This window comes from Rhinatrema bivittatum, chromosome 3, assembly GCF_901001135.1.
Source record: "Rhinatrema bivittatum chromosome 3, aRhiBiv1.1, whole genome shotgun sequence".
NCBI classification, from domain to species: domain Eukaryota; kingdom Metazoa; phylum Chordata; class Amphibia; order Gymnophiona; family Rhinatrematidae; genus Rhinatrema; species Rhinatrema bivittatum.
The window spans coordinates 541,399,951-542,488,154 of record NC_042617.1 but is presented as its reverse complement, the minus strand read 5'-3'; the positions used below and the strand labels follow the sequence as shown (position 1 = coordinate 542,488,154).

Below are 1,088,204 nucleotides of genomic sequence, written 5' to 3'. Positions count from 1 at the left end.
GGGGTGGTGTATTATAATTAATTTAAATTTGGGGTGGTTTTTAATTAAAAAAAAATATTTTGCCCCTCTCCCCAGGCAAACCCGAAAACGAATTTTCCCCCGAATTGCGGGGAAAATTTCGTTTCCGGTTTCGGGGGCTCCGAAATAACGGCGTTTATGTCGTGTTTCGGATACTCCGAAACAGAAACGAATTAGGAAATTTCGTTAAATTTCCTAAATAGGGCGAAAAACGAACCACATCTTCCACACAGAATCTCAAGGTAACCACCACTAAGAAGTTCCCAGGTATGCTCAAAGACAGCACCCCCATGCCATGCCATGTCATGCATGGAATAGCCATCCTGTTCTGCCAGTTTGTGGTCTTCCAGGCTTGGCTGTGGCTGTTGCTCTGGCTCTGACTGTGGTTCCCCCTTTGCGTCTCTTAGGTTCTGGCTCCAACTGGGGCTCCAGCAGTGACTCAGGTTCCTCTGATACTACTGCTAGGACAGGGATGGCTGTGCCAGGTGTGTTTAGGAGCTGGATTGGGCTAGGGGGAGATGGCACTGACCACTCAAGTTCCTATGGCAGCAGACTCTCCAGAAATAGTAACTTCTCTGCTGCTAGCATCATCATAGAAGTGACTGTGGAGATCAACGTCCTCAACTGCCAATCCTTTGAATAGCTCCTGGTGGAATCTTTGTCCTGGGGGATGTCCTAGGCCTTGGCTTTAAAGGCAGCGGGGTCGGAAGCCAAGAGCTGTGTTCTAGGACTTGTGGAATGAAGCAGAAGTGCATCTAAGTAACAGAGCACTTTTATTTTCTTTGATTATTTGGCAGTTCCTCAAAAAAGACATCCTCAAGGAATGCCATCCTCCGCTATCACTCTTTCCCCCCTCAGGGGATAACATCTTCAAGGCCATCAGAAGGGGTGGGTGAGATGGAAGACTGCCCAGGGATCTCAACACGCCTTCTCAGGGAACAGTACACCAGCGCTCCATATTGCCTCTATAGGGGCAATAGAAGTTCTTCTGAAGAAGGGGGGATCTCAATGGCTACATCATCAGAGGGGTCCCTGTCCTGCAGCTGGCCAACTGGCCAGAACGTTGAAGGGGATTCCTGCATCCTAGCGACCGGCTTTATCATCCACATCATCTGTCCTCCAACCTTTCATTCCTTCACCCTGCATGGGATACCATACTTCATTCTCCAGCTTTTCCCTTCTCCCACCCTCTAGGACACCATCCTTCCACCTTTCCTCGACCCTCAGGGGACAACAACTTACCTCAATTCCCCTCCCCAGTCCTCAGGGGGCATCATGTTCCACCCTTGCTCCATATAAAATGATAGGCAGACTATGCAAATCCCCACCAGAGGATAGGCAAAAGTAGCTAACTAGAATGAGTATTACAAAAATTATATTAGAAAATACAGAAAAAGAGACATCTTCTTTAAGGAGTAAGTTGAGCCTGTCATTTTTATTTCAAAAATTCCCCTTTTCAAAATCCATATGCCAATTTTAAAATGTTTTCATTTTTATTATGGAAAATGATGAATACCTTAGATTTGTAGATCTCTGTTAGAAATGTTAAACCAGTGTTAAAGGAGGAGTGTGTAACAAAAGTATTTATATATTATTACACTCTTTTAAAAATTATAATTCATTTATTTAAAATAGTCCTTTTCCATCTATTTTTAAAATTCTGTTTATTGAGGTATATGGCATTGGTCAACAATTAGCATACACCAAAAACATAAAACAAATACATTTTAACACTAAAAATATAGAATTCTACAGAATTCTCACTGCAGAGAAGGATCTGTTCATAGTCCAAGCCATTGTGATTAATTAATAGGGATATACTTTCAATTGAAACTACATAGACAATATCAACAACATGGTGTGTATCATTTCATGTTGTTTTTAATGAGATATAAGAATAAAACATTTTCTTTCTTTTTTCATTTTTAGTGCACACTAATTTGAAATAGCACACACTAAATCAAGGAGTATGCATTTAAGTCAAATAGTGCACACTATTTTGAGATTTGTATGCACTATTTTAAGTTAAGGCAACTAAAAACAAAACATTTTAAAGCAAAAAAAACAAAAACAACCTCAGAAAGAAATAAAAAATTAAACAAAACAAAAAATGTTGGCATACACCCCCCCATTAACTGTTTGCGCCCCGCCCGCGGCCGTCCCGCACACGGGTCTGCTCACCTTCATGGTTCCACAGCAGGTCTCGGGACGACTTCCCTCGTGGTAGTTGCCAGCCCTGCCAGGCCCCAGCGCCCCGCAGCGGCGGTTGCCGGGCCTTCCACTGCGCGCCAGGCCTCACGCCGAGGCTCAGCGTCCTCTGCCATGTTAGCCACGCCCCTACGCGCACGGACCGCCCAGACTCATGTAGGGCCAAGGGCGGGTCTTAGCTTCGCGACGCACCCTGATTGATCCCTCGATATAAGGAAGTTCCTGTCTATGCTTCCTTGCCTTGGCAATCGGGTCAGTTTGTTCTAAGATTGCCTCTGCATTTGTTCCTGCTCTTGCCTGTTCCTAGTCTCGTTCCAGGATCCTTCTGTTCCAGTTCTGTTCCTGACTTGTTCCTGCATCCTAGTTCCTGCTTCCTGCTTGCTCCTGTGTTCATCTGTCTGTCTACCCAGGTAGTACCCTCGGACTGTCTTACTGGTACTGACCTCAGCTTGCTCCTGACCGGCCTGCCTGCCACCTGCCTCAAAGACATCAGCTTGCTCCTGACCTGCCTGCCTCTTGCCTCAAGACCTCAGCCTGCCTTTGACCTCGTCTGACCTCCGGTACCTGTCCCCTGCTTTACTGACCACTCCTCGAACTGACCTCTGGATCTTGAGCTTTGCCTGCCTGACCTTGTCTCCAGATTCTGGCTCTGTTCCTCGCCTTGTCATCACCAACTCTGTTCTGGTTCTCCTTGTTCCAACCAGTCTCCAACTTCGAACCCGATCGCTCTCCCCCTGTGTCCGTGGGAACGCCGGACTTCCATTCTCTCAGGAGACCCTGAGAGGCCCACCTAAGTCAAAGCGGCCCGGGTCCCTATGGGCTCCTCCTGGGGGGACCTCGGGCTTCCAGTGGTGACGCTCTTTACAGCCTCTGTCTCCTCCAGTGTTCCGCCCCCTGGGGGCAGTTACCTCCTGTTCCCTTTCAGGAGGCATTCCACCTCTGCCCCAGGACAAGGGTCCACCCACGAGCGCAACATTAACTCATCATAATCATTCACAATCCAGAATATAACTTATAATACTAACATTTCAGAAGTTTTATACACAGTCAGCCACCTCTAAAAGGAAGGAACAGCAGATTTTCAGTGCACGATTGCTTTCTAAAATCAAGAAAAAAGATTAACAAAAACAAAATCCCAAAGAGATAATTTTCAAAGGAGTTATGCACATAAATGTAATATACTATCAAAGCAATTTTCAAAAGCCCACTTATTCCAGTAAATGTTTTTAAAATCAGACCCAAAAAGAGTATATAAGATAATAGCTATTTATTTATTTTATTTATTTATTTTAATTATTTTAATATACCGATGCTCAAGACCAGGTCTTATCGTGCCGGTTTACAATAAACTAGGGGGGAGAACCAATTAACAAAGAAACCATAAAGTTACATTATAACAGGGAATGTGGAACTGGGCTGTTGGAAAAAAGGATAGGTTAACAATTTCTAACTAGAGAGCAGGGCGACAAAACAGGATTAGCAGCCAGATGTCCAAATGATTTCCTTTATTGGGTAGTAACACGGCTTTGTTAGACAGCCTTCCTTGCTGTTTCTTCAGTCCTAACTAGAGAGCAGGGCATATAAGCAGAAAGTAGGTGCTTACATGGTAAGAGTTATATACAAATTTACACAGTGTATACGATTAGGCAAGTTATATGAAAGTGCAGTTAGCCGAAGAACAGTTCCTTTGACTTATAGATGGAGGACGCAACCGTGGGGTATGAGACTGTGTGGGTGACCGTGAGGCTACTAGATATAGTATACTTGGATTTTCAGAAGGCGTTTGACAAAGTTCCTCATGAGAGGCTTCTAGGAAAATACATCTGGAGAGATGTATCTTTAAAGGATACTAATGATGCATTAGAATTAGGGCATCCCGACAGTGAGGTTCCAATAATTAGAAAAGTAGTCCAAGTGCCTGTAACTAAAAACTCACCTGAGCTAAAAAATTCTAACTTATCCCTATCAATTAAAAAGCAGAATAAAAATACAAACAAAAAACAAACTTTGAAATGTTTGTATGCTAATGCCAGAAGTCTAAGAAGTAAGATGGGAGAATTAGAATGTATAGCAGTAAATGATGACAGACTTAATTGGCATCTCAGAGACATGGTGGAAAGAGGATAACCAATGGGACAGTGCTATACCGGGGTACAAATTATATTGCAATGACAGAGAGGAGCAGTCGGGAGGAGGTGTGGCGCTTTATGTCTGGGATGGCATAGAGTCCAACAGGATAAACATCCTGCATGAGACTAAATACAAAATTGAATCTTTATGGGTAGAAATCCCTTGTGTATCAGGGAAGACTACAGTGATAGCGATATACTACCGTCCACCTGGTCAAGATGGTGAGATGGACAGTGAAATGCTAAGAGAAATTAGGGAAGCTAACCAAATTGGTAGTGCAGTAATAATGGGAGACTTCAATTACCCCAATATAGACTGGGTAAATGTATCATCAGGTCACGCTAGAGAGATAACGTTCCTGGATGGAATAAATGATAGCTTTATGGAGCAATTGGTTCAGGAACCGACGAGAGAGGGAGCAATTTTAGATCTAATTCTCAGTGGAGCACAGGACTTGGTGAGAGAGGTAATGGTGGGGCCGCTTGGCAATAGTGATCATAATATGATCAAATTTGATTTAATGACTGGAAAAGGAACAGTGTGCAAATCCAAGGCTCTCGTGCTAAACTTTCAAAAGGGAAACTTTGATAAAATGAGAAAAATTGTTAGAAAAAAACTGAAAGGAGCAGCTACAAAAGTAAAAAATGTCCAAGAGGCGTAGTCATTGTTAAAAAATACCATTCTAGAAGCACAGTCCAGATGTATTCCACACATTAAGAAAGGTGGAAAGAAGGCAAAACGATTACCGGCATGGTTAAAAGGGGAGGTGAAAGAAGCTATTTTAGCCAAAAGATCTTCATTCAAAAATTGGAAGAAGGATCCAACAGAAGAAAATAGGATAAAGCATAAACATTGGCAAGTTAAATGTAAGACATTGATAAGACAGGCTAAGAGAGAATTTGAAAAGAAGTTGGCTGTAGAGGCAAAAACTCACAGTAAAAACTTTTTTAAATATATCCAAAGCAGAAAGCCTGTGAGGGAGTCAGTTGGACCGTTAGATGATCGAGGGGTTAAAGGGGCACTTAGAGAAGATAAGGCCATCGCAGAAAGATTAAATGATTTCTTTGCTTCGGTGTTTACTGAAGAGGATGTTGGGGAGGTACCCGTAATGGAGAAGGTTTTCATGGGTAATGATTCAGATGGACTGAATCAAATCACGGTGAACCTAGAAGATGTGGTAGGCCTGATTGACAAACTGAAGAGTAGTAAATCACCTGGACCGGATGGTACACACCCCAGAGTTCTGAAGGAACTAAAAAATGAAATTTCAGACCTATTAGTAAAAATTTGTAACTTATCATTAAAATCATCCATTGTACCTGAAGACTGGAGGATAGCAAATGTAACCCCAATATTTAAAAAGGGCTCCAGGGGCGATCCGGGAAACTACAGACCGGTTAGCCTGACTTCAGTGCCAGGAAAAATAGTGGAAAGTGTTCTAAACATCAAAATCACAGAACATATAGAAAGACATGGTTTAATGGAACAAAGTCAGCATGGCTTTACCCAGGGCAAGTCTTGCCTCACAAATCTGCTTCACTTTTTTGAAGGAGTTAATAAACATGTGGATAAAGGTGAACCGGTAGATATAGTATACTTGGATTTTCAGAAGGCGTTTGACAAAGTTCCTCATGAGAGGCTTCTAGGAAAAGTAAAAAGTCATGGGATAGGTGGCGATGTCCTCTCGTGGATTGCAAACTGGCTAAAAGACAGGAAACAGAGAGTAGGATTAAATGGGCAATTTTCTCAGTGGAAGGGAGTGGACAGTGGAGTGCCTCAGGGATCTGTATTGGGACCCTTACTGTTCAATATATTTATAAATGATCTGGAAAGAAATACGACGAGTGAGATAATCAAATTTGCAGATGACACAAAATTGTTCAGAGTAGTTAAATCACAAGCAGATTGTGATAAATTGCAGGAAGACCTTGTGAGACTGGAAAATTGGGCATCCAAATGGCAGATGAAATTTAATGTGGATAAGTGCAAGGTGATGCATATAGGGAAAAATAACCCATGCTATAATTACACGATGTTGGGTTCCATATTAGGTGCTACAACCCAAGAAAGAGATCTAGGTGTCATAGTGGATAACACATTGAAATTGTCGGTTCAGTGTGCTGCGGCAGTCAAAAAAGCAAACAGAATGTTGGGAATTATTAGAAAAGGAATGATGAATAAAACGGAAAATGTCATAATGCCTCTGTATCGCTCCATGGTTAGACCGCACCTTGAATACTGTGTACAATTCTGGTCGCCGCATCTCAAAAAAGATATAATTGCGATGGAGAAGGTACAGAGAAGGGTTACCAAAATGATAAGGGGAATGGAACAACTCCCCTATGAGGAAAGACTAAAGAGGTTAGGACTTTTCAGCTTGGAGAAGAGACGACTGAGGGGGGATATGATAGAGGTGTTTAAAATCATGAGAGGTCTAGAACGGGTAGATGTGAATCGGTTATTTACTCTTTCGGATAGTAGAAAGACTAGGGGACACTTCATGAAGTTAGCATGGGGCACATTTAAAACTAACCGGAGAAAGTTCTTTTTTACTCAACGCACAATTAAACTCTGGAATTTGTTGCCAGAGAATGTGGTTCGTGCAGTTAGTATAGCTGTGTTTAAAAAAGGATTGGATAAGTTCTTGGAGGAGAAGTCCATTACCTGCTATTAAGTTCACTTAGAGAATAGCCACTGCCATTAGCAATGGTTACATGGAATAGACTTAGTTTTTGGGTACTTGCCAGGTTCTTATGGCCTGGATTGGCCACTGTTGGAAACAGGATGCTGGGCTTGATGGACCCTTGGTCTGACCCAGTATGGCATTTTCTTATGTTCTTATGTTCTTGGGCAAACAGCCAAGTTTTTAATTTTTTTCTGAAAGTGATGTGGCAATGTTCCTGGCGGAGGTCTGGCGGGAGAGAGTTCCAGTGATGCGGACCTGCAATTGATAGCGCTCGTTTTTCAATGGTGTTGTGATGAACAGATTTTTTTGGTGGAACCTGGAGGGAATCTCTGTATGCAGATCTGGTGGGTCTTGCAGAGGCTTGTGGTTTGAGGGGTATGGTGAGTTGGAGAGAGGATTGCTGAAATATGGTTTTGTGAATGATGGTCAGTGTCTTGAAGAGAATTCTGTAGCGGATGGGTAGCCAGTGAAGTATTTTTAGAATCAGGGTGATGTGGTCCATGCGGCGAGAGTTTGTGAGGATCCTGGCTGCGGCATTTTGCAGCATTTGAAGAGGTTTGGTAGAAGAGGCCGGGAGACCAAGCAACAGAGCATTACAATAATCAATCTTTCAGAATAGTATGGCTTGAAGGACCGAACGGTAGTCGTGGAAGTGTAGGAGAGGTCTTAACTGTTTTAGTACCTGTAGTTTGTAAAAACCTTCTTTGGTGGTGTTGTTGATGAATTTTTTGAAGTTCATTCTGGAATCTAGGAAGGCCCCGAGGTCTCTCACTTGATTTACTAGAGGTGTGTTGTGATGGCTGGCCGCCTGGCTCCGCAGCCAGCCACACTCACACCCCAAAGCCTGTCCTGGTCTCTTTGTGGCCTCGCAGAGCCGCCATCACAGCTTCCTTCCAGCATGGCGGGGAGCTGCTGCTGCTAGCGGGTTATTATTTATTGAACTAAGTACACGTTTTGACTAGCTTTTCAGAGCTAATACTCCCTTGTTCAGGTCAAATAAAATGAGAAAAAGATGACATTACCAGAAAATATAAGAAAAGATGACATTACCAGAAAATAAAAGAAAAGAAAAGGTAAAATTAATGCTTCCTACATTATAAAAAGCAATGTGAACAAATTCACTGTAGAAATGTTTCAATATTGGCATCCCATGGAAAGCCTCCTCATGTTTTTCTGGCTAGATTCAGGCAAATCTTCAGTTGAAAATCTAAATTAGTTAGGTTTGGCTGAAAATAAGGCTTGAGATAACCACATAACATTACCTTGCAAGCCTGAAAGCCTGAAAATGAATTCTAGTTTTATTAGAGACACTGAATGTTGTGATGGCTGGCCGCCTGGCTCCGCGGCCAGCCACACACACCCCCCAAAGCCTGTCCTGGTCTCTTCGCGGCCTCGCAGAGCCGCCATCACAGCTTCCTTTCAGCATGGCGGGGAGCTGCTGCTGCTGCTGTGCTGCCTGTCTCAGCCCCTGCTGGGCACGCACACATGGCTCTCTTCAGAACTTAAAGGGGCTGCGGCAGGAAAACGTCCGCGGGCCCCGGATGATGACGTCAGCCCCACAGCACTACTTAAGGCAGCACCTGCTGCCAAACCCTTGCTTCAGCAACAGGTCAAATTCATCTGAGTAGCGAGTTGCTCTGCATTCCTGTTCCAGCTCCGTGCTCCTGCTTCCGTTCCTGGCTCCGTGTTCCTGTTCCTGGCCCTTTTCCTGATCCTGTCTCCATGCCCCTGTTCCTTGAACTGATTCTTTGGGTAAGTTCCTCTGACTTTGGATTGTCTGCTGCCTGCCCTGCCCTTCTGCCTGTTCCCTGGACTCTGCCCTCTTCATCGCCTGCCCTGACCTTTGGCCTCCACCTGGACTCGTCTGCTTGCTGCCTGCCCCGATCTTCAGCCTGTCGTCTGGATTCTGCTAGTCTGCTGTCATTCTTGGATTCATAGCCCGGAGATCTGTGCCTAAGTCCAGCCAACCTCGGTACCCAAAGGCTCATCCTGTGGGGAAAAAGGGTATTTGGGTATGTGTATATGTGTATTCATGAGAGGGCCGTGCCATTTTTCTTCAGTTACTTCATTTTAGTTTCTTGAGAGAGAGAGAGAGCTAGAGATATTTATTTATTTAATATTTATAAGGCTTAAAACTGTGTATAACCCAATATATTTTTACAAGCACATATAAGATAAATACATAGCAATTTACAATAAAATTACAGTGCACATTTTGAATAACATTAGGCAATTAACATAGTAATTTATATTAGTAATTATTCTAATATAATAAAAAATCAACAATCCTATAATAATTCAGTAAAATAGTAAGGGAACATTTCCAACATCTAGTCCCTATTCTAGGTTATAAGTAATAGTCTTATGATATGAATTATCAGCTAAAGGCAGTCATAAATAACCATATTTTGCATAGTTTATGGAAGGTACAAACATCTTTTATAAGCTTAATTTCCTGCAGAAGAGAGTTCCATAATTTTGGATACATACAAGGAAAGGACTTCTTATCTATATCCACTAATTTGGTGTTCAATGGCAATAAAGAAGATAAAGTGACGAATATAAAACTCAAGTAGAAGTATATTACATTAAATGCGGCGCAAGATACTTGGGGCCAACACTATTTAAAGCTTTAAAGACTAAAATGATTATCTTAAATGTGTCCCTAAAAATAACTGGAAGCCAGTGTAAAGACTTCAGCGTAGGCATAATATGATCCTGAGACAAAGAACCTGATACAGGATGGACAGCAGTGCTTCCTCTTTTGTATCAGATGAATGCTTTTCAGATGAGTTTTTTGATAAACCTATGTTGAGGGGTTATGGCCGTAGTAGAGGGCTGATGATTGCCCAAGGGACTGTTATAGCTCTCTAAATCCCACCACCACCACCACCACCATGGAGATGGTGCCTGAAGGGCTGTTAAAGCCTGGAACACTATGGGAATCCCAACTGGGCTACAAGGCGGTGATAAACTGGTTGAAATGGAAGAACTGTAGGGCAACAATTTTTTCACAAGTATAGAAGCAGTAAAAGTTTTGCTAACTAAACACTTATCTTTTTATCATTTAGGAAGCAGGTGAAAGCCTACTTATTTAAGCAGGCATATGGCCTTAACTAAAAATGGTATAAATAAACACTCATAATGGTTGGAGAAGGCAGTTAGCAATAGCCATATAATAGGCTGGTATAAGTGTCACAGGTTAACATAGAATGTTTTTTAACAGCATTATTAAAGATGGCTATTTTAAACTAAATGTTTTAAAAAGATTAAAGACTCTTTTATACAAGCAAGATTTTAGGACAGTATTGCAAGCCCTCATTTTTTCAAAAATGGACTATTGTAACATTTTACTATTGAGATTGCCTGCTTCCACAACAAGACCACTTCAACTCCTACAAAACACAGCAGCTAGAATACTAACCAACACCAAGAGAATGGAGCATATTACACCGATACTTAAAGATCTTCATTGGTTACCCATTACTCACCGTATACAGACACATCATGGCGGAACATCAGGACATGGTCAGGGACCTCAAGCAAAACATCAAGACACGAAGGCATGGTATAAAAGCAGACAAGACGAGGCACTCCACAAAGACCGGAAGACCTTACAAAGCTCTGGCAGGCAGGAGCCTCCAGAGGGAACTCACGCTGATGCACAGCAAAGACAGACTGAAGTTGAAGTCCTTTTATAGGGCTGCAGACCGGCGCCTCCCTGGGAGGAGTTTGGCAGGCTCACACCTAGCTGGCCCTATAATTATGGAGAAGTGCTGCGGGCCGGCCCCTAGGGAAGGGCGTGGCTCAAACCAGGAAGTCCATGCAAACACAAGCAGCCTCAGGCAGGCCCCACGGACATCGAGGCCTCCCAGGCCCTGGAACAAATCCTGGACAGTTCGCAGGCGAGGCCCTGGCTTGGAGTGGCCTCCAGGAAGAGGTAAGGAGCCTCCCGTAGCCCAGCTACAGGAGGGTTCATAACATCTTTGTATTTCCATATCAGTGCTCCAATCTCCAATCAGGTTATGGCCCTCTGTTGGCATAAAACAACCCCTGTTGGAGCCATTGGAATTGGTACCACATTGTCTAGCCCAGTGGTTCTCAACCTTTTCCGGCTGGGACACACCTAAACATGTGACCTTCATGGGGAAAAATGTAAATATACATTCTGCATCCTCAGAACCCCCTTGTCTCCCAACAGGGCATTACCTGTACAACTTACCACACAAAAAAAGATATTCTGGTTCTGATGACATCTCAGTAAAAGCAAAACAAACTCTTTACTGGCAGGCACAATACCCCTCATTATGAAAAGACAGTAATTTCCACTAATGCATGTCCTATTGAGAAAACACAACAAATAAGATTGATACAAATGACTACATGCTCCTGTATTATGCAACACACTCAAAACAGTAACAACCCTTTATATGAAAAGGCATCACTACAAATATTTAATCAGGCCCTAAACACTAATACACCTCCTATTAGGAAAACAGAACAAGTCAAGCTGCTATAGATCCCCACTCAGAAATAATTGTAAAACTAAATTAATAAATGTTACAAAACAGCTGATGAACAGAATAACATTCAACAATTAAAAGCTCATAAAAATTATTAAAAATTGTCCAAATATCAATAAAATATTTCAAAACAGCAGACACATCACATAATACCCAATAATTAAAATGTCAGTCAATCAAGAAAAATAAATGTAAAAATCCACCTTTACTTACTCTCTCCATCAACTCTCCTACTCCTTTCCCTTGCAGGCCAATAGCACTGACCAGAAGCAGAAGTGGCTGCTGAAGCTCTGTCCTCACAGTCCTCTTCCTTAGGGCTCACAACCAGTCACTCACATACAGTCTCTATCTTATACAGACCAGTAACCTCCCTAACTAGTATCTCCTCTCACATACACACCAGTCACCTCCCTGACCAGTCTCTGTCTCTCTCAATCACACACACACATACACACACACACACACACACACACACCAGTCACCTCCCTGACCAGTCTCTGTCTCTCTCAATCACACACACACATACACACACACACACACACACACACACCAGTCACCTTGCTGACCAGTCTCTGTCTTTCACACACAGACACCAGTCACCTCCCTGACCAGTCTCTGTCTCACACACACATACACACACACACACACACACATCACTCATCTTCCTGACCAGTCTGTTTTTCACAGAAACACATGACCTCCGACCAGTCTCACTCTCAAACACACTCTTTCACTTACATACAAGCTCTCAATCACACACAAATGCTCTTGCTCCCATTCTACCACAACCCACAAAGCTGCCACGCACGTACCCAGGCACCCATTCTGCCACACACACACACACACACACACTCAAAGCTGCCACTCACGCACCCAGGCACCCATTCTGCCACACACACACACACATACACACACACAGAGACACAAAGCTGCCACTCATGTACCCAGGCACCCATTTTACCACACACACACAAAGCTGCCACTCATGCACCCAGGCACCCATTCTGCCACACACACACACACTCAAAGCTGCCACTCACGCACCCAGGCACCCATTCTACCACACACACACACACACACATACACAGAGACACAAAGCTGCCACTCATGCACCCAGGCACCCATTCTACCACCCACACACAAAGCTGCCACTCACGCACCCAGGCACCCATTCTACCACACACACGCAAAGCTGCCACTCATGCACCCAGGCACCCATTCTACCACAGGCACACACACACACACATATACACAGAGACACAAAGCTGCCACTCATGCACCCAGGCATCCCATTCTACCACAGGCACACAAAACTGCCACTCATGCACCCAGGCACCCATTCTACCACACACACACAAAGCTGCCACTCACGCACCCAGGCACCCATTCTACCACAGGCACACAAATTTGCCACTCATTCACACACAAGCTCACATGGAGCCTCTTCTCATTGTTTGGCCCAATAAGCCTGGCCTCCGCTTATCAGCCGCTCCTGACTTGGCCTCCGGCGATGCGCAACATCTCTCCAGCCGCCGCTGGCCTGGCCTCCGGTGGTGCACAGGTTTCTCTGCTCTTTAGCTGCCACCGGCCTGGCCTCTGGCGGCGGTGCACAGGGTTTCTCCACTCTTCGGCCCCGTCGGCCTGGCCTCCGGCGGCGGTGCACAGGTCTCTCCGCTCTTCGACCCCATTGGCCTGGCCTCCGGCGGCGACGCACAGGGTCTCTTCGCTCTTTGGCCCCATCGGCCTGGCCTCCGGCGGCGGCGCACAGGGTCTCTCCGCTCTTCGACCCCATTGGCCTGGCCTCCGTTGGTGGCATGCAGCATCTTTCCGTTCTTCGGCCTCGCCGGCCTGGCCTCCGGAGGCAGCACACAGGGTCTCTCCACTCTTCGGCATCACCAGCCTGGCCTCTGGAGCCGGTGCGCAGCATCTCTCCGCTCTTCGGCCCTGCCCCTGGGAAGAAGGGAAGCACAAGCGGGGCAGTGGGACACCGGGAGCCACGACACACCTGGCAACCCACTGGTGTGTTGCGACACATCGGTTGAGAATCACTGGTCTAGCCTATCTCAAGACATGCAGCAAGGACCCATACAGAGATTATGTCATAGCAACATCAGCTGTTGAGCTTGGTCTTCCTTTTCTTCCAATAGTAGAATGAAAGCAAATTGCGATAAATACTATATTAGCATAAAACACGCCCCTTTTGCTATCGCATGCGGTACTTACTGCATTTTGATAAATCCAGGCCTTATGTTCTTTGCCCCCCATTTTTCTTATATTTAGGTATAATATACTCTATATAAAATATATGGGTAGAATCAAATATGTGAATGTAAACATATTTTGGATATTTATACCGTGTTCTTTGGAAAACATTACATGTAATTATGTAAAAATGTGAAAATAAAAAATTAATGTAAAGTCTTCAGGTAAGAAGTATACATGAACTTTGCAGATATGCAGAATGTATGAGAATTTCCCCCTAAATAAATTGCATTGTTATTGTGTGTAAGCTTCAAATATATGTTTGCTAGTATGATACATTTGCACAAGCAATTGTTTCAAATTAACTGGGTCATTTATTGTTTCGCATTAGGACTTTATAATGCCGTAACATGCGCGATAATGCCGTAACGTGTGCGATAAATAATGCAGCGCAAAATGCGTATGCAAATTAAGCACATTGAGTAAATGGAAATGAGGGTCTGCTAGTGCAGAGTGCGATAGAGCAATGCACACTATCGCGGGATTTAATGTCAGAAATAACTACATCTTTTTTTTTTTTTTGTGGTATGGTGAAAAACTATTTATCACACTCCCGTGGCCATATTGCGGATCATGGGTATTATTGCTGCGATTATCGCACGCGATAAAAAAAGGAATTATAATGGACACACTTACCAAGTCTTCCTGCCCTAATAAAAACACCTGTTCTTACCTGATCTAGCTTCCTAAAGCCATAATGTTTGTGGCAAATTTAATATTTGGGGGATACTTGATGCTTGGGGAGGCTTGCTTCAGACAACAAGTGGATCAACAACAAATTCAAGAATAGGCAAGGCCAGTTCCCAGCCCTCCTAGGGAAGCCCCTGCACCAGAGGCAGAGCCATGGGCCCCACAGGGTTGAGGCCCAAGGCAGTACCTGGCACGCAGGAGGCCACGGCAGAGGAGATACAGGGAGCACATTTTCCTCCACAAAAATCCTTCCTGGGCATGCCAGAGGACTGTGTGGTTTATACGTATCGCCTCAGCTCTCGGGCTATCCTGAAATTATATGAAGAAATCCGAGGGGATTTGGATTCGATCACCGCAGGATCCCACGCTGTGCCTGGCCTCACCAAACTATTGTCCACCCCGCATTTCATGGCAAACGGCTGCTTTCAAATGACAGTAGGGGTCGTGGGGGGAATGTACCAAACCACTTTTTCAAGCTGTCTGGACCAGGTCATCACAGTCTGACTGCATTAATTGCTACATAGAATTTGCTTGGGACAGGCAGGACTTGATGGACTTGAAGAGTTTTTATGCCTTCTCAAACTTTTCCAGTGTTCTGGGAGCTATAGACTGCACTCACGTGGCCATCATTCCACCCGCAACAGAAAGCTCTTCCACTTCATCAACGTGCAAGTGGTCTGTGACACTTGAATGTGCATCCTTGACGTGGTGGCCAGGTACCCAGGAGCTGCACATGATTCCTTTATACTTGGACAATTGGGCCTGTATGAAAATGTTGAGGATGACCTGTATGGTGACAGTTGGCTCATAGGTAAGAGAGTCACTTCTTTCTTTATTCCACCTCTAGCTATGTGTTTGTGACAAACGACTCGGACATAGGAGATGGCTGGGGTGCAGAGGGAGAGGAAAAGTATTGCTGCCATAAGTGGCTTCTACAGTTTACATCTGCAGGCCATTGGGCCAGGGCCTGGCTTTTTCTCCCCATGCTGCAGAGGCCTGCTAATCATGTGATGACAAACAATGCACCGGCCCTAAAGCCTGGTGTATGAGCAGGCACTATACACTATCAATGTGTTTATTTTCAAAATGGTCCAGTTCCTATCCTCCCATTGGAAGCTATTTAAATCTCACTGGTTAATGACAAGCTTGAAGTGTCCACACTGCTAGTACTGCTTGATGACGTGTGGCCGGTTGGTGAGGCGTCATCCAGATTGTCGGCCACAGTTTATCTTGAGCCTCACACAGCTCAACCAGAAGCAGTGTCCTGTGCATGTTGGTGGCCTGGCACCCTGTGTCGGGCCTCACAAATTGGTTTCTATGCAGAGGCAGCAGGGACATTTGCAATCACACCATGAGGTACCGTTTTTTAGCTAACACAGGTGTGGCAGCTCTTATGTATTGCTTCAATGTTAGAAGCCTGCTACACATCAGTAGGCTTAGCTCAGTTGTGAGGGCCTGCCACGCAATTATTGGAATACCCAGATGTAATTTAGTAATCCAGAAGAGCAGAGCTACTTTTGGCTACTGCTATCCTGCATGTATACTGGCCCAGAACAAGGTGATATGCACTTAGGCTAGGCAAATCGGCCTTTAAGACTCAGGGAAAGGTACAGGCTACCTTATACAGTCTTATAGGATAATGTGGTTTGCAAGTCAGATCTGCAAGTGGCAGTGCTATGATTGATGGCTTAAATCTGCATTTGCCCCAGGAGATTCTGGGTACAGTTACAGGACCTGGCTTCTCACCCCCATTACCATTCCCAATAAGCCAGCAGAGACGAGGTACAGCAAGGCCTTATGTGCTACCCACTGTGTCATCGAATGCACCTTTGGAATTCTCAAAAGTTGATTTTGCTGTTTGGACAAGACGGGTGGAGCTTTAATATATGCCCCACCCAAAGTTGGAGATATAGTGCTGCTCTGCTGTGTCTTCCATAATCTCCCTCTACGCAATGGACTAAGAAAGGATATAGTTTCTGATCTCCCCCCGAATCCCCCATGTGTCCCTGCACGAGCTGAGGACAACACGCTGAGTAGCAGCCAACTTTGCTAGAACCTTACACAATGCTACTTTGCCTGATAGGCCTCACCTACCACATCCCCTTCCAGGGAAGGGAGGCCAGTAGACTGTTAGCTGCTGCTTTCCTCGCTATTATCTTTCTTTCTCTCACTGCTTCTCTGTCTGGGTCACTGTGTAACAGAAAACATGTATGCCTATGCTGGATTCATCTCGACAATGGAATAGTAGTACAGTGTACTGGAAAAACAGTTGTTAAAGTAAAGATGACATGAAATACATGTGGCTGCCATAATGTGTGTTGCCTCATAGTGACAATAAAAGAGGCATCTATGGCACGCGAGTTTGTGAACGAGTGCCAACACAGAGTTCATAGTTTGGCATAGCTAGCACTGTGTGGCTTGCTGGCCCTCCCCTGCGGACCCCACTGTAGTGCTCACATGTGAATGAGATAGTGCCACAAGCATGGAGATCTACAACTCTAGAAATGCTGTAAATAGCAAATAGCAAAGAAACTTAAAGTCATAACTTAAAGGAACAGGTAGACAGTTAAAGGTTTCAATGACAGAGTTCCCATTTTACTTCCTCATTCTATAGCTGACAAATGTGTGTATATGAAGTTATTCATTCATACTGGGTTGGCTTACTGTCACATGAACATGCCAAGCAACAGCTGACACCACTGCATCACCAGTTTTAGAGCCATTGTTGACTTGGTTATCTAACTGCATCCAGATTTCCTGGATATGTTGATCCAGTCTTGTTCTTACTTCCATGTTTGCAGGTTTTGATAGTCTTGGTTTTAATCTGATGAAATCCCTGCATGTAATGTGCTCCAAACCAGGACATGATTTACCTGTCCTGAAAATTGAAGCCAATTGGCAACCATTTTGCTGACATCAGAGTGCTCTAGTAACACACCTTCCCTTAAAGCCTTGGGTAAAGGACCAGTGCTACCTGGTGCCATTCCCACAATGCACACAGATCCTTCCAAGGTAGCATACGTCTTAGAGGTTGCACCCCTACACAAATACACCCTACTAAACCTAGCAATGCAATTTGTAAATGATGATGTGCAGAAGGTGAGGGCATTGGCCATTGTGATGTCATGTAGGTTCGGTTAGCTTCTCGGTGAGCCTACACCAGGATGTACATCCAGTTCTTTGAAGGTAGGATTGGGAATCAGATGGTGTCCTGCCTTAACTTGTATTTTCCTCTGAGCTCAGATATGTCACCATCACCATATAGTTTCTAATAACTCTAAGAGCACACACATCTCTCCTGAGCAAAGGTTGATGTCATAGAAGCCAACAGTTAGGTATGTTTGAACCTCCTGCCTCCGAATCACCTGTCACAGCTAGCCTTACAGAGATATTGAGATGTCAGGGTGCTGCAAGGCCTTTGACCGTTAAGGATCACTGATAGTCATGTGCTGCAGCTGTATGTATGTATGTATGTACCTAGAAAATATGCAGAGTATTTTGCTTTGAGCAATAGCTAGTATCTCTTACGGTCCTGGTATGATATGTTACCACCCTTAAAGCACATAGGCTGAGCACTCCTGCGCCAAACAGCTTGCAGATAATCACTCCACACATTTCCGTGGTTTAATGATTGCAGGCCCTTGCTGATCTATAAGCCTGTCATGACTTGTAGGGAATCAGGATGAGCTGCTGTCCTCTACGCTGTGCCTCATGTGGTGAAAGTCATTTTACAGTTAGTGGTTAGTAGAGATGTGAATCGGAACCGGAATCGGTTCGGATTCTGGTTCCGATTCACATCGTGGTTTTTTTTTTCGTCCGGCCCGATCACGGTTTTGTTTATTGGCTGTGCCCGAGCCGATAAACAAAAAACCCACCACGACCCTTTAAAACTAATCCCTTAGCTTCCCCCACCCTCCCGACCCCCCGAAAAACATTTTACAGGTACCTGGTGGTCCAGTGGGGGTCCTGGGAGCGATCTCCCGCTCTCGGGCCGTCGGCTGCCACTAATAAAAATGGCGCCGATGGCCTTTGCCCTTACCATGTGACAGGGTATCCGTGCCATTGGCTGGCCCCTGTCACATGGAGGGAGCACTGCATGGCCGGCACCATCTTTAAAAATGACGCGGGCCATCCAGTGCTCCTACCATGTGACAGGGTACGGCCAATGGCACGGATACCCTGTCACATGGTAAGGGCAAAGGGCCATCGGTGCCATTTTGATTAGTGGCAGCCGACGGCCCGGGAGCGGGAGATCGCTCCCGGGACTCCCACTGGACCACCAGGTACCTGTAAAAAGTTTTTCGGGGGGTCGGGAGGGGGGGGGAAGCTAAGGGATTAGTTTTAAAGGGTCGGGGGTGGGTTTAGGGGTTATTTTTGTGTGCCATTTTTCCCACCCTCCCCCAAAACGATAAGAGAATCCCCATGAACAATATCGTGGGGTTTTCCTATCGTTTTGGGGGAGCCCCCGATTTCTGACGATTTTGAAAATATTGTACGATATTTTCAATCGTCCGAAGCCCGATTCACATCCCTAGTGGTTAGCAGGGCAGGTGTGCGCCTATCCTCTCAATAATCTGCTCTGTTTAAAGGATTAAGGCTAGAGAAATTGTAGTCAGCTGATGACTTCATGAGCCTACAAGCTTCTTCCATAGTGCACTGCACACAGTGCTGATTGTATAGGCCTACTGTTCCCAGAGGTCTCATGTGGTTGGCCTGATGGCTGATAGCCTTTCTGTGTTGTTCTCTTGCCAGCCACCTAAGGCCTTGAGGGGCCCTTGTCAGTACCTCAGACAAAGTAGGTGCCTTATATGCCTCTGACATGTGTTTTATGGGGCCTAAAGGGCTGCTGCTGCCGTTTGGGTCCAGGCAGATTTCCACTGACTGCCAACCCTGTAATGGGCTCCCTTCAGGATCTGAATACGACCTGTAAGGTCATCCTTAGCTTACACATATTATACAGATCCCCAAGCCATGCCAGTACAGGGGTGGCAGCCAGTCTGTGGAAGTCGGCCTGGTCCCAAGCAGCAGTAGCCCTCTAGGCCTATGCTGTTGGCCTGTGGACATTCTCGACACGACAATACTCTCTCACTTCTCCTCCCTAGTTGTCACAAGCAGCTGAAACTCTGGTCCAACTATCAGCATGTAGATGTCATATTTGGTTTACTATGAAAGGTACACATGGTTGGGTACAGATAGCCTTTGAATCATGACACAAGTGAGGGGGCTGAAGTCAAGTCTTATGTAATGATGACTCTAACTTCCCTTTAACACCACACGAGCTCTATATGTACACAATACACTGTGTTGGACAGCTAGCTTCTGTCCATCTTACACACAAATCCATGTAAGCAGGAGTTAGCTAAGAGTATGTAGTTGAAGAAGGTAACAAGAGGCAATACTGAATGTCCCCAGTTATAAACTTCTTCTTTACCTCTTGCTGTCTTCCTTAGGAGCATACACTGACTGTTCAGTTGTATGGCCTAGCCCATATGATATTGCCTGCTAGATAAGTGGCTACTCGGAATGTGCAAGGGCATTCTAGCATGCAAGGTCATGCAGAGGGCAAACCATATATCTAGTGAACCTTTTACTCAAAAACAACACAATGAAAGGAGCCAACCAGGAAGTGTTTGTTTTTTTCAAACAAGTGACCATTTTATTAGAGAAGACATGTAGCCCACTGTTTGAAATCAAGTCAAAGTCTTAAGTAATCACAATCTGCAAAGACAAGATATCAAATAGCATGAAACATTGTAAATTATATGCGCAACACATTCTGTGTAGACCTGTACATACATTGTTTGAAATGGCATCATTACATATACAGTCTTATCATCTTATCCTTTTGGCACAATCATGATTACACAAACAACAACATGGGGAATCAATAATTTTTTGCCAAACTCTGATGTCCAGTACCTCTTCTGCGGGTGATAACCACTTTTGGGTTATGACTCAAATTGTGAACAAGTACTGATTTTGATTTATATACAGCTAGTAAAATCTTATTGAGTAATAATTCAAATTACTTATTGAGTAATCATTCAAATTATACAATTCTCCCAATGTGAATCTGCTCAGCTTATAAGAATACTGACATAGTGAGGGCAAAGGTAGCGCCGGCGCCATTTTGAAGATTGGCAATACGGCCCGCGTACAGGAGGTCGCTCCCGGACCCCTGCTGGACTTTTGGCAAGTCTTGTGGAGGTCAGGAGGCCCCCCCAAGCTGGCCAAAAGTCCCTGGGGGTCCAGCAGGGTTCCAGGAGCGATCTCCTGCACGCGTGACGTCGGGAGCCAGGAACCAAAATGGTGCCGGCGCTACCTTTGCCCTGTCACATGATAAGGGCAAAGGGCCACCGGTGCCATTTCTCAATGCAGCTGTGGCCAGAGAGCTGGATATCGCGTCGGGACCCCCCCACTGGACCCCAGGTAATTTAAAACATTTTGGGGGGGTTCGGGAGGGTGGGGGATTCGTTTTAAAGGTTCGGGGTGGGTTTTAGGGTTTTTTTGGTGTGCCGGTTTTCCCGTGCCCTATTTAACGATACAATACAAATGCCCCTGACGATAAATCGGGGGCATTTGTATTGTATCGTGCACTCTAACGATTTTTGACGATTTTAAAATTATCTGACGATAATTTTAATCGTTCAAAAACGATTCACATCCCTAATATATAGGCTGAGCAGACCTTGGTGTCCCCTTTTAATTTGAGATATGTACTACAAGCAAGCAAGGATAAGCTGGTAATACCGGATGGGTTGTGGATGTTGATTGCCCCCATTGTGACCGCATGGCGCGCCTTTACTAAGCAGCTCCATCTCCCACAACTCAGCGCATATTTACTGCCCCTGCAAGGTAATCCTGAGTTTCTCCCTGGGATGCAATCAGCGGGGGTAAGAGGCTTGTATTGCAAACAAAGCGTGTACAATGTGGCTCCCATGTGCACATTGGTTCTTATGTGCCCACATGGGTCAAACAGCGTAGGTTACAACAGTGTATTATTTTCCCCCAGTGCTGTATCTCCTTCCCGTCCCGCCCCTACCCACTCCGCCTTTCTTAATGCGTGGAATACATCCGGACTGCGCTTCTAAGATTGTATTTTTAAACAATGTCCAAGCCTTTTGTACACTTTAAATTTTTGCAGCAGCATCTTTCAGTTTTTTTTTCTATTTTCCTCATTTTATGAAAGTTTACCTTTTGAAAATTAAGTGTTAGAGGTGTAGATTTCCATATTGTCTCCCATCCAGTCATTAGTTCAAATTTGATCATATTATGATCACTATTGCCAGGTGGCCCCACCACCATTACCTCTCTCACCAAATCCTGCATTCCACTAAGAATTAAATCTAAAATAGCTCCCTCTCTTGTTGGTTCCTGAACCAATTGCTCCATGAAGCAGTCATCTATTTTAGGGATGTGAATCGTGTCCTCGATCGTCTTAACGATCGATTTCGGCTGGGAGGGGGAGGGAATCGTATTGTTGCCGTTTGGGGGGGTAAAATATCGTGAAAAATCGTGAAAAATCGTGAAAAATCTAAAAATCTAAAAATCGCAAAACCGGCACATTAAAACCCCCTAAAACCCACCCCCGACCCTTTAAATTAAATCCCCCACCCTCCCGAACCCCCCCAAATGACTTAAATAACCTGCGGGTCCAGCGGCGGTCTGGAACGGCAGCGGTCCGGAACGGGCTCCTGCTCCTGAATCTTGTTGTCTTCAGCCGGCGCCATTTTCCAAAATGGCACCGAAAAATGGCGGCGGCCATAGACGAACACGATTGGACGGCAGGAGGTCCTTCCGGACCCCCGCTGGACTTTTGGCAAGTCTCGTGGGGGTCAGGAGGCCCCCCACAAGCTGGCCAAAAGTTCCTGGAGGTCCAGCGGGGGTCAGGGAGCGATTTCCCGCCACAAATCGTTTTCGTACGGAAAATGGCGCCGGCAGGAGATCGACTGCAGGAGGTTGTTCAGCGAGGCGCCGGAACCCTCGCTGAACGACCTCCTGCAGTCGATCTCCTGCCGGCGCCATTTTCCGTACGAAAACGATTTGCGGCGGGAAATCGCTCCCTGACCCCCGCTGGACCTCCAGGAACTTTTGGCCAGCTTGTGGGGGGCCTCCTGACCCCCACGAGACTTGCCAAAAGTCCAGCGGGGGTCCGGAAGGACCTCCTGCCGTCCAATCGTGTTCGTCTATGGCCGCCGCCATTTTTTGGCGCCATTTTGGAAAATGGCGCCGGCTGAAGACAACAAGATTCAGGAGCAGGAGCCCGTTCCGGACCGCTGCCGTTCCGGACCGCCGCTGGACCCGCAGGTTATTTAAGTCATTTGGGGGGGGTTCGGAAGGGTGGGGGATTTAATTTAAAGGGTCGGGGGTGGGTTTTAGGGGGTTTTAGTGTGCCGGCTCACGATTCTAACGATTTATAACGATAAATCGTTAGAATCTCTATTGTATTGTGTTCCATAACGGTTTTAAGACGATATTAAAATTATCGGACGATAATTTTAATCGTCCTAAAACGATTCACATCCCTAATCTATTTCATCCAGAAATTTTTTGTCTCTACCATGTCCTCATGTTACATTTACCCTGTTAATATTGGGGTAATTGAAATCTCCCATTATTGCGCTGCCAAATTGGTTAACTTCCCCGATTTCTCTTAGCATTTCATCATCTGTCTGATCATTTTGGCCATATGGATGGTAGTAAACTCCTTTCACTATAATTTTACCTAACACACATGGGATTTCTATCCATATAGATTCTACTGAGCATTTAGTTTCTTGTATGATCTTTATCCTGTTGGAGGTTATACCCTCCCGGACATAAAGTGCCACTCCCACACCAAGTTAATCCTCCCTATCATTGTGTTATAATCTGTACTCTGATATAGCACTGTCCCATTGGTTATCCTCCTTCCACCAGGTCTCTGAGATGACAATTATGTCAATCTCATCATTCACTGCTGTACATTCTAACTCTCCCATCTTACTTCTTAGACTTCTGGTATTGGCATACAGACATTTTAAAGTGTGTTTTTTGTTTATATTAACAACCTGCTTTTCAGTTGATAGGGATTATTTGGAATTCTTTAGCTCAAGTGACTCTTTTTATAGGCATATGGTGTTGCGGGCGTGGACCCTTGGCCTGAGGTGGAGTTGCCACAACCTGTGGGGGAAAGCAGAGGCCAGTAGAGATGTGCATTCGTTTATCACGAATTAGGCAATTTCAACGAAATTCGTCCCATTCGGTATTCGTGCTCCTACCATGTGACAGGGGTCGACCAATGGCACCGGTAGCCCCTGTGACATAGTAAGGGCAAAGGCTATCGGCGCCATTTTGAATACCGGCAGCTGACGGCCCGAGTGCAGGAGATCGCACCAGGACCCCCGCTGGACCACCAGGGACTTTTGGCAATTTTTGAGGGGGTCAGGAGGGTGGGGGTTTATTCGTTAGTGATACGTTGTATTTGTAGGGGTTTGCCATATGTTTCGAGACCCCCACGAATACAACGAATATGGCAAATACATTGCGGATTGCCAATACATTGCAAATGAATGCACACCCCTAATATGGCCAAGCTACCTGGTCGAATGCCTTTTCGGAGTCAAACCCTATTGCCAAAGCTGGAATTTTCTGCAATTGGCAAATGGTCATGGCTGTTATTAATTTGATTATATTGGCATTTGGCTTTCTCCCTTTAAAAAATCCCACCTGATGCGACGATATTAGTGACAGTAAAATGGTATTGAGTCGTTCTGCTAATATTTTTGCTAAAAGTTTTAAATCACAATTGAGTAGGGAGATCGGGCGGTAAGAAGATGCTAATAGTGGATCTTTGCCTGGCTTGGGGAGTACTGTGATATGCGCTAGATTAAAGTGTCTGGGAAAATTGTGTTTGAGTCCATCCCTATAAAAATCCATTAATGGGCTGATTAATTGGGCTTGTAGAATTTTATAGACGTCATATGAAAAGCCGTCAGGGCCCAGTGATTTCTTCGCTTGTGTTGTGGCTATTGCATGGGTGACTTCTAATGGTTGAATGGGATGATTGAGGAAATTCGCCTGTGAAATTGTCATTTTGGGGAGAGTGATATCTTGAAAAAAAGATTCCTCTTTCCTTTCTCTACTTCAGGGCCCACTATTATTATTATTTATTATTTAAGTTCTTTTAATATACCGATGCTCAAGACCAAGTCTTATCGTACCGGTTTACAATGGAACAGGGGGAAACCATTAAACAACTGTATAGAAGATAAAGTTACATTAAACAGGGAACAAAAACATGGGCTTTGGAAGACAGGAAAGATATCAAAATATAATAACTGGAGAGTACTGAAAGTAGTCATCAACAAAAACAATTAAGTAGCGAGATAAATAAAGGTTAACAAAAGGTTAAAGAATTCGGCTGGTGATTTATCATAGGAAATTATTAGGAGTAAATTTCCTGTGAAAGGGAGGAACAGGTGAGGTACGCGGTGGGGGGGGGGGGGGGGTGGAGGCAGGGAAGGGAACGGGTCGGGGGAGGAGAAAGGGAATGAGTAGGAAGGTGAAAAGAGACAATATTGGTTGATAGAGGCTCTATCAACCGTAAGCTTGGACGAACAGCCAGGTTTTCAGTATCTTTCTGAAAGATAGATGGCATTGTTCCTAACGTATATCTGGGGGAAGAGAATTCCAATGGAGCGGACCCACTGTCGAAAGTGCTCGTTTATGGATGGAGTTGTGGACCAAGAGTTTGCTTGGGGGAGCCTGGAGAGAGCCTTTGTATGCGGATCTGATTGGCCTTGTGGAAGCATGAGGTTCGAGTGGGATGGAGAGTTGGAGTGAGGATTGCTGGTAGACAGATTTGTGAATGATAGTAAGAGTCTTGAAGAGTATTCTATAGTGGATTGGTAGCCAGTGTAGGATTTTTAGAATTGGTGTGATGTGGTCTTTACGACACAAGTTAGTAAGAATCCTGGCTGCTGCGTTTTGCAGCATCTGTAGAGGTTTAGTAGAAGAGGCGGGTAGACCGAGTAGTAATGCATTGCAGTAGTCAATCTTTGAAAACAGTATGGCTTGAAGAACTGAACGGAAATCATGGAAGTGTAGGACTGGTCATAGCTGTTTTAGGACCTGTAGCTTAAAGAAACATTCTTTTGTTGTGGTATTGATGAACTTTTTGAAGTTCAATCTGGAGTCTAGGGTGGCCACAAGGTTTCTCACCTGGCTAACTAGTGGTATAGTTGCGTTGTTGGCTACAGAATTATTGTTGCTGGGGGAGATGACAAGGAGTTCTGTTTTGGACGTATTGAGAACCAGGTTGAGACTCGATAGAAGGAGATTGATGGAATGCAGACAATTGTTCCAAACGTTTAGTGCAGTGGAGATGGGGTCCGAGATTGGGATTAGTATCTGCACATCATCAGCATATATGTAGTGGGTGAGGTTAAGGGTATTGAGTAATTGGCATAGCGTAAGTAGATAAATATTAAACAGGGTAGGAGAGAATGATGAGCCTTGTGGTACTCCTTGATTAGACGGGACTAGGTGGGATTCTTTGTCATTAATTTTAACTTTGTAGTGCCTGTTGGAAAGAAAGGATTTGAACCAGCAAAGTGCAGAGCCGGAAATGCCTATTTCCTTTAGACGGTTGATGAGAATTGAATGATTTACAGTGTCAAACGCAGCTGAGATGTCGAGGAGAGCTAGAAGGTAAGATTGGCCTTTGTCGAGGCCTATCAGGATGTTGTCTGTTAATGAAAGAAGGAGAGATTCTGTGTTTAGGCATTTCCTGAATCCGAATTGAGAAGGGTAGAGAATATTGTGAGAGTCAAGGTAGTCTGTGAGTCTGATGTTAATTAGCTTTTCCATTAGCTTGGCTATGAAAGGTAAGTTTGCAATGGGGCAGAAATTTCCGGGGTTGGCTGGGTTCAGGTTGGGTTTCTTCAATAGAGGCTTCAGGGAAGCAATTTTTAATGAGTCAGGGACAGTATCTTGAATGAGGGAGCAATTAATGATGTCGGCCAGAGGTTTAGCAATGGTATTGGGAACAGTGAGAAGGAGTTTGGTAGGTATTTGGTCCAATGGATGTGATGAAGGCTTCATATTCTTGATTATCGATTCAATTTCCAAGGATGATGTGGGTTCGAAGGATTCAAGTTTCTGTATGTGGATAGTAGGGGAGTAATTAAGGCTAGGTGGTGGTAGGGTATTTGAAGAAGGGTTGGAAGTTGCCAGTGGAGCCAGTAAATTTTTAATTTTGTTATCAAAGAAGATTGCCAGTTCTGTTGATTTGTTTTGGGCTTCCTCTTCCGGGATGGAGGGGGGAGCAGGGGTGGTAAGAGCTGCAATGTATGAGAAAAGAGTTTTTGGGTCGTAAAGGAAGCCGTGTATTTTTTTGGCGCAGAAGTCCCGTTTAGTGCGAAGAATGGCGGTCCTATAATAGTTCATAGTGGTTTTGTAGGAAGCAAGTGAGGTGGGGGAGGGATCCTTCCGCCATTGTTGTTCTTTGTGTTGCAAGTCTAGTTTGAGTTTTCTTAATTCTGTTGAATACCATGGTTTTTTGTTAGAGCGGGCTGGATTGATGACTTTGGAGGACGTGGGGCAGATTTTGTTTGCTATTGATTGTGTGATATTTTGCCAGGATTTAATGGCAGAGTCGGCCTCAGAGAGGCCGACTCTTTTATGAAACACTATGTATAGTGTTTCATAAAATTGTCTAAGAATTTCATTGATCTCTTTTTTGTTGGAAGTTATGTCTCTGGAATTTGTTTTCATTCTTGTTATAAAGGATTTTTTCTTGGCTGATCGAATTAAATTTGCCATAAGTTTTCCAGCTTTGTTTATAAAGTGAAACAAATGCTGTTCCCCTTTTTGCAGAAAATATTGTGCTCTTGTCTGCAGAAGGATGTTTAATTGCCCCAATATGCTATAATATTCATTATGGGCCAGATTTTATAACATGCGCGCAACCTGGCGCACACAAATCTACGCCGATTTTATAACATGCACATGCAGCCGCGCGCATGTTATAAAATCCGGGGTCGGCGTGCACAAGGGGATGCACACTTGTGCACCTTGCATGCGCCGAGCCCTAGGGGAGCCCCGATGGCTTTCCCCGTTCCCTCCGAGGCCGCTCTGAAATCGGAGCGGCCTCGGAGGGAACTTTCCTTCCACTTCCCCTAACCTTCCCCTCCCTTCCCCTAACTAACCTGCCCCCCAGACCTAACTAAATCCCCCCCCCCACCTTTGTTGCCTCTGGCAGGCATAACTTGCGCGCGCCAGCCGGATGCCGGAGCGCAATCCTGACGGAGGCCTCGGTCCCACCCCGGACCGCCCCCGGATCGGCACCCTGCCTACACCCACTCCCCTTCCCGCCCCTTTTTCAAAGCCATGGGACATGTGCGCAACCCGGGGCTTGAGCGCATCACCGAGCCTATGCAAAATAGGCTCGGCGCGTGCAGGGGCACTTTCTCGGGGTTATGCGCGTAAGTTACGTGCGTAACCCTGTGAAAATCTGCCCCTATGTGTTATATCTGGGGGATTTTGAATCAGGCCTTTTTTAGATTGTTTCAGGAGTTGTTCCAGATGTACTATATCTTTGTTAAGCTGTTTATTATGGGCGTGAACATAGGTGATGATATCTGCTCGGATAACAACTTTCCCCGTTTCCCAAAACAATTGGGGTGTGGTAATATGCTGTTGGTTATTCTTTCCACTTATCTTGTAAAAACTCCCTAAATTTAACATCATCTTTAAGAAGGCCTGGAAATCTCCAGATACGTGCTGTATCGTTAGTGTGTCTGTGTTGCAGTGTGATGGATATTGGTAAATGGTCTGATATAGCTTGTTGTTCTATAGTAGCATCTTTAATCCCAAAGAAAAAGTTTTCTGAAACAAGAATGTAGTCTATACGGGAGAGTGACGCATGGGATTTAGAAATATGTGTGTAATCTTTTTCTCCTGGGTGTAAGGTGTGCCATACATCCAATACGCTTAGGTGGTGACATAGGTAAGATATTCCTTTACAAGTTTTCTGGCTAACCGCTTTATGTGGAGGGCTTTTATCAATAGTTGGGGTCATGTGTATAATTAAAATCCCCCATCCCCTTGCGTATGTATGTGTAGGAGATTACATATGTTCTCAAAAAAAGAATGTGAGTAATTGTTAGGGGCATATACGTTACATATTCTAACCCATTTATTGTTCCATTCTCCTATGACTATTATATAGTGACCCTTTGGATCGACTATGTTTTTGGATATCTGAAAATTAATATTTTTGTTTATAAGGACAGCAACCCCTGCTTTCCTGTTTACAGCTGCTGCATAGATGCAAGACCCAGTCTCTTTGTAATTTCTGGCTTTCTGTAGTTGCTAAGTGTGTTTCCTGTATGCATGCAATATCTGCGTGAAGGTATTTCATGTGTGTGGGTACTTTTTTCCTCTTAATAGGGGATCCCAGTCCATTTACATTCCATGATATTATTTTATCCATCTATTGGTATATAACAATGGTCCTGCTTTTAACAGGATAGGCCCCCAGCCAAGCCTTTCCCATCTGATCTTTTAATCCCTGGCTGTTTTGATCCTGTGGTGTGTGTAAGTCACAATGTTGGTGTGTGGTGCTCTGTCGGTAGTTATTAAGTATACTGATAGATAAATACTGCTTAATCATACAAGTAACAAATAAGTTGGAACAGAAGAGATTACCCTTCCCTCCCCAATACCCTCCCCAATACCCTCCCCATTCTGCAATCCTTCCCTTCCCTCCTTACCCACCCCATTTGTTATGTCCCTAACATCTCCCACACCCCCAGTCCAATATCTAGACCTCATTAAAGAGGTAGTGAAATCACGATTGATGTGCTCAGGTATCCTCTCCTCGCATTGCTTAATACATAGTGCTCCTTGGAGTAAGTATCTTATCTGAGGTTTGAATGGTAGAGTGGTTATATCATGGATAGAGTCTATTGTGCACTCATAAATCTAATGTCCCATTTCCATGTCTGTGCTGGGTTTTCTGATCAGGAGTCCAACCCGATTCAATGCCCTGCTGTCCGGTTTGAGTGATGAAGCGAATACTCGCATAAATCTGAGCGTGTAGTAGCTGCTAATCTAGTGTTTCGCAGAAGGTTATGTTGCAGTACTCACGTGTTCAGACCGGTAGCTCAAGCTCAGCATGTACCATAAGCCTATGAGAATATCCTTTTAGCTGATGGGAAGGTCCTCTGCCCATTATACAGGACTCCATATGCGGCCTTCATAGCATGGGAATTATAGCTGCTCGTGGACTGATCGCCAAACTAGGTGATTATCACTATTAGGATCCATAGCCAGTATAGTAGATGAGTGCTGCTATGGCGGGAAAATAAACCTCATCCTCCCATGCTGATAATAGATCATAACGCTAGGGTAAGCAGGAGCTTCATAGTTTATTTCAGACCCCTTTGTGCTGTGCAGTCTGTCTTACATTACATAACCCAGGCCATGTGGCTGTTGTCGTCCCCACATACTGTAGCTCTGATTATTAATGTCACTCCCCATGTTTAAAAGCGCAACATCGATCGGACAGTGGAGGAGCCATTCAAGTATCCCATAACTATTAACAGTCCCCCTTCACTGATGAAGACCTCTCCGAACGAAGCGAAAACAAGCAAAAAACTCTCACCCTGAGCGTAGCGCGTACATGAAAGTCCCTGCTGACTGCATGGCCAGAATCTCATTTTGGCAGAGTGTCCAAAAACGCCTGAGCTTTAGCCAGTGTCTCAAAGGTAAGTGTCTAATCAGCATTCCATACCCGTAATTTCGCCGGATACATCAAAGCAAATTTTATTTGCCAGTTGTGTAGGTCAGTACATATGAGCGCAAACTGCTTGCGGCGCTCCGAGACTTCGGAGGAAAAATCTTGAAAGACGCGAATGCGATGTGTATTATATGTTATTTCTTGGTGCTTACGAGAGGCACGCCATATTTCGCTTTTATGGGTGAAATTTAATATTTTGGCTATTACAAGCTATGGTCGGCTCACCCTGTCTTTCTTTAAGCCTAAGCGATGTGCACGTTCTATTATGAGTTTACCTTGCAGATCAGGCAAGTTAAGGGCGGTGGGCAGCCAGGTCTCTAAGACTGTGCAGAGACTTCGATCTTCCACAGATTCAGGGAAGCTGAGAAATCTGAGATTTGAGCATCTGGCTCTATTCTCTAAGTCTTCTATTTTAGGCCCTGGATTGTTTTAGCCTGTTCCGATATCTTCCCTTCACACGCGGTCGTGTCATCTTCCAGTAAACTGATTCGCCCTTCCACTCTCTCAATTCTAGGGTGAAGTTCCTCTATCGCCGTTCAAACTTCTCCTAGCTGTGACATTATACCTGTGAGTTTTTCATCCAAAGCCTCTCGGATCACTTCTTTGATGTTAGCAATTGTGATCGGTGCGCTCGGAGTTGATCCTGCATTATCACTTTCGGCCGCCAATTTAGTCTTGGCCCCGCGCGGTTTATCTTTATCTTTTTTATTCTCCTTGGTTGTCAATACAGGCTCATGTAGTTGACAATAGACATATGCCCCTGTTGCTGCCGTCTCAGAAAGAGATTTTGAATAAGATTCTGCGAAGATTGTGCGAGATGGTAGGATCAGGCCTTTGGAGCTGAGAAGAAAGCTGCCTTCCCAGGTCACCGCATCATGTGATCTCCTCGCACACATTTTTACTGTCCAAAATTAGCGCCTGCCCCGGAGAAGGTGTTGGAGGAGCCCAAAAAGTGCTTTTCTGTACTTCCTTCAACTTAATATCATGGCAATATCAAGTCAGAGGAACAAAAGGGAGGACATCCTGAAAAAAATAAAAACAAAAGTGCCAGCAGTCAGGTTAGGAAAAAGGACGTTCAATTAACAAGCACCCATTTGCCTAACCTGTGGCTGTGCAGCAGGCTAGGAAAAGGGATGCTCATAAAATTGAGCGTCTGTTTCCCTAACCAGCTGACAGCCAATCTCTCCTGAGCGCCCATGGCCAAGGAAGCGCTAGGGGCACACAATTTCCCAGAGAGGTCGATTGGCGCGCATTGGGAGAGCCGGTGCTCAGTCATGAGCGCCCATTTTTCCCCACGCCATATTGCATCAGCCTATAAGTGTGTGCTAAATATTTTAAATAAGTAAATAATTGTATGCAATCAATTCTCATTTTTACTTAGTAACATGAGCTCATGATCTTATGAACCCTTCACTTCCATTTGTCTACTGGAATTCACTCAACTATCTCATTTACATTAAAAAAAAAAAGACTGTAATTATGATTTTAGCAATACATTTTTTTAATTTGCAAGAGCCAAATGCCTGAAATGTAAGGTAAGCAATCCAATTACTATTTAGACACAGAAGATGTAAAATGATTCTTTTTAATAACATTCCAAGTCTCCTAAAAATTGAAAGGGTTCCACTTCTATCTTTTTATTATTTTACATCCTATTTTGACTGGCAGGTTAAGGCTTCGCCTGCTTTTCTAGTCCCAAATCTCTCAAACTTTTAAGAATTCAAGTGAACCTATATGATGGGGAAAAAAAAAAAAAAGCTTCTCCTCAATCCTAATTAAGGACAAAGACAAGTTGTAAGTTTCTATGGCTGTTTCTAAATAATGAATAGAAATTGCTTTTGAAGATGTGCTAGCAAGGTAAAAAGCAGTGCAGTTTTATATTTGTTTGTCAGCGATAATAAAATTGTTCATCTTCTTGGGGTTTACAGTTCATGTAGTTCCCTCCCACTTTTCTTCTTGCCTCAGCCCAGGCACAGTTATACACCTTTTCGCCTGACCTATTGACTTGAGCCAATCACCGAGCTGATTAAAGAAAGCAGCCCCTCCCACCAGTGATCGGATTGGGGGAGGGAGTAGGGCGGGCCATGGTGCCCCCTCCTGTCTCACGTTCTCTCCTTGTCTGGGCTCTAATAAGAAGGACATAGGAGGCATTGCTAGTGCATGGGATTCTTCAGGTCGGAAGCAGCTTAGCCAGGCAGCAGTTTCACTGTCTAATAATCTATTCCCCTGCTCTCGGGACACCTCTCACGCAGCTACACCGGTGCTTTTCCTGCCCTTTGCTGCACAAAAATGGTTGATGCCTTCTGTGCTACCTGGAAACTGATTGACAGCCAGAACTTTGATGAGTACATGAAAGCCTTGGGTAAGTGAAGACGACATCTGTAAGACTTGAATTACTCAGTAATTTTATATTGAGTTCTTGCAGTAGTCGCACATATTGGAGTTGCAACAAAATAGCCAATGAGAGAAATAATCATGTATTGCTTTGTGTGTGTATCAGATTTTTAGTGGCATTTTTCATTTTCCTTAGCAAACCTTATATTTTATGAGATGGTTTAAAGTTAACATATAAAAAATAATGTTGGATTTGTATTAGAAAACCCTATTGAAATATACTCAGTTTCACAGTTTTCAAAAACTATCCTCAAGAGGGAGGGTTGAAAATGGATTTAGTAATCAAAGTTCTTGCTAGAAAAAAAAAGGAGATTGTATGAATTTAAAACATTTACAGAATATGAATGCTATCATTTAAAAAAAAAAAATGTTCATGTATTTCATCAATAATTTATCATCAGTGCTACATCATGCTATTTTAAACCAGGAGTAGTGTCATAAGCCGGTCGGTTTTCAGAATATCCATAAAGAATATGCATGAGATATACTTGCATGCACTGCCTCCTCATTCATTATGGATATCCTGAAAACTAGACCTGTCTGCAGCACTCAAGGACTGGATTTGTCTACCCCTGTTATAAACATTTGCTTTTGGAGTTTATTCTTAATTCTTCCTTAAATAAAGTATTTTATGGGAAGCAGTGTACAGTTGGCACAAATTCTATGTAATCTTATTTCAGCAGCAATTTATTTTCACTGGAAAATTTACAAAAAAAAAAAGAAAAAAAGTAGGATGTTCTTTGAAAGGTTTCTTAAGCACTTGATCTCAAAACGGGTGTCTTTACAAAATAACTGGTGAAGGCTGGTCTGATGAGCTGCTCTGTGTAGTTATTATTCCTTGTACTGGTGTTCTGCAGGCGTGGGTTTTGCCACCAGACAGGTTGGTAATGTTACAAAACCGACTGTGATCATCAGCAAGGAGGCAGAGAAAGTGGTGATCAAGACACAGAGCACCTTCAAAAATACAGAGATCAGTTTCTTACTGGGAGAGGAGTTTGAGGAGACTACTGCAGATGACCGGAGCTGCAAAGTAAGTGGAAAAAAAAAAAGTTGGATGGAAAGCTACATGAAAAGAAGGCAGAACATAAAAGGGGTTTTCGGCATCCCATTCTTTTCTTTATGATACTGTGGCTCCTCCTTTTATTATCTTTGGGGACTTGATCCTAGCTCTAATTCTCTAGCTAGGATTACTTGCATTATCTTGCTTTCATTTTCAATCTGCCTTCAGTCTTACAAAAGGAAAGACACCCTGGGTCCCATTGTGAATGGAGGTCTTTCATCCCATGGCGGCAGTAAAACTCTTTCAAAAGATGCAGACAGAATTTGCTAAAGAGAAAAGATGTTGAGAGGGCTGTCAACTTACTCCAAGTCAAAGGAGACCTAGTGAATCAATCCTGCTTCTATCAATCTCTCTCTTTTTTTTTTAAAATTAATTTGTATTTGACAAAAATAGGGATAATCAAAACTTGAGCTATCCAGCTCTGTGTAATATTCTGTAGAAGCAGTGTATTCATGGTGTTGCTGGTTGCTGCATTATCTGAGAGTGCCAACCTAGGAAAGTGTGCTTTATCCCAGTTAAATAATCTATGCACTTGTTTCATTATCTTTTGGAAGCAATACTGTGCACTCAGGCTAGCATACAGGTTAACATGTGGTTTGACACGTATTTTGGAAGCACGTCCATAGCCCCTTATGCAATAAGGGGATTAGTGCATGCAAACCAGCGCATAGCCTATAGCGCTCATTAAAGTCTAAATGCAATGTTGACGAGGCTATTAGCTACTACCCCCTTATGTAAAAAATAAATGTGCAGCCAGTGCATACATTTTATCCCGCAAAAATTAATGCCAGCCCTGCAGCTGGTATTTTCTTGAGGAACCCCAAAGGTTTAACAGAAAAGCTGAAAATAAATACTGCTTTTATGGGGTTCCTCTGACTTAATATCGTGGCAAAATTAATTAGAGAAATCACAGAAAGCAGCAACATGAAAAAAAAAAAGTCTTACCGGCAGTAAGAAAAAAAAAAGTCTTACCGGCTTGCAGTGTGGGACATTTGGACTGTGGGTGGATGGGAAAATCCAGGGACCTCTGAATTTATGAGCATCCTTTTTCCCAACCCACGCGTAGCTCCTGATGCTGAGGAGGCGCTAGGGACACACAATTTTCCCTAACTCCTCCCTTATAACGCAGCAGCGGCTCATTGGCCTACTGCATCGCGTGCCTAGGAGAGGTGGGTGGGCTCGCATTAGGAAAGCGGGCGCTCAACCAAGGGCACCATTTTCCCCGCGCGGATATTGCATCGGCCTGCATGTGTTTAAATTCATAGAGTTCAAATCCTAGTTCATCTATAACCATTCAGAATGTTTCCATTGATGCTTTGCTAGTAAAATGGCCCTTAGACACTGCAAATATATAATATAGGTTTGGAAAAAGCTTTTATTTGGTGTCATTTTTATTGTACAGGCTTGGTTGTTTAAAGTGTGGGTATCAATGGAACTGACTGCAGGATGTCAGGGTAACCCATGACTGACTATGAAAGGCTGTCACTTCTCATTCATGTAAACTGTGAGCACTGTATAGGTTCAGTGTCTCCTTTTATACAAGTGCAACATTATCCAGATCAAATAGGGTTTTGTAGTAAAAAATACAATTTAACAGAATTGTACTTGGATGAATAATTAATTGATATATATCATTCATTCATTCAACCATGAGACAATAGGGACAAATAACTTATTGATAACCGCTGTGGACTTTATTGAATGCTTATACATGGATTTATATACTTGTGTTTTGTTTTGTTTTTCAGTCTTTGGTGAGCCTGGATGGAGAGAAGTTAGTTCATGTGCAGAAATGGGATGGCAAAGAGACAACATTTGTCAGAGAAATTAAGGATGGCAAAATGGTCATGGTGAGTATGAGATACGTTCAATCCTAGGACTACTCATTGCATTCAATCATTTTCAAAGATTTAGGTTTTTCATCATTTAATAGTGAAATGTCAGATGTACCTTTTATTTTTGATACTGGAAAAATACTCTTAAAAGGAAATTGTTTTCAAAGTAATTGAAGTCTGACAAGATGTACTTACAACCATGACCTCCTCATCACCATTCCATTCTCTCCCATTGAGCAGTCTAAGAAGGAACACAAACTGTATAGTATGGCATTTAACAAATTTTCGGGCCGATACAGTAAAATCGCGGGAGAGCTCTCCCAGCGCGCGCACAGGCCACTCTCCTGTACGCGCGATACAGTATTTTAATTTATTAAAATTAGGGCCGGCGGTAAAAAGAGGCGCTAGGGACACTAGTGCGTCCCTAGCGCCTCTTTTTTGACAGGAGTGGTGGCTGTCAGCGGGTTTGACAGCCGATGCTCAATTTTGCCAGCGTCGGTTCTCGAGCCCGCTGACAGCCACGGGTTCAGAAACCGGACGCCGGCAAAATTGAGCATCTGGCCAATGGCACCGATAGCCCCTGTCCCATGGTAAGGGGAAAGGGCCACCGGTGCCATTTTGTTTACTGGCAGCCAATGGCCCGAGGGCGGGAGATCGCTCCCGGGACACCCGCTGGCCCACCAGGGACTTTAGGCAAGTTTTGGGGGGGTCAGGAGGGTGGGGGATTGTAAATAATTAAATGTGAAGGATCGGGGTGCGCGCTAATGGGTTTGTGTTAGTGCACGCTAAACTGAAAACTGCCAATCCATGGGAATACAAACTTTTCCCGTGGCTACACGAAACCAAAAGCAGAAACGATCGGGCACCTGATGCACATCTCTAGTAAAAACCTGTGCCAACATCAGCACACCATATTACACTGGCCCTCAACAGAGCAGGCGTAACTTTGTGCAGGGGAGTCTGTGCATGTGACAACCCACTTACATGGAAATATTGAAAGCAAACTTATGAATATAAATTTGATTTGAAAATTCAGGGCAAAGTCTGGGCAAAAAAGGTACACCCAGATTTTACACCTGCCCTCATAGTTATAAAATTACTCTCCCTGTGGGCCTTGTCTTGGGCATGAGAACTACCTTTTGAATTCTGTACAACCGAAAAAGGGATCAATATGGGCTTGACAATTTATGTCCAACATCATCTTTGAATAATGTTTCTGATGGACTAAAAATTGTATTGTAACCTCCAAAGAATCCAGAGATCATAGAGAACTCTCTAGTAACTCATATATTAGAGTCTATATAGTAACACAGTCGGTGACATAGTGAGGGCAAAGGCTAGCGGGCTGCCAGTACTCAAAATCGGCCCCTGTGACATTGAGAGGGCAAAGGCTAGCGCGGCACCATTTTGAATACTGGCAATACGACCCGAGTGCAGGAGGTCACTCCCGGACCCCCGCTGGACTTTTGGCAAGTCTTGTGGGAGTCAGGAGGCCCCCCCAAGCTGGCCAAAAGTCCCTGGGGGTCCAGCGGGGGTCCGGGAGCAATCTCCTGCACCCATGCCGTCGGGTGCCAGGAACCAAAATGGCACCGATAGCCTTGCCCTTACTATGTCACAGGGGCTACCGGTGCCATTGGTCAGCCCCTGTCACATGGTAGGAGCACAAGATGGCGCCGATGGCCATGTGACAGGGGCTGACCAATGGCATTGGTAGCCCCTGTGACATAGCAGGTCAAAGGCTATCGGCGCCATTTTGAACTGGTACCGAGGGTGTAGAGTGCATGGGATGGGCTCCCGGACCCCCCGCTGGACCACCAGGGAGTTTTGGTAAGTCTTGGGGGGGATCAGGAGGGTGGGGGTTGTTTAAATTGGCGGCCGAATAATTCGGTGAAAATTCGCTGTATCCATGGGGAATCGTGATACGTTTCGCTTCCCCATGAATACAACGAATATTGGCACATCCGTTGCGGATTGCCAATACGTAGGAACCGAATGCACACCCCTACCCTGTACTAACCATGCAGATTATTACCTTGACCATTACTGATTTTATATTCCCTTTTCCAATCTGCAGACTTTAACCTTTGGAGATATAGTCGCTGTCCGTCAGTACGAGAAAGCATAACATCGGCGGCCTCTCTTTGACTCTGCCTCAAGCCTGTCCAAGTGTTACTTCTCATAAACTAAAGAAAGTCTATGACTGACAGTATTTGAAGCATTACTGCCTTTACTTGAATGGAAGAACTGAAAATCTCTTCTTATTTTATACTATTAAAATGACAACCCCCTCCTATACATTTCAGCGCTACCGCGTAACAAATATTTTTTTGTTAAATTGATAAAACATTTGTATTTGTATGAAACATGTGGTAAATTTTTTATATAATGTGTTTTTATGGAATGCCAGTCAGGTCCAAATAAAGAAATTTCATGCACACACACATTGTTAGTTTTCTGTGGTGGTGGTGTATGCGAAAACAGGGTATAATATTTCATAAAAGAGATTAGTAAATGCATTGAGAGATGTCATTTATAGAGGTAGATTAGTGTAAAACATCAGAAAAGAAATGATAAAACTTCATAAAAATGCAATAAAAAATGTGTAGGAATAGAATTTAGAAAATGCCTATGATTATAAATGTGCTGGGATGTTACACAAACTTCTTGGGGTTTTTTTGTTTTCATTTTTATCCACCATTTGTTGTTTTGGAAAACAGGAGAGCAATTTTATATTATGTTAATTTTGCATTAAGTCCTTCATTGCATGTGAATGGGAAAAAAATATTGTTTTTGACAAAAAAAACAAGGTGAGCTAAGAACAAGAATAACTGAGGGAAAGAGGAAAGGTCCAACAAATAAGCAAGGTGTCACTGTGCTTTAACACATAAAATATGATTTAAAACAACATAGCACTTTCTTGTTGATTTCACTTTCTGCTCTCAATTCAATTTTAAGGAGCCCTTTTCCATGAACATAATACTGTTTTGTGAAAATTTAAATTTGAAATGGAATTCTATTTTTAAAGCATTGAAGGCTATATATATATATGTATTCAAAGCTGCCTGCCATGCACTTTATCAATAATATTGAGTGCCTACAACAAAAATTTTGTAATTCATGTCATTATGGCACCAGGAAGTTGAAAAAAGAGCAACTTTACCTGGAGGGAAAGATGGCAGGAGCCATTAGACTTCTGGGACTTGAGTAATTTTCCTTGCTAGCATGAGGTAGTGGAGGTTTGTGCGTTAATGATTGTTTACAGTTGGTATCTCATTTGCAGTTAATAGGATATGTAGATTAAGTAACATAGTAAATGACAGCAGATTAAAAAAACAAAAAAGGCACATCTAGTCTACCCAGCAGTGATTTTATGCACATTTTCCAAAGTAGGTCAAATTACCACATGGAACCCATCGCCAGGTATTAGGTGCCCTAGGCAAACCTTCTGCCTTGCACCCATCTCCCCCCACCCCCCAGGTCCAGTGTGCAGATGGACCTCCTCTCATAAACACACTTAAGCTCCTTGTCTCATTCACACACGCATCCGCACACAGGCTCCTTCCCTCTCTCTCACTAGCACCATTGCTCTTTCATACACACAAAATCTCTCTCACTCATACACACACACACAGAGGCGCCACTCAGGGCCTGCCAAGTCTCTACTTTAAACCCAGCTACACTAACTCCCTTAACCTCATCTTCTGGCAATGAATTCCAGAGCTTAATTGTGAGTAGAGTGAAAAATAATTTTCTCTGATTTGTTTTAAATATGCTACTTCTAACTTCATGGTGTGCCCCCTAGTTCTTGTATAATCTGAAAGAATAACTGATTCACATTTACTCATTCAAGACCTTTCAGGATTTTGTAGACTTCTATCATATCCCCCCTCTGCTGTCTCTTCTCCAAGCTGAACAGCCCTAATCTTTTTAGCCTTTCTTCAAAGGGGAGGGGTTCCATGTCTTTTTCATTTTGGTCACCCTTCTCTGTACTTTCTCCAATGCAAGTATATATTTTTTAGATGCAGTGACCAGAATTGCACACAGCATTCAATGTGTGCTCTCACCAGGGAGTGATGCAGAGGCATTATGACATCCTCCATTTTATTTGTCATTCCCTTCCTAATAATTCCTAATAGTCTGTTTGCTTTTTTGACGCTACAGCACACTGAACCAATGATTTCAATGTAATATCAACTATGACTGCCAGATCTTTTTCTGGGTGTTAATACCTAATATGGAACCTAACATTGTGTAACTAAAGCATGGGTTATTTTTCCTTATATGCGTCATATTGCACGTGTCCACATTATATTTTATCTGCCTTATGGAGCCCAATCTTCCATTCTCGCTTGTGATTTAACTACTCTGCAAATTTGATAACCTCACTCATTGTATTCCTTTCCAGATCATTTATAAATATATTGAAAAGCACCGGTCCAAGTATAGATCCCTGAGGCACTCCACTGTTTACCTTTTCCACTGTGAAACTAGACCATTTAATCCTACTCTCAGTTTCCTGTCTTCTAACCAGTTTGCAATCCAGAAAAGGACATCACCTCCTATCCCATAACCTTTTACTTTTCTTAGAATTCTCTCATGAGGGACTTTGTCAAACGTCTTCTGAAAATCCAAAAACAACCAAATCTACCAGTTCACCTTTACCACATGTTTATTCACCCCTTCAAAACAATGAAGCAGATTTGTAAGGCAAGACTTTCCTCGGATAAATCCATGCTGGCTGTGTTCCATTAAAACATGTCTATCTATATGTTCTGTGATTTTATTCTTTATAATAGTTTCCATGATTTTTCCAGGTACTGAAGTCAGGGTCACTGGTCTATAGTTTCCCGAATCATCTATGGAGCTCTTTTTAAATATTGGGGCTACATGGGCCACCTTCCAGTCTTCAGAAACAATGAATGATTTTAATGATAGGTTACAAATTATTTGTAATATGTCTGAAATTTCATTTTTTAGTTCTTTCAGAACCCTGAGGTGTATATAATCTGGTTCAGGTGATTTGCTACTCTTCAATTTGTCAATCTGACCTACTACATCTTCCAGGTTCACAATGATTTGGTTCAGTTCATCTGAATTGTCACCCTTGAAAACTGTCTTCTGAATGAGTATCTCCCTAACATCCTTATCAGTAATCACTGAAGCAAAGAATTAATTTGGTCTTTCCATGATGGCCTTATCTTCCCTAAGTGCCCCTTTAATCCCTAGATCATCTAATGGTCCAACCGATTCACTTGCAGGCTTCCTGCTTCGGATAGGCCGGTAGGCCTATGTAAAATAGGCTCACCGGCGCGCAGGGCCCTGCTCGCCTAAATCCGCCCGGATTTGGGCGGATTTAGGCGAGCAGGGCTCTTAAAATCCGCCCCTATGAGTTTTTGCCTCTATGGCCAACTTCTTTTCAAATTCTCTCTTAGCCTGTCTTATCAATGTTTTACCTTTAACTTGCCAATGTTTATGCTTTATTCTATTTTCATCAGATGGATCCTTCTTCCAATTTTTGAAGGAAGATCTTTCGGCTAAAATTGCCTTTTTCACCTCACCTTTTAACTATGCTGGCAATTATTTGGCCTTCCTTCTACCTTTTTTAATGTGCAGAATTCATCTGGACCACACTTCTAACATGGTATTTTTAAAAAAATGTCCACCCGGTTATATACTCTTATCTTTTGTAGTTTCAACTTTCAGTTTTTACCAAATATTTTTCTAATTTTATCAAAGTTTCCCTTTTATAAGTGTAATGCTAGAGTCATGGATTTATATATTACCTCTCTTCCAGTCATTAATTTGAATTTGATCATGTTATGATAACTATTGCCAAGTGGCACCACCATTGTTACCTCTCTCACCAAATCCTGTGCTCCATTAAGAATTAGATCTAAAATAGCTCCCTGTCTTGTCAGTTGTCATTTATTCCATCCAGTAACTTTCTGTCTCTAGCATGTACTGATGTTACATTTACCAATTTGGTTAATTAGCATTTCATCACCCATCTTATCATTTTGCCCAGGTGGACGGAAGAATACTCCCATCACTATACTCTTACCCATCACACATGGGATTTCTACACATAAAGATTCTATTGTGCATTTAGTCTCTTGGAGAATCTTTATCCTGTTGGACTCTATGTCATCCCAGACATAAATCACCACTCCCCCACCAAGTTGTTCCTTCCTTTCATTGAAATATAATTTGTACCCTGTATAAAAGTATCCCATTGATTATCCTCCTTCCACCATGTTAGGAGATGCCAATTAAGTTTTTCTCAACATTCACTGCTATATATTCTATCTCTCCCATCTTACTTCTTAGAATCCTGGCATTGGCATACAGACATTTCAAAGTGTGTTTTTTGTTTGTATTAACAGCCTGCTTTTCAGTTGACAAGGATAATTTGGAATCTTTTAGCTCAGGTAATTCTTTACTTATAGGCACATGAACTACTTTTGCTTTTATTGGAACCTCTTTGTTGGGATGCACTAACTCTCCTGTTTCATTAGTATCCTTTGAAGTTACCTCCCACTGAACTATGTGCTGCTGAGCAACAGTTGGCTTTCCTTTTTGTTCTAGTTTAAAAGCTGCTCTATCTGATTCTTAAAGGTTAGCGCCAGCAACCTAGTTTCACCCTATTTAAGGTGCAGACCGTAGCTTCGGAAAAGACTCCCTCTTCAACAAAAGGGTCACCTAGTTCCTTACAAAACTGAATCCCTCTTCCTTGCACCACTGTCTCATCCATGCATTGAGACTCTGGAGCTCGGCCTGCCTCTGGGAACCTGCACATGAAACAGGGAGCTAAGAGAATGCTATCCTGGAAGTTCTGGATTTCAGCTTTCTACCTAAAATCCTAAATTTGGCTTGCATAACCTCTCTCACACATTTTCCTATGTATCACGACAGCTGGTGATGCATGAGGTCCACCACATTTGCACTAGGGAGACATGTTATCAGGTGATCATCACATCCATCAGCCACCCACCTATCTATATCCCTAATAATCGAATCACCATCTATGATGGCTGACCTAACTCTTCTCTCTTGAGCAGTAGGCCTGGGAGACACAGCCTCAGTGTGAGAGGACAATGCATCACCTGGAGATCAGGTCCTTGCTACAGGATCACTTCCTGCTGCACCATGATGATTCTCTCTGACCAGAAGATCTTCCTTTTCCAAGGCAATGCCAGGGCTGTCAGACTGGAGTTGGGATTTGACTACTATGTTCATAGAGGTCTCATCTATAAACCTCTCTGTCTCTCTTTGCTCCTCCAGGTCTGCCACTCTAGCCTCCAGAGATCAGATTCATTCTCTGAGAGCCAGGAGCTCTTTGCACCTGGTGTACACTTAGGGGCAGATTTAAAAAGCCCTATGCACATAAATCCAGCTGGATTATGCACGCTGAGCCTATTTTGCATAGGCCCAGCGACGTGCCTATGTCCCGGGGCTTGAAAAAAGGGGTGGGGTGTGGGCAATCTGAGGTGGGGCAGGGGCGTGGGCAGAGGCCTCCGTAGGGCCTCTAGTCTGGGGGATCGCACGGCGGCACTCAGCCTGCACACACAACCTACGCCTGCCCAGTGGCAGGTGCAACTTGCCAAACAAAGGTTGGGGGGGGGGGGGGGTTTAGGTAGGGCTGGGGGGCGGGCTAGGTAGGGGAAGGGAGGGAAAGGTGGGGGGGGTGGTGGAAGGAAAGTTCCCTCTGAGGCCTCTCTGATTTTGGAGCAGCCTTGGAGGGAACAGGGAAAGCCATCGGGGCAACCCTAGGGCTCGGTGCGCACAAGGTGCATAAGTGTGCACCCCATTGCGTGCGCCGACACCGGATTTTATAACATGCGTGTGGTTTTTATTTTATTTATTTATTTAAAATTTTTATATATCGACATTCATCAATGATATCACATCGGTTCACAGTGTAACGCAAACAGACGCCTGGGGAGCGTTTTACATCGAACAATTATAACATAACACGAGAGTAGTTGAGGGTGGGGAGATATAAGGGGGAGAATAGCACTAAATATTATAAACAAGGTTTGCAAATATATACATTATGTACATTATGGTTGCGCGCGCATGTTATAAAATTGGGCGTAGATTTGTGCACACCGGGTTGCGTGCACAAATCTTCGCCCGCACGTAGGTACTAAAATCTGGCCCATGGATCCTTTCACCGGTGGGTAAAAAATCATACATGTGACATTTGATGCAGAAAACTGGAAGGCCCCCCTCTTGCTGCTGGATTGCTACCATCATCTTAATTTTGTTGAGTACTTATTTAAGTTTAGGTTGCTAAGGGAGTAAGAATGTATAAATAAAAGTTCTTTAAATTTATTGTTATATTCACTATTAATCTGGTAGTGACCTGCAATGGAATAAATAAACTCTTGATAATGGCTGGGGGATTCTTGTTGTTTAGATAAAAGGATGATTGCAGGCCCAGCGCCATCAGGTGTGCAAACCGTGCAATTGCCGGCACACCTGGTGAGGTGGCGTGGGGGAGCAGGGAGAGGCCTGTGTTGCCATCAGTGGACCCTATCCCATTAGCGGTGGGTCCACCAGTGGAAGAAAAAGCAGCAGGCAGTTTTGTACTGAGGAGGGGGGAGGGGGCAGGAGGGCCGTGTTACTTTTATGCTGTGTGCTGGCCATGCACAGCAGGAACATTGGTGAAGTTAGCATGGGGCACATTTAAAACTAATCGGAGAAAGTTCTTTTTTACTCAACGCACAATTAAACTCTGGAATTTGTTGCCGGAGGATGTGGTTAGTGCAGTTAGTATAGCTGTGTTTAAAAAAGGATTAGATAAGTTCTTGGAGGAGAAGTCCATTACCTGCTATTAAGTTCACTTAGAGAATAGCCACTGCCATTAGCAATGGTTATATGGAATAGACTTAGTTTTTGGGTACTTGCCAGGTTCTTATGGCCTGGATTGGCCACTGTTGGAAACAGGATGCTGGGCTTGATGGACCCTTGGTCTGACCCAGTATGGCATTTTCTTATGTTCTTATGTTCTTATGAGCCATGGTGGAGTTTATCCCACCATCGCCCAAGGAAAAAGGTCACATCCAGGTTCCCCTCCTTCCTACCTGCATGGCCCCAGAAGAAAAACGTTGCCAGAGTCGCACGGGTAGGAAGGAAGAGGAGCATTGGCAGTGTTCAGAAAAGGAGAAGAGTTTGTAGCAGGGCTGCTGCAGATCCCACCTTTCAGCAACCTAAGAAGATTAGGGCTGCTGTGGAGCCCAACCTGCAGCGACTCACAAAGAGGAGGTCCAGAGGTGAGAGAGAGACTGAGGCCCTGTTGAGTGTGTGTGAGAGAGAGTGAGTTGAGAGACTGTGTGTGGGAGTGAGGGCCTGTATCATTGGATAGCCAGCATGTGTGTGTGTGTGTGTGTGTGTGTGTGAGAGTAAGAGCCTGTGTATTTATTTGAGACAGTATGTGAGTCTGTGTGTTTGTTTGAGACAGCATGTGAGAGTGAGAGACAGTGTGTATTTATGCTCTTTTCTGTTTCTTACTTTCAAACTTATATTTTAGGCATGTTTTTATTTTAATCTCTATTTTTTAACTTTCACTTTGTTTTTTTATCATTTTTATATTTGTCTGTTTGATGTCAGTGCTTTATTATATATGTTAACTTGTGTAAACTGCCTAGACCTAAATAATATATAGGTGGTATAGAAAAGCTGTTAAACACATAAATAATTAAATAAATATTCTCCTCTCAGTGATACCTCTGGATTGAGGGTAACTGCGCTCTTCCCCTGCAATATGTCTTGTGCTTCTAAGCACAATCCGTTTTGTGAATTATACTTCAGTTAGTTAGTCTGAGTGCTTTTGGTACCTCTGACTGTGCATGTAAAACTGCCCTCTAAACTCTAGACCACCATCAAAACCTCTCCTTGAGTTACTAGTTGACCCTCCTCAGTGGTATAAATTGTTGCTTAATATGTGTGCTGCCTCAGAGTCAGTCAGACAGTCTCTCTCCTTCTCTCTCTCTCTCTTTCTCCTTCTGTCTCTTGCCAGGAACAGCCCCAAAACATGGAAATGTCTGTCTGTGCACTTCCCAGCTTGCAATGTGGAAATATTACAGGTGCAATAATTTTAATGCACGTTGTGGTATCTCAAAAATTTCCCTAACCATGCCCCTTTTTATAATCGCAGGTGCTATTCATGCGAAATATATAGCAATATGATGAATCTAGGTCTTATTTCTACTATGGTGATTTTTCCAATGGTTACTAATTTGCATATGATTAAAACATTTATTTAGCATATATAATGGTTTTAATATTGCTTTTGTATTTAAAATAAATGAAAAGAACTAAAATGCTACAATAAAGACTGAAACTTGCTGTTCCAGATCTTTTCATCTCAAATATCATCAAAATAATACTGTATGGATACCAAAACACTTAGCATCTGTATTTTAATTTATTGTTAGCTTCCTTACAACATATTTTTGAGTGTTGGTTCTGACTGCACTATGGGGTAAGGTAATAAAAGCTGTGCTAAGAAAATGCAGTGAAAATTAACCCACATTTTTTAATTACTATGCTAAAAGTAGCTTTACTGAGGATATATATGTATATATAGCACAGGGAAATTAAAAATGTACATTAAAGAGAAATAGTATGCTAAAAAAATAGATTCTCCCAGAAAACCTTTCATATCAACCACAAAGCCAGCATTTGCACATTTCAGACTTGGCATTTCTTTTGTTTTTACCAGCAGAATTTCTTTAATATCAGCTTGCTGTTAGGATTTTTCACAAAATTAAATCATACAGCTAGGTTTGCATTTTATTTTAATACACCAACTGCAGAACTTGTTTTAGCACAATAATTTCTCTGTTTTGCATTTTCCTGGCCATTCCATGGTCCTGGTGAAATTATTTTTTTTTGTTTAAAAATACAAAATATATACTATGATTTATTTACCACACGGCACAGCTTTGAAAAGGTTCTAGATGAATATAAATATCCCACCGAATATCCCTGAATTAAGTTATCTGGTTACCTTTAGCTGTATAACTTTTAAACCCAACCAGCTATATTTTAATATTGCTGGTTAGGTTAAATCATTCCTGGTAAGTGTAGCTTGATAAGTTGAGGTTTAACTGGTTATATTCAAAGGAATATAGCCAATTAAGTGGGTTTAGTACTTTAAAAAAAAAAAAAGTGGAGTGTGGGCTATGCAGCCAAAATCCCTCACCCAATGTTTGAAAAGGGGTCCTTACAGGCCAAGCCCCCTCCTCTCCACCCTCCCCAAGTAAAGTTTAACACTTGAAAGTCTCTTCTTCTGGTGATCGGTGGCCTCCCTCCTTCCTCCTATCCCAATGAACAAATAGTGAAGGGAACCCATCCGGTACAATTGGACATGATGCATGTGGGACATGTTCTCACAGTGTTTTGCCTTGCTCTCAAGCATTCGCTTTGAAAACCCACGTTCAACAAGGCGTGTTGTGTTCGTGATATGGTGTCCCTGACAGTTACTTTATATCAGGAAGACGACTAAGTGTTCTTTATGTGTAAGGATGATAGAACATCACAGTTCAGTCGTGCATGAATGAACTGAAGCTCCATTTATACAACATTTTTGACGATGGCTCATTCCTTTGAAAACCTTAAATTCACGGTGATTGAACATGTGATTTCGCGGATACGGGGAGGTGACTTTGACTTATATTTATTGAGGCAAGAACAGGAGTGGATTTAATTTTCTGATACTGCAGAATCCTGTCACGTGGTCCTGGGTCAAAATTTCCATTGGTGTGTATGTCCTTTGCAGGAAGTGCTGTTTTTTTCAGTGTCTTATTAGACAGTCTACCACACTTTCAGTGTGATCAAGTTGTGCCTGAATGGGTAGGCTTAGTGATATGTTTTCATGGCTTGTGTTCTGTGTTTAGTAATTCACTACTTTGGCTTTTATTTTTATATTTCTTTTGTAGAATAATGTAGAGCAAACTTCTGAAGAAAACACGGACCATGTTGGGTCGTTCTTGCTCACTAAGATATGAGAGCACATTTTGATCTAATTTTGTGGATTGATTATAGTTATAATGCAGATAGTTTATGCATTAGTTTGTGGGAAATATTTATATCAACATATAAAATAAGAAGGGATATCAATACATGATAAGACCTATTGTGCTTTTTTGATGTTACTGTTTGTAGCCTATAGCAGGCAAGAGACAGTGTATTATAACAATAAGCACTATATTATTTTGATACCAACTTTCCTATTTTTATTATTATTTTTAATAAAAGTTTTAGTTTATATTATTTTTTGTTTAATTTCAGTGCTGCACCTTTTTTACTGTTTTCTTGATTTGCTTGGAGGTGTTTTGCTCCTTTTGTTGGATAAGATATACTATTACATCCATAGCCATTTCTGGGTGGGAGAGAAAGAGGACTGCACTAGGCTTGAGATGGTGAGTGGAAGAAGAGAAAGGTAGAGTTACATGGGGTTGAGAAGGGGGTGCATACTTGCCAAAAAGAAATTCACTCATTGTATATTCCTGCCACCCATTGTTAGGGGAGATTGGTGGAAGTGGGTGTCCAGGGTGAGTGCATTTCATCTTTAGTCAGCAAATATTGGAGGTGATTTATTGATTTATATGAACACTTATGACAATTTTGTGTACTACACGGAACACATCTTTCCAATTATTTTTATGTTTCCCCTTGAGATGGGAAGAGATTCCAGCACCCCACTAACCATTCCAAAATCATGGTTCTCATAATTCCTGAGTGAGGGGTCCTGATTTAGAAAGCATCATTAGCATAGATGATGACAGTGGTTTGAAAGTATAAAGAGGACATTTTCAATGCAGAGAATATCATTAATAATGGATGCAGGATCAAGATTGGATGGCTATGTTGTAATCTGATTCATCTCTCATTCCAGGTTGTGAGGGTGGAAGATGTAGACCTTGTAGGTTAGATAAATGAATTGTTAAAGTACTGGAACTAAGCCATATAGAACAGTTCCCTTATCCATTAACAGAGTTTACATCGCCGTCTCAAGAAGAGTTTTGCCATAATCAGTTTATCTACTTTCTCTTCATGTGAGTAGAAACCCTTTATGCTTCTGGCATGCTGAACTAATCCCCGAACTGGAATTTATAGACTTCACTCTTAACTTTTTTATTGCCTTCCTACTTATTTTGATCAATATATGTGATGTAAAATGTCAGGAACTGACTGGTTGACTTCAAGGGTTCATTGTTTCATGTTTCTGGTCTCATTATTTCTCCTTTCCACTCGATTTCCTGCTGTTTCAAGTTAATTGAAGTAGAAAAGAATATGAACAAGCCTGTGTGGTGCACCTCATAGATCAGGTTGCTGTAGTCCTGGAGAGTATCCAGTCTGGGAACTGAGTTCAACAATTGAATTTCGAAGAGGCAGTTGCCGCATCCTAATTACTTTTGCAAAAAAAATGTCTAAAAATCCCTGATGACTTCAGTTGTTTCATGAGTATAGTAACCCAAGTTGTATGAAAGGTACACAGGCATTTTTAGCCTACCAGAATTTTCAAAGCTGTATTGTTTCCCTTTCAAAATAAGCGGGTGCTAAGTCCATGCATTAGAGCCATCTACATGCTTTGGCCCTTCTATTTGTACAGGTGGCTGAGCAGGGGCAAAATAGAGTGGGCACTTTTTGAAAATCGGTGCACCTGCTCTATTTTCTTTCCCCACCCTAAACATATCTCCTTTCAGGGGGGTAATTTTCAAAGACTTACTCAGGGGTTGTAAATGTAAAATCGGCATATATACATGTAAACAGCCTCTGTGCACGGTGAGCAAATTTGTAAACATGGAAATCCATGTGTGTACAAAAAAGGTCTTTTGCGGGTAATCTGGGGTGGCGTTTCCAAGTACAAGCACATTTATGTATTTTAGAAACAGAGTATGTGTATACGTCATCAAACATGCATGCATATTTGTACTCCTGCTAATTAAGTTGTGGAAATTAAATCTGACCACTCCTTTATCTGTTGTTTTTTGGTGGAGGATCTAGAGTAAGTGGTGAAAGGTATGTGTGAAGGTTTTGGCCAACTGATTAAGGTCTCAGCAAACTGGTGCTGGGAAGTATGTGAACAAGTAAGTATTTTCATAAGCGAGATATGTGCATACATCCCCCAATTTTACAACATACTTACCTCCACGCATAAACTGAGGATTATTACACACACACTTCTTTAAATTAATTAACATGTAAAATACATGTGCACGGTTTTATAAAATAAATATATAAACGATGCAGATAGTTGAATTTAAAAAATGTGCATACTTTTGGGGTGGTGATACTCGGTATTTTATGGGGCTCCTGCTGCACAGTTTTATGTGTGTATGCACTAAATTATGTACACTTTTGAAATGTACCCTCCTTATGTGGCTAACAATATGTGAGCTATGGCAGCCATGTGTATTTTTATCCTTATTTTTAGTCAGGCTATTTAAAATAACTATTGACCCAGGTAAATTCCTTTGAAAATTGCCCTCATAAGGCAGTGGCTTTCAAATTAGGTCCTCATAAGCTACCTACATGTCTGTGTTTTATAGTATTTACAGTGAACATTCATGATTTATATGAGCATATTCGGATAGCTTTCAAACCTAACCAGCAACATTCACACTTAGCTGGTTAGGTTTCAAAGTTATCTGGCTATGTATACCCAGATACATTTATTTGAAGATATTCAGGGGGGGCCTTTATCCCCCCTGAATATTCTTGATAATCCTGCTAAGTTTAGATGGACAACTTATCCATTTTCTGATTTTCTCAATATTGGCCTATCAGAGATTAAATAAGACAAATCAAAATGCAATGACACATCTTCCCTCTCTTTGTATCTAACCAGGCAACAGGACTTAAAGGTACTCTGATAAAAAATGCAACACTTGCAAACATGTATGCAAATTCCAGTACCACCCAGCACCATACACAAACCCTTTGAAGTGCATGGATTATTTGCCTAAAAGTCTGGCAATATGGAGTACCTCACCTTAGGCAAAAATTCCTCAAGCATAGGAATGACTATAGAAAGGCATAGGAGAGGGGGAAGTGCTCTCCTAAAAAATCTGTTGCCTTCCCTTTCCCTTAGGGGCGGATTTTAAAAGGCCCACGCGCATAAATCCTTCTGGATTTATGCGCGCAGGGCCCTCGCGTGCCGGCGAGCCTATTTTGCATAAGCCGCCGGCGCGCGTAAAGCCCCGGGACGCGCGTAAGTCCTGGGGCTTTCGAAAAGGGGAGGGAGGGGGCGTGTCCGGGGGCGTTCCCGAAACGACGCGGCATTTCGTGGGCGTGCCGCGGCGTTTTGGGGGCGGGCCCGGGGGCATGGCGCCGGCCCAGGGGCATGGTCGAGGCCTCCGGACCAGTCCCCGGGACCGGAGGACGGAGCAGGGCTGCCGGCCGATGGGCGCAAAGTTACGCCTGCTTTCAGCAGGCGTAACTTTGCCGACAAAGGTGGGGGGGGGGGGTTTTTAGATAGGGCCGGGGGGGTGGGTTAGGTAGGGGAAGGGAGGGGAAGGTGGGGGGAGGGTGAAGAAAAGTTCCCTCTGAGGCCGCTCCGAAATCGGAGCAGCCTCGGAGGGAACAGGCAGGCCGCGCTGGGCTTGGCGCGCGCAGGTTGCACAAATGTGCACCCCCTTGCGCGCGCCGACCCCGGATTTTATAAGATACGCGCGGCTAAGCGCGTATCTTATAAAATCCAGCGTAATTTTGTTCACGCCTGCTGCGCGAACAAAAGTACGCGCTCGCGCAAGTATTTAAAATCTGCCCCTATGTGCCTTCACCTCTCTCCCTACTAGTCCTGCCTCTACTCTCTCACCTTCTCCTGAAGGTCTGGATCTGGCTGACAGAAGAGTGGTGACAGTGGCCTACCACTTCAAACTCATTCTTCCTGCTGCTGGTGCCTCTCCTACATAGTTCAAATCTCAGATGACTGGTTTCAACTGTGTAGTGCTCTGTGGAGATCTATGATGCACTTGATGATGGTTTACCTGGCAAGTGAACTGCACAGGAGAGGTGCTGGTGATAGGAAGAGCAGGTCTGAAGCGACAAGCTTCTGACACCTCTCTCCAGCTGGCCAGGGAAGGGCTGTGTTACTGGGAGGGGAAGGGAGCTGAGTGAGTAGTTAGTGCAGGCAAAGATAGGGTTTTGCAATTTTAGGAGGAGCTGCTTTGATGTTCCAGGTCACTACTGGACCAAGGGGGAAAGGGGGTGAAAGGGGATGAAACTTGGAGTTGGTAATAGGTGGGAGGGAAGGGAAAGGGAAAAGAAGGCTATTAATCAAGTTTACTTAGGGAATAGCCACTGCTATTAATTGCATCAGTAGCATGGGATCTTCTTAGTGTTTGGGTAATTGCCAGGTTCTTGTGGCCTGGTTTGGCTCTGTTAGAAACAGAAGGCTGGGCTTGATGGACCCCTTGGTCTGACCCAGCATGACAATTTCTTATGTTCTTAAGGGACTTGGGGGATGTGAAAGACACACAATCCATTTACTGGATCTTCTGGAAGACTCACAAATTCTTCCACCTACAGCATCACATCTAGATCTCCCCTCATCAGCACTATAACCTCTAATCATATACAGCCCACAGCCCCACCATTGCTTCTCTAATTCCCATCTCTGAAAGGCAGTCATGATACCGCAGGGACTAGAGTAGAGTATGCATGGACTTGCTGTCGCCATACATGGGTATCTCCCTCCCCATTACACTTCTTTTCAAGACTCTCAAGGGCTGTTTTGTAGCAGTCTCATTGTTGGTTTCTGCTTTCAGGACTCCTCTGTTGTCTCTGCCCCCAGTGACATCAGTCAGATTGGGAGGGGTAAAGAGCTAGCACAGATATCACAGGCTTAGCACCGACAGTACTGTGCCAAAGGACCACACTAAAGGAGCTTGCCCTTTTGAGCAGCCCTTCATGCCCCATTTCCAATTCAAAACTAAAAGTGACATTTCACCATTAAAAAGACAAAACATTAAAATAAGGGTTATCTAATATTCTTTAGGAAAAATTAATCAAAACATTACAGTAAAGATTTGGACTATGAAATCAAAGTGAAAATTATAGTGAAAAACAACCAGTTCATCCAATCACTCCTGCTTTAAGTTAATTCCAACGAATAGTGGTTCAAAAAGTAATCGTGACTGGACAGTTGAAAACACTCCAAAATTCATTTGCAAAATATTTGGCAAATCTGTTATTCAAATTAATGCTTTGAAAATGAAGAGATTTAGTTAGATTTTGCTGGCTGCTCATTGTTTATGGGAGAATGGTAGCTGAATTGTTATGAGTTAGTTTGACTTAAATAAAGTTTTTGCAATTAGGTGTATCACTGAAACTTGGGCAGAAGAGGGATGTGTCATTAGTCTTTCTCAGGTTTGCCTGGATGTTTTTTCTTTTCATCAAAAACATAGGAGTGGGAGTCAGGAAGAGGACGTAGTCATAGCTTTTTGTTCTTTTTTAATTTGGAGATAGAAGTAGTTGTTATGCTCAGGCTTGTGAACCCTTGGGTCGACGGGAGGATGGTATACCTTACGAGGAAGATCCATAGGTTCTCCCGTTGGGTGGCGAGGCAGAACAGAAGATGCGACCAGCTGACCCTCGGCACTGGAGACTGAGGTGACTGTGGAAGCAGACAAAGAGTCGTGACGTCAAGGAGAAGAACGGAGTCTTCGCCACTGGAAGCCTGCGGGCCCCCCGGGAAGAGCCCATAGGGACCCGGGCCGCTGGGACTTAGGTGGGTCCTTGGAGACGATGGTCCAGAAGAAGTCCGAGGTCAAGTGCCAGAGGGTTGTCGCTTACCAGTCCGAGGTCTTATACCAAGGGATCGCCGCTTGCCAGTCCAAAGTCACACACCAGGAATCACCGCTTGCCAGTCCGAAGTCACACACCAGGAATCACCGCTAGCCAATCTGAAGTCAGGAACCAGGAACACCAAGAATAGACAGGAACAAGGATCCAAAGTACAAGAACTCACCAAAGGAAGCAGACCTGACTACGTGGGACGTTGCCAAGTCGAGGAATGAGCAGAGGAAGTCTCCTTATATACTTCCTCTGCTCTGGCTCATTGGAATCAGTTGCAGGTAATTAAAGGGACGAGGTCCCTTTAAATCTCAGAAGGAGGCGCGGCCTCGCGCCTAAGATGGTGGTGGCCATCTTGGATCGGGCCGTGGAAGATAGCTGCCTGATCCCGTGCAAGAGGAGCAGGGATGGATCCTGACCCGGCAGCCAACTTGGAGGCCCGCGCCAGTGCGCTGGGACAACGGGGACCGACATCAGGCATCTCCCCTGATGCTGCCAATGCGGGTCGCCATCACGGTGAGGTAGGGGGATGTGGCCACAGGTACCTGCAGCCGCAGAACAATATTGATCCTATACCTTATTTAAGACTCCTTGTTTCTTTTGGTTATTTCTATTATTTTGGGCTAGGTTTGCCTATTACATTCTTTTGTTCTTGAATTGTAAAATTTAGTAAAAATTAATTTTAAAAAATGCCCAAATATGAGAGAATTCTTACAAAAGAAAACAGCGGTGTTAGGGAAATGTTACTGTTTTCAGAATCAATGGAACACAGCATTTAAAAGCCATTTTAATCAACTCAGACATTTTAATCCTTTGAAACAGATTAGCAGCAGATTTAATTCCAATGTAGGTCAGTCAAAATTAAAAATGGGCTGCCTCGTGGAAACTTTCTCCCTGAGTTATTATGCAGTAGTAGCTGTAGTGATTTTGCTTTTTTATGCTAGAAAATGAAGTATGAATATATGATGTATTCCTATTTATTTTATTTTTATTTAAGGATTTTTTATATATCGCGGCACGTTAAAAAAAATCACCTTTTTTTACAATGAACAATAATTCAGCAACAAGCTTTACAATCAAATGAATTTAGAATGGAACATAACAGATATAAATTAAATTAATAAATTAAATAAATTAATAAATTAATAAATTAAAACCAGTAAACAAATTAAAATCAAATAATACAATGGAGACGTACGTTCCTGCATGCTCTTTGTATTTGTAGGTAGAAAAGGCATGAATACATTTTCTTTATTATAAAGTTTACTGCTACTGGTATTTGGAAATACATATGGGGCAATTTTCAAAGTTTTAGCTTGCATGTTCATAAAATGTGGTTTATTTATTTATTTATTTATTTATTTATTTAAAGTCTTTTCTATACCGTCGTTTGGTGGGGACCGTCACAATGGTGTACATTAAGGCACATAAAAGTAATGATACTATTTGTCCGTTTACATAGGTGCCATAAGGTTCGGTAACATAGGCCTGGATTTATCAAAATGTGGTAAGTACTGCATGCGATAGCAAAAGGGGTGTGTTTTATGCTAATATAGGACCATTGTTAATGGTCCTAGACACACACAGGAGAGAGAGAGAGAGAGAGAGAGAGAGAGAGAGAGAGAGAGAGAGAGCACCAAGCCATAATAGTATGGCCCATAGGCAGGTATTTGTATCCCTAGGGTAGGCCCACCTAGTAACTCGAGGTGGAGATTAGGTAAGTGTGTAGGGGGTTAGGGGCCACTTTGACATGCTACGTGACACCTACGAACAGAACAGTGGTCTCTTGTGAAGATTTGATGGCCTTCGGAGTGAGGAAACTCACTCCAAGATGAGATTTGGGCAAGGCTCTCTCAACCTAGCTTGACGGACTCTCTACCTGGGTAACATCAAGCTAGGTTGAGAGAACCTTGCTCAAATCTCATCTTGGAGTAAGTTTCCTCACTCCGAAGGCCAGCAAATCTTCACAAGAGACCACTGTTCTGTTCGTAGGTGTCACGTAGCATGTCAAAGTGGCCCCTAACCCCCTACACACTTACCTAATCCCCACCTCGAGTTACTAGGTGGGCCTACCCTAGGGATACAAATACCTGCCTATGGGCCATGATATTATGGCCAGTCTCTCTCTCCCTCCCTCCCCCTCCCCCTCTCTCTCTCTCTCTCTCTCCTTCTCCTTCAAATTGTCTGAAATAAGCCTTACAGGACATGTCACAGCCACTAACACATCTGAAAGAGGTGTTGTGAAAATCAGCATTATGGCTGTGCAATAGCTCTTCACAGGCTAACTCCTCCTATTTTTTGGAATTTGCATCGCACCATACGATATGGTGCGATCGCATGCAGTAAACATGTTTTCGCATGCGTTAAGGGCTTATCGCATGCGAAAACGCCTTACCGCATTTTGATAAATGACCCCCATAGTTTGTTATCAATGTTCGTTGTTAAATGTGATTAATCATGTCCATGTCTTTCCTTCTCAGTTTTAATTATAGAGCTTATTTTACAAATGTAACTTATCCATTAGTAATGGTGTGCTATATCTTAAAAACTACACACTTAATGAATTTCTGCAGTGTGTATGGTTGTTTAATTGTTCGTGCTTTGCCCATCCCTGGCTTCTATTCTCCCTTCTCTTTCTGGAAAGCTTGTTTAAATAGCCAGGTTTTCAAACTTTTTCTAAAGGTTTTGCTGTCTCTTTGTAGCCTTAAATCCAAGGGCATGGAGTTCCATAGTATGGGTCCTGACAATGATAGTTCCCTCTCTCTTACTTGTGTTAGTCTTGCTGTTTTGACTGATGGTATAGTCAGGAGGGCTTTGTTTGCTGACCTAAGGTTTCTGTTAGGGACGTGTAAGAACATAAGAACATAAGAAAATGCCATACTGGGTCAGACCAAGGGTCCATCAAGCCCAGCATCCCGTTTCCAACAGTGGCCAATCCAGGCCATAAGAACCTGGCAAGTACCCAAAAACTAAGTCTATTCCATGTAACCATTGCTAATGGCAGTGGCTATTCTCTAAGTGAACTTAATAGCAGGTAATGGACTTCTTCTCCAAGAACTTATCCAATCCTTTTTTAAACACAGCTATACTAACTGCACGAACCACATTCTCTGGCAACAAATTCCAGAGTTTAATTGTGTGTTGAGTAAAAAAGAACTTTCTCTGATTAGTTTTAAATGTGCCCCATGCTAACTTCATGGAGTGTCCCCTAGTCTTTCTACTATCCGAAAGAGTAAATAACCGATTCACATCTACCCGTTCTAGACCTCTCATGATTTTAAACATTTCTATCATATCCCCCCTCAGTCATCTCTTCTCCAAGCTGAAAAGTCCTAACCTCTTTAGTCTTTCCTCATAGGGGAGTTGTTCCATTCCCCTTATCATTTTGGTAGCCCTTCTCTGTACCTTCTCCATCGCAATTATATCTTTTTTGAGATGCGGCGACCAGAATTGTACACAGTATTCAAGGTGCGGTCTCACCATGGAGCGATACAGAGGCATTATGACATTTTCCGTTTTATTCATCATTCCTTTTCTAATAATTCCCAACATTCTGTTTGCTTTTTTGACTGCCGCAGCAAACTGAACCGACGATTTCAATGTGTTATCCACTATGACACCTAGATCACTTTCTTGGGTTGTAGCACCTAATATGGAACCCAACATCGTGTAATTATAGCATGGGTTATTTTTCCCTATATGCATCACCTTGCACTTATCCACATTAAATTTCATCTGCCATTTGGATGCCCAATTTTCCAGTCTCACAAGGTCTTCCTGCAATTTATCACAATCTGCTTGTGATTTAACTACTCTGAACAATTTTGTGTCATCTGCAAATTTGATTATCTCACTCGTCGTATTTCTTTCCAGATCATTTATAAATATGTTGAAAAGTAAGGGTCCCAATACAGATCCCTGAGGCACTCCACTGTCCACTCCCTTTCACTGAGAAAATTGCCCATTTAATCCTACTCTCTGTTTCCTGTCTTTTAGCCAGTTTGCAATCCACGAAAGGACATCGCCACCTATCCCATGACTTTTTACTTTTCCTAGAAGCCTCTCATGAGGAACTTTGTCAAACGCCTTCTGAAAATCCAAGTATACTATATCTACCGGTTCACCTTTATCCACATGTTTATTAACTCCTTCAAAAAAGTGAAGCAGATTTGTGAGGCAAGACTTGCCCTGGGTAAAGCCATGCTGACTTTGTTCCATTAAACCATGTCTTTCTATATGTTCTGTGATTTTGATGTTTAGAACACTTTCCACTATTTTTCCTGGCACTGAAGTCAGGCTAACCGGTCTGTAGTTTCCCGGATCGCCCCTGGAGCCCTTTTTAAATATTGGGGTTACATTTGCTATCCTCCAGTCTTCAGGTACAATGGATGATTTTAATGATAAGTTACAAATTTTTACTAATAGGTCTGAAATTTCATTTTTTAGTTCCTTCAGAACTCTGGGGTGTATACCATCTGGTCCAGGTGATTTACTACTCTTCAGTTTGTCAATCAGGCCTACCACATCTTCTAGGTTCACCGTGATTTGATTCAGTCCATCTGAATCATTACCCATGAAAACCTTCTCCATTACGGGTACCTCCCCAACATCCTCTTCAGTAAACACCAAAGCAAAGAAATAATTTAATCTTTCCGCGATGGTCTTATCTTCTCTAAGTGCCCCTTTAACCCCTCGATCATCTAACGGTCCAACTGACTCCCTCACAGGCTTTCTGCTTCGGATATATTTAAAAAAGTTTTTACTGTGAGTTTTTGCCTCTACAGCCAACTTCTTTTCAAATTCTCTCTTAGCCTGTCTTATCAATGTCTTATATTTAACTTGCCAATGTTTATGCGTTATCCTATTTTCTTCTGTTGGATCCTTCTTCCAATTTTTGAATGAAGATCTTTTGGCTAAAATAGCTTCTTTCACCTCCCCTTTTAACCATGCCGGTAATCGTTTTGCCTTCTTTCCACCTTTCTTAGTGTGTGGAATACATCTGGACTGTGCTTCTAGAATGGTATTTTTTAACAATGACCACGCCTCTTGGACATTTTTTACTTTTGTAGCTGCTCCTTTCAGTTTTTTTGTAACAATTTTTCTCATTTTATCAAAGTTTCCCTTTTGAAAGTTTAGCACGAGAGCCTTGGATTTCCACACTGTTCCTTTTCCAGTCATTAAATCAAATTTGATCATATTATGATCACTATTGCCAAGCGGCCCCACCACCGTTACCTCTCTCACCAAGTCCTGTGCTCCACTGAGAATTAGATCTAAAATTGCTCCCTCTCTCGTCGGTTCCTGAACCCATTGCTCCATAAAGCTATCATTTATTCCATCCAGGAACGTTATCTCTCTAGCGTGACCCGATGATACATTTACCCAGTCTATATTGGGGTAATTGAAGTCTCCCATTATTACTGCACTACCAATTTGGTTAGCTACCCTAATTTCTCTTAGCATTTCACTGTCCATCTCACCATCTTGACCAGGTGGACGGTAGTATACCCCTATCACTGTAGTCTTCCCTGATACACAAGGGATTTCTACCCATAAAGATTCAATTTTGTATTTAGTCTCATGCAGGATGTTTATCCTGTTGGACTCTATGCCATCCCGGACATAAAGCGCCACACCTCCTCCCGACTGCTCCTCTCTGTCATTGCGATATAATTTGTACCCCGGTATAGCACTGTCCCATTGGTTATCCTCTTTCCACCATGTCTCTGAGATGCCAATTAAGTCTTTGTCATCATTTACTGCTATACATTCTAATTCTCCCATCTTACTTCTTAGACTTCTGGCATTAGCATACAAACATTTCAAAGTTTGTTTTTTGTTTGTATTTTTATTCTGCTTTTTAATTGATAGGGATAAGTTAGAATTTTTTAGCTCAGGTGAGTTTTTAGTTACAGGCACTTGGACTACTTTTCTAATTATTGGAACCTCACTGTCGGGATGCCCTAATTCTAATGCATCATTAGTATCCTTTAAAGATACATCTCTCCGAACCATGCGCTGCTGAGCGACTGTCGGCTTTTCCCTTTGTTCTAGTTTAAAAGCTGCTCTATCTCCTTTTTAAAGGTTAGCGCCAGCAGTCTGGTTCCACCCTGGTTAAGGTGGAGCCCATCCCTTCGGAAGAGACTCCCCCTTCCCCAAAAGGTTCCCCAGTTCCTAACAAAACTGAATCCCTCTTCCTTGCACCATCGTCTCATCCACGCATTGAGACTCCGGAGCTCTGCCTGCCTCTGGTGACCTGCACGTGGAACAGGGAGCATTTCAGAGAATGCTAACCTGGAGGTTCTTGATTTAATCTTTCTACCTAAGAGCCTAAATTTGGCTTCCAGAACCTCCCTCCCACATTTTCCTATGTCGTTGGTGCCCACGTGTACCACGACAGCCGGCTCCTCCCCAGCACTGTCTAAAATCCTATCTAGGTGACGCGTGAGGTCCGCCACCTTCGCACCAGGTAGGCATGTTACCAGGCGATCCTCATGCCCACCCACCACCCAGCTATCTACATTCCTAATAATCGAATCACCAACTATGACGGCCGACCTATCCCTTCCCTCCTGGGCAGTAGGCCTTGGGGAGATATCCTCAGTGCGAAAGGACAATGCATCACCTAGAGAGCAGGTCCTTGCTACAGGATCCTTTCCTGCTACACCTGGTTGGTGCTCTCCCATTAAGAGACCTTCTTCCTCCAAGGCAGCACCAGGGCTGCCAGTCTGAAGTTGGGACTGGACTACTATGTCCCTGAAGGTCTCATCTATATACCTCTCTGTCTCCCTCAGCTCCTCCAGGTCTGCCACTCTAGCCTCCAGAGATCGGACTCATTCTCTGAGAGCCAGGAGCTCTTTGCATCGCATGCCCATGTACAACTTCTCACCGGTGGGCAAAAAATCATACATGTGACACTCGATGCAAAAGACTGGGAAGCCCCCCTCTTGCTGCTGGACTGCTGCCTTCATCTCAATTCTGATCAGTTCCTAGTTAAGTTCTCGGAGGGCTGTATTTAACCAGTTACGTTCTCGGAGGGCTGTATTTAACCAGTCTGCGTTTTCGTTATGTATTAACTTATGTATGGTGCACAATGTTTTGTATTGGATTCTTTGTTCGATCGGAAGCCAGTGTAGTTCAGCCAGTGTTTCCATAATATGTTCTCTTTTGTTTTTGCCGGTTAAAACTCTTGCTGCTGTGTTTTGCAAAACTTGCAGTGGTCTTAGTGAGGTGTATGGTAGGCCTAGTAGAAGTGCATTACAATAATCAGTGGTTAACCAATGCGCTTACATACAATCTATAAAAACAGATTTTCCAGCTGTAGAAAGACTCCTCATATAGTGTTGTCTTTTTTTTTTTTTTTACTGTGTTCTTTTGTACTTTCTGTTCAGTTAGAACAAGGCTGGGTTCTGGCACCATAAGCCTACATTCACAACCACCCAGGCATTTTTCCCTGTTTCAAACCCCCTATCGTATCTACTCTGGCCACTGCAGTGATAGTCCTGGGCCAGGGGCCATGCACCCAGGGCTCTTTGCAGCACCCTGCAATCATAGGCCTTGAATACTGTCACCCTTAAGTAACAATCAAGCCTCCCTACCCAACCCCCAGGGGCTGTGAATGCTCCTTCCATAATATCCCTAGCCCCAGCTGACCTAGGGAACAGACTAGACTCAGGGATTGAGCCAGGGACCTTCCACATGGCAGTGCATAGCAATTGCCAGCTGAGCCACTGGGCCAGCTACGGAACCATTTTAACCTGTGTTGGGGCACTAGGGCCAGAAGACTTTGAGGGGCTCCTCCTATGCTGAAAAGATAGAGGAGTGGGAGAGAGACAGGGTTTGCACCTTGTATGGACTTGAAGGGTAGAGGAGAGGTAGTCCCCATTAGATGCAAGGAGGCGTGGGAAATAAGTTAAACAAAATAGGGGCCTGGGAGCTGGCTGGCATTTGCAGGCCTTTCTTTGACCCCCATCTCCTCCTTCCACAGAGGCTCACTGTTACCAAGAAAACCCATGCGAGGGCTTACCTGAGCCCTTTTGTGACGATTATTACAGCTCAAGAAAGAGGTGTTACATATTGGTGCTGATTCTGAAATGCAATATCTTGCAGACGCAATATCTGTTTTAACCAGAAAACAAATACCTTTTATGAACCTGACCATTTGATCTTCTTTATCATAATATTCAGAAGTAAAACTCGAGGAGGAGCTCAACTCCATGGCTTCTATCTTAGACATTTCAGATGCTGGAAATGTATCCTTGCATTTATTATTGTTGTAATGGATTTTTCTTTTGACCTGCTTGACTAATTCTAGCATTTTCTTTCTTATGAGGCATCACTGAATGGTTCTCTTAAGCTTGCCTGATTGTGAGGTTGTCTGGATCATGCCTAAATGAAGAATTGTATTTCCCCGGTGGAGATTGAGTGTACTGCTTTCCTATTATATTTCATCATTTGGTCCTTATTTTCCCATGTCTCTCTTTTTTGGGGGAGAATTACTTGAAATATGGGGAAGATATAGTGGAGTAAAATTAATGATGTGGTATTTGGTACATTTGTCATATTGGCCTGTATAATAGATTTCCTTGCTTGAATATTAATATATGCATGGCAGAAACTAAATAAAACAAAATCTATATGTATCAACACTGGGAGAAGAACAAGAGCACCAAAATAAGAGAGAAACTCCACAGTAAGGATCAACTTTATTGTGCGCACTTACAGTATGAGACAATAGAGATCCTCCTTCCCACACGTGAAAAGGTTGCATTGCTCTTATTTTCATCATTATGGTAGCCTAACTGAGAGCCCTAGAGAGTAAATCACATATTGACAAAATGAATCCTTGTATTGGAGAAGCTTACATAGTTTAAGAGGGTAGTGGAAGCAGTACTAGATGGAGTGACACACACAGAGTCACAGCAAACAGCTGGGGCAGAAGCAGCAGGACTTGAACGCAGATTTCCTTGTTGCCAGGCCCTTAATATTAGCACCTAACCCACTCCCTCTCCTAGCGCTGATCAAGTTCAGACAATGAAAAATAAGTGCGTGCAGGGTTGTGGTTCTCTTTTCCTATAGAGTCACACAGAAGGGCTGATTCCAAGTAAATAATTCCTTTCCTGTCCATGTGATAGTCTTTATATCAAGTGTCGCCTTTTAACTAATTTTAAAATCTATAAATAGTCCCTGAGAAGACATTAGAATAGCTTCTTTCTCTTTCTTTGCAACCTGGTCCCCTCCCCCATCTCTCTCATTCCTTCTCTGCCACTTGTGTCCAGTTTCACACATCTCTCTGCCTTTCTCTGCTGCCTGAATCTAGATTTTGCAGCTCCTTCCCTTCTTTGTCTTTTTTTTCCCCCCCTATCCCCTAATGCTCTCATTTTATTTTTCTTCTTCACCCGCCATGACTCAGCCCTTTCACATTCTCCCCGGGACACTCAAGGGAACCTTTGTAACTGACATAAAAAAATAAGTTCTCTATTGTTCCTAGCATCCTTTATGGACTTTATAAATGTTTATTAGTAGAAAATGGTAAGGCTGTGCGTCTTTTAAAGCACCATGGAAACATCATCCATGATATTTGTTATTTCGGATGGGAAATGACACAAAATGGTATGACACACACTAAACTAATGAAGAATTGTTTATGTCCTTTCAGAGGATGCTTTTTCCGCATGCCCTTAAGCAGTTTTAGCCCACGCAATAGGTAAAAACATGAGGCATCATACCACAAAAGAAATGACATAAATGTAAAAACAGAACAACATAATGTCACAAAATTACATTTTTTTCCCCAAGCGCACTCCTAGAAAACAGAAGTTGCTGCTTTTCTGGGGTAGATTTTTCATATTCACAGGATTAATCATTCCGCTTCAGCACCTTTATGTGGTAAAAACAGGGATGGACAGAATGTAAAATTTGTATTTTATGACTATATTCATACATATCCTGCAGCATTTACATTTAGACTTTAATTTAAGAACTTATGGGGCAATGGAGGGAAATGGCAAGTTTCACAAGTTCCACATCTTTTTAGGGGTCGAAAAACAGACAGCTAGGCTTTACAAATGAAATGAATTTTGCTAATTCTTTACCTATGTCATGAAAAAAAAAAACTTCTACTGAATATTAAGGTAAAAGGTATTTGTGAAAATAGGCGTTATTTTCTCCAGATTTTCCACAAAGAAAAAAAAAACATCCTGGGCTCGATCTTCAGAGCCGTAGTTAGCTGGATAAATCTGACTTATCCGGCTTGCTGTTTGGGAAACTTTTATCCTGGTGACATTTATTGCAATATTCTTACAAACAGTTCTAAAAAAAAAAAAAATTAGCCCATGGAATGAGCTCATAGAGGCATGCAAACTGCATGGACATTGTTTGAATTTGTCCTGTTCAAACTCAAGTTTTACTTCTTCATTTCCAAGGGGAAATATCTGAACACATTTGTCTAACATGTAACAAAATCCTGAGTTTTCATTTAGAAACTGAATAGAAAATGACTCTGGGCAGGCTGTTTTAGAAAGTGACAGGTCCGTTCCCAGAATTACTAGTGCTCCACGGAGCACTCTTCTGTAGCATTTCTTTGTCTTTCTTTCTGCCCCACAGGCAAATTACTGCCAGGGAGCACCAAATAACCATAGCAACTATCTACTGACAAGCCTGCAAGGTTTTTGTCTTGCAGTGGATCCATGAATCAATGGGTTTCTCACCAGAAGTCCTGGGAATTGATGTCTTTCAGCTGTGAACCCCCTTGTTGGATGTTTGTTTTCCTGTCAGATTTAAACGTGAACAGCTCCAGTGTAATAAAGTCAGTTCAGTCCTGTTACTCAGAGGATAATATCTCTGTCTTCTTAGTTCTCCCAAAGTCCGTGTGCCCCATGGGCTGGTGTTTCTGAAAGAGTGAGTTTATATGTGCTTTCTAATTAGTTTGTGTGGCAGAGCTGTACAAGGTCCTCATGTCATCATTCTCAGCTCCTTACAAAGGAATTCCATGGGAGAAGGAGAAAAAAAAAGAAAAGTTATTTTTCCACCAACTGCTTATTTATCTTGTCAATGTGCCCTTTCAAACATGCAATCTGTACAAGGTGAAAATGCAGTCAGCTCTCCCTGTTAGCAGCCCTCTGCTTTTAGAAAATTGAGCCGTTGCACTTCGGTTAGATATCTGAAAATTGTGAAAAAAATATTGGCATTTGGCAATCTGAATTATAGTTCATTATAGATTAATTTCCGATTTTATTATTTTTTTTCTGTTGCGTTATTGCAAGATTGTTAGATCTCCAGGCAGGCACCTACAAACTGCACCTGAATTTGTAACTCGCCTTGAGCTTGGATTTAGAAAGACAAGTAATTACATCTAAATTCTAAATCTAAAATCTAGATGCCAGGAAACCTGCACTCCTTAGTGATTTTGAAAAGACATTTTCAGAGAAGAGACAAGGCCCTTTGAGGAGGCAGCAAAAAAGACAAAAGCAAAAGGATTTGCATTAAAAAAAATACAAAAAGGCACAGGCAGAAGAGGGAGGGAGAGGAATTCTGGAAGCCAATTTAAGGCTTTTAGGTAGGAAGTTGAAAGCCAAAGCCGCCAGGGTAGCATTCTCAGAAATGTTCCTCGTTCAACATGCAGGAGCCCAGAGGCAGGCAGAGCTCTGGATGAGATGATGGTGCAGGGGAGAGGGTTTTAGATTTGTTAGGAACTGGGCAACATTTTGGGGAAGGGGGAGTCTATTCTGAAAGGATGGGCTTCACCTTAAACAGAGTGGGACCCAGGGGCTGGGGCTAATGTTTAAAACGGAGATAGAGCAGCTTGCAAGCTAGAACATGAGGGAAAGCCCCAGTCACTGAGAAGCACATGGCCCCACCAGTTTTAACTTTCACTCGACTCCTCTTCACCCCCAGGCCCACCAGTCTCCCTTTGCTCTCAATCCCCTTGTCCTCGCCAGTCCCATCTCCTCTCTTTCTCCATGCACATATCCTCTTCCCCACCAGTCTCCCATGTTTTCTCACCCCTTCAACCCTAATCCACCCCAAACCATAATCCCCACCCTTTCAGCCAGCCATACTTCCTCGGCTGCCGGTATTCAAAATGGCGCCGATAGCCTTTGCTCTTACTATGTCAAAGTGGCTATCGGCGCCATTTTGAATACCGGCAGCCGACAGCTCGAGTGCAGGAGTTCACTCCAGGAACCCCGCTGGACCACCAGGTACTTTTGACAAGTCTTGGGGGGGGGGGGGGAGGTCAGGGGGGGTTGTAGATAAATAACTTTTATGGGATGGGGTTTTTTTGGGGGGGAACAAATGTATTTTTGACATATGAATGGATCGGGGGCCCCCGAGAAAGGATGCAACGGATTTGGGTCCCTACAAATCTGAGTCCCGAATGGGATGAATCCGTCCCTGCAGCACATCCCTAATGTTTACCTGCACTGGACACATGGTAGCACATACCCAGGAGATCTGAATTAGTATAAGCTTGAAATCTGTGGACATTTGCTCCAATTGTCAGGGCTTTAATCCTGGCTACTGTCAATTTACACATTGATCATAAGCATTTATGCTTCAATAGAATTATATTCTATTAATTCAATTCCATTATCAATACTTCAGAAAGAAATGCAAGTGAGTAATAGCTAGGGTTGAAGCCTTGACAATTGGCATTGCTACACACAAGTTTAAAACTTGTGCTAATTCAACCCATAATATGAACATATAGGAGACGACCCTCCCATCCCAAGTAAGGGGGGGGGGGGGGGAGTCACAACCGTGGAGGTGCTTCACCTCTGGATTGGGGAGTGGTGCAGAGGCTGGTGAGAGGGCCAATGAGCTAAATTTAAGCCAGGGCCAGTCCAACCTCTAGCCTCTTCTTTCTGGCATTTTTTTCCATCCAGTGCACCCATCAGGGCAGATTGCGAGGTCCTGTTATGGAGCGGTACTGAACAGATGTAGCTTAGAGGGTGGGCTTGACCATACCCTATTGGTGCATGGCAAGTGCTATTTTTGAAAGTTGATCAGGTGGAGGATACCAGTGAGTAGGGTTGGTAGCCTAAAAACAATTTGTTCCTGTTTCATTTTCATTCCGGGGAAGGGCCATTTCGACTCCGCCCCCCATCAGGTTTTTTGTATTTTTGTTTCCCTGTTTCGTTGTAAAAAAACAAACAGACCCCAGAACCCACCCCAAATTTCCTATTTATTAAAATATTGAGGGCCCTCCACCAACATGTGATGGAGCTGCCCAATGGCACTGTCACAAGATAGGGGTAAAGGGTGGCGACCTCCATTTTGACTAATGGCAGCTGCCGTCTAGGAGCCGAAGGTTACGTCTGGGCCCCCTGCTAGACTGCCAGGCATTTTTTATGAGTCCTGGATGGGGTCAGGAGGGGGGCTAAGGTGGGCAGGGGGCTTCAATGGTGAAAGGCCTCAATATTTTGATAAATAGGAAAGGTTGGGGCAGGTTCTGTTTTTTTTTTTTATTTTATTTATTTTGGAACTCCTCTAAAAAACTGATAGGAAAAACATCATGAAATTTCATTTTTTTCCAATTTCGAAATGCAACAAAATAGGAAATATCATCAGTATTTCCTTTTTTGGTGTAAATGAATGTCCACCCCTACCAGCAGGTACTCCGGCTGCTATGTTGCACATGGCAAGTGTGATGTGAAAGCTGGTCAGGCAGGGAATACCAAGTGAGTATTCCAGCCATTGTGTTGCATGGGTGGCTGAGAGTGTAGATGAGTTGGATGTCAAGCCTTCCATGTTTCTTGGCCGCGATTGGCCTACTTATGCCCCAATACTTGTTCTGCATCCTGAATAAGTGAGTTCTGCTCTTATTACAGACCAGGGCATCATCAGAGGGGCAAGGCTTTGAAGGCCCTGCATCTCCAACATCAGAATATTGAATTAGCATGATTTCTAATGATTCTTTATAAACTGCAACTCAGGTGAAGGCATGGTCACCTTATAGGGACTGCATAATATGTTTAATGGCTTGAATAATGGTTGAATTTAGTTATGCAATTTGACCTATGCTGCAGCCATACCCATTCAATAAAGATTTTAATTTGTGAATAATGTTGTCCCAGAGTGCTTCATTCATGACTTACTTAACAGAAATTAGAGGGGGAGGTAGGTGGGTGGGGATGGAGGGTGGAAGTGAGGGAGGAGGTGAGTATGCACCTGACATAGTTGTGCTAAAGCTGAACAAGTTGGGGTAATGCATACTCTAGGCATAGCACACATTAGGCATGTTTCGCCCTCCCTTTCACTCCACCTTGGGTCCCTGCTTTCCTCAATAGATACCTACCTCTCAGGGTCATTTATCAAAATGCATTAGAGCCCTAAAACCCAAGATACCACCATAGTTATTTATTGCATTGTGTGCTGACCATGTAAATTTCCAAAATGTATTCAAGTGGGCAGATTTTGGAAGGAGTAAATAAGAAGTGCTAATGCTGTGTGCAGTAGCATAACATGCATGCTTCTGTGGGACATAACACTGGAAATAACTGCACCTTTTCCCCTAGTGTTAAGCCTGGGATAGCTATACTTTCCTGTTTTTTTTTTTTTTTTTTGGGGGGTGGAGAGAGAAAGAGGCTCTGGGGTGGTAGGCATATTAGTCATCTATTTATACCACTATAGGAGGGTCATCTAGTAACTCGAGGTGAGGTTTTGCTGGTGTGTAGGGTTTGGGGGCCAGTTTTACATGCACAGTCAGAGGTACGAACAGCACAGTACACATCAGTGAAGATTTCATGTGATGTGGAATGAGGAAAGGTACACAAAGATGAGATTTCTACAATGTACTCTCACCCAAGCTTGATAGCACCCAGGTAGAGAGTACATCTGACTGAATATGTAAAACTGGCCCTCAAACCCTAGACCACCAACAAAATCTCATCTCAAGTTACTGGATGACCCTCCTATAGTGGTATAAATAGATGATGAAACCTATTGGCTTTTGTGAGTGTGTCGCACTTTGTGAGGGTTTCTGGAATACATTAGTTAGTTACTGGGCGGTTGTTGTGATAAGTAGATGATTAACATGCAAGCCTTATAAAGAGTTTCTCTTACTCTCTCTCTCCAGATAGACATCGCAATAGGTGCATTACTCTTGTTCTGAAACACTACTAAAGAGTAGCGATGAACAGAGGAATAAGAAATCATTTTCAGTTTGTCCATTTGTTTTTATGGTTTTAAAGTTTTGAGATTTTGTTTTTATTTGTTTAGGGAAAGAGCATGCACTATTTGTTGGAAATGACTAAGACAAAACTTTTTTGTTTTTCCTGACTCAAAAATGGGCTCCTTTTCTCCTTTTCAAACAAATGCACATTGCACATCTCTGCTAAAGAATAGAAAAGTACAGTGCCTTTAGCAGATCTCTCAGTCCAGTATCACTCAAGGGTAATTTGAAATTTTGAGCATTCAGTGTTACTTATACATATGCTACATATGCTATTAATAAGCTAGTATTATTTTATTATTTCATTGCTTTGCTCGTGCGTTCTGCACATTTCATATGCCATACTTTATGCTTTAAGATATGTTTGAAAATCGCATCAGCAATATATTTAAAATACTGTTCTTTGCATAAAACATAAAAATAACTGATCAGTGCTTTTTAGCTATCCATAGTAATTTTAATTAATCACTATACATGCCATACATGCATAGCAGGCTTCTAGTGAGACTAATAATTCTAAGCCACTTTGCAGGCATGGCAATTCGATGGCCCAGGCACTCTGTTAGCATGTTATGAGTAATTGGCATTCACAACTGGATTTGCATTATAGGTGGCAGAACTGAATGAGAAGATGCTGAAAGCATAGGGATTGCTTATCTTCTCCCAAGGACTAGTTCAAGGTCTGTATGGGACAGATTGAATGTTAACTATTTTCCCACAAGCTGGGTTGCAGGATGTTAAAAGTCTCAAAGTTGAATCTTTTGTAAGCATGACTTGCCCCATCCATCTTAACAATGGGATGATTGTTCTGCACACAATGCTAAAGAGAGAACCATTTCTCTCCCTGAATCTAGTGACACAGATACGTAGTCCAGCACTGGCAAACGGAGGGCTGAAACAAAACATTTTGTGGGCAGACCCATGATTCTGTGCAGCATAAAGGCTACCCGTTCTTAAGTGCACTTCTGCAAGCATAGCAATTTCCTGCCTTATGAGAGAGCTTTTCATTCCTAAGGGATTTCAAATTCTTGGCCATCTAAAAACAAATCAAAACAAAAATCCCCAAATCCTTTATGGGCCATGTATGTTTATGAGATTAAATTATGTTTGTGTTCTGTTTTATTTTTAGATGATAATCATATCAGTACAGACCCATGATTTTTATTACCTCCCTCTGTTATTTAGCTGCTACATTTCATTCAGGAAGTCTCATTTTTAGAAACTTTGCTGCATTATTTCAGTGCTTGTCCAGGATGCTAGTAACATTTATTCTGTATGCTTTTTCTAAACTCCATAAAATTAGCCTAACACTTGAAGAAAAAATGTTGAAGGAATAATTGACTTCTAAATGCTTTTAATGTCATCTTATGAATTGAAAGATCTTAAAAGAAGTGTTTTATTTTTACTTTCAGGTGAAGATTTTTTTAAATCTAATTTATGAAATATACAAACAAGAAAAAAATATTGTACAGTACACCATGCATTGGTGTAACTAATCTGAATACTTATAAACATAAACATTCATACATACAAAATTAACAAATGTTCCAGTCCACAAAAACAATGAGGTAGAAAATTAAGGGATGCAAATGTCCAAGACTATATCTTCAAGAGAAATTTGTAGGGATTAATGGATAATATTGGAATCAGACAAGAAGCTGCCGCAGGTATCACGTCCACCTTGGCACTGAGAAAGGCAGTCAATTGGAAGGGATCATAAAATATATACTTAGCAGATTTGTACTCCACTACACATTTGCAAAGAAAATCAAGCCCAAAGAGAACTCCAATTTGCAAAACTCTAGGTTTTAATAACAAACATTTTTGGCATCTTTCCTTTGTAGTTTTAGCTACATCTGGAAAAGCTTGTATACTACAAGTAAGAAACTTGAGTCTCCCCCCCCCCCCCCTGCATGATTAAAAAACAATCGGAGGACCCAGTCTGTATTTGAGTTCAATACAAAATTAGCAATCAGGGTTATTAATGAAGGTTTCTCCTCTTACCTCTCCAAAACCTGAATTAAATTTTAAAAAATCAAAAGAAAGCTGTAAGCTTTTACCTTGAGTTATTCCCCTTTTTTCTTTTAAAATGGGGGGAGAGAATTCTCAAGCATTCTTAATACCTCCTACATATATCTCATAAACAATTCTATTAATGTAGAAGAGGGGATCCATGTAAAATACACCTCAAAATATGTCTCACTATATTTTCCAGTCTCTCTTTTTTATCAATATGTATCAAATTATCCTTTATTAAACAAACTTCTTTATCTTCAATTTAACTTTCTTCTCAACCAAGTGAATTGGATTGGCAACTGTTGGAAACAGGATGCTGGGCTTGGTGGATGCTTGGTCTGACCCAGTATGGCATATCTTATGTTCTTATGTTCCAAACGTTTTATATTACCCTCCACTTAATCTTCCAGTGAGACCAACCTTTGATTATAATTTTGAATTTAAGAGTCATTTGAAGAGCAACAAAATTTTGAAGACCAACAATAGCATCCCAAATATTATCAAGGCTAACTACTTTAGGTTTCACCAATTCCACTGCTGACATAAAGTTGAAAAGTATCTTCCAAAACCTGCCCCTGCAACAGTACCTTGGTGTACAATTCAACTATTGCAACTCCAAAAGCTTGTAATCCTTGTCAGAATAACATCTCCCCATTTTCAGTAGTGACCCAAAACATAGACTGAATTGAAGATGGCTCTGACACTGTTCCTGTAGCTGGCATATTGCTCAGAGTGGAAGGGAACTGTTCTCCCCTCGATAAAGCCACACAATCAGAAGATGCCTGGCTACCTGTTCCATTCATTTCTGGGCTGGATCATCAGGAGGAATTCTCTGATCAAGGTTGAAAGAGGTTACAAGTACCAGGAGATTTAGCCCCCTCTGATACCTCCAATGGCCATCCATCGGGCATTGCTGCATCCTGATGTCAGACGACAAAGCGGCCTATAGTACCTCCTGCCGGCATTGGAGAATCTACTGAAGGGGAAGCATGAACTGTCTCTTTCTGTTTCACTATTGCAACATGCTCTGTGAGCTAGGAACACAACAGGTGATCGGCACTCATTTTGCTCTACCCCCTCCAAAGTTAGTGAAGATATAAAGGTCAAGAAAGAAGTTGGTGATACCTTTCACAAAACCTAAACAACTTTAAAATCTAGACATATAGCACATGATTTCTGAAAGATTTTCACACATTATATGCCAATGGGAAGAACTTTTGTCTTTGGCCTAACAGTTTCCTCCTGCTCCTTTGAGCTTCTGGCTCAGTCACAATTATTGGGGGATCTTCACATTTTATATCCTCCCAACTTACTTAAACCAATCATTGCAGTTATAATCCTCAGCTAGAGGCCATGTACCAGGGCTCCGTCCAGAGCCCTGACATTGTGGGTCTTAAGCTCCTAAGTAAGCAGTGATGACATAGAAGTCCCTTTTCAGGTCCTGTCCTTTGTTTCCACTGATTAAGAAAAATGATTGCTATACTTAAGGTATGTTTTGTGAACACTATCTGGTCTGCATTGACACCAAAGGAGTATATTTATTAGACCATAATAATTGTGGTCATTTGGAGCCTACTCACTAAACCTTAATGAATCTAGAGGGTAGGCATCATCAGAAAGATGAAGGCATGCCAACGCATTAAGACTATGTCAACATGGCATAAAAAAATGACATAAAGAGCCTAAGGACATTCAAAATGGCAAAATGATACCAGCAGTGCCAGGCGTTCTCCAAGGCACCATCAAAGGAGGAAAGCATCAACAAGCGTGAACTGAATAACCTAAGTCTCTGGTTGGAGCAAAGGGAACCATAAACAGTGACATGAAGAAGGAACATGAGAGGGGTAAAGTGGCACCAAGTGTGGCATGAAGAGCTCAAGGCACCATGAAGAGGGAGCAGAGCACCAAAAATGACAGGAACACCTCCAAGACAATAAAAGAGATTCAAAGCAACACAATGAGTGGCAAAAAGACCCCAAAGCATCATGAGAGATGCAAAGCAGCCACCCACAATGGCAAGAACACCCCAGGGCTCCAAATAAGGGGCAAAGGGTAATAACCAAATGTGTACAAGGCCCTAGGTAGGGAAAAGCCAGAGGAAAACCCTGTAGGAGACCTGATGTCATTTCTATATGGCATCATTAGGTGAAGGAGCTGGCTGTTCAGGCTTGAGGTTGGTCTTCCATTTTCCTGTGTATAATCTGATTCTCAGCCTTGTCAATGTCATCTTCCTCCTCTGCCTTGTCACTGAAGGCTACTACTGAATAAAGGCATTAAATGATCCTTAACCATTAGTTATTTAATATATTGTGATTCAGGGAATCCAGGACATTATTATTTTCTGAATCAGTTTTTGAAAATACTGTCACCAATACCTGAGAAACAGTAGTAATGGAGGAATGCAGTCCTGGTTTTGGGCGCTGCACTTCTGCTGCTTCTTCCTTTTTCTGTGGTATAATCCATTGAAGACTAAATACCAGATGAAACAAATAGTCTTAAAGGCTGATATTCAAAATATTGCCACTGAATATCCAGATATGGTTAGCAGGGGCCACTTTTCCAGATAAGTGACGTATCCAGTTAAGTTTTTAGCTGGATAACTCAGGGGTGGGGAATGGGTGGATCCGGGAAGAGTCAAGTTGGTCAGATAAGTTAACCGGCTAACTCAACATTCAGAGTTAGTCATCTGAATTATCCGGACAAATTTGGTCAGGCCATAGAACTTATCCAGATATGTTTATTTTGCTAACTAGCTCTGCTGCACAGCGGCTGAATATGGACATTGTAATAACTGTGAGATAAGGGAGTTTGAAGACATTCTCTAAAAGGGCATGAAAACATTAACGATAACTGGGTAAGACCTGTGAAAAGCATCAGAATGATAGGGCAAGACCAAGACTTGGCAAGTACAATACGGGAAGGGGATTTGGAAAGAACCTTGAAGACAGCCTCAGCAGAGGATAACATACCTTAAGGTACCAAAAGTAGCTTGGATTGGCAGCAGCAGAAGTGGTGCTTGTGATTGAAATCAGAAATAGTAGGGGCAGCGCAACCCAGCAAGAAGAGTGGCAACAAGGCACCGAAATCTGCCACGAGAGCTGAGGCAGAAGGAAGAATGGCAACCTCCTCCCCCCCCCCACCCCCAAGGTATATAGTGCAGATAATCTGAAAAGCACAAAGGCACCAAAATCCCTAAGGCATAGAATGCAGGGAATCATAAACAACACAAAAGAATCAAACCCCCCATGCCATAGAGTGTGGGGAAGTGCAAACAGCATAAAGGCATCAAATTCTGCAAGGAAACATGAAAGAGAAAAAGGACACCAAAACGTTCTATGAATAGGCAAAAGCAGTGAAAGCAGCACCAACACTGGCATGAATATCCCAAAGGAACCACAAACTGGCAAAATGGTACACAACGTGGCAGGTTTTCTTGAAGGCATCATAAAAAAGCCAGGAGAAGGCAGGGCAGTAATAATGGCAGGTTTAGACAGCAAGGCAAAAAGCAGAAAAAAAGTAGGGTGAGGGTAGAAACTTGTATATTTTTCTCACATTTGTATTTTGGGGACAAAAAACTGCAATATAACCAATAAAGAAGCAGGGTGGGAGTAATTGGCTGGGATTGCAAACAGGCACAACAATACAGTAGGCTGGAGAACAAAACAAATGGTGGGATGGGAGGAGAAACTTGTATTATTTACTTTTTTAACCTTTTTATTTTTGTGGACAAAACACCTCAGTATAACAAAGAAAGGAGCAGGTTGGGAGATCCAGGCTATGATCCAAGCAGCAACAGCATGGAGGCATCAAAAACCCCAAAGTGATACATCTGGGGCTTGGCAGCTGGGCAAATTGGCTGAAAGACTTCCAAGATGATGCATTTGGAGATTGGCAGCTAGGCAGAGTGGCAGCAAAACCTCCAAGGTGCTTTTAATCATCTTGCCACTTGCATGGAAATTATGGAAAGCCATCAAAAGCAGATTGATTTTCAAAAACACTAACTTTTCTGTCAACTCTGGAATCAGCCTTGAATACTGAGGGTTCATGATGTATCCTGCCATTCAGAAGACATATTCACTGGGCAAGCCTTCTGAGCCACTTTGGCCAGATCAGTTCCTTGCACAACTGCCACAGTGACACCTACTGATCATCAAGTTCCTCTGTGAATGACTTCAGCTCCTTATGAGAGCCTGTAGCAATTCATGGATTGCCCAAGGTGCAACTCTCTCTTCACCAAGCTATAAAGACTTCTCTCATCTAGCCTTGCAAGCCTGGAAGCAGCAATCCTGAGCTTCTTCCTACTTGCCTTCTTCAGCCTTGAATCAACCATTTTCTTAAGGTAAAAATTGCCTCCAGGATCAACTCTCCATCGATTGAGCAATGTTCATTGGACTTCCTAATTTCATGTGAGCCCTCCTGATACCACTGCTCATCCAAAAGCGAGTGGTGCTTGTAAAGTCTGTCTACTTACTCTCCTGGAGTTCCATCGTTACATCTATAGAATCCAGCTTAAAGTCTGATCCGTCTTTTCCATGATACCACTGTGAAGATGATGCTTGTCTACTTGCCACTCTTATTCTGACCACTGCGAGCCAAGAACTGGTTCTACTCTAAGATGCTACTACTCATCTGTGTCTCCTGGTCATCCTGGACTTCTTGTTATTAATTCCTGCCATCTTGACCACTAGAATGAGAGATGCAAGCCTTGCTGTCCTGCAAATCCTGTGCCTTGCTTATTTCATGTCTTCGGTGTTTTGTCTATGTCTTGCCTGGATCTTCAACCTGCTACCATGTCTCAGCCATAAGTATCTCCATCGCTACAGTTCCTTGCCAAGAACTTCCAACTTCTGTCCTTGGACCCTTGATCATCCCCTGATGATATGGAGTGATCTTCCATTCTTCCAAGCTGTTGATAGGAGGCTTGGGGAGGGTGTCTTGAGAGGGGTCACTATTGTGGGCCTACCCAAGACAGGCGCGGGCAGTCCCCCTACCTTACTTCCAGCTGTACACAGCCAGGCCGCCGACGCCACTTCCAAGCACAGCCCGGAGGCTGTCGCGTTATCGGGGCCTTCGTAGTCCTAGCACCACCGACCAGCCTGATGCCTTCCTCCTTTCATCTTCAGGGCTGAAGCCACTACCACTGTTGCCTGTTCTTTCTTCGCGGCAGGGCTGCCACCACCACTGCTCTCAGTCAGGTCTCCCACGCGGCAGGATTGCCGCCGACGTACATTCTTCTCTCCTGCCTCTGCAGAGGCGTGGGTGCGTGCCTCTCCCCGGTATTTAAAGGGCCAGCGGCAGGAAAAGCCCCGCGGGCCTCGCTCATGATGTCATCCACCTGTTCCTGCTTCAGCCCTATAAAAGGGCCCTGCTGCCATTCTTCAGTGCCTTCGGATTGGGTTTGCACAGTGTCTGTGTTCTTCCTTTCGATCCAGGTCTTCCATGGTCTCCTGTGCCTTGATGGATCTTCATTCCATGTTCTTCATGTTCCTGAACTTCATCTCCTTGATGTTCCTGGTCTCGTCCCTCGTCAGAGCTCCCTCGTTGCCTCTCTTCTGTTCCTCATATTTTCAAATGTTCCGTGTCCAGATGTCATGATGTCCCAAGTCCTGAGGTGCCATGTTCCATGTTCCGGATGTCCGATGTTCCTGTCTTGACTCCGTCCGTCTCATCTTCAGCTTTTCGTCCAGTTCCCAGGTCCCTCGTCTGTCCAGCTCTCTTGGGGTGCCATGTTGTGGTCCGTGACCAGCCCATGGGATGGCTTTGTAGGGTGCCTTATAATACAAGGCCTTTTTCTCATCTGTAGCACAAGCCTCCGGGAGACTTCTGTTTTTAAAGCCTTGCTCCTGAGTATCTTGTTCCTGGTCTGCGGAATTCCCTTGTGCCTGCTTCCATCCATGCCTAGATTCTGCCAGAACCTGCTCCGCTTCAGCGTGATCCATGACCAGCCACAGGCAGCTATGTAGGGCGTGCCCCTGTGCAGTCCTTTATTGAATCTTTGCCATGTTGCAGTCTCAAGTTCCACGTCTTTGCCTGGAGTCTCCTTCACGTTCAGCATGCAGTTCTCACCCAGTATTTTTGCCTGACTCTTGAATCTTTGCCTGAAACTTCTGAGCAACCTGAATCCTTGTCCGAGTCTTCTGAATATCTTGAATCCTTGTCTGAGTCTCCTGAGTTTCCTGAACCCTTGTCTGAGTCCTCTGAGTCTTCTGAGTATCCTGAGTCCTTGTCTTTGTCCGAGTCTCCTGAGTATCCAAGTCTTCGTCTGAGTCTCCTGAGTATCCAAGTCTTTGTCTGAATCCTCTGAGTATCCTGAGTCTTTGTCTAAGTCTACATGTTCCTGCCCTCAGCCTCCGCCTGGCCTCACGCACTCGTCATTCTCCAGCAACGGGTCTGGATGGGTTATTGAGTGGCCGGAGGTCTACTCTCAAGATCAGCATTGCGTTGCTGGATCTCATTGGTGCGTGTAGGTCCAGTGGAGGTCTGAACCTGCCTAGTTCCTGTTCCAGACAATCCTTGCCTTGTCTTCGCTCCAGCCTTGCTCCTGTTCCACCTGTGCGCGTATCAGCTCACCTCCCGTGGTGTGTCTTGGGGCTCCTCCCTAAGCCGTGCCATGGCCCAAGGGCTCACATCCTACCTTAGATGGGACCGTACCTCCGAGCTCCTAACCGGGCCTGAGGGTACGCTCTGCAACACTGCCTTTGGGTCAAACAATCTAAGTGGATTTAACATCCACCCAGGTAGTTTGGGCTTTGGTATTTCCCAATCATTCTGGTCTGGTGTTGAAGAAAGAAAAGGAAGGAGAAATTTAGACTTAGCTGATAATATCCTTTTCTTTATTTCTGCTACATCAGTCAAGAAACCCAGAAAGGAAACTAATTAGGAAAAAAATTAGGTCATACTACTGGTTTTAAAAGGTTGAAATTGTCAATGAGGATGTTTTTTCTCCTTGTTCTCTTTAAAAAAATATTCAGATTGTTACAATTAAGACTTTACTGACTTTTTTTTTCTGTAGTTTTTTAATAAGCTTTGTCAGAGGATTCTGGTCTACTCTGTTATGTGCACCACATATCCTTTGGGATCCTGTCAGATACTTGTGATCTGGATTGGCCACTGTTGGAAACAGGATACTGGGCTTGATGGACCCTTGGTCTGACCCAGTATGGCAAATCCTATGTTCTTATGTCCCATCTTTCCTGATGCCTGTCAACAACCAAAATGATGTTATCTGACCTCATGACCCTCCATCTTGGAATAGTGGGGAAAGCCAATATTACACTGTCTGTAATAGGGATGTGTAAACACATTTTTTGTTTCATTTTATCATTTTGTTTTTTTCATTTTTTCCTATTTCATTTTTTTGTTTGTTTATTTTATTTATTTATTTTTTGGAACAAAAAAACAAGCAAACATGAAATAAAGAGGCAAGAAGAAAAGAAAAAAATACTTGGTCACTTCTGCGGAACCTCCACCCCCAAAACAAAATGCAAATCCCTCCCCTCCTCTCCCAGCCTCCCTGAATCTTCTTACCCTATAGACCTGCACGCGTAAAACCTGGGGTTTACGCGCATGGCAAGGCCTTGTGCGTGCCGCGCAAATTTTCAAAGGGGCCCAGCCACACAACTCTGACATTGAAGTCACTGAAAAGAATAAAATTGTTTACCTCTAGATTTCCAGAATTGACTTGTTTTTTACATTTATTTTATTTATTTTCAACATTGTTTATTCCACAGTTTCTACTGTTCACTGTGGAATACAAAATTCACAATCATAAAAATGACAAAGTTTGGATAAGTTCCTAGAGGAAAAGTCCATAAACTGCTATAACAGTAATCAATAAGCAATAGTAGCTTGTAATTTATCTAATGTTTAGGTTCCTTCGACTTGGATTGGCCACTCTTGGAAACAGGATACTGAGCTTGATAGACTCTTGGTCTGACCCAGTATAGCAGATCTTATATTTTTATGTTCTTATGTAGTATGCCCTGTATTTCCTGCTATAGTCAGAGAGTCTACAGACACTGGAACTCAGGATAAACACAGAAGATTGTTGAATGCTAATCCTGTAATTGTCTGAACACTCAGTCAAGATAAGACAAAAGTGCCCAGGAAATGCAAAAGCTATGCTGGTTTGCTGTGACAGCAAAGCTGAACGCACAATCTACCACCATTGCTGTGGGAGGAATTCAGGGAGAATTAATGGTAATGAGCAGCTCCTAAAATGTAATGCAATAGAGTAACAATAAAAGAGAGAGAGAGAAAGAGAGAAAGAGACTCTATAGAAATTAGTCTAGCACCATCTATTTATACCACTGTAAGAGGTGGCACTTTTAACTCAGTGTGGGGTTTGGAGGTGGGGGGGGGGGGGGGTTACATACACAATCAGAGATACAAACAGCAATGTTGACATCACTGAAGATTTTGTACCTTTCATCGCTTCAAACAACAGAAAATCTTCAGTGATGTCAATATTGCTGTTCGTACACCTGACTGTGTATGTAAACTCAGCCCTCAAACCCCACACTGAGTTAAAACTGCCCCCCTTACAATGGTATAAATAGAGCGTGACATAATGATTGCTACACATAGCTTCTTTCTCTCTCTCACTCATATGAAGCAAGGTGGTAGATAACAAAAGGCAGTGTGCATTGTGGTAATAGTACTGCATATAATGCCGATGCACTAGCTTGGAAATTTCCTAAGCACACCCATTTTTTTTTTTATCACAGGCACTCTTTCTGCTATATTTATAGTATTTTGATAAATCTAGGGGTTAGCCAGATAAAGCTGGATAGTATAGCTCCAGCTTGGAACATCCCTGTAATGCTCCTAGATTTTCTGACTAAATTTTAGCCAGATAATGACTTATCTGGCTAAAATTTAGCTGGATTACTGCTCCAAATTATCAAAAGTTATCCACAAGCTATCTAGCTAAATACCTTTGAATATGGACTCCTAGATTCTAAATTTAGACACTCAACCTTAGTAAACATTCAAAAGGGCCAATTAGGGGCTTATCGCCAAAAATAAACATTGTGAACCCTTTGAAATTTGGCCGCTTTGGGAGAGAATGTTGGAGGACCTCCCTGCATCTTACCATCTATGTGCGTCCTCTGCACTGCTGATTAAAATTGTGGATAGCTGCTCTGAGAGATTCCTCCTTGACATCAACAACCAAAGCCTATTAAACATTGCGTGTAATGACGCGCTGCATGTGGAGCACTGAAGCCTTGAGTCTAAGGGGTATGCCCATTAGCACAGTTTTGTAGTTTGACCTCCAGCATTAGGGAGACTGAGAGAGCCATATGTCGCCGCCACCTCAGTCTATGCAAGGCCAATGCTTCAGCCTGGGCCTAGACTGTAGCCCAGAACCAGGCCGGGACCTGATGCTGGGGCCTTGGCCTGGACCCGGATCCAATGCTGTGACCTGGCCTGGAGGCCATGTCTTAATGCCGGGGCCTCATCCAGACCCAGAACGGGTCCTGATACCTGTGCCTCAGCCTAGGCCAGAAGCTGGGGCTTGGCCTGGAGGCTGGGTCCTGCAGCCTGGGCCAGGGCCTTGGCCCAGACCTGGAGCTGCTCCCACGTCATCCTCTTCTTTTCTTCTGACTCTGTCCGCTGGGGTCCCACCAGAGTTAATTAAATCCAGCCCACTCACCCCAGCGGACCGTGCCATTTTGATGTACGGCAATATATATGGCATGTACAATGTACAATGTACATCAAAATGGCGCTGTCTGCTGGGGTGAATGCGCCTGAGTTAATTAACTCCTGTGCAAACCCAGCGGACAGTGTCAGAAGAAAAGAAGAAGATGACATAGTAGCAGCTGGAAGGCCCAGGAGGCAGGAACCAGCCTCTAGACCAGGCCCCAGCATCAGGCCTGGGTCCAGTCTGAGGCGCTGGCGTCAGGACCCGGCCTCTAGGATGGATTGCAACATCAGACCTGGGTCTGGGCTGAGGCTCTGGCATTGGGACCTGGTCTCCAGGATGAGTGGTGACATTGGGTCTGGATCCGGGCTCTGACCTAGGCCCAGGATCAGGAGTCAGGACCCAGCCTCCAGGTCAGGTCACGGCATCGGGTCTGGGTCCAGGCTGAGGCCCTGGCATCAGTACCCAGCTTCCAGGCCTGGTGGTGGCATTGAGCCTGGGTCCTGGCTCTGGCCTAGGATGAAGCTCAGTGTCAGGACCCTGCCCCTTGGTTGGATTGTGGTCTCAGGCCTTGCCATCAGGTATCTGACAGATCAGGTGAGACATTTTCGGGTCTTGAATGAGGCCTTGGTGTCGGGCTAGCCTAAGCCGAGACCCTGGTATTGCGCTCGGGCATAGGCTGTGGCCTCTATTTTGGGACTCAGTCTATGTGCTAGGTGAAGCCCTGCCTTCAGACAGAGATTTAGGTCAAGGCACCGGGGTTGTGCAGGGTGTACGCCATGACCCCTGCTTTGGGCATTGGCCTATGCCTTAGGTGAGGCCCTGTCTTAGGGCCTAGACTTAGGCTTGATGCATTCTTTTCAAACAAATGCAATGAAAAAGGTTCATTTCATTCATGTAACCCCAATTTGTTTTGGGGCCCCTGAATGAAACAAATTGCCCTTATTTGTCACTTTTTTAAATTTTTTTGAAACATTTGCACATCTCTACTAGGAACATGTTGCAAAGGTGAACCCTTGGACTGAGATGAGATTGACGTTACCTGCAGGGAGGAGTCCTTCAGGTTTTCATCCTCAGCTGGCAGAGTGGCCAGTGTGGAGACCCAACAGGACCTTCACCAATACCAGCCCTTGTACCCCGCAGGTTGAGCCCTTGGGTACTGGGGCCAGCTAGACTTAGGCGCAGGTCTACGAAGATGAACAACTCCATGAAGGGCAAATGCACTAGTGGAGTTAACGTTCCTTGGGTTGTGACAGACAGTGATCCAACAAGTCCAAAGGTGTACCAGGAGTTGGAGCAGACGGCAATCCAACAAAGTCCAGAAGCATACCAGAAGTCAGGGCAGGCAGCAATCCAATGAAGTCCAGAAGCATACCAGAAGTCAGGGCAGGCAGCAATCCAATGAAGTCCAGAAGCATACCAGAAGTTGGGGCAGGCAGCAATCCAATGAAGTCCAGAAGTGTACCAGGAGTCGAGGCAGGCGGCAATCCAATGAAGTCCAGAACGATCCAATGTCAGGGCCAGAGAAGCAATCCAGTAAAGGACAAGGACTGGGACACTGAGTCAGGAACACGGAGTGAGTTAGGAACACAGCTTCAGGCAACTAGCTACTTACAAGGAGCTCAACCTGTTGCTGAGGCAAAGCACTACAGGCAAGGATGGGCTTAAATAGTCAGAAGGGCTAATGTCATCAGAGTGAGCTGCAGGAACTTTCCCGCCACGTCCTCTATATGTTCCGTGGAGAGGCGCACGTGCGACCTATGGAGTTGCTGGTGGGGCTAGATGTCAGCAGCATGAGTCGTGACTCCAGGCCACAAGGAACCTCGATGTTGGCAGCAGCTCCCTGCTGCTGCAAGGGAAGTCAGAACTGAACCAGGGTAGCACCGGGTAAGTGTGGCCGGACGCAGAGCTCCGTGGCTGGCGCATGCAACAGCACCTAACCCAGGTGGTTTTGCAGGATGGAGAAAATGAATATATTGGTCTTTCTCCCTTGGTCTTGAGTGGGGCATCCCAGTCTGGTGGGTTGAGTTCTTTCACGCCCCTGAGTCATCTGGATAAACCTGCCTTCTAGAATCTCCAAAGAAACTATCATTTCAATAGTTAGAGTTTACTATTTATGTTCCATAAATCTTGGTATGGGAGATAGTGATATTACAGAAGACCCTTTTGACTTTACTGGTTTCTTAGAGCATTCAGGGCTACTATTTTGGTCAAATTTCTTAAAGAATCTGATAATCATCTGATAAGTATTGAAACTCTTCTTTCACCATAAAGAAGAGTTTCATAACTATGCTAATGTGTAAGGCATTCTGTAAACTTCTGCGCCGTAATGATGAGTAGTGGTATATAAGAGATTTAAAAAAAATAAATAAATAAATAAATAAATAAATACATAAAATCTTTTATGTTCAAAAAATTTCTATTTTTCCCAATTTATGAGGGATACTCAATGTCACTGTAAGTTATTTTTGGAAAGAAAGCAAAAGGTTTTGGATATGGGTGGAGTTTTTCATCTGAAAATTCCATGTAAGTGCATGTTTAAATTTGAAAGTAATAGATATGTTTTCTATGATGTAGCTCAGTTGGATAACTTTCTGGTTAATAGGTCAGCTTCTCCTGATATTAGTACTATTCCATAATTGATTTAATGGTTCCATTTAGATGTAATGCCTTAATTTCTAATTGAATTATATAATTTAATCTCTCTTCAATTGTGGATTATATTTGCAGTCTTCTGAACTACTTTCCTTTAAAATGTTTTTTTTTTCTTTTTATATTGTAATATAATTTCAAATGTTGTCTGCTATTATTTGGAACCAAGATTACCTGGATGTTTAATTGAAAATTCAATAAAGAAAAATAAGAAGGAATTTTGCCTCTTTGTTTCAAAGAGTATGAACTGACCTTTTAACAGTCATAGAGCCTTGAAAAAATATTATTTTTATTTTTTTTAAATTTATTATGTTGAAAAATGATGATGGGGGTTTTGCCTTTAGTAATTAAAAACTGCACAGTGAACGGAATAACAGGTTCTATTCTCTGCAAAGGCTTTCATATTTTCTTTTTGTCTTTGTGTCAAAAAAATGTTGTGACCCAATTCCTGAGTCGCTGCTGGCTTTGAATTAATTTATTTTCATTACCCACAATTCTGCAAGTCATGTGACGAACTCAAGTAACCCTGTCTGGTGTCACCACTTGGTCTCGCAGCACATCCCAGCAGTCCCCGAGTTTCAGACAGAAAATCAATCTCTTCATGGAGGGAGAGTTCCTTTAAATTTCATTCTCTATTGAGGCTTTGTGAGCTTGTGAATGCTCCCCCAGCACCCTCCCAGCAGCCTTTGTGAGGGCAGCTTGGTCTCAGATGTGATTTAGTTGTAAGCTGATTGAGGCTCCATGCATGTGCAGAATATGACCAGTTTGGCGGCAGCCAGTCACCATGGGACTTGGCGATGACATCATCATCAGACGATGGTTTCAGTCAGACAGCACCAAACAAATCTCCTTGTTACTTGCTTTCAGCTGCGAGACGAAAGCCTGGGAAAAGAGCAGAGATCTGCAGAAATTCCTTGAAGCTGTTGAATGCTGTCTGTGTGGCAATGAAGAGGACAACAAAAGGTGTCTTATTCAGGGCTCACAATAGTAAAGACTAGAAACCGGAGGGAGAATAAGAGTGGGGAAAAGAGGAAATAACCTAAGACACCACTATTGCTTGATGTGATTTTTCATGTCAGACTGCCTTGACTAAATCTGAACATTAAATGCTAAAGCTTTTTTTTCTATTATTGCTATTATCCTTGTGATTAATCAGTAGCTAAAATATTAGAAAAGCTATGGTAAGGTTCTGGTGCATATTGGCTTATGATGGTATAAATTGCAGCATGAAAATAAAACTGTCACTCAGACCTTCACATTAATTTATAGTTTGCCCTTTGGGTACTGCAGTTGTACTGTTGGCGCTGTTGTCACTACTGATCAACAGCCTATAATCTTAGCTCTAACATTCTCTTCACCTGAAACAATGCATCAGTTCCTTTCTTTACTGTGTTTATCAAGTCGGGATGTGAATTTGTTTTAAAACGAATGGCAATATTGAACTGAAGCAGGCATTTTCATTTTGGATCATTTTACCATGAAATTAATGCACATTTCCCCTGAAAATCCTGAAAATTTTTGAATACCTTCATTTTGGAAAAAAGTGTGCACTATCTGCAAATAGTGTGTGCTGTTTACAAATAATGCATGCTTTTTTTTTTTTCCCAAAATGAACAAAAACAAAACAATGGAAAAAGTCAATAACATGAAAAAATGAATAAAAAAATCATCTGAAAATGAAAAGAATAAACCAAAATGAAAACAATTTCCCTGTGCATTCCTAAGTCACATAAGTGTCGAGGGGTACACTATGCACACCAAGATGCTCAAATGTAATTCAAAAACCAAGGATAAATTCTTTATGTACTTTTCTCATATACAGTATCTCTTATGAGATCTTGTGTTCAAAAGATTTTCCATGTAAATGCATAGTGAAAGTATTGAGAAATGCATATAATAAAAAATATGAGAACATAATAGATCCTTTTGAAAATAAGACTTGCATTTTCTAGCATGTTTGATGCTCATTAATTGCTGCAAAGGAGAACTTTCAGTGATTTATTGAAAAACATTTTGTTTTGAGATATGTTAATAAATATAAAATGCCGCATCATCACAGAAGGGGCATCCAAGTGTTTTTGTTTACTGGAAGGCCAAGGCTTATGTTTTGTAATTCATAAAATAAAATAAAGGAAATATATCTGATCAAGAGAATGGGACAAGTATCCAGATTGCCAAATACAGAGATTCAGCAATCTATGATTTTCTCTACAGCATACACTCAAATCTCATTTCCTTTCATGATTGCAGTGTGGCATCTTGTCATTCACCCACTGTTCTGTGTCTCCCCCTTCCCACCCCTCCGGTTATATCTAGGGAGTAATGCAGCAGTGACGCCTCTCCACCGCTGCCCACAGTGTCTTTGTGTCTCCAAAAAGGGTGTTATTCAGCCAGCACAATGGACATTCTTCAGGTCTCCCTTCCCCCAGTGATATTACTGTGCATGCTCCACTGCACATGAGTTGGAGAGGTTCCTCTGATAATTAGCAGGAAAACCCTGCTGCAGAAATCAGTGAGAAGCACAGGGCAGTGACAATAAAAATGAAAGAGAAGAAAAAAAACTGGAAATGGAAAGCAATGCTATTCATAAACTTATTATTGGACTGCCATTTGCCAGATTCTTTTAGAAATGAGAAGACAATTTGCAGAATGACAACCAGAGTGGTTAACTCACCCTCATTAGGAGGGAACCTTTTTTCTACTTTCTTCCTATGGTTAATTCCTATTCCTTCATTTGAGACCTTTGGACATCTCCTTTGTTTTGTTTTTTATCATATGCACTTCACTGACTTATCTATGACCTGTAGGGGTTGAATGTGGATATAATGTGTGATGGATCATTTATTGTTTATGTTGATTTTTATTGTAATACTGTTATAAACTTGCCTTGACCGTTTACTGTAATGAAATGTCAGTCTTAAATAACAGCTGCTGCTGCTGCTGCAGAACCTGTTTTCAATTCTTGTTTTTTTTTTATCCAGCAAGTTCCTGCTGCTCGTTTGTACTTCCAGGTCAATTGGAGCCAGGGATAGGATCTAGCACCACGAGTCTTCATTCACAATGTCAGGGATTTCTCCCCTATTTTATATCCTCTCCCAATTTGTGTTTAATCCAGACATTACAGTGATAGACCTGGACTGGGACTGGGAATCATACACCAGGGCTCCTTCTAAAACCGTGCAATCATATGCACTGAATCTGGTGACAAGGTCACAGCTTTTAGTTTTGCTTCCGTCTCCAAGAAACTTGGAGGTGAGTCTTTTCCACTGGAGGTCCTGCCCTCTGGAACTCACTTCCTCTAGAAATCTGAGAGATACTGGATTATAAAATATTTTGAAAGAAGTTTATGCCAGGCTTCAATATTGTTTGTTTACTGCCTGTACCTCTTTTTGTAATGCTATTTTCTTACATGTTTGTTTAAGTATAATGTAATTCTTGCTAAACCATGTAATATATGCCTTTATTGTCTCATCTCATGTATGAATTGAAAAATCTATAAATAAAGAGTTTTAAAAGAAAAAGGAAAAAAGAAAGGGAATTTTACTTCACACTCAAAGTCCCCCAGAATACAATAACAGAGCCTTAAAGCTTTTCTTTAGTGTTTTTTATTTTTCATTTTAATGGAAAGGGGAAACGGATTCCCCCAAGAAGCTCTTTACTTCTCTCATGTCTTTGATGCAGTTCCACAGAAACAGGAAGGCAGAAAAAGACCACACGGCTTATCTAGTCTGTCCATCCACACAACTACTCAGCTCCACAGCTCCTACCAGTTCCTGAGACCCCTGACACTTATCCCATGCTTTTTTAAATTCAGACACTGTCCTTGTCTTCACCACTTCCACTGGGAGGCTGTTTCACACATCCACCACCCTTTCTTTAAAGAAATACTTTCTTATATTAATTCTGAGTCGACCCTCTTTCACCCTCATCTCATGATCCCTTGCTCCAGAGTCTCCTTTCTGTTGAAAGAAACCCACCTCCTGTGCATTGATATCGCTGAGGTATTTAAATGTTTCTGTCATTTCTCCCCTATTTCACCTTTCCTCAAGGGTTACATGTTTGTAGAGATCCATAGGTCTCCACTAGATGGCCCTAGGTCCTTGCCTTTGAATTTAGCCAGCTATAAGGACGATACCATTCCCTAAAGCAACCTTCCCCTGAGGATGGATGTGGTGGTATAATCCCATTCCAGAAAGGAGGGTTGGGCTAGGGTATAGTGGGAAGTGTAGAGCTGATTTTGGAGGGGATAGATGTGTGTTGGTGTGCTCTGCCAGGTCTTTGTGATAAAGACTGGAGGGAAGAAAAACAATGCGAGCTTTTTTAACTTTTTGAATGTGTTAAGATTTTTGTGAAACCAGATCTGTACCTTCTGGGAGACAGACATTTCCTCTCTAGGAGTGCAGGAGGAATCTGCACATCTCTTTGTCCCATTAAGAGGAGGCTGCAGAGACCACCATGAGGTTGCAGTATTTTTTTTTTGCTAATATTGAGTTTTACCATTTTATTGTTCCTTCCTTGCCCAGAACAGGAATTTTAGATCTGCCTCCAGTAGGACCCTTGATATTTGAGTGGAGAAGTGAGAGAGAGAGAGGAAAAGGAAGAAGACATTTGGAAACCCCCGCTCCCCCCATGGAGTTTCCACTTTCCATCTCTAGATGCAGGACAGCAGCCAGCCTGGAGATTGGGATTTGCAGCATGGACTTCAGGTACCATGGGAGCAAGAGACCCTACCCATTGCTAGGATACTCCAGCCTCTTTCACTTAGCCCACTCTTCCCCCCTATCACAGCTGACTAATCACAGCTTAGACCTTTGATCCCTTAGCATACTTTCTCCTCCTCCCCCCAGTTACCCTGCCTCTATTCCCTCCTCTCCTCCTCCCCCTTCTACCCTGCCTTCCATCCTTCTACCCTGCCTTTCATTCCTCTTCCTCCACCCAACCTGTCCCCAATTATTTTGTATATTTTAGTGTTTCCAGTTTTAATATATATGCCTTATAGTTCCTATCAGTTTCCTCTCTTTCCCTATCCTTCCTTCTGCTGTCCTCTCTACTCTCATTCTCTACTGCTCCCCTTCCCCCTTCCTGTTTAATGAGGGAAGGTTGCTTTAGGGAATGGTATCGTCCTTATAGCTGGCTAAATTCAAAGGCAGGGACCTAGGGCCATCTAGTGGAGACCTATGGATCTCTACAAACATGTAACCCTTGAGGAAAGGTGAAATAGGGGAGAAATGACAGAAACATTTAAATACCTCAGCGATATCAATGCACAGGAGGTGGGTTTCTTTCAACAGAAAGGAGACTCTGGAGCAAGGGATCATGAGATGAGGGGGAAAGAAACTGAATATAAGAAAGTATTTCTTTAAAGAAAGGGTGGTGGATGTGTGAAACAGCCTCCCAGTGGAAGTGGTGAAGACAAGGACAGTGTCTGAATTTAAGAAAGCAGGGCTCAAGTGTCAGGGGTCTCTGAGGAAGTGGTAAGGGCTGTAGAACTGAGTAGTTGTGTGGATGGGCAGACTAGATAAGCTGTGTGGCCTTTTTCAGCCTTCCTGTTTCTGTGGAACTGCGTCAAAGGCATGAGAGAAGCAATGAGTTTCTTGGGGGAATCCCTTTCTACTTTCTCCTTTCCATTAAAATGAAAAATAAAAAACACTAAAGAAAAGCTTTAAGGCTCTGTTATTGTATTCTGGGGGACCTTGCGTGTGAAGTAAAAATCCCTCTCTTTTCCCTTTTTCTTTTAAAACTCTTTATTTATAGATTTTTCAACTCATACATGAGACGAGACAATAAAGGCATATATTACATGGTTTAGCAAGAATTACATTATACTTAAACAAACATGTAAGAAAATAGCATTACAAAAAGAGGTACAGGCAGTAAACAAACAATGTTGAAGCCTGGCATAAAGACACAGGCAATGGTCTCAAGCACTCCCCTGAGACCGAAAATAATCAAGATACACTTCCCAAATCTGAGTATATGGGAACTGTTCATGCTTTAAAGCATATCGCAATTGCTCCATGATAGACAGCTCCCATACCTGGGCTTTCCATTTATCTAAACAGGGATGCCTTTTCCAAAGGTGTCTATCGCGCTCTTTTTTCTTTTTAAAGTCTGACAAGGTTATGCTCCTGGATGATTATTGAAAACCTGAAAGAAGTAGCATAATACCAAAGACATCATACTATTGGTGGCGTATTGTTTGCATATACTAGCAATACTAGCATCATTGTTCTCTGTCTTACTGTTGAAAGTACAGTGATAGTTGGCCTGTAGACCATACAGATGTGCAGGCAGAATACTTTTTGTTTGTTTTATTTCATTTGTTTTCGGGCCATCTTTTGGATGAATTTCATTTCAGGGGTTAATTTTATTTATTTATTTTCTTGCTATCTTATGAAGCTTTCACCATCTTGCAGAATCAATGGTGAAAGCTTGCAAACTAAAAATAATTTAAAAAAGCAGAATCAATGGATCTCTTCTATAGTGGTTCTCTCAATGCCGTTTTTGGGGCACCCCCAGCCAGATAGATTTTCAGGACATCCACAATGAATTTGGATGAGATAGATTTACATACAATGAAGGCAGTGGATTCATATCTATCTCATGAATATTCATTGTGCATATTCTGAGAACCAGATTTGCTGGGTGTATCACAAGGACTGAGTTGAGAACCCCTGTTCTACTGAAAGACATTGTGCGTTCATTTAAAATGAATGGTACATTTCAAATTGAATGAGGCCATTTTTATTTGTTTGCAAAGCATCTGAAACAAATTGAAAATGTCTCCGAAAAACCTGAACATTTTCAGATATTTTTTTTCAGCAAATAGTGCAATCCATTATTGCACCCTGAACCTTTCCATCTCTGGAATGGTCCTGCTGTTTAACTATAGCAGAGTCCAAAGTACCCATCATTAATAAAAATATTGTATGGTGCTCAAACCTCTGCAGACCACGCAATGCATGGAGTGGATTTATATGGTGGAAAAAAAGAGCTATGGAAGCACTAAATACCCCACCAGCCTCCCTTCCAAATTTTATATCAAAGGGAGAAAGAGATGGAGAACCACATGGACTTGTCACAATGGAGCAGTGCTCCAGTGACCTTTGAAATTAACTGAAGCACCTGTGTAGGGTAGAATGCTCCAACAGCTTCTGAACACTACAATCAAGAGAGGCAGGTAAAGTGGGTGACTTCCCAGGGTGCAAGCATGCCCTGCTGCCAGGATGGAACTGAATGCTTACTTGTCTGCTCCCTTGCAAGGTTATATTTGGAGGCAGGTGATAACATCATTAATGGATACTTCAGGGCAGCTGCATCATCACTGAAGCCCGCATGTGTCATTGAAGGGGGAATCTCTGGTTGGTGGCCTGCAATTTCAGAGAGAGACTCCCCCATCCACCCAGGGCACCATTTAGCCTGGCAATGGCCCTTTAAATACAAACATACTTTAAGAAAGATAGACATCCATACGCACACTATGTAGATAACTTACTGGTTTTGTTCCTTTGGTCATCACGGTTGTCTCCATAGCTCCTCTGGCACTGGAGGATGAAATCAAAGTTCAATCTGTTGGTTATTCACAGCTTCAGCACATTTTTCAGTACCATTTCTTGGGCTGCCATATTTTGACCCCACTGTCATACAAACAGAAGTCTCACCTTATCACCATCTCCTCTCTCTTTCTGCTGCTCTCTACTTCACTCTTTCTGCTTTCAGATGTCTTTTAACCTGGGCCCTTTAACCATGTGTCTCAGCTCCTCACCCTGAAAATAATCCTACTCCCTCATCTTCTCACTGCCTGTGAACTTAATAACTCCTGCTCCTTTCCTACCCTCATCTTCTCATCATACATAGGGTTCTCCCTTTATCCTGTCCCCTCCATTCTTTGCTGTGAGTAGAGGTCAGGTCCCCACTCCAGCTCCCTAAATATATAAGTTCAGGAGAAGGCAGAAGTACATGTAGTATAGGCAGCCAACTTTATTAGTTACCTTGGTTGCCCCAGAGGACATACATGTGGCTGCCAGAGCTGCTGCTACTCCCAGCATTCAGAATGAATCACATCTGTTGCTGAATGCAGGCTCGCCCCAACTCACACACCTTGTGGATAAGAGAGTGGAAGGAAGAACATCAAGGAAATAACTCATGAGGAAGAAAAGGAGGTGCTGTGTGCTAGCATTTTGCCCATTAATTCTCACACTCCAAGGCTCTTACTGTATCTAGAAAAAAAAGAGCATGCATGACTGTACATGTACTCAGAAAGAGACTCTCTCATATATTTGAAAGTTGCCACTAGCGTCGTTTGTTGTTGTGAGCTGCTGAGAGCAGATCCTGGGTCCTAGTCTGGATTTGAGCATCAGTTAGTGGTGATCTTTTTATGGCACACTTGACAAGGTCTTATGAGACACCAGTGTGCCATGGTACACTGGTTGAGAAACACTGACCTACAGTGAACTCTAGCCAGGTCTCCACTTGTTTGGTGGACAATAGTACTAGGGATGTGTGTGCAAAATGTTTTTATGGTTTATGGTTTATTGTTTTTATATACCGTCACATCGGGCTGACCTTCACAACGGATTACATTAAATAACACAAAAGAAATACAAACATTTATCAAAATACAGTAGCATCTAAAATCTGTTAAAAAGAACATAAAATATATTTAAGATGCTAAGACCCATAAAAAACTTTATAAATATGAATATTCTTGGAAACCAGAAAATCATAACAGGTATACTTCTTTGTATAAAACCTAAAATATCTTGAGACATAAAATAAAATAAACAAAATTAATAAACAAAACCATAATAAGAAACATTTTAGACAGATTTGATCAACGACAACAATTACTAAAAGCATTAACAAAATCATGTTGTGCTGAGAAGCTATGCTATTCGTTTTCTGTGAATGAGATTTTTTTGGTTCAGTTATTTTGGTTCTTTGGCTTCAACATTCATTTTGCTTGAAGTGGGCTCCCAAATTGTTTTTGTTTATTCATTCATTCATTCATTCATTCATTCATTCATTCTCCATTAAAGTCAGTCGAGGAGACAATGCATTTATTTTGGGATCTAACTTTATTAGGGTTTTCTACCTAATTTTAATAAAACCTATTTGTAGGCATCAGCAACAAAGAAGCAGCATTCCAAGACACATGGAGTGGGACAAAGTGGCACCAAATATAGCATGAATGGCCCAAGGCACTGTGATGGAGCAAAGCAGCCCATATAGAGGCAGAAACAGCCAAAGGTACCATGTGAGGGTAAAGCATCACAAACAGTGGGGAGAAGATTCCAAAGCACCATGAAAGGTGCAAAGTGGTACTAACAGTAGCATGAATACCCCTAGGCACTGGGAAAGGAGAAAGGGAATTAACAGTGGCATGAAGACCAAAAGGTGCCACAAGAGGAGCAAACAGAGGCAGAAACAATCCAGGATACTATGAGAGAGACAAAGGGTACCATTATTAGAGGCAGCATGGATTCACCAGGGGAAGGTCCTATCAGATGAATCTAATTGATTTTTTTGATTGGGTGACTAGAGAACTGGATCAGGGAAGAGAGCTTGATGTAATATACTTGGATTTTAGTAAAGCTTTTCATACTGTCCCACGTAGAAGAATCATCAACAAAATGAGAAGGTTGGGAGTGAGCTCTAAGGTGATGGCATGGATTAAAAACTGGTTGATGAATAGAAGACAACGGGTGATGGTAAATGGCACCTACTCTGAAGAGAGAATGGTGTTAATTGGAGTGCTTCAGGGATCGGTGTTGGGACCGGTTCTGTTCAACATCTTTGTGAACAACATTGCGGAAGGGATCGAAGGTAAAGTTTGTCTATTTGTGGATGATACTAAGATCTGCAACAGAGTGGACATGCCAGAAGGAGTAAAGAGAATGGGATGGGATTTAAAGAAGCTGTAAGAGTGGTCGAAGATATGGCAGCTGGGATTCAATGCCAAGAAGTGTGGAGTCATGCATCTGGGGTGTGATAATCTGAAAGAACTGTATGTGTTGGGGGGGGTGAAGGGCTGATGTGCATAGAGCAGAAGAGAGACCTTGGGGTGATAGTGTCTAATGACCTGAAGTCGAGGAATCAATGTGGCATGGCAATAGCTAAAGTCAGAAGAATGCTAGGCTGCATAGAGAGAGGAATATCTAATAAGAAAAGGGAAGTGATAATCCCCTTGTACAGGTTCTTTGTGAGGCCTCACCTGGAGTACTGTGTTCAGTTCTGGAGGCCATATCTCAAAGGGGACAGAGACAAGATGGGGGTGGTCCAGAGAAGGGTGACCAAAATGTTGGGTGGTCTCCATCAAATGACTTCTGAGGAGAGGTTGAAGAACCTGAATATGTATATCCTCAAGGAGAGGAGGAGCAGGGGTGATATGATACAGACCTTCAGATACTTGAAAAGTTTTAATGATCCATGGTCAACAAAAATCCTTTTCTATTGGAAACAATTTAGTAGAACTAAGGGTCATGATTTGAAATTCCAGGGAAGAAGATTTAGAACCAATGTCAGGAAATATTTCTTCATGGAGAGGGTGGTGGATCCCTGGAATGCCCTTCCAGAGGAAGTGGTGAAGACTAAAACTGTGAAGAATTTCAAAGGGGCATGGAATAAACACTATGGATCCCTAAAGGCTAGAGGATGGGAATGAATGAAAAAGCTTGGGGTAACCTGCATGGAGCGGCAGTTACTAACCTTATCAGAAATGTGAGGGTAACCTGCATGGTGCGGCTGTTACTGCCTTGGGAATCTTGCTGGGCAGAGTGGATGGACCATTTTGGTCTTTTTCTGCTGTTATTACTATGTTTCAAACAGCCTAAAGCACCAAAAGAAGAGTAAATCAGCACTAATTGTGGCAAGAATACTCCAAGGCTCTAAAAGAGGGACAAATAGCACAAACATTGGCATGAAGATTCCAAAGCACCATGAGAAGGGAAGATCATCACAAATGGTGACCTGAAAACAGAGAAAAGTTTGGAGAAGATCCATATCAGTTTTGTGATGAAATTAGGTCATCAGACCTGAGTAGAGGGCAAAAACCTAATTGAACCATCTACAAGCCAGAAGATGGTAAACTTGTTGTCTCTGAGCAGGGCAAAGTAAAAGGAAATCTCTGGAAGAAGTCCATAGTGGTGCTGATATTCAAATGGATCCTCAGGTCTGAGTATAGGGCAAAAGACTAATCATATGATCAAGAAGTCAAAAGATAATGAACTTGCTATTCATATTCCTTGGGCAAGACAAAGTCAGAGGAAATCTCTGGAGGAGGTCTGTATTGGACCTGAATACAAATCGGTTCTCAGACCTGGATATAAAGCAAAAGACTAATCTAACCATTTAGAAGTCAAAAGATAGTGAACTTACTATCTCTGTATAGGGAGAAGCAAGAGGAAATTTTTGGAGGAGGTCTGTAGCAGTCCTGTTGTGCAAATCAATCTTCAAACCTAGATATAAGGCAAAAGACTAATCAAGCCATCTAGAAGCCAGAAGATGGTGAACATATTATCCCTATTCTCTGGGCAGGGCAAAGTCAGATGAGATCACTGGAGGAGGTCTGTAGCAGTCCTGATGTAGTTTCTCCATGGCATTATTGGGGGAAGAGGCTGGGGTGTGTATGTGTGTGTGTCAGGTTTTGAGAATGATTTATCCTTTGTTGCACCTATGCTGAGGTGAAAACATCCCAATGCAACACGACAGTCCAATGGCAAATTCCTTCCCATTTGATGGATGGAGGAGATATAGCATACAGAAGACTACCTTCTCAATGCCAATTAGGTGCTCAGTCTTCAGACTGAGGCTCAGATCTTGGAGTGGTCCATGGCTTACAAACATGTGACCTCCTATTAGTTGATTTCCTTGGGCATGCTGCAAAAAAAGGAGGGGTATAATCTATAAAAGACTAAATACTGGACAAGACCAAAAATTCAGTAAGTAGCATTAGAGAATTTGAAAAGAACTTTGAAGAGAGTCCAAGGGAGAATGAAACCATTAGAGATAAATGTGTAAGGTTAGTGTAATATAACTGCAGATTCAAATTAATAGTATGATTGATTGGAGAAGAATGGCCAGTTGCTAGTTACAATTTTGACACCCATTGAGTAAAAGGCAAAGCTGTAGAAGTAGAGGCAAAACATTGCAAGAAACCAAAAGTGGGGCAAATCAGAAGGAGCACTGGTGTTAAGACCATAAACCATGAGTGAAGAGCAACACAGTGAAAGAGTGGCCTGAAAATCTCAAGGCACCAAAAGAGGGACAAAGTGGTACCGACAATGGCATAAACACCCGAAAGGACCATGAGTGGTGCAGCAAGGTCATAATACATCAGATTAACATGGCAAGAGCAATAGTCAATCAAAACAAAAGCGACAGACTTTAGAGAGGGAAATAGTATTTCAACTATTACCACAAGAAATTTGGATTAGACTAGAGACAATATCATCAGCGTATGCTCAAAGAAGGGTTTAATCTGCTGTCTCTCGCCCTCAATGGGCCTCAGGCAGTAATCAGCCTTGTGAGCAAAGATTATTTAATCATTTATTGTTTCATGTCTTTCTAAATTGTATTTATCAAATAACTATTGTAATTTTAGATTTATTAAATTCCAACCGATTTTAATATAAAGCATCTGTTAGAAAATTCTGAACCGGCATATTACCAAAATTTAAATAATAGAGAATACTTAGCCAAATGGAGGTCATTCAATACCCAACCCGACATGGGCCATGTTTTGACTATAAAAAGTCTTATTCAAGGGGAACAGATGTATAGATTCTCTTTACTACCGGCAAAATATTCAAAAGTCGGGGATGAAAACTCATGTCTCTCACGCCTGCTTCCACCGTCCTATGGGTTTCCGGGGCGGTCCGCACTTGAATTACCCTTCGCCCCGGGCAATGGAATCACCACGTGACATCGGCCGGAGTTGGGCACCTAGCGTTTATGTCACTGGCCCGATTTAAGCAGCCGGCCCTCAAACGCTTGCCCTTCCTCCCCTTCTTGGCTGGCGTGTTTCCCTCTCCCCCATCATCATAGTCGTAGATTAAACGTTAGTTACTTCATTGACTACCCACCCACCCAACAACATAGTCGTAGGCTGAATGTTAGTTACTTACGATTGGGCAATTGTAATGTCATTTACCTTTGTTCTAGTAGATAGTTAGATGAGTCATGTTAGTTAGGCTCACTGTTAATCTTGTACTGTATTTTGAAACTGTTGCAGTTCTAGGCGGGTGCAAGAGCCTGTGGGCCAACTTTGCCGTTCCAGGTGGCCCCTTTGCTTGGAGCTCAAGGCGGGGGGCCGGGCATTAAGGGCTACTTTGCTAGGTAATATGGCAGGCAGCTGTGTGACATGGATGGTGTCAGGAGTTTATAGAGGCTTGTGCTGGGAGTATGTTTTATGATATAATGACAACAATAAAGCTGCGGCCTCTTCAGCCACTTTGGTCTCTGTTTTCTTTTGTTGCGGGAGTGGCCCGAGGGGCGGGGCAGGCGTGTGTACAGATGAATTGTAGCAGATGGGGGAATAGGAGACAGAGGGGGGGAGGTGTGCTGTTCAGAGTATGCTTGTTTGAAGAGGCATGTTTTCAGGTCTCTTCAAACAAGTATGCTTGTTTGAAGAGGCATGTTTTCAGGTCTCTTCAAACAAGCATACTCTGAACAGCACACCTCCCCCCTCTGACCGCCATGACATTCTTGTAAATAGTTATATTTTTATGCTACATATTTTATGCCATATAATTTGTAAATCATTCAATTTTATTCTATCAGTTATTTCACATGTCCCTATTTTTCTGTTGTACTTCATGATCTTTAAGCCCTTTTTACTTAATTTTATTCGCATTGTTCTTTGTTTCCCTGTAAAGCTCTTGTAGCTGATTTTTCGTTTAATGTGAACCGATGAGATGTTCCCAACGTTCATCGATATATAAAAACTTCTAAATAAATAAAATAAATACACACACACATATATATATATATATATATATATATATATTAGACAAACTAAAGGCATGAATTGCTAAGGCTTTTTTTTCCCATTCTCTGTCTATGTAAATCAGGCCCTAAGTAAGGAAGCTGCAATGATGATTGCATGGTCATTGAGTCTGATGGTGAGCATCTTTGAAAGAGATTTGCACATTTTTAACTGCGATCCTGAACTCATATAATATATACCATACATTTATGTAAACATAGCACCCCGTCCCTTCACAGGGGTCAACTTCGGATGCTCCAGGGTTAGGAAGAACTAGCTAGACCTGGACTAGAATTCATCCAGTGGGAATAACTCCTACTATAAGGCCCAAGGGGAATTCACATAGCTCAAAGTAATTGTGCACATACAGATTTTTTGTTCCAAAACAAGAAAAGAGAATTTATTTAGTCTTCCAAACCAAAGTCCAGTAAAAGGCAGGAAAATCAGCACAGAAGTCCAAAAATACGGGAAAAATAAAGCATGGCTTTTCGAACAGTCCCAGAATTTAAAAAATAATGATTCTCTTTCTCATGCTTCTTAAATACAGTCCCAATGAAGATTTTTCCCTCTCATCTTCCCAATATGGCTTTTGCCCTTGTTTTAGGCCCCACTGAATAATGTGAAATTTATTCTTGTCTCACACTGACTGGCAAAAGCCTTCCCCAGATGAGAACTGGTACCCCATGGACTAGGATTACTGTTCCTTGAAGCAGCCCTGTGCCCTCACCAGTTTACAGATATCTCCAGTGGATCCAAACAAATGGAAACCAGAGCCCTTACTGTATGTCTTCAGGCCCTAGCTCCTTACTGCTCCTCAGACATGTGTTGAAAATTCCAGAGCTCCGCTTACAACTCCTCCTTATGACTCAAAGAAGCCATCATACATACCACGTCCAAAACACATTCCATTTTGGGGAAGGACCCTTCTTTCACTATCTCCTTCACACCCTCTTGGAATCTCCAATTGCTGGAAAATTTAACATTTTATTGAATAGTACACTACTAGTGAACTCAGCAGCGGGTAACAATTGCTGCCACCCACTCAAAAAAATGTTCTTTTGAGAAATCAGAAAAGACAGGCTATTTTTTTCATACTATGCATTCACTTATGCAACATAAGACAAATACATTGCACATTAATAATGATAGGAAACCCAAAAATGTAATGCAAGAAAAAGAGACATTTCCAAGAGGCCCTTCAGAAACTTCTATGTCCAGCATTGATGTCTATATTGAAAAGAATCTCAGAATCAAAATATTTCAGAATACTCGCAATACACACCAGAAAAGATCAACAAAATCACCTATTGGCACATGCATGGGAATCATCAGAGAACTATTATACTTTCAAAAGCCTTCACCAACTACACAAGGAGCTTGCAGGGAATAGAGATGTGCATTCATTGTAAGCAAATTAGCAAAATGCAAATAATGAGGCCACTTTCAGTTTGTATGAATGAAATGAAGCATAAAAAGCCTTAGATGAAAATACCAGCACATTTTTTGGTAATTTTGTATTTGTGAATTAAAAAAAAAAAAAAAGAAGACCTCCAGCGGGACCAGGCCTAGGTCCAGGTCCAACACTGGGGCCCATCCAAAACCAGGTTCTGTTGCTGATGCTCAGGCCTGGGCCTAGGCTTAGACTCAATGCTGGGTCCTATCACCAAGGCTCAGGTCCTGTCACCAAGGTCTATACCCGAGCCCAGCCCTGGAGCTTGGCCAGGGCCAGGTCCCATTGACAAGGCCTAGGTTTAGGCATAGGCCTAGGCTTTAGGCCTTGATGTTGCCCTCAGCGATGGGTCCTGGCCTCAGCTGGGACCCAGCCTCAGATCCAGGCTTAAGCCTGGGCCCAGGTGAAAGGAGCCAGCCATGGCCAGGCCCTAGCTTCTGGCCCAGACCTAGGCCTGGACCTCAGTGATGGGACCCAGCATTGGATACAGGTCTAGGCGCAGGTTTTGGGCTTGGAGATAGGACCTGATGGTAGACCCAGGCATCAGCCTGGGCCTCTGCAATGGGACTTGGCCTCAGCTGGACCTCAGTGTTGGACCCAGTCCTAGGTCTCCCAATTAGGCCTGGGCTTCAAAGAGAGTACCTGTCCTTTGGCCAGGTCCTACCCTGGGCCTGGGTCTTGGTGATGGATCTACCTGGCCTTGCGCTGGTTTCTAGCACTGGGCCTGTGCCCCATCCCATTTTTTGTTTTAAGGTGAAGTCAATGGTGTCTGCCCCCTTTGACATCAATAGAAAACAAAAAAAAAAATGAATGAACCAAAGGAACACTTTGCTTTCCATTTCAATCAATCCTGACGAATGACTGTGACCTCTGAAATGAATGAATGGACCAAAATAAATTTTTTGACCCAGCACAACCCTAATAGAGAACTAATTTTAATTAGAGCTACGCACTAATCTCCAGTGTGGAGAAGATGCATTCTAAACTACATGTAAAAACTATGGGTTAGAACAATTACCAACTCTTTTGTATATTTTCTGTGGGCAGAAATATCCTTTCACCTATACTACCTGGGTGTCTGAGTCAGAGGCCCACACCCTTAAATTACTTAAGATCACCCTTCTAGACCAACACCTATATAAGGTGACTGCTTTTCACCAATAAAAACCAAAACATAAAAGTGAACTCCATATGCAACACAAAGGGCCGTATTTTAAGAGGTACGCACGGGCGTACATTTGCGCACACAACCTGGCACGCACAAATGTTCGCCAGATCTATTAGTTAAAATTTGTAACCTATCATTAAAATCATCCATTGTACCTGAAGACTGGAGGGTGGCCAATGTAACCCCAATATTTAAAAAGCACTACAAGGGGGGATCCAGCAAACTATAGACCAGTGAGCCTGACTTCAGTGCCGGGAAAAATAGTGGAAACTATTCTAAAGATTAAAATCACAGAGCATATAGAAAGACATGGTTTAATGGAACACAGTCAGCATGGATTTACCTAAGGGAAGTCTTGCTCACAAATCTGCTTCATTTTTTTGAAGGGGTTAATAAATATGTGGATAAAGGTGAGCCAGTAGATGTAGTGTATTTGGATTTTCAGAAGGCATTTGACAAAGTCCCTCTTGAGAGGCTTCTAAGGAAACTAAAAAGTCATGGAATAGGAGGCGATGTCTTTTTGTGGGTTACAAACTGGTAAAAAGACAGGAAACAGAGAGTAGGATTAATTGATCAATTTTCTCAGTGGAAAAGGGTAAACAGTGGAGTGCCTCAGGGATCTGTACTTGGACTGGTGCTTTTCAATATATTTATAAATGATCTGGAAAGGAATACAATGAGTGAGGTAATCAGAATTGCAGATGATACAAAATTTGATAGTTAAATCACAAATGGATTGTGATAAATTGCAGGAGGACCTTGTGAGACTGGAAGATTGGGCATCCAAATGACAGATGAAATGTAATGTGGACAAGTGCAAGGTGATGCATATAGGGAAAAATAATCCATGCTGTAATTAACATGATGTTACAGTTTTGGGCTGTAGCCTGGTATGGTGAACACCCCCTGCAGGAGTGACACAGGACAGGAGGATGGGAGCAATAGCAGGTGATCTGGTGAGGCTGGGAAGAGTCTCTGGAGCGAGTGCAGGATGATAAGGATTTCTGGAGCTTGGTCTCGGCTGAGAAGGCCCTCTGGAACTGGGTGCTGGCTGAGAAAGGTCTCTGGTGCTAGGTGCTGGCTGAGAAGGCCTTCTGGAGCTGGGTGCTGGCTAAGAAGAGTCTCTGATGCTGGGTGCTGGCTGAGAAGGCCCTCTGGAACTGGATGCTGGCTGAGAAGGATCTCTGGTGCTGGGTGCTGGCTGAGAAGGCCTTCTGGAGATGGGTGCTGGCTGAGAAGGGTCTCTGGAACTGGGTGCTGGCTGAGAAGAGTCTCTGGTGCTGGGTGCTGGCTGAGAAGGCCTTCTGGAGCTGGGTGCTGGCTGAGAAGGGTCTCGGATGCTGGGTATTGGCTGAGAAGGGTCTCTGGAGCTGAGAGCGAGGAGGTAAGGGTGAACTTCACAAAACACTGGAACAGCATGTGGGTACGCGTGGATATGAATGTAGGTAAGCATGGTCTGTTATACTGGAACTGAGTGCATGTAATAATCCGCTATGCTGATGGGAGGAGCAATCAGATAGGGGAGTTATTTCTGTAATAGTTCTGGTGTTAGTTGTGGGTGGATCCTTGAGCCGGTGGCAGATGACTACGCCCCCGGGGGAAGATCCCGAGAGGGACCACCGCTAGGCTTAGAGTATGGAGACAGACACACACTAGTTCTTTTATTAAACAGGTTTTTGAAATCACCAGAGGTGGCAGTAGTGAGCTGAAGTGCCCGGCAGGGCTGAAGTCCCTCAGATACTGGAACAGTGATCCCAGGATGGCTGAGCTGTTGAGAAACTGTAGACAGTGAGTAGGCAGGGTATGCAGAGTTCATGAACAGAACTAGATGACAACACTCACAATAATGGTCTTGGAGAAGCTCAGCAGCTGGAAAGGGTAGGTCCTCGAGGAGCGAGTACCTGGTTCCAGGGAAAGCTCTGAGAGAGCAATGGCAACTCACAATGATGTAGGCAGCGATAACTTCCAGGCAGAAGAGAATCAGCAGAGAGTCAGGAACGAGGGCCCTCGAGGAGCGAGTACCAGTTCCTGTCTGTAAACCTGAAAGGCAAAAGAGAGCGAGGCCCCTGAGGAGTGGGTACCTCAGTTAAGTCCTAGGAGGCAGAGTAGCTTGGACAAATCCTTGCTAAATCAGTTTGTTAGTGATACCAGAGACCTTTAAATATCGGAAGCGGATGACGTCATCTCAGGGGGACGCCCCTGAGGTTCGCGCCCTTGCTGGTTCTTCAATCGGAGCGCGCGCCCTAGGCTTCAGGCAACATGACGGATCTGCAGCGTCGAGCCAGTCCGGGGACGCCAGAGGAATTCAGCAGGGAGACGCTGCAGCAGCCAGCCGTTCTTCAACCCCAGAGGGAGTCGCCACAGAGGTAAAGAGGGCGGAGTGAAGACGTCGGGCATCGATGGTCGCAACAGTGCAGGTATGGGTGAAATCAGAATAGCGTGCAGGTAAGTATACGACTGGATGCAGGTAAGCGTGAGCTGGAGGAGGGGATCAAGGGTAAGTAAGACAGACAATGGCAGGATCAGACAAACCAGGACAAGGACTACACTGATCATGAAACCACAAAATGCCCGAAGGCAGCAAGGCAAGGAAGCAGGGGGAAGCAGAAATGTAATAGTGCAACTACAGAAAGGGATTCAGGGACAGAGGGGACAAGAAGGCAGGCAAGACTAGAATGCCTGCAGAGCAAGATCAGCAAAGACCCACAGGCCACAGATCAAGGCAGGGAAGCGGGATGCCTGAAGGCATGCAAGACAAGGAACAGAAGGCTAAAGCAGGGAGCACAAAGGAACTCGATGACGAAGCACCAAGGCATGGGCTAGGCGGAGTTAAATAAGTTCTGGACATAGAGCAGGTAGGCAAGGAAGACCGGACCAGCCAGGGGAGTGTGCTCATGGAGGGCCTCTGGTGGTGAGGAGGCTGCACAGCAGCCATAGTTGTAACACATGATGTTAGGTTCCATATTAGGAGTTACCACCCAGGAAAAAAATCTAGGCAATATAGTGGATAATACATTGAAATAGTCAGCTCAGTGTGCTGCGGCAGTCAAAAAAGCAAACAGAATGTTATGAATTTGTGATGCCTGTAGGTCGCAGATGGCTGCAGCTATGAGTACTCACTTTCTGCACTGCTCTCCTGCCCTCCCCGGGCCTGCTCACTGCACGGGCCTGCCTATATCGCCGCGTTCTGCGGGACTCCTCTCGGCGGCATGGAAGCCGCTACTTCCTACCTTGACACCGGGCCTTCCTAGGTGTATGCGCATGTCACACGCCCCGCCTTGGAAGTCTCTTCGGCGGGAACCTCGGGGGTGTCCCTGTTTGATGATGGCATCATTAGCATGGGATCTACTTAGTGTTTGGGTACTTGTGAGGTGCTTGTAGCCTGGTTTGGCCTCTGTTGGAAACAGGATGCTTGGGATTCTGGACCCTTGTCTGACCCAGTATGGCAATTTCTTATGTTCTTATGTTCTAATGATGGTATCATCATTTTACCCCCTTCACAGGGAGTCACCTTCAAGCACTTGAAGGTGTCTCCCTGCAACCCCTAACCAGGATTCACATAGTGGGGAATAGCAAAAGCTATAATGCCCAAGGAGAATCACACACCAAAAATAGCTGTCCATACCAAGGAGATTTGTTCCACAATAGAAAAGAAATGTATTAAAGTCCAGAAAAATGTTAGAAAAAGTCAACAGACAGTCCATGATACACAAAAAGCACAGAAAAGCAGCTTATTTGCCAGTTTCACAAATTTCTAGATAGTTACCACTTCTCATGTCACTTGAGTGCAATCCCATAGAAGACTCTTCCCTCTCAGGTCCCCATTAAGGCTTTTTCTTCCCTTTATGCCCCAGTGAAGAGCAGGAATCTTCTCCTTTATCAACCCTCAGGCTGTGGGCTTCCCCAGAAAAGGATGGTGCCCCTTTGGTCTGAAGGTGCTTATCCTCAGATAGCGCTCCAGTCGGTACTGAAGGGAATTCCCTTTATTCCTCCATGAAATCCCAAAGTCTTCCATACTCCAGCCCTTGGCTCTTACCAGGCTGACTCCAAAACTCCTTAAGAAAACTCCTGCAGGAAATTCCTCAGACACACAATTCCTAAAGACTCTTCTCTAGTTCTCATGGAAACACCATATATACCACCTCTAAAACCCATCCCCTTTGGGAGAAGAACTCTCCTTTCACGCACCATCTAAGCTCATACATCCTTGTACCTCCCATTGCTGGAAAGTTCTCAATATTATTTATTTTATTTCTTTCCTTTTTATTTGTTCTTCCGCTATTCTCCACTCCTATTTCTATTTATCTTCTTTCCTTCTCCTTAACTAAGCTTAGTACAAGGACAACAATTGTGGATTATTCATTTGTTAGACTTTTATTACTTATGACCTTCATTACTAAGTTACCCAATTCTTATTTACCTTGATTACTATGTAATTTAAATTGTATACTTGGTTCTTTGACTATGTTACTTAAAGTTGCCTAAATGTTCTTTGTTCCATGTAATGCAGTCAGGCAAGTTTCTTTTTGTTCTCTGTAAACCGGTTTGATTTATATCTAATGTTGGAAGATCGGTATAGAAAAACAAAAAATAAATAAATAAATAAATATTAAACATACAGCAGCTAGCAATTCAACCTCACAGTAAGGCCTAGTGCTTTACACATGGGCAGAAAACTTGTATACAAAAAAGGCCACTAACCCATAGGTTAGTACATCAGTTTCTTTGGTATTATCAGACTTATAGGGATGCCGCTGAGTAATTGCTCATCAATCGCCAGACCATAGTTTAAAAATAGAAAAAAAAGAAATCAATGGTGTAATAATGTCCTGACGCACTCCAACAAGTAGAGTGAGGACACATGGCTACAACTGTGGCATGGTGTGGGCCAACTTCCAAAGTAACCTTCCTGCCAAAACAATCAGACACAGAATCCATGTGATGCTGGATCTAATTCCTCACTGAAAATAAACAAAAAAAAAAAAAAAAAAAGAAAGTCAGGGAGCCTGAAACAATGCCAAGCAATGTTAAAGCAAATCATCAGAAGGAGCCAGTAGCTTCAATATCGATCAGCATGGAAACAGAAAAGTAGATAATTTAATATGTATTTATATTTGATTAATGCCTATAAAAGGAAGGTGGGAAGCAAATTCACCATAACAATAAAGCAAAAAATAAGACTTAATAATTATTGATGTCCACATAAATTTCAGATAGTTTGTGTGTTAATTATTTAACAGCTTATATAGCAATGGCAGGGAACCATGAATCATTATACCATTACCATTGCTATACAAGCTATTAATTAAATAATTAACACATGATCTCTCTGAAATTTGTGTGGACATCAGTATTTAATGCCAAGCCTATCTTTTTGCTTTATATTTGATTAAACCAGATTTATTTCATAGCATTCTTTGGAGAGCTTTTTCTTCTCTTAGTTATTGACTGTAGACCTGTAAACCGATGTGATATGCCTATGAACGTTGGTATATAAAAGTTTTAAATAAATAAACAAATAAATAAAATAAATAAATAGAGAACTCTCACCCTACACTTTGTAATCTACTTTCACACTGCAATTATTGAGCATGTATACAGTAAAAAAGAATTTAAATGGAAGATGGAACAGATATGGGGTGGAACTCATATAGGTAATCTCTAAATGCAGTGACTTGTCACCAGAGCAAAACTTACAAATATTTTCAACACTTTAAATTGCATAAATGCTAACTAATTCTACCCCTTCTTGCATCTGTTACCATGTCATGCCCAATATATGCGCTCATACTATTCTCTATAAATGAAATGAGATGATACTTTTCTTATTTGAAAAATGCAAAGTTAGGTAAAAGCTGATTCTGTTGATTCCTGAAGGTTATACGATAGACACTGATGCTTGCTGTCTCTGTGTCTGCTCCTTTCTTCCCCTTTGGTAGGCTTTATACGCTATAGTCATGGGTTACCCTTTGAAATAAAATAAAGGATGAAATCTAAAAGCACAGTTAGGCTAGTCACAAAGCATTCAGTCAGCAAACACTGCAATTTCAGAAGTATTTTTTCTCTTTAATAATTCAGTGAAAATAGTACTTATATCAAAGCACAGGTGATTAATATAGGGACATTTCTGTTGTTAAAACTGCCTGCTCGTCTGTCACTTTACTGTAAACCAACAGCAAAAAGCACCCAGGAGCCTCAAGTAACTGAGCAACATGTAACCATTTAGCTCCCTCAGCTGGTCTGTTTCAGAAATTCTCATTCTCTTCTCACTGCATCTGTTCACCCAGGTTTACAATACCCCCATCATCTCTGAGACATGAGTCAACAAATTCATGCAGTTCTTTTGAAAATCTGACAAGTCAGCAGGTTGGACTGTCTATGACCTGGATTGAGACTAATCCAGCTCAGTCACCCACCTCAGAAAAAATGATCTTCTTACATTCTAATAGATTAACCCCCACCAGATAGGGTTTTTCCAGGCAGTATAAGGTAGCTTGAACTACCACAACCAGTGTTTTACGTACTAGAGTCACTCAAAATTAGGATTTAGAAAAAAGTAGTCTTTGCACCTTCTTTCACATACTCAGTTGAAACGCAACTTGGATGTGAGATACAGTCACATTAGATAAGTAGTATAGTAGTAGTAGGGGTTGGTGGAGGATTACTCTGGTTATAAAATGAGCTAAGAAGTAGAGATGTGCAAAGCCCAAACTGATAGCGTGCACTAACACCCGTTAGTGCACGCTAACATTTTAACGTTAGCGTGCACTAACTCCTGTTAGTGTGCACTTACCCGAAAACCAAATTTTTGGGAAAAGTTGGTTCGGTTTTCGGGTTCCCTGAACCAGAACGAATTAGGCAATTTTGATGAAATTGCCTAATTCATCCTAAATGATTGCACATCCCTACTAAGAAGCATGATATTTTGTCACTGGCAATTATTTCATTCTTCAGTGATAGCTGTAGAATATTTATATTTGCAAAAATTTGGAATTTCGTATTTGAATGCATTTCCATTTGTCAGGACTCAGCCTGCTACGCAACCCCCCTCCAGCAGAGGTCATTATCAAGCCTCACTCACAATAGCGCTAGCTGCCCTACTGCTGATCCATGGAGCGGCGACTCCAGGCTCACTTAATCCACCATTCATTCGGTGCCTCTTCATTGAGTCACCTCAGCTCCTTGATCTGGCCATCCTTGTCTTGCTATTCTGCCTTGCTTTGTGGCCTGTCTCGGCCTCCTGCCTTGCCTTGTGGCCTATCGTGACCTCCTGCCTTGCCTTGTGGCCTATCATGTCTTCCTGCCTTGCTTTGCAGCCTACCTAAGCGTTCTGCCTTACCTTTTGGCCTACCTTGGCATCCTGACTTGCTCTGTGGCATTCCAGGTCTACCTTCCCTAATCTGGGCCCTTCCAGGCCTTCTTGCCTTATTCTGCAGCTTTTCAGGTATACCTGCCTTGCTTTGGGCTCTTCCAGGCATTCTGGCTTTGCTCTGCAGCCTTTCAGGCCCATCAGCCATGCTTGGTGACCTCTTTGACTTTTCTGTCCTATCTTACATCCTTCAGGCCTTCTAGGTTCACCTGGCAAGTCTTGTGCCTTGCTTGGGTTTTCTTGTTTATTGTTGCCTGTTCTAGTCCTGTTCTTGTCCAGTCCCCACCCAGTTCTGTCCTTGTGCATTTATTGTCTAATCTTGTCCTTGTCTAGTCCTGTGCTTGTCTTGCCCTGCCTAGTCCAGTCCCTTGTATGCTATCCCAGGCCTTGCCCTTGCATCTGGTCCAAGCCTGCCCTTGATTTCAGCCTTGTTCCAGTCCTGTCTGTATCCAGATCACAGCCTGTGCTTTGTTCCAGCTCCCAGCCTGTAATATGCTCTAGCACCAATCATGCTTCCAGATAAGTTCTGCTGGCCGCCAAAACCCAAGGGCTTAATCTGTGAGGGAAGTGGCTGGTATAGGCAAAAGACCCAGTCCAGCCCTGCCCTTGAGTCTGGCTGTATTCCTGCTGGGGGAAATCCCAGCCCAGTCTGCCTGCCCCATGAGAGAATGAAGAGGCCACAACCCCTCTATAGTCGGACCAGGACTTGCTCTCTTCTTGGTAAGCCTGGTATACAAGAAAAAAACTTTTCCAATCTTGTGGTAACTCCTACTCCCAAGCTACAAGCTCTTCAGTCCACTGAGGAAGTTCCCCACCTGCCTGATAAGCAAAGAAAAAAATGTTTTCATTCTGTCATAGCCCCTGCTCTCTGTGATACATGACAATGCTGGAACCCTCTGCACTTTCTAGGATGCATCAGTTATATCTTCCCTAATTTTAACTTGTGGGAGTGTTCAGAATGTTGGTCTGTAAGCCCAGACTGTGTAAAAGACTGCTGTACTTGTGCTGCACCCCGGCTAGATCCTAAGTCACGAATCCCACTTTCTGAGGAGTCATTTGCACTGGGAGCTTCAGCTCCAGATATACTTCCACCCTGCCCCACTTAGTCAAAATGCAGCAAATGCCCTTGTAGGAACCCACTGACATTTTCAGAATGTATTGGCTATGGTTCCCTAAACCCTACCTGGAAATGCTCAAAGTGCAGGTCAGGGTACAAGAACAAACCTGGTCATTTTATTTTGCTATCAAACCAACTTTCAAGTCCCAAGATTTAACCATAGTACACTCATTTATAATTAAAACCAGCCAAAAGAATTAAACTTAGAACCTGTAAGGGCACATTCCTCTTCAGTATCCAGCTCTCCCTCGATTCTTCTGCCCATGTGTCAGACTGCATGGGATTTGAAGTACATAGAGATAGTTAATTCAGTCCCTGAAATTCAGCTTCAATCAGCTGCCTGCAGCAAACCTTTAAGGAGGTCAGCTCTGACTGCAAGGCCTATTTATGGCTTTCTTGGTTGATCTTCAGCCTTTCTCTGAAATGCTTCAGTTCCCCCTCCTGGGGGAGCCAAGGCACACTTGTGCCTTCTGGCACATTAATACTGGCTGCAACTGATGGGTGGGCATGCTAAGACCCACCCTCAGAATGAAAAACAAAGAACATAAAACCTATAAAACAGACTACAACCTCTGCTTGCCTCTGTGTCCTCTCACTTTGCTCAGAAGAAAAAGGAGTGGGGGGTTCTCAGGGTACCCTTGACAATAGGGGTCTCAGATTACCCTAGAATGTCTTGGAGTCTCCTATACAATGGGATTCTCTACAAGGGGAAAGGTTGGGGGAGGGGAGAGGAGGGAAAGTAGATGCTGTACCCCTGGCAAGGGAGGATCTGGGTTACCAGCATTTGCCGAAGGTGCCAACTGAGATTCACGGTTTAAGGAGTGGGGTGCCTCCCTGTCCCCATGCAGTGTCAATGACGGAGTCCAAGGTATCAGGGAGCTCACAGGCGGCTAGTTCGTCCTTAATGCAGTAATTAAAACCTTCTAGAAAAATAGTCTGTAGGCAACCCAGGTCCCAAAGCAACTCGGATGATAAAGTTTTAAACTCAATAACATAATCAGTCAAAGGTTTGGTACCTTGTTGAAGGTGTAGGAGTGCAGATCCAGTGATGGTCTGACGGGCAGGGTCATCAAACATTGAACGAAATAGGGTGAGAAACCCTGTCAAATCACTGAGGATAGCATCATTATGCTCCCAGAGAGGTGAAGCCCAGGCCAGGGCTTTCCCATCTAAAAGAGACAGGATATACGTAGTTTTGTACACTACGTCTGGGAAGTAGGTAGGCTGTAAGGAGAAATGCATACAGCTCTGGTTCAGGAAACCTCTGCATAATAAGGGATCCCTTGTAAAACGAGTGGATGCAGGCAAAGGCACTGAAAGTCTTACGGATCCAGTAGGTGGAGAGATGATAGCCTTGTCAGGCGAAGATGTAGTGTTCAGTCGTGGTTGAAGGCATTAGCCAGTGTATCCAAAGTTCTTTGCTGTTCATTCAGTCACTGGGCAAGGCCAGGAATGGCCTGAAGGGCTGAGAGCTGAGCTGGGTCCATGGAGTTAGCAATCTGTTATGTTTAGGGAAGGATGTGAACCCCTGGGCTGAGATGAGCGATGTCTCCGCCCACAGGGAGGAGTCCTGTGAGCCTCACTATCAGTAGGTGCAGTCTCAGCGGCGTGGCACACAGCTAGAAACAGAACCTTTATTAAAATAGGAAGGAAAGTAATGTGCACAGTATTAGCATCCGGTAGTGGCCCATGGAGCAGGGTACACTGGAGATCCCCTCTGGCGAGAGTAGGCACCTCAGAATACAGATCTGTAGTGGCCCGCGGAGCGGAGTATGCCGAGGATGTCTGTACAGTAGATGTTGGTAGCGATGCCAAACTCGAACGCAGTCCTGTGCAGATGATAAGCAGGAATATTGTAGAGTAGAAATGAAGATAGACTTTCACTGAAGAAGGGCGGTAGTGGCCCAAGGATCGGGGTACGCTGCATAGGCTCCTCAGTGTTGTCTAGAAATGATGATGTCTGTAGAAGTACTCACAGTAGGTGGTTCCTGGAGCAAGTAGATCAGAGAAGCAGATCAGTAGCAGATAGGCAGGAAGTCCCTCCGAGGAGCGGATAGCCGTGAATGCAGGGGAGCCCACGAGGAACGGGTACTCAGAATGTCCAATTGCCAAAGCTGTAACAGGAACAGGAAGTCCTTGAATGAGCAGAGTACAGCAAGACGGAACTCCTTGCTAACTCGAGGAAGGCAAGGGCTGGTTCCATTAAATATGCTAGTAGATTGACGTCATTGGGTGGGGACGCCCCCGAGGTTCCCGCTATGATATGTTCAAATAAGGCCCTTGCTCACGCGTGCATGTGCCTAGGTAACTCCAAGATGGCGGCCGGCAGTGCCCGCGCTGTCCCGGGAACGTCAGAGAGGTTGACGTGAACTGGCAGACACAGCCATTCTTCCTAGACTAGATGAAGCGGTGAAAAAAGAGGTGAGCATGAGAGATCGCAGCCTTCTGCGACTGACAGGCATAACATTAACAACCACTTTTACATCAAAAAACATTTTTACATCTCTCCTAAATGTGTTCTCCAATTTTGATGTAAATTCCCATTCTTCTTAAATATGCTTTAATGCAAACAATGTATAATAAAATATTAGGGATGCAGAAATCTAGGTCTAAATACCTCAGATGACCTCAAGGTAGCCAGGCAGTACAAAAGTAGTTGAATAAACTAATAGTGTATTTGGGGTAATAAAGAGAGGTATCTCTAGTAGAAGGAAGGAAATACAATTACATCTAGAACATTGATAAGGTAGATTTAATTGAAAGTAGGGCATCAAAATTGTTAGGTTTCGTGGACCCTTGGCCCGAAGTGGAGGTTGATGCTACCTAAGGGGCAGGACCCCACAGGTCCCCACCGTCGGGAAGCGAGGCCAGCTAGAACTGAGGCAGCAGGGATACAACTGTAGTAGAGATGAGAGGGAGATGTCCTGCGTCATCACCACTGTGAGGGACCCCGAGGAGCGGGGGTGGGGTGACACAGTTCAGAGGAATCACAGTACTTAGCAGGTCTGGAGACAGAACGTACCAGAGCGAGGATCTCCAATGCAGAGGAGCGCTGGGCAGGTCCCGAGGAACGGGGAGCGTGGAGACAGAATCTCTGGTGCAGTGATGCAGAGACTGCCCCAAGGAGTGGGGAAGGCATAGCCAATGAGTCTCTGGTGTGATGACATAGTTACTGCCTCAAGGAACGGGGAAGCATAGGAACAAAGTCTCTGGTATGGTAGCGTAGAGGCTACCCCGAGGAGCGGGGGAGCATAGAGTCAGAGTCACTGGTGTAATGACGTAGGGACTTCCCCGAGGAACGGGGGAGAGCAGAGTCAGTGTCTCAAGTGCAGTGACGTAGAGACTAACCCAAGGAGCGGGGAAGCATAGGAATAGAGTCTCTGGTGAAGTAACGTTGAGACTGCCTCGAGGAGTGGGGAAGTGAGCAGGTGGGATCTCTGGTGAAGAGCGCAGAAGCTACCCCAAGGAGCGGGGAAGCGTGGAGATAGAATCTTAGAGAGTGCAAGAAGGCCCCCGAGGAGTGGGTACCCAAGTCAGAGTCCAGTGCAGCGAGAAGAGATCCAAGGCAGGAACCGCGGGTCTGGAGAACCTGGCAATTACCCAAACACTAAGAAGATCCCATGCTACTGATGCAATTAATAGCAGTGGCTATTCACTAAGTAAACTTGATTAATAGCCGTTAATAGACTTCTTCTCCAAGAACTTATCCAAACCTTTTCTGAACCCAGCTACACTAACTGCACTAACCACATCCTCTGGCAACAAATTCAAGAGCTTTATTGTGCGTTGAGTGAAAAAGAATTTTCTCCGATTAGTCTTAATCCATTTTTTCTGTTCCTGTCTCTTTTACAGCTAGGTAATTAGTGCTTAAATGGACTATGAATATTTCCTCTTTGAATTTTATGGAGCAAGGGAAAATACATGATTTGGAGAGTATACAAATAAGGTGATGTGAAGACTGAAGTGTGGACAAATGTTTTTAGTGCCTTGATCTTAGTTTGTGTTGGTGTTATGGCCTTTACATGCTAGTGTATTTTCCCTGCCTTTTTCTGTAGGGGAGGGTACTGATGTTACTGAGCAATTTTTCATGTCTGAAAAGGGATAATCAGACTCATGGGAATGAGACAGCTAATGCACTCCATGGCTTGCAGCAAAGCAGACTGGAAATGTTTCATTAAACAGTCATTATGACCCCATTCAGCTTCCCACACAAACTCTGATCCAGATTTGTACATCAATTATGTTCATTTGCCATGTCCTCCTTTCCCATGTTAGAATGGATCAAAGAGCACTTGGCAAGTAAGAACATAATTTTAATATGCAATGACTGGCCATATCACTGTTAGAACCAGCAGGTCTTGAATTTCCAGCTGTGGAAACTGCAGGCTAGAGCCCTCCAGCCAGAGCCCCACTGGCTGTGTGGAGAGCTGGGGAAGCAGTATTATTTTAGCTTCCAGGTATTAAGGGGTGGGACACATCTAGTGAAATCTAACTGGCCCACAAGAAGACCCACCCTTGATAGCACACCTCTTTAAATTCCTGGGCAGCAGACAGCTTCTGCTGGCTCTACAAATCCCTAATTCACTGGGCTGGGTTTGTAAGGGCTGCTCTGAATCTGCTTGAACTGTGTTGGATCTCACTCCTTGGAAGCACTCTAGAATACTTTTGTTTCTCCTACATATTGTAAGACAGGAACCCATGCTATGGTTGATACATGTTTCTTTAATGAAAGTTGTTTGTGAATTGTGCCTGCTCTGTCTATGCCCTGATCAGACCTGATAAATTGTGCCTGCCCACAACCCAAAGATCCAAGAGCATTAAGGATTTACCCCCAGCTTTGCTTGACTCTGGCTGCAAAAGCTGCTAAAAAGTATTACTGCAGTTGTGTTTTAATATACAGGCTGAAGGACTTATTCCTGCCTGAACAGAGAGGGAAAACTAAAGTTAGTAAGTACTTGGCTGAACTAAGTGTTCATTTCTTTGATTTCATTTTGTTAACTGCAAGTCTTGTCACAGCTACAATTCTCAGCTTAAATGTGGACCACATCCTGCAATTTGTTTGCCTTTTGATCTAATTATTCCAGCTCCAGATTTTGCTGCAAAAGAAATGCTTTAATACTGATTGCTGATTGAATTTAAAAGGAAGTTTTTGCCTTTTTACATAGTTTTGGCAAAAGAGAATTAGCAACCACAGATTCAATTCCTGCTGCAGCAGTTCAGGCACTACAAACTCAATATGATGAGATAACCCAATTATAGAAACTAGAGGCTATTGTAAGAAGGAAGGAGTTATTTAGTTCCTAGTCCCTTGCCCCCAGAGAGGTTTGATGGAATCAGGGAGTGCTCCTGAGGGTTTTGCACCTATCAGCTACACTTCAATCTATGTCCAGAATACTTTAATGAAGAAGTCATAGGAAATGCCTTGAAATAAGCCACTATCTTGATGGAATGAGAACCAAAAAGAACCTGGGATACGTTTCTTGAAGAATTTAAAAAATGTTCTCTGACTTGCATCAAAAACACACTGAAGAAAGAGGTATTAGGGTACTTTGAAAAGATTTTCCTATGAAGCTATAATTACTTCACTGTGAAATTGCTGTTGTGTCTTTGGACTCTTGGGCCGAAGAGAGATTGGCTCTACCTGCAGGTTCTCACTGTCAGCAGGTGGACCCAAGCAAAGCAGAGACCAGTCAGGACCTTCACCTAACCCAGCCGATATTCCCTTGGGTTGAACCTTTGGATGCCAGGGCTGGCAGGATTTAGGTGCAGGTCTCTACTGATAACAGGGGAGGTGATCCAAGGCCAGCCTAAGGTCATAGGCAAGTGGCGGTCAGGCATATCCAGCATCCAGGTGAAGGTCAGAGGCAGGCAGCAGTCAGGTGTATCTAGAGTTCAAGCAAAAGTCAGGGCAGGCATCCATCAGGCATATCCAGAGACTAGGCAAAGGTCATACTGGGTAACTGTCTGAGGAAGAAAAAGAGGGACAGATAGGGCTGAAGCAGGCAAGGATTGGAAAAAGCGGGGCAGCAACAACTGGAAGAGGCTGAGACAAAGACTGGAAGAGGCTGGGTTGAAGACTGGAATGGCTAGGTAGCATCATGCACTACTCTCAGTAGCTGGACCTAATGCTGAGGCAAGTCGGCATCTGGGAAGTTGCCCTTATATAGGACAGGGGTGCTGATGCCATCAGTAGGGGCCATGGGGACTTTCCTGCTGTGTTCCCTTTAAAGGTGGAGAGTCATGCATGTGCATCCCTAGGGAGAGGCATGGCACATTGTGTTGGCAGCATCCCATGCATGGCATTGGGCAATGTCTTTGGCAGTGTTTCACTGTGCCAAGGAGTCACATGGTTGACCAGGTGCCTGAGGTAAGGGTGGCAGTTCTCAGGGATAGCCTGAAGACCACCAAATGCAACAATTGCATTCACCAAACTTAAAACTATTCAATGTTGCTGACATGCCAAAATATGCTGAAAAGACAGAATATATGCAAGAAGTTAAAAAGTATGTCAAAGTTCAGCCTTAAGTTTCATTCCTACCTTCTGGGCTCAGTTTACAAGAAATCATATGACTTACAAGAATTTCAGCCTAAAAACTTATATGAAATAAAATTATAATGCCAACCAATTAGGAAAATCTTATGCAACCAAACTAGCTCATTGGTATGTAAATTGGAGGTGGTAATCTATTTAATATATTGTGTCAGCAATGCTATGATAAAGATCTTTCTTAAGCTGCCAGCATAACACAACTTAGGGAAGGGACATTTTCTGTCCTCTCTTACATAGCTTGCTTCTTCCAATTACAAGCAGATGTAGGATGGAGTAAGGAACCCTTGTGGAATCAATTCTGCCTTGACTAAAAGAGGAAATTAAAAGAGAACTGTTTTGAATAGAGCTACCCACATCTCAGGAAGATATAATAAACACCAGTATTCTTATAGACTTGTGACTAGGCGAACCCAAAGAGAGCAAAGAGTGGCTATGGGATGGTCATGCTCCATTCTGCCAAATTCTTTGCCTGTTGTTGATGAAGAAAACACTCATGAGCCTATGTAAAAATATATTTCTTCCTCCTGGGAGCCAGGCTGAGGGGGAAAGACTCAACAATCCGAACTCAGGCCCTGATCTTGATGTCTATGGTGCGAGGTTCTTGGACACTTCATAGCCAGTTGCCCTCACCATGAAGTTGTCTCTTGAAACATCAAGCCAACTGCATAGAGGGGTCGTGAGTTGTTGGTGACATGTGAACCTGAGCACTTCAAAAGAATAATGGATTGGGAGAAAGAGTAGTGAGGATAGCCTGTGGAGTGCAATCCTAAAGGACCAAGGCAGAATAATTAGACCATGCCAGGTCAGAACTTATGGACCAGACCCGTTGAGCCTACATCTCTGAGACAGAAACATAGAAACATTACGACAAAAAAATACTGTATGGCCCATCCAGTCTGCCCATCCATCCAATTAATTTAGCATTATAATTCTCATCACTTCCTTAGATATCCCCTGTATTTATCCCATGTTTTCTTGAATTCAGATACTGTTTTGTCTCCACCACTTCCACTGTGAGGCTGTTATATATATCCACTCTCTCTCTGTAAAGAAATATTTCCTAAGATTACTTCTGAGTCTACCTGCTTTCACCCTCATCTCATGACCCCTTCGTTCTATAGCCTCCTTTCCATTGAAAAATGCTCACCTCCTGTGCATGGAAATATTTAAGATATTTGAATGTCTTTATTATATTTCCCCTATTTCCCCTTTCCTCTAGGGTACACATGTTTAGATCTTTAACTCTATCCCCATATGCTTTAGAATAAAGACCACTGACCATTTTAGTAGCCACCCACTGGACTGATTTTATCCTGTTTATATACTTTTGAAGGTGCGGTCTCCAGAATTGTATACAGTTTTCCAAGTGAAGTTTCCCCAGGGACCTATGCAAGGGCAATATTGCCTCCCTTTTTCTGCTGACCTTTCCTCTCCCTATGCAAGCAAACATCTTTCTGGCTTTTACCGTCATTTTATTCACCTGTTTGGCCACCTTAAGATCATCAGATACATTCACACCCAGATCCCGCTCTTTCCTTGTGCTTAGAAGAATTTCATCTTCAGTACTCTACCTTTCTCTTGGGTTTTTTCATCCTAAATGCATTGCTCTAATTTTTCAGGATTAAATCTTAGATGCCAGACTTAGACCATTCTTAGAGCTTCACTAGATCCCTCCTCATGTTTTTCACTTTTTTCTGGATGTCCTCCCTGTTACATATTTTTGGTATCATTTGCAAAAAGACAAACCTTTCCTGACAACCTTTCTGTAATGTCATTCACAAAAATGTTGAAAGAACTGGTCCAAGGACCAATCCCTGAGGCACATTACTAGTAACAACTAGAGGTGTGAATAGGAACTGGAATCGGTTCAGATTCCGGTTCCGATTCACATGTGGGTTTTTTTTCATCGGGCCCGACCGCGGTTTTGTTTATCAGCTGTGCCCAAGCCGATAAACAAAAAACCCACCCTGACCCTTTAAAACTAATCCTTTGCTTCCCCCTCCCTCCTGACCCCCCCCAAAAACATTTTACAGGTACCTGGTAGTCCAGTGGGGGTCCCGGGAGCGATCTCCCGCTTTCGGGCCATCGGCTGCCACTAATAAAAATGGCACCGATGGCCTTTGCCCTTACCATGTGACAGGGTATCCGTGCCATTGGCTGGCCCCTGTCACATGGTAGGAACACTGGATGGCCCACGCCACGCCATCGCTCCCGGGACCCCCACTGGACCACCAGGTACCTGTAAAATGTTTTTTGGGGGGTCGGGAGGGTGGGGGAAGCAAAGGGATTAGTTTTAAAGGGTCGGGGTGGGTTTAGGGGTTATTTTTGTGTGCCATTTTTCCCGCCCTCCCCCAAAATGATAAGAGAACCCCCCCAATCAATATCGTGGGGTTTTCCTATCATTTCAGGGGAGTCCCCGATTTCTGCTGATTTTGAAAAATGTCGCCGATTTTGAAAAATGTCAACGATTTTGAAAATTGTCACCGATGGCCTTTGCTCTTACCATGTGACAGATGGCACGGATACCCTGTCACATGGTAAGGACAAAGGCCATCGGCGCCATTTTGATTAGTGGCAGCCAACGGACCGGGAGCGGGAGATCGCTCCCGGGACCCCCACTGGACCACCAGGTACCTGTAAAATGTTTTTTGGGGGGTTGGGAGGGTGGGGGAAGCAAAGGGATTAGATTTAAAGGGTCGGGGTGGGTTTTTTGTTTATCGGCTCGGGCGCAGCCGATAAACAAAACCACGATTGGGCCCGATTGAAAAAAACCCACATGTGAATCGGAACCGGAATCCGAACTGACTCCGGTTCCGATTCACATCTCTAATTGGCATGTCTTCACCCTTCTGATGATGTCTATTTATTTCATTAGAAATTATTAGTAAATTCCAGTTTGGAAGCCCAAAGCAGTCTGTATTGCTTCCCCCACTAAATATAATGGTAAACAAATGAAAATTAAAGCAAATATATTTTTTTCATTTGAAATAATGGAGATACCCTACAAAATGAATGAACATTTTTCTTCTATAGATCCCTTCAAATTTATTATGTATTATTTTACTGTTGATTTTAATTTGTTGAAATAACATATCTATGCCAAGCTTAAAGCATATTTGTTGCCGCATAACACTTGTAAATGATACATAGCCATGCATTCCCTTGTCATTATTGTGCACTGTGTTATCATCCATTGTACCTGAAGACTGGAGGGTGGCCAATGTAACACCAATATTTAAAAAGGGCTCTAGGGGTGATCTGGGAAACTAGAGACCAGTGAGCCTGACTTCAGTGCCAGGAAAAATAGTGGAAACTATTCTAAAGATCAAAATCACAGAGCATAAAGAAAGACATGGTTTAATGGAACAGAGTCAGCATGGCTTTACCCAAGGCAAGTCTTGCCTCACAAATCTGCTTCACTTTTTTGAAGGGGATAATAAACATGTGGATAAAGGTGAACTGGTAGATGTAGTGTATTTGGATTTTCAGAAGGCGTTTGACAAAGTCCCTCATGAGAAGCTTCTAAGAAAACTAAAAAGTCATGGGATAGGAGGTGATGTCCTTTTGTGGATTACAAATTGGTTAAAAGACAGAAAACAGAGAGAAGGATTAAATGGTCAATTTTCTCAGTGGAAAAGGGTAAACAGTGGAGTGCCTAAGGGATCTGTACTTGGACCAGTGCTTTTCAATATATTTATAAATGATCTGGAAAGGAATACGATAAGTGAGATTATCAAATCTGTAGATGATACAAAATTTTTCAGAGTAGTTAAATCACAAACGGATTGTGATACATTGCAGGAGGACCTTGCAAGACTGGAAGATTGGGCATCCAAATGGCAGATGAAATTTAATGAGGACAAGTGCAAGGTGTTGCATATAGGGAAAAATAACCCTTGCTGTAGTTACACGATGTTAAGTTCCGTATTAGGCGCTACCACCCAGGAAAAAGATCTAGGCATCATAGTGGATAATACTTTGAAATCATCAGCTCAGTGTGCTGCAGCAGTTGAAAAATGAAACAGAATGTTAGGAATTATTAAGAAGAGAATGGTTAACAAAACGGAAAATGTGATAATGACACTGTATCGCTCCATGGTGAAACTGCACTTTGAATATTGTGTACAATTCTGGTTGCCGCATCTCAAAAAAATATTTATTTTTTATTTGCAGTTTTTATATACCGACATTCGTTTAGTAGCATCACATCGGTTTACAATTAATAATAACTAGCAATTGTGCTATACAATTGTAGGCATTAGTAACATCATTTACAGTTAAAATAACGATTAGCAGCAGTGCTTTACATCTGAAAAATTTAACTTAATAGAGTAATAATAATGAATAAACAGGGCAAATTACTTCTAAGGAACAGTTGAAGGGGTTAGATAGTACACGCTAGTTAAGTCCGAGTTTAAGCAGCAGAGCAAAATGAATAGTAAAGTGCATAATAATAAATGTTACAAATATGAGCACAAGATTGCAGCTATAGCAGCTAGGATGAAGGTTATTAAGAAACAAGCATAGGTATTATATAGTACACGCCAGTTAGGTCGGTGGCAGTGCATAATAACATATATGTAACAAATCTGAGTGAATGATTGCAGTTATAAAAGCTAGGAGGAAGGTGAGAAGAAGGATGGGGGAAAGATTTATTGCTGAAATGAGATTGCGAAGACATTAGGTAAAAGCTTGTATGAAGAGCCTTGTTTTGAGTTTTTGTTTGAATTTTTTCGGGCATGATTCCTGATGGAGATCAGGGGGCATACTGTTCCAGTTTGATATCCTGGCTATATACATGGCATGTTTTCTAGTTGTGTGGAGTAGTGTGGCTTTGTGAGAGAGCGTGTGGAGTGTGGCAGCATGTTGCGTTCTGGGTGGTCTGGGGTGTTTACGGAAGAGTAAGGCATTATTGAGCCAGATCATGTTTTTGGTGTGTAGGGTTTTATGTATTAAAGATAATGTTTTGTATTTTATCCGTTGCGCAATGGGGAGCCAATGTAAGTCTTTGAGGATGGGTGTAATGTGTTCTGATCTACAAGTGTTGGTGAGTATGCGTGCTGCTGCATTCTGCAGCATTTGTAATGGGAGGATGGTGGCTTTGGGGAGGCCAAGAAAGAGGGAGTTACAATAATCTACTTTTGAAAGTGTTAGCAATCTGTTACCAATCTCTCCTCGAGATGGGAGGAGTTAGTAATCTGTTATGGAAACTGCTAAGGGGTTAGCAAAATGTTATTGATCTCCCTGCCCGAAGGGCAGTGCTAGCAATCTGATGTCACTCACCCCATCAGGAGGGAGGAGTTAGCGAGCTGTTATAAATCTACTCCCCAAAGGAGAGGAGTTAACAATCTTGCATCTATCTGGCTGCTGAATACTCTTGTAGAGAGAAGAGCTATCATCTGTTATAGATAACCCCGCCAGGAGGAATAGTAATCTATTGTAAATCACTCCTTGAGAATAGAAGGATAACAATCTGTTAGTGATGTGACCGCCAGGGAGGTGGAGTTAGTCTTCTGAAGAATGATGTTTCCCCAAGGAGAGGAGCTAGCGATTTGTAATACTCTGTAGGCATAGTTAGTGATCTGATGTGGAGTTGGCTCCCACAGAGTGACATTGTTTACGATACCTGCTCTAGTAGTGTAAGAATAAACACGCCACACACATTAGTGCACAGCCACACACATTAGTGCACAGCCAGGCACCGTGACAGTGGACAGTGTTACTACTCAGTCACATTAAATCCATAATGTCAGGGAAAGAGAGACATAATCGAGTGATTGGGACTGGCAGAGGAGGCACCTCAAAAGACACTAGTGCAACACCACCAGTACAGCTAAAAAGGCAACTGTCACAATCTAAACTCTTTGTAGGGGATGGCAGTTCCATGCCAAAAAAAATGAAATCTGACCATGATACATCGCCATCGCCACCACTTGTTTCTGGCCCTGTAGTTTTGGAGGTGAGGGAAGGGGAGGTGGAGTCATGCCAGACAAAATGTAGACACCCAAAAGCAGCAGGGAGACAAAAGTCTCAACTAACACTTAGCGTTGATAAGGTAGCACAGTCACTGTTTGCTTCTGATTCAGATGAAGAATCTTCTTGGGTGGGATTCTCATCAGAAACGGAAGTAGTAATAGCTGACGAATCTTCGGTAGAATCAGTTAGTCCTGTCTTAGCCTCCAGAAATGTGCAGCAGGTGAGAGATGACAGTGATAACGAGGAGGAGGAAGAGCAGTCAGTACGGGCACAGAGGGTGACTGATGCCCCCTCTGGCATTGCTTCTCAGGGTGCACCCACTACCTCAAATCCAGTGCCAGCATCCACCCCCAAGGTGTTAGAGAGGGGAGGATCACGAAAGACATCTCCGATCTGGAAACACTTTAAAGTGACAGAAGACCCTCGTTATGCTCGGTGTAATTACTGTGTAAGGGATATTAGCAGAGGCAAGCAAATGGGACATCTATCTAACTTTGGCATGAGCCATCATATGAAGAGGCAACACCCAACAAGATTACTGCCATCTGGGGATGGTGGCAGTTCCAGTCGGGGGACCCCTTCCAACCAGTGTGCAGTGGTAGGAAAGCAGCAGAGTCAGCCCACACCCTCATCCCCTTCTAGCAGTCAGGTGGCAGGCCAGCAACCCCCTGACATGTGGCAGAAGCGACAATCCACCATGAAGGAAATGGGGTGGAGTGCGGTAATGCTATCCCAGGGTAGGAGGCAGGCAGCCTCAAACGTTGTAACTAGGACCACTGGGGAAATTATTGCCCTTGATGACCAGCCCTTGCAGTTAGTGGAGAATGTGGGTTTCAAGAGTTTTTTGAAGGTCGTACTTCCAAATTACAAAATCCCCTCCAGAATCACATTTAGTAGAAAGGTCATCCCCAGCCTGTACAAGCAGTGTCACAGTCGCATGCAAGCACTGCTAGCTAAGGCAGATGGAACAGTGCATTTCACCTGCGATAACTGGACTGCAATGAATGCTGCACACTCTTACCTCTCTCTGACAGCACACTGGTGGGACATGGCTGAGGCAGGGACAGCCAGCAACTCTATTACTGAAGAAGTATCAGGGTGGAGGTGGGCTTTACTTCACACCCACCTGACGGACCAGGCTCATACCACAGCCAATATTCTAGCATGCATCAGACAGATGCTGGAGGCCTGGCAACTACACCAGTGAGACAGGAAAATGCAGGCAGGGTTCTTTGTCACAGACAATGGTGCAAACATGGTTAAGGCAATAACCGATGGCGCTTTAAGAACATCCGATGTTTTGCACACACTCTGCACCTGGCAGTGAAGTCAGCTCTGGGCTTGGAGTCCAATGACAAAGAGAATGAATACCTGATTAGGTTAATACAGAAGTGCAGGAACATAGCAGCACACTTCCACAGAAGTGTCAAGGCGGGGCAGACTGATTTGGATATGCCTCACAAGCGTCTCATTCAAGACATTGCCACCCGGTGGAATTCCACCTTTATGATGCTGGAGAGGTTACTGGAGATCCAGACACCCCTTCATGAACTTTCTGGTACAATGGACATAGGTGTGCAGAATCCCCTAGGGCATCATGATTGGTTAGTCATGAGTCAGCTGGTAAAAATCCTGCAGCCCTTCAAGGATGTCACGGAGGAGCTGAGTTCCAGAAGTGCCACCTTGGCTGACATCATCCCTATAGTTAATTTCATGGATGAACATTTGGAGGCCTTTAAACAGGAAGAGGGAATGACTGCTGAGGTGCTGCAGTGTCTGGTCGTTTTGCAGCAACAGCTGAAAGACAGATTAAGGCCTTTAACAGACAACCGCACATACATGCTCGCCTCTGTCTGTGATCCCCGTGTGAAAGGTAAACTCGCCCTACAGTCCAATTGTCTGTCATTTGTGAAGGAGCTGCTGTTAGCAAAGGTCCGTGAACAGGAGCGCCATAGGCGGAGACAGATTAGGCTTGAAGCAGAGGTGGAAACAGCAGGCACGTCAGAGAGTTGTGCTGCTAGCCCAAGCAAGAGCAGCACTGTGTCAGCGACAGATAGTACCTCCTCCTCCATGTCAGAATGCCCAAGACATGTTGCCCATAAAGATTCATCAGTTGTGCAACGGGCGAGAGAGAAAGCAGCTGGATTGAGGGACTCTGAGCCCACCCAAGCACAGGAGACAGCAGCACAGCTGTCAGTGACACGGTATCTCTCAGAGCTGATAGTGAAAATGCAGACAGATCCGCTGGCATATTGGGCACACAAGTTCACTGTCTGGCCACACCTAGCCAAAGTGGCTCAGCGATATCTGTCATGTCCACCAACCAGTGTGCCCAGTGAACGTGTCTTTTCAATGACAGGGGATATCATGAGCCCTCAACGCTCAAGGCTGGCACCAGAGTTGATGGAAATGCTAGTGTTTTTTAAAGTAAACCTGCCTTTGCTTGGGTTTCCAAATTTTCCCTGTGAATGGCAAGATGAATAAAAGCAATTCAAAGCCTTGCAGCAGCTCCAATTGCCTCCTATGCTCCAGATAATATAAGCACTGCAGCACATGTACCTGACATGAAACGCTGTGCCTGACTGTCAACTGTCCAGGCCTTGTGTTCCTACAAGTGTTTGACCTCGACTGCTTTGCCTGTCAGTCCGGGCCTTGTGTTCCTACAAGTGTTTGACCTCGATTGCTGTGCCTGTTCATCCAGGCCTTGTGTTCCTAGGTGGGATTGACCTCTGTCCTCGACTGCTGTGCCTGTCCATCCAGGCCTTGTGTCCTACAAGGGTTTCACTTAGATTGTATGCCCTCTGGGGATAGGGAAATACCTACAGTACCTGAGTGTAATCAACTATGAAGTGCTGGAAACGTTTGAAAATAAGAATAAATTAAGAAAAAAAAAATTACTATCCCTGTCCATCCAGGCCTTATGTCCCTAGGTGGGATTGACCTCTGTCCTTGACTGCTGTACCTGTTCATCCAGGCCTTGTGTCCCTAGGTGGGATTGACCTATGTCCTCGACTGCTGTGCCTGTCAGTCCGGGCCTTGTGTTCCTTCAAGTGTTTGACCTCGATTGCTGTGCCTGTTCATCTAGGCCTTGTGTCCCTAGGTGGGATTGACCTCTGTCCTCGACTGCTTTGCCTGTCAGTCCGGGCCTTGTGTTCCTTCAAGTGTTTGACCTCGATTGCTGTGCCTGTTCATCCAGGCATTGTGTCCCTAGGTGGGATTGACCTCTGTCCTCGACTGCTTTGCCTGTTCATCCAGGCCTTGTGTCCCTAGGTAGGATTGACCTCTGTCCTCGACTGCTTTGCCTGTCAGTCCGGGCCTTGTGTTCCTTCAAGTGTTTGACCTCGATTGCTGTGCCTGTTCATCCAGGCCTTATGTCCCTACCAGGGCTCGACCTCTAACACTGAGCCTGTCTGTCCAGCTTGGAGCTAGGATATAGTTTTCATGGCCTTCATAATACGGGCCATTTTCCCAAGCTGTTTCTTTGTTGCTACATTAATGTTTCTAGTGCTATAGAAAACTGGTGGTAGTTGTACTCTAGTTCATCCTCTGAGTTCCCATTGTTTACAGAGGCACTGTAAGGTACAAAGTCAACATAGGTTGATATTGCAGATTTGGACTTGAGTAGCAGTACTCTTATTTCTGAGAGCTCTTCAAGTTCCTTTGTCATCAGCTGAAGTGCGTAAGTACAGTCGATATTCACTAGATGCCAATGGAATTCACTAGACGCCAACGGTATTCACTAGACGCCAACGGTATACACTAGACGCCAACGGTATTCACTAGACGCCAACGGAAACACCCCACTCTAGGGGTGAACCTGTTCTAGGGAATCCTTTCCTGCACAAAGGAAAGGGAACTGTCTCCTGGGCCAGCCTGTCTTTCCCCTATTAAAACCACAGGGACCAGACAACCTCCACTCTGCCAGCCTGTCTTGCCCCTATCAGCTTTCTGCCACTCTGCTTTGCTGCTACACACCAGATGACTCACTTAACTCCTTGTGGTGTTCTTGCCACTCTCATGGTTCCTCAGTGTGTTGGTGCTAGTCTATCTGTTTGCTATGTTCCCCCTTCATTGTGCTGTTGGATGTCAATGCCACTTGTCTTGCCGCTTTGCCTGTCGTGCTGTCTTCGATGGTTCATGCATCTGCTATCGGTGCTCTCTTTTGAAGCTGTGGTGTGTTTTTGACATTCTCACTGCTGCTTTGTGCCTCTGGTAAAGCACTCTTGCCACTTCTGGTACCCCTTTGCACCTTTCCAGTGCCTTAGGCTATTCATGCCACTTTGGTGCCACTTTGCCACAGAGTAACTACCTTTGAGCTCTTTTGTTGTTGTGATGATTGCTCCCCAGAAGTTTCATGAAAATTGATAATAAAACCCCAATTTTGCAGCCAAAAATAGGCTGGAAATCCTTCCCCCATTGACTTTAATGGGAACCGAAAACGTATTGACATATCGACGTATCGGATTCTCCATACGTCCGAATGCAACGGAAATGACCCCCAACGAATACGTATCACGAATGCAACAAAATGTTTTTGGCTGCACATCCCTATTTCAGGCAGTGAGGAGTCTTCTGAGTATTCAGGGACGTAGGCCCTCGAGGAGCGAGTACCAGATCCCGTCTTAGCAATCTGAAATCAAGAAGAGAGAGCGGGGCCCCCGAGGTGCGGTTACCCCTAGGTAAGTTTGTTGAGGTCGAGCAGCAGAGAAATGTTTCCCCTTGCTCGCTCAGATCGTAGTTGCAAGTAACGTGGACAGCCGAAGCAAGTCCCATAGGAGTTCCTTGCTAACTCAGTTTGTAGTAGCAAAATTGGAAACGGATGACGTCACTATGGGGGGACGCCCCCGAGGTTCACCCCCTTGCTGGTACAAAGTCTGGAGCTTATGTGCAGGCCCTTACGTCATCAGGAACATGGCGGATCCATAGTGTCAAGCCAGCCTTGACACTATGAAGAGGTGAAGAGGCAGGGAGAAGCCGTGGCAGCATCTGTCCATCAGAGCTGAAGGGAGTCGCCACAGAGGTAGAGAAGGTGGAGCGAGGGTGAGAATAGGCACGAATGCAACAGTGCCCCCCTTCAAAGGGGGGTACTGTGCGAGGTGGAACTGAAGAAGCATCTCTCTCCAATAGGTCTGAGGCTCCCAAAGATTATTTCGGGACCGAAGCCCTTTCAGGCAAACAAAACTCAGTCTCTGTTCAAGCATCCAGGATCTCTAATTTCTTGAGTTCAAGTTCGTAATCATGATGACAGATAGATGTTGAGATTTGAAGAATCTAGAAGAGTGTATAATGAAGTCAGCAGCAATGAGAAGGCTGCCGTGGACATCACTGAGGTTTCAGTGGAAGTGGTGATGAAGAAACTGGTCCAATATCCACTTCTGAGTAGCTCTTCCGCAGGATGCTGGAAGAGAGATAATGGCAATACCAGCAAAATGAACAGGCTGATGGATGGAGATATCTTCATCTTCGGAATCAACAGTGCTGTAAAACCCCAGCACGACCTCCGTATAATCCAAACGTAAAGTTGATAGTGAAATGTATCTTCTTTTTCTTCGGAATCAACAGTGCCAAAGGCTTTTGGGCACGACTTCCAAGTAGGCAAAACGTATGATTGATAGATAGAGACATCTTCTTCTTCGGAATCAACAGTGCCAAAGATTTTTGAACACGACTTCCAATTAAACCAATTGCGAATGCTGGTTGCTAGAGATGTCCTCTTCTTTGGAACTGATGGTAGCACCAGCAGATAACCAGGCTGGTAGAGATATTTTCTTCTTCGGAATCAACAGTGCTGTAGTCCTTCAGCACCACTTCCGAGTGAGCAGATCGTAGTAAATATCTCAAATTTGTAATCCAGGAAGACATTGTAGATGTAGAGCGCCACCTAGCTATGGCGTGCATAGCAACCACTATGACTAACAGCAGATAATAGAAAAACTGCTGGTGATGTTGATAAGATCCTTAAAAGAAGTGGTGGTGAAAAGATTCGTCCAAGGCCCACTTCAAGTTGTGATACAATAGTGGATCTTCAAATTTACCACATGGACTCCTCAGGTATTCTGCAAAACATCTGAGATTGGAGTTGTCTCTTGCCCCTGAGTCCTTCAGGGCAGAGGTTTGAACCATCACTGGTTCAGGGATCACAGAGACAGGACAAGAGAGTGGAGGAGATATTGCTGTATAGTCCAAGAACAGTCCTCCCGCGGGACTCAGGCTTGTCCTTTTCCCGGATGAATAGGGCAAACAGAAACATCATGGCCTGGCTGACCACAGTACATGCACAGGCCTTTCTTCCTCCTATATCTTCTCTCTTTAGAAGTCAAGTGACCGCGAACAGATTCCTTCGGTTCTTTCTTCTCCACAGCAGGAGGTGCTGTACCCCTTTGTAGTGCAGGAGCACTGGTTGGTTTCAACCCAGGTAACACCTTAAGCCGGCATTCCTTCACCTTGTCTCGGAGCCACCAGTCAATCCGAGTGGCTAAGGATATTAATTCTTCCAGCAAGTCAGGTGTCTGACGAGCATCCAGCTCGTAGGTTATGCGGGTGTCCAGGCCTCTGCAAAAGAGTGTCTTCAGACATCTGGGGTCCCAGCAAAGTTCCGCTGCTAGAGTTTTAAATTCAATGGCAAATTCTGCCAGGGATCTGTTGCCTTGCTTCAAGTCTACCAAAGCAAATCCAGCAACAGACATACGAGCAGGGTCATCAAAAACGGATTTAAACAAAGTCATAAATCCTTCTATGTCCTGCAAGATAGGGTCCTTGCATTCCCACAAGGTAGAAGCCCACGACAAGGCTCTCCCATCTAAATAAGACAGAATGTAGCTGGTCTTAGAGAGGCCTGTGGGAAACAGTGAAGGTTGTAGAGTGAAATATAAGATGCACTGGTTCAAGAAGCCTCGAGTCTTCTGGAGTTCTCCGGAGAATCGAACAGGCTCTGCCAGTGGAACAGCTGACTTTAAATTTTATGTCTGGTAACTGGTCTTCTTGTATAGAAGCTGTGCTTTGAGCCTTCTGCATATGAAGCTGGTGAAAAGCTGCAGTAGGTCTCTCCAAGGTTTCTTGCTGTTCTGAAAGGTGTTGAGCTAAACCCGGAATAGCCTGCAAGGCAGAAAGGTGAACTGGATCCATGGCCTACAAACATCAAATACCTTGAGCTGAATCCCCAGGAGTACTGCTTCTCCAAATGCTTTTCTTGAAAGCTGAATTCAATGAAGTTGTTCCTCCAATTCTTCTCCAATACTTTATAGCCGAATTCACTGGAGTTAAATGTGTCCCATACTTTTAAGCCGGATTAAATGGAGTTAGCAATCTGCTAAGGAGTTAGAAATCTGGTACCACTCTGCTAGGGAGTAGCAATCTGTTACCAATCTCTCCTTGAGATGGGAGGAATTAGTAATCTGTTACGGAAACTGCTAAGGGGTTAGCAAACTGTTATTGATCTCCCTGCCCGAAGGGCAGTGCTAGCAATCTGATGTCACTCACCCCATCAGGAGGGAGGAGTTAGCTAGCTGTTACAGATCTACTCATTAGGCTAAGAGAGAATTTGAAAAGAAGTTGGCTGTAGAGGCAAAAACTCACAGTAAAAACTTTTTTTAAATATATCCGAAGCAGAAAGCCTGTGAGGGAGTCAGTTGGACCGTTAGATGATCGAGGAGTTAAAGGGGCACTTAGAGAAGATAAGGCCATCGTGGAAAGATTAAATGATATCTTTGCTTCGGTGTTTACTGAAGAGGATGTTGGGGAGGTACCTGTAATGGAGAAGATTTTCATGGGTAATGATTCAGATGGACTGAATGAAATCACGGTGAACCTAGAAGATGTGGTAGGTCTGATTGACAAACTGAAGAGTAGTAAATCACCTGGACCGGATGGTATATACCCCAGAGTTCTGAAGGAACTAAAAAATGAAATTTCAGAACTATTAGTAAAAATTTGTAACATATCATTAAAATCATCCATTGTACCTGAAGACTGTAGGATAGCAAATGTAACCCCAATATTTAAAAAGGGCTCCAGGGCGATCCGGGAAACTACAGACCGGTTAGCCTGACTTCAGTGCCAGGAAAAATAGTGGAAACTGTTCTAAACATCAAAATCACAGAACATACAGAAAAACATGGTTTAATGGAACAAAGTCAGCATGGCTTTACCCAGGGCAAGTCTTGCCTCACAAATCTGCTTCACTTTTTTGAAGGAGTTAATAAACATGTGGATAAAGGTGAACCGGTAGATATAGTATACTTGGATTTTCAGAAGGCGTTTGACAAAGTTTCTCATGAGAGGCTTCTAGGAAAAGTAAAAAGTCATGGGATAGGTGGCGATGTCCTTTCGTGGATTGCAAACTGGCTAAAAGACAGGAAACAGAGAATTGGATTAAATGGACAATTTTCTCAGTGGAAGGGAGTGGACAGTGGAGTGCCTCAGGGATCTGTATTGGGACCCTTACTTTTCAATATATTTATAAATGATCTGGAAAGAAATACAACGAGTGAGATAATCAAATTTGCAGATGACACAAAATTGTTCAGAGTAGTTAAATCACAAGCAGATTGTGATAAACTGCAGGAAGACCTTGTGAGACTGGAAAATTGGGCATCAAAATGGCAGATGAAATTTAATGTGGATAAGTGCAAGGTGATGCATATAGGGAAAAATAACCCATGCTACAATTACACAATGTTGGGTTCCATATTAGGTATTACAACCCAAGAAAGAGATCTAGGTGTCATAGTGGATAACACATTGAAATCGTCGGTTCAGTGTGCTGCGGCAGTCAAAAAAGCAAACAGAATGTTGGTAATTATTAGAAAGGGAATGGTGAATAAAACTGAAAATGTTATAATGCCTCTGTATCGCTCCATGGTGAGACCGCACCTTGAATACTGTGTACAATTCTGCTCGCCGTATCTCAAGAAAGATATAGTTGCGATGGAGAAGGTACAGAGAAGGGCTACCAAAATGATAAGGGAAATGGAACAACTCCCCTATGAGGAAAGACTAAAGAGGTTGGGCCTTTTCAGCTTGGAGAAGAAACAACTGAGGGGGGATATGATAGAGGTGTTTAAAATCATGAGAGGTCTAGAACGGGTAGATGTGAATCGGTTATTTACTCTTTCGGATAGTAGAAAGACTAGGGGGCACTCCATGAAGTTAGCATGGGGCACATTTAAAACTAATCGGAGAAAGTTCTTTTTTACTCAACGCACAATTAAACTCTGGAATTTGTTGCCAGAGGATGTGGTTAGTGCAGTTAGTATAGCTGTGTTTAAAAAAGGATTGGATAAGTTCTTGGAGGAGAAGTCCATTACCTGCTATTAAGTTCACTTAGAGAATAGACACTGCCATTAGCAGTGGTTACATGGAATAGACTTAGTTTTTGGGTACTGCCAGGTTCTTATGGCCTGGATTGGCCACTGTTGGAAACAGGATGCTGGGCTTGATGGACCCTTGGTCTGACCCAGTATGGCATTTTCTTATGTTCTTATGTTCCCCAAAGGGGAGTTAACAATCTTGTATTGATCTGGCTGCTGAATACTCTTGTAGAGAGAAGAACTATCATCTGTTATAGATAACCCCACCAGGAGGAATAGTAATCTATTGTAAATCACTCCTTGAGAATAGAAGGATAACAATCTGTTAGTGATGTGACCGCCAGGGAGGCGGAGTTAGTCTTTTGTAGAATGATGTTTCCCCAAGGAGAGGAGCTAGCGATATGTAATACTCTGTAGGCATAGTTAGTGATCTGATGTGGAGTTGGATCCCACAGAGTGACATTGTTTACGATACCTGCTCTAGTAGTGTAAGAATAAACACTTAGTAGAAATGGTGAATCCCTGGGCCGGTGAATCCTGCGCCCCCAGGAGGAGATCCTGAGAGGAACCAATGGCTAGGCTGGAGTATAAGACAAACACAGATAGTTCTTTATTAGACTGGAAGTTGAACCACCAGAGGTGGCAGTAGTGAGTTGATGTGCCCAGCAGGGCTGAGGTCCCTCAGATACTGGACTTACGATCTCTGGGTTGCTGAGCTCTAGAGAGAGACTATAGGTAGTGAGTAGACAGGGTATGCTGGATACATAACCAGTAGAAGATGGTACACTCACAATTATAGATATCTGTAATGACCTCTTTTGCAACAGAGAGTCTTCAGTACATTCAGGAACAGGAGCCGTAGGGGAGCACTGGTTCCTATAGGCAGTTTGTAATAAGAACTCACAATAGCTGTGTATGGAATGGCTTCTGGAATAAAAGAGAGTCTGTAAAGGGTTTTAGGAACATGGGCCCTCGTGGATCGAGTACCGGTTCCTATTTGTAATCTGCAACAATAACTCACGATCTCTGTACCTGCGATAACATCTTAGACAGAAGGAAGCCTTAGCGATTAGGAACATAGGCCCTCGTGGAGCGAGTACCCGTTCCTATCTGCAATAGAATTCACAGTGTTCACATCTGCGATCGCTTCCAGGCAGTGAGGAGTCTTCTGAGTATTCAGGGACGTAGGCCCTCGAGGAGCGAGTACCGGATCCCGTCTTAGCTGTCTGAAATCAAGAAGAGAGAGTGCAGGGCCCCCGAGGAGCGGTTACCCCTAGGTAAGTTTGTAGAGGTCGAGCAGAGAGAAAGGTTTCCCCTTGCTCGCTCGGCTCGTAGTTGCAAGTAACGTGGATCACTGAAGCAAGTCCCATGGGAGTTCCTTGCTAACTCACAGGCCGATACAGTACAGTGCGCTCCGACAGAGTGCACAGTTAATCTGCCCTTGGACGCATGTTTTCCCTTACCCCTAATTCAGTAAGGGGAGGAAAAAGCAAGTCCAATCTGCGGCACCTAATAGCGCCCTCAACACGTAAATGCATGTTGATGGCCCTATTAGGTATGCCTGCGCGATACAGAGAGTAAAATGTGCAGCCAAGCCGCACATTTTACTTTCAGAAATTAGCACCTACCCAAAGGTAGGTGCTAGTTTCTGCCAGCACCGGGAAAGTGCACAGAAAAGCAGTAAAAACTGCTTTTTTGTGCACCTTCCAACTTAATATCATGGCGATATTAAGTCGGAGGTCCAGAAGAGTAAAAAAAGTAAAAAAAAAAAAAGAAAAAAAAATGTAAAATGGGCCGGCGGCTGTCGGGCTGAAAACCGGATGCTCAATTTTGCCGGCGTCCAGTTTCCGAGCCCATGGCTGTCAGCGGGCTTGAGAACCGACGCTGGCAAAATTGAGCGTCGGCTGTCAAACCAGCTGACAGCCGCCGCTCTGGGTCAAAAGGAGCTGCTAGGGAAGCACTAATGTCCCTAGCACCTCCTTTTGCCTGTTTCTACCATACCACCTAATTTAAATACAGAATCGCGTGCACAGTCGAGTGGCCTGTGCGCGTGCCGGGAGAGCGGGCGTTCATCCGCTCTCCCGCAGACTTTACTGAATCGGCCCGTCAGTTTGTAGTAGCAAAACAAAGACCTTTTAAATTGGAAACGGATGACGTCACTAAGGGGTGACGCCCCCGAGGTTCGCACCCTTGCTGGTACAAAGTCTGGAGCGCGCGTGCCCTTACGTCATCAGGAATATGGCTGTTCCGTAGCGTCGAGCCAGCCCGGGGATTCTGGGGTGAAGAGGCAGGGAGAAACCACGGCAGCATCTGTCCGTCAGAGCCGAAGGGAGTCGCCACAAAGGTAGAGAGGGTGGAGCGAGGGTGAGAATAGGCACTAACGCAACAGAAAGTATGAGAGATTGCAGAACGGTACGGAAATCACATTGATAGAGTGGTGGTTTTAGTTTTTTCAGCATATGTAATTTAAAGTAACCGTCTTTTATTGTATTATTAATATGTACTTTGAGGTTAAGATGGTTCATAATGGTGACGCCAAGGTTTTTTACATTTTGTGCAAGGGCAATTGCGGGGAATTGTGTATGGAACGATGTATCCATACTATTGCCTTTCTGAGGGGAGATGAGTAGGGATGTGAATCGTTTTTTGACGATTTAAAAAAATCGTCAGATATTTTTTAAATCGTCAAAAATCCTTAGAGTCGCGATACAATAGAAATTTCCTCGATTTATCGTGAAAAATCGTAAATCGGGGGAGGGGGGAGGGTGGGAAAACCGGCACACCAAAACAACCCCTAAACCCACCCCAACCCTTTAAAACAAATCCCCCACCCTCCCGAACCCCTCCAACATGTTTTAAATTACCTGGTGGTCCAGTGGGGGGGGGGGGGGGGGGGGAGTGTCCCGGCATGATCTCCCACTCTCGGGCCATCGGCGCCATTTTGGCTGCCACTAATATAAATGGCGCCGATGGCCCGATAAAAAAAACCCCACCCAACCCTTTAAAATGACCCCCTTAGCCTCCCCCACCCTCCCGACCCCCCCCCCATAAAAAAAAACCTTTTAAAATTACCTGGTGGTCCAGCGGGGGCACGGGGAGTGATCTCCTGCTCTCGGGCCATCAGCTGCCACTAATAAAAATGGCACCGATGGCCCTTTGCCCTTACCGTGTGACAGGGTATCCGTGCCATTGGCCGGCCCCTGTCACATGGTAGGAGCACTGGATGGCCGGTGCTGGACCCCCAGGGACTTTTGGCCAGCTTGGGGGGGCCTCCTGACCCCCACAAGACTTGCCAAAAGTCCAGTGGGGGTCCGGGAGCGACCTCCTGCACTCGGGCTGTATTGCCAGTATTCAAAATGGCGCCCACGCTACCTTTGCCCTCACTATGTCACAGGGCCGACAGCCGGCCCCTGTGACATAGTGAGGGCAAAGGCTAGCGGCTGCCAGTACTGAAAATGGCACCGGCGCTAGCCTTTGCCCTTACTATGTCACAGGGGCCGACCGTCAGTCACTATGACATAGTGAGGGCAAAGGTAGCGCCGGTGCCATTTTGAATACTGGCAATACGGCCTGAGTGCAGGAGGTCACTCCCAGACCCCCGCTGGACTTTTGACAAGTCTTGTGGGGGTCAGGAGGCTCCCCCCAAGCTGGCCAAAACTCCCTGGGGGTCCAGCGGGGGTCCGGGAGTGATCTCCTGCACTCAGGCCATATTGCCAGTATTCAAAATGGCGCCGGCGCTACCTTTGCCCTGTCACATGGTAAGGGCAAAGGGCCATCGGCACCATTTTTATCAACGCAGCCGATGGCCCTTTTAAGATTTGGATCGGAACCGGAACTGATCAGATTCCGGTTCCGATTCACATCTCTAGAGATGAGCATGATTTCTGTTTTGTCGGGGTTGATGGCAAGGTTAATGCTTGTGAGGAATGTGCTAATAGTTGCAAGGGCTGTGTCCCAGGTTTTGAGGGCAGTGTTTAGGGAGTCAGTGATGGGGATGACGATTTGCACATCATCAGCATATATGAAGTACATGAGGCCGAGCTCAGAGAGGAGGCGGCAGAGGGGGAGGATGTATATATTAAAGAGGGTAGATGAGAGGGTGGACCCTTGCAGGACTCCGTGGTTTAGATTATATAATTGGGATTCCTTGTTTCCAAAATTGACTTTATATTGTCTACTTTGAAGATAAGACTCAAACCAATGGAGTGGGGTATCTGTGGAGAAGGTGCAGAGAAGGGCTGAAGAAGTTAGGGTTGTTCAGCTTGGAGAAGAGACGGCTGAGGGGGGATATGAGAGAGGTCTTTAAAATAATGAGAGGTCTTGAACGAGTAGATGTGAACCGGTTATTTACACTTTTGGATAATAGGGAGTAGGGGGCATGCCATGAAGTTAGAAAGTAGCACATTTAAGACTAATCGGAGAAAATTCTTTTTCACTCAACGCACAATTAAGCTCTGGAATTTGTTGCCAGAGGATGTGGTTAGTGCAGTTAGTGTAGTTGGTTTAAAAAAGGTTTGGATAAGTTCTTGGACAGGTCCATTAACTACTATTAATCAAGTTGATTTAGGGAATGGCCTCTGCTATTACTGGCCTCTATAGCATGGGATCTTCTTAGTATTTGGGTACTTGCCAGGTTCTTGTGTTCTGGTTTGGCCTGTGTTGGAAACTGGATGCTGGGCTTGATGGACCCTTGGTCTGACCTAGCATGGCAATTTCTTATATTCTTATGTTCTCTTCATGTTTCCCAGCCAAAATCATAGGACTAACACAATTTTCATCTGAGAATATCTTCTGAGTCAAAAAGTGGTAGAAGAGATGTTTAAATATAGAATTATACAAAAAGCTGAGACTACTGACCTTCAGGACAGCTGAGGGTGAAGATTCTATAATGGTAGCATCCACAATATTTATTTATTTATACATTTCTATACCACTTATCAAAATTCCTAAGTGGTTCACAGTGACACATTCACAGTAAATAACATAGAACACAAAATAAGGATTGACAGATGCTAAAATAAAAATAAAAGTAAAACATTAAAGTCAAGAATAAAAACATAACATAATTAAAACTCTGCAATATCCAGGAAGGAAGGGTGCCAGGCTGTTTCTCTACAGTGACACCTAGCACATAATACCTGATACCAGAGCAATTCTTGTACTGAGTTGTGAAGTAGTGTACATGGTCTAAGGACTGTTCCTGTCAGACTAGAAGAGGGATAGGAGATTAAATTAGGGGATAAACACTTATGGCCTATGAATAAATAAATGTTTATGATGCGAAACAGGGCTGTCAGAGCTAAATGCCAATATTGAAAGTAGTAAATAAAATGGGAACAAAATTATAAACTTTAGAGTCATCCTTTCTTTCTTTAGCTCTTCCTCGGAAATGGTTCTATTATCTTGTTAAACTCATCTATGTGTGCTTGATAAAGGCAACAATCGCCCCAGGAGTAATTTGTACACATCAGCCATCCTTTATTGGGCCTGGTAGGCTCTAGGCTTAATGACTGAAGTCTTAACATCATGAACCCATGCCAGTTCTTTGATATCACACTCCCCCTCTGTCTCTTTGAATATTAATGATGAAAGTCTCAGCTGAATGAGTAAAACATACACAGATTCCTCATGGATCTGTGCGGTTGCTTTCAGACGACAGCAGAACTTGGCTATTATAGGATGTGCAGCAATAGACTGATCTGGATTTATATATTGAGTTTAATTTGTCAAACCTGACAATGAAGGCTATAAAATATAATTTAATTGTATTCCAAAAGGTCTAAACATATATATATGGTAAACGCTTCAGTTCCAGTCATGAATCATTGGGGATTGTGCCTGCTGTGTTTATCATTTTTTCTAAGCTTCAGAGGATCTTTTACTCATGAATGTGGGAGCTATTACCACAGCTCGCAATACTACAGCTCAGTCATGGTGCCTGCCTTCATGGGTAGTCCCATTACAAAGTAACAGTTCATTTATGTAAACCGCATCATAAACTTTGCAAACCTCTGATAAAAAAATATTTATACAGTACTAGGTGTAGCCTTTTATGAATTATATATTTTTTTATTTCTTCTTATTTTCTTCAGAGAACAAATTAAATTTGGAAAGACAGAACACACATAATTAAGAGACTTGGCAAAAATGATTGATCTAGTGTTCATTCTTTTGAAAAACAGTCACAAAAGAAAATATGTAAGCCAGTTATATATTCTGTAATGCTAGATGATGAGAGCTTGCACAGAAGAGCTAGAATCCATGCAGAAATGCTGTAAAAAAATGACAATTCTATTGTTCTCATGGGATTTTTGTATGTTCTTGACTGAGTGCATTTTGAATAGAATTTCACCAGTACAACATGCATATTCAGGGTAAAAACAGAACCAGTCCAGTTATCCTAAAGACAGTGGTCTATTTAATAAGATAACTGTGATATACTGTACATGCATTTAGGGCCTAATTCATCCAGATTTGGAAATATTTCCAGCAGAAAATTATTCTCTTAATTTGCCAAATCAAAATGATGACAACTGTGGTGTAGGAGGGTCTACGACACCCAGAGGAAAATGCATTTGTGCGCTTCTCCAGCACCTCCCCCTGCTATCATTATTGTACTAATAGTAAATGTCACAGAAAATCTGTGATGTATTTGTACAGAAGAATTTGGAGGGGCAGGAGGGGAGGGGCAAGCCAAGGTGACATTTCTACATATCACACCTACCTCCATAGCCTAGCCCCCTGCCTTAAAATTGGCTATAAAAAAAAGTCCCAAAGATCTGCGTAATCTTTAAAAAGCTGGCCAGTTTCACACCTCTAGTAAAACTACTATTAAAATTATTTTATAGCCTCATTAAACTAATTCTATATGACTATGAGAGTGAAGTCTGGAATCTATACAGGAAGGAACAATGTCAATATAAATCCTACACCTCCATTTCTGTAACATACTGTGCATCCCAAACAATGGTGCTTGGATGTTTCCCTTACAATTCATTATACAAAAATAATAATTTCAAATTCTGGTGTCACCCTACAGTAATAGCAGCATAAACACCTTCCACTGCCAAACACATTGTGAATTAACACAAAACCGTGCAAAACAAACCTCTAAATCTATACAGCAAATCTATCATAATGTTAACAGTAGTAACACCAAGGATTCAAACAACAAGAATCCTACCTGTGAAAAAAGCAGCACTGTAAATATTACACTGGGTCCCAGAATGCTAATACATAAGCTCCTGGGGAAATGAAACAAACCCGATTCCTGTAGATCCCTACACAGATATTACACGCTAGCAGAATCTCTCACCTTGGTCACATCCACAGAACAGAGGCAGATCCTCATCAGATACAAAATTAAGGATCATAAATTAGAACCTGCAATATGCTGACAAAAACTGAAATGGAAACCCTAAGAAGACAGACTCTGTCTACTGTGTAATAATGGAAAAACAGAATCATCATTCCTCATAAAACAAACAATAAAATCAAGAAACAAACCATTAATTTAGTAGTAAAACCATTCTAATAAAAAATAAATATTTCAAAACTACTGACGAATAGAATAACATCCGTTAATTAAAAACAAATATATATTTTTTAAATGTCCCAAGCACCAATAAAATATTTCAAAACAGCAGAAATATCAAATAACACCCAATAATTAAAACTAATACGGATTTAAAAAGCCTCTGCTGTCCATACCTGGGAACTCTTGATTTCCAGTCACCATGAGATTGTCAAGGATTAAGGGGCTAGGGGCACACAAACTATGGGCCTCATTTTCCAAAGCTATCGCAGGCTTGCGCTGTTAGTGCAAGCCTGCAATAGCTAGCGAAAGTAGCACAGGCTTGCGCTACTGAAATCGGGGCGGAGTCGGCCCCGGAAGAGGAGGAGTCGGGGGCGTCACTGGGGCCGGGGCCGACTCCGCGAGGACGGCGCGCAGAGCGGAAAGGTAAGGCCCTTTTCGCTCGCTATTTCGCGCCCAGTAGCTACACCTTCTATGGTGTAGTTATTGGGTGCGATGCCGGCAGCGATCGCACCGCGGCGGTCCGATCGCTGCCGGCTAGCACAGGACCGCCCGCCCCAGAGTAGCGCAATTTTCTAAAGTATCGCAGGCCTGCGATACTTTAGAAAATGAGGCGCTATATCCTCTCTTTCTCGCTTTCTCACACACACAATGTCACATATACACATATATGCTCACATATACACACACACACTCTCATACACAGACTCTCAGATCCTCTCCTCCCACCAAGCACACTCAAACTCTTACTCCCCCAGATTCCCTTGTACACACACAGGCTTTCACTGGCTTACTCACACACACTCACACACACATGTACTCACTCTCACTGGTTGCCACCCGCCACACACACACAGGCATGCTCCCGTTCATTCTCTCTCACACACACAGACCCCCAGGCAGGCTCCCATTCATTCACATACACACAGAACTCCAGGCAGGCTCCCATTCATTCTCACACCGCTCCCCCAGGCAGTTTCCATTCATTCTCACTTATACATACACACACACACACACACACACACATACACACACACCACACACATGCAGGCAGGCACCCATTGTCATTCACACACACACACACACACACATACACACACATACATACATACACACACATTTACTCACACACACACACTCACACCCCAGGAAGGCACTTATTCATTCATACACATGCATGCACACACACACACACACTCTCCTATTCATAGACATATGCATACTGAAGGTAGGTCCCCTCTCTTTTGTTCATTGGCAACCTTGGAGCCTTTCTCACTCCTTTGTTGCTGCTGCCTGCTTGTGTCTCTTGGTGAAGAACCAATCATTGCTACTGAAGCCTGTTCTGTTGTCTTCTCTGTGCAGGCCCTATGGTATTACAAATTCATGATGCTAGCTCTTCCATCATGCTGATCTAATGCATCCTGAGATCAGCATAGAGAAGATGTTACCCTCACGAGTTTTAGATTCAACAATTTTTTATTGGCAAAGAAACTTAACTCGCCCTGCAGGGCTTGGTTTCTGAGGCCCCACAGGTATTAACAATACAATATGGTATTTTTAACAGCATAAGAAATCTTTACACATCTTTCCCCACTACTCAACCTCTTTCTCACTCCTTTCTCACTCTTTCCCCACTACTCAACCTTCTTCCCTCCCTCTGCTCACCCATTCTGAAAACAAACAAACAAAAAAAAAACTGTGTCATTTAAATATGTTAGGAAGTCGGCTCAGGTAATATCACATGGTCAGTCATTCAAAATCAAGCTCCTGGAACGATGAGGCAGCGATTGTAGGTAACAGTTCCACACCAACAAAAATTTCTGTCTATGTAGAGGGGAGGTCTTAGATGCCATCTGTATCGTGTGGTGTAGATAGCTCCTCCACATCCAAAAGGAGGGTGAATCAGATCCTTTCCAGAAAAGAAGCATAAGTCGTTTCCCTACCATACTAGCCTTCCTTATGAATAGCCAGGGTCCCTGTCCCCTAACGTGCAAAGGGGGAGTGCACTGCAGTCAAATAAAAGTACCTTCAGAGAAAGGGGGATTGACATGTCCAAAATATCCGCAAGGAATTGAGTATGTGACCCCAAAAACATTTAATGGGGGTGCATGTCCAGAAAAAAATGAGACAAAGACCCAATATCCATATGATATTTAACATATGTTGCCGAGGCAGAAAATTTGGTGAGAAACATAGTTTGAGGGGAAACATATGCTCTTCGAAAGAATTTGTACTATATTTCCCAATAGTACAACTTGGTGGATGTTGCAGAAATATGTTTGAAGCAAGCTTGGAGGGTAGATGGAGTAAGTGTAAATTGTCCATCCTTATTTCATCGCTCCGCCAGAATAGAACAGTATTAATTTTTACCATTTTTCTGAGCCCTTTATAGTAGGTAGACATAGATAGCGGTTTCTGCTTGTCAAAAAGAAATAGGGTATCCAATGCATGAAAAACATTTGGCCAACGAGATTCTTGTGGTAAGGATTTAACATGATGTTGTACCTGTAAATACAAAAATAAGTGAGAGGTATGCAAGACATAGAGATCTTTCAGGCTCTGGAATGTAAGGGTACCTCCTTCCCTATCCAGCATATGTCCCAATTGGGTGATGCCCTTATCAGCCCAGAGACGAAAGGCCTTGGAGTGTAAGACAGGTGTGAACGCATAGTTGCCCCTAATGGGCAGGAGGTAAGAACATAAACGTGATATGCCCAGCTTTTTAGATAAGTGGATCCATACCAGTCTGAGTGGTTCTAGTAAAACATTGTGTTGTAGGGAAGCTGGGAGACTATTGGTGGGTGCCTGTAAGACATATCACAGGTCTAGAGGGGCCACCAAAGCTTGTTCAACTGAAAGGTTCACATAAAATGAGTGACCCACAATCCACTCCCTCATAATGTGCAAAGTATTGGCCAGATTGTAAGTGGCTAAATTGGTAATACCCGGGCCTCCCCAACCCCATTGAGGGAAATGATCTGGAAAAAAATATGACAAGTGAGGTAATCAAATTTGCAGATGATACAAAATTGTTCAGAATAGTTAAATCACAAGCAGATTGTGATAAATTGCAGGAAGACCTTCTGAGACTGGAAAATTGGGCATCCAAATGGCAGATGAAATTTAATGTGGATAAGTGCAACGTGATGCATATAGGGAAAAATAATCCATGCTATAGTTACACAATGTTAGGTTCCATATTAGGAGATACCACTCAAGAAAGAGATCTAAGCATCATAGTGGATAACACATTGAAATCATCAGTTCAATGTGCTGTGGCAGTCAAAAAAGCAAACATAATGTTGGGAATTATTAGAAAGGGAAGGGTGAATAAAACGGAAAATGTCATAATGCCTCTGTAAAGGGAAGGAATCTCCCCACCCCTCTTTGAGGGCCTCAGGGAAGGCTAGGGCCTCGGATTTATCCTAATTTAAATGGAGCCCAAAAAAGGCCCTAAAATCATGGAATATTCTTAGTAAAGATTGCATTGAGCATGTAGGGTCTGTCAGGAAGACCAAGATGTCATCGGCAAATACAGCATACTTAAATATCTTCTCTGGGAGTTTGACCCCCTTTATCGCTTTAATTGATTGAATGGAAAGGAGAAGCTGTTCAAGAGTTAAGAGGAAAAGCAAAGGAGAAAAAGGACAGCCCTGCCTAGCCCCTCTGTTGATTGGGAAGGGGCTCAGACTGTGATCTATTGGCCACAATAGATGCTGTCGGGCCCTTGTAGAGCAAGTGAACCACCTTATTGAAGAGCCCCTCAACCCCATGTCGCATAATCATTGGAAGAGGTAGCTCCATTCCACTCTATGAAATGTTTTTTCAGCATTGAAACTAACTACCAAATAGGGTTCCTCCACCCTCCACCCTCGTAGCTGTCGGGGTCACACGAGTGACCCCGACAGCTACGAATAAGAGAAGTTAATACCTTTTTAATATATAGTGAAAAAAATAACACAAAAAAACAAAAACTTGAACTTTGACGTTTTGGATGCTAGCTACTCGGACCAATGATTAAAAGTGACCCCAATGAAGTGCATGAAATACAAGTTTAACTTGTGAGCACTGTGGGTGGTATTACGGTCCTTAAACTCACATTTTGAATATATGAAAACATTGTTATACACAGCGTTGTAATTTGTCTGTTTCTAAATACCACGTGTTTCAACATAGATTACTTTAATCGTGGGATTATATATTAAGAGAATTTTGTATTTAGACTTCAATTACCCCAATATTGACTGGGTAAAAGTATCATCGGGACACGCTAGAGATATAACGTTCCTGGACGGAATAAATGATAGCTTTATGGAGCAATTGGTTTAGGAACCGACGAGAGAGGGAGCAATTTTAGATCTAATTCTCAGTGGAGCACAGGACTTGGTGAGAGAGGTAACGGTGGTGGGGTCGCTTCACAAAAGTGATCATAATATGATCAAATTTGATTTAATGACTGGAAGAGGAACAGTGTGCAAATCCAAGGCTCTCGTGCTAAACTTTCAAAAGGGAAACTTTGATAAAATGAGAAAAATTGTTAGAAAAAACCTGAAAGGAGCAGCTACAAAAGTAAAAAATGTCCAAGAGGCGTGGTCATTGTAAAAAAATACCATTCTAGAAGCACAGTCTAGATGTATTCCACACATTAAGAAAGGTGGAAAGAAGGCAAAACGATTACCGGCATGGTTAAAAGGGGAGGTGAAAGAAGCTATTTTAGCCAAAAGATCTTCATTAAAAAATTGGAAGAAGGAACCAACAGAAGAAAATAGGATAAAGCATAAACGTTTGCAAGTTAAATGTAAGACATTGATAAGACAGGCTAAGAGAGAATTTAAAAAGAAGTTGGCTGTAGAGGCAAAATCTCACAGTAAAAACTTTTTAAAATATATCCGAAGCAGAAAGCCTGTGAGGGAGTCAGTTGGACCGTTAGATGATCGAGGGGTTACAGGGGCACTTAGAGAAGATAAGGCCATCACGGAAAGATTAAATGATTTCTTTCCTTCGGTGTTTACTGAAGAGGATGTTGGGGAGGTACCCGTAATGGAGAAGGTTTTCATGGGTAATGATTCAGATGGACTGAATCAAATCACGGTGAACCTAGAAGATGTGGTAGGCCTGATTGACAAACTGAAGGGTAGTAAATCACCTGGACTGGATTGTATATACCCCAGAGTTCTGAAGGAACTAAAAAAATGAAATTTCAGACCTATTAGTAAAAATTTGTAACCTATCATTAAAATCATCCATTGTACCTGAAGACTGGAGGATAGCAAATGTAACCCCAATATTTAAAAAGGGCTCCAGGGGAGATCCGGGAAACTACAGACTGGTTAGCCTGACTTCAGTGCCAGGAAAAATAGTGGAAAGTGTTCTAAACATCAAAATCACAGAACATATAGAAAGACATGGTTTAATGGAACAAAGTCAGCATGGCTTTACCCAAGGCAAGTCTTGCCTCACAAATCTGCTTCACTTTTTTGAAGGAGTTAATAAACATGTGGATAAAGGTGAACCGGTAGATGTAGTATACTTGGATTTTCAGAAGGCGTTTGACAAAGTTCCTCATGAGAGGCTTCTAGGAAAAGTAAAAAGTCATGGGATAGGTGGTGATGTCCTTTCGTGGATTACAAACTGGCTAAAAGACAGGAAACAGAGAGTAGGATTAAATGGACAATTTTGTCAGTGGAAGGGAGTGGACAGTGGAGTGACTCCAGGATCTGTATTGGGACCCTTACTTTTCAATATATTTATAAATGATTTGGAAAGAAATACGACGAGTGAGATAATCAAATTTGCAGATGACACAAAATTGTTCAGAGTAGTTAAATCACAAGCAGATTGTTATAAATTGCATGAAGACCTTGTGAGACTGGAAAATTGGGCATCCAAATGGAAGATGAAATTTAATGTGGATAAGTGCAAGGTGATGCATATAGGGAAAAATAACCCATGCTATAATTACACAATGTTGGGTTCCATATTAGGTGCTACAACCCAAGAAAGAGATCTAGGCGTCATAGTGGATAACACATTGGAATCGTCGGTTCAGTGTGCTGCAGCAGTCAAAAAAGCAGACAGAATGTTGGGAATTATTAGAAAGGGAATGGTTAATAAAACGGAAAATGTCATAATGCCTCTGTATCGCTCCGTGGTGAGACCGCACCTTGAATACTGTGTACAATTCTGTTTGCCGCATCTCAAAAAAGATATAATTGCGATGGAGAAGGTACAGAGAAGGGCTACCAAAATGATAAAGGGAATGGAACAGCTCCCCTATGAGGAAAGACTAAAGAGGTTAGGACTTTTCAGCTTGGAGAAGAGACGGCTGAGGGGGGATATGATAGAGATGTTTAAAATTATGAGAGGTCTAGAACGGGTAGATGTGAATCGGTTATTTACTCTTTCGGATAATAGAAAGACTAGGGGGCACTCCATGAAGTTAGCATGGGGCACATTTAAAACTAATCGGAGAAAGTTCTTTTTTACTCAACGCACAATTAAGCTCTGGAATTTGTTGCCAGTGGATGTGGTTAGTGCAGTTAGTATAGCTGTGTTTAAAAAAGGATTGGATAAGTTCTTGGAGGAGAAGTCCATTACCTGCTATTAAGTTCACTTAGAGAATAGCCACTGCCATTAGCAATGGTAACATGGAATAGACTTAGTTTTTGGGTACTTGCCAGGTTCTTATGGCTTGGATTGGCCACTGTTGGAAACAGAATGCTGGGCTTGATGGACCCTTGGTCTGACCCAGAATGGCATTTTCTTATGTTCCTGTAAGAATAATAGGTCTGTGGATTTTCTCTTTAATGTTGTGAGAATTTTTGTCCGCTTTATTGATGAATGAATGCCACAAACATTCCAGAAGAAAATACGAGTTCCATTCTGGATCATCTATATATTCGGAAGATAACAGACCATGAGACAGACCAACTGAGATATGAGGGGGGGTACTCTCCCAGCAGGAGTCCCCTCCTCCACAAAGCGAACATACATGAGACTGAGTGGACGACCATAAGTAAAAGTCAAAATGGCGGCACAACATAACAATAAACAGTGAGCATTCCCCCCCCCCCCCTCTTCCACCTCCTCCTTTCCCCGTTTAATCATATCTCAAGGGATATCCGAGATCACCACCATGCATACTGGTCTCTAGCCCAAGACTCAGCCCCATCCACAAAAAAAAGAAAACACCATTATTTTGAACTGTAATTGCAAAGAAAGTTCCCAGTACTAGGTAAAAAAAGAAATGCAGGCATCAAACTTGACCACTTATTTGAAGAAAAATAGACTATAAAGTCACTGACGCAGCTGAGAATTGCATCAGGGAGCTAGTGAACTGACCATGTCTGCAAAGTTAAAAAAAAAATAAACAAAAACAAAAAAGAACATATTGGTGTGTCCATTCCAACAGTTATAATGTGAAGAAAACAAAAGGAGAGGATCCAACTTTGGAACAACATGTGTATCCTGGCCAGGATGGTCCATGACTTATGCGCAGTCGCATAAAATAGGCCTCCCCGCACTGCCACGAGTCTTGGAAAGTCAAACTGTTATCAGACTCATGCAGGCACAGAGTGAACTAAGATGAGGAAATAAAGAAAAAAAACCCTGCACTTCACAGAGTTCTGCTGCCCGACTCACCGTAGGTACCCGACCCCAGTGCCTCCTGCTCACTCAGAAAATGTTGAAGATCACTAGCCTCTGTGAACCACCGCACCCCCTCGGGGGCTTGCACCCATACCCTGGAGGGGTATATCATGGCAGCGCGAATGCCCATAGCAAAAAGATTACTACAAAATGGAACTAGGACTCGATGCTGTGCCGCCAGAGTCGCAAAGTAATCTTGAAACACCAATATCTTTTTATTGTTGTAGGCTAAGGATTTCCCAGATCACAGAATTCTCAAGATTTCGGTTTTATGTGTGAAATTAAATATTTTCAAGATGACCATGCGAGGCTTTCCAGAGGCTGGTCTATTAGGCCCCAACCAGAGGGCCCGCTGCACCCGGAGTGGGCCATGCACTTGCGAAATTCAGAGTTCGCAGGAGAGCCATGTTTCCAGAAAGAGAGGAATATCATTCTCCTCTAAGGATTCTGGCAGGCCGACAAAGCGCAGGTTTGAAAGGTGCGAACGGTTTTCCAGGCCTTCGAGTCGCTCTTCGTGTTTCACTAGAGAAGCTTTCATCTGGGCTATTTCTGTTTGGGCAGCTGGGAGGCCATCTTGCGTGTCAGATACCCATTATTCTACCTCACCAAACTGGGTCTTGTATTTTTTTCAGTTCGGGGTCTAGAGCTTCCACTACGGCTGTTTTATAGCGGCTATTGCCACCGCGTGTGCTGTGTCAGAGGGTCCAGCGTCATCTTCCAGCTACGGGGTCTGCGAGGCGCGCCTTGTCTTTCTCCCTCTCTTTTTTTGCCATCTGTGATGCCACTCGAGCAGGTAGATAGTTGCTGAGGGTTCACACAAAGTTAGAAATGGCAGGTATAGCAAAAAATGTTAATGGGCAGCCGTGGATGGGGCTGGATTCATGGACTGGGATCCGAGAGGGGAACTCACATCCTCTCCCCTCAGTGCATCACGTGATCTCCTCGTGAGTTTTAATACTGCTGGGTCGGTATATATAATGAGAAGGGGGCACTTTTCTGTTCAGCCACCGGGGATGGGGTCCATAGGCAGCCTCATGGCATAAGCCTCTCTCTATATTTTTCATCCACAAGGGAGACGGGGTCCATCGGTGGCTGCACAGGGCTCCCAGCACAGGGCTCCCAGCCCTGCACAGGGCTCCCAGCCGTTAGTGCCCCCTGTACAGCCCTGTGCCTGGGGACATTGGCCCCCCCCCCCCCCCTTAGTATGCCACTAGATCACAACTTATATTAAATTATACTAGTGCAATTCCACCCCAATTATTTGGAGGTCCATATTCAGTAGCATTTAATTTGATAACTCAGAAGTTATCAAGCTAAATGAATATTTGAGCACTTATCCGGTTAATTCTAACCAGATACATTTTTATCCAGCTAAACTTTGGCCAGATAAGTCAGGGGTGTTCCAGGGACATAATTTGGAGGAGATGAGTTAGCCAGATAAGTTATCTGACCTCATCAGGGAGGAGGAGTAGCCTAGTGGTTAGAGCATTGGGCTATGACCTAGGAGACCAGTGTTTCAGTCCTGCTGTTGCTCCTTGGACAAGTTACTTTACTCTCCATTGATTCAGGTACAAAACTTAGATTATAAGTCCTCTGGAAATAGAGAAATACCAACAGTACTTGAATGTAAACTGATGTGATAGCTCAGATCAAATGTCAGTAAATAAAATATCCCATGCTTTCTTGAATTCAGATACTGTTTTTGTCTCTACCACCTCCACTGGGAGGTTGTTCCATGCATCCACCACCTTCTTTGTAAAGAAATATTTCCTGAGATTACTCCTAAGTCTACCCCTTTCTACCCTTATCCCATAACTTCTTGTTTTAGAGCCTCCTTACCGTCCAAAGATGCTCACCTCCTGTGCATAGAAACCTTCGAGATATTTAAATGTCTTTGTCATATCTCCATTATCTCACCTTTCCTCTAGAGTGTGCATGTTTAGATCTTTAAGTTTATCCCTATAAGCTTTAGAACAACGGCCATTGACCAATTTAGTAGCCACTCTCTGAACTGACTCCATTCTATTTATATCCTTTTGAAGGTGTGGTCTCCAGAATTGTACACAGTATTCCGGGGACCTATGCAAAGGAAATATCTTCTCCCTTTATTCTCCTGACTATTCTGACCATCAACATTAGCTTCAGTTATATCATGGACTCACTCATGGACTACAGGGTAGCCTTTATTTGTAGACCAAGCATCCTTGACTCCATAATCCTCTGAATCCTCTGCATCCTTGACTCCATAATTCTCATTAAAGCAGCATCCAAGGACTTCCCTGGCTTCCCTGGCACATTCCTCTTCCAGCTTCCTCTTCAACCTCCATTGGCTCTAGGGTGAAATATTTCTCCTGCTATTCTTCTGAGACCCTTTGATAGGAATCACCATTTCAGCCTAGGCCTTTTGTTCTTGAGAGGGAAATATCCTGCAGGTCCCTCTCATAGAAGGAGGATTCAAGAGGCTCACCAGCCTTGCTGGAAGCTCCCTCCAAAACCTCCTCCCACCAAAACTTGAATCAGGATTATATACCACCATGAACACTCCTCTCAAAGGTTCCTAACCCTCTTAAAGGAACCACATCATATTTCCATGGGTTGCTTCCCCTAGAAACTTCCCCACTGTATATTATACAACAGATTCTATATCTATTTACTATGCTATCTAGTGATGGTTTACTGATACTACTCACACATTAAATTTCTCCAAATTACATAAAAATGCATTAAAAAGCCTTAAGGATCCCCCACCCAAAATCTCTTCCAGGGTCGTGCTTCAATGATAAAGAGCCCATTTCGGGGGGAGAGGAGCTAGTCACCCATAGCTGATATCATCAATTGTATGTTAAGTAAATCCATGTAGTATACAACGTCCAAATAAATAGCAAAAACAATGTGAATCATTGTTGGAATCATTTCAGCAGCACACATATTGCTGACGTTTCCCTTGATGAAGTCCAAACCAATATATGCAATTTCTTTTTTTTGGCAGTGAGAGACCCCAGCAGCGCCAGTGGTGAAAGGGACAACTCATACCACCCAACCCAGGGAACAATGAGATTTTTTTTCTCTCCCTGCTCCAAAAGAAGAAATACCAGGGCACCCACACAAAACCAGCTTCTATCATCATCTTTATCCCTATCCTCTGACAGCTCTACTCCCCACTCCTGCTCCATTCACCGCGGCAGTCTGATGCTTATAAGCCCTGACCCTTGACCTATCCCTCTCTGTTACTGGGACCCCACCTCAGCATGTCTTTCCCACTTGTTGTTTCTTTGTTATTTATTTTAGATTAGTGATTTTTTTTGTTGCCTCTCATTTTTTTAAATTGTTTTCAACCCATTTGATTCTCCTTCCTTCCACCCATTGTTGCAGCTTGCCTTGTGTTTTACCACAAAATGGTTCTAGCAACTAGAACAGAAGTAAATAATGAGACTCTCCAATGTAGTAATATGTGCGTGTGTGTGGTGTGTGTGTATGTAGCTACCAGAGCTATGTGCAGGCATACGCATACACTCTCTTCTCCACCACACTACCCAACCCTCCAGTCCAGGTCTCACCACTTTCTTGTCATAAGAAACATAAGAAACATAAGAAAATGCCATACTGGGTCAGACCAAGGGTCCATCAAGCCCAGCATCCTGTTTCCAACAGTGGCCAATCCAGGCCAAAAGAACCTGGCAAGTACCCAAAAACTAAGTCTATTCCATGTTACCACTGCTAATGGCAGTGGCTATTCTCTAAGCGAACTTAATAGCAGGTAATGGACTTCTCCTCCAAGAACTTATCCAATCCTTTTTAAAACACAGCTATACTAACTGCACTAACCATGTGGCCAGTTCTAGAGAGTGTGTTGACAAGTCCCTATTTCTGGAATCCCCTTGGTTAAAAATTATTGTACATTTTTGCATTTTTCAATCATTGTATGATGTACAATGAATCACTGCAATTATTGTAGAATACAATAATTCTCTGATATCTTGCAACATTGTCTCCACTGCATATGCTTCCTGTTTAGAAAGGACGTATGCCACAGAGGCAGCAGCAGCAAAAGCAGGAGGAGGGAAGCTAGAGAGCGTGAGATAGAATGCTGAGAGAAGGAGAAGGGAGAAGACATAGCCGATGAGCCCAGCATTCCCAGATCTCTTGGGAGACTTCCAAGCTGGCTGCAGTTCCTTTTCCTTCCTGGATCCCAGCAGGCATGGAATAACAGGGCCACAATGGAGGACTGGGAGCAGTCCCTAGAGCTGCTATTTAACTGATGAGCAGGACCAGGAATTGCGGCACAGGGACAATACAAGTTCTGCCTCTGTATCTCTACAGCTGTCTCTCCTCTAGTGAAGCACATGCTTTCAGTTTGGAACGGAAGTGCAAGCACCGTGAGGGAAGGAGGAAGGACAGGTATTAGGGTTGTCATAAAGAGCAGGATGAGTCAGTTCTAGATTATTCCCAATTCATGTATGAATATGTAGTTCTGATTTCCTTAAGACCAGGGCTTCCTAAAATCCTGCAGCTAGCAATGTTTTCAGTTTTTCTACAGTGATACATAAAATAAATTTGCTTAAATCGAATACCTGGCATATGCAGATCTGTCTCATGAATAATCATTGTGGATCTTCTGAAAACCTGACTAGCAGTGCAGCCAAGAGGACTGATGTTTGAGCCAGTGAGTTAGCCGCACCCTTTTATTGTCTCTGCTCCAAGACTCCTCTAAAGAGAGATAATCATAAAGATGGAGGTCTGAGAGAAGAACCAAAAAGGAGGAGATTGAGGAAGAGAGAAAGATAGATGAAGATTGAGAAATAAAGCATGAGAAGAGGATGGAGAGAGCCAGGGCCAGCCTTTGGTTTCACCTCATTAAAGGAGGAGGTTCTGTGCAGAAATAATTGAGAGAGGTCTGGGCTTTGCTCCTCCATGTAGGAACATGCAGATGGTGTATCCTAGCTGTTTATCATCCCTATGCGCCTGCTATCCTCGTGGATTTTCAGTTTGGGACTTGCGTTAACAGGTTGTAGATTTTTAGTTACCTTTTAAAAGAAGCAGGTTGCTCTCTGTCTCCTGCTTTAATTTTTCTTAATTTACAGGAGAGGAGTAAGGAAGTTTTCCCCATTTAGGAGCCAGCTCCACTGACTCGTCTATCCAGCTTTTAAGTTTGTTTCTGGACTCTTTTAAGACAGTTTTTGAGCATTTCCTGTGAGATCCCTGGTACCCTTTTGCAAGTGGATTGGGGCATGTGCTGTGTAAGGTTAGATCATGTGTAAGAGAAGATTTTGGCAGCCTCTTGTCTCTCCTCAAGAAGATTTAAGCTGTCTGATGACCTATGCAGAAGAACTGTATTTTTGCATTAACTGTCTCCTCTGCTGGAGGCACAGAATTTTTATTCCACACTTCCTTGATTTTTCCCTCTTTTGCTTCAACTAACATTTTTTCTACTTGGAGCTGATAATCCATCCTACCTGGAAGTCAGTCTACCCCACCTTAACATAAAGGTAACAAGAGCTTTGTTGCTATTAAGTGAAGTTGTACATGAAGGGAGGAGAATTTCCCACCGGGCACTGCCTAAGGAAACAGAATGAAGAAAGAAAGTGAAGAACCCTTCTGGTGCTGTCTGAGGAGTTTAAAGGATTTCTAAAGGATTTCTTAGAAGATATTAAATCTGAGACTGATTAAATACTGGGGCTGTACATAAGAACATGCCATACTGGGTCAGACCAAGGGTCCATCAAGCCCAGCATCCTGTTTCCAACAGAGGCCAAAACCAGGTCATAAGAACCTGGCAAGTACCCAAAAACTAAGTCTATTCCATGTTACCGTTGCTAGTAATAGTGGTGGTTATTATCTAAGTCAACTTAATTAATAGCAGGTAATGGACTTCTCCTCCAAGAACTTATCCAATCCTTTTTTTTTTAACACGTCCCCTTTGTGCACCTCTTAGTGCAACCTTTAGTGCAAATGCCAGTTAATATTGCAACTGAATTTCTCTCCTTTGTTTAATATACGTCCTGTTATCTCTTTTTGCTCAATTGTTAAAAATCTTGTATTTTGAGCTTTTGTAAACCATTGTGATGGCTTTTCTGAATGATCGTATATAAAACTCAATCAATCAATCAATCAATAAATAAATAAATAAACTGCACTAACCACATCCCCTGGCAACAAATTCCAGAGTTTAATTGTGCGTTGAGTGAAAAAGAACTTTCTCCGATTAGTTTTAAGTGTACCACATGCTAACTTCATGGAGTGCCCCCTAGTCTTTCTATTATCTGAAAGAGTAAATAACTGATTCACAACTTCCTGTATACTTCCTAACTATTTTTAGTAGGAAGGTTTAAGAATTACATTAGGAGATAAAGGAGGATTGAACTAACTTCAGTCTACTTGATGTGAGGAATTTGAGTAAGTGGGAGAAGAAGAAATTTCATTGTAAATAAGGGGGTGCTTCCAAATGGGCCGATATAGTAAAAGTCACGGGAGAGCGGGAGAGCGCCCGCTCTCCCAGTGCACGCACAGGCCATTCTCCTGTACACGCGATTTAGTATCCGCCCGCCTGCAAATGAGGGACTTCGGTAAAAAGAGGCGCTAGGGACACAAGCGTATCCCTAGCGCCTCTTTTTTGACAGGAGTGGCGGCTGTCAGCGAGTTTACCAGCTGACGCTCAATTTTGCCAGCGTCGTTCTCAAACCCGCTGACAGCCATGGGTTCGGAAACCGGACACCGGCAAAATTGAGCGTCCGGTTTTCAACCCGCGAGCTGCAGGCTGCATTTAAATTTTAAAATTTTTAATTATTTTTAATTTTTGGGACCTCTGACAATATCACCATGATATTAAGTCAGAGGGTGTACAGAAAAGAAGTTTTTACTGCTTTTCTGTGCACTTTCCCGGTGCCGGCAGAAATTAACTCCTACCTTTGGGTAGGTGCTAATTTCTGAAAGTAAAATGTGCAGCTTGGCTGCACATTTTACTTACTGAATCGCGCGGGAATAACTAATAGGGCCATCAGCATGCATTTGCATGTTGCAGGCACTATTAGTTTCAGGGAGGGGGGGGGGGTTGGTGCGCATTTTTGACACGCTATTACCCCTTACTGAATAAGGGGTAAAGCTAGCACGTCGAAAACGCGCGCCCAAACGCGGGTTAACAGTGCGTGGCGGTGGAAAGTGTATCGACCTGAAAGTGATTAAGAGACTTTGCTAGAAGACATGAAGTGTCAAGTTTATTCCATCTATCTGCTGTCTTACTATTTATTGCTGCTAATCAATCGAATATGAGAAGCAAAAAAATTATTCGATCAAACTATCAGTAAAGAAATTGGAGCCCCCAGCACCATTCTTTTCTGTGTTCTGTTTATTGGATACAAAGACAGGTTAAATTGATAGTACTGTGAAGGAAAGAATGGAGATAGGGCTTGATTGCAAAGAAGCAGGGTATAAGAGCTATTGTTCATCCCCACAAATAGGAGCCTGACCTCAGAGACTAAAGCTATCTGTGGAACAAGGAAGAGGTATATAGAGACTTAGGAGGTGTTTTAAGCAGAAAAGTTCCATATCTAATTCTTTCTACATGCTCCTGGGTGCCAACTAAAAGATCCATCCTGGCCAGGGGTTACACTTGCTTTTCTCAGATAGACACTTTTTACTAAACATTTTTTCCCATAAACACAGAATGGGAGAAAAACCTTAGGGGTAGATCTTAAAAAAATACGCGATCGCGTACTTTTGTTCTCGCACCAGGCGCGAACAAAAGTAAGCTGGATTTTATAAGATACGCGCGTAGCCACGCGTATCTTATAAAATCCGGGGTCGGCGCGCACAAGGGGGTGCACATTTGTGCAACCTGCGCGCGCCGAGCCCAGCGCGCGCTGCCTGTTCCCTCCGAGGCCGCTCTGATTTCGGAGCGGCCTCAGAGGGAACTTTCCTTCGCCCTTCCCCCACCTTCCCCTCCCTTCCCCTACCTAACGCACCCCCCGGCCCTATCAACCCCCCCCCCTACCTTTGTCGGCCGGCAGCCCCGCTCCGTGTTCCGATCCCGGGGGCTGGTCCGGAGGCCTCGACCACGCCCCGGGCCAGCCCCCGAAATGCCTTGTCGTTTCGGGAACGCCCCGAAAATCCTGCCTGCGCGCGTAAATCCTGCCTGCGCGGATTTTAAAAGGCCTGCGCGCGTAAATCCTTCCGGATTTACGCACGCACGCCTTTTAAAATCCGCCCCTTAGTGAATTAGGCCCATAGATTGTTAATGAGGCAGAGGACTGATTTATGGTGGTTTAACCCAAATAGATAAAGCAGTCCCTGTCCTCAAACCCCACCTATAAATCAATATTTAAGACTGCTTTAAACCCTGGTTCTTCCCAAACACATTTATCTGTCTTGTCTTTTGCTTTTGAGTAGATTTTAAGCTCACAGAGTCAGGACTGTCTTTCATACATGTCTATACAGTACTTCATACATCTAAGGTAGTAGTGCCATAGAAATGATTAATAGTAGTAGGAGAGTGTAGGGGTGAAGGATGAAATGGAGAGATTTAGGAGGTCAGAGCCAGAAAGGAAGATTGGAGGGTCAATAGTGGAGAGTTAAAAGATAGAGATGAAAGGAGAGAACAAAAGGAAGAGATGTTAATGGAGATGGAGAGAAGTATACCTGCAATGTTCATGGAACAATTTCCCTTTTTCCATTACTACTTATCACTTCAATAGAATAAACCCTATGAACTATTCAGCAGCTTGCTAGGCATGACATTATTTTAGATTCTTTGAAATAATTGCTTATTCAAGGTATTTGATAATTAAGGGTAAATTTCAATAAATTATTCATGACTTACATGCATAAAATACAGCATTGCAAGTAGGTTGACTGAAAGTACATAAGTGGATTTTCAACCACTTAAAACTATGCACTTCAGATCAAAATGGGCATACATTTTACTACATGAAATGGAAGAGTTTTAGGGTGGCATTTTAGGGGCATATTTTACCTTCTTGTTTAGGAAGCAGTTGAAAGGTTTTTAATTTTTCTCAAACATGTGATATTTAGTTAAGTTTTATCCAATTGTACCAGGAGTTTTTATTCCTTGTGTGTGTGCTTTGTATATCTAACTGTTATTTTATGTTGATAAATTGTAATTCATCATAAACTACGATTATGAATCATTGTGGATAGCTAATTTTCAATAGAGATATGTTTTTATTTCTTTCATTTAGTGCACGATAAAAGTATTTAGCAGACAGTAAATAAAACAAACCAAAAAAATGCAAAGAAAACTAAGTTAATTTTTTTCCTCTCCCATCCCGAAATTTCAATTGGTAAGCATCATTGTTTAAAAATCGGTAAAGTTATATACTTATTTAGCTATTTGACAAAGAGATTGGTATGTTTTTGAAAATCCCGTGGTTTTAGGCATGATTAAACGTTAACTTGTAACTTTGAGCAGTTTCATGTTTGTTTGTTTTCCATGCTTAAATTAAATTATGCCCAAGCACATTATGCCAATACAAAACAGTTTTGCTTAGCATCCTCAAACAATTTACAATCACACAGAGCACGTATACAAGCAAGAAAAAAATGACTCAAGCCAGGACTTGAAGAAAGCAGAAGAAAAAGCAATGCATTATTTCAGATGAGGTATGCAACTTTAGACCAAGATCTATTACAAGTCATGGCTGAGATATTTGTTGGAACAGAGAAAGGAAAGGAATTAAGACTTCAGATGAAATGAGGAGCGTGATGAATAGAAATAAAGTCAAAGAAAATAGGTTAGTGCAACCATTTCGAGAAATTAAAAAAAAAAAAAAAGATCAATTTTGCCTTATATTCTGAAAGAAATATGAATCTATTGGAGTTCCATGATTTATTTACTCAAATTTAGTCAATGCTACTAACAAATATTTCAAAGCAATTTACAAATTATTGATTGAGGTATCCTTCTTTTAGAATGTATATCAAGGTGAGTTGCTTCATTTTGTCACTCATTCCATGCCATCCCTCTCACATCCGCTGCCCCATCATTGCCTTCCTCTCCATCATTATTCCCATCTCATTCTTCTCTGTTGCATGCTCTCTTTTTTTTTCCTTCTCTGATACTTAATTTCTTTGTCTCTCCCCTTTGAATTGTGCTGTAGGGATGTGCATTTGTTTTAAAATGGTAATCTGAGCAGAAGACATTGTTTGTTATGGTTCATTTTACCCCCAAGACGAATGTAGAATTCCCCCAAAAGTCCCCAAAATTTGGGGGGTTATTCATTTTGAAAAATAGTGTGCACTATTTCCCAAAGTAAATTAAAAAAAAAAAAAGCACCTGGATAACTTTAAAATCTAAAGAGTTAGTTATATCTATCTATCAGTTTGCATTATTGTCATCGGCTCTCTGTAAAGCTCCTTTGCTGCATATCCAGTTCTCTGCAAACCCATGTGATGTTCCCAACGAATGACGGTCTAGAAAATCTTTAAAATAAAATAAATCGAAAAGTTAGGTTTGTAAGTTAAACCGGTTGCATATGGCAAGATATCTTGCAACTTAACAGGATTTATTGAAAGGATATCTGGTTAAATGGCAGCAAAGAAGAACCCAAAATACCCAACTCCTAGACCTTTGCACTCGATCCTTCCAGCTCTTCCACTCCAGAAAAAAATAAAAGATGGGTGCAGAATTAGCACCTGATTCTCCCTCCCCCTCTGAAAACCAACAAAAAGAATAGCAGCAGCTGCCTTCTTTCCCTGTTTTGTTTTTTAATCCTGTCCCTTTCCCACCTTCCACCCACTCGCAACCTCTCCTCTTGATCTTCCAAACCCCAGCTGGGAGGGAAGTCTTTTCTTGCTTGCTCCTGCCACTTCCAGCGCTGCTGTCAGAGATGCCAGGAGAGTGTAAGGTGATACCTTGCTCCTGGTGGGATTTTGGAGATAGATGTTTGCTCATTTTCTGTTTTTCAGCACTTTAAAAGCAGATTGTATTCAGGCACTGTTGTTATTTCTTTGTCCCCAGAGGGCTCATAATTGAGGTCACAAGGAGCAGCAGTGGGATTTGAATACTGGTGCTCCCTGGTTTAAAGCCTGCTGCTCTAACCTCTAGGCTACTTCTCTGAGAAGAGAGACCAGGGGAGGGTGAAAAAGAGGTCACAGGTGGGCGGAGGGTCGGGAGGGGTGCAGGAAGGAGCCAGGTTAAGATAAAAAAAATGGGAGAAGGGAGCTGCCCCAAGGGCTCTAGCTGCTGCTCTACAGTATTTTTTTTTTATTTGTTGGGTTTTGGTGAAGGGGAGAGGAGAGGAGAATTGGGCAGAAGGCTCTCCCTGAATGTTTTCTGCTTCTGGGATGGGAGTCTGGAGGATTGGGCCTGAAAGCCCTGGAGGTTTTTTTTTTTTTTAATTCTTTGCTGCCATGTAATTGCATATCTTTTGAATATATCCAGTTTAGTGGCAAGTCATCTGGCCACACAGCGGATAACTTTAGGCCTGCTCTCAGCAACAGCCATTATAATATTGCAATATTATCGCTGCATTATTTCCTTCTTTCAGAAATAAAGATTCCTCTTCTGGCATTTGAAAGAAATGGAACCTGCCTCCAACAGAAACACGGAGGCGCACAGGATACAACATGGCATAGTGCAGGCCCTTCTGATGCAGTTCTTGCTTCACCACTGAAAAGCTCATGCACCGCTTCTGAATACCCACCAAAAAGTCTTGAAAAATGAAGATTTTTATGAGATTGATACAGCAGGTCCTTTTTCTTTGTCAGTGAAATAATGCAGCTGCATGATGATAGCTAGTAGGCAGCAATTAGGCCCAGGTTGCGGTGCCAGCATTCTGTGCACTCAATCAATGTTCAGACTCCCACCTGCCATGTCTAAGGCCAAAGGTTCTGGAACCCATGTTGATAAAAAAAATGGACTGAAATGTAGACCCAATATCTCATAACATGATAGTATATACACAAAGAAAAAACATGTCATGTATAGATGTGGGTAGAGTTTACCTTCATACGATAGGACCTCGAGGTGGTTCCACTATCGTGTCTGTGAGCCAACAGTGGCTTCTAATCATTAGGTAACTCTACCAGAATGGTTAAATATTGTTATAATCCACAAACGCTGCACTTATCTCATATTAACTCAGTCTGTCTCGAGCTGCCCGACACCACGGTGTTTCGGAGCTGCGGCTCCTTCTTCAAGGGCGGGACGTTTGAACGAGAAGCTGCTAAATTGTTGCAGAATGCTGTATAACATAAAAGACATACCATTACTTACATCCTGAATATTCGTGACTTATAAATGCCACTGAATGTGGTCACTATGCATCCGAGCTGATACATACATGCTGTTGCGGCGTTGTCGAAGACGTGGACTAGGCGTTAGTGTGGCGGTCAAGAATGCTCCGGGAGTTTGAAGCGGCTGGTTCTTGAGCGGCTGCTTTCACTAAGGCGAGAGCGGGCTTGCTGAACGCCATTTTTAAAGGATGCTGTCATGATGACGTGGGAGGGTGGTGCTGATGACGTGCAGCTGTGCTGACGCAATGTGTGGACAGTTGATGTCGGTAGTATGAGTTACGTCGCTGACAGATTTCAGATCATCGTCATCCACTCTATTTTATCATTTAATCCTTCCGGTTCCAGGGAACTGAGGCGGTAAATCCATTCATTTTCTTTGCGATTGAGAGTGTTATCTCTATCTCCCCCTCTCCATGCGGATCGAATATGTTCCAAAATTATCCATGTAAGATCTCCAAATGTGTGTCCTGAGTCGATGCAATGCTGCACCGTAGGAGCTTTCGCATCCTTGTTATTAATACGGCATTTGTGCTCGGTAAGCCTGATCCTGATTTTCCGTGTTGTTCTTCCTACGTAGATCTTGGGACAGGGGCACTGCAGTGCATAGATGACGTAGTCGGTATTGCAATCTACATCATCATTTAATTTTACTGCCTGTCCTGTGCGAGGATGATGCCATACGATGCCAAGATGTGCTTGTGGACAAAAAATACATTTGCCACAGGCGGTTTGTCCTGTGATGACTGGTTTCACTAGTTCTGGTAGTGCTGCCTTGGTCACATGCTGCCGTATGTTACGGCCTCTTGAATACGAGAACATGGGCTGATTGGTAAATTCTGGATAAGGACTGAGGACATGCCAATATTTTATAAGTACATTCCTTATTTGCGCGGTGAGTTGTGTGTGTGGTAATACACAAATTAAATCTGGAGCATCTGGTTTGGTCTTATATTGGAGGAGACTGGTCCTATCTGAAAATGTTGCTCGTTTATATGCATGTCTAATAACCTGTTTCGGATAGCCTCTGACCCTGAACCGTGTGGTCAAAGCCTGTGCCTGTGTGTGAAAGTCTTCTGGTTCTGAACAAAGTCTACGTATCCTGAAAAACTGCCCCACCGGTAGACCCTCCTTGAATCTTCTGGGGTGATGACTATCAAAACGTAATAAATTGTTGCGGTCTGTCGGTTTTCTGTATAGAGTGGTCTGCAGAGTCGATCCAGTGTTGATGATATTGATATCCAAATATGATATCGAACTTTTGTGATATGTGATTGTGAATTTCAAATTGGGATGAGCCTGATTCAACCACTGGTGGAATTGTAATAGAAGGGCTTCTGTTTCTGTCCAGACGAAAAATATGTCGTCTATATACCTTGTCCATTGTTTGACATGGCTGAAATATCTTGAGGGATAAACCGTGGCCTCTTCGAATTGTGCAACAAAGAGATTAGCCAAGTCAGGAGCAACCGGGGACCCCATAGCAACCCCATGAATCTGCAAAAAATACTGTTTTTCAAATGCAAAATAGTTATGACAAAGTATGATCTCTGATAAGTCGTACAGAAATCGAGATGGTATTCTATGCGGTTGCGTCCTTCTGGATAAAATCTCTTTAATGAGGATTAAGGCTTCTTTCTGGGGTATGTTGGTGTAAAGAGCCTCGATGTCCAGGGTGACCAGGTAACTGTCTGCCGGGACTGTTTGTAATAATGCCAATTTGCGCAGCATATCCGAGGTATCTTGTATATATGATTTTGCTGTTGGAACTTCTGATCTCAAAAAATGATCTATAAATTTAGCCAATGGTTCTAAAATGGAACCATTGGCTGAGATGATGGGACGATGCGGTGGATTGATGAGGGTCTTGTGTATCTTAGGGACCCCATATATTACTGGAGTTCTCGGATGTTGCACCCTGAGGAAGTTGTATTCTCTGGTGGTTATATAACCTTTGTGTAGGGCTTCCTCTAGAAGGTGTTGTATCCTGTCCTGTATCATGGAAGTGGGATCTCCATCCAGCGGTTGGTAAAATTTATGGTCCTGTAATTGTCGCAATATTTCCGCCTTGTAGTCTGGTGAATCTAATATGACTACTGCTCCTCCTTTATCAGCAGGTTTAATGATGATGGACGGGTTTGTAGCGAGAGTGAACATGGCCTGGCGTTCTTCTCTGGATATATTGTAAAAAGTATGTGTGCTATTTTTTTCTAGCTGTGCAATATCTCTCAAGTGGATTCCACCGGGCCCCATCAACGAACAAATTAAGGCGTATCAAACCCTAGTCTTGAGAGATATTGCACAGCTAGAAAAAAATAGCACACATACTTTTTACAATATATCCAGAGAAGAACGCCAGGCCATGTTCACTCTCGCTACAAACCCGTCCATCATCATTAAACCTGCTGATAAAGGAGGAGCAGTAGTCATATTAGATTCACCAGACTACAAGGCGGAAATATTGCGACAATTACAGGACCATAAATTTTACCAACCGCTGGATGGAGATCCCACTTCCATGATACAGGACAGGATACAACACCTTCTAGAGGAAGCCCTACACAAAGGTTATATAACCACCAGAGAATACAACTTCCTCAGGGTGCAACATCCGAGAACTCCAGTAATATATGGGGTCCCTAAGATACACAAGACCCTCATCAATCCACCGCATCGTCCCATCATCTCAGCCAATGGTTCCATTTTAGAACCATTGGCTAAATTTATAGATCATTTTTGAGATCAGAAGTTCCAACAGCAAAATCATATATACAAGATACCTCGGATATGCTGCGCAAATTGGCATTATTACAAACAGTCCCGGCAGACAGTTACCTGGTCACCCTGGACATCGAGGCTCTTACACCAACATACCCCAGAAAGAAGCCTTAATCCTCATTAAAGAGATTTTATCCAGAAGGACGCAACCGCATAGAATACCATCTCGATTTCTGTACGACTTATCAGAGATCATACTTTGTCATAACTATTTTGCATTTGAAAAACAGTATTTTTTGCAGATTCATGGGGTTGCTATGGGGTCCCCGGTTGCCCCTGACTTGGCTAATCTCTTTGTTGCACAATTCGAAGAGGCCACGGTTTATCCCTCAAGATATTTCAGCCATGTCAAACAATGGACAAGGTATATAGACGACATATTTTTCGTCTGGACAGAAACAGAAGCCCTTCTATTACAATTCCACCAGTGGTTGAATCAGGCTCATCCCAATTTGAAATTCACAATCACATATCACAAAAGTTCGATATCATATTTGGATATCAATATCATCAACACTGGATCGACTCTGCAGACCACTCTATACAGAAAACCGACAGACCGCAACAATTTATTACGTTTTGATAGTCATCACCCCAGAAGATTCAAGGAGGGTCTACCGGTGGGGCAGTTTTTCAGGATACGTAGACTTTGTTCAGAACCAGAAGACTTTCACACACAGGCACAGGCTTTGACCACACGGTTCAGGGTCAGAGGCTATCCGAAACAGGTTATTAGACATGCATATAAACGAGCAACATTTCAGATAGGACCAGTCTCCTCCAATATAAGACCAAACCAGATGCTCCAGATTAATTTGTGTATTACCACACACACAACTCACCGCGCAAATAAGGAATGTACTTATAAAATATTGGCATGTCCTCAGTCCTTATCCAGAATTTACCAATCAGCCCATGTTCTCGTATTCAAGAGGCCGTAACATACGGCAGCATGTGACCAAGGCAGCACTACCAGAACTAGTGAAACCAGTCATCACAGGACAAACCGCCTGTGGCAAATGTATTTTTTGTCCACAAGCACATCTTGGCATCGTATGGCATCATCCTCGCACAGGACAGGCAGTAAAATTAAATGATGATGTAGATTGCAATACCGACTACGTCATCTATGCACTGCAGTGCCCCTGTCCCAAGATCTACGTAGGAAGAACAACACGGAAAATCAGGATCAGGCTTACCGAGCACAAATGCCGTATTAATAACAAGGATGCGAAAGCTCCTACGGTGCAGCATTGCATCGACTCAGGACACACATTTGGAGATCTTACATGGATAATTTTGGAACATATTCGATCCGCATGGAGAGGGGGAGATAGAGATAACACTCTCAATCGCAAAGAAAATGAATGGATTTACCGCCTCAGTTCCCTGGAACCGGAAGGATTAAATGATAAAATAGAGTGGATGACGATGATCTGAAATCTGTCAGCGACGTAACTCATACTACCGACATCAACTGTCCACACATTGCGTCAGCACAGCTGCACGTCATCAGCACCACCCTCCCACGTCATCATGACAGCATCCTTTAAAAATGGCGTTCAGCAAGCCCGCTCTCGCCTTAGTGAAAGCAGCCGCTCAAGAACCAGCCGCTTCAAACTCCCGGAGCATTCTTGACCGCCACACTAACGCCTAGTCCACGTCTTCGACAACGCCGCAACAGCATGTATGTATCAGCTCGGATGCATAGTGACCACATTCAGTGGCATTTATAAGTCACGAATATTCAGGATGTAAGTAATGGTATGTCTTTTATGTTATACAGCATTCTGCAACAATTTAGCAGCTTCTCGTTCAAACGTCCCGCCCTTGAAGAAGGAGCCGCAGCTCCGAAACACCGTGGTGTCGGGCAGCTCGAGACAGACTGAGTTAATATGAGATAAGTGCAGCGTTTGTGGATTATAACAATATTTAACCATTCTGGTAGAGTTACCTAATGATTAGAAGCCACTGTTGGCTCACAGACACGATAGTGGAACCACCTCGAGGTCCTATCGTATGAAGGTAAACTCTACCCACATCTATACATGACATGTTTTTTCTTTGTGATAAAAAAAATGGAACATGTCTTGCCCTTAGGTAGATTCCGGCAATCCCAATATTTTCAAGTTACTTTGCTCTAATTCTCCAAATCCTCTGGTTTTTCTTCCAGCTGATTATATTGTCATTCCAAAGCATCTATTTTAGCACTATAAGAGGTAAGACCCATTTCCACATCATGTACTCTCTGATCTATATGTGATCCATTTTTTCTGCTCTGAAAAAGTGGCTCCTAGGTTTTCAACTTTCATAACTACTCAGTCCAGCTTTTCATCAATACTCTTTTTAATTTGTCCGAAAAAGCATCAAAATACTTTTTAAGAATCTCCTCCAACGTTGTTAAGAATTGGGCCCCAAGGCACTCACCATCCTCTGATGAGGAATCTGCCATTGTATGAGATCCTTTCTCTTGCACAGTTTTTTCAGTTAATTTCTTCTTTTTGTCTTCCTTTTCCGCCCACATATTGGTAATAGACCTCTTAGGCACACTTTAGACAGCATATCTAACAGTTAATGGCTGCAATATTATTCAAAAAAGGTATAATAAAAGAGGCCAAATAGGTGCCCTATCAGGGAGCTGCTAATGCTCTTAGTACATCATGTGATCCCACCCAAGGCAATATTTTCAATAACTGATTCTGAGAAAGAATCTTGCCTGGGAGTTCCTGAATCAGAAATTGAAGGGCTAGTAGCTGAAGAGAATTTGGGAGAATTAGCCAGTAGCATTTTATCCTCTAGTGCAGTGATGGGGGATATAGATAATAATACTGACGATGATGACATAACTTACAGCAAGAGCAGGCAGCACAGGTAGAGAATATGAGTGATGCTCCTGTCATTTTCCCTCAGGTCCACCATCAAACTGAACTCCAGTGCTAGTATCAGTCTAGACATCCCTTATCTGTAAGACATCCCTTATCTGTAAGACATCCCTTATCAGTAAGACATCCCTTATCTGGAGGCACTTTAAAGTGAGTGAGGAGCTATTCATTTTAATAAGGATATCAGCTGAGGGAAGCAAGTAGGGATTCTAAAAAACACTAGTATTTAGCATCACCTGCAGAAGAAGCACCAGCTAGCACTGGCATCAGGGAAGAGTGACAGTACTAGTTTAAGGACTCCTTCTGCCTGTCAAAGTACATGCCAGGGGAAAAGGGTTGAGAAGGGGACATAAGAACTTAAGAAATGGGTCAGACTAAGGGTCCATCAAGCCCAGTATCCTGTTTCCAACAGTGGCCAATCCAAGTCACATGTACCTGGCAAGTACTCAAACTTTAGATAGATCACAAGCTTCTATTGCTTATTAATTACCACAATAGCAGTTTATGGATTTAACCGCTAGGACTTATCCAAACCTTTTTTAGACCTAATAACACTAACTGCTGAAACCACATCCCCTGGCAATGAATTCCAGAGTTTAACTATGCGCTGAATGAAAAGAATTTCTTCAATTTGTTTAAATGTGCTGCTTGCTAACTTCATGGAGTGCCCCTGGTCCTTCTATTATCTGAGAGAGTACATAACCAATTTACATTAACTTGTTTAAGTCCTTTATGATTTTATAGACTTCTATCATTTCACCCCCAATCGTCTCTTCTCCAAACTGAACAACCTTTACTGAAAGTCCTGGTGGTCCAGTGGGGTCCCGGGAGCGATCTCCCCTTCTCGGGTCGTTGGCTGCCACTAATCAAAATGGCGCCAATGGTTCTTTGCCCTTATCATGTAACAGGGGCTATCGGTGCCATTGGTCGGCCCCTGTCACATGGTTGGAGCAATGGATGGCCCGTGACATTTTTTAAGGTGGCGCCGGCGTTTCCTTTTGGTTCGGCCGATCACATCTCTAATAAATATAGCAGAATGATGAATCTAGGGGTTAGCTAATGACATTTCTTTTGCAAGGGTGCTAGTTTCATTATTTTCTTCTGTTTTGTTTTTTACATTCATATGGGAACTTCTCCTCTATTATGTGTTAATATATGAGGGGTTCTTTCTTTCTGTAATTGAACTATCTCATCTTCTTCGGCCCAAACTATGGCTTTCTGAATTAATTCAGGATAAGATATAAAGGCACAGTCTGTTAATCTCTTCTTCATTTATTGACGAAGGCCAGCATCTCTAATCCCAATCACAAATCTCTCCTTTAGCATAGCCTGTGCATTGCCCATACATTCCAGATCTCTAGATATTGCTCTATTCATTTTTTCCAAAAGACAATATGCATAAGTTCTCAAGTCTTCTTCATATAATTGCTTGCAGTAATAGAATTCTTGAACCCATACACTAATGAGTACTTTATCTCCATAGACTATTTTTAATTGCTCGAAAAAATCTTCAATATCCCTTAACTGATCTGCTGTCATAAATTTTATGGTATCTCGAGCTTGACTTATTAAATGATCTTTTACAACTTCCAGTTGGTCCATTTGAGGAATACAAAGTACTTTGAGTGTTACGAGTGCCGTCTGCGGCAGACCCACGGCATGGCCCTCTTACGTTTCTACAGTAATTCCAGCTCCCGGTTCCTCCTCGTTGGTGGTGGTGGGCAGTCAGCTTTGTCCTCGGGCTTCCCTTGGTGCCTCTGGCCTTGCTGCAGACCCTGGCGTTCCTGGTCCTGCTACTAATTCTTGTCTGGCCCCTTCGCGTGGCCCACGGAGAGATGACACTACTCACACCGCGCCCCTCCCTAGGCGTGCATGCACCATTGATGCTTAAGTAGGGACCATGGCAGGAACCTAGCAGCGGCCCAGGATGATGACGTCAACGCTGCTACAGTATTGGGGAACAGAGAAAAAGCAATGGGTTAGTCAGGAAATGATGTGGAGAGAGTGTTAATAGCATTTTAGTACAGCCTATTGACTACTGAGGTAATTGTGAAAAGACAGCTGGAGCTGCTAAAGGTTAAGTTCACAGATAGCTGTGATGAGTCATGAGGCCATTGTGTATGTCAGACCCAGGGTGATGCTGTTAGTTTTGTTAATGAGCTCCAGTTCAGCAGCTACAACCATGACCCTGTCAGACAATCTTTATACCGTGTTTCCCCGATAGTAAGACACCCCTGATAGTAAGACGTAGTGGGAATTTTAGGGGGGTCGGCTAATGTAACACATCCCCGAAAGTAAAGACGTACCTGTCATTTAAAAAAAAAAAAAATTTTAAATACCTGCGGAGGGCCGCGTGGGTCCAGGCGGCTGGCGGCGGGAGCCGGGTGGTCGCGTGTTAAATCTAGGCCGGGTCGCACAGGCGCGCATTCATTCACTGCCGGTGGGGGGCTGCCTCGGCAGCCCCCACCGGCAGTGAATGAATGCGCGCACAGGCCCACAGCGCCTGTGCGACCCCTGCGATTCGCCGCTGGGGGCTGCCGCTGGGGGCTGCCGGTGGGGGCTGCCGGTGGGGACTGCGGCAGTGAATGAATTCATTCATCCAGGCGGAGGAGCCGGCTGCTTTCGCCGCTGCCGGCTGCTTTCGGCGCTCAAGGCAGTCACATGCTGTGACGTCAGCCCCCACCGGCAGTGAATGAATGCGCGCCTGTGCGACCCGGCCTAGATTTAAACACGCGACCGCCCGCCGGCCGTCTCGAACTAACGCGCGTCCACCCGCCCCCCCGCTGCCGCCGCCGCCGCCTGGAACAAGCGCCCACCCGCCCGCGGCCTAGATTTAACATGCGACCACCCGGCTCCCGCCGCCAGCCGCCTGGACCCACGCGGCCCTCCAACAGGTATTTAAAAATAATTTTTTTTTGAACACTCAGGTTTTTTTTTCCAATATAAGACATACCCTGAAAGTAAGACATAGTGGGACTTTGGGGGTAAAAAGAAAGTAAGACGCTGTCTTATATTCGGGGAAACACGGTATTAGAAAGAAACAAGCAGAGATGGCTTCTTTAGTGTAGTGGTTATCATGTTCACCTAACACAAAAAAGTCCCTGGTTCAAAACCTTGCAGAATCAATTGCTAGTTTTAATGTTCTGCCTCCTCCCAGTCTTCACCTGTCTCGGGACAGACATGCCCAGTAACATTCTAGAGCATATGCAGCCCTCCCTAATCCAAAGTGGTGAAGTGCCTACCATCACAGGCATTTTGCATTAATTCTTGCAACCCATCTCAATCCCTTAATATACAACTGTGGAAGTTAAAGTGCTTTTTAAGATTTCAAGAAAGATTTCAAATATTACACATGAAATAAAACATCGAAGCCTAGTAACCAAATATGATGTAATAATGTGCGAAAGCTTATTAAGAAAGACAAGTAGAGACACAACATACGTATCAGAGATAAGAGCAGAAAGAACCATGTCCTGCATCTCTGGCTTTCTCTGTCAGCATCAGAGCCAGTGTGATGCTGTTAGTTTGTTAATGAGCTCCAGTTCAGCAGTTACATCCTGGAGTAATCCTTTGAAGTTTCTCTGTAGGAGAATAGCTACCTTAAGGTCAGATAGAGAATGTCCTGGACGGTTGAAATGTCCTGATACTGGTTTCTGAACATTGCCATTTCTCATGACAGATTTATGTCCATTTATTCTTTTCCTTATAGATTGACTTGCTTGTCCAATGTAGACATCAGAGAGACAAGGCATGTATTGTATCACATTGGAGGAAGAGCAGTGAAAGGGGCCGGATGTTGTAGTTGATGTTATCGGGTCATGTGATGGTGTTGTCTGGCTTAATCTGTGGACAGAATTGGCATCTGGGTTTCCGGCTGGGTCTGGTACCTACGTTGGTGTCATTGTTGTAAAATTCACGGTTGCTGGTGAATATCTGTCTGAGATTGGGATCAGGATACTGCCCTTAATTGACCATCCGTGCGATCCAGCTTGTCATGTCTGCTTTTTCAATTAGAACCCAAAATGTATTGAAAAATAAGCCTGAGGTTCTAAAGTATAGGATGAGCATGTCAGAAATGTGATTTGAACCCAAGCCTCCATCAGGAGACCAGAACACCCAGTGCAGGGAAGCAGGAAGACTTGAGTGTGGTGCCTTGGGCCACTCGGCCATTCTAACAAGGGAAAACCAAGTTGGGAAGATCTCCAACTGTGCAGTACAGGTGGTGTTGGGAGGGGGTGGGGGGCATAACCTTTAACCGTCCTCTACTGACAGACCTAGCTGGAGGGCAAGAAGGCGGCAATCCAGCACGACCTCTGCATTTCAGCTGCAAATATAAAATATTAAGCAGGTAAATGATTTTTACCCTAGGACAATGATTCCTGAATGCCATTCACCCATGACCCTGTCAGACAATTTTTATATTAGAAAGAAGCCAGCAAAGACACAAGGGACTGAGTTTCTGTAGTGTAGTGGTTATCACATTCGCCTAACACGCGAAAGGTCCCTGGTTCAAAACCAGGCAGAAACAATTCCTAGTTTTAATGTTCCGCCTCCTCCCAGTCTTCACCTGTTTCGGGACAGACATGCCCAGTATCATTCTAGAGCATGTGCAGCCCTCCCTAATCCAAAGTGGTGAAGTGCCTACCATCACAGGCATTTGGCATTAATTCTTGCAACTCATCTCAGTCCCTTAATATACAACTGTGGAAGTTAAAGTGCTTTTTAAGATTTCAAGAAATATTTCAAATATTACACATGAAATAAAACATCGAAGCCTAGTAACCAAATATGACCTAATAATGTGCGAAAGCTTATTAAGAAAGACAAGTAGAGACACAACATATGTATCAGAGATAAGAGCTGAAAGAAACATGTCCTGCATCTCTGGCTCTCTTGGGGGGGTCAGGAGGGGGCCCCTGACCCCCCCCCCAAGGCTTGCCAAAAATCCCTGGGGGTCCAGCAGGGGTCCGGGAGCGATTTCGTTGTCGGCTGCCAGAAATCAAAATGGCGCCGATAGCCAGGGCAAAGGTAGCGCCGGCGCCATTTTGAATATTGGCAATACGGTGCGAGTGCAGGAGGTCGCTCCCAGGCCCCCTCTGGACATTTGGCAAGTCTTGTGTGGGTCAGGAGGCCCCCCCAAGCTGGCCAAAAGTCCCTGGGGGTCCAGCGGGGGTTCGGGAGTTTCGGGAGCGATCTCCTGCGATCTCCTGCATTCGTGACGTCGGGTGACAGGAACCAAAATGGCTCCGGCGCTACCTTTGCCCTGTCATATGGTAAGGGCAAAGGGCCACCGGCGCCATTTCTATTAACTCAGCCGTGGCCCGAGAGCGGGAGATCGCGCCGGGACCCCCCCCCCACTGGACCCCAGGTAATTTCAAACATTTTGTGGGGGTTCTGGAGGGTGGGGGATTTGTTTTAAAGGGTCGGGGTGGGTTTTAGGGTTTATTTGGTGTGCCGGTTTTCCCGCCGATTTACGATTTTACGATTTTTTAACAAAAAAAAAAACATGACGATCAGATTTCCCTCCCCCCCAGCCAAAATCGATCATTAAGACGATCGATCACATGATTCACATCCCTAGTTCTCTCTCCTCGAGGGCCCTCGTTCCTGACTATTTGCTGATTCTCTTCTGCCTGGAAGCCACCACTGTCTACATCATTGTGAGTTACCACCGCTCTCTCAGAGCTTTTCCTGGAACCATGTACTTGCTCCTCGAGGGCCTATCCTTTTCAGCTCCTGAGCTCCCTGAGACCAATATGTGAGTGTTGTCATCTAAGTTCTGTTCATGAACTCTACATACACTGCCTACTCACTGTCTACAGTTTCTCAACAGCTCAGCCATCCAGGTATTGCTGTTCCAGTATCTGAGGGACTGCAGCCCTGCCATGCACTTCAGTTCACTACTGCTACCTCTGGTGGTTTCAAGACCTGTTTAATAAAAGAACTAGTGTGTGTCTGTCTCCATACTCTAAGCCTAGCTGGTGGTCCCTCTCGGGATCTCCCCCGGGGGCGTGGTCATCTGGCACCGGCCCAAGGATCCACCCACTACTAACTCCAGCAGTCTATAACTACAGATTGCTACTCTGCCTACAGAATACATCAGATTGCTACTCCTATCTGATTGCTCCTCCCATCAATATAGCGAAGTATGACACTTTTATTATTTTTTTTTATAATTTATATTTTTATTAAATTATAACATTTATACACAAATGCAATAATCAAGAAAATAAAGTAACAATAAATTTCTCACATTAAATTTTACATAATTTATAACATTTCCTAGTGCACATTTAGGTGTGGAAGGTAAGGATCCTGACTGCTGCATATGTCATTAATTCTTTATACAACCCTAACTTCTTAAACATAACAACATTCATTTTTGAGACTTGTCCTTTAAGAATCATTCCAAGTGAGTGGAGTCGGTAAAAATAAACGTATTACTCTGGAACGTTATATGGCATTTGCAAGGAAATTTTAGAAAATAACTGGATCCTATATCAAGAGCCTGTTTTTTCAAATTAAGAAATTGTTTCCTACGTACTTGTGTAGCTCACAAAACATCTGGAAAGATTTGGACTTTTTGCCCACAAAATATAAAATCATTGAATTGAAAATATTTAGAAAAGAATCTATCTTTATCCTTCCTTAAAGAAAAAGAGACCAGCAAAGTGGATCTAGTATGAATATTGTGCAGGGAATCCTCCAAAAAAGTGGAGATTCCAGGACTATTCAAAGTATCTAAACCGCCCTCTTGAACTTGGATAATCCTTCTAGTAGGCAAATAATATAATCTAGATAATACTTGTATTTTATCAATCTCAAAGGACAGTATCTCTACTACATATTTATTAAATAATTTGACAGCTGACAATAATCTGGTCTTTGGAAAATTCAATATTCTTATATTGAACGACCTCAATTCGTTCTCAAGTAATTCAGTCTGATTATGCAACATCAAATTATCTTTAATAAGTGTGGTATTGGTGGCATATATAGCATTAACCTGTGGATTTAATACTGCAACCGCTTGTTCTACCTTTGTTAATCTACTTTCTAGATCTTCAAATTTTGATCTTACTTGAAGAGAAAAAACATGTGCTTGTATTATAGACTTAGTTAATTTCTTATCAATTTTTGCAGACAACTTCCAAACATCAGAAAGAGTAACATTTTCTGGTTCCACATTATATTTATCTTCCTCATCGGTCACATCTAGTAATATCATTAGACATCAAACTAAGTTATAATTAACAATTTCTCTTTCCCATCCTATGTCATTACTCAACAGCCTATCTCCTTCTGTAGTATTCCCAATACCTAAAGAGCCTTGGGTCTCCAACCGAAGGTTTTCAGCTGTTTGTATCTCACCAATACCTTCCCTTAAAGGTTGTAAGGGGGGTTGACCGGACCTGGGACTTAAGGAAACCCCCAATTGGGAGTGACCTTCTATATCGGCTCTAATACTGGACTCACCCATATGTATTATATGGTTGTCCATGGATCCTTTCCTTGACGTGGAAGTTGTTGCGAGGAGGTCCAGGTCTTAGATTTTTGTTTTCTTCCCATTATAAACTATTACGAATACCAATCAAAGAGATAAAAAAGAAGAAGAAGAAAAATTTACCAGGGGCGCGCCCCTTTGGCGCACAGCTTCGGCTGCATGCCGGCAGCTGCGCGCCACAGGTCCCTTCTTTTAAGGTGTTCCGGGGCTCCTGTGAGTGATGTCACCAGGGGGCGTGCCCTTTGACTCTGAGCATGCTCATGGAGATATGTATCTAGTAGAAGCCTCCCACAAAAAGATGGGGATAATGCAAGAGGAGGGTCCAAAAATGTAAACATCACTCCCACTGCTGGAAAAACTGGTATTGATTGAAATAGTGACAGGCATATCCCCCAACACACTTGATTAAAGGAAAAACATCTCCAAAAACAATTCTTTCTTTTTGGCAACTACAGTCTCCACTTTAACTGGATGCAGGGTAAATTAGCACCCTATCTCAATCTTCTCAGATAGGGGTGTTTGCCCTTCTGAGCTAGGAGCAGGTCAAAGGAAAAAAAAAAACCAACTCTCTCAAAAGACAAAACTCTTTCTTCTCTTCCCTTCTCATCCAAGGCAGTACCCATCAGGTTCATGAGTGCTCTAGCAAGGTTACTGTCCTTGTTTGTTTCTAATTCTGCAGACTGTAGGGCTTGTTGGGATCAAGCAGAAAAACACTCCTTCTGCTCCCCAAACAACAAACACAACCAACCACACACTGCATAAGCTCAATCCAAGTTATATAGGGGGAGCATGACCAATCCCAGCACCAAAAGTGTGGAAAAATCTTAAGGATGATTCAAAAAGTTCTAAATCCTCTCTCTAAGAAAGGAAAAAGGGAAAAATTAGTGGTTAGAGAATGAAGTATCACTTACATAATTTTCTGATAATAATGCAGTAGACGTTCTTGGGTTCTGACTTAAGGCATTAGAAAGCTTTTGGACATCGAAAATGCCATTGAGAGGTTGACACTGGAGCTTTTCCAGTTAGTTGTTTTTATGCAGCCTTATCAGCATATCTGGGAGCCCTCTGAATTTGATCTGGGGACTCCAGAATTCTTTTTTTTTTTTTTAATTATACATTAATTATAATAACAAAGATATTATTTATACTGAATTATGATCATACAGTAATAACTTTATTTTTACATATTAATTGCAAAATTCCCTTATAATAATTATATCAGTATGTTCCTTAAGGAAAACCGTAAGACATTGAACAATCAATTAGAATGAGCCGAATAAAAAACCATGTCTTTTCTAAGGCATATCAGAGATACAACAAATTTAAATCTTGCTCTCAACCATTCGCTGCACTTGGAGGGTGTGAATCAAGAAATGCCTGTAATGCCAAAGCTTCATAAAATACATATTTATGATCCTTGTACCATAATTCACACTTACAGGGATACCGTAAGAAAAACTTTGCACCCCTAAGCAGGGTATCATTTTTCAATCTAAGAAACTCTTGTCTCCTTAATTGAGTTGCCCTTGACAGATCTGGATATATCCAAATCTGTTGTCCATGATATTTCTGTGATCTATTACATAAAAATAACCGTAAGACTGTATCTCTTTCTGATGGAAACATAAATGAGACAAATAAAGTTTCTCTTACCGATATCTCTGTTTCAGTAGTTGTTTCTAGGGCCTCTGATATATTCATGGACTGCTCTTGCTGCAAATCGCCTGTATTTGTTTTTTTAGGAATATAATAAATTTTTGCCAGAGCTGGAATAGCCTGTTCTGGGATTTTCAAGATATGTAACAAATACTCCTTAAACATTTCTCTAGCAGGAATAATCTTCTGAAATGGAAAATTTAATAACCTTAAATTGGAGTATTTTAAATTATTCTCCATATATTCTAATTTTTTCTCACTCAACATTCCTATCTTAATCAAATTGTTTTGAATTTTTTCCACTTTTACCAAGCATTTTTCTTGATCTTCCAATTTATCATTATGGGTAACAATAACTTTTTCAATATCTAGTACTTTTTGTTGAGATTCTGTATTAATATTAGTTAGCTTTATTATTGCCATCTCAAGAGATTTAATTGCAGCCCAGATTGTGTCCATGGTTACTTCAGAGGTCCTAGCAGGCAAAATTATTCTCATTTCAGGCTTATCTTCCTCACCACCCCCTACAGCTAGGCTCCCCATTCCCTTTTCTATAACAGGAACTAAATTTAAATCAGGGGATTTCTCCCTAAACATAGAATCCCCTTTATTATCCCTTAAAACTATTGGCGGGGAAGGGGTATTGGGAGCACTGGGGCTCAAAGAGATGGCTTCGGCCTGAGAAACGGATTCTCGCTCATAATCCGTAACTTCAGCGGCCCTATGGACTCCAGAATTCTAATAGAATTGCTAAGTCTCCAGGTCAACACCTAAAATCTCTGGGTACCTGCTGCTGCTGCTGCTGCTACTACTGTGGCTGAAGAGACTAGAAAACATCTGATTGGCCTGTACAGGCCAATTGGAGGCCTCCTCACTTTCTGCTGCCCCCGCAGGCCAATGGAAGGGCTCCTCTCTTTCTTCTGCCCGCATGAGCTAATGGGAGGCCTCCTCCCTTTCTCCTGCCTTCATAGGACAATGCCAGGACTCCCCCCTGCATCCTGCCCATAGGCAACAAAAAGAGAGGAAACTTCTAATTGACCTCTGCTGACAGGAAGAAGGAGAAGGCCTCTGATTGGCCCATGGGGGCAGAAAGAAGTTGAGAGTCCCTTTGGCCCTGAGCAGAAGCAGAAGATGGCATGGCTGGAAAAAGGAGCCCCATCAGCTGCAGGGGCCCTAAGGAGGAGGTTGCTGTCACAGTTGGGTTCGAGATGGGGAGAGATAGTAAGTGAGTGAGTGAGGGGGGAGAGAGTGTGAGAGAGTGTGAGAGTGAACATGCAAGTGTGTTAGTGTGCATGTGTATTAAAGAGGAAAAAGCTTGTGTCCTTACTGCCCAACCTGCTTCCTCCAGGCATCCCTCTCCCTGCTGCTAATCTATGAACATCTCAGGGTGACTGTAAATTGACAGTTCCCAGGTATGATTATCAGAGGAATGACTTCAGTAAGTCTGTCACTGTCACAGTGACATGTTAGTCTGTTAAAAGGGTTTCAGGAAGTTGCATTAGTAGGTTGTTTGTTTCCTCTGGGCAAGACTGAAAAAATTGCCTTTTTCCTTAAAATTTCATCAGCTAAGTTGTAACTGGTCACTGGTATTTGTTGCTCAGGAAGCCTCAAATATATAGGGAAGTTCTAATTTTACCTGGTCGTAGCTTTCTGCTTCAGTGGAGGGTGCAGCAGATTATTCTGTTTCTTGTCCTATATTAGTTTTCTGCATTCTCCTGGGTACAGGAGTTAGGGGGAAAGGGCCATTATAAGAGTTTTATAACTCTATAGTTGTAATCCTTGCATTTTCCTATTTGCAAAGCACTTATTTTTAACCATACCAATAAGAAAAACTGCAATCATAGCAAGCACCTTTAAAAAGAAATTCAAAACCAATGCTGCACATTACTAATACAATTCAATTATAAATGCTAAATTTGCCATTCTGAAATGATTTCTATTTCCTATTAGTATTGGAAAAATCAGCATGATTACATCGTGTGAGTACAGAAATGAGAAAGATTAAGATGGTAAGTTGTTTCTCTCTCTTGGTCCAACATTCATCATTCACAGACACTAAAGTATTCATAATACATTGTCTTCTTCTGCAATTGCAATAAAATTGAGCACAATTAAGCCAACAGCTCCATAAAATACACCTTTACACATTCTAACAGTTTCATGTCAAATGGATATGCTTATTTAAATTGCAAAAAAAGGATTAAGTTATTTAAAGATATATATTACTTGTATGCTACAGAATCCATTGATGTAATTGTCCTATAAACAACTCCCAGTGAATATTGTTATGCAGTGTTTAAGATCTTAGGTCAGAATGCTATTCCTGTCTGTATATGGAAGCACCCTGCTAGAAAGCCACATGTAGGCACCCTTCAGACCGCATGGACACCAATCTGTTTAGGATTTCTGGATATCTCTAATGAACATGCATGAGATTGATTAGCATGCACAGCTCTTCAACTGTATGCAAATCTGTCCTTGCATATTCTTGTTGTCCCTGGCCCACCCTCAGATCTGATGTAGGGGCTCACTTGGGATTTCAGGAGCCAATCTGCAACACATGTTCCCAGCGTCCTTAAATGCCAGTGGGGAAAACAGAGTCTTTCAAGGTCCTTGGTCTTCTGGCAAAGTCTCAATGCAAAAAAAAAATATCAAAAGATACCAGTTTGGGGTTGTTAAAAAAAAAAAAAATCCTTTACTGGGTGACTTGATATACCTAAATTATATGACATATGGTACATCTATACTTCATGCAGTCCATATAGAAAATAGAAAAGGTACTACAGGGTCCAAAAATCACAGACAATGTCAATCTGCTCACAATAGGAATTCTTCACCAGCCACTCCCTATGGAAGGTACTCTTTTTGAAGAGGGAACATCCCTGGGCTTTTCCCTTATTGCTACCTATGCATATAGTACAGAACATCTCTCCTATAAAAAAAGAAATCCTACTGACGCAAGCTGAATGAGCTCCTGCTTTCACCTCGATTAAGCAACAGCTCTGGATAAGCTTCACCATCCAGAAGTCCCTCTGACTGACTCCAGATATGAAATCCATCTTTTTAGGCTTCAGTCACTTGAGGTAACTTTATATGAGACTAAGGAGTACGGAACTAACTCCTCATCCATTTTTTGTTTTCCTCTGATGCTTCTTATTTTCAAGATCCACTTGGAGCGTAAAGTACTCCTACTCCCAGGGCCATTCTTAGACATTTTGGGGCCCTTGGTTAAAATATTTTGAGGACCATCTTATTTATAACTACTGTCATTACATAATTTTGCATTTATTTTCTGTGGCATAGATTAATATAGAACAACACAGCTCACGGTGCTCACGTAGAAATAATCACCATGTTTCCTTCTGTTAGACCTATCCCTCTATAGATGCTTCTTCTTTTCACATTTCAAAATAGAGTAAAAACTATAGACTAAGTAAATATAAAGTCACCATTGCAAGGCTAATTGTTCTACACAATCCAGGAAAATTACATCTTAGAAAATGACAATGGCAGCAACAATATAATAATATTGTCAAGGTAAAGGCCACTAGTCAGCCTACAATTAGGTAAAACATCATTCTAGACTACTTAAACCATATTCAACGAACTCAGTTTGACACATTTTCATTCTATCACTTTGTTGAAGTCAATTTTCTGACCTGCTTCCTATTCAATTGCTGTAATAAACAAATCTTTTAAACAGTCTTGGCTCATGCTAGATCTTAATTAGTTTTTTACAATCAAGTTTAGAAAAGTTGAATTCTTCTAGAACAACCAATATGGGCATTGTCAGCAAAATTTGAAGTCCAGTTGCAACACTGAGGTAGATTTCATTTAAACTGTGTTAAAACACAATAAATTGCAAGATTTCAGCAACATTTTTAACAACATCTGGTAGAAGGAAGCAAATGCTGCAAAGTTCTTCTGCTAATTCAGTTCTACCCAAATCAAATTCTCCAGATTTTCAATCAGTGAAGGCAATCTGTATGTCACTTGTTCATTTATTGAGCTCATGAAAGGACATTCACTTCAGTGCATGGAAGGTGTACAAGAAGTCAATTATCTTATTATATTCTCCAAGCACAGAATACCTGTCTTCAGTTTTTGTAATGCCACATCAACTAGGTGATAAAAAAAATTCAATTTTGAACCTTTCTTTTTCATTAGTTATTGGTTCATCATAGCCTTCATAATCAAACTGGCGCTTTTGTCATTGATTGCTTCTGGCTGGAAGCAATGCAGGAATTTTTAACTTTGCTAATACTTTGTTTGCCTCACATGAAAATGCAGTAACAGTTCATGCACCACTGCTACAAGTCTAGTTGCCTTCTAAATATGAAGAGCAGAATTTTGAAATATTTGGTTACATTGATAATTTTGACAAGGATTTGATGCCAAATGATAAGTGAAACAATAAATGGATAGGAATATAGCTGGTCTGCCAAGCTGCTTTCTTCAGATACTGTTACACTGTCAGTTCTAATATCACATGTTTCAACTAACACTTCAGCTGGTACCATAAAGTCTTGGTGCTATCAACTCTATACTCCCAGCAAGTTTCTGAAAGTGGTTAACTGACAATTTTCAGTGTCCTTTTAAGATAAACAGGAGAAAACAATTTTAACTCAACACACAATTAGACCCTGGAATTCATTACTGCAAGTTGTGGTGAAAGCTGTTAGTCTAAGTGGGTTTAAAAAAGGTTTGGACAAGTTCCTAGTGTTACAGTTGTGGACCCTTGGGCCGGCTGAGACAGTAGATGGAATACTGTGGGAGTCCACAGGAAGCGTCACAGCCGGGAGGTGATGCTGAAGAGACTCTGGAGAAGACTTCACCACTGGAAGCCCGAGATCCCCCCAGGAGGAGCCTGTAGGAACCCGGGCCTCTTGGACTTAGGTGGGACCCTATGCGACTAAGGATCCAGGCAGCATCCGGAGAGGTGGATGGAGAGTACGGCTGGACCCAGGAGACTGGAAGAGTCTTCACCCTCGGAAGCCCGCGGCTCCCCTGGGAGGAGCCTGTGAGAGCCCGAGCCGCTGGGACTTAGGAGAATCCTCTGGGCCAGTGGGTACCGGATACCTGAGGTGGTGGAAGAAGCCAAAGTCAGAGTCCAGGAACAAAACTGGGTCAGAAGCCAGAAGTCAAAGATCCAAACCAGAGCCAGAGGCAGAAGATGAAGATGAAGTCGTGGACGGAGCCGGGCCGGAAGCCAAAAATCCGAAGTCAATACCAAAACCAGGAGCAGAGGCTGAAGATGTAGTCAGGAACCGAAGCCGGGTCGGAAGCCAGTAGTCAGAAGATGAACCAAAGCCAGGGGCAGAAGCTGAAGAGGAGTCAGGAGACAAAGCCGGGTCAGAAGCTAGAAGACACAAGGGACGATCCAGGATCTACAGCAGCAACTAGACGCTCAGCGAACTGAGAGAACCTCGTTGCAAGGCGAGGTACTGCTGACATCAGCAAAGAGCTGTCCAAGGTTTCCTGCGCTGGCCCCTTTAAATTGGCAGCCCCGGTGCACGTGCACACCTAGGGGGTGGGGCCAGCCGCGGATCAGCGTCTCCCTCTCAGGGAGGACGCCACGGAAGGCTGCATCTCGGGCCTGGGAGGCCAAAGTGAAGGCGTTCCTGCGGCCAGACCGTGCCGCCTGGTGAGTGAAGGTCCCAGGGCATGGCCCGGGACCGTAATAGTATCCCCCACGTCAAGTACCTCTTTAACCTGATAGACGGTGTCTTCCTGTGTCTCGGGAGTGGCTGGTGCAGGCGACTTCTTGTGGTATGAAAAGAGAACCAAAGACTTCAACAGGGAAACGTGGAAGACCTTAAGGACCCTGAGCATGTGCGGGAGACAGAGGCGATAGGAGACTGCCCCTATCCTATCTTTGACAGCGAAGGGGCCAATGTACCTTGGGGCCAAACGCATCGAAGGAAGCCATAAGCGAAGGTGTTTGGTGTTTAACCACACCTTCTCCCCGGGAAGAAACACTGGAGCCGGCCATCGCAAGCGGTCCGCAACCTTTTTCATAATAACTGCCGTGCGCTGGAGTCTCTCCCGAGTGGATTTCCAGATCTGGTGCAACTGTTGGGCGGTGATCTGTATGGCTGGAGATGGCACTTCTAACGGTAGTGGCAAAGGAGGCCGTAGATGTCTGCCATAGACCGTGTAAAAGGGAGACTTACCGGTGGCGGAATGCTTGTGGTGATTGTAAGAGAATTCTGCCCATGGGAGCAGAGCCACCCAGTCATTTTGCAGGTCTCTTACAAAGGAATGGAGGAACGTCTTCAAGGTCCATTTCATGCGTTCTACTTGGCCATTGGCTTGGGGATGGAAGGCGGTTATGAAGTCTAGCTGGACCCCAAACTTTTCACAGAGTGCCCTCCAATACTTTGCCATAAACTGGGAGCCCCTGTCCGAGGCGATGTGGAGGGGGAGCCCATGAAGGCGAAAGATATTCTGCGTAAACAAGTTCGCCAGTTCAGGTGCTGAGGGCAGTTTAGCGAGGGGCACAAAGTGAGACATCTTAGAGAACCTGTCCATAGTAACCCAGATCACTGTTTTCCCTTCTGAAGCAGGCAGATCTACAATGAAGTCCATGGATAAGTGGGTCCACAGTTCTGTGGGAACAGGCAGAGTCTGGAGAAGACCCCAGGGATGGCCAGTGGGAGTCTTCTGTCAGGCGCAGGACGGGCAGGAGTTAACGTAGAGACGGACATCCTTCTTAAACTGAGGCCACCAGTAATACTCAGAGAGTAACTCCTGGGTCCTGGCTACTCCCGGATGGCCAGCGGTTAGGGAGTCATGGGCCCAGCAGAGGACCTTCTTCCGCAGTCGGAGGGGCACCAAAGTCTTCCCCATCAGGACCATGTCGGAGGCCGCGAGGAGCACTTTGGCTGGGTCAAGGATGTACTGTGGTGGATTAGGGGTGTCCTCCATCTCCGCTGTATGGGAGAGGGTGTCTGCCTGGATGTTCCTGCCTGCTGGTCGGTAGCAGAGGAGGAAGTCGAAGCGGCTAAAGAAGAGAGACCACTGTGCCTGCCAGGGATTAAGGCGCTGGGCGCGGCATAGGTATTCTAGGTTCTTATGGTCTGTGTACACAACCACCGGGTACTGGGCCCCTTCCAATCACTGGCGCAACTCTTCGAACACCAGTTTGATGGCCAGCAATTCTTTAGCCTCTATGCCATAGTTCTTTTCTGCAGGCGAGAATCTGCGTGAAAAGTAGGAGCAGGCAGCAGTTTACCTCCAGGGGATAGTTGGCTTAGGACGGCCCCGACAGCTGTGTCGGAGGCATTGACCTCCACGACGAACTGTCATTGAGGATCTGGGTGCCAGAGGCATGTGTCCTGAAAGGCTCATATGGCCGTCGTCGGCCAGTTCTTGGCATCTGCCCCCTTTCTGGTGAGGGCCTTCAGCATGCCACCACCTGGGAATAGTGTGGGATAAACTACCGGTAGAAGTTGGCAAACCCGAGAAACCGCTGAAGCGCCTTGACCCCCACAGGCTGAGGCCAATTCTTGATGGCGGCGACCTTCTCTGGGTCCATATGGAACCCCATGGAGGATACGATGTACCCAAGGAAGGGTAACGATACCTGTTCTAATAAGCATAAAGCCAATTATCTCGTAGCTTCTGTAATACTCGACGGACATCGTGGCGGTGTGTCTGCAGGTCCTGGGAGTATATAATTACGTCGTCTAGGTAAACTATTACCAAGGTATGTAACATCTCTCGTAGAACCTCGTTCATGAGGTTCTGAAACACAGCTGGGGCATTGCAGAGGCCAAAGGGCATGACCAGGTATTCGTAGTAGCCATCCCTTGTGTTGAAAGCGGTCTTCCATTCGACTCCCAGCCGAATTCTCACTAGATTATACGCCCCAAGAAGATCTAACTTAGTGAACACCTTGGCCCCCTGTAGTCTGTTCAGAAGTTGCGGGATCAAGGGCAGAGGATACCGGTCCCGCCGGGTAATGCAATTCAAGCCACGGTAATCTATGCAAGGTCAGAGGGACCCATCCTTCTTTGCTACAAAGAAGAACCCCGCTCCAGCCGGGGACTTGGATGGTCGAATGAACCCTCGGTCCAGGTTCTCCCGAATGTACGCAGACATGGCCTGCGCCTCGGGAAGGGACAATGGGTATACCCACCCTCGTGGCGGTGTGGTATCGGGGAGCAAGTTGATCGCACAGTCGAAGGGGCGATGCTCCGGGAGGATCTCAGCTTTTTCCTTAGAAAAGACATCACGGTAGTCCTGGTAGTGGGGAGGCAGTGCCAAGGAAGTCATCAGCAGAGGCACTGGTGGCCATGGGACAGCGGCCAAACAGGAGTTGAAGTACAAAGGATCCCCAGGATGCCACCTGGAGGGTATCCCATGCGATTACAGGTGAGTGCTTCTGCAGCCAAGGTAGCCCCAGAATGACCGGATGCATGGACCTCTCCAGGATGAGGAACGAAATCTCCTCCTGATGCAGGATTCCAGTGCATAGCATGAGAGGCCTGGTACACGTAGTGATGGTCCCTGGAAGAAGTTTCCCCTGAATAGAAGACACACGGAAAGGGGGTTGTTGGGGTTGAACCCCAATCTGGAGTTGCTGGACCAAGTCTTTGAGGATGAAGTTCCCCCTGGCTCCGGAGTCGATCAGGGCTAGCATATCGAACTCTCCTTCGGGGAGGAGTAAGGTCACCGGAATGGTGCACGGGGAGGCAGAAGTGGTGTGTCCTAGGGTTAGCTCCCCAACTGTCCCTAGGTCCGAGCGTTTCCTGGGCGCTCACTAAAGCGGGCAAGGAAATGGCCCTTGCCCCCGCAATACAGGCACAGGCACAGGCATAGAGGCTAAAGAATTGCTGGCCATCAAACTGGTGTTCGAAGAGTGGCGCCAGTGATTGGAAGGGGCCCAGTACCCGGTGGTTGTGTACACAGACCATAAGAACCTAGAATACCTATGCCGCGCCCAGCACCTTAATCCCTGGCAGGCCTGGTGGTCTCTCTTCTTTAGCCGCTTTGACTTCCTCCTCCGCTACCGACCAGCAGGCAAGAACATCCAGGCAGACACCCTCTCCCATACAGCGGAGATGGAGGACACCCCTAATCCAATACAGGCACAGGCCCAGGTTCAAGTCGTCTGGGAGATCTCTGGCCACCAACTCATCCTGAAGTTTTGGGGAGACACTTTCCAAAAAGATACCAAACAGGCTATCACTCCCCCAGTTCAATTCAGCGGCAAGAGACTGGAAGTCCACGGCATGTTCAGCCAAAGGCCGGTTACCCTGATGCAGCTGGAGCATTTTTGATGCGGCCGTAGATCTGCAGGAGGATTCATCAAAGACCCACCAAAAGGCGGTGACAAACTGTACCAGATTGTCCAGGCGAGAGTCCTGACATTCCCAGAGGTTGGAGGCCCACACCAATGGTCTCCCGTCCAGGAGGGAGATAATATAGCTCGTCTTGACCCGATCCATTGGAAACTGAACTGGAAGGAGATTGAATTGAATATAACACTGGTTCAGGAACCCTTGGCAAAGCTTCGTGTCCCCTGAAAACCGTGAGGGTGCTGGCATCTGTATGGGTGCTGCTGGTCCAGTATTGGTCCTAGCTCTAAGTACCGGGTGACTGGAAGCAGTGGCTCTGCAAACGCGGTCAGCTAGTCCCTACACTGTTGCCATCAGGGAGTCGAGGCAAGTTTGCTGCTGTTGCAGCCTCTGGGCAATACCTGGAATGGCTTTCAAGCCTGCAAGATTTGCTGGGTCCATGGCCTTGCAAACTGTTACGGTTGTGGACCCTTGGGCCGGCTGAAACGGTAGATGGAATACTGTGGGAGCCCACAGGAAGCGTCACAGCCGGGAGGTGGTGCTGAAGAGACTCTAGAGAATACTTCACCACTGGAAGCCCGAGGTCCCCCCAGGAGGAGTCCATAGGAACCCAGGCCTCTTGGACTTAGGCAGGACCCTATGCGACCAAGGATCCGGGCAGCGTCCGGAGAGGTGGACGGAGAGGACGCTGGACCCAGGAGGCTGGAAGAGTCTTCACCCTCGGAAGCCCGCGACTCCCCTGGGAGGAGCCCGTGAGAGCCCGAGCAGCTGGGACTTAGGCGAATCCTCTGGGCAGCGGGTACCGGATACCTGAGGTGGTGGAAGAAGCTGAAGTCGGAGTCCAGGAGCGAAGCCGTGTCAGAAGCCAGACTTCAGAGATCCAAACCAGAGCCAGAGGCGGAAGCTGAAGACGGAGTCGTGGATGGAGCCGGGCCGGAAGCCAGAAATCCGAAGTCAATACCAAAACCAGGAGCAGAGGCTGAGGACATAGTCAGGAACCAAAGCCGGGTCGGAAGCCAGTAGTCAGAAGACGAACCAAAGCCAGGGGCGGAAGCTGAAGAGGAGTCAGGAGATGAAGCCAGGTCGGAAGCCAAAAGACACAAGAGACGACCCAGGATCTAAAGCAGCAACTAGACGCTCAGTGAACTGAGAGAACCTCATTGCAAGGCGAGGTACTGCTGCAGCTTCCGGGTTTAAATAACCCGGCAGCCTCTGATGTCAGCAGAGAGCTGTCCGAGGTTTCCCGCACTGGCCCCTTTAAATCGGCAGCCCCGGCGCGCGCGCCTAGGGGGCAGGGAAAGCCGCAGATCGACGTCGGCATCTCCCTCGCAGGAAGGACGCTGTGGAGGGCCGCATCTCGAGCCTGGGAGGCTGAAGTGAAGGCGTTCCTTCTACCGGACCGGGCCGCCTGGTGAGTGTAGGTCCCGGGGCACGGCCCGGGACCGTAACACCTAGCAGAAATTTCATATACCATTATTAAGGTGGACTTGGGGAAATCCACTGCTTATCCCTGGAATAAGCTGCATGGAATCTATCAACCTTTTTGGATCCTGCTAAGTACTTGTGAGCTGGATTGGCCACTGTTGGAAACAGGATGGACCTTTGGTCTGACCCAGTATGGTAAATCTTAAGTTCTTATGTTTTACCAATACTGAGATGATACAAGAAAAAAATAAAAAATTTGCTGCAACAATTTAAAAAACTTAATTGCAGTGTTTGATGAGAAGGAGGCATCACACCTCACTGAAATTAGCATTACTGGCACCAACCTTCGCTGGCTTGAATCCTACCTCCATAATAGACACTACATAGTCAAAATTGGTAACAGCGAATCTGAACCTATCAACTTAACTCGAAGTGTTCCCCAAGGCTCCTCCCTATCCTCCACTCTTTTAAATATATACATACTGCCTCTATGCCATCTTCTATCTAGTCTAGGACTCATTCATTTCATCTACGCGGGCGACATCCAAATCCTTATCCCCATTACCAAATCCATTTCTAAATCCCTCAAGATCTGGGAAACTTGCCTCGCATCAGTCACCCACCTCCTCTCTAATCTTACCCTCACCCTCAACTCCTCCAAAACTGAATTCCTTATTATATCCCACAATCCCAACACCTTGACCACCACTGACATCAACACCGTTCCCCCTTCAACTCCTATCAACAAACACGTACGAGACCTTGGCCTTATACTAGATAACCAACTGAACCTCAAAAAGTTCATAAGCTCTACCATGAAAGAATGCTACCACAAACATCATGTCCTCAAAAAACTTAAACCTCTCCTCCACTTTAATGACTTCCGCACTGTCTTTCAGGCCATAATATTCTTCAAATTAGATTATTGCAATTCCCTCCTGCTAGGTCTCCCCTCATCCATCATCAAACCCCTCCAAATGCTACAAAATGCTCCTGCTAGAGTACTCACTAACACTCGCAGAAAGGACCATATCACCCCCATCCTTAGAGACCTCCACTGGCTCCCAATCTCCTTCAGAAGTTGCTACAAGAGTCTCACTATCATACACAAGACACTACATAACTCTGACGTACACTGGCTCAACGACTCTCTACACTTCCACACCTCCATTAGACCCACCAGATCTGCATAGAATGGTACTTTACACATTCCGCCTACTAAACCCACCCACCTTATTGCCACAAAAGAAAGAGAACTATCCATAGCAGAACCCACTATGCCACCTGACCTATGGCTGGAACCCTGCTCCCACAAATTAAAAACAAAACTAAAAACCTGGCTCTTCAAACAAGCCTTTGTATAATCCACCCCACCCTACATGTTTGTCCTTGCCATCTCCCCTGCATATACCAAGTTGTATTTATTAATACTGTTTATTCTCTTTGCCCCCCCCCCCCCCCCATTATACCTGAGACTTCCCCCTTTCTCGTAAAATCCCTGTTCATGTATCCATCCTATTCAAATCCAGGCTTATATTGTTATAATGTTTTATGCATTTTTTGCTCCTTATCCAGTTCTACCAAGTTATTTTGCTTTATGTTTTCGCCTTATGTATTGCACAGTTACTATTTTACGTATTGTTTCTCCACCTGTTACATGTAAAACTATGTGATGTCGTCGATATAAAAAAGCTTCAAATAAATAAATCACATATGATTAGATTTAAAGTGTAATTACCATAAGGTGAGTAAAATGCTCTGTAGTTTATATTCAAAATTCTTGCTTGCATACCACATTTTTTGCTTTCATATTACTACCATTATCATAGCATTGATTTTGGGCATCCTGTTTATCTAAAGAATTTTGCTTAGAATCTCCAAAATTCTTTCGATTAACTACTTTCTCATTGTGTCACTCACATTCAAGAAACCTAAAACACTTTCCTTGATTTGGACTTCTTTGTGCAGTCAAATTAACGTATCTGACAATAACTGACATCCTTTCTGTTTGACTTACAAGAGCTGTGCAATCCAGTGTTAGGGAGAAAGATTTAGATTGATTGACTGAGCTAATAATTCATTGTAAAATGTTCTTGGCCAACAAGGAAATGATTTCACTTTGAACGTGGTTCCCCAAGTAATGGTCGAACGTCTCTCTATTTTGAATACATCGAGTATGTTCCTCCAAAACAGGGTCACATTTTGCAAGTACTTCAGCATTGTTTGAGTCATCCAATTTTTCAACATTTCCACAAAACGGTAAGCTTCTTTAAGCTAAATGTTGAACGAATGCTGTAATACGGCACAGAAAGTTTTGTCCAATTAATTCTTTGATTTTCAATCAATCTCTGAGTTGCGGAAAAGCTTTCATGTCTGCATTGATTCCAAATGGTTTTGCATGTATCTGTGGACTCACAGATAAGGAGAAACATACTTCCAGCTATTATAACCACTCACTAACAGGCCAATATAGTGAAGTGCACTCCAACGGAGCACACTGTTAGCCGGCACTTGGCCGCACATTTTCGACATGCTATTTTTACCCCTTATACAGTAAGGGATAATAGCATGTTGAAAATGAGCGGCCAACCCCCCCAAAACTAATAGCGCCCGCAACATGCAAATGCATGTTGATGGCCCTATTAGTTATTCCCGTGTGATTCAGAAAATAAAATGTGCAGCCAAGCCGCACATTTTGCTCTCAGAAATTAACGCCTGCCAAAGGCAGGCGTTAATTTCAGCCAGCACCGGGGAAGTGTACAGAAAAGCAGAAAAAACTGCTTTTCTGTACACACTCTGACTTAATATCATAGTGATATTAAGTTGGAGGACTTAAAATTAAAAAAAATAAATAAATAAATAAAAAAAAATTAAAAATCTGCCCTCGGACCGCGGGTTGGAAGATAGATGCTCAATTTAGCCATTTTCCGAACCCGTGGCTGTCAGCGGGTTCGAGAACCGACGCCAGTAAAATTCAGTGTCGGCTGTCAAACCCACTGTCAGCCACCGCTTCTGTCAAAAAGGAGGCGCTAGGGACATACTTTTACCGCAAGCCCTAATTTACATACCTGGGCTTTCTGTATCGCGTGCCCAGAAGAGTGGCCTGTGCGTGCGTCAGGAGAGCGGGCGCTTGCCGGCTCTCCTGCGCGCTTTTCTGTATTGGCCTATAAGGTAGGATTTTAAATTTTCAAAAAGCTTACTAGAAAAGCAGAAAACAGCATTCTGTCTCTTTGAGTAACAGGTCAGCTGTGTTCAATAATTTCACCATTCTGCAATTTATGATTATAATTTTCCTCAGTGAATCGATGCCTTTTATCATTAAAAGTAAGCTAAAAGTCAGTAATTTTATATGGTTCTCATTTAACCAACTAGATTTGCAATAAATCAGAAATATTTAAAAGCCAATTTTCTAGGTCACTGAGTGGCATCAGTCTGCACCTCGTTATCATTGCCAGTTTTGTCGTCTGTATATTCATCATTGTCACTGCCTAATATGTTTACTTATTTGCTATAATGTATTGCTACATCGACATTAACTGGCATTATAGCATTGCCCTAATTATCGACATTTGCACCTAATTTCTCAGCATCATTGTGTACGTTAATCCCTTTTTCATTCATTGGCATGATCATTGCAGATTGCTCATGACTGTTCCTGCCCTGCAGTGGGTTGGATTTGGGCAAAAAAACGAGTCAATTTCATAACCTTTACTTGACTGTTCAAATCTCTTGTGTTCCTTCTGCTTCTTCAGTTTCTTTTTCTAGGTACTACACATTAGGGATGTGCATTCGGATTGACCGCATATGGAAAACGCAACTCAATATTTTTTTTTAACTTAAAAAAAAGATGGGGCGTATACGAGCAGATTTCCGACATAAATGAACATAGATATGTCGGATACGGCGAATCGCCATGCGCGCGCTTTCTCGCCGCCATTACCTGCGACTCGAGCTCGGAGCCCCGGATTACCTGAAAATGGCGGCGCCCCTGAGGTAACCATGCCAACCTGTCTGACCCTGTCCTGTGAGTCTCAGTGACTCACAGGAAAGGGTGGGACAGGTCGGCATGGATACCGGAACGCAGCGAATCTGCGTTCACCTTTTCAGAGAAGCACTGAATGCAGCGAATCGCGCTGTCATTCCGTGCTTCTCTGAGGATTTCCTGACGAGCCAGCAGCACTATAAAAGCAGCAGCAGCACGAGGACTGACGGACATTGTCAGCGATTCAGTGGGGAGGTGGGATCGGGATCGGGATCGTGCAGGGTGGGCTTAGGCAGGCTGAGGCAGAGAAGATAGCAGAACCCGATTTGATAGACAACACAGAACAGAACCAGATTTGATAGACAACACAGAAAAGATTCTTTGTTAGGGAAAAAAAAAAAAGAACATTCTTATTGAGTGAGTCTGTACATTTTATCCTGGGCAGTGCCAGGCAGGGCTGGCAGTACTCTGCCTCATATTTGCTATTTTTAAACAGACTTAAAAGCATTCTCCTTGAGTGGTTCAGTGCTGGCTGGGCAGCAGTTCCAGGGCTGGGAGTACTCTGCCTCATATCTACTTTAGTTCTATGTGCACTGCAGTGCACACAGACAGACACATTCCGTGCATTGCCAGGCAGGCAGTGAGGCAGTGGGCATTGTAAACAGAGTGAACATTGCCCTTCAGCGAGTCTGTTACATTTGCTATTTTTAAACAGACTTAAAAGCATTCTCCTTGAGTGGTTCAGTGCTGGGTGGGCAGCAGTTCCAGGGCTGGGAGTACTCTGCCTCATATCTACTTTAGTTCTATGTGCACTGCAGTGCACACAGACAGACACATTCCGTGCATTGCCAGGCAGGCAGTGAGGCAGTGGGCATTGTAAACAGAGTGAACACATTCTCCTTCAGTGGTTCAGTGCTGGGTGGGCAGCAGTTCCAGTGCTGGGAGTATCCTGCCTCATATCTACTTTAGTTCTATGTGCACTGCAGTGCACACAGACAGACACATTCCATGCATTGCCAGGCAGGCAGTGAGGCAGTGGGCATTGTAAACAGAGTGAACATTGCCCTTCAGCGAGTCTGTTACATTTGCTATTTTTAAACAGACTTAAAAGCATTCTCCTTGAGTGGTTCAGTGCTGGGTGGGCAGCAGTTCCAGGGCTGGGAGTACTCTGCCTCATATCTACTTTAGTTCTATGTGCACTGCAGTGCACACAGACAGACACATTCCGTGCATTGCCAGGCAGGCAGTGAGGCAGTGGGCATTGTAAACAGAGTGAACATTGCCCTTCAGCGAGTCTGTTACATTTGCTATTTTTAAACAGACTTAAAAGCATTCTCCTTGAGTGGTTCAGTGCTGGGTGGGCAGTGCCAGGGCTGGCACTGGCAGTACTCTGCCTCATATCTACTGAAAAGGAAGCTTGTTCTCTGTGCACTCACTGCACACACACAGACAGACACATTCCGTGCATTGCCAGGCAGGCAGTGGGCATAAACAGAGTGAAGATTGGCCTTAAGCGAGTCTGTTCAATTTGTTATTTTTAAACAGACTTAACCGCATTGTCCTTGAGTGGTTCAGTGCTGGGTGGGCAGCAGTTCCAGGGCTGGGAGTACCCTGCCTCATATCTACTGAAAAGGAAGCTTGTTCTCTGTGCACTCACTGCACACACACAGACAGACACATTCCGTGCATTGCCAGGCAGGCAGTGAGGCAGTGGGCATTGTAAACAGAGTGAACATTGCCCTTCAGCGAGTCTGTTACATTTGCTATTTTTAAACAGACTTAAAAGCATTCTCCTTGAGTGGTTCAGTGCTGGGTGGGCAGCAGTTCCAGGGCTAGGAGTACCCTGCCTCATATCTACTGAAAAGGAAGCTGGTTCTCTGTGCACTCACTGCACTCACACAGACAGACACATTCCGTGCATTGCCAGGCAGGCAGTGAGGCAGTGGGCATTGTAAACAGAGTGAAGATTGGCCTTCAGCGAGTCTGTTCAATCTGCTATTTTTAAACAGACTTAACCGCATTGTCCTTGACTGGTTCAGTGCTGGGTGGGCAGTGCCAGGGCTGGCACTGGCAGTACTCTGCCTCATATCTACTGAAAAGGAAGCTGGTTCTCTGTGCACTCACTGCACACACACAGACAGACACATTCCGTGCATTGCCAGGCAGGCAGTGAGGCAGTGGGCATTGTAAACAGAGTGAAGATTGGCCTTCAGCGAGTCTGTTCAATCTGCTATTTTTAAACAGACTTAACCGCATTGTCCTTGACTTGGTCCGTTCATTTTGTTATTTTAAACAGACTGAGCATTCTTCTTGAGTGGGTCTGTTAATTTAGTTATTTTAAACTGACCGAACATTATTATTGTGGGACAGTGGGCAGTGTTACCACTAGTACTCATTGACATTAAATCCATAATGTCAGGGAAAGGGAGATGCAAGCGACTTAGTGGGAATGGCAGCGGAGGCACCGCAAAAGACACCAGCGCAACACCACCAGTACAGGTAAAAAGGCAACTGTCGCAATCAAACGTCTTTGTAGGGGATGGCAGTTCCATGGCAAAAAAAAAGAAATCAGACCATGAAACTTTGCAATCGCCAGCACGTGTTTCTGGCACTGTAGTTTTGGAGGAGAGTGAAGAGGAGGCAGAGTCTAGCCAGACAAAAGTTACACACCCAAGAGCAGCCAGGGGACAGAAGTGTCCTGCAAAACTTCGCGGTGACAAGGTAGCGCTGGCACTGTTAGCTTCTGATTCAGAAGAAGAATCTTCTTGGATGGGATTCTCATCAGAAACGGAAGATGTAATACCTGAGCAATCTTCGGTAGAATTGTCAGTTAGTCCTGTTTTAGCCTCCACCTCCAGAAATCTGCGGCAGGGGAGACATTCCACTGATATCGAGGAGGAGGAAGAGCTATCAGAAGGGAGACAGAGGGTGACTGTTGCCCCCGCTGGCATTGCTTCGCCGGGTGCAGTGGGTGCACCACCCACACCCAGTAGTACCTCAACTCCAGTGCCACCATCCACCCCCAGGGCGGGAAAGAGAGGAGGATCACAAAAGAAATCTGCGATCTGGGCACATTTTAAAGTGACAGAAGACCCGCGTTATGCTCGGTGTAATTACTGTGCCAGGGATATTAGCAGAGGCAAGCAACTGGAACATCTGTCAAATTTTGGCATGGAGTATCATATTAAGAGGCAACACCCAACAAGATTACTGCCATCTGGGGATGGTAGCATTTTCCGTCAGGGGACCCCTTCCCCTTCCAACCAGGGTGCAGTGGTAGGAAAGCAGCAGAGTCAGCCCACGCCCTCATACCCTTCTAGCAGTCAGGCGGCAGGCCAGAAACCCACTGACATGTGGGAGAAGCGACAATGCACCATGGAGGAAATGGGGTGGAGTGCGGTAACGCTATCCCGGGGTAGGAGGCAGGCAGCCGCAAAAGTAGTAACCAGGAGCATTGGGGAAATGATTGCCCTTGATGACCAGCCCCTGCAGTTAGTGGAGAATGTGGGTTTCAAACGTTTCTTGAAGGTCATACTTCCAAATTACAAAGTCCCCTCCAGAACCACATTTAGTAGAAAGGTCATCCCCAGCCTGTACAAGCACTGTGTCAGTCGCGTGCAAGCACTGCTAGGAAAGGCAGACGGAAGAGTGCATTTCACCTGCGATATCTGGACCGCCATGAATGCTGCACACTCTTACCTCTCTCTGACAGCACACTGGTGGGACATGGCAGAGGCAGGGGCAGCCAGCAGCTCTATTACTGAACAAGCATCAGGGTGGAGGTGGGCTTTACTGAACACCCACCTGACGGACCATTCCCATACCGCTGCCAATATTCTAGCATGCATCAGAAAGATGCTGGCGAGCTGGAAAGTACACCAGCGAGACAGTAAAACGCGGGCAGGCTTTTTTGTCACAGACAACGGTGCAAACATGGTTAAGGCAATAAGCGATGGGCGGTTTAAGAACATCCGATGTTTTGCACACACTCTGCATCTGGTAGTGAAGTCAGGTTTGGGCTTGGAGTCCAAGGACAAGGAGACTGAATACCTGCGTCAGTTAATACACAAGTGCAGGAACATAGCAGCCCACTTCCACAGAAGTGTCAGGGCGGGGCAGGTTCTCCGAGAAAAGCAGACTGATTTGGATATGCCTCAGAAGCGTCTCATTCAAGACGTTGCCACCCGGTGGATTTCAACCTTTATGATGCTGGAGAGGTTACTGGAGCTGCAGACACCCCTTCATGAACTTTCTGGTACAATGGACATAGGTGTGCAGAATCTCCTAGGGCATCACGATTGGTTAGTCATGAGTCAACTGGTAAAAATCCTGCAGCCCTTCAAGGACGTCACGGAGGAGCTGAGTTCCAGAAGTTCCACCTTGGCTGACATCATCCCTATAGTGAAATTCCTGGATGACCATTTGGAAGGCATTAAACGGCAAGAGGGAATGACTGCTGAGGTGCTGCAGTGTGTGGACGTTTTGCAGCAGCAGGTGAAAGACAGATTAAGGCCTTTAACAGAGGACAGCACATACATGCTCGCCTCTGTCTGTGATCCCCGTGTGAAAGGTAAACTCGCCCTACAGACCAATTGTCTGTCATTTGTGAAGGAGCTGTTGTTAGCACAGGTCCGTGAACAGGAGCACCATAGGCGGAGACAGATTAGGCTTGAAGCACAGGTGGAAACAGCAGGCACGTCACAGAGTTGTGCTGCTGCTAGCCCTGGCAGGAGAAGGACTGTGTCAGTGACAGATACTATTATTACTGCGTCCACCTCAACGTCAGAACGCCCAAGGCATGTTGGCCATAAAGATACATCAGTTGTGCAACGGGCGAGAGAGAAAGTAACTGGATTGAGTGACTCTCAGCCCTCCCAAGCACAGGAGGAGACAGCAGCAGAGCTGTCAGTGACACGGTATCTCTCAGAGCCGATAGAGAACACGCAGACAGATCCGCTGGCATATTGGGCACACAAGTCCACTGTCTGGCCACACCTAGCCAAAGTGGCTGAAGGATATCTGTCATGTCCACCAACCAGTGTGCCCAGTGAACGTGTTTTTTCAATGACAGGGGATATCATGAGCCCTCACCGCTCAAGGCTGTCACCGGTCTTGATGGAAATGCTAGTGTTTTTGAAAGTAAACCTGCCATTGCTTGGCTTTCCCGATTTTCCTTGTGAATGGCAAGATGAATAAAAGCTATTGAAAGGAGCCTTGCAGCAGTTCCAATTGCCTCCTATGCTCAAGATAATGTAAGCACTGCAGCACATGTTCTTGACATGAATCGCTGTGCCTGACCGGCATCTACTGTGCAGCCCTTGTGTTCCCACAAGTGTTTTAACTCCGTTGCTGTTCCTGCCTGTACCTCCAGGCATTGTGTTCCTACTGGTGTTTTAACTCCATTGCTGTGCTTGCCTGTCCCTCCAGGCCTTGTGTCCCTAGCTGGGATTGACCTCTGTCCTCTAATGATGTGCCTGTTCCTCCAGGCCTTGTGTCCCTAGCTGGGCAGTTCCGTTTTGTTATTTTAAACAGACTGAGCATTGTCCTTCAGAGTGGGTCTGTTGATATTGCTATTTTAAACAGACTGAGCATTGACCTTCAGAGTGGGTCCGTTAATTTTATTCTTTTAAACCGACTGAGCATAGTCCTTGAGTGGGTCCGTTAATTTTGTTCTTTTAAATAGACTGAGCATGGTCCTTCAGAGTGGGTCCGTTCATTTTCTTATTTTAAACAGACTGAGCATTCTTCTTCAAGGCCGAAGTGGAGAAGGGTTCCATGTGAACAGCAGTTCAACATGGGTCAGTCGGTCCTAAGAGATAGGCGAGAGCCGTTCCGAAGGGACGGGCGAAGGCCTCCGTCGCCCTGGACCAATCGAAAGGGAGTCGGGTTCAGATCCCCGAACCCGGAGTGGCGGAGATTCGGCGCTGGGCTCTTCCCTCTTCACTCGCCGTTACTGAGGGAATCCTGGTTAGTTTCTTTTCCTACGCGGCTTGTGTCCCTAGCTGGGATTGACCTCTGTCCTCCAATGATGTGCCTGTTCATCCAGACCTTGTGTTCCCACGCGTATTCTTATTTCTGAGAGATTTTCCGATTCCTTTGTCATCAGCTAAAGTGCATAAGATGCGTTGATGAATAGTTTTGAAGATGACACATCTGGCTTTATAGATGATACGGAAGTGGACGGGTAGCCAATGTAACTCTTTCAGAATGGGAGATATGTGGTCTCTCTTTCTTGCGCCTGTTAGTAATCGGGCTGCTGAATTTTGAACCATCTGTAGTGGTTTGGAATAGGATGAGGGCAGACCTAGCAATAGGGAACTGCAGTAGTCTAATTTCGCAAAAATGACTGCTTCGATGATCGTTCTGAAGTCTTGAGCATGGAAAAGAGGTCTTATCCTCTTCCGAACCTGGAGTTTATAGAAGCAGTCTTTGGTTGTTTTGTTGATATGTGCCTTGAAGTTTAGCCGGTTGTCTATTATCACTCCTAACTCTCTAACTTGTGTGGTAGGTAGGTTGGTGGGAAGAGTAGTGTTGGAGATATTGTTTTCAGGAGAGATGAGTAGGATTTCTGTCTTGGATGAGTTTAAGATGAGGTGTAGGTTGTTTACTACTTGTTTGATTTTCTGGTGGCATGTTTCCCAGTACTCAAGAGTTTTACAGTATGTGTCTTTGATAGGGATGATGATTTCAATATCATCTGCGTAAAGGAAGTACTTTAGATTGAGGTCGGTAAGAAGTTGGCAGAGAGGAAGAAGATAGATATTAAATAGGGTCGGAGACAATGAAGAACCTTGAGGGACTCCTATGACAGAGTCAAATCTTGAGGATTCCTTGTTTTGGAGTTTAACTTTGTAACCTCTGTAATTGAGAAACGTTTTGAAACAGGATAGGACGGTGCCGCTGATTCCTATGGGCGAAAGCTGGTTTAGGAGGATGGCGTGGTTGACCGTGTCGAACGCTGCGGAAAGGTCTAACAAGATCAATAGGAAAGAGTTTCCTTTGTCGAGGCCCATTAAGATATAATATTATATCTTATAGTTGTGGTTTGGATCATATTCTTTAGGTGAAGACGGTTGTCTATAATTACTCCCAGGTCTCTCACATGGTTGTGGGTGAGAAGGTGTTTGTGATGGATCTGAGATGGGAGGTTTTCTTGCTTGTAGGAAATGAAGAGGAGTTTAGTTTTAGAGGCATTGAGGACCAGGTTTACACTGTTGAGGAGATTAGTGGTGGCTTGTAAGCTGTTGTTCCAAAGTGCGATGGCTTTGTTAATAGATTCTGTTATGGGAATAAGAATCTGAACATCGTCTGCATAGATGTAGTGAATGAGGTTAAGACTACTTAACAGTTGGCAAAGGGGAAGGAGGAAACGGCGGGGGAAACGGCAAAGCTGCTGCCAGGGGGGGCTATAACACGCGCCGCCGGAGCGGCGGGCCACTTGCCCCCCCTGGGCCTTCCCAGCCGACACGGAGCTGGTTGTGGCGCTCCGCCGCGGAGGAAATGCGCCCTGCGGCCGTCCGGGAGGTGTTCCCCGCCCCCCCCGCGAAAGGGGTGGGGGATCCGCCGAAACCCCGGTCCCACCAAACCCGCCGGGTTCAATCCTCCAGGCGGACTGCATGCACCCCACCCGTTTAACTCTTAACGGTTTCCCGCCCTTTTGAACTCGGTCTTGAAAGTTGTTTTCAACTTTCCCTTACGTACTTATTGATTTTATTGATTTACTTTATTTTTTTTATTCCTGGACGGGGCCGGGGCCGCGGACTGCACGCACCCCACCCGTTTAACTCTTAACGGTTTCCCGCCCTTTTGAACTCGGTCTTGAAAGTTGTTTTCAACTTTCCCTTACGTACTTATTGATTTTATTGATTTACTTTATTTTTTTATTCCTGGACGGGGCCGGGGCCGTCCGGGAGGCGTTCCCCGCCCCCCCGCGAAAGGGGTGGGGGATCCGCCGAAACCCCGGTCCCACCGAACCCGCCGGGTTGAATCCTCCAGGCGGACTGCACGCACCCCACCCGTTTAACTCTTAACGGTTTCCCGCCCTTTTGAACTCGCTCTTGAAAGTTGTTTTCAACTTTCCCTTACGTACTTATTGATTTTATTGCTTTACTTTATTTTTTTTATTCCTGGACGGGGCCGGGGCCGTCCGGGAGGCGTTCCCCGCCCCCCCGCGAAAGGGGTGGGGGATCCGCCGAAACCCCGGTCCCACCGAACCCGCCGGGTTGAATCCTCCAGGCGGACTGCACGCACCCCACCCGTTTAACTCTTAACGGTTTCCCGCCCTTTTGAACTCGCTCTTGAAAGTTGTTTTCAACTTTCCCTTACGTACTTATTGATTTTATGCTTTACTTTATTTTTTTTATTCCTGGACGGGGCCGGGGCCGTCCGGGAGGCGTTCCCCGCCCCCCTGCGAAAGGGGTGGGGGATCTGCCGAAACCCCGGTCCCACCGAACCCGCCGGGTTGAATCCTCCAGGCGGACTGCACGCACCCCACCCGTTTAACTCTTAACGGTTTCCCGCCCTTTTGAACTCGCTCTTGAAAGTTGTTTTCAACTTTCCCTTACGTACTTATTGATTTTATTGCTTTACTTTATTTTTTTTTATTCCTGGACGGGGCCGGGGCCGTCCGGGAGGCGTTCCCCGCCCCCCCGCGAAAGGGGTGGGGGATCCGCCGAAACCCCGGTCCCACCGAACCCGCCGGGTTCAATCCTCCAGGCGGACTGCACGCACCCCACCCGTTTACCTCTTAACGGTTTCCCGCCCTTTTGAACTCGCTCTTGAAAGTTTTTTTCCACTTTCCCTTACGTACTTATTGATTTTATTTATTTATACCGGCATTGCATCCTCTGTAGGCTTCCCTGGTGGGTCTTGTGCATTTGAATAAACGAAGAGGAATTTGTAGGTCGATTATGGTGTGTTGGTGAATGATTTCTTATATCAAGGTGATGGATTTGTAAATGACTCTGAACTGAATTGGTAACCAGTGGAGGTCTTTTAGGACTGGGGAAATGTGGCCTCCTTTCCTAGTGTTTGTTAGTAGACGGGCTGCTGCGTTTTCAACCATTTGGAGTGGTTTTGTGTATGAGGAAGGGAGTCCAAGTAATGTAGAGTTGCAGTAGTAGAAAATGAGGGCTTGGAGGATGGTTCTGAAGTCTTTGGCGTGGAAGAGTGGTCTTATCCTTTTTTAAACTTGCAGTTTATAGAAGCAGTCTTTGGTGGTTTTATTGATATGGGATTTCAAGTTTAGTTAATTGTCGATTAGCACACCTAGATCCCTCACATGAGTAGTTTGTAGGTTGGTTGGGAGACAAGCTGTGAGATTGTTGTCAGGAGTTATGAGTAATACTTCAGTTTTAGAGGAGTTTAGTACCAGATTTAGGTTTTTGAGGAGGCTTTTGATTTCTAGGTGACAGGAATCCCAGTATTCGAGGGTTTTTGTGTATGATTCTTTGATGGGGATCAGGATCTGGATGTCGTCAGCATAGAGAAAGTGTATTAAATTGAGGTTGGTAAGGAGTCGGCAGAGTGGTAGGAGGTAAATATTAAAGAGTTTAGGGGATAAAGAGGAACCTTGTGGGACTCCGATGGCCGAGTCGTGGCGTGGTGATTCTTTGTTCTGGATTTTTACCTTATAACCTCTGTTGGTTAGCAACAATTTGAACCAGGCGAGCGCCAATCCAGAGATTCCGATTGCTACTAGCTGTTTCATCGGTCTCGTGCCAGTATTCAGCCTTACACGGAGTTTACCACCCGCTTTGGGCTGATTTCCCAAAGAACCCGACTCAGAGAAGACCCGGTCCTGGCGCGCCGGGGGCCACTACCGGCCTAACACCGTCCGCGGGCTGATCCTCCATCAGAAGGACTTGGGCCCCCGAGCGGCGCTGGGGAGGCGGTCTTCCGTATGCCACATTTCCCGCGCCCGCCGGACAGGTGGGGATTCGGCGCTGGGCTCTTCCCTCTTCACTCGCCGTTACTGAGGGAATCCTGGTTAGTTTCTTTTCCTCCACAGCTTGTGTCCCTAGGTGGTCCCTGCGGGTCGGTACGGCAAGAGCGGTATTCAAACAGCAAGCACTGGGGTATGAAAATACAGACCCCTGTGTACTTACTTGGTAGAGGTTTTGCTAGGAGTAAGAATTTGTTGAGGATAATGTCAGTTTCTTAATAAGATCTCATGCTTTGACTGTTGAGGAGATTAGTGATGGCTTGTAAGCTGTTGTTCCAAAGTGCGATGGCTTTGTTAATAGATTCTGTTATGGGAATAAGAATCTGAACATCGTCTGCATAGATGTAGTGAATGAGGTTAAGACTAGTTAACAGTTGGCAAAGGGGAAGGAGGAAACGGCGGGGGAAACGGAGAAGCTGCTGCCAGGGGGGGCTATAACACGCGCCGCCGGAGCGGCGGGCCACCTGTATATACAATATATACAGCTTCTGAGCAGAGAATTTATTGATGGTGCGTGTTAGGTGGAGTTCGGGAAGGCTTGCCTGAAAAGCCATGTCTTGAGTCTTTCCAGAAAGGTTAGGAGGCGAGGTTCATTTCTGAGATCTCCCCGTGTACAACATTTTGAATTAAACATGCCACTTTATATTGTATGCGATATTGGATGGACATGCACAGCATTCCAGGTCAAACCCTTTTTAGAGACGTCAAGCCTCGACAGACAAAGTAAAGAGTAAGAAATTGTTGAACTTGGAGGTGGATCCTTGTCCGGGGGAAACGGCGAAGCTGCTGCCGGGGGGGGGGGGGGGGTAATAACACGCGCCGGAGCCGGTATTTACCCTTAGATGGAGTTTACCACCCACTTTGGCCTGCATTCCCAAACAAACAGACTACGAGAAAACCCGGTCCCGGAGCACCGGGGGCTGCTACCGGCCTAACACCGTCCGCGGGCTGAGGCTTGATGAGAAGGACTTGGGCCCCCGAGCGGCGCCAGAGAGGCGATCTTCCGTACGCCACATTTCCCGCGCCCGCCGGACGAGCGGGGATTCGGCGCTGGGCTCTTCCCTCTTCACTCGCCGTTACGGAGGGAATCCTGGTTAGTTTCTTTTCCTCCGCGGCTTGTGTCCATAGGTGGGATTGACCTCTGTCCTAGAATGATGTGCCTCGTCATCCAGGCCTAGTGTTCCTACTGGTGTTTTAAGTCCATTGCTGTGCCTGCCTGTTCATCCAGACCTTGTGTTCCCACACGTATTATTATTTCTGAGAGATCTTCCAATTCCTTTGTCATTTTCTGAAGTGCATAAGTAGGGTAGCTAAATGAGGAGAATATTGGAGGGGCGAAGTTCCATATTCAAGCTGAGTAGCTGTACTTATCTAGTGAAAGTTTGAAGGATCAGGGAAGGCTTGTAAGAATAGCCAAGTTTGTTAATAGATTCTGTTATGGGAATAAGAATCTGAACATCGTCTGCATAGATGTAGTGAATGAGGTTAAGACAAGTTAACAGTTGCCAAAGGGGAAGGAGGAAACGCCGGGAGGGGGGGCTATAACACGCGCCGCCGGAGCAGCGGGCCACCTGCCCCCCCTGGGCCTTCCCAGCCGACCCGTTGCCGGTCGCGGCGCACCGCCGCGGAGGAAATGCGCCCTGCGGGGGCCGGGGCCGTCCGGGAGGCGTTCCCCGCCCCTCCCCCACCCCCCGCGAAAGGGGTGGGGGTGGGGGATCCGCCGAAACCCCGGTCCGACCGAACCCACCGTGTTGAATCCTGCGGGCGGACTGCACGGACCCCACCCATTTACCTCTTTACAATTTCACGCCCTCTTGAACTCCCTCTTCAAAGTTGTTTTCAACTTTCCCTTGCGGTACTTACTTATTTATTTTATTTATTTAAGGTTTTTTTTATACCGGCATTCATGAAATCGTTCACATGATGTCGCTTTACAGAAAACAGGGGTGCAAAGAAAACAACCTATAACATAAATACACGTGGTGAAGAGATGCAGTTACAATTAACTGGGGCTATGAACTGGGAGTGTAAGAAATAAAGAGGGATAGAGGAGGTTAATTATATACATGTGTAGAATATAAAAATATACAAGAGTACATTACAAATATGGCATCCAATATATACAGCTTCTGAGCTGAGAATTTATTGATGGTGTGTGTTAGGTGCAGTTCGGGAAGGCTTGCCTGAAAAGCCATGTCTTGAGTCTTTTCCGAAAGGTTAGGAGGCAAGGTTCATTTCTGAGATCTGGGGGGATGGAGTTCCATAACGGTGGACCTGCTGTGGAAAGGGCTCAATCTCTAAAGGTGCTGTGATAAGTGGTTTTGGAGGGTGGAACAAGGAGGCATCCTCTGTAGGCTTCCCTGGTCGGTCTTGTGCATTTGTATAAACGGAGAGGAATTTGTAGGTCGATTATGGTGTGTTGGTGAAAGATTTTGTATATCAAGGTGATGGATTTGTAAATGACTCTGAACTGAATTGGTAACCAGTGGAGGTCTTTTAGGACTGGGGAAATGTGGTCTCTTTTCCTAGTGTTTGTTAGTAGACGGGCTGCTGCGTTTTGAACCATTTGGAGTGGTTTTGTGTATGAGGAAGGGAGTCCAAGAAATGTAGAGTTGCAGTAGTCTAATTTGGAGAAAATGAGGGCTTGGAGGATCCTGGTTAGTGTCTTTTCCTCCGCGGCTTGTGTCCCTAGCTGTGATTGAACTCTGTCCTCGAATGATGTGCCTCTTCATCCAGGCCTTGTGTCCCTAGCTGGGATCGACCTCTGTGCTCGACTGCTGCGCCTCTTCATCCCGGCCTTATGTTCCCACAAGTGTTTTAACTCCGTTGCTGTGCCCGTTCCTGCAGGCCTTGTGTTCCTCTGGGGATAGGGAAATACATACAGTAACTGAGTGTAAGCAAGTATGATTTGCATTGAATACAAGAATGTCAGTATATAAAAATGACAAATAAATATAAAAATAAATGAAGTGCTATAAACTTTTTAAAAAAAAATATAAATCCATAAAAAAAAAATTGTACTATCCGAGTATCAGTGTTCATCCATGTTCCTACTGGTGTTTTAACTCCATTGCTGTGCCTGCCTGTTCATCCAGGCCTTCTGTTCCCACAGGTGTTTTAACTCAGTGGTGGTGCCTGTTCATCCAGGCCTTGTGTTCCTCTGGGGATAGGGAAATACCTACAGTACCTGAGTGTAATCAAGTATGACGTGCTAGAAACGTTTTCGAATAAGAATATAAATACATTTAAAAAACACATAATTACTATCCGAGTATCCGTGTTCATCCAGGCCTTGTGTTCCCACAGGTGTTTTAACTCAGTTGCTGTGCCCATTCTTCCGGGCCTTGTGTTCCCACAGGTGTTTTAACTCAGTGGCGGTGCCTGTTCATCCAGGCCTTGTGTTCCCACAGGTGTTTTAACTCAGTGGCTGTGCCTGTTCATCCAGGCCTTGTGTTCCCACAAGTGTTTTAACCTGGTTGCTGTGCCTGTTCATGCAGGCCTTGTGTCCCTAGCTGGAATTGACCTCTGTCCTCGAATGATGTACCTGTTCATCCAGGCCTTGTGTTCCCACACGTATTCTTATTTGTGAGAGATCCTAGGCTCCAATTCGTTTGTCATCAGCTGAAGTGCGTAAGTACAGTCTGAATTCACTAGACGCCAACGGAATTCACTAGACGCCAACGATATTCACTGGACGCCAATGTAAACACCGGGTACACACAACTCTAGGGGTGGACCCGTTCCAGGGAGTCCTTCCCTGAACAAGCATGAGGGTGGAGGTGGGCTTTACTGCACACCCACCTGACGGACCATGCCCATACCGCTGCCAATATTCTAGCATGCATCAGAAAGATGCTGGCGAGCTACCAGTGTTTTAACCTAGTTCCTGTGCCTGTTCATGCAGGCCTTGTGTCCCTAGCTGGGATTGACCTCTGTCCTCGAAGGAAGTGCCTGTTCATCCAGGCCTTGTGTTCCTACTGCTGTTTTAACTCCATTGCTGTGCCTGCCTGTTCATCCAGACCTTGTGTTCCCACACGTATTCTTATTTCTGAGAGATCCTCCAATTCCTTTGTCATCTGCTGAAGTGCGTAAGTACCGTCTGAATTCACTAGACGCCAACGGAATTCACTAGACGCCAACGATATTCACTGGACGCCAATGTAAACACCGGGTACACACAACTCTAGGGGTGGACCCTTTCCAGGGAGTACTTCCCTGCACCAAGGAAAGGGAACTCTCTCCTGGGCCAATTGATAAGAAAACCACAATTCTGCAGCCAAAAATAGGCTGGAAATCCTTCCCCCATTGACTTTAATGGGCGACATATGTACATGTACCCAACTCATTAGATTTTTTTTATGTCCATATTGGCCGCAAGTGGGACCCCCTTTCGGACATAAGAAATATGAACATAAAATTTTGCTCTGCACATCCCTACTACACATGCACTTTCTACCCGACATACTGATATTTGGCTCTTTTAAACCCGGTTACAAAAGTCTATTTTCAGTCAATTTCAGTTCAACTATTGTACTACATGCACTCAATTTCAAAATACTTTATCAACAAATTGATGACATTAAAATGTACCAGAAAAGAAAAAAACCACAACTGCTAAAAATATGAACAGATATCGCTGAATAGAAAGAAATACATCATGTAAGCAATAGTGCACCTCAGCACCAATCAATAATAGTCAAAAACTAACCAATGTGGGTTAATGTGAACTGTAATCCGAAGAAGTACAGGAGCACGATCTGCACTAGAATTATAGTAAACATACACAAGAGAGTGCAGAGAAAAAACTCATATAGTCCGTTTGTACTTTTTCAAAACAGGACAAATTCTTTTTTATTTATGTTGTGGCAGCTCCACTGAAAATTGTATACATAATAGTGTTGGTGGGGTTCCCCCGACACAGACCCGTGTTTTGTCGAGGCTGTGTCGGGAGGGACACTTAGTTATATAACATGATATCTACAAAAGAACATCAGAGAACTATATTAGAACAAAACCCCAAAGCCGAGACTACAGCATATATACAATATAATTTCAACATACCTTATAGCATTTTTCAAACAATGTGGCAGGGAGCACGTACATCAGTAACAAGAGGACATATTTAAAGATCACAAAAAGGCGCCAAAATTAAGGACCAAAAGCTGAGCAGGAGTATTGTGAGTGAATAGTTTAGTGGACCCTTGGGCTGACCTATGAGAAACTGGGGAGAGGTGTACTATAGTCTCTGGTGAGTGACAGGTCGGGAGGCAGATACCAGGCAGGAGCTGGACGTGAGCTTCACCCTGGAAGCTAGTATTCCCCCTGGAGGAGCCCGTAGGAGTCCAGCTGCTGGGACTTAGGTGGTTCACCCTGGAAGCCGGTACTCCCCCGGGAGGAGCCCGTAGGAGCCCGGCCGCTGGGACTTAGGAGATCACGGAAGCTGGAGCTGGAGCAGGCAGGCAGTGATCAGGAGACAGGCAGGAACTGAAGCAGGCTAGGACTGAAGCAAGCAGGAACTGAAGCAGAACTGGCTACTGGAACCAGACTGGAACTGAAGCAGGACTGGCTACTGGCTAGGAAAGCAGCAGAGTTAGCCCACACCCTCATCCCCTTCTAGCAGTCAGGTGGCAGGCCAGCAACCCCCTGACATGTGGCAGAAGCGACAATCCACCATGAAGGAAATGGGGTGGAGTGCGGTAATGCTATCCCAGGGTAGGAGGCAGGCAGCCTCAAACGTTGTAACTAGGACCACTGGGGAAATTATTGCCCTTGATGACCAGCCCTTGCAGTTAGTGGAGAATGTGGGTTTCAAGAGTTTTTTGAAGGTCGTACTTCCAAATTACAAAATCCCCTCCAGAATCACATTTAGTAGAAAGGTCATCCCCAGCCTGTACAAGCAGTGTCACAGTCGCATGCAAGCACTGCTAGCTAAGGCAGATGGAACAGTGCATTTCACCTGCGATATCTGGACTGCAATGAATGCTGCACACTCTTACCTCTCTCTGACAGCACACTGGTGGGACATGGCTGAGGCAGGGACAGCCAGCAGCTCTATTACTGAAGAAGTATCAGGGTGGAGGTGGGCTTTACTTCACACCCACCTGACGGACCAGGCTCATACCACAGCCAATATTCTAGCATGCATCAGACAGATGCTGGAGGACTGGCAACTACACCAGTGAGACAGGAAAATGCAGGCAGGGTTCTTTGTCACAGACAATGGTGCAAAAATGGTTAAGGCAATAACCGATGGCGCTTTAAGAACATCCGATGTTTTGCACACACTCTGCACCTGGTAGTGAAGTCAGCTCTGGGCTTGGAGTCCAATGACAAAAAGAATGAATACCTGCATAGGTTAATACAGAAGTGCAGGAACATAGCAGCACACTTCCACAGAAGTGTCAAGGCGGGGCAGGTTCTCCGACAAAAGCAGACTGATTTGGATATGCCTCACAAGCGTCTCAATCAAGACATTGCCACCCGGTGGAATTCCATCTTTATGATGCTGGAGAGGTTACTGGAGCTGCAGATACCCCTTCATGAACTTTCTGGTACAATGGACATAGGTGTGCAGAATCCCCTAGGGCATCATGATTGGTTAGTCATGAGTCAACTGGTAAAAATCCTGCAGCCCTTCAAGGATGTCACGGAGGAGCTGAGTTCCAGAAGTGCCACCTTGGCTGATATCATCCCTATAGTTAATTTCCTGGATGAACATTTGGAGGCCTTTAAACGGGAAGAGGGAATGACAGTTGAGGAGCTGCAGTGTCTGGACATTTTGCAGCAGCAGGTGAAAGACAGATTAAGGCCTTTAACAGACGACCGCACATACATGCTCGCCTCAGTCTGTGATCCCCGTGTGAAAGGGAAACTTGCCCTACAGTCCAATTGTCTGTCATTTGTGAAGGAACTGCTGTTAGCAAAAGTCCATGAACAAGAGCGCCATAGGCCAAAACAGAATTACTAGCCAAATGAATAAACATAGCTTAATGAGGAAGAGCCAGCATGGATTTAGCAAAGGAAAACCATGCCTTACTGATATGCTGAAATTCTTTGAAGTTGTAAATAAACTTGTGGATATTGGTGATCTAATTGATATACTGTAGGGATGTGCAATTGTTTTTCCCAAATTCGGAATGGTTCGGGAGAACCGAAAAATGATTTAATTTTTTCTGAAATTTTGGAAAAAAAATCATTTTCGGGTTAGTGCACGCTAATGAAAGTTAGTGCGCGCTATCTCCCCTTTAGCATGCACTAACTTTGCCACATTAGTGCACTCTATCAAGAGTTAGTGCGCACTAACCCGAAAATCGGGGCCCCCAAAATAAAAACTTCGAACCATGTGAAAAACAAAATTCCCGTGGGGGGGGGGGGAGGGGGCCTGAAATGAAGCCCGATACAAAATTCTAACCCGAAGCACATCTCTAATATACAGTAGTATATTGGGATTTTCTGACAGCATTCATTAAACAAAAAAGTCAAGGGATAACAGACAATGTTCTATTGTGGATTACTAACTGGTAAAGGATAGGACACAAACAGTAGGAATAAATGGTCAATTTTCCCAGTGAAGAAAGGTAAATAGTTGAGTGCCCCAGGAATCTCAAGTGGAAGCAGGGTTGTTTAACATATTCATTAATGATCTGGGAAAGCGAGTAAAGAAAGTTGATCAAATCTGCAGATAACAGTTATTTAAACTAGATAAAACATGAGCAGACTGTGATATGCAGGAGGACCTTGTGGGACTGGAAAACTGGGTGTCTAGAAGACAGATTAATAAATTTAATGTAGACCAGAGCAAAGTGATGAACATAGAGAAAATAATCATAGCTATAGGTACTCTTTAGAGTCTGGAGTAGTTCTGGAGGACTGGAAAAGGGTGGATGTGGTTCCTATTCATAAAAGTGGAAGAAAGCAGGAGGTTGGGAAATAAAGGCCAGTTAGTCTGACCTTTGTGGTGAGAAAACTAATGGAATCACTGCTGAAACAGAGGATAGTGCAGGATAGAGTGACTGACTGTGTTGGAAACGGACTGAGTGGGAGGTGACAAAGGGTAGTGGTAAATGGAGTTTTCTCTGAGCAGGGAGTTGTTAGTAGCGTGTGTCTCAGGGATCAGTCCTTGGACCGGTTCTTTTCAACATTTTTCTGAGCAGCATAACAGAAGGGTTGTTGGGAAAGATCTGTCTTTTTGCTAATGATACCAACATCTTTAACAGTGTGGATGTTACGCTTGGCCTGGTACAGGATTGGTATGGCTCTCTGGTTGGTCCAAGAGAGCGCCTGCCACTTGGAGGCAGAGCACACGAGGAGATAGAGGCTAGCTGGAGCTTCACCAATAACAGTCCGGGGTTTCTGCAGGTTGAGCCCTTGGGTACCGGACCGCCTGGACTTAGGTGGGCCTCAGATGGTCTCCCAGAGAGGTAGCGGAAGGGTGTGCCCACCACGAGCAAGATTGCGCAGCTGATGCAGAGAGGATGGACCAGACCGAAACTGGAAGCTCTGAAGACTAGGGAGGTAACAGTTCAGGAAGGTTCTTTGGGCGAGGCAGGCAGCACCTGCGTGTCTAGTCAGATGAAGGCCGTGGGTAGATTCCAAGGAGGTTCGTCTGGTAGTCACAGTTGGCCAGAAGAGAGTGTCCGAGTGAAGCACAAGGGTTAGAGCCAGAGTATCGGTCTAGAAGTAGTCAGCCAAAGCAGGGGTCAATACCAAGGTCAGTCAGAGCGTAGTCAAGGCAAGCGAGGGTCAGTTCCAGGCAGCAGATGAAGAGAATGGTCAGGCAGGCAGGGGTCAGTTCCAGGCAGCAGACAAAGAGAATGGTCAGGCAGGCAGGGGTCAGTACCAGAGATCAGTCTGAAAGGTACTACCTGAGTAAGGATAGGAACACATGGAGACTCAGGAACAAGGAGACGCTGGAATGAGGAGACGCTGGAACGAGGAGACGCTGGAACAAGGAGACGCTGCAATGAGGAGACCCTGGAACGAGGGGACGCTGGAACAAGGAGACATCCGAGACACTGGAACAAGGAGACACTGGAATACAGGATTCAGCAAACTGCTACACCATGGTGTTGACCCGATTGCCAAAGCGAGGTCCTGGGGACAGGGCCTCATTATATATAGGGCTTTCAAGTGATGCATTCACATCGGTTTTCCCGCACTTGGCCCTTTAAATCTGAGGATGTCAGCTGCGCGCGCACCTATGGGCGGGGGTGGGGCCGAGGTGGCCAAAGACACGGAGCCCCGACGGGTTCTCCGCTGAGAGGCCTGCGTGTGGAGGAAGCTGGAGAGGGCCGTGGTGAGCAACGGGGACGGTGGGAGCTAGGGATGTGAATCGTGTCCTCGATCGTCTTAACGATCGATTTCGGCTGGGAGGGGGAGGGAATCGTATTGTTGCCGTTTGGGGGGGTAAAATATTGTGAAAAATCGTTAAAAATCGTGAAAAATCGAAAAATCGAAAAATCGAAAAACCGGCACATTAAAACCCCCTAAAACCCACCCCCGACCCTTTAAATTAAATCCCCCACCCTCCCGAACCCCCCCCCAAATAACTTAAATAACCTGCGGGTCCAGCGGCGGTCCGGAACGGCAGCGGTCCGGAACGGGCTCCTGCTCTGAATCTTGTCGTCTTCTGCCGGCGCCATTTTCCAAAATGGCGCCGGCGGTGGCGGCGGCGGCGGCGGCGGCCATAGACGAAAAAGATTGGACGGCAGGAGGTCCTTCCGGACCCCCGCTGGACTTTTGGCAAGTCTCGTGGGGGTCAGGAGGCCCCCCACAAGCTGGCCAAAAGTTCCTGGAGGTCCAGCGGGGGTCAGGGAGCGATTTCCCGCCGCGAATCGTTTTCGTACGGAAAATGGTGCCGGCAGGAGATCGACTGCAGGAGGTCGTTCAGCGAGGCGCCGGAACCCTCGCTGAACGACCTCCTGCAGTCGATCTCCTGCCGGCGCCATTTTCCGTACGGAAAATGGCGCCGGCCATACGCGTATGGCCGGCGCCATTTTCCGTACGAAAACGATTCGCGGCGGGAAATCGCTCCCTGACCCCCGCTGGACCTCCAGGAACTTTTGGCCAGCTTGTGGGGGGCCTCCTGACCCCCACGAGACTTGCCAAAAGTCCAGCGGGGGTCCGGAAGGACCTCCTGCCGTCCAATCTTTTTCGTCTATGGCCGCCGCCATTTTTCGGCGCCATTTTGGAAAATGGCGCCGGCTGAAGACGACAAGATTCAGAGCAGGAGCCCGTTCCGGACCGCTGCCGTTCCGGACCGCCGCTGGACCCGCAGGTTATTTAAGTTATTTGGGGGGGGGTTCGGGAGGGTGGGGGATTTAATTTAAAGGGTCGGGGGTGGGTTTTAGGGGGTTTTAGTGTGCCGGCTCACGATTCTAATGATTTATAACGATAAATCATTAGAATCTGTATTGTATTGTGTTCCATAACGGTTTAAGACGATATTAAAATTATCGGACGATAATTTTAATCGTCCTAAAACGATTCACATCCCTAGTGGGAGCTGGCAGCAGCGGCGAGACCGGAGCTAGTTGAGGGCAGCGTGAGGTGAGCAGGCCCGGTCCCGGCACCCACGTGGCCAGAATGCGCAACAGTGGACAGCCAGGAAGAAGTGGAAAACATGAGGAGGGATCCTGCAAAGCTTGAGGAATGGTCTAATGTCTGGCATTTAGGATGCAAAATCCTAGGGGAAAGGTACAGTATTGTAGGTGAAATTCTTCTAAGCATAAAGGAAAAGGGGAATCTGGGGGTAATTATATCTGATGATCTTAAGGTGACCAAACAGGTGAATAAAGTGAAGGTGAAAGAAAGTAAGATACTTAGGTGCATAGGGAGGGGAATGGTCAGCAGAAAAAGGGAGGTGATATTGCTCTGGTGAGACCACACCTTCAAAAGGATATAAACAGGAGGGGATTGGTCCAGAGGGTGGCTACTACAATGGTCAGTGGTCTGTGATCTAAAGCATATGGGGTTAGACTTACAGATCTAAACATATATACCCTAGAGGAAGGTGAGATAGGGGAGATATGATAGAGACATTGAAATATCTCAACACTTTCCATGCACAGGAGGCGAGCCTTTTTCAATGGAAAGGAGGCTCAAGAACGAGGGGTCATGAGATAAGGTTGAAAGGGGGAAAGGGTAGAATCAGGAGTAATCTTAGGAAATATTTATTTACAGAGAGAGTGGTGGATGTGTAGAATAACCTCCTAGTGGACGTGATGGAGACAAAAACAGTATCTGAATTCAAGAAAGTATGGGATAATTACAGGGGATCTCTGAGGAAATGATGAAAATTATAATGCTAAATTTAATGGATGGATAGTCCATAAGTCATTTTTCTATATTTCTGTGTTTCTACACAATGCTGGATTCCACATTAGAAGTTACAACTCAGGAAAAGGACCATGGAATTATTAAGAACATAAGAACATAAGAAAATGCCATACTGGGTCAGACCAAGGGTCCATCAAGCCCAGTATCCTGTTTCTAACAGTGGCCAATCCAGGCCATAAGAACCTGGCAAGTACCCAAAAACTAAGTCTATTCCATGTTACCATTGCTAATGGCAGTGGCTATTCTCTAAGTGAACTTAATAGCAGGTAATGGACTTCTCCTCCAAGAACTTATCCAATCCTTTATTAAACACAGCTATACTAACTGCACTAACCACATCCTCTGGCAACAAATTCCAGAGTTTAATTGTGCGTTGAGTAAAAAAGAACTTTCTCCGATTAGTTTTAAATGTGCCCCATGCTAACTTCATGGAGTGCCCCCTAGTCTTTCTATTATCCGAAAGAGTAAATAACCGATTCACATCTACCCGTTCTAGACCTCTCATAATTTTAAACATCTCTATCATATCCCCCCTCAGCCGTCTCTTCTCCAAGCTGAAAAGTCCTAACCTCTATTTTGTGCTTTATTGATAATTACTTATATTTAGTGAAGTCAGTAATCAATTAGCCATAAAGAGACATGTTAGCATTAATACCCATAAGCCTTTACTTTTAAAAGCCATGGCTTTAGTCAAGGCCTGTGCTGGAAAAAACTCCAGCAAAGAGCCCCCTCTCCTCTACCCCCCTTTCAGACCTTGAAAAGAGGGCTGTTTTCGACTTCTTGCTTATCTCTAGCAAGAAAGCAGTCTGCATTTTATGGCCTTGGGCATCCTAAAACATGTGGTCACTCAGGCGTGAATCCTAGGACAGAGGGGAGTGCTTGGTCTCTTCTCTCTGAAGTAGAAGGAAGAAAAGTATTGATAAATTAAAGACCGGAAAATGGGCAAAGCTTTAAACAGGGTAAGAATAACTCCTAATTTTTAATAATGTGATATTGATAAAAATTGCTTGAACCTCATTCAAGGTTTTAGAACTGAAGTTCTTCAAAGGCTAAAAAGATAGATGTATTGACAGAAAAGATACAGTTACTCTGGATCAAAGAAATCAAAGAGTTTTTAGGGTATAAAAACTTGAAGCAGTCAGAAGGAAGAAGGAGTGCTACTTTGATTTTCTTTGCACGTGATTATAGAGAGACCACAGCGGGCTGCTTCAGATATTTGGTAAATATATAATCATTTATTCAAGTATATGAGAACCTTTAAATTGCTATTGTTTCTAGATTGGCAGATGTATTAGAAATGCATAGATTAATTAAGCAAAAGATGACATTGATTGACATTTATCTGATTTTAATAATTTCAATTACTTTATTAATGGCTATCACATTGATTGTAGGATATACTCTGGTAAAGTTAAGATTTGAACATAAAAGTGTTTCTTAGTCATTTAGAGATTTTTATTCATACCTTTCTTTATCTGAAATAAAGAAAATATTTTTACTACAAACTGACTGGTTTATTTTAAATGCATGTTGTGCTGCATGAATTATTGGTGAATAAAGTTCTGTGGTAGATTTGAACACACATCTCTGAAAATAAACTTTTTGTCTCTAGGCAGAAAGGGTAGGGAAGAGAATGGAAGTGGGGGGTTTTATCTAAGCAGGATTCCCTGGTTTTAAATTCTGCTTGTGGTAGAAGCCTCAATACTTCCATTCAAACCTCTTTACAACCATTGCTTATCAATTACTGTAATAGCAGTTTATGAATTTTTCCTCTAGGAACTTATCCAAATGTTTTTTAAACCCAATTATACTAACTGCTGTAACCACATCCTCTGGAAATGAATTCCAGAACTTAACTATCCACAGAGTGAAAAATAATTTTCTTCCATTTATTTTAAATGAGCTACTTGCTAAATTCATGGCGTGCCTCTTGATTCTTCTATTATTTAAGAGGGTAAATAACTGATTTACATTAACTTAAGAACATAAGAAATTTCCATGCTGGGTCAAACCAAGGGCCCATCAAGCCCAGCATCCTATTTCCAACAGAAGCCAAACCAGGCTACAAGGTCCTGGCAAGTACCCAAACACTAAGAAGATCCCTTGCTACTGATGCCATTAACAGCAGAGACCATTCCCTAAGTCAACTTGATTAATAGGAGTTAATGGATTTCTCCTCCAAGAACTTATCCAAACCTTTTTTAAACCCAGCTACCTGCACTAACCACATCCTATGGCAACAAATTCCAGAGCTTAATTGTGCGTTGAGTGAAAAAGAATTTTCTCGGATTAGTCTTAAATGTGCTACTTGCTAACTTCATGGCGTGCCTCCTCGTCCTTCTATTATCCAAAAGTGTAAATAACCGATTCACATCTACTTGTTCAAGACCTCTAATTATTTTAAAGACCTCTATCATATCCCCCCTCAGCCATTTCTTCTCCAAGCTGAACAGGCCTAACCTCTTCAGCCTTTCCTGATAGGGTTGCTATACCATCCCCCTTATCATTTTGGTTGCTCTTCTCTGTACCTTCTCCATTGCAACTATATCTTTTTTGAGATGTGGTGACCATATCCCTCCTCAGTCATCTCTTCTCCAAACTGAACAGCACTAATGTCTTTAGAATGTCCTCATAGGGCAGCCGTTCCATGCCCCTTATCATTTTGATTGTCCTTCTCTGCACTTTCTCCAGTGCAGCTTTATCCATTTTGAGATGCGGTGATCAGAATTGCACACAGTATTCAAGGTGTGGTCTCACCATGGAGCAATGCAGAGGCATTATGACATCTCCGTTTTATTTGCCATTCCCTTCCAAATAATTCCTAACATTCTGTTTGCTTTTTTGATCACCACAGCACACTGGGACAAAGATTTCAAAGTATTATCCACTTTGACACTAAGATTTCTTTCCTGGGTGGTAACTCCTAAGATAGAACCTAACATTGTGTAACTACAGCAAGGGTTATTTTGCCCTGTATGCATCACTTTGCATTTGTCCACGTTAAATGTCATCTGCCATTTGGAAGCTCAATCTTCCAGTCTCGCAAGGTCCTTCTGCAATTTATCACAATCCGCTTGAGATTTAACCACTCTGCATAATTTTGTGTCATCCACAAATTTGATCACCTCACTCGTCGTACCCCTTTCCAGATAATTTATAAATATATTAAAAAGCACCTGTCCAAGTACAGATCCTTGACGTACTCCACTGTGAAAACTGACCATTTAATCCTATTCTCTGTTTCCTATCTTTTAACCAACTTGCAATCAACAAAAAGACATGGTCTCCTATCCCATGACTTTTTCGTTTTCTTAGAAGCCTCTCATGTAGAAGATTTGTGAGGCAAGACTTCTCTTGTTTAAATCCATGTTGTCTGTATCCCATCAAACCATGTCTATCTAAATGTTTTGTGATTTTATTCTTTATAACAGTTTCCATGATTTTTTCCGGCACTGAAGTCAGGCTCACCGGTCTATAGTTTCCCAGATTACCCCTGGATCCCTTTTTTAATATAGGGGTTGCATTGGCCATTTTCCAATCTTCAGGTACATTGGATTATTTTAATGATAGGTTACAAATTTTTTACTAATAGTTCTGAAATTTCATTTTTTAGTTCTTTCAATACAGATTGTATATCCTCCGGTCCAGGTGATTTACTACTCTTCAATTTGTCAATCAAGCATACCATATCTTCCAGGTTCACCATAATTTGGTTAGTTTACTGATTCATCACCCATGAAAACCTTCTCCGGAATGGGTATCTGTCCAACATCCTCTTCAGTAAACACCAAAGCAGGCCATCCAGTGCTCCTACCATGTGACAGAGTCCAGCCAATGGCACGGATACCCTGTCACATGGTAAGGGTAAAGGGCCATCGGCGCCATTTTGATTAGTGGCAGCCGACGGTCCAGGAGCAGGAGATCGCTCCAGGGACCCCCACTGGACCACCAGGTACTTGTAAAAAGATTTTTGGGGGGGCTTCAGGAGGGTGGGGGAAGGTATTAGTTTTGAAAGGGTCGGGGTAGGTTTTTTGTTTATCGGCTCGGGCGCAGCCGATAAACAAAACCGTGATCGGGCCCGATGGAAGAAAAACCACATGTGAATTGGAACCGGAATCCGAACCTATTCCGGTTCCGATTCACATCTCTACTGCAAATGCCTTTCTTAAGACTTACATTATGCCAAAGAGCCTCCTTCTGGCGTTCATAGGATGTAATATGGGCAACCTATCAAGATGCACCTGGAAGTTATATTTAATCAGGCCATATAACCGGGAGTATTTCTGTATCTTTCTCTTAGTCTCTTATTGAACCTCTAGGTACCTGAGGCTCTGTTTCTTCATTCGAGCTACAGAATAGTCACTTGGTACTGACACTTCTAACAGCAATGCCAGTCTCAAGCTTTTCTCCTTTAACCACAATGTCGAGTTTTCTCTGTATCAAGCATTTTACCGGTTGGAATAGAAATGTCCTAGGTAATCACAATTTCTTCAGTTCTGTCAGGGTCATGATCCCATTGCTTTTGTGGTACAAAAGTGTTTGCACAGTTTCCAGTGAACAAGCCGTGCTTGGCCTTTTTATGCCTTCTGTTTACAGGCCTTCTGACATAGCACGTGACATTCTAGCACTGAGACGTGTAACCATTTCCAGTTCTGCTTTACAGAATCTGCATTCATCTGTTTTACCATTTTTTTCTATCCCATTTTGTCCATAGTCCGTTGTCCTGTGCTGCACATTATAATGTGTGAGAAAACCATTGTCTTTATTAAGACATTTCAAGTTGGTTTCAATATATTTGATCATCTTAATTTCAAGAATGCAATGAATTTCAAATTAAGATGATCAAATACTTGAAAGTATAAAAGTTTTTTAACTGTTGCTGGCATCTTGTCATGCCTTCTAAACCTTCACTCCCCATCCCCTCTTTTGAGCTCTAACTATACAAAAAGGTGTAAAACAATAAGGAACCAGCATAAAAGGACATAATTAGATTTTTACTTCTCCTCACCATTATGAGACACTGGCCCCTTGGGAATTGTAAAGTTTTAAAGGGCAACACACACATTTCAGCTGGGTAACAAGTAGATGAGTCAGAGGCTTAATTTTCAGGGGAGGGAAATACTATTTTTTTATGTATTTGCAATTCTTATATACTGCCTAATTTCCACCAATTAGATTAAACCAGTTGTACCAAGAACATTCATGCATTTCAAATTCCATATTATCCATCTCTGAAAAAAAAAAACAACCCATGCATCACAGGTATTGAAATTGCCCTAAGGTTGCATGGAAATGCACTGCAACATCACGGTCCATAAATATGCTAATTAAAACATCATAGAATTGTGGTGAACTTGGCCAAGCCACGCTTATTGGCATAAAAGTTAGTTACACCTCAAAGAGACAGTAGCTCAATTTCCCCAAGGAGCATTGGAGCAATAACGCAACCTTCCCTTTGCTTCCCAGTTGCTTTCCCTAACAGATCTTCTATATCCGCATACTTTCCCCTCTCAGTAGTGGTGAAATTCGGTCGTGAGTTTTAGTGAGGCGCCGGGTTGCCTCCACTCCCAGTCCTCGCCACCCCCCTGGACGGCACCAAAGTTGTTACCATTTTAAAAATGTTACGTTTTTCAGCCTTGGAGAGGGCCCCCTTCTGAACCGGAAATTCCATCCTCTTGGATTTTTTTTTCTTTTTTCTAATCTGTTTATCAAATACAGCAAAAAAACATACAACTGACAAATCCAATCAAGGGGGGGAGCACTGTCACCACCTCACAAAGTAACAAAAATTCCACATACATCAATGCCAATAGTAAAGTCATATAACAAGATAGCAAGGGTTGTGTTTTCCGTACAGATATAACACCCCACAGCCCTTCCCCCCATCCCCTCACTAACCCTAAGATCGGCTACACTTATTGTATTCTAATGTATTAACAATGGCGCTGCGGATTCGGCTTGATACAGAGTCCAGATACGGCTTCCAGATTTGCAAAAATATTTTTTTGTCTACTGCAGTTTTTCTTAAGAACAGACAATTTTTCCATCAAGCACTAAATTATGCATCTGATTACGCCATTTCAATAATGAGGGGCTATCAGGAGAGATAACCAATGTATTAAAATACACTTTTTAATCAGACAGCAAGCTTTTCGAATAAACAATAACAAAGCTTTCTCCGTTATTTCATATTCATCGTATATATCTAAAAGACCCAAGGATGCATCCAGTGGCACCTCCCTACCCGCCCAGGAAGATATATGCTGAAATACCTCATTCCAAAATATCTGGATGTTCGGGCAGAACCAGAAACAGTGGAAGAGAATGCCCTCTTCTCCCCCACATTTTAAACAAGTTGGGCTTTGTATGATACCCAATGTATCTGCTCGAATTGGAGAGAAATAAAGTCGGTGAATTCCTTAATTGTGTTTCTCGCAAATTAGCCACCTTCAATTATTTTCCCCAACCCAAACAGAGCAAACCTAATAGCATCTTCTTCCAGTTCCACAGCTGGCCCTTTAGAAGTGAGTGGAAAGTAGCCCAGTTTTTGATGGAGTTTTTAAAAATCATCCATTCAAATTTCCCAGCTGATAGAATTGTGGATTGCCTCCCAACAGGGATTCAATATAGTTTTGTGCCTGTGAGAAGGCAAAGAAGTCTTATTATTTATCGCATATTTATCTTGCAGCTCCTGAAAGGTGATCACCCCCTGAAGTGAGTCCAATAATAATTGACCTATAGTTTTAAGACCAGCTGCCTCTCATTTATAGAAAACTGCCTGGTCAACACAGGGGAGAAGTCACCATTTCTTTGAAGCGGTAAAAAGTCGAGACTTTGGGGGAGAGCCCATACTTAATTCGAGCCATGCCTAAGCTTGTTGCACTGGAGGTTGACCCGTGGCCTGCTGCAGGATTGGTATGGCCCTCTGGTCGGACCCAGAGAGTGTCTGTCACCAGGAGGCGGAGCACACAAGGAGACAGAGGCTAGCTGGAGCTTCACCAATAGCAATCCGGGGTTTCTGCAGGTTGGGCCCTTGGTTACACCGGACTGCCTGGGCTTAGGTGGGCTGAGGATCTCCCGGAGAAGTAGTGGAGAGGTTGTGACCACCACGGCAAAGGTGCATGGCTGATGAGAACAGGATGTACTAGACATGAGCAAGGATCACTGGAGACCTCTGGAAGGAAACAGGAAAGGAAGACCTCCATGCAAGATAGGCTAGCACCTATAGGTCTAGCTGAGGTAGGCCGCGGGCAGTGCCCAAAGCAGGCTGGTCCGGTGGTCCAGGAGGAGCGAATAGAGTATCTGATTGGAGTACAAGGGTCAAAGCCAGGGTATCCGCCTGAGGATGGTAGGCCAAAGCGAGGGTCAGTTCTGAGATCAGTCCGAGTGTAGTCAATAGGCAAGCAGAGGTCAGTTCTAGGTGCAGTCAATGTGGTCAAGGCAAGCAAAGGTCAGCTCCAGGCAGTGGTCAGATGTGGTCAAGCAAGCAGGGGTCAGGTCCAGGCAACAGTCAAACATGGTCAGGCAAGCAGAGGTTGGTACCGTGAATCAGTCCGAGAATGTACTACCAGAGGAGGAACATGGAGCAGGGAATCAGGACAGACGCTGGGACACAGAGAACCCACGGGAACACAGGAACACTGGAACAACACAGGAACACAGGAATGCAGGAACACTAGAACAGAGACTGGATCAAGGAACGCAGGGAACAACACAGGATCAAGGAATGTGGATGGCAACTAGCTACACCGGAAGTGTTGACCCATTTGCCAAGGCAAGGGCTTGGGGACAGGGCCTCACGTTAAGTAGGAAGTTCAATTGTCGTCCATCGGGGCATGCCACGGAGGGAGTTTTACTTAACAATAAAATGTGCGGTAAACCATTTCTCTGTTAACACGTAATAAGGTTTTACCTCATCCAGAAGTACAAAATCATTATTAAAAGATGTGTTCCAATTTGTTTATGAAGATACTAAAAGCAAAAAATATTAAAAAATAAGTCTATAAGAAATTATATAAAAAAATTATTAATAAAAGTGATAAAAACTAAAAATTATAAAGTCATAAAAAACTGATGAAAATTAGATACAAATGAAACTAAAAAAGTGTTAATAATACCTTTAAAACTTGCGTAATGCAGGTACATTCAAAATTGGAATGAAATTGCTCCAGATCACACAGTGTTTTGGGTTATTGGTTTGGAACCTATAGAAAATTTGGTAAAAAAATGTTAAAAAAAAATGTTAAACATAAGTATGGCATGGATTAAAAAATACTATTATTAATGTGGTACAGACGTGTCATGTTTATTGTAAAAGGAAATTTGCCAGTAACCTAGGAACTCTGGAAAACTTACTCTCCGCTGCCCCATGATAGAAATGCATGGGGACAGTGGCATCATTGATAACTCTGTTTTTGCCCACAACATATTAGGAGTTTGTGAGGCACAAAATTGCCGGTGAGTAATGACTGAAAGAACTTAGCACCGCGATACATGTATTAAAATGAAAGTAAAAAAGGCAGTGATGGACAACATATTGCCGGTAACTAATAGAGAACTTTTGCGCTGCAGTCCTTTTTTTTATTTTAAAAAGGGGGCAGTAATGGGTAGAAAACCTTTCCCGCTGTGATCCTTTTTTTTTTTTTTAATACAAAATAAAGCAAAAAAGCAACATAGTGGAAATGCAAAGATACTGGTAACTAAGAGTTAAAAAAACTTATAAAATAGGAATAAAACAAAAAAGTAGTAAACGTAAAACAAAAACAAATTAGGAGCATACTAACGTGGCAAAAAATGAATGGCAAAATTAATTAAAACAAGATTGACTTGTAAGCACTTGCTTTCGGATATGTGGACACTGGAGATTCCACTGAGAGATATCCTTTGCTGAGTATCACTAAGCAGAGCCAAACAACATTAGTGGCAAAAAATTGCCACAAAAATTTTTTTTACATTTAAACCAGTTAAAAAATATAAACGTACTGGAGAGTAGAACAAACTGAAGAAATACTGTCTCAATTGTAACAATGCAGCATATGCTTGACGCTATTGTAACAAGATGACCGAATAATCATAATGAGGTATTTAAACCTGAAAAAAGGCGCGAGGGGGACATGTCAATCATTGTCCTATGGGCGGGACAAGGTTCTAAACAGTCAAAAACCAACCCTGCTGTATAATGTAAACTAGAAAATAAAGTAAAAATGTGACTGCACTGTTATTGATCAAAGTGGATAAACCAAATAATAAAAGGTATATAGAGAACAAAGTAAAAAATATAAAAAATAAATAAAACCCATAAAAATATGTATAAAATAAATAGTAAAAAAGTAAAAAGTAAAAAATTAAAATAAAAAATTAAACATTAAAAGTATACAGATAAAAATCTTCAAAATATAAAAATGGGCAGTAGAAAAAGATTGAAAACAAAAGAACTAACCTGTAGGTATGAGTCACAATTTAAAACCAAAACGATTGTTATAAAAATACTGAGAAATCAATATCTAAATTTAATCCATGTGGTGCCATGGTCTTAAAGTCATATATGAATTTATGTTCCTGTTGTAAAAGGAGTTTGTAAATCACCTCCTCTCCAATGTAGCGATGGTTGCAACAGAACACAAAATTTATAATCGTTTAATTTATGGTTTGCTTGAATCGAATGGTCAACCAGTGGTTTGGATTCGATTTTTCTGTTTATATTGCTCTTGTATTCTATAATTCTTTTCTTTTCTAAAATTTCTTTTGTAAAATTCCCTAATTGTCTTGCCAATGTACATTTTATTACATGGGCAAATGGTGACATAGATGGCACCTTTACTCTTACAGTTTGTGAATTGTCTCAAAACAAATTTCTTGTCTATACCTGGTATCTCAAGGCTGTCAGTTTTCATGTTGACATTACACACAGAACAATTGATGCATGGTCGATGGCCAGGAGGTCTAATATCAACTATCGGTTTTTTGTGGTAAGGCAGATGGTGAGATGTAATCTTTAATGTTTTTAGAATGTTTATTCGCTATTAACAGATCTTTATCTCTAAAGCCTTCAATTAGCTGTATCATAGGCCAATGATGTTTCAAAATTTTAATGATGTTATGAGACATATGTGTGTATGTCAGCGGGCAGACGATTTTTTCATTTTGTTTCTTTGCTTTAGGTTTAAGAAGATCAGATCTTTTTTGTTTAAATGCTCTATTAATACCACTCATGCTGAGGTAGATCTTTTAAAAGTACGCCCGGATTTTATAAGATACGCGCGTAGCCACGCGTATCTTATAAAATCCAGGGTCGGGCGGGCGCAAGGCTGCGCAAAATTGGCAGCCTCCATGCTCCGAGCCCGCGCAGCCTGCCTCGGAGGGAACTTTCCTTCCGCGTCCCCCACCTTCCCCTCCCTTCCCCTACCTAACCCACCCCCCGCCGCGTACCTACATCCCCCCCTACCTTTGTTGGGCAAGTTACGCCTGCTTGAAGCAGGTGTAACTTGCAACGCGCCACCTCGCATCCCCCGGCACAGCCCGCAGTGCCGGGGGAACTCGGGACCCTGCCTCCCGGTCCCGCCCCCAAACCATCGCCACGCCCCCGGACCCGCCCCTGGACTGACCCCTGACCCCGGACACTCCTCCAGACAATGCCCCCTTTCTGCCCCTTTTAACGAAGCCCCGGGACTTACGCGCACCGGCGGCCTATGCAAATAGGCGCACCGGCGCGCGAGGCCCCTGTGCGCGTAAATCCGGGAGGATTTTACGCGCACAGGGCTTTTAAAATCTAGTCCCCACTATGTTTCTCAGTATATTCCCTATCAAGGGAACCTCTGTTTCATTTCTACTCCTCTGGACTAAAATGTCTTATCGTCTGTGCATAGCCTCCTTAGTCGCAGTGTATTTAAAACCAATTATGAAACTATGGCAAATTCATTCTGGTTGCCATTCCATAGTAAAAAAATGTCATCTATGTATCTTTTCTAATCAATATGTTATCAGAAAAATTATTTTTTGTCAAAAAGTTTTTTTCAAATTGTGCTACATATAAATTTGCTAACGAGGCCATTGCTGACCCCATCCCCACTCCTTTCGTTTGCAGAAAAAAATATTTGTTACATTTAAAATAATTGTTTTTTAATGCTATTTCGACAAGTTCTATCACAAATTGATTTGGAATGCATCTGTGTGAGTTATGATGTAGAAGTTGATCAGTGATGATTTCTACTGCTGTAGGATGGCAACTAGCTACACCAGAAAGTGTCGACCCGTTTGCCAAGGCGAGGTCTTGGGGGACAGGGCCTCGCTTTAAGTAGGAGAGTTCAATTGTCATCAGGGGGGCGCGCCACGGAGGGAGTGCCCGTCATGGACCCTTTAAAGGGCCGCAGGATCCGCGTGCGTGCACCTAGGGGCGTGGTCCCGGCACGGGAGGATGCCAAGGACCTGCGCAAGGCCTGCAGGGCAGTCTGGGAGGTCGAAGGCTCGGAGGAGGCAGAGGATGCCGATGCAGAGCACCGGGGACGGCAGTGGATGGCTGCAGCAGCGGGGGATGCCGGGCTTGGGCCTTTGGAGCGTGGACCAAGTGAGCAGGACCGTCAGTGGTGGGGGCCGCGGACGGGACGCGCAACACAAGCCTGCTTTAAAATGACCTCCCACTCTATTATCCTCCTTAAAACCATTTTTATTTTCACTGGTGGATTGTGATGCCCAAAGCACCCCCTAAAACCGATCCAGTCACACTATTTTCAAATGGCACCAGTTGGCCTCAGGGATACTTTTACCTCATCACTTGCTTCCTAGAATTTGAAGAAACAGAAGCTAGCCCCTCCATATCCCGGAAACAGAATCTCTTTTCCTGGCCTTGTTCTGTATGCTTGGCCACATAGAGGTCGATATTCAACGGCTTTGTCTAGGTAATGGTTTGGCATTATCAAACAAAAAAAAAGATATTAAAGTTTATTTCAAGCCCCAGCTAAATTTTGTCCAAGTTACTCACTATCTGCACAAAATTCAGTTGGACAAAAAGAATTGGTGATGGAGGCAATTCTGGAGCAGGTCTATACTTCAGCAGGTGAGTGCTGATATACTGTGCTACTTGGCTAAAATTAGCCAGGTAAGTCTGTCCTGTATAGCTTTATCTGAGATACTGTAGTTGGGTATATTCAGTGGCAGACTGATCTGGATAAGTGTTGCTGAATATCTGGGTGTAGTTGCCAGGGTTACTTTCCTGCTCAGCAGCCTGCTGCCTTTCCATTTCAGTGTCTGTATCTCACAGAACAATCTTTAGATCATAAGTGCCATCAGAAAAGCAGTGGTCTGCCGGTGCTGTGGCTAGTAAGGGAACAGTCTCCAGGTCTGTGGATGGGATGCTTCATGCTTACCTGCTGAACTCCACAGGCATTGCATAACACTCTGGATCTACAGGCTATCCTTTTGTGCTGTTTTTCTGTTAATGCACCAGACACGTAAGTAGCATACTGTGATACAGAACTTTCACATTTCTATTAAAATTTAAAAATATACCGAAGGGTGAAAAGGAAAGTCATATAATAATAAATAGGATAATAAAATGTATCTTTTAGAGATTCTTAAGATCAGATCCCCATATTACCAACCCCAACAGCGTCACTTAAAAATTGGGTTATTATTCATTTTTCCCCCACCCCCAAAAAAACTTGAAAATATCTCATCAAAGACTACATTTCCTGACAAATATTTGCAGCAATAAAACAGCTTTCAGTCTCATGGTGTCCTGTCTTCCAGGTCCGACCTTTGAATACATGAACTGCAGACAAAAACAATTGTAAAAGCCTCAAGGAAAAATTAATATTTTACTTGAAAAGGCTGTTAGATTAACATAATGGATTTATTCAGACATCCCTTTTGCTTTACAGAGATGTCTGAATAAGCCCATTAAAAGTCTAAATTATGTAAATCGTATCTTAGGCCAAAAGTGTATTCACCTTGGGCTCAATTCACTTCCTATTTTTTATGCTCCAAAAGACAAAAACTTCATGTTCCCTGTGTGCTGCCAAATAGCAATTGTAAAGTGGGATATTTGGGAGACAGTCATGGTGATCTAAAGGATATTCATTGCATCTAAGAAAGATATTCAAGACATGCAGGAGGCAAAGCCACTTCGGACACTTCATGAATGCCTTCCTCTCCATCCACAAACAATCCACAAAGGGCTATTCACCCACACATTTATGAGCCTCTTATCCACTTCTTGGAGTCCTCAAATTCAACTAGCAGAGTAGAACAGCAAAGGGTGAATGAGGAATTCAAGATGTGAATCCTGCTCACACTCCTTGTGAGCTTGTGCAGATCACTTCACCCTCCATTGCTTTAGATACAAAGTTAAGGAGTAAATTTACCGAGCTATAAATGATGATTTTTGATTGAGGATAATGTGAGGTATTTCAGCCTTGGCACTACATGTATTTAAATATGATGGTTAACATGCTAATCAGCTTATTACTAATCAAAACCATGCAAATCAAATAATGTGGTTTGCCAAAAGAATTGCAATCCACATTATTTGACATGAAGCTATCTGCAACTCAAGAGCTGTAGCTATCTTCCTCCAGGACATGGCTTAAAATGGCCACTCAGTCCTGCATTACCCTCCTCCCTGAAAGTTCAGAAAACACTTTGGGGGTCTGTACCACCAATCTTGATAACCCCAGAGTTGACCATATTAAAAATAAAAAAATGTGTATGCAAGCTCCATCCTCTCCCCCAATCTCTACCCTACAATAACAATTGTGGCCCCTAAAGTTGCACCCCTCCACCCCTCACTATACCCTATCCTCCATACCCCCACAAGACTTACTAGTGTTTCTCTGATGGTCTGGAGGGATCCCGAATCACCCTCTAGACTCCGGGCCTAGCGATGGCTTTCTTTTAAAATGGTCTTAGCCAGCACCATTTTGAAAGATGGCCAGCACCAATACTGTATGAATTATTTAAAATTTTCATTTTAAAATGGTTGCCTCCAGGAATGGTGAGGGGTGGGTGGGTTAGAGGGTCTATGGAGACCCCCAAAGTGTTTTCTGAACTTTCTGGAAGAGGGTCATGCAGGTCCAAGAGGCCCTTTTAAGCAATGGCAGCCCCAGAGTCACATGCCACCATTGTTCATTCTTTGGGGAGCAATTACCGCTGAGTAATTTTCCCCACGATAGTTAACCATGAGGATAAATACCATGGGAATCACAAACCAGCAGTTCCATTTACCGTTGTGTTGTGACCACCACGGCTTAGTGAATTATCCCCTTAGATTGTAAGACTTCAGGAGACAGGTAAATGCCTGCAGTACCTGAATTTAATATGTTTTGAAGTCACACAAAAACAACAAAGAGAGTAGAACATATTTTAATCAATTGTCACAAAAATCCAACTCAAAAATTGTATATTAAAAATTTGTCCTCGCTTCAATATATCACATGTAAGTCATAGCATCAGATATAAGGTGCTTATAGTACAATAACCCATCTCTTGCCTCATATTGGGCTATAGGTGGCATCAGAAATGCACCAACAACTCAATCATCTGCTAATAGACTGTACCTTTAGTCACACAATTAGAAAAAATGTGCACTTATCTGAACATGAAAAACTTCTTCTCAATAAGAAAAACGCTCGTGCAAACTTGCAACTTTCATGGTCCAACTTGATTCAAACTGTCTACGCTATGGGCTTCTTTAAAATTCGTACAAACAAACAAAACCCGACACAGGACAGTGTTTCGGCAACTAGGAAAGATGCAAGCATCGAGTATTGGTAGTCTCTGAGGCAGGCACTGGTGGTTGTTGAAACACTGTCTGATGCTATGGCTTACATGTGATATGTTGAATCGAGGGTACATTTTTAATATACATTTTTTGGGTTGAATTTTTGTGACAATTAATTGCAATATCTTCTAGTCTCTTTGTTGTTTTTGTGTGATTCTTATAGAAGATGGCTTTGCTTTTTTTCTAAATATGTTTCGAAGTATCATAAATGGCAGAATATAAATAAAAATATTAATATATCCATTTCTGCCTGGGGCTGCAATATCTCTGAAATGTCTTTTGCTGCAACAGTGCATCTCCCATTATAGTCACTTTTATTTTCTGTTTGCTCTCATGGCCAAAATAGAAAATCTATCTAAAACATCCCATGCCATTTTAGACACAAGCCATGAGACAGAAATGTGAAAAAAGTTAACACCAGCTGATATTTCTTATAGGCGAAGCTGCTTTGAAAGAAATAGGAATGCGTTCTCTGTAGGAAACCACTTATTTTCTCAAAACTGCCTTGCTTTGACATTACATATTCCTATAAAGCCAGCCGAATGCTATCACCCGCATCATAGCACCTTCTTTTCCTATCTTACTTCATGTTCACATCCTGTCTCTCATGACACACAAGCAATGCATATAGGAGCTGAAAGTTAGCCTCAGCCTAGCTGGCCAAAATCTAGCAGCATAGGTTGGGAGCTCAGACCAGTTTGGAAATCACTAGGAATATGCAGAGGAACGCCATATGTTGCATTCGGGATTCGTAATTGTCGGGGGGCAGACATGTTGCATTCGGCAAAGGGGGCCCCCGATATGTACATGCATTAATTCTTATTCATTTCCCGGCTAAAATTGAATTAAGTACAATCCCCCACTCTCCTGACCCCCCCAAGACTTACCAAAAGTCCGTGGTGGTCCAGCTGGGGGTCCGGGAGCCATCTCCTGCACTCAAATCCCTCGGCTGCTGGTATTCAAAATGGCACCGATAGCCTTTGACCTTCTATGTCAAAGGGGCTACCGGTGCCATTGGTCAGCCCCTGTCACATGGTAGGAGCAATGGATGGCCGGCACCATCTTGTGCTGACCAATGGCACCGGTAGCCCCTGTGACATAGTAAGGGCAAAGGCTATCGGCGCCATTTTGATTACTGGCAGCTGATGGCCCGAGTGCAGGAGATCGCTCCCGGACCCCCGCTGGACCACCAGGGACTTTTGGCAAGTCTTGGGGGACCCTCCTGACCCCCACAAGTCTTGCCAAAAGTCCAGCAGGGGTCCGGGAGTGACCTCTTGCACTCGGGCCATCGGCTGCCAGTATTCAAAATGGTGCCGATAGCCTTTGCGCTCACTATGTCACAGGGGCCGATGGTGCCATTGGTCAGCCCCTGTCACATGGTAGAAGCAATGGATGGCTGGCATCATCTTGTGCTCCTACCATGTGACAGGGGCTGACCAATTGCACCGGTAGCCCCTGTGACATAGTAGGTCAAAGGATATTGGCACCATTTTGAATACCAGCAGCCGAGGGTGTGCGTGCAGGAGATGGCTCCCGGACCCCCTGCTGGACCACCAGGGAGTTTTGGTAAGTCTTGGGGGGTCAGGAGGGTGGGGGGTTTGGTTTAAATTGGCTCCTTTAGATGGCCGAATAATTCAGCGAAATTCGTTGTATTCATGGGGAATCGCGATATGTTTCGTTTCCCCACGAATATAATGAATATGGCCCTATACGTTGTGGATTACAAATACGTAGGAAATGAGTGCACAGCCCTAGAAATCACCTCCACAGCATACACATGAATGCAAGCTGCTGCACACATACCCTGCAGTCAGGATCCCACTCAACCTTGCACATAGCATGGTTGAAAAGAATCCCTGAACCTTATGCATATGAAAAAAACACACATGATTATTGCAAGTAAACTCAGGACTATTATAATCACCTTTTAGCACTGTATAGGGCATCTATGTACTTTCTTCACTGCATCTATTTATACATCTAGCTAATCAAATAATTCCACTTCCACTCATATTATATCAGTCATTCACATACTCACTTCTTTGATAACTCACTTATCACCTCTCATACAACTACATCTAGAAGAAATTATACTTCATAATTTTAACCTAAATTCCATCGTCTATCTTGGATAAGTTGGCACTGGGAATAGTTTGTTCCCAAGTGGTAGTGGGGGAAGGGAGAGAGAGAGATACTTCAAGGTTCTTTGGGTAAAAATGCCAGGACCCACAACAAACTCTACACACAGACAAATTATGTTTTAATAAATTCTTTATTGCAAATAAACTTTTTCAAAGTTAACAATTTGGCATGCAGTGCATTTCTTAGGTGAAGAATCTGTACACTCCAGTTACACATCCATATTATCCAATCAGTCAGTATCTTCTATAGCTCTCTATGGCTGCTGCTCCTATTGCCTCAGTTAAGGGAATTCCTTTTACCCTCATCAGATACCCTTGTACCTGAAAATCTACAAAATCATGAAGATATAGGGGCCCCTTAGATCACATTCTGGTTTGACCCTAGCTTAGGCTGCGAAGAAAAAAGGGGTGGGAGGTGATAGCGTGCGTTTTCGCCCACCACAGCACGATGCACACTTTTGCCGCATAGTGCCACCATAAAAGGTGATGGTATTTCCAGCACTACTTCTGGCTATAATGTCTAAAACAGTATCGCCTGCAGCAGTACCAGAAAAAAATTGCTCTTAATCCCTTCCTAACACCGCCCTAACCCTCCCACTTTCCCTCATTTAAATTTTAACATCGCAATGCGGTTGCTATCGCGTGCATTAAGGCATCATCGCATGCGATAAGGCCGCATCGCATTTTAAAGAATGACCCCCTTAGTTAGGATTAGGAGTGAGAGTTGGCAGAACAAGCTTGACAAGCACCTCCAGTGTTTGGATTGATAATGGTCAAGTGGCCTGCATAAATACGGGTGAAGCGCAGGGAAGTAAGACCTTTTGTTTTGGATTTTGGAGTAGAAGTAGTTACGTGGCTTTCAGTTTCAGGCCTCACTGTTTGATACCAGCGATGGCAAAGCACTACGGCAGATTCCTGGCCCAGCACCAAACCAGTCTGGCAGGGTTTGTCTTGGTGGAGAAGCAGTCTGTGAAGATTTTCTTTATGTTCGGAGGGCACCCTGTTTCTGTCTTCAGTAGGATTATACCCCTTGCCTGGAGGAGAATAGAGAAAAGAGAATTGGAAGGTCCTATCCTAAGAAACTAGAGGGGCAGCAGTTCCTACCTCAGGAGAGGATTTTTTTTTTCTGGAAATTTGAGAACATGCATTTCCTATTTTTGGCTGTGAGGAATTTTTGTGCCATCATTCTTGCCCGAACGGTGAAGTGGAAAGGACATTGTTTTTCTGTTTTTTAAGGAAACTCTACCAGAGAGGCCCTTGAAGAGGAGGGCAGTAGAAGCTAATACCCATCACTAGAAGTACTTACCCCAACCCCTAGAGGGAGGGGATTTCTCTGGTGTCTGCCATCTTAAGAAAACTCATTCAGAGGAGTAAGCCTGAGACATAAAGGACACTTACATTTTGTTTTTGCGAAGATCAATTGGAAATTGCCTGTTGACTGTTTTTGGAGATGTTTGGTTACAGTAAATTTATCTGTTTGAACATCCCACCAGTGTCTAGTATGTTACTGAGTGCTGAGGATGATTTAAGACCCAGGTCATCCAACCATGAGTACACCAGTGAGAGAAAGAGAGTGAGAGACTGTTTCCCCATGTGTGCCTTGGCCTTAGAGGTTAAATCCTCATCTCTACTGAAAATAATCCTGGCACCACAGGGCTTGTGAACTGAGAGAGGGCATTTGTGGCCCCAGGATCTAGTGTACCCCTACATTCTAGGCCCTCACTGAAAAGGGGGTTACAAAGATAAAGGGTAAGCCATTTGATATAAAATATTTGGATTTTCAGAAGGACGTTGACAAATTTTTCCATGAGATACTTCCCAGGAAACTAAAAAGAAATGAGTAGGATGCAGTTTCCTATTTTAAACTGGTAACCACTTAAAAGGCAGGAAACTGAGGGTAGGCAGTAAATGGTAGGCAGGAAACTGAGGGTAGGAGTAAATGGTCAATTTTCTAAATAGAGGAAGATTGTTATGGGAGTACCACAGAGATCTCTATTGTGTCCTGTGCTGTTTAATGTATTCATAAATGATCTCGAAAAGGGAGCAATGAGTGAGGTGATCAGATCTGCAGATAACACACAATTATTCAAAGTTGTTAAAACATCAGGGGTAGATTTTAAAAACAAACATGTGCGCGTCCATGTGCATGTGCTACCTGGCGCGCACACATGGACGCGCAATTTTATAACATATGCACGCTGGAGTGTGCATATGTTATAAAATCCAGTCAGCATGTGCAAGAGGGGGTAGAAATTTGCAAATTCATGCGGAGACGCATCATCGGGCTTCCCCAGTTCCTCCCTACCCCCTACCCTCTCTTCTCCTTCTCCTATCCTACCCACCCCTATCCCTATCCTAGGCCCCCCCATTTTGTTAACTTACTTTTTTGCTCCTGCAAAGTATTGCGTTTGTGCCTGCTTTCGCCCTCGCTCCACCCTCTCTACCTGTGTGGCGACTCCCTCCATGCCTGATGGACGGCTTGATGCCTCGGCGTCTCCATGCTGCTTCTCCCCAGCATCCCCGTTCCGGCTCGACGCTGCGGATCCGCCATGTTCCTGATGACGTAGGGCGCGCGCGTGCTCTGAAGTATGTACCAGCAAGGGCGCGAACCTCAGGGGCGTCCCCCTCTTTTGACATCATCTGCTTCCAACATAAAAGGTCTTTACTTTTGCTAACAGATCGAGTTAGCAAGGACTCCGATTGGACTAGCTTCGGTTGTCCAAGACTACTTTGCACCCAAAGGATTGCTTGCTGGATTTCCATCAGACCCGCTTCACTCTTGCAACATTGCCTCTGTGAACCTACCAGGAATACCCGCTCCTCGGGGCCTCATTCTCTTTCTCTATTTCAGATTACAGAAAGGAACCAGCTCTCGCTTCTCGAGGGCCCATGTTCCTAAACTCTCTGAAGACTCGCCATTGCCTGGAAGCGATTGCAAAAGACGGGCATTGTGAGTTATTATTTCAGACTACAGATAGGAACCGGTACTCGTTCCTCGAGGGCCTATGTTCCTGAATACTCTGAAGATTCTCCTTGTCCAGAAGCTATTGCATGTACAGACATTTGTGAGTTACTATTTCAGAAGGTATATAGGAACCGGCACACGGTCCTCGAGGGCCTATGTTCCTGAACACTCTGAAGATTCTCTATTGACTAGAAGCTATTCCAGATACAGATTTTTGTGAGTTACCACCGCTCTCTCAGAGCTTTCCCTGGAACCAGGTACTTGCTCCTCGAGGACCTAACCCTTTCCAGCTACTGAGCCATCTCAAGACCTTATGTGAGTTATCACCTAGTACTGGCTATGTATATCTGCATACCCTGTCTATTCACTATCTACAGTCTCTTTGCAGCTCAGCAACCTTGGAATCGCAGTTCCAGTATCTGAGGGACTTCAGCCCTGCCGGGCATACCAGCTCACTACTGCCACCTCTGGTGTTTATACTACCTTTCTAATAAAAGAACTATCTGTGTCTATCTCCATACTCCAGCCTTTTGCGTTTGTGCCTATTCTCGCCCTCGCTCCACCCTCTCTACCTTTGTGGCGACTCCCTTTGGCTCAGAAGGACAGATGCAGCTGCAGCTTCTTCCCGCCTCTTGGTCCCGGTAACCCTGGGCTGGCTTGACGCTATGGATCCGCCATGTTCCTGATGACGTAAGGGCGCGCGCGCTCCAGACTTTCTACCAGTAAGGGTGTGAACCTCAGAGGTGTCCCCCCATAATGACGTTATCCGTTTTCAATTTAAAAGGTCTTTGTTTGCTAACTACAAGCGAGTTAGCAAGGAACTCCAACAGGACTTGCTTCGGCAGTCCACGCTACTTGCAACTACGTTCCGAGTCAGCAAGGGGAATTCTTCTCCACTGCTCAGCCTTTTCAAACTTACCAGGAGTACCCGCTCCTCAAGGGCTCCGCTCTCTCTATTCTTGATTTCAGATTGTTGGATGGGATCCGGTACTTGCTCCTCGAGGGCCTACGTTCCCAAAGACTCAGAAGACTCCTATTGCCTGGAGGCGATCGCAGACATGAACACAGTGGGGCGGATTTTCAGAGCCCTGCTCGCGTAAATCCGCCCAAAACCGGGCGGATTTACGCGAGCAGGGCCCTGCGCGCTGGTAAGCCTATTTTACATAGGCCTACCGGCGCGCGCAGAGCCCCGGGACTCGCGTAAGTCCCGGGGTTTTCGGAGGGGGCGTGTCGGGGGGCGTGTCGGGGGCGGGTCCGAACCGCGCGGCGTTTTCGGGGCGTGTCGGGAGCGTTCCGGGGGCGGCCCGGGGGCTTGGCCGCGCCCTCCGGACCTGCCCCCAGATTGCGTCCCAGCGCGCTAGCGGCCCGCTGGCGCGCGGGGATTTACGTCTCCCTCCGGGAGGCGTAAATCCCCCAACAAAGGTAAGGGGGGGGTTTAGACAGGGCCGGGCGGGTGGGTTAGGTAGGGGAAGGGAGGGGAAGGTGAGGGGAGGGCAAAGGAAAGTTCCCTCCGAGGCCGCTCCGATTTCGGAGCGGCCTTGGAGGGAACGGGGGTAGGCAGCGCGGCTCGGTGCGCGCCGGCTATACAAAATCCATAGCCTTGCGCGCGCCGATCCAGGATTTTAGTGGATACGCGCGGCTCCGCGCGTATCTACTAAAATCCAGCGTACTTTTGTTTGCGCCTGGAGCGCAAACAAAAGTAGGCTGTTCGCGCTCCTTTTAAAATCCGCCCCAGTGAGTCCTATTACAGATAGGAACCGGTACTCACTCCACGAGGGCCATTGTTCCTAATCGCTAAGGCTCCCTTCAGTCTAAGATGTTATCGCAGGTACGGAGATCGTGAGTTACCATTGCAGATTGCAGATAGGAATCGGTACTCGCTCCACGAGGGCCTATGTTCCTAATTCCTTTCTCATACTCTCTTCTTCCTCAGAAGATATTGCATACCTATATCTTATGGATTACTATTACAGATTAACAGATAGGAACCGGTACTCGCTCCACGGGGGCCTACGTTCCCAAATCTCTTCTAGCCTCTCTTCTATTCCAGAAGCCATCCCATACACAGTTATTGTGAGTTCTATTTCAGACTGCCTATAGAAACCAGTACTTGCCTGCAGCTCCTGTTCCTGTATACTGAAGACTCTCTGTTGCATAAAGAAGACACTACAGAGATCTACAATTGTGAGTGTATCATCTACCACTGGTTATGCCCTGCATACCCTGTCTACTCACTACCTATAGTCTCTCCTTACAGCTCAGCAACTCAGAGATCATAGTTCCAGTATCAGAGGGACTTCAGCCCTGCTGGGCATATCAACTCACTACTGCCACCTCTGGTGGTTCTACTTCTAGTCTAATAAAGAACTATCTGTGTTTGTCTCAATACTCCAGCCTAGCCGGTAGTCCCTCTCAGGATCTCCACTTGAGGGAGCTGTCATATGCTATCGGCCCAGGGATTCACTATTTCTACTAAGTGTTACTTCCTACACTAATCCACATCAGACCATTACTCCTCTCTCTGATGAAGCTGATCCATATCAGATAGCTGTCTCCCTGTGGGAATCATACAGGTTGCTGGTTTGTCTTTCTACAGGAACAAAGCATAACAGTTGCTACTCCTTCCCTCTGGAAGAGAAGATCACTAACAGATTGCTACTCCTTAGCAAGATCCGTAACAGAATGCTACTCCATCCCCTGGCAGGGTGATCGCTAACAGATTGTTAACTCCTCCTTCAATGGGAGTATCCAGCAGCCAGATTCATAACAGACTACTAGGGATGTGCAGACCAAAAGTTTATGTTCATAAGTCCATAAGTCGAAAGGGGGGGTCATTTGCGGTCAATATGGACATATGGAGAATTCCATAAGTTGAGTCTATGTCCATATGTGCAAATAAAAATGTAAACCCCTCACCCTCCTTAATCCCCCCCCCCCCCCAAGACTTACCAAAACTCCCTGGTGGTCCAGCGGGGTCAGGACGCCATTTCTGAACTCCTTTGCAAGGAGCACGTGACGTCGGCGTCACGTCGGAGTGACGCGGCGTCACGTGATTCCCCGCGGGTTCGCTCTGGGACCCTCGTTCGACCCAAAAGGAACTTTTGGCCAGCTTGGGGGGGCCTCCTGACACCCCCAAGCTGGCCAAAAGTTCCTTTTGGGTCGAACGAGGGTCCCAGAGCGAACCCGCGGGGAATCACGTGACGCCGCGTCACTCCGACGTGGCGCCAATGTCACGTGCTCCTCGCAAAGGACTTCAGAAATGGCGTCCTGACTCCTCGCTGGACCACCAGGGAGTTGTGGTAAGTCTTTGGGGGGGGGGATTAAGGAAGGTGAGGGGTTTAAATTTTTATTTTGGATCAACAATCGCGATTTCCAACGTATTCAACATAGCTATGTTGAATAAGTTGGAAATCCGATCGTTTTCACCTCATCACTTTTTTAAGTTAAAAAAAAAAAAAAAGTAGCGTTTTACATTTAAGTTCAAAATGAATGCACACCCCTACAGACTACTAACTCCTCCCCTCTGGGGACCAGGTCTTTAACAGATTGTTAACTCCGCTCTCCTGGCGGGGTGAGCACTAACACAGCCTAGCCAGTGGTCCCTCTCGGGACTCCCTCCTGGGGGCGCTGTCATCTGCCATAGGCCCAAGGATTCACCTATCTACTTTCTGTCCAGCTGAGCACCATCTCCAATACTCCGCTGGTACAGATTGCCAACTCTGCAGTCTACATCATAACATATTGCCATTCCTTAGCAGACCCATAGGAGGCAGTACACTTCAGATTGCTAACCTGCTGGCAGATCCCACAACAGATTGCTAACTCCTCCTTCTGCAGGAGCCACAGCACAACAGATTGCTAACTCCTCCTTTCCAAAGGAGCCAAAACTAACACAAAGGAGCTGGAGCAAGTTGCGCGCGCTGGCATCCTGCTGGCGCATGATCCCCCAGCACAGTGGCAAATGGCCATAGACATCAGTTGGGAGGTTGCATGATTCTGGGGATAGGGGAGAAGACAAAAAGGGAAATTGAGGGTGAGGATGGTGATAAGTAGCAGGCTGCTGAGGGGATGAGGTGGGGAAGATGTTCTGAAGGTACTGGGACCCAACAGGGGAAAATGTTTTAAGGATGCCAGAGGATGAACATGGAGTTAAGGTTGTGGTTTTATGATGCTGAAGTGAGGGGACAGGGAAGGTTGCCTTACTTTAATCTGCCTTGATCCTATCTGCAGATTAACATAAGGGGAAACTGGAAAACTAGTGTTACTGAGAATGCAGCTGCACACTGCACATCATTAGTTTTGTGAATCAGATGAAATAACCCCTTTTAAGGGATGCTATTTCTATAAGGCTACCTATAGTCGTAGCAAATCTTCCCCTAAATGAGGATTTCAGGGATCGTTTATAATTCTTGTGCCTACAAGAGAGAGTGACATCTCCTAAGAACTGGAGTATTATTGTTGAAAAATGGTGTTGTTTCAGTATGTGCTCCAGTTCAGGATGTCTCACAGGTAAAAAACAAAAAAATTGTTTGGAAATCAGCTGTTCCTGAAATTCTCATTAATGTAGTTTCAAAGTCATAACTTGTGGCAGGAAACCATCCTATCACTATAATATTGATGAGGAAAAGCAGAGGCAGATTTCAAATAGTCAGCAGTGGTTTGCAGACCACCTAGAAATGACCTAGTTTTCCTTTTCTTTGTGGAAACAGTGTTTGCACACAGCAAGGGCAATTGTCAAAGTCATTTCCATGGGCAAATTGGCTGCCTGAACCTTGTCCTTCCTCTTTCTAGGCAAAAGTGCAGGCGAGGTTCCATAGCACATTTACTTTTATGAAATGTATTTTTTTTAAAAAGTCTTACTTCATCACAGGGTATTCAATTGAAGAGCAACATACAATAACAACAATCAATGTACAATTCTGTTATTAAAGCAAAACAAATGACACAATTCCTACACACATATCATAAGCTAAAGAATCTAGAAAAATTGCAAAACACCCATCATAAAATAAATTATGAAACCCTAACCTAATATATTAACCACATGCAATCAGAACAGTCCCATTAACTAGAAATGAATCCAGCCAGCAACGGGTTAGTTGTGCTGGTAACCAAATACCAATTATTCAGCACAAACAAAAATAAACCATGATAAAATAACCCCATTAAATCATACTGCAAGGGTCCACAAAAAAAAAAAAGCCGGGTTTATGACGCATAGACTGGCTTGAAAAGCCAGGTTTTTTTTTGGGGGGGGGGGGGAACAGGGGAACACAATATAATCAGTCAATAAACAGATTGTAAAAGTAATACAATTCCACAAGTGTGGAACTGAGAGGGAAAATGCCTGGCTCCTGGAATGCCCCAGTTGAACTTCTTTGACAGACAGTACTTCTAGCAGGCAACCATCCTGGGACCGTAAGCTACACTTGGATAAATAAGGAGGAAGCTGCTCTTAACATAGTAGCATGATGACATAATAGATGACAGTAGATAAAGGCCAAAATGGTCCATCCACTCTTCCTAGCAGATGTTTAGCATGTAGCTGCCGCTCCAGAGAGGTTATTCCTCTGCCTTCTGTTTAGGGTTGTGACTGACTCTCTGTGGAGGTAACCCCCAAGCGGAAATGCTATACCTAAAGTTACTACAGGTTATAACAGTTCTTTATTTCCATCCTAGGGATTATCTGTATTTATTTCACACCCTTTTGAATTCTATCATCCTTTTAGTCTTCACCACCTCTTACAGGAGGACATTCTAGGCATCTTCCACCCTTTCAGTGAAAAAATATTTCCTGACATTATTCTTGAGTTTATCCTTTTGGAGTTTCATATCATGACCCCTAGTTTTACAGTTTCCTTTCCATTAGAAAAGTTTGATTCTAGTGCATTAATACCTTTCAGCTAATTAAAAGTCTATATGATATCCAATCTCTCTCTCTCCTTTCGCCTAAGGTGTATATATTTAGGTCCTTGTCTTTTATATCTTTTGCTGCAGCCCCTGTAGCATTTTGGTTGTCTTTCACTGGAATGCTTCTATCCTGTTCCAGTCTTTCTGAGATACAACATCCAGAACTGAACTCAGTACTCCAGGTAAGGGCTCACCAGTGACCTATATAGGGATATTATCACCTCCTTGTTCTGCTGGTTATGCCTCTCACTATGCAGCCCAGTATCCCTCTTGCCCTAGTCACTGCCTTGTCATATGGCTTTGCTATCTTTAGATCATCAGACACAATCACCCTGAAGACTCTTTCCTAGTCTGTGCTCATCAATCTCTCACCCTCCATTACATACAACTCCTTTGGATTGATCCCCAAGTTCCTGGCTCTGCACTTCTTGGCATTGAATCCTAATTGCCAAACTTTTAACCAGTTCTCAAGCTTTCTTAGATCACTTCTCCTTCTCCATCTGAGGTGTCCAATTTGTAGCAGACCAGACCTTAGTTGTTATGATGCTGCTCGCATGCCTAGCCGCCGCCACCCACCAGCCGCTGCTGCCACTCTCCCTCACGGCTCAGAGGCTGCCGAAGCAGCTGTGCCCCATGGCCAGAGTGCCACCACATTGCCGCTGTCCTCCATGTGGTGGGTACACCGCTGCTGTCTTCTCTCCACGATGGGCGGAGCCGCTGCTGTCCCTGTCTTCCACGGCATGGAGCCACCAACATGCTGCTTCTCTCATGGCCCATGTGCCGCCAATGTTCTTGCCGGTCCTGCGGCAGGAGTGTCGCCATCAACTCCTCTTCTTTGTGGCAAGGACAGTGCTGCTGCTGCTGCTTCCTGGCCCTGACTTTCCCTTAGGTGCACAGCCATGCCTCTCTCCTGTATTTAAAGGGCCCGTGGTGGGAAAAGCCCTGCGGCCCTGTTTGATGATGTTTCTTTGCATCTCCTCTTCAGCCCTATAAAAAGGCTCTTTGCCAGTCCCTCATAGCCTTCGCAAGGAGCTTGCCTGCTCCTGGATTCTTTGTCTCAACTCTTCGTCCAAGAGGCTCCGAGGTCCATCTTCATTTCCTCAAGGTCCTCTGTTCTTCATGGGAGCTCCCTTGTCTTCATCCGTTGTTCCTGGTCTCTTGACAGATCCTGCGTCCTTGTCTGTCCCATGTCCTGATGTTCCAGCCTCTCCGGTTCCTGCCTTTGGATATTCCTATCTCTTCAGTTCCTGTCTTCAGATGTACCGGATTCTCCTGTCCCTGGCTCCAGGAGTTCCAGCCTTGTCTCTTCCTGCTGGATCCAGTCTGCAGATGACCATCCTGTGTCCTATTCCTGATCATTGGCGTCCTGTTCTGGTTGGATCCTTCTTCAAGCGCTGCCTGGATCCCTCTTTCTTCCTGAGCTTCAGTCCTATGCTCGTATTGCTCTCCGCATGGTCCACGACCAGCCTCTTCGGGTAGTGCAGAGCGCACAGTGGGACAGCATGGTCTGTGACCATCCCACGGGGGGCTGTGTAGGGTTTGCTGAGGGGCAATGCCTGTCTGAGTCTCCAAGTGCTTTGTCTCATCCAAGTCTCCAAATGCCTACATCTCGTTCAAGTCTCCAAGTGCCTATGTCTTGTTCCTGTTCTAGCGTCATCGCCTGTCCTCGACCTCAGCCCATCCTGTCTCACCTACTGTTTCCAGGTGGCAGGTCTGAAATAGCTAGCGTGTGGCCAGAGGGCTACCCCAGAGACCAGCATTGCTTTGCTGGGTCTCTTCTGGTGCGTTCAGGTTCAGCAGAGGTCAGAGCGCTATGAGTCTTCAGCCTGTCCACCTGTGCTCGGATACATCTCGCCTGCCTCGGCGCTTTTCCGGAGTCCTCCTCTTGGGCTGTGCCATGGCCCAAAGGCACACACTCTCTCCCGAACAAGCAACCATTTTCCTGCGCTCACAACATTAGTGTCATCCACAGAAAGACAAACTTTTCCTTCTAACCATTCTGCAATATCACTCAAAAAGATATTGAACAGAATGAGCCCTAGAACTTATCTCTGAGGCACTCCACTAATCACACATCTCTCCTCAGAGTGAGTTCCACTATCTGCTGTTGTCTGTCAGTCAACTAATTTCTAATCGATTCCACCACCTTGAAAACCACTCCCAGGCTGCTCATTTTATTCAGGAAACTTCCTACATGGGATTAGCCATACTGATAAGAATTCATAATTGGTGATATGGCTATGTAATGTTTCCTGGCATAAACCTAGCCCAGCAGCCTAAATACTTTATTTTATTAAGTATATATGTTTGTTTGTTTTATGGTGTTATTTGTAAATGCATAAATGATTTTATTATGTATGTTCTTATTATCATTTTTTTTTTTGAATCAGCATTTTTATTGGGTGATCCAATGAAACAAAATAGCCATGGGTACAAAGAGAAAACGCAGCAGATAACATATAACTTCACATGACAGTCCTCATAAGTAGAAAATAACTTTGAGCCCTGAGCCCTGTGGAAATACAGTCTACAAAGAAGATGAGAACAATTAATAGTGGTCTGTACATCATAGGCCAAGAACTATCAACTTACAACCCGTTTTTTATTTATTGTTAATAAACCACTTCCACCCTTCCCTTCCCCTCCCTCTATCCCCCCCCTCCCCCCCTTATCCCCTTCTCTCACTGAGTTTAGATGGATGGATCACATGTTTTTTAGTCAGGTCAGTCCTAGGTTACAAAATGGTGAATAAATTATAGAACTCAACGCAACCAGGGGTACAATAAAGAGCATCCCATGCCTGTAACATAGCCTCAACAGTATTATATTGAACCCAAGCTGTCAACATCATTTCTAAAAGCCTTACCAAAATCATTACCAAAATCATTGCTTCCCGAGGTATAGTGATAACGAAAAACCATACATTCCTTGAGAGGAGTTTCCCAGACAGGAACATCTCTGGGGACACTTATGATTATGGTAGCGGCCCAATTTGGCAGAAATGATGCCGTAATGATACATAAACCATTTTGTAATGGGACCTATATAGGAGAATAAATATTTCCTGTATGAAGGAATAAAGGGTTCTTAAGACGTTTTTGGAGTAAGGTAACTGAAAAGAGGTTCCCAAATTCCTGTCGTTGCAGCCACTTTTTTGTGTGAAATGTTTCTCGCGACCGCATATTCTAGAGTGCCTAGGTGAAGTAGTTGTGTGAACCAGAACTCCACTGTCGGAGGTGTCTCATCCAACCATTTTTTAAGTATGACTTTTTTCCCCACAAGTCCCGCCCTATGTATAAAGAGCATAACCTGTTTACTGGGTACCGTGCGCAAAGAAGCTAGGGATCCGAACAACCACAAGTTTGGATCCATAGGTAGGTGAGTTCCAATTAGTTGAGAGCATCGATCCCGAACTAGTTGCCAGAGACGATGGATCCTGGGGCATTCCCAAAAACAGTGTTCATATGTGCCTCTGGTGATTGAGCATTTTTTACATGTTTCAGTTGGTGTTTTTAAATTTGTGTGCTTGGACTGGGGGAGTATATAACCGCCATAAAAATTTATAATTTGTTTCCCGGAGTAGTACATTATCTGACACATCTGGTAGATTAATAAACAACTGTTTAAATTCTTCTAAAGAAAGCTGAAATACCAGCCAATCTGCCCATCTCTTATATAGACGTGTTATGTGATCCTTTGTACCATGAGTGGATAGTATTTTGTAATACAGGGTGATAGTAGGATGTGGAGTGGACGTGTGGTGAAAAACCTCCTGCAGCTTTAATAAGGGAGGTGTGGGGGCAAAATAGCATTCATTTTTCTTAATAGAGTGGCGTAGTTGAAGATATGCGAACAGGTCACAATTAGGCAAACCAAAATGAGTCTGCAATGAGAGAAAATCTTGTAAGTGCTGTGTCTTAGAATCATATAATTGGTAAATATACTGAAGACTGTGTCCTTGCCACTTATGGAACACAGAGTGTGCTTGACCAGGAGGGAAAAGTGGATTGTCCACTATAGTTATTTGTGAGGTTAAGCGGTGTGGTACCTGGAGTCGTTTTGCAAGATAAGACCATGCTCTTCGGCAAGTTTGCAAAAGAACATGTGTCTTTAGATCTTCCGATATGTGAGCATACTCAATTTGCAACAGAGGATTCAGGCCTGGAACACCATACCACTGGGCTATGCTTTGACAAGGCACAAAAACTGACGTACCCAATACCCAATCCCTGATTAATCTAAGGTTACAAGCTATGTTATACCAGAGTAAATTTGGGCATCCAAGACCTCCAGCAGAGGGTAGGGTATATATTGTGTCCATAGAGATTCTGGCTCGTTTATTTTTCCACAGAAATTTGCGAAGGCCAGTAGTGACCCGCTTGTTGTCCTGTCGAGTTAGCCATAGTGGTGTCATCTGGAACACATATAACCATTTCGGTAAGATAATCATTTTAAAAATTTGTATTCTACCCATTAAAGAAAGCGGCAAGTTTTGCCAATTGTCCAGGGTCTCAATAGTTTTCACCAATAAAGGCTTAATATTTACACTATAAAGGTCCTTAATCTGAATAGGGATTTTAATACCTAAATACTTTAACTGCGACGTCACCCATTGTAAGGGGAAGGTCCCAGGCCACACAGCCTGCACTGTGCCCGAAATATCTATCGCCTCTGATTTTTCTTGGTTAATTTTCAAACCAGCGAAAGTCCCAAACCAAAGCTGCAATCGGAGTACTTCTTGTAGAGACTCAATGGGATTAAGCAAAAAGACCAAAACATCATCTGCGAAGGCCGCAACAGTAAATGTGTTGCCTGGATCACCAAACCCAGTGATGTTGGGGCTCTCAGCTATTTTCCGCAATAGTGGGTCTATAGATAAAATGTAGAGCAAGGGAGAGAGCGGACACCCTTGCCTCACTCCTCTGTCAATCAGTACATCTCCTGAAATACACTTGATAACAATGATTCTCGATCCTGGACCTGAGTATAGCAGAGAGATATAATCTAAAAAGGCCCCCTCAAAACCTAGTCGCCGTAGGGCAAAAAACATATAATTCCAAGAAACTCGGTCGAAAGCCTTTTCAGAATCGAATCCAACTACCAACGCAGGTGTTCTCCGAGAACTACAGATTTGCAAGGCCGTAAGTAGTTTAAGCATGTTAGAATTGGCTTTCCGGCCTTTGACAAAGCCTACTTGGTAAGGTGCAACTTATTATCATTTTAACTGTTTACTTTTTTATTGTATATTTTAATTTCATATTTGTTATGTTTTAGTTTTCTTCTAGTTTTTGATATTATGTTTATTACCGAATTTTATGTATGTTCCCTTGTACATCACCTATTCCTATTGTTACTGTTAGGCGATTCATAAATCTTAATAAATGTAATTGTAAATGTTGCATTTGTAAACCGCTGTGATCATCTTTTTGAAGTAGCAGTATATGAGCTTCTTTTAAATAAATTAAAATAAATAAAAATTGTGTCAAAAGCTTTGCTAAAATCCTAGTACACCACGTCAGGTATAGGCACTTCATGAATTCTCTTGTAACCCAACCAAAACAATCAATCAGATTTGTTTGACATAACTGTCTTCTGGAAAAACCATGTTGCCTCAGATCCTGTAACCCATTAGACCAGGGGTCGGGAACCTTTTTGGCTGAGAGAGCCATGAATGCCACATATTTTAAAATGTAATTCCGTGAGAGCCATACTAACTACAATCCCCCACCCTCCTGACTCCCCCAAGACCTACCAAATTAATTTACTACAACCCCCATCCTCCTAACTCCCCCCCCCCCCCCCAAGACCTGCCAAAAGTCCCTGGTGATCCAGTGGGGGTCCAGGGCTCGCAGACAAATCTTTAATAAAATAGTAAAAATCTAACAAAAACCCCCACCCTCCTGACACCCCCCAAGACCTCCAAAATTAATTTACTACAACCCCCACCCTCCTGACCCCCCCCCAAGACCTGCCAAAAGTCCCTGGTGGTCCAGCGGGGGTCCGGGAGCGATCTCCTGGACTTGGGCTGTCGGCTGCCAGTAGTCAAAATGGCGCCGACGGCCCTTTGCCCTCACTATGTCACTGGGGTCGACCAATGGCGATGGTAGCCCCTGTGACATAGTAAGGGCAAAGGGCCATCGACACCATTTTGATTACTGGCAGCCGATGGCCCTTTGCCCTTACTATGTCACAGGGGCTACCGCCACCATTGGTCGACCCCAGTGACATAGTGAGGGCAAAGGGCTGTCGGCGCCATTTTGACTACTGGCAGCCGACAGCCCAAGTCCAGGAGATTGCTCCCGGACCGCTCCTGGACCCCCGCTGGACCACCAGGGACTTTTGGCAGGTCTTGAGGGGGGGAGGTGTCAGGAGGGTGGGGGTTGTAGTAAATTAATTTTGGAGGTCTTGAAGGGCGTCAGGAGGGTGGGGGATTTTGTTAGGATTTTTACTTTTTTATTAAAGATTTGTCTGCGAGCCAGATGCAGCCATCATAAGAGCCATATCTGGCTCCTGAGCCATAGGTTCCTGACCCCTGCATTAGACTGTAGATAGTGATCCATCCTTTCCTTCAGCAGATACTCCATTAAGTTTCCCACCACCTAGTTAAGGCTAACTAGTTTGTGGTTTCCAACCTCTTTTCTGTTACTTTTGTAAAGTGGGACCACGACTATCCTCCTCCAATCTTGAGGCATCAATGATCTATTGAACAGCTCCTTCAGCAGACCCACCAGGGTGGGTCTGCTGAAGGAGCAGGCAAGGTGGGGAATGAGACTTTCTGCCTTGGACTGTATCAGTATTCTGAGGAAAGTGAAGACAACTTGTGAAAAGGAAAGTCCAAAGGGTCCCATGGAGGTTTTTCTCTCCACGGGGTCCAACAAGCCGTAGAACAGGCAGCTCGCTCCACACTGCAGGGTAATTCCTTTTGTACACTTTTCTCCACAAGGTCCAACAAGCGGTAGGGCAGGCAGTTCCAGGATTTATGATAGCTCTGTTTTTCCATTGTTGCACTGCCTACATTTTCAGTTTTTGCCTGCATGTTTCTATTATACTTTATGGTTTCTATTTTTCTGTATTTGGTGAGGTTCTACCTCACCAACAACCGAGGAGAGGTCTTCTACTAGCATGCAGGAATCTACAGCAGTTTGGCTTGTTCTGTTTTCCTAATAGAAGCTGTATTAGACTTTTAGGACCTAGTGCAACATTTTCAGTGTTACCTTTTCATAGGTAAGCATGTTACTTTTTAAGTGATGGCAGTCAATGCTGTTTTGGTGTGCCAGGTTTGTTATATTTTAATTGAAATTTTCTCATGGCTTTCTGAGGGTGCCCACACCTATCACACATTACAATAACCCTAGTGTTATATCGGTTCCAAGTGTCTTTTTTTTCAGGCTTTTCTGGTTGGCACCATATAGTAGTACATGTAAATATAATATACATGTGATATTTTTATCTCAGAAGACTGTACTTTGAATATTCTTTTTCTTGTAAAATGTATTATTTATAAATGCATAATTCTTAATTGTGTGAATGGAGGGAGGGCAGTGCCAAGGGTATAAGGTTTACACAGGCCATGGATTCCAGGGGAGGGGGGAGGTGAAGAAGACCTGGAGGGTAGTGGGTGACAGTTTTTAAGTTTAGATTACTGGAAGGAGCTGAGGTTTTCTTTGGTGGCCCCAGACAGAGACTGAATGAAAGGGTGGGGGGGGGGGGGAGAGGGAGGGGGCGGAGCAGCACAATAATTGTTCGCACAGGACAGCAAAAATGTTAGCACCTGCCCTGCGTGTGAGTGAGGAAGCTAAGGCCAGCGGGTGCCTTGTGTTCTTGAAGGAAAATATGTACCAGACCTGCTGGTCTTTGGACATACAGTGACTTTGGTGTCTGAGCTCATAGTTTGGGCTCAAGACATTGCAGGCAGGAAGGCTGCAGGTGCAGGACTGTCCTAGGATTCTGGCTATGTAGTGGATGCGGGGGGGGGGGGGGGGGAGGAGGCGACAGAGATAGAGCTGTGGAGGCAGGGCAATGGAAATGACAAAGAGAAGTGATCAAGAAGCAAGAGTACCAGCAGCAGTAGCAGCGTGGTGGGGGAGCCTGGGCTGACGTCACCTGTCAGCAGTCACAAGCAGCAGAAGCAGCGGCAGAAATCATTGAAGGCGCGCAGCAGATGGGCAGGCGGCTTCGCCCGTTTCCAATCAAATCCCTGCACCTCGCTTTCCCCTGCCCGCCACCGCCTCGACCACCACCACCACGAAAAGAAAACAGCCTAGCCAAAGCCGGCGGCGTCCGCCGGAGACGGCTCCAGGGATGTCGGGTCCAGACAAAGATCTGCTGAGGCGCCGCATCCAGGGCTCGTTTTTTGTAGCAGGGAGGAGGAATTAACGCCAGCGCGAGCTGGGGAAAAGCCGCTGGAAGGGACCATGATCTTTTCTTCCTCCTCATCCTTTTCTTTCAGCGTGATGAGCAGTGTCTCTCCTCAAAGGGCTCTCACCACAAGAGGAGCTGCTGCTGCTGCTGTTGTAAGTTGCCGCATTGCCTAGTTTTTCTATTGGTAAGAATGTAGCATTTTTACATTCTTTTTTTTTTTGTTGTTGTTGTTGTTGTATTTTTGTATCCCATCTGAGCTGAGGCGAAAGGGCTGAATTCCCCGAAAGGAAGCAGAAGGGAAAAACCGCTGCCGCTGGTGGTTAAACAAACACACGAGCCCTCCAAGTAGGCACAGAGAACGGGAGGCGGCTTTTCTCGCGGGCACGATTTCCGGGCTCCCCGAAATGTGAGAAAGGAGCCGAGCCTGCCTTGTACCGCACCCGGGCAGAAAGCTCCTTTCGGAGAAGGGAGGGTCTGCTGCTGGGGGGCTCTGGAAGGAAGCAGCGCGCGCTATGCTCTCTCCCGGGGCGCTTCTGTGATTGGACTGCGGGAAGCAGGGGGGGCATCCATTTATTTCTTCGGACCCAGAAATCGGAGCCCGAGGAGAACAATGACTCACTTGCAGGCAGGTCTCTCGCCGGAAACGCTGGAGAAAGCCCGGCTGGAGCTGAACGAGAACCCGGACACCTTGCACCAGGACATCCAGGAGGTGCGGGACATGGTCATCACGCGCCCCGACATCGGCTTTCTCAGGACGGACGACGCCTTCATCCTGCGCTTTCTGCGGGCCCGGAAGTTTAACCATTTCGAGGCGTTCCGCCTGCTGGCCCAGTACTTCGAGTACCGCCAGCAGAACCTGGACATGTTCAAGAACTTCAAAGCCACGGACCCCGGCATCAAGCAGGGGCTGAAGGACGGGTTCCCCGGGGTGCTCGCCAACCTGGACCACTACGGCAGGAAGATCCTGGTGCTGTTCGCTGCCAACTGGGACCAGAGCAGGTAAAGTCGCGCTGACCTGGGGGGGAGGGAAGAGGAAGGGCTCTGTTTGAAGCAGATTCCTTTCCATGATAGAGCGCCGAGACCCACAATTAGAAATGGCAAGGGGGGGGGGGGGGGGAGGTTTATCACGTGGGTCATTAATCTGATTCATAGGTAAGGACAGGGGACTTGAGGGTGTGGGAGGATTGTCTTCATTGGAGGATTGGTTAAGGTAAAGGGCCTTTCTTAAAGACTTGCATTGCTTTCCTTGCAAGTATGTATATTTTATTATTGCTAGAGAGCCATAGCCAAAGCTAATTAGCATGGACCAGATGATAAAAATGACAGATTAGGGACGGTACTTATAGCAAAATCAGGAACTTAGATTATGGCGTTAGGAGATTATATATGTATGCCTCTGTTTCATTCTATTTGTATGGAATGTTGTTGATGCTTATTTCCTCTAACTATGGGACATCTGAATCATGAACAAATACCCTAAATGGGCAGAAATATTCTCAATGTGCATTCAGGTGGAAGATGTCTAACGTCTGCATTTTCTGAAACTGATTCTGCACCTTCTTGTTAGGTGAACAAATTTTGGATCTGCTAAAGTTGTTTCCAGTAAACTAAATTCAAATGGTAAAATGCTAAAGGCAAGTGAAATGAATGATTGTGGGAGTGCCTACTGAAGACAAGGCTACTGTGAAGATTTTTTTCAGAAATCTAGGCTGTGCTAGCTCAGACAGCGCACTGGACATCTACTTTTGCACTACCTGTGACACTGGGTGTTATGAAATCCTTGGATATATGCACAACTTACTCCAGCCCTTATTTTGCACCAACACAAGGGTAAGCATTCATGCTTCTTAGATGAAAAGGCAAGAGCAGACTGCATTTAGAGTTTTGCATGCTGCCATATTGCTAAACTTGGGAACAAGTGATATCTCACATGCAGGTGTCCATGGAATTTGGAGCATCTTCCTATGAACCAAAATAGTACTGGAGACTGTTTATGCTATGTTTGTAAACATGATATTTTTGTACAAATAGAGATTGCTTTGAAAGCAACTTTTAAAAGTGAAATTTGTGTTTTACAAAGGGTGATCACTGCTGGCATATGTGAAACTGTACAGCTCTGTTTAGTGCAAGTGACTCAAGTTTTTAAAGTCAGAATATATTCAAATCTGTGTGGGAGTCATTCCTCCAAAAAAGCTTCTTTAAAAGAGAGTGGATTAAGGTAAATCTTTACCTGAATGCACATCCAGCATTAATATCTAATGAGGCCATTACATATTTATTACAGTAGATCATGTGCTTACATTTTAATATTACCATGTGGTAACATTAACATGCATGCAAATAATGTGTCCTTCTGAGGGTTAGGTAAAGTCCACTAGCGATATGCTTTTTTTTAAACAAAATAGGAAAGTTTAATGAAATTTCCCATTATGTTTTGTGTCCTTTTGAAAACAAAACAAAAGAAAAACTTTTGTTGTCAATTTGTTTTATTTTTTTTTTAATTCATTGTCAAAATAATCCCCTCCTGGCTTGTCCAATGCAACCCCTGAAACATCCACACGATTTCCCTCCTAGCCACTTCCTCTATCCATAGGTCCAAGGTGCAGGAGCAATCCCCAATCACTTCTGCCCTTTTGGGTGTCTATTTCAAAATTCCACCAGCCAGCCCTGAGGCCAACACTGTTGTGTTGTATGGCCATAGGCTGTGCAGCTGAACCACAAAATGATGCCTGCCACATGCACCATTTTGAAATAGAGGCCCAGTGGGGCAGGAGAGACTGGAAATCACTCCTGCCCTTGGACCCATGGATAGGGTAAATGAATGGGGGTGCTCTGGGAGGCCGATGTGGACCCAGCTGGGAGGGACATTTTAATCAGGTGGCAGAGGCCAAGGGGCGGGGCTTGACCCAACATGTGTTTCTTTTTCTTTTTAATTGTCTTCATTTCAAATAAACAAAGTGAAATGAAACAAACAGCAAACAAAACTGGAACAAAGAACATAAAGGAAAAGAAAATGAAAAAGCTGTTCAGTGCACTCCCCTAACGTCCATGATTCATGCAGGCATTAATGTTAATGCTCTTTTTTAAATTTGGAATTTGGTCAGAGGCACCAGTTTGACTTTGACAAAGCTGCCAGCAGGAAGGAAACAGACTCCCTCCTGCCATTCAACATTCAGGAGAATGTGGGGAGGTGAGTTTTCTGGGATGGTCGCCAAAGACCCTGTCTGATCTGGGAGAGTCTGCTTGGGGGTGGAGGCTCGAGCCTGGAGGGCCATATCTGGTTTGAGCCATGAAAGTTCCCCCATTTGATTTCGGGGGGGGGGGGGGGAGACTCAGAAGGCTCCATGTGGTTTGAGAGGGATGGGATACATTTCTGGCCTGGAAGACCCCATCAGATATTTTTTGGTGGGGAGTAGATGTTAAGCCAGGAATCCTGACTTATTGCAGCCCTTCTCAGGCTGCAAAAGTGAACTACACCTTCAGAGGTGCAGTACTAGTAGTTACTAGTTAAATTTACAACCTTAAAGGTGAATTTTAAAAGCCCATCGTATGCCCAAATCAGGCAATGTGCATGCATGTAGGACATATACCAACCTAGCAGATTTTAGAAGTCACCTATGTGCATGTTCATTTCCCAATGAATGAATATCTCACTGTGAATCAAAAAGGGGCATGGTGTGGGCATGGTTTGGGCAAGGTGTTCCTGGGTACAAGAGATGTGCACACAAGTACTTATGCGCCTGGGTGGGTGCCCAGGTCCAGTGCCATATAACATTTCTTCTGTTATGTAGGAAGAGTAAATTTAATAATAATAAAAAAGAACCCAGCCATCCCTGAGGGGTTTTAAGGGTCTGGGGGTAACTGAGGGGAGTACAAGCCACTAAACCAGGGGGTTTGGAGTACCTAGCTCCACGCTGAGCGAACAGGTGGAAGAACTGGTGAGACTGGTCATGGTGTGGACACGGGCTGGTTATAAAATTCCACCACTTGCGTGGTTCATATCCATATGTGTGCAGCTGTGCATGTCTAGTTTAAAAGAGGGTGCACATATATGCTCGCTCAGGCTATTTTATAACTTATGCATGTATATTAGATGCGTATATGTTATAAAATAGCCGTGTCCCTGGGTGCCCACCTACATACACGCATCGATGTGTGCCTACGCATCCCCTTGAACGTTACCGTCTTACGGGCAAATTTTAAAACGCTGGCACGTGTAGAAAATGGGAGATACGCATGTGGCCGGGCTGCACGTGACCGCGGGCCTTTTCAAAGGCGTGCAGCCACACACATTTCTCCCGGTACGTGCGGAAGAGCCAGCTTCTAAAAAAAAGGGGCGGGCCAAGGAGGGCTGGGGTGGGGTCAGGGTGGGGCCTGGGCGGGCCAGGACAGTGCTATTGGCACTGTCCTGCTGAAGTGGGTGCCAGCAGCCGGCAGGCATGCACAACTTACTATTGTTCCGGACAGCGGGCAAGTATGAAAACAACAAAATAAAGATTGCTAGAGGGGTTTTAGGGGTCGGGGAGGCTAGGAGAAAATGCAGTGGATTTTATAACATGCGCGCCTTGGCGTGCGCGTGTTATAAAATCGGCGCGTCGTTGTGCCTGCCAGGAACCGTGTAGATGGATGCCCATGCGGATGTTTTAAAATGTACTTTTTAGATGGGCCATGTTAAGCCGCTAGGTATTAATGTTGAATAGTACATCTAGCAATAATATCTAATTCAGATTAGGTTGTGTGCTGAGGACTAGGTTGAGAACCATTGCTTTGGTACAGAGACCCCAAAATATTGGAAAAACAAAATATACACTAAGCGTTTTCCCCACAGAGAGAAAATCACAGAAAAGCACTTAATGCATCAGGACCGTAATTTGAGTGCACACAACCAGGATCAAATGTACTAAGCATGTAACCCACAGATACATAGGACCAGATGCACTAAGGGGACTTTCCCATTTTGTGTCTCTGGGAGCAATCCCTTTGTATATTTGGTCCCAAGTGTCAAAGAGAGAGAGGTTTTACTGAAAGAATGACAAGTCATCGCTTGTGAGCTACTCTGAACACCTGCCAGATTGCCTGAAAACAGCAGCCTGGTGGAGCCATTGCAGCAAGCAGCAGTTTTATTTTCCTTCAGTGTCTGTTTCTCCGTAGATAACATCACTGCTCCATGCCCTTGAGGCAGCAGATTCACTCCAGACATGTACAGCAGGCTTTTAAAAAGCAGGCTGGAAAAGATCCTATGAGGCAGCAAAGCACCCTCCTCTATTGTCTCCTGACATACACTGTTGCCCTTAAGCCACAGGATTTCTAATCTTACAGCGATATAACCCCACTAGGAGTGGTAGCTTTTATCCTGTTTTTCTGGCAGCCCTCTGCCTCTCTGGCAGTTTCCTGTTCTGGAGGGTCTCTGAACTCTCTAAGTAAATCCTTAATTAATCTCACCTGCATCTCCTAATGAATGTCATCAGTTCCTTCCTGCTAACTGACTTTAGGTTAAATCTCCTGTGACTACAATTCCTAGGGGTCTCCTGTTATCTGCCCCGCTCTTTTTTTAAAGTGGCATCATCTTTCCTCTGCCTTTCTTTCTCCTTTGGTGTTTTCTTTTACAATCCCCTCTAGGTGTCAGCCAGCTAATTTCTCCTCATCCCTGGATGCCATTTGGCTATGTAAGGTAACTACCTCATCCCAGAGATATATCTTAAAAGTAAAAGTAACTGCTTTTATAGGCATGACATATCTTTTAATAATACCTGCCCCATTTCTGTCACTTGTCATATGTACACAAATGTTTTGAGTTTATGCTTACCAGTAAAAATAGGTCCACTGCTGTTCAACTCAGCAGCCAAAGAAGAAACAGAGAAACCTGATGGCAGATAAAGACCAAAGACCATATGGCCCATCTAGTCTGTTCATGCATCCAATTTATGTAGCTCTTACAATTCCCATCATGCCCTCAGAGATCCCCTGTATTTATCTCATGGTTTCTTGAATTTAGCTGTTTTTGTCTCTACCACCTCCACCAAGAGACCATTCCAGGCATCCACTACTCTCTAGGGTGTGCATTCGTTTGCAATGTATTGGCAATCTGCAATGTATAGGGCCATATTTGTTGTATTCATGGGAAATCGAAACATATCGCGATTCCCACGAATACAGCAAATCTTCACCGAATTATTCGGCTGTCTAAAGGTGCAAATTTAAACAAAACCCCCATCCTCCTGACCTTCCAAAGACTTGCCAAAAGTCCCTGGTGGTCCAGCGGGGGTCCAGGAGCGATCTCCTGCACTCGGGCCGTCGGCTGCCGGTATTCAAAATGGCGCCGATAGCCCCTGTGACATAGTAAGGGCAAAGGCTATTGGCACCGTTTTGATTACCGGCAGCCAACGGCCCGAGTGCAGGAGATCGCTCCTGGACCCCCGCTGGACTACCAGGGACTTTTGGCAAGTCTTTGGAGACCCTCCTGACACCCACAAGACTTGCCAAAAGTCCCTGGTGGTCCAGCGGGGGTCCGGGAGTGATCTCCTGCACTCGGGCTGTCGCCTGCCAGTATTCAAAATGGCGCTGATAACCTTGCCCTTACTATGTCACAGGGGCTACTGGTGCCATTGGTTGGCCCCTGTCACATGGTAGGAGCACAAGATGGCGCTGGACGTTCATTGCTCCTACCATGTGACAGGTGCCTACCAATGGCATTGTTAGACCCTGTGACATATTAAGGTCAAAGGCTATCGGCACCATTTTGAATACCAGCAGCCGACGGCGTGAGTGCAGGAGATCACTCCCAGACCCCCGCTGGACCACCAGGGAGTTTTGGCAAGTCTTGCGGGGGGTTCAGGAGAGTGTGGGTTGTAGTTAATTAAATTTTAGCCGGGAAATGAATAAGAATGGAATGCATGAACGGATCGGGGCCCCCCCTTTCCGAATGCAACATATCCGCCCCCCCCGAATACGAATACCGAATATAACGTATGCGGTCTCTCTGCACATCCCTATCACTCTCTGAAAGTAATAGTTCCTAAGATTGCTCCTGAGTCTACTCCCTTTCACCCTAATTCCATGAACCCTTGTTCTAGAAAGAGGCTTGCCTTCTATGCATGGAAACCTTTGAGATATTTAAATATCTCTATCATATCTCACCTAATTTGCCTTTCCTCTGTGGTGTACATGTTTAGATCTTTAAATCTATCCCCATATGCTCTAGAATGAAGACCACTGATCATTTTAATAGCCACCCTTTGGGTCGACTCCAACTGGTTTACACCCTTTTAAAGGTGCGGTCTCCAGAATTGTATACAGTCTTACAGGGACCTATACAGTCCAAATAAAGTCTCGCAAGGACCTATACAGGGGCAGTATCACCTCCTTTTTCTGCTGACCATTCTTCTCCTGTTAAGCATCTTTCTGGCTTCTGCCATTGTTTTATCCACCTGGTTGGCCACCTTAAGATCATCAAATACAATTACCCTCAGATCCTGCTTTTTTTTGTACTTGGAAGAATTTCACCTGCAGTACTGTACCTCCCACATTACACTGAATTTTTTAGCATTAAATCTTAGCTACCAGTCTCTCTAGATCATTTCTTAAGCTTTGCTAAATCCCTTCTCATGTTTTCTACACCTTCCTGGCTGTCTACCATGTTGCAGATTTTGGTATCATCAGCAAAAAGACAAAGTTTTCCCAACAATCCTTCCAGTATGTTGCTCATGAAAATGTTGAAAAGAACCATGCATTTACAGATTTTCATTAAACTATTTAATACAATATTCACATCTCCCCAGATCTGCCCCCAGGAATGCCTTTACTAAGGCTATATATGCATGTTAAGTTTACCCACATATCAGGTGGGTAGTTTCATGGCTAAAGCGTCATTTTACCCACAGTAATACTTTTGAAAATTGCCTTCCCTATATTACTGTTGACGTGTTTGAGCATTTTAATTTCAAATATCTTAAATTCTTGAATTATTCTGAATTTTCCCTATGGGTATACTGATCAAAAAGACACTGATGCAGTGATTTGGTCAGAAGAAATAAGCCCCGTAGAGGTGTTGGGTTGCTTTCTTTTTGTGATGTGTAATTTTATGTCTGTGTAAATAGGACATAAATTATGATTTTTGACAACCACCTTCAACTTTAAGCTACAATAGGAAATAATTGAAAATAAAAATACCTATAGATAGCAACAAACATGCTGGGTCATTCATCAAGCTGCATTAGGCCATCATCCCATTCTAAATGGGGTCTAGCAAGTGATAAACATACAATGTTTATTGCATCATGTGTTAATATTTAAATAAGATAATGAATATGCAAAACCAGGAACATTTTGCAAATGAGGGACTCCTACCACATTGGGTGAGAAAATATTACATACTAATGCTAGATTTAACATGGGAAATAACACCAACCTTTTTATTTGCAGTGATGGGGGGGAGGGCAAAAAGTTTTTTTTCACGCTACAGCAGCCATTATTGCGGGATAGCGGCAAATATCACTCGCAATAAAATGAGGCCTTCTCTCGGATACACCTCTACAGCCCTGGTGGCCCAATAAAAACACCTTTTGTTACCTGCCCTGACTTCCAAAAGCTACAATGTTAGAGGGAAGTGTATTAGTAGTGGGATACTGGCTATTTCAGGCTGCTCAACAGCAACAACAACAAGAAAAACGACTACTACAATATGCAAGGGAGATTCAAACGCCTCCTGGGGAAGTATCTGCACCAGAGCCAGAGCTACAAGCTCTGCCAGTGGAATGCACTGCCTCACGTCAGAGCTTGCCATGTAGGAGGGCATGAGGGCAGTACAAGAAGCATGGCTTTCTTCCACGCACTACATTGCTGGGGATGCTAGAAGACCACGTGGTTATGAGGTATCTATCACTTGAGCTCTCAGGCTATCATGAAATTATATCAAGAACTCAGAGGGGATCTAGATCCTGTCACAGAAAGGTCCCACACTATACTGGGCCTCATCAAACTATTGTACACCTTACATTTTATGGCATCTGAATCATTCCAAACAACAGTTGGGGTCATTGGGGGAATGTTCAAAACATCTTTTGTCTATGTCAGGGCCAGGTCCTAACAGCTGTTTGTAGCTGCATTAATCATTACATAAGATTCCCTTGTGAAAGGCAGGAATTGCTGGACTAGAATAGAGGTTTTTATGCCATTGTAAACTTTCCAGATGTTCTGGAAGCTATTGAGAGCACTCACTAGCCATCATCCCATCCTGTGGCAGGAAGGAGATCTACCACAACAGAAAGCACTTCCACTCCATCAATGTGGATGTCATCTGTGATGCTTGACTGCACATACTCGATGTGGTCGCCAGATACCTGGGAGCTGCGCACGATTCCTTTGAGGTCCATATTCAGAAGCTGTTAGCTGGCTAAATGAATATTTGGGCACTTAACTGGCTAAATTATAGCTGGTTAATAAGAAAATTGACTAGAATTTAGCCTGCTAAGTTAGGAGCATTGCAAGGGCATAACTGGGAGGAGTTGATTTAGTTGGTTAAGATAGTAGGTTAACTTCGATATGCATAGTTAGCCGGATGACTTAGTAGGCTAAGTCTGGTTGGGCTAAAGTGCTGTCCTAAAGTTAGGTGGCTATAGTTAGCTTCCTAACATTAAGATAGCCAGCTGTTTTCAATAGTGAAGTTTCACTATTGAATATATCTACAAATTTAGCCGGATAAGTTTATCCAACTAACTTTGCTAGCCAGACTGTTGTCTGAATATGGCCCTCTTTATACTTAGGCAATCTGGCCTGTTTGAACAATTTAAAAACAGCCTCTACAGCGACAGTTGGCTCATAGGTAAGAGGATTGCTTCTTTCTATCATCCCTCTCCAACTATTTGTTTACAGCAAACGGCAGTGACACGGGTGACTGTCAAGGATGTGACTGCTTCAGTTACATGACAAGTGGTTTGCAGAGTTAAGTCATCAAGCCATCATGCCAGGGCCCAGCTTTCTCTCTCCATGCTATAGAGGCCTACTAATGTTTGTGACCCTACATTGCACTTTCCATTAAGCTCAGTGTTTGGCCAAGTAAACAGACTTTCAACTTGTCAGCTTAAAACAAGTGGCAGTTAAAATCCTCTCTCTTGGAGCTGTTGAAAAGTCACTTGTCTACCCAAATCATTTTGGGCACATAGTGCAGGGACTTCCAGGTCAGGTGTGCCCTGTTAGTGCTCTGTTGCCTCTCAGCTAATGGTGCCCATATCAGTATCTTGTCTGCAGTACATCTGCTCTAACAGCCAGGATGTCAGCTGCAGTTTGTCTTCACCATCACAAGGGTACACGGGTTCAATGGAAGCTGTGGGAGTAACCTTTTGGTACAACCCTGTTCAATGTGTTATGTCTGACAAACGCATATCTGTAGAGGACGTACTACTGAACACTAGGGGCATGAACAATCATACCTTGAGGTTGATGTCTTTGTGCAATGATATGTGTGGCATTTGTGTTGTACAGCTTCAATGATATAGGAGTGCTAGAACTGGGTAGAGATTGCTTATTTATGAGTTACATGTACACATTTTGTACGCACACCAGATGCATTTTTCCATTCATGAAGATCTGTCACAACATAATAAAGTGCTACAGCTAACATATAGTGTTACAATAAAAGACGGCATGGATTTAGGGTTCAGAGTTAGCCTTTTATTGCTCATGTCAAACTATAGCTTAGCTTCTAATGCCTTATAGCATGCTGTGGGTTGGCAGCAAGATAACAAAGTCACACTGGTATGACTAATGCTATTCTTCTCTCTTACTATGGGAGATTCAGGTATGGTTGCAGGACCTGGCTTCTCATGCCTGTCACTATTTCTCACATACCAGCAGAGATGAGGTATAACAAGGCCTTATATTCTACCTGCTGTGTATTGAATGTACCTTCGGAGTTCTCAAAAGTAGATTTCACTGTTTGGACAAAATGGGGGGAGTTTTAATGTATGCCCCATCCAGAGTAGCAGAGGTAGTGCTGGTCTGCTATTTAGTCCATAATCTGGCTCTACAGTATGTTATTCCAGTATTCATTGTTCTAGATCTACCTTGGGATTCCCCATGTCCCCCTGCAGAAGCTGAGGAGATCACAAGGACTGATAGCCAGCTTTGGCAAAGTGTTATATAATGCTAATTTGCCTGTTAGTCATTGTCTAGTCCTTCCCCTTGCATGGAAGAGAGTCCAGCAGAGTGGTTCTAGCTGGTCACATCTTTATCTTTCATTTACTTACTGGTCCTTTGTCTGGGTCAGTGTGTAACAGAAACCATTTCGACTTAGTTAGGCAACCCCGTGATAATAGAGCTGTAGGTGCAATTGACAGTAGTAGACAAAGTAGAAACAAAATAAACCTAACACCAATGAGATGTGGCTGTCCTAATGTATTGATATTGATTGTCAGTCCAAAAGAATCACATCTCGCCATAGCATTCATTTGGACTACCAACACAGTGTGCATAGCTTGCCATAGCTAGCACCTTCTTGCTAGCCTTGGCTACACCTTAGACCCTATCCTAGCCCTCATGTGTTGGCAAGATAGTTGCATAGTTATGATGGAACTCCAGCAGGCCCTATAACATGGAACCAAAAGCTGAATAAGTCATAGAAATCACAAATAGTTCAGCTGCTTAAAGGCATAGCCTGAAGCTATAAGTTGACATCTACAATAATCAATCACATAATCTATATTTTACAGCCAGATTTCCTAGATGTGCATCAGAATATATCCACAGAATCATAGTATCACAGGGCCTGCAAAGACACAGGTGTCAAGAATGCCTCAGCATTTCTGAGGCAGTTTCTGAGGCAGTGTAAAGCTGGGCCCTGCTACACCTACAACTCTCATGTACAGATGGTGACTGCCTTGGCCCTTGGTCTGTCATATTGGTTATTTTAGCTGCAAGGGAGGCTATTGAAGGATGCTGGTCTGACTATCTGAAGGTTGCATTGGTAATAAGATGGCATCCTTCATTCACATGGTGTTGCAAGTCACCTCTGAAATGTATAGGTCAGAGTTTATTTTGTGATGACAATAACAGCACCCACATGAGACAATATAACATATTCACCTCATTGATCCCAAGGCAAAGCTGTGTTAGAAGCTATTAACCTAGCCTGACAAGTCACAGGTAGCCATTGGGAAATAATGAGATGTCAGGGTGCAGCAAGGCCTTTTGCCTGTTTAGCTCAGTGTTAGTTATATTTTACTGCTTTATGTAGGTACATAGACATTCTGCAGAGTAGTTTGTTTTTTTCTAAGTGCTAGTATCAGCTAGGGTCCTTATCCTATATGTGACCACCCTTAAAAGTACATTGGCTGAGGACTCAAGGGAGACATGCCATCAGAATGGTCATTTTCCAAGCAGAGGCCTGACCTTTCAGGTCTTTTCAGGTTTGAGGCTCTTGCTTGTTTACTTGGTTGCCTGACTTGTGGCCAACATAGCAGAATTGTTGTCCTATAGGATGTGTCTCCTTTAAATGTAGCTCTGGTAAATGTAGCTTCAATTTCTGTTGAATTGTTTAACCTTGGTGCTTTTCATTCCTCCTGACACAGCCTTTGGGTGAAACATGGAACCATATCAGGGAACGTACTACTCTATTATCTGCTTATCATTTGACAAATGGAGCTCTTGTGGCAATACACTTTGAATCAGTAAGAAAGATATAGATTTGTTTGACTTGGGTGGATACAAATATAACTTGCCCAGTGTGGTGGCTTTTCCAATATTCCTGACCTCTTTATTAAACAACATTTGTAGTCACAACATTCAAAGCAATTCAACATCTTTGGTAATCACATTCTGCAAAGACAAGATATCAAATAGCAGATGACATTGCAACTGAAACTACCAGCACATTTTGTAGAGACTTGTACATACCTGGTTAAAAATGGCAACATGACATATATAGTAATATGATCTTATCCTTTAGCAAAATGATGACTACTAGGGATGTGCAGCAGGGACGGATTCATCCCATTAAGTATTCGTATTTGTGGGGAGCCAAATCCGTTGCATCCATTCTCGGGGGACCCCGATCCCTTCATTAGTTATGTATGTATTCGTTTCCCAAAAAAACCCCCATCCCAACCCTTTAAATGTAATTAACTACAACCCCCCACCCTCATGACCCCCCCCAAGACTTACCAAAAGTCCCTGGTGGTCCAACGGGGGTCCTGCCATGATCTCCTGCACTTGGGCTGTCAGCTGCCGGTATTCAAAATGGCGCCGATAGCCTTTGCCCTCACTATGTCACAGGGGCTACCAGTGCCATTGGTCGACCCCTGTCACATGGTAGGAGCACAAGATGGAGCCAGCAGTCCATTGCTCCTACCATGTGACAGGGGCCAACCAATGGCACTGGTAGCCCCTGTGACATAGTGAGGGCAAAGGCTATCGGCGCCATTTTGAATACTGGCAGCCGACGACCAGAGTGCAGGAGATCCCTCCAGGACCCCCGCTGGACCACCAAGGACTTTTGGCAAGTCTTAGGAGGGTCGGGAGGGTGGGGGGTTTATTCGTTAGATATATTGTATTCGTGGGGGTTTGCCATACGTTTCGTGACCCTACGAATACAACAAATAGGGACATATACGTTGCGGATTCCCAATACGTCGAAAACAAATGCACACCCCTAATGACTACAGCAAAGAACCTAGAAAGTGGAAGAGGTAACCCAATTGCTACAGTACAGCTTTAATGTTAGAGCTGATTCCAGCACAACAATGTGATGGCAAGAGAAGGTCCAGACAGTATATGTTGAAAGAGTGCACTATAGAGGGACAGCCTAAGGGCCACAGTAGCATAGTTCAAGAGAAGCCCCAGACAATTCATGTTGAAAGAGTGACTGAAAAGGGACTGCTAAAAGGCCATGGCAGCAAAGTACAAGTAGTAAGCAGCAGGACCAAGACCGGAGAAGGCAGCATGGAGGCAGCAGGATCAGACCAAAGAGCACAACATGGAGGTAGCAGCAAGATGAGATGTGACACCAGCAGCCCTAGGAAATGAAACAGCAGTAATGAGGCAGTAACATGATGAGATGAGATACCAGCTTCAGGATCAGGAGATGAGACATATGTGAAGATATACCAGCAGGACTGTGACTGGAGACCACATCAAGGAGGCAGGACTATAGGCAGAGCATAGAGGAGGGCATAACAAGTAAACAGTAGGGCAACACAGACAGATAGACCACCCTCATCAGCAAGCCAGCACAGGAACTCTATAGAAAGGAAGGACCCAGCAGTCTTCTTCAATCTAGCTGACAGAAGAAATCTGTAGACAGGGATGGGATCAGCAGTCTTCTTCCATCTAGCCAGCACAGGAACTCTGTAGAGGGGAAGGGTCCAGCAGTCTTAGTCCATCTTTTTCTGATACTCCTTTGCCAATCCCAGTTATTATGGATCAAGGTTGATATGGTGGTCTTTTCTTTTGTTTGCATCCTAACTTGACTAGAAGGCCATCTTGTTATACCTCTATATCATGTACTGCTTCTTTATCTTCAAACTGTAAGTCATCTGTTCCTATTACTGCTGGGCTATGATGCTGGTCAATTTTCATTCTGCCCAGAAAAAGGCACCTATTCTTTTTTATATTATTTTCTTTCAATATCATGATTTATTTTGTGTTACTGAGCCATAGCTGTTAGACTCTGACCAAATTTCAGCTATGTCCCCCTGGTTATATTTATATTTCTCAACCTCGCTTAAAAGCCATGGAGGAGGCTTATTAATAATCTATAGTTCTTGGAGGAGAAGTCCATTACCTGCTATTAATTAAGTTGACTTAGAAAATAGCCACTGCTATTACTAGCAACAGTAACATGGAATAGACTTAGTTTTTGGGTACTTGCCAGGTTCTTATGGCCTGGATTGGCCACTGTTGGAAACAGGATGCTGGGTTTGATGGACCTTGGTCAGACCCAGTATGGCATGTTCTTATGTTCTTCTTATAAAGATTCCTAGAAAGTGAGGTATGAAAATCTCAGTGGTACTTCCATGTATGAAATACTTGTCCTTTTTTCTGACACTTTGAGCATTTGTCTCACATATTGTCCTCAGTCTGTTGCAATCTAAATTTTTCACCATTGTTTGAACAGTTTGTACTTTCAAAGGCAAATCTAAATAATATGATTGTGCTTGGAGAATTCAACATTCATGTTGATGTTTCTCTGCTTGCCCCTCACGCGTAATTTCTGACTGTATGGCATTTCTTGGGTGGTACCAACTGACTACTGTTCCTACTCACAATCAGGGACATACTTTAGATCTTGCATTTATTAATTCAAGATTGCAAAACAGGTTAATAATTTAGATATTTCTCCAGTCTCTTGGTCAGATCATTATTTGATTGCTTTTAATATATCTGTTCCTTTGCCAAGCATTAATTATAATGTCATTGTTGCTCATATGAAAAGGGGACACATTGATTCCATTACCTTTGTAGAAGCACTGGAAAAATAGTTGGTCAATTTCTATCATGTGAATATGGTGGATGCCTTACCTGCTTGGTATCTGACATTGTTGCATTTATCATAGTGACACCTTGGCACAATGCTTGCGTTGCTTGGCTTACTCCTGATTTAAAATCAGAGTGGTGCTCTTTGTGCCATTTGGAAAGGGCCTGGCAACTCAAATGCACTTTAGATAGTTTGATTGAATATCACTCCTGTCTGACCACATACAAAAGTAAAGTTTTACACATAAAAAACGATTTTTTTTCTAAACAAATCCATGATGTTGGTAATAACTCCAAAAATATGTTCTATGTAGAGCAGAATTTAATCAGAGCCCCATCCAGCACTTCTTAGCTTTTTTCCAGTCCTTTCTGCAATGAGTTCATGAAATTCTTTAGAGATAAAGTCATGAAATTGTCTGTTCTTTTTTCTTCAATCCCTTCATGGAATTTATCCAGTTCAGTTGTTCATCCATCGCTATGGTCCACTTTTAATTTTGTTTCTACTTTCTATGGTTATCTCTAAAGTGAACAGTATTTAGAGTCCTAAAACAGCAAGTTGCTTCACCTTTAGCTAAGATTGTAAACTTGTCTCTAAAGGGGTCATTTTCAAAAGCGATCGCATGCAAAAAGTCCCTTTTCGCGTGCAATCACTAAATGGGGGCGGCGTCAAGACCGGAACAGGAGGAGTTGGGGCGACACCGGGGCAGTCGCCACGAAGACATTGCGGACAGCGAAAAGGTAAGAACCCTTTTCGCTGCCATTTCGTGCCCAATAGCACCACCTTTTATGATAGCGCTATTGGGTGCGAAAGCCGGCAGTGATTCAAAGAGCCCAGCGGTATTAGAAAATCCAGGCCTAAGTGAAGGAATAGTTCCCCCTATGCTAAAAAAAAAAAAAAAAAAATAGCAATTGCGCAACCAATTAAAAAAAACAGGGCTTGGACTGTTCAGAGTTATCCAATTTTAGACCAATTTTTTCACTTCATTTTGAAATGAAGAAAGTTGAGTTCATTGTTCTCCAATAGCTAAATGATTTCTTGATGAGCATTGATTCTTGACCCTTTTCAATTTAGTTTCCGCAAGGCTCTTGGTATGGAAACATTACTTACCTCGTTAATAGACTCTTTTCTTAGGGGCTCAGACTGTAAAAACAAGTATCTGTTGGTTATCCTAGAGATTTCATCTGCCTTTGACACCCTGGATCACCAGATATTACTGTTTCACCTTAGAGAGATTGGATTGTTTGGACTTGTCTATTCTTGGTTCAAGTCTTACCTGTCTAATCACTCACATCAAGTTAGAATCAATACCAACTGTTCCTCTTGTTATGCTATTTCCACTAGAGCTCTGCAAAGTTCTGCACTTTCTTCCTTACTTTTTCACATTTTTTTAGCACCAATAGACAAGTTATTTGCAGGACTCTATGTGGGATATCACATCTATGCAGATGACATTCAGTTCTACTTTGAACTCCTAACTTCCTTGGATGTCACCTTGAGATTGGCTATCTCTCTGCATGTCTACAGTTAAATCTTGGATGACACATAACAAATGATTAAATTTAATGAAAAAAGTCTTCTTGACTCTGATAGTCCTGCCACACTGTTATGCAATAACGTGCCCTTGACTGTTTCACATCATGTTAAAAGCCTTGGTGTCTGGTTAGATTCTAGACTTTCCAACAACAAATTAAAGTGACAATTAGATCTGGCTTCTTTAAATTGCATCTACTTCATGGCCTAAAGATCTTGCTTAATGCTGATGATTTTCATTCTGTTGTCCAAGCTTTAATTTTACCATCTCTCGACTACTGCAATGTAATATACTTGGATCTCCCGGCTGTGGCCTTAAAAGCACTTCAGTTGATGCAAAATGCCGAGCATATTTCACCTGTACTTTATAAACTGCTCTGGCTTCTGATTCAGTGACGTATAAAAGATAAAATTTCTGTTATGGTACACCATCTTCTTCAGCTTAACTCTTTTCCATGGGCAAATGCTCTTCTTAACATTTACACTGCTACTCGTAATCTGTGATCACAGAATAGAGGATCTGCTGGAGGTACCCTCACATAAACTGGCTCGGCTTCAAGAAACTAGAGAGAGAACATTCTCTATTGAGATGAACACTAAAAACTTCAAAGCTGAACTGAAGACCTACTTGTTGAACTTGGCTTTCGCATGACCAATATCTTATGTTAATATCTTAACTGATATGAAGAACAGTTATGTGAATATGAATTTATTTTATTTTATTAATTGTAGTGTTTGGTATGTGTAAATGATTATGTATTAACTTTATTATAATATATTAAATATAAATATAACTTAACTTTATCTTTTTTCTTCCAGCTACCTAAGCTTCCAAGTTCACGGTCCTCGTTTAATGTAACTTTGTTTCTTCCTTTACCTAGTTATTTTTACCCCTGTTCGATGTAAACCGTCCTGATATGGTATTTAACCATGAAGGTCGGTATAGAAAAATGTTAAATAAATAAATAAATAAATAAATAAATAAATAAATAAATGTATGTTCTTATTGTAAATCCCCTAGAGTCTCATGCATCTGGCAAGTCATAAATTTTAATAAACTGTAAACTGTAGAAAAGATGGGCCCAGCAGTCTTCTTCTATCTAGCTGGCATAGGAGCTCTATAGACAGGTTGGGCCCAGCAATCTTCTTCCATCTATCTGACACAGAAACTCTGTAGAAAGGATAGGCCCAGCTGTCTTCTTCCATCTAGCCAGCACAGGAACTCTATAAACAGGACAGGCTTGGATTGTTTGGAACTGGCTACTTTGAATGTAATTGTTAATGGTTAATGTTCCATTCCCCCTCCCCCCCCCCTTTGTCTCTTATTCACACGCACATGCTCTCTCTCACACACATACACACGCACACACACTTCCTTCCTCTGGGTCTGATGCGATAAAGTACATCCAGCCTAGTGCACAGGTTTACTCTTGGTTAGACACGTGTTTTGCTCATGCTAGAGTAACACCCGATTTAATAACGGGATTAGCGTGTCCAAAATGCGCCCCCAAACAAACACGTAGCTAATAGCTTTCATCACATGTAAATTCCATGTAGATGAGACTATAAGCTATTATCCTGCCATGCAGAAAATCACCGGTCGCTGATTGCTCCCATTTTAACACAGCTAATTTAACACCAGCTCTAGGGCTGGCATTAAATCATACAATGAGTCAAGGGCACCAAGGCCGGTGCAAGGGTAGTAGGTGCCCTAAGCGACTTCTGCCTTGCACCTGCCCCCCTGGTCATGCTGGCTGCGCCCCCTCCCTTGTTCACACTGCCCTCGCCAGTCTCGGGCCCGACTCCTACCTCGTTCGCACCGCTTACTGTATGCTTCTCAGGGCTGTGAGTAGCACGCACTGCTCGCAGCTCGACAAATCTCTACTCCTCTTTGCTGTGAGCAGCTCCGCTTGCGGCACCATCTGGCTGCTCTTCGGCAGTGGCCTTGAAGGGCACATGAAAAAACAAAAAAGTACCGCTCTCTGTGGTTCCTCTTGATTAGTATCCCTGCGATACTAAGAGCTACTGCTTGCGGTGATTAAAATTTAAGGAAAAATGTAAGGGCTTGATTAAAATACAAATTTTGGGCTGCATAATATGCATGCACACTCTACACACTCCAGGCCAATTTCATACGTGTATATTGTGCGTGGAAATTATCTGTGGTGGGATAAAACAGGCGCTTGTATTGAGTGCCCATGTTCCTTACAGGTACACAGCCATGTCTCCTGGGCGCCCGATGCATTTGAGTGCTAGGGACATGCAATTTTCCCTAGTGCTTCCTTTTTAATGTGGCAGATCATTTAAATATAGCATCGGGCGCCCAGGAGAGGTTGATGTGCACGCGTTAGGAAAACAGACACTCAGTTCAAGCGCTCATTTTACTGTGCCTGATATTGCATTGGCCCCTCTGTCTTTTACTCATATTTACACACATACCCTACTCACTTACAGACACTCTCATTCATGCCATTGCCTCTTTCCTGCCTTCCTATATTCCACTGCCTGCAGGATGGGATCTGCCGGCAGTGGATCATCTCTCACCTTTGTTTCTTCAGCTGCTGGACTCTCTTCCATCCACTTTAGTCCTCTGGATTTGGTACTTTGCGCAGTTAGATGGTTTGCACAGCCAATAGCACTGGGGCTGAGTCGACCTTGTCGTGCTCTTTTTTCCTTTTCTCTCACCCACACTATCTTCCCCTTTTCTTCCATTCTCTCTCAATCATTCCCTCCTCTCTTTCCCTCTCACCTCTCACTCACAACCTTATCATCCCCTCCTCAGACTCTCAATCTCCTTCCCTCCCCCCGGCATCTTTCTTCTCCTCCTACTGGCAAATTAGGACACCACCACTCAAGGTTATCTTTCTGCAAGAGGGAACCCCTACTAATGTGGGTCTTCCTTCTGACGGTGTGTGTGTGTGTGTGTTTGTATATTGGGGGGAGGGGGAAACCTACAGTACATCATCAAGACATTTGGCTCAGGGTTGGGACTCATCTTCCTGCCGGCATGGGTGGGAAACCCTATGGCACATGAGCAAGCCACCCAGTGCTGGGGAGGGTCTGTCTCTTCCTCACAGCTCCTTCCTAACTGGCACTTCAATAAATCATGCCACTGTGCTTGTGCAGGCCTCTTCCTCCTGGCGGAGTATGGTTCAGACAAGACTTGCAAGTGGGTTAACAAGTGAGGAACAATTAGGGAAGTGCAGTACAAAGTGCAACTTTGATTTAAAAAAAATGCTTGTTACTAAAAACAATATCGTATGAAGTTGTCAAAATTGTACAACATCTGCAGGATTAAGACTGAAAGAAAACATTTTTATGAATATCTAATTAGAGTGATCTCAGTTTGTGGTGCATTCTGTCGCTGGCAGAGGTGTTGTTAGTAAGGTTGCCAACTGGCTTCAGATTTTCAGGACAGGTTGATCCAATCCTGGTTTTACGCCCCTGCATGCAGGTACTTCTAGTCTTGTTTTTCTTAGGGAATGTAATAGTGCATGCAATGGGGTATAACTAGGACTGGATCAACCAATCCTGAAAATCTGGAGCCAGCTGGCAACTCTAGTTGCTAGGTACCTAAAAGATCCAGGCCATGAGCCTATAAGCCCTTCCCTTCCCTCTTCTGAGATTTTGATAATTAAACAACTTCATCACAATCAGCATCTTCCCTCCCCAAACCCCCAAAACAGTTCTGTAAAAACATAATTAGATACTGAATTTTCAAATAATAAATTTTAAATGATCTACATTCTCCTACATGACCTGTGACCAGGCCCCGCATGACTGGGTGTGCATACCATGCACTTGCATGGGGTGGCACACCTGGGGCAACAGCAGCAACAGGAGATGCCAGAAGGTTGCCAGCAGAGACAAACCTGCCGGTGGCTGAAGAGGAAGAGAGGCGGTGGGGCCGCTGGCAGAGTTCAACCCAGTGGCGACCGAAAATAAGGAAATACTGCACTGCCACAGTGTTCCCTGTAATCTGAGGTGTGTGCGAGCCCATGCACAACTTTTCCCGCGGGCACACCCAGCTTTAGCTCCAAACCCCCACCAAGAGCAGGAAGGCTGGTGGGTCATGGTAAGGCTCGTCCCGCCACAGCCCGAAGAGGAGAGGAGGCCCGCGGGACCATAGAGGAGCTCATCCCTCCAGGCCCTTACAAGGTAGAAATGAACCCACTTTATGAGGTTGTAATCTTAAAATCTCCTCAAATAAACATAGGACTGCTCTACTGTCCCCCAGGCATACTGCAAAATGATTGCTCACCTCTGATAGAAAAATTCGCTAAGGTGTTTCCATCATCAGAATCTACTTTAATTGTAGGAGACTTTAACCTCCAGGTAGACAAAACTGTGAGAACTTTAGCCTGTGAAATGGTCACAATTTGTCTTGAAAGCCACTCCTAAATGAGGCCATACTCTAGAACTAGTATTTGCTAATACCAATAATTGCCTTCGCATACGATATTGCCTTTGTCTGATCACCAGTTAATAAAGGCAGAAATAGCCTTTACCATTCAAATCCATAATAGTATAGAGAACTTTTACCTTCAGGAAAAAGACAGAGATGGAAGTATTTGCTGAAGCAATAGAAAATAAGCTCCATGAACTAAATCAAACCAATTCCACATTGGCATTTGATTCATGGGATAAGATTGTCAATGACATAACTGAAAAACTTAGCCCTGCCCAGATGAAAAATATTAACAAAGAAAGGAATAACTCCAAGCATAAGAAACCCTGGTACAGTGATGAATTAAGAACCTTAGAAAGTTAGAGAAAGAATGGTGAAAATGCCCATCTGCTGAATCCCTAGAAAAATATAAATTATTTCTTACAAAATACCGTACACTAACCAATAAAGCAGAAAAAGACTACTATGCTAAACAGATTCACAGGCTTATATGTAATTCAAACTGCTCTTTGAGGTTGTTAAACATTTAATCAAAGACCCGATATCTTCCATCTTAAGAAACTATAACTTCACAAATGCTGCTTGCAATGAATATGCCACCGCACTCTTAGACAAAATCAATAAGTTGAAAAGACAACTCCCTACCTGTTCTCCAACAAAAGCAACTGATGATTTGTGTGGCATAATTAAGTGGTCCACATTCGACAGGGTATCAAAATTGGAAATTAGTCAAATCATTACTTAAATTAAACCTGCCACTCACCCACATGACCCAGTCCCTGCCAGTTCCTTGAAACAAGTTCATGAGTTTATCACTCAGGCTATCACAACATTAATCTGTCTCCCTAAGAAGGATCTGTTCCAAATGGGTTAAAACAAGCAGTGATAAAGCCGATCATAAAAAATAAGACTATCGGCCAATAACCAACTTGCTCTTTCTCGCAAATGTTCTTGAGAAAGCAGTGTTATTCCAACCTGTAAATCAGCTGGAAGATCAAAATATTCTCTCCTCAAATCAGTTTGGATTTAGGAAATACCACTTAACTGAAACATTACTCCTCTCATTAATGGACTCGGATTTATGAGGGCTTGACACAGATGAATCTTATTGTATTGTGCTAACTGACTTAACTGCAGCCTTTGACACAGTGGACCGTAACCTGTTATGCCATCAGATGAGAAACATTGGGATTGATGGCAGGGTTGTCAGATGGTTCTCCTCATTTCTAACAGAACATTCCAAGTCAAACTGGGCAATCATATATCTGATATTTTCCAGTGTGATACAGGTAGCCTCAAGGCCCAGCCCTCTCAGCAACACTATTCAATATTTACATGCTCCCACTATGCAAATTACTGACAAATCTAGGAATAACTTTCTTTTTGTATACTGACGACTTACAGTTTTACTTCCCACTCTCCAGATCATATGAAAATACACCTTTGATACTCTTTACCTATATAAAAGCAAAGAACAAGAACTTTCACAACTTAAACTGACATTAAACCCTAAAAAAACTGAAATCATTTGGCGAAGTAGAAACTCATCGATAGTCAAGCCACCTGCCCTCAACCGGGGTAATATTCAAATTAATCCCTCAAATCAAGTATGGAATCAAGGTATATAGCTAGATGAGAACCTTACAATGAAAATGCACATCAGCAAATTAATCAAGATGCCAAGTTGCGTATTCTACATCAGTTGAAACCATTATTAACTTCCGAACTGAATTGCAAACACAAATCTTCTCAAACCTAGTCTACTGTAACTACTTACTTCTAGGTATTCTAGCTTGTCACTTAAAACCACTACAACTGTTACAAAATGCAGCAGCAAGACTATTATTAGGAAATAGGAAATATGATCACATTACATCCTCGCTTATGTGACTGCATTGGTTTCCAGTACAAGCCAGAATATACTATAAACTATTAATGATAATATTCAGCATTATTCATTCCAATAACACCAGCTTGTTAGGAGTGACACTACAATTATACAATCCAAAGAGAATGCTAAGATCTCAAAATAAAGGAGTATTGACTAGTCCCACAATAAGGAGCACCCATCTGATGCAAATAAGAGATTGTGTGTTTTCCATAGCGGGTCCAAAGTTCTGGAATTCTCTGCCTGAAATGTTACATATTTTACCAGATAGAAATCTCAGGGTGACTGGAAATCAAAAGATCCCAGGTATGGAAATCAAGAGATTTTTTAATCCTTATTAGTTTTAGTTATGGAGTATAATTTGATATTTTTGCTGTTTCGAAATATTTTCTTTTTTGGGAGGAAATAGATCATTTTTTAATGATTGGATTTTTTGAAATATTTTATTGGTATTTGGGAAATTTTGGATATTCTATTCATTAACTGGTTTGAAATATTTGTTCTTTTTGGGGTAGATTTTAAGACCTGCGCATGGGTGTACATGTGTGCGTGCTACCCGGCGCACACACATGTATGTCCGATTTTATAACATGCGCGCGCAGGCTCGCGCATTTATAAAATCGGGAGTCAGGACGTGCAAGGGGGTGCACAATTGTGCACCATGGACGTGCTGAGCCCACACTGAGCCCATGCTGAGCCACGCTCCCTTTCCCCATTCCATCCCAGGCTGCTTCAAAATCAGAGTGGCTTTGGAGGGAGCTTCCCTACCCCCACCCCACCTTCTCTTCCCTTACCCCCTTACCTCCCCTACCTCTCCCGCCCTTTCCCCCTACTTTTTTCTTTTTTTGTTGTAAAACTTACTTCAGCCCTGTAGCTGAAGTATGTTGCGTGCTCCGGCCAACTGCCGGCACGTAATCCCTGGTACAGCAGCAAAGCCTCTGACCCTGCCCCGCCCCGCGGGATTTATGCGTGTAACCTTTTGAAAATCCGGCCCTTTATGAATATAGTTTTACTATTATGATGTTTTATATTTCTTGATTTTATTATTTAATGTTTTATGAAGAATGGTAATGTTTCTGTTTTTCCATTGTTGCTCTGCATATAGAGACTGGCTTGTTGTGGATTCCAGTTCAGTTCTTCTCAGCACGTTTCTATTTATACTTTCTGGTCTTTTAATCTATATTTGGTCAGGGTCTGTCTGTATTTTGCATATGTGACCAAGATGAGCTATTTTGCTGGCATGTAGTTTCTGTGTAGGGATCTGTAGCAGCCTGACTTGTTCTGTTTTCCTTAATAGGAGGTGTATTGGTGTTCTAGGGCCTGGTGAAATATTTTCAGTGTTCCTTTTCATAGATAAGGTCGTCATTGTTTGAATGCTAGCAATTAGGATTGTTTTGGTATGGGAGGTTTACTATATTGTAATGGTACTTACGTTTATTCATGGCTTTCTCAGGTGCCATTACAAATTCCATTGGAGTTCCAAGTGTCTTTTTTGCAGAGTTTTCTGGCTGGCACCACAGCAGTGCATGTAAATATAAGATACATGTTGTAAGTGATATTTTGTCTCAGAAGATTTCACTTTTGAATGTTCTTTTTCATGTAAAATGTGTTATAAGTGCATAATTAATTCTTGTGTGGTTGTAGAGTGTGTGGGGGGAGTGGTGTATGTGCAAGGCTGTAAGGTTTCTCTAGAGTATGTAATACCCTTCCCATGACCATGTTCTCCGTGGGGAGGGGGGGAGTCAGTTTTTAAAAAAATATAGATTGCTGGAGGGGCTTTATATGATGGGCCTGGGACAGAGACTAAATAAATCGGGGGGGGGGGGGGGGAAGGAGCACAGTAATTGTTCACACAGGGCAGCAAGAAAGCTAGCACCAGCCCTACCTATGACAGAGAAACCATCCTGTTGGTTCAGTCTCAGTGGGGTCCCTTGGCTCTCTCCATTCCTACAACTTTATCCATGTGGAGACAGGATATCCCCAATTAATAAAGCAGAAGGCACTACTATAAACATTTTGCACCATTTTTGAAAGGTGCTGGGAATTCATGCTATTTGCGTCTCTAGACAGAAGGACCTTCTGTGCAACCTGGCCAGTTTTAATCATCAAGTAAAACTGCACTAACATTATTCAAAAATATCAATAAAATTATTATACATATGGCCGTGAAGTCCAGGATTGATATAGGATAGGACAGAATGTTAATATAAACCCTGAACCTCAAATTCTACAGTACCCTGCTTTCAGTAAAACTCCCCCAACAAAGGGTACAGAGCAGAACTTGGTCATTTCCCCATGCCACTTACCATAGAACAGTAATAATACGTCTCCTAATAGGAAAACAGAACACATCAGGCTGCTATAGATCCCTACACAGAAACTACATGCTAGGTAGCAGAATACTTAATCTCAGTCACAGATACAGAACACAGACAGTCCCTCACCAAATACAGAATAAAGAGACCATAAAGAATAAATAGAAACGTGCAGACAAAAAGTGAACTGGAAATCTCAAGAAGGCACACAGAGACTTTCCTCTCTCTCTCTTTCTCTCTCTCTCTCCCTCTCTCTCTTGCACACACACACACACACACACCCACACATGTTCTCTCTCTTTCTCTTTCTCATAGGAATATGCACTCTCAGATTTGTTTTGTGTATTTGTTTTGTGGAAATTTGTTTTTGTTTTTCATTTTGGGGTTTTTGAATTTTTCATCATTTTCATTTTTGGCAAACAGTCAATGCAATTTGCAAATAGTGCACACTATTTTGAAAATAGCATGCAATACTTGCAAATAGTGTGCACTATTTTCCGAAAATGGAAAAAAACACAAAAATTTGTGTTTTTACAATCATTGTCAGTTTGTTTGAAATGAACCGAAAAGGGGTTCATTCATCTTGTTATCACCATTGATTTCCAATGAATGCACATCTCTACAGACACACACAAACACACATAAACACACACTCACATTCTCATTCACACAAACAGATCATCTCTTTCTCCCTCTCTCTCACACACACATACACACATGCTCTCTCTCACTAACATAACATACAGATATATTTTCTTAGTCTGGGCCACTCCCACTCTTTCTTGGATGCCATTGGCATGGGATCCATTGCTGGCCCTGCAGGGGGCCACTTGTGGCATGCGATTCAGGGCAGCACTGCAGGGCTTCTTCCTTGATTGGTGGTGGCATGGGATCCATGTTGGCCATGCAGAACCTTTTCCTTGGCTGCTAGCAGGCCTGCTGGGCCTCCTCTTCTTTGGCCATCACATGTGCTCCACCAGCGGCAAAGAAATGGAGACTTGGGACACTGAGGAAGAGAATCGAAGCACAGGTCCCATGTGCCCAGATTTGTCCCTGGACTCTGGAATGGTACTTGTATGGTTATAAGTAGGAAACCTTTGGGATACTGTTTTTGAATACGAAAATACAGCCCACAGGACCTTATGCGCCAGAAATTACTGAAACAGACTGTGGATGTCATTTTCTTGAAACAGGTTTCAGAAGAAAGTATTTCACGCTCTCCTCTGAATAAATAATCCAGGAGCTCAAAGTCATTGAGGTCATAATGACTGAACCATCTGCTATAGTACATGGTCATGTTAACTGAATAGGCATATTCTATACTCAGTAAGCACATACACTGATTTCACTGATGGCTGTGATTTACCATTGACTGCCTAAATTATAGGTGCTACATTTCAAGCTGTAGTGTCCAAGAATTCAAAGCAAATATATGGTAGTCTCAAACTAAATGTCTACTTTTACAGTATTTGCTATTAATAACAAAGAGACTGAAGCAAATGTTTGATCGCATATGACTGGAGGGAATATAAATTACTTGCGCTCTGAACCTAATGAAAACAGCATGGTTTGCATTATTAAACTCCTGTGTTTTCCTTTTACATGATGCAGGCGACTTATTAAAAAACTACTTTCTTTTGACTAGCACTCTGCAATTTTGCATCAGAAATGATAAAAGAAGCACTGTGTGATTTAATCTCTCCTATCATTTTTTTTTATTGTTACCTAGCTAACCTCAGCTTGTGTACAATTACAGTTTTCTTTCTTTCTTTTTTTTTTTTTGCTTTTCTTGTCTCTAATGCAGTGGTTCCCAAACCTGTCCTGGAGGACCCCCCAGTCAGTTAGATTTTCAAGATATCCTCATTGAATATGCATGAGATACATTTGCATGCCTTGCCTCTGTTGCATGCAAATTTTATTTCATGCATATTCATAGTGGAAATCCTGAAAACCTGCTCTAGGACAGGTTTGGGAACCACTGCTCTAATTGCATTGGCTAGTCACAGGAAAGAAAGTTTTCAAACCTGTTTGCGCAGGTAAATTAATGAGCTGTGCACAAAAATGGCTTGTTATAAATCATCCCACCCAATATGCAAGTAAAGTTATGTGTATGACCTGTTCACACACATACGTTTACTGGGATTGAGTGGAGGCATTCCTATGGGCAGAGTTGGGGAGGGATTATCAATTCCATCCATATGTTTGAATTCAAACTTGTGCGTGTCAATTTCCCCCCAAAAAATATCTGCACACTAAATAGATGTGCGTAGGCAGATTTAGTAGAATAATTTAAAGTAGACATAAGTGTATAAGTACACTTTGAAAATTAGTGTAATTTATGCACAGTGCTACAAAATTACCCCTACAATGCCACAGGAATAAATAAAAAGAAAGCCATTTTAAACAAAAATAATGTAGATGCAACACTGCGATGAAGTATGTTATTATTTTTTATTCATAGCTCAAGTTGTCTAAATAGCATGTAATTTCTCAAATGGATAGGACTGGAAATGGTCCTAACAGGGCAGGTGATATTTGCATATATAATATATTCACAGTGTTACATTTGCCATGAGCGGGGAGGCCCCTTGAGCGGCTTCACTCACACTGAACGCTGCTGACGTGCAGCAGTTGCCGCCGCACCTCTGATGCTGCTTCCTAGGTGCGCACGCACGTGACACAGTTTCCTTTCAAGGGCTCATGGCGGGAAAAGCCCACAGGGCACTTGGATGATGTCACTGCCGCCTACCCTATAAAAGGCTTCTTCAGACACTCCAGCTTTCCCTCAGCAAAAGTCGCCTTGTTCCAGGTCTTCAGCCTGCTCTGCTGAAGTCTTCAGCTACAGCTTCAGCCTTGCTCCGTTTCAGTCTTCAGCTTCAGCCCTGTCTCCGTCTTAGCCCCCTGGACTCTGTCATAGTCTGGCCCGTGCCAAGACGCTCTTACCCGCTGTTGGCGCAAACGCTAGGGCCCAGCCCATGAGGTTGCGCGAATTGCACCATGGCAAGAGGTGCTCAAGCTCATGTTGTTTGCAGCGCACAGTGAGTCCTGCTGATGAAAGCATTTCCAGCTTGAATAATCATCCATTGTTTGTTTACAATGGGAAGATACATCCTTGTCCTTGGAAGGATCAACACAATTTGCTTTGTTTTCTTTTATTTCACCAAGCAAATTTTTCAGGAAATAATGAGAGTACATTTATCTTTTCATTTACCATATTTTAGGAAAAATGGAAACACAATTGATGGTAAAATAACTAAATGTAATCTACTTTGAAGTGCTGAAAAGTGTAATATAAAATCAGATAAATCAGATAAACAGCCCATAGATAGATAAAGTTATAGAACTTGAATTTTTGAAGGTTATGATGTTTCTTATTGGAGCAAAAAAAAGAGTAGTATTATTTTTAGTGCACATTAATTGAAGTTAGTGTGTACTAACTCAAATAGTGCACACTAATTCTAAAGCATGCGCACTAATGTGAAATAATGCATACTAAATTTAAAGTGTGTGCTCTATTTTAATGTAGTACACAATATTTTTTGAATTGGTGTGCATTAAAAAGAAAAAAAGAAAACATTTCATGGGGTAGTTTTGTCATTTCTTATTAAAAATGACATAAAAAATGTATATATACACAAAGTCATTGACATTGTCTATGCTATTTCAGACAACAGCACATTCCTAATAGTGCCATTTGTTTGATTGAATGGCAGTTTCTGAAATCAAATGCCTTTAATGTTTTATCACTTCAAGAGTGTAGTTTTGGGCTTTTATTTTTCAGTGGGGAAAAATAATTGTAATTATGAGACTGAGCTTTTCCTAAAAGAAATCAACAATGTACACATTCAGCTTTAAAGAATAACAGGAGAAGAATTTTTCTTCATGATATTTGATGGAAAGTGTGTATATTACTTGGTGAAAAAAAAATGCAAGGAGAAGCAACATTTTATCCCAAACCACATGAAATATGCAAGTGAGTTCCCTCCATATAGCCAACTGAGAAAACTAAAAGAATTGAAGTCAGCAGCAACAATTGCATCCTTTAAATATGTGCAATACTTGCAATAGGGCAATAAGCCATTTGAAGATGCACGCTACTTCTGAAATATTCTTTCAAGACTTTGAAAATCATTGAGAAATGACAACTGCCAGTAGTCGGCAGGGTATTTTTATATATTATCCATGCATACTTAATACTGTCTCCTTTACTTTTGAATGCAAATTCTAGAAACAAAACCTGATTTGCCCTGTACATGAGGAGGCATAAGTTCACAGGTTTCCCAGTTAATGTTGCAGACAGACAAGCCACAAAAGTCATTGAGATCCATATTAAGACACAGTCCGGATACAAGAGTTAGCTGGATAAATTTATCTGGCTAACTTTGAGGATATATTCAGTAGTGCAACTACACTATTGAATATAGCTGGCCAGGGCTGGCGTGTCCATTAGGAAAATTTAGGTGGTTGCCTATGGCACTGAATCGCAGCTAGGTGGTACTGCGAGTGGAGCCACTTGTAGCAAAGAGGAATAGAGATTCATTGGGCCGTGAGCAGAGTGTGCTGCTAGTGGCCCTGAGAAGCATACAGTGGGCAGCGTGAATGAGGTAGTAAGAGTCGGGTCCGAGACCGGCAAGGATGGTGCAGTGAGGCTCGAACGGGGAGGGGGTGTGCAAGGCAGAAGTCGCCTAGGGCTATCTATAGCCGACTAACTTTAGGACAAGTCTTTTTCCTAACCAGAATTAGCTGGCTATGTTATCTAACCAACTCTGCATATTGGAGTTAGCTGACTAAAGGGGCCATTTTTCAAAGGTATCGCACGTGAAAAGGGATGAAAATTTGACATTTACGGTACAATGCAGTAGACAATGCATAACATTTCTGGATATGACTGTCCATTGTGTGGGGGATGTTTTGGAAACCTCTGTTTTTTGTTAAGCTACTGACAGAAATTCTGTACTTCATTTTGGTAGTTTCCACCCCAAAAGATTATGTGAAAACATCCCCATTAGCCAATTTTTACAATATCGAAGGATATGTTCTACGGTGTCAGAGTATAGTTTGAAAGCCCAGGAACTTATGGTAAAATTCATGCATTGTGGGTACCCTAAAGGATGATTCCGAAAAGCATTTCGGAATCATCAACGAGGACTATATGCTGATCGGGATAATCTTCTGATTAAGTCTGAGCATACAAGGCTTGATAGGATGGTGTGTTGTATTCCTTATTCCTCCAGGAGCATGAATATTAGAGATATTATTCTGAAATACTGGCCCATGTTGAATGGGATCCCTAGTTGTAGTGAAAAACCTGTGTTTGCGTTTAAGAAGGTGAAGAATATACGATCATTGATCTCGGGACATCATTTATTCCTCCAATGTGTTGAAAGGGAATATAAGTGTCAGGGGTGTACGGTATGTGAGAATTGGCTGGATGTTCAGCATTTTCAATTTTCAGAGGTGAAGACCCCTTTTGAGATTAGGGGCAAGTTTTCATGTATAACTGATAAAGTTGTTTATGCTGTAATATGCTCTTGTAAGTTGTTATACATAGGTCATACTAAACGGAGAATACAGAAGAGGATTATCGAACACAAGAGTAATATACATACTGGTAAGGAAGGAGCACCCTTGGTTGGGCATTGGAGAGAAGCTCAACATCAGGTGGATGATATGAAATTTTTCGTCATTACTAAGTTGAGGGACAGTTTTGAGGGGAATGTAACTCAGACATTATGGAGATTAGAACAGAAATTTATTTTTTGGTGGCGGTCCTACCAACCATGGGGATTAAATACTGGCATTGAATGGGAAGCTTTTTATTGAATGGTTAAGGCTTCCCTTGATGCAAGGATATGTGAAGGGATCCTGGTGGATTTGTGTGTATGTTGGTAGAATATATGTTGACAGAAGTGAATGAGTGGGTTATGGATTAATGCTAGGATAGAGTTATGGCAATGAATAAGGGTGTGCATTCATTCCCTATGAATTGGTAATCCACATTGTATTCCTGGGGAAGCGAAACGTATCACAATTCCCCCGAATACAACAAATCTTCCCCAAATTATTCAGCCGCATAAAGTAGCCAATTTAAACAAACCCCCCCCCTCCTGACCCCCCCCCCAAGACTTACCAAAACTCCCTGGTGGTCCAGTGGGGGTCCAGGAGCCTTCTCCTGTACTCACACCCTCTGCTGCCGGTATTCAAAATGACGCCGATAGCCTTTGACCTACTATGTCATAGGGGCTACCAGTGCCATTGGTCAGCCCCTGTCACATGGTAGGAGCAGTGGATGGCTGGCACCATCTTGTGCTCCTACCATGTAACAGGGGCTGACCAATGGCACCGGTAGCCCCTGTGACATAGTAAGGGCAAAGGCTATCGGCACCATTTTGATTACTGGCAGCCGATGGCCCGAGTGCAGGAGATGGTTCCCGGACCCCCACTGGACCACCAGGGACTTTTGGCAAGTCTTGGAGGACCCTCCTGACCCCCACAAGACTTGCCAAAAGTCCAGCGGGGGTCCGGGAGCGACCTCCTGCACTCGGGATGTCGGTTGCCAGTATTGAAAATGGCGCCAATAGCCTTTGCCCTCACTATGTCACAGGGGCCGATGGCCGGCACCAATTTGAATATTGGCAGCCGATAGCCTTTGCCCTCACTATGTCACAGGGGCCGGCGCCATTTTGAATACTGGCAGCCGATGGCCCGAATGCAGGAGGTCACTCCCGGACCCCCACTGGACTTTTGGTAAGTCTTGTGGGGGTCAGGAGGGTCCCCCAAGACTTTTCAAAAGTCCCTGGTGGTCCAGCAGGGTTCCCATCTCCTGCACTCGGGCTGTCGGCTGCCAGTAATCAAAATGGTGCCGATAGCCTTTGCCCTTACTATGTCACAGGGGCTTCCGGTGCCATTGGTCAGTCCCTGTCACATGGTAGGAGCACAAGATGGCGTGGCTTTATGAGGTCTGTAGTGTGCTTACTGGTTATATATCTGTGATTGATGATGGTATGAGATAATAGAGAATTGCTGTATTTTTATAAATTTAGTGGCGGTGTCAATATGTTATATTTTGTATGTGTTTCCATGGATGATGGGAGTTTGATCTAACGGGAGTTTTTGGACATACACGGGATATTGTTGAATGTAATAAGTATCCTTATATTAAAGTATATATATTTTGTGAGGGGGTTTAAGTAATAGGTAAAGATTCATCAAAGGGTGTGTTATTTATATATATGTATGTTTTAGATGCTCGGCTGTGAATGGGAACATCCCTTTTATATGACAGAGTTGGTTTAAGATTTCCCCTGAAGAAGCCCTAGTAGGGTGAAACAAGGCACCTTGTTGGGGTGAACATCGTTGGAGTAAAGGGGTGAACATCATTGGAGTAAAGGAATGGAAACATCGAATTAGATGGGATGAGTTATTACACTAAAATGTTCAATCGAGAGTGAGCAATGATATATAATCCTGTATTTTATGGGGTATAGGTTTTATGAGTATGAATGATGTGTGAATGAATATGTGGTATTATTGGGGTAAAGGGTTAGGATATGTCCGTATGATAATATATAGGTGAGTCATATAATGAATTGATTATATTGACATGTCCACTTTTTTGTTAGATTGAAGATGTTTTGTACCTTTTTGATAAATTTGTGTACTATTTAAATGCATTATGTAGATAGGAAAAAGTGCAACAGAAGAAATAAAAAATAAAATGTATGCAAAATAGATCTTTTGCTTGTATGTACATGAAATGTTTATATATGATACTGTATACAATTAATGCTATAATTCAAACCCAGATGGTGTTTATGGTTGCTGATTCCCATTATTGAGGTGTTGGTGTCCTATTTCAGGCAGCAGCATGGCACTTCAGGGAGACCTCGCTGCACAGAACATGGGATTAGCCCACGGACCACTGAGCATAACAAGGCCTTTAAGGACCCAGCTTGAGCTAGATGCATCAAACCACCCATGACCTTATTCAGGCCAGAAGTTTTATGTACATTTTGAAGCGTTAATAATGAAATGGGTCTATTTTTTTTAAATGAAATAATGAGCCCCTTCCTGTTTCTTTCTCATTAGTGCCTTTGACAATGAGCCACAAGCATATTCTTGAATCTTTTACAAGAAATTCCTGATATAAATGAATCAATTTTTTGTATGAGTAAAGAATTGGTAATATATATATATCTTTAGTATATTTGGAATAAACAGAAAAATAGTGGAACACTCAACAAGTTCAAAAGCAGCAGCTTTGTACTTGCTCGCTTTTATTTGTCAAAGAAACTGAAGAAGTACGGTATGCAAGTTACTATAATATTTTCTGGAATTGCATCAAATGAGAAGATAAAGCATTACTTCCTCCATTTGCATGAGATAATTTGCAAGAGCACTGTCACTGAATGAATCTTTGTAAGCGAGCTTAAGCGCTTTCAAAATCTTTCACATACATGTAGCAAGGATCAACAGAAATGATGAGAACAAGGGAATTCATTCCCTGTAATTAGCCCCCAATTGCTCTTTTTAATCTGGCATACAACAGAGCCAGTCAGGCAGAAATGACCTGGCTCGCCGGTAATTTATTATTAAGCTTGTGATTTCCTGATGATGCTGTGAGAATGTGTTCTGTGTGAAGCAGAGACCCACACACATTATAGTCTAAAAGCACAGGCTTCTGCAGATTCCACCAGGACATATTTAAGGGCCACTATAGCAAAATCCTTGACAAAATTCACAGAGGGAGAGAGGGTGTGGTCTATGCTTTATTAGGCAATAACTGAAAAGGAAACTAATGTTCTTGCATCATTAATGTTCCTGTCTATTATGTTTTGACCTGTCCTCTCTGTTAGCTGTATAATGCAGTAAGTCATAGACAATAGGCATTTTTAGGCTGCAGACAGAAAAACAGGAAGGAAAGAAAATGGTAATGTTTAAATATGCCTTTATTTGATTTTTAATAAAGAGATATATGATGTCCTTAAAGGTCAACACAGCTGTATGCTATGTCTATGATGTCATAGAAACTGAGAATATGACCACAAGACATATCCAGTCTGTCCAATTTTCCTTCCTGTTGCAGATTCTATTTAATACCAAGCTTTAACTTTGCTGCTCAGCATCTGTTGTGCTTGCCATATGTTTTCTTGAAATTTGATACCACTTTTGTCTGCAACACCTTCAATGGGAGGCTCTTCCATGAATCCACCATCCTTTTTTATAAAGAAATATTTCCTGATTTTACTACTTCTTCAACTTCAAGTCAATACCCCTTGTTCTACAAATTCTTTTGTAGAAATGTAGAAACATAAAAATGTGATGGCAGAAAAAGACCATATGGCCTATATAATCTGCCCATTCACTCAAACTAATTCAGCAGTATGATCCCTATCACTCCATTAGGGATCCCCTGTGTTTATCCCATGTTTTCTTGATTTCAGATACTGTTCTTGTCTCCACCAACTACACAGGGCGACCATTTCCATGCATCTACCCCTCCCCCCTGTAAAGAAATATTTCCTTAGATTATTCCAGAATCTACCCCCTTTCACCCTCATCCCATGATCCCTCATTCTCGAGCCTCCTTTCAGTTGAAAGAGGTCTCCCTCCTGTGCATGAAAACATTGGAGATTACACCTTTGTCATATCTCCCGTATCTCACCTTTACCCTAGAGTATACATGTTTAGATCTTTAAGTCTATCCCCATATGTTTTAGAATAAGATCACTGATCATTTTAGTATCCTCCCTCTAGACTGGCTTATATCCTTTAGAAGGTACAGTCTCCAAAATTGTACACAGTATTCCAAATGAGATCTGACCAGGAACTTATACGGGTCAATATCAACTCCCTTTTTCTGCCAAGCATTCTTCTCCCTAGGCACCCAAGCATCTTTCTGACTTTTGCTATCACCTTATCCACTTATTTGGCTATCTCAAGATCATCAGATATGATCATCCGCAGAATCCGCTCTTCTTTCGTGCTTAGAAGAATTCCACCTCCAATATTGTAGCTCTCCCTTGGGTTTTGCAGCCTAAATGCATAACTCTGAATTTTTTAGCATTCAGTCATAGTTGCCATATCCTAGACCATTCTTCGAGCTTCACTATATCCCTCCTCATATTTTCTCACACCTTCCTGACTGTTTACCAAATTGCAGATTTTATTATCATCAGCAAAAAGTCATATCTTTCCTAATAATTCTTCTGCAATGTCACTCATGGAAATATTGAAAAGAACTGCGCCAAAGACTCATTTCTGTGGCACACCACAAGTAATGCCCTCCTTCTTGAAGTAAACTCAGTTTACCACTACACTTGTCACCTCCCATTCAACCAGTTTCTAACCCAGCCAGTCACTTAAGGGCCCATACCAAGGGTGCTCAATTTATTTACAAGTCTCCTATGTGGAATTGTGTCAAAGGCCTTATTGAATCCAAGTACATTACATCTAGCACTCTCCCCTGTTCTACTCTCTGTTCATCCAATTCAAGAAATTGATCAGATTCTTCTGACAAGATTTACCTCTGGTAAAATTATGCTGCCTCGCTTCTTACAGTCCATTGGATTCCAGAAACTGCACTATCCTCTGTTTTAGCAGTTATTCCATTAATTTGTTCACTACAGAGGTCAGACTAACAGGCTTGTAGTTCCCAGCCTCCTACTTCCACTTTTGTGAATAGGAACCATGTCCGCCCAACCCCTGTCCTCCAAAATTATTCACAACGCTGCAGATGCATTGACAAGGTCAGCCAGCAGAACTTCCAGAACTTCTCTAAGTTCCCTGAATACTCCTCGATGTATCCCATCACTGTATTGATTTTAAGTTTAGTTAGCTCCTCACATATGCACATTTCTTAAAATCAACTGAAGTTTACCTCACTTGCAATCTTATTTGTTTTTGTCTTATGTGGTCCTGCTCCTGGCCTTTCCACAGTGAACAATGAAGAGAAATACTTGATAAGTAAGTTCACATTTTCCTTGTCATCCTCTATATATTCCTTTTCTTCACCTCTGAGTCTCACAATCCCACTTTTGCACTTCCTCTTATTACTAACATATTTGAAAGAAGGCTTGTCGCCCTGTTTTACTGTATTTACTATTTTTTCTTGTATTTGAATCTTTCTTGCCTACTTTCCCAGTTCCTCCTTCCTCTTTCTGCAATCTCTTGTAGTTTATGAACAGGGCTGGTGGAAGCACTAGGCAAACTGGGCCTAGGGCTAGGGCGCCAAGCAATAGGAGGTGCGAGCAGTAGTACACTGAGGGGAGGTCAGGGGGAGCCAATGCCCCCAGACGCAGGGCCATAGGGGGGGCGCTGATGGTCGACATGGAGGCCCATGCCGCTGCCGGTGGACCTCATCTCACCGGCGGGTGAGCAGGGAACTACTGCTGTGCTGTGTGTTGGACGCACACAGCAGGAAGATCGGCGGGGCCATGGTGGAGCTTATCTCACCACGGCCTGAAGAAAAAGGTCATGTTCAAACCTGCAGATGCTCCTCCTCCTTCCTGCCTGTGCGGCCCCGGAAAGAAAACATTGCCGGTGCTGCATGGGCAGGAAGGAGGAGGAGCATCGGCCGCGTACAGAAGAAGAGCAGTATTAATGGGCCACTGCATATCCCACGTGGCAGTGGCCCAAGAAGAGGAGGAAAGCTGCGGATTCCACGTTGCAACGGCTCGAGAAGAGAAGCAGGCCTGATAGCAGGGCCGCTGCGGATCCCACATTGCGGGCAGCCAGAGAAGATTAGGGCTGCCGCAGAGCCAGCCCAGAGGTGAGAGAGAGGCTGAAGGCCTGTAGAGTGTGTGTGTGTGATATGAGTTGAAAGATTGTGTGTGTGTGTTCAAGAGTGAGTTGAGAGTGTGTGTGGGAATGAGGACCTGAATGTTTGGAGAGACAGCATGTGAGAGCCTCTGGTGAGAGGGACAGCATGTGACAGGGAGAGCCTGTGCTTGAGCAAGACAGCATGTGGGAGTGAGACAGCACGTGCACGAGAGAGACAGTGTGTATGTATGTACGAGAGAGCATGTGAGAGTGAGAGCTGTGGATGAGTGAGACTGCATATGAGTTTGAGAGCCTGTGTGTGTGTATGTCTGTGTATGTGTGTGTGTATGTGTGAGAGAGATTGCATGTGGGTGTGAGAACCTGTGTGTGTGTGTGTATGTATATGTGTGAGAGAGACAGTGTGTGAGAATGAGAACTTGATTGTGTGTTTGAGGGAAGAAGACAGATGGAGAGAAAAGAAATAGAAAAAAAAGACTCTGTAAAAGGAAATGGCAAAAAAAAAAAAACAAGAAAGGGAAGGTGGAAAAAAAAGCCTGTGACCAACCGATTAGAAAACTAAGATCAGACAGCAAAGGTAAAAAAAAAATTACTTTTTAGTGATTGGCATATGTTATCTTTGGGAATGTGCAAGAGTAGCACTTTCTCTATGCCTATCTCGCAATGTACGAGATTGGCATGGAGGAAGTGGAAGCCCGCAAATATTTAATACTGCGGAGCCTGCATAGAGGAGGCAGCAGAACGGCCTTCAGTGCCAGTAGCAGCAATCAGCAACTCCCCAAATATCCACATGGCAGTAGTGACAGCAGTAGCAGAGGAATGAGAGAGGCTCTGAGGTTGCTGGCAAAAGAAAGAGAGGGGGGTCTGCCTTTAGTGTGTACAAGTGTATGAATAGGAGTCTGCCTGAGGGTGTATATGTGTGAATGTATAGGTGCCTACCTGAGGCTCTATCTGTGTATGAGAACGAACGGGTGTCTTCCTGGGGTCTGTCTGTGTGAGAATAGGTGCCTGCCTGTGTGTGTGAGAATAAACTGGTGCCTGCCTGGGGGGTCTGTGTGTGTGTGTGAGAATGAATGTGTGTATGCCTGGGGGGTGGGGAGGGAGCGGTGTGAGAATGAATAGCTGCTGGGGGTTAGTGTGGGAGTATATGGGTGGGTGTGTGTGTGTGTTTGTGTGTGTGTGTGTGTGAGAATGACTGGGAGCTTGCCTGAGTGTGTGTGTTTGTGTGTATGTGAGGGAGCCAGTGAGAGTGAGAGCATGTGTGTATATGAGAGAATCCAGGGGAGTGAGAGCTTGTGATGGGTGGTGTTGGGGGAAGAGAGGGTCTTAGAGCCTGAAAGTGTGTCAATGTCTGTGAGAGAGAGGGAGGTTATGGTGGGTATAAGAGCATGTATGTGTATGTTTGTGACAGTGTATGTGTGAGGAAGAATGAACATGTGAGTATGTGTGAGAGAGAGGATAAAGTTTGTGCGCTCTCCTAACCTAATTCTCGACAATTTCAGAGTGACTGGAAATCAAGAGTTCCTGGGTATGGACATCAGGGGCTTTTTAAAATCCTTATTAGTTTTAATTACTTGGTGTTATTTGTTATGTATGCTCTTTTGAAATATATTATTGGTGCTTGGGAATTTTTAAAAAAATATATTAGATTTTAATTAATAGAAATTATTCTATTAGTAGTTTTAAAATATTCTTTTATTAGAATGGTTTTACTATTATAATTGATGCTTTATGTTTCTTGATTTTATTTGTTTTATGAGGAATGGTGGTTCTGTTTTTCAATTGTTACACTCAGAATCTGGCTTCTTGGGGTTTCCATTTCAGTTTGTCTAATTTGTGATCCTTTATTCTGTATTTGGTGAGGGTCTGCCTCTGCTCTGTGCGTGTGACCATGATGAGAGATTCTGCTAGCATGTAGTGTCTGTGTAGGGATCTATAGCAATCGGGGTTGTTTTGTTTCCTCTGTAGGTGGTGCATTGGTATTCTGGGACCCAGTGTAATTTTTACAGTGCTGCTTTTTCACAGGTAGGGTTACTGTTGTTTGAGTCCTTGGTGATATTATTGTTATGTTACAATAGGCTTGCTGTATAGATTTTGAGTGTCTTTTTCTGTGGGGTTTTGTGTCAGTTCACAATGTGTCTGGCAGTGGAAGGTGTTTGTGTTTCTATTACTGTGAGGTGATACCAGAAATTGAAAATATTTTTTGTTTGATGAGTTGTAAGGGAAACACCCAAGCTCCATTGTTGGGTGAATTTCCATGGATGCACAGTATGTTACAGAAATGGAGGTGCAGGATTTATATTGACATTATTTTCCTTCCTGTGTATTTTCCAGACTTCACTCTCATAGCCATATAGAATTAGTTGAATAAAACTAACAAATAATTTTAATAGTAGTTTTACTAGAGGTGTGAAACTCACCAGCTCTTTAAAATTACATAGAAAACCCTTTGGTCTTTCTTATTAAGACTTTTTTTATAGCCAATTTTAAAGCAGGATCCATGCTATGGAGGTGGGTGTGATGAGGAAATGTCATTTTGGCTCCCCCCTCCCCCAATTCTTCTGTCTAGAGACGCCACTGATTTTCTGTGGCCTTAAGCAATAGTACAAGAAGGATTGGGGAGATGCTGGAGAGGCACACAAATGCATTAGCCCTTGAGCACCAGAGACCCTTGGTACGCCACTGGGCATGAGCCATATGGGGCCGCAAGCAGCGGCAAAGAGGAGTGATGATTTGGCGGGCTACGAGCAGCGCCCAACCTGCTCGCTGCCCAGAAAACCACACACTTGGCGGGCACAATTGAGAATAAGGTAGGAGACCATGGGGTGGCAGCATGACAGGGAGGGGGATATGGAGGCGCAAGGCAGAAGATTTGCCTAGGGTGCCTAATCCCCTTGCACCGGCCCTGTTTATGAATGCTAATTTTTTTCTCCTTTATCTTTTCAATTACTTTAGAAAACCACTGTGGCCTCTTTTTTTCCTCTTTCCTCTATTTACATTCCTAACAAAATGGTTAGTTGCCCTAATAATATCTCCTTTTAGTTTTGCCCACTGGTCATCTGTTTTCCCATCCAGCTAATGACTCCTTGAGTTACTACATCATTTTCAACAAAGTTAGCTTTTCTGAAGTATAGAACCCTTGCCTTTGAATTCACCTTCATCTCCTGCTAATTCTGAACCACATCATCTGGTGATCATTGAAACCCAGACTAGCATCCACTACAACATTAGAAACCTTGCTCCTGTTGGTAAGCGCCAGGTCCATTAATCGCCTCCTCCCAAGCGGCTTCTGTTACCAGTTAATGGAATAGTTCTGCCTGCAGAAAATCCAGGATCTCCTTCTGGAAGACACTGCAGCCAGGATGCCCCAGTCAACACCTGGTAGATTGAAATCCCCTAGTAATAGCACTTCACCTTTCAATACAGTATTGTGAATCTCCTCTATTAAATATCTATACATTTCTTTTCTCTTTGATGGAGGTCTGCATATTACACCAATATAAACAGAAGTTCCATTCCCTCTTTCCAGATTATCCCACAGCTCCTCCTCCTTACCTTGTAAATCCTGCAATTCTGTTGCTTTAATATTTTTTTTTTTATAAATAGTGCCATGCCTCCTTCCCTTTCTTCCTACTCAGTCACTCCTGAATAAATACTTAGCTCATATACATTGTTTATATCTTTGGAATATTTCATTGTTTCCATCATATCCCTCCCCCCCTCTTCCTCCTCGCCTCTAGGGTACTTATATTTAGGTCTTTAAATTTAACTTATAAGAGTTACTAATGATGTACATCAGGGGTGCATAATTCTGGTCCTTGAGGGTTTCCAGGATATCCCTAACTAATATGAATGAACTGATTTGCATGCAAATCTCTTTCATGTATATCCATTAGGAATATCCTGAAAACGCGACTGGGTCTTGAGATCCATAAACTGGAGTTGCCCACCCCTTGTGTAGATGTTGTAGCATTTTGATAGTCCTCCTCTAGGCTACCTCCATTCTGTTCAGGTTCCCTCATGCTTTCTGTTTAGATTTGTAACTGTCTCTCCGTGCAGGTTGCCCCAAGTACTTCATTACCATCTTAGGGATCCTTTGTGTTTATCCCATGCTTTTTTAATTCAGGTCCTGTTTTGTTCTTCACCTCCACCTCCACTGGGAGGGCATTCCAGGTATCCACCATTTTTCCTGTGAAAAATAAATTCTTATTTTGGTCCTGAGTCCCCCCCGTTGGAGCTTCATATCATGCCCCCTAGTTCCAGAGCTTACTTTCCAATTCAAAAGGTTTGGCTCTTGTGCATTACTAATACATTTCAGATATTTAAAAGTCTGTATCATATCTCCTCTGTCTCTCCTTCGCTCCAGGGTAAGTATTTTTAGGTCTCATGTCGTATGGCTTATGATGCATATCCTGCACTATTTAATTGTTCTCTGAACTTCCTTTAGCCTCCCTCTATCCTTTTTCAGATGTGGTCTCCAGAACTGAATTCAGTTTTTCAGTGAGTACAGTGGCTTTATCACCACCTTTTTACACGTATTATACCTCTCGCTATGCATCCCAGGATTATTCTGGCTCTAGTAACTGCCTTATCTCAATGCTTCACTACCTTGAGATCATCAGTCACTATTCCCTCCCACCTCTCCCCCACCGGTCTCTCTCCTGGTCGATGCACATCAGTTTCTCTCCCACCATCTCATATAATCTCCTCTGGATTTCTACAGGCAAAATACATGACTTTGCACCCTTTTGACCTGAATATCAACTGCCAAGCATTTAGGCACTCCTCAAGTTTTGTTAGATCATTTTTCATTGTGGATGTCCCCTTAGATTTTCCTGTAATTCCTTCTCATCTTTCCACAGTATCATCTCCATATAGACCCCCAGCATATTTCTGGCTTTTGCCACTGTCATGTTAAATTGTTTGACAACCTGGAAAGTAATTTTCAGAAGCCACTGGGTAAAACAGTGCTTTACCCATGGAACTGGCTTGTTAAAAAATTGTCCTCCAATATGTGGGTAAACTTATATGAGAATGTCCTGGATGAGTATAAATTTATCCGGACTGAACAAAGTCATTCCTAGGGACAGAGTTGGGGAGAGGTTTGGATCTACATGCATACCTTTGGATTTTCAAAAGTATATGTGTACATTTCCTGAAAAATCTATTGAATAAACATTAAAGAATGTGATTGTGTGTGTGTGTGTATGGAGGGGGTAATTTTCAAAGTGAAAACTGGTGCAGCTTATGTATGTAGTTGCTGACTTTGTTATGAAGGCTTTTACTAAATTACTATTCTGGAGGTCATCCAATATGATCACAGAAAGATCACTCTCCTTTTTGGTGCATAGCAGTATTTCCATCTTCTATGTTAGGGTTCTGTGCCTCAAAAGCACTTCTTTGGATTAAATCTTAATTTACAAACATCTAACCAGTCATCAGGCTTTCTTAAATCACTACTCATTTTTCTACTCCATCTGGTATATCAACCTTGTTGCGTATTTGCAATCACATTAACCTTTTCAACTTGTCCCTTTGCAATATCACTTGTAACCAACACTTTCTCTGTATGAGGGGAATTAGGGATGAGCCTCTATTATGGGGTCATGAAGATGGTGATTTTGAAACCGAACAGAAAGAACTTCAGGGCAGATGCAACAATCCACTTTACACACATTGGTTTGGGGTTCCCAAGGACTTGTATTTATTTGGGTAATCAACATCAATAAAAAATCACTGCACCAAATAATTACAAATGAGTCATTATTAACAATCAGTTCTATTTTTCCTTTGAATGGGTTTTTCCAATGGTTCTGAATTAGTTTTGTTTTGCGACACAGCTGGCACAGGGTTCACTTCATTGTGGCACACCACCAGCTTCCTATTCATCACTTTCTCTTTTCTTCTGTCTCCCCCTACCCTGCTGGTATCATCATCATCATCTTCCCTCTTCCCCCATCACTTGGCACATCACCTTTTTTTTTCCTTCTCTATTCCTCCACCCTGAGCATCATAATCACCTTCCCTTCCCTCTCCTCTAGCATCATCATCATCTTCTTCCCTTCCCTCTCCCCTACCCCCTGGCATTATCATCACCTTACCTCTTCTTTCACCTGTCCCCCCTCAGACTCTGGCATCCTCATCACCTTCCTTCTTCCTCCACTGATCTTCCCCATATAACCCCCCATCATTACCTTCCTTCCCCCTCCACCTTTCCTTCCCACCCACCCCTATCATCATCATCTTCTTCCTCTACCGCTTTTCCTACCCCCATCATCACCTTCCCTCTCCCTTTACCTCTCCCCATCCACTAGCATCATTATCATCTTCCCTCTTTCTCCACCTTCCTCCCCTCACTCCCAGGCATCATCATCATCATCATCATCACCTTCCTTATCCTTCCAACCCTATTCTTCACCCCCAGGTATCATTATCACCTTCCCTCGCACTCCACTCCTTGGCATCATCCCCTTCTCTCTCCTTTGTTCTACTTCCATCCCCTACCTCCATGGCAATCACTTTCTCTTTCATTTCCTTCCACATTCTGACATAACCTTCTCTCTCTCTCACTTCTTGGCATCATTATCATCCTCGCTCACCTTCACCCCTCTCCCAATGACTCTGGCATCATCATCACTTCACTCTCCCTCTGCCTCTCATCCCCAACCCCTGGATTCATCATCATCATCATCATCATCATCACCACCACCTTCCCTCCATCTCTATCCCCCACCTCCAGGCTTAGCATCACTTTCATTCTCCCTCTACCCCTCTTCCACACTCATTGACATCACCATTAGCTTCCCTCTCCCTCCACCCCCTGGCATTATCACCTTCTCTTTCCTTTCATTCCCGCTGGTAATTACCTTCTCTTCCTTTCCACTCTTTGCACCAGCTTTCCTCTCCCTCCCTTCCTGGCATCATCATCATCATCATCACCTTCACTCTCCCTCCACCCCTCTCCCTCGCCTCCTGGCATCATCATTACATTCCCTCTCCCTCCATCCTGGCATCATCACCTTCTATTTTCTTTCTCTTAATCCCTTGGCTTCACCTTCCCTCCCCCTTCCTCCTAGTATCATCATCATCCCTCTCCCTCTACCCCTCTCTCCATTCCCATGGTATCATGACCTACCCTCTTCCTCCATCCCTCTGGCATAATCACATTCTCTTTCCTTTCCCTCCACTCCTTAACATCACCTGCCATAGCCCTCACACTCTGGCATCATCATCACTTTCTCTCTCCTTCTTACTCCCTGGTATCATCACCTTCTCTCTCCTTCTTAATCCCTGGTATCATCATTATATTCCTTCTCCCTCTCCCTCCACTTCTTCTCCTGACCCCCTGACCCCCTGACATCATAATCACCTTCCTTCTACCTTTAACTCTCTTCCTCATCCCCTGGCATTATCAACACCTTCCCTCTTCCTCCACGCCTCCTGTCAGTCACCTTCTCTTCCCTTTCCTTCTACTTCCTGGCATCATCACCTTCTCTTTCTTTACTTCTCCCTCCATACTCCTCCCCAACAGCATAATCACTTTCTCTTCTCTATTTTGTCCACCTCCTGATATCATCTTCCCTCTCCCTCACTTCCTGGCATTATCACCTTCTCTCTCTCTCTCTCTTTACCCCCTGGCATTGTCATCACCTTCTATTCCCTTTCCCTCCATCCCCTGGCATCATCTTCCTTAGCCCTCACTCCTGACATCATCACCTTTCATTTTTTTTTTCATTTCATTTTATTAAAATTTATTAATCGCCTAACACAGACAGGCCTAGGCAATATACAATTAAAAAACATACATAATTTGAAATGTCATACATATAATCAGCCACACATTTGATAAACAAAAATACCTTTAGTTTCATAGAAACTATGATGACCAATACCTTACCTAAAGGTAAACTAAAATAAGTTTCGTGCTATATCCCATATAAATTATATCAATCACATCAGATGAGGGAATCATCTCACTTGTATGGCTCTAGAACAGTGGTTCTCAACCTTTTTTCGGCTGGGACACACCTGACAGATGGTTCTCAAGTGCGTGACACACTGAACATGTGACTGTCATGGGACAAAATATAAATATACATTCTGCATCCTCAGGAATCATGTTGACCCCCAAAAATGGGTGCAGAGCAGAACTAGGGCATTACCCGTACAGCTCACCATACAAAAAATGATATTCTGGATCTGATGACATCTCAGTAAAAGCAAAACAAACTCTCTTTACTGGCAATACCCCTCCTTATGAAAAGACAGTAATTTACCACTACAAATATTTAACCAGGCCCTAAACACTAATACACCTCCTATTGGGAAAACAGAGCATGCCAAGCTGCTATAGATAGATACCCACTCAGAAATAATTGTAAAACTATACTAATAAATGTTACAAAACAGCTGATGAACAGAATAACATCCAACAATTAAAAACTCATAAACATTAATAAAAATTGTCTAAATATCAAAATATTTCAAAACAGCAGACATCATATAATACCCAATAATTAAAATGGCAGTCAATCAAGAAAAATAAACTTAAAAAGCTACCTTTTACTTACCCTCTCCAGCAACTCTCCTACTCCTTTCCCTTGCAGACCAATAGCACTCACCAGAAGCAGGAGTGGCTGCTGAAGCTATCTCCTCACAGTCCTCTTCCTTAGGGCCCACAACCAGTCACAACCAGTCTCTGTCTCACACAGACTAGTAACTTCCCTAACTAGTATCTCTTCCTCACACACACACACACACACACACACACACACCAGTCACCTCCCTGACCAGTCTCTGTCTCACACACATCACCTCCCTGACCAGGCTCTCTCAATCACACACATGCTCTGTCATTTACATAGAATCTCACACATACTCTGTCACTTACAACCATACACACTGCCACTCCTGCACCCATTGTACCACACACACACAAGCTCTCACTCATGCTCCCAGGCACCCATTCTACCACATACACACACTGCTATTCATGCACCCATTATACCACACACACAAGCTCTCACTCATGCACCCAGGCACCCATTCTACCACACACACACACGAAGCTGTCACTCACGCTCTCAGGCACCCATTCTACCACACACCACACACAAGCTCACATGGAGCCTCTTCTCATTGTTTGGCCCAATAAACCTGGCCTCCATTTCTCAGCTGCCTCTGGCCTGACCTCCCTTGGTGCGCAGGGTCTCTCCGCTTTTCAGCCGCCAGCAGCGACGCACAGCATCTCTTCTTCCTTCGGCCCCGCTGGCATCGGCACGCAGGTCTCTCCCGTCTTCAGCCGGCGGCGCGCAGCGTGTCTTCATTCTTCGGCCCCACTGGCATCGACGCACAGTGTGTCTTCATTCTTCAGCCCCGCTGGCATCGGCGTGCAGCGTCTCTTCATTCTTCAGCCCTGTGGCGTCTTCGTGCAGGTCTTTCCACTCTTCAGCCGCCGGCAGCGGCGCGCAGCATCTCTTCATTCTTCGGCCCCGCCGGCCTGGCCTCCAGCGGTGGCACGCAGCGTCTCTCCATTCTTCAGCCCCGCCCCTGGGGAGAAGGGAAGCACAAGCGGGGCAGTGGAACACCTGGAGCTGCGACACACCTGCCAGTGCTTGGCGACACACTGGTGTGTCGCGACACACCGGTTGAGAGCCACTGCTCTAGAATACATTGTATAGCTCTAGAATACATTAAAAGCACATTGGAGTAGAAACTCTTTCAATAGGTGTTTAAATCTTTTTACATTGTCTAAGGAACGGAGTTCAAAGGGAATAAGATTCCACAGAGCTGGTGCAGCAATAGAGAATGAGGTCTCTCTAGTGAAAAACAAGTGTGTTTGATGCACTGTGGGTATTTCCAAAAGATTCAACTGAGAGGATCTTAAACATCTTACCGGTTTATAAATACGCAGCAATGCATTTGACCAATATGAAGAGTCCCCTACCACCACCCCTCAACCTCATCCTGTTACATCATAATCATCTTCTTCCTTTCCCATCCCTTTTCTCCCACACTCCTTGGAACATTCAGCTGTCCCTTTCCCCCCAATCTCCATGAACAGCAGAAGTCTATAAGCAGGCTTTCCTAGTGCTGTTTCTTCCTCTTCTGTCGGCTTTTCTCTCTACAATGGGAAATGCATGGGGCCAGCAGGTCTGGCAAGAGAACAGAGCCCCATGCAGTTTCTACTAAAGAAGAGAGGCAGAAATGGGAAAAACAGGAGCAACTTCAGATAATCCTGCTTTCTGACACCACCTCTGCCCCCAGCCCCCCTTGCTGGCGGGAGAACATCCTACAGACCAAGATGGAAAGAGAAAATGAAAGCCACAGCCGCAGCACACCTGATCTTCAGCCACTGCATTACATATATATTATTCCAATATTTGTTTCACCTGTAATCAAATAGAAGATCTAGTGAGTTAAATGAAGCATGCTTCTAAGGTTCCTACACAAAGGCCATACAATAAATGTGTGTGATAGCAACAAAGGCTATAGGGTGCATGGAACTCACTCCAAGGAAAAGAAGGTTGCCAGTAAAATCCTGGATTCAGGTCTATTTACTATCTTTTAGGGATGTGAATTGTTTTTATAACGAATTGAAATATCATATGATATTTCTCAATTCATTATATATCGGTTAAAAAGCGAAACAAACATTTTTTTCCCTCGAACCCAAAAGCGCAAACGATTGGGCACCCGATTCACATCCCTACTATCTTTTCATATGTTCATAACGCCAATGACCTTAACACACAGTAAGCAATTACTCTTATACAAGGAATGGATTAACCCTTTTTCAGCCCTTGAACAAGTCTGGGAATGACCTAATCCAGCTGGGGGCAAACAGAGAGTTCAGAGAGAATCCTAGAGTGTTATAGAGAGGAGCCAGAGTTTGGTGCAAAGGGTATAGGAAGTTGGTAGAAGGAGCTGAAAGAGACGACTTGCGGTAAGGAACAGGAAAACAAGTTCCATTAAGATACTTTCCTGCAGTAAACTGTGGGTTGTTTTAGAAAATTTGTCTGCGTTTTTGGAGTTTTCATCCACTGAGATGTTTCTTTTAAGTATGAGCAATTACTCTAATACAGGGAATGGATTAACCCTTTTTCAGCCCTTGAATAAGTCTGGGAATGACTTAGATTGCAAGCCCTCTGGAGATAGGGAAATACCAACACTACCTGAATGTAAACCGATGTGAGATCCTAGATCGAATGTCGGTATATAAAAAAAAATAAAAATTTGAGGGTTTTTTTTAATGAAAAATTACTTCAAGAAAAAGAATTTTAACTTCTTTGGTCAATCAGTCAGGATTTACACAAGAAAGAAGAAAAGGCTTCCCCGTCTTGCACCAGAAAGCACAGCCTTTTGGAGCTCCTTGGGTATCCATGTAAATGTGTGGGCAAGCTTAATGCTGATTGCTTCTTTTCTTTTGCCCCTGAGCAACTCAGAGTTTTTCTAGCCTCTATGAGTAGATTTTTGCCTCCTAATACCTAGTTCTTCAAGAATGGATTATCCTGTATTTGATATATAAAAGTGAGTAGAGTCCATGTTATTGCCTTTTCTTTAGGTAGATTTTTTTTTTTTTTAAATCAATCTCCTCATTTCTTCTTCTCCCCACCCCCTAAATGTTGTTTGGTTTATGTAATGAGAAAGAGATTCTTTAGTTCAGTTCTTAGTACCTTCTGTGAAAGCTGTGTTGGACCTCTCTGGGAGTGGGTAAATGCTGACCCTGCTCTCTGTGGCAATTGTTTGACCACGGGAACTGGGGGGGGGGGGAAGTGCCGGGGGGGGGGGAGGGAGGATTGGGATATGACAGGGTAGTAACTTCAATTGGTGAGAGGGGGAAGAGCCTGACCTCACTGGTTTTTGTCTGAGCAAGGGGTTTGTTGGGGGGGTGTAGTGACTAGGAAGACTGGCAAACAGAGAGATTACCTGGAAAGACACCTAAAGGTCTACCAAGAACATTTTTGACAGAGGCAAATACTTGAAGTCTGCAGCATGAACCATACTAAACGCCAGTAAGTTTGACTAAATCAGCTCACTTCTGAAAACTCTGCATCGGCTTCTTACATACATTAAGTGATTTTTTTTCTTGATGAGTTATTTTACTGGGATATCCTTGGGTGTTACCTGTAATTGTATTAGACCTTACCAGGATATTACTAGTGTTTAAGAGAGTAAATGGATTATGCATGACTGTTTTTCATTAAAAATTTATGAAGATTACACAACTAGAAACAAGGCAAGAGAGGAGGAACAGATTCTGAAGCAGAATCTGAGTTTATTATTCAGGTAAAAGAAACTTAATCACATTTTATAATTCAAGAGACATACTTCTATCAAAGGGTAAACTGGGCAGAAGCACAATCACTGCAGTTAATACACAGGAGAGATTGTTCTTGGGTTAATAAATAGTGGATTAGCGCCTACACAATACACTTCCAACATGTGGCGAAATTAATAACACTCAGCACATGCAAATTCATGTTGATGAGGCTATTAGGGAATCACCCGCAGTGCAAAAAAAATGTGCATCTAAAAAAATGCACATTTTTAAGCTAAAAAAATATTGGCTGTCTAGAGCAGGCATTAATTGCTGAGCACTCCAGAAAAGCAGAAAATACTGTTTTTCTGTGCATCCTCCTACTTCTTAGTATCAGTGCGATATTAAGTAGGAGGAACAAAAACTTTGAAAAAGTTTTTAAAAAGTGCTGGCGGTCAGGTTCGGAAAATGGATGCTCAGTTAACAAGCTTCCGTTTCCTGAACCCCTACCTGTGTGCCAATTAGGAAAACAGACGTCGATAAATTTGGCGTCCGTTTTCTAAACCGGTGTACAGCTGACTTTCGCAGGCTCCCTCTGCAATTGGCCCTAGCACCTCCTTGACAATGTGACCCCTAATTTAAATATTTCATGGCACCCAAGGAGGGGTGCCTGGGGGCACATTAGGAAAGCGGGCACTGAACACCCAGCGCCCGCTTTCAGCACATTTTAATTGCATCGGCCCCTCTGTATTGTAATGCTATCATCATTTACATAGGGGCCGATGCAATTCAGTGCACTCAGCCAAGCTCACTGTTTAACCTGCAGTTGTGCGCTGGTTGTGTAGGTGCTACCTTATCCGCTTAGGTAATAAGGGGATTAGCGCCTCCACAACGCGTGTCCATTGTGGGGCAAAACTAAAATTGCTCATCATCGCTCGTGAGCTCCTGCTGTCAAGGAGTGCTAGGGGCGCACAATCAACCCTAGCGCCTCCTTGACAATGTGACCCCTAATTTAAATATTGCATGGTGCTCCCTGGAGGGGTGCATTAGGAAAGCAGGAGCTGAACACATAGTGCCGGCTTTCAGTGTGGTTTTATTGCATTGGCTCCACAGTTTGGTATTTTAAAAATTTTTAAATTCTTTTAACACATTTTTCAAATTAATAGATCTAGAATGGTCTTGCTTTGACAGTTTTCGTTTTCTTACCTCTAATGCTTACAGGTACACACTAGTGGATATTTTGCGTGCCATACTGCTGTCTTTAGAGGCCATGATTGAAGATCCAGAGCTACAGGTGAATGGATTTGTATTGATCATTGACTGGAGCAACTTCACTTTCAAGCAGGCTTCCAAACTTACTCCAAGCATGTTGAGATTAGCCATCGAGGGGCTCCAGGTAATTTTCTTCCTATTTCAAAGTTTTCTTCTCCATTATTTATGCCTCAAGATAAACAGCAAATCTTCAGTCCTGTCATTTCTCTCTTTGTATGATTTTCAGACTAATGAATACTGAAAAATTGCCATGATGATGAACTAATACATATTTTATCTTTCTTGTCCTTTTTAAGAAAAATATATGTATTTCTTGATTGTATCACAATCCATGCAGTTGGTTTTGGTTCTAAACCAAAACGTTTATGGCTTATAAAACTAGATAGAGCTATTGGTCCTCACTGTTCACACAGATGCATTCCTGTGTTTGCATTTTCTTTTCTTTCATGGTTAATAGATTTTATGAAGCAAGCTATAAACCCAGAATAACATCCCTTCCAATTTAACTGACTATGCAGGAAGTTACAGGGGCATAAGTTGTCTTGTCACTGAGAGGATATATTTTTATTCAATTAAAACATTCTTTGCAGTAAGAAAAATTAATCTGTGCATATACTATTTGTCTAGGTAGATTTTTATGCAATAAAAATTAATCTTTTTAGGGGTATGCAAGCCCAAAAGTATTATTTTTGTTTTGTTTTATTTTGTTGGGAAGAAGTTCTTTTCCAAATTCTGTTCAATTAGGGATGATTTGGGATTTTTTTTCTGAATAGTGTACACTATTTGCAAATCTGCTTTTATTCAGAAACAGGGAACACTAAAAAAAAGAATTGAAAAAATGAAATGTCATGATTTTTGCTGTTTGTTGCATTTAAAAAATAACATGAAACAATATCGTTGTCATAGTGGCCCCTAACCCCTATACTAATACCTAAACCTTATCTCGAGTTACTAGGTGGGCCTCCCATAGAGATATAAATACCTATCTAGTGTGAGGGCATTGTTCAAGGGCTTTCTCTCTTTCTGTGGTGGTAGGGGCTAGGCTGGCTGTGCAGCAACTTCACAAAACTGTGAGTGTGGCCAAAATTTCCTCCACTTTTTCTCATTTGCATCCCACCAAAGGTTAATGGCATTTTTGCATGTGAAAACGCCATGTAGCACTTTGATAAATTAGCCCCTTAGCTGGATAAGTGTTATGCGGCTAAGTCAGGCAATAGCAGGTCTATATTTAGCTGCATAACTTATGTTGCTAAGTCCCAATATCGCTGCTTAGATAAGTTATCTGACTAAGTAGCACTGCCCAGATCTGCCCACTGCACATCCACCTTTTATCTGGCTAACTAGATAGCTGGATAAGTGACTTATAGGCTATCTAGTGGCTGCTGAACTTGAGTCCTACTTATCCGGCTATCTGCTGGTCAAATATAGGCCCCCACCATGTTTTGATTGAAGATTTGCCTCAGTGTATCTATAAAAAACTCTTCTGTCCCTGTATATACTCTATTCAAAATATTTGCCAGGGTCTTTGCAAACTTATTACAAATGGCAAATTAAATTCCCCATGACATATATTATAAAAAATGGGGAGGCACCAGCATTGTTGTTCATTCAGAAATTCAAGAAAGGGAAGAGACAAATTTAGGATTTGGCTACCCCTAAGCACTTTTGGTGCTTTCACCCCCGCAACACACACACACACACAAACTTCCTGTAAGGGTCTGTTAAAGGGTAGCAGAGGGCTGTTCTCTCCTGAATGAGATTCAGCAGAGCTGAAAGCAGCACATCTTAGCCACCTTGCTGCCCCTAAATGTTTGCCACCCTATTGACAAATCTAGGACTGAAGGGGAAGAAACTGAAACAGCCATCCATTCAAAATTCAGTGGCACTCATTCCTTTCTTACACAATATATTCTTCAGTCAGAGTCAATCAGCAAAGGAAAACCAGTTGATACGATAATACAAACACACATATCAAAATCAGTATTCATTCCTTTTGCTTATAAATGCTCAGTCAATTAAAAAGAAATTTCCAGTGCTCGGGACTTGATCATTACAGGTCAACCGGGCTTCTGTTTAACTGAGTCCTTGCTCTCTGATGCAGACACAGTGCTTCTGAATAGACTCTGTTCTCCTGGTTTTCCAATTGGCTCTCAACTGCATGCAAGAGGTAGCCAGGTAGATTTAAGCAAGTATATTCACTGGGACTTTTATTCCACTGAATATACAGGACAAGTTATCCGGCTAACCTGAATATTGGCCTCAGGATGAGGTCAGATCTAATATTGAAATGGTAATCCCTTTTCCATAGTAGATGTCACTGAATGCTGCTATCAGCAAGGTGCAAAATACCCCTTGAACAGTAAGTAGATGGCACAGTATGTTACAAAGAGTACAGCCGCAATATAATTTTAAGCACTAAGTGGTAGATTTTTAAAGTGTTGCTTGTGCAAAAATGGCGACATACACGCTTTTGTGGGCCATGCACGAGCAACGCAAATTATAAAAAGCCGCGAACTACGCGCGTACATGCCCATGTATGTATCAAGAAGAAGGGGGCGGAAAATGGGCATAGCATGGGTGTTGCAGGGTGGACCGCCAAATTAGATAACGACTCCAAGGAAGAGGGGCAAATGATTCAATAAGTCCTTCAGGTTCATATAGGAATTTTATTATGTTCAGGCAAGCAACAAGCTATTGTAGCATCCAAAACAGGAGTCTGTATTAATAATGTAACGGTTCCCTGACACGGACTGTGTTTTGAGGAAACTGCATCGGGAGGGAACCCACATAAAATTGAAGAAGCATTTTAAACCAAAGGATCAGAATATGTCAGAAAATCTCCCCAAATAGTTCAATGCTTAATGGAGTGACCACTTGCAAACTACTTGTCGGGGATTGCTGCTGCAGGTAACGAGATGAGCGCGAAAAATGCTGACAACATTTCCTTCACAACAGGGTGGGGCCAAGACTAAAGAGTGTAACTCCGAATTTTAATAAAGCTGACCATGTCGTGCATTGGCATGTGATCCATGTGACCTTACTGCTGGGCCTGATGAGGAGCAGGTCTGGAGATCTCAGGTTTTAGGACTTTCAGCACAGCATGAGGGTTCAAGGTCAACCAGAGGGTCTTGAAGACCTCATTATCAACTAAACAAACTGGTGGACTAATTGGAAAAACTGTTGTCTCCCTCACGTGAGCATATTTTAAAATCCGCCTGCATTCACGCGTAAAAGCTGCTAAAGCCCTAGTGGAAATACCCATGGGACATTTACTTGAGCTGCCTCTTAAGATTATGCACAAACATATATGAGGGGGGGGGGGTATTTTAAATGATATGCGCATACTTTTCCGCACAGTATAAAATTGCAGTGTATCATCGCTCGCGCGCCGATAGGCACGTTTATGGGAGTACCGCATTCCTTTTAATATTAGCCAGTAAGGGTCATTGCTGCTCATTTTTATCAGAGACGATAAAAAAAAAACACACACAGAAGGGGAAAAAAACACGAAATATTTGGTATCGGAGGTTTCCAAATCTAGTCCTCAAGGGCTGTAAACCAATTTGTCTTTCAGGGTTTGCACAATGATTATGCATGAGATTTATTTGCATGCACTGTCTCCAATGTTTGCAGATATATCTCATACATATTCATTGTGGAAATCCTGAAAACTGGAATGGATTGTGACCTTCAAGGTCTGGATTTTGGGAACACCTGGTCTGTATGGAGGGAAAAAGAATAACTTTCTTTAAGCCCAAGTGTCAGTTGCAGGGTTTTGTTTAGCCACTATCGATCAACTTAAAGTAAGATTGTTTCACCTTGGATTCACTTACTCAGTGAGGTGAATTTTAAAAGAGACGTGTGCGCCAAAACTGGGAGATGAGTGCACATCTAGTACACGTGCGGGTCCACCCGATTTTATAAAGTGGGGGAATGCGCGCAAATGTGCTGATACGTGTACATCTCACACTGGAGAAAAAAAGGGGCCTGGTGTGGGTGGAGCCTGGGCATTTGGGGGCGAGGACAAGAGATGTGTGCGCAAGTACTTACATGCCCGGGTGCACGCCCAGGTCCAGTGCCACGTAACTTCTGCTATGGAAGAGGTGTAAGCTGAAAAAGAAAAAGCAAACAGGTATCCCTAAGTGGTATAAGGGATGTGGAGTAACTGGGGGGAGTGCAGGCAAAAGAACCAGGGGGGTTTGGAGGACCTAGCTCTAAACTGGAAGAACTGGTGGACGAACTGGTGAAACTGGTCATGGCGTGGCCACGCGCCTGTTATAAAATTTCCCCACTTGCGCGGCTCCTACCCGATTTTAAGCAGCTGTGCGTACCCACTTGCAAAAATTGGGCGCACATGTACGTGTGCCCAGACTATTTTATAACATACACATTATGTGTGTGCATGTTATAAAATCGCTGTGTGTCTGGGCTTGTGCCCATGCACAGGCGTATATGTGCTCCCGTGTACCAGTTTGAAAGCTACTGTCAATATCTTTATGCAATATTTATGCAAAATTACTATTTCCAGATTTTAAAAGATTGAAAATAATAAAACAGTGAATATGGTTACACTGAGTTTTAAACTTTCCTTTGGTGATTGTATTTACAGGAGCTATATCTTGGTCTCTTGAAATCGTTATTTATGTAAAACTTGATGATTTTGACTGTTTACGTATTGTATTAACTGTTATATGTAAAATTTGTTGCTACTCTTGTTTTTCCTTATAACCTGTTATATGTAAAGCCTGTTGCTAAGTTATTGTTTACTGTAAACCGAGGTGATGTAGACCTATATGTACCGTGGTATATAAGAACCTCCAAATAAATAAATAAAATAAATATGGCATGTGTAAAAGTTTGAACACCCTTCCAGTTGAGTCAATAACTTAAAAAAATCCTAGTAATTAAGTTAAAAAGGTTAATTGACTCATTAGGCCTTCAATTATTCAGGTAAATGCAAATACTCTGACCATTTTCACTATCAGCTTGTGAGATTATTGTTTTGACTATTTTCAAAAACTGTGGGCTTCTCTAAGCAGCTGTCTCAGCATTTGAAAAGGAAGATAATTCAAACTTATGAAACAATGGAAGGCTATAAAAGAAATCTGTGAACGCTGCCAGCTAGCAGTTTTCATTGTCAGAAATATTGTTAAAAAATGAAAGTTACATGGAACTATTGAAGTCAAGGCAAGAACTGCAAGACCAACACAAATCCGCATGGAAGTGCCAAACAGGAGAATATAAACCAAATAATAAATAAATATAAATCAAATAAATAAATATGTGATGGAACTGCCCAGAAACAGGTCAGATCTGAAAAATAGAACCCACAGATCACTGCAAATGATGTGCTGAAAAGCTTAGCTGTCACTGATGTAGTTGTGTAGTAGTGGAATTTTCAGTAACTTGTGTGGTTATGGACCAAACAGTTCAATTTTCATTTCATCAGTCCAAAGAACTTTGTTCCAACAAGTTTCAGGCTCATCACGGGTTTGTTCTGCATGCTTTAGATGATGCATTTTGTGATGGGGATCATAGAAAAGGTTTCATTCTGACAACTCTCTCATGCAGAACACCGCAGCTATACTGCCCACCTGTGGATGTTGTTATTTCGTGTGTTTTGTGATTCCTTGGGTGCTGTGGAGATGACCATGCCCACGGGGAGGAGCCCCGTGAGAAGTCACATCACTGGGCTACACTCTTAGACAGAAAACTCTGTATTTGAACTTTTATTATACAGCTTGAAGTATCCACGAGGTGGCAGTGGTGAGTTGTAGTCTCAGGGACCTTGGCAGAGGGAGCCCTTCTCTCCTAGGTGATGTCAGGAGATTCTGCAGCAAGGTACTATGGATGAGACAGATGAGATATTAGAGTCCTCACTCGGTGTTAGCTGTTATGGATGCGATTCCACCAGATAGTTGTCGTGGGCACAGGCACTGAGGCAGGGAGAGCAGGCCCTCGAGGAGCGAGTATCTGTTCCGTGAATGGCACCTGAAAATAGAACAGAGGGCCCCCGAGGAGCGGGTACCCAAGTTAGTAGTAAAACCCCAAAGGGCAGAAGGAGAGCTTCCCGCAGGCAGCAAGGAAGCAGCAATGTAGCGCAGACAGTAACAGTTCAAGTCTATTCGAGCCTTTGCCAACTCAATGAGCTAGCAATCTTGAGAAGTAGATACACCCGGATTGGTGTGTCGTCAGCTGAAGGAACGCCCTCGAGGTTCGCGCCACTGTGTGTACTTAGACATGGGTTGCGTGCGCCTGTGTACCCAAGCAGGTACCTGGGAGGAGCAATGGTGTAATGCTGTACCATAGCTGTTCCGGGGACGCCAGAGAGGTCGGCTTGACGATGCTGCAGTAGCCATCTTGCCCAGGTAAGCGGGAGAAGCTGAGATAGGGGTGCAACAAGCGGGGCGAAGCCATCAAAGACCGACAGACGCAACAGTACCCCCCTTCAAAGGGCGTCCAGGCAATGACATACCAGGTCTAGGTTTTTGCGGATGTAGATGATGGAAATCCTGTATCATCTTCTTATCCAAGATATTGGACATTGGAGTCCAAGAGTTGTCTTCTGGGCCATAACCATCCCATGACAGGAGGTATTCCCATACTCTGCCTCATTTTCTTACATCAAGAACTGCATCAACTTTGTATTCGATGTCTTCCTCTGCATCTACTGGAGTAGATTCGGGTATCTTGAGGGAAAATTCAATGAGTATTACTGGTTTCAATAGTGAGACATGGAATGCATTGTGGATCTTTAAAGTAGCTGGTAGCTTCAGACTGTATGAGAGGTTGCCCAGTCGTCAGAGAATGGGAAATGGTCCAATGAAGTGAGGAGCGAATCGAGCTGAAGGAAGTTTGAGTCTTAAATGCTTTGTTGGAATCCAGACCTTGTCACCAGGTTTGAAGTCTGGAGCCTTGCGATGATGAGCATCGTATCCTTTATTGGCTTGTATTCCTGCTTTCATTAGCATCTCGCTAGTCTGAGTCCAGAGTTGATGGATATCAGTAGCAGTTGTTTGTGCTGCTGGGGATGATACTGATAACGGAAGTGGCAGTGGTAGTATTGGTAGTCGTCCGTAGATCACTTTGAATGGTGTTGATCCAGTGGATGTTGCTGGATGAGAATTTATGGCAAATTCTGCCCATGGCAACAGTTCGCTCCAGTCGTTCTGTCGGGTGTTCATGTAGGCATGAATGAACTGCTTGAGTGTCCTGTTCATCCTTTCTGTTTAGCCATTGACTGAGGATGATATGTCGATGTGAAGTCGAGAGCTATATCGAACTTCTTGCATAGTGCCTTCCAGACGTTAGCTGTGAACTGAACTCCGCGATCGGAGACTATGTGCTTAGGCAAGCCATGCAGCTGGAAGGTGTGCGTGATGAACAATCGGGCGAGCTCCATGGCGGTGGGTAAGCCTGGGAGAGCCACGAAATGTGCCATCTTCGAGAACCTGTCTACGGTTATCCAAATGGTGTTGTTCCCTCCTGATGATGGTAAATCTACCACAAAGTCAGTGGCAATATGTGTCCACGGTTCTTCAGGGACTGGCAAGGGTTGGAGGAGACCCCATTTTTGTCCTGGCGGCGTTTTCTGTTTAGTGCAGTTTGCCCAGGAAGTGATGTAGGCAAACGTGTCCTCTTTCATGGTGAGCCACCAATAAAAGGTTTGCAGTTTAGACAATGTCCTTCGTTGCCCAGGGTGTCCTGAGAGTTTGTAGTCGTGGGCCCAAGCCAATAACTTTTTCCTGAGGTTCTTGGGTACAATTGTCTTTCCTGCAGGCACCGAATGGGTAGCTGCCAATATGACCTTCTCGGAGTCAATGATGTATTGTGGCTCTTCGGGTACGTCCTTGGAGAGGAAGGAGCGTAAAAGAGCATCAGCTCTGATATTCTTGTCTCCTGGACAATACTTGAGCACAAAGTTGAATCTGTTGAAAAACAGAGACCATCTCGCTTGTCTATGGTTCAGGCACTGTGCGTGGTGGAGATACTCCAAGTTCTTATGGTCTGTGAAGACTGTTACTTGATGTTGCGCTCCTTTGAGCCAAGGACACCATTCTTCAAATGCCATCTTTATAGCCAGAAGTTCCTTGTCTCCAACTCTGTAATTTCTCTCGACAGGAGAAAAGCAATGGGAGAAAAATGAGCATGGATGCCGGACCTTACAATTGCCAGCCTGTCTTAGTACTGCCCCTACGCCAACTTCAGAGGCGTTGACCTTTACGATGAAAGGTTTTGAGGGGTCTGGATGTCAAAGGCATGGTTTAGTTGAAAAGGCATCCTTCAGTTTTTGGAATGCAGCAATCGCTTTGGGAGACCAATTAGCCACATTGGCACCTTTTCTTGTCATAGCGGTCAGCGGTACAGTGAGTGAGGAATAATTCTTGATGAAGGTCCTTTAATAGTTGGTAAAACCTAAGAAGCATCTGAGAGCCTTTAACCCGGTGGGTTGTGCCCATTTCTTAATAGTCTCCAGCTTCTGTGGGTCCATTTGAATACCTTCTTTGGAGACAATATAGCCTAGGAAAGGCACTGACTCCTTATGAAATTCACATTTAGATAGCTTGGCGTAGAGATGGTTCTCATGAAACCTCTGTAGTACTCTCTTGACAGCTTTTTGGTGAGTGGTAATGTCCTGTGAGACGATTAGGATGTCATCTAGGTAGATAATAACACATTTATAGAGGAGGTCTCGGAAGATGTCATTCATTAGATTTTGAAAGACAGCTGGAGCATTGCACAGGCCGAACAGCATCATTAAGTACTCGAAGTGGCTATCTCGAGTGTTAAAGGCCATCTTCCATTCATCACCAGCTTTAAGGTGAAGTAGGTTGCATGCTCCCTTCAGATCCAGTTTTGAAAAGATCTGGGCTCCTTGGAGTCTATCAAAAAGTTCCAAAATCAGAGGCAGGGGATAATGGTCCTTAATATAAGGCCTCTGCAATCTATGCAAGGACGCAATAAACCGTCCTTTTTGCCCACAAAGAAGAAGCCTGCACCCGCAGGAGACTTGGAAGGTCTAATGAAGCCCTTTTTTAGATTCTCCTGAATGTATTCAGACATGGCTTTGTTCTCTGCCACAGACAAGGGGTATACTCTACCCTTGGGTGGTTCTGTATTCGGCTTCAGACGAATGGCGCAGTCATAGGGTCTGTGAGGCGCAAGTATATCTGCAGCTTCTTTTGAAAAGGCATCTTGAAAAGATGCATATTGAGGCAGCAAGCCCGGCATTACTGGGGTGGTAGGCATACAAGGTAATAGCTTAACCTCAGTCAGACATCGCTTATGGCAGTCTGGACCCCAACTTGACAGTTCCAGAGTGACCCAATCGAATTTAGGCATATGCTGTTGTAGCCACGGTAATCCCAATACTATGGGGTACATAACCTTCTCTAAGGTAAAGAAGGAGATGGTCTCCATATGGAGAGCGCCGGTACATAGACACACTGGTTTGGTACGTAGTTTTAATTCTCCCAGCAAGGGTTCTCCGTGGATGGATGAAAGAAGTAAAGGAGGTGACAATGTGGAAGTGGGGATCCGTAGATGTTCCACTAGTTGTTGAAGAATGAAGTTGCCTCCTGCCCCTGAGTCCACTAGGGCAAGAGTCTGGTACTGGAGAGATCTGCAGATGAGAGATACAGGAAGCGAGAGTGGAGGAGAAGGAGTGGTGAGACCTAAGAAGAGTCCTTCCACAGGACTTAGGTCTGCCCATTTCCCGGACATATAGGGCAATTTTGGACAGCATGCTCAGCTTGTCCACAGTACATACACAGCCCTAATTTCTTCCGCGTTCTTCTCTCTTTGGACATCAGGTGGCTGCGGCCTAATTGCATCGGTTCCTCTTCGCCTGCTGCTGGGACCATAGGGGCAGCCCTGGATGCAGTCTTGACTCGGACTTCACTCAGAAAGGGTCTCCTGGAAGTCTTGGTTTCTTGAACTTTATTTCGAAGCTGGTGATGAATTCGAGTTGCCAGTTTCACCAGTTCAGCCAAGGTTTCAGGCATCTCTCTGGCTGAGAGTTCATCCTTCAGTCGAGTGTTCAGTCCTTCAAAGAACAGCGTCTTCAGGCATCTTGGGTCCCAGGATAATTCAGACACCAGTGTCTTGAATTCAATAGCGAAGTCAGCTAGGGTCTTGCTCCCTTGCTTGAGGTGAACTAAAGAAGATCCTGCAACAGAATATCGGGTAGGATCATCAAAAACTGGTTTAAACAGTTCAAGGAATCCTTCTATGTTGTGAAGGATCGGATCCTCGCGTTCCAACAGCGAAGATGCCCAGGTCAGGGCTCGTCCATCTAGGTATGACAGGATATACGTAGTCTTAACATAAGCTGTGGGAAAATGTCCAGGTTGTAATGCAAAGTGCATGCAGCACTGGTTAATGAAGTCTCTGCATCTCCATACTTCTCCCGAGAAGCAGGTAGGAGCTGCTAGAGGTACAGTTGTCTTGACCATCACCTCCGACAGTTTAGCCTCTTTACCTGAGGTGGAAGGGGAGGGAGTTCATCTGTTTGTGTAACAAATTAAATGCAGCGGTCAGTCCTTCCAGCGCAGTCTGCTGTTCGGTGATCCTCTGGGCCAGGCCTGGAATGGCCTGCAACACCGTGAGCTGAGCCGGATTCATGGAGTTGGCAATCTGTTGTTATTTTGTGTGTTTTGAGGATCCTTGGGTGCTGTGGAGATGACCTCACCCACGGGGAGGAGCCCCATGAGGAGCCACAGCACTGGGCTAGACTCTTAGTCACAAAACTCTGTAGAACTCTTTTATTATACAGTTTGAAGTAGCCACCAGGTGGCAGTAGTGAGTTGTAGTCTCAGGGACCTTGGCAGAGGGAGCTCTTCTCTCCTAGGTGACGTCAGGAGGTTCCACAGCAAGGTACTGTGGATGAGACAGATGAGATATTAGAGTACTCACTCGGTGTTAGCTGTTATGGATGCAATTCCACCAGATAGTTGTCGTGGGCACAGGCACTGAGGCAGGGAGAGCAGGCTCTCGAGGAGCAAGTATCTGTTCCCTGAATGGCACCTGAAAATAGAACAGAGGGCCCCCGAGGAGCGGGTACCCAAGTTAGTAGTAAAACCCCGAAGGGCAGAAGGAGAGCTTCCCACAGGCAGCAAGGAAGCGGCAGAACAGTTCAAGTCTATTCGAGCCTTTGCCAACTCAATGAGCTAGCAATCTTGAAAAGTAGATATACCCAGATTGGCGTGACCTCAGCTGAGGGAACGCCCTCGAGGTTCGCGCCACTGTGCGTACTTAGACGTGGGTTGCACGCGCACCCTAGCAGGTACCTGGGAAGAGCAATGGCATACGGCTGTACCATAGCCGTTCCAGGGACGTTAGAGAGGTTGGCTTGACGATGCTGCGGTAGCCATTTTGCCCAGGTAAGCGGGAGGAGCCGAGATAGGGGCAACAGTGGTCAACTACTCCAGTGGCTCAAACAGCCTTTCATGGAGCCTGGTGTATTCCAGTAGTCCTGCCCCTGAAGAACATGATTTCTAAAATAGATGGGTTTTTTTTAAAAGAAACTCTAGCTATAATGTTTTTTACAGCATATGATTTTAAGACTCATCTTATGATGCTGCATATTAAATGATCCTTTTTTTCTTTTTTGCTAGTTTTTCTTGAATTAAGTAAAAATAATAGTGACATATTCCACATGCACATAGTTTCTTGCTATGTAAAAATCAGTAAAACAAATAAACAAACTAGAAAACGTTGCCATTGTGGAAATGTTGGATACATTTTTGTCATATACCATTCATGTACATCATGTATGTCATTCCTTCTTAAGTCAAAGAAAAAAAGCAGGCTGGTAAAGTGAATATGAATGAAAAAAAAAAAAACAGGTCTTCATCAATTATGCTTTTACAAATTTAAGAAAGGGGGGAAAAGATCTCAGTATATTGATGCTCTAGCTAGAATAGTTCAAAAAGCATCTTGCTTCAATCACAGGTCAAAAAATCCTCCAACCTTGATAATCTTAGTAATTTTTTTAAAATATATTTTTTTTCATTATTTTTTTATATATCCAATGTCTGAGAAAATGTAGGCATTAAACTGCAATTACTAACATAACCAACTTGTTTCTCTTCTAATAAATTAGGAGAAGATATTCAACATGGCTGGATTTTCTAAAATCGCACAGCTTTCTGAATTCCACGGTAACAGGGGGCAGGGGGGCGAAGCGGGGGGGTGTGCCTGCAAAAGCCGGCAGCGATTGCACTACTGCGGTGTTATTGCTGCCGGCTTTCGCACCCAATAGCACCACCGTGCCCAATAGCACCACCGTGAAAGGTGGTGCTATTGGGCACGCCACTGGCAGTGATAACGGGTCTTACCTTATTGCCGCCAGTGAAGTTACCGCCGCGTCTGCCCTGACGCCGCCCTGACTCCTCCTCTTTCAGTCCCGACTCCGCCCCGACTCAACCCCTAACGATAGAAAATGACCCCCTTAGCCAGTTAGAACTAATCCAAGTAAGTTACGATGTATATTCAGCGGCACGGCAAAGCTACTGGATAAACATGTATATGTGCGCACTTCGCCAGATAAGTCTACCTGGCTTAGTTTAGACCTGCTCTATGGGGTGTCTAAACTTAATGAACTTATCCTGCTATCTTGCTCCGCCCAGTACACACCCCCTTTTTATGCTTGCAACTTTAGCTGTATAAGGGACTTATACAGCCGCTGAAGGTAGGTGCATATTCAGAGGCCACTTAGCTGCATAAGTCCCACTTATCTATCTAAATAGTGCTGAACGTGGTTTGAATATTTACTTCAAAATGATTTATAAAGAAACATCAAAAGAACTCATATGATTTCTTCTAGTGCTCAATTTCTCACTCAGTTCAATAATGCAAATGCAGTGCTCAAAATAAATGAAAGCCTTGGCAATTCCTTACTTTTCTTCTCCTCCAAAGAGCATACTAAAACTTCCATATGGAGAAAAAAATCTTACAAGATTTTAAATAATGAACAAAAATGTTTTTTAAAAAGTTTATAGGATTATCAATAAATGGAGGTTAGGGTTTTTTAAACCTGTAATTGAAGCAAACCCCCTGTTTTGGAGGTGTATTTTTTAAATTACTTCTTAAATGCCAAAACACAGTAAGGTGACTGTGAGATAGCCAAGCAAACCTTCATTGGCTGCAGGCAGGAACCACACTGACTCAAGCTTTCCTTCATGCAGTGTCAACTTTATTATAATAATCAACATACAAACAATAGTAGACTGCCTACCTTACACCAGAGAAGGTTCAGGAGCTGGCTTCCCTTGGAGATGCCAGGCCTCCTGTTTCTAACTGGGCTTCACCTCTTATCCTACCCTGCAGGATCCCGCCCGCATAACTCTCTCCCTCTATGGGTGTTAAGGTGGACAAGGCATCTAGCTTGGTCCCACACAGGTTAAGGGGGGTAGTAGGTCCACTCCTTTACATACCCTCCCCCTCAGCTCGAACGTTTTGAGGTGAGCACTACCAATCACCCTGGATCCCATCCAGGGAAGTGTCTCCACTCCCAAATAGACACTTTCTGACCTCCTGCCAGCTAGACTCTGGATTGGGCTATAGGGTCAAGCTCCCCCCTCCCTCACTAGGGTAACCACCACTACCACCACCCACTGCATCTTTTGCCCAGTGTTCCCCCCATCCTTCAACTGTGTGCATTTGGTGGGGGAGGGGCTTTGTTTTGCACATACCTTGACAGGAATGAACTTAATTTGCAAGCCACGGTGGGTTGGGGATGATTTCAGTCTCTCAGATTTATTGGTAATGCCTTACTTAGAATTTGCATTGTACCAAAGAGAGCTCCTTCTGAAGTTTAATGGGTATAATTTTTATCGACAGCCTATCGAGGTGTGCTTGGCTGTTAGTCACTACTGATGTTTTAGTTTTCTAAACTGATATTCTGCAAGAAGCAGTGCTGACCGCTGGTGACAAGAATAGAAGTACCAGCCTTTCAGACACGCAGTTGATACAGAAAACAATAGCACATCACTCAGTCTCCAAAAAAAAAAAACAAAACTGAAATTATTTTGGATGTTAAGTGGTTTAAAATTAAACAACAGCATTTACCATTCTTGACTGAGGTTTGAGACTTTGGCTTCATTGTTGTGGATGCCTCACTTACACTACATCCACAGATTATATATTTGTTTATTTAGCTTTTTATATTCTGCTTTTCACACTTTTTTCAGCACTTCAAAGCAGATTACATTCATGTACTATAGGTATTAAGAGATTAAGAGAGTATTGACATCTTTCTTTAAATTATACTTTAAGAGATGATTCAAATATGTCTTGTCTAAGAACAAATTCAGAATTGAGGTACGAACAGTGTCCTAGACAACTGCATGCATTATATGGGGTTACCAAAAGGACAAACACATGTGCTCCCGAGCCTCCAGTTAATACAAAATGCAGCAGCTAGTCTGAGCAGACTGTTTACCAAGAGAGCACAGAGCATCGCATATGAGGGGATTCCATTGGTTACCCGTGTCATGTAGGCTATTGTTTAAATTACGCTGCTGCTGACATATAAGACGCTTCGGGAAGAAAATCTTGTCTATTTGAGCGACCTCCAAAGATATTGTCCTGCCAGATCTTTGCATTCTGAGGGGAAACCCTTGTTTGACTATCTCCTTATTTAAAGATTAAACTGCAGTTGACTCATAAATGAGCTTTTTCAGTTGCCAGCCCCGTGTGATGGAATGCTTTGCCACAAGAAATAAAAGACATGCCTGCATTGTCACATCTAATTATTGTTATATTCCCGTTTTTCAGAAACTTCAAAGCAGATTATACTCAGGAACTCTAGCTATTTCCCTGTCCTCAGAGGGCTCACCTTTCAAGCTTTTATTTGAGACAATGGAGAGTAAAGTGACTTGCCCAGGGCTACAAGAAGCAGCTGCATTGGTTCACATTCTGCTGCTCTAATCACTGACTAGGTTACTCCTCCACTCTGTATTTTAAAAAGAAACCAAAAAGATATTTATTTCAGCTGTCTTTTGCTATCCCCCCTCCCCCCAAGTAATCAGTAAGTACTGTGAGGTGGTTTGAACAAGAGTTCAGTTACTGGGTGAATTGGTGCACTGTTTTAATTGTTTTATAACCTTCTTATACAGTTTGCTTGTTTGTTGTATAGTGGTTTTGCACAAATTGAATATTGATGTTTGTATCGTAATCTGTTCAAGACAGGAAAAGTTGAATGAAGCAGAATATAAATATTTGTAAACAATCAAAATAAATAAATAAATAAATAAATAAATAAATAGATAGTATTTTATGGAGGGCTTAGAAGTTCACCCAGAGAAAAGGCTCGTTAGTGTTAATCCAAACAATACATAAGAGATAATAAGAAGCTTGTTTCCTAAGACTTTTTCCACTCCAGTAAAGATGGGAAAAAATGGGAATCTTATTTTTGGGTATTCCCATGAAAAGGAATGAATGAGGCCTTTGCTTCACAGTCATACACCATATATCGGATCTTTTGTGTTATGCTCAGGCTTGTGGACCCTTGGGCCGACGGGAGGATGGTATACCTTGGGGGAAGATCCGTAGGCTCTCCTGTCGGGCGGCGAGGCAGGAACAGGAGTGGTGACCACCTGACCCTCGGCACAGAAGACAGAGGCGACTGTGGAGGCAGATGAAGAGTGACGCTGCAAGGAAGGAGCAGGGGTGGCTCCTCCTGCGGCTATCAGCATGGGGGACCTGTGTCGGAGCGAGGGCCTAGCGTCGGAGGTCCTCCCCCGGGATTCCCGCGGCGGGTTGCCGTCGCAGGTGAGGTAGGGGGTCCACGGTTGTGGCTTCCCACGGCCGCGGAGCACAACATTTTGAACTCAAATTTAAACAGAATTATTGAAATTCTGCAGTTAGCTGGTAAATAAGAGCCTTGTACAACTTGGGGTTAAAAGTTGAAGTACTTTCATCCATTTCTTTCTCAAAATTTCATTTTTCAAAGCTCCTTTGAACTTATGGAGACTGACAAAAAGATTTTGATGGGACAAAATAGCAGGGACTCACGATGTTGAATTTTGGAGCAGTCAAGCAAAACCAGGAGACTGCCCAAACCGCAAAGCAGACAAAAACAAAATAAAGGGCAGGAAAAAACACTCAATGTCCATAAACTTCTAGTTCAAGAAAGATTTGAATGCAAAATATCCAAATGTATCCATAGATAACCAAACTCAAAAAAATGAAATTGCACAGTTCCCTGACACAGATTGTTTTTGTACAAAAACTGCGTCGGGAGGGACCCAAATCTAAATAAAGAATCAACAAAGGACAAAAACAGGCCAATATACATGCATACACATCATGATCAATTAAAAAAAAAGGAAGAAAAAAGGAAGGAAAAAAAGAAGGTAAAACATCTAAAGGCATCCTTACCATAGGCTTGTCAAATATATCAGTGGAGAAACAGATTCTAGTGGCAAAATAAAAAAATATACATAGTAAAATAAAGGCTTGATGTTAAAGATGAAATATAACAGAGCACCAAGAAATGTAAAATGACATATATAAGTAGCTAACTGCCCCCAAATTACTTATGCAAATTGGATGAGGAGATCAACTCATCTATAAGGCATCCAATAAATGACACATAGATTAATAATGAAAAAATATAAAAAGTAAATAATGAATTATGAGCTAATTTAATTAACCCTTTCCGTTCATTTTTGCTCCTACCCCTTCCCAACTCACATTACTCCCATTTGAACCCCTCCTCCAAGTTACCTAGTTTTTTGCTTTACCACTGTGTTTACCTCTTTTTTGTTCCCTGTAAAGGCAATGCCTATATTTACCATGGTTCTAAGTTATATGTAAACCGACACGATGTGCAAACGGTTGTCGGTATATAAAACCGTCTAAATAAATAAATAAATTTATAACTCATAAAAAAGAAAACTAAGATTAAACTAGAGGGCTATAGGTCAAACATAAGGAGTATAAACTAGATAAGGCATATCTCTTCTAGTGGGAGTGAGCACTTGTAATGCAAATAGAAAAACAGCAAAGCTCTTATTATATTGTATTGTGAAAAAAAAAATAGAAAACTAGGTGGGTTGTGCCTTTGGTCTTCTGGACTCTCTTCGGTTCCTCGCCCAAGTCTTTGCCTGATGTCCAAGTCTTCTGAGTCTTCATCTTCATGTTCTGCCTTCCTCTTTCATCCACTCCTCCAGGCATGCTTGCATTGTGGTCTGTGTGCTTCATGGCACAAGGCCTTCTGCTTCACTGGTCAAGTCTTTGGACGTCCCTTGTTTTTTGTTTTTTTTATTATTTATTTATACGTATTTTCTTAATACATAGACAATTTCCATTATCAATGAACCAATCAGAATAGAATTATGAACAACCTTTTTTCACAATACATATCAATTTTTCATAAACAAAAATACCTAATCTGTCTGATCTAAAAAAAGAAAAGTCTGGTGCCTCACTTCTTATTAAGCACAATATTATTTGCAATATTTCAAGGTAATTCACGAACTAATATTTGATTCTCCAGTTTTGGGAAGGGTGCCCATTTCTAAGGGAACTCTTGCATTAATAAAGGATCTTAATTGAACCGGATCAAAGAAAATATATCTGTTGTTATTTAATCTAACCACACATTTACTTGGATATCTTACTATGAAATCTGCACCGAGGTCTCTGACTTCCTGATACATTGCAAGAAATTTCTTTCTATGTAACTGGGTTTCCCTGGCAATGTCTGGGTAAACCCAGACTTTGCCTCCCAGAAATGTTTTTGATCTATTACGGAAGAAATGTTTTAAAATAGAATCTCTATCTGAGGGAAATAAGAATGAAAATAATAATGTCCCTCTAGATTCTACTTGTGTCTCCATAGATTGTTCTAAAAATTCTGTAATATTCTCTTCCACATTTTGTATCTGGTTACTGTTTCCTAGTGATTTCTTGATATCTTTTTTCCCTTCATTCAAAAAATATATTTTAGCTATTGGTGGAATTGCTTCACTAGGGAATAATAAAACCTCTGTAACATATTTCTTGAAGATATCTAGGGGCAGGATTAATTTCACACATGGAAAATTCACCAACCTTAAATTCTTATACCTAATTTCGTTCTCAAGGATTTCTATCTTTCTTGCATTTGATGTTTCCCCTTGAATCACATTATTTTGTATCTCTTGTATCTGAGTTACCTGTTTTTCTATAACACGCATTTTATTTACATTTTCTTTAACTACCGGTTCTAATTGACATATATGATTCTTGGTTTCTGACATTATATCCGCTAATGTAGTAATGGAAGATTCTAAAGATGTCAATGCCTTCCATACTAGTTCTAAAGTAATTTCCTTTTTTGTAACCTTTTGCAATCCCAAAGATTGGATCCTCATCCCACCTAATTGAATATGTCCACCCATATTCAAGTCCCCACTATCCAGAGTTGTCAATGCCTTTTGAACTAAATCTGGATTTCCTCCACCAGCTGCAGCAGAAATCTGCTTCTGCGGGTGGGTTTTACTTCCAGAATCTTCAGAAAGCATATTAGAAGGCCCTTCTCCATCTTTCCCTACATCTTTCCCTTCTCCATCTTTCCCGGAGGAGGTAGTTTCGGCCATCAACTTTGGAGGACCGACTATCTCAGGGATTAGATGTTGGTAACCACTTGGATTAAAGGGGGTCACTGGAGCTCCGGGGCTTAATGATGTATGAGTGTCCAACATAGGTGGCGTGTGCTCTACGCCAATCAATGTAGCGGACTGCCTGCTCGGAGTCGAGGTGTTCGATGGAGAGAAGAAACCAGTTAAGGTGGATTACAAAGTAGCTGTTACTGGAGTAGCCGGGGTCTCTACTCGCACTCTTCCTTTGCGCTTTGTATGCGGCATTTAATCGAAAGGAAAAAGAAGTAATTCACTTAGTGGTTTCTTCTTAACTCTACTCACATTTTGGCACCAGTGAAGGAGAATAGGGAACGTTCTTGTTCAGCATTCATTTATATTGAATCCAACCAGATGAAACCAAACAGACAAAGCCGTGCGCCTTTGTCGCGCGCGGCTTCGTCAGCGCGCCACAGGAAGGCAAATTAAATACCTTCCCGGTACAGTAAATGACATCACCTTCAGCGAGGCAATTGAAAAAGCAGTTCCAAATTCAAGGAAATTTGCCGTCGGGCCGACTGCCGCTAAACCCTCGGTCTGGTAAGTCCTCCCAGTTCTCCTCAAAGAGTACACCGCTGGAAGGCAATTTAAATACCTTCCCGGTACAGGAAATGACATCACCTTCAGCGAGACAATTGAGAAAGCAGTTCCGAATTCAAGGAAATTTGCTGTTGGGGCCGGCTGCTGCTAAACCCCTGGTCTGGTAAGTCCTCCCAGTTCTCCTCCATGTCCCTTGTTTTTAAACACCAGTGTCCCATCCCTGGATCTAAGTTCCTGAAATGCTGGGGTCCCATCCCTGGTTCTGAGTCCCTGAATCATGTTCCTGGTCTTTGGAGCTTCTTTTCCAGCTTCTATCCATGTCCAAGTCTCAAAGTCCAGAGTCTTCTCTGCGACCAGCCCTCAGGTTGTGTAGGGCACCCAGTGGTGCAGGACTTTCCCAGAGTCTTTGTCATGTTTCCAGTGCCAAGTCTTCAACATGTTCCAAGTCCAGAGTCTGCTTCACATTTGGTGTGGTCCGTGACCAGCTCATGGGCTGTGTAGGGTGCACAGCAGTGCAGGGCTCTATCCAAATCTTGAACCTGATTCTGAACCTGAATCTTGAACCTGAACCCATGTTCCTCATGTCAAGCTATCAGGGTCATTTACTATTTTGCGTTAGGGCCTTAACACTAGTGTTAAGGTCATAACATGTGTGCTAAATAGCGCAACATTCACTAATATGCAAATGTTACATTAGTTATGCAATTGGGAGGAGTTTGGGTGGAGTTAATGGTAATGAACAGCTCCTAACATCAAATGTGATAGAGTAATACACAGCAACACGGGTTTTAATACTGGAAATAACTACACATTTTTTCTGTGCATTGTACCCACGTTAGCTGTACATTACCGACCACAAATGTTTTTATCGCACATGCCGTTTTGGCAGGAAGGAGAGGGAGAGAGAGAGAGTGAGAGACAAGCTAGTTCTGGGGCTGAAGGAAGTCAAGGGAGTAGTATAAAATGAGCCATTTTTGAGAACTGGTCCATCACAACCCAAATGGAAGTATAGTCATTGGAAAGAGATAGGTCAATGACAAAGTCCATGGCCACATGGGTCCATGGTTTCTCGGGCACTGACCGCAGTTGTAACAGCCCCCAAGGATGAGTGTGGGAACTCTTGTTAACTGTACAGTTAGGACAGGACTCCACATAGAGTTGTACATTTTGCCATATTTGAGGCCATCAATATTTATTTGTTTGTTTGTTTTTATATATTGACATTCGATCGAGATGTCACATCGGTTTACATGTAACTGAACAGAAATAATAGTGGCAGAGGAGCAGTTCCATGGTTTTAGCTATGTTGGGCGTGGCCTGCCAGGCAGGAATAAAGAGACTACTTAAGTTCCTTCATCCAGAGACATTTGGGAACCACTGTTTTTCCCAGTAGTATGGGGACTTATTATTGTGCTGTGCAAGGATAATCCCTACCACAGTAGAGGCAGAGACATCTACCTCCACGATAAACGGTCTAGACAGGTCTGAGTACTGGAGACAGGGATCCTTGAGGAACCCCTGCCTGAGGTGATGGAAAGTTTGGATTTTATTTTATTTATTTATTTTATTTATTAGATCTTATATACCATCACTCGGGTTCCATCGCAACGGTTTACAACAATAAATACATTATAAACAGTAAAACAGCCAAGTAAAACATGAAACAATATAAAACTTAAAAGATTAAAACGAAAAGCGACATTTCATAAATGATCCTAAAATACATCAAAACATCTTTGGACCAATTTCTGGTATTGGCACCTTTTTTTTGCTAAGATCAAGGAGAGGAGCAGCCAGCAAGGAGTACCCATGGACGAACTATCGGTAGTAATTGGCAAAGCCTAGAAATCTTTACAAGGACTTGAGCCCCACAGGCTGAGTGAGGCCAGTTTTGAATGGCCTTCACTTTCTTTGAATCCATGCATAGGCCATGATGGGAAATAATATAGCCCAGGAAAGTTAGCTCATCCTGCTTAAAGGTAACTTTTTGAGTTTGACGAATAGGTGATTCTCCTGGAGCCTCTACAGCACTTGCTTCACATGCTCACGATGTTGTGCCAGGGCATGTGAAAAAATGAGACTGTCATCTAGATATACTATGACATGAGAGTAGAGGAGGTCTCTGAAGATCTCATTGACCATGTGTTGGAAGACTCAGCATAGGTCGATCCAGTTCTGGTTCTACCCTTTGAATACAGGGACTTGTAGTTCTGACCTACCTATGCATACCTTACAAAAAGTAAAAATACAAGTCCCTGCTTTCTGTGGGGTAAAACCAAAACTGGATCAACCTGTCCTGATAATCTAGAGCCAGTTAGCAACCCTAGGCAGGGGTCTTGCAAAGGCCAAATGGCATTAATAGGTATTCATAATGCCTGTCATGGATAATGAAAGCCATATTCCACTCATCCCCCTCCCATATCCGGATGAGGTTGAAGGCTCCTCAGAGATCCAGTTTAGTAAATATTTGTGCTCCAATTAGGCAGTCAAAATGTTTTGAAATTAGGGGCAATATATATCTATTCTTGTGGGTTATAGTGTTAAGGCCCCTGTAGTCAAGGTAGCAATGAAGCAAGACAAGGCAAGGTAACACACAGAGACAATAGGCAACAGCACTACAAGCAGTGGGATCTGTTGCTGAGACATCTGCTTGTTGTAGTGTTGGGGTTGATGATATCATCAGTGGGTGCTGGTTGATTTCCTTCTGCAGGTCCTTTAAGATACAATGCACATGCATACCTAAGGAGGTCCCCAGGGCACAGCAGGATGGTGATTCAGCTGCATCAGCATCATGAGAAGCTGGGGGTGAGTTCAGTCGGTCGCGGGCCATCCTGCAACTGGCCAAAACATAACAATGTCTGATTTTTCTACCAGATTAGATGAAAGCAATGCAAAGTTTATTCATTCTTTAAAAATAGTTTCCATGAAACTCTGAATGAGAACAAAGTGAAAAATTAAATTTAGGTGACCATGAAGGTTCATTTTTATAAGATTAATGCACTCCATTAGGAATGCATAAAGTTATTTAAGCTAGCTGTTATTTTCAGGTTCCTGAAATATGGCGCTCTCATTCAGAGGAATAAATTATTTAAATTCTGGGGTTATGTGTATATCATCCCTGGACCATTATCATCCTGAGCACAGTAGCTCAAAGGAAGTCTCATGGCCTAGCGCAGGCCTCATGAGCTCCTGGATTTCCAACTCAGAGGAGAAAGAAGTCTCTCTCCCAAGGCCCTTTATGTTTGTCCTCTCGGAGTCTCCTCTGCTCATCAGGCCAGTAAACCACATCACATTTCAAGATGATCTCAGGGACAAGAAGAGCTATATTGACTGACTTACCTCTCCTCCCAAGACTGCTTCTTGACTCTGGAATCCTCTCAGGCATTCACACTTGAACCCCAAGACGTCCTCCTTCCAGTAAGACCTGGGTATCTTGACATTGGGTCCACCCATCTTCCCTGGATAGGATCTCTTCTCCTTCAGGCACCCCCTCTGTTAAGAGACAATCTACTTCTGGTTATTGCTCTCTGGAAGGAAAGACCCTTCCAAGTGCACTCTGCAAGGAGAGCCACTTATTTACCCTCAGCCCTTGTAGGGCTCAGGCTGACTCCTTCACTTTGCTGGACTTCTTTTCCCTACTCAATCTGTAGCAGTTTTATCAAACCTATGGACCTCTCACTGGGGATTGCCAAACCTAATATATTCCCATTCTCACTGACCTCACCAACAGTGGCAAGATCTGTTTCAGCTTTTCAAACCAGTGATCCGTGGCTGTCGCTCTGGTGTGCCACAAACTTTTCTTCCAATTGATAGCCCAGTCCTGCAGCAGTCTTCATTTTAGCTTTCCCCTACATCAGCTGGCCTGCAGGATGTTCTCCTGCCAGCAGAGAGCAGCATTTATCTGCTGCTACTGTTCCTGCTTTCCTCTTTGCGGGCTCTCTTCTACAATTGAAACTGCATGGGACACTGTAGTCTCACACGTCCTGCTGGCCCCGTGCAACTCCAACTGCAGAGGGAAACAGGCAGAGAAGGAAGAAGCAGGGCCAGGTACGTGCTGCTGGCAACATCTATCAGTTCTAGGACATGGAGGAGAAGGGGCAGCTGAATGTGCTAGGAAACTGGGGGTGCTGGGAGGAAAAGAAAGGGAAGGGGTTGTGAGGGAGGGACTGGGGAGAAGGGAGGAAAGAAAGAGTGCTGTTACCAAGAAGGGGGAGGGTGTAGGAAAGGGAAGGTGATGGTGATGGTGATGGTGATGATACCAGGGGGTTGGAGAGAGAGGGAAAGTGAGGATGAAAGAGGGTGTGTGTATATGTGTGTGTGTGGGGGGGGGGAGGGATATATAAGGGAAGGTGTTGCTGCCAGGGGGTGAGAGGAGATAAAAGTGAAGACAAGGTGTTGCCAAGGGAGTAGAGAAGGAAGGAAGAAGGAAGGATGTAAATGAATGCCAGGGGGAGAGGGAAGGGAAGAGATGATAATGCTAAGGGTGTGTGGGGTGGATATAGAAGGGAGGAGAAGGTGATGATGCCTGGGGAGAGGGAAGATGTTGATGATGCTGGATGGAAGGTGGGGAGGGGGATAGAGTGGGAAAGGAAGGTAATGATGCCAGGGCATGGGGGGAGAGAGAAGGGAGGGGGTGATGATGCTAGGAGAGAGGGAAGAGAAAGTGATATTTGCTGAAGAGGAAGAAGGGAAAGATATGGCGATGATAGACATGGGAGAAAGAGAGAAAGTGAAGGGGGAAAGGAAAAATAATGTGATGATGCAGAGTGGGAAGTGAAAGAAAGGTGATGATGCCAAGGGGTGGGAGGAAAGGGAAGAAAAGAGAGTGATGATGCAGGGGGTGGAGGAGGTGTGTCATGATGAAGTGAGCCCTGTGACAGGTGTGCTCTGTCACAAAAAAGGTTGGGAAGCACTGGTCTGGCAAGACCACTGATTCTACACTACTGGCCCACCAAACCTGTTGACACCATTGTGGCCATTACATTTAAGAGCAACTCCACTAGCAGGGGTTCATTTTGGGATAAATGTCCACATGCACAAACCCCAAACAGTTCCCCACATACAGACACACATGCACACAGATGTTCAGAGACACATATGCCACACACAAACACCCCCCAACACACACACATTCTCCCCACACACACACCTTTACATACAGTAATTACCCCCCCCCCCCACACACACACACACACATCTACACTCAGACGCAGGCACTTACAGGCACAGACACTGACACACAGTCACATCTGAAGTTTATCATTATTCATGTGTGTTTGTGTGTGTGTGTGTGTGTATGTATCTATATGTCTGTGTATATAACCTACTCTATCTTGTCTGCTTTTTAAAGTTTGAGTTTACAGCAGAATATTTAGTGGTAACTGAGCAAATTGGGATTCTGTTTCAGTTTTACTCTTGGGGGAAGTGGGAAGCTTTTGGAAGGGAGTACTTGCCACATTCTGCAGCATGTAACTGCCTCCCATAAGCACCAGAATCCTACATAAAGCCATGCACACACACGCACACACACATACACACACACACACACACACACACACACATACAAATGCATACCCACATACACACACACACACATACAAATGCATACCCACATACACACCCACACATGCACACACACAAATGCACGCACACACACACACATGCACCCACACAAATGCACGCAGACACATGCACACACCCACACATGCACCCACACATGCACACATGCACGGACATATATAAAGGTGCCTTCCAAACTGCTCTCATCCTCTCTTCTACCTTCTCTTCAATTATCCTATGCTTGCACAAGTGGAACATGAGGTAACAAGCAGAAAAGCCATACTGAAACTGCATGCACTTAATAGATAGGCACACCATCATTCCCTTCAACACATCTTTGTTGGTAATCAGATCCAAATTCATACTTCTGCATGCTTTCCCCACTTATTCTTTCAGATTTCAATCTTTCTCTTCCTAATCTCAGAAGTGGAATTAAAGCTGTGGCAGTATCTAAGACAGGAATGAGCACCATTTCAGATCATGCCCCAGTGAATAATTGAATTGCTCAGTAAAGGTCACTATAAATCCTACAGATGGTACATGAACATTAGTCTACTTCAGGATGAAATCCTAGGAAAATTAGATATATGGTGTTGGTCTTAGGTACAGGTATTTATTTATTTTATAAATATTTATATTTCACCTATAACAAAACATCATGCTAAGCAGATTGCATCTTATGTTTAAACCACATAGCAAAACATAAAACACATTATAATAAAATGTAAAGCATACAAATATATAAGATTACATTAAAACACCAATATAAACAAACATTGACAGACAAAATCCATCAGGATGTTATTGCTAAAGTACTGTTACACCAGCAGCACGATTACAGAACTCATAATCTTTCATACACTGTTTGAAACAGGAGGGCCTTTGCCTGCTTGCGAAAATCTCTAATGTCCTCAACAGCCCGAAAAGAGACCAGCAAAGTGTTCCATAAAGAAGGGCCTATTGCGAAGAAAGCTCAGCGATGAGTTTCATATAACCGAGCATCCCTAACAGCGGGAACTTTCAATATAACATTTCCCTGTGAGTGTAAAGTACAGGTGGGAATATAAAATTTGAGAAAACCAGAGATGGTAGGATGGACCATCCTGTTTCATAGTTTTAAAAATGAAAACTAAGATCTTAAATTCAACACGCTGCTTTACAGGGTGCCAAAGTTACTCCTGCTATACTGGAGAAATGTGATCCCACGGTTGACCCCCCTGAAGTTTGAAGGCTCTGTAAAGCCCTAAGGGAGGAAGACGTGAGTCCAATAAACAAAGAATTGCAGTAGTCTCTAACTGTGAACACAAAAGCTTGAACCACAATACAAACATCCTTTTCATCTAAAATATATTTTAAATGATGATGACTCCCAAATCTACCTTTGTACACCAGAAATTTCACCACAAATCAGGTCCTGGAACTCGGCCTGCTTGTCTGCCATTGCTGCCTGGATGTCCCGCCGCCACCTGAAACTCATCATGGCCAAGACAGAGCTCCTTATCTCCTGCCCCAAGCCCACCTCCCCTCTTTCTCCTTTTTCTGTTTCTGTGGATAACACGATGGCCGTCCTGGTCCCATCAGCCCATAACCTTGGAGTCCTCTTCGACTCTTCTCTGTTCTTCTCTTCGCATATTCAAAACACTGCTAAAACGTGTCATTTCTTTCTTTATAACATTGCCAAAATCCATCCTTTCCTTTCTGAACACACTACCAGAACCCTTATCCACTCTCTCATCTCCTCCTGTTTAGAGTATTGCAACCTGCTCCTCACAGGTCTTCCAGCAAACCATCTCTCACCACTGCAATCTGTTCTAAATTCAGCTGCATAACTTACTTTCACAAAAGTCACTATGCTCGCATAACCCCTCTTCTGAAGTCGCTGCATTGGCTCCCTATCCGCTCCCGCATACAGTTCAAGCTCCCCTTTCTCACCTACAAATGCCTTCACTCTGCAACACCTCACTACCTCTCCTCTCATATCTCTCTTTATACCCCTCCTCATGCACTTCGCTCATTGGACAAGTCACTACTATCTGTGGCCTTCTCCTCTACTGCCAATTCCAGACTCCATGCTTTCCACCTGACTGCACCATCTGCTTGGAATAGTCTTCCTGAACTGGTGCGTCATGCTCCCTCTCTTGCCGTTTAAATCCCATCTAAAGATCCACCTTTTTGAAACCGCTTTTAAATCTTATGCCTGATTGTCTGCTTTTAGTCTTGTTAACAAAATTTCTTTTCTTTTCAAACATTGTCCTGCTTTATACACCAAGTCTCTTGTCCTGTATGTTTGTCTTATTAGATTGTAAGCTCTTTTGAGAAGGGACTGCTTTTTTGTATGTTTGTACAGTGCTGCATATTTTGTGTAGCACTATAGAAATATTAAGTAGTAGTAGTAGTATGAAGCATATGTAATTTAAAATAACCAGACTGGAGAGTCTGCTGAATATGTGGTTTGAAAGATAATGTAGAATCAAATATAAAACCCAGATTCTGGACAGAGTGCTTATATTGAATGGTAATCCTCAATACTGAAAAAGAACTTACATTCTGCTTAGCCAAAAAATCAGCATCTCTTGAAAAACAGATAATCACTGTTTTGTCGATATTTAGCATCGGTTGATTTTGGCATGGCCAGGAATTAACAGCAGACCTTCCATAGTGCAGTTGAAAGCTGAGATAGCTTACCCTTTACAGTGAAAAACAACTGTACATCATTAGCGTGAATTTTAAACTTAATGAAATTAGTGATCCAAGTGTGGACGACCTGTAGGTTAGCTACTAGATGGCCTTAGGACCCTTACCATCAGGACTAGTAACAACATAATGGGAGTTTCCATCCCCTTTCAGTCTCTCCTGACTGTGATTGGTTATCCCAAGGGCATAAGGTGGAGCTAAAGATAGAGAGAGAGTCATTTTGAGTTGGCTCTTGAAGAGGAAGGAGCTGTCTTTCCTTTCACCCTGCTGAGTGTGGGCCTTCTAACCCCACTTGGTATTTTTATTGCATTTGGGGAGATTCCTCATCAGTACACTCCCCATCTCTTAGGGTCTGCGTCATTTTTGAAAAGAGAGAAACTCTGGAGATTCTTTTTCAGGGTTTGATACGTTTTTCTTGTGCTGGGGAACACCCTGTGCTTTGGGCCCAGCCATCATCCCCGTATAGGATCTCTTCTCCTTCATCCACCCCTCTGTTCGGAGTCAGCCCGCTCCTCCACAAGGAGAGTCACTCGCTGACCCTCAGCCTTTGTGGGGCTCAGGCTTATTCCAACTCTTACACTCTACTGGGCTTCTTTTCCCTACTCATTCTATGTCGCATTGGGCATAGCAGTTTGAGCTAACCTAAGGAGCTCCCCACTGCCTCCCACTACCTAATATAGTCCTGCTCTCACTGACAGGGGCAACACTACACCAGGTCTATTGAGACCACTGTGGCCACTACAGTTAAGGGCAACTCCACTAGTAAGGGCAAATGTGGGGATCCTCTAACAATGTATGTCCACATATTTTATCTGACAAGATGTGTCTGAAGTCAATATTTCCAGCAGACTGTGAAAGATACAGAATCCCTGTTGAGCTTTAGTAGATACTGTAAACAGAGAAACTTGTAAACAGAGAAGGTAATAAAGGATTTAGTAATCTGCAGGCGACACCGAAATGTAATTTGTATAAAATAACAGATTTTACTCTTCTCACTTATTACAGTGGTAGTATGGCAGTGACACTATATTAAAGAACAACATCATATGCATTTCTTAGAAAAATGTTTAGTTAGACATGGATTTCTCATTTATTGATACTGTGGGGAAATTATAGAATCCAATCTGTAAAAGCATTAGTAAAACAGAATTCTTGGGGAGCCCAGTTCAAGAATTCCAGTTTCACTCTGCCAAAAGCTTTCTCTGCAGCCAGCAACAATTAAAAGCCAGCAACAATTAAAAGCCAGCAACAATTAAAAGATTATAGCAGCCCATATAATAGTAGTCAGATGAACTGTGGATAAAAGTGGGTGTCCTGTGGGTAGAGTGGCTGAATCTGCCTACATGGATTTTCATCCAGCTAAAAGTACCCATGTACTTTCACAATGCATCTACTTGTAGCCACAGTAAACAGAAGCATTCCCATGGGTGTAACTTGATCAGAAGAAAGAACCTACCTGAAGGCCTCACTGAAGTTTCAAAAATGTATATGCGTCACCCACTTGCTTAACTTTACGGGCCCGTTGGAGATGACCTAAGGCATGCATGTAATTTTTACTTGTATAATCTGCGGATCTTCAAACATGCTATGCAGGTAGCTTGTGCTTGAAAATCAAATAAGTTTGTGCAGGTTGGAAATTACACACCTACTTTCTCAGGTGCTTTATTGCAGAGCCATAGTGTGCCTATGGCCAATATGGCCACGGCCATAGGCGCTGCTGTAAAAAGGCGCCAAGGCGAGCAGCGCAGCCGGCGGATCTTCAGAAAAAAAACCCAATACTGAATCCCGTTCAAATCGACAGCGTGGTCGGCGTGGCTTTATTGTGTGGAAAAGCAGCGTGACCCTGCTTGGCCACACTGCCATTTCTGGTGCTTTTCCACAACAAGGCATCGCTTTCTACGCCGTCGATTTCAGCGGGGTCGCTCTGCTTTGAAGGAGGAGGAGCGCACCCTGCCGGAAGTAGCCCAGTGTCTCGTGGCCGGAAGTTGTTTCCTTGGCCATGGGGGCTGAAGAAGGAGACTGCTGCTGCCAGCTAAGTCAAGGAGGAAGTGAGTGAGAGAGAAAGCATATGTTCATTTGTGTGGGAAAATGAGAGAGCGTGTTTGTGCACAACTATTCCAATTACTCTCTGCCTGCTAATCCATGACAATTTCAGGGTATCCAGAAATCAAAAGTTCCAAGGTATGTATACTGGGGAATTTTTAAAAATCTTTATTTTAATTGTTGGGTGTTATTTGACGTGTCTGTTTGAAATATTTTATTGATGTTTGGAAGATTTTTATATGAGATTTTAATTTATTGAATGTTATTCTATTCATTAATTGTTTAGAATTATTATTTTTATTGGTATGGTTTTACTAATTTTGTTTTATGAGGAATGGTCATGTTTCTGATTTTTACCTTGTTGCAATGCATACAGAATGTGCTTGTAGTGGTTTCCAGTTCAATTTTTGTCTGTACATTTCTATTTATACTGTATGGTCTCTTTGTTCTGTATTTGAGGGTCTGTCTGTGTTTTGCATGTGTGACTGAAGTGAGTTATTCTGTTAGTGTGTCGTTTCTATGTAGGGATCTATAGCTGCTTGGATTGTTCTGTTTTCCTAATAGGGGGTTTATTACTATTTTAGGCCTGGTGTAATATTTATAGTATTAACTTTCATAGGTAGGGTTATCGCTGTCTGAGTGGCTCTCTGAGGGTCATGCCCACGCACAAGATGCATTACAGTAAGCCTTATACCATATGAGTTCCAATTATTTCTTGCTTTTTTGGAGGGTTTTCTGGTTGGCACCTCAGTAGTGCATATAAATATAATATACATTTTGTATGTGATATTTTTACCTCAGAAGACTGTGCTTTGAATGTTCTTTTTCATGTAAAATCTATTATTATAAATGTTTAATTTTTTATTCTGTGTGAGGAGGGTATGATGGGGTGGGGGGTGCAAGGTTGTAAAGTTTTCCTAGGGCACCTAATACCCTTACACTGGCCATGGGCATTGCTGTACAAACATTGAACAGAGTCTCCCAACTTGTGGTGTCAATCGTTGTGTAATGGGTGAGGGCACGGTTTTTCACTTGGCCATTGGCGCCAAATTGCCTGGCTACAGCTCTGCTTTATTGTATATTTACTCCTTTAAGAGCATTGATTTCCATACATGACTTGCAGAGTGCATCTCCAGTTTAAAACCTTTCAGATTGGAGAATACTTATAATCTGATGATTTTCTGTAATCTTAGAATGAGAATGTTATTTAAGAAGAGAGCTAGGTCTATAATTAGCACAGCAGATGGGCCACTGCCTTCTCTATATAATACAATAAAAAAATGCTTTCTTCGTCTGAGGAGGAAGTTTAGCATTCTCTAAAAAAGTCATTGTGCAGCATAAACATGAAATGTGTGAGAATTACTTTACATTTTAAAAATAAAATTTAGCAGGTATTCCATCTCATCAGACTCATGGGAAAAATTGGTCCTATAATTACTCAGGAGCCTATGCACTAACTTGTGCTAAAAATAATGCTATGTACTAAGGAGTATCATGCGTGGTATAATGGAGCTGTGCTAAAAACACTGCGAGTGCATTCAATTATAGTGCAGCCATATATGCAAAGCAAGTAAATATTTGGGTAATGAGCTCATCATCTATTACCACGGTATTTACCAAACTACAGGTCATGTACCATAGGTGCACCTCAGGAGTTATAGTTAAAGGCTAGTTTGCCAACCCTGCCAACTTTGATCCACACATGCACAATTTGGGATTGACTAATTGTGATGGGAGGACTGAGGGGGAGCGGGGGGGGGGGGAGGGGGTGACCAATGGCAATCAGGGGTCAGGGTGGGTTGACTAATGGCTGTAGGAGTTTAACTAATGAATTTTGGTGGAAATTTTGTTCTTTTTTTTCCACTAATGGTGCTCAGCTAGTGGAGGAGTAGGGGGAAGGGGTAAAGAAATGTTGGGGGGTGTCATATTATATTATATTATAGCGCATTTCTGCTTTGCATGTGATTATTTTAGTAAATATGGCATTAAAGACCAATTTGCCATATGTGCTATTTTTGACCTAGATTTATCATTTTGTTATACATTTTTCAAGAATAGCGCCTGGGATAAAAAAAAAGGTGTGTAGAGAGAGAGAGAGAGACTCTATAGAAGTGCACCAAAAAGTTAACTATTTATACCACTGTAAGAGGGGCAACTAGTAACTCGAGGTGAGGTTTTGGTGGTGATCTAGGGTTTGGGGGATAGTTTTACATGCACAATCAGAGGTATGAACAGCACAGTACACATTGCATGTGATAGTGTAACGCAGGTTATCGCAGGTTTTAACGCCAGAAATAACTATACCTTTTTCCCTTCATTTTGCTGAGCGATATGTCCGAAACGGGATTTGTGCTAAAAACTACAAATCCTGTTTCAGGCAAGAGGGGGGGGGGGGGGGGGGGGGAGGAGAGGGAGGGCAGGAGAGAGAGAGAGAGAGACTCTGGGGAGGCACACATATTAGTCAACTTTTTATACCACTGTAGGAGGAGCAATTAGTAACTCGGGGTGAGGTTTTGGTGGAGGCCTAGGTTTTGGGGGGCAGTTTTATATGCACAGTCAGAGGTATGAACAGCACAGAATACATCAGTGAAGAATTGATGTGATTTGGAGTGAGGAAATGTACACAAAGTTGAGATTTGTATATTGAACTCTCGACCGAGCTTGATATTTATTTATTTATTTATTTAAGAGCTTTTATATACTGATGTTCATGTACTGGTACATATCACGTCGGTTTACATAGAACCAAAGTTGGAAATTACATAGAACATTCTATCGAACAAGAGGGTACAAATAATAGGTCTAACATCGTGAGAACTTATTGATAACGCTGAGAACTTATAGGTAGAGCTGAGGACAACTTAGAATTTAAGATTTAAAATTATAAAATTATTACAAATAACAAATAAATAAATAACAATCAACAAAGTCGGAATTACAACCAACTTAATAAGCATGGGTGCATATTGAAGTAGAGTAGAGCTGAACAGGAGAATTAAGCAGCCAGGTAGAGAGTGCATCATACTAGGTTGAGAGTACAATGTACAAATCTCATAATTGTGCACTTTTCCTCATGCCAAATCACATCAAATCTTCACTGATGTGTACTGTGCTGTTCTTATCTCTGACCGTGCATATAAAACTGCCCCTGAAAACCTAGGCCACCCCCAAAACCTCACCCCAAGTTACTAATTGCCCCTCCTACAGTGGTATAAAATGTTGACTAATATGCATGCCTGCTTAGAGGCTCTCTCTCTCTCTCTTTCTCCCACCTGAAAAAGGATTTGTGATTTTTAGTGCAAATCCCATTTTGGACATATCGCACAGCAAAATGACAGAAAAAAAGGTAGTTATTTCCGGCATTAAAACCCGCGATAACCTGGGTTTCACTATCACACACAGCACTAAATATCCCTCATTTTAATTTACTCTACCCTTACTCTGCCCAAACTCCTCCCATTCAGGAAAAATTTTAAAATTTGCATACGCATCTCGCAATGCGTTATTTATCGCAGGTGTTATGGCATTATCGCGTGAGCCCTAATGCCCGTGATAAGGCCCTAATGTTATTTGATAAATGACTCTGCATGTTAGGTTATTTATTTATTTTTAATTTTTCTATACCGAAATTCCTGTATGAGATACAAATCAATCCGGTTTACAAAGAACGGCAACTCGCCCGGGGCTTGTTTGGCTGAGGCTTTTTACATTAAACAGTTAAACAAGGCTTATTTATATTGAACAGTTAAGCAGTTAAACAAGGCAATTAACGCAAGTGGATTCGATACTCAAGAGTGGATTCGATAATCAAGAGCATGAAACAGTAGGCCATGAGGCCCCAGCTATACAAATAATGTTTAGGTTACCCATTGCTTCCTCTAAAAGTGGCACTTGTTTAATGCATAGACCCCTAGATGCAGTTTTAAATATAGAAAATGCAATAAACTTTTTAAAATTGTGACCAGATCATTTAATTTTATTTACCTTTTAATAGTCCAGTGTCCTCTGACATTGGGAACTTATATCATTTTCCATCTTATATTTGTTCTAAATTCTGTGTTCTCCCTTGTCATGTTTTCTTAATTGTCATTCTTTGAAAAATAACTAAACCTCTTGCCACTTCTTTTGCCACCTCTTATGTCATTTTCATGATTACTTTCTGTAAAAGTCCATGTATAATTTTCCTAGGATTTCATCTTGAAGCAGACTGATATTCATATACCATCTGTAGGATTAATAGTGACCTTTCCCATGGCAATTCAGATATTCACTGGGGCATGATCTGAAATGGCACTCATCTCTATCTTAGACACATCCACGACTTCAATTTCATTTCTGAGATTGGGAAGGAGTCTATGGAAGAGAAAGATTGATATTAGAAACAGTAAATGAGGAAAACATGGGTTTGCTTACCAACATAGATTTGTTGAAGGGGTGTTGAAGGGGTGATGGGGTTCTCTTATATATTAAGTGCATGCTGTTTCAGTATGGTTTTCCTGCTTATTGTCACATGTTCCACTTGTGCAAGCATAGGGTAATTGGAGGGAAGGTGGGGAAGTGGAACAGAGCAGCTTGTGTTTATGTGCATGTGTGTTTGTGTGTGTGTGTGTGTGTGTGTGTGTGTGTGTGTGTATGTGCATGGCTTTATGTAGGTTTCTGGTGCTTATGGGAGGCAATTAGATGCTGCAGAATGTTGGCAAGTGCTCCCTTCCAAAAGCTTCCCACTTCCCTCTGGCAGATCAAAACTGAAACAGAATCCCATTTTGCTCAGTCACCACAAAACATTTTGGTGTAAACTCAAACTAAAATGCAAACAAGAAAATGTAGGTTATACACATAGACATACAGACAAACATACACATACACAAAAAGTTATTTAAACTATTTATAAGATTGTGCATGTTGTGGAAGTGGACTCTTGGGCCGAGATGGAGTTGGCACAACCTGCAGGGAGGAGCCCTACAGGTCCTCACTGTCGGCAGGTGGAATGGACTGGAGTGCTGGAACTTTACCAGTACCAGCCCTCGTTCTCATTTTGTTGAGCCCTTGGGTGCTGGGGCTGGCTGGACTTAGGTGCGGGCCTCTGTGGATGTCAAGATCCATCCCTTGGAAGACATGGCAGGCTAGCACAGTGGACGAATGCAGAGTCAGGCAGTAGGCAACAAAGTCTGGCACAGGCTTTGGTTATAGGCAAGCAGAGTTCAGTCAGTGTCATGGTTCAGGCAGAGGTTAGAGCAGGTAGAGTTCAATCAGAGGTGATAAGTAGGCAGTGGTCAGAGGCAGGCAGAGGTCAAGCAGCATCATCCAATCCAAGGTCAATCCAATGTCAAGCCGAAGGTCCATTCCGAGGTCAAAGCCAGAAGTCCAATCCAATGAGACAAGGGACGAAGAGGAGGAAAGGAGGACGAGGGCCCACAGGAGCCAGAAGAAACATTGAAGACAAAAGAGGGAAGAATGACCATGAAGACAAGAACTCAGAAGACAACACACAGTGGAAGAGGAGCCAGGAGCCAAGGAGCAGGAAACAGGAATCAGGAACACAGTAACAAATGCACCTCTCAAATGAGACAACCTATTGCTGAAGTCTGGAGCTTCAATAGAAGTGGCCTTTTATAGGCCTAGGACAATGATCTCATCAGGGCGGGGGCCACAGAGCTTTCCTGCCATGGTCCCTTCAAATTTAGAGAAGGGGCGCACGCACATACCTAAAGAGGCGTGCTACCTTGAACCCTGCAAGTCCTGGCAGCCTGAGACCGAGTCAGGAAAGTGTTCCTGCTGTGGGTGGTGATGCCTAAGTTTAAATCTCCACTCAAAGGGGTTGTCCCACTTTGTACTACAATATACCCATTCAACCCCCTTTATCCCAACTTATCCACAAAAATATTTCTATGGGGTCCTGAATTTTTTCTTTTTTTCTTTTATTATATATTTTTATGTTTACCTCACCTATATATTATTTTATTATTATTTTTTTTTAGTTTTTAAAGATGGAGTGGATGTCTCATTCAGTGACTCAATTAACTTCAAATCCATTGAGTTAATGTTAGTCTGATTCATGTATTTAATCATTGACATTCCACCCTAACATCCTATTTTTTTTATTCAAAATCTAAAAATTCCATTTATTTCTTTTAATTTTATTTCAATCTGGCAAAATGCTTCCTTGAGTTTTAAAATATATTTTCCCTTCGTTTACTTAGCTTAATACTGTATCATGTTTCTCTGTTAAACGTCCTCCCAACAAGGCCTTGTTTCGAAATGTCCAAATTTCTTCTTTAGGGGAAATAATGATACGATCTTATTCCTTCAAACATTCTTTTGTACTGCGACGGTGTATGTTCTTGTTCCTATTCCTACCTCTTTTATACTCCTCCTACTATTCCAGAAACAACCAATCAGGCTTTCCTGTTCATCCATTGCACAATGATAACCAATCGAGCTCTTCATTAAGTCCATAAGGAATTACTGAGTTCAATCTAAAAATCCATCTCTGTTCCTGATAGGGCAAAGGTAGCGCCGGCGCCATTTTGAATATTGGCAATATGGCCTGAGTGCAGGAGATCACTCCCGAACCCCCGCTGGACCCCCAGGGACTTTTGGCCAGCTTGGGGGGGCCTCCTGACCCCCAAAAGACTTGCCAAAAGTCCAGCGGGGGTCCGGGAGCGACCTCCTGCACTCGGGCCGTATTGCCAGTATTGAAAATGGCGCTGGCGCTACCTTTGCCCTCAAAATAGAAGCAAAGAATTAATCTGGTCTTTCTGTAATGGCTTTATCTTCCCTAAGATCCCCTTTAACCCCTTGGTCTTCTAATGGTTTAAGCAGAAAATCAATATATAAATTACTTACCTTGCTTGATCAAGGGCAGTATATCAGCATTCTAGAAACCAAATCTGCATGATGAGAGACAGTGATGCCTTAACAATTTCTTATCCATGGACTCTTGTCAGCTCTACAGCAATTGGCAAGGAACTTTCTGCTTTCTTTACCTAATTTAACATACTGCCTCATCCAGCATATTATGATAGGAAGAAAAATTGTTAGCCTTATAGAATATCATCTGCACTTAAGCAGCCACTCAGTCTAAAATAAATACCAGAATAATTGTTGCAGTAATGTAAGCAAAGATATGTGCTACATATTTTACAATGCATGCTATTCTTTTCCCCAGTGATGAATTTGAAAAGAGAAAGTGGAGGAGATGGACACTCAGAAAAGATTCTCTGTTATTAAAAATATAGGGGGTGGGAAGTGGGTCAAGTTAATTGTAGAATACTGTTTGCATAATGTGAGGTAGATATTGAAAAGCCATTTAGATGGATAATTTATCTGTCTAAAAGTTTAATTTTGGTATATTCAGCCTCTTATTCAGTATCTAGCTGGATAAGTCATTATCAGGCTAAAATCTATTTGGATAAAAAAGAGGCATTCTGGGGGCATAACTAGGAGAAGCTACTTATCCGGCTAATTTAAGTAGCAATATTCAAACTTCTCCAGATAAAGTATTTAACTTAAACCTACTATTGAACAGGTCTAAATATAGCTAGCTATCTTATCGAGATAAATTTTAACTTATCTGGGTATATTCAGCAGCACCTCCTCATCCCTGAATATCCCAGCTAAGTTAGCTGGATAAGACTTATTTGGCTAACATTTCTTAGCCAGGTATGTCTAAATATTGACCTCCCTGTTTCTATGTCTTTAAAGTTTTTCTGTACAAAGCAAATCATTTAACATTGTTTTCTTTATTTTTCACAAAGCATCTGACTTGGCAGGTAGAGCAATGTCACTTTCCGTGGTGTCTATCCTTGCCTGTGCCATGCTAGTTTAGGAGTTCTACTTCATTTTGAATAACTAATCCTGGGGGTTCACTGCTTCCAATATAGCTGTCTTTAGTGAAACGTAAAAATCATAAACCAAATTCATTCCTCCATGATGAAGTGCCTAGAAGTGATTCATTTAAAAGTAAAATGCACTTGTTTTGTAAATTGCTGGTGTTTAAGTTATCAGTCAAAGGCAGCACCATATATAGATCTAATGTCATTCATATATATTAAAATAAGTTTGATAGATTTATATATGACTGCATTAGAATGACAAGTTCCTATATAATGAAAGAAAAAATAATAGTATAGAACCCAGACTGTCAGAGTATATGACCTTCACAAACACATTAAAACAAGTTTGAATGGTGGCATCAAATAGGCCGCTAGGCCACAAGTTTATATCTAGTTTTGTGCCCTAACCATCATCATATACCTTATTTATCAAAACCTTCACATTTTTATCAATTGCACATAAAACCAAGATACAAATCTTCAACACAAAAAATTTCAAGTTGTAATCGCTCAAAATATGGATCTTCACTACATCAGTCAATTGTCGTCAGTCCAAAAATTGCAACACACACATTCTGTCAAAACAGTTTTTACTTAAATTTCTCAAAGGGTGACTCTATGTAAGCCATTCTAAACTACATCCAATACAAAGGCAGCAAAATTGAAATCTGAGTCAAAATGGATTAGACATGCATTCATTTCTGACTTCATTATTGGTTATTCAAGCAAGCTTTCCCAGACACAATCTAATGATACAATCCAAGGACTCAATCCAAGGACTCCCCAAAACATTCAACCATTAACAATACCATTTGTACATAGTATTTAATTAATTTAATTTGTATTTTGTCTAACCAGTTATTCTTTCCTATCTCTTCCTTCTTCTCCAAGTTCTGTGACCCTTGTTAATTGTAACTGTTTCCTTCGATCACCACAGTTTTAGTTTGATGTATTTAATGCACCCCGTTTCATGTAAACCAGCAAGATATGTCCTCATGATTGCCGGTATATAAAAACCTTAAATAAATAAATAAATAAATAAATAAATAATTATAAAGCACACTGGATACAATACACTTTATGCGCTTATTAAGGCTTTTTTGAGGATGTAGGAAGACATTATTAAGCACTTTAAAGTTAGGATGTGCATTTGTTTGAAAATGAATGGTTTTTCATAATGGAAAAGTTTATTTTTGGTCTGTCGCAAATGGAACAAACTGAAAACAGACTTGCCTGAAAAATACCCCACAATTACAAAAACACATAAATAATGTGGCCTCCTATGGCCCCTCTAGCCCACCCACTGCTTCCAAAATCACCCAGGGCTTCCTCAGGCCTCTCTGATTCCCCACCCACACCAATAAGCCAGAGCAGAAGCCTGACCATTTGGGCTGAGCCATGCCCATTTAGGATGTCTCTGGGAACCCCTTCAACCTCCTAACCCTCTCTCTCCCCAACAAATTAGCCAAATTCAGTGACTTTCCTGGGTCACACTTAACTTTCCATGGGTTCTTCCACCAAGAAACCAGCAAGAGTGATCCTCAGTCGCTCCTTCCCTGCCAGCATCCCTTTAAAAATGGCACCATTCGGTCCTGAGTGGTGCCAAGTTGACTTCAGGACCGGCCAGACACCATTTCCTTGGACAGCCTTATATTTGTATGGCCCTGAGACTAGAACCATTTTGTTGACATTAACTTGGAGCTGGAATTTTATTTATTTATTTATTTATTTATAGCTTTTATATACCGGCATTCGTAAAACACATCATGTCGGTTTACAGGTAACTGAGAAAGGAAATTGCAATGAGCAATGATAGAAGGATAGCAGGTTAAGAGAAGTGGGTACCTTTTAAAAGGTAGAACTTGGTTAGATAGTCAATAGAACATGAACTAATAAATAAATAAAATTTGTTAGATAATCAAAATGAACTAAAAAACAAAATTGAAATTGGCATATGAAATTATGTACAATAGAAAGGCAAAGGTGGGGGATTTGGGGGGGAGTGGGGAGGGAAAGGAGGGGCGGAGGGGGGGGAGGTAAGGGTATGGGTATGGTACGAGGAAAACTGTAGTGGTTTTGGAGGGGGAGTATAAGGGAGAGAAACATTATTTAGGGGAAGGGTAGGGTGGGGAGGGCAGAAGGTTGCTGTACTTGGTGGGTGGGGCAGGTATGGGGTGCTGTACATGGTCTTGCTGAAAGAGGGGTGTTGAACTTGGGGCAGGGGGGGAGTAGGGGGGGTACCGGGAGGTCACTGACTAGGATTGTGGGGGAGGTACCGGGAATCAGGGCAGGTTCCATTTTTACAGGGATGCCAGTGGAGCAGGATCAATTGGGGATTATTTCTGCCCCTTTCTTGTTGGAAGATCCCCATGGAAGAGGTGAGTGGGGGTCGTGGAGGTCCCAGGCCCTGGTTCATTTGAGGTGGAGTAGGGAGGGGCTGACTGGGGCTCAGGGAGGCCGCATAATTTAGGGGCAATCCAGGGGTGTTTCAGGGAGGATCTACATTAGCCGGATATGTAATCTAGCTAACTCTGATATTCAGAGTAAGCCAGATAACTTATCCAGCTAAGTCTGATCGTGCTGTAGATCTATCCTAAAGTTTGCTGGATAAAGTTATCTAGATCAACAACACCCAACATCATGTTGATTAGTTGACACTGGATAAAGTTATCTGGCTATCGTTAAGATAACCAGCTTTATTCAATAGTGTGGCTGCACTATCAAATATACCTCCAAAGTAAGCCAGATATGCTTATCTACCTAACCCCTAGATTCATCAAAAAGTCTTAATGCCCATACTAAGAAAAAGGGGCATATTTAGGGAAATTTTGGAGAGAGGGAGAGACTATCTACAAGGCCCTCATAATAGTTAAGTATTTAAATCTCTATAGGAGGGCCACCTAATAGGTTGAGGTGAGGTGTTGGTGGTGATTTAGGGTTTAGGGGCCAGTTTTGCATGTAGCATGAGACGTACAAACAGCACAGTACACCTTGGTGAAGATTTGATATCATTTGGAGTGAGGAAAGTCTCACAAAGATGAAATTTTGTACTATGTTCTCTCACCCTAGTTTGATGTACCCTATAACAGGGTATTAAATTATGTCAAATCTTCACCAAGGTCTACTGTGCTCTTCGTACATCTCATGCTACATGCAAAACTAGCCCCTAAATCCTAAACTACCTCTAACACCTTACCTCAAACTAATAGGTGGCCCTCCTATAGAGATTTAGATAGGTGCATACAGTGAGGCACTCCCCAGAGGTTCTCTCTCTCTCTCTCTCTCTCTCTCTCTCCCTCTCCCTCCCCCTCCCCAAGCCCAGAAATGGCCAAAATGTAATTTCAAAAATTCATTGCGAATTGCGTTATGGGCATTTCGGGTAATTGCACAGCTTAATGCCAGGGAAAAAGATGTAGTTATTTCTGGCGTTAAGACTGTGCAATAACATGTGTTATCCTATCGCATGGTGAAATATGTCCTCTAATTTAACTAATTCCCGCCCAAAACACCTTCCTAATCCTGCCCTTCTCCAAAAAACTTTCCATTCGCGCCGTGTACTACAGCATTTTTCTCATGCATTATGGCATTAACTCCATAACACATTTTGAAGAATGATGCAGTCTCTTTGTTATTCGGATAGTCACTGAATATGGACCTCAGAGAGTGTAAGTAGCATACCCAAGATCACAAAGAGAAGTAAGCTGGGTCTAGTATTATCACAAGAGTTTGTGCAACTTTTATGAATCCACAATTACATTTTTATTTTCTCTCTGCATGTACATATAATTACAGTGTGATTTGCATGAAAACAAACTGAGGAACTTTTTAAGGTAAAGATGACGTTAGCAGTACAATGGTTCAAGAAACAACCAAAGGTATTGTAATGGTATCTTGACTGGGCTGTAATTTTGTGTAGGTAGCTTTTGTTCTCAGATAAAAATCACTGAGGAGGACCAAAAGTGTTAAAGATTGTATGATTCTCTCAGATCCCTTGTATAATTTATGTGAATAAATAACGTATCACTTATTCTCAAACACTATTTTCATTCTCCCTTTCCCTGACATCATATTACTGGAACCCTGCTGCTGCTCCTCTGCTTCATCTGTTTTTGCCTTTGTTGGTTGTCTCTTTCTTTACTATGGTAATATCAGATTTGCCCAGCGTGTGTGAACTAATGTGATATAGAAAAGCAAGCAGTAATTCTAATGTATTATTGATATGCTGCCTCGCGAAACTGAAGCTTGCTTGCTACTACCCCTGGCATGAAAATATGAAGTACTATCAGTGTGATGTATGTGGAAATATGACCTTTTAAAAGCTCTCTTTTCTAATTGATAAGTATTCTACTATCTTGTCCTAAATGCACAGTTTTGTTGTATTACAGTAGCTTTTCCTCCATTTGTTAATGGATTTTTTTTTTTCATTGATCAAGTATCATTGTTACAAATTCTTAATCGTTTTGCCTTGCCTGTCTAGTCTGGTTCTTCTGTTTTTTTGTTCTCTCTCTCCCTGTATAACTTCACACCTGCTAGCAGATGTTCTAGCAGTGGCGTAACCAGAACTGAATTTTTAGGGGGGGCCAAGGTTGACATGGGTGGGCAGAAGACATACAGATTCAGGCCCTACTAGTTGTTCTCTTATCGACAAATAATGTCTTAGCATGCACCCTACAATGGATTTCATCATGCATGAGTGACATTTTAAAATATTTTAATTCTATTACTTCAAGTACTTACCAACAATAAAAATGCTTTATTAATCTATATTAATTTATTTTATATTTATTGCAGTTTGTAAATTCACAATATCATGTAAAAAGTAAACAAAGAACACTTAACAGAAACATAAAATCCAATCAGGTAATAAAACAAATATCAATATATTCTTTTATGAATCCTCTTTCCAAAAATGCATAAAACTACGATAAAATAGCAATAATCATAATTATCATCATAAAAAGATGTTGCGCCAGGAGGTGGACCCTTGACCTGGTGCAGAATTGGTAGGCTCCCTGGTCAGACCCAGAGAGTGCCTGCCACCAGGAGGCAGAGCACAGGAGGAAACAGAGGATAGCTGGAGCTTCACCAATAGCAACCCGGGGTTCCCTCAGGTTGAGCCCTTGGTTACCCGGTGCCGCCTGGTCTTAGGTGGGCCTCACAGGATCTCCGAGAGAGGGAGTTCAGGGATGTGCTCACCACGAACAAGGGTGCATGGTTGATGTTCAGATTAGGAAATCCAGGAGTCAGAGAAGGCCAGAACAGAGTCTCTGAATGTAGAGCGAGGATCAAGGCCAGAGTCAAGGATAGCGTAGTCAGCCAAAGCAGGGGTCAATACCAGTGGTCAGTCTGTGGATAGTCAGTCAGGCAAAGGTCAAGTTCCAGGCGGCGGTCAGATGTGGTCAGTGGTCAGGCAGAGGTCAATTCCAGGCAGTGTGCAGACGTGGTCAGTGGACAGGCAGAGGTCAGTTCCAGGCAGCATGCAGATGTGGTCAGTGGACAGGCAGAGGTCAGTTCCAGGGAGCATACAGACGTGGTCAAAGAAACAGGCAGGTCAGTACGAGAAGACAGTCCAAATGGTACTACCTGGGGAGATGAAGGAACAGGAGGACACTGGAACAGGAGGACACTGGAACAGAAGACTGGAACAAGACACTGGAACGCAGGAAGGCAAACTTTATATCACAACGTGATCGACCCGATTGCTAAGGTAGGGCTCATGGTCTGAGCCCTGCCTTATATACCATGGATCGGAGACTTCATTGGGGAGCGTCAGGTCCTGGTTTCCCGCGCTTGGCCCTTTAAAGTCTGTGATGCTGGCTGCGTGTTCGTCTAGGGGCAGGGCTGAGGAGACGCTGGACATGGAGCCCCGGTGGGAGCTCCGCTGTGAGGCCTGCGATACTGCCGGTGCCGCAGCGGATTGGGGAGAGCGACGTGGATGGCCGGGGCCTGCAGTGGAAGAGAGGCCTGCACTCGTGGATGGCCAGGAGAGGTGAGCAGGATACACCATTGGCCTCGTAGGCCTCTTCCTCTTCTTGGCTGCCAGTGGGATGGATCCAGCAGCAGCCTTGTGGGCCTGCTCTACTTCTTGGCCTCCGGGCCTCCTCCTCTTTTTGGCTGCTAGAGAGATGGTGTGCACCAGAGAAACTCCTGCATCTTCCTCTTCTAGGTCACTGGTGGGATGAGGTGCACCAGTGGCCTTGGGAGCCTGCTCCACGTCTCAGTTGTAGGGCTTCATAAGAACATAAGAACATAAGAAATTGCCATGCTGGGTTAGACCAAGGGTCCAACAAGCCCAGCATCCTGTTTCCAACAGAGGCCAAACCAGGCCACAAGAACCTGGCAATTACCCAAACACTAAGAAGATCCCATGCTACTGATGCAATTAATAGCAGTGACTATTCCCTAAGTAAACTTGATTGATAGCAGTTAATGGACTTCTCCAAGAACGTATCTAAACCTTAGTGCAATTAGTGTAGCTACACTAATTGCACTAACCTCATCCTCTGGCAACAAATTTCAGAGCTTTATTGTGCATTGAGTGAAAAAGAATTTTCTCAGATTAGTCTTAAACGTGCTACTTGCTAACTTCATGGAATGCCCCCTAGTCCTTCTATTATTCAAAAGTGTAAATAACCTAGTCACATCTGCTCGTTCGAGGCCTCTCGTGATCTTGAGGACCTCTATCATATCCCCCCCTCAGCTGTCTCTTCTCCAAGCTGAACAGTCCTAACCTCTTCAGCCTTTCCTTAAAGGGGAGCTGTTCCATCCCCTTTATCATTTTGGTTGCCCTTCTCTGTACCTTCTCCATCGCAACTATATCTTTTTTGAGATGAGGTGACCAGAATTGTACACAGAGTTCAAGGTGTGGTCTCACCATGGAGTGAATTAGAGGCATTATGACATTTTCCGTTTTATTAACCATTCCCTTCCTAATAATTCCTAACATTCTGTTTACTTTTTTGAATGCTGCAGCACACTGAGCTAACGATTTTAAAGTATTATTCACTATGATGCCTAGACCTTTTTCCTGGGTGGTAGCTCCTAATATGAAACCTTACATTTTGTAACTACAGCAAGGGTTATTTTTCCCTATATGCAACACCTTGCACTTGTCCACATTAAATTTCATCTCCCATTTGGATGCCCAATCTTCCAGTCTTGCAAGGTCCTCCTATAATGTATCACAATCTGTTTGTGATTTAACTACTCTGAATAATTTTGTATCATCCGCAAATTTGATAACCTCACTCGTCATATTCCTTTCCAGATCCTCTTCTTTGCCACCAGTGGGATGGGGTGCACTAGTGGCCTAGTGGACTTCTTCCTCTTCTTGGATGCCAGTGGGGTGGTGTCCACCAGCGGCCTTATGGACCTGCTCCACTTCTCCTCCTCTTCTTGACAACCAGTGGAATCGGGTGCAGTGGCAACCTCATGGGCATCTACCTCTTATCAGCACCCACTGGGATGGAGTGTACTGGTGGCCTCGCAGGCCTCTTCCTCCTCTCAACTGCTGGTCCCCTGGATGTGCATGTCCAGCATATCTGCTGCAGCCCTGAGTAGGGCCTCTCTTCTTTGGCTGCCAGGCAATGCTGATTGGGTGGGCCTGAGCCCAAAATGGGTGGGCCATGGTTCACCCATCTTGAGCTCAGGCCCATCCAACTGGGAGTCAAGCAGGAACAATGGAGGCAGGAATGGATTAAGGGCAGAATAATAAGATACTGAGCTGAAAAGTGGTATGCAGTCAGGGCTTTCACTTAATTTTTCATCCAGCCGGAGGTAGAAGGTGCTGTGTTGTGCTGTTCTGTTGGTGTTTCCACCCCACTAGTAATCAGAATCTCCATGCGGTGGCACTGGATTGGACTCGGTGGTGGAAATTCCTTTCAGTCAATGATTAGATGCCCTGTGCAGCATGATTTGTGACATGCTGTTGGGGATTCCCATCCCCTGCCAGTGATTAGAGGTTCCCAGCATGGCAGCACTCAATATCCAGTGGTGTTCTGCCAGCAGGCTTCTTGTACCTCGCTGGCAGAAAGATGGACCACCTTGGGGAAGAGATGGGTCATATGGCTTTGTGGCTGAGAAGGAAGGGGAGGGGGTGAAAGTGAGGGATAGGAATAGGTGAGGGTGGTGAGTGACTGAGAGGGAAGGGGAGGGAGTGGGAGTGAGAATGAGGGAGTGAGTGACTGAGAGAGAAGGGGAGAGAGTGAGTGAATGAGAGGGAAAGGAGGTAAAAGTGAGGGAAGGAGTTTTGAGTGACTTGAGAGGGAAGGGGGAGGGAGAGAATGGGAGGAAGGGAGCGAGTAAGAGTGAGAAAAAAGGGTTTGATTGACTGGGAGCAGGAGAAGAAAGACAGTGAGTGGAAGGGAAGAGAGATGAGTGGGGGTAGGGGGGATGAATAACTGAAAAGTGAGTGAGAGGGAGGGGAAGGGGAAGGGGGAGTAAAGAACAAATGCAAGCTAAATATATACAAAATAAAGTGCTTGAAAAACACACCAAAAAAACCCCAACTGAAGAGGGAGAGAAGTGCTAATGATAGATATAAAAAAAATTGGAAAAATATTTATTAATTAATAAATCAATTAGAAGTAACAGACTTCAGATAATACATACTAAGGTTATTTCATATGCATACATATATGATGAGACGTGTACAAACAAAATTAAAGGAACATGAGCAGCCTATGACTAGACACAAGAATTTTTTCCTCACTGAAATGCACTTAAATATTTATGTCAATAATGGTAACAGCGCAATTCATTAGATACAATGTATTGGCAGGAGCAATAGAATCAAGTGGATAAAAGAGGTACAATGTTGCCAGAGAAGAGCACAAATGTTTGTAAACTGGCTACAATATGTGCTAGAGATGTGAATCGTGTGCCCGATCGTCTTAATGATCGGGTTCGGCTGGAGGGAGAAAGAAAAATCTGATCGCTGGAGATGTGAATCGGAATCGGTTCCGATTCACATCGTTAATTTTTTTTTACTGAGGCCCGACCCTTCAAAATTGATCCCTTACCTTCCCCCACCACCCTGAATCCCCCCAAAACTTTTTACGAGTACCTGGTGGTCCAGTGGGGGCGCGGGGACCGATCTCACACTTTCGGGCCATCGGCGCCATTTTGACTGCCACTCAAAAATGGCGCTGATGGCCCGATTAAAAAAAAACCCACCTGATCCTTTAAAGATGACCCCTTAGCTTCTCCCACCCTCCTGATCCCCCCAAAACATTTTTAAATTACCTGGTGCTGTAGTGGTGGTCCAGGGAGCGATCTCCCGTTCTTGAGCCGTTGGCTGCCACTCATAAAGATGGCACCGATGGCCCTTTGCCCTTACCATGTGACAGGGTATCCATGCCATTGGCCTGCCCCTGTCACATGGTAGGAGCACTGGATGGCCGGCGCCATCTTTAAAGATGGCAGTGGCCAAAATTTCTATTGTATCGCGCATCTAGACTACTAACCAAAATAGGGATTTAACCATGGCCATGTCTCGTTGGATAGTCAGCTGATCTCTGTGAGCATATATAATAGAGGGAAGTGAGTTGGACGCCGATCACGCTTTTTTTAAATGTGAAGCACGCGTCATTTCCGGGTAAGTGTTTGTTGAGAGATCGCGTTGGTGAGTACATGAGTTTTTGTTAGTTCATTGTGGAGGGATTGATCATTTAAAGTATTTTTGTCATGTTATAGATGGTGAATTCCCTTCTGGGATAAGATATGAATGAACAATATAGATTGATTGAGTAATCATTCAGTTGAAGATTTCTTGAAGGTATTGTACGTTTTATGACCATGGTTAAATCCCTATTTTCGTTAGTAGTCTAGATGCAGGAAGTAAGGATTATCTTCTTTTACTTTCTATTATAGAATTGGATATCAATTGGTGCTATAATCTTCATATGTTGGGTATGACGAGTTAAGAGTTGAGATTTGTGCGTGTGATATAAAATATCCGTGACTGTGATATACACCGAGCAAGTTGGTGGTAAGAATTGTAAAGTCTTTGGGTTATGCATGTTAATGTGGTACTTGTCCTTGAGCAATGTGTGTATTCTATGTTCATTGTATTTTTATTAATGTCTGTTTAGATTCTTATGAGGCTGATAAAGACACTAATCATGTCTGTTGGAAGTGGTTAATCAGGAAGAAACATAAATACTGTCTGGGAAAGTTATTCTGGATGTTCTTTGATGTTTAAGTCCATCCCTGAAGAAGCCCTTGAGACAAAACGGGCGAAATGAAGATCTTTGTTGGATGTTAGGACAAACATCAGTGCTTTATAAATGTTAAAAAAAATTTTTAAAGTCATATCATAAGATATAGATATTATAAAAAACACTTTATGTGCATTGATGAATATTGGTTTTAGATGTGTGTGTATGAGTGATGCATGAGTGTGCTAGAGAGATTTTAATGCCTCCTAGGGGGCAGGCATGCTGCTCTCTTCCCTTCTTATAGGGATAGTGGAGGTGGGGTCCCTCCTGGCCCTCCTGTGGACTCCTCCCTGGGTGTAGTCTTCTACTGCCTTCAAAAGGCTCCTGCTGTCAGTACCAACTTGCCTTCGCAAGCAGCTAGTCCTGGAGCTAGTCCTCCTGGAGCCAGTCCTCCTTAGGACTCTTGTCTTCCAGCTTCCCAAGGCTTTCCATTCCTTGTGGGATCCCGTGTCTTAGTCTATCTGTTCTGAGTTCCTGTTCCAAGCTCCATGATGTTCCAAGTTCCTTGATGTTCCAAGTTCCTGTTCCAAGCTCTGTGATGTTCCAAGTTTCTCATGTCTCATGTGGCTCCACCGTCCCGTCCCTGTGTGGTCCGCAACCAGCCCTTGGGATTGTGTAAGGCGCGCAGTGGCCGAGTGGTCCATGACCACCCCTGCTAGGGTGTGTAGGGTGCTCGGTGGGATTCCAGTGGTTGTCGCTGAGGATCCTCCATGTCTCTGATCTCCTCAGCAGTGCAAGTCTCCGAGATCTTGTTTTAATCTTGAACCTGACTCTGAATCAGAACTCTGCTCTCTCCTGGTTCAGAGCTCCTTGCACTTGCTCATCCAAGTCCACGTCTGAGTCTTCCTAGCACTCAGAGTACTTCCAAGTCCACGTCTGTGTCTTCTTAGCGCTCAGAATCCTTCCAAGTCCTTGTTTGAGTCCTTGTCTCATCTGATCATTAATTCAAGTCCTCATCTCATCTCCCGTGTCCTTCCCAGACATGGACTTGTCTCACCACAGGGGCACACACCACTTGTCCCGTGCTTGGGAGCACCCCCTAGTGCTCCCTTCCAACACAGCGCAACAGATTGCGAAGGCCATGTGCCTGGTGGGATAGCCCTTGCCCCGGGCCTTGTTCTGGACTCCTTTTCTCTGAACCCCAGAAAACATTTTTTGGGGGGATTTCTTCCTTCTTCCTACTACCTGCTGGTGGCGCCAGCCATCTGGATCCCTATGACCTGCAGGAGGCGCCTGCATCCAGATTTTCTTGGTAATTCCAGGTTGGGGTCCCACGACCTGCAGGAGGTGCCTGCACCCCACCTGATGACCATTGCTACAGCCTGTTTCTGCCCTGGATCCCCCCCCCCCCCCGTCTTCTTCATCTGTTCCTTTGTCCCTCGTCTTGTTCCTTCTTTGTTTCATTTGTTCTCTTGTTCCTTCTTTGTTCTGTTTGTTTCTTGTCTTGTTCCTCCATTTCTTGTTCTTCCTTGTTCTTTGCTGTTCCTTGTTGTTCCTTGCTGTTTTGCTGTTTCTTGCTCTCCGCTGTGACTTGCTCTCTGCTGTTTCCTGCTTTCCGCTATTTCTTGTTCCTTTGCTCCACTGTTTCTTATTCCTTTGCTCCACTGTTTCTTGTTCTTCTGCTCTGCTGTTTCTTTTTCCTCTGCTCCGCTGTTCTTGTTTCTCTGCTCCACTGTTTTTTGTTCCCTTGCTCCGCTGTTTCTTTCGTCTGTGCTCTGCTGTTCTGTTTTGTGCTCCGCTGTTCTGTTTTGTGCTCCACTGTTTGTTCTGTTCCCTGTTCCTTGCTTTTTTCATTGTTCCATTTCCTGTTCTCTTGTTCCTGTTTCCATGTTTCCTTGTTCCTTGTTCCTTTGTTTTTTTTCCCTCGTTCCTCGTTGTCCTGTGTTCTTTTCCATGCCTTCCATGACCTGCAGGAGGCACCTGCCCTTTCAATCCTTGTTCCTAGATCTTCGACCCTTCAGACCTCCCGAAGGAGGGAGAGGACCCCTTTGACAGGGGGTGCTGTTGCATTCCTCCCGTGGCTGGAGCCCCGGAAGGTGCTTATCTGCGTGGCCCAGATGCCGCAGAAGTCAGGGCCTTGCCTGCTCCTTCCCCGATGCCAGGTGCTCCCATGGTCCAGCTGCCATCTTGTGTTAGGATCTCTAGCCATTCAGTGTGTTATTTTTTTCAATCTGTACCTTCTAGTACAAATGTGTATTATTTTGTACAGCAGTGAGCATGTGTGAGCATGAGAGAGAGCATATGTGTGTGGGAATGAGCATATATGTGAGCCTGAGAGAGAATCATGAGTTAGTGAGCATGTATGGGAGTCTGAGAGAGAATCATGAGTTAGTGAGCATGTATGGGAGTCTGAGAGAGTTCCCAGGTATGTGTGCTGTTTTGAAATATTGTATTGGTGTTTGAAAAATGTGTATTAGTTCTAAATTATTAGATGTTCTAGTTGTCAGCTCTTTTGAAACATTTATTCTTTTTATTAGTATTAGAATTTAATGAAATAAATAGTGCTATTCTGTTTGGAGTTGAAGGATATATGCTAAATTATAATAATTCTTTTGTTATGACACCATGTGGAGTTTTAAAATACTTTGCAGGATATCGTCATGTGTGTTGAGATGGTTTGTCCTTATTATACACTTGTGTCTAGTCAACTTTAAATTAAGTTGCGGGTTATTGGTTTTTTGAGTCATCTTTAAATATAACTGAATTGTTTCCATAAATGTGTATATGGTCTAGTGTTGGCAAGTGCTTGAAATAATTGAGTAAAAATATTTTTACGTGTCACTCATGATGCATGACAGATTTTGCAGGCGATTTAGACATCCATTGTTGGGTACATGCTAAGGCATTCTTTAATTATTGATAAAAGTACAACTAGTAGAGTTCAACTTTGTATGGCTACTGTCCACTCATGTTAACCTTGGGCCCTTCCAAAGAAAACAGTTCTGGCTACACCACTAGTTGATCTGTTTCTTATATCTTACTCCCAGTGATAATGGCTGGCTTTTCCAAGTCTCCTGGCTAATAATTGTTTATTGACTTTTCCTTCCTCTTTTGAATCCCACTATATCAGTTGCCTTGACCATGTCTGGCAATAGATTCCATAGCCTGATTATGTACTGAGTGAAAAAGTGCTTCCTACAGTTTGTTTTAAATTGGCCAGTTACTAATTTCCTGGAGTGTCCCCTAGTCTTAGCATTGTTTGAAAGGGTAAATAACTGTTTACTATGTACTTATTAAATGAAATAAACAAATATGCCATCCTAAGTTCTACTGAGCCAAAGCTGTTTATTGGTGTTGTATGAAAAATTTAAATACAAAATATATAAGGACACATTGACATAGAAAAATTATCTTTTGAATGTAACTAGTGTTCCAGTTCATTTATTTATTTATTTATTTATTTATTTAATATATATTTCTATACCGGACTTCACGAATGGAATTCACATCAGGCCGGTTTACATGGAACTTAGGGGATTAACAAGAGTAACCAAACAAGAAGGCTGAAACAAGCAAAGTTACATAAAACAAGGGCATTGAACTTGGGGGCTAAAGGAGCCAGGAAGAAAGGTAGAACGGAATTGGCAACATATAAATAATAATATAAGACGAGTTATGAGATTAGTAATTATCTCATTCCTTGGGCTGAGTCCGAAGTGGCATTTTGACTAGGGGAAGGCTTGGAGGAAAAGCCACGTCTTCAGTTTTCTTCGAAAGGTATGAAGGCAAGGTTCCAGTCTTAGGTCAGTCGGTAGTCTGTTCCAGAGGACAGGGCCTGCTGTGGAGAAGGAACGTTCTTTGGTGGTTTTTAGACGGGTATATTTTGTAGGTGGGACTTGAAGGGTTCCTTTATAAGCTTCTCTGATGGGTCTTTCGGACGAGTGAGTGGGATCTGAAGGTCTAGTGTGAGCTGTTTGTGGATAGATTTGTGGATTATAGTGAGAGCTTTATATAGAATTCTATATTTTATTGGCAGCCAATGTAGGTTTCGGAGGATGGGGGTAATGTGAGCACAGCAGTTCGTGTTGGTTAGGATTCTGGCTGCTGCTGCGTGGAGCATTTGTATAGGTTTTGTGGCTGAAATGGGGAGCCCCAGGAGTAAGGCATTGCAGTAGTCCGTTTTTGAGAATAGCGTGGATTGAAGGATGGTTCTGAAGTCCTGAAAGTGGAAAAGAGGTTTGATTCTTTTTAGAACTTGAAGCTTAGACAAGAGGACAGGGGTACATGAAGATCCCGGGGCCAGTTCTCAACTTCTTTATCATTCCAACTCAGTCCAGAGTCCCTGGGACAGGGTTCTTTTCTGGGGGTGGGGGGGGGGATTGAACCAAGTGGCGCTGGGGGGGGGGGGGGAGGTATCAGTTCTCTTTCAACCGTAAGGGATGCAAGTGCCAACAGAATACTCTAGAGGCTCAGGTTGAGTGCCCAAAATAATTCTTTACTGAAAAAAAAATTTTAATTGGCAAAATGGCACAGTTTACATCAGTTCTTGGCACAACAGATGGAAAGCAGTATCTGGGCCAGGGAAAACTCTCATCCTCCGAGTCTTCCCAGGTGGACAGGGGTGTCCTAGATGGGCAGAAAAAAAATCATCTTCCAAAATCCTGGCAAGAAAAATATAAGGTCTCAGTCTTTGCAATGGTTTCTCTCTCCTAAGGTGAAGACTCTGTATGAAAAAGGTTTTATTCTCAGTTCTCTTCTTCATATGAAAAAATCGGAAAAGTCCAGATGGCAGGGAACACAGCATCTCTCTCAGATGTCCCCTTTTCAGGGTAGGAAGAGTGCCAACACATTTCCTCCCCTGTAATGCAAGGTAAAATCTTCACAAAAATGGGAAAATATGGAATCCTACTGCAGTGAGTTTGTGGGATGGAGACAGTGGAATCTTCCCTACCTCCCAATCCTACCTAGCTATTGGACTCTCCAAAATTCTCCAGCTAGGGGTATTAGGGCTCTCATAAGAAGGAAACCTCAAAAAGATAAGTCCAGAATGTACTGGTCCTCTTCCTATTCCTGGAGGTAATCTGGCCTTGGGGCCTAGCATCAACAGCAGAGAACAAACTCTAACTAAGGAAAACACTCCTATTTCCTCCACATTCTAATTCAACCAGTCAAACTTTTCATTGTTACATGCTGCTCTTATAAACAGCAGGAGCTGGCTTCACCATCTCTCAGGCTTTAGTATAAGTTAATTGCATGTTTTCTTATCATAGACCTACTGGAATAACTAAAATAAACACACTCTTGCCTGTTCACAAGCATTTCACAGTGCAAGTAAATATGAGTTCACTCAGAGGTTGGCCTGTGGCCTTCAAACTAGTCTGTGTCTGGGTAAGAACTCTGAATCCACATGGCCCAACCTCCACACACACATCCTCAGCTAAAATAGCAAAAAATGACTCCAACATATTCCATCCCTAGATTCAGAGGATTCACACTGACAGCTGCTGGATGAAAAGTTTCCTAATCTATAGTTATATTGCTGTCAGCATTAATCAGAACAATGTGTATTGCTTATTGGATATATGCATGCATTAAACAGTGGTCCCCATAGGATTAACAAAATATAAAAGACCAGGGCTATTTACCATATTTGCAAGAAAAGCTAAATCCATTACCTCATTGCTCCCTTTGTGCAATTGGTCAGAATTCCCTTACCTAAGCCCCATCTAAGCTGCATGTCACCTGGAGTTTAACTGAATGGTCCAGAATGAAAGGGGTGACTAGGGGATTGAGTGTTGGGGGGGGGGGGGAGCAGTCGCAGTCATAGAGTTGTTCTGCCATTGACTCCCAATCATACACATGGCCTACTACTGAATTCTACAGTATGCCCCCTTGGCCTGCCTGGAGCATCTTCTCCACTCTGTTAGCAAGGGAGAAGTCCCTTCCTCTTGCCAACTCACCATCATTTCCATGACAGCACTGAAGTTAGAGTGTGAGGGAAGGCTTCCTGGAGATATTTTGAAAGTGACATTGATCCAGTAGGAAGAAGGGAACACTCCTCTTGTAGGAGGGGAGGGAAGAAATAGAGTAGGGTAGTATTTGGATTTGGGATGGAGGGAGATAATCTAATGAGAGATTGGGTTTGGAGGATGGAGGAAGAGAATTAGAAAATTAGTTATGAATGAGATGGGGCTGCATGGAATGTTAAGCGGATAATCATGGTTGGGGGGTCAGATTAGGCACTTCCAGGAAGGGAAGTAGATAAGGGACTAATGTACTGGCTTGACATTCTACCCTCAACACCCTCTTACATGTGGAAAAATGTGTACTAACTTGGGCATGCAGAATTTTCCCCCATGTAGCATAGTTTAATGAATGGTGACAAAAATTATTTTAATGCAATATACTCTTGGTTTACTTGTGCCTTTCTGCAGGGGAAGTGTGCGCCTATTGGGGTAGATTTTATAATTTTGCATGAGCGCGAACAAAAGTACACTGGATTTTATAAGATACGCACGTATCTTATAAAATACGGGGTCGGCGCGCGCAAGGGGGTACACATTTGTGCAACTTGCGCGTGCCGAGCCCGGCGCACGCTGCCTGTTCCCTCTGAGGCCGCTCCGAAATCGGAGCGGCCTCGGAGGGAACTTTCTTTCCACCCCCCCCCCCCCCCGCACCTTCCCCTCCCTTCCCCTCACTTCCCCTACCTAACCCACCCCCCCGGCCCTATCTAAACCCCCCCTACCTTTGTTGGCAGATTTACGCCTGCTTTCAGCAGGCGTAAATCTGCGTGCGCCAGCAGGCTGCTGGCGCGTCATCACCCCACCCAGGGGCTGGTCCGGAGGCCTCGACCATGCCCCCGGGCCGGCGCCACGCCCCCAGTTCTGCCCCGAACCGCCCCTGACCCCGGACACGCCCCCGCCACCCCCGCCCCTTTTACGAAGCCCCGGGACTTACTAACATCCTGGGGCTGTGCGCGCGCCGGTGGCCTATGCAAAATAGGCGCACCAGCGCGCGAGTGCCCTGCGTGCGTAAATCCGGCCAGATTTACGCGCGCAGGGCCTTTAAAATCCGGCCCCTTGTGTATTACAATAGGCATAATACATACAAAAGTAGCATCAAAGAGAACATCATCAGAAGAATAGAAATATAACAATAAAAACCCTAATACAGCGTTACATCCCTCCCCTCCTCCTCCCCCTCCCTCCCCCATTCTTACCAGGAGGATAGAATGGACTGCCTTATAAACTAAAGCAATAACATCAAATTTACACTTCCTTCCTAATCTACATAGAAACAAATATCCTAGAAATATACATAGAAAAACAGCACTATAAATCCCTACTACAGCCTAATCATGCCCCCACTCTCAATCGAGAGCAGAAAGGTCTTCGATACAAACTGAAACAGCCACCACAAAAATTGCATTCCCTCCCAAAACCATACCCTAAAATATGCATATCCCATAACCATATACCCTAAAATATGCATATCCCATAAATATAACATTCCTTCTCAAATAATGTATCAGTAAAACTACAATCTCAATCAGGCAGTATATTACTGAAGCTGCCCTACTCACCAATAACCGATGTATTTTCTATACTGGAGAATGCAAGGCGACCTCTCCAAGATGCTCACTTAAGTGGCATCTGCTTTATGAACCTATCTGGTCACTGCTTCCATGGCTGCTTGCAAGTGTTGGTGGGTGGATCCTACAACTGAAAAACAGCTCTCTTTTCACTGGGACTGCCTCATATGGAAAAAGCAGCTCCTAGGCTTACTTGCTTTAAGCTTCTGCTTCTTTCAGTGGCATCTGCTGTAGTAGCCCATTTGGATATCAGGGGTTGGGGCTATCTGGGTCAGTGCTCCCCAGCTGAATGGCAATTGTTATTGGGTAGGTCACGCTCCCTCTCTTGCCGGGTTTAAATCCCATCTAAAGACCCACCTTTTTGGAACTGCTTTTAAATTTTATTCCTGATTGTCTGCTTTTAGTCTGGTTAACTAACTTTCTTTTCTTTTCTTTTTAACCATTGTCTTGTTTTATGAAATACCCCAAGTCTCTAGTCCTTTATGTTTGCCTTATTAGACTGCAAGCTCTATTGAGCAGAGACTGTCTTTTTGTATGTTTGTACAATTCTGTATATGTTGTATAGCGCTATAGAAATGTTAAGTAGTAGTTTTGCAGGCAATTTGACACTGAATAAGTTACTAAGCTCATTTTCCCAATATGCATAATTTAAATATGCAGAAATGCTTGATTTTATCCTAGCTCCAATTAATTGATTTAATTCAGATTTTCACCTGCGCTAAATGGAATGTGCATGGCATGCTCATTTATATGCAATAAAGTGATTTAGCATACACGTAATGCACTTTGGTGAATTGTTCCCAATGTAGCTGTCAATGAGCCTTCAGGTAAAGAGTTCATGGTCTTAATGCTGCTGGTCTAGGCTGAACTGTTGGAATTACCATGAGTGTGTACCAGATTGAGAATATATTTTTTTGTTTTTCATTAAGATCAAATGAGTAAAACAAATTGCATTGTACTATACAAATCAGCTTATGAAATCCATAAGTTATCTATTTAGATTTGGCTTATGTGGAGATTTATTTTCTTTGCTTTAGGACAGCTTTCCTGCCCGGTTTGGAGGAATCCATTTCGTCAATCAGCCTTGGTACATCCATGCCCTTTACACAGTCATACGACCTTTCTTAAAAGAGAAGACACGAAAAAGGGTAAATTCCATATTTTATAAACTTACCTAACTATTATTAATGGGGCATATTAGGTAGAATAAATGAACCTGTATTTCTTTAGAATGGCAGGCTTGCTGAAGGTTTGTTTAACTAAGTTTAATCAAGCATTTATTGTTTGTTTACAGAATGTATGCATCTTGTTCACTCAGGCCTGTCTTATTGGTGTATTAAATGCATATTGGTTGTGTAAGATATTTATGTCTGGACTGAGTCAGAAATTTGACTTCCATTGTGTGCCTGTGGAATATCTGGGAATATATAAAGCCTCAAGTAAAAGAAAATGTAGAAATAATCATAGAAATAAACAATAGTGCCAATAAAATGTTTGTTTTTTATTACATACATGTCCATAATGAAGATTTTTTTTAGATAGACAGATTTAAGAAAAGGGGTCAAGTAGCTTCATGCAAACTAGGCATAACCCTTGGGTGGGATAGAACCCTGATGCTGTCCCCAAAGGCACAAAGAATTAAAATAGACCCTTTCTGCAACCGGTTCCCCATGGATAGCTTTTACTTCTGATGTCCAGGGCTCCCTGTGGGGGGAAGCATAGCTTCAACACTCTTGCAATAATCAATATTCACAGCCCTTTTCCCAGTCTCTGTAAACAGCACTGATAATTTCCACAGTCTATAGCAGCAATGATCACACTGAGACGCAATGTGGTTTGCATCTTCTTTATTGATAATTGATTAAATTGACTGAACATTCTTTACAGCACTTATCCCAGGATTCATCATCCCGCTATAAATAGAGTAGAATGATAGCCTGCAGGAAAAAAAGGAGCAGGGGGGCAAAAGTGTACAGCTGGCCGCATTGTGGTGGTGCCTGCTGTGGTTGTGGCCAGGCCACACACTTTTGCCCCCATAGCGCCATGGGAAAAGGTGTTGTTATTTCCCACAGTACTGCTGGCAATAATGTGGAAAACATTATCGCCTACAGCCCTGATGGGCCATAACCCTGCCCAAACCCCACCCACACTCCTCCCCTTCCTCTGATTTAAATTGTACTGCCTGTTACAACTTTACCTTTGGTTAGATTGGGCTTCGGTGGGTTTTGGAGGTGTGGTCACAGTTCGGCTTCGTCGGCGCATCGGTCGGGGTCTGCGGCAGGCATTTTCGGTTCCACTGCGATTCCTGCTTTCCGATGCATCTGACGTCGGGGTGCACGCATGCGCACGCGCGCATGCAATGTCAGACGTGCGCATGTGTAACTGTCTTCAGGGAGTCGGCCTGAACGCGCGCGTGCACTCTAGTTATTAAAGAACTTCGGAGGGAGCAGGGGGCTCGCGCTATTTGGAATGTTAAAGGTATGTCAGCTGTTTATATTTACTGAAGAGAAGCGTTCAGGTTGCCTTGGCAACTGATAGCAACGGTGAACGCATCTCTTCAGCTTTGTCTCTGCCTTTTGCCTTGTATTAATATTTTTTGTTTGTTGCCAAGTATTCACTCTATTACAAATGTTCTTTTTATGAAATATATTTGAATCTACGTTGTTTCTTGAATAAATACCTTTAAGAGAATTACCTACATATTCAATTTGACTTCTCATCTTGAAGATCAGTTTCATTGAAAGACTGTATGCTATTAGATCCACCTTTTGACTTATTTAAATCTTAAGTCAGACTAGAGTCTACGAACATAACAGATAACAGTTTGCCAAGGCCATGGACCCAGTGGATCTCTCTGACCTCCAGTCCATCCCTGGCCTGGCTCAACAGATGCAGCAGCAGCAACACTGCTTAGATGTCCTGACTGCTACCGTCGAAAGACTAGCTAACCGCCTGGATTCAACACCCCCGGTGGTAGCCCCGCCGCCGGCTCCTCCAGTCGTGGTCCAGCCGCATCTATGCATCTACCAGTGCCACCTCGCTATGCGGGAGAAGCCAAGCAGTGCCGGGGTTTCATCAACCACTGCCTCATGCAGTTCTCTCTTCAACCCACGCAGTTCCCATCTGATCAGGTGAAGACCACCTACATTCTGTCTTTATTGGATGGAAGGGCCCTGGCATGGGCCTCCCCACTCTGGGAGCGAGGTGATCCACTGCTGGGGAATCTACAACAATTTTTGCACAATTTTAAATTAGTATTCGATGAGCCAGCTCGTCAGTCTACTGCCGCATCAGAACTCTTGCATCTCCGCCGAGGCTCCCGGCCACTGGTCGACTATGTGGTTGAGTTCCGTACCTTGGTATCGGAGCTAGGATGGCAGGAGACAGTCTACACAGCATCTTCCTAGAAGGACTATCTCCTCGCATTAAAGATGAGCTTGCGACAAGGGATCTTCCTGACGACCTCGAAGGCCTAATCAACCTGTCAGGAAAAATTGATCACAGGCTTCAGCAATGGGCCCGAGAAGTTAAATCTGTCCATAGTCCCATTACACTGGCTCCATTCTTCTCCCAACCAATGGCACTACCTCCAGAACACCAATCCAGTCAGGGTGTGGAGCCCATGTAACTCGGCCGCAGTCCCCTCACCCCAGAAGAAAAGAAGCGCCACCGTACCCTTGGCTTATGTTTGTACTGCAGTGGTAAGGGACACATGCTAGCACAATGCCGGGAACAACCGGAAATCTCCCAAGCCTAGGCATTATTGGGGAGCTAATCCTAGGTTGTGTGAGTCCTGCTCCCCAATGCACGGTTCCAGTCACCTTGGAGTATCCTGGGGGAACTTTTGCCACCTTGGCTCTTCTTGACTCAGGAGCCGGGGGCAACTTCATCCTTGCTGATCTGGTCCAACAGTTACAACTGCCCGAGGTTCCTCACTCACCACTGCTATGAGTTTCTTCTATTCATGGCACTCCTCTGCCGGGCAGCATTTCATCTACCACCGCTCCTGTGATCCTGCACACTGGAATTCTCCACAAGGAGAAGATATCTTTCTATGTCTTGGACAAATCCATCCATCCCATAGTTTTGGGTCTACCCTGGCTTCAGAAGCACTCACCACTCATTGATTGGAAGTCTTTACAAATCACATCCTGGTGTGCAGCCTACTTTATGATCTGCTTGTCGAATCTGCCATGGCCTAGTGTACCTTTGGCCATTACTCCTCTGACACTGCCGCTCAGTACACAGAATATGCAGATGTCTTCTCCAAAGAAAAGGCTGAGCTTTTACCAGAACACCGGATCTTTGACTGTGTCATTGATTTACTACCTGGTGCCTCAAGGGTGAGTTTATCCATTGTCTTTACCTGAGACTCAGGCAATGTCCCAATATATCCAAGATAATCTGGATAAGAGGTTTATTTGGCCATCTACGTCTCTAGCTGGGGCCGGATTCTTTTTTGTTGCCAAGAAAGATGGTTCCTTAGGCCCTGTATAGATTATCGGGGTCTCAATTCCATCACCCTCAGGGACCGATATCCTCTTCCTCTCATCCCTGAGCTTTTGGACCGTTTACAAGGAGCAAGGATATTTACTAAATTAGATCTCCAAGGAGCATATAATTTAATACGAATAAAGAGCCAGGCGATGAGTGGAAAACTGCATTCAGTACTTGTGATGGGCATTACGAGTATTTAGTCATGCCTTTCGGACTTTGTAATGCACCAGCAATTTTCCAAAACCTGATGAATGAGGTTTTTCAGGACATGCTCCATTCTTCAGTAATCATATACCTTGATGCTGTCCTCATTTTCTCTAAAGATATCAATACCCATTGACAACAAGTATGTCTGGTATTGCAACGGCTCTGTGAGAATCGTCTATTCGCCAAATTAGAAAACTGTGTATTTGAACAACCATCATTTCCCTTCTTGGGATACATCGTGTCAACTTCAGGATTCCATATGGACCCTGAAAATGTATTAGCCATTAAGGATTGGCCTCGCCCAGTTGGAGTGAAGGCCCTTCAATGCTTTCTGGGGTTCGCAAACTTTTACTGACATTTCATTCCCCATTACTCTCAGAAGGTAGCACCACTTACCGCGTTAACCAAAAAGGGGGCCAATGCCAGAGAATGGCCTACAGAAGCAATCCAGGCATTCGAGGGACTAAAACAAGCCTTCCTACTTGATTCTTGCCTACATCATCCAGATCCCACACGACCCTTCGTAGTGGAGGTAGATGCATCAGACATTGCGGTCGGGGCTGTTCTCTGTCAACCATCTGACAAGGGATCACTTCTTCCTTGCTCGTACTTCTCAAGGAAGTTTACTCCCACGGAGAAGAATTATGGAATATGGGACAAATAACTCTTAGCCATAAAAATGATATTTGAAGAGTGGCGCCAGTGGCTGGAGGGGGCTCATCATCCAGTGGTGGTATACATCAATCATAAAAACCTAGAGTATCTGTGTCGTGCACAGCACCTAAACCCCCGACAAGCTCGCTGGTCCCTGTTTTTTAACCGCTTTAATTTCTCCTTACGCTACAGACCAGCCTCCAAAAACTTACGAGCAGATGCCCTCTCCCATACCACGGAATCTGAGGACTCGCCCTCCATTCCCCAATACATTCTTGACTCCGCTAAGTTTCTCCTTGCAGCCACCGATGTGGTGCCTGCTGGAAAGATGGTAGTGCCTCTTCGCTTATGCAAGAAGGTCCTGTCTTGGGCCCATGATTCACTCACAGCAGGACATCTGGGGAGGCTTCATACTCAAGAACTTCTGTCTCGCTACTATTGGTGGCCACACATAAACCAAGATATCAGAGCATACCTAGACTCCTGCCCAACCTGCACTAAACAAAAACCCCAACCGGGACGTCCTTGGGGGTTGCTGCAACCGCTCCCTATTCCTGTGGAACTTTGGAGTCATCTTTCTATAGTTTTCATTGTGGTCATCCGAAGGGAAAGAAGTTATCTGGGTCACAATAGACAGATTTTCTAAAATGGCTCATTTTGAAGCTCTTAAAAAGCTTCCAACTGTACCAGAAGTTGCACGGCTTTTTATCGAGCATATCTTTTGTTTACATGGATTACCACAACTTATTAATTCTGATAGGGGAACACAATTTACTGCGAGATTTTGAAAAGCATTTTGTAAAAAATTTGACATTGAATTGGATTTCACTTCAGCTTTTCATCTGCAGGATAATGGGCAAGTTGAAAGAATTAATAGGATTCTAAAGACTTATTTACGATTATTCATAGGAGAGAAGCCAGATAATTGGGTATCTTTATTACCTTGAGTGGAATTTTCTTATAACCATCATATTCATTCAGCTATAGGATTTTCACCATTTTAATTAGTTTATGGAAAACAACTAAAACCGCCCTTACCTCTTCCATTGACAGTACATTCACCTGCAGCTCAAATTACCGCTCAACAATTTCAATCGCTCTGGAATTTTACACAAGGTAATTTGATTTGGGCTACTTCAGCAGCAAAGAAAGCAACAGACAAACATTGCAGATCTGCACCTATTTTCCAACCTGGAGATAAGGTGTGGCTCAGTACTCACAATATTCGACTTAAATTGCCAACTATGCATTTAGTACCTAGATATATTGGACCATTTACAATAGTTGAGCGAATTGGAATGGTTTCCTATCGTCTAAAACTTCCTTCTAATCTTCATATTCATAACGTATTCCATGTTTAACTACTTAAGCCATTAATTACATCAAAGTTTCATCGTACTCCACCTATAAGAACATAAGAACATGCCATACTGGGTCAGACCAAGGGTCCATCAAGCCCAGCATCCTGTTTCTAACAGTGGCCAATCCAGGCCATAAGAACCTGGCAAGTACCCAAAAACGAAGTCTATTTCATGTTACCATTGCTAGTAATAGCAGTGGCTATTTTCTAAGTCAACATAATTAACAGCAGGTAATGGACTTCTCTTCCAAGAACTTATCCAATCCTTTTTTAAACACAGCTATACTAACTGCACTAACTACATCCTTTGGCAACAAATTCCAGTGTTTAATTGTGCATTGAGTGAAGAAGAACTTTCTCCGATTTAGTTTTAAATGTGTCACATGCTAACTTCATGGAATGCCTCCTAGTCTTTCTGTTATCTGAAAGACTAAATAACCGATTCACTTCTACCCGTTCTAGACCTCTCATGATTTTAAACACTTCTATCATATCCCCCCTCAGCCATCTCTTCTCCAAGCTGAAAAGTCCTAACCTCTTTAGTCTTTCCTCATAGGGGAGCTGTTCCATTCCCCTTATCATTTTGGTCACCCTTCTCAGTACCTTCTCCATAGCAATTATATCTTTTTTGAGATGTGGCGACCAGAATTGTACACAGTATTCAAGGTGGGGTCTCACCATGGAGCGATACAGAGGCATTTTGATATTTTCCATTTTATTCACCATTCCCTTCCTAATAATTCCCAACATTCTGTTTGCTTTTTTGACTGCCGCAGCACACTGAACCAACGATTTCAATGTGTTCTCCATTATTACACCTAGATCTCTTTCTTGGGTGGTAGCACCTAATATGGAATCTAACATTGTGTAACTATAGCATGGGTTATTTTTCCCTATATGCATCACCTTACACTTATCCACATTAAATTTCATCTGCCATTTTGATGCCCAGTTTTCCAGTCTCACAAGGTCTTCCTGTAATTTATCACAATCTGCTTGTGATTTAACTACTCTGAACAATTTTGTATCATCTGCAAATTTGATTACCTCACTCGTCGTATTTCTTTCCAGATCATTTATAAATATATTGAAAAGTAAGTGTCCCAATACAGATCCCTGAGGCACTTCACTGCCCACTCCCTTTCACCGAGAAAATTGTCCATTTAATCCTACTCTCTGTTTCCTGCCTTTTAGCCAGTTTGTCAGTTCGTAATCCACGAAAGGACATCACCACCTATACCATGACTTTTTATTTTTCTAGAAGCCTCTCATGGGGAACCTTATAAAACGCCTTCTGAAAATCCAAGTACACTACATCTACCGGTTCACCTTTATCCACATGTTTATTAACTCCTTCAAAAAAGTGAAGCAGATTTGTGAGGCAAGACTTGTCTTGGGTAAAGCCATGCTGACTTTGTTCCATTAAACCATGTTTTTCAAAATCATGTTCTGTGATTTTGATGCTTAGAACACTTTCCACTATTTTTCCTGGCACTGAAGTCAGGCTAACCGGTCTGTAGTTTCCCGGATCGCCCCTGGAACCCTTTTTATATATTGGGGTTATATTAACTATCCTCCAGTCTTCAGGTACAATGGATGATTTTAATGATAGGTTACACATTTTTACTAATAGGTCTGAAATTTCATTTTTTAATTCCTTTAGAAGCCTGGGGTATATACCATCTGGTCCAGGTGATTTTCTACTCTTCAGTTTATCAATGAGGCCTACCACATCTTTAGGTTCACTGTGATTTGGTTCAGTCCATCTGAATCATTACCCATGAAAACCTTCTCTGGAACGGGTATCTCTCCAACATCCTCTTCAGTAAACACCGAAGCAAAGAAATCATTAATCTTTCCATGATGGCCTTATCTTCTCTAAGTGCCCCTTTAACCCCTCGATCATATAATGGTCCAACTGACTCCCTCACAGGCTTTCTGCTACAGATATATTTTAAAAAGTTTTTACTGTGGGTTTTTGCCTCTACGGCCAACTTCTTTTCAAATTCTCTCTTAGCCTGCCTTATCAATGTCTTACATTTAACTTGCTAACGCTTATGCATTATCCTATTTTCTTCTGTTGGATCCTTCTTCCAATTTTTGAATGAAGATCTTTTGGCTAAAATAGCTTCTTTCACCTCCCCTTTTAACCATGCCGGTAATCATTTTGCCTTATTTCCACCTTTCTTAATGTGTGGAATACATCTGGACTGTGCTTCTAGGATGGTATTTTTTAACAATGACCACGCCTCTTGCACACTTTTTACCTTTGTAGCTGCTCCTTTCAGTTTTTTCCTAACAATTTTTTCTCATTTTATCAAAGTTTCCCTTTGATAAAGGGAAACAACTACAACTGCGGATGCAGATATCATTTATCAGGTTCAAGATATTCTTGACGTCCGTTTTCATCATTGACATTGGGAGTATTTGATTTCCTGGGAAGGTTTTGGTCCAGAAGAAAACACATGGGAACCAGCTTCCAATATTTTGGACAAATCTCTTTTCTATCAATTTCATCAAGATAATCTAAATAAACCCAAGCTTCCAGGAAGGGTACTGTTACTACTTTACCTTTGGTAAAGGGGGAACTGTTACTACTTCCAGGAAGGGGGTACTGTTACTACTTTACCTTTGGTGAGATTGTACAATGTTCTTTCAACCTAGCTTGATATTACCCAGGTAGAGAGTTCATCGCTTCTCTTCAGTAAATATAAATAGCTGACATACCTTTAACATGTGACGTCAGACGCGTGCATGTGTAACTGTCTTCAGGGAGTCGGCCTGACCGCGCACGTGCACCCTAGTTATTAAGGAACTTCGGAGGGAGCAGGGGGCTCGCGCTATTTGGAATGTTAAAGGTATGTCAGCTGTTTATATTTACTGAAGAGAAGCGATGTACCCTCTACCTGGGTAACATCAAACTAGGTTGAGAGAACATTGTACAAATCTGAACTTTGTGTGAGTTTCCTCACTCCGAAGGATATCAAATCTTCACAAGTGTTTACTGTTCTGTTCATACGTCTCACTCTGCATGTAAAAGTGGCTCCTATCCCCTACACTACTACCTAAATCTCACCTCGAGTTACTAGGTGGGCCTCCTATAGTAGCATAAATAGCTGCTTACTAGGGTGCTACCCCACAAGTGCTCGCTCTCTCTCTTTCTTTCTCTCTCTCTCTCCCCCCTTCCCCAGCTACAAATTGCATTATGCCCATAACGTATGATATCGCACAGCTTAGCGCTATTGAAAAAGAGTAGTTTTGGCTTTGCAAAGCCAGACCACTTTTGTGGAAATCCAACCCCCAACTTCTCCCCTTTTAAAAATATTTGCATCACGCCATGTGTTATGGTGCTTATTTTGAAGAATGATGCGGTCTTTTAGTAAAGTCTTTGAATTTATAGAAGCCAATTCCTTAACAACTGATCTTCTTTTCCTTTCAATTACTCAGTTTGAAGAAAGCATAATCCTTCTTCCAAATCCCAAATTGATCTAGCTCTTCTCCCCATTGTAGACTGGTTAGAATTTAGTCCCAAAGTACAAATCAGAACAGAGTAAGCCCCAATTCTCATACCTTTCCTGTAGTCTTCTCAAATATCTTAGATCTCCTTCTGAAAGCATGAGTGGTCACTCTTCTCTCAAGTGCAGCACACTTGAGTCAGTAGAAAAATGCAACTCTTGCACAATTTATTTATTTATTTATTTATTTAGAGTTTTTCTATACCGGCATTCGCGATGGGAATCGCATCATGCCGGTTTACAATTAACAAGGTGCGACAAACTAATATATTAAGAACCATTAATGTGCTAAAAGAGAAAGTAGCAGTTACAATAAAGCAGTTACAATAAAACAATACCTTCAGCTCCTTCCTTCTGGTAATGGACAGAGATCCATTCCTCTCAGTTAAAACCTCCGTGCCTCATCTTTTTCCTCCCAATGGGTAGGAGACTGATTCCCTGGTACTGAGGGCAATCTGTTTCAAAAGGAACAAAAATAGTCTCTTTTTAAAAGTGGAAAAAACAAAACAGAAGACAGGAAGGGTAGGAAGCTGAAGAAAAAACAACTCAAAATAAAACTCCTATGCATCGTGTCACTGAATGATCTATTTCCACTTGAGGTGAGAAAGAGAGCAGCAGAATCTTTCCTACGTCTTGACCTAATCTTACATAGGGACACCCCAAATCCTTTGTGAAGGGGTACCATAGCTCTCCCAAAGGCAGGCATTAATTTCGGCCGGCATCAGGGAAGTGTACAGAAAAGCAGAAAAAACTGCTTTTCTGTATACCCTCCAACTTAATATCATAGCGATATTAAGTTGGAGGCCCCAAAATTTTAAAAAAATTAAAAATAAAAAAAAAATTAAAAATCAGCCCGCGCATTGGAAGATGGACGCTTAATTTAGCCGGCGTCCGTTTTCCGAACCCGTGGCTGTCAGCTCGTTCGAGAACCGACGCCGGTAAAATTGAGCGTCTGCTGTCAAACCCGCTAACAGCTGCCGCTTCTGTAAAAAAGGAGGCGCTAGTGTCCCTAGTGCCTTGTTTTACCGCGAGCCCTAATTTACATACCTGTGCTTTCTGTATCGCGCGCCCAGAAGAGTGGTCTGTGCACGCGTCGGGAGAGTGGGCGCTCGCCGGCTCTCCCGCGTGGTTTTCTGTATCGGCCCGTATGTGTAAATACTGGGGGATTCAGGTAAGAAGCAGGCTGTCCAAGAGAAATGACTTCAGTCTTTTTAACATTGAGAGATTGTTTTGGAAAAGCTAGGTCTGTACAGTAGGTGGGCAATAAGAAAAGAATTGATGGGTGTTGTGCCAGATAGATCTTAAAGGAAAAGAAAACTGAATGTCATCCGCATAAAGTTTATATGAGAAACCAAGCTGTCTTAGGATTCGACATAAAGGAGTTAAATAGATATTAAAGAGCACAGAGGATAACGCAGACCCTTGTGGAACACCAGATTGTATGTAATGCTAAGATAAAGTGAATGAATTGATCCTAATTTGAAATGTCAGGGTAGGTTAAAAGCTTCTAACACAGATTTGCCTTTGGTTCAATGAGGTAAACCTTTAGTTCTGTCACATGTGTGTGCTGCTATTGTCATCACTAAATAAACTAAGACCTATACATTTCAGATGTGACTTTCTACAACATGTGAAGGCATGATATCATCCTATTCTCACTCCAAGCTTCAGATAGTCAGGTCAGCATCTTTTAATATCCTCCTAGTACAGCTAACATAACCAATATGACAGACCAAGGGCAAAGGCTCTCACCACTTGTACATGAGGGTTGACTGTTTGCTTATATAGATGTAGCAGGGCCCAACTCTGCATGGTTGTGTGTAACCCCCATGAGATATTTTAGCTTGCATTGGCCTGTGAGAAGTTTGGGGTAGCCATGATATTGGACATGTGCTTTCCAAAAGGCTCAAAGTGAAGGCCTGTTATGTGAGCACTCCTATGTCAGCAATGTCTCAGAAACTGATGAGGCAGTGCTGACCCCTGTGTCTTTGCTGGCCCATCTGATGTACATGTGGATATATTCAGATGCACACAGAGTCAGCTAGGGAATCTGTCTGTAACATGTAGAGTGTGTCATTGATGATTGTAGCTGTCAACTTGTAGCTTCACCCTGTGCTTTTAAGCAACTGAGCTACTTATGAAATCTTTAACTTATATAGCACTTGGCTCCCATGTCATAGGCCCTGTTGGAGTTCCATCATACCTATGCGACTATCTTGCCAATATGTGAGGGCTAGGACAGGGTCAAAGGCATAGCTGAGGCTAGCAAGAAGATGCAAGCTATGCTAAGCTATGCACACTGTGTTGGCAGTCCTACACAAATGCTATGGTGAGACGTGATTCTTTTTGATTGACAATCAATATGAATACCTTAAGACAGCCACATTTCTTTGTTGTTAGGTTTATTAAAAAATGGCGTGGGCCATCCATTGCTCCTACCATGTGATAGGGGCCAGCCAATGGCACTGAAAGCCCCTGTCATGTGGTAAGGGCCTTTGGCGCCATTTTGATTAGTAGCAGCCGACGTCCCGAGAGCAGGAGATCGCTCCCAGGACCCCTGCTGGACCTCCAGGTACTTTAGGAAAGTTTTGGGGAGGTTGGGAGGGTGGGGGATTCTAAATAATTAGATTTAAAGGGTCAAGGTGGGTTTGGGGGTTTTTTTCTGTGTGCCATTTCTTTCCCCCCCCCCCCCCCCAAAAATGATAAGAAAACCCCACAAAATTTTCGTGGGGTTTTCTTATCATTTTGGGGGGGGGGGGGGAAGAAATGGCACACAGAAAAAAACCCCAATTGCTTTCGGGGGACCCCCTGATACTTGACAGATTAGAAAATGTCATATGATATTTTCATCCCCCCGATACTTGACAGATTAGAAAATATCATATGATATTTTCATCTGTCAGAAAAATGATGCACATCCCTAAAACATAGAAATGATGGCAGAAAAAGACCAATCGGCCCATCTAGTCTGGCCAGCAAGCTCCCACACTTATTTTCCCATACTATGTATTTCATCAACCACGAAGTACAGGGCCCTTGTTGGTAACTGTTTGTTTCAAATGTCCTGCCACCCCCTGCCATTGATGCAGAGAGTAATGTTGGAGTTGCATCAAAGGTGAGCATAAGGCTTAATGGTTAAGGGTAGTAATTGCCGCATCAAGCAAGTTACCCCGATGCTTGTTTACCCAGACTGCACATATCCATGCCTTGTTGGATGTGGCTGAATGTAAATCCTGTTTTCCACATTTCCCCCTGCCGTTGAAGCAGAGAACAACGCTGTATATGCATTAGAGATGAGCTTCGTTTTTCTGGCTCGGGTCAGGTTTCGGTTTGGGCACTTCATGGGAAAACTCATTTCCCACGGGTCATTTTTCGCCAAAAATGAAACTGGAACCCGAAACCGGAAAAACGAATTAAAAAAAAAACACGAATCGGTAAAAAAACCGCAAATTGGAAAAAAACCCCACACCAACCCTTCACATTTACTTTCTTATAACCCCCCACCATCCCGATCCCTTCCCAAGACTTACTAAAAGTCTCTGGTGGTCCAGCGGGGTCCCGTGAGTGATCGCTCCCTCCATGCCGTCGGGATGTTGGGCCTGCTATGACTCAAAATGGCACCGATAGCCTTGCCCTTACAATGTCACAGGGGCTACCGGTGCCATTGGTCAGCCCCTGTCACATGGTAGGAGCATGTGACAGGGACTGACCAATGGCACCTGTAGCCCCTGTGAGATCGTAAGGGCAAGGCTATCGGTGCCATTTTGAATACTGGCAGCCAATGGCCCGACGGCATGGAGGGAGAGATCATTCACGGGACCCTGCTGGACCACCAGAGACTTTTAGTAAGTCTTGGGGATGGATCTGGATGGTGGGGGGGTTTATAAGAAAGTAAATGTGAAGGATTGGGGTGGTTTTTTTCATTTTTTTTTTAAATAAATGTGCCCCTCCCCCCGCACTAACCCGAAAAACGAAATTTCCCCGAAGCTCGGGGAAAATCCATTTTGTGGTTCAGCTCCCCCTGAACCACAACGAATTAGGCAATTACGCTGAAATTTCGTAATTCGTGATAAACGAATGCACATCTCTAATATGCATTCAAAGTGATGTATCAGGCTTAATTGGTTTAGGGTAGTAACCGCCGTAATAAGCAAGCTACCCCCACGCTTATTTGTTAACCCAGATTGTGAAGTTCAGTCCTTGTTGGCTGTTGTCTGAATGCAAAATCCTCTTTTCCACATTTCCCCCTGCCGTTGAAGCAGAGAGCAACGCTGTATATGCATTCAAAGTGATGTATCAGGCTTAATAGGTTTAGGGTAGTAAGTGCCATAATAAACAAGCTACCTCCACACTTGCCAGTAGTCCTAAATTTAAGATCTCAGTTCTAAGCATCAAAAGTTAGGTACCTATTTTAGCTGAACTTAGGGCCTCATTTTCTAAAGTATCGCAGGCCTGCGATACTTTAGAAAATGAGGGGCGGGGGGGGGGGGGAGGGCCTGCGCTAGCCGGCAGCGATCGCACCGTTGCGGTGTGATCGCTGCCGGTTTCGCACCCAATAGCACCACCATAGGAGGTGCAGCTATTGGGAGCGAAAGCTGACGCGAAAAGGCAATTACCTTTTCGCTGTCCGCGGCATCGATGCAGAGTCGGCCCCGGTGGCACCCCGACTCCTCCTCATCCGGGGCTGACTCTGCCCTGACTCTGCCCTCATCCTGGTATCACACGTGATAAGGGACTTTTCGCGTGCGAAAGCTCCCTTATCGCGTGTGAGTGGCGTGGAAAATGAGGCCCTTAGAAACCAAAGATTTTATAATTTAGGCCTGGATTCATCATTCATCATGAATGGTCAATCCAGCGAAAATGGGGGGGTGGGCCTGCGAAAGCCCGCAGCCTTCGCACCACCGCGGTGTGCCAGCTTCCGGATTTTGCACCAAATAACGCCACTGTGAAAGGTGGTGCTATTCAGCGTGCTACTGCCGATGATAACGGTAACATTATCACCAGCAGCGAAGACAACACAAACTCCGCCCCCTCCCTTCCCCGACTCCTCCCCTTCCCCTAATTTGCATGCTATCGCACGCGAAAAGGGCGTGCGATAGCCTTTGATAAATGACCCCATTAGGGACCTAAATACCTGATTCACTAAGGGTTTTTCCCATAGACACAAAATGGGAAAAAAGCCTTAATGAATCTGGTCCTAATTTTTCTGAAAATAGGCTCCTAACTTAAATGCCTACATTTAGGACCTCAGCTTTTGTTTTTTAATATCGGCCTCTTAGTGAATAGGGCTTGTATGTATAGATAGCTGCTTTAAATCTAGATAAGTTTAGCAGCCTAATTAAAGACAGAAGGCTAAGCATAGGAGCCTTGCTAAAGATAATTTACTAACTTAACGTAGCAATATATCAGCATAGTAAATGATGGCAGTTGAAAATCAGGTGGTCCATTCAGTCTTACTTCCATAACTAAAGCTAGGAGGTTATCTAAAGATAGCTGCATTTAGGGAAATATTCAATCACAAACTGGCTGGCTAGTTGGCATTTGAAAATTTTCCTAACATTAGCTGGCTATAAAACAGTCAGCCATTTAGCCACTGCACAGTTTACAGAAAATCTAGTCCCTAATGTCTGGTATTTCTCAGCGGTCATTCTCTTTTCTCCTCAAATAATTCATCAGAAGGTTTCAGTCATCCTTAAAGCACCAAACTGCTTTGTAGTGTAAGACTGTGTCTGCTCTACATTCATGAAATATTTATGAGACGAGAAATCATTTTAGGATAATATATGCTGTAAACATATCTGGAAGTAAAACACCATTTTCAGGGCAAAACAAGACTCTAGTGGCTTGGCTTCCACATTAAAATTCTTTTTGCTATCTGATGTGGGAAGCTTGTTAAGTTTAAGTACAATACAGCCACGATGAGGTCTAGAATGCTGCTCATCAAATAGATGTCAGTTGGCCAATTCAAAATCAAGTCTAAAAGAGTTAAGAGACATACTTTGATAGTCCAAAAGGGACTATGTATCACTTAAAATGACTCGGCTGTATATCAGATTGGATTTTACATGCTTTTCTGATAGCAGCTAAGATGACATAGCAGGGGTGAGCATTCATTTTCAAATAACAGGAAAATGCATCAAAGCAGGCTTTTTTGTTTCAGGTCATTTCAAAATGAAATTAAAAAAAAAATCATATATGAAATTTGATTTTATTTTGTTTTCTGTTTAGTCTGTAACATGTACTAAAATTCAAAATGAAATGAAATAAAAAATGAGAATGAAACAAGAAAAAAGAACACTCCCCCTAAAAAAAAAAGACAAAATGAAATGAAAAAAAAATTAGTGAGTACTTCCCTATTTCATAATATAATTTCAGTTCTCTGGTGCGGAGTACCACAGGAAATTTACAAGTCATAAACTCCATTGAGCATATACATATAATCATACTTAATGAAAAAGAAGAATCGGGAAAGGAAGCATGTAACCTGCGGTTTTTGTTTTCCATATGGGGCTTTATTTTTCATTTGAAATAAATATGAGTCATTAGCATTAGGGCAAGCTCCAGAGCCTCTGCAACGTGCTCAGCTGAGCATGTATATATTGCAGCTAAACAGACGCATATGCCTTTGCTTTCCCCTCTGTTTTTTTTTCTCCTACAATTTTACATCCACTATAGCAAATTAGTCACCAGATAATTCCAGCAGTGCATTTAGAAATATTTGGTGGGGTGGTAATCAAAATAAGTGGGAACCATAATGAATAATTATACAAGTACTAAGCAACTAAATTATGAAACTAATTCATCATTATTAATATTAAGCACTGCAAATGTTTTTGGTGGGAGAGAAGGGGCCACCTGCATTTCTTTGGTGAGAGGGCAGTGCTCCCCTAGGATTAAAGTTTTCCCTTGGATTAAATTTCTATAATCCTGACTAGAGAGTAGGCATCCAGTTCAGAGTTGTCCAAACATGTTAGGAGGAATAGTTAAGGTGAAAGATAACTTACCAAAAATGGTCAAGAGTTTGGTGATTATATTTTAAACTCCCCCCTTCCCTTCAAATACATATGCAAAATGATGCATTTAGAGTGCCAAAACCAGATGAGAAAGCTAATCATATCTTTGGGTGCATAAAGGCCCCTAATATAACTTTAGGACATTATCATTTTAATGTAAGTAGAATTCCAGTTTTGGAGTTTAAAATGCATAAAAACAAGGACAATCACATTTGTATTACCATCAGCACCCCAAAATCCCATTAATGTGGAAAGAATATTAATAAACTGCACCATATGCAAATAATATGGTTTACATTAATATGGTTTACATTAATCTATCCACTAGATCTAGTGGAGGCTAGTTAAGTTTTAGGTGTGGTCTCTGGAGGCTATCATGAGCTATGATGGGGCTCACAATCACTCTCCCATCCCCAGCCCTGAGACAACAAGGGGCTCATCTGGACCAAAGGAGCTCTACCCCACTCACGACAGTAAGAACACCCATGGTGGCTCATATTCTGTTGAGATAGCAGAACCTTCCCTGGTAGCCCAATCAACCCATTTCTTCCATGAGACAGCAAAAAAATCCTCCAATGGTGTCATCTATCCAAATTGCACTCTATGATCATTGGATCATTGGGGCTCTAACTTATCTTCCAGGCCTCCTCTCTTTCTCCCAAGTATCTACATTGTCAGAGAGGTCTTTCACTGGAAGTTATTGGCAGATTGGAGCTTTTGCTTCAGGGCAAAGGAGTACATGATGTTATTTGGCACCATTATTAAATATTGCACTGGTGAGAGAAGAGGGAAGAGTGTTCACTCCTGCCAACAACTTTTTATGAAAGTATTCCAATGAAATAGGTGCTGGGGGGAGGGGGGCTTGAGGATAGATTATGGCCCCAGTACTCCTTGAGCAAGGAGATGAGGAGAATGGTATTGGAGTTTCAGCCACTGGGGGGAGAATGTGTGCCAGGCCACTAGGTTGGACACTTACTGACTTGAGGGGAGGCGATTGGGCTGTTGGGATTTATTTGACAAATTATCATTTTTTCTCATCAGTTAGAACCAATGGAATTAAATTTCAACGGGTTTAAGCACAAAACTTTGGGAGATACCCTAAATTAGCCCCTTTGGGACTTCACTAGGGCTGAGCACCTAAACTTTAGTGCTATTTTCACTGGGCACCTAAATTTAGATGTTTAAAAAGTAAGCAGAGTAAGGGGTGGGGTCAGTTAAGGAAACGTAAGTTAAGCACCTATGACTGATTTTCAGTATTAGGTGCCTAACTTAGGTGGCCAAATGTAGGTAAAAAAAAAAAAATAGGCCTACCTTTAGGGATCTCAGTTTTAATTGTCCGTCACTAGGTGAATTTTCAACCCAAATATTAGATGCCTAGGTATGATTGAAATGTCTCCTAACTTTAGGCACTTAAAACTGAAGCACCCAGATGCTTTTCTTTCTTTAAATATTGGACTCCATGTAGTACAGTGTTACTACTCTTTAAAGAATGTTAAGACCAGAAGCATTTTTTCAACAAATCTGCAATTGTTTTGTGTTATGTACTACCTCTCATTTCCTACTCCTTCCTTAGCAATAGTTCTTCATACTTCAATCTTCTACAAATCTTGAGTGGAAAATATGCAGATCATCAGTTTCTATAGAGCCTTTGCTCCATAAAATTAAAATTTAGTTTGGCCCACAAAAGTGGGCCAAACTAAAAGGAGCAATTTCAAAAGTAACAAATCTATATGTTAGAAAAGTAAACAAAAGTAAGAGAATCCAATCTGGTTCACAAAGGAGGTGGCTGATGTATTAAAAGCAAAAGAAGCAGCTTTTCAGAAATTTAAAGGATCCCAAAAAGTGGAACACAGGGAGGATTATCTGGTGAAACTGAGGAAGATGAAAAAAGTAATATAGAAAACGAAAAGTCAGGCAGAGGAAAGGATTGCCAAGGAGAAAAAGCGAGGTAACAAAACATTTTTCAGATACATCAGAGAAAGGAGAAATGTCCATAGTGGTATAGTGAAATTGAAAGGTGATAAGGATCAATGGATGGAGAGAGATGAAAACATAGCAGAAATATTAAACAAATACTTCAGTTCAGTGTTCACTAAGGAAGACCCTGGAGAAGGACCATCATTTGTTATCAAGACTGTAGAAGGGGGTGGAGTAGATGAAACTCCATTTATGGAAGATAATGTACAGGAAGAGCTAAAAAAACTGAAAGTGGACAAAGCCATGGGGCCTGAAGGGGTTCAAACCAGAATACTGAAGGAATTCAGAGATGTGTTGGTGGGTCCATTGTGTGACCTGTTAAATAGATCCCTGGAAAAGGGTGTAGTGCCTAGTGACTGGAGAGGAGCGGTGGTGGTCCCGCTTCACAAGAGTGAGAGCAGAGAAGAGGCTGTAAACTACAGGCCGGTTAGCATCACCTCAGTGGTGGGAAAATTAATGGAGACTCTGCTGAACTATCTACAATTTGGGGAGCTGCTCGATCAGAAGCAGCATAGATTCATCAGGGAAAGTCCTGTCAGATGAATCTAATTGATTTCTTTGATTGGGTGACTAGAGAACTGGATCAGGGAAGAGCGCTCAATGTAATTTACTTGGATTTTAGTAAAGCATTTGATATAGTCCCATATAGAAGACTCGTCAACAAAATGAGAAGCTTGGGAGTCATTTCCAAGGTGATGGCATGGATTACAAACTGGTTGAAGGACAGAAGACAGCGGGTGATGGTAAATGGAACCTACTCTGAAGAGAGAAGGGTGTTAAGTGGAGTGCCACAGGGATCGGTGTTGGGAACGGTTCTGTTCAAAATCTTCGTGAACAACATTGCGGAAGGGATAGAAGGTAAAGTTTGTCTATTTGCAGATAATACTAAGATATGCAACAGAGTAGACACACCAGAATGAGTAGAGAGAATGAGACGGGATTTAAAGAAGTTGGGAGAGTGGTCAAAGATATGGCAGCTGGGATTCAATGCCAAGAAGTGCAGAGTCATGCATCTGGGGTATGGTAATCCAAAAGACCTGTATGGGTTGGGGGGTGAAGGGCTGATGTGCATGGAGCAGGAGAGAGATGTTGGGATGAAAATGTCTAAATACCTGAAGTTGACAAAGTAATGTGACACGGCGATATCCAAAGCCAGAAGAATGCTAGGTTGCATAGAGAGAGGATTATCTATTAAGAAAAGGGAAGTGATAATCACCTTGTACAGGTCCTTGGTGAGGCCTCACCTGGAGTACTGTGTTCGGTTCTGGAGACCTTATCTCAAAGGAGACAGAAACAGGATGGAAGCAGGCAAGAGAAGGGCGACCAAAAAGGTGGGTGGTCTCCATCGAATGACTTATGAGGAGAGGCTGAAGAACCTGAATATGTATACCCTGGAGGAGAGAAGGAGCAGTGGTGATATGATACAGACCTTCAGATACTTGAAAGGTTTTAATGATTCATGGTCGTCAACAAACCTTTTCCATTGGAAACAATTTAGTAGAACTAGGGGGTCACGATTTGAAACTTCAGGGAGGAAGACTTAGAACCAATGTCAGGAAATATTTCTTTATAGAGAGGGTGGTGGATGCCTGGAATGCCCTTCAGGAGGAAGTGGTGAAGACTAAAACTGTGAAGGATTTCAAAGGGGCATGGGATAAACACTGTGGATCCCTAAAGGCTAGAGGATAGGAATACATTAAAAAAAGCCTGGGGGTAATCTGCATGGAGCAGCAGTTACTACCCTTAACAGAAATGTGGGGGTAACCTGCATGGAGCAGTAGTTACTACCTTGGAAAGCTTGCTGGGCAGACTAGATAGACTATTTTGATTTTTTTCTGCCTTCATTTCTATGTTACTATGTTATATGTTATAAGAAAAAGAAGAAAGCAGGGACATTTTAGTGTCATGGATTTTAGGCATAAAATATGATACCTGACAGTGGCCTGAAGCCTGGTCACACCGTAGACAGACCTAGTGATGTCCTGGAATTAGCTCTACTCTTGGACCCTTCATGGCTGTTATTTTCTACTAACAACCCATGTGGAAAGGCACATAAATGGCCATCTTGAATTTTAGAACAGTTTTTAAAATTACTTTTAATTCTTTGGAAAAATGTGAGAATGTAAGGACACTGGACAGAATTTCTTGTGATGTCATTGGCTTTCCTCTGTGTGATTAACCCAATATCATGCTTGGGTGCCCCAGGATTACTCCCTAGTATACAGGTCTTTGACAAGGCAATCTTTTCCCCTTGGGACTTAAAGCACAGAACAGGCCTTGTAGCATCCAACTATGGCACCGCTAGGGTCACACCCTTGTTTAAGGGCTGGAATGTAAAAGGTAACTCATTCTACAGTCTTTTTCCTAAAATTCAAGGAACCACATCATAACAGAGAATATGAAGTCTACCAAAATGTTTCATTGAGCTATATGAATGATCAGGTTTCAAGAGTCTGAACTAGCTCTTTCTGCCTTCTGTATGAGCTTAGTTATTCAATGAGTACTACATGAATTCCATTAGAAAGGAAATGGAAGCAGTTCTGACCTTGTAAAACCCCTGCTCTGGTATTACCCAAAAAAGCAGGGGTTATACTAAGTCCTAGTATAGTCCAAGAACCCCAGAGTGGGGATTCTCTGACTGAGCCCAAGGTGTAGGGGTGTCTCTTGCTGTGGGGGCTATCTCACTAACAGGTACATTTTAAAAGGAGTGTGCATGTGCCCAAAGATATGCTTTACATTGTGTGTGCAAGTACATGCGTATCATTTAAATTATTGCTGCTGTGTGTATGTGTGTACTTATATATTTATTTATTTATTTATTTATTTTTAACTTTTATATACCGATGTTCCTGTATAGGATATATATCGCACCAATTTACATGAAACTGAACTGTCGCCGGAGGGCGGATACAATGAAACATTTGGTACAATGAACATGAGGAAACAATGAACATGAGGAACATTAGAAATACATTATAATATAATAATATAATAATAATAAAATAATAATAATAATAATAATAATAAAATAGAAAACCTAGGGCAATGCCTGATGAAATTTCCAAATAATCTTTAGGGAAAGGAAGCGTAACTGAAGGGTAACAGGAGAGAACTAACTACGCATACGGGGCAAGTTAAGAGGGAAGAAGTCCACAAAGTGCAATAAGGCGTTTAACTTAAGAGGATTCATAGAGGGACTACGTGACTTGTAGCTGTGTGAAAGTCTGTGGCTAGGTTTAGGAATTAATGTAATCTTTGTCTTCCGGAGAAGTCAAAGATCTAGGGGATATGTGGGCTTAGAGTCTAAGAGGGATAAGAGTCGCAAATCTGGTCTATAGTTGGACATAGACCAGGGGAACCTTAGTGCGAGGAATTATCTCTCCGAAAAGGCCTGGCAGAAGAGCCATGTTTTCAGTTTCTTTTTGAAAACTAGAGGGCAGGGTTCTTGGCGGAGGTCCGGCGGGAGCGAGTTCTAGAGGGGAGGACCAGCTGTGGAGAGGGCACGCTTCCTTAAACTGGTTTTAGTAGGTGGGGTATACAGTGTATCCTTGTATGCTCTTCTGATGGGTCTGTTTGAGATGTGTGGCTGTAGTTGGAAGGTTAGATTGAGGGGGGAGATATTATGCAAGGCCTTGTGGATCATCATGAGGGCTTTAAAGAGAATCCTGAATTTGATTGGTAACCAGTGTACTTGTACAAGTGATGAGAGAGAGAGAACCTCTGTTGAAGAGTCAATCTGACACTCTTTATATCTCCCACTGTAAGAGGGGCACTTTCAAATAAGGATGGGTTTTGGGGGGGGGGGGTTATAAGGGTCTACAGACCCTTGCACCCTAGACAGACTAATGTAACACCGCCCCCATCAATAACCCAGTCTGAATTGAAAATGCCCCTGTTACAATGGGAGATATATAAAGTGTCAGATTGTCTTTCTCGCTCTCTCTCTCTCCCTCTCTCTCCCTTCCTCCACTCCTTCCATGTTTAGGATCCCTCTGGCTTAAAATATCCAGACTTGCACCTCATCAGGACCAGTAGTAAAGTTATGCAGCCTTGCAAAATTCAGGGGTTACGCGCATACATCTTGGCCCCACCCTGGAATGCCCATACCCTGCTTCCTTATTGTTGATGCGACCACATGTATGTACACATGCACTTCCTGGCTTCTTAAACTTTGCGTTGCTCGCATGTGGCCTACATAAGTATGTAGGGAGCCATTTTTGCATGAGAAATGCTTTTAAAATCTGCCTCTCTAAGTGTAAGCTGTGGATGGGTGTTCCAACTTAAAGTTTACTTCAGATTTTCCAAAGTAATTAACTGGCACCATGCACACTTAATTCTGGTTACATCCATGTTCCAAAACTATTCTCAATTATCTCTCTTTTGAAGAACATGTTCCTAATATTGGGGTCCTGACTTGATATCACCCTACAGGGCATGGAATTGTAAGCTTTTCAGGTGGGCAAAGGGATCTCCAATTTCTTCAAGGTCCCTGTTCCCCACAATAGCTGAAGTCAGATTCTTCAAACTCCAATTCTTTTTCACGGGATGTAGACTCCAGCTGGGATCTCTAGAGGAACCACAACTCTTTACTTACAGTTCTCTTCTGCAGATGGTTAACAGGTGACTTTTTAGAATGAAAGGTCTAGGCAGCAGGGAAAAATAGCTCTCTTAGATGGGAAGTTGACCACAAACTCCCTCCCAAAATGACAAAAAGCTCCACAAAATATGTTACCACTCAAAACAGAATTGTCACTGTCCATCCACTGGATGTGAAAGGGAACAGCAAACTTTCTTTCTAGCCCTTCCCAAAGGCAGGAGGTTTTTCCTTCCTCAAGAAAAAAACGGGATATTGGGGAAAAAAATATCAAAAAGTAAAATCCAGAATTTCTTAAACTATAAAGACAGTGAGGCAACCTCTCCAGCCAGCTTGTGTACTAAGATGCTATACTGCCTCCTTCCTGTCCTATATCAGGGTTCACTATCTGACAAAGCTCTCCAGGAACTAAAATACAACTTGAACTTTAGCCAGTGATTATTTTCTGCAAGGACAAAATGCTGCAGCTCCACAAAAAGTAGCACTTTCAGAAAGATCCAACTCTAGCCAGGCCCCTAGCAACCTGTTTGCAGTTTCTCAATACAGTTCACAAACACTCTTTCTCTGCTATTCCTAGGTTGGGTTGGAGTGGTAATAGTCACAGTTGAGCTGTTGTATCGCTAGACCCTTGGGCCAAGGCAGGATTGACTGTACCTGCAGGAAGGAGCTCTGTAGGTTCCCACTATTGGCAGGCAGACACAGGCGAAGCAGAGACCATCAGGACCTTCACCTACACCAGCCCACATTACCCTCGGGTTGAGTCTTTAGGTTCTTGGGCCAGCAGAACTTAGTCGGGGGTCTTTGCTGATGGCAGGCGAGAAGGATCATGGTAAGCTGGGTTGTAGGCAGGCAGCAGGCAAGCATATCCAGAGTCCAGGCAATGGTCCGGGGCAGTCAGCAGTCAGGTGTATCTGACGTCCAGGCAATGGCCAGGGGCATGCAGCAGTCAGGTGAATCCAAGGTTTGGGCCGAGGTCAAATGAGGTACATGTTCAAGGGAGGAGAAGAAGGACAGATAGGCAGGGCATGTAGGCAAGGACAAGAGCAAGACTATTCCTTCAGCCTCCCTTCAATGTTTATAACTCTCCCATTTGTTGCCTTTTAGCTGACCTAGATGTAGGCTATAGACTTTATGCAAACTATGTCCAGTTTTATGCACCTATTAAAAACTCAATTCCTGAAACTCTTAATCATATTTCTAATTGTCTGCTAGTAGTCAATTCTTGCCTTGGAGATCAAAAGCTTATTTGTAATTTTGAAAAAAAATTCTATCTTGCCAGATGTCCTGTGACAGATCTTCCTAATTCATTGACTTTAGGAAGTATGTAATTTGGGTTTTGTAATGGATACAACACTGTCTCTTCACCCGCAAGTAAACACTCATCCTTCTACAAACTGCATGTGCTTCGATGACTGAAACTTATTTGAAAACAACTTAAAGGCAATATTCATTGTTAATTTCACCTATTGACTAATAGAGATGTGCATTCGTTTTTGCCGAATTGGAAAATTGCAACGAAATTGTCCATTTTGGCATGTTTCAGGGAGCCCGAAAAAAATCAGGATTTTCCTGTATTTTCGCAAAAATTTGTTTTTCCGATTAGTGCGCACGAACGGGAGTCAGTGCGCGCGAACTCCCCGTTAGTGCGCGCTAACTCCTGTTAGCGCGCACTAACAAAAAGTAACAAAAAGTAACAAAATCTAACGGTTTTTGTTAGTGCGCGCTAACAGGAGTTAGCGCGCACTAACTAAAAATCGATTTTTTGCGAAAAAAAAAGACCCGAACCGAAAAAAAATGACATTTTCCATGGTGGCCGAAAAACGAAGAATGACACGAACACAAAAAACGATGCACATCTCTATTGACTAATGCAATGCCTCATACCTTGGGTTGCCACATTCTACTTTATATCTGTTGCAATTGATACAGAATGCTGCAGCAAGAATAATTACAGGAACACCCAGTGCGTCAACATATTTCTGCAATTCTGGCCAGTGTTCACTGGCTATCAATAGAGTGGAGATTTAAATTTAAGGTCTTGCTTATAATTTATAAAAGTGTTAAAGGGAGGGATATGCAGGGGAAAAACTTGTTTTCACTATTCAGTTTGTTCTCAGGAGGATTTGTCCCACAAATTTCGATTCAAGGATTGCTTTATTCTTCTCATTTGTGTGAAAAAAATGAATCAAGCACTAATAATAATAAAAAAGGCCAAAAAAACAAAATTGAAGTCTCCCTTCCACCCTCCTGGAAAAATTCTGGGGCCCCCAGCCCCCACTTACTTGGTCCAGTAGGGATCTGCCAGCAAGGACTAGGCTGAAGCCTCAGACTTGCATAGGCTGAGGCCGCATTAGGTCACTATGACCTTGGCCTTCTCAAGGCCAAGTCTTAAGCCTGGGCTGGAGCCTGGACCCAGGTCCAACACCGTGGCCCAGCCCAGAGATTGAGTTCCAAGGCCAGGTCGGACTCAGACCCGATGTTGCAACCTGACCTGAAGGCCTTCATCAAAATGGTACCATCTGCTGAGGTGAATGCACCGGAGTTAATTAACTCTGGTGGGACCCCTGTGGACATTGTTATTTGGCATTGAAGAGCTGAAGAAAGAAGAGGATCTGAAGAGGAGCTTTCAGGCCTGAGCTCCTAGGTCTAGACCTGACCCTGGGTCAAAGCCAGGTATCAGGACCCGGCCTCCAGGGTGGGTTGTGGCGTCAGGCCTGAGCTTGGGTTCGGGCCTAAGCCGAGGTCCAGGTGTCGGCCTTTGGCCTCTAAGTCAGGTTGTGGTGTTGGGCCTGGGCCTGGGTCTGGGCTGAGGCCTCAGTGCCAGGACCAAGCCTCCAGGTCAGGTCGTGGCATCGGGTCTAGGCTTGGGCTCCAGCCTAGACTGAGATTCAGGTGTCAGAACCCGGCCTCTGGGTTGGGTTGCAGCATCAAGCCTGGGCTCAGGATCTGGCTGAGGCCCAGTCATCAGGTCTCGGCCTCCATCAGATACCCAACAGATCAGATAAGCTTTTTTGTTTTTTTACCTTTTGGAGGTCATAGCCAAGGCCCCGGCAACGACTCGTACCTCCGCCAAGACCACAGCATCACTCTGGGGCTTAGGCCGCGGCCTCTGCTTTGGGCCTTAGCCTATGCCCTAGGTGAGGCCGTGGCTTCAGGCCTAGGTCTAGACCCGATGCATTTCATTCTGATTCAGTTTGGGACCTCCTGAATGAAATGAATTAGCCTTATTCATCATGTTTTGCATTTTCATCTTAAACAAATGCACATCCCTATTTAAACTGATTAGTGACTCTCAAATGTGACACACCAAAAAATAAAAAATCTCTACTCAGCAGGTAACCAAAGCCATAAATAAAAAAATCACCTACTTAAACTATTAGAAAAATGATGTTATTGTGGAAAAATACCACTTAATGTATTCTCATTTAATATATAGAAGTGGTAGGCAATGGATATTTCATACTCAAAAAGTCTATGGTACCAGACTTTGTTTTTTTGATTGTAATCATTAACTAACCACTGACCACCTTGTTTAAATATCACAGTACCATGGTTATAAATTTGCCTACCACTTCTATATTTTAAATGAAAATACATTAAGCAGTTTTTTTTCCACAATAACAAGGATATATTTTAAAAGGAGCGCGCGCTGCGTACATGTGTGCATGCTACCCGGCACGCGTACATGTACGTCAGATTTTATAACTTGTGCGCGCAGGCATGCCCAATTTATAAAATCGGGAATCGGCACACACAAGGGGGTGCATAATTGTGCACCTAGCGCGCGCCGAGCCGCACTGCCTTCCTCCGTTCCCTCCCAGGCCGCTCTGAAATCGTAACCTTTTAAAAATCCGGCCCTAACATTGTTTTTCTAATAGTTTAAGGAGGTGATTTTTTTGTTTATGACTTTGGTTATCTGCTAAGTGGAGATATTTTGTTTTTTGGTGTGTTACATTTGAGAGCCACTAAACAGTTTATGCACCATGGAGACCTGGAAACATATTTAGCTATTCTGAGGAACAGATAGCCAATATTAGGAAGGAGATGGCTGTTTTCTCTGAAACACTACCTATCACTAATGCACAACAATGGGAAGAATATAAGCAACTTAATAAAAGATTAATAAGATCGGTTCTACATGGTATCATGTTGATTGAGTATATTAAACAACAAATTATAACCAGGGGTTTATGTATACAAAAAGAATCCATGCTGTTTACAGATGTTAGTGATTTTGTGGGAACATGGACAGCTATTTTGAACAAGTGTACTCTTGATTTGATGCTATTGATAGTCAATTGAGTGAAAAAATATGTCTCTGAATTGAATGAGCACATTCAAGAAGTGCTTGATTTGGTGAAATTATTACCTGATTTTGACACCAAGATGACAGAATTCAAAGCCACATTGGAACAATTTCAAACAACCATCAAGACGACTAAGATTAACAAATTCAAACGTGACCAATCCAATTACTCTTCTGATTGTGAATACATTTGGAAGATAAAAAACATCAAGGTAAATTAAAAAAGCAGGTTTGTTTTAATTTTCTTCGGGAGACAGTTCTAGTGGCTCTGATGAATTAGAGGAAAGAGAAGAAAAATGGATAGAAAAGTAACTGAAATTGACAAGTGTTTTGGAAGGAGATTCTTGGGCACGCGGTCAGAAGAATTTCCAAAAGCAAGCACGTCAGAGGAATTACCAAGAAGCTTTTCATCCGCCATCGTGGGTCACTCAACAGCAACCACACAGGAATCATTAGCAATAGTAAATTTGTCTTCTGTTGGTTTAAGCCAAGCACAATTTGAAGTATTAGATAATGGGTTATCTTTTGTTGCCAAAAATTTCCATAAGCCATTTGATAGCAGGATATTGATTTAGCATTTTGTGAGGAAATTACATTTGAAATTGTATTTGGAATATTAAAATAAGTATTTTTATGAAACTTGTCAATATAAAGTCAGTCCATGACTTGGGATCATTACAAGGATACAGAGTGGAATACTTGGTTCAGTAACTTGTTTGGAAATTATTTTCAGAGTGACAAGTAATGTATTTGAACTTGACAATTATGTTAAGTGCAAATAAATTGTTGTTAAAAATATTTATAACCGTGTTTTTGTGTTACTGAGATATTTAAGCAAGGTGGTCAGTAGTTAGTTATTGAGTACAATCCGAAAAACAAGGTACCCTGGTTGATACCACAGACTGTTTGAGTATGAAACAACCATTGCCCACCATTTCTATACTAAATAAGAATAAATTAAGCTGTTTTTTTTCCACAATAACATTGTTTTTCTAACAGTTTAAGTAGGTAATTTTTTTTGTTCATCCCTAGTTAAAGGTATGGTTCCAGCAACAATCAATGCTGCTCTTAAAATCTATCAGCCAGTAAGGACTTTGAGATCATACTATGAACATTTTTTGTCTGTACCATCATTTAAGCAAATTCATTTAGAAAAATTTTGTGAAAATTTTCTTTGTGAACAAGGAACTCAGCTTTGGAACCATTTGCCTGAAAAGCTTAAGGAAGAACCTTCACTACTAAAATTTAGGAAGCTGGTAAAAGCATTTTTATTTCAGCAAGCATTTGATACCTAAATCTTACAAGCCATGCCTACAGTCATCCCTGTAATGATATTAGTTTTCTAAATGTGCATTCCTTAAATAACATAACACTTATATACATTGTAACGAGGTCACTTATATAACATAACATTTTACATTGTACTGAGGTAACTTATATTAGGGCTGGAGAGAAACATTTCTAAATTGATATGGTGACATTGCTTGGGAGAGTAGGATTTGCTGGGGGATTTGGTAGAGGCTTCGGGAGGTTAGCTGGGGGAGGCTTCTGAGGATTGGAGGGGGGTAGGGGGGGCAGGGGTGGGGAGGAACAAATAAAGGGAGGCAGTGGGGAGTTACATTGGTGGGGTGTGGGCCGGTGTGAATGGGTATGCCGGAGTGGGTGAGGGCAGGAAGGGAGATTTAATTAGGGGTAAGCGTTGATACCGGGGAGGGAGCTAAGTGTCTGGCGGGGAGGTTTCCTTTTTTTAGGGAAGTGTTGAGCTCAGGTGTTATATTAGTTATAATGCTGTTTTATTTATGTTTGTGTGTGTCAGTTACTGGCTTGTCTATCAATTTATATTCAGTCTGTTGTCATTATTATTTTGGTGATACCAGTCTGCCTAATCTTATTGTTCAGAGTCAAAACCGTGTGCAGCGGGGAAAGGGACCCCATGCCTCCAGGACAAAAACTTACTTTGAGATGGAAATAACTCAGCACTGGCAGCATGCAATGATACTTGGGAAATTAGGATAGAAAAATAATAAACATTAAATACATGGTTCTGTATACTGTATAGAGCTTATGTTGGTCTGACCAGATACATTAGGCAGGGAGATACTGTTAGGATCGTGGACCCTTGGGCTGGCTGAAATGACAGGTGTAGAGCTGTGGAACCCCACAGTGGGCGTCGCAGCCAGGTGGCGGCGCTGAGGCAAGACTTCGAAAAAGGCTTCACCACTGGAAGCCCGAGGTCCCCCCAGGAGGAGCCCGTAGGGACCCGGGCCTCTTGGTCTTAGGTTGATCCTATGCGACCAAGGATCAGAAGAGCAGCCTGCCATGGTAGTCCAATGATGAGATGACGCCCAGGAGGTCAGGAGAGATTTCACCCTTGGAAGCCCGCGGTCTCCCCGGGAGGAGCCCGTGAGGACCTGAGCCACTGGGGCTTAGGAGAAACCTCCAGGCGGGCGAAGAACAATACCTGCAGCAGTGGAGAGAGACAAAGCCCAAAGTCCAGAAACAAGCCAAGGTCGGGAGCCAGAAGACAGATGTCGGATGCCAAAACCAAGGACGGAAGCTGAAGCTGGAGTCGAAGAACAAAGCAAGGTCAGGAGCCAGGAATCAGACGTCAGGAACAAGCAGGAACCGGGAAGCAGGAAGTACAACTAGCTACTCCGAAGAGTGAACCTAATTGCAAGGCACTGGCTAGCTGTGGCTGCCAGGTTTAAATAACCCGGCAGCGTCTGATGCCAGCAGGGGGCTGTCCTCCTGTTTCCCGTGCTGGCCCCTTTAAATCAGAAGCCCCGGCACACTCCTAGGGGGCGGGGCCAGCCGCGGATCATCGTCGGCATCTCCCTCGCAGGGAGGAGGCCACGGTAGGCCACGTTTCGGGCCCGGGTGGCCGAGGAGGAGCTCCCGCGGCCAGACCGGGCCGCATGGTGAGTGGCAGTCCTGGGACCACAACAGATAGATGGAGATTCAGACTAACTAAGACATGTTATACTCTCTAAGTAACCCTTACAGTCCCATCCCACCCCAGGCAGGGTCAGGTGACATGGAGGGTGGTGGGTAATGTTAACCCTTTGCTGTCTGTTCTGAAGAATGACATTTTTCTATCGGTCCTCCAACAATCTTGTCTTATTTTAGATGAGTTTGGTTAAGTATGTATTGATTTTACTGTATTGTATTATGTTATTTATTATTATATAGGTGATATTTTTATTGTATTTGTGTATCATATTAAAATTTGGTGTATAATACCTTGAGGCTAAGTGATGAAAAGACTCTTTAAAATTGTTTTAATTAAATAAATAGCTTGTCTATATCTCTAATGCTCTTAAAAGGTGGATTTAAACTGTCCAGAAAGGCATGAAAAAGCCATGCATGGAGCCATATTGCCTAACTCCGTCATGTTCTGTTTGGCAATCATGTTTTCAGCTGACACTGTCTATGATTTCACCTCCTTGTTCACCAAGTCCATGGTCTTTGGATCATTGTGGCTAAAGAATAGGTCTGTGGATATCTGCTTATAGATTGATTTCCCAGAATTTTCATTTGAGTGCTGCAACCTGTTTGGACCTGAACAGGGGACATAGATTAAGGATGTGACTGGAAGAAGACAACTTGCCCACCATAAGATACTGCTAGATCCAGGCACACTCCCTGTCCATCCTCTAGCAGTGGGTACCGAGCAAAACATAAATATTTCCTGGGAGAACCTTAGTCCTGTTATCTCAGATCCTTTTCAGAAGGCAGTTCCTGAGATTAACCTAACCATCTAGTCAAAGGAAGTCAGAAAGCAATATTCTGATGCTGAGAACTCTCCACATTAGCAGGTAGAGAGAAAGCTAGAAAGCTTCTTCCTGGCTTAGGATCTGACTGTTTCAGATTTAGAGATGTTGCACACCCTTCAGTGGGGCTTTAACGGATATGGTTTCACAATCTCATAGAGAGCTTTTTAATGAGCGCAGGACTTCTAAGGGAAGGGTAAAAGGCTTCAGTAAGTACCAAGGACTATTTCCAAGCAACTTGTGGCTCTAGCTAAAAGGTTATTTATAATAAGAATATTCCTGATACAGGTTGTAGCATGCCCATGCGACTTGCACTATACACATGCAAACTAACGTTAGCACACGGGCCTATAAAGTAACAATGCGTACATGAACTTGAAATTGGACCTAACAAAAAAGTAACTGAAAGCAAAAATGTAAGGAACATAGCAAATAGAGGCGGGGGGGGGGGTCTGCTTCCTAAGGTGTGCCATACACTAATGTGCAGAGAATTTCTTTTCCATTTGAGGTTTGAATGTTTTATTCATCTTTTTCATTTTCTGGAGGTTTTGTTCATTTTGGGGCGGATTTTCAGACTCCGCGAATAGGCCTACTTTTGTTTGCGCTCCAGGCGCAAACAAAAGTACGCTGGATTTTAGCAGATACGCGCGGAGCCGCGCATATCTGCTAAAAACCTGGATCGGCGTGCGCAAGGCTATCGATTTTGTATAGCCAGCGCGCGCCGAGCCGCGCAGCCTACCCCCGTTCCCTCCAAGGCCGCTCCGAAATCGGAGCGGCCTTGGAGGGAATCCTCTAACGCCCTCCCCTCACCTTCCCCTCCCTTCCTCTACCTAACCCACCCGCCCGGCCCTGTCTACACCCCCCCTTACCTTTCTCCGGGGATTTACGCCTCCCGGAGGGAGAAGTAAATCCCCGCGCGCGAGCGGGCCTCCTGCGCGCCGGGCCGCGACCTGGGGGCGGGTACGGAGGGTGCGGCCACGCCCCCGGACCTCCCCGGGCCGTAGCCACGCCCCCGTACCCGCCCCCGAAACGCCGCGACGACCGGGCCCGCCCCCCGACACGCCCCCGACACGCCCCCCTCGGAGAACCCCGGGACTTACGCAAGTCCCGGGGCTCTGCGCGCGCTGGTAGGCCTATGTAAAATAGGCTCACCGGCGCGCAGGGCCCTGCTCGCCTAAATCCGCCCGGTTTTGGGTGAGCAGGGCTCTGAAAATCCGCCCCTTTATCATTTGTATTCATTTCAGAAAATAGTGTGTGCTATTTTACAAAACAAATGAACCCCCAAAAATTTAGGGATTGTACCTGGGCTTGCCCGCTTTGATTTGGATTAGCATTCGTTTTAAAGTGAATGCACTTCCTTGACGTGTGCTAATTTCTGCAGCTCCCTTTATTTCTAATGGCTTATTTGCACTAATAATGCATGAAAACGTGCAAGGCAATGCACCACACTTTAGTAAATAGACCCTTAGTACCTTTATTTCCCTTTTTTCTTGTAACTGGACTTCTCGTGAATGGAACACACTGGGACCAGATGTGGGCCGCATATTCGCATTTCTTAATGAAGTTATTCTTACCATGTGGTGATTTTGACAATTTTTGTGACCTATCTTTACAGATATTTTTGCATGGGAACAATCTGAACAGCCTGCATCAGCTAATTCATCCAGAGATCCTGCCTTCAGAGTTTGGAGGAATGCTGCCACCTTATGACATGGGCACATGGGCACGGACACTGCTAGACCATGAGTATGATGATGATAGTGAATACAGTGTGGATTCCTACAGCATGCCAACAAAAGATGTGGGAAAAGATCTGTCCCCTAAATCCATGAAAAGGCAAGTTGAATGTTATTTTGTAATAATGACCCTGTTCTGATCTTGACTAGGAACTGCTCAAAATTGGTTTGGTTCGGAAAATGTAGACCAGAGGTTCCTAATGGGAGCCATTGAGAAATTTAAGTCACAGCTATATTCATGAATTTGATCTAACATCCTTTCTATTTTCTTTGAAAAACAAATGTACACCTGTCTCACTAAACCAGAGCAGATATTATCCTATTAAATGTAAGCGTAACGGGACCCCCAGATTGTTGGGGTGCTACATCTGAGGGACTACATAGTTGCCAAGGATTTTCCTTCCTATTAGACTTTTACACGTCAGCCCGTGGGATGCTGGATTCATCCAGTGGGGAGGAGATTTCCACCCCTGGGGTCCCTGGGCAACACAACTCAGTACAAAATTCACACACATGGGGCCGATGCAATAAGCTGTGCAGTAACATGGGCACAGCCAGGTCCCCTGGATGTGCATTGGCATATTTCAATGAGCTGCTGCATGAAAAGGGACATGCTAGGGATAAATGTGTGTCCCTAGCGTGTCTATGGCATCGGGTGCCCAGGAGACGTGACTGTGCACAGGTTAGGGAAACAGATCTTCAATTTACAGGCGTTCGTTTTCCTAACCCGCACACAGCCACGGATTAGGAAAATGGATGCTCGTAAATTGAGCATCTGTTTTCCTTACCTGACAGCCATGAAGACTTGTTTTTTTCATGATGGTGCTTTCTGCGGTTCCTCCTACTTAGTATTGCGATGAATTTTAGTAAAAGAAACCACAGAAAACAGTATTTTTTGCTTTTTTATTGATTTTGGGGCACGTCAAGACAATGCCAGCTCCTGGGCTGGCATTAATTTTTGCATGTTAAAATGTGCAAGTTGGGTGAATGGTGATTTTTTGCATCAGGTGTAATAGCTAATTGCCTCATCTACATAGCATTTACATGTGATGAGCACTATTAGCTATGTGCTGGTTTGGACACTTATTTTGGATGCGCTAATCTTATTACTGCATTGGAAGTTATTCTAGCATGCCCAAAATGCGTGTCCAAGCACGCATCAAGCTGTGTGCTAGGCTGAGCACACTATATTGCATTGGCCAGACTGTGGGTCAGTGAGAATTCATAGTGGTTGGCAGTAGCAGAGGTCAAAACTAGAGATGAGCTTCGTTTTTCTGGCTCGGGTCGGGTTTCAGTTCAGACACTTCGTGGGAAAACTTGTTTTCCCACAGATCATTTTTCAGCAAAAACGAAGCTGGAACCCGAACCCGAAACCGGAAAAACGAATTAAAAAAGAAAAAAAAATGAATCCGAAAAAAAACCACCCCAACCATTCACATTTACTGTATTACAACCCCCCCCCCCCCCCACCACCACCACCATCCCGATACCTCCCCAAGACTTACTAAAAGCCCTGGTGGTCCAGCGGGGTCCTTGAGCGATCTCTCCCTCTGGGCCGTCGGGCCATCAGGCCTGCTACGAATCAAAATGGAGCCGATGGCCCTTTGCCCTTATGATGTCACAGGGGCTACTGGTGCCATTGGTCGGCCCCTGTCACATGGTAGGAACAATGGATGGCCGGCAAACTAATCTCCAGTGTCCACAGCAAGGGGAAACTTACTTTACTGCAAAAACTGGTCTGAAAAATCTTCAGCAACTTCTTCATCAAACTTATCCCCTCCAAATCCTCCCCCTTTGCTGTTCACTGGGCGCAAAGGTGAAAATCAGAAATCCAGCTCTTTAGGCAAATAGGGGGTTTGCCTGTCCTTCAGGATCTGGAGCACAGGTTCAATAATAACAAAGCTCTGCATTTACTCCACAATTCTAAGCATCTCCAAAACTCCAAAGTCCTGGGTCAGTCCACTGTGTGGCAGCAAAGACCAGACCCTCCTTGATCAGTCTGTCAGGGATTCCTAAAACCACATCAATTCCGTTCTTGATCAGTCCGCCTTGGGAACAGAAAGACCTTGTGCACATGCTCCAAAAAATGGGGGTAAAAGCAAGGGGAGGATCCCCAAAATTCAAAATCCTAACAATGCTAGAAAAGCAGGGCCAAAACGTAGCAAGTGCTCTGGACTGATACTTGGAAGTAGTGGAATACAAGAGATTTGAAAGAAAGAAACACAGAAACATAGAAATGACGGCAGAAGAAGACCAAATGGCCCATCAAGTCTGCCCAGCAAGCTACGCACTTTATCCATTTTTTTTCCCTTTTTCTCTCTCCCACCTGTTACTATTGGCTTCCAGTACCCTCCAGCCCTAATTCCCCTCCACCCAATTTAGAGAGCAGCTCTGTATCTGCATCCAAGTGACATCCAGCTCAATTAGGGGTAGCAACCGCTGTAACAAGCAGGCCACCCCCTTGCCCCATACTCTTACCCACCCCTGTTTTTATTTTTTTGTTTTGTTTTATTTATTTATTTTTTTTGGAAATAGCAGCCCTCCATCCTTCCGCTCCGTGAAGGTGGAACACCAACTACTGGCCACTGGCATCCTGCTCCGTGAATGCCTCTGTGGCTACTGCCGCTCCGTGCAGTGTTTGAATGCCTCTGTGGCTACTGCCGCTCCGTGCAGTGTTTGAATGCCACTGTGGCTACTGCCGCTCCGTGCAGTGTTTGAATGCCTCCACTTTATTCACGCCCTCTAGACTTGATGGATCCACAGTGTTTATCCCACGCCCCTTTGAAGTTGTTCACAGTTTTAGACTTCACCACTTCCTCCGGAAGGGCATTCCAGGCATCCACCACCCTTTCCGTGAAGAAATACTTCCTGATATTGGTTCTTAGTCTTCCTCCCTGGAGCCTCAGCTCGTGACCTCTGGTTCTGCTGATTTTTTTCTGACGGAAAAGGTTTGTCGTTGTCTTTGGATCATTAAAGTTTTTCAAGTATCTGAAAGTCTGAATCATATCACCCCTGCTCCTCCTTTCCTCCAGGGAGTACATATTTAGATTCTTCAATCTCTCCTCATATGTCATCCTATGAAGACCCTCCACCTTCCTGGTCGCCCTTCTCTGTACCGCTTCCATCTTGTCCTTGTCTCTTTGTAGATACGGTCTCCAGAACTGAACACAGTACTCCAGGTGTGGCCTCACCAAGGATCTGTACAAGGGGATAATCACTTCCCTTTTCTTACTCGATATTCCTCTCTCTATGCATCCCAGCATTCTTCTGGCTTTTGCTATCGCCTTGTCGCATTGTTTCACAGACTTCATATCATTAGACACTATCACTCCAAGGTCTCTCTCCTGCTCCGTGCACATCAGCGTTTCCCCCCCCATCGAATATAGTTCATTCGGATTTCCACTTCCCATATGCATGACTTTGCACTTCTTGGCATTGAATCTCAGCTGCCATATCTTCGACCACTCTTCCAGTTTCCTTAAATCCCGTCTCATTCTCTCCACTCCTTCCGGCGTGTCCACTCTGTTGCAGATCTTAGTGTCATCCGCAAAAAGTCAAACTTTACCTTCTATCCTGTCCCCATACTATATTTGCCTTACTGTTCAGTGAGAAATATTAATTGCATATATAGGGCAAGTGCTTCAGTCACATGACCAACAAGCAGGCAGTGTAAGCAGAAAAGAGAGAAGGGTAGTACTTTATGTAAAACATCATATTAAAGCAACTGAAATGCAGGGTATATGGGAAAGGAGGAGGAGATGCTATGGCTTCTCTTGGAAAGGGAAAATGGCACTTCCTTCTACATCAGAGAGATCTACAGAACTTTGACATAGGTGGAAGGTCTGGGCAGAGTCTGACATACACAGGGCTGAAATGAAAGGGGACATTTTGCTCATGAGAAATATTAATCTGTGGGATCAGAGACATGCTAGACTCCCTTTGATGGGTGCTCCTTCAGTAAATGGCCATAGGACCCTCAAGAGAAGGGATGGTACTGAATACAATGATCAGAACTGAGGACAATGTTTCTAATGTCCAGGTGGGTGGGCACCTGATCTCAAGTGATCATTAGATGATGTGGTTTATCGTATAAGCAAAGACATGTGGAAAACACATTAAAAAGTACCTCAACTTGTTAAAACCGGAGAACATCTTAATGAGGCATTGGCAGAGTGGAAAAATCTCTGTGAAGTAGAATAATGGACTAAACTAAAAAAATGCTCGAGAAAGGGCATCAAATCATAATGAGGGTCATTTTCAGCCAGTGTAGATTCTGCAGGTAATTTCTACCTAGATACTTTACAGTAAAATAATTTTCAAAGTGAATATGTGCATTTTTTTTCACATTGAAATTATCCTGGCAAAACTATGAGCACAAAATTGCAGGCATAATTGTGCATGCACAGTATTGCTGAAGGAATTAACATGCATACTCATTAAAATAAAATGTATGCATATAAGTCCCAACCCCACTCAGACTCCAACTCTCCCCTATGTGCATTGTGTATGTGTATTGGTTATGCAGTTTTCTAAAGGGCCATTACTATGGGTAAAGCACTACTTTACTCACAGAAGTCCCTTAGAAAATTACTCTCTATATTAGGAAAGTAAATACAATGTAGACCCAATATAATGTGGGCAATGGGGTCCAAAAATTTGGTCTGCAATATAAGTGAGTCCATGTTAGATTGAGTTTATACATATTGAGAAAAATCTGGCTAAGTGAGTTAGCTGGATAAGACTTATCCAGATAAATCACCCAGGAATATCACATTTTTGATAGATATTCCATGCCACTCAGCTGGATGAGAACAGACTAAGTGGTGAATGAGACTGTCTGTGTTTAATGGCCATTTATCTGGCTAAGTGGCACTGAATATCTATCAAATTTGAAAGATGTGAAATTGGGAACCAACCTTTGATCACGTTATAAGCAATTTCACATTATATCAGGTCTACAGTGTAAATGTAAATTGAAAAAGAGACATAAGATTGTCTAAAATGGAGACTGAAAACTTCAAGGCAAGAAGACTAGCATTCAAAAGGTATAAGAAATCTCAGAAGACAAGGACAGGAAAGAATATCTAGAAAACCTAAGGAAAGCAGAAAAGGTATTCAGGATGGCTAAGTCATAAGAGAGGAAAAGATAGTTAAGAAGGATAAGCAAGGTGACAAGATATTTATCAGGTATTTCAGTAAAAGCAGGGTGGGCAAAAGAGATGTTAATTAAGATACTGGATAGAAAGCAACAGGGTTTCACTTACTGTATCTGTTATCAGCGTGGCCAAGTCTGAAACAGTGCCAGCACACAAACCAAAAGCCCTTGGAAATGCAGTCAAATGTATTTCACCAGAGGCAATTCTAATTAATTGTAGAATAATTTTGCAGCTGATAAAGCCTCACTAAAATTTCATTGGTTAAACTGTAACCTCTAACCAGTGTTTTAACTACACAAAGTCACTTTTAAAAGAGACTCAGATAGTAAAAGGGTTCAAAACTATCTGAAAAGTCAAGCTCTGATTGATCCATTGGAAGTGATGAGCAATTGATGGCTCATGTTCTTCCATTATACAGTGGAAGAGAGTTAACTAGTGGCCATGTAGACAGGGAATGAACTGCTTTAATGGAGACTTAGAAACTGATTAGAGACATTGTTCCTGACTAATGACCATGAAAGACATACTCAAAGATATGAACAGTTGGATCTCATGCCTGATAGATGCCTCAATAGTTCTTCAAGTGTGAGCAATTGTTGTGCGATGGGAGAATGAATGGCCCGAGAGAGAGCATATGAATGACAGCACATATGAAAGAAAGGTCAGCTGTTAACTTGGCATTAGCTTTAATAAAAAGTTATGTTTGGGACACACAGTTTTATCTGGCACAAACGTCTATGGGGCTGGTGAGTGTTTTAAAAAGGAAAAGACAAATTGATTATGACCAGGCTATAATCTCTGGGTTACAGTTTAGCAATCCAAATGAGTCTTACCAGTAGTTAGTAAAAAACTTAAAATTGACTTAAGAGGCCTTAACAAAGATATGATTTATAAAATACTCATTATCAGAAATAATAATTCAGCTGCCTCTCAGTTACCTTCTTATCACTCTAACACATCAAACTCCTCCCCCTTCCCTATCATATTACCATTGTAAGTAATATGTGATCCACTTATATTTTCTGTAAATGTCATCTTTTACTCCTACCTACTCATTTATCCTTAATATGATAAGATATGCTCAGCTGGGCACACATGTTAGCTTGCAGTTGAGTGCACATTTTTGTATGTTCAACTTTCAATTTAACAAGGAATTTAGTGTACCAATATTGGGCCTGATTTTAAAAAGCATTTACTCGAGTAAAACAGGGTTTTACTCGAGTAAATGCACTTTACTTGAGTAAGTGGGCTTTTCAAAATTGCTATAATATATGCCATTGAATTGTCCATAGGATTTACTTGTGTAAGTGCACTTTACTCCAGTAAATGGCTTTTGGAAATTGCTACAATAGTAGTTACATTTACATGCGTAACTCCTTTTGAAAATTACCCCCATTGTGTACACAATCATGAGTAAAATTATACAATTAAATTAGCACTCATCTATGCAAATCCCATTTTAATCAAAGCATTATCTCCTTCTTCTCAATTCCCAAATTCCTTTTTGTATTATGTTTTAATTCCTTCTGCCTTTACCTTTCTTCCAGCTTTTAAGCTTCCCAAGTTTTTACTCCTTGTTAAATGTAACTTTGCCTTATTCACCTCTCTTGTTAATTACTTTTATTTATTGTTTCAGTTATACCCTTGTTTTATGTAAACCGATCCGATATGGTTATTACTATGAAGGTCGGTATAAAAAAGTGTTAAATAAATAAATAAATAAATGCAGAGAGGTGCATAGGCTTAACCTGGAGTTCATAGTGCTGAGGTCCTATATTTAGGATGTACGCACACAGATCATGTTTCATACCCAGAGAACATGTTATGTGCCCCTAACGCGTGTTTTATGTGCACAAAGTTTAGTAACACAATTTTTATGCTCTTAACTCATGTTTTGTATGGCTGTACAGCAAAATGGTATTGGCCACACTGGAGGAAGGCACTGAAGTTATATCACTTTGGTGACATCCTCCAGGCAGATGGCAACATTTTTAAAGTTCTGGACCCAGGGCAGGAGCAGGTGGACTTCACTCATGACCTTTAGGCTTCTCCAAAGGACCCAGGAAGGGGTTAAGTGGATAAGTACTTATCCAGCCTATGGGATATGGGCGTTCCAGGGAGAAGCTTCTTATCTAGCTAATTTAGCGAGATACTAGCGATATTCAGATTGATCCGGTTAAGTTTACCGGAGAAGTTAGACTTGTTCAATAGCAGGTCTAAAGTTAGCTGGCTAAGATTTACCTGCTAACTAGCAATTTATTTGGGGATATTTGCAGCATAGCCATGCTGCTGAATATCCATTGTAGGTCAGTCAGATAAGTCTTATCTGATTAACTTACTTAATTAATTTGGATATTGGCTTTCTCCCACATTATAAGACACAGATCTTTTCAGTTGAAAAGTTTTACAGTCTTATCTGGCATTCTCCTCCTTCCTTTCCCTTTATTTATTTATTTATTTAGCATTTTTTTTTAATATACCGAGGTATAGCAGAAATTGCCTTCACTCCAGTTTACATTTACAACAACCTGTTACATTTAAAGCATTTAACAGAAAAAACAGAAACGGGTTCTGAACAATAGATTAATATCAATCAATAAATACAATATAGTTAGGTATATATATGTGCTCAAAGCATGTAAGGGGATAGCTGATACAGAGAAAAAATCAAGAAGGTTTCTGTGAGTCAAAGTGGTAGTCGTTGGAGGGAGATTGCATGGCCAAGGTGGGACACGCCAAGGGAGTGGACTGCAGTCTTATCATATACTGTCTTTGAGTGTTTGGCTGAGTAGCCAAGTTTTAAGATCTTTTTTAAAAGATTTAAAGTTTTCTTGAGAGCTCAGGTGATGTGTAATGGCATATGAAGACCGCCCAAGATCTAAATGACTCTGTACTATTTAAACTCAGTGTAACTGTGCTGTTTCTTCACTGACTCAATGAAGAGAGGATTACTCTCCATAGCTTGTCACACTTGTATTGTGTTAGTTTATTAAAAATTCTCACCTACAGCTTGGCTTGATGACACTTAATTCTACATATCAAAATGGGCTAACACAGCAACTTCAGTTGTTAGCCTGATAAATGAAATTCTTTCTACTTTCCTTCCCCATGCTTGCTCTGTGGTCCCAGGTTTGCATGTTTACGTCACCCATAAGTCATTCAGGAATGTGCTTCTAAAGTACTATCATGTAAAAAGAGCAGTGAGACGCGGATAAAAGATACATGTGTAAATGTTATGAACAAAATTAGCTTTCCCTAGCAACAGAGACAGACATTGCTTGCCCTTTCCGGTCTACTAATGCATTGCACATGCGGTCCATCTAGATTAAGATCATTAATTAATGGCAAGTCACTTTGCTGAACCAGGAGTGAAGGTGATTTGTGAGATTCCGATAGGAACATTTCTGCTTTGTTCTTTTGCAGATCCCAGTCTGTTGTGGACCCCGGCGTGCTCAAGCGCATAGATAAGAATGAAGAAGAAAACATGCAACCTTTGCTTTCGCTTGACTAAGAGCTCCTTCAGCAATGAACATAAACTGGGGTGGAAGGCTCTGACTCTCGGCAACACGCAAAGCATTAGACTGAATGTACCAGCCGGAGTTATATTTGTTCATGCAGATTTTGCATAATGTAATCAGGCACACAGGTTTGGTTTTTTTTTTCTGGTGTGCTTGAAATATGAGTGCCCTGGGCTGGAAATGGATGGATCAATAATTTATTCTGTAAGTGCCAACTTGTTTGTAAATACAATGTAATCCTCCACTTTGAATCGGTATGTCATGGTAATAAATTAGTATGGCGGAGAATGAACCTTAAAATCTGTATCGGTGACATGCACTATATAGAAAAACAAAACTCATGAAGATTCATTCTTTTATATGAAGCCATATTGCAGCAATTTTTCCTTGCCATCATGATCTCAGTATTCACATTAGGTAGTTCTTAAGTGAATAGGGAATAGAAGAAGCTGGGAAACACTGGCTTTAATGGATGCAGTATTTCTATTTCTGGAAAATGTAGTTTTGTAGATAATGTGTTCCAGGGCTGGAAATATGATCATGCAGGACTGAGAAAATAGCAGAAGGGGGATGGGGTGTGTGTGGGGGGTATTAATCATTGAAACTCCTGTACCGTGCCAAACTGCTTTGCAATTTGAATTTGTGATGCTATTTTTTTCTTGACTTTGTTAAAGGAGATTTGGATATTGAAAGGTACTTTGTAACTTTTCCAGCCTGTGCCATAACTGAGACATTGAGATCTCATGTCAGACGTGTTTCCAGTTTTTTTTCTGAATCTCATCTTCCTTGACACAGAGGAAATTATTCTGAGCAAAATTTAAGAAACTTGATATTATGAACAAGGAATGAGACTGGTGATAGCCTGAAAGCTAACTTCTGAAATGTTCTGCACATTGTGACATTTGTTTTACCCATCAAGGAACCCATAAAATGACATTGGTAGCTATTTGAATTAAACAAGAATGTACAAGAAAAGAAATCACGTCTAATCTGTGTGTATGTAGGTGATAAAAATGGTTTAGTGAAAATGTTTACATCATATCTGATGTATTCTCTATATATATGAGAGGGATGGGTAGACTTCTCCAACCCACTTTAGATCTATATTTATTCACATGTGAGAATATTTCACTCCAATTCATCTGGATAATTAGAGTCAGTTTTCACCTACTTTATATCCCACTCTCTTTCTAAAATCCAGACTCAAAACTAGTCAAAGGCAGTATGAATTTTTGAGTATGCTGAGTTGAAATGTGACTCTAAATATTCACATCCAAAATACATTAAAACAATATGAACCAAGGGCTATATACATCCAAAATAAATGGGGCCTCTGGGGTAGAGGAAGTATTAGTAAAATAGCAGGAGTTCAGCATATTGAAAATGTTCATGTCTCCTCATGTTTCAATAACTGCTAAATGTTGTACGCAAGAGCAAGACTCTTTTGCAGGAATTTTGTGGGCCTACTTCATCCCCTTCAGATAGCTTCAGGAGATGCAACAAGTAATGAATGCAATCTGGGCAAAGTCAGTGCCCTTCCATCACCAGAGGCCTAAGAGGGTTCCGTTTCCTTTTCCTGCAGAGGCAGTATGGCAGTGTTAGCCTCCTTGGACACATTTCTAACCAGCTCCTTAATTGCCTGAGGAGTGAGGTGAGGTAAAAGCTATGCAGGGGGCAGGGTTTGTGTGGTAGACCTGACAAGGGAGTGATTACAGTAATTGGAACGTAACAAGAATCTCTTCAGTCACAGTGTTCTCACACTCCTGGTTGTCAACTTGAGCATGCAAGTGTTCTAGAAAATAAGGATAGAAGTTATACATGATGTAAGAAGGGCATCCCTTGCTGGTTTCAGGGGGGGTAGCCCTCAGGCATGCCGTAATCCCTTTCAGATTGACTGTAGGTGGTATGGACCCCTATGTGGTAAGATAGCTGAAGTACCATAGGGAAGACTTGGGTGTCTACCTTGACCACGGGCAGAGGGAGTCTTGGTCCAAGCACTGAATGGTACAGGCGGAAAGCAATAGAGTCTAACAGACAATGCAGGGCCAGAGCAGGTAGCAGGCAAGATCCAACACATTATGGGGTCAATGCATACCTATGCGTCCCTCCACTGGGTCTTCGTTATGTGCGTGTCAGAGTGCCCCATGGGGGCTCTCTTCCATGCAGTGAGTGCCTAATGCCGGGGAGTCTGGGAAGGTGGCTGGATTCTAACACATGACATAGTTTATTAGGACTTATATGATAGAGTGGAACACTCTCAAGTGAGATAGCATGTGCTTCATATGATTTACATTGTTAGATTTAATCTTGTGTGCTTTCATCCTGCTTCATATATATTTTCTACAATATATCTATTCCTATCTGGAAAACTTACCTCCAGGGGTTGAGCAGGATGTCCATTGCGTCCTGCAGATAGACTGGGGTCAAGCTGTACACAGCATTCAAAAGGTCTATCTGTTACGGATGGGAATGGAATACTGTTTCCAAACTCTATAGAGTGTTTTCAGAAATGGTGTTGTCAGTGACTTTCTCTTTCATGGGTATAAGTTATTCTGAGAGGGGTGAGATATCTCCTGTACCTGTAGCAGGCTGACCCAATCAGCTTGAATTATGGGTCACCTTTAGCTTCACATATTTCTTCTTGTGTTTGAGGTGCCGCACCTCCCTCTTTTCTATTTCAATGCTATTGACATCCGCTTAGCATATCTGTGATACTATAGGCGGTTTATAAATATTTATAATAAATAAAGATTGGTAATACTATGAACTTGATGCCAGCTTGACCTTGTAGCATTGTCAATGTTTCTATAATGTTCCACATAAAATTGTGACAACATGATTCAGCAATTATTCCACATTCTGTCGATAAAAGTTGGTCTCCTGAGTTTGTGCCCTTTCTGTACTTTGTCCACCATTTGCAGTAGACATGGAACCTAAGTCCTCTTCTGACCCTAAAGCCAGAGGAAATATCTGAGATCTTGGCTATTAAAAGCAACAGGCTATGCCATGGTAATGGAGGAACCTTTAGGCTAATAATTATCCATCGATGCAGAGTTTTGGTTATCAGGTGGTTTATCACATTGGGCTTCCATTCTGCAGCATGTCAAGGTATAGGGTAGACATAGGCAGCTTGTTTGCTAAGCCAGATGCTATTTATATCTTAGATTAAATTCAGCTTATTTCAAGATGTTTTTAGGTGGGTTATCTATTATTTGTAATGCCATTATTGATAGGCCCTTGAGAGATGCCTATCTTATTGCCTTGACTCTGGGAAAAATTAACAAATTAATGAAGTTCTTTTCCCATTTGTTTTACTTTTCTCTAATTAGGATCGCATCATTATATAAATCTGCAGGTTTAACATAATTTATTGTGCTCCTAATGGAGGCAGTTTTGAAATTGGTGTTTCTGTGGCCTAATTTTCAAAAGGAACCTCCCCTGAATGTTTCTCTTGAAAAACTGGACTAGTGAGGGAATGTGAGCAGATACAAAGTATGCACATTAAAGTGCATGTAAGGTTTTCAATATAAAATCCCTGCATGTACTTTCCCTCCCCTGACATAACCCTGCCCCCTTTTCCTCAAGGTAAAAGTACCTCCGTAAAAAGTTTAGAAACATACCCTCAATGTGCTTTTACAGGGTTCAATAGCAGCAACATTTTTTCATTGATTCCTATAGCGTTGAGTCATAAGCATAGAGGGAGGAATTTTCAAATAACCTATACTGTCAAAAATGATGTGGGCATTAATGCATGCATTCTTTTTATCTGTGGGCCCTTGGACAGAGGCAGGATTGGTTCTACCTACAGGGCAGAGCCCTGCAGGTTCCCACCATCAGCAGGCCTACATTTGTGAAGCAGAGACCCGTCAGGACCTTCACTTATAAAAGCCCACGTTTCCCTCGGGTTGAGACTTTGGGTGCCAGAGCCAGACAGCAGTCAGTCATATCTGAGGTCCAGGCTGAAATCAAACCAGATATCCCTCTGGTGGATAACTAGAGGAATAGATAGGCAGGGCAGGCAGACAAGGAGACAACAGGTAGGCAACAAGGATAGAATAGACTGAATGAAGACAAACCAAAGACAGCTGGACAAGGACTGAAGACAAGGCTGGAATGAAGACAGGAACGCTGGAAGCAACACGCTCTACATGAAGTAGCTATGCCTGTTGCTGAGGCAAATTGCTTTCAGAAGCTGCCCTTAATTGGGCAGTGCGGGTGATGTCATCTCTAGGGGCCTCTGGGACTTTCCTGCTACAGTCCCTTTAATGCATGAGCACATCTAGGGGGAGGCATGACACGTGCTGTCAGCGGCATCCCACTGATGGTGTCCTGCCACATAGCTGACTAGCGGCATTTGCCATGGTGGAGAGTGAGCCTGGCTGGAAAAGGTCGATGTGGTAGTTCAGAGGGGCAGCCCATGGACTGCTGACCACAACAGTACCCACCCTCTTAAGCCCCCTCCCTCCGGCTCTATGTTTCCTGGGGTACCATTGATGTAAATTTTTCAAGAGATTGGTGTCCAAGATATTGGAGGATGGCTCCCATTAGTTTTCTTCTGGGCCATAATTTTTCCAAAAAATTAGATACTCAACCTTTTTTCCCATCTGGCGGGAATACAGGACTTCTTGGACTTCGTATACATCTACTCCAACAGCAATGACTTCCTGGGGTTCAGGTGGCATTCAGGAAGACCATGAAAGCACCATTGACTTAAGCAATAAAATGTGGAACACATTATAAATATTTAAATGGCTGATATGATAGGGCTCACTTTCTGCAGTATAGAAAAAGGCCCAATAAAGCATGGTATCAAGTGCATTGATGAAGTCATAAACATAGTGGTAGGTACTGAGCCAGACCATCTCCCCTATCTTGAATTGGGGAGCTGGCCTTCTATGTGTATCTGCTGTTCTCTTGGCTTGGGTGGCGGCATTCTCAGTCAGCTGATTGGTCCTGTCCCATAGTTCATGCAATTCCTAGGTGGAGAGTTGAGCCGCCGGTGATCGTACTGTCACAGGCAAGGGCAGAGGTGTTGTGTACGTCGCTGTCCGACATCTCTGCTCCGCCCACCTTACCTTGTTGGTGACTCCCTTCGGGGTTGATGGAAGACTAGCTGCTGTGGCGTCTCCTGGCCGTCCTCCTCCAGTGTTCCTGGACCAGCTCGACGCTGCAAGCCGCCATGTTGACCAGATGCCTCAAGGCGTGCACGCGTGTGCGTCCCGACTGATGTACCAGCATTGGCGCGAACCTCAGAGGTGTCCCCCTGAGATGACATCACCAGCTCCAGATATTTAAGGTCTTAGTTTTCGCTAACAAGACTAGTTAGCAAGGGATTGGATTACCTAGCTTCCTCCTGGTCACTGTGGATGGGATTCGCTCTCCGCAACTCTGCCTCCTCGGACTTCACTAGAGGTACCCGCTCCTCGGGGGCCTCGCTTTCTCTTTTTCTTTGCAGGTTGCAGTCCGGAACCGGTACTCGCTCCTCGAGGGCCCACATCCCAGACTTGCTCCTGAATACCACGTCTGCTAAGAAGTCATTGCTGCTTACAACATTGTGAGTTTCCATCTATCTCTCAGAGCCTTCCCTGGGTCCAGGTACTCACTCCTCGAGGGCCTAATGTATACCATCTCCTGGGCTGCCTTAAGAGACTATTGTGTGTAGAGATGTGAATCGTGTCCTCGATCGTCTTAACGATCGATTTCGGCTGGGAGGGGGAGGGAATCGTATTGTTGCCGTTTGGGGGGGTAAAATATCGTGAAAAATCGTGAAAAATCGTGAAAAATCGTAAAATCACAAAACCGGCACATTAAAACCCCCTAAAACCCACCCCCGACCCTTTAAATTAAATCGCCCACCCCCAATGACTTAAATAACCTGGGGGTCCAGCGGCGGTCTGGAACGGGCTCCTGCTACTGAATCTTGTTGTCTTCAGCCGGCGCCATTTTCCAAAATGGCGCCGAAAAATGGCGGCGGCCATAGACGAACACGATTGGACGGCAGGAGGTCCTTCCGGACCCCCGCTGGACTTTTGGCAAGTCTTGTGGGGGTCAGGAGGCCCCCCCCAAGCTGGCCAAAAGTTCCTGGAGGTCCAGCGGGGGTCAGGGAGCGATTTCCCGCCGCGAATCGTTTTCCGTACGGAAAATGGCGCCGGCAGGAGATCGACTGCAGGAGGTCGTTCAGCGAGGCGCCGGAACCCTCGCTGAACGACCTCCTGCAGTCGATCTCCTGCCGGCGCCATTTTCCGTACGGAAAACGATTCGCGGCGGGAAATCGCTCCCTGACCCCCGCTGGACCTCCAGGAACTTTTGGCCAGCTTGGGGGGGGGCCTCCTGACCCCCACAAGACTTGCCAAAAGTCCAGCGGGGGTCCGGAAGGACCTCCTGCCGTCCAATCATGTTCGTCTATGGCCGCCGCCATTTTTCGGCGCCATTTTGGAAAATGGCGCCGGCTGAAGACAACAAGATTCAGTAGCAGGAGCCCGTTCCGGACCGCTGCCGTTCCGGACCGCCGCTGGACCCCCAGGTTATTTGTCATTTGGGGGGGGTTCGGGAGGGGGGGGATTTAATTTAAAGGGTCGGGGGTGGGTTTTAGGGGGTTTTAGTGTGCCGGCTCACGATTCTAACGATTTATAACGATAAATCGTTAGAATCTCTATTGTATTGTGTTCCATAACGGTTTAAGACGATATTAAAATTATCAGACGATAATTTTAATCGTCCTAAAACGATTCACATCCCTAATTGTGTGAGTGTTACCATCAAGGACTTGTTCCATTACTCTGCATATACTGCCTACTCACTTTCTTAGTTTCTCTGCAGCTCAGCCACCCTGGGATCGCTGTTCTATTACCTGAGGGACTACAGCCCAGCCAGGCGCTTCCAGCTCACTACTGCCACCTCTGGTGGTTTACTATATTGTCTAATAAAAGAACTAGTGTGTGTCTGTCTCCTACACTAAGCCTGACCAGTGGTCCCTCTCGGGATTTCCCCCGAGGGCGTGGTCACCTGCCACTGGTCTAAGGATCCACCCACAACTATTCTAAATACCTACAGATTGCTAAATACCAGCTTTAACATCAGAGCTTTCTGACAAGAGGAGGTAGAAGCTGTTTCCCATAAACTGGAAGGGCAAGGAGCCTGTGGCTGCACTGACATGGTTATTATGAGAGAATTTAGGCCAAGGTAGAAGAGTGGCCCATTTATTCTGGTGGTCGTTAACATAAGAATGAGGGAAGGTTTTGAGGGTTTGGTTGGTTTGCTCTGCTTGCCCCATTGCCTTGCAGGTAGTAGGCCATTGTGTAGTTGAGCGTGATGCCAGACATTTTGCAGAGAGATCGCCAGTTCCTCACAGGAACCTCACTCCTCTATCCAAGAGTATGTGCTTCGGTAGTCCATGTAGATGAAAAACATGGAGTGTGAAGAGAAGTGCCAGCTCTGGAGCAGAAGGAAGGCCTGATAATGGAATGAACTTTGCCATCTTGGAGAAACAATCAATCACCACCCATATTATGGTGGCACTGTTAGAGATGGGGAGGTCCACGATAAAGTTCGTGGACAAGTGGGTCCAATGTTTCCTGGGGGTTAGCAACAGAATAACAATCCCCAGCACTTTTTGCTGTGTGCAAGTGGGACATGAGTTAACATAGGGCTTGACATTTTGCTTCATATGGAGTACCAGTAGTGTGCTTGAAGAAGGGTTCATGCCCATCTAGGGTGACCTGTGACATGGGAGCCATGGGCCCATTTCAACACTTTCTAATGCAATCCAGAAGTTACAACTGTTTTCTTTGGAGGGACGGGTACCATAGTGGCCAGAAGTATCTTAGCAGGATTGGTGACATGCCTGGGAGGTTCTGGTACATCCTTGATATGGAAGGAGCAAGAGAGGGCATCTTCCCATTGGTTCTTGATCGCTGGGTGATACCATAATTCAAAATCGAAATGAGCAAAGAACAAAGACCAGTGGCTTTGGCTTGTATTAAGTTGTTGAGCTTGATGTAGATGTTTAAGGTTCTTGTGGTCCATGTATATTGTAATATGGTGTTGAGCTCCTTTGAATAGGTGGTGCCATTCCTCAAGAGCTAGCTTGATGGCCATGAGCTCTTGATCTCAATGCTGTAATTACATTCAACTGTGAAGAACTTCTTAGAAAATAAGGAACATGGATGGAGTAACTCTTCTGGAGTGTGCTGGCTGATAACATCCCCTACCCCTAGGGTAGAAGCAGCTACCTCTAAGAAGAAGGGTCATATAGAATCTGGGTGGCAAAGGCATGGCCTGTCAGCAAAGGCCTTCTTTGTTAGAATGTGTTGATAGCCTTGGGCAGCCAAACTTTGGTGTTGGCATCCTTGCGAGTAAGGGCAGTAAGTGGGGCTGCCACAGAGGAGTAATTTGGAATAAACTGATAGTAATAATTAGCAAACCCCAGGAACAAGACCAGTCCATGATAGCTTTTATCTGGGCAGTGTTACACGTGCCATCCGCGGCAGACCCGCAGCACGCCCCCCCCCCCCCCCCCCTTTCTTCTTTAATTCCAGCTTCTGGTTCCTCCTTGTTGGCAGTGGTGGGCTGCCAGCTCCGTCCTCGGGCCTCCCCTGGTGCTTCCATCCCTGCTGCGGCTCCCGGCATCCCTGGTCCTGCTGCCCTTGCTCATTGGGCCTCTTCACGTGGCCCACTGAGAGATGCTGCTACTCGCGCTATGCCCCTCCTTGGTGTGCGAGCGCACATCACTAATGTTTAAGAAGGGACCACAGCAGGAACCAGGCCACGGCCCCAGATGATGATGTCAATGCTATTACAGTATATAGGCTTAGGCTCAGCTCCCTAGCATTGCCTTTGCAACAGGTCTCCTCACTGGTCGAGTACTCGTTGCCTTCAGAGATTCATCTCACTTCCTGCGTTCCTGTTCCTTGTTGTTCCTGGTTCCAGTCTCCTTGCTTCTACCCATGCTTCATCCCTCAGATTGACTACACAGACTTTGACTCTGCATTTCCTGACTTCACCATTGACTCTCTCCAAGCTCAGACCTCTGCATTGACTGACTTCGCCATTGACTCTCTCCAAGCCCGGACCTCTGCATTGCCTGACTTTGCCATTGACTCTCTCCAAGTTCGGACCTCTGCATTGCTTGACTTCATTATTGCCTATCTCCAGACCCAGACCTCTGCTTCACCTTACTACGCTATTGCCTATCTCCAGACCCAGACCTCTGCTTCACCTGACTATGCTATTGCTTACCTGCAGACCCAGACTTCTGCTTCGCCTGACTAAATCATTGACTATCTCCGTGATCAGACCTCAGCCTTGCTTGCCACTGCCTTCGGATTGCTGCCAGCCCTGACTCAAGCCTGTTCTTGATGCCTCTTCAGCTTACCCCCTGGACTTAGTTTATTCAGGCTTTGGTCTGCTTTCACTCGAGTGCCCCCTGTCTGCTTCTGTTCCTTTGGCACTCGAGGTTCCAGGATACTACCTCATCCAGAGTAAGACTGTACCATCTCTCACCTGCTGTCTCTGGGCTGAGCCACTCATATCTCAAGGCCCACCTAAGTCCTGCCAGCCCCAGCACCCAAAACTCAACCCACGCGGAACGAGGGCTGGTATAGGTGAAGCTCCAGTGGCCTCTGTCTATTAGCCCTCTCTGCTTGCCGACGGTGGGGACCATAGGTCCCCTACCTATGGGTTGCATCAACCACACTTCGGCCAAAGGGTCCACCTCCGATGCAACAGGCAGGATCCATTCGGAATCTGACTCATGAGACTATGTACCCAAGGAAGCAGAGGTCCTCTTGATCAAAAAGACATTTTTCCAGGTTGGCATAGATATTATTCTCATGCAGGCATAGGAGGACATTGCAAATGTCTTTTCGATGGGAACTCATGGTTTGAGAAAAGATCTTTATGTCATCCAAGTAAATGACCACACAGGTGTACAATAGATCAGAAAAGATCTCCTTGACTATATTCTGAAAAACTGCAGGAGCATTGCAAAGCCCAAAAGGCATAACCAAATACTTGTAATTTCCATCACGAGTGTTAAATGCCATTTTTCATTCATCACTGGACTTGATGCGGATGAGGTTGTATGTACCCTGAGATCCAACTTTGTAAATATCTTGATGCCCTGTAGGCAGTCAAAGAGCTCTGTTATTAGAGATAATGGATAATGATCCTTCTTAGTGATGGCGTTCAGGCCGTGGTAGTCTATGCACGGCCGAAGTGATCCATCATTCTTAGTGACAAAGAAGAACCCAGCCCCTGCTAGAGAAGAAGAAGGATGGATAAATCCCCGTTCTAGTTTCTCCCAAATGAAAGCAGACATGGTCTAGGTTTCTGGGAGAGACAGGTGGTAAACATGTCTTTGTGTAGGCATGGTCACTGGGATGAGTTTAATGCTGCAGTCATACATGCAATGAGGAGGTGAAACTTCAGCACTCTTTTTTGAAAAGACATCCTTGTAATCTGCATACTGAGGGGTAGGGATGTGAATCGTTTTTGAACAATTAAAATTATCGTCAGATAATTTTAAAATCGTCCAAGATCGTTAGAGTGCACGATACAATACAAATGCCACCGATTTATCGTCAGGGGCATTTGTATTGTATCGTTAAATAGGGCGCGGGAAAACCGGCACACCAAAATAAATCCTAAAACCCACCCCGAACTTTTAAAACAAATCCCCCACCCTCCCGAACACCCCAAAATGTTTTAAATTACCTGGGGTCCAGTGGAGGGGTCCCGGCGCGATCTCCCTCTCTCTGGCCATGACTGCGTTAAGAGAACTGGCGCCAGTGGCCCTTTGCCCTTATCATGTGACAGGGCAAAGTTAGCGCCGGCGCCATTTTGGTTCCTGGCTCCCAACGTCATGCATGCAGGAGATCGCCCCCGGACCCCCGCTGGACCCTCGGGGACTTTTGGCCAGCTTGGGGGGCCTCCTGACCCCCACAAGACTTGCCAAAAGTCAGCTTATAGTAACATACAAGGGAGAAAAATAATAAGAAATATTTTCTTAGGAAATAAAATCCTTTTTTCCTAGCAATATAATATATCTTGCTTGTAATATTAATAAATATCAGAGGATTCCAAGATGAAACAATAAAAGAGCGAATACTTTTAAGAGGAAATAAAAATTACTAAAATTGAGAGGCAGTCACAATACCAATTACATACAAATGCCGTTAATCAAAATTGCCACAACCAGAGGACCTACAACATATGAATCTACAAAAAGAATTTTTTATTAAATGTGTACATACAATATTTCAACCTCTTCTAATACATCAGACCACCTATCTAAGCGGTATTGACCTTTACATTAAAACTCCATAATCCGTGCATTACCCTCCATACACACTCTACTCATTCATACCCAAACCTCACACTCAACATTCCTAAAAATAACCAACATGATCAATAATTATGCATCATTTAGCACCTATTAACTATTCACAATGGGGCGGATTTTAAAAGCCCTGCTCGCGTAAATCCGCCTGGATTTACGCGAGCAGGGCCTTGTGCGCCGGCGCGCCTATTTTCCATAGGCCTGCCGGCGCACACAGAGCCCCAGGACTCGCGTAAGTCCCGGGGTTTTTTGTCAGGGGCGTGTCGGGGGCGTGTCAGGGGCGGGGCCGATCGACGTGGCTTTTTGGGGGCGGGACACGGCGTTTCTGGGGTGGGCCCGGGGGCGTGGTTTCGGCCCGGGCGGTCCGGGGGCGTGGCTGCGCCCTCCGGAACCGCCCCCAGGTTGCGTCTCGGCGCGCCAGCGGCCCACTGGCGTGCATGGATTTACTTCCCCCTCCGGGAGGCGTAAATCCGTGGACAAAGGTAGGGGGGGGGTTTAGATAGGGCTGGGGGTGTGGGTTAGGTAGAGGAAGGGAGGGGAAGGTGAGGGGAGGGCAAAAGAGAGTTCCCTCCGAGGCCGCTCCGATTTCGGAGCGGCCTCGGAGGGAACGGAGGCAGGCTGTGCGGCTCGGCGCGCGCCGGCTGCCCCAGATCGGCAGCCTTGCGCGCGCCGATCCTGGATTTTAGAAGATACGCGTGGCTACGCGCGTATCTACTAAAATCCAGCGTACTTTTGTTTGCGACTGGTGCACCAACAAAAGTACGCGAACGCGCATTTTTTAAAAATCTACCCCAATGTGTAGTCATGCTACCTCCACATGTTATTTCAATAATTACAACAATGTACATGACATGGATGCTTTCACATAAAAATTTAATAACACCCAAAGAAAGTCTTGTTTCACCCATTCGTACAGGCTTCTTCAGGGACTATCTATTCACACAAGCGCAACTCTGTTATCATGTTGATATAAATCATGTAGCTGACTTCTGATGCAGTGTGTTCATAATCAGATACAATCTTCTTTATAATGCTCTCAAAATGACAGCAACACCGCACATAGTATAGGGTCCATATTCCAATCTTGATTACAAAATATCAATTTCTTTTAGACAGCCACAGCAAGCTTATGCTTTAAATATCTTCTTGGCTTAATACACTTCCTTCACAACTTGTAACTTCTTCGGCTACCAGAGCCTTCTCCGTCCAATTTTTGTCTGACAAATTTTATTAGATAAAAATTGGACAGAGAAGACTCTGGTAGCCTAAGAAGTTTGAAACTGACTGGGCATGGCAGGATTGACCTAGTGGAGTTAAAGATCACCATTGGAAATCTGTGAAATCCCATAAAAATCAATCCAAGTCCCTCATACCCTATCTCTACAAGAATATCACTTCATCAAGATGTATTGTATTATTTATATATTTCTTTGTTTGTTTATGCATTTTATATTTCAGTACCTTACTGAAGGCAGTATCCCAGCCCATGAACACAGACACCCACCCATGTAGATCCTCTGAACTCCTTATCATGCCTTCCTGGTCCAAACTGATAGGAGGATTGCATCTTATCTCCTACTAGCACAGCCATCAGTATAAATCTTATGCTGCCTAGCAGCACAACAAATATTAAACTGTATGCACAAAAGGGATGTGCATTAATTTGAAACAAATACTGTAGGTAAAATATAATGAATGTGCCCATATTCATTTCCTTTGTGTCATCGCAAAACAAATGGAAGGATCTCACAAATGAAAAATGAGGTTCTACCCTACTTTACATAAGCAAATACACACTCAACAACTAAACAAAACTTAAACCCCCAAAAAACCCAAATAAAAAACAAATTTCTCTCATCTAATGGTACGCTGTAGTAAATGACCAAATCAGAATGGGGGTCCCCTTTGTGGGGGAAGGGATGGAAGGAAGGGCTTCCCAAGGGAAACAAGGCAGGGAACAGGCCTTCACACACCAACCAGAAAGGCCATGCTGCCCTTCCTTCTCACTCCATGTCCCATCTGCAATGCCAAAATTGTTGTGAGCTCTAAACAAATACTAACACTGGCAGCTAAAAGAGAAAGATCTTTACTGAGATAAATGGAATATTCCAGGAGAGTGTCATTACCAGCAATGGCAATTCAGGAGCAGTCTCGGAGAATATTATTGATAGAACAGACTAAAAAGGTCACCACCTCTAATTTACACATTAATGAGTTTGTTTGCATAACATTTTACTAATAGGTTGGCATTATAATTTTATGTCGTATAAGCTAATAAGACTGAATTTTTGTAAGTCATGTGAGTTTTTGTAAATTGAGCCAGAAGGCAAAAAATGAAACTCAGTGTTGAATCTTAACATACTTTTTGACCTTTTACATACATTCTACAAGTCTGATCGGTGCAAATTCATAGTGCTGTAATGATCTTTTATTTAGCTAGTTTGGCTTCATAGAAAAACCTTTTCAAAGTACCCCTATGGGTAGCATATTAAAAATCTAGCCCATTGTGTTTTCAAGGAGCTACTTTAAAAAGTCTCCATGACAAGAACTCATGAGCCTGTATATAGACAGTTGGGCACAAGCGGAATGTGATAAATTACAGGAGGACCTTGTGAGGCTCAGAGATTGGGCATCCATATGGCAGATGAAAAATAATGTGGACAAGTGCAAGGTGATGCATATAGATAAAAATAACCTATGCTGGAGTTACATGATGTTAGGTTCCATTTTAAGAGTTGCCATCCAGGATAAAGATCTGGGCATCAAAGTTGATATTGCATTGAAATCATTGGCTCAGTTTGCTGTGCTGGTCAAAAAAGCCAACAGAATGTTAGGAATTATTTGGAAGAGAATGGCAAATAAAATGGAGAATGTCATAATGCCTCTGTATCACTCAATGGTTAGACTGCACCTTGAATACTGTGTGCAATTCTGGTTACTGCATCTAAAAAAAGATATAGTTGCACTGGAGAAAGTACAGAGAAGGGCAACAAAAATTATAAATGGTATGGAACAGCTCCCCTATGAGGAAAGTCAAAAGAGGTTAGGGCTGTTCAGCTTGGAGAAGAGACATCTGAGGTGGGATGTGATAGAGGTCTACAAAATCCTGAAAGGACTTGAACAGGTAAATGGGAAAAGGTTATTTATTCTTTAGATAATACAAGGATTAGGGGGCACTCAATGAATTTAGCGAGTAGCACATTTAAAACAAATCTAAGACAATTCTTTTTCACTCAATGCACAATTAACCACTGGAATTCGTTGCCAGAGGATATGGTTAAGGCAGCTAATGTAGCTGGATTTAAAAAAGGTTTGAATATGTTCCTGGAGGAGAAGTTCTATAAACAAGCAGGGAATAGCCACTGCTTGTTGCCCACATTCATAACATGGGATCTATCTAATGTTTGGATACTTGCCAGGTACTTGTGACTTGGATTGGCCACTGTTGGAAGCTGGGCTTGATGGACCTTTGCTCTGACCCAGTATGGCATATCTTTTGTTCTTATGTTCTTATATGAAGCATACATAATATCATAAAAGTTATATAATAGAATAATAAAAGTCTATATTTAATTTACCCCCAAGAGCAAGCTGTGATACAAGATGCAAGTGATGAAAGAACTGGACATATTTCTGGAAAGGAATCAGTGTGCACTAGTTTTAGCTGTAGTTTCTTCAGTAATGAGATGACTTTTCATTTGTAAGTGGACAATGAAGGTTTCATTCATTATTTCTCTGCCTAAGAGCAGACCTTGCTGTTTGTCCTTAAACTGCTTCTGATGCTACAGGAAGAAGTTTAAAATTATGACATATTTAGGGACTTATTCAAAAAAGCACTTTTCCAATTTTGTGCCTATGTGAAAAAAAAATCTTTATTTGGTATTGGTAAGTCTCTTAGATTCATTTAAATTTCTTTTCTCATATGCCTTTTCTACAGTATTTATTGATTCTTCATAAGAAATGGCATTGGAATAAAATCATTTTTTTGTGTGTTTTTATTCCTGATCAGGTTCTCTGGTATTGCTGTTTGTAGCAGTCTTTATGTTAGGCTTCAGGCATCACATCCCACAAAGTTCACATAAAGCCTCCCCCTCCCCCATCAACATACCCAGCTTGGTAAAGGCAGAATATCAAAAGTTTATAGGTAAAGAAATGTCACGCTTTCAGTCTGGTAGATAGATTATTCTTATTAATCGTTCTGCAGCTATTTTTGTTCTCTAGAATTTATACTGACCGTCTTTGTTTTTTTAATACAATTACCACACGAGCATGACAGTGTAGATTTCATAGGCTCTTATAAAAGTTATAATTACATGCATATATTCTATCTCATCATCAGGTTGCCAAGAATTCTCTAGAAGTTTCTGCCATTCCAGAGAACAGGTCGCAGACTCAAGCACCAGCATCACATAGGAACTAATTAGTGCCAAAGAAGAGGCAGCAACTATTGAAATGTGTGCCACTCAGATAACCTGCATTCATTTCAGACAGCCCTTCCTTCCGCTGACTGACAATCTCATTAGGAATGAACAAGCACAGGTGCCTGCAAGGGGAGTGTATGAACAAGTAACTGATAGATGAAAACATTTTACAAACCCAGCACTGGAGAGGATTGGAAAGAGGGTGAATGGCCAAAAGGCTGGGCAGTGGTTTGGGAAGGGGGAGGGGGGTGTAATGTGTTAGGCCCACTAGACACGTAATCATGAAGATCATGGGGTAGGGTGGCAGGGATGGGGGGAGGGGAATGTGTGGCCTAGACAAAGGGTTAACACAATGGGGCCGATGCAATAATTGTGCGCTGAAAGCGGGCGCTGAACAGTCAGCGCCCGCTTTCCTAACGCTCCCCCAGGTGCCCCTCCTGGGGGCGCCTTGCAATATTTAAATTAGGGGTCGCGTTATCAAGGAGGTGCTAGGATCGCATGAACGTCCCTAGCGCCTCCTTGATAACGGGAGCCAGCGAATGTCGGCCGTCCGCCGGTTAGGAAAACAGACGCCGAATTTATCGGCATTGGTTCCCCTAAATGGCGCACAGCCAGGGGTTCAAGAAATGAACGCTTGTCAACTGAACGTCCGTTTCCTGCACCCGACTGCTGGCGTTTTTTTTTTTTTTCACTTTTTTTTTTGCGAGTGTGTTTTGAAAGATTTTTTCCACCTACTTAATATTGCAATGATATTAAGTAGGAGGCTGTACAGAAAAGCAATTTTTTCTGCTTTTCTGTAGTACTTTTAGGAGCGCTCAGCAATTTACACCTGTTCTGGCCAGGCGTTAATTTCTGAGCACAAAAAAGTGCGTCTTAGACGCACATTTGTTTTTTTTGCATGTGGAGTGAATGACTAATAGCTTCAATCACATGCATTGTGGAGGCGCTAATCCCCTTATTAGCGCCTACACAACCCTGGTCCAACTGCGGGTTATACAGTGCGCTCGTCGGCCCCAGTGGTAGGTAGCGAGTGAGTGAGACTAGGCTGCATTTCCCACTGAGGAGAAAGAGCCTGGGAGGGGTCATTAAAGATCTCTCTCAGCCAGAAGCAGTGTACCTACCCCACCAGCATGCAGAGGACTGGAACATGAAAAACACACAAAGGTGAAATCTCACAAAAGCTGCTTGCAAAGAACTGAAGGGATAAGGTTGCTAGGACAGAGCAACCAAAGAGGGAAGACAAGGTAAGAAACAGAGCATTCAAGGGATTCAGTGAATCCTCAGCCCTAACTGACTTTTCTTTTGTTTTTCAGGTGCCATTTCTAAGTTGTTATCCTGCCCTGAGAGGCCGGTAGAAGCTGCAGCCTGCACTCCTGATTGTCAGCCATGGGGGAGGGCAATGGGAAGGAGCAGGTAGAGCCACATCACCGCAGGGCCAATGGAGAGCAATAGCACTGGCGTGCACTGCAGGCTCAGGCCCAAGCCTAGGCCCAGGTCATTATTACTGGTAGACAGTGGACACTGACAGCAGCACAACACGGGGCAGAAGGTGTGACCTTGTTTTGACTTGAAGCAAGGTCCTACTTTCTGCCCTGTGCTCTGCTGAAGGTTAAGAGTTACTCTGTGCCAGGAAAAGTAGCTGCCAGCGAAGATTCAGGACTGTAGGTCCCAGTCCTTGCTCGGGAGATGTATGGGACTGGAGCTAGGAGCTGTGTTTTGTGGTGCGGCAGTGTGGTCTGCAGCAGAGGGCTGACAAGGCTATGAGCAGGAGTGCGGCAGCATCAGGCAACAAAAGACAGCAGTGCAGTCAGCAGCAGAAGGATAAGCATTAGGCCCCTGTGGCTTTATCTACTGGAAGGATCCACATTGGTGTCCCTGTCTCTATTTCCAAAGAGTCAACTAAGGTCAAGCACTGTCTGCTCTCTACTGTTGGGGTTGGGACTTGGGGAGAGGGGGGAGTCCAAGTGATTCAAAGGCTAAGCTTGCTAGGGCAGGCACCTACAGCTGAACTGTACGTACATTGGTGCTGTGTATCCTTATGGCTGTAGTTGCCCGTTGCAGAAATCTTACCCTTTGATTTCACTTGGCATGCCTTGCCCAAATGACCTTGCATGCAAGATTGTGCCCGAGTTGGGATATTAAATAACAATCTTACATGCAAGGCCATTTTGGTCACACTCCTGCCAGCTTCAATCACTTACCTCTTTATTCCTGTTTTACAGCGTTAGTGTGGATTTTCAAGTTAATTCCTTGGCCTAAGAATGTGTAAAACTTAATTCACATTTCTGGTGGCACTGACATTCTATCGTAGTTCCCATGCTGTAGTGTCTAGCAGTTCTTACCACACTGCGCACAGCGATAGAATAACTGGCCACCAGAAATGTGAATTTACTGCCCCTTGGACCAAAGAAGGGGTTCCGTTTCCAGCATAAGCACTCTGGGGCTTGCTCCTACAGCTGAACAAAACCCAAGCTCTTTGGGACAAGCATCTTCAGATGATTCGTATGCACTTTGGTGTTGTGCATCCCAACTTTGCTGTACTGTTCAGCTGTAGGTGCTCATCCCAGAGAACGTATGCACTGTTCAACTGTAGGCTTCAGTCGCAGAAAGCTTACATTGCCAATTTAAATCCTTCCTGGGTCCGAGATGGATTACCACGCTGGACACAACAGTAGACAACGTTTGCCACGAGATATGTGACTTTACTCCACCTCAAACACAGAAATCAAATGTCCAGTGCAAGCTCTCTGAGGCATGCACCAATCAAGTGTTTTCTTTGTTTTCCTGAACAAGCATGTACTATTCAGCTGTTTGTTCGTCCTATCGTATGTGCCTTCTCCAGAGAGCTTATTCTTTTATCTTACTTGCCATTCCTTGTCAAAATGGCCTTGAATGAGAGAATGTGCACGCAAGTTGGGAGGCCCAGTACCAATCTCACATGCAATGCCATTTTGGAAAGACATGGCAAGAAAAATCAAAGGATAAACTTAAGAACGTAAGAAATTGCCATGCTGGGTCAGACCAAGGGTCCATCAAGCCCAGCATCCTGTTTCCAACAGAGGCCAAAACCAGGCCACAAGAACCTGGCAATTACCCAAACACTAAGAAGAACCCATGCTACTGATGCAATTAATAGCAGTGGCTATTCCCTAAGTAAAATTGATTAATAGCCATTAATGGACTTCTCCTCCAAGAACTTATCCAAACCTTTTTTGAACCCAGCTACACTAACTGCACTAACCACATCCTCTGGCAACAAATTCCAGAGTTTTATTGTGCGTTGAGTGAAAAAGAATTTTCTCCAATTAATCTTAAATGTGCTACTTGCTAACTTCATGGAATGACCCCTAGTCCTTCTATTATTCGAAAGTGAAAATAACCGAGTCACATCTACTCGTTCAAGACCTCTCATGATCTTAAAGACCTCTATCATATCCCCCCTCAGCCGTCTCTTCTCCAAGCTGAACAGCCCTAATCTCTTCAGCCTATCCTCATAGGGAAGCTGTTCCATCCCCTTTATCATTTTGGTTGCCCTTCTCTGTACCTTCTCCATCACAACTATATCTTTTTTTGAGATGCGGCGACCAGAATTGTACACAGTATTCAAGGTGTGGTCTCACCATGGAGTGATATAGAGGCATTATGACATTTTCCGTTCTATTAACCATTCCCTTCCTAATAATTCCTAACATTCTATTTGCTATTTTGACTGCTGCAGCACACTGAGCTGACGATTTTAAAGTATTATCCACTATGATGCCTGGATCTTTTTCCTGGGTGGTAGCTCCTAATATGGAACCTAACATTGTGTAACTACAGCAACGGTTATTTTTCCCTATATGCAACACCTTGCACTTGTCCACATTAAATTTCATCTGCCATTTGGATGCCCAATCTTCCAGTCTTGCAAGGTCCTCCTGCAATGTATCACAGTCTGCTTGTGATTTAACTACTCTAAATAATTTTGTAACTTGCTCAAGCAGGCACTTTCAGCTGGGCAGTATGCATCTGACTTTTATGTCCTGTTCAGCTGTAAGTACGCCTGCCACAGAGAGTTTATGCTTTGTTAAGCTAGCTTTAGGTGCCCACCCAAGAGAGCTTACGGTTTGATTGATTTTCCATTCCTTGCCAAAATGGCCTTGAATGCAATAATTTTCTCTCTGGAGTGAGCTAGCTGAACAAAGTGGAAGTTCCCTGGGGTGGGCATCTACAGTTAAACAGAACGCCAAAGTGGGGATGCACAGTGCCAGTGTGTTGTTCAGCTGTAGGTGCCCATCCCAAGAGCTTACACTGGAAATTAAACTCCTGGGTCCGAGGTGGAATAAACTCACTTTAAGCAATGCAGGGAAGTGCATTTAGCCTCTTCATTTACATGGAATTTGCATGCCCCCATTGTAATTTCAAAAGCAAGGTTTTTTTTAACTTTTGATTTAGAATGCATTTTTTAGGAATTAAAACCACAGTTAACTTATTGCAGAAAAATGTGTGCTAAAATAGGAGCAAAACCCTGCACTAACATTAGCACACCTTACCTCATCAGCCCCAATGAGACCGTTGAGGTGGGGGTTCAGATACGAGAGAAAATGCTGAGGCCTGGCGGAAGGGGGGAAGGGAGAGATGATTGAGACTCTTAAGCCCCTCTCCCTCCACCCAAGTATCCAGTCTAGTTCTTGATTTGAGAGTGAGATTGCTGAGGTGGTGGGCAGGGATTGGAAAAGAGGGAGACAGGGTTGAGAAAGCAAGACTTCTGGAGACTCAGGAGGAGGGTTGTGTTGGAGCCCTGGGTTGATAAGGGAGTAAGACTGGTGGGAACCTGGGGAGGAAAGGGACAGAGAGCAAGACTGCAGGGGACCTGGGGGGAGAAAGCGAGAGTGGTGGGGAGCAGAGGGGGAGAGGGGAACATGACTGCCTGGGACTTGGATGACTGGAAGAGAGCATTGAATGAGAATGCTGGAGACCAGAAGGATTGACAGAGAGATTGCTGGGGACAGGATGGGTCTTGAGGGGTGAGCTGTAGGCTGCTGTTATTTTGTTTCCGAGAAGAGGTGTTCAAAGTGTGTTATGACAGAAGTAAAACTATATATTTATCTTTCTAATAAAGATGATCTTTACTTGCATTTGATTTAAATACTCTTGCCTTGCATACAGAATAAAAAAATGTTAACATTCCATTTGTGCATCATTCCTTCAAAAGCCACATTATTAAAAAGCACACATCTCAGTCTAAGACAAAGCAGCAGAGAGCTCTTCAAAATACCATGCAAAGCATCCTGAATGCTCAAATGCAAGAATATAATTACCATGATTCTGTTCTAAAAATGTACACAGAAGTATTAGCTTTTATTTTTCATGCGGGTGAATGTCCAATTAAAATAACAGGGACTTACTCTTTTGAAAGCAAATCTGCACTGTATTAAGGCAATTAAATTGTAACAGAGGCTTAGTTGCTGCCCTGGTTTTGAAGGCAAAGACAACATCTGACACATCAGATTGTTCACAAAGAAAGAGTGTGAAAGCATTTCTATACCTCTGGCAACACCAATGTTTAAAGATGACAGTGAGAAATGAGGCTCTGAATCGAATTTTTTTCTATTTCTGCCATTCTCAGATACCAGCATGATTAATTATTCCCTTTACATTGTTTTGGGTTTTTTGTTTGCGTTATACAGTATTATTTAGAAGTCTTAGAGGTTCCCAATATAAAATTAGACTCAATTGATAAAACTTTTACTTAATGATTTTGCTTAGAAAAATGTTTTTTTTTTTTGCTAATTTTGTAACGTAAATTTCAGTTCAATCAGATGCTGTAAAAACTAATCCCCTTGTTGCTCAAAGTTTACACAGGAATCAAGACCAGATTAAGACATGCTGAGGACCTAAACTATGTCAAGTTTATAAGGCTCCAGAGCATTATCCTAAAATTATAAAATTTATATACATAAGAACATAAGAAAATGCCATACTGGGTCAGACCAAGGGTCCATCAAGCCCAGCATCCTGTTTCCAACAGTGGCCAATCCAGGCCATAAAACCCTGGCAAGTACCCAAAAACTAAGTCTATTCCATGTTACCATTGCTAATGGCAGTGGCTATTCTCTAAGGGGCGGATTTTAAAAGGACCGCACGCGTAAATCCTTCTGGATTTACGCGCGCAGGGCCCTCACGTGCCGGCGTACCTATTTCGAAAGCCCCGGGACGCGCATAAGTCCCGGGGCTTTCGAAAAGGGGCGGGAGGGGGTGTGTCTGGGGGCGCTCCCGAAATGATGCGGCATTTCAGGGGCGGGCCCGGGGGCGTGGTGCCGGCCCGGGGGCATGGTCGAGGCCTCCAGACCAGTCCCTGGGATCGGAGGACGGAGCGGGGCTGCCGGCCGGCGCGTGCAAAGTTACGGCTGCTTTCAGCAGGCGTAACTTTGCCGACAAAGGTAAGGGGGGGGTTTAGATAGGGCCGGGGGGGTGGGTTAGGTAGGGGAAGGGAGGGGAAGGTGGGGGGTGGGCGAAGGAAAGTTCCCTCCGAGGCCGCTCCGAAATCGCACAGCCTTGCGCGCGCCGACCCCGGATTTTATAAGATACGCAAGGCTATGCGCGTATCTTATAAAATCCAGCGTACTTTTGTTCGTGCCTGCTGTGCGAACAAAAGTACGTGCTCGCGTATTGTTTGAAGATCTAATCTCTAAGTGAACTTAATAGCAGGTAATGGACTTCTCCTCCAAGAACTTATCCAATCCTTTTTTAAACACAGCTATACTAACTGCACTAACCACATCCTCTGGCAACAAATTTCAGAGTTTAATTGTGCGTTGAGTAAAAAAGAACTTTCTCCGATTAGTTTTAAATGTGCCCCATGCTAACTTCATGGAGTGCCCCCTAGTCTTTCTACTATCCGAAAGAGTAAATAACCGATTCACATCTACCCGTTCTAGACCTCTCATGATTTTAAACACCTCTATATCGCCCCTCAGTCGTCTCTTCTCCAAACTGAAAAGTCCTAACCTCTTTAGTCTTTCCTCATAGGGGAGTTGTTCCATTCCCCTTATCATTTTGGTAGCCCTTCTCTGTACCTTCTCCATCGCAATTATATCTTTTTTGAGATGCGGCGACCAGAATTGTACACAGTATTCAAGGTGCAGTCTCACCATGGAGCGATACAGAGGCATTATGACATTTTCCATTTTATTCACCATTCCCTTTCTAATAATTCCCAACATTCTGTTTGCTTTTTTAACTGCCACAGCACACTGAACCGACAATTTCAATGTGTTATCCACTATGACACCTAGATCTCTTTCTTGGGTTGTAGCACCTAATATGGAACCCAACATTGTGTAATTATAGCATGGGTTATTTTTTCCCTATATGCATCACCTTGCACTTATCCACATGAAATTTCATTTGCCATTTGGATGCCCAATTTTCCAGTCTCACAAATCTTCCTGCAATTTATCACAATCTGCTTGTGATTTAACTACTCTGAACAATTTTGTATCATCTGCAAATTTGATTATCTCACTCGTTGTATTTCTTTCCAGATCATTTATAAATATATTGAAAAGTAAGGGTCCCAATACAGATCCCTGAGGCACTGCACTGTCCACTCCCTTCCACTGAGAAAATTGTCCATTTAATCCTACTCTCTGTTTCCTGTCTTTTAGCCAGTTTGCAATCCATGAAAGGACATTGCCCAAGTATACTATATCTACCGGTTCACCTTTATCCACATGTTTATTAACTCCTTCAAAAACGTGAAGCAGATTTGTGAGACAAGACTTGCCCTGGGTAAAGCCATGCTGACTTTGTTCCATTAAACCATGTCTTTCTATATGTTCTGTGATTTTGATGATTAGAACACTTTCCACTATTTTTCCTGGCACTGAAGTCAGGCTAACCAGTCTGTAGTTTCCCGGATCGCCCCTGGAGCCCTTTTTAAATATTGGGGTTACATTTGCTATCCTCCAGTCTTCAGGTACAATGGATGATTTTTTTTTTTTTATTCTTTATTTCTGATAATTTTCTTCAAAATACAGCAAACATATTTTGGAGTACATGTATGGTTTGCATAACAATCATAAGTACTTTCATATTAGTAGTATATAAGAAAAAAATCTGATGCAACAACCAGTCCTCAATAATGGGGGATTACAAACCAGAAATAATTGTTAAGGCATCTACATTACAATAAGATTCAGGAAATAACAAACGACCTCACTAGGGTTGCATCCTCATTATACAGAGTAATTACGTTATATTACAGAGTTGTCATTCAGTCCCTAATTTGATTCAATCTGTTTACTGGCAATACATTTCACCAATTGAGACGGCTGGTAAAAGTAATATTTTACTTTTTTAAAAGTGATACAACATTTGCACGGGAATTTTAATTTAAATAATGCACCCATTTGAAGTAATTTTGGTTTTAAATTTAGAAATTCTTTCCTTCTCCTTTGTGTTTCTTTTGTAACATCTGGAAACACTCTGACATTTAATTGACAAAATTTTTCTTTGATGTTTCTAAAGAACAACTTCTGAACCTATTCTTTATCTGAATTTAAAAGAAAGGAAATTATCATAGTGGCTGGATGAGCCATCTCTTCATTAGTGGATTCTAGAATTTCAGTAATATTCAATGGTATTACAGACTGATATTCTTGTTCCTTCTCGGAATCAATTTTCCAAGCTGGAACATAATGTATCTGGGTTAAGGGAGGAAGTGCTTGTTGTGGGATCTTAAGAAATTCTAGAGCAAATTTGTTCCACATTTCTTTTGCTGATACAGTTGGAGACTTAGGAAAATTTATCAATCTTAAATTTTTACTTCGTAATTGATTTTCCAAATTTTCCATCCTTCTAGTCAAAAATTGGTTCTCTTTTATAATTAATTCATTTTGAAGAGTTATTTTCTTTAAATCCTGAACATTTTTCTCAATTTTCTGATCTCTCACTTTATCCTTGAGTATTACTCTATTGATCTTGTTTTCCAATATTTCTATATTTTTCACAATAGGTTTTAATTGTGATATAACATTTTTATTAACACAACCAAGGTTTCCCAAATAACTTCCAAAGAAAATTCAGATGGTCTATCAATTGAAATAATTTCAGGAACATCACAACTTATTATATTCTCCTGAGACATCAGCAACTCATCTATAACCTCCCCCTCTGAAATAACAGCCTTATTGGCCATCTCTGCAGTTTGGTCCATAGTTGACCCTGGGACTACATCATGGTCACCATCTTTCACTGGTGCCAGAGTGTCCTTAAGTGGTACAGTTCTTGCCACTGCAGGATTTTCAGGGGGACCTCTGATCCGGGGATAGTGAGATTTCCCAGTCACGAAGGGGTGCTGTGCCTTCCTGCACTCCTTCAAGTGAAACATCACCCGGTAATATAGCTCCCCTTCTGATGTGGGCATCCATGGGGCCCAACACTGGACTCGATAATGGTTCTAACATAGGCCTCTCTCTAGCCCTTCATTTACGGACAGAGTGAGGCATATCACAGAAAAGACTTCAAAAAGAAAAAAAATTTAGTACTTAGCTGAGTGGATCATTACTTGATGAAATCCCCTGGTGGAGATAGGGAGGGTAGCCGATTGCTAGTACAGGAGTCCAATTTCCTGGGCAAAGCCGCACACCCCTTTGGCGCGCATGGCTTCGGCGACGTGCAGGCGGCGGCTGCATGCCGTAGGGCGACGATTTTATGCCTCCTCCGACGTCGGCCTTGATGACGTCAAAGGGGGCGTGTCCTCAGCCTGCCTCATCGGCGCTCGGGGGTTCCTCCGGCCCAAACAGGCCTCCGGTCTCCTCTAGACAGCCGCACAGGGACCTCTCGCTGCACTCCTTCCCGGTCTCCCCTGGATGATTTTAATGATAAGTTATAAATTTTTACTAATAGGTCTGAAATTTCATTTTTTAGTTCCTTCAGAGCTCTGGGATGTATACCATCCGGTCCGGGTGATTTACTACTCTTCAGTTTGTCAATCAGGCCTACCACATCTTCTAGGTTCACCGTGATTTGATTCAGTCCATCTGAATCATTACCCATGAAAACCTTCTCCATTACGGGTACCTCCCCAACATCCTCTTCAGTAAACACTGAAGCAAAGACATCATTTAATCTTTCTGCGATGGCCTTATCTTCTCTAAGTGCCCTTTTAACCCCTCGATCATCTAATGGTCCAACTGACTCCCTCACAGGCTTTCTGCTTCGGATATATTTAAAAACGTTTTTACTGTGAGTTTTTGCCTCTACAGCCAACTTCTTTTCAAATTCTCTCTTAGCCTGTCTTATCAATGTCTTATGTTTAACTTGCCAATGTTTATGCTTTATCCTATTTTCTTCTGTTGGATCCTTCTTCCAATTTTTGAATGAAGATCTTTTGGCTAAAATAGCTTCTTTCACCTCCCCTTTTAACCGTGCCGGTAATCGTTTTGCCTTCTTTCCACCTTTCTTAATGTGTGGAATACATCTGGACTGTGCTTCTAGAATGGTATTTTTTAACAATGACCACGTCTCTTGGACATTTTTTACTTTTGTAGCTGCTCCTTTCAGTTTTTTTCTAACAATTTTTCTCATTTTATCAAAGTTTCCCTTTTGAAAGTTTAGCACGAGAGCCTTGGATTTGCACACTGTTCCTCTTCCAGTCATTAAATCAAATTTGATCATATTATGATCACTATTGCCAAGCGGCCCCACCACCGTTACCTCTCTCACCATTACCTCTCTCACCAAGTCCTGTGCTCCACTGAGAATTAGATCTAAAATTGCTCCCTCTCTCGTCGGTTCCTGAACCAATTGCTCCATAAAGCTATCATTTATTCCATCCAGGAACGTTATCTCTCTAGCGTGACCCGATGATACATTTACCCAGTCAATACTGGGGTAATTGAAGTCTAATCCAAAGTCTCTCTTACTATATAACCCCACAATTAAAGTAACCTATAAATAGAAAACGTGGTGCAGGAAAATTTGTCAATTTATAATGCTGTATGTAACAATAATTATGTATGCTAAGATATGGAATTAGAGACCATCATACCACCCACTGTGCTCACAAGTTAGAACTTGTTTCTTATGTACTTCATTGGGTCACTTTTAATCATTGGTCCAAAATGGGCTAGCATCCAAAAGTTCGGTTTCAAATTTTTTTTTTTATATTTTAACTTATATATTAAAAGTATAGACTTCCCTTCCATAGCTATCGGGGTCAATTGTCCAACTCGCACGTTTCGCAACACTGCTGCTTCAGAGACATGAATTTTGACTCTCCTGATCCAGCACTCCCCTTACATTTCATTAACGGGGATATGAGCGGGTCTTCCATGCTGTAAATTCATTCAAAAAACTTAAACGATGCTGTAGGTCCATTAGAGTTTCGGACCCAAAGCCATTTCTCCGCTCCAAGTTTTAGCTCGTGGGTCAGCTCACAGAGCTGACCCACGAGTTGCAAATCTTAACATTAACTTTGAACCTAACCGACATTATTGAAAAGATAGCCGGTCAGGTTTAAAGTTATTTTGCTAAAAGTAGACGGATAACTTTAATTGGGGATATTCAGGGGGATGTATATCTGATTGAATCTCCAGGATAACTCTGGGTAATTTAGCCAGATAAGTTATCTGCTCTATGATTTTTTGAATATTGGCTTTTCAATTTTCAAAAAATATGTAGGACTCATAGTCAGCAGTGGAGCCAGCTTATAAATCCAGGCTTACTTAGCAATGCAGTACTGTTATAGAGAAATATGGGGGAATGTAAACATCAGATACTGAATAGGACATGTGAGGTTGAGATGATGTATGTGTGTACTGCTCAGGTGAGATAACTTAAAAAGGATTTACACATGTAAATGTAACATACTATCCTAGCCTTTTAAGTGCGTGTTCATCCATGTAGCTATCCTATGGACTATTCTATGGCATATATTGTAGCAATTTTAAAAAGTCTACTTACACATCTAACATGCATTTACATGTGAAATCCAGTTTTAAACATGTAAATCCTTTTGAAAATTGCCTTCAATGTGGGCTAGGGATGTTCATTCGTTTTTCACGAATTAGACAATTTCAATGAAATTGTCTAATTTGTCCTGGTTCAAGAGAACCGAAAAACGAAAGCAATTTTTACAAAATTTCAGAAAAATTTGGTTTTCGGGTTACTGCGTACTAACTCCCATTAGTGCACTCTAACTTTAAAGTGTGGCCCGAACCGCAGAAAAAATTAAATTTTTCTCTGTGGGCCGAAAACGAAGCTTGAACCGAATTGTTTTACCATTGCACATCTCTAATGTGGACAACTTTGAAATAAATCTGTGCGACTACATAAACACACGAATAGTCAACGCAAAATCTATGACAGTATTTTATAACCCATTTGTATAACATACATGCATATGATAAAACAGGTGTATGTTTACCCCACAACATATGAACGTGTTTAATTATAACCCTTTTTTTTGCGGATAACCTGTGTCCTAAGGGGCCAGAAAATAATTTGTATATTGGGGTTCCATTCTCAATCTCTTTTCCCTCCTTCCTGCCCCAAGGAGTGGGCTGTTTCTGTTGAGAGTAAGCATAACCTCCAAAGCCCAGGGCAGATGTGCCTTCCTTTGTGTGCACATTATCCTGGCTCTTTGGGGAAGGAACTAGTACAGGCAAAGTGAGACTCACTGGGTGGATAGTCAAATAAATGTTTACTGTGATTTGTAGGGATGTGAATCGTTTTTCAACGATTAAAATTATCGTCCGATAATGTTTATATCGTCTTAAATCGTTATAGAACACGATACAATAGAAATTCTAACGATTTATCGTTAAAAATCGTTAAATCGTGTTAGTGCGCACTAACTCGAGTTAGTGCGCACTAACTCCCCGTTAGTGCGCACTAATTCGATTTAGTGCGCACTAACTGAAAATGATACAAATAAACACTTTCCAGGTCACTGAAGGTCAGTTAGGAATGAATATGTGTTCCTATTGGCTGGCTGCCCTCTTATCTATTGATGTTACCAAGGTTACCACTGAGGTGATGGTTGGGGGGATGGGAAATGGAACTGGAAACTAACGAACACCAACAGAAAATGAAACAAAGTGTTCACACTTCCCAGGTCAGTAAAGGTCACTTAGGAATGAATATGTATGTATGTATTCCTAATGGCTGGCTGTGCTCTTATCTATTGATGTTACCAATATGGTTGGGGGGATGTGAAATGGAAACAATTGGAAGCTTGACAAAAAAAGTAATGTAATGATCAGCACTCACCTGACTAGAACTTGTTTGTTTATTATTTTTGTTAGCAGGCACCTGAAATGCTAGTGCATGTTGAATTTGCCAATCACTGTGCATTTTAGAAAGGTGGTCCTGGCTGGAACTGTACACAGTTCAAATATATGTAATTGATTGTTGGTAAGTGTATTTTTTAAGTAGCCACACTGGCACCAGTATGTTTACTTTTCCTCCTACTTAACTCACTAGCTCAGCTTTGTAAGAAGGGCTTCTCTGCTTGTGTGTTGTTTTTGTTTGGTGTGAGGAGAGCAGAAACATCAGATCTTTATTCAATCTACTACAGTCATCTCTTACAGTGCCCTATCCCTATTAATACCAGGAGTGTTGTGATCTTCCTGCATGCAGTGCCCTATCCCTGATACCGGGATGTGTGCAAGAAGATCACAACACCCCCGGTATCAGGAATAGGGCACTGTGTGCAGGAAGATCACAACACCCCCAGTATCAGGAATAGGGCACTGTGTGCAGGAAGATCACAACACCCCTGGTATTAGGGATAGGGCACTGTGTGCAGGAAGATCACAACACTCCTGGTATTAATAGGGATAGGGCACTGTGTGCAGGAAGATCACAATACCCCTGGTATCAGGGTTAGGGCACAAGTTCTAGTCACATTGACTGATCACATTACTTGTTTTGTCAAGCTACCAACTGTTTCCATTTCCCATCCCCCATATACTGTCAGTAGGAAACTTGGTAACATGAATAAATAAGAGGGCAGCCAATAGGAATACATATTCATTCCTAAACTGACCTTAACTGACCTGAAAAGTGTCAAATTGTATCATTTTCAGTTAGTGCGCACTAACTCCCAGTTAGTGCGCACTAACTCGAGTTAGTGCGCACTAATCGGAAAAAACGATTTTTAACGATTTTTTAACTAAAAAATCGTGCCTAAGACGATTTTCTTGCCCTGCCACACGATTTCTATCGTTAAGACGATATGGAAAACGATTCACATCCCTAGTGATTTGTTGTAATGTAATCAAAATGTATAAATAGCGTAAGGTCCAAATACATCCAGGCTTAGTGAGGGCATGAGAGTACAGATTTAGAGTCTCAATATGTCTGTGTAAGTGTCCCTCAGTGAGGCGAGTTGAGATTTGTGTATCCTCCATGGTGGGGATGAATTTATATCTCAAGGTGGCCAGCGACTAGGTTTCCCGGTTCCCATGGAATCTGAGGTCCATGGTGCAAATATCGATCTCCAGCCTGGCTGCTGTCCTGCGTCTAGAGAGGAAGACTGTAGGGAGTCCCCATGTGTCTTCCCCCTCATCTCTCCATGCACTCTTCTTCTTCACAGCAGGTAAACAGGGACATTCCTGAAGGAAAGGTCTCTTTTGGAAGTAGGTATTAAAGCTTCCAATATCTGGGAAGGAAGGGGGCAGAAAAATACTTCCCATTTAGATAGAAAAAACTCAGTTTTAGATGAAAAAATACTGTCACTTCACTGAAGTCTCTACAACCTCCTTTTATTGGGTGAAGGAGTGGTAGGTCTCTCCTGGAGAGTGTTGCACTCCTCTTGCAGCTGAGCCACGGGAGGCGCTTACCTTCATGGCCCGGAGGCCACAGAAGCCGGGGCCTTGCCTGGAGCCACGGACCAGCCTTCTTCCCGTGGCCCGGCCACCATCTTAATGGCGCGGCAGGAGCCGTGCCGGGATTCCCAAACATGGCAGGAGGCCGCCGACATTCCTTGCTCCTTCCGGAGGGTCCCTCATCCCTGGTCCTTCCTGTGGCAGGGAAGCCGCTCCTCGACCTGCCTTTGCGGCGTGGACACTGCCACTCCCTCGTCGGGCCTGGTTGAGGCCTGCTCCGGCTCCTCCTCACACAGTTCTGCATCGCCGCTGTCCAGGGTCCTACAGACTTCCTGTTCCTGCTCCTCCTAGGGGGCAGGCCCGTGGCTCTCTTCCCTACTTAAAGGACCAGCACAGGTGTGGCCCCCTGGAGACTCCTCCCTGGGCATTGTCCTTCCAGTCCTACATAAGGGCTCCTCAGTCAGTCCATCATTACCTTGGCAAGAAGTCAGTCCATCCTGGCTTTCTCATGGAGCCAATCCTCATGGGAGCTTCTCCTCCTGGACTTCGCTGCCTTCCGTTCCTGCCTGGCTTTTGCTGTTCCAGTCCTGATGTCTCCGCTGTTACAGTCCTGATATCCCCGCTGTTCCAGTCCTGATGTCTCCGCCTTGTCCCAGGTCCTGAGTACCCATGCCTCAGGAGATTCCTTGCTTTTACCTGATCTGAGATTCCGGTTCCAAGTTCCATGGTTTTAAAGACTGTTTCCTGTTTCTGACTCTGGAGGATCCAAGGGGTAACTTGCCCTGACCTGTGCCTTCACCCAGAGCGTGCCCGCTCCTCTCGTGGTCCGCGACCAGCCTTCCGGCAGGTAGGGCACAGTGAGGACAATGTGGTCCGTGACCAGCCTATGGGCTGTGTAGGGCGCCTGAGGGACCTTGCTCACAATGACTCATCCCCTATGTTCCAAGCTTCATGACTTGTCTTCAGAGTTCCAAGCTCCACGTCTTGTCTCCGGACTTCCTAGCTCCAGTCCCAGACTGGGCCTAGTCCTACCGCAATGGCACACTTCCCTCGTCCCGTGCTGGGGTGTGCCTCCTAGTGCTCTCCACCACCGCAGCGCAACAGATTCACCAAGGCCTCCGAGTGTCCCCTGCCCGCAGTGCAACAGATTGCCAAGACAATGTGTCTGGTGGGACTATCCTGGTCCCGGGTCTTGTCCTGGACTTTGTCTTGACCCCAGAATTTTTTGGGGGGGATCTTCTTATGACCTGCTGGAGGTGCCAGCTGTTCTGGAGTCACGACCTGCAGGAGACGCCTGCATCCAGACTTTCATCTTCTTGATGATACCAGGTTGGGGTTCCACAACCTGCAGGAGGCACCTGCACCCCACCTGATAACCATTGCTACAGCCTGATCCCACCCTGAATTCCCTCCCTGGTCTTCTTCATTTGTTTCCCTTCTCTTTGTTTGTTTCTTCGTTCTCCGTTTGTTTCCTTGTTCCCTTGTTCTTCTGTTTGTTCCCTTGTTCCTTAGTTCTTTGTCTGTTCCTTTGTTCTTTGTTTGTTCCTTGTTTGTTCTCTTGTTCCTTGTTTGTTCTGTTCTTTGTTTGTTCTTTGTTCCTTGTTCCTTCCATTGTTCTCTGTTTTTGCTGTTCTGTTGTTCTTGCTTGTTCTCTGTTCTTTGCTCTGTTCCTTGCTCTGCTGTTTTGTCCTTTGTTCCGCAGTTTTGTCCTTTGTTCCGCTGTTTGTTCCATTTTGTTCTTTGCTTTTCTACCTGTTGCTCTGCTCTCTTGTTGTTTCCTTGTTCTGTTGTTGTTTCCTTGTTCTGTTGTTTGTTCTTCCATTTGTTGTTCCATGTTCTCTTCCACACGACTAGCAGGAGGCGCCTGCACCTTCTCCAGTTCCACTTGTCCGGTTCTACGTCCCAAAGGAGGTGAGAGAACCCCCTTTGAGGGGGGGGGGGGGGTGCTGTTGTGCTCCTCCCATGGCTGAGCCACGGGAGGCACTTACCTTCATGGCCCGGAGGCTGCAGAAGCCGGGTCCTTGCCTGGAGCCACCGACCAGCCTTCTTCCCGTGGCCAGGCCGCCATCATGCCAGTGCGGCAGGAGCCGTGCCGGGATTTCCCAACGCCAATGCTCAAGGCCACTTCAGCACAACAGAGAGGGGTTTCTGCCTCCCAGAAGGTACAGGTTTCAAACACAAAAATCTTAAAACACATTCAAAAGGGGAAAAAAATCCTCTCTTTGTCTTTCTTTCCTCCAGTCTTTATCACAAAAACCTGGCAAGGCAGTGTCTCTCCCTTCCTAAATTTGGAGAGCACACCAAACTCATCTATCCTCTGCAAAATCAAATCTACATTACCACACTACATTCTAGTCTAACCCATCCTTCAGGATAGGGATTATACCACCTCAGACATCCTCAGGGGGAGGTGCAAGAGGCAATGGTATCTCCTTTCTAGCAGAGTAACTTTAAGGGCAGGCATCTAGGGCCATCTACTGGAGACCTATAGGTCGCTACACAACCTTACACATGCACAGATGCAAGTAATTCAATGCATTGAACGTGAGCACTTTTCCTGCTAGTTTTAAAAATATATGCACATACTGTATATTTTACTTGTGAAAATAAAGTGCAATTTGCTCTCATAAACCCAGATTTATATGTGTAAGTCAGCATATTTGAAAACATGCCCATGTAATTGAAATTACCATTTTCCAATTTCTCCACCAGTTCACCCAGTCCTTCACCAGATCATCGAGACCCTCCAGTTCACTCAGCCCTTCCACCTAGCCAACACTACACAATAGTCATTTGATATCAATTATGTAAGATAATTAGCAGATGAAAAATTATGTAGGTTGCCAAATATACATGGGTAAATCTATTTTAAAATAGCAACTTTTGTACCTAACTGTTGGCCCTGCCCTTAGACTGTCCCTTTTTTATGCACATAGTATATGTGTGTGAGAAACTTAAAGTATGCACATACTTTTGATGTTTAAAAAATAGTGATTGTGTAAGTACAAGCTATATAATGCACATATATGCTAATTTTTACATGCCTAACTCTTTGAAATTAAACCTCCTAAGAAAACCTGACATACAGGTACACTTCCCAAATATGCTCCTAACGTGCCCACTTTTTGTGTGCATGGATATTTAGTTGCTGAATGGTTTTACTGGGGTTCTTTTTTTCTTTTTGAAAATTGACTATGTGTAGATTACATTTAAGCATGTGCAGAAGCCCTACTTTCACATGCCTAGAAGCTGACTAAGCCTCTGAAAATTTACCCCTTGGTTTTTTTCTGGGAATCATGGAAATTTTGTATATCATTAAAGCACAATATAACTGGCTAAAAATCCACATATGTTTTTGCATTTTTTTTGATAACCACAAGCAAATCATTTCCCAAGCTTAAATGGTTTCAAGAGGACTGAGCTAAATGGACTGCTAGCTTCCAGCAATCAAAGAAACAAGATAGTATACGCTTCTAAGTGCAGCTGAATTAAAACCTGAACTTTGTGATCAGATAGTCAGGAAAATAGATATTGCTTTAATGTGGCACAGAAATCCGACAGAAAAACTGCATTTCAAAATAAGCAAAGACATTACTTGGGAGCACCACCTGTGGCAGCAAGCTATAACACAGTTGGAAAAATGTTCAGCTACAGAGTGAACTGCTGTTTTAATTATACAGTACAGTGCATGAGTCATTTTCTACTGACAGCTATCCTGGAGTGTTTCCAATTTATACACACACACAGGTATGCCTGTCCACAAGATAAATAAATGGTCTGCTGTGAATACAGAACACTAAAATGTTTCTGCATTATTAGGAATATTAGATACAATATATGTAAGGAATGATATCATAGGCATCATAGTCATAAGGATAAAATAATACTGTCTTTAAGTTATTCCAACTGGATGCTTTATAGTCACTATACCAGCATGCAAATGAGCCTGTATATGGTCTTTATAAAATGCATGACTCATCCCTACCACTGACAAACTAGAAAGCTTTCCCAGGAAACTCTGATCTTGCCTAAAACCTGCACGGTGAAAGAGTCAGAGGTAGGAAGCATGCGTAACACAGTCCTGTGTATGTTAAGGCGGAGTAAGCTTGTCTTGCGGGTAACGGGAGTGGAGTGCTCGGCAAGCAGGAGGCGTATCACAGGAAGTGGGGGGGAGTGAGGAGGGGTTAAGGGGAGCCCGGGAGCGGTGTCCAATTGCAGGGTAGCATTCTGAAATGCTGCCCTGTGATTGGAGGCTGCCTCATATCCTTCAGCGTCGAGCCATTTCGCGCCTCAGATGGTCCGGGCAGGCTGAGGCAGCGGCGGCATTTTTTGATTCGGCAAATTTCCTTGAATCAGCATTTGATTTCAGTAGGTTAGGTTTTTTCGATTTTCCTCTGTTATATTGTCTTTCCCCGCCGTGTTTTTTATCCCATAAGTGGCTAGTTTTTATAATGAGCAAGCGAGCCAAATATCGGGGCCCACGCAGTGCCCCCCCCCCCCCCCCCCGCCTTGCTGCGGGCGTTCCCCCGGGCCCTTTCCCTGTTTCTTTGCCACCGGAGTCCTGCCCCGCGCTGCGTCAGTCCTTCCCCACGTGCAGCCACACTCCTGCATCCCAGACCCTCCCCTTGCTGAGCCTCCGGTTCCCCTCTGCCCCTCCCCCACCGCCCCTGTTATTTGGGTAGATTCAGGAGAGAGTGGGCCAGAGTCAGCGGATATTGAGCTGGCTCCTTCCCCCTTGGTACCCCCCCCCCCCCCTGTGCACTTCCGATATCGCACTGAATGTGCCTGAGGTGTGCCTCCTCAGACAGGAGACCCTCGTGCCCTTCTCTGCCAGTGCGGGGTTCCACCCAGTGCCGCTGGCGGTCTCATCGAGGGAGGCCAGGCCCCCCCCGATCCAAGCCAGCCCCAGCCAGTAGGGCCCCCGGTGCGGCCCCTCGCCACTGGGCCAAGCCCCCTGCGCGCATCCCTGCTATAGCACCTGGGGGTCCCCTGCCCCCCTGCTCACCCCCTGTGCCCCACCCTCCCGACCTGTCCCCGCCCACGCTCGCGGGAGGAGAACTGTTTACCCCAGCACAGCGGCGCTATCCTCCCCCCCCATGAGACATCGTTTTCTCCTGTAGGCTCCACGCCTAAGAAGCGACCCAGCGCTTCGGCGAGTGAGCAGCTCATGAGATTAGCTAGGAAGGTCAGGAGTGCCCACCTAGGGAGACGCCCAAAGGGAACTGGGTCTCCCTCTAGCTTCCAAAGTTCAGTTACTAGTTCCGCATCAGGTAAACCGGTGGTCGGTATGAGAGCATTTGGTGGATGGCCAATTCCAAATATTCCCCCATCCTACAGGGGTTTTCGGGATGCAGGGGTGGGTTTGCCTCAGCGCAGCAGTGGCAATATGGGAGCGGGGAATCAGGGGGCACCCATACCTTTGTCCAGGCAGTCAATTGGCATCACTGGGATCAGGTGTTCGGGATCGTTCTGGGAGTCGCCCGAGGAGGCAGTCTTGGTTTTCAGAAGCAGCAGAGGAAGAGTTGCCCGGGATGTCTCAGCAGGAAGCATGGAGGGAACAGGAGTATAATCCAGTTGGCTGACTTGGAGAAGACAGCGGTGCAGCGTTTGGGGTTCAGTCAGATCATGGTCGTGGAGTGCGAGCAGAGTTGCCGGGTGAAGGTGAGCATGATCAGAGTCTAGTGCATTCAAAGTTAGGGCACAAGAAGCGTAAACGTTTAGTGCATGACACCAGTTCCTCGTCCAGTTCATCTTCAAGTACTTCCAGTTCTTCAGAGTGTGGGCCTGTGTCTAGAGCTATACTGGAGGAGGGGCCGAGGCATGAGACAAGCTTAGGAGCAGTGGCGCCCTTATCAGAATTATGGGAGGAAGTTCCCAGGAGGATTAGAAAGCGTATTTGTAAGAGAAAGTATGTAGACATTTTCCGCCTCCTGGAAGGGAGACGCAGATCCAAAAAGGCTAAAAAGAAGAGTAAAAATAGGAGCAGGAAGGAAGGGCCTAGGGTTCCAAAAAACATTCTCAACTGGGTGAGAGGTTTTTTAAGACTTGCCAGCATAGTTGGGCACCATGATCCATCCCATATGGTGGGCTCATATTGTACGCCGATAACATTGTCGGTGCGTTTAAGGATTATGAAGGTTGGGCATGGCTCAACTATGATGAAAAATTCCGGGACAAAATGGGGAGTTGCTGCCACCTTTCTTGGGGCAGTCATGATATCCATTTGTGGCTCACACAAATAACGTTAAAAGGGGGGAGGTCTAGTAAAGGTGCGGGCCTTGGGCTTGTGGGCAGTGGGAGTGCGTCGAGTGTAGGTGGTGAAGGGGGGGGGGTTCGAGTTCCTTTCGTGCCTTCGGGCACATGGGTAAACAGGGAGCTGGCACCAAACCTGCCATTAAGGGATCGGATGTTTGTTGGCGGTTCAATAAAGTTGCCTGCCTCTTCCCGGATTGAAAATTCCGGCACTTGTATTCAGTCTGTGGAGGAGGTCACCCAGCCACAAAATGTTCCCAGGGCACAGGCGGTTCAGTGCAGAAAGGTGGAGAATAAGGATATTTTAAGGTGCAAAGCCGGGAGTTTTGCGGGAGTCAGGTAGGTGGCTTCAGTGTTATCCCAATAGAGTGGCTGCCAGTTTTTTGGGTAGGGGATTTAGGGAGGGATTTGTTATTCCATACTAGGGCCCTGGGGAGGGAGGCAGTGGGAGGAATGCTAGATCAGCATCCAGGTATGCTGTGGTGGCCCAAGCAAAATTAGCATCGGAAGTGCAGTTGGGGCGTATTGCAGGTCCATTTCAGAGTAAACCATTCAAAAAGATGCATTTATCGCCTTTAGCTGTTATATCTAAAAAGGCGCTGGGTACGTTCTGACTCATCCTAAATTTGTTGTCACCAAAAGGTGTGTCAGTTAATGATTGCATCCCTGACAGTGTTTGTTCAGTGCAGTATGCGTCCTTTGATAAGGCAGTTGAGTTAGTATGGGCAGCGGGTAGGGGAACACTCATGGCAAAGGCAGATATTGAAGCAGCTTTTCGCTTGTTGCCTATTCATCCTTCATGTTTCCATTTGTTAGGTTTTTATTTCGATGGGTACTATTTTGTGAACCGTTGTTTGCCAATGGACTGTGCGGTTTCTTGTGCCTTCTTTGAGGCCTTCAGTACTTTTCTTCAGTGGGTCATAGAACAGCGCACAGGGTGCAGCAGTTTGCTTCATTATTTGGATGATTTTCTGTTTATTTATTTATTTAAATTCTTTTATATACCGAAGAATAGCAGATTGCCTTCACTCCGGTTTACATTGTAACAATTCATACAAGAAACACAGTTTTTTTTTTTAACTCATAATGTAAGAACAGAAAAATATGAACATAACAACTTAACAGAGGTAGAGTATAACAAGTTAGCAGTATACAATGTACATCTTAAGTTCAAAGAAATTTAATACAGAAGTATTAGGGATCATGATGAGGATTAATGATTAATGTTTGTGGGCCCCAGCTGGTCTGAGTCTTGTCGGTATCAATTAGTCAGTTTTTTGCAAGTGGCCATTGAGTTGGGAGTCCCCATAGCTCAGGATAAGACGGAAGAGCCAGTGACTCATCTTACGTTTCTGGGTATAGAATTGGATTCTGTTGCCATGATTTCTCATCTTCCAGAGGATAAGGTGGATTAGCTAAGGGGATTAGTCCAGTTGGTTCAGATGGCCAAAAAGGTGACATTGCAACAGATGCAATCGTTGATCGGCTCACTTAATTTTGCATGTCGAGTGATCCCCATGGGGCGTGCTTTTATTCATAGACTATCGTCAGCTACAGTGGGAGTCTGCGCTGGGCACCATTTTATTAGGGTATCTAGGTGGATGAAGGATGAGTTAGGAGCGTGGGCAGTGTTCTTAGCTTCGTTCAATGGAACCCAATTGTATATAGACTCTTGTAATTAGCCTGTTACTACTCAACACTTTATATATAGACCTTTGTAGATAGCCTGTTACAGTTCAAATTTAATGCTTGTATTTTTCAATACCTTCTGCACTAGGGGGTAGATTTTCAAAAACGGCGCGTTCGTGTACTTTTGTTGGCGCTCCAGGCGCCAACAAAAGTACGCGGGATTTTAGTAGATACGCGCGTAGCCACGTGTAGCCTCTAAAATCCTGGATCGGCGCGCGCAAGGCTGCCTATTCCGTGTAGCCGGCGTGCGCCGAGCCGCGCAGCCTGCCGCCGTTCCCTCCAAGGCCGCTCCGAAATCGGAGCGGCCTCGGAGGGAATTCACTAACGCCCTCCCCTCACCTTCCCCTCCCTTCCTCTACCTAACCCACCCCCCCGGCCCTGTCTAAACCTCCCCCCACCTTTGTTGGGGGATTTACGCCTCCAAGAAGGAGAAGTAAATCCCCACGCGCCAGCAGCCCGCTGGCGCGCCTAGACGCAACCCAGGGGCGGTTCCGGAGGGCGCGGCCATGCCCCCGGACCGCCCCAGGCCGAAACCACGCCCCCGGGCCCACCCCCGAAACGCCGGGTCCCGCCCCGAAAACGGCGCGCCGCTCGGCCCCGCCCCCGACACCCCCCCCCTCGGAAAACCCTGGGACTTACGCTAGTCCCGGGGCTCTGCGCGCACCGGTAGGCCTATTGAACATAGGCGCACCGGCACGCAGGGCCCTGCTCGCGTCAAGCCGTTTCGCACCTCAGATGGTCCGGGCAGACTGAGGCAGTGGTGGCATTTTTTGATTCCTTCCCTCCCTTCCTCCCTTGGATGCTATAAATGTTCATTTCATGCAGTGTTAACGATCTATGTTTATGTATATGCAGTGTTCACGTGTTGAATTTGAATTTTGTCGCAGAAGGAGGCGGTAAACCCGAGCCCAATGTGGTTAAATGTTGTTTAATTGTTGTAAAGGGGCATTCGGTGTGGGGTGGGGAGAATCTCATGTGGTTTGGGGGCTGCTACACGGGAGGGCCTATGAGCAAGAAGGGGGCTGATGCTCAAGGCCGCGTACTTACCTTCGCTGGGATGAGGCAAGGTAAGACGAGAAATTGGACAATGATTAGCCCTTCCACTGGGGGCATGGTGGGGGGCTAGAGGTCTTTGGAGGGGTGGGGTTTATTTGGAGGCTTTTGGATCATTGTTAATACTTTAGGGCTCAGGTTGGACGAATAAATAAACTGTGGCCTTTTTAATTACCAAATTATAAATTGTACTGTCATTTGTGAAAGGTTCGAGGGGGTGTAGTTACCAGGGCATGCGGTAAGAGCATCTCCAATCTCCATGTCACTCAAGACTGATCCCTTTGAAATTAATAGAATTAATCTGTGTGAACTATGGACTTAGGCGGGCGATGCCCTCTGCTGACTAGAGATGTGAATCGTGTCCTCGATCGTCTTAACGATCGATTTCGGCTGGGAGGGGGAGGGAATCGTATCGTCGCCGTTTGGGTGATTAGAGTATCGTTAAAATCGTTAAAATCGTGAACCGGCACACTAAAACCCCCTAAAACCCACTCCCGACCCTTTAAATTAAATCCCCCACCCTCCCCAAATGCCTTAAATTACCTGGGGGTCCAGCGGCACACTAAAACCCCGTAAAACCCGCCCCCGGCACACTAAAACCCACCTCGACCCTTTAAATTAAATCCCCCACCCCAAATGCCTTAAATTACCTGGGGGTCCGTAGCGGCGGTCCGTAGCTTAAATTACCCCCGGGTCCGTAGCTAAATCGGGGAAAGGGGGAGAGCAGGAAATCCGGCACACTAAATCGTGGTGTCTTCAGCCGGCGCCATTTTGCAAAATGGCCGCCGCAAAATGGTGGCGGCCATAGACCAATATGATTCGACGCAGGAGGTCTTTCCGGACCCCCGCTGGACTTTTGGCAAGTCTTGTGGGGGTCAGGAGGTTCCCCCAAGCTGGCCAAAAGTTCCTGGGGGTCCAGCGGGGGCCCTGGAGCGATCTCCTGCCGCAAATCGTTTCCGTACGGAAAATGGCGCCGGCAGGAGATCGACTCCTGGAGGTCGTTCAGCGAACCCTCGCTGAACGACCTCCTGCAGTCGATCTCCTTCCGTACGGAAAATGGCGCCGGCAGGAGATCGACTGCAGGAGGTCGTTCAGCGAACCCTCGCTGAACGACCTCCTGCAGTCGATCTCCTTCCGTACGGAAATGATTCGCGGCAGGAGATCGCTCCAGGGCCCCCGCTGGACCCCCAGGAACTTTTGGCCAGCTTGGGGGGGCCTCCTGACCCCCACAAGACTTGCCAAAAGTCCAGCGGGGGTCCGGAACGACCTCCTGCGTCGAATCGTATTGGTCTATGGCCGCCGCCATTTTGCGGCGGCCATTTTGCAAAATGGCACCGGCTGAAGACACCACGATTTAGTGTGCCAGATTTCCTGCTCTCCCCCTTCCCCCGATTTAGCTACGACCCGGGGGTAATTTAAGCTATGGACCGCCGCTACGGACCCCCAGGTAATTTAAGGCATTTGGGGTGGGGGATTTAATTTAAAGGGTCGGGGTGGGTTTTAGGGGGTTTTAGTGTGCCGGGGGTGGGTTTTAGGGGGTTTTAGTGTGCCGCTGGACCCCCAGGTAATTTAAGGCATTGGGGGGGGGGTTCGGGAGGGTGGGGGATTTAATTTAAAGGGTCGGGGGTTGGTTTTAGGGGGTTTTAGTGTGCCGGTTTTCCTGCCCTCCCCCTTCCCCCGATTTACGATTTTTTGACGATAAATCAGGGGAATTGGTATTGTATCGTGGCCCTAACGATTTTTGACGATTTAAAATATATCGGACGATATTTTAAATTGTCAAAAAACGATTCACATCCCTACTGCTGACCTTCACTGTGCCCACCTTCAATGGTTAGCACTTTACATGTAGCAGGCATAAAAGATGGCCTTATGATTGCAGTCTTACCCCTTCAGGAAAGGGCATGTGCCATATTGTCACCTTTTGCAATCCAGGTGTGCTGGAACCTTCTCTGACCCAATTTGAATTCAGGCTCAGATTTACAAATATTTGACTGAATTACTGAGATAAGTGTCTGTGTTAAACAAGTTTGAATCTTCTCTGCTTTTTATTTTTTTTAGAGTGGACTTCATCATATTCATTTGGATTTATACAAATATTTACTGATTTAAACAATATGAAGTATTCAAAAACCTATGCAAATCTTCAAATATTTAGAATAATAAGAGGCAACAGAAATTAAATTTGTGTCTTCTTTTGAATACAGACACTGCAGCAGTGTCATATATTCAGAGGTACTTCCTTCTGGGGTCCAGGCTGACAGAATTTCTCTTCAGGATTGTGCTACAGCATTAGGGTCATCAACTTTCAACCATCATATTTCCAAACATGTGGAAATGCTGTTTAATATATTCTGTGGAAACTATTCTAAAGATCAAAATCGTAGAGCATATAGAAAGATATTGTTTAATGGAACACTGTCAACATGGATTTACCTAAGGGAAGTCTTGCTAACAAATCTGCTTCATTTTTTTGAAGGGGTTAATAAACAATTGGATAAAGGTGAACCGATAGATGTAGTGTATTTGGATTTTCAGAAGGCGTTTGACAAAGTCCCTCATGAGAGGCTTCTAAGAAAACTAAAAAGTCAGGTGATGTCCTTTTGTAGATTACAAACTGGCTAAAAGACAGGAAACAGAGAGTAGGATTAAATGGTCAATTTTCTCAGTGGAAAAGGGTCAACAGTGGAGTGCCTCAGGGATCTGTACTTGGACTGGTGCTTTTTAATTTATTTATAAATGGCCTGGAAAGGCATATGACAAGTGAGGTCATCAAAATGATACAAAATCATTCAGAGAAGTTAAATCACAAGTGGATTGTGATACATTACAGGAGGACCTTGCAAGACTGGAAGATTGGGCATCCAAATGGCAGATGAAATTTAATGTGACCAAGTGCAAGGTTTTGCATATAGGGAAAAATAACTGTTGCTGTAGTTACACAATGTTAGGTTCCATATTAGAAGCTACCACCGAGGATAAAGATCTATAGAAACATAACATATAAATGATGGCAGAAGAAGACAAATGGCCCATCCAGTCTGCCCAGCAAGCTTTCACATTTATTTTTGCTCATACTTATCTGTCACTCTTGGCCCTTAGTAATCTTTTGGTTCTATTTCCTTTCCAACCCCACCATTAATGTAGAGAGCACTGCTGGAACTGCATCTAAGTGAAGTATCTTGCTTAATTGGTTAGGGGTAGTAACCAGTGCAATAAGCAAGCTACTCCCATGCTTATTTGTTTACCCAGCCTATGCAATTCAGTCCTTGTTGGTTGTCATCTGAATATAAATCATCTTTTCTTAATTCCCCCCCCTGCCGTTGAAGCAGAGAGCTATGCTGGATATGCATTGAAAGTGAAGTATCAGGCTTAATTGATTCAGGGTAGTAATCGACATAACAAGCAAGCTACACCCATGCTTATTTATTTACCCGGACAGTGTAATTCAGTCCTTGTTGTTGTTGTCTGAATATAAATAATCTTTTCTTCATTCCCTCCTCCCGTTGAAGCATAGAGTTACGCTGGATATGCATTGAAAGTGAAGTATCAGGCTTATTTGGTTTGGGGTAGTAACCACCATAACAAGCAAGCTACTCCCTGCTTTTTTGTGACTGCAAATACTTTTTTCCACATTTCCTCTTGCCGTTGAAGCATAGAGCAATGTTGGAATTGCATTAACCGTGTGTTTGTTTATTGAATAAGGGTATTATCTCCAGGTAGTAGCCGTCATTCCCGCAAGCCACCCTCTCTTCATTCACATCCTCTAGACTTTATGGATCCACAGTGTTTATCCCACGCCCCTTTGAAGACCTTCACAGTTTTAGTCTTCACCACTTCCTCCGGAAGGGCATCTCAGGCATCCACTACCCTCTCCGTGAAGAAATACTTCCTGACATTGGTTCTGAGTCTTCCTCCCTGGAGTTTTAAATTGTGACCTCTGGTTCTGCTGATTTTGTTGCAATAGAATAGGTTTGTCGTTGACTTTGGATCATTAAAACCTTTCAAGTATATGACGGTATCATATCACCCCTGCTCCTCCTTTCCTCCAGAGTATACATATTTATATTTTTCAATCTCTCCTCATAAGGCATTCAATGAAGACCATACACTTTTTGGTCGCCCTTCTCTGTACCACCTCCATTCTGTCTCTGTCCCTTCGGAGATACGGTCTCCAGAACTGAGCACAGGTCTCCAGGTGAGGCCTCACCAAGGACCTGTACAAGGGGATAATCACTTCTCTTTTCTTACTCGATATTCCTCTTTCTATGCAGCCCAGCATTCTTCTGCTTTAGCTATCACCTTGTCACATTATTTTGCAGACTTCAGAACGTTAGACATTATCACCTCAAGGTCTCTCTCCTGCTCCGTGCACATCAGTCCTTCACTCCCCATCAAATACATTTCTTTCGGATTTTCACACCTCATATTCATGACTCTGCACTTCTTGGCATTGAAACTCAGCTGCCATATCTTTGACCAATCTTCCAGCTTCCTTAAATCCTGTCTCATTCTCTCCGTTCCTTCCGGTATGTCCACTCTGTTGCAGATCTTAGTATCATCCGCAAAAAGATAAACTGTACCTTCTATCCCGTCCACAATGTCACTCACAAAGATATTGAACAGGACTGGTCCCAACACTGATCCTTGTGGCACTTTGCTTAACACTGCTTTCTCTTCGGAGTAAGTTCCATTTACCATCACACATTGTCTTCTGTCCTTCAACTAGTTTGCAATCCAGGCCACCAACTTGGCACTCATTCCCAAGCTTCTCATTTTATTCATTAGCCTCCTGTGTAGGACCGTATCATAAGCTTTGCTAAAATCCAAGTAGATGACATTGAGCGCTCTTCCTCGATCCAATTCCTTAGTCACCCAATCAAAAAAGTCTATCAGATTCATCTGACAGGACTTTCCCTTGGTGAAACCTTGCTGCCTCTGGTCCAGCAATACTGCTGCTTGTAGATAGTTCACTATTCTTTCCTTCAGCAGCGACCCCAATACTTTTCCCACCACCAAGGTGAGGCTAACCGGCCTGTAGTTTCCAGCCTCCTCTCTGCTCCCACTCTTTTGAAGAGGGACCACCGCCACTCTTCTCCAATCACTCGGCACCACTCCTGTTTCCAGGGATCTATTGAATGAACAGGTCACTCAGTGGAGCCACCAGAACATCTCTGAGCTCTTTCAGTATCCTGGGATGAACCTCATCAGGCCCCACGGCTTTGTCCACTTTCAGTTTTCCTAGTTCTTCCCATACATTCTCTTCCGTAAATGGAGTTTCATCCATTCCACTCCCCTCCAGTTTCTTGTTAACTAGCTTCGGTCCTTCTCCGAGGTCTTGTTTAGTGAACACCGAACTGAAGTATTCGTTTAATATTTCTGCCATTTCTTCATCTGTCTCCACCCTTTGATCCTTTTCACCTTTCAATTTCACTATACCACTTTGGACTTTTCTTCTTTCACTGATGTATCTGAAAAATGTTTTGTCACCTTGCTTTTCCTCTTTGGCAATCCTTTCTTCCACTTGACTTTTCACATTCTTGATTACTTTCTTCGTCTCCCTCAGTTTTACCAGATATTCTTCCTTGTGATCCTCCCTTTGGGATCTTTTATATTTCTTAAACGCTGTTCTTTTATCTTTTATTTTATCAGCCACCTCCTTTGTGAACCAGATAGGTTTCATTCTTTTCTTGCTTTTCTTTACTTTTCTAACATATATTAGTTGCTTCAGTAATTGCTCCTTTTAGTTTGGCCCACTGTTGTTCCACATCTCTCGTTTTCTCCCATCCTTCTTGTTCGGAGCAGAGGTGATATGATACAGACTTTCAGATACTTGAAAGGTTTTAATGATCCAAAAACAACGACAAACCTCTTCCGTAGGAAAATAATCAGCAGAACCAGGGGTTACGATTTGAGGCTCCAGGGAGGAAGATTCAGAACCAATGTCAGGAAGTATTTCTTCACGGAGAGGGTGGTGGATGCCTGGAATGCCCTTCCGGAGGAAGTGGTGAAGACCAGAACTGTGAAAGACTTCAAAGGGGCGTGGGATAAACACTGCGGATCCATAAAGTCAAGAGGCCGCCAATGAAGAGTGGGTGACTCGCCAGAATGATGGCTATTGACACAATACCCTTATTAAATAAACATACACATGCTTACTGTGACTCCTACATCGCTCTAAGCTTCCACAGCAAGAGGTAATGGAAAAAAGGATTTGCACTCACAAAGAGGGGAGAAGCTGGCTTGTTACGGCGGTTACTACCCCAAACCAAATATGCCTGATACTTCACTTTCAATGCATATACAGCATAGCTCTCTGCTTCAGTGACAGGGGAGAAGAATAACTGATACTTCACACATCCAGCAGAGCTCTCTGCTACAACGGCAAGGGAGAAGAAAAAGGGTTCGCACTCAAAAAGCGGAGAGTAGCTGGCTTGTTACGGCGGTTACTACCCCAAACCAAATGTGCCTGATACTTCACTTTCCATGCATATCCAGCATGGTTCTCTGCTTCATCGGCATGGGAGAAAGACTGATACATCACGCATTTCCAGCATAGCTCTCTGCTTCAACGGCAGGGGGAAAAAAAAAAAAAACAACCAAAAACAAAAAAAAAAAACTGATGCTTCACGCATATCCTGCATAGCTTCAACGACAGGGGTGAAGAAAAAAAAAGGATTCGCAATCACAAAGCGAGGAGTAGCTGGCTTGTTACGGCGGTTACTACCCCATACCAAATGTGCTTGATACTTCACTTTCAATGCATATCCAGCATGGCTCTCTGCTTCAACGGCAGGGGAGAAAAAAAAACAAAAAAAAACCAACAAGGGCTGTACAACATAGTCTAGGTAAAACAAATAAGCATGGGTGTAGCCTGCTTATCGCGGCGGTTACTGCCCCTACTACCCCTAACTAATCAAGCTAGATATTTCACTTGGATGCAGCTCCATCACTGCTCTCTACATTAATGGTGGGGGTGGAAGGGGAATAGAACAAGGAGCTAAGAGAAACAGATAAGAATGAGAGAAAAAATGTGTGAGGCTTGCTGGGCAGACTGGATGGGCCATTCGGTCTTCTTCTGCCGTCATTTCTATGTTTCTATGTTCTTCCTCCAAGTATTTCCCCATTTCAACAAAGTCCATGTTTTTGAAACACAAAACCCTGGTCTTCGTGCGACTTCTCTGTATCGTATTAGTGATATGAAACCATACTGTTTGATGATCACTGTTGCTGAGGTGGACTCCCACCCGGACATTAGAGACATTATCTCCATTAGTGAGCACTAAATCGAGTATAGCTCCCTCCCTTGTAGGCTCCAATACCATTTGTTTGAACAGAGCCACTTGCAGGGATGGCCAAGATGGCGCCCAAGATGGCGCCAGCCGTCCATTGCTCCTACCATGTGACAGAGGCTGGACAATGTCACCGATAGCCCCTGTCACATGGTAAGGGCAAAGAGCCAACGGTGCCATTTTGATTAGTGGCAGCTGATGGCCCAAGAAGGGGAGATTGTTCCTGGACCCCGCTGGATCACCAGGGACCTTCGGTAAGTCTTGGGGGGAGGGTGGTTGGGCAAGTCTTGGGGTGTCAGGAGGGTGGGGGGTTGCTATTAATTAAATTTGAAGGGTTGGGGTGGGTTTTTTTTTAATGTGCCCTTTCTCTCCCCCACCCCCTCCCCCAATATACAATAAGAAAACCACATTAAATTTGTGGGTTTTCTTATCGTTTCATTGCCTTCCAAACCACGACGAAATAGGAAATATTGTCTCTATTTCCTATTTCATCGTAAAATGAATGCACATCACTATTAAATAGTGGGAAAGTACAGGGACATTATAAATTTGGCCATTGTGCAATCTGCAGTCAAACACTACAGATTAAGGAATTTGTATGCCCAACCACACAATATCCTCATAAGTTCCAAAATTTCACCACTTGTACAACTAAGTTTATTATATATGTTATTTTATGTCCCTGTCAAAAAAAATCTATGTAGGACAAACAAGAAGATCTTTAAGACAACATATTAGAGAGCATAAGAGCTGTCTATGTAACAGAAAAGAAACTGCACCAATAGTGCAACATTGTTTAATGAAAAAATATCCAATAGAGGATTTACGACGGTTTATAGCAATTCCATGTGGCAGAAAAATTGGATATGGGAATCCGAATTTTTATATATCTTTTGATTATATAGCTCACCCTGACACAACCTTGGTGAAACATTGGCAACGTTAGCGTTTCAGTAATAGAATTGACAGTGTTGTAGCCACTGCTATTAATTGCATCAATAGCATGGAATCTTCTTGGTGTTTGGGTGATTGCCAGGTTCTTGTGGCCTGGTTTGGCCTCTGTTGGAAACAGGATGCTGGGCTTGGTGAACCCTTGGTCTGACCCAGCATGGCAATTTCTTATGTTCTTAACCCTTTGAAAAAAAAAACAGCATTGGGCCGCATCAAGATAAGTAAATCACTGAGAAGTCTAATTTATATTATGTTTAATTCTGCTGGGCAAATTTCAGCTTCAGTATAATGAGCCGGATATTTAAACCTACGCGCATGGGGTACATTTGTGCGCGCTACCTGGTGTGCACAAATGTACACCCGATTTTATAACATGTGCGCGCAGCTGCACACATGTTATAAAATCCGGGGTGGAGACACACAAGGGGTTGCACACTAGTGCACCTTTTGCACGCTGAGCCCTGATGGCTTTCCCCTTTCCCTCCGAGGCCGCTCTGATATCGGAGCGGCCTCAGAGGGAACTTTCCTTCCACCCCCCCCCCGACCTTCCCTTCCCTTCCCCTCCCTATCCTTCCCTTCCCCTCCCTATCCCGCCCCCAGCCCTACCTAAACCCCCCCAACCTTTATTTCATAAGTTGCGCCTGCCTCCAGGCATGCGTAGGTTGCGCAAACCAGCCGCATACCAGCGCTCGATCCCCCGGCATGGCTGCTGTGCCGGAGGCCTCGGTCTCGCCCCGCCCTGCCCTGCCCCTTTCACAAAGCCGTCCATCCGGGCGCTCAGGTCACGGCGTGCGCTCATGCGCCTTCGCCGCTTGAGCGCCCAAATTGGACATGTGTTCATGCACCTTCGCCGGCGGGGCTGCTGGAAACTGCTTTTGCCACCGGCTGCCCCCAGGAGGCAGGGGAGCCATGGTGGGTGCCTCGGGAGGAGGGGAGAGAGGACTGGGGCTGCTGGAAGCATGCAGTAAGTTTACTTTTGTTACAATTTCATTTTGCTTTAATAACATGTCGAGTCGATTTTCGCCCTGCGCCTTGCTTCGGGAGGGGGGAGAGAGGACTGGCAATCCCCGATGCCCGAGCGTAGGAGAACCAGGCCACACCATGTTACTCGCTTGCTCCAACCCACCCACTTATTTGACCGGAGCCTGCCTATTGCTGTCACATCCCTCTAATGTCAGGGTCAGGGTAGGCGGTAAATTAGCGGGTTAAAGACACGGCAAAACAGTTGGTTAAAAAGGCGATAATCAGGCCGCACGTTACTGTATGGGAGGGAATAGCTAATCCGATCGTTTACATATCATATACATGCCACGGGCGGAAAGAGTTACCCGTTGATTTAAAGAAGCGGTAAGGATGGGTTAAAAGGGATAGTGAATCGCGGGTTGGACTTACGCGGCCAAATTGTGGGTACAAAGCGAGTTAGAAGCAGGGTAACCGAGGCCACGCTTTACTGTATCGGCCTGCCTGTTTGTAATTCAGATAACGTGCCAGGAGATGACCACTTTTATTAATTTTGGTATAGTATCTTGAGTTTTGAAGGAAAATCAGTTTTCAAGCCCTCTCAATAAACAATTTTTTTAAATTGATGCATCAATAAAGTTTGAATGGCAACCTCTCCATTATGATTATATGAAAAATAGGTATCTATTGTCTGTGAGAGATAACCTAAAATATTGTGTCTGCGAAAAGTACTGTTGGAAAATCTCCAAGGAGGGCTTTTTGCCTGGGATAACAACCATAATGCATGGTCAGATATATGAATGGGATGCATCTAAGTTTGATAAGAAGATGCAAATAGGTTCCTAGACAACAAGAAATAATCTATTCTGGAGTATGACTGATGGGGAGCAGAGAAAAATGTATACATTTTTCCAGACAGATGAAACAACTTCCAAGGTTCAACCAGACCGATTTGGGATATCAAATCATAAATAGCTTTATGTGAAGGGGTGGGTGTTACGAGTGTGACCTCTGGCAGCTGTTATGAACTGAGGGCTTTTGAAGGCCTTCAGCTATTGTTACAGGCACGGGGGCGCGGTCGTCTCTAAAGCAGGTGATGTGAGACCTTGGGCCACGGCATGACTCAGGGAGGAACCCCAAGACACACCGCTGGAGGTGAGCTGGTGCGAGCACAGGTAACGAAGAGCAGGACAAGGCTGAAATGAAGACAAGGATACAAGGTCTGACCCTCTACCGGACCTGCATGCCACAAGATGACCAACAACGCAATGTTGATCAATGAATAGTCCTCTGACCATTCCAAGCCCTTTCGGATCTGCCGCTGGGTACGGCAAGAGGCAGCAAGCTGGACAGAGGACGAGGGCAGACGGAGTCCTTAGAACACAGAAGACTTAGATGAGGACTGAAGCGAGAACACTGTAGACGAGGACTGAAGCGAGGACACTGTAGACGAAAGCTGAAGCGAGGACACTGTAGACAAAGGCAAGGATCAAGGCACTATAGACAAATGCAAAGAGGTCATTATCTCTACTGGCCCTTTAATACCAATAAGAGGTGCATGCCGGCGCCTAAAGGACTGTGAAGAGGTGCGCACCAGCACCTAAGGGAAGACCCTGAAGAGAAGCAGGACCCTGGACAGTGGCATCCTTGGCGCAGGAGCAGAAGAGAAGCATCAGGCTTCGGGGCAGCCTCCAGGCCGCGAGATCGTGTCAGAGCGGCAGCAGCCTCCCTCTGTTGCTCAGGCAGTACTTCGGCGGCAGCACAGGCTACAATGAGGAGCTGGTAGGTGCGGCTTCCGGCCGAAGAAGATGGCTTCAGCAGCGGCACTTAGGCTGCGAAGAAAAGTGCGGCAATGGCAGCTCCTGGTGGGGATAGCCCTACCGTGCAGGGCAGAAGATGGGTGCGGCCCCCAGGCCGCAGAGGACGAAGTCAGCGGCGTCCTGCCATGTGAAGAGCACAGGTGGGTGGAGGGGCTGCCCGTGGGGTTACCTTTACTAGTTGACATCTTGTCTAAACAAAGATTATAATGACCACCAATTAAAATTAACATCGCAGTATTATTATAAAATATGATAGTAACATCTTGAAAAAATCTACGCCCGATTTTATAACATGCGCACGATGAACTGAAAGCATATGAAAATCCCCTGAGGAAGGATCGGTAGATCTGAAACAAGGCTTTGTTGGGATAAAGAAAGATACTATAAGTCCTGGATAATTTTCTATGGAGTTTCAGTTGAGTTTTAACTTCTAAACAATCAATGGTTTTTGGCGTTTATGGAGCGGGTCAGGTGAAAAGTTGAGTAATTGTGCAGTAATTGTGCAGATGCCGCTCCAACGCAATGACTGACATTCAGACATGAATAACTGACAGTTAAGTTTTTTTCTCTTGACGAAAGACGCACAAAAAGTTGTTTTTAACCATTAAATAAAGTTGATAACACGCTTGCATAGAGATAGATAAAACAAACAGTAGGTGGGAGGAGGCTGCGCGCACATGTTATAAAATCAGGTGTAGATTTGTGCGTGCAGGGCTGCGTGCACAAATCTACGCCCACGCGTAGGTATTAAAATCTGGCCCTTGGTGTCTTAGGGTGCTGTTGCCTGTGCTGCTGTTGCCTGACAGCAAGTTTCATAAAACTTGGATGGAAAACTCAAAATTAATGTCAAAAACAGAATGCATTGTTTCACCATTGACTTTACTATAAACAAATGAAAGAAATGACTCAAATGAAATGAATGAGCAAACCAAATGAAATAGGAAACTGAACCAAAAATCCAAACAAATCAGAAATTGTTTTCCATGTACACCTCTACTGGATAGAGGTTGGTTTTATTCACCCCAGAGGGAAGTGAACAAATGAATACTTAGTGCAGTGAGCTGTCAGTTGTACCAGCATTTAATATTCAGCCCAGTGAGAGGAGTCAAAATCTTCTTCTCCTCTTCAGAGCCACTTTTAGGAGTTTGGCGTGGGGAGTGGGCATTTGGCACATTACATTTTTAGATAGGGAATGGGGAAAGCAGCTGCTCCTGGCGAGCTACTTTTGCTTTTCTTGGGGACAGAACTGGGGGCAATTGTGCACCACTTGGCTCGCTATTGGTTTTTATCTCGTGGGCGGGTGAGAGAGAGGGGAGATCGGGGTGCCAGTGGCCCTTCACTTTTGAAAAAATCCTTTGTTATTCAACTAACTTTAAGACAGCTACTTGGCTGACCAGAATTACCTGTGTATCTTTGTCCAACTCATTCTAAATATGAGCATTAGCTAAAAAAAGTGAAACTGTGCCCTGGAAATATCACAAATACCAACTAAACGCAGTACACTACGTTATTAAAATACAATCCTACAACAATTAAAACATTAAACACATAAAATCAAAATCCATCTCAGCTACTAAGGCCTCAAAAACTTCCAAACCTCTTCAGCACCTCTCCCCCTGCCAATAACCCACTAGCCCAAATTAAAACAATAACTAGCATTTATAGGTGGAATATAACAATTCTTAAATAAAATAAGTAAATAAATAAATGGTTAATTAAAATAAATATCTAGTGTATGCAGTAAAATCTATTTTGTGACTTGTACAGTTGTGGTATATTGCTTATGTGCAGCATGGATATATAATTGGAAGCTGCTGTATCAATAATTTAGAGATTAAAGAATATAAGCATTGCTTTTTAATCCTGGACATGATTTCGGTGTAAGCATATTTATGAGCATACTTGACGAAGAATAAGACTTTAATTAAGCAGTGCTGGCTGCTGATAATGCATATCTGTTTTACAGTGCTCTGCCATAATTGAGCTTGAATATCTGGGAAGCAGTTCCTTTGCATACAGGACTGGCAAGAGAAGTGTACCATATGCTCAGCATTTGTTCACACTATCCAGTGTCTGGTTTGAGAGAATATTTAGCAATGCTGGCAATATTTGTGTGCAACTCTCACGTGCCTGCTATCACAACATGTACAAAGGTTTCTATTCTTAAAAATCAGCTCTGTCTTCTTTGCTGGGTATTGTGAGACAGCATGGTAAGACTACTCATGCTTAAATGTATTTCTTTATTTATTTGGCTTTAATTTATTACGCACCTGTTTGAATAAGAAATTTACCCAGGCAGCCATCCATAGATGTAGCTGCTTAATAGTTCCAATTTGAAGGAGAAGGTGGAAATGTAAGGACTAAACTTGAAAAAGATCATCAGTAGGCCGAAACAAAAAATACACATTTCACACAACATCTCAGTAAAATACACAAATCTTACGCAGGATCTCGGCATTGTGCACAACATGTCAGCAAAACAAAGGTTGCAGCAGAACCATCAAGCACTAATGTAGGGTGCCACATGGTTTATAGCAATCTTTTTCATTCTAATGTTTAAGGAGCAGGTTTCAGATGGCTTTCCAGGGTGGAGATAGTTATTGGAATGGCACTAAAGGCCTTTTATTTGCTTCCTGAAATGGGAGTAGTCCTGCATTTGGCAGAGCTCTTCTGGGAGAGAGTTCCATAGGGTAGGTGAGGGTCCCAAGAAAGTTTGTCAATGGGTATCCATTCTATTGATTTCTTTTGTTGACAGAGTTGTTATGGAGCCACCAAGTGAGAATTAGAGATCTAGAAAGCTCGTAGAAGGATAGCCTATCTTTTAGGTAATTAGGTCCATTTCCTCTTAGGGCTTTAATTTTGGTTTTATAGAAGACTGGTAATCAATATAGTTTTTATAAAACAGGTGCTGTTACGAGCTGGTTCGTGGACCCTTGTTTCTGCGGTAGATTAAGGATGAAGCTCCTTGATGACTACTACCGTCAGATGGCGAGGCCTGTGGACGACTTGGATCGAACTTCGCCCTGGAAGCACGTGAACCCCCAGGAGGAGCCCGTAGGACCACGGCCGCTGGGACTTAGACGACTCCCCGAAGACAGAAGATGGTCTGGATGCAGGCGCCTCCTGCAGGTCGTGTTTTCCAGACGGCTGGCGCCTCCAGCAGGTCGTGAGAAGATCTCTGTGGGGAGTAGAGGAAATCCAACAAGCTGGTCCCAGAGTCAGTAATCAAACATAGTCCGCAGCCAGTCCAGAGGTCGAAAGCCAGATCGGGGTCCAAAGCCGGTCCAAGGGTCGATAGTCCAGTGCGAGGTCCAACGCCAGTCCGAATCAGAGTCCAAAGCGAGATCCAAGTCCAAATCCGAAGTCAGAGTCCAAGAGGGGTCCAAATCCAATCCGAAGTCCAAACCAGAAGAATCAAGCAGCAGGGAAGGCAAAGCAGGAGCGGGACGAAGAACCAGGAACCAAAAGCGCAGAACCAAACTAACCTCAATACTAAGGCAAGGTCTGAGGGACAGACCTTGCCTTTAAATACAGGATCCAGAGGAAGTGCTGCAAAAGGGAGCCACGACACTTCCTGTCGTGGCCCCTTTAAGAGTAGTCTTCAGCCGCGCGCGCGGCACTAGGCAGTCCGGGAAGGGGGCGGAGCCACGGCGGGAGTCAGGAGCCTGCGCCCGGCCGCATGTCGATCCAGGCCGCGTAGAGAACATCTTCTGAGGCTCCCTGCAACCGCAGGAGCCTCTGTGGAGGTCCGACGCCGCGGGTGAGTGCCGGGTCCCGGCCGCGGACCGCCGCGACCGGCCGCCATGACAGTTGGCCCCGGTCGCGGGCTGCCGCGGCCGGCGGCCATAACAGGTGCAATGTGATTTTGTGGATTCATCCCTCCATCAATCATGCAGTAGAGTTTTGTATTTGCTGGAGTTTGTGAAGGGTTGTATCTGTCAATTCCTTAAACATAGAGATCTTCATTTTCAGTTTGTAGTGATTTTTAATTTTTCCCAGGAATTTATCAGGGTTTATAATGACAAGAACAAAAACAGGCGAAAATCAATGGAAAAAAAATTCTTAATTATTTTTCCAGGTAAATATTGGACACAATATTTATGGACAATATAATTTGATGGACACAAGCCAGGACAGTAAAACAATATTAAGCAGATTCTCCTTCCCGCCCACTCAGCAGCACATCCATCTCAACTGTCTAGCATGACCCACTTTCTCCCTGCCCCACCAAGAAACTCCCTCTCTCTCCCCTTCCCTCTGGAACAGCTTTCATCCCTACTGCTGGTCGCTCCTCCTCACTCTATCTAAGGGGCCGATGCAATACAGTGCGCTGAGCCTAGCACATTGTATTAATCATAGTTGGATGCGGGTTGTAGAGGCACTAACTAATCCCCTTATGCGCCTCTACAACGCATGTCCACTGCGGAGTGAAACTAATAGCGCTCATTACATGCAAATGCATGTGAATGAGGCTATTAGCTATTCACTCCCTATGCAAAACAAAATGTGCATCTAGGATGCATATTTTAACGATCAGAAATTATCGCCTGCCCAGAGCAGGCAAATGCTGAGCACTATTAAAACTAGTACAGAAAAGCAGAAAAAAAAGCTTTTCTGTACTGACATTTGTCAGTACAAACATTTGTCAGTGAAAGGACCAATCCCCTTTCAGGACAGCCTTCTGAAAGGAGATTGGTCCTTTCACTGACATGTGACAGTAAAGGGACCAATCTGCAATAAGTGGAGGGGTGAATAAATTAATATTAAGTGCCCAACACTTTAATATTGATTTTATACACTCCTTCTGGTGCCAGTAGACAGGTTGGGAGAATGGACACTGAATGTGCATCGGTTAGGAAAACGGGACGCTGATAAATCAGACAGCAGACCTCTCTCCGGCTTGCACTGTCAAGGAGGTGCTAGGGGTACGCAATCTCCCCTAGTGCATCCTCAACAGCACGAGCCCTAATTTAAATATTGCATCGCGCCCCCATGGAGAGGTGGCTGGGGGCGCGTTATGAAAGCGGGCGCTGAATACACAGCTCCCACTTTCAGCGCACGTTTTTTGCATTGGCCCCTTTGGTAGCAAGCTACCCTGTGGCTCCTGTACACTGCAGCACTACATTTCTGCTTTTATGTGGGCCAGAGAGCATGCTGAGTAGGGCTTCCAGTTGGGGGTGGGGTGCTTCAACTGCCAGACTGCAGGCACTTTGGCTGGTTAGGGAGGGGAGACAGGACATGAAATGTTGCATCAGCATGCACTTTCACAGATGGACAGGGGCTAGACTTTAAATGCAGTGTGGGGCCGATTTTAAATTTTATGATTGGGGGAAACATTTGTGCGCGCTACCTGGTATGCACAAATGTACACCCAATTTTATAACATGCACAAGTCTGCACCCCCTTGCGCGTGCCGAGCCCAAGGGGAGCCCCGATGGCTTTCCCCGTTCCCTCCAAGGCCACTCCGAAATTGGAGCGGCCTTGGAGGGAACTTTTTTTTTAATCTACCCCACCTTTCCCTCCCTTCCCCTATCTAACCTACCCCCCAGCCCTACCTAAATCCCCCCTACCTTATTCGATGGAGTAACTTGTGCACGCCGGCGGGCTGCCGGCACGTGAACCTCTGGCACGGCCAATGTGCCGGAGGACTTGGGAAGGCCCCTGGCCCCATCCCCGGACCGCCTCCACGCCCCGGCCCTGCCCCTGATCTGCCCCAGCCCCGCCTCCATGCCCCTGGCTCCACCCCGTACCGCCGCCATGCCCCTGTCCCCACCCCCGATCCGTCCATTTTCGAAAGCCCCGGGACATACGTCCCAGGGCTTGTGTGCGCCGCCGAGCCTATGCAAAATAGGCTCGGCGCGCGCAGGGGTTGGTTTTCAGGGCTTACACGCGTATCTTACGCGCATAACCCTTTGAAAACCTACTCCTATGTGCTTTGACCTGCACTGGCTTCCAGCAGTGGCAGGAGGCCTTGAAATGCTGTGTCCACAGCTCTGGAGCTGTTCTTTAATCAGCCTAACATTAGAGTGAAAATCAGTTTAAACCAATTGTCACCTATGGAAAAAATCCAGGAATTTATGGTGACACTTCAGTTTGAACTGAAAATAAAGGACCCTACTTATACAGTGCAATAGATTAATTGTGTTTACCATGGCATGGACAACTGTGACTAGGTTCTTTTTCTTGAAGAGAGGATGAAGTCTTTGCAATGTACAAAACCTGAGAGAGGTCAGTACTCTTTAATGTTTCCTGGATTTGCTGGAGCATGGCTAGTTCTAGTCTGTCAAGGCTCCAAGGCTTTTAACTTTTATTTTTAGTAAGAGCTCAAAGATTCCAAACAGGATTTTCAAATCAGGGACCTGACTGTTTGTGTTTTGTATCCAGAGAATTGATCAAATTGTAATGAACTTCTTCTTGTCAATAAAAATGAGCAAAGCAACAGCCAGCAGTGATCATGATGATGGGATGAAGCAAGCACTAGCTTGGAAAGTCTGTGCCTTGGGGCCATAGGGAAAACTATCTATTATGAAGACAAAATGAAAGCTGTAGGTCTCCTATATAATAGTACAACCTTTTTCAAATGAGGCAATTTATTTATTTAAAATATTTTATATACTGTTTTTATACTAAATGTAATCAAAACAGTTTACAATGTAAATAAAATAATGCAAAGTAAAAAAGACTTTAAGAAACTTAAAAACATATATTCATAAATAAAGATGATAAACAAATTGAAAGCTCTTAGAGAAGGAATAGAATGAGAACAGAAGAGCGTGACACAGTTCAAGAAGGCAGTAAAAGAGAGACACGATTAAATGGCCTCCTTGATATTAAAAGCGCATTTAAAGAGAGAGGTTTTTAAACTCTTTAAATTCTGTCCTGCTATTTAGGTGCCTAAGAGATGTGCATTGTTTTTAGCTTTCGGGTTGGGCTTCGGGTCGGGCGCTTCTTGGAAAAATTTATTTCCCAATGGTTCGTTTTTTTTGTCGATGAAACAAACCGTAAAAAATCCCCCCACCCCAACCCTTCAAATTTAATTAAATACAACCCCCCCACCATCCCGATCCCCCCCCCCCAAGACTTACTAAAAGCCCTGGTGGTCTAGCGGGGTCCCGAGAGCGATCTCTCCCTCTCGGGCCATCGGCTGCCACTAATCAAAATGGCGCCGGTGGCCCTTTGTCCTTACCATGTGACAGGGGCTACCTGTACCATTGATCAGCTCCTGTCACATGGAAGGAGCAATGGATGACCCTTGTCATTTTCTAAGATGGCACTGGCCGTCCATTGCTCCTACCATGTGACCGGGGCAGACCAATGGCACCAGTAGCCCCTGTCACATGGTAAGGGCAAAGGGCCACGGCGCCATTTTGATTCCTGGCAGGCCCGATGGCCTGAGAGCGGGAAATCGCTCTGGGGACCCCCGCTGGGCCACCAGGGCTTTCAGTAAGTCTTGGGGGGGGGGATCGGGATGGTGGGGGTGTTGTCATTAAGTAAATTTGAAGGGTTTGGTTGGGTTTGGGGGTTTTTTTTTTTTTTTTAATAAATGTGCCCCTCCCCCCTCCCTCCACACTAACCTGAAAAATGAAATTTTCCCGAATTTTGGGGAAAATCTATTTCGGGATTTGGGTCCCCCGAACCAGGATGAATTAGGCAATTTTGTTGAAATTGCCTAATTCATGATAAACGAGTGCACATCCCTAACTAATATTATCTGAGATAGAACTCCAGAGTTGCTGGCCAGCTACTGAAAACACGTGGCATCTCGTTATGTCTAGTCAGGCAATTTTGATTGTAGGAACTTGCAGAAAGTTATTTTGGGATGAATGTAAGTTTCTAGAGGGTCTATAGATGTATAACTGGGAGCTGAGCCAAGTCGAGGTGTCATCATTTAATAAATTATGAATAATGGAAAGAATTTTGAATTTGATCTTGAATTCCATGGGTAACCAGTGTAGAGAGTATAATACAGGCAAAGTATGGTTTCTACGTGACTTGTCAGTGAGAATGTATGCTGCTGAGTTCTGGATTAATTGTAGTGGTCAAACAGCATTTTGGTGGAGACCAAAAAACAGGGCATTGCAGTAGTCTAAATTACTGAAAATTAAAGATTGAAGGACTGTTCTGAAGTCTTGATGGAAAAGTAGGAGTTTGAGACATTTCAGCATGTGTAGCTTAAAGAAAGAGTTTTTTACTATTAGGGATATGTGGTGTGACATGGAAAGACTAGAATCGATAATAACTCTGAGTTTGCAGGCTTTAGATGTGATCGGTAAAAGAGTGCCATTAAGATCAAGATGAGCAGGAGGACTATAGTCGGACATTGGAATGGAGGATAAATGTACAATTTCTATTTTTAAGGTGTTAAATTTCAGATGATTGTGAGAGAGCAAGGTTTTAATGGTGTTGATGTATAAGGAGACCACAATTTTGAGTACGGAACAAAAAACTGGATGTATTTTGAATTGTAAATTGAGACTATCTAAAAGATAGCATAATGGTAAAAGATAGATGTTAAACAGAATGAGTAAAAGTGAAGAACCTTGTGGGACTCCTGATGGAGTGCTGTGAGGATGCACACATCCCTATGTGAATTTGATATTGACGATTAGTGAGGAAAGAATTAAACCAGCTGTGAACCGTGCCCAAGATACCAATTGAATGCAGTCTCCACAGTAGTATAGAATGATCAAGGGTGTCAAAAGCTGCCAAAATGTCTAAGAGCACTAGTATATAGTCAATGTTGGAATCAAATCCTCTTAATAGTGTATCAAAGGAAGATATCAGCAGGGTTTCCGTACTGTGACTTTTCCGGAAACTGCTGGTTTGGGTGAAGAAGCTTATTATCATAGAGGTAATTGTTTAACTGTTATAGAACAATGGATTCTGTTAATTTGGCCAGTGTGGAAGGTGAAGCTATTAGGTAAAGATTGTTGAAGTTAGAAAAATCTTTTTTTTTTTTTTTTGGATAGGTATTATTGAGGTCAGTTTAAACTGGTCAGGATAGACACCAGTGCATAGTGATTGATTTATGAGGTTGATGAGAAAATCGTATATTAGTAGACTGAGTGATTTCAGATACTGTCCAGGACAAGGATTGAAAGGGGACAAGGATATTTTTGTTTTATGGAAAATACGTATGACTGTGCCCAAGTCAGTAGGCGAGAATGATGACCAAGAGAGGTCAGATTTATGAATGAAGTCTTTGGGATAAGGTAAATGTGTGAAGTCTGATTATATGTTGGTAATTGATCTTGCTAGAGAAAGACAGAGTAATAAAATCCCCTTTCCTATGGGAGGAGTCAAATAACTCCATTTCTCAGCTGTGTGATACAGAATGGGCATGGGTGACACACCTGCATAACTAAAGGTTTTCCCAGGAATGAGGAGTAGAGGTTGGAGCATTGAGAGTTGAAATAATTGCTTTTTATTTGTTCAGTATTGCAGCTAGCCCCTGATGAAATTGTCATAACGAAACACGTGCTGTGTCGGGTGTACTGGGCAGGACCTTTAAAAATTCATCGCTGCCTACATATGCTGCATAATTAAGATAAGTGGCTTTCTTCTGTGTCTGTAAAGTGTTGGATTTGAAATATTGAAAATGAGCACAAAAAAAGTTAACATGCATTGAGTTCCCACTAAGAACTCTAACAAGACAAACCCCATGATTATATGTAGTGAGCAGTTCACTTATTCTTGGAAAAACTGATTCTTAACAGTGAACGCCACGAAAAACGTTGCAAATACGTGCATGTTGGCTCACATATGAGGGTTGTCTTAGGCACAAATATTTATTCGTATAAATATATGATTTTTTTCACATACCACGTGATTTAATCATTTTGAACTGTTTAAGTGCTGGCAGTTAGTGCATTTTTGGTATGGGAGGTTTACTGTATTGTAATTGTAATTGTTTATTCATGGCTTTCTGAGGGTCAAGCCCATACCCAACACGCACGCATTATAATTCGCATAATGCGCTATGGGTTTCAAGTGTCCTTTTTTTTTCTAGGTTTTCTAGTTGGCACCACAGCAGTGCATGTAAATATAATATACATGTTGTGATATTTTTACCTCAAAAAAACTGTACTTTGCATGTCCTTTTCTATGTAACATTTGTTATTCTACATTCATATATTTTTTAATCATGTCCGAGAGAGATGGGATGGTTGGGGGTGGGAGGGGCAGACTGTAAAGTTTGCTTAGGACACCTAACACCCTTGCATCAGCCCTGGCAGCACTGGCTCCATGTGGGAAAGCCATCTGCAGTCCAGTCTCGGCCCGGGCTTCATTTTTTCTTTTTTAAAGCCCTGGAGCAACAGCATTAGGAGGTAGGCAGAATGGAGCCTGGGGAACCTATATAGCATACAGTCAATGGGAATGCCCTGGAGTCGTGGTGCTGGTGGTGATGAGGCACAGAGAAGCAGAGGCAAGTTGCAATCACAGAAAGCGAGGGGGATGAACCGGGAGGAATTTGCCTGTGCAGTGTTGGGGAGACTTCTGTCTGAGCCTGAGGTGAATGGGCTGGGCTGAACTCTAAGAAGGGACAGTTGGCTGTGGAATTGTGGAACCTCCCGGAGAGTGGGGGTGCTAAGAAGTGTGGGAATGGGAAAGGGAGGGGACTGCTGCAGGCTGGAAAGGGCTGGCAGCAAGCAAAACTTTACATGACATGGCAGTACTGGAGCGGCGGCACTCACTGTATGAGCACATGAGCATGTCTGAGAGAGAGTAGGTGTGTGTCAGACAGAACCCCCCATACACACACATCCACGCGTTTTGTGTCCATGAGTGTGTATGTCTATGTGGTGTCTTTCTCACTGACTCAAAATGAAGGTGGTGGTGTTTTTCTGACACACACTCGCACTCTCTCTCCTTCTGTGACACAAAGCCATACCCACACATTGAGAGTAAGAATGCATGTGTGGTCTTTGGGTCTAATAGAGATTCATACATAACATAAGAACCTAAGAAATTGCCATACTGGGTCAGACCAAGGGTCCATCAAGCCCAGTATCCTGTTTCCAACAGTAGCCAGTCTAAGTCACAAGTGCCCAAATATTAAATAAATCTCAAGCCACTATTGCTTATTAATTAATAGCAGCTTTACCTTTTTTAAACCCAGTTACACTAACTGCTGTAACCACATCCTCTGGCAATGAATTCCAGAGCTTAACTATGCGCTGAGTGAAAACATTATTTGATTGGTTTTACATGAGCTACTTGCTAACTTCATGGAGTGTCCCCTAGTCCTATTAGCTGAGAGAGTAAATAACCGATATACATTAAACTTTGTCAAGTCCTTTCATGATTTTGTAGACTTCTATCATATCCCCCACCCCCCAGTCATCTCTTCTCCAAACTGAACAGCCCTAACTTCCTTAGTCTTACCTCATAGGGCAGCAGTTCCATGCCACACACTTTCAGATACAGACAAAGTAGTGTTTGTGTCTGAGAAACTTTGTGTATGTGTCTCTGACACTGGCTAGCAGTCTGGTTGTCTCATTAGTTGGCAACTAATTCAAGAGCTTATTGATTGGCTAGAGACTTTTAACACCAGAGCAGGAATGACTTTTAACACTAGAGATTTATATGAGAGATGTAACCAAATTGTCAGGGTGGGGGCCCAGCTATTTGCATGGGAAGAACGGTGAATGCAGCTGAGGGCTCACCCCTGGTCTAGGGTGCGCTGTACTACATAGTTATTTAGGAGAAATGTGAAATTTATTTTGGAGATTTTTTAACTCAATTTTGCCAAGCTGTAGGTCATATGATATATACCTCTCAAAGATACTTGGCTTGCTTTGGGAGCTGTGGAAGTATGCACTACAGGGAAAGTGCACGAGAGAGTCAGTGAGATACCCTGTGGGCTGGTTTTGAAAAAAATCCCCTGGGCTAATATTTTTTCCTGCAATCCGCCCCTGCTCATTTCTCTGCACTTTTATTGATGTTATGGCACATTTATCTGCCCTTTGGAGCTACAGAACCTTTTTGAAATAAGCACTTTGCTTGGATATATATTTTTGGACATTGTGCTGCCAAACTGTCTTGCAGCGTCATGAATTTTCACGATACACATTATTCAGGGGTATGGTAAATGATTACAATCATTAGTGCTTTAAACTTTGAGCCAAAGTCTGTTGGCTTAAAATATTAAGCTGAAGCTTGTGGATTTTCTGGTACTAGATTTATTATACTATTTCATTGCGCAGCAGCTAAATATTTTGTTCATCTCTTTGCTATTGAATTATATGATGGTGGTAGCCTTTGCTTCTTTATATGTTTTTTTTGGAATATCCATTAATATATTTGTTTGTATTAAGAATACATGCATCTGAGCACACACCTATGTGTGCAAGCACCCACATCTTCATCCTCAACCTATGGACCCAGAGAAGCGATTACTAAGCTGCCATCCTGACCACTGCAGCAGAGGAGTGCTGCCCCACCAAGCCATCTGATACGCTGTTTTGTTGACCTGTCAGTTATCTTCTTCTCCCCAGGTCTTTGAGCTTGATGGGAGCCAGGGCTGGCACCATGAGCCCTTCTACCACCACCTTTGCAACTACCCAGAGGCAGCGCGAGGAGGAGGAGGAGGAGGGCGTTATATGTGTGTGGGGAGGGGGAGGAGGGAGGGGCTTGGGCTCACAAGGTGCCGATGCTAAAAAAAAGAAAAAAAATGGGTAAACAGCCAAGCCCCTGGCCGGGAGAGAGGTGCTGCCTTCATGCTGGCCTGCACTGGGATGTGTGACGCACTGCTGCTCAAGGTCCCCAGCTCCCAACCCTCATTACAATCCCTCTGTCCTTGAAGGAGCCCATCGGAGCCCACATTTTAATGACCTGACAGCTTTAGCTGCCAGAAACCACAGACAGAAGGGGGCACAGAAAGAGAACCATTGAACAAAGCTGCTCCTCCCTTCCTCTTTACTTTTTTTTTTTATTGGGAAAGCCAGCAAACAACCATGAGCTGGCACCATGAAGGAGAGAGACCCCATGACAAGCTATTGTGTGTGTGTGTGTGGGGGGGGGGGGTAGTGCAGGGGGCACCATTAGACATACTTTTTTTTTTTTTTAAATTTTGCAGGACCCACCTAATCAGATATATGCAATCTAACCCTGATTTGTATTAGCCAGCACAGCCATGAGAAATGTGGTAGCGGCAGTTATCAAGGCCATAATAGTGGCACAGTCTTTTGCAGGCCCAACACCACTGGGTGTGCAAACCGTGCAATTGCACAGGGCAGCACATCAGATGGGGTGGCATCGGGAGTAGGGAGGGGCCCATGTTGCCATCGGTGGACCTGATCCCATCGGCGGCAGAAGAAGCAGAAGGCACCAACAGAAGAGGAAGCCCGTCCAACAATTTCTCTTCATGTGTTGGCCCCGATGCACGAGATGAGAATACAGGAAGTGCTAGCCCCGCGAGTGCTGAATTACTTCGTGGCCAGCACATGAAGAGGAGCTGCAGAACGGCTGCTCTCTACAAAGAAGGTTCAGGCTGGCAGCTGCAGCAGAAGTGGAGGAAGAATGACCCGTGGTACCTGACTGCCTGGTCTGCATGTGTGTGTGTGTTTGTGTGAATGGGAAACTGCATGGGATGTGTGTGTGTGTGAATGGGAGGCTGCTTGGGATGAGTGGATATGTGAATAGGTGCCTACCGTGGATGAGTGGGTGTGTGAATGGGAGCCTGCTTGGGTTGCATATGTATATGTGTGTGTGAATGAGAAGCTGTCTGTGATGGTTGTGTGTGTGTGAATGGGAGGCTACCTAGAATGAATGTATGAATGGGAGCCTGCCTGGGTTGCATGTGTGTATGCGTGTGTGTGTGTGTTTGGGAGCCTACCTGGGATGGGAGGGAGTGTATTCGTGCATGTGTGTGTGCACACACATGCATACAAGAGAACCTTCCTGGGTTGGGCATGGAGTGTGTGTGTGAGAATGGGAGCCGAGCGCATGTTATAAAATCTGGGGTCGGCGTGCGCAAGGAGGTGCATACTTGTGCATCTTGGGCATGCCGAGCCCTAGGGGAGGCCCGATGGCTTTCCCCATTCCCTCCAAGGCCGCTCCGAAATCAGAGGGAACTTTTCTTCCGCTCCCCCCCCACCTTCCCCTCCCTTCCCCTATCTAACCCACCCTCCAGCCCTAGCTAAATCCCCCCTACCTTGTTTACCTTTTTCGCCTGCCTCTGTTAGTTATGCGTGTAACCCTTTGAAAATCTACCCCTAGGCCTAACAGCATATGGGTTCCAAGTGTCTTTTTGCAGGGATTTCTGGTTGTCATCACAGTAGTGCATGTAAATATAATGTAAGTGATAGTTTTACCTCAGAATTCTGTACTTTCATATTTTTCATATAAAATATAAATGCATAACTCTTAACTGTGTGTCTGTGTGGAATGGGGTGGGGGTTGAGGTGAGGTGGGGTGGGGTGGGGGGGGGGAGGTGCGTTTTGCAAGGTTATAAGGTTTACCCTTGCACCAGCCATGGGTTTGGGTGAGAGGGATGTCAGTTTTTAAAGTTATTAAAACTGAAGGGAGCTGGGCTTTGTTTTTGTGGGCTTAGGACAAAGAATGAATGAACGGGGGAGGGGGGCAGCACAGTAATTGTTCGCATGGGGCAGCAAAAAAGCTAGCACCAGCCCTGGTCTTTTGGCCTACCATGCACCATCCTTCAGAATCGAGTCATGGTGGAACTTCCTCCTTCCTGACTCGGGAAACAACAGAGGCAACGTCTCCTACTGGGTATGGCAACTTAAGAGTCTTTGGTGATTAGGCTGTAACTTACCAGTGGTTGGCGATTAGGCAGGAGGAAGAGCAGAGTCAGCAATGGCACCACTTGTTCTTCCCCCACTGGCCTTCCCACCCACACTACACCACTGGCCAGTGAGACACAGGAAGGGGCTGCTTGGGCCAACAGGCAATGCAAGTGCTGCGGGGCCCAGTGACCAATCAAGGAAACACACTGTCCATGGCCCTATATGTGAGGTAAGTAATCAGCTGTGGGCTCTCATGCCAGCCCAAATGGTGCCATGCCGTCCACTGCTGGCACCAGCTGATCTTTCCCCCACCGGCCAGCTGGGCAAACTGTATAGGTTGCACCATGCTGTCTATTTCTTAGCTTCTACCCATTTGTTAATTTGTTAAGTTGAATATTTTTTGCAGGTCTGATTCAGAAACAGACAACTTATTGCATTTTCTCTCAAGAAAGAACAGTGTACCAAGGGCACTGTACTGCAGGTTAATATTTCTATAGGATCTCACATTTTTGGGGAGGGATAATCATGGGGAAACAACTGATTTTTCATCAGAGTAATTATCTTGTAGAAAGCAATTATTTTATTGAGTTCTAATTAGAAGAAAATGCATTAGGTCAAGGCTGCGGTGAAAGAGCAAGATATAGAATAAGCTCACCCCTGAGCTTTTCTTTTTGTAAATAGTTATAATAATGAGAAGAAGACTGGAAAAATGACAGCATCTGGCATTTAGGACTGAGATTTGGCTTTAACAAAACAGTATTTACATTGTGCGTTTCATTTGTCCCACTTATACCATTTACCTTCCTGCAGCATTCACAGCCTGAATTAAAATAAATTCCCTTGTGGTTACATCTGAAAAAGGACTGGGGACTGGCATAGATGCACACGCATATCTTACAGCTGCATCCTGAATTTGAAAGGTGTCTGTTAGTCTTGAATGTGAGACTGAACACCAGTGAGTATGCTGTTTGGCAAGATGATTATGGATGTCTGCAATAACTGATTTTGACTTTAATGGAGTGCACACAAAAGAAGGTTTTACATTTGAAACAGTTAATGCTGTGGATGCAGAATGGGAGAAAACCTTTTGGAGAAAAAGAGCTGAACGTCTACGATGGATTTTGATTCTATTAAAGCCTGACTTCATGAGAATATCTTTGTGAAAACCCAGCCAGTAGGTTTCAGGATATCCACAACGAATATGCACGAATTGGAGACAGATTCATTTTATGTGGATATCCTGAAAACTCGACTGGCTATGGGGGGGGGTTACCAGGACAGGTTTACAATGCCGCACATTAAAGTTCTTTCCAACCTCCAGTGAGAACACAGAAAAAAGCCGCCATCCTATTCATTAATCTGGTAGACTCCTGTACAGCAGACCTCTAAGGCAAGAGGATTAGGATCCAACAATGAGTCATGAAAGGTTATAAAGTCACAGAAAGAAGCACCATTAAAAAGTATGAATGTTAGAGCACAGGATGGCTAGTTTTCAGCTCAATGATATTTTTCAAATGTATTTCACTTTGTTCTGCTTATGAAGTCATCTAAAATGTTAAGTGCTTTAATTTTATGACACTACAAAAGTGCTGGATAAAAATTGTCATTAGGAAGGATTTGATTTTATTGGAGGATCTGTCTTGTTATTAACAATCTTAAAATAGGTCCAAGAATTGAAAAGGTTTGTAAACCACTGCCTTGATATTCTTCGGACACATGCAGTACAATCTGAATGTATACCTGCTCTTTATGGTAAGTGAGATACAAGAAATTAAATAGATCATCTATTGGGGATTTGCCATGCCAGATACTTGTGACCCAAACTGGCCACCATCAGAGATAGGATGCTGGGCTAGCTGGACGGTCTGACCCAGCATGGCACTTCTTATGTTCTGAAACTGACTTTTTAAAAGGTGAAATGATAGACTATAGAAAACTACTATACAGAATATTGTAGCATAACAATTGTAGCATAACAATTTTGTGGGCACCACGGTACCCACAAAAATGTAAATATAGTAGGCCATGTTCATAACAAACTCCTTTTAACATATCTTGGTTACTGCAAATAGAAGATTTGTCTACAAATATCATTCCTTGAAGCAATTATTACATAATACAATTCTGTATTATACAATTTTAGAATCATAGAGTATGATTCCCCACTGTCAGGAGGTGAAGCTGGCCGGGAACAGAGGCAAACAGGAACTTCGCCAGTGCCAGCCCTTGTTCACTGCAGGTTGAGCCCTTGGGTGCCTGGGCTGGCTGGTCTTAGGCATGCCTCTGTGTGGCTGGTCCCGGAGAGAGAGTAAGCGGCTGGAGGCAGAGAATGTCAGAATATCTGTAATGAATATGCATGAGAGATTTGCATACAATGGAGGCAGGGTATGCAAATATATCTCATGCATATTCATTGCGGATATCCAGAAAACTCAACTGGTTGGGCATCCCCCAGGACAGGTTTGGGAACAACTGCTCTACAACAACAGTTCATGGCATAAGGCTGCAAGAACATAGGCTCAGGAGCAACTTCAGGAAATATTTCTTCTTGGAAAGTTTAGTGGATGAATAGAATAGTAAAGTTGTGCAGACAGAAACAGTGAATGAATTCACAAAAGCATGGAATGAGCACAAAGGATTCCTGAATATGAAGAAGTGAGAGGAAAGATAAACTGGGGTTTCTGGCACTGCAGCAAGAATGAAGTTGGGCATGCAAGATGGGCCTTGAGATCCTAACCTTCCATCTGTTATGGCCGTTGGCTGCAGCTGCCCGTGGCTGGCTCAACTCATGTCATGTCATGCTTGGCTCTCTACTTCCGGTAAACTCATGGCTGTGGCCAGCTGCTACCACCGTGTTCCTCCTGGCTCTCCGTGGAGGTTTGGGGAGCATTCTTTCCTCTGAAAACAGTTTGCTTCTTGCACACTATGAATGCCTTTGAGGTAAAGGATATTTCTATCATGTTGCCCTGTTTCTTCTCTCTTCTCCTCTAGGGTATACATATTTAGCTCCATTTCATAGGACCCTTCTCTGTTTTAATTGTATTTTTCTAGACCACCTCCACCCTGTCTATATCCTTTGGAGATAAAATTTCCAGAACTGGAAAAATATTCTAGATGAAATCTCACTAAAGACCTGTTCAGAGGCATTATCACTCTTCTTTTACAGGTTATGCCTTTCTCCATGTACTTTCCTCATCACTTTCTTCCATGTACTTTCCTCATCACCTTCTTCCTGATCATGAGACATCTTTTCTCCTAGGATGCTCCATAGGAAGACTATATGTTGCTTTTCCATGCTTGTTATATTTCACCCATACTGCCATATTTCACCCATGTCTGTGGAATGTCTATCACACCTTTCCCTCAAGCCAGTAAAATGTACCTCACACACACACACACACACACACACATATATGATGCATATATGGCTGCTTACAGTTTATGATTAAAAAGCAACTGAGAATAATGATTATGTTGAAAAGACAGAAAAGTCAACAGCAGTTCAAGTTGTTGGTCCTGATATACCTGAAAATGTTCCTCATATCTTCTCTTGAGCTTCAGTAACTACTCAAGATGATGTATAAGGGATGACTATCCTGTAGAAATTCCTTTTAGCATTCTTCTCTCCCTTCAGGGACACTCAGCAGACGTAGCAAGAAAATATTACAGTTAGGGCAAAAAGGGGAACCCTTCTCTCACTAGAGGCCTGTGGAAACTCCTCTTCTTCTGCCGCCTCCTCCTATAATGAAAATATTGAGGTGAAAGGAGAAGGGATGTCTCCCTTGGATCCCAATCTTCAATCCCTTTGCTTGCTTGAGGAGTGAAGATGGATGAAAGCTGTGCAGAACACAAGGGGGTGTTGTAGATGAGGGATGGAGAGAGAGGGAAAGAAGTGATTAAAATACAAGACGAAACTTTGAAGCAAATACCTAGTGAGATCAGTGTGCACAGCAGTCTCACACTGCAGTAAAGCCGCCATTATGTGGGTGAGTCCAAATTGGATTTACATGTTTTTCCAAAGATACAGAATGCCTCTGAGTCAAATGTTTGAGGTATATATCAAGAGAGAGAGAATGTAATAATTTTTATTCACTGCAGGTTTTTCTAAGTTGCAAATCTGAGTGAATCATGTTGCGACCCCAGTCGCTTACGCAGCGACCAGGGCTCTTACCTTCCCCGCGGGTCTCCTCCCTGCGCCGCGAGCCGCGCGATTCCGGGCCGGCCTGGCCGCATGGCAGCGGCGTCCTCCTCGTGGGGATGCCGGCAAGCCCGAGGATAGCTCCGCCCCCTGCGGGGGAATGCGCGCGCGCGAGGGCTGTCCTTTTGAGCTCCCAGCACCCGGATGTGCCGATCCGCCCTCCTTCTGACGTCAGCCCCGGAGGGGGATTTAAACCCGCGACTTTCTTCTTTGCTTTGCCTTGCAACGTGGTCACTCCTTGGAGAGAGTTAGTTGCTGCTATCCTGCGTGTCTTGATCCTGGTTTGTCTCACGATTCTGCCTGCCTGCTGCCTGTCTTGATCCTGGTTTGTCTCACGATTCTGCCTGCCTGCTGCCTGTCTTGATCCTGGTTTGTCTCACGATTCTGCCTGCCTGCTGCCTGCCTTGATCCTGGTTTGTTTTACGTCTCTGCCTGTTCTCTGCCTGCCTCGACTCTGGCTCGCTTCTTGGAGCCACTACTTGCTGCATACCCAGACTCCGGCACACCTCCTCGTTCCTGTCTTCAGCTACCAGTCCAGACTTCTGTCCGTCCTCGGTTTTCCCTCACGCCAGTGACTCTCCTAAGTCCCAGCAGTCCGGGTCCCTACGGGCTCCTCCTGGGGGGACCTCGGACTTCCAGGGCGAAGCCACCTAAGTCCTAGCGACCCGGGCCCTAACAGCTCCTCTGGTGGGGTCACGGGTTTCCAGGTGAAGATCCATCCCGCACTGTGTGTGTCTGCCTTCCGACCGTCCCATATTGCCGGTCGGCCCAAGGATCCACACCCGGAGCACAACAAATCAGGTTTCTTCATAGCATCTATGAGGGAAAACGTCAAAGCTATTTACCCAAGTAAATAGCTTTTTACCAGATAAACTGTGCTGCTTGTAAATATCCTCTTTCTGCCAACTGATTTTTAATCTGTTAAAACCTGATAGATAGAATAAAATACATATATTACCAAGGAAAAAATGAATGAGCTACCACCCAGGAAAGAGATCTAAGTGTCATGGTGGATAATACATTTAAATTGTTGGCTCAGTGTGCTGTGGCAGTGAAAAAAGCAAGCAGAATGTTAGGCATTATTAGGAAGGGAATGTGAACAAAACGGAAAATGGCATAATGCCTCTGTATGCTCCATGGTGAGACCGTACCTTGAAAAGACATAGTTGTGATGGAGAAGGACGACCAAAATGATAAAAGGGATGGAACAGCTCCCCTATGAGCAAAGACTAAAGTGGTTAGGACTTTTCAGCTTGGAGAAGAGATAGCTGAGGGGGGATGTGATAGAGATCTAAAAAATCATATTTACTCTCTCAGACAATAAAAGGACAAGGGGATACTCCATGAAGTTAGCAAGTAGCTCATTTAAAACAAATTGGACAAAATTATTTTTCACTCAATGCATAATTAAGCTTTGGAATGCATTGCCAGAGGATATGGTTATGGCAGTTAGTATAACTGGGTTTAAAAAAGGTTTGCATACGTTCCTAGAGGAAAAGTCCATAAACTGCTAGTAATCAATAAGAAATAGTAGCCTGGGATCTATTTAATGTTTGGGTACTTGCCAGATACTTATAGCCTGGATTGGCCACCGTTGGACACAGGTTGTTGGGCTTGATGGACCCTTGGGCTATCCCAGTATGGCAACTTCTTATGTTCTCAATTCTTATTGGAAAGGCTGTGAGGGAGAGGAAAGGTTCTGCAAAACAATGTGTGCATTTTATAAGGTTGCAGTATGCTTGCAGGAGTAAGATCTATGAAGGCAGGCCCACTTCCATTATGGCATTATTGCTCAGGATATCAGATAAATGATGGAACCCTTTTGTCTGACAGATGAGGCTTTAGTAGGCAGTACCTCTAGTCCTGTTATGCAGGAGTTGCAAAATTGTGAGGCCTTGAGTCAGCAATGCAGGGTTTGAGGATTGTCTAATGTGTGTAAGGAAAAGGAGTGTAGCTGCTGGTTTCTCGTAATTGCTGTATCTTTACGGAGAAGGCAACTATGAGCGAAGGATAAAGAAGAAAAACCTTTTAGAAGGGGAAAGGGGTTTTTTTTTTTCAGCATTTGCACCCATGCTGACTTTGGATGCCTGCAGTTCCTCATGCACTGTTTCTTGCTAAGATATTGGTGACTTGTTTTGTTGACTGTAATTTAAATTGTATTCCTCTATGTGTTTTGGAGGGCTGGATTTGATCATTGATTCTTACAGCACCAGGTCAAATATTGTAAGACTTTCAGACAGTATGCAAATGTGACAGAGTGGGTGGGTGTTTTTGGTTGTTTGCCCTTAGTTCATGCTGACATCGAGGTCTGAGCATGCTTAATGTGGTATCCTGCTTTTTAGGAATCAGTGTCCATAAGCGACTAGGCATATCTGAAAAGAGATAATCAAGTTCACACAAATATTTTAATATATTCTTGGTTTACAGCTGGATGAATCCCTAAATGTTTCATTACATGCTAATTATTGCTCAATTCACCACTATTCAGCCTCCAGTGCAGGCTCTGCTCTCATTTTGAGCAGTCATATTTTTTCATTTGCATCCTGACCAATTAGCTATTCACCACAACCTCTTTTTCAGCCTCAGATTTGGTGAATGGGAACCCAGTGTGTTGACCTGTTTGAGTTGTTTAGTATTTGCTTTCCTGTGAACTTTAAAAGTACATGGCCTTCTTTGGCACTTTCCAACGAACGTGTATGTTTCTCGCTTGGGAGGCTGTTCTTCATACTGTTACTCATTTCCCATTGTGTTTACCTCTGCTTTACTCAACAGTGATAATTCAGTCTAAAAGAAAGCCCCATCACACTCATTTCAAATTATTCCCTTTTATTTTGAAGTGCTGACAGACACTCCTAGAATATAAAAGGTACAGTGCTATAGGTCTACGGTAGAGCAGCAATTATTTCACATGATTGTAAACATGCTGTTGGATTTTGGTTCACTTGTCTTCTTTGAGAAGTCTGGTTGTATGCAAACATACTCTACCAATTTCACACACACAAAATAAGCAATGATTTATTTACTCTTAATTTTTCACAGCATAACTGAACTACTGTTGTATGTATATAGCTTATTAACATAACAGCATATTGTTCTATAGTGTACAAAGGAAGAGAAATAATACTTGCATATTTTATAATAATATTTGGATTTACAGCCTATCCTAAATAATGCCAAGATGGCTTACAACATTATTACTATGCAGGTATATTAAGCCCTTGCCTCAAAGGGCTTACAATCTAAGTAGGTACCTGAGACAATGGGAGATAAAGGGACTTGACCAAAGTCACAAGGGGGATACAGTATTTGAACACTGATTTCTCTGAGTCTCAGGTCATTGCTCTAACCACTAGGCCAATTCTTTCCTATATAAAAGCCGTTGCACGCAACAGTAGCTTCCATAAGAGCAGCATTTGGTGGCCTATACAAGATGAAAAGTCATCATAAATGTTTCCAGTTTCTTGCTGCAACTACGTTTAGCAAGCATCTTCTTCCTAACCTGCACACAAAAGTAGAGCTCTAAGTTCAACAAATACACTGAAAACATGGAACAAGGAAATAAATTGTTAAGCAGATTTTTGTTCTTATGCAAGGTTCTATAGAAAAGGTTTTCAAAGACAATCATTGATAGGCTCTCCTCTTCAAAATTTCTGAACCGCTCAAATGATTTGGTATGGTTCTGTTCCCATAACATTTACTCCTGTGGATAGAAATTTTGCAACACAGCTCCCGCTGTCAGAGAAAAGAGGCCTATGTGAGTAATTTGCCCATCTTACCAGCCATTGGACAGGTGCATCACATCAATTATGTTGCTGAAAACTGTACGGTGCTGCAGCTCTGAAACGGGGGCTAATGTACCATTCTTTGTATTACTGTCTTATTAAATTTCAAAGCAGAATTACATTTAGGGATTTATTTTCTTAAGGTCTAATATGCATTTAAAAATGAATTTTAAAAGAGAAACGCTTGGAATGCACACACATATGGCACCTACTCATGTCTGTCCTATTTTATAAACCTCTCACATACCTGCTCAAGTACTGAAGTGCGAATCAACTGGCACATTTTTTTGAAAGGGGCGGGATAGGGTCAGGGCAGGGCATTCCTGGGCGGGGCCAACAGGCACGTGTATAAGTTGCTATTTTATAACCAGCTCAAGCAGCTGTAACCTGCACCTGTTTACTTCTGCTATTTATGAGGTGTAAGTAGCCAATTACTGATTGGGTGACTGGTCTGGGTAATTTGGGAGCCTGCAGGCTGAAGAACCAGAGTGGTCTAGATGACCTAGAGAAAAACAGGGCAAACTGGCAGACGGACTGGTTAAACAGGAGATTTCCTGCCCGAGCACATGTTATAAAATTGCCTGTTGCGCGTGTAATAGCCGACATTTCCTAAGGAAAATCCGCGACTAGCAGATGTTCATGCAAGTGCTTAAAATTAAGAGCACACACACATGTACATTGTGCGTGCACTTTTGCGAAAGATACAAAATATTAGCGCATGAGTGCTTGCACCCACGTCTGCCATCATGTGGGTGCCCACCCGCTCATTTTAAAGTTATCTTCTTATTGTAGCCAATCTTTTGTCAAATTTTCATATTTATACACGTCAATCTCAGTGATCCTTGTTTCTTGGAATTCTTTCAACTTAAGCGCCCCTCTGAAGGATTACATAATTCATCTTTATTTCCCTTTCCCCACTTTTATTACAGCAGATACAAAGGAACAGCAGGAGTTTTGCTTAATTTTGATCTTGGACTATGCATCAGCTAGCTGGTTGACAGGAGTATCAAATAGGATACCCAAAGAGCTGTAGAGTTTCCATAAGGGTATGGAGTGGAATATATTTTGCTTTTGAGCAAGAATACACACCATTTAAAAAATGGTGAAATACTCTACCCATTTCATTGGAGTTTTTACCATTTCTGCCTTAAATATTAACAGTAGCTAGATTCCATATGAAAAAAGTGTTGAGTGGTAGTATTTTAGTTTTCCCCTCTGAGTTATAGATATTCCACATATCACTTTATTCCTATATGCTTATTTTACTATTCATTTGATTCCTCTCTGGTTATCAACATACCAAGTCCAACCAAACTAATTATATCAATAGAAGCCATCCGGCTTACTCCAGAGCTCACCCCTAATATTAGTTTCCAGTACAACACAAACTCTCCATACAGTGTGCGGCCCATCTCACATCAGGCTCAAGCACTTAACTGCGCCACCATAGATAAAAACATGCTTCCTCAACTTTATAAAACATAAACCCGTTTCAAAATGGTTGGTTACAGAAACTCCAGTGAAAATGAAGATATAGTTGCAGAGAAAATAAAGGAAAGAAAATGTGTATTTGAATTCACTGAAAAGATTTAAGACAGACATTAGCTAATCTCTCTGCTGAAGATCAGAACACAGTATGCATCGTGTGCATTCTTCTCTTTAAGAATATGGCTGTAAAATCACAGTTAAAATTTCCAATTCATGCTGTAGGAGCTGAGAATCGGCCTTAGTGGTTCATTCCCTATAAATATTTTAAATAAACTGCAGCATGTCTGTTTCTAAGATTTTTATTAATGCTCTGTGTTTCATTACTCTGAATAATGTAGTGCTGTAGTGTGGAGGGCACAAAGAAAGAATACTTTTAGTGAATAGGAGGCTATCAGATGGATTTCATTTGCAAGGCATTTGGTCATAAATTAAATGTCCCCGCTTCTTTTCTTTTAGAGATAAGTAGTGATATATTTGTGTGCCATACTATTTAGCATAACAGTAAATTCATTTCAGAAATACAAGGAACTCAAACATGAGGATGCTATTCAAATGTAACAGGACTGTGTGCAGCATCTGCCATTATTACAATTTCTTACAATACACCCTGTATTAACATGCAAAATAGAAAATGCTTTTCTTTCTTGGACCTTGCAAATCCCTGTTATTAAGCTGACACATGGAGTTTTATTTTTGCTAGCTTTTTTGTACCGTATGCAGCATTCATTTATAAAGTCCTGTATAATGGAATCTTTGACGTGCTGTGAGTGACTCAAACTGAGTAAGCAACTCATAGCAACTAAAAATTACATGCAGAATGATCCTTTCCTGAGAATAAGTTGACAGCTAAAACCCTTAAGGATGCCACCATCCCTCTTTGCCTCCTGAGAGTAAGTGAGGGTGCATTTACAGTATCTCTTCAACCAGCAATGTGGATGAACAAGCACTGCTCAAACCCCTTCCCTCCTCAGTCATATGCACAAGACTATATGAAGAGTGACTGGCACACGATTGGTATCTTTAATTCACCGAACTCATTACAAAAAAGTAGATATTCTAGCTAATATATCTGAGTGATTTCCAGCAAATCTAATATTGTGCTGCATTCTCCAGGCTTCAGATAATACCAGGTAAAGAAACTGCTGGGAAAAATAGTGAACATTTGGAATGCATAGTATTAGCTTAAAATGACCCGGACTGAGGAAGTGAAGGCTACTCCAGGCTTTGGCTGAATGAAGAATAATCATCTTCTCAGTGTGCCCTAGATTAAATACAATACTCATTTCAGGAGGGTGCTTTCTCAGTTCCGCTAGTAAGCAAAATTTTAAAAATCAACAGCAGAATGCTAAGTTTTATATTTTGAAGTTTCACCATAATTCTGCTGCTGTACCTGCACATGGATAGACACATCGATTCCTTAGATGCATGAAAAGTAAAGCAAAAGTTGCCCAAATAAAAAATTAAGGAATAAAGGCTCACGTCATCCAGATTTGGTACTTAGCAAAATGTCTAGGCAAAAGATATTCAATGAATTTGGCAAATTAGTCAACCTTAGTCTTTGTTAAAAGTAAACATAGTTCTAAGGCCCTGTGTGGCACCGGAAAACAAAACAAATGCTTCTTAAGTAAGTTTTTAGGGCAGTCTCTACTACTGAGTTCATAACACATCAGCAGCTTTACTACAATATGTGTAACTGTCATTATCCACTTTCACAAGTGCAGAGTTGCTCCCCTGACATCATCATTTGAAATTAGGAGCAGGAAGTGTTCTAAGCATGCTCCAACTGCGATGTTAGCTAACTGCAATAAATTAAAAGCACTAACAATTCAAGCTGCACATTGTCTTATCTAACGGTTCTCAAAAGCACTTATGCAATCCAACTTCGCAGAACTAGGGAAACAACCCACCCACACTTTTATATTTATAAGTAAATAACAAAGAATGTTATATAGTAGCTGAAAAGTGTATGTTGAAGTCAGAACAAAAAAAAGTATCTCTACAGGTTACACATTTTGACAAAAGTAAGGCACATAGGGGTAGATTTTCAGAGCCCTGCTCGCCTAAATCCGCCCAAAACCGGGCGGATTTAGGCGAGCAGGGCCCTGCGCGCCGGGAAGCCTATTTTACATAGGCCTCCCGGCGCGCGCAGAGCCCCGGGACTCGCGTAAGTCCCGGGGTTCTCGGAGGGGGGCGTGTCGGGGGCGTGTCGGGGGGGCGGGCCCGGTCGTCGCGGCGTTCCGGGGGCGTGTCGGCAGCGTTTTGGGGGCGGGTACGGGGCGTGGCTACGGCCCGGGGGCGTGGCCGCGCCCTCCGTACCCGCCCCCAGGTCGCGGCCCGGCGCGCAGCAGGCCCGCTGGCGCGCGGGGATTTACGTCTCCCTCCGGGAGGCGTAAATTCCCCGACAAAGGTAAGGGGGGGGTGTAGACAGGGCCGGGCGGGTGGGTTAGGTAGGGAAAGGGAGGGGAAGGTGAGGGGAGGGCAAAGGAAAGTTCCCTCCAAGGCCGCTCCGATTTCGGAGCGGCCTTGGTGGGAACGGGGGGAGGCAGCGCGGCTCGGCGCGCGCAGGCTATACAAAATCGATAGCCTTGCGCGCGCCGATCCAGGATTTTAGTGGATACGCGCGGCTCCACGCGTATCTACTAAAATCCAGCGTACTTTTGCTTGAGTCTGATGCGCAAGCAAAAGTAGGCTGATCGCGCTTCTTTTAAAATCTACCCCATAGAGACTGCGCTGTTACTCTGTGAAAGTAATATTATAATACTTTTTTGAGACAGTAAATAGGTAGTGAAGTGTGATGTTATTAGCCAGGGCAAGAAGAGATACCCATTCTTATGTACAAAGATGCAACAAGTAAAACACAACATCGCTTACACATTCATTTCCTTCTCACTTCCTTCACAATGCATGCAACATAACACATAAGGACTCATTATCTTCTACACCTACCCAACTGAATTCTTTCCTGAAGATCAAGACTACTCATACAAGTGACTCTGCTTTTACATACTGTAAGGGCATCTTAATTAGAGTCAGGAAACTTGATTCCACAGATATGTACATTTGATTTGAACAAATGCTGAAAATGCAATGATTGAGGCCATTTTTGTTTCATTCTGAATGGAACATGCCAAAAATGACATCTTACAAAAATACCCCAAATTTTTCGGTATTTATGTTTTCATATATAAAAACAGGGCCTCCCAGAGGTTCTCTAGCCCCACTTCCACAAGTGAAAAACCAGCTTGGGGCCCAGGCCTACCCAGCCGGGGCCTATATGAGCCTCTCTGGGTCCCTCTGACACTTACTTTGATCTTTCAATTGATCACATCAATAATCCATTCAAGTTGGAATGGCAGGAGCAAAGCCTTTGACCTCCTACCTTAGCTCTTGGCAATTTAGAAACAGTGCTGGAGGCCACCCCAATGGCACCAAAGTGAAATACAAGAAAAAAGCACTGGCTGTGCCTGAGACAGACTCCAAAGTGATGTATCTTTGGTGTTATTCAGCAGGCCTCGGACATCATTTTTAAATCATTGAAAACAAGGGCAAGCGTGATTGGGTTCATTCCTGCCCTTCCAACTTGAGAGGGCTACAGATATGGTAAGTGGGGGCTAGGGAGGTTCCCAGTCCCCAATTTTAAAAGATGGGAGTGGTTTTAGAGGGTCCTAAGAAGACCCATCTGGATTTAGCAGTAATGGGAGTGGAGGTCAGAAGTGCCCAGGGAAGCCCAGCCTGGTAGGTCCCAGGATGGTTTTTCACTGGTAGGAGTTGGGGTTAGAGGACCTCTGAGAGGTCTGTTTTTGGGGGTTTTTTTAAATTTTATTTTGAGGGTTTTGGACATTTAGGGGCCAATTTTCAAAGGGTTTAGGCATTTAATGTTTGGAGTTAGACTCCCAAATTGGAAAATATCCTATGGCTAAATCCTGGTTTCATAAGCCTCGTGGATGAATAAAGGGTGAGGAAACTTACCCCTCCTTTATCAAAATGCACTAAGGTGTTAATGCATGTGTTCAGCTAGCTATCTGAGACCTTGGAGGGAGGGAGAGAGAGAGCGAGAGAGAGAACCTAGCCATAATACCATCACCCTAGATAGGTATTTATTTCTCTATGGGAGGCCCACCTAGTAACTCGAGGTGAGGTTTAGGTATTAGTGTAGGGGGTTAGGGGCCACTTTGACATTCAATGTGAGACATACGAACAGAACAGTGCTCTCTTGTGAACATTTGATGACCCTCGGAGTGAGGAAACTCACCCAAAGATGAGATTTGTGCAATGTTCTCTCACCTAGCTTGATGTTACCCAGGTAGAGAGTCCATCAAGCTAGGTGCTGCATGTGTCTCTAAATATCCCTACAATAATGAGGATCAATAATCTCATGAACATATACTGAACATAACTTTCAAACAAATATATGGCTGCGCATAGTTTTACCATATTATTTTATAACCCACATGTATGCTATACACACTTTTTATAAAATATGTGTATATGTACCCCACAGCATACATGTAGGCTTGTGCTTGAATGCATGCATGCATGCAATGCATTGAAGCCATGTATATCAATGCATTGACAGTGCATACTTTTCCTACCTATTTTAAAAATATACGCCTATATATTTTATGTGTGAAAGTAAAGTAGGACTTACTGCAGTATGTTCGCCAAGTTTTAAAACATTAACCAGTTTACCAGTTAGACACCAGTTTGTCCATCTCCAGGTCATTGAGGTCCTCCTGGTTTTTTTAACCTGAACTCCTCCCAGTTCACCCAGTCCTCCCATCTAGTCAGTACTTCACGATTTAATATCACTTGCACCAGATAATTAGCAGGTGTAAAAATACGTAAGCCGGTCATGTATGTGCAATTTGTGCATGTCTTTTAAAATAGCAACTTTTGCGTGTCATAGCTGGCCCCCACTCCAGAATGTCCCTGCACTGCCCCTTTTATTTTGCGTGTACAGGTGTGCGCCAAAGAGAATATACACGTGTATGCTAATTTTTACACATGTAACATTTAGAACATTCACCTTACTGTGTTTAAGTAGATGAGAGGTGGCTATATACAAAAGACTTTCTATACATGTAGAACATGAGTGGAGGGTATCTGTGAATGTGTGACGTATGTCAGAAAGAAAAGAGGGTGTAAAATTGTGATTGCCAGTAAAACTAAGCTCAGATTACCAGAAGAGATATGGCATGCATGTTCTATAGGCTAACATAAATATTAGGGTAGACCAAAGCAGTGTTTCAGTGGCAGAATCATAATCTCTGGTAGTAAAAGTAGCTTTGGCCTTTAAAAGTATTTTTTAAATGAGAAAGAAGCCAGTCTTTAAAAATATGGGTAGCTTTATAAAAAAATCTTTTTTTTTGGGGGGGGGGGCATTATCTGATAAGAGTAAAAAAAAGATCGTTTGCTGAAACGACCATTCCTGTTATTCCCCAGTATACAAACATTTCATATGCATCAGGATTTCGCTCATAAACATTAATGGTAGCCGGATGTCTGTGACAGTGCTCCAACCTGGTGTTATGCCTTAAACAGGCCTAGTGCCATCCTTTTACAAGAGTAATTGAGTGTGAGCAGGGCTAGATTTAAGATGATGGCGCCCGTAGGCAGAGGATCTAGGCATCCAAGGCATGTGCCTATTTTGTCTATGCCTAAATCCAGCCCTGGGTGTGAGGGCTCCTGGAGTCAAATAAAAGATATATTAGGAGTAAAAGGTGTTGGTGTGAATACTTGTGGACACATTGGAGGGAATTAATGGAGCATCTATGGTGGCTTATTCTGTCCACCCCAATTGCCTTATACCAGGCCATGACAAGTACCTATTTCATACTGGATATCTCATGAAGATCTTATTTTATGGCAGTTGTTATCTGGCAAAAAAAAACCAGAGGCTAAAATGAATTTGAGCGAATGGTGCCCTGAGATAGTAATGGTCTTAAGAACTCAAATCATAAATTCAAGCCTTTTCTTTGCCTGCATGTAGTCCGCATAGAAAAGCGATGATTGCTAGGAATGGTTCAAGCATCCAAACAATTAGATTAGCAAATTAAATTGTTTCAGATTATAATCATCTTTTGTTACTATTTATTAGATTTCATGTACTGTAATGGGTGATGTGTGATAAAAGAAAGATGTTAATCAGGCTCAGTGTTGGCATAAATTGAAAAGTGATTGAGAGAAAAGCTTTAGAAAAGGGTTTCCATAATGCATTAAATGCACAGCTACATAACATAACTGAAAATGTGATGCCTGCCAACCAAAACTGTGTTATGTAATGCCCTAAGGTGGACAAACTGAAAAGTAAAATAGGTGGGCTTTAAAAGTCTATAAGCCTCTTAAGAAAGTTTTTATATTGCAACCATTATATAGCAATGTATCAACAGCTCAAACCATTTGCACAGAATTAGGTGTAGTGAATGGTAATTGAAAAATAGAAGGAATTGTAATTAGGAAAAAGCACCTTTAATTGAGTTATTATGTAGTTATCTGAAACCCAGGAAAATGAGTCATGCTTCTCTAGAACACTGCTGATGAAAAGTTAATTTGGAAACCTGAACAAAATAGATTTCCATATTAGTTATGGGAATATTGCAATGAAGCAAACTGCATCAGCATCTGCACTACGATAACAGAGACATTCATAATCCTAAACTAACTTTCTGACTTTCTCATGCTCTATAAAGTCTTGCAATAGGTTATGCATCAAGGCTGTCCATTTCTGTAGCATTAATCAGTCATTTACCAAGAAAAGAGAATGTTTTCACTGTACAGAAAGGTCCAACTGGAACACTTGCAAAGGTTTATCCTGCTCATTCTGCTTAGCAGCTCTGCATACAATAAGACATGACCCTTGTCCCCACTGACTGTGGTAGGGCTCAAGTAGTATATACAGCATACATTTACATTACTAAGATACTGAACAGTACCATCCTGTATAAAAACATTTTTTTTTGCTGGCATTATTCATGCTGAATTCTCAGTTGTAAACAGTAATCTCTTCCCATAATTTGGTAACTCTCTGTCATGTCACTGAGTTGACCGAATGTGAATGCAAACCAGTTTAAGCGGTTAAAAATAAATTTTTGCTTTAACAAGTCTTTGATTTCATCTCCAGCCTTTGAAAACTATCATGTGGAAATCACACTTTCAGCATTATTCAACGCAGATAGAAAAAAAAAAAAAAAGCTCAAAAAGAGGCAGTGAACACTAAATTTGCCTGCTCTCGCAAAAATTATTTCAGTACCCCAGCCTTTTTCTCAAGGAATGTGGTACTCATATCTCTAGTTTAGTGATATTTACTTGATATCAAGTATGATTTATCCACTCATTCCCTGTTGGTATGGGTAACAATAAAAACTTTGCCAGTGGATGGTGTCCTACTGGATCACATTTCTTCAATGAGATATATCCACAGCATTTACTGTGGAACAAGTAGACACAATAGTGCAAAATTTCTTAAAAGTCACAGTCAAGTATATTTTTGTCTATTGTCCTGGTGCTTTTCTCTTCTTTACGTCTGCCTTTAAGTGGCCAGGGTTCTTTCCACTGCTGTCGGCAGGATTAAAGGGCAATGGCAATCCATATCCATTGTAAGCATCGAGGAATACACACTGGAAGAAGCGGACAGGAGCTGAGGAAGCAGCAGAAAATACAAATTAGTCAACGCTGTTTTCAAAGTTTAACTGGAGGATAAGCACAAGAGAGGGGTCAGTTACCCCCACAAAAAGTTTCTTGTCTAGCCCACTGTTGCTTATTTGGTCAGTTGTGCAGTACACATACACACAGAGGTGAATTTTAAAAGCCCGGTGCACGTCAAAATTGGGAGATGCATGTAGGGGTTACGCGTACCCACCCTATTTTAAAAGACGTCTACATGTATGCACATCTCCCGATATGCAAATTTGTCACTCTGATTCAAAAAAGGGCAAGGTGTGGGCATCATTTGGGCAAGACATTGGCATTCCAGGGTGAGGCCAAGAGATGTACATGCAAATATTTACACACCTGGGCATGTGCCAAGTCCAGTGCTGCGTATCTTTACTTCTGCTATGGAGGAGGTGTAAGTTAAAAAAAAAAACCAAAAGCCATCCCTGAGAGGTTAAAAGGTAACTGGGGGGAAAACCGGCTATTAAACCATGGTGGTTTGGAGGACCTAGCTCTACACTGGGCGTAATGGTTTGATGAGCTGGTGAAGCTGATCGTTTCGTGGCTGTGTGCCAGTTATAAAATTCCCCCCGCTTCCACGGCTGTGCATACCCATTTGCAAAATAGGGCACACACATATGTGCACCCAGGCTATTTTAGAACATATGCATGTATGTGCGTGTATGTTATAAACTAGCCTTGTCCCTGGTCGCATGCCAATGCACATGTATCAATGTGTGCCTGTGCGTCCCTTTGAAAGTTACCATCAAATCTAGAGTTGCAAAGTCTTTGTAAACACATTCCTTATAGCTCATTTTAAAAGAAACTGCCTTAGTTAAATAGCATTTATTTTTCCTGCAGGCACACATTTGCTGTAAAATAACGCATATAAAGGTGAATTTGAAAAGTCCAGCACACTCATCAATAGGGGCATGCGTACACAAGTCGGTCTGGCGTGCGCCGACCAAATTTTAAATGCCGCTCAGATATGCACGCATGTTCTGCTGCACGTACATCTCAAAAGTTTTCAAAAAGGGGAGGGTAATGGGCATGGGCATGGTCTGGGTGAGGCATGGGCATTTCTGGACATGTCCAAGAGATGTGCATGTAAAAGCTTACATGCCTGGGCACATACCCAGGTCCATGGCACGTAACTTTACTTCTGCTATGGAGGAGGTGTAAGTTAAAAAAAAAACCTGACAATAACTGAGGTGATTAATGTGTTTGGGGTAACTGGGGGAGGGGGGGAGTGAAGTCTATTAAACTAGAGAAGTTTGGGGCTTCTAGCTGCTAACTGTGTGAACTGGTGGACGAACTGGTGAAAGTGGTAATGGCGAGAGCGCACACCCTTTTTAAAATCCCCTGACTTACCCAGTAGAAGTAGGATTTCCTTGCTCATGCGTGTGCCCCCTTAAAATTGGGCACATGTGCATGCGGACAGGGTATTTTATAACATGCATGCATATATGCGCGTACGTTTTAAAATGACTGCATCTCTGGGCACACACTGACACACGCGCACCAAAGAGTGCCCATGGGCCGGTTTGAACGTTAACATCATTGGGTCGAATGTTTAAAAAGTTACACAGATAAAATAGCATTGCATGTATTCGCACATAAGCGTACATATGCGAACGTGTTGCAGGGTAGAGATACGTGTATTATATGAAAAGTGCATATATCAAACACACAGGTTATAAAAATACTCTGCTAGAACTATGTGTGGCCATATATGCCACCTCACATAGTTGTATGTAAGTTATCATTTTAGGTTTTAAAATGAAATCTATGTCCATTTTCCCCTACTCTGCCCCTATTCCTGTCTCCTGGAACGCCTTCCCTCAATCCCTCTGAAAGTACAGAAGCAGAGAAGGGACAATTTTCAGCTCAATCACTTTAGCCGGGCACCTGGCTTTGAAAATTATTCTCCTAATGGCCATTCTTGCACTTATTATTTATTTAATGTTTTTGGTGGGTACTTTTCAGTCATTTCTGCAGTGAACCAGTGCTTTTCCCACAGAAATGGGCTTTTAGAAAACTGGCCACCCTATAATGCTACTACAAGCGTTACTTTACCTTCAGACAGAGGAGGCATTCCTAGAAGTGGGGTTGAAGAGAGGGTTTTCATTTATGCTCATGCTTTTCAATTTTCAAAAGTATGTGCATAATTTTTCTCGGAAAAATTACTCGGAGCAATTAGCAGGTGTAAGTGTTTGTGGGCAATCTTCCTGGGATAATTTACAAACTGAAAGAATGTGGCGGACCTTGCACCAGTGCAGGCAATTCTAAAATTAGTTACTCTTTTAAAGGGCAAGTTTTAAACTGCCCACAGAAGTGTAAAGCCCATGCATATTTTTTTTTACCAATGTACTTTGCAATAGTTTTCAAAGGAGAAAATGCTCCATTTCAAAATTATCTAAGACAAAATAGCAGCAGAAATTTCCACCTGACTTTTGTGTGGGGATACAAACAATTTTGTGTAGGGATACAAACAATACAAAAAATTACAATTATATAGTAAATTTCATATCATTGTAAATAATTGCTCTTTTTGTTAAAATTCCTAATCGCCTATTTTCTTCTTCGGCTCCCAGTTGTGTACATCCCTGTTTTATTGTAACTGTAACATTTCCAGCTTCGCACTTGTCAAACTTTTATTGTATTTGCTCATTTTATTCACCCCTTGTTTAATGTAAACCGGAATGATGTGATGCCTATCGTGAATGTCAGTATAAAAAAACACTAAATAAATAAAATAAATAAAATAATTCATACAAAGCATGCTTTATACAATCATGAGTGGTTAAGAACATAAGAACATGCCATACTGGGTCAGACCAAGGGTCCATCAAGCCCAGCATCCTGTTTCCAACAGTGGCCAATCCAGGCTATAAGAACCTGGCAAGTACCCAAAAACTAAGTATATTCCATGTTACTGTTGCTAGTAATGGATATTGGTCCCATTCAAACACATACAAACACACTGGTCCCATACAAACACATGCAATATAAGAATAACATAAACAATAATTACAAACATAATAAAAAGTAATAAAACCATAGAAAACAAATATGTAAAATCAGCCTCAGAAAATTATATTGAATCCCATACCATATAAAATAGGTAATAAACAAGCATAGCATAATAAACAGTATTAAAACCATAGAAAACATACAATATTAAAAACCAGCCTCAGAACATATTAAACCCTATACCATATAAAATATGTAAAAAACAAGCATATAATATTCAAAAACTAATACATAAAACACCCATGCTAAGCTAAAGCTACTCCTATTATAGCTTCCAACAAGCTAGCATGCAAAACCTAAAAAAACAGCCAAATAAAATAATAACCAAAACATTTGCAGTTTTACAATTAAGAGCCCCTAAACCATATCCCCAGCTGATCCCCTATCAGTAACAAAGAGCTGTATTAACATTTTCTGAAAACAAAACAGACTTCACCTGTTTTCTAAATAAAAAGTAATTGTCTGTTAAATGAATGTCCACAGATAATCTGTTCCATTGGAGCTAAGGAGTCAATTTTCAAAAGTAGATACCTCCATACAATGCTGGTTTACACGCATATATAGGTCTTTTGAAAATTATCTCAGGGCTGTCAGTGTAAAAGTATATGCGGAAGCAATTTCATGCAAATTTGTACACGTATTTGAAAGACAGGAAATCCATTTACATGTACTTTCTAAAATTGAAAGTATGCACGTAAATGTCCGCATGAACAGTGACATCCACTCCCTTGCAGCATAAATGTACTAAGTGTGCAGGGGCTAACACATATCCGCTTTGAAAATTATGACTGAAGTCCGCATGTATTTTGTATTTTGTACATGCAGACTTGAGCCCTAAGCACTATGTTATAAAACTGGGCTCAAAAAGCCTATTGCTAAAATAGGGCATCTTGTGATGATGTAAATGCTCTAGGTGGACAGTACCATTTTAGGCATGTCCGTAAATAAACTTCCCAATTATATCATAGGGCTTTGAAAACCAGAGAAAGTATCTTAAACTGGATACAAAATTTCACAGGTAACCAGTGAAGGCCTACAGGAACAGAGGTCATTCTGTCTCTAAATTTCCAGCCCATAATGATGTGTGCTGCAGAATTTTATACCATTTACAGAAAGAAAAGATGTTTCTGAAACTTGAAGGCTTTTTGTTGTGTCACGGTTTCTTTTAAGTTTATTTTCCTAGCTTTACTACAAGTTTGGTCCAAACACAGTATACCAATTAATATGAAAAGTAAATTACAAACACAAAGATACAAAGGTAGAATATTTGAAAGATAAACTCAGTCCATCAAATCCAATCTCTTCTTATTTTCCAAACATTAACAAATTGTGCAAGTTTGTCAAATATTTTTTTACCAAAAGTAAAATAATTGTTCATAAGCCTAAAATGAGGAGAATATCAGTAAATGTCTGACCTGTTAAATGCACCTTTAAATCATTTGAGTACTCAGTACATAAGAACATAATACCATTCCTTGCTGAAAATTCACCTGTTTTAAGAATAGACACACAATAGCTGTAGCATGAGTGTAAGCCCATGCTACATCAATAGAATGCAGTCTCTCATAGGGATGTGCAGGGAAAAAGAAATTCATTTTCATTTTTGAGAGGTTTTTTTTCCCCACAAATTTTGGTTCATGGATTGCTTGTTTTGTTTCCTTTGTGTGAAAAAAACAAATCAAACAAACAAACAAACAAACAAAAAATCCTACAAAATAGCCAAAAAGTGAAAACGAGGCCTCCCTCTCACTCTCCCAGATAAAGGCCAGGTCCAGGATCCCCCCAGTCCCCACTTATCCGGTCCAGTGGGAATCCACCGGCTTAGGCCAAAGCCTCGGACTTGCATAGGCCGAGGCCATGGTAGGTTGAAGCAGCCTTAGCCTACTCAAGGCCAACATCTAGGCCTAGGCCAGAACCCATACACAGGCCCAACCCAGAGGCTGGGTTCTGACATTGGAACCTTGGCCTGGACCCAGGCCTGATGCTGCGGCCTGACCTGGAGGCCGGGTCCCAACCCCGGGATCTCAGACCAGACCCAGGCCCGATGCTGTGACCTGACCTAGAGGCTGGGTCCTGACACCTGGGCCTCATGCCCGATGTTGCAACCTAACCTGGTGGCCAGGTCCCAATGCGGGGCCTCAGGCCAGACCCAGGCCCAATGCCATGACCCAATCCAGAGGCCAGGTACTGATGCCTGGGCCTTGGCCTAGACTGGAGCCCAAGCCCAGGCCAAATGCTGTAACTTGACCTGAAGGCCAGGTCCTGCTGCCAAGTCCTCCGCTTGGACCTAGGCCTGATGCTGCAAACCAACCCACAGGCCAGGTACTGATGCTGGGGCCTCAACAAAAAATGATGGTATCCAGGTCCGAAGCCAAGTCCTGACCTGGAGGCCAGGTCCCAAAACTGGGGCCTCAGCCAGTAGGCCAGGCCTCGAAGTCCAGGACTGGGAGCTCCTCTTCTTTGGTCCTCTTCTTTCTTCAGCATTTGAAAGCCAAATGATGCCACTGGGGGTCACACCAGAGTAAATAAACCAGCACATCCACCCCAGTGAATGGCACCAGTTTGATGTACGTCATTCGTGGATGGCGTCACTTGGCTTTCAAGCACCATAGAAAGAAGAGGACCAAAGAAGAGGCGTTCCCAGGCCTGGGCTCCAAGGCCTGGGCCTGATGCTGGGTGAGGCCCAGGTGTCAGGACCAAGCCTCCTGGCTGAGGCCCTGGCGTTGGGCCTGGTTCTAGTCTGAGGTCCAGGCATCAAGACCCGGCCTTCGGGTCAGGGCATGGCTTTGAGCTTGGACTCAGACTCCGGCCTAGGCTGAGGCCCAGACATCATGACCGGCCTCTGGGTCAGGTCGTGGCATCAGGCTTGGGTCCGGGCTGAGCCCCAGCATCGGGACCTTGTCTTTGGGTTGGGTCATAGCGTTGGGACTGGGTCCGGGCCCTGGCCAAGATAAAGGCCCTGGCTTTGGGATCTGGTCTTCGTTGGATACCTGACAGATCAGGCCTTGGCCCATGCCTCCGCCATGACCCCGGTGTCGTGCTTCGGTCTAGGTCACTGCCCCTGCTTTGGGCATATTCCTATGCCATAGGCAAGGCCCTGGCTTCGGGGTTTGGGCCATTCTGAATGAAATGAATTAGCCTTATTCGCTGCATTTTGCACTTTCATTTTAAAAGAATGCACATCCCTACTCTCTCATCCAAATTATGCAAAAGGCATTAAGGAGCAGACTAGCTTTTATCTCCTTGTTGACTGAAGTATGCTAAGTTTACCACCACCAAATGGTACCATTTTATGTTGGATGGATTCTATTGTGTATTTAAAATGTATCTTGTTTTCAGCTTGTTGAAAAAATGAGTTAAACATATGGATAAATAAATAAACAAGTAATGTAATCATAGGAATTGGTGTCAGTAGACTTAAAGGTGAATGTTAAAAGTCCAATGCACGCATCAATCAGGGGATGCGTGAATAAGTTGGGCTCACACGCGCCTAGTGGATTTTAAAAGCCACCAAGATACATGCATATCTCCCACAGCGTGCACATCTCAAAAGTTTTCAAACAGGGCAGGGCACAGAAGTGGTCTGGATGGGGCATGGGCATTTCAGGGCGAGAACAGGAGATGTGTGAGCATTGAAGTCAACTGCTACATAATTTTACTTCTGCTATGGTTGCTGTGTAATTTAAAATTTAAAGAAAACGAGGCAGATCTGCAGGGTTTTAAGGATTGGGGCTAACTGGGGGGACTGAAGGCATTTAAACAAGGGGGGGGGGGGGGTTGGAAGACCTATCTCAACTGGGTGAACTGGGAATGAACTGGTAAAACTGGAAATGGCATCAGCACGCACCCCTTTTAAAATCCTCCGATTTACATGGTATAAGCGAGATTTGTGTGCACATGCGCATGCCCATTTAAAATATTGCACACATAAGCGCACAACCAGGCTATTTTATAATATGCATGCATATGTTATAAAATTCTGCATACCTGGACACGGACCAATGTATGTGCACAAATGTGTCCCAGAGCACTAACATTTAACAATGGTGGGGGAGAGCTGGGGATTGTTGCGCTTCCCAGCCGCGTCCGCTCCACAGCCGGTCCTGCTCACCTCTCTCGTCCATCTACTAGTTCCGGGCTCACTTCCTCTACTTCCGCAGAGAGTTCGCAGCATCCCTGGCTCCCCCACTCACCATCTCCAATGTCGGCCTCACAGCGGAGCTCCTGTAGGGGCTCCGCGTCTTCCTGCTCCTTGGCCTCACCCGTAGGCACGTGGGCGGCCGATGTCACCCATTTAAAGTATTGAGTATTGGCAACTGCTAGCCTTTGCCCTCACTATGTCACAGGGGCCGATCGTCGGCCCCTGTGACATAGTGAGGGCAAAGGTAGCGCCGGCGCCATTTTGAATACTGGCAATATGGCCCGAGAGCAGGAGGTCATTCCGGACCCCCGCTGGACTTTTGGCAAGTCTTGTGGGGGTCAGGAGGCCCCCCCAAGCTGGCCAAAAGTCCCTGGGTGTCCAGCGGGGGTCCGGGAGTGATCTCCTGCACTCGTGCCGTCGGGTGCCAGGAATCAAAATGGCGCCGATAGCCTTGCCCTTACTATGTCACAGGGGCTACTGGTGCCATTGGTCAGCCCCTGTCACATGGTAGGAGCACAAGATGGCACTGATGGCCATGTGAAAGGGCTGACCAATAGCACCGGTAGCCCCTGTGACATGGTAGGTCAAAGGCTATTGGCGCCATTTTGAAACTGGTTCGAGGGTGTGAGAGTACAGGGGATGGGTCCCGGACCCCCCGGGAGTTTTGGTAAGTCTTGGGGGAGTTCAGGAGGGTGGGGGGATGTAGTAAATTTAATTTTAGCTGGGTACCGAATAGGATTAGATGTAAAACCGTATCGGGGCGCCATACAGACATATGCAACATATTTGCCCCCCGATGAATACGTATCCCGAATGCAACGTATGGCGTCCCTCTGCACATCCCTAGTGGATTGGAATAACTGGGCAGACTAGATGGATCAGTAAGTTAGTTTTTGCCATCATCTTCTATGGTATTATAATTCTCAGTCTTTAGTAAATTTAGGGACTGCAGGTCTTTTCATGATTAGTTTCTTTGCTAGCAGTCATTTTTTGTGGTAATGAATGGTCTTATTTGGATCATTTGATCACTTGTGATGCCACAAAATATAAGTATATTTTGCGCAATTAACACTGGACATGACAATTATTTCTTAGAATAAATATTTGAAAGGCACATCAATTTGATTTGCAACGTTTACTGATTTTTGTCTCGTTCCTCAGAGAACAGATTTCATAGACATCAACTGTCCAGTAAGTCTCTAGTGCCCCCTTGTGATGCCAAGTTTTTTAAAAATACATATTGCCTCATCTAAGAGTATCTCAATAAACAAAGATGTCTTAGGTATGCAGTCATCAGATGTCTTAAAAGTTAATGAAGACTTGTCTTTTTTCAGTCAATCAATCAATCAATCAGTCGTTTATTTATTTATTACATGGTCTTACAGGATATCAATGCATGTCACAGTGCAGCAGAAAAGGGACTGCACCAATAGCAACAACAATTAAACTCGGAATAACACCATAGATACAATGCTAATTATCAACTAGAGAGAGTGCAAAGAAGAGGAACAAGCCATTTTTAAAAGCATCATCAAAAGAACCATCAACTGAAGGCAAGCATAAGAGAAATGCAGGGAGAGAGAGGCTAACTATAGCAAGTGGTCAAATTAGAGAAGAGTGCAGACAATTAGACAATAGAGTGCAGGTGTACATCAAGAATGGAAGGGAGATCAGTCCTCCTTAGAAGCAGGGATTATCAGGTGAGGGCTTGGTAGTGTGCGTAAGGGGCGAGTCACGGTATACAAGAAGAATCATTTGGTCAGATAGGGTGAAGCCAGGCCATTGAGGGCTTTGAAGGCCAGGACCAGGATTTAAAAAAATGGAATGGCACGAGATCAACAACCAGTGCAGAGCTTTCAGAGGTGAAGTGACTGGTTCAAATTTACTGGCATTGAGCAAGGACCATGCTGCAGAATTCTGAATGAGTTGCAGATGGTGAATGAGTTTTTTGGGAAGGCCATTATACATGGAGTTTAAATAATATAGTTGGGAGAGAACAGTATTTATTCTTTTATTATACAAACTTAAACACTGGGAGGATAATTTTGAAACAACTGTGCACAGCAGCATCTATGCACATAAAAAAAAAATATATATATATATAAATATATAAATAAAGTACATAAAAGTTATAAATAAATAAATAGCTAAATATCACATATGTGCATATTATAAAATATGCATATCGTTTTCCCACAAAATATGCCCATATGTATGCCTCTGCATGAATACATGCAATACATTGAAAGGGAGTATTTCAATGCATTAAATGCACATATTTTTCCTACTTATATAGAAACATAGAAACATAGAAACATAGAAATGACGGCAGAAGAAGACCAAACGGCCCATCCAGTCTGCCCAGCAAGCCTCACACATATTTTCTCTCATACTTATCTGTTTCTCTTAGCTCTTGGTTCTACTTCCCTTCCATCCCCACCCTTAATGCAGAGAGCAGTGATGGAGCTGCATCCAAGTGAAATATCATCCAAGTGAAATATCTAGCTTGATTAGTTTGGGGTAGTAGCCGCCGCAATAAGCAAGCTGCACCCACGCTTATTTGTTTTACCCAGACTATGTTATTAGCCCTTATTGGTTGTTTTTCTTCTCCCCTGCCGTTGAAGCAGGGAGCTATGCTGGATATGCGTGACGTATAAGTCTTCTCCCATGCCGTTGAAGCAGAGAGCCATGCTGGATGTGCATCGAAAGTGAAGTATCAGGCCCATTTGGTTTGGGGTAGTAACCGCCGTAACAAGCCAGCTACTCCCCGCTTTGTGAGTGCGAACCCTCTTTTCTTCTCCCCTGCCGTTGAAGCAGAGAGCTCTGCTGGATGTGTGAAGTATCAGTTTTTCTTCTCCCCTGCCGTTGAATCAGAGAACTATGCTGTATATGCATTGAAAGTGAAGTATCAGGCTTATTTGATTTGGGGTAGTAACCGCCGTAACAAGCCAGCTACTCCCCTCTTTGTGAGTGTGAATCCTTTTTTCCACATTTCCTCTTGCTGTTGAAGCTTAGAGCGATGTTGGAGTCAAGCCTGTGTATGTTTATTTAATAAGGGTATTGACTCCAGGCAGTAGCCATCATTCTGGCGAGTCACCCACTTTTCATTGGCAGCCTCTTGACTTTATGGATCCACAGTGTTTATCCCACGCCCCTTTGAAGTCCTTCACAGTTCTGGTCTTCACCACATCCTCCGGAAGGGCATTCCAGGCATCCACCACCCTCTCCGTGAAGAAATACTTCCTGACATTGGTTCTGAATCTTCCTCCCTGGAGCTTCAAATCGTGACCCCTGGTTCTGCTGATTTTTTTCCTTAGGAAAAGGTTTGTCGTTGTCTTTTGATCATTAACACCTTTCAAGTATCTGAAAGTCTGTATCATATCACCTCTGCTCCTCCTTTCCTCCAGGGTGTACATATTTAGATTCTTCAATCTCTCCTCGTACGTCATCCGATGAAGATCCTCCACCTTCCTGGTCGCCCTTCTCTGTACCGCCTCCATCTTGTCTTTGTCTTTTTGAAGGTACGGTCTCCAGAACTGAACACAGTACTCCAGGTGAGGCCTCACCAAGGACCTGTACAAGGGAATAATCACTTCCCTTTTCTTACTCGATATTCCTCTCTCTATGCAGCCCAGCATTCTTCTGGCTTTAGCTATCGCCTTGTCGCATTGTTTCGCCGACTTCAGATCATTAGACACCATCACCCCAAGGTCCCTCTCCTGCTCCGTGCACATCAGCCTTTCCCCCCCCATCGAATACAGTTCATTTGGATTTCCACTCCCCATATGCATGACTTTGCACTTCTTGGCATTGAATCTCAGCTGCCATATCTTCGACCACTCTTCCAGTTTCCTTAGATCCCGTCTCATTCTCTCCACTCCTTCCGGCGTGTCCACTCTGTTGCAGATCTTAGTGTCATCCGCAAAAAGACAAACCTTACCTTCTATCCCGTCCGCAATGTCGCTCACAAGATATTGAACAGGACCGGTCCCAACACCGATCCTTGCGGTACACCACTTAAAACCGCTCTCTCTTCAGAGAAGGTTCCATTTACCATCACACATTGTCTTCTGTCCGTCAACCAATTTGCAATCCAGGTCACCACCTCGGCACTCACTCCCAAGCTTCTCGTTTTATTCACCAGTCTCCTGTGCGGAACCGTATCAAAAGCTTTGCTGAAATCCAAGTATATGATATTGAGCGCTCTTCCTCTATCCAATTCCTTGGTTACCCAGTCAAAAAAGTCAATCAGATTTGTCTGACAGGATCTTCCTCTGGTGAATCCATGCTGCCTCTGGTCCATCAATTCTCCGGACTGTAGATAGTTCACTATTCTCTCTTTCAACAGTGACTCCATTACTTTTCCCACCACTGAAGTGAGGCTAACCGGTCTGTAGTTACCAGCCTCCTCTCTGTTCCCACTCTTGTGAAGCGGGACCACCACCGCTCTTCTCCAATCACTCGGCACCACTCCCGTTTCTAGGGATCTATTGAACAGGTCGCACAGCGGTCCCGCCAGCACATCTCTGAGCTCCCTCAATATCCTTGGATGAATCCCATCAGGCCCCATGGCTTTGTCCACTTTCAGATTCTTTAGCTCTTCCCATACATTATCTACTGTAAATGGATTTTCCTCTGTTCCGCTTCCCTCCAGTTTCTTGTTGTGTAGAGATGGTCCTTCTCCAGGGTCTTATTTAGTGAACACAGAGCTGAAGTATTCGTTTAATATTTCTGCCATTTCTTCGTCTCCCTCCACACATTGATCATTTCCACCTTTCAATTTCACTATACCACTTTGGACCTTTCTCTTTTCGCTGATGTATCTGAAAAATGTTTTGTCACCATATTTTATCTCCTTGGCAATCCTCTCTTCTGCTTGACTTTTTGCCAACTTGATTAATTTCTTTGTCTCCCTCAGTTGATACAAATATTCTTCTTTGTGCTCCTTCCTTTGGGATCTTTTGTATTTCTTGTATGCAGTTCTTTTAGCTTTAATTTTGTCAGCCACCTCCTTTGAGAACCAGATAGGTTTCATTTTTCTTTTGCTTTTCTTTACATTTCTAACATATAGAGCAGTTGCCTTGGCGATTGCTCCTTTTAGATTGGTCCACTGTTGATCCACATCTCTCTCATTTTCCCATCCATTTAGTTCTTCCTCTAGGTACTTCCCCATTTCCTCAAAGTCTGTGTTTTTGAACTGTAAAACTCTGGTCTTTGTGCTCCTTTTCCATATTCTTTTAGTGATATTAAACCATACCGTTTGATGATCACTGGTGCTGAGGTGGGCGCCCACCTTGACATCAGAGACGATTTCTCCATTATTGAGCACTAAGTCGAGAATAGTTCCTTCTCTCGTGGGTTCCAATACCATTTGTTTGAACAAAGATACTTGCATGGCATCCAGTATTGCTCTACTGTTTTTAGATTCTGCAGATGGGATTTTCCAGTCTACATCTGGCATATTAAAGTCACCAATGATCACAACTTCCCCTTTCTTACCTATCTTATGGATGTCTTCAACCAGATCTCTGTCCAGCTCTTCCTTTTGGTTTGGAGGCCTGTAAACCACTCCAATATAAATGGATGCTCTATCATCTGTTTTTAGGTCTACCCATAGTGCTTCTTCCTTGCCCCAACTTCCTTGCAGCTCAGATGCTTGGATATTATTTCTGACATAAAGAGCCACACCTCCCCCTTTTCTATCCACTCTGTCCTTCCTTAACAAATTATAGCCTGGTATTGCCGTATCCCAATCATGAGATTCTGTGAACCATGTCTCTGTGATAGCAACGATGTCCAGTTCTGCCTCTGTCATTAGGGCCTGCAGATCTGGGATTTTATTTCCCAAACTATGAGCATTTGTAGTCATAGCTTTCCAGGTACTCTCTTTACAGTTATTGCTTTTCCTGTACTCCTTATGAGACTTTAGTTGAGATTTGTTATTCACTTTACTCGTTCCTTTTGCAGTTGTGCCATTGATGACAGAGTTATCCATTTCAATGTTTTTCTCTAGAATTTCTTCAGTTAATATAGGGAGGGCTTTATGTTCTTGTTGCATTTGATACTGTGTGTGTCTCCTTGTTACAGGTCTAATTCTACCAGAGCCCACTGTGATCCTGTTTTTTAATGATTTACTTGATGAACTGATTGAGTGGGGGGGTATACTTGTTGGCTTCCCATCTGTCAAGAATGGGTGACTGTGGGACACATGTGTTATCCTACCTGAGTCTACTGTATTTCTTTTTCTTGACTCCTGGTTATTCTTTGGTGTTGGGGAATTATTTTCTGAGTAATGCAATATGGGTGTAATTCTTTTAATTGAAGCTAATTGAGCTTTAACCTCAGTCAGCTCCGTTTTCAAAGAAGAGAGCTGTGCACAGATCGGGCAAGCTCCAAGTCTCCAGATGCTTTCCCTCAGAATAAAGGCTCTACAACAGTTGCATTGGATAGTTCTCATATTGGTTAAGTTTTGGATTGGTATGTCCTTAGCTGTTAACTTACTAATTGATCTTGTTGCTAATGCTAATTTAGACAGTCTATATTAGTAATCTAATCCCAGGGGTGGGTGGGTAGAGGGGTAGGGTGGGAGGGAAACAGTTGAACCTGGGACAAGCAGGACACTTTCTGGAACTTTATTAGTCCTTTAGCTATTAAAGGACCCCCTCAGCACTTCTGTGCCAATATTAACCAGATTATTAAAGAACAGCTGTACAATAATAGAAAAGCAGGTATACTGGATCTTAAAAATAACAGTTTGCAAGCAACAATTACAATTATTGTATAATAACAGACCTAGAGAAAGGTATATATTTTACATGTAAAAATAAAATTTGACTTGCATAAACCTGATTTACAGGTGTAAATAAAACATGGGTGCGTCATTAACATTACCAGTTTTACCAATTACTCCACCAGTTCACCCAGTCCGTCTACATGCCATTGAAACCCTCCTGCTTCTCTAGCTTGTGTTGCGTAGGAGGTGGACCCTTGGGTCGAGGTGGGGTTGACACTACCCGTAGGGCAGGCCCTACGGGTCCCCACCGTCAGCAGGCAGAGCTGGCTGATTGACAGAGACCGGCTGGAGCTTTGCCAATGCCAGTCCTCGTTCCCTGCAGATTGAGCCCTTGGGTATCGGGGCCGGCTGGACTTAGGTGGGCCTCCATCCGAGGTCTTCTTGGAAGCGATGAGGTAATCAGCCAGGGTCCAGCAGCGGTGGTAGAAACTAGAGAACAGATCTGGATGAGGCAGAGTCCTGGAGACCCGAGTGCCCAGGAGAACCGGAGGCAAGACAGGGGGCGCCCGAGTAAGAGCAGGCCGAAGCCTGAGAGGCCAAGTCTAGAATAGAAATGATGGGAGCATCTAGAGCAGGCTAAAGTCAGGGCAGGCGGCAGGCAAGGAGGAGTGGCAAAAACAGACACGGGTTAAACCAGGAGTCAGATGGAGAATGGTCAGGCAAGGCAAAGGTCAAACCAGGAATTGGGCAGGCGCATAATTAGACAAAGCAGGAGTCAAGCCGGGAATCAATCAGTAGCATGGTCAGACGAAGCAGGAGTCAAGCCAGGAATCAATTAGTAGTGTGGTCAGATGAAGCAGGAGTCAAGCTGGGTGTCAATCAGTAGTAAGACAAGCAGAGTAGACATGGAACACAGGAGCAGGAATGGATACCAGGATCAGGAACAGGAACACAGATGAATCAGGAACAGACCAGGAACCAGGAACACGAAGGAACGCAGGAACAAGCAACTAGCAAACAACAAGCATGAAGACCTGTTGCCAAGGCAAGGAAGTACTGGCTGGGTCTGACCTTATATACTGGGACCCAGTGACGTCATCATCCAGGGCCGTGGGGTGGTTTCCCGCCATGGCCCTTTTAAAGGTAGAGCTGATGCGTGCGCGCCTAAGGAGGGGCGCGGCATGAGATGACTGTGTCTCCCTGCGGACCACGCGGGGAGGCCCACCGTGGAGCTGAGACATCCTCAGAGGAGCTGGGAGCATGGGGAGCAGCCTGAACATGGAAGCGGCTACCCACGGCCGCAAGGGAAGCAGAACCAGGTGCTGGAGCAGGCAAATGGGGTTAAGTGGGCCCGGCCATGGGCCTGCCGCGGCTGGCACATGCAACAGCTTGAACTTCTCTCAGTTCACCCAGTCCATCCACCCAGGTAATAGTACTCAATAAACGTGTTTAATATCACTTACACAAGTCAATTAGCTAGTGTAAAATTGCACAAGTAAGTTGGCAAATCTATATGCATAACTTTTAAAAGAGTAACTTACATGCATGAATGTTAGCCCTGCCCAGGAATGCCCCTAAACTGCCCACTTTCTACGGTGCGTATTTGTGTATGTGAAAGCAAAAATCTGTTCATAGGTTTGATGTTTATAAAATAGCATGTATGCGAGTAGATGCTACATATGTTCGTATTTGCTAATTATTAAGGGGTAGATTTTCAGACGAGCGCGAACAGCCTACTTTTGTTTGCGCTCCAGGCGCAAACAAAAGTACGCTGGATTTTAGTAGATACGCGCGTAGTCGCGCGTATCGGCTAAAATCCTGGATCGGCGCGCGCAAGGCTATCGATTTCGTATAGCCTGCGCGCGCCGAGCCGCGCAGCCTACCCCCGTTCCCTCCTAGGCCGCTCCGAAATCGGAGCGGCCTAGAAGGGAACTTTCCTTTGCCCTCCCCTCACCTTCCCCTCCCTTCCCCTACCTAACCCACCCGCCCGGCCCTGTCTAAACCCCCATCCTACCTTTGTCGGGGGATTTACGCCTCCCAGAGGGAGGCGTAAATCCCCGCGCGCCAGCGGGCCTCCTGCGCGCCGGGCCGCGACCTGGGGGCGGGTACGGAGGGCGCGGCCACGCCCCCGGGCCGTAGCCACGCCCCCGTACCCGCCCCCAAAACGCTGCCGACACGCCCCCGCAACGCCGCGCGCTCCGGCCCCGCCCCCCGACACGCCTCCCGACACGCCCACTCCGAAAACCCCGGGACTTACGCGAGTCCCGGGGTTCTGCGCGCGCCGGTGAGCCTATGTAAAATAGGCTCACCGGCGCGCAGGGCCCTGCTCGCGTAAATCCGCCCGGTTTTGGGCGGATTTACGCGAGCAGGGCTCTGAAAATCCGCCCCTAAATGTGTAATTCTTTGAAAACTCCCCACAAAGATTCCAGTGCCAAATTGTATAAACATGATACTTCAGTCTCTTGGCAATACAGAGCAAGACAAGATGTTTCACAAATAGTTGACATCTCGTCTTTATATAATATGAGAAAAATATTTTCAATTTTCACAAATTTTTAGAAAAGCCTATAGCAAAAGTGGCTAACAAGATTGTGTGTGATCTTGTGTCTCAGCACCTTTCCCTCCACAAGCTGAGATGAAGAGTCAAGATGCAGCAAGGGCATTACCTCCTTAATTCATGATGATCAGGCGGGATTTATGCCGGGTCGTATGGCAGGGGATAATATTAGGAAGGTGCTTAACATTGTCCATTATGCAAGAAAGAATGCAATATCGTCAGTGTTATTTGGGGTCGATGCAGAAAAAGCATTCGACAGGGTGCACTGGCCCTTTCTTTTTCAAAGAATGAGAAAAGTGGGCCTGGGTGGCAGTTTTCTTCAGTGGGTGCAGGAATTGTATAGGGACCCAGCCACCTGTATAAAGGTGAATGGGGGTTACTCGGATAATTTCCAAGTCCAAAGGGGTACGAGGCAAGGGTGTCCACTGTCTCCATTATTATTCGCCCTTTGTTTGGAGCCTTTGGCAGAAAAAATCAGAACAGCGGGAGAAATTCAGGGTATTCGGATATGGGACAAGATTTATAAGATCTCCCTTTATGCCGATGATGTGCTTTTCACCTTGGCCAATCCGGAGCAATCCTTGCAAGAGCTAATACCAGAGCTTGAAAAATTTGGGAAGGTGTCCGGCTTCAAAGTCAATAAAGAGAAATCGGAACTACTTTCTATTTTCTTATTACAACCTCAGATTACTAACTAAAAACAGTCATTCCCCTTTCATTGGGCGAAACAGACAGTAAAGTATTTAGGGGTCCAGATAGGATCGGAATATAGGGATGTTTTCAGCCGTAATTATTTACCATTATTTAAACAACTTGAGAGAGACCTCCAATCTTGGGACAGATTATTGCTATCCTGGATGGGCAGGATTGCTACCATAAAAATGACCTTTTTGCCAAAATTGGCTTATTTTTTCCAGACTCTCCCATGTATAGTGCCAGCACAATATCTCAAGGGGTTGCAATCTAAAATTTTCTCCTTTATATGGAAGAGGAGACCTCCCAGGGTTTCCCATTCGGTGCTTTATCAAAGTAAAGCTGATGGAGGCTTAGGGGTCCCTAACCTTATTAAGTATTATGTGGCATCCCAACTGAAGGTGGTGATAGAATTCCATAATCATGCATACACTAAACAATGGGTACAATTGGAAAATGACATGGCCCAAGGCATGATGATTAGGAAGCTCTTCTGGACAGGGGGCCTGATATGCCTTGATAGCTACCACTATAAACATTTGGAATAAATGGAAGACATTGTTAGTGGGTGACCGTAGATTCCTATATTCCACTTCAATTAGAGGATGTAAGAATTTCCCGGCTGGGAAAGCAGGAAAGAGGTTTCAAGTATGGGAAGACAAGGGATTGCATACATTGGGACAGGTCTGACATGATCACGAGGTGTTATCTTTTGAGGGACTGAGAGATAGATATCACTTGTCTGACATGGATCAGTTTGCCTATCTCCAGTTAAAACATTTTCTTTCTTCTAAAGACATGAACAAAATGAAAACATTAGTTGAAGGCGACCGCGACAAAGCTTATCTATTAAAAGGAGCTATATCCAAACTTTATACTATTCTCAATAGGGCTTTATCACACACTGTGGGGCATATGAAAGCATGGGAGACAGACCTGGGAATTTCCCTGACGGAGGGAGAATGGGATGCATGTTTTCTGGTGGTGAGCTGTAGTTCTTTAGCTGCGCAAATGGTGGAACAAAGCTATAAGATGTTGTTCAGGTGGTACTTAACACCATATAAGTTACATAAAATGGGGCTTAAGAAGGACTCCTTATGCTGGAGGAAATGTGGGTTAATAGGTGATTTCTATCACATGTGGTGGACATGCCCTGTTATTAAACAGTTATGGGAGCAAGTAGAGACCTGGTTTCATGATTTGTTACATGTAGACAAGCAATGGACTGTGCGGGGGGGCCTTACTTCATGCCCCGGTGGATAAGGTGTCTTCCTTACAGCATCCCTTCGTCCATGCTGCAGCACATGCTGTCAGGGGGGAGATTGTGAAACACTGCAAAGAGGTTCAGGTGCCTTCTTTATCATTGGTGCTCCAGAGACTGAAATTGATTCACTATATGGAGTATCTCACTGCCTTGCGGAGGGAGGGACAATATGCAATGATTTAATAATATTTGACAAGCCTTTCAACAATGGATTTCCTCTACTGAATGTTAAGTGGATTCGTCTGAGATAGGGGGATGGGAGGAGGGGGAGTGGGGGACTATAATTCATATTCTTACTATTCAGAATGTACATTGGGCCAAAATGGGTGGCAGTAGATGGAAGGCGCTCATGCTTATAGCGCTTGTTACTTGTTAATTGTTCATGTGCTATCAACGGTTTTGTATATTGTGTCCAAATGAGGTATGGTATATGATGTATTTGTACTACAGACCACAGATTTGCAATGTGGTAACCTGTATTATATTTTCTTTGTTATCAATGTACAATAAACAGATAATTACAAAAAGAAAAATGAACAAAGCCTGAGGCACACTCGTTTGCTGTAAAGTCAAAATATGACATGATAGTTAAAATATGCTCAGTTTGCTTATCCCTGTTTGAATAATGCTGAGTGGTGCATCTATCTTCTGCTGGCCAGGGTTTATAAGGTTTATAAGGTTTGAATACTGTCCTGAATATCCAAGGAATTGTAGGTTTCTACCGCAACTTCATTTGCACTAAATCTTAGCAATTTCCAAGAACATGTTATGGAATTTTTGGTTAGGTTTTAACTGAAGTTTAAGAGGTATCATCATTAAATAAGGGGCTAGGAATATCAATGCTGGCTTTTGAAGAGTCTTAGACTAGTGGATCTCAGTTCTGGACCCTGATCCCTCACATGTCTTCTCATCAACCGGTCTGCTTTTCAGGTAAACACAATAAGTCCTGCAACAGAGAGGACATACCTGAAGGAGTAGTGAGAATGAAAAGTGATCTAAGAAAGCTGTAGGAGTGGTTGAAGGTTTGGCAGCTGGGATTCAGTGCCAAGAAGTGCAGAGACATGCATTTCAGTTGCAAAAATCCAAAAGGTGAAAGGATAAGGGGTGAAAGATTGATGTGTATAGACTGGGTCAGAGACCTTTGGGTGATAGTGTCTGATGATCTGAGGCAGCAAAGCAATGTGATAAGGCAGTGTCTAAGGCCAGAGGAATGTTGGGCTGCATAGAAAGAGGCATAACTAACAAAAACAAGGAAGTGATAATGTCCCTGTACGGTCCATGGTAAGGCCTCACCTGGAATACTATGTTCAGTTCTGGAGACCATAGCTCAAAAAGGATAGAGACAGGATGGAAGTGGTGTGGGGGAGATGAGACTGAAGGGCCTAGATATGTATATCCAGTAGGAGAAGAGGGACAGGTGAGATATGATTCAGACTTTTAAACATCTGAAGGACATTAATGATGTACAGGAATCAAGCCTTTTCAAGTGGAAAGAAAGCTATAGAACAAAGGGACAAAGGGAGTATAAGGCTCCATGAGTGTAGACTCGTGAACATCATGAAATATTTCTTCATGGAAAGGGTGGTGGATGCATGGAATGCCCTCCCAGATGAGGTAGCGAAGACAAAAATGACCATGGAATTCAAAAGGGCATGAAATAAACATAGAGGATCTATAATGGCTAAAGGATGGGAATGAAGAAAAAGGATAATCTGTGTTAACTGGGGCAAGCTGTATGATGTGGCAATTATTATCTTTAACAGAAGGCATAGAGGGTAATCTGCATGCAGCGGCAATTACTACCCTTAAAAGAAGGCACTGGGATAGCCTGCGCGGAAAGACAGGTACTACCCTAAAAAAAAGAAAAGAAAGTTTGCTGGATAGACTGAATGGACCATTAGCTTTTTTTCTTCCATCATTTAGGGGGTCATTTTCTATTGGTATCGCACATGATAGCTTGATAGGGGCAGAGACAGGGCAGAGTCGGGGCGGAGTCGGGACCGGAAGAGGAGGAGTCGGGGCAGCATCGGGGCGGATGCGGCAGTAACTTCGCTGGCGGTGGTAAGGTAAGACCCGTTATCGCTGCCAGTAGCGCGTCCAATAGCACCACCTTTCACGGTGGCGCTATTGGGTGCGAAAGCCAGCAGAGATAACACCGCGGTGGTGCGATCGCTGCCGGCGTTTGCAGACCCGCCCCCCCCGCTTCGCCCCCGCCCCCCGTTACTGCGGGATTCAATGAGCTCTGCACCATAAGAAAATCTAGGCCTTAGGATGCAACTATATGTTCCTATGGAATGAAGAACCACTGTCTTAGACAGATTAAGATATCCATTGTAATCCTGCCATATGCACACTGATCTTAATAGAAATGAATCCCCAATGACCAGCCTTGTAATATCTTGGCAAGTGCTGCTACTGCTCACAAGTTTAAAACCTGTGCTATTTAACCCCTCAGTGTGTTTGTCATATGCTTAATATATGCAGATGTATTTTTCTGTGTAATTACAGTTAGGAAAATTGTGTGTGTTATGTACTAAGGATACTCTCTTTACAGATTCAAGGAAATGGATACCCATATGGCTGAAATGTCAATGCTTTGAGGTCTAACATGACCCACAGAGAAGGATTGGTTGCTATGCCAACAAGGATGAGTTGTCTGCTTGGCTGCAGAATACAATTACAAATTCTAACTAAAAGTACAGTAAAAATGAAGAAGTGTACCTGTTACCATCCCATTTATTCCTATGAGCCCATAAACACATAAGAATGAATGGGACTAAAACAAACTAACCTAATAAGATATGTTTCATTCTGGGATGTCCCCATTTCTTTCATGAGCTCTGTGAATGAAACAAAATAGCCCCATTTGTTTTTGATGTACATTCATTTTAAAATGAATGCATATCCCTATTCAGAGCTGAGGCAGGATAAGTTGGCAAGGAGTCTAGCCAAAGGACAAATCACATTACAGCATCTTATTAACTAGACTATAGCAGCTATCTGGTTCAAATGACCCTGACCCTCCCTCATTGTAAGTCTGAGAATGTCCAAGAATCTCTATAGCTCCTTTCTAGCTCTTGGCAGAGAAGGCTGTGCTACTAGAAGCTCTTACGGTGTTTTAAAAACTTATAAACTTTGAGATTTGGCACTGGTAAGAGGCAGCTTCTGCTCTTCTCTATGCTTCAGTAGTTTCACACACTCACTGTGACAGGAAAAGAGACAGTGCACTGCTGATGATTTTGATGTTTCATCTCACTGGGGGAGGGTCAGAATGGTAGACTGTGTGAAGATTGCAGTGTTAGCGATTTATTTGTCTCTATATGGACACTAGTGAGGTGAGTAATGCATGCTCAGAAACTGAAGAGTCTTTCCAGTCTGCCAGTCTGCCAGTCTTTTTTGTCTGTTAGTTGTTAAAAATTTTCTTGTATGTGGAGTCAGACAGCACTACTACATACAACACAGTCCTCAAGACTTGCCAAAAGTCCCTGGTAGTCCAGCGGGGGTCCCGGAGCGATCTCCTGCACTCGGGCAGTCGGCTGCCAGTATTCAAAATGGCTCAGATAGCCTTTGCCCTTATTATGTCACAGGGGCTACCAGTGCCATTGGTCAGCCCCTGTCACATGGTAGGAGCACAAGATGGCACTGGCCGTCCATTGCTCCTACCATGTGACAGGGGCGACCAATGGCACCGGTAGCCCCTGTGACATCGTAAGGGCAAAGGGCCATTGGCGCCATTTTGATTCATAGCAGGCCCGACAGCCCAATGGCCCGGAGGGAGAGATCACTCACGGGACCCTGCTGGACCACCAGGACTTTTAGTAAGTCTTGGGGAGGGATCAGGATGGTGGGGAGGTTGTAATACAGTAAATGTGAAGGGTTGGGGTGGGTTTTTTTCTGATTCAGATTTTTTTTTATTTAATTCGTTTTTCTGGTTTCGGGTTCAGGTTCCAGCTTCATTTTTGCTGAAAAATGATCCGTGGGAAAACGAATTTACCCACGAAGTGCCCGAACTGAAACCAACCCAAGCAAGAAAAACAAAGCTCATCTCTAGTGTGTATATGTGACACAGTTCTCCATACAGTTGGTGGGATTGTGAATGGGGGTACAGTTGCAATATTGATAAATTTGTTTTAATATTAAAACACCCAGTAGGTAATTCCCCTCAAAACATTCTATCATGTCAGGAAAAGAGAGAAGAGGGCATATTGGAAGGGTTGGCAGCTTTGGCGGGGCAGCAATAAAAAAGACAGTACTGTACCTAAATTATAGATTGACTTTTTTTAGATCCAGAATAGCAGGAGAGGAAAGCAGGACAATGCAGAAGAAATTGAAATTTGCAAAGCATGTGCCACTGCCGCCTGTTCCTCTCTTGTTTTGGAATAGGGAAAAGGTGAAAGAGTCATCCAAGACTGGCATAGCAGGACAGGAGTAGCAGAAGTTCAATGCCCAAAACAAGCAGCATGTTCCCCTTTGATTCTGAGGCAGTAAAGGCAGTATTTGCACAAACAAATGCTGAGAAAGAATGTTGTCTGGAATTCTCTGAATCAGAAGATATTGAAGAGCTAATAGCTGAAGAGAATTTGGAAAGTTTAGTCAATAGCATTTTAGCCTTTAATAAGGTGACAGGGAGATGGATGATACTGACAATGTTGAGATCAACCCTCAGGAAGAGCAGGCAATGCAAGTACAGAGTATGATAAAAGCCTTTGACATTTTCCATGGGGTCCACCCTCTATCTCAACTTCAGTGCCAGCATTGGCCTCCAAGGATGCAGAGAAGGGATTGTGGAAGAAATTCCTGATCTAGAGGTACTATGAAGTGAGGGAGGACCCACAATTTTCTCAGTATATTCACTGCAGGAAGGATATCTGGCAAGAGAAGCAAATAGGGAATCTCACAAATGCTGGTATGCAGCATCACCTGCTGAATCAGCAACCACTAGCATTGATATCAGGAGAGGGTGGCAGTTCTAGCCTGGATATCTACTCCCAGAGGAAAGGGGTTATAAAGAGGAATACATTTTCCTAAACAGATCCCTTGGCTCCTTCCAGCTGACAGGTGGCAGAACAGTTGTCCCCAGCCATGCGTTCAAAACAGCAAGTTACCATAGAGGAAATGAGGAGATGTTCTACAGCACTGTCCCAGAGCAAGAAACAGGCAACATCTAAAATAATAATGAGGAGTACTGGGGAAATGATTGCCCTTGGTGACCAGCCCTTGCAGGTAGTGGAGAACATGGGCTTTAAGCATCTGCTGCATGTGTTAGCCTCCAATTACAAAGTGCCCTCCAGGATTACTCTTAGTGGGAAGGTGATCCCCACCCTGTACAATCAATGTCATTGTTTTATGCAGGCACACCTGGTTAAGGCAGAGGGGAGCAATGTGCATTTCACAGCGATATCTGGTCCAATACAAATCTCTCCCTGACAGCACACTGGTAGGACCTGGCTAAGGCAGAGGCTGGCAGCAGTTCTAGCAGAGATGAAGCATCAGGGTGCAGATGGGCTTTGCTGCACACCCAGTTGATGCAAAGCTTCCATATCTAGTGCAATATTCTATCAGTCATAAGAAAAATGCTGGAAGGCTTGCAGCTAGACCAGAGAGGGAGGAGACTTCAGGCAGGTTTCTTTGTGACAGATTGTGGTTCAAATGTGGTAAAAGCAAGAGAATATGGGGGCTTTCAGGCTATCCATTGCTTTGCATACTTGCTGCACCTGGCAGTGAGGGATGCATTAGGGCTGAGGCCCTACAATAATGGCAATTTTCTTTCCCCAAAGAAATTGATAAAGAGGTGCAGGAAAACAGGGCATTTCCATAGAAGTGTGAAGTCAGGGCAGCGTCTTCATGAGAAACAGGAAACATTTAGGATGCCTCACAAGTGTCTGATTCAAGATGTTGGCACCTGTTGGAATTCCATCTGTATAATGCTGCAGAGGTTATCGGAACAGCAAACACTTTTGCGTGATCTGTCTCTGGAAACAGAGATAGGTGTGCATCCCCCCCTGGAGCATCATGATTGGGTAGTGATGAGGCAGCTGGTACAAATCTTCAAGCCCTTCAAGGATTCCTACAGGATCCAGAAGCGCCACATTTCATGCTGTATTCCTTTTAATAAATATTCTTGAGGAAAAGTTTCAATGAGCAGTTTTATGGACTCCTTGCAGCAGCAGGGGCGAGAGAGAATGAAACCTCTCATAGAAAACAATCTATATAAATAAAAATGTAAAATAGTTTGGACGTAATCGATAATCTCAGAAACTACTGCACCAATTGCTTTCAAATTTGGACACAACCTTGCTTTCACTTTCGGCAAGGTTCTTCTCTATCTAGATTACATAGATGTCACACGGTTACAGATAAAAACATGTTTTTACATGTGTGTGGGGAAAACAGCGACATCTGTTGGACAGACATGCAACACACGCTATCTACCTTGGGAAATGAAGCTGCTGTACTGCGCATGCGCGGGCGGGAGCGCACATCGGCCACAGCGGGATCAACATGGCGCTGGGAGGGGCAGCAGTGGTGCACGTCGCACACAGCGGGACCAACATGGCACTGGGACGAGCAGCAGCGGCAGACCGGCGGCGATATCGGGTGTGGTGGTGTCGGCCGGCCAAACCTCGACACCTGGTAGCAGCTGCGGCAGCGATCTGGTACGGCTCACGTGCACGACAGGGAGGGATCCTCGCTGACCTCGCGTCTTCGGGAGCGGGCCGCACAGAACCGCACAAGAGGGAGAGGGACGGGGGGGGGGATCAGCTGGGAGGGCATTGCGAGCATGAGGGGGTCAGAGTCAGGGAAGGAGATTCAGAGAGGATGTGCTGTCACTGACGACAGTGAGGGGAGGGAGAATGAAGGGGGCAGTGCGTGTCAGGGGAGAGACACAGAGGGGAGAGGTGAGTGTGAGGGGTGAGAATTGGAGTGGGACAGGGGAGTGAAGGGGGGGTTAGTGATCAAAGGGGGAGGGGTGAGTGTGAGGGGAGAGAGTTGTAGGGACAGGGAAGGAAAGGGGGGGTGAGTGACCAAGGGGGAGGACGATGTGTGACTGAGGTATATGAGCAAGGGGAAGGGGGAGGGGGGAAAAGAACCTGACTCTGCCACTGCAACGCGTGGCAGGCCACCACGACACAGAGGGGAGAGGTGAGTGTGAGGGGTGAGAGTTGGAGTGGGGACAGGGGAGTGAAGGGGGGCTAGTGACCAAAGGGGGAGGGGTGAGTGACCAAGGGGGAGGACGATGTGTGACTGAGGTATATGAGCAAAGGGAAGGGGGAGGGGGGGGAGAAGAACCTGACTGCCACTGCAATGCGTGGCAGGCCACCGCTAGTATATATATATGCTTGCTGCACTTTGTGATCTAGGTATGAAAGGGAGTCTCGCCCTCCAGTCCCAGCATCTCACATTTATAAAGGAGATGCTGGAAGCTAAGCTGTGTGAAGAGGAATGACAGAGGCATAGTGGGGATATAGCACAGGAAAGAGTGGCCACTACATAGATTAATGCAAGCAGGAACTGCACCTCTTAGCTACCACTTCCTCCCCCACTTCAATATGCCAAAGACCCATTGCCAGCAAAGAACCATCTCTCCTGACACAGGCCATAGTGAAAGCAGCTGGCAAGAGAAAATGCTCATCAGACCCCAGCAAATGAGACTCCATCATATATTTATATGACATGTTATTTCGCAGATCCCATTGAGAACATGGATAAAGATGCACTGGCATATTGGGTAGACAGTTCCACAGTCTTATGGGACCTAGCCAAAGTGTCTTCTCAATGACACTCATCAGTCAAAAGTTGTACCAGAGTTGATGAAAAAGCTAGTCTTTTTGAAAATCAATCTGCTTTTGTTTTGATTTCCAGAATTTCCATGTGAGCGGCAAGATGACTGAAATCACCTTGAAGATCTTGTTGCCACTTTGCCTACCTGCAATGCTTCTTATGTACTACCTTAAGTGTCTTGTTACTGCCACTTTGCCTACCCGCCATGCCCCTGATATACCACTTTAGCAGTCTAGCTGCTATCACTCTGCCTACCTGCCATGCTCCTTATATATGTTGTGCTCCACGGCCGTGGCGCCAGGAAGCCCCGGGGGAGGGCTCCGACTCGGGCCCGTGCTGTCCGCTGCAGGGGAAGCTGCCCTGCTTCCTTCAGCGTGTCTCTCCTCCACCGGGGAGATCAAGATGGCCGTGCCATGAGATCCAAGATGGCCGCCGTCAACTCATTTGCATTTAAAGGGACCTGGTCCCTTTAACTAGACTCACCTGTTTCCAATGATCCAGAGCAGAGGAAGTATATAGGGAGGCTTCCTCTGCTCATTCCTTGACTCAACATCCCATTGCTGTCTAGTCTGCTTGCCTTGGTGAGTTCCTTGTACTTGGACGCTGGTTCCTGTTTTCGTTTTGGTGTTCCTGTTTCCTGACTTCGGATTGGCTTACGGTGTTTCTCTGGTTCCTGATTTCGGATTGGCTTACGGTGATTCTCTGGTTCCTGACTTCAGATTGGCAAGCGGCGATTCTCTGGTGCACGACTTCGGACTGGTGAGCGACGACCCTCTGGCACTCGACCTAGGACCCCTCCAAGACTCCGTCACCAAAGGCCCACCTAAGTCCCAGCGGCCCAGGTCCCTACGGGCTCCTCCTGGGGGGACCGCGGACTTCCAGGGCGAAGCTCCAGTTGGCCTTTGCACCATTGCTCTGACCTCCCTAGGTCCACCTAAGTCCCAGCAGTCGGGTCCCTACGGGCTCCTCCCGGGGGGACCGCAGACCACCAGTGGTGAAGACACAGCGCCTCTCCTCGTCGCTTCATCGCCTCGATATTCGCCTCAGCCCCAGTGCCAAGGGCCAGCTGGTCCCGCCTCTTGTTCTACCTCGCCACCCGGCGTGAGAGCCTACGGGACTTCCGCAAGGTATTCCATCCTCACGTCGGCCCAAGGGTCCACAAGCCCGAGCATAACAATATACCACCATAAGGGTTTTGCTGATACAACTCTGCCTCCCTACCATGCCCCTAATATACCACCATAGAGGTCTTACTGCTACTGCTGTGTTTACCTGCCATTAGGGATGTGCAATTGTTTTAGATGACATAGGAAATATAGATGATATTTCCTATTTGGTCGCGGTTCGGGGGGGGCCCAAAAATCATAGGAAAACCAAACAAAATTTTGTGTGGTTTTCTTATTGTTTTTTGGGGGGGGGGGGGGGGTGGGGGGGGAGAAAGGGCACACAGAAAAATAAAAAAACCCAAACCCACCCCAACCCATCAGATCTAATTATTTACAATCCTCCACCCTCCCGACCCCCCAAAAACTTGCCTAAAGTCCCTGGTGGTCCACCGGAGGTCCTGGGAGCGATATCCCCCTCTCGGGCCGTCGGTTGCCACAAATCAAAATGGCGCCGATGGCCCTTTGCCCTTTCCATGTGACAGGGGCTATCAGTGCCATTGGCTTGTCCCTGTCACATGGTAGGAACAATGGATTGCCCCTGCCATTTTTTAAGATGGGAGGGTGGGGGATTGTAAATAATTAAATCTGAAGGATTGGGGTGTTTTGGTTTTTTTTCGGATCGAGATAGCCAAAAAACAAACATGGTCAGAACCACTGGAAATGATTACCGGTACGATACACATCTCTACCTGCCATGCCCTTTATATACCAACATAGAGCCTGATTTTCAAAAGTATTTATATACGTAAGACTAGGTTTTACGCATGTAAATGCATTTTACTTGAGTAAGTGGGTTTTTGAAAATTGCTACAATGGATACCATTGAATTGTCCATAGCATTTACCCATGTAAGTGCACTTTGCGTTTGTAAATGGCTTTTGAAAATTGCTATGATAGTATGTTACATTTGCGCACGTAACTCCTTTGAAAATTCACCTTTTAGGGTTCTTGCTGCTACTCTGCTGACTTGCCATGTCCCAGATGTACCAACTTAGGGGTCTTGCTGACATGTCTCTTATGTGACAACTTTGGGGTCTTACTGCTATTGCTCTGTCTACCTTACATGCCCCTTATATACCACCTTAAGGTTCTTACTGCTACCACTCTGCCTTCCACATTAGGGGTCTTGCTGCTTATGCTGTCTCTAACTGCCATGCCCCTTATATACCAACTTAAGGTTCTTGATGCTATTCTGCCTACCTGCCATGTAACAGATGTTTCACCTTAGGGATCTTGCTGCTACATGCCTAACTTCCATGCTTCTTATATGCTAACTTAGGGACCTTGCTGCTATTGCTCTGTTTACTTGAAATGCCCCTGATATACCATCTTTGGGGGTCATGCTGTTAATATGCCTACCTGCCATGCCTATTATGTACCAGTATGGGAGTTTTGGTGCCTCTGTGTTGTTTGCTGTTTGGATCTCAGCCTAGTCATTTCACTCTCTTTGTTTGTTGGTTGGTTATACTGCCGCCTGAAGTGGCAGCGAGCGGCAGCAGCCCCCCTCAGCTTGCCTAGTGGTTCCTCCAGCCCTGCTGCTTCTCCAAGGACCAGAGGATGGAGGGAGCCTGGGGGCACTACCTATAGATATTTACATTTCTCAAGGTAACTACTTAAGAGTTTTAGGCCTGGATTTTCTAAGATCGCAGGCCTATATGAATCACGTGGTACCATGGGGCGGCTTTTGCACCCAATAGCACCACCGTGAAAGGCGGTGCTATTGGGCGTGCTGCTGGCAACAATAAGGTGTCCTACCTTTTCGCCAGCAGCGAAGTAGTTCAGAGTCCGCCCCAATGCCGCCCTGACTCCTCCTCTGCCGGTGTGGACTCCGCGCCAACTTAGCTATCGTGTGCGATCCCTTTGGAAAATGACCCCCTTAGTCTGCATGTTCCTCAACCATTTCTGATCGAAGCATGAGGTGAATGAATGTGAGGGCCCTGTTTACTAAAGGATTTTTCCTATTCTGTGTCTATGGGAAAAATGCTTAGTAAATAACCACCTTAAATAGATTTTTTTTAAAATAATTGAATTATGAATGTATATGAAAGATACATGACTAGACAGTAGCAAGAATTGAAGCCTTGGTGATTGGCATTACAGCTCATAAGTTTCAAACATATTCTAATTTAACCCCTTAGTGCTGTGTTTGTTACGATGTATCCATTCCAATATATGCACATGTATATTTCACACCATGCTCTACAGTGAATCCTTATTATATGTATTTAAAAATCTTATATTATGTGACTTTCAACAATGTAGTGTTCAGCCCATTACTGCTTTCAAAAGGTTTGAGAAAGTATGAATTTACACTCTAAATCTAACATATCTGCATTATGAATGATTTTTTTCATAGTTAATTGTTCTTTTATAGAACATATGGTAAAATGAACAAATATCTTCCAGTAAAGTAAGTTGCTATTAGCTTACCTTTTTCTGCCTTCATGGGGAGTATGCCTGCAGGTTCTAGTGGACAGGAAATATAATGAAGGTCTATATGTTAGCAGCTCATAATTTTGTTTTATCATAACAGCAACTATGATAGGACATCAAGTTGTTAGTGGCAATAATTAGCAATAGAGTGCATGCTGTTCTAAATAGGACATGAAAAAATCAACATATATAAAAAAGAGAATCTTCTATCCAGAGTTGCACTTTGATGCGCCACTCACGTAACAATTTATTGTGGAAATATTGTAATTGTAAAGAAAAAACAACCTTTGTGATGGCTTAATTTTAAATCATAGTGCTAACAATATCTTTTTCTCTGAAAAAAAAATAGAACAATTTTGGAAATAATTTGCTGTATTATTTCTTGCCTTTTTATTCTCTCCTATCTGCCCTCCGTTCCTCTCTTGTGCTTATTATATTTTGTCATCAGAAATAGTAATTCAGCAGAAAGTCACATTACTACTCATCAACAATTTTTACTATAAGTCATCTAAAAGGTGAAGTAGTAGCAATTAAAATCCCCTTTACTGTAAAAGCCACTGAAGCAGATTTGAGTTTTCTGCCCTTCAATCAGCTGTGAGTATAGAGCTGTTAGAAATCTAATGCATCCTTGAAAACTTAACATGTGTACTTGACAAGGGAAAAATCACCTGCTCAAAATACAGGGAAGCATAAGTTGTGCTGTACTTTAAAAGAGAACCAAAAGAGAAATCAAGGCACTTCTGTCCTCCTGGGGTATTCCCATATATCCCCAGGTACCCAATGGCACTGGTAGCCCCTAACACATAGTAGGGTCAAAGAGTGGATGATGCCATTTTGACTAATAGTAGCTGCCAGGCCAGGTTCTGAAGGTCTCTACTGGGCCCTCCGCTAAACATCCAGGAATTTTTTGTGAGTCCTGTGGGAGGAGGCTCCGCTGGTGGGGGGGGGGGGGCAATATTTTAATAAATTGGAAGCAATGGGGTGGGTTCTGGTTGTCTTTACAAAAAAAAAAAACAAACAAAATGGGAAATTAACCAAAAAAAAAAATACAATCCAGGGGTGAACCCGAAATGGCCCACCCACGGAAAGAAAATGTAACAACATTTTTTAAGGCTTCCAACCCTAACAAATACCTACTCTCACCAAAAATGGAAAAAACATACATCAATAGACTGTCCTGAAAACTCTTCTGACAGTGCTACTGACACTGCCGCCCTTCTCTGACCTAGAAGGCACAGGTGGCAGGTATTCAGTGTCCTGGCCTCCGATACGGGGATTGGCCATCTCCGCGAAAACCAGGCTGCACTCCAGGCAAACAATTATCTGCATAAAAATTCTTCTTAATTAAAGTCTCTGTCTACGTGAGGTAATCCCTTAACAACAATGGCCAATCCAGGCTACAAGTACCCAAAAACTAAGTATATCCAATGCTACTGATGCTAGTAATAGTAGTGGCTATTTACTAAGCCAGCTTGATTAATAACAGGTAATGGACTTCTCCTCCAAGAACAAATTCCAGAGTTTAATTGTGCATTGAGTGAAAAAGAATTTTCTCCGATTAGTTTTAAATGTGCCACATACTAACTTCATGGAGTGCCCCCTAGTCCTTCTATTATCCAAAAGAGTAAATAACTGATTCACATTTACTCGTTCTAGATCTATCATGATTTTAAACACCTCTATCATATCCCTGCTCAGCCATCTCTTCTTCAAGCTGAACATCCCTAACCTCTTTAGTCTTTCCTCATAGGGGAGCTGTTTCAGCCCCTTTATCATTTTGGTTGCCTTTCTCTGTACCTTCTCCATCGCAACTATATCTTTTTTTGAGATGAGGCGACCAGAATTGTACACATTATTCAAGGTGCCTGCATGGATCCTTTTAAAAATTGTGCCTAGCTATGAGACGAGTGCCAATTTGATGTCAATAAAATGGTATCAGTCTCAGGGATGGCCATCACCATTTTGTTGTACAGCATAAAAACATTTGGCCATATAGAAAAATGGTGCCAGGCAGGCCCTGGGACCAGCACCACATTGTTGATGGCAATTTGGTGCTGGTCTCAGGGCTGGCTGGTGTCATTTTTAAATGTATGCTAGCAAGGCAGAAGCAATTGAGAATTGTTCCTGTTCTTTTCTTCCTGAAACTTCCCCATGAAAGAAATAAGTGGGGGGCCCTGGATCATTTCCCAGGGGTAGTAGAGTCAAAGGGGCCCATAGAGGCCCTGACTAGGCTTGACTACGTCCAACCAGATAGGCCCACACCTCAGCCTATTGGTTGAGAATGGGGAGAGTGAGATCCCAGGAAGGCCTCAAGAGAGCCCCAGGACTTGAGGAAATAACGATGGTGCCTGGTGCTGAAGGGGCCAACTTTTTAAAACATTGTTTTAATGGATTTTCAAAACAAAATGAAAAAAGCTAAAAATGTTCAATTTGTTCCTTTCAGAAGGAACTAAAAATTGATTTTTTCATTCTGAAAAACCATTCATTTTAAAACAATTGAATGTCATTCTTTGGTGTCTTACTGTTGACAGGAACCAGGCATATAGTCTATTGTATTTCCCAAGTCACATTAAATCTTGTCTCCATAAAGAGAACACAACAGTTGTACTAATAAAATTCACTAATAATTTCTTCTTTCATTTTTTTCTGGTGAGGGTTTAAAGAAAACATCTAGATCTTGAGGATGCTACTGCCTCTTTAATGCTATAGCTCACAGTTCTTTCACTTTTTTAAAGAAGGCCTTAACTCTTTAAAGTTGGCGCTGGCCATCCAGTGCTCCTACCATGTGACAGGGGCCGGCCAATGGCACGGATTCCCTGTCACATGGTAAGGGCAAAGCGCCATCAGCGTCATTTTTATTGATGCAGCCGATGGCCCGAGAGCGGGAGATCGCTCCCCGCGCCCCCACTGGACCACCAGGTAATTTTAAAACGTTTTTTGGGGGTTTCGGGAGGGTGGGGAGGGTTTTTTTGTTATCGGATCGGGCGCAGCTGATAACAAAAAAAAAATCGAGCCGGACGATAAAAATTTTAAGATTTTGAATCGGAACCGTAACCGATCAGATTCCGGTTCCGATTCACATCTCTATTATTTACTCTTTCGGATAATAGAAGGACTAGAGGGCACTCCATGAAGTTAGAATGTGGCACATTTAAAACTAATCAGAGAAAGTTCTTTTTCACTCAACGCACAATTAAACTCTGGAATTTGTTGCCAGGGGATGTGGTTAGTGCAGTTAGTGTAACTGGGTTTAAAAAAGGTTTGGATAAGTTCTTGGAGGAGTCCATAGCCTCTGCTTTTACTAGCATCAGTAGCATGGGATAGACTTAGTTTTTGGGTACTTGCCAGGTTCTCATAGCCTGGATTGGCCATTGTTGGAAACAGGATGCTGGGCTTGATGGATCCTTGATCTGATCCTGGCATATTCTTATGTTCTTATGTTCTTTATTCTTCCAGTATAGGAAGGATAATTTCAGATCAGGTCTAAAGTTATCTGTCTAACTTAACTGCTTATAATTAAAAATCAGCTAAGTTAACTGGATTACTTAACTCCTCCCCAAAACATCCTCGGAACATCTATTTTATATACGGCTAGATTTTAACCAGATAATGACTTATCTGGCAAACATCCAGCCAGAAAAGGGACTCAATATTCAGAATCTTGCCATTTAGTGGATAATGTGTAAGTTATTCATCTACATCTTTTATTTATTTATTTATTTATTTGGAGTTTCTTCTATACCGATAGCCGTTTGCACATCGTATCGGTTTACATACAACTAAGAACTGATGGGCATGGCCCTTACATAGAACAATAGCAAACAATGAAACAAAGATACATGGGATAAGTATGTATAAATAACAGGGACTATATAATGGAGTATCATAAACAGCTATAAGAAAACAAATTAAATATAGATTTGAAGAGAGATATAATGCAGGGTATCATGCACGAAATAGCAAGACAATGTACAAGAAACTATAATACATGGTAAAGGGATGCCTTGAAAGCAATGATACACATATAGTGAATGGATGTACCATAATACATGGTACAAGGTATGCAGTAAACAAATGCAATTATAAAATAGACAGCTGGAATTGGGGAACTTTGGAATTGGGGAGCTTTGAATATTAACCTCTTGATGTTTATAAATAGCATATATGTGAATTCTTGCTTCTGCCCAGAGGCAGGCGCAAAAGGTAAGACAAAGGACGGGGGGGAGGGGGGGTTAGAGTAGGGCTGGGGGGGGAAAGGTTAGGGGAAGGGGTGGGAAGGTCACGCTAGGGGGAAGGGAATGGGGGAAGGCAGCACGGCTCGGCGCACGCAAGGTGCATAATTGTGCACCCCCTTGCGCACGCCGACCCCTGCGCATGTTATAAAATCGGATGTACATGTGCGCTCGCTGGGTAGCTCGCGCACATGTAGGCCGCGCGCGCTTCTTTTAAAATCTACCCCAAAACTTGTTTAAAAAACATAAAGAAAATTTGTTCAAAATTACTTTTAAAAATCCTTCAATAATGAGAGGAGAAATATGAACTGACTTATTGAGAAAGCACCTCACCCCTGCAAAATGCTACAAAAACTGGAAAAATATGTGAATCAAACCAATCACAGAAAGTCAGTGCAGAAGTGGTAAACATATTGGGCCGGATTTTCAAAGCGCTATACGCGTAAATCTAATGGATTTACACGGGTAGAATGCCTTACGCGCGCTGGGCCTATTTTCAAAAGGCCCAGCGCCTTTTGAAAATAGGGCAGGGCCAGAGGCCTCAACATAGCGGCCATTTGCTGCTGTGCCGGGGATCGCGTGCTGGCCGGCAAGTGCAACTTACTTCAGCCCCAGAGATGAAGTAAATTTTGAAACAGAAGTAAAAAAAAGAAAAAGGTAGGGGGGAAAGGGTGGTGGAGGTAGGGAAGGGAACGGGGAGGTGGGGGATAGGGAACGGGGGAAGGCAGCACGGCTCGGCGCACACAAGGTGCACAATTGTGCACCCTCTTTTGTGCGCCGACCCCTGATTTATAACATACGCGGGATGCGCAAGCATGTTATAAATCGGGTGTACATGTGTGCGCGCCGGGGTAGCACGCTCACATGTATGCCCGCGCGCAGGTCTTAAAATCTACCCCATTATATACGGTATTAAAAGTCCTTACATTTTTCAACTATCTTGGAATTTTCTGCCATGGGCTAATACAGATACGACTCATTGCTGCTTCAAGTCAACAATATGGACAGAATGACTGGCAGATCTTTGACACCCCGTTTTTAAAAAGGCTTCCTGAGAGTGTCACACCTCTAAAGAATGTCTCAGGCAGACCAAGCACTGGTGCTTAAAGCTAAACTCACCTGGCCCAGAAACAGAAGACAAGGAGATCAATTAGGACAAAATCAATATCCTTCCATAGAACTGCCTTTTAATAAACATTTTAAATGATTCACTGCCCCTCATAAAAGCAATTACCCAAGACTGTTTGGAAAGCAGTTATTTATTGCTTTACTAATTCATGAAAGGCAGAAGTTCAAATTAATAGCCTGATCCATCAAGTTCTTGTCCAATAGACACAGGATGAGTAGAAAGCCTTAATGTATAGGGCTGCTTGTAAACCCATCCTATCATTAATGTAAACATGTTAGTCTTATTTACTAAATTTGGTATACTAATTTTATAGAAGCATAAGACAGCCTTCTTTAATATTTCACATATATGAAAAAGAATGACATGCTAAAAACTCTTGAAGGCCATCTAGCACTGTGCATTTGATTTTTCATGAACTGAAAAACAGAATGAAACCCCTAATTTTCTTTAATTAGATAACATAGCAAAATGAGAGAAAAAAAAAAAGAAAAACCCCAAAAAATTGAGCTTTCCTTTTCATTTTGGAATGCTGCCGCCAACACCACTCCCCACCCTCACACACTCTCCTTCCAACATTCAGAAATTAAACAATGGAAAATTCGCTTCCAGCATAGCTTACCCCAGCTGTGGGGTTCCAGTAGCCCAAAAGGGGCAGGAGCAATCACTTAGCTGGGGTAAGTTATTTTGGGAGGGAATTCCATTGTTTAATTTCAAAGCGCAGCTGGTTGGCACCTGTTGCGCCAGGAGGTGGACCCTTGGCCTAGTGCAGGATTGGTAGGCTCTCTGGTCAGACCCAGAGAGCGCCTACCACCAGGAGGCGGAACACAAGAGAAGACAGAAGCTATAGCTGGAGCTTCGCCACTAGCAACCCTAGGTACCCCCGGGTTCAGCCATTGGATACCTGGGCCGCCTGGTCTTAGGTGGGCCTCACGGGATCTCCTTGATAAGCAGTTCAGGGGTGTGCCCACAATGGTCAAGGGTGCGCAATCAATACTCAGGCCAGAAGTCCTGGGTGCCTGAGAAGGCCAGAAGAGAGTCTCTGAATGTATAGCAAGGATCAAGGCCAGATTCAAGGAAGCATGGTCAGCCAATGCAAGGGGCAGAGCCAGTAATCAGTCCGTGGTTAGTCAGGCAAAGCAGGGGTCAAGTACTAGGAGACAGTCGGACATGGTCGAGTACAGGCAGCATGCAGACGTGGTCATAGAACAGGCAAAAGATCAGAGGTAGGCAGTGATCAGGGTAGCAGAGTTCCAGGCAGAGGTCAAAAAACCAGGCACAAATTCAAGGAGAACAGCAGACAGATGAGCCGGGGAAGCAACTAAGCCCAAGGAAGGGAGAAGTTGCTAAGGCAACTCCTGAGTGTCAGGAGCCACCTTATATAGTTCTCTAGTGGTGATGTCATCGGAAGGGGCCGACAGTTCCGATGCGCCATGGGCCCTTTAAAAAAGGGGGAGGGGCACACGCACGGGGCTAGGGAGTTGCCGAGAGGAAGTCTGCAGCGGCTTTTCCACTGCGAAGCAAGGTCGTGCAATGCAGGGGAAGGCTGAAGACGTACCAACACATGCCAAAGCACCTCTCCTACCCTGCTGTGGAGCAAAGCAAACTCCAGAACAGAGAAAGCGGGCAGGTAGGAGGGGCTGGTGGCAAACCCCATGACCTGCCTTCACAACAGTACCCCCTCCTCAAGGGCCCCCTCCGGAGGTTTCGAGAAAGTTGAATGCACATCGAATGGTGGTTCTTGGCTGGAGTACCAGGTTGCACCCCTCTCAGAGTGGTCATGATGGAAGACTATTCTTGGTAGTCTTGAAGGAATGGTGGAGACATTCCTCTTTTGTTCCTCCAAATGCAACTGAGTCTGCAGATTCAGAACCTCCTCTTCCTTATAGGCCAGGAGAGACACAAAGCCATTAATGGCTTGCTTGTGCCCCCTCTCAAGCGTCTCAATATCAGCCATCTTTTGTGTCAGTTGCTCTTTTAGATGATTGAAGACTGTTCCCAAGACGGATCTCTGAAGGGAGGAGGATTGAGTTTGAGTCTCCTGGGATCTCTTTTCTGGAAGGAGAGGATTGGGAAGAACAGTTGCTACGGTTAGGGTCTGAGGTGGAGCCGCCGTTTTCAAACAGGAATCTGAACCTTGTGGACCCCAAAGAACTGAACGGCCGGTGGTCCAATCAAGGTATGGTTGATGTCTCTGCAACCAAGGCAAACCCAGGATTACTGGGCTCACTGCTGTAGGTAGAACATGAAGAGAGATGAGCTCCGAGTGATCTTGGTTGATCTTCAGAGTAAGGGGTTGAGTGGCCTGAGATATCACCCCAGGGAGGATGTCCCCGTGGACCGAAGAGAGAGCCAGAGGCGGCATTATCGGACATGTGGTAATCTGATATTGATCTATGAGATCTTGTCGAATAAAGTCTGCTCCTGCGCCGGAGTCCACTAGGACCTGAGTAGAGAAACTGATGGAAGGTATCTCCACTGAAGCAGGCAGCAGTAATAATGGTGAAGTCATGGTAAGACCAAGAGGGATTGTTTCAGGCGTCTCTTGTCGTGAGGTCGTACTCCTCCGAGGACACTGCGGTAAGATATGGCCTGAATTCCCACAGTACAGACAAGCCAGGGAAACAACTAAGCTCAAGGAAGGGAGAAGTTGCTAAGGTGACTCCTGAGTGTCAGGAGCTGCTTTATATAGTTCTCTAGTGGTGATGTTATCGGAAGGGGCCGGCAGTCCCAACGTGCCGCGAACCCTTTAAAAAAGCGGGAGGGGTGCGCGTGTGCACGCGACTAGGGAGCTAACAAGAGGAAGTCTGCGGCAGCGTCTCTGCCATGAAGCAAGACCATGCAGTGCAGGGTAAGGCCGAAGGACTAAGGAGCACTCCATGAAGTTAGCATTTGCACATTTAAAACTCATTGGAGAAAATTCTTTTTAACTCAACGCACATTTAAACTCTGGAATTTATTGCCAGGGGATGTGGTTAGTGCAGTTAGTGTATCTGGGTTTAAAATAGGTTTGGATAAGTTCTTGGAGGAGAATGTTGCGCGTCCTGGCTACACTGGTGCCGCAACTGGGCCTGCTCACCTTGGGCTCTCCTCCAAGGGCTCTGCTCCGTCCTCCCTAGCTGCTGCAGCCAGCTCTCAGCATCCCCAGTGCCTGTCCCGAATGCCTCCGTCGTCACAGGCCTTTCTACGGAGCTCCCACAGAGGCTCAGCATCCTCGGCGTCCTTTGCCCCGACCCTAGGCATACGTGCGGCTGGAGCTCCCTCTTTTAAAGGGTCCAGTTCAGGAACCTCGGGCCGGACGCCTCCCGATGACATCACGTAGGCGTCCTATATAATTCAAGGGCCTTCCCTCAGTTCCTCACCTTGGCAAATGGGTCGTCACACTTGTGTGAAGCTAGTTGCCGTCCTGTGTTCTTGCGTTCCTTGTTCTTGTGCTTGTTCCAGTGTTCCTGTGTTCCTTGTTCCAATGTTCCTGCGTTCCTTGTTCCTGTGCTTGTTCCAGTATTCCTGCATTCCTGTGTCTTCCAGTGCTCTTGCGTTCCTGTGTTCCCGTGGTCCTTCCTGTGTTCCAGCATCTGTTCATGATTCCTGTTCCACGTTCCACTACCCAGGTTGTACCTTCTTGGACTGATACTCGGTACTGACCTTGGCTTGCCTCTGACCACGTTTGGACCACTGCCTGGATCTGACTTCTGCTTGCTACTGACCACGCTCGGACTGATACCTGGAACTGACCTCTGCTTGCTATTGAACACGCTCGGACTGATACCTGGAACTGTCCTTTGCTTTAGCTGATCACCCTCAGATGGATAACCTGGCTTTGACCCTAGCGCTCCCCTCGGACACTTTCTTTGCTTCTCCTGTGACCACCAGGTCTGCCTGCTCTGACGCCTTCCGCAGCCTTCACAAGCTAGATCACTAGGCGCTACCTATCCTGACCGGAGGACCTTCAGTTCTTGTCTCGTTCCAGTGGTCTCCGGTACACTCTGTTCCGGTCTCGCTCATCTGTTCTCCACTAGCCACACACCCTTGCTTTTGGTGGGCACACTCAGAGGCCCACCTAAACCCAGGTGGTCTGGGATTCCATGGGCTCAACCCACGGAGTCTCCGGACTGTTATTGGTGAAGCTCCAGCTAGCCTCTGTCTCCTTGTGTGCTCCGCCTCCTGGCAGCAGGTGCCCTCTGGTAACTCTCAGAGGGCCATACCAATCCTGCCCCAGGCCAAGGGTCCACCTCCAGGGCAACAGAGAAGTCCATTATCTGGTATTAATCAAGTTGACTTAGAAAATAGCCACTGCTATTACTACATCAGTAGCGTGGGATATACTTGGGGCCTCATTTTCCAATATCGCAGTGATAACGCATGAGGGGGGCGTGTCCTATGCAAATAAGGCATTTTTCGTGCAGTGGGGAAACATCGCTGCACGCGATGTTTTCACCATTCGTGGAACTGGAGTCGCAAATCGCGAAAACATCGTGCACCGCGATGATTCATTGGTTGTTTTATCGCAGTGCACGATGTTTTCACAAAAGTGTCCAGCCAGGAGTATCACGGTCCACGATTTTCCCAGACAGCCCGGAGAGAGAGAGAGAGAATTTATCGCACGCGGTAAACTGCTTGGAAAATAAGGCCCTTAGTTTTTGGATACTTGTAGCATGGATTGGCCACTGTTGGAAACAGGATGCTGGGCTTGATGGACCCTTGGTCTGACCCAGAATGCCAATGTAGGTAGGTAGGTAGGAATATCTTTTATTTTCATTTAGTTTACTTTTCTGCTTTTTTAGTTTTATTTTCATGTTTATTATGTGATTGTGTTATTTATACTTCTGTAATCTGCCTAGAATTGGAAATGGGTGGGATAAAAATTATTGCAAATAAATAAATACAAACAAACATGCACACTTGGGTAAATACATTGATGTGCAATAAAATACTGTAAATATGCTGTTCAGTTGTTGGGACCTAGTTCTAAAGAAAAAATAATTCACTGCCCAGTGAGTATAAATAGCACCTCAACTGAATTCATTCTGCAAAACTGGGCAAAACAGAATGCTATTACAACATTTCCAACTGAGGTACATTCTATTATAAGAACTTGTAAGGCATTATTGAGAAAAAGCCAGCATCTACTGTCTATCAAAGAATGTTTGTGTATGTACATATGTGAGGGGGGAAAAAGAGAGAAAAAGAGAGCATATTATGGAGATTTTTTATTAATATCACACCCTTCTATCTGTTAGGGATGCGAATCGTTTTTTGACGATTTAAAATATCGTCCGATATATTTTAAATCATCAAAAATCGTTAGGGCCACGATACAATACCAATTCCACCGATTTATCGTTAAAAATCGTAAATCGGGGGGGGGAAGGTGGAGGGCAGGAACTTATTTACCTTGCCCTAAACCAATGGCAGGAAAAACCGGCACACTAAAACCCCCTAAAACCCACCCCCCACCCTTTAAATTAAATCCCCCACCCTCCCAAACCCCCCCCAAATGCCTTAAATTACTTGGGGGTCCAGCGGCGGTCCGGAACGGGCTCCTGCAATTGAATTGTGTTGTCTTCAGCCGGCGCCATTTTGCAAAATGGCGGCCGCAAAATGGCGGCGGCCATAGACCAACACGATTCGACTGCAGGAGGTCGTTCCGGACCCCCGCTGGACTTTTGGCAAGTCTTGTGGGGGTCAGGAGGCCCCCCAAGCTGGCCAAAAGTCCCTGGGGGTCCAGCGGGGGTCCGGGAGCGATCTCCTGCCGCGAATCGTTTTCCGTACGGAAAATGGCGCCGGCAGGAGATCGACTGCAGGAGGTCGTTCAGCGGCGGTCCGGAAACCCCCGCTGAATGACCTCCTGCAAGTCGATCTCCTGCCGGCGCCATTTTCCGTACGGGAACGATTCGCGGCAGGAGATCGCTCCCGGACCCCCGCTGGACCCCCAGGGACTTTTGGCCAGCTTGGGGGGGCCTCCTGACCTCCACAAGACTTGCCAAAAGTCCAGTGGGGGTCCGGAACGACCTCCTGCAGTCGAATCGTGTTGGTCTACGGCCGCCGCCATTTTGCGGCCGCCATTTTGCAAAATGGCGCCGGCTGAAGACAACACAATTCAATTGCAGGAGCCCGTTCCGGACCGCCGCTGGACCCCCAGGTAATTTAAGGCATTTGGGGGGGGGGGGTCGGGAGGGTGGGGGATTTAATTTAAAGGGTCGGGGGGGGGTTTTAGGGGGGTTTGAGTGTTGCCGGTTTCCTGCCATTGGTTTAGGGCAAGTAAGTACTTCCCTCCCAAAGTTGATGAAGTATTAAGGCATTTGGGGTGGGGGATTTCATTTAAAGGGTCGGGGGTGGGTTTTTTGGGGGGGTTTAGTGTGCCTGCTCACGATTTTAACGATTTTCACGATATTTTAAACACCCAAACGGCAACAATACGATTCCCTCCCCCTCCCAGCCGAAATCGATCATTAAGACGATCGAGGACACGATTCACATCTCTACTATCTGTTGTATCTGGCCCAATATGTTGCCTTGATTCAAATCATAGTACATATTATTGACACATATTTTGTTTTCCCTACAACTACCAAAATAAAGGCACAGTAAAATGTTACAGCCTAATTAATGCAATGTTTACTAAGTTTAAAATGTGATTAACCATTTTACTATAGGTGTGCTTTAGGTCTTAAATTCCTTACTGCAATAAGAGATTTGAAAGATTCAGTCTCTTTCTCAAGAAACCATTGACAGCTCAAGCAATCAGGTGTAACAATATAATGGTACTTGTCACCATCCATTACAGGAGGCTTATCATAAAGTACAACAAAAAGTTATAGAACAAAAAATTATTATTACTGAAAATTATAATATATATTATGGGGTATATTTTCAAAGAGTTCCGCTCGTAAGATACGCACGTAACCCCCGAAAACCTACCCCTGCGCGTGCCGAGCCTATTTTGCATAGGCTTGGCGGCGCGCGCAAGCCCTGGGACGCCCATATGCCCTGGGGCTTCGAAAAACGGGCGGTCCGGGGGTGGGGCCATGGGCGGGGCCGCAGTCCAGGTGTGTGTCTGGGGCGTGGCGGCGGTCCAGGGGTGTGGCCGAGTGCCCTGACACAGCGGCCTGTGTTGGGGCCTGGCGTACCGGCAGTGAGCTGGAGCGCGCAAGTTACGCTTGCCAGGCGTAATTCTATGAAACAAGGTGGGGGGGATTTAGGTAGGGCTGGGGGGTGGGTTAGATAGGGGAAGGGAGGGAAAGGGAGGGAAAGGTGTGGGGGGGACCAAAAAAAAAGTCCCCTCCGATTTCAGAGAGGCCTTGGAGGGAATGGGGAAAGCCATCGGGCCTCCCCTAGGGCTCAGCGTGCGCAAGGTGCACAAGTGTGCACCCCCTTGCGTGCGCCAACCCCGGATTTTATAACATGCGTGTGGCAGCGCACGCATGTTATAAAATCAGGGGTACATTTGTGCGCGCCGGGTAGCGCGCACAAATGTACCCCGCGCGCGCATAATTTAAAATTGGCCCCTATATGTACTAAAGTCTGAGTTAATTTTCAAAGGAATAATAGGGCAAATCTTTAAACTTATGCGAGAGTGCAGATTTGTTCGCGCAACCCGGCGCAAACAAATCTACGCCCGATTTTATAACATGCGCGCGCTGCCACGCGCATGTTATAAAATCCAGGGTCGGTGCGCGCAGGGGGTGCACAATTGTGCAACCTGTGCGCGCCGAGCCGAGCAGCCTGCCTCCGTTCCCTCCGAAGCCCCTATGAAATGGGAGCAGCCTTGGAGGGAACTTTGGAGGGGACTTGGAGGGAACTTTTTGTTTTTGTCCCCCCCACCTTTCCCTCCCTTCACCTATCTAACCCACCCCCCAGCCCTAACTAAATCCCCCCCCCACCTTATTTCGTGGAGTTACGCCTATGGCAGGAGTAACTTGCGCGCGCCGCTGGCTCCCTGCCCCAGCCCAGGTCATTGTGCCGGAGCATTCGGCCCCGCCCCTGGGACTGCCTCCGGTCTCGCCCCAGGCCCGCCGTCACGCCCCCAGACATGCCCCGGCCTGCCACCATGCCCCTAGACACGCCCCAGCCAGCCCTTATTCGAAGCCCCGGGACTTACAGGCATCCCGGGGCTTGCGCGCGCTGCCGAGCCTATGAAAGATACGCTCGGTGCGCGCAGGGGGTGGCAGGGGTAGGTTTTCTCGCAACCCTTTGAAAATCTACCCCTCTGTGTGTAAAATTAGCATATATGCACATAAGTAGCTTATATTCACATGCATGCTATTTTATAAACATCAAAAGTACACGTGCATTTTTGGTTTTTTGTGCACATTTACCTGCATAAAAAAGATTTGGTCTAGGGGCATTCCAGGGTTGGACCAAGATGTTCGTGTGTAAGTTGATATTTTACAAAAAATGTATGCAAATTCATCAGGCAACTTATTCAGTTGTGTACTTGCCAATTAACTAGCGCAATTGATATGTGCTATTTTTGGATGCATGGTCTGGGTGAATGGGAGGAAGTTCAGGGAAAAATAGTAGGAGAGTCTTGGTGAACTGAGGTGGACTAGATGAACTGATGACAGTAGCAGCAAACTGGAGATTTAAAGTATATACAAAGGCCCTGATTTGAAAAAGCATTTACACACTTAAAATTGGGTTTTCATGTGTAAATGCACTTTACTTGAGTAATTGGGCTTTTGAAAATTGCTACAGTATATGCCATTGAATTGTCCATGGGATTTACTTGCTTAAGTGCATTTTATTTGATTTAATGGTTTTGAAAATTGCAACAATACCTACTTCTGCATGTAAATCAGGGTTTTATACACCCAAGTTGTGTTTTTTTTAGTGCGGAAAATATATGTGTGTATGTTTATAAAATAGGTAGAGAAAGTATGTCCTTTCAATGTATTTATAAATATTTGTGTGTACTGAAACATAATGCTTGGGGAATGGATATGTGCATATCTATAATCTGCATGAACCATATATGCACAGTTTACAAAATATTATAGTAGTAGATCTCCGCACTGTCAAATACGCGCATATATTGGGCTGCATGGAGATCTTTGAACATTATCCCTTCAAAGTCTAGGCATGACATTTTATTATATGGGCATTTTTGTTGTTATCTGCTTAGATTTATAGGTAGATGGAATAGTAACTTTAAAATAAATAAACATTACTGTTTTCCAGGTAAATAATTTCAGAAGAAAGAATAGCAAACAAAATAACTCATTCAGGAAATAGCCTTTATTTTTCCTGCAGAACGACATTGAATAACTGATGGTGAGATTAAGCATTAGATAAATAGAACTTACTTGCTGTCTTTGGAACTTTCGAAACTTTTTCTGAGAAAAAAAAAAGCAACCAAGTTATTCAGAGCAAAAATGGACATTTTATTGAATAGCAGATGAAAGTATTCACATTGAAGTTTTTTTAGTGTCATCACAAACTATAGTAGTAAAGCTTAAATAAGCCTGAAAATAACTCAAAATTGTGAAATTGTTCTGTAATTCAAATGCATTATTTTATGGCATGAATCTAAACCTTGCCCTCTATTTTGCCTTACCCCCCTCCTCCCAAGAACTGAAATATATCCATGCATAGAAAATCAAATCCAGTGCTTGAGGACCACCAATAAGCCCAGTTTTTAAGATAAACAAGATTTATTTTTTTTTGCCTTGCATGATAATGCATTTCCTAAAATCATGGGTGGCCAACTCTGATCCTCAAGATCCACAAACAGGTCTATTTTTCAGGCTATCCACGAGAAATATGTATGAGATACATTTATATGCATGACTTCCCATAACAAAAAAGGGATAATGAGCTTTATGCATATTGTAATAGAGCTGATAATATATATTATGCAAGCCAGAGACAGGATTAGGCTAAACCCTGAATACTGGAGCCTTTACATGGGGATTTCAGAGATAAATAGGGTTTCTGATTTGTGGTTTTAATTTCATTTTATTATGATGATTGTTATTAGGTTACCATGGGATGCAATGATTTTTAATTGTGAAATTTGTCAATTATCTTTTGGCCATAAGTCCTGAATCCATGTGAATTGTGATTAATGTCCATAGAACTTTGGAATCGTCATGAGAACAATTCATCTATAATACAAGCTTGTATGGAAGCCTGAAGGTAGTTTACACTTCCAGGAGCCAGGAGCAGGTGAGTTTAGACCTCGCTCCCTCTATAGATTATTTTTGGTATTGGGTGAAATGGGAATCCATGAGGGTTGGAAGGTGTCTGGGCCCACTGGGACTGCAGGGGGAGGGAAGGTAAGGGGTGAATGATTTTCAAGATCTTGATGAAAAACGGGTGGTGGGTCCCCGACCTTCAGACAGCAACATTTACACAATGTAGGAGGAGTTTGGGGGTGGGGCACGGCCTGACAGGGCCAACTATTAAATTACACTGGGGAAGGGAGAGAATCGGCCAGCAGGCCCTTTTATTTCTTTTTAATTTTGACAACACTATTTATATAATTGGATATCTTTTGAAAATACAGGGCATAACAGGTATGATGTGGAATAACAAGTGTCCTCTGGCAAGTAACAAAAGCAAGAAAAATAGAACATACTATGAATGAAAGGCATGCAACTGTCAATGTCATAATTGTCTGTACATGTGATATGTTTAGGGACTACAATGCAAACTGTAACCAATTTTAATAATGTAATAGTGACATTGGTGTATATTGTCTGCTTTATTTGATGTATTTTATTATTTTAAATAATTGTTAACCAATGTAAACCGATATGACGGTCCCCACCAAATACCGGTATAAAAAAGTTTTTAAATAAATAAATAAATAAAATATCCAGTTAAGTAGCTAGTTATCCAACCACACAAAGCTGGATATCTAAAAAACCTATGTGGCTATCTTCAAACATAGCTGGTAAGTTTATTTAGTTATCCAGCTACATGTAACTGGATACCTTTAAGGAAGTATATTTAGCAGTCTCAGTGGGCCCAGACACCTTCCAACCCTCATATCTATCCTGAGGTGGTGACCTGGATTGCAAACTGGTTGATGGACAGAAGACAATGTGTGATCGTAAATGGAACTTTCTCTGAAGAGAGAGCGGTTTTAAGTGGTGTACCGCAAGGATCGGTGTTGGGACCGGTCCTGTTCAATATCTTTGTGAGCGACATTACGGACGGGATAGAAGGTAAGGTTTGTCTTTTTGCAGCTGACACTAAGATCTGCAACAGAGTGGACACGCCAGAAGGAGTGGAGAGAATGAGACGGGATTTAAGGAAACTGGAAGAGTGGTCAAAGATATAGCAGCTGAGATTCAATGCCAAGAAGTACAAAGTCATGCATATGGGGAGTGGAAATCCGAATGAACTGTATTCGATGGGGGGGGAAGGCTGATGTGCACGGAGCAGGAGAGAGACCTTGGGGTGATAGTGTCTAATGATATGAAGTCTGCGAAACAATGCGACAAGGTGATAGCAAAAGCCAGAAGAATGCTCGGCTGCATAGAGAGAGGAATATTGAGTAAGGAAAGGGAAGTGATTATCCCCTTGTACAGGTCCTTGGTGAGGCCTCACCTGGAGTAGTGTGTTCAGTTCTGGAGACCGTATCTACAAAGAGACAAAGACAAGATGGAAGCGGTACAGAGAAGGGCGACCAGGAAGGTGGAGGGTCTTCATCGGATGACATACGAGGAGAGATTGAAGAATCTAAATATGTACTCCCTGGAGGAAAGGAGGAGCAGGGGGTGATATGATTCAGACTTTCAGATACTTGAAAAACTTTAATGATCCAAAGACAAGACAAACCTTTTCCATCAGAAAAAAATCAGCAGAACCAGAGGTCACGAGCTGAGGCTCCAGGGAGGAAGACTAAGAAACAATGTCAGGAAGTATTTCTTCATGGAAAGGGTGGTGGATGCTTGGAATGCCCTTCCGGAGGAAGTGGTGAAGTCTAAAACTGTGAAGGACTTCAAAGGGGCGTGGGATAAACACTGTGGATCCATCAAGTCTAGAGGGCGTGAATAAAGAGGAGGCAGCAAAACACTGCACGGAGCGGCAGTAGCCACAGAGGCATTCACGGAGTGGGATGCCAGTGGTTGGTGTTCCACCTTCACGGAGCAGAAGGATGGAGGGCTGCCATCTCCAAAAAAAAACAAAACAAAAACAAAAACGAAAAAAACAAAACAAAACAGGGGTGAGTAAAAGTATGGGGCAGGGGTGTGGCCTGCTTGTTGCAGCGGTTGCTACCCCTAATTGAGCTGGATGTTCACTTGGATGCAGATCGGTGCTGCTCTCTACATTGGTGGTGGGGTGGAGGGGAATTAGGGCTGGAGGGTACTGGAAGCCAATAGTAACAGGTGGGAGAGTGAAAAAGGAAAAAAAAAAAAAGGATAACGTGCGTAGCTTGCTGGGCAGACTGGATGGGCCGTATGGTCTTCTTCTGCCGTCATTTCCATGTTTCTGTCATTTCATTTCTATGTAATATACGAGATATGTTATCCAGCCACTCAATGAATCTTACAATAGCAATTACAATGGTAGTTTCTAACTCTCCATTGGCATATGTTATCCAGCCACTCTTGAATCTTACAATAGCAATTACTATGGTAGTTTCTAACTCTCCATTGGCAATTATTGTTGATCAGTGGAAGACCTAATGTGTGCTTGTTTAAGCAAATATGGAAAGGCAAAGAATTATCTTAAGATAAAAGTGGAACATTTTTCCATTCTAATTCACATTGGGCCGGATTTTAAAAGGGTTATGCGCATAAGGTACACGCGTAACCCTTTTAAAACGCCCCTGCGCGAACCGAGCCTATTTTGCATAGGCTTCCGGCACGTGCAAAGCCCCGGGACGCGTGTAGTTCCCGGGGATTTCCTGGGGGGGGGGGCATGTCAGGGGCGTGACGCGGCCGGGGCGTCATCCAGGGGTGGCGCCGAGGGCGTGATTTCGGACCAGGGGCGTTCCGGGGGCGTGGCTGCGGCCTCCGGACCAGCCCCCGACCGAAACATGGCGCGCCACAGCCGTTCTGGCGCGCGCAAAGTTACGCCTGCCACGAGCAGGCGTAACTTTCGCGACAGAGGTGGGGGGGTTTAGATAGGGCTGGGGGGGTGGGTTAGGTAGGGGAAGGGAGGGGACGGTGGGGGGAGGCAGAAGGAAAGTTCCCTCCGAGGCCGCTCCGATTTCGGAGCGGCCTCGGAGGGAACGGGCAGCGCGCGCAGGGCTTGGCGCACGCAGGTTGCACAAATGTGCAACCCTTTCCGTGCGCTGACCCCGGATTTTATAAGAATCGCATGGCTACGCGCGTATCTTATAAAATCCAGCGTACTTTTGTTCGCGCCTGGTGCGCAAACAAAAGTACGCGCGCATGCTGTGTAATGTACCACATTCAGTTTTCACTTCTTCTTTAATAAGGGGCTACCTTCTGTGTAAAAACATGTTCCCCACCTAACTCATGGCTATATGATGTTAATTAGAAGTGAGGTCAGTGACAAATTTTGTGATTTTGCTTTAAGTAGGGCCAGATTTTGGCATAGGCAACCTAGGCATGTACCTAGGGCACCAAATTCTGAAAACATCCAAAAACTGGGAATCCCAGTGCTGCTCTTTGATTTCTGGGGATGAAAAATAGCCACTATGTCATTTATTTATGGGCATAGTAATTGTTTTAGGACTCCATCAAATAATGCCTTAACCAACCATCCCATGATCGTTTACTCAAAGAAAATAACAGGAACAGGAGCACAAAGAAAATATTCAATAGAATATTTCAGGATTTGACCAATTGTAGACATGCTGGTGCTCTTCACAGGGCAAGGATGGTAACTTTTAAACAGCCGCACGGGTGCACATGTACGAGCATGCGCCAGCTCACGTCCAGAGATGTGGCCATTTTATAACATATGTACATATATGCGTCCAGTGAAGAAAATAGCCTGGATGAGCGTTCATGTGTGCATAATTTTATATGGATGCATGCATGTGCGTGCAAATGCCACCTCTACCATGTAAGTGGGGGAATTTTATGAGGGATGCGTGCTGATGCCATTACTAGTTTTCCTAGTTTGTTCCCAGTTTGTTCCCAGTTTGTCTAGTTAAGGGATAGGACTTCCAATCCCCCTTAGATTATTAGCCTCCCTTTCTCCTGTTAGCCCCCGTTTTATTACTTACTCTCCATCCATAGCACAGGTATAGTTATGCGGCAGGGGACCCTGGTTCACGCTTGTGCGTGCAAATACTTACTCGCACATTTAATGTTAATGTCTCGGAAAGCCCATATTCTGCACGTGCCTTGCCCAGACAGTGCCAATGCCTTGCCTCCTTTTTCAGCTTTCTCACGTGTGCCTTTACCGGGAAATATGCGCATACATGGGCGGCTTTTAAAATACGCTCGGCGTGCGCCAGCCGGACACACTTGCTTATCTCCCAGTTTTGACGCCTGTTTGGCTTTTAAAATTCGCCTGACTGTGTTTGCCTATATATTCGGAATACAGAAGTGTTTAAATCAGCATCTCTATTTTTGACTTCATAAAGATTGTGAACAAACATTAATTACCTGCTGTTGCATTGCGGTACTGTAGACTTTTCTTTACTGAAGGTACTGTAGAGAACAACATTAAATGCCAATTAAATTTAGATTCTTAAAGTCTGGCAGTTTTGCATGTCATTATTGTACCTTATGCTGAAAATGTGATTCATGCATACTTTAAAGACTTGTAAACAAAAATGGTCACTGAACATTTTTGTCCCGTGAGTAAATTCAGATAAAAGATAATTTAACACAAAAGAGAGATGGGAAGAAAAAAAACACTGCATCATAAGAAAATTCCACAGTGAGGATCAATCTTCCTCGTTGCCCCATAAGACAAACAGAACCCCCAAACCCATAAAATGGACAGGCGCCATTTGGATGGTGACATAGCACAGGGAGAGCTAGCTGTTTTGAATATGTTTAGGAAGTCTCATTGAGAGGGTGAAGCACAGAAAGTGCTGACTGCAGTATGTACAATTAGGAATGAGGGTAAAACATTGAAAGTGTTGATCTCAGTGTATAGAATTAGGACTTTGTAGTCACTTTACAAAGGGAAAGAAGGCATATAAGATCACAGTACTCTTTGATTTACTTAAGGCCTTTTCCTATTCTGTGCCTATGGAAAAATGCTTAGCAAATCCGTTCCTCTGTGTGTGTTTGCCTGTGTTCCCCCCTTATAACATTTGTTTGTTATCCTATCCACACCAAATTTTCATGACATGACAGGGAGTACAAGAAGATCATTCAAAGTAATATATACATAGGGGGTATCCATAATTATGCATGTGCAATCATGCCATCTAATAACTTTTTGGTTTTGCATTCAATCCACTCCAAATTTTCAGATGTTAAGGGGAGTTCACAATATCATGGCAGGACTGATTTTTCAATCCACATATAGGAACAGATCCATGTATGTTGCAAACATATGCATGCAATTGCCAGTTTCCATCTAGCAACTTTTTGGGTTTGTATCTGGATCCACACCAAATTCTCTAGATGCTAGCTAGGGTGTTCAAGTTGATCTAGACAGTGGTATTTTTTGGTGAGCCATGTTTTTCATGAATGCACACATTCTAATACTATTTTTTGGTTTTGCACCGATTCACACCAGGATATGTCAGGGGATCCAAAGTGAACCTGAGGGGTATTTTCAACATACATCTTGTAGGGAGCAAGGTTTTTGAAGGGAACATGCTTTTCAACATACATTTTGAAGGGAACATATGTTGAGGAGTGGAGGAGTAGCCTAGTGGTCAGAGCAGCAGGCTATGAACCAGGAGACCAGTGTTTGAGTCCTGCTGTTGTTCCATGTGACCTTGGGTAAGTCACTTTACACTCCATTGCCTCAAATACAGCCTTACAGGGTCAGTTATCAAATAGTGTTAAGCTGTTTTTGCATGGCCTTTAATGCATGTGTGAAGTAAATCAGAAAAAGAAGAGGAGTGGGCTGGGTTTATTATTTTTTGAAGCCCTATTGCATGGCTTTAATTCTGACTTTAACTACACCTTTTTCAGTACTGTTAAGCTGTGTGATAGGTTGTGTTAAGGCTTTAATTGCATGTTGTGATGCGACAGCCAGCCTAGCTATCAAGAGAGGGAGAGAGGGGGGGAGAGAGAGAGAGAGAAAACCTAGCCATAATACCCACATCCTAGATAGGTATTTATATCACTATGGGAGGCCCACCTAGTAACTCGAGGTGGGGTTTAGGTATTAGTGTAGGGGGTTAGGGGCCACTTTGACATTCAAAGTGAGACATATGAACAGAACAGTGCTCTCTTGTGAACATTTGATGACCCTCGGAGTGAGGAAACTCACCCAAAGAGGAGATTTGTGCAATGTTCTCTCAACCTAGCTTGATGATACCCAGGTAGAGAGTCCATCAAGCTAGGTTGAGAGAACATTGCACAAGTCTCCTCTTTGGGTGAGTTTGCTCATTCTGAGGTGTTGCGTCCATCGGTCTTTGACGGCATCGCCCCGCCTACCTCTCTCTACTTGCGGCTTCTCCCGCTCACCTTGGACTGATGGCTGCCGCGGCATCTGCTTGCCGTTCTCTCCGGCGTCCCCGGACCGGCTTTGGTGCTGCCTTCTGCTTTCTCATTCAAGGTACCTCTAGGGTGCACGCGCGTACGCTGCCCTCATCTTTAACTTCATGTTGGAGCGAAATTCAGGGGCGTCCCCCTGTTCTGACATCACGACTCCAGGGTATATCTGCCTAGAGTATTTGCTAGCTCATTGAGTTAGCAACAGGATTCTTACGGATGGGATTCGATCTCCATTCCTAAGCTACTCTGCCACTCCAGCTCTATCTGGAACTCTTACTACCCTTTGGGGTCGCTAACGGGGTACCCGCTCCTTGGGGTCTCTTTGCTTCTTTCAGGTGACCGATACTCGCTCCTCGAGGGCCCATGTTCCTTGTTTCACTGCCTGCTACTTCTACCCTTCTACTTGGAAGAACTAACTTACAGTCACATGAGTGAGTACAGAAAACATCTTTCTCCACAGTACTGCTTCACCGGAATCAGGTACTCGCTCCTCGAGGGCCTGCCCTCTGCTCCAGTGCCAGACCTCTCGTCTAGTGGAATCTCTGCTACTGCTAGTGAGTACAACACCACTGAGTCTCTCTGCTCTAAGGGATCAGGTACTCGGTCCTCGAGGGTCTGCTCTCCCTGTCTCGCAGCTCTCCTACTCTCTTTAGGACTCTGAATGCTAATCTTATTGTGTGCTCATAACTCTCAGTCTCTTTCCACTACACCACTGCTCTACAGAGGATCCGCTGTTCCAGCGTTCTGTGAGAGACACACCCAGCCAGGCTCTACAACCACTACTACCATTTGTAGTCACTACTGCCATCTCTGGTGGTTCCATAAACTGTTTAATAATAGATTCAAATCTGTGTTTGTCTGTCCGGAGTTTAGCCTGACACTGTGGTCCCTCACGGGACTGCCCCCCATGGGCATGGTCAACTGCCACAATGTCCAAGGATCCACCCAAACACCATTAACCATAACACGAGGGTCATCGAATGTTCACAAGAGAGCACTGTTCTGTTTGTACGTCTCACATTGAATGTCAAAGTGGCCCCTATACCCCTACACTAATACCTAAACCTCACCTCGAGTTACTAGGAGGGCATCCCTAGAGATATAAATACCTATCTAGGGTGATGGCATTATGGCTAATCTCACTCTCTCTCTCTCTCGCTCTCTCCCTCCCTCCCTCCACCCCCCCCCCCCACCCCCATTCTGGCACTTATCTCAAAGTGTGAAAAAGGTACTGCAATTTGTGGTAACTTAGCTCTTTGCATAGGTATTAGCATAAATTGCCTATTACCATAAAGTACACCTCTTTTTCTATTGCATGCGGTATTTAGTGCATTTTGATAAATTCAGGCCTTAGTTGGACAAGCCTTAGTTTAAAATTTCCCATCTCACTGAATGGGTAAGTTTTAACCATGTAAATTATAACCTGTCTAAAACAAACCCAGATTAATAGGCCTGGCAGCACGCGTAAAGCCCCAGGACACGCATATGTCCCAGGGTTTGAAAAAAGGGGTGGGGTGTGGGCAGGGTGGTCCGGGGGTGGGGTGGGGCCAGAGTTTCCAGGCACAGTGGCCATTTGCCGCTGTGCCCGGGATCGCAGGCTGTCCATCGGCCGTTGCGCCCAACTTGCGCCTGCCCAAGGCAGGCGTAACTAGGTAAGATACATTTTTTAGGGGGGTTTAGCTTAGGGCTGGGGGGCGGAGGAGTTAAGGGAATGGAAGGTGGGGTGGGGGGCAGGGAAGTTCCCTCCGAGGCCACTCAGATTTTGGAGCGTCCTGGGAGGGAACGGAGGAAGGCAGCGCAGCTCGGCACGCGCAAGGTGCACAATTGTGCACCCCCTTGCATGCGCTGACCCCTGATTTTATAACATGCATGCAGCTGCGCACACGGGGTAATTTTCAAAGGAGTTACGTGCATAAATGTAACTACTATTGTAGCAATTTTCAAAAGCCATTTACTCACGTAAAGTGCACTTATGCGAATAAATCCTATGGACGATTCAATGGCATATATTGTAGCAATTTTCAAAAGCCCATTTACTCGAGTAAAGTGCATTTACATGCGTAAAACCCAGTTTTACGCATGTAAATGCTTTTTAAAATCAGACCCACATGTTATAAAATCGGGTGTACATTTGTGCGCCAGATTGCGTGCACAAATGTACGCCGTGCGTGAATGTTTTAAAATCTGCCCCTAAATGTATTAGCTATTCGCCCCAGATACAAAAACAAATGTGTGCCCGATCTGCACATTTTTACCCTCAGAAATTAATACCAGCCCAGGGCAGGTGTTAATTTCTGAGAAGTCCAAAAAAGTATACAGAAAAGTAGAAAATACTGCAAAATACTGCTTTTCTGTACATCCTCTGACTTAATATCGTGGCAATATTAAGTCAGAGGAAGCAAAAAAAGTCAAAGGAAAAAAAAAAGTGTGCCGGTGGTCAGGCAAAGAAAAGGGACATTCAATTAACGAGTGTCAATTTTCCTAACCCGCTGACAGCCACTTCTCCTGGGCATCCGCTGCCAAGGAGGCGCTAGGGGCATGCAATTGTCCCTAGCACTTCCATTGTAGTATGAGCTCTCATTTAAATATTGAATCGCGCGCCCAGGAGAGTTGGCTGGGTGTGCGTTAGGAAAGCAGTGTACTGTTGACCTCTTTGAATTTGGTAACCCATCCTCACCAAATTTACAGTACAAATCAGAAAGGGGTATGAGGATTCTGACAGAGTGTTTGCTTGTTTGTTTTTTTTAAATCTCATGTCTGTGGAACACGGATGTGCACATGCATGCATCCCGAAAAGTAGGCTGCATTAGTTCTGACTGGAACTTCTTGCTTTGTATTGGTGCAGACAGAAAAAAACTGATTCTTACTGTGTGATTCCCTTTGTTTAGATGCCATCATCTTTCTCCCAGTGCTACTCTATTAAATCTTATTTTTAGAAATAATTGAATTTATTTTGTGGCCGATTTATCTACTTTACAGATTATAGGTTTGTATGTTATTATCATAAAGAGCTAATATGGAGCAACATCTGCATCTTTTCATACAGTTTCTGATCATGCCAGGTCTCCAAATTTAACATAGAGCTGTTGCTTTTTTATTTTTTTTTTTCCTCTATGGACATTTATCTGCCTTCATTTTCAAGCCATAAATGAAACAATACAGAAAAAAATTATTTCCAAAAATAGCTAGGAAATCTTATTTCTCCTCGCCCTTTCTAAAGCTATACTTCTTTCCTGGCGAGTCCCTCGAGTGTTTGCTCTTGACATGACCACAAATTCTTACTTTCCCTATTGGATACACTGAGGTGATGTCAGCAGGGCATTTTTTTATGTCCAACTGCATTCTTTAAATTAATTTGCAAATGAGTGGGGGCAGATCACATTTCATCAAATTTCCTACAAGGGCTTGATTCATGGAGGCTTTTATTATTCCATCTGTGAATATGGGGGGAGGACTGTAGTAAATTAGTCCCTAAGTGTGGTCCTGATGACATTAATATAAGCAAATTAGCTTCCTGGATCTTATTGTAGAAAATATTTCACAATTTATGGCATTTATCTTTAAGGGGTGCGAGGAAAGCAATTTCTTAAGTGCAATAACAGCAGTTGGAGCTTTATCAGTTTTTTTTTAATTATGTGTTTAATAAGCACATATACGTTTCTAAAATGCACAGATATAGCAAAACAGCTTCTTGCAGTTCAGGAACGGCTACATTCATATCAAAGTGCCCTATACTGGGTCTCCTGACTTCTCTCGCAGGTTGTATACAACCCTGAGCTGTGTAATCAGTGATTCTCAGTCTGATCCTCGAGTACTCCTAGCCAGTACTGCTTTTCGGGATATCCCAGATGAATATGCATGAGACATATTTACATGCATTGTCTGTACTGTATGCAGATATAATCTGCTGAGTAAGTACAGGAAAGAATCAGTCCCTATATGATGTTAACATATGGAAGATAGTGATGGATTTTGATGTCATGGTCTGTCCCCTCTTTATCTATTTGTAGGTGTGTTTTTTTCTCTGGTTGTTAATTCCATCCACATCCATTCTCAGCATCTGAAAAGTATTACAGCTGTGCCCATTATTCCACAAGGCAGCTCCAGAGTAGACATCTGGCCTTCTGAAAGCCTCCTTGCTGTCTCCTTACTGCCGTCAAAGTGCTCAAAGTCTCTGTGTCCTGTAGCACTGACTATCGCCTGAGGCGATCACAGCAGAGCCAGAATAGAGTCAAAGGAACCATGAGAAGGTGGGGAAAAGCCATGATGCAAGCACAACATAATAGAGAGCTCATAAGGTGAAAGAATACTTCAACCAGGATTGTAGGCATGAGAGTATGTGGCGATGTGATGCTGTCCTTATTGAGGAGACGAGAATGTGGAGATGCAGTGTATGTGTGGTGTTATTTATGAACTGCTTGTAGTGTGTTTGTACTATCTATTGCTGTTTTTCAGGTAATGAAATGCTAAGGGCATGCTGCTTTTCCCACTCCCCATACTTTTCCTGTGCTAGGTGTAGGTGGCACTCTATATTGTCTATAATACATTTGTGTTGACAAAGTTTCCAAGCCCTGGAGAGGTGGAAGCCTTAAACATTCATATTAGGGATGAGCAGCGGGATTTTTGCTTTCTTTTCAGTGTGCACTAAATTTGAGTTAATAAGCATTTACGCGTGTTAGTATGCATTAACTCAAAATTAGTGTGTTCTAAAAATGAAACAAAACAGAAACCCCCCTCCAAAAGCTGGAAAAAATAACAAATGAAATGAAAAACAAAACAAAACAAAAATGTTTTAGCTCCATAGCTCTACTTTATATATAGAAATATTGCCATTAGCACAGACAATATATATAGAAATATTGCCATTAGCACACCAATTTTCTCAACAAGTCAGAGATCTAGGAGTACTATTAGATGATTCAAATGTCCCTCAAAAATTTATTAATTCCACCCTTAAGGAGTGTTTCTTTAAGAACCACACACTCAAAAAACTTAAACCACTACTTCACTTCTCTGACTTTCGTATTGTGTTACAATCTATGGTCTTTTCGAAAATTGACTATTGTAACGCGTTACTATTAGGTCTGCCTAAAAATTCCATAAACCCACTACAAATCCTACAAAATACGACAGCTCGCATTCTCACGAATACACCTACAAGGGAACACATTACTCCCATACTTAAGAAATTACACTGGCTCCCTGTCCACTACCGTATACAATACAAGATATTATCACTCATTCACAAAGCCCTCCACAACCCAGAAATGAACTGGCCCTCCAACACCTTTCAATTCAATAATTCTAATAGGCCTATTAGAAATCCCTATATTGCTACTCTACAAACCCCATTACCTAAACTATTTAAATATGCATCCACCAAAGCTCGTGCCATTTCCATAGCTGGCCCAACACTATGGAATGCTATGCCCACTGAATTACGCCTTGAACTGTCCTCTAAGACATTCAAGCAAAAGCTCAAGACATGGCTTTTTACTAAAGGCCTACACTTGATTTTTCCGTGTTCCCCCTTAACTCTATGTTCCTAACATGTTTCTATCTTACACAATCTCTCTTAACTCCTATTACTCCCTTTTCTTAGTCTGCCAATCTTTCCATCTTTTCACTAAACTATTACTCTCAACTTTAGTTTAACTATGCCCTCCTCTTCTAGTCATTCTAGCACTATTGTTACTCTCTTATAACCATTGATCTCGCCCTCTGTACATATGTATATAACCCTTTCCTTCCTTACCCTTTCTCTTTCCTTCCCGTTCCAATTTGCTCCCCACCCCTCCTATACCCCCAGTTTTTCGCCTTGATACTAGATTAAGTTATGCAATCACATTTATTTTACTCTATATTTCTATCTAATATTCCGTTAATTAAGTTGTTCTTGATATTGTATTTTACTGTTTTAATTTATTGTGGACTTATTATACTGTTATATGTACACGCAACTGCGTATTTTTGTTCTATGTACACCGACGTGATATCTTTGATGAGCGGCGGTATATAAAAACCAATCAATCAATAAATAAATAAATAAATAAATAAATAGTCCTGGCATTATATCTCCTGACCTGGTCAGCTGTGAACTTTGGTTGACTTTTTTTTTCTTCTTATAATTCAAAATTTTTAATTGTGTGTCCCAATAAGTATATACATTGAGGTCTAATGTTAGTAGGAGAAGTACATATACATATCTATTAACTTATAGCCCCTTGTGCTGGTTGACATTTTAAGTAAGATTGGAATTAGCAGCTTTTGTGCAATCAATCGTAATCAGATCCTATGAGCAAAGCTTGTTGTTCTTTATGCTTAAAGGTTGACTTGTTTGCACAATTCACGTGTTTGCTTTCTTAATGCTTAACCAACTGGTTTGTTTATCTGCAGAATAAGGTATGTTTGCTTTTCTATATTCAGCTTAATGCATCTGCCTCTATCAGCAGAATTTAAGGAATTTATGCTTGGTGAAAGAAAAAATTTTAAAATTTTATATGATAACTTTATTCGCCTTGCATGCTCAAGTGACTTCAAATGCATAATATCTGTGTTTTTCCTGACAACCGCAATCCTGTGCATACTGCAAATATTATTTTTCACTTAAGTGACAAGTTGAGATACAACCAACTACTGCTGATATTTATTTTAAGTACAGTGTAAGCAGGAAGATGTCACTTGCAAGTTACACTTTCCTGTCCATAAACTGTTATTAACCAGATAGACTTAGGAAAAGCCACTAGTTAACTCTGGGCATTAGGAGCATGGTATTACATACTCTTTTGGAACCTGCTCAGGTACTTATGAACTGGATTGGCCACTGTTGGAAGCAGGATACTGGGCTTGATGGACCCTTGATCTGATCAGGTATGGCAATTCTTATGTTCTTATGTTACCTTTGACTTTTTCCTGTTTGGGATGTTTCTTCTCCAACTTAATGGCTTGTACTGTTTTAAACAATAAAAATACAGTACTGTTATATAATGACCAAGTTATACAGCATCCTACTTTCAAACTACAATATATTCAAAGAGATACATTTTACACAATATAATAAATATGGTAAAGAGATACATTTTACACAATATTAATAAACTAAAATTATTTCTTCTTCTTTGGTTTTCTTTAACCTCCTTCTCAGCCTCTACCTTTCTTATGCACTGAATATAGTCAAACATATTTCAATCTGAACTTGGCATTTTTGGACATAATTTAAATTAAGCATCATAAATGCATTTTTAATTATTTTGTTATTCAATTTTCTTACTATTTGCTTAAATCCAAGTTGAAAAAACTTTGTGTCAGGGGAATACTGAATACTAACTGTAATCTAGTAGTTCTAAAACACTTCCATAAAATGAAAAACATTTACAATGAATGACTCCCTGTATTTATTGTAAGGGATGTGCCTGCTCTGAGTGGGGTTGAGTGATAAATTATATGCCGAGAATGATGCTGGTAGACCCATCTCTAGTGCATACCCAAAATGAGGAGTAAAACCTTTACAATTGACATCTACAATAACCCATGCTAGTTCTTTCCACAACTTTAGATTCCTTATGGGTAGATTTTGTAAGGTGTGCACGCTTTCTGGCATGCACACATGAACATGCCGATTTATATAACATGTTGTGCCCCTGCGTGTGCATGTTATAAATCAGTGGGCCGTGTGCAAGCAAGCGGGGGTAAAGTTCGGCAAATTTCACACCGGCGACGCATCACAGCCTTCCCCAGTTGTTTTTGTTGTTCCAATACTTACTTCAGGGCCCAACCCAGCCGGGCCCCTTCTAAAATGTGTGCAGCGTGCAGCCTGGCTGAGTGGTGTAACCCCCTTTTTTCCCACACGCAGGGATTAAAAATCAGGTTATTAGTGAATTCTCGATGGTAAAGAAAATACACAATTCTTACAGTAATTTGTGGACCATAAGTTATAGGTAGGTTTGATTGCCACACGCATTATAAAACTGTACTTTTACCTTGTATATATTGAAATATAATCAGATGAGAATATATCATACTGTCCTAAATGCCTAGTTGTTCTCTACCACTTTCACTTCATTAACATAGTAAACAAATTTTAAGTGGGTCACTATGCTGCTACTTCTTAGGCATGCAAATCCAGCCAATATTGAAACAGAGCTACCCGGCTTATTTTGAGACATGCACATCAACTTAGATCATCTAAAACAGTGATAGAAAAGTATGCACTAGGGATGCACAGCCCCAAGTTTTTGGTTTGTTTGTTTTTTTTATTTCAGGCCCACCCAGGCAAAAGCAGCCTGACCCCCAAAGCTGAGGCTGAGGCCCAGCACTAAGGCCTGGGACAGGGCCCAAAACCTAGGCCCATGCCAGCCTAGGAGTCTGGACCCAGTGCCAAGACTTAGGCCTTGGCGGGCCAGGAGCTTAGGCCTGACATGGGGACCTGACCCAGAGGCCTGGTCACAGTGCCAGAGCCTGGTTTCTGGTTATGAACCTTGTCACAACACTGAGGCCCAGCACGGAGGCCTGATGCCGTCACCAAGGCCTGGCCCTAAGGCCTGATCCCGTGCTCCAGGTCCAGCGCTGAGGGTCTGTCCCACTGCTGAAGCTTAGTCCTGGTGTTAGGGCTTGGTCCTGTGGCCTGGACCAGGCATTGTAGCCCAGTACTGGGATTGGCTCTGAGGGCATGGCCTGCACACAGAAGCCTAGTCCCAAGCAGCATGGTCTCTGCACTGAGGCCTGACCTGAAGGCCTCGCTCTAGCATGAGGCTTTATTCAGGTGCCAAGATCCAGCCGTGTGAGGATGGGTCCTAGTGCAGAGACCTAGGCCCTGAGTCTTCTGAGTCCTAAGAGCTTTGTGCCATCACTGAGGTCTATGTCCAGTGCAGATCCCTTGCCCTGAGGCTTTGGTCTTATTGCTGAAGCTTAGGCATGGCACCACAGCCTAGGCCTAGGCCATTTGGCCTGGTCCCTTCACCAAGGCTCAGCCCTGAAGCTCAGCTCTGAGGCCTATTCCCATAACTGAGACCTAGGCTTGGTACTCAGTCTTCGACCTGAGGCTTTGTCCCTTTGCTGAGACCTAGGCCTTGCCCAGACCCCTTGCTTCAGTTTCCCAATGTCTTCTTCTGTTCCAGCACTTCAAAATATTACACCATCCACTTGGAGAATGGAGCCAGAGTGATGTCACTGTGGTACCTTCTTCTGGACTGGATGGTACCATTTTGATGAACAGCCATACATCAAAATGGTGCCGCCTCTCTGGAGGAAAGCACTGCAGTGATTTAATTCCAGCAATGTCCTCCAAGGAGATGGTGTCAGTTTTGAAGCACTGGGTCAGAAGAAGACATTGGGAGACCCAGGTCTAAGTCTCAGCAATGGGATCAGGACTGAAGGATGGGCCTCAGCACTGGGTCTACACTGCAGTGACAGAACCAGACCATAGAGCTAGGCTCAGTGCCTGGCCTAGGCCTGGGTGACAGGACAATGCCTCAGGGCCAGGCCCCAGCACTGGGCCTAGGCCTCGGGGCCAAGCCTCGGTGCTGAGGCTTGGTCCCACCAGAGTTTCTGATTTTTTTTGTTACTTTTTTTTAATTTGTTTAAAAGCAATGCACATCCCTAGTATGCACATACATTTTTGAAACTGTAATGCACAAAAATATTTTTCTCCCTGCCCATAGGAATGTTTCTTTTTACTTCTACTTAAAGTACATGCATTGTGAAAGTACACCTGTACCTTTGGCTGAACAAAAATCTATTTGGGCAGATTCTACCTGTGTAGTTCCTGATTTTGCCCAAGCAGATACTGACCTAGTCTTTGAAAATGTATCTGATTTTGATCATTGGGGTTACAGATATGGGTCCAAGAGATAACATTCCTCCTCCCAACACAGATGCTGTCCTGGGGCCCACCTGAAACTGATGGAACCTCCACATTCCTCTGGTGAGAGACAGGCTTCCTCTTTGTCCAGATCTATACACTCTCCTCCTCCTCCTCATTAAGACTTACTATATTATTCCTAGATAGTCATACAGAACTCATTCTAGTATGTTGTCTTCAGCTTGAGGATGAAAAGCGATACATGGAAGAAGAAAAGCGTAGTAGCATATAAAGGTAGATATGTCTTGCATTAGTTTCCAAAGTAATCCATGAACATCTTAAAATCTGAGTCTACAATGTGATTTTAGGACAAACTACAAAGTCATGTCATAGGTGATCCTTGTTTAAAATTCATATGCTTTAAAATCATTAAACATGCTGCATACTTTCAATATTTATTCCTGTAAACATAAGTAAATGCATGATTCATCAAGGTCTTTTCCAGCAGACAGAATGAATGGCTAAATCAGGATCTAAAGCATTAGTTCTTACCTTTCTTTCCTTTCGCAGATATCTCTGTTTTTTTCTTGGCTAAAACATTTGAAAAATCACAAATGTTAATTTATACAAATTTCATCATTTCCAAACAAGTATCAGGTTATGTCATGAAAAAATCAGTTTGCAATATAAGACCGGAGCAAACCGCCACCTCTCAAAAAAAACCCAGTAAAGTAACATTTATCAATCACTAAAGCTACATAGGTTGTAATCTGAAAACAAGGAGAAATATACAAAGGAGAAAGCATATTTGAATATTTGAATATTTGAAGCAGCAAAAAGTGCCCCTTCAAAATTCTAACCCAGCCCCTCCTCACTCTCCCTCCCCCCCCCCCCCCCCCCATTATGCCACCCTCCCGACCCTCCCAAGACTCACAAAAACTCCTGGTAATCCAGTGGGGGACCCTGTCACATGGTAGGGGCTAAAGGCCATGGTGCCATTTTGGTTAGTGGCAGCCAATGGCCCAGATGTGGCAGATCACTCCCAGTCCCCTCACTGGACCACCTGGGTTTTTGTCAATCTTGGAGGGGTGTTATTTTATTTAAATTTGAGGGGTGGCATGTAGTCCCCACCTCAGGCAGCACATTAACTTGAGCCACCTCTGGTCATATATATGGTAAGGCAGTCATGGTAAGTAAATATATTTAATAGGGATATGCATTCATTTAAAACAAATAAGAAATCCAAATCAAATGAAGGTATATTCATTTTGGTTCAACCAAAGCAGAAAATAATGAGCAGTACCCCAAAAAATAAAGAACATTTTCATTTGCATTCATTTTCAGATCCTATTGAAGTTTATAAGTAGGGCTGGTGCAAGAGTATGTGGCACCCTAGGTGAATTGATAGTCATTTACTCTCTCCCTCCAGCACAGAGCTTCCTCCTACCAGCAGCAGTACAGTACTCCCATTTTTTATGGTATTGGCTCTGGCACAATATCCCTTTGGGCCTTGTGCTGGAAGAATTTTACTGCCCCTAAAATATTGGCACTCTAGGTGACTGGTGACTGCCTAGTTTGCCTAATGGAAGCACTGGCCCTGCCTATAAGTAAAGCAAAATTGCAGGGTGTCTTTTCCTACTCAAGGCAGTGATACCACAGTGAATCTAGACTGACCAGATCCATTGCAGGAAGAGTAAAAGAAGACACAAAGAAGCAACACCAAGCAAGTTCAAAATTGTTTTAACCAGCCTATCTTAGCTGGCATCTGTATTGACCACATTGACTTCCTCATTTTTTTTTTTTTCATTTTAGTTCACTTCTGTGCTGGCAAGGGCGAAAGAAAGTTGTGTTTCTACTTTCTGAAGCTCTCAGAGTTGAAAAAAGTTTCAAAAAGAGTCAGGAGAAAGGAAGAGAATATAATTTAAAACAGAGATGAATTTTGGCTTCTGTTTCCTCTCTCAAATACTGTTAAAATTCTGTCTGTTTGTTCAGTGATACAGAGTTTCACGACACTGGTATCATTGCAAAAGCAGAAGGAAGAGTCTGAGACAGTGTCTCTTTCTCTGTATGCTGTAGAAGGTGCAGCTTTACTTTACATTGCACTGAAGACAGAATGCCGTATGCTTCTGTATCGCTCCATGGTGCGTCCACATCTTGAATATTGTGTGCAGTTCTGGTTACTGTATCTCGAAAAGGATATTGCAGAATTAGAAAAGGTACAGAGAAGATCGACCAAAACGATAAAAGGGATGGAACGATTCCCCTATGAGGAAAGGCTAAAGACATTAGGATTCTTCAGCCTGGAGAAGAGAGAGCTGAGGGGAGATATGATAGAAGTGTATACAATAATGAGCAGAATGGAATGGGTAAACACTAGGGATGTGAATCGTTTTTTGACGATTTAAAATATCGTCCGATATATTTTAAATCATCAAAAAATCGTTAGGGCCACGATACAATACCAATTCCCCCGATTTATCATTAAAAAATCGTAAATCGGGGGAAGGGGGAGGGCAGGAAAACCGGCACACTAAACCCCCCTAAAACCCACCCCCGACCCTTTAAATTAAATCCCCCACCCTCCCGAACCCCCCCCAAATGCTTTAAATTACCTGGGGATCCGGCGGTGGTCCAGAACGGCGGCAGTCTGGAACGGCCCCCTCAATAGAATCGTGTTGTCTTCAACCGGTGCCATTTTTCAAAATGGCCGCCGCAAAATGGTGGCGGCCATAGACAAAAATGATTCGACGGAGGAGGTCGTTCCGGACCCCCGCTGGACTTTTGGCAAGTCTTGTGGGGGTCAGGAGGCCCCCCCAAGCTGGCCAAAAGTTTCCTGGGAGTCCAGCGGGGTTCCGGGAGCGATTTCTTGCCGCAAATCGTTTTCGTACGGAAAATGGCACCGGCAGGAGATCGACTGCAGGAGGTTGTTCAGCAGGGGTTCCGGACCGCCGCTGAACGACCTCCTGCACTCGATCTCCTGCCGGCGCCATTTTCCATACGAAAACGATTCGCGGCAAGAAATCGCTCCCGGAACCCCGCTGGACTCCCAGGAAACTTTTGGCCAGCTTGGGGGGGCCTCCTGACCCCCCCAAGACTTGCCAAAAGTCCAGCGGGGGTCCGGAACAACCTCCTCCGTCGAATCATTTTTGTCTATGGCCGCCACCATTTTGCGGCGGCCATTTTGAAAAATGGCGCCGGTTGAAGACAACATGATTCTATTGAGGGGGCCGTTCCGGACCGCCGCCGTTCTGGACCACCGCCGGATCCCCAGGTAATTTAAAGCATTTGGGGGGGGGGGGGTTCGGGAGGGTGGGGGATTTAATTTAAAGGGTCGGGGTGGGTTTTAGGGGGGTTTAGTGTGCCGGCTCACGATTTTAACGATTTTTCACGATAGTTTACACACCCAAACGGCAACAATACGATTCCCTCCCCCTCCCAGCCGAAATCGATCGTTAAGACGATCGAGGACACGATTCACATCTCTAGTAAACACAAATTGGTTGTTTACTCTTTAAAGAAATACAAAGACTAAAGGACATGCAATCAAGTTACTAAGTAGTACATTTAAAATAAATAGGAGAAAATATTTTTTTTTACTCAATGCATAATTAAGTTCTCCAATTAGCTGACAGAGGATGTGGTGAAAGCTGTTAGTGTAGCTGGGTTTAAAAAAGGTTTGGATAAGTTCTTTGAGGAAATGTCAATAAACCATTATTAAGGTGGACTTGGTGAAATCACCACTCATCCCTGGGGTAAGCAGCATGGAATCTATCTACCTTTTGGGATCTTGCCAGAGACCTGTGATCTGGATCCAACTGGGATCACTCCTGTTCCAAGAGGGGGGTGGGGTGGCTTTAAGGTATGTGATGGGGAAGTCTAGGAGGCCCACATGGATGAAGGAGGGGGGGTAGGAGAAAGCCTGTAAGAGCTATTTAAAAATGTTAATATTTTGTTTTTAATGGTGGAAGCACAGCATGTTTCCTTTTAAAAACAAATTAAATAGGAAATGTCATTGACATTGCCTATTCCATTTCAAATTTTAGCGCATCCCTAATTCTAAAAGGAGTTGGTTTACTTTCTCATTCAAGTTAGTTCCAATTTTATTTCAAGATGTCTCAGTTTTGCCCTAGTTCAGGACTTCCCAAACCTCTTCTGGGGACCCCACAGACAATCGAGATTACAGGATATCCAGAAGGAATATGCATGAGATACATTTGAATATACTGAGTCTCCATGATATGCAAATTTATTGCATGCATATTCATTGTGATATCCTGAAAATCCAACTGCCTGTGAGGTCCTCAGGATAGTTTTGGGACTGGCCTAGTTCCTTGGGTAGAGGGGCAAGCAGAAAGTTTTCTTGTAGTTAATTTACATACTGTATTTGCTTGTTTATTACTTGACTTATTATTATTATTCATTTTCATAAAGCACCAAAGTATTTGCAGCACTACATAGACACATAATGGTGAATTTTAAAAGCCGACGCATGAATAAGTTGGATTCATGCACTCTGAGCGGAGTTTAAAATCCAATGAGATATGCACTGTGGGGTAGATTTTAAAAACAAGCGCGATCGCGTACTTTTGTTTGCGCAGCAGGCGCAAACAAAAGTACGCTGGATTTATAAGATACGCGCGTAGCCGCACGTATCTTCTAACATCCTGGATCGACGCACGCAAGGCTGCCGATTTTGGGCAGCTGGCGCGCGCCGAGCCGTGCAGCCTGTCTCCGTTCTCTCCGAGGCCGCTCCGAAATCGGAGCGGCCTCGGAGGGAACTTTCTTTTGCCCTCCCCTCACCTTCCCCTCCCTTCCCCTACCTAACCCACCCCCCCGGCCCTATCTAAACCCCCCCCCACCTTTATCCACGGATTTATGCCTCCCGGAGGGAGACGTAAATCCACGCGCGCCAGCGGGCTGCTGGCGTGCCGAGACTCGACCCGGGGGGCAGTTCCGGAGGGCGCGGCCACGCCCCCGAAACGCCCGGGGCCAAAACCCCGCCCCCAGTCCCGCCCCCAAAACACCGCGCCCCGCCCCGAATGCTGCATCATCGGGTCCTGCCCCCGACACGCCCCCCTTCCGAAAAACCCCAGGACCTACGTGTGTCCCGGGGCTCTGTGTGCGCCGGCGGCCTATGGAAAATAGGCCGCCGGCGCTCAAGGCCCTGCTCGCGTAAATCCGGGCGGATTTACGCGAGCAGGGCTTTTAAATCCGCCCATGTATGTATTTCCTGCAGCACGCATATCCCAAACGTTTTCAAAAAGGGGTGAGGTATAGGCGTGGTCTGGGAGGGGCATGAACCTAAAATGTGCGCATAAATACTGACATGTCCTGAGTGCACCGAGGTCCCCTGTCAGATAACTTTACTTCTGCTATGTATGATAAAAAATAAAGAAAACTAGGCAGATCTGCGCTAGGTCTGGGCTAACTGGGGAAGTGAAGGCTATAAAACAAGGGGGGTTTGGAGGATGTCTCTCTTAGCTGGGTGAACTGGGGATTAAGTGGTAAAAATGTCAATAGCATCGGCACATGCACCTCTTTTAAAATCCCCCAATTTACGTGGTAGAAGCGAGATTTGTGCGGACAAGTGCACACCCATTTAAAATTTGGTGCACATGTGCACGTGGCCAGGCTATTTTATAATATGTGCACATACGTGCATGTATGTTATAAAATGACTGCCTCCCGGGGTGTGGGCCAACATACGTGTGCCGATGTGTGCCCGTACACTGGTTTGAAAGTTACCGTCACAGTAAGAGATAGTTCATGCTCCAGGGAATTTATATTCTAGTTAAGACAAACAGATGAGAAATAAAATGTTCTGAGAGCTTTGTTTGCCAAAAAATGGTTATAAAGAAAAAGTAGGCAGAGTTTCATTGCTGGATTAGTTGAAAACAAGGTTGAAAAAATAGGAATTTTTGGTTTATTTTCATAAATAGACGGTAAGAGTGAATTTTGGATATCAGGGAGAAGATGGTTCCAAAGATGAGCAGCAAGGATAGATAAAGGAACTTGTTTAATGCAATCTGCAGTGAGAAATAGCTGGTGAGATGAACAAAGATGACAAAAAGAAGAACAGCAGAAAACGGCACCAGCAAGAGAGAGGTGCAAAGCCTATCAAACTAAGTAAAATAACGTAAGCAGCTTCCCCACCTTCTTAGATATAATCTCACAGCATTTAGATATCAAGTCAACATCCAGAAAGAAAGACCACGCTGGTCCTCTCAGCTCCAAGTCAAATACCACATGCCAAGTCGAGTCCTATGTTGAGCCAAATTATATGGTGTGGATTTCAAATGGGGCTGTGCTAGACCACATTTAAATGCAGCCCAAATAATGAGTCAAAAGAAATCCTAATTCCCTCTCCCACGGTTCAGAGTGAATTCAAACCTATTGTGCTTCTTTTATTGTTTGACAGGTAAAATACTTACTGGGTTCTGTGGCCTGTTTTCTAGGTTCTGAATCAATTTCTTCAGAGAATCGGAGAGTAATAAAGAAAGAACAAAAGCAAGATTAATATTTTGAAAAAATACCTGGTTATTTGGACAGATAATAATTTGAATTTGCTAATAAATAGGTATTTACTATAGAAAAGTAGGCTGCACTCCCACAGTCTGACACTTTGAAATACAATCAGCAAACGGGCAAATGCAACTAATATAATTCACTTACCTGACATTCGAAGACCTGCAAAACCCTTGAATTTCATGTCAAGCAAACCTCTAATAGACAAGTGACTTTGAAAAACATGTGCATGCTGCTTTCTATGGAGCTAAAAATCCATTGGAGAGCTAAGATACAGAGTCAGAATAGAAAAGCAATAAAAGTGCTAACAATAGCACAAGTCCCAAAACAAAACAAAAATTAAAGGGAATCAATCTCTCAACATAGAACAATTTTATAATAGATCAAAAATCAATTTTTTAGGGGTGTGAGGGTCTTTGCCATTTCAATTGTTTTTGCTGTTGAAGATCTTGTGATAATATGGCCTAAATATTGAGTTTTGATATCTAATTATATTGTTTTATGTTGATAGATCGATTTCCTAAGATATAGAGAAGCATGATTTTAAAATAACAGGGATCATGCAAGACACTTCCAGCATTCTTTAATTCTTGGCAGGGGGAGGGAAAAGAGAAGAATGTAAAAAAAAAGGCAAATCTTTCTAAACTAAATAAATAAATATTGCACATTAGGAGTCAGCATTTTCACTAATGATTGCACACCTTTGGTAGACAGAATAGTGAGCATCCTTAACTCTCTAGTTAACCTTCATTTGAAAGTCAATGTGTTATTGCTGACATGAGATCAAACAAAGGTATTAACATAGATGGAAAAGATGTGTTGGTTCAATGACTGAAACACTGTGAGGCCAATATTCAAAGCCATTGTTGATTGGACTGGAAGTTAGCTGGATAACAAAGGGGAATTTTGGGGTGTTCTGGAGTGACGTTAGCCGAATAGCTTATCTGGCTAACTGATATTTGGAGTTAGCCGAATAAGTTATTTGTCTAACTCAAAACGTGCCTGAAAGCAGATCTAAAATTCCTGGATAACTTTAGCCTTAACTGGCAATATTTAAAAGAATTTAGTCCGTTAAGTGGAGCTGCAGGTTTTAAAAAAATAAATAAAAGTCACAGGCCTACTGGCTCTATGAATGTTGCCCTCTCTCTCTCCCACCCAAGCTCCAAATGTTCAGCCCTGCTGGGCTGATTCTGCAACCTTCCACTCAAATCCCCTTCGTTTCATCAAAGATACATTTGAAAGATCAGTGCTCTCCTCCTTCCCTTCTCCTCCCACTCCTGGGTCCTGCTACATTTTTAACAAATGATGGCCTCCAGGGGCCCCCCTTCCACTCCTGTCCCCAATCATCGCCCTCCCACTCTCCCGGTACATTTTATCAGTAATGTTTGTCAGCCCGGATTGTAGCAGCAGCCTAGCATGACCCGGGCCTGCTGCTTTCACCATCTGCTAGGGTTGCTGTGCTGGAAGCGCATAGTCTTCCAGAAAATTGCTTCTCGTGTTTCTAGGGAAGCTATGATAGAAACCGATGCTTGCAGCCTAGATTTAGCAACAGCAGAAATGCTGAGCCCAGGCTTTGGTAAGTTACTACCTCAGTCTGGGCTGAATAACTTACTGATTTAAGGTACCAGAAGGGTGAGGGGGGGAGGGAGGCCAACATTGTTAAATTTCTGATAGGATCTGGGAGGAGGCCAGCACCTGTCATTAAAATTTACCTTTGTTGAGATGGAGTGGGTTTGAGGGGGAGGCTGTAGGCTCAGCCCAGCAGAGCCAAGCATTTGAAGCTTGGATGGGAGGAGGGGGAGGGGGCAATAATAGAGTTACGAAGCCTGCAACATTTTATTTTCGTTTTTGAAACCCGTAGCTCCACTTAACTTGCAATATTCTTTTGAATATAGCTGGTTAAGGCTAAAGTTATCCAGCCACGTGAGGTCAGAAAACCTTTCGTACAACCAGCGATAATAAACAAATATTCAGTTAGGTTTGAAGTTACCTAGCCATGCTTAGCTGGATAGTTTTAATCTGGGATATTCATCCACTGAATATCCCAGATAATGTAACTGGCTAACTTTAGCAGGGTAAGTTATCCATTTTCCAGATTTTTTAATATTGGTCTGTATGGGGGTAGATATTCAAATGCTTCTTAGCTGGATAAGTCAGAATTCTCCAGCTAAGTGGCTGCCGCTGAATATCTGGCTATATAGTTAGCCGTATAGTTGGTATAAACTGGGTGGTGCTACCTATCAGGCTAACTTAGACCTAGATTTATCCTTTTGCTATAAATAGCGCTCAAGGGGCATGGTTAAGGTAATTTTCAAGACACTGTAATGTACACTATTTTAGCACATTAAATTTATTGCACCTGTAATATTTTCACATTGCAAGCTGAGAAGTGCCCAGATAGGCTATTTCCACTTTCTGGGCAGAAAGCAAGAGTGAGAGAGCAAGAGAGATTCTTTGTAAGGCTCTCATATAAATAAACTATTTATACCACTGTAGGGGGGGTGGGGGCATCTAGTAACTTAGAGTGAGGTTTTGGTGGTGGCCTAGGTTTTGGGGGACATTTTTACATGCACAGTCAGAGGTACGAACAGCACAGTACACAACAGTGAAGATTTTATATGTATTTCAGTGATGAAAGGTATCAAGCTAGGTCTAAAGTACAATGTACAAATCTCATCTTTGTGTACCTTTCATCACTCCAAATCACATAAAATCTTCACTGATGTGTACTGTGCTGTTTGTACCTCTGACCGTACATGTAAATGCCCCCCAAAACCTAGCCCACCACCAAAACCTCACCCTGAGTTAGTTGCCCCTCTTACAGTTGTACAATAAAAAGTTGACTAATAGGTGCGCCTCCCTAGAGAGTCACTCTTTCTCTCTCTCTCTCTCTCTCTCATAGAATTTCTGCTAAAAATCAGAGATCCTGTCCTGGGCACTAGATAAGTAGCAATATTGAGCCTTATCTGCTTACATTAGATATGGCCCATAGGGATAAAAGTTACCTGCTGTCCAAATGAATATGCCAGATAAGTCTATCCGGCTAACTTAGATATCCAGCTATTCCTTGAATATTTACCCCTGCATATTTAATGCCTTAATGTCATGAATGAATGAAACTAGAGAAGAAAATGATAAACTGCATGCAACTATATCAATAAGGTGCAAGGTGAGTATGTAGTTTTTAAATTTTATATTGCTATGACGACTGCACAGCTTTTGTAGTATGGAAAACTGGGCTGTTAATGCATTTCAATGACTGGCATTGCATGCTTATGGGAAATACCATGGTCCTACAGCCTCTTGGAAAAATAATTTAATTATATGTTTAGTAATATACAATAGTCTCATAATCTTGTATAATAAGCTTTGTTTTACCCAGATCAACTCTCAAAATCTTTCCAGGTCATTATTCCTAAGAAATGTGTGAGTAACCTACATAGAATTAATTGGGGCATGAAACATCCCCATTTTTTAATATAGAGTACCTTGGGTTAATATCTATGCTAAAATACAAGCAACATTTACACCATGCAGTCAGTAAAGTGATTATGAATGAAGTATTTTACAGTCAGTTCATTGCTGCAGTATTTAGCAATACTTTCATTTGTTTTTTTACTGATTTAAATCATGTTGGCATTAAAATAAAGCTCTCACCAGAGATAAGCACAAACCTCAAAATATTACACTGCCATAATTTATTTGCCTATCAAAACATGCCTTGCTTCAAGAAAGATTAATGCAGTGGGACTTCACAATACCATTTCACCTCAGCCTTTGCCTTTCAAACTGGAACAAAAGCACAGTGCATGCAGGATAGGATATACATAGGGCATACAATGAGAGAAATCATCACTATCCTATTGGGATTGAGAGGGAGGCAGGAAAGGGAGGCTGCCAATCCTATTGGCCAGAGGGTGCTATTCTGCATTGCCAATCAGAGGCCTCTTATCCCTGAGGATGGAACCAGGAATTTGACTGAAGTAGCATTGGGAGACCTTGTACAGAAGTTGCCGTCTAATATATGGCCAAAGAACAGCACTAGCTCCCATTTGCATCCTGATATTCATCTCAGAGAAGATTGCTGCATTACTTGGCCTCTACTGTAAAGCATGTGAAAGGAGGAGAGGGAAAAACTGAAAAAAATATTAGAGGCCATGAAAACAAGATGGGACTGGATTTAAATAGAATGGCCTTGCAGAGAAACATAAAAGAATATCCAAAGATAGCATGCTTCTAGACTTTTGTGGGCATAGTGTCAAGCAGTTTACTACATACTTGGTGATGCTTTTGATTTAGCTGGAGAGTTAGAAAAGTAAAATACAATATTTAGTTTACAGAAAAACATCCTGAAAATTGTTATTACTACTAATAGCCCCCTTCATTTTTATCACATTTTGAAAAGGCATTTTTGCAGACCTGGGGCCTTATTTATCAAGGCTATCGCAGGCTCCGGGGCCGACTCTGCGAAGACGCCGCGGACGACGAAAGGTAAGGGCCTTTTCGTCGTCCTACTTCGTGCCCAATAGCTACACCTTCTATGGTGGCGCTATTGGGTGGGAAACCGGCAGCGATCGCACCGCCGCGGTGCGATCGCTGCCGGCTAGCGCAGGACCACCCCCTCACTTCGACCCACCGCCCCCCATTAGCGCAGTTTTCTAAAGTTTTGCAGGCCTGCGAAACTTTAGAAAAAGAGGCCCCTAGTTCGTTATATATATTTTTTTCTATTAACAATTCATGGTGAGATATGAAACTGAATATTCAACACATTTCCAAGTACAATAGGTTAATAATATATGTTAGGATCTGATTGCTAAAGTACATGTGAGCTGTGATACTATTTATTTATTTAGTATTTCATTGATTACATGCATTTTTGCATATGAAATTCACCCAAAGTGAAGTACAACATATAACAGCAGTATACAATTATCAGGGATAACATATATATGAACAACAGCATAAAAACTGAGATCATTAGCAGCTTAACAATATTGAGTTTGATATTCAAAGCACGTTTAGCGCTAGATAACTGGATGCGTAGGACTTATCCTTCTATATAGTGGCTGCTGAGTATGTTATGTTCAGTAGGGATGTGAATCGTATTTCTGACGATTGAAAATAATGTACGATATTTTCAAAGTCATCAGAAATCGGGGGCTCCCACAAGAGAACCCCACAAATTTTTCGTGGGGTTCTCTTATTGTTTTAGGGGAGGGTGGGAAAAATGGCCCACAAAAACAACCCCTAAACCCGCCCCGACCCTTTAAAACAGCTCCCTTAGCTTCCCCACCCTCCCGACCCCCCCCAAATAAAAACTTTTTGAAATTACCTGGTGGTCCAGTGGGGGTCCCGGGAGCGATCTCCCGCTCTCGGGCCGTCGGCTGCCACTAATAAAAATGGCGCCGATAGCCCTTTGCCCTTACCATGTGACAGGGTATCCGTGCCATTGGCCGGCCCCTGTCACATGGTAGGAGTAATGGACGGCCGGCGCCATCTTTAAAAACTACCAAGGAAGTACTTTGCAGAATTTTTCCCTACATGAAAAAAGGAACCTTTTCACACTGTACTATTGCCTGAAAAGCAGCATGTGACAAAGTGCACCACTGATTCCCAGTCCCTCAAGAACAAATATGTATAGATTACCAATGCCACTGCTGTTTCTTTTTTGTTTTTTGCTCTGCAAAAAAAACAAACTGCAGTATGATGCCAACTACTGAATAAGACTTTGCCAGTAACATGATGGTCCTTTAAACAGTAAACTTGAAACTAGATAACTTTGGAATATGCCTCTTTTTGACTCAGACTCCTAATGAAATGAATCACATTGACAAAGATGACAAAGATTGCATTTCAGTATTTTACCTGGTTTGGGTTGCGGATGCACCTTTTCATGTTTTAATTCTTGTTCTACGAGAAAGATAAAACCAGAAGAGTCAGATCCTCAATGCACAGACTCTCACAGAAATGTTGGCACACATGCAATTTAAAAGCATGTATTCTGTTAGATTTCACATGCTACAATATCCAAGAAGCCAAGTTAATACAATCAAATAACAAAGAATAGGTAACAGAAAAGGCTCTTAAACCTACTGGTATCATAAGAAGTGCAGGCAGCCACTAAAATTTGGCAAAATATCAGTATATACCCATGTATATACTGATATTCCTGTAAATATGGTTTTTCTTGTAATTCATATTATGTTTCATGATGCATATAAATAACCTGTAAATCATTTAATGTTACTCTCTTGTTATCTGTATGCTCCTTGTTTCACTGTAAAGCAATTGTTGCTGAATTGCGTTTAATGTGAACCAATGAGATGTTCCCAACGTTCATCGGTATATAAAAAACTCTAAATAAATAAATAAATAAATAAATAAATAAAATAAAAAGCATCTGAATTTTAATCATATACCAGACTAGAGGTATGCATAGCATTTTCGGATTGGGGGTGGGCCATTTCGGTCCAGCCCCCAGATCGGAGTGTATTTTGTTGATATTTCATTAGAAAAAAACCCCAAATCCACCCCAACCTTTCAAATTTAATTACAAATAAAGCCCCCCACTCTTTTTATCCCCCAAGACCCACCCAAACTCTCTGGTGTCCAGTGGTGGGCCTGGGAGCGATCTCCCACTCCTGGGCCATTGGTTGCCAGTAATCAAAATGGTGTCAGCAGTCCTTTGTCCTTACTATGTGACAGGGGCCGGTAGCTATTTTGATTACTGGCAGCTGAAGGCCCAGAAGTGGGAGATCGCTCCCAGGTCCCCTGCTGGACCACCAGAGTGTTTGGGTGAGTCTTCGGGGGGAGGGTAAGGAGGGTAGACGGCTTTATATTTAATAAAATTTGAAGGGTTGGGGCAGGTTTAGGGGTGAAAAAAAAACCGCTAGGAAAACAACATGAAATTTTGTGGGTTTTCCTATCATTTTTTTCCTTCCCGAAATACAGCGAAATAGGAAATATCATCTTTATTTCCTATTCATTGCAAACAACTGCACATCCCTATTCCAGACTATTGCCCTTAAGTTTTCTCCTCACTTCCCCATGACAGCCATATTTTCTAATGCTGAGAAACTGTGAAATAACTTTGCTGGCTCCTGAAGCAGATAAGACTTGTTGTTGATACACTGACAGTGTCGGGTCATGGCCTCTGGACATTATATAATGGTGATAGCTTGATAGTCTAGCAGAGGGCCCAAGCGTGACCTCCCACTCCCAGGGCAGTGGCTGCCATTAGTCAAAATGGCATTGGCCAACCCTTTGCCCCTATCATGTGACAAGGGATGCCCAATGGCACTGATAGCCCCATCGAAAGTCAGGGACAAAGGACTGCCTGTGCCATTTTGACTAATGCCAGCCACTGGATTAGAAGAGGAAGGTTGCTCCCAGGCCCCTCGCTAGACTGCCAAGCTTTTTTGGTGAGTCCTGGGGGATTGGGAGGGTCAGCAAGTATAGACAGGGGGTGCTGGTGTGCTGGGGATGCTCCACATTGTAATAAATGGAAAAGGTTGGGGTAGGTTTTTTTTGTTTTTTTTTTTTAAAAGAAAACAAAGCAGGGAAATAAAACTAAAAAAAAAAAAAAAGATCAGGGGTTGGACCTGAAATGGACCACCACCAGAACAAAAACAAAAATGGAAGGACATTTTTTTAGACTACCATCCCTACATTTCACTTGTGCCATGACAGCAAAAGCAGATATTATAAAACCTGTATATAGGAGGGGCATGCTTTATTTATTTTTTGGTGTTGTTTTTGTTTAGAGTCGTTATCTGTTTCATTTAATTTTTTTAAATGGTTCAGGGATGCTTACTTTGGGTTTCCCTAATTTCAGAGTTAGTGCACACTAATGGCACTTAGTGTGTGATAACTGGATGTTACCAATAGTGCGCACTAACTGAAAATGTTATCGATATGTTAAAAAGTGTCAATTGGAGGAATAGTTTGTTAGCTACAGGTATAGTTTTGCATTCCCAAAGGCTGTCTCCTTAGTTACTTGTTTTTGTTCCCAAAGTTGAAGATGGTAGTTGGGGGGGTGGGGATTGTCCAGGTCTGGTAACAAGTGTAAACAAACAAGTGATGTAATAATACCATCAAGTTCTAGAGATGTGATTTGACTGAATCTTTTGGTTTGGCCTTCGTTATCGGCCCGCCGTGGGAAATTTAGTTTTCCCGTGGTTCGGGCCGATTTTTTTTCGGCTGCCCCGAAACGCAAAACTCAAACCCACCCCAACTCTTCAAATTTAATTAATTACAATCCCACTACCCTCCCAACCTTCCCCAAAACTTTCCAAAAATCCCTGGTGGTCCAGCGGGGGTCCCGGGAGTCATCTCCTGCTCTCAGGCCGTCGACTGCCAGTAATCAAAATGGCGCCGATGGCCCTTTGCCCTTACCATGTGATGGGCGATCAGTGCCATTGGTCGGCCTCTGTCACTTGGTAGGAGCAATGGACGGCCGGCGCCATCTTAAAAAATGGTGCGGGCCATCCATTGCTCCTACCATGTGACAGGTGTTGCAGAGCCTGGTTACGGCAGCCCCCGGCCAGTCCCCCCTACCTCCTTTGTTCACCCAGCATGACAGCCCTCCCTCCGTGGCAGGCCGTGAGTGCTGGCCCGTGTGGCTCAGGCAGCGTCTTCCTCGCAGCTAGCATCGGGGCCTCCCCTGACGCGTGTGTGCAGGAGGCCCTGCCTCTTAAAGGGGCCGTGGCAGGAGAATCAACCCAGCCCCTGAAGATGACGTCTGCTAGGAGGGGTATCTTAAACCTCAGAGCTGCACCATCACATTGCCTTCACAACGGGTCTTCCTTGTTGCTGCCTGGCTGTTCTTCCTGCCTTGCCTCCAAGTTCCTGTCCTGCCTTGCCTCTGAATTCCTGTCCTGCCTTGTCTCTGAGTTCCTGTCCTGCCTTGTCTCTGAGTTCCTGCCTCGCCTCCGAGTTCCTGTGTCTAGTCCTTGGCTTGATCTCCTGGTTTCGACCCTGGCTTGTCTTCCCGTCTCTGATTGTCTGCTGCCCATCCTGACCCTTGGCCTGTGACTTTGTTCTGCTACTTTGCCGCCTGCCCCGGATCTTCTGCCTGGACTCCATTCCGCTTCTTCGTGGAGTGTCGGTTCCTGTCTTGCTGGGTGAACGCTCTGAGTACCCGCTTCTCGGGGGCTTCTCCGCATTCATAGGCTATCCGATCCTCGGAGGGCCGTCCTGCCTGATCTCTTGGAACCATTCTGTGTGGGTACTTCTCTTCACCAATTCCACCTCCCGGAGATGAGCTCCATCGAGGGCAATCCCTCAGGGGTTATCACCGCTCGCTCTGGCTCAAGGGTCCACAAACGTAACAACAGGGACCGACCAATGGCACCGGTAGCCTCTGTCACATGGTAGGAGCAATGGACGGTTGGCGCCATCTTAAAAAAATGGCGAGGGCCATTCATTGCTCCTACCATGTGACAGGCCAACCAATGGCACCCTTAGTCCCTATCACATGGTAAAGGCAAAGAGCCACCGGCGCCATTTTGATTAGTGGCAGCTGACAGCCTGAGAAGGGAAGATCGCTCCCAGAACCCTGCTGGACCACCAGGGACTTTGGCAAGTCTTGGAGGGGTCGGGAGGGTGGGGGGTTGCAATTAATTAAATTTGAAGGGTTGGGGTGGGTTTGGGGGTTTTTTTTTCAATGTGCCCTTTCTCCCCCCCCCAAAAAAAAAAAAAAAAAAAGATAAGAAAACCACATGAAATTTTATGGGTTTTCCTATCGTTTCTTAAGCCCCCTGAAATGCAATGAAATAGGAAATATCTTTATTTCCTATTTTGTTGCAAATGAATGCACATCCCTATTATTTAATGTGTGTACTGTTTTGAAATATTTTATTGATACTTGGGAAATTAAAAAAAATGTATATGACTAATTAATAGAAGTTATTCTATTTGTCAGTAGTTTTAAAATATTAGTTTATTAGTTATAATTGATACTTTAAGTTTCTTGATTTTATTTGTTTTATGAAGAATGGTGTTTCTGTTTTTCCATTGTTACAGAGTCTGGCTTCTTGGGGTTTCCATTTCAGTTTTTGTCTGCATAATTCTGGTTCTGATTTGTGATCCTTTATGCTATATTTGGTGAGAGTCTGTCTCTGCTCTGTGTATGTTACAAAGGTGAGAGATTCTGCTAGCATGTAGTGACTGTGTCGGGATCTATAGCAATTGGATTTGTTTCATTTCCCCAGTAGGCAGTATATTGGTATTCTGGGACCAAGTGCAGTTAGTGTTAGCTGCGTTCAAAAAAGGTTTGGATAAGTTCTTGGAGGAGAAGTCCATTAACTGCTATTAATCAAGTTTATTAAGGAATAGCCACTGCTATTAATTGCATCAGTAGCACGGGATCTTCTTAATGTTTGGGTAATTGCCAGGTTCTTGTGGCCTGGATTGGCCTCTGTTGGAAACAGGATGCTGGGCTTGATGGACCCTTGGTCTGACCCAGCATGGCAATTTCTTATGTTCTTATGTTCTTAGGAAATATGACCTGATAATACACAAATCTTACCTGGTACCTTATCTTTGGTTCGTAGTAGTGGTTTTTCCTGTCTTTTGTTTTCTTTCTCTACAGTAATATGGAAAGATTAAGTCAGCCACCTTTGTCGTTGCAGTTATTTTCTCATTATTTTTCCAATATTCTTTACTGATTTTACCAGCTGCTATTGTATTTAGTGTAAAATAAAGATTAAAATACTAATAAATTGCTATCTATGTCTTCCATCAAAAATAACCATACTTGATTGATGTAGTATCAGTAAGCAAATATGTGAATTCTTACAACAAACATGAGGATGACAGGCATAGTCACCAGTTTATTTATTTATTTGTTTATTTATTTATTTAAAATTGTTTATCTACCGGCTTTACAATGAATATTGGACAAAATGGTTTACAGAATAAAATATACAGAATAAACTACACAGGAGTCACTCACATCAAGAACATAAAAACATAATAAAATAACAATAAAAAGTAAGAAAGTAAAGTCTCAGGAAGACAACCAGTAGCAAAGAATGCTGGATGCTCACAGCTTGCATGTGCCTAGGGCTGTTTTAGGAGGGATTTAAGATGTGGGAGGTGAACCAAATGCAATGGAGAAAAGTTATGTTTTTAGGCTTTTCTTAAATTCTTTATGGTTAGTAGTCTGCCTTAGATAGACTGGAATGGAATTCCAAAGTAGGGGGCCGCTACTGAAAAAGTACATCCCCTAGTTATATCAAACCTTGAAAGATGGACAGTGGGGACTTCGAGCAGATTTTTGTTTATTCAACTTAGGTGTCTATTAGGCTCTTAGATGCGGAGAGAAGTACATAACCAGATGGAGGAGTCATTATGTATTAAATTGTGTATGACAGACAGAATTTTATATTGTATTCTGGAGTAAACAGGAAGCCAATATAAAGATTGCAGAACTGGGGTAATGTGATTGTTCCTGGACGTGACTGTTAATATGCATGCTGCAGTGTTTTGAATTAATTGTAATGGACAAAGAGTGCTTTTATGGAGACTAAGATAAAGGGTGTTACAATAGTCTAAACCAGAAAAGATGAGGGCTGGGTGGTTGAACCAAGATGGCCACTGAGTAGGGACATGGCGAGAGTCCTCTCGTTGCAGTTTACCTTCGATTCGCCTATTTCCTCCTTTTTTTTCCAAAAAATGCCTCACACGAAAAGGAAGGCAAAACTTAGAGGGCTGACCTCAAGTTCTCCCTCTCTGAACCCTTCTCAGCCTTGTATTGAGGGATTTTTCACCAATAATGTGGTTCAGATGTCGAAAGACGCGGTCACTGGAAGGGGTGTGGAAGAGCGAGCACCCTCCCACTTGACCCCGGATACCACTCTCAGTCCTGGCACAGCGAATAGACCAGCTCACCCCAGCTACGAGGAAACCAAGAACCCGGCGACGGCAGAGACTCCATCGGAGATTGGGCGTGAAGTTTCCGGGCAATTGCAATGGAAGGGGTCCCCAGCTGAGAATGGGGGGGCCCCGTATCTCGGATGGGATGAGCCCTCTAAAGAAAGAGGGAAGAATTGATCCACTCCCACTCAAAGTGTTGAGAACTACTGAGTCGGCAACATTGACTAAGGTATGAGGCTGGGAGCAGGCAGTAGCATGGGAATGGGAAATGTTCAACCTAATGCTCTGGGAACTGAATTAAGCCAAAGCTACCCAGAAACAATGACTATGGAAGGTCTATGGACTGTGCTAAAATCCATTGAAATATCTTTATCTGCATTGTCTTAAGCGGCAATAGAAACAAAATATCAAGTACTGATCAATACTAACTTGATATCATATAATTTAAAAGTAGACGATATGGATCAACGATTTTCTGCTATGGAGAAAGTTCAACAGAATTTGGTTAAGACTGAGTCAATTTACAATAAAAGATTGGAAAATGTTGAAAATGCCCTGAGAGCACATAATTTAAGAATTCTAAATTTTCCAGTGATTAATCTCATCTCTCCTTTGGAACTTTTCAAGATGTCTATTCAACAAGTATTGAAAATTCCTGAGTCTGCAATGCCTGTTGTCACAAAAATATATTACCTCCCTTCAGTCTATACAAGCAGAACAAGAGGGTTTAATACAACCATCTACAGCTTTGGATATTTCAGGAATTTTGGAGTTCATACAAAGAAGATCTTTATTAGTATCATTTGCTTTCCTGATGGATCGTAATAATGTTTTGAAATTGGTTTTTCAAAATAGGTAGTCATTATTCTTTGGACAGAAACTCTGGATATTCCCTGATTTGATAAAATCTACTCAAATTAGGAGGAACAATTTTTTATCTATGAGAGCTGAAGCACTACAATTGGGAGCTAAATTTGCTTTACGCTATCCATGTAAATGATGTGTTAAATATCAGAATATAAAATATGTATCTTTTTGAAACTAGTCAACTCAGATCATTTTTGGATGGACACTCCTGAAGGTTGCCCACTACTGGTTCGACATAATATAATAACTAACTACATACCCTTTCGGCGTCATTAGTGAACTTTAAAGAACTATTGTTCTGCTGTTTTCACTTGTAATATGCTCAGCCCCCCCCCCCTTATATTTCCTATATCGAGGTACATGGTTAACATTTTTTGTAATAACTTGCAACATTATTATGTAATTTCAATTTATGTTATTTTACCATAATTATGTACTGATATTACTTAAACAAGTTCTTATTGTGAGAAATGTAAAAGTTTTGAAAAGAAAAAAAAAAGAAAAGATGAGGGCCTGTAATACAGCACAGAAATCATCTAAATAGAGTAATGGATGGAAACATTTTAACATGTGAAGTTTGTAAAATGAGTTTTTTACTGTAGTAGAAATACGAATGGACATGGATAGTTCAGAGTCTAGAATGACCCCGAGGTTTCAAGCTTTTGATATGATAGGGATAGATAGACCATCTGGAATTAGGTTTGAAGGTGGACTTCAAGCAGAATGTGGAATTGTAGACAGATAAAGAACTTCTGTTTATGAAAACTATAAACCAAGACCTTTGAGCAAATGACATAAAGGTATGAGATAAATGTTAAATAGGATAGAAGAGAGAGATGAGCCTTGGGGGATGCCACAGGAAAGAGTGTACCAATTAGAAGAATGAGGTCTAATATTAATTTGGTAGGAACAATTAGATAGGTAAGATTGAAACCATATTAGAACAGTGTCTGCAAGGATTATAGATTTCAGCTTGGTAAGAAGAATTTGGTGATATAGAGTATCAAAAGTGGCAGAGATATCTAATAACACTAGGATATAATCAATGTTTGTATCAAAACCTCGAAATAAAGTGTCAAAAGCAGATAGCAGAAGGGTTTCTGGACCATGACCTTTTTAAAAACCATATTGATTTGGGTGGAGAATTGCATTGTTTGATAAGAAGTCAGACAGGTGGTGTAATACTACTGAATCTTAGGGGTGTGCATTCGTTTTGACCGCATATGTAAAACGCAACTTATTATTTTTTTTTAACTTAAAAAAGTGATGAGGCGAAAACGATCGCAATTTCCAACTTATTCAACAAAGCTAAGTTGGAAATCGCGATCGTTGATCCTAAATAAAAATTTAAACCCCTCACCCTCCTTAATCCCCCCCCCCCCAAGACTTACCAAAACTCCCGGGAGTCAGGGACGCCATTCCTGTATTCCTTTGCGAGGAGCACGTGACGTCGGCGTCACGTGATTCACCGCGCGTCCGCTCCGGGACCCTCGTTGGACCCAAACGGAACTTTTGGCCAGCTTGGGGGGGCCTCCTGATCCCCCCAAGCTGGCCAAAAGTTCCGTTTGGGTCCAACGAGGGTCCCGGAGCGGACGCGCGGTGAATCACGTGACGTCCGCGTCACTCCGACGTGACGCCGACGTCACGTGCTCCTCGCAAAGGAATACAGGAATGGCGTCCTGACTCCCCGCTGGACCACCAGGGAGTTTTGGTAAGTCTTGGGGGGGGGGGGATTAAGGAGGGTGAGGGGTTTAAATTTTTATTTAGGGAATCGGTGCACTTATGGACATAGACTCAACTTATGGAATTCTACATATGTCCATATTGACCGAAATTGACCCCCCCTTTCGACTTATGGACTTATGAACATAAACTTTTTGTCTGCACATCCCTACTGAATCTGTCAGTTTTGCAAGAGAAGTGATAAAGGCAATTGTTTGTAGATTGGTGAAATCAGAAATGTCTACAGTTTTCTTTTTCTGTATGGGGAGAATGGAGGTTTGTTTGAGAGGATCCGGGAAAATACCAGAATCAAGGGATTGATTTACAATTTGACAAAGAAAAGGACTGGCAATGTCACCAAGGGGTTTTAAATAATGACTTGGGCAAGGATTGAAGGGACAGAAAGAAATTTTCATTTTCTGAAGAATACAAGAATACTTGTATACTAGTATAGTGCTAGAGAAATGTGGTGTTAAAGATATATACAGATACAGCACATAAGAAGATGAGAGGTGTCTCTGTTCACATTCATCACAAACCAGCGAGATAGAAAATATGACCCGAGAATGCACAGATCTTACCTGGTACCTTGTCTTTGGTTCGTGGAGATGCTTTTTTTCTTTTTTTCTGGCTTCTTCCTCTACAATTATATGGAAAGATTAAGTCAGACACCCTTGTCCATGCAGATATTTTCTCATTCTTTTCCACAATTCTTTCCGTTACCAGCTGCTATTGTATTTTAGTATAGACTAAAGAATAAATTACTAATATATTATCTATGTCTTCCTTCAAAATAACTATGCTTGATTGATGTCGTATCAGTAAGAAAATATCTGAACTCCTATAACATACCAGAGGAAGACAGGCAGAGTTACCAGTTTCTAGTATAGTGTAAGTAAAAAATGGTAGAAAACATGCCCCCATATACAGTACATAATACACTGGAGGATGAGAGAGCTATCTCTGTTCTCATTTACCACAGGCAATCAGATAGAAAATAGGACCTGAGAATAAACATATCTTACCTGGTACCTTGTGTTTGGTTCGTGGAGGTGATTTTTCCTGTCTTTTGGCTTCTTCCTCTACAGTAATATGGAAAGATTAAGGGGGTCATTTTCTAAGCCTATCGCACGTGAAAAGTCCCTTTTCACATATGAAAGCTTGCCAGGTGCAGAGTCATGGCGGCGAGGGGAGGAGTCGGGGTGGCAAGGAAGCGGTCGCGGCGTTATCTTCACTGGCGGCGATAAGGTAAGGACCGATCTCATCGCCAGTAGCATGCCCAATAGCGCCACCTTTCATGGTAGCACTATTGGGTGCGAAAGACGGCAGCGATAACATCGTGGTGGTGCGATCACTGCTGGCTTTCACAGGCCCGCTCCCCTTTGCCCCCCCCCCCCCCCGCCCCCCATTACCGCTGGATTCACCATTCTCTGCGAGAATGGAAAATCCCAGCCTAAGTCAGCCATCTTTGTCCTTGCAGTTATTTTTTCATTATTTTTCCAATATTCTCTACTGATTTTATCAGCTACTACTGTATTTTAGTGTACATTAAGGAATCAAATACTAATTCAATGCTATCTATGTCTTCCATCAAAAATAACCATGCTTGATCAATGTAGTATCAGTAAGAAAATAAGTGAGCTCATACAACATAATAATTTGTTTAACCTTGGTTCGATGTAAACCGATGTGATATATCCAGTCATGAATGTCGGTATAGAAAAAGTGCTAAATAAATAAATAAATAACATATCTGAGGATGACAGGCATAGTCACCAGTTCCTAGTATAGTAAAGGAGAAATTTGGTGGAAAACATACACCCAGATATAGTACATGGGAGGATGAGAGCTGTCTCTGTTCACATTTACTAGGGATGTGCAGCAGGGACGGATACGTTCGATTCAGTATTCGTATTTGTTGGGACCCAAATCTGTTACATCCGTTTTCGGGGGACCCCGATTCGTCCATTAGTTACGTATGGAATTCATTTACCATTAAAGTTAAAAAAAACCCCATCACAACCCTTTAAATTTAATTAACTACAACCCCCCACCCTCCTGACCCCCCCAAGACTTGCTAAAGGTCCCTGGTGGTTCAGCGGGGGTTCTGGAGCGATCTCTTGCACTCGGGCCGTCGGCTGCCGGTATTCAAATGGCGCTGATAGCCTTTGCACTTACTATGTCACAGGGGCTACTGGTGCCATTAGTCGGCCCCTGTCACATGGTAGGAACACAAGATGGCACCGGCCTTCCATTGCTACTACCATGTGACAGGGGCCGACCAATGGCAACAGTAGCCCCTGTGACATAGTAAGGGCAAAGCCTATTGCCGCCATTTTGAATACTGGCAGCCGACAGCCCGAGTGCAGGTGATCGCTCCAGGACCCCCGCTGGACCACCAGGGACTTTTGGCAAGTCTTGGGGGGGGGGGGTCAGCAGGGTGGGGGTTTTATTCGTTAGTTATACATTGCATTCATAGGGGTTTGCCATACGTCTCGGAACCCGACGAATACAATGAATAGTAGGGATGTGAATCGTTTTAGGACGATTAAAATTATCGTCCGATAATTTTAATATCGTCTTAAACCGTTATGGAACACAATACAACAGAGATTCTAACGATTTATCGTTATAAATCGTTAGAATCGTGAGCCGGCACACTAAAACCCCCTAAAACCCACCCCCGACACTTTAAATTAAATCCCCCACCCTCCCGAACCCCCCCAAATGAGTTAAATAACCTGCGGGTCCAGCAGCGGTCCGGAACGGGCTCCTGCTCCTCAATCTTGTTGTCTTCAGCCGGCGCCATTTTCCAAAATGGCGGCGAAAAATGGCGGCGGCCATAGACGAACACGATTGGACGGCAGGAGGTCCTTCCGGACCCCCGCTGGACTTTTGGCAAGTCTCGTGGGGGTCAGGAGGCCCCCCACAAGCTGGCCAAAAGTTCCTGGAGGTCCAGCGGGGGTCAGGGAGCGATTTCCCGCCGCGAATCGTTTTCGTACGGAAAATGGCGCCGGCAGGAGATCGACTGCAGGAGGTCGTTCAGCGAGGCGCCGGAACCCTCGCTGAACGACCTCCTGCAGTCGATCTCCTGCCGGCGCCATTTTCCGTACGAAAACGATTCGCGGCGGGAAATCGCTCCCTGACCCCCGCTGGACCTCCAGGAACTTTTGGCCAGCTTGTGGGGGGCCTCCTGACCCCCACGAGACTTGCCAAAAGTCCAGCGGGGGTCCGGAAGGACCTCCTGCCGTCCAATCGTGTTCGTCTATGGCCGCCGCCATTTTTCGCCGCCATTTTGGAAAATGGCGCCGGCTGAAGACAACAAGATTGAGGAGCAGGAGCCCGTTCCGGACCGCTGCCGTTCCAGACCGCCGCTGGACCCGCAGGTTATTTAAGTCATTTGGGGGGGGTTCGGGAGGGTGGGGGATTTAATTTAAAGGGTCGGGGGTGGGTTTTAGGGGGTTTTAATGTGCCGGTTTTGCGATTTTTCGATTTTTCGATTTTTCACGATTTTTCACGATATTTTACCCCCCCAAACGGCAACAATACGATTCCCTCCCCCTCCCAGCCGAAATCGATCGTTAAGACGATCGAGGACACGATTCACATCCCTAATGAATAGGGCCCTATACGTTGCGGATTGCGTATTCATTCAAAACAAATGCACATCCCTAATATTTTCCACAAACCAGATATACAGAAAATATGACCTGAGAACAAATAGATCTTACCTGGTACCTTGTGTTTGGTTCGTGGAGGTGATTTTTCCTGTCTTTTGGCTTCTTCTTCTACAGTAATATGGAAAGATTAAGTCAGTCAGCTTTGTCCATGCAGTTATTTTCCTATTATTTTCCAATATTCTTTACTGATTTTACCAGCTGTTATTGCATTTTAGTGTAAAAATAAATTACTGATATATTATCTATGTCTTCCATCAAAATAAATATGCTTGATTGATGTCGTATCAGTAAGAAAATATCTGAACTCCTATAACATACCAAAGGAAGACAGGCAGAGTTACCAGTTTCTAGTATAATGTAAGTAAAAAATGGGAGAAAACATGCCCCCATATACAGTATATAATACACTGGAGGATGAGAGAGCTGTCTCTGCTCTCATTCACCACAGAGCAATCAGATAGAAAATATGACTTGAGAATAAACAGATCTCACCTGGTAACTTGTGTTTGGTTCGTGGTGGTGCTTTTTCCTGTCTTTTGGGTTCTTCCTCTACAGTAATATGGAAAGATTAAGGGGGTCATTTTCTAAGCCTATCTTTATTTATTATTTATTTATTTATTGTTTTTGTTATACCGAGTTTCATGACTGGCATCACATCAACCCGGTTTACAATTAACAATGTGTGAAAAGCATAAGGTAACGTGATAACAATATTCCCAATAGAACTGTGAACTTTAAATACAGAGAATCAATTGAAGGGTGAGAAAGTTACAATAAAACAATAAAACAGGGAAAATTAACTTGGAGCTGGAAGAGGGGAGAGATTGAACAATGCAATATTTACATTTTCTCATGTGAAAATAATTACATTATTCTCATGTGAAAAGTCCCTTTTCGCATATGACAGCTTGCTGGGGGCAGATCCAGGGTGAGAGGGGAGGAGTCGGGGAGGTGAGGAGGCAGATGCGGCATTATCTTCGCTGGCGGCGATAAGGTAAGGCCCGTTATCATCGCCAGTATGCGCCCAATAGCACCACCTTTCATGGTGCCACTATTGGGTGTGAAAGCCGGCAGCGATAACACCGCAGTGGTGTGATCACTAGGGATGTGCAGAGGGACGTAATACGTTGCATTCAGGATTCATATTCATCAGGGGGCAGATACACTGATTTCGGCAAGGGGCCCCCTGATACGTTTATAAGTTAATTCTTATTTGTACCGGCCAAAATTAAATTAACTACCACCCTCCTGACCCCCCCAAGGCTTACCAATACTCCCTGGTGGTCCAGCGGGGGGTCCGGAAGCCATCTGCACTCACACCCTCGGCTGCCGGTTTCAAAATGGCGCTGATAGCCTTTGACCTACTTTGTCACAGCCGGCACCATCTTGTGTTCCTACGATGTGACAGGGGCTGACCAATGCACCGATAGCTCCTGTGACATAGTAAGGGCAAAGGCTATCAGTGCCATTTTGATTACTGGCAGCCGATGACCCAAGTGCAGGAGATCGCTCCCGAACCCCTGCTGGACCATCAGAGGCTTTTGGCAAGTCTTGGGGGGACCCTCCTGACCTGCACAAGACTTGCCAAAAGTTCAGCGGGGTCCAGGAGTGACTTCCTGCACTCGGACCGTTGGCAGCCAGTATTAAAAATGGCAGTTGATAGCCTTTGCCCTCTCTATGTCACAGGGGCCAAGGGTCCCCCAAGACTTGCCAAAAGCCCCTGGTGGTCCAGCGGGGGTCCGGGAGCGATCTCCTGCACTCGGGCCGTCGGCTGCCAGTAATCAAAATTGCGCCGATAGCCTTTGCCCTTACTATATCACAGGGGCTACCGGTGCCATTGGTCAGCCCCTGTCACATGGTAGGAGCACAAGATGGCGCCAGCCATCCATTACTCCTACCATGTGACAGGGGCTGACCAATGGCACCGGTAGCCCCTGTGACATAGTAGATCAAAGACTATAGGCGCCATTTTAAAACCGGCAGCCGAGGGTGTGAGTGCAGGAGATGTCTCCCATATCCCCCGCTGGACCACCAGGGAGTTTTGGTAAGTCTTGGGGGGGTCAGCAGGATGGGGGGATTATTTAAATTGGCTCCTTTAGAAGGACGAATAATTCAGCAAAGATTGGATGTATTCGTGGGGAATCGTGATACGTTTCGCTTCCCCACAAATACAACAAATATGTCCCTATCCGTTGTTGATTGCCAATTCCTAGGGAACGAATGCACACCCCTGGCGATCAGTGCCGGCTTTCGCAGGCCTGACACCCCCTTCGCCCCCCCATTCCGCTGGATTCAACATTCTCTGTGAGAATGGAAAATCCAGGTCTAAGTCAGCCACCTTTGTCCTTGCAGGTATTTTCTCATTATTTTTCCAATATTCTCTACTAATTTTACCACAAACCAGCTAGATAGAAAATATGACCTGAGAATAAACAGATCTTACCTGGTACCTTGTGTTTGGTTCGTGGAGGTGATTTTTGCTGTTTTTTGGCTTCTTCCTCTACAGTAATATGGAAAGATTAAGTCAGTCACCTTTGTCCATGCAGTTATTTTCCATTATTTTCCAATATTCTTAACTGATTTTACCAGCTGTTATTGTATATTAGTGTATAAAATTACTAATCTATTATCTATGTCTTCCATCAAAATAACTATGCTTAATTGCTGTCATATCAGTAAGAAAATATCTGAACTCCTATAACTTACCAGAAGAAGACAGGCAGAGTTACCAGTTTCTAGTACAGTGCAAGTAAAAAATGGGAGAAAACATGCCCCCATATACAGTATATAATACAGATGAGCTTTATTTTTCTGGGTCGGGTCGGGTTTCAATTCGGGCGCTTCATTGGAAAACTCGTTTTTCCATGGATCGTTTTTCGGCAACAATGAAGCTGGAACCCGAACCTGAAACCGGAAAAACGAATAAAAAAAAAATCCGAATCGGAAAAAAACCCACCCCAACCCTTCAAATTTACTGTATTACAACCGCGCCCCCCCCCTAACATCCCAATCCCTCCCCAAGACTTACTAAAAGCCCTGGTGGTCCAGCGGGGTCCCACGAGCGATCTCTCCCTCTGGGTTGTCGGGCTGTCGGGCCTGCTACGAATCAAATGGCGTCGATGGCCCTTTGCCCTTACTTTGTCACAGGGGCTATCAGTGCCATTGGTTGGCCCCTGTCACATGGTAGGAGCAATGGAGTCCCCCAAGACTTGCCAAAAGTCCCTGGTGGCCCAGCGGGGGTCCTGGAGCAATCTCCTGCACTTGGGGTGTCGGCTGCCAGTATTCAAAATGCCGCCGATAGCCTTTGCCCTTACTATGTCATAGGGGCTACCAGTGCCATTGGTCGGCCCCTGTCACATGGTAGGAGCACAAGATGGCACCGGCCATCTATTGCTCCTACAATGTGACAGGGGCCGACCAATGACACTGGTAGCCCATGTGACATTGTAAGGGCAAAGGGCCTTCGCCGCCATTTTGATTCGTAGCAGGCCCGACAGCCTGACGGCCCGGAGGGAGAGATCACTTGCGGGACCCTGCTGGACCACCAGGGCTTTTAGTAAGTCTTGGAGAGGGATCGGGATGGTGGGGGGGTTGTAATACAGTAAATTTGAAGAGTTGGGGTGGTTTTGTTTTTTTCTTAAATAAATGTGCCCTTCCCCCGCACTAACCCAAAAAACGAATTTTCCCCGAAATTCAGGAAAAATCCGTTTTGTGGTTCGCGTCCCCCAAACCACGATGAATTAGGCAATTTCGTTTAAATTGCCTAATTTGTGATAAACGAATGCACATCTCTAGTATATAATACACTGGAGGATAAGAGAGCTTTTTCTATTCTCATTCACCACAGAGCAATCAGATAGAAAATATAACCTGAGAATATACAGATCTCACCTGGTACCTTGTGTTTGGTTCGTGGTGGTATTTTTTCCTGTCTTTTGGCTTCTTCCTCTACAGAAATATGGAAAGATTAAGGGGGTCATTTTCTAAGCATCTCGCACGCGAAAAGTCCCTTTTCGCATAATATAGTTTGCCGGGGACGGAGTCGGCACAGCAAAGGGAGGATTCGGGTTGGCGAGGAGGCAGACGCGGCGTTATCTTCGCTGGCGGCGATAAGGTAAGGACTGTCATCGTCGCCAGTAGTGCACCCAATAGCGCCACCTTTCATGGTGGCGCTATTGGGAGCGAAAGCCGGCAGCGATAACATCGCAGTGGTGAGATCGCTGCCAGCTTTCGCAGGCCCCCCCCCCCTTTGCCAGTTCCTAGTGTAGTGCAAGAGAAATTTGGTGGAAAACATACACCCAGATATAGTACATGGGAGGATGAGAGCTGTCGCTGTTCACATTTACCACAAACCAGCTAGATAGAAATTATGACCTGAGAATGCACAGATCTTACCTGGTACCTTGTGTTTGGTTCGTGGAGGTGATTTTTGCTGTTTTCTGGCTTCTTCCTCTACTGTAATATGGAAAGATTAAGTCAGTCACCTTTGTCCATGCAGATATTTTCCCATTATTTTCCAATATTCTTAACTGATTTTACCAGCTGTTATTGTATTTTAGTGTAAAAAGAAATTACTAATTTATTATCTATGTCTTCCATCAAAATAACTATCTTGATTGCTGTCGTATCAGTAAGAAAATATCTGAACTCCTATATCTTATCAGAAGAAGACAGGCAGAGTTACCAGTTTCTAGAATAGTGTAAGTAAAAAATGGTAGAAAACATGCCCCCATATACAGTACATAATACAATGGAGGATGAGAGAGCTAACTTTCCTCTCATTCACCACAGAGCAATCAGATAGAAAATATGACCTGAGAATAAACAGATCTCACCTGGTACCTTGTGTTTGGTTCGTGGTGGTGCTTTTTCCTGTCTTTTGGCTTCTTCCTCTACAGTAATATGGAAAGATTAAGGGGGTCATTTTCTAAGTCTATCGCACGTGAAAAGTCCCTTTTCGCATACGATGGCTTTCCGTGGAGGAGTTGGGGTAGCGAGTGGAGGAGTCGGGGCAGCGAGGGGAAGAGCTGGGGCGGCGAGGAGGCGTTTGCGGCATTATCTTCACTGGCGGCGATAAGGTAAGGATTGTTATCGTCGCCAGTAGCATGCCCAATATTGCCACCTTTCATGGTGGCGCTATTGGGAGCGAAAGCCGGCAGCGATAACATCGCGGTGGTGAGATCGCTGCTAGCTTTCGCAGGCCCACCCCCCACCCCCCCCCTTTGCCAGTTCCTAGTGTAGTGCAAGAGAAATTTGGTGGAAAACATACACCCAGATATAGTACATGGGAGGATGAGAGCTGTCGCTGTTCACATTTACCACAAACCAGCTAGATAGAAATTATGACCTGAGAATGCACAGATCTTACCTAATACCTTGTGTTTGGTTCGTAGAGGTGATTTTTGCTGTTTTCTGGCTTCTTCCTCTACAGTAATATGGATAGATTAAGTCAGTCACCTTTGTCCATGCAGATATTTTCCCATTATTTTCCAATATTCTTAACTGATTTTACCAGCTGTTATTGTATTTTAGTGTAAAAATAAATTACTAATATATTATCTATGTCTTCCATCAAAATAACTATCTTGATTGTTGTCGTATCAGTAAGAAAATATCTGAACTCCTATATCTTATCAGAAGAAGACAGGCAGAGTTACCAGTTTCTAGTATAGTGTAAGTAAAAAATGGGAGAAAACATGCCCCCATATAGGGGTAGATTTTAAAAGAAGCGCGATCAGCCTACTTTTGCTTGCGCATCAGACTCAAGCAAAAGTACGCTGGATTTTAGTAGATACGCGCGGAGCCGCGCGTATCCACTAAAATCCTGGATCGGCGCGCGCAAGGCTATCGATTTTGTATAGCCTGCGCGCGCCGAGCCGCGCTGCCTCCCCCCGTTCCCTCCAAGGCCGCTCCGAAATCGGAGCGGCCTTGGAGGGAACTTTCCTTTGCCCTCCCCTCACCTTCCCCTCCCTTCCCCTACCTAACCCACCCGCCCGGCCCTGTCTACACCCCCCGCTTACCTTTGTCGGGGGATTTACGCCTCCCGGAGGGAGACTTAAATCCCCGCGCGCCAGCGGGCCTGCTGCGCGCCGGGCCGCGACCTGGGGGCGGGTACGGAGGGCGCGGCCACGCCCCCGGGCCGTAGCCACGCCCCGTACCCGCCCCCAAAACGCTGCCGACACGCCCCCGGAACGCCGCGACGACCGGGCCCGCCCCCCGACACGCCCCCGACACGCCCCCCTCCGAGAACCCCGGGACTTACGCGAGTCCCGGGGCTCTGCGCGCGCCGGGAGGCCTATGTAAAATAGGCTTCCCGGCGCGCAGGGCCCTGCTCGCCTAAATCCGCCCGGTTTTGGGCGGATTTAGGCGAGCAGGGCTCTGAAAATCTACCCCATACAGTATATAATACAGATGAGCTTTATTTTTCTGGGTCGGGTCGGGTTTCAATTCGGGCGCTTCATTGGAAAACTCATTTTCCCATGGATCGTTTTTCGGCAACAATGAAGCTGGAACCCGAACCTGAAACCGGAAAAACGAATAAAAAAAAAATCCGAATCGGAAAAAAACCCACCCCAACCCTTCAAATTTACTGTATTACAACCGCCCCCCCCTAACATCCCAATCCCTCCCCAAGACTTACTAAAAGCCCTGGTGGTCCAGCGGGGTCCCACGAGCGATCTCTCCCTCTGGGTTGTCGGGCTGTCGGGCCTGCTACGAATCAAATGGCGTCGATGGCCCTTTGCCCTTACATTGTCACAGGGGCTATCAGTGCCATTGGTTGGCCCCTGTCACATGGTAGGAGCAATGGAGTCCCCCAAGACTTGCCAAAAGTCCCTGGTGGTCCAGCGGGGATCCTGTAGCAATCTCCTGCACTTGGGGTGTCGGCTGCCAGTATTCAAAATGCCGCCGATAGCCTTTGCCCTTACTATGTCATAGGGGCTACCAGTGCCATTGGTCGGCCCCTGTCACATGGTAGGAGCACAAGATGGCACCGGCCATCTATTGCTCCTACAATGTGACAGGGGCCGACCAATGACACTGGTAGCCCATGTGACATTGTAAGGGCAAAGGGCCTTCGCCGCCATTTTGATTCGTAGCAGGCCCGACAGCCTGACGGCCCGGAGGGAGAGATCACTTGCGGGACCCTGCTGGACCACCAGGGCTTTTAGTAAGTCTTGGAGAGGGATCGGGATGGTGGGGGGGTTGTAATACAGTAAATTTGAAGAGTTGGGGTGGTTTTGTTTTTTTCTTAAATAAATGTGCCCTTCCCCCGCACTAACCCAAAAAACGAATTTTCCCCGAAGTTCAGGAAAAATCCGTTTTGTGGTTCGCGTCCCCCAAACCACGATGAATTAGGCAATTTCGTTTAAATTGCCTAATTTGTGATAAACGAATGCACATCTCTAGTATATAATACACTGGAGGATAAGAGAGCTTTTTCTATTCTCATTCACCACAGAGCAATCAGATAGAAAATATAACCTGAGAATATACAGATCTCACCTGGTACCTTGTGTTTGGTTCGTGGTGGTATTTTTTCCTGTCTTTTGGCTTCTTCCTCTACAGAAATATGGAAAGATTAAGGGGGTCATTTTCTAAGCATCTCGCACGCGAATAGTCCCTTTTCGCATACTATAGTTTGCCGGGGACGGAGTCGGCACAGCAAAGGGAGGATTCGGGTTGGCGAGGAGGCAGACGCGGCGTTATCTTCGCTGGCGGCGATAAGGTAAGGACTGTCATCTTCGCCAGTAGTGCACCCAATAGCGCCACCTTTCATGGTGGCGCTATTGGGAGCAAAAGCCGGCAGCGATAACATCGCAGTGGTGAGATCGCTGCCAGCTTTCGCAGGCCCCCCCCCCCCCCCTTTGCCAGTTCCTAGTGTAGTGCAAGAGAAATTTGGTGGAAAACATACACCCAGATATAGTACATGGGAGGATGAGAGCTGTCGCTGTTCACATTTACCACAAACCAGCTAGATAGAAATTATGACCTGAGAATGCACAGATCTTACCTGGTACCTTGTGTTTGGTTCGTGGAGGTGATTTTTGCTGTTTTCTGGCTTCTTCCTCTACAGTAATATGGAAAGATTAAGTCAGTCACCTTTGTCCATGCAGATATTTTCCCATTATTTTCCAATATTCTTAACTGATTTTACCAGCTGTTATTGTATTTTAGTGTAAAAAGAAATTACTAATTTATTATCTATGTCTTCCATCAAAATAACTATCTTGATTGCTGTCGTATCAGTAAGAAAATATCTGAACTCCTATATCTTATCAGAAGAAGACAGGCAGAGTTACCAGTTTCTAGTATAGTGTAAGTAAAAAATGGTAGAAAACATGCCCCCATATACAGTACATAATACACTGGAGGATGAGAGAGCTAACTTTGCTCTCATTCACCACAGAGCAATCAGATAGAAAATATGACCTGAGAATAAACAGATCTCACCTGGTACCTTGTGTTTGGTTCGTGGTGGTGCTTTTTCCTGTCTTTTGGCTTCTTCCTCTACAGTAATATGGAAAGATTAAGGGGGTCATTTTCTAAGTCTATCGCACGTGAAAAGTCCCTTTTCGGATACGATGGCTTTCCGTGGAGGAGTTGGGGTAGCGAGGGGAGGAGTCGGGGCAGCGAGGGGAAGAGCTGGGGCGGCGAGGAGGCGTTTGCGGCATTATCTTCACTGGCGGCGATAAGGTAAGGATTGTTATCGTCGCCAGTAGCATGCCCAATATCGCCACCTTTCATGGTGGCGCTATTGGGAGCGAAAGCCGGCAGCGATAACATCGCGGTGGTGAGATCGCTGCTAGCTTTCGCAGGCCCACCCCCCCCCCCCCCCCTTTGCCAGTTCCTAGTGCAGTGCAAGAGAAATTTGGTGGAAAACATACACCCAGATATAGTACATGGGAGGATGAGAGCTGTCGCTGTTCACATTTACTACAAACCAGCTAGATAGAAAATATGACCTGAGAATGCACAGATCTTACCTAATACCTTGTGTTTGGTTCGTAGAGGTGATTTTTGCTGTTTTCTGGCTTCTTCCTCTACAGTAATATGGATAGATTAAGTCAGTCACCTTTGTCCATGCAGATATTTTCCCATTATTTTCCAATATTCTTAACTGATTTTACCAGCTGTTATTGTATTTTAGTGTAAAAATAAATTACTAATATATTATCTATGTCTTCCATCAAAATAACTATCTTGATTGTTGTCGTATCAGTAAGAAAATATCTGAACTCCTATATCTTATCAGAAGAAGACAGGCAGAGTTACCAGTTTCTAGTATAGTGTAAGTAAAAAATGGGAGAAAACATGCCCCCATATACAGTATATAATACAGATGAGCTTTATTTTTCTGGGTTGGGTCGGGTTTCAATTCGGGCGCTTCATTGGAAAACTCGTTTTCCCATGGATAGTTTTTCGGCAACAATGAAGCTGGAATCCAAACCTGAAACCGGAAAAACGAATAAAGAAAAAACTCCGAATCGGAAAAAATCCCACCCCAACCCTTCAAATTTACTGTATTACAACCACCCCCCTAACATCCCGATCCCATCCCAAGACTTACTAAAAGCCCTGGTGGTCCAGCGGGGTCCCATGAGCAGTCTCTCCCTCTGGGTTGTCGGGCTGTCGGGCCTGCTACGAATCAAATGGCTTCGATGGCCCTTTGCCCTTACATTGTCACAGGGGCTACCAGTGCCATTGGTTGGCCCCTGTCACATGGTAGGAGCAATGGAGTCCCCCAAGACTTGCCAAAAGTCCCTGTTGGTCCAGCGGGGGTCCTGGAGCAATCTCCTGCACTTGGGGTGTCGGCTGCCAGTATTCAAAATGCCGCCGATAGCCTTTGCCCTTACTATGTCATAGGGGCTACCAGTGCCATTGGTCAGCCCCTGTCACATGGTAGGAGCACAAGATGCCACCAGCCATCCATTGCTCCTACAATGTAACAGGGGCCGACCAATGACACTGGTAGCCCATGTGACATCGTAAGGGCAAAGGGCCATCGGCGCCATTTTGATTCGTAGCAGGCCCGACAGCCCGACGGCCCGGAGGGAGAGATCGCTCGCGGAACCCTGCTGGACCACCAGGGCTTTTAGTAAGTCTTGGAGAGGGATCGGGATGGTGGGGGCGTTGTAATACAGTAAATTTGAAGAGTTGGGGTGGTTTTGTTTTTTTCTTAAATAAATGTGCCCTTCCCCCGCACTAACCCAAAAAACGAATTTTCCCCGAAGTTCAGTAAAAATCCGTTTTGTGGTTCGCGTCCCCCAAACCACGATGAATTAGGCAATTTCGTTTAAATTGCCTAATTTGTGATAAACGAATGCACATCTCTAGTATATAATACACTGGAGGATAAGAGAGCTTTTTCTATTCTCATTCACCACAGAGCAATCAGATAGAAAATATAACCTGAGAATATACAGATCTCACCTGGTACCTTGTGTTTGGTTCGGGGTGGTATTTTTTCCTGTCTTTTGGCTTCTTCCTCTACAGAAATATGGAACGATTAAGGGGGTCATTTTCTAAGCCTATCGCACGCGAAAAGTCTCTTTTCGCATACTATAGTTTGCCAGGGACGGAGTCGGCACAGCAAAGAAAAAATTCGGGGTGGCGAGGAGGCAGACGCGGCGTTATCTTCGCTGGCGGCGATAAGGTAAGGACTGTCATCTTCGCCAGTAGTGCACCCAATAGCGCCACCTTTCATGGTGGCGCTATTGGGAGCGAAAGCCGGCAGCGATAACATCGCGGTGGTGAGATCGCTGCCAGCTTTCGCAGGCCCACACCCCCCCCCCCTCCCTTTGCCAGTTCCTAGTGTAGTGCAAGAGAAATTTGGTGGAAAACATACACCCAGATATAGTACATGGGAGGATGAGAGCTGTCGCTGTTCACATTTACCACAAACCAACTAGATAGAAAATATGACCTGAGAATACACCGATCTTACCTGGTACCTTGTGTTTGGTTCGTGGAGGTGATTTTTGCTGTTTTCTGGCTTCTTCCTCTACAGTAATATGGAAAGATTAAGTCAGTCACCTTTGTCCATGCAGATATTTTCACATTATTTTCCAATATTCTTAACTGATTTTACCAGCTGTTATTGTATTTTAGTGTAAAAATAAATTACTAATATATTATCTATGTCTTCCATCAAAATAACTATCTTGATTGCTGTCGTATCAGTAAGAAAATATCTGAACTCCTATATCTTATGAGAAGAAGACAGGCAGAGTTACCAGTTTCTAGTATAGTGTAAGTAAAAAATGGTAGAAAACATGCCCCCATATACAGTACATAATACACTGGAGGATGAGAGAGCTAACTTTGCTCTCATTCACCACAGAGCAATAAGATAGAAAATAGGACCTGAGAATAAACAGATCTTACCTGGTGCCTTGTGTTTGGTTCGTGGTGGTGCTTTTTCCTGTCTTTTGGCTTCTTCCTCTACAGTAATATGGAAAGATTAATGGGGTCATTTTCTAAGCCTATCGCACGTGAAAAGTCCCTTTTCGCATACGATAGCTTTCCGGGGAGCAGTTGGGGTAGCAAGGGGAAGAGTCGGGGCAGCGAGGGGAAGAGTTGGGGCGGCGAGAAGGCGTTTGCGGCATTATCTTCACTGGCGGCGATAAAGTAAGGACCGTTATCGTCGCCAGTAGCATGCCCAGTATCGCCACCTTTCATGGTGGCGATATTGGGTGCAAAAGCCGGCAGCGATTACACCGCAGTGGTGTGATTGCTGCTGGCTTTCACAGGGCCACCCCGCGCTTCGCTTTCCCGCCCCCGTTACCGCTGGATTCACCATTCTCTGCGAGAATGGATAATCCAGGCCTAAGTCAGCCACCTTTGCCCTTGCAGTTATTTTCTCATTATTTTTCCAATTTTCTCTACTGATTTTATCAGCTACTACTGTATTTTAGTGTACACTAAGGAATCAAATACTAATACAATGCTACTATGTCTTCAATCAATAATAACCATGCTTGATCGATGTAGTATCAGTAAGAAAATATATGAGCTCTTATAACATAACTGAGGATGATAGGCATAGTCAACAGTTCCTAGTGTAGTGCAAGAGAAATTTGGTGGAAAACATACACCCAGATATAGTACATGGGAGGATGAGAGCTGTCGCTGTTCACATTTACCACAAACCAGCTCAATAGAAAATAGGACCTGAGAATAAACAGATCTTACCTGGTACCTTGTGTTTGGTTCGTGGAGGTGATTTTTGCTGTTTTTTGGCTTCTTCCTCTACAGTAATATGGAAAGATTAAGTCAGTCACCTTTGTCCATGCAGATATTTTCCCATTATTTTACAATATTCTTAACTGATTTTAACAGCTGTTATTGTATTTTAGTGTAAAAATAAATTACTAGTATATTATCTATGTCTTCCATCAAAATAACTCTGCTTGATTGCTGTCGTATCAGTAAGAAAATATCTGAACTCCTATAACGTACCAGAGGAAGACAGGCAGAGTTACCAGTTTCTAGTGTAGTGTAAGTATAAAATGGGAGAAAACATGCCCCCATATACAGTACATAATACACTGGAGGATGAGAGAGCTATCTCTGCTCTCATTCACCACACAGCAATCAGATAGAAAATATGACCTGAGAATAAACAGATCTCACCTGGTACCTTGTGTTTGGTTCGTGGTGGTGATTTTTGCTGTTTTTTGGCTTCTTCCTCTACAGTAATATGGTAAGATTAATCAGTCACCTTTGTCCTTGCAGATATTTTCCCATTATTTTCCAATATTCTTTACTGATTTTACCAGCTGTTATTGTATTTTAGTGTAAAAATAAATTACTAGTATATTATGTATGTCTTCCATCAAAATAACTCTACTTGATTGCTGCCGTATAAGTAAGAAAATATCTGAACTCCTATAACGTACCAGAGGAAGACAGGCAGAGTTACCAGTTTCTAGTATAGTGTAAGTATAAAATGGGAGAAAGCATGCCCCCATATACAGTACATAATACACTGGAGGATGAGAGAGCTGTCTCTGCTCTCATTCACCACAGAGCAATCAGATAGAAAATATGACCTAAGATTAAACAGATCTCACCTGGTACCTTGTGTTTGGTTCGTGGTGGTGCTTTTTCCTGTCTTTTGGCTTCTTCCTCTACAGTAATATGGAAAGATTAAGGGGGTCATTTTCTAAGCATATCACATGTGAAAAGTCCCTTTTCGCATACGACAGCTTTCCGGGGCGGGGTCGGGGCAGCGAGGGGAGCAGTCCGGGTGGCGAGGGGAAGAGCTGGGGCGGCAAGGAGGCGTTCGCGGCGTTATCTTCACTGGTGGCGATAAGGTAAGGACCAGTAGCGCGCCCAATAGCGCCACCTTTCATGGTGGCGCTATTGGGTGCAAAAGCCGGCAGCGATAACATCGCAGTGGTGCGATCGCTACAGGCTTTCGCATGCTCGCCCCACCCTTCGCCTCCCCATCTCCCCTTACCTCTGGATTCACCATTCTCTGCGAGTGTGACGGGGTCACTATGCTAGACTAGATAGGAAGAATAGAGCTAGGAACCAAAGATTCAAGGGAAGAGGGGGAAGGAAAATACAGCAACACCAGGCAAGAGACGTCCTTTGGTTCCTTCCCCCGGATGTTACAAGGACAGAAGAACCACAGGTGTGGGAGGTTAAGGGTGGGACTTCCCTGGAGCCAATCAGCTGGCAGAGGAGGAGGAGTTTCCACAGGATAAAAAGGACTCCCTAGTAGAGCAGTCTTAGTCTCCTGTGGGGGACTGAGGAGGAAGGATCGGATTTCCTGTCTGCTCTGGGAGACTTTGAGGCTGGACATTCCCCAACCGTGTGAAGGACTGCCGCAACTATCACAGAAGGTGAGTGCGGGGACTTCTGTTGTTGGACAAATGACAAGGATACTTTGCCTGGAGAACTACCAGTGGGTGGTTTTATCTCTGGGGAAGGGTTGAGGTCCCAAAGGTACGGTTAGGCCCAGTGGGGCCAGACTTTTGAACTGTGGACTTTGAGAGGGACTTCTGAAATCAGTGGTTGGAAAGTGAGCTGCTGGCTCAGTGGGGAAAGCATCTGCCTTCCATCCAGGTGGTGAGAGTTCGAATCCTATCTGGGGACTTTGAAGATAAATATGTTTAAACTGCTATTTGAGTTTCCAAGGAACCAGGGAACAGATCATGTATGGACAGCGAGAATGGAAAATTCAGGCCTATGTCTGCTACCTTTTGTCCTTGCAGATATTTTCCCATTATTTTCCAATATTCTTTACTGATTTTACCAGCTGTTATTGTATTTTAGTGTAAAAATAAATTACTAATATATTATCTATGTGTTTCATCAAAATAACTATCTTGATTGCTGTAGTATCAGTAAGAACATTTCTGAACTCCTATAACATACCAGAGGAAGACAGGCAGAGTTACCAGTTTCTAGTATAGTGTAAGTATAAAATGGGAGAAAACATGCCCCCATATACAGTACATAATACACTGGAGGATGAGAGAGCTGTCTCTGCTCTCATTCACCACAGAGCAATCAGATAGAAAATATGACTTGAGAATAAACAGATCTCACCTGGTACCTTGTGTTTGGTTCGTGGTGGTGCTTTTTCCTGTCTTTTGGCTTCTTCCGCTACATTAATAAGAGAAGATTACTTGACTGTATAGCACATAAAGCAGAGATAGGGCCTATATAATATCAGCAAGCAAATATGTGAGCTCTTAAAGCATACTTGAGGGTGACAGGCATAGTTGCCAGTTTCTAATATTATGAGAAAGCAAACTGGGAAAAAACCATGGACCTTATGATCCCATGGCTTTCTAAATTATATGCCTTTGCCTTGAATTCGCCTAAATGTTTAGTGGACAAGAGGAGGAGGGTGGGGGTTCTTGTTTCGAATTGAAAAATGAGCAGAACTCTAAATTCCCCTTGATTTAGGAAAACATATGTGATAAATAGCTAGAAGGAAAAATGTACGAAATCTCTTCTCTGCATAACAATTCACAACAGAAATTAAACTTGAGTCTTGATTCAACCAAGCAGCAACTGAATGCTTAAGTGGGAACTGATCTATGCCCAGAATATGTAAGCTTGCCACAAAAGTGAAACTTATTTTTAAAAACAAACTTGTTCAGATTTGTCCTGCAGTTTTCCCTCACTGATTGTTTCATTCAGTTTTTCTGAGGGAGTGGGGTGGGAAGAAGCATGAGCCACGTAGCAGTCTGGGCTGACTGTCCCTTCAATTCTCACAATAAAAAAACAACAATTCCTGAAAGCCATCCGGAAGGATCCAAATATTTTAATACATGCTCATCTTGAATACTCCTTGGGATCCTGTTTACCTTTTGATTTTATGATGGAAAGGAGGCCAAAATATAGGCAAGAGATACCATAAATGAGAAGAAATGTTGCTACTGTAAACAAACGGGGCGTTATTAAGGCAGTGAATCATTTCTGCAACTTTCAGAGCCATCTAGATGCTTAAAATTTAGGCAGGGATACAAACCAACCAGAGTTTTTGCTGGTCTGGCAGATTTTGATTCAAGGAAGTCGGCAGCCAGCAGTACCTTTAAACTGGCTACGTGAGTAATTGGCCACCACAGCAGAAAACCCCTCCCTCGCCATGCTTTGCCCTCTGACCTCCTCTCGTCCTCTGCTTTACACTATCACTGCTGCTCCTGCTATCCCCCTTCCTTAAGGACTTTTTTAAGCAAGAGGTCTAATCAAGGGAAAAAAAGGAGACCTTAAAGTTACATTTTTATTTAAATAACTTAATAAAATGTTGGATATTAACATTTTCACTAATGCTTGGACACCTCTGGTATGAGAAGCAGTGAGTATCCTTAGCTCACTAGTCAACCTTCAATTAAAAGTCAGTACACTATCACCATCATGAGCTAAATACTAAGGTGTAAGCAAAGATGAAAGAAATCTGTTGATTTAATGACTGAACCACTGAAAGTATTAATGTGTTAATATTATGTATTTTACATATATATAAGGAAGAATTAATATATAAGGTTAACTTCAAACATCAAAACAGATAAAATTCACTTTGGGGTAGATTTTAAAAGGATGCACATGTACACCCGATTTTATAACTTGCGCACGCAAGTTATAAAATCAGGGTTCAGCGTGCGCAAGGGGGTGCACAACTGTGCACCTTGCACGCGCCAAGCCGCGCTGCCTTCCCCCGTTCCCTCTCCCCCTAGCCTGACCTTCCCACCCCTTCCCCTAACCTTTCTCCCTCAGCCCTACTCTAACCCCCCGACCTTTATTTAACCTTTTGTGCCTACCTCTAGGCAAGTGCAAGTTGCAGCCGGCGCACGATCCACAGCACAGCAGCAAATGTCCACTGTGCCAGGAGCCGCTGACCCGGCCCCGCCCCTTTTTGCAAGCCCCGGGGCTTACATGTGTCCCGGGGCTTTACGCGCGTCGCCGGGCCTTTTTAAAATAGGCCCGACGTGCATAACCTTTTTAAAACAAGGCCCTTTATGTACAAACTCCCCTTTATGTGAGTTTGGAGAAATATGAATATATAAAATGGGGTAATTGTCAATGCTATTTATACACGTAAAACCTCATTGTAAGCAAGTAAATAGCTGTTGCAAAATTGACTGAGGCTCTGTTTGCATAAAAGCATGCACATAATCCAGATTCAGGTATTCTTCTGCATTAAAAGGATAACCTTCAAACAGCTTTGCATGGCCCCATATACACACGTGGATGGCCGCACATAGAACTACGGCAGTATTTTATAATCTGTGTGAATTAGGCATACACAGATGATATAAAATGGGTTAGATTTTAAAAGGTTGCGTGAGGGCGTACATGCGCGCGTAACCTGGCGCGCGCACATGTCCAACCAATTTTATAACTTGCGCATGCAAGTTATAAAATCGGCGTGAACAAGGGGGTGCACAATTGTGCACCTTGCGCGTGCCGAGCTGTTTGCCTTTCCCCGTTCCCTACCCCCCCACCCCACCTTCCCTTCCTTTCCCCTACCTCCCCCGCCCTTTCCCCCACCTTGTTTTTCTGCTTTTTTAAATTTCACAACTTACTTCAGCCTTGGGGCTGAAGTAAGTTGCGCGAGCCGGCCAACTGCCGGCGCGCGATCCCAAGCACAGTGGCAAATGGCCGCTGTGCCTGGATCCACTGGCCCCGCCCCTTTTTGCAAGCCCTGGGACTTACCCGTGTCCTTGGACTTTATGCGTGTCGCCGGGCCTTTTTAAAATAGGCCTGGTACGTATAAAAATCTGGCCCTATATGTACATATATATGCACATGCATGAATACTTGCAATGCACTGAAAGAGAATTTTTCAGTGAGGGATAAAAAAAAGACTTGCTTGTATAAAACTCTGATTTACACAAGTGATTGAAATTACCAGTTTAGCAATTCCTCCAACAGTTCACCCAGTTCTTCTCTTGGTCATCGCGACCTTCCTTGAGCCCCCCCCCCCCTCCAGTTCACCAGAACCTCCCACCCACTAATAATTGATTATTAATAATAACAGTCCCCCTCTGATATCAATTGGTTTTTTTAATTCTTTTTTTTATTAAGCTTATTTATTACAACCACAAAGTAATACCTTGTAAAGTAATTTTCAGAGAGTACAATTTAAGCAACTTATTTTCAGTCGATTATCCATTTCTGTATCATATTACATAATACTACTTTATCATATTACATTACACTCTCTCCATCATAGAGGTAATCAGAGGGGGGCAGGACAAGAGGAAATCAATAAGCTTTCCATTAAAAGAAACTGCAGCATGAGAGCATACCCACATTGCATCCAATTATGACCCAGTAATACACAAATTCATAGCTGGTACTATTACCCTAACATCTAAGAATTCTCTCAGCTGTTCAGGGCTAAAGAAAATATAGGTGTTATTTTGTAGCCTAACTATGCATTTACATGGATAACGCAAAAGAAAACTAGCTCCATGCAAGATAACGTCAGACTTCATATTCAAGAAAGCCTTTCGGCGTAACTGGGTAGGCCTAGCCAGGTCTGGATAGACACTTACCACACTTACTACCCAGAAAAGGAACATTTGTACTTTTAAAGTAGTAGCGCATAACTACGCTTATATCTTGCTCATAGAGAAAGACACTAGCAGTGTTTGTCTAGCAGTAACTTCTATAACTAAATTTTCCAAATAATCAGTCAAATTAGAGATGTTTCCTTAATTATTAGACCGTGGCAAAGCTTGCTTCTGAGATAAAAACACAATCTTCTTTGTAACTGGAACCATCACTGCCGGAATCTTTACTATCTCAACTAGATATTTCTTTAAAGTAAGAAGAGGCAGTTCTCCAAGAACTTTGGGAAAATTAAGCAACCACTAATTCAGATGATGCAATGAATTTTCCAAAAATTCCAATCTCCTTACAGATGCCATGCGATCTCGAATAATTACAGCATTAGTGTCTTTCAAACCTTTTACATCCTCTTCCAATTTCTTTATAGAAGACAAATGATCTTGTAAAATTTGTTGATGGTCTTGTGCGACCGTATCCAATTTTAATGACACAGTATCTAAACGTCGAGTTTGTTCTTTAAAGGTTAGGGACATACCTGCTATTAAGTCTCTCCAGGGTCACAACAGCCGGTCTCATAATCTCCTGGGGGGAATGCACCTCTGTTCCACTTCCCAGAGCATAGGTATTCTCACTGGATGTCTCCAGGAGAACAACCCCACTTCCCCCAACATTCTCCACGGGGGCCTTCAAACTCAGGGCTGGATTAAGGGGCAATGCTCATTCTGGAACACCGCTGTTGGCTCCTTCCAGCTGAGGCTGATCACTCGAGTTTTCTCTCAGGGCCTCAGCACCGCAGGCGTCACCAGATGGAGAAGCTATTAGCGTGGGTCAGGAGGGCTCAAAGATATTTCCCCAGGAGAAAACAGAGCTTCTCCTGGGGAAATATCTTCCAGTGGGGGAAGACGCCCTCAACTCTGTAGTGGGGGTTGTGAACTTGATGATACGTCGCTGGTCTGCGGGGAGGACGGGTTCAGAAGGATATACCCTAACCTTCCCCTTCCTCTTGTGCGGCATTGCCAAAAGTCTTCAGGCAACAAGAAAAAATAAGGTAATATCTCGAGGAAACTGCGGAGCAGCGCGGTTCACGTCCTCTCACGTGGCCATCTTGGATCCGCCCCCCCCCCCCCCTCTGATATAAATTGTGTGAGATAATTATGAAGTGTAAAATTATACAAAAAAGTTACTGCATGTACTTTTATAAAATAGCAACTCATGTGTGTAAATTTTGGCCCTGTTCTGTAATGCCTCTAGACTTCCCCTTTTTTAATGCGAGTAGATGAATGTGTAAAAGGTGAACTATGTACACATGTTAAATGTTTATAAAATAGTATTTATGGAAGTGCAGGCTACTTGCATGCGTATATGCTAACTTATGTGTGCAACTCTTTTTGAAAATTCACCCCAAACTGAGCAGAAGCAAACATTGGGGAGGAATTGGGGCAGAGTTGTCATTGACCTTCATACTTTTTTATTTTAAAAAGTCTACACCTTGGTATATGTGCGCAAATTACTCCCTTTGAAAAGGACATGCAACTTTTGCATGAGTGAATCTCCCTGGCCACTTACTCATAAATTTTCAAAGTACATTCATGCACATAAGTTTGCTTAGAAAATCCTTGGTATAGCATTTGTGTACAATGAACACACAGACTGCTCCGCTCTATGGGGGGGGGGGGGGGTTATAAAAATACCTCTACAGTAGTACCACAAAAATGGCCCTTGTGAAAATCACACAACTGATATGTGCGTAAAATTCTGTGCATACACACTGTATGTGTGCATATGTTTTCGTGCATGGGGGAGAGGCATTCCAGGTGTCTGTGTCTGGGCAGGGTTTAAACTATGTGCACCAAATAAGCGTAATTGCTTGCAAGCAGTTTTGTCAGGATAATTTTCAAAGCAAACTTATGCGCACCAAGTCAACTCTGAAAACTGGCATAACATGCATATTTTTGCCATCTAACTTGCCATATTACCCCATAATATTAAATTACAGAAGAAAGATGATAAGCAAATAGTATGTATATATTTTTGACCCTTTTGAATTAGACTAGTGTTATGACGACTGCACAGCTCATCGAGTTTGGAAAGCTACATCATTAATAATGCTTTACAATGATGCCTGACATTGCATGCAATTGTAGGGATCCTGTTAGTCCCTACTAGAGTTGGTTAGGATTTTACCATTTGATACTGGGAGAGACAGTTAGGGATAAAATGTTTTGCAGCTCCCCCATGTGGAATGCCTGCAATGTAACCATTCTGTTGGTTTATACTGTTTTATCTCTTTTGCTTTGAGAAGGCAGCCTTGTGCCAAGCACTCACTTAACTTAAATATCCATGGAGTTCTTTCTTTTGGAGGAGAGCTTCTTTACATCCTCACCTTCCATTTATTTAAGTTTGGAGTGCCAAATCTTTTTGGTCTCAGCTAACCTTGTTTACGTTTACTCTTCAAATCCAATAGAATAGGTTCCCCTTCAGCAAGAGGAATCCGAGATCATCAAGATCCAAGGATAGGATGACTTCCAGCCATCCTGTGTGAGAAGAAGGAGAAAGGAGAGGAGGTGGACCACCTACCTAAATGACCCATGAATATCTACTGAGGATACTACCAGAGGAGATAGGAGATAAAGGCTAAGAGGCCAATATTCAGTAGGCTAGCTGGATAACTTGTCCTGTATATTCAGCGTGATAAATATCCCTTTGAATATAATTGCTTAAAGTTATCCGGCTACATGTAGCTAGATACCTTAAAACCCTAAATGCTATGTTTAAATATAGCCATTTAGGATTTTAAGTTATGCAGCCCCTTGTGTGGCCAGATAACTTGCTGCTTACTTCTAGCACTAGAAGCGTAAACCTGGAGTAGTTTATGCTTCCAGCACACTTTGACTGAAACTGCACTGGACCTCATGGGTAAGTGCTGACCCAACTCCTGGCGGGGATTTTTTGGCCTCGGGAAGTGAGGCTAAGGGTCGGGGGGGGGGGGGGGGTGTCGGAGTGCTGTGGGGTGTTAAATTGCTAGCCTGGCCTTAGAGACAGTTCACTCTATAAAGAATGAGATTGCCTGGGGGGGGGGGGGGTGGCGACAGCTCCATCAGATTTAGACATGTGGGCTGAGGGATGCATGGCCTGACAGAATAACTTTTAGATTAGGTGGGGGATAGAAAAAAATCAGGCCATAGGCCCCTTTCATTCTTTTTTATTTTTGTCAGCAAAATTGCTACACTTTTTTTATATGTATATTAACATGTTTTGTAGAATAATGAAAATACAGATGATAGATAAAACGGCAAATTTTTAAAACAATTCATGTAACCAGTTTCCTGTTTGTGCTGTAAATACCATCCAGGGTGCTACGAGGCTGGGATTCAGGTGTGGCTGGGGGGAGAGGGTGAAGTTATCTCCCTGGCATGATCAATATGTCTTTGGTCAAATGGTGAACATGTCAGCTGAATGATACTCACTAACTGCAGGAAAACACAGAATAAGACCAAGGAGGAGAATAATAACAAAAATGTCCAGTAGGATTTAGCCCACTCACCATTCATTCATCAAGGACTAGGAAGGAAATAAATAAAGTCAAATGGTGGTATACAAAATAATATTGGATAACCAACTTAACCTCAAAAAATTCATCAACAAAACCACTAAGGAATGCTTTTTCAAACTGCAAGTCCTAAAAAAAACTGAAACCCCTCCTACATTTTCACGATTTCCGACTGGTACTACAATCTATACTCTTCTCTAAAATCGATTACTGCAACGCTCTGCTCCTCGGCCTTCCAGCAAATACTATCAAACCTCTGCAGATGTTGCAGAATTCAGCCGCCAGGATCCTGACGAACTCAAAGAAAAGAGAACACATCTCCCCCATTCTTTATATCCTCCATTGGCTTCCGATCAAATTCAGAATTCTCTACAAAGCCATAACCATAATTCATAAAGCCCTACACAACCTCTCTCCAATCGAGCTTACCATCCAGCCACGTCTTCATAACTCCATTAGACCAATTAGAGGAGCTTATCAAGGCATATTACACGTTCCCCCAGCAAAAACCTCCTTTAGGAAATGAGCCCTCTCCATAGCAGGCCCTGCACAATGGAATGCATTCCCTCCAGACCTCCAACAAGATCCATGTCCCCTTTCATTCAAGAAAAAACTCAAAACATGGCTCTTCAAACTTGCATGCCCAGAATAAGGACTACAGCTCGCATTCCCAGAATTGAAGACTTCCGCTCATACCTTTGACCAGTCGGACAAACACATTGCATTATATCTTTATAGTGTTTCTCACTTTCCAGACTCCTGCTTATACCTTGACCAGTCTGATCAATGCATTGCACCGTGTCTTTATAATTGTTTCTCATTTTGAAATCCTTTGATCCCACCTAATGCTATAACTAATCAAGCCTCTCTTAAAGAGCTATCTCATTTAGATCATGACACACCCTGTAACCAGTCTCCATGTCCGGACCTGATCAAGTTTACTTTACCTGTTTAATTCCGCCTTTAAGATGTATATCTTAACCTAAAATCTTGTTAGTCAGATTTTATTAAGTATTTATCCTAATTTGAATCTTATTAATGTTCTAAGTAATGAATCATCTATCATTTCCAGTTCAAAAGTATTTATTTATCTATTAACTTTGTTTAACAATTGTTTAGCCATGGTTCCTTAATTATGTTCTTGTCTCTTATATTGTTCCTTGTAATGCTCCTTTGCAAAGTTTTTTGTTCACTGTAAACCGGTATGATTTGTAGTTTTGTACAGGAATATTGGTATATAAAAACAAAATAAATAAATAAATAAATTAAAGATGAGTATCCAGGCCAAAATAGAGAAAATTAGGAACAGCACCAAGAATAGTGAGAAAAAACATAGATTCTCCATGTCAGTAGAGATATGCTTGAATTTTAAATCATGTGCGTACATGAGCATGTATAATTTAAAACAAACCTACCACAGGTAACAAGTATACTCCAAATTTTAAGAGGTTACTCGAGCAAATCACATATCTTCCATAAGACGTTGCCGGCTTTAATGCATACATGTGGCTTTTAAAATATGTGTCACTTGCGAGTTGCCCACATACTTGCATATATGGGCTTCTTAATGCGAGCACCACTTTTAAAATTTTGTTCTCGAGTATTAATATATTGTTATCAGTGCCTTCAACAAAAATAACTATACTTTATTGATGTATCAGTAAGCAAATATGTAAGCTTCTACAACATACCTGAGGAAGACAGGCAGTATTATCAGTTTCTAATATAGTGCTAGAGCAAATATGTGCACCAGGATATATAATACACATGAGGACAAGAGAGCTGTCTCTATTCACATTCACCACAGAGCAGTCAGAGAGAAAATATGACATGAGTTTACATGTATCTTACCTAGCACCTTGTCTTTGGTTCGTGGAAGTGCTTTTTCCTGTCTTTTGGCTGCTTCCCCTACAGTAATTAGAAACAATTGCATCAGTCACCCTTGTCCATGCAGCTATTTGCATATTATTCTACCACAATTCTTTCTTGATTTTGCAAGCTGCTACTGCATTTTAGTGTAGAATAAAAACTGACCATGAAATTAGAGAAAAACAAAACAAAAAAAACCAACTATTTAAAAAAATGAAATAGTAGGGATGTGAATCGGGCTTCGGCCGATTGAAAATATCGTACAATATTTTCAAAATCGTCAGAAATCGGGGGCTCCCCCAAAACAATAGGAAAACCCCCACAAAATTGTTCGTGGGGGTTCTCTTATCGTTTTGGGGGAGGGTGGGAAAAACGGTATACAAAAATGACCTCCCCCCCAAAAAAAACATTTTACAGGTACGTGGGGGTCCCAGGAGCGATCTCCCGCTCCCGGGCCATCGGCTGCCACTAATCAACATGGCGCCGATGGCCCTTTGCCCTTACCATGTGACAGGGTATCCGTGCCATTGGCCGGCCCATGTCACATGGAGGGAGCACTGGATGGACGGCGCCATCTTTAAAAATGGCACAGGCCATCCAGTGCTCCTACCATGTGACAGGGGCCAGCCAATGACATGGATACCCTGTCACATGGTAAGGGCAAAGGCCATCGGCGCCATTTTTATTTGTGGCAGCCGACGGCCCGAGAGCGGGAGATCGCTCCCGGGACCCCCACTGGACCACCAGGTACCTGTAAAATGTTTTTTTGGGGGGGGAGGTCGGGAGGGTGGGGGAAGCTAAGGGATTAGTTTTAAAGGGTCGGGGTGGGTTTTTTGTTTATCGGCTCAGGCGCAGCCGATAAACAAAACTGCAATCGGGCCGGACGAAAAAAAAAACACGATGTGAGTCGGAACCGGAATCAGAACCGGTTCTGGTTCCGATTCACATCTCTATGAAATAGTACAAAAAAGCATTAAAAAGACTGCACACCCCTAAAAAAAACAAAAACAGAGTAACAAAACAAAGTGTACTATCATGCCAACTAGTGAATAGGACTGTCTCATTAATATGATGGTTTGTTAAACTGTAAACCTTAAATTAGATAACTTTGGAATGTAGCTCTTTTTGACTCAGAACTGATGAAAAGGATCACTCAGTGACAAAGGTTGTATAACAGAAATCTACCTGATTTGGAATGCAGAGGCACTTTTTCATGTCTTAATTCTTGTTCTACATGAAAGAAGAAACCTGGATGGGTAAGATCAATTAAACACATACAAAGAAATCTTGGTACATATTTAGTTTAAAATATATATATTCTGTTAGATTTCAAATGTGGCCATGGTAGCAAAATTTTGTGATATAAATTGCTAGGGTTGGGCATTCGTGAGAAATGAAATAGGAAATGAGACATTTTGTTTTCAAAGCGAAATGATTAAAAATCTGACGAAATTTTGTTGGTTTTCAAATTTCGTTTTACTAACAAAAAAAATGATGTGTAGGGCCTAGGGCAAACTTATCTGCTCTGTTGGGGATCCAGCATCATGATCCAGGCCTAGGCCAGATGCCTGGGCTTGGGCTAGGCCAGGGCCCGGACCAGAAATAAGGTCTCAATACCTGGGTATTAACTGGGAACCAGGCCCGCCACCTGTGCCTCAGCCTCGGGTAGGGCCCAGTCTGGAGATCGGGACCCAGTGCTGAGGCTTCAGCCCGGACCTAGGCCTGACTTGGAGATTGGCTCCTGACCCCTGGGCCTCCACCTAGGTCAAGACCCAGTCCAGAAAGCGGGTTCTGATGCTGGGACCTCGGCCCAAACATAGGCTCAATGCCCAGGGCCTGGCCTGTAGGCTGGATCCTGATGACTGGGTTTCAGCCTAGACCAGGGCCCAGTTCCAGGCCCAATGCAGGAACTTGGTCTGGAGATCTGGTAACAACACCAGGGCTTTGGCCTGGACCCAGGCCAAATGTGTAGATGGGAAGGAGGCCGGGTCCCGACATATGGGCCTTTGACAAGGCCAGGGCCCATCCAGATCTGATACTGTGGTCCAGTCTAGAGGATGGGTCCTGACATCATGACCTCAACTCAGGGGCAAGCATTATGGCCACAGAAGTCTTTAGTCCCGTATTCTGTCTTCCTAGACGAAATGAGCCCTCCATTTGGGAGGTGCCTGAGTTAATTAACTCCAGTGAATCCTCCACAGCAGAGGGCACCATATTGATGCACAGCAGCATTAACTGCCAAATAACAAAATGGTGCCATCCATTGGGGAGGATGCCCCAGAGATAATTAACTCCCAAGCAGTTAGCATCATTTTGCCTAATCAGAAAGAAGAGGGAACCAAAGACTTCCAAATCCTGAGTGCCAGGCCTTGGCCTAGGCCTGACCCTGCATTGAGATCCCAGCATTGGGACCCAGTCACTGGACTGGGCTGCAGCAGGCCCTGGCCTAGTCATCGGGACCCAGCCTCAAAGTCTGAGCCTTGCTTAGGATCTAGGTTGAGGTTGTGGTGACCTATTGTGGCCTAGGCTTATGCAAGGCCAAAGCTTATGCATAGGCCTAAGCCATGGTAGTTTGCCGTGATTTCAGCCTAGGCTTCAGCCTGGGCCTATTCCTTGGCATCATATCCCCCCCGGGACTGGAAAGTGGGGGCCATTGAGGTTCTTGGCCCTGTCATTTTTTTGGGTGGGAGGGATGGATGGAGGGCATGGGAAGCCCCATTTCTTTTTTTTGGTTTGTTTTTGGGTTTTTCTTTTTTTAATGTTTATTTCTTTTTTAATAATAAACATTATATAAAGCAAAAATCATGGAAAACCAAACCCCCAAAAATGAAATGTAAAACAAAAAAATGTTTTATTCTTCCTGCTCCTAAAAATTACATATAATGCTCTTTAAAGTAAAATGAATATCTCCCATATAGTTCGATTGCTAGATATATTCTTTTAATAGTTCATCTGAATCCAAACAGGCCATGCAGCTAAAGTGATGCTGGCCTACATGGAATCAATAAATTACTCTTTTGAAGATTGGTGGTCTAACTTTTGGAAATCACACCCAGTGAGGATGAGAATCATGACCCACTAGAAGAGACATGTGCCAGTCACTGACTTTAAATGAGGGGGAGAAGTGATTCTGAAGTGTGGAGGGAGGGTCTCAGTAGCAGCAGCAAGAAGGAAACCCTCCACATTGCCTACACTGCTCCTTACCAGTGTGGTTCCTCTATTGGCAAGATACACACTGGCATATTCATTTGTGATAGAAGCGGAGAAGGGCAATATGGAGGACTTCCTCTCTGCTTCTGCTGTGCACAAGGGTTTAGTAGGAATTTGCATTTGATTTTAGGGAATGCAAAAAATTCAATGGATGAGGTCATTTTCATGTTTTGAATGCAAGAAACCAAAAGTAGTCTCCTATTAAAATACCACGGGCTGAGAGTAGCACCAAAAGTTGTCCCTGACTCTGAGGCAAATTCCCAATGCCAGGGCATGGCGCTAAAGCCAGATCCCAATACTGAGGCCCAGGCCCAGTACAGGCCCAGTGCCTAGACCTGGCACAAGGAGAAGTTCTGAGGATTGGTTTGGTGCCTCACCCTAGCCCTGGCCCTGAGACTTAGGTCTGAGCGTGGCTTGACTCTAAGCCCTAGGCCCAGTGCTGATACCTGTCTCTGAGGTCTGCTCCCAGTACTAAAGTCTAATCTGATGCTGGAGCTTGTCTCTGAGGCCTGTTTCTAGTGATGAGGCTTAGACCTGATACTGGAGTCTAGACCTGAGAAAAAGGCTTGGTGTCTAACACCGCAGCTTGGACCTGAGGCCTGGTCTAGGTTCAGAGAGCTCAGCCTGCACTGTTGCTCATCTATGAAGCCTGGTCCTTTCACCAAGGCCTAGGCTTTGTGCTACAGCTTGGTCCTTAGGCATGAGCCTGTCACCATTGCCTAGGCCCTCTTTCAGAGGCCTTGGCTCATGCCTGGCCTGGGCCTGAAGCGTAGTTACATCACCATAGCCTAGAACCAACCTCAGGCTTAGCCCTGAGACCTGGTCCCATCATTGAGGTCTGGCCCTGAGACCTAGAGTTGTTGCCAAATCCCAGGCCTGGCACCAAGTCTGACCCTGAAGCCATAATGCTGTACATCAAAATGGTGCCTGGTTCCCTTTAATATCTTCTTGTGAGAGCTCTGTGGGAGGGGCCCAGCAGGGAAGGAATAAGAGCTGGGATCCAGATGGAGGTAGTCAGTCCAGGCCCAGGTCTCCAGGAGGAAGGCAACTCCTGTAGAATATTGTTATCTAAACACTGAGCTGTAATGAAGCTGTATGAGTATAGAAGGAAGTGGTACTAACTGTGAGTAATTGGAGTACACTGTTCTGAAGGTAAAGGCAGTCTACTAATGTGTATGTGTTAAAGTGGCAAATAAAGATAAAGTGTTTTAAGAAAGGCTGGAATCAGTCCAGGTTTGTGCTAGGGAATCATGGCTCATTCCCACAGACTTATATTCAACTCTAAATTCAACAAAATGGGTGTCAAAGTTTGCAAACAATGAATCCATTGTTGCTCAATCTGAAGAAGGTGGCATGGTCAGATGCCTCCATGTCAGTTTTTATGAGGTACATCTATTACGCAGAACTAGAGAGCATCAAAGATGTGCTATTGTTCCTGGAAATGTGCAACTAGGGGAGCAGTAACTCCTGCTTGCTTCAGGCAGCTGTGGTGTTTGATCATGCAAGTATAGATAGAGCAAGTTATCTTACCAACATTGAACTTCCTGCATGGGCTTTAGATAACATATATCATCCCTGTTGTTTTATGGCATAAATGAATATTCTGTCCAGCAGGAAAAAGCTTCCACCTCTGTCATCTACATAGCTACTGGACATACCGAGCAATGAAGACAAGCTCCGTGTCCAAGGTTATGTGATATTGCAGTACAATTACTCTGAGACAAATCAGAATAAATCAAAATATCTCTCAAATTGCTTCCTCACATACATGCAAACTGTGGAGAATCCTGGAACATACGATGAAGTTGCAGAACATGCCAGTGGCAGCAAATCAAGGTACAAATGTCTCTGTTCTGAAGGGAAAATGATAAAACACATGTCCTTGTAGGGGCGAATCCAGGTAGAAACATCCAATTTCTATGAGTAAATATGGCTTTCAAGTATGCTTTCCAGACACAGGATTGTGAATAGCTGCATGACAAAACTATGTTAGCCAAGATCTTAGCTTGAAATTTGAAATCATCCAGGTTGGAACAGATCCGACGCAAGCTAAAGAATAGACCAATCAATAAATTAGATTTTAAAAACCCTGAATCTCCATACTAAAGAAAGCAGGGTACAACATGGATGGGGAAAGAGCACAGGCAGCTAGAAAGGGAGGGGGGGAGGAGGGATGAGAAGAGAAGATAGGCAAGGAGGGTGGAAGGTGTTATGGATGAGCAGGGAGGGGATGAACCAAGCATAGAGGAAGGAGTGGTGGGTAATAGGAAAAGGGGAGGGAAGAGTTCTCTAGCTGCACTTTGGCTGAAGCATGAAAATAGTGGCAGGGTCTGAAGAATGAAGAATTGGATTGGAAAGTTTGATGAATACTTAGAAATCTTCAACACGAGTATCCAGAGATTCTCTACAGTAGTGCTCAGTGGGTCAATCCGAGAAGTCCCTGAGGCAGTGGCTCGTGAAACGTGTTCATGTCAGACTTGGACTCTAGACTCTGGAACTTGGTCTGCTCAAGTAAAGGGAAGTACTGTTCTCTGTACTTTTATGAAAAAGTTTAAAATAATAAGAAAAACTGAAACACAACATTATGAGGAATGTTTAGCGGACTGATGATTTAAAAAGACCCGTAGCGGTGAAATTACAAGTCTATACTTGCTAACCGCTGGTGGTATGAAGGAGCCAAAATTATATAAAAATTGTGATAAAATGTTATATAAAGTATAATTATTAAATGTCAATATCAGCAACAATATAAGATATAAGTTAATTTATGAACTTGTAATGTAAAGCATGTTACTTTTTGTTATTTCTTTCACGTGTTTCTTGTAAAGCCCGTTGCTGCATTATGTTCTATTGTAAACCGAGGTGATGTTCCAAACATGCCGCAGTAATTAAAAACTCTTAATTAAACAAATAAATAAATAAATAAAAATCGTTTGACACAATGTGATTTCTATAAGATTTCAATTACCCCAATATTGTCTGGGTAAATGTATCATCAGGACATGCTAGAGAGATACATTTCCTGGATAGAATAAATGACAGTTTTATGGAGCAATTGGTTCAGGAACCGATGAGAGAGGGAGCAATTTTAGATCTAATTCTCAGTGGAGCACAGGATTTGGTGAGAGAGGTAACGGTGGTGGGGCCGCTTGGCAATAGTGATCATAATATGATCAAATTTGAATTAATGACTGGAAGGGGGACAGTAAGCAAATCCATGGCTCTCGTGCTAAACTTTCAAAAGGGAAACTTTGATAAAATGAAAAAAAAAGATAGAAAAAACTGAAAGTAGCAGCTACAAAGGTAAAAATTGTGCAAGAGGCATGGTCATTGTTAAAAAATACCATCCTAGAAGCACAGTCCAGATGTACTCCACATATTAAAAAAGGTGGAAGGAAGGCAAAATGATTACCGGCATGGTTAAAAGGTGAGGTAAAAGAAGCTATTTTAGCCAAAAGATCTTCATTCAAAAATTGGAAGAAGGATCCAACAGAAGAAAATAGGATAATGCATAAGCGTTGGCAAGTTAAATGTAAGATATTGATAAGACCCAGTGCTGCCTTGGATCAGAAAGGTCTCCCAGTAGGAGAACATCACCCTGGTGTAGCAGGAAGTGATCCTGTAGCAAGGACCTGCTCTCCAGGTGATGTATTGTCCTCTAGCACTGAGGACAAATCTCCCAGGGCTACTGCCCAGGAGGGAAGGGTTAGGCCGGCCATCATAGTTGGTGATTCAATTATTAGAAATGTAGATAGCAGGGTGGCTGGTGGACGTGAGGACCGCCTGGTAACTTGCCTGCCTGGTGCGAAGGTGGCAGACCTCACGCGTCACCTAGATAGGATTATAGACAGTGCTGGGGAGGAGCCGGCTGTCGTGGTACATGTGGGCACCAACGACATAGGAAAATGTGGGAGAGAGGTTCTGGAAGCCAAATTTAGGATTTTAGGTAGGAAGCTGAAATCCAGAACCTCCAGGGTGGCATTCTCTGAAATGCTTCCTGTTCCACGTGCAGGTCCCCAAAGGCAGGCAGAGCTCCAGAGTTTCAATGCGTGGATGAGACGATGGTGCAGGGAAGAGGGATTCAGCTTTGTAAGGAACTGGGGAAACTTTTGGGGAAAGGGGAGACTTTTCCGAAAGGGCGGGCTCCACCTTAACCAGAGTGGAACCAAGCTGCTGGCACTAACTTTCAAAAAGGAGATAGAGCAGCTTTTAAACTAGAACAAGGGGGAAAGCCGACAGTCACTCAGCAGTGCATGGTTCGGAGAAATGTATCCTTGAAGGATACTAATGAAACAGGAGAGTTAGGGCATCCCAACAGAGGTTCCATCAAAAGCAAACATAGTTCATATGCCTATATGTAAAAAATCACCAAAGCTAATTATTACCGAATTATCCCAAACAACTGAAAAGCAGGTTGTTAAAACAAGCAAAAACTACACTTTGAAATGTCTGTATGCCAATGCCAGAAGTCTAAGAAGTAAGATGGGAGAGTTAGAGTGTTTAGCAGCAAATGATGAGATTGACATAATTGGCATCACAGAGACTTGGTGGAAGGAGGATAACCAATGGGACAGTGCTATATCAGGGTACAAATTATATCGCAATGATAGGGAGGATCAACTTGGTGGGGGTGTGGCACTTTATGTCCGGGAGGGTATAGAGTCCAACAGGATAAAGATCATACAAGAGAGCAAATGCTCAGTAGAATCTATATGGGTAGAAATCCCATGTGTGTTGGGTAAGAGTATAGTGATAGGAGTATACTACCGTCCACCTGGACAAAATGGTCAGACAGATGATGAAATGCTAAGAGAAATCAGGGAAGCAAACCAATTTGGCAATGCAATAATAATGGGAGATTTCAATTACCCCAATATTGACTGGGTAAATGTAACATCAGGACTTGCTAGAGATATAAAGTTCCTGGATGTAATAAATGACTGCTTCATGGAGCAATTGGTTCAGGAACCTACAAGAGAGGGAGCTATTTTAGATTTAATTCTTAGTGGAACGCAAGATTTGGTGAAAGAAGTAACGGTGGTGGGGCCACTTGGCAACAGTGATCATAACATGATCAAATTTAAACTAATAACTGGAAGGGGGACAATAAGTAAATCTGCAGCTCTAACACTAAATTTTAAAAAGGGAAACTTTGATAAAATGAGGAAAATAGTTAGAAAAAAACTGAAAGTTGCAGCTGCAAAGGTTAAAAGTGTTCAACAGGCTTGGACATTGTTTAAAAATACAATCCTAGAGGCGCAGTCCATATGTATTCCGCGCATTAAGAAAGGTGGAAGGAAGGCAAAACGATTACCGTCATGGTTAAAAGGTGAGGTGAAAGAGGCTATTTTAGCCAAAAAAACATCCTTCAAAAATTGGAAGAAGGATCCATCTGAAGAAAATAGGATAAAACATAAGCATTGTCAAGGTAAGTGTAAAACATTGATAAGACAGGCGAAGAGAGAATTTGAAATGAAGTTGGCCATAGAGGCAAAAACCCATAAAAACTTTTTAAAATATATCCAAAGCAAGAAACCTGTGAGGGAGTCGGTTGGACCATTAGATGACAGAGGGGTTAAAGGGGCTCTTAGGGAAGATAAGGCCATTGCAGAAAGACTAAATGAATTCTTTGCCTCCGTGTTTACTAATGAGGATGTTGGGGAGATACCAGTTCCGGAGATGGTTTTCAGGGGTGATGACTCAGATGAACTGAACGAAATCACTGTGAACCTGGAAGATGTAGTAGGCCAGATTGACAAACTAAAGAGTAGCAAATCACCTGGACCAGATGGTATGCATCCTAGGGTTCTGAAGGAACTCAAAAATGAAATTTCTGATCTATTAGTTAAAATTTGTAACCTATCATTAAAATCATCCATTGTACCTGAAGACTGGAGGGTGGCCAATATAACCCCAATATTTAAAAAAGGCTCCAGGGGCGATCCGGGTAATTATAGACCAGTGAGCCTGACTTCAGTGCCGGGAAAAATAGTGGAAACTATTCTCAAGATCAAAATTGTAGAGCATATAGAAAGACATGATTTAATGGGACACAGTCAACATGGATTTACCCAAGGGAAGTCTTGCCTAACAAATCTGCTTCATTTTTTTGAAGGGGTTAATAAACATGTGGATAAAGGTGAACCGGTAGATGTAGTGTATTTGGATTTTTCAGAAGGCGTTTGACAAAGTCCCTCATGAGAGGCTTCTACGAAAACTAAAAAGTCATGGGATAGGAGGCGATGTCCTTTCGTGGATTACAAACTGGTTAAAAGACAGGAAACAGAGAGTAGGGTTAAATGGTCAATATTCTCAGTGGAAAAGGGTAAACAGTGGAGTACCTCAGGGATCTGTATTGGGACCGGTGCTTTTCAATATATATATAAATGATCTGGAAAGGAATACGACGAGTGAGGTTATCAAATTTGCAGATGATACAAAATTATTCAGAGTAGTTAAATCACAGGCAGACTGTGATACATTACAGGAGGACCTTGCAAGACTGGAAGATTGGGCATCCAAATGGCAGATGAAATTTAATGTGGACAAGTGCAAGGTGATGCACATAGGGAAAAATAACCCTTGCTGTAGTTACACGATGTTAGGTTCCATGTTAGGAGCTACCACCCAGGAAAAAGATCTAGGCATCATAGTGGATAATACTTTAAATCGTCGGCTCAGTGTGCTGCAGCAGTCAAAAAAGCAAATAGAATGTTAGGAATTATTAGGAAGGGAATGGTTAATAGAATGGAAAATGTCATAATGCCTCTGTATCGCTCCATGGTGAGACCGCACCTTGAATACTGTGTACAATTCTGGTCGCCGCATCTCAAAAAAGATATAGTTGCGATGGAGAAGGTACAGAGAAGGGCAACCAAAATGATAAAGGGGATGGAACAGCTCCCCTATGAGGATAGGCTGAAGAGGTTAGGGCTGTTCAGCTTGGAGAAGAGACGGCTGAGGGGGGATATGATAGAGGTCTTTAAGATCATGAGAGGTCTTGAACGAGTAGATGTGACTCGGTTATTTACACTTTCGAATAATAGAAGGACTAGGGGGCATTCCATGAAGTTAGCAAGTAACACATTTAAGACTAATCGGAGAAAATTCTTTTTCACTCAACGCACAATAAAGCTCTGGAATTTGATGCCAGAGAAGGTAGTTAGTGCAGTTAGTGTAGCTGGGTTCAAAAAAGGTTTGGATAAGTTCTTGGAGGAGAAGTCCATTAATGGCTATTAATCAATTATACTTAGGGAATAGCCACTGCTATTAATTGCATCAGTAGCATGGGTTCTTCTTAGTGTTTGAGTAATTGCCAGGTTCTTATGGCCTGGTTTTTGGCCTCTGTTGGAAACAGGATGCTGGGCTTGATGGACCCTTGGTCTGTCCCAGCATGGCAATTTCTTATGTTCTTATGTTCTTAAGACAGGCAAAGAGAGAATTTGAAAAGAAGTTGGCCATAGAGGCAAAAATTCACAGTAAAAACTTTTTAAAATATATCCAAAGCAGAAAGCCTGTGAGGGAGTCAGTTGGACTGTTAGATGATCGAGGGGTTAAAGGGGCACTTTGAGAAGATAAGGCCATCGTGGAAAGATTAAATGATTTCTTTGCTTCGAGTTTACTGAAGAGGATGTTGGGGAGGTACCCATACTGGAGAAGGTTTTCATGGATAATGATTCAGATAGACTGAACCAAATCACGGTGAACCTAGAAGATATGGTAGGCCTGATTGACTAATTGAAGAGAAGTTAATCACCTGGACCGAATGGTACATACCCCAGGGTTCTGAAGGAACTTAAAAATGAAATTTCAGACTTTATTAGTAAAAATTTATAACCTATCATTAAAATCATCCATTGTACCTGACGACTGGAGGGTGGCTAATGTAAGCCCAATATTTAAAAAGGGCTCCAGGGCGACCTGGGAAGGTACAGACCAGTTAGCCTGACTTCAGTGCCAGGAAAAATAGTGGAAAATTTTCTAAATATCAAAATCATAAAACATATAGAAAGACATGGTTTAATGGAACAAAGTCAAGTCTTGCCTCACAAATCTGCTTCACCTTTTTGAAGGAGTTAATAAACATGTAGATAAAGGTGAACCAATAGATGTAGTGTATTTGGATTTTCAGAAGGTGTATGACAAAGTTCCTCATGAGAGGCTTCTAGGAAAAGTAAAAAGTCATGGGATAGGTGGTGATGTCCTTTCGTGGATTACAAACTGGCTAAAAGACAGGAAACAGAGAAATGAACAATTTTCTCCGTGGAAGGGAGTGGGCAGTGGAGTGCCTCAGGGATCTGTATTGGGCCCCGTACGTTTCAATATCTTTATAAATGATCTGGAGGACAAAAGAGCTGTCTCTTTACATTCACCACAGTTCAGTCAGATAGAAAATATGACCTGAGAATACACAAATCTTACCTGGAACCTTGTGTTTGGTTCGTGGTGGTGCTTTTTCCAGTCTTTTGGATTCTTCAGCTACAGTAATATGGAAAGATTAAATCAGTCACTCTTATCCATGCAGTTATTTTCTTATTATTTTTCCACAATTCTTTACTGATTTTACCAGCTGCTATTGTATTTTAGTGTAGACTAAAGACTAAAATACTAATACAATGTTATCTATGTCTTCCATCAAAAATAACTATGCTATACTGATGTAGTATTAGTAAGTAAATATGACGGTAACTTTTAAACAGGTGCACCGGCGCACTTGTGTGCGTGTTTGCTTGCTCGCATCCAGAGATGATCCTTGTTGTATGAAATGTTAGACTGAACTGTCTCATATAAGTTATTGAAAATGTCATCCCTCCCAACACAGCCTGTTCGGCAAAACACGGGGTCTGTGTCGGGGGGACCTTTTTGAGAACTGTGTTTTGATTGATGAGCAATGGAGTTGCCGTTTTTGAAAAATTAAAAACATAACTATTGAACTTTCTGAACTGTTTTGGACCTTAGCTAATTTCTTGCATCTCCTTGGATGTGTGGATATTGAATTGTTGGAGTGCGATTTCCTTTTCTCCGAATTTTCTGTAATTTGGATTTTTCCATTTTATAACATACAAGTATATATACACACGTTATAAAATAGCCTGGATGAGTGTACAATTTTAAAACTGACACGTACATGTACATGCAAATGCTGCTTTTACCATATAAGTGGGGAAATATTACAAGCTACACTCGTCAACACCATAGGTAGTTTTCACAGGCCTGAATTTTTCAAAATGTGGTAAATATCACATATAATGGGAAAAGGGGCATGTTTTATAGTAATAGGGAGTTTATTGCAATTTGCACTAATACCTATTCAAAGAGCTAAGTTACCACAAATTGCAATCACTTTCTTATAAGTGCCAGATTGTGGTATTTCCTACATACAACCACTGAGGGGACCATGCCAGGAGAGAGAGAAAGAGAGAGAGCTTAGTCATGTGAATCGGGCTTCGGACGATTGAAAATATCGTACGATATTTTCAAAATCGTCAGAAATCGGGGGCTCCCCCAAAATGATAGGAAAACCCCACAAAATTGTTCGTGGGGGTTCTCTTATCGTTTTGGGGGAGGGCAGGAAAAACGGCACACAAAAATAACCCCTAAACCCACCCAGACCCTTTAAAACTAATCCCTTAGCTTCCCCCACCCTCCCGACCCCCCAAAAACATTTTACAGGTATCTGGTGGTCCAGTGGGGGTCCCGGGAGCGATCTCCCGCTCCCGGGCCGTCGGCTGCCACTAATCAAAATGGCGCCGATGGCCCTTTGCCCTTACCATGTGAAAGGGTATCCGTGCCATTGGCCGGCCCCTGTCACATGGAGGGAGCACTGGAAGGCCGGCACCATCTTTAAAAATGGCGCGGGCCATCAAATGTGCAAAAGAGAGCACATTGAATGTCAAAGTGACCCCTAACCCATACACTAAAACCTATACCTCACCTCGAGTTATTAGGTGGGCCTCCCATAGAGAGATAAATACATATCTAGGGTGATGGCACTATGGCTAAGTGCTCTCTCTCGCTCTCTCTCTCTCTCCCTCTCTCCCCCCCCCCAGGTCTCTGATAGCTAGGTGGACACTCTAGGAGCTTCAAACTACCAAAAACATCACAACAGGTGATTCAGCTGTAATGCAAGCTATCACACAGCTTAACACTCCTGAAAAAGTTGTAGCTAAAATCAGCATTAAAGCCGTGCAATAGGGCTTCACAAAACAGTAAGCCCACCCCTAACTCCTTCTCTTTTTCGGATTTGCATCACACCATACAATATGGTGCTATCGCATGTGTTAACTGCGATTTTCGCATGCGATAAGCCCTTAATGCATTTTGATAAATGAAGGGGCCAGTTTGTTGCCAGTTATGGGATAGTAATTATCTAGAAAATTAGGGAATAACTAGTTTCTGGTAGGAAAGAAAAACTATGACTAGTATACTGAAACCATTGATTATTAATATGAGTCTCCACCTTAAATGAATGAAATTTTATATTAAACAATTAAAATGTCATTTATTTTTATTTGACCCAAAATAATTTATAATACATTTTTTTTGAAAAGAGGGAAAGACCTCAGTACTGGTAAAGAATCTGATTTTACAGAATCTGAACAGCCAGTTGTTACAATCACCGGTCTTACAACCTCTTTTATTTTTTAACTGATTTTTCTTAATAATTCCTTCACTTTGCATTAACCTTCTATGGATCTCAATCAATTGCTAATGCCACTCTCTGTATATATTGATTTAAACTGCTGATTTCTTCTTATGCGAATTTTGATCGCGCGGCAATTTCACTTGAGATTCAAAGACTTTCTTTTATGCTCTTAAACCGGAGACTTCAGTGTCTTGACAGCGTCCATTATTTAACTGTGATACCCGACATACGAATGTTCTGACAACGGAGACATCGGCATCTTTGTAGTGTTCTTTAAACATATATTTGACCCGACATATAAATAGATCAATTCTACACTTATCTTTCAACTTGCAACAGAATAATGTTACTATTCTTCTTTTTAAGGAGGTGCCTCTTAAAACAATATGATTCCTCAGCCACCAATGTTGTCAACGTTTCACTAACGCTGCATCAGGGCAGGTTTGTTATGTTTTCGACCTTCTCTGTTCACAATCACCACAGAGCAATTAGATAGAAAATATGACTTGAGAATACACAAATCTTACCTGGTACCTTATCTTTAGTTCGCAGATGTGATTCCTGTCTTTTGGATTCTTCTGCTATAGTAATATGGAAAGATTAAGTCAGCCTCTTTTGACTATGCAGTTATTTTCTCATTATTTTTTATTTTATTTATTTTATTTATTTAAATAATTTATATACCGGAGGTTCCTGTATAATATACATATCACCCCGGTTCACAAAGAACAGTAACTATCGCTACAAATAGCGGTTTACATAGAACAGAATAAAAAAGAAGTTTTACATTGAACAAGAACTAAGTAAACAAGATTTTACATTGAAGTCAGCATGTGTAAATTTCTGATTGAAAAAAGGAAGAAAATAATAGATCTGAATAACTCGTTGTGGGCTTGAAAAAGACTTTTATTCGAGTTCTTGGCTCTAGGGGAAAGCTTGTTTGAAAAGCCAAGTCTTAAGTTTCCCTTTAAATGTAGAGTGGCATGGTTCCAAACGAAGGTCTGGAGGGAGCGAGTTCCAAAGTGAAGGGCCCGCTGTGGATAATGCACGTTTCCTCAGAACGGATTTCGCCGGTTGTGTGATTAGTCTGTTCTGATAGGCGCTTCTGGTTGGTTTCACAGATGTGTGTAATTGAATTTGAAATGTTAGGTTGAGAGGTGCGATGTTGTGTAAGGCCTTATGTATCATCATTAAAGACTTGAACTGGATCCTGTATTTAATCGGAAGCCAGTGGAGATGGTGGAGAATTGGGGTGATATGATCTCTCTTTTTGGCATTTGATAGAATTCTTGCAGAGGCGTTCAGGACCATCTGAAGTTTTTTCCACAATTTTTCCACAATTCTTTACTGATTTTTTTTCCACAATTTTTTTTTTTTCCACAATTTTTTTCACAATTCTTTACTGATTTTACCAGCTGCTATTGCATTTTAGTGTAGACTAAAGACTAAAAAGGAAAATTGGTTCTTACCTGCTAATTTTCGTTCCTGTAGCACCATGGATCAGCCCAGACTGCTGGGTTATGCCTCCCTTCCAGCAGATGGAGACAGAAAAACTTGAAGGGCACCCTTGTAAAGTACAATGTGCCACCTGCAGCCTCAAAATCGCCGTCCCGCCAATACTCAAAATGGCGCCGATCGCTTTTTCCCTCACTATGACGGCAATCGGCGCCATTTTGAGTATTGGCGGGACGGCCATTTTGAGTATTGGGATTGGACGGCCGGCGTGAAAGGAGGTCGCTCCCGGACCCCCGCTGGACTTTTGGCAAGTCTTGTGGGGGTCAGGAGGCCCCCCCCAAGCTGGCCAAAAGTCCCTGTGGGTCCAACGGGGGTCCCGGAGTGACCTGCCGTCCAACGCCAGGACTCAAAATGGCGCCGATAGCCTTTGCCCATACTATGTCACAGGGGCTACCGGTGCCATTGGTCAGCCCCTGTCACGTGGTAGGAGCACAAGATGGCGCCGATGGCCATGTGACAGGGGCTGACCAATGGCACGGTAGCCCCTGTGACAAAGACTATTGGCGCCATGATGAAACTAGCACCGAGGGTCTGAGTGAGTTCCCGGACCCCATCACTGGACCACCAGGGAGTTTTGGTAAGTCTTGGGGGGGTCAGGAGGGTGGGGGGGGGGTTGTAGTTAATTTAGTAGTAACGTATTTACAGATCGACAACTTATTGAATTCTCCATACTTCCGCATGAAACGGAATTGACCCCCCACGAATATGAATCACGTACGCAACGAAAACTTTTTGCCTGCACATCCCTACCTTCCACCTTTCCTCGCAAACAGCCTAACACCGCCACTTGAACTCTTAGAGAACTGAAAGCTAGCCCCTTTGCCAAACCCTCTTGCAAGAAGGTAGAATGTGGACTATCAAGTCTTGTCTAGGGGAAACCTTCGACCTACTACACCAGGAGTCAAAAACTTTCCAGACTCGGACATACGTAAGAGAGGTGGAAGTTTTGTGAGTTGCAAAAGAGTAGAAATCATCGTATCAGGATAACCCTTCTTTTTCAACTGTCGCCTCTCATAAGCCAAGCCACTAGACAAAAGCAATCAACCTGGTCGAAAAATACTGGACCTTGCCTCAGGAGATTCAGAAGATGACCCAGATGGAGCGGGCCATCTACTGCAAGGTTGAGGAGATCCGCGAACCATGGCCTCTGTGGCCATTCTGGAGCTACCAGTATTACCGCCCCCAGATGGGCTTCTATTCTTCTCAAGACCTTGCCCACCAGGGGCCAAGGAGGGAATGCATAGAGAAGAATGTCGTGGGGCCACAAAAGGACAAGGGCATCCACTCCTTCTGCTTCATGCTCTCTTCCACGACTGAAGAAGCACGGCGCCTTGGCATTCCCCCAAGTTGCCATTAAATCCAACCGGGGAATCCCCCACTGATGAGTTATCAAACCGAATGCCTCATCAGACAGCTCCTACTCTCCGGGATCCAATCTCTGATGACTCAGAAAATCTGCCTGAACATTGTCTACCCCAGCAATGTGAGAAGATGTATCTCCTCCCAGGCATGAGATCATCCGCCTCTGTAGCCCGAGATGGCTCTTTGTTTCTTGCTGGTTGATGTATGCCACCGTTGTTGCATTGTCAGAGAGCACTCTCACCGACCGTCAGAGAGCACTCTCACCGACCGATGATGAACTAGAGGCAGGAACGTCTGCAAGGCCAACCATACCGCCCTTGTTTCCAGGTGATTGATGGACCATTGTGCTTCTTGCTACATTCATTGGCCTTGCACCGCCTGAGACTGGAAAACTGCCCCCCAACCAGAAAGACTGGTGTCTGTCGTCATAATGATCCACTGAGGGATTTCCAGATCCACCCCCTGAGGCAAGTTTTCGGAGCTCAACCACCGAGCTAGACTGGACTTGGCCGGCACCTAGAGCGGTAAGGGAACCTGAAAATCCTCTGATTTGGGATCCCAATGTGAGAGCAAAGCCCTCTGCAACAGCCTCATATGAGCGAAGGCCCCTATGACCAAGTCCAGAGTAGACGCCATACAACCAAGCACCTACAAGCAGTCCCATGCCTTGGAAACTGGTAGGGACAATAGATGCCGAATTTGAGACATGAGCTTGTCTATTTGTTCCTGCATAAGGAAGACTTTCCTGATCTGAGTATCCCACTCCCTCGCCCCTAAAAAATCCAGTACCTGGGCAGGGGACAACTGGCTCTTGGCCGAATTTATGATCCACCCCAGAGAGTGAAGAGTCTGCACCATGTTAGCAACGTCACCTCGCATTGTTCCTCTGACTTCGCTCAAATGAGCCAATCGTCCAAGTAGGGATGGACTAGGATCCCCTCATGTTGGAGAGCCGCCGCCACTACCACCATCACCTTGATAAAGGTGTGGGGGGTGGTAGCTAGCCTGAAGGGAAGGGCCTGAAATTGGTAATGTTTGCTGAGGATCATGAACTGGAGATACTGCTGATAGTCCTTCCGAATTGCTATGTGCAGGTATGCTTCCATCAAATCAAACTTCCCCTCCCCCCCGACGGAGGGGGGGGGGGGGAGAGCTCTGTTGACCTTCTTTAGATCCAAAATCATACAGAAGGACCCCCTCCTTCTTTGGAACCAGAAAATAAATCGAATATCTGCCGGTCCGTAGTTCGTCCGAAGGAACCAGAACCACCGTCCCTAGGTCTATCAATCGACAAAGCGTCAGAGACACTTGGCACCTTTTCTCCAGGGAGAAACCAGAAACAGATCATGCAAGGGATGATCAAAATCTAAGGTGTAGCCATGTTCTATAATGTTTAGAACCCAGTGGTCCGACTTGATTTTGACCCACCCGTCGTAAAACACAGTCATCCTCCGACGACCGGAACAGGGGAATGGGTTGGCGCTATCTCATTGGGATGATTTGGCTCCTGTTGCACCAGGGTACCACTGTCTCAGGCGGGTCTACGGCCGCAAAAGGAATGAGACCAAGCCTGAGATCTCCCGGACGTCTGCCTTTGGACAAAAGGAGCCAGTTTAGACTGGCGAAAACAGCGCTGTCCTCGAAAACATGAACGGGAAGGGCCGAAACCCCTAGGAGCTTTTGGCCTATCCTCCAGGAGCTTGTACACCTTATTCTCCCCCAAGGACTTAATGAGCTGCTCCAAATCATCCCCAAAAAGGAACTTCCCCCTAAAAGGAAAAGCTCCCAGCTGTGATTTGGAGGAAATATCGGCTGACCAATTACAGAGCCACAAAAGCCTGCGGGCTGACACCGCGGAAGCCATAGTGCGCGAAGATGTACAAAGAAGAGCATACAAGGCATCCGCTCCATATGATACTACCACTTCCAAATGATCAGCCTGCTCCGCCTCTTCCGGGGAAAGATCCCTGGCACTCAGGAGCTGCTGTACCCACCAGAGGCTCGCACGCTGCATCAAACTACTGCAAACAGCTGCTCTAACCCCAAGAGCCGGCACCTTGAAGATACGCTTGAGAAGAACCTCAAGCTTATAAACCTGGGGGTCCTTAAGGACAGCCACCCCAACCACCGGAATAGTCGTACGCTTCATGACTGCAGATACAGCCGCATCAACCTTAGGAACCTTAAAGAGATCGAGAGAGTCATCCGACAGCGGGTACAATTTATCCATAGCTTGGCCTTTGCGAAAGCTAGCTTCCGGAGTATCCCACTCCCAAAACATCAGCTGAAGCAACATAGGATGAAACGGAAAAGTCCTAGCTGGGGGACGAAGAGCAGACAGCAACGGATCCACAGTGCCCTGATCCTGAGGCACCTGACTGGCTGGTATGCCCAACTCCGCAAGGACATGCGGAATCATCGGCTCCAATTCATCCCTATGAAAGAGCCTAAGGATCCGTGGATCATCCCCTTCCACCGGCGCCACATGCTCGGAATCATCATGCCTGAAACAGATCCGCCAGCGCAATATTTCCCTGGTCCCCGGAACCGGACCCTTCCTGGACCACCCGAATTCAGGAGACCTCCGGAGGATTCGTCCTAGGAACCTTCACGGGAGGAAAGGGCCCAGGCCCAGGCTGACCCGGAGGAGGCTCCAGATCCTCCATGGGCATAAGGCTAACTAAATATGCCTTATGTATAAGCAAAACAAAATCAGCAGAAAAGGGTGGCTGGCCCTTTAAATTATCCTGTGGGGGGGGGGGGTGTTCCCCAAAGGAGCAGGGGAGGTGGGAAAGGAATTGCGAAGAGAACTGGGGCATAGATCATGCGGAAACAGCTGAGGAGGAAGATCCCCTCCCCCTGACGAGCTATCTGCATCGGCATCTGCAGCCCCTGAAATGGTCGCCGTTCCCGTGTTCCACTGGAGTGGGGCAGGCCGAGCGCCACGAGGGTAGCATCGGGTTGCCTGCACCACGGGACCGAGCTGCCTGCTTCCCCTTTCCGCCGGCCACTGCCACCGATGGGCCCTTGCCCCCGAGAAGACACTGGGAGCAGAGGTTGTCGTGGGAGAGCCTTGTCGCCGGTTCCCTGCAGGCACAACACGCTGAGGAACGCGGCATTGCCGCGCTCTAAAGGAGGGGAAGCCACCCAAAAATAAATACCGGAGCCCAGGAGGCCAAAAGAGAGCAGCGCTGCTTTAATTAATTAATTAATTAATTTTTTCAAGATCAGGAAACTGATGCACTGGCCTCACCAGAGCACAACCCGCGGTTGTCTCTGGACCAGGGGGAAGGGACTGGCCCACCGGTAAATCCCCCCCCAGTTACTCACCGGTCAGCTGCTCTGGGATCGCGAGAGCGAAGAGGAGCCCCCGGCAGGCCTACCACAGAGGAGGATATGAACCGTCTCCTCAGCAGGCCCGGCTTTGTTGTATTTATATATATATATATATATATATATATATATATTTTTTTTTTTTTTTTAACTACAATAGCTTTGTTTTAGCCAAACAAAATAAGGATTCCTGAATCTCTGGTGATTTCTTTCTTTCTTTTTTTTTTTTTTTTTTAGAAACAAGCAACTAGGACCGCAGGTTCTGCCACCTTCATCTGCTGGAGTCAGAGAAATACTGAAGGGGGCTGCAGGTGACGCACTGTACTTACAGTGGTGCCCTTCAAGTTTTACTCTGTCTCCATCTGCTGGAAGGGAGGCATAACCCAGTAGTCTGGACTGATCTGGGTACGTACAGGGAATAATAATTATGATGAGGCCCAGTGTTTACCCAGGGAGGAAAACCTGGACTGGATTACCCCAGGGAGAGCCGGGGCAAATCCAGGTAGCAAAGGCTACAGGGAGAGACTACATTTCCCAGGCTCTTTGAGCTGAGGCCAGACCAATGGGAAGAGAGAGAGAGGGCTGGTCATACACCGGGAGGTGTGACCCTGGGGGAGGGAATGCACACACCAAAACCCATGATGAGGGAGGAGGAGAAGCAGGAGGAAGCCAAAGAGTTTAAATCAGAAGTCAGATGCATGATGGGAGGAGAAGACATGGAGTTGGATTACCCAGAGGCCGAAACCAAAATAACAGAGATGGAAGTAGAGTAAGTGAGGCTACTCTGATTATTCTGTTGATTGCTTGTTTGTGTGGAGGACTGGGAAGGCTGTTGCCTGCAGCACAAAAGTGGGGAGAAGGGGCGTGTTGTGCCACTACCTAGCAGGCCTGGGAAAGGAATGCTAGAGCAAAGCTTATTTTCTTTGTTTCTTCCTATGAACTGATCGAACTTATAATTTAGTTTTGTTGGAGTTATGAGTGGGAAAAGCAGAATGTGACCCAAGCAGGGTGGGAGAGAAAGCTGCCACTCAGGAGTTATCCCTGAGGGGCTCTGGCCTCTACACCAGAGGAGGAAACCGGACTCAGGGTAAAAACACAAGAGGAGACGCAGTTCCTCGTACAGTAACGACAGGAAAGTGTAACCAGTAGGACAGTACTTTACTAATGCTGGTGTTGTTTGCGGGCTTTCTATTCCTTGGAGCTGAGCCTAGGGGTGTGCATTCGTATTGAACATAAATGTAAAACGCTACTTTTTTTTTTTTTTTTAACTTAAAAAAGTGATAAGACATAAACGATCGGATTTCCAACTTATTCAACATAGCTATGTTGAATAAGTTGGAAATCACGATTGTTGATCCAAAATAAAAATTTAAACCCCTCACCTTCCTTAATCCCCCCCCAAAGACTTACCACAACTCCCTGGTGATCCAGCGAGGAGTGAGGACGCCATTTCTGAAAGCCTTTCCGAGGAGCACGTGACGTCGGCGCCAAGTCGGAGTGACGCGGCGTCACGTGATTCCCCGCGGGTTCGCGCCGGAACGCTCGTTCGGCCCAAAAGGAACTTTTGGCCAGCTTGGGGGGGTCAGGATCCCGGAAGCGACCCCGCGGGGAATCACGTGACGTCGGCGCCACGTGATTCCCCGCGAGTTCCCTCCGGCACCCTCGTTTGGCCCAAAAGGAACTTTTGGCCAGCTTGGGGGTGTCAGGAGGCCCCCCCAAGCTGGCCAAAAGTTCCTTTTGGGCCGAACGAGCGTTCCGGCGCGAACCCGCGGGGAATCACGTGACGCCGACGTCACGTGCTCCTTGCAAAGTTGGTCAGAAATGGCGTCCTGACCCCGCTAGACCACCAGGGAGTTGTGGTAAGTCTTGGGGGGGGGGGGATTAAGGAGGGTGAGGGGTTTAAATTTTTATTTGCACATATGGACATATACTCAACTCATTGAATTCTGTTTATGCCCATATTGACTGCAAATGGGACCCCCTTTGGACATATGGACATATGAACTTAAACTTTTGCTCTGCACATCCCTAGCTGAGCCCATAAGGGACTGCTACAGTTGGCACAATAAAAGCATGAAGCCATACAGCGAGCCGCCACACCTGAAACAAGGAAAACCTGGTTGGGACGGGGAGCCTTGCAGAGCGGAACTACCTTTAAAAGTATAGTCTGTTGAGAACCATGCCTTGGAATCTACCCCAGCTAATTACCTCATAATAAAATGTAATCTATGTCTTCCATCAAAAATAATTATGCTTTATTGATGTAGTTGGTAAATATGCCGGAAACTTTTAAACAGGCATGTAGAGCGTACATGTGCGTGCATTTGCCGGCTTGCGTCCAGAGACACATTCATTTTATAACATATACGTGCATATGCACACATATTATAAAATAGCCTGGATACATGTACAACACGGCACACAATTTAAAATGGACATGGGCATCTGCGTACAAATGCAGCTTCCACAGCAGATATTTGTTATACACAGGACAACAAAAGAGCTGTCTCTTTTCACATTCGCCCCAGAGCAATCAGACAGAAAACATGATCTGAGAATGCACAAATCTTACCTGGTACCTTATCTTTGGCTCGTGGAGTTGGTTTTTCGTGTCTTTTGGTTTCTATCGCTGCAGTAATGAGAATAGATTAGCTCAGCCACTCTTGTCCATGTAGTTATTTTCCTATTATTTTTCCACAGTTCTTTACTGATTTTACCAGCTGTTATTGTATTTAGTGTAGACTAAAGTACTGACCCCATGTACAGTATATAATACACTGGAGGACAATAGACCTGTCTCTAATCACATTCACCACAAATCGGTTGGATAGAAAATATGACCTGAGAATAAACAGACCCTACCTGGTACCTTATCTTTGGCTCGTGGAGTTGGTTTTTCGTGTCTTTTGGTTTCTATCCCTAGTGTAATGAGAAAAGATTAGGTCAGCCACTCTTGTCCATGTAGTTATTTTCCTATTATTTTTCCACAGTTCTTTACTGATTTTACCAGCTGTTATTGTATTTAGTGTAGACTAAAGTACTGACCCCATGTACAGTATATAATACACTGGAGGACAATAGACCTGTCTCTAATCACATTCACCACAAATCGGTTGGATAGAAAATATGACCTGAGAATAAACAGACCCTACCTGGTACCTTATCTTTGGCTCGTGGAGTTGGTTTTTCGTGTCTTTTGGTTTCTATCCCTGGTGTAATGAGAAAAGATTAGGTCAGCCACCCTTGTCCATGTAGTTATTTGCACACACACATATATCTGTCTTCCATCAAAAATAACTGCTTGTTTGATGTAGTATCAGTAAGCAAATGTTTGGGCTTAGCAAGATGGACAGACGCGTCGCTCCTACCTTGGTCGTTTACCTCGAGAGTCTTAAGCCACATTCAGCATGGAAACGCAGAGCCAGAGAGCGCTTAGCCTCGGATGCACTCCGGCATTATCCTTGGTAGAACCTATGGACGCCCATGTCTGGCGTGGACCCATTGCCGGTGAGGAAAGCTCGCAGACCGCCGAACGGAGGGAAGTGGAGCCCAAAGATGGTCTTGAGCTGCTAACATCCTTTTCCCTGGCTGTGAGGATGCAACCCGCTAACCCCGCCGAGATAAGGATACTCCCAACACGAGGAGTCCAGGGGAAACTTGGTTAACCCCCGGTGTGTCTCTGCCGGAGCCTGTGTTGTTGGGGCTGGAAGACGCGACCATAAGTGAGACCTTTGGGGCTCGTGGGGGAAGGCCTGTTGGAGCTGCTGAACCAGAGACCGGAGAGGTAACGGCTGAGACCTTGGTGTTTCAGGCAGCTGACCTGGTAAGGTTTCAACTTTATTCTTTAAAAACGCTTTGGGAAGCATTATCAACGGTATCAACCGTCCCCCTACAAGATTTTTTATACAATCATATTTTCTAATATTTAATGTATTTATTGACCATTACTAAGTTATTGTTCTGATTCAATTTTTTACTGTTATACTGTTATGGATTTAAATGTAACTGGTTTGTTATTATGTAAACCGGAGTGAAGGCAATGTCTGCTATACCTCGGTATATAAACGAATGCTAAATAAATTAAATACAGTCAACAAGAATATGATATTGCAATTGCAGACTATTACAGACAATGTTAAAAGCTTGTACATCGGATGAATGATGTGGAAAAAAGACTTGAAATCAAAGGAGAAGGTAGATTCTGTTAGTGAATTCAGAAAATAATGCTAATATCCAACAAATGCTTATTAAAGAAAATCAACAATTGCAGATGATGTTGGAAAATTTGGAAAAATCAGTTGAGAGGGAGAAATCTGAGGTGTATAAATTTTCCTAAAGTGTCATATATTTCACTGAAACATATTTGGAGATGATATTTAATGGAGATTTTGAAAATTCCTGAAGGTGCTTTACCCATTATGGCGAAAGTTTATTATAGGCCCCCATTAAGGAGGAGAGAAGTGGAAGAGGATAATATACAAGTCTTAACTCCAAAGAAACCTCTTAATTTGGATATTTCAGTGGTACTAGAGCGAACAGAAGAAAGCATGACAACACCTGCTACGTTAATAATAACTTTCTTATTAGAATCTGATAAAGAATGGATTTTTAAGAAATATTTCTCTCACAGATCTGAGCTTTTCCTGAATTAAAAAAGTCAAATATTTACAGATATATCCAGACAGATACAAAAGAGGAGATGACAATTCTTATTGTTGAAGCCTAGAGTTCTTGAATTAAGTTCATTATTTGCCTTGAAATTTCCATGCAAAAGTCTAATTAAACATCAAGGGATATCATATTTGTTTTATCAACCATCACAGCTGACTGATTTCCTGGTTAATAAAATAGGGCCTCAGTTTAGTTCCTCACCGGCCTCTGGCTAAGAGCTCAGATCAGGCTGAGACCTTCACAAAGTATAAGGAATCCATAGCTTGCTTACTTCCTCATGTTTCTTTTCTTGATTAATGTAAAATTGTATTTATGTTCTTAGAAACAATTTATTTCTATTGAAATGTAAACTTTCTTTGGATTGTGTAAATCTTGGGCCATATAGTGGGCTTGTTGACATGTGATATAATTTAGCAATGCTTATTGCGAGTTTAATTTTCTTATAAATGTGTATTATCGCATGTGTTTCCTTTTTCAAGTGTATTTACTTGAAAAATAATGTGTAAAAGTGATAAATAGAAAATAAAAAAAGTAAGCAAATGTTTGAGCTCTTACAACAAACCAGAGAAAAACAAGCAGAATTGCCAGAGACCTGTCTCTGTTCACATTCACCACAAATCAGTCAGATAGAAAATATGACCTGAGAATAAACAAACCTTACCTGGCACCTTATCTTTGGCTCGTGGAGTTGGTTTTTCGTGTCTTTTGGTTTCTATCCCTGCAGTAATGGAAAAGATTAGGTCAGCCACTCTTGTCCATGCAATTATTTGCACACACACATATATCTGTCTTCCATCAAAAATAACTGCTTATTTGATGTAGTATCAGTAAGCAAATGTTTGGGTTTAGCCAGATGGACAAACACGTCGCTCCTGCCTTGGTCGTTTACCTCGAGATTCTTATGCCACATTCAGCGAGGAAGCACAGAGTCAGGGAGTTCTTAGCCTCGGAAGCACTCCGGCATTATCCTTGGTAGAACCTATGGACACCCATTTCCGGCGTGGACCCATTGCCAGTGAGGGAAGCACGCGGACCGCCGAACGGGGGGAAGTGGAGCCCGAAGATGGTCTTGAGCTGCTAACATCCTTTTCCCCGGCTGTGAGGACGCCACCCACTAACCCTACCGAGATAAGGATACTCCCAACACGAGGAGTCCCGGGGAAACCTGATTAACCCCCAGTGTGTCTCTGCCAGAGCCTGTGTTGTTGGGGCAGGAAGATGCGGCCAAAAGTGAGACCTTTGGAGCTCACGGGGGAAGGCCTGTTGGAGCTGCTGAACCGGAGGCCAGAGAGGTAACGGCTGAGAAAATAGTGTTTCAGGCAGCTGACCTGGTAAGGCTTCAACTTTATTCTTTTAAAACACTTTGGGAAGCAATAAATACAGTCAACAAGGATATGATATTATAATTGCATAGTTATGACAGACAATGTTAAAAAGCTTGAACAATGGATGAATGATGTGGAAAATGAAGTATTGAAATCAAAGGAGAAGGTAGATTCTGTTGAAGTAAATTCAGAAAGTTATGCTAATATCCAACAAATGCTTATTAAAGAAAATCAACAATTGCAGATGAAGTTGGAAAATTTGGAAAATTAGTTGAGAGGGAGAAATTTGAGGTGTATCAATTTTCCTAAAGTGCCATATATATTTCAATGAAAGATATTTGGAGAAGATATTTAATGGAGATCTTGAAAATTCCTGAAGGTGCTTGTTGCATTCATGCCTGCTTTCGCCCTCGCTCCACCCTCTCTACCTATGTGGCGACTCCCTCCGAGCCTGATGGACGTCTTGATGCCACGGCATCTCCATGCCGATTCTCCCCAGCATCCCCGGGCCGGCTCGACGCTACAGATCCGCCATGTTCCTGATGACGTAGGGCACGCGCGTGCGCATGCTCCGAAGTATGTACCAGCAAGGGCATGAAGCTCAGGGGCGTCCCCCTGTATTGACGTCATCCGCTTCCAACATAAAAGGTCTTTACTTTTGCTAACAGATCGAGTTAGCAAGGACTCCAATTGGACTAGCTTCGGCTGTCCAAGACTACTTTGCACCCAAAGGATTGCTTGCGGGATTTCCTTCAGATCCACTTCACACTTACAACATTGCCTCTCCAGACCTACCAGGGGTACCCGCTCCTCGGGGGCCTCATTCTCTTTCTTTATTTCAGATTACAGAAAGGAACCGCTACTCGCTCCTCGAGGGCCCATGTTCCTAAACTCTCTGAAGACTCGCCATTGCCTGGAAGCGATCGCAAGAGATGGACATTGTGAGTTATTATTTCAGATTACCAATAGGAACCGGTACTCACTCCTCAAGGGCCTATGTTCCTGAATACTCTGAAGATTCTCCTTGTCCAAAAGCTATTGCATGTACAGACATTTGTGAGCTATTATTTCAGAAGGTATATAGGAACCAGCACTCGCTCCTCAAGGGCCTATGTTCCTGAACACTCTGAAGATCCTCTATTGACTAGAAGCTATTCCAGATACAGATTATTGTAAGTGACCACCACTCTCTCAGAGCTTTCCCTGGAACCAGGTACTCGTTCCTCGAGGGTCTAACCCTTTCCAGCTACTGAGCTATCTTAAGACCTTATGTGAGTTATCATCTAGTACTGGCTAGGTATATCTGCATACCCTGTCTATTCACTATCTACAGTCTCTTTGCAGTTCAGGAACCTTGGAATCACAGTTCCAGTATCTGAGGGACTTCAGCCCTGCTGGACATACCACCTTACTACTGCCACCTCTGGTGGTTATACTACCTATCTAATAAAAGAACTATCTGTGTCTGACTCCATACTCCAGCCTAGCCGGTGGTCCCTCTCGGAACTCCTTCCTGGGGGTGCTGTCATCTGCCATCGGCCCAAGGATTCACCTATATACTTTATGTCTAGCTGAGCACCATCTCTAGTACTCCGCTGGTACAGATTGCCAATTCTGCAGTCTACATCATAACATATTGTCATTCCTTAATAGACCCACAAGAGGCAGTTCACTACAGATTGCTACTCCTCCCCTTTGGAGAGGGGATTCTATCAGATTGCTATTCTCATCTGCTAGTTCCTCCCATCTGCATAGCAAATCCCAACAGATTGCTAACTCGCTAGCAGATCCCACAACAGATTGCTAACTCCTCTCCTCTGGAGGAGCAGATCACAACAGTGCTTTACCCATTATGGCGAAAGTTTATTATATGCCCCCATTGAGGAGAGAAGTGGAAGAGGATAATATACAAGTCTTAACTCCAAAGAAACCCCTTAATTTGGATATTTCAGCGGTACTAGAGCGAACAGAAGAAAGCATGACAACACTGGCTACGTTAGTAACTTTCTTATTAGAATCTGATAAAGAATGGATTTTTAAGAAATATTTCTCTCACAGATCTGAGCTTTTCCTGAATCAAAAAATTCAAATATTTCCAGATATATCCAGACAGACACAAAAGAGGAGATGACAATTCTTAATGTTGAAACCTAGAGTTCTTGAATTAGGTTCATTATTTGCCTTGAAATTTCCATGCAAATGTCTAATTAAACATCAAGGGATATCATATTTGTTTTATCAACCATCACAGCTGACTGCTTTCCTGGTTAATAAAATAGGGCCTCAGTTTAGTTCCTCACCAGCCTCTGGCTAAGAGCTCAGATCAGGCTGCAACCTTCACCATGTATAAGGAATCCACAGCTTGCTTACTTCCTCATGTTTCTTTTCTTGATTAATGTTAAATTGCATTTATGTTCTTAGAAACAATTTATTTCTATTGAAATGTAAACTTTCTTTGGATTGTGTAAATCTTGGGCCATATAGTGGGCTTGATAGACATGTGATATAATTTTGCAATACTTATTGCGAGTTTAATTTTCTTATTAATGTGTATTATCGCATGTTTCCTTTTTCAAGTGTATTTCTTTGAAAAATAATGTGTAAAAGTGATAAATAGAAAAAAAAAAAGTAAGAAAATGTTTGAGCTCTTACAATAAACCAGAGAAAGACAGGCAGAGTTGCCAGTTTCTTTTATAGTGCAAGAGGAAATTGGGAGAAAACATATCCCCATGTACAGTATATAATACACTGGAGGACGAGTAACCTGTCTCTGTTCACATTCACCCCAAATCAGTTGGATAGAAAATATGACCAGAGAATAAACAGATCTTACCTGGTACCTTATCTTTGGTTCGTGGAGTTGGTTTTTCGTGTCTTTTGGTTTCTATCCCTGCAGTAATGAGAAAAGATTACGTCAGCCACCCTTGTCCATGCAGTTATTTGCACACACACATATATCTGTCTTCCATCAAAAATAACTGCTTGTTTGATGTAGTATCAGTGTTGCGTTCATGCCTGTTCTCGCCCTCGCTCCACCCTCTCTACCTTTGTGGCGACTCCCTTCGGGTCTGACGGACAGTTCCTGCCGCGGCTTCTCCTTGCCACTTCTCCCCAGAATCCCCGGGCTGGCCTCCAGATCCGCCATGTTCCTGATTATGTAAGGGCGCGCACGCGCGCGCTCCAGAGTTTGTACCAGCAAGGGCGCGAACCTCGGGGGCATCCCCCCCGTAGTGATGTCATCCGCTTCCAACTTAAAAGGTCTTTGTTTGCTACTACGAATCGAGTTAGCAAGGGGAAATCTTTCTCTGCTGCTCTGCCTCCACAAACTTACCAAGGGGTACCCACTCCTCGGGAGCCCCGCGCTCTCTTCTTGATTTCAGACTGCTAAGAAGGGATCCGGTACTCGCTCCTCGAGGGCCTACGTCCCTGAATGCTCAGAGGACTCCTTACTGCCTGGAAGCGATCGCAGACGTGAACACTGTGAGTTCTATTACAGATAGGAATCGGTAATCACTCCACGAGGTCCTATGTTCCTAATCTCTGAAGACTCCCTTCTGTCTAAGATGTTATCGCAGGTACGGAGATTGTGAGTTGTCATTGCAGATTGCAGATAGGAACCGGTACACGCTCCACGAGGGCCCATGTTCCTAAAACCCTTCACAGACTCTCTTCTATCTCAGAAGCTATCGCATACCTATATCTTGTGAAGTACTATTACAGATTGCAGCTAGGAACCGGCACTCGCTCCATGAGGGCCTATGTTCCTAAAACCTTCCAAAGACTCTCTTCTATTATAGAAGCCACCTCATACACAGATATTGTGAGTTCTTATTCCAGACTGCATATAGGAACCAGTACTCCCTTTGGCCTCTGTTCCTGAATAAACTGAAGACTCTCTGTTGCACTGAAGCCATTACAAGATATCTACAATTGTGAGTGTATCATCTACTACTGGTTATGTATCCAGCATACCCTGTCTACTCACTATCTATAGTCTCTCTCTACAGCTCAGAAACCCAGAGATCACAGTTCCAGTATCTGAGGGACTTCATCCCTGCCAAGCACATCAATTCACTACTGCCACCTCTGGTGGTTCTAATTCCTGTCTAATAAAGAACTATCTGTGTTTGTCTCAGTACTCCAGCCTAGCCGGTGGTCCCTCTCAGGATATCCTCCTGGGGGCACTGTCATCTGCCATCGGCCCAAGGATTCACCAATTTCCATTCAGTGTTTATTCCTTACACTACTAGAGCGGTATCATACAGACTGCCACTCTGTGGGATCCAACCTACAACAGATCATTAACCATCTATGGAGTACATCACTTTGCTGACTACTCCCCTCTGGGGAAGCAGATCCATATCAGACTGCTAACTCCGCTTCCCTGGCGGGGTGATCTACATCAGATTGCCAGCTCCTCCCCTCTGGGGGAGCTGATCAATAACAGATTACTAACTCCACCCCCCCTTGGCGGGTGAGCGCTAACAATCAGTAAGCAAATGTTTGGGTTGAGTCAGATGGACAGACATGTCGCTCCTGCCTTGGTCGTTTACCTTGAGAGTCTTATGCCACATTCAGCGCGGAAGCACAAAGCCAGGGAGCTCTTAGCCTTGGAGGCTCTCCTGGCATTATCCTTGGTAGAACCTATGGATGCCCATGTCCGGTGTGGACCCATTGCCAGTAAGGGAAGCTCACAGACCACCGAACGGGGGGAAATAGAGCCAGAAGATGGTCTTGAGCTGCTAACACCTTTTCCCCAGCTGTGAGGACACCACCTGCGAACCCTGCTGAGATAAGGATACTCCCAACCCAAGGAGTCCAGGGAAAACCTGGTTAACCCCCGATATGTCTCTGCCGGAGCCTGTGTTGTTGGGGCAGGAAGACGTGGCCCAAAGTGAGACCTTTGGGGTTGGCGGGGGAAGGCCTGTTGGAGCTGCTGAACCAGAGGGCAGAGAGGTAACGGCTGAGAACTTGGTGTTTCAGGCAGCTGACCTGGTAAGGCTTCAACTTTATTCTTTAAAAACGCTTTGGGAAGCAATAAATACAGTCAACAAGAATATGATATTATAATGGCAGACTATTACAGACAATGTTAAAAAGCTTGAACAAACGGATGAATGATGTGGAAAATGAAGTCTTGAAATCAAAGGAGAAGGTAGATTCTGTTAAAATTAATTCAGAAAGTAATGCTAACAATTGCAGATGAAGTTGGGAAATTTGGAAAATCAGTTGAGAGGGAGAAATTTGAGGTGTATAAATTTTCCTAAAGTGGCATATATTTCACCGAAAGATATTTGGAGACAATATTTAATGGAGGTCTTGAAAATTCCTGAAGATGCTTTACCCATTATGGCGAAAGTTTATTATATGCCCCCATTAAGGAGGAGAAAAGTGGATGAGGATAATATACAAGTCTTAACTCCAAAGAAACTCCTTAATTTGGATATTTCAGCAGTATTAGAGCTTTCTTATTAGAATCTGATAAAGAATGGATTTTTGAGAAATATTTCTCTCACAGATCTGAGCTTTTCCTGAATCAAAAAATTCAAATATTTCCAGATATATCCAGACAGACACAAAAGAGGAGATGACAATTCTTATTGTTGAAGCCTCGAGTTCTTGAATTAGGTTCATTATTTGCCTTGACATTTCCGTGCAAATGTCTAATTAAACATCAAGGGATATCATATTTGTTTTATCAACCATTACAGCTGAGTGCTTTCCTGGTTAATAAAATAGGGCCTCAGTTTAGCTCCTCACCGGCCTCTGGCTAAGAGCTCAGATCAGGCTGAGACCTTCACAAAGTATAAGGAATCCACAGCTTGCTTATTTCCTCACGTTTCTTTTCTTGATAAATGTAAAATTGTATTTATGTTCTTAGAAACAATTTACTTCTATTGAAATGTAAACTTTCTTTGGATTGTGTAAATCTTGGGCCAAATAGTGGGCTTGATAGACATGTGATATAATTTTGCAATACTTATTGCGTATTTAATATTTGTATTAATGTGTGTTATCGCATGTGTTTCCTTTTTCAAGTGTATTTACTTGAAAAATAATGTGTAAAAGTGATAAATAGAAGAAAAAAGTAAGCAAATGTTTGAGCTCTTACAACAAACCAGAGGAAGACAGGCAGAGTTGCAGGTTTCTAGTAGTGCAAGAGCAAACTGGGAGAAAACATGTCCCCATGTACAGTATATAATACACTGGAGGTGGAGAGACCTGTCTCTGTTCACATTCACCACAATTTGGTTGGATAGAAAATATGACCGGAGAATAAACAGACCTTACCTGGTACCTTATCTTTGGTTCGTGGAGTTGGTTTTTCGTGTCTTTTGATTTCTATCCCTGCAGTAATGAGAAATGATTGGGTCAGCCACCCTTGTCCATGCAGTTATTTGCACATCATTCTATCAAAACTCTTGATTTTACAAGTTGCTAATGTAATTAATGTAGAATGAAAACCAAAAGGTCCATATTCAGCCAGTGTGTGACTCAGCTAGTTAGATGGATAAACATATCTGGCTAACTTAGCTTGTATATTCAATGGTGCTGGCATGTTGCTAAATATACCTGCCTACCCTAAAGATAGCTGAACAAGTTTACCTGGCTAACTTTAAACTAAAAGTTATCCAGCCAAATCTGAATATCAGAGCTCATCGGGTAACTTTTCCACTTAACTCAGCTACTCCCAGTTTTGTCCTCGCCCCATCTGCCATTTAGCTGATTACCTAATAGCTGGATAAGTAATTATGCAGCTATGTGGCACCGCTGATCATGGCCACTTATTCAACTGCTGCCACTTAGGCAGATACATTTTGACTTCTCTGGCTAAGTGGCACTGAATGTGGACCTTTACATTACTAATACATTGTTATCTATATCTGCCATCAACAATGTCATGTGTTATCTCCTAAATGTTTGCCGCCATAGGCACAGGTATAAATGGTGCTATTTACAAATCCAGGGCTGTGTGGCCGGATAACCTAACCCACTTAACCGGGTTTCTTCTAAGGATATCCGGTTAAGTGTGACTCTTACGGTTTTAAAACGAAGCTTGACCCGGCTCAATTCCTATCCCCCACTATAAACTGTAAAGGCCCTTGCTAGTTAAGCCTGTCCCCCTCCCCAACCCTCTGATGAAAAAAGAAAAAGAATTAGCCAGACTCTTATGCCAGCCATCCCCCTCCTTCCTGCTCCCATCCTGGTAAAATTGAATTTAGTAAAAGGCCTTTTCTCCCCACCCAGTACCTTACAGAACAAAGGTATTGGATGGATGAGAACACCAGAATCTCATTACACTGTGATCCTGAGCACGTTTAGTGTTGCAGTGTCAGCAATGCTGGAAATGTATGCCATCAGCATTACTATCCAGCCCAGCTGCTAGTCAGTGACACTGATAGCTTCCGTCTCCAGCACTGCTACCAGATCAATGCTGGAAATGCTGGGGATTGCTGCATACAGATTTTCAGAGTTATCTGGGTACCTTGTCATCCAGATAAGTCTGGTTGTTCCTCAGAGTCATCCTAAAGTTATGTGGGTATGTGTGTCTGGATAACTTTAACCCTATCCACATCTACTAGATAAGGGAGCCCTGACCGACGTGTCGCAAATGCACAGTAGAGAGCAACTCTACCGCGCATGCGCGGGCGATCACATCGGTCAGAGCGCAGCGTGCCCAAAAAAAAAAAAATGGCGCTGGGTCCAGGAGCGGCAGCGGCGACGACGACGAGCAGGAGTGGCGGTGACGATGATGAGCAGGAGCGGCGGCAGCGAGGAGCAGGAGAGGGAGGAGCAGTACCAGCGACGCGCGCGAGGGAGGGACACCCCACGTCTGCCGGTTATGGATGAGCTGAAAGGGGAGGGGATTGAAAGAGGGGGAGTGAGTGAGGGGAGGGAGGAGAAAGTGAGGGGGAGGGAGGAGAGAGTGAGGGGGGAGGAGAGGGTGAGCGGAGGAGAGGGGAGAGGGGAGGGGGGAGGAGAGAGGGAGGGGGGAGGGTGAGCCGAGGGGAGGAGAGAGTGAGGGGGAGAGAGGAGAGAGTGAGTGGAGGGGAGGAGAGAGTGAGGGGTGAGGGGGAGGGGGGTGAGAGTGAGGGAGGGGAGAGTGAGGGGAGGGAGGAGGAGGGAGAGCGGAGGGGGGAAGGTGAAAGGGAGGGAGAATAGAGGGAGGAGAGAGTGAGGGGAGGGGAGGGAGACTAGAGGGGGGAGAATGAGGGGGAGCGTGTGGGAAGGAAATGGACAGAAACATTTTTTTTAAATGTTGCCCGTTGTTTCGGGCTTATCGGCTAGTATATTCAGTATATAGCTAGGTAAGTAGAAAAAAAAAAATCTTGCAGGTCATCAGACCTGATCCGTGAGCCCCCACCCCTACAAAATACTTTAAAATACATCCAGCTATAGTGCCCTTTTCTCCCCCACCTTAATCCACCAAAATTTAAAAAAAAAGAGAGACACTGACCATAGTATTCTGAGACCCATCTGCCTACAATATCTCAGTAAAAGTCACCTAGCCCTGTCCTGCCACCCACATAACCTGCAACCTCTATCCCTACACTCACAACTCACTTGGACCCTTCCAAACCCTTAAACCTGAGCCAGAGCCAGCAGAGTCTTACATTGCTCCTGGCTGCTTCCGGCATTGCTCTGACAGTGTAAGACTCTGGGGCCGATGCAATAAAATTGGCGGAAAGCGGGCGCTGAAAAATCAGCGCCCGCTTTCCGCCAATTTTATTGCATCGGCCCCAGAGTGCAAGTGGGGCGCCATGCAATAAACAAATTAGGGGGTCACGCTAGCAAGGAGGCGCTAGGGTCACTAGCACGACCTTAGTGCCTCCTTGCTAAGGCGACCCTGCGGTTACCGGCGATCTGCCGGTTATGTACACCGATGCTGATAAACTCGGTTTTCATAACTGCTGTCAGCCGGTTATGAAAAGCGATGCCGACTTTATTGGCATCGGTTTTCATTACTGCAGCCGGCCGGTTATGAAAACCCACGCCGAGCATATCGGCGTCGGTTTTCAAAGCGGCCCGCAGAGGTTTTTTTTTCTTTTTTTTTAACTTTAAAAAAAGCACAGAAAAGCAGTTTTTTTTCTGCTTTTCTGTACTTTTTTTCAGTGCGCTCAGCTATTAGCACCTGCTGCAGGCAGGCATTAATATCTGAGTAATAAAGGTGCATCTGAGACGCACATTTATTTTTTGCATTTGGAGTGAATGAGTAATAGCCTCATTCACGTGCATTTGCATGTGATGAGCGCTCTCTCATTCACTCCGCGACGGACGCGCGTTAAATAGGCGATAATCCCCCTATTGCATTAGGGGATGGATTAGCACCTATTTAACCCACGTCCGACAGCGGGGAAGGTCAGGTTAGGGGGGAGGGAACAGGGGAAGGCAGCACGGCTCGGCATGCGCAAGATGCACAATTGTGCACCCCTTGCGCGCGCCGACCCCTGATTTTATAACTTGCACGCTTCGGCGCGCGCAAGTTATAAAATCGGGTGTACATGTGCGCTGCCGGGTAGGGCGCGCACATGTACACCCGTGCGCAACCTTTTAAAATCTACTCCACTATTTTTCATTTGCAAAGTTGTTTGCAAAACATACTGAATTGACAATGAGCTTAAAAATCATGCAGATCAGCCCATTAACAATTCAGCAGTAACTACAGTTAACATGGAATATTTTTTGGGATGCTTAACTATTCCTCAGGGATTTATAGCTGTATATACTGATTTATTTTTTTTTTGTGAAAAAGTCCATGCTTTTGTATGAACGTTTGGTTGCAAAACGTAGCCCCATGAAGCAATTATAATTTTATTTAAATGACCTTACTGACCTATTTCTGCATAGTCATTTGCTGCTTTGTAAATCAGCCCCAAATGCAATTAGATGAAAACTGATAATAGATAACATCTACTGTACCTGGTTTGGTGGCCAGCACTTCTTTTTCATGTCTCAAGACTTCTTGTTCTACAATAAAAAGTCAAATAAATGAAAATGTTTTTCCATTTTGTCCCTATGGGAAAAATGTTAGCTTTTATGCTCTTGCATCACAGTTTAGTTTATATACTCTTAACTACAGTAGAGAAAAACTGAATAACTGACTTCTGACATATCATCCAGTGCAAAATTTATAGTACGGTAACTATTAAATTAAATAAAATCTAACATAGGAAGTTTCTGCTGTATCAGAAATGAACAGGCTTTGTGAAGAATCCTAACGGAAGAGTTTAAGGTTTTCTGAAATAGCTTTTCTAAAACTCTTACAGTCAGGCCGATGCACTATGTTGCGCTCGACCGAGCGCACCGTGAACTCCCGTTTGTCCGTGCGTTTTTGATGTGCTATTTTTACCCCTTATAAAGTAAGGGGTAATAGCACGTGGAAAATGCACGGCCAACCCCCCCCCCCCCCCCCCCGAAACTAATAGCGCCCGCAACATGCAAATGCATGTTGATGGCCCTATTAAGTATTCCCGCACGATACAGAAAATAAAATGTGCAGCCAAGCTGCACATTTTACTCTCAGAAATTTATTTCAGCTGGCATTGGGAAAGTGTACAGAAAAGCAGAAAAAACTGCTTTTCTGTACACCCTCTGACTTAATATCATAGCAATATTAAGTCGGATGCCCCAAAGATAAAAAAAAAATAAAAAATCTAAAAAAAAAAATCTGCCCATTCAATTTTGCCGGCGTCCGTTTTCCAAACCCGTGGCTGTCAGCGGGTTCGACAACAGACGCTGGTAAAATTAAGCATCGGCTGTCAAACCCGCTGACAGCCGCCGCTTCTGTTAATAAGGAGGCGCTAGGGATGCACTAGTAGGGGTGTGCATTCGTTTTGACCGCATATGTAAAACGCAACTTATTATTTTTTTTTAACTTAAAAAAGTGATGAGGCGAAAACGATCGCGATTTCCAACTTATTCAACATAGCTATGTTGAATAAGTTGGAAATCGCGATCGTTGATCCTAAATAAACATTTAAACCCCTCACCCTCCTTAATCCCCCCCCCCCAAGACTTACCAAAACTCCCGGGAGTCAGGACGCCATTCCTGTATTCCTTTGCGAGGAGCACGTCACGTCGGCGTCACGTCGGAGTGACGCGGACGTCACGTGATTCACCGCGCGTCCGCTCCGGGACCCTCGTTGGACCCAAACGGAACTTTTGGCCAGCTTGGGAGGGCCTCCTGATCCCCCCAAGCTGGCCAAAAGTTCCGTTTGGGTCCAACGAGGGTCCCGGAGCGGACGCGCGGTGAATCACGTGACGTCCGCGTCACTCGACGTGACGCTGACGTCACGTGCTCCTCGCAAAGGAATACAGGAATGGCGTCCTGACTCCCCGCTGGACCACCAGGGAGTTTTGGTAAGTCTTGGGGGGGGGGGGATTAAGGAGGGTGAGGGGTTTAAATTTTTATTTAGGGAATCGGTGCACGTATGGACATAGACTCAACTTATGGAATTCTACATATGTCCATATTGACCGAAATTGACCCCCCCTTTCGACTTATGGACTTATGAACATAAACTTTTTGTCTGCACATCCCTACGCACTAGTGTCCCTAGCGCCTCCTTATTACCACAGGACCTAATTTGCATACCTTAGTGAATCGCGCGCCCAGGAGAGTGCCCTGGGCGCATGTTGAGAGAGCGGGTGCTCGCTGGCTCTCCCGCGCGGTTTACTGTATCAGCCCGTCTGTAAGGAGGCTATCTCATTGACTATTATTGAAAAAAGTGGAATATACAGAAAGTGATGTAAATGACCAATTCTTATGGTCGTTTGCATTGAGCAGGAGAAATACCTTAATAACTTGTATAGTTGTACTGCCATACTATACAATAAAAGCTATGTTATATTCTGTATATTCTGTAAATTGATTAGCAAATTGTGAAGAACAGTGAAACTGTGAGTGCTAGAAAATAGATTTATAGATTTCAAAAGACACTCTCAAAACCATCCTTTGGCCAGTAGGCATTGCCACACTAAGGGCAGCCTTCCTTCTTTTACCCTGGGCCTCAGCATATTGCCACCACTACAGCCAGACTGAAATGCCCCGATGAACACAGGATCCACATTTGAATTGCTGTTTGATTTTATTTATTTATTTATTAGCAGATATATTATTTAAAGTTTGCTTGATTTGATATATTTTTATTGATTTTGCTTTCAGTTAGTAGAAGCATTATATATGAAATGAAGCATTTCCTTGAAAGTCACCAATTAAAGCGCCTGGACCATGTATAACAGATCATGTATCCATTAGCTGAACATAAATATAACAAGGTAAACTAATGAAAGGATGGGTATGAACCATCAAGCCAAATTAAATTGGGTTCTCTCCAATGAGCTTAGCTGCTACTTTAGCTCAGCAGAAGATTTCTTGATTTGGAGAAGAAGACTGCAGGTTTGAATTCTTAGATCCCCAGCTATAAAATAATGCTATACCACTCCAAAGTACACAGTGACTGTCCAACGTCCATGAGAAACAAATTGACCCAGAGGGGCAGAGGCAATGGAAGGAACTTTGAAAAACAATTTTGTGCCTAAAGAAGATATTTGGTTGTCATAAAAGTTCTTCCCTAGCATCCCTTTCTACTGAAAGAAAAGGGGTTGGGCTAGGTAAGAATACAATTAAAAAACAGATTTATTATTCAGAAGGACAATCATACCTATCCACATGCCCCTTAAGAGGTTAATTCAACAAAAAAGCTCTAATAATGAAAATGAAAGAATTCATGCACAGGCGTCATTATTGTGGATGCTGCTGATCACATATACTGTATGTAATACAGAACACGGATCTGCCCCAAAGAGGTGCCAGTGCATACCAAGCTCAAAGAAACATTAAACAGAGGCCAAATTCAATGTTAGGATTTCTTCTTTAATCATAATTTGCTTAACAGGGTTATTTATCAAATCACATTAGGGCATTATCGCACGCAAAAACGCCATAACGCATTGCGAGATGCGTATGCTAGTCAAAAGGGATGCATTTGGGCAGAGTTTATGAAAATCAGGGATGCTTAATGTTGTGATGGATTTGTGATATTTTTCACAAATTCCATTTTGGGCTGTGAGAGAGAGAGAGAGTGTCTCTGGGAAGGCACACATATTAGTCAATGTTATATACCACTGTAAGAGGGGCAACAAGTAGGGATGTGAATCGTTTTTAACGATTAAAATTATCGTCCGATAATTTTAATATCATCTTAAATCGTTATAGAACACAATACAATAGAAATTCTAACGATTTATCGTTAAAAATCGTTAAATCGTGTTAGTGCGCACTAACGGGAGTGCAGTGCCCTATCCCTGATACCGGGATGTGTGCAAGAAGATCCCAACACCCCCGGTATCAGGAATAGGGCACTGTGTGCAGGAAGATCACAACACCCCTGGTATTAGGGATAGGGCACTGTGTGCAGGAAGATCACAACACCCCTGGTGTCAGGGTTAGGGCACTGTGTGCAGGAAGATCACAACACTCCTGGTATTAATAGGGATAGGTCACTGTGTGCAGGAAGATCACAACACCCCTGGTGCCAGGGTTAGGGCACTGTGTGCAGGAAGATCACAACACTCCTGGTATTAATAGGGATAGGGCACTGTGTGCAGGAAGATCACAACAACCCTGGTGCCAGGGGTTAGGGCACTGTGTGCAGGAAGATCACAACACTCCTGGTATTAATAGGGATAGGGCACTGTGTGCAGGAAGATCACAACACTCCTGGTATTAATAGGGATAGGGCACTGTGTGCAGGAAGATCACAACACTCCTGGTATTAATAGGGATAGGGCACTGTGTGCAGGAAGATCACAACACCCCTGGTGCCAGGGTTAGGGCACTGTGTGCAGGAAGATCACAACACTCCTGGTATTAATAGGGATAGGGCACTGTGTGCAGGAAGATCACAATACCCCTGGTATCAGGGTTAGGGCACAAGTTCTAGTCACATTGACTGATCACATTACTTGTTTTGTCAAGCTACCAACTGTTTCCATTTCCCATCCCCCATATACTGTCAGTGGAAAGCTTGGTAACATGAATAAATAAGAGGGCAGCCAATAGGAATACATATTCATTCCTAAACTGACCTTAACTGACCTGAAAAGTGTCAAATTGTATCATTTTCAGTTAGTGCGCACTAACTCCCAGTTAGTGCGCACTAACTCGAAAAAACGATTTTTAACGATTTTTTAACTAAAAAATCGTGCCTAACACGATTTTCTTGCCCTGCCACACGATTTCTATCGTTAAGACGATATGGAAAACGATTCACATCTCTAGCAACTAGTAACTCAGGTGAGGTTTTGGTGGTGGCCTATGTTTTGGGGGGCAGTTTTACATGCACAGTCAGAGGGACAAACAGCACGTCAGTAAAGATTTTATATGATTTGGAGTAATGAAAGGTGCAAAAAGATGAGATTTGTACAATGTACTCTCGACCTAGCTTGATGCACTCTCTAACTAGAGAGTACAATGTACAAATTATATATGCTAAATATGCATTACATATATATAATGTCATATTGACGCTCTCTCTCTCATGCAATAAAAACATTTTCCCCACTAACGTCGGTAGAACACTAAAAAAAAAGGTGTAGTTATTTCTGAGTTAGTGTGCGTTACTCTTCCACATTCCATGCTAGCAGACCCTCATTTCCTTAGCTCCTCCCACTTGCATCCTAAATGCAAAATCTGAATCCTAACATGCATTGAGATATTTATCACGCACTTGAGCTAGTAAGACTGGGGAATTAATTTTTATTGTGTGCATGAATTTGAGCCCAGACTGGACTGCAGCAAGAGCTGAAATGAAAGGTTTCCCAGTGAGAACTATGGCCAGGCAAGGCTCCAGCTTTTGGGAAAACATTCATGTTGCTTGGATTATGAGGGGCTTCAAGTGAACAATGGTAAAGGACACAATTTTAATAAATTTGTAGAACTGTGGTGTGTTTTGAATAAACTGGCAGGAGTCTAGGACAGGACATTTGCAATGTGATCAACTGCAAAAGTATGTGCATACGTTTTTGACTTGCATCAAACAAGATGAGTTCCTAATACAGGGTAATGGGTATCCGCATACACTGTGTTTGATCATAAAGTTGTTATGCAGCTAAACTTAGCTACATATACTTATGAGCTTCAAACCATTGGTATAACCTAGGATCACTAGAGGCACGCCAGAAAACAAATGCTTTTCTGGAAACATGTAGCAATGTTGATGTATAAGGTTTACAAGCACGCCTCCAAAATGCCCTTTCCCATTGGAATGCCTCTTTTCTATGAAGTCAAACATATGCACAATCTAAAATTATTTACATGCTTTCAGGTAACTAAAAATCCACTGAATATGACTGACTGCATTTTTATGCATAGAAAATGTGCCAACGCCTTGGAATATTTACCTCTTTATGCCTTCCGTTTGTCTGATCTTTGTATCTGGCCCCTAGTCCTGATAAACCTCCTCTCTATCCTTTTATCTAATTTAGTTACCCTTCTTTGTACCATTTCTGGCTTCTTGCATTATGTAGGAAAACAATTAGTGGTGTGACTTTATTATAGCCACATTGAAAATATTTCTGTACAGGAAAGCAGATTTTAATCATCAGCCTTCTCTAAAAGTTGCCAATAGGCAAAAAGACAAAGCACAAAGTGTTTCATCAACCTAGAAATAATTAAAAGCACTGTAGCAAATGCAGACGCTCCGAATCCCATGCTTTTAAATTAAGCCTTAAGGATGTCAAACATGTATTATTACAGATCATACCTGCTTTTGTCTTTGTTTTGACTGTAAAATAAAGAGAACATAATATATAGGGTAGAGATTTAAAAAGATTGCTGTTACCCATGTCTATTCATTTTCAGTTTTTCATCCTCCATTTAAGAGTACACATTTTCTCTACTGGCAGTACATAGTATTTTTCAAGCTCTCATATGAATGCTTCATTCAGTAGACCAGTAGTGACCAACCACAGGTCGCGAACTGTAGATGAAAATAAGGCAATTTCTCTGCTTTTTCATTAAATTGTGTGAGGTAAATATCCAACGGGTCAGTGAATGGGAATGTTCCCCGGGCAACTTCACTGCAGTAACTTTAGCTGGAAATTCAGTGCACTTGTCCAGATGAGTCTACCATTGAATATACCCCAGCTAAAGATACCCACATAAAGTTAAGCAGATAACTTTAGGAAAAGTATTTTTCTGATCAGACATAGCCAATTAAATTTATCCAGATAGAACTGAGTGTCAGTGCTCATTTTATTTCATTTAATATTTATATACCGCAAATACCAAACTTAAAAAGCAGATCAAGGCAGTTTACAGCAGATATTTCACCATTAAAAACATTAAAAACCCCATCTCCTATCCTCCCTCTTATAACTCTCCCGTATCCCTAAACAAATATTACTGACATACCTCTGCCTCAAGCCATCTTCATACTACCTCTTGAAATCTACTGCACTCCTCCTTTCCCAACCAGCACCTAGAAACTGCTTATGCTTACTTCCTAAAGAGCCATGTTTTACCTTTTTCCTAAATAACAAATAATCTTCCTCCAACCTATTCTCCCTCAGTGCTGAATTCCTGAGTTCTGCCCCTAGCATGGAAAACATTATCTTGCGACTTTTCAACTTACATCCTTTTTTCCAGTTTGAAATTTGCAGAAGATTATCATTCTCAGACCTGAGCTTTTGAGATGGTACATGAGGTTTCAACATTTGTTGAAAAAATATCCTGCCCCTTTTCCCCTTACTGTCTTAAAAACCAGCAGCATCACTTTAAATTTCAACCGCACTCTCACTGGCAGCCATTGTAACTGATATAACAAAGGAGCTGCACTTATTAGGAATAGGCAGGGGAAAAAAAAAGTTTGTTTTCGTTTTTTGTTTCATTTTTGGGAGTTTTTTTCTCATGAATTTCAGTTTGTGGATTGCTTGATTTGTTTCATTCATGTGAAAAAAAACCCCCGAATCAAGCAATTAAAAAAAACCCCCAAAAAACCTTCCAAAACGTCCAAAACACAAAAACAAACCCTCCCTCCCACCACCCAGGAAAACGTCCAAAACACAAAACAAACCCTCCCTCCCACCATCCAGGAAAAATGCTGGGCCAGGACCCCCCCCCCCCCCCCCCAGCCCTCACTTACCTGGTCCGGTGGGGATCCGCCAGCTCGGAACACGCTGAAGCCTCAGACTTGCATAGGCTGAGGCTGCCTATGTAAGGCCGAAGTTTAGGCCTAGTCCTAGGCCTGAAGTCTTGGTCTTGGGTGGGCCAAGGCCACAGTAGATCATCATGGCCTCATCGTATGCAAGGCCAAGGCTTTAGCCTAGTCCTAGGCCTGTCAACTTGGCCTCAGCTGGAGAATGAAACCAGGTCCAATGCCACAGGTGTCATTTTGATGTATGGCAATTGTACACAATTGGTTTTTTTTTTCTTTTTGGGGTCTCGGCCAAGGCCCGGGATTTGGGCCTTTGCTGAGACCCCGGCATGGCACTCGGGCCTAGGCCTTGGTCCTTGCTTTGAGCCTTGGCCTATGCCCATGCGTGACACTGGTGCCTCGGCCTAAGGCTAAAGCTGGGCCCTTGCCTAATGCATAGGCTGTGACCCCTGCTTTGGGACTCAGCCTATTCCATAGGTGAGGCCCGGGTTTCTGCCCTAGATCTAGTCCTGATGCATTTGTTTAAAACAAAACAAACAAATAAGTTATGCTTCATTTGGGGGCCCAAATAAAACAAATTAGCCCTATTATAACATTTTTCACTTTCATTTTAAATGAATGTACATCCCTAGCACTTATCCTCCTTGAGCAACCAAAAATAAGATGTGCTGCCATATTCTGCACCACTTGCACGTGACAGATAGACCTATCAGGTAGACCCACTATCAGTGCATTACAATAATCTGATATAGTTGTAAACTAAGCCTGAAAAACCTTACGAATGGTGGGTCTGCTCAATAGAGCCCATAAGTTGCATAATTCGGAGAGCATAAAAAACGTTCCCCATCTCACTCCTGCAATATGTGCCTCCAGATTGAAATCAGAATTTAACAAGATTCCTAAGTCCCTAACTCTCTCCACTGTTTCAATTTTATTCTTATCAAATTTGACCATTACTGGGTCACAAGGGGCTTCTCTCTCTTTAACTAATAGCACCTCAGATTTAGATGCATTCAACAATAACCCATTATTTAATAACCAATCTGAAATTTTCTGCAAAACTTTATTAACCTTCTGTACTACCAAAAATTTATCCTTCCCCAAAGGGACCATCAGTTGGATGTCATCTGCATACAAAAATCTTTTAAATCCCAAAGTATGAATCAAAATCCCCAATGGCCTTAAAAACAAATTAAACAACAGGGGAGACAAAGCTGATCCCTGTGGTACTCCACATTTCACTGCAAAAACCTCAGCAAGATTATCACGTACCATGTCAGCTGAAGCCCTATCACTCAAAAATGATGAAAGCCATTGAATCACCTTCCCACTTATTCCCACCTGCTAACAACGATTCATTAAAATACTATGGTCTACTAAATCAAATGTACTAGACAGTAGGGATGTGAATCTTGTGATCGATCGTCTTAACGATCGATTTTGGCTGAGGGGGGGAGGGAATCTGATCGTCTTAGTTTTTTAGGTTAAAAAATTGTTTTATCGGGGGAGGGGGGAGGGCGGGAAACCGGCACACCAAAACAACCCTAAAACCCACCCTTACCCTTTAAAAGAAATCCCCCACCCTCCCAAACCCCCCAAAATGTTTAAATTACCTGGGGTCCAGTGGGGGGGTCCCGGCGCGATCTCCCGCTCTCTGGCCACGGCTGCGTTAAGAGAAATGGCGCCGGTGGCCCTTTGCCCTTATCATATGACAGGGCAAAGGTAGCGCCGGCGCCATTTTGGTTCCTATGATCCGACGTCATGAGTGCAGGAGATCGCTCCCGGACCCCCGCTGAACCCCTAGGGACTTTTGGCCAGCTTGGGGGGGCCTCCTGACCCCAACAAGACTTGCCAAAAGTCCAGCGGGGGTCCGGGAGTGACCTTCTGCACTCGGGCCGTATTGCCAATATTCAAAATGGCGCCGGTGCTACCTTTGCCCTCACTATGTCGACATAGTGAGGGCAAATCGCCGGCAGCCCTGCTCCGTCCTCCAGTCCCGGGGGCTGGTCTGGAGGCCTCGACCATGCCCCCGGTCCGGCGTTTCGGGAACGCCCCCGGACACGCCCCCTCCCGCCCCTTTTCGAAAGCCCCGGGACTTACGCACGTCCCGGGGCTTTACGCGCGCCGGCGGCCTTTGCAAAATAGGCGCGCCGGCCTTTTAAAATCCGCCCCATACCGCTTTTCATCAAGCCATAGCACTTCAAAAGGATTGTGGTGTGGGCTTTTAAAGGGGAAAGCAGATACTGAGACTTCTTTTCACCTTTTATCTCATTCACCTGCACTCCCTTCCATCTGTTAGGATTTAAATTTAAACTTTTTTGATAAATGTATGCTGATGGGTAACATGGTAGCTGGTTCCTATTTTGAAGCATTTTCTATCTTTTTTCACTCTGTAGTTGCACAGGCAGCAGGATGTGATAATATAATTAATTATCTAAAATGACTTCCTTTTCATGGGCCCCTGCTAGCTCAAATGGCTACCAGCATCTAGTGGCCCCATTTGAGAGGATAGCCAAGGAATTGGGAATTCCTTTAGCCGTGGAGAAACTGGATGGCCCTTGCACAGTGCTCATATTTTTAGCGATCAACTAGGAGCCTCATTCACTAAGCGGTGGTATTTTTCCCTGAGTGAAAAATATCGTGGGAGTAACAAAGCTGCAATAAATGACCCTGCAGCTTTGTGAATTGCATGGTGTTTTTCTCGCTGAGAAAAATACTGCAGCAGTGAAAGCTCCCTACACATATTAAAATGAGATTATTAGCATGCTATTTCAGGCTAATGAGCTCATTAATACCCTAAATTATGCAAATCAAATACCACGGCTTGCTGAAAAATTTGCATGTTACATTATTTGAGTTGAAATTAGCTACAACTAAAAAATTATAGCTAAATTCTTTTGGGTGCATTGGGACATTAATGCATACCTCCATGCATCCCCTAGGTGTCTGCTTAGATGCCCCTGTCCTAATCCCCTGCTACCCTTGCAGGCTGCCCGTTGTAGTAACAATTTTGCAGAATGACACAAGCTCTGCTCCCACCCCAAGTATGCCTCTTCACCCCCTCCCTGGACCCCTACTTAGTGATTGAAAATTGCTCTGGTGGTCCAGTGGACTATCCCACCCCCACTTCCCAGATCCCTTCTGTAACCATACAAATCTGCCTGGTGGTGTAGTGGACTCTTGACACCCACCTTCTGGATGACTCCCTTATTCATCAAATTGACATTGGTGGTGCTGTGAGGGTACAGTAAGCCCCTTAGGCTCTGGGTGTGCGAGGGGCCATTTTCCAAACTGGTGCCACTTGGCCTTTACCCTTATCATGTTCCAGGCCCCCACTGCACCACCAATGACAATTTTGTGAATAAGAGGGGGTTTCGTGAGGTGGGTCAAAGGGGTCCACTAAACAACCAGGGAGCTTTTCATGGGCAAAGAGAGTCTGGGAGTAGAGGTGGGAGTGGCATGGTCCACTGGACCAGCAGGGAAATTGTTATTTAAAAGGAGGGGTCCAGGAGGTAGACTAGGGTGGGTGAGAGGATCCCAGCCTCTGGAAGGCTGGATTTTTGTGTTAAGGGACAGAGTTGGGGAGTGGGGAGGGGCTTATGTCATTCTGCAAAAAATGTTAAATGGCCTAACATGGCTTAGTGAATGAACCCCTAGATTTGGAAAATATGTTGTCCCATTTACCTACTAAGGTAGAAAATTTAGTTCAAATATTTGATTTGGCTCGTTTGGCTCATAAATATACTTTGCATCAGATTCAATTCTAACTACATCAATTCAATTTTGCTTGTAGGGGATTCCAATAGGAAAGGTTTTATAAGATGTCCAGAATGGGGTAATGGGTATTCCAGAGCCTAATGACTCCACAGGTTGCTGACTGAAGTGAGCTGCTGCATTCAGTTACCTCATCATATCTAGTCGGGTGGCCGAGTTCAGCAGCAGTTATGATTGGGCTAGTAGCCTTAGAAGGGATATGGTTTTGGCTAGTAGCTGTATCTATGTTCAAAGTAAAGTTATGTTTGATCAGGGTCAAAGCTGGAGAGGAAGGTTGTGACCATATTGATGCTCTCTGTATTTCAGTCATTTCTAACCTTTTGACTGTTTGTTATGTTTGTAATATTTATCATTAAAGCTGTGGCCCTAATAAACCAGCTATATTTTGTATGGTTAATTATTTTGGATTGGGAGACTGAGCCAAAAAGGGTGTGAGTGTCTATGTTATGAGTACCTAGACATAATTTAATCAAGAAGCAAGGTGAGATTTTCAATTTTAATACCTGATTCGCTAATGGGTAGATTTTAAAAGCCCTACACGCGTAAATCTGGGGGTGTATGCACGTGGCCGGGCCTTGCGCGCACCGGGTGAATTTTCAAAGAGGCCTGGCCACGTGCGTAAACCTTCGTACGTGCACAACTGTCGAGCCTCTTCAAAGGGGCGAGCCGGGGGGCGGGGTCTGGGCAGGGAGGGGTGGGGGGCAGGCCAGGTCAGTGCCATTGATCGCTGTCCTGAAAACTCATGTGCTGGTAGCCGGCTGGCACACGCAACTTACTTCAGCTCGGGAGCTGAAGTAAGTGATGAAACAAAAATAAAAAAGATAGCTAGGGTTTAGGGGATGGGGAGGAGAGGAGAGGAGAAGAGAGGGAAAGAGAGAAGAAGGTTAGGTAGGGGGGTAGGGAAGTTCCCTCAGAATCTGCTCCTTAATTGGAGCAGATTGGGAGGAAACTGGGGAAAGCCCGAATGCGTCGCCACGTGGAAATTGCAAAAGTCCCCCCCCTCGCGCGCACCACCCGCACATACATGCACGGATTACAAAATCCGGCATGCATGTGTGCGCGGCCCACAGATTTTATAACATGCATGTGCATTTATAAAACCGGCACACATATTATAAAATCTACCCCTAAGGGTTTCTCCCGTAGACACAAAATGGGATAAAAGTCGTAATGAATCTGGCCCTTCATTTTTTGTCCTGTAACGTCAAATTACCTGGACAAAGCCTTTGAATATCGACCTCTCTCAATCATGAACAAATATGGTTGGTATAAAAAGAGGCTCACACATGATTTTTACACATTTATTTTTACAGCAATTTATCTTTAGCCTACATTTTAACCTGTTAATAGGAATCAAAGCTATTATGCAGAGCCTAATGGTGAAGGGGAGACATTATGTTAGTTTCCATCCTGCTAAAGCAGAAACTCAGAGCATGAAGTATGATAACATGCACTTTGTTTGATAAACTCCCATCCAGTGACAGCTAAATTAAAATGATTTCCTTTCACATTGGTCAGTGATTATTTATCTTGCACAATAGAAGCAAATTGTGGCCATCGGCAACCTTGGCTAAATTTGGACTATATCGACTATACATTTGGACTATATAGACAGCTATATATGTGGGTGCCAAGCCATTAAATGATCTAGCTTCCCCCGTCATTTGCAATAAACCAGGTTGAATTCATTGATAAAAGTTTCATGTAACATGAAGACAGGAAATACATTGTTTACCTGGCTTGACTTGCAGAGTTGATTTTCCAGGTTTGACAACTTCTTTTTCTGTAACAATAAGACAAGTCATACAAGATTAAAAATCATTAGACATACATTTATGTAATTATTTTGGGGTAGATTTTATAAATTTACACGCACGCGTACTTTTGTTTATGCACCAGGTGCGAAGAAAAGTACGCAGAATTTTATAAGATACGCGCGTAGCCACGCACATCTTATAAAATCCGGGGTCGGCACGTGCAAGGGGGTGCACATTTGTGCAACCTGAGCGCGCCGAGCCCGGCGCGCACTGCCTGTTCCCTCCAAGGCCGCTCCGAAATCAGAGGGAACTTTCCTTCCACCTCCCCTCACCTTCCCCTCCCTTCCCCTACCTAACCGATCCCCCCGGCCCTATCTAAACCCCCCCCTACCTTTGTTGGCAGATTTACGCCTGCCAAAAGCAGGCGTAAATCTGCGCGCACCAGCGGGCTGCTGGCGCGTCATCACACAACCCGGGGGTTGGTCCGGAGGCCTCGACCATGCCCCCGGGCCGGCGTCACGCTCCCCGACTCGCCTCCTGCCCCGCCCTGAAATTCGTGCCGCCCACCCGACAAGCCCCCGACACGCCCCCTATGCAAAGCCCCGGGACTTACGCGCATCCCGGGGCTTGCGCGCGCCGCCGAGCCTATGCAAAATAGGCTCGGCGTGTGCAGGGGGGGGTTTGGGGTAGGTTTTCGGGGGGTATGTGCGTATCTTACGCGCGTACCCCTTTGAAAATCTACCCCAATGTGATTATATAGCACATTTCCTTTTATGAGATTTATTTATTTATTATTATATACCGACATTTGATCTGACATATCACATCGGTTTACAGAAAATAAATGGTGCTAGTAAAATGATTGCCTCCCAATTATTTCTTACAGTATAACTTCGAATCAACATTAACTGAAATTAACATAAAAGTAACATCATTTGTTACTATAAACATTATCAAAGAGTATCAATGGAGTGCATTCATAGACTTTCTATAAGAAGACAATATATTCTTTTCAGTAACAGTGGTTGACAGGCGTCATGACATTGATGCAAAGGCTTTTTGAAAGAGCCATGTCTTTAGATTTTTGGCATTTTAAAGTTCCTTAAGATAGCTTATCATATCCCATATGTTTCCAGGGAATATTTTTCAATGAATATGGATATGTCCTACAGCATACAGTAAAAAACCCATAGGGGTAGATTTTCTAAAAGTGCGCCCGCGCGTACTTTTGTTCGCGCACCAGGCGCAAACAAAAGTACACCGGATTTTATAAGATAGGCGGGTAGCCGCGCGCATCTTATAAAATCTGGGGTCGGTGCGCGCAAGGGGGTGCACATTTGTGCAACTTGTGTGCGCCGAGCCCTGCACGCGCTGCCCGTTCCCTCCGAGGCTGCTCCGAAATCGGAGCGTCCGCGGAGGGAACTTTCCTTCGGCCTCCTCCCACCTTCCCCTCCTTTGGCCTCCTCCCACCTTCCCCTCCCTTCCCCTAACTAACCCCCCCCCCCAGCCCTATCTACACCCCCCCCCCCGCCATCACCCGACCCGGGGGCTGTTCCGGAGTCCTCGGCCGCGCCCCCAGGCTGACACCACGCCCCCTATACACCCCCTGACACGCCCCCTAGCAAAGCCCTGGGACTTACGAGCGTCCCGGGGCTTGCGCACGCCACTGAGCCTATGCAAAATAGGCTCGGCGCACACAGGGGGTTTTAAAAGGGTTACGCGCATAACTTATGTGCATAACCCTTTTAAAATCTACCCCATAGTGTGTTCACCCTCTCTCTTCTCACCATTAACCTATTTCAATCTTTCACATCCTACTTTTCTTAAAATCATCCCACAAACTTGTCACTCGGCATTTCTGAACAGGAAATTAAGGACTGCAGTTTGATTGCTAACAATTCACAATTAACATAATACAGAGCATTGCATACCTTATCTACTCTTGTGCAAGTCTTAACTTGAGGCCAGAATCCATCATAATGTACTCTACTAATAGTTCAATAAACTTGGGGGTACAGATTCAGTCTCTGTCAGATAAACATACCCATCTAAATTTGGCCATCCATTGCTCCTACCATGTGACAGGGGCTGACCAATGGCATCGGTAGCCCCTGTGACATAGTAAGGTCAAAGGCTATCGGCGCCATTTTGAATACTGGCAGCCGAGGGCGTGAGTGTAGGAGATGGCTCCCGGACCCCACGCTAGACCACCAGGGAGTTTTGGTGTCTTGGGGGGGGGGGGTCAGGAGGGTGGGGGGTTGTAGTTAATTCAATTTTAGCCGGGAAAGAATAAGAATGAATGCATTAATGTATCGGGGGTCCCCCCTTGCCGAATGCAACGTATCTGCACCCTGACGAATACGAATGCAACGTATGGCGTCCCTCTGCAAATCCCTAATAGAAACACGTAATATACCATTTTAATCAACATTTAAAGTGACAAATAATTAGTAGCTGGTGTGCCCACCCTTGGCTTGCAAAACAGCTTTAAAACGAGTGGGGTAACAGCTGTTTTTCTGCCTGTTTCTAGAATTTTCAATAATTTTTTGGCTATCTTGAGACAATTTTTACGGTCAACCATTACCAAATTCCGAAAAGCACTTGTCAGCAATTTTGCCCCATGTCCTCTGAACCCAGTTTTCACTTCATCCTAATTTTTCGGCAATCCACTTTTTTGAAATAAAAGTTGCTCCAGCATCAAGCGCCTCACAAAATGCAATGCATTTAATACAGAAATCTGACACTGTTTTTCGCTATGGTGCATTCCGGCCATAAATAATAAATTTAAGTAATGTGTAAAGTATTGTTAAATTCCAAACTGAATGACCTACAAAATGGTACCAAAATTATATTAGCGGGATAATCCAGTGGGGGGTGGAGGGGTGGGTGAGGCAAAGACTGTACAACACCTGGTACATTTACCCATTTTTCTATCCCTTTTCTCTTCTCTAAGAACACAACCACACATGTACTCTTCTAGATGGATGTGCTTTAATATATAAGCAACATAACAGTACATAAGAAAGCAAATCACTATTATTTTTCATCTGGAGTTGTGTGTGTTGTGAAAAGAAGAGGTTTGAGGTATATATAGTGTGTTCATAAACTTTTGTCAAGAAGAAATGACTGTAGATAGTAGGGCTAAGACAAAATGTGTATGAATCCTGCTTCTTAATATAGCAGAATGCCAGCACTATATATGTTTTTTTACTATCATTACAGTTCTAGTGATATATGGCCCCATGGATTTGCACTATATATATGAGTAAATTAGAAATATATATGTAGAAAAAGGATGATTATGGATATTGAAAGTGAGTGGCGTGAAACTCTGAGTTTGAATATTTGTGACTGCATGAGCATGATGCAGAGGGAATAAAGCTGTGAAAAGAAAAATAAAAGTAGACTTAGAGATGGCATGCATGATATACAGCAGGGGAGGTCAAACTTTCACATGTCGAGAGCAACAGAACCAAAATTCACAGAGGCAGAGAGTGGCCATGCCATTCATGAGTAAGAGAGAGAAATATGATCCCCCCCACGCGCCACTGAAAAAAAAGGCCAACACTCTCACTCAGACACAAAGGGCCGGATTTTAATACCTACACGCGGGCGTACATTTCTGCACACAACCCGGCGCGCAAAAATGTACGTCCAATGTTATAACATGCGCGCACAGCTGTGCACCTGTTATAAAATCCAGGGTCGGCGCGCGCAAGGGGGTGCACAATAGTGCACCTTAAGTGCGCCGAGCCCTTGGGTAGCCCAGCTGGCTTTTCCCATTCCTTCCGAGGCCACTCCGAAATCAGAGCGGCCTCGGAGGGAACTTTCCTTCCGCGCCCCCCCCACCTTCACCTCCCTTCCCCTACCTAACCCGCCCCCCAGCCTTACCTAAAACCCTCCATACCTTTATTTTATAAGTTGCGCCTGCCTCTGGCTACACCCCCGCCCCTGACCGCCCACGTCCTGCCCCTTTTTTCAAGCCCCGGGCATACACGTGTCCCGGAGCTTTACGTGCGCTTCTGGGTCTTTTGAAAATAGGCCCGGCGCACGTAATCCCCCTACGTGCGTAAATCCTCCTGGATTGGTGCGCCTAGGGCTTTTAAAATCTGCCCCAAAGACACACATTTTCACTCTTTCAGACACAAAGACACAAATATACACACTCACGCTCCCTCAAACACAAAGACACACACACTCTCAGACACAAAAAAATCACACACTCTCTCAGACACAAAGACACACACTCACTCTCTCTGATAAAAGGCACACACACAGTTTCAGGCACAATGGCACACTCATACACTTTCTCTCTCTTTCTCAGAAACAAGACACACACACTCTCTCAGACATAAATATGCACACACTCACACACACAAAATCTCTCTATCTCTTTATCAGACACCAAGATAAACACGCACATACACACACTCTCTCTGACACAAGAATACACATACACACACATGCACACACATTCTGATACCAAGAAATACACATTTTGCCTTTCTGCTGCTGCTCATGTGCACTCTCAGGGACAGACTCTCCCCCCCACCCGGCGCTCCAGTACTGCTCCATTTTGTAAAGTTTTTGCTTGCTGCCATCCCTTCCAGAGCCTGCAGCTGCCTCAGTGCCTCCTCCCTTTCCTATTCTCATCCTTTCTTGGCACCTTCACTCTCCAGGAGGCTCACTGGCTAATGCATAAAGCTCACAAAACACCCCTGTGCTAGGGTAACCTTTATGGAGTGGCAGTTAATATCCTTAACAGAAGACTTGGGAGTAATCTGCATAGAATGGCAGTTATTACCCTTAACACAAAGCATGGAGGTGGCCTGCACAGAGCAGCAGTTACTATTACCTTAAAATTAAAATAATAATAATAAAAAAAGATAAATTGCTGGGCAGACTGGATGGACCATTTTAGTCTTTCCTTGATGTCATTCCACTATGTTACTATGCTATGTTACTATTCAAATGGATTTCCATGGCTTAAGCCCTTTATGAAAACCCGGCACAAGAGAGCACATTCATTCTTACCTTTCTTGTGAAGCAGAATAGCTTTTTCATGCTTTGCTGTTTTTGGCTCTGAGAAAACAATTTAGAACATATTTGATACACTAGTCCACATCACAGTATTATATTTATTAAGATCATGCAAGCAAATTGTTTGTGTTCATTCGTTTTAACTTTCTGCATGCGTACCAATGGCAGAACGGTTCCGAGCGTTACTCTTGTAGTGGGGTTTTACATTTTTTTGAGAAGACAGCTTTACATGAATGGCACAGACTTATAACTCATTTTGGTCACACATTTAAAGTGTGCATGTTTTATTCCTGTAGTCTTGTTTGCTGGCAAAGATTATTATACAATTTCTAGTCTGTTATTATTATATTAAGCCACACAAGAATATCCTGTACAATCTTGCAGTCCATGAAGCAGAGCACATTTGTCAGGACATAAATAATATTTAAAAACTGACCTAGCTCTGTCATGTATTCATTTTCAGGGCAATAAGCACAGACAAGTGAAACAAAAGCCAATTATTTAGGCCTTACGGTGGCTGATGATCAATAAACTTGTCTTTATGTTCTGTTTTACATTTGCCTAATGACGAGAGCTGCTTAAATAAACCAAATGTTTCCTTCACTCATAGTCTGCAAATACCACATACATTTGAAAATATAATTAACATCATAAGATAAATGGACTGAGTTTGATTCTTTAGACAAGAACATTGATCCACTAGCAATGTCTTATCTTGCTGAATCTAACTGTTCAGAATATGCCTTTTCTTTTTGTAAAATATAATAAAGAGCCAAAAATAAAGAAGAATTTCTAATTCAAACATGTTTAGTGTATGTAATAATTCATTCAATTAATGGTTTATCTAGACTTTAGTTGTCAGTGCATTCACTCTGCTGCTTCTTATTACCTCTCCTCTCATTTCCCCATACAACCTTCTTCCCAAACTTTGCATATCAAGTACCAGATCTCATCTTCAAGTCAGTGTTTCCCAATCCTCTCTTGGAGGCACAACTAACCAGTCAGGTTTTCAGGATATTCATGGTGAATATGCATGAGATAGATTTACATACATTAGACACCCAACATATGCACATTAGGGATGTGCAGAGCAAAATTTTATGTTCATATTTTTTATGTCCGAAAGGGGGTCCCACTTGCGGCCAATATGGACATAAAAAAAATCCAATGAGTTGGGTATATGTACATATGTGCAAAAAAAAAATTTAAACCCCCTCACCCTCCTTAATCCCCCCCCCAGACTTACCACAACTCCCTGGTGATCGAGCGAGGAGTGAGGACGTCATTTCTGCAATCCTTGGCGAGAAGCATGTGACGTCGGCGGCACGTCGAGTGACGCGGCGTCACGTGATTCCCGGCTCGTTCGCGCCGGACGGCTCGTTCGGCCCAAAAAGAACTTTTGGCCAGCTTGGGGGGGCCTCCTGACCCCCCCAAGCTGGCCAAAAGTTCTTTTTGGGCCGAACGAGCCGTCCGGCGCGAACGAGCCGGGAATCACGTGACGCCGCGTCACTCGACGTGCCGCCGACGTCACATGCTTCTCGCCAAGGATTGCAGAAATGACGTCCTCACTCCTCGCTCCATCACCATGGAGTTGTGGTAAGTCGGGGGGGGGGGGGGATTAAGGAGGGTGAGGGGGTTTATATTTTTATTTTGGCTCAACAATCGCGATTTCCCACATATCGAACATATCTATGTTCGATATGTGGGAAATCCGATCGTTTATGTCGAATCAATTTTTTAAGTAAAAAAAAAAAATGAGTTGCGTTTCACTAATGCGGTCAATCCGAATGCACACCCCTAATGCACATCTATCTCATGCATATTCATCATGGCAATTTGGGAAACCCAACTGGATAGGGGTGCCTCCAGTGGAGGGCTGAGAAACACTGTCTCAATTCAAGGCCTTTTATTTGTTTTTCATTGAGTCTGCTGTGTTAACTAGATTGTAAGCTTCAAGAAGTAGGGATCGTCCAGTGCTGTATATACCTGGTACATGCTATACAAATGATTCATTTTATTTTATTTATAAATTCTTGTATTTCACAATCTTCCATAAGTTAATGTTCAGTGTGGATTATAGGCACACATACTACAATAAAAGAGCACAAGCACACATAGAACTGTATATAACAGTTTCTTAAAACAAAAGATTAAAATAAATTATCTGTCCATAAGCCTGTTTAAATAAGTAAGTTTTCACAGTTTCCTGAAATGCAGATGGTCTGGTTCCTCTCTCAAAACACATGGCAGATTATTCCACAATTTGGACCAATATATGAAAAAGCTGTAGACCATGTTTTCTGTAAGGGATAATCCTGCAATGAGGGAATGGCCTCTTGACTAAAGAATGCACAAGGGGGTATATAGAGATCAGAAGATTAAAACATAATTACGATAATAACAGCAATAATCAAAGCTACAGGCCCTTTCCCATCACGGATTACTGTTTACATGTTACCTGGTGCTAAAAGAGGATTTATTTGGCTGTTTCTGGCAAAATTCACAAAGACACAGTAAAGAGAATTTGCCTTTGTAACCATCAGCTTTGCTCTCAGAGGTTTAGTCATTACATAAGAACATAAGAACATGCCATACTGGGTCAGACCAAGGGTCCATCAAGCCCAGCATCCTGTTTCCAACAGTGGCCAATCCAGGCCACAAAAACCTGGCAATTACCCAAAAACCCATTAAACCCAGACAAATGATTTTGCTTTGCCTCATGCAGAAAAACATATTGCTGAATTCAGTATAAGTTTTGGCTCTAATTTATAGCTTGAAAAGCCTCTTTTTTTTTTTTTCCTCCTCAGACAGCTTTTTCATTTGAACCGTTATGTGTGACATGTACGTACTGATGATAATGAAGATTTATCACAAAATAATGTATTTTTCCTGCTATACTTTAGGCCAGGGGTCGGGAACCCATGGCTCGCGAGCCAGATATGGCTCTTTTGAGGGCTGCATCTGGCTCGCAGACAAGTGTCGCCATACTTCGCGGTTCCCCGCTGACCCAGCTGCTCCCCGGTCCTCCGCCGCCCGGGCTTAAAATGCTGTCAGCCCGGGCGGAACGCGGCAGGACAGCTGGAGTCAGCGGCACCGGCGTACTCTCTTCTCTCCCCCCCCCCCCCCCCCGCGGCCCGGAAGAGGAAGTGGAGAGCATCGGGTGCCTGCGCGGGAAGAAGAGACCACACTAGCGTGGTCTCTTCTTCCGCGCAGGCACCCGATGCTCACCACTTCCTCTTCCGGGCCGCGGGGGGGAGGAGAAGAGAGCACGCCGACTGGAGTCATCCGGGTGCCTGCGCGGGAGTCATCGGGTGTCAGCCGGGTGCCAGCGCTGGAGTCATCGGGTGCCTGCGCGGGTCTTCCCGCGCAGGCACCCGATGCTCTCCACTTCCTCTTCCGGGCCGCGGGAAGAAGAGAGCACGCCGGTGCTCTCTTCTTCCCGCGGCCCGGAAGAGGAAGTGGAGAGCATCGGGTGCCTGCGCGGGAAGACCCGCGCAGGCACGCTAGTGTCCGACGGGAAGAAGACTGCAGCGCGGCTCGGAGGAAAATGAAAATCTTCAACCGCGGCCGATGGGACTCCGCCTTCGCCTCCGCGAGGGCTGAAAATGAAGGTTAGCGTTGGGAGGTGGCTGCTGCTGCCGCGAGTTCCCGGGGGGGGGGGGGGGGGAAGGGGGAGAGAGAGAGTGAATGAATGAGCGAGCAAGCATGTGTGTTTGAGATCCTGTGTGTGTGAGAGATTGCATGTATGTGAATGATTGAGAGCCTGTATATGTGAAAGAGAGTATGTCTGTGATTGAGATCCTGCCTGTGAGAGAGAGAGCATGAATGTAAGTTTACCATTGGGAACCTGTATGTGTAAGTTTGTAATTGAAAACCTGTTTGTTTGAAAGAGTATGTGTGTATGATTGAGATCCTTTGTGTGTGAGAGAGATCATGTGTATGTATGATTAAGAGCCTGTGTGTATAAGTAAGAGAGAGATCATGTGTGTCTGTGTCTGATTGACAGCTGGTTTAGGTGATGGAGCATGTGAGTATGTGATTGAGAGCCTGTGTTTAAATGAGAGAGAGAGACCATGTGTGTCTGTGTGATTGAGAGCTGATTTAGGTGAGGGAGCATGTGAGTATGTGATTGAGAGCCTGTGTGTAAATGAGAGAAAGAGAGGACATGTTTGTAAGCATGTGAATGAGAGTCTGTGTGTGAGAGAAAAAGACAGCATGTATTTATGTGATTGAAAGCCTGTGTGTGTGTAAGCGTGAAAAGATAGACAGCATGTGTGTAAATGTGTAATTAAGAGCCTATATAAGTGAGAGAGAAAAAACATTTGTATATGTGAGTGACTGAGAGCATGTGTGTATAGGTGTGTCATTGAGAGCCAGTGTGAGAGAGAGCGCTGGTATGTGACTGAGAGAGGAGAAAGTTCCAAGCAAACCACCCCACCTCCTGCTAATTCAGAACAATCTCAGGACACCTGGATATCAAACGTTCCCAGGTATGCAGAGCAAAAAAAATTTTGTATCCTTATTATTTTTCATTACTGGATCTTTGTGTCTGCTATTTTGAAATATTTTGTTGGTATCTGGAAATGTTTTATATGAGTTTTTAATTATTGGATATTCCACTCATCAGCTGTTTCGAAATATGTTCTTTTTGTTAGTACAGTTTTACTGCTGATGATTTTATATTTCTTGATTTGTTTTATAATGATGTGTGATGTTTCTTTTTTCCTTTGTTACACTGCATACAGAGACTCTGGCTTGTTGCAGTTTCCAATTCAGTTTTTGTCTGCATGCTTCTTGTTATGCGTTTTGGTCTCTTTATTCTATGTTAGGTGAGGGACAGCACGTGATTCAGGTGAGGTTTTCTGCTGGCGTGTAGTTTCTGTGTAGGACTCTATAGCAGCCTGACTTGGTCCGTTTTCCTAATAGGAGATGTATTGGTGTCTTAAGGCCTGGTGTAATATTTTCAGAGACTTATTGTACTTTAAAAGTGTGATCTTACATAAAATGCACACATTTACTTGTATTTAGTTTTAAACATATTGTATGGCTCTCATGGAATTACATTTTAAAATATGTGGCGTTTATGGCTCTCTCAGCCAAAAAGGTTCCTGACCCCTGCTTTAGGCTGTGATATGATTGGAAAGCAAAATTGTTTGGAAATAATGGTAATGAGATTGATTCACTCCCAGGGGTAATAGCTGTTTCTTGTGTTTTTTGAAATGCCCAGAAAGTTATTCAGAAGAGTCAGAAACAGATATTTGCAGTGCATGGGGAGGGGGGGAAGAATCTGCCTATAATCCCCATTATTGTTCCATTATTGGGCTCTGCTCCAGCTGTGGCACCACGCACAATGGACTATTCAGCCGCCTAGATATGCAGCTTTTATTTACCTCCCCACATATTTAATCTAAACCAGGCAGAAGAATGTCTCTATTTTGCCTGCATAGTTCCCATTATTTTCTGTTGAAGGAACATTTTTATTTTTATTTTCTTTCCTCCCATAGAAAATCAGGACTGCTGACCAACTGGCTCCCAATTTTCAGGACATGATAATCCAGTCCTGGTCTTACCCCATTGACTACCTGAACTTAGTTCTGGTATTCTTGTTGGTTTCTCCAAGAAAACATAGCAACATAGTGAATGACAGCAGATAGAGACCAAAATGGCCCATCTAGTCTGCCCAACTGAGATATCTGCACTTTCAGTAGATGAGCATAAGCATTCCCTCCTCATGCAACTCAACACCAACTCCTGCAGCTCACGTCTTTTAATGGACCTCTCAGCTCTTTACTTACCATTCCATATCCTCCCCAGCACGCCCCAAATATGTCAGTGATGGCCCTCACCACCTCAGTTAGATCATTTCAGGCCTTGCCATCTTCACCTCTGTTTCATACAAGATCAACATTTAAACTAACACCCTGTTCCCCTTCCATGTTAAAATCTGGGCTTCCCAGGGGGCCGGGATCATCAACATGCCATAACATTTTTACAATTTGGGGGAACTGGGGCCACCTCGACTGGTGGTCCCGGGTTTAGACAAGGCTCCGCACATTAACCTTCCCACGTAGCTGTGAGATTTTTGGGGGGGAGGGGGGGCAGCAGTCCTTTAAGGCAATAGTGTTCCCTTGAGGTTGGGACTGCCATCTCGTTAAAAGGCTGCTAGACGCGCTCTTTTGCCCTGCAGTATTTGGCCTTGACACAAAAGAATGCATCATAGAGCCATGACGTTTTTGGTGAGGGGCCCCACTATCTCAGTGACACCCCCCTGTGATAGTGGGACTCCTCCCACAATAAAACTTTGTGGTTAATGAAACTAGGCCTCAGATTGTAAGCCCTCTGGGGATAGGGAAATGCCTATAGTACCTGAACCTATCTACTTTGAAATGCTGAAAAGCAAATTATAAATAAATAAAACAATCTACATGTGATGACACCAGAGCATGAGATAACATTACAATATCAGACCTAAGTCTTCAAATCATTTGAGGAAATAAAACACCATAATTAAATTAGAAACTTGCTTAGACATGAAGAGTGCATTATCTAGGTTCATGCCTAGTAATTTAATCACCATTACCAAAGGAATTATAATGGTGTCTCTCATCTGAGGAATCAGTCTAAAATTATTTGTGTATCTCCCGAACCAAACTGCTTTAGAATTTTGAGAATTAACTTTTAATCCATGGTCGACCAGTCAAGTGGCTATTTTATCCAAACAAAGATGAAATTTAGCCATATCTGGTAGCAAATCTGAGTTAAAAGCTGCTAAAACCTAGATGACATCAGCATATAAATAACAAATAAAGCCCTCCTCTTAGATAAAACTGGGTAGTGAGGACAAAAGCAAATTAAACAGCAGTGGGGACAGAATCAAACCCTGGGAGATTTCAGTTACCCCACTATTGATTGAGTAAATGTCTCATCAGGATATGCTAGGGGGGTAAAGTTTCTAGATGCTATGAATCAAGGTTAATTTTGCCTTTGGCTGAATTTAATCCAGCCCTCCAGCAGCAACAACGGAAGCAACTTGACCTGGCCCACAGCAGCAATTACAGAAGGAGCTTAATCTGGCCTGCAGTGGTGGTGGTAGACGTGCATTAGACTGCTATTGCTAGCTCAAATACGTGAAGTTGGAAATCCAAGTAGCAGCATGTCAGAGCAGCACGGGCAAAGCCACCACTGATCGGCCACGTTATGCATTGAAGTTGTGTAGGTGGAGCCACTTGGGAAAGAAAACCATCAGGAATTTTCAGCTACTGTGGAAGAGGGTGCAGGCAACATGGAGAAAGTTAATAGTACCAGACTGTGGGTTCTGCAGAGCTGCCAGGGTAAGCTAGGAAAGGATGGTGCCTCCTGGAGCAGCCAACGACACTGCTATCTCTTCAGAATTGCAGGGAAATGGATATTATCATCATTCCCTAAGGATGCAGACTTTGGAGGCACAGAGTGTGGAATTCTCATTATTATAACCCAGATACCAAATCTGAGTGTCTCTCTTTCTGGATTAGAGTCTCCAGAGGTGGTTGTTTGCTCATTCCACAAATCTTGCATGTTGTAAAAGAGGGGAGTGAGAAGAAGGGAAAAAGCAGAAAGGGTAGAGGAAAGGGATGAGAAAGGGATAGGAATTAAAAAGATAGCAAAAGCACATAGGGATGTGAGAGTGCACCACACATATACAAAGACACCCATCCCACCATCTATCCACCTTCCACTGTCCCTGTGCCCTATTTCTTTGGGCAGATATTGAGGAAGGGGAGAAAGGGGGCAAGACTGCTGGGGGTGTGGCCAGGTTGTCAACTTTGGAGACATCTATAAATACTACTATAGACAATAGGGATGTGAATCGTTTTAGGACGATTAAAATTATCGTCCGATAATTTTAATATCGTCTTAAACCGTTATGGAACACAATACAATAGAGATTCTAACGATTTATCGTTATAAATCGTTAGAATCGTGAGCCGGCACACTAAAACCCCCTAAAACCCACCCCCGACCCTTTAAATTAAATCCCCCACCCTCCCGAACCCCCCCCAAATGACTTAAATAACCTGCGGGTCCAGCGGCGGTCCGGAACGGCAGCGGTCCGGAACGGGCTCCTGCTCCTGAATCTTGTTGTCTTCAGCCGGCGCCATTTTCCAAAATGGCGCCGAAAAATGGCGGCGGCCATAGACGAACACGATTGGACGGCAGGAGGTCCTTCCGGACCCCCGCTGGACTTTTGGCAAGTCTCGTGGGGGTCAGGAGGCCCCCCACAAGCTGGCCAAAAGTTCCTGGAGGTCCAGCGGGGGTCAGGGAGCGATTTCCCGCCGCGAATCGTTTTCGTACGGAAAATGGCGCCGGCAGGAGATCGACTGCAGGAGGTTGTTCAGCGAGGCGCCGGAACCCTCGCTGAACGACCTCCTGCAGTCGATCTCCTGCCGGCGCCATTTTCCGTACGAAAACGATTCGCGGCGGGAAATCGCTCCCTGACCCCCGCTGGACCTCCAGGAACTTTTGGCCAGCTTGTGGGGGGCCTCCTGACCCCCACGAGACTTGCCAAAAGTCCAGCGGGGGTCCGGAAGGACCTCCTGCCGTCCAATCGTGTTCGTCTATGGCCGCCGCCATTTTTCGGCGCCATTTTGGAAAATGGCGCCGGCTGAAGACAACAAGATTCAGGAGCAGGAGCCCGTTCCGGACCGCTGCCGTTCCGGACCGCCGCTAGACCCGCAGGTTATTTAAGTCATTTGGGGGGGGGTTCGGGAGGGTGGGGGATTTAATTTAAAGGGTCGGGGGTGGGTTTTAGGGGGTTTTAATGTGCCGGTTTTGCGATTTTTCGATTTTTCACGATTTTTCACGATATTTTACCCCCCCAAACGGCAACAATACGATTCCCTCCCCCTCCCAGCCGAAATCGATCGTTAAGACGATAGAGGACACGATTCACATCCCTAATAGACAATCTATCTGCCAAATCCCTATACCCCTGGGAACCCTTCCCCTTGCTCCCCCCTTCCCTAGTATTTCAAATCACTGAAAGAGCGAGACATGGTTCCCTCTCTCTAACCTCTCAGCAAAACCTCTGAGGGGCTCTCTCCCTCCCTTCCCCCATCTCCCCTGGTTCTGAAAACTCTGAGGAAAAACACCCTCCCCCTCCATAATTTTGAAATGTCTCTTGTAGTTTGCAGACCCCTGCTATAAATGACTGCTTCATGGAGCAGCTTGCTCTGTAACTAACAACAGGGGAGAGTATTCTAGATCAGGGTTCCCTCAAACTTGAAACAAATGGGTAAAATGTAACAAATTAGACCATATTCATTTCATTCATGGACCCCTGATACAAATGGAGGCTGCCCACAAATTTAATCAAAAGCTTCAATTTTGTTTGTTTATGTTTCCCATTCAATTCTATGACACATTGAAAAGTGTTGTAGTGAGAAAGCTTCATTGAGACGGTTAACAACAGCAATCAACCATTGCTTGTGTGAGGTAGAAGTTGGGCTGGAGCTGAGGCAGAAGACTCAGGTGAAACATCTATCAAGGTGAAGCATTTTATAACTATCCTATAGCTGGCATCTGGATCTAATGTTGCTGACATTCTTCCACTGCAAGATCTGAGCATGTGCAAAAAATCTGGCAATTTAATTTTTATGCAGTTCGATCACAAGTCTATATGCTCAAACATTTCCATGTATAATAAAGTCTCATATCCCTGTTTTAACAAACCTTTATTATTTTCACAACCAGTGTTTGTCTTCTTAAAATGATTAATATAATAAGTGCATGCACATAGATAGCCATTAAAATATTAATATTCGAAGCTTAAAGGTTTTTTTTATTATAATTTCAATGACTGAATATATTTTCTATCCTTGAAAACTGAGAAAAGTTCTTCAATACCTGGTTTAGTTGTATTTTCTTGTCTTTTAATTTCAGATTCTGAAAAAAAATTATGCAAGATTATAATTAGCCAATATATATTTTAATAACACAAAACCCTTGTAGAGTCATCAAAGAATAAATATTTACTCTTTAGGGAACTTTTTATAATGTCATAATTGAAAACTTCTTCTTCCTGCCAGACCAATAACCTGTGGGATTCTCCCTCCCACCAGCAGATGGGGCAGAGTGTGAAAGCTTCCTCTCTGATGTCACTACCATAAAGTCTGGCACAGCAAAGAGGAAGTCAGTAGTCTCTGCCTCCAGCAGATGGGATGGATCATAGATGTCACTGGTCCAGCAGAGTAAGAAGGCTCCTAGGGCAATGGCCTATCCTAAGGTCACTTTCCCTAGGAGCCTGGGTCAGGGTGGGGACCCCGTGGGATGACTGCCTCCATAGGTCTGATCTTCCCTCCCCAGGGAACCCAATTGTTTTGGTCTCCTTTTTTCCTTATGAAGTTGCCTAACTTTGAGTTAAACATTTTTTTAAAAAGGTGGAGAAGCAGCCCGGCCCGAACCATTGTGGCCTGCCCTAGGTATGGACAAGGGGAAAAGATGCACCAAGAACAGGGCCCTGCATGCCCCTAGCATCACTGGCTCCTTCTGCCACAATTTTGATGGTGAAAAGCATTCCTCGGTGGAGGAAGTGGATAGGAATGAGCCAATTGAACAGTGCACGCCAGGAAGTGCATCCTTTCCTCCTCCTCTGGAACAAACTTCAGGCCAGTCAAGGCATTCCTCCACAGCTTCAGAGGATGGGGCAGCCCCAGGCAAGCAGTATCAGTGACTAGAGACCCCGTGGGAGGAGGAGTCTGAGTTTTCATTGGACTTTATCTTGGCTATGCACCAAGCCTATCTCCAGATGAAAGATAAGTAGAATAAGGCTCCTTCTTCAGGGAAAAGCCCAAGCCACTTTCAGGCTGGGAAGAGATTGGAGTCCCAAGATGGAACCCCAGGGGAGATTCGAGGAGGAGGAAAGCTCTTCCCAGGAAGGAAGTTTAGGTGAGGAAGAACTGGAGGCTAGGGACTCAGCTGTGCATTTGTTTAGGGCAGATGAGTTGGAGTCCCTAATCACAAAAGTCTCGCAGGTCCTAAGTCTGAAAGAGGAAATGCCCAAAGCTAGAATGAAGTGAAATCCCATTCTGACAGGGATTAGGAAACCTTGCAGAGCATTTTGTATCCATTCAGCAATCCAGGATATGCTGTCAGTGGAGTGGGAGATCCCAGAGTCTAGGCTTAGAAGCCTTATAACTATGCAGAAGATGTATTAATAGAACAGCAGGATGCGGTTAGGCTTCTAGATCTGCCTAGAGTAGATGCAGTGATCTCAGCAATAGCAAAGAAAATGATTATACCAGTTGAAAGTGGAGCAGCCCTGAAAGACCCTCAGGAAAGGAAAGTGGAAACATTATTAAAGAAAGGTTTTGAGTTTTCATCCCTGGCTCTCCAGGCAGCTCTTTGTGGAGATTATGTAGCCAGGGCCCTTCTAATCTGGTCTCAACAAGATATCCAGGGTCCCAAAGATGCAGAACCCTCAGAGGACAGGGCTTGGCCAGCCCTAGTGAAATCGGCAGCAGCCTTTGAGGCAGATACTATATATGATCTTATAAGAGTTTCGGCGAAGGTAGCAGCAACAGAGACCATGGCTAGGCGGCCTCTATGGCTAAAGAATTGGGTGGCAGATTCAGCGTCCAAGACCAAGTTAGGAAATCTACCCTTTAAGGGAAGGCTTCTGTTTGGAGAAGACCTAGAAAAGATGGTCAAGGACTGGGGAGGATCAAGGCCACAAAGGTTACCGGAAGAAAAGGCCAGAGGCTTTGCAAGGGGAGGCAGCTGGAGATAGAGGCCCAGGGAGTAAAGACAGAGGGGTGGTAGAGGCCATACCTGTCACCCAGTCAGGATCCCAGGCAGATCTCAGCCCTTTCTGGGGAATAGAATGTCTCCTAAAGAAGGGAATCTCCGAGCCCTGCTTAGTGACAAAACCGCACAATAACAAGGAGCAGGCCCACTCCATGATTCCCCAGGTAGAGGGCAGGTTACAGATCTTTTATCAGGAGTGGACCAAAATAACAAAGGACCAATGAGTCCTGGACATAAAAAGCAAAGGAAATCACCAAGAATTAAGATTCCCCTTGGAAGATTTCTTTGTTTCCTCCCCATCCAAGGCAAGCAGGGGAGACACGGTCATGCAGACATTAGACATGTTAGTTCAGCTGTAAGCCATTATCCTGGTACCGCCCAGTCAGGAAAGCACGGGGATATACTCCATGTATTTCCTGGTACCAAAGAGGGAAGAAAGGAAGCTATCGGCCAGTGCTGGACCTAAAGTGATTAAACAGGGCCTTGGTAGTTCCCCATTTCTGCATGGAATCACTGGCTACAACCTTAGATCTAGGGAGCCTTAGATCTGTCAGAAGTATATTTTCACGTTCCCATCAGGAGAGATTTCCAGCGTCACTTACACTTCAAGATAACCACAGTCAGCATTACCAGTTCAGGGCACTCTCTTTTTGGACTGACCACAGCACCAAGGTTCTTTACAAAGGTGATGATAATAGTGGCGGCCTTCTTAAGGAAGGACGCGGGTCAAAGTGCAACCTTACCTGGACAACTGGCTAATAAGAGCAGAGTCCCTGCAGGAAGGCCGACATACCACAGAGAGAACAGCTCATATCCTGGAGAAATTGGTGTACTTTTCCTTTAAATTATGTAGGCTGATTATTACTGTGACTTACAAAATGAAAATATTATCAGATATGGGGGTCATTTACGAGGGTGTGGTAATTTCCCCAGAGGAGTAGCCTCGTGGTTAGAGCAGCGGGCTATAAACCGGGGAAGCCAGGGTTCAAATCCCTCTGCAGATCCTTGTGCCTTTGGGCAAGTCATTTCTTCCTCCATTGTCTCAGGGACAAAACTTAGATTGTGAGCCCTCTGGGGACAGGGAAATACCTACAGTGTCTGAATGTAATATGCTTTGAAGTGGCTAAAAGGTGTAATATAAATCTAATAAAATGAAAAAATAAATACAAATGAAATAAAGGAGGAAAATACTGTGGGAGTTACCAAGCCGCAGTACTGAGTACCACACTTTAGTAGCCCCCACATTATTTTCTGCAAGGTAAAATTTAGTGGATTAGAATGCAAAAAAAACCCAAAACATCATCATGGCAGGCTTAAGCCCAGGGTTGCAAACTGTAAAGAGCCTTAACGGTCCCCAAACCCACCCCAAATATTGCCCAAACATCCGGGTGGGGGGAGGGGGGTGTCTCTCGTCACCCTATGAAGCAGCTGAAATTACTAAAAGAAAGCTTTAAACAAAAGTAAGGCTTAGGGTGCAGGTCTCACTGTACCTAAACCTCTCTCATCTTTTGTTTAAAACCCGCTGGAGCTCGCCTTGCCCACTCCCCAGCCCTCTCGGTTCTTACTAAAACCTGCCTGATGGCCCAGTGAGGGCCCAGAACTCCCCCCTAAGGCTCCACATCTGGCACAACCATTTTACAAAATGGCAGCAGATGCTCAAATTCCTACCATTAAATGACTGTCCTGGGAGCATCCTGACGCTACTAGTGAAAGTTAACTATAACTCCAGTATTGTAGTTTCCGGAAGGCTGCATTATTTTATTTACATAAAATTGCCTAGCAATGACGTGGAAAGCATCTCATTACCATACTTGCATTATGGGGGCAAAAATAACATGCAGTATTTAAAATACTGTGTGTTGCCACTGCATTAAAGCATTTTCTGCTCAGAAAATGTCTAACACAGCTAAGTTAATGAAACCCAAGGATAGAGAGAGAGAGAGAGAGAGAGAGTAGAAAAAGAATGATCTGGGAGCAAACCAAAAAAGAATTCAGATTTCGCAGGCTTGCTCCAGGCAGGGCATGACTTGTGCTTGGCAACTTACGAAGACAGAGGTGAATTTTAAAAGTTGGACGCATGCCAAAATTGGTAGATGAGTGCGCATTTAGCACTAGTACGTGTCCACCCTATTTTATAAAGTGGGCAGATGTTCACACTAGTGTGGATGTGCGCACACCTCGCATCAGAAGGAAAAGTGGTATGGTATGGGTGGGTCATGGGTGCTCCGGGGTGGGACCAAGAGATGTGCATACAAGTAGCTACGAACCTGGGTGCACGCTCAGATCCACTGCCACGTAACTTTACTTCTGCTATGGAGGAGGTGAAAGTTAAAAAAAAAAAAAATACAGGCATCTGGTAAGGGGTTTGAGGGACCTGAGGTAACTGGAGAGAGTGCAGGCTGTATAACCAGGTGGTTTGAGAGGACATGGAACAACACCGGGTGAACTGCTGGACGAACTGGGGAACCTGTTGCTCAGATGGATGCTCATGTGTTTTCAAATACAGGCAGTTGTGCGGCCATAAGCTGACATGCCGCTGGGTGCACAAAAGTAGGCGCATACATATGCATGCCTAGGCTGTTTTATAACATGTGTGCATATGTGCGCGCATATTATAAAATGATCATGTCTCTTGGTGTGCGCCAACACACACGTGTACATGTGTGCACGTGCACCCGTTTCAAAGTTACTGCCATACACTTTAAATTAAAGTATGTGTGTAAATCACATTTCGGCCTTAATTGCACCCTCTACTGAATGTTTATTTAGCATGCACGTAAACGTAAACACAAATCTGGGTTGCGCATGTACGTTTCTTTGCATACCTTTCGGGGCTAGTTTCATAAAACCACTTCCGTACATAAAGCTGGAGTTTAAGTTTAGGCACGTATGTGCTTTAAAAAATACCCTTACAAAGGATCCATGGTCAGCATTACTTGCCCGGCTAAATTCTGTTCTTAGCTGTTTATCCAGCTAATTCAGGGGCAGGGTAGAATGCAGGGGTACTCTGAGGATTGCCAGAGAGCAATCCCAGAGTTATCCAGCTAACTTTAACATAGCTGTATATATTCAGCAGCATACCCACGCCACCAGATATCCCTCCAAGCCAGATAAGTTTTTCCAGCTAACCAGTGGCTGATAACGGACCTCAGGAAGTCTAAACTTGCTTAAAATGCTATTCTCATTCTGTGAAAAAAGTACTATAGAATGGTAGATAATATATTTCCATCTATGGAAATAGACTTTGTGTGTGTGTGTGTGTGTGTGTGTGTCAGGTACAAATTTATATTGTATTCTAGAGATAGAGCATGGTAAAATATCCTTTGAGAATAAGGCCCATAATTACATAATCAACCATTTCAGTAGTTTAGTAGATACTATTACCTTTCAAGGCAGCTGAAGGCTTTGTTTCCTTTCTTTTCACAGACTCTAGAAAGGAACATGCATCATTTAGTCAAAGATTTGCAGACATATAACAGATGAAAAACCTGCTCTAAGAATATGGAAGAAATAAAAAAATACAGTAAGATGAACCAAGTACAAATTAAGGATGATGGTCGTTGTGTGTGAAAAATGTTCACATAACTCGCGGTGATCTTCCTCTGGCTGAGTTACAGACTGGTATTGTTTAAAACTGACCGAACAATGGCATAGCTGCTATTCGCTTGATCCAAATATTCCTTTTGGAAATACTCATCAACTCATCCCTTTCAATGATTTACTGGAATTTCTTCAGTGAGAGAGGTTAATTGATTCCTCTTTCTAAACTGAGGTACGGTGGAAAATCTTTAAATTACTGTTCTCTGTTTGTGATTGTTGAGTCTATGAAACTTCAAGATATAGAAGTGTGTTGGAATGAAGATAGTTTAAACTTTGCTCACTGCCTTCTTTCAATGATGTTGCACAAGTCGAACTGGAAAAGCATAATTGACCACTGTGACACTTCCTGGACTTTTTAGATTTTTAGTGATCTACGGCCTATAGATTTTGCCAAAGCAGGGCCTTCTTTTTCACGTTTCAGCACACTGATGTCACAGATTTTGATTCAGCGCTGGAAACATTTACACTTGCAGCATATTCTATTGCTACTATCGCTGTATTTCTTTTTAAGCAGGAACACAATCTCACCAAATAGCTTTCAAGTAACTCTAGCCACATGAAAAGGAATTTGATTCTGGACAGATAGAATTTTGAATACCACTTGGTAGATAACACTTATTAAAAGGTGGTTTAGAAATCAGAGGCTGTGTGATGAGGCTGGAAAGACAGAACACTACACATTAGACAACCAATGACAAGAAAACCAGTGATATGTTATAATAATAGGAGCATTTCTGAATATAAATGAGAAGCTTCAATTATAGTACCTTTCTTCTTTTCTTCCCTTATTGCTGTGTCTGAAATAAAAATAAAAACCTGTGTTTACCTTTCATGAGTTACACATAATTAAAAAATGACGGCAGCAACTGTTATATTTTTCTAGTTAAAAATGAAGAAAAATTCCAACCCCTAGATTCATCAGATTGCTGTAAATAAAGTACAAATAGTGATCGCAATAAAAAAAAAATGGGTGTGGGTAGGGTACATTATCACATATTGTTTTTAATATACACGAGAGAGAGAGAGAGAGAGAGAGAGAGAGCACATTTGATAAAGTAAATCTGACATGCTATCTCTATACATATCTACATAGCTGGGAACTTTTGACTTCCAGTCACCCGGAGATTACCATGGATTAGCAGGGGGAGGGGGAACAGGGGGAGGGCAACTTCACAGTGGGACCGGATGCTCATACATTTGCTCTCATAAGCACTCTTACATGTTCACACTTAGTTTTACTGCTTGTTCTCTCACATTCTCACATGTCCATTTACACCTTTACTTCTGCCATTCTTCCACCAACACACACACACTCACGTCTCTCCCTCTTCCATACACACATACCCACTCACTTTCACACCCATGCTCACTTGCACTCAGCTCTCTCATACTCACCTACATACACTCTCAGATCTCTTCTTCCTACACAAATACACACTCACTCACTTTCACAGACATCCTCATTCATTCTCTCTCCCCCCTTTCAAAACACACTAGCAACAGCAGACTCTAATGGGCTCCTGGAGCAGCAGCAGCCTCTTCCTTCTCCTCCTGTGCTGTGGAAGTGGACGCTGCCTGTTTCTTTCTCCTCGTTTGATGCACGGGCAGGAAATTGCAATGTCGATTGGCCAAGGCAAACAGGATGGAGCGGGCAAGTGGCTGGATACAGGAAACAGGCTGTGCAGGAGAAGGTGGTGTCATGAGGAAGTGAAGATAAGAGAAAGATCTGGAGATGGTAGAAATCACTGTTGAGTTCCTCCTTTTTCAGCCGCGCAAGACCAATGACGTTCCTTTCATCTTTCCGGGTCTAAGCAGATTAATTTTGCTGCAGACCCGGAGATTTCCGGCATTGGCCCAGAGACCCGATAATTATTTTAGAATTCCGGAGTCTCCAGGCCAAATCTGGAGAGTTCCCAGGTATGTACATCTATTAGGGATGTGCATATGTTTGCGACAAAATAGGAAATAGAGACGATATTTCCTATTTTGTCGTGTTTCAAGGCGGATGACGAAACGATAAGAAAACCCACGAAATTTCGTTTGGTTTTCTTATCATTTTGGGGGGGGGGAGAAAAGGCATATTAAAAAAAACCCCCAAACCCACCCCCACCATTCAAATTTAATTAATTGCAAGCCCCCACCCTCCCAAACCCCAAAGACTTGCCCAACCCCCCCCGCCCAAGACTTATTGAAAGTCCCTGGTGGGCCAGTGGGGTCCCGGGAATGATCTCCCTCTCTCGGGCCATCAGCTGCTATTAATCAAAATGGCGCCAATGGCCCTTTGCTCTTACCATGTGACAGGGGCTATCAGTGCCATTGGTCGGCCCCAGCCACATGGTAGGAGCAATGGATGGCCCGTGCCATTTTTTAAGATGGCACCGGCCGACCATTGTTCCTAGCATGTGACAGAGACCAGCCAATGTCACCTATAGCCTGTCACATGGTAAGGGCAAAGGGCCTTCTGCGCCATTTTGATTACTAGCAGCCGACGGCCTGAGAATGGGAGATTGCTCCCAGGACCCCCGCTGGACCACTAGGGAAATGTATCAAGTTTTGGGGGGGGGGTCAGGAGGGTGGGGGGGTTGCAATTAATTACATTTGAAAGGTTGGGGTGGGTTATGGATATTGTTTCGGGGGTAGCCGAATTAAAATTGGCCTGAACCGCGGGAAAATGAAATTTCCTGCAGTGGGCCGATAACGAAGGCCGAACCAAAAGGTTCAGCTGAATCACATCTCTAATATCTATATCTATCTATCTATCTATCTATCTATCTATCTATCTATCTATCTATCTATCTATCTATCTATCTATCTATCTATCTATCTATATATATATATATATATATATATATATATATATATATATATAAATACCCTCTCCACTGGGAGACTTCCTATGGCCTACCCTTGCCCATCCTCCCGACTCCTCCTGAACTCATCAAATTTTGCCTCATTGTCTAATGGGGGCCCAGAGTGATCCCCTCCATTTCTGGACTTGGCAACTGCCATTTTTCAAAATGACACCATTGCCATTTCTTCTATCAGGACTATCTATCTATCTGTCGTTTTCTGGTATTCATGAAGGAGTGACCTAAATTTCTGAAGTAACACTGGCTTTTGGTTTTTACGCCATTTCTTTTCTATTTTACGGAGCTCAAGTTTCAATTTTCTAAGATTGGGGTTGTACCAGGGTTTTTTGTCTTTCTTCTCTGTGTTGATTTCTTTAGTGTGTAGAGGGCAAAGCTCATTTGCTACGTTACTAGTGATGTAATACCAGGAAGAGCAGGCCGAGTTGGCATCAGAGAGGTCTAACTTAAGGAGTTCTTCTGAAAGCGCTTCAGCGATGTCTTCGGTTTTGCATTGTTTTCTGAAGGTAATGGATCTTTTTTTAGTGTGAGGTGAATGGGGGTTGCATGTAATGGTGCAGCATGTGTCAATCCGGTAATGGTCTGACCAGGGTATGGGGGTGCATTTGGGTGGGTCAGAGTCAACAAGAGAGTTAGTGAATATAACTGTTACCTCGATCGGGGCGCGCGGCGGCACGACGCGCGGGAGGACCCGTGCAGGGCGCGGAGTGTGATGGCGCGCTTCGGTGGCGGCTGTGGCGCGGGTCAGCAGCGCAAGAATGGCGCTTCTCCCTGTGATACGCCGGCATCTGCGCGCGAAAGCAGGACTAGGTCTCGCGCGATTCGGACTGGCCACGCCCCCTGACGTCAGACGCCGACCGAGGCCACTTTGCGCGGGAGAGAGGGGCTATTTAAACAGCAGTAGCTCTCCTGTTCTTTGCTTCGGCCACGATTGTTCCTGGGAGCATCGCTGTGTGTTGGCTTGCTGTCTCGCTGCCTCTGACAGGAGAGCTACTGCTGTTTAAATAGCCCCTCTCTCTCGCGCAAAGTGGCCTCGGTCTGCGTCTGACGTCAGGGGGCGTGGCCAGTCCGAATCGCGCGAGACCTAGTCCTGCTTTCGCGCGCAGATGCCGGCGTATCACAGGGAGAAGCGCCATTCTTGCGCTGCTGACCCGCGCCGCAGCCGCCACCGAAGCGCGCCATCACACTCCGCGCCCTGCACGGGTCCTCCCGCGCGTCGTGCCGCCGCGCGCCCCAATCGAGGTAACAATAACATCCAGGGTGTGACCTCCTTTGTGAGTAGGTCCCGATACCAATTGTTTAAAACCAAGTGCATTAAGAGTGGTAAGGGTAGCTTCACAGGCTGGAGTTGGTGTAGAGCGGTCGAAATGGAGGTTAAGGTCTCCTAGGATGATTGCTGGGGTGTTAATGTTGATGTATTTTGATATATATTCAGTGAGTAAAGAAGGGTTGTTTTCAAGTATGCCTGGAGGAGCATAGATAAGGCATATCTGTAGTGCTTTTGATTTAAATAGAGCAATCTCGATTTTGGGAGGGGAAATGATGGTTTGCGGAGTGCGATTGAATTTCTTTTTGGCAGCCAGGAGGAGTCCGCCTCCTTTATTTTTAGGTCTAGGTACAGAGAATACATTGTAGGTGTTTGTAGATAGTTGATTAGTAATGGCAATTTTTTAGCCATGTTTCCATTATAGCACAAATATCAGGGGATTCATCTGTAAGGATATCGCTTAAAAGTGTAGCCTTTCTTTGGATGGATTGAATATTTATAAGCAAGATGGAAAATGTCATTAGACCTAAAATTTGGGACAGAGGTGAAGTCATGATAGGAATTAGAGATTTGTCGTATAGTATGTTGAGCTTAGTTCTTGAGGTATTGTGTGAGAAGTTCATGTATTTGAGGATAGGAATATGAAAGGTGTTCATTTCAATGAGAGGATAGGCTTAAGTAAGAAGTTGTGATACTTGCAGTTGAGGAGAGAGATATTGGAAGTAGATGTCTCCTTCGTCAAGCTATTTGTTTGAGTCTAGTCAAGTCCAAGTTCGGCGTATCTCTTATATTCAGCGGGGGTGCCCTCCGGGGGTGCACGAAGGGGTGTACAAAGGGGCAGGCCCCTTTGTCGCGCACCTTTGGCGCGCGACGCACGGCGCACGGCACCTAGCAGAGCCCCGTTTAAAGCCCAGCAGGGCTGGCTGTGATTGGTGGGTGCTGGTTCGGTGGACAGGCCTCGGAGCGTTTTCTATTTCAGGTTTTTTCTTTTTTAATTCGTGGATGGAGCGGTCGTGCGATCGGCGATGAAGCCGCCCGGGTGGAGAGAGAATTCACTGACCTTCCCCCGATGGGGCTTGGCGCCGATTGTGCAGGCTTTCCCCAGCTGATGTGTTCCGGCGAAGCGTAGAAAAAAGAATTGCTGATGACTTTGTGTCATCAGCAATTCCCCACACTATTTCTTGGGAGTCTGCAATCATTGGCAGATATTATCTCTACAATCACCACAGTCATACAAGTAGCAGAGAATAACTGATATAATGAGCCATTTGCAGCTTCACTGTTCTGGCTAGGTGTATTTAAAAAGTGCATGGCTTAATCTTTGACAGAGGCATAGGCTTCAGGTAGGATCAACCAGGTAGTCATGCCTCCAGCTGGGACAGACCTCCCACATTCCATCTATCTGTGAGGTTCTTTTCAAATCTCCTTCCCTTGCAATACTTACTGACTCTTGGCCTTGTCATGGCCATCTGTTGTTTTTCACACTTGCTGCACTACTTCTCAGGCTTTTGATACCATTTTTCCTCCTATTTCAGCTTTTGAAGTAGACTTTGGGGAGGGGGCAGTTCAGCCACTCTTGCTATGTTGCTGTGTCCTACTGTTTCTGTTTTTAATCACCAGTGCTTCTACTGCTACCACCACTCTATGCTAGTTATGGTACCTTAGGGTGCTTCCTTCTCTGCTCCAGCTCTTCAAGGTTCTTTCCAAATCCCCTTCCCCTACAGTACTTGCTGATTCTTAGCCTTTGCCCTGGCCATTCATTACTTTGCACACTTGTTTCACCACTCCTCAAGCTCTTCATGCCACTCCTGGTACTGTTTTGTCCTTCCTGATGCCTTGTGATTTTGATGCCATTCCTCCTCCCACCTCATCCCTTATGGTATACCTTAGGGCATTTTCAGCCACTCTTTTTGCTGCATTGCTCTGCCCCTGCAGTTTCTGTTTTTAATCACTGCTGCAACTGTTGCCACCACTACTGCATGCCAGGTTTGGTATCTTAAAGTGCTTCATTCTCTACTTCAGTGGGTCTTTGAGGTTCTTTCCAAATCCCCTTCTCCTACAGTAGTTAATGACTTGCTCTGGCCATATGATGTTTTGCACAGGTCATACCCACTCACTTATCTTTAACATTATCATGCTCTCTTGAATATTTTCTTAAAATTCCATTCCTTATAGTTCTTATAATTATTGACCTCCTCTGGTATTTATTTTGTGATACATTATACCACAGCAAAAGGCAAAGCCTATAGATGAACAGCACCCAGAACCAGAACCACACTTCTCCATGATTACAGCTTCTGAGGTAATGGAGGCAGTATTTGCAAAAACTGATTCAGAAAAAGAATGTCCTGGATTCCATGAATCATAGGATATTAAACAGATAATGGCTAAGGAGCATTTGGTATCTCTAGTCAGTAGCATCTTAGCCTCCAATGAAGACCAGGGGGCACTCCATGAAGTTAGATTGTGGCACATTTAAAACTAATCGGAGAAAGTTCTTTTTTACTCAATGCACAATTAAACTCTGGAATTTGTTGCCAGAGGATGTGGTTAGTGCAGTTAGTATAGCTGTGTTTAAAAAAGGATTGGATAAGTTATTGGAGGAGAAGTCCATTGCCTGCTATTAAGTTGACTTAGAAAATAGCCACTGCTATTACTAGCAATGGTAACATGGAATAGACTTAGTTTTTGGGTACTTGCCAGGTTCTTATGGCCTGGATTGGCCACTGTTTTAAACAGGATGCTGGGCTTGATGGACCCTTGGTCTGACCCAGTATGGCATGTTCTTACTTAATGATGCCATACAGAAATGACATCAGGATTCCTCCACAGATGTCCTCTGTTTTTATCCCTGCCTAGGGCTTTCTACCAATTTGGTTGGTACCCTTTGCCCCTCATTTGGAGCCTTGGGATGTCCTTGCCTCTCTGGTTGACTGCTTTCTATCTCTCATGATGCTTCGGGTTCTTCATGCAACTGTTTCAATTGCCTTGACCCTCTATCACTGCCTTGGAGGGTTTTCTGTCTCTTTTTTGTTATTTATGTACTGCAAATATTCCACAGCATCCAGACAATCTGATCAGTATGGATCATAAAACAGCATACATATTCAACATTCAAAAGTTCTGCATTAAAATTTAAACACAAATAAAAAAACATTTAAGACATTTCTTATACACCTGCCTAAAAATCAGTTTTCAACCTAAAAAAATGTGTATTCTTCTTTCTTGAGTTGACAATCTATTTTTTGCTTCCGTGTATGAAAATCCTTAAAGCGGGGCTCAGTCAACAATTATTGATAAGCAGATTGAAGGGAAAGAACACAAGTATATTGCATAACTAATTCTGCCAGAAGATAGCCCTCCACATAAAGGGCCTTATATAGTAAGGTTAATACTTTAAAACATATTCTTTCAGTCACTGGCAGACAATGCAACATTTCTAGTATTGGCAAAATATGCTTATGATACCTCAGGTCTGTTAAAACTCATGCCACTTAATTTTGAATAAGTTGTAAAACTTTAGGAAAACCCAGATACAATGTGCTACAATAATTAAGCTTATTTAAAACAAGAGGTTGAAACATTGTCTGAAAATCAAATTTGGATATTAAATATGTCAACTGCTGAATCATTCTAATCCTAAAAAAGGAAGCTTTAGCAACTATTTTCACGTATGGCTTCATCGTTAATCTAGAATCTAAAATCACCCTTAAATTATGTGTCTCTGTAACTATTGGGATGACAGTATCTTTAAACCTGATCTCTGAAATTCCATTATCAGGGACATGCCAACTTAGTCACAGCACAACTGTTTTGATTTTTTTTGCATTAAGAACTAATTTATATTTCCCTAACTGACTCTGCACTGCTTCCAGACAGTCATTAAATTGCTGAACTGGCAAAGTGCCTTCTAAATTATATTTTAAACAAAATTGCAGATCATCAGCATAGATTCGAAGTCACATTTAAAGATTTAAAATTATCTCTATTGGCTGCAAATAAGTATAAAAAGAGTCAAGGACAATGAGGACCCTTGCAGAACCCCAGATAGGGAGGACATATCCCTGACCTCAATTTGCTGATTCCTATGTGTGAAAAATTAGGCAAGCCATGACAATACTGAAGCAGACAGAACAATAGCTTGCAGCTGAGCTAATTGTTAGGAATCTGTGTTGCGGGCTCCTGAAGGAAGGAGAAGCTAGCAATCTGTTAGGAAAGCTCTGAGAGTTAGACTGCGGAGTAGCAATCTGTTATTATTGGCTCCTAAAGAAGGAGGAGTCAGCAATCTTGTCGTGTCTCAGATATCGTCTTGCTAAGGAGTAGCAATCTGTAATAAATCTGATATAGTTGTGGGTGGATCCCTGGACAGGTGGCAGATGACCACGCCCCTGGGAGGATATCCCGAGAGGGACCACCAGCTAGGCTTGAGTATGGAGACAGACACACATTAGTTCTTTTATTAAACAGGTTTTTGAAACCACCAGAGGTGGCAGTAGTGAGCAGATATGCCCGCCACTCGCTCCTCGAGGGCCCATGTTCCTGGACACTCTGAAGATTCTCTACTGCCTGGAAGCTATCACTGCTACAAACATTTGTGAGTTAGAGCATAAGAACATAAGAACATAAGAAATTGCCATGCTGGGTCAGACCAAGGGTCCATCAAGCCCAGCATCCTGTTTCCAGTGGCCAAACCAGGCCACAAGAACCTGGCAATTACCCAAACACCTAGAAGATCCCATGCTACTGATGCAATTAATAGCAGTGACTATTCCCTAAGTAAACTTGATTAATAGCAGTTAATGGACTTCTCTTCCAAGTTACCATCGCTCTCTCTGTCCCTCAGGTACTGGAACAGCAATCCAGGATGGCTGAGCTGTTGAGAAACTGTAGAAAGTGAGTAGGCAGAGTAGGCAGAGTTCATGAACAGAACTAAAAGACAAAACTCACGTAAGGTCTCAAGGACGCTCAGGAGCTGGAAAGGTTTAGGCCCTCGAGGAGCGAGCACCTGGTTCCAGGGAATGCTCTGAGAGAGCGATGGTAACTCACAAATGTTTGTAGCAGTGATAGCTTCCAGGCAGTAGAGAATAGAGATGTGAATCGTGTGCTAGATCGTCTTAACAATCAGATTCGGCTGGGGGGGGGGGGAAAATCTGATCGTTAAGATATGTGAATTGGAATCGTTTCCGATTCCAATTCACATCGCTAATTTTTTTTTAGGGAGGCCCGCGCCGCTAAAAAAAAAACAACCCACCCGACCCTTTAAATTGACCCCACCCTCCCGACCCCCCCAAACCTTTTAAAATTACCTGGTGGTCCAGGGGGGCCTCGGGGAGCCTCAGGGAGAGATCCAGGGGGGCCTCGGGGAGAGGAGAGATCCAGGGGGGCCACGGGGAGAGATTTCCCATTCCCAGGCATCAGCTGTTCTAAAAAAAAAATGGCGCCGATGCCCCTTTGCCCTTACCATGTGACAGGGTATCCGTGCCATTGGCCGGCCCCTGTCACATGGTAGGAGCACTGGATGGCCGGCGCCATCTTTAAAGATGGCGCCGGCCATCTTTACTCATCAGCCCTATAGGGGCTGATGACGGATACCCTGTCACATGGTAAGGGCAAAGGGGCATCGGCGCCATTTTTTTTTAGAACAGCGACCTCCTGCACTCGGGTCGTATTGCCGTATTGCAAAATGGCGCCGGCCATATGGCCATACGGCCGGCGCCATTTTGCAATACGGCAATACGGCCATACGGCCGGTGCCATTTTGCAATATGGCCCGAATGCAGGAGGTCGCTCCCGGACCCCCGCTAGACTTTTGGCAAGTCTTGTGGGGGTCAGGAGGCCCCCCCAAGCTGGCCAAAAGTCCCTGGGGGTCCAGCGGGGGTCCGGGAGTGATCTCCTGCGCTTTTGACATCGGGGGACAGGAACCAAAATGGCGCCGGCACTACCTTTGCCCTGACAGGGCAAAGGTAGCGCCGGCGCCATTTCTATTAACGCAGCCGTGGCCCAAGAGTGGAAGATCACACCAGGACCCCCCACTGGACCCCAGGTAATTTAAAACATTTTGGGGGGGTCGGGAGGGTGAGGGATTTATTTTAAAGGGTCGGGTGGGTTTTAGGGTTGTTTTAGTGTGCTGGTTTTCCCGGCCTCCCCCTTCCCCTCCCCCGATTTATGATTTTTGACGATAAATCGGGGGAATTCCTATTGTATTGCGCCTCTAACGATTTTTGACGATTTAAAATATATCGGACGATATTTTAAATCGTCAAAAAACGATTCACATCCCTACTGCTTACTCTCCCAAGTCTGACCTTGAAGTAAATAGACTGACGGTGGCATCTGATTTAATAAAACTATATGCCAGGACTCTGTAACAAATAAGTCAATACATATTCCTGCAATATGTCTGAAACTTCTGTTCCATTTTTCCAAATTGGCTGAGCAGTAATATAAACAAAAGCTAAATAAACTAAACCTTTTCATGTACCAAACTTTCCATCCTCCCCATATATAATTTTGCCACTACTAACCAATGCTCAAATTTCCTATTCTGCTCATAATGTCTTTTCAACTACCCCCCCCCCCCCCTACACACCTTGCCCAGTAAGCAGGAGAATACAATTAGAATTACTCTGTGGCAGTGGGCATATCAGGGCAGTGTCACTTCTATGGCTAACTTAGGCCTGGATTTATCAAAATGTAATAAGTATCGCGTGCGATAGCAAGATGGGTGTGTTTTATGCAAATAGACAGTTTATTGCAATTTGTGCTAATAACTATGTGAAGAGCTAAGTTAGTGCAAATTGTGATAACTTTTTCACACTTTGTGATAAGTGCCAGACCTGCTGTATTTCCTGCATACAACCACTGGGGAACCATTTTAATGGTCCCAGGGAGCTCAGATGAATATGAGAGAGAAAGAGAGAGAGAAAGAGAGAGAGAGACTAGCCGTAATGCCCTCTCCCTAGATAGGTATTTATATCCCTATGGGAGGCCCTCCTAGTAACTCGAGGTGAAGTTTAGGTATTAGTGTAGGGGGTTAGGGGCCACTTTGACATTCAAAGTGAGACGTACGAACAGAACAGTGGTCTCTTGTGAAGATTTGATGACCTTCGGAGTGAAGAAACTCACTCAAAAATGAGATTTGTGCGGTGTTCTTTCAACCTAGCTTGATGGACTCTCTACCTGGGTAACATCAAGCTAGGTGGAGAGAACATTGCACAAATCTCATCTTTGAATGAGTTTCCTCACTCCGAAGGCCATCAAATCTTCATAAGAGACCACTGTTCTGTTGGTAAGTCTCACTTTGAATGTCAAAGTGGCCCCTAACCCCCTACACTAATTCCTAAACTTCACTTCGAGTTACTAGGTAGGCCTCCCATAGGGATATAAATACCTATCTAGGGAGAGGTTATTACGGCTAGTTTCTCTCTCTCTCTCTCCTCCAGGAGCTTCAAATCTACTAAACAGGCTTTTGAGGTGACATCACAAAATATACAAACACCTTACCACCCCATTGCACAGCTTAATACAACTGAAAACACTGTAGCTAAAATTGGCATTAAAGCCATGCAATAGGACTTCACAAAATTGTAAGCCTATTCCTCTTTTTTCAGATTTGCATCGCACCATACAATATGGTGCTATCACATGCGTTAACAAGGCTTTTCGCATGTGATAAGCCCTTAACGCATGCAAAAACACCTTAGCGCATTTTGATAAATGAGGGGGTTAGCTGGACAAGTAGCGGTATTCATACTTAACCAGTTAAGTTAATTGGATAAGTTAGACCTGCGATATGGCAGGTCTAACTTAGCTAGATATAGCTTATCTAGCAAAGTAGCACCGAATACAGGTATGTACAACCAGGGCTGGTGCTAACCTTTTTGCTGCCTTGTGCAAAAAATTATTGTGCTGCTCCCCTCCCCCGATTCATTCAGTGTCTGTCCCAGGCTCAGCAAATAAGCTCTGTCCTGCAATCTATATTTTTAAAAACTGACACACCTCCCACCTCAGAACCCATGGATAGGGAAGGGTATTTGGCAAACCTTACAGTCTTGTACACAAGCCATCTTATTTCTCCCCCCCCCCACTTCCCGCCACACCTCCTCCCCCACACACCCTTTACAGACACACACAATTAAATTATGCATTTATAAGACATTTTACATGAAAAACAACATTCAAATACGCAGTCTTCTGAGGCAATAATAACACTTACAACATATTATATTCACATGCACTCCTGTGACGTGAACCAGAAAACTCTGCAAAAAAAAAAACCACTTGGAACTCCTGTGGAATTAGACTTTTTGTAATGCATAAGTGTGCGTGAGCGTGGTCCTCAGAAAGCCATAAATAAACAGAATTACCATTACAATAAAGATTCTTGTGTGTGTAAAAGCTGCTGGTTAAGTACTCTGTGTTGGTTGGGAGAATTTGTTGTACGTTTGGATGATTTAAAAAGTTAAACACGTTTAAAAAGCTCCTTTCTCTATAGTTCCATCAATGAAAAGTGGTTTCCTTAAATTTTGGAAGTTTTATTATACAGGCAAGGAAAGGAGTGGGATTTGGGTATGCATGTGTGGTTTTGGTGATGATTTGCTCATTTAAACATATTTCCTTCTAACGTTTAAAAAAATGTTTTAATAAAGCCCCATACTAAGTGCAGGCCCACAGAACTGTAAAAGTAGGACCTCATTCACCAAATATTTTTTTCCCCAGGCACACTCTGGGAAAAGAAGTTCCCACAACAACTTAATCAACCGTTTCTGTAGTTTGGTAGGTGCTATTACCTTTCAACGCAGCCAAGGGCTTTGTTTCCTTTCTTTTCACAGACTCTGGAAAGGAACAGGTATCGTTTATTGACAGATTTGGCAGAAATATGGCAGAAGAAAAAGTAAAGTGTTAGAATATGGAAGAAGGACAATATATGATAAAATAAACCAAAGGCACTGAGACTGAGGTTTGGTATATATGAAAAATATTTCCCTGCAAATACATCCAATCCAAACGTTTTGTCAGTCTTGCAAAAGTTGTTGAGAATTTAGCCTTATAACAATAAGCTGAAAGAACCAGGGTTACTACTACTTTCTTTTCCCAATAAACAGTCCCATGTCTCCATCATTGCTAACTGCCAAGTTAGTTAGTTTATATCTCTCTCTGCTACACTAAAAATTAAATTACACACATCATTACTGCTGGCTTTTTAACATCTGTAGACCAAAATAAGTATAACACTGTATAGTCAAGCTGAGCAAGAATAAATGTCATCTATTAACAATGAATAACGGAAAGAGAAGTTCATTTTTAAATTATTTTTAAGAGCTAAATTGTATTTCAGTGTTCTATTTCATGCTGATAATTTGAATTTATATAAGCATCATTCATCTAAATAGGACCACAATGCACTTAACAATTTTTTTTTGTATTTCAGAAATATAAAAAAACCCCAATCCATTCTCTAACATAGAAGGTCTGGCAGAATACTGATGGCACCTGGAATGCTTGCAAATTTCAGGACTGGAGAGGTGGAAGGAACAGTGCAATTGTTACTTTATAACAGTGGAATAAATTGGGGAGCTTAAGCAACTTGCCCAGGGTCACATATGGTCAGTGGCAGATGGGAAGTCAGGAACTTACATCCCATAACTACTTGCTTAATTCTCTAACCATTTTTTCTTAATTACATGCATAGTGAATGGAAATGGTTTTAGAGTTTAAAAAACAAATCAAATATTAATCTTACTAGAGAAAGCCAACCTCAGCCAGCAGTCTTGCTTCTGACTGTATGGATGGAGCTTAGAATTTATAAGAGGCATCATGCTAAAGTCTAGTGCTCCATCAAAAATATTGATCACCAGTCAACACTGGTTTCTCCCGTTCTGTAACTATGGGACTAACAGTGAATAAACTGGACATTAAAATGCCAATTTTCAAAACAACCTGGCTGCATTAAAGTAGATAACATCCCTAAATTGTCCAACCTGAAAAGTGTCCTCTTCGAGCTGGCTACATGGACACGTCAGCTTATTCAGCCTATAGGTTTAGAGTTGGAATATAAGGAGCCTTTCCTGGGGCATGTTTAGGTCAAGGGATGAAAATAACATGCTTGCGAGAGATTTTCAAAAATGCACTGTTTCATCCCTCTCAGTCATCCCATGCAGAGTATGTGGGTGCTTTTCCATACGCCCTTTACAGTACATTCATTTTCAAAGAGAAAGTGCTTGTTTTGTTTCTTTCTCAAAAATGAACAAAAAAGCACATGGACTAATACATGAGCTATTTAAAAGCTGCCTCCTAAGGATTTAATTTTGTAAGGGTTTCCATGTGTAAAAATAGTGTATACATGTGTAAATAGTTTGTAATATATGTGCATATATGCTATTTTATAAACGTGAAGAGTATGTGCATATTTTATTTCACGCGTACTGTTACGATTGCCACCTGCGGGAGGCCCGCGGGGTGGCCCTCTCACCTTCTCAGACGGATGTCAGCACTCAGTTCTTCGTCGTTGGCAGCAGTCGGCCGCCGGCTCCAACCTCGGGCCCCTGCCATGTCCCTGGTCCTGCCATGCTGCCCGGGACCTCCAGCCAGGATTCCTCCTCCAAGCAGGCCTCTTTGCTTGCTCTGCAGAGATACGCCGCCGACAGCGCCATGCCCCCTCCTAGGCACGCGCGCAACTCTAATCCTTTTAAAGGGCCTGCGGCGGGAACCTGGCTGCGGGCCCGGATGCTGACGTCACCACCCTCAGCGTACTTAAGCTCGGGCAGCGCTCCTAAGTTTGCCTTTGCAACAGGTCTCCTCGGTTCCCTGTTGATCGAGTGCTCGTTGCTAGTAGAGATTCGTCTCTGCCCTGTGTCCCTGATTCCTTGTTGTTCCTGATTCCTGTCTCATCATTCCTGCCTTGTTCCTTGCTTCAGATTGACTCCACGGACTTTGACCCTGCTTTGCCTGACTCTGCCTTATGACTATCTCCAAGACTGACCTCTGCTACATCCAACCTTGCCTGCCTTCTCCAAGCCTGACCTCTGCTACATCCAACCTTGCCTGCCTTCTCCAAGCCTGACCTCTGCTATGTCCAACCTTGCCTGCCTTCTCCAAGCCTGACCTCTGCTACGTCCGACCTCGCCTGCCTTCTCCGTGCCTTGACCACTGCTACACCTGACCATGCCTGCCTTCTCCGTGCCTTGACCAGTGCTACACCTGACCACGCCTGCCTTCTCTGTGCCTTGACCACTGCTACGCCTGACCACTCTTGCCTTCTCCGCGGCCTGACCATTGCTATGGATAAACTTGCTAAAGACTCTTGTCCAGAGTTCTACGTTGCTCACCACAGCTTCCATTGACCGCCATCCTCCATCTGAGTTTGACAGAGATGCCTCTGCCTCTATCCTCTGGACGAGGACTTTCAAGGCTTCGGCCTTTCTTTGCTCAAGCACCTTCAGTTGTTCCCTGTTCCTTGGTGCTTGGGTTTCAGTTCTGCAACCCATCTTGGATAGACTTATGCCACCTACTGGCTGTTGTCTCTGGGCTGAACCAACTATCTTCATTACTCTATATTGAGGCCCGTCTAAGTCCTGCTGGCCCCGGTACCCAAAGGCTCAATCCAAGGGGAAAGTTCGCTGGTATAGGTGAAGCTCCAGCAGCCTCTAGCTTCAGCCTGTTGCGTCCGTTGGTCCTAGACGGCTTCGACCCGTTTGCCTCACCTTATTCACGGCTCCTCCCGCTTACCTGGGAAAGATGGCTACCACCAAGTCTACAAGCCGACCTCTCTGCCGTCCCCAGAACGGCTATGGTGCAGCCTCCTGCCATTGCTCCTCCCAGGTACCTACTAGGGTGTGCTCGAGCGCAACCCATGTCTTTGTACCACCCTTGGCACAAACCTCGAGGGACATGCTGATGTCACGCCATCCGGGTATTTTACCTTCACTAATTCGCTAGCTCGTTGAGTTAGCAAGGACTCGAATCCGTTCCTGTCTACGCTACTCTGCCGCTTCCATGCTGCCGCAGGAAGCTCTCTCTGCCCTCTGCTTTATTTCAGGTGCCTTACAGAGAACAGGTACTCTCTCCTCGAGGGTCTACTCTCCCTGCCTCGGTGCCTGTACCTTCTACAACATACCTGGTGGAATCGCATACCAACAGCAAACACCTAGTGAGTACTCTAACTCTCAGTCTATCTCATCCACAGTATCTCCGCGCTGGGAGACCTGCTGCGGAACCTGACGTCATCAAGGAGAAAAGGGCTCCCTCCGCCAAGGTCCCTGAGACTGCAACTACAGACTGCCTCACTACTGCCACCTCTGGTGGCTCTCCTCAAGCTGTCTAATAAAAAACTATCTTGTGTTTTGTGTAGTACGTGTCTAGCCCAGTGCTGTGGCTCCCCATGGGGCTCCTCCCCATTGGCGTGGTCATCTCCACAGCACCCAAGAATCCACCAAAACACACGTAACCACAACAGAACCACAACACAGCCCACTCCACCTGCTGATGGTGGGGACCCGTGGGCCCTTGCCATGGGTTGCGTCAACCCCACCTCAGCTCAAGAGTCCACCTCTGGTGCAACACATACATTTTACTGGGTAAAAAACTGGCAATCTAGGGGCATTCTAGGGCAAGGTTCAGAAGAACATGTGATGGTTATTTTGTAAGAGATTTCCACTTGTACATTACCACAGTTGTTTGTACACTTTTACACCTAGTAATTGACTAGCGGAAGCTGAATCATACTTGTCTGTTGTTTGCAGTTTCTGGGTGGGAGGTCTCAGGGTGGAGGGTCTAAGGTGACCTAGAGAAGGACTGGGTGAACAGGTGGAGGCATCGGCAAACTGGTGATTCCAAGTATGTGTGCAAGTGTTTTCAAGATGCTATATGCGCATTCTTTATAAAATGCCGGCCTTCACTTTTAATTCTGGGTGTTTTCTTTGCAGAGAGTCACAATCATTTTGCATGCAAAACATAAGGCAGTAACTTTTAAACCGGCATGTGGGTGCACACATTTGCACGCATACGTCAGCCCACACCCAGGGATGAGGCCATTTTAAAACATACACGCGCAAGTGATATGGGGTGTGTGCTGACGCCATTCCCAGTTTTACCAGCTCATTCCTAGTTCACCCAATTAAGAGAGAAGTTCTCCAGCCCCCCTGGTTTGATACCTTTCACTCCCCCAGTTAGCCCTGACCCTTAAAACCCTGAAGATCTGCCTAGTTTTCTTTAAATTTACTTACACAGCATCCAAGGCAGAAGTAAAGTTACACGGCAGGAGACCTCAGCACACGCCAGGTTGCGTGTGTATTTACACGCACATCGCAGGTTCACACCCTGAAACGCCCATGCCCCACCCCGCCTGGGTGTGATGCACGCATAGGGTAATAAATTTACCTCTAAATATGTAGGATTATAAAAAGGGTAAAGAAAATATGGGTTTTCTTGCATTGGAAATATACGTGTCTACTGAAACATATGTGCATAGTTTTGAAGCAGAATCACACAGTATTTTAAAAGGCAGTTTTCCAACCCTGTCCTGGAAGTACACCTAGCCAGTCAGGTTTTCACGATTGCCACAATGAATATGCATGTGATAGATTTGCATGTCCTGGGTCTTCAATGTATGCAAATCATCTCATGCATATTCATTATGGATATCCTAAAAAAACAACTTGTTAAGTGTGCCTCCAAGAGAGGGGTGGAAAACACGTGCTGTAACGTATGCAGCTCCTGCTGTACAGTTTATAAAACAATTCCAGTAATCTCTGCATGTCCACATGAGCACACAAATGGTGTTCTGTAGATAGGCTTGAAAGCTGAGCTCTAAAAGTTGAATTTTAAAAGCCTGACTCGCACCAAAATTAGGGGATGCACAAATAAGTCGGGCTTGCGTACGCCAAGCGGATTTTAAAAGCTGCCCGGATACATGTGTAAATGCCACCGAACACCTCTCATAACCTCTCAAAAAGGGGTGGAGTGTGGCTTAGCATTTGAGACTTGAACCAGAAATTAGCACATAAATGCTTGCGCGATCCAACGCACGCCAAAATCCCCTGCTGCGTAACTTTACTTCTGGTATGGATGAGCCATTTCGGAGGAGTGGAAAGGATGTGAGGTAACTGAGCAGTGTACAGGCTACCAAATCCGGGGGGGTTTGGAGGACCTAGCTGATAAGTGGCTGAACTGGGAAGGAACTGGTAAAACAGGCCATGGCATTGGAACGTGTCCCTTTGAAAATATCCCCACTTGCTCGGTAGACACGGCTTTTGTGTATATGTTATAAAATAGTTGCGTCCCTGGGTATGGGCAGACAAACATGCGCACATGTGCGCCCGCGTGCTGGTTTTAAAATTCACCTATGTGTGTGTGTGTGTATGTGATGAGGTGTGCAGGCCAAAAAATATTTTGTGTCATTTCATGTCATTAGGGGAAGGTTGTCACCCAAATTTCATTTCATTGGGGGCTACTTTTTTTTCTTTTTTTTTTTTTTAATTTTGGCAAATAGTGCGCACTACTGCACATGGAAAATAACTTTAAAACATACGTGAATGCAGCCTATATACATTGTCCATCAGTGGTTGCCAAACCTGTCCCGGAGGACCCCCAGCCAGTCAGGTTTTCAGGAACTCCACAATGAATATGCATGAGGGAGATTTGCATGCACTGCCTCCACAGCATGCAAAGTGTATCACAAGCATATTCATTGTGCAGTTCCTGAAAACCTGACTGGCTGGGGGTCCTCCGGGACAGGTTTGGCAACCACTGATGGACAATGTATATAGGCTGCGTTCACATATGTTTTAAAGTTATCCTCTATGTCGTTTCAAACAAAAGCACATCCCTAATATGTGATACAATCAATAGCATTTGATTTCTCTACTGCTTGTCAACATTTAGAAACCACAGCTTTGCATACTTAGGAACATATCTATGTCAGTTGCTTGCACAGTTTTCAGCAAAGTACTATTATTGCCGTGTCATTCCACTTGAATATTTAGATATAAGTTTTCGATGAGACCCTTTTATTGGACTAACTCTAAATATATGTGCCTAGCACGCTTCCTTCCCGTAGTCAGTAAACATATCGTATTATGTATACCCAGTGTACAAGCACAGTTTGTCTCTATGTGCTAGGAAGTAGTAGGTTACTTTGCGATCACTGTTCCTTCTAAGCTGCATGCCTGCACGGCTGTGTAAGGGTCCTTCAGTAGCCACGTACTCTGCATCTTCAATCGCAAATGATCCAGATCTAAATCCTGCAAGAGGAGCAGTGGGAATGTCTCATGCTGCTATCCCCACTGTTCCTCCCTATCTCTGCCAGCACTGCAAGCGTGTTCAAAACATATGGGTGACGGTTCCTGTATGCTGACCTTGCAAGGAATAAGATCAGTCTATAGTAAGTACCACCCGCTAGTTTTAAACAGATTTTAAGAAATGGTGCAGACAGCAGCGCAGGACAGTAAATGAGTGAGTAGCTCGGGAGTGGTTTTAGCAATAGTGTTAGCTTCAGCCCCATGGAGAGAGGCCAAGCAGCTGGGGAAAGCAGAAAGCAATAATGAAAGGGGTTTCTGATAGCTCCTGCCACTTCCAGAGGCTGCTGTGGGGCCTGGAGAGACAGAAGGAAGGGAGCAGAAGGTCCTGGGCTATTGCTAAAGATCCAGGGCTCTGACTGGAAACAAAGAGCTGGTGCTACAAGGAAAAAGGCCTGAGTGACAAAAAGGCTCATTTTGGCAGGGCTCTGAAAATCCGCCCCATACTTTTTAAAACAAAAAAATATATGTGTATGTCCCAACTCTGCCCAGATTCCCTGGAATGCCTCTCCATATTGTATATAAATGTGCGTGCATACAATGTGTATACATATGATTGTCTAAAATGCTATTCATTTTCTAAAGGGTCACTTCATTTTCTAAAAGTGTCTTCTACAGATAAAGCATTTCTTTACCTGCAGAAGACACTTTGAAAATTACCCTCCCTGTATGTGGTAATCTGTTGCTGGTCTTTAAGTGCACCAGAGAGGCAACTCCCTATTCCCTCCCTTATCTTCTTGGGCACAGCAGTTATGGCAACCAAGCCACTCACCCAAAGACCAGCCTCAGAACTGGGGGAGGAAGAGGCAGGGGTGAGGATGCTGGGAGAGGGGCAGAAGGGGGAACTTCCCACTTCTCACTTGCAAAAGTTATATGCCCAACAGTAGGGGATAGCTGCACATGCCCTGGAAAAAGATTAGAGGAAACATTAATTCCAATTACATTTTGGTAACGGGATGAGGTGTTTGTGGGTTGGGGTTAGAGGCAGTGGCTTGACTGACAAAGGTTCCATAGATAGTTAAGTGGTCCAATGTCTCACATTGTGTGGGAAAACCAATGTCCTTTTTAAGTCTATTGATATTGGTTTCAATGATCAATCACTTGGCACTAACACTAACAGGCCGATGCAATATCCACGTCGAAAAAACGGGCACTCATGAATGAGCACCTGCTTTCCTAACGCGCGCCCATCCACCTCTCCAGTGTGCACAATGCAGTAGGCTAATGAGCCGCTGTGATAAAAAGGAGGCACTAGGGGAAATTGTGTGTCCCTAACGCCTCCTCAGCATCGGGAGCCCAGGAGGAGAAGTGGCTGTGCAGGAGTTAGGAAAATGGACGCTCAATTTTACTTGTGTCCATTTTCCTAACCTGACTGCCGGCAAGACATTTATAATTTTTTTTTTTCATTTGCTGCCAACTGAATAGGGCTGCGATATTAAGTCAGAGGAACCACAGAAAAGCAGCATTTTGTGCTTTTCTGTTAAAGTTTGGTGGCTCTTCAAGACTTCTCACCAACTCTGGGGCTGCCATTAATTTTTGAGGGTAAAAATGTGTGCATCAGGTGCATATTTAGTTTTTACTTAAGTGTGTAATAGCTAATACATGGCATTTACATGTGATGCGTGCTATTAGCTATGCGCTAGTTTGGACGCGCTAATCCCTTTATTGCATAAGGGGTTATAGACGCACATCCAAAATGTGTGTCCAACGGCTGTAGCTTAACTTGTCCACTAGCCTGAGTGCACGGTATTGCATCAGCCTGTAAAGGACTTAATAAAGACATTAGTTTTCTTATCCATCAGAAACAGTTACATTTTGCTGTCTGTCAGCTTTGCGCATCTCGACAAGAACCTCTTCTCCCTTTACTGGACTATGATTTTACAGTAACCTGCAACTTCCTGGCAGATGCAGTCAACCTCATCCCTAACTGGCTTTGTCTATTTAAATCCAATGTAATTGTGTTGTCTTTTCCTTAACCTGAAGGCATTATCATTTTCAGGCCGATGCAATAGGGTGCACTTGGACGTGCATTTTGGACGCGCATTCAAAACCGCTTATGCAATAAGAGGTTAGCGCTAATTTACTGACACAATATGCACACACAATATACACAGTCCTGAGCATGTATATTGTGGGTGTATATTGTGTTCCCCCCAATTTGTTTTACATCAAGACATTTTTTGGCATGGTGCTGCTTTTTGTGGTTCTTTCTACTTAGTATTGCGATGCTACTAAGAGTAACCACCAAAAAACAGTTTTCTTGTTTTTAAGTTCAGCCCTTAATGCGCGAGAAGACTTTACGCCTGCTCTGGGCAGGCGTAAATTTTGATGGGCTAAAAAGTGCCCCTTGGGTGCATGGGAATTTTTTGCTTCGTGGGGTAATAGCTAATAGTCTTATCTACATGGAATTTACATGTGATGAGCACTGTTAGCCACACGTGAGTTTGGACGCAAGTTTTGGATGCACTGATCTCCTTATTGCGTTGGGGATTAGGGTCGCATGTCCAAAACGTACATCCAAGCGCTCGTTAACCTATGTACTAGGCTCAATGCACAATATTGCATCGGCCTGAAAGAGGATAATATTCATTAATCATAATCAAACTGCCTGCACTGGTGCAAAATCTCCCTGGGTTGTTTTTTACCTGCTGTGTTTGAACTAATAACAAAAAAAAAACTAAGTGGGTAGTGTTGCTTTGATGACTGCCCTGAAAAAAGTACTCATAGAGATTTGCATCTGCTTTTTCTACAGGTACTTTTTCTGGCCAAAATAACTGTAGCAAACCTAAAAGATTCACTACTAGGAGGATTGAAGAATTATTTTAGGAGGGGAGCAAAGTGATATAGTTAGCAGTAGATGTGGGTTTTGGTTCCCCCATCTCAGGGTGGGGATTCATAGTTTGATTTTCCTGAGTTACCCCTCTCAGGGACAGCCTGACTGTGCTGTCCCCACCATTTTGCTGGGAGAAGGACTCTGGGATTCTCATGGACAGAGGCCTGGGTAAAGAACCGGAGAAAGAGTACCTTGTTCCCTGTTTTGTCCATGATTTGGAAACATTTTTATTATCTGAGGAGGAGGTTTCTCCAGCCATCTTGCCTCTGATTTGGTTTCCCCTGTAAGACTTTTCCTTTTTTGAGCTTCACTGACTACCCTAGTGCCCAGGATCTTAGATTTTTGTGTCATTTAGGGGAAGTGGTGTCTTTCACCTAGAACGAATCTGAACAGCAGCAGTGTCACTTAGAGCAGTGTTCACTTAGGGGCGGATTTTCAGAGCCCTGCTCGCCTAAATCCGCCCAAAACCGGGCGGATTTAGGCAAGCAGGGCCCTGCGCGCCGGTGAGCCTACTTTACATAGGCCTACCGGCGGGTGCAGAGCCCCGGGACTCGCGTAAGTCCCGGGGTTCTCCGAGGGGGGCGTGTCGGGGGGCGGGCCCGGTCGTCGCAGTGTTTCGGGGGCGTGTCGGCAGCGTTTTGGGGGCGGGTGCGGGGGCGTGGCTATGGCCCAGGGTGGTCCGGGGGTGTGGCCGCACCCTCCGAACCCGCCCCCAGGTCGCGGCCCGGCGCGCAAGAGGCCCGCTGGCGCGCGGGGATTTACTTCTCCCTCCGGGAGGCGTAAATCCCCGGAGAAAGGTAAGGGGGAGGTGTAGACAGGGCCGGGCGGGTGGGTTAGATAGAGGAAGGGAGGGGAAGATGAGGGGAGGGCGTTAGAGGATTCCCTCCAAGGCCGCTCCGATTTCGGAGCGGCCTTGGAGGGAACGGGGGTAGGCAGCGCGGCTCGGCACACGCCGGCTATACAGAATTCATAGCCTTGTGCGCGCCGATCCAGGATTTTAGTGGATATGCGCGGCTCCGCGCGTATCCTGGAAACAGGATGCTGGGCTTGATGGACCCTTGGTCTGACCCAGTATGGCATTTTCTTATGTTCTTAGTGTCATCCAAGAGGAATGGATTCACATCCATTACCAGAGAGTGATGGAGCGGGAAGTATCATTCAAGAGTATGTCACTACTGACCCAGGTAAGCAATAATTGGGAGGAAAGGAATAGGGCAGTGCCACATGGTACTGACCAGGAGAAGACAGGAGAATAGGGAAGACTACAGGCAAGATATGAAAATTGGGACTTTTTATTCTCTTAAGTAATTTGGACAAAATTTCTAACCATTTCACAATGGGAAGAATCTATCACTAAAATCACTTGATTGAACCTGAGAAGGAGTTAATTTAGTAAACAAATTGCTATATTTAGCTGAAGATATTTGCTGGAAATAGAAGGTCACAAATTTATTTTGAATTTAGATTGTAAATGAATTGGTCATTAACATCAATGTGCTGTAAAAAACGTTTTGGTTCATCTTATCAACTAGTAGTAAACTTGACTTGGAAACCATCCAGCTTCCAGTGAGCTCATTGCAGCTGTCTACCTTTATGAGATTGGGCTGCTTACCAAGGACTAAGAGGGCAGCTTTAATAACTAAATAATGTAACTTCCCCTCCCCACCCCCCGGGAATTCTGAGCTCTCAGTAACTTTGAACACTTATTTGAGATCTAAGCGCTTTTTATCTTCACTAAGATGTGTGCCCTTGGGCTCCTATCAGCCCAGGGGTTACACAATGCACATGTATTTATTTATATTCCGCTTTTGGGCACTTCAAAGTGGATTACATTAAGATACTGAAGCTTTTTCCCTATCCTTAGAGAGCTTACAATCTATGAGGGTCATTCATTAAAGCATGATAACTACCGCATCATGATGTTAAGATTTAAATGAGGGAAAGGGGAAGGGTTAGGACAGGGTTTGGGAATTATTAGGAAGGGAATGGAAAATAAAACGGAGGATGTCATAATGCCTCTGTATCGCTCCATGGTGAGACCGCACCTTGAATACTGTGTGCAGTTCTGGTCACCGCATCTCAAAAAGGATATAGCTGCACTGGAGAAAGCGCAGAGAAGGGCGACCAAAATAATAAGGGGCAAGGAACGGCTGCCCTAAGAGGAAAGGCTAAAGAAGTTAGGGCTGTTCAGCTTGAAGAAGAGACGACTGAGGGAGGATAAGATAGAAGTCTACAAAATCATGACAGGACTTGAACAAGTTAATGTAAATCGGTTATTTACTCTCTCAGATAATAGAAGAATCAGGGTGCATTCCATGAAGTTAGCAAGTAGCTCATTTAAAACAAATCAAAGAAAATTCTTTTTCATTCAGTGCATCGTTAAGCTTTGAAATTCATTGTCAGGGAATGTGGTTTCAGCAGTTAGTGTTACTGGGTTTAAAAAAGGCTTGGATAAGTTCCTAGAGGATAAATCCATAAACTGCTATTATAATAATTAATAGTAGCTTGTGATCTAATGTTTGGGTAATTGCCAGGTACATGTGACCTGGATTAGCCACTATCAGAAACAGGATGCTGGGCTTAACTGACCCAGTATGGCATTATTTATGTTCTTATGAGATTTGAACTTTGGCTTTACTAGTTCATAGCTTCACTGCTCTAACCACTAGGCTACTCCTTCACACCATCATATTGAAAATCCAAAACTACTTATGTTGTTGCCTCCCCTGATTCAGTCTCAGCCATGGGATTATCTCCAAACAATATAAGTACAATTATGTGCTTTCTAGTAGGGATGTGCATTCATTTGCAACGAAATAGGAAATAAAGACGATATTTCCTATTTTCTTTCATTTTGGGGGACTGACAAAACGAAAGGAAAATCCACAAAATATTGTGTGGTTTTCCTATCTTTTTTTGGGGGGGAGAAAGGGCACATTTAAAAAAATACCCTAACCCACCCCAACCCTTCAAATTTAATTAATTACAAACCCCCACCGTCCCGACCCCCCAAGATTTACCAAAAGTCCCTGGTGGAGCAGCGGGGTCCCGGGAGCGATCTCCCCCTCTCGGGCCATCGGCTACCAGTAATCGAAATAGCGCCAGTGGCCCTTTGCCCTTACCATGTGACAGGGGTTACCGGTGCCAATAGTGGGTACCTATCACATTGCTATTTCCACGTGAAGGGTTGGGGTGGGTTTTTTTGTTTTTTCGGGTTTTTCCCGAAATAGAAATGAAAAAAGTTTTCAGGTTCGGGGAGTGGACCGAAATGGCCCACCCCGGACCCGAAAACAAAACATCAACAAAAAAATAATGTGTGCACATCCCTACTTTCTAGATCAATGCGAGTAATTTTACCTGCACTGAAGATAGGCACTTTACAAAAAGATATTTTACCTGCACATATCACTTTGAAAAATATCCTTATATTTTAGTGCTTTCTCACCTCCATAACTCGTCATTTATAAAGGGAAAGATTTGTGACTTTTATTTATGGAATATATTAGTTTAAACTATACCATTACCTTTCTCTTTCAAGGCAACTGAAGACTTAGCTTGCTTTTCCTTTACAGGCCCTGCAAGGAAAGAGATATGAAAGTAAGTTAAAAAGAAAGCTGCAGAACAATAAAATAAAGTAATGAAATACAGTTGGGTTTGTTGTTGTTTACTATAGTATGCAATTTATTATGAGGTCAATAATGTGCTACCACGAGTATCACAACAGGAATGACAAAATGCCCTTTGTACTTTCCAAATGATATTTTTCTCCTTAACTTTTCAGTCACCTCATTTTAAAATAATGCTAGATGCATCCTCATTTTGCTTTTGGTCACTTTCCTAAACAGTTTATTGCCAAAGCAATTAATTATTTTAATGTTGGTCACTATTCCTTTAATGCAGTAAGTCTCTCTTTCATCCCTATGCCAGGACACCGGTAAGGTATCCCTCTGTCTTAGCAAAACTGGCACACCTAAATTTCATGACCCTTATTCTCATGTGGAACGACAGGAAATAATTCAACTTTCATTATTTATTCCTATATTTATTTAGATTTTGTCACACCTTTTCGTTGGTGGTTCAAGTTGAGCTATGCATAGGTACAGTAGGTATTTCCCTGTCTCCAGAGGATTTATAATCTAAAAGGTGAATTTTCAAAACATTATGTATGTAAAAATTAGCATGTACGTGTATAAATAGCTGCTGAGCCACGGGAGGTGTTTACCTTCACAGCCCGGAGGCCGCAGAATCAGGGGCCTTTCCTGCGGCATGGAGCCGCCGCCGTTCCGCGGCCCGAAGGCTGCTGAAGCCCCGACCTTGCCTGCATCTTGGAGCTGCCAACATCCTCTGTGCTCAGCAGCCGAGGAGGGCCTCATTCTCGACTTTGGGTGCGGCTGGGTCCTCCTCCAGTTCCTTCTCCGGAAGCCGGATGCTGCCACTCTTCGTCAGGGCCTGCCTTCGGCCCTTCTCCAGCTCCTCCTGCTCTCCGTCTTCTCAGCAGCAGCATGGCTGCTGTCCAGGGTCCTGTCCAGCTTCCTCTAGGGGCGGGCCCACCGCTCCTCACCAGATTTAAAGGGCCAGCCAGGTGTGGTCCTCCTGAACTCCTTCCAGGGAGTTGCCTTTTTCCAGCCCTATAAAAGGGCTTCTCTGCCATTCAGTCCTTGTTTCAGCAAGGGGCTAGTCCTCCAAAGGACTCCTAGTCTCCAGCTCTTCCCTGGCACCTCTGATCTTCCATGGATGCTCCTGATGTTCCATTCCAGTACTGATGTTCCGTTCCAGTCCAGATGTTCCGTTCCAGTCTTGATGTCTCTTCCTGGTCCTGATGCTCCAGGTCCCGATCAACCCATGCTTCCGGAGATTCCTTGTTTTTAATCTGAGTTCCAAGTTCCACATTTTATCTGCTCCTGAATCCAGTCCTGACTCCGGAGGATCCAAGGGATTGCTTCATTCCTGTGCTATGAGACCTCCCGAACTGGTCCCACTCCTCACATGGTCCATGACCAGCCATCGAGCTAAGTAGGGCTGGTGGAGGACAGTGTGGTCCACGAGCAACCTCTGGGCTGTGTAGGGTGCCTGAGGGTCTTGCTCATCCCCTCTGTGCCCAAGTCTTCAAGGACTTTCCTCGTCTACGTCTGCTCCAAGTCTTCACGTCTGCTCCAACTCTTCATGCCTGTTCCAAGTCTTCATGGACTTTCCTTGCCTGTTCCTAACTCCCAGACTTGGACTGTTCTCACCACAAGGGCACACACTCTCCTTGTCTCAAGCTGGAGAGCTCCTAGTTGCGCTCCGTTCCATTGTCAGCACCAGTAGCCTCTATGTGTGTATTTTAAATTAAACACACCCATATACACATAAAAAAAAGGGTGATCAAGGGGCAGGGCCAACAGTTGGGTGTAATTTGATATTTTAAAAGGAACTTACTGTATGTGCATACATTTTCCAACTTACTTGCAAACTTTTACATCTAAGTGATTATAAGCTTGTTTATTGTATACTATTGGCTGGGTGGGATGTCTGTTTAAACTGAGGGGAGTTCAGGCTGAAGAACCAGGAGTGTCTTGATGAGCTGCAGAAGGACTGGGTGAACTGGTGGACTAATTGATACTTTGGTAGAACTGGTAATGTCATCAACATGCACATTTTATAAAATACAAATGGGCAGGGTGTCCTTTGAATTGACAGAAACACTCCTTCCAACTGGAAAGAATACTCTGTGTCTGCCCTTGCACAGAGAGATAAATCTCTCTCTCTCCTCAAGGTTGATTGAAGCAGCAGATGGGTGGCGTCACCAATGTTAGGCTTTGCCTTTTACTCATAGTTGATTAAACCCATCTTTGATCTTACTGCAGTCCTTAGATCTCTTCCTCAAAACCCTGATGGGAGGGATCCCTTGGAGCAGGACTTTCTGTGCTCCAATTCAGACAGGAAGGGGCAATCAAAATGTCCTCCTGGATGGTGAACTTAATCTTCTAAAAAAAAAAACCTGAAGATAACACTGGGATTCTCCTTACAGCAGGTCACCTCCATTTCAACCTGTCCGACCCACTCTGACAGGGCTGTGAGGTCACTGATGACTTACAGGAAAGGGCTGGTTTTTGGCTATGGATACACCCAAATGGAGTTCTCCGATTTGAATGGCGGCTAAGAAAAGCGTGCGGCGCCAAACGTATGGAACGGATGATATGTTATATTCGTGGGGAATCGCAATATGTTTTGCGACCTCATGAATACAACAAATATGGACATATATGTTGCGGATTGCCAATACGTTGCAAACTAATGCACACCCCTAATATCAGTCACCAAGTAACCTTCTAATAATAACTGATAAGTTGCATTAAGAGCCAGCAATTTTGAGGGTCCTGCAGATGGTAATCGGTTGTCTTAGCAACCATGACCATTGTTTTATAGATACTGCAATAAATCCAATAATAACAATAAACAAAAATAACCTGCAGTAGTTATAATGAGGTTAAATAAAATGTAATCATACTTTGTCAATAAGCTTGTGAATACTGCACAATGGTTTGAAAGCAATATAATGAAAGAGGTTTTGTGTTGAAAATATTTTAAAATATGGAGAATGTTATGAAGGTACACAAACAAAATACCCATGTTCAGGGAACCCTGTTAGCATATTTCCTTCTCATTCTTGTATAGGGCAACATTTTCAGGAGCTAAATATCAATGTGAAAGTCCACCAGGAAGAAATCTGTCTAGTTTTGATATTCTTCTGTGATTCATGAAAATTTGAAAGCTAACTAGTAAATCCTACTTTGGCTAGTAAAAGAACTTGCTCTCAAGTTATCAAGTCTCTGCCCATAAAGTATACCTATCAAAATCAATGTTCACTCTTTTATTTTGTTACAACCTATTCAAACTGTTCTCTAAAATTTACACACACATGTGCACAAGCATTGAAAAATTCACTTTTCAAAGCAAATTAATTGTCATAAGTTCTTGACTGGCCATTCATAATAGCAGCTAGGAAATATTTGACCTTTGTCATGTGCAGTACAGTATTAGCGTTTCAGATATTTGCAGTAGACTATCCATGCACTACAATAGCAATACATGTTACTTTACCTTTTGCCTTCAGAGGAGCTGGGCATTTTACTTCTTTTTCTATTTTTTGTCCTGTCAAATAAAACAAAATTATTTGGAACTGTTAAGAGTGCATAAAACTAAAATCTGTTTATTCAATGATTGTCAAAAAACAAAAGTCAACATTTTTTATAAACTTGTAAGAGTCAGGGACAGGAACTCTAACACATGCCCATTGAGTGGACTGTGGGAAAGGTGGTAATTCTCACAGGCCTGGAGACAAACTAGTCTGATTCCAGCCTTCTTAAAACAGTATTTCTTTATTATAACTTCACAAATGCACAACAGTAGACTGTCTTCTCCTCAGACAGACTCTCTTTATTTACAGTGTGTTGCTTCGTCTCAGCTTAGTGCTTGGACAGTGTTGTATACAGGAGCTGCCTTCTTCCTAGAAACCTGGTCTGGTCTGGTTATCCCCAACTGAATCCCAGCTCCTTTTCTCCAGTCTCTGGTTATGCCCTCTGAGCCCCAAATGCCCCGCAGGATCCCACCATTAGATCATACCCTCCTTAAGGCATTTAAGGTGGACCAGGCATCTAGCCTGGCCCTGCACAGGCAAAAAAGGGAACACTAGGGGCACTGCCTCACATGGACAGTGTACTATGTTGTGCTTAGGCTTCTGGTGCATCAACAATTTAGAATGGAAAAAAAACTGCACTAAATTGCCTGATTATAGTCATGTTAAATTTTAATATGATTATATATGCTAATTATATAAACAGACTTAATACACTACCTCTGGAGTTACTTTGGCTATGTTATTGTACCTATGCTACTTAATCACTATATACTATTGCACCGAATGATAAATATTTATTATCATCCATCTCCATTGCTACTGTACTGTATTATAATTATATCCTTTTGTATGCACTTAGAGCTCTATGGCTAGAAAAGCATGTCATAAATAATGATTTTGATGATGATGATGAAAATAATTGGCTACTATTTGCCTTTGTACAAAGATGTGGTAAGTGATGCTAGTAAATTTACCATGTAACATGTATGTGATCAAATTTAAATTTACCATGTAAATTTACTTTCAATGCTTTTACGTATGAGCGTGTGACTGTGTGTGTAAATAAAAACAAAAGTAGACCATGTGCCTATAAGTAAAGAACCATCTGAGTTAAAAGATTCCAAATTATCACTGTTAACTGAAAAGCAAGTTTTTAATACAAACAAAAATACTTTGTACTGTCTATATGCCAATGCCAGAAGTCTAGGAAGTAAGATGTGAGAGTTAGAGTTTATAGCATAGAATGAAGAAGTAGACATAATTGGCATCTCAGAGACATGGTGGAAGGAAGATAACCAATGGGAAAGTGCTATACCAGGGTACAAATTATATAGCAATGATAGGGTGGATCAACTTGGGGGCAGGGTGGCACTTTATGGTCAGGATGGCATAGAGTCCAACAGGATAAAAATTCTGTAAGAGACTAAATACACAGTAGAATCTTTATGGGTAGAAATTGCATGCGTGTTGGGGAAGAGTATAGAGCCAAGAGTATACTACCATCTACCTGGCCAAAATGATAAGATGGATGATGAAATGCTAAGAGAAATAAGTAGAGATGTGAATCGGAACCGGAATTGGTTCCGATTCCGGTTCCGATTCACATGCGTTTTTTTTTTTCATCGGGCCCGATCGGTTTTGTTTATCGGCTGTGCCCGAGCCGATAAACAAAAAACCCACCCCGACCCTTTAAAACTAATACCTTAGCTTCCCCCACCCTCCTGACCCCCCCAAAAACTTTTTACAGGTACCTGGTGGTCCTGTGGGGGGTCCTTTGCCCTTACCATGTGACAGGGTATCCGTGCCATTGGCTGGACCGTGTCACATGATAGGAGCACTGGATGGCCCGAGGGCAGGAGATCGCTCCCGGACCCCCGCTGGACCACCAGGGACTTTGGCAAGTCTTGGGGGATGCTCCAGACCCTCACAAGACTTGCCAAAAGTCCCTGGTGGTTCAGCGGGGGTCCGGGAGCGACCTCCTGCCCTCGGGACGTCGGCTGCCAGTAATCAAAATGGCACCGATATCCTTTGACCTTACTATGTCACAGGGGCTACCGGTGCCATTGGTCGGCCCCTGTCACATGGTAGGAGCACAAGATGGTGCCAGCCGTCCATTGCTCCTACCATGTGACAGGGGCCGACCAATGGCACCGGTAGCCCCTGTGACATAGTAAGGTCAAAGGCTATCGGCGCCATTTTGAATACCGGCAGACGATGGCGTGAGTGCAGGAGATGGCTCCCGGACCCCCCGCTGGACCACCAGAGAGTTTTGGTAAGTCTTGGGGGGGTCAGGAGGGTGGGGGGTTGTAGTTAATTAAATTTTAGCTGGGAAACAAATTAGAATGAACACATTAATGCATCGGGGGCCCCTCTTGCCGAATGAAACGTATCTGCCCCCCGACGAATATGAATACCGAATGCAATGTATGCGGTCCCTCTGCACATCCCTAGTAAATTGGCTGGCTGAAAATTTCCCTCTCTAAGGCCTGGATTCACCATTCTATTTATTGCGGAATGGTGAATCCAGCGAAAATGGGGGGTGGGGGAGCGAAGCGGGGGGCGAGCCTGCGAAAGACGGCAGCCTTCGCACCACCGAGGTGTTTTCGCTGTCGGCTTTCGCACTCAATAGCGCCACCGTGAAAGGTGGCGCTATTGGGCACACTACTGGCGACGATAACGTTACTAACCTTATCGCCGCCAGTGAAGACACTGCCGAGTCCGCCTCCTCGCTGTCCCGATTCCTCCCTTCCCTGCCCCAACTCTGCCCCAACTCCTCCCCCAGCCTGCTATCGCACGCGAAAAGGGCCTTTTCGCGTGCAATAGATTCTTATTGCCCGCGATAAGTCTTTGAAAATGACCCCCTAAATGTGGCTAAAGATATTTGGATTGTACCACAAGGTGTGTACTTCTAGCTTCTTTCAAAGGAGGTGTTCCTGGAACTGTTTATTGGTCAGGAGGGGGGAAGAAAATAAAATGTATGGTTTCATTTTCAAATCTAAGCATGTTATTTTCTATGAAAGTAATACCTGCACACAAATCAGGTACTTAGCGGTTTCTTTGCACCTCAGCAATTTTCAAAGGGAAGGAACACATTAGGGATGTGAATCGTTTTTTGACGATTTAAAATATCGTCCGATATATTTTAAATCGTCAAAAATCGTTAGGGCCACGATACAATACCAATTCCCCCGATTTATCGTTAAAAAATCGTAAATCGGGGGAAGGGGGAGGGCAGGAAAACCGGCACACTAAAACCCCCTAAAACCCACCCCCGACCCTTTAAATTAAATCCCCCACCCTCCCGAACCCCCCCCAAATGCTTTAAATTACCTGGGGATCCAGCGGTGGTCCAGAACGGCGGCGGTCCGGAACGGCCCCCTCAATTGAATCCTTTTGTCTTCAGCCGGCGCCATTTTGCAAAATGGCCGCCGCAAAATGGCGGCGGCCATAGACAAAAACGATTCGACGCAGGAGGTCATTCTGGACCCCCGCTGGACTTTTGGCAAGTCTTGTGGGGGTCAGGAGGCCCCCCCAAGCTGGCCAAAAGTTTCTGGGAGTCCAGCGGGGTTCAGGAAGCGATTTCTTGCCGCGAATCGTTTTCCGTACGGAAAATGGCGCCGGCAGGAGATCGACTGCAGGAGGTCGTTCAGCGGGGGTTCCGGACCGCCGCTGAACGACCTCCTGCAGTCGATTCGCGGCAAGAAATCGCTTCCTGAACCCCGCTGGACTCCCAGAAACTTTTGGCCAGCTTGGGGGGGCCTCCTGACGCCCACAAGACTTGCCAAAAGTCCAGTGGGGGTCCGGAACAACCTCCTGCGTCGAATCGTTTTTGTCTATGGCCGCCGCCATTTTGCGGCGGCCATTTTGCAAAATGGCGCCAGCTGAAGACAAAAGGATTCAATTGAGGGGTCCGTTCCGGACCGCCGCCGTTCTGGACCACCGCTGGATCCCCAGGTAATTTAAAGCATTTGGGGGGGGGGTTCGGGAGGGGGGGGATTTAATTTAAAGGGTCGGGGGTGGGTTTTAGGGGGTTGGCTCACGATTTTAATGATTTTTCACGATATTTTTAAAACCCAAACGGCAACAATACGATTCCCTCCCCCTCCCAGCCGAAATCGATCGTTAAGATGATCGAGGACACGATTCACATCTCTAGAACACATAATTTTGCCTTTGAGAACTGGGTCAAAGTCCAAAGGAGAAAAGTACCCACAGATTTTGTCCCAAAATGCATGGTTTGAAAATTGACCCAAAATTGCTGTTTTCAGCTTATTTTTTCTATGAAAGTTTTTGGGAGAAAAAATTCTTACAAAAGTAAAGAGATATTGATATTCAATCCCTTACCTTTTTCCTTCAGGCCTGCAGAATGTCTTACATGTTTTTCTTTTAAAGGTTCTGTAAAACAAAGATATTGTATAAGCGATTCTGATGCAATAATCCCAGACAATGGCGATATTTTGGGATGCAAGTTTATTTCAATCCAAACAGAAAAATGTGACAAATGAGTTGCTTTTTGGCTCGGTTTGGGGCAACCAAAATGAACTGATGCAGTTTCCAAAAAAAATACACGCTCATTTGGATTAATCCCAGTGATGTCTATTGGGGAAGGAAAGCAATGCATTTTTCATCTTTTTTTTTTTTTTAGGTGAAAATGAAACTAAGAGCGCTTTGAGCAGAGGCCATTTTATTCATTCATTTATTTATTTATTTACTTATTTTTAGTTTTTATATACCGACATTCTTACTTTAAATGTAAATTCATTCCTCTAACCGATCTCAGAAAGAAAAGGTAGAGATTCTGAAGTTCCTTTTTAGAAAATGTAGATTGAAAAACAGATTAGTAAAAATATAATTTATAGAGACAAGAAAGTGTGCTGTAAAAGTGACTCACTGACACTGTGCCTAACTCTGTCTTTGGGTGCTAGTTAGTAGCAAGAAAAAGTCTAATATCTCCATGAGAGGATTAAAGTGTGCTTCTTCAGGGGAGGACTAGGGACTACCATTACAGCTGAAAATGTGCGAGTGGCTGTAGGAGAAATACAGACAGAGAGATTGCCTGTTTGTTTCTTGCAGGGTGTGGAGTGTTTTTGTGTGCTGCAGTAACTTAAAGGCCGGCTCCTGCTTTCTTTGAGTAAAACAGTCAGTGAGACGGTGTACTAATTCTTGAGTGTGTGACTCTTGCACTAAGTTAGACTTATTTTCTGAAAGGGGTCATTTTCAAAAGGATTTTCATGCTTAAAACTGGGTTTTAAACATGTAAATTCACTTTACGTATGTAAGTGGGCTTTTGAAAATTGCTACAGTATATGCTATTGAATTGTCTATAGATTTAATGTGTGCAAGTGCACTTTAAGCAGGTAAATGGCTTTTGAAAATTGCTGCAATAGTATGTTATATTTACATGCGAAACTCCTTTGAAAATTCACCAGTTAGTCTGCAAAGGGGGTAATTTTCAAAAGGATTTACATATGTAAATGTAGCATACTCTTGCAGCAATTTTCAAAAGCCATTTACTTGAGTAAAGTGCACTTACACGAGTAAGTCCTATGGACAATTCAATGGCATATATTGTAGCAATTTTCAAAAACCTACTTACACAGGTAAAGTGCATTAAGCAGATAAATGGTTTGGAAAATCAGGCCCATAGTTACTCAGCAAACAGAATCAGTTCATACACTCTGCTCTGTGACAAAAGTATCTGTCTAGTCTGCTTTCTGTGTGTGTCCACACTAGGGTATACAAACATTGTAATGCTAAAAGCCCCTACCCACTAGTGATCTGTTTTAAAAAATTATATCAAGGCATTGGCATCAAGAAGCAAACATGGCAATGGAAGGAGGAAGAGGGAAAGCTTTTCCTCCAGAGAAACCTGGGTCCAATATCGACCTGATAGTAGCAGTGGTGAGGATGAGAGCTCTTACCAAGTTCAGAAGGGTAAAACCAGCTAGCAATTTAGGGTTCACCAAGAAGTTGGAACAGCAGAAGCTTACAACCATCTTCACTGTCGGTATGCTACAGGGGCAGAAGCAGGCAAACTTAGTGGATGGTGGCAAAAAACAGTGGGAGAGGACAAAAAGAGCATCAGCTAAAGCCAGCATGGTGCTCACTGCTCCAATCTGACCAGTGTTTGAAGCAGATCTTTGCAGAATCTACTGACTTAGATGAATCATGTGAGAGATTTGAAGAATTAGAGGAAGGACATATTGAAAATGTAGGAGCTGAGGAGTGTTTGGAGATCCTAGCACTTGCTCGCATGATATCTGGTGAGCAGCAGCAGACAGATAACATGTGTTGGTCCTACCCAATGGAATACTGCTCCAAACAATCTTATCTTAGGTCTGTCAGTGATTGCTTTCTGTTTAGGAAGCATTGTTGAACTTGGCTTTTCATGGTACTTTTCATTGATGTCCTTTGCTACCAGCATTGTCTGAATAATTTCTGTTTATTTGGAATGTCTTGCTGAAGGTCACTCGTTATCATACTGCAGCAGCAGCAGCGCCCAAGGATCCAGAACGGAGATCCTGAAAAATGTCAGAAGTGTGGATGCATTTCCCAGGTACTGGGTGCCCTTTTAAACAGTGTTGTGCATCGTCATTCAAAAAACAATTTCCAATAGTGTTGGTTTCAAGGGAGGTTAGTACTTATCTGGTGGTCCCATCCTCCACTCAAAGCAGCAGTAGCAACAGAAAAAAGGGAAGTCTGCTTCCCAAGATGACTACCTACACCTTGCACACAATGTGGTGGCAGGCCAGCAGAGCCCACTCCCACATCAGTGGAATTTTACATTACCATCCTGGGGCAAGAGTCAGGCAGCATCAAATGTGATGACGTAGGAAAATGGTTGCCCAAATGACCAGCACCTGCAAGTGGTTGAGAATATGGGCTTTAACCGACTGCTGCACATTTTAGCCCCAGATTACAAAGCTCCCTCCAGGCCAGAATTTAATAGGTGGGTGATCCCTACCCTGTACATTCAGTGCCATGACCTTCCAGTCCTCTCGGCCTTGGCACAGCTGACCAAGGCAGAGAGGAATAGCTTCATCCATACACCAGCAACATCTGGACCAGCAGGAAAGAACACCTATGGCTCCCTGAAGACACACTGGTGGCAGCAGGAAGAAACAGGGTCAGGCAGCACCATCAGGGTAAATGACTAAATGTGACTGTACTTGCACAGTCAGGCGATAAACCAGAATCATCCCTCAGCCCATATCTTAACAGTGATCAGGGGGATGATGGAGGGCTGGAAGCTATGCCAGAAACCATTTGCCATTCTTGGTTTTATCTTTACAAACGGTGGCAGGAGTAATGGGGGCTACCAGTGAATCAAATACATTGCCCTCTTAATGTACCTGGCAGCAACTTTGTCCTGCTGGAAATGATAGAGAAGGTGCAGAAAAATAGGTGGAACATGAAGAATGGGCAGCGGCTCTGTGAGAAGCAGAGAGCAGTCAAGGCACCTGTGCACCAGATTACTGAAGATATAGGCCAGAGATGGAATTTTATGTATCTGATGATGCAGAGGTTTAGTGGCACAGCACAAACCCCTTCATGGGCTGTCTGTAGATGCTGAGACTGATGTGGGTCATCTCTTGGGATATCAGGATTTGTATCATCTAACACAGACAGTAAAATTCCTGAAGCCCTTCAAGGATGTCATGGAAGATCTGTGTTCAATAACAGTCACACTTGGCAAGGTCATCTCTATAATCAATATTCTGGAGGAGGAGTTACAGGCTTTCTGGCAAGAATAGGGAAGGCACTAGAGTTCTGGTCACTGCAATTGCAAAATTAGCTTAATCCCTCTCCTATCTGAACCCTTACATGCTGGTGCCCCTATAGGTGAAAGGGAGTGTCACTCTCCAGTCTGGAGTGCCAGAGAGAGAAAGAGGGCCAGTGGGGATAGTGGAAAGAAAGAGCAGGCTCCCTATGAAATACTGTCAAGAAAACTCTGAAAGCTACTACTTCCACCCCCACCTTTATCCACTAGCCCCACCCCCTAGCGGCCACCACACAAGGGGTTCTCCTACTAGAAGCCATAGCTTCAGCGGTAGGCAACAGAGACCAGTGTCCTCCATCAGAAAAGGATACCCCTGTACAAACATATCATACTTTGGAGATCCCTTCGAGGTCATGGACGCAAACCTATTGGCATTCTGGGCACACAAAGCTTCATTCTAGCCAGACCTTATCAAAATTGCTTAGCTATTCCTTTGCCTGGATCAGGTATTCTCAATTACAGGGGACATCAAGAGTCCATATCATTCATAGCTGGCACCAGAAGTGGTGGAAAAGTTAGTTTACCTTACAAAAAAACTTTCCTCTGCTGGATTTTCCTGAATCTCCAAATGTGTGGCAAGAGTGCACAACTGAACCAATGCCTACATCATTTTGGCCTTAGCACATTGCTGTGTTTTTGCCAGTTGCCACTTCTGCTGCCACTGCCTGGCTTTTAATTCTCTCTCTCTCTTCTGGTTCAGCACCTTGATGTGTTATTGGGCCACCATTGCTGCCTGGCCTACAATTAAGCTCTGAAATTTGTTGCCAGGGGATGTGGTTAGTGCAGTTAGTGTAGCTGGGTTTAAAAAAGGTTTGAATACATTTTTGGAGGAGAAGTCCATTACCTGCTATTAATTAAGTTGACTTAGAAAATAGCCACTGCTATTACTAGCATCAGTAGCATGGGATATGCTTAGTGTTTGGGTGCTTGCCAGGTAATTGTAGCCTGGATTGGCCATTGTTGGAAACAGGATGTTGGGTTTGATGGACCCTTGGTCTGATCCAGTATGCAATTTCTTATGTTCTTATATTCCACCTACCCTGTCTCTTTTTTTATTCAGCACCTTGGTGAATTGATACCTAGAGATGTGAATCAGAACCGGAATCGGTTCCGATTCCGGTTCCGATTGACATCGTGAATTTTTTTTCGTGCGGCCCGATCGGGTTTTTTTTTATTGGCTGCACCCGAGCCGATAAACAAAAAACCTACCCCGAGCCTTCAAAACATCTCCCTTAGCTTCCCCCACCCTCCCGACCCCCCCCCCCCCAAAAAAAAAACGTTTCAGTAAACATGAATAGAAAACCCCAATGTTACAGTTAAAAATAGGATGCATTGGTTCCCCTTTGACGGTAATAGAAACAAATGTCACAATTTTAGCAATATTAAATCAATCAGATACCTTTGCAATTAGATTAATGGAGTTGAACTTTGTAGAAAAACATGCCAGTCTCTTATAGGGCAAACCAATGTATATCTAAGAAGGGTGGTTAATCATTTGACTTAAGAATGTGAGAAATGCAATTTTATGTAACTGTAGACTTTACTTGGCAAATCTATTGTTCAAATACATAACATCCTACATATCCTGCTAACCCTGCATGCACATTAACACCTGGTCTGAGGCAGTTATTGAATTTCAGGCTTTAGCAAGCATGTGTGAAATAGCATTTGGAAAAGAGCATGCCATGCTGTTCTGTAAGCACTCACTAATTATTATCTGGCTTTCCTTCATTTCATGAGGTTATGCACTCATTTTAGCACATATCCACAGACATCTTGGGTGACTTGTTTAGCATGCATTCTTGGGCCTGAGTATGTAGTATGGTATTCTGTGCATGTCCAAATGCTTAAGGATGCATGCTAAGGTTTAGTGTATAGGTGTTATAACTTCAAATTCCATAAAAATCCAAAATGGAAGAAAGTAGTTTAGAGACCACTATACAATACAATGTCACTTCTAGGAAATGTTCAGCTTTTAGAATGCTGTTTGTGATATAGATTCTGTATCCAAATACCATAACTAATGGAGCAAAGTAAAACCATTTCTAAACAGACAATGGGCATAGATTCCAGCTACTGCAAATGTGATTACTGGTCTACTCTATACTTGGCATAATGCCTTGAATTATTTTACCATACTTTTTCTATTATTATTATCATCAAAAAATGGGTACCACCTCAACCAAGGTTTGCAGAATTCATTTAGACTGGAATTATGGTCAAAATGATGAGTTTATATCCTATAGCAGAGGTTTCCAACCTGTCCTGGGGGACACTCCATCTAGTAAGGTTTTTAGGATATCCATAATAAATATGCATGAGATAAAATTTGCATTCCATGGAGGCAGTGCATGCAAATTTTATCTCATGCATATTCATTGTAGATATCCTGAAAATTTGACTGGCTGGGGAAGTCCTTCAGGACAGGTTTGGGAATGACTGCCCTATAGTGAAAGTTAGTTGTTCTGATGTCACCACCTATTTCTATATTTGCTGACTTGGTTGAATTCCTTAGGCAATTCAAAAATTTTGTTTTGGGGCCCCACAATGAATCCTTCATAAGGATTGCATGTAAGTGTGCTCCAGTTACTGGAGAATGTCCACCCTAAAGGCATGGTAAAAGGAATCAAATACAGGAAGCTAGGGAGCCTATGCTAAAATCAGAGGGGTTCATTCGGGGGGGGGGGGGGTATTTATTTATTTGCTCATTCCTTTTCATGAGGAGCTCTAGGCAGCAGTTCTCAACCGATGTGTCGTGATAACAACAGTGTGTCGCCAAGCACATGCAGGTGTGTCGCCATGCTTCCTGGCCTCCTGCTAACCCGGCTGCTGTTCCCTCCTCCTCCACTACACCCCCAGCAAGACCCAAACTCTTTCTTTGCCCAGGTTTGAAAATACTGATGGCCAGGTAGAATGCGGCAGGAGAACAGGTGGAAGCACTTGTGGGCAGGGGCGCACTAGTTGCATGGCCTCATCTTCTTCCTGCCTCCGAGTCCTAGAAGAGGAAGTAATGTGAGCCCCTACATGTGTGGGAAGAGAAAGAGAGCATGCTGCAGTCAAAAGTACAAGCAACATCAGTCCAAACAGGGGGAACTGTAGTGCGGTCCTGAGCAAGAAGAGTAGGAGAAGCAGGGTCAGCTCCTGTGGGCCAATGGGACTCTTTTTCTTTCTTTCCTGAAGCTGCAGGGGTTGGAGGAGGAGGAGGCTGCTGCTGCCTTCACTTGTTTTTCAGAACAGGGGGAGGGTGGGTGAGAGAGAATACGTTTGTGTGTGTGTGTGTGTGAGAGAGAGAGAGAAAAAAAACAAATCCTGTGTAAATTTGTAATTGAGAGCCTAAGTGTATAAATGAGAGAGGCAGAGCATGTGTGTAAATGAGTGATTGAGAGCCTATATGTGAATGAGATCCTGTGTGTGTGTGAGTGCATGTATGTGTGTAATTGAATGCCTATACATGTGGGTGAGAGAGAGCGAGCATGTCTGTAAGTGTGTGACTGAGACCCTGTGTGTAACTGAGAGAGAGAGACAGCATGTGTGTGTGTATGAGAGAAGAGAGAGAGAGGGAGAACCTGTGCGGAAGTGTGTGATTAAGAGCCTGAGGGTAACTGCATGACAGAAAGAGAGAGAGAGAGAAAGAATGAGTGTGTGTCTGTGTGTATGTGATTGAGAGCCTGTGTGTAACTGAGAGAGAGGGGGAGAGAGAGAGAGCATGTGTGTATGTGTGTTTGTGATTGAGAGAGGAGAACATTGAAAGCAAAACCCCCTCCTATCCTCTCCTTCTAATTCAAGACAACTTCAGAGCTTCTGAAAATCAAACGTTCCCAGGTATGGAGAGCAGGGGATTTTTTTCTATCCTTATTAGTTTTAATTATTGGGTCTTTATGTCTGCTATTTTTAAATATTTTATTGGTATCTGGAAATTTTTTTAATGAATTTTTAATTATTGGATGTTCTATTCATCAGCTGTTTTGAAATAATTTGTTCTTTTTATCAGTATGCTTTTACCACTATTGATTTTATACTTTTTGATATGTTTTATGAGGACTGGTGATGTTTCTGTTTTTCCATTGTTGCAATACATACAGAGTCTCTGGCTTGTTGCAATTTCCAGTTTAGTATTTGTTTGCATGTTTCTATTTATATTTTATGGTCTCTTTACAGGAGCAGATCTTTAATGAGGCAGGGTGAGGTGGCCACTTCAGGCGGCTAAATTTGGAAGCATCAAATACTGCCCCCCAAACTCCTCTAGCGGCCGCCTCACCTTGCTGCCAAAACTACAGAGGGCCTGTGGGCCTCTGATGGATAGTCCTGAGGCAGGTGCAGAATTGCACCTGCCTCATCTGGAAGCCGGAAAGAGAGCGGCAGTCTCCAGTCCAGGCAGAAGCAATCGATCCTGCATGCAGATTCACAGAAGGCAGATCGGGGGAGCTGGCAGCGCAAGGAGACTCCACGCATAAGCTGCGGGGGCAGAGGTTCAGTGGCTGCTTCCTGGGTACCTCGGTGGCAGGGAAGGCTGAAGCCAAGTCCCAGCCAAGCAAGTGCTGGTCAGTAACCAACCAAGGCAAACAAAGCTATAAAAGATAAATTGAATCACAAAGGAGATAGCCTCTGTTCACTCTCTTTCATTTTTCTAAATCCAAAAAGCCAGGGAAGCACATTAAAACTATTTCAAAAGATAGATGGTGACATGTGGACCATTCTGCAGTCCTTTCTGTTGATTAGAAAGAGAGGTGCCAATGCAAATTCTTGCCTTTGAAGTCGACAGAAGTGTTTCTCTTCCTATGTTAATTTTAAATTACCCCTGTCTGCACGGTAATGGGGGGAAGGGGAGTTATGGCTGAAAACCAGCGGTATTATTACCTGGGTTGCAGGGACAGAGCGGACAAGACTGTAATTGCTAGAGGGAAATTCTGCACAGAAAATGGCAAAGATGGAGGAGACCACGGCGTGCTGTGAGAGGAGCTCGTCCCTTTCGTGGCAAAGATGACGGCCCTGGTGAGAGTGAGTGTGTGTATTGTAGGGATGTGCAGACCAAAAGTTTAAGTTCATAAGTCCATAAGTCGAAAGTGCCTTTTGAGCCCAACGAGGGGTCCGGGAGCGAACCCGAGGGGAATCACGTGACGTCGGCGCCACGTCGGAGTGACGCGGAGTGACGCGGAGTGAGGCAGCTTGGGGGGGCCTCCTGACCCCCCCAAGCTGGCCAAAAGTTCCTTTTGAGCCCAATGAGGGGTCCGGGAGCGAACCCGAGGGGAATCACGTGACGCCACATCACTCCGACATGACGCGGACGTCACGTGATTCCCCACGCGTCCGCTCCTGGACCCTCACGGAACTTTTGGCCAGCTTTGGTAAGTCTTGGGGGGGGGGATTAAGGAGGGTGAGGGGTTTTAAATTTTTATTTAGATCAACAATCGCGATTTCCAACGTATTCAACATAGCTATGTTGAATAAGTTGGAAATCCGATCGTTTAAGCCTCATCTTTTTTTTAAGTTCAAAACGAATGCACACCCCTAGTGTATTGGGGTGTGTGTGTGTGTGGGTGGGTGTGAGAGAGATTGCGAGCCTGGGAGGGATGAGAGAGCATGTGTGAGGGTGTTTTGGGAGGGGGTGAGAGAAAACATGTGCTTGGGAGGGTGAGAGGTGAGAAGAGACAATGAGAGAACATGTGTGTATGGAAGAGGGAGAGAAGTGAATGAATTACATGTGTATATGCATGTATGGGTGTATGTGGAAAAGGGAGGGGGCAGAGGGGTGGGCAGTGGACAGAGGGGGCGAAAGGGGATGGGATGGTGCCATCTCATCCCTCGCCTCAGGCAGCAGATTACCTTGAACTCCCCCTGTCTCTTTATTCTTTGTTAAGTGAGGGTCTGTCTGTGTTCTGCATGTGTGATTGAAGTGAGCTATTCTGTGGAGGGATCTATAGCAGCCTGGTTTATTCTGTTTTCCTAGTAGGAGGTGAATTGGTGTTTTAAGTAGGGATGTGAATCGTTTTTTGACGATTTAAAACAATCGTCAGATATATTTTAAATCGTCAAAAATCATTAGAGCCGCAATACAATAGCAATTCCCCCGATTTATCATCAAAAAATTATAAATCGGGAGAGGGGGGAGGGCGGGAAAACCGGCACACCAAAACAACCCTAAAACCCACCCCGACCCTTTAAAACAAATCCCCCACCCTCCCGAACCCCCCCAAAATGTTTTAAATTACCTGGGGTCCAGTGGGGGGGTCCCGGCGCGATCTCCCGCTCTCGGGCCACGGCTGCGTTAATAGAAATGGTGCCATGGCCCTTTGCCCTTATCATATGACAGGGCAAAGGTAGCGCCGGTGTCATTTTGGTTCCTGTCACCCGACGTTGGCAGTTAATGCTATTCTGGTAGGGGAGCTTTACTATTTATTTATGAAATTTCTGTTCGGCGAGAGTACTCATTGTTTCCTTGTGTCATTCTTAACCATAAAAATAATAGGCCTTTTTTTTTTTTAATTTCTACTATGGATTGTAATGAGTAGTGTGTCACACATTTATTTATTAATAAATGCATAACCCACCTATCTAAAATATTAGGTGGATTACAATGTTACATACACAATAATAAATACAAATTATACATAAATTACAAGAAAAAAATAAAATGTTAAGGACATAAACATTAAAACAAAAAGACTAACAATAAAATTATCATAACATACCTTACTTGCCCATTACTGACATTAGCAGTTAACTTGCTCATTTAAACAATATTTGCTCAAGTTCTCCCTTTAGTAATTTAACAACCTTAAATATTCATGTTGGAATGCCTCAGAAGCTCATTTAATTAACAATTACCTTGCTTACAATTATAAAATCAGCTTTGCTCCTAGGAATTATTACTTAGCATTGAGTGAGTGTTGTCAGTCATGTTTTTAATAATGGGAAAAAGGCTGAGAACCACTGGATCCAAGTGAGTTATATTCAGATACAGCAGTTGTTATTTGCCTGTCCCCCGAGGGCTTGCAATCTAAGGGGGTAATTTACTTAGTTTTATGAGGTGTTTGCTGAGTGATAAAACACCTTAAACATAGAAACACATAAATATGACAGCAGGCAACAACCATATGACCCATCAATTCTGCTCATCACATGACAGGAACAAAAGAATAATAGCAGTCGGCTCGCATTATATTGAATGGCTCAGTGCAGGGTGGAAAGGAGCCTGCCCCTCATGCTATTTTATATATGTTTTAATTTCAGTGAAGTCTGTGCTGCCTCCAGGGATGGAGAGGTGGGACAGGGGGGGTCTCACCAGACCCCTGGGATGTCTTCACCACTAGGGGACACATAAACTACTCCACTCCTCGAGTGGAAGCACAGCTCTAGAAAAAGTGTACGGGAAGGAATGTTTTGAGGATGCATACGGGAAAAAGGAAGCCTCTGCGTATGTGTATAATGATTATACACATCTCCAGAGCCCCCCTTACATAGATATGCTCCATCCTTCAGCACACACAATATCCTAAACACAGCACCTCTTTGATATAGTACCTGCACACTGCAGTGTATACTGTGTACTCAGAAACCCTGCATTCACAACACTATGCACTATGCATGCAGTGAGGAGCAGGATAATAGCAGTGTAGCCCCATCCTAACCAGGAATTGGCCACACCAGTGGATGAAGTGATGTCATTTTGGTGACATCCTCCAGGTCAACAGCACCATTTGTAAAGTGCTGGGATCTGGGCAGGAGCAACTGCTATCAATCCAGCTTAGTTGCTCTCATTTGGCCTGGATCTGAGTGGGATGAGCTCAGCAGGCAGCCGGGGCTTGTCATTTTCTTCTGCTGCCAGTAGCTGCTGGACCTCTCTTCTTTGGCTGCCCACAGGTTGGGCTCCACTGGTGGCCCACATGACCTCCTCTCTTCTTCGGCCGCTGATGGGTTAGGCTTTGCCAGCGGCCCGCAGGGCCTTTCCTATTCTTCAGCTGCCAGAAGGGTCTCTTCTGTTTTTTCAGCTACTGGTGACCGCCGCTGGGCCTCTTCTTTCCTTCAGCCCCACAGACATGTCATTTCTCTGCTCCGTCATGAGGCTCCTCTTCTGGCCCCCAGGGGTGGGAATCCCGCTGGCATGTCATTAAATAAATATGTGTCTGTGGCAAGGTGGGGAGGCCGCTGGAGGAATGTTCTTGAGGGACACTTTTTGCCACCCCTAAATTTTGCTACTTGAGGCAGCCACCTCACCCTGTGTAATGATAGAACCGCCTCTGCCTACATCTCCCTTTCCACTCCCGAAAAATATGGCAGTGCCAGGGACCTCTCTCCGGCCCCCACTCACGATTTCTGTAGTGACCCGTGCTGAAGAAAGGGACAGGAATAATGCCAGCTTCCTCCTGTATTCTGAAAACGGCACCAGCTGGCCCTCAGACCGACACCTTGTGATGTCAGAATGGTGCCCATCTGAGGGGCGGCCAGCCCTGTTTTCTTTTCTGACAGCATGTTTGTGCAATACTCAGACATAGAGCCTGACTTACTAAGTCTTTAGTCACATTCTGTGTCTATAGGAAAAATGTTTAGGGAGAGATTAAAAATGTAAAAGAGGAAAGTTTAGTGAGGGTTGCAAAGCTATCATCACATTTAGAAAGAGATATACTGTAGCTGTCCTTAAGTCCTACACCATCTTTCAAAATGGCCCAGATTGATTCCAGGCTCCTGCCCCCTGAAGACACCCCAGGCTTATGTTATGGAGAGAGTTGAGAGGTGAGGGATGGGGGAGCTTCCTGAAGTGAGGCTTGCTGGGCAGACAGGATGGATTGTTTGGTCCTTTTCTGCTGTCATTTCTATGTTTCTCTGAAAAGCCTTGACTGCTCGTGTTTGTGCCACAGTGCCATTATACCTTGCTACTGCTCTGTCATGGATAATGAAATGCATACACAGCTACAAAACTAATTTTCTTTCACAACTTTGCAACTATTGAACCACATTTATTAGTTTACATTATGCTAGTAGTGCTGATATTAGAAAAAAGAATCACTCTCATTACCCTGATGAAACATTTTTGAAACAGTGTTTAACTATGGGGTGTATGCACGAAATCTTGAACTTTTTCAGTGTGCATGGTAAAATGCCACTTAATGGGTGATACGCAATTTTTTTTTTTTGGCATACCCACTAAAACACCGTTGCCAAAGCGGGCTCACAGAAAATGTTTGTCCTATAGTGTATGCATGATGCATATCAACAGTCCCCATGATAACCAGTTCCAAAGTGAAATGGGACATGTTTGAAGCCAGTCAGGCCATCAGATGCCTTTGAGCTGAGGTTATGGAAAGCGGAAGAGGTGGGGGTCAGTCAAGCCACCGAGACCTTTGATGAATAATGTTGTATCTTTGGGGAAAGGTCATTAAGGCCATAGCGGGGAGGGGGGAGGGGTCCTTTGATGTTCTACAGAGGGTGGGGAGAGGAAGGTGGTAGGATTATGTTGGGCCTCTTAATATGCATGAGGCTGGAGATGGAGATTTGAGGTCACTGAACTCCTTGTTACATTTATGTATTTATTCATTTATGTATTAAATTAGTTATTCCACCCCACCACCCCCCCATCTGAGGCTCTGAATGATGTACAATATTACAGCAAAGAGCAAGGTGTGAAACCAATAAATGGTGCTGTTCCAGATAAATAAAAGTAATAGTGCAGTAAAGTCTTTCAGCTTTTATTGCAGGCTTTAAAGAAGTGTCAAAGAGGAGCAGGTGGTTAGGTTTGAGCGGGGTGATTAGGGCAGGGAGGTTCCTTGATGTTTGGGGTAGGGTGGGGGATCTGTGTATTGGGGGCCTAGCCTCCCTCACTGTTACATGTTAGTGTGGCAATACTACAGGAATGATATCAAAATTTTAGGCTGCAGTGGAACCACTGGAAATAGTGGGTGGAGAAGAACATACCGCACCATTTACCATGTGCCTATTAAATCCTAATTTGCTTGCAATATTCCCTCATGTAAATATATATTATGTGCTAATGTTAGTGTGTACCTGCTGTCTTTTGCCCTGGGTTAACACATACGCTAAGGCCTTAGCCCATAATCTGCTATTCCAGGTGCATGCTAAGCCACCTTAGCATACATGCTATTAGTGCATTAGCTCCTGTTGCGCCTATTTGCTAAGTCCCAGTAACCCAATACTGGAAGCACCCTTTCACTGGGGTGAAAAACTTTGTGGGGTTTACTAAAATGCAGTACCTGAGTATATTTCAGTTTAATAAATCCTACAGAGTTTTTCCTTGCATTGCCGGATTGGGAAATTCACGCTTTTCTGCCTATGGCTACAATCAATGGCGCGCCCCGCCCCCCCCCCCCCCCCCCCATCCTGGCCCTACTATCTTTTAAAAGGGTTGCAAGGCCCTATTGATTCCCCTCCACAAAATCCTTCCTGCTATTCTGCAAGGCAAGTACCATCCCGACCTCTCATTCTACCCTCACCCAGCCCATACATTTATGTAACCTCCTCTTGGTTTAGGCATCCCCAATCCAGGGGCTACGGCAAAGTCCCAGAGCCCATCTTTCACTCCCAGATCTCTCACCCTGCTCAATAAAACCAGACTTCAGCCCTGAGTGCTGGGGTTTACTGGCGGGGAGGAGGTCCAAAACCACCAGAGCTTGAGATGGGATAGTGGTCTCTGATACATGGTGACCATACAGAGAAACTCGCACAGCAGACTTGGGTAGTGCCCAACGCAAATGTGTTTACTTTAACTTAAAGAAAAGAATCCATGACAAAATGGCAAACCCCATCATCATCAACAAAAGAATTGCAGTCACCAGTGCTGTGGATTCTTTATACATTGTCTTTGTTATTTCTACTCTTTTCTTTGACTCTGAAGTACTGTCCAACCATCCTTCCCCATTGAAGGTAAGAAATTCTTCTCCTCAATTGGCATAGGATAACAGTGTGTGTGTGTGTGTGTGGGGGGGGGGGGGGACGACACAGGAAGAACTCTGTCTTCTCAAAAAAAAAATATGACTGCATCAACTTCTCACAAAAATCTCAGATGCTTAGTCCCACTGTTAACTGGACATAAACCAAATAACTGCAATCCAGTCCCTTAAAGCAGGGGGGTCCTCTCCTACTGAGTGGAAGCTGGTCAAGACTCAAACATTCACCCAACTCTCTCAAACCTGAAAATGTACTTCTTCTTCTTCTTCTGCCAAGGCAGCACAATTGCAGTCTGTGAGAGCTCTTGAAGTCACTGTCCTGGATAGGTCCCTGCAAACTCTCCAAAAATCTTCCAGACACATCCAAACCAAAACCCAACTGGACTACAGGCCAACCAAACAGAAAACTGTGGCGGTTACTGCCCCTACTACCCCTAACTAATCAAGCTAGATATTTCACTTGGATGCAGCTCCATCACTGCTCTCTACATTAATGGTGGGGGTGGAAGGGGAATAGAACAAGGAGCTAAGAGAAACAGATAAGAATGAGAGAAAAAATGTGTGAGGCTTGCTGGGCAGACTGGATGGGCCATTCGGTCTTCTTCTGCCGTCATTTCTATGTTTCTATGGTTCTGAGCATGCTCGCCTATAATTTTTAGGGGAATGGCCATACAGCTAGGGAGAGATTAAAAATGTAAAAGAGGAAAGTTTAGTGAGGGTTGCAAAGCTATCATCACATTTAGAAAGAGATATACTGTAGCTGTCCTTAAGTCCTACACCTGGGCTTAAAACCTCACCTCTTTGCAAAAACAGTACCCCCTCCTGTAGGAAGCCTTCTCACCCCTAATCCTCCAGACCTTCCCCAGGCTTACCTCATAAGCCTTGGTTTTCTTTGGTGGGCAATAACAATGCCCACTAACTTCTGCCCCACCAGCGCCATTTTTCAAAATGGCCCCGATTGATTCCAGGCTCCTGCCCCCTGAAGACACCCCAGGCTTATGTTATGGAGAGAGTTGAGGGGTGAGGGATGGGGGAGCTTCCTGAAGTGAGGTTATTCTTTTTTGCAGAGCAGGTGGGTTTTAATCCAGGGGCAACACTTAACATCGACTGTTTTAATTTCAACATTTTTATCTGGGTAGGAGTGTGAGAGGAGTTCAAGGATGCTTCTTACCCCACACACATCCAGGGAAGTTTCTTTTGTGAGGGATCTTCTTACTGGAACTTATGCTCCCTTTATAAAGGCAGTTGATGCTCCCAGGGGGAAAGTTGGTTACGCTATGTGAAGTATAGCTAACTTTTCTTGAGTTCCAAAGCTTGCAAAGATTTGTTGAGAGCTGTGATACTCGTTGCTATGCCAATCTGCTGCTTTATATACATTAGCACACAGTGCTGCTTATTAGGATGGCCACATTGAGCCTCATTGTTTGACCAGGAAATACTGAGCGTTATTTCCACTTAGCTTGTGATTAGACACTAAACCACTAGGTAAGCGCTGTTTACTGCACGCAAACACATCATCACTGTTTAGTAAATTGAACCCTACATCTTTAAATCTAATTTTATATTGGAAAAGATATTTTAATGAAAATTCAGCACCAATGTCAAAAACTCTTTAAAATTCAACACTTTCCTGTGACTAACCTGATTTGAATGAGAAACATCTAGATAAGGTTTCACTTTTTGTCTCAAATATCTTGAAACTTCTGATGCCATTATACAACAGAATTCTAGTAACAGAACAAATTGTTCTCCCTCCATTTTAAATTGCTTTTGCTCAGAGAAATTGTATGTTACCTTTTATTCTGTACAAAAATGTCTGTAGCTAGACCATTAAAACTATTACTTCTATTATGTCAATGCATTTTTGAGCAGATTATATTGTACTTCTGACAACTGTAAGTAGTACCAATGTACTGATTTTAAATACCTCAATAACATCTATAAAGTAAGGGGAAAGAAAAGTGAAAACCTTTGCTCATATTTGCACTACATACAGATGCCCTCAGATATTCTATTGTTCCATTGTGGAAACTCCACTGATTTCCATGGAACTGCAAGAAGATTTCCACAGAAATATACAACTTGCAGACTGCACCATAATTTTCTTGAGGTGAGCAGCAAGAAACAAGAGTGAAAAATTAATCTTAATGGTTTCCTATTAGGTGTACAAATTATGGGGCCTATACACTAAAACTCATGCAAGAAAAGAATTAATGTGCATATATTTACATATTAACATAGTAACATAGTAAAGACAGCAGATAAGCACCAAATGGTCCATGCAATCTGCCTAGCAAGTTGCTCTGGGTAGTAACTTCCGCTCCGTGCAGGTTATCCCTGTGCCTTCTGTTAAGGGTAGTAACTACCATTTCATGCAGGTTACCCCAATGCTCTCCTTTTTCATTTCCAAAATCTAGTATTTAGGGATCCACAATGGCCATCCCATGCCTTTTTGAAGTCATTTATAGTTTTCATCCTTATCACCTCTTCTGGGAGGACATTCCAGGCATCCATTGTTCTTTCCATGAATAAATATTTCCTGATGTTGGTTCTGAGTAGTCCCACCTGGAGTTTCAATTCATGACTCTTAGTTCTACAGTTTCCTTTCCAACAGAACAAGTCTGAAGTTTGCGCATCATGAATACCTTCGGGTATATGAAGGTCTGCATCATACCTCTCCTGCACCTCCTCTCCTCCAGGATATACATATCTAGATCCTTCAGTCCTTTCTCATAAGTCTTCCGATACAGACCCCACACCATTTTGGTCGCCCTTCTCTGGACTGATTCCAGCCTGTTTCCATCTCATTTGAGATACCGTCTCCAGAACTAAACACTACAGGTGAGGACTAACTAAGGACTTGTACACCTCCTTTTTCTTACTTGTTATCCCCTCTTTTTGCAGCCCAGCATCATTCTGGCTTTAGCTATTGCCTAATCACATTGATTCGCTGCTTTCAGATCACCAGACACTATTACCCCAAGGTCACTCTCGTGGTCCATGCACATCAATCTGTTGCCCCCCATCGCATACAGCTCTTTTGAATTACCACACCCTAATGGTTAGAGCAGCAGAATATGAGTCACGGTAACTCAGGGGTCAAATCCTGCTGCTGCTCCTTGTACAAATTGCTTCACCTTGTATAGCCTCAGGTACAAACTAGATTATAAGCCCTCAGGGGACAGGGAAACACCTCCAGAACCTGAATATAAATCTGCTTTGCAGTGCCTAAAAGGTGGAACACAAATCGCTTAAGTAAATACATACCGCAGAAGAGGAGCCAATGGGCCAGCATCCTGAGGAGATGAGCAGGCGAGGGCCTCCCACAATCAGTGAGGTTAAACAAAAAGAGGGTGATGAGAGCAGTAGGGAGGCTCCAGAGATTGGAAAAGGACAACATATTTTTGCTAGCTACTGTTAAAAGAACTGTTTGCTCTCGCATTTGGGAAGTCGGGGGAAAGTTTCCCTGCTTAATGACTGTGCCTGGAGCAGGCGCATAATTATTAACCGCTGGTGTTTGTGGAGCCCAGAGGGTTTCCCTATTGATTGTGGCTACATTATGAAGCCTAGTGCAGTTTTATGAATTGCCAACGTTTGGAAAAGTGAAAGGGTTTCCACTGCTTATGGATTATGTGTATGTAGCTGTGGTAGAAGCGGCCATATAACTGCCAAGCAGGCCAGGTTATAGTTTATGGACTGCAGGTATGTCTGAATGGGTTCTACCTTGGAAGTAAAAATGAGGGGGAGAGTTGCTGCTGCCAAAGCTTGAAAGAGCCATGAGATTGTTATTATTTTTTTTTTTTTTGGTTTAAAGGCAATGAATGTTCTTTCTTTCTTTACTGAGAGTCTGCGAGAAGGGGAGAGCAATAATAATTGGAGTCTAGTGACCTGTACTGCAGAGGGGAACTAGCACAGGATGTTTGGACTGTGGAACCTCAGAGCACCGAGCAAGGAGGAACTTTCAGAGTAACTCATCATAATTATTGCAGAAGAGAATCTAGTAAAATGCTCCGATTTTTTTCCAACCAGCATCAAGGACTAGAAAGCACTTCTTAAATATATATACTTTCATGTCTTAACTCCAACAAAGCAACCGTGCAGCTGGAAACAATTCATTCTTTAAAAGGCATGATCCATAACTCTCATGAGAAGGTGTGCAGCCTTCTGGAAATTATGTTTTCAGTTTCCATAATGCTTTTTTGTAGGTGATATAAAATTAATAATAGCAATTAAAGTTCTGAATTAGAAGTGGTTTTTCCTGAGGACAATAATAATTTTTATGTCGTCTTAGCTGGAGATAATGAGCTGTCTGATGGCGTGTGTAAATCTATCAGTGTGTGCTCAGTTTGTAAACCAGGCAACAGAGGTAATCATTCTTCTAACAAAAAAAAATGTTATGATTATCATCGGAGACTACACACATTCACAGTCTCTGTAACTTAAGTCAGACTATAGTGGAAACATTATTTGAGATGCCTGTTTTGGTTTTGTAGGCCAGTATATGGAAAGCAAGAGAAGCACAGTATCTTCTCTTGGCTTCTAGCCCTTGAATTAGCAATCAGACCAGTGTCTACCACTGAAATAAATCAACACTTCTCAAGCTGTTTTGTCGGGGAGCCAATCTGAAAGCAATGATTTCCCCTTGTCACTGTCTCCTAAAGAAGATAATGCCAGCATACTTCATTACATTACCTTGCTTTACTGTCCTGACTGTCCTGACTGTTGCTGATTCTTCCTTTGTAGGTACTGCTGCAAGGCAAAGATAAGGCTTAATAGGATTCCCAGATAGAAGTGCTGCCACTGGGAAAAACAATATAGGTTTTCATGCAGAATTTAAGGTCTTCGGAAGCAGTGTCAAACGTTATGCATTAATAAAAGGGGAAGCAAAATTCAAGGGGAAGAGAAATATTGCACTTAAATATAATAACAAAGCAAACAACAAACTATGTTTCTTCATCTATTAAACATAAGAGAAAATAATCAGACCAAGCTTTATATTAGAACGAAACAGAGCAAGCAGAAATGCCTTCTTAAATGCTTCAACTAATTAGTTATTATCACAGAGTAAGGTGGTCAGTTTTTCCATGGACCACCAAACTTAAGGACCATAGCAGGGGAGGGGAGTGACTGCTGTCAGTTGTCAATCCAATAGACCTCAATTTGACCACTGGCACACTAGGCCTGTGCTTAGGGATGCAGACATTTGGGGGGCAGGAGGCTGGCTGAAGATTTGCTGCCTTCCAGCTGTGCTGAATCTCACCCAGCAGAGAACAGCCCTCTGCTTCCTGATCCAGCCCCTCCCAGGCAGTGTGCAGGGAAGAGAAGAGGAAGGTGAGTCTGGAGTAGAAATAGCAGAGCAAAGAAGAACTACTCTGCTTCTTAATCCAGCCCCTCCACTCCTGTTATTCAGGGCAGGAAGGAAGAGGGTGAGCCTGGACCAGACAGAACAAAGGGGATCGTTTTGGGGAGGTTAGGGGGGCATAAGTGGGGATCATGGGGGAGTGGGGAATAAGGGGATCAGCTGGGGGTGTATGAAAGAGAAGGTAACAAGGGAGGGGGTAGTGTTTGTGTGTGTGAGAGAGAAGGAATTGATGCCAGATATGCATATGTGTGTGTGCTGCAGACTGGGTGGGAGTTTAGATAGTAAATGCAAAGGGGAGCAGGACCAGAGCATTGGAGGGACAGTGGGACACTTGCCTCTAACGCCCACTGTAATTCACATCTTCTCTCCCTTGCTCTCTGATTCTATCCCTCAGATACTAGAATCTGTCTTCCTTCCTACCCACCCAAGATCACACCCTCTCCTTTCTTTTCCCCATCCCAGATTCCTGATCTTCCCCTCCCCCCCTCCCCCCCTCCCCCCTTCCCCAAGCTTCCCTCATCTTCAGTCGTTCCCAGCCCCGGTTCTTAGAAGGACAGGGGATAGGGGGAAGAAACACTCCTCCCCTTATCCCCTGTCCTCTCACCTTCTCCTCATCCCATTCCTAGTCCTGCTCCCTTTATCTCCCAGCCCTTGTCCTCTCACCATCTTCTTCTGTCCTTATCCCTGAGATCTCGTCCCTGTACTGATACTTGATATCCCCTTTTCCTCAAAAAAGAAAAAGAAAAAAAATGTATACAGATGCAAGCAAAGTCAGAAAACTACTTTCATTTAATAATGTAAGTTAAAAGATGGAAATGTTTGTCCAATGTGCTTCCGAACTATCTCATTCTTTGCCCCGGGATCTACCCCTGAGCTGCGGCAGGAAACTGGGGGACTATGCCTTAGATCTTCTGCTGACCTTACAGGGGGAGGGCGGGCATCACCATCATCAGTGCCTAGAGACAGCAAAATCCTAAATCTGTCACTGCAATCCACAGATCTCTCATCACCTGGGTTCCAAGCACCCCCTTCCATACACTTTGTTTTTATAAAATGTTATCAAATATTTCAGCCATCTTCATAAACACAGCAACTACAGACTTTATCATGCATAGCTCTGCTCTCTGTCGTAACTAAAGTCTCTCTAATACATTCACACACACACACACACCTTCTTACACCCCCCCCCAAACACACAAACTCCTTTCTCATGTACACACACATGCACATTCCGAAACACTCATAGGCACACACTCCCAAGCATACAACCACCTCTCTCGTACATAAATGCACAGACTGCTATCCACATGATTCAAAGTTTGACTTTGAAATAATATTCACCACATCTCTATTACACAGCACAGTGAACGACAGAACCTCATAAATTCACAGGAAAAGAGCACAACCTTGCTTGCACTGGAAGATGTTATCTCCATTAGTTACCTATTTCAGTTGACACTGTGACAATCACTGTAACTTGTTCAGGATCTGAAAAAAAATTGAAGACCAGATCAGAAATGAATTCCCTAACGTATCTCACAAATCTGATGTAGGAAAACGTGCTGATCATGGCTCCTGGAAGAGCGTTCATTAAAGAAAGCTGTACTGAAAGAGCACAATTACTCTGGAAAGTGTGAAAATATTTTCTTAAGGTAGCCCAGGATATTCATAAGAGGAGACATTTGAGACAAAGTTTCTGAAAATGTTTTCTTTTTATGCTCTTGAGGGTATATTTTCAAAAGCTTGCTTGGGTATTAATTGTATAATTTGTCTATGTGCTTATGTGAATTTTCAAAGGCCTAAAAATATGTTTTTGAACATCCTCCTCCCGCTTTTCTTGAAGCTTTGTTGCTTAATACAGTCATGAGCCATCATGCTGGGCAATTAATATAGGGGCCAATGTAATAAAATGCTTAAAAATGAGCACACTGTTTTTCACAAACATTACTGGCATACAGCAGTGCTATGTCAGCAAGTATAAATGACTAATCCTGACTACTTGCAACACTATATAGCAGTACTATATACAATAAATTCTCTATCACACAAGCTATTATACACTTATTTCATTCACAGACTTTTTTCACAGAACACATACATCACCCCCATATCTTTTCTGTCCTACACAGTACTTTTGAATATATGGCATACGCAGAGAACACCACTTTCTCATTGCCCTGTCAGAACAAGCCAAACAAGTGGGTTACACTTTCTCACCAGCAGATGGAGGCAGAGAACACCTTTTCTTTCTGATATTAAGTCCTCCTCTATATAGTCTGGTATAGTGGGGAAGGATGCCAGTAGTTTTCAGCCTCCAAAAGATGGTGGCGATTGGTCTGGGATAGCAAGAAGAGAAAACAACCCTGTCCCTCTTCCTAGTAGAGCATGAACCAAATAGTGGGGCAATGGCCAGGACTGGATGCTCTTCCTTCAATGAGAGAAATACAGTTCCCATTTGGTCTGATATTAAGTGCTAGCTAAACATCTGCATAAAGTTAAAAAAAAAAGTGGCAGGCAGAAGGAAAGAGGATACCAGTAGCAGGAATCACAGAGTTTTTTGGTTTCTCTTGCCTGACCCCCACCCCTTTTATGAACTCATGCGAGGCAATTGCTGACGGTGGACAGAAATGTCAGCAGTGTGGGATTCACTGGCAGTGCATCATCTCAGGTTTATTTTGCAATGCATCCGAGACCTCAGAGGGAGCACAAATGCTGCAGGGAAAGCCCAAGGTGAGTAACAAGTTCAGGAAGGAAGCCATGGTAAGTTATGTAGCATCAGAAGTTGGGGGGGGGGGGGGGGGGAGAGTCAGGATATTAGGCCAGTGAATAGCTCCGGGGAGCAGCAGCTATATAGGAGAACATGAAGAGGGAGGGTGGAGCTTCCTCCCATGTGGCTTTTTCAGCAGCAGGCCCTAGTTGGGCAGAGACAAATGAGTGGATGCTGGGACTGCAGTAGAGAGTGGGAGTTTTCTCCTGAGTTTGTCCTCATCATGCACAAGTCCTTTTGTGAGATGAGGAGAAACAAAAGGATGACAGACATGGGCATGGGGGCGGGGGGGGGGGGGGGGGCCTCCATCCACTCAAGGCCAATTAGATGCCACTTCTGGGAAGGATTTAATGGCAAAAAAGATCCTGGCTGGGATTGGAGGGAGAACATTCCCGATTCAATCTCTCTCATTTTAGAACCTCCAGAGCGCCTGCCTAGGTAGATGGGGGGGGGGGGGGGAGTCCCAGGACTCATCAGGAGAGTTAGAGGTAGAGAAATGGGACTCAGCCCTGAACAATATGGCCCTGAGACTATTTAGAGGGGAGCTGGGTCCCCTTATTTTGAAAGTACTGCTTTCCAGAGATTCAGGAAGCTGAGAAAGCACTATGCGGGGATCTTATCCTACTGGGAATCAAGAAATCTCCTAGCGCCTTGCTGCTGCACTCAACCATACAAGAAATAATCTCAGCAAAATGGGATACTCCTGAGGCATCACCACTCTGGCTGGGTCATTCTAGTGGCCCCAGACTATGCCAGGTGCATGTCCCAGCAAAGGGGAACTGCTCAGGTTCACAGTGACAGAAAGCCTACATCAACAAAGTCCAACAGTGATGGAAATTCAGTGCCATACTATCTTATGGCTTGGCTACTGAAAAGAGGAACTTGTGAAAGTAAGGATACTAGGAAACAATGATCACAAGTTTACTGAGAGCAAGAAAGAGGTCCACAACTTTAGCGTATGTGAGAGTCTGGAGAGCCTTTGATATCTGATGCCAGAACAAAGATTGGTTATCCTTCAAGGCACAAGTAGGACCTATTCTGGAGCTCGTACAAGAAGGTCTTGATAAGGTTTTGGCAATATTGAAAGTTCAGGTAGCAGTGTTAATATGATAACAGCAGAAAAGTAGAAGGAAGCTCATTGGCTTCAAACCCGGATGAGGCACACTTCTTCAGGTAGGAGAAGCATGGTGTTCTCCTCTGTGCCAAATTATTCCAGCCTAGGACCTAAGCTTAGTTTTGGAATCATTGGTGGGAGCCCCCTTTGAATCACTGAAAGGAGCATCCATTAAGGATCTAATGTGAAATGTGATTTTCCTAGTGGCAGTTTGCTCAGCTAGAAGAATCTCCAAGCTTCAGACACTGTCCTGCAGAGATCCCTTTCTGATATTCTTGAAGATCATGGATTCAATCTGCCCGGTCCCTTCCTTCTTGTCTAAAGTAGATTCAGAGTTCCAACTTAACCAATCAATTTCATTGCCAGTATTCAGGAAGTCAGAATGTGTAAGTGCAAGAAAATGCCTGAATTTCCTGACCATGTGAAGGGTCTTACATTGATACTTAAAGATCATGAATAACTTTCAGAAGTTGGATAGAATGTTTGTTCTGTCACAGGTCATCAGAAGGGGAAAGCAGCATCAAAGACATCCATAACAAGATGGCTCAAGGAGACTATCACATCTACCTACTTTGGGAATGATAGGCAGGTACTGGGGAGACTAAGAGCACACTCAATGAGAGTGCAAGCAGAATACTGAGCAGAGAACAGGCTAGCCTTTCTGCAGATTGGATTTGCAAGCCTTTGCCACAAGCTTATTGGATGCTGCTATGGCTTTGACTCACTCAGGATAGATACTGCTGGGGCATGTCCCACTTGTCTGGATTGGTCTGGCAAGATGATGAGGATGATGAATTTTAAACATACCTGTTTATTTACTTTCCTTGAGTCCTGACAGAGTAGTTCACAGCCCACCCTGGACTCGTAACAAAATGTGAAAAAAAGAGAGGAAGAAGAAATAGAGGTAGATAAGAATGAAAGAAAAAGATAAAAAGAGGTCAATGTATAAGAGGTAGAAAATTCCTCTTTCTTCACCAGAGGCATAAAACAAAGCAGAACTCAGGAGAGGGAAGAGCAGAGTTTTAATTGAACATCCTGGATCAATATGCAAAAGTGTTTTATTCATTGTTCTTACGTTTCCCTTTCTGATCTGTTATAATGGGGAAAATGGTCTTTTAAGCTCAAAGGTAATATAAGCTTAGGCAAGGAGATAACTGGCCTCCTGTCCTGCTACATCAGACTATATAGGGCAATATTTCCCAACCTTCTCCTAGAGGTACACCTAACCAGTCTGGTTTCCAGGATATCTATAAAGAATATGAATTAAACAGATTTACATACACTTGTATGCAATTCTGTTTCATGAATATTTATTGTGTCAATCTGAATGGAAACTGAAGGGTCAGAATATGAAAGGTTGCTTCTTGTTGTGACTGTACCTTGAGAATTATGTGGAATTCTGGCCATTGCATCTCAAAAATATATGGCAGAATTGGAAAAGGTACAGAGAAGCGTGATGAAAATGATAAAGAGAATGGTACAATTCCCCTATGAAGAAAGGCTAAAGAGGTTAGGGCTCTTCAGTTTGTAGAAGAGATGGCTGAGCGGAGATATGGTAGAGGTCTATAAAATAAATGGTGGAGTGGAATGGGGTAAACATGAATCAGTTGTTTACTCTTTCAAAAAGTACAAAGATTAGGGGACATTCAATAAAGTTACTAGGTTTAAGACAAATAGGAGACATTTTTTTTTTATTTATTGTCAGAGGATGTGGTGAAAGCTGTTAGTGTAGCTGTAGTTAAAACATTTTGGACAAGTTCCTGGAAGAAAAGTCCATTGCTTATCCCTGGGATGAGTAGTATGGAAGCTATAGGAAGAAGATAAATTAAAGAAGTTATTAATACATAAAGGGCCAGATTTTAAAAGGCCTACATGAGCCGGATCTATTTTCAAAGGTCCGGCCACTCGCATAAAGCCCCGCTACACATGTAAGTCCCGGAGATTCGAGAAAGGGGTGGGGAGGGGGAGGGGGCGGGGCAGGGTGGGGGCTACAGGCCCCCGGCACAATGGCTATTTGCTGAGGGCCGGGGGATCGCATGCCGGCAGGGTGCCCTGAGGCAGGCGCAAAAGGTAAGATAAAGTTTTTTGGGGGAGCAGACTGGGAGGGAACTGAGGAAGGCCACGGGCATTGGCGCGCGCAGAATGCACAAGTTGCACCCCTTTGCGCGCACTGACCCCTGATTTTATAACATGCGTGCACCTGCATGTGCATGTTATAAAACTGGGTGTCCATGTGTATGCACCAGGTAGAGCGTGCAGTCTTTTAAAATCTACCCCGAAATGTGTTCCTCAATTTTCTTCCCAATGCAGCAAACTCCAAATGAATTGTTTGTATCTGTTATGCAATTATTGTATATTAATGTATCAAATGAAAGCATTTTTTTTTATAAATATGTTTATCACTTTAATCCAACCAATCCCTTTCTTTGTTTTAACACATTAGTATGTGTTTATCAAATGCTGCACTGCATTTTTCAATTTTTTTTCAGAATTGCAAGGTCTGTTATAAACTGCAGGCTTTAAAAGACATTCCTTATAAAGGTGCATTCTTCAGTCCTGGCAGTAGAATTAGCAACTACTCATAGGCCAAAGAGAAAATGAAGCAGCAGTATGTTAAATATCAAGCAGCTTAGGATAAGCTTCCTGTGAATAAACTGAAGTTAACCTGAACCTTTAGGAGAATGCTAATATGGATGTAATCCAAGCATGATCTTACCAAGCACATTCAATTTGCATAATGCAGAGTTTTACATATCATTCTATCTGTTAAAAATTATCATTATGCTAAAGGTCAACAAGGAAGCTGAACGCAGATTCAAAACCCATGAAAGCAAAAGAACATTTATCTAATACTATATTTGCAAAAACGCGTAAGCTAAATGTCAACATATTTGGTATTTTTGGTTTTGCAGTTTTAGCTGTGGAAGAGATATCAAGAGATAATTGACTAAGGTAAATCTTTTCCATTTTTCCCTTCAATGTAATAGTAAAAGTACTGCTTATATAAATTTAATGACAATTATTTTAAAGTAATGTAATCATAAACCTATGTTGCAAGGTTCTATAGGATTCATTTTAGAAAAGAATCTTACTTATTTGTTCCTTGACCTCTTATACTATATATACTTATACTTGTTTTTCCCACATCATTCCTCAAGACACTCTTTAACAGTACAATATAACATAAATCTTATGTTACATGGTATACCACTGTGAATAAATGACTCAGTGTAACTCTGTCAATCCCCCAACCACCCACACACAAATACTTGATTGACTCAAGTTACCAAAAAAAAAAAAAAAAAAAGATTACAAGCATATATTTTAAGATTGCAAATGCTACAGTGCAGGTTAACCCTATTAGCCACCTTCATAGCCTGTGCTGCTGCTAGTTCAGGGGTGGCCAACTCCAGTCCTCAAGAGCCAAAAACAGGTCTGGCTTGCAGGATATCCACAACGAATATGCAAGAGATAGATTTGCATGCACTGCCTCTATCTAGTCCCAAATCTCAGCCTGCTTGTCTGACATCTGCCTGAATGTCTTACCACTATCTTAAAATACATACTTTCCTTTCTGAGCAAGCTAACAAAATGCTTATTTACTCTTACCACCTCTTTCTTGCTCTGCAACTTGCAATTCTCGCACCTCCCATTGACTCATCTTTCTCCACTGCAATCTATTCCTAATTCATTTGCACAATGTATCTTCCTTCAACATTGCTATGACCAGATAACCCCTCCTCTCATCACTGCATTGGTTCCCCATAAACGTCTGCTTTCATTTCAAGCATTTCATATGCACCTGTAAATGTATGCTCTCTACAGCTTCCCATTATCTAACTTCTATCTCTCTACACCGGTACACCCTTCCTTATGAACTCTGTTCCTCAAGCAAGTTGCTTGCTTGTGCCCTTCTCCTCTACCGCCAACTCTCAATTTACAGCTGTCTACCTTGCTGTGCCGTCTGCATGGGACAGACTTCTTGATTCGGTGCATCATGCTCCCTCTCTGGTCAATCATATTCAAGTCTGGTCTAAAAAGTCAAATTTTCAAGGCTACCTTTAAATTCTAAACATTTCTCTACAATACACTTCCACAGACTCTTGCTTGTTAAGAATGTCTTGACTAGATTGTTAGCTTCATGGAGCAGGGACTATCTTTATTTTTATATGTAAAGCACTATATATATCTAGGAGCACTTTAAAAATGAAACATAGTAGTAGTATGCTCAATCGCAAGGAAGAGGACAGGCCAATATGCAGAGAGTGGCAGCAAACTGCTTTAATCTTCCAAGAATAGGTGGCAAAGTCAACTAATATAAAACAGCAGCCAGGCTCTAACATTTTCTTAGACATTTACTATGTCAATATCTGACAGTATGCTTACTTCCAGCTTTCTATGGTGTGTCAACCCAAAAGTAAAGGAAAGAGCTATACTTAGATATCGGAGAAAAGGGGTGGGCATTAACCAGATCTCCAGATTCAGATTGATTCTATGGCAGAGTCCATTATTCTTCTACTCAATCAGCTTAATTTATTTAGGTACACTAAGACTCTACTTACCGGAAACATAAAAAGAAAACAGCAAGGAGCAAGAGATTTCTAGATTTTGAAACTTGATTTCATTGTATTTACCTTTCTTAACTGAAACTGTAGAAACCACTTCTTTTTCTTGTTTTGGTTCTGCAAATTTGTAGAAAATCAGTGGCATGAAAAATGAATTGCAATAATATTCAGTTGTAGATAATTAATATCAATACAAAATCTATTAGAGCTATTTAATGTTAAATAAAAATAGCAAGAAATATCTGACTGTTCCTGTATAACAAAGAGGTGTTCGGTTGGTGAAAATGATTATTCTTATTCTCCTGCATTCACAGACATGCAAAAATGGGTTTTAATACCAAGAACCAAATAAGCAATAAGCTTTGGTCTCACGTCTTATGAAGAAAAGTGACCAACATCTGTATTGATCAATGGGTTATATTTTTAAAATAGATATTACAAAAGTAGACTGATTTCACAGAGCCTGTTTTCATATCAGTTTAAGGGGGTCATTTTCTATGCGGATCGCACGAGAAAAGTGTGCGATAGCTAAATCGGGGCGGGTTCTGGGCGGCATCTGCACCAGAAGGGGAGGAGTCGGAACGGCACTGGGGCAGATGCCGTGAAGATACCGCTGATGGCGAAAAGGTAAGGACCTTTTTCGCCACCAGTTTCGTGCCCAATAGCACTACCTTTTACGATGGCGCTATTGGGTGCGAAAGCCGGCAGCGATCGCACTGCGGAGGTGCGATGGCTGCCGGCTTTCGCAGGCCCACCCCCCGCTTCGACACCCCACCCCCCGTTACCGCCGGATTTTCTAAGGTCTGTGACTTTAGCAAATCCAGACCTAAGCTAGCTATACAAACTATCTTTATCCATCTTTGAGCACATTTTACTCTTTTTTAAAAAAAATTAAAAGTTTAATTGAATTGTGTTAAGAGTTAATAACATATTTGGCCAATATGAGCTCTAGAAAATTTAGATGAGCTTTCAGTTTTTTTGAAAAATATATTCTCCATAATTATATAAACATTTAGGTACTGGCACAGTTCTTTTTCACTTTCAAATAGATCTAATCCAATATGGCTGATCCCCCATGTGTGGAAGAAAACCCAGGATTTTGGACACACATCTTAGAAAAATAGTAGTAAAGAAGTTACAAAAAGATAAACTGTCAGCACATTCTGCATCTTTTCCTACCCACTCTTCTAAGTAAAACATTAATTTAACAGTGCAATTAAAACACGTAAAAAAAAAAAAAGTAAGATTGAGTTAAATAGAATAAACCCCAAAACTATTTTTTTTAAAATGGGCGTCTGAGGCAGCCCAATCAGAGCAATGAGATTCCTATAACTCTTGATGTTACCCAAAAATCATTTACGCAAGAGACCTCTGTCATCTTCAATGCTCAATTACAATCTGGGGGACTAGGGGTGAGGGCGGGGCATTGAAAAAGGCAATTGAACAATTCAGCTGAGTTTTGAAAGAGCAGGAATATTGGACATTTTGGAGGGGCTGAGGGAGCAGGTGCATTTGATAATTTTGCAGTAAGTATGCTGTGGAAGGAAGGGGCAGAAACCCCTACATTAGCAAACCTCCCCTCATCCCAATGCAGTTTCCCTGCAGCCCTTTGTAATTAGGCCCAAACCTTCAATATAGTTAACCTGTGCTTCAGGACATCATACAGAGCAGTAGACATGTGCATAAAAAAATTTTCATGCCATTTTGTTTTTCGGTTTGGAGGTGGGCCATTTCGGTCCACCCATGAATCAGAAATTTTTTTTCCTGTTGCCAATTTCATTAAAAAAAAAAATACCAATCCTTCAAATTTAACTAAATGGAAATCCCCCCACCCTCCTGATTTCCCAAGACTCACTCAATATTAGGGATGTGAATCGTTTTAGGACGATTAAAATTATCGTCCGATAATTTTAATATCGTCTTAAACCGTTATGGAACACAATACAATACAGATTCTAACGATTTATCGTTATAAATCGTTAGAATCGTGAGCCGGCACACTAAAACCCCCTAAAACCCACCCCCGACCCTTTAAATTAAATCCCCCACCCTCCCGAACCCACCCAAATAACTTAAATAACCTGCGGGTCCAGCGGCGGTCCGGAACGGCAGCGGTCCGGAACGGGCTCCTGCTCCTGCATCTTGTCGTCTTCGGCCGGCGCCATTTTCCAAAATGGCGCCGAAAAATGGCGGCGGCCATAGACGAAAAAGATTGGACGGCAGGAGGTCCTTCCGGACCCCCGCTGGACTTTTGGCAAGTCTCGTGGGGGTCAGGAGGCCCCCCACAAGCTGGCCAAAAGTTCCTGGAGGTCCAGCGGGGGTCAGGGAGCGATTTCCCGCCGCGAATCGTTTTCGTACGGAAAATGGCGCCGGCCATACGCGTATGGCCGGCGCCATTTTCCGTACGGAAAATGGCGCCGGCAGGAGATCGACTGCAGGAGGTCGTTCAGCGAGGGTTCCGGCGCCTCGCTGAACGACCTCCTGCAGTCGATCTCCTGCCGGCGCCATTTTCCATACGGAAAATGGCGCCGGCCATACGCGTATGGCCGGCGCCATTTTCCGTACGAAAACGATTCGCGGCGGGAAATCGCTCCCTGACCCCCGCTGGACCTCCAGGAACTTTTGGCCAGCTTGTGGGGGGCCTCCTGACCCCCACGAGACTTGCCAAAAGTCCAGCGGGGGTCCGGAAGGACCTCCTGCCGTCCAATCTTTTTCGTCTATGGCCGCTGCCATTTTTCGGCGCCATTTTGGAAAATGGCGCCGGCCGAAGACGACAAGATGCAGGAGCAGGAGCCCGTTCCGGACCGCTGCCGTTCCGGACCGCCGCTGGACCCGCAGGTTATTTAAGTTATTTGGGGGGGGGTTCGGGAGGGTGGGGGATTTAATTTAAAGGGTCGGGGGTGGGTTTTAGGGGGTTTTAATGTGCCGGTTTTTCGATTTTTCGATTTTTCGATTTTTTAACGATTTTTCACGATTTTTCACGATATTTTACCCCCTCAAACGGCAACAATACGATTCCCTCCCCCTCCCAGCCGAAATCGATCGTTAAGACGATCGAGGACACGATTCACATCCCTACTCAATATCCCTGGTGGTCCAGCGGGGGTCCGGGAGCCATCTACTGCACTCACGCCGTTGGCTGCCTGTTTTCAAAATGGCGCAGATAGCCCCTGTGATTTAGTAAGGGCTGGACCACCAGGGAGTTTTGGCAAGTCTTGGGGGGGGTCAGGAGGGTGGGGGTTTTGTTTAAATTCACTCCTTTAGACGGCCGAATAATTCAGTGAAGATTCATTGTTTTCGTGGGAATTGTGATTCGTTTCGCTTCCCCACGAATACAACAAATATGGCCCTATATGTTGCGGATTGCCAAGACGTTGCAAATGAATGCACACCCCTACTTATTTCTGCATAGAAATAGGGAGCTTTGGTACAGTTAGAATGGAGTAAAGATTAAATTCTCTAAAAGGGCGCTGCATGGCAATGGATAAACTCGTCACCTGCTCGACAAATTATCTATTCGACAACAACAGTAGAAACCAATAATTCAAGCTTCCTTTTGTAATTTTTAATACAAACACTATGAAACTGACTTTATAAAAGCATTCAGGAAGCAAAAGCATCAGCAAAATATTTTGTATTTAACATACTTGGTAGATGTTCTGTCAAACTTATTTGCTTTAGTTTCTCAGCTTCAGCTGTGGGAAATATAAGAAAAGCAATATGTATAAATGATTAAATGTATTATTTTGGGGGTATTTTTATTTTTAAAATCACTTGTAAGCTCTGCCCTTTATGAGTTGATATGTAAACTAGTTGATTCTAATTTAATTTCTGACACGCTTACTAATATTCCATGAACTTTTTCTGTTCACAGAACATACTAGAATTTTTACCTGCAGCATTAAAAAACAATTTAAATTCCATATGCCACATTCTGTGCTCTGTACCCTGCAGTGTTTCATGTGAAAATATAGGTTAAACCACAACATGAGATATATCAGTCCAAACTATAGAGAAGGTGTGACAATGTGAATGGTCAGGAGGCTAGCTAAAGAACAGAGTCATGGTAGACTCTGGCTCCTCGCTCATAAACGTCTTTATTAATAACAAGAAAACAAAACAGAAGCAGCTCTACTTACCTTCATTAAAAGAAAAAAACAGACATCCAACTCCCAGTTCAGCAGTATTAACCACTATCTGGGTTAATTCCCAGAAAAATAAATCATCCTTCCTACATTCTTTTCCCACCCTAAACTGGGACTGAATATTTCTCCTCACTATGGAGGGTAGGATTGGTATGGGGTCCTCTAGGCTAGAAAGAGCCTTCACCTCCCCTGTCTGTCTAGTGTCTACAACTCAATGAAACTATTTTTGAGTGGGGCTGGTATAAGTTTTCTAGGGTAACCCTCCCCAACCCTTTCTGCGGAATCAGCTAAGGGTTCTTTGAATAACTCTGGCTCCCTCTGATACATGTCACCATGCAAAGTTAAAACAGCAGTCTCTGGCAGTCTTTAGACACTGAGACTGCTGAGATTTTCTTCTTGGGTGCTGCCTCTATGATCTGAATGTCTTTGACTGTGTGATGTATTGTTTCGTAACATCTCATACAGGCCGATACAGTAAGGGGCGGAAAACGCGCATCCAACCCGCGGCACCTAATAGCGCCCTCAACATGCAAATGCATGTTGATGGCCCTATTAGGTATGCACGCACGATTCAGAAAGTAAAATGTGCAGCCAAGCTTCCGGGACCGGGAAAATGCACAGAAAAGCAGTAAAAACAGCTTTTCTGTGCACCCTCTGACTTAATATCATGGCGATATTAAGTCGGAGGTTCCGAAGAGTAAAAAAAGTTAATAAAAAAAAATAAATTTGAATTCGGCCCGCGGCTGTCGGGCCGAAAACCGGACGCTCAATTTTGCCAGCGTCTGGTTTCCGAGCCCGTGGCTGTCAGCGGGCTCGAGAACCGATGCCGGCAAAATTGAACGTCGGCTGTCAAACCCGCTGACAGCCACCGCTCCTGTCAAAAAGGAGGCACTAGGGAAGCGCTAGTGTCCCTAGCGCCTCCTTTTGCCCGTTTTTACCGCTGGGCCTAATTTAAATACTCTCCCGTGGACTTTATTGTATCGGCCTGTCAGAGAGGATCCAAAGGAGATGTTGCTATGTATTCTGGGGTGGTCCATTTGGCTCCATATGGTCTTAAACTGGGGATAATCTCATTCCAGAAGAATAGGGTATGGAAGCTAGGGAAGTATGCGCACTTCCACATAGGCTTACCCTATAAAGGTTGTAAGTAAGACCTGACTGTTGGAGTAATGTTGCTGTTCAACATATATGCAGGGGAATGCTGCCTTCATTCTGTAATTGATATACCTACTCTGGGCTCGGCTTCCATGAATGAGAATCTTTCCACATGCTGAATCTACCAGGGCTTGAGTGGGAACCTCATTCAGCTCAACTGAGATTACAAAGTCTAAAAGTCCACCTTATCGACCATGCACCAAATTACAGCTTTGCTTCTTCACAAAAGTACATACCCACTCATGCTCCCATTCTACATTCTCAAGTTGGGGGCAGTCCTTGACAACATACTCTTTTGTTCCACACTGGGAGCATGCCTGTGGTACTTGCTCTACTTTGATTTCAATAGTTCCTTAAAATGGCTTGTTGTTTCTTTCCTTCGTATGACTGTGCCCCCCACTTACAAAGCTTTGCTAGCTTGTGTTCCCATTCAATTTCTTCAAGCCATGAACAGTCCTCAACAGCATGATCTTCTGTCACACAATAGGAGTACACCTGCAGGGTTTGCTCCTTTTAACTTTACTGCTTCCTACTTCTTTGTCATACCGGCAACATTCTTCTTCTTCTTGTCCATTCCCAGCAAAAGGAAAAAGTGTCTAAACAGTTAGTACTCAGGTGGGCAGGTACCTCAGAGACTCCTTTCCTCCTCTAATTCCATGGTTGTTGCTGCTTTGAGGATCCTACCTTCTCAGTGTATGCTTTATCTTCTAGTGCTGGCTGTGTTACTAGGTTGACATCCATGGCTTCACTTAGAACATAAAATTTTCCATACTGTGTCAGATGAATGGTCCATCAACCTCAGTATTCTATTTCCAACAGTTACAAATCCAGGTCACAAGTATTGGCAGGATCCCAAAAGGTTGATAGATTCCATGCTGCTTATCCCAGGGATAAGCAGTAGATTTCCCCAAGTTTACCTTATTAAAGGTTTAGAGACTTTTCTTCCAGGAACTTGTCTAAATCTTTTTTAAATATATAAAAACCACACTAATATTTCTTAATAAACACACCATCTGTCATAAGATCAATAATTTTTAATTTTTATGTATAAAGAATTTTTATTAATTTTTGTATTTATTGTTTAGGAGGAAAAGACTTCAGTTGCCAAGATGGCTAACCAAATAGTCTTCTTGGTGATATTTAATCATTAGTCTAAAAAACCTCCTTTTTCTTTTTAAATTTTTTTATAAATTGAATTTTTCTTGCATGAAAATAATTGTTTCTTTTTCAAGAAAAACAAGCAGGTAGACTGCGTCACTGCAGTCACATTTAAATGCTGGAGGAGTTCTATGAGAGCAGTGCACAATTCTTAAGAAATACTTATTGAGTTCTCCCTGACGCAGCCATCCAGGTGAAACATTGGCCAATTGTCGGAGACACCAAGCAGTACTTTGGAGATTCATAAATCCTTAAGCAGCACACCAGTTCAATTCAATGAATACATCATTGCAAGATAAGTAATGCTTAAATAAAGTAACATGAAGTGTTGAAGCTCTGCATTAAACAATGAATCATTCATTGTCCTTTCAAAGTCAACAATTTTTAAGATGCATCAGTTTTGAAATATGCAGTGAATTAACGGACATTGAATTTGGAGCGAGCAGAATACAATTTCACTGCTTGATTTTCTTGAAAAAGAAACAATTATTTTCATGCAAGAAAAATTCAATTTATTAAAAAAATGTATTTATTTATTTATTTATTTGTATGTTTTTATATACCGAAGTTTGGTGCTGGTCTTCACTCCGGTTTACAGGTATAACAACGATTTACATGAAAAAATCAAAATATAAATACATTGATAACATAGATAACTGCTAGGTAACATTTAACTGTTATATAAGATACAAGCTATACATGGTAACATTGGTAACTGATTAATAATTTGGTAACTGAGTGTAATGGCACATGCCTTCACTCGGGATAGTTAATATAAATGGTCAAACACGGTTTATATTGATTTCTGTGGGAGAGTGATAAAACAAGAGTTTGGGTTTTTAAAAAACAAAACAAAACAGTTTAACTATGTGCCTTAGTCCCGATGAGGGGATGATTTCAATAACAGATTTCATGAAGAGTCTTACTCTATACAATAGATAATGGAGGGGGGAAGGTTTCGTATTATAGTAGTTTGATTTTAGGGGTTGCATAGATAGGTGTAGCGACATACTGAATATATTTTATAGGTGGGAGGCTACCAGTTACATTAAGAATGGTTGGTTATGATGATGAGTATAAAGTGTAGGGAGATTTTTTATGAGGGAAAAGATTGATTCATGGAGATTACTTTCTTGGTTAGGGTAGTGTCATGTTGAGTAGTTTATCCTATCCCATCTTTGTAGGCTTGTTTGAATAGCCAGGTTTTGAGTAGTTTTCTGAATATTTTTGTGTTACTTTGTAGTCTTAGACTTTCTGGAAGAGTATTATACAGATGTGGTCCTGCTATTGAGATTGTTCTTTTTCTTACAGTGGTAAATTTTGCGGTTGAGACTGATGGGATCTCTAGCTGTGCTTTGTTTGTTGATCTGGTATTACGTTGAGTGTTGCGTTTTTTGGATTAGGGTGTTAAGGCAGACAAATTCACTGTTATGGATTGAATTGTGAAGGATGGTTAGAACTTTGAATTCTGTTCTTTTTTCAACAGGTAGCCAGTGCAACTCTTTTAGAACAGGAGAGATGTGATCTGGTTTTTTTTTACCGGTGAGGATTCGAGCAGTGGCGTTCTGTAGTATTTGTAGCAGGTGTGTGGTTGATTTGGGTAGCCCTATCATGAGTGAGTTGCAATAATCAATGCTTGCAAATATCAGGGATTGCAGAATGGTTCTGAATTCTGGTTGGTTTAATAGTGGTTTGAGGTGATTGAGAATTAATAGTTTGTGAAGCCACCTTTTATTTTCATTGCAATGTGTTTTTTGAGGTTAAGCTCTGTGTCAATCCAAATTCCAAGATCTTTCACGTTTTCTTTTAGTTTGATGAGGGTGTTATCTGTAGGAATAGTATGTGTCTGGTGGTCTCCAGAGTTATTTCTTTCGAGTAGTATACATTCAGTCATCAGTATTAAGGCAGAGTTTCATTTAATTTAGTAAGTTTTTTATGTTATTAAGGTATGTGACTGAGAGTTTCTGAGCATTCTCTATGGTGTTTGTTACTGGTATAATTAATTGGATGTCTTCGGCGTACAAGAAGTATGTGAAGCCGAGGCTTGAGAGTAGTTGACATAGTGGTAGTAGATATATGTTGAACAGGGTTGCCAAAAGAGCAGAGCCTTGAGGGACTCTGGTTTCAATTGGAATGGCATTGGAGGTGTGGTTGTTGATGTGTACCATGTATGATCTGTTTTGGAGGAAGCATGTGAACCAGGATAGAGTTTTGCCAGTTAGACCGATTTCTGATAATCTGGAGATTAGGCTTTTATGATCGACAGTATTAAAGGCAACGGTTAGGTCTAGTAAGATGAGAATGTATCATTGACCATTTTCGAAACCTCTTATGATTGTGTTTGATAGATTGAGGAGTAGGGTTTCAGTACTGTAGTTTTTCCGGAATCCGTGTTGGGTGGGTAAAGGATGTTGTTCGAATCTAGATGATCGTTGAGTTGTTTAAGGGCTCTCTTTTTGGTTAGTTTGGAAAGGAACGATAAGTTTGAGATTGGGCAGTAGTTGTTGGGATCGTTAGGATTGAGGTTCTTTTTTTATGATTGGTTTTATGGTGGCAATTTTTAATTTGTCTGGAAAGAAAAATAAGGTTTTTTAGACTAATGATTAAATATCACCAAGAAGACTATTTGGTTAGCCATCTTGGCATCTGAAGTCTTTTCCTCCTAAACAATAAATAATACAAAATTAATAAAAATTATTTATGCATAAAAATTAAAAATTATTGATCTTATGACACATGGTGTATTTATTAAGACATATTAGTGTGGTTTTTGTATATCTATATTGAACACACTTGATAAGCCCTATTACATATTGAGTAAACCATTTTCAAACCAAGCTACACAAATCTCTTTCACCACATCCTCTGGTAATGAATTCCAGTGTTTAATTTTGCATTGAATAAAAAATTATTGACTCCTATTTGTTTAAATGTATTACCTAGTGACTTCATTGAATGACCTCTAGCCTTTGTGCTTTTTGAATGAGAAAATGAATGATTTGCATTTACCCATTCCAATCCACTCATTATTTTATAGACCTCTAACATATCTCCCTTCAGCCATCTCTTCTCCAACCCTCTTTAGCCTTCTTCATAGGGGAGTCATTCCAACCCCTTATCATTTTGATTGCCCTTCTCTGAATCTTTCTTAATTCTGTTATGTCTTTTTTGAGATGCGGTGACCAGAACTGCACACAATGCTCAAGGTGCAGTCGCACCAAAGAGCGATAGAGAGGCATTATGATATCTACTCTTTATTTATTTTTACTTATTTTATTTATTTATATTCCATTTTTTGGCACTTCAAAGCAAATTGCATTCAGGTATTGCTTATTCTCCTTTCTTTTCCTAATAATTCTTAGCATTCTATTTGCTTTCTTGGCCACTGCCACATACTGAGCTGGTGACTCCTAAAGAGGAAGCTTGCACTGTATAGCTATAATTTGGATTGCTCTTCCCTATATGCATCACTTTGCACTTGTCCACATTAAATGTCATCTGCCATTTGGATGCTCATTTTCCCAGTCTTGCCATGTCCTCTTTAAATTTCTCACAATCTTTTTGTGATTTAAAAACTTTTAATAATTTTGTATTATCAGCAAATTTGATTACTTCATTCATTGTTCCCATATCTAAGTCATTTATGAATACATTAAAAAGCAGCAATCCTGGACTACTCCACTATCCATCTTTCTCCATTGAGAAAATTGACCATTTAGGGCCTCATTTTCCAATATCGCATTGGTAACGCATTAGGGGGCGTTACCAATGCAAATGAGGCTTCTTTCGTGCAGTGGGGAAACATCGCATGCGGCGATGTTTTCCCAGTGTGCGATGATTCTTTGGGTGTTTCATCGCAGTGCACGATATTTGCCAGTTTTCCATCGCGGGCCACAATAGTTCCGGACAGCCTGTTTCAGAGAGAGAGAGAGAGAGAGAGAGAGAGAGAGAGAGAGAGAGAGAGAGAGAGAGAGAGAGAGAGAGAGAGACTTACTATAGTGCCTATGCCCTAGACAGGTATTTTAATCCCTATGGGAGGGCCACCTACTAACTCGGGGTGGGGATTAAGTATGAGCGTCGGGGGTTGGGGGCCACTTTCGCATTCCACATGAGACCTATGGAAAGAACAGTGGTCTCTAGTGAAGATTTGCTGGCCGTCGGAGTGAGGAAACTCACTCCAAGAGGAGATTTGGGCAACGTTCTCTCCACCTAGTTTGCGACGGCCAGCAAATCTTCACTAGAGACCACTGTTCTTTCCGTAGGTCTCATGTGGAATGCGAAAGTGGTGCCCAACCCCCGACGCTCATACCTAATCCCCACCCCGAGTTAGTAGGTGGCCCTCCCATAGGGATTAAAATACCTGTCTAGGGCATAGGCACTATAGTAAGTCTCTCTCTCTCTCTCTCTCTCTCTCTCTCTCTCTCTCTCTCTCTCTCTCTCTCTCTCTCTCTCTCTCTCTCTCTCTCTCTCTCTCTCTCTCTCTCAACAGGCTGTCTGGATACTGGCCCGTAACGCAAATTTGAGGGTTGTAGTTATTAGCTGCGATAGCAGCCGTGCTAACACTGTGGCTGTTTTGCTGCACACGATAAACTGGTTCCTGCTTTACATATGCTCCGCCCCCTGAATACCAAATTACTAATTCGCAAATTGCGTTAACCTGCTTGGAAAATGAGGCCCTTAGCCCTATTCTCTGTTTTCATTTAACCAGCTCTCAATCCATAACAGAACATTGCCTCTTATCCAATGACTTTTTAATTTCCTCAAGAGTTTCCCAGGAGGTACTTTGTCAAAAGTTTTCTGAAAATACAGATATACTATATCAACTGGATCACCTTAATCCACATGTTTATTCATGCCTTCAAAAAATGTAGCAAATTGGTAAGGCAAGCTTCTCTTGGCTATATCCATGTTGACTTTCTCCTATTAAACTGGCACTGACATCCTATTTTTCCTGGCACAGACATCAGGCTCACAGATCTGTAGTTTCCCAGATCACCCCAATACCCTTTCTAAAAACCAATGTTACATTGGCCACCCTTGAATCTTCAGGTTCCATAGCTGCCTTTAATGACAGTGTACAGATTACCAACAATAGGTCTGCAATTTCATTTTTCAGTTCTTTCAACACTCTGGAATGTATACCATCTGGTTCAGGTGATTTGTCCTGGTACCTCTTCCAGATTCACTAAGATTTGTTTCATTTCCTCTGAATTACCACCTATAAATACCACTTCTGGCATGGGTATCTGCCTTACATCTTCCTCAGTAAAAACAAAAGCAAAGAATTAATTCAATTTATCCACTATGGCCTTGTCCTCCCTTAGCAGCCCTTTTACTCCTCGATCATCTAATGATCCAACTCACTCCCTCACAAGGTTTTTGCTTTTAATATACCTGTCAAAGTTGCTATTTTGAGTTTTTGCTTCCATAGCGAACTTCTTTTCAAATTCTGTCTTTTCATTCCTTATCAATGCTTTGTATCTATCTTGTCACTGCTTTTGTTTCCTTCATTTGGGTCCCTTTTCCAGTTTTTGAAGGATGTTCTCTTGGCTAGAATAGCCTCTCTCATCTCATTTTTTAACCATGCCAGCAGACATTTGGCCTTCCTTCCACCTTTTTTAATGCATAGAATATATCTGGCCTGGGCTTTCTTGGTATCGGCAATCTCTGGTCAAATGACCTCTCTTTCCTCAATTAAAGCAAGCTGGTAGGCTTGCGATCTGTGACTGACTCAGAGCTGACCTGGTATGAAGGTTGTTGCTGAGGTCTTGCACTTTCATTGCCATGCTCGGGACCCTGGGTGGGTTGCCTTTGTAGCTTCCATATTAGTTCTGGCATCAATTGAGCCTGATGGAAGGTGCCTGCCTCTTCCATTGCTTTCTGTAGGGTAAGCCCTGGGTGTTGAAACATCCAATTCCACATGGACCTATCCAGCCCATCCAGGAACTACTCCAAGAGAACCTGGTTGGCTAATTCAAGGCTTTATTTCACTGTTGGCTGCAGTCATATCCATCAGGCATCCTTTAGCAAAAAGGATTCATGGATTTTCCTCAGGCTGTAGGATGCCATGCCAGAACAGTTTCTAGTATGTTTCTGAAGTGTAATGTACCCTCTTCCAGGATGGAAATTTTGACCTCCAAAAAGCTGACTCTCCCATTTGGATTGGCAGCTTGAAAGGCCACTTGACTTTTGCAGATTTGTCATTAGATGATCGAGGGGTTTAAAGGGGCACTTAAGGAAGATAAGGCCATTGTGGAAAGATTAAACAATTTATTTCGGTGTTTACTGAAGAGGATGTTGGGGAGATACCCATTCCAGAGACAGCTTTCAAGGGTGATGATTCAGATGCCAAACTGAAGAGTAATGAATCACCTGGACCATATGATATACACCCCAGGGTGCTGAAAGAACTGAAAAAATGAAATTTCAGAACTATTTCTATTAATTTATAACCTATAATTAAAATTATCTGTTGCACCTGAAGATTGGAAAATGGTCAATGTAACTCCAACAAGTTTCCCTAGGTTTCTTTCTCTTCCCTGGGGCACCCTTGTTCTCCTTGGGTCTAGCTTCTAATCCTCTTCTAAGGTGAACACCCTCAAAGAGGAACTCTCTTCCTGTCTGTGCCTTAAGGCGGATGAGGTTAAATGCCTGGTCCTGAGTTTTTATATACACTCTTTCACATAGGGATAATGATTATCTGGGGGCTTTGTTTTTAGGCAGCTGAAAAGGGAGAGTTTTCAGGGGTGGGAGAGGAGGCACATGGCTTTCTGTGTCTACAAATGTTTTTATTTTCCTTTGGAAATGACACAAAATTTAGTATCTTTCTGTTTTTGTTGTTGTCTAAATGAAACAGAGCAATTTGTTCAGGTTTCTGATTTCATTTTAAATGAAAACACATTCCTAATTAAAGCAGAAAACAGCAAGGAATGAGAAAGATATCTGTGAATTTAGAATACTGATTCATTTTACTTACCTTTCTTAACTGATGATGCAGATACTTTATCTCGTTTTGGTTCTGTAAGTATGGGATATCAATAGAATTAAAAATGGATTGCTACAATATTCATAGTCTCAGATACAGTATATGGTATGAATATAATTTCTATTAGATGTATATTTTAAATTAAAATTAAATATACATATCGGAATAAAGAAGTATTCAGTTAAATTGTCCCCTTATTCTCTCTAGGGATGTGTTTTCATTCTGTTTCTTAGCATGTTCTAAAATTTTTAGTGGGCACTAACTAGTTTAGTATGCACTAAGAAAGAAATGAAAAAAAAAACCAATCCCAGCACACCGTGTTATTCTCATACCTATCCAGATCAAGTAAAATGGGTTTAAATATGAAAAGACAAAATGAAATATTAAACATTAATAGGATCATGCTCATGAAGAAAAGTCATGATCACTAACATCCTTATGGACTAACAGCCCCCATTAAAAAAAAACAAAAACAAAAGTCTTCCAAAAGTAATCAAGCTAGTTTTCATGGTGCCTGTATTCATTCCAATTTATATCAGCTAAACAATCTGCTTTCAACAAGGAACAAGAAAGTTCTGTGAATTTTGAAGAATAATTTCAAGCTACTTACCTTTCTTAACTGATGCTGTAGAAACTTTCTCCTTATCTCGCTTTGCTTCTGCAAATATGGAATATTGATTAAATGGACTGAAATGATATTGAGTTACAGATACACAATACAAATAAAAATCCCATATGTTAAATAGTTTGTAGTTAGATATTTACTTCTGTTTTGTTTTTATATTAAAAAAGAGGTGTCCGGTGGTTAATGAAAATAATTTTTCTTCATCCCTTGTGTGGCAGAGTGGAGTAATAAAGGGATAAATAGGAACCACCAGGCTGAACTAGATAGGGTTTCTCCTATCCTTTCTGCTAAGGGAGATATTCCCCTTGCTCAGCATTAGCCTCCATGTTTAGGAGCCAGAAGATTGTGAGTTCAAAGCCCAGGACTCTTTCTCAGACAACTCTTCAATCCCTTGCACTGTCCAGTGGGAAACCAATTCCAGCTTAAGAGTATGATAGAAGATAACTAGAAACATTAAAAATCCCATAACCCTTCAAATAACATGGGGTAAGTAAGTGCATTTCTCTATCCCACTCAGGTTTCTGTCAGGCAGGATCATAAATGTATATTCCTCTATCAAATTCATAATTAAATGAGTTTATAATAGCACTACTGATGCTATAGACGAAGTGACGGATGATCCCTTCACTTCACTCCAATAAGTTAGAGTTAATTCTCTATCCCTTCTTTGATAACAATGAACACTCCTACTCTCTCCTAAAACTTCTCAACATTTTGTGGATCTAACACTTCATTAAATAATACCAAACAACCTTCACGCATCAAGAAAATCAACATACTAGTGAATTGACAAATCTTCATTAAGTCCCACTCAGAAGTCCCAGAAAGGGGCCCACCAAGGGTTGATCTCCATATGGGCTTCATCCCTTTTGCTACTGAACCTGATAGTGCCAAACCCACCTGTGGCTCTGTGTCATGTTTCACCAGTAGCAGCCCAGAAGTGATGTCACCAGTGGGCAGAGCTAACTTGGCAGCCAATCAGGACCAGCAAAGATGAAGAGTTTTTTTGCTGCTAAGTTGCAACTCCCCAAAAGTAAATGGTAGAGCTTGACCAGTCCTCTCCTCCTCAGGTCAATGCTATAGTCTTGAGTGCCTGTAGGATATCTTACACTGTACAGGACAGTTAGGTTTGTTGTGTTTAAAGTTTGGTTGACTTGGGTAATTGACTAAATTAATTTCCATACTCAATTCAACACTCAGAGTCCTCTTCTACCCCTCACATCTACCCCCACTCTGGGACTTTTACCAACCTATCAATACTTTTTTCAACATTGCTCTCTCTATCTGTCACAAATGTGTTTTAAATTTATAACAATATTGACCTTCACCATGCCGGCTGGTAGGCTGTTTCAGGCATCCACCACACTCTCTGTAAATAAGTATTTCCTTACATTTCTTCTGAGCCTGCTTCTAACTATAGAGAGAACCTATGTCATTTTGAAAGTTTGCATATAAGAACAATTTTTGATAATTTTTATGTTGGTACAATATCTCAGCTCTCCCCATAATCCAGTTTTCATTCAGTAAAAGGTAGCTACTAACAATCTGCCACAGTTTGACTGCAACAGTGAAAGATGACACACAAAACTAAATATGGCGTATCAGCTGAGCTAGCCTTACCATCCTTTCAGATTCCAGTGATGTTCTTGGTATCTTGGAGTAGATTTTCAAAGGCCCACGCATGCATCCATGTGCACACGGTACCCGGCATGCATATGTTGCCACACACATGTTATAAAATAAGATTCTCGTGTGAACATGTGCACCCAATTTTAATATCGGCGCGCATGTGCAGACGGGTGGCATCTCGTGCGTGCAAGGGAGGATTTTAAAAAATAACACACGACAACGTGATTGGGCCTACACCAGTTCCTCCCCCCCCCCCCAGTCCACGCCAATTAAGAAGCGGACTGGGGGGGAACTTTCCTATCCCAGACCCTTAAACCTACCCTAACTATCGTAATTTTTTTTGGTTCCGAGCAGGAGTAATTGCCGCACACCTGCCAGCTGCTGGCACATGCTTCCCCAGGTCAGCACCTAATGGACGCTGTCCCGGTCGGCCCCCCACCCTGTCCTGCCCTGCCCAGACCCCTCCCTGGACCGCCCCTTTCAAGGATCCCGGCCCTTCTGCGCGTATCAGGAGATACACGCGTGGCTGGGCCATTTTTAAAATGTGCTCGGTGCACGCACAGCCCGGCCACGCCTGTATCCCCTGGTTTTTGTGCACGCTGGGCTTTGAAAATCTGGGCTTACATTAAAAGCAATTCCTTCATTACTTGAATCAGTTCTTTAGTCCTGTCCACAATGAGTCATATACACCAATATCCCTCATTAGAATGCTCTATGGATTATTGCTCAGACTTTACAGACTCATCTGTTCCAGAGCATGAACCAACCCCACTCATGCATAATATGATGGCTATAAACTTAGATAATAATAACTATTTCTTTGGGGGTTTTAATGTTGCTCAGTCCAAAGCCACACTTATGGAGCTACTAAGAGCCCTCATATTTCTAATATTTATGCAGCCTAATTTAAATACCATCATTTGGATTCTTTAACCTTTTTGGATCACATTCTTTTGTTGAAGAGATATAGGGGCTTATACATTACAACCTGAACTTAAGAGGTTTTAGTATGCATGCTAAAATGGCTTTTAACAAACATGATCAATCATTTTGCGCTCACACTAAAAAGCTGTAGCTGAAAAGAGCACAGCATGCCCAAAAAGTGCAGCATGCTTAACTTACAGCATTTCTAAGAACTACCCTACAAAGCTAGCTTTCTAAAAGCTTGCGAGATGCATAAGCCATTGGCAAAACATTTATACTTTACATACTTGGCAGAACCTTGGACAATGTTGTTTGTTTTACTTTCTCAGCTTTAGCTGTGGAAAACACAGTGAGAGTGATGTGTATCAATTTGTATTTATTTATGCATCGATTATGATTATTGTTAAGAATAAAATCACACAGGCATGTTGACTTTCTTGAGAGAGTTGTAAAATAGTTTTGGCTTGGAAAATTTACTAATATTTTACAATTATGTTTTTATTCACTGTGGGGTAGATTTTAAAAGCCTATTTTGCATAGGCCGCTGGTGCGCGCAAAGCCCCGGGATGCACGTAAGTCCCCGGGCTTTGTAAAAGGGGCGGGAGGGGGCATGTCCGGGGACGTGTCGGAAGTCAGGGGTGTGTCCGGGAGCATGTCCGGAGTCAGGGGGGCGGTCCGAAGTGGGTCCGGGGGCATGGCAATTGTTCAGGGGCGGGACGGGAGGGCGGTCCCGAATCTCCTGGCACTGCGGCCTGTGCCGGGGGATGGCGAGGCGGCACGCGCAAGTTACGCCTGCTTCGAGCAGGTGTAACTTGCACAACAAAGGTAGGAGAGGGGATTTAGTAAGGGCTGGGGGGTGGGTTAGATAGGGGAAGGGAGGGGAAGGTGGGAGGGCGTGGAAGGAAAGTTCCTCCGAGGCAGCTCCGATTTCGGAGTGGCCTTGGAGGGAACGGAGGCAGGCTGCGTGGCTCAGCGCGCGCAGGCTGCCGATTTTGCGCAGCCTTGCGTGCACCGACCCCGGATTTTATAAGATACACGCGGCTACACATGTATCTTATAAAATCCGGCGTACTTTTGTTTGCGCCGGTTGCGCGAAAAAAATTACGTGCGCACGTGCTTTTTTAAGATCTACCTCTGTGAATATACCAGAGCCCCAACTTTTTGCATAAAGCTGCAGGCTTTAAATTCCATATGTCACATTCTGTGTTCTGTTCCTGAGATGTTTCACAGTGTTTCACAGTGCAAAGACAGAATAAAGCAACAAAAAGAGACCATCAGGTCAAACTGCAGAGAGAGCACTACAGGGAATCCTGGTGGAGCTCTGATAGTGGGTGTAGGTCAACTACTAATTTTCTGAAACAATTGAGGACAATTAACAAAAGATAGCTATATCAGGTTTAATAAATTATTTCAGTTAAACTCATATCTGTGACTTTTGAAAATCATGGAAACTGATGTACTGGATGTAACGGAGACACTGTAAATGGAAAACCACAACTGGGATATAGTTATTTCAGGTTACAATCTATTCAGGAAAGACAGAGTAGGAATAAAGGGAGGAATGGCATTATATGTTTAAAAAATAGTATTAAAGCAACAGAACTGCAGGACTTATGAAAGAGGAAGCACTGTGGGTTAATCTGGAAAGAGAGAATGAAATATCCATTTATTTTGGTGTAATATATAGACATTAAATGCAGGCAGAAGAAATGATTAGATGGCGCCGGCCATCCAGTGCTCCCTCCATGTGACAGGGGCCGGCCAATGGCACGGATACCCTGTCACATGGTAAGGGTAAAGGGCCATCGGCGCCATTTTGATTAGTGGTAGCCGACGGCCCGGGAGCGGGAGATCGCTCCCGGGACCCCCACTGGACCACCAGGTACCTGTAAAACGTTTTTTGGGGGGGTCGGGAGGATGGGGGAAGCTAAGGGATTAGTTTTAAAGGGTTGGGGTGGGTTTAGGGGTTATTTTTGTATGCCGTTTTTCCCGCCCTCCCCCAAAATGATAAGAGAAACCCCAAGAACAATTTTGTAGGGTTTTCCTATCGTTTTGGGGGAGCCACCGATTTCTGACGATTTTGAAAATATCGTACGATATTTTTCAATCGTCCAAAGCCCGATTCACATCCCTAATATTTATCAACTGCTAATTGTTCAACAAAAGCATTAAATGACAGAATAAGACACCATCCCAAAACTTTATCAGTGCATTTTCAGATAAGCTAATTTCTGCTTAGAGATATTGATTTTGGTGCAGTAGGAAATGAACAAAGAACTTTGCTAGGAAGACACAATGGCATGCAATGATCACATACTGGACAAATGCTATATTAAAAAAAGAGCAGTAAAAGCAGATGATCCAAGCTACTTTGTATAATGCTTTCATGTCAGCAGCAAAACTGTTTTTTTAAGAACTACTCTTTGAAGCTGGCATTCTAAAAGCTTGTGGGATGCAAAAGCTATAGGCAAAATACTGGTGCTTAACCTGCTTGGCAGATCTGCTTTAGTGGTGGAAAACAAAATGAGACAAAGTGCATAAATGTATCCTTTTTGGATATTTTCATGTTCAAAATCACTTATAAGTCATGCTGACCTCAGCTGTAGAATCATTTCAACTTCAATTGGATTCCGGTCAAACTCACTCATAATCCATGAATCTTTTCTGTACACTATGAACACTCCAGAACTTGAACTTGCTGTGTGTGAAACTACAGACTTTAAATTCCATAAGACAAATTCTATATTCCATACCCCGCAGTGTTGCACAGTACAAAGACAGAATAAAGCAACAAAAGGAGATGCATCAGGTCAAACTACACAGAGCTCTATAACAGCGACTCTCCTCATCTGTAAAAACCTGCTGATCTACTCTGAAAGCAGTTATCAAAAGCTTGCTACCAAACATTTGATTCAATATATAAAAAAAATAATAAGACTGCAGTCAAATTCTATCAATGATTTTTCAATTCAGCAAACTGCCAAGATGATGTAAATGCTGCATTCATCAGTCATACTGTCTTCACATTGACAACTAGGGTTAAGAAGAAAAGGATTATTCAGAATCGTTCTAGAAGCAGGGTTTTTGGAGACAGTATTTCTGCTAAATGAGTTACAAGAGATGTTTTAATTAGGTGAAAACGTGCTACAATTTGGACAGATGGGAAAAAAATCAGTAAAAGAACATAGAAACTGGCATGTCATAGTTGTCACTTTATAGAAGCTGGAGTGTGTGGACCTTTGAAAAAATAAGTTTCCTTTGTCTAACACTGCAAAACTTTCCATAAAGTCCCTATTTGCTATCTTATTCAGTGAAGATCCCTGTTTCCAAATGGCTTTGTTTGGACCATACCCTGACAGGAATGAACCTCATTCCCCAGCCAGGGTATGCTAGAATGATCTAAGTCTCAGATTTACTGCTATTACTCTTCTTAATACTTAAATACTTACTTTGTGCCAAAAACAACCTCCTTCTGGAGTTCATAAGATGTAATATGTATAGGCAACATATCAAGGTGCAGCTGGAAGTTCTTTGTAATCAAGCCAGTGGAACCCAATGCAATGGCCTCCAATGACCTCCCTAATTACTTGAAGATCTTTTTTCCATATATAATACTCCACAGAATAGACATTTGGTACCGACACTTCTATGAGCAATGCCCTTTTGTGTTTTTTTTTACTACTTAACCACAAGTCTAGTTTTCCAGCATCAAGCTTTTTATCTCTTGAAATGAGAATATCCCAGGTGATCACAACTTCTTTTTCTCTTCGTTTCCGTTAAATTCATGAACCCAGGTGATTTTCTGTAGAGCAATGTTATAATGTTTAGATAGTTTCCAGTGGATAAGCCATGCCATCTTGTACTGCCTTTCTGTTTGCAGGTCTGTTGACATCAGCATGTCATACCCAGCAATGAGATGTATACCTGTTTCTATTTCTGTTTTACAGAATCTACATTTGTCTGTTTTTACCATTGTTCTTCTATGCTGCTGTGAACCATCTTTTTTTTTTGTAGTCCACTGACACGTGCTGCGATTATCAATCTCTCATCCTTAAGTTCAACTTCATCTCTCTATAACCATGTTGTGTCACCTTTTGATCTACTTGGGGTTTCTGAAGTAACTCTTTGTATTTCCCACTCTGTTGTATATTTGTCAATTGTTTTTCCTTGTTTTCTGGTCTGATCCTTTAAAGAGCTTTTTTCTTGTTATGCAAATTCTGTTATTTCTTACTCTCATGTGCTGGTGGATTCACATTAATTCCTCCTGTTCATCAGAATGCTTTTCCAAGAATGGACACTAATTGTGGCCATTCACTTTAACTTTATTTGTATCTGTTAAGCATGCCTGAAGGCCTATAATAGTAGATCTGTAGGAATAATCTATTTCTATGAGACCCATTCCTCCTTCTACTTTTGGGATTACTTCATGGGCATGGAGGAGTTTTCTTGGTCTTACATTCTTTTTTGAGATATGTATGGGGCCAGTCTGCAGGAATTGCAAACTGATTGTTGGCTTACATTTTATTCCATGCTGTTAAAGCACTTTTCAAAATCAGTATAAGACTCCTATCGTATTTGTTGCTGATCTGTTCTCTCATATCTATGTATACCTCTCTGCTTGATTTCCTTTATATGACTATCTTCTGTTAGAAAGATGTTTCAGTTTTAGTTTTCCTTTAAAGAAGATACCTTAGCACATTTATCCAGTCGAACAACATTCTGATGTCATCTGAGAAGGCCTTCACTATTTGGAGTTGATCCACTAAGTGATGATTACAGAAGCTGTAATGATTAATCTACAAATAGGTGTGCTATTATCTGTGGATCATTAGTGTCGATGGAATAAAAGCTGAGTCTGTAGCCAAAGAGTTAATAAGCATACTAAGCAGATTCAGTGCCAGACAGTTTACGAGTAGTAAGAAAGAATCTCCCTGAAATATTCCTTGCTGTATTTTGATGTTAGGCATGACCAATTGTCTATCTTCATAATTCAGATGCACTTTAGTGTAGTAACTAGCCCAGGTTACCAATAAAGGAGCTGTGTGCTACTTGATCCAAACCAGTTTCCAAGAGCAAGACAAACAGAGAAACATAGAAACATAGAAATGACGGCAGATGAAGACCAAACGGCCCATCCAGTCTGCCCAGCAAGCCTCACACATTTTTTCTCTCATACTTATCTGTTTCTCTTAGCTCTTGGTTCTATTTCCCTTCCACCCCCACCATTAATGTAGAGAGCAGTGATGGAACTGCATCCAAGTGAAATGTCTAGCTTGATTAGTTAGGGGTAGTAGGGGTAGTAACCGCCGCAATAAGCAAGCTACACCCATGCTTATTTGTTTTACCCAGACTATGTTATACAGCCCTTATTGGTTGTTTTTCTTTTCCCCTGCCATTGAAGCAGAGAGCTATGCTGGAAATGCGTGATGTATCAGTCTTTCTCCCATGCCGTTGAAGCAGAGAGCCATGCTGGATATGCATCGAAAGTGAAGTATCAGGCACATTTGGTTTGGGGTAGTAACCGCCGTAACAAGCCAGCTACTCCCCGCTTTGTGAGTGCGAACCCTTTTTTCTTCTCCCCTGCCGTTGAAGCAGAGAGCTCTGCTGAATGTGTGAAGTATCAGTTTTTCTTCAGCCCTGCCGTTGAAGCAGAGAACTATGCTGGATATGCATTGAAAGTGAAGTATCAGGCTTATTTGGTTTGGGGTAGTAACCGCTGTAACAAGCCAGCTACTCCCCTCTTTGTGAGTGCAAATCCTTTTTTCCATATTTCTTCTTGCTGTTGAAGCTTAGAGTGATGTTGGAGTCAAAGTAACCATGTATATGTTTATTGAATAAGGGTATTGTCTCCAGGCAGTAGCCATCATTCTGGCGAGTCCCCCACTCTTCATTGGCGGCCTCTTGAATTTATGGATCCACAGTGTTTATCCCACGCCCCTTTGAAGTCCTTCACAGCTTACAGTACCTATCTTGACAAGATAGGTACTGTAAGCTGTACTGAGACTGAAACTGCTATTGCTTAATAAACTATGGTATATCCAATCACATTGCCTAATTTTGGATCCTAAGCATTCACATGAAGAAACTGATAAGGCCCATGAACTTCTTAAAATGGGGTCTAAGACAAAGGATTGGGCATCCCTGTCTTCCACTCTGTATCTTTAGAGCCTGCGTGTAGATTTATCCAGGAGCCCATCTTTAACATTTCTTGTCATGTTGACTCTGGACTATGATGAGATGTTTCTGGATGACAAGTATGTCATGAATCTGTCTCCTACCAAAGTCATGGGTACAGCTGAACTGCTGCATACTAATACCCCCAAGACCAGACCTTGAACCAGACAGTTGGGACCACTGCAAAAAAAGATTGCTCAGCTGTCTGCAAGGACCATCCTTAGTGGTGGGGAGTGGGGGGCAGTGAAGAGGGTGACTGTCATGGGCCCCACATTTTCAGCATTCCAAAGCCCCTGTTGTTGATTTGCCTTGGACTCCACACCCTCCAAATGTCAGCCCTAGCTGTCAACACGCCGCTAAAGGATAAACAGTAGACAGGGCTAGTAATGCTGGGTACTCAGATAGCAATGTATCTGTAAAGTGAAATAAGGTGTTTTAAGACTTTTGACACAGAACTGTTTCTATATGTCAAACCATAAATTTAAAGCAATGTTTAATGTAGTTTATAGCTGTTGTGAGCAATTTACTGATGCAATATAACTCTAATGAACCAAGATGAGTAAGAAAAAGACTAGCTATCTAATGACTCAGCCTGTTAATGCATTCTCAGTCCAGGGTATATTTTATACATTTCTAGGAACTCTAATATCCAATTCAATGGAATGCTCTCAATGTTTTCTTATAGTCAATCCATTCTATACTGAGATTTATTCTGCCAAATAGTCCAGATTTGTGGGATTTCTTCTTTCTATCAGCAGAGTCAGAGAGAAAAAATTTGTCACTGACATCCTCTTCCCTCTATAGTCTGGTACAGAAAAAGACATTGTCAGTAGTTCTCTTCCTCCAGCAGATGACAGAAGTCCAGTTTGGTTCAGCAGGAAAGTTAAGTGGGCTCCTGGGGCAACTGCCTATTTCTGATTGATTTTTTCCACTGATTGCCAGAATGAGTCTGAAACTATGGCTAACAGTCTTTGAGGTTGATCTTCCTTCTCAAGGACCTCTGCTTCTCTCTTGGCTTCTCCACTGGTTCCCTAATAAGAAACTGTTATGCAGAGGGTGATAACATTGGGGAGTGCACGCTGGCAGCCTAACATAGGCCTAGATTTATCAAAATGCGGTAAGTACCGCATTTGATAGCAAAAGGGGCGTGGTCTATGCTAATGTAGTGTTTATCACATTTTGTGAAATGTACCTGTGTGAAGAGCTAAGTTAGTGCACATTGTGATACCACTTCATATTCTGTGATAAGTGCCAAACCTGATGTATGTCCTGCATGCAACCACTGGGGAGGGAGAGGGAGAGGGAGAGGGAGAGAGAGAGAGAGAGAGAGAGAGAGAGAGAGAGAGAGAGAGAGAGAGAGAGAGAGAGAGAGAGAGAGAGAGAGAGAGAGACTGGCCATAATGTCATGGCCCATAGGTAGGTATTTCTATCCCTATGGTAGGCCCACCTAGTAACTCGAGGTGGGGATTAGATAAGAGTGTAGGGGGTTAGGGGCCACTTTCACATTCTACATGAGACGTACGAACAGAACAGTGGTCTCTTGTGAAGATTAGCTGGCCTTCGGAGTGAGGAAACTCACTCCAAGATGAGATTTGGGCAATGTTCTCTCAACCTAGTTTGATGTTACAGAGAGTCCATCAAGCTAGGTTGAGATGTTACAGAGAGTCCATCAAGATGTTACAGAGAGTCCATTGAGATGTTACAGAGAGTCCATTGAGATGTTACAGAGAGTCCACCAAGCTAGGTTGAGAGAACATTGCCCAAATCTCATCTTGGAGTGAGTTTCCTCACTCCAAAGGCCAGCTAATCTTCACAAGAGACCACTGTTCTGTTCATACGTCTCATGTACAATGTGAAAGTGGCCCCTAACCCCCTACACTCTTATCTAATCCCCACCTCGAGTTACTAGGTGGGCCTATCCTAGGGATACAAATACCTATCTACAGGACATGCTTTATGGCCAGGTCTCTCTCTCTCTCTCTCTCTCTCTCTCTCTCTCTCTCTCTCTCTCTCTCTCTCTCTCTCTCTCTCTCTCTCTCTCTCTCTCTCTCTCTCTCTCTCCCCCCACCCCCCCCCCCCCTTGGAGCCTTCCAATTGTCTGACATAAGCCTTACAGAATGCATGGCGAAGGTAAGTCACCGCATGGTCCTGGCTGCTATCGCACAGCCTAACGCATCTGAAAGACGTGTTGTTAAAATTGGCGTTATGGCTCTGCGATACCTCTTCGCAGGCAGGCTAACCCAGCCCACTCTCCACCCAGGTTTTGAATTTGCATCCGCCCCTACTCCTCCCAGTATTTGCATTGTACCATACGATATGGTGCGATCGCATGCGAAAACGCCTTACCGCATTTTGATAAATGACCCCCATAGCTGGCTCCTTCGGAAAGGTCTGTGATGATGATGGTGGTGAGGCCTAAAGGAGGCAGGCAGGACTTAGTTCAACAGAGAAAAGGGTGGTGCAGCAGTCAGCATTGGAGCCCCATGAAGTATGGTGACTATGTTCCTTGCGTTGTTGCTATCTGAGAAGGTGATCACAGCATGATCCTGGCATTCATCAGCTGCATCAGAATTGTTGTGCACAGACCCATGAGAGGGCAGGAGCCCTTGAAAACTAGGGGACAGGAATTCTTCATGGAATTTGTGCTTATTATGCACAAGGCCTATTATGAGGTGAAAAATGGCAAGGGGGGAAGAGATCTTCTTAGGACTCATGGTTGAAGAGGTCCCGGCTGGAATCAGGGCAAGAGTCTCCTACAAGGGAATCATTGCTGGATGCCCACAGTGAGTACCACAGGGATCAGTATTGGGACCTGTGCTGTTTAACATATTCATAAATGATCTATAAAAGGGACCAATGAGTGATGTAATCAAATTTCAGGTGATATAAAATAACTCAAATGGTAGCAGATAGCAAGTAACTGCAAAAGGACCTTGTGATACTAGGAGAGTGGGCAACTTAATGGCAGATGAAATTTAATGTGGAAAAGTGCAAAGTCTTGCATGTAGAGAAAAATAATCCCACCTGCAGGTGCACAATGCTGGGTTCTTTATTGAGAGTCACTACCCAGGAAAAACACCATGGAGTCACTGTGGACAATATGTTGATATCCTTGGTGCAGTACGTGGCAGCAGTCAAAAATTAAAATAAAAATGTTACTGTGCCAATCCAAAAGGAATGGAGAATAAAATAGCAAGCATCACATTGCCTTTGAATTGAGGCATGTGCACTTTGAGTATTGTATGCAATTCTGGTCGCCTCATCTCAAGAAAGACAGAAAAGATACAGAGAAGGGCAACCAAAATGATAAAGGGGATGAAATATCTCTGCTATGATGAGAAGCTTACGCAAGCTAGGCTCTTCATCTTGGAAAAGAGACAGCTGAGAGGGGACATGATAGCAATTTATAAAATCATGAATGGTATGAAATGGGTAAATAAAGGATGATTAGTTACCCTTTCAAATAATACTAACACCCAGCAGATTCAAACCAAAACATAGAAAGTACTTTTTCACTCAGTGCACTGTCAAGCTGTGGAATCTTTTGCCAGAGGACATGATTAAGGTGACTAGCATAGCTGGGCTTAAAAGAGGTTTGTACATATTCTTGAAGGAATAGTCCATAATATATTATTAGCCAGGTAGAGAAAAGAAAGCTATTGATATTCCTGGGAATGAGTAACAGGAATTATATCTATGGGATCTGCCAAGTACTTGCGATGTGAATTGGCTACTTTCAGAGACAGGATGCTGGGCTCAATGGAACTTGGTTTCACCTAGCATGCAATTCTTATGTTCTTATGACTTATTTTTTATGTACCTAGAATATTATGTATCTAAAAGGGCATGAACCCCTAAAATATTATGAATCCAAAGGTTGTATTCCTAGGATAGTATGTGTCTATATGGTGCAACTGCAGCACAAAGATTAAGAATCTAGCTGTCTAAAAATTCTCTCCACATTTTGACACTGAATATTATGGGGCAGATTTTGTAATCTACACGCGGGCGAGGTTTGTGTGCGCAACCCGGCGTGCACAAATCTACACCCAATTTTATAACATGCGCGCGCAGCCGCGTGCATGTTATAAAATCCGGGGTTGGCGCGCGCAAGGGGGTGCACACTTATGCACCTTGCGCGCACCAAGCCCTAGGGGAGCCCCGATGGCTTTCCCCATTCACTCCGAGGCTGCTCCGAAATCCGAGTGGCCTCGGAGGGAACTTTCCTTCCTCCCCTCCACCTTCCCCTCCTTTCTCCTATCTAACCCATCCCCCAGCCCTACCTAAATCCTCCCCCTACCTTTAATTCTTTATTTACGCCTGCCTCTGGGCAGGTGTAGGCCAGCGCGCGAGCCTCTGGCACGACCGCTGTGCCGGAGGCCTCAGTCCCGCCCCTGCCCCCGGCCCGCCCACTCCCCGCCAATTTTTTCAAGCCCCGGGACATGTGCGCGGCGCCGAGCCTATGCAAAATAGGCTCTGCATGCGCAGGAGGGTTTTAAAAGGGTTACGCGTGTATCCCTTTAAAAATCCGCCCCATGTGCTTAACATCGGACCTAGGCATCCAACTTTAGCTCTTTGAAAATTTAGCCCAAAATGTGCAAATTAACAATCTTTCTTTTAAGGTCCTGGCTTGATTTATTTGTGGCTATTTTGCCATGTAGAAGGAAACGAGACCCGTTATTATAGGACTATAGTACTCTTTCATTTCTCAGTCCTATTTCTCAAATGCATTCTTCCATTCTTTGCATGGAGAATAGTGCTTGGTAAATTAGAGCCCTAATTACAGCCATGCAAAAAACCCCCCAAAAACATAACTTGTCAAATATTGCACACTTGAACTCGGCATACCACAAAAGAAAAGGAAAGTGCTAGGCTTAAAAATGTGAACTTAAATAAACAGACATCCAGAATCAAGTGGAACTTGTGATAGAGTTCATTATTCTTCCACTTATTCAATTCTATTTCTTTAGCTGCTGTAAACCTCCCCCCCCACCCAAAAAAAAATAAACCAGAAAGCTTTGAGGAATAAGAGATTTGTGACTTTTGCAGTCTGATTTCATCAGACTTACCTTTCTTAACTGAAGCTGCAGAAACTTCTTTATCTTGCTTAGATTCTGCAAATCAGGGAAATCAAAGGCATATAAAATGGTCTGTCATAATATTCACAGTCATGGATACGCAGAATAAATAACAATTTATTGGAGCTATGTTTTCAAGAATATTAAAATAAGAATATATGACTGAATGATGCATCCTGCATAACAAAGAGGTTTTCAGCGCTTAATGAAAATGATCTTTTCTATTTCCCTCCACGCACAGTCATGCTAAAATGGGTTTTAACTTCAAAATACAAAATGCAATATGTTTCAGGTAAGATATTTTAATAGGGTTTTGGGTATCATGAAGAAAAGTTACTAATATCTTTATGGATCAAAGGGCTGTTTTCTTTTTTTTTTTTTTGTAAATGCCTTTCAAAAGTAGCGAAACTGAATTTTATGGTTCTGGTTCTCATTCCAGCTTAAAATGATTTTAAATGCCTTAGCTGAAAATCAAAAGCCAATACTTTATGAGCTTTGGAAAATGTAGATACATTTAAATTATTTTGCAAAACAAGGTACAAGGTTTTTGATAAGAGCACAATTCTACTGTTTCCCATTCTGAGAAAAAAAAAGAGACTTTTCAAACTGTTTCCATGAGATTGCATTACAAATCCTGCCCCGACAATGGTCACTGTTTCAGAGAGATACAAATCTCATGCCTCAAGGATCCATGGTTCAGTAAATCCTTTAATCCTTCTTAAAAAAAAATGGCAAAAGATGCATTCACAAGCAAACATTTCCAGCGTTTCTCTCTGGGTTAAACACCTCCAGGGTTTTGGCATCTTTGCTTCAAGAAGGATTAAAGGATTCACTGATCCGTGGACTTCTGAGGCAGAAGATTGTTATCAATTCAGGATGTGGAAAACCTTTTGGGTGATATTTGCCTATATTTTTGCTCTTTTCTTATGCCTTGGTGATGGTGCCTTGCCCTAGAACTTTTGATGTTTTATTTGTGTTTTTGTAACTATACTTTGCAATAATAAGGCAGTAACTGAGTGTCCCAGGCTTGACCTGATGGGGAGAGACAGAGGAGGGGTTCATTGGGGAGGTCAGAACTGGTCCCCCAATGCTATGAGGCCACGCGGCGACACAGGAGACACAAGGCCGGTACGCCGTTTCCAGTTTGGCTGGCTGTGTGGATATGCGAGAGGGGAGCATGCTGGGACATGCTGGATTGCACTTTGGGCCTCTGTTCCCAGAGGCTCCAGTGCACCCGGCAGCTCGATAATATTAGAAGCATCAGGAATGGACCATGAATGCTTCCCTCCCATCCGCGGCCTCGATTAGGTAATTTGAATGCAGTGGGAAGGAAAGGGCGGAAGGGGCTTCAGGACTGAAATAGGACAGAGCTCCTATGATCGCCTTCTTTCCAGTGTCCCACACTGTCAGCCACGTTTCTCTTAAGGTAGGTCCATCTGAATTTGTCTCCTTACTGTTGGCTTGAAAAAAACAAACAATTGTGTTGAAAGTACTCTCCCAGCAAGACACTAGGAAGTAAAAAAAAAAAAAAAAAAAGAACATTTGATTGATTATAGATGCACTCCAAATTGAGGCACAATTACCGCCCCTCCCCCCCTCCCACCCTAATAATTAGTACGCTGCCTTCCACCATTAGCTAGTGACTTTGGTCTACATTTAATTAAAGCCAAGGACTGGAATTTTTTGATTCAGGACAGGAAAACAAGGCAACCATGCCTCGTGGGTCCAGGCCAGTAGCTCCTGGTTCACTGTGTGTCCCGATGGGGGACAGCTACTTCTATAAGATGTGATGTTAGGGCTGAGATGGGAATGCTGACTCGCTCCAGGGCCATCACATATTCCCACCCTGAACCTCCTGGTCAGACAGGTGGGTAAGGCAGAGCTAGGGACACTGGTCATGGAGATAGGATTGGGTCCCTGCTTCCTGATGCAATGCAGCAAAACCAGCTGGGGGATGGTGTGATGGACTGCAGGCTTCCAGAACTCAGTTTCTTAGTGAGTGTTCGGAATGTCTGGTGCAGGTGGTGATGCGGCAATGCAGGACTCTGGACGGGAGTCTGGGGTTGCCAACCCAAAGAGAGGAGTAACTTACTCTCGGCTAACCATCCTGCTACCCCCCCTCCCTGTGCTGGCAGCTCACCCTCATTTATTTTATTTATTTGAAAAGATTTATGAATCACTCTCCAGATCTAACAATAAGATCTTCCAAAGCAATGTACAACACAAATAAGAAAAATAAGAACAATAAAAAACAATAAAAACATCTAGTGATTTGGACTGCCAAGGGAGTTTTCCTTCAGGCTTTTTGAGGGAGTTCGGGCAGCATGCTGCATACCCTTCACATAGCCCCTTATGGGGTTAGTTGGACTTTAAGGTCTCCATGACAGCCCATTGTGGGACTTCTGGTGGCACTACCACCAGAAGTGGGTTCTACACATGGCTGGATTAGTGGGGAAGGACAGGTGGGGTAGCCTGATGAGAAACAGCCAAGGAAGATGGTTCACTTCCAGGCAAATCCATGGGCAGATAACTGGGAAGACACAGCCAGTTTCTTTAGTAGGTCATGTATTCAGCAATCACTTAGTATGTGCACACCCCAGAGCAAACACCTTGAGACAACTCATGCAGGAGTGTCTGTTGAGGAGCAGTTGGCAGAGTCTGTATCAATGTCCAAGAGAGAGATGGAACTGCCACCCACAGCTTCCACAGTTGGTGAGTCTGTTATTGCCCACACATCTGACCCAGCAATGGTGACAACAGAGTCTGCTACCAAGCACAAGTTGCAGAACCTTAGAAAAAAGTGGATCCACAAGGGCAAGTGTTCTCGAGGTTCAAGATCCTCGAGTAGGAAGAGCACATCTTCGAGCTCCTCAGCCTCTAGGAGATTTTCAGTTGTGGGAACTGATACTGCCTCGCCGACATTGGGTGGTGAGCTTCCTGTCTAGAACACCAGCAAACAGTTGTGGCAGGGAATGCTTCAACCCATGAGGTAGCGAATCAGGTATAGGCAATATATAGGTATTTTCAGTTTATTAGAAGCACATAAGAAGCAAGGTTCTGACAGCAGAAACCATACAGAGCATGAACGACCCGGAAGGGGCAGGAAAGTTCCATGAAATCTCAAATCATGGGTCAGGTCATTTGAATGACTAGAGCCTATTTTGGGCAGGAATGACCCTTCTCAGTTATGTAGTCCTATTTGAACATCATTGTGAGCATTTGCTCAACATAGAAGGGTTTTGCTTGGCTCAATTATGATGATTTTTTTAGGGAAAGAATAGCGGGCACCCCTAGTATGGCTCTCACAATGTGGAGGTATGGCTGACACAAATGACAGAGAGGTCTACTAAAGGGCAGTCACACAGTCATTTCTTTCATTGTACCACTAGCGTCATGGCCAAGGTGAGACGTAATTCTGTAATGGCAGATGCATGTTGGCAATACAATAGAAATGGATACTCAGTCCAGGACAGTAAATATAAGAACATATGCACCGTATGAGCTGTGCAGCACCTAACCACTGGGTGCCCCAAGAAAGGATCTGGGAGCCCTGGAAATGAAGACTTAGCTCTTAACCATGCCCCAATACCCGTGAGCTGGTTCAACCTAGAATCCTGCCTTTCTGTCTACCCTCAAAAGGAAACAGCAATCATTGTACTGCAGAGTTTCAGGTATAGGTTCTGGATTTCATATACTGGGTCATATACTGGGTCCACCTCCAGCGCAACAGGTTGCCAAGGCCAAGGGCTTGGTAGAGTCTCCCGCCTTGCAGGCCATCCCTGGCCTAGCCTCTCATGTCCGAGAACAGCAGCGAACCATTGAAGCACTGATTTAATCTGTGAAGAGACTAGTCTCAATTAAAGGATTCTGTTATGGCCAATTCAGGGGGTTTGGCTCAAACTCTGCCCCTGTGAGCATCATTGGCTCTCCCAGCTCCACCCCATTTTAATGGGGATCCACGCCTCTGCTGAGGCTTCATCAACCAATGTTTTATGCAATTCACAGTACAGCCTTCACTGTTTCCCAGTGAGACAACCAAGATCACCTTCATCCTCTCATGCCTTGAAGGGAAGGCCCTGGCATGGGCTTCCTCACTTTGAGAGTGTTCTGATGATATCCTCCATCATCTCTCCCATTTCATTTCCATTTTCAAGTGGACCTTCGAGGATCCCGGCCGACAGGCGGTCGCGGGTCATCAGCTTCTCCACCTCCGTCAAGGCTCGCATTCGCTCTCCGAATTCACGGTACAATTCAGAACACTAGCCACAGAACTAGGGTGGCAAGAGGTCTGCCTATGGGCAATCTATCTGGACGGCTTGTCTCCTGCCCTCAAGGACGAGCTGACTGCTCGTGAGATTCCCACATCTCTTGATGACCTGATTTCCCCGGTTGGCAAGACTGACCATCGCCTACATCAGCGATACCAGGAAATAAAGATCCCCCAGTTTTCTGCCTTATGTCCAGCTCATGCTACGAGTCCACAGTTGAAGGCCTTACCGGCACCTCCTCCATCACCAGAGGAGCCAATGCAGATTAATTGCGGGCACTTATCCCCTGAAGAGCACCTCCAACATAAGAAACAAGGCCTTTGCCTATACTGTGGTGGTTCCGGATATCTCCTGCAAACCTGCCCTGTACATCCTGGAAAATGCAGAGCCTGATCTCAGCAGGGGTCCCAAGCTTGGGCGCGACTTTTAGTGGCCCCCAATTATTACTCCCTGTGTCCCTCTTTAGGGAATCATGCTCCTTTGCCACTACCGTACTCGTGGACACTGGGGCGAGTGACAATTTTATTCTGGACAATATCGTCACACTACGCCAGATTCCTGTTCAACCTCTGGAAGTACCTCTTTGATTCACATCAATCCAGGGAGAGCACCTCCCCGGATGCATTACTCATCGCACCGTATCCTTCCATCTTACCGTGGGAACTCTCCATGAAGAAGAAATCTCTCTGTTCATCTTGAAGTGTTCTACGCATCTGGTAATCCTAGGACTTCCTTGGCTCCAGGTACACGCACCCCACTTCAACTGGCAATCCCTGTAGTTAATTCAGTGGGGACCCCAGTGCCAGAACCGCTGTCTGCGACAAGTGTCTCCAGCGCTTACTATCCTGAACGCTACAACCCTTACCGGGTTACCTGCTCCATATTCTTACTTCAAAGATGTGTTCTCCAAACAAAATGCTGACATTCTGCCTCCGTTCTGAAAATTAAATTGCCCCATTGAGCTCCTACCAAGCACTTTGCCTCCCAAAGTGAGAGGGGGCAGAACCTGTCCCCTCTCACTTCCGTAAACCCAAGCTATGTCAGAGTACATTAAAGAGAACCTGAATAAAGGATTCATAAGACCCTCCAATTTCTCGGCCGAAGCCGGATTCTTCTTCATGAAAAAGAAAGATGGCAGTGTACTTCCTTGCATCGACTACCGTGGGTTAAATGCCATGACTTGCAAGGATTGTTACCCTCTGCCACTCATTAGCGAACTATTTGATCGCTTACAAGGAGCCCAGATCTTTACAAAGTTAAATATCCGAGGGGCATACAATCTTGAATCTTGTATGAATCCAGCCTGAAGACATCTGGAAGTCCACCTTCAATACGAGGGATGGCCACTGCAAGTATGTAGTAATGCCTTTCAGACTTTGTAATGCCCCTGCGGTCTTTCAGGAGATCTTCCGGGACCTACTATACTCATTTGTCATGGTATATCTGGATGATATACTGATCTTTTTCAAAGACCTGTTCAAACCATCCTCCAACGCCTCAGAGACAATCACCTCTACGCAAAATTAGAGAAGTGTATTTTCGAACAGACTCATCTTCCATTCCTGGGCTACATCATCACACTATCAAAGAACCCACACTACCCAAAGGCTTCCTTAAATAGACCTGCCTTAAGCTGTTTTCGGAATACTTTTATATTCTGCAATGCTCTAAATACCTCCGGCAAATTATTCTAGAGCTTGGCTTCTATACAGAAAATAGTCTCCTGTAGTTGCATAGTCCCTACAGCAGGAACCTCCAGTAAGCACTGACCCAAAGTACGTAAATTCCTAGATGGAATATAGAGCTTAAATAACTTTTCTAGGTATGTGGGAAATCACACTGCAAAGCCTTAAATATCAAAATTAGTACCTAGAATTTTATATGCTGCAGCACAGGTAGCCAATGCAGCTTTTGCAACTGCATTGGCTACCTGGTCCACCAGGACTGTTTTTAACACCAAATGAGCTGCAGAATTTTGCATCAGTTGAAGCCCATGTAGCCAATTCTTTGGCAGCCTAATGTATAACGAATTACAGTAATCAATAGATGTTAAAACAAAAACAATCATTACGGTTCTAAACTATGAAAGATCCAAAAACTGCCTTAGATGATGCAGCATTTTTTATTTAAAGTAGCCCCTTGAAAGCATTGACTTTAATTGAGGAATACATTTCAGGGAACTGTCAAAGCAAAATCCGAGATTTTTTATATGCTCCATAAATGCAGTATCATTTACATTTACTGTTATACTATTCAGACAAAGAGACCTCAGCTTTCTGGAGATCCACAGAGCCTGGGACTTAACAAAGTTCAAATTCACTACATTAGCCTCCCTCCAACTTCCGACAGCACAGAAACAGGAGAAAATTTCACCAATTGTGTTGCAGGCATGGACTCTTGGGCCGAGGTGGCGTTGGTGCAGTCTGCAGGGAGGAGCCCTGCAGGTCCCCACCATTGGCAGGTGAAGCTAGCTGAAGCAGAGGCCCAACTGGAGCTTCACCAATACCAGCCCACGTTCCCCTTAGGTTGAGTCCTCGGGTGCCGGGGCTGGCTGAACTTAGGTGCAGACTTCTATGGAGATGAAGATCCATTGTCGAAGGGATATAAGCCAGTGCTGAGCAGAAGATAGACAAAGTCAGGGTTCAGCAGCAGTCAGGGCACACGGCAGGCATAAGAACATAAGAATATAAGAAATTGCCATGCTGAGTCAGACCAAGGGTCCATCAAGCCCAGCATCCTGTTTCCAACAGAGGCCAAACCAGGCCACAAGAACCTGGCAATTAACCAAACACTAAGAAGATCCCATGCTACTGATGCAATTAATAACAGTGGCTATTCCCTAACTAAACTTTATTAATAGCAGTTAATGGACTTCTCCTCCAAGAACTTATCCAAACATTTTTTGAACCCAGCTACACTATCTGCACTAACCACAACCTCTGGCAAAAAATTCCAGAGCTTTATTGTGCGTTGAGTGAAAAAGAATTTTCTCCGATTAGTTTTAAATGTGCTACTTGCTAACTTCATGGAATGCCCCCTAGTCCTTCTATTATCCAAAAGTGTAAATAACTGATTCACATCTACTCGTTCAAGACCTCTCATGATCTTAAAGACTATCATATCCCCCCTCAGCCATCTCTTCTCCAAGCTGAACAGCCCTACCCTCATCAGCCTTTCCTCATAGCGGAGATGTTCCATCCCCTTTATCATTTCGGTTTCCCTTCTCTGTATCTTCTCCATTGCAACTATATCTTTTTTGACATGTGGTGACCAGAATTGTACACAGTATTCAAGGTGCGGTTTCACCATGGAGCAATACAGAGGCATTATGACATTTTCCATTCTATTAACCATTCCCTTCCTAATAATTCCTAACATTCTGTTTGCTTTTGACTGCTGCAGTACACTGAGCCAACAATTTTAAAGTATTATCCACTATGATGCCTAGATCTTTTTCCTGGGTGGTAATTCCTAATATGGAACCTAACATCGTGTAACTACAGCAAGGGTTATTTTTCCCTATGTGCAACACCCTGCACATGTCCTCATTAAATTTCATCAAGCAACTTGGTCAGGTACAGGCAGCAGTTGGAGACAGGCAGAGTTTAATCAGTGTCGATTTCCAGTTGGTGGCAGGCAGAGTTCAGTTGTAAACAGTAAACAGGCAGTGGTCAGTGGCAGGTGGTGGTCAAGCAGCATCGAGGTCCAATCCAAAGTCAAAAGCCAAAAGTCAATCCAAGGTGATGAGGAACGGAGAGGATGAGGAACCAGCACAAGCAGGAATGAAGACGCTGAAGACAGACAAGGGGAAGACTGACCACGAAGAAGATTAGAACTGCAACACAGACTGGACTGCCAACTTGGGAACCAGTAGCAGGGCAGTGGAACTAATAACATGGAGCAGGAACAAGCACAACAGGAACTGGCAACCAGGAACAGGAACAACGCTGAGACAATGCAATCCTCCGATAGAGTCAAGCTATTGATGAGGCGATAACTGCAAGGAGAGGCAGCCTTAAGTACTGTGAGGGCTCTGATGTCATTAACAGGGTACTACAGGGATTTTCTGCCACAGGTCCTTTAAGTAATGGCAAGTCGGGCGCATGCAAACCTAGGGAAATTTCCCTGCAGGTGGTAGTGTCGGCCTAACAGCCAACATCGGATGGCCATCTCTAGTCGGGAAGGCCGGCCACAGTGTTGCAAGGCAGGATGAATGAGCCGGGCTGGAGGTAAGAGCAGTGGTATGTGGGCCTGACCCGCGGACTACCAAGTGCAACAAATTGCTGCCAATACATCGCCTTTGACCAGAAAATACAATTGAACATAGTCCACATAATACTTACAATGCATAACAGGGCGCAAACTTGCACTGACATTACGTTAATCAAAACTGACCAGCTATACAGGGATGACCAGTTTAGCCTATGTGAGATTCCAGGCTAGTCACCTGCCCAAACAGAAATGTAAGGGCTGCTTGGCTATCAAGTCTCATTTCATGCCAATCTACTTCAACTAACCAGATATCAGTTTATCATAGTCCATAATAGATCTTTGGAGACTTCCGGAATTTGTTCTAACAAATATGGTATCCATTCCTTTAGAATAGGTGCTGAATCTTGTGCTGCTGCATTGGGATTACCAACAGTCATCATACAACGCATTGGTCATTAGCATTCAGCAGCTTATCAGTCATATGTCAAGGAGGCAGATGACATGCTGGCCAGCATCTGTTAACATTTTTCTGTTTATCTTCACAGGGATGAAGAATGACCATGGATAATCTGGGTGCAGGCCATGCCTACATCTTCAGGGCCAAGAGGCATGCAAAACTAAGCAGTCTGTGTCCCCACTTGAGATTGGCAGCAATGAGTGCAGCATGCGATAGGTCTAGTTCATTCCTCTCATAAGGTATCTCCTCTCTAAATATAGTACTCTAGATATCATAGTCATTTACCTCAGGGTAATGATCTGGGCCACTTTTTGAGCTGGCAGCTGCTTGAACACATCAGAAACAACTTCACCTTTATCACCTTCTGGATGCCATAGTTTTGTACCATTTGAACTAGGATATTTCCTTGTCACTGATGACTCCGTGATTGCCTGTGGAAGCGAGACTCAGCTAAGCTTACCAAGCAAGTTGGCAATTTTGTCCTCCAGCATGGCGGTTTTTATGTTCAACAATGCTGGGCACTTCCAGAATACATGTAATTGTATTGCTGCAATGGGGGTCCACATTTCAGACATGGGTCAGGATTATTTCCTCTTCATCCTAAAGCGGACTATTGGGTGAAAGACATGGGCCTCAGCTCTATGTCTGGTGAGTCTGGACAAGATCCAGATCCTGTGACAGGTTACCCAAACCAGGGATGAGGGCAGAACATCTTTGGGCAGGGTGAGAATGGAGTCGAACACTAAGGAATTCAGGTCTCAGCCTATGTTATATGTTACTTGGTGGCTAGACAATGGTTCACAGCAGACTAGAATACCAGAAGGGGTCTTGAGGTGTCCCGAAGGGCAGGCAGCCATGCTTGCATAGGACAGACTACCCAGAGATGCCTGGCCATTACTCCTCATCGGCTGAACTTGGCTTTTGTGGCCCATGGTGGGCCAAGTAGGATTGATGGGGTAGAAAGATTTATGTTCTCTGAGCAGTTTGTCGCTCACATTTCATGGGACCCACAAGAGATGGCTCAGGTACTAGCAATAATTATTTATGTTAGTGTTAATGAAGCTGCGGGCTTGCTTGTTCCAACAGCTGGGTGTGTTGTCTCTTATTTGGATTAATATTGTTGTTTAATCTGGGATCTTGCTACCCACCCTGGTTACTGTTTTGCATATACAATTTTTGGAGTATATAATGTATTTACAATTATGCCAGTACAGCTTTCTTAGTGCTGTAACCAGTTACCAGTATGATTCCCCCATTTAATGCTCCCCATTTTTTTCCTACGAAAGTAGACTCCAGAGCATGATACCACAAGCTTTCTATGAAAGCAAATTTGAAAAATGTGCTGCTGTGTTATATGAGAACAAGCAAGATACATTTGTATAATTTTATATATCCTTTTTCTATAGTGGGTCCATCCTTTCTTGGGATTGTGTGCCTCAGGGAGCCCAAAGATGGATTGGGGCAGGCTAAAATCGCCAAGCCCTTGCCTGGCTCATCAGGCTCCTCACCTGGCTGCTAAGTGATTTTCCTGCCGGTCAAGAGAAGCTCGTGTCTGCAGGGTGCAGGAAGATGGCGGCAGTTAATTGGTAGCAAAACATATCTGGCCAATCGCTGGTCTCAGGGTAGGTTCCTCTGCATTGGTAGGCTCCACTGGTCTATTACCATGCAGCCTACTCAACTATCAATGCTTTTCACATTGCCACCTCCTACCTCTTTTTTTAAGGGGATTTTTAAGGGAATTTTCTGCTGAGGGTTATTAACAGGGAAAGTTTTAGATTTTGCTTGTCACAGATTAGGTTAGAGGGATTTATGGTTCCACAGTCTCCCAGGTTTTGGTCTTAAGGCAAGTCCTTCATTGTTCCAGAGCAGAGCTCCGAAGGAATGGGGATGACATGTCAATTTCATTGGTCATCTCCTGCCACCCCCATTGTTTAGTTTAAATGTCTGATAATATATGATCTAAATTTCTCACTCAGCATCCTCCTTCCTGAACAAACAAATGTAGGCCATCCTTACCATATAGCCTTTTACTGCTCCATACATGACCCCAGCCTCCAATATATTCAAAACCACTTTCTGTGCACTAGGTTTTGAGCCAGGAATTAAAATCTATATGGCATAGCTTCTCATTTCCCTATCCATGAACAGGTAATACTTCTGAAAAGGCAATAGTCTTTGAAGTGTCTTATCATCTTTCCTAGATTTTGGAAATTTTTCTGTACTTCATGGATAACATTTCTATTGAGGCCATTTGTCCCCAGATGGATGATAATATTGATATCAACGTTTCTACTTTATTCTTCAATGACTTGGACTATCTGGTTTGCATTTCTACCAGCTGAGGTTTCTGGAAGGCATTTAACTGTTGGGTCATCATCAAAATGTGCTTCCAAACTGGTTCCTTTGATGACTGAGTCTCCCAACAGAAACAGCTTTCTTTTATGACATTCGATTCTGTTGAAGGGCTTCTTGGTGCATTGGGTGACTTCTCTTTTAGAAATCACTTCAAAATCTAATGCTGAGGTTTCTTAATTCTCCAATGCAGAAAAAACATTATGTAAGCGTAACAGTGGGAAGAGTGGGTGTCTCTTCATCACAGGCCTTATTCTGCCAGAGCCCACTTTATCCAATTGTTCCTGGATTTTTGAATCCTGGATGTCTGACATTTCTGGGGGAATAGGGTTGATGCTCAGGATGCTGTAAAGTTGGGGAAGGAGGGTGTCTATTTGTCACATGTCTTGTTCTACCAGAGCCCACTATAAACCATATTTTTCCAGGGTTTCTGTAACCTCTGTGGGAGATGGGCGAGAGATACAGGATGGTTCAAGGAAGGGGAGGTTAATTGAAACCTAGACAATTCCTCACTTAGATGAATGAGCTCCATTTTAATTTCAGACAGCTGAAGGCAAAAGGGACAGCCTCTGATTCTCCAAATGGTAGGCCTTGGGACATAAGCACCACAGTTGTTGAACTGAATGAAAGACATTTTGTTAACTTATCACTAATTCCTTAAAATCCTATGGATAAGGTATGGTAAAATGTAGGCTCTAGCAAAGATTTTTAATAGGTATTTAAAATAAAAGCTAAAAGTATTAGTGTTAGCCAGTAAAGATTAATAGGCAGAATATAAAAACCAATTTTTACAAGCGATATGACAGTTTACTATTATCTGAGCTGTAAGGAACTACTATGTAATGGGAGGAGAAATAATTGAAGTTAATTAACTATGTCTAGGGAATACTATATAAGAAAAGTAAAGTCAGGGGTGGGTGGAAACTAAATAGTTGAGATTACTTGCAGGAAAAAAAATTCAGATAGCTTGTAGCTTCCTCTCACAGGAAGACAAGCAGACAATTGCTAATTTCTGCTCACAATGCTGGTCTCTAGGCAAATGAAATCTACAAAGAGACCCTCCCTCTAAACACACTGGTAAAACATGTGGAACTTTTTTTCTTTTTCAACCCTAATACACAGTTTTGGACTTTTGTTCACAAGTAAAATAATGCCCCCTCTCCCCCAAAGGCACATAATAATTCAAAAATCAGACAAGGAATATACTTAGCCCAGATATAAATAAGCAAATAATTTCAGATAACTTGTAGCTGCCTCTCACAGGAAGATGTGAAAAATATCCTCAAAGAGGGTACAGCATGACAACAGGGCATAATGATCAGGTGCTGAGCAAAGGAGCTGCTAGACAACAGCAGTAAAAGCAGATCATCCATGCTGCCTTATAAGGCTTTACTTCTGGCAGAAAAGCTGCATTTCTAAGAGCTAATGTATGGAACTGGCATTCTAAAAGCTTGCAGGATGCACAACCATAGGCAAAAGACTTGTATTTAACATACTTGAGAGATCCTTGGACAAACTTGTTTTTTTCAGTTTCTCAGCTTCAGCTGTGGAAAACATAATGAGCGTGAGATGCATATATTTATCATATTCAAATATGGACCCCCAGATACAGTGTTACACAGAAGTAGTACGGGGTCCCTGTCTGTACAGGTAAGGATACTTTCCAATAGGGATGTACATTTGGATAATACAAATGGTAAAATTCATCCAAATGAGCTGATTTTAGGGTTGGATCATTTTAACTAAATATCAGTTCATTCCAAAAATTGTTAGATTATCCATTTTGGCAAATAGTGTATTTTGTGAATCTCACACACTATTTTCCTAAACAAATAACCTGAAAAATCTGGGGGGAAAACCCCACTGTAAACAAAATTTGGTCAGAAAAGATCCCAAAATGATTGGCTCAAATAGCAAAAAAAAAAAATAGGCTGCACACCCTACTTTCCAAGGCCCTATGATGAAAAGACATTTGTGCAATGGTGACTTCCACATGATCTCACAAATTATACAATGCACACTGGATTTATGATTCCAAAATAAGTCACTTTAGTAGGATAACGGGAGCAAAGTATTAGTGGCTAGCCTGCATTCTAAGGCTATTAAGCATGCACAACATTTTGCATGCTATGAGCTAAAACTCTAGCATTCATGGTCTCAGCAAAACCAATGGACCTGGAAAAAGATTCAAAGGTGGATATTGTATTATTAGAACACAAGCATCCCTTTTGCTTGCCATCAGGAAATGAGACTCCTTACAACAACTCCACTTCCTTGCAATCTGTACATGGCACTAGCTCCCAGGCTTTCAAAAATATCCAGGCCTAGTTATTCCCACTCCCAAAAGGTCCTACACCTATTAGGTCCCTAGGTCAGTTCATAGCTCTTCCACTTGCTAGGCCTGTAACCGCTCACAGGCTCTGTAAATACATCTGGGCTTATCTATAACCCTATAGAGAAGATTACTGGACTATTATGGTGTGCTTCTACTGCAGTTAACTCACCAGGACAGGATGATAACGAGTGTAATTTTGAAAGGGACATCTGTGATTAAAACAGTGCTTTAGATGCAAAAATGTCCTTTTATAAAAATTGCCTGTCTATGTGAGTAAACTTACACACAAACACGATATATACATGTAAGTATGCCCACTCTGAGCAGAGATGTTCCTGGGAGGGAGAGTTGGCGAGGGGTATGGACTTACACGCATACCTAGGCACATGTAAGTTTCAGAAATTAGTTGTGTGTTTAACAGGTGTAATTTGTGTAGGGAGATTTGATGGGAGAATTTTCAAATCAGATTTATGCACTGAAATCCAGTTTGAAAAATGATGTAACATGAACTTTTTGCTGAACTTTTATGGGCTGTTTGAAAATCATCCTCCCTATGAGTATATGTTTGAAACTCAAAGGTACATGTGTAGTTTAAAAGAACAACCAAAATAAACATTCATTACTTTCTTAATTTTTACAACTGACGGGGGTCATTTATTAAAGTGCTATATGGCATTTTTGCATGCTATATGGCATTAACGCATGTGAAAATGCCTCAACGCATACAAAAGCACCATAATGCATGGTGCGATGCAAATCAGAAAAACGAGAGGAGTTTGAAGCAGGATTTGTGGAGAGAGAGAGAAAGAGAGAGAGAGAGAGAGAGAGAGAGACTAGCCATAATGCTCTCATACTAGGTAGGTATTTATATCTCTATAGGAGGTCCACCATCTGCAGGGAGCTTGTATACTCTCCAGCACCCTCCAGTGAAATAACACTTTTGCAAGGATCACTTCTGCATGCTCTCACAAATTAGACAAAGCACACTAGATTTTTTGTTTCTCAAAAAAAAAAAAAATTCTCTTGGAGAAAGGGGATTATGTTCTAAAAGTTAGCATGCATTCTAAGGCCACTTACTATGCACAAAAATCATCATACTGTATACTTAAAGGTGAATTTTAAAAGCCCTGGGTGCACATTAATTAGGAGATGCCAGAATATGACAGGCTCGTGCACACCGAGCAGATTTTAAAAGCACCCAGATCCACGCGTACCTCCTGCAGCATGCACATCTCCAGAGATTTCAAAAAGGGGCAGGGCATGGGCATGAACCAGAGATGTGCCTGTAAATCCTTAGGCACCCCGGTATGCGCTGACTCCCCTGTTGTGTAAATTTACTTCTGCTATAGAGGAGGTGTAAGTTCTACAATAAAGAAAACTAGGTAGATCTGCGGGGTTTTAAGGGGCTAAGTGGGGGGGTTAAAGGTTATTAAACTAGGAGGGTTTGGAGGACCTATCTCTTAACTGGCAAACTGGGGATGAACTGGAAAAACTGGGAATGGTGTCAGTTCATGCACTTTTTAAAATCCCTGTTTTAAGTGGTAGAAGTGGAATTTGCCCGTGTCCACTTAAAATTTGGCACACGTGCACACAGCCAGACTATTTTATAACATGCGCGCATATGCACGTGTATGCTATAAAATGGCCACGTCCATGGGCCCAGGCCGACGTATCTGCACTTGTGTGCCAGTTTAAAAGTTACTGTCGTAGGCCCTAGCATGCATACTAAACCAAGCTCAAATGATCATAGTTGATATATGCTAAAATTTGCATGTACTAGCATGTAAATGAAGTGACACGATATACAAATTAGGCACAGAAAATGTGTATTCTCTCCTCCACTCAATATTTCCCGTGCACCTGATAGATGATAGTATTTAACATCTGCCTCAGACCAAGCGTTATCTTTTTAGCACAAACTCAGCTAATAGTAGGCATAGGAACTTACAATTAGGGGATATATACAAGAGATGAGACCCATGGATGATAACTTTCAAACCAGTGCAAGGGTGAACATCTGCACCCATGTGTCAGCCCACATCCAGGGATGTGACTATTTTATAACTTGCGCATATATGCACACATGTTACAAAATAGCCTAGCCGTGTGCAATGTGTGCCAAATTTTAAGTGAGAGCACAAATCCCACTTCTACCACAAATCCCACTTTCAGGGAATTTGAAAAGGGGTGTGCGCCCACGCCATTCGCAGTTTGCCAGTTTGTCCACCAGTTCGCCCAATTAACAGCTATGTCCTCCAACCCATAAGAACATAAGAATATGCCATACTGGATCAGACCAAGGGTCCAACAAGCTTGACATCCTGTTTCCAACAGTGGCCAATCCAGGCCATAAGAACCTGACAAGTACCCCAAAGCTAAGTGTAACCCAAGCTACTGATGCCAGTAATAGCAGTGGCTATTTTCTAAGTCAACTTAATTAATAGCAGGTAATGGACTTCTCCTCCAAGAACTTATCTAATCCTTTTTTAAACACAGCTACACTAACTGCCCTAACCACATCCTCTGGCAACAAATTCCAGAGTTTAATTGTGAGTTGAGTGAAAAAGAACTTTCTCCGATTAGTTTTAAATGTGCCACATGCTAACCTCATGGAGTGCCCCCTCTGGTTTGATAGCATACACTCACCCCAGTTACCCCAGACCCTTTAAACCCCTCAGAAATGGCTTGATGCTTTGATGGTAAACTTGCGCGTCATCCATGGCAGGAGTAAATTTACACAACCAGAGACCTCGGTGTGCTCTGGGGTGTGTAAGTATTTATGCGTGCAACTCTTGTCCAGGTCCCAAAATACCCACACCTCACCCAAGAGCCTGCCCACGCTATGCCCCTTTTGTGGAAATTTTTGAGATTTGCACACCACAACATTTATGTGCATATCTGGGCACTTTTTAAAATAAGGTTGGCATGCCCAAGCTCGACTTAATTGTATATCCCCCAATTGATCCACGCACCAGGCTTTTAAAAGTTTACCTACAGGCCTTTGAGCTAGAACCTGCCTTTCTGGATTTCTCTTTGGAAAAAGAAAATATTCAGCACACACTTGAGTGCTTCAAAACTGCATCCTGATTTACTTATAAATGGAAATTAATTTCCAAGCGAAAGGTTCACAGAATAATGGCCTTTCTAACATTGCTGTACACTTGAAAATGTGTAAGGCACAATGCTGTCATGAACGGCTATAATGGCCCATCCTCTCAAGATCTTAGCCATTTCCAAGTTGGGCACAAACATGTTATAGCATATACTTTGTGTCCTGCATGGTCTCAGATGGTTGACACAGTCCGCAGGGCAGGTTTCATAGCACACATGGAGGACCAACTTTGTCAAGAAGCAGCCTCTTTCCCCAAACTTGGATGCTTCTCTGCAACCATTCCACCTCTGAACTGGGGGCCTCTGAAACAAATAATTCTTTATGGTTTGGATGGATCAGATGGGGTGAACAGAGTGAACAGTTTCAAAGTGAGTAGTTTCAGTGAAAAGCGCACACAGTGCTGTTATTGCTTGTATGGAATCAGTTAGCTGGCATATAGTGATGGTAATTCCTTTCATTGCTGTGATTAGTTATCCAATGACCAAAGCAGGTATTTGGTGACTTTAGTATGAAATGCTGTCAAGACATCTATGACTTCCAGCTCACCAATTCTTCCGATTCCTTGAGTTTCAATGTGCAGCTCTCTCTTTATAATTTTGAGTCCTTCAGAGATTGTATCAACATGCCATTGCTTCCCAAAATATTACAAGGTGTTCATAGACATTGTCCTCCCAGTTCAAGGCTGTCAGATTCCTCAAAAGCATCACTGGGACAGATCTGATGGGACTAGGCTAGGCAACAGCTGAACCCAGTCTTTTGCCGACTTCCAGTCTCTCTGTGCTAGATGTTGTCTGAACATATGGTTTAGGAATCTGCAATGTGCATGGCACAGCCTCCTGGTTTAAGTCATTGCCTGCCAGCTCTGAATCCTTTCCCCGAGTGGCAGCTCTATGGTAAAGTAATACGGATCCTGGACATCCAGGAGTTCGGGATGTTCTTGGTATAGTTCTATTGTTTTAACACAAGTATCCTTTTTGCTTCCACAAGACAATTTAGACTGCTCTATAGCAAGGCCCTTACCCTGCAGCTTCCCTGCCCTGCAAACTGTATGTGGCTTACTAAAGCCCCACCTTTTTAAAATAACCAAAAGACTGTGCACTGGTTAGGCCTCCAAGTCAGCCCAAAGATCTTCTTTCTTCCAGGCCATAACCTCTTACAGACTCCATAGATAGGCTGAGGCCTGTAGGTCAATCCTGGAAAAGAACATTTCTGGACTCTTGTTGTATGTCATTCAGGTAACTTATCAGCTCACCCCTGATGCAGTGTTGATGCTATATCCATGGACTCTGGGACAGTTGTTCTCAACCCAGTCCTTGGGATAAACCTAGGCAGTCAGATTTTCAGAATATTCACAAAGAATTCATATGAGGTAGATTTGCAGTCACTGCCTCCATTGTATGTAAATCCATCTCATACATATTCATGATGAATATCCTAAAAACCTGACTGGATAGTTGTGTCCCAAGGATTGGGTTGAGAACCCTGGCTCAAGGAGGCCAGCAATGATGTTCAGACCCAACTTTTCAGTGTGGCATTTCTCTAGTGGTGTAAAGCAAATGGCTACCTCTTGACTTCTTTTGGGGATGCATGAATCTTAACTGACTTTTTGGAGAGCTTGTTTAGTTTTTTAAAGAGATGTTTCACTTATGCTATTGTGCTGGGGGAGACTGATCTCAGATGTGATTTGGTTTCATAAGCAATCCTTTGCTGCCAGGGATTTCCTTGGGAAGGGCTCCTATTCCTTTTCCCAGTTAAAACACCATGATTTACTGGTAGCTTCTTTTGATCAAAGAAGCAAACATGTCTCTACTTGAGATGTGCATTTGTTTCAAACAAAATGGGAATTTTTACAAATATATATTTTTAGTAGATTTTATTTCATTCTTAAAACAAGACAAAATAAAAAAAAGAACATAATTAAATTCATTTTACTTTGTTTTTTTTTTTAAATAAAGGCCACAACATGCTGTCACCACTACAAAGAAGAAATCTCATAGATCTCCCCCGAATACACTCCCTCCCCCCAGTTGCCTCTGGCCTATCTTGCCCTCATGTTGCCTTCTTTTCATTATAAATCTTCGCAGGGAAGGAACGAACCCTGTTTGTGCCTGCCCACCACAGTTACTATTTCAAATGATGTCGGCAGACTGAGGAAGATATTTAAAATGGAACTGACAATGTCATTTGCAATAGCAGCAGTGGTGGGGTAGTAGTGAGCAGATATTGCTCCTTTCTTATGAAGATCTCAAATAAAATGAGAACACCATTGGGATAAGAGGGTTCGGTGACAGCTGAGAGAGACTGGGGAAAGCCCAGGAAATGGGGGGGGGGGAGGGAGTTGTGGCAGCCTAAAATTTTTTTGTTTTATTGTGGTATTTATAATTCATTATTTTGTTTTTTTATTTTTTCTCCATTTCAAATAAACAAAATACAAAGGGAAAAACAAAATGGCCACCCTTGGAATTCCTTCTAGAGTTAATGAAAATTTCAAACTGGACAATCCTGCTTCTGCAGCATAGGGGAATAGGTTTAGGACTTCACAGACTTCCTCTGAACTCCTCTGGATAATGGATGAGATCAGGGGGGCCTGCTCATCTTCTCCTCTGTCTATGGGAAACTCAGAAGTTGCTTTCTCTATCCATTGTGCACCTGCAAACTCCAAGCGAACATTTCTACTCATGGTCCACACTAGGCAAGGGATTTTCAAAGAGAATTGCCTAGGGGGGGGGGGGGGGTTGTGTTGAAAATGAGTTTGCAAACCTGAAGATTCTTTGTACCTACCGGTCTGCAAGCTACATAGAGAGTTTAAAAACTAGCCTCTGAGATGTCCATAATCAAAGGGTTTGTCCAACCATCTCCAAAAGATAGCTGGAGAAAATAAGACATTTTAAATGTTCCCCTATGCTCACCAGCTAAATTTTGTCCACATAAATCATTGCCTGGACAGAATTTACTCGAAAAAAACAGGCAGCACTAGAGGTGCGCCTGAGGTGTAGTTTTAGTTTGTCCAATCAGTGCTGATATTCCAAGCTGGGCAAAGTTACCCACATAACTCTGTCCTGATAAATAGGTGTCCTAAATTTACGCTGATCACTTTGGGTAATTTCAGACTGGATATGGAAAAGGTGTAGATTCAGTTTGAATTAAAAATTAATAGTACAAAGTTGTCCCTTTGACTTCCTCTGGTGACCACCAACTGAATATGGATCTCTAATTGTTTATAGTAGTATGGATGATATATCATTCTGCACCTGAAAATAAATCTTTTGAAATGAAAGTGTCAAATATGTTCAAGAGTAAATGCAAGAAAACATAAGTTGTTGCACACAGTACACATCTCTAATTTTCCTTGGTTTATCACCACAAGAGAAAAGGAATGAAGTATACATATTGAGAGCTTACATTTTTATAACAAATTTCTACAATAAGAACTTATGACAAAGTCCATTATTCTACTTATTTAATTATAATTTTTTAACTACAGTCAATTTCTGGTCACTGGAAATATGAACAGAAAACTGCCAGCAGAAAGAGATGTGTAGATTTTCAAGCTTGACTTCATTCTATTTACCTTTCTTATCGGAACGTGCAGAAACTTCTTCTTTGCTTCGTTTTGGTTCTGAAAATTTGGAATATCAATGACATTTAAACTGGACTTCAAAAATGTTCACAGCCACAGAATGTTTTCAGAAATAAAAATTCTAATAGAGCTAATTTTAAACAAGGTAGTGAAAAGCATGCATGCGTATCCTTATTGCATTCTGTCTTTACGAGGTCATGCAGCCAGCCGTATTTATAAACATCTCAAAATTGCTCACTTCAAACATTGCATTGGGCTGGAAGAGATATGGCCTCATGAATTGTCTTTATCTGATGATTTCCATTGGATTCCATATTGGGACAAATCATTGAGGGTCTTTTTCCCTTCACATATAGCTCGAACAATGTTTTTCTTAGCACATCATGCCCTTTGGATTCCATGGACATTATACAAGGATGGTTTATGTCTCTCTCATAACTGCTGACCCTTTGGTACTCCTAAAGCTTCTCTCTCAAATCTTTTATACTATTGTTGAAGCATGAATACTTTTTGGCTCGATGTCTGGGATATTATATCACAAATGTTAAACATTTCTACTCCCATATCACATAATATTTTTATTCTTAAATCTTTTGCTGTTCATCCTCGCCTTCCTCCTCCACAAGGGAAATTATTGGATGTTTTTACTCTGTTGCAGTTAAGGTGGACTTGATTAATTGGAAGAAATCCACAAACTTAAATGTTCCTTTTTAGTGGCACATTGTTTGTCTCTACTATAAATATGAAAAGCAGGCAACATCCCACTATCATCAAATAGCCAGTTGGATGGAGATGTAGAGGTCAGTAGACCACGTCTTTCAAGTCTCTTGAAATTTATACTTAATGTTTTTTCAATGTCTTCATTGCTTAATTTGTATATTGTATGATTTTCTTTGCTTGATGTTCTGTAACATTATACTTGCTGATAAGAATGTTAATTATGTATCATTGGATTTGATCATTAATCATATCCTTTTTTTTTAGATGCTCCCTTCTCTCTTTTTTATTATTATTACTTATATAAATAAAAAGATTTGAACTGAAAAGCATGCATGTACTGGTATGTATGGTGTTTTTCAATATTTATTTTCTTTTGTTATGTTGTCCATCCTTGTCAAACCGCCATCTGCAATAGCATAAGTCGCAGGTTTGTCATGGACTTTCACTCAAATATTTATGGAAGTTGTGCCCCAGAGTGTAACTTCTACTTTCAGCCCTGGTTCAAAAGCATGGCAATGAAATTAAACTATTTGACTACATCCCATATAAGAAAAAAGGGGTGAATTTTAAAAGTCCAGTGCATGCCAAAATTGAGAGATATGCGAGTATGGCCGGCCAGAGGATTTTAAAAGCCGCCCGCATATAGGGATGTGCAGAGCAAAAGTTTATGTTCATAAGTCCATAAGTCGAAGGGGGGGGGGGGGGGGGGTCAATTTCGGTCAATATGGACATATGGAGAATTCCATAAGTTGAGTCTATGTCCATACGTGCAAATAAAAATTTAAACCCCTCACCCTCCTTAATCCCCCCCCCCAAGACTTACCAAAACTCCCTGGTGGTACAGGAGGGAGTCAGGACGCCATTTCTGAACTCCTTTGCGAGGAGCACGAGTTTTGGTAAGTCTTGGGGGGGGGATTAAGGAGGGTGAGGGGTTTAAATTTTTATTTAGGATCAACAATCGCAATTTCCAACTTATTCAACATAGCTATGTTGAATAAGTTGGAAATCCGATCGTTTTCGCCTCATCACTTTTTTAAGTTAAAAAAAAAAAAGTTGCGTTTTACATTTAAGTTCAAAACAAATGCACACCCCTACCCGCATATATGTGCACCCACGTGGCTGTTTCAAAGTTACCATCGAAGTGTTCATCAATTAATGAAAATCTTCTTTCTTATTCTCCTGCAGAAATGGGTTTTCCTTTTTTTTATTTTATTTAATCAGATTTTGCTCATCCATGTTTATCAAGATAGATACTCTAAGCAAGTTACAAATACAACATAAAGCAACATGAAATGCAAATCAGGTAAGATATTTCACGAGGGTTAGGCCTTATGAATAAAAGTCATCAACTTCTTTTTGGATCAAAGGGCCTTTAAAAAAAAAAAATAGATGCCTTTTAAAATTAGTTAAACTAATTTAACATAGATTGTTTTCATATTTTGAACCAACTAAACAAACTATCTTTAATAATCTTTGAACACAATTTTATATTTTAATCTATAATTGTTTTTCAATATACTGTGCTAAAACTTAAAGACTTCACCTTAGCTAATAGCTTTACAAATTTTAGATGAATACACTTTTTTTTTTTTTAATTTTTCTCCATAATCATATGAGATATTGCTGCTCAGATCAGAGTGAAAAAAAACATACTCTGAGCAGAATCGGTCTGAAATGCCTCATTAAATGCTTCTTTTCATCACTATTCAGCCTCCCACACAGCCTCTTCTCCAGCTTGGATAGAAAATATTTATATTTGCAGGTTTCCCTAAATAGTTATTTATACAGCTTCCTTTGCAATCTCAAAAAGAGGACTTGACCCTCCCATAATATGTTAAATACACCCAAAAATAATCTTTTAATTTTTGTAGAAGTCTACAGGCAGCTTTCTACAAAGCAATGGAGTTTCCTATGACTCCTGTCGATTACGCCCTATTTAGGGCTTTGCTTTCATTAGGGTTATACATTCATTTGAAACAAAAATAGAAACGGGATGAACGAGCCCATTTTCATTTTTATCAAACAAAACATTTGCCCCCCCCACAAAAAAAAAAATGTGTTGCTTCAATGTTCAGTTCTGCATTAGGATTGTTGTAGGCATTTGTGTCGCAGTTATTTTCTTGATGTATAAACTTGGCACCTTTTGGTTAAGTTTTCTGATTACCTAATAAGAAGGTTAATTCACTTTTCTATAATATCTTAATTTTCTTTTCTTAGATTGCACACCTAGTGCTGTTTGCACAAATTTGTACTCTGAAGCAGCCATAATGGGGAAATACTTTAAGCCATTCTGACCATGAACCATGGACAGTGTGAAAAGCTTTTTTAAGCTAAGTTTTTTCAAACATTGCTAAGTACGATATGAAAGATTTTTGATACATTATATTCATAATTGATTTGATATTTAGAACTTTTCCATCATAAGGAGGTTTTTAGAAAATGATGATTAAGTATGAGATGATCAATTCAAAAGCTGTTTGGCTATTCTAATGAGAATCTTTAATAGAGTGCTGTTACTCTTCATAGCTTGCGGACCCTAATTGCAAGCAAAGGCACTCAATCACTCCCACCAACCGGCCATGTGGCAGGACGCCGCCATCGTGATTCTTCACAGCAGGACACCGCTGCTTTCCTTCTTAAAGGGCCCAATGATGATGTCAGTCTCAGAACCCTATAAAGGACCTTCCAGGATTCTCATTCTCTGCCTCAGCAATGGATTGCCTACATCCTGTATTGTGAGTTGCTGCTTTCCTGTGTTCCTAAGCCTGTCTAGTCTTTCCAGACCAGCCTGCCTCATCCTTCCAATCCTGCTGTCTTCATCCTTTCCAGTGACTTCCACGTCTACCATCAGACTGACTACTGAATTTGACCCTAATCTGATGTCTGACCATTCCTACCATTGACCACAGCCTGAATTCTGACCATTTTTGCCAGCTGCCTGCCATTGACTTCAGTCTGGACCTTGAGCACTCTCAACTGCTGCCTGCCTCTGACCCATGTTCTTACCAATTCATAAGTCATTCATGCCTAAGATATGTTGGTCCCCAGAATCTAAGGGCTCAACACAAGGGGAAAGGGGCTGGTAAAGCTCCTGACCAGTCTCTAATCAACCTAGTCCTGCCAGCTGTTGGGGAGGACCTACAGGGTCTTCCATGTAGGTTGAGCCAACATCCCCATAGCAACAAGGGTCTACAATCCTTGCAGGTTACTGAGGCCTTGGATCCAGTGGTCATGTCCTTGCTCCAGGCCATTCTGGGCCAGGCCCAATAAATCCAGGAACAACAAGGCATGCTGAACCAGATTAACACAGCCTTGGAGAAACTTGCCCACTACATGAACACTCTGATGCCTGCTGCAGCCCTCCATCAGTGGCTACACAGTATCCAGACAGGTACCCCAGCTCCCAATGCCAGCTTGCTATATGGACGATCCCTAGGAGTTTTGTTAACCAGTGCCATATGCACTTTGAATTACAGTCCAATCTATTACTGATGGATCACACCAAGGTTCTCTATATCCTCTCTCTGCTTGGTGGCATTGCTTTAGCCTGGACTTCTCCCATATGGGAATGGGAGGACGCCTCATCCAAAATTTTCTGGAATTTCTCCAAAAATTCAGGCTAGTTTTCAAAGATCCTGGATGTATCTCTTCACTAGTTGCTGATCTGCTGCAGATCCACCAGTTGACATGCTCCCTAGGAGGAGCCAAAGGTAATTTTATAGGTCAAGTCCTTGACTGATAATACCAGATACCTACCATACTTCTGAAGCAACCCATGACCATTTCTTTCATCAATGCGGATCCCCATCCCGGCCAGCTCAATGAGATGACCATTCTCATATCTCTACATACTGGTCTCCTTCACTCTGAAACCATTTCATTCCACATAATTCCTTGAGCAATGAATACCACTATTGTGGGCCTATCTTGGCTTCAGCATCACCAGCTAATAATCAACTGGACCTCTCTGGAATTAGTCCAATGGAGTCCCTCCTGTTCTGCCACCTGGCTGACTTCCATTCAATGCCTAGTTTGCTTAGTCAGGGCAGCTACTATGCAAGGACTCCCCCCCACAATACACAGACTACATAGATTTATTCTCCAAACAGCAGGCAGAGACATTACCATCACAATGTCCCTATGACTGTGGTATCGAGCTCCTTCCTGATAAACTGCCCCTACAAGGAAGGGTCTACCCACTGTGCTCACCGGAAACCAAGGCCATGAGTGAATACATTAAAGAAAATCTGACCAGGGCTTTCATCTAGCCCTCCTCTTCTCCCATAGGAGTGGGCATCTTCTTTTAAGCCAACAAAGATGGGACTCTCAGATCTTGCACTGACTAGAGGCCTTAATGCCTTTACCAAGAAAATTCTTTACCCACTGTCATTAATCTCAAATTTGTTCGATCGCCTGCAGGGTGCTAAAATCTTCACCAAGCTAGACTTAAGAGAAGTCTATAATCTCATTCATATGAAACAAGGGGATGACTAGAAAACAGCCTTCAATACCCCATGATGGATACTACAAATACTTGGTTATGCCCTTTGGGCTCTGCAATGCTCTGCTTGTGTTTCAAAACATGGTTAATGAAATCTTCAGGGACCTTCTTTATTCCTATGTTGTGGTCTACTTAGACAAAATCCTCATTTACTCACAGTCCTTGCCATTTCTCTGGGAACATGTGAAATATGTACTTCAATGAGTTCAGGAGAACCACCTCTATAAAAAAAAAACTTGAGAAATGCCTTTTTGAACAAGAGCAACTTTCCTTTCTGGGCTACATCATTTCTTGAACTGTTTTCCTGATTGACCCGGCAAAACAGAAAGCCATCCTGGATTGGCCCCAGCTGGTCAGCCTCCAGGCCTTACAATGCTTCCTAGGATTTACTAATAAGTACCACTAGTTCATTCCTGGGTATTCCACCCTCTCGGCCTCGCTCATAGCCTTGACCATAAAAGGGGAAGATAACCGGAACTAGTCTCAGGAAGCCTTTGTTGCTTTTCAAGTGCTAAAACATGCCTTCTCACATGGTCCTTTGCTGCAACATCCAAACCCTGAAATTTCCTTCATTGTGGAGGTAGATGCCTCTACCCTCAGCTTAGGGGCTGTTTTCAGTCAACACATCACTGAAGGGATCCTCTTACCATGCTCCTTCTTCTCCAAGAAGATTTTCCCAGCTGAAAGAAACTACATGATTTGAGATTGTGAAATCCTGGCAGTAAAATTGGTGTTAGAAGAGTGGTGACACCTCCTAAAGGGAGCTAAGCATTGAATCACAATCTACATGGATCATAAGAACCTGGAGTATCTTCAGCAAGCCCAAAAACTCACCCGCAGGCAGTTCTGCTGGTCCCTCTTCTTTTTCTGCTTTGATTTTGATTCCACTACTGACCAGCAGCAACCATCCTCCAGGCAGATGCACTCTCCCACTCCCTTTTAATGGACGATGTTAAGGAGTCACCCCAATCCCAACACATCATCAATTCTGAAAGAGGCATAATTGTTTCTACTACTTCTGTCCCCATTGGGAAAACAGTTGTGCCCAAGTGGCTCTGGGAAAGAGTCTTAAAGTGGGAGCACGACTATCATGTGAAACACAGAAACATAAAAATGATGGCAGAAAAGGACCAAATGGCCCATCCAGTCTGCCCAGCAAGCTATCATATATCAGTTTCCCATATCAGTTTCCCAGACTGCCAAGGTCAGGGCTCTTGTTGGTTACTGTTTGAGTCCAATTTTCCCTCCACCTCCTATCGTTGAAGCAGAGAGCAATGTTGGAGTTGCATCAAAAGTGTATCAGGATTGTAGGTTAAGGGTAGTAACTGCATCAAGCAAGCTACCCCATGCTTATTTATTATCACAGACAGTACAGTTCAATGTCCTTGCTGGTTGTTGTCTGAATCTAATTTCTCTGTTCTTCATTACCCCCTGCCATTGAAGCAGAGAGCAAAGATGGAGTTGCATCAACAGTATGAAGGCTCATTGGTTAAGGATAGTAAACATCACATCAGCAAGCTATTCCCATGCCTATTTCCCTCCTCTAGCCTTTAGGGATCCACAGTGTTTATCCCATGCCCTTTTGAAATCTTTCAGTGTTTCTGTCTTCACCTCCTTCAGAAGGGCATTCCAGGCATCTACCACCCTCTCTCTGTAGAAATATTTTCTGACGTTGATTCTGAGTCATCCTCCCTGGAGATTCATCTTGTGGCTCCTAGTTCTACTGACCTCCTTCCTACAGAAAAGGTTTGTTGTTGATCATGTATCATTAAAACCCTTCAAGTACCTGAAGGTCTATCATATCTCCCCTGTTCCTCCTAAATATGTATAAATATTTAGGTCCTTAAACCTCTCCTTATAAGTCATTTGATAGAGACCTCCCACCATTTTGGTTGCCCCTCTCTGGACTGCCTCCATCCTGTCTCTGTCCTTTTTGAGGTACGGGCTCCAGAGCTGAACACAGTACGCCAGGTGATGCCTCACCAAGGACCTATACAATGGGATTATCATTTCCTTTTTCTTACTAGATATTCCTTTCTCTATGCAGCCCAGCATTCTTCTGGCTTTAGCTATCGCTTTGTCACATTACTTCACCATCTTCAGATCACTAGACACTATCATCCCAAGGTCTTTCTCCTGCTCCATGCACAGCAGCACTTCACACCCCCCCCCCCCCCCCCCCCCCCCCCGCCAATCGTATACAGTTCTTTCAGATTACCACACTCCAGATGCAAGAGTCTGTACTTATTGGCATTAAAACCCAGTTGCTATATCTTCAACCAAGCTTCCTTAAATTTCACCTCATTCTCTCCACTCCTTCTGGCATGCCACTGTTGCAGATCTTAGTATCATCCACAAATAGATAAACTTTACCTTCTATCCCTTCCACAATGTCACCCTCATAGACAATGAACAGAACTGGTCCCAACACCGATTCCTGTGGTACTCCACTTAACTCTGTTCTTTCTTCAGAGTAGGTTCCATTTACTATCACACGCTGTCTTCTATCCATCAACCAGTTAGTAATCCACACCACAACCTTGGCACCTACTCCCAAGCTTCTCATTTTGTTCATGAGTCTTCTATGCAGGACTGTATCAAAGGCTTTATTAAAATCCAAATAAATCACATTGAGTGTTCCTCCCTGATCCAATTCTCTAGTCACCCAATCAAAGAAATCAATCAGATTCATCTGACAGGACTTTCCTCTGGTGAATCCATACTGTCTCAGATCAAGCAACCGACAAGACTGTAGGTAGTTCACTATCAGCAGTGTCTCCATTAACTTTCCCAACACTGAGCTGAAGCTAACCGGCCTGTAATTTCCAGCCTCCTCTCTGTTCCCACTCTTGTGAACGGGACCACCATCACTCTTCTTCAGTCTCTTGGCACCACTCCCATTTCCAGAGATCTATTGAACAGGTCACTGAGTGGACTCACCAGCACATCTCTGAGCTCCCTCAGTATCTTAGGATGAATCTCATCAGGCCTCATGGCTTTGTCCACTTTAAGTTTTCCTAGCTCTTCCCATACATTCTCTTCCATAAATGGGGTTTTGTCTACTCCAGCCCCATCCACAGCCTTGTTAACCAGTGACGGTCCTTCTCCAGGGTCTTCCTTAGTGAACACTAAACTGAAGTATTTGTTTAATATCTTCACCTTTTCTTTGTCTCCTTCCACACATTGACCCTTCTCACCTTTCAGTTTCACTATACCACTTCAGACCTTTCTCCTTTCTCTGATGTATCTGAAAAATGTTTTGTCACCTCTCTTTATCTCTTTGGCAATCCTTTCTTCCATCTGACTTTTTGCTTTCCTGATTACTTTGTTTGTCTCCCTCAGTTTAACCAGATTTTCTTCCTTGTGTTCCTTTCTGGGATCCTTTATATTTCTTGAATACTGTTCTTTTTCTTTTTATTATATCAGCCACCTCCTTTGAGAACCAGATAGGTTTCTTATTTCTCCTGTTTTTGTTTACTTTTCTAACATATAGATTAGTTGTAGAGATGTGCATTCTTTTCCTATCGCATGTGATATTTAGTGCATTTTGATAAATCCAGGCCTAAGTTCTGTTAGTACAACTTAACACAAAACTAAAAAAATAATGACATTTTGGAGGTTTTTCTTTTGTTTTGTGGTTCCAACAAATAGACATTGTCTATATCATTTTAAATGAATGCACATCCTTATAAACTAATATAAAATAATCAAATTAAATCTCAACACCACAGTTCATAAAGTGCAAAAAACACAATTTCATACTTCCAGTTAGAAATTGCAGAAATGAAACAAATTTAAGCAGCTCTGTCATAACAGCACATTGATATGGTTTTAAGGCAGAGCTGTTTTAATTGGTTGTTTGGCTACAGTTAAATCCTAGTTATTGGAAATACAAACAAGAAACAGCAAGGATAAGGAGATTTGTGTAACTTGAAACTTGATTTCATTACATTTACCTTTCTTAACTGAGACTGCAGAAACATTTTTTTCTTGTTTTGGTTCTGTAAATTTGGAAAAGGAATAGCATGAAAAATGGGTTGCAATAATATTCACTGTCACAAATACGCAGGAGGAAAAGTGCTATTAAAGTTATAAATACAATAACTGTAAAATAGCAATGATATTATCTTACTGCATCCTATAGGGGAGAATGGTGGCCTCCCCCAGCTACAGCCGACCTTCCTGGCATTCCCGGGACAGCGTAGGTGCTACCGACCACCATCTTGCCTTCAGGATCACATAGGAACGCGTATGCACAGGACAGTCTTAGACATGTCATGACGGGAACCTCGGGGGTGTCCCCTCCGCATGACGTGTTCACCCTGCTGTACTTAAGCTGACTGGCCCTGCCTACTGACGAGTTAGCAGGGAGTTCCCTCATTGCTGAATTAGCTTCATCCTTTCGGACTTCCTGTTCCAGCCACTGCACTTTGGCGTGAGATGCTCTGGGTACCCGCTCCTCGGGGGCCTTTCTTTGTCTCTGGCTATCTGCTCCTTGAAGGGCCTTCTGCCTTAGACTGCTGTCTGTTCCTGTTCCCAGGACCTCTTCTGGAACTACCACTCTGTGAGTACCTCGACTCCATGGACTACTTCTACTACCAGCCTCGTCGTGGGACCTCTCCGGTGTACCCCATATGTCGGGCCAGTACCTGGTCATCTCTAAGTGAGGAACTGCTCCGGTGTACCCTGCGCTGCAGGCCACTACCGCACCATCGCCACAGGACCCTCGTTCTATTCCCGTACCTTGGGTCACTATCATACCATCCCGAAGTGAGGGATCCCTCGGTGTACCCTGTGCTGCAGGCCACTACCGCATGACCACTACAGAGAGACTTCATCGGCGTACCCCGCTTCGTGGCCCACTACCGGATTTCCACATCTGAGGTATCCCCCCCTGGGTATACCCCTCTGCTCTGATCTACTTACTTTCTCCTGTAGCCCCCGCTCTGCAGGCTTTGCCTTTCTACCTCTATAATAAAGACTTTGTTCCACAGCTGTGTCTGACATCCGCTGAGACCATGCCTACCGATGGTGAGACTCACAGGGCTCCTCCCTGTGGGTGGTACCACCTCTCACTGTGGCCCAAGGGCCCACACACCTACAAGTCATAACATGCATAGAGATTTTACCTGCATGATTTACATGCATTTTTCCCCTGAAAGTTGGGTTTTAGATATGTAAATTTTGCTCTTTAGTATATCAGCATCTAGAATATTTACAAATCTAAATACAAAACACTGTGTGAAATAAAATAATCAAACTAAAACAATCAAAATATGAATACAACATAACAAATACAAATAGTAATTACTGAAACAAAACAAACTAAAACAGCTCTGTCTTAAAATCACATTGATGATGTTTTAAGACAGAGCTGTTTAATTTGTTTTTTGGTTACAATTAGACCCTACTTACTGTAAATACAAATAGGAGACAGGAAAGACAAGGACATTTCTGGAATTTGAAACTTGATTTCATTTTATTTACCTTTCTTAACTGAGGCTGCAGAAACCTCTTCTTTCCCTCGTTTTGGTTCTGTAAATTTGGTATAGGAATGGCATGAAAAATGGCTTGCAATAATATTCATTGTCACAAATATGAAACAGAAAAATGTTATTAAAGTTATATGTACAAAAAATGTAAAATAGCAATGATATTATCATGCTGCATCCTATTTAAGAAAGGGTTGTTTAGTTAATAAAAATAAAGAGGTCCACACTCAGTGCTAATTGTCTTGCTAAATTCAGACTTGGCAAATAGCAGGATTTAAAAATCCTTCTGTGATCGCCGCCCCTTTGTAGCCAGATAATCTGATAACATTTTATTTCAGGGGTGGGACAGAAGCTTTCTGGGGTAGAGCCACTTATCCAGCTGTTAGTCAAATAAACATCACAATTTTCAGATAACTTTAGGATGGACGAAAAGCAATCTTAAAGCTAGCCAGCTAACTTAAAGATAGACGGGTATATTTGGTGGTGAAGCCATGCTATTGAATGTCCTGCCAAAGAAAGCCAGATAAGTTTAGCCAGCTAACTGTGCAAGCTTCCTAATTGCTAAATAAGGATCTAGAGCTTTCTTATTCATCTGAATGCATAGAATCATACAAAAATGGTTTCTAGGGCCAAAAGGGAAACTGAATTGTTTAACATGAAAGATATTTTAATAGGGTTGGATCTAATGAAGAAACACCTTCAAGATCATTATAGATCAAAGAGTACACTATTATTAAAAAAATATTGTCCAAAATTAGTCAGTTGTACACTGTTCTCAGCTAATTGCATAAGTTGTTTTTGTTCTTTTTAATAAAGGCCAGTGTGCAATGTTAATCTGCATTCCACCACACAGTTTCTGAAATACTAGCATAAATCTCTGCATGCCCAGTTACACACACAAATGGTGTACCAATGATAGTTTTGAAAGTGGGACTCTATAGGTCTGAATTCAAATACTTTCACATGTATAATTTGCTTTACAAAATTCTCCGAGGGGGGGAGAGTAGTTGTGCACATAAAATTGCATGAGTAATTTACTTAGGAATGTATTTTTATGTGCACAAAAAAATGAGGCATTCCAGGGTGCAGGGAAATCATTACACATACACTTTCAATTTTCAGAAGTACGTGTATAAATGTACATGCACGCATTTACTCCTCCTAGTGAGGAACTCCGGTCATCAGAAGCATTGCTTGGTGGCATAATTAAAGAGAAATAAAAATGTTAAATGCTTATTAGGATACTTAGCTGGCAGAAATACTACCACTATTCTTAGTATTAAAGAGAAGAAAGAAGGGAATGTGAAGTTGATGTCATTGATCTGGACAAAAATAAAGTTAATGTAGTATAGGAGAAATTCAGGGAATTTGGAAATGGATTTGGACAGCAGGACCATAGCAACCTTTGAAGTATTTCTAGTTTATGGTAGGGTAAAGAAGACTATGTCACATCAATAAATTTGCAAAGACAAATAGAGAGCCAACGGTAACCCCAAAAAGATAATACAGACAAAAGGGAACTCAAAAGAAGAAAAACTCTTATACGGTCAGCAGAAAATAAATTGTAAATTTTCAAATTAAAGGAAAGGTGTCAGTAAGCCAACTCAGGCAAGGACCATCCAGACAGTTTGATCATTCACCTTGGTCTAGTGTCCAATTACTTTTTAAACATTTTTTAGCAGATAAAAATCCTAACAGTCTGAATTACTAATCACCATATCCAGCATGGCTAGTGTTTTGCTGTAGTCATCTTCAGGGGTGCAGTTTATAAATTTTAAGACTGTTGTCTGTAACATTTTATTTATTTAGATTTTTATATTCTATGTTTTGTAGCACATCAGGAGTAGCCTCGTGGTTACTGCAGTAGGTTATAAACCAGGAGACCAGGGTTCAAATGCCATTGTTGCTCCTTATGACCATGGGCAGTTCACTTTACCCTCCATTGCCTCAGGTACAAACTTAGGGTTAGATTCATCAAAGTATTGCATGCTATAGGAAGAGGGATGTGTTTTATGATAATAGCCTATTTATTACAATGTGTGCTATCTTAGTGCTTCACATAGATATTACTGCAGAGTACAATAACATTTTTGCACTTTAAAGTAATGCCGCAATTATTGCAGTTCCTACCTGCAACCACTGGAGAGAGAGAGAGAGAGAGGCTGACTAGCTATAAGGTGCTTTTAGTAGTTAGCTATTTATATCTCTATAGGAGGCCTAAATAGTAACTTGAGGTGAGGTTTAGCTAGTAGTGTAGAAGTTAGGGACAACTTTGACATGCAGAGTGAGATGTACAAACAGAACAGTATTTTATTTATTTATTTTATATACCGTCAATCTGTAGGTCAATCTAGATGCTGTACAATAAATCATAAATAGATAAAATGTACAAATAAAAATAACATTATTAAAACCGATTAGTAAAAAATATAAACAAGAAGTATATTACATTCAACTTTTTGAAATAAAACTAATAAATAAAACTAATAAATCAATAAAGTAAAAACAAGTAAAACAATGTAAAATAAAAATTAAAAGAAAGAAAACAGCCTAGCGAGGGACTCATCAAACAAGGCGATCAATTCTCTGCCAATAGATCATATGCATTTCTGAATAGTAATGTTTTCAGATTTAAAAAAAAATATTTAATGTCCTTTTGTAACCTGAATTAATCTGGTAAAGAGTTCCATAATTTGGGACCTGCGACTGAGATAGCTCATTCTCTTACTTCAGAATAGTACACTCTTGTGAAGATTTGATGTCCTTCAGTGTAAGGAAATTCACACAAAGATGAGATTTATACAATGTTTTCTCAACCTAGCTTGATGTTACCCAGGTAGAGAGTCCATCAAGCTAGGTTGAGAGATCATTGTACAAATCTCATCTTTGTGTGAGTTTTCTCTCTCCGAAGGACATCAAATCTTCACAAGACTGTGCTGTGCTGTTTGTACATCTCACTCTACATGTCAAAGTGGCCCCTAACCCCTACACTACTACCTAAACCTCACCTCAAGTTACTATGTGGGCCTCCTATAGTAGCATAAATAGTTGCTTACTATAGCACCACTCCCAGAGGCTTTCTCTTTCTCTCCTTCTCCCCCACCCCATCACAAGGCCCCTCCCCACTCCAAAAATGTTCAAAGCACAATTTGCAAAATGGGCATAATACACAGCTTAACACCAATAAAAAAGGTATAGTTATTTTCAGCATTAAAACTGTGCAATATGGCTTTGCACAGCCAGCCCACTTTTCCAAAAATCTCACCCAACTCCTCTCCTTTTAAAAATTAACATCACGCCATGCATTATGGTGCTTTTCGCATGCAAAAAGGCCATAATGCAAGTTGGAAAATAACCCCCTAAATTTGTAGCTGAGGCAATGGAGGGTAAAGTGGCTTGCCCAAGGTCACAAGGAGTGACAGTGGGACTTGCATACTGGTCTCCTGGCTTATAGCCCACTGCCCTAACCACTAGGCTACTCCTCCACTCCATATAATGTAATCATGTGTAGAGTTAATAATGTATCACAAGATAAATTAGAAAAAACAGAATTCATGTTTGGTAGCTCATTATGAAGAATTTCATCATTTCTTTGATGAGTTACACTTTTGTGTTATTGATCAAGAGTCTCCACATTGGTCTGAAGGTGACTTAAATTATCAGCTGTTGCAGTTAGAGCAAAAATGGATTTACAAATTACATTCTTTTGGATCTGATGGATTAAATGATGACCTAGACCTAAGTGTTTCTTGGGATGATTCCTCTGATTTGACATCATGATACTTACTTACCATTGTTCCTCAGATGATCCTCCATTTAAGCACATATTACATGATTTTTTACATTAAAAACAACCCTGGATCCCTCCATTGCCTGCTACACATTTTCCTAAAACCATTGGTCCGGTAAGAATGATACTTCTGGCTTGTAGATATGTACTTCATTAATTTATTTTGTGATGCATTATTAACTCTATATACAGTTATGTTACAGACAGCAGTCTTAAAATTTATAAACTGCACCCTGAAGAAGCTGGTTTCAAGGGAACACTGGCCATGTTTGGCTCGGTGATTAGTAATTCAGACTGTTGGGATTTTTATCTGCTAAAAAGATGTTTAAAAAATAATTGGATATTAGACCAAGGCGGACATCAATAGATTCAACACATGGGAAAAAAAACCTCATATTATAAGGACAGTTTGGGATATTTTGGAAATTGGGTCTGTAAATGGCTAAACTGAAGTGAGGGAAACATGATTGTTGACCAGTACCAGCCGCGGCGAACACATCTCACCCATCCTCAGGAACCTACATTGGTTACCAGTGAATTTCAGAATTCTATACAAATCAATCACCTTAATTCACAAAACCATCCATCATCAACTTCAACTCGACCTGGAAATCCCATTCAAACTCCACTCCTCTAACAGACCAACTAGAGATATTCACAAAGGCACTCTGAAATTTCCCCCCACTAAAGCCTCACGCCTCTCTACGACCAAAGACAGAGCTTTTTCGATAGCAGGCCCATCTATCTGGAATAGCATCCCATCAAATCTCAGATTGGAGCCTTGCCTTTTAACTTTCAGAAAAAGACTTAAAACCTGGCTCTTTCATCAAGCCTTCGCCGATCCATCAGACAACCGCTAGTTGTCCTCAATCTTACCCGGTCTGGCATTTATACTCACGAACAATGGACTCTGACACTTCCAGGTTAAAGCACCTTTTAAGCTTTTAACCCGTACGCTCTATGGTAACACTCTATATTTATTTCCTGCCTTATCTTCTTTCCAGCTTGTTGCAAGCTTCCAAGTTCTCTCCCTGTTGATTGTAACTTTGACTTATTCCTACCTACTGTTATCTATCGTTTACTTGAATTGTTACTCCAGTTATACCCTTGTTAAATGTAAACCGATCCGATATGGTTATTTACTATGAAGGTCGGTATAAAAAACTGTTAAATAAATAAATAAATAAAATGATCTGAGTTAGGATGTGCATGCATAGGAAACAAATGTATAAAATGTGACAAATGAGGCCATGTTCATTTCATTGGTGATCCCCCCAAAACTAGGTTGGGAGGGTAGTATATGGAAGCTCATTAAGCTGGTCTGTTATCTCTGACAAACTAATCAAGTTAGTAGAGAAAATCAGAAAAGTGAGGATCTTATCTATATGTTAAAGGATGTCAAGGGATGCAGGTATGAGGTTTTTACAGAGAGATGACAAGGCATGGGTACCTGGAAGGCTAAAAGAACAAATACGCATAGTCTAGCTAATAACATTTCATAATTGCTAGCTCTGATGACTAAGGTAGATCTATATAGTGTTGCTATAACAGAGATAGGGGCAGATTTTAAAAGCCCTACGTGCGCCGAGCCTATTTTGCATAGGCCCGGCGACGCGCACAAGCCCCAGGACGTGCATATGTCCCGGGGCTTGAAAAAATGGGCAGGGCATGGGTGGAACGGGGTGGATTAGGGGCGTGGCCAGAGGCCTCTGTAGGGTCTCTAGGTTGGGGGATTGCGCACCGGCACTTGGCCGGCGCGCACAACCTACACCTGCCCAGAGGCAGGTGCAACTTGCATAACAAAGGTATGGGGGGGGTTTAGGTAGGGCTGGGGGACAGGTTAGGTAGGGGAAGGAAGGGGAAGGTGTGGGGGGGGGGGGGGTGGAAGGAAAGTTCCCTCTGAGGCCACTCCGATTTCAGAGCGGCCTCGGAAGGAACAGGGAAAGCCATCGGAGCTCCCTAAGGTCTCAGTGCGTGCAAGATGCACAAGTGTGCACCCCCTTGTGTGCGCCGACCCCAGATTTTATAATATGCGTGCGCCTGCGCGCACATGTTATAAAATCGGGTGTAGATACTAAAATCTGGCGCTTATTGTTTAATGATGAATCTGTCAACTCGAAGGTGTCCATACCAGACTACAATAAGATCAGAAAGAATGCAGAAAATGGGAAAGAAGCACTTTACATAAAAATATGAAAACAATTGAAATGCAGAAGGTATAGGAATATGAAGAGGTACTGTGAATCACCTTGGAAAAAGAGGATGGCACTTCCATCTACAATAGAATGATATACTAACCTCTCAAAGCTTTTTCAGATAAGCTAAATTTAGAATAGAGTTACAGTACCAATCTTGGTACAGTGGGAATGAAGCAAAGAAGAATTTTGCTGGAAAGATAGAAAATGTCAACAGTGTACAAGGATAATGTGCTGGACTAATGATCTGCTTGCTAAACAACAGCAGTAAAGCTTGACAATTTAAGCTGCCTGTTGTAATACCTTACTTTTTGCAGACAAAAGCATTCTAAGAACTACTCCATGAAGCTTGCATACTCAAATCTTGCAGGATACACAAGCTATAGGCAAATGCTTGCATTTTACATACTTGGCAGATCCTTGGACATACGTCTTTGTTTTATTTCCTCAGTTATGTCTGTGCAAAAACAGAAGATTGATATGCATAAATATATAATATATAAATATTCATGTTTAAGATTACTTGGCAGTCTGGATGACCTCAGTCAGTTGTAAATTTTGTTTGATTGTACTTGATTTGCTATCAAAATCACAAATTCTGAAACTTGAACACAATAAATCAGAAACCACTCAAAGCATCCATTAATAATCTGTAGAGGCATGAAGTTGAAAGGAAAGTGTTTATACAGCTCATACTTTCCTGAAGCTCATCTGCAATGGAGATATCCGGAAGTGAATACAGTTATAGCATCTTAACTTCCACCTCTCTGACAACTGTTAAGACTTAGCAGGTTACAACAGTAAACATCAAATTGATGCTTATCAAAATGTATTAATTGTTAGTAATCCATAAAAAGATAACATCTGAAATATTATAATATTAAATTATAGAATCAAATACAATTCTCAAAGCATTTCCAGATAAGCTCATTTCCACACAGAGATGTGTTACAAGGGTTTGTGTAGAGAGAATGAAACAAAGAATAACTTCAGTAGAAAGACAGAAAGAAGCAACAGGACAAAACAATCATTGGCTGGCCAAATGATCTACTAGATAGCGGAATCCAAGCTGTTAAATGGTGAGATAAGCTAAAAGAATTTTCCCTTTTAAGGACTGAACCATTAAGGGTTGGGTTTTTTCCCATAGACACAGATTGGGAGAAAACATTTGGGGGACAATTGTTAAACTGCATTGCGCCAATGTCCATAGATAATTTTAACCTATGACCTTTTCACCAATTTTCAATGGAGAAGCACATGTGTAGAGCAAATGCAAAATGTTAGCAACATTGAGTGAGGCCAATTTTATGAGAGCTAATTTATACATGTAAATCATTGCTGGCCCACATAAATGGCTTGAAAATTCCTTCTTAATGAATTACACCCTATGGGGTAAATTTTCAAAGTAAGAGAGCCACTGGCGCTAGATTAATGCCTTTGAAAATTTCCTTCTGCTAAATTTAGTGACCTCTAATTTTTAAGTGGATACATTTTCGCTTCTCAAATTTTTGGTAATCCAGGTTTAGGGAATAAAGGGCTGGATTTACTAATACCACAAGGCATAGTGAATCCTGCGGTAATAGGGGGCAGGGGGCGAAATGGGGGGGGGGAGACGGTCCTGCGATAGCCGGCAGTGATCGCACCTCCGCGGTGTGATCGCTGACAGCCTCGCGTCAAATAACTACACCATAAAAGATGTAATTATTTGGTGCGAAACTGACAACTATAAAGGTGCTTACCTTTCGCTGTCAGCGTGGCATCAGTCCCGGTACGGCCCCGACTCCGCCCCCATCTTGGTATCGCACGCGATAAGGGACTTTTCACATGCGAAACATCCCTTATCGTGTGCGATCCGCTTGGTAAATGACTCCCAAAGTTTGTTAGCTAGTGCTAATTTTCAATGTTTGGCAGCTAACCCAACTGTATAAACTTTGGCATAAGAATAGTGCGTATAAATATAATCTACTGATATAACCCCTTCCTCTCCCCAAGCCCTGATCTAAAGAATGAACTCCCTCAGCCATTGAGCTCATGTATTTCCCTCCAATGCCCCAGAGTAAAAATCAAACACTCCCTTGCTCCCCCCCCCCCCCCCCCCCCCCCCACCAAACCTCAGGGCAAAATGCAAACCCTCTCCAATTCTTCCACTACTCAACTGTAAAAAGAAACTTGCCCCATTGAAGTCCCAATGTAAAAAGCATTAAGTTAATAATTTCCTGGTTCACTGAAAACCCTGTTGGAAAAAGTAAACTTTTCCCTACCCCAAGGTACTATTGAACTCTGAAATCCCTCCAGCTTTGAGAAAGAAGGAGATATACTTTCCTCCTTACTGCTCCAGTACTGAAAGCAAATTTAATAATTGGGGTGGATGAGGAATTGCTGAGACCAGGAAGGAGAACATAAGAACATAAGAACATGCCATACTGGGTCAGACCAAGGGTCCATCAAGCCCAGCATCCTGTTTCCAACAGTGGCCAATCCAGGCCATAAGAACCTGGCAAGAACCCAAAAACTAAGTCTATTCCATGTTACCATTGCTAATGGCAGTGGCTATTCTCTAAGTGAACTTAATAGCAGGTAATGGACTTCTCCTCCAAGAACTTATCCAATCCTTTTTTAAACACAGCTATACTAACTGCACTAACCACATCCTCTGGCAATAAATTCCAGAGTTTAATTGTGCATTGAGTAAAAAAGAACTTTCTCCGATTAGTTTTAAATGTGCCCCATGCTAACTTCATGGAGTGTCCCCTAGTCTTTCTATTATCCGAAAGAGTAAATAACCGATTCACATCTACCCATTCTAGACCTCTCATGATTTTAAACATCTCTATCATATCCCCCCTCAGCTGTCTCTTCTCCAAGCTGAAAAGTCCTAACCTCTTTAGTCTTTCCTCATAGGGGAGCTGTTCCATTCCCCTTATCATTTTGGTAGCCCTTCTCTGTACCTTCTCCATTGCAATTATATCTTTTTTGAGATGCGGCGACCAGAATTGTACACAGTATTCAAGGTGCGGTCTCACCATGGAGCGATACAGAGGCATTATGACATTTTCTGTTTTATTCACCATTCCCTTTCTAATAATTCCCAACATTCTGTTTGCTTTTTTGACTGCCGCAGAACACTGAACTGACAATTTGATTGTGTTATCCACTATGACGCCTAGATCTCTTTCTTGGGTTGTAGCACCTAATATGGAACCCAACATTGTGTAATTATAGCATTGGTTATTTTTCCCTATATGCATCACCTTGCCCTTATTCACATTAAATGTCATCTGCCATTTGGATGCCCAATTTTCCAGTCTCACAAGGTCTTCCTGCAATTTATCACAATCTGCTTGTGATTTAACTACTCTGAACAATTTTGTGTCATCTGCAAATTTGATTATCTCACTCGTCGTATTTCTTTCCAGATCATTTATAAATATATTGAAAAGTAAGGGTCCCAATACAGATCCCTGAGGCACTCCACTGCCCACTCCTTCCACTGAGAAAATTGTCCATTTAATCCTACTCTCTGTTTCCTGTCTTTTAGCCAGTTTGCAATCCACGAAAGGACATCGCCACCTATCCCATGACTTTTTACTTTTCCTAGAAGCCTCTCATGAGAAACTTTGTCAAATGCCTTCTGAAAATCCAAGTATACTACATCTACCGGTTCACCTTTATCCACATGTTTATTAACTCCTTCAAAAAAGTGGGGGAAAGCGTTTGTTTTTTATATTGAAGCTTTGGGAGAGCTGGGGGAAGGTTTGTTTTTCTTTTTTTTATATAGGTGCTTTGGGAGAATGGAGAAATAGTTTACCTTTTACAGTTGGGATTGCGGAGGGGGGCAGGGCTTACACATGGACTTTAAAGTTGAGAAGGGAAGGCTTTTTTTAATGGATCTACCTACCTAACTTTAGGATTTAGGCAAGTAGATTCACTCTAATGTGCATGTTATCAGTAAGCTATGTAGTTGCCAAACAGCCTGCAATGTTTTAATCAGCTAAATAAACTAAGGATAATTTTCAGTCACAACCTAGCCAGCTAAGTCATGGCTGAAAATCCACTTATAGATAGTTGACTGTCTTAACCAGTCAGTGAGCCTCTGAACATTGACAGAAAGGGTCTATGGGAAAGATGCTTAATCTGGTCCATGCTAGGTTGTTATTCTAAAAGGATGTGGGATACACAAGTCATAAGCAAAATACAGCGCATGTACTTAACATACTTAGCAGATTCTTCAACACATTTGTTTCTTTTAGTCTCTCAGTTTTAACTGTGGAAAAAAGAAGGAAAGCAATAAGTGTACCCTATTTTTTAAAAAATAGTTCATTGTTTAAATCACATGTGAATCATGTTGCTTCTATGTCAAAAAGTAAAACATCATCATTGGCTTCAGAGCAAAAAGTCCTGCTTATATGTTCAATAGATTGTGATGAAAGAAAGAAAGAGTTTTCATGTTCCAGAAAAAAGACCCAAGCAGGCCATCTAGTCTGCCCAACACATATTTTTTAAATGATTTATTTTATTTTATTCTTATGGTAACTGTTGCTCTATACAGTTACCCTAGTCAAAATGGGCTTCCCTTTTCTTTGTCTCCGTCATTTAGCCACTAGGAATTCTCTTTGTTTAGGCATTTTTGAATTCCATTACCATATGTTTACTCACCACCTCCACTGGGAGGGCAATCCAGGTATCCACCATCCTTTTTGTGAGGAAATACTTCCTGACGTTGGTATTGGCTCCCTGGGAACTTCATATTATGACTTCTTGTTCTAGAGCTTTCTTTCCCTTGCAAAAAGTTTGATTGTTGTGTGTTATTAATACTTTTCAGGGATTTAAAAGTCTGTATCATATCATCCGTGTTGCTCCTTTCCTCCAGTGTATACATATGTAGGCCCTTCAGTCTCGTCTCAAAGCTCTTTTGGTGCAGACCCCACACCATTTTGGTTGCCTTTTTCTGTATCAATTCCATCCTCTCTATCCTTTTTGAGATATGGTCACTAGAACTGAACACAGTACTCCAGCTGAGGCCTCACCAATGACCTATACAGAGCATTAGCATGTCCTTTTTCCTATTGCTTATGCCTCTTTCTATGCATCCTAGAATCCATCTGGCCTTAGCTATTGCCTTGTCACACTGCTTCACCACCTTTAGATTGTCAGACACTATCATCCCAAAGTTTCTGTCCCAGAGAGACATTTATTCCTTACATCAGACATCTGTCCCCCATCATGTACAGCTCCTTTGGTTTTCTTCACCCAAATGCATGACTCTGCACTTCTTGGCATTGAATCATAAGAAATTGCCATGCTGGGTCAGACCAAGGGTCCATCATGCCCAGCATCCTGTTTCCAAAAGAGGCCAAACTAGGCCACAAGAACTTGGCAATTACCCAAACACAAAGAAGATCCCATGCTACTGATTCAATTAATAGCAATGGCTTGGCTATTCCCTAAGTAAACTTTGATTAATAGCAGTTAATGGACTTCTCCTCCAAGAGCTTATCCAAACCTTTTTTGAACCCAGCTACACTAACTGCACTAACCACATCCTCTGACAACAAATTCCAGAGCTTTATTGTGCGCTGTGAAAAATAATTTTCTCCAATTAGTCTTAAATGTGCTACTTGCTAACTTCTTGGAATGCCCCCTAGTCCTTCTATTATTCGAAAGTGTAAATAACCGATTCACATCTACTCGTTCAAGACCCCTATCATATTCCCCCTCAGCTGTCTCTTCTCCAAGCTGAACAGCCCTAATCTCTTCAGCCGTTCCTCATAGGGGTGCTGTTCCATCCCCTTTATCATTTTGGTTGCCCTTCTCTGTACCTTCTCCATCGCAACTATATCTTTTTTGAGATGCGGCGACCAGAATTGTACACAGTATTCCAGGTGCGGTCTCACCACGGAGCGATATAGAGGCATTATGACATTTTCCGTTTTATTAATCATTCCCTTTCTAATAATTCCTAACATTCTGTTTGCTTTTTTGACTGCTGCAGCACACTGAGCTGACAATTTTAAAGTATTATCCACTATGATGCCTAGATCTTTTTCCTGGGTGGTAGCTCCTAATATGGAACCTAACATCATGTAACTACAGCAAGGGTTATTTTTCTCTATATGCAACACCTTGCACTTGTCCACATTAAATTTCATCTGCCATTTGGATGCCCAATCTTTCAGTCTTGCAAGGTCCCAACTGCCAAACCTTCAACCACTCCTAAAGTTTTCTTACATTGCTTTTATTCTCTGTACTCCTTCTGGTATGTCTACTCTATTGCAGGTCTTAGTGTCATCTGCAAAAAGACAAACTTTACCTTCTAATCCTTCTGCAATATCGCTCACAAAGATATTGAACAGAACTGGTCCCAGAACTGATCAATGATTCACTTTTCCCTCCTCAGAGTAGGTTCCATTTATGATTACTCGCTGTTCTCTGTCAGTCAACCAATTTCTTTCTTTTTTTTAAATTTGTTTTTATTGAGGCACAGAACACAAAGCAATGCATAACAGAAACAGCCACAGTAACCATTTTGGCTCATAACACTGTTGCGCCCCCTACCCACAGTTCCATGGACAGGGCCTTCCCTTCACGGCCCTGTGCCACCACTGACGCTACTCTTCACGGCCCTGGGAGGCCGCCGTCGAAACCTGGCCTCGCGGCCCGGACTGCTGCTGCCTTCACAGCAGGGAGGAAGTCGGGGCCCTACCCCTCCTCTGTAGCTGGAGCCACCGCTGGATGCCACTTCCCTCGCAGTCGTTCGAGGCTGCTGATGAATATCGACCTCGTGGCTGGGCTCTGCCTTCAGGCTTTGCCCCTTGGCCTGGCAGGAATGCCACCGACTCTGCCTGCCTCGATCCCTCTTACACGGCTGGGACGCCACCTCCTCAGCCTGCCTCTTAATGTGCAGGCTGCTGTCCAAGGTCCTGTAGTCTGTTCCAGGCCTTCCTTAGGTGCGCGGCCGCGCCTCTTCATTCCTTTTAAAGGGCCAGTGACAGGAAGTGGCCACGACCCCACCGACATCCAGTCTCCGCCTCCTTCCTGGGTCTGCCCTATAAAAGGGGCTTTGCTTCATTCCTCCGTTGTCTTCGCATCTATCCAGAAGCTCCTGAAGACTTCTCTTCAGTCTGATGCCTATTCCATGTCCTGAGGTCCATTCCATGTCTTGACATCTGTGACTCTTCAGGCTGATGCCTGTTTCATGTCCCGAGTTCTGTTCCATGTCTTGACGTCGGTGACTCTTCAGCCTGATGCCTGTTCCGAGGTCTGTTCCATGTCTTGACGTCTGTGACTCTTCAGCCTGATGCCTGTTCCATGTCCTGAGGTCTTTTCCATGTCTTGACGTCCGTGACCCTTCAGCCTGATGCCTGTTCCATGTCCTGAGGTCCATTCCAATTCTTGACATCCATGACTCTTCAGCCAGATGCCTGTTCCATGTCCTGAGGTCCGTTCCATGTCTTGATGTCCGTGACTCTGAACCCTGATGTTTGTTCCATGTCCTGATGTCTATGCTCCATGAGTCCATTCTAAGATGTCCGTGAGTCTATTCCAAGATGTCCGTGACTCTGTTCTAAGATGTCCATGACTCCATTCCAGAGAGACATCCGTGACTCCATTCCAGAGAAATGTCTGTGACTCCATTCCAGTTATGTCCCAGCTCCTTGATGTTCCAAGTCTCCTTGATTTTATTTATTTATTTATTTATTTATTTATTTGCAGTTTTTATATACCGACATTTGTTTAGTAACCTCACATCGATTCACAATTAACAGAAACATTGCAACTGTGCTAAATAAAACGAACATTTGCAATAGTGCTTTACAATAAATTTATGAACGGTGGGGGGGAACAGTAGAACAATGAATGAGAAACGTAAAATAAATAATGGTACATTGATATTTTGCTGAACTTATAGGTCTATAAATAAATGGAATTAAATTTTAATATAAAGTTGGGAAAAGGAAAAATTAGGTAGGGGAGAAAGGAGTCTGGTAGAAATCTTATATACAAATGATAGGATTGGATGTCAAAACAAATTAGGTGTAAAGAAATAGAACTCGGGTTATTCTCTTCAGTAGATTAGCACGCAAGGTTGAGAGAATAAGAGGAGAACGTAAAGGTTAAGTATAAGCCTGTAGAAAAAGCCATGTTTCAATTTTTGTTTAAAATGTATTGGGCATTTTTCTTGACGTAACTCCGGTGTCATATTATTCCAACAGCTCGGCTCGGCTATGGTTATCGCACTGTCACGGTGCCTGGCTGTGCACTAATGTGTGTGGCATGTACACAGAAGCTGCTTGCTTGTAAGCACAAAAGAGGCAGACTCCTTGGGCACTTGACTGCACAGACCCAGCCTGTTAAACTGCCCAGTGAAGCCCAGTGCACTGAGAGACTAAGTCATTGGAATTAAAAAAAAGCAGGAATTTTTGTCACTCCAGAAAAATGGATGAAATTGAAAATAATATTTATTTATTTATTTAAAACTTTTATATACCGGTATTAGTATGCATACATCATACCGGTTTACAATGTAACTTTAAAGGCAGAAATTACAATGAACAGGGAGGGCGAACAAGGAGGAGTATACAAAGAGCAGGAGGTGGAGGAATTAAAGCAATAAATAAAACTGCAACGGACTATTTACAGGAATATACAAGGCGCAGGCAAGATACTTGCGGAAGTCAGTGTACTTAATCAGGGTAGGCTTGTCAGAAGAGCCATGTTTTAAGTTTTTTTCTGAACTTGGCGTAACATGGTTCTAGCCTGAGAGTGGTAGGGAGGGCGTTCCATTGTTTAGGGCCTGCAATGGATAGTGCACGGTCCCTAGTAGAGGAGAGGTGGGCTTTTTTCAAAGGGGGAACGGAGAGGGTGCCTTTGTTGACAGTGCGAGTGGGTCGTTCAGTGCGTATAGGACGAAAGGGTTCATCCAACCAATTGGAATTGTGCGAGTGGATAGACTTGTGCACTATGGTTAGACTTTTGAAGAGAATTCGGGATGCGATGGGGAGCCAATGGAGTTCTTTGAGTATAGGGGTAATGTGATCAGCTTTCCTTGAGTTGGTGATGACCCTGGCGATGGCATTCTGGAGCATTTGTAAGGGCTTGGTGGTGGAGGAGGGTAGGCCGAGGAAGAGGGCATTACAGTAGTCCAGCTTTGAGGAAAGGGTGGCTTGGACGACGGTACGGAAGTCATGATAGTGGAGGAGGGGTCTGAGTTTCTTCAGGATGTGAAGCTTGAAGAAACCTTCTTTGAGGATGGAGTTGATCTGTTTTTTGAGATTGAGTTGTTGATCTATGATAACCCCAAGGTCTCTTACTGTGGGTTGGGGTGTTATGACGTTGAAAGCTGGATCGTTGGAGATTGGTGGTTTGGGAGGGAGGTGAGGAGAGATATATCTCTCCAAGCCAGCCCAACACCCTAAATGGTGGTCAGTGCTAGCTGACCTAGCACAGCTTCTCTTCTCAGTCAGAGATGACCAAAATAAACAGCTTGAAAGAAACATGACTAGCTGTAGCTGACCCTGGCACTGCAGCAAAACAAAGAATAATTTTCTTTCCTTTACTAGTAGCCTATCTCTCTTTACTAGTAGCCTCCTCCCTCTTCCACCCAGCCCACCTCCCCACAGCATCGCTGGAAATAAGTGTGTGGCTCCTTGTGCTGATGTTTATATACTGCTGGCTCATCAGTAAAATCAACAGAGAGCACTGAATGACAGCGCTATTGGCTGCATTCAGTGCAGCTCAGAAAATGTCAGCGCGGATACGCTGCATTCCGGTATCCATGCCGACCTGTCCGACCCTTTCCTGTGAGTCACTGTGACTCATAGGAAAGGGTCAGACAGGTTGGCATGGTTACCGCAGGGGCGCTGGCATTTTGTACAAATCATAGGTAGCAAGTAGCTAATGGGGGCGAAGAAAAGCGCGCGCCGCTGGGCGCACCGAATTAAACAGATAATACGTTAAATACGTGGGGAGTCGCAATGCGTTTCGCCTCCCCACGTATTTAACGGATAGGACAAAATATGTCGCGGATCGCCAATACATCGAAAACGGATGCACACCCCTAGAAATCTATGGGTACAGAGAAAACTTATAGGACATCAGTAAATTTAAGCATTTAGATAAGGACCTTCATACCACCCCGTGGATGCTGAATAATTATGCCATTCAGTATTTTCACCACTTGGGATATCCTATTCATGAGACTCACTGAACGATGTCTCCATGAAAGCTTATAATATCCAAGTCCGCCTCCATCATCACAGCTCGCAAATCTGGAGCTTTGTTGTTCCGACTGTGAGTGTTTGTGCACAGAGCTTTCCAGTTATTTTCCCTTGTCTTGCTGCTCTTCCCAGACACTTCAGCTGCATTTCAACCTAAAAGTGGACTCATTTTGTTCTTTTCTCCAGCCACTTTGTATATTTGTATGCATTGGGAGAAACATTTCAATCCTATTGACTTCCTTCTGCCATCCCCATCCTTTAGTTTAAATGCCTGATGGCATATGTTTTAAATTTCTCATTTAGGATCCTTTTTCCTGCCATGGACAGATACAGGTCATCTTTGTTGTACAGATGTTTATTATTCCCTGCTCCAATCCCTAATGCATCCAAGTCCTTCTTTACCCCAAATTTTGAGCCAAGTATTGTCTATATGACCTAACCTTTCCAAAAAGGCAACAGCTGCCCAAGCTGCTTCCCCAGATTCTGGAAATCTCTCTTTACTTCTTGGAAGCTGCTTCTAGCAAAGTCATTTGTTCCCAGATGGATGATAACATCAGTTTTATATTCCTTACTTTCACCCTTATTGGCGCAGCAATCTGGTTTGTATTTCTGCCTATTGAAGACCCTGGAAGGCATTTAACTACTCTGTGTCTCTCAAAATGTGTCCTCAAGTTATTGCCTCTAATGACGGAGTCCCCCAGCAGGAGCAGCTTTCTGTTAGCGTGCTTGGTAGCATTTTGTAGTGTCATTTGGACTCTACTGAATTTGTCTCCCAGCAGAGGGGTCATTTTGTTTTGATCCTTGATGGCATTATGAGGTTTCAGCATGTCTTGAGGGTCTCTCTTTTCAGATACCAGTTTCCATTTTTGGAGAATTTTCATTCTATAGAGAAGAAAAGCTGTTATGGATGGGTGTCATTTAGGAAGGTGGGTGTCACAACCCTTACCCTTCCAGAACTCACTGTAAAACATTTATCCATGGGTTCCTGAATCCTCTGTGGGAGTGGGGGCAGATATTCTGGATGTTGCACAGTTGGGGAGGGTTGTTTTTTTTTTTAAACAAAAACATTTCCTTTTTCAGTTGAGTCAACTCTTTATGGCAGAAAGCTAAAGGCAAATAGGCTAATTCTGGAGCTTCCAGATGGTCTGCCTTAGGACCAAGGCACTACAATTGTTACTGAGAATAGCAGCCATGTGTACATTTGTTTTACTAAAGAAAATCTGTATTGTGATAAGTAATTTCTGAATACCTTGCTTACTACCCAATTTTAAGTACCCTTGTACAAGTGCCCCCATCCCTATAAGAAAAACAAGCCTAATGGTGGGTGGGAGGGCTTTCAAGTATCAGATCACCTTAAACCCCAAACTAATGGGGTAATTTACCAAAGTGCTATATGGTGTTTTTGCATGCAAAAAATGCCAAATGGCTCACAGTTTTGCAAAGTGGCCAGCTGAGCTATCAAGGAGGAGAGGGAGAGAGAAAGAAAGAGAGAGAGAGAGAAAGACTAGCCATGATGTCCTTACACTAAATTTGTATTTATATCTCTATGGGAGGCCCACCTAGTAACTCGAGGTGAGGTTTAGGTATTAGTGCAGGGGTTAGTGGCCACTTTGACATTCAAAGTGAGAAGTACAAACATAATCTTTGGGCGAGTTTCCTCACTCTGAAGGTCATCAAATCTTCACAAGAGAGCACTGTTCTGTTCGTACGTCTCATTTTGAATGTCAAAGTGGCCCCTAACCCCTACACTAATACCTAAACCTCACCTCAAGTTACTAGGTGGGCCTCCAGAGATATAAATACTAGGGATGTGAATCGTTTTTTGACGATTTAAAATATCGTCCGATATATTTTAAATCGTCAAAAATCGTTAGAGCCGCGATACAATAACAATTCCCCCGATTTATCGTCAAAAAATCGTAAATAAGGGGGAGGGGAAGGGGAGGGCGGGAAAACCGGCACACTAAAACAACCCTAAAACCCACCCCGACCCTTTAAAATAAATACCCCACCCTCCCGAACCCCCCCAAAATGCCTTAAATTACCTGGGGTCCAGAGGAAGGGTCCCGGTGTGATCTTTTACTCTCGGACCTCGGACCTCCGTGGTCTGTAGAAACAAAATGGCGCCGGCGCTACCTTTGACCTGTCATATGACAGGCCGACGCAATTTTGTTTTTTTGTCCCCCGACGTCAGGAGCGTAGGAGATCGCTCCCGGACCCCCGCTGGACCCCCAGGGACTTTTGGCCAGCTTGGGGGGGCCTCCTGACCCACACAAGACTTGCCAAAAGTCCAGCGGGGGTCCGGAACGACCTCCTGCAGTCGAATCGTTTTTCGTATGGAAAAACGATTCGCGGTAGGAGATCGCTCCCGGACCCCCGCTGGACCCCCAGGGACTTTTGGCCCGCTTGGGGGGCCTCCTGACCCCCACAAGACTTGCCAAAAGTCCAGCGGGGGTCCGGAACGACCTCCTGCAGTCGAATCGTGGTGCCGAATGGCCGGCGCCATTTTGCGCAAAATGGCGCCGGCCGTACGGTGAGCTCAGGGAAGAGGGCATTGTGGCTAGACTCTTTCTTTCTCTCAACATGATTTCCCCCCCCCCCAGTTGGTTGTATGTAGGAAATACATCAATTCTGGAACTTATTACAAAATGTGAAAAAGTTATTGCAATTTGCTCTAAGATAGCGCTTCGCATAGGTATTAGCGCAAATTGCGATAAACTGCCTATTACCTTAAAACACCTGATATTTAGTGCATTTTGATAAATCCAGGCCTAACTTTCTTAAATGCTGCTCAAACACATTTACCAAACTGTGCTATCCCAAGCCTTTTCACACCAGTTTAACCAAGTTCCCTCTCCCTGGAGAGAGAGTGTTCCCTTCCTTTACTTTAATAATAATGCCCAGCTAAAAACACACACCCTAGTTTATTCACAGCAGATATAGGAAAATGAGACTTAGCGTTTCTAATGTACATAAACAGATTAAAGCAGATTAAAAGGGAAACAGCCAAATGTTTTTAGCAGCAAAGCACCAAATTTTAACAGGGAGAAGAGTAAAAAAAAGTTATAAGTACAAGCACATTAGAAAAGCTAGGGCTGCTTTAATTTGTTTATTAGAAGAGCTAGGCCTGCTTTCGCTGCAGATGGATTACTGTTTCCCCAGCTTGGCTCAATTAAACTTATGATTCAAGATGAGATAAAATAAGCACTTGACTGCATGAGGATCCCAGAAGAGCAGAAAACAGGAGGAGAACAAAGCCTCCTTAAATACATTGCAGAAAGAAAGCTTGCACTAGTCCTTCCATTCCAGCTAGTATGATAAGGGCCAGCTGGACTGAAGGGTTTTTCCCAATTTTGCTTCTTCGAGGAAATGCCCAGTACACAGGCCCCTAAATGTCCAAATAATAGTACTTTCATTCAAATTCTTGGATGGTTTTATAAATGAATTTCAGTAGTTCTGGGGAGACAATGATGAATAAGGATCTAGATCTATTCTTAAAAGATTAAAGTGCTAAGGAATCATATTTCTCCAAGGTGTTCTACCATTCTAAGTGTGAAGAAAAAATATTTGGAAATGAAGTCCCTAAGAAGTTTAAGAATTAATGCAGGAAAATATGCATTGTTACCGTATGTATGGCATATTTGCTTTCAGATCTGTCTTTAAATTAGCTGATTTTCCAGAACTAGATGGTATCTCAGCAGACAGCAAACTTTTAATGTCATAGACAACAAAGTAAAAAAAATATATAACTATATATATATATATATATATATATAACCTGGTGAAAGATCCAGAAAATGTTCAGTAGAATCCACTAATCAATCATTTCATCAACTCTAATTCTTATGCTACAGCAGAATTATATTGTTGGAGACAAAAGCAAAGATCTTAATGAAGAAGCAATTCATGGATTCTGAAAGGTTTATTTCAATGTATTTACCTGTCTTAATTGAGGCTTCAGAGACCACTTATTTGCCTTGTTTAGGTTCTACAAATTTGTGATATTAATGGAATGAAAAAGTAAGTTGCAAATGTACTCACAGTTGCATAAATACAAAGTAAATGAGAATCCTATTAAAGCTTCATGATCAACAAAAGTCGATTGAGCAATCAACATTGTGTGAATGCATCCAATGTAACAAATACTGCAGGTATTCAATTAGTGTTTGATTTATTAAGCTTTCTTCTGCTTGGCATTGAATGGAAGAGAGCCTCAGTAAATATGGTCTTTCATGAGCAAAGTGTTTCCTGTTAAATACCTAGCACACATTCACAATCACAGGAAAAGAGAAGCAGTGCTGGCATGTCCTGCACTGTGACCATAACATGGGTAAGATCGCGCAATATAGGCAGGCCATAGGTCATCAGGGGGAGGAGGAGGGAGATAGGATTAAGGTGGGAAAAGGTTGTGGTAGGAAAGGGAGGGGAGTTGGCAGGAGCCACATTTGAAAGGAGATTCTCCATTGGTTAAAGTTAAGAACATAAGAACATAAGGAAATGCCATACTGGGTCAGACCAAGGGCCCATCAAGCCCAGCATCCTGTTTCCAACAGTGGCCAATCCAGGCCATAAGAACCTGGCAAGTACCCAAAAACTAAGTCTATTCCATGTTACCATTGCTAATGGCAGTGGCTATTCTCTAAGTGAACTTAATAGCAGGTAATGGACTTCTCCTCCAAGAACTTATCCAATCACTCTTTAAACACAACTATACTAACTGCACTAATCACATCCCCTGGCAACAAATTCCAGAGTTCAACTGTGCGTTGAGTAAAAAAGAACCCTCTCCGACTAGTCCCAAATGTGCCCCATGCCAACTTCATGGAGTGCCCCCTAGTCTTTCTATTATCCAAAAGCGTAAATAACCGATTCACATCTTCCCGTTCTAGACCTCTCATGATTTTAAACATCTCTATCATATCCCCCCTCAGCCGTCTCTTCTCCAAGCTGAAAAGTCCCAACCTCCCCAGTCTTTCCTCATAGGGGAGCCGTTCCTGCCTGCCACATTTACCAGGCAGAGCTATGGTAAGGTGCTCGACTTGTTGTCGAGGCGCCTTTTGTCTCGTGTCGAGTCAGTTTAATTAGCATTGCTAATATGAGGCGAGATCGAGATCAGGGAGGTAGATCTGAGCCTAAGCAGGCCGTGCTGCAAAAATGTGGATGGAGCGCTCCTGTGGTGGCACGTTTCGCCAGACCGGCAGCAGGAAGCGGGGACCTACCCCCTCCCCCAGCTCAGTGCAGACACGGGTCGAGATAGTCAGTTCCGGAGAAAGCAGTCCTGAACCCGGGCCCGACGAGGTTAGAAATTCCATAACTGACAGTGGGCTCGATGTTAGCGGGCACCCACTGGGCCTTTCCCTCAGTGCCTCGGGAAGAGATTTCAGCCCTCCCCGCGGCCCAGGAGTGAGTTGCAGGGGAGGTGTGGAGCCAGCAGGTGGAGGCCAGGCATCATACAAGGAGGTCAGCCCTCAAGGAACCTCTGACCCAAGGGCGGAGGTCAGCCTTGGGGTAGGCAAGCGGGGAGACCATTCGAGGAGCAAATGAAGTGGAGAGGGGCGTCAGCGAGCAGAATTAGAAGAGGACGGGTGCCACGGGCAGCGGATCAGCGGGACAGAGGGAAGATGGTTCGAGGACGCCGCAGGGGCCTCTCCAGAATCAGTTTTCAGGAAGATAAGCGCATGGAAGCTATATGGAGAGAACAGAGTGCTATGTGCGGTGAGTGCAGGAGGCAGCCTACTTATTTCAGTGAGCTCAGGGAAGAGGGAGGCGGAGGGGACGGGAAAAAAGGGTTCAGTCCGACCTGCCATGGGGGCATATATGGTTTCTGAGGTTGGGAGTCCTGGTAACCCATGATAGCGAAGGGGAAACAGGTTTCAGAGTGTTGGGGAATTTGGGGAGGGAGGGCAGGGAGGAGACACATCTCCTGCAGGGAATTAGGAAATCGGGGAATATGGAAAGAGGGAAATGTGTGAGTAGGGAGGGTGCAGGCAAAAGGATGGATATTGCAGCTGGTGCATCTCTCGTTCCAGGTCGGGAGGAGGAGGAGGCCCCTGGCACATCCCGAAGGGAAGCATGGAGAGAGAAGATGCCGGTGCAGTTCCTTGAGTGAAAGAGGCAACAGTCAGAATTCCATGGCAGCGGTGATGGTGAATCCATGTCTGGAAGTTTGCACAGAGCAGCCAAAGGTAAAGAACGTGGGGGAGTTAATAAGAAAGGCAGTAAGAAAAGTGCCGGGAGAAAGAGAGTTTCTTCTGATAGGTCCAGCTATGATAGCAGTTCCTCCATGACTTCTTCGTCCAACTGCAGTAGTTTGGGAAGGCCAAGGGGAGACAGCAGTTTTGGTCCCAGTCAGGACATGGGGCACACTGAAGTGGCCTCATTAACAGGGTTTTGGGAGGGGGTGCCCAGGAAATTATGCAGGAAGACCAGGAGAAGAAAATATATGAACATATTTAGATTGCTGGATGGAAGGAGAGGAGACAGAAAAGGGCACAAGAAGGGGAAAAATAAAGAAGAGCGAGGACAATGCAGGTCCCAAAGTATCCAAGAACATTCTTAATTGGGTCCATGGTTTCTTTAGATTAGCAAGTGTCGTAGGGCATTACCAGCCCGGGCAATATGGGGCACTCCTGGCGTATGGGGATAGCATCATTGGCACTTTTAAGGATTACGAGGGTTGGGCTTGGCTCAACTATGATGAGAAGTTCAGGGAAAAGATGGCGGGGAATAGGTTCATGTCATGGGGTACGCAGGATATCAACTTATGGCTCATGGCAGATGACCAACAAGAGTGCAGGGAGTGGTAAGGCCAGTATGGGAATCCTGGTGGGGGCGGGAGCAGGAGCAGGATTGGCAGGTGCCAACGTAGGTTTTTTGCGGGGAGAGGGGGCAGGAGGCAAAGGGAGTGGAGAGCAGAAAGGGACTTTAGGGAGCTCGGATGTATGTTGGAGATTTAACAAAGCTACATGTTTATTTCCGGAATGCAAGTTCAGCACGTCTGCTCCACATGTAACGGTGCCCACCCGGTGTCTAAGTGTATCCAGGCACAGGCAACTACCGTGCAGAAAGGAAGGAATTTGGGCAAGCGCCTGTAGTATGGTAGGAAGAATTGGGGGAGGGGGTATATGGAAAGGGAGGGCTATTGGTGTTTTTCTAGGTTTTCTGCGACGACCGAAGCAGTTGAGCAGAGGGAATGGGAAGGTTGGGCAGGGGGATACCAGGACAGGGCAGTACTTAGGGCTGCAAGTGTCGTTGGGGACATAGTGTGCGGTTTGAGTCGTAGTATGGAAGGGCAAGTTAAAAAAAAAATATATATATAATATAACTGGAGGGGCATAGTAATCGTTTGCGGTAAGGAATGAGAAAGAGGAGGTGGGTTGTTTTGTGATTGATACAAGTGATGTATCATGCTTTCTGCCGGCAACCTATGCGTGGCATGGAATATCTAGGGATCGGTATGGGTGGGAGGTGGTTCGATAAAGGGAGCATTAGGGAGTATGCTATATTGTAGGAAGGAAGGGCATACATGTCAATAGATGATATTGCACAGATCATAAGATAGAAGATCTCAGCAGCTCCAGGCAGCAAAAAAAAAAAAATAAAATGGCTGGTAATGTTTACCCCATGTGTAGGTTGACGGATTGTCTTTTTTCAATGGAAGGTGTTCCGGATGAGTGCCCCAGGAGCCAGATGTGAGGAGATGTAGTTCCAGGAATATGCGTGGAGTCTGGGGTGGATGAGGAATGGGTGCTGATCAGGAGCTCAGTGGTGCCGGCCACGTGGAGGTCATATTTAAAAGGAAGTAACGCGGTGTCTGGTTTCCTCCATCTATATGGATGGAGTGGGGGACCAGTGCAAGGTAACGTATTGGTCAAGTTTATAACATGGGCTAAAAGCATGGGTTACTCTGTAGCCACAGTACGATCGCAACTAGCAGGATTTTCCTTTTTCCAGAAACTGCGAGGATGTGGTAATCTGATGGGCAGTTTCTGGTTGCATCGGGTGCTCGGGGGATGGACAAGAGGTTTGGGGGAATGCAGAGACAGAAAGCGGCCAATACCTTACAAGGATTTGATCAAAGTGTCGGAACAGTTACCTGGAGTTTGTTGGTCGAAGTATGAGGTGGTTCTATTCAGGTTAGCATTCTCTTGGGCTTTCTTCGGTGGCATGCGGATTAGCAAGTTGGTGGCTAAATCGTGACACAGCGTTAAGGAAGTAGGGTTAACGGTCGGGTGCGTTCAAGTTCAGGATGACCTGGGGACGTTATGTATTCCTAAGTCCAAAATGGACCAAAAAGGGAAGGGCACATTCATTACACTGTGGCCAGCTCAGAGTATATTGGTGTGTCCAGTAAGGAGGGTACATGACTATGTGGGGAGGCATCCAGATATGGAGGATTCCTTTTTGGTTCACGAGGATGGTATGCCTTTGACCAGGTTTCAGTTTGCTAGGGTATTAAGTTTGACGATTTGCGGTGATGGTAGGGATGCAAGGTTCTACAGTTCTCATTCCTTCTGGATAGGAGCGGCAACATCCGCAGCGGAGGCTGGAAATTCGGAGGTTGGGATTAAAGGTATTGGACGTTGGAAATCCAAAGCATTCCGGTCTTACGTAAGATACTAAGGAAGGAGAAGGTAGCAGAAGAAAAAAGGGTCGGGGGCTGGGGATTTCTAATCTAGTATGTTTTGCATTGCAGAGCAATTGGGGGATCGTGGGTCATTCATATATTCACAGAGCACAGAGAAGAGCACTGATTACAACAACATAGGACGAGATTTAAGTATAATATATTAAGTATTAACATATCTTATAGAAGTAGACATGACTTATCACCACCACTAAGTAATATTTAATATGAATCTATGTTACAGTATTTGATGGCACCTGTTTAGTTAATATAATTTAACACATTTAAGCAACATGAAATTATGTGCCTTATTGTGAACCGTTGTGACGGCAGTTAGTTTAACGACGGTATAGAAAAGATTTTAAATAAATTAAATAAATAAATGTGGGGTGCACCCAATATTTTGCTCATACACCTGGGGGGTAAGGACATTGGATCCAAATCATGCAGAGGCTTAATTATGTGCATGAAGAAAGATCTGTCCCAAGTGATGATTCCTTGGCCGTGAATTTGAATCAGGTGGTCTGATGTCATAGTCTGATTGAAGAACAAGGATGAGACAATTTGGCATTAAAAAAATAAATAGGCAGATGGGAAAGTAGATGGGGTGGGAGGGGGGGATTTTGGGTGAGGCATCCCTGGTCCTGGGCAGTAGAGGCAGGCTTGTTTAGTGGGGACAGAGTCTGAGGTGGGGATGGACCTCTTCAATAACTTCCTACAGGAAGGGCTTGAGAAGGAGATTTCGAAGTGGTAGAAGGCCGCAGTGGGGGAACAAGTCGACTGTTGCCGACTTGTCAGTGGCAGAAAACCCGAGCCCATGTTATTTTGGAATGCTGTGGGGAATTGATGTCGGAAGGGGGGGTGAGCCTCGTGTAGTTGGGGGGGGGGGGGGTGGCTGCTACACAGGAGGGCCGGAGAACTTGGGACTAAAGTTCCCGGTTGAGCTGCTCTTGCTGGTTCGAGGCAGAGTAGGCCGAGTCGGGGGAGGGGTTGAGCTTCACCACTGGGGCAAGGTGGTGTTGGTTAATATGTCTGAACTGTAAGGGCTCGGGTTAGTTAATAAACTGTGGACCATTTAAATACCAATTAAGTGTTTTGTGTATTTATTTGGGGGACCCGGACTGCAAGTTGAGAGCAAGTATCACCTCCCCATGTTTTGCTTGTCTAAATGTGCTCATTTCATTGCCCTCTTGGTCAGACTTACACATAGGAAAGAAGGTAACATGTAATGCGCCTACTAACCCAGAGGGTTGAAGTCTGAGGGAAGATCAAGAGAAGCGCAACTCACATTTTTTTTAAGACATTCTGTAAATGAGATTCCTTGGTGCAGATGATTTGCACAGTTACACAATAATTTCATTGCACAATTTCAAGTCACTGATTAAAGCTGTCAGTTTAAAATACCAAGCCACCTTCTAGTTGTCAAAATGTATAAGCTGTTAGTAGTTCAACAATAAATAAGGCAACAAGAATAAAAATGCGGCAACAGATGGCATGCACGCAATCTTCTGAAAGCATTTTCAGACAAAAATTCTGCAGAGAGATACAGTGCCAGCCGAGGCAGAGAGGGAATGGAACAAAGAACCAGCTTCCCTAAGAAGGCAGGATATAGCCACAGGATGCAGTGATCACAATCTAGGCAAATGATCGGCGAGATCATGGCACTGGAAACAGAAAATTAAAGCTGACGTATATATTTATTTCTTTTAAACTATACCAACTTTTCTAATTTTTTTCCCATTTTTATGGGTTCCAACAATTTTCCAGCTCACTTAGAACCAGAATTGGTGATTCAGCACCATAAGCTTTCATTCACAACTACCTGGGGAATGGTTTCCCCTATTTTACATCCCCTCACACCTCGCTTAACTCAATTATTGCAGTGACAGACTTATTCCAAGGTTCCTGCACCAGGGCTCCTTTTAAAACATGCATTCGGGGGTCCTAAATCCAGGCCCTAGACTTTACTCTTGCACTATGGCTGGGAATTCTTCCCCTACCAGGGGCTCTGAATGCTACCTCAGCAGCACCTTTAACCCCAGCAAGCCCCAAGGAACAGACGGCCTGAACAGGCCCTCTTCATGGCAGCACTGCCACTGAACCACTGGGCCAGCCCCTAAATTGCATTTCTAAGAGCTCCACTATGAGGCATGCATTCTGAAAGCTTGCGGGATGCACAGGTTGTAGGCAAAATTCTTGTACTTAACATACTTTGAAGACTCTTGGACAAACTCCTTTGATCTAGTTTCTCAGTTTTAGCTGTAGAAAACAAAGTGAGAGTGATAAGCATACATTTAGCCATTTTTTTTATTGCTTTTATAATTGATTACTGGAATTTATGTTAGCAGATGAAGGTAAACTTGGAAATAACCTAAAATAGAATGTTGTTCTATGGTATAAGCCCTGATAGCTAAAACAGAACCATGATGGATCTCTATTATCCTCAGTTTAAATGAAGTCAGTCAAGACAGTCTATGTAAGAAGCACTTGAAAGCTCATAAAAAGATATTGTGGTGTGAAGGCAAGACCCTGATAGGGGCTGAAGCCCCAGAATATTAACCCTCAGAACAGCTGGGACCTGGAAGGAAGGGGGAGTAACAGAAAGGAAGGCAGCTTCAGAGCGGCCATTAGGCCACTCCATGGGCATCAAGGATTGGCTAGACCCATGCATGAAGCTTTTCTCAGCTAATTACTCCAGCCTGCTCCGATTGAAGGCTTGCCTTCTGGCCTGGGTTCCTGTCATTCCAGCTTGCTACAGAACATGCTCTGCAACCTGTCAGATTCCTGGAGCACCCACATCCAGGATCCAGCCCTGCCCCATAGCTGTAAAGTGCCTGTATGGCAGGAATCTGACAGCTGACAAAAAGAAGGTTACATTACCCTTTAAAATGTAATGGAGAGTTTAGTGAAATCCTGACTGACAACTTTTTGAATCTCTCCTAAAAGAGGAGTTATCAGTTCTTAGTGACAAATATTTCCTTTTTTCATATAATCTAAGGTCATCCAATGAACTGGATGTTATAAAATAGGCTAACTGTGAGTGCATGTGCCCACAATTTTAAGTGGATATGTGCCTATTCGATCAAATACTCCTTCTACCACATAAGTGGGAGCATTTTAATAGAACTCATGCACCAATGCCATTTCCAGTTTTCCTAATTCGTTCCAAGTCCCCCTAGTTTAATAATCTTCTTTTTCCCCTGTTAGCCCTGTCCTTTAAAATCCCACTGATCTGTTTAGTTTTTTTTTGTTTCGTTTTATGACTTACACACCATCCATTGCAGTTAAAGGGGATAGAACAGCTACCCTATGAGGAAAGCTGAAGAGGCTAAGGCTGTTCAGCTTGGAGAAGAGATGGCTGAGGGGGGATATGATAGAGGTCTTTAAGATCATGAGAGGTCTTGAACGAGTAGATATGAATTGATTATTTACACTTGTGGATAATGGAAGGACTAGGGGGCACTGCATGAAGTTAGCAAGTAGCACATATAAGAATAATCGGAGAAAATTCTTTTTCACTCAACACACAATTAAGCTCTGGAATTTATTACCAGAGGATGTGGTCAGTGCAGTTAGTGTAGCTGGGTTTAAAAAAGGTTTGGATAAGTTCTTGGAGGAGAAGTCCATTAACTGTTATTAATTAAGTTGACTTAGGGAATGGCCTCTGCTATTACTGGCATTAGTAGCATGGGATCTTCTTAGTGTTTGGGTACTTGCCAGGTTCTTATAGCTTGGTTTGGCCTCTGTTGGAAACAAAATGCTGGGCTTGATGGACCCTTGGTCTGACTCAGCATTGCAATTTCTTATGTTCTTATATTCTTATGAAGTAAAATTATGCGGTAGGGGACCTTGGCATGCACTTGTGCATGTATTTTCACGCTAATTTCAGTTTGAAATCCAGGAAGGCCCATGCCCAGCCAGACCAGTCCTATACCTCGACCTTTTTGTGCGCACAGCAGAAAATACGCACATATCTGATGGCTTTTAAAATCTGCTCAGTGCATGCCAGCCCAACATATTCGAATATCCCCTAATTGATGTTGTTGTGACTTTACCGCTGAACCGGGTGGGTGGTAATTGTTTGGCTCATCATCGCAGCGTCCGGGAAGTTTACCGGCGCTACGTGTTATGATGACCCGTGGCTTTTGACGTCCTTGACGTCGGGAGGTGTGCACGCACATGCGAACGCATGCGGGGTATGTGTGCGTGCATATCATCTCAGGGACACTATCATCTCAGGGACACTTGTCGCTGTCTGTCTGTTCTGATTGCTGGTATGTTGCTGTTATGTACTGTTAGAATTCTCAAGAGGCTTGTGTTCTTAGAATTCTCATCTTATGTTTGTTCCTTATATGCTCTGCAGGGAAGCGTTTGGTTGTCTTGGCAACTGTCTTCAACCGTGAATGCCTCACTGCAGCTAGAGCTCTGCCTTTATTTAGCCTTGTTTGAATATTACCTGTTTCTTCCATGTATTCACTTGTTTGAAAGTCTAGTGCTTTGTTCCTGAACTATGTTATTTGAATAAATACCTTTTTGAGGTTTAACTACGTGGTCAAATCATATCATCTCTAAGGTCAGTTTCAAAGACTGTTGTTTTCAATCCATCTTCTGACTTATCTATCATAAGTCAGACCAAGAGTCCACACACTGAGGGTTAACAGATTGCCAAGACCATGGACTCGATGGATTTATCTGGACTTCAGGCCATTCCAGGATTAGCTCAGCGGATTCAACAGCAACAACAGGGATTAGATATTTTAGCAGCAACAGTAGAACGTTTAGCAAATCGTCAGGATTCTTCTGCTGCTTCAACTAGTTCTTCACTTACTGTGAATACTGCTTCAAATTCTCTAACTCCCATTTCTATGCCTCCTCCGCCCAGATATGCTGGTGATGTAAAACAGTGTCGAGGATTTTTGAATTTATGTTTTATGAGGTTTGCCTTACAACCTAATCAATTTTCATCGGATCAAATCAAGACTACATATATTATGTCCTTGTTGGATGGCAGAGCTTTGGCTTGGGCATCTCCTTTGTGGGAGAGAGGAGATCCATTACTGGGAGATTTGCAATTATTTGTTCGGACTTTTAGACAGATTTTTGACGAACCTGCACGTCAATCTACAGCTGCAACTGAAATTTTAAATTTAAAACAAGGTTCTCGTCCTTTAGTGGATTATGTAGTTGAATTTAGAACTTTAGCCACTGAATTGGGATGGCGAGAGGACAGTTTACGCAGCATTTTCTTGGAAGGATTATCTTCTCGTGTAAAGGATGAATTGGCAGCTAGGGATCTTCCTGATAATTTGGAGGAACTGATTGATCTCTCGGGACGAATTGATCGACGCATTCAACAAAGACTTCGTGAAATAAAACCTTTTAGGAAGCAAGTTTCTTTGGTTCCGTCCTTTTCTCGTCCATTGCTTCCATCAACTGAAAATTCTACCACTCGTGCTGAGGAACCAATGCAATTAGGAAGAAGCTCTCTCACTCCTGAAGAAAGAAGAAGACGTCGTTCTTTGGGTCTTTGCTTTTATTGTGGGAGTAAAGATCATATGTTAGCACAATGTAAAGTAAAGCCGGGAAACACTCAAGTCTAGGAATTTCAGGGGAGCTGTTCCTAGGCTGCACTACGTCTGCTCCTCTACTTTTACTTCCAGTAACTTTGGAAGGAGTTGAAAGAAATGAAGAGTCTTTTTCAATTCAGGCATTTATAGATTCTGGATCTGGAGGAAATTTTATTTTAATGGATGTGGTTAGAAAATTACAGATTCCATTGATACTTCAAATTCCACCTATTCGAATATCCTCCATTCATGGAACTCCATTACCTGGTATTATTACACATAAAACTGTCCCAGTGAATTTACGAACTGGAATACTGCATAAAGAAAAGATTTCTTTTTATGTGTTAGAAAAATCCATTCATCCATTAGTTTTAGGAATGCCTTGGCTACAAAAACATTCACCATCCATTTCATGGGATACTTTACAAATAACTGCTTGGAGTAAAAGATGTTTTAAAACTTGTTTGCTTGATAGACCTCAAGTAAAGGTTCAGTTATGTAATGTCTCATGGACTTTACCTTCACAATATATGAACTTTGCTGATGTATTTTCAAAGGAAAAAGCAGATATTCTTCCAGAACATAGGACTTTTGATTGCGCTATAGATTTAATTCCTGGTGCTATTCCTCCTCGTGGAAGAGTATATCCATTATCATTACCTGAGACACAAGCAATGTCTAAATATATACAAGAAAATCTTGACAAGGGGTTTATTCGTCCATCTACCTCTCCAGCAGGAGCTGGTTTTTTCTTTGTGGCGAAAAAAGATGGATCTCTTCGACCTTGCATTGACTATCGTGGACTTAATTCAATTACTCGTAAGGATAGATATCCTTTACCTTTAATTACTGAACTCTTGGATCGTTTACAGGGAGCTAAAATTTTCACTAAGCTTGATTTAAGAGGAGCATACAATTTGGTTAGAATTAAGCCTGGTGATGAATGGAAAACAGCTTTTAATACTCGGGATGGACATTATGAATATCTAGTAATGCCATTCGGATTATGTAATGCTCCCGCAGTATTTCAAAATCTTATGAACGAAATTCTAAGAGATTTACTTTATTCTTCAGTGATCGTCTACTTAGATGATGTTCTTATCTATTCTAAGGATATTACTAAACATCGTTTCCATGTACGTCAAGTTTTACAAAGACTTCGTGAACATCATCTGTATGCTAAATTAGAAAAATGTCTTTTTGAAAAGGAATCTTTGCCTTTTTTGGGATATATAGTTTCCACTACTGGTATTCACATGGATCCAGAAAAGGTTTCTGCTATTCGTGATTGGCCTCAACCTGTGGGTCTGAGAGCACTTCAACGATTTTTGGGATTTGCCAATTTTTATCGTAATTTTATCCCTCATTATTCCTCACGTGTGGCACCTTTAACAGCATTAACAAAGAAGGGAGCCAATGTTAAGGATTGGTCAGCAGAGACTATCAAAGCATTCCAAGACTTAAAACTAGCATTTTTGGATGGTAGTTGTTTACATCATCCGGATCCCACTAGGCCTTTTGTAGTGGAGGTGGATGCTTCTGATGTGGCTGTGGGAGCGGTACTCAGTCAAATATCTAGCAACGGAGCATCGTTACCATGTTCATATTTTTCCAAAAAATTTTCTTCTTCTGAAAAGAATTACAGTATTGGAGATAAAGAACTATTGGCTATTAAAATGGCTTTCGAAGAATGGAGGCAATGGTTAGAGGGAGCTTTACATCAAGTGATAGTGTATACGGATCATAAGAATTTGGAATATTTGTGTCAAGCACAACGTTTGAATCCAAGACAGGCACGATGGTCTCTATTTTTTAGTCGCTTTAATTTTTTATTAAAGTATCGTCCTGCTACAAAAAATATCAGAGCTGATGCTCTTTCACGTAGCTGTGAAGTGGAAGATTCAGACAATATGCCACAATTTATTATTGACCCTGCTAAAATCTTAATTGCAAGTAATAATTTTTCTTGTGATGGTAAAATGGTAGTACCTTCACGACTGCGGAAACAAGTTCTTTCATGGGGCCATGAGTCCTTAACTGCCGGGCATCCTGGGAGGCTTCGAACATTAGAATTAATTTCCCGATATTATTGGTGGCCAAATGTTAAATTGGATGTAAGAAGGTATGTGGAATCTTGTCCTACGTGTGCAAAACAAAAACCATTGCCAGGACGACCATGGGGATTATTACAGCCTTTACCCATTCCAGTGGAGCCATGGACTCACCTTTCCACTGATTTTATTGTGGATTTACCTTTATCTGAGGGAAAACAAGTTATATGGGTCACTGTAGACAGGTTTTCTAAGATGGCCCATTTTGTAGCACTCAAAAAGCTTCCTTCTGCACCAGAACTAGCACAACTTTTCACTAAACACATCTTTCGATTACACGGTTTACCACAACATATAAATTCAGACCGAGGAACACAGTTTACGGCAAGATTTTGGAGGGCTTTATGCAAAAAATTCAATATTCAATTGGATTTTACTACAGCGTATCATCCTCAAGGTAATGGTCAAGCAGAAAGAGTTAACAGATCGTTAAAGACGTATTTACGATCATTTATAAGTGAAAGACAGGATAATTGGGTGTCCTTGTTGCATTGGGCGGAATTTTCTTACAATCATCACGTTCATTCAGCTTCAGGGTTTTCACCTTTTCAGATTGTTTATGGAAAACAATTGAAACCCCCATTACCTCTCTCATTAATGGTTAATTCACCTGCAGCTCAATCTACTGCATTACAACTAAAATCACTCTGGGATGCTACACGAGATAATTTAATTCGGGCAACTTCTACAGCTAAGAAAACTACAGATAAACATCGTAGAGTAGCACCTATTTTTCAACCGGGAGAAAAGGTATGGCTAAGTACTCGAAATATACGCCTTAAACTTCCATCAATGCGTTTAGCTCCGAGATTTATTGGTCCATTTGTAATTGTGGAACGCATTGGAATGGTTTCTTATCGGCTGAAACTTCCATCTAACCTTCGAATACATAATGTTTTCCATGTTTCGCTACTAAAGCCATTTATTTATTCTAAGTTCCATAGTAATACATTGAAAACTATTAGTACTGCTGCAGATGCGGATATTATTTACCAAGTGCATGAAATTCTTGATGTACGTTTTCATCAACGACGCTGGGAATATCTGATTTCATGGGAAGGTTTTGGACCCGAAGAGAACACGTGGGAACCAGCTTCCAATATACTGGACAAATCTTTGTTATGTCAGTATCATCTGGACAATCCAAATAAACCCAGACCTTCTGGGAGAGGACGTAAGAAGGGGGGTACTGTTGTGACTTTACCGCTGAACCGGGTGGGTGGTAATTGTTTGGCTCATCATCGCAGCGTCCGGGAAGTTTACCGGCGCTACGTGTTATGATGACCCGTGGCTTTTGACGTCCTTGACGTCGGGAGGTGTGCACGCACATGCGAACGCATGCGGGGTATGTGTGCGTGCATATCATCTCAGGGACACTATCATCTCAGGGACACTTGTCGCTGTCTGTCTGTTCTGATTGCTGGTATGTTGCTGTTATGTACTGTTAGAATTCTCAAGAGGCTTGTGTTCTTAGAATTCTCATCTTATGTTTGTTCCTTATATGCTCTGCAGGGAAGCGTTTGGTTGTCTTGGCAACTGTCTTCAACCGTGAATGCCTCACTGCAGCTAGAGCTCTGCCTTTATTTAGCCTTGTTTGAATATTACCTGTTTCTTCCATGTATTCACTTGTTTGAAAGTCTAGTGCTTTGTTCCTGAACTATGTTATTTGAATAAATACCTTTTTGAGGTTTAACTACGTGGTCAAATCATATCATCTCTAAGGTCAGTTTCAAAGACTGTTGTTTTCAATCCATCTTCTGACTTATCTATCATAAGTCAGACCAAGAGTCCACACACTGAGGGTTAACAGATGTACATGCCGGGCTTTTAAAATTCACCTGTAACTATTGCATAGCACCATAAAATGCAATGTAAAATTATCATTCTTCTTCTTATTATTAATCTACCTTTAACCTAATTTTTCTGAGGATACCAACATTGACTTAAAACATCACCTCATCAAGAAGACTAAATTACATATCTTGTATTTTACATATTATTCTATCAGTAAATTGACTAATGTACTAAGGCCAAAGATGAACAAAACAACTTAAAGTTCATAAAAACAGACCTGCCTGCATTACTCCAGCAGATTATTGTCTAAATTTCATAAGCTGCAATATTATTAGCATACTTGTTTTCTTTCCAGTTTTGCAATTTTGACTGAGATTGAGCCATAATGAGACAATTGACTAAGTTAAATCCTTTTTGCATTTCCCTTTGGTCCTGTAATAGCTCTGTTTTCTGCAATTTCACTGATAATATTTTAACGTAACATAATGAGAAAGCCTACAAAGTAAAGCCATAGAGAATTAATTGTACCATGATATTCCACTTTTCTCTCTCATCCCATTGCACGGATGTTTCTGCTTTTTCCTTATCATCACAAACACCACAGTTACACATAGGGAAGGTAATTTTCAATGTTCCACATAGGACTAAAACTTGCACACTGAAAGCACTCACAGACTTTAGCTTGAATTTTCAAAACGGACTTATAATCATAAGTCCACTTTGAAAATTAGCAAGCACACGCAAAATCCAATGCTGCATGCATGCACACATTTGCATCTGCTCTTTAGATCTGCTCACTTGATGTGTATATGTAGATTTTTGTGCCACTTTTGAAAATCAAAGACATGAATGTAAATGGTTTCTCAGTCTCGCCTCCACTCCCTAGAAGGCCTCTTTCTAGTTTACGTAAAAGTAAGCACAATTTTCAATCAGGTTTTATGCACATTGTTGAGAGAGGCCTCGAAGGCCATGCATTCTGTTGTGTTTGGGGTGTTTTAGTGTGCCTTTGGACCTCAGCCCGACCCCAGACGCGTCCAGGACCGACCCGAGGGTTGACGGCATGTTCCAGTATGGCTGAAGCAAGGACTAGAGAACAAGGTCTGACCCTCAACCGGACCTGCATGCCCAAGACAACCAACAACACAATGTTGATTGATGAACGGTCCTCCGACTGTTCCAAGCCCTTTCAGACCTGTCGCTGGGTAATGGCATTGGACGGCAGGCCGGACCAAGGACGAGGGCAGAGTCCTTGGAACACAGAAGACATCACAGATGAGGGCTGAAGTGAAGACATCACAGACAAGGGCTGAAACGAAGACATCACAAGCGAGGGCTAAAGTGAGGACATCACAGATGAGGGCTGGAACAGCTCCCCTATGAGGAAAGACTAAAGAGGTTAGGACTTTTCAGCTTGGAGAAGAGACGGCTGAGGGGGGATATGATAGAGATGTTTAAAATCATGAGAGGTCTAGAATGGGTAGATGCGAATCGGTTATTTACTCTTTCGGATAGTAGAAAGACTAGGGGGCACTCCATGAAGTTAGCATGAGGCACATTTAAAACTAATCGGAGAAAGTTCTTTTTTACTCAATGCACAATTAAACTCTGGAATTTGTTGCCAGAGGATGTGGTAAGTGCAGTTAGTATAGCTGTGTTTAAAAAACGATTGGATATGTTCTTGGAGGAGAAGTCCATTACCTACTATTAAGTTCACTTAGCCACTGCCATTAGCAATGGTAACATGGAATAGACTTAGTTTTTGGGTACTTGCCAGGTTCTTATAGCCTGGATTGGCCTCTGTTGGAAACAGGATGCTGGGCTTGATGGACCCTTGGTCTGACCCAGTATGGCATTTTCTTATGTTCTTATGGCTGGCGGGAACAGAAGCTCAGGAGCACAGGGACAAATCCCTCCTGCAGGCCACTCCATTCTCGGGCATGACATCATCTGAGAACCACAGCGCTACAGGAACAAAAGGCTCAGGAGCACCAGACGAAGATGCAGGGAAGAACATCCTGGCAGGAAGGCACATCAGGACGTGGAAGATCATGACGGAACATCAGGACATGGTCAGGGACCTCAGGCAAGATATCAAGACACGAAGATGTGGTACGAAGGCAGACAAGACGAGGAGCTCCACGAAGAACAGAAGACCTTCAGGGCACTGGCAGGCAGGAGCCTCCAGAGGGATGTCACTCCATGCAAGGCACAGACAGACTGACAGAGCAGCCCTATATAGGGCTGAAGCAGGAAGTCCACTCCATAGATGGGGCCAGCACGCTTCCTGTGCCTGGCCCTTTAAATTCAGTGAAGAAGCGCGCGCCAGCGCCTAAGAAGCAGCAGAAGAGTTGTGCAGGACCGCGGACAGTGGCCTGCACCGATGTACAACATGAAAGGAAGCAGGCCTGAGCCTGGGCACAGGCTCCGATGTCGGCAGCAGCTCCAGCCGCTGCAGGAGGCCCCGGGGGCGGCTCCAGCTGCCACTCGAACCCGGGGATGTGGCCTTTGTGCCGCGAAGATGGCAGTGGCGTTGGGGGCGGTCCCGGCCCCGCTGATGGCAGGAAAGTCCGCAGCTCTGGCCGCGGAGAAGAGGACATTCGGGGCGGCCTCCGGGCCGCGTGAGCAGACACAGTTCGTGGCTCCAGCCGCGTGGGAAGGCTCGACGGCGGCATCCGGAACGAGGGTGAGTGAGCCTGCTCGCGGGGGAACCCGCAGGCAGCACAGTTCATAACACACATAAATCCTTTTGAAAATTCAGCCCTAAAGATGTGAAATTTAGTAGAATTCAATCTGGACAGTTTTCATCCTGCTCTGAGTTTGATGACATTTTCAGAATTTCCCCAGATCAGCAGGGAAAATTAGTTACCAGCTGATGTATAGAAAATTTAATTAAAAAGTTCTCAAGAAATTTAAGTTCTAGTAGTCTCAGGAAGGAGATAGGAACCTAAATGTGTAATAATATCCCACAGCAAAAAATTCATACTAGTAGAAAGAAAAAAAACAGGGGTGGCCAACTCCAGACCTCGAGAGCCACAAATAGGCCAGGATTTAGGATATCTACAATGAATATGCATGGGAATAGATTTGCATATAACGGAGGCAGTGCATGCAGATCTATCTCGGCGTATTCATTGTGGATATCCTAAAACCTGGCCTGTTTGTGGCTCTCGAGGACTGGAGTTGGAATGGCCACCTCTGCCCTCAGGGTTACATTGGAGAAACTGGGAAATATCCCTCCAAGCATTTTGCACATGATACAAAAAAATTAAATCCAGGGACAAAAGATACTGTACACTATTTCAAAACTATGCAAGCAAAGTTATTTGCAGCTTCCTACATTGTTTGTAGGAAGGAAGGATGTCCTTTTCTCCCTTTCTCTCTCCAGCTGACTGTGAACATAGATGTACATCACACTATCATGCAAGTTATCATGTGAACCGATGTGATACCCATGTTTGAATGCCGGTATATAAAAACCAAACAAACAAACAAATACATAAATAAATAAATACATCCCTGGGTGGAGAATTCAGACCCTCTGCTTCCTGGAGCCACTCCTCCCATTAACTGGTTTCCTAGCTTATTTTACCAGTACTGGTCTCTCTATGACTTTTCTGGACCTAAACACAGCTTGCCTTAAGATGCTTTTATAATAAGGTCCAGACACATTTGCTGCCTCCTCCAGTTAGGAACACTTGGTTTCTAAAAAAAAAATTCCAGCAACAATTGCTCCAGGCTGGTCATGAACTCTCCACCTGCACCAGAAAAAAAAAAAATGTTTTTCTGAAACTGGGCTTACAATTCAGGTTCAAACCTCTGCAGAAGGGAAGGAGGCATGGGGACAGAAGCTGGACTGGTTACTACCATGCCATGCATTTTCTTCCAAACTCCCTCCCCCCACCCCAGTTGCTACATCCATTCCTGTCATGCCCCCCTGCTCCTCTCCATCCTCTGGCAGCACCACAGTTGCTTCTGTTCCTTTCCTCCTGGTCCAGTTCCCAGCAAAAGAAATGCACAGACAGAGAAAGAAGCATGGAGTAAGAGACAAGGGATGGAAATCATGAGGTAAGGAGACAGTGGGGGTATGGAGGCAGAACAGGCCAGGGAATAAGGTGAGAGAAAGGCAGAAAGAAAGAAAAAAAAAGAGCTAGAAAGAGACAGGGCTAGACACACCTAAAGCTCATCTTTTTTCTTTTTTTTTGCTGGGGGATAAATTAGTCTGTTACCTGTCTTTTTTTCCAATTCTCTCATCCTCAGTTCCTCACCACAATATTCTGTTTGCTACCTCTCTACCTTCCTCACACCATATTGTTTTACAGAACAGACCTCAGTAACCCTGAAAGCTGATGTCTTTAAAGATCAGCTAGCCTTATAAAAGTATTATTTGTGTGGCATCCCTACCAGGTCTGGCCACTAGATGCCACTATCCCTGTCCTCAGAACACACTTAGGGGGTCCTTTATCGAAATGTGTTAGGGCGTTATCAAGGGCATTAGGACCATGATGACATAACGCATGCAATAAATATTGCATCATGAAATGCATATGCAAATTTGAAAAATGTATTCAAGTGGGAGGAATACATGGAAATGAGGGCCATTTAACATAACCCACGCTGTCGTGGGATTTAACCACACCTTTTTTCTTGGTTTTTAAAAAAGGTGATCATGGTGCGCGTTGGTCCTCACAGGACCAGAAGAAAAGTTACGTGGATAATAAGCCAACGCGCACCATGATCACCTTTTTAAAAATGTGGATTTACTTGCGTAAATCTTGGCCCTGCCCTAGAATGCCCATGCCCCACTCTTTTCCGCCCCCTTCTTCTGATGCGTGGACAGGTGTACTTCACGGCTCCCTAAAATGCGCTTTGCTCACTCGAGGCCCGCATACACGTGTATGTGGCCATTTTTGCACAGGCAATGCTTTTAAAATTAACGCGTTAGATTGTAAGCCCACTGGGGATAGGGAACTACCTACAATATCTGAATGTAATCTGCTCTGAAGTATCAAACAAAGAATATATGTAAACAATAATGCTAAAGAGTGAAAAAATCTTAAATCTATCACTGACCAATTCACTCACAAATTACTTTTTTATTTTATTTATTTATTTTTTTACAAATTTCAAACCAAGGGGTGAATTTTAAAAAAGTTGCTTACTTTAAAAGGCCCATATACACGAGTATCTGGCTCGAGTGCAAGCAGCTCAAATTTAAACAGCCCAATTATGTACATATATGCGTGTGCGCAAGCAACCCGACACGTGACAAATGGGGAGGAGATAGGGCATGTCATGGGCGTTCCGGGGCAGGGCCAACATTTACGTTCGGAAATACAGATTTTAAATCTCACACCTGCAGAGTGCGTTGGGCTGGAACCCAATCTTATTTACTTCTGCTCTTGAGGAGGTGTAAGTCTGAAGAAAACTCACTTTAGCCCTAAAACACCTGAGTGAGGGGTCTGGGTAAACTTGAGGGGGGGGGGGGGGTGCAAACCAGAGGGGTCTGGGTGACCTAGAGATAGGCAGGGCAAACTGGTGGCCAAAGTGGCTATTTAAATTCTTCTTAGCTGTGCACGTTAAAGCTGACAAATCCCTAAGGAAAAAATAAGAAGAACTTTTGCTCGTGTAACTGCTTAAAATTAGGGGCACAGATACATGTATTAAGTGTGTTTTAAATAGTAGACAGGCACTTGTGTGGACAATTTAAAATTCCTGCGTACGTGGGCGCAATGGGCGCTTGTTTTAAAGTTACCATCAAAATGTACCGACATGCACTGTTTTAAAATTACATCGCATGCTCACATATGCATCTTACTATATTAGTAGGAGTTAAAAAATATAAGTTGGTTTTTCACTTTCCAGTTTCTTGTTAATCAGCAAACATTTTGTTAAAATTCAACGCTGGAAACTTTATGGAAGTCTCACCAGATAATTTGTCCTTTGTAGCATTTGCTGTGAAAGAAAGAAAGCAATGATTTGCTCACAGATTATGGGCACTAAGTAGCAATTTCATTTTAGTATAATAATAATAATAATAATTTGCTATTATTTATTTATTTATTTGTAAACATTTGAAATTCCGCCTAAACCAAGCTGGTCTTGTGCTGGATTGCAATCAATTTATAATAAAAATTCCATTACTTTGGTAGATACTAAGCAGAAGGGGACTTTCAAGGTGGTTATACTGTGGGAGAAAGGGAGAGGGAGGGAGGGGGTGAAGTCTTTAAATAAAGGAGAAACAATAGCTCCAATGTTATTGGATTGTTATTTATGAATGCATATAGTCGATCTATTTGAAGAATGGTACAGAGATTTAAGCAAGTATAACAGCGAACGCTGTTGGCTTTGTATGTAATGCTTTTACCCTGGGGGCGGGTGGGAAGGGTAAACTCCACAAGACAGGAAAGTATTGGCTCAGGTGCAAAACTTGTCCTGGCATTTTCCCCCATTTGAAAACACACTGGGGGGATATTATCATTGCTTAGTCTGGAGCAAGCGTATGCTCCTATGCCTCATGCCATTTTCACCTGCAAGAAAACGCTGGCAGAGGCAATCCTGTTCACTGTGATTATTATACGTTGTAGCAGGAATTTAGAACTTGCCAAGCTTCCTAAAACGTGTCGATGCAAAATATATCTTTTCAGAATGGTAAAGCAGCTAGCAGGAGGCTACAATCTGAGCAGAGAAGTAACAGTTTGGCTGAGAGGAGGAGAATGCTTTGGATCGTACGGAGGGGTTTAAGTGCCACAGTTCTGTTCAGCTCAAGGCAGTTGTAGTTTGTTTGCAAGGCAAGTGCTCCTCACAGTGTTTGGTTTTATACACATGAAGGAACCTCTGTTTTTTTTTTGTTTTTTTGTTTTTTTCCAGGAAAATGTATCAGTAACAGCAAAAAATCAATTGGAACAAAATGATTGTCTCCCATTTTTGATTGTTATAATAATCGTTGATCAATTCCCTGGAAAAAAACAAAACTGAAATAGAAGGTTCCTGATTACTATATGTTAAAAATGCTTCTTCCCTGTATTCCATTTTTTGTTACTGTGGTTTACCTTTAGACATCTGAATATTTGTGCCCCTGCATCCCATCCATCACTTTCACAGAAAATGCCCACGTTCCATTCAAGTCAATGCTTTATTTGTTCTCTCAAAAAAAAAAAATCAATCTGGATCTCAGTAACAAGTAAGAAAAATGATAGCAGCAGCACAGTTTAATAATGCAATTGTGCAGAATGGGGGTGAGATGACTCAAAATTTATGTTAAGGACATCACTCAGACATCAACTTAGAGTGCACTGTTTGTCTTAGATTTGCGTCCATTTTCATTATTTTGATTTAATCTGGCTATATCCAGGAACAGGAGTGACCTAGGGGGTAGAGCAATGGGCTGGGAGGCCAAAGTTCAAATCCAACTTCTCCCACTGACATTCCTTGTGACTCTGAGCAAGTCACGTTGCCTCAGGTACCCAATTCAATTGTAAGCTCTTCTGGGAAGGGACATGTTGTACCTGAGTTACTAATAGTTTGGAAATTATTAGTTGTATAGCAAAGGACAGCACACACTTATCTAGCTCCTCACAACTTGGATTTTAAACATGAGCTGCTAGAATTTTAAGTGCATGTCAATCATAAATCTCAGTGAGATCAGGTTGTGCTAGGTGGTAGAAGGTTTCGGGAAAGTGGAATTCTCAAGATCTTAGTTCACACCCATCTCACTGAGGGGGTCATTTTCCAAAGCGATCGCACGGGAAAAGGGACTTTTCCTGGGCGATCACTAAATGGGGGCGGCGTCAAGACCGGAACAGGAGGAGTCGGGGCGGCACCGGGGCGGACGCCGCGAAGACATCGCGAACAGGGAAAAGGTAAGAACCCTTTTCACTGCCAATTTCGCGCCCAATAGCACCACCTTTTATGATGGCGCTATTGGGTGCGAAAGCCGGCAGCGATCACACCGCAGAGGTGCGATCGCTGCTGGCTTTCGCAGGCCCGCCCCCCGCTTCGCCCTCTCGTACCGTGCGATTCAAAGAGCCCGGCGATATTAGAGAATCCAGGCCTTAGTTACTATTTCTTTATAGCAACGCGATCAGCATTTCCCAGCCAAATCTTGGGTCTTCAACGACTCAATCAACATAGGAACTGGAAAATCCAGGATTGTCTGATCTGTTCCTTATTATCTGGTGTCAAGTAGTAACATAACATTCTTTTCTTGACTGAAATGTGACATTTTTTAATCTACATTGTACTCATCCCAGATTATTTTATGCCCTGGCCACCTTGCATCTTAAATATCACAGTTTTATTAGCTGGAGAATATTCACCCAAGACCTAATTTACTGAGCACCTAAAATTAATTATTTGGCTGAATGAATAGAATAAACAGAAAGTGGAATTACTATTTTAACAAAATTGAATACTCCAAAAGCCTGAACAGAATTAGGCAAGTTCAGAAACCTATTAGGGATGTGCATTCGTTTGAAACAAATGTGTAAAATACAAATGATGCCATTTTTGTTTCATTTGTGGTCCTGAGAAATGAATGGTGGCACCCATAAAAAATAACAAAATTGATAGTTTACATTTTTTAACGTTTCCCATTCAGGTCTATGGCATAAGTAAAGAAGTGGCAGCTTGAGTGTCCTCTTTCTCTTTTAGGTAATTTAACAACCACGCAATGCCAATGAAAGTCACAGTTTGTCCAGAACCAAAACAGGAAGCAGAAGGAAAAAAGACAGGAAGGAGGACCTATCAAGGTCTAGCATTTTTTTTTAACCATCCTTTGGCTGGCACTTGTATTAAGTGATTCTGACTTCCTCCCACTGAGCATGTGCAAACTCCATTTTAAGATTCTCTTACCTGGTAGATTTCAAAGGGGAAGGTTGTATTTTCTAGAGATCTTTGTGAGTGAAAGAAAAAATTTAACAAAGTGAAAAGATGGAGAAAAAAGAAATTGGGGGGACAAAGGAAGGGCTTTGTTCTCATCTTCACTGCTGCAGTGCTTACTGTGTCAGAGAGACAGAAGCACTGGAATTCTGTCTGTTCACTGGGGTAGGGTAGTGGAGAGAAGCAGTGATTGCCAGTGGGGGATTTTTAGTGTTCTGTCTCCCTTCAGTGCATTACAGTCTAGTGCTGAGAGCAGCCAGAGCCCTGAACTTTTCTTTTTCTTCTCTGAGAGTTACTGCATGTGGAAAGGGAGTCAGAAGCACCCATATACTGTCTGTGTGAGACATTTTTGCACTCACACTCAGGCCGATACAGTAAGGAGCGGTAGGAAGAGCTGCGTTAGTGCCGTGCGCACCCGCGTTTGCCGAACACACAGTACGGCTCACCTACCGCTCGATACTGTATTAAAATCGCATGCAAATGCAAGCCGCGTCCAAGAAGCGTCCGTGAAGCGTTAGGCCCGCGCAACCTATTTTACTGTATAGGCGCTTTATACAGCGCCTATACAGTATCCTGGGTGCGCTGGTACCTGTCATTTCAAATGTCATTTCAAATGACATTTGAAATGACAGGCACCAGGAAGTGGATCCCAACTTTAACCAAAGAAAACCTAAAAACCTAAAACCCCCTCCTCCCGAAGCGACTCGACATGTAAAATATGTGAATAAGTGTAACCAACTTACTTTTTGTTTCTTTTTCAGCCCTTTCAGCCTTCTCTGCTGTCCTCCGGAGGGGCAGCCGGTGGTGAAAGCAGCTTCCAGCGGCCCCCGCCAGTGAAAACGGACGAACGCACACCCGTAGTGCATGGGCGCTCAAGCCAATGAAAGCACATGGACGGGCGTGCGTGACGTATGCCGTGATGTCACGCACGCGCGTTCATGTGCTTTCATTGGTTTGAGCGTCCGTCGATGTCACGGCGTTCATGTGCTTTCATTGGTTTGAGTGTCCGTCGATTTGGGCGCTCTAGCCAGAGAAGTCATGACATCACGGCGTCCATGTGCTTTCATTGGCTTGAGAGCCTGTGCACTACGGGCATGCGGGGGCCGCTGGAAGCCACTTTCGCCGCCAGCTGCCCCCGCTGGCTGCCCCCTCCGGAGGATGGCAGAGAAGGCTGAAAGGGCTGAAAAAGAAATAAAAAGTAAGTTGGTTACACTTATTCACATATTCTACATGTCCAGTCGCTTCGGGAGGAGGGGATTTTAGGTTTTTAGGTTTTCTTTTGGGGGAAAGTTTGCCGTCTACCCCTACCCCTGCCTCTAACGCAGGGGTAGGGGTAGGCGGTAAATTAGCAGGTTAAACGCGCGGCTAAACTGCAAGTTAAAAAGGCGATAGTCGGGGAGCGCGTTACTGAAGGGGGGGAATAGCTAATCCGATCGTTTACATCTCATATACATGCCGCGGGCGGAAAGGGGTACCCGTTGATTTAAAGAAGCGGTAAGGATGGGTTAAAAGGGATAGTGAATCGCGGGTTGGGCTAATGCGGCCAAATTGTGAGTAGAAAGCGGATTAGAAGCAGGGTAACCGCGGCCGCACTTTTCTGTATCGGCCTGACTGTGAGGGTTACTGTGTGTCTTATACTGTACTACTGTAGTACACATAGGCATAACCAGCCAGCAGTTTGTGTGAGTGCCAAGCTGATAACTCTGATTGGCTTGTGTGTGTAGAGGGGCACTGGTGAATACACTACAGCATATTATGTTATGACATCAAAAATATCTGTGGGCAGAATTTTAAATTCCATCATGCTAGTGTGAGGAAATGGGAAAGAAGGAAATGGCAGCAAACAGAAGAATGGCAGAGACAAAGGAATGGGTGGTCTTGCCTTGCTACCCTACCCTAGTTGCTACACCTTGGGGATCTTGCTGCCACTCTACCTTGTCACTGTGCCTCAGTCTCTACATCTTTTGGGTCTGCCATAAGCTGGCTGGAAGCATCAATGTGAGTAATTACAGTATCTTGCTCTCAGCAGGGGTATGAAGTGCCAGGGGGGGGATGGGAGATGGTCCAAGCGGTGGGAGGGGTGGCTGACCCAGTACTTATGCACAATGGATGGCGGTGAGGGAAAGGTCTGGAGGGCAGAGAACGTGATTTTTTTTTTCCAGTAGAATGGGAAAATGGAGGTTGGGAAGAGGGTCTGGTTTGTGGACCCCGTGCAATTTTAACATTTAGGAGGAGAAATAGGGTGGGGATGCATGGCTCGACATTACCATTGATGACATTTGATAGCAGGGAGGAAATTGGGTCCCAGGCCCCTTTACTTCTTTCTTTAGTTCACAGCACTACTTAAATGGATATTTTTTGAAGATATCTGGTTAAGTAGGAAGTTATCTGGTTACCCTAGGTTCACCATTCTGCTATATTTATAGCAGAATGATGCGTCATGAAAAAAAAGGGGGGGCAGGAGGGCGATAGTGAGCAGCTGGCCACATCGCACGCTATAGCCCCCATAGCGCCACGGGAAAAGGTATAGTTATTTCCTGCGGTGCTGCCGGCGTTAACGTGAAAAACAGGAGACAATTCTGCCCAAACCTCGCCCACACTCCTCCCCGTTCTCTAATTTTAATAATACCGCCATGATGCGGCTGGTATCGGGTGCAGTAGGGCCTCATTCTTTACGGCGCAATATCGGCACATCGCGCCCCTATCTGTCCGACAGAATTGAAATTGAGCTAAGTTAGCCGGATAACTTAGGTACACCTCAGAATACCCCCAGAATGTTTCTTTTTTTATCTGGCTAGATTTTGGCCAGATAAGTCATTACCCGGCTGAAATCTGGGCAGATAATTGACTGAATATAAAAATGTTCCATTTAAACGGACAACTGGTAAGTTATGTCGGGCTGGCACACACCGAGCGGATATTAAAAGCTGTCCAGAGATGTATAATCTCCCACAGCGTGCACAACTCGGAACTACTCAAAAAGGGGCGTGGCATAGGCATGGGTGGGCGGGGCCTGGGCGTTTTGAGACTTGAACCAAAAATCTGGACGTAAATACTTACACAATCCATCATGTGCCAAGGTCCCCTGCCAGGTAACTTTACTACTGCTATAGATGGTGTATAAATAAAAACAAAACTAACGAGCCATTTCAGAGGATGTAAAGGGTCTGGGGTGTCTGGGGGTATACAGGTTATCAAACCAGTGGGGGTTAGAAGGACCTAGCTGTTAACTGGGTGAACTGTGGAGGAACTGGTAAAACAGGCAATGGTTTCGACGTGCATCCCTTTCAAAATGTCCCCACAGATGTGCTAGAAGTGGCTTTTGAGCACCAGGTGCACGTCCACTTAATATTGGGCACACTGGTGTGCACAGCCAGGCTATGTTATAACAATCGAGTATATATGCAGCACGTATGTTATAAAATAGTCGCATCCCAGGGTGCAGGCCAATAATGCATGCACATGTGCGCCCATGGGTCAATTTGAAAGTTAGCGTCTTAATGCACACTAACATAAAACTAAAGAAAACAATTACATTTCGCTTCTTTTTTCTTTCGTTTCATGGTTCAAATGAAATGAAATGAACATTGGCTTTGCTTATTTTGTTTTAAACGAATGCATATCCAAAATACACAATGGGGTAGATTTTTAAACCTCGGCGAGTGCGTCCATGCGCGGGCGCTTCCCGGCACGCACACATGGTCATGCCGATTTTACAACACGCGCGCGCCGACACGTGCATGTTATGAAATCCGGGGGCCACGCGGATATGCACGCTGGATTTTATAATCCGCGTGCGCATGTACGTGCGGTGTGCACAAGGGGGGGAGGGAATTATGCAATTTTCGCACGGTGACACATCCCAGCCTTCCCCAGTTCCCTCCCAGTCCTCTCCAATTAAGGAGCAGACTGGGAGGGAACTTCTCTATCCCCTACCTAACCTCCCTTCCCCTTCCCCTCTCCTTCCTGCCCCTTATCCCTATCCTATCTAACCACCTTTTTTGTTTGGTTTTTTTTTACCTTTTGCTCCTCAACAGGAGCAGTAGCAAGCTGTGCATGCCGGCAAGGTGCCGGTGCGCACTTCCCCAGCACAGCAGCAAACGGTCACTGTACCGGCCGCCTCCAGCCCCACCACTCCCTGCCCCCCCCCCCCCCCCCGGACCGCCCCTTTATCTGGGCCCGGCACTTCGGCGCGTAGCAGGGGTTAAGCACGTGGCCGGGCCACTTTGAAAATGTGCGCGGCACGCACAAGGACCGGCCACGCGCATAACCCCTGTTTTTTAGGTGCGCAGGGGAATTAAAATTTTACCCCAGTATGTGTTGCTGCCCATCCAAATGCAGGGCAGATGATAATTCTACCTCTGATCTTTTCTAATTCACCGCACTTTACTCTGACCTAAATCAATTGATTAGCTCCTACAAGCAGGCAATACCCCTACAGTCTACTCTAACACTATCTCTCTTGTCTGGGCATTAAATACAGTATGACTTGTTTTCATACAGTAAATGCTCATTAAAAAGAGTAATTGGTTTTACCTTCTGCTGCTTTTGAAACTTTGGATACTTCTTGTTTCTTGTAGGCTGAAAAGAAACCCACAGATTTGCTGATTATGCATATTTAAAATTCAGCAATGAGTTACTCTAGTGCTTACATCTTGAGCATTTGCTATTGTTATGCAGTTTTATAGGAAAGGAATTAGCCAGGTTGTTTTTCATTGAAGTTTATGACACAAGGTGTTCAGGCAAGTAGTACCAACTCTGTCCCCCCATCCCTGCATCCCATGGATTTCAAAAGACATTTAGATGACAGATTTAGGTTATAAAACGCATATTTTTAGCATTGTAGATTAAGTAAACCACGTTGGCAAGAATATCATCATAATTTCATTGGAGAAAGATGTATTCCTTCACAGAGAAGAAACAAATAGCTAAAAGAAGAACAAGGAAGGCTGTCTACAGGAGATTTTCTCAGATTGCATGGGTGAGCAGTACTAGTTAACTGCAGGCATCCCAAACTTGAAAATGCTGATATTGTGCTATCAAGAAGAGGAAACCTTAAATAAACAAGTCAAATGTGAAGGAAATGCTTCTCTTGAAAAGTATGGCAGTTTTCCCTTATGGAATATTAACAAAGAAAAGATGGACTCAGCATGGCAAACTTCAATCCTTGAGAGGCAGAATCAAGTCTGGTTTTAGAATAGCCAAAAGGATCTGGTTATTAGATCAAATATATGCAAATATCTCTCAAGTATATTTTATGTGGAACTCCTGGAAACCAGACCTGGTATTCAAGAACAAAAATGCAAGATCCCCATAATAGTTCCTTAAATGAAATCAGAATATTTAATATACCTCCCTTCTCCTCTTCTTTTTTTATTTGGGCTGAAAAGAATAAAAACTATAGTTACTAATAAATTCTAAATGCACTGGGGCTGATTTTAAATCCTACACGCATGGGGTACATTTGTGCACCCTACCCAGCACACACAAATGTACACCTGATTTTATAACATGCGCACACTGCCACGCGCATGAAATAAAATCCGGGCTCGGCGCGCACAAGGGGGTGCACACTTGTGCACCTTGCGCGCGCCGAGCCCTAGGGAAACCCCGATGGCTTTTCCCTTTCCCTCCAAAGCCGCTCCGAAATCGGAGCGGCTTTGGAGGGAAGTTTCCTTTCGCTCCCCCCCAACTTCCTCTCCTTCCCCTATCTAACCCCCCCCCCAGCCCTACCTAAATCCCCCCCCCCCCCCCCACCTTTGTTGTCTAAGTTACGTAACTTGTGCGCCGGCGGCCGTGCCAAAGGACTCAGGACCGCCCCCGGACTGCCTCCCCACCCCCAGCCCTGCCCCTGGACCGCCCCTTTTTCAAAGCCCCGGGACATACGTGCGTCCCGGGGCTTGCGTGCACCGCCGAGCCTATGCAAAATACACGCGTAACCCTTTGAAAATCTACGCCACTAGCTTTTATTTTGAAGAAAAGGCGTATAGTAAATAGGAAGTAGGAGAAAAGTCTTTGATGACAAAGCCAACAGCGTGCACTCATGGGATGTCAATTTAGCCCCATTCCGATCTTAGGAAAAATTTCCAGTAAAACATTGTACACTGCTAAAAATAAAAATAATCATATCCTGAACTTAAAATATGCTGCTCAGTATCCTCACAAAACTTAACCCAAATAAACCCTATTTGAAGATTGTCTTTGGCACATATAACATTATTTGCTTTTCTGCAATATGCATGAGCCCATTATCCTTTTTCTGACATAAAAAGTCACTCAATGAATATCAGAAATATCACAAACAGTAAAAGAATTGTATATACTCATTAGGGATGTGAATCGTTTTTTGACAATTTAAAAAATCGTCAGATATTTTTTAAATTGTCAAAAATCGTTAGAGTGCACGATACAATACAATTTCCCCTGATTTATCGTTAAAAAATCGTTAATCGGGTACGGGAGTTATTTGGGGGAAGGGCGGGAAAACCGGCACACCAAAACAACCCCTAAACCCACCCCGAACCTTTAAAACAAATCCCTTACCCTCCCCCACCCTCCCCCACCCTCCTGAACCCCCCCAAAATGTTTTAAATTACCTGGTGGTCCAGTGGGGGGGGGGGGGTCCCAGCTCGATCTCCCACTCTCGGGCCATCGGCGCCATTTTGGCTGCCACTAATAAAAATGGCGCCGATGGCCCGATATAAAAAAACCCACCCGACCCTTTAAACTGACCCCCTTAGCCTCCCCCACCCTCCTGACCACCCCCCAAAAAACTTTTAAAATTATCTGGTGGTCCAGTGCGGGCGCAGGGAGCGATTTCCCACTCTCGGGCCATTGGCTGCCACTAATAAAAATGGCGCCGATGGCCCGATAAAAAAAAAACCGACCTGACCCTTTAAACTGACCCCCTTAGCCTCTCCTACCCTCCCGACCCCTCCTTCCAAAACCTTTTAAAATTACCTGGTGGTCCAGTGGGGGCGCGGGGAGAGATCTCCCGCTCTCGGGCCATCGGCTGCCACTAATAAAAATGGCGCCGATGGCCCTTTGCCCTTACCATGTGACAGGGTATCCGTGCTATTGGCCGGCCCCTGTCACATGGTAAGGGCAAAGGGCCATCGGCACCATTTTTATTAACGCAGCCGATGGCCCAAGAGCGGGAGATCGCTCCCCACGCCCCCACTGGACCACCAGGTAATTTTAAAACTTTTTTGGGGGGTTCGGGAGGGTGGGGGAGGTTTTTTTGTTTATCGGATCAGGCGCAGCCGATAATCAAAAAAACAATCGGGTCGGGCGATAAAAATTTTAATATTTGGATCGGAACCGATCTGATTCCAGTTCCGATTCACATCTCTAATACTCATAGTACAATATCAGTGTGATTTAAGAGATAAGAAGCCAAAAATGCTTAACCACAATAAAATAAGTCATACACTAGTATCTTTTATGGATGTGCAGCCAGAAAGTATTCGTTGGATTTGGGATACGTATTTGTCGGGGCCCAGATACGCTGCATTCGTTCAATGGTGCCCCGATACGATGATACGTGCATTCGTTTTCCGGTTCTCATTAAAGTCAATGTGGGAAGTATTTGCAGCCTATTTTGGGCTGCAGAATTGGGGTTTTATTATCAATTTTGATGAAATTTCTGGGGAGCAATCATCAGAACAACAAAACAGCTCCAAGATCCTTAGACTGTGGCAAAGTGGCACCAAAGTGGCATGAATAGTCTAAGGTACTTTAAAGGGGCAAAGGAGTACCAGGAGTGGCAAGAAGAGTGTTTTAATAGAGGCACAAAGCAGCAGCGAGAGTGTAAAAAACACACCACAGCTTCAAAAGAGAGCACCGACAACAGATGCATGAACACGGAAGGCAGCACGACAGGCAAAGCGGCAAGACAAGTGGCATCGACATCCTACACCACAATGAAGAAGGAACATAGCAAGCAAAAAGGCTAGAACCAACACACTGAGCACCCATGATAGTGGCCAGAACACTACAAGGAGCTGAATGAGTCATCTGGTGTATGGCAGCAAGGCACAGAGGCAGAGGGTAGATACAGGCTGGCTAAACTTGGGGAGAGTTCCCTTTCTTTTGTGCAGGTAAGGGTTCCCTAGAATGGGTTTGCCCCTAGAGTGGGGTGTTTCCATTGGTATCTAGTGAGCTCTCGCTGGTCTTTTACAATCTGGTAGAGTTAGCAGATATACAAAAGAAAATTTTCAAGGCCGAGGCAGAGGAGGTTACCATGAAAACAGCGGTTCAACATGGGTCAACTAAAGAAAACTGTTTGTTTTATTTAAGGATCCATGCTGTGGAGGATTACTAGTTTGAATTGCCAGAGACTGAGGTTTCCCTTTGCAATGAGGGTTCAGCCATTAGGACTGGACATAAGGCCTGGACGAACAGGCACAGCAGTTGAGGACAGAGGTCAAGCCCACAGAGGGACATAAGGCCTGGACGGACAGGCACAGCAGTCGAGGACAGAGGTGAATCCTACCTAGGGACATAAGGCCTGTACGAACAGGCACAGCAGTCGAGGACAGAGGTGAATCCCACTTAGGGACATAAGGCTTGGACGAACAGGCACAGCAGTCGAGGACAGAGGTGAATCCCACCTAGGGACATAAGGCCTGGACGGACAGGCACAGCAGTCCAGGACAGAGGTGAATCCCACTTAGGGACATAAGGCTTGGACGAACAGGCACAGCAGTCGAGGACAGAGGTGAATCCCACCTAGGGACATAAGCTCTGGACGGACAGGCAAAGCAATCGAGGACAGAGGTCAAGCCCACATAGGGACATAAGGTCTGGATGGACAGGCACAGCAGTTGAGGACAGAGGTCAAACCCTTATAAGTATATAAGGCCTGGACAGTGGATGGACAAGCACAGCGATTGAGGTCAGGCCCTTGTAGGGACATACTGCTTGGATAGTGGATGGTCAGGCACATTGTTTCAGGTCAGGCCTTGTAGGGTCGTACGGCCTGGACAGTGGATGGTCAGGCACAGCGTTTCAGGTCAGGTACATGTGCTGCAGTGCTTATATTAACTGGAGCATAGGAGGCAGTTGGAGCTGCTGCAAGGCTTTCAATTTCTTTTATTCATCTTGCCATTCACAGGGAAAATTTGGAATCCCAAGCAAAGGCAGGTTTACTTTCAAAAACACTAGCATTTCCATCAACTCTGGTGCCAGCCTTGAGCGGTGAGGGCTCATGATATCCCCTGTCATTGAAAAGACACGTTCACTGGGCACGCTGGTTGGTGGACATGACAGATATCGCTGAGCCACTTTGGCTAGATGTGGCCAGACAGTGGACTTGTGTGCCCAATAAGCCAGCGGATCTGTCTGCATGTTCTCTGTCAGCTCTGAGAGATTCCGTGTCACTGACAGCTGTGCTGGTATCTCCTTTGCTTGGGTGGGCTGAGAGTCACTCATGCCAGCTGCTTTCTCTCTCGCCCATCGCACAACAGATGAATCTTTATGGGCAACATGCCTTTGGCGTTCTGAAGTGGAGGAGGAGGTACTATCTGTCGCTGACAGAGTACTGCTCCTGCTTGGGCTAGCAGCTCAACTCTCTGAAGTGCCCGCTGTTTCCACCTCTGCTTCACACCTAATCTGTCTCTGCCTATGGTGCTCCTGTTCATGGACATTTGCTAACAGCAGGTCCTTCACCAATAAGAGACAATCATACTGTAGGGCAAGTTTCTCTTTCACACGGGGATTACAGACTGTGGCGAGCATGTATCAGTTCTGTTCTGTTAAAGGCCTTAATCTCTCTTCCACCTGCTGCTGCAAAACGTCCAGACAATGCAGTACCTCAACTGTCATTCCCTCTTCCTGTTTAAAGGCCTCCAAATGTTCATCCAGGAAAGTAACTATAGGGACGAGGTCAGCCAAGGTGGCACTTCTGGAACTCAGCTCCTCCGTGACATCCTTGAAGGGCTGCAGGATTTTTACCAGCTGACTCATGACTAACCAATCATGATGCCCAACTAGGGAATTCTGCACAACTATGTCCATTGTACCAGAAAGTTCATGAAGTGGTGTCTATAGCTCCACTAACCTCTCCAGCATCATAAAGGTGGAATTCCACTAGGTGGCAATGTCTTGAATGAGACGCTTGTGAAGCATCTCCAAATCAGTCTGCTTTTGTTGGAGAACCTGCCCCGCCTTCACACTTCTGTGGAAGTGTGCTGCTATGTTCCTGCACTTCTGTATTAACCTATGCAGGTATTCATTCACTACCAGGTGCAGAGTGTGTGCAAAACATTGAATGTTCTTAAAGTGCCAGTCATTTATTGCCTTAACCATGTCCCACTAATAAAGTTCAGTCTGCTAAACTGCCAGCCCACTGAAGCCCAGTGCACAGAGAGACTGAATGAGTTGAATTAAACAAACTCAGTTTAAAAAATCTGGAATTGTTGGCACAGCAAGAAAATCGATGAAATATATTTTCCAATGGAAATTCTAGCAAAATTGAATATATCTCTCCCAGCCACAACACCCAAATGGTGCTTGCTTGCAGCCTAGCCCAGAGGGTGAATGAAACAAAATGGCAATGCTAACAGCTTCTCTCCCTGGCACAGAGAGACCGTCTCAGATCACCTAAATAAACTGCTTAAATACAAACGGGGCTAGCTGGCACAGGCGCTGCAGCCAAATAAAGAATAAATAGCTTTTTTCCCTACTAACTAGACTAGCCAACAATTCAATAGAGATTTCTGAACTCAGTCTAGCTCTGAGTGCAGCCTCCTTCCACAGAAACCACCTCCCCACACCACCCCTGCAAAGAAAGTGCGTGGCACGCCTCATGCTTAAGTATATATAGTGCTGGGTCATCAGGAAAAGCGTCACTGAGCACTGAATGACAGCGCGATTGGCTGTATTCAGTGCATTTCACAAAATGTTAGCGCTGATACGCTGCATTCTGGTATCCATGCCAACCTGTCCGACCCTTTCCTGTGAGTCACTGATGACTTACAGGAAAGGGCTGGTTTTTGGCTACGGATACACCAAAATGGCATCCTCCAATTGCAAATGGCGGTAAAGAAAAGCATGTGCGCATGCCATGCGCCATGCAACGGATGAAATGGATGATGTTATTTTCATGGGGAGTCGTGATACGTTTCGCTTCCTCCGAATATAACAAATAGGGACATATAAGTTGCGAATGGCCAATACGTCGAAAACGAATGCACACCCCTAGTATCTTTTATGGAAATACAATTTTCCAAAATATTATTCAAATCCTTTGCTGTCCAACTGGTGATGCTAGGAGCAGGATTGTGAGGTCTAGAAATTACTCACCATGAGCTGGTCCAAAGGCCACTGTTACAAGATGGCTTTCTAACATTTAAACAAGGTAGGAATTTTATTAGGCAGCAACAATTATGACTGAGCATCTTTTTGGGATCCACACTGCTTGTGCTACATGGGCTGGGGGCTAGAAAAGATGTCCTACACATAAACTGTCACACCTTTTCCTGAGTGGATAACTACATTCAGTGGGATCAACTTTACCATGGTCAAAATGACCAAATTCACTCTGATTTTCAGGACTTGTAACATCAAGCTGTCTATGGACTACTGGAGAACTGATAGCAAAATGCCATCTCCTAGACCAGACAGCAAGAGGTTAACATGCCCTAGCTGCATCACCTGAAATTACTTGGGGAGATGATGGGCTGTAAGGATCCCTAGATAATGAGTAACCTGTATTAGCCACCCTGAGGCTGCTGACTCTTCTCCTTGCCTTTGAGTCTCATCACACCAGCACAATCCCCATGAAAGAACTATGCAACTCTGTATATAAAGTTTATTATGTTCCAGCTCAGATTCTGAAGTAAAATGTCTTGCAGACTGGAGTTTGCCAAATCCTTTTTGTTGTTAATATTCCATAAGATACAACTGCCAAACTTTTCAAGTGAAGCATTTGCTTCAAATCTTATTTCTTTTAACTCATTTATCTCATTTTAACTCTTTTAACTCATTTAACTTATTTCTTTTAACTCTTTTAACTAATGAAAATGCCAAGTTATTTACTTCTTCACAGTAAGAGTTTTTCCTGGAGGCTTGGGGTTTTCCACTACATGTACTTGGTTCAGACCCCGAAAAGCAGGGTTAGGCTAGACTGGTGTTACTTTGCCGTCATGGACAACTCTTAATAGCAAATACCAAGAATGCTTCATCACAATCATTGCCCATGAACTCAAGTGCTGCAGCATTGGCATCATTGCCCTGCATGGCAGCAGTGAGTGGGAGAAGGACAGCTTAAGGAACAAGGAGATGGTTATATGTTCTACTGGAAAGGTAAGCAGGAAGAGAAATACAAGTCTCATCCAGTTAGATTTACCATCAATAATGAGCATAATAGCAGAAATAACGACTCTAATCAGAGTCAACAAGCACTTCATGCCTCTGTATTTCAAACTGTTAGGGAGCCCATATATGCCACGTTCATCAGTGATCAATGCATATGATATACACCCTATCCCTTACGCCCAACCTGACTGACACACCTTTATCAAACTTAACCACCCCAGACCCCCCCTCATCCTCTCCTCCTCCTACATCCCTGTCCCCCCTCTTCCCTCCCTCCCCCCTACCTCCTCCCACTTCATCCCTGCTGACATCCCTCTCCCAAGCGTTCACCGCTTATATCCCTCTCATCATGTTGATGATTTAATAATCATCCTTCTTCTCTCATTTTATAGAGTTAATATTTAACCTCTTTCTATAGTTGACCTAGTTTACCTCCTGTTTGTTTGACATCAAACTATTGTAAAGCTTGTTGCTATGTTATGTTACAATGTGAACCGGGGTGATGTTTTTTCCTAACGTGCCCCGGTATATAAAAAATCTTTAAATAAATAAATAAATAAATATGACCCAGACAAGAAGAGTTAAAAGAAATAAGATTTGAAGCAAATGCTTCACTTGAAAATGCTATATATATAAATTAAATGCTTTATAAATATTGACTCATTCTGAAGCTTCACTTCAGCAATAATGCACAATTTATGCATGGAAGTTGGCATATTTTAAAATACGTGTTCATAATTGAAATTACCAGTTTTCCAATTCCTCCACCAGATTTGCCAAGTCCTCTAGATCAGCGGTTCTCAAGTTTTAATTGTTTGACCTTATTCTGTTCATCATCTGTTTTGAAACATTTATTAATATAGTTTTACAATTATTTCTGTGTGGGGATCTATAGCAGCTTGGCTTGTTCTGTTTTCCTAATAGGAGGTGAATTAGTGTTTAGGACCTGATTTAATATTTGTAGTGTTGCCTTGTCAGAAATGGGGTTGTATGTGTTCCATAATGCAGGTGTAACTTTGTGCAGATTAGTTTCTGTGCATTATTGCAGATCCTTGGACTGTGTTAGGTGCTATATTTCTCATTCCATTTCTCCAGGTTTGCATTGCATGCAGAGTGGCTTTTTTGGTTTTCCATTCCAGTTTGTCTCCATATTTATAATTTGTGGTCTTTCTGTACTTGGTGAAGTTCGGTTCTGTGTGTGTGACCGAGGTGAGGTATTTTACTAGCATGTAGGCAATTGTATCAATCTTATTTATTGTGTTTTCTCAATAGGATATGCATTAGTGGTAAACTATTGCCTTTTCATAAGGAGGGCTATTGTGCCTGGTAGTAAAAAGAGTTCGTTTTGCTTTTACTGAGATGCCATCAGAACCAGAATATCTTTTTTTTGCATGGTGAGTTCTATGGGTAATGCCCTAGTTCTGCTCTGCATCGATGGTTGGAGGTCAAGGGGATTCCCGTGGATGCAGAGTGCATGTTTACTTATAGCCCTGTGACGGTCACATGTTCAGTGTGTCACACATGTGAGAACTATCTGTCAGGTGTGTCCCAGCCAAAAAAAGGTTGAGAACCACTGCTCTAGATCATAAAGACCATCTGCTTCTTCAGCATGAACTCCCACCCAGCCAGTAATACACATGAAACAAGTCTGATATCATTACCCCCTTTGCTTTGGCATATTTATATGTGCATGAAACCAAAAGTATGCACGCAGTTTTTAGTTTTATAAAATAGTGATTATGCGAGTATAGGCTATTTATGTACACATATACTAATTTTTACACTCAGAACCCTTTAAAAATTCACTCCTAAGAGCTTAACAGTCCAGAATGTCCTGTGTGTCAAGGATTTTTGCTAATATATCTTTCTTTTATGACTTTTTAATGTTTTTTATTTTTTGGGGGAACAAGCAGTTTACTCTAATAGTAAAATAAAACTGGACATCTAGCTGATGAACCACGTGTGCTTCAACCCATCAGTTTGCTCAAAATCTAATAGTGTTTAGCATTTAACTACATTTAAAGTATAGCTTTTCCATTTGTAGGTGCAATGCTTTGCTCCATAGTTTCCCATGCCTAACAGAGTTTTGCACAGAATAGTAGTGACTCTTTTTTGCACAGATTTAGTAGTGACTAATAGGAAACTCTATTAGTCTGTAGTGGCAAGAACAATATGGAGACTACTGGCACCTTGTTCTTGAAAACTTATGCCTCAATAAATCTGATAGTCGACAATGTGCCACCTTCCTTTGTGTTGTTTTGAAATATATGGTCTTCTATATTCATCTGCAAATAGAGATGCACACAAGACATTGGCATAGAACAGAACAGAGATTTCTTCCATGTGCCAGTAGATGGAGATCTCATGCAAGAAACACATGCAGGTTTTCTTGCTATGTCCAATGTGGAAAAGAGAAGACAGATATTAATACTGTTTGCTATAGATTACCTGGTGTTGCTTTTGCAGTGATGGGTTTAGCTGCAGGAGCTTTTATGGGTTCTACAAAAGAATTAGATAAACAAATTATTATTGTGCACTAAAATGCCACAAAAGAATTGCAAAAATCTTAAGGAAACACTGAGATTGAAAAAAAACTATGGAATTTACACATCTCTGTGGAGAATAAAGTATGCTAATATTGTCCAGCTTAAGCGAGAACACTAGAAGAATTCTGATAAACAATGCAAAGGACATGAAAATGAAATGACAGCAAAGGTCACTAGGCAGTAGTTGTGCTTTAGTATCCCATTATATGTCTGTGGCAAAAATCTTAGAGGATCGATGCAGGCAAAGCATTTTAGATGCACAGAGTGTCTTACACTCACATAAGACTCAGACTGTCTGAACTGGCTCATTTAAAACCGGCAAGTATGTGAGCAGTTCCATGCAGCATAATGTTTTTCCTAGATCAAAGTGTTGGAGTACTCAAAGCCTAAGAAGAAGAGCTGCAAATTTGTTTTAAATAAAAGTGGATTTAAATTCATTAGTCCCCCCCCCCCCCATGCCCTGTAGGAAAAGACAATGTCACAGTGCAAAATTATTGCATTTTATAGCCATTTCTTGTAGAGAACTGCATCACTGACTATTGAATAATTTTAACACTTCACTAAACTACCCTGTTTCCCCGAAAATAAGACATCCCCCGAAAATAAGACCTAGTAGAGGTTTTGCTGAATTGCTAAATATAAGACCTCCCCCGAAAGTAAGACCTAGCAAAGTTTTTATTTGGGAGCATGCCCGTCGCACAGAACACCAGAGCATGCAGCTGTGATTTTTTTACCCTGCAGGATTCACAGTTAGTTGTCATCACAAACCAGCATAACCAGACAACTATTCAGAATATGATAAATGTTCATTTTTTTGTTCAACAATATATGTGAATTCTTCTTCATGGAAAAATAAGACATCCCCTGAAAATAAGGCCTAGTGCATCTTTGGTAGCAAAAATTAATATAAGACACTGTCTTATTTTCGGGGAAACACGGTAATAGTTCTGTTAACAATCGGTATCAGATTTGCAAATCATCAAATCACAATATGGATCATGAACCAACGGATCAGGCAAGTATTTACAACAACTCAAGGCCCCTTTCATTTTCTGCAACTAATAAAACATGGGCAACATGGTTCAGATGTAATTTGAGCCTTGACTAATCATATCGCATTTACTACGAATTAATATTTATCTGAAACAAAATTGGTAATCTAAAATGAAATGGGGCATTTTAATTTAATTTCATTTAAAAGAAAACAAATGGATAGTGCCCCTGAAAATAATGAGAATGTTCATTTGGATTCATTTTTCGATCCCATTAGTCTATTGGAAAGCAAAAAATGTAGTTTTTGTTTCTATTCAGGACCTGCCACTTCAGCCAGACAGAACAGAGCCAAGGTAGGAAGAAGGGACAAAAAAGAGCAGGGCAGATCAAGGTTAGGCATTTTTTCAACCAGTCTATCCCAGCTGGCACCTGCATGGATTGATAATGAGTTCCTCTTTTATTTTAACCTGAAACTGAAAGCAATATGGAACTGAGCAGTCCCTGTTTGGTGCTCAGACATTTCTGTGCTGGATTGCTGAAGATCTTTCGCAAAGCCAAAGAAAACCTTTTAAAAAAAAAGATTCAGAAAGAAATGAAAAGAAAAACATAAAGCAAGATGGGCTGTACTGTTTCCTGTTGTCACAATGCCACTGTGTGAGAGGAAACATTGCAGTTTAATCTGTTAGTTCAGTTACAGAACCTGCTTGTCATTAAATAGACAGTAAGAGTGTATATCTGTCTGTCTGGGCACACTTGCAGCACAGAGAAAGATCTATTTTATTTTAATATCTGCAGTCTCTAACCAGTGACCACTGCACTGATGAGGTAGAAAATCAGACTTTTTTTTTCCCCCTTATTCCTTTCATTTGTGTGTAAAATAAGGAGTCAGGACAAAATGACTGCAGTATGAGTATGATTATTTTTCTGCAACCTGTGTCATTTCCTAATGGAAGTCTACATTGTAAAAGTCAACAAGCATGGCATGCTCTGTAACTAAAGAGACTGCATGCTGTCTGTTCAAGCTATTTCTCTTTGTGTGTCTTCACGCCACACTAGTACTGATGTATAGTAATATATTACAATACAGTCATTATAACACAGAAACCCATAGCCACTAGGAGTGATAAGAAGAAAAAATTATGTTTAATTTTTTGTTTCATTGGTTTGGGGGTTCCCCCACGAATATCATTTTGTTTAATGTTTATTTTGTTTCTTAAAAAAATGAAATAAACATTAAAAACAAAACATACCAAAAATGGAAAATAAAGAAACAGGATTTCCCAAGGCTTCCTGGGCCCTAAATCCATCCTCTCCAGCCCCCACTTTTCCAGTCCAGGGGTGATCTGACACTGAGGCTTAAGCCCAGGCTGAAGCCTGGGCCTAGCATAGGGCTAGACCGATTTCGTGTTGACCTACCACAGTCTAAGCCTATGCAAGGCCAAGGCTTCAGCCTAGGCTTAGGCGCCAGGTTCTGTGATCTTGGCCTAGGTCCCACACAAGGCCCAGAATAGGGGGCATGGACCTGGTACCTGGGCCAAGGCTTGAGCCCAGGCCCGATACTGGGGCTTGACTCAGAGGCTGAGTCCCACTGCCTGTGCTGTGGCCTAGACCAGGGCTTAGGCCCAGGCTCGACACTGAAGACTGCTCTGTAAACTGTGTCTCAATGCTGGGACCTCAGCCCCAATGCCTGAACCTCAGCCTAGGTCAGGACCCGGGCCCAGGCCAAAGCCAGGGCCAGAGATTGAGTCCTGATGCCAGGGAGTTGGCCTGGAGCCAAGACCGATTCTGGGTCCTGACCCAGAGACCATGTCCAACATAAGAACATAAGAAATTGCCATGCTGGGTCAGACCACGGGTCCATCAAGCCCAGTATCCTGTTTCCAACAGAGGCCAAACCAGGCCACAAGAACCTGGCAATTACCCAAACACTAAGAAGATCCCATGCTACTAATTCAATTAATAGCAGTGGCTATTCCCTAAGTAAACACGATTAATAGCAGTTAATGGATTTCTCCTCCAAGAACTTATCCAAACCTTTTTTGAACCCAGCTACACTAACTGCACTAACAACATCCTCTGGCAACAAATTCCAGAGCTTTATTGTGCATTGAGTGACGTGGGGGACATGGTTCAGGCCTGGCGCCCAGGCCTCGGAGGTCTTATTTCTTCCTTTGACCATCTTCTCCAATGAAATCATGCCATCTGCTCAGGAGGCACTGGAGATAATTAACTGGAGCATGCTCCCTAGCAGAAGGCACCACTTTGATGTACGGTAGCTAATTGTACAGTCATTTCATTGGCAAAGACAGAAGAAAGAAGAAGGAAGGAAGAAGACCTCAAGGTCTGGGCGCCAGGTCAAGACCCTGGTGTCAGGAACTGGTTTCTGGACTGGGCCTCAGCTGAGGAGTCAGGGCATGGCCTCCGAGTTGGGCCCAGTTTCCTGCCGGGCCATGACATCTTGCCTGGGTCCAGGCCAAGGCCCTGGTCTCAGGACCTGGAGTCCAGAACAGGATTCGGCATATGGCCGAGGCCCAGTTGTGAGGACCTGGCCTTTGGGTTGGGACCTAACATCGAGCCAGGGTCCGGGCCGTAGCCGAGGCTGAGGAACAGGTGTTGAGTCCAGGCCTCGAAGCCTGGACCTTACATAGTTCCCAGGCCAAGATCACAGTGACTTACTGCAGCCTAGGCTTATGCAAGTGGGCTTTAAATTTATATAAATGGGAAGGTTTGAGGTGGGGTTTTTTTTTTTTTAAATTAAACTGCATTTTAACCACCCCCTAAAAATAAATGCAAGGACAAACCACACGATATTTCATGGGTTTTCCTATCTTTTTTTTTTATTCCGGAAATGCAAAAAATAGGAAATATTGTCTTTATTTTCTATTTCATTTCAAACGACTTCACATCCCTATTGCTTTGTATACTTTCTGCACCTTGGCCCTGGGGGCCAAGTATGAATACAGAAGATTATTCCTAAAGGTTGCAAGGAAACAGAGGGTCATTTTCACATGAGCATGAAGAGTTGGTAGCAGTTCCATGAGAAGCAGGAAGCAGTGATGGCGCCTCTGCACTAGCTTCCTCGGGATTCAAGTACAAGGTCAAATTTCACCTATCTAATGCTGCAGAGGTTAGTGTGGCAAGACAGCCCTTCATGACTTGTTTCTGGAAAATGAGATAGATATGGATCACACCCTGGGGCATCATGATTAGCTAAACATGACACAGGTGATATGAGTCCTAAAGTCCTTCAAAAATGCTATGGAGGATGTCAGTTCCACAAGAGCTACTTCTAGTGAGATTACCCCACAATCAATAACCTGGAGAAGTTAGAGGGTTTCTATCAGGAACATAGACTGGTACCAGGGCTTAGTGCAAGACAGGCTCAATCCTCTCACTGGGAAGGATAATTACAGGCTAGCCATGCTTTTTGACTCACAGGTGAAAAAGAAAATTGCCCTCTGGTCCAACAGTCTAGTTCTGTTACAGGCCATAGCTACAGTGACTGATAGCAGAGGAGGTTATCCTCTTCCAGCAAGGATATTCAAACATACATTTTAATCATATGCTATCTTGCAGAGCCCATTGAGGACTTGGCCTCACATCTGATACCATACTGAGTACACAAGGCTGTGGTCTGGCCAAGGTGGCTCAGCATTTAGTCTCCTATCCACAAACCAGCAGGCCTAGCGAACAGATATTCTCCTTGGCAGATGATTTCATTAGTCCACATCATTCTGGCCGGCTCTAGAGTCAGTGGAAATGCTGGTCTTCCTTAAAATAAACCTTTGCTCTATTGGGTTTTCCTGAATTTCATGAGAAAGGTAGGAAAACTGAATGTACTGCTACAGTGAACTATCACCCATAGTTTTTACCCTCAGCACCTTGAAGCGCTGTTGCCACTTTTGCTGCTGCTGCTCCACTCACTCCTCGCACCCTGTCTTTTTCCTCTTTTAGCTCCTTGCTGTGTTGTGCCACTGTTATTGCCCAACTTGCTCCTGGCTCTATCATGATCCCTCTGAAAACTCCTGCCACTGATATAATTTTTGCCCCTCTCATGATGCCACTATGCTTGCTGCTTCATTCCTTACTCACAGCTTCTTAGGGGTATCTGCAGCTAATTATCAGTTGGCAGTAGAGATGTACACCAACTTCCACATCTATAGCAAAAAAATGGACTTTTCACCACTCACAAATTAATGCAAGAAGTAGCTAGTTTTGCTTCTATTTTTTACCTTTCCACCATATTCAAGTTCTAACTAAATTACTGTGTCATTTCTCTTGCAGCCTGAGCTGATGAAATGTGTCTGATTATTAATTGTAACTCACTTTGAACTCTCTTGGTGGAAAAGTGGGTCATAAATAAACAAATGATGATGATGATGTTGCTGATGAATTGTAAATTACCATCAGATTTGCTTTACTTCTTGTGAGTATTCTGAGTATGATGCAAAAGCCTATTTTAGTACTATAAATTACTCTAGTGCACTGTGCCATAAAATGAATTTCTTCATACAGTCGCCCCCACTCTCCTCCCTCAGAAGCACTACTCTCCACTTGGCATCTATCCATTCTCCATAATACACACTGTTCCTCCTCCAAAACTGATCTCATTGCTAAACAGCTCTGAAAATTTCTGGATCAGTCTCCCTCTCCCTCTCTTTCTCGTTGCTTTCTTTATAGAAAACTCCTGACCACTGTAATCCACACAGCAGGAATGAAGCTGTCATTATTCACATGAATGAGCTATTGCCTTTCCTCAAAGCCATTCACAGAAAAGGAGGAATTCTATTTGCGTTACTACTCAAGAATCTGTATTACAGGTATTAGTCTCCAGACAAATTGGATAAGATGGGCATTATAACTGAAGATAAATGTTGGAGAAACTGTAGGGAAAAAGGGACTCTTTATTACATATGGTGGTCATGCCCTAAAATACAAGTGTATTGGTCAGAAATTCTGTCATGGAGACATCATATTAAAGGTATTAAAATGCCATTGGATCTTTAATTATTCTTTTGGGGTTGGCATTTGGTGATTTCCTCTCCTTTAACAGGAGAGGCATTGATCTACCTAACCCCTTACTAGTTACAGCTCGACATAATGTTGCCTGTCACTATCTGGAGGGATACTTCCTTACCATCGATACTGGAATGGCTGCAGCTGGTCTGGCGAGTATACACAATGGAGTATATTACTTTTACAAATGTAAGATTTGAGAACCTTTCTTAAGTAAATGCGTCCTTTGATAACCTCAGTACCTTGAAATGAGTTAGCTTCACACAGATGTCATGGTTTTGATTAAAATGTCTTGATATTGAGGATGTTTAATGCCTAGGTTGGCTCTACTGTTTTTTGCTTTTCTAACTTTTCTGGTTTACCAGTCTTCAGTGTTTTGCTTTGCAGAATATGGGGATGTGGTAAGTGTCTTTCAAGATATTTTTATGGGCTTTTCTTTACTTTTTTCTTCTTCTTTTTTCACATCCTCATAGGGTTTATTTTTAATTAAATGTTGCTGTTTTCTTTGAAAAATTTCCTGAAGCAAGAAATAGAATTATTGCGTATTAGTAGTCAGCAGCTTTAGAATGTACTTTGTAAACACTGAGAGTTCCATGTTCTAATGTTAGCATTTTGAATTGCTTGAACAGAAACCGAGAATTGAAGATTTGATTCCTCTCCCCTCCCCCCCCCGCTCCTAAATTTTGTCCAGACAGCATTTTACTCAGATTGGGGCGGATTTTCAGACTCCGTGAATAGGCCTACTTTTGTTTGCGCTCTAGGCGCAAACAAAAGTACGCTTGATTTTAGTAGATACGCGCGGAGCCGCGCATATCTGCTAAAAACCTGGATCGGCGCGCGCAAGGCTATCGATTTTGTATAGCCGGCGCGCGCCGAGCCGCGCAGCCTACCCCCGTTCCCTCCGAGGCCGCTCCGAAATCGGAGCGGCCTTGGAGGGAATCCTCTAACGCCCTCCCCTCACCTTCCCCTCCCTTCCTCTACCTAACCCACCCGCCCGGCCCTGTCTACACCCCCCCCTTACCTTTCTCCGGGGATTTACGCCTCCCGGAGGGAGAAGTAAATCCCCGCGCGCGAGCGGGCCTCCTGCGCGCCGGGCCGCGACCTGGGGGCGGGTACGGAGGGCGCGGCCATGCCCCCGGACCGCCCCGGGCCGTAGCCACGCCCCCGTACCCGCCCCCAAAATGCTGCCGACACGCCCCCGAAACGCCGCGACGACAGGGCCCGCCCCCGACACGCCCCCCTCGGAGAACCCCGGGACTTACGCGAGTCCCGGGGCTCTGCGCGCGCCGGTAGGCCTATGTAAAATAGGCTCACCAGCGCGCAGGGCCCTGCTCGCCTAAATCCGCCCGGTTTTGGGCGGATTTAGGCGAGCAGGGCTCTGAAAATCCGCCCCATTAAGTTTAGTCAGAAAAGAGGAGGTGGTGATGGGGGTATTCCGGGGTGGGGCTTAATGTTAGCCAGAGAGCGATGATACTCAGTAGGGATGTGAATCGTTTTAGGACGATTAAAATTATCGTCCAATAATTTTAATATCGTCTTAAACCGTTATGGAACACAATACAATAGAGATTCTAACGATTTATCGTTATAAATCGTTAGAATCGTGAGCCGGCACACTAAAACCCCCTAAAACCCACCCCCGACCCTTTAAATTAAATCCCCCACCCTCCCGAACCCCCCCCCCAAATGAGTTAAGTAACCTGCGGGTCCAGCGGCGGTCCGGAACGGCAGCGGTCCGGAACGGGCTCCTGCTCCTGAATCTTGTTGTCTTCAGCCGGCGCCATTTTCCAAAATGGCGCCGAAAAATGGCGGCGGCCATAGACGAACACGATTGGACGGCAGGAGGTCCTTCCGGACCCCCGCTGGACTTTTGGCAAGTCTTGTGGGGGTCAGGAGGCCCCCCACAAGCTGGCCAAAAGTTCCTGGAGGTCCAGCGGGGGTCAGGGAGCGATTTCCCGCCGCGAATCGTTTTCGTACGGAAAATGGCGCCGGCAGGAGATCGACTGCAGGAGGTCGTTCAGCGAGGCGCCGGAACCCTCGCTGAACGACCTCCTGCAGTCGATCTCCTGCCGGCGCCATTTTCCGTACGAAAACGATTTGCGGCGGGAAATCGCTCCCTGACCCCCGCTGGACCTCCAGGAACTTTTGGCCAGCTTGTGGGGGGCCTCCTGACCCCCACGAGACTTGCCAAAAGTCCAGCGGGGGTCCGGAAGGACCTCCTGCCGTCCAATCGTGTTCGTCTATGGCCGCCGCCATTTTTCGGCGCCATTTTGGAAAATGGCGCCGGCTGAAGACAACAAGATTCAGGAGCAGGAGCCCGTTCTGGACCGCTGCCGTTCTGGACCGCCGCTGGACCCGCAGGTTATTTAACTCATTTGGGGGGGGGTTCGGGAGGGTGGGGGATTTAATTTAAAGGGTCGGGGGTGGGTTTTAGGGGGTTTTAATGTGCCGGTTTTGCGATTTTTAGATTTTTAGATTTTTCACGATTTTTCACGATATTTTACCCCCCCAAACGGCAACAATACGATTCCCTCCCCCTCCCAGCCGAAATCGATCGTTAAGACGATCGAGGACACGATTCACATCCCTAATACTCAGTGCTATCCAGGTAAATTTACCTGAGCAAGTTTTCCACTCACCAACGTGCTGAATATGGACATCTCTGTGTCAAACAAAAATGTATAATCTTCTGCATTTATTTCAACTTTGTTTTTTTTTTCATCTGAAGCCTTCTCCAGAAGAAGTGCATAGGTAGGGTAAATTCCAAAGCAATTTCCACAGGTAAAACAATGTCATGGAAATGGGATTTTCGAAAACATCCCATCCTATATGCAGGTATAAGTATGGCAATAGATCCTCTCGGTATGTAAAGTCACCCCCCCCCCCCCCCCGATGGGAAGAGACAGTCTTTTGGGTGCGATTGGTAAACCAGAAAAGTTTGCACTTATGTGCTTTCAAAAGACTGCATGGAATTTTTCTCAGAAAAATTAACTGCACAAATTAGCAGGTTCAAATGTATGCAGGTAGGATCATTTTCAAAGGGAAAAATCCCTTTCAAATCTGCAGGTAAAAAGTACTCACAGACTAAAAAAATACAGGAAGTTCTAGAATTCTGCCCTAATGAGTAATTTTTCATGAAAAATTAGCATATATGCACGTAAGTAGTCTGTATTAACCTGCGCGAAATTTTATAAACATCGAAAGTACGTGTATATTTTTGGTTTCGCACGCACATTTACTGGTGCAATAAAAGGTGGTCTGAGGCATTCCGGGATGGGGTCAAGAGGTAGGCATGGAAATTGCATGTAAATTATCTGACTTATTCATGCAATTTTACCCCTGCTATTTTGTCTTGTCTGTTGTCTGCTCTTGTCTGTTGTCTGCAATTTTGTGGTGGGAGGCCTTGGTGAAATGGTGGGGGTTCAGGATGAAGTGCTTCAGAGTCTAGTGAACTGGAGATGGAATGGGTGAACTGGCAGAGGTATCAGTGAACTGGTGATTTCAAATACCCATACTGGAAAGTGTGCATGTTATAAAATACTTGATTATACGCACTTATGTGATATTGTATTACGTACCTGCTACCTTATTCTTCTATCACATGTTAATGTTTTTTTAAGTTATTAAGTATTTATTCTGTTGTCACACCTTGTTATTTGTAAACCGGCATGATGCGACTCCCATCGCGAATGCCGGTATATAAGAAATTTAAATAAATAAATAAATAAATAAATATGCATGTATGTCTATAAAATAGGTAGAGAAAATAAGCACTTTGATTGCATTGCAAATATTCACACAAATGCACGCACTTTTGGAGCAGAACTATGCTGTATTTTATAAACTGCACAATTTATAGAATGCTACGATAAATCTCCGAAGGGTTACTTACGCACGCACATGAAGTAACACAAGCAGATTTGAAAGTTATCCTCCCAGAGTAAATGCTTTTTCCATGAACATTTAGATATTTTTTCCAGTGAGTAAATCACCATATCACTGTAAAAGTACTGTTGAATCAAGCCCTTAAGCAATGAGCACTGAAAATCTGTTTAAAATAAGACATGCTTTGCCTAGAATGTTTTGTCAGCATGTCAGCTGCATTCAGCAGTGGTAATGTATGAAATATCTAATTTGTGCTTTGGACTTTGCTTCGCTTTTTTCTTACATTGTTGTTATGCCTCTCAGGGCATTCAGCAGCAATGCCTCTATGGTAGCAGTTGGAAGGAATGGCTACTGACGAAGTCACCTACAAATGGCAGTGACTAATGAGCAGGTTTCGGTGCTACACACTACATAATCCATCCTTGTGCCATCTTTCTTATCCCCAAGGATCACTGCTCTAAAGATGGCCTATGTTGCCTGGTTAGTCAAGCTTCAGTGACTTCCTGATTACTCATCCCTCAAATCTAAAACCAGCAAGCAGCTCTTAGGAAAAGGAGCACAGTGCTCTATAGTACAAGTTGGCTGTTTGTTAAGCCACGGTGCCATGACATGTTTAAGAAAACTTCATCAAAACAAGTTTTCCATATTGTCATTAAGATTATAGAAGACTCGCTGAAAATTAAAAAAAAAAATATATATACGGTAGATTTGCTATGTGAGAATACTGCAGAAAAACATGAAAGGTGTAATGCAGATACTTCTGGGATGTCAAATATGATCATCTGAGATTTAAATAATATTTAATAGTCAAGTATTAGAGGCAAAAGCTTTATATATATTATTATGATTATAATTATCATTAGGTAAGCTGAGGCATAATGAGATATTTTTTGGCCTATACACTAAAGCTTAGCGTGCAGATCAAAACTGTTTCTCACGCTCAAAAAATAGTACAATATTCAGAAAGCCCCTAATGTGCACCCTTAACCAATCTGAAAAAAACATTAATATGTGTGCCAGTCATCCTCCTCCACCAAACAGAAATATTTGTTTAGCATTTCTATTTTTTGCTGCTTGTTGTTGTCCTCATCGCCACCAAATCTTAAAAGTCCATCTCTGGTCTTTCTCCTTTCCCTGATAAACCTGAAACAGCCATTATGTATCATGCGTGAAACTGTAAAACATTTTACCTCAATTATTTCAAGTACTTACCTGAATTAAAAATTCCTTATTAATCTATATTAATTTATTTTATATTTATTACAGTTTATAAATGTATGAGTATATCATGTAAAAAGCAAAGAAAACAAACAGATCCAATAAATCATGTAATAAAACAAAAATGAATATATTCTTTCATGAATCATCTTTGCAAAAAGCCAGAAATCATTATATCTACAATAAAATATCATTAATCATCAGAACAGGTGCAGAAAGGAGCTAGGACAATTCACATTACAACCAACAAGAATAAAAATTCAAATTCTGGTGTCACCACAACAAAAAATATCTCTCCACTGCTATTTTGTGAAGTAACACAAACTCCTGCAAAGAAAGCGACTTCTAGAACCTTGCCATATCATACAGTCATAGCACTGACTCTGAGGATTCAAATAACAGCAATCTTATGAAAAAGCAGCAATGCAAATACTACACCAGACCCTAGAACATTAATATACAACCTATTGGAGTAACAGAACAAGCTGGACTGCTACAGAGAAACCACACACTAGCAGAAATACTGCATTTCAGTCACACATAGGTAAAACAGAGACCAACCCTTACCTAATATAGAAATAAGAGACTATAAATTAGAAACAGAAACAAGCAAACAAAACTGAAATAGAAAGCCTGAGAAACTGGACTGAACAGTGGAATACTGAAGAAAGAGCAAAATACAAAAATACAAAATACAAAAATACAAAATACAAAAATACAAAAATATAAGAAATGTACATTCCCAAAGATCATGTATTCAAATTGCTAATATTTCAAAATTATTTTTTTTAAATCTTTGTTGTCTGATCTTTGTATTTTTCTAATCAGTTGCTCCCTGTCTCTTTTCTCCCATGTCTCTCATTTCCTAATTCCTTTTCAGTGTCTTTCTTCTCCTACTGTCTTCTTTCCTTCTTCTCTTACACATTCATGCTTTCTCTCAGACTCCCTCACACACACAAGCTCTCACTCTATATGCTCTATCACACACACAAACACACAAGTTCTCACTCTCTCACCCCCCTCCTAGGCTCCCATTCATATGCACACACAGACACACACACAGACACACACACAGACTCTCATTCTTATACACACAGAGACGCACACCCATTCTCATCCTCATACACACATTCAATTTCCCATTCTCATCCACATCCACATATCAAATTCCCATTCTCACCCACATACATACATTCAAGTTCCCATTCTCACTCACATGCACACATTCAAGCTCCCATTCTCATCCACATACATTCAAGCTCCCAGTCTCACCCACATACACACATGCAAGCTCCCATTCTCACCAACATACACACATTCAAGGTCCCATTCTTAACCACAAACACAAATTCAGGCTCCCTTCTCACTCATATACATATATTCAAGCTTCCATTCTCACCCACATACACACATTTAAGCTCCCATTCTCACCCACACACACAAATTCTAGCTCCCATTCTCATCCATACACACACGCAGGGCCTTTTCATTAGGCACAGCCAAAGTCCTATTTACACCACCATAGGGATGGGATCCCACGACAGGCTTGCTGTTCCGACCCTCCTCTTCGCCATTGTGGGGATGGGGTCTAGCAGCAGCATTGCAGCTCTGCCCCTCCTCTGCGCCATTGTGGGGTTGGGATCCCGTGGTGGCCTTGCTTCTTCTGAGGTCCTCCTCTTCACTGTCACATGGATAGGATCCTGCAATGGTCTTGCTTCTTCTGAGGTCATCCTCTTTGCTGTCACAGGGATGGGATCCCATGATGGCATTGTACCAACAGCCCTCTTCTGGTCGGGTGGGCCTGAGCCTAAAGTGGGTGAGCCATGACCCACCCAGGCCTACCTGTTGTTTCAGTCACCTCTTTGGAAAACTGTATCAGTTTGGTTTCCTTTTTTCCCTTATTTACTTTCTTGATATAAAGATATGTTGCCCTTACTATAGATCCTTTTCTTTTAGCCCACTGATATTCCACTTTATCAAAACTTCCTTAAGGTACTTGTTCATTATGCCAATTTCAGTATATTTGAAATCAAGGACTTCAAACTTTGTGTGACTCCTTTCTGCCTTACCAGTTATATCAAACCTTACCATTTGATCAGTGGTGCTCAGGTGAGCACCTACCCAGATATTAGAAATGCTTTTTCCATTCATAAGTACCAGTGCCAGTATAGCCCCTTCTTTCTTAGTTCCATTGGCATTTTTCTGAGGAAAGTCTATTGAAAGGAGTCTAGGATCTTTCTTCTAACTTCTAACATAGTCCAGAGACAGAAACTCCAATCCATATCCAGTAGGTTAAAATCTCCTGCCAACACCACCTCCCACTTCATTTTCACCTTTTGCATGTCTTAAACTAGATCTCTGCTCAGTTACTCTATCTGAGTCAGAGGTCTATAGATCACATTGGTGTTGATGGAAGTGCCATCTACTTTTTCCAAGATGGCTCACAGCACTTTCTCCTTTTTCCCATTCCCCTTGAATATTATTTAGATTTTCCTTCTCATTATATGAAGCAGATATATCTGGAGATAATGTTCTGAAAGGATTACACCACCATAAAAGAAGAAGAAAAGGTTAATTAGAGATTGTGTTTTTATTGATTTGTTATTTGTGATATGTGAAAAATGTTTTTTGTAATGTTTTGCTGATTAGTATGGATGGTGAGTAAATGTTTGTGGGTATTATTGTATTTTGTGTTGAACAAAGATTTTTAACAAATTGTTTTTTTGATATTGTTAAAATAAAATTTGAAATATTACAGATACACAAGTTCTGTTTTTGATATATTGCTCTGTACCAGCCAATCAAGCATCCAATCACACACAGATTTACATAGTAATAGTAGAAAAAGACAAATTGGCCTATCCCCTTTGCCCAGTTAGTTTGGTCTATACTGTCAGCCATAGAAGCTTGATCACTTGTAGAATATTGCTGCTTATCCAAGTATTTTTGGTTGTCTTCCACTCCTGGGTAGATTAGTTTGGCTGGCACTTTAGTCCACTTAAATGCATAGAAATAAAAGTTAACAAATAAAGTATATGTGTGTGTGTATATAAATATATCAACCTAATAAACGAAGGTTGACCGACGTGCCGCATATGCGCAGTAGAGAGCAGCTCTACCGCGCATGCGAGCACGTCGGTCACAGTGTGCCTTTTAAAAATAAAAATGGCGCTGTAGGAGCGGCAGGAGCGGCGGCCCGAAGACCCGGAGCGGCGGCGGCGGCACCGGCCCAAAGACCCGGAGCGGCGGCGGTGGCCCGAAGACCTGGAGCGGCGGCGGCACCGGCCTGAAGACCCGGGCTGGAGCGGCGGCCCGAAGACCCGGAGCGGCAGCCCGAAGACCCGGAGCGGCGGGAGCGGCGGCCCGAAGACCCGGAGCGGTGGCGGCATGCGCGCGAGGGAGGGACAGACTTCCTTCTCCTGCCGCTCCGGGTCTTCGGGCCGCCGCTGCCGCTCCTGCCACTCCGGGTCTTCGGGCCGCCGCTCCCGGTCTTCGGCGGAGATCGACTGAGGGGAGGGGGGAGAGGGGAGGAGGGAGGGGGAGAGAGGAGTGACTGAGGGGAGGAGGGAGGGGGAGAGAGGAGTGACTGAGGGGAGGGGGGAGAGAGGAGTGACTGAGGGGGAGGAGGGAGGGAGGAGTGACTGACTGGGGGGAGGGAGGATTGACTGAGGGGAAGAGGGAGGGGGGAGGGAGGAGTGACTCAGGGGAGGGGGAGGGAGGAGTGACTGAGGGAGGGGGAGAGAGGAGTGACTCAGGGGAGGAGGGAGGGGGGAGAGAGGAGGGACTCAGGGGAGGAGGGAGGGGGGGAGAGAGGAGTAACTGGGGGGAGGGGGGAGTGACTGAGGGGAGTGACTGGGGGAGGGGGAGATGGGAGTGACTGAGGGGAGGAGGGAGGGGGGGAGAGAGAGGAGTGACTGAGGGGAGAGAGTGGGGGAGGTGGGAGGGAGCATGAGGGGGAAGGAAATGATCCAAAAAAAAAATGTTAATGTAGCCCGTTTTAACGGGCTTAACGGCTTGTATATATATATATAGAGAGAGAGAGAGATGAGGTTCACGATGTGCCCAAGACAGATTAGACAGCAGAGACTGCCGAAGAATCTCGAGAGGACTACATTTCTCAGGCTCTCAGAGGCGGTGGTAAGCCAACGGGAGGATGGAGACAGGCTTGATTGGACATCTGCGGGTGGCACCCTGGGAAAGGGAATACACACACCTGAGCTCATGATGTATGAATATGGTCAGTACAAGAGACATCAGAGCTGAGAAAACAAAACCTAAGAAGACTGATTTCCTGGACACTAACAGCAAGTGCAAATGGCAGAACAAGCATCCCTAGCAACAAGGCATGTACACATGCAAAACTTTACTAATTGGACAAGGGATAAGGGACGGGTAAACGCAGGCACCTGTTGATTGGCTGAAAGTAAATTCTTATAAAGCTGTGCACTAGCAATAGATCTCTGAGTAGGTTTGAGCTTACATCACTTGCTTTGTAACGCTTGCTACTCTTAAAGAAACCCACGTATTTCTTTATAGTAAACGTCACTGTTTGACTTTTAGAGCTGGTCTTTATTGGTCTTCCTAGTCCGAGGTTTATACATTGATGATGGAGGAGGAAATGGAAAGAGAGGCATGAGGGTTTAAAGCAGGTCCCAACTCCACTGGGGAAGAGGAAGACATGGAGGTGGATGTCCCAGAAGTGGAAATTGAAACTGCAGGCATAGAAATAGAGTAAGAGTGGCTACTCAGGGTTTGTTTGGTTACTTTCCTTTTGGCTGGTTTGTTTGTTCAAGGATTGGGAAGACCGTTCCCTGCAGCACAGCGGTGGAGAGAAGGGGTGTGTTGTACTACTGCCTAGCAGGCCAGTTCGCTTGCTGTAAAGTTAAACTTGTGTGTCTCTCCCAATGGACTGAAGGGAATCTATAATTTATATTGTTTCATTTTTTGAACTGTGAGGAAGGACCAAATCTGACCTGAACAAGACAAGGGGGGGGGGGGGGGGAGAACTTGCCCCAGAGGGGCCTCCACAGCCATATCTTTAAGAGGGACAGGACACCGGGTTGAGGAGCTCATCAGGGAATAGTTCCCTGGACCGGTCTGCTCAAGAAAAGGGATCACCATGGACACTGTGCACCAATAATGTGTTTTGGCTGCAGGCTTCTTTTTCTTGTTTCTTTGCTTCGGAGATGAGCAAGCGTCGGACTGCGTTTGACATTAAAAATAGGCTGAACTAGATGTGTGGGCACACCCGGAAGCCACCCATGAACCCAGAATCTCACCATGGTATGAGGAGTCCTGCAGTGTGGAACTATTCAGGGAAGCTCAATCTGTGGACAGAGGGAACTTGGGATCCTCTCCGACTGGCACTTCGGGACAATATATAAATATATATATAGATACATAGAAATGACGGCAGAAAAAGGCCAAACGGCCCATCTAGTCTGCCCAGTAAGCTCCCACAATTATTTTCCCATACTTATCTGTTTCATCGACCACCAAGTTCAGGGTCCTTGTTGGTAATTGATTTGAATTTCCTGCCACCCTCTGCCATTGATGCAGAGAGTAATATTGGATTTGCATTAAAGGTGAATCGTAAGACTTAATGGTTAAGGGTAGTAACTGCCACATCAAGCAAGTTACCCCGATGCTTGTTTACCCTGACTGCACAGATCAATGCCTTGTTGGATGTTGTCTGAATGTAAATTCTCTTTTCTACATTTCCCCCTGCCGTTGAAGCAGAGAGCAGTGCTGTATATGCATTCAAAGTGAAGTATCAGGCATAAATGGTTTAGGGTAGTAACCACCGCAATAAGCAAGCTACCTCCATGCTTATTTGTTTACCCAGACTGTGTAGTTCAGTCCTTGGTTGTTGTCTGAATGCAAATCCTCTTTTCCACATTTCCCCTTGCTGTTGAAGCAGAGAGCAATGTTGGAGTTGCATTAACCGTGTGAACGCTTATTGATTAAAGGTAGTAATCACCATGTAGTAGCCACAATTCCAGCAAGCCACCCCCATGGCTCTATGTTCCCTTTAATTGGATAACTTAATACATTTCTTGACTAACTTTTAAAAGCTAATACTCTCTTCTGACCTCTCTGTAAAGATATATTTCTTTAGATTACTTCAGAGTCTTTCAACCTCATTCTAGAACCTTCCAATCAAAATCCAGCAGGTTGAAATCCCCTAGCAATATCACCTCCCCTTTCATAGAAATTTTAGGAATACCCTCCATTAAATCTCTATCCATTTCTTCTGTCTGTGATGGAGGTCTGAATATTACACCAATATAAATAGATGTTCCATTCCCTCTACAGATTAGTCCACAGTGCCTCCTCCTTACCTCATAAGCCCTGCAATTATATTGCTTTCATATTATTTTTTATGTCTTGTTCCACACCTTCCTCCCTTCCTGATTCTTTCTGAATGGATTGTAGCCCATTATAACAATATCCAAGTCATGATTTTCAGTGTATCATGTCTCCATGACAGCCACTTCATCTAAGTAGGCTTCTTCCATAACTACCTCTAGATCTGGGACTTTATTTCCCATACTGTGATCATTAGTATACATAGCTTTTCAGATGTTTCCCTTATTTACTACTTTTATATAAGTATTAATATTTTACTTGCCGAAGTGTTTTGTTCATCCAACTTACCTCCTCACCCCCCAAATCCTCTCTTACATCACCTAGGCAATCTTTTGTCATTCCCCCTCTCTCACTCTCCTCAGCCAATCCTCCTGCCCTCACATAAACACATCTTCTCTAGCTTATTCCCCTTCTTTAACTGCCTGCCAACTAATTCAAACCACAAATCCTCTTATATCTTGATTTCCCCTTCAAACAGGTCTTCCTCCAAAATCCCTCTAGCCAGGTTCAGTAGCAACATTCGTTTTTTTGGGCCTCAGGCCAATGGTGAATGACAACTGGTGGGAAAGAGAGCAGGCTGATACTGGGGCAACTTTTTCTCTTGGGTAGGTTCAGTGGTGGATGAGTACAAAGGAGCAGTGGCAATCTTCACTTCCCTTCCCCTCATGGCTAATTCTGAGCCCAAAAATAATCTGCAAGCCACAACAGCATTAGTAATAAAAGTCAACATTGAACCTCTGAGCCAATGTAAGTTCACAGACCCTGCAATGGCCCCAATTCCTTTTTGTGAAATTAGGGAAGCTAACAAAAATTAACAACACAATAAAAATGGATAATTTCAAGTACCCCCAGTTTTGACTGGGTAAATGTCACATCAGGAAATGATAAGGAGGTAAAGTTTCTAGATGAAATAAATGACTGCTTCATGGCACAACTGGTACAAGAACCAACAAAAGGGGATTATTTTAGACCTAATCTTTAGTGGAACACATGATTTTGTGTGAAAGGTAATGGTGTTGGGGCCACTTGGCAAAAGTGATTGTAGCATGATAAAATTTGACTCGTTAACAGGAGGGAGGACACTAAGGAAATCTACTGCAATAGCATTTAACTTTCAAAAGGGAGACTATGTTAAAAAGAGAAAAATGGTTAGGAAAAATCTGAAAGGATTTCATCAGGCATGGTCATTGTTTAAAAATATTATCTTGGAAACCCAGATCAGATGAATTCCAAGCATTAAAAATGGCAGAAGGAAGGCCAAAACACTGCCATCACGGTTAAAAGGTGAGGTGAGAGAGGATATTCTAGCCAAAAGAACCTCTTTTAAAAAATGGAAAATGGATCCTAATGAAGAAAACAGGAAACAGCTTAAGTACTGGCAAGTTAGATGCAAAGCATTGATAAGAAACAAAAAAGATTTGAAAAGAAGCATGCTGTGGAAGTGAAAACTCAAAATAAAAGCTTTTTCAAATATATTCAAAGCAAAAAGTCTGTAAGAGAGTCAGTGGGATCATTAGATGATGATTGAGGGGTAAAAGGGGGCACTAAGGAAGGACAAGACTTAAGCAGAAAGAATAAAGTAATTCTTTGCTTCATTCTTTACCAAGGAAGATGTAAGGCAGATACCCATGCCAGAAGTAATAATTAAAAATGATGATTCAGAGGAACTTAAACAAATCTCAGTGACCCAAATGATAAAAGGGATGGAATGGTTCCCCTATGAGGAATAGCTAAAGAAGATAGGACTGTTCAGTTTGGAGAAGAGACAGCTGAGAGTGGATATGATAGGCATCTATAAAATCATGAGAGGACTAGAATGGGTAAATGTGAATCAGTTATTTACTATTTCAGATAATACAAGGACTAGGGGGCACTACATAATGTTAGCAAGTAGCACATTTAAACAAAGCAGAGAAGTGCATAAACTGATATTAATCAAGATGACATAGGGAATAGCCACTACTTATTGCTAGCATTAGTAGAATGAGATTTATTTACTGTTTGATATTTGCCAAATACTGGTAACCTGGATTGGGCACTGTTGGAAACAGGATGCTAGGCTTAATGGACCCTTTGTCTGACTTAGTATGTTCCTTTTATCAAAGAAACTGAGAGGATGGAGCTACTGTAGGGCCCGCAAGCATGTGCTGGCTCACAGGACCCAGGCTAACTTCCATTACTAATGAAGCTTCAGGCATCTGAAATTCACTGCTATTTGAGACTCTTGTTACCCCAGCTGAAGGTTTTCTTAAGTTCGTAACCTGGAAGATGTAATAAAGCAAATTGATGAACTAAAGAGTAGCAAATCACCTGGACCAAATGGTATTCATGCCAGAGTGCTGAAAGAACTGAAAAATGAAATTATAGACCTATTATTAGTAATCTGTAAACTCAATGCCACTGGAGATAAGTCTGCAGAAGAATTTCAAACTTTTCAAAGTAAGCCTAAAAACCTGGCTTTAGAAACAGGCTTTTTATAAAGAGAATGGAGAATCAAATTAAACTCAGCACTGAATCAAATTAAGATCTGTACTCAGCACCGAAAAAAGATCTGTACTCAGCACTGAAAATATTTCAGACCTATTAGTAAAAATTTGTAACCTATCATTAAAATAATCCATTGTACCTGAAGACTGGAGGGTGGCCAATGTAACCCCAATATTTAAAAAAGGCTCCAGGGGCGATCTGGGTAACTATAGACCAGTGAGCCTGACTTCAGTGCGGGGAAAATAGTGGAAACTATTCTCAAGATCAAAATCGTAGAGCATATAGAAAGACATGGTTTAATGTCTTTCTATATGCCCTACGATTTTCTCCCCCCCTGGTCTCTCCCTTGTCTCACCCCCCAATCCACCCTAGTCTCCCCCCCCCCCCCCGCAACCCTGCAACCCCTGAAACCACCGAGTCTCACTCCCTGCAACCCCCTGCAACCCACCCATACCCCCCTCTTACCCCCCACCCTCCCCTCACCCTTTCCTATACCCCCCCGCCCACCACTCACTTATTCGCTACCTAGTTACCGTGCTCCACTGTAACTCAAGTTGAAACTTTCAACCTGTGTTAAAAAACCTAAATTAAGCTACCTTTTTATTACCTTCTATAATTGCTGTAAATAAGCAAATATTTTATACATATGTGTTTTTAATTGTTTAAATAAGTTATCAACATAACCTACCATAACTGTTGTAATTAAGCTTCCATATATATCCTCTATTTAATCTATATATCCTTCTTTTAACCGCTGTAATTAAGCAACAATGTTTAACCCCGTTAATCAACCTCTCATGTAAATACTGCTATGTTCCTTTTACCTTTCTCAGCTGCTGTCTTTCCTCCTTCTACCTTTCTCCCTCTCTCTCCCCCCCCCCTTTTCGCTCCTGTTCCATTCCCCATTCCCTGTTTTTTGTAATTTCCTCCTTTCTCAAGTTTATTGTAAACCGGCGTGATGTGCTTGCACGAACACCGGTATATTAAAAGCTGTTAAATAAATAAATAATGGAACACAGTCAACATGGATTTACCCAAGGGAAGTCTTGCCTAACAAATCTGCTTCATTTTTTTGAAGGGGTTAATAAACATGTGGATAAAGGTGAACCGGTAGATGTACAGTATTTGGATTTTCAGAAGGCATTTGACAAAGTCCTTCATGAGAGGCTTCTAAGAAAAGTAAAAAGTCATGGGATAGGAGGCGATGTCCTTTCGTGGGTTACAAACTGGCTAAAAGACAGGAAACAGAGAGTAGGATTAAATGGTCAATTTTCTCAGTGGAAAAGGGTAAACAGTGAAATGCCTCAGGGATATGTACTTGGATCAGTGCTTTTCAATATATATATATAAATGATCTGGATAGGAATACGATGAGTGAGGTTATCAAATTTGCGGATGATACAAAATTAATCAGAGTAGTTAAATCACAAGCGGACTGTGATACATTACAGGAGAACCTTGCAAGACTGGAAGATTGGGCATCCAAATGGCAGATGAAATTTAATGTGAACAAGTGCAAGGTGTTGCATATAGGGAAAAATAACCCTTGCTGTAGTTACATCTTAGTGGATAATACTTTAAAATCGTCGGCTCAGTGTGCAGCTGCAGTCAAAAAAGCAAACAGAATGTTAGGAATTATTAGGAAGGGAATGGTTAATAAAACAGAAAATGTCATAATGCCTCTATATCGCACCATGGTGAGACCACACCTTGAATACTGTGCCACTGCTATTAATTGCATCAGTAGCATGGGATCTTCTTAGTGTTTGGCTAATTGCCAGGTTCTTCTGGCCTGGTTTGGCTTCTGTTGGAAACAGGATGCTGGGCTTGATGGACCCTTGTTCTGACCCAGCATGGCAATTTCTTTGTTCTTATGTTCCTTTTTTGCTCACAACTAAATACACCTTAAAGTGTTAAACCTGATAAATGTACTGCAATAAAAACTTATCAAACTAATACAAACAAATCAACAAATAGTTTTTATATTAAAAGAACAATGTTACCACTATATTGGCATCTCTATAATGTGCTATCTATCTTTACAATTTTTATATATGCCTTGATGCAAACCGTTGTGATGGTAAATTAACTTAACGATGGTATAGAAAAGATTTTAAATAAATAAATAAAATAAATATCATTAAAATCAGCTACGGAACTTGACAACTGAGGGTGGCCAACATAACACCCATTTTTAAATTGTTCCAAGAGTGATCCAGAAAACTACAGACCAGTGAGCCTGATGTCAGTGCTGGGAAAAATGGTTGAAACTATTATAAAGAACAAGATTACTGAATACATACATAGTCATAGTTTAATGTGACAAAGTGAACATGGATTAGCCAAGAAAAGTCTTGCTTCACCAATGTGCTCCAATTTTTTGAAGGCATAAATAAACATGTGGCTAAAGATGAGCCAGTTGATAAAGTGTATCTAGATTTTCAGAAAGTGTTTGACAAAGTATGAAAGTACCTCATGAGAGACTCTTGTGGAAATGTAAAGTAATGGGATAGGACACAATGTTCTGCTGTGGATTGAGAACTGGTTAAAACAGAGAATAGGGATAAATGGTCAATTTTTATCCATGGAGAAAGGTGAATAGTGGAGTGTTCCAGGGATCTGTACTGGGGCCACTGCTTTATAAATATATTTATAAAAGATCCAGAGATAGGAACATGGGACATAGTCTATGAGGGCAGACTCAGCAGTCATTGTATAGCTGTTTACAGAAGCACTAGATTAGGCCAGTTGAAATAACAGAGATGCTCCCCACCCCTACTTCCAGAGAAAAAGGAGAACATTTGAGAAAAAAATTATCAATATCCAATGCACATATGTATTTATTTTTCAGTTCTTCTGTACCACACCCACAGGAAACAATCCTGATTGGTGCGGTGTTAAACAATAAATCACATAAGAAAATACTATGATTACAGTTCAACATATCTTCCTTTTCTTGTTAATAAATACACATTCACCATTATAATTTTGTATGAGAGTGTTCCTTTTTTTTAGGAGCATGTCCAGAATGGTGAATGTGTTGCTGTGAGCTCCAAGTGTGCTGTTGACCATACCTTGTCTGCTCTGATGGTGAAGGCAAAAGAGAAGTCTTGATCTTTTCTGCAGCTCCTGTGTTGGGGGCTCCCCAGGCCTGACAGATATGCATGTCAAGTGAGCCATCCTATTGATCTCCAAAGCTGTTTTCTTGGGTAAACAGCTTGAAGGAAGAGCTGCAGCTTCCCCAGAATTTGAAATATCTTTTAGTTTGGAGTTGTGGATGCCTCCTTCAGTTCCACTGCAGAAAGTTTTTTCAGTGACTACTCTCTTAGTGATGCTGATGGATGATGCCAATCATGGACTTGAAGCAGGGTCCGAAGCTATAGGGAAGAGTTCTGAACTTGGATCCCTGTGTAGCTGAAGGCTGAAGGGGAGAACACTGGTTTAACAAGAGTCTTGGAGAGGGACTTGCTGGAGGTGTAACTGAAGAAGAGGCATCAGATCTCCTCTACAAGTTTTCTGATCCCAAAGGTTACTGGCCTGGTAAGACCTACAGTGATTATCTTGGAGGGGAATTGGGAAACCCTAATGACCTTGAAGAAATCTTTATGAAGCCAATTTCAGATGTTATCTACTCAGCTAAAAGAAATTTTTGGTAAAGTGAAGGAATTAGACCAGAGCTTCCTGAATTGTGGATCAGGACCCCAAATGGGGTCACAAAACCTTCAGCTAGGGTAACAAGTGCCTCAAATTACAGTGCCTTTCAAGTGCCTGAGGCAGCAACATTAGCAATGGTAGTCAGCCTGGGGTCTGTATCTTTTCTAATTCCACTATATCTTTTTTGAGATGTGCCATGGAGCGATACCGAGGCATTAAGAGACCCTCTGATTTATTCTTTATTCTTTTCCCAATAATTCCTAGCCTTCTATTGGCTTTCTTGGTCACCACCAGAGATTCAGCAGAGGATTTCAACAACAGTGCACATTTCCAAACAGATTTTGTAAAAGGTTTAGGTTTTAACTTGAATATAGACCATTTTTTTTTCAAAGCATAAGGGTCAAACCAAAGCCATATCATGGCTCTTTTAACCATGTACCACTGACCACTGTCCCTTGTCTGATATTCCACATCTTCAGTAAAATCATAGGATGCCATAGAAAACAAAAATAATAAAACTAATACTAAATAAAAATAGTTCCAACATTATTTTATAAGATGCATTTATATTCTACTTTATATCACTTCAATGCAGATGAAATTCAGGGACTGTGGGCATTTTCCTTATACCTAAGGCAATGGAGAGTGAAGTGATTTGCAGAAGTCACAAAGGGCAATAGTGGGATTTGAGCTATGACAATCCTGGTTATTCACCACTGCTCAAACCATTAGGCTACTTATCCACCTGGCTAAGTTTATTCTCTGTTTCTTTCCCCTTTTTATTTTCCTGTATCTAAAGTTGTCCAGCCTTCGACTTTGTAACCATTTCTGTCAAATCAGATATTTTACCAAACTTGTATGTCTCTTGTTTTCTTTTAGAATATGATTCAACATCCTGGGTATTTTTATTACTGCCACATAATTTCAGTTGCTTATTTTCTGCTATATTCCTACTATGCAAAGTAATATTTGCAAGAAAGTTGGTTACCTATTAAAATAAAAGCAATTCATACAGAAAACATACAGTGGCAAAAAAAAAAAAAAAGGGTGATTCTAAAATGTTTTAGGCCCGTTGTGCTTAATGCGCCTTAGAAGCACATTCTCCACATAAGGACTATTCAGAGAGGGCTGGCGCAGAATTTCTTTCCGGTCAAAATGTCAGCATTTCAAATGGGAATATGACACATGCAGGGTTTTTAAAAGATAGGGCCTTGAAAACTGTGCAAGTAATGAAATAATGTTATAGGTGTATAGCACCAACATGGACTCCTCTGAGTTTGACTGTTTGTGTTTTGGGATGGAGCAAATATGATATCTGTTTTACTGATGTTATTGTTTCTGAATCATCTAATTTATGGGAACCTATCCTGGATTAAAAACATTCTGCACTTTTTAGCATCTTATGTTCAGAACTGATGTACATTTTTGGTTTCTGTCAGTTTGTAGTATCGACGTATGTTGGACAGTGCAGACATCATCGCCTTCAGGGTTTCTTAAATCATCAAGACGCTGACAGCACCCGAGGACTCTGAATTATTCTAAAGATGTTGATGTCCATTTGGGAGCACCATGTCAAGATATGTTTGATTTTATTGTTTTCCCCCGATACAGTTTTGTGACAAAATATTTGGTGATTGGGTTTAGTTTTTTTTTTATTCCAGAAGACTTTGCATTCAAAGATTAGTATTTGCTATAAGAAAAATATTCAAAAAATAGAGACATTTGTCAAGGTACATAATTGAGAAGATTGGCAAACTAGACCACATGCATCACCGGCTTGCTGATACCTCATTTCATGATATGGATGCAATAAAGGTGATGCAATGTGAATTTCAATCTTATATATTTTGGCTTTTGTTTTGCTGTTGCTGCACCGAGATGCTCAACAGACAAATTTGTCAGAGCTGCCCACAAATAGATTTTTTTTTTCACAGAAATTGTCTCATTTATCTGAATTTGGAATCTTGCAAAAGTAACAAAATGTAAGCTTCCTTATTCTAATCTCCTATGCACTCTGAGACCAAGAGTTTATCCATCTGAGATCCGACATGACTTTTGATTTTGCTGTGAAATCCCAGCTCATGTGGAAAAGCAATGACAAAAGAGGAGGCAGAACTGTCAGTCAGGGACAGACGTGTGCATTTCCAAATAGTGCATTGTGTGAGGAGGCTTAGAAAAGAGGCAACAGGCAAGGGGCATGTCTGACATTTATCAATAATGCATGGGAGACTTCATTCTCTTTCAGCACCTCTTTGCAAGCGAGTGTTATTTTGAACACTGCAGTGTGCACCATGAAACCTGCCAATTAGAATGACCATTAGACCATCCATTTATAAGTTTCTGAGCAAGTGATATTATTGCCTGCATTTCAGGTATAAAATGCATACAATAAAATGTGTTTGCAGCTAAATATGCAAGATTCATATTATCCTATACCTTTTATTAACGGGGGTGGGGGGGGGGGTCTTAAGTAGATTTCAATGTAGTTGAAATTTAGGTTGACAAAATAGAATTTGAATGTGTCACAATGAACTTTATTTTAATCTAACTTTTAGCTTCTTTGCATATGAAAATATCCTTTTTTTTCCAATGAATACAATTAACTTTATTGATTCAAAATGATGTCCCGGGTCTACAGACAGCAGACAAGCAGTTTCACAAGAAGACATTCAGAATAATGTAGTGATTTAAAAAGCACAGAATTAAATAGACACATTTATTGAGGATGCTCTATAAGGACCCTGTTAAAACCAGTGAAACCTTGCTTTCAAACATTTTACATGCGCTCTAGTTTTGAAATTTAAATTTGGCTTGAAGGCCGTATTCATCTCCAAGTTTTCTTTGTGCATCCACTTCATCTTCATAACCAGAGATGAGATATACAGTGTTCAGGCACTGCCTTATCTCCATCTCCTAATTGCTATTTCTGTCGCAGAGCTGAAATTAAAGCAGCCTATGGCCATGTTATCTGGCTAAGATTTTCCGGAAACTTTAGTGAACTGCTGACTTGTAAGATAACATGCAAATTAAAATGGGGGACATGCATATTAAAACTAATGATGCATTTATCACAATAGTCTAACACTGCTGGAAGAAAAAGAACTAAATCAACTGGCATTGTCATTTCCACTAACAACCCTGAGCTGCAGGCTTCTGCATTCCTCTCGGTTTTGCAGGCCCTAATATATTAGTGCAAGTATTTCATGAAACATTTTAAAACAGTAGCAGGCTAGGTGATAAGCAGGTTGGCTGTGCTGATTTGCTGCCCTCCCATTTTTCAAACAGATTATGGAGCTAGTTACCTGCATACACTTGAAAAACATGCTGCCATGAGTGGTAGATAGAGTCCCCATTCTAAGGGTTCCCTTAGGCATGTTTCACAGGTGCTGTGTGGCTTTTCTATCATAGAGTCCTTGTATGCTGGTGAGATGAATATACAGAAAAGGTTTTAATCACGTTTTAGAAAGCATAATTTTATGCTTTCTACATGTTCTGATGTCTAAAATTACTTGAAGATGAAAAAAATGGTTCTTAAGGCTCAGTCATACAGCAGTTCCAAAAAGATGTGCTTGATGGGGACAGCCTAAACATGTAACAGCATGTTCATGAAAGGATTCTGGAGTAAACCATGCTAGCAGAGTCATAAATACCTCTGTTATGTTTTGTGGCTAAGGACTGATGGAGTGCTGCAAATCTGCAGAACTCAGATTCACATCCTACCTCTTAGCAGGTGACCTTTGAGTAAGTCACATTACTTCCATGGGCTCAAACTCCTAATTTAAGTTATTTGGAGCAAGTACCTTGGTGGTGCTGAATACCCACATAATATTCTTCCTACAAGGAAATTTACTTTTCTGCTATCTAACAACTTAAAAGTAAAGAAACCTGATTGACAATGTTAACAAGTAATGTTGATCCCCCTAAACTTACAAAAATAAATGTTACCTTTAACTGTCACTGGACTGTATCAGATAATTCTGATAGATAAGATGTTAGGTTATTTTTTTCTTTTTGAAACACTGTCATACTAGAGGGGCACACTTTGATGACACAAAGCCTTCCTATGCTCTCAGGTTTAATTGTTGTTTTGGTTGTTTCTTGCCTAATATTTTAATAAATCACAATGTATGGTTAAAACTGGTATCTCATTCATACAATCATATTCCAGCCGTCAAACTTCAGAAGAAAATATACACAAATTTTGTAGGACACTTACTCATAGAGTCAATAGAATGTACCAGACTCTTCTTGTGGTATCGGGTCCCTTTACTTTGTTTATATCATTTTTATCAATTTTCTATTTTTACTTTTTTATATAAAGTCCCAAAACTTGAAAAATGATGGAAACTCCAAGTTTTTCAAAACATAAATGAGCTTAACAGTTCTTTTGTCCAGCTGAACTGGTAAATGCAGTCACAGTACAAGTAATAATGATGTCACACATTCAATTGTAATCACAAGATTATAATGGTGATACTCATCCAAACTCAGTCCCAACACGATCGCGTTTCGGACCACCAAAAAAGGGGTCCTGCCTCAGGGGAGTAACTCCTTCATGATTATTCATCAGTGGCATCCAATAAAGAGTCCAAATGTAGACCGTGAAAATAACTTTGGATTAAGGAATAGCTGTTGGTTAATATGAATTGAACATTGATGGATTCTTTATTGGATGTCACTGATGTTTGAGGGCTTTTTTGGTGTGATTAATATTTTAATAAGCCATCTCCAACTTATCATTCTCCCCACAATGGTGCTGAATGGATCTATGTGCATCGACTATGTATATCTGCAGGTGGGACTGAACATAAAGAAATATAGAAGAAATTGTAGATGGCAGGTGGTGAAAATAGTAAAATGCTAAGAGAATCATAAAAAATGCAGGTGGTAAAAGAGTGAAGACTCTATGCCAGTAAAACTGGAAAGCCTTTGAGGTTTAACTCCACTGACTCACTAAAATCCCAAACCTATTCTGTTCCTCAGATACCCCATCCTTTTGGGTTTTCAGGATATCTACAATGAATCTGAATGAAACAAAGTTGCATACAAGGACAGCAGTATCTGCAAACATTTATAAAACAGACATCGTGGATATCCTGAGGAACACAACTGAGCACCATCGATCATCTAAGAGTGGTTCAATATCGAAGCCAGGATAGAGAGAAGACTGGGAGAAAATGGGTGAGATGGAGCAACAGTCAGCCAAATTAAAAGGAGCTATTATAAAGGCAACAAATCTATATGTTAGAAAAGTAAATAAAAGTAAGAAGATAAATGCACAAACCTAGTTCTAAAAGGAGGTAGCTAATAAAATATAAGCTAAGAGTTCAGGGTTCAAAAAGTATAAAGGATCCCAAACAGATGAACACAAGGAAGTATACCTGGCGAAGCTGAGAGAAATGAAAGAAATCAGAAAAGCAAAAGGTCAAGTGGAAGAAATGATTGCCAAAGAGATATAGTGAGGTGACAAAACATTTTTCAGATATATCAGAGAAAGAAGGAAGGCTCGAAGTGGTACAGTAAAATTGAAAGGTCACAAGAAGCAATGTGGAGAAAAAGATGAAGAAATAGCAGACATATTAAACAAATACTTCAGTTCACTGTTCATTAAAGAAAACTCTGGAGAAAGACCGATGCAGGTTGACAAGACCATGGATGGGAGTAAGGTAGATGCAACCCAATTCACAGAAGAGAATATATCGGAAGAGCTAGGAAAACTAAAAGTAGACAGGGCCATGGGGGCCAGATGAGGTACATCCCAGGATACTGAGGTAGCTCAAAGATTTGCTGGTGGGTCTGTTGAAAGACCTGTTCAATAGATCCCTGGAAATGGAAGTGGTACCACAATACTAGAAAAGAGCGGTTGTGGTCCTGCTTCACACGAGTGGTAGCAGTGAGGAAACTGGAAACTACAGGTGGTTAGCCTCATCTCTACAGTGGGAAATTAATAGAGACTCTTCAGAAGGAAAAGATAGGGAACTATCTACAATCCAGCTAGTTCACTAGAGGAATGACCTGTCAGACAAATCTGATTGATTTTTTTGATTGAGTGACTAGAAAACTGGATCAAAGAAGGGCACTTCATATGATCTTGGATTTCAGCAAAGCTTTTGATACAGTCCCACATAGGAGGCACATAAATAAAATGAGATGCTTGGGAGTGTGTGACAAGGTGGTGGCATGGATTACAAACTATTTGACTGACAGAAGACAGCATGTAATGGTAAATGCAACCTAATCTGAAGAGAAAATGGTGTTAAGGGGAGTGCCTCAGGGATCGGTTTTGGAGCTGATCCTGTTCAATTTCTTTATGTGTGGCATTTCAGAGGGGATAGAAGGTGAAGTTTGTATTTTTGAGGATGATACTAAGATTTGCAACATAGTGGACACATTTGAAAGTCTAGAGAATGAAAAGTGATTTAGGAAAACTAAGAGTGGTCAAAGGTTTGGCAGCTGGGATTCAATGCCAAGAAGTGAAAAGTCATGCACCTAGGATACAATAATTCAAAACTGTTTTATGCAGTTGGGGGGGAGGGGCAAAGACTAATGTGCACTGACCAGGAGAGGGACCTTGGGGTAATAGTGTCTGGTGATTTGAAGACAGCAAAGCAATTTGATAAAGCGATAACTAAAGTCAGAAGGATGCTGATCTGCATAGTGAGAGGGATAACGAATAAGAAAGAGGAGGTAAAAATGCTTTTGTACAAGTTCTTGGTGAGGTTCCACCTGGAGTACCCTGTTCAGTTCTTGAGACCATATCTCAAAAAGGATAGAGACAGGATGGAAAAGTGACCAAAATGATATGGGCTCTGTATCAAAAGACTTATGAAGATAGACTGAAGGGATCTAAATATTGTACCCTGGAGGAGAGGAGGTATTGCGACCGTCGCTGCCCGACGTCCACTCCGCCCACTTACCTATTTGGCGACTCCCTCTTTGGTTGGAAGTTTGGCTGCCGTGGCGTCATCTTGCCGACTTCCTCTGGCATTCCCGGACCGGCTAGACGCTGCCTTCCGCCATGCTCTCCTGAGTCCTAAGGGCGTGCGGACGCGGCATGGCCCCGACTCAAGTACCAGCAGTGGCGCAAACCTCAGGGGCATCCCCCTGAGATGACGTCATCAAGTCCGGATATATAAGGTCTTTGTTTTTGATAGCTATTCGAGTTAGCAACAGTTAGGGTTAACTAGCTCCTCTAGGTATCGCTGCTGGTGGGATTCGCTCTCCGCATACCTTGCTACTCTGCCTCCTCAGACTTTACCAGGGGTACTCACTCCTCGGAGGCCATGCTCTCTCTCTCTTGCTTTTCAGGTCGCAGTCTGAAACTGGTACTCGTTTCTCAAGGGCCCACGTTCCCAGACCTGCTACTGAATACTACTTCTGCCAGGAAGTCACCGCTGCTTACAACACCAGTGAGTTACCATCTCTCTCTCAGAGCTTTCCCTGGAACCAGGTACTCGCTCCTCGAGAGTCTACTTCATTCCAGCTCCTGGGCTGTTCCAAGAGACTATTGTGTGAGTGTTACCATCAAGGTTCTGTTCCTGAACTCTGCATACTCTGCCTACTCACTATCTCAGTTTCTCTACAGCTCAGCCATCTGGGATCACTGTTCCAGTGCCTGAGGTACTACAGCCCAACCAGGCTCTTCCAGCTCACTACTGCCACCTCTGGTGGTTCACTATACAGATCAATAAAAGATCTAGTGTGTGTCTGTCTCCCAACTCTGAGTCTGACCGGTGGCCCATCTTGGGATCTTCCCCCAAGGGTGTGGTCATCTGCCACCAGCCCAGGGATCCACCCACAATTATCACAAATAATAACAGGAGGTGCAGAGGAGATATGTTACAGACCTTCAAATACCTGAAAAGTATCAATGATGCACAAACTTTAAATCTTTTCTGTTGGAAAGGAAACTGTAGAACTAGGGAGGTCATGATATAAAACTCCAGGAGGTCTGGATCGCAGTAGGATGCTGAAGAATAAGCAGACTGGAAGTTACCAGGAGGGTGGGAGCATATAAGTTGAGGTAGGGGGTCCTGACACTGACCAAATTTTGAGATTTTTCACTGGACCCAGGAGCAGGGGAGGAGAGACTGAGTATGGAGCCGATATTTTTACTTTTATTCAGTGGTAGGGGTGGGCGGGGGGGCTACAGGCTCAGCCCAACAGGGCCAAACATTTAATCATCAATTGGGAGGGAGGAGAGGGGAGGGGTTTGATCCAGAGGGCCCGCCATCTTTATTTTTTATTTTTATTTTTAAATCTTTTCACATGTACTTTAGACCTGCTTTCAATTTTGTCTAGATTTAGGAAAAAACTTATCTGGCAAACTCGTAATATTGGAGTTAGCTAGTTTAGTTATTTGTCTAACTCTGCCTCTCCTCAGAATGCCTCCAACACACTCCTTTCTTATTCAGCTAATTCTTAGCTGGATAAAGATTTATCTGGCTAAATTTTAGCTGGCTGGGGATATTAAAAACTATCGTGGGAAAACACGTTGTATCAAACTCTTATTTTTTTTTGTATCGTTACTGTCATATATACTAAGAATCATTACTATTTTTTCATGACAGTAACGATACCAAAAATAAGAGTTTGATACGTGTTTTCCTATGATATATTTTAGTCGTTTATCATTGGACCAAGTTGAATTTCTATATTGAATATTCAAAATTACCCATTTAAATGGATAACTCACAAGTTATCCATCTAAATGGCTTTGAATATTGCCCCTATTATTTCTATATGTACTACTTTTTTTTTACATACAGAGAAACTCAGGGTAATTCTCAGTGTATCTTCCAGTGTACCAAGAGAGTTTATTTATCATTTAAATTCTGCTGTGAATGATATGTGTTAAACATTTTTCTGCTTTTGAACTATGTAGTATAGAGTATGCAGACAAACCACTATTTGTTGCAAAAATCATTGACATACTCAGTATTATGCTGAGCTACAAGTAAAGATTGGTACAAATAAACAATTCTTATATAAAAAGGCAATGTAATTGGACTTGGTTGAAAAATAGGATATGTGAAATTATTTAAACCTTTCTCCCAGTGAACAAATAATTCTGAAAATAAAATGTGCCTGTTTCCTTTGCAGGCAAGCAAACTGGTTTTTCTTTTTGGGGCACTTGGGGGGAAAAAAGCCAAACACTTAAAATGTAATGAAAATAAATTAGTATAACACGGGACAAGAATACAATCCATTTCCTATCTTCTGCAACACAGCAGTTCCAGAAAAAGGAATCCATTTTTAACTCAAATTACTGTACAGAATATTAGCATTGGCCATCCTGACAGAGTTATGTGCATTATCTCTCTGAAACAGCCAGAGAAGAGCTGTGTTCCTCAAGGCTTTCTAGCACAGCCAGCCGACCTTTTTAACATCCTTCAGGCCTACATCAGCACTCTTTTGAAGTTAACTGTTGCATCCCAGTCACTCAGGGAGCTCTTTCCCTGCCCCATGAACCTTTTGCAGGGGATGAGAGGCAAAATCAAGTCTGAATAAGGCACCAAATGCAGCAGTAGGCAGGGATTCTAAAGGAAACATTCCACTGAGAATAGGATGCAAAGAATAGATAGATCTCTGGTTTCCTAAGCTGGATTCAGAGCATATCAGGGGATAGGTAGATCTTTCAGTGGCGAATCAGTACAATGCAAACAGCTGTAAATGATCCAAATCAAAACAAAGCAAAACCCCGGTGTTTTTGTTAAGCAGATAATCATCTAAGTATGGCAATTCCCAATCTAGAACTACAATTTCACCTCGACGCCACTATTGCGTTTGCTCAGATTGACAATCTGCACTCTGCATTCATTCACCATCCCTGTATGTGCATACCCAAGGTAAATCAGCTTAAATGTTTCCGCCTGTTTATAGCCTCTCCATCCAGTGATAATAGTTCCTGATGCAACCCATTGATGTACCATCTTGTTTGCTCCTCAAATGCATGCATGGCTCCTTGACTGTATGTTTGCTTTCTTTACACCTGTAACCCGCGTTACACTCCTACAGTACTGTGTTGCTACTTACCATATGCCTATATCTGACGTCCCTAACAAGTTAGATTCCCTGCTCAATCTATCTACACCCTTCCATCCCATCCAGCATTGCTACCCCTCCACGCTGCTTCTCTCCTCCCTCCCCCACCCTCTTTTGCTAATTCACTTCATTGCCAGTACTCTGGTCCACTGACGCTGTCCGTACCCTCTCGGCCCCTACAATGGCTAGCTACCTAAACTACCCAATCCCACGTATCCACTACCCCTCCCACGGACCTCCCCACCATACCCATCACAACCTTCCCGCCCATCTTAAGTCCCTTCTCCCCATCCTCATTTCCCCACTTACACAATTCTTAGGACTCACAACCCTATCCATAATTCTCTTCAATGCCCAGTCACTTTCCAAAAAAACCATAATCCTTAATGACCTCTTAATTGACTGTAAGCTGGAAATCTGCGCCATCACAGAGACCTGGCTCAAGGACTCTGACATTGTCCTCCTCAATCAGCTCCCCAATCTCACTTACGACATTTTCACCATCTCGAGACCCAAGAAACGAGGCGGAGGCTTCCTCCTAGCAGTTAAAAAGCACATAAAACTCAAACCTGTAAACATTGAACCCCCTCCTAGATTTGAGATCGGGCTGTACTAATCCCATAAGCTATAGGTCTGCCTTGTCTATGCCCCCCCCCACCAGCCTTCTAGAACTCAACCCTTCCCCCCTTATCGAATTCATTACTGACAACATCAACATTGAAGCCCCCGCCATTATTTTAGGAGATTTTAATCTCCATGTAGACGTTTCCCCCTCTCATCGTCCTGTGAAGCTGTTCTCAACTCCCTCGACACCATTGGATACAAACAAATCATCACTTCCCCTACCCATAAAGCCTGGCACACCTTAGATCTCCTGTTCATTAATTCCTGTATCCTCTCCACTAACATGCCCTCATGCACCCCTGTTCCCTGGTCAGACCATTCCCTGATCAAAACCTTACTCTTCATAAAGACACCCATACTGGACCATCCTGCCTCTAACACCTCTATTGCATTCAGACAATCCTGCCCCAGTGAGGATCTTACCTCAGCCTTCTCCGGTTCCCTGTCCAGACTTGATTGCACTAATCCTGAGGCTGCGCTCGAATCCTGGAGCAACCTCACCCTCGATATTACAAACAAACTATATCCGATCATCAGACGTGAGCTGAATCCTGCTGCAAAAAACCTAAAACCTTGGTATACCGCTGACTTAAAACAAATGAAAAACGATCTCAGACAAAAGGAGAGTCTGGTGTAAAGACCCCTCTCCTCAAAAAGTCGCCATTTTCAAATCTGCCCTACATCATTACAGATTCTCCACTCTTAATGCCAAACGCGATTTCTATGCCACGAAAATACACGACTACATTTACAGCCCGAAAGCCCTCGTTTCCTATGTCACTAAACTTACCAAGTCTGCCCCTCCCTCCATTCCTGACAATGAAGCAAGTAGCAAATGTGAAGAACTGGCCCTCTACTTTCACAATAAAATAGCAAACATCCTCCTCAGATTCCTCCCCGACCCCCACTTTCCCTCCCTGGGCCCACGCTCTACATCTGCTACCCTTGACTCTCTTGACCTTACCTCATCCATCAAAATCATATCAATAAGAACATAAGAACATAAGAAATTGCCATGCTGGGACAGACCAAGGGTCCATCAAGCCCAGCATCCTGTTTCCAACAGAGGCCAAAAACCAGGCCACAAGAACCTGGCAATTACCCAAACACTAAGAAGAACCTATGCTACTGATGCAATTAATAGCATCAGATTAAACCTGGCAACAGATTAAACCTGGCAACAGATTAAACCTGCAACCCAGCCCTCAGACACTGTTCTCACCAAAGCCCTCCTCATGATACCTGACACCATAGCTAAACCTGTAGCTGATATCATTAACTGCTCTCTCTCCTCAGGCATAGTCCCAGACAGTTTCAAGCATGCAGTGGTCAAACCTCTGCTTAAAAAACCTTTTTTAGACCCTAAGAACCTAGCCAACTTTCGCCCCATTTCTAATCTCCCTCTCATCTCAAAAATCATGGAAAAGGTAGTCAATTCTCAACTAACGGACTACCTTGAAGATAACAAGATACTTCACTCCTCACAATTCGGCTTTCGTATGCATCTTAATACAGAAACCCTCCTACTCTCACTCTCTGATTACCTCATCAGAGGCATGGACCAAGGACACTGCTACATCCTTGCCCTCTTGGACATCTCTGCGCTTTTGATACTATAAGCCATAATCAACTCCTCTCCTGCCTAGCCGACATTGGCCTCTCTGGCTCTGCACTCCAATGGTTTATTTCCTATCTTTCCAACAGACAATTCTCAGTCAAAATAGGCAATGCTGAATCTACCCACCAGGCACTCTCCCAAGGAGTTCGCCAAGGCTCCTCCCTCTCATCTACCCTATTCAATATCTACCTCACTCAGCTCTGCCAGCTCCTATCTGATCTCGGCCTCAAATTCTACCTATATGCTGATGATGTGCAAATCATCATACCCGTTCAGGATTCCTTAACCAACACCCTTGAATTTTGGAGAAACTGCCTTGCCTCCATTAATAACCTCCTCTCTAATCTCCCCCTCACTTTAAACACCTCTAAAACGGAATTGTTCCTCATCTCACAACATATACCCCCCAAGCTGGAACTCCTTACCTATCAACCTCTGGCTTGAGACATGCACTTCTAAATTCAGAGCTAACTTAAAGACTTGGCTCTTCAAACAAACTTACCCTCAATAGCCCCTCTGCCCCCCTTTTCTCTCCTGCCCCCCCCCCCCCTTTTCTCTCCTGCCCTCTTTCTCTCCTGCCATGTCAGCATTTAACTGAATCCATGTACATAGTTTTGCCACAATTGTTATATAATTATTTTGCTGTTTACGGGTTCTCATTTGTTTTCCAAGCTGCCCATCACATTTGTACTCTTACATTTCATTGCTACTTCTCTGTTCCTATGTAATCCCTCCCCCAATACCTGTTTATTGTAATTCCCACCCTGTAGTTCTGCTGTAAACCGATATGTCACCACTAATATCGGTATAGAAAAGTCTATAAATAAATAAATAAATAAATAAATCTCAAGCACTGTTCATAAGAACATAAGAAGTGCCTCGCTGGGTAATCAAAGGACCATTGAGTCTTGCACCCTGTCTACAACATAACCAGTCATGGGCAGAATCACCCGTTAGAGCCAAAATAGTTGATCTACTTTTTGTCATTCTCTTCTAGGAATAAGCACTGTCTTTTCCAGGTCTATTTCGCTAATAACTGTTTATGGATTTTTCCTTCAGGAACTTGCCCAACCCTCTTTTGAACCCCCACTATGTTATTTGTCCTGACCACATCCTCTGGCAACAGATTCAAGAGCTTGATTGCGCACAGAATGAAAAAGCATTCCCAACGATTTGTTTTAAATCTGCCGGTTGCTAGTTTCATGGAGCGTCCCCCTAATCCCAGTGTTATTGGAAAGTGAAAATAACCATTACCTATTGAACCATTCCACCTCACTCATGATTTTATAAATCTAAACCATATTCCTTCTCAGTCCTCCAAGCTAAAGAGCCCTAATCAGTTTAGCCTTTCTCCATCAGGGAGATTTTCCATCCCCTTCTATCATTTTGTTGCCCTTTTCAGTACCTTTTCTATGTCTGCTATGTCTTTTATGAGATGGGGGTGACCAGAAATGCACACTGTACTCACGGTCAACCCATGGAGCAATACAAAGGGCATTAGGATATTCCCAGTTTTGTTCTCAAATCCTTTCCAAAAAAGTCCCAACATTCTATTTGCCTTTTGACTGCCACCACACACTGAAAGATTTCAAGGCATTACCCAGAAGGACTCTTTTCCTGGATGATGACTCCTAACACAGAACTCAGCATACAGTACCTGTAGATGGGATTATTGTTCCCTACAAGCATTAGTTTGCACATTAAATTACATCTGCCATTTAGATGCCCAGTCTCCTAGTCTCACAAGATCCTTCTGCAGTTCCTCACAATCCACTGCTGTCTTAATGGCTCAAAACAATTTTTTGTCATCTTCAAAACTGGTCACCTCTCTTTTTGTTCCTTCCCCCCCACATAATTTATGAATATGCTAAAAAGCACAGGTCCTAGTACCGATCAGTGGGCACTCCACTAACGACTTTTCTCCATTTGTAAAACTGACCATTCGGTCCAACCTTCTGTTTCCTAGCAGTTACTAATCCACAATAGGACCCTGCCTCTGATCCTATGACTTCTCAATTTCCTGAGGAGTCTCTCATGCAGGATCTTTGTCAAATGCCTTCTGACAATCCAAATACACTATATCAATCGGCTCACCTTTATACACATGCGTATTAATACCTTCAAAAAAAATCTAGTAAATTGGTAAGGCAAGATTTTTATTTGTAAAATATTTGTTGATTCTCCCCAATTCAACTATATCTATGTATGTGGTCAGTAATTTTGTTTTCAAGAATAGCTTCTACCATTTTGCCTGACACTGACATCAGGCTCACTGGTCCTTAGTTTCTTAGATCCCCTGTTGAGCCCTTTTTAAGAACTGGTGTCATATTTGTGTCAAATTTCAGTAGAAATAGGAAAATTTGAAAAAATGCTGTCTGTCCAGCCTCATTTTTAGTTCCTGCTGAACCAGTTGTCAGTTTGCTATTGGCAGATAGGAAGGCAAGCCTTTATTACTGTATTCTGAGAACTGTTTGCTCGATCTTCTGGGTGATTGTATTTGAGCTGTGTTAAATGCCATCAGCGATTGCTCAGACACTAAGACGGATTGCTATTATTTGTATTTTCATTGACTTCACATCAATATAATTTCTCAAGACAGACAGCTTTTTTTCAAATTTCACAGATTTCATGTTTGATTCATATTCAAATTCTCCCTGAAGAAGCCAGTAGGTGAAATGAGGATCCTTGTCGGGGGTCTTCATGTCTGTATTTTAACACTGGGCTTTGTGATAAAAATCAATGTCATGTGAACAAATATGATCAACTCTATTTTGATGTCAGCTGATTTGTCTAATGGACAAATATTAACTTTACTGTAATGTGATCAAGAATGATTAACTATTTCTGATGTCAGTGGGATCTGTTTAATGAACAGATATTCACCTTAATATTGTTGGAGTAGGGGTATGGTATGTGTACATATTTTATGTGAAAATTTTCAGATTTATTTACATTTTTTCAAGAGGTATTTTGATTGTATGAATTTAATCTCAGCTGTGTATAATATAGAGTAGGACTATCTTTATGGATATAATATTTTTTTAGTTAGGTATTATATAAATATTTTTTTCAATAAAGATGAAGTTTTGATTTTATAACAACTTTTGTAGTGCTTTTTTCCCTTAGGGATTTATATATTTCTATATTAGCATAGCCCTATATTTATCCAATAAGCCTGTCTGGTATCAGTTTTTACTATATATACCCCTTCCCTGGATTGAGTTGAAGGGGAGAGAGAGCATACTGCCAATGAATTGAAATATAATAAGAAGAGGGTGTGCAATATGAACTGTCATCCAAGAAAAGTCACAATAAGGCTGAAAAGATGATCAGTCCTCTATAGTGAAGATGATCAGACCCCTATTGTAGAGGTAATAGGGATGTGCATTTGTTTGAAATGAATGGGTAAAATGCAACAAATAAGTCCATTTTTATTTCATTTGTGGAATCCCAAAATGAATGGAGGGTGCCCTCAAATTTAAACAAAACATGTTGTCATTCATTTATGTTTCCCATTCAAGTCTATGTCTCGTTGAAATCTATGGCTGAGCTGAGTAAACAAACAACAGCTGAAGGGTCTTAACTGGTAATGATAGCAACCAACTCTTGCCTGTGTGACAAGACAGCCTCCTGGGAGCCAAGGCAGAACAAGTTGGCAAGGAAACCAGAGGGAGGACAAATCAAGGTGAAGCATCCTTTTAACAACCTGTGACACAGCAATGAATTGAGGTTATCTCCAGATAGACTGAAGAGAACAAGAATCTTGCCAGGCTGCCAGCCTTCTAAGTTCTGTTTCTAACAGTGTTTTGAGTGTTGCGGTCTCTACCGCTTCCCTCCGCTTGGGGCTCAACCCTGCCTACCTCCGCTTCAGGAATCGTCGCATTCCGCCCGCTCTGGACCCCGGGGGCTTCTCTCACTCCATGTGGCGGCCGCCATTACGTGCCTGCTTCTCGTCAGTCTCACGCGCGCGCGAGGACGCCCGTCTTGAGCGCTTAACTCCCGGAAGCCTGGCCCCGCCCGTGCTGCTGACGTCACGCCCAAGCCCCGATATAACCGGCACTCAAACTCTCTCTCATTGCCTTGCAACGAGGTTCACAACTCCATAGTTGTTCTTAGTTGCGTTCCTGGTGAACTCCACGTTTCCTGCTTCTGACTCCGGTTTGCTTCCGACTCCGCTTCAGCCTGCTGCCTGCCTCTGACTCCGGTTTGCTTCCGACTCCGCTTCAGCCTGCTGCCCACCTCTGACCCCGGTTTGCTTCCGACTCCGCTTTAGCCTGCTGCCTGCCTCTGACCCCGGTTTGCCTCTGACTCCACTTCAGCCTGCAGCCATCCTCTGACCCCGGCCTGCTTCCGCTTCAGCCTACAGCCTGCTTCAGCCTCCGGTTTGCTACCGACTCCGCTTCAGCCTACAGCCTGCTTCAGCCTCCGGTTTGCTACAGACTCCGCTTCAGCCTACAGCCTGCTTCAGCCTCCGGTTTGCTACAGACTCCGCTGCCGCCCGCTGTCCTGTCTTCAGCCGGCCCTCGGCCCTGTACAGCCGGTCCCCTGCTTCCCGGGTACCTTGGACTTCCTATCCTTCCTGTTTGCTCTGGTCCCGGCCTAAGCCTATCTCAGCCCCTGGACTCTCTGCCTCTACTCCAAGTCCCGAGGTTCCAGTGCCCTTCGGGCTCCTCCCGGGGGGTTCCTGGTTCCCGGGTGAACACCTCCTGCCTGTGGCTCCGCCTCCCGGCTTACCCTGTCACCCTAGGTAGGCTGGCCCAAGGGTCCACTACCTCGCCAGCAGTGTCCGACTGCAACATTGAGTGTGTAAAATGAGTCAGTCAGCAGTGCATGCACATATGCTCTATATGCATGTGTGTGTATGACAGAGGCATTTTTCTGCACACTAGAGTGGTACCTTGAGTGGTGGCAAAGTATCAAATTATTTTGTGGTATCAAAACTCTCAGTAGATGCTTCCAATTTCATTATTCCACTGTGAGGAAAGAGCAAAGAAGGAAATGGCAGAGGCAGAGGATTTGCCTTTGGCAATCATGCCCCTAAATGTAAGATATAGCTTTTATAAACTTAAAAATCTTACTAAACTCATCGGATTTCCGCCCACTAGTACAGGCTTACTTGTCATTCCCATATTGCCCATATTGGTGAAGTACGTGAACGTGCAATGTCGGAGGCTGGTCCCATATTGTGGAATGCTTTACCTGAATAACTCCAGCTTACAACTGACTCCAAGGAACTTAAAAAAGAACTTAAAAACTTGACTTTGCAAACAGGCATTTCAAATTGACTGTAAGACGTGTTGAGTATTGCATGTGAGTGTCTGCATATCAAAAAGATCATTTAGAAATATCAAACAGGCTACTTTAAACTGTCTGTTATATTACCATTGTATTTTACTACATGTTTTTGTATTTCTCATATTACTATGCATGTTTTAATAATGTAACTCGCTTCAAACCTTGGTGTGGCAGGTGCTAAATTCTTTAAAATAAATAAAATAAAGCTTCAGTGCTGCTTACAATTGATTATTGCAACTCATTATATATTTTCTAATTTGAGATCTCTTCAAGCCTTTCAGAATGCTGTCACTAGGGATGTGCAGAGAGACGCCATACGTTGCATTCGTGATTCGGATTCGTCGGGCAGCAGATATGTTGCATTCGGCCGTATGGCGCCCCGATGCGTTAATACGGCGATTTCTATTCATGTCCCGGCTAAAATTAAAATTAACTACAACCCCCCACCCTCCTGACCCCCCCAAGACTTACCAAAACTCCCTGGTGATCCAACAGGGAGTCCGGGAACCATCCCCTGCACTCTCCCACCCTCGGTGCCGGATTCATCATGGCGCCGATAGCCTTTGTCACAGGGGCTACCGGTGCCATTGGTCAGCCCCTGTCACATGGTCATTGGCGCCATCTTGTGCTCCTACCATGTGACAGGGACTGACCAATGGCACCGGTAGCCCCTGTGACATAGTATGGGCAAAGGCGATCGGCGCCATTTTGAGTACTGGCATCGGACGGCCGGCATGCAGGAGATCGCTCCAGGACCCCCGCTTGACTTTTGGCAAGTCTTTTGGGGGTCAGGAGGCCCCCCCAAGCTGGCCAAAAGTCCCTGGGGGTCCAACGGGTCAGCCATGTGCCATTGGTCAGCCCCTGTCACATGGTAGGAGCACAAGATGGCGCCGATGACCATGTGACAGGGACTGACCAATGGCACCTGTAGCCCCTGTGACACAGGCTATCGGCATCATGATGAAACCGGCAAACGTGGGTGTGAGAATGCAGGGATGGCTTCTGGACTCGCCGCAGGACCACCAGGGAGTTTTGGTAAGTCTTGGGGGGGGGGGGGGTGTCAGGAGGGTGGGGGGTTGTAGTTAATTTTAATTTTAGCTGGGACAGGAATTTAACTCGCCGTAGTAACGTATTGACAGATCAACAACTTATGGAATTCTCCATACTTCCGCATGAAACGGAATTGACCCCCCCACGAATACGTATCACGAATGCAACAAAAACTTTTTGGCTGCACATCCCTACTGGCAGTTAAGACAGTGTTTCCCAACCCTCACCTGCAGGCACACCTAACCAGTCTGGTTTTCAGGATATTCATAATGAATATGCATGAAATAGATTTGCATACACTAGGTCTCAAATTTATTTTTCATTTTATTTCATTTATTAAAATGTATTTATTGTTTAACACAAAAAGGCCTAAGCGATGTACCAAAAAAGGGGTAAAACATTCATAATAAAAACATACAAAGCAAAACATACAATAATATGACTCTAAACTGCCACAGGGTGCACAAAGCTCAACATTGGAGTTCTTCATCAAATGCTTGCTCCAACAAAAAGCTTTTCAGCAGGAATCTAAATTTTTTATTCATTCAGACATTCTGAGTTCTACATCTATCTCTTGCATATTCATTAACTTAGGGTATGTTAACAGGAGCACCATAGGCAGAGGCACAGTGGGACTATAAGAGTTGCCACCCCTGTATTGCAGCCACATGCATCACCCTCCCCTACCTCAATATACCAAAACCATGTTGTCTCTACATATATAGGCTATATTTAAATCAGCTAGCAAGATAGACCTTCACCCCACCATAGCAAAGTTGAATCTAGCAAAACTTTCTGTGAAAAGCTATTGAAGACATGGACACAGATGCACTGGGATATTGGGCACACAAGTTCATCTTCTGGCCTGACTTGTCCAAGGTGGCTCAGTATTACCTTTTCTACCAACCAACCAGAAAACCTATTGAACTGTCTTTTCAAAGGCAGAGAATATCTTGAGCTCCCATCATTAAAGTCTAGCGCCAATGTTGATAGAAAATCTGGTCTTTTTGAAAATATATCTGCCTTTGCTGGGCTTTCCATGTTAGTGACAATATGACTGAAAGCATCTTGGAGGACTTGCTGCCACTTTGTTTAACTGCCATGCTCCAAATATACCACCTTATGGTCTTTCTGACACTCTGCTTACTTGCCATGGTTCATATGTACCAACTTGTGGGTTTTGATGACTCTGTGTTGTTGCTGCTTGGATCCCAGCCTAGTTCTCTTACCATACTTATTTCTTCATTATACTAGGGCATTTGACATAAGAACATAAGAACATAAGAAATTTCCATACTGGGTCAGACCAAGGGTCCATCAAGCCCAGCGTCCTGTTTCCAACAGAGGCCAAACCAAGCCACAAGAACCTGGCAATTACCCAAACACTAAGAAGAACCCATGCCACTGATGCAATTAAAAGCAGTGGCTATTCCCTAAGTAAATTTGATTAATAGCCGTTAATGGACTTCTCCTCCAAGAACTTATCCAAACCTTTTTTAAACCCAGCTACACTAACTGCACTAACCACATCCTCTCGCAACAAATTCCAGAGCTTTATTTTGTGTTGAGTGAAAAAGAATTTTCTCCGATTAGTCTTAAATGTGCTACTTGCTAACTTCATGGAATGCCTACTAGTTCTTCTATTATTCGAAAGTGTTAATAACCGATTCACATCTACTCGTTCAAGATCTCTCATGATCTTAAAGACCTCTATCAAAACCCCCTCAGCTGTCTCTTCTCCAAGCTGAACAGCCCTAACCTCTTCAGCCTTTCCTCATAGGGGAGCTGTTCCATCCCCTTTATCATTTTGGTTGCCCTTCTCTTTACCTTCTCCATCTCAACTATATCTTTTTGAGATGTGGCGACCAGAATTGTACACAGTATTCAAGGTGCGGTCTCACCATGGAGCGATATAGAGGCATTATGACATTTTCCGTTCTATTAACCATTCCCTTCCTAATAATTCCTGTTTGCTTTTTTGACTGCTGCAGCACACTGAGCTGACAATTTTAAAGTATTATCCACTATGATGCCTAGATCTTTTTCCTCGGTGGTAGCTCCTAATATGGAACTTAACATCATGTAACTATAGCAAGGGTTATTTTTCCCTATATGAAACACCTTGCACTTGTCCACTTTAAATTTCATCTGCCATTTGGATGCCCAATCTTCCAGTCTTGCAAGGTCCTTCTGTAATGTATCACAATCTGCTTGTGATTTAACTACTCTGAATAATTTTGTATCATCCGCAAATTTGAGAACCTCACTCGTCGTATTCCTTTCCAGATCATTTATATATGTATATAGAAAAACACCAGTCCAAGTACAGATCCCTGAGGTGCTCCACTGTTTACCCTTTTCTATTGAGAAAATTGACCATATAATCTTACTCTCTGTTTCCTTTTAACCAGTTTGTAATCCATGAAAAGATATTGCCTCCTATCCCATGACTTTTTAGTTTTCGTAGAAGCCTCTCATGAGGGACTTTGTCAAACGCTTTCTGAAAATCCAAATACACTACATCTACCGGTTCACTTTTATCCACATGTTTATTAATCCCTTCAAAAAAATGAAGCAGATTTATTAGGCAAGACTTCCCTTGGGCAAATCCATGTTGACTGTGTTCCATTAAACCATGTCTTTCTATATGCTCTACAATTTTGATCTTGAGAATAGTTTCACCTATTTTTCCTGGCACTGAAGTCAGGCTCACTGGTCTATAGTTACCCGGATCGCCCCTGGAGCCGTTTTTAAATATTGGGGTTACATTGGCCACCCTCCAGTCTTCAGGTATAATGGATGATTTTAATGATAGGTTACATATTTTAACTAAAAGATCAGAAATTTCATTTTTTAGTTCCTTCAGTACCCTAGGATGCATACCATCTGGTCCAGGTGATTTGCTACTCTTTAGTTTGTCAATCTGGCCTACTACATCTTCCAGGTTCACAGTGATTTCGTTCAGTTTGTCTGACTGATCACCCCTGAAAACCATCTCTGGAACTGGTATCTCCCTAACATCCTCATTAGTAAACACAGAAGCAAATAATTAATTTAGTCTTTCTGCAATGGCCTTATCTTCCCTAAGAGCCCCTTTAACCCCTCGGTCATCTAATGGTCCAACCAACTCCCTCACAGGTTTCTTGCTTTGGATATATTTTTTAAAGTTTTTATTATGAGTTTTTGCCTCTATGGCCAACTTCATTTCGAAATCTCTCTTCGCCTGTCTTATCAATGTTTTACATTTAACTTGACAATGCTTATATTTTATCTTTTTTTCTTTAGATGGATCCTTCTTCCAATTTTTGAAGGATTTTTTTTCGCTAAAATAGCCTTTTTCACTTCACCTTTTAACCATGATGGTAATCGTTTTGCCTTCCTTCTACCTTTCTTAATGTGTGGAATACATATGGACTGCACCTTTCAGTTTTTTTCTATTTTCCTGATTTTATCAAAGTTTCCCTTTTGAAAGTTTTTTATTAGAGCTGCAGATTTCCTTTTTGTCCCCCTTCCAGTTATTAGTTTAAATTTGATCATGTTATAATCACTGTTGCCAAGTGGCCCCACCACCATTACCTCTCTCACCAAATCCTGCATTCCACTAAGAATTAAATCTAAAATAGCTCCCTCTCTTGTTGGTTCCTGAACCAATTGCTCCATGAAGCAGTCATTTATTACATCCAGGAACTTTATGTCTCTAGCAAGTCCTGATGTTACATTTACCCAGTCAATATTGGGGTAATTGAAATCTGATTCGAAACAGTCTTATAAAACAGGATGTCTTTTATTTTTTCAATATGGCAACTCCACAAGGTTATACGAGCACCGGCTTAATGGCGTCCCCCGACACGGTCCCGTGTTTCGCCGCGGGCTGCATCGGGGGGGATCGCCACCGCTGGAATTCACACAAAAACTGACAGCAGCGTTTTGACAGTGACAGGGAGCCCTGTCACTGTCAAAACGCTGCTGTCAGTTTTTGTGTGAATTCCAGCGGTGGCGATCCCCCCCGATGCAGCCCGCGGCGAAACACGGGACCGTGTCGGGGGACGCCATTAAGCCGGTGCTCGTATAACCTTGTGGAGTTGCCATATTGAAAAAATAAAAGACATCCTGTTTTATAAGACTGTTTCGAATCAGCTTTGTCAGGATTACACATCCTCCTGCACTATATGTACATTGCGATATTGCTTGAAGTGCAGTATTTGCTCATTATTTGTTTTGTGGTAATTGAAATCTCCCATTATTATTGCACTGCCAAATTGGATAGCTTCCCTGATTTCTCTTAGCATTTCATATCTGTCTGATCATTTTGTCCAGGTGGACTGTAGTATAGTCCTATCACTATACTCTTACCCAACATACATGGGATTTCTACCCATATAGATTCTACTGAGCATTTAGTCTCTTGTATGATCTTTATCCTGTTGGACTCTATACCCGCCCGGACATAAACCCCCACCGTTGATCCTCCCTATCATTGCGATATCATTTGTACCCTGATATAGCACTGCCCCATTGGTTATCCTCCTTCCACCAAGTCTCTGTGATGCCAGTTATGTCAATCTCATCATTTGCTGCTATACACTCTAACTCTCCCATCTTACTTCTTAGACGTCTGGCATTGGCATACAGACATTTCAAAGTGTGTTTTTTGCTTGTATTAACAACTTGCTTTTCAGTTGTTAGGGATAATTCAGAAATCATTAGCTTCGGTGATTTTTTACATATAGGCTCATGGACTACGTTTGCTTTTAATGGAACCTCTCTGTTGGGATGCCCTACCTCTGCTGTTTCAATAGTATCCTTCAAGGATACATTTCTCCAAACCATGCACTGCTGAGTGACTGTCAGCTTTCCCCCTTGTTCTAGTTTAAAAGCTGCTCTATCTCCTTTTTGAAAGTTAGTGCTGGCAGCTTGGCTCCACTCTGGTTAAGGTGGAGCCCATCTTTTTGGAAAAGTCTCCCCTTTCCCCAAAGGTTTCCCCAGTTCCTTACAAAGCTGAATCCCCCTTCCCTGCACCATTGTCTCATACGTGCATTGAAACTCTGGAGCTCTGCCTGCCTCTGGGGACCTGCACGTGGAACAGGAAGCATTTCAGAGAATGCCACCCTGTAGGTTCTGGATTTCAGCTTCCTACCTAAAATCCTAAATTTGGCTTCCAGAACCTCTCTCCCACATTTTACTATGTTTTTGGTGCCCACATGTCCCACGACAGCTGGCTCATTCCCAGCACTGTCTATAATCCTATCTAGGTTACGTGTGAGGTCTGCCACCTTCGCACCAGGCAGGCAAGTTACCAGGCGGTCCTCACGTCCACCAGCCACCCTGCTATCTACATTTCTAATAATTGAATCACTAACTATGATGGCTGGCCTAACCCTTCCCTCCTGGGCAGAAGCCCTGGGAGACTTGTCCTCAGTGAGAGAGGACAATACATCACCTGGAGAGCAGGTCCTTCTACAGGATCACTTCTTGCTACACCAGGTTGATGTTCTCCTACTGGGAGACCTTTCTGATCCAAGGCAGCACTTGGGCTGACAGACTGGATTTGGGACTTGGCTACTATGTCCCTGAAGGTCTCATCAATGTACCTCTCTGTCTGCCTCAGCTCCTCCAAGTCTGCTACTCTAGCCTCCAGAGATTGGACTTATTCCCTGAGAGCCAGGAGCTCTTTGCACCGAGTGCACACATACAATCTCACCGGCGGGTAAAAAATCATACATGTGACACTCAATGCAAAAGACTGGAAAGCTCCCCTCTTGCTGCTGGACTGCTGCCTTCAACTTAGTTTTATTGAGTTCCTAGTTAGGTTTAGGATACTAAGGGAATTGGAATGAGAGTACTTTAAATTTACAGGTGAATTTACTAATTAATCAGCTAGTGTCCTACAAGGGGATGATTAAACTTTCAATAAGGGCTGGTACATGTATTAATGAGATGCCCATCTTGTTGGTCCTTTTGGAAATACAGTGGTGTATACATTAAAAAAGAAAGAGGATTATATATATTGTAGGAATCTTCTATGGTCTGACTATGCCCCCTGACTCTTCACAGAAGCAGACCCCTCAGTCTTTCTAACTACAGCAATAGCTAACCCACAAGAAGTCATCAATCCACAGGTAATTCCTGAGTCCCTCCACCAGTAATATGCATAATCAATATTAGGTTTACAGATATAAATAATCTGGATTGTGATTGATCAACGTGTGCTTTTCTAAACCCTATCATTTCTGTTATATTTATTTTATTTATTTATTTATTTATTTATTTATTTATAACTTTTATATACCGGCATTCGTAAAAAAACATCATGTCGGTTTACAGACAACTGAGAAAGGAAATTACAATGATAGATGGAGGAAGGATAGGAAGTTAAAAGGTGACAACTTTACTGTAGAGCCAACGGGCGCCACAGTTATTAAATGAGATTACATGTGGTTAACCAGGTTGGACATAAATTAATTATATACAAGAGACGACAAAGTGGGGGGGTGGCGCGGGGGTGGGGGATGAAGCGCATAGGGGAGGCGGGGTGGGGTAGGAACTGTACAAGGGGGCAGGGGGGTGGCGATGGGAAGGAGAGGTGGTGACTGAATATCAGGAAGCCATAATATGGATGGGGTGGTGAGGGAGGGAGGGTGTGTAGGGGGGGCGGGGGACACTGTACTAGGGAGAGGGAAATAATGAGTGTTGAGGAGAAGTCAAATGCTAGGGTTGAGAGGCATTGGGATAGGCCTGTTTAAATAACCAGGTCTTGATTCCTTTTTTGAATTGATTAAGTGAAGGTTCTAGTCGGAGCTCAGTGGGGAGGGAGTTCCAAAGGGTGGGGCCGGCGATGGAGAAGGCTCTCGCTCTGGTGTTTGTGAGGTGAGCAATTTTGAGTGAAGGGGTGTGGAGGGTGCCCGCAAGGGAGTTTCTGGTAGGACGGTTGGCCTGGTGGAAGTGTGGCATATCTTCGATCCAGGGGGAGTTATTTTTATATAGCGTGTTATGTATGATAGTGAGTGTTTTGTATTGAGAGCGATAGGTGATTGGTAGCCAGTGGAGGTTTTGTAATATGGGAGTAATATGATCAGTCTTTCTTGAGTTTGTAAGGATGCGAGCCATGGCATTTTGTAAGATTTGGAGGGGTTTGATTGTGGAAGCTGGAAGGCCTATTAGCAGTGAGTTGCAATAGTCAAGTTGCAATATATACAACATTATTTCCAAGCAGAACCAATGGGGTAGATTTTTTAAAAAAGCGCGTTCGCGTACTTTTGTTCACGCACCAGGCGCAAACAAAAGTACGCTGGATTTTATAAGATACGCGTGTAGCCGCGCGTATCTTCTAAAATCCTGGATCGGCGCGCGCAAGGCTGCCAATTTTGGGCAGCTGGCGCGCGCCGAGCCACGCAGCCTGTCTCCATTCCCTCCGAGGCTGCTCCGAAATCGGAGCGGCCTCGGAGGGAACTTTCTTTCGCCCTCCCCTCACCTTCCCCTCCCTTCCCCTACCTAACCCACCCCCCCCGGCCCTATCTAACCCCCCCCTACCTTTATCCACAGATTTACGCCTCCCGGAGGGAGATGTAAATCCACGCGCACCAGCGGGCTGCTGGCGCGCCGAGACCCGACCCGGGGGCGGTTCTGGAGGGCGCGGCCATGCCCCCGGAATGCCCCGGGCCGAAACCACGCCCCCGAAATGCCGCGTCTCGCCCCCAAAATGCCACGTCATTCGGCCCCGCCCCTGACACGCCCCTGACATGCCCCCAAAAAACCCCGGGACTTACGCGCGTCCCGGGGCTCTGCGCGCGCCGGCAGCCTATGCAAAATAGGCGCGCCGGCGCGCGAGGGCCCTGCTCGCGTAAATCCGGGTGGATTTACGCGAGCAGGGCTTTTAAAATCCGCCCGAATGTGCTTTGGAGACAAACAGCTGCACTAGTGAAAAAAGTTTTAGATAATTCAGTTGGCAGTTAAGTTATACATAAGGGGACCTTTGTTTTCAGATTTTATTCTTCTTGAGAATTTCAGTATTATAATAAAAAAAATCAGTGGAAAAATGACTGAATACACAGGAGAAAAATCAGTGGAAAAATGACTGAACGCACCAGAGAAAAATCAGTGGAAAAGCCATATTACCACTGATTTTGTTTTGTTATGACATTGAAATTCCCAGGGAAAGTAAAATAAAAACTGAAAACAAAGATCCCTATTTATGCAAAAGCTTTAGAACTTCCTCCTTCTATTCTATTTATATGTTTACTCTGTACAGATATTAGAGTTGGAATGTTTTAAACACTCCCTTTGTTTATCCATTCTCAGTATTATGGATGTAAGTAAACCAGAGTGCCTCATGCTGATCTTTATAAGAACTCCATGGATGGGGGGCATCTTACTGATAAAGGCAATACAGTGATCCCCAAACTAATTCCTCTATGCCCTCTCTTATGTCTGGTTTTCAGGATTTTCACAAGTATTATTTAGGAGTAGGCCTGCATATGTTTGATCAAAAAGTTAGATTGGACCGGTTGCAAAGAACAAGTCTGTGGATCACTGATGTGAATTAGGAATAAAACAAGAACTGAAAAGAGGAATCGAAAAGGTAAATGTTAAACAAGCAATGGTATTGCTCTATTTAAAATGCATGCTATTTATCCCACTAATGTATGAAAGCATAAAAAATTCCAAATATTGGCATTAAAATGACAGGAAACCTAAGGTTAAAAAAAATTAAAAGAAAAAAAAAAAAAGAATGAGGCAAAGCAGAGAGAGCCAAGCAAAGTAAATTGACATTTTAAGGAATCCAGTCAATGCATCTAATGTCATCCTTAGAGATCCTAATCCCCTTAAAGACTTTTATTGGATTTCTGTACCAAGCAATGATTGCAAGTTATTTCATGACTTTGGCTATTGTGTCTATAATAATTGACAAACTTCTAGTAATTATGGTTTTGCTTAGGTTGTATAGGTTTCTGTGCAATATATGCAGCATACACATGAAAAAGAAAGCTGTTGTGGGTACTTTATTGAGTATATATATATATATATATATATATATATATATATATATATATATATAATTGTTGTACTCTTTTATAGTGTCATCACACATTCATAGGTTTGGGGATTTGTGAATCCTCTGAAAGGGAACAAGGAATCAGTCCTCCTTTCAGCTAAAAGTGCATTCTGAATTATTTACTTGCAATGAGCTTTGCTGTTTTCAATTGAATTTTTTTACAAGATATAAAAGGAAAACCATGACTGAATGCATTCTGTGCAAACTATTTAAGCCTTGTGAAGTGTACAAAGGCTAAAGACTAGGAAGATGAGTTTTTGGTCCACCTTATCACCTGGGCTTTTAATGAATTCCTGGAATTTTAGTGAGCTCCAAATGGAAACAAATTAAAGTAATACCAAGGATATTACAGCAATATTATATTTTCTGTACCCAATGACATAACACTTTGAATAAAGAAATGAACATAAAACAACTTTTTTGCTTTCTGATTGACTAAGACTAGGTCACCCAGATTGCACAGTCTTGAGTTTTGTCTGTTGTGTAGCACACGGATCAATATTTCCTAACAGAGGAGGACAGAGAACGAGCTTTAGTTCCCCTTCGCACCAACACTCGCAATGAACAAAGCTAATTTCTTCATATGGCCTGGTATGTCGAAGAAATACTCTTGCAGCAGATACCATGTCGAAAGTGCTTATATAAGATCAAACCACAAGCAGTAACTGCTACCTCTTGATGTTAAAGAATAAGAAATTATTTACCCTTGAGAACTTCAACAGGCCCCCTCCCCTTCGTTTACTATTTTTCTCTTTAATTGCATTAAAATACTACTGATATTGCAAAAGTCCCTACAGCAGACAAAAGTAAAAAAGAAACTTGTAGAACAACAGTGAGGTTGCATTGTAGTTAAGTGCTCTATTTTTTTTAATTAACTGAGATCACCTAGGCTCGTTTGATATTTTGCTTAGGCAATCAAAGTCAACTTTGACTTGTTTCAAAAACCTCTAGTTTAACACTGTTACTTTTGAATTTCTATGAAAAATCACTGATTATAACTATTTGAAGTACTCAAAAATAATGCAGATCTTCAGACACTTTGGCTGGGAATATCCATATTCAAACCCCGATCAAAAAAGATGCACACTGGGCAAAGCTGGAGCTCTGATTTGAATGGGCTTAGTTTATCTACTTTCAACTGCGATTGTCATGACTTTACCTGCCTCCACTATCACTCTATGAGGCAACACAAAATCCTGCAAAAAAAAAAAAAGCCCTTCTCAGCACCTATGTAGTAAATCAACTATATCAAAACAGCCCTAACATTCATGATATTACTGCAAATGCTACAGTATAACCAAGAACACCAATAGGGTTTTGTCCTGTTTGATGATGTGGACTGGAAAACAAACCAAACTGTTGTCAGTCTCTATCAGGATCCTATTCTCTAGCAGAAGACTTCACCTCGGTCATGCACCCAACACAGATCCTCACCCAAAACAGAAGAAGGGACAATAAATTAGAAATAGAAATATGCGGACAAACACTGAACTGGACACCTCAAGACACCAAACTCTGCATGTAATGCAACGCTGGAGAAATGGAAAGAAATGCAGCATCCTCCTGTACTGTGCACAATGTGAAGGTATCAGAGATGTACATTTCCCACAACTGACTGAGAAATTTAAAGCCTTGTCACCAAAGAATGCACAGGAAAAATCCAGGGGAAATAAGAGAATCAGCAACTATATCAGGAAAATATGTGGTAGTCTCAGACCAGAAACATAATCTGACTAGAGACAACACCGACCAGCACCAGAACTCAAGAACTGTCCTTGTTACTGTCTTTTCTATACTTTGAAATTTGATTTATTGTTATTAGTATTATGCATATATTTCATCCTGTCTTTTATTTTCTTTGATCACTTTGATCCCAATTTACTAAGCTTTTATACCCACAGGCATAGAATGGGGAAAAAGCCTTCATAAATGAGGCGCTTTATGTATTATTTTGACAACACAAGTATAAATTGTTATGCCAATAAAGTTTTCTGAATCTGAAAGAAAGAGGGAGCAAGAAAAACTGATAGATGGATAGATAGATACATCTCAGGAAATGCATGCAAGAAGAGAACATCTTTTTGAGACTGGTTTTAAATCTTAACCCCTGATTGTCCTGCTTACAGCCTCATTCATTTTTAACCATTTGCTTAATGAAATTCCCAAAGTTTCTTTTGCCCTGCATGTTTGTCTTGATTAGATTATAAACTCTACTTATAATTGTACACCTCTGTGTGTGTCAAGTAGCGCTACAGAAGTGGTAAGTACTGTAGTAGTAATAGTCCTGCATATTGTTGATAAAGTAATTTCAAAATATGTGATTTCTTGCACTCTAGGAAAGGGAAATTTTACTATACGTTTTGCTAAGTTCCATAAAACATTTTAATTTCTGGTATTAAGAGGGATTAATATTCTTTCTCCAAAGTCTTTCAGTTTTTGCTGTGACTTTGGTTGTGATTTCTATCTTTTTTTCTTCTTCTTCCCCTCTCATTCTCTTATCTCTCCAAAGTACTTAATTTTCTTTGTTCTGTTTCTTTATTGCTGTTCTCGTTTTGTGCAGTCAAAGTATGAAGACATGTTCAGTGCCACCATTTGAGCAGTGTCGACGAACTGGCAAAAGGTAAGAGGCAACTCCTCCTGCTGATGAGGAGGTTTCAATGGCAGAGGGGGCCTAGAGATGAGGTGGTGCAAGTGGCTCACAGGTTGGTTCTTGCCTGGAACAGGGGAAGAGAACTTTTGAATAATAGAAGGACTAGGGGCATTCCATGAAGTTAGTAAGTAGCACATTTAAGACTAATCGGAGAAAATTATTTTTCACTCAACGCACAATAAAGCTCTGGAATTTATTGCCAGAGGATGTGGTTAGTGCAGTTATTGTAGCTGGGTTCAAAAAAGGTTTGGATAAGTTCTTGGAGGAGAAGTCCATTAACGGCTATTAATCAAATTTACTTAGAGAATAGCCACTGCTATTAATTGCATCAGTGGCATGGGATCTTCTTAGTGTTTGGGTAATTGCCATGTTCTTGTGGCCTAGTTTGGCCTCTGTTGGAAACAGGATGCTGGGCTTGATAGACCCTTGGTCTGACCCAGCATGGCAATTTCTTATGTTCTTAATCTAGGGGGGGGGGGGGTTGATATATTGGCAGGGGGGCTATGGTTTTGTCAGGAGATGCTTGGACTGGGAGGAGGAGAAATTCAGGGATCTTGGGGGTGAGGGTCTCATGTGGAATCAGGGCAGAAGAGGGGTTCCCTCAGGCTAATGGGCCTTTAAGATTAGTGACTCAACAGGCAGGGAGGTATTGCTAAGAATGCTTATTAACCTTGACTCAAGAATAGAAAGACTTGTTCTTTTTCATGACTGTTTATATTCCATCTTAAGGCTGTTTTCAGCATTTACCATGTGGTAAAAATGTATTATTCTGTATTATAGAGAAATAGCACACAAAATTCCCGATTACTGGAAACTTTTACATACAAATCAGGTACAATGCAGGCACAGTAATGAGCTGCATCACATGCAAATGCATTCAAAGCAGCATTAAGGAAACTTTCCCCAGGGAGCATCACCAGGTTAAAGTGCCTGTCGATCCCCTCGATATCCAGTTTAAAGGGGTCACAAATCCTTACTGAATGCAAACCCTTGCTCTCCCCATAAAAACCCACAGTCCTCTTGATACTTTCTCTCCCCACCAGGTCCATTATTCTTCTAGTCAGACTTGTGTGGCTAAGCCTCACCCCCTGAAGAATAGCCCCACCCCCGTGCTTGAAAACCTACACCCAATGTGAAAAAGGGCCTCCCCCAGCTTGGGCCCATCCCTCCCATGCCTTCATACTCTTGCCAGTGAAAAAAATTCAAAAATGGTCCTGGCTGACCATGGGCTCTCTTTTTCACTGCACATTTGAGGCTAAGGAGAGCCTGCCATCGGCCAGAAGTATTTTGAATTACATTGCCAGTTGGGCAGGAGAGGAGCAACTAGGGATATATTTTGGCTTCTTTGGACCTAGGGGATAGTAGGTAAGCTGGGAGAAGGATCTGGGGGATGGGGTTTTGAAGTCTTGCTCAGACATGCACTCTTTTCACATTGGGCCAAAGTTTGGAGCACAGGGAAGGGCCCAGGGGGACTTTCATTTTGCACTACAGTCAGGCCAGAGCTTGTTTTTAAGGTAGGGGGCATATAATAGGAACTTGTGGCCCTTTCTACATGTCAGTCCCAAGATGGTGGCCACCATCATGCATTGCCATGGCCAAGAATTCTCAATCTTCCCAACCGCAGCAATGCAAAGAAAAACTCTGTAGGATTTCATCAACTGTGGTACCTGGGTACTGATAATTATTCAAGAGACCCTTTCCTTACAAAATGTTTTGGTTACAAACACTGTACAAAGTTACCCCAGCCAACCGACAAATTAAGCAGCCAGTCAAATAAATAAGCAACAAATAAAAACATACATATAAAGGAGGGGCAAAAAGTCTATTCAAATAAGAGCTTGCGGAAGGTTATTGCATAAATTAAAACCCAAACCAAAATGCTTTTGAACGGGACATGAAGAAAAGCAGACTTATCCAGTGACGGGAACTCTCTACCAATCTTCAGTGTGGTAGATTGCATGGGCCAAAAATATCAACTGTTACAGAAATATAGCCCGTGCTTGGCCTGTAGTCTTTGTGCCAGTGCAGAGCAAAGTGATTTGTGTATCATTGCTAATCTTGTGGGCTGTTGGGGCCACTGGTAATCAGACATCTTTTGTTCACTTTAATACAAATCTATGCAACTACAGTCTCTTGTAGTATTACTGATCCTAATGAAGATTTAATGTAAGCAATGCATGTTAAATTATTACAACTGCCATTGCCAATCAAAGCCAAAAGAAGAACAAGCAATAATAATAAAAAAAAAACAAGCTGTACAGCCAGGATTCATAACTTGTTGTCATCGTACAGCAGGATAATACAGTGGGATAATAAGCACAAAGCAGCACTGGAGAGAGCTGATAAACAGAAAAGCATTATGCTGAAGTGACAGTCTGCGATGTCGGACTGGTCAGGTGCACAAAGAGATTGTGAGGATATACATGGCAGGTCTTCACACTTCAGTAATTAAAGGCGATTCTCTTCCATTTGGATTTCAGTGCTGGGAAAACATTCTGGGGCAATATTTTAACACATTTCTGCCCATAAAACAATGTTTTACGCACAGGAATAGGGTTTAATAAAATTGCTTGCCCGATGTGCAAGTTAACTTACATGTGTATGTCATGTCTATGTTTCCGTTTCTTCAGGCTCTGTGGAGGCATTCCTGGGGGCGGTGTTGGATGGTGTTGGATGGTGTTTTCACTTATGTGCACACGTTTCAATTGTAAAAATGTAAGTGCTCCAGATAGCAGGTGCAACTTATGCAGGCGCTGCTGAGGGATCATTTTCAAAGCGAGCGAACGTATGCACGGATGTCCTCCTTTGAAAACTAGTGATTTTTTAAAGGAAACATATCCACAGAAAAAGGAGATGCAACTCTGCGGGTAGTTTTTTTTCCCAGGGCAATTTTCAAAGGTAAAGTATGCGCATATTTTCCCTATGAGAGCTAGTGCAAAGCTGTGGATAAAACAACCCCTGCACTTTGCACCAAATGCACAATTTTGAAAATGTCCCCCTTAGTGAATGCATTTCTCTTTTTCTTATTTTCTACCAGTCTTAAAACCAAGAAAAGGCTAGGAAATAAAAGCCATTGCAAGGGTACAAGAGAGAGAGAGAGGAAGAAGCAAAAAGGCAAGTTGTAAAATGCCATGTTCTTTTATTTGGAATTGCTATTGTATATGCACTCCAATTTTAAACCTCAAATCACTTTCTGTGGCAATCTAGAGGCTTTATTTTATTTATTTATTTATTTATTTATTTATTTATTTAAGTTCTTTTAATATACTGATGCTCAAGACAAAGTCTTATCGTACTAGTTTACAATAAACAAGGGGGGGGGGGGAACCAGATAACATAGGAAGCGAAAGTTACATTAAAACAGGGACATCGAACATGGCTTTTAGAAGAAAAAGGGATAGATTAACAATTTCTATTCTAAATGTATAGAAGAGCCGCTAAGCAAGGCGCAGTTGCTTCTCTGGTAAACTTAAAATACATATTTAAGTTTACCAGAGAAGTTTACTAGTAGGGAGAAGTTTACCAGTAGGGAGAGATGAGTTTACCAGTAGGGAGAGATGAGTACAAGAGCTGAGTTTGAGAAAAACTATTCATTTTTTATCTGCGTCTATTTTGTGCATATGAAAGACAATCTCTTTAAATAAAAGAGGGGCTGGATTTGCCCACATGTGAGACTTAAAGGTGTATTTTAAAAGTCTGGCATGCGCCAAAACTGGAATATATGTGAATATGTTGGGCCGGCACACGCCAAGCGGATTTTAAAAGGTGCTGGCGTATGCACGTATCTCCCACTGTGCATCCAAAAATATTTTACCCCAAAAAAAGGACGGGGTGTTGGCGTGATCTGGGTAGAGCAAGGGCATTCCTGGATTTCACATTGAAAGTGTATACATATTTATGTGCACAAGTGCGTGCCAGGGTCCCCTGCCCTGTAACTTTACGTCTGCTATGAATGGCATGTAAGTCATAAAACAAAAAAAATTATACAGATCAGGTTGAGGCTAACAGGGGGAGGAAGAGGGCTTGGAAGTCCTATCCCTTGCCTGGGCAAACTGGGAACGAATGGGGAAAAACGGGCAATTGTATTGGCACGCGCCTATTAAAATTCACCCACTTACATGGTAGAAGCAACATTTGCGTGCCTAGGCACCCACCCACTTAAGATTGCATGCATATGCGTTCAGCCTATTTTATAACATGTGCACATATAAAAATTGAATCTTCACTAAAGAAGTAACTAGTATACAGACCTCATGGATCATGAAAAACAAATGCAAAACTGGATAGCTTTAAAGTTTAATGTGACCTTAAAAATAATTATGATAAATGCTTGTGTACATTTATTTCTGCTATCTCATATTTTTCATTTTTTTTTACTTTTAAAAAAGAAAATAAGTGCAGTCATATTGCTCAGAAATATCCTTGTTATACTGCATACCTATATTAAGCCCTAAAAGAGCAGGCCCAAATACCTTGCACTCATTGTTCAATGCCATGGTAAGCTGTGAGGAGCTATACCCATTTCCAGTTTATAGACTTCAACATAAGAACATGCCACGTTGGGTTACACGAATGGTCTACCAGACCCAGCATTGTATCTGCAACAGTGATCAATTCAGGTCGCTTAGAAGTAGCAGCAGATCCTAGTGGGGACATCCCTTTCTTTTTGGTCACTACCAGAAGTAAGAGATGGTAATCTTCCTTCCTACCTGTCTAATAATTGTTAATGGACCTGTCCTCCAGAAACATGTCCAAACCTTTTTAAAATCCAGCTATACTATTAACCTTGACCACATTCTCCAGCAAATAGTTACATAGCCTAATTTTCCATTGATTAACACAAACATGCTTTCTTAAATTTGTTTTGAATCTCCTACCACTTAATTTCATTCTGTGTCCCCTATTCCTAGTACAGTTTAAAAGGGTAGATAACCATTCCTTATTAACTTGTTCCACTAACCATAATCAAACTTATTGCATGGCTCAGATATGTGGTCTGTACACCTGAAAACCATTCCAACTTTGCACTTGTTGACAAATGCTGTTGGAAAACATTTGTGCGGGTCAGGAATATGTTAAAGTGCCACCCAAATAGAAGTAATGCACCTGATAGTTGCAAATAGCATCTAGCAGCACACTTGTTCTACTCCGATATCTAGTGCTTGCAGACATTCGGCAAATTATATTATAATATATCACTAGAGACAGATTACGTCCTGTACCTTCTTCTTTTATTTCAGGAGTAGTTTTCCCCTTCTCAGCAGCCTTCTCCATTTCCTGATCAATTTCTAGAAAGGAAATAAAAACAGAAAGATCTTAGAATTGGTTACATAGACTTGACCTACAACTGAATGCATATGGCTACACCCTATTATTCCACTGAGATGTTGTGTAAGATGTTTTGAATTTAAGTTCAGTCCTTTAGAGGATTTATTTCAAGCTTAGTCATTATTAGACTAGACAGAGTAGAATTGTAAGATGCTACACCTGTAGAATTTTAAGATGCCCACCATTGGCAAATTTCTTATTCAAAAAGATAGGTAATAAATCCAAATAAGTAAATAACCATAAGCTTTGGTTTTGGGAGAGCTATTACCATATAATGAATTTATAGCAAAATGCGTTTTTACAGTATTTAAAAGAAAAATAGCAAAAATATATTGTTGATATTTCACCTTGCAGATGAAACTAATACAATTATTAAATGTTTTCCTTTTTAGTAATTTTTTTAAAAACAAGTGTTTATAGATTCTGTTTTCCATCTGTGACAATGATGTAGCATTGAGCAGGCAGATAAAAGAAAGGACAGGCATTTTTAGGGAGACACCAACAGAATGCAGAAAGGTTCCCAGGCCATGCCAGCCAAAGATGAGATGGAGCCAAGGTGAAGAGGGGAGATATAGAAAGAAGAGAGTTGGAGGGAGGAGGTGAGAGAGGGGAAGGGGAATTGAACATAGGAGGGGAGGAAAGGGGGAGAAGAAGGGGAGGGAAAGAGGAAGAGGGAAAGAGGAGATGAAAAGGAGAGCTGGGGAGAGGAGAAGGAAAGTAGGGAACATGGTGGAAAAGGTGTAAGAGTGCATCCCTACCCAACCCACATGCACATTCCTCATCCACACCTTACACCCTCCCCCCAACCACACAAGCCCTCGCCTACCCCCCCCCCACACACACACACCATCACACACACCCCACTCCTCCACACACCTTTTTCTATGTTCCCACATTCTCTTACTCTCAACCCCCCTAAACCTACTCACCCTGACTCTTATCCCTTACCTCTCCCCCTTCCCCCTCTCCCGGAATCAACGACAAGGCACGCACACACACACACACACACACACACAGGTCAAGGAGTCAAACAATGTGATCTCTTAGGTTGCCGTGCAATTCTAGGCTTTTTTCAGTCTCAGGGAGGCATGTTTTGTAAGCTTCTCCTATTACACCAATTCCAGTTTTATGAATCTAAGTAATCATGACACGGCTGCATGAATTCTTAGAGTTAGACTCTTCCACAAAGTATCATAAAATGTTCCTAAACCATGCTGCACAGAGAAACTTGACCAAAATGTGAACCTGCCGAACTCCAGTCAGCCTACTCCACAGCTGCAATCACATTTTTTCAGGTTCTGATTGCTTCACATAGAGGCAAAAGATCTAACTGTTTGGTAAAAATGGGTTATGCATCTCAGATCAACAAAAAAACAATATTGTTCATATCCCCCCTCCCCCAAATAATTAACAGTGGAAGAAATTGCACAACTAAGGGATGATTAATGTCATACAAAAATGGAAAACTGGCACTTAAATGGCCCAGTTCACAGCTTGCATAGACATAAAATATTCTGCACATGGTTTACACCCACAAAAGTTTTATATTAAATTAATTGTTCTTTTCTACATATGTTGTCATAACACTGCCCACTCTGAAGAGAGATGTGTTGGATTATGTTTAGTCTTTTGTCCTATACTGATTTCCACAAGGGCTTCCTTCTACCAGAAGGAGCAGCTAGCCATGCCACAAGGAAGAATGTGTGAACAGTAAATCATTTTTTCAAATAGTTTTGTTGCCATTATGCAAAATTTGCAAATGTTTTTGGCATAGATTTTAATGAAGAATTTCATTTTATAAAGGTGAGAAATATGGAAGTGTCCTAATTCTGTACTATTTTGCCAATTAAAAAAATAAGATGAGGGTTAACAATTCAGCAAAAGAAAGAATAATTTTGTCATTATTCCCCTGTCAAAAATGTTCCTATTAAATTGTATAGTTAGATATTGGCCCCATAGCTATGCCAGAGCCTATAATGTGCCAGCTGTCAGCATTCCCTTGTCAAATTATTTTTTAATACAAAGATGCCAATGTACTAAGCCATGGGATTTTTCATGATGGATCAGATATGTCACAGACATTTTTGCTATATATGCAAATGAACCTGTAGTGATATTCCCTGCAAAAATTCCTGCAAAATTTTTTGCAAAAAAGATTACTACATTTCATTGAGGCGTAGTTATTGTGTTTGCAGAAATCCGCCTGTGAAACCATTTTACATGCCAGTTTTCTCCAACTTTCTAAACAATGAGCTGCTTTTCATGATATTATGTCACAGCAGCTTATTAATTTAGAATTTCAGTAAAATGTTGTATCTTGCAGGCTATGCATTTAATTTTGCTTCTTGCGAGCCTGCACTATTTTGCAAATGGTGTGTTGCTTGCTACAAGCCAAAACAGTGTGTGCAATCCCAAATTGAGCACACTAGTTTGCTTTTTTTGTATGCAAAACACTGTTCGCGAAATAATGTATGCCTTAGTATCGTGGCCTCAGAGAGTGCTTCATCAAGTGAAGCAGAGCTGGCAAGAGTGCCGTGATAAGAAATTGGCTGCACATCATCAACCAAATCATAGCATTTTGTAATGCAAAGACTCAAGTTTGTGCCTACTGCTCAGCAGGGCTCAGGCACAACATGAAGATGATGAAGTCTGGCTATGAAGGAAAAGTTCAAGAAAGTAAAACTTTAGTATAAATGTTTCCAAAATGGCCTATTTCTACTTTTGCGATGCCTTTTCTCATATCTTTAATTGTAACGCTTGTTGGACTGGGGAAGAAGAGAAGAGGAATGCTAAAAGAAGAGAGAAATTAGCTAGATATAGAGCATAATGGCATGCTGTAACACAACTTTAACTCTTTTAATAGCATACAATTAAGACTTATGTAATGAGGCATGTTAAAACTCCAAGGGTGATAACTGGTTTAGCATGCACCAAACGATCCCCTAGATAGTAAAGTGTTATTGCACATTTATTACATCTAAAACCACAGCAATAATAAAATTTGTGATAAGTGCTATGATACCTTGCATTAAAATGACTTACATTTTGCAGTCATCTTTTGTGAAACTGAGCAGGCTGATGAGTGGAGCCACAGGCACACCTCAATTATCCTCACGGCAGGAAAATATTGACATATACCAATGTATACTGATATACTGTAGGCTTCAGTATTCCACTCATAAGGAGAAAGGGGAGAGAGAGGCCTGACAGGTCCTAACCTTTCCTCCTGTTAAAAAGAGTAGGAAGGGCAAACAAGGGCCTATCCTGATCTTCTCCTTATAAAGAGGAGACAAGGGAGGAGACCCAGAAGTACCTCTTTTGCAGGTGAGCCACCGGCAGGAGAGTTGTGATTCCCCCAGTCAGTCTCACAATATCTGGCAGGAACTTGGGGGGGTTGCTTGCAGATCCCTGGTTGCTTAGCTGGTTACTGACTAGAGTGAGCCATTTACTGCATGATGGTCATGGCCTTTAATCAGTTTGCCTATCTCTAATAGATCGGGGGGTGCCTGTGCGTGATTCAATTAGCCTGTTGGTCTCCAGCAGGACTGTTCTTGGGTGCAAGTGAGTCAAGCACAGAAAATGTATAAAATCAGAGAATTTCAGAGAATCCATGGCAGGACTGCACAACTGATTCAGCACTGAGTCCTGTGCTGATTGTGTCCCCCAGCTAATCATTGCACTGGGAAGGAGGACCTCAGATAGGAGGAAAGTACCACTACCTCCCTATTCCCTTCCTCGTGAACAGAAGGGAGCAGCAAATTGCTCTTTTCTGGGCCCTTCTCTTCCACCGCCAACTCCCAACTCCCAACTCCATGCTTTCCACCTTGCTGCACCATATGCATAGAATAGGCCATATTCAAATCTAGTCTATAAGCTCACCTTTTTAAGGCTGCTATTAAAGCCTAAGCATGTTTGTCTTGACTAGATTGTAAGCTTCCAGGATGAGGGACTGTCGCTTATATGTACAGTGCTGCCTATGTCTGGTAGCACTTTAATAATGATATGTAGTAGCAGTAGTAGTACGTCTTGTGTATAATATTTAAATATTGTACTGTTGGGGGGTTGATATTCAAAAGATTTACCCAGTTAAAACCAGATTTTAGCCAGATAAATTTTAGTTGATAAAAATCCCCCACCCCTTTTTCTCAGCCAAATTTGTGCAGATAAAAATTGCTACGATTGGTCCCGTAAAAAAATGAGCTGAGGCGGGCTTTTTAAATACCGCCATGTAGTGCATTATTCAGGGCTATCTGACTACATTTGTGCATACAGCTCTGTCTCCACAAATGCCTGTCCTAAACTCATCTGCGCAAAACTCATGTGGATAGATTGAACTGGATATTAGCAGTGCTTTTAGCCACTCAATATTTGGATAAAGATTTATTACTGGGTGCATTTATCTCATACATTCAGTGGCCTTTCAGATATCAATCACAGAATGCACGTTTTTTTTAAAGTTATCAAACAAAAGGACAGCATGCTTGCATAAATAAGAGCTTTTATTCATAAAATCAGACCCCTGCAGCTACTACAAAATGCAGCAGCCAGATCCCTCGCAAACCAAAAGAAATCAGACCACATCACTCCCATCCTCAAGGACCTCCACTAGCTATCCATCGCCTTCCAGACACAACACAAAGTTCTATCCCTCATTCACAAGTCACTCCACAACGACAAATTGGACTGGTTAAGCACGCCCCTACGATACCACACACTGCAACAAACCCTCCGATCCTCTAACACTGGTCTTCTCCACATCCCCACCCAAAAAAGAAGCACATCTAACCATGACAAGGGAACGTGCACTCTCCATAGCTAGACCTTCCCTCTGGAATAGCCTTCCAGCACAACTAAGATCCGAACCCTCAACACAGCTCTTCAAAAAACACCTAAAAACCTGGCTTTTCCAGCTAGCCTTCCCCCAGTGATCATAACCCCACCACCCTACCCTTCCTTGTTAGCCCTGCCCCTGTTATCATTTTGTCCGACCCCCCTGTCCCTGGTCGCATGCCACTCAATTTCACCATGTTTCATTTTAAGGCTAACCAATCCCCTTAAGTTGCGTTAGAAGAGTTTGCGTATCAACTTTCATTCTTTTTATATTCCCATATTGTATCTTGCTGCTAAACTTCAAGTTCATTTTGTTGCATTGTTAAAGATATGTTTCACTGTAAGAAATAAGTACCCTTCCCACTTATTTCCTTTTCGTTATCTGTAAACCGATGTGATATCATTGATCTAATGTCGGTATATAAAAATGAGTAAACAAATAAATAAATAAATAAATAAATGTTTCCATGGAAAATGTATAGATTTTTGCATCTGTGCATGGATTTCCTCATGGCTAGTCCTGGAGCACTCATGGACCAGCTATTGCTAACAGTACATTTTGGGATGATATTTTTCAAAGGGACTTCTGCAGGTAAAGTAGTGCTTTACCTACCTTTAAAAAACAGACATATGTAAAATTATGCGCATACACAATGCATGTGCATAATTTTTCCTGCATACAGGAGAGGCATTTCAGGGGGTGGAGTCTGTGCAAGGTTGGGATTGGGGGTAACTATGAAAGGACCTTGGAGCCTATGCCCCTTCACATTTGGCCAGCCACCTTCCTTAACTGCTGATTCACATCTGAATCAGCCCTTAACGATGTAACAGGTAGAGGGCTTGGAGACACTGGAAACACTGCCAGTCCTTGACCTCTTGTGCATTTTAAAAGGCTAACCTGAACAGGGAAACACTGCCCTTAGGCTAGCCCTGTAAAGATATGAGGCCATCAAAGTCTTTCTGTTTACTTTTGGCAGGTAATTATCTCCCTTCCTCTCAGCACCTTAAAAGTTGAGCAGTGCCTGGCTGGTTTGCTTTGAAAATTGGTAGAGCGGGTGCATAGCAGCCCGCAAGTTTATTAGATTCCACTTTAAATTATAGTTATAATGATATAGTAGTTATACTTTACAATACTCTACATTAAGCTATGTTAATTCAGTATGAAGATATGGACTCCCAGACTGCTTCTATTGAATTCTGCTCCTTCCTGTAGCTAAAAACCAGACAATTTCTTACACAATCATTCTATCTCTAGCTCATCCTACAAGACAGTTAGGTCGAAGAAACATAAAAACAGAGAAAATGATGGAGGATAACCACTTCAGGGACCACGTTCTCTGCCCATTCCCCTTCCCTCTGCCATACCGCACAATGACTGGTTTTACAATTACTCCCCCCATCATTAAGAATCCTCAATGATTGCTGCATGCTTTTTTGATCAGCAGGCAAAACAGCCCTTTTGCATGGAGACATTACCCATTTCTTGAATTAGAGCTCTTATTCACAATGTAATATCATGTGAAATTGAGGTTCTGGGCCCAGATTTCAAAAGGATGTCTCTTATTCTGTATGTTTGGAAAAAAGTTTTGAAACTAGAACTCCATGGCTATGGGATGCATGTCCAGGTGGAGATTATTACAATTACTAATCCTTACAAGCATTCATATTATCTGTATTATGTTCCGATGTCTAAAACTGAACTTGGTTTCATTAAGCAAATCATTTAAAACCGAAAGTGTTTCCAAGTATAATTTATTCAGGGAGATAAGAAAGAGCTAAATGATATTTTTTCATGTCTCAGAAATAATTAACGGTATGTTTAACAGATGTGGCAAGAATTATACTTGCTTATCCAGTTTTAGTCTTGCAGAGCAGATATCTCTATTGTAGTTACTCTAGTGACAACTGCAGACAAATCTCTAGAAGAATGGCAAATATGGATGGGTCTGTTTTATATCTTAGCCATTTATTGTTAAAAGAAGCTTCCAGCGCTACTGTCTGTAATCACATGGGTTTCTTTTAAAGCAATTGAAACATAAGTCTACAATCAAAAGATGGTATTTTTTTCCTCTGTTCAAGATTGCTGTTAACACTGCAGTATATAATCCAGCTAATACAGAAAAAGAGGCATTGTGTTCCCTATTACAATTCTTGATTACATTTAACTTTTGCATAGGTTCCCTGAAGCAGCTTTCCGAAACACCAGAGTCGGGATTTGTTGGCAGTTTTAAGTGAAATTCTTTTATGGGGAAATGTTGAAATTGTTTTTGGTGACTTTGAGCTTGAACTGATGGTTATATCAAAACCCAACTTTCAGTGGAACTTTTGGTTAACAGAAAGTAATTGTGGGTTGAAGAAAGAAGGTGTTGTGCTTCACATTGTTTTTGGATTAATTGACAGGATGCAGCAACAAATTTAAAACAATGCTTGCATATTGGACTGGTAGAGGATGATCTGGCATAATTTATAGCATAATTTATAGCAATAGTTCCTCGGTCTTAAGTACCTGGAAGTATTTATGGTATGTTTAATTTTAGTGTAAAGTTCTTTTCTCTCCATTCTGGGTTCACCATTTCATGATAAGTCAGGTAAATAGGAATATTTTGCTTTTACTCATGTTACTTCGTTCAATCTACATGTATGTCCCATATATCCACAGTAGTAAAAGAATATATATAACGCTAGAATTTCAGAGGTCAATATTCCAAGCAATTTGCCCTTGCTCAAGGTGGCTAAAAGCCTGCATGTGTTACTCCACAACTTGATTGCTTTGAGCCGTTTTAGGAGGAGGTGGTTTCGGGGAGGGGAGAACATCTTTAGGTCAGGGGAGGAAAAGCTAGTGCTTAGGTTGCAAGTTCACATCATGAACTTTTCCAGCAAAATTCTACCGGCAGGAAAAGCAGGTGCAATTGACCACGAGCACTTTCAGCCCACGTTGGGTTATAAAGTGAAAGCCTGTGCGCACTTCTGCTTTTAGAATTTATTTTGGCGCAATGCCCGCGGGTAAAACGTATGTACAGTCTTTGTCCCAGTGCAACTATTTGAAAATTGCCCTCTCCATGAGTTCAAACAGAGGTGTAATACAAGCCACATGACATCAATGCTAAACAAAATGACTCTTTCCTTGGAACTAGATTATGTTAGCTAATATACTGCATTAATGCTGGGAAAATGTGTAATTTTATTACCCATTTTTATTGCCCTTGCTTCCCATAATGTGTATGATTGCAGCCTGTGCCGATGATGGTTCTCCTTAACAATGGCATGGTCCCACCCTTTCCACCAACCATCTCCCCAACAAATGCAAGCTTTTAAAAATTATAGGAGTTTAGCATTGGAAGTCTGAAAGGCCATAAGTGTATTTACCTGAGGGAACAAAGCAGTGTTAGGTTTAGATGATAATTTGCACTTCTTACTACAGATTAGTTACAGCACTCGTGATTGATTACTGCACTATATCAAAGAGTGGAAGGGGATGGCAACTGTCCCCATAGACTGGCTACTCAAGACTTACCAGTTCTTGCAGCTGCAATAGCAAATCTTCTTTATCTTGAGTAATGCCGCCCTACCTGACAAACTTTGGTTCAAAACATTTTTTAGAGGATCAGCACTGTCTAACACTACAAGCCCAAGGATGGAGCACCCTCCTCTACATTTGCTTGGCAGACTGGAACTCTTGCCTGGAACAAGACAGGAGAAGGAGGGCCTAGACAACTCATAGTAGTATCTAAGAATCTCTGGCATTATTTCAAAAAATAACTCCCTACCTGTCCTTATTCCCACAATCTTGCTGTGGCTGTCATACAAATCTTAACAACAAAGTGGTGAAGGAGTAGCCTAGCATTTAGTAAGGAAGTGCAGAGAAAAAAATTCTCTTTTTTTTGTTTTGGTTGGGTTTTTTATTTAGTTTGATGTTTATTTCATTTTGTTTTATTTATTTGAAGCAAACAGCAAAGGAAAAACAATGACAAAAAAATAAAACAAAAAGAAAATGAAGGGGTCAGGTTACGCCTCCTCTGCTACAAGGTTACCCCCAGTACCGCTGAAATAAAATAAATTACCTCCTCTTCCCTACAGGCTTTTCCCTCCCCCCCCCCCCTCCACACACACTGTCTCTGTATCCATCATACCCTATCTGTGTGCTGCAAGAAGTCATAACGGGGGGGGGGGGGGGAGGGAGCCTTCCTATCAACCCCACCCCCACTCCCACAGAGTTATCAGACATCCAGGATTAAAAAACCCAGAATCAGTCGGATAACAGTAGGTTCTGGCAGAAAAAGACCTGTGATGGTCAAGCAAAGGGAAAATAACATAATCAATCAGCACAAAAAACCAGAAAAGGTTCTTAGGAAGTGCAACATAGCAAGGCAGAAAAATTGGAAAGCTATGACTACAAATGCTCGCAGTTTGGGCAATAAAAACCCAGACCTGCAGGCCTTAATGGTGGAGGCAGACTTGGATGTTGTTGCTGTCACAGAGACATGGTTCACGGATTCTCATGACTGGGATACAGCCATAGCGGGCTATAACTTGTTAAGGAATGATAGAAAGGACAAAAAAGGGGGAGGAGTAGCACTTTATGTCAAAAATAATATCCAAGCAACTGAACTGCAAGGAAAGTGGGGTAGAGAAGAGGCATTATGGGCCGTCCTAAAAAAGATAACGGTGCATCCATTTTTACTGGAGTGGTGTACAGGGCTCCGACTCAAATGGAAGAACTAGACAGAGATCTGATCAAAGACATTATAAAGGTGGGAAAGAAAGGGGAAGTGTTGATTGTTGGTGATTTTAATCTGCCAGACGTGGACTGGAGAATCCCTTCTGCAGAATCTAACAGAAGTAGAGAGATAGTGGATGCCCTGCAAGGGGCTCTGTTCAAACAAATGGTAATGAAACCCACGAGGGAGGGAGTTTTACTTGACCTAGTGCTCACTAACAGGGATAATGTCTCTAATGTCTGGGTGGTTGCCTACCTCAGCACCAGTGATCATCAAAAGTATGGTTTGATATTGCAAATAGGATACGGAGAGGTGTCACAAAGACCCGAGTTTTGAACTTCAAAAAACAGACTATGTCGAAATGGGGTAATATCTGGAAGCAGAACTTGAAGACTGGGAGAAAATGGGAGAAGTCGAACAACAGTAGGCCAAACTAAAAGGAGCAATTACTACAGCAACAAATTTCTATGTTAGAAAAGTAAACAAAAGTAAGAGAAATAAGAATCCAATCTGGTTCACAAAGGAGGTGGCTGATTTAATAAAAGCAAAAAAAAGCAGCCTTTAAGAAATATAAAGAATCTCAAAAAGTGAAACACAGGGAGGATTATCTGGTGAAACTGAGGGAGATGAAAAAAGTAATCAAGAAATCAAAAAGTCAGGCAGAGGAAAGGACTGTCAAGGAGATAAAGCAAGGTGACAAAACATTTTTCAGATATATCAGAGAAAAGAGAAAGGTACATAGTGATATAGTGAAATTGAAAGGGGATAAGGATCAGTGGGTGGAGAGATGATGAATTAGAAGAAATATTAAACAAATAAGTCTGTTCAGTGTTCACAAAAGAAGACTGGAGAAGGACCGTCACTTTTATCAAGACTGTAGAAGTGGGTGGAGTAGACGAAACCATTTATGGAAGAGAATGTATGGGAAGAGCTAAGAAAACTGAAAGTGGACAAAGCCATGGGGCCTGATGAGGTTCACCCCAGAATACTGAGGGAACTCAGAGATGTGTTGGCCGGTCCACTGTGTGACCTGTTCAATAGCTCTTTGGAAAAGGGTGTAGTGCCTAGTGCCTGGAGAAGAGCGGTGGTGGTCCCGCTTCACAAGACTGGGAGCAGAGAAGAGGCTGGAAACTACAGGCTGGTTAGCATCACCTCGGTGGTGGGAAAATTAATGGATACTCTGCTGAAAGAAAGGATAGTGAACTCTCTACAATCTGGTGGGTTGCTCGATCAGAAGCAGCATGGATTCACCAGGGGAAGATCCTTTCAGACGAATGTAATTGATTTCTTTGATGGGGTGACTAAAGAACTGGATCAGGGAAGAGCACTCGATGTAATTTACTTGCATTTTAGTAAAGCTTTTGATACGGTCCCACACAAAAGACTCATCAACAAAATGAGAAGCTTGGGAGTCAGCTCCAAAGTGTTGGCATGGATTACAAACTGGTTGACAGATGGAAGACAACAGGTGACGGTAAATGGAACCTACCCTGAAGAGAGAATGGTTTTAAGTGGAGTGCCACAAGGATCGGTGTTGGGAGCAGTTCTGTTCAACATCTTCGTGAGCGACATTGCAGAAGGGTTAGAAGGTAAAGTTTGTCTATTTGCGGATGATACCAAGATCTACAACAGAGTGGACACACCAGAAGGAGTAAAGAGAATGAGACGGGATTTAAGGAAGCTGGAAGAGTAGTCGAACATATGGCAGCTGGGATTCAATGACAAGAAATGCAGAGTCATGCATCTGGGACGTGGTAATCCAAAAGAAATATATGCGTTGAAGGGTGAAGGGCTGATGTGCACAGAGCAGGAGAGAGACCTTGGGGTGATAGTGTCTAACGACCTGAAGTCGACGAAGCAGTGTGACATGGCGATAGCCAAAGCCAGAAGAATGCTGGGCTGCATAGAGAGAGGAATATCTAGTAAGAAAAGGGAAGTGATAATCCCCTTGTACAGGTCCTTGGTGAGGCCTCACCTGGAGTACTGTGTTCAGTTCTGGAGACCGTATCTCAAAGGAGACAGAGACAGGATGGAGGTGTTTCAGAGAGGGCAAACAAAATGGTGGGTGGTCTCCATCAAATGTCTTATGAGAAGAGGTTGAGGAACCTGAATATGTATACCCTGGAGGAGAGGAGGAGCAGGGGTGATATGATACAGACCTTCAGATACTTGAAAGGTTTTAATGATCAATGGTCATCAACAAACCTTTTCCATTGGAAACAATTTAGTAGAACTAGGGGCCACGATTTGAAACTCCAGGGAGGAAGACTTAGAACCAGGTCAGGAAATATTTCTTCACTGAGAGGGTGGTGGATGCCTGGAATGCCCTTCCAGAGGAAGTGATGAAGACTAAAACTGTGATTTCAAAGAGGCATGGGATAAACACTTTGGATCCCTAAAGGCTAGAGGATGGGAATAAATAAAAAAGCTAAACCAGCATGGAGTAGCAGTTACTACCCTTAAGAGAAACATGGGGGTAACCTGCATGGAGCGGCAGTTACTACCCTTAAGAGAAACATGGGGGTAACCTGCATGGAGCGGCAGTTACTCCCTTGGGAAGCTTGCAGGGCAGACTAGATGGTAGGGGTGTGCATTTGTTTTGAACGCATATGTAAAACGCAACTTCTTTTTTTTTTTAACTTAAAAAAGTGATGAGGCGCAACGATCGCGATTTCCAACTTATTCAACTTAGCTATGTTGAATAAGTTGGAAATTGCGATCGTTGATCCTAAATAAACACTTAAACCCCCCACCCTCATGACCCCCCCAAGACTTACCAAAACTCCCTGGTGGTCCAACGGGGGGTCTGGGAGCGGAGGCAGGGTGAATCACGTGACGTCGGTGTCACGTTGGAGTGACGCGGACGTCACGTGGTCCACCGCGCCTCCGCTCTCGGACCCCTCGTTGGACCCAACCAGAACTTTTGGCCAGCTTGGGGGGGTCAGGAGGCCCCCCCAAGCTGGCCAAAAGTTCCGGTTGGGTCCAACGGGGGTCCGGGAGCGGAGGCGCGGTGAATCACGTGACGTCCACGTCACTCCGACGTGACGCCGACGTCACGTGCTCCTCACAAAGGAATACAGGAATGGCTTCCTGACTCCCCGCTGGACCACCAGGGAGTTTTGGTAAGTCTTGGGGGGGGGGGATTAAGGAGGGTGAGGGGTTTAAATTTTTATTTAGGGAACCGGTGCACGTATGGACATAGCCTCAACTTATGGAATTCTACATATGTCCATATTGACCGAAATTGACCCTCACCTTCGACTTATGGACTTATGAACATAAACTTTTTGTCTGCACATCCCTACTAGATGGACCATTTTGGTCTTTTTCTGCCGTCATTACTATGTTACTATGAATAAAGCACTACTGAATATATCTAACAAGTAAACCCTATTCTTTCTGTGACCACATAGCCAGGTCATCAGAGAGCCTTGATTTTGTCTTTCTTTTACTTTAGGTTACTTGTCACTGTGGCTGAGCCAGGAAGATTCTTATTTCCTGCTGTCATGTCACTTTTCTTGTACTTCGGTTTTACTTCATTTTTGCCTGTAGCTTTTTGACTTTCTAACCTGGGCATCCAGTCAACCCGTCCCAGTCACAAGAGGCCAGCACACAATTTCTTAAATCTAATGATGAACTTTGATCTTGGGCCTTATACTGAAATTATATGATAAATAATAGATATTGAGTGCTATAGAGGCCCTGATATTTAAAATATCATTCTGAATATGAGGTCCTGAGAAATAAAAGCTCTCAATAAAAGAGGGGTTGATGTACACATTTAAGAAATAAAGAATTTTGGAACCATTTTCAAGTGAAATTGTACTTTTGATAGTTTTTTTTCCTGTTTTTGATACCTAATTTACTCATTTATTCTGTTTTTGATTATGTATAAAATTATTAATTTGACACCCATGTACATGAGTAACAGGAACAGTGAAGCAGACACTCTGATTTCATTGTATCCTGAAATCAAAAGAACATAATTATGAAACAATTTTAAAGGATTCTAATCTACCCAAAAAGCAGAATAGGTAATTCTTACTAGAGCTGTAAATAAATACATAAACCTTACTTCTGTTTCCTGCTTTACTATTTAGTAGTTATTTATTTGTCTTTATGATCAAGGAAACTATTGCAGTAAGGCAATTATTGTTGCAGCCCTTCAAATAAAGAAAATCATAGCTGTATTCCGAAATATCATGCAATCGTTATTTATTTTTCTAGCTAAAGGCAGAACATACTCTAAAATGAGAAACATACAATAGTGACTGGTAGGGACAGTAGGCCCATCACATCCCAAATGGTTTATTCTTTTTTTCCCTCCAACCTACTACCATCGAAGCACAATAAATATTGCTGTTCAAAAAAGAAACACTGGCCTTTAAAAAATATTTTACTTATTCGATCAGGTTATGCATTATGTGACAGATTTACACTAAAAGCAAACAGGCAGTCAAGTTAGCCAAAGACAGCAAGCCTGTCTTATAGCTGCACATGTCCAGGAAATTCAGTTGTCAGTCAGATGAAAATCAGCAATTAGTTTACTGCAGGAGTGAATTGGCCTATCAGGGGATTAGACAACCCAGGTAAGTTGGTCACACTGGTCAGGTGGTCTTTATCAATTCTTGCTGACAGAGGCTGTAGCAGAAGAAGGAATCCGCGGAGCCGCAACAGAGCATGATCCACCGTGGCCACAATGAGACTCAATCTGCCGCGGCTCAATGAAGGTCTCAGAGGGGCCACGACAGAGCACAACCCCCCGCGAGTTTGCTGATTATAAGCAGTAGTGATCTGTGCAAGGTCACGGGAGAGCAGAGGTTATTATGGCCAATTCCAGCTTCACCATGGAAGGTGAAGTAGCTTCACTGCTAGCCATAAGCATCCCCTTCTCACAGAGAGATACAATCCATCCACTTACTCGAAGAGACAGCCTGACTGCTGCTGCCATTGCTACCCTCTATCCCTGGGATAGGATGAAACAAGGTGGACTTATACTTAATGCTCCCCCATGAAGAATTATTAATGGTCTACAGCCCTGAAAGCTGCTGTTACCCCCAGCATCCAATTGCCTCAAGAAGATGAAAAGTGTCCTAAAAAACTTCCAAGAGGAAGAGAAGGAAGTCTGAAGTCTGTTGCTATCTATCATACAACAGTGCACAATCTTCTACCTGCACTGAGGGGGCTATTCTCAAAGGACATTTTTGTTCAGCCATATAAAACTCTTTGAAAGTTGCTCTTTTTTTGTTTTTGGCTCAATTTAGACGCTAATTATGGATGTGCTGTTGTTTCATTTTCATTAGCATGTTCTATTGTTTTAGGGCATGCTAAAATGATTAATGCATACTAAATCACCTTAGCAGGCACTAAAATCCATTTCGTGCAAGTTAACACAATTTAAAGGGCACTTAATGGGTTTTAGTGCATGCTAGAATGATTTACTGTGCACTAAAATGAACTGATAGAAAATGGAACAACATGATAGAAACACAACTATTCAGCTGTACATCCCTAGAACTAATATTTATTTATTTATTTATTAATATTTTTGTATACCGACATTCGATCTCAATTGAGATATCACACCGGTTTACATTCAGGTACTGTAGGTATTTCTCTACATATCCCATACACACTAATGGGCTGAATTTTCAAATGCATTTCTATGCATAAATCATGGCTTATGCTCGTCAATGGGCTTTTGGAAATTACCTGGGAGGATGAACACATTAAAGTATGCATAGAAGCGATTCTGCAATAACTTTTATGCGCACAGTAAAGAGTAGGGATGTGCGATTTGGGTCTTTAAAATTCGGAGAGACCCGAATTTCGATTTAGTGCACGCTAACCCTGTTAGCGCGCACTAACATTTTTTTTGTTAGCGTGCAGTAACAGGAGTTAGTGCGCACTAAACCCAATACCAAATTTTTCCCGAAAATCAAGAAAAATTCCTTCGGGTTTCGGGCTTCCGAACCAGGACGAATTAGGCAATTTTTGTTGAAATTTCCTAATTCATCCTGGATGAATGCATATCCCTAGCAAAGAGATGTTCTGGGATGGGGTGGGGGTAGGGTGGACCTGGGACAGGATAGCATTTACACATGTACTTTTGATTTTTCTACTGACAAGCAGGTGTAAATGTGTGCACATGTCACAGTGGGTTCTGTTTGTACCACTAATTTTCACAGCAGATTTATGCGAACAAGTCCACTTTGAAAATACAGTCTAAACTCTGCATGTTCTTTGTAAATGCAAACCTTTTGCCCTCTATACATCACTGAAAATCACCCCTTAAATGTATTTTTGTACGGACCCCTAAAATTTAGCATATCACCCATTAAGTGGTATTTTAGTATGCATGTTCAGCTTATATGGAAGCATGTGCTAACATAATTTTAGCGTGATTTTTAGTGCCTAGGCTCACCCAAATACTAATGGTTACCATTTCCAGAAATCATGTAAAGAAGTATAAACCATATGTGCATGGCACAACACAACATGGCTCCAGCCAGTAGAATTATGATGATCATTGTTGGATGAGGTAGGATAGGGCAGAGCTCTCTCAACTGTTTATTGAGATGCTGAAAGAATGGGTAAGTGGAAGTGAGGTGTGGGGATGTTGAGATTCAGGGAGTTGCGGGGAGTACTTGCCAGGAGTGTATCCTTTGAGGAGTGGAGGTCTGCTAAGAGTATTTGTTACTAGAGCAGAGAGAGAGGTTCCACGTGGGATAGAATTTACAGGAGGAAGGAGCCTGTTGGAGACTGTGGAGGGGGAGACTTGCCATTAAGGAGGGTGTTGCTGCAAGGGGCTCCTCACATGTGGGAGGCATCAATCCTTGGGAAGCCCTCTCATGGATGAGCCTATCCTTAATGGGGGAGGGGTAGAGATGCTACAAAGATCGGAGGATGAGAGATGAAATCACCTGTGCTACCAGCCTTTTCACTTTGAGCCTGTTAGTATGGGGGATTTTGATACATAGCGTGCATGTGCTTTTAGGCTTATTAAGCATGCTCATTTTGCAAGTCTACACAGATACATTTATTTCAACTGTTCAGTGCTGTTTCAACATATATAGTAAAATGTTTAGGTGATGCATGGTAAAACTCTTTTAATGTGAGTTTAATGCATCGACCCCCTAAATGTTTTCCATATGCTACTTTGTTGATTAATTGAATTAGATCTTTTCTGTTTCATGATATTAATAAAGTTTAAATGTCTAATTAATATTGTATAATCTTCCGGGCTAGTACAAGAAGGCATTACTCTCACTTAAGTGACTGAATATGAAAGCTTGAAAGTGGTATTAAAAAAAAGATATGTCTGTGAATCTATGTATCTAGTCTATACATAAACTCAAATGGGGGATTCAGTAGCCATGCATTCATACTTCATATTTCAATAGACTTAGTTTTTGGGTACTTGCCAGGTTCTTATGGCCTGGATTGGCCACTGTTGGAAACAGGATGCTGGGCTTGATGGACCCTTGGTCTGACCCAGTATGGCATTTTCTTATGTTTCTTATGTTCTTAATTCAAAGATTTTAGATACAATATGACCACTGTGTTTAATTCTACTATTAAGTAAAATGGACTAGGAATTTCTGATCTAACAAGGATTATGGATTTCATTTAAATAGACCTTCAAGCTAAATCACCATCTTCTATAAATACTTAAAAATATTTAAATATTGAGATAACATCTCAAACTACAGAAGTAGGGTCAATAACCTTCATTATCAACATATTTTCTTTGCATGGTATTATTGCATTCCTCTTGTTCTGGAACCAAAACATCTGTAATGAAACTTGAATTTGGAAAATAATCTGAGTACCCATATTAATATTCCTCTTACAAAAGTGTCACAAACCATGATAAGGGCTGATAGTTTTAGATGAACTGTCATGATTGCCTAATGCATGAGTGCTAAAGATGTGAGAACCTGTTAAAATCTGGTTTGCCAGTAAATTCTTGAAAACTCATCAAAATCCATGGACTGTAGATGTACCTACAAATTAAATAATGTCACAGCTTGTGTAACTATCCACCATGGCTTGGCAGAAAATCCATCAACGCAGCAAAATTCAATCATCTGTGGAATTTTCTATAAATGATGGCATTTGTAAATAAAAAAGGCAGCATAGTATATGCTTCAAACAGAAGTAAATGCACAGGATATCCACAGCATGAGTGAACCTGGCTAAAACTGACCTATTTCACGTTCCTGAAAATATAGTTGCACATCTTTGATGATTGCATGTAGTTAGCAGCAGTTCTAAAGGAGCATAAACCACATATAAACCTACTTGTTTAAATTGGGAGGTTTCAGTTTGTCTTCTGCAGTCCTGAATGATTATTTTCTCTCCATGAATACTATTTCTAGATTACTGCACTGCTCTTGCTAAGTCTTATTTAAATCCTGTTTTACATACTATAAATGCAGTGCAATTTAATTCCCTACTGTGAATTCAACAATGGGCCAATTCGACAATGGTTTAATGTTGTGGTAAAGCAAAAACCGTCTAGTATAATTTATATCACTGATATATAGAATAACAAATAAAAGAAAACAACCTGAGGACAACTACATTAAAATATTTACAGTTTGTTTCATTAGTTTTTCTTTTGTAGCATCATGCTGTCTTTTGATTTTTGAAGACTTAATGCTCGGATGTTCCAAGTTTCAAATTGTATTTAGGGTACATCACACTGCTAATCTTTAAAGTTCAGGAAAATCCAAAGCACTCTCACATCTGAACAGGCCAGACTGGTTACTTTTGAATAATAAGTCTAATGGTTCGACAAAAAATGTTCTCTACATCCTTTTGCCATGAATTATTCACTACAAACAGCATTTTTATGCCTTTCCATTTCAAAATGAACATGCTTCATGCATGTGAGTGAAGAAAGCAGGGAGGAAGCAGGGTCATGTTAACTCTTCAAATAGCATCGGGTCCCTTGAATTTATGTCATTGTCTCTATGCTAATCTGAACTAATGTGTAGTGTTTGGCAAATGTAAACCTCTCCTTTCAGCTCTGCAGATTATTGTTGATTACTCTGTGTAGAAGATGAACAGGTGGCACTCTTATTACATTATGTAAACCGCCTGGTCAGTGCTGTACTTTGCAATGCATTGCAAACCACTTCAGGTGCCTTTTGGAAAGAGATGTTATGCAGGCATCACATGTAATGTAATGAAATTTCAAACACTTGCAGGTAGATCTCATAAGTGTTCATAAATTAGTGTATGGTGATTGCAGATTCCCCAGGTAATGATCACATTACAAGCTAGTAGAATAGGCTTTTAGTACTACTGTCCTCTATTCTGAAAATTAGGAAGTGTGTAAAATAATTATACACAGGAGACAGAGTCCTCTATCACTTTAGCTGCTGTTACAAGATTATTTTTTCTGGATGTGGCAAAATACTGTAAATTGAATATCTCGAGATATTTGCACATTTCAGACCATGTTGGAGACCATGTTGGTTGTACTGGCAATTCAGAACATCATACTTATTTTTATGCTTCACTAGACTTTATCACCCTGCAGGTTTATTCTTTATATCATGTTCAACAGTTTGCAACACGACAATTTGAGGATAACTTTCAAACAACTACGCATAGTGGCATATACGCGCACAGTTTTACCATATTTTATAAAATATGCGTTTCTTTATCCCGCAACATATATGTGTATGTATGCATACATGCGAATACATCAAATGCATTGAAGCCACATATATCAATGCATTGAACATGCATACTTTTCCTACCTATTTTAAAAATATTTGTGAATATATTTTATGCACAAAAATGAAGTAGGTCTTACATAAGTCCTAATTTACACATGTAAGTTAGGCAATATTAAAACTTGTGCACATCAAGGAAATGACCAGTTTTGCCAATTAGTCTACCAGTTCTCCCAAACTATCTCTAGGTGATCAAGACACCCCCCCCCCCCCCTGATTCTTCAGCCATTTTTAGCTAAAATCCTTGAGAATGCTATTTTAACACAATTGAATGAATTTATGGAGACTAATGGTGTATTAGATTAATACCAATTTAGTTTTAGGAAGTTTTAAGTACTGGGTTATTATTGGCAACCAGTATTGACTACATTAGAAGAAACTGGGATTTGGAAATAGTGTAGTTTTGGTGCTGCTTGCTTTTTCAGCAGCATTTTACACTTTAAATCACTTCATGCTATTCTCACGGTTAAAACATATCAACTCAACCAATGACTCGATGTACTCCAACGCTAAAACTAGTGAACTCAACACAAGATGATATTATAATAATAAACTAAAATGTGTAAAGAGCAACATTTAAACTAAGTTTATAAATTGATATCTTTTTATGTTAGCAACCATATGTACCTTTTGGAAACTCTGTTAATCATCAAAACTTTGTAAACCATTGTGCTGGCGAACCCGAACGACGGTATATAAAACTCGATAAATAAATAAATATCGTTTTAATGGGGAATGTGTTAAATTGATTTCTTACCTCTTCTGTGGAAGGTGTGTTTCTATTGCTGACAGTCAAACAAGCTGGCATTCTGTGGACATAGGCATGCCTCAATTGTCGGCTTTATCAGCCACCCTTTTTAATATCTATCTTGCTTCACTTTGCACGTTATTGTCTACCCTTGGACTGAATTATAAATTGTATGCTGATGACTAGGGCAGGGAAGAAGAAAAAATGTTTCATTTTTTGTTTCCTTTTTGGGGGTTGGTTTTCCATGAATTTCATTTTGTCTAATTTTACTTCATTTATTTAGTTAAAAAAATGAAATAGCCATAAAAAATAAATCAACTCAAAACATAAAAAGAAAAAAGAAACAGGCACCCTGAGGCCTCTCATTCCCTCCCACCCAAAAAACCCCCCAGAACCAGGATCCTCCCCAGTCTGGGCAGGAATCTGATGCTGAGGTCCAGGCCCAGGCTTCAAGGCCTGGTCTCGACACCTAGCCCAGGCCGAAGCCTCGGCCTTGAGTAGGCCTAGGCCACAGTATGTCCCCACGACCTTGCACTAGGCCCTAAGCAAGGCCCAGGTTTCAAGCCCTAGACCCGTTGCCTGGGCCTTGGCCTAGGATAGGGCATGGGCCCAGGCCTGACACAGTGGCCCAGCCAGGAGACCGAGTCCCAGTGCCAGTGCTTCAGCGTAGACCAAGCATAAGGGGGTGGAAAAAGGGAGGGTCATTGGTGTTCTGGGGCAGGGCTAAGACATACGCATGCACCTCCAAATTTTAAAAAAGCTGACAATGGCACGCTTTGTGTGTTATCCGTGTAACTTTGCTGCAGGTCTTGATGAGGAACAAGTCTGGAGATCTCCAGTTTAAGGACTTTGATCACAGCGTGAAGGTTCAGGATCAAGTGGGGGGGCTCACAGGATGAAGAACTAGAGGGGTCTTGAAAACCTCAGTATCAACTGAACAAACTGGTGGACTATTTGGAAAAACTGGCTTTCCGCTCATGCGAGCATGTTTTAAAATCTGCCAGCATATGTGAGTAAAAGCCACTAAAGCCCTAGCGGAAATTCTTGCGGGACTTTTACTCAAGCTGCCTCTTAAGATATCACTCATACATACGAGTGGCAGGTGTATATTATTGACACGCGTGTACTTGCGTGCACGATATAAAATCGCAGCTTATCTCCGCCTGTGGCCGATATGCATGTTTATGGACGCACGCACGCACATTACTTTTAAAATTAACCAGTTTATGTTCAATCTATCTATTGAAATTTCTCATATAATATTCTTGATTTAGAAGCAGTTTCAGTACAAAGAAAAAAGTATCGAGCACCAAAAACTAAGATATATCTATATAACATGAATCCCAATGCTTAGACCACATTGGGAGGGAACAAGTAAGAAACAAATAAAAAGAAACAGAAGTCTAACAGTTATTCAAATCAGCTTCAAATTATAATAATCAATCTATCAAAGGACTTACACTCCTATTCTGTAAACAATTTCAAGCTGCTCTGGATTTTAAAAAAAAGAAGAAGAAAACATATTTGACTTTATCCATTTTTACCTGACATTTACAGGGGAATTTTAATAAGGTAGCACCCAAAGTAACTACCTTCTGTTTTTATTGAAAGAAAAAGCTTTCATCTTAACTATGTACTTTTTGCCACATTAGGGAAAATAGCAAGTTTATGACCTAGAAAAGTGGTATCTTTAAGGTAAAAAATCATTCTAAAAGTCCAATTCTTACCAGGCTTTAATGCATAAGTAGCCATTAATGTTGCTCTAGGGGAAATTTGTGTCTGAGAAGATGACAATTTAACTCAGAGTTGTAGCATGCCTACAGCTAATGTGGCCTTGGCCAGAGTTGTCACTACTGGAAAGGTGCCATAGCGCTGCGCCTTCAACCTTCTAATGCAGTTATACATGGCAGGCCAGTGGTGCGGGAGGAGCTCTGCTCTGTTTGCCTGACACCTGCCTCAGCGGTGCTGCTGCACACAATAGCAGCAGAAGAGCAGGAGCCTGTCTGCTGTTGCCGTTCTGCGATGTCTCTCTGTGTCAGCTCAGCCACTAGCAGAGTCAAAACCTGGGGGTGGGCACTACCTGGTGCTGAGTTTCCAATGTATGATGAGAGCAGCAGCAGAAAATGTCTGCCATCTAGATATGAACCTGCTGGTGCAGGGAGGGAGGAACTGGCATCTCGCAGGTCACTTGTTGCTCTCTGGGCCAGAAAACAGCTTATTAGCTGCAGCAAGCTGAGAAGGAGTGAAGACCTTCTCTTTAGATCCAGGTGCAGGCATGAGGTCTATCTCTCTTGAATGTGACAATCCTCCCCCTTCTCAGCAGCCTGTCCACAGGCGGAAAATGTAGGACTTATTACTTCAGCCTAGGTGCTGGCTGCAGAGAAGTGAGAGGATTACCATGTGAAAGAGCTATAAACAAGGAAGCTACCCACTTGCCTCCCTGCTGCTGCATGACCTGGACCATGGAGTTGCTCAACTCCATAGGAACCAGACCCCAGTGTCCTTGTTGCAGCTCCAGACTCACACTTAAACGTCTTGAATGCTAGCGCTCACCTGCATTATATTAATACCGTACTCTGCCTGGAAGAAAGGAATGAAGGAGCCTCTGCCTGACCCAAGAATCCCACTAGTAGGAAGAGGGGTTGTTTTTTTTAAGATATTTTATGAGGTAATTGAGTTTTTCAAATTCAGTTGGGGAAGAGAGAGGCACACTGGGCTTGTATATTCACTGTCTCTCTCCTGCCCACCCCCCCTCCCTGGTCACCCTCTATCCAGTGTAAGTTACTTTCCTCCATGTTTTGTTCATAAAAAACCCCTGCTGCTGACACCACTACCACCACCACCACAACACACAGACACATTGTTAGGATTGTGGACCATTCTGTTGGGGTGTGGTTGACGCAACCTACAGGGAAGGTCCTGTAGGGGTCCTCACCACCAAATGGCAGAACAGACGGTGCAGAGACAGGGCTGGAGTTTCTCATGTACCAACCCCTTTCCCCTCCGATTAAGCCTTTGGGCCTTTGGGTTCTGGGGGACGGCAGGTCTTAGTGGCAGACTCTGGATCTCAGGCTGATGAGTAGATCTGGAGTCAGGCTGAGGTCTGAGGCGGGCAGCAGGCAGCGGTAACGAGAGTCTGGGCTAAGGTCAATACCGGTAATCAGTCCAATGTCAACAATATTGCCTAATTCGGAATGGTTTGAGAGAACCAAAAAACAATTTAATTTTTTACGAAATTTCGGAAAAAATTCATTTTTGAGTTAGTGCGCACTAACGGGAGTTAGTGCATGCTAACTCCCAATAGTGCACACTAACTCTGCCAGGTTAATGCACACTAAAGTTTCAGCAGTCACCAAAAAGACCTCCATTCCAGTCGCTTGATCGGTAGTGATGAGAGATGTGCAGGATCATAAGCTGGAGTTTCATCTCAAAAGGATTTTTGAGTTTTCAGCCTTTGAGATCAGAGCAGCAGTGTGTGGCAGTCTTATGCAGAAGGCCTGTTAGTGCACACTAACCTGAAAATTGGGGCCCCTGAAAAAAAAAACCCCAAACCACGGGAAAAACGAAATTCCCGTGGGGGCCCCCGAAACGAAGTCCGATACGAAATTTATACCCGAAGCACATCTCTTCTCTAATAAATATAATAAACATATTGGGGTAGATTTTTAAAAAGTGCGCCTTCGCGTACTTTTGTTGGCGCATCAAGCGCCAACAAAAGTACGCTGGATTTTAGTAGATACGCGCGTAGCCGCTAAAATCCTGGATCGGCGCGCACAAGGCTGCCGATTTCGTGTAGCCAGCGCGCGCCAAGCCGCGCAGCCTACCTCAGTTCCCTCCGAGGCCGCTCCGAAATCGGAGCGGCCTCGGAGGGAATTCTCTTTCACCCTCCCCTCACCTTCCCCTCCCTTCCTCTACCTAACCCACCCCCCCGGCCCTGTCTAAACCCCCCCTACCTTTGTCGGGGGATTTACACCTCCTGGAGGGAGAAGTAAATCCCCGCGCACCAGCAGGCCGCTAGCGCGCCGAGACGCAACCTGGGGGCGGTTCCGGAGGGCGCGGCCACGCCCCCGGACCGCCCCGGGCCGAAACCATGCCCCCCGGGCCTGCCCCCAAAACACCGCGTCCCGCCCCCAAAACGCCGCGCCGATCGGCCCCGCCCCCAACACGCCCCCAACATGCCCCCCTCGAAAAACCCCGGGACTTACGCGAGTCCTGGGGCTCTGCACGCACCGGCAGGCCTATGGAACATAGGCGCACCGGTGCGCAAGGCCCTGCTCGCGTAAATCCGGGCGGATTTACGCGAGCAGGGCTTTTAAAATCCGCCCCATTGTATGTTAACCAGAAACTTCTAGTAAAGGGCAAAAAAACACTTGGAACCCATATGGTATTATACTTATTGTAATGTGTTTTTGGTGTTGGCTTGGTACTCAAAGCCATGAGTAAAGTGAATTACAATTAAATATAGTAAACGTCCCATTTTAAAACAGCACTAAGTGTCAGCATTCAAATAGTAACAAACCCTACCTATGATAATCTACATCTACTGGTCACCTTTATCCACATTTTTATTAATCACTTCAAAATATTTAGCATATTTGTGAGTCAAGACTTCCCTTGGGTAAATCCAAGCTGGTTGTGTTCCATTAAACCATGACTTTCTATATGCTTTTGTTTGATCTTTAGAATATTTTCCACTATTTTACCCAGCACTGAAGTCAGGCTCACTGGTCTATAGCTTCCCGGATCACGCCTGGAGCCTTTTAAAATATCGGGGTTACATTGGCCACCTCCAGTCTTCAGGTACAATGGACAATTTTAATGATAGGCTGCAAATTTTTACTATTAGATATGAAATTTCATTTTTTAGTTCTTTCAGAATCCTGGGGTGCATACAGTCCAATCCAGGTGATTTGCTGCTCTTTAATTTGTCAGTCTGGCCTACTACATCTTCCAGGTTCACAGTGATTTGGTTTAGCTCATCTGAATCACTACCCTTGAAAACCATCTCCAGAACCAGTATCTCCCCAACATTCTCATTAGTAAACACAGAAGCAAAGAATTATTTTAGTCTTTCCGCAATAGTCTTATCTTCCCTAACATCCCCTTAAACCCCTCAGTCATCTAATGGTCCATCCAACTTCCTTGCAGGTTTCCTGCTTCAGATATATTTTTAAAAGTTTTTATTATGAGTTTTTGCCTCAATGGCCAACTTCATATCAAATTCTCTCTTAGCCTGTCTTATCAATGTTTTACATTTAACTTGACAATGCATATGCTGTTATCTATTTTCTTCAGATGGGTTCTTCTTCCAATTTTTGAAGGACTTTTTTGGCTAAAATAACCTTTTTCACCTCACCTTTTAACCATGCTGGCAATCGTTTGACTTTCCTTCCACCTTTCTTAATGCGTGGAATACATTTGGATTGTGCATCTAAGATGGTATTTTTAAACAGATCCACGCCTGTTGTATACTTTTAACTTTTCCAGCTTCTCCTTTCAGTTTTTTTCTATTTTCTTCATGTTATCAAAGTTTCCTTTTTAGGGGTAGATTTTATAAATTTGCGCACACGCATACTTTTGTTCGCGCACCAGGCACGAACAAGAGTACGCAGGATTTCAATAGATATGCGTGTAGCCGCGCATATCCATTAAAATCCGGGGTCAGCGCGCGCAAGGCTGCCCAAAATCGGCAGTTGGCGCGCGCAAGGCTGCCCAAAATCGGCAGCCTGCGTGCGCCGAGCAGTGCAGCCTGCCTCTGTTCCCTCCGAAGCCGCTCTGAAATCGGAACAGCCTCGAAGGGAACTTTCCTTCAGCCTCCCCCCACCTTCCCCTCCCTTCCCCTACCTAACCCACACCCCCGGCCCTATCTAAAACCCCCCTACCTTTGTTGTACAAGTTATGCCTACTCGAAGCAGGCGTAACTTGCGCGCGTTAGGCTGGCCGCCGGTGCATCAGGGTCCGGTCCGGGGGCTGGTCCAGAGGCCACGGCCATGCCCCCAGAATGCCCCCAATGACGCGCCGGCCGTGACATACCCCCAGACACGCCCCCGGAACGCCTCCGATGATGCGCCAGCCATGACACGCCCCCAGACACGCCCCCGGAATGCCCCCCCCCCCCCAGAAAAGCCCCGGGACTTACATGCGTCCCGGGGCTTGCGCACGCCACTGAGCCTACTCAACATAGGCTCAGGAAGCGCAGGGGGAGTTTGTTCCAGGTTTTCAGGGGGTACGCACGTATCTTACGAGCGTACCCCTTTGAAAATCTGGCCCTTAGTGTTAGAGCTGTACATTTACATACTGTCCCCCTTCCAGTCATTAGTTCAAATTTGATCATGTTATGATCACTATTGCAAACTGGCCCCACTACTGTTACCTCTCTCACCAAATCCTTTGTTCCACTAAGAATTAAATCTAAAACAGCTTCCTCTCTCATTGGTTGCTGAACCAATTGTTACATGAAGCAGTCATTTAACAGGAACTTTACATTTCTAGCATGTTATATTTACCCAGTCAATATTGGGGTAATTGAACTCTACCATTATTACTGCACTGCTAAATTGTTTAGCTTCCCTGATTTCTCAGCATTTCATCATCTGTCTCATCATTTTGGCCAGGAAACACACATAGGATTTCTACCCATTTCTACTCCGATTTCGGAGCGGCCTCGGAGGGAACAGAGACAGGCTGCGCGGCTCGGCGCGCGCCGGCTGCCGCGCGTATCTTATAAAATCCAGCGTACTTTTGTTTGTGCCTGGTGCGCGAACAAAAAACCGCAAACGCGCTGTTTTTAAAAATCTACCCCTTTGTCTCTTGTATGATCTTTATCCTGTTGGACGCTATGCCCTCTGGGACATAAAATTGATCCTCCCTATCATTGCAATATAATCTATACCCTAATATAGCACTGTCCCCTTGGTTATCCTCCTTCCTCTAGATCTCTTAGATGCCAATTATATCTATCTCATCATTCTCTGCTATACATTCTAACTCTCCCATCTTGCTTCTTTGACTTCTGACATTGGCATACAGACATTTCAAAGTGGGTTTTTTTTATTTGTATTAACAATCTGCTTTTCAGTTGATAGGGATAATTTGGAATTCTTTTGTTCAGGTGATACTTTACTTATAGGCACTTGGACTATTTTTGTTTTTATTGGAACATTTGTTGGTATGCCATAACTTTTCTGGTTCATTAGTATTGTTTGAAGATACCTCCCTCTGAACTATGCACTGCTAAGTGATTGTCATATTTTCCTCTTGTTCTAGTTTAAAAGCTGCTCTATCTCCTTAATAAAAGTTAGCACCAGAAGTCTGGTTCCACTCTGGTTAAGATGGAGCCTGTCATTTTTGGAAAAGTTTCTCCCATCTCCAAAAGGTTCCCCAGTTCCATACAAAACTGAATCCCTCTTCTCTGCACCATCGTCTCATCCATGGATTGAGACTCCAGAACTCTGCCTGCCTCTGGTGACCTACACGTGGAACAGGGAGAATGTCAGAAAATGCCACCATAGAGGTTCTGTGTTTTAGCTTCCTACCTAAAATCCTAAATTTGGCTTCCAGAACCTCCCTCCTATATTTTCCTATGTTGTTGGTGCCCACATGTACCATGACACCAGCTCCTCCCGAGCACTGTCTAAAATCTTATTATAGGTGATGTGTGAGGTCTTCCACCTTCACACCTGGCAGGCAAGTTACCAGGCAATCCTCATGTTCACCAGACACCCAGCTATCTACATTTCTAATAATCAAATCACCAACTATGATGGCTGACCTAACCCTTTCCTCCTGGGCAATAGCCCTAGGAGACTCATCCTTGGTATGAGAGGACAATGCATCGCCTGGAGAGCAGGTCTTTGCTACAGGATCACTTCCTGCTACAACAGGATGATGTTCTTCAACCAAGAGACCTTTCTGATCCAAGGCAGCACCAGGGCTGCCAGACTGGATTTTGGATTTGACTACTATGTCCCTGAAGGTCTTATCAATATACCTCTCTGTTTGCCTCAGCAGACAGGTCTACTACTCTAGCCTCCAGAATTTGGACTCATTCTCTGAGTCAGAAGCTATTTGCACTGGGTACACACATACAACCTCTTATTGGCGGGTAAAAAAATCATACATGTGACATTTGATGCAAAAGAATGGAATTCTCCCCTCTTGCTGCTGGACTGCTGCCTTCATCTTAATTTTGTTGAGTTCCTAGCTAAGTTTAGGTTGCTACGGAAGTAGGAATGTGTACAGAGTCCTTTAAACTTATAGATGTATTCACTAATTAATCTGATTGTAACCTACAAGGGGATGATTAAATTATTAATAAGGGCTGTTGCAATAGTATGATTTAGATAAGAGCCTGATTGATTTTTAATGAGACAGTGTCTCTTGCCTATAAATCAAAGGATAAGCTAGAGGTGGGTGAGAGGAAGGGAATGACAGACACTAGAATTAACTCCCTCTGGCTTGCTTATTCTCAGACATGCACAAACTCTAAAGAATGTACTCCGTTATTTTACCTCTCTCCAAACTTTTTCAGGCCTAAGATTTCCCAGAGCAATAATTACCAATCCTCTTCGTTCACCAGTCACCATGCGACCTCTGGAATCCTCTCCCAGGGGCTGCTGGGAACAGTATGCAGATTAGTTTTCTGGTCCTCTTCTACTGCAAGGAGTGTGGGGTCTCTGGAAGCTGAGGCTGTGAAGCTCGAAGCCTGGAATAATTGCTGTGAACTCTAGAGTCCTCTCCTTGGAGCTGCTGAGAACAATATGCAGATGAGCCTACTGGACATTTTCCAGTCCTCTTCTACTTGGAGAAGGTATGGACACTATTTAAAATTACCAAAAGGATATCAATAACAAAATGGAAAGCAGACCCAAGTGAGGATAACAGGGACCAGCAAAAGAACTGACAAGTTAGGTGTAAAAAAACGTAAGCAGACGACAAGAGAATTTGATTAAAAAAAAACTTGCCACAGAGGTAAAAATGAGTAATAACTTTTTCAAGAACATTTGAAGCAGAAAGCTTGTAAGGGAGTCATTTGGGCTGCTAGATGACCTAGGGTGAAAGGTGTAGTCAAGGAGGGCAGTGAAATAGCAGAAAAATGAATTAATTGCCTCTGTCTTTACTGAAGATGATGTTGGGCTTATACCTACACCAGAAATGTTTTGTGATGGTGAAGACTCAAAGCAACTAAACAAAATCACTGTGAAAGTGGAAAATGTATTAAATCAGTCTGACAGACTAAAGAATAATGAATCACAAGGACTGAAGGTACTCAAACATGAAATTGGAGACCAGTTTCTGGTGACTTGAACCCTATCATTTAAAACAACCATGGAACCAGAAGACTAGAGGTTGGCCAATGTAACACCAATTTTTAAAAAGAGCTCCAAGGGTTGAGCCTGAGAAACTATAGACCAATGAATTTAACATGGGTGTTGAGCAAAATAGTAGAAGCTATTCTTAACAACAAAATTACTGACTACATAGATTGAGATGGTTTAATTGGGGAGAGTCCACATGGTTTTTTCAAAGTGAAGTCTTGCATTACCAATTTACTAGATTTTTTTTGAAGGTGTAAATAAATATACAGATAAAGGTGAGCCAGTTTATATAGAGTATTTGGATTTAAAGAAGGCATTTGACAAAGTTCCTCATGAGATACTTCTGAGGAAATTAATCATGGCAAATAACATAATGGTGTTTAAAAGAGGATTGGACAAGTTCCTGAAGGAAAGATGCATAAACAATTAGTTAGGTAGACTTGGGAAAGCCATGCTTGTTCCTGGGAGTGAGATAAAGAAACACATTAGCTATTGGGGATCTGCTGGGTACTTGTGACCTAGAATAGCCACTGTCAGAGACAGGATGCTGGGCTCAATGGAAATTGGTCTGTTCCAACAATGCACTTGTTATATTCTTATGTCTGAATACCCAATCATCTTAGACTTTGGGCGATGAGACTGAAAGTTTCATGCAGGCTTCTTGAGCCTGTACAAAGAGCTCTATCTGTATTGGCATAGTTGGGAGGTCTCTGGATTATTTAGCTTGGAGATTCCAGAATTCTAAAGGAATTGCAAGGTCTCCAGGCCAACTTCAGAAATCTCTGCGTGCATCAAGGAAGTGCCTGCACAGGCCAGAAGAGGACCTCTCTTGGTCCATCGCAGGCAGAAAAGAAGTGGAGTTTGGGCCATGCGGGCAAGAAGATAGAAGAAAAATTCTGCCTGCCCATGCGACCAACTGGACTAGAACAAGACCAGAAAAACAATGATAATCCAAAGAACCAGCATTGGGGTCAGCCCAAAATGAGAAAGATATACCCAACTATACTAACGGCTGGTCCACCACTGGGCCAATCAGGACCAGACAGGAACAAGATAGCTGTTGAAAGGAAGTGAGGACACAGAACTAGGAGGGTGCATAGATAATTCAGCAGAACTCCCAGTGCCACCTACAGGATGCTGCTATTGAGAGTACTTCGACCTGTCATATTTGTCCATTGTGAGATCAGTGCTTTTTCAATAAAAAGGATTTTTTGGATAGAAATGTGTAATGTGAGTGTATGGGTAATTGAGACATTCCCCAAACCATAGGTGCCAACAGGTCCTCCTTTCTGGGTATGTGCATAGCATTCTTTGTCCAGCTAATCAGTTTCTCCTTCTCGTTCTCCTCCTCCATGTGCTCCTCCTCTCTGTGCTAACTTTCCCCACATTCACCTTGCCACATCTTGTGCCAGCCTTGCACCCTCTGTCAGCATGACCTGTTACACCAAGAAGATTTCCCTGTTACAGAAAACCAAGTAGGTACAGACTCCTCCCTTTTGTAACAGTGTTTTCCGCAGTCAGCTGAACAGGAGAAATGTGCCCTCCTCCTCTAATGCCACGTCCCAAGGGAGTGCAGAGCTTTCCGGAGCAAAAATGCCTGCCTAAATGATTGCACAGGTTTGCATGCCTTAGTGAATCACATGCTAAGTTGTATGCTATGCAGAATTCCCTTTCTGCACAATTAATTGCTCATTATCATATGCAGATGAGGAACATTTTGATACAGAAGCATCAATTTCCCTTTGAACATCAAAAATGCCACGGAACAGCCTTAGAAAATATGGCTGAGTTTTATGTTGGCACGAGCACTGTTTACATTCACCACAAAATGTAGTGAATCAGCCCTTATCTTTGTTTATGCCAATGTGTGCATGTGTGTAAGAAATAGCTTAGTTGTTTATTCTCTGTTTCTTTTCATCATGATTACACAAATTAGGTGAAAAAGTCCATTATTTTATTAAATAGAAAACATCAGGGGCTTTCTGGAGCAGTAAGGATTTACCCTTTTTCTCATTACAGCCAACTTATTAAAGTCTACACCGAAGACTTCTAATTAAACCACTAAGCCTATAACCCCCGTGCTAGTTCGCTGGTTTTACTTTACTGCATTGTCATTAAAGCCCATGAGCATGAATCTCTGTTTGTGTTTTTCGTCTCTGTGAGCTACCTTACTTCTCAGCTGTGAAGGCCAAGTTATTCATTTATGAAGGGTGCCTTCTAGACTGTCTAGGATTTGCTAACCTGGAAAAGTGTAAAAATTCATTGCTACAGTTTGTATACATAGGGCCTGATTTTCAAGAGCATTTACACACTTAAAACTGGGTTTTACATGTGTAAATGTAGTCTGTGTAGGTGGGTTTTTGAAAATTGCTACAATATATGCCTTTGAATTGTCCTTAGGTTTTACCCACATTAACGGGCAGATTTTCAAAGCCCTTACGCGAGCAGGGCCTTGCGCGCCGGCGCGCCTATTTTCCATAGGCCGCCGGAACGCGCAGAACCCCGGGACGCGCGTAGGTCCCGGGGTTTTTGGACGAGGGAGTGTCAGGGGCGGGACCGATCGACGCGGCATTTTGGGGGCGGGACGCAGCATTTTGGGGGCGGGCCCGGGGGCGTGGTTTCGGGCCGGTGCGTTCCAGGGGCGTGGCCGCGCCCTCCGGAACCGTCCCCGGGTCGGGTCTCGGCACGCGCGTGGATTTACATCTCCCTCTGGGAGGCGTAAATCCATGGATAAAGGTAGGGGGGGGTTTAGATAGGGCCGGGGGGGGGTTAGGTAGAGGAAGGGAGGGGAAGGTGAGGGGAGGGCGAAAGAGAGTTCCCTCCGAGGCAGGCTGCGCGGCTTGGCGCGCGCCGGCTGCCCAAAATCGGCAGCCTTGCACGCGCCGATCCAGGATTTTACAGGATACGCGCAGCTATGCGGGTATCTTATAAAATCCAGCGTACTTTTGTTTGCGCCTGCTGCGCAAACAAAAGTACGCGATCGCGCAGTTTTTAAAAATCTACCCCTAAGTGCACTTAATGTGGGTAAATGGCTTTTGAAAATTGCTATGATAATATTTTAGATTTACATGTACAACTCCTTTGAAAATTCACCTGTAAGAGTTTGTTTTCATGGTTTTTAATTACATTTAAAGATATAGATATGCGCATAACTAATTAATAACCTGTAAAATAATTTTGCAAAAAAAAAAGCAAAATTACTACCATATGCATGGAACTAACTGACCTCCTAATCAGCATTTACTGTGGAAACAGGGCAGTTGTTTTCCATCATGCCTATAAGGAGGGCAGTTTGTGAAGCCATTTACCCAGTCTTTCACCCCTGGTTAGCACAAAGGGGTTTTGCGGCAGCAGGTCTAATAAAAATCTGATTAGAGACAGGTGTTAAATTTTTGTCTTTATCAGACCAACAGTAAATAGTCGGTGGAGGTGGCATGTAATTTCCCAAGAGCAAATCTTATTTCCATATTTATTTATTTATTTAGACATTTTATATACCATCATTCCATGTATAGATCACAATGGTTTACAAAGTGACATTCATAAAAAAAAGGTGCATGGTTAGGGTCATTTTCGAGATACCACAACATGTGCTATTTTACTAGAGATGTGAATCGAAACTGGAATCGGTTCGGATTCCGGTTCCGATTCACATGTGGGTTTTTTTTCCATCGGGCCCGATCGCGGTTTTTATTTATCGGCTGCGCTCGAGCCGATAAACAAAAAACCCACCCCAACCCTTTAAAACTAACCCCTTAGCTTCCCCCACCCTCCCGACTCCCCCAAAAACTTTTTACAGGTACCTGGTGGTCCAGTGGGGGTCCCGGGAGCGATCTCCCGCTCCGGGCCATTCTCCCGCTCCTGGGCCGTCGGCTGCCACTAATCAAAATGGCGCCGATGGCCCTTTGCCCTTACCATGTGACAAGGTATCCGTGCCATTGGCTGGACCCTGTTACATGGTAGGAGCACTGGATGGCTGGCACCATCTTGTGCTCCTACCATGTGACAGGGGCTGACCAATGGCACCGGTAGCCCCTGTGACATAGTAAGGGCAAAGGCTATCGGCGCCATTTTGAATACTGGCAGCCGACGGTCCAAGTGCAGGAGGTCGCTCCAGGACCCCCGCTGGACTTTTGGCAAGACTTGTGGGAGTCAGGAGGGTCCACCAAGACTTGCCAAAAGCCCCTGGTGGTCCAGCGGGGGTCTGGGAGCGATCTCCTGCACTCGGGCCATTGGCTGCCAGTAATCAAATGGTGCCGATAGCCTTTGCCCTTACTATGTCACAGGGGCTACTGGTGCCATTGGTCAGCCCCTGTCACATGGTAGGAGCACAAGATGGCACTGGCCATCCAGTGCTCCTACCATGTGACAGGGTCCGGCCAATGGCACGGATACCCTGTCACATGGTAAAGGCAAAGGGCCATCGGCGCCATTTTGATTAATGGCAGCCGACGGCCCGGGAGCGGAAGGATGGCCCGGAGCGGGAGATCACTCCAGGGACCCCCACTGAACCACCAGGTACCTGTAAAAAGCTTTTGGGGGCATCGGGAGGGTGGGGGAAGCTAAGGGGTTACTTTTAAACGGTCGGGTGGGTTTAGGGGTTATTTTTGTGTGCCGTTTTTCCTGCCCTCCCCCAAAATGATAAGAGAACCCCCACGATCAATATTGTGGGGCTTTCCTATCGTTTTGGGGGAGCCCCCGATTTCTGACGATTTTGAAAATATCGACGATATTTTCAATCGTCCGAAGCCCGATTCACATCCCTATATTTTACCACAACATGCGTTAACTTTTCAGGCTGAAAGACAGAGAGAAAAAGAGAGACTTTTTATAAGGCTCTCATATAACTAAACTATTTTTAGAGGATGAGATTTGTACATTGTACGCTTGACCTAGCTTGATAGCAGCTAGGTAGAGAGTGCAACAAACTAGGTCGAGAGTACATTGTACAAATCTCATCTTTGTGTACCATTCATCACTCCAAATCACATCAAATGTCCACTGATGTGTATTGTGCTGTTCATAGCTCTGACTGTGCATGTAAACCTGCCCTCCAAAATCTAGGCCGCCACCAAAACCTCATCCGAGTTACTAGTTGCCCCTCTTACAGTAGTATAAAAAAATGACTAATATGTCTTCCTCTGCAGAAGCTCCCTCTTTTTCTCACTCCCTCCCTCCCCCAGAGCCACTGAATATATCCAGTGATGTCAAAATTAGCTGGATAATTTTTTCTGGCTAACTTTAGGACTGATATTCGGCAGTCCTAAAGTTATCTGGCTATGTTGGCTGGATAATGCTGAAAATCAGTGTTTATCCTTCTAAGTTGGCAGGATAGCCAGCTCGGCTCCCGCCTGGAATGCCCCTACCCTACCCCCAAGATAGCTAGATAACGTTTTGCCAAATATGGAACTCTTAATGTATAAGGAGACAAGGAAAGGATTTATTACAGAACCCAACAGTACCCCCAACAAAAATGAGAATTTTTCAAAAATGTGTTGACTGTTACTTTAAAAGAACAGAAAGAGAGATAAGATGAAAACCAGTCAAAGATGATATATTGAATATGTATAAGGCATATCTGCATATGTTACCAATGAATATGTAAAATATATATTTATATGGTATTTAAATGTATCTCATGCATATTCATTGTGAATATTCTGAAAACCTGTTTTTGTTTGCAGCCCTTAAGAATAGGATTTGGGGATCCCTTGCCTTAGGCGATGGGAGAAAAATTGACTTGTTTAAGGTAACAGTGAGTGTCAGTAGGCTCTGAATCCATGACCCTGAACCTTAAACAAGTTCTGAACCCATGATATGTAATATACATTCACACAACTAGTCAACTGAGGTTCATATTCAAAGTCAATTAGCTGTATAACATGCGAGTTTTTAGGATAAATGACAACTTTTTAAATATTTGGCCACTTATCCGGCTATAATTTAGATGGATAAAATTGAGGCATTCCGGGGCATAACTAACTAATCCGGCTTTCTTACCTGATTTCAACTGTAACTGGCTAATTTAGCGGATAACTTTTAACCTGTTGTCAGAGGCAGTGCTGAAAAACATGAGAAGCATGGAATTGTGTGCCTCATTCCCGGCAGGAAAATTAAAGTTATCGGGAGGGATGGGGAAGTCAAGAAGGATGGGTACTGCAGGTGGGTGAGGGTGTCTTGGGGGATGGAGGGTAAATGACCCATCAGGGCCATATAGAATATTTTGGAGGGAGGAAGGGAACTGGGCCACTGGCCCTTCTATTTATTTATTTATTTGCTTATTTATTTATTTTGACTTGTGACAGTGCTGCTTAACTGGATATCTTTTGAAAATATCTGATTAAGTAGCAAGCTATCCACCACACAAGGCCGGATAACTAAAGTACCTATATGGCTATTTTCAAACATAGCTGGCTAGGGTTTTTTTTAGTTATATGGCTGCATGTAGCCAGATAACCTTTGGAAAATATATTCAGCAGGACATTCACAACATTGAATATATGAGACAAGTTATTCAGCTAATGTTAGCCAGATAATTTGTCCACTTCAATGGCTTACTGAATATAGACCTGTTTGTTTTTTTTTTCTTTTGTGTGAAACATTTGATATGTAAAATGTCAATTTAAAACATATTATTGTTTGCTATACTTGTGCAGGGACCCCCTGGTCTCCACTAGATGGCTCTAGATCCCTGTCCTGGTGGTACAGCTAGAGGGATAGACTATTCTCTATAGCACCTCCCACTGAGGCTGTCTGTGATGGTTTGATCCTTGCCCAGAAAGGGCGGGGAGAGGGGGGGGGGGGAGTTAGGCCCTAAGGGGCGGATTTTCAGAGCCCTGCTCGCCTAAATCCGCCCAAAACCGGGCGGATTTAGGCGAGCAGGGCCCTGCGCGCCGGTGAGCCTATTTTACATAGGCCTACCGGCGCGCGCAGAGCCCCGGGACTCGCGTAAGTCCCGGGGTTCTCCGAGGGGGGCGTGTCAGGGGTGTGTTGGGGGGCGGGCCCGGTCGTCGCGGCGTTTAGGGGGCGTGTCGGCAGCATTTTGGGGGCGGGTACGGGGGCGTGGCTACGGCCCGGGGCGGTCCGGGGGCATGGCCGCGCCCTCCGTACCCGCCCCCAGGTCGCGTCCCGGCGCGCAACAGGCCCGCTGGCGCGCGGGGATTTACTTCTCCCTCCGGGAGGCATAAATCCCCAGAGAAAGGTAAGGGGGGGGGTGTAGACAGGGCCGGGCGGGTGGGTTAGGTAGAGGAAGGGAGGGGAAGGTGAGGGGAGGGCGTTAGATGATTCCCTCCAAGGCCGCTCCGATTTCGGAGCGGCCTTGGAAGGAACGGGGGTAGGCTGCGCGGCTCGGCGCGCGCCGGCTATACAGAATTCATAGCCTTGCGCGCGCCGATCCAGGATTTTAGTGGATACGCGCGGCCCCGCCCTGCCTGCAAAGATCTGCCTCCCTTGGGAATAAAGACACTATTAAGATTATTTGGCTGTTTTGAGGATTTTTGAGTGGAATAAAATCTGGTTCCCTCTTGGTGATGGCTATTCCCAGGATCTGGAGGCCCGGGAACTGAGGACCTGCTAGCCTCTTCCCAAGTAACAGAAAGAACTGCAGTGACAGTGTCAGCTTAGATTGAGTTTTGGACTTTTCAGTGTTTTTTTCTCCAATTTGGTTGTGAGGAAGTTTTTGATCCACCCCTCTTGACAGGGAAGGTGGGCTGGGATAGCCTGTTCCCTGCCCACACCAGACCTTTCCGTCAGAGATGTCACTTCAGGAGGAGTCAGGAGAAGGAAGCAGGACTGTTCAGATACCCTCTACAGGATCTCTACCCTTGGGACATAGGATACAGGTGGGGTGAAAGGACTGAAATTTGAGGACTCAGATAGGCTTTTTCTGAGAATGTAGGGATCCTCTCCTCCGTAGGATTTCCCTAGCTCACTGGGACAGTTTTTGCACTCAGCCTAGGAGTGATAAGTCTTATCCCAGGAACCTGAGAGAAAGGACATATACATCACAGAGAGTCAGTAATCTGTGTAACCCCAGCTGTAAGCTGACAAAGTATTGATTGATTGGACTTTGATTTTACTTCTAAAGAAATCAATACATTGTATTTTCAACACCCACAACTGTGTCCATCCTGTTGGTCTCTGCAGCACAGCATCACAGAAGTATAAAGAGAGTGATAGCAGCACTATATACACTGATAGGAAATTCACCTCATAACCTGGACCAAGAAGGTCTGCCTTCACAGTAAAGAGCCCACACCATGGGGACAAGCAAGAGGAGAGGACTGGAGTGCTAGTGAAGACAGCCCCATACATAAGTTCTTTTGAGTGCCCTTTGGAAACTGCTAACTCCATGTAAAAAGGGTTACACTTATTAAAATGGTAAATAGAATTATGTACACCTATGCATCTAATTATTAAAGCAAATTTTTCAAAGCATTTAGCTTTCCCTTAAGTGTGTAGTAAATAAATGGGTGTCAGACAAACATATATTGAAAATGTTATTGCATGGGATGGGTATGGCAGTTATACTGGAACTGCAAAATAATCAATAATTATCTAAAGGTCGCAGTTTAAAAACACCAGAAATCTGAAATGACTCACGTCTTTTCATGACCATCACTATTGTTCATAGGAAAAATTGTAGGATTGCTAATACTCATCCTCAAAGAAAAAATATTATTTAAGCAGCTCTCCTATTATTTCCCTGGGGCAGCCATGTTAGAGAAAGCTATTCAAAATTGCCTCACCTGAGAAGGGATCTGGTTAATTAAAGGTGAATTTTCAAAACATTGTGTGCATGAAAATGGGCAAACATGTGAGTAAATAGCATGAGCTTGCATATATGCTATTTTATAAATCTCAGAGTTACACGCATAGACACGTAAAAAAGATGTGCTATTGGGGTGTTCTGGGATGACGCCAACTTTTACTCTTGTTTTGCTATTTTATAAGAGAGTTACTCGCATATGTTTACATCTGCTCATTATCTGGCGTAAATGATATTAAACGTCTTTATTGTAAAGTTCTGATTGTGTAGGAGATCTGGGTGAACTGGTTCAGGTTGAACAACCAGCAGGGTCTCGATGACCCGAAGGAGGACTGGGCAAACTGATGGACTCATTAGTAAAACTGGTAATTTAGTTTATACACATAAAAAAGCAACTTACCCTGGGTAAGTACTACTTAAATTTTGTATGTAAAATCTCAACACATGTTTTTTAAATATAAAGTAAAAAAAACCCACAGGTTCAGCAATTCAGTGCCACTTAGCCGAATAAGTCTCAAAAAAACTACTTATGTAGCTAAGGAAAAAGAGCTATAAAAGAATTTAAAAAGTGCTATTTAGCCAGAAGAGTAACGCTTTTTAAGACTTATGTGGACAACTTGTATATCTATTCATGTGTACTTTTTAAATATGTGCAAATATTGCTGGGAAGAATTATTCACGGGTTACAAAATAATGAGGTAGACCTGTCCGTCACCATATACATGCTTATATTGGTACGTGCTCACAGGTCATTTAGAGTTATCTTCTATGTGTGAAATCATAACCAGTATGGAATACTCAAATACAGCAAATCATTTGTAATGTGTGACTCACCTGCTGTGATGATTGCCTCCAGGAAATCAGAAAATTACCAAAAGAAATTATAATATAGTGAAGTATTGTGTGAGGCAATGCCCCTATGTTCCCCCTTAAACCGGTGCGGGACTAAGCTAGGTGCCTGGTCCCCTTTAATTCCCTTTGTAGGAGAGAGCTCTGTGGGTGGGGCCCAACGGGGGGGAGGGGGGGGAATAAGAGCTGGGATCCAGGTGGGTTAGTCAGACCAGGCCCGGGTCTCCAGGAAGAAGGCAGCTCTTATACAATATTGCTGTCCAAACACGGAGCTGTACAGAAGCTGTATGAGCATTAAGGAAAGCGATACTGAACTGTTAGTAACTGGAGTACACTCTTCTGAAGGTAAAGGCAGTCTACTAATGTGTATGTGTTAAAGTGGCAAATAAAGAAAACGTATTTTAAGAAAGGCTGGAGGCAGCCCAGGTTTGTGCTAGGGAATCACCACTCATTCCCACATAGGGTAACAGAAAAACTTTTAAGCGATAACAGTCAGATATGTTTTGCATGTGGATTTTGTAATATTGTACAGTACATACAACGTGGACAAAGTCCATGAGCACTTTGTTACCTGTGGGCTTTGCCTAGGTTTCGAAATGAGAGTACATGCAAACCAGGTAGAAAGTCCATCAAGCTAGGTGGAGAGAACATTGTACAAATCTCATCATTGTCTGCATTTCCTCACTCCAAAGGACATCAAATCTTCACAAGACTTTACAGTTCTGTTTGTACGTTTCACTCTGCATGTAAAAGTGGCCCCTAACCCCTACACTACCACCTAAACCTCACTTCAAGTTACTAGGTGGGCCTCCTATAGTAGCATAAATAGCTAACTACTACACAGGCCTTGTAGATAGTCTCTCTCTCTGTCGCTCTTAGTCTCTCTCTCACTCAATGAGCACTTTGCAAGTAAGAAAATGGAATTATGTAGGTATTACCAAAACGTTAATGCACTTTACACTAATACCTATGCAAAGCACTAAGATTTATTTTATTTATTTATTTAGGGCTTTTTTATACCGACACTCATGATAACAATCATATCGTATCGGTTTACAGTAAACAGTGCAATAACATTCACATCAGCATGAACAATAGGCGAAGAGAGAAAAAGTGAATGAAAGTTACAATAAACAGGGGCACTTGAACTGGGAGGAGGAAAAGCCAGAGTAATGGCTAACATAGAAATAAATAATATTTAGTCTCAGAAATAAATAATATCTAGAAATATACTTAGGACTATAATACTCACTTGTACTCAGGACTGAATATTATCAATTATAGATAGCACACATTACAATAAATAGGCTATTACCATAAAACATGCCCCTCTTCCTATCACATGTGATATTTTGATGAATCTAATCTAGCCGTTAGTGTATTTTTCTAGACTTCAACTTTAGCTCCATAGGAAGTGGCAGACATTTCTAGATTGTATACTCACAAGTCCATGATTTCAAGTTTCTCCTCTTGTTCTGTCACCAATGTCACTAAGCTCTCTACCTTCTTCACTACCCAATACAGTTTTGCTTCAATAATATGATTCATTTTATCAGAAAAAAAAATCCAGGTATTTTTTCCTCCAATATCATTAGCAGCTGTGCTGCCATTCCCAAACCATTTTCTGGTTGTGCCTATGTCTATCATTGATTTCTCCTGCTTTCTTTTTTTGTCGGCTTTCTCTGCCCACATTTGGAAGTCATTATAGCAGAGTTCAGTGGGTTTAAATTCTCAAAAAGTATATTAATAAAGTAGGCCGAGTGGGAGATCTACTCCACTGCTGCCACCAGGTTCAGTGCATCACAGGATCCTAGACATCCCCTTTTTAATCTCGTCAAATATACTCTAAGATCTTTCAAATACTGCCAATGCCTACAAAATACGATAATCCTCAATAAATTACTCAAAGCTGGGAACACAGACTAAAAAGAGCAAGAAAGGAATGTACTAGCATTCCAAAAATAAAAATCATTTGGGCAAGGGTGGTATGGTTAGAAGCAGGAACCCAATTTTATTGTGGTCCCAGAAAACCATGGCAAAGCTTGAAAAGCCAGCTACCCCCAAAAATGCTGGCTCAGTTTCAGTGCCTTTCTTCTCCCAGTCCTCAGACCTTACTCAACCTACCACTTTGTCCCCAAGTCCTTGCCCTCTTTCTTTGTACCCAATATTGATCCTCCCTGCCTCAGATGGCACAAGAAAAGCAGACCCATTCCTGTCTCCTCCCCTAGCTGGCTTCAGTCTCACGGTTTGAACCATGCAGTGTCCCATAGTTTCATTGGATCTGCCAGCACCGTAGTTAAAACCGTGAGGCTGTATCAGCCAGTGGAGGAGTCAGATGCAGGTATAAAGCTTGTTCATCTCCTGCCAGCCAAGAAATTGATGGGGTCTGGGCGGAGGGATAGACAAAAGTTGCTTGGCCGAAGACAGAAGTAGGAGGCAGGCAGAGGAGGCATGGTAATATAACAGGCAAATGAAAAAACGTGCTCCCCTCTCCAAACAAAATCTCCAGCATGGATCTGCAATAGAATAATCCAGTCCCTAGCTATAAAGCTAATGAAGATTCAAAGATGGAAACTTTTAGGACCACTAAATACTAATGAAATTGCCCGAAGAAGAGACCTTGGTAGTATGGAAAGCTCGCATCTTTAAACATTTCATCAGCTATCTTTCTAAAGGTATCATCTTCCAAATATTAATGGGTTTCTTTGCATTTAGCACAGACTGGGATATTTTCTAATTGATTTTTTTCAATGCACTTGATAAGTCAAACAGAATATTTGGTAGCAATTCCTTAAAGCTTACCTTCAGAAGCAGGTGGTGCAGGTTTAATTCTTGAAGGTTTCTCTGTAGGTTGTAAAGGAGGCACTGTTATCTTGACATCTGCATGTAGAAATGGGACGGTTAAAGGCTGTAGAACATACATGATTATTCTCCAAAGTCTTAACAAGCAACCTCAAAGTCACTTGAATTTTCAAATCATGACTTTAGAACTGCATGAAATATGAAAAACCAAGTGAAGCCAGACCTCCCCGGTCTGCCCATAGCTGCGAAAGGAGATGGGACAATCTGTGAATGACAATGCTCATAACTGAAAGAGCTGGGACCCGATCTGGGTATTTTTTGAGCATCATCCCATTGTCAGGGACTTATGTTTCTTACTAGCACAGTTTTTTTCCAGATTAGAAAATTAAAATTATGCATCGCAATTCGACACCATCTCCTTGAATCAGAATCTTTACAATCCATACATCTATTTATGATCTCTCTTCAGAAATGATGTTCTATCATCTTCTCTCCTGTGAAATGCTGGTTGCACCATAAATTTGGCATCACAGGAAGAAAAATATTATTTCTGATTTAAATAATACTTAAGCCGAAGATCCTGTCATGACAGCTGTTCAAACTGCATTCTGCACAGGCTGAAATAACTTTTGTGGACCAACAGGAGAATCAACCAAGGAGTTTGCAATACATGAGCTTTCAATTGCACACAGCAACTTTCTTCAAATGCCCTGAACTTTAGGGACCTTTGTGGAACAACAAGATCAGTAGATTTTTGTGTTTACTCATTGTAAGGTTTTCATAACCTGCAAAAAAAAAAAAAAAATCCTACTATATGGGCCGAATATGTGACTAGAGCCCTGTGCTCTATATCTTTGGTGAAACACTAGAATTGTGTTGCTACTTCATCAGACAGAAGTTAAAAAAATAATCTAGCATCCAATAGAATTATCAAAGGAAGTATTACTAAAACATTTAATTCTACTTAGTAGAGGGTCTATAGTCCTTGAAGTAAATATGTCATTTGACTGGCCAGGTTATAGTAAACACCGAGGAATGATTTTCTCCATTTACTGTAAATTTGCATTCTTCAAGAAATAAAACAAAACAGGTTTGATTAATAATTCTGCAGTGACAGGACTTAGTCATCCATTTATCCATGGAACAGATATATCACAAGCAGTAGAAGCAACCAAGATTTCCGTGCCCTCTTCTGCCAGTGAGCCCCAGCATTCACTTCCATCCCTGATCTCTGCTGAAAATGCAATCTACTTTTTTTTTTATACTGTTGGGTTTTTTTCAGTTATGTGGATTGTGGTACAGCTGAACTTATATTGAATTCACCAACTTGACTCACTATTCACTATCGTTGAACTGTGGTACCAAACATTTGCCTTTTTTGGACAAATTGCTTTCTCCCTGAAGTCCTCTTCCTGTTTCTGAGACATAGAAAAACCTTTTTATCTTTGAAAAACATCTCCTCCCCATTTATTGTTTCAGATTGCAATAACCAAGATCTAGTTGTTCCCATATAATAATAAGATGTTTAGTGCTTCTTAAAATATTTACAACAATTTAATATTCTTCACACTAGGAGGTCTTAATTCTGTATACTTTTTATTAAGTTGCGTATTTTTTCTTTTCTAAATAATATGGATGTGGATACTGTGCATACCTATTTTTAACTCTTTTCCCTTTGCAATAAATCTACATTAACAGTTTTATTCTTTTATACATCTGAGCTTTTGACTACAGTGCTTAACTACCATATACAATCCATATTTTCTTTAAACCAGTTCACGTGGCAAGTGGAATTCCTAGGTAATGCTTTTTAATAACATATAGCTTATTCTAGGATTTTTGTGTTTAAATAATCTACAGTTAATAAATCATAGTAAAAAAGCAGTTGGATAGCATCATCCAAAGCATTAAGGTGCTTCAGTTTTGTGATAGTAAAATCTGTCATAGGGACAGTAACTTTAAAATAAGCATGTGGGCACCCATTCACGTGCGTTTGAGCACGCAAGTACTGACACACAGGAATTTTAAATCGCGCTTGCAATTGCGCACGTACGATTTAAAATAGGCCCACCACGTGCATGTGTGCTCCTAATTTTACGTGGTTACCCGAGCAAACGTGATTTGCGTGCCTTCCTTAGGACTTTGCCGGCTTTAACATGCGCAGGTAAGCGGATTTTGAAACACGCTCACATTCCCCGTTTTACCGATCAGTCCACCAGTTTGCCCAGTCTGTCTCAAGTTCATCCAGACCCTTCTGGTACTTTAGCCTGCACCCCCCCCCCCCCCCCCCCCAGTTTACCCAGACCCCTGGACCTCTCATTTAGGGCCAAAAAATAGATTTCTGCAGCCTTGCACCTCATTAGGAGCAGGAGTAAATGTACCTGGCTAACAAGCTGCCAGAGTTAAAATATGGATTTATGGGCGCAACTTTTGGGCCTGTGCGGAATGCCCCCAACACACCTTAACATAAGAACATAAGAACATGCCATACTGGGTCAGACCAAGGCTCCATCAAGCCCAGCATCCTGTCTCCAACAGTGGCCAATCCAGACTACAAGTACCTGGCAAGTACCCAAACATTAAATAAATCTCAAGCTACTATTACTTATTAATTACCATAATAGCAATTTATGGATTTTTCCTCTAGGAACGTATCCAAACCTTTTTTAAACCCAGTTACACTAACTGCTGCATCCACATCCTCTGGCAATGAGTTCCAGAGATTAACTAAGCGCTGGGTGAAAAAGAATTTTCTTCAATGTGTTTTAATTGAGCTACTTGCCCCTTTTTCTTTTACTTGCTCATACACATATATGTATGTAATTTGCAGCGTTTAAAATGTGCCTTGCTCACTCTCAACCCAGATATTCGCATATAGGGCCTTTTAATGAAAGCAACACTTTTAAAATTCACCCCAAATTACATAATGCAAAAATGTTTTTTGCTAGAGGACTGCCCCGCCCCTAGAACTCCCCGCCCCCTTTAGTAAAGACCCAGGACTTACACGCGTCCCGGGGCTTTACGAGCATTGCTGGGCCTTTTGAAAATAGGCCCGGCGTGCGTAACCTTTTTAAAATCTGGCCCAGTGTGTACATCTATTTATATCTCTATAGGAGGGCCATCTAATAGGTCAAGGAGAGGTGTTGGTGGTGGTTTAGGGTTTAGGGGCCAGTTTTGCATGTAGAGTGAGATGTACAAACAGCACAATACACCTTGGTGAAGATTTGACGTCATTTCGAGTGAGGAAAGTCTCATAAAGATGAAACTTTGTGTCCATCAAGCTAGGGTGAGAGAACATAGTAGAAATTTTATCTTTTTGAGACTTTCCTCACTCCAAATGATGCCAAACCTTCACCAAGGTGTACTGTGTTGTTCGTACATCTCACTCTACATTCGAAACTGGTCCCTAAACCCTAAATCACCACCAACACCTCACCTCAACCTATTAGATGGCCCTCCTATAGAGATATAAATACGTAACTACTAGGAGGGCCTTATAGATAGTCTCTTTCTCTTTCTCTAAAATATACCACTTTTTCTTAACACGGGCATTATTAACACTTTTTGATGAATCTAGGGGATAATGAGATCCATATTCAGTCAGCCAGCACTGGGTAAGTTATCTGAATAAAATTACCCAGATAACTTTACTCTGATATTCAGAAGAAAACAGCTGGTTATGCATCCTGCTAAATATACATGGATAAAGACTGGATAAAGATATATGGATAACTTTAGGAATGCTCTTCGGCATGACTAGACTTACCCATATATCGCTAAATATCAGCATTATAAGGCTATGGAGGTCATTTTCTATTGACATCACACGCGATACCTAGATTGGAGTGGAGTTGGGGCGGCGTCAGCACCGGAAGAGGAGGAGTCGGGGTGGCGTTGGGGCAGACACCGTAGAAACTTTGCTGACGGTGAAAAGGTAAGACCCCTTATCGCCGCCAGTAGCGCGCCCAATAGCACCACCTTTTACGATGGCGCTATTGGATGAGAAAGCCGGCAGCGATAGCACCACGGTGGTACGATCGCTGCCGGCTTTTGCAGGCCTGCACTCCACTTTGCCCCCCGCCCCCTGTTAGCGCCGGGATTCAAGAAGCCGCGGTAGTTTGGAAAATCCGGCCCTAAGTTAGCCCTGCCCCCAAAATGCCAATGGAACACCTCTGATTTATCTGGGTAAGTTTTATCTATGTAAAAACTTACCTGGATTAATCCTCAGTGATCAGTGAGGCAGGACATTCAAATCCCACAATTTGTCTGGCTAACTCCCGAACTTAGCTGGTCAAACCATTTGAATATGGACCTCGAAAATTCTGTATAAACAGGGCCGGCAGAAGCATTAGGCAGTGGCCTAGGGCACCTGAAGTGGGCAGCAGTTGTGAAAGGACGGATGAAATGAGATGTGGCACAGAGCTGGCAGGCATTTGTATTTCTTTGAGAAGGATGAGGAGAAGAGAGAGAGAGAGAGAAAGAAAGAACATCACCGCCTAGGGTGGCTGGATACACTTCCACCGGCACTACATATAAGGCATTCTGTAAACTGTGCATATAAGCTTAAATTAATGCAAATGTTACATTTTCTACTTAAATGAATACTGAGGGTCAGAATTAAGCTTTGAGAAAAAGTGAGGCAAAAAAAGCACAAAAAGCCTGCAAGTAAGTTTACTTGCACAGCTTACAGAATTTTTTTTCCCATGGAATTTTCCCTTTCTGAATTTGCAGGAAGTTAACCATTTAGGCAAACAATGTGGTATTGTGAAATTATACTAGAACACAGATTTTCAGACTTTATGGCCCTGCACTTGTTTCCAACAGTGTTTCCCTGAATGTTAACAAATGAAAATATTTTTGGACAGTGGTAATAAACCCTTCAGAATCTCAGCTGGGACAAGTAGAAAGTGAAACATTTTAGATAACCTCAGTTCAACTGCCCCCATGCATTTGTGTTCAAAGGGCAGCAACTTTGCCTGCTCCTGTGACCCCACAATGCAGTAAACTTCCTCAAGCGCTCTGCCAGATATTTTCATTCAGATCAGCCCAGTGGTTATGCAGTTCTAAGTACCTGAATTTACTCTTATTCATTTCCTATAGGCAAACTAGTCACCTGGTCCACCTCCTGTGGCCCCCCTCTCCCAAAATCACTCATCAATTGGATATTTCATGCCGTCGTAATAGAGTTCCTCATACTTTCTGAACAGATATCAAGTTTCATTCAGATCATTCTAATGGCTCTGGAGATCTTAAGCACTTTCATTTCTTCCTATACATTGGAAAATTGCCCACTTTATTCCCTTCCTGTGCACCCCCCTTCAATGGTTCCCAAACTTTGAAAGGTTAAACGTCCTCCAAAGATGCAACTTCTGCATAAAGTTTGGCGCAGCTAAATCTAGGTAGGCATTTAAAAGATATAAGGGACACGTGCACCTAGAAGCACATAAACCAAATCTCAAACAGATGTTTAGTTCCATCTGGGAAGCCTATTTTTGTATAAAACCCAGGCTCAAATTAAAGCATTTGATTTCCTGAAGATTTTTAAATGGAAGGGTGGAAAATGTTTACTTTTGCCTGTTTTATAAAATGTGCTATGGTGGCACCAACAATAGCTTGCTAACGTATGCTTTTAGATTATTGGGGCCTCAGTGAGAATGAGTGTACCATGGCTCCAGATGTCTCTCGACGTTCCTTTATTCAAGAATAAGGCATCAGAAGAAGAAAGAGTTTGGGTTACCATAAATTAGTCACCTTTCAAGAGGATTATGCTATCAGAGAATTATAGGTGGAATATATTGTACTCACAGATCTGCAAACTCATTATCAAAGGGGAAACTCTGTGGGGAATTTTCCATTTAAAATGTTCTGACACATACACCCCAGGTACAACAGTAAAGCACCTGCAGACCTTAGACCTGCATTGAAGCAGGTGCAAAGTATTTGCCAAAAAGGATGTGCTGTCATTTTAGAATGAAATTGCTGCATGTATATACTTTTCACCCCTGATCCATGTGGGTAAAGGTAGGCACGTACAATCCTTTGAAAATTGCCCTCCCCATATAATTATATTAACTTAATAATAAGAATTTAGTAGAGTATGTAAGACTCAGAGAATACGGCCCCTTTTCAGACAGTTACCAGTAGGCAGTTTAGATGCTAGCTGCAAGCATGTTGCATAGCTGCTTTCATTCTGCCGTGTAAAAAAACCCACATGCCAGCACCGTGAGATGATTTTAATTTTTTTAATGGCATTTAAATTATTTAAAAAATGAACAAGCACACAATTGTCAATAGCCCTCTTTGCTTTTAGGCTGCAGCCAGGGAGATAACAGTTTTAACTGAGAGCGCACACACAAAGCCTGGGCAGTGATCCATCCAACCACAGAGAGTATTACTGAAGCAATAGATTAATTACAGCAAGGTGTCATGGGTCTGAAAACCCAACCTTTGGAACTGCTTTATTAGCATCATCAGATAATAATAAAGTTTCTGGTGAACAGATTACCTGCCTGAAATCCCCCCCCCCATCTAAATTTGTTGATGCTACTGCATATCCTAATCTCTATTATATGATTCATGGTTTAGAAAAGATTTATTGTCATTACTGGCGTCAATTCACACCACCCGAAGCTGTCCTGCATGCTCTTCTTGAATTAAAACATGGGTTGGATGCCAGCGTCTGGCTGATTGGACACCAAGACGCACGCTGGCGTTCATTGCATGCCCACGGCGCGGCATCCTGATTACTGATATTATAACCGATTATTCCATCTGATTCCACAACACTGACCTGCTGCAACACTGTACCTTTTATTTATTTGTTCAGGTATCATCAGCAGAATCATTGACCTCTAGAACATGCCTCCAAATAAACCTATAAATGATGATGATCATCATCATCGTAACTGCATTATGGCACTTAAGGTGTGTAGGTAATCTTTTTTACTTGCCATTTTGTGTTACTACATTATCTTGGTTTTTCTATGGCATCCTTCTCCAGAATGCCTTGCAATATATTTTTTTACCATATAAATAGAATGGACCTGAGTTCCTAGAAAGGGTGCTGTGGGGGTCGCCATTTGATGGGGGTCTATCATGGCCCCTTCCTGGGCACTGTGGATGAGGCTACATACTGGCATTGGGGCTGTTGTGGCCTGGGCCATAGGAAAGCAGCATTGTTTTTATAAATATATGTGTCCTGGGTCCATTGTCAGGCAATATGGCACTGCAAGGGGAAAGAAACAGTTGCGAAGATTTCCTGCCCCGCGACTGCATTTGAAGAGAGCCGGCAGCATGTCTTATCCCCCAGGCCAAGTGGTGATCGGCAGGCGAAGGTGGGACACAGGGCCATGATCATCGTGGCAAGAAAAATACCCCGCGTCACCTATCTTTGCAGCGGCAGCCTGGGGAAGACTGTCGCTGCTGAAGAGAGCAATGTTGAGTGTCAGAGACCCCAAGGAAAGTCTCCAGTGCTGGTATTATGCTGGGCCGTGACCCACAAAGGCACTTCCGATTTTGTGCTGAAATGGGACAGTTTTCTAGAAAAGAAAATTTCATAATCTATTCACTGATGTCAGAATGTCTGTGGGTCTCCTTGGATCCCAATTAGTTACATTTGGCCAAGATTGGAGATCCTGAGTGCTCCACGGGCCTGCTTGCCTGCATTCCATTATTACCCCTTTTTTCTCCTGCACACTCTCTCATACTGAGGATGGAGGTAATCTCCCCATCAAATGAGCTAATCTGACCCCCTATTGAGGTCAGGTCTTAAAAGTAGGAGAAAAAAAGAGAGGATATAGCGTGAAAGCAGGAAACAAGTTGCTTGAGGTACGGAAAGGTTAAGAAATGGTTGAGGGGGACATTATAGCAGTTTCTATTTAGGTAGAATGGAGAGTTTGAATTTGGGAGGGAAAATCAGGAGGGAAAATAAATCAGCAGTTTTCATTCTAATTCTTTCCAGGAGGATGTTGTGTGTGGGTGAAGGATAAAAAAAAAGGCATCCAGATGCTGCTAGAGATCACATGGCCAGGGTTGGTTCAGGTACCAGAAATCTGCTCACCTAGAAAAACAAAATTGTTGAAGCAAGACATGTGTTTGGATGTACAGCTATGACAGCTAGTAGTGCCTCACCATGGACTGTCCTATAAAAGCAACCTTGAATACTGTGTACAATTCTGGTCGCCGCATCTCAAAAAAGATATAATTGTGATGGAGAAGGTACAGAGAAGGGCTACCAAAATGATAAGGGGAATGGAACAGCTCCCCTATGAGGAAAGACTAAAGAGGTTAGGACTTTTCAGCTTGGAGAAGAGACGGCTGAGGGGGGGATATGATAGAGGTTTAAAATTATGAGAGGTCTAGAATGGGTAGATGTGAATCGGTTATTTACTCTTTCGGATAATAGAAAGACTAGGGGGCACGCCATGAAGTTAGCATGGGGCACATTTAAAACTAATCGGAGAAAGTTCTTTTTTATTCAACGCATAATTAAACTCTGGAATTTGTTGCCAGAGGATGTGGTTAGTGCAGTTAGTATAGCTGTGTTTAAAAAAGGATTGGATAAGTTCTTGGAGGAGAAGTCCATTACCTGCTATTAGGTTCACTAGAATAGCCACTGCCATTAGCAATGGTAGCATGGAATGGAATTAGCTTTTGGGTACTTGCCAGGTTCTTACGGCCTGGATTGTCCACTGTTGGAAACAGGATGCTGGGCTTGATGGACCCTTGATCTGACCCAGTATGGCATTTTCTTATGTTCTTATGTTCTTATGAGTCATGGTCTCTGTATAGGGAACTGGGCATGAGTCTTAGGGTTGACAATTGTCCTGAATTTTTTTGGTCTGTACAGATTTTTGGAGTACATTATGGGAAAAAGGAGAGCTAAATGTTCTGAAATATCCTGATTTTAACCCTCAAGCTGCAGGAAAGCATCCAATCCTCCCCCTCCAATTTTATAATACAGTGATCATTTTGGTAGCTATGCTATATTCAATGTGTATTCAATATTAGAGCACAAGAGATAAAGGTTCAGGAAAACTAATTTTGTTCAGGAAAACTAATTTTTGTTCAGGAAAACTAATTTTGTTAAAATGGAGGAGTACCTCAAGGAGTCGTTAGCTAGTTGAGGAAAATCTAGGGGAAATAGAAGAGCAGTGGGCAACACTTAAAGGAGATAGCATAAAGGCAATTCATCTTTTTGTTAGGAAAGCAAATAAAGGAAATAGGATAAAAGGTTAGTGTTCACAAATTACAAGAGATCACAAAAAGTGGAAGACAGGCAACAACATCTAGAAAAGTTGTGAAGTAGCCAGGAATGCAAAAATTCAAATAGAAGAAAAAATACAGTAAAACAGGGGTCAAGACATGTAGTTGAGAATAAGGCATCATTGTTTATATGTATGTTTTTATCCTGGCTGTTTAAATGTTATAGCTTTATATTGTATTGAGTTATGTTTCTTTTAATAATATGTATGTTTATTGTAACCTACAGAGATTTGTGGATTGGAGGTTATACATTTGATAAATAAATAAATATGTTAGTGATAACAGGAAGTGCAAAAGTGGCTTTGTGAGTGTGAGAGGTGAAAGGGAGGAAAATGTAGCAGCTGATGAGGAAAAAGTAAAATTGCTTAAATATTTCTGTGGAAGGACCTAGAGCAGGACCACATAAAACAAACACAAATAAGATTGGAAGTGAGGTAAATCTCAACTGATTTTCAGAATAGGGTGTTCAGGAAGAGCTAACTAAACTTAAAGTAGATAAGGTGATGGGTCAGGATGGGATACATCTGAGGGCATTAAGGGAACTTAGAGGAGTCCTGGCAGCTCTGCTGGCTGACCTTTTCAATGCTTCCTTAGAGTCTGGAGTAGTTCTGGAGGACGGGAGACAGGCAGATGTGGTTCCTATTTATAAAAGTGGAAGTAAGGAGGATGTTGGGAACTATAGGCCAGTTAGCCTGATCATGAAATTGCTGCTAAAACACAGAATAATGCAGTTTCCGGAATCCAATGGACTGCATGATCTGAGGTAGCTTGGGTTTTACTAGAAGTAAGTCTTGTCAGATGAATCTGATCAATTTCTTTGATTGGGTGACCAGAGAGTTGGATTAAAGGAGAGCGCTAGACATAGTATACTTGGATTTTGGTAATGTCTTTGGCATGGTTATGCGCAGGAGACATAAATAAATTGAGCACCCTTGGTATGGAGCCTAGAGTGACTGACGGGGTTAGAAACTGGCTGACCGGGAGGTGACAAAGGGTAGTGGTAAAAGGAATTTATTTGGAGGAGGGGGGATGTTACTAGTGGTGTGCCTCAGGGATCAGTCTGGGACTGGTTCTCTTCAATATTTTTGTGTGCGACACAGCGGAAAGATTGTCAGGAAAAGTTTATCATTTTGCCGATGACACCAAAACCTGCAATAGGGTAGACAGCCAGGAAAGTGTGGGAAAACATGAGGTAGGATCCGGTGAAGCTACAGGAATAGTCTAGAGATTGGCAACTAGCATGAAATGCTAAAAAATGCAGAATTATGCATTTAGCTTTGCAAAACCCAAGGGAGAGGTACAATATTGGAGGTGAAATTCTTCTAAGCACAAAAGAAGAGCGGGATCTAGGGGTGATTGTATCTGTTGATATTAAAGTGACCGAACAGGTGGATAAATTGACAGCAAAAGCCAGAAAGATGCTTGGCTGCATAGGCAGAGGAATGGTCAGCAGAAAAAGGGAGGTGATATTGCCACTATATACGTCACTGGTGGACTTCATTTGGAATACTGTGTACAATTCTGGAGACTGCACCTTCCAGAGGATATAAACAGGATGGAGTCAGTACTAAAATGATCAGTGGTCTTTGTCCTAAAGCAGATGGGGATAGACTTATCAATCTAAATATGTATACCCTAGAGGAAAGGCAAGATATGGGAGATATGATAGAGATATTTTAATATCTCAAAGGTTTCCATGCACAAGAGGCTAGCCTTTGTGAATGGAAAGAAGGGTCTAGAACAAGGGGTCATGGGATGAGGGTAAAGGGGGTGGACATGAGTAATCTTAGGAAATATTTCTATACAATGTAGTGGATGCATGGAAAGGCCTGCCTCCCAGTGGAGGTGGTGGAGACAAAACAGTATCTGAATTCAAAAAAGCACGGGATAAATACAGGAGATCTCTAAAGGAGTGATGGGAATTGTATGGGCTACATAAATTGGATGGAAGAGCAAACTACATGGGTCAAATGGTCTTTTTCTGCTATCATGTTTATATGTTTCTATGATTTGGTCAGAGGCCTAAAACATTTTACAAACAGTAGTCTGGCCACTGGGCTGATAAAGCAAAGCGTTCTAGAAGTAAAGAAGTTTGAGAACCAGTTGGATTGAGATGAGGCAGTAACAGGATAGACTTTGAAGTAATATGAGAAAATATTTTTTTCTATATTTCTGTATTTCTAATAGTGAAGAGCTACAAAACAAGTTGTATATGTGTAAACCCCATCACTGAAGGTATTAAACAGTCAACATCACCAAGTGTTTGGAAATTTGACAGTTGAAAGTTGGCAATCCTAATGAGCCTGGATTATAAAGGGACATGTTAATTGGTCTTAACTTTTAGGTTATGGTAGCATGGCTTGCACCATTCCCCCTAGGGGGTTATTTTTTGCAGCCATTAGCTGGTGGCCTTTTTGGAATGAAGGGTATGTTCTGTAGGCGTGGAGAGGTTGGTAGCTATCATGAGGACTTATGTGCATGAAGCAGATTTATTATTTGTAAGTAATTTTAATAAAGCTATGTCTTGAATAATGCTAGAAGTTATATGGTTTTTGTTTGTGGAAATGGACAGAGAAATGGTTGGTAGGTCAAACATGTTTAACATGGTAGATAGAGAGGTGTTATAACACTATAGCTCTTTCAGCTACTTTGGAATGGTTGCAATTGAAATATTTTCTTTATATATTAATGTATAACAGGAATAATATTTGGTTGCAGGTAGTAAACCTGAAACAGATTACTTCCAAGTTGCTTAAATGCCTCAGTTTGTCTTCTGTGTTTACTTCACCTGTCAACACCTTCAAGGTACCTGGAACTAAATACCATCACTTCTGTAATTGTTACTGTAATATTGCTGAATACTTTACCTTCTGTAGGTAAAACACAGCATTTGTAACTTCATCTGAAATCCTTATCTCATGCGAAGGTCTGCTTGCTCAGGCATTATTTTAGAAGCGGTCATTAAAATTCACTTAATTGAGTTTGCAGCTTAAAAGAAATTCTTGTAACAAGCAAGATAAAGAGCACAATTAGAGTGCACTATGCTCATTATTTTCCTAATATTGCTTTTATAAAAGAATCTTTAGGTACCGCACTAGTGACACCAACAAAAAAACAAAACACAAAAGTGAACCATTCTCAATATTCCTTATCAAATTCCACTTCATAGTTTTACAAATGCTGTAACATGTTGTATGGAACGGGCTGTATTACTGTATAGGGCACTGAAGGAGGAAGAGGCGTGTCAGTAATCGTCATACTGCAGGGAAACCTACAGCGTACAGGTCTTAAAATGCATCCAGGGCTGCAATGAGTGCAGGTGCTTTCAGCACCCAAGAAGTGCATCAAGCAGTGCAAGAGCTGTTGCTAATTACATTCCTCCTTGGGGGGAGCTCTCAGAAGAAGTTTCAGGAAAGTGGCAAGTGCTCATCACAAAAATACAGGTCTGCTTCCTTTTATTGAAACAGGTCTGCATTTTTGTAATCCAGCAAGTAGATGTTGAGCTGCTCAACTTCCCTTTGCCTACATGCCTCCTTTTATCTAGACTTCTAATACAATAAAATTGAAATTTTATTGTATGTTCTGCCTCTTCTTCTTCCCTTTTTTCTTTTTGCCTATTTTATTGTTTTCTTTTTACTTTTCAGTTTTACAGTGTCTTGGCGTCTTTAGCTAGGGTTTTACTTTTTCGATTATTTCTTTTATATTGAAAATTGATTTTTGTGTTTTTGATTCTGCTTGATTGTGCTTACATTGTCTTACAATTGCGGTATCTCACCCTCAGAGCTCTTAGTGAATAGGTTAGCAATATGTTGGGTTCATTAAATAAATATATTTTGCTGAATGTACATGTTTTTCTGTGATAGTTGCTGTGATTTTAGATGGTCAGAAGTCATTGTACTCAGTGAAAATAAGGCCTCTTTTATAGCTTAGTTTAAAATACAGCCCTATCCTGATTATTATACAGCATTTTAATATTTGAGATGTCAAATACTAATATTAACAGCTATGTGCCACTAAGTCATTACATTTGAAATTCTTTAAGTGGTTCCCCTATAAATCCTTGGCACTTCAAAGAGAGGTCCTTGAACACAACACTCTGTACAATATGTTATGTGCTCTGATTTTGTAACAAAAATGCATCTAAAATTAATAGACAAAAAAATATACAAATAACCTACAAGCCAATTTACCTGCAAAATTCTGAAATATCAAATCTTTAATTTCCTACAACTTCAGGAAGGGAAAATCCACAGAAAAAGAAACATGTATGTAAAAAATGCTGGAAAAACTACTGTGGGATTTTCCCTCAAAATATTTGAGAATGAGGTCCATGGTGTTTTTGGGGTAAGTTTTTGCTTGTATGAATTTTTCCTTTTCAAAAGCAGCAAGAAATTGAATCCGTGGGCAATAAAACAATTGCAATAAAACTACTTACAGTTCAGCAGTATTCTCTTTCCTTAGGTTTCCTTCTCTTCTCTGGTCCTCCCTTCACTACTGGGGCCTGGCTAGTTATACTCCTAGCCCAGGGACCTGCACCCAGGACCAAGATTCCCTGCTGAATCAGGCTTAAGGTGGACCAGGCCAGATTTCTGGAGCCGGTCCTTTAAGATATTCTGGGGGTTTACTCCTGTATACGCCTTAACAAAGGCTTACTAACAACTTTTTAAAAACCTAGTAAAGTGAACGAGAAGGGTGTCCACACTTTTTCACGTGCCATAGTCTCTGTTTTATTATTTTCAATCTGTTAAAAATCAGCAAATAAATAGCAATTTTATATTAAAAATTGCAGAAAGATATCATGTTTATCTTTGCACCATGCAAAGGTTGTGTCAGCTCCAGTTCACTTAGGGGCGGATTTTAAGAGCCCTGCTCGCCTAAATCCGCCCAAATCCGGGCGGATTTAGGCGAGCAGGGCCCTGCGCACCGGTAAGCCTATTTTACATAGGCTTACCGGCGCGCGCAGAGCCCCGGGACTCGCGTAAGTCCCGGGGTTTTCGGAGGGGGCGTGTCGGGGGACGTGTTGGGGACGGGCCCGGGGGCGCGGCGTTTTCGGGGCGTGTCGGGAGCGTTCCGGGGGCGGGCCTGGGGGGCGTGGCTACGGTCCGGGGCGGCCCCGGGGGCGTGGCCGCGCCCTCCGGACCCGCCCCCAGATTGCGTCCCGGCGCGCTAGCGGCCCGCTGGCGCGCGGGGATTTACGTCTCCCTCCGGGAGGCGTAAATCCCCCAACAAAGGTAAGGGGGGGGTTTAGACAGGGCCGGGTGGGTGGGTTAGGTAGGGGAAGGGAGGGGAAGGTGAGGAGAGGGCAAAAGAAAGTTCCCTCCGAGGCCACTCCAATTTCGGAGCGGCCTCGGAAGGAACGGGGGTAGGCTGCACGGCTCGGCGCGCGCCAGCTATACGAAATCGATAGCCTTGCGTGCGCCGATCCCGGATTTCAGCGGATACGCGCGGCTACGCGCGTATCTACTGAAATCCAGCGTACTTTTGTTTGCGCCTGGAGCGCAAACAAAAGTACGCCTATTCGCGGTTTTTGAAAATCTACCCCTGAGAGATTCATTGAAACATACAATTTGACCAGGAGTTCCTAAGCTTGTGCACACAACCTCAGTCTAATAGAGAAGTGCATAGCAACAATTTTTTGTTTCATTTAGTTTTTGTTTTGTTTTTTATATATTTCCTTTTTTTTTAGTTTAATTTTTAAAAATGTATGTTTTAAAATGTAAGTATTGTTTTTAGTGCTCACTAATTTTAAATTAGCATGCATTAATCCAAATAATGTGCAGCTGTGCACTAGTTCCAAATAATGTACACCAACTCAAATAGAGTACATTATTTCTGTTACTGCGCATTATGGGGTAGATCTTAAAAAAATACGCGATCGCGTACCTTTGTTCGTGCACCAGGCATGAACAAAAGTATGCTGGATTTTATAAGATACGCGCGTAGCCGCGCGTATCTTATAAAATCCGGGGTCGGCGCGCGCAAGGGGGTGCACATTTGTGCAACCTGCGTGCGCCGAGCCCAGCGCGCGCTGCCTGTTCCCTCCGAGGCCGCTCCGATTTTGGAGCGGCCTCGGAGGGAACTTTCCTTCACCCTCCCCCCACCTTCCCCTCCCTTCCCCTTCCTAACCCACCCCCCCGGCCCTATCTAAACCCCCCCCTACCTTTGTTGGCAAAGTTACGCCTGCTGGAAGCAGGCGTAACTTTGCGCACGCCAGCCGGCAGCCCCGCTCCGTGTTCCGGTCCCGGGGGCTAGTCCGGTGGCCTCGACCACACCCTCGGGCCGGCGCCACGCCCCCGGGCCCACCCCGACACGTCGTGTCGTTTCGGGAACGCCCCCGACACGCCCCCTCCACGCCCCTTTTCCAAAGCCCGGGACTTACGTGCGTCCCGGGGCGTTTCGTGCACCGGCGGCCTATGCAAAATAAGTGCGCCGGCGCGCAGGCCTTTTAAAATCCATCCCTATTTCATTTAGTGCACACTGTTTTGAATTAGTGCACACCAAAACAAAAAAAGAAACCTCCCCCACAATTGTGTGTTTTTTTTGTCATTTGTTATTAAAAATAACAAGAAATCTACAATTCTCTCTGCCATTTCAAATGACATTATTTATGTCGTGTCAAACAAAAGCACGTCCCTACTGTCTAATAGTATTGGATTCTTCTGAGAAAAACTTCAGAAGTGACTTGCTTTGTAGATTTTGCCCACTCAGTCTGTGTTTCTGGAACTCAGGAAAGGTATCTTTCATGAGAGGTCTAGAACGGGTAGATGTGAATCGGATATTTACTCTTTCGGATAATAGAAAGACTAGGGGGCACTCCATGAAGTTAGCATGTGGCACATTTAAAACTAATCAGAGAAAGTTCTTTTTTACTCAATGCACAATTAAACTCTGGAATTTGTTGCCAGAGGATGTGGTTAGTGCAGTTAGTATAGCTGTGTTTAAAAAAGGATTGGATAAGTTCTTGGAGAAGTCCATTACCTACTATTAATTAAGTTGACTTAGAAAATAGCCACTGCTATTACTCGCAACAGTAACATGGAATAGACTTAGTTTTTGGGCACTTGCCAGGTTCTTATGGCCTGGATTGACCACTGTTGGAAACAGGATGCTGGGCTTGATGGACCCTTGGTCTGACCCAGTATGGCATGTTCTTATGTTCTTAGTATCTTGCCTACTGTCTCTCACCAATGATGCAGAAAGGGGAACTCCAAGCTGTCCCAACGTTTGTCTCTTCCTGGGCCTGGGGAGGAGATCCCCAGGATGGCACTGACCTCTCTTCCTTCTTGGGTCAATGCCATCCCTTGTCTCCTCTTGAATCCCAAGGATGGGATTTCCAGCCTTCCTTTTGTGGCCTAAGAAATTGAAGAGTCCCACGTTCACTGTATCCTTCCTTCTGCAGCTCAGAGACAAGGTTCCAGGTTCGTCTCACCTCCTGGGATGTGAGGGGGTATTCTTGGACTAGTGCTGACTGCATGGCAGAAGAGTCTGAGTGCACCTGTGCAGCTGCCATTTTTACAAAACCCTCTGTACTATCTGTCATAAAGATCTTTTTTATTTGCTCCTGTTTGGCAAGTCTTTGCATTTACTCATTCTAAAGACACCTCAGCCATGTATGGAGTAATGAAAATTGCCCTGCCAAATCATTCATCAAACAGGGAGAGTTTCATATTACTACATAGATAATTGCAGATTCATAATTAACTTGAACATTATAAAATTTTATGAGTTGCTGTAGCACATGGCCTTTCATTCTGTAATTAACTATGTTTTTGAGTGAAACTTCATGATATTTTACAAATACTTTATAGAAACTGGCAGCCAGTGGCCAGGAAAATAGCTAACAATATAACAAAGTTTGTGAGGGATCACCCAAATTCCACTGAGCCTAGCATCCTGTCTCTGACAGTCACAAGTTCCCAGTAGATCCCAAGTAAATCTCTTTGTTGTTGCTGACACTAGGAATAAGCAGACACTTTCCCAATTCTGCCCGGCTACTTGTTTTTGGAATTTTCCCCCAGGCTCTTGTCTAAACCTCACTATGGGGGTTATTTTCTATCCTTATCGCACACGATAGCAAGTGGGGGGTGGAGTCGGGGCGGGGAGGGGAGGAGTCAGGGTGGCGAGGAAGTGGACGCAGCAGTATCTTTGCATGCCGGCGATAAGGTAAGCCACGTTATCACTGCTAGTAGCGTGCCCAATAGCACCACCCCCCCCCCGCCCCATTACTGCCAGGATTCACCATTCTCTGTGAGAATGGAAAATCCAGGCCTATGCTAGTTGCCTTGAAAATGTCCTCTGGCAACAGATTCCACAGATTGTCTGTGTACTGAGGGATGAATTTTAAGAGAGTTGCTGAGGTTAAAAGGCCTAATTAACAGGCCAATACAGAATGGTGCGCTAGGCCAGGTGCACCGTTAGCCCCCGTTTGGACGTGCATTTTTGTTGCGCTATTATTACCCCTTATACAGTAAGGGGTAATAGCGTGTGGAAAACGCGCGGCCAATCTCCCCGAAACTAATAGCGCTCATAACATGCAAATGCATGTTGATGAGCCTATTAGGTATTCACCCGCAATACAGAAAGCAAAATGTGTGACCAAGCCGCACATTTTACTTTCAGAAATTAGCTCCTGCCAAAGGCAGGAGTTAATGTCAGATAGCACCGGGCAAATGTATAGAAAAGCAGAAAAAAATGCTTTTCTGTACACTCTCCAACAATATCATAGTGATATTAAGTTGGCGGCCCCAAAAATAAAAAATAATAAGAATCTTTAAGAAAATAAAATCTGCCCGTGGCCCGCGCGTTGGAAAACGGATGCTCAATTTTGCCGGCGTCCGTTTTCCGAACCCATGGCTTTCAGCGGGTTCGACAACCAATGCTGGTAAAATTAAGCGTCGGCTGTCAGACCCTCTGACAGCCGCCACTTCCGCCAATAAGGAGGCGCTAGGAATGTGCTAGTGTCCCTAGCGCCTCCTTATTAGCATGGGCCCTAATTTAAAAAGTGAATCGCACGCCCAGGAGAGGTGCCTGGGCGCGCGTTGGGAGAGCGGACGCTCGCCTCACAGCACTGCTCTCCCGCGCACTTTACTGTATGGGCCTGTAAGTGAACATATATGTGAGCAACCCAACCTGTAGAAAGAAGGGCAGTTAGGGCGTGTCAGGGACATTCTGGGTGGGGCCAACATTTAGCCATGTAAATATTGATTTTAAATCTGACACCTGCAGCACGCATTGAGCTGATGTCCGCGCTTATTTACCTCTGCTGTTGAGGAGGTGTAATGCTGAAGAAAACTCGTTTTAGGCCTAAAATGAGTAGGTGAGGGATCTGGGGGGAAACTGGGGGGAAAGCAGGCTGAAGAACTAAAGGAGTCTGGGTGACCTAGAGATTTGCTTGAAATCTGTTAGTTGTTAGTTTCATGGAGTGTCATTTTCATTTGGGTGTCCCCTAGTTTTAGTATTATTTGAAAGGGTAAATAACAGTCCCCTGTTTAACCATTTTACCCCACTCAGGAGTTTATAAACCTCTATCATATCTCTCTTAGTTGTCTCTTTTCCAAACAGAAGAAGCTTAACCCATAAGGGACCCATTCAATCCCCTTTATCACGTTTGTTGCAATCCTCTGTACCGTTTCTAGTCCCACCATATCTTTTTGAGATGGGGGTGATCAGAACTGCACACAGTACTCAAAATGCAGTAACACCATGGAGCAATAGAGAGGCATTATGATATTTTCCATTTTGTTCTCCATTTCTCCCAAGCAGCTGTAAATATGTATGCGTAGGTAACTCAGGGATACACATATACATACTAATTTTCAATTTACATGTGTAGTCCACTTTGAAAGTTAAGGCTGAAGTACGCGGGTACTTTCTACACACAGACATCAGCCCTACCTAGGCTGCTATACAATTACCCTCTTTTTTAATAATATACAATTACTATAAATTAGTACTTTGAAATTGCTAAGCTTCAATGTGAATTTTTTAAAAAAGGGCATGCTACTTAATCCAATTCCAAGCTTTCTCACATTTATTAGCAGAAGGGAGGATCTTTGAATATATCTAACAATATTAGTTAACTAATAATAATTAGCCACCATATTATATGCCTGAGAAAATTAACAGTGCCATAAATAAACGATGAGCCTAAGAAATATCTCAGAGTTAATTTAAATTAGATGAACATAATCATCACATCATTTAAATAATACCCCACAAGGCAGGTTTATTATAATCTTCACTTTCAGGTCAACATGTGTTCCTGTTTGTTCCTTGGAGATATGCTCACAAAAGACTGCATTCACGCTTCACTAACTATCTCAGTTTGCTTCAGCAGTTTAATGACCAGCATGCAAGCATTCATTGGTTTGTATCTTCCACAGTAACAGTCATGGGGATCTGATTTAATGCAGGCTCATCCCATCGGTGTAGAAGGAGAACAAAAGTTTCATGAATCAGGGCCAAGATCAGTAAACTTCTCTGACAGAATAATCACCCGACATTTGATAAATATAATAGAGCAGTGCATAGCATTACACAAAAATGGGATTACTATGTGAGGCATACAAATAGGGTAAAACATTATTGTATCAAAAAAATACCTTTGACAAATTATCATCTATCTAAATCACTATTACAAGCAAACTATCAGAAAACAGACATCTCATAAAACTACCTTCTGCTTCCCCCAGCAACTACATCTTTACTGTCTCCAATTCCTCCTCAAAAAGGGCCTGATACACCATTGCCCCTGCAGCTCCATCTTAAAGACCTTGATCCATCACTATCCCCTCCAGCTTCCCCATTATGCATTATTGCATGCAAAAAACGCTGTACTGCACAGTGCAAATGCAATTTTTTGGGGTGGGTGAGATTGGGGAGGAGTATAGGGTTTAGGAGCCAGATAAAATTTTGTACCATGTTCTCTCTCCCAAGCTGTTATAGAGTCCATCAAGCTGAGAGTGAGAGAACATAGTAGAAATGTCATCTTTTTGAGACTTTCCTCACTCCAAAATCTGCTTCCTTCAGTTTCTTTCCAAAGGCTCAGATCTCTTTGTCCCATCCCCGAAAGGCCCTGATTTGCTGCTTTTCCCTCCAGTTCCTGCTTCTTGCCAAAATCCCTGAGCTGCTGCTACCCCCCCCCCCCCCCCCCTTTCTCCCTGTCTGACCACTTGCATTTTTCACATCCCTGTCTCCCTCCTCTTTTACCAATCTGCCTTTGGCTGTCAACTCCAATTTCTTTCCTTCAGCTGACAGGAACTGGAGAACCATTAGCCCCTTTACTTCATTTGCTGATGCTTCTCACCTTTCTGAGGTCTTTTTGTAGCTTGATCCATATATTTCACAGACTTTGAGCTTGGGGTGGGGGAATAATCTGGGGAGGGAGTTGAGATGCTCATGAGAGGAGGGGTACTGCAGTCTCAGCAGAGTTAGCAGTGGAAGGTAGTAGGACTCCATTAAAATGTGCTATTCACCATTCTCGTACATTCCATTAGAACCCCCTCCCCCTCCCCATCCCCCCAGTACAATAAATGCACGAGAGGCAAGCAAGAAGAAAGACATATCTAGAAGTGTCACGAATGGGAAACTGGAGCATGGGAGATTCAGGAGTAGCATAAGGAAACATGATGAGGCTGGCCCAATGGCTTTGTGGTAGTGCTGAACACTGCCATGCAGGAGCTTGGAGTTTGATTCCTGGTCTCTGCTTTTGTTTTGAGGCTGTGCTTACAGCCTTGAGGAGGAAGAAATTCAAGCCATTACACAATGGTGACACTTAATTACAGGAATGAGACTGTAAGTATATTGGGTTTGGGAGATCCATGATCTATGGCCCCAGACTGAGGACTGGGCTATATGTTGGGGATGGGGGTGGAGATAGGTGAAAAGGTCTAAAAATTGGAAAATACCCTAGGAAGTTATTAATGAAGATTCACAGTGATAGATTTAGGACACAGGGAGGCCTGCAGGAAACACGAAGTTCACTGAGGCCCATGGGGAGCAGAAGGGCCACTGGGAGACCCACAGGAAGCAGAAGGGCCACTGAGAGACTCCAGAGAGCAGAAGGGTCACTGGAGACCCACAAGGAGCAGAAAGGCCACTGGGAGACCCACAAGAAGCAGAAGGGCCACTGGGAGACCCACAGGGAAAAGAAGGGCCATCAAGAGACCCACAGGGAGCAGAAGGGCCACTGGGAGACCCAAAGTAAGCAGAAGGGCCACTAAAAACCCACAGGGAACAGAAGGGCCACTGAAAGACAGAGAGCAGAAGGGACACTGAGAGACCCACAGGGAGCAGGAGGGCCATTGGGAGGCCCGAAGGGAACAGGACAGTAGCAGAGAAAGGAAACACACAGACAAGAAAGGTCATAAGAGGGCCTAGACAGAGCAGAACAAGACATGGAGTACATACAGACAGGTTAGGTCCAAACAAGACAAGGAGCACAGACAAGAGACAAAACAGAGGCAGGGCAGGCAGGCTAGAAACCTAAACAAAGCAGGAATATCCACCGAAAAAGGGCAAATTTAAACAGGCAAACATTCAGGAACAAGGAATAAGGGCAAGTTACACAGGCAAGTGCACAAGAACAGGCGGCCAAAGGCAGAGAGGAAAATCCATGCTGAGGCAGGGAGTGAACTGTGAAGGAGTTTCATATAGGGCTGACCTTGCTGTGTCGTGCAGCCTTCAAAGCGGTGGCTAGAATGGGTCTGAACATGGCCCAGTAGGACTTCTGCTGGTGAGGAAGTTGCTTAGCAGCCAAATTCAAGATATCAACTGAGGTAGAAGACTATCATGAAGGTAAATTGCCAACCCATCTTGAATGAAGCCCACTTCCACATATAAACATAATCAAAGCAGCAAATACTGTTCCTAAAAACAGTGCAGTTTTATCAACAAGAATAAGCTATTAAATAATTCCTATGCCTAAAAAAATGAGGTCCACATTCAGCGACATTTAATGAAATACCGTATTTGCCGGCGTATAGGACGCGTTGGCGTATAAGACACACCCCCTTTTTTTATACATATTTTTAAGGAAAAATGCTATGAATTTAGGGGATGTTTCAGATCTGTTCTGGTGTGACGTTTTTTAGTGCCCCTTACAGGTAAATTCCAAAGATAGTTGCTTGGCTGGGCTATCCCTTAACAAGATCCTGGGTCCTGACCCTGAGGGCTTTGAGTGCTTGAGCATGAAGCTGAACAGATCTAGTGTTATGGGGCAGTAGAACATGAACATCAATGCAGATCCTCTGTGGAATTCTGAGAGCAGGGGATACTGATTAGTGCCATCCAACCTCTAAAATGGCCACATGTGGAAGAATTTCTCTCCATTTGGAGCAGTTGCTGCATCTGTCTTCACAGCATCATGTTGATGTTGATGGGGGAGCCGCACTTCGGCAAGCCCCTCTTCCCCAGCGCTGGCCAATCGGGCGGCGCACCCTCACTCCCCGACGCCACCGCATCACTCCCTCCCCCCACCGGACGCTGTTAATTTTGATTACTGGCACATAGGACGCACTCCTCATTTTTACCCTATTTTGAGGGGGAAAAAGTGCGTCCTCTACGCCGGCAAATACAGTAACTATTGAGTTTCTGGCTAAATGCCGATTTTGAATATTTTGGCACTTATCTGGCTAGGAGCATTTCTGGGCAAGTTAGGTTAGCTGGATAAGTTATCTGGCGAACTTTAATATTCAGAGTTAGCCAGATAACATAACTAGCTAACTCTGGTCATGCCATAGAGCAGTCCTAAAGTTAACCAGATAAACTTCTCTGGCTATCTTAAAGATAGCCATCTATATTCAATGGTGTGGCTACAATATTGAATAGTCTTCCAAAGGTAGCTGGATAAGTTAATCTGGCTAACTTCGCAATCCAGCCAGTGACTGAATACAGACAGCCATATGTTTTAGCACATGTTTTATTTATTTCATTGTTATTGTACTATTATCTAACACCCATGTAAGCCGGCTATACCTCAGCTGTAATTGATTGATAATGATCTTCTATTTTCTGTGAAACAAGCAAACAAGGCTACGTTGAAGCCTAAAAAAAAACTAAATTACCATTACAGTGAATGTGTCTTTAGTGTTCTATTAGTTAAAATAATACTGCAGCAGTAACATAGTAATGCTTCCATATATCACAAACATACAGGTTAGCAGTGCTAAATCAGTGTGCAAGGCATTAACTGTTAATAATGCCACTCTCTGTAATAGACTGCCTAGTTTATCTATGTGTCTATTCGATCTTCTGCATTTTTAGTTTGTTGGGGACTGTTAAGTAATCAGCACAGTCGTTTTGGATTGCACTGTATCTTCCTGAGTCCTTCAGTCAATACTCAGCATTTTAGCTGCTGTCTGGCCTGGCTCTGTATTGGTTTTGGAACCAAAACATTTTGTTCATGTTTAGGACTTGCAATAATGATATCAGAGTGAGATAATTGTATAATCCTATATGCTAAAATGCGGGATCTTGCAATAATGATATCAGAGTGAGATAATTGTATAATCCTATATTCTAAAATGCGGGATCAACATTTACTTACATCTGTTTCATAAAAAGAAAACCATAACTGAGCTACAGTGCCAGAAAAAAAAAAAAGAATTAGAATTTGCTGCTGCATGTAATATTTCAAGAGTTCATGTATGAATTCAAATTCCAACAATTATACCGTTCCAGCTTTGGTTTTATAATTTAATTATATTGGTGTTGGAAATCGTTCAGTGAGCTTGTGGCCCGTCATGAATTCTCTCTCATTCTGCAAATGAGAAAAGCTTCCCTAGAAGATTGAATGGAAGCCAATGAGTACATGCCCTTCCCTTAAACAAATTAGAGATTGCTGCTGCGGCTAAAATTGTGGTGGAGGGAGCGGGACTTGGGTGACTAAAGTATGCTCAGTTTCTTCACATTCTATGCAGCAAGCACATTTCGGATTTGATGTATATTGAGAATGTTTCAGAATCACGTTTCACTATTTGCATTCTGTCCTAAACCTCCCCAATTCTCTCTCTCTCTACTGCTCCCTCCTCAACACATTTTTCTTCTGCTAGATCTTATTTTTGGTCAGAAGTCTACGAGGGATTCATAACATCCCTTTACATACTCTTTTGACCCTGGCAGCAAGATACTTTCATCATAAACTGTCGATCAATGGGGCGATGAACTCTTTTGGAGCCCATTTTTTACCCTTTGTGGTAATAATCAGATAATGATAATAAACATCTAATTAGCTAGAGATCATTGCTTGATTAGGTCTTAATTTTCTGTGCTTCTCATATCAATGTTTAAATTACTGTCTGTTGTTTTTTTCTTTCTCAGTCTGTTCTGAAGCGTGTCCTGAATGATTTCATCACATTATTACAGGGAGGAAAGTAAAATTTACATTCTGCAAAAATAAATGGGAACATCCTTTGCACAGGGCACCCGTTGGGCATGGGCAGCCATAGGCCAGGCCTGCTTATTTATTTCCACAAAATATATGTGCCTACAGATTTCAGACAGCCCAAGTATCCCAGATCTACCTATTTATTTATTCAAAAGTTTAATATTCTGCTCACTCCATGCTACACAATGTTTAGTGTGGATTACAGTCTTACAGGTGAATTTTAAAAGCCAAAACGGGGAGATTATCTTGGGTCGGCGAGTGCCATGCAGATTTTAAAAGCTGTCCAAGTACGCGCAGATCTCCCGCTACGCACACAAAAAAATGTTCTCAAAAAAGGGGTGGGGCGTTGACGTGGTACGGGCAGGGCATGGGCGTTCCTGGATTTCCCAGTGAAGCCAGCGCATAAATACTTGCGCGCACAAGTGTGCACTGGTGTCCCCTACCACATAACTTTACTTCTGCTGTGAATGGCGTGTAAGTCCTAAAAAAAAAAAAATGAAGAGGTGAGTGGGGTTTTAAGATTTGGGATTAATAGGGTAAAAAGGAGGCTATTTAACTAGGGGAGTTAGGAAGTCCTATCCCTTACCTGGGTGAATTGGAATGAACTGGGAAAATGGCTACATCCCTTATAAAATTCCCCCACTTACGCACTAGAGGCATCATTTGCACTCACATGTGCACATCCATTATAAAATTGGGCACACATGTAGGTGCAGTCAGCCTATTTTATAACATACATATTTTATAACATCGGACAGTTAAGACAGCCTCAACACCAGGCGCGACAAAGGGGCTCTCCCCTTTGTGCACCCCTTCGTGCAAACCTTTGTGTATATGTAAAAATTTATTTTTATGTTTCCTTTGTTAACTAAGCTGTTTCATTGTATTCGACTAAGGAATTTTTTCCTGCTTTTTCTGTTTTACTGTAAACCGGCATGATTTGCATTTAATGCAAGAATGTCGGTATATAAAAGTTAAAAATAAATAAATAAATAAATACGCACATATATACACGTATGTTTATAAAGGGCAGCATCCTTTTACATGAGCCGGCATATGGGTGAACATGTGTGCCTGCGCATTGCTTTTAAAATTCACCTGTTAGGTTGTTGGGCTTCCATCTCTCCTTTACCACTGGGTTTTCTTGAACAGCAGTACCCACGGAAACTTCTAGCAAACAGAGTGCACCACACCATCTTTCAAAGAGTGTACATTTCGATATCCACTACTTTTGCTTTTCATCTCAATGTTGCACCTGTTTCAGGTTTACACAGGAACTCTGGGAAGGTGCCTTAATAAGAGAAATGGTAGGAAGAAGGGGTCATCACAGGTAACATGGGGCTCATAGGCTCTTTCAATGTCTCCATGCCCATGTTCTCTGTGGTTTGCTTGTTGAAAGACTTTGCACATCTGCAGATATTGCTGCTTCATGAGACTCGGTCCACTTGCTAGGGTATGAAAGTGAAATAGATGACTGAGGTTTGGGGGAGGATAAGGGGAGAATGGATTGAGGGAAAAGAAGAGGGCTTGGAATGGAATCTATAGGGTTGATGGGCAGGGGATAAAAGGGAGAACTTGTGGGTGGATAGGGAGTAGAGCAAGAAAATGCAGAAGAGAGACAGAAAGAGGGATGGAGAGCTGAGGGAGGGGTAAAACAGAATAGAGGATGAAGAACTTAAACGTGTGTATGTAAGAGGGGGAGAGAGTGAGAGAGCCTGAGAAAATGATGGGGGGATTTAGAGGGATGGCTTGGGGGAATGGAGGGCTGAGAGATGGGTGAGAGTCTGTCTGCCTAAAAAGAATGGGATTGCCTTTGGGGCAAATTGAAATAGATATTTTCATTTGTGGGAAGGGAGAGAGGGAAAGTACAAAATTATACATTTAAATATTTAAGAAAATATAAGTGAAAACTTAAAGACTGAAAAGGTGGTAGTAAGATTTAAGCAGGGGGCAGGTTTAGTGAAGAGAAAGATCAGAAAAAATTAAATTATCTTAAATATGTTTGCTATGTATGTAAAATAGGAGAACATAATAAACCAAAACCAAAAGCAAAAGGCAAGGATCTAAAGAGGCTATGGGATAAATATATTACTGTTTGCTGAGATTCTTTTTAAGGTTCTGGTACAACTGAATGCAGACCCAACAGACTGCATTTAAGAAAACAGAAGGAGCTTAAGAAGGTGCTGACTTGACTGTACCCCTGAAAACTCCGTTCATCTTATCACATGGAACAGAAGAGCTTCCAAGAAATACTGCTGCTGCACAAGGGTAGGAACAAAGAGAGGGAGGAAAACTACAGACCTGGGAATTTGAAATCGGTGGTGGGCAAAATATTCTGAAATATTAAATAGTGCAATGTATTAAGTCAGTGGGTTACAGGATCTTTGGCAACATGGTTTAACAAGGGAAGAATTTACCAAACAAACGTAACTGGTTTCTTTGTCAAGATGCCCAGAATGGTAGATCAGGGGGACGCAGTAAACGTGGCCTTTCTGAATTTCAGAAAATCCACATAGAAGATTGATGGGTAAGCTAGCAGGTCAGGGAGTTGAAAGAAAATGTATAAATTAGGTAAAAAGTTGGTTAAGCAACAGAGAGGAATGTTGCATGGCGTCCATATTAGTGAAGGAAAAGTGGCCAGCAGGCTGCCACCGGAATCAGTACTAGGTTTAGTCATCTTCAATATGAGATTGTGGAAGGCCTGAAAGGGAAAAATGTGATTGATGATGATTTGAAAATCTCCAGGAGACTAGACATGAGGTGAGGTGGGCTATAGATAAGATTAAAAATGACTTATAAAACTGGAAGGATGATTAAGGGTTTTGCAACTTTGTGTTACTTTTTTAAAAAGTACAAAATTAGGCATTTGGGGGCCAGAAATCCAAGGATCAAATACCATTTTAGAGGAAAATATATAAGCAGTCTTGTAACTGGAAAGAGACAGATCATCTTCCCTGATGATGACTTTAAGGCGGTCAGTCAGTGTGAGAAAGAATTTCCCATAAGCCCTGGATTTAAATCTAGAGGGTACTCAAAGAGAACTGGCCAATAACTAGAAAGATCAGTAGCACCAGAAGCAATGCTTCCAGAGCACTTGAAAGAGAGAATGTGTGAGACACTGATGAGTGATAAGTGTGCAACCAGGAAGAGGAGATAAACATAAGAGAGACCAATGCCAGAGTCAAGAAAGAAAGCAGAGAAGAGACCAGGAGCTAGAAGCTGAACTCATGAAATTTGTGGATATGGAAAAGCAAAGCATGCTGGGGTCCAGGAGAGGGAAAGACTACTGAAGATTAACCTAACTCCTGAAGTATAATGTAAGATCAGTAAAACCAACAAGATTATAACCTGCATAAAAGGAATATCAATTGATGTATTACTGAAGTAAATTGTGTACAGTGCAGCAAGAATTATTAGCCCCCATATTTTATCAACAAGAATATAAGCCCAGAAGCAAAAAGGATAAAATTTGTCACCTGGAAACAAAATATAGAGGGACAAAATCAAATCATTGCATGCAGTGGTGTCCTGGTAGACAAATCCTTAGAGGATTCAAGATACCAAAAAATCTAAGAGAGATCTAGAATATCAGACTGAAGAATGTTATGCTAACAGAAGATCTGAAATGTATCTGCTCAAACAGCAAACTTAAAAACACAGCAGAAGCACAAATTTTGGGGCAGTCTGAACACCTGAGGCTCCCACCCTCCCTCTTTTCCCTCCCATATACCCCAAACCAGAACCATAACACAGAATGCAAATAGCACACTGTTCGCTGAACTGGATGCAAATGGCCACAGCCATTTATTAGATGCCCTAACATGGAATCTAATTGGGGTGCTGCGTCCTGCATGTTTACCTATGCTTCCCCATGGGGACAGTGCCACTAGATGCATACATGCACATCCGCCTGAGTGAAATGTTCCAGGGACTCGATCCCGTGAGCCCCAATAGGTGTGGTGGGGGAGAATATCCCAAGAGATGACTCAAGTATGCCTCCACACAGCAGGCTTACCAAGAGCCCCTCCTCTGTTGCATTCCAACCTATGAATATATAAATGCCCAATCCCCAGGGCCTGACATCTCCCCCCTGGCTACAGGCGTGACCCTAGCCACTAACTTTAAATGGCACCTCTCCACCCTCATTATCTCTCATTGTCTCTAAGTCAACCTTCCTAGGCTCGGTCACCCCCACCATAGGGATCTCCTCACAAGTGGGCCAGGGTGCAAAGGACTGGCCGGCGCATGAGGCATCCCCTTCAGATAGACCGCGGCTCATGCATGCATGTTGCAGATTGTCCTCTCTGTGGTTGTTGCCCATATCTGACAGATGTACCCCATCCCATGTGTACAGTTTGGTACAATGCACATCTACCAATTCATGCTGCAAGTGTATGCTGCCAAAACACCTCAGTGTCTTGGTCACTTGATGATTCAGCTTGCCGTGGTACCGCCCCCACAAATCACTGCTTAGCATCCGTCACCAAGATATGATCTCTGACTAGCAAATTTTGGTGCCCAGCCATTCCACCTCTAACTGGCTTAGATCATCCCTGATTTTGTTCAATAAGGTTAGGCCTGCTCCATTCCCCAAATCTTTCCTGCCCAGATGTATGATGAGCAGGTCTAGTACATTCAATCTCACTTCACCAGATCTAAGAAGGGAACATAGTTGATTCCAGCGCATGCCCTTTCTCCCCAGCCATCCAACTGCCCATCCTTTTCCTGATAGTCCAAGGTCCAAATGGAACCTCTCTTGTATGGCCCTTCTATGAGTGTGAGTAACTAAAGATTGATTGATAATCCATATGGAGCAATGGCAAATAGCAGCTGGTATTAAGCAAAAGATGGTTAGACTTTGTCGGGTACTATGCTTAATGCACATGCAGGGGAACCGTCACCATGTTGGATGTACGTAGCATATGCCCTGGATTGCCACTTCCCCATGTTTTGAAAGGCCACTTTCAGAAGGTTTGTGGTTGCAGCGCAGGATACTCTCCGATGTGGAAAGGGTGAGTACCGAAGCACTCACTCTGCAACCCAGCTGCCATCATGGCTCTCTTGAACACTGATATCTAGTTAAGGGGGATCTATCGCAGTGGAGCAAAAGCAAGCCATCTGCTGTAGGGCATATGGTTAGGTAATTCATCACGACTTTTACCAGACATGTTACCAGACCTGGCACTGCTTTCAATGTAATGATCTGCCCTCACTCTGCTTGGTAAGTTTTCAACTGCATTAACCGCAGAACCAGCTTACCCCCACTGTTGTTGACATCCGATACAAGCAGCACCCTAAACTCCACAGCCTTCCGAGATGGTGCTGTGACTTTGTCAACTCACAATATGCCAAAAAATGCTAGTGAAAAAGCAGCCCTAAAAAGTGTGATCTTGAATCCGTCTATAGCAACGCCTGGTACAGTGCACCAAATTAGCAACAACAGCTCATGCATCAGAGGCCTCTGTGTGTCATGGTGAGGAAGCTCCTGTCTGGCGCAGTCCTGCATTATCCTTTTTAGTGCAAAGTATTTGGTTTCTGAGCTACCATACTTGAGTTTCATATAGAATGTAAGGGCTGAGAGGTGAGAGAACCATGTTCCTTGATAAGACTTGTTGTTTTGCCTGCACTAAGTAGAAGATCAGTGGATCCTCCAGATCCATCTCCCCAGTCCAGCCATGATCATACAAGAATGCCATCACCATGTCATAGTTTTGGGTATAGGCAATCCATGTAGAGGGAGTGAGTGAGTGTTTGGTGCAGCATTTCGCATGCCACTGATTCTGAAGGACTATAACTGCTCTGGGACCTCCTGCCTGTGGCGCCAATCTCCTGAATAGGAAGTCATCTAGGTAATTCACCAAGGATCTTAAGTTCACTGCTTCCCCTGTGGCCCAATATAGGAAAGAGCTAAATGCCTCAAAGTAGGCTCAGAATACTGAGCATCCCATTGTCGCAGTAGTATGCCCCCTCAAAGTGAAACCATAGCAGTAAGAAGCTACCGGGTGTACTGACAATAGTCGAAAAACCGACTCTATATTTGCTTTGGCCATGAGTGCTCCCTACTCTTACACCATGAGTAGCTCCAGTACAGTACAAAATGAAGCATAATGTACTCAGCAGCACTCAGTGAGGATAAAGTAATTTATGGAAGCCTCTTCTGGGAAGGAAAGTTTATGAATAACCCTGTATTTGCCAGGCTCATTCTTTGGTACCACCACCAATGAGGATAGCACAAGAGGCTCAAGTGGGGGCTCAGCAAATAGGTGTTGTGCTCCGCTGCTCACAGGTCCCAACCGTGAGCAGCCTCACTCGCCCTGGCCCAACTCCACTGCAGGCCTCTCCCTTCTCCGTGGTTGAGGAGATGCCTCTGATGCCACCGTCCCCTGTTTGTCATGGCCTATGCCTCCCTGGACTGCTGCTGCCATTCTCTCACAGCCCAATGTTGCTGTACATGGCAGGAGGGGCTGCTGCTGTTTCTTTGCATGGCAAAAGCACTGCCGGGACCATCCCTGCATGGCAGAGGAAGCCAACACTGTCGCTCCTTTCTTCATGGCCCTGGTGCCGCCATCGCTATGCCTCATCTCATGGTAGGAACGCCACCAACATTGCGTTTCTGCTCCTGCCTCACCTTGGCTCGGCATAGGCATGCGCACATGCCTCTTCTTAATATTTAAAGGGCCAGCGATGGGAAAAGCCCCACGGCCCCTACGGATGATGTAATCAGTCCTTGCCATGTCCAGCCCTATAAAAGAGCTCTGCTTCCACTCCTCGGGGCCTTCGCATCGGATCTTCATGGTCGTACATGCTTCTTCTGTCTGACAAGGTCTTCTGTGATCTGCTACTTTCCAGATGGTTTCGTGTTCTTCATTAGATGTTCCTAGATGTTCCTGGTCTCCTTGGATGTTCCTGTTCCTCATTGGAGCTCCTTCATTGCCTGTTCCATGTTCCTGATGTTCCAATTCTGGTCCTGATCTTCCCGTCTCTGGCTCTTCATCCTGCTTCCAGCTCGTCCACCTTTCCTGGTGTGTCACCGTCGTGGTCTATGATGAGTCCATGGGGGGGGCATGTAGAGCGCTTCGTGGCACAAGGCCTGACTTCACATCTGCAGTGCAAGTCTCTGGAAGGTCTTTGCTTTTAATGCCGAGGTCTTTTCCTGAATCCGAGTTCTGAATCCTTGAATCCTGAGTCTTGAATCCTTGCAGCCTGTTCCTGGTCTTTGGAGTTCCTTGTTCCTGCTTCCATCCATGTCCCAGACTAAAGCCAGAGCCTGCTCTGCTTCAGCATGGTCCACAACCAGTCACAGGCGGCTGTGTAGGGCACGCCTCGGTGCAGGCCTCTCCTGAATCTTCATCATGTTTCCAGCTCAAGACTTTACCTTCTCGTCTGGAGTCTGCTTCACTTCTGGTGTGGTCTGCGACCAGCCATGGAAGGATGTGTAGGGCACGCTGCGGTGCAGTACTCACCCTGTACTAGTGCCTGAATCTCGAATCCTCGTCTGAGTCTTCCAAGTTCCTCGAGTCTGACTCTTCCAAGTTCCTCGAGTCTTCATCTGAGTCTTCCAAGCCCCTCAGTTCCATGTCTCATCATGTTCCTGCACTCAGTCTCCGTCTGGCCTCATGCACTCATCGTTCCCAAGCAGCGGGTCCAGAAGGGCTACCAAGTGGCAGGAGGGCTACTCTTGAGATCAGCATTGCATTGCTGGGTCTCACCTGTGCATGCAGGTCCAGTGGAGGTCTGAGCCTGCCTTGTTCTAGTGCCTATGATGTTCCATGTCTTGACCCTGTCCTGCCTTGTTCCAGCTCCAGCTTGTGCTTGGACACTCTCACCTCCCATGGTGTGTGTCTTGGGGCTCCTCCCTGAGCTGTGCAGTGGTCCAAGGCTCACATCCCTCTAGAGCAATTGACCACACCCCCACAATCACAACAATGGGCTGGCAATACACTGCAGTTGAACTTCTTTTGCTAGCTTTTCTCTGATGACACTGACCATCCAGCATGCAGAAGGTGCATTGCCAATGTGAAGGATAACAAAACCCTCCCGGAAGCCACTCAGCAACATGCTGGCTACTTCCTTTTTAGGATAGTGCTCTGTCAAGTCGTTTGAATGATTTATTGAAGTTTTGAGCTGCCTGCCCTTAAGTCCCTCCCATCACAGCCCTTGGCTGAAACCCAGAACCATGTCGGGGCATTCACTGCCCCTATGAACTGTCTTAAAATCTTAGTTTTTGAAGCTCTGGAACAAAACTACATTATAAGTTGATGATATGTAATTGTTTTATTTATGAGATTTTAGTTTGCTTTTCTTTATCTCTGTGTTTTATTTTATTTTATTGTATTACTTGTCTTATGATTTTAATATTATGATTGTATTCTTGTTCATCGCCTAGTCCTTTTAGTGTTAGGCGATTCATAAATAACAATAAACATAAATGTAAACATAAGTTTTCAGTTGTTTCCCTGTGGACACCTATCATCTATTCACTCGCATTATTCTTTTGATATCTAGGATAGTGCTCTAACCAAGGAAGCATCTGCTGTCACCGCACTGGGGTGGGTCAGTGGCAAGACTGTTCTCTCTACTTGTGATCCTTTCTTGTGCATTTGTTGGTTGAGTGGGCAGCCGCACACCAGTTTCTGATAGGCCTATATTTGCAGTCAGCTGCAGAGCATGCTCCCCTGTTGAATCTCCAGCATATGTCACTTGGGATCTGTGGTTGTGGGGGTGTTCCAAAATGGCCGTGAATTTGCTTTTTTGTCAAAAGCCCTGGTTGTCATTTTTGTCAGCCACGAGCCAATGTCATGTATGCCCCAGGAAGTGGAAGTCCTGCCAGCCATCCTTTCTCGAAAAGCCTTATCATAATTCAGCAATGTGAATCCAATGTATTCTCTATAGGCCCCCAGAAGAGTCCATGTAGCTGAACAGGGGATGCACTACATTAGAGTCCGAATGGACGATTATGAAGGCCATTGAGCAAAAGACTATACCCAGTTGACAATGTCCCTCTAAGAAGGCTTGAGCAATCTAAAAATATCTATATAGTTTCATCGCTTAATGTGAAGTAAAAGTCTATAAAGAATTATTAACCAGGTAGACTTGGAAAAGCCATTTCTTATCCCTGGAAGTGAGCAAAAAGAAATTATGTACTTTTTGAGATCTACTTGGTATTTGTGACCCGAACTAGCAGAGACAGAATGCTGGGCTTGATGGACCTTGTTCTGACCCAGCAAGGCATATCTTATATTTTTATGTGCTTAATACACCTTAGTACTTTGAAATCCTCAGCTCAATGTGTGACAGTAGCCAAAAATATGAATACATTGCTAAGAATTATTCAGAAAAGAATAAAGAGCAAAACAAGAAATATTATAATGCCATTGTATCAACTTGGTGTGATTGCATTTTGAGTATATTGTGCAGTTCTGGACACCATATCTCACAAAAGTATAGCAGAACAAACAAAGGTACAGATAAGGGTAACAAAAATAATTAAGGAGATGAAATGATTCTATATGAAGAAAGGCTTGAGAGATTAGAGCTGTTTAGCATATAGAAGAGTCAACTGAGAGGATACATGAAAGAGATTTACAAAATCATGAGTGGTGAACAAGTTGATGGGAAATGGTTATTTACTCTTTCCATTAGTACTGTCCACCAGAGGATCTATCAATTTAGGAGTCTAATCATACGTTCCAATCAACACCCATGATAATTAGATAGCTTGAGAAAGCCTCCACCACTATACCTAAGTCTGTGTAAAAGTCTGGTTGTTGTAAATTAGGTCTGTAAACATTAAACAATACAAAGTGTGACCCTTGAAGCAAACATTCTAATAACATATCTTCCTTCCCTGTCAGACTGTTCTTTGTGCACCCCCAATGGGATGGAATGATGAATGAGAATACAGACTCCTCTGCTCTTGGAATTAAAAGAAGCGTACCCCACTCTCCCCACCCAATCACGGACTAACTTGGCATGTTCCGCATCAGTCATATGTGTTTCCTGAAGAAGAGCAATATCTTTTTTTTAAATAGCCCAATACCCGCCTCTGTTTAATTGGTGAGCCTAGGCCCCGCACATTGAGAGAGTTGATATATAAAGGGGAGTTAGCCATGATCAGAACACCATAATTAGTTTCCATACCCTTGCAACAAATGGGAATGGTCACTGCCTGTATCCAACAATCCCTTAAATAGGAACAAACTTGAACCCTCAAAACACCCCCCCCCCCCAAACCTTCAACCCGACTGGAGCCATAATATCACCCCCCCCCCCAACCACAATATTCCTTTAGTATCTAATCCCATACCTGGCATCCAAAAAAGAGCACTGAAGGTGACCCAGTCCCAAAAACCACCCCCTTTATCCACCACCCCCAAACAGAGAACCAGAACAGATGGGGGAAAACCCAAGACCTGTCATGTCCTCTCCTATCAAACCTTGGAATTTCCCTCCCTACTTGACCCCCTCCCCCCCCAGAAGCCCAAATGCTGCATTCGTCCAGAGAAGTCCTATAGTCTCACAAGATGATCCAGAAGAACAAGCCACTGGGTCGAGGAAGCTGGCCACAACTGTGAGAAATTTTTCCCAGCTACTGTGTTTAAGATGAGTAGGTCCAGAACTAGCTGCAACCAACCCAGAAAGCATTGGTCTCTGGACAATGGTAGTGGATATCTCTGGGACATAGTAAACAGAAAATAACATAATAGCAGAATGTTCCCTCCCACCCTCTCTTCGCCCTTCACCCCAACCCACTCAGAAACTGATCCCATCAACAGAGTCCAAAATCTCGCTGACCTGCCCCGAAAAGTTAAAAAAAACAAGGGAGTGGGAGAGGGGGAAGGGACAGAGAGGATAGAAGGGCAAGGGCAAGATCCCAAAGAAAAAAGGGTATTGTGGAAAAAGAGAAGAGTGCCTAGCCTCCAGCAGTATTTGCAAGGCTTCTATAAGGAGAAGAAGGAAAGCAGATCCCTAGAGCCCTGTGACCTGAGAGCAGACAAAAAGGAAGAAGGAACCAGGGAGCAAGAGGGACCCATACCCAAGTAAAAAAAAAAAAAGGATTTAAAGCATAGATTGAAGTTATGCTGCATTTTGAGAAGTGGCTTCAGCCACTTTGCTCCGCTCCTTAAGAAAGGTTCACACTGCCTGCACTGAATCGCAAATGGCCAATTTGCATCATTAATCACCTTCAATTTCACTGAATATAACATGGTGTACTTCAGGCCCAGATTACATAGCTTGCTCTTCACCTTGAGGTAGGTCATGCATCGATGCTGAGCCTCCTCGGAGAAATCTTGAAAGATAAAAATTCTGGCCCATTGATACTGCAGCTCCTGTTGCTGTTGTCCCACCTCTGAAAACTGACACTTATCAAGGAAGTTATGGACCTGGATTATTACTGATCTGGGACGTTCATTTGCTTTAGGCACTGGAGCTAGGGTGCAATGCGCAGGGTCCAGCTTTACTTTGCCCCCTTTGAATTTGGCCTTGACTAAATTTGGGAGCCACCAGGAGAAAAAGCCCACCGCCTCAACTCCTTCTGCATGTTCAGGCACCCTATAATCCTCAAGTTGTTGTGCCGACTTCTGTTTTTGAGGTCTTCCTGACGTTCCATCGTTCTCCCATGAGCTCTTTCCAGAGTTTCCAAACGCCATTGTGTGGCTGTTAGGGACATCTCCACCTCCATCCATTCAGTAAAAGTCCAAACGTGTTGTGGCTTCCCCGACACCACCTGAGACATGCAATCAACCATAGATTTCAGCTTAGCATCAAGGCTTGCATGAATCTAGTCTCCAAGCTGATTAATAGCCCCCTTTCCAGCCTCCACAATGTCCACCGGAAGTGCCCCGTCTGCCATGGCTTCTTCATCGGAGGTTACTTCTTCAATACAGGCTGGTTTATCTATCGTAGACTTCCAACATGAACGTTTAGCTCTGACCACCTGTTCACTCCACATCAGCAGGGACTTCTTGGATGCATTTTCAGCCATTGCAGAAGGTAGAAATGTGCAAATTATTAGAGGCTAGGCTAGTTGTAAGAGCATGGGGCAGGGAGCTCGAGCATCTGCGTCTGCTTGCTAACATGGATAACCGGAAAAAATCTCAAATGTGGTTTTCTGATATACAAATTTGGTCTAGATACCATTTTTTTTTATTTTGGATTTCATCTGTGACATGTTTATAAATTTCCATAGATGGATCAATTTGATGGACCCCAATGTAAGATTCACTATAAATGGCATTATCAACTGTTGCCTTTTTTTGACATCGTCACCTTTAAATGTGCATCCATATTGTTTACATCAGTTTACTGGAAGCCAATTGAGAGAAGTAATTTTTTGAAATTTGAAAGTTATCATCCTAGGTCCCTTAAACTGGACCTTCCAGTTAGTCAGTTTTTTAGAATTAGAAGACTCTGTTCTTGTTTACAAAATGTTAAAGAACAAGCACACATATTGGCACACAGATTTTTAGAAAGAGGATATCCTTTGTCTGCTATATTAAATGTCTATTGCAGAGTGTTATATTCTGACCATGGCAGTTTGTTACAATATAAGGCTGTAGATGATATGGACAAACAGGTTTGCTTCTACTAATAAGACTCCCGCAGTTGCAGCATCCATCCACAGGCATTGGCATATATTACCTTTACATAAAGATTCTCAGAGCCCCCAGAGATTGCTTTTTCTAGGAGATTGGACATCAGAGAGTGGGTGTTTGATCTTTTTTAGTAGAGTCTGGATGGATGATTGTACCCAAAGATGCAGGACATACAGCAATTTTGATATGTGCACCCAAACGTTGACAGGACCAATTTGGCTATACTCTGTCACTCAATTCAAAGTAGTATGGAATGTTACAACTAATTGTATATAGTCCACAAAGGAGTGCAAAGAACAATAAAGGTCCAATTTTAATCTTCATCAAAATTATTTATTTTTAAATGTTCAAAGTCGCCACTCCAACTTTCAAAAACATGCACAATCGAATGACTGTTTCAGGGTCCCCCGACACGGACCCCGTGTTTCGCCCGTAGGCTGCGTCGGGAGGGACAGTCTGTAATTACAATAAAAGCTTCAAAGCAGCTGTGGAATTCATACAGCTCAAGCTGCGAGGAGCTCCTCGCAGCTTGAGCTGTATGAATTCCACAGCTGCTTTGAAGCTTTTATTGTAATTACAGACTGTCCCTCCCGACGCAGCCTACGGGCGAAACACGGGGTCCGTGTCGGGGGACCCTGAAACAGTCATTCGATTGTGCATGTTTTTGAAAGTTGGAGTGGCGACTTTGAACATTTAAAAATAAATAATTTTGATGAAGATTAAAATTGGACCTTTATTGTTCTTTGCACTCCTTTGTGGACTATATATTGATTGTGGAGTGCAACCAGCTCCTTCTCTTATATTTGGACAACTAATTGTATGACATCTTTTATAGTATAGGCCATTCAGTATCCTTATCCAAAAGTATATGTGGGATGTACTAAGCAAGTTATACGAGTATGTTTAATAGAGCAGTGTTAGATGTATCATCACAGGAAAAATACTGACTCCTATTACATAGCATTGAATATAGTTTACACATACGTTTTCTCTACTGAAATGCACAGTAATGATTATAACACAGGCATATGCATGCTGAACCAGAGCCCTATATAAAGGTCTCTATTTCCAAATATGTAAATAGAAACCCATGGGCCTTATAATATATTCTTTTTTTAATTTTTTTTTATATTCATAGGCAGATAGTGTATTGTTCTAGAACCAATGGCTCCATGATGCAGTCATTTATGGTACCTAGGAACCTAACTTCTCTGACATTTGCTAATGAGACATTCATCAAACTGATATCCTCATTTTTTTCTGTCTGGCACCAAATCCATTGAGTACTCTTATTATCTCCATGAGCTACAGATTTTGCCTTAATCCCAGAGTTTCAAATTACCCACAGATAACATCACACTTACCATTCGTGGACGATTTGAAGCCTGCCAACTCTTTTGATCATCATGTAGTGCCAGAGGCATCATTAGCACATGGCACATGGGACTGAGCCCTGAGTCCAAAGACCAGTGTGTCTCCCATTATTTTTTTTTTTTCAATCCATGACTTATCCAGTCAGCAGGCAGTACTGCACTGTCCATTATTGCTGCTCTGCTCTGCTTCACTCCAGGATCAGGAGCCATCCAAGGGAGTCAAGGTCCCTTGTGCTCAGGTCCCTGATCAAAGAGAGCAGGCTGCATAGCAAAGGGAAGCTTTTGCTATTGGCCAGGCCTGGGCAGAGAATGAGACTGCTACACTGACCAGGCTGCCGTTTCAAATGAATCTGCTGCATTGGCCAGGCCCCCACAGACTAAGGAGGCTGCTGTGTTGACTAGGCTGTACAGCAGAAGAAAGAAGGATGATGCTGCTGCCTCCATCCTGCACATTTCAGGGAAGAGGAAAGGCAGGCTGGGCGACGCAAGGCAGGATGAGGAACAAGGCTGGAGTGAGGCAGGATCCGAAGAAGCTACATGCACTGATAAGGAAGCAAGAAGACCTGTTGTTGAGGCAAGGAAGAGCTGTGAAGCTAGACCTTAAATAGGCACATCCATTGGCACCATGAAGTGGCTTTGTCATAGTGGAGCCTTTAAAGTGCATGTAGCTATGTGCACACCTATGGGGGAGGCAGGGCGAGGAAGCTGATGGTAGTGCAGCCAGTCACGGGGTTATCCCACAGCCAACCAAATGTTATAAGTATGTGTAAGAGAGTGTGTTGGAGAGTATGTGCATGAGAGAGAAAGTGAAGAAATTTTGTGTGTGTCTCCAGCCCCCACTGCCCCCATCTAATCCATGTTAATCTCAGTGTGACAGGAAATCAGAAGTGGGGGATTTTTTAATTCTCATTTGTGTTAATTATTATGTGTTTGATGTGTCTGCTATTTTGAAATATTTTATTGGTGTCTGGGAAATTTAAAAAACTTGTTATGAGTTTTCAATTGTTGGATAATCTTTTCATCAGCTGTTTTGAAATATGTGTTGTTTTCCTATTATGATGCTTTTTATTTCTTGATTTTATTGTTCGATGTTTTATGAGGAATAATATATATATATATTTTTTTTTTTGCTTTGTTGCATTGCACAGAGTCTGACATCTTGCTGTTTCCACTTCTGTTTTTTTGTTTGCACATTTCTATTTATACTTTATGGTCTCTTCATTCTATTTTTGGTGAGGATCTGTCTGCATGTGTAACAGAAGTGAAGTATTCTGCTAGTATGTAGTTTCTATATAGGGATCTATAGCAACTCAGCTAGTTCTATTTTCTTAATAGGAGGGATACTGGTGGTTTTTTAGGGCCTAGTGTAATATTTGCAGTGTTGTCTAGTCACTGGTAGGGTTGCTTCTGCTTGAATATTGGCAGTTGGTGCTGTTTTGGTATGTTGAGGTTTACTATTTTGTAATTCACGTTTATGAGTGGATTTGTCGCCAACTTGTTTTCAGCATCAAATTAAAAATAGCACAATTTTTTAATGTCTATGATACTGTAAACCAAAGGCTATATGTACATGGTTGTGTGCTGCTTTGTGTCTGGGTCCCTCAGCCAGCTGTAAGAGCACTTTAAGAAGAGATCAATGAATGGTAAGGATGATTGATGCACTCATAATATTTCCATTACATTGGAAAAAATAAGCAATGCTCCCATAATACACATGCATGCACACACTTAATAGAAGGCAAGTATCTATGCAGATTATGCTTGGTAATTATTATAGTGTTTCAGGTTGCTACATGAATGAATCACTCATCATTGGTTCTGTTTATCCTTTGATAGATTGTTCATTGTCACTGTCCTGGGGATGCTAGAATAAAAGGAACAAAGTGACAAGAGAAAGGAGACAAGTTCAGAGGCAGTGGTGGCAAAAATATATTAAAATATGTAAAACTTATGGGAGGATCAGTTCTTCCCCACAGGTCTTCAACTGTCCAGTCCTGATTTGTGGAAAAGTTGGCAACCCTGGTGAGGAGAAGAAAGGACCTATGGGCCAGTGTCCTGAATCTCTGAAGTACCTAGTGACATCCCTGTTTAGTGGAACAGTTCAAGAAATGAGGAGTTTTTCAAATAATATCAGACTGACACTGCACCTTGACAAATGTGCTAGGGTGATATCATTGGGATAAAACTACAATATAATCTCAAACTAAAGACTTTATTATCAAAGAACATGAACAGGCAGGAACATTTAAATATCTAGAATTAGACAAAGAGTTCCAGAGGAGGCTGGTATTAATACTAAAACCGGTTTTAACATTATGCATCAATCAGCTTGCCATTCCTATATTTTCATAGACTTTTGGAATAATAGACTGGCCTCAATAAGACTTCAGCCAACTGATAGGTAACAACAAACAAAAAAGAAATTCTTCATACCCACCAGCTAATATATACAAAGCAAATTTGCCAAGATCTAGGGATGTGCAGAGAAAAAAAATATTTTTTGGTTCATTCATTCGTTTTGAGGGTATATCCATTCTTTTCATTAGTTTTAAATAGAGATGTGATTTGGCCAAACCTTTTGGTTTAGCCTTCGTTATTGGCCCGACGTGGGAAATTTCGTTTTCCTGTGGTTCGGGCTGATTTTTTTCGGCCGCCCCGAATTTCGGAATTAGTGCTCGCTAAATCCCATTAGCGCGCACTAATATTTCAATGTTAGTGTGCACTAACCCCGAAATTCTGGGCGGCCGAAAAAATCGGCCCGAAAGTTATTGCATGCTGTGATATTTGTACTTTGCAAGTTATGAAGTGTCCAGCCAGGCATTTCTCACTTTTGGGTGAGAGAGAGAGAAAGAGAGAAAGAGACTCTATAAGGCTCTCATAGTAGTCAATTCTTTATACCACTATAGGAGGGCCAGCTAGTAAATCGAGGTGAAGTTTTGATGGTGGTCTAGGATTTGGGGGCCAGTTTTACATGGACAGTGAGAAGTACGAACAGCACAGTACAGATCAGTGAAGATTTGACATGATTTGGAGTGATGAAAGTCACACAAAGATGAGATTTCTACAGTGTTCTCTTGCCCTAGATTGATAGTGCCCTGGTAGAGAGTATCGGTAGCCCTGTCACAAGTTAAAGGCAAAGGACAGCTGGCACAATTTTGAATAAGAGCAGCTACCAACCGGGAACTAGACCATCAGGTGTTTGTGGTGAGTCCTGGGGGGGACGAGAGGGTTGGGAGGGGGGGGGTTCTGCTGGTGGGTGGGGGCTCCATTTTTATTTTTTTTTAATAAAATGGGGTATTTTTTTAACAAAACAGCTCAACAATGAATTAAAAAAAAAAAGATCAAGTAGTGAACTCACAATGGCCCACCCCTGGAATGGAAACTAAAGGACAATGAAATTTTTCAAGGCTACCACCCTACTAATTGTAAATAAAGCTGTGTCCTGTAAATAAAAACCCTTGCATTCAAATATAAAGGAGAACTTTGTTGTATCCAGAGGGCTCTAACCTGACACATACTGACTACTGCTAAAGATGACTACTGTAAGTGAGAAAAAAAACATATTTGCTGAAACTGCAGAGAACTATGTACAGTTTCTGTGTGCAAGCAGACATTGCAAGTCTACTTTTCTGATATTCTCCTGTTCCATCAAAATAATTTCAGACACATTTCCTCACAAAGCCAGGGTAAACCCCTGTGGAAAGTCACAGTGATTTATCCAGAGTGCATGCAACATAATAATGATTCTTAGAGAAGACATCATCTATGACTGACAGTCATGTTGATGTAAAAGTATAAGAAATAAGACAAGTCAATCATCATCATCATGAAGCAAACGAGGGCACGGGCTGATCGTCTGACTTCCCTGCCCATCTGATCTACAAGAAGCAGTTTTGACTAACAGCTAATGTGTGTCCAATTGTATTACTCTTGCAAAAATCACTAGCAGTATCTTCTTCTTTAATTTTCGCTAAGATGCCAAGTGTATGCAAAAATCTAAATCTATGTATAAATATATACTATAATATGGTATTGTGTTTGTAATAAGTATAATTAAATATTAGTTTACTTGGGTGGCTTTCTGGTCTCCATGAATTATTTGGTTTTATGATTTATTTTTGGCATTTTTATCATTCTTATTGCTAATTCTCCTAACAAACTGGTAACAGAATAATAGAATAAAGGTCTCTTTGGCACACTGCAAGTATTAGGAAGATTAATAGCAGTAAATATGAGAAATTAAAATTGTACTTACCATACTTGACTTAAAAATGAGGATTGTTACTGTTATGGTATGCACAAGACAAACCCATTTGGAAACACTATCCCGTGAGAAGCTGGTAAGAATTGGGCTACTTGCTATGTCTTATATATAACCCCATCTTTCCTAAAGATTTGCTCTCCATAACTGAGGCCCAAATCCCCCTCCATTTAACCCTTCCCCACACCTTTGTATCATAACGATACCATAAACATATAACACTCAACTTGGATGCAATGGTCGCAGTCCTTGATTAGATGCCCTTACAAGGAAATCTAAGTGGGTGCTAAGAGCTGTCTACCTAGGCTCTCCCCCCCCCCCCCAATAAGGGTAGGTGCCATTGGACGTGTACTTATACATCCACTCTAGCGCATCGTCCCAAAGTCTCACTCCCATGAGCCTCAACAGGTGGGATTGTTCCAGAGAATGTTCCAAGTAAGCCACCACGCAGCAGGCCTACTGGATCACCTCTTATGTCATGTTTAGACAGCAACAACATCAAGGCCCCATCCCCAGGCCTGACATCTTTCTCACTCAATGGCTGGTCTGCTAAGGGAGTGGCCTTAGCCACAGTCTCTGTAATGACACCCCTAACCCTAACCCTAACCACCCTTTGTCCTTAAGCCTCCTATTCTGGACTTGGTCATCCCGGCATGATGGGGTAACAACTAGCAATATAACATAATACTCAACTAGCATAGTTATCTTAACTACCATGCTAAAGTGGGCTGGGAGGGAAAACTGCATCCAGAGCCAAGGAGGAAGAGGCCGAGCCATGAGAGTCAGTGGGATTTAAATTCTTCACAGTCCTGTCTCTCCCACCTCATCACCACATGGCCTCTCTTAACCAATCATTTGGTCTGGTACTGGGTTGCAACTAACTGACTTCACTGCGGCTCCAACTGAACCAGCTGGGAGATGCCACATTAATCTTCTGAGCTGAAAAGAGGAGTTGCCTTCCCACCTTTGCCACCATGAGGCTAGTGCCATTGAGAGGGCCTCGCATCTGACCCTACCACTTAGAGCCACAGGTAAATATTAGCCGTAGGATTAGTAATGGGGTGACCCCTCCAGCTGGGTGCCTTGAACGCCCGTTATTAGTGGCACCCAGACATCTATGCTGGAGGAGGCCAGCCATTTCTTAGGCTTATACTAACTCACACTAAAGGGCCTAATTCTAGGGACAGTAACTTTCAAACCACTGCACAGGTGCATATATGTGCATGCATGCTGGGTACATACGTAACCTCTTCTCGGGTATTCTTTATTTTATAAAAGTAAAAAATATGTGCATATATTCACTTTTGCGTGTACATTTACGTGCTTTAAAAAGGAGTAGCTAGGAGCTCTCCAGGGTGGGGCTAACACTTGTGCACTTAAGTTGCTATTTTAAAGGACACATGTGTGAATATTTGCCACCTTATCTAGTGTGAGTGTTATTAAATATATTTATTCCATACTATTGGCCACCCGGAGAAGTCCATTAACAGCTATTAATCAAGTTTACTTACGGGTAGATTTTCAAAGGGGTACGCGCGTACCCCCCGAAAACCTACCCCAAACCCCCCCTGCGCGCGCCGAGCCTATTTTGCATAGGCTCGGCGACGCGCGCAAGCACCGGGACACGCGTAAGTCCCAGGGCTTGCATGAAGGGGCGTGTCGGGGGGGGGGGTGTTGGGGGCGTGCCCGGAGTGATGCGGTGTTTTGGGGGCGTGTCGCGCATGATGCGGCGTTTCGGGGGCGGCGACGCGGGCGTGGTTTTGGCCCGGGGGCGTTCCGGGGGCGTGGCCGCAGCCTCCGGACCAGCCCCCGGGACCAGAACACGGAGCGGGGCAGCCGGCCAGCACGCGCAAAGGTATGCTGCTTTCAGCAGGCGTAACTTTGCCGACAAAGGTAGGGGGGGGGTTAGATAGGGCCGGGGGGGGGGTGGGTTAGGTAGGGGAAGGGAACAGAGGCAGGCTGCGCGGCTTGGCGCGTGCAGGCTGCCGATTTTGGGCAGCCTTGCGCGCGCCGACCCCGGATTTTAATGGATACGCGCGGCTACACGCATATCTATTAAAATCCCGCATACTCTTGTTTGCGCCTGGTGCGTGAACAAAAGTACGCGTTCGTGCAACTTTATAAAATCCGGCCCTTAGGGAATAGCCACTGCCATTAATTGCATCAGTAGCATGGGATCTTCTTAGTGTTTGGGTAATTGCCAGGTTCTTGTGGCCTGGTTTTGGCCTCTGTTGGAAACAGGATGCTGGGCTTGATGGACCCTTGGTCTGACCCAGCATGGCAATTTCTTATGTTCTTATATTCTGGGAAAACAGGGGGGGGGGGGGAATTCAGGCTAAAGAACCAGGAAGGACTCAGTAACCTAGAAAATAGGGATGTGAATCGTTTTAGGACGATTAAAATTATCGTCCGATAATTTTAATATCGTCTTAAACCGTTATGGAACACAATACAATAGAGATTCTAACGATTTATCGTTATAAATCGTTAGAATCGTGAGCCGGCACACTAAAACCCCCTAAAACCCACCCCCGACCCTTTAAATTAAATCCCCCACCCTCCCGAACCCCCCCCCCCCAATGACTTAAATAACCTGCGGGTCCAGCGGCGGTCCGGAACGGCAGCGGTCCGGAACGGGCTCCTGCTACTGAATCTTGTTGTCTTCAGCCGGCGCCATTTTCCAAAATGGCGCCGAAAAATGGCGGCGGCCATAGACGAACACGATTGGACGGCAGGAGGTCCTTCCGGACCCCCGCTGGACTTTTGGCAAGTCTTGTGGGGGTCAGGAGGCCCCCCCCAAGCTGGCCAAAAGTTCCTGGAGGTCCAGCGGGGGTCAGGGAGCGATTTCCCGCCGCGAATCGTTTTCGTACGGAAAATGGCGCCGGCAGGAGATCGACTGCAGGAGGTCGTTCAGCGACGATCGAGGACACGATTCACATCCCTACTAGAAAAGGACTGGGTGAACTGATGGACTAATTGGTAAAACCAATAAAATTCTTGAGGTGTGCTTTATTTAAAACTGGCTGATTTACATGCATAAATCCCAATATACATTAAGTCCTACTTTACGTAAAATCTGTGCACGCGTATTTTAAAATAGAAAAAGTACATGCATTCAATGCATTGAAATACCCACTTTCAATGCATTGCATGCATTCCCCACGTAAGTCTACATGCATGCTTAGGCTGAGAGGTAAAGATGCCTGTATTTTATAAAACAATTATATATCATAGCTGCTGGTTATAAAATGGTAAGGAAAAACTACACACTGCCATATACACATGGATTTGCCACAGTGTATTTATTTGAAAGTTATCCTCTTGGTGAATCAGGTCCTAAGTTTATTGGGATATGTAAGGCACATTGTATAATGCTTTTTTAAAATTAAATTTGTATTGGCAAAAACACTTAAGCCATTGCATATTAACCATACCAGTAACAAATAGAGTCAAATGACAACATACTCCTACAATATACAAAGGTTGCCTATCTATATCTCCCCCTTTACTCCCCCCCATCCCCCCTCCCTCCCCCTGAGGCATCCGAAAATTGTCCAATCCTGAGCAATATATCCATTTGACAAGAAGTGAGGTTAGGATCTGTTCAAGATTGTATAATGCTTTTACTATTTAAATTAGACCTAGAATGTTTTTCTTAGTCACCCTACAAGTTCAACTTATCCGAGAGAAAAATCTTGCCGCCAGCACAAAGTAAAGCTGACTCCTATTTCTGTAGACAAAAGAGTACTTTTAGAGATTCTGAAGATGTGATATTTTTTCTGTACTTTCATTGCAAATAAGGTAAATAAATGTACCCACCATTAAACAGAGGTGACCTTGCAAAATGCACGAGTTCATATTTATTTCATATCTAAATTTTGGGCAAAGCCATTTAGAAACGTGATCCAGGTTTTGTTACTAAAATAGAAGTAAAAAATCACGAAGCATATCATTTGATAATGATTCCATTGAAATGAAAACTTTGGTGGGATTGAATACTTTGAGTCCTAATTAAGAAGTGAGCTGTAATAATTACTCATCTGATTAGTCATCAAGATAAACACATGTAAATTGCCTTATGCTTATACAGTTTTCTTCCAAAATCATGCTCTTAATTGATGTATGATCACTCTGGCTTGCATTAATAAGTGAGGTAAATGAAGAGTCTGCTATTGTAGATGTTATTCCATTCATCTGCAGATAATAAAGGCTTAAACACTGATGTACAGCAAATCTAGCCTGATCAAAATGGGGCAGGCCGGTCAAGTCCAGGGTCAGCCAGTATCATTTTCAAATTGGGACCCAGTGAAGCAGGAGCAATTGGGAATAGCTCCTGCCCCATCTGGACATGGGACCCAGCTGGACTACTGGAACCCCATGAATGGTGTAGGCAGTATCTGGTTGGGGGAGGGAGGCCCAGGGTTGGGGTTAATTGTTATGTTTCAGAGATAGTGGGGGGAGGGGTTTGATGGTGATAGTGGCAGTATACTGAGCCAGGGGCCTGGGGCTATATTACAAAACAAATATCTCAATGAATTTCATTGGGTTTCTCTTATTTTCTTTTCATTTTCAAATAGCACTTAATAAAACAGAATTTTGTTGCATTTTTTATATCATTTGAAATATAATGCAAACCAGTAGAAACTAGGCAGCATGATATGTTCATATATTTCTTAGTTTCAATGAGAGAATAGACATAACTATGATTTAACAGTGTCATTACTTACTTGGAGCTAATTTTCCACTTCCTAGGAGGCCTTATTAAACCTTCCTTGCAGGTAATTTTGTCTGAATCAATATTGCCATACGCAATCACTGAATGGCAATATTGTAGAAATCCTTTCAGAATATGCAGTGCACTTTGATTTGCACAGTAGAATACCCAGCTGCACCCTTATTTTTGCCAACAGTTGTCTATGAGCATTTCAAACTTAGCAATGAAAATTCTACTGCATTATTTTGTGCCATAATTTAACCGTAATGGAGGTCATTTTTAGGAACCCTTATAAATTAGATGGCGAGTACACCAACCTATGCATATAAGTTTGCTTTGAAAATTATCCCACCAAAACTACCCAAACACAATTGCACATACTATTACGTATGCAGAAATCTTTCAGGAAATGTTACACACATGCTTCTCAAAATGCAAAATTATGCGCATAAGTTTAGATGAAGGCCATGTGTGCATAAATTTATCTGCATGTCAATTTTATAACAGGCCATTGCCATGGGTAAAGCACCATTTTACCCAAAGAGACACCTTCAAAAATGACCCTTAATACATTAAGGGCCTGACTTTCAAGAGCATTAACATGCGTAAAACTGTGTTTTACGCATGTAAATGCACTTTATCCCTGTAAGTAGGCTTTTGAAAATTGCTACAATATATATTCCTGTCACATTCGGCGGCTCACCGAATGGCCCCGTGAGCCACCACATTTATCCCCAGTCACAGTCTTTGCAGTGGGAAGCTGCTGAGCCGTGTAGCAGGACACCACCATTGCTTTCCCCTCCCAGCTCATCCCTTAAGCCTGTGCACGCCTGACACACTCACATGTAAAGAGCCTATGGTGGGACCCAGGCTGTGGCACAGATGGATGATGTCATGAGCCTAGCACTAAGGGCCTGCCAGACCTCTGCCCTTTGCCTCAGCAACAGGTTCACTGGTGCTTGTTTCCAGTGTATATTGCTTTTCTTTGTACTTTGCCATTCCTTGTGCCTTGCCTAGTTTTGCCTGTTTCCTTCTTTGCTTTGTCACCTTGCTGTCTATCTTCTTTGTCTTGTCTGTTGTTCTTTATGCCCTTGGCTTGATTTCCTGAACCTTGGACTCAGACCTTCGTTGATTATTGCCTGGACTTGACCCCATGTTTTTGACCCTACCTCTGACATTTTCTCCATTGATGTTGTCTGCCACCTGCCCCGACCTCTGGCCTGTTATCTGCAGCTGTTGTCTGTGGCCCGCCTTAATTCCGGTTTGCCTACCATCTCCATTGTCTGCCGTCTGCTTTGGACTCAACTCTTGACTTCCCCCGGGGACCCACCTAAGGCCTGCAAGCAATCAGAACCCAAGGGCTTAACCTGCAGGGGAGGAGGCTGGTATAGGAGAAGCTCCAACCAGTCCTGCCACAGGGCACATCCACCAACTGAGTGTGAGCCTAGTGGGCTTGCTCTCTAAGCAGTGTCAAATACACCTTAGCTCTCACTCCTATAATGAGCATTACAATGCCATTGAATTGTCCATAGGATTTACTTGTGTAAGTGCACTTTACAAGGGTTAATGGCTTTTGAAAATTGCTATAATAGTAATTAATTACACCCTTAAATCTCAGTTCTTTATTAGAGAAGGCATGGAAGTATACATGTATGACTGGTTATAACACAGATATTGTTAAAAATTCCCCCCGAAGCAGCCGGACTGGCGAAACACGGGTCCGTGTTGGGGATTGCTGTTAAAATTTGTGGCTGAATTCTGTGGTGTTAATGCAAGGAGTCACCGTATTGAATAAAAAAAATACTGAATATTGAGACTGTGACCAAGTAAAGTTTGTGTGCGCTTTTGGTGCTTACAGTAAATAAAAAAAGACATAATTCTCATCTACTCAGGATATACAAAAAGAGCAGATAATTATTGTCAAGCAAAACATAGTATACAGAAAGTATGCTGCACATGACTGTGTACAATTTTGGTTTTCTAGTTACTCTCAAAAAAGATATAGTTGCACTGGAGAAGGTACAAAGAAGGGCGACCAAAACGATAAAGTGGATGGAACAACTCCCCTATGAGGAAAGACTAAAGAGGTTAGGACTGTTCAGATGGGAGAACAGAGGTGTTTAAAATCATGAGAAGTCTAGAATGGGTAAATGTGAATCAGTTATTTATTCTTTTGGATAATAGAAGGACTAGGGGGCATTCCATGAAGTTAACATGTGGCACATTTCAAACTAATTGGAGAAAGTTCTTTTTCACTCAATGCACAATTAAACTCTGGAATTTGTTGCAGGGGATATGGTTAGTGAAGTTAGTGTAGCTGGGTTTAAAAAAGGATTGGATACATTTTTGGAGGAGAAGTCCATTACCTGCATTTAATTAAGTTGACTTAGAAAATAGCCACTGCTATTACTAGCAACAGTAACATGGAACAGACTTAGGCCTGGATTCACCATTCTATCGCAGAATGGTGAATCCAGCAAAAACAGGGGGTGGGGGGAGCGAAGGGGGGATGGGCCTGCGAAAGCCAGCAGCCATCACACCACCGCAGTGTTATCGCTGCCGGCTTTTGCACCCAATAGCGCCACCGTGAAAGGTGGTGCTATTGGGCACACTACTGGCGACAACGTGGCTTACCTTATCGCTGCCAGCGAAGACATCGTGGAGTCCGGCCCGATGCCACCCCGACTCCTCCCCTTGCTGCCCCGACTCCACCTTGTGAAAGCTATCGCACGTGAAAAGAGACTTTTTGCATGCGATAGAGGCTTATCACACGCGATAAGCCTTCAAAAATGACCCCCTTGGTTCTTGGGTACTTGCCAGGTTCTTATGGCCTGGATTGGCCACTGTTGGAGACAGGATGCTGGGCTTGATGGACCCTTGGTCTGACCCAGTATGGCATGTTCTTATGACTTGAAGAGTACAAAGAAGGCCAGGAAGCAGAAAAAATCACAAGACGAATGCTATGACTATTATGGATAAAAAGCTGTCAAACGCATCAAATCATGTTTATGTCAACATTTTTATTGCTAGCAAATAGTCAAAATTAAATTAAAGTATGATAAGCAATGTCTGATTTTATAACAAGTTACAAAATAAGATATAAAAGTATGTGGAACTCTGGAAAAATAAATTATTAATTTGGAATTGCAATCAATAGATGAAACACATGAAATACATTGAACCTGAGTTTTACGTTCTCTCGTGCTTCCTGAGGACTTGGGAAAACACCCTACACCTTACTTCTTTTCCCCTCCTGAAACTTTGGTGGGGGGAGGAGTGGGGTACCAGCTACATCCTCCTCAGCATTCCATACAATAGAGAGAGCTCTTTCAACTACATGGGAAGCATATTATCTACTCCCCATTAGTACATGCCCTTAGGGGCTGAACCATCTCGTCAATCACATTGTATGCGCTTACACCCCTTGTCCTTTCTCTGGAACTTTCCCCTAAGGAAAAATCTTACAGTTGCATAGGACTCCTCTATCCCTTTATACCAATACACCTTCATGGTGACACCCAGGGGCAACACACAGTTACACGCAGGACATGCCATCTAATTCTACCAGTGCCTACCTTTTGCATATAAACTTATGCACAGACTATTGAAAATCCAAGTCTGTGTGCAAGTCCTATGCTTGCTCCATTTCTGCTCCCAAAATGTCTATTGTAAGTGCGCATAAATGAATATGACTTGCATTTTACACTTATACCTGCCAAGGCTATTTTCAAAGAACTATTTATGTGCATAAAACCTATGGATTGATCACGAGAATCCACACATTTATCATTGTCAGCATAGTGTATTACATGATTTAGCATATTTTATTGTGAGCACTAGAGGTTAAGCAACAAACATAAATAAAAGCACAACTGTTGATATTTTGTATTGTTTTGCATTGTTTCTTATATATATAATTTATGTAAGAACATAACAAGTTGCCAAGGGTCCATCAAACTCGGCATCCTCTTTCCAACAGTGGCCAATCCAGGTTACAAGTATCTGGCAAGTACCCAAATATTAAATAGATAATATGCTACTAATGACAACAATAGCAGTGGCATCAAGCATGGGCCCAGGCCCCAGCCTAGAAAGAGGCCCCAGTGTCGGGACCCGGCCTTTGGGTTAGGTTGCAGCATTGAGCCTGGGTCCAGGCTGAGGCCCCAGTGTCAGGAACGGTCTTCGGACTGAGTTTCGGTGTTGAGCCTGGGTCTAGACCCTGGCCTAGGCCAAAACCCAGGCATCAGGGCCCAGCCTTAAAGCCTGAGCCTTGTGTAGAGTATAGGCCTATGTCATGGTGACCTACCATGGCCTAGGCCTATGCAAGGCTGAGGATTCAGCCTGAGCCTAGGTATCAGGACCACCCCGATGCCTCGGACTTGCGTAGGCCTAGGCCATGGTAGGTCATTGCAATCTTGTTCTGTACCATACACAAGGCCCAGGCTTTGACCTGGGCCTAGGCCTCAGTGTCAGATCCACCTCAGACTGGGTAAGTGGGAGCCAGGGAGGATTCTGACCCCTGGCAGTTTTTTAGGTGGGAGGGGGGGGGGGTGGGGGCTTGGGAGAACTCGGGAGACCCTGTTTCTTTTTTTTTTTTTTCTTAAATATTTATTTAGATTTTTTAACTAAATAAACGAAATAAACATTTGAAGAAACAAAATTCTTGCAAAATCAAACCCCCCAAAATGATTAGAAGAACAAACCAAAAATGTATTTCTTCCCACCCCTAATTACTACACTGGAAGCCAAAACATTTTGCAAAGTCTTCTTCATGCATACAGAGAGAATCTTGTGCACTGAAACACAATTTAGGAGCATAAGTTGCCGTTTTTCTGCGCATAATGGACTTGGTGATATTCAGTGCACTACTATATCAGCCTCCATGCATTTGTTGTATGGATGTTTATGTTCTCATGTGCATGTCTATGCACATCTAGGAAACAGACAAATTAGAAGCATTCCTGCTTGCCATACCCATAAAAGGATTACTTCAAATATGACTTTCTTCTCTTCTTTTTTTACATTTTTTATTTCTCTGTAACTGTACTTCATGCCCAGGACAAGTGATAACCAATAAGGATCTTATCTTTCATTTTGTTTCTGTAATCTCTCCTTCCCAACATCTAAACATGACATACTCACTGTGATTTAAATGACTGAACAGCTGTACAACAACAACTAAAAACATTTAGAGCTTTTTAGGTTTTTCTGTTTCTGGAATACAAAACCAACCCTGGCTGGCACATCTATTGAAAGTCCACTTTAGAAAGGTCCACAAATGTATGCTGAGAAAACTTATTGGCTGGCCTAGAAAAGGTGCAATATCACATGACTTACATCTATCTTATATAAGCAAAATAAAAGGAATTTAATGAACTGCAAACAAAATCCAACGTTCATGAATTTGTGTTCACTAATGCTTTGCATAGATGATTAAAATCCTCTACAGTACATTAATGTTTCGAATGCAATACATTTAATGAATGCTACAATCCAAAGTAAATGTTTATTGTTGTGGCTCATGATTAATTACCACAAAAATGGAAAAACAATATGAATGCTGGAGACTGCATTTCCGCTTTTTAAGTAGATCAACAGAAATCCTACTTTGATCAAAATACTTAGTGAAATAAATCCTACCATTCTTTAGTTACTGTTATTTATTAATTTCTACATATGCACAAAATTGAAAAAACTTAAGTGCCCAATCAGGTTTTAAATGTGCACTTGCACTCCAGCTCATAGAGCAGTGCTGAATTTGTGTAGCTCTAGCCCCAGATTTGGGGGCTTGTTTTGATGAGTTAGAGATTATGACCTTATGTTGTTTCCTTTGTGCTGCACTGCCCTGAATGGCTCTTTACAGGCTGCAAAAGACAGCACGGCCTGATTTCAGCCATTGTCAAAAAGTACTTCTGTCAGAGAAGAAGCAAGAGACCAATTCTGCCAGTTCATTCTGGTAAATGGTTGCCAAGAAGCAAACTAAGCAGCACAGGTGGTAGTTTGCAAGTTTTTTGTGCAGGATTTGTAAATAAACATGGGGGAAGGCAAATCAAATAGCAATAGACATTAGGCCCTATAGATAAGCAAATATATTTTCCCAGCATGCTTCAATAGTGTTAGGGGATGGCTCAATCTGTCCCTGCTGTGACCATCTTCTTCTGTACCTGTCTGCCTTCAGTATTCAAACAATTCAGTCACACATGGAATTCGAAATACAATGATTTAAGGTCACCATTTTGAAGAGGATAAGCAAGCTGGAGGACATAGGCCTTGCTTCTGTTGCCAAGGCTGGTGTTCAGTAACATGAGGGCAGGGACCAGATTTTCTCATGTGTTTGTTGGGAGGATTGTGGAAGGATCAGAACCTGCATAGGTTTTCTTGGGTGAGTGCAGGGCATAGCCTCAGCCTGGTTAAATGGCAGTGTGCAAATGGCAGGGTCAGAATCCTATCATTTAACTACACCTCCCAATGTCACACTAAATCTAATTTGAGCAATGTGATTGTGGTAAATGCGCATTGTGGCTAATCTGTTAAAAACATAAAAATATGCCATATTGAGTAAGACCAAGGGTTCATTAAGCCCAGTAACCTGCTTCTTACAGTGACTAGTACAGGTCATAAGGACCTAGCAAGATCCCAAAAAGTAGATACATAGGTCCCATCCTGCTAATGCCCAGGGAGAAATAGTGGCTTTTCCTCAAGTCTACCTGGTTAATAACAGTTTATGGGCTTCTCCTCCAAGAACTTTCTACAAATCGTTTTAAAATACAAATATTCTAACTGATTTTATTTACTACATCCTCCAGCAATGAATTCTAGAATATAATTGTGTGTTGAGTGAAAGGGAATTTTCGCCGATTTGTTTTAAATGTGCAACTAATTAATTTCATAGAGTATCCCCTAGTCTTTGTACTTTTTGAAATAATGAGTAATTGATTCACATTTGCCTGCTCTATTCCGCTCAGTATTTTATAGACCTCTATCATATCCCCTCTCATCCGTCTCTTTTCCAAGCTGAACAGCCCAAACTGCTTTAGCCTTCTCTCAAAGGAGAGTCATTCTATCCCCTTTTTTATTTTGTTCACCCTTCTCTGTACCTTTTCAGTTCAACTATATCTTTCTTGAGATGCACCAACCAGAATTGCACAGAGTACTCCAGGTGTGGTCTAACTATGGGGCAATACAGAGGAATTATGACATTCTCTGTTTATTCTCCATTCTTTTCCTAATAATCCCTAACCTTCTGTTTGCTTTTTTAACTGTCACCACACACTGAGACAAGGATTTCAATGTATTGTTTCATGATGATGCCCAGATCCTTTTCCTGGGATGTAACTTCTAATATAGAACCTAATATTGTGTAATTACAGTGTGGGTTATTTTTCCCTATATGAATCATTTTGCACTTGTCCACATTACATTTCATCTGGTATTTGGATGCCCAGTTTCCCAGTCTTGCAAGGTCTTCCTGCAATTTCTCACAATCCACTTGTCATCTGCAAATTTGATCACCTCACTCGGTGTTCCCTTTTCCAGATCATTTATAAATATAGTTAAAAGCACTGGTCCCAGTAGAGATTCCTGAAGCACTCCACTGTTTACCTTTCTCCACTGTGAAAACTGAACATTTATTCCTATTCTCTGTTTCCTATCTTGTAACTAGTTACCAATCCATAATAGGACATTGTTTCCTATCCCATGATTCTCTCTCTCATCGGCTCCTGGACCAGATGTTCCATGAAGTAGTCATTTATTTCATATATAAATACATCCCTTGCATGTCCTAATGTGACATTTACCCAGTCAATATTGAGGTAATTGAAATGTCCCATTATTACTGTGCTGCCAAATTTGTTAGCTTCTCTAATTTCCATTAGCTTTTAATTGCCCATCTGTTCATTTTGGCCAGGTGGATGGTAGATATCCCCACTGCCATTCTCTTCCCCATCACACATGGAATTTCCACCCATAAAGATTCTACTGTTCATTTAGTGTCCTGCTGGATCTTTATCCTGTTGGGCTCTATGCCATCCCTAACATAAAACGCCACCCACCCACCGAGTTGATCCACCCTATCATTGCACTATAATTTAATTCTATTGGTATAGATTTGTCCCATTGGTTATCCTCCTTCCACCAGGTCTCTGATATACCAATTGTTTACCCCTTCATTCAGTTCTGACAACTCCACTAGCTGACTTTTTCAGCACTTGTTTAGAGTGAGGAGTCATTCCAAAGGACTGGAGCATAAGTTTGAGGGAACAACAGGCTGGTTAGTATGACTACAGTGGTCAGTAAATTAATGGAATTGCCACTAAAACATAGGACAGTGCATTTTCTGTAATCTAGTGGATTACAGGATCCAAGTCAGCATGGTTTTATGAGAAGTAGGTCTTGTCAGATGAATCTAATCATTTTCTTTGACTGGATAACCATAGATAAAGACTGGGGGAGAATGCTGGATTTTATCAGGGCCTTTGACACAGGTTCCTTATAAATGACTTAAAAATCTGACAAAACAAAGTTCCACTGCTTATATTTTAATATTGTAATTATAATAATTATTAAAAATGTTACTGTAATGTAGCTACCTTAATTGCAACTGTGCACTGTAATGGACTCAAAATATCTTATAGGACCATCATTTATAGGGCCGATACATCGCCAAGCTCATTGAGCAATTAAATCATTGCCATGCCCTTTATTTCCATAATCATTGGTCCTATCTTGTTTTTAAAATTGTTTTAAAATTTTTTATCAATTTTATTGAAATATGCACTTAAAATTTTACTTAGCTTTACGCTATCAAATGGCTTTGGATCAATATGTTGTTCCCACATGCTCACGTTAAGTGCCATAAAAAAAGGCACCTGAAGTGAGAAGTGAGAGTGTAGGAGCAATATCTTGATCCAAAGCCATTTGATAGCGTAAAGCTAAGTAAAGTTTTAAGTGCATATAAAAAATAAATGTTTGCTAAAAAAACATTGAAAACATTAGAAACTCATTGAGTGAAAGAAGAGAAAGGGTAGTGTTAAATAGAGTTCATAGCATGGAAAGGGGTGTTACCAGTAGTATGCTCAAAGAATTGTCATTGAGCTGGTTTCTGTTCAATATTTTCATAAATGATGTTGTGGAAGGGCTATTAGGAAAGGCCTTTTAGTGGATAATAGCAAATTCTGCGAAAATGTAGACACCCAGGAAGGAGTAAAAACCATGAGGAGTGATCTAATGAAGCTTGAGAAATGCCCTGGAGTTTGGAAGCTAAAATTAACAGGTAAAAAATGTTATCATGCATATGGATTGTAAAAATTCAATACTGTATAGGTGGTTAAGATCTTCTGTGCATAAACCGAGAGTGGGATCTATGGGTGATCATATCTGATGATCTTAAGGTGGCCAGGTAGATAAGGCAATGGAAAAAATCCAGAAGAATGCTGGAGGTCATAGGAAGAGAAATAGGCAGGAGAAAAAAAGGAGGCGATATTGCCTGTGCATGTCTCTAGTGAAATCTCATTTGGAGTACTCTGTAAAATTCTGGAGAGCACACTTTCAAAAGGATAGAAAGCAGATGGAGTTGGTCCAGAGCACAGCTACTGAAATGGTCAATGTTCTTCATAAAAAAGCATATGAGGATCTAACATCATGTATATCCTGGAGGAAAGGAAAGAAAGTAAAGGTATGACAGAGTCATTTAAATAACTCAAAGGAATTAATGCACAGAAGATGGGCCTTTTTAATGGAAAGGACATTCTAAAATGTCAGGTCATGGGGCTCAATAAACCACTGCACCTAGAAGGTGGATGGTAGTGGTGGTTGGTGACTCACTTCTGAGGGACAGGAGTCATCCATCTGCTGACTAGACAGGCTGTCTTGGGAAGTTTGCTGTCTGCTTGATGCCAAAATCCAAGATATTATAGGGAGATTGGTGAAAATCCTCAAGCCTACTGACTACTAACCAATGCTGCTCATCTATGTTGGCATGAATGAAACTATTAGGTACTATACAGATCATATCAAAAGTGATTCAATGGCTCTGGGAGAGAGGGTAAAGCAGATATGTGCACAGGTGGAATTCTCCTCCATCCTCTTTGTCAAGGATAAAGACCCAAACAGGGAAGCTTGCATACTGGAGATGAATGAATGGCTGCAGAGATGCTGCTGACGAGAATGTTTTGGTTTCTTGGGCCATGGGATCATACTTCAAAGACTGCTCAGAAGAGATGGGGTCCACCTATCAAAGAAGGGTTACGGTGTCTTTCAGCACAGACTGGCAAACCTATTGAGGAGGGCTTTAAATTAGGATCATTGGGGATGTCCGAACAAAGCCCTAAGTTAAGTAAAAGTCCTGAGGTAAGTAAAACATTAAACGCTTGTATAGAAATGGGAGAAAAGGGCAACCTCTGGAAAGCTCTATATACTAATATTCATAATATGGGAAACAATATCCTGGATTTAGAGGCAGTCAGAAGAATCTAACTTGAATGTAGTGGCTGTTACAGAGACGTGGTACATGAAAAATATGACTGGGATATAGTTATACCAGTGACATTATTTAGGAAAAATAATATTAAAGCAACAGAATTGCAGGCTTTACAAGTTAAGAAAGAGGCACTGTGAGTTAATCTGGAAAGAGGGAATGGAACATCTATTTATACTGGTATTATATACAGACCTCCATCGCAGACAGATGAAATAGAGATTTAATCGAGAATATTCATAAAATTGTTATGAAAGAGAAGGTGCTATTGCTAGGGGATTTCAATTTGTTGGATGTTAACGGGCAGATCCTGACTTTGGCATCTTCTAAAAGTAGATAGGTCTTGGATTCTCTGCAAACAGAACTGCTGCATCAACTGTTAACATAACCTACAAGGGAGGGAGCAATATTAGACCTGGAGTTTTCCACTGGGGACATTATTATTTCTGATGTTCTAGTGGACAATCATCTGGGATCCCATGATCACCAGATGGTGAGGTTCAATATTAGAGCACAGGAGATGAAGGCTCATTCAAAAGCGAGGGTCCTAGACTTTAGGAAAAGTAACTGGAAGATGAATGAAGCCGTAGTAATGCTCTAACAATAGAACACTATCAAGGCGATATCGCACAATATATGTGACATTTTGCAGCTTCCCATCCAGGTTCCCTTCCATATTAAAATGACCTCCTTTTTAAGTGGTTTACATGCATGAATAATGCAAATGTATGCAAAGAAGTTCATTAATAGGCAAATATTTTATTGTGGCTGACTGAGAAGTGGTTAGCCATGACAAAATACCTACACCGCTTTGAAAAGCGGTAAATGTGAGGCGGGAGGTCCGGAACCCCAACACAGGTCCTGAGGCTCCCACCTCACATTTACAGAGCTGGAAAAAAGAAAAAAAAAGTTGTGTGGCAAAAAGGGGAGGTTGAGCAGGCCTTGACTTCCCCAAATAATAGTTTAAATATAGCTGCGCACCGACAGTCCTGTCCCCACCCCAAGTAGTAGTTGCAATAAATAGCTCTCCTCTGACCCCTCTTTCACCCCCAAATAGAAGCAGAAATAAGTAGCCCCCTTTCTCCCCAAATAGTAGGAAAAATAGCAAGACAGCCACCCACCCCAACTCCCCTCCCATACTCCCTAACCTTTATAATTAATAGGGGGGTCCCATGTCAAGGCCAGAGCACCCCTTCGCCCCAGGCACAGGCAGCACCATATTTCAACATAGCGCTGACTTGACCTTGTCTCGGCCACGTGGTCCAATTCCCAGTCCTTGCCCCAGTCACATGGCTGGGGCAAGGTCAGGTCGGCGCCATTTTGAAAAATGGTACTGACTGGGCCCGGTGTGGGGGGTGGGGATGGGGGTTCCCTAATCTCGATGAAATATCCTTTACTAATTTTAAAGGTTCATAGTGTATAGGAGTGGGGTCAGAAGTGGGGGGGGGGGGGCACCTTGCTATTTTTTCTACTATCTGGGGAAAGGGGGCTACTTATTACTACTATTATTTGTGGGGGAAGCAGGGTGGAGGGGACTTTGGGGGAGATAGGGACATTTTGAGCGGTGGCCCCAGGTTGAGACAGGGGTCAGTTCTGACCAACGCTGAACTTCCCCTTTTTATTGCACAACTTCTTCATTTATCTGGCTGCCTTTTAAGGCAATGGAGGTCCCTGGAGAGTTTCAAGGCCTTACTAAGCAGATCTTGACCTAATTCCTCATCACTTAGTCACAGAAAAATTGTCCCATCACAGTAGTTTAAGTAAACCCTCTGATGGGGTACTTAAAATAATGGAAGATGTTTCCCTGTTGTCTAAGGGTCAAACCTTCCAAATTTGTTTGGTGGGTTCTAAAGTTTGTTTATACAGTAGGGATGGGAGCCTTGAAAAATGTTGTTGTGCTTTAATATTCATTCTGGGGGTGGGCCATTTTGGGTCTACTCCTGAATCTTTTTTTTTATTCATTGTGCCGTTTAAAAAAAAACATTTATTAAAATCTGATCCCCTTACTAGCGAACCCCAGCCTACCATCCCGACCCCCACCCAGGTCTCACCACAAACACCAGGCGGTCTAGCAGGGGGGCCGGGAGTGACCTCCCACTCCTGGGCCGGAGGCTGCCTTCATTCAAAACATGTGACTGGGGCTACGGATGCCATTGGGCAGTCCCCAAAAAAACGATAGGAAAAGCAATAGGAAATGTTGTTTTTTCCTATATATTTTGTTTTTCCCGAAATGCAATGAAATATGAGAAACACCCCTATTAGGTAGATGGTGAAGTGGACTTTAATGGTAAAGGCAGGAGTAAATGTAGGACTTCATTTTTTTCTTTGACTGGACAGGGAGGATACTTTTCAACTCCCTTCCAAGAACACTGAGCCCAGTGCTGGCTAAATAAGTATAGTAGAAACTTTGATTACGATATTCAAAAGCAATTTAGATGTATAACTGAAAAGTTACCTGTCTAAATGGATTCCCGGCCATATTGAGAGCTGTATGTGGCTAAATTATGAGCATCATCATGAATTATGCAGCTCAAATTTACCGAGAGGCATTTCCAGGTGACCCAGAGTTAGTTGCATAAGTTATGAGGCTAACTCTGATATTTGGAGTTAGCTGCTTAACTTATGCGGTTAACTCTTGTTGCACCGCTGAATATCCCTGCTAAGTTAGCCGGTAAGCCATATCCCATTATAACTTAACTAGCTGCTCCATGGCAGAATATCAGCCCCTTTATTTTCCAGATGAACAAGCCAGCAATTGTTTACATGGATATGAAACAGGTTACAATTTTAATCACTGAATACATCAGAATTTCTTGGGTTTCCACAGTCAGAGGATCTCATATATATCCGAAATGAACCTGAAACATATTCATTACATTTCCTCACCTCCATCTCCTTTTCTGCACGTAATCAGATCTCCTTTTCTGAAATTACTAGTCTGAACTCTAAAATTCCTTATAAATCATTCCTCAGTCATGTTCTGGTGTACTTTACGCTTCCAGCGCAGCGTGGACAGAAGCTGCGCTGGACCTCACCGGGGAGCGGGTAAGTGTCGATCCTGCTGCCAGCGTGGAAGAGTGGGGAAGGTCCAGAAGGGATGGGGTACGGTGGGGTGGGGATGGAAGTGCCTGGCCTCGGTGAGTTGATCTCGGGTGGGTGGGGGAGGGGGCGAAGGAACCGTGATTGCTCCATCGGATTTAAAGATGTGGGGTGTGGGATGCAAGGCCCACTTTCAGATTAATCAGGGAGAAAGAAAAAAACAGGCCACAGGCCCTTTTAATTCTTGGGTGGGGTTTCTGGCAAAAGGGCTACTTTCCCAGATATCTTTTGAAGATAGCCAGGTAACTAGCATGTTATCCGGCCACGCAAGGCCGGATAAATTTACACCTATTTCCAAGCAGATCTAAAGCTACCCGGCTAAAGTGGCCATGTATATGCAATATTTGGCTACTTTAGCAGAATACCCCAACTCCTGTCCAGAATGCCTCAGTAACTCCCCCTTTTTACCCAGCTAAGTAGTTGTCTGGCTATATTGTAGCAGGATAAGTGGCTGAATATGCCAGTTGTGGCGTTTAGATGGATAACTTTTGAGTTATCCATCTAAATAGCTTTTGAATATGAACTTTGTAATAAATAAGATTTTTGGTAAAGACATATTTTGAACCATCTCACTATAGTTTTAAAAATAATCTATTAATTTCCCTGGTATTTATGAATATAAGATCAAGCTCTAATTACTAGGATGTACACACAAAATATTTCTGATGCATTCATTCGGTAGAGAAAAAACATATTGATAACAATATAATACATATAATTACTGGTAGTGATTATTATTACTTATGCATTCTAATAAATAAATTTGCAAAGAGATTCTGTGTTTAAAAAGAAGACATGGGGCAGGTTTTGAAAGCCTACGCGCATAAATCCAGGTGGATTTACGCGCGTAGGGGGGGTTACGCACACCGGGCCTATTTTGCATAGGCCCGGCGACGTGCGCAAGCCCCGGGACGCGTGTAAGTCTTGGGGCTTGAAAAAATGGGCGGGGGTGGGGCCAGGGCAGGGCAGTCCAGGGGCAGGGCGTGGGCATGGCCAGAGGCCTCTCCGCTGTTGCTGGGCCAGGGGATCGCACGCTGGCACGAGGCAGGAGAAAATAACAAAACAAAGGTGGGGGGGGGGATTTAGGTAGGACTGGGGGGTGGGGAAGGGAGGGGAAGGAAGGGGAAGGTGGGGGGGGGGCGGAAGGAAAGTTCCGAAATCGGAGCGGCCTCAGAGGGAATGGAGGAAGGCTGCGCGGCTTGGCACACACAAGTTGCACAATTGTGCACCCCCTTGCACGCGCCGACCCTGGATTTTATAACATGCGCACGGCTGCGCGCGCATGTTATAAAATCAGGCGAACATTTGTGCGTGCCAAGTTGCGCGCACAAATGTACTCCCGCGCGTATCTCTTAAAATCCGGCCCATAATATAAATATTTATTTTAAAATGTATATGCCGCATTATTCCAGGGCCTTAGCGTGTTAAGTAGCCTGTATTTGCACACATGCTATTTCATAATTGAAAGAACTCACTTATTTTTTGTTTCATGTGCACATTTACTGACTCAAAAAAAGGGGCAGTCTAGGGGTGTTCCAGGGTGGTGACAAGAATTACATGCCGAAATTGCTATTGCATAGGAGATTTATGTGTATACATTTGACATGTTTGTACAATTTTACTGTTGCCGATAGCCCAGTACAATTACAAATGGACTTGTCTATTGTCTTCAGTTTTTGAGTGGGAGTTCTGGGTGAACTGTGGGAGTTCGGAAGTGAAGTGCTAGAGGGCTAGGTGAACTGGAGATGAATTGGCTGAACTGGCAGAGGTATTGGCAAACTGGCAATTTCAAGTATGCATGCAAGAATTTTCAAAATAGCATAGGCACATAGTTTATTAAATACCTGCCTCCGCATAAAAATCAGGGCATTTTCGCATACATCTTTTTCGTTTTCACAATTATAATATGCATGCATATATTTGTAAAATAGAGAAATAAATGCTTTCTGCACTGGAATAATTTCACACTTTCAGAGCAGAACCTGCAGCATAGTTTATAAAATACTAGAATAAATTTCTGTGCATCCACTTACATATACAAATACAGTACCATGAATAGGTTTAAAAATTAGGTTCCCTGTGTCTATGTCAATTCCTAGGTGTCAACATGCAGATCCCACAAATAAGAGATTTACATATCAAAAATGTCTGCATTAGCTAATCTTTGCTGACACATTAATTAGAGGCCCTAACACCTGTGATTTAAGTTGGGCCCTAAGGAAAATATGTAGCTGAAGATTTTATTATTTTTCAGAGCTGAAAATTATGATTTGTTAAAAAGTTAACCAAAGTCATGACTCATGCAACAATAGAACTAAATGCTTTACTGATATATAGGTCCTGATTCTGCAAAATTCAGTAATAAGCAGAAAATTATTATGAGGAATAAATCTCCATGAGCACTGTTAATTATTTCCTAAACTAAGCTAAAAATCTTTTTCATAACATGAGAAAAAATGTATCATAGACCAAATATCTACAAATATTTGACTGTTTACTTGGGTCAGGAATTTTGCAGAATTAAAGCCATGGATATTAGTTCTATTCATTATTTATGACAACTTGAATTGAGCAAACTTTCCATTGCACTTTTTTAATGCACATATTTTAGTACATGGTGAAATAGAATCTCTCAAAAAAGCACGTGTTATTACAAGGGAGAAGGAGAATTTTGATAAATACCTGAATAAAAATCCCCATGTGCATACATATCAACCACATAGCGACAGAAATGATACTGATCTGACAAAGTAGAAAAGAAAAAGATCAATGAAGACAATGAACAGAATCAAATGTTGAAACAGAAAACATACATTTTGCTTTTTAGTACAGGTTATCTAACACTTTTTTATCTATATGGTAAAAACATTAGAGGCAAAAGAATAGCAAAGAGAAAATGTTTTAGCGTGTCTTCTCTTCCTCATTCTTCAGTGCTAAAGATTCATTTACAATAAATGTTTCTTTTCCCTAAATGTAAAGCCGATTTATCACTGAGGCCCATATGTGTTACTATAATCAATCAGAGAGCCAGTCATTTACGACAGGCCGGGTAGAGATGCCCACTACCTTAAATTATTTGCCATTTTCATAGTCAATCTCAACCAGCAGGGGCCACCATATTTTTTCAATAAATGCTAAGGTAAGAAACAAACACCCTTTTCTACAAGACAGTGCTTGTCATCATATCATATGACTGATTCAGCTAATCAGCATTTTGTAATGGTAAAACACTGTTTCCTAGAACATAGTACTTCTAAGTAGATTATTACTTCCTCTAGCTGAGATGTGTACATATTACGCAGCATGTTTTACCAACCCAGAGTGTGCCATACTTAGAATTCATGATATATGAAAGGTACAGGTGGATAGTTTCCAGCTTCTCTGAAGAACTGTGATAAAGCTTCTAGCCACCTCTCTTCTGTGAAGATGTACATTGCTTTTAATGTCACTAGCAGTCTAAATAGACTAGAAATATATTGCTGTCTAATTCATTTCAGATTGAGGCTGATCATGCAAGGAAAACATTTGAATAAAAGCTTGATGCAAGCCAGAATGAAAATCTGAAGAGGACAAATGAAAAAGAAAGAGAGAGCCTACAGTATGACAAAAGGAAAAAACTAAAGTGAGTCACAGAAGAGGGAACAGAAAGAGAAAGTGGGTTCAAATCAATAATAAAGAAAATACAGGAAAAGAGCTGGGCAGAGAAACGAAACTGGGCAGAGAAAAATCAAGGCACAGTGGTTTCATGAAGCATAATATATAGCTAATTGTGAAAGCATTCCAAAAGGTAAAGCTAAGTCACCAATGAGAGCAATTTTACCATTTTTCATTCCTGATTATTGCTTCTCAAATCATTATTTTGTGCTTGAATACCTCTTATAGGCATAAGTAGGTAATGAAGACTAGGTTTAAAGGTCATCTCTGTATTTTATTTCCACAAATCGTCAATAAACTCCACAGAATGTGCGATGAATTTCAATGACAATTCTGAAGTAGAAGGCTAAAATTTGATTTTCCACCTCAGCTAATATCCTGGAAATTCATAAAAATTGTCATGTATTTCAATAAGAATCAAACCTGGGAGAGAGACAGAAAGCAGGAAAAGATTTTGCTTGACTCTGCACCAGGATTAAAGAGAGTTTACCTCTTTCCATTTGTGCATTGTGTGCACCTTTATCCAACCTTATTTTTTATCACTAAATGAGACATTTATAAATAGGAATTAACTGTCCCTATCTACCTCTAAAGTCCAGAAAGATCATCAAAGTTCAAGCAGTTCTTTAGCAAACACTGATTATACTTGCAGATAAAAGGTCAGTATTTTTTTCCCTCTGCCTCACACACACATGCCATTTGTCTTTCTGCCTCTGTATATGCATTCATACAAACAGAACACACACACATATTTAGATGTGGAGTCATCAGCATAAAAGTAGTACTGAAAGCTGTGGGGAGGCTATCAGAGCCTCAGTGGAAGAAGCATAAAAAGAAAAAAAGAAGAGAGCCCAGGGCAGAGTCTTGAGGCACAAAAACCTAGAGTGGAATAGTAGTGGAGGAAGAACCACCAGAGGATACAGTAAAAGAAGGATGGGACAGGTAAGAAGAAAATAGGGAAGTGCATTAGTTTTTACCAAATGCAAAAAAATGCAACAAATGAGGCCATTTTTAGTTCATTCCAAATGGAATGAACTTAAAAGTAGCCATTGAAGAAAATACCCAACAATTTTCAGGTATTTTCGTATTCGTTGGAGTTACATTTTTTTTAAAATGGGTTTCAGACAGCAAGGCACTGAGGCCTAGTTCTGGGCTGGGCCTGGCACTACTGCATAGGCTTAGCACAATGGCCTAACCCTGAGCCAGGTTCAGCACTGTGGCCTAGACAGGCTCAGCACTGAGGCCAAGGACTGTGCCAGGCCCGGTATCGAAACCTAGTCTCTGAGCCAGACACAGTGCCAAGGTCTAGGTCCCAGACTGGATCTAGTATCTAGGCCTAAGCCTCAGGCCAGAATCAGTATCTTAGCCTAGGTCCTGATCTAAACTTGACTCTGAGGCCTAGGTCCTGCACTGAAACTGGTGCCGAGACCTAGACCCGGGCCGATCCCAGCACCGAGGCCTAGACCTGGGCCTGGTGTGGTGCAGAGGCCTTGGCCTGAAACTGGGCCATGGTACTGAGGCCTGGTCCCAGCACTGAGGCCTGGAAATGGGTCAGGCCAGGCCAGGACAGGGTCTTCAGTGTTCTGAGTTCCAACATTGGAAAAATGACATCACATCGGCACCTTCCTCCAGAGCGGACAGCACCATTTAGATATACAGCCTTAGAAATGTATAGCAGCACCATTTTTCAAGTTTCAGAACATAGGAAGAGGCAACTATACATCACTCCTTCCCCCAGTGCTGGAGTGAGGATGGGGTAAAGAGGGTGCTGGGATGGGAGCACCCTGGCCCCTGTAATTTTTAAGCACCCACCCCCAGCCTGTTCCAGGCAGGCCTAGGTGCTAGGCCCCAGCTCAGCCTAGGCATTGGTACCAGGCCTGGCCTAGGGCTAGGTGTTCACCCCAGGTCTAGACCTCGGTGTCATAACAGGCCCAGGATCTTGTTTCACTGCCAGAGCTAGGTCACGGTGCTGAGCCTGACCTGGGGCTAGGCCTTGGTAGTGGGACAAGCCCTTGATACTACACCCAGGCTGTAGCTAGGTTTGGCTTCAGGCTTGGCCCAGGGCTAGATCTCAGTGCAGGGCTCGGCCCAAGGCTAGACCTTGGCATTAGGCTCAGCTTGGGGCTAGGTCTCAGCATCAGGGCTATGCCTGATCATCAGGTCAGCTCAGGCAACATTTTTGCCTAGGAAGGCCAGCCAGGGTTGCTAGAGACCTTTTTTTTTTTAATCAGTTATTTATTATTTTGTTTTATGTTTTTTTTGTTTGGTAAGCAAACCAAACCAAAACATTTTTTTTACAAACTGAATTTAAACAATAAAAAAAACAAACCAAACCAAAAATTTGAGGGCTTCACATGCCTAAGTGAAAATTAAGATAGAACAGAATCCCAAAATCCAGTGGAATATAGTGTTTCAAGGAGTAGATTGTGATCGATGGTGGTAAAATAGAGGACAGAGCAAGAAGGATGAAAACTGAGTACAAGCCCTTGCCTTGGCCTGCAGAGCTCACTGGAGATTTTGCCAAGAACAGTTTCTGTGGAATTCAAAGAGTGAAAGCCAGGCTAGAAAGCATGGTGAATGGCTTCAGAAGAAATAATGTCAAGGTGGTGGAGGTGAATAGCATGTTCAAGCAGTATGGATGTGAAAGGGAGGAGGGAGATGGGACAATAGTTAGTGCGGCAGGTAGGTCCAGTGAGAGCCAAATATGTGGTATCCTGCCCCTAGACCTGAAATGTGATCTGACCAGGAACAATAAGGACCAGCACCAAAATATCAGACATCCCTGATATTGTACTTTCCATATACTTTACTATTATTATTCTGAAATTGTTTCCTTTTCTTCTTTTCTTCTTTTCCCTTTTTAATTTTAATCATTCTGTATAATACTTTGAAAACACATGTAAAATTGTTATGCCTATAAAGTTATTTAAATCTGTTTTGGTTTTTTTTAGGAGCATTGTTTAATTCAGCCTGTTTAAAGGAAGATGGGACAGTCATAGTGGCAAGTGAAAATGAGAATGTGACTGATGGAGGAGACAATTGCAGGGAAGATAGAACTGAGGGGACAGATAGAAATGAGGGGTCAGAGTAAAAAGTAGTGAGTTTGGAGAAGGAGAAAAGATGGATCGTGTCCTCCTCTGTGATTTCAGAAATGGAAGAAAGCATGGTAGCCAAAGGATGGGGAAGCGAATAGAGGTTGTAGCCTATTGGAGAAAGCAATGTTACTTCCATGCCAGGCTTTATCATTGGATGAAGCCTGGCATAGAAAACGTCTGTCAAATTTTCTAGAACTTTCTCTGAGCCTCATTGAGCATGCTCAGCATCCATTATACCATACGTCCACATGGGGTCCCCTTATAATATAGACTTCAAGGATAAAATAAAAAAAGGAGAAGAAACCCACGTAGTAGAAATCCAACTCCACAGGGTGGCAGGTGGGTTTCATGAGGACTAACATCCAGCTGTCCTTGGAGAACACCTGTTACAGGTAAGCAACTCTGCTTTCTCCAAGGACAAGCAGGATGGTAGCCCTCACACATAAGTGAATCGCTAGCTACAGGTTGCTCCACAACAAAAAATGGGATCAATAAAATAACCAAACTAGGTGCCAACAGGCACGACAACTGGTTTTGTTGATAATGGGAGGGGGCAGCCTGAACACAAATAACGGCCCTTGGTGAGAACAGAGTTGGGTTCTACACCTCAAACATGTTCCAAAACACAGATTGGCCAAACCTACTCCTGCATCAGCCATCCCTATCCAAACAATAATTTCCTGTGAATGAGTGGAGATAACTCCATGCCGCAGCACTGAGGTTCTCCTCCATGGCAACTGCTTGCAAGTGGACTACAATGCTGCCATGGCTCAATCTGAATGAGCTTTGACATGGCCAAAAAGATACAGTTCTGCCTGGGCATAACAGAAGGAGATGTAGTCTGATAGCTAATTAGAAAGTGTCTGACAATGGCGATACCCAACTTATTTCTACCAAAATAAACAAAAAATTGGGTGGACTGTCTATGCGTTTCTGTCCACTTCAGATAGAAGGCTAAGGCTCTTTTGCAGTCTAAACTGTGCAGGGATTATTCACCTTGGTGCGAATGGGGCCTAGGAAAAATGTTGGCAGGATGATGGACTTGATAAGATGGAAGTCTGACACTACCTTCAGCAGGAACTTAGAATGTGATTGCAAGATCACCCTATCATGGAAAAACTTAGTGTAAGATAGATAAATCACTAAGGCCTACATGCTGTGTGTTGGGGAAGACTTTAGTGATAGGAGTATACTACCAACCACCTGGTCAAGATGGTGAGACGGACAGTGAAATGCTAAGGGAAATTAGGGAAGCTAACCAAATTGGTAGTGTGGTAATAATGGGAGACTTCAATTACCCCAATATTGACTGGGTAAATGTATCATTGGGACACGCTAGAGAGATAATGTTCCTGGATGGAATAAATGATAGCTTTATGGAGCAATTGGTTCAGGAACCGACAAGAGAGGGAGCAATTTTAGATCTAATTCTCAGTGGAGCACAGGACTTGGTGAGAGAGGTAACGGTGGTGGGGCCGCTTGGCAATAGTGATCATAATATGATAAAATTTGATTTAATTACTGGAAGAGGAACAGTGTGCAAATCCACGGCTCTCGTGCTAAACTTTCAAAAGGGAAACTTTGATAAAATGAGAAAAATTGTTAGAAAAAAACTGAAAGGAGCAGCTATAAAAGTAACAAATTTCCAAGAGGCATGGTCATTGTTAAAAAATACCATTCTAGAAACACAGTTCAGATGTATTCCACACATTAAGAAAGGTGGAAAGAAGGTAAAACAATTACCGGCATGGTTAAAAGGGGAGGTGAAAGAAGCTATTTTAGCCAAAAGATCTTCATTCAAAAATTGGAAGAAAGATCCAACAGAAGAAAATAGGATAAAGCATAAACGTTGGCAAGTTAAATGTAAGACATTGATAAGACAGGCTAAGAGAGAATTTGAAAAGAAGTTGGCCGTAGAGGCAAAAACTCACAGTAAAAACCTTTTAAAATATATCCGAAGCAGAAAGCCTGTGAGGGAGTCAGTTGGACCATTAGATGATCGAGGGGTTAAAGGGGCACTTAGAGAAGATAAGGCCATCGCGGAAAGATTAAATGATTTCTTTGCTTCGGTGTTTACTGAAGAGGATGTTGGGGAGGTACCCATGATGGAGAAGGTTTTCATGGGTAATGATTCAGGTGGACTGAATCAAATCACGGTGAACCTAGAAGTTGTGGTAGACCTGATTGACAAACTGAAGAGTAGTAAATCACCTGGACCAGATGGTATACACCCCAGAGTTCTGAAGGAACTAAAAAATGAAATTTCAGACATATTAGTAAAAATTTGTAACCTGTCATTAAAATCATCCATTGTACCTGAAGACTGGAGGATAGCAAATGTAACCCCAATTTTTAAAAAGGGCTCCAGGGGCGATCCGGGAAACTACAGACCAGTTAGCCTGACTTCAGTGCCAGGAAAAATAATGGAAAGTGTTCTAAACATCAAAATCACAGAACATAAAGAAAGACATGGTTTAATGGAACAAAGTCAGCATGGCTTTACCCAAGGCAAGTCTTGCCTCACAAATCGGCTTCACTTTTTTGAAGGAGTTAATAAACATGTGGATAAAGGTGAACCGGTAGATGTAGTATACTTGGATTTTCAGAAGGCATTTGACAAAGTTCGGCATGAGAGGCTTCTAGGAAAAGTAAAAAGTCATGGGATAGGTGGTGATGTCCTTTCGTGGATTGCAAACTGGCTAAAAGACAAGAAACAGAGACAGATTAAATGGTCAATTTTCTCAGCGGAAGGGAGTGGTCAGTGGAGTGCCTCAGGGGACCCTTACTTTTTAATATATTTATAAATGATCTGGAAAGAAATACGACGAGTGAGATAATCAAATTTGCAGATGACACAAAATTGTTCAGAGTAGTTAAATCACAAGCAGATTGTGATAAATTGCAGGAAGACCTTGTGAGACTGGAAAATTGGGCATCCAAATAGCAGATGAAATTTAATGTGGATAAGTGCAAGGTGATGCATATAGGGAAAAATAACCCATGCTATAATTACACAATGTTGGGTTCCATATTAGGTGCTACAACCCAAGAAAGAGATCTAGGCGTCATAGTGGATAACACATTGAAATCGTCGGTTCAGTGTGCTGCGGCAGTCAAAAAAGCAAACAGAATGTTGGGAATTATTAGAAAGGGAATGGTGAACAAAACGGAAAATGTCATAATGCCTCTGTATTGCTCCATGGTGAGACCGCAACTTGAATACTGTGTACAATTCTGGTCGCCGCATCTCAAAAAAGATATAATTGCAATGGAGAAGGTAGAGAGAAGGGCTACCAAAATGATAAGGGGAATGGAACAGCTCCCCTATGAGGAAAGACTAAAGAGGTTAGGACTTTTCAGCTTGGAGAAGAGACGGCTGAGGGGGGATATGATAGAGGTGTTTAAAATCATGAGAGGTCTAGAACGGGTAGATGTGAATAGGTTATTTACTCTTTCGGATAATAGAAAGACTAGGGGGCACTCCATGAAGTTAGCATGGGGCACATTTAAAACCAATCGGAGAAAGTTCTTTTTTACTCAACGCACAATTAAACTCTGGAATTTGTTGCCAGAGGATGTGGTTAGTGCAGTTAGTATAGCTGTGTTTAAAAAAGGATTGGATAAGTTCTTGGAGGAGAAGTCCATTACCTGCTATTAAGTTCACCTAGAGAATAGCCACTGTCATTAGCAACGGTAACATGGAATAGACTTAGTTTTAGGGTACTTGCCAGGTTCTTATGGCCTGGATTGGCCACTGTTGGAAACAGGATGCTGGGCTTGATGGACCCTTGGTCTGACCCAGTATGGCATATTCTTATGTTCTTATGTTCTTAAGTGACCACCACCAAAAATATGATCTTCCAGGTCAGGTACTTCAGGTCACAGGAGCACAGTGGCACAAAGGGAGCTTTCATCAGCTGAGCTAACACTACGTTGAAGACCCAAGACACAGCGGGAGACCATTGTGGAGGTTTCAACTAAAGCAGGCCCTGCATGAAACATGCAACTATAGGCTGTATAGAGATGGGTGTACCTTCTACACCATGGTGGTATGTGCCAATTGCACTCAGATGAACTCTAATAGAGTAGGTCTTCAAGCCAGCTTTCAATAGGTGTAGAAGGTAGTCAAGCAGTTTTTGTGTGGAGCAGGAGAAAGGATCTGGGGCCTTCTGTTCACACCACATGGAGAACCTCTTTCACTTCAGTACATAAACTATTCTAGTGGAAGGCTTTCTAGAAGCCATCAGGACTTGCAACACATCTTCCGAAAGATCAAGTGGTTGCAATATTAACCCCTGAACATCTAAGATGTGAGCGGCAGGGCCTGTAGGTTAGGATGTTGCAACCTGCCTCGATCCTGTATAATGACATCAGGGGAAGTCCCCAGACTGATTGGTTTCTGGATAGGCAACTCCTGCAGGAGAGGAAACCAGACCTGTCTCAGCCAATAAAGGGTTATAAGGATCATAGTCCCTTTGTCTTCGTGAAGCTTCAAGAGAGTCATTGCTACCAGTGGAACTGGAGAATATGTGTACAGAAGACCGTCACCCCAATGCCGGGTGAGAGCATCTGAAGCTGGTTTGCCGCATGTCCTGTATAGGGAGCAGAACTGAGGAACCTTCCTATTCCAAAGCACTGTGAAGAGATCCACATGTGAGCTTCCCCAGAGGTGGAAGATCTGATTCGTGACCCCTTGGTTCAGAGACCATTTGTGGTATCTGAATGCATGACTCAGTCTGTCCACTATTACATTCCCCATTCTGGCCAGGTACATATCCCTGAGCACCATGCCATGAGACAGGGCCCATGACCACATCTGGACCGCTTTCTGGCACAGGAGGTACAATCCCGAACCTCCCTATTTGTTGACATACCACATTGTCACTTGGTTGTCGGTTTGGATGAGGACAATTTTGTTGGATCATTGTGTATACCTGATCACCCAGAGCTCCAGGAAAATGATTTGATAGAGACCCTGAGTGCTGAGCCCATCTACATGAGCTCCTCCAATCCAGGGTGGAAGCATCCGTGATGAGGACCCCTTGGGTATGAAGACTTTGAAAGGAGATTACCATTACAGATCTGAAATTATTCGCCACAAGGTGACTCGTATGTAATCCTGTAGGTTCTGCATGACCTGATACCACTGCAACCTCAGGGTCCATTGAGCCTTTCACATGTATAAATGTGCCAAGGGAGTGACATAAACTGTTACAGTCATATGGCCCAACATCCTTGCCAAGCTGACACTTGTTGGCTCTGTTGAATCCCTGCCATGATGGTCATTAGGTTGATGGCCCTTTGCTAAGGCAGAAAGCCTTGGCCTGAGCTGTGTCTAGCATGGCTCCAATAAATTCCAATTGAGATGATGGACTGTGATGGGTCTTGGAGTTGTTGATGACAAATCCAAGTGTCTCCAACACTGGAATGCTCGAGCACATGGACCTGTTCACCCCCGCCCAAGAGGTGCTCTTGACTAGTCTATCATCCAGATATGGGAAAACATGAACTCCCGGTCTGTGAAGGTGTGCCGCTACCACAGCCAGGCATTTCATAAAGACACATGGGACTGACTCTAGCCCAAACAACAGCACATAATACTGGAAGTACTGTTATCCCACCACAAAATGGAGATACTTCTGGTGACTTGGGAAGATCTCAATGGGAGAGTACGCAACCTTCAGATCAAGGGAGCATAGCCAGTCCCCTTTTTCAAGAAGGGGATCAAGGTGTCCAGGGAAATCATCTTGAACTTTTCTTTTTTGATTAATTTGTTCAAGGCTCTTAGGTTTAGGATGGAATGGAGTCCTCCTGTTTTCTTTGGTATCAAGAAGTACAGGGAGTAAAATCCCTACCCTCTGTCCTGTTGGAATTGATTTGACCACTCTGGCCTTTAAGAGGGAGGAGAGCTCCATTAGTAGTGCCTCCTGATATGCTACTGGGTCCCAAAATGGGCTCAGGGGTAATTTGGCAGGTCATCCAATAGGTTCAATCAGTACCCTTGGCTTTTAATGGACAGAACTCACTGGTCTGAGGTTACAGTGGATCACTGGTTCATGAAGAACCTCAGCCTTCCCCCAACCGGCAGCAACATCAGCCTGGATATGGACAAATGGGTTATGCTCCCTATGATCCAGTCAAAACCCTGTCCCTGGAACTAAGGTATTGACTGGGGCTTCTGAGCTTTTTGCTGCCTGGGATGGCCGTGAGAGCCCTGGTGTTGCAACGTGAGCGAGAGGGCGGAGGATAGTACCTCCTTGGGTGAAAAAAGGACTTCCTCAGCCCTGATCTCACCAACCTCCTAGATGAGGAGTGCTGATGGAGATCTCATGAAGGGTCACATGGTAATCCAGGATTTGGGCCACTGTGATCATGACCTTATCTCCAAAGAGATTCTCTCCAGAGCACAACACATCAGTGAGTCGCTCCTTCAATTCCAGTCTGAGATCCGAGGCCAGCAGCTATGCAAGTCTGAGGGTGACAATTCCTGCTTCAGAGACTCTCGATGCCATTTTGAAAACATCATATGTCAAGTGGACCTTGTGTTGTCCACACTCCAGGCCCTTATGCACCAGTGACAGAAGTGTGTCTTGCTACTGTTGAGGCAGTTGCTCGCACCATCCTGCACCTGCTTCTAGATGTCCCATGTATACTGGCCCTTTGAACACATTCCTCCCAAGAGCATTCATTGGGTGCCCTGAAGAATGGGTCTGAGAGCACTTGGCCTTCTTAAGAGTGGATTCAACTACCACCAATTTGTGGGGTTGCTGATGCTTGCTGAATCTGAGAGCCTTCTGGACAAGATAAACTGCATCCACCTTCCTGTTCATGGGAGGCACTGTGAGGGAGTGTTCCCATATCCTCAACAGTAGCTCCACAAGGATCTTGTGTACTGGAACTTCCACTACCTCTTTGGGATGCTCCATGAATTGGAAGATATTGAGCATTCTGTGTGTGGTATCCTCTTCAGTCATTAAATGAAAGGGGATGGCTTTTGCCATCAATCTGACAAAACCTGTGACGGAGAGGTCCTCTGGTGGGGACTTTCTTCATTCCTATGGAGGATATGGATCTGAGGGGAGACAATCTGAAACATCATCAGACACCATAGATGAGTTATCCCCCCAGGGGTCATAGGTACCCTCATCCCCACTGTCATAGACCGGGGATGGGGCCCTGGCATCCCTTACAGCCAATGGCATCGACAGAACCAGTGACCCCCCACTGATGTCAATGGCATAGTGTCCATCGGCGTGGCTCCGAGGTCCCTTGATGCTAATGCCTCCGATGCTGATGTTGATGTCTCAGTCTTCTCTGGCCTGAAGAGGCACTCCATCTTATTGAGCTGGATTTTACATCCCTTCGGGGTCATCTTGAAGGCATTCGATACAACCCCAAATGACATGCTATGCCACAAGGCAGAGGACCCATGGGGGCCCATGATAGATGTGGTCCTTGTGCACTGTTAGCATCGCTTAAATCCTGAAATGGATGTGAGTCATGAAATAAAAGGCACACGACATTGAAATCTATGGTGGCAGCCGTCGATAGCTGTTGGGCACCGAGCAAAGAAACTTACCAATCACTGTTGAAAATCCTATGCAAGTTGCTAACAGGAGAACCAGGGTGGGGGGACCCCACCTCAACCACGCAAGGCAATGAAGAGAAATATCGCAAAAACAAAGTTTTCTAAAAATAGGCCAAAGTAAGCCCAAAAGGTTGTAAGAAAAGTGAGGCTTTCACCCAACTGCAAAACAACAGGCTCTGCAGAAAAGAAGAGACTAAAGAGGACTCTGCATGGACAAATGGTATAATGCATGCTGAGCATGACCAGTGAGGCTCAGTCAAAGTTCTAGAAACTTTGACATAAGTTTCTATGTCGGGCTCCATCCGATGATGTCACCCATGTGTAAGGACTACCATCCTGCTGGTCCTTGGAAAATTCATGCTTAATCTTGTCAGTCTTTTCATGGAAGAAGTCAGCCATAGTCCAGGCAGAGATGAAAAGGAAATGGTAGGAGGAAGCAGTTCGAGGAGAGAGGTGAATGTGGCAAAGATATTGCAGGGGTTGACAGCAAGGATCTTTGTCAGATGGGCATAATAATCTTTTTTGGCTAGTGTTATAACATACAAAAAGAAGATGTATATGAATTTGAAATGTATAAAGCTAGCATGGGAATGGGACTTCAGCCAGAGACATTCAGCAGATCTGATGAAGGAATATAGGAAGCAAACTCTGGAAGTGTGACAAGGCTGGAGTTTGGTTTTAAAGGATGAGAAAGGGATAGAACAAGAGTATACAAAGCAGAAGAGTCAAATAAGAAGAAATTGCCTCATCAACAGGCTGACAAGGTTGTAGAGAAGAGGAGGGATAAGACAGCACTGGAGACGAGGAAGGGGTCAATAGCATGAATATTCCAAAAGGAGTTAGTGGTGATTGAACGAGACAGCAGGGAAGGATGGTTAAGTTTGATAATTATCAGATGATGGTCAAAGAGGGGAAGAACTAAGGTGGAGAAGCCTGAGAGAGTGCAGTTGGAATAAAGGCCTAGGTCAGGGAAGTGTCCATGCTAGTGAGTGGGAGCAGTAGAACCTAATTTGAGGTTGAAGGAGGAGGTTAAGCTAACCAACTATGTGATCCTAAATATATACAAAAAAATCTCACATTGATAATAAGTATATTACTTCTCTCCTCCCTTTTTCCTTTTGCTTTTTTTCCCCCAAGGTATTTCTGGATGGCATTTGAGAAAATGTTAATCAATGCATTTTTATAAATGTGAGTTCTTCTGTATGTATGAAGATTATTTTGTGAATAATCTTCGGCATATATTTTTGAATTAGTAAACACCTTTTTGAGAAACTGACTGGCTTATTTTTTTACTTAGGACTGTTGGCTGCTTTTGTGATGTTTAGTCTACTAACTATGAGCATCCAGCTTTTAACTATAATATCTTTATTTGGAAGTGTCACAGGACTTTAGTTTACAAAGAATCAGATGCAATCAATTATAGCATGCATATTAAGGCCCTCTTTTGCATACTAAAATCAGTGTGCTTTAAGGGAAAGGCTTATCATACATGTTAAAATAGTCAGAGAAGATAGCATGAGCATGCAAAAATTTGTGAGCCTGTATATGCAAATAAAGAATGTCATATGGAAGAGGGTTTACTGAGTGCTCAAACCTTTTATAATATTTATTGAGCACTCAGTAAGCAGCTGCTAGTTAACACCTGCTAGGACCTGGAGTTAACAAACTATCATGCACAATAAGGCCCAAAATTCAAACTGCTAACTGAAACAAATGGTCTGGATAATAGTAAGAATTTCCTCCCTACTGCAGTGGGAAGAAGCCCTGCGCAGGTCAATCCCTTCCCTTCCTTTTTGGGAACAACTACCCCAAAAGAAAGGGAATACAAAGGCTAGGGGGTACTCCATAAAGTTAGCAAGTAGCTCATTTAAAACAAATTGGAGAAACTGTATTTCTTCACGGAGAGGGTGGTGGATGCCTGGAACGTCCTTCCGAAGGAAGTGGTGAAGACCAAATCTGTGAAGGACTTCAAAGGGGTGTGGGATAAATACTAGGGATCCATAAAGTCTATGGATGTGAATGAAGAGAAGAGGCATGGGGGTAGCTTGCGGGAATGACATCTACTACCTGGAGAATAATACCCTTATTCAATAAACATTCTCACTGTCAATGCAACTCCAGCATTGCTCTATGCTTCAACGGCAAGAGGAAATGTGGTAAAAAGGACTTGCATTCACAAAAAACCGGGGAGTAGCTTGTTTTTTGCGGTGGTTACTGCCCCAAACCAAATAAGTCTGATACTTCACTTTCAATGCATATCCAGCATAGCTCTCTGCTTCAACGGCAGGGGGGAAAGAGGAAAAGAGGATTTATATTCAGGCAACAACCAACAAGGACTGAATTACATAGTCTGGGTAAACAAATAATTATGGGTGTAGCTTGCTTGTTACGGTGGTTACTACCCTGAATCAATTAAGCCTGATACTTCACTTGGAATACATATCCAGCGCAACTCACTGCTTCAACGGTTGGGGGGAATAAAGAAAAGAGGAATTATATTCAAGCAACAACCAACAAGGACTGAATAGCACAGGCTGGGTAAACAAATAAGCATGGGTGTAGCTTGCTTATTGCAGCAGTTACTACCCCTAACCAATTAAGCTAGATACTTCACTTAGATGCAGCTCCGGCACTGCTCTCTACATCAGTGGCGGGGGTGGAAGGTAACTAGAACCAAAAAGTTACTAATAAGGGCCAAGAGTAACAGATAAGTATGAGAAAAAAAAATGTGAAAGCTTGCTGGGCAGACTGGATGGGCCGTTTGGTCTTCTTCTGCTGTCATTTCTATGTTTCTATGTTATCTGGATATCTTTAAATACCCGCTCCAGGTGGCTCCAACACTGCATTTGATAGATAGCACTGAAAGTGTAAACTGTACTCAGGTGTAGGCCCGATTGAAAGCAATGATTGGTAGAGATGTGGTTCGGTTTTCGCCCTATTTAGGAAATTGAACAAAATTTCCTAATTCGTTGTTGTTTCGGAGCCTCCGAAACACGACATAAACGGCGTTGTTTCGGAGGCCCCGAAACCGGAAACGAAATTTCCCCCCCGAAATTCGGGGGAAAATTTGTTTTCGGGTTTGCCTGGGGAGAGGGCAAAAATTATTTTTTTTTTATTAAAAACCACCCCAAACCACCCCAAATTTAAATTAATTATAATACACCACCCCCCGATCCCTCCCCAAGACTTACGAAGATCCCTGGTGGTCCAGCGGAGTCCCGGCTTCCATTTGCCATGCCCTCCGTGCCCTAGTTCGTGCCAGTGCAAGCCGCGCGCCAAAATGGTGCCGAATAGCCCGAACGACCATGTCACAGGGGCTTTCGGCGCTATTGGTCAGCCCCTGTCACATGGCCATCGGCGCCATCTTGTGCTCCTATCATGTGACAGGAGCTGACCAATGGCGCCGAAAGCCTCTGTGACATAGTATGGGCAAAGGCTATCGGCGCCATTTTGGTTACTGGCAGCCGAAAACGAAATCACTCTCCGACCCTTGCTGGACCCCCAGGGATTATTGGCAAGCCTTGGGGGGGTCAGGAGGGGGCTTCTGACCCCCCCAAGGCTTGCCAATAATCCCTGGGGGTCCAGCAAGGGTCGGAGAGCGATTTCGTTTTCGGCTGCCAGTAACCAAAATGGCGCCGATAGCCTTTGCCCATACTATGTCACAGAGGCTTTCGGCGCCATTGGTCAGCTCCTGTCACATGATAGGAGCACAAGATGGCGCCGATGGCCATGTGACAGGGGCTGACCAATAGCGCCGAAAGCCCCTGTGACATGGTCGTTTGGGCTATTCGGCACCATTTTGGCGCGCGGCTTGCACTGGCACGGACTAGGGCACGGAGGGAAAATGGAAGCTGGGACTCCGCTGGACCACCAGGGATCTTCGTAAGTCTTGGGGAGGGATCGGGATGGGGGGGGGGGGGTTGTATGTACTAAAAATGTTTGGAAACGTGTTTAAATGCTTGGGGTGGGTTTTTTTTTAGCTTCGTTTCCCGGTTCGTTTTTCGGTCCGGTTTCGGGTTTCTCGTTTCGTTTTCGGACAAACGACCCGAAAACGAAACGTGAACACCCGAATTATACCACGAAGTATTCGAACCGAAAAACGACCCGGCAGAACAAAACGAAGCACATCTCTATGACTTGGCCCTTATTCATTGCGTTTTCCAAATTCAGTTAAAATAAATGCATATCTCTATTAAGGTATACTGACACTTTGCTTCGCTTTTTCATGTTTCAGTTTGAGCTTTGATCTTTGCTACCTTTAACTTCATTGTCTGTTTGCTTCTTTCCCACTATAGTTTTGCAATCTTCTTTGAGATCTTTACAGTATTTTTTACCTGTCTTTTCCACCATTGTCATATTCTTTGGTTTGGTCTCCTGTATGCTAGGTATTGCCTTTGCTTTTCCCACTTTCTTTGCTTCTGCGTCAGTTATCGTGACTCTCTTGGTCGCCATTTCCAGTTTACTCCTACGTTTAACTTGTGCTTTTGCCTTTTGTTCTGTTTTAGGAGCTTTAACTGTCTTCTCTTCTGTAAATAAAAAAATATATAGATAAGTACAAAAGATATATAAATAGTATTATTTAATTTAAACTGTTACTCCATGGGGGCCTATGTAATAAAGCTTGGCAGATGTTAAAGTAGTTTAGCATCCCTAAAATTAGTGTGCTATGCAGGAGGACCTTCATGTGCACACCAAACCAGTCCAAAAGACATTATCCTGTGCACATTAAAATGAAGTTGTAAATGAAGGAACATCCTATGTAAATAAGTCTTTAGCATGACTATTATAAACAGCAGGGCATGTTCTCCTTCACTTTGTTCACCCCTCCACCATCTACTCACTAAAGCCAAAAAATTTAAACATTTGCCTCAAACAAAGTTGTTCACATTTTATCATGTATGCTAATGAAAGGGCTCAGCTACTTGTACACACCATAATATAGATCACAATGTAAACGCTTTTACTGCTTCTAATAAAGGGTCGTGCCACAAAGTACCATCAAATAGCATGTTTTTGATGATTATTACTGTTGGCCTTAATGACCTTTTGGCTTGGGGTGGCCTATACTAGTTTAGTAAAAGTTGCTAAATTTATCAGCTGAGAACAGTTGATGGCCTTTTTGCTCTATATTAAAGTATTATTGAATATGATAGTTTAAGTTGGGTAGACAGGACCAACTCTTCTCCTAGCACCCACCCTCTCACAATCCACCACAATAAGACACATACAGCAATTGGGGATCAAACAGGCCGCAGCTTTATTGTAAAACAATCAGGTGCCCGAGCTTGAGTAAGTAACATAGGCCATATTATGCACCCGCCACCCATCAGCAAGCTGCACAGCTCCTGGTCCGTCAACCCTGTGCCAATATAGCATTGGCCATTTTCATCCACAACCCCTGCCACCACCCAGCAAGGAGTCGTGAAAATGAGCCCCCGCCCCCTGCCAGCAAGGAGCGTCACACAGGACAACTGCACCCAATTGTCCTGCCCGAAGTTCAGACCTGACACCTGTCAGGTCTTCACACCATGTAAGACCACACTGAATCGTGATTGGTTCGGGCAACCCACCCTCCCCCCCCAGCTGCGACAACACAGCCCCCGGAAACCCAACAAACCAAACACAATAACAAAATGAGGGTGGGTGAGTGGGTAGCGGCTAAGGAGAGCAACGGCAGGCAACTGAAGCTGACCGTTGCTCCCCCGTATACACCCCCTGAGGCCCCCTCCCCTTAGCAACCTCTGAGCCCGAGGGAACCAATAGGTTCCCAGCTTTCTCCCCTTAGGTTTGAAATTCAAACCTCGCCTCTCATCCAGCCAATAGGCTGGCACACTGTGTGTTGAAGCCTGCCTTCCGCACTCAGCAACCCACCCCTCCCCCTCTGGTGCTGGCACGAATCATGCCCGACACCCACATTTCGCCGGGCACCCTGATATTCTATCAGGGTGCCCTTCTTAACACCCTGCCAACTAACCAAACTGGGGTACTATAATGTAGCAGCCATTGTCAAAACATGAGGATTAAACTTTCTGCTAAAAAAACCCAAAAAAACAAACATCCTCAGCATGATCACACTGACTATTGTATTTTTAGATTAATGTGCAAGGTAATTGTGAATACACTATTGGTGAATGCTTTACTATGTATTGTTACTTGGCATTTTACCGTGTATGTTAAATTCATACATGCATATTAAAAAATGTTAGCAAGAAATTTATTGCACAGGCCCTATTATGTTTCCAAATTTGCCAAGAAGTATTAATATTTTCCATTGAAAACTCTGGATAGCATGTGATCAAATCAGATATCAATCAAACCAGGAACCTCTCAAACCTTACAGGAATTAATACATCCAAATTTTGGGCATAGAAAAATGTGCAACATCAAAACTGTGCTGTGACTTGAGGTCCTATGTATATCAATGAAAATGCTTAAAAAGATTTAAATTTAGATGTATTAAAATGCTCAAATCAGCCCCTTTTCAGATTGACCACGTCTCTGAGATATTATCTGCCTTGTTAAAATAAACAGGAACATCATTTTTCCTTTTCAGGGATGCAGCCACCTTTGCAATTGGGCAGAGGAAATATATTGATCATGTTCAGACTGTGATGTCAGCTTAAACTAATGGCATGAAGCAAAAAATTTGTGTCCACAATTCAATCATCACATTCTCATGTGAACTATTGGAAAAACATATATATGCTCCATTAATGATAAAACAGAGTAATTGAAAAGAAAAATACAAATTTATATTATATGGTAAAAATGCTTTTATATTTATAAAAAAGTAACAGAGAAATTTATATTTTAGTAATGGAAGTCTCATATGGCTGTAGAAAAAATAAATTATTAAATTCTGCCTCGTCTCCCTCACACACTTTGCCTTATTCCATTATGAGCAGAATTGTATATCAAGGAGTAGTATTCTTTTTGCAATAGGTATGTGTAGGCCCAAAATTTCCATATTATTTTATTTTGGTTTTTTATTTTGGGGGGGTGGAATTGGTTCATTTAATGTTTTTTGGGTTTTTTTTTATTTTGTTTGGTTTGGTTTGTTTACTGAACCGGACCAAATCCATTAAACCCCTATAAAAAAAAATCCAAAACAACAACAACAACAAAGAACTAAAACGGTCCTCCTTAAGGCCTTCCAGCCTATTCCTGTCCCCAAGAAAGCCAACCAGGGCCTCCCCGGCTCTCTTTGACCCCACTCCTGACCCCTCTCTTGCCCCACAAAAGAAAACTTGTGGTATGGGTGAAGTAACTTGCCCAAGGTCACAAGGAATGGCAATAGTATTTGAACTTTGGCTTCCCTTGTTTGCAGCCCAATGCTCTTAACCACTCAGTTTTTGGGCCTGTTATTTTTTTGTTCTCAGTCTTCGGTGTCCGCACTAGGGGGCGCAGGAGAAATGTTTAATGGGGTGGGGGCGGCCTTTGGGTCTAGAAATAGAACTCCTCTATTCCCTATTGCCTGCCTCCCACCTCTCATACCCTCGCGGTATGAGAGATTGGTGAATGGTGGAAGTCTATGTGTGTGACACACTCTCTGTTAGTGCTGATTCAAGGGTATTAGATGCCCTAAACAAACCTTACAGCCTTTCATTCCCCCTTCCCTCCCCTCCCCACATAATTAAAACTTATGCATTCTTTTCTTTTATAAAATGTATTAACTTCCCCAACCTAAAAAGGAAGATAGACATTCAAAGTACAATCTTCTGAAGTAAAAATATCACTTATAACAACATATTTTAAATAGGCATACACTGCAAAAAAACCACAATTTCAGTAATAATAGTTTAATAGACTTAAAAAGCTACCTTTCACATAGTATTCATGGCGGTTTACTAGATCCCATATGGTCCACAGAAAGCCAGGGATAAACTGAACTACAATTCCAATATAGTAAGTCTTCCAAATCATAACTGCCAGCACTCAACCTATGAAAAAGCCGTACTGCAAATATTACATCAGGCCCTAAACACCAATACACTTCCTACTGGAACAAAACACACTGGACTGCTATAGGCTCTGCCTCCTGCACAGAAATTTCCTGCTAGCAGAATTCCTCACCTGTGTCGCACACAAAGAACACAGACTGAAGCTCACCATATACAGAACAAGGGACTACAAATTAAAAATGTACAGGCAAAACCTGAAATGGAAGCCATGAGAAGCCAGACTCTGCAAGCAGTGCAACACTTGAAAAAGAAACAGAGATATAAGAGATGTACATTCCCAAAACTGATGTATTCCAATCATGAAGTTGAAAACTAAAATAATTATTTCCTCCCTTGCTGGTGTTTTATTTTTTTTTTAATTGCGCTGCTTTCCTTTTCATTTCTTCTCTCTCCTTCCCTACATGTCTCTGACATTGATTTTCCCTTTTATCTCTTTTCTGCTCTCACTCATAGTGCGATTTCACACCCCTTCTCTCTCACCTTCCAGTTCTCAATTTCCCCATTTTCCCCTCTCACTAAGGAATCTGTTTTCCATTTTCTACTCTCTCCTCCTTCACAGCCCATCTGTCCTCTCTCTCATCCTTTCTCCAGCCTTCCTAGTCCCCCCCCCCAAACACTGTCTCACTCCTTCCCCAGCCTATTTCCGCCTATGACTTTCCCCCAATCCCTAATCTTCCATTTCTACTGCCTTTACTTGGGATGTGCTACCATTTTTCAGTTCATTTTGAATGGTGCATATTCAATTTTCTAGTGCCTGCTAATTTTTGAGTGCGCACTACAACAAACAGAAGCAGAAAAAGGACATGGCAAAATCCCCCAAACAAAAAAAATGAGATTTTGCTGGCTGCACACCCATACTCTGTACACACCAGCTCGTTAATCTAAAACTACTTTCCTGTGCTTCGCTTCACCTCACCAGCCCCATAACCTTTCCTGTCAGTCATCCCTCACCTTTCTTTTACCTTCTACCCAGTCTCCCACTACTCCTCTGTCACCTGCTCCCTAGCCCCCCAGAGACAATCCCTTTCCTGTCTCTCACTCCCTTCACATTTCTCCACATCATCTCTAGACCGCTCGCCAACCTTCATGCCCCCCACCTCACTTCCCCCAGCCCATCCAGAACTCTTAGTCCCCACCCAATCACCAAGTTGTTGCTGTCCCCACTCCCCTGCTCAATTTCAGTCCCCGATCCCTACCTTCTCTCGCAACGCAGTCTCAAAGTTCTTGCCCTCTTCCCCACTCCTCATGCCAGCTCTCCCACCCTTTCCCTCAATCCCAGAGTTCCCTGTGATCTCCCCTATCTGCACCCATCCCTCCCCTCCCCTTTTTGAGTTAATCCTTAAGATTTGAGTTTTTTATGTTGTAGTTTGGATTTTGTTGTGCACGTTATGGGTGTCCTTCCCCCCCCCTCCCTCCCCTCCCTCCCCTCGCTCAGGAACAAAGCGAAGGGGTGAAGGGTCCCCTCCTCCCTGGTCCCAAAAGGGATCCCCCCCTTATTTTGGTCAGCGACCCCTCCCCCGCCCCATCCCCCGCACAGATGGCGGCAGATTACGGGCCCCCTACCCCGAGAGGTTGTTGCCCCCCCCCCACCTTGGTGAAGAAGAGATGGTTCTCCAAGACAGATAGGGAGTCAGCGCTGGATGCCACACTGTATGCCCACCCCCCTTCCCTCAGCGTTGGGACGGAAAGGACGAGTGTGGACTATAGGACGGCATTAGATGTGGCTGGTTGACCTGGCACCCCTGAGCAGGGTTGTGACACTGATCAAAGGTAAGTGAGAGAGGTGGGTATAGGCCACAAAATCACCTGTGACCTCTTTGTTTTAAGGCCCCCCCCTCCCCTCTCCTGTTTATTCTACTATTAGTCTCTGGTGCCTTCATTAGGGGGCGCTAGAGGAGTGTAATCTCCTTCTTGGTTTTCGTTTCTCCCCTATTTCTTTAAGGGGGTGGGGCGGCCGCCCCCTGCCCCCTTTCCACCGGTCTTAAAAATAGGCCCTACCTTCTCTCTCAACGCAGTCTCAAAGTTCTTGCCCTCTTCCCCACTCCTCATGCCAGCTCTCCCACCCTTTCCCCCAATCCCAGAGTTCCCTGTGGTCTCCCCTATCTGCTCCCCCCCTTCCCGAGTCTTGCACTTGTTGCTGCTCCCTCCCCTCCATGCTCATCTTGCCGCCAGCGCCTCTCCTCTCCCTCCTGTCGGTTCATGAACCTCGCCGGCAGCCAGGGGAGACACCCAGTTTGTGTGAGATCGGAGCATGCAGGAGGGAGGGGAGAGCAGAGAGCGCAGCCGCGGGGCATGGGCCCCTGTTGGTTGAGAATGAGACTGATCCAGTCAGTGGAGCCTCCTCACTCGGGGAATGGAGGGAGCTGAGCTTGCGAACTGATCTATAAGGAAGGGAAGCGGGCTGGCTGTTTCAGGTTAGTCCCGTGGAAGGGGAAAGAACCGCGGGCTAAATGGATGCAGCCGTGAGCTGGCCCTCAGTAGTGGCTGAGTGCCCAGTCGGTTGTGGAGAAAACGCTGGCTGCACTGCAGTCACTCTTTTTTGGCCGCTGGGACCTTCTTTTTGCTGGAAGTCTGCCTGAATGAAGGGTGAGGCGGCTGAGGCAAGATGGTTTCAGGAGGCAATTTTGCCACCTGAAGCGGCTGCCTCATTATAGAAACACCCATGTGCACACTCCTCAGAAAAATTGCAGAGCCAGAGAGGTTCTTGGCCCCCACTCACCCCTGCATGGATCCCCTGAGGTCTAAAGGGCAGAAGCAATGCCCACTCATTCTTGTCCTAGCTCACAATACAATTATAAATAGCACTGGCCACATTGAGGCTGGCACCAAAATGAGTTCTATTCAGTACCTGATTCAGGTGCAGCTTGTGCCATTATGTTGAACGGCCTAGGTTTTCTGGAGGACAGGTGGGGAAGGGCTCAGGAAGGCCTTGGCTGGATTTGGCTGGTGAGCTTTGCAATAAATTGTGGGTGTATTCCTACTTTGTCTCCTAATAGCTTATTTCAACTTGTAGCCCAGAGCTGGAGGACCCTCCTGGAAAAAGTGGGGATACATTATTTATAATTTGTTTGTTCTTGGTTACAGTGCCTGCGGGGTGGAGAGTCTGCTGTATACCAATTATGAGCGAGAGAAGTGTACTGCAGAGGTCACTATGGAGCAACCCAGTCACACATTACAATTATAGCGAACAAGCCAGGAAATTAACCAACAAGAGAGGGATTTAATTCTTAGTGGAGCGCAGGATTTCGTGAGAGAGGTAACGGTGGTGGGGCCACTTGGCAATAGTGATCATAACATGATCAAATTTAAACTAATAACTGGAAGGGGGACAATAAGTAAATCTACAGCTCTAACACTAAACTTTCAAAAGGAAAACTTTGATAAAATGAGGAAAATAGTTAGAAAAAAACTGAAAGGTGCAGCTGCAAAGGTTAAAAGTGTTCAACAAGCATGGACATTGCTTAAAAATACAATACTAGATGCGAGTCCAGATGTATTCCGCGCATAAAGAAAGGTGGAAGGAAGGCAAAATGATTACCGTCATGGTTAAAAGGTGAGGTGAAAGAGGCTATTTTAGCCAAAAAAGCATCCTTCAAAAACTGGAAGAAGGATCCATCTGAAGAAAATAGGATAAAATATAAGCATTGCCAAATTAAGTATAAAACATTGATAAGACAGGCGAAGAGAGAATTTGAAATGACGTTGGCCATAGAGGCAAAAACTCATAATAAAAACTTTTTAAAATATAACCAAAGCAAGAAACCTGTGAGGGAATCAGTTGGACCATTAGATGACAGAGGGGTTAAAGGGGCTCTTAGGGAAGATAAGGCCATTGCAGAAAGACTAAATGAATTTTTTGCTTCCGTGTTTACTAATGAGGATGTTGAGGAGATACCAGTTCTGGAGATGGTTTTCAAGGGTGATGAGTCAGACAAACTAAACCAAATCACTGTGAACCTGGAAGATGTAGAAGGCCAGATTGACAAACTAAAGAGTAGCAAATCACCTGGACCAGATGGTATGCATCCTAGGGTACTAAAGGAACTAAAAAATGAAATTTCTGATCTATTAGTTAAAATTTGTATTCTATCATTAAAATCATCTATTGTATCTGAAGACTGGAGGGTGGCCAATGTAACCCCAATATTTAAAAAGGGCTCCCTGGGTGATCCGGGTAACTATAGACCAGTGAGCCTGACATCAGTGCCAGGAAAAATAGTGGAAACTATTCTAAAGATCAAAATTGTAGAGCATATAGAAAGATATGATTTAATGGAACACAGTCAACATGGATTTACCCAAGGGAAGTCTTACCTAACAAATCTGCTCCATTTTTTTGAAGGGGTTAATAAACATGTGGATAAAGGTGAACCGGTAGATGTAGTGTATTTGGATTTTCAGAAGTCGTTTGACAAAGTCCCTCATGAGAGGCTTCTAAGAAAACTAAAAAGTCATGGGATAGGGGCAATATCCATTCATGGATTACAAACTGGTTAAAAGACAGGAAACAGAGAGAGTAGGATTAAATGGTCAATTTTCTCAAGCTATATATATAAATGATCTGGAAAGGAATACGATGAGTGAGGTTATCAAATTTGCAGATGATACAAAATTATTCAGAGTAGTTAAATCGCAAGCGGATTGTGATACATTACAGGAGGACCTTGCAAGACTGGAAGATTGGGCATCCAAATGGCAGATGAAATTTAATGAGGACAAGTAGGGATGTGCAGCAGGCACGGATATGTTCGATTTGGTATTCGTGTTAGTGGGGACCCAAATCCATTACATCCGTTTTTGGGGGACCCCGATTCATCCATTAGTTACATATGGTATTCGTTTCCCATTAAAGTTAAAAAAAAACCCATCCCAACCCTTTAAATTTAATTAACTACAACCCCCTACACTCCTGACCCCCCCAAGACTTGCCAGAAGTCCCTGCTGGTCCAGCGGGGGTACTTGAGCATTCTCCTGCACTCTGGCCGTCGGCTGCCGGTATTCAAAATGGTTCCGATAGCCTTTGCCCTTACTATGTCACAGGGGCTACAAGTGTCATTGGTTGGCCCCTGTCACATGGTAGGAGCACAAGATGGCGCCAGCTGTCCATTGCTCCTACCATGTGACAGGGGCCGACCAATGGCACCGGTAGCCTCTGTGACATAGTTGTACATTGCGGATTGCGCATTCTTTCAAAACGAATGCACATCCCTAAAGACAAGTGCAAGGTGTTGCACATAGGGAAAAATAACCCTTGCTGTACACACGTTAGGTTCCATATTAGGAACTACTACCCAGGAAAAAGATCTAGGCATCATAGTGGATAATACTTTAAAATCATCAGCTCAGTGTGCTGCAGCAGTCAAAAAAGCAAATAGAATGTTAGGAATTATTAGGAAGGGAATGGTGAATAAAACGGAAAAAATCATAATGCCTCTGAATCGCTCCATGGTGAGACAGCACCTTGAATACTGTGTACAATTCTGGTCGCCGCATCTCAAAAAAGATATATTGCGATGGAGAAGGTACAGAGAAGGGCAACCAGAATGATAAAGGGGATGGAACAGCTCCCCTATGAGGAAAGGCAGGAGACGATAGGGCTGTTCAGCTTGGAGAAGAGATGGCTGAGGGGGGATATGATAGAGGTCTTTAAGATCATGAGAGGTCTTGAATGAGTAGGTGTGAATTGGTTATTTACACTTTCAGATAATAGAAGGACTAGGGGGCATTCCATGAAGTAGCAAGTAGCACATTTAAAACTAATTGGAGAGAATTCTTTTTAACTCAATGTACAATTAAGCTCTGGAATTTGTTGCCAGAGGATGTGGTTAGTGCAGTTAGTGAGGCTGGGTTCAAAAAACATTTGGATAAGTTCTTGGAGGAGAAGTCCATTAATGGCTATTAATCAATTATACTTAGGGAATAGCCACTGCTATTAATTGCATCAGTAGCATAGGATCTTCTTGGTGTTTGTGTAATTGCCAGGTTCTTGTGGCCTGGTTTGGCCACTGTTGGAAACAGGATGCTGGGCTTCATGGACTCTTGGTCTGACCCAGAATGGCAATTTCTTATGTTCTTAATAGGAATCCAAGATTTTGAGATTAGGCTTTTTATTTGTGTTCCCTGCACTTATTCACCTTAAGCTTAGAATGGTATGTTCTCAAATATTGTTCAGGAAAGAAGGGAAAACTAATGAGCAATAACTGGAGAGACTACCGAGGAAGGAGATAAACATTATACCCATAAAATAAGAGAAGAAATACACAATTTATTATGCTCAAAATAATGTGGAGGCCAATAGTCATTAGACCATTTAATGGACAAGATTGCCGGCTAAGATTAGCCGGATAGCTTGTCCCATGTATTGATTGGGGATAAATGTCTCACTGAATAGAATTGCTTAATGTTATCAGACTAACCATGCTGAGATAACTTTAAATATAACCAGATAATTCTTTTGAATATTGCTGGTTATGTATAAAGTTATTTGACTATGGTTAGCTGTATAACTTTAGACTTAACCGGATATATTCAAAAAAGAATATATCCGATTATGTTCCAAAATTACAGCCTGTCCCCTGCCTTCCTCCCACCCGAGTTGCTAAGCCTCTAGGAGGCCAAACTCCCCCAAAACTGTGCATTTAATCTTAAAAAAAAAAGACATATTGGGGCAGTAGCATGGGATCTTCTTAGTGTTTGAGTAATTGCCAGGTTCTTGTGGCCTGGTTTGGCCTCTGTTGGAAACAGGATGATGGGCTTGATGGACCCTTGGTCTGACCCAGCATGGCAATATCTTATGTTCTTATGTTCTTAAGAACCAACACAAATGTTTGTGTCTGCATCCCTAATATTCTCAGCTATCAACCCTATAAAATGGGACCCACTCACAGCTTACCCTGTCACCATCCCCTCAACCTTTAGAAATGAGACTTGAGACCGATATATACATAGGATTTATGTGGGGGGGGGGGGGTTTCTGTAAATAAACCTTATATACTGGTTATGTATGAATTCTGTGTTATACTCTGGATGAAATGTTTGATGTTGGAATTTGTATGCAAGAAAGACATGAGTTGTGAGCCACTGAGTGGAAGCGTTATGTGTATTGTGGAAAGGTGGGGTATGAATGAATTATGCGTTCTTTAGGTTGAGTGACAGAGAAATTAATTTATATGGTGGTGCTATCAAGTTCTGTTAATCATACCTGCTAATTTAGTTGATCAGTATGATTATACCGTGTGTGCCTTGCTATTCACCGAGATCTGGGGATACATATTTCTATGAATATTTGCTGTGTGAGTGAACAGAAGAGAAGTTGACATGAAAATGGATTTGCATCTTTGTAGAAGCTGTGTTAACTGCAAGTGTGTGGTGTGACTGAAAGCAACAGCAAGAGAGGGAGATCAGTTGTGACTGCAAGACAAAACTGGCTTAGAACTGGATATGAGATATGGAGGTGAAAGTTATATAGAACAATGATGGCCAAAGTGTTGGGTTTTTTTAAGGTGAGCACTTGATCCTAATTTGTCAAAGCAGTGCTGGCTCTTTAAAATGGCTTTTTGCTTGGGAAAAAGCCTGAGAATTTTTTTTATATTACAATACAGTTAAAGATAATTGCCTGGACCCTCACTCACAGTAGCACTCACTGTATGGAAAACTTTCTGTAACACATATACAGACTCATATTCAGTGCATGTGTGATGAACTGTGTGCACTAGTGCTGATTGATCACACACACATACACACACACACACACACACACAAAGCTGTTAAACACTAAGGGGTAGATTTTCAAATTTTACGTGCGTTCTTCCATGTGTGCGAGCTGCTCGGCTCGCATGCATGGATGCACAATTTTATAACATACGTTTGCTGGCGCGTGCATGTTATAAAATGCCAGGTCAGCGCGCGCAAGTGGGGGTCAAATTTAGCAAATACTCGCAGCTACGCATTGGGGCCTTCCCCAGTTCCCTACCCCCTAGCCTAACCTCCCTTCCCCTTCCCCTATCCTGCCCTCCCCCTATCCCTACCCCAAACTTTCTTATTTTACCTTTAGCTCCTGCCTCGGAGCAGGAGGCAAGTTGCGTGTGCCGGCACAGTGGCAAATGGCCACTGTGCGGGGCACCTCTAGCCTCGTCCAGCTCCCCAGACCACCCCTTTTTCAAGCCTCAGGATTTACATGCGTTCCGGGGTTTATGCGCATGGCCGGGCCATTTGAAAATTGGCCTGGCGCGCAAAAGGCCCAGCCACGCGTCTAAACCCCGAGATTTGAAAATCTACCCCTAACAGACTAAAAAGACTGGCAGCCTGGTAAGACTTTTTTCTTCAGTATCTGAGTGTACACTGCTCACTTCACTGGCATCTAGATAGACAGAGACAAAAAACTCTCTAGCACTGCTACAGCTGGAATCTCCACACTGTGTCCCACCCTGACTTTTCTCCATTGAAGAGAAAAATCAGTCATTAGCATTCTCTGCCTCTCTTTCCGGCACAGTGAGTGAGACCAATGAAGCACAGGGAAGATTAGAAGCAGCCTTTTACCAGGGCCAAATCCAAAAGATACGTTTTGTTTTTTTTTCCATTTTATTTTTAATGAATTTTGAACACAATAACACTAGTATTACTTGTACCAGAAATTAAAACAACATGTTTAATATACCAACAACGAAATATTACAAAATGAAATTCTAAATTCCCTCACAAATATTTGTCTCGTTTTATTAGGAAATGAGGGAGAACAAAATTTAACAAGAGTGATTATTTAAAAAAAAATATAGTCATACAATATAAATCATGATCTTATACCCCCCAAACAAAATTGTGCTGAGCCAATACATGGAATCATTAGGAATGGGAGTCCAGGAATACCCGTAGCTGGAAAGGTTCAAAAAATAAGGAATTAGAGTGCTGGTATCTTAGCAAGCATTTACATGGAAATCTCAGGTCAAACTTTGCACCTTTACTTAAGACTTCAGATTTCATAGTGAGAAATTTTCTCCTATGTTCTTGTGTTGTCCTAGCGATATTGGGGAAAATCCATATTTTTTGACCGTAGAATAACCGATGATGATTCCAGAAAAAAATCTTTAACTCCAGAATTTCTCTCAGATAAGAATGCAAAAATTATTAACAAGGTTGCTCTATTCTGAATAACCTTCTCTGGAGACAATTCTAATAATTCAGATACATTTATAGATGAAACTGGTTCTGATTTTGGAAAAAATAAGCCTTAGTTATCATTGGAACAGCTTCAGATGGAAATTTGAGAATCTGTACTAAATAGCTCTTGAATAGATCCTTAGGAGAAAGCAATCTTAAATAAGGACAATTTAATATCCGTAAAATTTAAATTTCTCAACGCATTTTCCATGTTTTCAATTTTCTTAGAAGAGACAATATCTGATTGAACCAGTTTATGCTGTACTATTTCCATATCAGAAATCCTTGTATCCATCTCAGTGACTTTAGTAGCCATCAATCCAACTTGATTTTCCGTAGCCAGGACTCACCGGTTGTTATCCAAAATTACTGCCATTAAAGAGGCTATAGCTTTCTCAATAGAAGTTAAAGCAGACCAAACAGTCTCTAAAGTTACCTCTTTTGGCTTCTCAAATAATAACTTTAGCATTGGACATACCTGGACATTCCTGTCTCCATCACCCATGATTCTGCTTCCACTTTCAGTAATCTCAGGCAATTTTGAGGCGAGAGACAGGCCCATGGAGTCCGTTCCAAACAGGTTCACCGAACGAAATGGTTTCCCTTCTCGAGGGCTCAAAGGTAGCAATATCTATCAATCTCGATTCTGGAATATCCAATATCAATGGATCAGGAGGAGGAGGAGGCATGCTCGGCTCACCGGGGCTTAATGATATTACCTCATCCAATTTGGGCGGCGATCGCTCGGCATCCGTCTCCATTGCATCCATTGCTCCCTCTGGCATCTCAGCTAGGGGTGCCGTGAAAAAGGTTTCAATCCATGGTTGTAATTGATCGGGCATGGGAGAAGGACTTGAAATCTCCCCCAACCAAGCTTTCCTCTTTGTGTGAGGCATTATTAAAAGAGAGGAAAAAAGATTTCAGGTAAAGAGCCAGAGAGATACTTCTTCAGCATGTGGATCAGGTGGCAGCCATCTTGTTCTCTAAGATACATTTTTTTAAAACTCCATGAGAGCTTCTACTAGCACATCCTTCTTTGCAAAGAACTCGAGAGGAAATAAGTCTGCTTCTTGCACATGCTAAGACTTTACAGTTCAAAGACGTTAGAGTCACTTGATCCATATAGTAGCTATAGCCTATTTATAAAAATGCTGCACCTTGAATTGTCCTCTGGCTAGTCTCCTTGCCAACTTGTCCTGATTCGAATTTGATAAGTCTCTGACATGGTGGTGAGGTCATATAGGCAAGAGATAGCTGAAATAGTTATCAATTGATTTTTTTTCTATAGCAGTACACATTCATAGATTTCAGTGGGCAATAGAATGAATAGGAAATATAAACAAATGAGGCAAAGATTATTCTTTTCATTCATAGGATCTTTTCATTTATTTTGGGGACCACAAATTAAACTAATAAGGCCTTATTCTTTGTTTTGCCCATTTGTTTCAAACAAATGCATATCCCTAAGTCTTGGTACCTTAGGGTGCATCTTCCTCTGCTTCTGCAGTTTTTGAGGTTCTTTCCAAATCCTCTTCCCCTATAGTACTTGCTAGTTCTTGGTCTTGCTATGGCCATCCATTGCTTTGCAGCTTCAGGTATATTCCCTGAAACGTGGCATGCTACTCTTGGAACTGCTTTTCCCCTCCTGGTACTTTGGGTTTTTGATGCCATTCTTCCTTCTACCTTGATCTTCAAGATATACCTTGGGAGTTTTCCAGCTATTCTTCATGCTGTATTGCTCTGCTCCTACCCTTTCTATTTTTAATCACCAATACTTGTGCGCCATTCCAAGATAGTCTTGGTACCTTGACATTTGTCTCCTCTACTCCAGCTGTCATCGAGTTTCTACCAAATCCCCTTTCCCTACTACTTGCTAACACTTGATCTTGCCCTGGCCATCTGATGCTTTAAACCAGGGGTCCCCAACCACCAGTCCGCGGACCGGGACCGGGCCGTGGGAGTTTTTTGCCGGTCCGCGGCGCCGCGGCCCCGCTGCCGTTGCCGCTGGGTTATCAGCACGTTCAAGCCCAGCGGGAACGGCAGCGGTGCAAAAAAAAAAAAAAAAAAGCTGTGGCATCCGCGGCTGGCCTTTTCTTCTTCCCGCGCCTGCCCCCCCCCCTCCGTGACCCGGAACAGGAAGTGATACGCGGTGCGCGGGAAGAAGAAAGGCCGTGCCGCGTGATAAACTAGCAGCGGCTGCTGTAGCATTGGCCCCCAAGCTATTGCAGCAGACGGTAATCGGGAAAGGGGAGAACAGCAGGAGCCTCCCGCGATCGATGGAATTCTTCCTTCTTGGCCTGCGGGGGCTGGAGGAGGAGGTGGTGCAGCTACCGTTTGTGCTCGGGGGGGGGGGGAGGGAGGAAGTGAGTGACAGAGAGAGAAGCAGCCAGCCAGCATGTGTGTGATTGACTGGTCAGAGAGCTGATGTGTGTATGTGAGAGACAATGAAAGTGATTGCTCAGGGAGATGACTGATGTGTATGTGAGAGTGTGAGACATTAGTCAGGGAGGTGACTGATGTGTGTGTGTGTGAGAGAGAAAAAGCATGGAAGTGAGAAGTCTGGGTATGTGAGAAAGCATGGGCGTAAGAAGCCTGGTGTGGGGGTGAAAGAAAGCATGGGAGTGAGAAACCTGGGTGAGTGTGCATGCATGAGAGAGAGAGAGACTGCTTGGTAAGGTGACGGTGTGTGTGAGAGAAAAAGACTGGTGTGTGTGAATGTGAGAGAATGTGATTCAGGGAATGAGAAGCCTGTGCACGTGGAGAGTGAGCATGGAAATGAGAGAGACTGGTGTGTGTGTAACAGAGAGAAAGTGATTATGGGAATGAGAAGCCTGTGCATGTGAAGAGAAGTGAGCATGGGCGTGAGAAACCTGGGTGTGTGTGAGACACAGCATAGGAGGGAGAAGCCTGTATATCTGAAAGAGAACATGGGAGTGGGAAGCCTGTGTGTGTGTGTATGCATGAGCGAGATCAGGTGACTGGTGTGTGTGTGTGAGAGAGAGAAATAAAGTGATTATGGGAATGAGAAGCCTGTGCATGTGAAGAGTGAGCATGGGAGTGAGAAACCTGGGTGTGTGTGAGACACCTCATGGGAGGGAGAAGCCTATATATCTGAAAGAGAACATGGGAGTGAGAGACTGGTGAGTGTGTGTGTGTGTGTGAGAGAGAGAGACAGAGAAAGTGATTATGAGTGTGAGAAGCCCATATATGTAAGTAGAACACGGGAGTGGGAAGCCTCTGTGTGTGTGTATGGCATGAGAGAAACTGTTCAGGAAGGTGACTGGTGTGTGTGTGTGTGCTAAAGACTGTTTGGGAGATGATTGGTGTGTGAGAGACAGAAACTGGTCATGGGGGCATGACTTATATGGTGTGTGTGTGAGTCATGGGCACTAAGGAAGAGGACCATAAGTATAGAGCTTAGCTTCTACTGCTGCTTCTGGTGTGTGCCACGGCTTGCAGGGAAGGGGAGTAGGACAGCTGCTGGAGGGGGTAAGTAAAAGTGGCTTTTTAAGTTTATTTTTCTTGACTGCCATTTTAATTGTGTGATGTCTGCTTTTTTGAAATATTTTATTGGTGTTTGGAGAATGTTTAATAGTTTTTATGAGTTTTTAATTGTTGGATGCTATTCTGTTCATAGCTGTTTTGAAACATTTATTCTGCTTATTAGTATAGTTTTACAATTATTTCTGTGTGGGGATCTATAGCTGCTTGCTAGTTCTGTTTTCCTAATAAGAGGTGTATTGGTTTTTAGGGCCTGATTTAATATTTATAGTGTTGCCTTTTCATAGATAGGGTTGCTCCTGTTTGAGTGTATTCCATAATACAGGTGTAACTGTGTGCGGATTAGTTTATGTGCATTACTACAGATCCTGGGAGTATGTTAGGTCGGTTCTGTGTCTGTTACCGAGATGAGATATTTTGCTAGCATGTAAGCGTTTGTATCGGTCTTATTTGTTGTGTTTTCTCAGAGGACATGCATTGGTGGTAAACTGCTGTCTTTTCATAAGTAGGGCTATTGAGCCTGGAAGTAGAAGGAGTTTGAGTTACTGTTACTGAGATGTCACCAGAACCAGAATATCTTTTTTGTAGGGTGAGTTGTATGGGGAATGTCATAATTCTGCTTTACATCCATTATTGTGGGTCAGGGGGGTTCCCGTGGATACAAACTGTACTTTTACATCTAGCCCCGTGACGATCATGGGTCAGTGTGTCACACATGTGAGAACCTATGGAGAGCTGAGTCACATTCACATTATAAATGTCATAATTAAATGATAAGTGTGCACTAAAATCTAACCCCCTCCATAACCCCGCCCTCATATGACCAAAGCCCCGCCCCTGCCCCACCCTGCCGGGCCATGGAAAAATGGTCTTGCTTGAAGCCGGTCCCTGGTGCAAAAAAGGTTGGGGACCACTGCTTTAAACAAGCCTTGCCCACCTAATTATTTTTAATGGATTCATGCTCTCTTAGACTTTATCTTCAAACTGCATTCCCTTACAGTTCTTACATCTATTGCTTTCTTCCAGTATTTAGCCTTCAACAAATTATACCACAAAAAAAAAAAAAAAAAGGCAGAAGCAGCAGAACTGCAGCTCCCAAGTCCAGGACCTAGCTCCTTCATTATTATTGCTTCTCAAGTAATAAAGGCAATATTTACAACAACCGATTCAGGAAGAAAGATCATATCCTGGATTCTATGAATCACAGGATATAAAACAGCTAGTGGCTAAAGAGCATTTGTTGTCTCTAGTCAGTAGCATCTTGTTATTGATCTCCCATGAAGATCAACTCCAAGCCTGAACAGCCAGCTCCTTCATCTAATGATGCCATATGGAAATGACATCAGGCCTCCTCCAGGGATTTCTTCTGGTTCCTCCTGCCTAGGGCTTTCTACCAATTTGGTTGTTGCCCTTTGTTCCTAATTGGGAGCCTTGTGGTGTTCTTGACACTTTGGGTAGCTGCTTTGCACCTTTCATGATGCTTTGGGGTCTTCATGCCACTCTTTCATTTGCTTTGATGCTCTGTCACTGACTTAGGAATGTTTCTTCCACTTTTGGTGCTTTGTTCTCCCTTCATGGTGCTTTGAGCTGTTCATGCCATACTTGGTGCTGCTTTGCTTCTCTTGTACAGCCTTGGGGGGCTTTGTCTCACTAAAGATGGTGCCCTTTATCCTAATTCTGGAGCCTTAGGGTATTCTGGCCACTTTTGCTGCTGCTTTGCTCTTCTGACAGTGCTTTGGAGAGCTCCTACTACTGCTGGAACTGTTTAGCTCCACTGCAGGTCCTTGGGCTCTTCATGCCTTCACCCTTCTGATGATATTTACTCTCCAGTATCATTAGAAAATAAAACTGGTGGACAAGCCTAAAGAAGTAGAGAGAATGAAAATTGATTTAATAAAGCTTGAAGGCTGGTTGAGGATTTGGCAGCTGGGATTCAATGCCAAGAAGTGCATCTGAGGTGAGGTAATCCAAAAGAACTGTATGTGATAAGAGTAAAAGACTGATGTGCACATACTGGGAGAGGGACCTTGGGGTGATAGTATCTGCCAATATGAAGGCAGCCAGGCAATGTGACAAGGTGATAGCTAAAGCCAGAATAATGCTGGGTTACATAGAAAGAGGACTAATCAGTAAGAAAAAGGAGGTAGTGATGCCCTTGTACAGATCCTTGGTTAGGCCTCACCTGGAGTAATGTGTTCAGTACTGAAGCCCATATCTCAGAAAGGATAGAGACAGGATGGAGGCGGCCCAATAAAGGGTGACCAAAATGGTGATGAGTCTGTACGGGAAGACTTATGAGGAAAGACTCAAGGATCTGAATATGTATACTCTGGAAAGAGAGGAGGTGTGTGTGTGGGGGGGGGGGGGAATATGGTAAAGACCTTCAGATACCTAAAAGGATTTAGCAATGTACAAACGATGAACTTTTTTCATTGGAAAGGAAACACAGTAGAACTAGGGTAAGGCTCAGAACCAGCATAAGGAAATATTGTTTCATGGAGAAGGTGGAGAATGCCTGGAATGCCCTTCTGGAAGAGGTGCTGAGGATAAAAACAGTAAACAAATTCAAAAGGAATGGGATAAACACTGTGGATTCCTAAATGCTTGAGGATGATAATGAAGAAAAGGGTGCCCGGGGGGGGGGGGGGGGGGGGGGGGGGAGGGTAACCTGCACGGAATTCCAGTTAGAACCCTTAACCAGAAGGCATGGGTGATTACTACCCTTAATCAATTAGCCTTGATGTTTTACATACAACTGCAAACCGATCCAATATTGCAAGTAGCGACCAAATGAAGAAGAAGATCGGTAAACACCAAGGAGTTTATTAATATAGTCTGTTATAAAAGCCCGACTCAAGCTTCTTGCAAGGAATCTGTATGGACATTTGTTAATGGACTACCTCAGGCTTTTTTCAAAAACCTGCTTAAACAGAGGTTTTTAGCACAATATATGGAATTTAAGGACTACCGATATGTATCTGCATGAATTGTTGCATTAAGGCAAACACCGCTATCATTTTTCAACAGCCCCTGAAGCAGCTCAAAACAGAGCGAAACTCAGCCTGAGTCGGGCTTTTTATAACAGAATATATTAATAAACTCCTTGGTGTTTACCAATCTTCTTCTTCGTTTGGTCGTTACATACAACTGCAGCATCGCTCTCCACTTTGATGGTGGGGCAGGGAAAAAAGGGTATTGGATTCTGAAGACAAACAACACTGGGCCCCGTCTTTTATGATCTGGGGTACTGATACACTGACATTGGGGTTAAAGCTTCTATGGCCAAGTCCAAAAATAAAGAACATTAAAGCAGTATTGTCTGAATTATCAGAAAGGCTACTCACCTTGTAAAAATGTTGCATTATATTATCCTGAACATAAGGCATGAAGGTAACCTGCATGGAGCGGTAGTTATTAGTCTTAATAGACACATGGGGTAACCTGCATGGAGCAGTTGTTACAGCCCTTGGTGGACACTTTGGGGTAACTTGCTTAGAGTAGCAGCTGCCACCATGCTTGCTGGGGAGACTGGATGGACCATTTCATCTTTTTCTGCCGATAATACTATGTTACTATGTAAAATACTAGTTTGGAAGACCAAAATAGGCTGTGTTGCTTCCCCCTTTGATTATAATGGTAAATGAATGAAAAATAAAACAAAGAAACACATTTTTTTTTGTTTGAAGCAAACTAAACAAATGAAGGTGGCCTAAAAAAACAAATGAGTGAACCAAAATGCATATTTTGACTCTGCATATGCCAAATAAGTAGTCATTGATTCCTTGTAAGTAGGAGGGATGTACATTCCTAAAATTGGTGCCACACCTCTCCGGACTCTGCTTCTTGTTTTTTTCAGTTAAATTGTTTTAAGAGGTGGGGCAGCCAGCTGCTGTTGTTGGCTTAAGCAAAGGGTTTTTGTTGGACAATACTCTTTTACCTATTTGGTCAGAAACACAGAGACAATGATTTTCAGTATCTTAAATGAATGATAGGACCTTAGATTTGACACACTGCAAATGGGAATCCAGTGTAGCTATATTAAGAAGGAAGAGGCATCTTTCTCTTTTTTGCTACCCTTGATAGTTTTGTTAGCAGCATTTTGCAGTACCTAAAGTTTATTCATTGTATTTTTTGGTAGCCCTGTGAGCATGGTATTGTAGAAATCTTAAGTGTGCAAGTGTTATTGCTTCCATGACTGGTATCAGAAAAGGGTGTCATTTTTCCACCATTCAGAGGTGCTAGAATTCTCACTGCTGTTACTTGACTCTCTACGCTCAGTGCAGAATCTAGGATGACTCCCAGACCCTTCACCTCCTGTTGTGGGTGTAGGGTGATATCCAGAACAAGCAAAAGGGTGTTATTGAATTGTAATGAATTGCTGGTGATGTTTGTGTCATGGTGAATTTCTGTTTCCTGACTTGGGTTGACTTTAATGAGTGAATAGTGTCCTTGCTTGCTGTAGAGATGCATTTACAGTTTTTACTAGGTAGGATAGGCTTGACTTTGGTAGGTTCTTACATGGGTCTGATGTGCAACCTCCATTTTCTAGTTGTTCAGTGAGTTTATTTACATCTTCAAGGCCTATATTTGTAAAACTTTTCAAAGTGGTTGCATCTTTGTTCTCTTTCATGGTATGATTTGCACTGTATTTTCCATCTTAATGTCATGATTCTGCCTGCTATGCAGCTCCCCCACCAGCAGAGGTCATCAGGGAGGTGGCTAGAGAGGTCATAGCCTCTCTAGCCACCTCCCTGCTGATCACATGATGTGGCAGTCCCAGACCTATTTAGCCCAGTCGCTCCATACTCTTCTTACTTCTTCATCAAATCACCTTGGCTTCTTGACCTGGTCATCCTTGCCTTGCTTTCCTTTCTTTTGGACTTCTCAGCCTTCTGCCTACCATATGGCCCACCTTGGCCTCCTGCCTTGACTTGTGGCCTTCCAGGCCTCCCTGCCTTATTCTGTGGCCTTCCAGGCCTTCCTGTCTTGCTCAGTGTTCTCCTGGGCTTCCAAGTCTTGCCTTGCAGCCTTCAGATCATTTAGGTTCACCTAGCCCAGCCTTGTGCACTGTTTGGGCCTTCTTGTTTATTGTTGCTTGTTCTAGTTCTGTCCTTGTCCAGTCCTTGTCTAGCCTTATCTTGTCCTGTCCTGTCTTGTCCTATCCTGTCCAGTCCCTGTTTCCAGTCCAGGTCTTGCCCTCACTTTAAGCCCTTGATTGCCCATCCAGCCCTACCTGTATCCAGCTCCTGCCTGCCTTCATTACCAGCCTTGCCTTCAGCCCTGCCTGTGCCTTGTTCCAGCTCCCAGCCTGTGCTTTTTTCCAGCTCCTAGCCTGTGCCATATTCCAACTAAGTCCTACCAGAACCAATGGTTCAACTTGCAGGGAAGGTGATGGGCTTTCTTTTAGTTGGTATTTCCATATTCTGTCCCATTTGGACTGATATTAAGGGGCAGATTTTCAAAGGGTATGCGCGTAAGATACACGTGTACCCTCCGAAAACCTGCCCCAAGCTCCCCCTGCGCATGCCGAGCTTATGTTGCAAAGGCTGCCAGCGCACGCAAAGCCCCGGGATGCTCGTAAGTCCCGGGGCTTTCCTGGGGGGGGCGTGTCGGGGGCGTGTCACGACCGGTGTGTCATCGGGGGCATGTTGGGGGCGTGTCGTGGCCGGCGCGTCATTGGGGGTGTTCCGGAGGTGTGGCCGTAGCCTCTGGACCAGCCCCCAGACCAGACCATGGCGTGCCGGCAGCCGGCCCAGCACACACAATTTACGTCTGCCTTTGGCAGGCGTAACTTTCGCAATAAAGGTAGGGGGTGAATTAGTTAGGGCCGGGGGATGGGTTAGTTAGGGGAAGGGAGGGGAAGGTGCAAGGGAGGGGGGTGGAAGGAAATTTCCCTCCGAGGCGGCCTCGGAGGGAACGGAGGCAGGCTGCACGGCTCGGCGAGCACAGGCTGCCGATTTTGCGCAAACTTGCGTGCGCCGACCCCAGATTTTAAAAGTTACGCGCAGCTACGCTCGTACGCGCGGGCGTACTTTTATAAAATCTACCCCTAAGTGTGATATGCTCACATAGGGCCTGATTTAAAAAAAAAAAACATTTGCATGCTTAAATTTAGGTTTTACACATGTAAATGCACTTTATTCTTGTAAACAGGCTTTTGAAAATTGTTACAATATATGCCTTTGAATTGTCCATAGGATTTGCATGCATAAGTGCACTTTACATGTGTAAATGGCTTTTGAAAATTGCTACAATAATATGTTACATTTAGGCGTGCAGCTCCTTTGAAAATTCACCTGTTAAGGTTTAGCTGGTTTTAGACATGGTAGGACTATGTTTGTGTAATATTCTTTAACTTCAATTGGCATAGTCTAGATGGTGGAAAGCTTCCGGGACTTAGGAAGTGTAAATCAGTTTATGTTTTGGTGGGGCAGAGTTCAAATATCATTCTTTGTCCAGGATTGTGATGAATGGATTAGGTATGGGAGGTTTATTGTGAGGGTGGTGTGAGACTTTCTGGACCATGATGGGATAGGTGCCTGGTCTTCCGGTTGTAGTTGTGTTAAACATTTGTCGTTGGTCATTGTACACATTGGAGTTGAACAAGGGGTATCGTATGTGTTGTGTGTATATGAGTATGTATGCCATGTTGATCTGGAGTCTTATAACTCTAGCTGATGGTCTCATATTGATATCTGATAAGGTTTTCTCTCAAAACATGAGGTTTAGAAGTCTCAAGCTCAGTAATCAATTCCGTCCACACACTTCAGACAGACCAGTCAGGAGAGCTTACAAAGGCTCCCTGTATACCCTCCCTGGCCAAATTCTCGCTAAGAAAACGAGCATTTTCAACAGCAGGGCCTACTCCATGGAATACTCTTCCACCAGATCTATGGCAAGAACCTAGTCACCAAACCTTCAAGAAAAATCTAAAGACATGGCTCTTCATGCAAGCCTTCCCGGAAACTCAAGCTCACTCCGACACTTCTCGAAGAACATGGACTAAGGCACGAGGATAAATTGGTCACACCCCACTCTTGACACAGTCCCCGAGGCCTCATCGGGGAGCCTTTTTCCTCTGTTTCTTCCACCCGCTCAATCCCACCTTTTTGATCCTTTCCGCCCGACCTACCTCGCCCTCCAATTTCACCTCCCTTTTACTCCCCCCTTACTCCCCTGAACCCTAGTTTCAAGTCTTAAGTCTTTTACAATATTACGGCATTAATGTCTTATAGTTACCTCACATTCAGTTTATAAGGTTTCCATTTGTTCCTTGCATTCTCCAAATGTTCCCAATGTTCTGATGCTCTAATATTTTATGTACAAAGTGTTCCGATGTTCTAACATTTTATGTTCTATGTTCTATGTAATCGCCACTTGCGACAGTTCTGTTACACTGTAAACCGGTATGATCTGTATACTTTACAAGAATGTCGGTATATAAGAATTCAAAATAAATAAATAAATAAATAATAAAATGGCCAGCACCATTTTCTCGTAGGGAAAACAAAAAAATATGGATCCAGTCTTGGTTCAGGAGGTGCCATTCTGAGAAAAGCAATGGCAGGGCAGGAGCAACCGGGATGATTACTGCCTAATTTTTAAGCTCTTGATTGGTAAGTAAGGTCGGGAGCAAGGGATGGCAGGTAATGCAGCGCGAACATGGGTTTTCTTTTTTTTTTTTTGGCACTTGCAGGATTTTAACTTTGAAAATTAAACCAAAAATAGAAAAAGTTTGTTCTTTTTTTGTTTCAATTGCCAAACAAATTAAATTGAAATGGGATATTTTGTTAAAATGTCCCATTTTATTTCCAATGAAAGCATGTCACCAAGGAGGAGTACTATAAAAGACAATTATATCCAGAGCACAGTCAAACTCAAAGACCAGTTTTCCTTTCAACATGACTCTTTCAGTATGGCTGCAGTCTGATCTAAGTGAATCAGGTGCTAAAGCGGGTTTTAACACACATGACAATTTTGAAGGTTACCTATGGCGGGCAATCTTGCAAAATTTGCAGCTTAGTAAATCAGCCCTTTGGTAGCATATAAAAAAAAAAAAGTTGATTGTCTCAGAGGACAAGTGTCCACACAGCAACAAATGCCATCAGGAGTGGAACATGTTCATGGTTTCAGTATACAGACCAAAGAGTGCATAAGCCAAACCAAAAGCCTGCTTTTCTTTAGTTCCAGAACAAATTTAAGGCTGCATGATGCCTAAACAGAGGATAGCACTTTGCAATCTATACATTTAAGTTGCTTCACAAATACTATAATTTACTAAAACTGTTTTCACTAACATGTGACTCTACTGATTAGTATGATATTCAGTTCTGGATTAGTCTGACTTTGCTCCCTGTTTATTTCACACTGAGGAATTACTCAAAGATTGAATGTAAAATTAGTCTCTGTGCACATTCAAACTTAGTTCTAGATTTAACTACAGAACTCCAATCATGTATTTCAAGTTCAGCATCAATTACTCCTGTAATAACTAATCCAGGAACAAACCTACCTTCTACAGAGGGATTGCTTAAAAGTGACATTAATGTTCACTGACTGCCTGTTCATTTTGCAATATGAATGCAAATCAGTTAGTTTTGCCCACTGCTATACCTGGGCTAGATTAGTACTGTATGTGAAGGCAGTATAATAAAACTTTATTAAAAGCAAACCTTTGGGTAAAGCTTTTTTGTCAGGTTTCTCTTTTCTTTCAGGTTTGTCTTTCAGAATTACTAGAAAAGAATAAAACAACAAGTTATTTAAGAAAACAATAATTTCCAAAGTGAGACTGCATAACATTTTAAAATAATGAACAATATGAGTTCTAGGGACTGTAGTGCTCCAAATTTCATAGAGTCCTCTTCACATGTGAAAATGGCGATTTGCATCTGTAAATTGGGTTTAGGCACAGAGCTCTCCCTTTTTACACGCAAAGCCAACTTTGACAATTTTCATTGTGCTTTGACCCTTTCACGGGTTGTGCTGCTTTGTCCCTCTCAAGATGCCTTGAGATGTTTTTGCCTTTAGTTGGGCTGTTTTCCCCCTTCTCATGGAGCTTTGGGGGTGTTTCTAGTGCTTTCTCCTTCTCTCAGTACCTTAGGGGTTCCTTCCACAGTTGATGCTGCTCTGTCCCCTCCCATTGCCTTTGGGCATTCATAGCCACAGTACGTACCACTTTGCCCCTCTCATGCACCAACTGAGGCTGTTTTAAATGATATTATGGTTTACTAGTAATACTGTAGTTCTGAAATTTCGTGTTTGAGTTCTTTCAGATCTCTGGGATGAATACTATATAGTCTTGGTGATTTATTACTATAGAGTTTGTCATTTTGATCTATTAAATCTTCCAACATCCCAGAGATTTACTTTAGCTGCTCAGAATAATCACCATCAAAGAATGCTTTTGGTGTGGGTTACGTACCCAACATTCTGCTCAGTAAAGACAGAGGAAAGGAATTCCTTGAGTTTTGCTGCTATTTCCTTGTCCTTCCTGAATACCCCATGGTTATCTAGTGGCCCTATTGACTCCCTTTATAGGCTTTTTGCTTCAAAAGTTTGAAAAATATTTTATCATTAGATTTGCCTATATGGCAAGCTTCTTCTCAAATTCTTTCTTGCCTGCTGTTTTACAACTAACTTGTCAGTACTTAGGGTCTGCTTTCCATTTTTTTTGAAAGATGCCCTTTTCGCTTTAACTGTATCTTTCACCTCACCATTAAGCCATGCTGACAGTCATTTGGATCGAAATGAAGAAAAGGGTGCATGGGAGTGACTTGCTAGTGTGAAGGTTACTACCCTTAACCACTAAAACGTGATGCTTTTGATGTAACTGCATCATTGGTCTCTGCTTCAGCGGCTGGGGAAAAGGGGGAAAGGATTTAGACAACAACCAATGAGGCCCCGACTTTTACAGTCTGGAGAACCGATAAGCATGGGGGTAACCTGCACAGGGCAGCATTTACTACCCTTAACAGAAGGCATGGGATTATTACTCTTATCCAATGATCTTTGATGCTTTTCATGACCATTAGATGACCATGGGGTTAAATGGGCTCTTAAGGAAGACAAGGCCATTGCAGAAAGACTAAATGAATTCTTTGCTTCCATGTTTACTAATGAGGATGTTGGAGAGATACCAGTTCTTGAGATGGCTTTCAGGGGTGATGAGTCAGATGAACTGAATGAAATCACTGTGAACCTGGAAGATTTAAAAGGCCAGATTGACAAACTAAAGAGTAGCAAATCACCTGGACCGGATGGTATGCATTCTAGAGTACTAAAGGAAATAAAAAATTAAATTTCTGATCTATTAGTTAAAATTTGTAACCTATCATTAAAATCATCCATTGTACCTGAAGACTGGAAGGTGGCCAATGTAACCCCAATATTTAAAAAAGGCTCCAGGGGTGATCCGGGTAACTATAGACCAGTGAACCTGACTTCAGTGCCAGGAAAAATAGTGGAAACTATTCTCAAGATCAAAATCATAGAGCATATAGAAAGACATGGTTTAATGGAACATAGTCAACATGGATTTACCCAAGGGAAGTCTTGCCTAACAAATCTGCTTCATTTTTTTGAAGGGGTTAATAAACATGTGTTTAAAGGTGAACCGGTAGTTGTAGTGTATTTGGATTTTCAGAAGGCATTTGACAAAGTCCCTCATGAGAGGCTTCTAAGAAGTCTACACTGGCTACCAATCACACAGAGAATAGAATACAAAACCCTTACTATCATTCATAACGCATTACACAATACGGACAACTCCTCAATCAGTAAAATGTTCCATCTACACAAACCTCAACAGAACACCAGAGCTGCTGGCAAACTACTACTTGACGTACCCGCATACCCCATGGCGAAGCTTACGAATACCAGAAACAGAGTTCTCTCCATCGCGGGGCCAAACCTATGAAATGCCCTACCACACTACCTCACCTCAATCAGTGAAAGCAAATCATTCAAAAAAGAACTGAAAACTTGGATCTTCAGCCAGACTTTCAGAGATGGCATAGGCTAATTACACTCATGATGAAATAGGCTAACTCCACCAATCCCTACCTTTCATTTCCTTTTGATATCATCCTCCTTCTCAGTCTTTACCCCCATCTCTACCTCATGCCTCCCACCCCCTTCTCCTCCCTGCCTCCTTCATCCCTCCCCCCCTACCCTCTACTCTCAGATCCTACTTTTAGACTACCCGAGCTTACACCCTCCACCCTCTACCGACACCACCCCCTTCCACCTGGTCCTCCCTCCTACTTTACCCCCTCTCCTCTGCTATCTTCCCAGCCCCCAGAAACCTGTTAGCAGTTTGTGCTAGACACTACCCCGCTGTACACGTATATCCCCAACTATATCCTTTCAATAACTGTTTTTATTATAATCCGTTATGATTAGGGGATATGATAGAGGTGTTTAAAATCATGAGAGGTCTAGAACGGGTAGATGTGAATCAGTTATTTACTCTTTCGGATAGTAGAAAGACTAGGGGACCCTCCATGAAGTTAGCATGGGGCACATTTAAAACTAATCGGAGAAAGTTCTTTTTTACTCAACGCACAATTAAACTCTGGAATTTGTTGCCAGAGAATGTGGTTCGTGCAGTTAGTATAGCTGTGTTTAAAAAAGGATTGGATAAGTTCTTGGAGGAGAAGTCCATTACCTGCTATTAAGTTCACTTAGGGGCGGATTTTAAGAGCCCTGCTCGCCTAAATCCGCCCAAATCCGGGCGGATTTAGGCGAGCAGGGCCCTGCGCGCCGGTGAGCCTATTTTACATAGGCCTACCGGCGCGCGCAGAGCCCGGGACTCGCGTACGTCCCGGGGTTTTCTGAGGGGGGGTGTCGGGGGCATATCGGGGGCGGGCCCGAACCGCGCAGCGTTTTTGGGGCGTGTCGGGAGCGTTCCGGGGGCGGGCCCGGGGGCGTGGCTACGGCCCGGGGCAGTCCGGAGGCGTGGCCGCGCCCTCCAGACCCGCCCCCAGGTCGCATCCCGGCACGCTAGCGGCCCGCTGGCGCGCAGGGATTTACGTCTCCCTCCGGGAGGCGTAAATCCCCCGACAAAGGTAAGGGGGAGGGTTTAGACAGGGCCGGGCGGGTGGGTTAGGTAGGGGAAGGGAGGGGAAAGTGAGGGGTAGGCTGCGCAGTTCGGCGCGCGCCGGCTATACAGAATTGATAGCCTTGCGCGCACCGATCCAGGATTTTAGCGGATACGCGCGGCTACGCACGTATCTACTAAAATCCCGCGTACTTTTGCTGGCGCCTGATGCGCCAGCAAAAGTACACCAAATCGCGCGGTTTGAAAATCTACCCCTTAGAGAATAGCCACTGCCATTAGCAATGGTTACATGGAATAGACTTAGTTTTTGGGTACTTGCCAGGTTCTTATGGCCTGGATTGGCCACTGTTGGAAACAGGATGCTGGGCTTGATGGACCCTTGGTCTGACCCAGTATGGCATTTTCTTATGACCTTATGTTATATATATTAGATGTTACCTACCTAACCTATATATGAACCTGCATTGCCCCGAGCCCTTAGTTCTTAACTACCTTCATTGTTTCACCTTCTCTCCCTTTAACTGATTTCAGATATAACTTGTTACAACCTTGTTCCATGACCTGTTCCATACGTAAAGTTTTGTTATATGACTTGTTCTATGTATAATTGTTTGTTCCAATGTAAACCGGGTTAAAGGCTTTTGCTAAACCTCGGTATATAAAAACTCCAAATAAATAAATAAATAAATAAATAAATAAATAAATAAGAAAACTAAAAAATCATGGGATAGGAAGCGATGTCCTTTCATGGATTACAAACTGGTTAAAAGACAGGAAACAGAGAGAGTAGGATTAAATGGTCAATTTTCTCAGTGGAAAAGTGTAAACAGTAGAGTGCCTCAGGGATCTGTACTTGGACCGGAGCTTTTCAATATTTATATAAATGATCTGGAAAGGAATACAACGAGTGAGGTTATCAAATTTGCGGATGATACAAGATTATTCAGAGTAGTTAAATCACAAGCGGATTGTGATACATTACAGGAGGACCTTGCAAGACTGGAAGTTTGGGCATCCAAATGGCAGATTAAATTTAATGTGGACAAGTGCAAGGTGTTGCATATAGGGAAAAATAACCCTTGTTGTAGTTACATGATGTTAGTTTCCATATTAGGAGCTACCACCCAGGAAAAAGATCTAGGCATCATAGTGGATAATACTTTAAAATTGTCGGCTCAGGGTGCTGCAGCAGTCAAAAAAGCAAACAGAATGTTAGGAATTATTAGAAAGGGAATGGTTAATAAAACGGAAAATGTCATAATGCCTCTTTATCGCTCCATGGTGAGACCGCACCTTGAATACTGTGTACAATTCTGGTCACCTCATCTCAAAAAAGATATAGATGCGATGGAGAAGGTACAGAGAAGAGCAACCAAAATGATAAAGGGGATGGAACAGCTCCCCTATGAGGAAAGGCTAAAGAGGTTAGGGCTGTTCAGCTTGGAGAAGAGACGGCTGAGGGGGGTCTTTAAGATCATGAGAGGTCTTGAATGAGTAGATGTGAATCAGTTATTTACCCTTTCAAATAATAGAAAGACTAGGGGGCATTCCATGAAGTTAGGAAGTAGCACTTTTAAGACTAATTGGAGAAAATTATTTTTCACTCAATGCACAATAAAGCTCTGGAATTTGTTGCCAGAGGATGTGGTTAGTGCAGTTATTGTTGCTGGATTCAAAAAAGGTTTGGATAAGTTCTTGGAGAAGAAGTCCATTAACGGCTATTAATCAAGTTTACTTAGAGAATAGCCACTGCTATTAATTGCATCAGTAGCATGGGATCTTCTTAGGGTTTGGGTAATTGCCAGGTTCTTGTGGCTTGGCCTCTGTTGGAAACAGGATGCTGGGCTTGATGGACCCTTGGCTTGACCCAGAATGGCAATTCCTTATGTTCTTATGTTCTTATGATGCAACTGCAATATTACTCTCCTCTCTTTGATGATGAGGGGGGAAAGGAATTGGATTCAGATGACAACATCGAATGATGTTGTACAACCACCTCATTTATGTGTTAGAGGTGATGTACTGACCTGTGAAAAATAAAATGACAAACAGAGATTTACATGCAAAAGCTTGCAGAGAACCTGCCATTTTAGGGTTTGGGGGCATTTTTGTCTCTAAGACACCTTTTGCTAATTTTTTTCACAGGTTTTTGGCTTCCACTGTAGTAAAATTTCATGCATGGTTTATCATGTTCCAAATTTCATTTAAAATCAGAATTAATGATATGCTGTGAGGCAAAATCAGGCAAAGCAGTTGCAACACAATTGGGCTGCAAACTGACAAAAAGAAATTTAAATCTGACTTGAAAACGTGGCTGTTCAAATGTGCATACACAGAGAACGAGTAGCAGAAAACAGTAATTCCCACTCTTGTTTTTTAATTCTTTTATTTTGTCTTAATAATGTATTTATTATTAAATAAATAATAATATTTATTTGTCGGCGCGCGACAAAGGGGCCTGCCCCTTTGAGCGCCCCTTCGAGCAGCCCTGACGAACGGCACCAAACATTGATTTCAGTCCCCACTCCTCAACACGCCGTCGTCCACCCTATCAACTAACCCGCGAGATCTACATCAAGGACAGCCCCCGCTGCATCACTGCCCAGCTGTGGACAAAGAGCTAAGTAAGAAAGAAAGAAGGACTTAGAAAGAAGACACTATTGCTAGGGTAAGAGTACGTTCAGTCTTGGCTCTGCCCTTCACGCTGTGCTCCGACCACTTAATTCAGCACTGTGAGTTTGCACTCTCTTCTACTGTTTTTCTTCCATCTAATGTACATAACTCAACTACTGTTCTTTATTGCTAAATACGTTTTCAAGTACCTCCCGTCCCCCTTCTGTCATCTTGCTCAAAAGGTCGCGCCTGATCTAATCCGACCAGGTCCCCCTCACCCCCCTCTACCCATTCACAAATCTACACCCCCGCCTCTGCCCTGTCCACTTCATGATAGCTTAAAACAACCTATTCACTACTCACTAACCTCCCCCCCTAACTCTTTCTATTTCCATTCACACACCACCCACCAACACCTCACATTACAACATGCATCAGCACCAGATCACCATACTCAAATATAACAAACGCAGACCCAACACCCCCCTATACCCACGACACCAGTCACATATTAGAACAATCCTCCCCACTATGATCTCCCCCCCCCTTACCCAAATCATCGGCCTCACTGCTCTATCCCTCGTCCTACTTAATGTCCAATCTCTAAACAAAAAGATACCTCTCCTCTGCAACCTTCTCACCGACCAAGACCCAGACATCTGTGCTATAACAGAGACCTGGCTAAAGGAATCTGACTCTGTTCTCTTAAACCAATTTCCTTCCGAAACTTACGACATTTTCTCCATCCCTAGGCCGAAAAGGAAAGGAGGTGGTTTACTTTTAATCATAAAGAAAAAATTTAACATGATTCTCCACACTATCCTGCCCCCGCCAAAAATTGAAATAGGCCTATTCAAATCCCCTTTTTTACAATTATGCCTTATTTATGCCCCTCCAGGTATCCTACATAACAACCCTTCAACCCTCATTGAATACATTGCAACAAACATCTCCATCAACACTCCAGCAATCATACTTGGTGATTTTAACCTGCATGTAGACAGCACCCCCCGCACCCCTGCATGTGATGCCATTCTTGATTCATTAAATGCTTTAGGCTACAAGCAATCCATCCATTTACCTACTCACAAGGCGGGTCATACCCTTGACCTCCTCTTTACAAATGCCCTCATACAAACTGACTCACCCTCTCATACTCCTATCCCCTGGTCTGATCATCACCTCATCAATACCACTCTCTCCATCAAGACACCTACCATCCATGACAACACAAATAAAACCATACACTTTAGAAAAAACTGTACCAGAGATGACCTCATCTCGGCTGTCGCTAATAACCTTGAACACCTTGAACTCACCAATGCAGACACTGCACTTGCCTCCTGGTACGACATCACCAATAATATAGCCAATACTACCTGTCCCCTACAAACTAAACTTATCTGTCCACAAAGCAATAAGAGTAAGAAACCTTGGTACTCCCAAGAGTTAAAAAACCTCAAACACCACCTTCGGAAATCTGAAAAGATATGGCGCAAGGACCCTTCACACACACATCTGGCACAATTTAAATCCTCCCTACACCTATACAGTGACAAACTTAACACGACAAAACGAGACTTCTACGCCATCAAAATACACCAATTCCAATACAACCCCAAAGTTCTTTATGACTACGTTAACTCACTTACCAAGACGGCTACTCCTGACATCCCTGATGAACTAGCTAAATCCAAATGCAAAGAATTAGCCACTTTTTTCCAAACCAAAACAGATAAGTTAATATCAAAGTTCCCCTCTTCTGCTATTCCCATCAACCTCGTCGAACCTGATCTCATCCATACAATGACTAGCAAAAATACCACAGTGCTATCCTCTCTAGACTGCACCTCAACATTAGAAATTGAAACCTTTATCAAAAAAGCCAAACCTTCCACGCACCCATCTGACACCATACCCACAAAACATCTCCTCACAATACCCAATATTATTGCTAAACCTTTAACAAACATTATCAACCTATCCATTAACTCTGGACAGGTACCGCTCCCCCTGAAACAGGCTATTGTCAAACCGATCCTCAAGAAACCCAAACTAGACCCTTCTGATCTAGCCAATTATCGCCCTATTTCTAACCTTCCATTCATCGCTAAACTCCTTGAAAAAACTGTCAACAAGCAACTGACAGAATACCTTGAAGACAATCACATTCTTGCCCCCGCACAATTTGGCTTTCGTAAATCTCACAGCACGGAGACTCTATTACTTTCACTGACTGACCACATTCTTAAAGGATTTGAGAAAGGACAATCATACATACTTGCCTTCCTTGACATCTCATCCGCATTTGACACCGTCAGCCATCCCATTCTTCTACAGCGCCTAACTGAAATAGGCATTACAGGTGTTGCCCACAACTGGTTCACATCCTACCTCAGCAACAGAGATTACAAAATTCAGCTAGGCAATCACGTATCCAATGCCATCCCCCTTAATCAAGGTGTCCCTCAGGGATCATCCCTCTCCTCTACCCTCTTCAATATTTACATCCTTCCCCTCTGCTACTTCCTTTCTAGCCTAAATCTCCCCCATTACATATACGCTGATGATGTTCAGCTGCTCATACCCATCACTGACTCCCTTTCGAAAACCATGGATTTCTGGAATGATACCCTCCAATCCATAAACAATCTCCTCTCTTCCATCCACCTAGCCCTTAACACAACTAAAACTGAAATCATGCTCATCTCACCCCCCAACCACTCGATCCTCCCCCCTCTATCACAGTTCAAATTTGCCCAACAAGTCCGTGATCTGGGAATCATCCTCGACGGGCACTTTACCCTGAAGAAATTTATCAACAATATACTTAAAGATGGTTTCTTTAAACTCCATACACTGAAAAAACTTAAACCCTTACTGCATGCCCCTGATTTCCGGACAGTGCTTCAAACCACTATCTTTGCCAAAACAGACTACTGCAACTCCCTGCTCCTCGGCCTTCCTAACAACGCCATTCATCCCATTCAAATTCTGCAAAACACAACAGCCCGAATCCTGACCAACCTACGCAAACATGACCATATTACACCTGTTCTAAAAGATCTACATTGGCTCCCAATAGCATCCCGTATACAATATAAGGCACTCTCTCTCATCCACAAGGCTTTATACAATCCTGAAATGAACTGGTTCAATGAATCCTTCTGCTTACACCAGTCCAATAAACCTACCAGACATGCACATCTCGCAACCATGCCTATCCCCTCTCCCAAACTCCACAAACTAACCTCCACAAGAGCCCGTGCACTATCCATCGCCGGGCCGACCCTTTGGAACACAATGCCAGTTGAACTACGGCAAGAGGAATGCCTGAAATCCTTCAAGCGGAAGCTTAAGACCTGGCTATTTGCCAAAGCATACACCTAATCTCCACTCTGCCTTTCCACGGCCCCCCTTTCGGTACCCCGCTTTTGCCCCATCCTTCTTCTTTCCGCCCCCTTCTCCCCTCTTCTCCCCCCTCTGCTCTCCACTCCCCCCTCCCCCCCTAATATTCCCAAATCCCTTTTCTCTCAGTTCTCTCAACATTGTACATATGTATATAATTGCAATTCTTGTTTAATATTTAATGCAATTTATCCCATGTTCTCTTATCCCGTTATTCCCTTGTTAACATGTTTTATCTGTTCCATGTAAAGTGCCATGCATGGCGTATATTTGCGTTACACTGTGAACCGATGTGATATCCTGGATGAATGTCGGTATATAAAAAATTTTAAATAAATAAAATAAATAAATAAATAAATTTATTTAGTATACTTACTTTCTTAGAGATTAATTGCACTGATTTATTTATATTTTTAGTACAAATTTTAGTTTGTAATACTTTCAATATTTTAACAGCTATAGAAGTTATGTCTTTTAAATTTTAGCTATTATTACTATTTTTTTATGTGTATTGTATTTCTGATTTTATATTTTATATATTGTAAACCATTGTGATGGTCCCAACTGATGCGATGGTATAGAAAACAAATAAAACCATAAACCATAAAAACCAGTGCACAAACATTTCTTCACAGGCTTTTTGCCAAAAAGATAACTGCATCTCAATGAATCGTGGTTATCTTTTTTGCTGGCTTCACTATAGCAGTCTTTTGCATGAAAGTTTGCTACAGAGCTCATTTGCATCCGTAGCAAACTTTCATGCAAACAATCCACTAACTCAAAGAAAATTCTGCGGTTTAGTACATCTTCCTCCTTGTTAGTAAAAGTTCAAGACCCTCCGGGTCAGTGTGGTGGGTTTGAAAATCATTATATATTGTGATTAAAATTGCTATGTTCTGCAAAAAGCTGTGGCTGATTAGTCTAAGATGAGGGGAAGTTTTATTTATTTTGTATTTTTTTTATATACCGCGGCACGTTAATAACATCACCTCGGTTTACAATAAAACAATAAACCAGCAACAAGCTTTACAGTCAATATGAAATAAGGTGTACATAATAAATCTATTAAGAATAAATTAAGAACAAAATTAAGAACACATATTAAGTATAACTAACAATTAAACTAATGATAATCATATTCCATTGTTAATGGTAAACCTAATAAAAAGGGAGGTAAGAGCCCGATCCTGTAGGACTTTAGTAGCGAGAGAAAAAAAATAAGTGGGCGAGTGTCATTGGATCAGAGAAAAACAGGTACAAGTATTTGGCATTTCAGGTTGCGTTGGGAGGAAGAATGGACCCAAGTGACAAGAATATTGCATGCCCATGTATTGCTTCCCATTCTTTTCACATTGTGAACCTTGGAATGGGCAGGATCTAAATATTTTAAATAAATAAACGACTCCAAGATTGAATATGAAATGCTTTCTGTTTCTGTTCAGATTTAGTTCATGTCTTGCCTATAAAATTCCATTCACTATAGAACCCTGTTCACTTTCATTTATTCCAAGAATACAACTACTTCCTAGGGAGGGATTGCTTAAAGTGACGTTAATGCTCACTCACTTCCTGTTTACTTTGCAGAATGAATGCAAATAACAAGCAAATCTAGTCCAGTGAAGTACTTAGGTCAGAATGAGCAAATATGTGAAAAGAGTAGGGATGCGCTGTATGTTTTGTCCTGGTTTCTTATTCTTTTTATCATGCACTAAAATGATTAACAAGCACTAACTCAAATTAGTGCACACAAAATTGAATTAGCACATTAACAGGATTGCAACACACATTAAACAAAATTAGTGTGAACCAAAATGAAACAACATAAGATGAACAAAACAAAAAAAAATGTTTTGGTGGCACTCCCCTAGAAAACAGTATATAAAAAAAACAACTATGTTGAAATCAAACCTTTGCGTGAAACTTTCTTTTCGGGTTTTTCTTTGCTTTCAAGTTTGTCTTTGGAAATTACTAGAAAAGAATAAAATAGCAGATTAGTTATTTAATAAAACAAGAATTCCCAACGTGAGACTGCAAACAGTTTTGAAACAATGAGACATATAGATGAAGTGCAAGAGCTCACTATCAATTTAATTCATTATTCTGGGTACATTTCAATAGGTTAGTTGGCTGCAATGTGCATAAAAACAGGAATTAGATGCCTACTTAAATGCAATCTGCATATCAGTGATTTTCCAAAAAAAAAATAAATAAATAAAACTTGCATAAAACCAATCAGTAGCAAACTTCATTTTTGCAAAATGAGGTTATATCAAACATGTTTCAGTGGCATGCTCAATAAGTGCAGGATGTTTTACATAAAGTTTCAAAATGTAATAGGCGCATATATCATCTTGACTACACTCTTTCAGGGGGCCCCGGAGTGGACAGGGGCTAAATAACATGGCCAAGCCCCTGCCCATCCTGTTGGTCTCCCCACCTGGACTGCTTGTATTTTCCCACTGGACGAGTGAGGCTCATACTGGCATGGGGGAGGGTAGCATTGGTGTTGCCAGGGTCTTCCTGACTAATCTCTGGTATTCATCTGACACTCTCTGTGTTGGCATGCTCCATGGCATGTGTCAATTTCTTGTGCAGCCTGCTCTACCCTGGGTGTTTTGGTGTTCTCGTCCTTCCAACCTGTTCTAAAGGGTTTATGGGTTAAATTTTATTGGAGTTTATTAAGAGGGAAAGTTAGATTTGCTTGTCCCAGTTTAGGTTGGGTGGATTTATGGCTTCACAGCTTCTCATGTATTAGCCTAAGGGCAAGTCATTGTTACAAAATGGGACTCCAGGTGAATCAGTGCTCTACGAGTGATACCACCATGGAGTCATGTTGCTTTCTGGAGTTTAACACTGTTCAACATGTGCATGAGTACCTTACAGCTTAGTGTTGACTTGAGTTCTAGGTACAGATGGAGGGGGGTCCACAAGGTGTAGTTATCTCATTACAACCAGATTGGCACCAACTAGCTGTGTGGCCAAATTCAGCAGTGAATCCTAAATTTGGGGCGAGTAGCCCTAAGGAGGTATAAATAAGCTAGTAGCCTACAATACATTTGAAAATCCTAAGAGGACTTCTGGCTGATCTGGGGCGTTGGAGAGGAACCATATGATATGTTGATTGTTCTATGAATGCACTTTCTAATAACCTTTACTTGATGTAGTAGAGTGTGTTAATAACTCTACTGTGGTCCTATTTCGACATTAATTTAATTATTGTTTGATTGTTTGGGGTAGGTGCGCTGAGAGATGAGGGTGCGACTGCTTATGTTATCCTGCACCAAGTCCAAGTAAATGTTTCTCTTGTTTGGCTTCTTAGCTGGAAGTGAGGCATTTTGTGGATTGTGTGCTCCCAGAATGATTTCACATGTGTGGGTGCTAAGACATATGCAGCAGGGGAGGCAGAGGCAGAAGGAAAGGAGATATCTTCCAGAAAGGATTGGAAGACCCAGAATATGCCTTTTGAATCTAACTGGCCAAATGTTCATGAAATACAGATTTCATCAGGACTTAAAGGAGAATTTAGAGTCCAATGTGAAAAAGTCATGTGAACTTTGTGTACTTAGAAGTCACCAGTTTTCTTAGCTACAGGCAGTTTCCAAACAACAGTGATGCCAGGGGGCTTCATTATTCAGCCACCTCTCACAATATCGACGTTTCTTGATGCTATTCCCTAGAGAACTAATCAATATGTTAATTGCCCTTGAGAAACACAGCGCCAACAGGAAACCATGTAATACTTTAATGAATTAACTAATTTCCATTCATTCGTTAAATAGGACGCGGGAAAACCGGCACACCAAAAAAACCCTAAAACCCACCCCGAACCTTTAAAACAAATCCCCCACCCTCCCTAACCCCCCCAAAATGTTTTAAATTACCTGGGGTCCAGTGGGGGGCTCCCGGCGCGATCTCCCTCTCTCTCTGGCCACGGCTGCGTTGAGAAATGGCGCCGGTGGCCCTTTGCCCTTATCATGTGACAGGGCAAAGGTAGCGCCAGCGCCATTTTGGTTCCTGGCTCCCGACGTCACGCGTGCAGGAGATCGCTCCCGGACCCCCGCTGGACCTCCAGGGACTTTTGGCCAGCTTGTGGGGGGGCCTCCTGACCCCCACAAGACTTGCCAAAAGTCCAGCCGGCGCCATTGGCAATACCGGACCGTATTGCCAATCTTCAAAATGGCGCCGGCGCTACCTTTGCCCTCACTATGTCATACGGGCGACATAGTGAGGGCAAAGGTAGCGCCGGTGCCATTTTGAAGATTGGCAATAGGGCCCGCATGCAGGAGGTCGCTCCCGGACCCCCGCTGGACTTTTGGCAAGTCTTGTGGGGGTCAGGAGGCCCCCCCCCCAAGCTGGCCAAAAGTCCTTGGGGGTCCAGTGGGGATCCGGGGGCGATCTCCTGCACGTGTGACGTCAGGAGCCAGGAACCAAAATGGCGCCGGCGCTACCTTTGCCCTGTCACATGATAAGGGCAAAGGGCCACCGTCGCCATTTCTCAACGCAGCCGTGGCCAGAGAGAGAGGGAGATCGCGCCGGGAGCCCCCCACTGGACCCCAGGTAATTTAAAACATTTTGGGGGGGTTCGGGAGGGTGGGGGATTTGTTTTAAAGGTTCGGGGTGGGTTTTAGGGTTTTTTTGGTGTGCCGGTTTTCCCGCCCTCCCCCGATTTACGATTTTTAACGATTTTTTAAAAATAAAAAACATGACGATCAGATTTCCCTCCCCCCCCAGCCAAAATCGATCGTTAAGACGATCGATCACACGATTCACACCCCTAATAGTCAATAGTCTCACTGCAGAATTTTTCAATGGGTCATAGGCTTGAATAGAAGACATAAATAAATTAAATGAAAACTTTGGTTAAAATTCTTAGGTATCCTCCATTCATTTTGAGGGTCCATGAATGAAATGAAAATGGCCTCATTTGTTGCATTTTACCCATTCATTTCAAATAAATGCATACCCCTTGTGGGTGCCACTTCTCCTCTCTCCTGTTTCCTGTAGCAGCCTCACATGGGGGTGATGTGACATAGATAGTATTTTACTCTCTCCTCTAAATGCATAGATTTTCTACAAGGCCACACTTTTGTAGGAATTCCAGTGGGGCTTTGCAAATGTATTATTGTAAACTGCCAAAATTAGAGAGCTATTGCCATATTATTCCTGCCTATACTGCAAGAATGTATAAGCTGCCTACCACAAAAGCATGCCTGCTTGAAGAATTATTCTTCATCCGGAAAATTAGTGATGTGGTAGCTGACAGTCAGGGCGTCCCCTAGTGGCTGGGATTTGGGCAGCCACTAGAGACGGGAACACCTTAGGTTTGGTGCTCACATAAACTCTTCATAAAACTGAGAACCAGGTTCAAGGCTACATACTAGTGTATAATACCTGGTTATGGCAGTTAGCATAACTGGGCTTAAAAAAGGTTTTGATAAGTTCCTGGAGGAAAAATCCATAAACTGCTATTAATCAATAAAGAATAGTAGCTTGAGATCTATTTAATTTCTAGGTACTTGCTAGGTGCTTGTGACTTGGATTGGCCACTGCTGGAAACAGGATGCTGGGCTTGATAGACCCTTGGTCTGACCCAGTATGGCATATCCTATGTTCTTATGGTTATTTAGAAACTATACTTTGGAAACAAGCAAACAGCCCATAATCTCAAAGAGCAAAATAGACAAGGACCAAGAACCAATGAATTCCAAGATATTAAGTGGAACAGGAACAGGATCAACAGGTAGACAGACTGGAACAGAAGTCCAGGAGCATGGGTTGCAAACAACAAACAGAGCAAGAATGACAATGAACCGTCATGGAGCACAACCACAAGTGGAAAGAAATACCCTGGCTAATCTGTGCTGCTGGCTCCTGCTGGGTCAATCAGAACACATTACAACACAATGCAAACACATAACACCTGACACAGACAACAGTAAGCTGGTTGGAAAGCAAAACACAGAAGGTATAATTGCTCTTGCTGGGAGAGTGGGGCCCTAGAAATCCAAGGGTACCAGTTCAAGGCCAGCCTATGCCTAACATTCGGGCAGATACAATAAAGTGCGCTCCAGTGGAGCACATTGTTAGCCCGAGTCTAGATATGCGTTTTTGACGCGCTAGTTTTACCCCTTATACAGTAAGGGGCAATAGCGCATCAAAAACACGCAGCCAACCCCCCACCCCCCGAAACTAATAGCACCCGCAACATGCAAATGCATGTTGATGGGCCTATTAGACATTCCCGCGCGATACAGAAAGCAAAATGTGCAGTGAAACCGCACATTTTGCTTTCAAAAATTAACGCCTGCCCAAAGGCAGGCGCTAATTTCAGCAAGCACTGGGGAAGCAATATTAAGTCGGAGGCCCCAAAAATTAAAAAAAAAAAATTAAATTAAAATGTGCCCGCGGGTCAGAAGACAGATGCTCAGTTATGCCGGCGTCTGTTTTCCAAACCCGTGGCTGTCAGTGGGTTCGAGAACCGATGCCGGAAAAATTGAGCATCGGCTGTCAAACCCGCTGACAGCCGCCACTTCTGTTAAAAAGGAGGCACTTTTACCGTGGGCCCTCATTTGAATATTTTTTTTTACTAAATCGCATGCCCAGAAGAGTGGCCTGTGCGCACGTCGGGAGAGCGGGCACTCGCCTGCTCTCCCACGCTTCTTTCTGTATCAGCCTGATTGAGATTCTAGGTTCATTCTATGATTCTTTCATTCTAAAGACTATGGGCTTAAATCAGCCCTTTCAGAATGGCCATATTTAAAATGGATGGTTTGTAGGTAAGTATATGCTTCCACTTCATAATCAATAGTTTAGTTTTACTATTCCCACAGATCTTTCTTAATTTCCCTCCATTCTCAATCCTCACCTAAGCATTTATTGGAAATGCTTTCTACCCCATAAAATATTATGGTTATCTGCAGATGATCTGGCTAATGAATCCATTTTCTTATCCTCAAAATCATGGTGAAGAACAATATAATGATGTTACAGTTTCAGTTGCTATGCAGCATTATCATACCCTGACTAAGATGCCTCCCCACCAGCAAAGGCCTCCAGTGAGCTCCATTCTGAACTATCTTCACCACTCATCCCTGGTCTCATGCCTCAGCCTGTCTTGCAGCCTCTCCTCCACCAAGGGACTTCAAAGAGCCTACTCTGTAGGTTGGCTAAGCTTCTCCTCTCTGTTCTCACTACCCCCATATCTCTGTCCTGTGCAATCCAGCCCTGCCATTGCCACCTTGTCAGTTTATGGAATTACCTTTTGGTTTCTTGTCCTGGCCTCTGTCTTCTTCGCTCTTTGTCTTGCCCCCAGGCCTTCTAGCACCTTTCCTTGCCTTGTGGCCTTGTTACTTGTCCTCTAGCCTTGCCTTATGGCCTCCAAGCCATCTGCTCCTTACCTTCCCTGCTTTATAGCCTCCAGGCCTTCTGTTCTTTGCCTTGCTTGCTTTGTGGCCTCTGGGCCTTCTTGCCTTGCCCTGTGGCCTTTGGGACTTCTACTTCTTGTTTTGAGGCCCTCAGGTCTATATTATCCTGTATCCTGCCTTGAGGCTCTTGGGCCCTTTGCTTTGTCATGGGGCTTATCTAGCCTTATTCTGCTATCTAGTAGCCTTCAAGCCTTCTGCCTAGGTGTGTCTTCGGGTGTATTTATTCTGTGTTCTGTGTTTCCTTGCTCAGCCCTTGTTATCTCTACTCTTGTTCCAATTATTTCCTGTCTCGGTCCAGCCCTGTCCTTGTCTAGTGTTGTGTCCTGTCCTATTCCTTGACCTATGCTTGCTCCTAGATACAGCCTTGTTTCAGACCTGCCCAACCTGTCCTTAGCCTTGCCAGATCCAACCTGTCCACATCTTTGCCTGATCCAGCGTGTTCACTAATTCGCCATGTGCTGCTGTAGCACTGGAATCCTACTGGCCCCTAGCACCAAAAGGCCCAGCCTGCAGGGAAGGAGGCTAGCTAGGCAGAAGACCACATGATGTCCCATTCTGCTATCCTATACTACCCCTCGAGCATTGTTCCCTGAATAGAGAGAGCGTAACAAATGAAACTCACATATTCGCCAAATCATTCATTGAAAGGACTTTTGCATCTTAAAATCCCATTTTGGATGATTTCAGAAGTCTACTGACAGATTACAATATAACCTCACCAGGGCTTGTAACATTTTCCTTGATGCAATATTCAGCATTTGAGTGTAACTGTGAACTGCATGAAATTTTCTTAGTGTATCAGGCACTCAAAGGTACCTGCTTAAAATCTTCTTTTTTGATTTTGATATTGTGACATTTTTAGGTTATTATGAAAAAAAGGGTTGTTGGTTTAATTTCATTAAGAAGTGAATCATTCAAATAATAAAGTGTTTGCCCTGTTATTGTTATAATCAAAAGAATTGTGGTTGATAAGTATTGATGTGTTAGCTTATTTCATGATCATGTAGGCAGGTTAAAGGTAATCCCCAGGCAGGAGCAGCATAGGCCTCACGAGCAGGGCAGTGCAAAGTATTCTGCTTGACTGGCAACCTCCCCCGTGGGTTGAGCCTGCAGGTTCTGGTGGCGGCATGACTTCACTTGCAATGCATTTGGAGCATAGGGGCAGGAAGAAATGAGGCAGGTTAAGGTCAGGCTGGCACAAGCAAAGCAATAAAGAAGTTCAGGCCAGCTCAGGAACGAGAAGTCAGTCTAAGGCAAAGGAAAAGCAGGGCAGGCAGGAACCAGAGCAGCCAAGGAGACAGAAACAGGAAAAATAAGCACATGGCAAAGGCAGGGCAAATCAGGAACCAGAGGGACAAAGACAGGAACAAGGTAAAACAGGGACAGGACAAGCAAGAAACCAAGGCTGAACAGGGAAAGGGCAAGACAGGCAAAGGGCAGGGGCAGGGCAAAACAGAGACAGAATGCAAGGCAAGTCAAGGAACAGAAAACCATGGACAAAGAACAGGCAAGAAGGCCACTGGGAGACCCCACAAGAGCTAGGGGAAAAAAAACAGAAAAAAAGAGAGGGCAAAAAGGTGTCTAACAGACCACTCAGCAAACAGGAACAAGACGAGCAGGCCTCTGTTCGACCACACTGAAAACAGGAACAAGAACAAGGCAGAATAAAGTGTAAGGTTGGCCACAGCAAGCGAGATTCGATGATGAGGCAGTGGTGTGTGAGTGAAGTGGGCTTTTAAGGCATGGCAGGGCCACCTGATGTGTCTTTGGGGCAATCCTGTGCAGCTCAGACTGCAGCCCACTGAGATCCCCTGCAGGGTACAGCAGCCAGGATTGTTACAGTTTAGTGGAAATACATCATTTTGTTTGAGGATTATTTTAAATGTCAATTTGATTCGTTAGTATATGTTTTCAATTTTTGGTATATGTGTATTTTGATTTATTGTGGGGGTTAGTGTAAAATAAATAGATTAGAAATGTTTTATTTTGTTTATTATGATTAATTGTGTATGAGGTTTTGCATAAAAAGACCCTTCATTCTGGTTTGCATGATTCGTCAGGGGATGTGTTGTTGCCTTGACAAGGGAAAGTGAATTCTGATGCTTTAAAGGAACAGGCATCTTTTTTAAACATCGTCAGGATCGGAAAGTCAGATTTAAATTGTCCCAACCAGAAGTGATAGAAGGACAGAGGTATCAAAAGCAGTCAACGCAGAGACAAATACGGAAGGAACAGCTGTGATTAATTTGTCTTATAAGGTGCTATCCCAATTTCATATTAGTCTTTTGAATAGAGGTTTATCATTTGTACTGACTGTGTGATTTGATCAATTTGAAGTCTGCAAAGTATTTGAGAAAATCAATAGGATCTTGCAACTTTGACTTTTTTTTGATAATCAGTTGAACCAACAGATAGCTCAGTGGTTTATCCCCACTCAAGTTGGTGTCCTCCTGGAATCATTGATCCAGTCATTCAGATTTTCTCTAAGTTAGTTCATAGAGATATTGAAGTAATACAACAGAATCCTATACGGGTTCATAAACATCTAACAAGAGATGAATGGCGAGCATTGAGGGATCTACAAAATGATTCCAGTGTAGTAGTAAATCCAGCTGGCAAGCAGGGGGGGGGGGGGGTGCTGTAGTTGTTTTAGACTCACACTTGTATAAAGAAGAAGCTATAAGACAATTGTCTGACAAAAACGTTTATCAAGGTTTGGACTCGGATCCAACTGCTAGCGTAAAACGAGTTGATCGAATGTTAGAGAATGCTTTTAAGCATGAGTGGATAACCCAAAAGAATATTGATTTTTGGTAGTAGAGTTTCCTTTGATTCCAGCTTTTTACCATCTACCAAAAATACTCAAATCATTGGAGAGACCACCTGGCTGCCCTATTGTCTCGGCTAAAGGTTGACATCTTTTTGAAACCTTTGGTTCCTAAATTACCATCTTACCTTAGAGACTCAGGAGACATCATCAAGGGCCATTGCTGGATATATCTTTGGTGACTATTGATATAACAACATACCGCAATATGCGGCATTGGAGGTAATTTCTGAAGCTCTGATGGCGGAATATTCTTGTGATCGTATAACAGTACAATTTATTGTGGATATAGCTTCCAAAGCATTAAAAGAGAATTACTTTTTGTTTGTTAATGTTTTTTATCAGAAAATAGGGGGGAACAGTGATGGGTGCAGTGATGGCACCCAGTTTGGTAAACTTATATGTGGGAGCCTTTGAAAAGAAATGGCTAGAGGGCTCTCCTTTTCAGCAATATATTCAATGTTGGCAAAGGTTCATTGATGATGTGATTTTGTTGTGGTCTGGGGGATGAGAGAAATTTGTCGAGTTTATTCAGTGGTTAAATACTCGGGGCTCAAATTTACAATTCACATTCCATTATGGTGATACTATGGTCCCTTTTCTGGATATCAAAATTGTTAAGCATTCTGATGATTTTTTTCTTTTCTATTTTTCAAAAAAGTACTGATCACAATACATTGTTGTTTTACGAGAGTTGTCATCCTCGGTGTTTAAGGGATAGCATTCCCTTTGGACAATTTCTTCATTTAAGATCTTTGTGCTCAACAGTCCAATAATATAAATATTGTGCTAAGGAAATGTGTGATTGGTTTATACAGAGAGGTTATCCTATTGGAATTGTGAGAAAGGCCATGAAACGGGCGCATTGGAATGATAGGGAATCCCTATTGAATATAGTACATGATAAAAAAAATTAATAAACTGACATCTATGCTATCTTATTTTCCATCTATCTACAGAGCTGTTAAAAGTATATGGAAGCATTGGCATGTGTCGTGGTTACATAAAATCTTTTTAGAAAAGCCATTGATTGCATTTCGGACAGGGAGAAGTTTAAAAGATCAAGTGTTTCATTCTTTGTTTAGTGAAGAACAGAGTAATCGAGAGGTTGATGCAGGACATTTTGCGTGTGGAGGCTGCTCAGTGTGTGAGCGGTCTCATTATAATATAGATTTGCCTTTGGATAAATTACGCGTTTAAACCCAAGATGAGAACTACTTATGTGTCCACCAAATTGATTTATATTATTTGGTGTTCTTGCCAATTGATTTATGAGGGGAAAATGATGGGGCAGCTGAAAATCCGTATGATTGAACATCACAGTGCAATTAAATGTAAGAAAGTGGAAGCACCTTTAGTGCAGCATTGCTTAGACTTGGGTCATAATTGTAATGATTTCTTTTTCACAGTGATTGAGACATTGGTGAATTGTAGAGGAGGTGATCAGAACTGTAAACGTCTCCAGATTGAACAACGTAGGAATTTTTCCTTAAAGACGATTTATCCGGCAGGTTTTCATAAGGATATTAATTGATCTGTGTTTTAGAATGGGGTGTTCTGATTGGTGCATTTTGAGGATTCTGGTTGGTTTAAAAAGAGAGAAGGATGTAGTGGTGGGTGAGCGTTTGTTGCCAGGTTTTGAAAAATGTGAGAAAGAACCTGGTAGTCAAGACAGAGGGATGTACTTGGTAGCCTTTTTACTATGCTTTATATGTTTTTGTTTGTGTGAGTAGTAGTATTAATAGTTGATATTCTGTGTTTCTTTGTAGAGTGTTTGTTCCCCTGAAGAAGACAGGAATGCCGAAACATTGTCAATCTCAGGATGATCGTGGGGTTTATATTGGAGCACTTTAATTGATGAATTTCTCTAAAAAGATAATTATTAAGAGAAACATCATGTTATCATGTACTATTTAGGCTTTAAAGTTAATAAATAAAGAGATTTTGTGAGAGTAAGGGTGAAAATGGGAATAAGTAAGTGATGTGAATTTAGTGCTCTAGTACAGTGGTCCCTAACCCTGTACTGAGAGTCCACCAGCCAGTCGGGTTTTCAGGATATCCACAATGAATATGCATGAGAGAAAGTTTGCATGCACTGCCTCGATAATAGGGACCACTGCTCTAATATATGATACTGGTTGAAGCCCATTGCAGGCAAGAGCGTGTGCATTATTTTACAAAGAGCACAGTTTTTCTGATACTTTCTCATTTTATTTGTTGTTTTTTATGTGTGTAAATTTATGCCTGGGTGGTTTGGTATTTATGGTTTAATATACAGGGTTCTGCCCAATTGACTATTGGATAAGTATAGTTTTTTTTCAATTTTAGTCAATTAATTTCCAACTATTTTAAAGTTGGTTATCTTTGTTTTAGTGCAAGATTATCATCCTTTTATCAACTTCTTAACATTACAAAGTTACCAGAGTTTAATAAATTAGCCCCTTGGTGTCATATATAAGATAAGTTGTTAGTCTCAGTGGAGAACAGTCCCCAATGATAAAACTGTCATCAGAAGTGGAGCAAAAGCTGCATGAACCCAGAGGCAATGATAGCCTCTTAATTCCAGAACAAATTGAAGGATTACATTGCCACTGTGAAGGCCTTAAAATAGAGGACATCCATTTCCAATGCTATAGATTTTGGTTACAAATACTACAGTTTACAGATGCTGTTTTGACGTCCACACTGTTTTACTCCCCGATAATGTAGTATGGTGTTTAGCTCTGGATTATTTAGTCTGATTTAATTTCCAGTTTTGTTTCACACTGTGGCACTACTCCAAGACTGAATGTGGAATAGTCTCTTTGTACATTCTAAACTAAGATCTAGATTTAACTGCAAAACCCCATAAATAATCCAGGAGCAAAACTGCCTTCTAGAGAGGGATTGCTTAAAGAGACCTTAATGCTCACTCACTCAATCTGTGTTCACAAAGCACTGTAAAGGCAACACAGAAGTGAGTCTAGCTCAGTGCTGTATGTATGGAAGCTATACAAAAAAATAAATCATTATTAAAGCAAACCTTTGGGTGAAATTTTCTTTTCAGGTTTTTCTTTTCTTTCAAGTTTTTCTTTGGGAATTACTAGAAGAGAATAAAAAAGCAGATTAGCTATTTATGAAAACAAGATTTCCAAATTGATAATGTATGCAACTTTAAAACAATGAATCCTATATATGAAGTTGAAAGCTGTACCATCAATTTCGTTCAGAAGAAATGAAATGGCCCCTTGTTGGCATATATAAATTAAGTTGTTAGAGGCCCTAATTTAGGATTGAGCTTGCAAGTTCTGGTGGCAGCATGACTTTGCTTGCAATGCACTTGGAGCAATGACAGAGAGGAGCAGTCGGGAGGAGGTGTGGCACTTTATGTCCGGGATGGCATAGAGTCCAACAGGATAAACATCCTGCATGAGACTAAATACAAAATTGAATCTTTATGGGTAGAAATCCCTTGTGTGTCAGGGAAGATTAGTGATAGGGGTATACTACCGTCCACCTGGTCAAGATGGTGAGACGGACAGTGAAATGCTAAGAGAAATTAGGGAAGCTAACCAAATTGGTAGTGCAGTAATAATGGGAGACTTCAATTACCCCAATATTGACTGGGTAAATGTATCATCGGGTCACGCTAGAGAGATAACATTCGTGGATGGAATAAACGATAGCTTTATGGAGCAATTGGTACAGGAACCAACGAGAGAGGGAGCAATTTTAGATCTAATTCTCAGTGGAGCACAGGACTTTGTGAAAGAGGTAACAGTGGTGGGGCCGCTTGGCAATAGTGATCATAATATGATCAAATTTGAATTAATGACTGGAAGGGGGACAGTAAGCAAATCCACGGCTCTCGTGCTAAATTTTCAAAAGGGAAACTTTGATAAAATGAGAAAAATTGTTAGAAAAAAACTTAAAGGAGCAGCTACAAAAGTAAAAAATGTCCAAGAGGCGTGGTCATTGTTAAAAAAAGACCATTCTAGAAGCACAGTCCAGATGTATTCCACACATTAAGAAAGGTTGAAAGAAGGCAAAACGATTACCAGCCTGGTTAAAAGGGGAGATGAAAGAAGCTATTTTAGCCAAAAGATCTTCATTCAAAAATTGGAAGAAGGATCCAACAGAAGAAAATAGGATAAAGCATAAACATTAGCAAGTTAAATGTAAAATATTGATAAGACAGGCTAAGAGAGAATTTGAAAAGAAGTTGGCTGTAGAGGCAAAAACTCACAGTAAAAACTTTTTTAAATATATCCGAAGCAGAAAGCCTGTGAGGGAGTCAGTTGGACCGTTAGATGTTAGAGGGGTTAAAGGGGCACTTAGAGAAGATAAGACCATCGCGGAAAGATTAAATGATTTCTTTGCTTCGGTGTTTACTGAAGAGGATGTTGGGGAGCTACCCATAATGGAGAAGGTTTTCATGGGTAATGATTCAGATGGACTGAATCAAATCACGGTGAACCTAGAAGATGTGGTAGGCCTGATTGACAAAGTGAAGAGTAGTAAATCACCCGGATCGGATGGTATACACCCCAGAGTTCTGAAGGAACTAAAAAAATGAAATTTCACACCTATTAGTAAAAATTTGTAACTTATCATTAAAATCATTCATTGTACCTGAAGACTGGAGGATAGCAAATGTAACCCAATATTTAAAAAGGGCTCCAGGGGTGATCCGGGAAACTACAGACCGGTTAGCCTGACTTCAGTGCCAGGAAAAATAGTGGAAAGTGTTCTAAACATCAAAATCACAGAACATATAGAAAGACATGGTTTAATGGAACAAAGTCAGCATGGCTTTACCCAGGGCAAGTCTTGCCTCACAAATCTGCTTCACTTTTTTGAAGGAGTTAATAAACATGTGGATAAAGGTGAACCAGTAGATATAGTATACTTGGATTTTCAGAAGGCGTTTGACAAAGTTCCTCATGAGAGGCTTCTAGGAAAAGTAAAAAGTCATGGGATAGGTGGCGATGTCCTTTCATGGATTGCAAACTGGCTAAAAGACAGGAAACAGAGAGTAGGATTAAATGTACAATTTTCTCAGTGGAAGGGAGTGGACAGTGGAGTGCCTCAGGGATCTGTATTAGGACCCTTACTTTTCAATATATTGATAAATGATCTGGAAATAAATACTACGAGTGAGATAATCAAATTTGCAGATGACACAAAATTGTTCAGAGTAGTTAAATCACAAGCAGATTGTGATAAATTGCAGGAAGACCTTGTGAGTCTGGAAAGTTGGGCATCCAAATGGCAGATGAAATTTAATGTGGATAAGTGCAAGGTGATGCATATAGGGAAAAATAACCCATGCTATAATTACACTATGTTGGGTTCAATATTAGGTGCTACAACCCAAGAAAGAGATCTAGGTGTCATAGTGGATAACACATTGAAATCGTCGGTTCAGTGTGCTGCGGCAGTCAAAAAAGCAAACAGAATGTTGGGAATTATTAGAAAGGGAATGGTGAATAAAACGGAAAATGTCATAATGCCTCTGTATCGCTCCATGGTGAGACCGCACCTTGAATACTGTGTACAATTCTGGTCGCCGCATCTCAAAAAAGATATAATTGCGATGGAGAAGGTACAGAGAAGGGGGGATATGATAGAGGTGTTTAAAATCATGAGAGGTCTAGAACGGGTAGATGTAAATCGGTTATTTACTCTTTCGGATAGTAGAAAGAGTAGGGGGCACTCCATGAAGTTAGCATGGGGCACATTTAAAACTAATCGGAGAAAGTTCTTTTTTACTCAACGCACAATTAAACTCTGGAATTTGTTACCAGAGGATGTGGTCAGTGCAGTTAGTATAGCTGTGTTTAAAAAAGGATTGGATAAGTTCTTGGAGGAGAAGTCCATTACCTGCTATTAAGTTCACTTAGAGAATAGCCACTGACATTAGCAATAGTAACATGGAATAGACTTAGTTTTTGGGTACTTGCCAGGTTCTTATGGCCTGGATTGGCCACAGTTGGAAACAGGATGCTGGGCTTGATGGACCCTTGGTCTGACCCAGTATGGCATTTTCTTATGTTCTTATACGGGCTGGCAGAGACGAGGCAGGCTAAGGTCAGGGCTGGCAGCAGGCAAAGCAATGATGAAGGTCAGGCAGGGTTAGATTTGAGAAGTCAGACCAAGGAAAAGGAAAAACAGGGCAGGCAGGAACCAGGACAGACAAGAAAACAGGAACAGGGAAATTAGCCACAGGGCAAAACAGGATCAGGGTGGAAAGCAAAGCTGGGACCAGACAGACAAGGCACCAGAGGGACAAAGATAGGAACAAAGTAAAACAGGGTCAGGACAAGCAAGACACCAAGGCCAGGACAGGGATAGGGCTAAACAGACACAGTGCAGGGCAAAACAGAAAAAATGCAAGACAAGACAGGGAAAAGACAAACAAGGACAAAAAACAGGCAAAAGGGCTACTTTGAGGCCCCACAGGAGCTTGGGAAGCAAACAGAAAAAAGAGAGGGCAAAAAGATGTCTAACAGGCCAAATAGCAAACAGGAACAAGACAAGTCAAGAAGGCCTCTGTTCGGCCACACTGAAAACAGCAACAAGAACAAGACAGAATAATGTGCATGGTTGGCCACAGTAAGCAGCAAGGGAGACTGCATGATGAGGCAGTGCGCTGTGAGGGAAGCGGGCTTTTAAGGCTTGGCATGGCCACCTCATGTGCCTTTGAGACAATCTTCTGCAGCTCAGACTGCAGCGCAATAAGATCCCCTGCAGGGTACAGCAGCCAGGATTGTTACAGTTTAGTGGAAATACATAATTTTGTTGGAGGATTATTTGAAACGTTAATTTGATTCTTTAGTTTATGTTTTCAGTTTTTGGTATATGTGTATTTTGATTTATTGTGGGGGTTAGTGTAAAATAAATGGATTAGACATTTTTTACTTTGTTTACTCTGATTAATTATATTTGAGATTTTGCATGCATAAATATGTAATAATAATTTTTTTGTCATTTTGGTCAATTAAATTAATTTATAACTATTTTAAAGTTGGTTATCTTTGTTTTAGTGCAAGGTTATCATCCTTTTATCAACTGCTTAACATTGCAAAGTTACCACAGTTTAATAAATTAGCCCCTTGGTGGCATATATAAAATAAGTTGTTAGTCTCAGTGGAGAACAGTCCACAATGATAAAACTGTCATCAGAAGTGCCACAAATGATGATGATTTAATTGATCACCCCAAAAGCTGCACGAACCCAGAGGCAATCATATCCTTTCAATTCCAAAACAATTTGAAGACTTACATTGCCACTGTGAATACCTTAATATAGAGGACATATCATCCAACGTGAACAGGGGTGTCAGATTAAGTCCCCAACCAGAATGAATAAATACAATTTTTAATTCAAGCAAAATACAAAATTATGCAAATCTTAAAGTACAGTACTTATATAATCTTATACATGAACAAAATTGTCGATATTATAATGTCCATAAAGGTACTAAATTTCCCTTTAACAAACCCACACCTAATGCAAAATCTCCACGGTTATGATCTCATACATACACATTCACACATATACCCATTCACACTTATTACATATCATGCTAAAATAATCCCTCACACTTAAACATGGTTAGAGGATAACGTCTTACTCAGATATGCTTCATTGTTCAATAAGATATATATCAGTTCAAAACTTGTTAAATTCAGCCTGATTGTAGTGAACAATCCAATCCTAAGAATACACAATAAAGTTTTGCATTAAATTTCCCAAATTTGCTGGATCTAGTTGACTGCATCTCAACTCAATCTCAATTCAAACACTTTGAACTTTGCCCAACAAGGGCCCTTGTTTCACCCAAAGGGGGCTTCTTCAGGTGCTATTCCATCCACCTTAACAATCTTCAAAAGCTGTTCATTGCAACTGTTTTACCACAAATGATATTTCACAAGATGACAATTTTACAAGATGACAATATCGCCACTTCAATCCAACCTCATACTCACTTGTTGATGTTATAAAACATGGACCTTAAACACCAATCTGTTGCAGAGGTGGACCCTTGGACCGAGGTGGAGTTGACACTACCCAGGGGGGGGGGGGGAGCTGCCATGGGTCCCCACTGTTGGGAGGCAGAGTTGAACTGGAAGCGGAGGCCGAAAGAAGCTTCACCAATACCAACCCTCATTCCCCACAGGTTGAGCCCTTGGGTACCGGGGCTGGCTGGTCTTAGGCAGACCTCCACATGGAAGATCCCAAGGAGTGTCCAAGGCAGAGGCTAGGTAGGGTACAGCAGAGCAAGGGTCAAAGCCATAAACCAGTCCTGAGTGTAGTCCAACGAAGCGAGGGTCTATGCCGGTAAACAGTACAAGCATGGTCCAATGAAGCAAGGGTCAAGCCAGTAATCAGTCCTGAGCGTGGTCCAATGAAGCAAGGGTCAAAGACAGAGATCAGTCCTGAGTGTGGTCCAATGAATCAAGTGTGAAAGCCACAGAGTAGTCCAAGGTAAAGGCTAGGTAGGAACCAGGAACGAAGTCAGGAACAGGATGAGCAACGAAAAGACGACTAGCTTGGAGACCTGTTGTCAAGGCAAGCTCTGAACGTCAGAGCTTGCCTTAAATAATCCCAGTCCGCTGACATCATCGGACTGGCTGGCAACCCTTGCCTGCCGCGGGCCCTTTAAATCAACTAGAAAGGTGTGCGCGCCTAGAGGGCCGTGGTGCGAAAAACAGACGGTGGTGGTGTTCCCGCCTTGCTCCAAGGCATGCCAGCGGCACGCCGGAATGCAAAGAGGTGAACATTGCTGGAGGCACCTCCTCCACTCCACTGGGAAGCTGAGGCTCACCCCCACTGCGGCGGCGCGGCAGGTGAGGAAGTCCGGTTGCGAGCTCCGCAGCAGGCCGACGCAACAGTTCCTCCCTCCTCAAATCCCACCCCCAAGGGTCTGAGTGGCCGGGGCACTGACTGTCCAGTTTTTCTAGGCTCAGATGATCCTCTGGTTTAGAAATGGCAAGTTCCATAGACTGAGGTCTCGCTGAACGTGGAGGGATAAGCATTTCAGGGTTGCTTCGAGCCATAGCCGGGGCCCCAAATGGGGTGAGGCCAATTTTGGCATTCCCGTGGTCCCAGCGGTTAGAGAGAGCTGAAGAGGGAGGCTGTCTCCCTTTTTATTGTTGCAGTAGGGCATACAGACTCTGGATCTCCTCTTTCTTGTAAGTCAAAAGGGATATGAATCCTTTTATGGCTTGATTTTGTTCCTTTATGAAGACTTCATGTTTGGCCATTCTCTGCATTAGCTGTTCCGTCAGCTGGGTAAAGATGGCCCTCAGGATGTTCTTCTGGAGGGAACAAGAGTTAGTCTTGGTCTCCTGAGACCTTTTACTTGGGAGGAAAAGGTTAGGGAGAGTGGTAGCCAGGATCAGGGACCAGGGAGAGTCTAACAGTTCTAGACACAATTCCGAGCACCATGGCCACCACTGAATCAGATTGGCCATGGCCCAGTCAAATTGCGTCTCATGCTTCCGCAACCATAGCAGACCCAGGATAACTGGGTTCACGGCCATAGGAAGGACGTAGAAAGAGATGAGTTCTGAGTAATCAGGCCCAATTTTCAGCCTAATGGGCCATAAAGTCCGAGTCACCAAACCGGGGAAGAAGTCTCCATGGACTGAGTAAAGAACCAACAGTGGTGTCAAGGGACACGTGGAGATTTGGTACTGGTCCATGAGATCCTGCTGAATAAAATTTCCCCCAGCGCCAGAGTCCACTAGGACTTGGGTGGCAAAACAGGTGGGGGGGGGGTGTTCCAAGGAGGCTGGCAATAGAAATAAGGGTGATGCTTTAGCCAGACCGAGGGTTACTGATTCTGGTGTCTCCCGGGTAGAGTTATTTCCTTCCTTTGTGGGCACTGAGACAACAGGTAACTTGACTTCCCACAATAAAGGCAAAGGCCTAATTGGCGTCGACGAGACTTCTCAGTATTATTGAGATGAATACGGCATAGTTGCATCAGTTTCTCTGAGGAGTTCCCTGAGGGTGAGAGGAGGTCCCAGCCAGAGAGGAGAGGCTCACTGGCGTGACCCTTCTGGGTTGAGCAATTCTCCTGGGCCTGCTTTTGGAGTCATCAATCGATCTTCCCCATGAGATCGATGAACCCTTTGAGGGAGGCAGGAAGTTCTTATGCTGCAAGTTCATCCTTAATCCTGGGGGCTAACCCATCCAGGAAAATGGTGTATAAGCTGTCCCCCTTCCAATTTAATTCCATGGCTAGGGTTCAGAATTTGATCGCAGATAAGGGGCAAGTCCCTTGGCGCAAATGTAGAAGATTGGAGCCCATGGCAGGGAGCCTGCCTGGTTCCTCAAAAATCTGTTTAAAGGCCGAGACAAACTGTGGAAGATTCAAAAGCAAGGAGTCTGAGCATTCCCACAGGGGAGAAGCCCAAGCCAAGGCCTTGCCACCCAGAAGAGATAAATGTCGTCTTGACTAGGTCATTCGGAAAAAGTGCTGATTGATTTAAGAATCCCCAACACCGCTTGGGGTTTCCCCACATAATGGGGTGGTGCCTGCAATGAAATGACTGCCCAACTGGGGTCGGAGGCCGGCACGGAATCTGCTGGGGGTGGTGGTGGGGCATTGGGTTGGGTAAAGGAGTCTTGGCGTGCAGCAAGATGGTTCACAACAGCCACCACTAGCTCTAAGGCTGACTGGAGTTTTTGAAGCTGCAGAACAAGTTCAGGGATGGCCTTCAGCGCAACCAAGTCTGCTGGGTGTGAATCCAATTGGGCGTTTTGGCGCTCAATGGAGGTGGCCTACGCATCAAGGAACCTGTGCTGTTCCTGGATCTTCAGGGCCAGGTCCAGAATGGCCTGGAGAGTGGATGGCTCTGCTGAGTCCATGGCCTTGGCAACCTGCTATGGAGGTGTACCCTTGGAGTGAGGTGGAGTTGACACTACCTGTAGGGGAAGCCCCCACAGGTCCCCACCGTCAGGAAACAGAGCTGAATGGGAAGCGGAGGCTGACTGGAGCTTCGCCAACACCAGCCTCATTTCCCACAGGGTACCAGGGTTGGCTGGTCTAAGGCAGGCCTCCATGTGGAAAATCCTGAGGTGAGTGTCCAAGGCAGAGGCTAGGTAGGGTACAGCAGAGCAAGAGTCAAATCCAGAAGCCAATGAAGCAAGGGTCAAAGCTGGTAAACAGTCCATGCATGGGCCAACAAAGCAACGGTCAAGCCAGTAATCAGTCCTTAGCATGGTCCAATGAAGCAAGGGTCAAAGCCAGAGATCAGTCCGAAGTAAAGGCTAGGTAGGAACCAGGAATGGAGTCAAGAACAGGATGAGCAACGAGCACATGACTAGCTTGGAGACCTGTTGCCAAGGAAAGATCTGAACGTCAGGGCTTGCCTTAAATAATCCCAGACCTCTGACATCATCAGAAGGGCTGGCAGCCCTTGCCTGCCATGGGCCCTTTAAATCAACTAGGAAAGCACACGCACCTAGAGGGCTGCAGTGCGAGAAGCAGATGGCGGCAGAGTCCCCACCATGCTCCGAGGCATGTCAGAGGCTCGCCGGGCCTCAAAGAGGCGAACCGAGCTGGAGGCACTCCCTCCCCTCCACCGAAACTGAGTTGAGAATCAGTCAACTAGATCCACCGAATTGGGGTAATGCAACAAGTTATTGTGTATTCATAGGATTGGATTGTTCACTGGAAACGGGCCGAATTTAACAAGTTTTGAACTGATATATGTCTTATTGAACAATGTAGCATATCTGAGTAAGAGTTTATCCTCTAACCATGTTTAAGAGTGAAAGATTATTTTAGCATGATATGATAAGTGTGAATGGGTAAATGTGTGAATTTTTTTACATTAGGCATGAGTTTGTTAAAGGAAATTTAGTATATCTATGGACAATTTTGTTCATATATAAGATTCTATAAGGATCGCACTTTAAGATTTGTCTAACTTTGTATTTTGCTTGTTATAAAAATTGTATTTAATCACTCTAGTTTGGGATTTAATCTGACAACCCAGTTCATGTTGGATGATATATATTTTAAAAAAGGGGGTTGTTTTTTCCTTAGTTTTGTACTGTACAGGGTTATTAATATAGAGGACATCCATTTCCAATGCTGTAGATTTTTGGTTACAAATGCTACAATTTATAGTTGCTGTTTTGACGTGCACAATGTTTTACTCCCCGATAAGGTAGTATGGTGTTTAGCTCTGGATTAGGTAGTCTGATTTTATTTCCAGTTTTGTTTCACCCTGTGGCACTACTCCAAGACTGAATGTGGAATAGTCTCTGTGAACGTTCTAAACTAAGGTCTAGATTTAATTGCAAAACTCCATAAATAATCCAGGAGCAAAACTGCCTTCTAGAGAGGGATTGCTTAAAGAGACCTTAATGCTCACTCACTCAATCTGTGTTCACATTGGACTGTGAAGGCAAAACAGAAGTGAGTCTAGCTCAGTGCTGTATGTATGGAGGCTATACAAAAAAATAAATCATTATTAAAAGCAAACCTTTGGGTGAAATTTTCTTTTCAGGTTTTTCTTTTCTTTCAAGTTTTTCTTTGGGAATTACTAGAAGAGAATAAAAAATCAAATTAGCTATTTATGAAAACAAGATTTCCAAATTGATACTGTATGCAACTTTAAAACAATGAATCCTATATATGAAGTTGAAAGCTGTTCCATCAATTTCTTTCAGAAGAAATGAAATGGCCCCTTGTTGGCATATATAAATTAAGTTCTTAGAGGCACTAATTTAGGATTGAGCTTGCAGGTTCTGGTGGCGACTTGACTTCGCTTGCAAGGCACTTGGAACATAGGGGTGGGCAGAGATGAGTCAGGCTAAGGTCAGGGCTGGCAGCAGGCAAAGCAATGATGAAGGTCAGGCAGGGTCAGGATCGAGAAGTCAGCCCAAGGCAAAGGAAAAACAGGGCAGGCACAAACAGGGCAGAAAAGGAAACAGGAACAGGGAAATTAAGAACAGGGCAAAACAAGAACAGGGTGCATGGCAAAGCAGGGACAAGACAGTCAAGGCACCAGAGGGACAGAGACAGGGAAAAGGTAAAACAGGTTCAGAACAAGCAAGACACCAAGGCCAGGACTGGGATAGGGCTTAAGAGGCATAGGGCAGGGCCAGGGAAGGGCAAAAGAGAAACAAAAAGCAAGGCAAGACAGGCAAACAAGGACAAAAAACAGGCAAGAGGGCCACTGGGAGGTGCCACAGGAGCTACGGAAACAAACAGAAAAAAAAGAGAGAGCCAAAAGGTTTCTAACAGACCACACAGCAAACAGGAACAAGACAAGACAAGAAGGCCTCTGTTCGACCACACTGAAAACAGAAACAAGAACAAGGCAGAATAAAGTGGAAGGTTGGTCACAGCAAGGAGCAAGGGAGACTGGATGATGAGGCAGTGCGGTGTCAGTGAAGCAGGATACTAAGACATGGCAGGGCCACCTCATGTACCTTTGAGGCAATCCTGTGCAGCTCATACTGCAGACCACTGAGATCCCCTGCAGAGTACAGCAGCCAGGATTGTGACAGTTTAGTGGAAATACATAATTTTGTTGGAAGATTATTTGAAATGTCAATCTAATAATTAATATATATTTTCAATTTTTGGTATATGTGAACTTTGATTTATTGTGGGTGTTAATGTAAAATAAATGGATTAGACATTTTTTATTTTGTTTAGTCTGATTAACTGTATGTGAAATTTTGCATACATCAATTATGTAAATATTTTTTTAATGAAAAATACTCTTTAGAATTTTGATGATTGCAAAACTATATTTTCAATATGACGTCAATATAGAATTGCCTTTAGATTAACTCTAAGAACTATAACAGAATCCCAGCATTCATAAATTCTTAATATAGTTCATGGGCAACCTTCATAACGCCCTCCAGTATTTTGGGCATTACTGCTCCATTGCTAAACTGATAAAGGGCCATTTTTTATCATTGGTCGTATACTATCCAACGCTCAAAAATATATTTTTTCCCTTTTAGGAATATATTAAAACTCAATGTTATATCAAGTTTGTATTACAGTACTTCGAGAAACAACTCAAGTACTGGAATACAAACGATATCAGTGAGGTCCCTGAGGCAGCTGGGACGCAAAACGTGATCACGTTGCACCAAGCTCTACCGTCTACCCAGAAGAAATAGTTGAATTCGCTTGGAATAACGCTGAAATTAGCTCCGTTACTCTCTCAAGGAATGTTTGTGAATCTAAATTAAATAGAGCTGTGATACTGGTGAGAAGCAGGCACGTTGAAATTACTGGGGCGGATTTTCAAAGGCCCGCGCGCGCCAGCGCGCCTATTTTGCATAGGCTGCCGGCGCGCGTAAAGCCCCGGGAAGCGCGTAAGTCCTGGGGCTTCCTGTTGAAGGCGTGTCGAGGGCGTGTCGGGGCGTGTCGAGATGACACGCCGTTTAGGGGGCAGGGCGCGGCGTTTCGGGGGCGGCAACGTGGGGTGTGGTTTCGGCCCGGGGGCGTTCCGGGGGCGTGGCCGCGGCCTCCGGAACAGCCCCCGGGACCGCACCACGGAGCGGGGCACCCGGCCGATGCGCGCAAAGTTACGCCTGCTTTCAGCAGGCGTAACTTTGCCGACAAAGGTAAGGGGGGGTTTAGATAGGGCCGGGGGGGTGGGTTAGGTAGGGGAAGGGATGGGAAGGTGCGAACAAAAGTACGCGCTCGCGCAACTTTTTAAAATCTGCCCCATTGTGCGTTATGATATAACATTGAGCTTTAATTTCAAAAAAAGAAAAAAATATATTTTTGAGCGTTGGATAGTAAACGACCAATGATTAAAAATGGCCCTTTAGCAGCTTAAAAATGGAGCAGTAATGCCCAAAATACTGCAGAGCAATATGAAGGTCGTCCATGAACTATTTTATTTATGAATGTTGGGATTCTGTTATAGTTCTTAGAAGTAATCTAAAGGCAATTCCATATTGAATATATAGGATAATGTTTTTGCCATTTTGGATTAATTTATAACTATTTTAAAGTTGGTTATCTTTGTTTTAGTGCAAGGTTACCATCCTTTTATCAACCACTTAACATTGCAAAGTTATTACAGTTTAATACATTAGCCATTTTGTGGCATATATAAAATAAGTTGTTAGTCTCAGTGGAGAACAGTCCACAATAAAACTGTCATCAGAAGTGCCACATATGATGATGATTTCAGAGAACACCCCAAGAGCTGCAGGAACCCAGAGGCAATGATGTCCTTTCAATTCCAGAAGAAATTGAAGGGTTACATTGCCACTGTGAATGCCTTAATATAGAGGACATCCATTTCCAATGCTGTAGATTTTTGGTTACAAATGCTACAATTTATAGATGCTGTTTTGATGTGCACACTGTTTTACTCCCCGATAAGGTAGTATGGTGTTTAGCTCTGGATTAGGTAGTCTGATTTTATTTCCAGTTTTGTTTCACCCTGTGGCACTACTCCAAGACTGAATGTGGAATAGTCTCTGTGTACGTTCTAAACTAAGGTCTAGATTTAACTACAAAACCCCATAAATAATCCAGGAGCAAAACTGCCTTCTAGAGAGGGATTGCTTAAAGAGACCTTAATGCTCACTCACTCAATCTGTGTTCACAATGCACTGTAAAGGCAACACAGAAGTGAGTCTAGCTCAGTGCTGTATGTATGGAGGCTATACAAAAAAATAAATCATTATTAAAGCAAACCTTTGGGCGAAATTTTCGCTTCACGTTTTTCTTTTCTTTCGGGTTTTTCTTTGGGAATTACTAGAAGAGAATAAAAAAGCAGATTAGTTATTTATGAAAACAAGATTTCCGAATTGATAATGTATGCAACTTTAAAACAATGCACCTATAAGTGATGTTTAAGAGCAATGCCAACAATTCCTTTCAGAAGAAATGAAATGGTCTCTTGTTGGCATATATAGATTAAGTTGTTAGAGGCACTAATTTAGGATTGAGCTTGCAAGATCTGACGGCATGACTTCGCTTGCAATGCACTTGGAACATAGAGGTGGGCAGAGATGAGGCAGGTTAAGGTCAGGGCTGGAAGCAGGCAAAGCAATGATGAAGGTCAGGCAGGGTCAGGATCGAGAAGTCAGTCCAAGGCAAAGGAAAAACAGGGCAGGCAGAAACCAGGGCAGGCAAGGAAATAGGAACAGGGAAATTAGGTACAGGGTGCAAGGCAAAGCAGGGACCAGACAGTCACGGCACCAGAGGGACAAAACAGGAACAATGTAAAACAGGGTCAGGACAAGCAAGAACCAAGGCCAGGACAGGGATAGGGCTAAACAGGCACGGTGCAGGGAAAACAGAGAAAAAATGCAAGACAAGACAGGGAATAGACAAAGAAGGATGAAAAACAGGCAAGAGGGCCACTGGGAGGCCCCACAGGAACTAGGGAAACAGAAACAAAGAGAGGGAAAAAGGTGTCTAACAGCCACACAGCAAACAGGAACAAGACAAAACCAGAAGACCTCTGTTCGGCCACACTGAAAACAGGAACAAGAACAAGCCAGAATAAAGTGCAAAGTTGGCCACAGCAAGCAGCAAGGGAGACTGGATGATGAGGCAGTGCTCTGTGAGTGAACCAGGCTTTTAAGACTTGGCAGGGCCACCTCATGTACCTTTGAGGCAATCCTGTGCTGCTCAGACTGCAGCCCAATAAGATCCCCTGCAGGGTACAGCAGCCAGGATTATTACAGTTTAGTGGAACTACATAATTCTGTTGGAGGATTATTTCAAACGTCAATTTGATTCTTTAGTATGTTTTCAATTTTAGTATATATGTAGTTTAATTTATTGTGGGGGTTAGTGTAAAATAAATTGATTACAAATTTTTTATTTTGTTTAGTCTGATTAATTGCATTAGACATTTTGCATGTGTAAATTATGTAAGGATATTTGTTTTTGACATTTTTATTTATTTATTTATTTATTTACCATTTTTCTATACCAAACTTCATGACAAGCTTCATATCAGGCCAGTTTACATCAAACTTAGGGGTTAACTGAACAAAACCATATAACAAGAAGGCCGAAGCGCAGGTACAAATAACAGGGAGAATGAACTTGGGGGCTAGAGTAGCCAGGAAATAAAGGACAGAAAAACTGGAGTATAAGAACTTATGAATATATAGTGGCTGGGTCGGTCATTTAGTCTATTGGGCTAAACGAAAGAACTGTTGCAATGTTAGGCTTAAGAGAAGGCTTGGATGAAAAGCCAAGTCGAGTTTTTTTCGGAAGGTAATCAGGCAGGGTTCCAGTCTTAGATCAGTCGGCAGGTTGTTCCAGATGATGGGGCCAGCTGTGGAGAATGCCCGTTTTGTTCAATTAAATTAATTAAATTTAATTTTTTTCAATTAAATTAAGAACATAAGAACATAAGAAATTGCCATGCTGGGTCAGACCAAGGGTCCATCAAGCCCAGCATCCTGTTTCCAACAGAGGCCAAAACCAGGCCACAAGAACCTGGCAATTACCCAAACACTAAGAAGATCCCATGCTACTGATGCAATTAATAGCAGTGGCTATTCCCTAAGTATAACTGATTAATAGCCGTTAATGGACTTCTCCTCCAAGAGCTTATCCAAACCTTTTTTGAACCCAGTTACACTAACTGCACTAACCACATCCTCTGGCAACAAATTCCAGAGCTTTATTGATTAATTTATTACTATTTTAAAGTTGGTTATCTTTTGTTTTAGTGCAAGGATACCATCCTTCTATCAACTACTTAACATTGCAGAGTTACCACAGTTTAATAAATTAGCCCCTTGGTGTCATATATAAAATAAGTTGTTAGTCTCAGTGGAGAACAGTCCCCAATGATAAAACTGTCATCAGAAATGCCACATATGATGATGATTTCAGAGAACACCCCAAAAGCTGCACGAACCAGAGGCAATGATATGCTCTCAATTCCAGAACAAATCGAAGGATTACATTGCCAATATGAATGCTTTAATATAGAGGACATCCATTTCCAATGCTGTAGATTTTTGGTTACAAATACTACAGTTTACAGAATGCAGATGCTGTTTTGATGTCAACACTTTATTACTCCCCGATAAGGTAGTATGGTGTTTTGCTCTGGATTAGTTAGTCTGATTTTATTTCCAGTTTTGTTTCACCCTGTGGCACTACTCCAAGACTGAATGTGGAATAGTCTCTGTGAACGTTCTAAACTAAGGTCTAGATTTAACTGCAAAACCCCATAAATAATCCAGGAGCAAAACTGCCTTCTAGAGAGGGATTGCTTAAAGAGACCTTAATGCTCACTCACTCAATCTGTGTTCACATTGGACTGTGAAGGCAAATAAGAAGTGAGTCTCACTCAGTGTTGCATGTATGGAGCTATACAAAAAAATAAATCATTATTAAAAGCAAACCTATGGGCAAAACTTTCTTTCCAGGTTTTTCTTTTCTTTCAGGTTTTTCTTTGGGAATTACTAGAAGGGAATAAAAAATCAGATTAGTTATTTATGAAAACAAGATTTCCAAATTGATAATGTATGCAACTTTAAAACAATGCACCTATAAGTGATGTTTAAGAGCAATGCCAACAATTCCTTTCAGAAGAAATGAAATGGCCCGGCCCCTTGTTAGCATATATAGATTAAGTTGTTAGAGGCACTAATTTAGGATTGAGCTTGCAAGATCTGACGGCATGACTTCGCTTGCAATGCACTTGGAACATAGGGGTGGGCAGAGATGAGGCAGGTTAAGGTCAGGGCTGGCAGCAGGCAAAGCAATGATGAAGGTCAGGCAGGGTCAGGATCGAGAAGTCAGTCCAAGGCAAAGGAAAAACAGGGCAGGCAGGAACCAGGGCAGGCAAGGAAATAGGAACAGGGAAATTAGGTACAGGGCAAAACAGGAACAGGGTGCATGGCAAACCAGGGACCAGACAGACAAGGCACCAGAGGGACAAAGACAGGAACAATGTAAACCAGGGTCAGGACAAGCAAGAACCAAGGCCAGGACAGGGATAGGGCTAAACAGGCACGGTGCAGGGAAAACAGAGAAAAAATGCAAGACAAGACAGGGAATAGACAAAGAAGGATGAAAAACAGGCAAGTAGGCCACTGGGAGGCCCCACAGGAACTAGGGAAACAGATACAAAGAGAGGGAAAAAGGTGTCTAACAGCCACACAGCAAACAGGAACAAGACAAAACCAGAAGACCTCTGTTCGGCCACACTGAAAACAGGAACAAGAACAAGGCAGAATAAAGTGCAAAGTTGGCCACAGCAAGGAGCAAGGGAGACTGGATGATGAGGCAGTGGGCTGTGAGTGAACCAGGCTTTTAAGGCATGGAAGGGCCAACTCATGTACCTTTGAGGCAATCCTGTGCAGCTCAGAATGCAGCCCACTGAGATCCCCTGCAGGGTACAGCAGCCAGGACTGTTACAGTTTAGTGGAAATTCATAATTTTGTTGGAGGATTACTTCAATGTCAATTTGATTCTTTTATATGTTTTCAATTTTTGCTATATGTGTATTTTAATTTATTGTGGGGGTTAGTGTAAAATAAATTGATTACAAATGTTTAATTTTGTTTAGTCTGATTAATTGTATTAGACTTTTTGCATGTGTAAATTATGTAAGGATATATATTTTTTTTTTTTGCCATTTTGTTCAATTAAATTAAGAACATAAGAAATTGCCATGCTGGGTCAGACCAAGGGTCCATCAAGCCCAGCATCCTGTTTCCAACAGAGGCCAAACCATGCCACAAGAACCTGGCAATTACCCCAAAACTAAGAAGATCCCATGCTACTGATGCAATTAATAGCAGTGGCGATTCCCTAAGTATAACTGATTAATAGCAGTTAATGGACTTCTCCTCCAAGAACTTATCCAAACCTTTTTTGAACCCAGCTACACTAACTGCACTAACCACATCCTCTGGCAACAAATTCCAGAGCTTTATTGATTAATTTATTATTATTTTAAAGTTGGTTATCTTTGTTTTAGTGCAAGGTTACCATCCTTCTATCAACTACTTAACATTGCAAAGTTACCACAGTTTAATAAATTAGCCCCTTGGTGGCATAAATAAAATACTTTGTTAGTCTCAGTGGAGAACAGTCCCCAATGATAAAACTGTCATCAGAAGTGCCACATATGTTGATGATTTATTTCAGTGAACACCCCAAAAACTGCACGAACCCAGAGGCAATGATATCCTCTCAATTCCAGAACAAAACGAAGGATTACATTGCACTGTGAATGCCTTAAAATAGAGGACATCCATTTCCAATGCTGTAGATTTTGGTTACAAATACTACAGTTTACAGATGCTGTTTTGATGTCCACACTGTTTTACTCCCCGATAATGTAGTATGGTGTTTAGCTCTGGATTATTTAGTCTGATTTTATTTCCAGTTTTGTTTCACACTGTGGCACTACTCCAAGACTGAATGTAGAATAGTCTCTGTGAATGTTCTAAACTAAGGTCTAGATTTAACTGCAAAACCCCATAAATAATCCAGGAGCAAAACTGCCTTCTAGAGAGGGATTGCTTAAAGAGACCTTAATGCTCACTCACTCAATCAGTGATCACATTGGGGTAGATTTTCAAAGGTTTACGGGCGTAACTTATGCGCGTAACCCCGAAAACCTGCCCCTGTGCGCGCCGAGCCTATTTTGCATAGGCTCAGCGGCGCGTGCTATCCCGAGACGCGCGTATGTCCCGGGGCTTTGAAAAAGGGAATGGGGTCTTGGGCGAGGCTCCGATCCAGGGGCGTTCTGGGGGCGGGCCAGGGGTGGGAACTAGGCCTCCAGCACAGCGGCTGTGTCGAGGGGTTGGCGTGCCCAGCGCGCCAATATACGCCAGACAGAGGCTGGCGTAAAAAGTTTAACAAGGTAGGTGGGGGATTTAGGTAGGGCTGAGGGGTGGGTTAGATAGGGGAAGGGAGGGGAAGGTGGGGGGGGAGCAGAAGAAAAGATCCCTACAAGGCTGCTCCGAATTCGGAGGGGCCTTGGAGGGAACGGGGAAAGTCATCGGGCCTCCCCTAGGGCTCGGCTCGCACAATGTGCACAAGTGTGCACCCCATTGCGCTCGCCTACCTCGGATTTTATAACATGTGTGCGGCAGCTCGCGCATGTTATAAAATCGGGTGTACATTTCTGCACACCGGGTAGCGCTCACAAATGTACTCCGCGCACGCTTCTCTTAAAATCTACCCCATTGGAGTGTCAAGGCAAATAAGAAGTGAGTCTAGCTCAGTGCTGTATGTCTGGAAACTATACAAAAAAATAAATCATTATTAAAAGCAAACCTTTGGGTGAAATTTTCTTTTCAGGTTTTTCTTTTCTTTCAAGTTTTTCTTTGGGAATTACTAGAAGAGAATATAAAAGCAGATTAGCTATTTATGAAAACAAGATTTCCAAATTGATAATGTATGCAACTTTAAAACAATGAATCCTATATATGAAGTTGAAAGCTGTATCATCAATTTCTTTCAGAAGAAATGAAATGGTCTCTTGTTGGCATATATAAATTAAGTTCTTAGAGGCACTAATTTAGGATTGAGCTTGCAAGATCTGACGGCATGACTTCACTTACAATAAACTTGAAGCATAGGGGTGGGCAGAGACGGGGCAGGCTAAGATCAGGACTGGCAGCAGGCAAAGCAATGATGAAGGTCAGGCAGGGTCAGGATCGAGAAGTCAGTGCAAGGCAAAGGAAAAACAGGGCAGGGAGAAACCAGGGCAGGCAAGGAAATAGGAACAGGGAAATTAAGAACAGGGCAAAACAGGAACAGGGTGCATGGCAAAGCAGGGACCAGACAGACAAGGCACCAGAGGGACAACATAAGAACATAAGAAAATGCCATACTGGGTCAGGCCAAGGGTCTATCAAGCCCAGCATCCTGTTTCCAACTGTGGCCAATCCAGGCCATAAGAACCAGGCAAGTACCCAAAAACTAAGTCTATTCCATGTTACCATTGCTAGTAATAGCAGTGGCTATTTTCTAAGTGAACTTAATAGCAGGTAATGGACTTCTCCTCCAAGAACTTATCCAATCCTTTTTTAAACACAGCTATACTAACTGCACTAACCACATCCTCTGGCAACAAATTCCAGAGTTTAATTGTGCGTTGAGTAAAAAAGGACTTTCTCGGTTAGTTTTAAATGTGCCCCATGCTAACTTCAGACAGGAACAACGTAAAACAGGGTCAGGACAGCAAGACACCAAAGCCAGGACAGGGATAGGGCTAAACAGGCATAGGGCAGGGCCAGGGCAGGGCAAGACAGAGACAAAATGCAAAACAAGACAGGGAACAGACAAACAAGGACAAAAAACAGGCAAGAGGGCCACTGGGAGGTCCCACAGGAACTACGGAAACATCAGAAAAAAAGAGAGGCCAAAAAGATGTCTCACAGGCCACACAGCAAACAGGAACAAGATAAGAAGGCCTCTGTTCGGCCACACTGAAAACAGGAACAAGAACAAGGCAGAATAAAGTGCATGGTTGGCCACAGCAAGGAGCAAGGGAGATGGGATGATGAGGCAGTGGGCTGTGAGAGAACCAGGCTTTTAAGGCTTGGCAGGGTCACCTCATGTACCTTTGAGGCAATCCTGTGCTGCTCAGACTGCAGACAGACCACTGAGATCTCATGCAGTTTACAGCAGCCAGGATTGTTACAGTTTAGTGGAAATACATAATTCTCTTGGAGGGTTATTTGAAAAATCAATTTGATTCTTTAGTATATGTTTTACATTTTTGGTATGTGTATTTTGATTTATTGTGGAGGTTAGTGTAAAATAAATGGATTAGAAAATTTTAATTTTGTTTAGTCTGATAATTGTATTTGAGATTTTGCATGCATAAATTATGTAAGGATAATTTTTATAATGAAAAAATACTCTTTAGAATTCTGATGATTGCAAAACTGTATTTTCAATATGACGTCAATATGGAATTGCCTTTAGATTAACTCTAAAGCATTCATAAATACTTAATATAGTTGATGGACAACCTTCATAACGCCCTGCAGTATTTTGGGCATTACTGCTCCATTGTTAAACTGATAAAGGGCCATTTTTAATCATTGGTCATATACTATCCAATCTTCAAAAATATATTTTTTCTTTTTTTGAAATATATTAAAACCCAATGTTATATCAAGTTTGTATTCCAGTACTTTGAGAAACAACTCGAAGTACTGGAATACAAACTTGATATCAGAGAGGTCCCTGAGGCAGCTGGGACGCAAAATGTGATCACGTTGGACCAAGCTCTACTGCAGAGCTTTCCAAAGTGTGTCGCGACACTTTAGTGTGTCGCCTGCAGTGTGCCGGTGTGTCGCGGAAGCCCGGTGCACATGACACACTGGCAAGAGGGAGCCAATGCGGCCGCCGGTGGACCTCATTCCACTGGTGGCTGAGCAGTGAAGTTTTGCTGGGATGGGCTGTGCTGTGTGCCGGAGACACACAGCAAGAAGATCGGTAGGGCCTTGGTGGAGCTCACGTCACCATGGCCCGAAGAAAAAGGGCACGTCTAAACATGCAGGTGCTCTGCCTCCTTCCTGCCCACGTGGCCCTGGAAGAAAAATGTTGCCGGAGCCGCACGGGCAGAAAGGAGGAGGAGCATCAGCCGCGTGCAGAAGAGGAGCAGCGTTGTTGCAGCGTGCGAGAAGAGGAGGCGGCCCAGTAGCAGGGCCCTCACTGTGGATCGGCCCAAAAAGATCAGGGCCCCCGCTGCTGCGGATCGGCCCGAGAAGATCAGGGCCGCCGCTGCTGCGGATCGGCCCGAGAAGATCAGGGCCGCCGCTGCTGCGGATCGGCCCGAGAAGATCAGGGCCGCCGCTGCTGCGGATCGGCCCGAGAAGATCAGGGCCGCCGCTGCTGCGGATCGGCCCAAGAAGATCAGGGCCGCTGCAGAGCCCATCCTGCAGCGACCCGTGAAGAGGAGGCCCAGAGGTAAGAGAGAGGCTGAGGGACCGTAGAGTGTGTGTATGAGCTGAGTTGAGAGGTGAGTTGAGAGATTGTGTGCGTGTATGAGGTGAGTTGAGAGATTGTGTGCGTGTATGAGGTGCGTTGAGAGATTGGGTGCGTGTATGAGGTGAGTTGAGAGATTGGGTGTGGGAGTGAGGACCTGAATGTTTGCAGAGACAGCATGTGAGAGCCTGTATGTGTGTGAGAGAGACAGCATGTGATAGTGAGAGCCTGTGCTTGAGCAAGACAGCATGTGGGAGTGAGAGAGAGCCTGGGTGTGTGAGAGTCAGACAGCATGTGCAAGAGAGAGACTGTGTATGAATGATTGTATGAGAGAGAGCATGTGAAAGTGAGAGCCTGTGCTTGAGCAAGACAGCATGTGGGAGTGAGAGAGAGCCTGGGTGTGTGAGAGTCAGACAGCATGTGCAAGAGAGAAACTGTATGAATGATTGTATGAGAGACAGCATGTGAGAGTGAGAGCCTGTGTGTGAGAGAGAGAAAGCATGTGAGAATGAGAACCTGACTGAATGTTTGAGGGAAGAAGATAGATGGAGAGAAAAGAAATAGAAAAAAAGACAATATTTTATTTATTATTTTTATATACTGACACTTGATCTCAATTGAGATATCACACTGGTTTACATTCAGGTACTGGAGGTATTTTTCTATCCCCAGAGGGCTTACAATCTAAGTTTTTGTACCTGAGGCAATGGAGAGTAAAGTGACTTGCCCAAGGTCACAAGGAGAGACAGCAGGACTAGAACCCTGGTCTCCTGGTTCATAGTCCACTGCTCTAACCACTAGGCTATTCCTCCTCCCCTAAAGTGTGTATGAGAAATATGTGTGTATGAGAAATGAGTGTGTATGAGAAATATGAAAGGAATTGGCAAAAAAATAAGAAAGGGGAGGTGGAACAAAAAAGCCTGTGACCAACCTATTAGAAGATCAGACAGCAAAGGTAAAAAAAAAAGAAATAAATTACTTTTTACTGATTGGCACATGTAATCTTTGGTAATTTATTTATTTATTTATTTATAGTTTTTTATATACCGCCGCTCATCAAAGATATCACGTCGGTGTACAATGAACAGGAACTTACGCCGGAGCGTTATACATTTAACAGGATTAAATAAGCATTATACATTTAACAAAAGTAAGAATATATATATTTGAACATAAAACAAGTAGAATCTTTTAAAACAGAACTATCATTTAGGATTAACTGAGCTGAGTTAAACAGAGCTGGAAAGTAAAGGGATTTTAGGAAATTAGGTATGAGGTTAGGGACAGGTTAGAAGGAGATGGAGTTATAATTAGGAGTGATAAGAGAGGGGAGAAAGCGCTTCAGGTGCAATTAAGAGCAAAAGTATGGAATGGTATTTACAGTAAGGACATAAAAAAGGGGAAATTAGAGATAGTGTAGAGAAAGGGGGTGTTGGGTAGATAAGGCAGGGCATAAAAAGGGGAAGAAAGACATATATATTTCAGGTATAGGCATGTGTAAATAACCATGTCTTGAGTTTTTGCTTGAAAGTTTTGGGAGATGGCTCAAGGCGCAGTTCAGTGGGCAAGGTATTCCATAACAATGGGCCAGCAAAGGAAAGCGCTCGTGCTTTGGTGGAGGCATGGTTATATATTTTGGGTGAGGGGGTCAGTAATGTGGCGAGGTATTGATTTCTGGTAGGTTTAATAGAAGTTTGAAATTGCAGTGAATTATTAAACCATTTCATTTCAGGATTGTGGAGGGCTTTATGGATCAGTGTTAATGTCTTGTACTGTATGCGATATTGAATGGGGAGCCAGTGAAGGTCCTTCAAAACTGGCGTAATATGTTCCTTTGAGTTTGTGTTGGTAAGGATACGGGCTGCAGTGTTTTGCAGAATTTGTAAGGGGTGGATGGCATTTTTAGGTAGGCCTAGGAGGAGTGAATTGCAATAATCTGTTTTGGAAAACAACATGGCTTGTAAAACTGTCCGGAAATCAGATGCGTGAAGCAAGGGTTTCAATTTTTTGACTGTATGTAATTTGAAAAAACATTCTTTAAGGATTGCACTGATAAATTTTTTGAGGGTCATTTGGTCATCAATAATGACTCCTAGGTCTCGGACTTGGTGAGAGAATTGTATGTGCGTTGGTGTTATAGGTAAGGTAGGCGAAGTATGTAATGGAGTAGGAGGAGATATGATCATGAGTTCTGTTTTTGTGGAGTTGAGGGCAAGTTGTAAGGAGGTTAATAGATTATTGATAGCAGCGAGAGTAGTGTCCCAGATTTCAAGGGCTTTGGATATAGATTCTGTTACTGGAATAAGAATTTGTACATCATCAGCGTACAAAAAGTGTGGAAGTTTAAGGTTGGCGAGGAGATGGCAAAGCGGAAGAAGATAAATGTTAAAAAGGGTAGATGAAAGTGAAGAGCCTTGCGGGACTCCTTGCTTCAGGGGGATTTCTTTTGATAGGTGGTTGCCAATTTTGACTTTATAATTACGATTGGACAGGTAGGAAGTAAACCAGTTATGAGCGGTACCAGTTATTCCAATCTCGTGTAGGCGTTGGAGGAGAATTTGGTGGTTAACGGTATCAAAAGCCGCTGAAATATCCAGGATTACTAGAAGATGTAGTTGATTTCTATCTAGGCTTTTGAGAAGGTAATCGGACAGTGATAAGAGAAGAGTTTCAGTACTATGTAATTTACGAAACCCATATTGTGAGGGAGAGAGGATTTGGTGTTCTAAATAGTCACTGAGTTGACGGTTGATAGTTTTTTCTAGGATTTTAGCAATAAATGGGAGATTAGAAATAGGGCGGTAATTGCCAAGGTCTAATGGGTCGAGCTTAGGTTTTTTTAAAGTAGGTTTAAGGATAGCAAATTTGAGAGAGTTGGGTACTTGTCCAAATTCGATGGAAGTATTGATAATGTTAGAAATGGGGCTGGCTATTAGATCAGGGACAGTGAGTAGGAGTTTTGTGGGGATGGTATCAGACGGGTGAGAGGAGGGTTTAGCTTTTTTGAGCAGGGATTCAATTTCAGTTGTTGCTGTGTTTTCAAAGAATGTTAGCTGAGGTGCAGAGTCTTTTGTGTGACAGAGGTTATTGAATTGGGGCATGTGGGGATTATGGGGGAAGCGTGTCATGATTTTGTTAATTTTGTCCTGAAAGAAAGAAGCCAGTTGTTCGCATTTGATTTTGGCTTCTTCTTCTGGTATGATATTTGGAGTGAGGTTAGTAAGTGAAGTGACATATTCAAACAATACTTTTGGATTGAATTGAAATTGATGTATTTTACCAGCATAGAAATTCTTTTTTGCATTGTTGATCATCTCACTATAGTTTTGCAGGGAAGTTTTGTATCATGCAAGTAGAGTAGGTGTCTGTTCTTTACGCCAATTTTTTCAGCTTTTCTAAGGGCTTGTTTTAGGTCTTTTAGTGTGGGAGTGTACCAGGGTTTTTTTGTATTTTTCTGAGAGGAGAGTTTTTTTGTAATGAGGGGGCAAATGTTATTAGCAACTGAGAGGGTGTATTCATTCCATGAAGTTAAAGCAGTGTCAGCATTTGATAGATCAAGGTTAAACTGGGTGTTGGATAGAGCTGTGGTAAGCTCGTCTCTATTGCATGTTTTTCGGTATTGTATAGTGGTAGAGCAGATTGGGAGGGGCGGCGGTCTTTGAAGAGTGTTGGATGTTCTTATGATATAGTGGTCAGACCATGGGATGGGTGTGCATGATAGAGAATCAGTTACGAGGTGACGGTTTGTAAAGATGAGGTCGAGTGAGTGACCAGCTTTATGTGTGGGCATGTTTATGATTTGCTTGAATCCTAGTGATTTCATGGCTTCCAGGAAGGAGGAGCAGCTAGGTGTATGAGGTGTTGTGTTGACATGGAGATTAAAGTCTCCTAGGATAATAGCTGGGGAGTCGATAGAGATATTTTTAGCTATATATTCAATGAGAGATGAAGGGCTGTTGTTAAGGGTTCCAGGGGGAGCATAAATGAGGCAGATTTGTAGAGAGGGGGCTTTGAACAAGCCAATTTCTAATTTAGCTGGAGGGGGGATGGGTTGGAGTGTGAGTTTGAGTTGTTTGTTGGTGGCTAAGAGAATGCCTCCACCTTTCTTTTTTAATCGGGGGATGGAGACTATATCGTATATATTGTTGGGGAGCTGGTTAAGGAGAACATTATCAGTGTCTTTCAACCATGTTTCTGTTATTGCACAGATGTCTGGTGTTTCGTCTGAGAGGATGTCGTTAAGTATAGAGGTTTTTTTGTTTAATGATTGTGCATTGAAGAGGATGAGTGTGAGTGCTGTGAGGCCGATGATTTGAGTGAGTGGTGGGGAGATCATGGTTGTGTGAATGCTTTTGAGGTATGATCGTTGTCGTATGGCATGCGGTGCAGTAGGTCTATGTCTGTAATAGCTGAGTGTTGGGATGTTTAGCATATTGAGGCTGCACAGGTAAAAGCTGCACAGGTAAAAGTGAATGTGTATTTGTGTGTTTGTGTGTTGTATAAAGTGAAGTTGTATTTTGTATTGAGTGTAGCAGTCAGTCAATTGCAGTAGATGAGGGCTGACAGAGTGGAGGATACCAGGAAGCAATGTAACTTACCTATAATTAAAAGGAGGAGGGGGAAGGAGGAGGGACGTAAAGGGGAGTTTGAGTAGTAACATCAGAGTTAAGTAAGGATATGTAGAAGAGTGTTTAAGACTCTAGTTGCTTTAGGCCTTAGGTGCTGTTGTATCCAACCAACTCTAGGTAAAGACAGGACTAATCTAGGTAAATACAGGTAAGTAAGTAAGATAGGTAAATGAGACAAGTAAACGGCTTTAGGTACTATTAATTCTAACAAAATCTAGAATAAAACAAGTAAAAGCTTGCCTCTAAAAGGCTGAATCCAAGGCGATTTTTTTTTTTTTTTTTTTAAGATTGTTGCAACAGTAATTAATGGCAGGGCATAGCACAGAGCTTTATATTAGGTCAAAGGGTCACTCAGGGCGCACGAAGGGGCGCTCAAAGGGGCAGGCCCCTTTGTCGTGCTCCTTCGTGCGCACGGCGCGCGGCGCCGTTTGGGTGAAGATTTAAAGGCCTCAGTGGCCGCGTTTGGTTGGCTGGCGGTGCGGCTCTGCGATAGGCTGGTCCCCGGAGGGGCTGGCTGGAGGCGGAGTTATCGGCGTGCTGCGTCGGGGCTGCCGGCGGAGAAAGGCCTCGCGATCTGCCTGTGGACCTACCGAGGGTGAGTGTAGTTTGTAGGCCTTACCCCGGTGGGTCTGCGGCGCCGATTGCGCAGGCCTGCCCTCGGGAAGTCGCCGGGACGAATGTGCAAGAGAAGCACTTTCTGTATGCGGATCTCACAATGTACGAGATCAACATGGAGGAAGTGGAAACCCACGGGGCTTGCATAGAGGAGGCAGCAGAATGGGCTTCAGTGCCAATAGCAGCAATCAGCGCCTCCCAAATAGCCATGCGGCATCAGTGACAGTGGCAGCAGAGGAATGAGAGAGGCTCTGAGGTTGCTGGCAAAAGAAAGAAAGGGGGTCTGCCTTTAGTGTGTGCATGTGTATGAATGGGAGTCTGCCTGGGGGTGTGTCTGTGTATGAAAATGTATGGGTGTCTTCCTGGGGTTTGTATGTGTGAGAATAGGTGCCGGCCTGTGTGTAGTATATGTGTGTGTGTGAGAATGAATTGGTGCCTGCCTGGGGGTCTGTGTGTGTGAGAATGAATGTGTGCATGCCTGGGGGATGGTGAGGGAGTGGTGTGAAAATGAATGGGAGCCTGCCTGGGGGTCAGTTTCAGTGTGTGAGAATGACTGGGAGCTTGCCTGGGTGTGTGTGTTTGTGTTTGTGTGAGAATGATTGGGAACTTGCCTGGGTGTGTGTGTTTGTGTTTGTGTGAGAATGATTGGGAACTTGCCTGGGTGTGTGAGGGAGCCAGAGAGAGTGTGTATGAGAAAATCCAGGGGAGTAAGAGTTTGTGTGGGGGTGTGTGTGGAGGGGGAGAGAATGTCTTAGAGACTGAGAGTGTGTCAGTGTTTGTGAGAGCGAGAGGTTATGGTGGGTATAAGAGCATGAATGTGTATGTATGTGACAATGTATGTGTGAGAGAGAATGGACATGTGAGTCTGTGTGAGAGAGGATAACCTCCTAATCCTGGACAATATCAGGGTGACTGGAAATCAAGAGCTCCCACGTATGGACAGCAGGGGCTTTTTAAAATCTTTATTAGTTTTAATTATTGGGTGTTATTTGATATATGTGCTGTTTTGAAATATTTTATTGGTGTTTGGGAAATTGTAAAAAATGTATATGATTTTAATTAATAGAAATTCTATTTATCAGTAGTTTTAAAATATTCTTTTACTAGTATGGTTTTACTGTTATAACTGATGCTTTATGTTTCTTGATTTTATTTGTTTTATGAGGAATGGTGGTTCTGTTTTTCCATTGTTAATACACAGAGTCTGGCTTCTTGGGGTTTCCATTTCAGTTTTTGTCTAATTTGTGCTCCTTTATTTTATATTCTGTATTTGGTGAGGGTCTGTCTCTGCTCTGTGTGTGTGACCATTATGAGAGATTCTGCTAGCATAGGGATCTATAGCAATCTGGTTTGTTTTGTTTCCTCAGTGGTGTATTGGTATTCTAGGACCCAGTGTAATATTTACCCTTGCTTTTTCACAGGTAGGGTTATTGTTGTTTGAGTCCTTGGTGTTATTACTGTTATGTTACAATGGGATTGCAGTATAGATTTTTAGTGTCTTTTTTGCGAGGTTTTATTTTAGTTCACAATGTGCCTGGCAGTGGAAGGTGTTTGTGCTGCTGTTGCTGTGAGGTGACACCAGCATTTGAAAATATCTTTTAGTATGATGAGCTGTAAGGGAAACATCCAAGCTCCATTGTTTGGGGGAATTTCAGTGGATGCACAGAGTTACAGAACTGGAGGTGCAGGATTTATATTGACATTCTGTCCCTTCCTATAAATTCCAGACTTCACTCTCATAGCCTCATTCAACTAATTCTATATGGCTATCAAATAATTATATAGTGTGAAACTGGCCAGCTTTTTAAAATTATGCAGAAGACCCTTTGGACTTTATTAACACCAAATATTCAAAAGCTGTGTTCATCCCATCAAGCTCATATATCTCATTAAAGAGGTAAATTGAATAACACAATAACTTTGTTTTATTATTGTTACTCATAAATTATAACAATAACATTAATCTTGGAATATATAATATTTTTTGTTGCGGTCTCGGTCGCCACGCTGGCGCCCGAGGCCTTACCTTCCTCCCGAGTCCCGGGGAGCTGCCGCGTTCCGCGGCCTCAGGACCCCGGCCGCTGCTTTCCGGGGAGCTGCCGCGTTCCGCGGGCCTGCAGTGCCTTCGGGCGCCATGCGCCGGCTCTCACGCTGCCGCTGGCGTGGCCTCACGGCCAGTCCCGCCCCCAGGCGCGCGCGCGCGACTGTCCCCCACTTTTAAGGGGACCAGCGCGGGAAAACCCGGCTCCTCCCTTCTATGACGTCAGACGCTGCAGGGCTATTTAAGCCCTGCAGTCCCTTCCCTTCTTTGCCTTGCAACGAGGTTCACTACTTCCTGTAGTTCTAAGTTGCGTTCTGGATTGCCTGTTACCTGCCTGACTCCGCTCTGCCTGACTCCGCTTGCCTGCTACCTGCCTTGACCACGGTTTGCCTGACTCCGCTTGCCTGCTACCTGCCTGACTCCGCTTGCCTGCTACCTGCCTTGACCACGGTTTGCCTGACTCTGCTTGTCTTCAGCCTGCCTTGACTCCGGTCCGTGACTCCGACTCCTGCTTGTCTTCAGCCTGCCTTGACTCCGGTTTGTGACTCCGACTCCTGCTTCTTCAGCCTGCCCTGACCTCGGTTCGTGACACCGACTTCTGCTCGCCCGCTGCCGGCCCAGACTCCGATTCGGATTCCACTCCTGGGTTTCTTCAGCCTCGCCTAAGTCCCAGCGGTCCGGGTCCCTACGGGCTCCTCCTGGGGGGACCTCGGGCTTCCAGGGCGAAGTCTCCTAAGTCCTAGCAACCCGGGCTCCCACAGCTCCTCTGGAGGAGTCTCGGGTTTCCAGGTGAAGATCCTGTTGCCCAGTGGGAGTTCTGCCTACCGACTGTTCCCTCGGGCCAGTCGGCCCAAGGATCCACATCCGGATTGTCTCCAGCATAACAGTTTGCAAGGCCATGGATCCGGCAGACCTCGCCGGGCTACAGGCCATTCCGGGTT

The 1,088,204-nt window shown here is 43.3% G+C and overlaps 3 protein-coding genes and 1 non-coding gene across 4 annotated transcripts; 3 read left to right on the top strand and 1 right to left on the bottom strand.

Annotated features, from left to right (window-relative positions):
* The first annotated feature begins 32,420 nt into the window (after nt 1-32,420).
* Nucleotides 32,421-38,027, top strand: FABP7 (fatty acid binding protein 7). The gene is made up of 4 exons (XM_029596403.1): nt 32,421-32,663; nt 33,553-33,725; nt 35,504-35,605; nt 37,665-38,027. Exons 1-4 carry the CDS (start codon nt 32,591-32,593, stop codon nt 37,713-37,715), a joined length of 399 nt encoding a protein of 132 aa, XP_029452263.1. The 5' UTR covers nt 32,421-32,590; the 3' UTR covers nt 37,716-38,027.
* A 129,318-nt stretch (nt 38,028-167,345) lies between these two features.
* Nucleotides 167,346-167,418, top strand: TRNAV-AAC. The gene has a single exon. It is a non-coding gene; the product is annotated as a tRNA-Val (tRNA).
* A 75,022-nt stretch (nt 167,419-242,440) lies between these two features.
* On the top strand, nt 242,441-391,409 carry CLVS2 (clavesin 2). The gene is made up of 5 exons (XM_029596402.1): nt 242,441-243,188; nt 293,055-293,229; nt 349,188-349,298; nt 381,659-381,879; nt 390,359-391,409. Exons 1-5 carry the CDS (start codon nt 242,800-242,802, stop codon nt 390,444-390,446), a joined length of 984 nt encoding a protein of 327 aa, XP_029452262.1. The 5' UTR covers nt 242,441-242,799; the 3' UTR covers nt 390,447-391,409.
* Nucleotides 391,410-471,706: 80,297 nt separating this feature from the next.
* Nucleotides 471,707-1,083,293, bottom strand: LOC115088647 (neurofilament heavy polypeptide-like). Its single transcript, XM_029596909.1, has 80 exons — nt 1,083,260-1,083,293; nt 1,077,313-1,077,372; nt 1,074,423-1,074,482; nt 1,071,739-1,071,798; nt 1,068,539-1,068,598; nt 1,059,075-1,059,134; nt 1,047,710-1,047,769; nt 1,036,395-1,036,454; nt 1,011,439-1,011,630; nt 995,450-995,509; nt 931,599-931,676; nt 889,713-889,778; nt 830,438-830,488; nt 820,208-820,252; nt 812,720-812,746; nt 799,534-799,581; nt 782,696-782,743; nt 778,889-778,936; nt 772,490-772,537; nt 770,959-771,003; nt 761,773-761,820; nt 754,251-754,298; nt 741,457-741,501; nt 730,501-730,548; nt 727,646-727,693; nt 727,027-727,068; nt 717,240-717,287; nt 713,662-713,709; nt 706,590-706,634; nt 704,477-704,533; nt 685,451-685,501; nt 681,070-681,120; nt 677,511-677,561; nt 664,650-664,694; nt 652,494-652,523; nt 651,511-651,555; nt 646,228-646,266; nt 636,340-636,387; nt 631,284-631,331; nt 624,383-624,403; nt 618,537-618,584; nt 614,907-614,963; nt 611,449-611,505; nt 607,952-608,008; nt 605,772-605,828; nt 605,482-605,538; nt 605,192-605,248; nt 596,937-596,990; nt 594,186-594,242; nt 583,740-583,802; nt 582,537-582,593; nt 573,659-573,715; nt 572,173-572,229; nt 571,733-571,789; nt 571,292-571,348; nt 570,485-570,541; nt 570,045-570,104; nt 569,531-569,587; nt 568,084-568,140; nt 567,551-567,607; nt 567,111-567,167; nt 566,603-566,659; nt 564,468-564,524; nt 563,935-563,991; nt 563,495-563,554; nt 562,991-563,047; nt 561,543-561,599; nt 559,592-559,648; nt 559,151-559,207; nt 556,445-556,501; nt 551,482-551,538; nt 546,819-546,863; nt 545,232-545,252; nt 540,860-540,898; nt 534,981-535,019; nt 531,529-531,579; nt 522,608-522,652; nt 517,376-517,405; nt 502,710-502,745; nt 471,707-472,896 (listed from the first exon to the last, which is right to left on the bottom strand). The coding sequence occupies exons 1-80, from the start codon at nt 1,083,291-1,083,293 to the stop codon at nt 472,751-472,753; spliced, it is 4,335 nt and encodes a 1,444-aa protein (XP_029452769.1). The 3' UTR covers nt 471,707-472,750.
* Nucleotides 1,083,294-1,088,204: the final 4,911 nt, after the last annotated feature.

Coding starts and splice junctions, on each gene's coding strand:
- FABP7 (XM_029596403.1), top strand. CDS start 32,591: ATGGTTGATGCCTTCTGTGCTACCTGGAAACTGATTGACAGCCAGAAC. Junction 32,664..33,552: donor TGAGTACATGAAAGCCTTGG/GTAAGTGAAGAC, acceptor GGTGTTCTGCAG/GCGTGGGTTTTGCCACCAGA. Junction 35,606..37,664: donor AGGATGGCAAAATGGTCATG/GTGAGTATGAGA, acceptor TCCAATCTGCAG/ACTTTAACCTTTGGAGATAT.
- CLVS2 (XM_029596402.1), top strand. CDS start 242,800: ATGACTCACTTGCAGGCAGGTCTCTCGCCGGAAACGCTGGAGAAAGCC. Junction 243,189..293,054: donor GCCAACTGGGACCAGAGCAG/GTAAAGTCGCGC, acceptor TAATGCTTACAG/GTACACACTAGTGGATATTT. Junction 349,299..381,658: donor AAGAGAAGACACGAAAAAGG/GTAAATTCCATA, acceptor CTATCTTTACAG/ATATTTTTGCATGGGAACAA.
- LOC115088647 (XM_029596909.1), bottom strand. CDS start 1,083,293: ATGATCAACAATGCAAAAAAGAATTTCTATGCTG. Junction 772,538..778,888: donor TATGTCCAAGGATCTGCCAA/GTATGTAAAATG, acceptor CCAAATTTACAG/AACCAAAACGAGGGAAAGAA. Junction 535,020..540,859: donor AAAACAGGCCACAGAACCCA/GTAAGTATTTTA, acceptor CAAATGTTTTAG/CCAAGAAAAAAACAGAGATA.